Source organism: Gorilla gorilla, chromosome 3, assembly GCF_029281585.2.
Source record: "Gorilla gorilla gorilla isolate KB3781 chromosome 3, NHGRI_mGorGor1-v2.1_pri, whole genome shotgun sequence".
NCBI classification, from domain to species: Eukaryota; Metazoa; Chordata; class Mammalia; order Primates; family Hominidae; genus Gorilla; species Gorilla gorilla.
In genome coordinates this window covers 162,783,021-163,936,453 of record NC_073227.2, presented here as the reverse complement: position 1 = coordinate 163,936,453, position 1,153,433 = coordinate 162,783,021, and the positions used below count along the sequence as shown (strand labels likewise).

Sequence of the window (1,153,433 nt, the reverse complement as noted above, 5' to 3'; positions counted from 1 at the left end):
CTAGTCCCTGGCTCCCGTATGGCACCTCTGGACATGCCCAGGGCCTGGGGGAACTCACCACCCTGAAAGGAAAGACAAGTGCCTGGCTGGCTTTGCCACCTGCTGATTGTAGAGCCCCAGGGCCTTGAGTGAACGTAAGCCATAGCCAGGGAGTTGTTACAGCAGGACTTTGGCAAAACTCACTGCTGTGCTGGCTTTAGGTCTGACCCAGCACAGTCCTAGTGGTGGTGGTGGGTGGTTGTATCACTCTACCCTCAGCTCCAGGTGGCTCAGAACAGAGAGAGAGAGAGAGAGAGAGAGAGAGAGAGAGAGAGACTCCATTCATTTGGGAGAAAGTAAGGGAAAAGAACAAAAGTCTTTGCCTGGTAATCCAAAGAATTTCCCTGGATTTTATCCAAGATCATTAAGGTGCTACTCCTCTGAGTCTGCAAGAACCAGTGTTACTGGGCTTGGGGTGCCCTCTAAAGCAGATATGGTTTAGATCACAACATCCAAGTTCTTTCAACTATCTGAAAGTCTTCCCAAAAAGAATGGGTACAAACAAGCTCAGACTGAGAAGACTACGATAAATACCTAACTTTTCAGTGCCCAGACACAGAAGAACATCTACTTGCATCAACACCATCCAGGAAAACATAGCCTCACCAAATGAACAACATAAGGCACCAGGGATCAATCCTGGAGAAACAGAGATATGTGCCCTTTCAGACAGAGAATTCAAAATAGCAGTTTTTGAGGAAACTCAAATTCAAGGTAATACAGAAAAGGACTTCATAATTTTATCAGATAAATTTAACAAAGAGATTGAAATAATTAAAACATCAAGCAGAAATTCTGGAGCTGAAAAATGCAACTGGCATGCTGAAGAATGCACTAGAGTCTTTTAATAGAATTATTCAAGCAGAAGAAGGAATGAGTGAGCTTGAAGACAGGGTATTTGAAAACACAGTCAGAGGAGACAAAAGAAAGATAATAAAAAACAACTGAGCATGGCTACAGGATCTAGAAAATAGCCTCAAAAGGACAAAAATAAGAATTATTGGCTTTAAAGAGGAGGTAGGAAAAGAGAAAGGGATAGTAAGTTTATTCAGAGGAGTAATAACAGAGGACTTCTCAAACCTAGAGAAAGATATAAACATGCAAGTACAGGAAAATTACAGAACACTAAGGAGATTTAACCCAAAGAAGACTCCCTCAAGGCATTTAATCAAACTACCAAAAGTCAAGGCTAAAGAAAAGATCCTAAACAGAGCAAGAGAAAAGAAACAACATACAATTGAGTTCCAATATGTCTGACAGCAGACTTTTCAGTGGAAACTTTACAGGCCAGGAGAGAGTGGTGTGACATATTTAAAGTGCTGAAGAAAATGAACTTTTACTGTGGAATAATATGTCTAGTGAAAATGTCCTTCAAACTTGGAGAAAAAAATAGTTTCCCAGACAAACAAAAGCTGAGGAATTTCATCAACACCAAACCTGTTCTACAAGAAAGGCTAAAGGGAGCACTTCAATCAGAAGGAAAAGGATGTTAATGAGCAGTAAGAAATCATCTGAAGTTAAAAAGCTCACTGGTAATAGTAAGTACACAGAAAAACACTGAATATTATAACACTGTAACTGTGGTGTGTAAACTACTTTTATTTTAAGTAGAAAGACTAAATTATGAACCAATCAAAAATAACAACTTTTCAAGACCTAGTGCAAAAAGATATAAAGTAGAAACAACAAAAAGTTAAAAAGCAGGGAGATAAAGTTAAGGCATAGAATCTTTATTAGTTTTCTTTTTGCTCATTTGTTTGTTTGTTTATGCAATCAGTGTTAAGTTGTTGTCAGCTTAAAGCAAGGGGTTATAAGATAGTATTTGCAAGCCTCATGGTAACCTCAAACCAAAAACATATAATGGATACAAAAACTAAAAACCTAAAAAGCAGGAAGCTAAATATATCACTAGAGAAAATCTCCTTCACTAAAAAGAAGACAGGAGGTGGATTAGTCCATTTTCATGCTGCTGATAAAGACATACCTGAGACTGGGAAGAAAAAGAGGATTAATGGACTTACAGTTCCACATGGCTGGGGAGACCTCACAATTATGGTGGAAGGCAAGGAGGACCAAGTCATGTCATGGATGACGACAGGCAAAGAGTGAGTTTGTGCAGGGGAACTCCTCTATTTAAAACCATCAGATCTTGTGAGACTTATTCACTATTGAGAGAGCAGCATAAGAAAGATCTGCCCCCATGATTCAGCTACCTCCCACTGGGTCCCTCCCACGACATGTGGGAATTGTGGGAATTACAATTCAAGATAAGATTTGTGTGGGGACACAGCCAAACCATGCCTGGAGGGAAAGAAGGAAGAGAAGACCACAAAACAACCAGAGAACAAATAACCAAATGGCAAGAGTAAGTCCTTACTTATCGATAATAACATTGAATGTAAATGGACTAAACTCTTTAATCAAAAGACATAGAGAGGCTAAAAATGAATAAGAAACCAAGACTCTATGATCTATTGCGTACAAGAAATACACTTCACCTTTGAAGACACACAGACTGAAAATAAAGGGAAACACACTTCACCTTTGAAGACACACAGACTGAAAATAAAGAGATGGAAAAAGATACTCCATGCCAATGGAAACCAAAAAAAAAAAAAAAAAAAAGAGCAGGAGTAGCTGTATTTATATCAGACAAAATAGATTTCAAGATGCAAACTGTAAGAAGATACAAGGTCATGACATAAAGATAAAGAGGATATCACAATTTAAAGTATATATGCACCCAATACTCCAGCACCTAGATATATAAGTCAAATATTATTAGAGTTAAAGAGAGAGATAGGCCCCAATACAAAAATAGCTGGTGACATCAACACCCTACTTTCAGGATTGGACAGATCTTTCAGACAGAAAATCAACATAGAAACATTGGACTTACTCTGCACTATAGACCAAATTGACCTAATAGATATTTACAGAGCATTTAATCTAATGGCTGCAGAATATAGATTCCTATTCTCAGCACATGGATCATTTTCAAGAGAAGAATCTATGTTAGGTCCCAAAAAAAAGTCTTAAAACTTTCAAAAAAAATCAAAATCACATCAAGCATCTTCTCTGATCACAAAAGAAGAAAAATAGAAATCAGTAACAGGAAGAATTTAGGAAACTATATATATACATGGAAATTGAACAATATACTTCTGAATGACCAGTGGGCCAATGAAGAAATTAAGAAGGAAAATGAAACATTTCTGGAAAAAAATGATAATGAAAACACAACATACCAAAACCTATGGGATACAGCACAAGCAATACTAAGAGGGAAGGTTTATGGCCATAAATGCCTATAATAAAAAAGAAGAAAAATTTCAAGTAAACATCCTAATGATACATCTTAACGAACTAGAAAAACAAGAGCAAACCAAACTCAAAATTAGTAGAAAAAGTAAATAATAAAGATCAGAGCAGAAACAAATGAAATTGAAATGAAGAAAATAACACAAAAGATCAATAAAAAAGTTATGTTTTGAAAATTTAACCAAATTCACAAAGCTTTAGTCAGATTAACTAAAAAATGAGAGAACCAAATAAATAAAATTGGACATGAAAAAGGACACATTACAACTGATACTGCAGAAATTCAAAGGATTATTAGTGGCTACTATCAGTAGTGAAATATTGTTAAAGTCAGTGTTGTTAAAATGTGCATACTACCAAAATTATTTGAATAACTATTTGCCAATAAATTGCCAAATCTAGAAGAAATGGTCAAATTCCTAGACACATACAACCTACAAAGATAGAGCCATTAAAAACATTCCGAACCTGAACAGACCAATAGCAAGTAAGGAGGTTGAAGCCATAATAAAAAATCTTCCGGTAAAGCAAAGCCCAGGCCAGATGGCTTCATTGCTGAATTCTACCAAACATTTAAAGAAGAGCTAATACCAATCCTACTCAACTATTCCAAATAATAGGGAAGAAAATACATAAAAAAAAAGAGAACTGCAGGCTAATATTGCTGATGTATATTGATGCAGAAATTCTCAATAAAATACTAGCAGACTGAATTCAACAACACATTAAAAAGATCATTCATCATGACCAAGTGGGATTTATCCCAGAGATGCAAGGATGGTTCAACATACGTAAATCAATCAGTGCAGTATATCAACATAATGAAAGACAAAAAACATATGATCATTTCAATTGATGCTGAGAGGGCATTTGATAAAATTTAACATCTCTTCATGATAAAATTCCACAAAAACTGGGTATAGAAGGAACATACCTCAACATAATAAGTATGTCATAATAAAAGCCATATATGACATACCCACAGCTAGTATCATACTGAATAGGCAAAACCTGAAAGCCTTTCCTCTAAGATCTGGACTATGACAAGGATGCCCACTTTCACCACTGTTATTAAACGTATTACTGGAAGTCCTAGCTACAGCAGTCAGACAAGAGAAAGAAATAAAGGGCATCCAAATTGGGAAGGAAGAAGTCAAATTATCCTTGTTTGCAGATGATATGATCTTATATTTGGAAAAACCTAAAAACCACCAAAAATCGATTAGAACTGATAAAGAAATTCAGTAAAGTTGCAGGATACAAAATCAACATACATAAATCATAGCATTTCTATGTGACAACAATGAACAATCTGAAAAAGAAATTTATAAATTATAAAGAATTAAATACCTAGGAATTAACCAAAGAAGTGAAAGATGTCTATGATGAAAATTATAAAACTATGATGAAAGAAATTGAAGAGGACACCAAAAAATGAAAATATCCAAGTTCATGAATTGGAAGAATCACTATAGTTAAAATGTGCATACTACCAAAAGAAATCTACAGATTCAATGCAATCTCTATCAAAATACAAATGACATTCTTCACAGGAATAGAAATAACAGCTCTAAAGTTTATATGGAAATACAAAGGACCTAGAATGACCAAAACCTTCCTAAGGAAAAAGAACAAAACTGGAGGAATTACATTACCTTAACTTCAAATTATACTACAGAGCTATAGTAACCAAAAGAGCATGGTACTGGCATAAAAACAGACATGTAGATCAGTAAAGCGGAATAGAGAACACAGAAACAAATCTGCACACCTACGGTGAACTCATTTTTGACAAAGGTGCCAAGAATGTACACTGGGGAAAAGCCAGTTTTTGCAATAAATGATGCTGGGAAAACTGGATATCCATATGTAGAAGAACGAAACTAGACCCCTATGTCTCACCACATACAAAAACAAAATCAAAATGTATTAAAGACTTAAATGTAATACCTGAAACTATCAAACTGCTACAAGAAGACGTTGAAGAAACTCTCCAGGACATCGGTCTGGGCAAAGATCTCCTCAGTAATACCTGATTAGCAAAGGCAACCAAAGCAAAAATGGACAAATGGAATCAAGTTAAAAAGCTTCTGCACAGCAAAGGAAACAATCAACAAAGTGAAGAGACAACCCACAGAATGGGAGAAAATATTTGTAAACTACTCGTTTGACGAAGGATTAATAACCAGGATATATAAGGAGCTCAGACAACTCTACAGGAAAAAAGCTAATAATCTGATGTAAAAAATGGGCAAAAGATTTGAAAGGACATTTCTCAAAAGAAGACATACAAATGGCAAGCAGGCATATGAAAAAGTGCTCAATATCATTGATCACCAGGGAAATGCAAATCAAAACCACAATGAAATATCCTCTTACCCCGTTTAAAATGGCTTTTATACAAAGACAGGCAATAATAAATGCTGGTGAGGATGTGGAGGAAAGGGAACCCTCATATGCTGTTGGTGGGAATGTAAATTAGTGCAACCACTATGGAGAACAGTATGGAGGTTCCTCAAAAAACTAAAAATAGATATAATCCAGCAATCCCACTGCTGGGTACATACCCAAAAGAAAGGAAATCAGTATGTCAAAGGGAAATCAGTATATCAAAGAGATATCTGCACTCGCATGTTTGTTGCAGCGCTATTTGCAATAGCCAAAAATTGGAAGCAACCTATGTGTCCATGAACAGATGAGTGGATAAAGAAAATGTGGTACTTATACACAATGGAGTACTATTTAACCATACAAAAGAATGACAATCTGTCATTTCCAGCAGCATGTGTGGAACTGGAGGTCATTATGCTAAGTGAAATAAACCAGGTACAGAAAGATAAACATGACATATTCTCACTTGTTTGTGGGATCTAAAAATCAGAAGAATTGAACTCATGAGATAGAAAGTAGAAAGATGGTTACCAGAGGCTGGAAAGGATAGTGGAAGGGTTGGGGGAAGGTGGGGATGGTTAATGGATAATAAATAAATAAATAAATAAGACCTAGTATTTGATAGCACAACAAAGTGACCATAGTCAATAATAATTTAATCGTAGACTTAAAAATAAAATAGTATAACTGGATTGTTTGTAACACAAACGATGAATGCTTGAGGGGGAGGGATTCCCTGTTTTACATGATGACTGTGATGCATTGCATGCCCATGTTGAAACATCTCATGTACCCTATAAATATATACAACTATTTTGTACCCATAAAAAATAAAAAAAGAGAAAATGCAAGTCTAATTATTTTATATCTTACTTAAAATATGTTAAGAATTTCAATTCTTAAAATGAGAACAGCAGTCTTTATTATGGTCTATAAGGCACAGTATGGTCTAGCCCCTAACTTTATTTCTAGCCTCAATTCACACTATTCTCTGCCTTGTTCTATGTACTTCAGCCACACTGGCCTTTCTGCAACCCCAATAATTCCACTGCTTCCTCTCCAAGTGGCCTTTGCATATTCTCTTCTCTTTGCTTAGGCATTCTTTCCTTTCTCTTTTGCCTGGTTTATTTATCCTTCTGACCTTAGTTCAGTTATTTTTTTTCCTCAGTGAAGCCTTCTTTTATTTGTCTGACAAGGCCAAATTCCCCAGTTGTAGGCTCTCAACACATTGGCTCTAGGTAATTTCACTGAGGAACAGTTAAGTGAGAGTTAATTCCATAAATGACCAATTTGCTGAAAGCAAATTTGGCAGTAGACAATTTGCAGAAAATCCATTCATCATCCTAGTCTAGGATGGTTCTTTGCAGCTGTCTTTCTGGCAGTGACAGGGATAAGCAGAAGCCTAATTCTGAAGACAGTAACCGTGAGAAGCCCACCATTTGCTTACATTGGAGTACTGGATCACTGAGCATTAGCGAAGGGATTGGCGTTTGAAATGTGAGAACATGGAATTGACATTCAGCCCAGACAGACAGTCAAATTCAGGGTTAAAGAGCTGTCATGAAAGGATGCATTAAACGTCTGTGAAATTAAGACTTAAAAAAATCCTCAATAATTCAGTGAATTGCTCATTTGGTGAAATGATGATTTGGCAGACTACTCTTTATCAAATTGATTTTCTAGAAATTGGCTTTTGGCAAACTAGCTTTCAGTGAATTTTCCGTTAGGAAATTCAGTGAATCAGTCATTTGGAAAACTGACTTTTGGGTAAGTTGGCTTTATGAAAATTGACTTTTGATAAGTTGGTTTTCTTATAGCATCATATGCCTCACCTTGTAGCATTTAGCATTTTTTATAGTTAATTTTTTCTGTTTGTTTTATGATTATTGGATTTGTGGTGCTCTCTCCCACTGTATATAAGCATTGCAAAAGGATGGGTAATATCTGTTTTTATTCACTATTATATTCTCAACTCCTAGCACAATTTCTGGTACATTGTAAGTACTCAGTGAATTCTTATAGAATGGATGATAAAATAACACTTTACAACAGATCAAAATTGAATAACAGTAGATTTGGGGCACACATAAGTGGGACTTAATTACCAAATATCTAGAGGACTTGATGGTGAGACAGTTGCTTATAGAAAAGTAGCCTATATAAATGCTGCATATGTATAAGATGGTACCATTTAAACTTTAGTGATAATAGTGAGCCTTTGTATATCACTTAGTTTAGAGCAGTTATTAACTCATTTAATTTTTACACTAATACTTGGGGGTAGATCTATTCTTATCCTCATTTTATAACTGAAGAAGCAGAGGCACAAATGGGATAAAAGGAATTTGCCCAAGGTCATGCAACTGCCTGAACACAGGCAGTCTGGCTCCAGCATTAACCAATGTATGTGGCTCTCTTGATTAAAGAAAATTGCATTTTGGTCAAAATTAGTTGGTGGGGAATGAGCAGTTTGTAACTTGTAATTTCTCTTACGGTAAACATTATGGAGGAGGAAATAGGTTATGAGGAAAGAAGGATATCAATATAGATATTAACATAATCTAAGAATGCATTGTCATGGAGGATAATGATCAATGGCCTAAAAGATGGCTGGAGGTGATGGGAGAAGGGGGTTTTTAAGGTCCTTTATATCTTCATCAGCCTCCTGAAGAGCTATTTCCAAACAATACAATATATGTTTAAAAAAAAGCGTATTTGCTTTGCAAGCACAGCATCAACACAAAAGTTCCTCTATTTGTGAAGCCGGATATTTCCCTGACCACTTCGTGTGTGGGAACTGCAGTGCGCGGGTGCTAGAACTAGCCGGCTGCTTTAGTGCCAGCAGCAGGGGTGGACTCTACTCCCTTGGTCCCACTGCATTCCACCCTTCGCAGGAGGCAGAGCGCAGGTGAGCAAGTGCAGGAGCTGGGGTGAGTGTTTTTGGGCTCCGGTAGAGCAATTCCCTACGGGCCTTGCGGCAGTGTCTAAGGGGGTGTCTGTGACCCCTGAAGCCCCAGAAGAAGTGTTACAGTGGCCTTTTGGCTTTGCCATCCATGGATGGCTTAAGTGTTAACAGCTCAGTGGAGGATCAGCATGACAGCCTTTTACACTTGCAGTCATGGCACCCAAGTTCTTGTCTGGTGTCCAGGAGTAATGAGGTCACATGAATGAATTGGAGATGGTAAGTGCAGGAGATTTTTATTGTTGATGAAAGTGGCTCTCAGCAGGAAGGAAGGGGAGCTGAAAAGGAGATGGAGCGGGAAGGTAATCTTCCCCTGGAGTCTGGCTGTCCCTGGCCAGACTCCTCTCCGAAGCCATGCCGTCAAGCTGTCCCTCTAAAGTCAAACTGCTTCTCTCTGACATCCAACTGTAGTCTCTAATTTCCAGCTTCTTCTTCACTCTCCAGTCTGAGTTCTGGGGATTTTAAAGGCACAGGATGGGGGCAGGGCAGGCCACTGGTAGTTTTGGAAAAGGCAGCATTTGAGTGGGAAAACCAGGATGTATGTTCTCACTTTGGGCTGCAGTTCCAGGCTTTTCAGCTTGAAGATGGGTCCCTAGCTGGGGATCCCCTCTCCTCTGCCCAGAATTTCCCTGCCTTCTGTCCCTATCATTTACAATAGAACTAAAAACAGTGTCTTTGCTTTGCAAATTCAGCTTTACAATTTTCTTTCTTTCTTTCTTTTTTATGAATTATACTTTAAGTTCTGGGATACATGTGCAGAACATGCAGGTTTGTTACATAGGTATACATGTGCCATGGGGGTTGGCTGCACTCATCAACCCATCATCTGCATTAGGTATTTCTCCTAATGCTATCCCTCCCCTAGCCCTCCACCCGCTGACAGGCCCTGGAGTGTGATGTTCCCCTCTTTGTGTCCATGTGTTCTCATTGTTTAACTCCCACTTATGAGTGAGAACATGTGGTGTTTGGTTTTCTGTTCTTGTGTTAGTTTGTTGAGAATGACGAGTTCCAGCTTCATCCATGTCCCTGCAAAGGACATGAACTCATCCTTTTTTGTGGCTGCATAGTATTCCATGGGGTATATGTGCCACATTTTCTTAATCCAGTCTGTCATTGATGGGCATTTGGGTCAGTTCCAAGTCTTTGCTATTGTGAACAGTGCTGCAGTAAACATACATGTGCATGTGTCTTTATAATAGAATGATTGATAATCCTTTGGGTGTATACCCAGTAATGGGATTGCTGGGTCAAATGGTATTTCTGATTCTAGATCCTTGAAGAATCGCCACACTGTATTCCACAATGGTTAAACTAATTTACACTCCCACCAACAGTGTAGAAACGTTCCTATTTCTCCACATCCTCTCCAGCATCTGTTGTTTCCTGACTTTTTAATGATCACCTTTCTAACTGGTGTGAGATGGTATCTCATTGTGGTTTTGATTTGCATTTGTCTAATGACGAGTGATGATGACCTTTTTTTCATATGTTTGTTGGCCACATAAATGTCTTCTTTTGAGAAGTGCCTGTTCATATCCTTTGCCCACTTTTTGATTTTTTTCTTGTAAATTTGTTTAAGTTCATTGTAGATTCTGGATATTAGCCATTTGTCAGATGGATAGATTGCAAAACTTTTCTCCCATTCTGTAGGTTGCCTGTTCACTCTGATGATAGTTTCTTTTGCTGTGCAGAAGCTCTTTAGTTTAATTAGATCCCATTTGTTAATTTTGTCTTTTGTTGCCATTGCTTTTGGTGTTTTAGTCATGAAGTCTTTGCCCATGCCTATGTCCTGAATGGTATTGCCTAGGTTTTCTTCTGGGGTTTTTATGGTTTTAGGTCTTATGTTTGAGTCTTTAATCCATCTTGAGATCACTTTTGTATAAGGTATAAAAAGGGGTCCAGTTTCAGTTTTCTGCATATGGCTAGCCAGTTTTCCCAACACCATTTATTAAATAGGGAATCCTTTCCCCATTGCTTGTTTTTGTCAGGTTTGTCAAGGATCATGTGGTTGTAGATGTGTGGCGTTATTTCTGAGGCCTCTGTTCTGTTCCATTGGTCTATATCTCTGTTTTGGTACCAGTACCATGCTGTTTTGGTTACTGTAGCCTTATAGTATAGTTTGAAGTCAGGTAGCGTGATGCCTCCAGCTTTATTCTTTTCGCTTAGGATTGTCTTGGCTCTAAGGGCTCCTTTTTGGTTCTTTATGAAATTTAAAGTAGTTTTTTTCTAATTCTGTGAAGGAAGTCCATGGTAGCTTGATGGGGATAGCATTGGGCTATAAATTACTTTGGGCAGTATGGCCATTTTCACGATATTGATTCTTCCTATCCATGGGCATGGAATGTTTTTCTATTTGTTTGTGTCCTCTTTTATTTCCTTGAGCAGTGGTTTGTAGTTCTTTTTGAAGAGGTCCTTCACATCCCTTGCAAGTTGGATTCCTCGGTATTTTATTCTTTTTGTAGCAATTGTGAATGGGGTTTCACTAATGATTTGGCTCTCTGTTTGTCTATTATTGGTGTATAGGAATGCTTGTGATTTTTGCGCATTGATTTTGTATCCTGAGACTTTGCTGAAGTTGCTGATCAGCTTAAGGAGATTTTGGGCTGAGACGACAGGGTTCTGTAAATATACAATCGTGTCATCTGCAAACAGAGACAGTTTGACTTCCTCTATTCCTATTGGAATACCCCTTATTTCTTCCTCTTGCCTGATTGCCCTGGCCAGAACTTCCAATACTATGTTGAATAGGAGTGGTGCGAGAGGGCCTCCTTTTCTTGTGCTGGTTTTCAAAAGGAATGCTTCCAGGTTTTGCCCATTCAGTATGATATTGGCTGTGGGTTTGTCATAAATAGTTTTTATTATTTTGAGATACATTCCATCAACCCCTAGTTTATGGAGTTTTTAGCATGAAGTGCTGTTGAATTTTATGGAAGGCCTTTTCTGCATCTATTGAGATCATCATTTGTTTTTTGTCATTGGTTCTGTTTATATGATGGATGATTGATTTGCATATGTTGAACCAGTGTTGCATCCCAGGGATGAAGCTGAGTTGATCATGGTGGATAAGCTTTTTGATGTGTTACTGGATTCGGTTTGCCAGTATTTTATTGAAGATTTTTTTCATCCGTGTTCATCAGGGTTATTGGCCTGAAATTTTCTTTTTCTGGTGTGTCTCTGCCAGGTTTTGGTATCAGGATGGTGCTTGCCTCATAAAATGAGTTAGTTACGAGTTGCTCTTTTTCTATTGTTTGGAATAATTTCAGAAGGAATGGTACAAGCTCCTCTTTGTACCTCTTGTAGAATTCGGCTGTGAATCCATCTGGTCCTGGGCTTTTTTTTTGTTGGTAGGCTATTAATTATTGCCTCAATTTCAGAACTGTTAATGGTCTATTCAAGGATTTGGCTTCTTCCTGGTTTAGTTGTGGGAGGCTCTATGTGTCTAGGAATTTATTCGTTTCTTCTAGATTTTTCTAGTTTATTTGCATAGAGGTGTTTATAATATTCTCTAATGGTAGTTTGTATTTCTGTGGGATCAGTGGTGATATTCTCTTTCTCATTTTTTATTGTGTCTATTTGATTCTTCTCTTTTCTTCTTTATTAGTCTGGCTAATGGTCTATGTATTTTGTTGATCTTTTCCAAAAACCAGCTCTGAATTCACTGATTTTTTGAAGGGTTTTTAGTGTCTCTGTCTCCTTCAGTTCTGCTCTGATCTTAGTTATTTCTTGTCTTCTGCTAGCTTTTGAAGTTGTTTGCTCTTGCTTCTCTAGTTCTTTTAATTGTGATGGTAGGATGTCAATTTTAGATCTTTCCCGCTTTCTCCTGTGGGCATTTTAGTGCTATAAATTTCCCTCTAAACATGGCTTTAGCTGTGTCCCAGAGATTCTGGTACATTATGTTTTTATTGGTTTCAAAGAACTTACTTATTTCTGCCTTAATTTCATTATTTACCCAGTAGTCATTCAGGAGCAGGTTGTTTAGTTTCCATGTAGTTGTGAGGTTTTGAGTGAGTTTCTTAATCCTGAGTTCTAATTTGATTGCATTTGGTCTGAGAGACTGTTTGTTAGGATTTCTGTTCTTTTGCATTTGCTGAGGAGTGTTTTACTTCCACTTATGTGGTCAATTTTAGAATAAGTGTGTTGTGTTGCTGAGAAGAATGTATAGTCTGTTGATTTGTGGGGGAGAATTCTGTAGATGTCTATTAGGTCTGCTTGGTCCAGAGCTGAGTTCAAGTCCTGAATATCCTTGTTAATTTTCTGTCTCGTTGATCTGTCTTATATTGACAGTGGGATGTTAAAGTCTCCCACTATTATTGTGTGGCATCTAAGTCTTTTTGTAGGTCTCTAAGAACTTGCTTTATGAATCTGTGTGTTCCTGTATTGGATGCATATATATTTAGGATAGTTAGCTCTTCTTGTTGCATTAATTCCTTTACCATTATGTAATTCCCTTTTTTGTCTTGTTTTGATCTTTTGTTGGTTTAAAGTCTGTTATATTGGAGACTAGGATTGCAGCCTATGCTTTTTTTTTTTTTTTGCTTTCCATTTGCTTGGTAAATATTCCTCCCTCCCTTTATTTTGAGCTTCTGTATGTCTTTGCATGTGAGATGAGTCTTCTGAATACAGCACACGGATGGGTCTTGACTCTTCATCCAATTTGCCAGTCTGTGTCTTTTAATTGGGGCATTTAGCCCATTTATATTTAAGTTTAATATTGTTATATGTGAATTTGATCCTGTCATTATGATGCGAGCTGGTTATTTTCCCCGTTAGTTGATGCAGTTTCTTCATAATGTCGATGGTATTTACAATTTGGTATGTTTTTACAGTGGTTTGTAGCGGTTGTTTCTTTCCATGTTTAGTACTTCCTTTAGGAGCTCTTGTAAGGCAGGCCTGGTTGTAACAAAATCTCTCAGCATTTTCTTCTCCGTAAAGGATTTTACTTCTCCTTCTCTTGTGAAGCTTAGTTTGTCTGGATATGTAATTCTCAGTAGAAAATTCTTTTCTTTAAGAATGTTGAATTGGTCCCCACTCTCTTTTGGCTTGTAGGGTTCTGCAGAGAGATTTGCTGTTAGTCTGATGGGTTTCCCTTTGTGGGTAACCCGATCTTTCTCTCTGGCTGCCCTTAACATTTTTTTCTTCATTTCAACCTTGGTGAATCTGATGATTATGTGTCTTGGGGTTGCCCTTCTCGAGGAGTATCTTTGTGGTGTTCTTTGTATTTCCTGAATTTGAATGTTGGCCTGTCTTGCTAGGTTGGGGAAGTTCTCCCGGGTAACATCCTGAAGAGTGTTTTCCGACTTGGTTCCATTCTCCCTGTCACATTCAGGTATGCCAATCAAACTTAGGTTTTGTCTTTTCACATAGTCCCATATTCTTGGAGGCTTTGTTCGTTGCTTTTCATTCTTTTTTCTCTAATCTTGTCTTCACGCGTTATTTCATTAAGTTGATCTTCAATCTCTGATATCCTTTTTTTGTTTGATCGATTTGGCTGTTGATAATTGTGTATGCTTCCCATTGTTCTTGTGCTGTTTTTCAGCTCCATCAGGTCACTTATGCTCTTCTATAAACTTGTTATTCTTGTTAGCAATTTGTCTAACCTTTTTTCAAGGTTCTTAGCTTCCTTGCATTTGGTTAGAACATGCTCCTTTAGCTCGGAGGAGTTTGTTATTACTCACCTTCTGAAGCCTACCTCTGCCAGTTCTTCAGACTTATTCTCCATCCAGTTTTGTTTCCTTGCTGGTGAGGAGCTGTGATCCTTTGGAGGGGAAGAGGCATTCTGGTTTTTAGAATTTTCAGCCTTTTTGTGCTGGTTTCCCCCATCTTTGTGGATTTGTCTACCTTTGGTCTTTGATGTAGGTGACCTTCAGATGGGGTTTTTGTGTGGATGTCCTTTCTGTTGATGTTGATGCCATTCCTTTGTTTGTTAGTTTTTCTTGTAACAGTCAGGCCCCTCTGATGTAGGTCTGCTGGAGTTTGATGGAGGTCCACTCCAGACCTTGTTTGCCTGGGTATCACCAGCAGAGGCTGCAGAATGGCAAAGATTGCTGTCTCTTCCTTCCTCTGAAAGCTTAGTCCCAGAGGGGTACCCTCCAGATGCCAGCTGGAGCTCTCCTGTATGAGATGTCTGTTGACCCCTGTTGGGAAGTGTCTCCCCATCAGGAGGCATGCGGGTCAGGGACCCAGTTGAGGAGACAGTCTGTCCCTTAGCAGAGCTCGAGCGCTGTGCTGGGAGATCCACTGCTGTCTTCAGAGCTAGGAGGCAGGAATGTTTAAGTCTGCTGAAGCTGCATTCCCAGCCACCCCTTCCCCCAGGTGCTGTGTTCCAGGGAGATGGGAATTTTATCTCTAAGCCCCTGACTGGGGCTGCTGTCTTTCTTTCAGAGATGCCTTGCCCAGAGAGGAGGAATCTAGAGAAGCACTCTGGCTACAGTGGCTTTGGTGAGCTGTGGTGGGCTCTGCCCAGTTCAAACTTCCCCGTGGCTTTGTTTACACTGTGAGGGGAAAACCGCCTATTCAAGCCTCTGTAATGGTGGACACCCCTCCCCCACAAAGCTCCAGTGTCCCAGGTTGACTTCAGACTGCTGTGCTGGTAGTGAGAATTTTAAGCCAGTGGATCTTAGCTTGCTGGGCTCCATGGGGTGGGATCCACTGAGCTAGATGACTTGGCTCTCTTGCTTCAGCCCCTTTTCCAGGGGACTGAATGGTTCTGTCTCGCTGGTGTTCCAGGTGCCACAGGGGTATGAAAAACAACTCCTGCAGCTAGCTCGGTGTCTGCCCAAACAGCCACCCAGTTTTGTGCTTGAAACCCAGGGCCCTGATGGTGTAGGCACCTGAAGTAATCTCCTGGTCTGCGATTTGCGAAGACTGTGGGAAAAGCATAGTATCTGGGCTGGAGTGCAACGTTTTTCACAGCACAGCCCCTCAGGGCTTCCCTTGGCCCACGGAGGCAGTTCACTGACCCCTTGTATTTCCTGGGTGAAGCAATGCCTCACCCTGCTTTGGCTTGTCCTCCATGGGCTGCACCCACTGTCTAACCAGTCCCAGTGAGATGAGCCAGGTGCATCAGCTGGAAATGCAGAAATCACCTGGCATCTCCATTGATCTTGCTAGGAGCTGCAGACTGGAGCTGTTCTTATTCACCCATCTTGCTAGACACCCACAGAAATATTTTTACTTAATTTTAAAAATTTGAGGTAAATGTTATGAAAAAAGTATGGATGTAGTGGGAAAAAACTTAAATTAGTCTGGAAATTTAAGGAGGGTTTCCCTGAGAAGGCATCATTTAAGCTAAAGACAGAAGGTTGAGCAGGGTGAGGAGATTTAAGATTTCCAGGGAGCAGTCAAACAGCTTGTGCAAAGGTCCTAGATCAGGAAGGAGCGTTCAAGGATCTGAATGAAAGAAAGCCAATGAACAGGTACAAAATGAGCAAGAAGGTAGGGGCTCAAAATTAGCAAGGTTAAGAAGCAAGACATTGCTAATGCATCCAGCTTTACAATTTTCTGAATGTTTCCTTACCAGATTGTTGCTTCAAGTTGATTCTATATAGAAATTCTCTGCTGACACCAGTTCTCATAGGATCACCAGAAAGAGAATGAAAGCAAAAGAGTCAGGAAAAATATCAGCAATCACTATATTGAGTGGAGTATGAGATTAAATAGCTCATGGAGGACATGTTGGTATTATTAAAATAGCAATACAAAGCATGATCTTACTGTGTAGAAAGATAGAGCTCAGAGAGAGAAAATGAGAACTTACTGCTTTATTGTAAACCTTTGTATGTATCATTGGGTGGGGAGGAGGTATTTTCTATATGTACTACATCAATCTTTACAACAAATTTGCAAGTTAGGTATTATTTTTCCTACTTTACAGGCAATGAAATGGACTCAGGGTATGTAATTTCCCCAAGGTCATATATATAGTGATTTTGTGTTTCTAACCAAGATTTGTCTTATTTCAAAGCCCATGTAATTTTTACTGCACCATACTGCTCTTGTAGGATATTTTAAATGGTAGGGAGAATAATTATAGTGTTAAAAATTGGATGTTTGATCTCAAGCACATATTGCGCGGAATGTGAAGAAAAGCAAAGTGTGTGCTAAGAAATGAATGTGAATGATACAAAAGGAAATAGTTACATGCCTGTGTGAATAGAGCCTACTTAACTAGATGGAGTAATATGTTACCACAGCCATCTGCTAAAACGTAACAGCAATATATTGGCAACAACAGGCATCTTTGGTTTGAAAATAGGACTGACTGAGAGGCTGCCCTTGGGAACACCCCACTGAATTTACCTCCAAAGATTCAACATATACTTGAAAGGGATTTAATATATCAAATGAAAGATAAACTACTGCTTCTTGCAAAGTTTCTTTCCTCAATAAGATGAAATGTTGATTATTGCTAAAAGTTTTTCTAAAGAATGTAATAGATATAGACTAAATCTAAAAGATTTAAAAGGATTCAGGCAATCCTTCAGAAAACTTCATCAGCAGTTCTTAATTGACCTTGTAGAGAATTAATTGCATTAACTTCTATAGAAGCAACAGGAATGAATTTATGTAAATTTCTCTAATCACATTGTGCTCTCTATTTTTTTTCTGCTATTGCCACCTATGGAAAATGCTTTTGTTGGGTTAAAAGTTAAATATATTAGTAGGCATATTCATGGTTTAAATTTATTTTGAGTTGAATACGGTATTTTTTCATATTGTGCTAAAAGCCTGGCTGCTACAAAAAATAAACATATACACGTCTTTAGATCTGTGTACTTGTTTATTTCAGACAGAGCTAAGGAAGGTAGAGTATCCTTCAAAGGAAATAAATAAGCTTTTTTCATATTATTAAGAATTAATGGGTGCAAACATAATTTAATATTAATCGTATTGATGCTCAAATTATACTATATTTGTACAGGAGGAGTTTATTCAGGTTGACTCCTGAATCCTCGTGACATGACCCTAGTAGTCCCTATTGCCTTCGTGGATCTCTGGTATGACAAGATGTTATAGGCTCATCTTGAACATTTCCTGTCCCACCTCTGGAGGTAGCTTCTTCTCCAAATTATCCTTGTTCTTCTTTGGGGGAAGGAGTATTTAGAGACCCCATTCTGGATGCTACTAAATTTGCCTTATTTTTGTTGTTTCTGAGTGATTTCCATTGTTTCTGAGGGATTTATGAGCTTTCTTTCTCTCTCTTTCTGTCTTGATATATGTTTAAAAATAAAATCCATAATGAGGTCACACGTATATTTCCAGTCCAAATTCAGGACATAATTGTTTTTTAATCTTATTGATCATGAATCTGCTTGTCTCCTTTCAAAGATCCTAAAAATCTCTGTGATCAACAATATAAACATAATTTCTTATTTGACTTATCCTATAATACACATCAAATAATCCCCCCACAAAATCTACTGAGATTTGGGCTCCAAATATTGTAGAGTCAATCCAATTATTTACTAACAATTTTTTTTTTTTGCAATAAGATTTTATTTTAGAGAGAGACAGAATTTTGAAAATTACCCTTCTTTTTAGAGTTGTCTCTAATCTTTAGCCATTAAAAAAAAAGCTGAACAAGTTCCATTATCAACCCTTCAAATGCCTTCACACAATGACATAAATTTGTGACTAGGATTTATTGTATGATGATATGGAAACTGCCTTTTGACCTACATCATTTTTGGGGGTATGATAGCAGTAAAAGTTGTATATTTCCTTCTATTTCTGTATGAATAATGATGCTTCATTGATTTTGTGGTTTCATCTGTGAAAAAACTAATCTTGATCTTCCAATGTCTATCTTCTATAGCTTTTTAATAACATAGTCCAAGATGAGATTATATGACAGATGACATTACTTCCAAAGAAAGCAGCAGTGAAGATATTAGTTATTCCATAATGCGTGTTGTACTGCAGATTCATTTCAATGCAGAGTTAATTGAACTATGAAAAATAAGATGTTCTCAGTATTTCCTCTAGCTCTTTTGCATTGATAATCAATAAAGTTATATTGCTTGTTTGTTTTTAAGGGGTGAACAATATTAATTTAAGTGTGTGTTTTTGACTAAAAATGTGATTCAGTTAATGACAGATAAAATGCTGCCTTATGAAATTGTTTTTTTGTTTTTTTTTCTTTCCGGAGCATGGTTAAATGGTTAACAGAAAATTTCCCAGCTATTTGTACATTTTCAGGTTAATTATTTTACTTGGTCAAACTAAGCCATACTTTTCTTGGGTAGCATTTTTCCAGTCTGAGTGATTTAGAGGGAGGCAGCTTGATTAAATTTAAATCAAGACAAGAAAAGCTGTTACTGGCAGTAGAAAATAAAAGGTAGGCTAACATCTAATATATCAGTACTTATGTATATAAATAAAATTAGTTTGTTCCAGACTATCTGGCTTAGAAGTATTCTTTCTCAACTCATGCTGCAAGTTTTCTTCCACTTTAGAATAGGAACATAAGATTCAGTGGTATAACTTTTCTTTTCAACAAGTTTTCCATAATATATCAAATGATAACTATTAACCAATATGGTTTAACCTTACTCAAACTTTTTATGCTTCAATTATTATGTTAAATTAATAAATTATCAACTAAATCTTCTTTTCATGCTGCATTCCTTTCAGGGCTCAGAGTTCTCCAGGTTCTTGACAATTCAGAATTTTAAATACACCTATCAAAAATTAAGTAATTTCAGCAACACCTCTTTCCACCCCCTTATGAATAATCATGTAACACTCCCATCAAAAATTCAGTAATTTTTGATTACTGAAGGGAATAATACTGACTTCAGTAATAGACTTCCTTCAGTATTGAAGATAGCTATAAACATTAATTCTCCTTTATGTTGTGCATGATCAAAAAAGAATCAAGAACTGGCGTCTTGTAATAAATGATCTTAATCACTTGCTTGCTTTGGTTAAGCCAAGCTGAATGCATATGAATAGCATTTGCTGTGGGGGAAGTTTGCCAATAGGTGGGAAATATGATTTTTGTCTGAAAGTTGATTCTAAGTCTTCGTTTTTATTATTAACCTGATACTAATTTTCAGATGGATCCAAGTTGTGGATAGTTTTCCCTCCATGTGTGATTAATTGAGTCTATACTGTTCACTTCAAGTTTGTTGCATTTCTATTTTATGGTAATGAGTTTTAGGTCAGATTTTTGGGCAGTAGTATGACTAATGGGCTCATGAGGATCAAGACTGGACACAAGGACACCAGTTAGAATGATAGCTAAGGGAGAACAGAGGCTTGAACTAATATAATGTAAGTAGGGAAGATGTAAATGAAATAATCTGTATTTATTCAGTACTTACTATGTGTTAGACACAGTGATATTGAGGAAGGACAGGTAGTCAAGGAAGTAACCATGTTCTTGTAATGTAGCAACTATGGTGACCGTATGGTCACCATAATAAGCCTCAGCATTTGCACTGTAATTGAGCTCAGTTAAACAAAGATATCTTCAGTGTGGAATTTCCCCTCTACAAAGCTTGGACGTTTTGATTTTACCTGTTCTCAGACTGACACTTTGCTCATTATAATAGTAAAAAAACACACCCATGGGTGGAGACTTAAGATGCTAATGAGACATGCAATGTATGAACAAGCATGTACAGCTACTGTGCGTGTGCATCCAGAAGACCACGCAGAATATGCTTACTAGTAACACCTCTTCCCACCCCCTTTGAATAATCATGTAAGACTCTCATAAAGGGAGTCTCCCTAGTTCCAGTCTTTGCCATCTCACCCTTAAAAGCAGCCCACCCGAAATTCTCACAATCTCATGGTGTACTGTCTGTTCTAACTTTCAAAATTTCTTTTGCAATAAATTACTCTATGCTGCATCTTCTTTGCTGTGTGTCTCTTGTTTAAATTCTTTTAAACTAAGAAGAACCAAGGTGTCACAACAGCCATCAACACTATGTAATATATGTGAATTGTTCCATTTAGTACTCATCACATCCTGTGAACTGGGTTCATTCCTCATTTTACATAGGAGAAAAATGAAGTCCAGAGACGTTAAACAGCTTATGTTTAATGTTATGTAGTCAGCAAGTAGTATAGCTGGATTTGGCTCCAAAGTCTGGGCACTCAACCATTACATAACAGGCAAAAATATTGAAGAGGTAGAATTTAGCACTTACCTAGAAGCAGGGATGTGAATGATGAAGAGCTCAGATATGACTCCTAGGATTCTGGATTGGCCACCCTGGTGCATGATAATGCTTGTCTCTGGATCAGAGAATACAGAAGGAGGAACATGTTTGGAGGATGAGAGAGTGACAAATTTAGTTCTGGATATCTTGAATTTGAGGTACCTTTGAGGCACATGGATAGAGAAGTCAAATAGATTATGTGGATCTGGAGCTCCGGCAGGAGCCTGGGCCAGAGTGCTTGGCATGATGCCTGGCACAGAATAACTCAATGAATATTTGTTAGATAAAATAATAGATGGAGAGAAAGAAAAAGAAAGAAAGAAAAGAAAGAAAAAAAGAAAGAAAAAGAAAAAGAAAGAAAGAAAGAAAGGACAGAATTGGTAATTGGGGTTAAGGGAGTAGATAAAATTTTCAGGGGCAATGTGCTAAATGAAAAGGAATGAGAACCAAGAATAATTCTTAGGCGCATTAGTACTTAATAGTCAGATAAAGGAAGAGGAACTTGAAGAGGCAATAGAGAAGTACAAGAACCTTAAGATAATAATATCAGAGAAGCCAAGGGAATTGAGGATTTCAAGGGAGACATTGTTAACAATATTAAATGTCATAGGAAGGGATCTAATAAAATGATGATAACATATAGCTAACACTTATATAGCACTTAACATGTCTCAGGCAATGCTTTAAGTACTTTATATGTGTTAGTTCTTCAAGACGCGTCTGTGATATAAGATATTTTTATCACCATGCTTTATGGATAAGAAAACAGAGCTAAAATAGTTTGTCTAAGGTAAGTGTCAGAGCCAGGATTGTGAACTCTGAGAGTGACTGCAAAGTTCATGCTCTTAAGTGACTATGGTATGCTTGCTCACAAAAACAAAGGCCAAATGTATTTATTACATGTGGCAGTGAAGAGGTTGTTTATGGCCCTGAGAGTGCAGTTTCAGTGGGGTAGTGTAAGCTAAAGCAGAGCCCTGGGTCAGATGAGGAAGTCAAGAGTGTAGTAGGCTTCTCTTCCTAAAAGCTTGTTTATAAAGGAGAGAAGAAAGGGTTTGCCAAAGGGATACCAGGGTGGAAGGAATGATTTTTAGCATGGGAAAGATTTTGGCATATTTATATGTGATATAAGGAGTCCTTAGAGAGAGGTGGAAATTACTGGAAGACATGGTAAATGAAGAGACTGGCAAATGTGAGGTCTAAGGTGCATTAGGAGATATTCAGTCTGGACAGGAGAGGCGAGCACCTGTTTCACAAAAGGAGAAGGGCTAATGGGTGGGTAGACATACATATGAGTTTTTTTTTTGATTGAATGAGTATTATGTGGATGAAGTTTATGTTTAATTTTCCTGTTTTCTCTATGAAGACTGCAGTCACATGTCACTTAACAATGGGGATACATTTGAGAAATGCATTGTTAGGCAATTTCCTCATTGTGCATGAACATTATAGAATGTATCTACACAAACCCAGATAGTATAGCCTATTACACACCTAAGCTATATGGCGTAGCCTATTGTTCCTAGGCTACAAACCTATACAGCATGATTACTGTAGGCAGTTGTAACACAATGGTAAACATTTGTGTTTACCTAAACATAGAAAAGGTATAGTACAATATGTAAAATCCAGAATCCAGAATCCTAGGAGTCATGCCTGAGCTCTTCGTCATTCTCACCCCTGTTTCTAGTTAAGTGCTAAATTCTACCTCTTCGATTTTTTTGCCTGTTGTGTAATGGTTGAGTGCCCAGACTCTGGAGCCAAATCTCAGCTATACCACTTGTTGACTACATAACAGTAAACCTAAGTTGTTTAATATCTTTCTGGACCTCATTTTTCACCTATGTGAAATGAGAAAGGAACCCACATATAGTAAAAATATGGTTTAAAAGATTAAAAAAAAAAGGTACACCTGTATAGGACACTTACCATCAATGGAGCTTGCAGTATTGGAAGTTTCTCTGGGTGAGTCAGTGAGTGAGTATGAAGGCCTAGCACATTACTGTACACTACTGTAGACTTTATAAACACCCTACATGTAGGCTACACTAAATTTATAAAAAAATTTTTTTCTTTAATAATAAACCTTTGCTTACTGTACATTTTTTACTTTATGAACCTTTAAATATTTTTAACTTTTTAAAACTCTTTTGCAGTAACACTTAGCTTAAAACACAAACATAGTGTATAGTCATACAAAAATATTTTCTTTCTTTATATCCTTATTCTATAAGCTTTGTTCTATTTTTAAAATTATTTTTAGTTTTATTTTTCAAACTTTTGCTGAAAACTGAGACGCAAACACCCACATTAGCAGAGGTCTACACAGGGTCAGGACCATCTATATTATTAGTCTTTCACCTCCACATCTTGTCCCACTGGAAGGTGTTTAGGAGAAATAGAGTGCATGGAGCTATCATTGTCTTCTTCTGAAGTACCTTCCTAAAGGATCTGCAAGAGGCTGTTTTATGGTTAAATTTTTTTTCCCTACAAGTAGAAGGAGTATGCTCTAAAATAACAGTAAAAAGTTTAGTGTAGTAAATACTAGGTGATAGGAATTTTTTATCTTCATTATAATCTCCTTGGACTACCATTGTATAAGTAGTTTGTCATTGACTGGAATGTCGTTTTGTGGTACAAAACTGCACTTGTGACTTTTTTTTTTTTTTTCTGAGCGGCAATCCTTTTGTTGGAGCTATTCCCACTGTACTTCTCTCTCATATAAATTTTGAGGGTTTCTCTAATAATTAGATTTTGTTCCCTGTCCTCCATGTGACCAAAATGAGTCCAACCAGTTCTTAGTCTTTTAAACTTGTGTAAAGACTCTTAGAGGCAAGAGGTGATTGGAGCTGAGTCATTTGATGGTGATGATGTTTTCAACTCACTGGGCTTTCACCCTTGCTAAGATTGTGTTCAGATTTTCCTTTAGTCCTATGAGTGCTAGTAAATCTTTTTCATTTCAATAATCTCTTTTCCTTAAATTGCTTGTAGCAACTGTTCTATCTGATATAGTCTCTTGAGGGAACATGAGGAATGCAGCATGGAGTAAAGAGTTTAGAACTTTGAGTTACCCCTGATGGAAAAACCAAAACAAGACCCAAATAGAGACAGAGAAAATGATTGCCTACCAATATGGAGGCCCTGCTGACCAGGAAATCATTCCGTTCATTTGTAATTGCTTTTTTCCCTCCTGTTGTTTCTATTATTTCCAACTACTATACAACATGGAATGTAGGGAGTAAGGAGACAACTCTTCAAAAATAGTTATACAGACTTTTTTGAATTTTTTTTTTTTTTTTTTTTTTTTGAGACTGAGTCTGGCTCTGTTGCTCAGGCTGGAGTGCAGCGGCATAATCTTGACTCATTGCAATCTCTACCTCCTGGGCTCAAGTGATTCTTCCATTTCAGCCCTCGAGTAGCTGGGACTACAGGTGCTGTGCCACCATGCCTGGCTAATTTTTGTATTTTTAGTAGAGACAGAGTTTCGTCATGTTGGCCAGGCTGGTCTTGAACTGGACTCGAGATCCACCCCACTCAGCCTCCCAAAGTGCTGGGATTACAGGCATGAGCCACCATGTTGCTTTTTAGTTAGGTGGGAAAAATAGTTTTTGAGGCAAGTTTCATTGTGTTTTATTTATTTATTTATTTAGAGACAGAGTCTTGCTCTGTCTGGAGTGCAGTGGCATAATCTCAGCTTACTGCAACATCCGCCTCCTGGGGTCAAGTGATTCTCCTGCCTCAGCCTCCTGAGTAGCTGGGATTACAGATGTGCACCACTACGCCCGGCTAATGTTTGTATTTTTAGTAGAGATGGGGTTTCACCGTGTTGGCCAGGCTGGTCTCCAACTCCTGACCTCAAGCGATCTGCCCACCTCGGCCTCCCAAAGTGCTGGTATTACAGGCATGAGCCACCACGCCTGGCCCATTGTATTTATTTATTTTTTTAAAAAAGCCTTGTAAGAATTTTTAAGTTAAAGATTGTCAGAAGGCAAAATTAATGTTTGATTTATTTGGAGTTATTTAAATGTTGAACAAAGTCTTAATTCTCAGCTAGATTGTTCATCATAGATTGCTCACACTATTAAGGACATTTCCCCAAGTAAATTTGTGAGTGCCAATGTACTATAGGAATTGTCCATAATTTCAGACTTAAATGATTAGCTTATCAAAAATAGAATCTGACCCCAGGACATGTTCTATTCAGACAGATCATCAGTATGCAATTATCATATGTTGTCTGACATTTCCCATAAATAATTTTTCATGATCTTGTATAGTTTTACAGCTCATGTATCCTTTTGTTGCTGCTAACTTTTCTTATATCGTGAGTTTGTAGTAAATCTTGTGGTTGACAATAAATTGTAGCACAGTAATAAATAAAAATGTGTTTATGGAATGAATAGCAAAGAAAAATATGCTACTAAGAGATAGTTTAATGAATAACTTTTAAAATTTCATTTTTAAATTAAGGATTAAATTTCAGAAAAAGAAATTTATATTACACATTTGAACAAAAATTTTGACTCTTGGAATTGTATTTTTCATACTCAAGAAAAATTGGGTGTGTTCTTTGGTACTGTGTGGGAATATAAACCACACACATATCTTTGTACTGGCAGTGTGCTCTTGAGTGAGTTATTTAACATTGTTTTCCAATCTGTAACATGGGAAAATGATACCTTATAGTGTTAACATAAGTGTAATTCAAGTGGCCCCCAATAAAGCATTCATATAATATCATTTAAGCTTTGTTATCTATGATGAGTGATCCAGTACTGTGTCCAGTATTCTAAGAAATTCCCACTGAGCTTTAAATTGTTTTAAAATACTTTTCCTGGACTCTTCAGAGGTGTTTCAGGGGTTCTGTGAACATGCAATTTGAATATCATTTTAAAGTTCAGTTCTTATTTATTGCACACAAATGCACATGTACTATTGTAAGGCTTAAAACACAAGCAGCAGTTCTGTCCTCCATCCTCCCTATCCCCAACCCTCTCCCAACCACTTTCAATTCTTTTTAGCTTGTTTCTTCTGTTATTTCTACTATATTTCTATATACTACCCTTTCTTGCTTTTTAAATTTTAAACTTCCTGTTGACTTCCTAATATGGAAGATGAGGCTACAGCTCTCTTGTCTCCATGGAAATACACATGGCCTTTCCCGCTATGCTTTCCATACACCTGAATCATAATTTTTGGTTCAATGAATAGTAATTGTATACATAGTTTTAAATATGTAAATATTGTTCATAGCTAAGCCATGTTTATATTTCCTTTTGTGTACAATTTTTGTTTTTCATGGAGTTAAAAATTGCTTCATTTTAAAATTTGCTTTGTTTTCTATATTCATTTTATTAATTCATCCCCTCCAAGTTTTCTACAGAATCCTGGAATTCTTCTCAGTGTAGTCAATACATTGATAGTTTGTCAGTTTTAATGAGGACATCCCTCTCAGAGCCTGTGCTGTTCCGCAGTTGGGATTGATGCGTCTCTAGGCCTGCAGGGACTTCCCTTCACCATCATATGGGAATCCTCTGTGACTCTACCCTGTGTGGATTCTTCTGTGCCCTGTTTTTCATGTCTTCCTCTTTCTTAGTTTATTCCCTTAATTTGGTGGAGCACGTTCTCCAGTAGCTACCTAAAAAATGGTGAATTGGAGGTAAATTGTTGAGACCTTGCATGTCATAAAATATCTTTTCTACTCTCATTCTTATATAATAGAGAGATTGGTTTCAGCATTAATGTAGAAAAAAATTTTCCCTTAGTGTTTTGAAGGAATTATTTTTTGTCTTTTCAGTTCAATATGTATAATTTCCCTCCACAATTTTTTTTTCTGAATTAATAATGAACTTAGATTTAGCCACATGCTTTCAAGGAGTTTCGAGTCTGTAGGGGAAGATTTGGAATTAAAAAACTAATATTTGATGTTTAACTTATGTCAGGCAATAGTACAATATATTACTGATTTAATTTTTCATGACATTTAATTTTGTAGTAAAGCAGCTGGGGCTTAGAGAAGTTAGGCAATTTGCTTGTGATCACTCAGATAAGTAGAAATTTAAACACAAGTATAGTTGACACTAAAGCCCGCGTTTTTCCTGTTCTATAAGGCTGCCTTGCAACTGTTTGGTTTAGTCGTGCTTTGGGGCATGAATTTTTGTTTCATATCTGCCTCTTTCTGGCAAATTATGAGTTAATATGTATAAAGTGCTTAGAGAAGTATAGCAGGTGCTGTATAATGTTTGATGTGTAATTATTAAAATTGATTTGGCTAGTCCTTTCTTTGGGTTCTGCTCTTCCTCTTTCCCACCTTGTTTGCCTAGTTAACTTCTCAATTGTGAAGTTATCAGGTCCACTTTCACTTCTCCAGTGAAGCCATTCCAACTAGACAAAGCCTCATCCTGCCCTAAACTAGGTAAGTTTCTATCCACGTCTCACATTGTAAATGTATGGGACTCAGTACCTTTTTTTCATATCACAGTTGGTACTTACATGTTTTTGTATTTGTTTCAAATTTGTTTTCCCCACTAAAGTCTAATCTCCATGTTTGTTTTCTTCACCTTTATACCCACAGAACCTAGCAAAGACTTGAAATATAGGTATTATGTAAATAATTGTTGAAATTTTGTTGAATAAATGAATACTGAGCACAGGAAAATCTAAATATATGTTTTCTGTCCTGCTGCAGTGGTATGTTTTACTAGAAAGTTAATTAAAAAACAAACACCTGCTATCATCTTTTTCAGCATTTCTTATGTACTGTAGCTCAGAGAAAACCATTCTCCCTATATGCTTGCCTCAGAGAAGGTGGAGGTTGCAGTTCATTAGTGGGTTATGAAGTCAATTTAGTGAATTGTGATCAGCTTTAAAAATGATATAAAAGAGAAGAGAAAGTGTCAGAGTGCATCACATGTAGTAAGAGGTATTATTTCATGAAACATTTGTTTCAGATTACATTATATAAAATATATATGATTATGTAAAGAGGATCACATTACGAAGACTATTTTTTATTGTGGATATGGTCATAAAGTTTTGCTAAGCCAGTATTTCTAGAGCAGGGTTTGGCAAACCTTTTCTGTAAAGAGCGACATAGTAAATATATTCCATTTTGTGGGCCATATGGTCTTTGTCGCAAATGTTCAGCTCTGCCATTATAGTATGAAAGCAGCCATAGACAATAAGTAAACAAATGGACATGGCTATTTTCCCATACAACCATACAAAAACAGAAGGCTGGGAAGATTTGACCCAAAGGCTATGTTTGCAGACCCCTTCCCTAGGGGGACAGGTTGGCAGGGAAGCTTTTATCCCTCTCCCTATTCTGTTTGTTGGAGAAGATAATGTAATTAATTTGGGATAATCTGATTAATCTGACAGTTCTTGCTTAGTGGATGAGAAAATAGGGAAATAGGCCACTCCCTAAGTGAAGGTACTTTAGACTTTCATTCTCATCCTTTTTAGCACATTCTGTAAGTCAAAGAAAGTCAGAAGGCCAGCTCAGATTTAAGGGGTTGGGAAATAGACTTTACCTCTTGATGGGAGGAGCCAAAATAAATTAGTAGCCACACTTCATCTATCACAGTCCACTCCCTGGCCACAATTACAGTTGACCCATGAACAACATGAGTTTGAACTGCATGGGTTCACTCCTATGAGAATTTTCTTCCACCTCTGCCACCCCTGAGACAGCAAGACCAACCCTCCCCTTCCTCCTCCTCTTCCTTCTACTCAACGGGAAGATGATGAGGTTGAAGACCTTTATGATGATCCACTTCCACTTAATGAATAGTAAATATATTTTCTCCTCCTTATGACTTTCTTAATAGCATTGTCTTTCTCTAGTTTACCTTAATCATGTATATAATTATATAATGCACACGAAATATATGTTAATCAGCAGTTTATGTTATTGGCAAGGCTTCCAGTCAACAGTAGGCTATTAATTGTTAAGTTTTGGGGAAGTAAAAATTATACATTTTTTTGTTGGCTCTGTAGGGAGGGGGATTTTGCATCCCTAACCTCTGTGTTACCCACAGATCAACTGTAAGTACATTTCTCCTACATGTAAATTATGCTCATCACTTCTCAAAACCCCCAAAGTCTTATTCAATTTTGGTATCAAGTTTGACATATGAGTTTATGATCTTCATCAAGCCTGTAAACAGATGTGGCTTCTTGAAGTAATTTTTCTGGTTTCAGAGAACTGTGAATTAAAAGTTGCCTTTGTTACCGGTACATGAGATTGTGAAATCAAGCTGAGCACATGTTGTCAGGGTCTGTACTCCAATGTAGGAAATGTTGCTTGATTAGGGCCTAGTTTTGTCCATGGCAGTGGTTCCCCAAGCCATTGTTTTCTGTGATTTTTGCCTCTACCCTGTGGGCTCTTGCTGTACTCTAAAGGGTTCTTCCTTGTCTGTTATATAATAAACTATTTTATTGGCCTTTGTCCCTAGTGCCTTGGAAGGAGAATCTAAACTCTTGGAATTTCCCAAAGGATAGAAATGTCTTTGTTGTTCATGAGTCCCTTGGATAATACCTGAATTTATGCTAATGAAGTGGCTCATGGGGGCCCGAGATAGCTTCAAGATGTGGACTACTCACCAGAAAGACCAATTACATGTTCAGAGGGTTAGGACTTTGAGGCAGCCTAAACTCCACGGAGTGGAGTGGGCTGGAGATTGAGTTTACCTACATGGGCAATGACCCTATTAATCATGTCTGTGTAATGAAGCCCTATATAAAAACTCTAGACATTGAAGCTCAGTGGAGTTTCCTGGTTGGTGATATATAGATGTGCTAAGAATGTGACACAATCTGATTTCACAAGGAGAGGGCATGAACTCTATGTGTCCAGAACCATTACAGACCTTGGCCTATCTGTGTCTCCATTGGCTGTTTCTGAGTTGTATTCTTTATCATGAAATATAATTTTAAGTGTAATGCTTTCCTGAGTTGTGTGAATTGTTTCAGTGGATTATTGAACCTGAGGGGGATGTGGAAACCCCTAAATTTGTAGCCAGTAAGTGAGAGAGATGTGTTACCTGGGGACTCCCTGGACTTGTGGCTGGCATTTAAAGTGAGGACAATCTTGTGGTGGACTGAATCCTCAACTGTGGGGTCTGCACTAACTCTAGGTGGTTAGAGCTAGATTTGAGTTGCAGTGTATCTAGTTTGAGTTGAAATGGAATAGTGGGCTAGGTGCAGTGGCTCATGCCTGTAATCCCAACACTTTGGAAGGTGGAGGAGGAAGGATCCCTCAAGCCCAGGAGTTTGAGACCAGCCTGGGCAACAGAGGGAGAAAGACCAATTACGTGATCAGAGGGTTAGGACTTTGAGGCAGCCTAATCTCTAGGGAGGGGAGTGGGCTGGAGATTGAGTTTACTCATATGGCGATGACTCAATCAGTGTCTTAATCCAGACCCCATCTCTCCAAAAAGTTTTTTTATTTTATTTTAGTTTATTTATTTATTTATTTATTTTTTAATTAAAACTCTCAATAAATTAGGTATTGATGGGACGTATCTCAAAATAATAAGAGCTATCTATGACAAACCCACAGCCAATATCATACTGAATGGGCAAAAACTGGAAGCATTCCCTTTGAAAACTGACACAAGACAGGGATGCCCTCTCTCACCACTCCTATTCAACATAGTGTTGGAAGTTCTGGCCAGGGCAGTTAGGCAGGAGAAGGAAATAAAGGATATTCAATCAGGAAAAGAGGAAGTCAAATTGTCCCTGTTTGCAGATGACATGATTGTGTATCTATGAAACCCCATTGTCTCAGCCCAAAATCTCCTTAAGCTGATAAGCAACTTCAGCAAATTCTCAGGATACAAAATCAATGTACAAAAATCACAAGCATTCTTTTTTTTTTTTTTATTATACTTTAAGTTTTAGGGTACATGTGCACATTATGCAGGTTAGTTACATATGTATACATGTGCCATGCTGGTGCGCTGCACCCACTAACTCGTCATCTAGCATTAGGTATATCTCCCAATGCTATCCCTCCCCCCTCCCCCCACCCCACAACAGTCCCCAGAGTGTGATATTCCCCTTCCTGTGTCCATGTGATCTCATTGTTCAATTCCCACCTATGAGTGAGAATATGCGGTGTTTGGTTTTTTGTTCTTGCGATAGTTTACTGAGAATGATGGTTTCCAATTTCATCCATGTCCCCACAAAGGACATGAACTCATCATTTTTTATGGCTGCATAGTATTCCATGGTGTATATGTGCCACATTTTCTTAATCCAGTCTATCATTATTGGACATTTGGGTTGGTTCCAAGTCTTTGCTATTGTGAATAATGCAGCAATAAACATATGTGTGCATGTGTCTTTGTAGCAGCATGATTTATAGTCCTTTGGGTATATACCCAGTAATGGGATGGCTGGGTCAAATGGTATTTCTAGTTCTAGATCCCTGAGGAATCGCCACACTGACTTCCACAATGGTTGAACTAGTTTACAGTCCCACCAACAGTGTAAAAGTGTTCCTATTTCTCCACATCCTCTCCAGCACCTGTTGTTTCCTGACTTTTTAATGATCGCCATTCTAACTGGTGTGAGATGGTATCTCATAGTGGTTTTGATTTGCATTTCTCTGATGGCCAGTGTTGGTGAGCATTTTTTCATGTGTTTTTTGGCTGCATAAATGTCTTCTTTTGAGAAGTGTCTGTTCATGTCCTTCGCCCACTTTTTGATGGGGTTGTTTGTTTTTTTCTTGTAAATTTGTTTGAGTTCATTGTAGATTCTGGATATTAGCCCTTTGTCAGATGAGTAGGTTGTGAAAAATTTTCTCCCATGTTGTAGGTTGCCTGTTCACTCTGATGGTAGTTTCTTTTGCTGTGCAGAAGCTCTTTAGTTTAATTAGATCCCATTTGTCAATTTTGTCTTTTGTTGCCATTGCTTTTGGTGTTTTAGACATGAAGTCCTTGCCCACGCCTATGTCCTGAATGGTAATGCCTAGGTTTTCTTCTAGGGTTTTTATGGTTTACGGTCTAACGTTTAAATCTTTAATCCATCTTGAATTGATTTTTGTATAAGGTGTAAGGAAGGGATCCAGTTTCAGCTTTCTCCATATGGCTAGCCAGTTTTCCCAGCACCATTTATTAAATAGGGAATCCTTTCCCCATTGCTTGTTTTTCTCAGGTTTGTCAAAGATCAGATAGTTGTAGGTATGCGGCGTTATTTCTGAGGGCTCTGTTCTGTTCCATTGATCTATATCTCTGTTTTGGTACCAGTACCATGCTGTTTTGGTTACTGTAGCCTTGTAGTATAGTTTGAAGTCAGGTAGTGTGATGCCTCCAGCTTTGTTCTTTTGGCTTAGGATTGACTTGGCGATGCGGGCTCTTTTTTGGTTCCATATGAACTTTAAAGTAGTTTTTTCCAATTCTGTGAAGAAAGTCATTGGTAGCTTGATGGGGATGTCATTGAATCTGTAAATGACCTTGGGCAGTATGGCCATTTTCACGATATTGATTCTTCCTACCCATGAGCATGGAATGTTCTTCCATTTGTTTGTATCCTCTTTTATTTCCTTGAGCAGTGGTTTGTAGTTCTCCTTGAAGAGGTCCTTCACATCCCTTGTAAGTTGGATTCCTAGGTATTTGATTCTCTTTGAAGCAATTGTGAATGGGAGTTCACTCATGATTTGGCTCTCTGTTTGTCTGTTGTTGGTGTATAAGAATGCTTGTGATTTTTGTACATTGATTTTGTATCCTGAGACTTTGCTGAAGTTGCTTATCAGCTTAAGGAGATTTTGGGCTGAGACAATGGGGTTTTCTAGATAAACAATCATGTCGTCTGCAAACAGGGACAATTTGACTTCCTCTTTTCCTAATTGAATACCTTTTATTTCCTTCTCCTGCCTGATTGCCCTGGCCAGAACTTCCAACACTATGTTGAATAGGAGTGGTGAGAGAGGGCATCCCTGTCTTGTGCCAGTTTTCAAAGGGAATGCTTCCAGTTTTTGCCCATTCAGTATGATATTGGCTGTGGGTTTGTCATAGATAGCTCTTATTATTTTGAAATACGTCCCATCAATACCTAATTTATTGAGAGTTTTTAGCATGAAGGGTTGTTGAATTTTGTCAAAGGCTTTTTCTGCATCTATTGAGATAATCATGTGGTTTTTGTCTTTGGCTCTGTTTATATGCTGGATTACATTTATTGATTTGTGTATATTGAACCAGCCTTGCATCCCAGGGATGAAGCCCACTTGATCATGGTGGATAAGCTTTTTGATGTGCTGCTGGATTCGGTTTGCCAGTATTTTATTGAGGATTTTTGCATCAATGTTCATCAAGGATATTGGTCTAAAATTCTCTTTTTTGGTTGTGTCTCTGCCCGGCTTTGGTATCAGAATGATGCTGGCCTGATAAAATGAGTTAGGGAGGATTCCCTCTTTTTCTATTGATTGGAATAGTTTCAGAAGGAATGGTACCAGTTCCTCCTTGTACCTCTGGTAGAATTCGGCTGTGAATCCATCTGGTCCTGGACTCTTTTTGGTTGGTAAACTATTGATTATTGCCACAATTTCAGCTCCTGTTATTGGTCTATTCAGAGATTCAGCTTCTTCCTGGTTTAGTCTTAGGAGAGTGTATGTGTCAAGGAATGTATCCATTTCTTCTAGATTTTCTAGTTTATTTGCGTAGAGGTGTTTGTAGTATTCTCTGATGGTAGTTTGTATTTCTGTGGGATTGGTGGTGATATCCCCTTTATCATTTTTTATTGTGTCTATTTGATTCTTCTCTCTTTTTTTCTTTATTAGTCTTGCTAGCGGTCTATCAATTTTGTTGATCCTTTCAAAAAACCAGCTCCTGGATTCATTAATTTTTTGGAGGGTTTTTTGTGTCTCTATTTCCTTCAGTTCTGCTCTGATTTTAGTTATTTCTTGCCTTCTGCTAGCTTTTGAATGTGTTTGCTCTTGCTTTTCTAGTTCTTTTAATTGTGATGTTAGGGTGTCAATTTTGGATCTTTCCTGCTTTCTCTTGTGGGCATTTAGTGCTATAAATTTCCCTCTACACACTGCTTTGAATGCATCCCAGAGATTCTGGTATGTTGTGTCTTTGTTCTCGTTGGTTTCAAAGAACATCTTTATTTCTGCCTTCATTTCGTTATGTACCCAGTAGTCATTCAGGAGCAGGTTGTTCAGTTTCCATGTAGTTGAGCGGCTTTGAGTGAGATTTTTAATCCTGAGTTCTAGTTTGATTGCACTGTGGTCTGAGAGATAGTTTGTTATAATTTCTGTTCTTTTACATTTGCTGAGGAGAGCTTTACTTCCAACTATGTGGTCAATTTTGGAATAGGTGTGGTGTGGTGCTGAAAAGAATGTATATTCTGTTGATTTGGGGTGGAGAGTTCTGTAGATGTCTATTAGGTCTGCTTGGTGCAGAGCTGAGTTCAATTCCTGGGTATCCTTGTTGACTTTCTGTCTCGTTGATCTGTCTAATGTTGACAGTGGGGTGTTAAAGTCTCCCATTATTAATGTGTGGGAGTCTAAGTCTCTTTGTAGGTCACTCAGGACTTGCTTTATGAATCTGGGTGCTCCTGTATTGGGTGCATATATATTTAGGATAGTTAGCTCCTCTTGTTGAATTGATCCCTTTACCATTATGTAATGGCCTTCTTTGTCTCTTTTGATCTTTGTTGGTTTAAAGTCTGTTTTATCAGAGACTAGGATTGCAACCCCTGCCTTTTTTTGTTTTCCATTTGCTTGGTAGATCTTCCTCCATCCTTTTATTTTGAGCCTATGTGTGTCTCTGCACGTGAGATGGGTTTCCTGAATACAGCACACTGATGGGTCTTGACTCTTTATCCAACTTGCCAGTCTGTGTCTTTTAATTGGAGAATTTAGTCCATTTACATTTAAAGTTAATATTGTTATGTGTGAATTTGATCCTGTCATTATGATGTTAGCTGGTGATTTTGCTCATTAGTTGATGCAGTTTCTTCCTAGTCTCGATGGTCTTTACATTTTGGCATGATTTTGCAGCGGCTGGTACCGGTTGTTCCTTTCCATGTTTAGCGCTTCCTTCAGGAGCTCTTTTAGGGCAGGCCTGGTGGTGACAAAATCTCTCAGCATTTGCTTGTCTGTAAAGTATTTTATTCCTCCTTCACTTATGAAGCTTAGTTTGGCTGGATATGAAATTCTGGGTTGAAAATTCTTTTCTTTAAGAATGTTGAATATTGGCCCCCACTCTCTTCTGGCTTGTAGGGTTTCTGCCGAGAAATCCGCTGTTAGTCTGATGGGCTTCCCTTTGAGGGTAACCCGACCTTTCTCTCTGGCTGCCCTTAACATTTTTTCCTTCATTTCAACTTTGGTGAATCTGACAATTATGTGTCTTGGAGTTGCTCTTCTCGAGGAGTATCTTTGTGGCGCTCTCTGTATTTCCTGAATCTGAATGTTGGCCTGCCTTGCTAGATTGGGGAAGTTCTCCTGGATAATATCCTGCAGAGTGTTTTCCAACTTGATTCCATTCTCTGCATCACTTTCAGGTACACCAATCAGACGTAGATTTGGTCTTTTCACATAGTCCCATATTTCTTGGAGGCTTTGCTCATTTCTTTTTATTCTTTTTTCTCTAGACTTCCCTTCTCGGTTCATTTCATTCATTTCATCTTCCATTGCTGATACCCTTTCTTCCAGTTGATCGCATCGGCTCCTGAGGCTTCTGCATTCTTCACATAGTTCTTGAGCCTTGGTTTTCAGCTCCATCAGCTCCTTTAAGCACTTCTCTGTATTGGTTATTCTAGTTATACATTCTTCTAAATTTTTTTCAAAGTTTTCAACTTCTTTGCCTTTGGTTTGAATGTCCTCCCGTAGCTCAGAGTAATTTGATCGTCTGAAGCCTTCTTCTCTCAGCTCGTCAAAATCATTCTCCATCCAGCTTTGTTCCATTGTTGGTGAGGAACTGCGTTCCTTTGGAGGAGGAGAGGTGCTCTGCGTTTTAGAGTTTCCAGTTTTTCTGTTCTGTTTTTTCCCCATCTTTGTGGTTTTATCTACTTTTGGTCTTTGATGATGGTGATGTACAGATGGGTTTTCGGTGTGGATGTCCTTTCTGTTTGTTAGTTTTCCTTCTAACAGACAGGACCGTCAGCTGCAGGTCTGTTGGAATACCCTGCCGTGGAGGTGTCAGTGTGCCCCTTGCTGGGGGGTGCCTCCCAGTTAGGCTGCTCGGGGGTCAGGGGTCAGGGACCCACTTGAGGAGGCAGTCTGCCTGTTCTCAGATCTCCAGCTGCGTGCTGGGAGAACCACTGCTCTCTTCAAAGCTGTCAGACAGGGACATTTAAGTCTGCAGAGGTTACTGCTGTGTTTTTGTTTGTCTGTGCCCTGCCCCCAGAGGTGGAGCCTACAGAGGCAGGCAAGCCTCCTTGAGCTGTGGTGGGCTCCACCCAGTTCGAGCTTCCGGGCTGCTTTGTTTACCTAAGCAAGCCTGGGCAATGGCGGGCGCCCCTCCCCCAGCCTCGCTGCCGCCTTGCAGTTTGATCTCAGACTGCTGTGCTAGCAATCAGCGAGACTCCGTGGGCGTAGGACCCTCCGAGCCAGGTGTGGGATATAGTCTCGTGGTGCGCCGTTTTTTAAGCCGGTCTGAAAAGCGCAATATTCGGGTGGGAGTGACCCGATTTTCCCGGTGCGTCCGTCACCCCTTTCTTTGACTCGGAAAGGGAACTCCCTGACCCCTTGCGCTTCCCAGGTGAGGCAATGCCTTGCCCTGCTTCGGCTCGCGCACGGTGCGTGCACCCACTGGCCTGCGCCCACTGTCTGGCACTCCCTAGTGAGATGAACCCGGTACCTCAGATGGAAATGCAGAAATCACCCGTCTTCTGCGTCGCTCACGCTGGGAGCTGTAGACCGGAGCTGTTCCTATTCGGCCATCTTGACTCCTCCCCCCACCAAAAATCACAAGCATTCTTATACACCAATAACAGACAGAGAGCCAAATCATGAGTGAACTCCCATTCACAATTGCTTCAGAGAGAATAAAATATTTAGGAATCCAACTTACAAGGGACGTGAAGGAACTCTTCAAGGAGAACTACAAACCACTGCTCAATGAAATAAAAGAGGATACAAACAAATGGAAGAACATTCCATGCTCATGGGTAGGAAGAATCAATATCATGAAAATGGCCATACTGCCCAAGGTAATTTATAGATTCAATGCCATCCCCATCAAGCTACCAATGACTTTCTTCACAGAATTGGAAAATACTACTTTAAAGTTCATATGGAACCAAAAAAAAGAGCCCGCATCTCCAAGTCAATCCTAAGCCAAAAGAACAAAGCTGGAGGCATCACGCTACCTGACTTCAAAAATTTTTTAAAAAATTAGCCAGGTGTGGTGGTACATGCCGGTAGTTCCAGCTACTCAGGAGGCAGAAGTGGGAAGAGCTCTTGAGCCCAGGAGGTTGAGGCTACAGTGAGCCATGATAATGCGGCTGCACTCTAGCCTGAGTGACAGAATGAGACACTGTCTCAAAAAAAAAAAAAAAGAAAAAGGAAAAAAGAAAAAAGAAATGGAATACTGTCCCTAATACATAACCTGTGCTTGCAACTAAACAGCTTTCTCAACCTAGAGGCTGATTCCTGTCTGCCTCTATGTTGGCTTTCACGGGCAATGAACTCCTTGATGGAGATTATTGTGTAGGATGTTTATTAGGGAGTGCTCATGGGACCAACACTTGTTGAAGGGAAGGGAAGAGAGTGGGACTGGGTAGGGGAGAAATTGAGCTGTGATGCAGTCTTAATAGAAGACTCCACTGTCCCTACAGAGTATTCTAAAGATGAGATGACTCCTCAAAGCTGTTTAAGATGGGGCAAGAGGCCTTAACCTTTAAACCATAGTGTTGATCAATCATTATGTGTAGGCTACTCTAGGAAGGGGTATGCCTTTGGATGAGGTGGTTCTCTTCAGAGGTAGCAATCTAAGGAGGTTGAGAGTGGAAGGCTGTCTATCAGCAGCACTTTCAGAGGCTGAAATAATAAACTATTCATTCTTGAAGGGGAATCTAGGTGCTGAATCACAGAATCCACCATAGTCCACTCTTCATATTGCTCATATCTACTTCTTCCTAAAAGTTTTGGAAATAACTTCACCAACATTCTGGTGGGTCAAACTTAGAAGAGAAAGATTATTGGAATGAACTACAACCCCTATTACTACAACTGGTATTGCAATGATTCTCATTCTCTACCTCCTTTATTATTCATTTTATATAGCCTTCACCCTCAATTAGAACCTGTGGTCTCAGTCTCAGTGGCTTATTTGGTAGCATGGTCCAGCCAGACCCTCATTCCTGAGGGGTTTGAGCCCCTGACCACCATGCCCTTCTTGGGTCAGAGTCACTGCACTTATCTGTTTACCATCAAAATTGGGCAAAGGAGTATCACAATATACCCAAGTGTATCACCTGTTATCACATATGTTATTCCTGTCCCTATAGCATAACAGCACTCCTACCTCTCCCTTTTGATCAGGGACAATTATCCTTGCCAAAATTATGACTTGTTGCCTACTGGTCCTTTAACACAGTTGACTGAAATACCCAGACAGTCATACTTTATAGTTCAATGGGACTTTTGCTGTAAACTCTAGTATAAGCTTTCTCCCTTGGGAAACAGTACCTCTAAATCCACAAAGCCTAGCCTTGAAGGTATGAGAAGTATACATTCCTGAGATGGATCACTGGGAAGAATAGGAAGCAAGAGCACCTTGGTTCCCAGAGAAAAATATTCTTTCTACTAGGGACCTGGCACCATATAAAACTTTCTGATTTGAAGTGTACACTGTGTTGGAGGATGGAACTCTACATTGAAAAAGAATCTCATTCAAACATGCTTCATCTATGCCTTTAACAGGCTATCCCATTGCTTTATTAAACTAGTTGCTTCAGGATGGTGTAATATGTGATATGACCAGTGGATCTCATTGTCATATACTTGTACTCACACCTTCTTTGCTGAAAAGTGTATCCTTTAGTCTGGTGCAATATTATATGTAATCACATGCTTGTAGATCATTCAGTCAACCCACTGGGAGAGGTGCAGGTTAAAGTGCTGAAGGCAGAAAAGAAAAACCAATACCCAGAATTTTTTTTTCATTTTCATCTAAAGGGTAACAGTGGTCCACTGGGTAAAAGTGGTCCAGTGCAGCCAACTTGCCAGCTTATGGCGGGCTGGCCTCTTCAAGAGATGGTACCATATGGAAGACTCAGCATTGTTCTTTATTATTGGCAGGTTGGACATTCAGAAGTGGTAGTAGCTAGATAAGCCTTGGTAAATGGGAGTTTATGCTACTGCACTCATGTATTTCCTTCATCCCCGACACCAAAGCTACTCTGTTCAGGTGCCCATTGTACCAGCACTAGATGGCTGATGACAGAATAGTTGCCATCACCTTACTGAATTATTTTGTTTACCTGATTGCTTAATGACTCTTCTGTGATGCTTGCTTTGTAGTAGGCATTAATTAACATGCAAAGCAAAGACTTTCACATTTCATGACTACTTTTATATACGTACATTTACATACCTCTACTTTCCTTTTCCCCACTCTTTGTACCAAATTTTGCAGATTGGGTTCTCCAGAAAGTAGAATCTTAGGTGGAAATTAGTGTGTGGGAGGCTTATTAGGAATGCTTGTTGGATCAATGCCTGTGGAGCGGTAGGGATAAAAAAAAAGCCAGATTGGGCAGAAGGAAATGATGAGCTGCTATAATGAAGTCTGAATGGAGGACTCAGCTAACTGTATGGGTAGTTATAAAGCTGGATTGAGTTGGGGAGAAAGGGCTGGGCCTTTATACACACAGAATTGTCAGCTATTGGATATGGGACTCTTAAGAGAGGCATGACTTTGATCAAAGTACTCTCTTTAGTTATGGCAAGTCCCAAAGGGGGCTGCAGCATGGGAATGTCTGCCAGAGCAACATTTCCAAATATTAAATGATAAATCCTTTATCCCTGAAGTAGGATCTGGATGATGCAATACAGTGTCCATCACTGTAGAAAATTGAAGTCCTTTTTTCAATTTGAATAATCTTAGTTACTTTTAGTTCAAATCCATGATTTGGTTTGAAACAGATCTCTATCAGAATGAAGCAACAGATACTGGAGAAAAACACCTTTACAATTCTTAGTAACCATTTGTCTAATTGAGAGAGTCTACTAGGCAGAATCTTAAACCTTTCTGAGGTCTTAGCTAACACCCTTGAGTCTTACAGCCACACTCTTGAGATAATCTTTACTCTAAGGAAGGTCATTTCTTGGTTTAAGAATTTTTTGCTGAAGAGGGTTGGCATGGGGAACAATTTTATATTCTAAGTTATCAAGTTCTGGGCCCTCTAAATTTTTTGTATATTCTATTTTCAAACTGAAAAACTCCTTCTTTATGTAATCTCTTATGTCTCATACCTTAGCCCGAAGAAGATAATTGACAGTTTCAATATTCTGTATAACAACCCATTAGCTGGATCCCAAAATTCATTAGGTACATGATCTAGCTTTCAAGTTATTTCAGATAACAGTTTCACCAATTATACCCCCACTACATACCATGAGTTTCATTTTTCTAGACTCCAATAAAAAAAGTCACGGCCTCACAGAACCAGTAACAGTTTGTTCACCATTTCTTCTGTCATTCTTGCTGCATTTTTGGCCACTGCTCACGACTTGGCACAAAATCCAATGATGCCTATTTTGTGTTTTGTTAAGTCAGCATCCCAATTCTGTGTATAAATTTCTGTATCAATTATTTTGCTGCATAACAAAGCACCCCCAGATGTGGCTTAAAACAACAACCCATTTACTTACTTATGATTATGCAGTTTGGTTGGATTCATCTGTGTTCTTCTACTGATTTTTCCTGGGGTCACTTTTGTGGCTGCAGTAATCTGGCTGCTCCACTGAGAGTATGTCTGGTTGTTAGCTGGGACTGTTGGCTGGATACTTTTGCTTATCTACAGGTCATCTCTTCGAGGATAATTTGGGTTTCTTTTGCTGTATTAGTCCATTTTCATACTGCTATAAGAAATACCTGAGACTGGGTAATTTATAAAGAAAGGAGATTTAACTGACTCACAGGTCTGCATGGCTAGGGAGGCCTCAGGAAACTTACAATCATAGCAGGAGGTGAAGGGGAAGCAAGCACTTTCTTCACAAGGTGGCAGGAGAAAGAAGAACAAAGGAGGAATTTCCAAACACTTACAAAACCATCAGATCTTGTGAGAGCTCACTCACTATCAAGAGAATAGCATGGAGGAAACTGCCCTCGTGATCCAATCACCTCCCTCCCTTGACACGTGGGGATGACAATTTGAGATGAGATTTGAGTGGGGACATAGAGACAAACCATATCATATGCAGTGGTGGCAGGGGTTCAAGGATGAGAGTAGAATTCTAAAGGTTGAGACCAACGCTTATAAATCACTTAGGATTAATTTGGCAAATCCTATTGGTCAAAGCAAGTCACAATCCAGCCCTGACTCAAGTGGTTGGAAAATAGACTCCACTTCTTGATGAGAGAGACTTAAAATAATTTGTGGCCAAATTTAATCTTTACATTTAAAAATACTAAATGCAAATTCTTTTTTGGTTAACTCTCTTTTGATATCTTCTCTAGACAATGTCTCTCATATTCATCCATTCTTTTTTTTTTTGAGACAGAGTCTTGCTCTGTTGCCCAGGCTGGAGTGCAGTGGTGTGATCGCAACTCACTGCAACCTCTGCCTCCCAGGTTCAAGAGATTCTCCTGTCTCAGCCTCCTGAGTAGCAGGGATTACAGGTTCATGCCACCATGCCTGGCTAACTTTTAGTGGAGATAGGGTTTCACCATGTTGGCCAGACTGGTCTCGAACTCCTGACCTCAGGTGATCCACCCGCCTCGGCCTCCCAAAGTGCTGAGATTACAGGCGTGAACCACTGCACCTGGCCTCCTTCATTCATTTCTTTACTTATTCAATTAAATTTAACAAATATTTATGGGGTACCTAATATGCATCAGGCATTGTGACAACCTTTGGAGATGCAAAGATCCATACTTTGGATATTGATAACATTATAAAGCTAATTTAAAATTACAAAATTCTGAGCGCTCCATAGGGTTTTTACTTTCTTGAGTTTAAAAAGTTTTATCATTGTGAAAAGCTTATAACTTATGATTCAATCAAGCGAATAAAACTGAATGAAATGTCAAGATGAACAATGCTTTCCTGTGAATGAATTTTTCTAACTTCATTTTTAGAATTGCTTGGTTTCAGATCATATATATTAATAAAGAGTAAACAAAGATTTGTTTTTCTCAAAGAAAAAAAAGAGGGCTTTTGGTTTGTTTGCTTTGTTTCAGGGGTTGAGATTTAAAGAAAATGTTTTATCAGTCAAAAGGGTTCTAGGTTCATCTCAAGCATAATTTCCTTCAAATGATTCCCTTACCATCCCCTCCCTTTCTCAAGAGTTAGTTGCTCTCTCTTTGTGGACCACAACTGGCATAGAACTCTGATATGGCATGGACAGCATGTTGGAAAGTATTTGTTTGGAAAATTTAACTTCATTCAACTATGGCCTTCTAAAGAGCAGGGGCCTGTCTTTCCATTCTCTGGATCTAACACAGTGCCTCACATGTAGTAGACATTTAATATTTTTGTTAAGTACATGAATAAATGAGGTGATAGTTTGGCATACATGAATTATGATAAAGTTAGAAATTATTCCAATTGTTTTGTAAACTGCTGAAGTGTCAGACCTCCTTGTTAAAGTCATAGAAATTTAAAGTTAGAAGAGACCATTGAGTTAATAATATCAATGTTTTCTTTTTTTTTTCTGTTTTAAATAGTTGAGCGAACAGGCTCAGGGGGCTTAAGGGACTGTCTAAGGTGACACAGTTAGTTTATAGGTTTGTTTTCATTATGACTGAACTTTGTCTTTTCACCCACACTGGTCATATTGGGAGCCTTTTTTTCAGAGTTTTCAGTCTTTACTCAGAGTTGTGTCCAGGTCAGAAAAGAAGAATGAGAAAAGCAAAGAATATGTGTATGTTTGAGGAATGGGGAGTGGGTTTGGGGCTACAGAAGCTCATGGAGAAAGACCAAAAATTTTGAATATGTGAGTTAGATACTTTTTCTTATTCCCTTTTTTCTTTTATTTTTTTTCCTTATTAGGGGTCAGGAGTCCTAGAGAGAGGAAGGGCTTTTAATGAATTATAGTGAGCATCCCTGCTTCCTGACCCATTTGATTCAGCACTCCAGGAAATAGAATGTGTATTTCTTTGTGATCACATGTCTGTGCATAGGTTTTCAATCTTGAATAAATTATTCCCTGGAGAGTATGAAAGGAAAGCATGACTTTCTGTGCTTTCACATCTTCCCTTTTTTCTATCCTCTATTATAAGCCTGGAACTGCCCTTTAACTGCCCTGCGATTTGGGCCACCTTTTTTGCTTCCCAAGTGCATCATTCATGAAAATAACATATAAAAGATATATTTAAGATTTTTCACTTATTCATAAAATAGGAATTACTGGTTTTAAGCAGATTCTTCACTTGGCAAAGGACTTTACCATTAGATTACAATAACCGTAAAGTCTACTGTAAGCATAAAGTGTCACAGAGCACTTAAAATATAATATTAAAACTTCTGTTATTACTCTGAGTTTTCAAAAGGTGACATAGAATACATAAGAGTTGGCAACTGATTCTCTCAGTGGCATGTCACCAGCTGGAATCATCTCTCAGTAGTTCATATCACGTTCAGTTTTGCTGGTCCAAAAACTGACTTTGATTTATTTACCTGGAGGTGATAAGTCTCACACTGACCCAGCTTACAAGAGATTTATTTCTCCACTACTTCATTGAAACTGCTTTTATTGATGTCAACCACTACCTCCCTTTTGCCAAATCTAATGTTAATTTTCTCTCCTTATGTTATTCACATTCTCAGCAATATCTGACTCAGCTGATTGCCCACTTCTTGAAACTTACCGTACTTGGTTTTCAGGGCATTACATTGCCCTGGTTTTCTTCAGAGCTCCCTGGCTTTTCTTCAGGCTCTTTCACTTGCATGCATTCTCTGCTTGATCTATGTATTTGGGGGTGTTCGGGTTTCAGTCCCCAGCATGGGTTTCTTCTCTATTTATGCTCTGCTTAGGTAATCTAATCCAGTCCCATCACTTTCAATGTTATCTATACGGTAACGACTTCCAAATTTTTACCTACATTCCTGCCCTCTCCATGCACTAGACTTGTGTATCCAACTGCCTGCTTGTTGCCTCAAATTGGATGTCAATAAGCATCTCAAATTTAACAAGTCCAGAACTGAATACTTAATTTCCAGCATCTGCCACCCCTTGCCAACTGGCTTTTCTCATCCTCTTCCCCATCTCAGCGAATTCTTGATTCTTTTCTTTTCCTCATCTCCCAAATCTAGTCCATCAGCAAGTCCTGTCAGCTCTACCTTCAAAATATATCCCAAATTCAAGTGCTTCTTCTTTGTTCCTAACGGTTTGAAAACCTCCTGTATCTGAGGATGTTAGGTACATTGACATTTACGATAAATATTTCTTCTTTTTATCATTCTTTTTTCAGTATATTATATCCTTCTTTCCTTATTATGTAGATGTATATTCATACTGGGTATATATAGGCATATTATAATATACACATGTATTATATATGTATATATATAAATATATTCATATATACACATATTTTGCCTAAATTATATTTGTCACTAAAGGCAAAATACATGTTTCTGTACTAACAGTACTTGTGACACCAAATGTGTGGGTTTTTCACACACTGCAATTTTCCAGTTCTCTGTGGACACCAACTGAGTGTTCTACAATTCAACTTTAATTAATTCTGACACTAACTTCCCAGAGTTAGTGCAGACCCCATTGGTTAAAGGATCAGTCCTACAAGACTGCCTTCCACTTAAGATGCCAATTGCAAGTAGTGGATCCCCAGCTTCCCACACTTCTGTTCAACTTGACTACAAATCAGAGGTTTCCATAACCGTTACACCTGTTCAAGACATGGTGTTCCGTTTCTCCACGGATGTCTCCTGTGGCTTTTGTAATTGCTGTTAATACCTAAAACCCATGTTTCTCCCTTGCTTTTACAGTTTCTCCAGGGTTGATTTGAGGTGAGACAGCCAGCAGCCCATGCTAGTTTGCCATATTGAAAAGTGTAATTTAAATTTAATGGGGTCAAAACCGATTTACTCATACAAATATTGAATAATCATTCTTTTTTTTTAAGTGAGCTTTTATAATGCTTCTGTCTTTGACCTAGGAAATAGTTATCTATGAGACACAAAAACCCAGTGAAGTTTAAGGTTTAGAAAAAAAAATTTTTTTTCACCCACCTGTGAAACACTAAATCCTCTCTGTTTCTTAGATTTTATGAGGACAAATGTAGGGCTTTTAAAAATCATTACAACTCTTTATAGTTGATAGGCAATCAGAAAACCAGGTTTAATATCTAATGCTGTGAGTTTCTAGCTGTTTAAATTTGGACAGATCTCATACATTTCTAGAAGATCTTATTTATAAATTGGAAGAGTTGGGGTCCATGGCCCATTAGGTTCCTTTCTGCTCTAATTTTAAAACTATAGTTGTGTGGCATTTTCAATAACTTATTTTACCTGCATTTAAAAAATATCTCACTGTGTGAAATCATTGTCTATCATTAATGAAAAGTCTTATAAAATCTCTAAATAGTATGTAGTGTTAATAAAAACAAACTGCTAGCCTGCCAGATTAGCTCTTGGTGTACAAATTCATTCAATCTACTACAAAATCACTGCTAATCTGGCAGGCTAGTAGTTTTAGCAAATAGCATTCAATTTTATGTGTACGTGGGAATCATAAGGAGTCTGAAAAAAATGGATTTGAAAAATATATTGCTGCCTAGGCTCCATTTAAAATAATTAAAGCAGAATCTCTAGGCATAGGGACTAGGCATAGATATTTTTCGAAAGCTCCCCTGGTTTTTCTAATTTGCAAGAAAGGTTGAAAGTAATTAAAGGCTAACAAGCTAAAAATAATTGAAGTGGCAAAAGTGAAAGGATTCAATTCAAAGAAGTTCAAAATATAAAGAACAATTTAGAAGCAAATATATAACAAATTTAATAACAATCCAACTGAATTCTAGAAATACATAATTTAATTTTTCTAAAGGAAAATTAATACTAAAACACATATTAAAGCCCCCTTTCCAATTAAAGTTTTGACATATTTTCTTAGAGATATTGGATATAATCTACATAATGATTTTTGTTTCTCTTCAGACTTGTTGAGTAATAAAATTAAACATCCTATTAGGTCTTGGGCATTTTGTCATTCGATCTCTGAGATGATTTTATTTCTAAATATAGGTAAATGTACTCAAGCAGAGCTTCAGAAGGCTGAAGTATATGTAACAGGGCCTCATCATCTAAGGACTAGTAATGATTAATAACAGGTGCGTTAGATTCCTTGGGCTACTCTGACAGATGACCACAAACTTGGTGGCTTAAAACAACAGAAATGTGTTCTCTCACTGTTCTGAAGGGCAGCTGTTAGCAGGGCCATTCTCCCCCCCAGAATCTCTAGGGGAGAATCCTTCCTTACCTTTTCCACTTTCTGGCAGCTCCTGGCATTCCTTGGTTTGTGGCTGCATCACTTCAATCTCTGTCTCTGTCTTAATATGGCTTTCTTTCCTGTACCTCTGGATGTCCTTTTCTGTCTTTTATGAGGACACTTTTATTGGATTTAGGGCCCACCCTAATCCAGTACGATCTCATCTCCATCCTTTCAATTACATCAGCAAATATCCTATTTACAAATAAGGTCACACACATTCTGAGGTTTTGGGTGGACATTAATTTTAGAGGGCACTATTCAACCCATTAAACCGGTAAACACCATGTATGATGAGTCTGTTAAATGTGGGGGGTCAATTTTTATGGTAAAGAATATGTATTTGTGTGGGAGAAGGGGACATTTATGGAGCATTTTCCTGAGAAGTGAAATGAAAAGTAATCCTATATGATATGGGCTATAATTGCAAATGTGCTAATTCACAGTGTTAGATAATAAGATATAACATCCTTTGCCTTATGTTTTAGTTCTTCAGAAAAATCACAAGGAAGCTCATATGTACAAAAGTACTCACTGGTGGACTTCATTTATTTTATATAAGTCCTCTTTTTAGAGTTTTATTTTAATAGTTTTTGGGGAACAGGTAGTTTTTGATTACACCAAATGTGCAACCAAATGTGTGTGGATAAGTTTTTTGGTTTTTTTTTTTACTTTAAGTTCCAGGATACATGTGCATAACCGGCAGGTTTGCTACATAGGTATACATGTGCTGTGGTGGTTTGCTGCACCTATCAACCCGTATCTAGGTTTTAAGCCCTGCGTGCATTAGGTATTTGTCCTAATGCTCTCCCTCCCCTTGTCCCCTACCCTGCAACAGGCCCTGGTGTGTGATGTTCCCATCCCTGTGTCCATGTGTTCTCACTGTTCAGCTTCCACTTATGAGTAAGAGCATGTGGTGTTTGGTTTTCTCCTCCTGTGTTAGTTTGCTGAGAATTATGATTTCCAGCTTCATCCATGTCCCTGCAAAGGACATGAATTCATTCTTTTTTATGGCTGCATAGTATTCCGTGGTGTATTTGTTCCACATTTTCTTTATCTAGTCTATCATTGATGGGCATTTGGGTTTGTTTCAAGTCTTTGCTATTGTAAATACTGCTGCAATAAACCTAAATAAACCTAATAAACCTAAATAAACCTAAATAGTGCTGCAATAAACCTAAATGTGCATGTGTCTCTTTGATTTCATTTTTAATAATTGGTAATCATGAAAAGTCCTGGAAATCCTGACTGAGTTCACTTGTAGCTGTCTAAGCAACATCAGCCTAGAAACTTGTACTTAAGAGTTAATTCTTTGAAGTGTCAATAGTTTAAAGTACCTGTTAGAGTCTTTCCATAAGCCTCTGAGACTCTTCTTTTTTGTCAAAGAAGACCTGTAGCTTTTTGTTGTTGTTGTTTCCTTTCCTCTTAAATAATCAGAGACACAATAAAGCCAAAATAAAGCACAGAAAAATAAAGCACAAAATAAAGCACAGAAAATTATTCTGGTAGAAGTCTAGCACATTTAAAATATTAAAAGTCCAATTTCCGTATTTTCTCAAGGATATTAGAAATATTTGATTTATCTCTATAAGCTAATCAAAACATTAGATAAATCAAAATATTTGATTTATCTCTATAAGCTAATCAAAACAGAGATCCTTTAAGAGACCTTAAAATCTGATTTCTTTATACTCTCCAGAGATACAATCACTCAATGAGGAGTAAAATCCTTTGACCTAAGTTAAAGTCTCATGCCTTTCAACTTCACAATCACAAATCTAAAATCAATTATACATTTTTTATTAGAATCACGAAGCCAGTGTTACATTCTCCAATGCACTAATTCATTTAAGCATCAATTTCAGAACTTTATTCATTATCTCCAGAGTATTAATACTGTGATTTCATTTACTTCATTATTTCTTTCATCTAAAACCATTTTGAGGTATAAAAGGCACTTCCCACTAAGATAACAATTTTGTCATCTCAAACAGGTTGAGATTACATCACCAATTCATGTTCATGCTATTGTGACTATTTTAGGCCAGACATTTGACAGTGAGACATGAAATCTGCTTTTGCAGATGTGCGTGTGTCTTCCTTAGCAACAGCTACATCATCCTGTATGAAAACAGGGCCCTTCGAGTCCACGCATTTTAGATTTCACAAACTATTATTCCTGGGCTAAAGTTATACCCTTATTCAATTCTTATTGTTTATAATTTGAAAAGGGAGAAGTCAGCACACCTACCAAGGGCGCAGGTAACTTCTTTTATATCTTGATGGGATTCTGCATTTCTTGAACGATCATACATGATTTTAATGTATTAAATTATTTTAATGTGTTAAATGTATTTTAATATATTAAATTATGATACTTTGAGTGTGATTACCTCACATACTTTTGGCTGAGATGACTCTGTAGTCATCCAATGATATCTCAACTTAGCATAATCTAACATCTTAGTGCTTACAAAAACGAAAGCAAACACCAAAACCAAACCAAACCAACCCTACCAACTGACCGACTGACCGACTGACCAACCAACCAAACAACAACAAACTGATTACAACCATTTATTCTTAAATGAACACATCCTTTATGGGTCTCATCTCTCCAATCTGCTTTTCAGAATATCCATATAAGACTTGTTGAACCAGCTATGAAGAGAATATAATTTTACATATTTTGTTACATAGAGAAGAATTTTATTGCTTCTACTTATTACTGAAATTACCAAGTGATTCTGCTGAAAATGATACCCATTCCAAACATAATTTTTAAATGAGAAAACTCAGAATAAAAACACATTATCTATAGCTGAAATCTGTACCTTCATCAGATATTCTTATTTTCCACATTCTCCACCCTAATCAGAAAAAAACCCTGCTTCTCTGCATTGACCCATTTTCTTTGTGTTTCTCTAACATAAAAAGTTTATTCGAATTCCATTTCTATCTCCACTCATTTTCTCAGGAACATTTTCCTTGCCCAGAATTTCCTCTAGTTCCTCTTTAGATTTTCTAAACTCTAGCTATCCTTTCAGGCTCAGCTTGAGTCCTTTTATAAGACTTTTTGGATTATTCCATCCATCAGTGACCTCTCTGTCTCTCTCTCTGAAATCTTATGTCATGAACAATCTGTTTCAACAGAGTTATCAGTAGTTTAAGAATATTAGTTTCCATTTCCCCAACAACAGTCAAATTCCTTTAGGTAAAGAACCTGGCATATCATTAGTACAAATTACCAGCAGGGCTTAGTATAGAGCTGAGGACATAAAAGGATATTAAAGGAGCCCCATTAGAATAAAAACTTCTTTGGGGCAGGGACTGCATCTTTTATCATTTTATTCCCCACTTCTAGTACCTGGCTTTACACTCATTAAGCATTAGTTGAACGAAACAAATGGTTCTCAGTAAATACTTTCTAATCTAAAGATTGTTCTAGCCAGTTCTTAAGTAAAAATATAAAGTGATGTTGAAGTAGTTTGTTTTTCATATTGCAAGTGGATAGGACTGGAAAAACAGTTATCTTAATTACTAGTGATTACCAGGAATTAATGTTACTGCAAGCTGTTGAACAAGCATGAAATTACTGTGCATTTGCCAGCTAGTGTTTTTACTCCAATACCTTTCTATAGAAATACACCTGGCTTGCTACGGCAACAAAATATTTTGTTTATTTTACCTACACCCCATAATTTTTTTCTGGTCATAATCTGATACACCTAATTTATTCAAACTTGAAATTCTGTGTTCAGTAAAGCTAAACTTGAACCAGGCTTTAAAGTAATCTTCCTGCCTTCTAGGTCACCACTCTCTAAGAATTTATCTTGGGATTTAAAATTTTATATATGTAACATTCACTTTTTCACATGTTTTCTTCCTTCGTAGTAAGTAGCAAAACTCAATCACCCTCTCAGGCAAGTCTTCGGTGTAATACAAAATGCTTTCTTACAGATGTTGAGTATGCGAGCTATATATAGATAGGCAATCATAGGTTCATAATACATGTTTGGCTAGCAGGTATTAAGTATGACTAATCACGCATGCATAAATCTTAAAATACCTACTGAAAAAAATTACCAATAACATCAATGACATTTAGGTATTACTACGCATTCACTGAAAAATAGGAATAATTCTCTGTATCAGTTATCTATTGTTGTATAACAAATTACCTCAAACTTAGCAGTTTAAAACAATACCTGTTTATCTCACAATTTCTTGGGACAAGAATCTGGGCAGGGCTTAGGTGGCTTCTTTTGTTAGGCTCTCAGAGGGCTGTAATCCAATAGTCTCTTTTTTAAATCAAAGGTTCAAGCGCATAATTATATTTTTAATTTTAATTTTAATTTTTTATTTTTTAGGGTCTTACTATGTTTCCCAGGCTGGACTCAAACTCCTGGGCTCAAGTGGTCCTCCCACCTCAGCCTCCTGAGTAGCTGGGACTATAGATGCATGCCGCCATGCCCTGCCAAAATCATATTTTTGAAGGTCAGTACTGAACATTAACTCAGTCTTTCTTTTTCCATTCTTTCTGCAATAAATTCTTATCTACCCCAGGAGATCAGATGGCTAGCTAGAGTAAATATTGTGAGCTCTGGAAAACATTTAAAATATGCCATGATTGCAACCCATTCAGTTAGCTATTATAGTAATATTATTATTATCTTGTTCATTTGTGTATTCCCAGTGCTGGGAATATGGCACATAGTAGGCTCTGTTAATAAATGTAAGGTGAATAAATAGATGAGTGTACTTAAGAGTGAATGAATGGGTGAGATAGTGAAAGTCTTCTCAGGAAGCTTGTTTTGCAGCATTACAACTCTGCACACCTCTTCCTGTCGTTTACTCTCCAAGCTCCTATTTGCTCAGATCCCTGAGAAATCTGTATTATTTCCCAGGTTTTCTTTTAGCTTGTATTCACTGTCTATTACCTTCTGAAAGCTTTATACCTCTTTTAGTTAAGCTACGATCCTCAAAGTACATCTCAGCTTTTACTGAATTTAAAACTTTTTTTTTGATGAAACTGAGTCTTATTTCTTACTAGAAAATTAGAATTTAATCTGATATATGAGTCTTTAAAAACTACTTGGTCTTTTGTAAAGAAAGTAGAGATTATCTGTTCAAACCTATCATTTTTGTTTCACGGTATTAACTGAGTTAAAATGAGGAAAATAAATAATAATAACTTCAATTTAAATAATAGCTAACACTTATGAAATGTTTATTTTGGGCTCGATGCTGTGTTAAACTCCCTTTACTCACATAACCATATTTAAGTTTCATAACAACCCAGGGGTACATACTAGAATTTCTCTCATTTATTGGTGAGAAAATTGAGCTTCAGGCTACAGGTTAAGTGACAATCACTTGCTGAAGACCTACAGCTGGAGATTACTGAAGCTGGAGTGAACTGTCTTGAGAGATTCCAGAGTCTGTATTCTTTATATTCTGATGTACTTCGCTAGAACCATAATCGTCACATTTTTGTTAGAAAATCTTGAAAATAACTCAAAAAGAATTTAAATAAAATTTAAATGAAATGCCGAACACAGAAAACTTTAAAACAACGTGGTTTAATTTAAACAAATAAATATGTAAATATAAGCATGTGAGTTAAGATTTTCATGGAATAACATTAAGAAAAAAACTGTCGTTGAGGGGAACAATGGAATGCTTCAGAATTATTTAACACAAAAAAGCAGAGGTTATTTTATATTATACTAACAGAGCCAAGTATGGTTAAGAAAACATCTGGTGACTGACAGGTACACAGCCAACAAAGTCACCCAGAGAACTTGAATTAGAAAGTAGAATTGATTTCCAGAAATTATAAGGGGAGGCTAAAACAAGGTTATGGCACCATAAAAGTCTGGAAGAAACTTTTGAAATCACCAAGAGGCCAAGTTTCTTGTCCAAGACAACATAGCTCATTAGCAGCTGGGCCAGGAGGAAAAACAGAATAATACAACAACAGGACAACAGTCTGTTATGCTCTTTATTCTATATCTTATTTACTCAGAACTGGAAGTAGAAGCTTAGAAAGCATTTATGTATTTGTGTTCTCAAACCACACACATATTATACGTGCAATTACAAGGACCAGAGTTGAATGTGAAGGGTAGACATTTGGGAATTTGGAAAACTATTTGCCAGACAAATAAGAATGTTCTTAAAATATGTTACTCAGGGCTGGGCGTGGTGGCTCACGCCTGTAATCCCAGCACTTTGGGAGGCTGAGGCAGGCAGATTGCCTGAGGTCAGGAGTTTGAGACCAGTCTGGCCAACACAGTGAAACCCTGCCTCTACTAAAAATACAAAAAAATTAGCCGAGTGTGGTGTGGTGTGCCTGAAATCCCAGCTACTTGGGAGGCTGAGGCAGGGGAATTGCTTAAACCATGGAAATTGCAGTGAGCTGAGATCGTGCCACTGTACTCCAGCCTGGGCAACAGAGCAAGACTCTGTCTCAAAAAAAAAAAAAAAAGGAAAAAAAAAGTTACTCAGACTTCTATCAGCTTGGAATTATATATTATTTTATAAGGTTATCCTATAAATATTTCAACTTGTTTTTCCTAGAATATCCCAAATAAAAAGGCAATAAAAACCAAAACCCAAACAAAACAATGTCTCTCTCTCTCTCTCTCACACACACATATACACTCACCCACACACACATGCCCATCACATCCAATATCCACACTATTAGAGTTCTAAATTTCTAAATTATTACATTCAATGAAATGTAATAATTGACAAAATTTTATTTTATTTTATTATTATTATACTTCTAGGGCACATGTGCACAGTGTGTGCATTTGTTACTTATGTATACATGTGCCATGTTGGTGTGCTGCACCCATTAACTGGTCATTTACGTTAGGTATATCTCCTAATGCTATCCCTCCCCCCTACCCCCACCCCATGACAGGCCCCAGTGTGTGACGTTCCCCTTCCTGTGTCCAAGTGTTCTCACATTGTTCAATTCCCACCTATGAGTGAGAACATGTGGTGTTTGGTTTTTTGTCCTTGCAATAGTTTGCTGAGAATGATGGTTTTCAGCTTCATCCATGTCCCTACAAAGGACATGAACTCATCCTTTTTATGGCTGCATAGTATTCCATGGTGTATATGTGCCACATTTTCTTAATCCGGTGTATCATTGATGGACATTTGGGTTGGTTCCAAGTCTTTGCTATTGTGAATAGTGCCGCAATAAACATATGTGTGCATGTGTCTTTATAGCAGCATGATTTATAATCCTTTGGGTATATACCCAGTAATGGGATTGCTGGGTCAAATGGTATTTCTAGTTCTAGATCCTTGAGGAATCACCACACTGTCTTCCACAATGGTTGAACTAGTTTACAGTCCCACGAACAGTGTAAAAGTGTTCCTATTTCCCCACATCCTCTCCAGCACCTGTTGTTTCCTGACTTTTTAATGATCGCCATTCTAACTGGTGTGAGATGGTATCTCATTATGGTTTTGATTTGCATTTCTCTGATGGCCAGAGATAATAAGCATTTTTTCATGTGTCTGTTGGCTGCATAAATGTCTTCTTTTGAGAAGTGAATAATTGACAATATTTTAATACTCCCTGTTCATCCTCCACTTTTAGTCCTTCATTTCCCCAATCATCCTTTAAATCAATCTTTGTGCAAATCTCTAGATATTTCGTAAAGACAAATTTCTAAAACCTAGTATATTAGGCATTGATTTAATCTATCTCTGTGGAAACTACCAGGAAACCAAGTAACACTGAAATTGGCTAAAATTAATCTTAATTTCTCAATTATATTTCTTCCCTAATTAGGTTCTGATTAAGCCTTCCTATATTAGGAGACAGTAATTCTCTTGGCTTTTATCTTAAAGAAGCCTGACCATAAAATTGACTCTAACACTTCATGCATTTAACAACTTTAATAAAGATCAAAGACTTAAGCTCTGATAATAAAGATATACGTGTGTGTGTGTGTATTTGTGTGTGTGTGTGTGTATTGATGTTTGGTAGGGCAAGAAAGAGGAAGGAGGTGGAATAGATAGAAGCAGAGACAGATATGAGGTGAAGCTAATTGAGAGTAGAATAGGAAATATAATTAGTTTATCTTTAGTGCATAATATTTATGTGGCTTGTAGTCATTTCTGCATGGTTATTATTAGCTATTAGCTATCCTAGTGTAGCAACGGGTTCTAGGAATATGTCTGTCACCTGCTGGGTCAGTTACCCCATTGTTATGATATGAAGGTATACAGGACCAGAGGCTATTTTGGCATATAAATTGTCTCATGGGACCAGGAATAGAAGTAAGTGATTAGTGGATGAGAAGCAAGGATTAAAACGTCTGGAATCAGAAGCTAGTCTGTGGGAAAATTTTCCAAATCTTTCCTTTAAAATGAAAGAAACTTGATGATAGAGATTTTAAAAATTTGACAAAATTTGTAAAAACTTACAAGGCATTTCTTATAATGAATTGTAGAGATAAAAGACACTTTCCTAAACTACCAATAGTTAAAAAACCAAATTCCTTTTAATCATGCTAGAGGAAATAATAATTATTTTTTATTCCATCTATAGAAAATATTATAAAATTTTTGCCATATGAAAAGATGATCAAAGAGAATGCAGCCAAAAAATACAGAAAAACATAAATGAATGCTAGGCAGTTAATAAACTTATTATTATTCTGGTCTTTGTCAACGTTTTAAGACTTATGACTTGTGATTTTTCTCATTCAAAATAATATCCATCAATAAGACTTGTTTTTAATATGCGTTTTTGGATTCTTTTTCTAGAAGTGAGCACCTCAAATTGTATAAGCTTCAGGCCTCTGCAAAACCTTGTTATACCTTTGGATAGAAGTTCATACTATTTAGAATGGTCACATGCTCAACTTTGTCAAATATCATTATAAGAGAGTCCTATAGTTGCACAAGTCCTTACCTCCATCGCTCCATTGTAGAGGAATTGTGTCTCATTCCCTTCAGAGTGGTCTCTACATCACCACTGCATCCATTCTCTCAAGCCTCTCCAGATTCTTAGTCTGTTGTTTATGTCAGTGTGTGCAATTTATAATGTCTATTTAGAACTTACAGAATAAATAACCTTTCAGGTTTAAATTAGATCAGTTTTGAGGGATGTACTTAATGTCACTAAGCCATGTTGGCAGTATGAAGCGTGGATTTGTTTATTTGTTCATTCAGTAAATAATTAACCTGTATGCATTGGTTTTCTATTGCTGTGTAATAAACTATCCCTAAATTTGGCTTAACTTAAAAACAATCATTTATTTTGCTCATGAATCTATATTTTGGAAGGGCTCAATGGGGATAGTTCATCTTTGCTCCACATAATTTTAGCTGGGGTGGCTTCACTGGGAGCTGGAGAATCCACCTTAAAGATAATTCACCCACATGGCTGGCAAGTTGGTGTTGGCTTGGAGTTCAGTAAAGGCTCTGGGCCAGATACTTTGGTACCTCTCCACACAGGCTGAGACATTGACTGCTTGGGCTTCCACACAGCATGTGAATAGATTTCAAGAGCCGGGATCCCAACAGAACAATACAAAAGTGGATGACATGTTTATGACCTAGCTTCAGAAGTCACATGACATCACTTCCTTTGTAGTGGTTGAGACAGTAATAAACATTCACTCAGGTTCAAGGGGAGAAGTCCCTCCTACTTGATGGAATGAGTGCCAAGGTCACATTTGAAGAAGAACATGTGGGATGCTATAATAGTTTCCTAGGACTGTTGTAACAAAGTACCACACAATGGGTAACTTAAAACAACAGAAATTTTTATTCTCACGGTTCTAGAGGCTGGAAGTCTGAAATCAAGGTGTTGCAGGGCCATATCCTTTCAATAGCTCAAGAAAGAAACTGTTCGACATCTTTCTCTTAGCTTCTGCTGTTGACAGCAATCTTTGGCTTGTAGCTGCATAACTTCAATCTCTGCTTCCATTGTCATATGACATCCTCTTGCTGTCTGTCTCTTTCTGCTTTTGTTCTGAGGACACCAGTCACATTGCATTAAAGGCTCATCCTACTCTCTAGTATGGCCTCATCTGAACTAATTACATTTGTAATGACCTTATTTCCAAGTTTGGTTACATTCTGAGGTACTGGGAGTTAGGAATTCATTATGTCTTTTGCTGGGTCACAATTCAACTCCTAACATATGGGAAATGTTATGTCTTATTTGGGAAATACAACCAGCCACACTGTACTAAGTAGCAGTCACTAGGTTATATATAAGTAATTAATTAGTGACCTTTAGAATGTAGGCTCTATGAAAACAAAAGTTTTGTGTAGTCTGTAGAACACTGCTGATATAGTATAGGCACACTCTTGAAAACAAGTCATTATACAAAAAGATTCCTGCACATGCACGTTTGTAGCAGCACAATTTGCAATTGCAAAAATATGGAACCAGTCCAAATGCCCACCAATCAATGAGTAAAGAAACCAATATATATACACACATATATATGTATATACACACACACACACACACATAATATATAAATATAATGGAATACAACTCAGCCATAAAAAGGAATGAATTAATGGCATTCACAGCAACTTGGATGGAACTGGAGACTATTATTCTAAGTGAAGTAACGCAAGAATGAAAAACCAAACACCTTATGTTCTCACTCATAAGTGGGAGCTAAGCTATGAGGATGCAAAGGCATAAGAATGACACAATGGACTTTGGTGACTTGAGGGGAAAGGGTGGGAAGTGGGTAAGTGATAAAGGGCTACAAATTGCATTCAGTGTATACTGCTTGGATGATGGGTGCACCAAAACCTCACAAGTGATCACTGATCATGTAACCAAATGCCACCTAGTCCCCCCAAACCTATGGAAAAAAAAATATATATGCGCTCTTTCTACATAAATAAAGGGATAAAAACAGATAAAGACTCTGAGTTAGAGTTTACAGTTTTGACTAAAACAAACTTCAATCAAATTATCACACAATAATACAAGTACAAACTAAATACATGCTATGCATTCATATTTAGCAAACAGTTACTAAGCACAAATTGCCTGCTAAGCATTGCTCTAAGTAGTGGGCATAGAGGAGTGAATTAAATGGTTTTAATCCTTGTGCAATATCAGAGAACAGATAAACCAATATATAGATACTTAATTAGACTTTCATAAGTATTATAGAGAAAAATCAAGAAAGAGAAAGGAGACAGGGAGTGACACTGCTGGTGATATTTTACATGGAATGCTCCTTAAGTCAGTATCACCAAGAAGTTAACATTTCTGCAGAGATCTGAAAGAAATAAAAGAATGGGTCATACACATATCAGGCAATGTGCTCCCGGAAGAGGGAAGGTCAAGAGCAAAGGCCTTGATAAGAAAAAGGGTTTGGCATGTTTGAGAACTGCAAGGAAGCTTGAGTGGAACACGCAAAGGGGAAGAGGGCAGGAATTGAGGTCAGGGCCTTCTAAGCAAGCGTTAAGACTTTGATTTTTGCTCCAAGTGAAATGACACCCATGGAGGGTTGTAAGGAGAGGGACTGGTGTGATTGGACATATGCAGGATCTCAGCTCCCGTGTGACTTCTGTTTTCGGCTCCTATGTCATTCCCAAAATAAAAGGTTTACATGATTATGAGAATATGTAGCAGGGGGATGTAATCTAGTGTATATGCTGGGATTTGAAAGGACATCCTGGAGATGATAATTCTTGAATTTTATTTCAACTTGATTTTCAACAGATACAAAAGTTCCATTCTTTAGCTTTCTCATATTGCATGTCAAAGTATCTCCAGTATTTCAAATACCTATATGAAAAGAAGAAAAAATTTAGTGATGATTTTTTTCAAATGGCATTTTATTTAGGAATGATAAGGATAATCCACATCTGCACAAGGGAAACTGAAGCTCTCTGTATTATCCTGTCATGTAGAAAATATTCTCAGCATGAATGATAAGAGCTAAAATATGTTACTTGTTAAAGGGGAGAGAGTAAAAATTTAGTTTTATATGTTATGAACATGCCATGGTTATAAAGTCAATGTAACAGTTTTTAATAACACAATGATCTAAAATTACTTCTTTACCATATACTACCCCCAAATGAAGAAACGATTTTTAAAATTCCAAAGTGAAAGTTGTGAACCCAGAAAATCTGAGACGGTCTCAGTTAATTTATAAAGTTTATTTTGCCAAGGTTGAAGGTGAACCTGTGTCACAGCCTCAGGAAGTCCTGATGACATATGCCCAAGGTGGTCAGGGCACATCTTGGTTTAATACATTTAGGGAGATATGAGACATCAATCAATATATGTAAGAAGTACATTGGTTCAGTCTGGAAAGGCGGGACAAGTTGAAGCAAAGGCAGGAAGACTGGAAGTGGGGAGGGAGCTTCCAGGTCACAGATAGGTGATACAGAAATGGTTATGTTATTTTGAGTTTCTGGTTAGCCTTTCCAAAGGAGGCAAATGAGATATGCCTCTATCTCAATGAGCAGAGGAGTGACTTTGAATAGAATGGGAGGCAGGTTTGCCCTAAGCAGTTTCCAGCTTGAGTTTTCTTTAGTGATTTTAGGGGCACAAAATACTTTCCTTTCACATTTCTCCCCTTTTCTTTTTTAAAATCTTTTGGAGAAAGCATTTTACAAGAAAATGAGTCTCTGGCCTCAGATTTCACCTGATCTCTCATGGCTAGGACAGTTTATTCCTAGATGGGTAGGTCCGAAAAGATCATTTTTAGCAGGTCATGAAGTCTCAGTCCTGTGAAGAGAAAACAGGGGAGAGGTAGGGAGAAAAAACAACAACAAAATAACAACCCTGGAAAAATTGATATAGGCCTCATTACTCTGAAGTCCATACATTAGTAGGTAGGTATGAAAGTGGCTTATGTACATAAATAGGTGAACTTTAGGTTGTCTGACTTCAGTTCGCAGGGTTTTAAGAAAGCACCATTAGTTTTCAGTGACTCCAAAGTAGGAAAAATAAAAAAGAGAAGGAAAAAAATTGAAAACATTATTTTGAAGACTTGTAGCCAAGAAAAGTAAAAATTTGGTCCAAACTGTAGAAAATAATAAAAATTGGAAAAAAAATTAGTCGCGACTGGAATCTAACAACAGGTTGTTCATCGAAAGACTCAAACTCTGTAAAATATTTGAAGAGATTTATTCTGAGCCAAATATGAGTGACCATGGCTGCATGACACAGCCCTCAGGAGGTCCTGAGAACATGCACCCAAGGTGGACGGGGTACAGCTTGATTTTATGTGTTTTAGGGAGGCATGAGACATCCATCAAATACAATTAAGAAATATATTGTTTTGGTTCAGAAAGGTGGGACAGCTCAAAGGGGGGCTTCCAGGCTATGGGTAGATTTAAACATTTTCTGGTTGACAATTGGTTGTTTATCTGAAGACCTGGGATCAATGGAAAGGAATGTTCAGGTTAAGACAAAGAATTGTGGAGACCAAGTTTTATTGTGCAGAGGCATCTCTCAGATGCAGACTTCAGAGAGAGAGCAGGTTGTAAAATGTTTCTTATGGGACTAAAAGAGTGCCTGGCTCTTAGCTGATTATCTCTTGAATCTGTAAAGAAAGGAAGAAAAACAAAGGGGAAGGGGGATTCCATAAGAGGAATCTCAGATAAGACTTTTTAAAGCCTAGCCCAGCCACAGATCTGTGCCATCAAATACCCATGAGTTGGGTGAAATTTCCTCTCCTCTTGAGGTTCCAAGATAAGCCTGGGGCTTCTGAGCTTGTCAGAAAGTGATATTCTTTATTTACCACAGGTCAGAAACCCTGTACAGGGACTGTGTACACAAAATATGAGGCCAGTTTTTCCAAGGGCTTTATTGGCTCCATAAGTCAAGTTTAATTCCTTAAAGGAAAGCACACCATTCCAGTCAAAGCCTTGGTAGAATAACCAGTTTCTCCAATTGTGTCCTGTTACAAATGAAAACACATTATTGCACTTATGCAAATAACTGTATTGTAAGTTAAGAACACTCACAAGTAGTTCCCAATTCTGGAGAAATCTGGTAGAGAGAAATAAATATGCTCCAAATTTTGTTTATAGGAGTATACTAAATTGTTAAAAGCTGTCAATAGCTCAAAGAAAAGTTTTAAGACTCTGAAAAACAAATAAACAAAAAGGATCAGCAAACATATTAAGCAAAAAGTCAAAAAGATTGGTTCAGTCCATGCAGTTAATTCCTGTTCTGCCTGATACTCATGATCGTTTTAGCTCTCCATGAGTCCTGAAAGTTTTTCCTCTATTCTCATGTCGCAGCTTCCAAAGTTTTTGGAAACCTGCATTCAAGAACACCTGTTGGAGATTTATAGCTGATTATAAAACCATCTTTTAAAGAGGACTGAAACAAGACAACAATTATCCATGGATGAAAATAAGTTTTAAGGCAGCCATAGTTAAAAGGCACAATTGACAAGGAAATTTGTTACATCTGTGCTACACAATAATTTTAACATAGCAATTATGATTATTACTGATAATGTACACTAAATTATACCAGAATTACAGGAGTTTCCCATAATTTTGGAACACATACCAATAATATATTTATTTGGTACACATACCAATAAATTGGTATGTGTATTTGGAACACATACCAATAATGTATTTATACAAATACAGCCCAAAGAAACCCAAACACCATTTCATATTTGACAATGCTTCCTGTATAACTTTTTGTACCAAATAAGCCAAATTTCATCATTTTTGGACTTTAGAGAACCTAATGTCTTAAAGGATAAATTAGGTTAGAGAAAGACATAATTCATAATTTGATTTTGGAAAGTCTGTCAAATACAAAAGGTTTAAGACCCTTGATATTACAAAATAGGATTACAAGTCATTGTAAAGTAATTTGTTTAACAAAGTGATAATTCAAGGATTTCAAAAAAAGCAATAATCTTCATTATTTGAGAGAGGAGACTTAATTTTCTAAACAAGAAGCCCTAATAAAAACAGCATGAAACCAATTACATTTGTTTTTCAAAATTTTGTAAACAATCTATAAAATTAAATCTTGATTATAAAATATAACTTCCATAAGCCTTTTATAACCTTTATTAAGGAGTTGGTTAATGCTTCTAGAAAACCTTGTTAATCTGACTCAAGGGTCCATATACTGGTTTTGCATCAGTGTGCCTTTAACATTAATAATTAATTTATAGATAAACTGAACTTATTTTATCTTTCAAAATTGGCCCTTACAATCTTATACTCCCATTTCTTCTGCAATAGTTCCTGGGCCTTGAGGAGTTGAATAGCTTTAATTTCTTGCCCTGTGTCTCAGGAAAGCAGTTTATCTTGATTGGCATCTTCTATGGGGCCTGAAGATGAGGCTTTAATTGCTGTCAGTGTTTAAGATTTAGCAGGACTTGGTGTCCTTTTTGGACCCAGGAGTTAAAGCCCTGTAACTCAATGTACAAGGACTTCAGAAGCACATATGGGGAAATACATGGATGTAATAACCTTAATTTAAAATTTTCTCGGTTTTTTTTCCTAACCAACAAAAACTTAACAATAATATGACAACCTGATTATATTAAAGTTTTTGGTTTTCTTTTTTAATATATATAAATCCTCTTATTGTGACTTACATGGACCATTCATGACTTTCTGGTTTGTCGTGAACATCCCCCCTTTTTGAATAACCAGCTATTTCATTTTAGGACTAAATTTACCATACAAGATTTTTTTCTTATATAAAATTATTTTTCTTCAAGCTTTTTTACCTCAAAAAAACTTCCTTAATTTTATAACTTCCTTTACATATTTTTTTATTTCCTGGTTCCTTTTGCCTTGTTTTATACATAACCTTTAAATAAGCTTTGAATTAGACAAAAATTTTCACCTTTTTTTTTAAAAAAAAGATACACTTCAATGTTTTTCTTTTCTTTTTTTTTTTTAGCAAGAATGTTTTCCTACAATATATATTTATGGGAAAATACCCAAATAATGAAATATCTATTATTTAATTTAACTTTACATTCTAAATTATGACCAGTTTGCCTACAAGTATTTATCCCATTACATTTACCTAATTATTTTATTTTAATTGTTTACCTAGATTATTTATGAAAGCTGTGATAGTCATGATTTAAAGTTCTGAAACCACCATTGCAAAATTATAGCTGAGACCGTGCATAAAAGAGTTGACCTAACTGACTCCATCTTGCTCATAACCTCCAAGCCGTACTTTTTCATTCCTGGGCATAGACTGAACTAATTTTGGGAGAAACTTAGTGTATAGTTTAGTTTTGAAAGAAAGGTGATAACAGTCCTTTCCCCAAACAAACCTCCTTATTGTCTGTGGACTAGACTGCCTAAAGCTGCAGGATTAGAAGTTATGGTAGTCTTACTAAATTCAAGATGCAGCTGTTTTCATTAAACCCTTATCAGTGTCTTATTTATTAAAAATTACTTGCACAAAAATCATTCTGATTTGGGATGGGTTTACAGTTTTGTAACCCCTATGGCAAATTTTGACATCTTGTAGTATTTGGCAGGGATAAGTATGAAATTGCTCGATTAACATATTCAAACAAAAATGTATGCTGGGCAATTCTTAAGACATTTCTAATATTACTTTACCAATACTTTTTTTTTTTTTTTTTTTTGAGACAGAGTCTTGCTCTGTCACCCAGGCTGGAGTGCAGTGGTGCGATCTCAGCTCACTGCAAGCCACCTCCGGGTTACGCCGTTCTCCTGCTTCAGCCTCCCGAGTAGCTGGGATTATAGGCGCCCACCACCACACCCAGCTAATTTTTTTGTATTTTTAGTAGAGATGGGGTTTTACCATGTTAGCCAGGATGGTCTCGATTTCCTGACCTCGTGATCTGCCCACCTTGGCCTCCCACAGTGCTGGGATTACAGGCGTGAGCCACCGCGCCTGACCACTTTACCAATATTTTTAAAGCTAACTTGTTTATTAAAAATTTTACTTAATTTTATTAAAAATTTTATTGTAAAATTTACAAAAATATAAATTTGAAAAAGCATTTGACTAGTCTTTTCTTTTTTAGTATCTAATTTAGGCACTTTTAATTTTTTTAAGCCAGTTAATTAGAGCTCTTTTATGTGTTTTTAGTAGTAAAACATTCTGTACCTAACATGTAAATACATATAAAAATGTATTAGGCTTGCTGTGGAAGTACATTTTATAGATTTATAAAGACCCTCCCCCCCTGTTTTTTTCTATCTTAGACTTTCAGATTCTTGATAATCTGTTTCACAACCCTAAGCAGTTGTCAGCTAAATAGCCTTAAATTTGCATATTAAAGGAAACAACTGAGGTGAAAATCAAATAGCAAAATTTACATCATAAGGTACAGAGCAAAAGTCTGGTGATGCTAGAGGGAGATGCTTTTAAAGTGCACTTAAAATTTTTTTAAAGTGAAGACATTTCTGAGTGTCTAAACTACATTCTTCCTTAAAAACCCAAGAGTAGCCTCTGTTGCAATACTATTTTAGTCAAAAAATCGGGTGAAAACAGAATTCAGTCAACTGAAGAGAAAAAAAAAACCTTTTTTTCAAAAAAAAAGGCAAGGTCTTAGGAGAGAAAAACAAACAAAAAAACCCCAAAACATGAAGGCCTTTTAAATACATGCACAAATGCATGCATACATGCGCACATCTTGGATGTTAGCCTTTTAATTAAACTGACTTTTAACTATTGAGCTCCTTTAACAACAACAAAAAATCTTTTTAAATTTCATTACCATATTTCAGCTAAGACAAAATGCTGCTAAACTAACAATGATCACACAAATTATACAATTTCTGAGAGCTCTAAGTTTAAGCAGAAATTAACACCAGCTTGTTGTTAATGCTAACTTTAGTTATTTAAAAAGAATTTGGAAGACAGAATCCCAAACCAGTTTTTTACCTCGTGATGGGCCTCAGGCTGTAGATTGCTCTCTACCATCCTAGAGGTAGGAAAAAAACCTCATCTTCCTTCTTGTAAGCAAGCTCAAACTCCATAAAGGTGTTATCTGCCTTCCATTGTCATGGAAGCAGGAAAACTTGCCTTCCTGTTAGAAGCAAGTAAAACTCCAAAAAAAGGGAAGTTGTACAGCAAAATAAACTTTAAATCTAGCCCAAATTTTTGGAGCTCAGGGATTCTCTGGAGGGGGTGCTCTCAGACCTCAGCAAATTGTCCCATTGGTTTGAGCCATAAAGTTAGTTCATGTTGGTACCAAGCACTGATAGGAGATTTGTCAAAGGTCAGGGGTATCTCTACTCAGAATCCCTTCGTGATGACCAAAATGTGAACCCAGAAAATCTGAGACAAGTCTCAGTTAATTTAGAAAGTTTATTTTGCCAAGGTTGAGGACGTGCCTGTGATACAGCCTCAGAAAGTCCTGACCACATGTGCCCAAGGTGGTCAGGACACAGCTTGGTTTTATACATTTAGGGAGACATTGTAGCATGACCAGCCACAGACAGAATTCCTCCGACACTGGGTTAAAGAAGGAAGGAGCTTTATTCGGCTGGGAGCTTTGGCAGACTTGTGTCTCAAAAGCCGAGCTCCCCATGTAAGCAATTCCTGTCCCTTTTAAGGGCTTACAACTCTGAGGGGGTTTGCGTGAGAGGGTCATGATCGATTGAGCAAGCAGCGGGTACATGACTGGGGGCTGCATGCACTGGTAATCAGAACGGAACAGAACAGAGCAGGGATTTTCACAATGCTTTTCCATACAACGTCTGGAATCTATAGATAACATAACTGGTTAGGTCAGGGGTTGATCTTTAACAACCAGTCCCAGGGTGTGGTGCCGGGCTGTCTGCCTGTGGATTTCATTTCTGCCTTTTAGATTTTATTTCTTCTTTCTTTGGAGGCTGAAATTGGGCATAAGACAATATGAGGGGTGGTCTCCTCCCTTAACATGAGACATCAATCAATATATGTAAGAAGTACATTGGTTCAGTCTAGAAAGGCAGGACAACTTGAAGCAAAGGCAGGAAGACTGGAAGTGGGGAGGGAGCTTCCAGGTCACAGGTAGGTGATACAGAAATGGTTATGTTATTTTGAGTTTCTGTTTAGCCTCTCCAAAGGAGGCAAATAAGATATGCCTCTATCTCAATGAACAGAGAGTGACTTTGAATAGAATGGGAAGCAAGTTTGCCCTAAGCAGTTTCCAGCTTGAGTTTTCCTTAGTGATTTTGGAGGTCCAAGATATTTTCCTTTCACAAAGTATATCCAGGGGTATGGAAACATTACACAATGCTGGGATGTGCTGGGAAACATAACTCTAGGTCAGAGTTTGGCAAAGTTGGACCTGTGGGCCAAATCCTGCCCATTGTCTATTTTTATAAATAAAGTTTTATTGGAACAGAGCCACACCCATTTATTTAAAATTTTTTTTTACAGCTGCTTTTTGCTACAGTGGCAGAATTGCATAGTGGTGACAAAACTGTATGATATTCAAAGTGAAAAATATTTATTATCTGGCCCTTTACAGAAAAAGTTTTTTGCCTCTGCTGAAGTGAGATTAAAGAGTAGGTGCTGAAACAATAGTCCCTAATGCTCTCCAAATCTTGGAAAGGTAAAGTGATTATTGCTAGTAAGGAGGAATTTGTGACAATGACCTTTTTCACAATCAAAGTATTTATTGATGAATAAATGAACCTGGAGCCACTATGTATAACTGTTCTAAATGCATTTGGAAATTGCTCACAAAACTGTTTCTATACTTCTTTTTCATATTGGTCAGTGTCATCACCCAATTGCCTAAGCCAGAAATCTAGCTAATGTCCTAAATTCCTCTTGCTCCTTCCCTACTTTATCAGCAACTCATGTACCTCTCTCCGTTCTTACTGTCATCACCCTGGGCCAGGCCCCCTGGAATTCTAGACTTGCTTGGAATTCAACCAACATTTCCTAACAGCCTTTCCCACCTCGACACATTCTTCTGTATTCAATTTCTATCCTACAGTGTGACCTTTTAAAAGGTCCCAATCCCCTATTTATATCCTTCAATGGCTTTTTATTGCCTTTAGAAAAAAAATCCAAACTCTGGAGCATAGTTTATAGAGAGTCCTTCACAAATGGCCTTTATTTGACTAACTTCTCTTTACCCTTCAGGTCCCAGTTTATCTATTAATTCCTCCAGGGATCCTTCTCTGGTGCTCAAGTCTGGGTTGTCACCCTCAAATGTTCTTCTAAGGTGCTTTACAGTTTCTTGTTTTAGAACAAAACACATTGCATTGTAATTGTTTGTTTAATTGTCTGTCTGAGCAGTCTAACACTGCCAGGGCAAGGACCATGTCTTCATTAACTGGGAACACACTGGCAGGGAAACAGATATAGTCCCTGTTGTAAAGACACTTGCAGCATGGTGAGAGAAATTGACATTTTCTAAGTAATTACTCAAATATAAGCAGAAGAATCCTTTTTGGAGATTTTTAAACTGGGGTTCTCTATTCCTCTTTATTGAAATCATTCTTGTCATCTTAGTGTTCTTCTCCCATTCATTGATTTAGGAAGAAGGCAAAGACAGACTAGAATAATGAGATCACTGATAAGTTTTGAATTTAATAGTTCATAGTATGACAGTAATCTTGAAGGCCAAGCTTTCAGTTGCAAGAGCTAGTCACCCCAAGGAGAAAAGGGGTTCCTGAATTCCAAAAGCTTCCCTTTAACCTATTTCCCATTTAGGAATAAAAGGTGCATCTCACTGCCAGCGCTCATTTAATTTTACATAAACATGCTTTTTGAGGCCGAAGCAAATCTGACTGATTTTTAATGTGAAAATAAAATATAAAAACTGTTCATGGAGTTATTTCTAAACAGAACTTCTCTCTAATCCTAATGTAACAGAAAAGTATATGATGTTACATTAGGATTGGAGATAAGTACTCTCAGGGCAAATGGGAAATGGGTTAATAATCAATACTCAAAGCTTGTGGGACTAAGATAGAATTTTACTCTAACCTCTAGGGCAGGGAGGGTGAAGGAAAGTTATACAGGGAGAAGACAAAAGCCCTCTTTGGATCAGGTAGAGGATCCTGAAACATGAGGGAGAGAACAGCAAAAGAGTTTTCCATCCTTGCTTTCCTTTCCATAACTCAGGGAAGCCTCTTAGAGAAGCCCTGAGTTTGTCATGATGCTGGAGAAACATGATACCTTGGAGGTTGACAGCAATGGTTGAGGCAGGTGATCAGGTGAATGGGCTTGATATAGGGATAGAAGTCTAGAATTCCAGAGTCTTTTAGAGAGGGAAGATCAACGGAAAAAACATGCTGTAGGAACTGACAAAAGGTCTTGTTTATAATTGTATCTCAAGCATCAACTAGAGTTTACCGGCACATAGTAGCAATTAATACATATTTAGTGAATAAATTGAGTGAATGAGGAGTAGAAGAACAGGAAAGAAATTGAATTTTTATTTATTTAAAAGGAATTTATAAAGAAAATTGTCATATTGACCCCCAACATACAGTCTCTTAACTGAGGAATTGATAGTCATTCTTTAATTTCAGGAGAGCAACCTTATGATTGAGTGATCTGAAGGAACTAACAAAATCCTTATGTTCTTCTTATGTTCTTGGTTCATCTACATGGCTCCAGAATATGACAGATTACTTGATCTAAACTTTCTGCAACATATTTCATTTCTTATATTAATTTCTGGTACAACTGTTCCTGTCTAGTGCCTAGCACAGTGTGTGGTACGTAGTCAACACTCAACACATATTTGTTGAATGGATTGCTAAAGAATTCATTTAGGCTGGGTAGGGAGGCTAACGCCAGTAATCTCAGCACTTTGGGAGGCCAAGAGAGGTGGATTTCTTGAGTCCAGAAGTTCGAGACCAGCCTGGGCAACATGGCAAAACCCTGTCTGTATTAAAAGTACAAAAACTAGCCAGGTGCCTGTAGTCCCAGTTACTCAGTGGGTTGAGGCAGGAAGATCACCTGAACCTTGAGAGGTTGAGGCTACAGTGAGCGGTGATCTTGCCACTTCACTCCAGCCTGGGAAACAGAATGAGACTGTGTGTCAAAAAAACAAACAAAACAAAACAAAACAAAAAAATCATCTAATCTCCAGATCTGAAAACTTTGGAGGAAGAAAAGATTCCCTTCTCTCTTAAGTCATATTTGTGCTAATTATCTGCTAAGCATCTGGTGTAAAGTAGGTTCTCCAAAATATCTGTTGAAGAAATTAAATGAATAAAGAGGGAAAGAAGGGGAAGAAAATTTTGGCTCACCTTGCATACTTCTACCACAGAGATCTTTCCAAAGAACTTATGTCAAGCTTAAAATCTGTTCTCTCTTCATTGCCTTCAATATTATTTTAAAATTTGCTTTTGCCATGAAACCCTACTTTCACACTTTCAATCTCATGATCATATAAACATTGTTAGAGGATATATTTTAGAAATAATTAGCTTTTTTCCTTCTTTTATGCCTTTTAAGAAGAATGGATTCTTAGGAAGAACCTTTCTTTTACTGAATAAGGTATGTGAGGCATGAGTTGTAAAAGCAAGTGAAGGTGGTAGTCTATACATAAGAGATAGAGAAATGTAGGCATCGGGGTATATGGTTGTAACCTACATGGTATCCTTAGGTGTAGATTATCTGCTGTCTACTGAAGGATGTTTGATCTGTTCTAATTCTTGCTTTCTACTAGGGTCCACTGCTGACCTCTCTGCCGGGTAAACTTATGCATTCCTCTTTCTCAGCTTGGACAAGATGTGATTCAGATTTTCCCTTCCTGATAACTTGGCCTCTCTTTAGCCATTGATAGTTCTGAGACACTTTTGAGTCTTTTTCACACCCTCCATTTGCCGTTGGCCAAGAATGTTCACCCTGCAACAGCAGCAATAGCTTTGCCCCTGCTATGGCAGATCCCACAATTGGCCCATGGGTTCTCATCCCAGTATCTCTGTCACACAGGAATAGAGGGGCAGCCTTCTATCTCTGTGGCTGACCATGCCTCTCCACTGTCTCCCTTATACTAGATGTGGCCACTTGTTTGTCAGAGGCCACTCTGCAGAATGATGTCCTCTAATACCTTCAAATAGGGAATGCTCTTCCCCACTTGTTACAACCTCCTTATCCCACAAAACCTGGAAGCCAGGAGGTTGGGGCACAGATCTGATTGCTAATATTCCTGACTTCTATCCCTATTTTCCCGACTTCTATCCCTATTTTCCCCCCAAACCATGAGGTTGGAAAGAATGGGCTCTCTCTTTCTTTTCCTGCATGATGAAAATTTCTATTTTATATCCTTCATTTCCTTAAAAGAATTTTGCCTGTCCATTTTCTTAAAGCTATGATTTGAGTGGGCCTAGGGAAATAGAAAACCTGTTTACCAATAGGGAACACACATAAGAAGCTATTGAAAATATTTTTATCCTTGATGTGCTCTGAGAATTAGAGATTTAGATGAGAACTAGGTGTACTCAGGTTTCTGTGGGTTCAGTAGGTTAAGAAAATATGTAACACTTTCTCATAAAGTGGAAGACTAGAAATTAATATTTAACCCAGGCTCTAAGGAGAGAGGATTTCTTTAGTGATCAGAGTTATTCCTGGAAGTGGGGATATAGCAGTTTCATTCTGAGTTCTGGGAACACTTAACTCTTGTGTAGTAACTGAAGTTTATACCCTTGTACAATTGCACTTAACTATTCTTCTACTATAATGTCTCTGCCCAAAAGTCTGTCACCTTTAAATTTATATGATTTTAGAGCAGGGACCTTGTCTTTTTTTTTTTTTTTTTTTTTTTTTTCATTTCCCATCATTGTATCTCCAGCATTCAGCAGCATAATACCTGGCATGCAGTAAGTGCTCAAAAGTTATTTGTTGAATAAAAGACACCATTTAAACCTATGGTTAACAAGTAATATTTCACTTTGAAAGTGGCAATATTATAAAAGGCCACAAGATGGGCTCATTACTCTGTGAAAGTTTGTGAAATATTCCTGAATCATGACATTAACCGTTTTTAGGAAAAAAATGGGGGAGACTTCATATATGTTTCTGAACCTTAAGGAGGAATTAAAATACTTTTGGTGACAAATCCTAGCAACCTTTAGCCATTTCCTTATGCGTTTAAAAATTGCATTAAAAGAAAAATCACAGTGTTATTTAATTATCATTTCCTCCTGCAGCTTTGAAAAACAACAAGGTTTTATCTTTATTGCTCTTACCATATTTTCCTTAGTAGGAAACTGAAATATGTGTCTTGCTATTTATGGGATAATAAATTATATTTCTTGTTCTTAGTCTTCAAAATGTTGTTTGTCACTTTTTTTTCATTCAAAAGAGTAAGCTTCACCAAAGTGAATAGCCCTTTTTCCTAAACCAATGTGTTTTGAAAACTGACCCTATATTAGGAGATTCTAAATTGTTATCTCATTTGATATTTATTAACCAAATGAGGAAACTGAGGCTCAGAGAGTGTAAGATTTGCCCAAGTCATCTATTATATAGCAAAGATGATACTTAAGCTCAGTTCTGTTGACTGAGTCTCAACAATTTCATTCCTTCAACCAAACATTTAATGAGTGCCCTGCTGGTGACTGTCACATGCCAGGGGTTTGAGACATGGAACTGAATAATGCATTGTTTCTTTCCTGGAGAGCCTCTAGGTCTGTGGTGAAACTCTTCAGCATTCCAGAGAATGTCAGATGGTATGTATGGTGCTCCTGTAAGGGATTACAGAGTGCAGGTAGGGGTTGTGGGGAGGAAGGGGGAAAGGACTAACCAGTTAGTCTCCTGTCCTCTGTTTGTCTACTGGAACTGCAGTCCTAAGCCTTTCTCAGGTATTGTAACATTGTCTATTGAATGGGTCCCATGAACTTACCTTTGACATATTTTATTCATTAATATTTATTAAACATATACTGTGAACATATACTGTGTTCTAGCAGCTGGGTATATAGAGGTGAAGAAGGAGGAAAAGAGCTAAATTTTAGTGGGAAGACATAATAAACAAAAATAAAAGCAAAAGCAAAAGCAAAATCAAAGAAGCAAGAGAATATAAGCTGGTGATAAAACGAGATGAGATGATAAACAGTGACTGAGGAGCTACTCCAGATGGGATTGCCTCTTTCAGTAGGTGGCATTCCAGCTAAGCCAAGAATGGTAAGGAGGAGCCAGGTTGGCAAATTCTAGGGGAGGGCATTCCAAACAGAGAGAACAGTCGGTACAAAGGCCTGAGGGGGAAAGAGGTTATTGCTCTCTCAGTTTGGGAAGAAGGAGACAGAGCTGTGTGCCACTAAAAGATTCATCCAATATCATCAGCTTGTTATTTAAGCAGCTGACATTAGACATCTAATGTTCAGGCTTCCCCTGGAGATAAGCAGTCATTGGTGTGTGTCTTTATAACAGCTGCAGGAGTTGCTGCTCATTTTAAGTGACTGGCATGCACTATCAGGCAAAAGAAAGAACTGCTCTGGAATTGGCTGTTCTTTAGCTGAGGAAATTTAGGATTATGTCCTCTTAGGATGGCTCCAAGCCAAACAGGACATCCTGGCATCTGAAGTCATGATGCAGCTGGAATGCTTTTCATGTATTCGGCATGCTCGTATTAACTATCTACTGCCAGACACTGAGTATAAAGTAGGAAACAAAGTCTCTGCCTTCAAGGAGTTTGTATCTGATGACATTAAGGCCAGTTGTTGCAGAATGGCTTATGTAATTTACACATGGTTTGCTTAGGTTCTCTTTAGTTTATCCATTATTTGACTACATTTAGAACTCTTGTATTTATTGGGCATTTGAACAAAGAGGGAAGTGACACCAATTTTCAGGATTTCAATTTTCCCACCACAATACCAGCTGAGTTCTTTTTATAGTGGGAATTCTTCTCTTGAAGATACATGCCATTTCAATTATTCTTGCCTATAAAGATCTTGAGCATTACCACTGGCATCATTGATATCTGCCAGACAGAATGTCTTATTTCTACAGTTCTGTTCTATAATGTAGATTCAGACTCACCCAGTGCTTTCTCACCCCTGCTTTGCTTCTGTCTCTCAGGTCACAGTCATTTCTACATGGTTTCTGGCCCCATAGTTTGTTATATGAGAAGCAGAAACATATCACTCAATGGCCCAAATCTCCTAAAGCCAATTGAAATCTTTCCATAATTTAGGCTAGCTAGAAGAAAAAGTCAGGGGAGAAAAAACCAAACTACACTGTACACTAACCTTTTGATACAAGGGATGACATCACCTGTGTGAATATGGTATAATTTATGTCCTCACATCTTACTAATTCATTGGAAAATCCTCCCAATAGAACTTGCAACCCCCATAGAAGAGCTATTTTACAATTTTTTCTTGTCATTGGAAGCAAATATTAACAGACTCTGTGTATGGTCTATTGTTCTTAATCAAAGTTTTGTAAATAGTTTCCTATTGCCTTTTGTTAGTTGTCTGTTGCTGCAATAGCAAATTACCACACATGTAGTGTTATGAAGCAACACACGTTTATTATCTTAAAGCTCTGTAGGCCAGAAGTCTGACAACCAGTCTCACTGGGCTAAAGTTAAGGTATCAACAGGCTCAGTTACTTTCTGAAGACTCTAGGGAGGAATCTGCTTCCTTGCCTTTCCTTCTTTTGAGGTCATCTGTACCATCTGACTCCTGGTGTCCTTCTTCCATCTTCAAAGTCAGCAACTTTGCATCTCCATGACTTTTTAACCCTCACCAAGTCTCTCTTTAACCAAAGCCAGGAGAGGTTTTCCATTTTTAATTATTCATGTGATTAGATTGGGCTTACTTGGATAATACAGGCAATCTTTTCCTCTCAGTGTCTGTAAGCTTAATCACATTTTAAAAGTCCCCTTTGCTTTGCCATGTAAGGCAACATATTCATGTGTTCTGAGGATGAGAATGTAGACATCTTTGGGGCCATTATTTTGCCCACCATACCTTTCTCTAAAAAAAAAAAAAAAAATAATAAGATGCATTGAAAACTGGATGCACATAACTCTTACAAATCCCCTGTATAGAAATCCCCATTTCAAATGTTGATATATATGTATGTCTCTCTAAATAAAGGGAGAAAAAAGTCTTCACTTTCTATCACAAATAAAGTGAGGAAAAGTTTTGATTAAGTCATTTTGACTTTAAAACTCCCTTCCCTTCCCCTCCCCTCCCCTCCCTTCTGCTCCCCTCCCTTCCCCTCCTCTCCCTTTCTCTTCCTTTCCCTCCTGAATGTAGATGGAAGGAAAGTGAGAGGAATATCTGTGGTTTTGGCTACTCAGCTTCTCTTGTCTTCTTGTAACAAAAATGTCCTCTTAGCCTTTGGTGGGGGAAGTGTGGGTTCTATTTTTTAATTCATACTGTGATATTCTGGTAGAGTTTCCAATCATAGTACTCCTCTAGCTCCTTGTCTCAGGGCTGTGCACATGATCCAGTTCTATCCAATTAGATTATCATGTTCCCCTGGACACTGTGATTGGCTCAGTAGCCAACCAGAATACTTCCCTGAGATTTGTTTCCTAAGTAGCTCTCTGGGGGAAATTTTCTCTTTCTTTCTTTACTGCAAAAAGCTGAAGGAATATGATTTAGAGCTGCTGGTTCTATGTCTCTCACCACTTGGGGAAACTAAGACTGATGAGAGATGATCCTGGGGAGTTACTTCTTGAGGTCTTCAAAGCTTCTTTGCTTCCTCTTTGAGTCTATGATTATGGAAGTGTGTTAGTAATTAATCTCCCTTTTATTTAACCTTGTTTGTGTTGAGAGTTGTTTCTTGCAGGTAAAAAAGTCCCAATCAGTAGAGGTGGTTTTCCCTCTCCTAATGCCTATTTTCTTTGACTTTGCTACTTATCCTGTTAATTCATTGGGTTTCAAAGGCAAATCTAAAGTTGAGGATGTCTCTTATGGGAAAAAGATTAAGAAATAATCAGAGGATATTCTGAAATGAGTCCAGATTATATTGCTTATGCTAATTCTTAGGTTACATTCTGGAAAACTTCACCCCCTATTTTATAATCCATTTTAGACTATGTAACTCAGCTAATTAGAGAGAATTATGTACAGATGCCAGTAATCCTATTAATACAGGGCAGTAATATGAAAGCTTGAAATCCGAACACTTTCTGTTTCCATTCTGTTTCAATTATCAAGTTTCCACAGTGAAATTAAAATCCTTAAAATAAAATCTCCCCTCTCATTTCTTTTTATTTTACTTCTGGAACTAATATATTCCCAAGAAGACCTTCAAAGGCAAATTATTCTGAACTCAGATCTCTCATGCATCCCATTTTCCAAAGTTCAGTAAGTTATAAAAGAACATTTTTATTGCAACCCCATATCTAGAATATTCTAACCCGAATATAGGAAGTGCCAATTTCCCTATAGAATTTTGATTTTTCCCAAGAGTATAGTTCTGAGACTCAAAAATGGTTGTCCCTTGGTGTATGTTTTCAACATACAAGGAGAGGTCCAGCATGTACTTTTTAATGCATTGCAGAATACAATTCCAGAATGAATTGGTGGTTAGAAGAATGGCCCAACAACCATATGAAGTCAAGCTACTCACTTCACATTAAATCACAGAATGACCTCTAAGTGGAGGTGCTCAACTACATTTACTGAATAGAACATCTCTTCTATATTCTTTTGAAGTATGGAAATAATTCCTCATCTCTAACCTGGGGTGATCACCATCACAAAACAAATTTAGCTTTGTGCTCAAAATGATGTAGTCGTACTTCTACTAGCTACTGAATTGAGGGTTTGTCTCAGTTCCCTAGGACAAGAGACACATTTCATGCAGTGAATCAGAACCAGAACTACCCAATCCTCTTGGTAAATGGGAATAGTTCATCTCAGCACAGATACTTTAATTAATTTATTTATGTAGTTGCTCACCATGTATTCGCTGAACATAAGTTAGGTACTTGATATATAAGGTGGATAAAACAGACCTGATTTCTGCTCTCATTGAGCTCCTAGCCTAATTGGAAATGCAGACACCAAACAAATAACAAGTAAAAGTATAATTAAAAATTTTCCTGTGGCAGAATTCTGTGAGAGAGAATAATGGTAGGGGCACACTTTAAGTTGGGTAGCCAGGAAGACCTCTAGAAGAAGATGATATTTCATCTGAGATCTGAATTTGAAGGATGAAAAAGAAATAGTCAAGAGAGGACTATAAGGAAGAGGGTCCTAGGTGTGGAAGGAGCATCCAATGGAGAAGAAATAGCAATGTTAGAGGGTTATGGTTCAGCAAATAAATTGCAGTTCTTAAAGAACCTTATGTGCACTGTGATCTGGAGCTGGTGAGTGAGGGAGTACTAAGAGTACACAGAATGTACATTCTGTGTTGGAAGGAAGTGTAGGGAAGGCAGACAATTATATAATGCTTAGTTCATCTTAAATCAGGTTAAGAGTTCTAAATTTTATTCCAGGTATGTGAAGTTGTTGAAATATTTTGAAAATAAGACAGTCATTATCTCATTTACATTTCAAAAGAATCACTTCTGCTCCTGTTTGGAGAATGGACTGGAGGGCAATCTTAGTCAAAGCAGGAAGACTTCTTAGGAGATGATTACAATACACTACACAGCAGATAAAGTGACTTGGACTAGAGTAAGGCCAATGAAGATGGGAACAATCAAATGTATTTGAGATATGTATTTGAAGAGAGCATCAACAGATTTTAATGATAAGTTGGATATGGGGAATGATGTCAAGAAATCTGCTTTGAGTGGCTGGATGGGTAGTGGTGGAATTTAGTGATCTGGAAAAGACTTTTGAAAGAAGAGATTTTGAAGCTAGGGCAAGAGTTCAATTTTAGAAATGTTAAGCTTGAAAATGCTTGTGGTACATCTCAGTGGAGACCTCAATTAGGCAGCTGTGTATACTAGTTCAGAAGTGAGTTTTGGGCTAGATATTTGAGATCAAAAGCACATAAATTCTGTTTTTTACCTTTTATCTTGAAATAATTTTGGACACACAAAAAATTGAAAAATAGTATAAAAATCCTGTATATATCCAGATTCCCCAAATGTAAACATCTTACATAATAACGGTATAATGATAAAACCAGGACATTACCATCAACACAGCCCTATCTAACCTACAGACTTTATTCAAACTTTACCAATTATTCTTTTTGTCATCTAGAATCTAAATTTAGGATGTTCTTATGTTCTTTTTGTCATCTAGAATCTAATGTAGGATCACACATTGCATTCAGTTGTAATGTCTCCTTAGTCTGCTTTGATTTGGAATAATTCCTTTGTCTTTCATGACCATGACATTTTTGAAGAGTATTGGCCAGAAATATTGCAAATGTCCCTCAGTTTGGGCTTGTCTAAATGAATCTAGATGCCTAAGTTCAAAGCATACATTTTTGATAAGCAAAATGTTTCAGAAGCAAAGAGAAGAGTGAACTGCTTGTGCTACTGAAAGAGTGGGAAGATGCGACGTGCAACTTCCATCACTTGCTTAAAAGAAAACTGCTTTCCTTGGATGTACTCCATTTCCTCCTCCTCTTCCCTGTGAGTTGGAATGCAGGCAAGGTGATGACCACTTGGAGCATAAAAATGAGGACAAAACTCTTGAGGTATGGAGCAATTAGAAGAAACCTGGGTCTTGGGAAAACCTCTGGAACCAAGCTGTCTCATGAGCCTAGATCACTTGTCTATCTCTATGAGGGACAATAAGCTTTTGTCTTCTCACCGTATTTTAAGTCTTCTTTTTCATAGCACCATAGACTGCACCTTAACTAATATAATAAATAAAAGGGTAACCTTTGAGTACCATTTCTAGCAGAGGAAGGCCTTCCTGCATCTTACCATTATTTCTGGCTACGAAGCTAGTGGGGAGGGGCAGAAGTGACAGGGTTAGGAATAAAGAGGAAACTCACCACATGTCACTTTTGTCTTTTATTTTTTTCTTTTCTTTTCTTTTTCTTTTTTTTTTTTAGATGAGGTCTCACTCTGTCACCCAGGTGGGAGTGCAATGGCATGATCATAGCTCACTGCAACCTCTAACTCCTGAGCTCAAGAGATTCTCTCACCTCAGTCTCTAGAGTAGCTGGGACTACAGACATGTGTACCCTATGCCTGGCTCCCGTACCTCTCTTTTGCACAGCAGATTTCTCTTCTGAAGAACCTGAATGATGATAACCTTTAACTTTTAATGAATTTCAGAGTTTTGACTATTACACGAGACCCACCATTTTAATTACTGAAATCAGATTAGTCTTGGGACTACAGAAATCAGAAGATGCTTATTATTTGAAATGGTGGAAAAGTTATCAGTCCTGTGGTAGAATTTCCTCAGAGGACAAGAAAGAACCAACCTAATAAAATTTCAACAGGCAACAGGGGGCAGGTACAATTACTTTGTTTGTACTTCATTCGGTTTCTTCCTTAAACATAATAGTTCCATACAAATTTGAAAACAAAAAGATTGAAAAATAATAAGCTAAGTATTCAACTAAATGTTAAAAATAACAATAATAGAGTAAACCCAAACAGTATAAAAGAAAGAAAATAATAATGATAGGAACATAAATTAAGAAAATGGAAATCAAACAAACAATATAAAATTAAATAAACCAAAAGTGAATTATTGGAAATGATTACAAAATAGATTAACTTGGTCCAACATTGAACAAGATAAGCTAAGAGAAGTCATAAATAAACAATAGCAGTAATTAAATGGTAGGCATAATTACATGTGAAGTAAAAGTAAAATGGTGAAAAAAATAGGAGACTACTGTAAACAGATTTATGTTACTGGGTTAAAAAAGAGCTGGGAAAAACACCTTTCTGGAAAAATGTAAATCACTAAAATTTATTAAAAATTAATTACAAAACCCAAAAGATTTATAAGCACTAAAAATTTGAACAAGCATTTAAATATCTACACACAACAGTGGTACTGATCTCTGAACGTTTTAAGGATGAGTTTTATGAAGGTTTTAAGGAAAAAAAAAACCCCAATCTTATAAAACATGTCTATACAATAGTAAAAGAGGATATATTCTTAATTTCCTTTAATAAGTCCAAGAACCTTGATACGCAAAACAGATAAGATATTATGAGGAAGAAAAATTAAAGGTCAGTCTCATTTATGAAGATAGTTATAATAATACTGAAGAAAATATTTTCAAACTATATTTACTACTGAATAATAAAAATAAGACATCTTAACCAAGCAAGGGTCACATCAAGAATATAAGGATGGTTTATTTGTGCTACTGAAAGAGTGGGAAGATGTGAAGTGCAACTTCCATCACTTAGAACTAAAATTCTATAAAGTAATTTATTATAATCACAGACTAAAGACGGTTAAAACATAATACAATAGCCCGTTTATCCTGTATTGCTGCTGTAAAGAAATCACTACACAGTTACGAGCTGAAAACAACACAAATTTATTATCTTAGAGTCTGGAGGTCAGAAGTCCAAAGTCAGTCTCAGTGTGCTAAAATCAAGGTGTTGGCAGAGCTGCATTCCTTCTGGAGGCTTAAGGGGGAAACTTGTTTCCTTGATTTTTCCAGCTTCTAAAAGCAGTCTACATTCCTTGGCTGTGGACCCATCCTGTACCTTCAAAACCAGCAGCGTGGTATGGTCCAATCTTGTTCTCTCTGACTCTGACTCTCCTGATTTTCTCTTACAAGGATCCATGGTTACATTTAACTTGCCTAGAGAATCCAGGATATTCCTCCCATCACAAAATTATTAAATACATTTGCAAAGATCTTTTGCCATATAAGGCAACATATTCACAGGCTATTGGGCTTAGGACATAGACATCTATGAGAGCTGTTATTTTGCCTACTACATCTTAGAAAAAGAAATCGATAAAATACAACGTGCATTCAAAATTTTAAAATAAACAGCAACAAGAAAACTTAGCATTAGGAATAGAAAGACATTTCTGTAGTCCAGTGAATGGTATCTTTAGGAACATTTTATTTTAAAATCAGGAGCTACACAAGAATTCTTATTGTCACTGCTTCCATGCAACATTGTGCTGGAGCTCTTATCCAATGTAATAGATAAATAGAGAAAGAAATGATAAAGCACCAGGCAAGAAGAAAAAAAATTTTAGACAGTGATTTTCACATAGAAGATCAAAGAAAATCTACAAACAAATATTAGAACCAATATGAAAGATCAGCAAGGCTGCTGAATACAAAATAAATTTATTGACATTGATGTTGTTCCCATATACCAGCCGCAAACAAATACAAAAGGCAAAATGTAATTTTAACTTTTATTCAATCCCTACCTTATGTCATACACAAACATCAATTCCATGTAGATTAAGTACTTAAATGTTTAAACCAAAACTATGAAAATTTTAGAATTTTTATACCTTGAAGGCAATGTGAGAAATTAACTTTATAACATAAAGTAGGAAAGAAATTCCTAAATATTATTTTAAAAACGAGACCCATAAAGAAAAGACTAAGTTTGGCCACTTTAAAATGATGAATGTCTCTCTCAAGAGACACATAAAGAGAGTGAAAAGACATCACAAGTGGGAAGATATTTTACAACAAATGTAATTGAAATAGGATTAATATTCAAGACACATAATGATCTGCAAATCAACAAAAGAGAGACTCAATAGAAAATGGACAAAAAGTTTTAATATGCACTTTATAAAAGTAGAGATTCAAGTGACTAGTGGAGATGTAAAAAGGTACTCACATCATTAGAATTAGAAAAATACAAATTAAAACCACAACGAGATACCACTCTATACCCAACATATGGGACAAAATGAAAAAGCATTTTATCTTTGGGATGCAAAGATGTTTCAACATAAATAAATCCATAAATGTGATACACCACATAAACAGAATGAAGGACAAAAGCTATATGATTATCTCAATATATGCAGAAAAAACATTTCACAAAATTCAACATACTTTCATGATAAAAACTCTCAACAAATTAGGTGAAGAAGAAATGTATCTCAACACAATCAAGGTCATATATGACAGGCCCATAGCTAACACCATATTAAATGGTGAAAAGTTCAATGGGGGAGAAGCTTTTTCTCTAAGATTAGGTATAATACAAGAACACTCACTTTTGCAACTTTAACCAACATAATACTGAACATACTAGGCAAAGCAATAGAAACAAATAAAAGGCATCCAAATTGGAAAGGAAGAAATAAAATTGTCTCTGCAGACACATAATCATATACATAGACTCTGCAAAAAACTGTTAGAGTGAATAAATGAATTCAGTAAAGCTGCAAGATAAAAAATCAACATCTAAAACTTAGTAACATTTATATATACTAACAACAAACTATTTGAAAAAATTTAAGAAAAAAATCCCCTTTATAATGGCTACCAAAAAAATTGGAATGAATTTAACCAAGGGGGTGAAATATCTGTATACTGAAAATTATAAAATGCTAATGAAAGAAATTGAACAAGACACAAACAAATAGAAAAATATCCCATGTTTGTAGATTGGAATAATTAATATTGTTGAATAAAACTCAAAGTGATCTACAGATTCAATGCAATTCCTATCAAAATTCCAATGGCATTTTCCACAGAACTAGAAAAAACAATTTTAATATTTGTATGGGACCAGACTGGATAGCCAAAGCAATCTTAAGCAAAAAGAACAAAGCTGGAAACATCACACTACTTGATTTGAAAATATATATAAAGCTACAGTAATCAAAACAGTATGGAACTGGCATAAAAACAGACACATAATCAATGGAGCAGAATAGAGAGCCCAGAAATAAATCTACACATTTATGATCAACGGATTTTGACCAAGATGTCAGTAACACACAGTGGGTAAAAGACAGTTTCTTCAAGCATTGGTGCTGGGAAAACTAGATATCCATATGAAGAACAATAAAATTAGACCCTCATCTCTTATCATATAAAAAATCCATTCAAAATGGATTAAATACTTAAGTATAAGGCCTGAAACTATAATACTACTACAAGAAAACATAGAGGAAAAGCTCTATGACAGTGGTCTTGGCAATGAGTTTTTTGGATGTGACCCCAAAAGCACAGGCAACGAAAGCAAAATAGACAAATAAGATTACATCAAACTAAAAAGCTTCTTCACAGCAAAGGAAACACTCAACCTAGTGAAGAGACAGCCTACAGAATGGAAGAAAATATTTGCAAACCACACATCTAATAAGTGATTCATATCTGAAATATATAAGAAACTCAAACAACTGAGTATTAAGAAAACAGATTTTTTAAATGGGCAAAGGACCTGAATAGACATTTTTCAATAGAAGACATACAAATGGTAATCATCAGGGAGATGCAAATCAAAACCACTATAAGATTGATATGGTTTGGCTCTGTGTCCCCACCCAAATCTCATCTTGTAGCTCCCATAATTCCCATGTATTGTGGGAGGGACAAGTGGGAGATGATTGAATCACGGGGGGTTGATCTTTCCATGCTGTTCTCATGATAGTGAATGAGTTTCACAAGATCTGATGGTTTTAAAAATGGGAGTTGCCCTGCACAAACTCTCTTTTTGCCTGCCACCATCCATGTAAGATGTGACTTGCTCCTCTTTCCCTTCCACCATGATTGTGAGGCCTCCCCAGCCATGTGGAACTGTAAGTTCAATAAACTTCTTTCTTTTGTAAATTACCCAGTCTTGGATATGTCTTTATCAGCAGTGTGGAAACAGACTAATACAGAGATACAATATCACACTCATTCAGATGGGTATTATAAAGAGATGAAACATAAGAAATGTTGTCTAGGATGTGGAGAAAAGGGAACTCTGCTAGAGGTTGGTGGGAATATAAGTTATTATAGCCATTACAGAAATCTGTATGGAGGCACCTCAAAAAATTAAAAACAGAACTATAATATGATCTGATAATCCTAATACTGGGTGCATATCCAAACAATGTAAAATCAGTATGTCAAAGAGATTTGCAGTCTTGTGTTTACTGCAGCATTACTCACAATAGCTAAGATATAATATAAGCAAGGTGTTTGTCAACAGATGAATGGATAAAGAAAATGTGGTGTATATATACACGATGGAATACTGTTCATCCTAAAAAAAAGAAGAAAATCCTGGCATTTGTCACAAAAAGGATGACCTGTAGGATATTATGCTAAGTGAAATAAATCAGGCACAGAAAGACAAATACTGCATGATATTAGTTACATGTGAAATCTAAAAATATAGAACTCATAGAAGCAGAGAATACAATGTTGGTTTCCAGAGGCTGGGGATTGAGGAGACTGGGGAGATGCCAGTCAAAGACACAAAATTTTATCTCGGCAGAAGGAATAATTTCAAGATGTCTATTTCCTATGTCTGTTATGGTGACTACAATTAATCATTATATATCATATTTGAAAATTGCTAAGAGAGATTTTAGATGTTCTCACCACGTGCACAAAATAGGTGTTAACCACACAATGGGTGGGTTCGATCACTTGGTGGGTGACAGTCCAATGACCACAACCAAGGAGGATTTAACACAGGGATTTTATTACATGCAATAAGTAAAGAGGACACCTGGGATAGTTCCCAAAGCAGTGCCTCTCCAAATAAAGGTGAAAACATCTTGTATAGGACTAGCTAACTTTATGGATGTAGAGGTGCAGTAAAGGCAGTGCAAGCACAGTCACTGATCATGCTTCTACATACATTGTATGTATAGAAAATGGTGAAAAACTCCTCCATAGGCAAGATCTTAGAATAGTAATGAGGAGAGTTTGCCAAAGTTCATCTCCAATTCAGGCCTTTCTGAATCTAACTGGTTTTTGTTTTTTGGGGGCTGAACTTCTTCCTGGAACTGTTTTGAAACAATAATAACTCAAGGTACAAGTTACAAGTGGGTACTTTTTCACAGTACATACCCCCAAACCCAGGGACTCTGGGTTACATAAGTATGTGATGTCATGCATGTGTTAAAGAACTTGATTTAGCCATTCCACAATGTATACATATATCAAAAAATCATATTGTACACTATAAATATGTACAATTTTTACTTGTAACTTAAAAAATAAATAAAACTTTGTGGATATACAGAATTCACCATCAACTCAAACAACTCAACAACAACAACAAAACAAATAACCAAAAGCAGGCAGAAGAAGATGGAAAGAGCAGATTTGCTGAGTCTTATGGCCTTCATCTTTCTCCTGTTCAGGATTCTTACTGCCCTTGAACATTGGACTCCATGTTCTTCAGCTTTTGGACTCTCGGACTTACACCAGTGGTTTGCCAAGGCTCTCAGGCCTTCAGCCACAGACTGAAGACTACACTGTCAGCTTGCCTACTTTTGAGATTTTGGGACTTGGACAGGCTTTCTTGCTCCTCAGCTTGCAGATGGCCTATTGTGGGACTTCATCTTGTGATCATCTTTACTTTTTCTCTGGATTGACTAAAAAGGGAGGGGCCAAGATGGCCGACCAGACCAGAAACAGCTGTGGTAGGCTCCCACTGAGAAGAAAAAAAAACAGCAAGTGAATCCTGCACTAGCAACTGAGATATCCAGGTTCTCTCATTGGGACTGACTAGGCAGTTGACACAACCCACGGAGAATGAGGAAAAGCCAGGTGGAGCAATGGCCTACTGGGAACTACACAGGGCAAGGGGATCCCCCAACCCCAGCCATGGGATGCAGTGAGTGATTGTGCTACCCTGCCCAGGAAACCATGCTTTTTCCATGGATCTGTGCAACCCTGTGGATCAGGAGATTCCCTTGTGAGCCTGTGCCACCAGGGCCTTAGGTCTCCAGCACAGAGCTGTGCAGATTCTCAGCTGCTCAGCTGGAGACTGCCTAAGGCTACCGAGTTCCTGGAGGGTGGGCCGGCTATCATCACTGCAGCTGCCTGCTGCCTAAGATGACTGAGTTTCTGAGGGGAGGGGCAGCAGCTATTACTGCAGCTTCGGTCATCCATTTTCCCCTGCCGGTGCTGGGGAGACTGGGCAGTTTGGACCCAGGAGGAATTCCCCACAGCACAGCAGCTGTGGCAGATCATGGTCAGATTTCCTCTTTAGGCCGGACCCGGGCCCATCCCTGCTCACCAGGTGAGGCATCCCTGTAGTAATTTCAGCAACTTCAGCCAGAGGTTTACAAACAGAGCTCTGATCTCCTTGTGGTGGAGCCCCAGTGGGGAGGGGTGGCTGCAGCCTCCATAGATCAGTGGACTTAGTCTTTTTCCCTCCTGGCTCTGAGGAATCCAGGCAGTCTGGAGGAGTGAGATTCCCCTCAGCACACCACAATCCCTCCACCAAGAGGCAGCAAGAGTACTTTGTTACAAGGGTCCCTGATCCCATGCCTCCTGACTGGGTAAGACCCCCCTAACAGGGGTTGCTAGAGACCTTATACAGGAGCTTGCTGGCATCAGGTCGGTGCCCCTCTGAGACAGAGCTCCCAGAAGAAGGAGAAGGCAGCCATCTTTGCTGTTCTGCACCCTCTACTCATGACACTTCCAGGTGTGGGAGGGACCCAGGCAAATAGGGTCTGGAGTGGACCCCCAGCAAACCACAGCAGCCCTGCAGAAGAGAGGCCTGACTGTGAAAAGAAAAACAAAGAAACAGAAAGCAACAGCAACAAGAGCATCAACAAAAATTTCCTCACGAAAACTCCATCCAAAGGTCAGCAGCCTCAAAGATCAAAGCTAGATAAACTAATGAAGATGAGGAAAAAAATCAATAAAAAAATGCTGAAAACTCAAGAAAGCCAGAGCACATCCTCTCCTCCAAATGATTGCACCATCTCTCCAGCAAGGGCACAGAACTAGGCTGAGGCTGAGATGAATGAACTAACAGAAGTAGGCTTCAGCAGGTGGGTAATAACGAACATCACCGAGCTAAAGGAGCATCTTCTAACCCAAATCAAAGAGGCTAAGAATGATGATAAAACATTACAGGAGCTGTTAACCAGAATAAACAGTTTAGAGGGGAACATAAATGACCTGATGGAGCTGAAAAACACAACACGAGAACTTCACAATGCAACCTCAAGTATTAATAGCTGAATAGACCAAGTGGAGGAAAGAATATCAGTGTTTGAAGACTATCTTGCTGAATAAGACAGGCAGACCAGATTAGAGAAAAAAGAATAAAAAGGAATGAACAAAATCTCCAAGAACTATGGGAATATGTAAAAAGACTGAACCTATGACTGATTGGGGTACTTGAAAGAGATGGGAAGAACAGAACCCAGTTTGAAAACATATTTCAGAATATTATCCAGGAGAACTTCCCCAACCTAGCTAGACAGGCAAACATTCAAATTCAGGAAATCTGTAAAACCCCAGTAAGATATTCCATGAGAAGATCAACCCCAAGACATGTAATGATCAGATTCTCCAAGGTCGAAATGGCGGAAAAAATGTTAAGGGAAGCCAGAGAGAAAGGCCAGGTCACCTACAAAGGGAAGCCCATCAGACTAACAGCGGATCTCTCAGCAGAAACCCTACAAGCAGGAAGAGATTGGGGGCCAATATTCAATATTTGTAAAGAAAAGAATTTCCAACCCAGAATTTCCTATGTGGCCAAACTAAGCTTCATAAGCAAAGGAGAAATATAACCTTTTCAGACAAGCAAATGCTGAGAGAATTCATCACCACCAGGCCTGCCTTGCAAGAGCTCCTGAAGGAAGCACTAAATATGGAAAGGAAAAACTGTTGCCAGTCACTACAAAAACACACTGAAGTACAAAGACCAATGATATTATGAAGCAACTACCTCAACAAGTCTAAAAAATAACCAGCTAGCATCAAGATGACAGGATCAAATTCACACATAACAATATTAACCTTAAATGAAAATGGGCTAAACACTCCAATTAAAAGACACAAAATGGCAAGCTGGATAAAGAGTCAATCCGTGTGGTGTATTCAAGAGACCTGTCTCATGTGCAAAGACACAAATAGGCTCAAAATAAAGAAATGGAGAAAAATTTACCAAGCAAATGGAAAACAGAAGAAAAGTAGGGATTGCAATCATAGTTTCTGACAAAACAGTCTTTAAATCAGCAAAGATCAAAAAAGACAAAGAAGGGCTTTACACAACAGTAAAGGGTTCAATTCAACAAGACGAGCTAACTCTCCTAAATATATATTCACCCAATACAGGAGCACCCAGATTTATAAAACAAGTTCTTAGAGAACTACAAAGAGACTTAGACTCTCGCACAATAGTAGTAGGAGACCTTAACACCCCACTGTCAATATTAGACAGATTGTCGAGACAGAAAATTAACAAAAGTATTCAGGACTTGAACCCAGCTCTGGATCATGTGGACCTGATACATATCTACAGGACTCTCCACCCCAAAACAACAGAATATACATTTTTTCTCAGTGTCTCATGGCACTTACTCTGAAATCGATGACATAACAGGAAGTAAAGCACTCCTCAACAAATGCAAAAGAACTGAAATCATAACAAACTGTCTCTCACATCACAGTGCAATCAAATTAGAACTCAAGATTAAAAACTCACTAAAAACCACACAACTACATGGAAATTGAACAACCTGCTCCTGAATGACTCCTGGTAATTAATGAAATTAAGACAGAAATCAAGAAGTTCTTTGAAGCCAATGAGAACAAAGAGACAACGTACCAGAATCTCTGGGATGCAGTTAATGCAGTGTTAAGAGAGAAGCTTATAGCACTAAATGCCTATATCAAAAAGCTAGAAAGATCTCAAATCAACACCCTAACCAACATCACAACTAAAAGAACTATAGAACCAGGAGCAAACAAACCCCAAAGAAGAAAAGAAATAACAAAGATCAGAGCAGAAATGAAGAAGATAGAGATGTGAAAAACCCTTTAATGAATGAACAAATTCAGGAGCTGGTTTTTGGAAAAAACTAATAAAATAGACCTCTAGTTAGACTAATAAAGAAGAAAAGAAATAAGAATCAAATAGACATAATAAAAAATGATGAAGAGGATATTACCACTGACCCCACAGAAATACAAACAACCATAAGAGAATATTATCAACATCTCTATGCAAGTAAACTAGAAAATCTTGAAGAAAAGGATAAATTCCGGAGCAATACACCCTTCCAAGACTGAACCAGGAAGAAGTTGGATCACTAAATAGACCAATAACAAGTTCTAAAATTGAGGCAGTAATAAATAGCCTACCAACCAAGAAAAAGCCCAGGACCAGATGGATTTACAGCTGAACTCCACCAGAGGTATAAAGAGGAGCTGGTACCATTTCTTCTGAAACTATTGCAAACAATTAAAAAGAAGGGACTTCTCCCTATTTCATTTTATGAGACCAGCATCATCCTGATACCAGAACCTGGCAGAGATACAACAACAACAAAAAACTTCAGGCCAATATCCCTGATGAACATCGATGCAAAAATCCTCAATAAAATGCTGGCAAACTGAATCCAGCAGCACACCAAAAAGCTCATCCACCATGATCAAGTCAGCTTCATCCCTGGGATGCAAGGCTGGTTCAACATACACAAATAAATAAACATAATTAATCACATAAACAGAACTAAAACAAGCACCACATGATTATCTCAATAGACGCAGAAAAGGCCTTCGATAAAATTTAACATCTCTTCATGTTAAAAACTCTCAATAAACTAGCTATCGATGGAACATATCTCAAAATAATAGGAGCCATTTATGATAAACCACAACCAATATCACACTGAATGGGCAAAAGCTGGAAGCATTCCCCTTGAAAATCAGCGGAAGAAAAGGATGCCCTCTCTCACCACTCCTATTCAACACATTATTGGACGTTCTTGCCAGGGCAATCAGGCAAGAGAAAGAAATAAAGGAATTCAAATAAGAAGAGAGGAAGTCAAATTGTCTCTGTAGAGGACATGATTCTGTATCTAGAAAACCCCATTGTCTCAGCCCAAAAACTTCTTAAGCTGTTAAGCAACTTCAGCAAATTCTCAGGATACAAAATCAATGTACAACAATCACAAGGATTCCTATACACCAAAAATAGACAAGCAGAGAGTCAAATCATGAATGAACTCCCATTCACAACTGCTGCAAAGAGAATAATATACCTAGGAATACAGCTAACAAGGGAAGTGAAGCATCTCTTCGAGGAGAACTACAAACCACTGCTCAAGGAAATCAGAGAGGACATAAACAAATGGAATATTATTCCATCCTCATGGATAGGAAGAATCAATATTGTGAAAATGGCCATGCTGCCCAAAGTAATTTATAGATTCAATGCTATTTCCATTAAACTACCATTGACATTCTTCACAGAATTAGAACAAATGACTTTAAAACTCATATGAAACCAAAGAGCCCAAATAGCCAAGACAATCCTAAGCAAAAGGAACAAAGTTGGAGGCATTATGCTACCTGACTTCAAACTATATTACAAGGCTACAATAACCAAAACAGCATGGTACTAGTACAAAAACAGACACATACACCAATGGAACAGAATAGAGAACTCAGAAATTAGACCGCACATCTACAACCATCTGATCTTTGACAAACCTGACAAAAACAAGCAATGGGGAAAGGATTCCCTATTTAATAAATGGTGCTGAAAGAACTGGGTAGCCATTTGCAGATAATTGAAACTGGACCCCTTCCTTACACTTTATACAAAAATTAACTCAAGATGGATTAAAGAATTGAATGTAAAACTCAAAATTATAAAAACCCTAGAAGAAAATCTAGGCAATACCATTGAGAACATAAGCATGAGCAAAGATTTCATGACAAACACATCAAAAGCAATTGCAACAAAAGCAAAAATTGACAAATGGAATCTAATTAAACTGAAGAGCTTCTGCACAGCAAAAGAAATGATCATCAGAGTGAACAGACAGCCTACAGAATGGGAGAAAATTTTTGCAATCGATCCATCTGACTAATATCCAGAATTTACAAGGAATTTTTAACAAATTTACAAGAAAAATACCCATTAAAAAGTGAGAAAAGGACATGAACAGACACTTCTCAAAAGAAGACATTTATGCAACCAACAAACATACATAAAAAGGCTAAACATCACCAATCACCAGAAAAATGCAAATCAAAACCACAATGAGATGCCATCTCACGCCAGTCAGAATGGCTATTATTAAAAAGCCAAGAAACAACAGATGCTGGTGAGGCTGTGGAGAAATAGGAACACTTTTACACTGTTGGTGGGAATACAAATTAGTTCAACCACTGTGGAAGACAGTGTGGAGATTCCTCAAAGACCTAAAGACAGAAGTACCATTTGACCCAGCAATCTCAATACTAGGTATATACCCAAAGGAATATAAATCATTCTATTATAAAGATACATGCACTCATACTTCATTGCAGCACTATTCACAATAGCAAAAACATAGAATCAACCCAAATGCCCATCAATGATGGACTGGATAAGGAAAATGTTGTACATATACACCATAGGATACTATGCAGCCATAAAAAGGAATGAGATCATGTCCTTTGGAGGGATATGGATGGAGCTGGAAGCCATTATCCTTAGCAAACTAACGCAGGAACAGAAAACCAAACACTGGATGTTCCCACTTATAATTGGGAGCTGAAAAATGAGAACACATGGACACAGAGAGGGGAACAACACACCTTGGGGCCTGTTGGCGGGTACGGCAGGAGAGAGAGCATCAGGAAAAATAGCCAATGCATGCTGGGCTTAATACCTAGGTGATGGGTTGATAGGTGCAGCAAACCACCATGGCACACATTTTTCTATGTAACAAACCTGCACATCCTGCACATATATCCTGGAATTTAAAATAAAAATAAAAAAGCAAAACAAAACAACCACATCAAAAAGTGGGCAAAGGACATGAATAGACATTTTTCAAAAGAAGACATACAAATGGCCAATAAGCATATGAAAAAAATGCTCAACATCACTAATCATCAGATAAATGGAAATGAAAACTACAATAAGATATACTTTTACCCTATCAGAATGCTATTATTAAAAATACAAAAAATAGCAAATGCTGGTGAGGGTGCAGAGAGAAGGGAAGGCTTACACACTGCTGGAGGGAATATAAATTAGTACAACCTCTATGGAAAAGAGTATGGAGATTTCTCAAAGGACTAAAAGTAGAACTACCATTTGATCCAGCAATCCCACTACTGGGTATCTACCCAAAGGAAAATAAATCATTATACCAAAAAGATACTTGCAGTTGTATGCTTATGATAGCCCTATTCACAGTAGCAAAGACATGGAATCACCGGAAGTGTCCATCAGTGGATTAGTGGATACAGAAGTTGTGGTATATGTATACAATGGAATAATATTCAACCATAAAAAATAATGAAATTATGTCTTTTGCAGCAATGTGGGAGAAACTTGAGACCATTATCTTAAGTGAAATGACTCAGAAACAGAAAGTCAAATACTGTATGCTTTCACTTATAAATGGGAGCTAGGTGAAATGTACACATGGAAAAAAAAGTTTGTGGATATAAAACACAATTAGCCTTATACCAGCTGTTTTTAATAATATGGAGCAACAGAAACTCTCAGACAGTGTTGGAGTGTAATTTGGTGTATCACTTTGAAAAACAGCTTTAAATTTGAACATAAGCAGACACTATGATTCACCATTTTCACTCGCAGCCATAGACCTTTGAAAAACCGGTATATTCGCCAGAAGATACTGCCTAGCTTTGTTCATAGGAGCATTATTTGTTTTAGTCCTGAAATGAAAATAACCCAAATAGTTATCTACAGGAGAACAGATAAAATTTGGCATATTCATACTATGAAATGTACCACACAGTGAAAATGATTGAATAACCATCACATGCATTAATGTGGCTGAACTGCAAAAACACGATTTTATTTATAGAGTTGAAAACCATCAAAACCTAGTCAATGCATTGTTCATGGGAACATACACAGGTAAAAACACTGTAAGGAGAAGTACTGGAATGTTTAACACAAAATTTAAGATAGAGATTATAAGTGTGGAGGAGGGAGGCTAATAAGATCAGAGAGGAACACATAAGGTTCTGCTAAGTCCTATTTCTTGTGGAGAAGGAAGCAGACGGGTGTTTTATATTGCTGTTTTTAAAATCATGATGTTTCATATTTCTTCTCTTTGTATAATGTATTTCTTCCTCTGTTTCATTCACACTCACACCCACACTCATGAAATTCCATTCAGGTTAGCAATAAAAGCTAAAAGTTACTTAAGAATAAATCTATAAAAACCACATATAACTTTTATGAAGAAAATTCTGAAAGTTTCTTGAAGGGCATGGAGTGAGAAAATTATGTACAACCATGGCCCTGGAACTCAATATGGGTGAGTGAACTCAATATTGGAAAAGTGACAATTCTCCTCAAATTGTCCTTATAATTTAGTGCGTTTTTTTTATAGATCTTGATAAGCTGACCATACATTCTATTGAAAGGTAAAGGATCCAATTTAGCCAAGATAAATTTGAGGTACAAGAATAAAGAAGAAAAGGTCATCCAACACGTATCAAGACATTTCATTTCCTTAAAAAAAAAAGATTTTGGGAAATGAAGAAATAGACGTAACATTTGTAGGCAACTCTTTCAAAAAGTTTGGCTGTGCAGAGGAGCAAGAACACAATTTGTAATTTTTTTTTCTGATACACAGAAACATTTCACCTTATAGATCAGCTGCTTCCTGTGAAATTGAGACATAGCTCAGGACACAGATAATGTAGCTCATGAAACAGATAATCTAGCTCAGGTTTTCCCTAACTTCCTAAGAATTGCCCAGGGTACCTGTCACAGCAGATTCTTTTGTCACATCCTAGACGAATTGCATCAGATTATCCAAGGGTGGGGGCCTGGGGATCTTTATTTCCAATAAGCTGCCAGATGATTCTTATGTTCTGACAAAGTCATGTAGCACTGACCCCTCCTCCCCCCCGACTTTTTTAACTTTAAGTCCTGGGATACATGTGCTGAATGTGCAGGTTTGTTACATAGGCATAAATGTGCCGTGGTGGTTTGCTGCACCTATCAACCCGTCATCTAGGTTTTAAGCTCTGCATGCATTAGGTATTTGTCCCAGTGCTCTCCCTACCCTTTACCCCAACCCCCTGACAGGCCCCGGTGTGTGATGTTCCCCTCCCTGTGTCCATGTGTTCTCATTGTTCAGCTCCCAGTTATGAGTGTGAACATGCAATGTTTTGTTTTCTGTTCCTGTGTTAGTTTGCTGAGGATGATGGTTTCCAGCTTTATCCATGTCCCTGCAAAGGACATGAACTCATTCTTTTTTATGGCTGCATAGCATTCCATGGTCTATATGTGCCACATTTTCTTTATCCAGTCTATCATTCATGAGCATTTGAGTTGGTTCCAAGTCCTTGCTATTGTAAACAGTGTTGCAATAAATATACATGTGCATGTGTCTTTATAATAGAATGATTTATAATCCTTTGGGTATATGCCCAGTAATGGGATTGCTGGGTCAAATGGTATTTCTGGTTCTATATCCTTGAGGAATCACCACAGTGTCTTCCATAATGGTTGAACTAATTTACACTCCCACCAATGGTGTAAAAAGAATAATTGTTGTTAGAAATAAATGGTTGATAAAACATGTCTTGTGAAAGTTTAAATATAACTTTAAAATAAAAATGATCATTGAGAAAATATATATTTTCCATGGATGGGAATTATTTCTACAGAATTTGGAGTCTGCTTTAGTTACCAAGGGACTCTTCAGTAAAATTCTTTATAAACGTGTCTAACTTGCCAAATTAAAAAGGAAACAAATTTATTTATAAGAGTTATAAATATTTAATTTTGTTAATTGATGTAGAAATGCTTTTCTTTTCTATATATTTTTATAAAAGAGGGAGACATAGTACAAATATTAGTTTGTGGTTTTATCCAACAAGATTTGTGATTCATGTGTTTGCATTTGTTACATTCAAGAGAGAAGCAGGTTTAGGATGTGGCAGAATAATTATAAAGGTTTCTGTCTCTTCTGAATTCTTACAGCCTTCAATTTGTACTTTTAGTTAAACAGTGCTTTGATGGTATTTTTTCAATTACAGAAATAATGTATGGATAGATTCTCATTGTAATTGATTAAAACAATTCAAAACATTAATAATGACTTACAGATGAGTTCTATGTGCCTACTTCGAGTATTTTGTCATGGATTACCTAATTTAATTCTCAGAATTCTCAGAATTTTGTGAACTATGCCCCATAATTATTTTACAAAAGGGGAATTCCAGGTTTCTGCATCTGGAAAATAGTAGAACTAGATTTTGAACCCACATAATTTGACTCCAGAGTCCACATTATGGACTTTCTAATCTGATCATCAACCATACATGGAAAGAAACTTCAAAAACTCCCTTCATCCCCACCTTCTCTCCCTGACACAGAGATTAGCAGTCTCAGCAACTTTTCTGTGTCCCCTTCTCATTCCCCTTGTATGCATTTGTGTGTATAGCTATACCTATGCACGTGTGTCTTTTATTAAACTTAAGTGGGATTTGTACCACAGATTGTTTCATGATTTGATTTTCTGCAAAATAACTCTTAGAGTTTTAAATTTCATTACATATAATCTACTACATTTTTAAAAAGTGGCTAAATATTCCACAGTACGTATGTAGCAAACCTTTTAAATGGTTGTCATGGGAATAGACAGACCCTTTCCAATTTTTCCCAATTATAAATGATGCTCTAATGACCATCCTTGTGCAAGGTGTGAATATGTCTGTAGGATAGACTCAATCAAACAGAATGGCTCATAAAAAAATCATACGAATAATTAAAATTCCAATAGATACTGCCAATCTGGACTTCAAAAGGCTGTGCGAATTTACACTCCCTGCCATCAGCAGGTTCATTTTCCCACATCTCACCAGCACTTGATATTATCAATCTCTGTAAATTTTTGCCAATCTAATGAGCAAATTAGATTTGCTACTTTATTTCTTAATTTCCTTTTTGTATCTTCTGTTTAATGCTACATGCATGTACCTGTTGAGGCAGTGCCTGACATATAATAACACTCAATAAATAATTGTTGAATGAATCAAAGAATAAATATATTGGTCATTTGTATTTTTTTGGTAATTTATCAGCTCATATTTTTTTCCCATTTTTATTTTGAGCTATGTCTTTTTCTCATGCTTCATAAGAAACTTATATATTCTTGATGGTGATCATTGTTATATATGCTGCAAATATTTTTTTCTACTCAATTGATTTAACTTTATGGAACATTTTTATTCAGAGGGTTTTATTTTTTTATTATTTATTATTATTATTATTTTTGAGACAGAGTCTTGCTCTGTTGCCCAGGCTGGAGTGCAATGGCACAATCTCGGCTCACTGCAAGCTCCTCCTCCTGGGTTCACGCCGTTCTCCTGCCTCAGCCTCCCGAGTAGCTGGGACTACAGGCTCCAGCCACCATGCCCAGCTAATTTTTTGTATTTTTAGTAGAGACGGGGTTTCACCGTGTTAGCCAAGATGGTCTTGATCTTCTGTCCTCGTGATCCACCCACCTTGGCCTCCCAAGAGGGTTTTATTTTTTAAATATCAAATTTGAGTATCTTTCTCTTTATGCATAGAAAGGCCTTTCCTAGAACCAAAGGTTATAAAAATATTGTAGTAGAATTTATTCTAATATTTTTATAAATTTGTTTATAGTTCTTAAATTTATCTGATGTGTGTATGTCTGTGTGTGTTGAAATTAAGTGTGACTTTATATTTTCCTAAATAATGCCAACAGCATTAAATTCTTTTACATTCATGGTATTGTTTCTTCATTTGTTCCTTGCTTGGTTTAGGGATGAAGTATCTGATAAATTAGAGAGAGGTCTACTGATTGATTAGAAAAGCCTTAAAAAGCTTGCCATGCGCCTGAAATTCTGTCCCCTAGGCTAGGGTACTATTTTCAGAAGACCTTGTTCAATCTATATTTGCTACTTGGCAAATATAAAAACTGACAATGTGTCACCATCTTTTTGGGAAAAGCAGACTCTACCATTTCTGCCACCACAGGAACATCTAAAGCTACTTTGTGACTAAGAGTTTGAGTCTCTACCCTTACATTCTTTCTCAGCAGGCACATATTATTTAGTAAATCTGGTAAACTTGGGCCAAATTTTGCAGTAGACTTCTCCCTTGGATACTACCACTATGGGATTTGGATACTTCATGGGTCACTAGCTATAAAAGGTCAGCCCTGCTTTTATCCCCCGTATGGTTCCTTTACTGCAGAATATTCCCAGCATGACTATCTGAAAGCACTCTTTCAGAAACTCCACCAAAGAGACCTTGCCACAGGTGGTGAAGACACAAAAGGAGGGAAAGCATACGTTCAGAATAGAGTCAGAGAACCTCTAATATGCTTTTTTAAAAATTTCATTTTTTCCATTTGTCAACTTTTGCTTTTGTTGCAATTACTGTTGACGTCTTCGTCATGAAATCTTTGCCCATGCCTATGTCCTGAATGGTATTGCCTAGGTTTTCTTCCAGGGTTTTTATAGTTTTGGATTTTACATTTAAGCCTTTAATCCATCTTGAGTTAATTTTTGTATAAGGTGTGAGGAAGGGGTCCAGTTTAAACTAAAGAGCTTCTGAACAGCCAAAGAAACTATTAACAGAGTAAACAGACAACCTACAGAATGGGAGAAAATATTTGCAAACTATGCATCTGACAATGGCTTAATATCTATAAGGAATTTAAACAAATTTACAAGAAAAAAAAAACAACTCTATAGAAAAGTGGGCAAAGGACATGAATAGACACTTCTCAAAAGGAGACTGCAGAATATTCCCAGCATGACTATCTGAAAGCAGTCTCTGAGAAACATAAATGTGACCAATGATCATATGAAAACAAGCTCAGCATCACTGACCATTAGAGAAATGCAAATCAAAACCGCAATGAGATACCATCTTACACCAGTCAGAATGGCAAATATTAAAAAGCCAAAAGATAACAGATGCTGGCAAGGTTGTGGAGAGAAAGGAACGGTTATACACTGTTGGTGGGAGTGTAAATTAGTTCAACCATTGTGGAAGAAAGCGTGGAAGACAGAGGTTACTCAGAGACCTAAAGACAGAAATCCTGTTCAACCCAGCAATCCCATGACTGGGTATATACCCAAAAGAATATAAATCATTGTATTATAAAGACACATACACATGTATGTTCATTGCAGGACTATTCACAATAGCAAAAACATGGAATCAACCTAAATGCCCATCAATGACAGATAGGATAAAGAAAATGTGGTACATATACACCATGGAATACTATGCAGCCATAAAAAAGAATGAGATCATGTCCTTTGCAGGGACATAGATGGAGCTGGAGGCCATTATCCTTACCAAACTAACACAGGAATAGAAAACCAAATACTGCATGTTCTCACTTATACGTGGGAGCTAAGTGAAGAGAACATGTGGACACAGGCAAGGGAATAACACACACTGGGGCCTATAAGAGGATAGAGATTGGGAGGAGGGAGAGAATCACGAAAAAAAAACTAATGGGTACTAGGCTTAATATCTGGGTGATGAAACAATCTGTACGACAAATCTCCGTGACACAAGTTTAACTATGTAACAAACTTGCACGTGTACATGTGAACTTAAAAGTTAAAAATTTCATTTGTTTTTCTATCTGTGTGAATACTTTTGCCTATGTCCTTCCAAATTTACATTTTTTAAACTGCTCCCCATTGTGTCTTCTCTTAGAAGTGGAAAAGCTGAAGTTTTGCTAGTGAAGTCTGTGTCCTGAGTTGCAAACTGCTTTTCTTCATCTCATCTCAATCTGAGCTTCCCTTTTCCCCAGTTAAAGGAGAATCTGTCCTCCATGGCTTCTAGCTTTTACTGAATCAAATTTTTTCCTCTCTTTTTTTTTTTTTTTTTTGGCCTGGATTTTCTTCTAATTACACATTACACCGTGACCTCTCAAACCCGAGCCTTATTGTCTTCCTTGGGAGAAGCAGAGGAGTATCAAGTTTATCAATCCTACTTGTGATTTCATCCTTCTGTTACAGCTTCTCAGGTTGTGAGTTGTGATTTCATCCTTGTGTTACAGCTTCTCAAGTTGTGAGCGTGTGCCAAAGTTTTATTTCAAACTTACAATAGGGAAGAGGCTTCTAAGAAAGCCAGTTCAAAGATTTCCTCTTGGTAGAGGTATCTTATGTGGAAATGCATGGTTATGTAATCAATATTATATTATATATTTTTAAAAAGCATGTATAGTTTAAGATCATTAGGCCTATTACAAGATGACTACAAGCTGGTGGTGTTACTCTAATTTCTCAAAAGGAGTTTTTTTTTTTTCTTTTTTTTTTTTTTATGACAAGGTCTCACTCTGTTGCCCAAGCTGGAGTGCACTGGTGTAATCATAGCTCACTGCAGCCTTGATCTCAGGGGCTCAAGTGATCCCCCCGCCTCACCCTCTCTAGTAGCTGGGACTACAGGCATGTACCACCATGCCCAGCTGATTTTGTTTTGTTTATAAAAAACTTCCAGAAGAGACAAGGTCTTTCTATGTTCCTCAGGCTGGCCTCAAACTCCTGAGCTCAAGTGATCCTCCCGCCTCGACCTCCCAAAGTGCTGAAATTACAGGCATGAACCCCTGCGCCTGGACTCAAAAGAAGTTTGAATCTTGTGAGAATTTATTAGAAAATTGCTTCAGCATTTTGTTATGAATAATAGATATTTTCCATAAGGTGCTGCTAATTACATAACTCAGAGTTCTACCTCAGCTCAGGTATGGGCAATTCTCTCTTTCTCTCTCTCCTTTTTGATTTTTTGATAGAGTAATTCTTTTTTGAAGAAACATCTTGATCAAAAAAAAATTTGTCTTATTGCATTCTATCCTAAGTGTATTATGGAGTTCGTTGCTTAGCCACTTTTTACGTCTTTCACAAGTGGTGGAAATTAGACGTAGATTTAATTTGCACCATTACAATTGGCAGCAATATTTTTATCCACATTGTTAGTAGGTCATTAAGCCATTTTCTAGTTAACATTTCTAAAATCAGTATATGTCTTACAACTGAATATATATACGCTCCCATGCATACACCCACAGCCACCCTCCCCCACCACATCCAATAGAGCCATTGTTGTATTGATGTTAGGTCTTAAATAAACTTAAAAAGTACATATAGCATTATACAAACTGGCCCATGTTGTTTTTTATTGTTAGCTTCCTGAAAGTAGGCTGTTTTTTGGTTTTTTTCATTGTTTAGTCTCTTTCTTGTGCCTCAACTCTCAGGAGGGTAAGATAATATAGTCTAGTCTCCATTCTGTGAGAAGCTCTCACTGTTCGTTGATTGGAGTGAGAAAGGGGAAGGGAGGATTTTTTTTTCCTTCTTGGGTGGAGAAACAGGAGTGGCTGCCGCGCTGTGCTCCAGATGGTATCCCTTCTTCCCAAACTGGTGATTCCTGGTTGCTTGGGAGCCTCTTCTCATGATGGAGATTCCGCCCATCCCTGTCTTGGGTTTGCAGTAGTTAATAACTCTATTCTCTCTTTCTTTGGGCGAGGCTACCTGAGTGTGTTTTTAATCCATGAGTGTGGAGGAAGGGAAATTGCCTTCATTAGTTCAGCCTTGTGGTAAAAACAAAACAAAACAAGACCCCCCACCCCCAGCATCCCCTCACCCCCCACCTCCAAAAAAAAGCTACAGAAAAAAATCAAGTTTTACCCTGCCAAGGTGATTGGTTCTTAGTAGTACTCCGGGTTATTATTCTGTTAAAAGATGTCTCTCTCTTTTTTCTATCTGAATTATATTGTGAAAGGCCTCCTTCCAGCTGGGGGCGGTGGTGCACGCCTGTAATCCCAGCACTTGGGGAGGCCGAGGCAGGCGGATCATGAGGTCAAGAAATAGAGACCATCCTGGCCAACATGGCGAAACCCCGTCTCTATTAAAAATACAAAAATTAGCCGGGCGTGATGGTGCATGCCTGTAGTCCCAGCTACTCGGGAGGCTGAGGCAGGAGAATCGCTTGAACCCCAGAAGGCAGAGATTGCAGTGAGCCGAGATTGCACCACTGCACTCCAGCCTGGCAACAGAGCGAGACTCCGTCAAAAAAAAAAAAAAAAAAAAAGAAAGAAAAGAAAGAAAGAAGGAAAGAAACAAAGAAAAGGTCCCCTTCTGCAATCCCATAATCACAGACCAGGCTCCTGAAGGAAAGTCATGAGGGCTGACTAAAAACCCTGCAGTGCTGCATATTGTATGCCTCATAGTATTGGGTGTGGTGCTTGACGCACACTTAGCAATGGCATCACATTTTGCTAGTGGTGGGTGCGTGTGGCAGGACTGGTGGCAGACAGGGCTTCTTATCAATATCACCACTGCCAGGAACTACTATTCCTCAATCTTGCTATTCTAGAAATGAGATTTTCTCAGTATACTCAAATAATTTGCTGCTCCATTGAAGACTCATATTGACAAAATTCCCATGATTTTAATAGATATACAAGAATGCTAATTAATTTATACTGGAGCACACCTGTTTATGTAGTAACAAGAATACTCATAATTCTCTCTCCAAGACACCCTCCTTTCTTGTTATCCGGGAATCTGAAAAACTGAACTATTAACTTTGTGGATAGCTTGTATACCAGGCATCAGAACAAAAGTAGAGTGAATATTTGGGGAAAATATTTTATCTAAGCTTTAGGAAATAAAAATGAAATCTTACTAGCCTATTTCTTTACCAAAAGTTGTTTTACTGATTGCAGTTGATTAAGATAATTAGTGCCCAAGAGAAAATTGGAATTAGGAAGCAGATAAAAAGGGGTTGGAGAGGGAGCTTACTATTGCAAGAAAAATCATGACATGACCATCTTATTAGTGATTAAAATCAATACATCCAAGGATTTTCCAAGAGCCCCAAACAAAATAATTATCAGCTAGAAATAGACTTAAAAAATCTTGCCTGGGCCTCAGATTTAAAATACAAAAAAATACTCAAGGAAGTAATTGTGAATAGAAGTAAAACATTACAAGAAACTACTTGAATATTAGAAATGTGATGAATTTTAAAAAGTGGTATAACTGAAAAAAATGACAAAACCCATTTTTCTTTTTTCTTTTCTTCTTTTTCTTTTCTTTTCTTTTTTTTTTTTTTTTTTTTACAAAAATAGAGACTTGTGAATGAATCTGTGCCAAGTTTGTTTAAAATGCCTACTTAAACAAGTGGGGATGTCAGAATGTCTGTAATTACTATTTCTGAATTTCCTGTGGAGACTATTTTGCAATACTGTGTTTGGAAGTCTTTTACCCCAGTTTGTGAGGAGATGACGAAACAAAGGAAATAAGCAGGCATGAAAAAAGAAAAGAATTAAAAATATAAGAATAAGAGATCTGAGTTGTACAAACACCTGAGATCATTAACATATATAACAGCTCTGTGCCATAAGAAAGTAATGTCTGAGCAGATAAATAATACAATCCGTTTGATTTTTTTGGTCTGAGAATAAAATAGTCATTGAATTTAATGAAAGACAGACATTTAGACAAACTGTTTGGATGAAAAAGGAGGGAGGAAAAGCAACGCTTTAAAGGAAAAAAAAATCCAAATAGGCACCATAATCTTGGGAAAGAGAAATTATGTAAACATCAACAAATTTGGATCTGCTATTACATTGTATCTTTTACATATTAGTGATTTTGAGAGAAATGTCAAGTTATCTTTGGTTCCTTGCCTATAAAAATGGGAAAAATATACTCTTGGAATGGAGATTATGTTATGCTTCATGCAGTATCCTCAGCACCTAGAACAACATGTAGCCTCAAACAGGCCATCCAGGAATATTTTTTAACTAAATGAATAAAACTAGCAGTGAGTCCCACCTGACATCTTCAGGAGGATGTCAGGATCATCATGTTACATATGGTCAGAATGATGTACAATCATCAAAATTGTGTGAAGGAATTTCAAATCTGTAAACAACAGGTAAATGAGGAGCTCTGTTAGAGATGAAGCCACAGCTCAATGGGAAGGGAAGTTGTCAATGCAGGGTGAGACTGGGCAGATCAGGAACTGACTGTAAAAAATGGTCACCTTCAATAATCATTGGAGAAATGCAAATCAAAACGACAATGAGATGCCGTCTCACACTAGTCAAAATGGCTATTACTAAAAAAATAAAAAAATAACACATGCTAGCAAGGTTGCAGAGAAAAGAGAATGCTTATACACTGCTGGTGGGAGTATAAATTAGTTCAAGCATTATGGAAAGCAGTGTGGCTATTACTCAAAGACCTAAAGACAAAAATACCATTAAACCTAGCAATCCCATTACTGGGTATATATCCAAAGGAATACAAATCATTCTACTATAAAGACATACACACATGTATGTTTATTGCAGCACTATTCACAATAGCAAAGACATGGAATCAACCTAAATGCCCATCAGTGACAGATTGCATAAAGAAAATATGGTACATATATACCATGGAATACTATGCAGCCATAAAAAGAACAAGATTATGTCCTTTGCAGCAACATGAATGGAACTAGAGGCCATTATCCTTAGAAAACTAATGCAGGAACAGAAAACCAAATACCGCATGTTCTCACTTACAAGTAGGAGTTAAATAACGAGAACACATGTACACATAGAGAGGAACAACACACACTGGGGTCTGCTGGATGGTGGAGGGTGTGAGGAGGGAGAGGGTCAGAAAAAAATACCTATTGGGTACTATGCTTATTGCCTGAATAATGAAATAATCTGTACACTAAACCCTTGTGACACGAGTTTACCAATATAACAACCTGTACATGTACCCCTGAACCTAATAAAAATTAAAAGAAAGAAAATGTCTAGGCAGACAAGTCATTGGAAAGCTCTTCATAAACAAGTTTTAGGAGAACTAAATTTATGTTCATACTGATTATAAGAACGTGAAAGTGATTTTTGTTTTTCTAGGAACAGAAACAAACAATCGCTATTTACAAAAGCAAACAAACACCACCTCTGGATTGATGGTTGTCAAAGAGAAACCTATATATATTAAAATACTTGTGTTATTTTCACTGCTATCATACTGACAAACCTCACCACTTGTACCAACTTTGAAATAGCAGTGAAGCAAGAGCAAAATGGTTTTATTTATTCATTTTTGGATGGGTGCTAAGGATATTTTTATCCATAGTCAAGAACTAATTTAAAAGCATATTATTTGGTATGGAGGTGGCATGAAATAAAAAGAATACTAAAAGTTTCTATTTGTTCAGTTAAAAATTGGGAACAGACAAAGTAAATAACATATGTACCACAGTTATAGGTTATGGAAATTTAAGAAGAAAATAAATACCTTGGGGAAAGAAAGGAATAAACTCCATGAGAGAAAAAAGAAAAGGGATAGGAATGCTTGTAGGGGAGCAAACTTTCATCCTGAATGGGCCTGGCAGATGGTATCGGTGCTAACTGGCTGGATAGAGACTGAGGGGATGGAGACTTGTTCTGTCTGGAAGTACGGAAGTGACTCAGTGCTAGCTCTTTGCTTCTATGGGACTAGGACCTTATGTTGCCAGATCTTGTTTGTTTTTAAGAGGCATCTGAAATATGGAATGTTTTTAACATTCATACTTTATTTAAATGTTGACATCAATTTTAGATTTTGAGAAACAGGGAGCACTCCATACAAAACTATATATTTGAGGGTTGGATTCTTTAAGGCAAAGAGAGAATGATGGAAAAAGGCATAGGAATTTTGAGGTAAGAGGGGAAAGTGGAAGACAGCCAGGCAAGGAAAAGCAGAAATGAGAAAGAGAGAGAGTAAGTGAAATATAAATATAAAAATATAAATGAAAAAGTGAAATATAACTATAAAGGCCTTTATCTCTTGCTCACCCTACCTAGTCTCCATCTCCACACACCTGCTCATCTAGACAGGAAACACCCTTTCCAAAGCCTCAGCTCCTTAAATCAGCTCAAGCATCTGCTCATTTGAGGCAGCATCATTTTCCTCTTCCTCACCAAGTTCTTGGGTGAAAATGTACACCATGACCTTTAAGTGGTCCCACCAGTTCCACAGGTAACATCCACAAGTTCTGCTGATGGTTTTGGACATTCTTTCAAAGGCTCCATACATTAGCCAGGCCTGGTAGCATGGGACTATAGACCCAGCTACTAAGGAGGCTGAGACAGGAGGATCCCTTGAGCCCAGAGGTTGAAGGCTGCAGTGAGCCTTGATTGTGCCACTGCACTCTAGCCTGGGTGACAGAGTGAGAACCTGTCTAAAAAATTTTTTTAAATGTCCCTCAAAATTCTTTTTTAACTGGCCTAATAAAATTTGGTTGGTATATGACCTGGTATTCCTTCTGGGCTTTCCACTTCTTTCTAGTTGAGCTAGCTTTCTAGTCTTTGAAAGGTTATTTCCTCTTATTTATCTCTCTCTTTATTTTCCCCATTTTTCCCCTCACTCCTTTCCTCCTTTCTTCCTTTCCTTTCTCCCTCCTTCCCCGCTTTCTTTCTCTTCCCTTCCTTTCCCTTTCTTCTCTCCTTTCTCCCTTCTTCCCTTCTCTACTTTAAAAAAATTCTTTCTCAAATAGCTCTCTTAAATGGAAAAATCTGCTTTCACATTCCCTTAGCCTTGCTGCATACACAGATACACAGGCTTGGCATTTAAAATTTGACATACATTTATCTTGGGTTTACAATGAACTCTTCACAAATGTTTTTCAACTTCCTGTGGGTTATTGAATTTTTAAATGCTATTATGCAATTTTTCCCCTGACTAATCTTTAAAGATCTTTCATGTTCTTCTATAATTAAATAACTAGGATGGATGTTTTTTTCATTTTGCTTTCTCTCTTTCACTAGTTTGCTCAATTTAGGTGGCATCATCACGAATATGTATCTAGGGCTCACACCACAATGCACTGTGCAAGGTGATGGTGATCTAGGGAACACTGTGATATTGTTCTTGTTTTCAAGTTGCCTGTAATCAATTTGGGATTGATCAAGATGGGGAGGCAAGATACACATGAAAAGATAAATGATGATAGAAACTCATATATGCCAGGTGGCAGAAAAGTAGGTGAATACTGAAGGAATTCAGTTGCTGAATGATTATTAGTTTGCCTGGGATAATCAGAGGAGGAAGGGTAGAAGCAAATACTCACTGAGCGTTTACTGTGTGATAGGCATTTCCCATGTGCCATTTTTCTTTTCTGTGTGTGTGTGCGTGTTTTTCTTTTTTTATGTTTGTTCGTTTGTTTGTTTTGTGACAGAGTTTCACCCTTGCTGCCCAGGCTGGAATGCAATGGCATGGTTTCTGCTCATTGCAACCTCCACCTCCCAAGTTCAAGGAATTCTCCTGCCTCATCCTCCCAGGTAGCTGGGATTACCAGGTGCCCGCCACCATGCCCGGCTAATTTTTTTATTTTTAGTACAGATGGGGTGTTGCCATGGTGGCCAGGCTGGCCATTTTTCATTACTTAACTTTTTAAAAAAACTGGTGTAGTTCTAATATTTTTCAAAATGATGAATCTAAGACTCAGATGGATCAAAGTGACTTTCCCAAGAACACAGAGCTAGTAACCTGAAGATCCAGGATCTGGAAGAAATAGTCATGACATGTTTGGGAGTCTGAGAGAGGAAGAGGATCCTTATGGGGTATAGGAGAGAGAAGAGTTTCAATGATAAAAACTGGATTGTACAATGCTTGGAATGCCAACTTCTTAGTGTATACTTAGTGTGCACTAGAAGACGGTTCTATTCTAGTGAAATACTGTGCTACTTTACACAGGTAACGTATCTGCTAAAATATTCCTATTTCAAATAGGAGTTTAGAAAATACATTCTACACATCTTTTTGTCTATCAATTACTGGTCTAGATATCTATCCTGAAGAAATACTGGCATAGTGCACATATAAGGGGTTTATTATAGCCATTGCTTACAATAGTGAAAAGAGCGGAATTGACCTATGTGGCAGAGACTGGCTAGATGCATATAAAGCTTGTTTCCACTTCCTGGCATGAACTCAACCACATTTCCCAGACCTTTTGGTGGTCTATATGACCAGATCTTGCCAACAGAACTTGAGTAGGAGAGATAAATCACTTCCAGTCCAAGCAAGGCATGGAAGAGTGGATGTGGCTTCACCTTTTCTCTTTCTTCTTGTCTGCTGGGTAAGGAAGGAGCCTGAGACCTGAAGGGCCATGGTAAGAAGAACACCCCCTGTGACACACTGGACTGTGATGTGAGTTCAGCCATAAACTTTACTACTCAAAGTTTCAGCATTGTTTGTTTTAGGTGTTAGCCTATCATAATTAATAAAAGCCGATATACATCTAGAGGAATGACTTAATAATTTATGCTTACTTCCATATTATGGACAGCTATGTGGCAGGTTGCAAGCATTGGGCAGATTTTTGATCGTGTCATAGAAACATCTCCAAGATATGTTGGTAAGCATGAAAAGCATTTCACAAAATAGTATGTATAGTATCCCACTTATAAACACCTGCCATCTCAAACTGTTTGCGTGTATGTGTATGAGAACGCATACATAGAAAAATAGTTAAAAGAATACTGGACTTGAACAAAGGGGACCTTCACATTTTGCTCTATCTACTGTATTATTGGAATTTTTAACGATAAAAATGTATGTATTATTTTTTAAATATAAAAGCCAAAAAGTTGTTTAGACATTTTTACATGCTTGTTGTAAGGCTCAATAATATAATAATTATAAAAATTATTAGGAGAAGTGCTAAATATATAACAGATGTTTTTATTTTGACAAACCTTTTCAGATATCTCTTGCTAAGATGTCTACTTAGATTTCTAACGAAGCTATAATTTTTTGTACCATAGGAACATTTTTCAAAGTTTCAGGTTGCTAGGCTATCTCAGCTGATTAGCAAAGAATCACTGTGGTTACAATTTGAGATGCCTCCTGTCCTCTTATGCTGTTTGCCTCACTTATTTTCTTCTCCCACTCAGTTCTTCTAGAGAGCAAATATTATTAGGGGGAGGGAAAGAGTTCTCTTTCCTCTGAGAGTGGCATATAAACTTTTTCCCAATTAAATAAAAAGATTCATAAATGGGGTTAAGAGGTGCTCATGTGACAGGAGTTTTCAGTTGTCTGCTTTGGAAAGAGAGGTGGTAAATAATGAGGATGTAATAATGTCAGAAGGAGCAGCAGATAATTTTAGTTGATTGGGAGACTTGAAGGCAAATGGAAGTTGTTCCTCTAATTAGTTTAAATAGCAATTAATTCAGAGGCAATTGGTAAGTAGACCAGAGCGTAGGTGTAAATGAAAGTCCCCAATAAGAAGAAACTAGAGGAAGCAGCATGGACATGCATCAGAACTGGCCTGGGTTTGAATCTTGATTTAGTTAACTACATCATATGCAATTTGGCAGGATAAAATGTTTTTCAAATACTTAAGACTGTGTTTGATACCCATGAGGCACTCCATCAGTGTTTTTAAAAATGGGTTTTTAAGAACTGATTTTTAATGAGTATTACACTTAAAAAATTATTGTTTATGTCACTATTCTGCTAAACAACTTTCTGTTTGTGAGGGTCATTCTCTTGTTTAGCCAATTTTATTTTGTTTTATGTTTTATTTTATTATTTTGAGACAGGGTCTTGCTCTGTTGCCAGGCTGGAGTGCAGTGGCACGATCACAGCTTACAGCACCCTCAAATTCCCAGACTCAGGAGATCTCCTCACCTCAGCCTCCCAAGTATCTAGGACTACAGGGATGTGCCACCACAGCCCCCTAATTTTTTCTTGGGTAGAGACAGGGTTTTGCCATGTTGCCCAGGCAGGTCTTAAACTCCTAAGCTGAAGACATCTGCCTGCCTCCACGTCGCAAATTGGTGGGATTACAGGTGTGAGCCACCGCACCCGGCCTCGTCAATTTTCATTAGTAGGAAATCTTAGGACCTGAGAGGAGGAGAAGGAGGAAGGGAGATTGAGAAGAACAATGAAAGAATGAGGAGGAGTTGAAGGAAAGAAGAGGATAAAATGGAGAAGGGTAATAGGAGGAAGAATGGGAGAGGAAGGGGACAGAATAAAGTGAAGAAGGAGGAGAAATAAATGTGATTAAAGTCACTTTTATTTGTGTGTCTAGATCACAAAAATGTTTTTTTAATGAGATAATATGATAAAATTATTTCTCTTAAATTTTTTATGACAACTTTTACTTTTACATTGTCTAATTAGTTTGCAACTTATTCCCAGAAGTAATCTATCAGTGGTATTATTATTTATAATGCTACCTATTTTATTAAAATTTAAATTTTCTTTGATTGTCCTGGCATTAATTTGCTAATCACATAAAAATATCTATGTATCAATATTTTCTGCTAGAAAGTTTAGAAAAGGTATGGTTCAAATGTACTGATATATTGATAAAAAGAAAATAAATTATTAAAAGATTACATTTAATTTTTTTTTTTTTTTTTTGAGACGGAGTCTCACTCTGTCGCCGAGGCTGGAGTGCAGTGGCACAATCTCAACTCACTGCAAGCTCCGCCTCCCTGGTTCACGCCATTCTCCTGCCTCAGCCTCTTGAGTAGCTGGGATTGCAGGTGCCCGCCACCATGCCCGGCTAATTTTTTGTATTTTTAGTAGAGACAGGGTTTCACTGTGTTAGCCAAGATGGTCTCGATCTCCTGACCTCATTATCCGCCCGCCTCGGCCTCTCAAAGTGCTGGCATTACAGGTGTGAGCCACCGCACCTGGCCTACATTTATTTATTTTGTTTTATTTTATTTTTTTCACAGAAGAAATTATTTCATTGGAAAGTAAAGGATACATTCATTCTTTGCCTGGAAAAAGTGATTTTCCCATGGGACTCCAGGCCCTGCCTGGTGAAGTTCTGGGGGCAGATGTTAGAGGAAACTGTGGCCCTCAATGGCACAGAGAGCACAGATATTTGGCTGGAAAAGCACTTACATGATTAACACATTTCCTGTAGCAAAAGTTCAGAAGTTCTTTTTATCCTGAAGATCTTTCTGGTGTCCAAGAAAACATTTATCATTGAAGATAATTTGAATTTGCTTATTGAGCCCTAGGCCAACTGTTTTTTCACACAACTGAGATCACAGAAATTGGGAGCCAATCTCAAGTACTCCTTGGCCACACTCCCATCCTTGTACATGGTGAGATCTTTTAAAATTCTCTCCAGGCCTGATGTATCAAAGGCCATAACCATCCCTAAGCCCAGCATTTGTGCAGTGTTTTTTCCTCCTGTCCATACGCCTTGGAGGCTGGGCCGCCAGCCACCTCCACCCTTCCCTGCCCCTCTGTGCTACAGGCCACTGACTCTAAGGCAGCAGCAGGATCTCACCTCCAGCCCATCCACAGCACTGCTGTTGCCTTGTCAGGGAGGAGGACCAGGTAAACCGCAGGCCTCTTCCCTCAGGTATCAGGCCCCATGTTTTGATGGCCTTTCTTTGGCAAAGTTCACCTCTAGCCCCTCCATGAAGCATTTGGTCCTTTAACATTACGAGCTACAGTGTATATAGAGTGTTATTTTAGGGGCATCACCTGAAAGAAAAGGACTGAGCCACATTCTCATGCTGTGACACTAGAGTTCCTAAGAACTGAGTTAGGGAAGCAGCAGGGAACACCCCGTGCCAAATAGTACAGGAGCTGCTGCTCTCAGCAGCGCTGGCCTGGCAACTGCGCAGCTTCATATAGATATCCATGCTGGTGTCTCAGCAACAGGCACCCATCCTCCTCTCCAGATGCTGGCCAGCAAGCGCTCCTTCCAAGGAAGCCTGCTGGGAGAATCTAGGGAGCCTCTGAGGAACTGGGCAACGGCTCTGTGTGCGTATGCTTGGCTTGAGACATGCCTGTGTGTCAGACTAAGCAGCTCTAAATGAGGATAGGAGCAGAACTGCTGTTTATTCAACAGTGCAGAACTGCCCTTTGTTCAACAGTACAGCAGTTTGGACTTGGGGCTTTTTCAATTCTAGAAATGGCATTGCCTCAAAAAGACTAACCGATGAAGCAAATATGAAGTAGGACTTGTTAACAATTGTAATTTGTCACTCTCTAAAACAGGGTGACATGCCAAGACTATTCCATAGCACCTTTGCCAGAGAGACAGAGAACAACCCTTCTCAGAGCCAGTCCCTGCTCCCCAGCAAGCAGGGAAACTGCAACAACCAGGCGACCCACACCAATCACAGGGGCTCCCACACTACAGGTCCCTTGGCCAAGGCCATTCCTTTCTCTCCAAGCATATCCAACTTGGGGACCCACGCAGTGCTGCTGTGAAGACATGGCCAGTCCACTAAATGTCTACAAGAAATAACCATCTGTCACATGTAAACACCTTGCTGCTGATCCTGTCTGGATAGAAGAAGCTAAGGGTGCTGGTGTTTTTGATCCTGGAGGCTTGGGTTGGGTGAGGCCATTCCTCAGGGTCACTGCAATTGAGAACACTGTGGTGACTTCTGAAACGTGTCCATCCTTCCCAGGACACAAAATGCAGCACCCCTAGGATGTGACCAGTGACAGCTGATACACTTCAAGAGCCAACTGCAAAAGCTGGGCAGGTTCTTTAAAAACAAAGCTTAGTTCCCTGGCTGGGTGGTCTGACTGAACTGGCTGTCTGAAGAGGTTGTGGTTGGCACTGGAGTGGCTCACCTGGGGATTTGCTCTGGCATTGTACTCATTGCCATGGAACCACTGGGGACAGGAGTTGTGTTCATGCTATTAGGGTCTCGCCAGTAGCCTGTATTTTAAAATAGACCAAATGAAAGATGGGCAAAACAATCCCAACTAGAAGCATGATAAAAGAAGACATTCCATCACTGAATTCCACAGTCTGCACCATTTGTTGGCATCTTTTGAGGAGCTGGGAGCAGTTGCTGATAGGAGGGTCTCTATGCAGTAACTTTCCCATAAAAAGATTTCTGACTGCAATGCACACTCAATATTCTGGTCAATCTCCTTAAAGAAATCCATCAGTTGACTGGCCTGGGCATCAGTGTCTGCGGCTGCTGTCTGGATTTGGCAGGTCTATGGTCACTTCGGTCTCTGAAAATGAGCTCAGAAGGGGTTTTAGTTCTTTGTGGGTCTTTGTTAGGATCCCATTGTTTTTCACTGGAATCGTAATGTATTCCAAGGCATACAAGTCTGAAAGGTCAACAACTCTCATGAAGTTGTTGATCTTGATATCTGTGACTTTGCAGCTGTCCTGCAAAGCCAGCTTGTTGAGGCTGTCCTCCTGGGCCAGCCCCTGCTGCAGTGGCACTGGCGCCTGCTCCTGGCTGGTGGGGCTGGTAGGCACTGCTCTTCAGGACTCCTTGTCCCAAGCCACAGAACCACAGGGTGTGAGGGTGAGTTCCTCAGAGGAGTCCCCATTGGCATTCTTTTTTCGTTTTGTTTTTTGAGATGGAGTCTTGCTCTGTTGCCCAGGCTGGAATGCAGTGGCGTGATCTCGGCTCACTGCAACCTCTGCCTTCTGAGTTCAAGCTATTCTCCTGCCTTAGCCTCCCCAGTAGTTGGGATTACAGGCATGTGCCACCACGCTCGGCTAATTTTTGTATTTTTAGTAGAGACAGGGTTTCACCATGTTGGTCAGGCTGGCCCCTTCCGTGAAAGGAGGGGGTTCCTAAACGAAAGCTCACACAAAAACGCACGTGGAGCAGCCAACCCCAAGGCTTGTAAGGGCGGGGCCCCAACATTCCACAAAGGCAGAACCTCAGTCACTTGGGGTCGGCCTTGGACACTCAGGGTCACCGCCCGTCCAGCTGCAGAAGGGTCACCCAGGAGCCTGGGGAATGGTGGCTTGGCCCCAAACCAAGGATCGAGACAGACTGGGAGGCTGAGCCCACACAGACCCCCTAGCCAGGACTGTGGACCTCTCCTCCAGGCCAGGTACCTCAGCCAAATTTAAATTTATATTGTTGGAATTGTTAGTGACGGAATATACAGGTCTTATATAGGTTGGTGCAAAAGTAATTGCAGTTTTTGCCATTACTTTTAATAGAGCTCGTTGAGACGCCATGGTTTGTGATTTGTTGGTTGCATTGACTATTTCTCTTGTTTTCTCAATTCCCCATACCACACAAGAACTATTTTAGGTGTGTTTGTATCTTAATATTAACTGTGCCATTTACCACTGCTACTTTATGTGTTTAGGTTTGTTGATTAAATGTTCAAAAAATTTCTGTGTGCTGCCCAACTTGATCTTGCAAGTGATTACTGGTAGGTAGTGAAAGTCTGACTGTATAACTTTTAAGTCCTTTTCACATATGTAAGAGAAGTCTACGCAATTATTCCTCATTAATATAAAGTTAGAAATATTAAGAATTCTCATATTTGAAGATAACATAAAGTACAATTTAAAGAAGTAAACTTGTAAGTTCACTTGAGAACTACTATTAGTGACCTTCACTATCACACCATTTGGTGTGGAAGTTAAATTGCTATCTTAGAGTCAAAAAAATTTCCTTGATTAGAATGCATCTGCTGGAATACAACTCAGCGTCTTTGGGCCAACTAGCCTATTGTAGAATGAATAAAGAAAAGGCAAATGTAAATTAAGGGTCACGATATCAGCCATATGAGCACAAAATGTTATGGTGAAACTCAAGTAAGAAAATAGGCTGGGCATGGTGGCTCATGCCTATAATCCTAGCACTGTGGGAGGCCGAGGCGGGAGGACCACTTGAGTTCAGGAGTTCGAGACCAGCTTGGCCAATATGACAAAACCTTGTCTACAAAAACTACAAAAATTAGCTGGGCGTGGTGGTGTGTGCCTGAAATTCCAGCTACTCGGGAGGCTGAGGCATGAGAATGGCTTGAACCTAGGAGGTGGAGAGGTTGCAGTGAGCTGAGATCTCGCCACTGCACTCCAGCCTGGGTGATGGAGTGAGACTCTGACTAAAACAAAAAAAAAAAAGCGTGTGAAAATACTTTGCAAACACAAGGCATATAAGCCTTGATGAACAGGGGTGATGGAAGATATTTCTGACGGCCTATAGGCAACTCAGAGGCATTTTCTTTCTTCTAGAATCTTCCCTGTTTAGTGGAAATTGGATGCCTGGAAACAAAATTTTCAGAATCCTGGCCAGCAGAATTCTGGGTTAGATTCTATCAATGAGAGGCGTCTGTATGTTATTTGAAAGACTGCTTCAGCAGCGGTGGATGGATTCATGAGGAGCAATCTGAGAGAGGCCTTTTTGTAGAGGTCTCTGGGCATTTACTTGAATATCACCCACCACGGAGCAAGAAGACCTATGTTCATTGCCAGATATATCCTGCAATGCTTGTAACCTTTGAAGTTTCTGAAAGACACTGGTGACCCTGAGAGTTAGTGCTGGCTTTTTCTGACCTTCATTCCACCAGTCCTTCCACTGATTTTGTAATCATCGAAGTTACTGGATGTAACATCCTATTGCTTGAAACAGGTAAAATGAATTTTGCTTTTCTGAATGAATCCTGGCTGATTTGGGAAATAAGTTTTACAATCAAATATGTGACTATTTATTTTCTTTTTATTTGTGTATTATTTATAATATATTTAAGGCATACGAGTGCAGATTTCTTACATGCATATATTGCATAGTGGTGAAGTCTGGGCTTTTAGTGTACCCATCAACCAAATAATGAACATCGTACCCAATAGGTAATTCTTAAGCCCTCACCTCCCTCCCATCCTTCCACATTTTGTAGTCTCCAGTGTCTATAATTCCACTTTGTATGTCCATGTGTACCCATTGTTTAGCTCCTACTTGTAAGTAAGAACATGCAATATAAGTTATTTCCGTTAAGACAATGGCCTTCAGTTCCATCTGTGTTGCCGCAAAAGACATAATTTCATTCTTTTTATGGTTGAGTAGTATTTCATAGTGTGTGTGTATAAATAAAATATTTTCTTTATCTAAAATATTAAAATATTTTCTTTATTCAATCCTCTGTTAATGGACACTTTGGTTGATAACATATCTTTGATATTGTAAATAGTGCTACAATAAACATATTGGTGCAGGTTTTTTTTTTTTTTTTTTTTTTTTTTTTTTTTGAGACAGAGTTTCACTCTTGTTGCCCAGGCTGGAGTGCAATGGTGGAATTTTGGCTCACTGCAACCTCCGCCTCCCAGGTTCAAGAGATTCTCCTGCCTCAGCCTCCCTAGTAGTTGGGATTACAGGCATGTGCCACCACGCCTGGCTAATTTTGTATTTTTAGTAGAGACAGGGTTTCTCCATGTTGGTCAGGCTGGTCTCGAACTCCTGACCTCAGGTGACCTGCCTGCCTCAGCCTCCCAAAATATTGGGATTATAGGCATGAACCACCATGCCTGGCCACAAGTATCTTTTTGATATAATGATTTATTTTCCTTTGGGCATATACTCAATAGTGGAATTGCTGGATTGAATGGTAGTTCTCATTTTAGCTCTTTGAGAACTCTCCATACTGTTTTCCATAAATGTTGTACTAATCTACATCCCACTGACAGCGTATAGCATTTCCTTTTCTCCACATCCTCCCCAACACCTGGTTTATTTCTGACTTTTTAATAATAGCCATTCTGATTGGTGTAAGATAATATCTCATTGTGGTTTTAATTTGCATTTCTCTGATGATTAGTGATGTTGATTTTTTCATATGCTTGTTCACCATTTGTATATCTTCTTTGAAAAATGTCTGTTCATTTCCTTTGCCCATTTTTTAATGGGGCTATTTGTTTTATTGTTGATTTGTTTGAGTTACTTGTAGATCCTGGATATTAGCCCTTTGTCGGATACATAGTTTGCGAATATTTTTTCCCATTCTGTAGGTTTTCTGTTTACTCTATTGATTGTTTCTTTTGCTGTGCAGAAGCTTTTTAGTTTAAGTCCCATTTGTCTATTTTTGTTTTTGTTGCATTTGCTTTTGAGGACTTAGTCATAACTACTTTGCATGGCCACTGTTCAGAAGAGTTTTTCCTAGTTTTTCTTTGAAAATACCTGAAATATAGTTTCAGATATTATGTTTAAGTCTTTAATTTTATGGTAAGTTAATTTTTGTGTATGGTGAAAGGTATAGGTCCAGTTTCATTCTTCTGCATATGGTTACCCAATTTTCCCAATACCATTTATTGAACAGGGTGTCCTTCCCCTATGCATAGTTTTATTGACTTTGTTGAAGATCAGTTGATTGTATGTATTTGGCTTTATTTCTGGGTCCTTTATTCTGTTCCATTGAGATCTGAATGTTTATTTTATTTTATTTTTACCAGCATGGCTACAGTAACCATACTGTTTTGGTTACCATAGCCTTGCTGTATAATTTGAAGTCAGGTAGTGTGATGCCTCCAGATTTGTTCTTTTTGCTTATGATTGCTTTGGCTATTCAGGCTCTTTTTTGGTTCCATATAAATTTTAGAATTGTTTTTTCTAATTCTGTGAGAAATGACATTGGTAATTTGATAGGGATTGCATTACATCTGTAGATTGCTTTGGGCAGTTTAGTCATTTTAACAATAATGATTCTTCTAATCCATGAGCATGAGATGTTTTTCCACTTGTTTGTGTAACCTGTGATTTCTTTCATCAGTGTTTTGTAGTCCTTGTAGAGATTTTTCACCTTTCTGGTTAAATATACTCCTAGGTATTTTATTTTATTTTATTTTTTGTAGCTACTGTAAGATTGCATTTTTGACTTGGTCCTCAGCTACATCATTATTGGTGTATAGAATGCTACTGATTTTTGCATGCTGATTTTTTATCCTGAAGTTTTACTGAATTCATATGTCAATCTAAAAGTTTTTTTGGTGGAGTCTTTAGGGTTTTTTAGATATAAGATTATATCATCAGCAAACAGGACTAGTCTGACCTCCTCTTTTCATTTTGAATGCCTTTTATTTTTTTCTCTTGCCTGATTACTCTGGGGAGGACTTCAAGTACCACGTTGAATAACAGTGGCGAAATTGGGCATCCTTTCCTCATTCTAGTCCTTAGAGGGAATGCTTTCAACTTTTTCCTGTTAAATATGTTAGCTGTGGGTTTGTTGCATGTTGCCTTTATTATGTTGAGGTATGTTCCTTCTATGCCTAGTTTGTTGAGGATTTTTATCATAAAGGGATGCTAAATTTTACTGAATGCTTTTCCTGCATCTATTAAGATGATCATATGATTATTGTCCTTAACTCTGTTTATGTGATGTATCACATTGATTTGCAAATGTTGAACAGTCCTTGTGTCCCTGGGATAAATCCCACCTGATCATGATTTATTATCCTTGTGATGTCTTGTTGGATGGATTTGTTAGTATTTTTTGACGATTTTTGCATCTATGCTCATCAGTGATATTGGTCCGTAGTTTTCTTTTTTTGTTGTGACCTTGTCTGATTTTGGTATCAGGGTGATATCAGCCTTGAAAAATTAATTAGGGAGAATTCCTTTCTCCTGGCTTTTTTGAAATACGTTCAGAAGGATTGGCATAAGTTCTTTTCCATATGTTTGGTAGAATTTGGCTGTGAATTCATCTGGTCCTGGGCTTTTCTTTTGATGGGAGATTTTTTATAACTGATTCAGTCTTTCTACTCATTATTGGTCTGTTCAGGAGTTTCATTTCTTCCTGGTTCAATCTCCGGAGGTTGTATGTTTCAAATAATTTATCCAATAAAAAGCCATTGAATCCCTCAGGCTCTGTTTCAAATTATAATGCCCTACATTCCCTCAGGCTCTGTTTCAAATTACAATGGCCACAAACAACTATCCATCTTCTATCTTCCAATATCACCATATCAGCATAAGGCAGACAAAATGAAGTTCACCCACAGTCAAGCTTTATGAATATGATCTAGTTCCTGTTTCTTCCTTTCCAAGGGTAACTGTCTCCCCCTTTGTACCTGGGGTGATTGACAGTGAAGACATCAAATTATATAACATTTTCTTTTATATTTGGGAAATTGGGAGGGTATTTGGGATATTTTATATTTGTCTACTTGAGAATAGACAAAGTGACTAGCACACAAAAATTTTCATGATGTTGTGAAATTATCATCAATTTAATTTTTCTCCTGTTAATTTTAACATATTTATTATATCTAGCACTATTTCTATTGATTTCTTTTTTCTCCTGGTTATGAGTCAAATTACATCTAGTAATTTTTTATTGTATGCTTGACATTATAAAAGTCATGTTGAGAGTCAAAATTATGTTGTCTTTCTTTACAAAGGGTCGATTTTTATTTTGGCAGAAAATTGATTTATAGATTTGGTGATACTTCTGAGGCATTGTTTTCAGCTTTGTTTGTGTGGGTCTACAGAAGCCCTACATTATGACTAAGATATGCCCTATTCCTAAGTTATGGCTTTTCTGATGTCACATAAAAAATTGGTTTAAAAGATATTGAATGCTTAGAAAGTTGTATGAAGTCTATGAGTGGTCAGAATCCCAGCATTGTATGATCTCTGGAATCTTTATTCAGCTTAAAGACTTCTAGTAGTTGATCCCCGTCAGGGCTTGCAGAATTCCACCCTGTGCATACACAACTAAGGATCTGGCCAAGACTCAAGATAACTTCTAGTATATTTATGTGTTTCCTGCTCTGCATAACCTCTTCCTCTCTGGCACTCTGTTTAGCCAATTCTTACTGTTTCAGTAATCCTTAACTCTAATATTAATATTATACATTCAGCAAGACTGATTCAGGTTATACCTCTATCTAAGGCAGTTTGAAAGTGTGCATAGAACCAAAACAGGAGCAGTAGAACTTGTGTTATGTGTTTTTCTTCTCCCAAAGATCACTGTCTCATGCTTTCTTTTGTCTAATGATTGAAAACATCTGCCTCATATATTTGCTCTGCTTTGTTGCTATTTACTGCAGGAGGGCAAACCTGATACCTATTAACCTATTATGGCTGAATTTCCAGATAACTTCTAGAAGTAAATCATATTTACCTTGTGCCATTCTTATGTGTAAATGTGATACAAGGAAGTTCTGTATCATGTTAATAGCATGGAGATGAATCTAAAATCTGAAAGAGATCAAGACCAAAAGAAATTGAGCCCAAAATACTATAGATCAAGCCACCCTATTTCTGAACTGAACACCCTATTTCTGAATTTCTGGTTATAGGGAAATATAAATGTTTCCATTGTTAAATTCAATTTGAATTACATTTTCTGTTACTTGTAGGCAAATCATTTTAATTGATATAAGCCCACACATACATTTTTCAAATTATAAGTTAAATCATATTCTAATGAACTGTGAAAAAATATTCAGATTCTTTTTTATACTGAGTTTTTAATGTGTCAAACATTATATGAAATAAATGCTCCATTGGTTGGGGCTGAATACAATAGAAATTTTTCATAAAGTAACATTTACGCTAATTAAATCCTCAATGCTCAACATTACACAAATATTTATGTAACACTCTGCTAAACAATGGCAAAAAATAAAAATATAAAGCATGAGTTTTTGTCTGTGAGCACTTACATATATATATATATGTCTAGAGAAAGTTCTATAAAGATTGAAAGGAAATGCCAAAAGAAGTTACTACGGGTGATAGGATTGCTGGTTATTTTTACTTTTTTAAAAGTAAAAGTAAAATTTACTTTTAAAATTAATTAGTAAAAGTAAAATTTACTTTTAAAATTAATTAGTAATAGTAAAATTTACTTTTAAAATTAATTAGTAAAAGTAAAATTTACTTTTAAAATTAATTAGTAAAAGTAAAATTTACTTTTAAAATTAATTAGTAAAAGTAAAATTTACTAATAATTTACTATACTGTTTGAATTTTTTTAAAAACCTTATACTTATAATATGATGCTATATTTCCAGCACTGTGATAAATGACACATACTAATTTTCTCTTTAATTTTCATAACAAAAGATAGGATTATATTCTTCTCAATTTACTGATGAGGAAATTGAAGCTTTTATTTTAAGTAAAGTGTTCAAGATGAAACAATGGAGGAGGTATTACATTTGTAATTAAAAATAGCAAGAAAGTTAATTCTTAAAAAAAATAATGAGGCGGGGCACAGTGGCTCACACCTGTAATCCCAGCACTTTGGGAGGCCGAGGCGGGTGGATCACAAGGTCAGGAGATCAAGACCATCGTGGCTAACACGGTGAAACCCCGTCTCTACTAAAAAATACAAAAAATTGGTCTGGCTTGGCGGCGTGCCCCTGTAGCCCCAGTTACTCAGGAGGCTGCGGCAGGAGAATGGCATGAGAGGCGGAGCTTGCAGTCAGCCGAGATCGTGCCACTGCACTCCAGCTTGGGCGACAGAGCGAGACTCTGTCTCAAAAAAAAAAATTAAAATAAAATAATAATAATAATAATAACGATACAGGGATACATTTAATGAATGGAAAGATGCTTCTGATATGTTACGTGACAAAAAGCCAGTTGAAATACAACTATCTCACTATCTCAGAAGACCCTCATACCATCCTGGTTATAGACTGGGGAGGTTTTTAACATTGAACGTATGGCAATCTTTCTTCTCCTGGGAAAAAAAATGGACCAATGAATTAACATTAGCTTTCCTAAGCTCAGTACCACAACAGTTTAAGAGAACCTAGAGGGTTTAAAAGATCTGTATTACAGCCCTGTCTTCTAGAGTTTTGGTTTATAGTTCTTTTAATGATTTTATTAGGGAACAAAAAAATTGCGCTTCAGTGCTTCAATGAAGCCAACAAGGTACATTTAGATGGGAATATTATTCTGCTTTGAAGAAATTTCCAGATTGTACTCACAAAGTTTGAGTATAAAACCCCCCTTTTTGTCCAAATATTTATCCTGGAAAAGGTCCAGATGACTTGCATATTTGAAAGAGAAAGTCTCACTAGCAGATGATTGAGAAGCAGTTTAGGTAATATCTGACCCAAACATCTGACCCGTCCTTAGGTCATGACCCAAGTCATGACCATGGGTACAAAATAGACAAACAAATCTGACTGAGCTCTCTCAGTATTCTGAAACCTCTGTTTCATTGTTTTGAAAAGAAATTGTCAAAGAAGATAACCTTGGTTTTGGCAAGAATCACATGTTGTTTCTGCTAATCTGTGTTTATTCTTTTTTTCTCTAATGAATACATATTATTTATGTAATAAGGAAATGTATTATTTAAGAATTTTAGGATTGTAGTGAGTCTTAGCTATTATCTAGTTCAAACTCCTTTTCCTCCTTTACAGTAGAGTAGCCTGAGGTCTATTGAGAGCAAGTATCTGTCTCACATGGAATTAGTAGTGCTACTGCTTAGTAGTGCTTTGCTAAAGGTTTTGGCTGACACACTCTCTACAAATTTATTTATTACATAATACATTTTTTGCACCCTTATCTGAGAGCTTCTTCAGATTTTTTTTTAAATAAAGGAGAAATCTGAACAATTCTTATATGAGTTTGAAATCTGTAGGCCATTTAAAGCATTTTCTTTTTTTTTTCTAATTGTATGGGGATTTGACTGTCAGAGATTTACGATGAATATTTTGTATCATTTTCTTCTTGCCATTTAAAAACATTTCTGCTCTAATCTCTAGCCCATGCAAAGACATGTTTTGTGTCTTTTTCGTTCTTAGAGGTTGCACTGAAGTGCTATTTCTGTTTTCTTTTGTGAATGAGATCTTCCAATATAAGGACTGTTTCTTTTGAATGGGGATTTATCTCAGTGGTTTACAAACTCTTAAAAACTTTGCAGATTCTGGCTTTTGAAGGTCAAGTATTCTTTGTACAAATAGCATTTCACTGAATGAGATCTTTGTTAACTTTATTTAGTATTTGTTTCAACTTTAATTTCTCTTGACAGCTTTATTATGATATATGACATAGTTATTTTCTTAGAGGGACCTAAATCACAGCATTCACATGCAGTTTTTTTTCCTTCACGAAGATTTTCTAAATTTAAAAAGTTTGTGTTTCACTATCCATTTTTACATCTTTTATATATGTACTATTCAGGATTTTGTTTGATTGGAAAAGACAAAAATCCTGTCAAGAGTTGCTTAAAATATGTTTTGTTGTTGTTGTTGTTGTTGTTGTTACATACAAGAAATCCAATGTGTATAAGTTAAGTTACTCAAGCATGTCATCAAATGCTATGGCTTTTCCTATATTTTCACTTGACCAACATTTATTGGTTGCTTTTTCCTCATGGTTACAGAATAATTTCTGAATAAATTCTATCTAAAACTGAGTGAAGTTTTTCGACTTGGGGTTTGTTTCTCCTTTAAGGAAGCAATGAACATTCAGTAAAGTGGGGGATAGATTTCAGAGGGGGTGTTTTGAAAAGGTGTTTGAGAGGGTGTAGAGATTGGTGAGAACTTTCTTCTTTTCTCCATCCATCTTTCAACTTTTTGTTTCAATCCAAGCCTGACCTTTAGTACCCAGCTCCCTATCAGAAACAGGAAGCCAATCTCTGGAATATTGATGTCTACTGAAAAGTTGGAAATAGCAAGGTTGGATCTTAATCAATCATTAAATGGGGACCTTTTCGGTCCAGACTAGGTAATAATGAATAATAAATGTGTCTCACAAAATCCTGTAATATTGATGTTATCTAGAGCCCTCTACCATTTAAAGATCTGGTTCAACATGTCTGGAACCACCAGTTTACAGCTTGTGAGAATCTTCTCCTAATTTCTGTGAATTCCTGTGAATTCTTAATCTTACTTCTTGTTTCCTCTCTTTGCTTTTTTGCACTTGAGTTTATACTTCTGCACTTTTTCTTTTAAACCTCAAATTTAAAGATGAAGCCAAATTCTCCACAGTTTTTCAGAAAATTCCAATTCAATGTTTCATGAGCTCAATGTTGATATAGTTTGGATATTTGTCCTCTCCAAATCTTATGCTGAAATTGATCCTCGGTGTTGGAGGTGGGGTCTGGTGGGATGTGTTTGGGTCATGGGGGTGGATCCCTCATGAATGGGTTGGTGCCATCCCAGTGGCAATAAGTGAGTTCTTGCTCTATTAGCTGACTCAAGAGCTGATTCTTTAAAAGAGCGTGACACCCCTCCCCTCTTTCTTGCTCCTGCTATCGTCATGTGACATACTGGCTCCTACACCCCTTCCATCATAATTTGAAGCTTCCTGAGGTCCTCATAAGAAGCAAATGCTGGTGTCATGCTTCTTGTACAGCCCTGCAGAACTATGAGCCAAATAAATTTCTTTTGCTTATAAATTATGAAATATCAGCCTCAGATATTTCTTTAGAGCAACACAAAAACAGACTAAGACTATTATCTTCACTATAGGTCTTAGGGACTTTAATATCTATGATTTAGCCTTATGTCATCTGGCCTCATGCTTGATACTGCATGGTCCTCTACAGGTCCTCAATCAAACTGGGAAATTAATTCAGGCTCCTACCTCAGCTGCTCTTGTGGGGGAACAGTCTCACCAGGCAAGCCCTTTCCCCAGATTTCCACACATTTTTGAAAATAAATCATTCTGTAAATTGATAAATCTGTTAGCCAGAGATATTTTTGTTGATTTTGACAGAAGCGAAACTCAAAGTAATTAGGGAAAATTGGGAATTTATTAACTCATAACACTGAAATATCTAGATATAACATTGCCTTAGTCAGAGTTTGAGCCAGGAACTCTCATGGCTGTATCAGGAATATATTTGTGGAGACAAATCAGAAAAAAATATATTCTTGATACAGCCATGAGAGTTCCTTTTCCTAGTATTGCTTCACTCACAGACAGGCTATATTTTTGTTTGTTTCATATGGTTTTATTTTAAAATTATATTTCTTGAAATTGTTTATATTTATTGGATCTTTGAAAGCATCAATATATGATAGTTGGGAATCTTACATGTTTTCTATCACAGATCATTTAGCCCCAGGATCTGCTGTTGACCAACTGTGTGGTCTGGATCAAGTCACTTAACCATATCTGTTAAATGGGAATAGTATTACTGGTCTCTGAGGATTTTTAAAAGATTAAATGAATTGATTTATGTCTTAGTTTTTTTAAAGATTTTAATTTTAATTTTTTTATGGGTACACAGTAGGTATATATATATATATATTTATGGGGTACATGAGACATTTTGATATAGGCATACAATGTGTAATAATCACATCAAGGTAAATGGGGTGTCCATCACCTCAAGCATTTATCATTTTTTCATGTTATAAATATCCCAATTATACTCTATTAGTTATTTTAAAATGTAGAATATATTACTGTTGACTGTGGTCACCCTGTTGTGCTATTAAATATTAGACCTTGTTCATTCTATCTAACTATATTGTTTGTACCCATTAACCATCCCCACTTCCCTCCCCATCCACTATCCTTCCCAATCTCTGGTAGCTACCATTCTACTGTCTATCTCCATGAGTTCAATTGTTTTAATTTTTAGCTCTCATGTATAAATGAGAACACGCAAAGTTTGTCTTTCTGTGCCTGGCTTATTTCACTTAACATGAAGACTTTCAGTCCCATCCCTGTTGTTGCAAATAACAGGATCTCATTCTTTTTAATGACTGAATAGTACTCTATTATGTATATGTACCACATTTCTTTATCCATTTGTTTGTTGATGGATACTTAGGTTGCTTGGGGATGCAGATGTCTTTGTTATATTTATTTCCTTTCTTTTGGGTATATACCTAGCAGCAGGATTGCTAGATCATATGGTAGTTCTTATTTTAGATTTTTGAGGAACCTCTATACTGTTCTCCAGTGACTGTACTACTAGTTTACATTCCCACCAACAGTGTGTGAGGGTTTCCTTTTCTCCATATCCTCACTAATATTTTTTATTGCCTGTCTTTTGGATCAAAGCCATTTTAACCAGAGGGAGCTGATATCTCATTGTAGTTTTGATTTGCATTTCTCAGATGCTCAATGATGTTGAGCACTTTTTCAAAATACGTGTTGCCATTTGTATGCCTTCTTTTGAGAAATCAAATTTTAAAATCAGACTATTAGATATTTTTTCCTATGGAGTTTTTTGAGCTCCTTATATATTCTGGTAATTAATCCCTTGTCAGATGGACAATTTGCAAATACTTTTTTCCATTCTGTGGGTTGCTGTTGATTGCTTCCTTTGCTTTACAGAAGCTTTTTAACTTGATGTGATCCCATTTGTCCGTTTTTGCTTTGATTGCCTGTGCTTATGGGGTATAACTCAAGAAATCTTTGCCTTGACCAATGTCCTGGAGAGTTTCCCTAATATTTCTTTTAGTAGTTTCATAGTTTAAAGTCTTAGATTTAAGTCTTTAATCTATTTTGATTTTATTTTTGTATATGGTGAGAAATAAGGGTCTAGTTTCATTCTTCTGTGTATGGCTATCCAGTTTTCCCAGCAGCATTTATTGAAGAGACCGTCATTTCCCTAAGGTCCTTGGCATCTTTGTTAAAAATAAGTTCACTGTAGCCATATGGATTTATTTCTGGTTTCTCTATTCTGTTCCATTGGTCTGTGTGCCTGTTTTTTGCAAGTATCATGTGGTTTTGATTATGTTCTGTAGCATAATTTGAAGTCAGGGAATGTGATTCCTCCAATTTTGTTCTTTTTGCTGAGAATGGCTTTGGCTATACTGGGTCTTTCGTGGTTCCATACAAATTTTAAGATTATTTTTTCTATTTCTGTGAAGAATGCCATTAGTATTTTGATAGGAATTGCATCAAATATGTTTATTGTTTTGGGTAGTATGGACATTTGAACAATATTTTCCAACTGATAAATATGGGATATGTTTCCATTTTTTGTGTCCTCTTCAATTTCTTTCATCAGTGTTTTATAGTTTTCATTATACAGATTTTTCACTTCTTTGATTAAGTTTATTCCTAGGTATTTTATCTTATTTTTAGCTACTGTGAATTAAATTACTTTCTTCATTTCATATTCAGATGATTCACTGTTGGCACATAAAAATGCTTCTGATTTTTGTGTGTTGATTTTGTATCCTTCAACTTTACTGAATTTGTTTAACAGTTCTAACAGTTTTTCTTTTTTTTTGGTGGAGTCTTTAGGATTTTCCAAATATGAGATCATCTCATCTGCAAACAAAGATAATTTGATGTCTTCCTTTCCAATCTGGGTGCTCTTTATTTCTTTCTCTTGTCTGATTGCCCTAGCCAGGACTTCCAGTACTATGTTCAATGTTAGTGGTGAAAGTGGGCATCCTTCTCTTGTTCCAAATGTTAGAGGATAGGCTTTCAGTTTTTCTTCATTCAGTATGATACTAACTGTAGGCATATTGTATATGGCTTTTATTATGTTGAGGTATGTTCCTTCTGTACCCACTTTTTGAGGGATTTTTATTATGAAGGAATGTTAAATTTTATCAAATGCCCTTTCAACGTTAATTGAAATGATCATATGGTTTTTGTCCTTCATTCTGTTGATATGACATATCACACTGATTGATTTGTGTATGTTGAACCATCCTTGCATCCCTGGGATAAATCCCACTTGGCCATGATGGATGATCTTTTTAATAAGTTCTTGAATTCAGTTTGCTAGAATTTTGTTGAGGATTTTTACATAAATGCTCATCAGGGACATTGGCCTGTAGTTTCTTTTTCTGATGTGTCAGTATCATGTTTTGGTGTCAGGGTAATACTGGCCTCATAGAATGAGTTTTGAAGTACTCCCTTTTCCTCTATTTTTTGAAATAATTTGAGTAGGAGTGGTATTAGTTCTTATTTAAATGTTTATTAAAATTCAGCAGTGAAGCTATTGGGTTCTGGGCTTTTCTTTGTTGGGAGACTTTTCATTATGACTTTGATTTCATTACTTGTTATTGGTCTATTCAGGTTTTAAACTTCCTCATGATTCAATCTTTGTAGGTGGGATGCATCTAGGAATTTATCTATTTCTTCTAGGTTTTCCAGTTCTCAAGGGGAATGATTCCAGCTTTTGTTCATTCAGTATGACGTTGGCTGTGGGTTTGTTATAGCTGGCTCAATATTCAAGTATAAGAAGGTTATATATCACTAAGCAGAATCATCTCAAGTAAGACTACCTCAAGACATTTAATAAGCAAACTCACAAAGATCAAGGATAAAGAAAGGATACTAAGAGCAATAGGAGAAAAGAAACAAATAACATATAAAGAGCTCTAATATATCTGGCAGCAGACTTCTCAGTGGAAATCTTACAAGCCAAGACAGAGTGACATGACATATTTAAAGTGCTCAATAAAAAAAGAAGTTTTATCCTAGAACAATATATCCAGTAAAATTATTCTTCAAACATGAATGAGAAGTTGGATTTTTATCAAAGGCTTTTTATGTATCTATTGAGATGATCATAGGGTTTTTGTTTTTAATTATTTTAATGTGGTGAGTCATATTGGTTTATGTGGAACCAACTTTGCCTCCCAGAATTAAAGCCTACTTGATTGTGGTGGATTGACTTTTTGATGTTTTGCTGGATTCAGTTCCTTAGCACTTTGTTGAGGATTTTTGTGTTCATGTTGAGGAATTTAGCCGTTTCCTCTAGATTTTCTAAAATGTTTGTACAGAGGAGGTCATAATAGTCTCTGGGGGATCTTTTAATTTCTGTGAGATCAGTTGTAATGTAATCTTAGTTGTTTCTGATTGTGCTTATTTGGATCTTCTTTTTGTTTGTTAATCTAGCTAATCAGCTATCAATGTTGCTTATTCTTTTGAAAAACCAACTCTTAGTTTCATCAATCTTTTGTATGGATTTTTGGGTCTCAATTTCATTCAGTTCATCTCTGATTTCAGCTATTTCTTTTCCTCTACTAGCTTTGGGGTTGAATTGTTCATTTTTTTCTAGTTCCCCTACTTGTGATGTTAGGTCATCATCATATCTTGATGTGAAGGCATTTTAGTACTATAAATTTTCCTCTTAGCACTGCTTTAGCTGCCTCCCAAAGGTTTTGGCAAGTTGTATCTCTATTTTCATTAATTATGTATATATATATTTTTATTCTACCTTAATTTTGTTGTTCATTCAAGAGTTATTCAGAAGCAAGTTGTTTAAGTTCCACATTTTTGTGTAGTTTTGAGAGATCTTCTTGGTATTGATTTCCATTTTTACTGCACTATGGTCTGAGTATATCCTTGTTATGATTTTGCATGTTTTGAATTTTTTGAGACTTGCTTTATGGCCGAGCAGGTGACTGATTTTACAATATGTTCTATGTGCAGATGAGAAGAGTATATGTTCTGTGGTTTTTGGATGGAGTGGAATATATATTCTGTGATTTTTGGATCTGCAGATGTCTATTATGCCCAACTGGTCAGTTGTTGAGTTTAAGTCCAGAATTTCTTCGTTAGCTTTCTGCCCCAATAATCTGTCTAATGGTGTCAATGGAATGTTAAGGTCTCCCACAATTATTGTGTGGCTGTTTAAGTGTTTTCACAGGTTGAGAAAAACTTCTTGTCTTATGTTGGGTGTGTATATATTTAGGATAGTTAAGTCTTTAAAAAAATTAAACCCTTTATCAATATGTAATGCCATTCTTTGTCCTTTGTAATTGTTGTTGGCTTAAAATTTGTTTTATCTGATATAGGAATAGCACCTCTTGCTCTTTGTTGTTTTGTGTTTGCTTGGTAGATCTTTCTCCATTCCTTTACTTTGATCCTGTGAGTATCATTACATGTGACATCCATCTCTTGAAGACCGAAGACAATTGAGTCTTGTCTTTTTATCCAGCCTGCCACTCTATGCCTTTTAAGTGGGGGTATTTAGACCATTTACACTCAGGGTTAGTATTGATATAGGAGATCTCTATCCTGTCATTGTGTTGTTGCTGTTTGTTTTGTAGACTTGATTGTATAATTGCTTTGTATATTTCGTGGGCTATGTGCTTGAGTGTATTTTTGAGATAGCAGGTGTCAGTTCTTTGTTTCTATGTCTTCTTTTTAATTTTTATTTATTTTATTAAATTTTTTTTTTATTTCCATAGGTTTTTGGGGAACAGGTGGTATTCGGTTACATGAGTAAGTTCTTTAGTGGTGATTTATGAGATTTTGGTGCACTCATCCCCTGAGCAGTATATACTGAACCTAATTTGTGGTCTTGTATTCCTCCCCACTTTCCCACCCTTTTCCCCTGAATCCCCGTATTTGTCCATTTTCATGCTGCTGATAAAGACATACCCAAGACTGGGCAATTTACAAAAGAAAGAAGTTTATTGGACTTACAGTTCCACATGGCTCGGGAGACCTCACAATCATGGTGGAAGGCAAGGAGGAACAAGTCACATCTTATGGGTATGGCAGCAGGCAAAAAGAGAGCTTGTGCAGAGAAACTCCCATTTTTAAAACCATTAGATCTCATGAGACCCATTCACTATCATGAGAACATCATGGAAAAGACCTGCCGCCATGATTCAATCATCTCCCACTGGTCCCTCCCACAACATGTGGGAATTATAGGAGCTACAAGATGAGATTTGGGTGGGGACACAGAGCCAAACCATATCAGTCCCCAAAGTCCATTGTGTCATTCTTAGGCCTTTACATCCTCATAGCCTAGCTCCCACTTATGAGTGAGAACATATGATGTTTGGTTTTCTCTTCATGAGTTACTTCACTTAGAATAATAGTCTCCAATCCCATCCAGGTTGCTGTGAATGCCATTAATTTTTTCCTTTTTATGGCTGAGTAATATTCCATTGTGTATGTAATCACGAGGTCAGGAGATCGAGACCATCCTGGCCAACATGGTAAAACCCCATCTCTACTAAAAATAAAAACAAATTTAGCTGGTCATGGTGGCATGTGCCTGTAACTCCAGCTACTTGGGAGGCTGAGGAAGGAGAATCGCTTGAACCAAGGAGTCGGAAGTTGCAGTGAGCCGAGATCGCACCACGGCACTCCAGTCAGGTGACAGAGCGAGACACCATCTAAAAAAAAAAAAAAAAAAGGAAAGAAAAGAATGCCAATGAGTCATAGATTTGGTCTCTTTACATAATCTCATTTCTTGGACATTTTGTTTATTTTTAAAATTCTTTTTTTCATTACTTTTGTCTGAGTTGATTTGAATTTGAAGAACTGGTGTTCAAGCTCTGAGATTCTTTTTTCAGCTTGAACTATTCTGCTGTTGACACTTCTGATCGTATTGTGAAATTCTTGAAGTGATTTTCTTTTCAGTTCCAGAATTTCATAGTTTGATTTTTTGTTAAAATGACTATTTCATCGTCCAGCTTCTAGGTTGTTTTACTAAGCTCCTTGGATTGGGTTTCAACTTTCTTCTTTATCCCAATGAGCTTCTATGCCATTCCGTTTTGAAATCTATGTCTGTCATTTCAGTCATCTCAATCTTGCCAAGAATCATTTCTGGGGGACTAGTGTGTTTGTTTGATGGTAAAGGGGCACACCAGCTTTTTGAGTTGCTGGAGTTCTTGTGTTGATACTTTCTCATGTGTGCGGGCTGGTCTTCCTTTAACTGTGAGGTAAATTGAGTATAGTCAGTAGGCTTAATTTCTGGGTGTTTCCAGAGTGCTAGAACTTTGTATAGACTCTTTATTTGTGGCTGGATCTTTGCTTTGGTGCTTAAGAGTGTTGGCTGACAGATAGGCTCTTACTCAGCTGCATGGCTGTTTTGTTTTGGCTCAGTTGGCAGCAATGCTCTGTGGTGTGGGAGGAGCAAGATGACACCTTCAGCTGATCCACTCCTGGGCCTTGGAGGAGCCCTTTCCAATCACTGACTCCATCCCCACATTTCTTTTGTTAGGTGTTCTGGAAGCCGGGGCTCCCTTAGGTAGGGCCTGCAGTTGGCAGACAGACTGTACCCTTCCTGGGCCAGCCATGTGGAGGGAGACACACCCTGCTTTTCTGCTGGCCTGCAAACCTAGGAATCTCCCCCCTCTTTGTGGTCTAAGAGTGAGAGCTCAGCACTGCTTGGACACTGCCCAAGCTAGCAAGTCTCACCTAGGAGCAGTGTTAATGTGTGAAGTCACCTGACCTACCACTTGTGGGCTCTAGCATGCAATGGCCTGCTTGGCTATAAGTGGTGGGTGTGGGTGAAGTCACCCACCTTGCCATCTGGATGTTTGCTGGGGGAATAGGGGACTAAGCCTACTGGCAGGGTTCAGGCAGAAGTGGGACTACTGGGCTGGAAGCTCTAGCAGGTAACTTGCCTGGCTACACATGGTAGAGGTGGGTTGAGTTGCCTGCCTTGCTGTCTGGATGTTTACTGAGGGAACATAGGGCTGTGCCTGGCCACAAAGTTCAGGCAGAAGCAGGATTGCTTTCTGGAAGCTCTAGCAGGCATGGCTTACCTGGTTTTGAGCAGCCAGGGTGGGTGGAGTTGCCTGATCTGGCATCCAGATATTTCCCAGGGGAACAGAAAGCTGAACCTACTTACAGAATTCAGGAAGAAGCAGGGCTTCTGTGTGGAAACTGGCTTTGAGCCTTATCTGGTGAGGGATGTGAAGCAATCTTACTGCTCCTGGGCACAATGATTGCAGCATCTGTTGGAGCTATCTCATTGGTGCTGGTTTGTTCCAGGGTCCAGGGCTTGTAGAGGTCCCTGTGGACTTGAGTGTTGCCTTTGCAAAAATTCCGGGTGGCTCTTTGCTTCAGTTTAGAGGCCCAGGGTCGGGGGTTGGAGGGATTCTCCTGTTCCCAGACTTGTACAGGTTCCTGTAGGAAGTGTGAATTTTCCAGACGCTCTTCCCCATGTTAAGAAGCTTCTCTTGGTTCTGTGCTGATCCCAGATGGGCTGCTGGCCAGCTTTGCTCCTCTCTGCTCTGTCTGTCCCCTCACTGTGTTGCTGGATCCTAATGTGGTTTCTTAGACAACCGACTTGCAAGGTCAATGTTCACTAGCCACTCTGTCCACTCCCTATGAGACAGGCACACATGAGCTGTTTCTAGTCAGCCATGTTGACCCATCTCCCTTGTGGAATGGACTTGATGCTTGTGAATATTTGTTGATTTCTGGGCATTGGAGAGTTAGGTATTTATTGTAGTCTTTGCAGTCTCGGCTTGTTTGTACCCATCCTTCTTGGGGAGATTTTCCAAGTATTCAAAAGGAATTGTGCTGTGATCTATGTCTTTCATCACTGCAGCCATATCTACATTAGGGGGCACTCCAAGCCCAGTAATGCTGTGACTCTTGCAGACTAGTAGAGGTACTGCCTTGAGGTTTTGGATAAGATCCCAAAGAATTCTTTGAATTATTAGGCTGGTGCAAAAATAATTGCAGATTTTGCCATTACTTTCAATGGCACAATTATTACTTTTGTACCGACCTTACCTTTCTCCAAACAAACAGAGTCTCTCTCTCTCTCTTCGTGCCCTGCTGCCTGCAGCTGGGGGAGGGATGACTCAGCATCCCTGTGGCCACCACCACAGGGTCTCTGCTAAGTCAGACCTGAAGCCAGCACAGTACTGGGCCTTGCTGAAGGCTTATGGTGACTATTGCCTGGCTACTGCTGATATTTATTCAAGGCCCAAGAGTTCTTTAGTTAGAAAGTGGTGAATCAAGCCAGGCTTGTCTCCTTCGCTTTAGAGTAATAAGTTTCCTTCTGGCCCAGGGTGGGTCTAGAAGTGCTGTCCAGGAGCTAGGGCCTGAAGTTGTGAACATTAGGACTCTACTTGGTGTTACTGTGACTAAGATGGTACCCAAGTTGCAAGACTAAGTTCTTTTTACTCTTCCTTCTCCTTTCCTTAAGCAGGAGTCTCTCCCTGTGGCCACCACAGCTGGCAATGTGCTGGGTCACACCTGAAGTGAGTACTGCACTGGGTCTTACCCAAGGCCCCTGGTGAGTACTGCCTGGGTATGTACTGTTGATGTTTATTCAAGGCCCAAGGGCTCTTTAGTTAGCAGGTGATGAATCTTGCCAGATATGGGTCCCTCCCTTCAAGGTATTGGGTTATCTTCTTTCCTGGGGTATGTCTAGAATTGTCATCTGAGAGCTAGGGTCTGAAATGGGGTCTTCAGGACTCTGCTTGGTGCTTTATTTTACTGTGGCTGAAATGATATTCAAATTGCAAGACAAGGTCCTCTTTACTCTTCCCTCTCCTTTCCTCAAGTGGAAAGAGTCTCTCCTGGAGCTATGAGCAATGCTGCCTGGGATTGGGGTGGAGGTGACACAAGCACTTCTTTGGCCATCCCAGCTGGTGTCTCACAAGTCATTGCACCCCGAGTCCACTGGTTCTGAGCCCACACAGCACCAGGACTTGCCCAGAAATTGCAGTCCTTGTGGCCTAGACTGCCTTTCAGTTTTATTTAGGACCTCAGAGCAGTGGTAGTCATGGGGCTAGCCAGAGCTCAGGTTCCAACTGCTGGGATGGATGATTCCTCTCTGAGTAGGGCTGGTATAAATGCTGTCTTCATGGACACTGTGTTGCTTTCCACAGTGACAGGGCAGCACTGAGTTCCAATGCAAAGTCCCACAATCACTACACTCTTCCTTTTCCAATTGCACAGACTCTTTCTCTTCATGCCATGCAGCACTGCTGGGAGATAGGGGCAGGGTGGTGTTGTCAATTCGAGACTGGGTTTTCTATCCTTTTCAGTGCCTCCTTCTTTAATATGATGTTAAAACTAGGTACTGTGATCATTTACCTGATTTTTGGTCCTCAGTAAGGTGCCTTCCAGTAAGCTGTTCAATTTGGTATTCCTGTGGGGGAGATCAGTGGAGGGTTCTATTTGGCAATCTTGCTCCACCTCCTCCTCAGATGTTTTTAACTGCTATTTTATTATTTATTTGTGTTAAAATATATAACACAAAATTTACCATATTAACTATTTTTAATTGTACAATTCTGTGGCAGTAAGTATATTCACCATGTTGTGTAACCATCACCATTATTCATTTCCAGAATGTTTCATCATCCCAAACAGAAACTCTATACTCATTAAACAATAACCTTCCCTTCATCCCCCCAGCCCTTGGTAGCCTCTATTTTACTTCCTTTCTGTGTGCAGGCTCTGTTTTTGTAGTGCATCTCCTACAGTGCCAGGCTGACATCCTTTAAGTTCAGTGACTTCAGAAAGTTTCTTCTCTGTGAATATTCAATCATATTCACAAAAGTCTCAGATTCAATTCTCAACTGGACAAAGTTGAGTCATATGTCCATCCTTGAAATAATCATGACTGTGTGGATTGGTCAGATCTGTGACATGCACATTCCTGGATATTGGAAGGGTGGAGCCATTCCTGCTTTTCCACCCAAACCATAGGGAATGAAGATTGTGGACTGTGGTGCACAGAATAGAGTCAAGAAGCAATTAGCAAGATTGGAGGTGAGCTGGAGTACAGGATGCAGAGCAGTGGTTGCTGGGCAGACAGATTCCAAGGCAAGGTCTGGCCTGAACACACATGTCTACATGAATCAAGCAGCCTTCACTAATGACCTTCTGAAAGGAAATAGGATGACTTTTATTTTGCTAAGAGGAAATTGATCTACTAAAAGTAATAATGTTTTCCACATACAAGTCAAAGAACAACTTTTGTTTTGATTCAAAACTTTCATTGTGGTAGGGAGAGGGTGCTATTTAAAAGTTCACTGTATAAAAATATTAGAGGAAATGAAAAAATACTTTATTAAATGAATTCTGACTTCTATTTTGTGGTAGAGAAAGGGAGGAATTAGGACATACAGCAGAAGAGAGAGAAACATGTAAAAGGAAAACTGGCAGAGATGGAAATTCTTCCGTTAAGAAGAAAGGGAATGCAGATTAGTAGGTATAAACTATTCTTATTACACTTCAGATTTTACTTGAACTTCTGGGTTAGGCATTTCCATTTTTTCTCTTGAAATTCTTTGATTAGGATCAGTAAATATGAGACATTTAAGTTGCAATTTCCCCCTTTCTGAACACATGGCCGACATTGCTAATACATCTATTCTTCCAAGTCTGTACGTAGCCTTAAAATGTCCTTAACAGGCTGCTCAAGGCAGACTCCACCAGTTAATCGAGTTGACATGCAAAATTAAACCTATTTGTTACCCCGATATTAGATGTACATTCTGACAGACATATAGGATCATGTCTTGGAATATATTGGCAGCACCTAGTGCAGTATTATGACCTTGAGGACTGAATAAAGTGGATTTAGATTTGGTCCAGCCCATACACTGGGGATTCCTCTTATGAGATATAAGACTGTAAAACATATCCTGAGCTGACTTGGAGCAGTTAGATTATTTAATTCCTAATTATGTTAGGAAGTTAATGGGACAGCCAGCATGTCTTACATTTCCCCAGTCAACTGAATAGAATTCAACTGTTTAATTCTGGGAACTGCACAGTGGTTACTGGAATCTCCTGATTCTGAACTAAATGAACACTAAATTTGGATTAATTTGAAATCAGTAGAAAGAGGATGTTAGCAAAATTTTGTGTTATTTTTGTAAATATATTGATTAAATTTGTAGAAGACGTTTTCATTTGGAATTGCAAAAGCAGCCACAAAAGTAGGGGGCTGAATGTTTGTAAGTTAAAAATTATTTAGTTGGAGAACAGAAAAAAGTGATGTCCAAAGGGAGGACATAATTACTTAAATGGTAAAAAGAATAAAACTTGAAAAATTGCTAGAGGTACATAATGAGTCTGCGTTTTATCATCTTTCTACCCTTACTTAAATGGTAATTTGCACCTTGAGTCATTAATACTCCATTTCCTCCAAATTATACTTATTAGATGATGTATCAAAGGTATTAATTTTATTCTATTACATAAAAAGTTCATTTACTTTAGGAAAATTAATATAAAAGATAGAGCATTCCAGTATTCCATTAAAAGTATATGATAAGCAACAGATGGTGTTAAAAACTTCAGACAAGCTTCCTGGATATCTATAAAAATATGTAAAAAATTAAAACAAATGCTCACTGTTTCTTTATCAGTTTAATTTGGAAATTGTCAATTACAATTATCAAGTAGCTTTCAGGAGTATAGCCTCTGTCATGTTCAGTGGTGGAAATACCAAAAATATGAACTAACACAAAATAAGCTAAATGTTTATACCAGTGGTCAAAGAAGAGGCTTACACTAATAATGAAACTGGAAGGAGTGATCATTTTTTTGCAGCTTCCTTTTTATGAAAGCATGTGTTTGACTGAAGTGTATGTGTGTAACTTAGAAATTAAAGATGGCTTATAATAATAGAAAATTAGACCTTATATTTTTCATATATTTTCTTTTAAATTTTAGAGACATGATCTTGCTCTGTCTCCCAGGCTGGAGTGCCATGGCATGATTATAGCTCACTGTAAACTTGAACTCCTTAGCTCAAGCAGTTATCTTGCCACAGCCTCCCCAGTAGCTAGGACAATAAGCTGATGACACCCAGCTAATTTTTTAATATTTTTGTGGAGACGGAAGTTTCACTATTTTGCCTAGCTTGGCCTCAAATGATCCTCCCACGTCAACCTCCCAAAACACTGGGATTAAGGGGTGAACCACCATGTCTGGCCTGGTATATGTTCTTGATTCCTTTTTCCTGTAGCTTGGTTCTCTGAGACTCAGAGTATTGTTTGTTTAGTGTTCATAGAAAGCTTCTACAGCCAGCCTCTGGAGAACTAAACCCGTTCCAATACTCTGCCTTTAGATCGAGCTGATCCATCCACACATCATGTGTCCAATGCACAATAATTGTCCTGGAACTTTGCTTCTTTACTGCATCCTGCTATGTTCTGTGCTTACCTGACCCCTGAACTCTTGGCTTCACATCCTGTTTCTTTTCTTGTGCTTGATCTTGGACATGATGCATTATTTAGTTTCTTTCTGAGACTCTCAGCACAGCACTCTGTTTGTTTTATTTAAATTAGCCTCAGAGTCTCTTAATTTCCAATTGTCCCTAATAATCTTAGCCCAGAAGATCCAGCTGAGCTACCAACAGATGCTACTGCCAGATATATAACTAGTATTGTCCTGTGCATAACTCCCTGCCCCCTCAGGCCAGAGCTGAAGCTGCACACCCTTCCTAGGGAAATAGTACTTTGGCAGAACCTCTCCATCTACCTCTCTTAGTCATGGCTGCACCTCACCCCTAGGGGCCTGAGCTGAAGCTGTGCACCACCCCCTAGAAAAATGGTGAATTGGTAGAACTCCATCTACTCCTCCCAGTCACTGGTGCACTGTGCTCCTAAGGGCTCTGAGCTGAAGCTATGGACTTCCTCCTGAGAAAACAGTGCCTTGGCAAAGCCATTCCATAGACTTCTCCCATCACTGCTGTGCCCTACCCCCTTGAGGGAGTTGAAGCTGTATACTACCACTGAAGGAAATGGTGTCTTGGCAGAGCTGCTCCAGCTACTCCTCACAGTCACTGTTGCTGTGCCCTGTGTTGGGGGAATGGAGCTGAACCAGTACACTACCTCCTCAGAGAAACAGTGGCTTGGTGGAGTGGTTCCATATGCCCTTCTGAGTCACTGTTGTACCCCACCCCTAGAACCCTATGCTAAAGCTGCACACTGCCTCCAAAGGAAATGGTACCTCAGCAGAGCTCCTCGACATATCTCTCCAGGTTGCTAAAGCACCCTGAACCCTGTGTCAGAGTTGAAGCAATGCCAGGCATCCCAAGGAAATGGTGCCTTAGCCACCCAGAGCAGTCACACCCCTCTGTGCCTGAGCTGAAGTAGTACCCTGTCCTCTGGGAAAACAGTACCTTGACCTACCAGAGCAGCTATGCTGCCCTTCCAGAAAATGGTGCCTTGGCTTCCTAGAGCAGTCACATATCACAATAACCAAGCTGAAGCAAGACACTGGATCTTAGGGAAATGGTGCCTGGGCCAGAATAGTCACACACCCTGCGCCTGAGTTGAAGAAGCATATTGCCTCCCAGGGAAGTGGTGCCTTGGCCACGCTGAGTAGCTACACATCCCAGGGTTAAGTTGACATAATTCCCGCATCCTAGGGAAACAGAGCAGTGGCTGAGCTGAGACGCCTTGCTCTACAGGCAAAACAACTCTAGTATCCCGCTTACTTGAAGCTGAACTAGCTCTCTAAAGCCCGAACTTCTGACATGCTCCTCTCCCTGGGGAGTGGAGTCATTAGTGTGCTGCTCCCTGCCCACCAGAGCCCAAATGACAGCTGTGCTCCACCATGCTGCCACTGCACCTGGTCTCAGTGAGTTTATGATATAGCCACACCTCAACATCCCAGAGTCTAGTGTCACCACTCTACAGTGCCTTGTCCTCTGGGACCTGAGTTGCTACTGAGCCCTATTGGCTCAGATTCTCAAATTACAACCATAACTCCCTGGACTCAAAACTTCAGAGCACTCCTTTTTCTCTGGAGTCAGACAAGGGTTGTTTACTCCCTGGGAGTAAAATCAGAGTTACATCCCAGTCCCTGGGCCCAAACTTCTATGGGTGCCTCAGAGTAACAGACCCTGGCTCTGTGGGCAACCAGTATCTGACCCTGCCACAGAGAACAAACCTGCAACTCAATATGCAGGTGCCACAATAGGTTTATGAGACCTTGAGCCTAGGACCTGGGCTCCACAGCTGCTCCAAGTACCTGCACATGGAACCCAGCACAGCTGCAGCTGCTTGTAGGCCACGTTAGACCTGATACAGGGATCCCTTCAGCTAAGTCTCTTCATTTTGGGTAAAATGAGAATAGGAGGACCCCAAAGCCTTTGTCACTGAAGACCTTAACAACCTATTATGCTGCTGCCACTGCCACAAACTTTTACAACCTATGCCATGGAGACACCCTCAGTTGTTATTACTGAACACAACTGAAGAAGCAGCACAAAAACTATACCACTGTGTCTACCAGAAACAGAGTCACTATACCCTTTCCAACTGGTACACTAAGATGTAATGGTAGGTGGAAGTCTTTCTATGAAAGCCACTCTAGAAAACTTAAAAGAGGAAGTTGTTCCACCAGATGCATAGACATTAGTGCAGGGATAAAAGAAACATGAAAAAGCAAAAGAATATAATGCAACCAGGTGAGCAGAATAAATCTCTAATAATAAACCCCAATGAAAAAGAAATCTACAAATTGTCAGAAAAGGAGTTTAAAATAATAATCTTAAGGAAATTCAGTGACATACAAGAAAATGCAGATACACAATTTAATACAAACAAAAAAACATACAATATGAATAAGAAGTATTTTTAGTCCTCTAATGTCCAAGTCCTATGAAAAAGAAACTTAACAAACAGATAGATATCACAAAAAGTAACCGAACAAAAATTATATGGTTGAAGAATTCAATTAATAAAATTAAAATATACAATAGAGAGCTTCAACAGCAGACTTTATTAAGCAGAAGGAAGAATCTTTGAACTTAAAGATAAGTCATTTGAAGTTGCCTCATCAGAGGAAAAAAAATAAGAATAAAAAAGATTAAAGAAAGCCTTCATATTATGGGAGTCCCAGAAAGGGAAAAGATGGGAAAAAACATAGAAAATCAATTTAATTAAACAGTAGTTGAAAACCTCACAAGTCTTTGGAGAGATATTGTACAAATTCAAGAACCTCAAAGATTCCTAAATAGATCCAACCCACAAATGTCTCATCTGAAGTACATTACAGTCAAATCTTCAAAAGTCAAAGACAAAGAATTCTAAAACAGCAAAAGAAAACCATCAAGTCCCATATTAAAGAACTCCCTGTAGATTAACTGCATATTTTTCAGCAGAAACCTTATAGGCCAGGAGAGAATGGGATGATATATTTAAAGTGCTGATAGAAAAACAATTATCAGTTAAGGATACTATATCCAACAAAGCTATCTTTCAGAACTGAGGGAGAAATAAAGTCTTTCCCAGAGAAGCAAAAACTAAGAATTGATCACTATTAGATTAGCATCACAAGAAACAGTCAAGGGAGCCCTGTATATAGAAGTTAAATATAATAATTATCATTATAAAAATGCACAAAAGTGTAAAATCACTGGCAAAGCATATACACAAGTGAGAGAGAAAAGAATCAAACTTCATTACTACAGAGAATGACAAACCTACAATAATAATCAATAAGAGAAGAAAGAAATGCATGGCATACCAATAAATAATAAATAAGCCACCAGAAAACAATGAACAAAATGACAGGATTAAGTCCTCAGCTGTCAAGAATAGTCTTGAATAGAAATGGACTGAATTTCTTACTTAAAAGATACAGACTGGCTGAATAGTTAACCAAACATGACCCAACTATTTGCTGCCTGTAAGAAACTCACTTCATTTGTAGAGATACACGTAGACTGAAAGTGAAAGGATGGAAAAGGTATTCCATGCAAATGGAAACCAAAAGTGAGGAGTAATTATACTTGTTTTAGATAAACAGAGCTTAACTCAAGTGTAGTAAAGAGAGAGAAAGAAGGTCGCTATGTAGGATAAAAGGATCAATTCAGCAAGAGAATATAATACATATAATATATATGCATCCAACACTAAAGCAGCCAGACATATAAAGCAAATATTACTAGATCTAAAGGGAGAGGTAAACTCTAATAAAATCGTAGTTGGAGACTTTAATACCTGACTTTCACAACTAAAAAGATAATCTAGACAGAAATTCAACAAAGAATCATTGGAGTTAAACTGTACTTTAGAACAAATATAAGTAATAGACATTTACAGGACTTTTCATCCCAAAGCTACAGAATACATTTTTTTTTCTTTTTTTTATTGAAACAGGGTCTCACTCTGTCACCCAGGCTAGAGTGCAGTGGAGCAATCACAGCTAACTGCAGCCTTGAACCCCTGGGCTCAAGCAATCCTCCTATCTCAGCCTCTTGAGTAGCTGAGACTACAGGAACATGCCACCACGCCTGAGAAATTTTTTGGTTTTTTTTGAGACAGAGGCTCACTCTGTCGTCAAGGCTGGAGTATAGTGGTGCGATCTCTGCTCACTGCAACCTCTGCCTCCCGGGTTCAAGCAATTCTCTGACTCAGCCTCCCGAGTAGCTGGGATCATAGACACCCGCAACCACGCCTGGCTAATTTTTGTATTTTTAGTAGAGACAGAATTTCACCATCTTGGCCAGGCTGGTCTCGAACTCCTGACCTCATGATCCATCTTCCTCAGCCTCCCAAAGTGGTGGGATTACAGGTGTGAGCCACTGCGCCCAGCCTTGCCTGAGTAATATTTTGAATTTTTCGTAGAGACAGGGCTTTATCATGTTGCCAGGCTTGTCTGAAATTCCTGGGCTCAAGCAATCTTCCCACCTCAGCCTCCCAAAGTGCTGAGATTACAGGCATGAGCCCACGTGCTTGGCTACACATTCTGTTCATCAACACATACAACATTCTCGAGGATAAGCTACATGTTAGGCCATAAAACAAGTCTCAACAAATTTAAAAGAACTGACACCATATCAAGTATCCTTTTTGACCACAATGGCATAACATTATCTATTAATAACAAGAGAAACTTTTGAAACTATATAAACACATGGGAAATGGAACAACATGTTCCCAAATGACCATTGGAACAATAAATAAGAAGAAAATTTTTGGAACAAATGAAAATAGAAACACAACATACTGAAACCTATAGGATGCAATAAAACCAGTAGTAAGAGGGAAGTTTATAGGAATAAACACTGACATCAAAAAAGCAGAAAGATCTCAAGTAAACAACCAAAAGATACATAACAAAGAACTAGAAAATCAAGAACAAACCAAATCCCAAATTGGTATAAGGAAATAAATAATAAAAATCAAAGCACGAATAAAATAGAGACAAAAAACACAAAATGCCAATAAAACAAAAAGTTGTTTTTTAAAAAAGATAAGCAAATTCAACAAATCATTTGCTAGACTAAACAAGAAAAGACCCAAATAAATAAAATCAGAGATGAAAAAGAAGAAATTACAACTCATGCCACAAAAAACCCCAAAGGATTATTAGAGAGTATTACAAGCACCTACAGGTCAAAAAGTTCAAGAATGTAGTAAAAATTGATATGGTTTGGCTGTGTCCCCACCCAAATCTCATCCTGAATTGTAGTTCTCATAATCTCCACATGTTGTGGAAGGGACCAGATGGAGATAATTGAATCATGGGAGTGGTTTCCCCATCCTCTTCTCAAGATAGTGAGTTAGCTGTCATTAGATCTGATGGTTTTATAAAGGGCATCCCCCTTCGCTGGGCACTCATTCTTCATGCCACCTCGTGAAGGTGTCTTGCTTCCCCTTTGCCTTCTGCCATGATTGTAAATTACCTAAGCCCTCCTCAGCCATGTTGAACTGTGCATCAACTGAACCCTTTTTCTTTATAAATTACTCAGTCTCAGGTATATCTTTATTAGCAACATGAGAATGGACGAATACAGAAATAGTTAAATTCCTAGACACATACAATCTACCTAGATGGAACTGAGAAGAAAGAGAAGACATGAACAGACCAGATGAGTAATGAGAGGGAATAACTAACAAAAAGTCTCCCAACAAAGAAAAGTCCAGAACTAGATGGCTTCACTGCTGAATTCTACTAAACCTTTGAAGAATAATTAATACCAATTATTCTCACACTATTCCAAAAAATTGAAGCAGAGAGAATTCTTCAAACTCACTTTACAAAGCCTGGGTAACACTTATACCAACACAAACCAACAAACAAACAAGCAAAAAACCAAAATAAAAAACAACAACAACAACAAGGACACAAGAAAAAAGGAAACTACCAGCCAATATATCTGATGAACTTAGATACAAAAAATTTCAACAAAATACTAGCAAACTGAATCCAACAACACATCAAAAACATAATACAAACAATCAAGTAGGATTTATCTCAAGAATGTAAGGATGGTTCATCATATGCAAATCAATAAACATGATACACCACATCAACAGAATGAAGAACAAAAAATATATGATTATCTCAATAGATGCAGAAAAAGCATTTGCTAAGCTTCAACATATCCTTTTCATAATAACTGTCAATAAATTAAGTATAGAAGGAATGCACCTCAACACAATAAAGGTCATATGTGACAAACCCACAGCTAATGTCATAGTAAATGGAGAAAAGCAGAAAGCTTTTTCTCTAAGAACTGGAACAAAACAATGATGTCCACTCTAGTCACTCTTATTTAACTTAGTACTGCAAGTACTAGGCAGAGCAATTAGGCAAAAGAGAGAAATAAAGGGCACCCAAATTGGAAAGGAGAAAGTCAAATTGTTCCTGTTTGCAGATCCAGATGATCTTATATAAAGAAAAATGTAGACTCTACCAAAATACTCCTAAAGCTGATAAACAAATTCAGTAAAGTTACAGGATACAAAATCAATATACAAAAAATTAGTAACATTTCTATACACAATGAATGAAATAGCCAAAAAGAAAGCAAGAGGAGAATCTTATTTGTAGTAGCTGCAAAAAAATTTAAAATACTTAAGAATAAAATTAACCAAGAAGGTGAAAGATCACTACTAATAAAAATTACAAAAAATGAATGAAAGAAATTGAAGATACAAACAAATAAAAAAACCTCATGCTCATGGATGAGAAGAATTAATATGGTTAAAAATGACCATACTACCCAAAACAATCTACAAATTCAAATTCATGCAATCTGTATCAAAATACCAATAATATATTTCCCAGATACAGAAAACAATTCTAAAACGTGTATGCAGCCACAAAATACCCTGAATAGCTAAAGCAATCCTTAGCAAAAAGAGCAAAGCTGGAGACATCACACTACCAGATTTCCAAATATACTACAAAGCTTTAGTAAACAAAGCAGCATGATAGTGGCATAAAACCAGAAACGGAACAATAAAACAGAATAGAAGACCCAGAAATTAATCCATGTATCTACAGCGAACCAATTTTTGATTAAGGCATAGAAAATATATGTTAGGGAAAAGAAAATCTCTTCAATAAGCAGTGCTGAGAAAACTGGATATTCATATGCAGAAGAATAAAACTAGACCTCCATCTGTCACTCTATAAAAATCAACTAAAAGTGGATCAAATACCTAAATGTAATATCCAATACTGTAAAACCACTAGAATAAAATAGGCAAAATGCTTCAGGACATTTGTCTGGGAAAAGATTTTTGTGTGTGTGTAAGACCTCAAAAACACAGGAAACAAAAGCAAAAATAAACACATGGAATTGTATTAAACGAAAAAGCTTCTGCACAACAAAGGAAAGTTATCAGAATAAAGAGACAACCTAAAGAACTGGATAAAATATTTGCAAACTATTCATCTGACAAGGGATTCATATCCAGAATATATAAGAAACTCAACTCAATGGCAGAAAAAAGACAATAAATAATCCTATTTAAAAATAGGCAAATGTGCCGAGTAGCCGTCTCTCAAAAGAAGACATACAAATGGTGAACGGGGATATGGAAAATGCTCAATTTCACTAATGATCAGTGAAATGCAAATTATAGGTTGGTGCAAAAGTAATTGCAGTTTTTGCATTGTTGGAATTTGCTGTTTGATATTGGAATATATCCTTAAATAAATGTGGTTATGTTATACATCACTTTAATGAGCATTTCTTGCTTTATTTTGCTAATGACTTATTACTTGCTATTCATTTTATGTTTATTTTAGACCGTGGAAATGATGTTAGCTAAAAAGCAAATTCCACTGATTTTCTTATTCAAATTCAAAATGGATCATAAAGCAGTGGAGACAACTGACAACATCAACAACGCATTTGGCCCAGGAACTGCTAATGAATGTACAGTGCAGTGGTGTTCAAGAAGTTTTGCGGAGATGAGACCCTTGAAGATGAGGAGCTTGGTGGCTGGCCATCAGAAGTTGACAACGGCCAATTGAGAGCAATCATTGAAGCTGACCCTCTTACAACTACACGAGAAGTTGAGAAGAACTCAGCATTGACCATTCTATGGTTGTTCGGCATTTGAAGCAAATTGGAAAAGTGAAAAAGCTTGGCAAGTGGGTGCCTCATGAGCTGACCGAAAATTTTTAAAAAATCGTCATTTCGAAGTGTCATCTTCTTTTATTCTATGCAACAACAGCGAACCATTTCTAGATCAGATTGTGATGCATGACAAACAGTGGATTTTTTATGACAACCAGCAATGACTAGTTCAGGGGTTGGACTGAGAACAAGCTCCAAAGCACTTCCCAAAACCAAACTTGCACCAAAAAAAGTCATGGTCACTGTTTGGCCGTCTGCTGCCAGTTTGATCCACTACAGCTTTCTCCATTGCCATGGAGAAAAATTGGGTCTTTTCTGTTAACCAATGCCTGCTGCAGTCATTGCAGTTTTCAGTGCATCTCATTGATTTGCTGAGCATAATTCTCAGATTTCTTGTCCTTTAAAGAATTCTATATGAATGGAATCTTACTGTACGTAAGGTTGTGGGACTGGTCTTCTCACTCAGCATAAAGCCCTGGAGATTCATTTAAGTTTTTGCGTGTATTAATCATTCATTCCTTCTTATTGCTAAATAGTATGGAGCTACCACAGTTTGTTTAACCATTCTTTTGTTGAATAACATCTGCTTTGTTTCCAGTTTTAAGGCTATTATGAATAAAACTGCTGTAAACATTTGCATACAGGTTTCGGTATAAGTATAAATTTCAAATTCTTTTGAATAAATGTCTAGCAGTGTTGATATGATTTGAATATGTGTCCCCTTTAAGTCTCATCTTGAAATGTGACTACCTATGTTAGAGGTGGGCCTAGTGGGTGGTGTTTGCATCATGGAGGTAGATCTGTTATGATTGGCTTGGTGCCCTCCCCATGGTTATGAGTGCATTCTTGCTCTGTTCATGCAACAGTGGGTTGTTTAAAGGAGCTTGGCACTTCTTCCACTTTCTCTTGCTCTCCCTTGCCATGTGATACACCTGCCCCCCCTTTACCTTCTGTCATGATTGTATGCTTCCTGAGACCCTCACCAGGAGCAGGTGCCAGCGCCACTCTTCTTGTACAGTCTGCAGAACTGTGAGCCATATAAGGCTCTTTTCTTGTAAATTACCCAGTATCTGGTATTCCTTTATAGCAATGCAAAATGGACCAAAATAGAAAATTGGTACTGAGGAGTGGGGCATTGCTATAAAGACACTTGAAAAAGTGGAAGCAGCTTTGGAACTTCTCTGTCCTCAAACTCTTCCAAAATAATGGGTTGATTCCTTCAGAAGAGTTTGGAGGGCTCAGAAGACAGGAGGATGAGGGAAAGTCTGCAGCTTCTTAGTGGCTGGTAAGTGGTTGTTGCCAAAGTGCTGATAGAAATATGGACAGTGAAGGCCAGGGTGATGAGGTCTCAGAGGGAAGTAGCAATTGATATTTTCAGTATGTTTTATTTTCATCATTCTTGTAAGTGTGTAGTAATGTCTACCTGTCTGTGTTTTTATTCTGAATTTTTCCAATGGCTAATTAAGTTGAACATTTTTTCATGTGCTTACTTGCCTTCTGTATATCTTTGGCAGTGAAACATCTGTTTAAGCCTTACCCTTCTTCTAACCGAATTGGTTCTTTCTTTTTCACTCTTGAGTTTTGTCCATTCTTTATATATTTTAGATAACAGTTCTTTGCCAGATATGTGGTTTGAAACTATTTTCTTTCATTCTTTAGCTATCTCTTACCAGCTTAATAAAATATCTTGCAGAGAAAATGTTTTTACTCTTAATGAGATCCAATTGATCAATTTTGCTTTATGGATGACGCTTTGTGTCGAATCTAAAAATTCTTTGTCTATCCTTTATTTCTAAAAAGTTTTCCTATGTTTTTTACATAAGTTTTATAATTTTACATTTAATTCTATGACCCATTTTTAGTTACCTTTTTAAAACATAAGTCGTGATTGTTAGGTCTTTCTTCTCTCTCTCTCTCTCCCTCTCTCTCTGTCTCTCTCTCCCTTTCCTTCTTTTTGTTATTGCTTGTAGATGCTCAATTGCTGTAGCATGATTTGTTGCAAAGGATATCTTTTAGCCTTGGAATTGCTTTTGCATCTTTTTAAAAAAGTCATTTGCATGTATATTTCTGGGTTCTGTATTATGTTCCACTGATCTATGTGTCTATCCTTCTGGTAATAGCATAATAGCTTGATTTTTATAGCTGTATAGTAAGCCTTAATATGGAGTAGAATGACTCCTTTTATTTTATCTTTCTTTTTTAAGATGATTTTAGTAATTCTAAGGACTGTGCCTTTCCACATAAGTTTTTTTTTTTTTTTTTTTTTTTACACTCAGAAATGTAGTTTTATTCTCATTATTCAGATGAAAACACTGAAGATCAGAGAAATAAACTGCCTAAGGTTACACAGTGAGTAGCTGGCAGAAGCACTATCTGAACAGCCCTCTGATTCTACAGCCTGTGCTCTTTCCTCCACATTACATTCAGGAAACAAGTCCTGTCCTGTTTTTTTTTTTTTTTTTTTTTTTTTTTTTTTTTTTATTGATCATTCTTGGGTGTTTCTCGCAGAGGGGGACTTGGCAGGGTTACAGGACAATAGTGGAGGGAAGGTCGGCAGATAAGCAAGTGAACAAAGTTCTCTGGTTTTCCTAGGCAGAGGACCCTGCGGCCTTCCGCAGTGTTTGTGTCCCTGGGTACTTGAGATTAGGGAGTGGTGATGGCTCTTAACGAGCATGCTGCCTTCAAGCATCTGTTTAACAAAGCACATCTTGCACCGCCCTTAATCCATTCAACCCTGAGTGGATACAGCACATGTTTCAGAGAGCACAGGGTTGGGGGTAGGGTCACAGATCAACAGGATCCCAAGGCAGAAGAATTTTTTCTTAGTACAGAACAAAATGAAAAGTCTCCCATGTCTACCTCTTTCCACACAGACACGGCAACCATCCAATTTCTCAATCTTTTCCCCACCTTTCCCCCCTTTCCATTCCACAAAACCGCCATTGTCATCATGACCCGTTCTCAATGAGCTGTTGGGTACACCTCCAAGACGGGGTGGTGGCCGGGCAGAGGGGCTCCTCACTTCCCAGTAGGGGCGGCCGGGCAGAGGTGCCCCTCACCTCCCGGACGGGGCGGCTGGCCGGGCAGGGGGCTGACCACCCCCACCTCCCTCCTGGACGGGGCGGCTGGCCGGGCAGAGGGGCTCCTCACTTCCCAGTAGGGGCGGCCGGGCAGAGGCGCCCCTCACCTCCCGGATGGGGCGGCTGGCCAGGCGGGGGGCCGAACCCCCACCACCCTCCCGGACAGGGCGGCAGGCTGGGCGGTGGGCTGACCCCCCCACCTCCCTCCCGGACGGGGTGGCTGGCCAGGCGGGGGGCTGAACCCCCACCTCCCTCCCGGACAGGGCGGCAAGCTGGGCGGTGGGCTGACCCCCCCACCTCCCTCCCGGACGGGGCGGCTGGCCGGGCTGAGGGGCTCCTCACTTCCCAGTAGGGGCGGCCGGGCAGAGGCGCCCCTCATCTCCCGGACGGGGCGGCTGGCCGGGCGGGGGGCTGACCCCCCCACCTCCCTCCCGGACGGGGCGGCTGGCCGGGCGGGGGGCTGACCCCCCCCACCTCCCTCCCGGACAGGGCGGCTGGCCGGGCGGGGGGCTGACCCCCCCACCTCCCTCCCGGACGGAGCGGCTGGCCGGGCAGAGGGGCTCCTCACTTCCCAGTAGGGGCGGCCGGGCAGAGGTGCCCCTCACCTCCCGGACGGGGCGGCTGGCCAGGCGGGGGGCCGAACCCCCACCACCCTCCCGGACAGGGCGGCAGGCTGGGCGGTGGGCTGACCCCCCCACCTCCCTCCCGGACGGGGCGGCTGGCCGGGCTGAGGGGCTCCTCACTTCCCAGTAGGGGCGGCCGGGCAGAGGCGCCCCTCATCTCCCGGACGGGGCGGCTGGCCGGGCGGGGGGCTGACCCCCCCACCTCCCTCCCGGACGGGGCGGCTGGCCGGGCGGGGGGCTGACCCCCCCCCACCTCCCTCCCGGACAGGGCGGCTGGCCGGGCGGGGGGCTGACCCCCCCACCTCCCTCCCGGACGGAGCGGCTGGCCGGGCAGAGGGGCTCCTCGCTTCCCAGTAGGGGCGGCCGGGCAGAGGCGCCCCTCACCTCTCGGACCGGGTGGCCGGCCAGGCGGGGGGCCGAACCCCCACCTCCCTCCTGGACAGGGCGGCAGGCTGGGCGGTGGGCTAACCCCCCCACCTCCCTCCTGGACGGGGCGGCTGGCCGGGCGGGGGGCTGACCCCCCCACCTCCCTCCCGGACGGGGCGGCTGGCCGGGCGGGGGGCTGACCCCCCCACCTCCCTCCCGGACAGAGCGGCTGGCCGGGCAGAGGGGCTCCTCACTTCCCAGTAGGGGCTGCCGGGCAGAGGCGCCCCTCACCTCCCAGACGGGGCGGCTGGCCAGGTGGGGGGCTAACCCCCCACCTCCCTCCCGGACGGGGCGGCTGGCCGGGCGAGGGGGCTCCTCACTTCCCAGTAGGGGCGGCCGGGCAGAGGTGCCCCTCACCTCCCGGACGGGGCGGCTGGCCAGGTGGGGGGCTAACCCCCCCACCTCCCTCCTGGACGGGGCGGCTGGCGGGGTGGGGGGTTGACCCCCCCACCTCCCTTCCGGACGGGGTGGCTGGCCGGGCGGGGGGCTGACCCCCCCACCTCCCTCCCGGACGGAGCGGCTGGCCGATCAGAGGGGCTCCTCACTTCCCAGTAGGGGCGGCCGGGCAGAGGCGCCCCTCACCTCTCGGACCGGGTGGCCGGCCAGGCGGGGGTCCGAACCCCCACCTCCCTCCTGGACAGGGCGGCAGGCTGGGCGTTGGGCTAACCCCCCCACCTCCCTCCCGGACGGGGCGGCTGGCCGGACGGGGCGGCTTGCCGGGCGGGGGGCTGGCCCCCCCACCTCCCTCCCGGACGGGGCGGCTGGCCGGGCGGGGGGCTGACCCCCCCACCTCCCTCCCGGACGAGGTGGCTGCCGGGCGGAGATGCTCCTCACTTCCCAGACGGGGTGGCTGCCGGGCGGAGGGGCTCCTCACTTCTCAGGCGGGGCGGCTGCCGGGCGGAGGGGCTCCTCACTTCTCGGGCGGGGCGGTTGCCAGGCAGAGGGTCTCCTCACTTCTCAGACGGGGCGGCCGGGCAGAGACGCTCCTCACATCCTGGACGGGGCGGCAGGGCAGAGGTGCTCCCCACATCTCAGATGATGGGTGGCCGGGCAGAGCCGCTCCTCACTTCCCAGATGTGATGGCGGCCGGGAAGAGGCGCTCCTTGTTTCCTAGATGGGATGGCGGCCGGGCAGAGAGGCTCCTCACTTTCCAGACTGGGCAGCCAGGCAGAGGGGCTCCTCACTTTCCAGACTGGGCAGCCAGGCAGAGGGGCTCCTCACATCCCGGACGATGGGCGGCCAGGCGGAGACGCTCCTCACTTCCCAGACGGGGCGGCAGCCGGGCAGAGGCTGCAATCTCGGCACTTTGGGAGGCCAAGGCAGGCGGCTGGGAGGTGGTTGTAGCGGGCCGAGATCACGCTACTGCACTCCAGCCTGGGCACCATTGAGCACTGAGTTAACCAGACTCTGTCTGCAGTCCCGGCACCTCGGGAGGCCGAGGCTGGCAGATCACTCGCGGTTAGGAGCTGGAGACCAGCCCGGCCAACGCAGCGAAACCCTGTCTCCACCAAAAAAATACGAAAACCAGTCAGGCGGGGCGGCGCGCGCCTGCAATCGCAGGCACTCGGCAGGCTGAGGCAGGAGAATCAGGCAGGGAGGTTGCAGTGAGCTGAGATGGCAGCAGTACCGTCCAGCTTCGGCTCGGCATCAGAGGGAGACCGTGGAAAGAGGGGAGAGGGAGAGGGAGAGGGAGAGGGAGAGGGAGAGGGAGAGGGAGAGGGAGAGGGAGAGGGAGAGGCTCCACATAAGTTTTAACATAAGATTTTTTATGCATTAAAAGTTGATTTGGGATTTTGATAGGAATTATATTAAACTGATATATCAATTTAAGGAGAATTAATATCTTTACTATGTTGAGTTTTCCAATCCATGAATATAGTATGTCTCTCAATTTATTTAGGTTATCTTGGATTTTTAAATCAGTATTTTGTAATTTTTCACTATACATTTTATGTACAGATTTTGCTCAGTATGTATCTGTATTTTTTATTTCTTTGGAATGATTGTAGATGATATTGTGTTTTAATTTTAGCTTTTATGTAGTCATTGTTAGTATATAGAATGTAATTGTGTGTGTGTTGAGTTTGTATATTGTGATCTTTTAGGACTATATACTGGTTTTTTAAAAAAATAGTCTTTCTACCCAGCAATCTTATTCTCTTCAAATAAGAACAGTTTTATTTATTTCTCTTTAAACTTGATTAGTTGTATTACTTTTGCTTGCCTTATTTCAGCATCTAGAATATCCAGTACTGTATTAAATAAGTGTGGTGAAAGTGGACATCCTTGCCTTATTTTTGATCTTAGGGTAAACATTTAGTCTTTCACCACAAAGTATGATATTATTTTAATATGCCGTAGGTTTTCTTGTTATGGCTCTTCACTAAGTTGAGATAGTTTCCCTCTGTTCTTAACATCCTGAGAGTTGTTAAATGACCAAGTATTGGATCTTATCAATATGTGTTTTCTGCATATATTGATGAGATCATATGATTTTTCCTCTTTATCTTGCTGATATGGTGGATTGCATTGATGAATTTTCAAATATTCAATCAGTCTTTCATATCTGAAATATGTAGAATTCACTTTATTTATTGTGGGATTCAATTTGCTAATATTTTGTTGAGGAAATTTTGTCTAAGTTCATGGGAAATAGTGGTATGTAATTTTCTTTTATTTATTTATTTATTTTTGTTACTGTCTTAGTCTGATTTTGGTATCAAGACAATATTAGCCTTAATAAATACATTTGCAAGTGTTTCCTCTTTTTCTATTTTAAGCTGATAACAACTTAACTTTAATTGCATGAAATAACTCTGCATTTTAACTCTACTGCTGACACGCATTTTATGTTTTTGATGTCAGAATTTACATATTTTTATACTGTGTATTCTTAAACAAATTATTGTGGCTATTGTTATTTTTAGTGGTTTTGATTTTAATATTCATATTGAAGACATAAGTGATTTACACACCACCATCACAGTATTAGATTATTCTGAATATTACCTCATACTTACTTTTGCCAGCGAGTTTTACAGTTTGATATGCTTTTTATGTTATTAATTAGCCTCTTTCTCTTTCAGCGTTAAAAATTTCCTTTGATATTTTTTGTAAGGCAGTTCTGGTGATGGTGAATTTCCTTGGCTTTTGTTTGTCTGGAAAAGTCTTTATCTCTTCCTCCTTTCTGGAAGTAAGATTTGCCAGGTAGAGTTTTCCTGATTGGCGGTTTGTTATTTCGGTACTTTGAATACATCATCTCACTGTAACCCTGCCTCCAAGCTTTTTGCAGATAATCCTACTGATAATCTTATCAGGGTTCTCTTGTAGGTGATGAGCTTCTTTTCTATTATTGATTTTAAAGTTCTCTGTTTGTATTAGCCATTTTCACATTGCTATAAAAAACTACCTGAGACTGGGTAATTTATGAAGAAACGAATTTAATTGACTCACAGTTCTGCAGGCTATACAGAAAGCATGGCTGGAGAGGCCTCAGGAAACTTATAATCATGATGGAAGGGGAAGGAGAAGCCAGCATATCTTACAATGGTGGAGAAGGAGAGAGAGAATAAAGGGGGAAGTGCTATACACTTTTAAACAACCAGATCTCATGAGAACTCACTTACTATCACGAGAACAGGCAAGGGGAAATCAACCCTCATGATCCAATCATCTCCCACCAGGTCCCTTCCTTAAAATTGGGAACTCTTAACTTCAGGTGATCCACCTGCCTCGGCCTCGCAAAGTGTTGGGATTACAGATGTGAGCCACTGCGCCTGGCCAATGCTAGCATTCTTTTAATGGTGTATCATAAATTCTTTAGGCTTTCTTTATTCTTTTTATTTTATTTTTCTTTTTCTCCTATGACTAGATTATTTCAAATGATCCCTCTTTCAGTTTGCTAACTCTCTCCTTGATCAAAATTATTGTTGAAGCTCTTTATTGATTTTTTTTTAGCTCAGCCATTGTATTCTTCAGCTCCCAAATTTTTGTTAGTTTTAAAATTACCTTTTTCTATCATGTTGAAATTCTGAGTTTGTTCTTGTGTTGTTTTTCTGATTTTGTTAAATTCTTTTTCTGTGTTTGATTGTAGCTCTCTGATCTTTAGAGCAATTATTTTAAGTTCTTTGTCAGGAAATCTGTGTATCTTCATTTTTCAGGGGGTCAGTAATGGGAAGTTTATTGTGTTCCTTTGGTGATGTCATGTTTTCCTGATTCTTCATAATCCTTGCCACTTTGAATGGATGTCAGCACATTTGAAGCAGGCACCACTTCCAGTCTTCATGGGCTGGCTTTTGCAAGGAAAGGCCTTCATCTGTAGGGGGGTAGGTTATGCTAGGTGCACTGCTGTGCAGACACCAAGTTAGGGATTGTGTAGTGGCTCTGGGTCTTGGGGGCAATGTTGTCTCATTGACTCAGGCAGTTGAGGTCTGTAAAGTTGGTAACCATATGGTCTTTGTGTAAGAGGTCTGTAAGAGGTCTGAAGTGGGTGTAAGGGCTATTGTGGTCGTCAGTGGCACCTCCAAGTCCAGGGGGGAGAACCTGGGCCAGTCAGTTGTGGTAGGGTTAAGGGCTAGTTATGTGTATGTGCATGAAAGTGTAGGAGCCATGTTATAGTGCTGGAAGCTGGCAGAAAGATCGAGGTTGGCTATGCGTATGCACGCAGCTGTGGGATCAGCTTCACACCACATTGGGACCCAGGGCTGGTAACAGGAGCCTTAGTTGCAGATGGGCATGTAAGCAGTGGCTGCTGTGGTTCCTGGGGACAGGGTACCTATAGTAGTAGCAGATGAGGGTGCTGCTACTTCAGAAGTGAAGCTTGTGAGGGCAAAAATTTTGTGTCTCCATGGCAAAAGTGTGTTGGGGGCTGAAGTGGCCACAAGGGCTATTGAGGTTCTCAATAGTGAAGGCCACTGGGGTTCTTTGCAGAGCAAGCCACTGGAAACCATGCTGAATATTGCTGCATGGTTGACAGTGAAAACCCCTGCCTTTCTTCTTTGTTCCTAGCTGTCTTCAGATGTCTCAGCTTTGTTGGTCTCCCCAGTGATCTGGGTGGAGTGAAGCCAAAGTGGTTCTTCAGGCAATGCCCTCAAAGGCTGGGAAAACTGGTTGTTCACTCTACTCTCCTTTTCCCTGAGGGAGAGTTCACTCTCAGCACTAAGCAGTGCCATCCTGGGGGATGGGATGATATAGGCAAAAGGAAACTGTTCTTCCTACCTTTTCTGTGTACTTATTTTCAGGTTCTTTTGCTCCACTATGTTGCTGCAGCTTTTTAAGTGGACATCAGAGTGCTCCAAGCTATTTTTGTTTGTGGATAATTGGCTAATTGTTATTTTTTTGTGGGAAAACAAATGCTGGGGTCTTTTACTCTTGTTATCTTGCTGACATTACTCAGCTTTCACTTGTGCCAGTTGTTGCTTAACAGGTGACAATGAACTCTTCAACTTTTTATCAATGTATAATTATTTTGCTAACTTACTGTGGTGATTATACATTAGATAGATAATTGAATTGAGTGGGTCATTTGACACCATGCAGAGTGAGTTAAAAGCTATTATATAGTTAGTAAATATAAGGCATATTATAATATTATCATACGCTTCTTATTTCAAACCACGCCTATGAAAGATTGTGAGTTTACTCTGATGTGTGAGCATTTTGCCTCATGAATAACCATGAAAGTGTGGTCAGGGCAAAAGAAATTCTAGCAAATGACTGCTAAATAGTTAGATAACCAAAGAAGCTTAAAGTCTCCATGTGATAAAATATGACAGTTGTAACTAGAAAGGAAGTCCACTATGAAGGTAATACATATATAAAATGTATTTAGTTAGCTGTTTTATTGTTATTTATACTTGAGAATAATCAGTACATAATAGAAGTACAATAAAACAGGATGCATTAAATTAGTTGATTTAAGAAACTATGTCTTGGTCAATAAGCTACGTGGAGATACAAGAGATAAGTGGAAGAACTCTCGAATGTTACATCTTTGATCACAGAAATCAGGTGAGCGAAAAAAATTGGGGGTTGAAGCAAAATAAACTGCATAGAACTAAACTGTGCTGACATCACTACTACCCAACCTGGATATGGGAAGCTCTTGCTTCCACCCCATTCATCAATAATAAAAAGAAGCCACATGCAATTAAAAAAATCATAAAAGCAAAGCAGCATGTGGTCTTCAGAGCTTTACCTTGAAAGCGATGAGAATGCTTTGGGAGTTTGAGAGAGTTTGGAATACAGGACAAATAATGAAATCTTTTGGGGGAAATACAGGCAGTAAAAAAAGAGATTTATTGAGTCTGCCAAGAGTATCCTGGATATGGTGTCTGTCATTTATTTTGCTGGTATGGTTGGCTAGAATGTTTACCTCTTGGTTACCATGACTCTATGGAAGGAAATCCTAGGGAGTGGAGTAGAGATGCCAACTATAGGAGTGATTATGTTATTGCTGACATGATAGAGTTGATTTGAGTCTTTTAATCTCTTCCAAACAACAAAGTCCCAGAAGTTCTAATTCTAAAGAGTGTTATAAATTAAAAATTTTGAGAAGCATTGCTGACTGGACTTCAAAGATTTGTGTCCAGTTTTCTTCCCAACTGACTTGTAGGTATTGATCATTTGGATATTAGCTCAGCATAGGGAATTTGGTGAGTTCTGCAATGGTGTAATGGAGACAGAGCAAATTAACTTCTAAGGAGGAAGAGCTCTGAAGTTGTAGAGAAGCTGAAAGCCCTGGTTTTGAAATACAAAGATTTAGCTCAGAAGCAAAGCCAAGGACAAATAAATAGCACCAATGTCCTCATGCAGGTCTCCTAATCTGTAGTCCTAGACAAGAGAGCAATATATCCTGGTATCAAGTTTGGAGAAGTGAGCAATCAAGATAATAAATGAGAAATATAACCATGTTACTGAGTTTGGTTTTTGACTCAAGAGTGTTTTCAGAGCCGACTAGGCAGTTGTAGTCATTTAACATGAGGTTTCTGTAGCTGTGTGTGGTGGTACCCCTTGCGATAGAAACACCAACAGAAAGGAGAAGTCACCTTGAAGCATGGTGTGCTCCAGGTTGGAAGAGCTCTGAAGCCCAGCTTGTTGGACAACTTGAAGACAAATGCAAGGACTGGTGTTTGGAAAATAAAATAAAGAGAAGGCTATGAAGTAGAAGGAGGTACAAAGATAAATGGAGTACCGGGGGATAGAAAAGAAGATGTGTAAATAATATAACCTGAAAGTTCTGCTGGGCAGGAAAAATGTGTGAGTAGGATCCTTTAGGGTTTGTTTAGCTGTGAAAAGTAAATGACAATTATGGCTATGCTTAGTTTGATTATTCAGGTAAAAAAAATTTTTTTGTCTCAATTAACCAAACCATTGAGGAAATGTCTAATGATATTACTTAGCTATTTGAGATACTACGATTCACCCTTCATTTGATTAATATTTCATATTAGGAAACTAAGGCAGAATGTTTAGTAGAAAGATTTTCATATTTCCAGTCCCTAAATTTGTTGGTAAAATTGGTTCAGCCTTTTTAATTTCTGATAATTGAAAACATTGCAGTGTATAGTTCTCATTTGTTATTTGTTAAAAGAATTTGCTTTTGTTGTCTTTTAAAACATTCCAGAATATACCCAAGATCTCTTTCTATTTTTCTTAGTAAAGGAATCTTAACCAATTGTTCTAAACTTGCATAAATTTAAGCACTATTTTGCATTGAGTAGGGAAATGTGTCTTTTGCTACTTTTTCTAAAAACACAATTTAATGAGAGTAGTATTGAAATATAATGACTATTAATTTCAAATATTATTGCAATATTAAATAACTGGTAATTGTAAAATTTGGCCATCAGTACTGTGTTACACAAACCTGAGTCACTTCTTATATCAATATCTTGGCTTCAAAGATGATAGCATTTTTCCCTCAACAACTGCCATTACAGTTAATAAGTAATGTCAAAAGTATCCTTGAGAAAACTTAGAAGATAACATTGCATAGAAGTGAAGATATGATTTATTGTAAAATTGGTTGCGTATTGTTTATCTTCATAATTTAATTATGAGGCAGTGCTAACCCTTCAGATTAATATAATCCCTTGAAATTTAAATGAGTCATGAAATAAACTGTCAACTTAATATGTTATTTTTTCTTAAATAAAGTAATTTATTTATTTACTTGCAGATATAATATTCATTGCAGATATAAGATGCTACAGGTTCATCTTGTATATTTTCTGCACCAGGTCTAGATTCAATTATTTCTCCAAGGGCCCTTATTCCTTTTATTGGAGAATGGTATTACAAACTAAATCTGGGTACTAGATGTGTTCATTGGTATTCAGATGTTGTTGTTTTTTTTGCCCTTTCAATTGACAAAGCAAGAAAATACATGGATGTATACTAACCTGTGCATACACACATATGTATAAATATCTACACATTCATATATCTATGTTTAGAAATACACAGAAATATAAACGTCTCTGTGTGTATCCATCTTTATCATGTTAAGCTAAACATTAGTTCATACGGATGTCTTCAACTCTGATTCATCACCATGCAGATCCTTCTAGCCTCCTGCCCTTCCTTATCTGTAATCTTTCACTCCAACACTGAGAAATTGGCTTTTACTACCTGGCATCTAATTAATTAATTTCATTATACATGGATAGGCATATCAGAATTATTAATCTCTACTTCTTTGGCAAACAACATTGACAACTAGAGTACAATGCTTACAGTTTCTTTTGGCTTTCATTTTACAGATGCCAATAATTTCCAAACTTACTTAGGTCAACATATCCCCCCCGCCCAACTTCTTTAGTGAGGTTGTTTCGTATACCATAATACAGCTAGATGGTTTTGTCACATTCTGTATTTTATTGTGAGATTCCACTGACCTCCTAAGATTTTTAAAATTTGCATATATAAGGTCCATTATTTGTGTTATAATTATATATAAATATATATATATATATATATATTTTTTTTTTTTTTGAGAAAGCCCAGGCTGGAGTGCAGTGGCATGAACTCGGCTCATGACAACCTCTGCCTCCTGGGCTCAAGCAATTCTTCTGCCTCAGCCTCCTGAGTAGCTGGAATGACAGGCACTAGCCACCACGCCAGGATAATTTTTGTATTTTTAGTAAAGACGGGTTTCACCATGTTGGCCACACTGGTCTAGAACTCCTGACCGCAAGTAACTGCCTGCCTCAGCCTCCCAAAGTGCTGGGATTACAGGTATGAGCCACCGTGCCCAGCCTTATAAGGGTTTTGACAAATGTAGAGTGTCATGTATCTACCACATACAGAGTTTCACTACCCCCCAAAAATTCCTTGTACTTCACCTATTTAAATCTTCTCTTTCTCCAAACACCTGGAAAACATCTAATCATTTAATCTTTAATTATAAATTCCCGAGTCTGAACAAGATGTAATCAAAATGTAAAACACTTGCTAACAAAAAGTTCCATGTCTTTTTAAGACATTTAAAACTGAATTTAACAAAGTTTCCAAAGGGTTAAATATTTTGTGAGAGGTAGCCAAGAGGAAATGCATATCACCATTTGGAAATTTTTTTTTTCTTTTTGCTGTAGCTTTATTTTTATATTAGTTTTATTACAAAATTTTGTAGTAAACATAAAATATTTGTACATTTAAAAAAGTTCTGCTTTTTTTAACTGGTAGAATATCATGACATATTTAAATGCAGTTATAAATGATGAGTGGAAAACAATCAGTTCTAAGCACATTTCCATGTCATAGGTTTTTAATACAGCAGGAGCATTGTTTTTACTGTGATGATGGCCTCCGTTAGAATTTTTATATGTACATATTAGAGACAGTGTCTTGCTCTGTCACCCAGTCTGGAATACAGTGGCACAATCATAGCTTACTGGAGCCTCAAACTCCTGGGCTCAAGGGACCCTTCCACTTTAGCATCCCGAGTAAAAGGGATTACAGATATGAGCCACTGTGCTCAGCTCAAAATTTGTATATGTATTATTACTGGAAAAACAAACACTTTTTTTCAGTGGCACTCATAATAATGTCAGATGTTTGCTCTTCAATGGAATGGATTTCCTAAAGTCTCATTTTGATTCCGTAAGTTTTATGAAAAAAATCAAATGATTATTAGCATTAACTCATTTTCCACTTGAAGGATCTGATGACACAGATATGAAACTGGCAAAACGAGGTCGTGTTTTGCTTCTGCCAACCTATTAACTGCTATCATTTGCTTTTCATACAAATACAAGAAAATGTGTAATGGAAAAATAAGCTAATTTAATATGGAAACAGTGTTATTTGATTAAGTAAACTATTGCAAGAACTAAAAACCAAACACCGCATATTCTCACTCATAGGTGGGAATTGAACAATGAGATCACATGGACACAGGAAGGGGAATATCACACTCTGGGGACTGTTGTGGGGTGGGGGGAGGGGGGAGGGATAGCATTGGGAGATATACCTAATGCTAGATGACGAGATAGTGGGTGCAGCGCACCAGCATGGCACATGTATACGTATGTAACTAACCTGCACAATGTGTACATGTACCCTAAAACTTAAAGTATAATAATAAAAATAAATAAATAAATAAATAAAAGGAAAAAAAAGGAAAAAAAAAACTAATCCTGTTCTGGAGAAACCAGAATATATGATCACCTCACTTATCTTCTCAGAATCTCAAAATTTCTTTGTATTCTTTTGCCAATGTCCTCCTTCATCTCCCAACTTACCATTCTCAAGGACTATTACTTTACATTTTTCAACGTAAAAATTTTTCTTTTTGGAATTTACTTCTCTGTTTTTAAATATGTGCAAACTATTCTCATGTTTCTTTTAAAATTTTTAGACACTGTTGACTTCTTGTTATAGTAGATGAGAATTTTCTCTATCTTTTTTCTATTCTAATATAGTTAATGTTACGGTTTTTGGTTAAACCAGTTTTCAGTGTTTCCCTTATAAATGTGTGTGTACATGTAGTTTTTTTTTTCTCTACTGCTGAACTCAAGCATTGTAGCATGATTAGTTTCCAGTCAGATCTTTTCTCTTTGAATTTGATAATTGCCTCCCCTCCACCATTGACCTGGTTTTCTTTAAATCAACAACTCTTCTTTCTACCCCTTCTAACAGCTCTAGAAAATATCTCTGAATGTAATTTTGAAAGCAGTAAAACTTTTCAGATAATCTGCTAGTAACGGTATCACTGCTTTTATTTATTTTTTAATAAACGCATCCTTTTAGGAAACTTGCATCTTTCTGTGACATGACGGTTTTCAGTGTAGGCTTCCTGCACGACTCTCAACTTGGGATTTCTTTTTGACAAGTTTGTACAAATTTCTTTTACCACTTTCCTCTGTTGGGTCTTCTGTTTCCTGGATTCCTGGTCTCTGTCTTCCTTTATGACTTCATTTTAGCATGGTATACTTTTCAGTGGCTTCCTCAGAAAAAGTGCCTGAAAAGTTAAATTTTTGAGACATTTGATTTTTCCTCTCAACTGTAATACATTGCATCATTTTTTTCCAACATCCAGTGTTATTATTGTGAATTCAATGCCATTTATGTTCCTGGATTGGTGAAAATTACTAGTAAGAAACACCTTAATAACTATTGAGCATGTATATATTAATATGTGTGTAGTCTAGGTACTGCCTGGCTAGTGTTATAAGTAAAAAAAGAAACTAGTTTTGTTACTTGTTAATAAAAGAGTTCTAACAAATATATTTCTGAAAACCCAAGATATTTTACATTAACATTGTATGTACTTTTCTATGTCATAACATAACAAAACAACAACTAAAAATGTTGATACTTCTCTTCTATCTTTCAATAAAGAAAAGTTTTCTGGGCTTTGGTCTTTCTTAGATAATATCAGACAATATATCAAACCCCTAGAATTTGATAACTGGATGTCATCTAGGTGATGACCTATCAATGTTTTTCTTATATTTATCAAAGATAACCCTTTTTTGGCCAAGCACAGTGCTCACACCTGTAATCTCAGACCTGTAAGAGGCTGAGGTGGGAGGATTGCTTGAGGCCAGGAGTTCAAGACCAGCCTGGGCAACTTAGTAAGACCGCATCTGTAAAAAATTAAAAAATAAAAAAGTTAGCCAGGCATAGTGGTACACACTTGTAGTCCTAGCTACTTGGGAGGCTGAGGCAGGAGGACTGCTTAAGCCCAGGAGGTCAAGGCTATAGTGAGCTATGGTGGTACCACTGTACTCTAGCCTGGATGACACAGGGAAACCTCATCTCTATAAAACAAAGCAAAACAGAACAAAAAGAGAATCCTTTTTTATTATATAGTAAACACAACATATTTCATTTATTTCTGAAAGACAATATTCATATAGGATTGTATTTTTCTTTTCAAAAAAATTTTGGCTATTTATTCTCAAAAGAAAAGAGTAGCTTTATTGCTTAGTGTGTGCATCTACACATATATACAGAAATATCATTTATATATGTGTGTATATATCTACATAAGTGTATACATCTGTGTAAATATGTATTTATGTGTAATGCATATATATAAATTTATGTGGATATAATAAAATGTGACTATAAAACTGATATTTGTTACATTTATTTAATTTTCTGCATTTACCCTCATAAAGATAACACTCAAATAGTCTTAATTTAGATTAAAAAGTGCATATAAATTAAATGTAGAAAAATATTTTAATTGTATTGTGATCCTCTCTTTACAAGTCATGGAAATTTAGGCAGCCTTAATTATTTTCCTCTGCTTTTTATTAAGAAGAATTATAATTGAAACAGCTACATTACAATACTTTTCCAAAGACTTTCAGGAAATGTAAGCCTTACTGGATTTGTAATTAAAAGGAAGTTTCTGGGTGACACCACCAAAATGGTAGATTAGGAAGCCCCAGAACCTCCTTCCACTACAGAGGCAATGATATAACAACAGAGGCACTGATGAACCAATTGTGAGAAATCTAGAAACAAGTTAAGCAGCTCCTGCACTCCAGATGAATGCAAAACCAGCTGCATTAAATACAGTAGAAAAAAATCTGTGGCACTCTCATATGGTTTGGATCTGTGTCCTTGCCATGTCTCACGTTGAATTGTAATCCCCATGTTGGAGGTGGGGCCTGGTGGCAGGTGACTGGATCATGAGGGTGGATTTCTCATGAGTGCTTTAGCACCATCTGCTTGTGCTGCTCTTGTGATAGTGAATGAGTTCTTGTGAGATCTGCTTCTTTTATTATTATTATTATTATACTTTAAGTTTTAGGGTACATGTGCACAATGTGCAGGTTTGTTACATATGTATACATGTGCCATGTTGGTGTGCTGCACCCATTAACTCGTCATTTAGCGTTAGGTATATCTCCTAATGCTATCCCTCCCCCCTCCCCCCACCCCACAACAGTCCCTGGTGTGTGGTGTTCCCCTTCCTGTGTCCATGTGTTCTCACTGTTCAATTCCCACCTATGAGTGAGAACATGCGGTGTTTGGTTTTTTGTCCTTGCGATAGTTTGCTGAGAATGATGGTTTCCAGTTTCATCCATGTCCCTACAAAGGACATGAACTCTTCATTTTTTATGGCTGCATAGTATTCCATGGTGTATATGTGCCACATTTTCTTAATCCAGTCTATCATTGTTGGACATTTGGGTTGGTTCCAAGTCTTTGCTATTGTGAATAGTGCCACAATAAACATACGTGTGCATGTGTCTTTATAGCAGCATGATTTATAATCCTTTGGGTATATATATCCAGCAATGGGATGGCTGGGTCAAATGGTATTTCTAGTTCTAGATCCCTGAGGAATCGCCACACTGACTTCCACAATGGTTGAACTAGTTTACAGTCCCACCAACAGTGTAAAAGTGTTCCTATTTCTGCACATCCTCTCCAGCACCTGTTGTTTCCTGACTTTTTAATGATCACCATTCTAACTGGTGTGAGATGGTATCTCATTGTGATTTTGATTTGCATTTCTCTGATGGCCAGTGATGATGACCATTTTTTCATGTGTTTTTTGGCTGCATAAATGTCTTCTTTTGACAAGTGTCTGTTCATATCCTTCGCCCACTTGTGGATGGGGTTGTTTGGTTTTTTTCTTGTAAATTTGTTTGAGTTCTTTGTAGATTCTGGATATTAGCCTTTTGTCAGATGAGTAGGTTGCAAAAATTTTCTCCCATTTTGTAGGTTGCCTGTTCACTCTGATGGTAGTTTCTTTTGCTGTGCAGAAGCTCTTTAGTTTAGTTAGATCCCATTTGTCAATTTTGGCTTCTGTTGCCATTACTTTTGGTGTTTTAGACATGAAGTCCTTGCCCATGCCTATGTCCTGAATGGTAATGCCTAGGTTTTCTTCTAGGGTTTTTATGGTTTTAGGTCTAATGTTTAAGTCTTTAATCCATCTTGAATTAATTTTTGTATAAGGTGTAAGGAAGGGATTCAGTTTCAGCTTTCTCCATATGGCTAGCCAGTTTTCCCAGCACCATTTATTAAATAGGGAATCCTTTCCCCATTGCTTGTTTTTGTCAGGTTTGTCAAAGATCAGATGGTTGTAGATATGCGGCATTATTTCTGAGGGCTCTGTTCTGTTCCATTGATCTGTATCTCTGTTTTGGTACCAGTACCATGCTGTTTTGGTTACTGTAGCCTTGTAGTATAGTTTGCAGTCAGGTAGTGTGATGCCTCCAGCTTTGTTCTTTTGGCTTAGGATTGACTTGGCAATGCAGGCTCTTTTTTGGTTCCATATGAACTTTAAAGTAGTTTTTTCCAATTCTGTGAAGAAAGTCATTGGTAGCTTGATGGGGATGGCATTGAATCTATAAATTACCTTTGGCAGTATGGCCATTTTCATGATATTGATTCTTCCTACCCATGAGCATGGAATGTTCTTCCATTTGTTTGTAACCTCTTTTATTTCATTGAGCAGTGGTTTGTAGTTCTCCTTGAAGAAGTCCTTCAAGTCCTTTGTAAGTTGGATTCCTAGGTATTTGATTCTCTCTGAAGCAATTGTGAATGGGAGTTCACTCATGATTTGGCTCTCTGTTTGTCTGTTATTGGTGTATAAGAATGCTTGTGATTTTTGTACATTGATTTTGTATCCTGAGACTTTGCTGAAGTTGCTTATCAGCTTAAGGAGATTTTGGGCTGAGACAATGGGGTTTTCTAGATATACAATCATGTCATCTGCAAACAGGGACAATTTGACTTCCTCTTTTCCTAATTGAAACCCCTTTATTTCCTTCTCCTGCCTAATTGCCCTGGCTAGAACTTCTGACACTATGTTGAATAGGAGTGAGGAGAGAGGGCATCCCTGTCTTGTGCCAGTTTTCAAAGGGAATGCTTCCAGGTTTTGCCCATTCAGTATGATATTGACTGTGGGTTTGTCATAGATAGCTCTTATTATTTTGAGATATGTCCCATCAATACCTAATTTATTGAGAGTTTTTAGCATGAAGGGTTGTTGAATTTTGTCAAAGGCCTTTTCTGCATCTATTGAGATAATCATGTGGTTTTGTCTTTGGCTCTGTTTACATGCTGGATTACATTTATTGATTTGCATATGTTGAACCAGCCTTGCATCCCAGGGATGAAGCCCATTTGATCATGGTGGATAAGCTTTTTGACGTGCTGCTGGATTGGTTTGCCAGTATTTTATTGAGGATTTTTGGATCAATGTTCATTAAGGATATTCATCAAAAATTCTCTTTTGTTGTTGTGTCTCTGCCCGGCTTTGGTATCAGGATGATGCTGGCCTCATAAAATGAGTTAGGGAGGATTCCCTCTTTTTCTATTGATTGGAATAGTTTCAGAAGGAATGGTACCAGTTCCTCCTTGTACCTCTGGTAGAATTCAGCTGTGAATCCATCTGGTCCTGGACTTTTTTTGGTTGGTAAGCTATTGATTATTGTCATAATTTCAGATCCTGTTATTGGTCTATTCAGAGATTCAACTTCTTCCTGATTTAGTCTTGGGAGGATGTATGTGTCGAGGAATTTATCCATTTCTTCTAGATTTTCTAGTTTATTTGCATAGAGGTGTTTGTAGTATTCTCTGATGGTAGTTTGTACTTCTGTGGGATCGGTGGTGATATGCCCGTTGTCATTTTTTATTGCGTCTATTTGATTCTTCTCTCTTTTCTTCTTTATTATTCTTGTTAGTGGTCTATCAATTTTTTTGATCGTTTCAAAAACCCAGCTCCTGGATTCATTGATTTTTTGAAGGTTTTTTTGTGTCTCTATTTCCTTCAGTTCTGCTCTGATTTTAGTTACTTCTTGCCTTCTGCTAGCTTTTGAATGTATTTGCTCTTGCTTTTCTAGTTCTTTTAATTGTGATGTTATGGTGTCAATTTTGGATCTTTCCCACTTTCTCTTGTGGGCATTTCGTGCTATAAATTTCCCTCTATGCACTGCTTTGAATGTGTCCCAGAGATTCTGGTATGTTGTGTCTTTGTTCTCGTTGGTTTCAAAGAACATCTTCATTTCTGCCTTCATTTCATTATGTACCCAGTAGTCATTCAGGAGCAGGTTGTTCAGTTTCCATGTAGTTGAGTGGTTTTGAGTGAGTTTCTTAGTCCTGAGTTCTAGTTTGATTGCACTGTGGTCTGAGAGACAGTTTGTTATAATTTCTGTTCTTTTATATTTGCTGAGGAGTGCTTTACTTCCAACTATGTGGTCAATTTTGGAATAGGTGTGGTGTGGTGCTGAAAAGAATGTATATTCTGTTGATTTGGGGTGGAGAGTTCTGTAGATGTCTATTAGGTCCGCTTGGTGCAGAGCTGAGTTCAATTCCTGGGTATCCTTGTTAACTTTCTGTCTCGTTGATCTGTCTAATGTTGACAGTGGGGTGTTAAAGTCTCCCATTATTATTGTGTGGGAGTCTAAATCTTTTTGTAGGTCACTCAGGACTTGCTTTATGAATCTGGGTGCTCCTGTATTGGGTGCATATATATTTAGGATAGTTAGCTCTTCTTATTGAATTGATCCCTTTACCATTATGTAATGGCCTTCTTTGTCTCTTTTGATCTTTTTTGGTTTAAAGTCTGTTTTATCAGAGACTAGGATTGCAATCCCTGCCTTTTTTTTGTTTTCCATTTGCTTGGTAGATCTTCCTCCATCCCTTTATTTTGAGCCTATGTGTGTCTCTGCATGTGAGATGGGTTTCCTGAATACAGCACACTGATGGGTCTTGACTCTTTATCTAATTTGCCAGTCTGCGTCTTTTAATTGGAGCATTTAGCCCATTTATGTTTAAAGTTAATATTGTTATGTGTGTATTTGGTCCTGTCATTATGATGTTAGCTGGTTATTTTGCTCGTTAGTTGATGCAGTTTCTTCCTAGCCTTGATGGTCTTTACAATTTGGCATAATTTTGCAGTGGCGGGTACCGGTTGTTCTTTTCCATGTTTAGTGCTTCCTTCAGGAGCTTTTTTAGGGCAGGCCTGGTGTTGACAAAATCTCTCAGCATTTGCTTGTCTGTAAAGTATTTTATTTCTCCTTCACTTATGAAGCTCAGTTTGGCTGGATATGAAATTCTGGGTTGAAAATTCTTTTCTTTAAGAATGTTGAATATTGGCTCCCACTCTCTTCTGGCTTGTCGAGTTTCTGCTGAGAGATCCGCTGTTAGTCTGATGGGCTTCCCTTTGTGGGTAACCCAACCTTTCCCTCTGGCTGCCCTTAACATTTTTTCCTTCATTTCAACTTTGGTGAATCTGACAATTATGTGTCTGGGAGTTGCTCTTCTCGAGGAGTATCTTTGTGGCGTTCTCTGTATTTCCTGAATCTGAATGTTGGCCTGCCTTGCTAGATTGGGGAAGTTCTCCTGGATAATATCCTGCAGAGTGTTTTCCAACTTGGTTCCATTCTCCCCGTCACTTTCAGGTACACCAATCAGATGTAGATTTGGTCTTTTCACATAGTCCCATATTTCTTGGAGGCTTTGTTCATTTCTTTTTATTCTTTTTTCTCTAAACTTCCCTTCTCACTTCATTTCATTCATTTCATCTTCCATCACTGATACGCTTTCTTCCAATTGATCGCATCGGCTCCTGAGGCTTCTGCATTCTTCACGTAGTTCTCGAGCCTTGGCTTTCAGCTCCATCAGCTCCTTTAAGGACTTCTCTGCATTGGTTATTCCAGTTATCCATTTGTCTAATTTTTTTTCACAGTTTTTAACTTCTTTGCCATTGGTTTGAATTTCCTCCTGTAGCTTGGAGTAGTTTGATCATCTGAAGCCTTCTTCTCTCAGCTCATCAAAGTCATACTGCGTCCAGCTTTGTTCTGTTGCTGGTGAGGAGCTGCGTTCCTTTGGAGGAGGAGAGGTGCTCTGCTTTTTAGAGTTTCCAGTTTTTCTGCTCTGTTTTTTCCCCATCTTTGTGGTTTTATCTACTTTTGGTCTTTGATGATGGTGACATAGAGAAGGGTTTTTGGTGTGGATGTCCTTTCTTCTTGTTAATTTTTCTTCTGACAGACAGGACTCTTAGCTGCAGGTCTGTTGGAGTTTGCTAGAGGTCCACTCCAGACCCTGTTTGCCTGGGTGTCAGCAGCAGTGGCTGCATAACAGCGGTGGCTGTAGAACAGCGGATCTTGGTGAACCGCAAATGCTGCTGCCTGATCGTTCCTCTGGAAGTTTTGTCTCAGAGGAGTACCTGGCCTTGTGAGGTGTCAGTCTGCCCCTACTGGGGGATGCCTCCCAGTTAGGCTGCTCGGGGGTCAAGGACCCACTTGAGGAGGCAGTCTGCCCGTTCTCAGACCTCAAGCTGCATGCTGGGAGAACCACTCTCTTCAAAGCTGTCAGACAGGGACATTTAAGTCTGCAGAGGTTACTGCTGTCTTTTTGTTTGTCTGTGCCCTGCCCCCAGAGGTGGAGCCTACAGAGGCAGGCAGGCCTCCTTGAGCTGTGGTGGGCTCTACCCAGTTCCAGCTTCCTGGCTGCTTTGTTTACCTAATCAAGCCTGGGCAATGGCAGGCGCCCCTCCCCCAGCCTCACTGCCACCTTGCAGTTTGATCTCAGACTGCTGTGCTAGCAATCAGCGAGACTCCGTGGGCGTAGGACCCTCTGAGCCAGGTGCAGGATATAATCTCCTGGCGTGCCATTTTTTAAGCCCGTCGGAAAAACACAGTATTAGGGTGGGAGTGACCCGATTTTCCAGGTGCCATCTGTCACCCCTTTCTTCGACTAGGAAAGGGAACTCCCTGACCCCTTGCACTTCCCGAGTGAGGCAATGCCTCGCCCTGCTTTGGCTCACGCACGGTGCGCTGCACCCACTGTCCTGCACCCACTGTCTGGCACTCCCTAGTGAGATGAACCTGGTACCTCAGATGGAAATGCAGAAATCACCCATCTTCTGTGTCGCTCACGCTGGGAGCTGTAGACCGGAGCTGTTCCTATTCGGCCATCTTGGCTCCACCCTGAGATCTGCTTCTTTAAGAAGTGTAGTACTTGTCCTCTAGCTCTCTCTCTTGCTCCTGCTCAGGCCATATGACTGTGCCTGCCCCTCCTTTGCCTTCTGCCATGATTGTTAGTTTCCTTAGGCTTCCAATCACCAATCAGATGCCAGTATTATGCTTCCTGTACAGCCCGCAGAAGTGTGAGACAATTGAATCACTTTTCTTTATAAATTACAGATATTTCTTTATAGCAATGCGAGAATGAATTAACACATACTCATTGGCCATAGTTCCTCCCCTGGCTCAGTGTGGCACGATCAGGAGAAAAGCATTCATCTCCTGGCTTCTTTCTGGGGAGGGAAAAAAGAAGACTAAAACATACATTCAAGGATTAGACATTTTAGGTGGCTACCCATAGGACTGGTTTCTGTCTTGCCTGAATCTAAATGCTGACAAGAAAGAGCATCAGACTAAGGCTTCTGAGAACTAAGGCAATGGTTTGGACTACTATACACTTGCCATAATTCTTCACTCCACTTAGCACGAAATGAGCTGGAGCAAATTCCAATGCCTGGCTGCTTTAAGAACAAAAAAAAGAGTGCTTCCAATGTTCTGACTTTTCAGGAGACTTCCTGAGGTACTAGTTTCTGTCTCACCCATCTCCAGATTACTGATGGAACCTGACATATTCTAGAAGCCTACAGGCTTCTGAGACCAAAAAGAGATTGGGCAGCTTGTAGCAGGTTAGAGAACTTACAAAACCCCACACAGACACGAGAATGAGCAAGAGATTATGAGGCCCTGAAAAAAGAAACTGGCAAATCCCTCCAATTGGGAATTTACATGCAAAAATCCGGAGAAGATTACATACACAGAAAGGGTTTGAGAAGCTTTCAGAATCTGTAGCCAGGATGACTGGAAAAAGTCTTTCTTTGTACAAAAGCAACCCATAAACACTGAAGAAGTGGCTTTTTTTTTCAGATACACAGATCCCAACTCAAAGTTACAAAGCACACGAAGAAACAGGGAAATGTGTAATCAAAGAAACAGCATAAATCTCTAGGAAGTCACCTGAAAGAAATGGAGGTATATATATATTACCTGACAAATAATTCAAAATACCATGTTCAAGTTGCTCAATGAGGCAGGAACAAAATGAGAGTATCAGCATACAGATGGAAAATACAGAAAAGAGCCAAGCAGAAATCTTAGGGCCAAATAATGTAATAACTGTACTAAAAAATGAACTAGAGGGGATCAACAGCAGACTTGATTGAGCAGAAGAAAGAATCACCTATCTTGAAGGCAGATCATTTGAAAGTATTTAGTCAGAGGAGGAAAAAGAAAAAAGGAATAAAAAGAGTAAGGAAAGCCTAAGGTACCTATGAGACAAACATCAAATAGACCTATATATATTATTGGAGTTATAGAAAAAGAAGAGAGAGAGAAAAAGGAAGAAAACCTATTTGAAGAAATAATGACTAAAAACCTTTCAAATCTGGGGATGAAGATAGATGTCCAGATTCTGGATCCCAGTGCATTTCAACTAGGATAAACCTAAAGAAGTCTACACTGAGACACATTATAATCAAATTGCCAAAAGTCAAAGACAAAGAGGGAATTCTGAAAGCAGCAAGATAAAAGTGGATCATCACACGCAAGGTATCCTTCGTAAGACCATTAGCAAATTCCTCAGCCAACACAATGTAGGCCAGGAGGGAGTAGACTAAGACATTCAAAGTGCTGAAGAAAAAACTGCCAACCAAGAATGTTATACTGCATGAAATGGTCCTTCATAAATGAAGGAGAGATAAAGATGTTACCAGGCAAACAAAAGTTCAGAGAGTTTATCACTGCTCTAGACCCCCCTTATAAGAAATGCTATGAGAGTCCTTTGAATTGAAACAGAAGGATGCTGGACATCAACACAAAAAGATATAAAAGTACAAAGCTTACTGGTAAAGGTAAATATATAGATAAACACAGAATAATTCTGAAATAGTGGTGCATTAAGCACTTTTAATTCTGGTGTAGCAGTTAAAAGACAAAATCATTTAGAAAACTAATTATGAAAATATTTTAATGGATATACAATATAAAAAGATATAATTGTGACATCAATAACACAAAATGTGTGGAGGAATAGAAGTAAAAAAGTAAAGTTTTGTATGCAAGTGAGGTTAACTTTTTATCAGCACAAAGTAGATTGTTATAACTATAAGGTATTTTATTTAAATCTGATAATCATAAAGAAAATTTTTATTGAAGATACACAAAAGAAAATGAGAAATAAATCAAAATATGTCATTACTCACAAAAAATCCCTGCAAAAGAAGACATGGAAGGAAAAGAAGGATGAAAAAGCTACGAGACATACACTAAATACTAGACAAAATGGCGGTGGTAAGTACTTCCCTATCGGTAATTACTTTGAGTATAAATTGATTACATTCCTCAGTCAAAAGCCATAGAGTGCCTGAGTAGATAAAAAATAAGATCCAACCATATACTGTCTACAAGAGACTTACTACAGATATAAGAACACACAGAGGCTGAAATTGGAAGGATGGAAAAAATATTCCAAGGAAATGGTAACCAAAGGAGTGCAGGGTAGCTGTACTTATATCAGAAAAAATAAACTAAATTAAAAACTATAAATAACAAAGATGGACATTATACAATGACAAAAAGTCAAATCACCAAGAATTTATAACAACTATAAATGTGTATGCACCCAACATTAGAATACCCAAATATATGAAGCAAACATTGCTAGAACTGAAAGGAAAAATAGCAACACAATTGTAGTAGGAGATTTCCCATTTTCAATCATGGATAGAACATCCAGAGAGAAGATTAATAAGGAAACAAAAGACTTCAACAACAATAGAGACCAACCCAACAGCAGGAGAATACACTTTCTCCTCAAGAGTACAGGGAACATTCTCAAGAATTGATTGTGTTAGGTCAAAATACAAGTCTTAACAAATTTAAAAGCATTTATGTAACACCAAGTGCCTTTACTCAACACAATGGAATGAAACTAGAAATTAATAGAAAAAGGAAAACTGGAAAATTCAAAAATTTGTGTAAATTAAACAATACAACCTTGAAAACTAATGGTCAAAGTGTAATTTCTAAGATTAATTAGAAATATATCGAGATATAAATGAAAACACAGCATAACAAAACATGGAGTGCAGCAAAAGCAGTACTGAGTTATAAATGCCTACACTGAAAGAGAACAAAGATCTCAAGTACACAATCTAATTTTACACTTTATTACCATTCGACCTAGCAATCCCATTACTGGGTATATACCCAGAGGAATATAAGTCATTCTCCCATAAAGACACATGTACATGAATGTTCATTGCAGCACTATGCACAATAGCAAAGACATAGAATCAACCTAAATGTCCATCAATTACAGATTGGGTAAACAAAATGTGGTACATATACACCATGGAATACTATGCAGCCATAAAAAAGAGCGAGATCATGTCTTTTGTGGGAACATGGATGGAGTTGGAAGCTATTATCTTAGCAAACTAATGCAGTAACAGAAAACTACTGCATGTTCTCACTTATAAGTGGGAGCTAAATGATAGGAACTTATGAACACAAAGAAGGAAACAACAGACACTGGTGTCTACTTGAGGAGGGAGTTCTGGAGGAGGGAGAGGAATAGAAAAGATAACCATTGGGTTCTTGGCTTAACACCTGGGTGATAAAATAGTCTGTACAACAAACCCCCCATGAAAGGTGTTTACCTATGTAACAAACATTCACATGTACCCCAAACCTAAAATAAAAGTTTAAAAAATCTAGAAAGGGACAAACTAAATAGAAAGTTGGCAGAAGGAAGAAAATAATGAAGATTAGAGCAAAAATGAAATACAGAATAGTAAAACAATAGAAAAAATGAATGAAACTTAAGTTGGTAAAAAAGACCAAGATTGACAATTCTTTGGGCTAATTAAGAAAAAAGAAGACTCAAGTAAATAAAATCAGAAATGAAGAGGAGACATTACTATTAATACCACAGAAATAAAAAGGATTATAAGAGACCACTATGAATAATTATATGCCAACACACTGAATAACCTAGAAGAAATAGATAAATTTCTAGACTCTTACCATCTATCATGATTGAATCATGAAGAAATAGAAATTCTGAACATATCTGTAACTGGTAAGTGATTGAATCAGTAATCAAAAATTCCCTACAAAGAAAAGCCCCAAAATCAAATGGCTTCATTAGTGAATTCTACCAAACATTTAAAAAAGAATTAATGCTGATCCTTCTATAACTTTTCCAAAAAGTTGAAGAGGAGGGAACACTCCCAACCTCATGAGGCCAACATTACCCTGATATCAAACTCATACAAAGACACCATAAGATGACCAAATCCCCGTAAAATACTAGCAAACCAAGAAATAAAATACACCATGTCAAATGGTATTAATGCCTGTGACATAAGGATGGTTCAGCATATGAAAATCAATCAATGTGATAAAATACATTAACAGAACAAAGGATAGAAACCACAAGACCATCTCAGCAGATGCAGAAATGCATTTAATATAAATCAATACTGTTTAATGATTTAAAAAACTCAACAAACTAGGGAATAGAAAAAAAATACCAATACATAATACAGGGCAGAAGTAAAAGGCTCACAGCTACTCATCAACGAAAAACTGAAAGCTTTTCCTCTAAGATCATGAAAGAAGCAATTATGTCCTCTCTTGTTACTTCTATTCAACATAATATTGGAAATCTGAGCCAGAGAAATTAGGCAGGAAAAAAAGAGGCATCCAAATCAGAAAGGAAGAAGTAAAATTATCTCTGTTTATAGGTCACATAATATAATTTGTAGAAAATCTCTTAACCCCTTATCAGATATATAGTTTGCAAATATTTTCTTCCACTCCATAGGTTGTCTTTTCAATGTTTTTTGAGTTTATTGATTCTTTGTTCTCCTTCATCTAGTCTTCTGGTGAATCCTTCTAGTGAATTTTTCAGTGTAGTTACTGTATTCTTTTACTCAAAGATTTCTGTTTAGCACTTTAAAAATACTTTCTAGCTCTATGCTGAAATTCTCATTTTGCTTATACATTTTTCTCCTGAGCTCATTGAGGATATTTATATGGTTAATTTGAATTATCTGTTAGATAAATCATACATCTCTGCTTTATTAGAGTTGGTTTCTGATGCTTTATATATTGTTCCTTTGTTCTGGCTGTATTTTCTTGTTTCTTCGTTTTCCTTGACTTTTTGTGTTGGCATCTGCATATTAGGAAAAATAGACATCTCTACCAGTCTTCACAGACTGGCCTTGTATGGGAGAAGACCCTCACCAGTCAGCCCAGCCAGAGATACTGGGGGCCTCTCAAATGTCTCTGTATGCATTTTATCTGAAGTTGTGTTATCCAAATTAGCTGGATTTGCCAGCTTTTTTTTTTTTCCTTCAGGAGTTTGTAATCTCTTGCTCCCTCTGGTGTTCTGTGCTGTATGGGTCTTCTGGGGCAGCAGCACACCCCAAGCTCTTTTTCTGTGGTTCTTCTCAACAGTCCTTCCTAAGGCACCTAGAGTATACTGGGTCCTGTGGGTATTCTGAGACAGGTGAGAAAAACAAACAAACAAACAACAACAACAACAAAAAAAACCATCCTTCAGGCAGTCCCTGGAAAATTTGGAATGATGAATGAACAATTCAACTCTTTCTGTCTCCAGGGAGAAGTTGGGATTTGAGGGTTTTGCCCCACTGACTCAGGACTGAGCCAGAGGGAGGGCGTATGGAAAGTATGTGCATGCAAGTCCAACCTGCTGCTTTTGTTCTCAGTGGCTTCCAACTGGGGACCTTTCCTGACAGCATTCAGATTCAGCCAGGCAGAAATAAACCTTGGGCAGCACCCAGAAAAGTCATAACTTTTGAAGTATGGTCCGGTCCTTTTCTTATCTCCCCAGGTAGAAAATTGGGAACTGGTTTTGTTATTGTTGGTGTTGATCATGTGGCTGAGAGGAGGAACCTTGAATTTTTCCACCATCTTCAATTAGGCTCGTGTTGCTCTTGCCTGTGGTTTAGGAGCCCCTCAATTCGTTTCTGGACTTCTCATACAGGGAATTGGTCCATGTATTGTTATTGTTGAATTTGTCTGTCTATGGGGAGGAGGAAGATAAAATGCTTCATATTCCCCCATCTTTCTGATGTCCCTCTTTTTTGCCTTTAATTTAAAATTATTTATTAATTTGCTACTGTGTGCTGGGGATTGCACTGAACTCTGGAGACTCTGAGCTTAAGTTTCATTATACAACTTCCATGGTGTTTTATTCTTGTACTTCTGATTTTTTCTCTTTATGTATTGGTTTTCAGGATAATTATTTGTTTATTTAGCATCTTCCTATGGTAAACATTGGCTCCTTTTCCTTTTTTGTTGTTAAAGCATCCAAGATTTTAACATATTAGATACATTTCAAATTATTGCAGTCAATATTCCTATCCATGCTCAATTTATTTCATTTGTGAGCTGTGGTACCCCTTTGAAGTTAGCTCCTGGATCCTTTTTACTGATATAATCCGAGAAAGCATCAAGAGCCAAGACAAGGTCTGTTATTTCACTGCCCTTCTCCCATTTGTTCTCCTCTTCTCTGTCTATTTGCTGAATAGGCTCCCACAGGGATGGGATGGGGTGCTTGGGGACTTCGAGAGAGTAACAAAAGTTTTACCACTTAACTATCATTGTCACTGATGTCTTTGTGGACCGCAGACTGCCGATGTTAATTCTTTGGAGTGCCACAGAGACTTCTTCGCCATCCTGGCAGTATATCTGAGGTCCCTAATAGTGAGGTCCTCTGGTTGTTCTCTTGTGGGGCACCTTTAAGACCACAACACCTTTTTAAAATAACTTCTAGTGAAGGCCCTCTTCTGCTGCCCTCTCTCCCTGTTCCTGCTTTTGCCACCTGCTCAAGTCAGCTACAAGGAATATGTGTCAAGTTCTCCCAAAAGCTCTCTTACCACAGTCTCCTCTGCATCTGGCAGGGCCAAGGTCCATATATTCTATGCTAATCAGACAGAGAAGGGAATGTCAATCGCCTCTTCCTTTAGGCACTCCTAATCTCTATAACTGGTTCTCTTGGACTCTCTCCTTAATTAGACTGAAGTGAGGAAATGGAGGGGGAAACCCATTACACTCTTCTGTCTCGGCTGACAGCTCACACCTCAGTTCAGTTCTGCAGTACATTAACTTCGTTTAGCATTGCTTTCTTTTAAAATAAGCTGGACATGGGTAAATGGGGGTGAAGGGATCAGGTCTGATTCTGATTTCTTTTAATAAGCCCACAGTGGACATTTGGCAAGTCCTTGGTATTCTCTTTAAAGCAAAGTTTCTTTGAACATTTATCCCAAATTCCCAGACCACAGGAATGTCTAATTCAAAATCCTATTTCCTAAATTTTTGATTTTTTTCTTTATTTCTTAAAATATTTATTTTCTTAGAAAAATTATATATCATCTTGGCTTTTTGCTTCGTAATCATTTTATGGAGTTATTTAGTGGGTGTAGTATATTTTTGTTTCAGCTCTTCACAATTGGCTCTTAATAGCCATGACATAAGGAACTTAAAATTTTGCTGAGGTAAGAATTTGGACTGAACAAGTCTGGGTCTGGGTCCAAAGCCGCTTTTATCTCATTGTGGCTTTGTTGTTCTCTACTTGTCAACAGTAACTTTGTAAGTGATGAAATGTGTGTTTCTTTGAGCAAAATGGCCATTAAGTGAGAGAAAACTTTAGCACAGTTTGAAAAGGCAGCAAAATTGCTGGGCAAGAATGTGCTGGGAATCACAGGGCTTTTTACTGAGGTATGATTTAGAGGAAAGCTGAGCTAATAGCTCAGTATTTATCATTCTGGAGAATAATGAATGCCTCACAATATAACCAGAACAAAAGTCAATGCACTAAGTATGCTGTATCATATATATGTTTAAGTCTCTTTTATGTTTGTTGTTACAGTCTCTGACATTTGTGTGTGCATGCTTTCTTTTTTATTTCTTAGTATTAGTTTTCAGGGGTATACATAACTTTTCCTAGGAATCAGCTCTCAGTTTACTGATTTACCAATTTCTGCATTTTTCATCAAATTCTTCCAGATGTTTGCTTGTTTTGCTCACTTCTGTCTTTCAAATTGCTTTTCAAATGTCACCTGTTCAGATAAACCCCTGTGACTATTTTATCTAAAATAGCTATTTCCTCCTATCCTATTTCCATCTCTGACTCCTTATCCTGCTGTTTCTTTACAACATTGATTTCTATATAATTGTTATATAAGAACTTGTTTACTTTTTACTTATGTTTACTTATTTACTTATTTATTGCTTACTAAAATGTAAGTTCCCTGTATCCTCAGTGCCTAAACCAATGTCTGGAACGTTATAGACTTTGTCAAAATATTTGCTGAATAAATGGTTGAATAAAGAGTAAATGATTTTACTCATCCTGTTTTCTTAAATGTTTTTCCCCTTACCATTTGGAGTTGAATTATGAGTTCATTTACTTCCATTTTTATTTAATAACCAGACATTTAATTTAAAAAATATTTTATGATTGCAGTTTTTATTTTTCTGTTCATCCTAGAGTTATTGAGCAAGGCAATTTTACATTTAAAAGCGATTTGGGAGTTTCTGTTTAAAATTTTTGTTGTTGATTACCAGTTTTCATTTTCAGTCAGAGAATGTGAGCTGTAAAATATATTGTTTCTTGGCATTTATTGAGATTATCTTCATGAACAGCTACATGATAACATTTTCAAAATGTTCTCTGTAGAATAAAGCTTACTCTGTCTAATAAAAAGTCTTACTAATTGTACTATTGAAATCCTTGTAAGACCTTGGTCAGTCTTTGTTCTGTAAAAGAGAGTTTTAAATTCTCACAACAAAAATAATTTTTCTATCAGTGTTTGACGTCTACTGCCAGCAAAGAAGTTCATGACTGATTTATCTTCATTGTAATTTAAATTGCTTATCAGCAGAAATGACTATCTTTTTAATAGTTTACTAAATTCAATTTTACTTTGTTTGAAATTAATATTACTAGTTGCTTTCCTTTGGTCTGATTTTGCCTAGTCAATCTTTCTGTTTCCTTTTGTTTTTAGCATTTTGGTGTCCTTGTGTTATGTGTGAGTTTTGAAGCTGAACATTGTTAAATTTTGTTTTAATAGGTGAGTTCAGTTATTTTATTTTTTGTCCAAATTCTTTTGAGTGATCTTATTTCTTTCATCTTTCTTTTTTTTAATTTAAAATGTTTCTTTGCTGTTGCATTATTTTTTTCTCTGCTTCTCCTTTCACTTTTTCTAGTGATTGAAAGATAAACATCTTGTTTTATCTTCTTCAAATGGAAATTACTTTAATGTTAAAACTAAACTTTTTCTAGTTTAATATATTTAAAAATAAGACTTTTTGAGTCTAAATAAAATGAATGTTTTGGCATATATTTTTCTATTACTTTTTCTTGATTCTCCAAAGTAATCTAGATTTCTGAATGTTAATTATTATTTTTATTTCGTTACAGATTTCAACTTTGTTTCTTTTTCATGCCTCAGTTTTGTTTTTAATTTGGGCATATATTAAAATTTAATTTTAATATATGGCAAAGACAGTAGTTAGCAAATTGAACATCAGTATTTGTTATCCTCAGCTCTTTAAAAAAATATACCTCTCCTTCATACATACAAATACATTCTGAGTTTTAATTGGTCATGTGTCCACTCAATTAGAGACTGTAGTTTCTAATCTCCCTGCAGCTAGGTGAGATCATGTGACTAAGTGTTGCTCCATTGGATGTGAGCAAAGCAACGTGTGCAATTTCCAGATCAATTTTGTGTAAAGAAATTGATTGTTTTTTACCCCCTCTTTTTCCCAGTTTCCATGGCCTAGAATATGGACATGATTGTCCATGCGAGCTCTCACCATATTCATGAGGATAACACTCTAAGAGATGGCAGAGCAATTATACCAAAGGAATTGGGGTTTCCATATGACCTAATGGATTGTCTGCCTCCCACCAGGGACTGGCTTCCTACCTCTAAACTCTTGTAAGAGAAAGTAAGCTGCAGTCTTGTTTCAGCCCCTGTATTTTGCAGCCTTTTGTTTTAGCTTCTTAACCTTTTCTCTAACTAATACATCATATTTGCAGATATTTAATATTTTTAATTGCTTGACATAGTCCCTCATTGTTACTTTTGGTTTTGCTCTCAATATTCTGATAACAAATTTTGTTTAATTTCAGGTAGATACACTTGGGTAGTTATATTCCCTGAGCCATTTGTCCACGTTATCTTGTCTGGGTATAAAATAAGTACCACATCTTTTATTTCCCCCAATTCTGAATACAGTTCTGGTATTCTGGGTTGAATAAGGCAGGCCTGACTTTTTTCAATTCTCCAAAACTATTTTTGTTGTCTTCCGGAATTTTTACAAAATCTTATGTCAGACTAAAAAATTTATACAGTTTATATTTAATTTAGCCTACTTTATATTAATTTTGTCTAGAATTTGGTAACCCTTTTTGATATATCAATGTCTGTGCTTTGATTTTTTTCACTTAGGACATTATATTTTTCCTTTCTAATATCTCTTTGATGATTGCTTCTCTATTCTTATTTCTTTCTCAGTGGTGATTATTCACATGTTGAATTTTCTCTTTCACTGTATTTATGATTTTCTTAGAGAACTTCTCTAGGTTGTTACTGATTACATTATTTGCAGTCTTAGTTCTGTTCTTTACATGTTCCAATGCATATTTTAATTATTCTATTTTTTTGTGCTTCTTTGGGATTTCTCTGTATTTTTACTTTTTTATGCCAGATCAATTTTCATCTTATGTTTTATCTTTTACTTCACTGAGTCCATGATTACTTATATTTCATTGATATAATAAAACCAAAGAGAAAATAAGCTTTTATTTTACTTATTGGATAAATACTATTTAGAGATAGATATTTCTCTATATTTTCAGGGCAATAGCTATGTTATTTCTTACATATCACAGAGGGTTTTTTTCTAATTTTTAAAGATCCCTTTTTCCCCATTTCTGTATGATTTATCAAACTTGAACAAGAAATTATTTTTCTGGTCCTGGTATTTGTAAAGTAATGTGATAGTTTAATTCTCTTTCAGTTTATATATTATCTATACCTTTATTGCTAGAATTCCCTTATGAACTCTTAAGTTTCTAACCAAGTTTGTGAGTACAACCGCTAACAAATTTCTGGTATATAGCAGACATTCATTTAGGGAGGCTTTGTTATACAGAGTGAGATTTTTTTTTTCTCTGCGTTTTTGGTTCTTAAAGTGTGAAGAAGTAAATTTATTTTTGGATATTTTGAAATTTGAATAATATGTTAGAGATAGTTCATTACCAGTGCCATCTCTAGAGAGCCTGCTTCACTCTGCTCTTACTGAAGGCTGAACTTGCCATCAAGTCCTCTATGCACCACTACCTATCCTCTACTTAGTATTCAGCACTAGAAGTTGTTGCTTCCTTAATGAATGGATGTAGAGAGGCAAAGATGAATGTAATGAAACAATCTGCATTATTAAGTACCTAAGTGGTGTGTTATGACCTTTTTCAATTCTTTCCCACAAAACTGAATTGCCATTTGAGAGGTCTTGTCAATGATTAAACCTACGGAAAGCATAATTGGGGGTAGACTATTGATTAATAATTGTTTTTTTTACAAGTTTCTATTGCTCTTATCATTTTTCTCTTTTTTCTTTTTCTTTTTCTTGGCAGATCAGAAAATATGTGTCAGTTTCAGTTAGTTAGCATCATTGTAACCTAAATGTTGTAGTATTTCTCCTGAATTTTGTTTTATGCCTTCTGTGCTTTAGGGAGAATAGTTCTTATTTATTGGAACTAAAAAAAAAAAACGAATAGATTTGAAATTCAAGCTCAAAACCATGTAGATCTGTCATTGACTTTTCCTAAGGTGTTTAATTGCCTGTAGGAAAGACTTGTTTTGTTTGAAAATTCTCTGAGCATTCATGAAAATTCATAGTGGTCAATTTTGCATGTCACTTGGAGTATTGGGACTGTTTCTTAGGCTTCCCCAGAAGTAAGTAATGTGTGGAAATGGTCACTTAGAGTGTCTTTAAACAAACATTCCTACAAAGGCAAAAATGCATTCAAAGATTGTGAGAGATACAAACGTTTCTAACAGTTTAAGGCATAATCATTTTCTATCTCAAACTTTAAAATGCTTCGGTCACAAATGTTTTCAGGCATAACCTCTTACAGGATTTATGGAAGGATTCCCAGGAACTGAGAGGGCATATTTACCCTAGCTTTGAATGTCACATCTAACCAGATTAACACATTTAGCCTTTGGTTTTAGGTCGTAGGCTACCACATTATGGAACTGGTTTTTATTCTAGAAGGAAGTGGCCAAGCTGTATTTCCTGCTCTTGTTCTAGTTCAGTACTCCTCATCTTTGTCTCTCAAATTCTCACAGCTCCTGGTCTCAATGTGCTGACTTGTCTTAATCTTTGGCAACTGCATTATCTATAATCCCTGATTAAATACATAGCTTTTGGCCTCTAATTCCAACTTTGTTATCAGTTTCTAGCCTTCTTCAGTACCTGACCTCTAACTTTTATCCAAGCCATACATTTGGTTGTCTGAATTTGGTTCTACTCTTAATTCTGTGATCTTCACTGCTGAAAGTCTTGAAATAACAAAACCATCGGCAAATTAATATTCAGCGTATCTGTGTGTTTATGTGTATGAATGTGATTATATCACAATTTAACAAAATATTGATATCGCAGAATTTCCAAAACAGTGTCCATAATATAACTGTCATTGAAATAAAAAACTAACAAAACAAAACAGTAGTACTCTTTGGACATGCACTCCTCTCTGTGGCTTCCAAAAACTCAGTAAATTCTTTACAGACATCAGCATTGCAGAGAGAGAAGATTCTGCATGTACAACCCTTTGGATTGCCTCAGGATCTAACCCAAGACCACAGTTATGCACTATGCACCTCCTTTTTCAAGTTAGGGATTACTAAAGAATATTTTGTGTTATATTATTAGCCCCCAACTATATACACACATTGCCTGAGAAGTAATAAAATTACCAAATTAAAAGTATTACTAAGTAGAAGGAAAAGAGATAGAAAGAAGAGGATTGGTAGGTATTATATTTATGCTTGGGAAACTAATGTATTCAAAAAATTATGTTCTTATCTTGATAAACCTATTCTGCCTTTTAAAATAAGGAGGTTAATCTAGCTTAGATGGTCTCTGGGGATTAATGACAGGGTTTTTTAAGATAACTTACTAATAATTCATATCCTCATAACATTTTTCATCTCTGTAGAATCATATTGTTCTTGTATAATCTATTTCATTTTTGAAATTCTGATAATCTATTCTAGGGAGCAAATGAGTCATGAGGGTGCAGGTGTATGACATTTAAGCGTTGGTGAACTTAATTTAGCACAGTCAGCGTTTACTCTATAAGGGAAAAAAGCTAGAGTAGAGACCCCTAACACAGGCAGTAGTAATAGTGAGCAGAGGCTAATGATGAGTCTGTTATAAAGGGTAACTTACTGTGATTTTAATTTAAATATATCTTAGCCTATTTATAAGGTAATTTTTAAAGTGTTCTGTATTTTGCTTTAAATAAAATTTAAAATTTCTTTGTGTATATTAAAGGTTTTTTTTTTTTTTTTTTTTTTGCAGTTTCACTCTGCTGCTCAGGCTGGAGTGCAGTGGCACAATTGCGGCTCACTGCAACCTCTGCCTTCCAGGTTCAAGTGATTCTTGTGCCTCAGTCTCTGGAGTAGCTGGGATGACAGGCACATGCCACCACGCCTGGCTAATTTTTGTATTTTTAGTAGAGACAGTGTTTCACTGTGTTGGCTAGGCTTGTCTCAAATTTCTGACCTCAAGTGGTCCACCCACCTCAGCTTCCCAAAATGCTGGGATTACAGGCATGAGCCACCGAACCAGGCCAGCCAACATGCCTGGTCAAAACATTTCTATATTTTACATAAATATTATTATTCTCGGTTTATGTTTGTAATTATTTTGATAAGTTTGCTACTTTCTATTAGATCAACTTTTAACAATTTTCATTATAAGATTATCATTCTTGCTTTAGGGTTTTTTCATCTTGTTTTTGCTTAGTTTGCATTTTTAGTTTCTCAGTCATCGTGATTTTATCTTTTTGTCTCATCTTTTCTCAGTTATTGTGATTTTATTCATTCGAATTAATTTATCATTGATCTCCCAACTTTACTATTGTCATTCATTATTAATGTAGTGCTGGAAATGAAGCTTGTATTCTATACGGTTGTTAAATAAAAGTAAGATGGGTCATTGATTGGGGTAGAGCTTTCTACCTCAGAATATGACATTTCCGTAGTACTTGTGATACCTAAATAGCTGTGAAATATCAAAAATAAAAGGCTCTTATGGTAGAGAGCAAGTATGATAAGGTTGCAAAGTACCCACCTCATGCCATGGTGACAAGAATACCAAGCCTAATATTTACTCACTATGGAGAAGAAGTGATGTACCCATTAATCTCTTAAAGTTTTATGTTAGTGTGCAATATTGGGCACAAGGAAATATATTTATAAACTCATATAGGTTCTCACCAATTAATAGGGTGGTCAAAATAAAAATCGTTATAACTGAAAACTCTAGGGGCCGCTAATAAGAGAAACATAATATTCAATTTGCAGAAAGCTTCTAAGCTTGTTTCTGTGTACAGCAAAATGTTTTACTGAGCAAAGTAAATCAATAAGGATTAAGAAACATAACATGTAATAGAATACATATACTAAAAATTCTTTCTTTTCACATGTGGTTTATTGGCTGGTTAAGATATTCTTCAGTATGCAGCAGGATCAGACAAAACCAAAATGATATATAATTTGTATTACTCTTTATAATTTGTTTAAAAAATTAACAATTCAAATTTTATTTGAGTATTGAATTATGGTATCTATACATGGCTGTAGTCTCAGTATTTTCCTGGGAGAGCAAATAAAGTCACAAAATAAGCCCGCAGAGTTATCATACAACCAAGCTGTTGCCAAGCAATTTGGCTGAGATCTTCACCTTCCTTAAGTAGCTGAAACTCTTATAATTTTAAATCCAAGATTCAAAAACACATTTTGGAGCTCTTCCTACTGTGTGAACTTTCTTGATTCTTCCCCCCATTATCTCTGCCCAATAATCCAGTAGAGTTTGCTACAGTAACCTTGGGGCATGGAAAGAGGAAGCCATTAAATCAAGCCCTAATCCTCCTTTTGTAATAAAGCCTGGCCCAACAATCAGCTCATGTCTAAAAGATCACCATATTAGCATAATAACTAATGATTTTTTGTTTCATTCTCAGCATAATGGTTTTAAATTTAATATATTCAACTCATAGTCTCATTAGGGGCTGTTAGTACAACAAGGATGTTTGTGGAGCATAATTAAACTATGATTTAATCATAATATACTGTAATGCATACATTAAGGGGTTAGGCACGTTAAGTGGTTTCAGGAACAAGAGAGATGTATAGAACCTTTAATTCTATAAATTTAGGCTGCACTTTTCTTTTGAAAAAGTTTTGAATTAATTCATTAATTTCTTAAATTCTAAGTGAACCGCCTTCTAGTTTCAGGCTCCAAGAGGTCCAGCTCTGTTCTGAACCAGTGGTTTGTGAGGACTGTTTGGCTTTTCCTGGGCAGTGCAGAGGCTGCTCACGGATGCAGTTCTTCTTTCCTAGGGTACTGGTATGGTCCACTTCACCAGCTTGGAGTATATAGGAGTTCATATCTATTTTATTTTTCAAATTGACACTGGTTTGGTTATTCATGTGCACAAATTACTAGAAAGTCCAGTATCTGATTCAAAAATTTTCTTCTTTTCCATCAAATTAAAAATTACTCATAATCCTTCAGGAGCTTACTTAGTCAAAAGGATAGCCACAGTTCTAAACTGTCACAGGAAAGAGGACATCATTGTATTTTGCTGATTTTGTTTCTGTTTTCATATGTTGCTGCTAAAAATGGAAAGTCTTATAATTTTCGCTGGCATACACTTCACTGTTGCAATGCCACCACTGAAGATCTAGTAGTTTTCTAGTGTATGGAGGGGATGTTTTATAGGTTTCTCCCTACACTGTTAAGCCCAGCTGGGCTCCCAGTACTTATAATGATTTTAACATGAAGGATGGGGCAGAATTTGAGAGACTGTAGAGGTACTTCTAGAGAAGATGATCTCACTCCCTCATTGTGACACTTTGCAAGGGTGCTTCAGACTTGGGCTGCCAAGTTCAGCTTTAGTTCATATTCACATGCTCAGCTATTATACTCCAAATATAGGCACCTGTCAGGGAGCAGGCTCAGCAAGGAAGTCCATCCACAGATGCTGCTATGCTGCAATTAGCCCTTCCACCATGAATTATTGGTCCTGGCTGTGAGCTAGCTTACCAGTCCAGATGCCTTTCCCATAATGGTAATGTCATCCTTGGGGACTATTTTAAGTCATTCTTACTAGTGATACCATATTGATCAACAAGAAAGTTTCTAATAACAACAATCTCAAAGAAGAATCAAAATCTCAATGTCTGTGTTCCCTGGGACTCTTCAACCTTACTTCTATGCAATTGTGTGCTTACATCCTCCATAGAGAACAGCTCTCTATACTAAAAGGTATTAGTAGCAGTGGCTTTCATCTAATCACACAAATGCCATGCTCTACCATTCCCCCAAGGCGTGGGGTGCCTACCTGCCATGCATCAACATTACTAAGAAGTTCACTCAATAAAGAAGATAGGTTCTAAGTCTGTTTATATGTTTATTAAAAAGGAAATCCATGCACTGCATTCACCATTCCAAAAGTCCAAAAGGGCTTATTTTGAAAAGCAAATATTTTTCTTATTCTGTCCCTTGATCATCTAGTTCCCTTTTCCAGAGGTATGTATATTACTTAATGATACCATATACATATTATATCCATATATACACACACATATATACATGTTTAAATATATGCAACTAACCTATGTAGGTTCTACACTTTGATTCTACACTTTGATTTCTGCACTTTAAAATATCAAGTTCGTGTTAGTATATGTTAAAAAGTTGTGGTGGAGCTCTACCTGTCTTGCAGAGATCTACTTCTCTTGTAGCCATCCAAGACCACACTTCTGCCCATCTTCAGAGAGAAAACACTGAGAGTCAATTAAGAGGTGAGGTAGATGCTAAGGCTGAAGAGGGAGGAAGCTGGGAGCTGGGAGCCCTGCGTAGAGTTGCTGAGTGCCAGGATGAGTTCCTGGTTATGAACAGCTCCTAGGGAATGGGAGCGGTGAATGCTCTGAAATACAAACCAGCTGTGTCATATTAAGTATTGCTCTGGACCACATTGTGTTCCCTCAAAATGCATATGCTGGAGCCTTAACCCTCAGCGTGATGATATTTGGAGACTGGGCCTTTGGGAGCTAATTAGGTTGAGATGAGTTCATGAGGGTGGGGTTTTCATGATGGGATTAAGTGCTCTCACAAGAAGAGACACCAGAGAGTTTACCCTCTCCTTCTCTTCACTATGTGATGACACAGAAAGAAGGCACTGTCTGTAAGCCAATAAGAGAGCCTTCACCAGAACTTACCCTGCTGGCACCCTGATCTCAGGCTTCCAGCCTCCAGAACTGTGAGAAAGTACATTTCTATTGTTTAACCCACCCAGTTTATGGTGTTTTGTTATGCAGCCCAAGAAGACTAATATAAAGATTGATTAGAAGTTAAACAGACCTCCTGAATGCTGCTCTGGAGTAGACCCTTGTTATCACCTGACACAAATTAGCAATTCATCCTGCCAAGGCTAAAGCTTATACTGGCCTCTGAGTGGGCAATGGAAAACAATTGCTTATACAATGAGCTAACTGAACTCCTCTGAATACATTTTAATTGCTCTTTTGACAGTGAAGGTAACACTTCAGATCTGGAAAAGTTTTATGATTATGGGAGTTTTAATATTTATGGCTTTCAGAGCCCGAGTTACATTAGAGGTTGAATATTAGGACATATTAACTAAAGAGTCATCTAATTCCCCTAAATTTATAGACATATTCCTGAATAGGAAAAAATGGGAGAGCAACAGTGGAAGATACAATAGAATGTATACTTTGGAGCTGTGAAGAGCTAAGGCACCCATGTCTCTCATATTTGAGAAATACTGGATACTTTTTATGGTAAAAATACTTGTGGACCCCCAGTGTTGACATAAATTACTATTTGTATAATCTTACATTGCTAAGTACATATATGTTTTATTTTTATCAAAATCAAAGTTAAAAATTAAAAAGTTTAAAAATCTCTTAGAAAATCATTAGACTCATATGAATATGCTCATTTATCCTCTGAGGTCTATGGACTCCCATTTGAGAAATACTGGTTTAAAATAGAGCACTTGAATAACCTTTTATCAAGTTACATTTAACCTACTAAAACTTTTGCTTATTAGTGATTTTTTTCTTAAAAAATGAATAATAGCCAAGTTTGCCATGGTGCTACTGTCCTTAAACTTCCTCAGACTTGCCACCTTAGAATAATTTTTCATGTTTTTTTCCTCCTTTCACTCTGCCCTCCTTCTCCCTTTGAATTCCCTCTTTCCCTCCTTCTCTCCTTTCTCCCTTCCTTCCTCTTAGGTGCTAGGTACCAGACACTATTTCAAGTGCCTTAATGGAGCTTTCATATTAATGAGGTAATTTTGACAATAAACATGCAAATGGATAATGTGTCAAGTGGTCACAAACAATGAATGAATTTAAAGCAGGGTAAAGGGAGACAGGGATTGCTGGGCTATTATTTTATAACTTATATATGATGATCTAGGAAGAGTCTTGGATAAGTTAACATTAGACAGAGAAGCAACTAAAGAAAGTGAGCATAATATATAGCTGGGAGATATTCCAATGGTTAGTCAAGGTAGGAGCATACATGGCATTTTAAAGAACAGTAGTGATGATAGTGTGGCTGCAGCTGAGTGGCTAAGAGTGACAGTGGTAGGAGATGAGCTCTAATAGAGAGCAAAGGATAACACCACATAGGACCTGGCAAGCCTTTACACTGAATTTGGCTTTTACTATAAATGAAATGGAAAACCATTAGAGGGCTTTAAGGAGAGAAGTAATTGTTGGGACAAAATTTCCCAGGAGTCTTTCACATTTCTGTACATCTTCAAAGGCATTAACAGATAATTTGCTCTGAACTATCTGTTTAATGATGTTTACATAGCAAGTAACCTAGGAAGATGGAGTTTTTTTTTTGCTTTTCTGGAGCAGATTTGTTTATATTGCTGGGTAATAAAGAAAGAGATATCTCCATCTGGAAAGGAGGAAAGGCAGTTTTGTCATCAGCTATTCATATAACACCAGGACTTCCTAACATTTGTGCCCCTATCCTATAACAGACCTCACTCCATGTGCTGTCAATACCTGGCCCTACATCATCCTGTGAGAACTGGGGCTTAGTGAGCCGGTATAACAATGTTAGACTGACTATTATTAAGGTGAGTAATAAATTATCTTTTGTCTCTGACCCAGTAGTTTTGTGTCTTCTCCCATTATTATGAAACTGCAGCAGACTAACTTATTAGCCCAGAACACTAACACTTCCTGTTCTGACTGTGATCTGATCTGACTTACATTTGAAAGCACCATCCTGGCTTATGTGTGAAACATATGGTGTAGAAGGCCAATGGTGGAAGCAAGGAGATTGGTTGGTAAGCTCCTATAATAATTTTGGAGAGACATAATGGTGGCTTGAACAAAAGGGTTTGGTAATAAATTTCATGAATGGTCTGAGAGAAAGAGAAGAATCAAGGGTGATTCCAAGGTTCTTGGTGGGAGCAACTAGGAAGAATGAATGGAGAAGACTAGAAATCTTGGGGTAGAGATGGGAATTAAGAAATCCATTTTAATTATGTTATTTTTAAAATAACGGGCATCCCATTAAAATGTAAATATACTATGTTTACTTATTATTAATCCCATAACAGATATGCAATAAGGAATTATGACATACGGCTGTTGGACATGTACGGTTGGAGTTCAGAGGAAAGTTCTGGGAAAAGAAGATATATTTGGCAGTTATCCATGTATAGATGATTTTTCTTTCTTTCTTTTTTTTTTTTTTTTTTTTTTGAGACGTAGTCTCGCTTTGTCGCCCAGGCTGGAGTGCAGTGGCACTATCTCGGCTCACTGCAAGCTCCGCCTCCCAGGTTCACGCCATTCTCCTGCCTCAGCCTCCCGAGTAGCTGGGACTACAGGCGCCCACTACCACACCCGGCTAATTTTAATTTTTTTTTTTTGTATTTTTAGTGGAGACAGGGTTTCACTGTGTCAGCCAGGATGGTCTTGATCTCCTGACCTCGTGATCCACCCTCCTCAGCCTCCCAAAGTGCTGGGATTACAGGCGTGAGCCACTGCACCCGGCCATAGAAGATTTTTTAAAGCTATGAGACTAGATTTCATCACTTTTGGAAGACTATAGATAAAGGAGGGAAGGTATCTGACGACTAAGCCCTGAGTCATTATAATATTTATAGGCTGGAATGAATAAAAAGAAAGAAAAACCAGAAGAGACCCACAGTGAAGTGGGAGGAGAAACAAGAAGAAGTGCTATTCTGGAAGCCTTGTGAAGAAAATGTTTCAAAGGGGGAGTGATCAATTGTGTCAAATGCTGATGATGGTCAAATGAGATGAAGACTAAGAATTTATCATTGCACATACAATGGTGTGAAAACTGGTGACCTGATAAGCTTAGTTTCGTTTAAGTAAAGACAAAAGCCTGTATGAAGTAGGTTAAGGTAAGAATGACATTCAGGACAGAATATTAAGTTTACCTATAAAGTAAAATAGAGATATGAGGCAATAAAGAAGGACGAAGGATAAATATTGGGGTGATGTCTTTGACTAGGTGTAAGAGGGCATCAGACCTAGAGTACAAGAGAAGGGTTTAAACTTAGATAAGAGCATGTTATGATTTCTAGTAACAAGAAAAAAGGCAGATATAAAGATAAATATGGCAATAGGACTGTGAAGATTTCTCTTTTGATATCACTGTATTTGCAGAGAAATAGAAAACAAGATCATCAGTTGAGGGGAGATAGTATTGGAGATTTGAGGACAGAAAAGACATGAAATAATTATCTATGCAACTGGGAGAGTGAATGAGCCAGGAAAGCAGCATGATTGCTGAGCAAGAGCCCTCTTGAGTTTAGGGATTATGAAATCAAAGGGAGAGAGTTGTGCATGGTTGTGTGTTTTTCTTCAGCCCCATTCAGTTGTTTAGGTGCAAGGGTGAAGTAGGTGATGATTTGAGCTTAGGGAACAATAGTATTTAGCCAGGTAAATATATTGGAAGGAGAGGGGGATGGGCCACTGGGGGCATGTGAAAAGGAGTGATTATAATGGTGATCTATGGAATGTAATTTGTGTAGGCAGAGAAGTGAGAACATAATGGAGATGAAGGATATAAAAAGGACCCAAAAACTCACTAAAGCCAAAGGGAAAAGTTAAGCTGGGAACTGGGTCATGCAAACCTGCCTCCCGTTTTGTTCCTAAAAAGATAGATACGAAGATAAAAAAAAGCTACATACCCTCCTCACAATTTGCCTACAGAGAAACTCCTCATGGGCCCCATGATCTTTATCCTAAAACAGTTCTGTTGCATTTCACCCTGGCAATGTAAATTGATAGCTTATCTTCATAGGTACGGGACAAAGGATAGAACCTAAAGTCATCCTTCTGCTCACCTGAGACAAATGCATATCTATCTATTGCTTCCTCTACCCTATATTTATTTTATGTAAAAATGAAGATTCACAGAGCTAGATGATGGTATAAATGACTATTTCTCTATCCCCTTCTCTCATGTAAATTGTGCATTCAGTGAAAAGCTAATCAAAGACTCAAAAGAATGCAACCACTTGCCTCTTATCTACTCATACCTTTTAAAAAATTTCTTCCTCTTTCCCCAATACTCACTCTTTTTCCTTTAAATATTGTAGTTCCCAGACCCTCTTCAGAAAAACAATGGACCACAATTTTTCCTGTAGATCTATGATCTTTCCCGGGTGTGTCCTTAATCTTGGCAAATAAACCTCCTAAAATGATTGAGACTTGTCTCTGTCATTTTCTTTGATTTACAGGAACAATAAAAAAGTTGTTGGGATCAATGGATTTAAGGCAGAGGATTGATGGATTATCCTTTTGAGAGTGGGAGAACAAAAGGCTGGAGGTTTTGGTTGAAGAGTTTATGGAAGGAATGCAGATCTGAGTGCAAGTCTGTTCTATTTAATCCATTTCGAATCCTATGTCCTGGTGTTTTTATACTCATAGCCCAGTCTGTATACTCGATTGCCTCATGCTTGAATTCTTTTTATTGCCTTCTCTGTTCTGTAAATGATGCTGCTCACAGATCAGTGAGAAGCATCTTTCTAAAAAGCCAGTTTGATCTACAAATTTTTGTAGAAGTCTATATTGATTCTGGCCCATTTTCAAATTAAATTTTAATGTTCTTTATAAGTAATATCCTCTATAACTTCTTCATACTGTGGCCCTTTCCACTCCATTATAATTTTTTTCCATTTTGTACTTATAAATACAGCATGTTTTCCAGGAGCTCTCTAAATTAAAAAAAATAGTTTTCTCCTTTTATCTCCCTTCCAAATATATTGTTTCAAGAGAAAGCAGAAGCTTACTCCTAAGGTTTCTTTTTTGCTATTCCATGGCACTTTGTGGTATCTTTTCACCACCTCTCCAGAGTAATTGCAACACAACCTCAGACCTTGATCTCTAAATTTTGATTTATTCTTTTGTGTGATATCTCATAGGCTTAAAGTGGAGAGATTCAGGTTGTTTTTATCCAAATATGTGGTAAATTCAGCAGGGAAGGCTTCACACATGCAGTGGGCTTTGTCCTTTCCACTCCCTCTGGCGTCTGTGTGCTGGTGATTCTCTTTGATGTGTTATCAAGTAGTTCCAGACGGATACCTCACTCTTGTTTGCTTTCACTACTGTACGTTGCTCCAGGTTCAGTGCTCTAATTGGTGTCTCTCTTTTTAAGGAGACATGGATTAGGACCTTGAGCTATTTTTTTTTCTACCAATTCGTTATTTGAAGTGATTAGTTCTCATTCCCATTTGACCTCTACTGTAGAAATTTGGGACTAACAGTACTTGGGTAATTTTTTACATGGTGAAATTTAAAGATACTTTTATCTCAGGTCCACTCCCATCTGTTTTCCAGGATTTTCAGATAAACCACACTCTGTTTACAATGACAGTTTAAGAAATATTTTTCCTGGTATTTCCAAAGAGGGGTGCAGGCTCAACGAAGCTAAGTTCTGGCAGAAAATGATACTTCTGATTTTTGATTTATTCTTAAGATGCCTAATATAGGTAGCATTCAATAGTTACAGGATTTACATCCCTTGTTCCTTTTGGTGTGTGTATTAGTTTCTTAGGGCTGCTGAAACAAAGCACCACAAACTGGGTGACATAAAACATGGACATTTATTCCCTCACAGTTCTGGAGGCCAGAAGTCCAAAATTAAGGTGTTGGCAGGGCCATGCTCCCTTGGAAGCCTGTAGGGAAAAACTGTTCTTGGCCTCTGATTCTGAGGCCTCCCCAGCCATGTGGAACTGTAAGTCCAATTAAACCTCTTTTTATTCCCAGTCTCTGGTATGTCTTTATCAGCAGTGTGAAAACAGACTTCTATAGTAAAGTGGTCCCAGTAATGTGGGGCACTGCTGAAAATATGGAAGTGACTTTGGAACTGGGTAACAGGTAGAGGTTAGAACAGTTTGGAGGGCTCAGAAGAAGACAGGAAAATGTGGGAAAGTTTGGAACTTCCTAGAGACTTGCTGAATGGCTTTGCTTAAAATGCTGATAGTGATATGCACAATAAGGTCCAGGCTGAGGTGGTCTCAGATGGAGATAATGAACTTGTTGGGAACTGGAGCTCATGTGACTCTTGTCATGTTTTAGCAAAGAGACTGGTGGCTTTTTGCCTCTGCCCTAGAGTTTTGTGGAACTTTGAACTTGAGAAAGATGATTTAGGATATCTGGTAGAAAAAAATTCTAAACAGCAAAGCATTCAAGAAATGACTTGGGTACTGTTAAAGGCATTCAGTTTTATAAGGGAAGCAGAGCATAAAAGTTTGGAAAATTTGCAGTCTGACTATGGGATAGAAAAGAAATACCCATTTGCTGGGGAGAAATTCAAGCTGGCTGCAGAAATTTGCCTAAGTAGCAAGGAGCCTAATGTTAATCCCCAAGACCATGGGGAAAATGTCTCCAGGCCATGTCAGAGACCTTCATGGCAGCCCCTCCCATCACAGGCCCGGAGGCCCAGGAGGAAAAAGTGGTTTCATGGGCTGGGCCCAGGGTCCCTGTGCTGTGTGCAGCCTAGGGACTTGGTACCCTGTGTCCCAGCTGCTCCAGCTGTGGCTGAAAGGGGCCAACATACAGCTCGGACTGTGGCTTCAGAGGGTGGGAGCCCCAAGCCTCAGCAGCTTCCACATGGTGTTGAGCCTGTGGGTTCACAGAAGTCAAGAACTGAGGTTTGGGATCCTCCACCTAGATTTCAGATATATGGAAACTCCTGGATGCCCAGGCAGAAGTTTGCTGCAGGGACAGGGCCTCATGGAGAACCCCTGCTAGGGCAATGCAGAAGGAAAATGTGGGGTCAGAGCCCCCACACAGAGTCCCTACTGGGGCACTGCCTAGTGGAGCTGTGAGAAGAGGGCTACCATCCTCCAGACCCCATAATTGTAGATCCACCTACAGCTTGGACCGTGTGCCTGTAAAAGCCACAGACACTCAATGCCAGCCTGTGAAAGCAGCTGGGACAGAGACTGCAAAGCCACAGGGGTGGAGCTGCCCAAGACCATGGGAACCCACCTCTTACATCAGCATGACCTGAGTGTGAGACCTGGAGTCAAAGGAGATAATTCTGGAGCTTTAAAATTTGACTGCCCCGCTGGATTTTGGACTTGCATGGCCCTGTAACCCCTTTGTTTTGGCCAATTTCTCCCATATGGAATGGCTGTAATTACCCAATACCTGTACTCCCATTGTATCTAGGAAGTAACTAGCTTGCTTTTGATTTTACGGCCTCAGAGGCAGAAGTCACTTGCCTTGTCTCAGATGAGACTTCAGACTGTGGACTTTTGGGTTAATGCTGAAATGAGTTAAGACTTTGGGGGACTGTTGGGATGACATTACTGGTTTTGAAATGTTAGGACATGAGATTTGGAGGGGCCAGGGGTGAAATGATATGATTTGGCTGTGTCCCCACCCAAATCTCAATTTGAATTGTAGCTCCCAGAATTCCCATGTGTTGTGAGAGGGACCCAGGGAGAGGCAATTGAATCATGGGGGCTGCTCTTTCCTGTGATGGTGAATGTCTCACAAGATCTGATGGGTTTATCAGGGATTTCTGCTTTTGTTTGTTCCTCATTTTCTCTTGTCACCACCATGTAAGAAGTGCCTTTGTCTCCTGCCATGATTCTGAGGCCTCACCAGCCAAGTGGAACTGTAAGTCCAATTAAACCTCTTTTTCTTCCCAATCTTGGATATGTCTTTATCAGCAGCATGAAAACAGACTAATACAGCCTCTTCCAGCTTCTGAAAGCCCCAGACATCCCTTGATTGTGATAATATAACTTCAGTTTCTGCCTCTGTCTTTCTTCTGTGTCCAATTTTCTCTCTTTGTCACCAGTCCTATTGGATCAGGGATCACCCTAATGCAGTATGGCTTCATTTTCACTGCATACATCTGCAAATAACTAATTTCCAAACAAGGTCACATTCTAAGGCTCCAGGGGGAAATGCATTTTGTGGGGACATCATTCAACCCAATAGAGGGGTTTAGAAAAGAGATCTATAAAAATTGTATTATAATCATTCTGTAGGAAGGTGAATGCTTCAGAGTGATGTTGTGCAATTTGGAACCCGCTTCACCACTCCCATCACCATCACTTAGTCCTTTTTTACATAGAGTTGACATTAAGGAGTAGACTAATTTCAGTCACTTAAGATGCTTTTCTCTGAAAACTTTCTCCAAATACTAGGAAAATGAGTGCTTTGAGGAGAAAAATGGCTTTGATAAAATATTATTAAGGTGAAAACATGAAGAAATGTCCTTTACTGGGTAAACGCCCTTTACCTGTGGAAAAAAAAATAAACTGTGAACATATTTTCAAGGCTTTAATTTGATCCACTTCTCTTCCCCTTAGTAGATGACCTAACCTATTACTTTACTAAAAAGCCAGCTTAAGTGAGCTCTGTCATCACGTGGCACTGCTCTTAGGGCCTTCAGTTTTTCATCCATGGCTCTGACCTCCTCCTCATTTCTCTCATGCCCTGCCGAGAGGAAGTGCCTGTCTCCTCCTGGCAGAGGCTGACTTTTCCACTTATGCTCTTAATCTAGACCCCTTTTCTTTCTCTGAGACCTTATTCCTTCAATTTTTCTCTTTTTTCTTTGTAAATTTAATCTTCCTCTCTACTAACTCTTTCCTGTATGCCAATAAACACATTTAGGTCTCCATCTTCTGACAGACAACACTTTTTGACTCTGCCGCTAACATTTTTCTCAGGTCTCAACTTTTTTTATACTCTAAGCAGCATTTGACATCTTAACCATCTGCTCTATGATCTTTCTTTTCCCCATCTCTCATTTCTTTTTACCTTACTAATATTTCCCCCCTCTCTCCTTCACAGAGTCACCTCTCTCATACTGTGTCTTAAAATGGAAGTAATCCAAGATTTTCTCCTCAAAACTTAAAAAAAAATTCTTTGATGATTTCTTCCTCTCTCACATCTTCAATTAATATCTTCCAAACCTAAACTTTTTACTCCCAATTTTTCATAATGCCCAGAAGACACAATAGCTGTAGCAATAAAAACAGTATTAGTTGCTGTTTAATGAGTATCTGAGATGTGCTATCCATAGTGCTTTTCCTTTTCTTTTTTTCTTTTTCTTTTCTTTTCTTTTCTTTTTTTTTTTTTTTTTTTTTGAGACAGAGTCTCACTCTGTCATCCAGGCTGGAGTGCAGTGGTGCGATCTCGGTTCACTGCAAGCTCCACCTCCCAGGTTCACGCCATTCTCCTGCCTCAGCCTCCTGAGTAGCTGGGACTACAGGTGCACACCACCACACCCGGCTAATTTTTTGTATTTTTAGTAGAGATGGGATTTCACTGTGTTAGCCAGGATGATCTCGATCTCCTGACCTCGTGATCTGCCCGCCTCAGCCTCCCAAAGTGCTGGGGTTACAGGCATGAGCCACCGTGCCCAGCCTTCCTTTTCTTTCTTAAAAATATTATCTTATTTAATTCCCTTGTAAAGTATATAAGTTGGATGTTATTATTCACATTTTTTCAGAGAAGAAAACAGGCTTGAGACATTAAGCTGTTTTCTCAAAGCCACATAGTAAAAAAGCAAAAGTTCTCTGCACAGACTCTAGAAACATCTTAATAAGCCCACTGCATCTGCCTTACTTCCTATTTTTTGTTAATTACAATACTTGACTCCTTATTTTATTAATTTCAGGGCTCAGGTTCTAAATGTTAGGGTTTTCCTCCATCTTCTCCTTCATAGGACTCTTCACACCATAGCATAGTTACTTGTCAAGTTGTTCCTAATGTCTTGAATCTAGCCCTTCTTCTTCAGTTTGAACATTGCCACACTGTTTCAATCCTACCTTGTGTCTTATCTATTACAAAAGTACCTTTATTGTTATTACTCCCTTTTGCATCCTGTACTTAATGCTCTTACATGATTAGCCTTCCAGAAGCCCAGCTAGAGAGTGTCATTCAGTTTCTTGTGGTTCTTCAAAATTTTCTGCTGAATTAGATACTGACGCCTCAGACTAGAGGCGATATATAACAAATTAGAGTTTATTCCTATGATAAAATGAGAAAGTACACATAAAGTACCAGCATCATGCTTGCATATAGAAAGGGCTTCATAAATATTTTATAATTATAACAACTTTGTGCTCTTCACAATGTAATCTAAACTTACTCTTCCAGCTTACGTGTTCCAAAGCCTTCCCACCATAACTTCTATTCTAACAGGACAAAATAAGATGTATCAATCTTTCTGCTGTAGTGCTTTTATTTGTGTTGTTTTCTTTCCTGAAGTGTTGCCCTCCTTTCTTTTCATTGTTTATTTCTGCATTTGAAATCCTATCAATTACAGGTCCTTCTCAAAGGCCATCCTCATGAAAGTTTATTTTCCTGAGTGAATAATTTTTGGTCCAAACTGATAAAACTGTTTCCTTCTATAATACCATAATGCCTTGTCTATAACTCTGAGATGACAAGCAATGTAGAATGTATGGTAATACAATTATTTGGGTACTTCTCTCATTATTTTCTGGATTATAAATCTTCTGAAGGCAGAACTTGCTTCTAATTAATTCTGCATCTTTGTAGAGTCGAAAACAGTAAATTACCCAATACTTGCACTTGAAATAAGTTTGGATTTAATTTCTCTCATCTTCTCCAAATGTGCTAAGATAATGATAGGCTGTTACAGCATAAAGACCTGGCCCCAGTGAGATAGAAGTTAATGCCCTTGAGGGAGGCATGGGTCCAGGGGAGGTAGAGCACTCTGCTCCCTCCACAAGCTGACCTGGGACCCTGTGTGCTTTGTCTTTGTTTTTCAGTCATTTCTTTGGTTGTTGCCTCATCTGTATGGTTGAAGCTAGCTTATCTGCTTCTTGTTTTCAATACGACTTGTGGGGAGAGAAAGAGGAAATGGAAGAAAAGCAATTCCCTTGTAAGGAAGCACCACAGATGTTACACAAAAGACTTTTATTCACATTCCTGTAATGAAGGTTTTGTCACATGGCTTCATTGAGCTACAAGGAAGTCTGGGGCATGCAGTTCCCAGATGAGCATGTAGTTGTCACCCTAAATACACAGGATATTTCTATTTCCCAAAAGAAGACTTGGAGAGTGAAAATTCAGGGACAATTAGCAGTCTTTGCCATATCTTCTTGTGAAATGATTTGCCATGTTAATATGTTATTTTTACTTTCATTATCTTCTTATAAAAAGAGCACTTAAAGGTTGAATCAGTCTGAATAACTGGGGTTTTTTTTTGATAGCTGAATAGGTATTCATTAAGGCACAAACACTTTTTACTTGGCTCTTCTCAACAGAAATTGTTCAAAATGTATTGCCTCTTCAGTTAAATTACTGAAAATAATAATTTAACTTTTAAAATCATTTCTTGGATATTCAGGATCCTCTTTACAAACATTAACTATTTTACTGAGTTGAAGTGATGTCCTTGGACACGATGCTTCAAGTTCCTCTTTATAAACTTTCACTACTCTATTGCGATGTAATAAACTGATGCCCTTGGACACTCAGCAGGCATTTGTTCCTATGCTCAATGTCCCCAGTTCTTGTGCCTATTTTTAAATAATACCTCCCCTGCCTCCGTGAAACTTTTAGTGGATACTAATGGCTGGTGTCAGTGCAATTTGCTTACAGAAACCCTTCTCTGTCTTTTTTCTTGCCTTTTATAATGTTTTATGAGCTTAGAAATTAAATAAATGCCATGTGCGTGGCTTGGTTCTACGTGTTTTACATATTTTAACTCATTATACTCTTCTAACAACCCTATACGAATTATTATTATTTTCCCCATCTCATGAGTGATCTAACAGAGCACTGAGTTTAATTAACTTGCCCAAAGTCACAGAGTTTGTAAATAGCAGAGTCAGCATTCAACTCAGTCGAACTCCAGAGCCTGCACTGCACTGCCTTTAGGCTTCTTAGAATTCTGTCCTAACTAAAAATAAACAGATTCTGAAAGAGAGTGAGGGACATTCTTATATAAATAGCACTTTTGGCCTTCCAAGCGTTTTTTCCTTGCTCTATTGCATGCAGATTGACTCACAAGATAGACAAGCTTCATGTAGGTGAGGTGTTTTGGCCACTTTGGTTGTTTGGGCCGTTCTGTTAGAAAGCAGTGAGAGCTTGTTCTATGGTATGAAAAGAAGAAGAATTATAAAGCAGGTGTTCAAAGGTAAAATGAAATATTTCTTTTTTTCTACATTTGATGTCACTGTCATTGGAAGATGATTTATTCTTTTTCTCACAGTGGCCAAACAGCAGTTTGCTTAATGGCTTCCGATTTGAAACCCACAGACTACTGTTTCACATATTGATTGTTTGCATCATCAGGAGAGAAAGTTTCAGGGGAAGAAAAAAAAGACTAGGGACTGTCACCAGTGTTTTTCTTTGCTGCTATAATATGGAAGCCAGTTTCCAAACATGACTGATTCAAAGGAAAAAGGATTGTCTCTTGGTCGAGGAAAAAGGTGTCTACCTAATGTACAAAGTTGGTACTCTGGAAGGAAACATGCATTTGAAAAATGCAATGTAAAATATCTGGCAGTGCTTCTAACCTGAAGTAAACTGTGACACAGAGCATCTTAGAGTAAGAACATACTAGCTGGGAACACTGCCAAAAACCAAGAGAAGAAAAAAAAAAGTTCTGTAAATGCTGACAGTAGAGTAGACACTAAGATTGTTATAACCTCCACAAGATTGATATTTTTTAAATGGCTTCAAGGCTTTGCTAGGTTATTTTGATAATAACATTAGGTTTTGGAGTGTGTCTTGGGTGTTTACTTATTTTTCTGCTTTAAAAACAACCCAGAGCATTTTCTTTATAGCAGAGGTGAATATAACTGATTGAAAAATAAAGAATTCTCATCTCTTAGCTATCGCTGTCAGTGGTTTTATTATGAGACAGCAGCACATTTTGGAGGTCCACAATTTGGTTTATTACAAAACAAGTATGATGGTAGAACTCCTGCACCTCATTAGCCTGTCAAAATGAGTAGTTACATTTATTTTTTTATATAACAACATATATAATTATAGGTTATAAAACTTGGACTGAAGCGTGTAAAGGAAATAAAGTAGCCTCTATGGCATCAAAATGAGATGAAGGGTATAGTAGTCTAGTGGTAAGAAATTTTATATTTTAGAACTTGATATCGTCAGACATGAATATTTCTACTTCAAACAATTAGACATCCCTATCTCCTTCTATTGCTTCCCACCTCACTCAGCTATGAGAACATAAGTGTACCTTGATCAACACAGAGTCTCTTGAAAAGAAAAAGGACAATATTGAAGTTAATTCTTAGCCTATTGCCAAAATGTCTTTCAGCTAATACAGATTTTTTTTTATATTCATGTAATATATGCCAGTGCCTATTTTCAAGCCTGGGCTAGTAGCTTCAGAGTATTTAAACCTTTTTTAGAGATTACATCACTATTTTGAATGGGTGTAAGAAGAGATTGACCAAGATCAAAGTCAAATTGCTTGAGTTCTTATTAGAATTTTAAGTTGGTTTATTTAGCAATGTATATTGCGCAATCTTGAGCACTTGATTTTATAACTTTGGTTTGATCTTTCGGATGGGATCATTGTTCCTTTGATCTGATCATCTGTATCAAATTACCTGGAAGAGGATGAGGTCATGCTTCAGCTGCTACATTCCTTTACAGGAAGGCTAAGTACTTTCATTACAATATGTGATCGTGAATATAAACCCAGATGCCAGCTGTTGCCTTGTACTCTGGCTTTTGCGTTCATGATTTTTGTCTCAGTTTTCACCCCATGTAAGCCTAGATTTTAAAATCCATAATTTCACTGCATTGCAAGAACAAAAGTACCCACTTACAACACACTTTAATAAATTTCCTAGAACTGATTGGAAATTTTGAAGTCACAGAGGTGAGTGCATTGTCATGGTCCTGCTTGCTTCATTTTACCTTTATTTCTGTGTCTCACTCTTTTTCTCTTATTTTACCTTGGAAATATCCAATCTCTGTCTTTCTATTATGTAGAATAATCCCCACTCTCCTTCCAAGCTTTCACTGGCTGATGTCTAGGTCCTGGGGAGTTTAACTTTTACTCCAAGGACCACTCATAATATTTTTCCAGCAAAGAGAGCTTTTGTCCTTAGAAGAATGACAGGGTCAGCTATTCCAACTTTTAAATATCCTATTATGGGTTCAGTAACTTTATTAATTTCTTTCTTCTTATGTCTCTCTCTTCTCATTTCTTCTTCTTCCCTTTTCCTTTCATTATGAGCCTCTCTGCCTCCATTCCCTTCTTTCTTTTTTCTTTTTTTCCTTCCTACTTTGTGCACCTAATATATAGTAGATATTCTTCTAGGCATAGAGATAAGGAGGATGTATAAGACATGGCTTCACTTTCAAGAAGCATCAGCATAGAAGCAGAGATGAAAAATATACAATGTGGGAGGCAGAGAGGGAGGAGGAGGAGGATTTAAAAGTCATTTTCATGGTTGCTAAAGGTCATTTCAGGATGGCTTTGATGGAGATGCTATCAAGAGAAAAAATGAGAGAAGGAGAAAGATTTAGGCAGAAATGATAAAATTGACTTTCAACATGATAAAATTTTATGTACCTTCAAGACAACTAAGAGAGAAATTTAGTTTGGAGCTCAGGAAAGAGATTAAAGGTAGATTATAATTTTAGGAGTCACCAGTATATGTAGGTGAGATGCCCAGGGAAGAAAAAAGATAATAAAAGTAAAAAGGTACCCAAAAGGATAGAATCTTAAATAACACCATAGTTTACAGGTGGTCAGAAGAAGCAAAGGCACTAAAAGTAAAAGTAAACAGTAAAAGTTAAAAAATTATGTGGAAACTAACCCAGACCGTTTCTAAACTCTTGCCTTCCTTGTATGACCTTGAGACCATGGACACCATGGATACAAAGGGAGTGATTTGCAAGGTAGGATGAGAACAGAGAATTGTACCTTAGAGGACGAACGTGGTTGTTCAAGAAGGAGGGAGTAATTGACAGTGTACAATGTTTCAGAACACTGAGTTCACTGAAGACTGAAAAGGGACCACTGAGTGAGCCTTAGCTCTTATTTGACCTATTGTTGTTGTAGATCATTTCTTCTTTCATTTCCAGTGGAGATGGAGGGCTGACGGTTACTATCTCTTGCTTTTCTTGCCGATGATTTCTTCATTGTTTTCTATTCAGCTTCATTCTTTAAGTTTTGTGAGCCTTCTCAGAAATGTATTCATTGCTTACTTCTCTGAAATCCCCATTGAATCTTTATCTCGAAAGAGTCTCACTAGTTGAATTGAAACTAATGCTCCATTTAACCTCTCTATGCTTTTATTAATTCATTTCTAAATAGCATTTGCTTAGAAATATGCTGAACTCCTAGATTATACTCAACTTTTGGTGCCCCGTGATCTCTGTGATCTTTTGTTTACATGTCTACATAGTCCCCAATGTTAGTATAACATAAGAACAACTTGTTTCAAATACTATTACAAAAAACATGATTTTTTTGTTTTGTTTTATTTTGGCTGGCATGTGGAGGGATAGAGACTGAGTAAATATAGTTGAAAAGACAAGATAAAGACAATTACTAAAAAGATTTTTCAGTTAGCAGAACTCACACTGAAGGGTTCTAAAAGCATAATCAGTAATCAGTAGTCTTTTCAAATTGGTTATCATAAATTGGCTTTCTAGTCCTGCAAGGGCACAAGAAGTTGAAGAGATTAAATGCTTACAGAGAGCAGAACATTGTTTTATCTTAAGTGATAAATTTCTTTGCATCTGACATCTCACAAAAAGTGATTTTATTCTGCTATTTTCTATAAAATATGTGATTGGCTTTATGATCATTTTACATTATTTTATTACTTTTATAAGGATCCTTGCAATACATTTCAGTGTATTTTTTACAAGGAGAACAAAAAGATAAAATTGCAATGGAGCCGAAATAATTCTTCTTACATCTGAACATTCATGTATATGAGTTTATGTAAAACTTTGTGAGCACAACTCTAAAGATTTATTTATTCATTCCATCCTTTTTTTGGAATAAGGAAGGAATATATGGTATATTCCATATTCTTGTTAAAGTTGGATGCCAAGGTTTCTATGATCAAGACTCTAGTCCAACTCTTAAACAAGTCAGCAGTGTTGGAGAAGAAGCTGCTGGATATCCTGGCCCCAAGTCTTCAGGACCTTGAAGTTTTCCTTTAGACCCACCCATCTGGAGAAGATAAATTGGTGGTAAGTCTTTAATCCAGAAGAGATTTTCAGGCAGGGTAGGTAGGAGATGCTGGGTTTTTAAAAAATCATTTTATTATAATATTTCTCAAACATACAGCACAGTTAAAAGGACTTTACATTGAAAAAATATACAATCACAGCATAATTCTATCCTTTATGTTGTCCTATAGGTGTTTTATCACTTAGGTATCTATATATTCCCTTATTGATTAATGCATTTTATCTTTTTGATGCATGTGAATGTAAGTTTCAGATGTCAGTGCAGTTCCCCCTAAATATTTCAGTATGCATATAATTCACTAGAATTCAATATCGGGTTGTTGTTTTACTTTTTAATTTCATTTCTTTTTTTTTAAATTCTGTGAGAAAGAGTCTTACTCTGTTGCTCAGGCTGGAGTGTAGAGGTGCAATCATGGCTTACTGCAATCTTCACTTCCCTGGCTCAAGTGATCTTCCCGGCTCTACCTCCCAAGTAGGTGGGACCACAGATGTGCACCGCCATGCCTGGTTAATTTTTTGTATTATTGGTAGAGACAAGATTCCACCATGTTGCCCAGTCTGGTCCCAAACTCCTGAGCTCAAGTGATCCACCTTCCTTGTCCTCCCAAAGTGCTGAGATTACAGGCATGAGTCTCTGTGCCCAGCCTGTTTTTGTTACACAAAATATATAACTAAAATGTACAAATATTACCAACACCTTCACCAAGTTTTGACCAATCCATGCACTCGTTGAAAGAAAACCCATATCAAGATACAGAACATTACCACACCCAAGAAAATTTCCTCAGGACCCTCTCCAAACAGAACCTACTTCTATCCCCAGAAGAAAATACTCTAATTTTTTCTACTATAGTTTTTCCTATTTTAGAATGTCATATAAATGTAGTACAAAAATATGTAGTTTTTTGTGTCTAGCTTTTTTCCACTTAGTATTATATAATGCTTTTGAGATCCACCAAATTTGTTCCATATATCTGTAGTTTATTCCTTTTCATTAGTGAATAATATTCCATTATAGGGATATACCACAGGTTTCTTATTTATTCTTCTATTGATGGGCCCTGGACTTTTCCAGTTTGGGGTCATTATAAATAAGATTTCTATGAATGTTACTGTACAAGTCTTTGTTTGTATAGAGAAATGGCATTCTCAGAGCTGGTGATGGTCGAAGTCACAACCTGACTTGAAGGCCAGGTTGCCAAGAATATCTGATGGGTGTCACAGTGTATCCAGAATTGGTGGGTTCTTAGTCTCAGTGACTTCAAGAATGAAGCCACAGACCCTCGCGGTGAGTGTTACAGTTCTTAAAGATGGTGTGTCTGGAGTTTGTTCCTTCTGATGTTTGGACATGTTCAGAGTTTCTTCCTTCTGGTGGGTTTGTGGTCTCGCTGGCTTCAGGAGTGAAGCTGCAGACCTTTGCGGTGAGTGTTACAGCTCTTAAGGTGGCGCGTCTGGAGTTGTTCATTCCTCCCGTCCGGAGTTGTTCATTCCTCCCAGTGGGTTTGTGGTCTCGCTGGCCTCAGGAGTGAAGCTGCAGACCTTCACCGTGAGTGTTACAGCTCATAAAAGCAGTGCGGACCCAAACAGTGAGCAGCAGCAAGATTTATTGCAAAGAGCAAAAGAACAAAGCTTCCACAGAGTGGAAGGGCACCCCAGTGGGTTGCTGCTATTGGCTAGGGCAGCCTGCTTTTATTCCCTTTTCTGACCCTACTCACATCCTGCTGATTGGTCCATTTTACAGAGAGCCGATTGGCCCATTTTACAGAGAGCCGATTGGTCCGTTTTGACAGAGTGCTGATTGGTGTGTTTACAATCCCTGAGCTAGACACAGAGTGCTGATTGGTGCATTTACAATCCTTTAGCTAGACATAAAAGTTCTCCAAGTCCCCACTAGATGAGCCAGACACAGAGTGCTGATTGGTGTATTTACAATCCTTTAGCTAGACATAAAGGTTCTCCAAGTCTCCACCAGACTCAGGAGCCCAGCTGGCTTAGCCTAGTTGATCCTGTGCTGGGGCCATGGGCGGAGCTGCCTGCCAGTCCCGCACCCTGTGCCTGGACTCCTCAGCCCTTGGGTGGTCGATGGGACCAGGGGCCGCGGAGCAGGGGGTGGTGCCCGCTGGGGAGCTTGGGCACGCAGGAGCCCACTGTGGGGGGCTCGGGCATGACAGGCTGCAGGTCCCGAGCCCTGCCCCCCAGGGAGGTGGCTGAGGCCCTGTGAGAATCAAACCAATAGGAACATACACTTAAAGCAATTTTATAGGTATGTATTTAATTTACCACAAATTTAGGAGTTTAAAAATATGATTTTATTTTCCTACAACTGAAATTAATTTCTGCCCTGTTCCATTCTGCCTACTGGCACAAATTTAACCATTGTCACTTTAAGTTAAACTTAGTCATTTCAAGAACTTCTCAAACCATACAGGATTTTCCCCTTTCCATTCTCCCCAAGAAGGTGTGTGTGTATACATATACATATACAGATACAGATACACGTGGTTTATTTGTCCATCCTGGTACCAAAATCACACCGAACTAACTCTAACTCTTCAGTCCTCTTCTGATTTGAAACTTTTTGATTGACCTCTTTATTTTTATAGTCTTTGCCAATTTTTTTTTATTGATGTATAGCATACATATAGAAAAGTGTACTCTCTATATATAATACTTATACACACACACACACTGGGAGCTTCCTCCAGTGCTTAGCGCCAGAGGGCAGGGCATCTACTCAACCATCAACTGTCCGTGCTGGCATCTGCTGTCACACCTTCCATCGGCTGATTTAGTTGCTGATATCCATTCTCATGCAAAAGGTAAAATCTGACTTTTCTGTTCTTTAAAAACTTTGTAATTCCTCTAGTGATGCAAAGGATGTTACTGACTTAGTATGAAGCATGTCTCTAAGAAGGCTGGCATCACTTCCATTCTTCCCTGTACATGAATGCTATTTCCTCTGTAAGTGATAGCCTATTTCATACTTCTCCCCTTAAATCTGGGCTGGCTTAGTTGACTCGCTGGACCAAAAGAAAGGGCAATAGTGGTGTTATAAGACTTCCAAGGCTAGATCATAGGAAGTATTGCAGCTTTTGTGTGGATCTCTTGGAATGCTCACTTCTGGAACACTGGGAATCCTGAGCTGCTATATAAGGAGTCCAGATACTCTGAGACTGCCATTCTGGAGAAGCCATGGGTGGTTATCCTGATTAACAGTCGCAGCTGAACCCAGGCAGCCTTGCAGTTATTCCAGCCGAGGCATTAGACATGTAAGTGAAGCTATCTTGGACCCCATGGATAAATCCATTCACAAACTGTGTAACATCAAGTTACAGCTACTAACACTGTGGAGCATGAAGAATGCTCAGCTAAGCCTGCCCAAATTCCTGGCCCACAAAATCATAAGAGATAATAAATTAGTTGTTTTAAGCCTCTAAACTTTGGGGACAGTTTGTTATGTAGCAAAAAACACAAGGTGGGCAGCACCTTAATTTATATCTCAGATTTTAATTCTACTACCTAGTCAATACAGTCAAGTTGATAATGTAGCATTGATTTCACATTCTTTTGAACACTGGGACCCATTGTCAGGGAAGTGGTCTTTTCCCCAGAGAACAAGTTTCGCTCTGTAACTCTGTACTTAATCATCGTCTGCTGCTTTCATGTGTCACCGCTTGCAGACTTTCCAGAAAGCCTTTCTTAGGAAAGCTTCACCAGAGTTCTTCTTGAGTTAGTATCCATTCTCTCTGCTTTGCATCCACTCCCTCAGTTTCTCTGTATGTTTTGATTATTTTGCCTAGTATTTTTATCTCTTTTCTTCTGTTTATTTCGGCTCTGAAGTTTTCCAAGTCATGGACTAGTATCATAAATCAAATGACCCTACAAGTGTGCTTCTGATATTGGACACTCTATTCTGTTTCATAGGTTTATTTGCCCATTCTGGTGCCAAAATCACACTAACCTAACTCTAACTCTTCAATCCTCTTCTGATTTGAAACTTTTTGATTAACCTACTTATTTGTATGGTCTTTGTCAGTTTTTACTGACATATAGAATACATCTAGAAAAGTGCACAAATCTTAAGTGTATAGCTCTATAAATTTTTAAAATAAACACACTTTTGTAACTACCATACAGATTAAAAATAGAATATTTAATAGTACCTAGAAAGCTTCCTTTTGCCACACTTCAACTCAGTACCCCACTGTATTTAGCATTTTAACTTTTATAACCATAAATCAGTTTTGACTCCTCTGAACCTTATGTAAATAAACTCATGCAGTATGATTCTTTTATGTTTGGATTCTTCCATTGATCTTTCTGTTTGTGATATTTGTCTGTGTTGTACATGTGGTAATTATTCATTTATTTTAATTGTTGTATAGTATCCCATTGCATGAATATATTACAATTATTAATCCATACCATTATTAACAAACATTCAAATCCTTTACAGGTCTTGACTATTAAGTATAGCCAAATATGAATATTCAAGAATATAAATAATCTAGTACATGACATTTGTACATGTTTTTGTCTGATATGTATTTTGATGTAGAATTGACAGACCATAGGATATGTGTACATTCATCTTTGGAAGACACTCTAAAGCCATTTTCAATTTTCAGAAGAAGTTGCGCCAGTTTACACACTTACCACCAGAGTATGAGAGTTTTTGTTGTATCATAGTCTGACCACTGTTTGGTTTAGTTTTTTTTTTTTTTTTTTTAACTGTTAGCTACTCTGGTGTATTTGTAGCGATTTTTTTATTTTGACTTTAACATTTATTTTACTGAAAGAATAATGATGCTAAACACCTATTGATATGTTTATAACCATTTGATATCCTTTCTGTGAAGTACCTGTTTAAATCTTTTTTCTATTAATTGAGTTGTCTATATGTTTTTTATTGATTTATAGGAGTTCCTTATATATTATGGAGTGGAGTTCATTCTTTGGATATATGGTTGCAAATATACTCTCACACTTTATAGCTTGCTTTTTTACTGTCTTGATGGTAATTTTGGTGAGCAGAAGCTCTTAATTTTAGTGAAGTTAATTTATCAATCTTTTTCTTTATAGTTAGTGCTTTTATGCATCCTATCCGAAAAATCTTTGCCTAGGGTAAAGTCATTGTGTTAGTTTTCTATTGTTGCTAGATAAACTCAGCAGCTTAAATAATATGATCTCACTGCCTCTATGTGTCAGAGTCTGAGGATGAATTACCTGCTCAAGGCCTCACAAGGCTGAAATTAAGGTGTTGGCTGGGCTGTGTTCTCATCTGGAGACTTGACTGTGAAGAATCTACTTCTAAGTTAATTCAGGTTTTGGCAAAATTAATTTGTGTGTGACTGTATGAATGAGGGCTGCAGATTTTTGCTGGCCTTGGCTGGTGGCTAACCTCAGGTGATGGAGGCCACTTGTAATTCTGGAGGCAGCTTGCACTTCTTCATCGTGGAGCCTTCTTCAATCAATCTTTTTACTTCATCAAGTCAAAAAGGAAAGTCCGTTTTTTGAGGAGGCTCCAGTCCTTCTTTTAAAGACCTTCACTTGAGTGAGTCAGACCATGTGGGATAATGTTTCTTTTGATAATAACTCCAAGTTAGTTATTATTTGAGGCTTTAATTACATTTGAAATTTCTTCACCTTTGCCATGTTGTATTAGTTAGAAGCAAGTCACAGCAAAGGGGATGGGACTATATATGATGTGAACACCAGGAAACAGGAATTGCAGGGGCCCTGTAAGGGTCATGTCCACAGTCTGGAAGATTTTTTAAATGTTTTAGAAGTTTTACTGTTTTACGTTTCACATTCAGTCTTAAAATATATTTGGAGTTGATTTTTATGTAAGGTAGGAATTAAGACTCATTTTTACATCATGTAGATTAACAAAAGAATCAGTAAAATTTATATGTCATACATCAAGTAAATATTTATGTTTGCTTCTTTTTCTGGATACTTGTTTTTGTTCATTGGTCTGTTTATATCTCCTGCATGAAAACCATGATTTCTTATTACTGAGGTTTATAATATATCTTGATATCTGGGTAGTGTAAACACTCCAAATTTATTCTTTAAGTTGTCTTAACTATTCTTTGTTTTTAGGATTTCCACATAAATCATAGAATAAGCATGTCAAGTTCTATAAAAACTTCTTGTGAATTTTTTTGGTATTCCATTAAATTTACAGATCAATCTGAAAGGAATTGTTAACTTTCAAAATTGAGCCTTTCAGTTCTTGGAAGCATTCTCTCTCTCTGTCTCTCTCTCTCCCTCATCTTTTAAAATTTATCTTAGTAATGTTTTATCGTTTTCTGTATAGAAGTCTTACTTATTTTTCATTAGATTTATTTCTCTAGGAAGTGAACCAGTGGTTCTCTATGAGATTGGAGGTTTTCATTGCTCTCAGAAGAGCACGTTTTTGAAGCATGAGGTAGTATTGAAAAAAAACCACAGCTTTGCTAAATTCTTTAGTCAGAACCTTAAAATATAATCTCATTAATATAAATTGTGAATACTCAGAAAACTAGAGACTCCAATATTCACATATATGCAGACTCAATTCCAAACCAAATCTAATAGTGGTGACACTGACAATAAGATATATATTCCTACATATTTTATTTTTAATTCTGTTTATATGGTGAATCACATTTACTGATTTGCATTTGTTGAACAAACCTTGCATCCCCAGAATGAAGCCTAATTTATTGTGGGGAATTAACTGATTGATGTGCTGTTGGATTTGGTTTGCTAGTATTTTGCTGTGGATTTTTGTGTCTATGTTCATTAGTTATATTGGCTGGTAGTTTTGTGTGTGTGTGTGTGTGTGTGTGTGTGTGTGTGTCTTTGCCAGATTTTGTTATCAATATGATGCTGGCTTCATGGGACGAGTTAGTGGGGCATCACTTCTAGATATTTTTTGGAATAGTGTTAGTGAGATTGGTACCATCTCTTCTTTGCAAGTCTGGTAGATTTTGGCTGTTTAATTTATCTGTTCCAGGGCTTTATTTGGTTGGTAGGTTGTTTTGTTAGTGACTTAATTTTGAAACTTTTTACTGGTCCATTCAGGGTTTCAATTTCTTCCTAATTCAGTCTTGGGAGGTTGTGTGTTTCCAGGAATTTAGCCATTTTCTCTGGATTATCTAGTTTGTGTGCAAAGGGGTGTCATTAATAGTCTCTGAGGATTTTTTGCATTTCTGTGGGATCAGTTGTAATGCCACCTTTGTCATTTCTAATTATGCTTATTTGGATATTCTCTCTCTTTTTCTTTGTTAATCTAGCTATCCTGTTCACCCTTTCAAAGGATACAACTTTTCATTTAATTGATTATTTACATGAAGTTTTGATCTCAATTGCATTTAGGTCTGCTTTGATTTTAGTTATTTCTTTTCTTCTGCTAGCTTTTGGGTTAGTTCTTGTTTTTCTAGTTCCTCTAGTTGAGATGTTAGATTGTTAATTTGAGATCTTTCTAACTTCTTTATGTGTTTAGCACTCTAAACTTTCCTCTTAAAACTGTTTTTGCCGCATCCCAGAGATTTTGGTATATTCTGTCTCTTCTTTCATTTATTTTAAAGAGTATTTGATTTCTGCCTTAATTTTGTTTACTCAACAGTCATTCAGGAGCAAGTTGTTTGGTTCTCATGTAATTGCATGATTTTGTGAGAACTGCTTGGTATTAATTTCTATTTTTATTCCACAAGGTCTGGGAATATGCTTGATATGATTTCTATTTTTTATATTTATTGAGACTTGCTTTATGGCTGAGCATGTGGTTGATCTTAGAGTATATTTCATGTGCAGATGAGAAGAGCTTACATTCTGTAGTTGTTGGGTGGAGTGTCCTGTAGATGTCTATTAGGTCCAATTGGTCAAGTGTCAAATTTAAGTTCAGAATTTCTTTGTTAGTTTTCTGCCTGGATGATCTGTCTAATGCTGTCAGTGGGGTGTTTAAGCCTCCCACTACTGTTGTGTGGTTTTCTAAGTCTTTCCATAGGTCTACAAGTACTTGTTTTATAAATCTTGTTGCTCCAGTGCTGAATACATGTATATTTAGGATAGTTAAGTCTTATTGTTGGACTGAACCCTCTATCATTATGCAGTGACCTTATTTTACCTTTTTTGTTGTTGCTGGTTTAAAGTCTGATTTATATGATGTAAGAATAATGACACTCGCCTTTTCTTCTTTTCTTTTTGTGTGATAGATATTTTTCCATCCCTTTACTTTGAGCTTATGGGTTTATTACATTTGAGATGGGTCTGTTGAAGATAGCAGAAGGTTGGGTCTTATTTTCTTAATTGAACTTGCCGCTCTGCCTTTTAAGTGGGATGTTTAGGTCTTTCACTTTCAAGATTAATATTAATTTGTGCGGTTTTGATCCTTCCATGCTATTGCTAGCTGGTTGCTTTGTAGTCTTGATTGTATAGTTTCTTTATAGGGTCTGTGGGCTATGTTCTTTTTTTTTTTTCTTTTTGGAGATGGAGTCTTACTCTGTCGCCTAGGCTGGAGTGCAGTGGTGCGATCTTGGCTCACTGCAACCTCCACCTCCCAGGTTCAAGCAATTCTGCCTCAGCCTCCGGAGTAGCTGGTATTACAGGTGCCCGCCACCACGTTTGGCTAGTTTTTTGTATTTTTAGTAGAGACTGTGTTTCACCATATTAGCCAGGCTGCTCTTGAACTCCTGACCTCAGGTGATCCACCTGTGTTGTCCTCCAAAAATGTTGGAATTACAGGCGTGAGCCAGTACGCCCGGTCAGCTATGTTCTTTTGTGTGTTTTTATGGTAGCGGGTATTGTTCTTTTATTTCCATTGTTTGGAATTCCCTGAAGGATTTCTTGTAAGGCTGGTCTGGTGGTAATGAATTCCCTTAATGATTGCTTGTCTGAAAAATGTTTTATTTCTCTTTCACTTATGAAGCTTAGTTTGTTGGGACATTAAATTCTTAGTTGGAATTTCTTTTTTTGTAAGAATGCTAAAAATAAGCCCTCAGTGCTTTCTGGCTTGTAGAGTCTCTGCCAAGAAATCCACTGTTTGACTGAGGAAGTTTTTCTTTCTTTATTATTATTTTTTAAAAGTGATCTGGCCCTTTTCTCTAGCTGCCTTTAGGAACTTTTCTTTTACATTGATGTTGGAAAGTCTGATGACTATTTGTCTTGGGGAAGGTCATCTTGTATAGTATCTTGTAGAAGTTCTCTGAATTTCTTGAATTTGCATGTAAACCTCTAGTAATATTGGGGAAATGTTTGTGGATTAAATCCTCAGATATGTTTTCCAAGTTGGTTACTCTCTCTCTCTCTTTCTCTCTCAGAATACTAATGAGATGTAGGTTTGGTCCCTCTACATAATTCCATATTTCTCACAGATTTGTTCATTTTTAAGATCTTTTTTCTTTACCTTTTTCTAACTGGATTGATTTGGAGGTCTGGTGTTTGAGCTCTGAAATCCTTTTTTCAGCTTGGCCTAGCTTGTTTTTAAGGCTTCCAATTGTATTTTGAAATTCCTGTAATGAAATTTTCAATTCCAGAAGTTCAGTTTGGTTCTTATGTTGTATTTCAGCTGTTGGATTGTTTTCCTGGCTTCCTTGGATTGTATTTCAACTTTCTCTTGAATCCCATTGAGCTTTCTTGCCATTTAGATTCTGAATTCCATGTCTGTCATTGCAGACATTTCAATCTGTTTAGGACCCATTGCTGGAGAGCTAGTGTAATCCTTTGGAGGTAAAGAAACAGTCTGACTTTTTGAATTGCTGGAGTTCTTGTGCTGATTCTTTCTTATCTGAAGGGGTTGATATTCCTTTTTATTTTTGAAATTGCTGTCATTTGGAGAGGGATTTTTGTTTTTATATTCTTTTTTTTTTTCCTCCTTCAGGGTTTGGCTGTGGTGTATGCTATGTATAGCTGATTTGCAAATTTTCTGGGTGTTTTCAGAGGGCCAAGGCTCTGTTCAGGTCTCTTATCTTTGGATAGTTTCCTGCATTGCATTTCACAGGAATTGCAGGTTGAAGGAATTTACTTTTGTTTGGTGGTAGAATTCAGACTGTGATCCAGTAGATGGGCCAGCAGATAGGCTTTTACTTAGGCAGGCACCTCTTTTCTGTTTCAGTGTGCTTGCAACAGTGCTGTGCACAGAGGAGATGAGGGTGGGGTCAGTGACTTCTTCACCAAGTCTGTTCCTGGGTCTTGGGGTATCCCCTTTCAATTACTGGCTCTGCATCCACATTTCTTAAGTGGATTGCACCCCCTTTTCCCTTAGGGGTGATCTGAGTCTAAGGTTAGGTCACCAGGAGACCTGAAGTACTCTGGGGATCTGCTGGGCCTCTGAGCTTCACAGAGTCAGAGTGGGTTGTGGGGTATGTCTGTTGTTGGTCTGGTGATGCAGTGGGTCAGCAGGGAGGATCCCCAGGCAGAGTGTTTGTGCTGAGGTGTGCAGCTGTGTGGTGCCCATGGCTTAAAGTTTTTAGCCCAGCAGATGACTGTGGTCCCTACATGGCTCACACTCCCCTGACCAGGTCTTCTTCCATTATCTGTCCCTGGAGCAGGCCTGACCAGGTAAACTTGTCCAAAGCGTTCTCTGTCCATATTGTTGGACTGCTCCAGGTGTTCCAGGCCTTGGGGATCCCTGGGGCAGAAGCTGCATCTGGCTAACCAGCTATACCTTTCCTGGACCAGGCTTGTTAAGGGAAGGATGCCCAGCTCCTGTGTCAGCACATGAACCTGACCCACATTCTTCTCAGTGTTCTGAGAGTGGGGACTCCTCCTCTGCTCAAGTTCAGACCACACATCTCAGCTTGAGACCCCTGTGAGGTGTGTTCGAATCCTGAGGTGTTGGGACTGGGCATGTGGTTTTGTCCTCTGGCCCCTCAGGGTTGAGTGCCAGCTGTGCTGGGGGGCCAAATTTCTCCCAGATTTGCTAGTCAAACACTCAGCCAGGACAGTGGAGATTTTGCTGTGGGCACTCCTGCAGGAGTGACCAGGTAGGCAATCTTGGTTGAGGGGCCAGTGGACAAGGGCGCGCATGGATCAGATGTGCCCTGGTCCTGTGGGACAGGCAGCCTTGTTATCTCCCAGCCTGGCAGTAGCAGGGGCAGCAGACACCAGACCAAGATAGAGAGCATTGGGGGATGGGCTCCTATGGTTGCATTTTATTGCAGGGGCTCTGCGCACTATGAAACCTTCTCAGTTCTGCACAGGTTTGAGCTTTGACTCTGCCTGATCTCTGAGCAGTTCCCGCTTCCAATTCAAATGTCTGTGGGGATCATGGGATCTCTTGTAGCTAGCATCCCAGAGGTCCATGGTGGGAGTGTGGTGCCATGGAGTTCCTTCCTCACTCCTTCCTTAGGATCTGTTTAGGACCAGGAGCTGGTCCTGGTGCTCAGCATCTCCATGCAACCTTCCCAGTTTCCTCCCTCTTAAATTGCAGTGTCTGCGTTGTCTGTCTATTGACTTTCAGTGTTTTCTCTCAAAAGATCTGTTTAAGTGTGATGGTTTACTCAATATTTTGGTGGTGAGGTGGTTTGCAGCTGCATCTAGTCTACCATCTTAGTTTCTCCTCAAACTTTTTTTGTAAAGGGCAAGCTAGTAAATATTTTAGGCTTTCTTGGCCATAAAGGAAATTTTATTGCAAGTCCTTTTGTAGCATGAAAATAATCATCAACAATATTTAAAATGAATAGGCATAGCTATGTTTCAATAAAACTATACTCACAAAACAGGTACGGGCTGGATTTGACCCAAGGGCTATAGTTTGCTAGCCTCTTCTTCTTAGACATTGTTTAGAAAATACTGAAATCTGATTGCAGTCCATCTAATTATAGAGTGACTAAATTGTAAACTTTCCAAGCCACTGCAACTAGGGAGTATGCTTAATGTCATTCCAAAAGTATAAATATATCCACGTCTCTGCTCAGTTGTGCAATCTGATTCCTGACCTATAGTGTTTGCAGTCTACTGTAAAGGGGAAAGAACCTGGGTCAGAACAGAGGTCTTTCCTTTTTTTGTATTTTTAAATTTATATATCATAGTTGTACATATTTTGGGTGCATGTGATATTTTGATACATACAGACAATGCATAATGATCAGATTAGGGTAATTGGGATATTCATCACCTCAAACATTTATCTTTTCTTTGTGTTTAGAACATTGCAATTCTAGAACAGAGATATTTCTTGGCCGTATTCCACCAAGGATTTTCACTGATTTTTTAATGAAGAGGGAAAGGAAAAGGAGATACCTAATATATATAAAAATTCACATGTAAATGTATATTAGCACATATACTTGTGCTTGAATTAATATACAGTAAAAATTCCCTACATATTACATATACTTTTATTTCATTTGTGTAAACTTTTCTAGAGCTAGTTCTTCTCTGAGTATAAATCTATAATGTACTTATTGTATGTAATTTGACTTATTTGTGAATATAGACACTATTAATCAGTATAAATAATTTGAGTTATAGGAATTTTGGTACACAATTTTTGGTGTGCAGTGTTTTAGTGTAAATACATCCAGAGATACAAAGTTCTGAACTCAGAAGCTATTGATGGGAGGATGGGTGCGGTGCCTCACACCTGTAATCCCAGCACTTTGGGAGGACGAGGGGGGCAGATCACCTGAGGTCAGGAGTTCCAGACCAGCCTGGCCAACATGGTGAAACCCCATCTCTACTAAAAGTACAAAAATTAGATGCGCATGGTGGTGCATGCCTGTAATCCCAGTTACTTGGGAGGCTGGGGCAGAAGAATTGCTTGAACCCAGGAAGTGGAGGTTACATTGAGCCAAGATCACGCCACTGCACTCCAGCCTGGGTGACAGAATGAAGCTCTGTCTCAAAAAAAAATTAGTCATTTAAAACAGTATATATGTTTTAATTACAGATCATAAAAGATGAGTAATAGTGGTAGAGAAAATACTCCCTGAAGCTCAGATACACCCTTGGTAAATAGGATGCAAATTTGAATATTTAGAATAAATATTAAGATAAATAGATAGTCTATTATTTCCTAAGAATTTCTAAAACTTTTGGCTCTCATTTTTGTCCAAGGAAACACATGGTGCAGCCTATATATGGTCTGGGTTTATTTAGCGAGCTAAGGAATCAGGGGGGCAATTTGTAATTTCTATTTTTGGGACTCATTATTTTAACTTAAGCACCTTCCTTGACATACTGAAAGGATTTTGCAAAACATGGGCCATTAATAACTACCATGGAAAAGAGGATTTGTAATCAAATCAATGTATCATTCTTTTGATACTATTTCCCTTGGTTTGAGACTCACCATGTTCATGAATATATTAAGGGTTTTAAGAAGTCTGGAAGTTAAGAAATACTTTCATGCTTAGCCAAGGTTTCTTTCAAACTTTTTGGATGATGAAGTAGTTTTTTTCCCCCTATAGAATAGAATACTTATATACTGAAGTGCTAGTGGTGCAAGGAAGAAAAAAAAAACCCTTTGGAAACAGACTTTTTTTGTTGTTTGTTTCTTTTGTTTTGTTTTGTTTTTTTGAGATGGAGTTTTCCTCTGTCACCCAGGCTGGAGTGCAGTGGCTTGATCTCGGCTCACTGCAACCTCTGCCTCCTAAGTTCAAGCGATTCCTCCTGCCTCAGCTTCCCAAGTAGCTGGGACTACACGTGCCCGCCACCACGCCCATCTAATTTTTGTGCTTTTAGTAGAGACAGGGTTTCACCATGTTGGCCAGGCTGGTCTCGAACTCCTGACTTCAAGTGATCCGCCCACCTTGGCCTCCCAAAGTGCTGGGATTACAGGCGTGAACCACTACGCCTGGCTGGAAGCAGCTGTTTTAATCCATAATTTATTGTCCTGTTGTTTTTCAGAACTTCCTTTTCTTGTTTCTGACATTTCCAATCAAGATAGCTGTATTTTTTTTCTATCATTTCTAATAGATTTCTGGAATTGGTTGTCTTTCTGAATAACTTGGAGAGATAAATTTATTCTTCTCTATATGTTTACTCTTCCTTAGTTGAAAACGTTATAGAAAAGTCATATTTTGTGTTTTTATCAGCAATATTAAAAAGTGTTTTGACAGATAAATTTATTCCAATAAGTATATTGATTAGTAGTGACTTAGTTGAGTACTGTATAGTACTTTTTATGTCTATGGTTTTAAAATTTATACAAATAAACTGTGATAATATTCTCATTACTAAAAAATAAAATAACTAAGACATTTTTAGAATAAATATAAATTTTCCACTCACTAAAGTTAATCTGTTATCAGTTTGCATTCTTTGGGGCCTTATAAAATGCATTTAAAATATTTACTTTATGGCTTTTGAGTTTTATGATGTATGTAGAAATGTTTCCCTCTTCCTATGGTTTTAAGTAAAATAATCATATACTTTATCCTTAAACAAGGTTATCAGAAAGTCTGGAAACACAAGTAAATATGCATAATAAATGGATTATTGATATTGTATTATAATGGATATGTTTCATGACATTGCATGATATGTTCAATGTGTTGTCACTCTTTAGTGCCACATAGTTCAATGCATTATAAAGTTGCAACTAATGTGTTTCATTGACATTATATTTCCATCAGTCCCTGAACATGCATGTGTGATGTGCTGATTTGTGTCTCTGATTTTCCTGAATAAACCTATCCCTTTGGCATATCTCAGAAGATATTATCAAAGCAGTTCAGTTTGTCTATCCTCTGTCTATCTCCACACTTTATGATTGTGTTGTGCTTTTGTAGAAAAACTTTTTAAGACATTTTTTTCTGTAATCCACCCACAATTCAATTTTGTACATAGTGTGAAGATAGAATCTGCATTTACTTTTTTTTTTTCCAAATGGTCAGTTGTTTTTATACCTTTTATGGAGCATTCCACATGGAATCTATTTACAGGTAGAAGATAAAGGTTTATTAATCATCCACAAAGAGAAGAAAGTTGAAGATGTGAAGGCAGATGAGATCTTGGGGAAGAGAGTAGATACAGAGAAGGGCCAAACACGTATCTTGAACCTTAGGACATATTTGTCTTTAGAGAAAGGGAGCAAGAAAAGGAGTCATGCAAGAAGTAGACAGAAAATTCAGGGGAGTTTCAAGATGAGGTCAGGGCAGCAGTAACAAGTGGAGAAGAAAGAATTTGTTGTGAAATGGGTGAAACAAAACATTTGATACATCCCTTATGCAGTTAATCGAATTCCGTGGTACAGTGTGGTATAACTGGATTTTAGATTATCTACAATGTATTCCATTGTTTCTGTCTGTGGACACAGATAATTTTGAGTTAACTGTAGACATAGTCTGTCTCTGGGTAATAGAGTCAAATTTTCTAAACAACAGATTTTAAAATGTTATTTTATTAAATTTTTAGTTTTATGATGCAGTCAAAAATATTTTCAATGAAAACCAAGTGAACATACTATGATACAATGTCTATAAAAGGGCTTTCAATCTAAACAATCTATAAACATAAAAGATGTGATGTGTATATGTAACTCAGTTAAAGTATGTGGCATATTTGGCCAGGCCTCTTAGTATCACCATGTTTGTCAGCACCACAATAGGCGATACGAGACATTTTAAGCTTGCTAATTCTGTTTTTGTAAGCTAGTATTTCTATCATCTCTTTGTGCCTCACTTTTTCCCGCTTCTCTCTTCAAAAAGAGATAGAGACGTAGTGAATGTATCCAGGTTTACTTTGGACATACCATTTGATCAGCCTGTAGCCATGCCTCAAAGGTGATTATCACTGTATAAATACATAGCAACACAGCACCACACGAGCCTTTACCAGCTGCCCTGGAAAGCAGCCAGTGTGCAAACAGTGCCATGTGTGCCTCTTTGCCTGGTTGCACACTGGCTGAGGATGGATGCTAAGGACTCTGGAGCAGCTGCTTGGTGATAAGATGGGTGAAAAAAACCTCCACAGAGGCATTCACCGAGAAGCCCATCCGGAAATGTTGACATGACACCCAGGGGCTGCCATTAGTGATGAATGAGGGGTGTTGTCAGTGAGCTGACATGGCACATGGCATGTGACAGGGGTGGCTCATTTTGATTCAAGGTATTGAGCAGCCTGTGAGGCTAGGAAAATCAGCAACAGTGATAGGCCCTGCCTTGGTATGTGCAGTCAGAAAGCTGGGTTTGACCAGTGAAACTCTCTGTTTGGAGCAGGTTGCAGTTTCTTTAAAAGCTACATCCATAAATGTGGAAAGCAGAATTGCCAGAATCATTAACATCATATGTGAAAGAAAATGATGCACATCCATAAATCATACTAATCAATGCCAGTTACTAGTGATGTGCTGGATGCTGTGTTCCGTAAAAGTCTTTCAGTCATTCTCTATCTGCTTATCCTGATTTATTTTCCTCATTGCTTACTTTTTGCCAGGTATTTTATTATATGTGTTTATTTTGTTATAGGTTATTTCCTTCCAATCCCATCCCAAATGGAGGTTGCAGCAGGGTAGAGTCTTTGGACAATCTTGTTTACTGCTGCATCCCCAGTGTCAAGAGCGCTGCCTGAACATAGAAAGTCTTCAATATATATTTGCTGAAATAAAAGTAAAAATTCAGTCTGGTAAGTTTCTAGTGATCTCTCAGAATATTAGGGAGGTTCAAAACATCAATTTAGAATAAGAAATATGTTCATTTAATGAAATGTTTTTCTTCAAAGAGATTCATAAATAGCTGTTTTATAGTATTCAAAATGTGTAATGCTGTATTTTTTTTGTAAATAGCTGTTTCTGATGGATTTATTAGTTAGCATTACAAATTTCGCCAGTCAACTAATTGTTTTTCATGCACATTGCCAAATAACAGGTTTTGACTAGATTTTCCTTTTCCCCTTTCCATTCCTCCCATCTTGCCCTGAAGAGAATGTTGTCACAACACAAAAACTTTATTCCAACTCACTGTCAATACATTGATTGTAGGAAAAAAAATTATGTACTTGTTTTCATAGATTAGGTTTGTTTGTATGCAAAAGGAGAGTGGAGAAATTTGAGTTTTTCTAGGTAGAGAAAACAAAATGTTTGTAATTATGTTGTGGGGAGTGACTGAGCTCTTGGCTTGGAGGTGTCCAAGCAGAGATGGTCTAAATTGTGTTAGGGAAAGTGAGGCTGAGGCCTGCTTCCAAGCCAGCCTGGGATTCAGTATTATCTGGGGCACACTAATAAACAGGCAAACACCACCCCCAGCCCCGCAACAGAATGAAACAAAATAAAACAAAAACAGATTACAAACCCCTGTATTAGTCAGGGTCTTCAGAGAAACAAAACCAGTAGGATGCATAGAGATATACACAAAAGAGATGTATTATGAGGGATTAGCTCACTCAATGATGGAAGGTGAGAAATCCCACAATCTTTTGTCTGCAAGCTGGAGGCCCAGCAAAGCCTGTGGTATAGTTCCAGTCCGAGCCCCAAAACCTGAGAGCCAGGGGAGCCAGTGATGTAGGTCCTGGTCTGAGTCTGAAGGCCCAAAAACCAGGGGCTTTGATGTCATAGGGCAGGAGTAGATGGATGATGTCTTCACTGAAGAAAAGACAGCAAATCTATCCTTCCTCTGCCATTTTCTTCTATTTGGACCCTCCATGGGTTGGATGATGCCCACTTCATTGGTGAGGGTGATCTTTACTCAGTCCACCAATGCAAATGTAATCTCTTCAAGAAACACCCTTGCAGACACACCTAGAAATACTGTTTTACCAGCTAACTGGGTATCCTTTAGCCTAGTTAAGTTGACATAAAATTAACCATCACAGCCCCTAGAGGTTCTTCTAATTCAGTATGTCTGGGGAAGAAGCACTGGATTCAATATAAAAACAGAAACAATGCACCAGGCGATTTTAATGAACATAAATATTAGGAACCACATAAGATGGGACTGAAATTTCAGGTAGAAAGTTGGACTGGATCAGGTTTTCTCAGATATTACCTGAGAGCACTTGTAACCATTTAGTCAAAGCTTTTTGCACTGAGAATTCTAATTCAGATTCTAGAGTTTGAACTCAATTATTTTTTGTCGGTTTATAATTTTTAGACATTTTAAACATGCTTTCAGATGATTTTTATTTTAAGGCACATTTGGGAAACACTCATCTAGAAGACCTTGAGGTCTCATCCAGCCCACGTATTCTATAATTATTCAAATGCTTCTCTACCTTATCTGTGTGTCGACTAGCCTTTAAGTGTTTTATTTTTGCACTGGGAATCATATAAGTAAATTCATATATAGTGGTTTATAAATTGGGCAGTTTATGCTCAGCTTAACAACACATGCATAAGAAAAGAGGGCTCATTTCATGCAAACTTCACCGTAGAATGACATGCCCTGTGGATCACTTGGCCCAGTAACGGTTTTCACTTATTTGCAAGCACGCTGTATAGTCTTGCAGTCTGTGGTGTTCAAAGGTTAAATTCAACAGCTAGATAAATGATGACAGTAACAAAGTTTAAATAACGAAAAGCTTGATGCATGAAAACCAAAAACCAATCTTGAATTCCTATAAAGCTACCAGTGCCAATTCATCATTATATTTTTAACTACATCATGATTCTGCAACTTGAAATACCCTGCAAGTTGAAAAACAAATAGCCAGAACTTAGGGTAGTATTTCTAAATGACTATTCTGCTTTGAATTTTCATCTTATTTCTTTTTTACTATATATTTCAATTGAATTAAATAGAGAATTTTAATTAAGAAAAGTGTTCAGAGCCCTATTTTCTTCTCAGGTGCTGTACTCTATGGTCTAGTAAGTACTTTAATGAGTTGTAACACTGCAAAATGTTTCCAGTTCCTTTACATCCTGAACTCCATTAGCATATATTTCTGCCAGACTTTCAAAATGGATTCCATTTCCCAAAATTGATATATTTAAAAAAAGAGCTTAGTGAAAAAACTTATTCCTATTCTAGTCTTTTAAAGTGCCTAATTTAAGGTATAAGCCATTCTGAACTCCAAGTAGGATTGAGCTAATTTTCTTCCTAGCTGTTTTACATAGGTATTCATACTGTGGAAGTCTTTGGGTAACTATTTAATCTTAATTTTAGGTCTCTAGATACTGCAGGTAATAACTACAGAAATATAGAATTTTGGAATTTGAAAGGAAGTTCAATATAATTTATTATAACACTGAAATTTCACAAGTGAGCAATGAGACTCTGAAGGACTGAGTGACGTGTTCAAGGCCGTTTAATTTATGGAAAGCCAATGCTAGTGCTTGGGAATTCAGAAGCCAGGTTCTAAGTTCTCCTCAACCCTCATTGACTTTAAGTGCCCTTATCCTAGCAAGACTTGTTGGTCCTGGATAATTTGTTTAAGGTATTCAAAAAGATCATTTTTGGTGATTTTGAAAATAAGATAATTCTGCTTATATACTATGTGCAAATATATTTTTATGTACACATATTATAATAATAATATCCATAACACATATTACATGTGGTAATAAAATGCCTCTGCACATCCAGACTTAAAGATGATTTGCTTAAAGAAATATGTGGCTTTTGTGGTCTCTCTTTCCTTCTTTCCTCCTCTCCTCCTCCCCAACCTTTATGTTTCAGTTTAGGCATCCCTTCCTTAGGGAGCGTTTATGTGAATACTCTGAGTAGGTTCAGGAGTGATTATTATATGTTCTTATAGCACCTTTTAACCTTTCATCACAGCATTTCTAACAATTGTGATTTTATGTTTGTTTGTGTGATTACTTAATTAATGTCTACCTCTCCCCCACTCTACACCGACTCTAACCATGTGAGGACTGAGGCACCTGCTGTTGCTCATGGCTACAACCTCAACTTCCCCCCCAGCCCCCCAGTACCTGGTTCAGTGCCTGGAACATAGTACATTCTTAGCATTTTTTTGAATGAAATAAAAAATGAGTGAAATATCCTCTCTCCTAAAATTGATGTGTTCTTGAAGTTACTGTTCTGTTTATTTCCTTCCTTCTAGTATCACATTTATGAAAATTAATTTTGATTAGTGGTTCTTACTCCAGCAACTACAAATAGGCTTTATTCCAAGCACTTCCAAGTGGCCGCTGGCTGGGGTTCTCCTTAGTGGGGTGTTCCAGGGCATGCTGATCTGCAGGAATATCAAAGCCAACTTCCTGGTGTCCTGGAGCTAAAGAGAGGGAGGGAGGAGACCATGCATGATAGCAAGAGTAAGACACTCTGCAGTCCTCTTAGCAGAAGTTTAGCCAGTGAATAGAGCTCAAATTGTTCAAGGTGGATCCTCAACATCCATCCCAGTCTGGAGGGGCATTGCCCAACACCTAAAGGTGAAAGTTCCTGAGGCTCTTCTTACATACTTATAAAAAGAAAATATCCACCATTTAGTCTTAGCCGTAGGGAGATGGCCATTTCCTTAGAGTGTTGAGGACACTCAATGGACACTACTGAGATAAGTCACAGTGACCCCTTGAGCAGAGTGAGGCAGATGAGGTCCTGGAAGAGGACTGAAGAAGTCAGCCTGATAACTAGGTGGTTGGAGAAAGGCAGAGAGATGGGCTAGCTGTGCCCATGACACCTAATCAAGGGTTGGCAGAAGATGTCACTGTACACATTTGGTCTCAAACCAAAGTGCAGAGGAAGATAAGCAAAGAGCATCCCCAGAAAGATCAGGTGTCCCCTCTTGCTTGTGGGATTGAGACCTCTGCCTGACCAGATCCACATGCGTGCTCCCTGGAATGCTAGAAAGAAATGCCACCTGTATGCTGTAGGCAACTTTGCCTGTGAAATACCATCTTTTGGAGCCCTGCCCTGAGTGTACATGTGCTTTGAATAAAAAACTAAGTTCCTACATTTCAGGGGAAGATTATTAGAGAAGGGCAGCCATCTTTGCAAGGGATTACAGAGATACTGAGAAGGTGAACCATGGACTGGAGGACAGGTACAATCCTTCTTTGTTCTGAGGCTGTGAAAGTCAGGCCTGGATTTCGCAGCTTAAGATATACAAGGTGTCCCTGCCATGTGGGGATGGTGAGAAATACTGAGACACATTCTGAACACAAGGTGGCTTCAAGGGTCCAGGGGCAGCTGTATCAGGAAGTAAATTAGTTATATGCTAATCTGTATTGGGCTTTTTGTTATCTGTGCATGCTCTGTGGAGCCTTGTGAGAGGTTGATATGAGCTGTGCTGTGGGGAAGTAAAGGAGGTTCCCATCTCCTGAGTGTTAATGGGGGTGGGTAGCCCTGCCCCTTTTCAAAGGTGGTGACAACAGCCCATCCCTATGGAGGCCTTCAGAGCCTAGCAGAGTATTCCCCAGAGGAGGCTCACTGACGGTGTTGGCATCATAAGACTTGACCAGAAAGCTCGAGAACTCACTCCTGCACATGCACAAAAGCACTGTGAGATAACGGGACAGATTAGCTCCAGAAATTGGGCATTATGTGTATATTAAATAGGAATGTGACATCCTTGGTGCGCACTGGTTGGTGAAGGACAGACATCTACTGACATGTGAAAAGACTAGAGTTTAAGCCATATGAATTAATTTATCTGACACACAGTGTCAAGAGCACTGTGTCACAATTCATTCCAAATGGTAGCTAACATTAATTAAGCACCTACTATCTGCCAGGCACTACTCTAATGGCTTCATGTGTATTGCCTCGGTCAATCCTCATAGCCATCTTACTAATTCGGTGCTTTTATTATCCATGCTCTGCTGATGGCATTCTCTTGCTCAAGGATGTAAGTAAGTGAATCAGAATATGAATCCAGTGAGTCTGACTTCAGCACAGTGCCCTCAGTCATTACCTATCATTCCTCTCTACATCAGTCTGCCTCCATAGACAAAGCTCAGTTTTGGCTTGAGTGTTCATATAAATAGCTCACTCAACAACAGACTACCTCCTGGTCATGTTGGCATTATCTGGCACACACGGAAAAGTTCTCATCCTAAGCCAATCACCACTCACTGTACTAATTGCTCAGCAACTATAAGCACAGCACAGCAAAGGCCAACACTCACATGTGTATGGCATGCAGGCACACACCTTGCCCACTCTTTTTTTTTCCAAACACTTTTAAAATCCTTCTTACTCATCATGTGTTCTTATCTCAATTTTTTTTCTTCAGCCATGTTTACTTCCTAATGGCACCCTTCTCTCTTGGAGTTTTTTTAGAGCTTTGCAAAATTTTATCAGTCTGCTTTATGGACTCCCTGCTCTCCTCCTCTTCCTGCCTTTCAAATGTTGGTGTCCCAGGATTCTGTTCTCCTTCTACCTCTCTTGTCACTGTCTATGCTGTCTATGCTATCTTTGGGTAATCTCAATCACTTTCATGGCTTTGCCTATGAACAAGTTGCTCACAAATCCCATTTTTCTCTCTGTTCTCACATCTTTTTACTACTCTGGGGTTTATTGAGACTTAACTAAAAAAGGTGTATGACATGTGGTCTTTTCTCTCAATGACATTTTAACTTAATTGCTATTGATTCCATATATGAATGAGAAATAAATACTATCTTTAGGTATGTATTTAACTATTCAAAGTATTTTGATTTTTAGTTGACTTAACAATAAACATTTTGTAGTGTATTCAGATCATAACTATGTTAGATATTTAATGTGCACATTTAATTTTTATTGGTAATAAAAACCATAATACTAAAATAAGAATTAAAAGCCACTTCAGGGAATATAGAAATCTTAATTAATAATATTTTAGTTACTTACATTTAATAGAATGATTCTTTGAAATTACCTTGTCTCAAAAATTAAAACATAAAATGAACTTACAGATATCCAGTTTTTAATGCACTTTTATATATAGAAAATATACACAAAACTTAGTCATATGCATAGACATAAACTTTGTTTTGCTTATGTGGAAGACATATTTTCTCAGTAGCCATCTGTAAGTATAGTAACCAATAGAAAATGGAAAATCGTACTTTCTTTAGTCTGTGGAAACATCCACAGGAATTTTTCCTTTTAAAAATATAAAAATGAGTTAATTCTCTCAGAATTTTCTGTTACTAGTTAATTCCTCTGAAGCTATATTGGCAGAGAAAAAGTGGCTCCGGAATTGTTCAGATAATTCCGGAAAATATTTTAGTTCTACTCGAAGTATTTAGTTTAAACCATGCAAGTTTGGGCTTCACCTTTTCTCAAAGGTTTAAACTTAATTTTATTTGAATTTAATTTTTAAAAGTTGTCTATAGGCGATTTGGGCATAGAAGACAATTTAAGGACAAGCCCAGGAAATAAGTCATCTATTGTGACTCAGCATCATCATCTGCTGAAACCGTAAGATGACATATGCTGAAACATTCAAGTCACAATCTGTGACATCTTTACAAATTTCAATAAATAAGACACAGCAAAATATTGTGCAAATATGCAAAATAACACTGTGTCGGCTCCTTGTAATCAGTGAGGCAACTCTGTTTTAACTCCAGGTGTCTCCATAATCACAGCAATGGCCTTGTAAACAGGTAGTGATGCGGACAGAGCCATCTGTGCTGCGCTGCAGACCCACACAGAGGTCTACTGGAAGGGAGGAGCCCGAGGCGAGTCCACTGAATGTGGGCACTTCCCAGTAAGTACTCCAGCTGACACCCAGTTTCTCAATATTTGAAGAGAAGATTTTGGAAATTAGGGGGCATGTGTGTGTTTGCGTGTGTGTGTGTTCCTGGAGGGGTATGTAGGGGTGCTCTTGCTAAAAGAAACCAGGCTTTCAAGGCTATTTTCTCACTATGAATTGAACAAATATGATTTAACACTCAAATCTGAATAATTTTTTTCCAAGGTATTATGGGTTCTTCCACGAAAGCAGTAAAAACCCTTGATTCACTGCATGAGAGAGCTGTAGGGAATTAAAAATACACCGTTATATTAGTTTTAAAATATTGTAGCCATTACACATGTATCTAGTTTAATGTTACCTTCTGAGCAGATTTTCTTTTTGTGATCCTCAACTCTCACAACATATTTACTTAACTGTTTCAGTGTGATTTTTGCTGTGGTTTGGACTGCAGGGTTTGGACCAGAGCATTAAATGTGGAACAACAGTATTTTCTTTTTTATTTTTATTTTTATTTTATTATTATTATACTTTAAGTTTTAGGGTACATGTGCACATTTTGCAGGTTAGTTACATATGTATACATGTGCCATGCTGGTGTGCTGCACCCATTAACTCGTCATTTAGCATTAGGGATATCTCCTAATGCTATCCCTCCCCCCTTCCCACACCCCACACAGTCCCCAGAGTGTGATGTTCCCCTTCCTGTGTCCATGCGTTCTCATTGTTCAATTCCCACCTATGAGTGACAACATGCGGTGTTTGGTTTTTTGTCCTTGCGATAGTTTGCTGAGAATGGTGATTTCCAATTTCATCCATGTCCCTACAAAGGACATGAACTCTTCATTTTTTATGGCTGCATAGTATTCCATGGTGTATATGCGCCACATTTTCTTAATCCAGTCTATGACTGTTGGACATTTGGGTTGGATCCAAGTCTTTGCTATTGTGAATAGTGCCACAATAAACATTCGTGTGCATGTGTCTTTATAGCAGCATGATTTATAGTCCTTTGGGTATATACCCAGTAATGGGATGGCTGGGTCAAATGGTATTTCTAGTTCTAGATCCCTGAGGAATCGCCACACTGACTTCCACAATGGTTGAACTAGTTTACAGTCCCACCAACAGTGTAAAAGTGTTCCTGTTTCTCCACATCCTCTCCAGCACCTGTTGTTTCCTGACTTTTTAATGATTGCCATTCTAACTGGTGTGAGATGGTATCTCGTTGTGGTTTTGATTTGCATTTCTCTGATGGCCAGTGATGGTGAGCATTTTTTCATGTGTTTTTTGGCTGCATAAATGTCTTCTTTTGACAAGTGTCTGTTCATATCCTTTGCCCACTTTTTGATGGGGTTGTTTGTTTTTTTCTTGTAAATTTGTTTGAGTTAATTGTAGATTCTGGATATTAGCCCTTTGTCAGGTGAGTAGGTTGCGAAAATTTTCTCCCATTCTGTAGGTTGCCTGTTCACTCTGATGGTAGTTTCTTTTGCTGTGCAGAAGCTCATTAGTTTAGTTAGATCCCATTTGTCCATTTTGGCTTTTGTTGCCATTACTTTTGGTGTTTTAGACATGAAGTCCTTGCCCATGCCTATGTCCTGAATGGTAATGCCTAGGTTTTCTTCTAGGGTTTTTATGGTTTTAGGTCTAACGTTTAAGTCTTTAATCCATCTTGAATTAATTTTTGTATAAGGTGTAAGGAAGGGATCCAGTTTCAGCTTTCTACATATGGCTAGCCAGTTGTCCCAGCACCATTTATTAAATAGGGAATCCTTTCCCCATTGCTTGTTTTTCTCAGGTTTGTCAAAGATCAGATAGTTGTAGATATGTGGCATTATTTCTGAGGGCTCTGTTCTGTTCCATTGATCTATATCTCTGTTTTGGTACCAGTACCATGCTGTTTTGGTTACTGTAGCCTGTAGTATAGTTTGAAGTCAGGTAGTGTGATGCCTCCAGCTTTGTTCTTTTGGCTTAGGATTGACTTGGCGATGTGGGCTCTTTTTTGGTTCTATATGAAGTTTAAAGTAGTTTTTTCCAATTCTGTGAAGAAAGTCATTGGTAGCTTGATGGGGATGGCATTGAATCTATAAATTACCTTGGGCAGTATGGCCATTTTCACGATATTGATTCTTCCTACCCATGAGCATGGAATGTTCTTTGATTTGTTTGTATCCTCTTTTATTTCATTGAGCAGTGGTTTGTAGTTCTCCTTGAAGAGTTCCTTCACGTCCCTTGTAAGTTGGATTCCTAGGGATTTTATTCTCTTTGAAGCAATTGTGAATGGGAGTTCACTCATGATTTGGCTCTCTGTTTGTCTGTTTTTGGTGTATAAGATTGATTGTGATTTTTACCAAAGACAAAAGCCACATGATTATCTCAGTAGATGCAGAAAAGACCTTTGACAAAATTCAACAACGCTTCATGCTAAAAATTCTCAATAAATTAGGTATTGATGGGACGTATCTCAAAATAATAAGAGCTATCTGTGACAAACCCACAGCCAATATCATACTGAATGGGCAAAAACTGGAAGCATTCCCTTTGAAAACTGGCACAAGACAGGGATGCCCTCTCTCACCGCTCCTATTCAACATAGTGTTGGAAGTTCTGGCCAGGGCAATTAGGCAGGAGAAGGAAATAAAGGGTATTCAATTAGGAAAAAAGGAAGTCAAATTGTCTCTGTTTGCAGATGACATGATTGTATATCTAGAAAACCCCATTGTCTCAGCCCAAAATCTCCTTAAGCTGATAAGCAACTTCAGCAAAGTCTCAGGATACAAAATCAAGGAACAACAGTATTTTCTGCCCTTGGCAGTGGTAGCATTGGAATTAAGAAAGGAGAAAATGATCCCAGGGAAAACACAAGTGAGATGTGAGGTCCAGCTGCCATCCTTACATGAGGAACCTCTTCCAATGCCATCCTTGAACATTCTAGAATTTATTTTTTATGAAAGATGTGATTTGTATCCAGAAAAGTTTAATGCCTGGCAATATTTTTACTATTTTTCAGACTGCCAATATTCTACCTATGTGTTACACTGACTATGGAATGCAAAATATGCATGATTACACAGAATATTGTTATAGAGGAGATTTCATGTGAAGGTTGATCTGTCATGTAGGCATTCTACAGGATTTTAAATCATATTATATTGTTAAAGATGACATTTCATTTTGGCTTGTGCTTGGCAATCTGTTAAAAGTCAAACATTAATGAGAACTTGCAGAAAATTGTAGCCTGTTATTTTTGCAGAAGTGTGTCTTTCTGATAATGAAAGGATATTTGGAGACCTTCGTGTAAGCTGTCTCCAAATGCCATAGCTTGTGTCTTTGTAACACTTCGTGATATTCTTCCCTACCCATCCCTTCTCTTGCCTTATTTCCACTTGACACCACTACTGACCAAATAGGGTAGGGAAAGGTTTTTGTTTTCTCTTTTTTACTTTGACCCAAACATAGACACACGTGGTTTTCCTGAGTGCACCATAAAGAAATTATGAAAGAACATTCAGATAAGAATTTCATATGGCCTAAGGCAGTAACTTGCTTTATAAGCTATGTCTTCCTCATGTTCAGCTTGGCTTCTGAGTTTCCTTGACTCACTGTGACACTAGTGATTAACTTAAGGAGTTTTACATTAGTCCTCCCATCTAATGAGAAAGTGAGAGAGAACCCATTGAAAGGGGTGACAGCCAACCGGGACAGCTTCTGAAACACATAAATACATACTAGGACACACCACTCTAATTTTGTTTTACTTGCATCTTTAAGACCAGTAGACAAGAAAAGGGACAAGAAAGAACATTGAGAAGAAGAGAGGTCAACATGAGAAAGAATAAGAGTGTCAAAGAGGGATGCAGGAGAGCAATGATCAAGGAAGTGAGCCAGCAAGTATAGGTGTGATGATGGAAAGAAGTCTATATGACTTTCTAAAACTTTAATAAAGTTTCCATGTTTGCAAATTTTGTTATTCCCTATTGTACTACATGAGTCTGTACCTGTAGATCAATTAGAACTACCATGTAGAGAGACCCAATACATGTAAATTCTGGGCCTTCCCCAGATTGTTCATATTTAATGTCACGAGATTTTTCCTTCCAGAAGATTCTCATATTTCTGTTCCATTTGTGTCTGCTCTTACCTGCATCCAAATGCCACCTTATTTTCTGTTTTATTTCACATGCTCATCTATTGGACCTGACCAGTGGTGCAGCTTCTTCACTTCTGAAAGTTGGTTTGCCTCTACCAGTTTGCCTTTGTCCTTTGGTGGTAGTTACTTCTGTTTGTGTTAATAACCAAGACAAGACAATGGTTATTGTTATGGATACCATAGGTAGTCTACATGGTGTGTTTTGCAGCTTTGATTTGTTAGTGAGTAAACTCAAGTACCTTCTTAATCTCTCTAAACAAACTAGACAGGGCTCTATCAGGTAAAGATGGCACATTCAAAGTGAGTAATTTGAGGAATGTACTGGTTTGCAATGATGGTCTGAATTCTTTATTCTTCCTCCACTTGTCCCCTCTGATACGTGATTTTGCAGAGTTTTTTCATTACAGGCAGGGTGACCTGCCATATCTCCTTACCTCCTTTTTCCTTTGGCACTGGGCTCAACCTTGTGATTTGCTTTGGCCAAGGCAGTATTAGCAGAATGGATACAAGTAGAAACCTATGCATTGGGGCTTCCTTTCTTATGCCTCTTGCAACACCGTGGGAGCATGCCCAGGATAACCTCCTGAAGGTCAAGAAGCACGGAGAACAGAGCTGAGGCTGTCTGAGATCAGCCATCAGACAGCTGTCAGACATACACGCAACCCTGACCAAGGGTTCACTAGTTGATAGCCTAGCTGATACCTGAGATTCAAGCAATAAGTGCTTATTGTTGAATGCTACTGAAGTGTTGCAAATTTTGTTACACAGTATTGTGACTATAACTTGAGAATTTAATTTGGGGACTTTTTACAAAGGTATGTGGTTAGAGTTTAGGAAAACCAGAGTTTAGAAGTAGTAATGGCAAGGTACATTTACCATGGCTATGCCTGAAGGGGCAAGGAGAAAAAATGGTTACTAGAACTTAGAAAAAGAGAAATGTACATGGAGACCAGAGCTGTGAATTTGAAGTAAGAGAGGCAGGCAGCCTGTGATTACATTGCAGGGAGTTGGGGGAATAAATACCCTGATCTCACTCTCTCCACTGGACCCAGTGATAAATTGTTAGAGGAACTGGAGCCAAGACTGCATAAATATCCTTTCTGGGCAGTGGTGGTGTTTCAGTGACTGAGCTTAGCAGCAGATCAGAACCAGGCTCTAATAAGCCTCAGAAGGCCTGAGTATTTTCCTTTTCTTAGTGCATAGTCGACCTAGTAAAATGGCCACAGATATGTGTCTGGGAAGGACTGGGAAACACTCCTCCTTGTCTTGTATGGACCTTCCCCGAGGGTCCAAGCCTCTCCCTCAGTCAAGGCAGCACCTCTGAGTTTGTGAATTTGATTGCCCTGGTTGGATAAAAGACCATAAATCCCTACTCCGGTGATTTAAATTTCTGATGACCATATCCAGAATATTTCTGCCAACACACGTACAGATATACCTTAATTTACAGCCCATCTGCTTCATATCTAGGGATTGCATGATCAATTTACCATCCCCACAAATCCCTCTGGGCCAAAACAGTCTGGCCCCATTTTTCCCAGAGGTTATTGTTTAATTGCATGCACCCTATTGCTTGTGGTTAGTGCAAATGCCTTGTCTCTACCCCTCTGGGATCCCATTATTTCCACTGAAATCAGGAAGACAAATTTTAATGCAGCATCATTATCTCTGGCCAATACAGTTTTTCAGCCTCTTGGTGGTGTTCTCATCAATGCCTTGGTAAAGGAAGCATTCTCTGGGTAGCCCATGGATTATGGTTAGAGGTGGTGAGCAAATTACTTATAACAGATTCATTCCAATCTCTCATTTGCCATTAGAGCTTCTTCCTCTCTAGTACTCAAAATGTTCCAGCATTTTGACCTCAGTGATGCAGAGCAGGGGTCAGCAAACTTTTTCAGTAAAAGGCTAGACAGTGAATATCTTAGGCTATGAGGACCATATAGTCTCTGTCTCAGCTGCTCAGCTCTGTCATTTGAGTTCACAAGTAATCTCAGATAATATGGAAATAAATGAATTTAGTTTCATTCGTATGAAGCTTTATTTACAAATACAGATGGTGAACAGGATTTGGCTCATGGGCCATAGTTTGCTGACCTCTAACATAGATAATTTTCGAGATGCAGCTTCAATTGACCAACTTATCAGACTATTAACACCACTGCCATGTTTATGACGTAGTACATTTTTCTTGAATCCTGGGTGAACAGACTCTTGACAATTAATTCAGCTGGGTCAAACCTTATGCCTCATTCTTCTTGATCTGATACTCAGAATCTACATCCATTCATGTTTCCTTGCCCTGCCATACACGTTGCATCTCTTTCAGTGTGTAGACTCTATCCTTTGGAGCTGTTCTTGTATTAGTCTGTCTGGATTATGTAAGGGCTCTACCTCTTGTTAGGGTACAGAATCCATGAGAGAATTTGGTGTGAATCATGAGAATAGGCATTAGTTTGTGAGGGGGCAACTATTTCTGGCCAGTCATTGAAAACCTTTTATTCAGGAATCAGCTAGGTTCCTCTGTTTCTGTTTCACCATCCTTTCTCTCTCTCTCTTTCTCTCTCTCTCTCTCAGTATGTATATTTGTATTTATATGGGCTTGTTTTCCTTATGTGTGTTTAAACTTTTTTTCCTGAACCATTTGTAAGTTGAGACTTTGTACCTTTTTATCCCTCAATAATTCAGCATGTATTCCTAAAAAAGAACATTATCTTTATTGTCAAGATCAGGAAACTTACTATTGATACAATGCTATTATCTAATCTACCAGCTATTCAGATTTCATCAGTCTTCCTATCCAGTATCTGTTATGGCTTTTCCCTAGTTCAGGATCTATTCTAGGAGCATGGAAGTTCTTATGTCTCTTTAGTTTCAATCTATCTAGGACATTTCCTCGGCCTGCATTTTTCTTGACTTTGATAATTTTATTATTATTTTGTAGAATAATTGAGTTAACTAAATTATTTTTTAGAATGACATTTAATTGGGGTTATCTGATGTTTTCTAATTTTTTTTTGTATTTAGTTATTTTTGGCAGGAAAACAACTGAAGAGATGCCATCTACTTCTTAGGCTATTGTACCCAGAGCTGCATGATATCAGATTGTTCTAATACTGGTGATGTCAGGATTCTCCACTGTAAATCTACTTTTTTGGTAATTAATCAATATCTGTAAAAAGATATTATGTGAATATATAAAAATATTGTTTCATAGCAAGATTTTACTTCCAGTTTTAGCATCCACTGATGATTTTTACAGTCCATCTTTCTGCATTTATTAGTTGTCATTATACTATAAGGGAGAGATTTTCATTTTATTTATTTACTCATATCAGAATGAACTCATGTATTATTTTATTCAGTGGATTATAATCCATTACCATTATTAGTTTGCTGCTCAGATTGTCCTAGATTTGGCCAATGGGCTTTTCTTTAGTCTGGCTCCTGTGACTTTTTGATGTCGTCCTTTGATTCTGTCAACATTTCCTGACTTTCTGGGTAAACAAGATATTCCAAGCTCATCTTGTACTTTCTCTAAAGCAGCCCTGAAATCAGCCATTTCTGCAGAGGATCTCTGGATCGTTTTAGTAAGAAATGGCATTTAGAAAGCAAAAACTTGGCATGAGATTTCTCATTGCTACTATGAGTCATTGTTTTTAGGCCTTCTCAGTAGGCAGAGACAGGGTAAATGTGTGCACTATATATGTATAAATCTGTGAGGTCTTTAATATCTTAGATACAGATCAGTTAGAGCAAATCCTTCTCTATTCTGAGGATAACCCTTAAGAGTCCTGGAGACTCAGGTAACTGAGTGCTAGTTCTTGGATACTTTATAGTTCTTGGAGGATCCCTTATTAATCATATAGACACACAAAGTTTATTTGACTTAAATAACCAACAAATATTAATTGAGAAATTACTATGTCCTTCCCTCCTAGATTTAGTATTATTTTAAAAAAATCACCTAGTGATTTCAGAATGCACAGAGACATACTGTAGGAAACACATTCACACAATTCCAAGAATATGGTTGAAGTTACCAGAGTAAATAATTTATATCATATCTTTGAAGAAAACTCTCAAGCATAATATGAGATATAAAAGTTTGCCTTAAAAATCAAAGGAATTTGTTAAAATTATTTCTGCTTCTAGTTTTAGTTCTTGATTTAAAAAACAATGCACTATACCATTTTGTTGTCTGATTATATAACTATATAAAAATTAATTCTTCCAGTGGAAGTTTGAGTTGTTTCTGTTTTTTTTTATTGTGAACAATATTACTATGAATATTGGTCTATGTATTTCCTGGAGTTTCTCTAAGAATTATAAATACATTACAAATACTTTTATGCCAAGTTGTGGTCTAAGATTCATGTTTCAATTTACATCTTTACTAGAAATATATGTATAAGAATCCTCATTGCTAGTCTTACCATCTCTTATCAAACTTATTAAAAATTTTTTTTGCCAATATGACAGTTGTGCAGTGTTATTTCTTAGTGACTTTAGTTTATATTTCTTGCAGAGATGTTTTCATTTTTTCTGCCTGGAGTCTTTGGGTTGCTCTTGATAGGGGGCCACCTGAACCCCTTTGTACAGCCAAGTGGGACTGTAGTTCAGCTCTTCCACCTTGAGGAGACTAAAATAGGTTCCTGACCCATTGCTATTACCAATTTACATTGGCTCCAACATAACATTGGCATTGTGTTTGCTTGTTGCTGACATTTCTAACCTTATTTTACTGTTTTCCAATAGATTTTTCTTTCTTTCTTGTACCCAGCAGTGAATTATAGTATTTTATCTGGGACCTAGTTGTATTAATACCATAGTAGAAGAGAGCTCAGAGAATCTCTCCCTTTTAGGTCCAGAAGCTGAAGTCAATGATGTACATACTGTTTTTTTTTAAAGCAATATCCATAAAGATCACAAAACATTCCTTTCTCCAAGCCTAAACTTTCACAATCTGTTTTGAATTTCATCCCTCTTCCAATTCAGAGCTGCATCTACTCACATTGAATGCCAGGAGAGTAGAGTAAATATTGTCAAGGTTGAGAAAGGAAATTTGCTTATTTTAACCTTTGCTATTTGCTCAAAAGCTTCTTGTGTCTTGCAATCCTTGGCATTCAAGATTGAAAGATTCAGGCTTTCCCAGTCACCAGTTTAATTATTCCTTCCTCAAGGCCAACAGTTAAAAGCACTGAATCACATGATTCCAAAAGAGTAGGAAGTAGAGATAATTGGAGTGGGGAATGGAGTGAGCTTTGTTTATTGTGTAATGAAATTCAGACTGGGGTATACCCTGGTGCATACTAGGGGACTCTAGAATATTTTTCCATTTATGTTGAAGCCATGCTCACAAATGGAGCCCCAACAGATTCTTTTGGCCTCATGTTCTAACCCTGACCCCATGCACTCAGTGCTGTTAACCACATGGGATGCTTTATACTTCACCTGATACAGAAGACATTTTCCACCTGTTTTGCTGGTGCTGTGCCCTTTGCATGGACTGCTCTCCTGCTCTTCTCTTCCTGGTAAATGCTAAACCTTTCTTTCTGGTTCAGGTTAGATTTTCTCCTTTTTGATCTTTTTCTTGCTTCCATGGCACTTTTAATACATTGAATTATGTCCCCTTGGTTTGAAAGTACATTTCAAAGCCTGGAAGTGTGACTCCCAGAGCCTTACACAGAACTGAGTATGAAATAAGTGTTAATAGTTGATAGGTGTTAAACGAATAGCTGAAAAAATGAAGAAATAAATGGCCAGATTATTGCATTTTTGGAGGGGATTTTGAGGTCAGATTGAAGCCCTCCAGAATGATCAGAAGAGTGAGAACTATCCTTAAAATCTGCTTAATGAAACCTATGGAATGAGGAAAAGATGCTTCTCTGGTTCTTCACAAGCCATAAGTCCAATTGGACAATGTCATTCTTTGGCACCCCAGAAAGTGAATGGATGGGAACTAAGTGTGTGGCTGCTTCAATTTGGTGTATAGGTGGACATTCAGCAAGCTCTCGAGGCTCTGCCAGGGTCCTCTCCCAGGAAACATCAACAACACCTAAGAGTGTGGAGCATGTTACAGATAGAGCTTCAGGACCTCATGTTCCCTGCTGGTGGTTGAGAAGAGTGACCTGCAACCCTTCTAACCTGTTTCTGGTAAGGCCTTGGCCTTTACATTCTAACATTTTTCTTTGAGTTAGCTCTGACTCAGATTTCAGAAGCAGACTGATGACCACTTTGTGTCTGAGATTCTGGCCAACATGTTTTAGATATTAGGGTGTCATCAACTTTCTATCAAATTTCTGTGACCCAGAACCTCCATGCCCCTTTCATATGCTCACAATGAAGCTTTCCCCACTCCTCTTTCAGCAATTCTTTGAGTGATGCCGTCTTTTTTTTATTTTTCTCCACAGAATTTCACTCTGTCGCCAGGCTGGAGTGGACTGGCGTGATCTCGGCTCACTGCAACCTCAGCCTCCCAGGTTCAAGCAATTCTCCTGCCTCAGCCTCCTGAGTAGCTGGGATTACAGGGCCTCACCACCATGCCCAGTTAATTTTTTTGTATTTTTAGTAGAGATGGGGTTTCACCATGTTTGCTAGGCTGACCTCAGGTGATCCGCTCTCCTCAGCCTCCCAAAATGCTGGGATTACACATGTGAGCCACCGCACCTGGCTGTGTGATGCCATCTTAACCCTGTGGGGTGAAACTGGGGTCTGGGAATAAGTCCTAGAGGTGTGACCCAGCTTCTTGTTTCTCTCACTGCTAGGCTTTTTCTGAGTCTTTTGATAATGAGGACAAAGATATGGAGCAGAAGTGATTAAATGATTAGAACTCGCATTGGCTTCCAGACACTGAAAAGCTGCTTTTGACTTCTCCATGTGTAAACTACCTGCATGCCTGTGCTGGATAAGCCTTTGTATGGAAATTGGTAACTGAGTTCCTCATCAAAGATTTTTTTCTTGCTAGTTTGACATGTTCTTAGCTGTAGTCTTAAATGTTCTCATGAAATTATTCGTTTTCTAAAACAAAGTTTTCCTTCCATGAACCAAACAGGAAAAATCCTTTTCATTCTTCGGTCTCTATGGCCCAAAATTCAGCTGAAATTCAGCCACTTAAAAAGTGCTAACATTGGGGCCAGGCACGGTGGCTCACGCCTGTAATCCCAGCACTTTGGGGGGCCGAGGCAGGCGGATCACGAGGTCAGGAGATCCAGACCATCCTGGCCAACACGGTGAAACTCTGTCTCTACTAAAAATACAAAAAATTAGCCAGGCGTGGTAGCGGGCACCTGTAGTCCCAGTTACTTGGGAGGCTGAGGCAGGAGAATGGCGTGAACCGGAAGGCAGAGCTTGCAGTGAACCAAGATCGTGCCACTGCACTCCAGCCTGGATGACAGAGCGAGACTCCATCTCAAAAAAAAAAAAAAAAAAAAAAAGTGCTAACATTGGGATGGATTCATTCCAATTAGGAGGTGATAGTCTGGTCATCAATTTAATCAACAAATATTTACTAATAATCTCCCTCCTTCCCTCTTTCTTTCCATTATTTCCTTCATTCCTTTATTTCTTCCTTCTCTTATTTTCACAAATGTTTATTGAACACCAAATGAATAATACAAGCTTTCATGTTATAGACAACTGTTAATCTAATGGTGAGGTGATTGAAAAGTACTTTCTGGGATGGGTCACTCCATTCTACTGCAAATAGACTGTAATTCCCTAGGTTTTAAGTGTTTCAGTGTTTTAAATTTGTAGGGCTCTACTAATATTGCTTAGCATTGAGTGACCTAGCATAGAAAATCCCTTCTTTCAGCTATCTTGATTTCAGACTTGATCGTTCATCTCTCAGAATAGTTCTTCACCAATGTTCTGTTGGGTACCCTGAATAAAGACTGCAGGTTGTATGCTTCATCATGTGTTTTTGTCTAGACCTGTGTTTCTCAAGGTCATCAGTCACGTGAAAGTCTTGTTAAATCACAGATTGGGGGGCCTTACTACTCTGAATCAGTAGGTATTAAATTTGGTTCAAGAATTTTCATTTCGAACATTCTGAAGTGATGCTGATGTTGCTCATTCTGGGAAATGTTTAGAAAACCACTGGCTTACAACATTGAGACTAACTTAGTCCATCCTCTGCAGCTGATGATGCGGTGTGTTGAGACACAGGCCATGCTACTGCAACTAAGGGACTCCCAATACACAAATTCAATCAAGAGAGAAGTTTATTTATTTCTAAAGTAACTGTCCAGTGGAAAGTAGATCACTGTTAACAGGAAAGCTCTAATTTTCTCAATCTGTGGTTTCCATCGTTGTCCCAATCATCTCCATTTCTAAGGAAATGATAGGGTGTATGGAGAAGGTACAGGGCAGGCGGCATTGGCTCTTAGGAGATACCTGGATGTTGCATATATCACTTCAATTCCTACCTCATTAACCACACTGTCACTAGCTACACCTGGCTTCAAGGAGGCTGGATCTAGGTGGTCACAGGCCAACAGAAATGTTGTGGATCTTACTACTAAAAGGAAGAAAGGGAGAACATATCTGGGTAATAACTTGTTGTTGCTGCCTCAACAGATATCCAGCAGGTAATATCTATAAGGGCAAATGATATGAGATAATGACATGGAACCCACAAACCTTGTATGCTGGGAGGAGTTGGTTTCTGGATTGAATTTGTAAGTTGGTTTAGGATTAATTTGGTGTAGGATTTTGACATGAGTATTAGTTAACCTGGGGTGCACTTATTAATCAGAGAGAAATTATGCAGTAAATGCTGTTCTTTTGTTATTAAAACTTATAGTGACACTCAAAATTTATTTTTCTTAATATGTGCTGTTGGCCAGTGGTATGGTTTGGATTTGTGTCCTAACCCAGTTCTCATGTCAAATTGTAATCCACGTTGTTGGAGAAAGGCTCTGGTAGGAGGTGAATGGATCATGGGGGCATATTTCTCCTTTGCTGTTCTCATGATAGTGAGTGAGTTCTCATGAGATTGCGTTGTTCAAAAGTGTGTAGCACCTTCCCCTTCTCTCTTCCTCCTGCTCTAGCCATGGAAGATGTACCTGCTTTCCCATTGCCTTCTGCCATGACTGTAAGTTTCCTCGGGTCTCCACAGCCATGCTTTCTGTAAATCCTGCAGAACTGTGAGCCAATTAACCTCTATTCTTTATAAATTACCCAGTCTCAGGTATTTCTTGATAGCTGTGCAAGAACAGACTAATACAGCCAGTCATTATTTATTTTTGTTAGTTTATCTTACATCAATAACAGCCTTTTCAGTTAAGATCTGCACTTATGAAAAGACAAAAAGTATAGAGAGGTTATTGGTATCAGAAAAGTGTATTTTACTTCATTCAACATGGGTAACATTTTCAAGCTCTGAAAAGGACTTTTCTATGTACTTAAAAAGGTCTTAAGGCCTCATATTTCTCCTCTAATCAAGTAGCAGGGAAATGTATTTACTTCTATTCATGAACATCTAAATGCTATTGTTGGTAATTCACAATAATTAGATAAGAATTTGAAATGAAGGCAATATTAAAACTACAATGTGCACAATAATAAAAAGTGTAATGGTGGTTTTGACATTACCATATCTGGCTGATATTAGGATTGGTGCCAAAAAGAGATTATTTTGACACTTGAAATATTATAAGAATGATGAATTACATCTACTTGACATTATCATTTATGATGATGCTTATTTCCCTTAATTTTAATTTCAAAGGGTAAGATAAAAGGTTAGTCTTTTTTGGATGATTAAAACACATTTTTAATCTAATTTCCCTAAGCCAAATAGAATGAAGATTTGAGAAGTTATGTGGAAAAGTCAGCAATATTTTTAGATTACTTTATAATGTACACACTGCTACCTTATTTACTTTTCATGTAGTATCTGGGCATATCATTATTTTTGCCATTTTACAGGGGAATGAAGTGAGGTTTAGAGATATTAAGTACAATAATTCATTCAATAGCAAACATTCACTTGGTAGAAAAACCAGGGATAAGGTGATTTCTGTCTCCAAATCTTGTGTACTTTCTATACCACTCTGCTTCTCATTATAATTAACAAATAATCATGATAATTTATACTTAAACATACACTCTACTATCTGTCAAATTACTCATCACCTTAGTTTCTAGTACATATTTCCAAAAAGAGAGTATGGCATGCCTTTCTTCTAAGATTAAGCTTCCTGTAACTGTTATTAAATGTGTTCATGTTTATGAACCATGTTGAATGCTGTTAATCATGTTTCCAGATTTGAGCTCTGGGCAAAGATTAATATGCTCAACATTTATAGATAGGATAGAGTCCAGGCTCCTGCTGGAGGGTTATTTCTCAAGTTCTGGCATCTCTGTTGACTTAAGGACCAGTCAACATGAGAAAATGGAGCCCACTAATTTTGGTAAGTTAAAAACATTTCTTTACAATTAACATTTTAAAATTAAAAATTAAACCAATTAAATATAAAGCATAGACTTTCTAAATTTATAGTTTTTTTTTCATCTCGGTGAGATCACATTGCTTTAACCTTTCCCTAGAATAACAATATCTGGTTCAGTGATAGATATTTTGAGCTGCTGGTTAGGATTCACATCTTTTTTTTTCTCTTTATTTCTTTAAAACCTCTAATTTGCAGGGGTTTAGGGAATATGTCAAAAGTTCTAGATATTCAGATCAATATATATCTAGTGATTTTGCAGATTTTTTTTTAACTGAAGACAACATTAATTGCTCCATTAGATACGGTTATAAGCAGACCACACTCAGAAGTAGGGAAATCAAGTAAATGTTTTATTTTGGGAGGTGAGGTTGATGGGCCTCTAAATTTACTTTGCAGTTTCATTTAACTCTGTTCTGTATCAGAATTCACACACGATAATAAAATGTTTTATAACATGTAGCATGTAAAACATGTTGTCAGTTTCTGTTTCTTGGTGTGAAGAAAATTATCCAACGTTATAAAAGTTAAACCCTTAGAGATAAACCATTTATATCACAATTTGTTTTTCTTAAGAAACCCTGATATCTTGTCTTTGACATGTGGCAATATAGTCTCTTGTCCTTGCTGACCATTTCTTTACGTAGTATGCTGAAAATAAAGTTCTCAGAGTCTCCCTCTTTCGGACATTGGTTACATTTTGCCTACATAGCCCCTTTAGCACTTCAGTTTGATGAATGAAATACAATCTGGTGGGACTCTTTATCAGATCCCCGTCTTCTACAACTTAAGGTGAAATATTTTAATCTTGTGTAGAGGAAAAAAGAGAGTTAAACAGCTGGCCTTCTGTCTCATCCCAGTGGCAGGCTTTCACCAGCCTGGTCCTGATTTGCCACAAATGCTGGACTTCTGATTCTTAGCCTCAGAACCTGATTTCATTCCTTCCTATTCCCAAAGGTCCTTCTGTAGCCTGCCATCAATTCTGTAAGCTTTTTTTTTTTTTTACCATTTTAATAAGTTTACTTTTATCTAAGTCAGTCAGAAATTGGTTTGGTTGTTTGTAACTAAAGAACTTTAACCTAATTATATTCAAAATAATTGCTATTTTCTGCAACACTGAGTCAACCACATTTTTAAAATGAATACATCAGGATATTTCACTGATTTTTTGGTGAAAAAGCTTAGTAACACCCTTTCTTGCTGCATAGCTAATGATTGTTATTTAAGCGCTAACCCCAGCACACCCTTTCTAGACTATGTCATCCCTCAAAGAAAATCGTAGCTAATATTTTTAAAAAGGTCTTTTGTCCTTTAGTATGAAATCTTAGAGTTAAATGTGATAAGAAATCATTACTTTTTCCTCTTAGATAATTAAATTATCTAATTTTTAATTGTTGAAATTTAATTAAAAATTTCTTTGATTGTAATGGATTTTTTAAACTTACCATATTATAAGAACTGATTTATAAAATACATCAGTGGTTTCATCCAAAGGCAAGATAATATACATCTATGTTTGTAACTCCACATTTTGTGCCACTGATACTAGGTGATATCCAATAAGTTCATTTCATAAAAGGAATTTTACCAATAACGTAGGTTCTGTTTTCTTTTTAGCACAATATTTTTATTAACTTTAGAGACTTGTTATGAGCAATAAGCTTTCTCTATTTTCACTAGATGATGTGCAATATGAATAATGCTTCTGTAGTTTTGTCTCTTCTCCATCTTTAGTAATACAATCAATTTTTTTTTCCATCAGTAACATATTGTAATATCTCTGGAAAAACACAACTGAAAGAGACCATGTGATTTATTTGAAAATGAAGCAGAAGCCTTTACAATATTTTACTGAAACTGCCATGGGCACCAGAAGTGAATGGATCACAGGTCCAATAAAATTCACTATTGAGGCTTACACAAATAACCACAGCTGAAGATGCAATTGTCCCAGCCTATTCTGTATATTCATATTCATCTTCTATGTTTATGATATTATCTAAGCTGTAATATTTAGGTTAGTATTTTCTTTAGTACTATTATGTTTAATAAGTCAACTCTAAACTATAATTTCTGCTTTCATGATTTAGCAATTTGACATTAGCAATAGTAATGATAAACTGCGGTAGAAACAACAAAAATTCAAAAATAAAAAATGTAAGTAAGAAGGACACAACTACGTGTGCAAGTGTCTTTATAGCAGCATGATTTATAGTCCTTTGGGTATATACCCAGTAATGGGATGGCTGGGTCAAATGGTATTTCTAGTTCTAGATCCCTGAGGAATCGCCACACTGACTTCCACAATGGTTGAACTAGTTTACAGTCCCACCAACAGTGTAAAAGTGTTCCTATTTCTCCACATCCTCTCCAGCACCTGTTGTTTCCTGACTTTTTAATGATCACCATTCTAACTGGTGTGAGATGGTATCTCATTGTGGTTTTGATTTGCATTTCTCTGATGGCCAGTGATGATGAGCATTTTTTCATGTGTTTTTTGGCTGCATAAATGTCTTCTTTTGAGAAGTGTCTGTTCATGTCCTTCGCCCACTTTTTGATGGGGTTGTTTGTTTTTTTCTTGTAAATTTGTTTGAGTTCATTGTAGATTCTGGATATTAGCCCTTTGTCAGGTGAGTAGGTTGTGAAAATTTTCTCCCATTTTGTAGGTTGCCTGTTCACTCTGATGGTAGTTTCTTTTGCTGTGCAGAAGCTCATTAGTTTAGTTAGATCCCATTTGTCCATTTTGGCTTTTGTTGCCATTACTTTTGGTGTTTTAGACATGAAGTCCTTGCCCATGCCTATGTCCTGAATGGTAATGCCTAGGTTTTCTTCTAGGGTTTTTATGGTTTTAGGTCTAACGTTTAAGTCTTTAATCCATCTTGAATTGATTTTTGTATAAGGTGTAAGGAAGGGATTCAGTTTCAGCTTTCTTCATATGGCTAGCCAGTTTTCCCAGCACCATTTATTAAATAGGGAATCCTTTCCCCATTGCTTGTTTTTCTCAGGTTTGTCAAAGATCAGATAGTTGTAGATATGTGGCATTATTTCTGAGGGCTCTGTTCTGTTCCATTGATCTATATCTCTGTTTTGGTACCAGTACCATGCTGTTTTGGTTACTGTAGCCTTGTAGTATAGTTTGAAGTCAGGTAGCCTGATGCCTCCAGCTTTGTTCTTTTGGCTTAGGATTGACTTGGCGATGCGGGCTCTTTTTTGGTTCCATATGAACTTTAAAGTAGTTTCTTCCAATTCTGTGAAGAAAGGCATTGGTAGCTTGATGGGGATGTCATTGAATCTGTAAATGACCTTGGGCAGTATGGCCATTTTCACGATATTGATTCTTCCTACCCATGAGCATGGAATGTTCTTCCACTTGTTTGTATCCTCTTTTATTTCCTTGAGCAGTGGTTTGTAGTTCTCCTTGAAGAGGTCCTTCACATCCCTTGTAAGTTGGTTTATTGCGGCATTATTCACAATAGCAAAGACTTGGAACCAACCCAAATGTCCAACAGTCATAGACTGGATTAAGAAAATGTGGCACATATACACCATGGAATACTATGCAGCCATAAAAAATGATGAGTTCCTGTCCTTTGTAGGGACATGGATGAAATTGGAAATCATCATTCTCAGTAAACTATTGCAAGAACAAAAAACCAAACACCACATATTCTCACTCATAGGTGGGAATTGGACAATGAGATCACATGGACACAGGAAGGGGAACATCACACTCTGGGGACTGTTGTGGTGTGGGGGGGAGGGGGTAGGGATAGCATTGGGAGATATACCTAATGCTAGATGATGAGTTAGTGGGTGCAGCACACCAGCATGGCACATGTATACATATGTAACTAACCTGCACAATGTGCACATGTACCCTAAAACTTAAAGTATAATAATAATAAAAAAAAAAATTAAAAAAAAATAAAATAATAAAAAAAAGGACACAACTGATGTGAATACATATTTGTTTAAATGAACTACAGCCTGTTAACTGGATGTTAGCTATGATTAATAATCAGCAGAATACTCCTAATATATATGCATACTTTAAGGATAGAGTGATTTCCAAGAAAGTAAAAGAATTGTCTTTGAATTAATAATGTACATACATATGTGTGTGTGTGTATATATATGTGTGTGTGTGTGTGTATATATATATATATATATGTATATGTTATTGATTTGGCTTCTCTGGAAAACCCTGACTAATACACCAAGGTCTTTGGTTTCTTCCTGTTATGACTCTACCTTTCTAAGATCTATTTTAAAAATACCTAAAGTTATAGCTTGATGGGCAGAGGTACACTAAGGTTACACCACATTTTTAACAGAGTAGGTTTCTGACATTATAAAGCCACTGAATCCATGGTTGCGAGTACACCCCACAAAGACATAGGAAGTCAGAACAATTTGGCATATCCAGGCCTTTTATTCCATCAAGCTGCACCATATTTGACCAGCAACCTGCTCAATATAATCTGCTGTTGAGATCACCATCACAAATAACTATGTCAGGGGAAGTAACATACAAAAAAATTTGAATTTATGTGGACTGCAATTCTTACAGTTATATGGTTAAAAGGACTCATGAGACTCTTCATGCATACTCAATGATATGGTTTCGCTCTGTGTTCCCACTTAAATCTCACCTCTAATTGCGATCTCCATAATCCCCACGTGTCAAGGGCGGGACCAGGTTGAGGTAATTGGATCATGAGGGTGGTTTCCCCCATGCTGTTCTTGTGATAGTAAGTGAATTCTCATGAGATCTGATGGTTTTATAAGCATCTGGCATTTCTCCTGCTTGCACTCACTCTGTCCTGCCACACTGTGAGGAAGGTGCATATTTCTCCTTTGCCTGACACCGTGATTGTAAGTTTTCTGAGGCCTCCCCAGAAATGCAGAACTGTGAGTCAACTAAACCTATTTCCTTTATAAATTATCCAGTCTCATGTATTTCTTCACAGCAGTGTGAGAGCAGACTAATAAAGAGAAAGAATATGGTACAGCAAGAGAAAGAAGATACAAAACCAGAGTCACAAAGCTTTCTGGTACAGCTCCCAGGTTCCTTTCTTAGTCACATAGGACTTACTCTGTCTTTGGATTTTGAGCCACCAATATATATGCAAGTTGCCTTGATCTCAGAGAAACCAAAGTCCTATGTAAGATGTCTTTTAAACCTCTCTGGCCACATAGCCCAAACAAGGCTTCATGACCAAGCTCAAAAACAGAAACTAAGAGAACAAATAGAAACTAGGTACAAACTGTACTTTATCTATAAATAGTGCTAATAAACTGGCACAGGTTGTTCCCGTCTGTTTTGGATTCTAGCTCAGGACTACATTCATAGCTACTTAGTACATTTCATTCAAGTTTTGCCAATGATCAGCCCTGATATGGTTTGGCTCTGTGTCCCAACCCAAATCTCATCTCAAATTGTAATCCCCATGTGATGAGGGAGGAACCTGGTGGGAGGTGATTGAATCATGAGGGCAGTTTCTCCAATGGTGTTCTTGTGATAGTGAGTGAGTTCTCATGAGAGCTGATGGTTTTAAAGTGTGGCGCTTCTTCGCTCTCTCTGTCTCCTGCCATCATGTAAGATCACGCCTTGATTCCTCTTTCCTTCCGCCATGATTGTGAAGCCTCTCTAGCCATGTGGAACTGTGAGTCAATTAAACTGCTTTTGTTTATATAATAAATTACGCAGTCTCAGGTAGTATCTTTGGAGCAGTGTGAAACAGACTAATACAAGCCCTATCTATGACTGAAAACATCTCTGGAGATAAAGACAGCGTTGCAATAGATTAGTGGGATTAATCCTGTTCTTATACCATCCACCCCGTGACTCTTAGTTGAGTTTTCTTAATTACAAATTGGCCATCATTGCTCTTCTTTCCACATTTTATGACATTTATAGAATGGAGAAAACAGAAATATAAATACTAAGCTACAAATCATTTGTATCATTCAATGAAGTATAGTTATTACTTTGAAGAACCATTCAGCTTTTCAAAAATATTCCAGCATAAAATTGTTGATAATTATATACAAGCCTGAAAACTCTTGTTTTTATATTAAAAGATCATGAGTAGAGTATTAGACTACAGCAACTGGGGAAGTAGAGAGAAGATCCACGTTAGGAATGCACAGCAAATTCTTACGTGTGAATATTCTAGTGAATGGATGGAGCATGGTGGCAGCATGGAGTCTGAAAGAGGCAATGAGAGGAAAATAAAGATTTATTTGGCCCAAGGAAGATCAGGAAGCAGATGGAGAAAGGACTCAACCACAGAACCATAGTTAGGAAGCAGTGTTCTTATTCACAGGACCATTGCAGAGCAAGGCAGGACCTCAGGATGGACATCAGGCAATACCTCAAGATTCACTAATTTGAATTTAGTTACAAGAAGGGTTTGGTGCCTAGGGCGGAACTAGGACATTAGAGAATCTATTAGTTCTTTCACTTAGTTGTTCATCTATTTTTATTCATTCAATACATATTTATTGAGTACCCAGTATTTGTCAAAAATTAGGTGCAGAATACATAGTGTTGGAAAAGGCAGAAAAATTCCTGTTCTCAAAATGTATAGTCTGGTGAGCAACTAAGGAAAAGATTACCTTGATTTTAAGCCAGTGAGCTTCTGATGTAGTGCTACTTTAATCCTTCCCAAATAGGAATAACATTGGTTTCAGGGCCTAGAGTAGGAAGGATGCTGAAGGAGAAGGCTTAGCCTCCCTAAATTTGGGCTTTAGAGAGATGTTCAGGCAGGAATTCAAGCAGATCAGTTCACTGCCTACCTCTTTAGAATGGGAGCTAAGAAATTACACAGTTTGTGTTGAAAATCTAAATTAACATAGAAAATTCAGACTCCCAAATCTTCTATTCCCATGCTAGAATTATGTCTTGATGTAACTGGCTGTTTCAACATTTCACTTGACTTTGTTATTATAGACCTAGACTAAAATGAAGCACAGACTGGGAAAGTATATAAGCTTTTCCTCCACTGATGGCTGTTTTTAAAAGCAGATGTTTAACAAAGACTCTGTTCAAGCATTGCAGATCTGTTATAATAGTCAAACTTTAATATCATCCTGCTTTACCACTCAATATGATAAGTACTTACTATATACAAGCTCTATGGGTTAAGAGATTCAAACTTAAAGATAAATATCTTCTATCAACAACAGAAATGTAGCTTTTATATTATCTTACTTCCTGGAGTTTTCAGAAGCTGACTTGTTTATTTCACTTTTACTTTATTTTTAATACCAAAATAGTGAGCCCCAGTTCACATAGTTACACTTGATAACAGTAAAATCAGAAACTTGGCTAGCCAATCAAACTTCTCATTGCTTAATGGTAAGGAAAAGAAGCTTTATTTTCATTTCATTAAAACATTGACTGCTACTTTATTGTCTTAAAGAAATAAAATAAATTTTTAAGGAATTAGCAGTTTTTAAGACTCTTATGCAAATTGGTAGCAAAGCTCAAGCAGTTATAAAAGAAACAGATAACTATTAGAAATATTAAAAACTGGAGTGCTTTTACTTATATGCACATATGTGGCTGCATTTAAAGGTTGAACATGAACCAAAAGCTTTGTTAGGAAAAACAGAAATTTCTGAAGTACATGTAGTAAGAATAAAATGAGAATCTTTGGGAAGAAAATTTAAGGGAGAAAATGCAAAAGAAATATTCTGGGACCTTAGAGAAAAAACTGGAATAACAATAGATTGTCAAATAATCAGAATGTAAATGGTAAAAAGAAGGCATCAAATGAGAAAGAGTATACTCATGACAACTTGGGTAGTTCCTGTTTTTCTTTGATAGAAACAATGGATCTCACCATTATACTCAAATCTGTAATAATAGCTCCTTGTCACAAGAAATTCATCCTGGATTTGTATTTTGGTTTATGCATTTAAATGCCACTTGTCTGTCTTTTGATGAATGACCTATCTATATTTCAAAAATGTAGACCTTATTTTCAAAAGCTATCTTTAAATAGTATTTTGAAATACAGTGATATATTTTGAGAAAAAAACAAACAAGTAACAGATTTGCTAACTCTGGAATTCTTGGCTTATTTTTCATTTGTTTCAATTATAGAATCTAATTGAACAATAATTCCTGCACATTTCATCATAAGAAAGACTATGTAGCAGATGCCAAGGTTAATTATTGGATGATTGAGTCCACCAATGAATGGGGAATGTTGTAATTAGGTACAAAAAAGTGTGAAATTGCACTTTTTGTGATATGCGAAGCCATATTTAAAATGCATATGGCTACAAATAAACAATGAGGAATAGAAAGCTTTGCATTCAGTATCTTTAGCTGGGCTTGGCATGCAGCAGTTGGTTCATAGGGAGAAAGCTTAGTTGGCATGTCTCAATGCTGGATTGAGGTCTATATTTAGGAGTGGACTTTCATTCCTGGGAGATTAGTATCCAGGCAGTGAACAAAACATTACAATATAAAGCACAACTTTACCATGGGGAATAAGAAGTTTGAATTTGAAATGAAATGAAACTGGCTTAGTTATATAGCCTCCTTACGTATGCTATATGAATTTTTTGGATCTTGGTTTCTATAAAATAAAAATGTTGGATTCCATGGTCTATAAAGTTTTTCATAACTCTAAATTCTGCAATTTGTTTATAAATTCTATAGCTAATACCCTTTCTGGACAACTCTTTATTGTGAAAGAAAAATCAGATTTCACTTTTGGCCACTGATACTTTAGAAGAATGAGTTAGACAGATTTTAGATACTGATACAATTATATTCTGCCCACTTAATTTTAATAAAAGGATTGGTTCCACTTCTATTAATATTAAATTCTCATATCAGAGAGTGTCATCAGTAAGACAGCAAAATAGAAAATACCCTGGCATCACTGCCCCCACATTATACAGCTATAAACTATTCAAAGATGAGAATGCCACCCAGAACATACCAGAACTCGGGGGAGAAGTGGAGAAACCCCCTAGACTCATGAAATCAAGAGAAGTCATGACTGGTAAGAGAAATGGTAATTTCAGGCTGTATCACCCTGTCCCCCAAGCCAGCATAATGCCATTCACAAAATGTTTTCTTAGATGCACAATTTGCTAAGGTAAGAATTGGGAATTAGAGGTAAATATTCAATTTCCACACTGGTTTGAAAATTTTCATGAGAAGCTCACTCTGGTTCTGTCCCATAGGAATCACTGAGAGTGCCAGGAAGACTGAACAATGTGGGGTAAATTGGGAAAAGAGCAGGTCACTAGTTGCAGTGAGTGGCTTGTGGACTGTAGTGGCTATTCAACACTCTGATTATCAGGGACACCACATTGAGGAGACTGACCGGTGCCATAGTGCTGCAGGGGACACAATACATAAGAAAACCTGAATCCCTAACCAGATTTTACACAAAGCCCAGGTTTTTGCTTGGAGACTTATCATGGCCCAGAAAGAACTAATAGGTTCTAAGTTTTGGTGCCTGCTTAAGTTCTCCTCAAACTGAGAAACAACAGCAGGGCAGCAGTACAGTTCCAGAGCAGTATTCGAGCATCTTTGTTCAACATAAGTCTTACCCAGACTGAGAAACAATGACAGGGTAGCAAGTTAGTTCTAGTGAAATGTGCTTACTGTAAGTTCTGGTGCTTACTGTAAGTCTTCCTCAAAAAAGATGTGTGTTTAAATACTGATCCTAAGAAGTAAAAGTCTAAACCCACGGAAGAACATCTTCAAAATGTGGAAGGGGTGGATGCCTCCTCAAAGGCACAGAATCAGCATAGAGATACAAGAATTGTGCAAACTCGGGAAAATATGACACCACAACAGAAGCCAACAAAATTCCAGCAATAGGCCCAGAAGAATTGAAGATCTATGAAATATATGGCAGAGATTTCAGAATATCTTCTTAAGGATATTCAAGGAATTACAAGACAATATAAATAAAAAACTGAATAAAATTTGAAAACAATCCAAGAATGAAATGAGAAAATGGACAGATAAATAGAAACAATTTTTAAAAACCCAACAGCATATATATATATATTTAAATACCAAAACTGAATTGAATACAAAAACCCATTTGAAAGCTTAAACAACAGACTTGATCAAACACAGGAAATAATCAGCAAGCTTGAAGACAGAACACATGAAATTGCCCAGTAGGAGTTGCAAAAAAAAAAAAAAGGAATAGAAAAAGTGAAGAAGGCCTACAAGAATTATGGGACACCATCACATTAACTAACTGTTGCATAATTGGAGTTCCCAAAGAAGACAAGTAAGAAAAGGCATTGAAAGAATATTTAAAGAAATAATAGCTGAACATTTTCCAAATCTAGACAAAGATGATAGCATCCACATATAGGAAATTCAAAGGTCACTAATGACATTCAACCTAAAGAGGAATTGTCTTAGGCATATCATAATAAAATTAGCAAATTCAAGGATAAAGAAAGAATATTCAAAGTAACAAGAGAAAAGAAATATATCACATTCAATGGAGCACAAATATAGCTTTCAACAGATTGCTCAGCAGAAACCTTACATGCTAACAGAGAGTAGTAAGCTATATTCAAGATGCTAAAGGAAAATATTGTCAACCAAATATACCATACCCAGCGAAGCTATTCTTCCAACATGAAGAAGAGATAAAGACTTTTCCAGATAAACAAAAGCTTAAGGAATTCATCAACACCGGATCTGTCTTACAAGAAATGTTAAAGAAAGTTCTTCAATTGGAAAGAAATGGACACTAATGTGTAACAAGAAAACATCTGAAAGTATAACTGTCACTAGTAAGAGTAACAAAACAGACAAGTTCAGAATACTGTAGTACTGTAATCATGGTAAGTAAACCACTTACATCTTAAGTAGGAAGACTAAAAGACAAAACTTAAAAACAATAATAACTACAACAATTGGTTTAGAGATAGGCAATATAAAAAGATATAAATTGAAACATCAAAAAGTCAAAATATGTGGAGGGTATGATATTAAAATGTAGTTTTTAAAATATTTTTCTTTGCAATCAAAGTTAAGACACTATCGGTTAAGAATAACCTGTTAGAACTGTAAGATGTTTTTTTGTAAGCCACATGGTAACCACAAAGCATAAATCTATAATAGATACATGAAAAATAAATAGCACAGAATAAAAACATACTACCAAAGAAAAATAACTTAACCACAAACAAAGACAGTAAGAGGGGATTGAAAAGGAAGAAATGATCTACAAAATAACCAGAAAACAAGTAAGAAAATGAAAATAATAAAACCTTACCTATCAATAATAATTTTGAATGTAAATTGATTAAATGCTTTGATTAAAAGACATAAAGTAATTTAAATACATAAATGTATTTAAAAAGACCAAACTATATGTTTTCTACAGGACACTGGCTTCATTCTCCTTAAAGATATGCACAAACTGAAAGTGTAGAAATGGAAAAAGATATCCTATGCAAATGAAAACCAAAAAGAGAAGGAGTAGCTATACTTATATCAGATAAAATGGGCTTTAAGTCAATAATGATTTTTAAAAAAAGACAAAGCAGGCCATTATACAATGATAAAGGAGTCAATACAGCAAGAGGATATAATAATTGTAAATATAGATGAACCTAACTCAACATTGGAGCACTGAAATATGTAAAACAAATATTATAGACCTAAGTGGAGAGATTGCAATGCAGTAATAGTAGGAGACTTCAACACCCTACTTTCAGCAATGGACAGGTTATCCAGAAACAAAATCAGCAAATAAATTTTATAGTTAAATTGCACTCTAGGCTAAATGGACCCAATGGATATTTACAGAATATTCCATGCAACAGCTGCAGAATACACATTTTTCTCAATAGCACGTGGAACATTCTTCAGGATAGACCATATGTTACATTACCAAACAAGTCTTAACAGTTTTTTTAAAAAACTGAAAAAATCAAATTTGTGTCAAGCATCTTTTCTAACTACAATGGAACAGAACTCTATTCTAAAAATTAATAACAGAAGGAACATTGAAAACTTTACAAATTCATGAAAATTAAACAACATGCTTCTAAACAATTAACGGGGCTGTGAAGAAAGTTAAAAGGAAATTCAAAAATTTCTTGGGATAAATAAAAACAGAAACGTCATACACCAAAATCTATGGGGCATAGCAAAAGCAATTATAAGTGGGAGGTTTATAGTAATAAGCACCTACATCAAAAAAGTAGAAAGACTTCAAATAAACAACCTAATGATGCACTTCCATGAACTAGAAAAGCAAGAATTAACCAGAGTTAGTAGAAGGAAAGAAATAATAAAGATCACAACAGAAGTAAATGAAATAGAGACTAAAAAAATACAAAAGATCAATTAAATAAAAATTTGTTTTTTGAAGAGATAAAATTGACAAGCATTTAGCTACAGTAGGAAAAAAAACCTAAATAAATAAAATAAGAGATTAAAAGGGAGATATTACAATTGGTAACACAGATATACCAAGGAGTATAAGAAACTATTATGAGCAACTATATGTGAACAAACTAGAAAACCTAAAAGAAATGGATAAATTCATAAACACATAAAATCTATGAATTTTGAAAAACGAAGAAGTAGAAAACCTGAATATATACAATGACCTACAATGAGTAAAGAGATGGAAGCAGTACTAAAAAGTCTCCCATCAAAGAAAAAACAGGACTTAATGGCTTCACTGCTAAATTCTATGAAACATTTAAAGAAGAACTAATACCAATTGTGTTAAACTCTTTTTTTAAAAAAGAGGGACAATGTACAAATTCATTCTATGGGGCCAGTATTACCCTGATACCAAAAGCAGACAAAAACAAATGAACGAACAAAAGAAAGAAAGAAAGACCAAGAAATCAAGAAAGAAAGAAAGATAAAAGAAAAAAGAAAGAAAAAGAAAGAAAGAATGAGAGAGACAGAAAGAAAGAAAACTACAGGCCAATATCAGTGATGAACATAGATACAAAAATCATCACCAAATGACTAGCAAACTGAATTCCACAACACATTGAAAAGATCTTTCACCAGGATCAAGTGGAATTCATTCCAGATATGCAAGGATGGTTCAACATACGCAAATAAATAAGCATAATATGTCACATTAACAAAATCAAGAACAAAAGCCTTATGATCATTTCAATAGAGACTGAAAAATAATTTGACAAAATTCAACATCCTTGTATGACAAAAACTCAAAAAACTGAGTACAGGGGAAATATACTTCAAGATAATAAAGTCCATGTATTACAAACCCACAGCTAATATATACTGAATGGGAAAAACTGAAAGCCTTTTTTCTAAGATATGGAACAAGAGAAGGATGCCCACTTTCACCACATTTATTCAGTATACTTCTGGAAGTTCTGGCCTGAGCAATTAGTCAAGAGAAAGAAATAAAGGACATCCAAATAGGAAAGGAAAAAGTCAATTTATTCTTCTTTGCAAATGACATGATCATATATTGAAAACCTAAAGATTTCACCAAAAAAAAAAACTGTTGGAACTAATAAATGAATTCAGTGAAGTTGCAAGATACAAAATCAACATACAGAAATCAGTAGCATTTATCCACACCAACAGTGAACAATGTGAAAAAGAAGAAAGAATCCCATTTATAGTACCTACAAAAAATAAAGTATCTAGGAATAAATTTAACTAAAAAAGTGAAAGAACTCTATAAGGAAAACTATAAAACATAGATGAAAGAAATTGAAGAGGACACACTAAAAAATAAAAAAAAATTCGCATACTTATGGTTTGGCTGTGTCCCCACCCAAATCTCATCTTGAATTGTAGCTGTCATCATTTCCATGTGTTGTAGGAGAGACCAGCAGGAGATAATTTAATCATGGGGGTGGATCCCCCATACTGTTCTCCTGGTAGTGAATAAGTCTCACATGATATGGATGGATTTATAAGGGGGTTCCCCTTTTGCTTGGCTCTAATTCTCTCTCGCCTGCTGCCATGTAAGATGTGCTGCCATGTAACATGAATGGAACTAGAGTTTATTACATTAAATGAAATAAGCCAAGCACGGAAAGACAAATATCATGTGTTCTCACTCATATGTGGGAGCTGAAAAGTTCTCACTCATATGGAGGTAGAGAGCAGAATGATGGTTACCAGGGGTTGGCAAGTGTAGGAGAGGGGAAAATGAGAGGTTAGATAGAAGTTAGATAGAAGAAATAAAATCGAATGTTTAATAGTACAGTAGGGTGATCACGGTTAACAAGAATTTATTGTATATTTCAAAATCGCTAGAGAAAAAGATTTTGAATATTCCCAACACAAATAATGAATGTTTGATATAATGAATATTCTAATTACCTTAATTTGATCATGACACATTATATACATGTATTAAAATATCACATGTGGCCGGGCATGGTGGCTCACGCCAGTGATCCCAGCATTTTGGGAGGCCAACACGGGCGGATCACCTGAGGTCAGAAGTTTGAGACCAGCCTGATCAACATGGTAAAATGCCATCTCTACGAAAAAAATACAAAAATTAGCCAGGCGTGGTGGCAGGCACCTGTAATCCCAGCTACTCAGGAGGCTGAGTCAGGAGAATCACTTGAACTCGGGAAGTGGAGGTTGCAGTGAGCTGAGATCACATCATAGCACTCCAGCCTGGGCAACAAGTGTGAAATTCCATCTCCACATAAATAAATAAATAAATAAACAAACTTCATATGTACTCTATAAACATGTATAATTATTATGTATGAATCATTATATTTGCATTCCAGACAGCAAGAAGAAAAGACTAGCATATTTCCCTTTAAGGACATTTTCTGGAAACTGTAAACAACATCTCCACTTACATTGCAGCGGCCAAAATTTAGCACTTGGCAATATGAAATTGCAAATTAGGCTGAAAATGTCATTATTTAGAGTAGTCACATGCTCAACTAACAATTAGGGGCTCTAATAAAAAGGTATAATGGTAAAATAGATATTAGGAAACACTGCCTATTTAACTGAATAAAAAGCAGAAGCTACAAATGTGGGAAGTGACCATTTTTTCCTTAAGTTAGCTAGTGCTTTTAAAAAATTAAGAATATGAATAAAGCACTAGCTATATTTGGAAAAAATAGTGAGAAAACATGTGCACAGGAAAGAAAATTATCAAAAAGTGAGGAAGTACAAATATACAAAATAAGAATGGCAAGGCAGGATAACTTTTGTAAGAGTAAAAAATAGAAAATGTAAGAGATTACTTTGCAGATCTCCTGTATAAAATATATATTTAAATGAATTAGATGGTTAATTTTTATGAAAATAGTTTTACCCAGCATGTTACCTTTTAGATAGAAAGCTTAAGTGAATCAATTTGTATAGAAGAATGAGACAAAGTTATAGAGGAATTACCCCACAAGAAAATATTGGGCCCAAATGGTTTCACAGTGAAAATCCATCAAAATCTAAAAGATCAGATAGCTCTAATGCTATTCAAGTTGTTTTAAATGATAGAAATCAATGAAAAACTTTACATTTGTTTTTTTAAACATAAAATAATGATATTTAACCCTTGATAAAAATAGTACAAAAGAAAAAGTCACAGAACAATATCACTGATATTTATACACAAGTCCTAAACAAACTATTAGTGAACTGAGTTTAACAACACATTTAGAAGATAATGTGCTAGGGCCAAATGGAATTCATTCCAAGAATGCCAGATAGATTCCAAATTAGGAGATTAATTAATAGAATATGTCATATAAAGTTCTAAGAAGGAAAATCTTATGATTATCTCAATAAATGTTGAAAAGCCTTTGACAAAACTAAACTCTTATTCTAGATAAAAGCAAAAGCATACAAATATAGGAATTAATAGATACTTAACAAGTTTTTTAATATTGTATATATGAATTTACGAGATATATAAATTATAGACATACAGCATATAGTTTTATGTGTCTACATATCAGTCAATTGATCTATTGATCTATCATTACACATCTTAATTCTAAAGCTAGCATTTTACTTTATGGTAAAACTAAAGGAGTCGTTACAAAAATACACAGAAAAGAATACCCATTACGTCCATTATTATTTAACACTGTACTGGACATATCAGCTAATGCAATTATACAAGAGAAATAAATTAGTGGCATAAACATAAGAAAAGAAAATGTAAAACCATTTTACTTCTATTACACATACCATGGAAATATATCTGAAAAATGCTAAAGAATAAATAATAAAATTCAACTTTTATGATGATGATTAATGATACTTCAAACAATAAAATAATTTGTAAATGTAGCAAGATATAAAATTTGCATACAGAAATCAGTAGTTTCACATACACAAATTATAACCAGTAGAGGGTATAATGGTTGAGAAATGCCATTCACAATGAAGAACATAAAAATAGTTATAAATCTGGCTGGGTACAGTAGCCCACACCTGTAATCCCAGCACTTTGGGAGGCCAAGGCTGGTGGATTGCTTAAGTCCAGGCATTTGAGACTAACCTGGGTGACATAGGAAAATTCTGTCTCTACTACACATTACAAAAATTAGCAGTCATGCTAGTGTGCACCTCTAGTCCTAGCTACTTGGGAGGCTAAGGTGGGAGGATCACTTGAACTCCAGAGGCGGAGGTTGCACTGAGCCACGATCATGCCACTGCACTCTATCCTGGGCAACAGAACAAGACTCTGTCTCGAAAAAAAAAAAAGAATAAACCTGAGAAAAATATGTAAAATTTATGTGCAAAAAAAAAAAAACCTCTAAAACATTTTTGAAGGAAAGAATTAGAACTGAATAAATGAAAAAAATATTTTTTAATTTTTTGATAGGATGATGCAGCATCATCAAAAAGTTTTTTCTCTGTAATTAATTTAATGCAATCCCAATTTTAAAACTAGTCTTTTTTTTTTTTTTTCTGAAGCTAGACAAGTTAATGCCAAAGTTTATGTAGAAATATAAACATAGACTGAGAGTAGATGAAGGGAGGACACAGATTCTGGGCCGAAGGGGGTGGAAGCTGGAAACTCTGCATGAGTCTACCATGCACTGAGACTCCTTCCTATCCCCCAGTGACTCCTGGGGAACTAGGGAGTTGAGCAGGCAATGAGCAACTCACTCTCACCACGGATCTCTGGAATCCTGCCAACAGGAGACTCCATAACCCCCACAGACACTTGAGCTGACAGGGAAAGCTGCTTAGAAAAATAGTAGGGACAGAACTCTAGATAGTTGGGAGCCCAAATAGTTTGGCATGAGAGCATCTGTAGTGGAGCATGCCCAGGACACCCATCCCCTGGGGCTCGCCTTACTCCTCCAGAAGACTTTAGCTCTAGAAAAACTGTTGGACCTGAAGAGTCAGGATGGTTTTGTCCATGAGATGAGGCTGGTCCAACCTGGGCATCCCTTTGTCTGCTGACTTCTCCTGAGGCCCCAGCCTGGCCACACCTGCTTGCAGTGCAACCTGAGATTCCCAGGTTGGAGGGTTCCTGGGGGCCTGCATCATAGCTCCTGCACTGATGGACTATACTTGACCAATGGAGAACTTCACTAGAGCACCCCAGCAGATGTGCACAGGCATGCCTGTGGCCTCCCCCAACCACAGCCTCCTTGGAGTTGCTTGGCCTGCATGCACTCACACATGGCCATCCCTCACATTACTCTCCCACCATGTGTGCATGCTGGTGCACCTTGCCTTCCCTTCCTTGTCAGCATGCATGTGTGCATGCATCCTGCCCACCATGCTACAGCTGCTGGCAGGAGTACACCCCCTCCCCCAATTCACCTGCTGTGCCACCATTGCTGTTGGAGTATTTGCAGGCACAGAGCCTGCCAGTGCCCCACCCAGCACCAGTGTGAAACTAGGCAGGGAGAGCAGGAGATCTGCTCACCCCCAGCAGTAGCTGCTGTATGTGTGAACACATGCATAGAGGGTACACAGGGCACTGGCAGGCACAAGACTGTGCCTGCCAGTGCCCTGCCCCTGTGCTAACACTACTACCGGTGCAAACATGCACACAGACAATGTCAGAACCCCTGGCCCTCCTGTGCTGTACTTCTACCACTGCCACTGTGAATGTCCACATGGAGGCTGGCACCCCTCCACCTGCCAGGACCCTGCTACAGCTTATGAATGTGCACACTGCTGTGCTGCTGCTGTTGCTGGCACACGCAGTTGAGGACAGATGCTGCTGCTACAACCTTACCAAGCACTGTGGCTGGAATTACTCATTAGAGTGTTCTGACTAGTGGTCCAGGAACAACTCAGCCCCTCCAGCATGGCATGTTCCTAACCTTATGGGGACACAGAACAAAGCCAGAGGCCAGATGTCAGCCCCCAAGAATTAGAGCTTGCAGTCCAGGAGTCCTGAGCTGAGCCTTGGCTTCCTAAAATTCTCCAGAAATGAAGACAGTTGACAGAACCCACCTTATACCACAATCAAACCCCCAAGGACATTGAATAGGATAAAAGAAAAAAAAAATCCGAAGGTCAGCAACTTCAAAGATTGAAGAAACATCAGCACACAAAGATGAGAAAGAAGTAGTGCAAGAACTCTGGCAACTCAAAAAGCCAGTGTCTTACCTCCAAACAACCATATTAATTTCCCAGCAATGGTTTCTAACCAGGCTTAGGTGGCTGAAATCACAGAAAAAGAATTCAGAATATGAATAGGAATTAAGATCATCAACATACAGGAGAAAGTCATCCATTCCCATGAAGTTAAGGATTACAATAAAATGATAAAGGAGCTAATAGATAAAATGGACATTATAAGAAAGAAGAAATAATCTGATCTGATAGCTGAAAAATACTCCACAAGAATTGCATAATACAATCATAAGTATTTACAGTAGAATTGACCAAGCTGAGGAAAGAATCTCAGGGCTCGAAGACAGGCTGTCTGAAATAACTCTGTCAGAGATAAATAGAGAAAAAACAATAAAGAAGAATGAACAAAATCTCTGAGAAATATGGGATTATGTAAAGATAAAAAATCTACAACTCATTGGCATCTCTGAAGAGAGAGAGAGAAAGCCAACCAACAATATGGAAAACATATTTGAGGATATTATCCATGAAAATTTCTCCAACCTTGCTAGAGAGACCAGCATTCGAACTCAGGAATTGCAGAGGACACCTGAGAAATACTGCATAATAAGACCATCCTTAAGACACATAATCATCAGATACTCTGAAGTTGAAATGAAAGAAAAAATGTTAAAGGCAGCTGAAGAGAAGGAACAGGTCACCTACGAAGAAAACCCCATCGAGCTAACAGCATGCCCATCAGCAGAAACCTTATAAGTCAGATGGAGGTCCTAAATTCTGCATTCTTAAAGAAAATAATTTTCAACCAATAATTTCGTATCTGGCCAAACTAAGCTTAATAAGGAAAGGAGAAATAAGATTTTTTCAGACAAGCAAATGCTAAGAGAATTCATTACTACCAGACCTGCCTTACAAGAGGTCCTGCAGGGAGTGCTAATGTGGAAAGGAACGACTGTTATTAGCCATTACAAAAACACACTTAAGTACATAAACCAGTCATACTATAAAGAAACCACACAAACAAGTCTACAGCTAACCAGCTACAACATGATGACAGGATTAAATCCACACATACCAATATTGAACTTAAATGTAAATGAGCTAAATGCTCCAATTAAAAGGCACAGGGTGGCAATTTGGATAAAGAAGGAAAACCCAATGGTACGCTGTCTTCAAGAAACCCATCTCACATGCAGTGACACTCATAGTGTGTCCGGAATTGGTGGGTTCTTGGTCTCACTGACTTCAAGAATGAAGCCGCGGACCCTCGCGGTGAGTGTTACAGCTCTTAAGGTGGCACGTCTGGAGTTTGTTCCTTCTGATGTTCGGATGTGTTCGGAGTTTCTTCCTTCTGGTGGGTTCGTGGTCTCGCTGGCTCAGGAGTGAAGCTGCAGACCTTCGCGGTGAGCGTTACAGCTCTTAAGGCAGCACGTCTGGAGTTGTTCATTCCTCCTGGTGGGCTCGTGGTCTCACTGGCTTCAGGAGGGAAGCTGCAGATCTTCGCGGTGAGTGTTACAGCTCATAAAAGCAGTGTGGACCCAAAGAGTGAGCAGTAGCAAGATTTATTGCAAAGAGTGAAAGAACAAAGCTTCCACAGTGTGGAAAGGGGACCCAAGCCGGTTGCCACTGCTGGCTCGGGCAGCCTGCCTTTATTCTCTTATCTGGCCCCACCCACATCCTGCTGATTGGTAGAGCCCAGTGGTCTGTTTTGACAGGGCGCTGATTGGTGCGTTTACAATCCCTGAGCTAGATACAAAGGTTCTCCACCTCCCCATCAGATTAGTTAGATACAGAGTATTGACACAAAGGTTCTCCAAGGCTGCACCAGAGCAGCTAGATACAGAGTGTCGATTGGTGCACTCACAAACCCTGAGCTAGACACAGGGTGCTGATTGGTGTGTTTACAAACCTTGAGCTAGATACAGAGTGCCTATTGGTGTATTTACAATCCCTGAGCTAGACATAAAGGTCCTCCAAGGTCCCACCAGACTTAGGAGCCCAGCTGGCTTCACCCAGTGAATCCCACACCGGGGTTGCAGGTGGAGCTGCCTGCCAGTCCCAGTGCCCTGCGCCCGCACTCCTCAGCCCTTGGGTGGTCGATGGGACTGGGCGCCGTGGAGCAGGGGGCGGCGCTCATCGGGGAGGCTTGGGCTGCCCAGGAACCCACGAGTGAGTGGGAGGCTCAGGCATGGTGAGCTGCGGGTCCCGAGCCCTGCCCCGCGGGAAGGCAGCTAAGGCTCGGTGAGAAATCAAGCGCAGCACCAGTGGGCTGGCACTGCTGGGGGACCCAGTATACCCTCCGCAGCTGCTGGCCTGGGTGCTAAGTCCCTCACTGCCCGGAGCCAGCAGGGCTGGCCGACTGCTCCAAGTGCGTGGCCCGCCAAGCCCACGCCCACCCGGAACTCCAGCTGGCCCGCAAGCGCCGCACGCAGCCCTGGTTCCCGCTCGCGCCTCTCCCTCCACACCTCCCTGCAAGCTGAGGGAGTGAGCTCCAGCCTTGGCCAGCCCAGAAAGGGGCTCCCACAGTGCAGTGGTGGGCTGAAGGGCTCAAGTGCCACCAAAGTGGGAGCCCAGGCAGAGGAGGTGCAGAGAGCAAGCGAGGGCTCTGAGGACTGCCAGCACGCTGTCACCTCTCAATAGGCTCAAAGTAAAGGCACTGAGAAAAATTTGCTAAGTAAAGGGAAAACAGAAAAACAGCTGGTATTGCTATTCTAAATTCACACAAAACAGACTTAAAACTAATAACGATCAAAGACAAAGAAGGACATGACATAATGAAAAAGGGCTCAATTCAATGAGAAGATCTAACTAACTAAATATATATGCACCCAATACAGGAACACCCAGATACATAAAACAAGTTCTTAGAGACCTATGAAGAGATTTATACAACCACAAAATAATAGTGGAGATTTAACACCCCACTGACAGTGTTAGGCAGATCATCTAAGCAAATTAAGAAACATATTTGACACCTTAACTCAACCCTTGAGGAAATGGATCTAATAGACATCTACAGAACTTTCTACCCCAAACCAAAAGAATATGCATTCTTCTCATCTGTATGTGACACATCTAAAATTGACCACGCAATTAGGCATAAAACAACCCTTAGCAAATACAAAGAAAAAAACCTCAAAATCATAAAACCACACTGTTGGACCACAGTGCAATAAAAATAGAAATTAATGCTAAGAAAATCACTCAATCCATAAAATTAAATGTAAACTAAACAATCTGCTCCTGAATGACTTCTGGGTAAATAATAAAATTAATGCAGAAATCAAGAAATTCTTTGAAACTGATGAGAAAAAAGATACAACATATGAGAATTCCTAAGATACAGTCAAAGCAGTGTTCAGAGGGGAATTTATAGCACAAAATGCTCACAACAAAAAAGTTAGAAAGATCTTAAACTAACAAGCTAACATCACATCTAGAGGAACTAGAGAAAGAAGAGCAAAATCAATTCCAAAGCTAGCAGAAGAGAAGAAATAACCAAAATCAGAGCTGAGCTGAAGGAGACTGAGACATGAAAAAACACACAAAAGACTGGTGAATCCAGGAGCTGGTTCTTTGAAATAAGATAGAAAGACTGCTAGCTAGATTAATAAAAACAAAAGAGAAAAAATTCAAATAAACACAATCAGAAATGACAAAGGAGACATTTCCACTGACCTCACAGAAACACAGAAAAGCCCTCAGAAACTATTACAAACACCTCTATGCACACAAGCTGGAAAACCTGGAAGAAATAGATAAATTTATGAAAACATACAGTCCCCCAGATTGAACCAGGAAGAGACTGAATCCCTGAACAGATCAATAAGAAGTTCTGAAATTGAATCAGTAATAAAATGGCTACCAACCAGGAAAAGCCCAGGACCAGATGGATTTATAGATAAATTCTACCAGATGTCTAAGAAAAAGCTGGTACCATTCCTACTGAAACTACTCCAAAAAATTGAGGAGGAGGGACTCCTTCCTAACTCATTCTATGAGGCCAGCATCATTCTGATGTCAAAACCTGGCGGAGACACAACAAAAACAAAAATTTCAGGCTAATATCCTTGATGAACGTAAATACAAAAATCTTCAAGAGAACACTGGCAAATGAAATCCATCAGCACTTCAAAAACTAATCCACAACAATCAAATAGGCTTTATTCCTGGGATGCAAGGTTGGTTCAACATACTTAAATCAAGAAATGATATTCACTACATAAACAGAACTAAATGCAAAACCACACGCTGCAGAAAAGGCTTTTCATACAATCCAACATCATGTTAAAAACTTTCAACAAACTAGGCATTGAAGAAACATACTTCAAAATAATAAGAGCCATCTATGAAAAACCCACAGCCAACATCATATTGAGTGGGTAAAAGCTGGAAGCATTCCCCTTGAAAACTATAACAAAACAAGGATGCCTTCTGTCACCACTCTTATTCAATATAGAACTGGAATTCCTAGCCAGAGCAATTGGGCAAGAGAGAGAAATAAAATGCATCCAAATAGGAAGAGAGGAAATCAAACTATCTTTGTTTATCGATGATACGATTCTATGCCTAAAAAATCTCATCATTTCTGCCCAAAAGCTCCTTGATTTGATACACAACTTCAGAATACAAAATCAATGTACAAAAATCAGTAACATTGCTATACACCAACAACATCCAAACTGACAGAAAAATCACAAATCCAATCCTATTCACAATAGCCACAAAAATAATAAAATACCTAGGAATACAGCTAACCAAAAAGGTAAAAGACCTCTAATATGAAAATTACAAAATACTACTCAAAGAAATCAGAGATGACTCAAACAGATAGAAAAACATTTCATGTTCATGGATATAAAGATTTAGTATTTCAAAACTGCCATACTGCACTAAGTAATTTACAATTTCAATGCTATTCTTATCAAACTACCAATGATACTCATCACATAATTAGGAAAAGCAATTTTAAAATTCATATAAAACAAAAAAGAGCCCGAATAACCAAAGCAATTCTAACCAAAAAGAACAAAGCTGGAGGCATCACATCATCACATCTCAAACTATATTACAAAGCTACAGTACCCAGAACATCATGGTCCTGGTACAAAAACAGACATATACTGCAATGGAACAGAATAGCAAAACGAGAAATAATGCTATACACCTACAGCAGTATGATCTTTGATAAAATTCACAAAAACAAGTAATGGGGAAAGGACTCTATTCAACAAATAGTGCTGGGTTAACGGGCTAGCCATAAGCAGAAGGCTGAAACTGGACCCCTTCCTTATTATACCATATGCAAAAATTATCTCATGATCAATTAAAGAGAAATCTAAAACCAAAAAGTATAAGAACCCTGGAAGATAACCTAGTGTATTAGTTCATTCTCTCATTACTATAAAGAATGACTTGAGGCTGGGTAATTTATAAAGAAACGAGATTTAATTGACTGACAGTTCTGCAGGCTGTGTAGGAAGCATAGCTGGGGAGGCCTCAGGAAACTTACATTCATGGTGGAAGGGGAAGCAGGCATGTCTTACATGGCTAGAGAAGGAGGAAGAGAGTAAAGGGGAAGGTGCCATATACTTGTAAACAACCAGATCTCATAACAACTCACTCATTATCATGAGAAGAGCAAGGGGGAAGTCCACCTCCATGATCCAATCACCTCTCACCAGGTACCTCCTCCAACCTTGGGGATTACAGCTTGACATGAGATTTGGGTGGGGACACAAATCCAAAACATATCATTCTGCCCCTGGCCCATCCCAAAGCTCATGTCTTTCTGACATTGCAAAGTATAATAATCCCTTCTCAACAGTCTCCCAAATCTTAACTCATTTTAGCATTAACTCAGAAGTCCAGAGTCCAAAATCTCATCTGAGACAAGGCAAGTCCCTTCTGCCTATGAACCTGTAAAATCAAAACCATGTTAGTTACTTCCAATATACAGTGGGAGTACAGGCATTTGATAAATACACCCATTCCAAAAGGGAGAAATCAGCCAAAACAATGGGGCTACAGGCCCCATGCAAGTCCAAAACTCAACAGAGTAATCATTAAATCTTTGAGCTCCAAAATAATCTCCTTTGACTCCATGTCTCACATCCAGACTGCATTTATGAAAGAAGTCAGCTCCTAAGGGCTTGTGCAGCTCTGCCTCTGTGGCTCTTCAGGGTATAGCCCCCTTGGCTGCTTTCAGAAGCTGGCATTGGGTGCCTGCAACTTTTCCAGGCACAAGGTGCAAGCTGTCAGTGGATCTACCATTCTGGGTTCTGGAGGATGGTGGCCCACTTCTCACAACTCCATTAGGCAGTGCTCCAGTGGAGTCTCTGTGTGAGGGCTCCAATCCCACATTTTCCTTCTGCAGTTCCCTAGTAGAGGTTCTCCATGAGGGCTCTGCTCCTGCAGCAGATTTATACCTGAACATCAAATTGCTTCCAGTTATCTTCTGAAATCTAGGTGGAGGCTCCCAAGCCTCAAGTCTTTTCCTCTGTGGACCCACAAGTTTAATACCACATGGAAGCCTCTAGGGCTTATGCGTTGTATCTTCTGGAGAAGTGGCCTGAGGCATATCTGGGGCCCTTTAAGCCATTGTTGGAGCTGGGGAAGCTGGGATGTAGGGAGCAGCGTCCTCAGGTTGTGCAGAGCAGCAGAGCTGTGGGCCTGGCCCATGAAACCATTCTTTCCTTCTAGGCCTCCAGGCCTGTGATGGGAAGGGCTGCCTCAAAGGTCTCTGAAATGCCTTTCAGGCATTTTCCCCATTGTCTTGGCTATTAACATTCCGTTCATCTTTACTTATGCCAATTTCAGCAGCCAGCTTGAATTCCTCCCCAGAAAATCAGTTTATCTTTTCTACCATGCAATCAGACTGCAAATTTTTCAAACTTTTATGCTCTGCTTCCCTTTTAAATATAAGTTCTAGTTTCAGATCATCTCTTTCTTCATGCATAACAAAAGTGACATTGGCTCCAGTTCTCAATAAGTTCCTCATCTCCATCTGAGACCTCCTCAACCTGGATTTCATTTACTGTATCACTACCAGCATTTTGGTCATAACAATTTAACGAGCCTCTAGGAAGTTCCAAACGTTTCCTTATCTTCCTGTCTTCTTTTGAGCTCTCCAAACTGTTTCAACCTCTGTCCATTACCCAGTTCCAAAGTTGTTTACACATTTTCAGGTATCTTTATAGCAACACCCCACTTCCCAGTACCAATTTTCTGCATTAGTCCATTCTCACATTGCTATAAAGAACTACCTGAGACTGTATCATTTATAAAGAAAAGAGGTTTAATTGACTCACAGTTCCACAGGCTGTACAGGAAGCATGGCTGGGGAGGCCTCAGGAAACCTATAATCATGGTGGAAGGTGAAGGGGAAGCAGACACATCTTACATGGCTGGACATGGAGGAAGAGAATGAAGGGGAAGGTGCCACACACTTTTAAACAGCCAGGTCTCATGAGAACTCACTCACTATCATGAGAACAGTAAGGGGGAAATCTGCCCCCGTGACCCAATCACTTCCCACTAGGCCCCTCCTCCAACACTAAGGATTACAGTTTGACATAAGATTTGGGGTGGGAACACAAATTCAGACCATATCACCTAGGAAATACCATTCTGGATGTAAGACCCAGCAAAGACTTCTTGACAAAGATGCCAAAAGTAATTGCAACAAAGATTGACAAATGAAACCTAATTGAACTGTAGAGCTTCTGAACATTACAAAAAATACACACAAATTAAAAAAATAACCTATCAACAGAGTAAACAAATAACCTACAGAATGGGAGGAAATTGTTTCAAATTATATATCCAACAAAGGTCTAATATTCAGTATCTATAAGGAACTTAAACAAATTTACAAGCACAAAACAAACAACCCTATTAAAAAGTGGGAAAAGGGCATGAACAGAAACTTTTCAAAAGAAAACATCCATGTGGCCAACAAGCATATGAAAAAATGTTCAACATCACTAATCCTTATAGAAATGCAAATCAAAAACACAAGGAGATACCATCTCACACCAGTCAGAATATCTATTATTAAAAAGTCAAAAAATAACACATCCTGGTGAGGTTGTAGAGAAAAGGGGATGCTTATGTACCAATGGTGGGAATGTAAAGTAGTTTAGCCATTGTGGAAAGCAGTTTGGCAATTTCTTAAAGAACTTAAAACAGAATTACCATTTGACCCAGCAATGCTATAATTGAGTATATACCCAAAGAAATAGAAATCATTTTACCATAAAGAAACATACATGCATATGTTCATTGCAGCGCTATTCACAATAGCAAAGACACAGAATCAATCTAAATTCCCTCAATGGCAAACTGGCTAAAGATAATGTTGTATATACACAATAGGGAATACTATGCAGCCATAAAAGTGAATGAGATCTTGTCTTTTGCAGGAACATAGATGGAGCTGGAGGCCATTATCCTAAGCAAACTGACACAGGAACAGAAAATCAAATGCCACATGTTCTCACTTATAAGTGGAATCTAAATGTTGAATATACATGGACACAAAGAAAGAAACAAGAGATATCAGGGCCTACTTGAGAGTGGAGGGTGGGAGGAGGCTGAGGATCAAAAAATTATCTATCAGGTACTATGCTTAGTACCTGGGTGATGAAATAATTTGTGTACCAAACCCCTGCAACGCACAATTTACTTATGTAATAAACCTGTACATATACCCTCTTTAACCTAAAATAAACATTTTTTTTTTTTTGATATGGAGTCTCATTCTGTTGCCCAGGCTGGAGTGCAGTCGCGTGATCTCGGCTCACTGCAAGCTCCGCTTCCCGGGTTTATGCTGTTCTCCTGCCTCAGCCTCCCGAGTAGCTGGGACTACAGGTGCCCACCATCATGTCCAGCTAAAATAAAAGTTTTTTTTAAAAGTATCATACAATAAAAGGTAGAAATAAGTAAAAACAATTGAACATAAAAGAATAGTAAATAAAATTACTGAAATAGAAAAGTTATGGAAGATCTAGACCTTCAGATATTAAAATATAAAATTATAAAGCCTCCATAATTGAAACAGTAAATCGCTCACAAATAAATAGCTTTGCAGAATCAAATAGAAAGTCCTGATACAGACCCAAGTACACATGGAATTACTGGATATAGGAGTAGTGGCATTTCTAATCATTTGAGCAAAGATGAACTTTAAATAAATGGTGCTGGTATAACTGTATAGTCTTCTGGGTAAAGGTAAAGTTTGATCCATGTCACACGCATAAAAAACCTCCAAATGGATGGGAGATCTAAGTATTAAAACAACACAAAACCATATAAACACTGGGAGAAAGTGTGGATGAATTATTTTATAATCTGGGAATAGGAAAAGGCTTTCTAACTGTGGCTCAAAATTTAGATGCAATAGAAAAAAGATTGATAAATTTGATTACATTAAAAAACCTTCAGCCTGGGGAAAAACTTTTTTTTCTATATTATTAACATGGTAAAAAAAAAACTACAAACAAGGAGATAATATTGACATACATTTAGAAAAAGAACTAATATCTTTAATACATTAAAAAACTTTAAAAAATTGAAAGAGACCCTTTACATTCACTAGGGTGACTATAATCAATAAGACAATGAAAAGTATTGGTGAGGATTTGGAGAAACTGGAATTCCCCTTCATTGCTGGCGTGAATATGAAATAATAGAGCACTTTAGAAAATAGTTTAGCGGTTGCTATGCTTTGAATATTCTCTCCAAAACTTATGTTGAAGCTCAATCCCCAATGTAACAATATTTAAAAATTGTGTCTTTAAGAGGTGATTGGGTGGTGAGGGTTCTGCCTTTATGAATGGATTAATCTATTCATGAATTAATGACTTAATAAATTAATAGGTTATCATGAGAGTGAGTCTGATATAAAAGCCAGTTTCGTTGTCTCTCATGAGTCCTTTTGCCATTTGTTTCCCTGTGCTAGTTTTGGATGCTGCAGAGAGTCTCCAACAGCAAGAAGGCAATCACAAGATGCAGCCTCACAGCCTTGGACTTACCAGCCTCCAAAACTGTAAGAAATAAATTTATTTTCTTCATAAGTTACTGAATCTTAGGTACATTGTTATAGCAACACTAGATGGATGAAGACAGCAATTCTTCAAAAATTTCAACAGTTACCGTATGATCCATAATTCTACCTCCAGTTATATGTTTTTTATATATATATAGTATATATGTATATACATACTATATATGTACATATGTAGTATATATGTATATACATACTATATATGTACATATGTAGTATATATGTATATACATACTATATATGTACATATGTAGTATATATGTATATACATACTATATATGTACATATGTAGTATATATGTATATACATACTATATATGTACATATGTAGTATATATGTATATACATACTATATATGTACATATGTAGTATATATGTATATACATACTATATATGTACATATGTAGTATATATGTATATACATACTATATATGTACATATGTAGTATATATGTATATACATACTATATATGTACATATGTAGTATATATGTATATACATACTATATATGTACATATGTAGTATATATGTATATACATACTATATATGTACATATGTAGTATATATGTATATACATATATACTATATATGTATACATATACATACTATATATGTATATATAGTGTGTATATATATGTGTGTATATATATGTGTGTATATATATATGTGTGTGTGTATATATATATATATACACACAAATTGAAAACATATGCCCAACCAAAACTTACACATGCATGTTCACAGCAGCATTATTCATAATCGCCAAAAAGTAAAAACAGGGCCAGGTGAGATGGCTTATGCCTATAATCCAAGCACTTTGGAAGGCTGAGGCAGGAAGATCACTTCAAGCCAGGAATTTGAGACCAGCCTGGGTAATATAGCGAGACCTCATTTCTTAAAAAAAAAAAAAAAAAAAAAAAAATTAGTCAGGCATGGTGGCATATATCTGCAGTCTTAACTACTTGGGAGGCTGAGTGGGGAAGATCACTTGAGCCCAGGAGGTTGAGACTGCAGTGAGCTATGATTGTGCCACCGCACTCCGGTCTGGGCAACAGAGTGAGACCCTGTCCCGGGAAAAAGAAAAGTAACAGCTGAAATGTTCATCAACTGAGGAATGAATAAATAACATGTTTGTGATATATCCAAATAATGTTATAATATTTGGCAATAAAAATGAATGAACTTACAGTATATACTGCAAAATAAAGTAACCTAGAAAACACCATGCTATATGAAAGAAACCCCCTGCAAAAGGCTACATATTGTACCATTTATAAGACATTTTCTGTGTTTTAGAGCATTCAGGCTGCTATAACATAATACCATAGACTGAGTAGCTTATAAACAACATAAATTTATTTCTCATAGTTCTGGAGATTAGAAAGTCCAATAACAAGGTGCCGGCAGATTCAGTGTCTGGTGAGGGCCCTCTTCCTTATTCATTAGCTGTCCTCACTATAACCTCACATGGCAGAAGGGGCAAGGAAGCTCTCTCCAGCCTCTTTAATAAGGGCACTAATCCCATTCATAAGCCCTCATGACCTAATCACCTCTTGAAGACCCACATCATCACCTTGGGGGTTAAGATTCAACACATGACGTTTGGAGGAACATAAGTATTCAGTCCACTGCATCAAAAATAGGCAAATCCACAGAGACAAAAAGTAAGTTTGTGGTTGCCAGAAGCTGGGAAGAAGGGTTTATGGTGAGAGTAACTGCTAAGGATGAGGGTTTATTCTCAGAGTTACAAAAATTTGGAATTATATATCTATCTGAAATTACAAAGTGGTGATGGCTGCACAATTTTGTGAATATACTAAGAACTACTGAATTGGACACTATAAAAAGATGAATTTTGGGGTATGTGAATTATATCTCAACAAATTATTTTTAATGAGGGAGAAATTCCAAAAACTAGATCACAGAATCTGCAAATGACATTCATTTTAAAATGTAGATTTTGTAAAGACCACTACTAATATTTTTCTCCATACTAATCATCTATTTAGATTTATCTGTCTTTTGGAATCTAATTTGGATGATTATGTATTTTCTGGAAAAAGCTAATTCATTCAAATTTTCAAATTTACTTGAATGGAGTTTAGCTCATAGTTTTTCTGTGATATGTTCTAAAATACTGGTTTTGTTTTGCTTCTCGACTCAGGGTTGTTTAAGACTAACAACTCACAGTTAGTCCTTAAACCAGCAGCAGATCTGGAATATGGTTAGCAATGAAGAATGTTGAATCCCACTCACCATCTATCTAATCCAGGTCTTCACTTTGACATGTGATCTGCAGCAGGTCTTCTCTCTGGTTCATTATATGTATAGCTTTATATATTTTCCTGGGTATTGAGAAGAAAGTGTTGATGCCTAGCATATTGCTGAATATTTATCTGTTAGAACTACCTTATGTGTTGTTAGTTAGAGTCTCTCTCCCTTACTTTTTTTTTCTCCTTGTTCTCATGGAATAGGAAAGTTAAATTTTTTTTCATTTTGTTTCTATATTCCTGGTGTTTTCTGTAGTTTTTCTTTATTACTTTTGGTGCTATGTATATTCTGTAATACACAAATTCATGACAGTTTATCATGAATTTTTTCACCAGTTTTGTTGGATTTTATTACGTAGTGTTTTCAAGAATGGTTCGTGGTGCTACATTCCTTAACTTCTTTACATTGGAAATTGTTTCCTTTGAAAAATTCTTGGTGATTCCTATTATTTCTCTGTCAACTTTGTTGAATGCTTCCCAATATTCTGCTGTTAATTCCTATGAATAATTTTGAGGTCAGCCTCATCTTCTCCCTTAAAAATGAGTTAGTCTCTTGCTTGTATGACCAGAAGTTCGCCATAGTTTGACCCGCTGCCCTAGGATTCGGTCTGATTTTGCGTTTGCCTCAGATTTTTTATTTTTATTTTAAAATAAAGTAGTATATAAATAGTTGCGTGAAAATAATCTTGGATGAATTTTATAAACTTTCACTTTATACTTCCAGCCTCCACTTTGAAATGTGCTACTTATGCATGTACGGTGAGCAGAGTTAACATACAGTTAAATCTAAAGGTTGAGAGGCAATAACACATTTTACTAATTTTGACTCTTTCCATATATAACCTGATATCACACTTCCCTTTCAAGTTCAGTAGGTGGGGCATGTGCAGTTGAGCACAGATAAATACAAAGAGTAGGGATAGCCAACTCCATTGGTCTCCGGCGATGGTGGGAAAAACATTCTTTGCTGCTGTCTCTGCTTGGCCACTGGTGCACTAGTCAGTTGTACTGTGGCCTGTGCCAAATTTGCCTTTGAGCTACATAAAGCAGCTTTAAGAAGAGAAGTTCTTTGTAACTCCTGTAGAGAAATTCTTGCAGTAGCTCAGACCAAGGGCAGAGGCTCTGCTGGATATATGGAGATAATTGGTTGCATCAGTCAGGAATTCCTAGAACTCAGAGAAGCCTGAATGCCCCAGGTCTTTTTCCTCATGAGTTGACATTTGCTCTCCCTCAGCAGCTACATTCCTGATTGCCATCTTCGTTTTCCCCTCCATTCTACGGCATCTGCTTCTGGCAAAGGTGGTATGTCTGTCTCGCTCCTTGTTCAGCTGTCCTCTTCTGTCACTCAGGGCTGTTGAATTAGGCACAGGAATGCATCTGGTCTTCTCATATTCTTAGCTCCATGCAAGGGTCATTGGTTTACTTCCTCATGGTACTTACTTTTGGGGAGTTCCTTAGGGTGTTTGAAATTTGCATAGAAATATGCTCCTCTCAAAATTTTTTCTTGACTTGGTCTTAAATTTGGTAGGTGTTTTCAGTAGATTCTGGGTTAGGCTGTGTTGTTTCCTAATATCACTAAAAATTGTTTTTCTCTCTGCTTTTAATATTTGTTATTTTCTCCAGGTTTTGGTGAATAAAATGGGGAAGAGAAATGCCTTAATACCTCTGTTTTAACTCTATTTTGGCTTCCCGGTGGGCTTTTTGGTGGTTATTCTTTCTGTACAAAGACCTAGTCTAACCTACTACCTTGTTTTCCTCTGGATTAATTTTCTCTCTTTCCATACTTCTCTCTTTCTCTAATACATATACACATACTCAGACATATAAACTCACTCTAAGATCAGAGTAGAAGATGCTTTTTGTTTAGTATAAGGTAAGTAGTAAATACTTGTAGGTTAGCAGTGAAGAACTCTGTGATATGGTAGTGAAACAGAATAAGAGGAAATTAATAGCATAAAAAATTGCTGAGATTGACTTAAGTAATGCTTTTTGAACTCTATCAACTGAAGTAGGCTTTTTCTCTCTCTCTAAATCTCTGTTCCAGCTTATTACCTTGCAAGTCTGATGTTGCCTAAATAAAGAACAGATTTTGGGAGTCTTTATAAATGAACTTACAATGTCCTTCAAAAAACATTGAACTATGATTTCTCAAGGAATTGAAAATAAAATAGGTCCATTTCCACTTAACTGCTCTGATACTGACATTCACAAAATATAAGTAAAAAGAAGAGATACTGGAACTTTGTTCAATAGTTCTATGTTTATTGGCTTCTTTTTTAAAGGTGAGATAAATTTTAGAAAAGTACTTTAAATACTAAAATCATAGGATGCATTCTAAGGGAGATCATATTTCATCTAAATCATATGGAGAGTTATGAATAATTGGAAGGATTTTGACCTTTAGTTTGAGTGAAATAAGAAGCAAGTGTGAAGTTTTGAAGAGTAACACAATATGACATAACAGGATCACTCTGGTTGCTGTGTGGAGAAAAGACAGTGAGTGCAAAAACAGAGAGATCAATTAGGAGGCCAATGAGAGAACTCAGATAAGAGATGATGCTGGCTTAGATCAGGGTGGTGGCAGTGGGAATAGTAAGAAGTAGTAAAGTTAGGGACATACTTTGAAGACAGTATTTGCTAATGGACAAGATGTAGGATGTGAGCAAAAGAAGGAAGTTAGGATGAGGTTTAGCTTTTTGTTCTGAGAAACTGTAAGAATAGAGTTACAACTACCTGAGAAGAAGACTGTAGAAAAATCTGGTCATGAGGGAAATAACAGGAACTCACTTTTGGACATGTTTTGTCTGAGATGTTTATTAGTCAAATAGAGTGGTTGCGTAGGCAGTTGGTATGTATGGATCTAGAGTTCAAAGAAAAGGTTTTGCCTGGAAATATAATTTGGTATCATAGCATATAGATGGCATTTAAAGCCATGAGTTTGGATGAGATCACTATGGAGTGAATGTAGAAGGAAAGAAGAAAATCTTGGGCACACCCACTTCTAGAGTTTGGTAGGTAATGAGGAACCATCTAAGAGATAGAGCAGGACAAAAGGAAAACCAGGAGAATATAAGGTCTTCCTTCAAGGAATAAGGAGTGATCAACTGTGTCAAATGCTGATGACAGGTCAGGTAAGACAGGGACTAAGAATTGAACATTGCATTTAGTAACGTGGAGATCCTTGGAGATCTTGAGAAAAGCTGTTTATGTTTACATGTGCATAGTTTTAAATTAACTTATTCTCTTCTATGAGTATCCAAGCACCACAAAACAGACACTGTGTTTTCTTTGCTTACCAGAATATCCACCACTTAGTATAATAAGCACATGTAAGTATTTGTTGAATAAGCATATTCACTGAGGATGACCAAATTTTTATCTTTATTTCAGATCTTGTTCTGAGTTCCTAAATAATATATTAAACATTCATGGGAAATTCTCTCCCTGGATTTTCCACAGTCACCATCAATTATTAAGGGACTACTACAGACCAAACTCTGACCTTGGTCTTGGAATTAGAGAAACAAATTAAATAAAATCACCCTCCTAAAGAAGTTTGTCATAACTGGGGAGACAGACAAATGAACAGACAACCAAAATGCCCTTGGATAAGTTTAGTGATGAAAGTGAGGGAACTTTGTGAAGATGTGGAAAGAATACCAGGTGGGCCCAGGGGTGAAGGTAATGGGAATGTGGGGAGGTGAAGACTTCTCAGAGGCCACATCTTTGAGCCTAGTTAGCAGGCATCATCCAGGTGAAGGCATATGGGAAAGGCAAACCACAGAGCAGCATGTGTGAGATATGTGGGCGAGAACAGACATATCCTACAAATAGATACATATATTTCTTCTCAGCTTTTTTCTGGTGTGAACCCACCCTCCCATCCCTATGCCTCCCATCTTCTCTAGCTCTATTCAAGGTTTTTAAATTCCTAGTCTGTTTACTTCTTTCCTCTTTCCCTCTGTTCTACCTCCTTGTTTGTGGCTGACTCCTCTTTCTAGCATAGTGCTTTTTCTGATTTCCAATTTCCTAGGCAGAAGCTTACTTCTTTGATTTAACTTTGAGTTCAATCTGATAATTATCTTCCTCCGTATGCAGCCCTGAGTGATATTCCTGGACTTTAACTCCTTCTCCATTTCTTTCCTTCACTCCAGAGGGGCCTGAGACTCACATTGTTCCTCTTTCCTCTTTCATGTCTTCTTCAGAATCATATTCTCTAGTAAAGCCTGACGACCTGAAGTTTCCTAAACATACCATTCTATTTAACACTTCTGAATGTCTCTTATGCCCACCATGAGCTTCCTCCCCAGCACACACTGCCCTCCTCTGGTGACTTACATTTATTCTGCAAGGTAACTAACAGATTGCCTCTACAGTAATGCTTTATCAATATAGGTTAAATTAGGCTACAGTAACAAATACAATTAAAATCTGTGACTTAACAAGACAGAAGTAAATTTCTTGTATTTGGAATATCCTGCATGAGTCTGAGAGATGATCTGAGGAGGCTGTCCTTTTTGTAGAGGCCTAGCATTGCAAGATCTTTTGATCTTGCAGGAACTCCACATCAACAATGGGAGCAGGTTCCCATTGGAGCAGGTAAAGGCCATGGCCATGGGGACTGGTAAAGAGAGCATGGAAAATTGTGCACTGGGCTATTAAATGCTTCTGCCTGGTAGTGACACGTGTTGCATTTGACTACATTTCATTGGCATGTGTCCATGCATATATTCAAAGAGGAATGTGCCTGAAGGGAAGGAGAACCAGAAATCTTAGTGATTACCAGTAATGTCCACTTTGTGGGACATATTAGTAAAACAGTATTAGTGAAGACAGCAGAGGAAATTCTGTGGCTTATTGGTTATCATTAGTAACTTATTTACTCTGTAAATTATATAATTTCTCTCCACCTTTGTTTCCTCAGCTCTAAAAATTGGAAAAACAAGAGCACCTACCTTAAAAGAATCATTGTGAGCGTTAAAGTGCTTAGAAAAGTACCTAGCACAAATTAAGTTATCAAAAAAACACCATCAATTTTTACTGTGAACTCTTCCTTGAGCTACCTGCCTTATCCCCCCACCTTGCTGAATGAAGTATTTTTTCCTCTGTGTTTTTACTTTTCTTGGTGTGCAATCATAAATAGGTCCCTTTATCTCACAATTGATTATTTGTTTGGATGAGATTATGAGTTTCCTAAACCCCAAAATTTTGTCTATTCGACACTGTACTCTGGAATTTATCACAGTGCCTACCATAGAGCAGGCAGTCCATACATGCCTTGTGCATGAATGAATAAGGAAACAAAGGAATGAACGAGCTTGTAGTTTCAAAGCTCTGCACTGGGGAATAATAATGTTTAGTCTTATAAACTCTTCCTATCTTTTTTTCTAAAGTTCCACCCTTTGATGATATTCGAATTCCGAAACTACTTGTAGACAAATGTTAAAAGAATGGAAGTATTTTTGTCTGAATATTTCCATACTTACAAGTATGCTTTCCTTATTCAAGACCTCAACTATGCTACTCACGGTGGCCCACCAGCTAGCAGCCTCAGTATCACTTGGGAGTGGTGATGCTGAGACTTTCTGACCCCACCCTAGACTTACTGAAATTCAGACTCCACCTTAGACTTACTGAATCAGAATCTACATTTTAACAAAATACCAGGTGATTCATATGTGTACTAAAATTTGAGAAGCACTGGTTTACAACACTTACTGGAGTTGCCAGAATGAGCTTATGTACCGCCCCATTCATGTGGCTATGAGCTAGAGACTGAGAGAATTCAGCTACAGTGAAGTTGTTTTGGTTGACATTGTTTCTTCTGGTTGATTTAATACTGAAGAAAAAAACTTGCTTCAAATAGATCTAATATTAGCAGAATATATTTAGTATTTGGGGCATTATGAATTTAGAAATGCTTTGCTTGGGAAGTTAAAGGGTTTGACAGTTAACTTGATTAGTATTAATTGACTTTTTTGGGGGGGTCACTAAATGTAAAAAGCATACCTGAGAGAATGAGGAGGGGAAGGACATTGTGTAAGTAACAGATGGCTTTTGTCAGATGGTTTTATGACATGTAAGGTTGAGGTATTTCTTCTATACATTAGCTGACCCTTACAGTGTAGAAGACTTTATATTGCTTCTTCTATAAATTAGCTGATCCATATATTGTGGAAGACTTTATGTAAGTTCTTCTGTAAATTAGCTGACCCTTTATATTGTAGAAAACCCTGTATAGGTTCTGTGAAAGAGCTCAGGCAGCTTGACTTCATGTATGTCTATAAAGTGAGTAGTAATGGATCCTGGATAAAACCTTAAAAACATATTTTTAAAGTGTGCACAAACTGTACTCCCTGCTGTAAGTATTCTTCATGTGAATGATTGACAGTGATGCTTGATGTCTGCAATGACTCAAAGCAGGGAAAAGACTTGCCACAACTAGCTCACACATGAGCGGGGAATAATAGGAAAGCCAACAGAATCTAGCAAAAGAGTGATTTGGCGTTATTTTAAAGTTTCTATTTCAGGGACCATCAAATGACAAGTTTTACCCACAAGGTCTATTTCATGATCTTCCTTGAAACTCTGTGTAGAAGGAAATCTCCTATCCTCCCTCATAATAAGTAATACATTGCAGCATAGGAAATGCTAGTGCAGGGTTATGTGAGGAATTTCTTTTCTATGTGAAAAATTGCCAGAAAATTTCTTACAACTTTAAGGATGCTTTGGGTTTATGGGAGATAGTACAGGATACTGATAGGGTTGTATATAAATGTGGTCCATAGTTTTTTTTAAGTAGTCACCTCTACCTAAGAATCATCAGGCTAGATTTGATCCCCAAAATTGCTATCTTTTTCTTAGTAGCTGTACATTTCTGGGCTGCTGAGATTGCAATATTCATTTTGTTTTACTCACAGATAGAAAAGCCATTAAAGATTTATTGGATAATATATTCATAAGCAAGTGATAAACATTCAATATTATCTATCAAATGAAAAAACACATGCTGATTTTTATCATATTTTTCTTGTTTCTTTAGCATACCTATTTCCTAGAAAATGTACCAAACTAAAAGGAACATGTTTACCAGGAGATACTGCTGTATCTTTTTAGCAACCGTAACAAACAGTTTGCACAGCTATTTTAACTTGTTTGGATGGATTAACTGGTACTTATGACAACAATTTCTTGAGTAGTTGATTATTTTGTAATGTTATTATCAACAATATATGGAAAACATCTTTCTGTTATGAGAAAGATCAGACATTAATGATGAAATAACTGAATGGAGATATTTCTGCCTTAACATTTCTTATTCATGTGTTTGCCAAAAATATTTCTATACTGTTATCTCAATGACATGATGCTAAATATATACACTTTCTACAAAATCAAATTTGTCATGTTCATATATAGTACTTTATGTACATTGTCATATCCCTATGGTTACCAATCTATCATAGTGGCTCAAAAACAAAGTTTGTGTTTTCTCCTCTTTGTTGTTATGTGAACAACAAAGCACTTGCATAACTTAAAAAAATAACAGGTAAATGAAGCTTTGAAGGCAATTGCTTGTTTAAGAAGTAAACGTCAATTATAAGTGAATAGAAAAGCCCAAAATAGCCAAAACAATTTTAAAAATGATGTTGAAGGTCACTTACTTTCCAATTTGAAAATTTATTTTAAAGAAATTCCAACATTCCTACATATCACCATGTCTGGTTCTGATGCCTGCTCTGTCTCTACCAACTGTATTTTTTGCCTTTGGTAGGCCTTGTAATTTTTTCCTTGTAGCCAGACATGATGTACCAGGTAAACAAAATCACTTGAAATAGGCCTTTAGAAATGTGGCAGTGAGGTGTTGGGGGAGGCAAGCATCATTCTACAGTTTTGTGATTTGGTCTTTCAGTGGACATGTGCCACTGGACTTTGAGCTTCACAAATGTTTCTTGATTTTTAATTCCCCCTTGCAAGGTGGAGTTGGTTATTTCCTTCTCCTGCAGGGAAAGCTAGAGCATACTGCACTCCCCTGGGAGTTTTTAGATCTCAGAGTTGTCCACATTGAGCTTCCAGCAATTCATCAATTACAGTTCAGGTTTTCCTACCCTAGCACTGATTCCTGCCATGGTTTCCTGAGTGGCTGCTATGGTAAGCCATGACTCCCTTCATTGTCCATCTATCTCTCCAATCCTGGGGGCTGCAGTTTGCCCTGTGTCCTCAACTCTTTTATGGATACTAAAAAAGTTGCTGATTTTTCAGTCTTTTTGCTTTTTTACTTGATATGAGGACAGAGAGTCAACTTCCAAGCTTCTCGCATGCAGAACTGGACCAGAGTATTTATTAATATAACTTTATTGAAGGAGACTATAGACATCATATAATTCATCTATTTAAAGCATACAATCTAGTGATTTTTTTACCAACTTTACCAACTTGTATAACCATTATCATAAATAAGTTTTAGAACACTTCCATCACCCTGATAATATCTTTCATATTCTTTTGCTGCTAATCCCCAACTTCATCTCCCACACCTTGTCCTGGGCAATCACTAATTTTTTTCTGTTTCTATAGAGTTTGATTTTTCTCAATATTTCACAAAAATGAAATTATACAATATGTGATCTCTTGTGTTTAGCTTCTCTCACTTAATGTAATGTTTGAAGATTGGTTAAGAACCAAATGTCAGTGACGAATAAAAAGACCCAAAATAGTTACGTCATAACATGTATCAGTGGTTGTTATGTATCATTCTTTACATAACATTCTGTGTACATTATACAAAGAATGTATTATTCTTTCTTATTGCTAAATGACATTCCATTGTACAGGTATACTACATCTTATCTATCCATTTGTCAGCTGATTGACACTACATTGTTTCAAATTTATGGATATTATAAATAATACTGTTAAGAACATTTATGCACAAATGTTTGTCTGGATATATGTTTTATTTTTTTCTTGGATAGACACCTCATAGTGGAATTCCTGGAGCATATAGCAAATTTATGTTTAACTTTATAAGAAACTGCCTAATTGTTTTCCAAGGTAGTTGTACCATTTCATGTTCACATCATAAACTAGGAAGCTTCCTGATCTCTATATCCTGGCCAATACCCGGTATGGTCTATCTTTTTGTGTATAGCCATTCTAGTTTGTATGAAATGGTATCTCATTGTGGTTTTAATTTGCATTTCCCTACCAGCTAATGATATTGAGCATCTTTTCATGGGATTATCAGCCATCCATACATTGCTTTTTGTAAAATATTTATTCAAATTTGTTGTTCATGTTTTTGTTTAGTGGCTATTCAAATGTTTATATGTCATTGTTAAATTGTATATTCTGGATATACTTAAAAACTCAGATACATTTTGCATGTATTTCCTTCCTTTCTGTGGTTTGCATTTTTATTTTTTTAATGGTATATTTTGAATTTTGAGGAAATCCAACCTAGTAAATTTTTTATGAACCATGCTTTTGGTGGTGTATAGTATTTAAGAAATCTTTACCTAATCCAAGATCTCAAGTATTTTCCCCTATGTTATCTTCTAAAAGTTCTATTGTTTTGGCTCTTTAAATATGTGACCCATTTTGTGTTAATTTTTGTGCATGGTGAGAGGTAAGGGTCTAAGTTCATTTTTAAATTTTTTGACATATGGATATCCACTTGTTCAAGCAACATTTGTTAAAAAGTGAAATGAATTGTCTATAAATCTATAAACAAGAATATGCTTATTCTTATGCCAACAACACACTGTTTTGTTAACTGTAGTTTTATATTACTTTTTTTTTTTTTTGAGACAAGGCCTCATGCTGTCACCCAGACTAGAGTGCAGTGGCAAGACTGGGGCTCACTGCAGCCATAACTTTCCTGGCTCAGGGGATCTTCCCACCTCTGCTTCCAGAGTAGCTGGGCTACAGGCATGTGTCACCTGGTAATTTTTTTTTTTTTTTTTTTGGAGAGATGGGTTTTGCCATGTTGCCCAGGCTGGTCTCAAAGTACTAAGCTCAAGCAATCTGCCTGCCTTGGCCTCTGTATTAGTCTGTTTTCATGCTGTTGATAAAGACATACCCAAGACTGAGCAATTTATAAAAGAAAGAGGTTTAATTGAATTTACAGTTCCAATGGGTGGGGAAGCCTCACAATCATGGTGGAAGGCAAGGAGGAGAAAGTCATGTTTTATATGGATAGCTATAGGCAAAGAGAGAGAACTTGTGCAGGGGGAACTCCTCCTTCTAAAACCATCAGATCTCATGAGACTTATTCACTATCACCAGAACAGCACAGGAAAGACTTGACCCCATGATTCAATTACCTCCTACCAGGTCCCTCTCACAACATGTGGGAATTCAAGATGAGATTTGAGTGGGGACACAGCCAAACCACATCAGCTTTCCAAAATGTTAGGATTAACATTTAATAGTGAGCCACTATTCCTGGCCTAGTTTTACATTACATTTTGAAATTGAAAGGTTGAGTCTTCTCACTGTGCTCTTCTTTTTTAAAAAAATTAATTTAATTTAATTTAAAGTTCTGGGATACATGTGCGGGCATACAGTTTTGCTACGTAGGTAAACACGTGCCGTGGCAGTTTGCTGAACTTGCTGATTTCTGCCTTAATTTCATTATTTACCCATCGGATGTCATGAGACTTATTCACTATCACCAGAACAGCATGGGAAAGACTTGACCCCATGATTCAGTTACCTCCTACCAGGTCCCTCTCACAACATGTGGGAATTCAAGATGAGATTTGAGTGGAGACACAGCCAAACCATATCAGCCTTCCAAAATGTTGGGATTAACATTTAACAGTGAGCCACTCTTCCTGGCCTAGTTTTATATTACATTTTGAAATGGAAAGGTTGAGTCTTCTCACTGTGCTCTTCTTTTTTAAAAAAATTAATTTAATTTAATTTAAAGTTCTGGGATACATGTGCAGGGCATGCAAGTTTGCTACATAGGTAAACATGTGCCATGACAGTTTGCTGAACTTGCTGATTTCTGCCTTAATTTCATTATTTACAGAGGAGTCATTCAAGAGCAGGTTGTTCAATTTCCATGTAGTTGTGTGGTTTTTAGTGAGTTTCTTAATCTTGAGTTCTAATTTGATTGTGCTGTTGTCTGAGAGACTATTTGTTATGATTTCAGTACTTTTGCATTTGCTGAGAAGTGTTTTACTTCCAATTATGTGATTGATTTTAGAGTAAGTGCCATGTAGTGGTAGGAAGAATGTGTATTCTGTTGTTTTGGGTGGAGAATGCTGTAGATATCTATCAGGTGCACTTAATCCAGAGCTGAGTACAGCTCCAGTATTGAGGGATTTTTTTTTAAGTTTATTAAGTGATCTTTGTTGGCTTAAAATCTGTTTTGTCAGAAACTAGGATTGCAACCCCTCCTTTTTTCTGCTTTCTACTTGTTTGGTAAATTTTCTTCCATCCCTTGATTTTGAGCCTATATGTGTCTTTGAACATGAATTAGGTCTCTTGGATACAGCACACCAGTGAATCTTGACTCTTTATTCAGCTTGCCATTCTGTCTTTTAATTGGGGCATTTAGCCCATTTATACTGAAGGTTAATGTTGTTATGTGTGAATTTGCTCCTGTCATCATGATGCTAGCCTGTTATTTTGCAGACTTGTTGATGTAGTTGCTTCATAGTGTAATTGATCTTTGTACTTCAGTGTGTTTTTGCTGTGACAGGTAATTGGTTTTCCTTTCCACATTTAGTGCTTCCTTCAGAAGCTCTTGAAAGGCAAGCCTGGTGGTGATGAATTCCCTCAACATTTGCTTGTCTGAAAAGGATTTTATTTCTTCTTTGCTTATGATGTTTAGTTTGGCTGGATATGAAATTCTGGGTTAGAAATTCTTTTCTTTAAGAATGTTGAATATTGGCCCCTGCTCTCTTCTGGCTTGTAGGGTTTCTGCTGAGAGGTCTGCTGTTAGTCTGATGAGCTTCCGTTTGTAAGTGACTTGGCCTTTCTCTCTGGCTGCCCTTAACATTTTTTCCTTCATTTCAGCTTTGGAAAATCTGATGATTATGTGTCTTGGGGTTGACCTTCTCATAGAGTTTCTTAGTGGTGTTCTCTGGATTTCCTGAATTTGAATGTTGGCCTGTCTTGTTAGGTCGGGGAAGTTCTCCTAGATGAAAACCTGAAGTATGTTTTCCAACTTGGTTCTGTTCTCCCTGTCACTTTCAGGTACCCCAGTCAGTCATAGGTTCAATCATTTTATATAATCTCATACGTAGTTCTTGGAGGTTTTGTTCATTCTTTTTTACTCTTTCTTTTTTGAAATAATCTTGTCTGTCTTATTTCAGTATGATAGCCTTCAAGCTCTGAAATTCTTTTTTTCTGCTTGGTCTATTCAGTTATTGATACTTGTGGTTGCATTGTGAAGTTCTCGTGTTGTGTTTTTCAGCTCCATCAGGTCATTTATGTTCCTCTCTAAACTGGGTTATTCTGGTTAACAACTCCTGTGATGTTTTATTATGGCTCTTAGCTTCTTGGCATTGGGTTAGAACATGCTGCTTTAGCTCAGTGAAGTTCAGTATTACCCAGCTTTTGAAGCATACTTCTGACAATTCATCCATCTCAGCCTCCACCCAGTTCTGTGCCCTTGCTGGAGAGGTGTTGCAATCATCTGGAGAAGAGGCACTCTGGCTTTTTGAGTTTTCAGCATTTTTTTGTTGATTCTTTCTCACCTTCATGAGTTTATCTAGTTTTGATTTTGGAGGCCGCTGACCTTTGGATGGGGTTTTGGTGGGGACACTTTTTTGTTGATGCAGTTGTTGTTGCTTTCTTTTTGTTTGTTTTTCTTTTAACAGTCAGACCGCTCTTCCATAGGGCTGCTGTGGTTTGCTTGGGGTCCACTCCAGATCCTATTCTTCTGGGTCCCTCCTGCAATTGAGAGTGTCACCAGTGGAGGCTGCAGAACAGCAAAGATGGCTGCCTGCTCCTTCCTCTGGGATCTCTGTCCCAGTGGGACACCAACCTGATGCTGGCAGGAACACTCCTGTATAACATGTCTGACGACCCCTGCTGGAGGGATCTTACTCTTACCCAGTCAGGAGGCACGGGATCTGGGGCTCTCTTAATGAAGCACTCTGGCTGCCCCTTGGTGGAGGGGGTGCACTGGACTGGGGGAAATCCTACTTGTCTGGGGTGCCTGGATTCCTCAGAGCCAGCAGGGGAAAGACTAAGTCAGCTGATCCATGGAGACAATGGCCACCGCTCCTCCTAGGGGCTCAGTCTTAGGGAGTTTAGAATTCTGTCCCTAAACTCTTGGCTGGAGTTGCTGAAATTCCTGCAGGGAAGCCCCACCTGGTGAAGAGGGATGCATCAGGGTCTGGTCTAAAGAGGCAGTCGGGCCATGAGCCACAGCCACTGTGCTGCATTGTGGGTAATTCCTTTTTGATCCAAACTGCCCAGTCTCCCTGGCACCAGAAGGGGGAAAATGGCAGGCTGGAGCTGCAGTGATGGCTGCCATCCCTCCCCTCAGGAGCTCAGTCACCTTAGGCAGCAGGTAGTCACAGTGATGATGTCTGTCCCTCCCCTGCAGAGCCCCATAGTCTTAAACAGTATCCAGCAGAGTGGCTGCTGAGAATCTGCATAGCTCCGTGCTTGGGACCCAAAGCCCTGGTGGCTGGCATAGGCTGATGAGGAGGATCTCCTGATGCACGGGTTGCACAGATCCATGAAAAAAGTGTGGTTTCCTAGTCAGAGTAGCACAATCACTCACCATCTCCCTTGGCTTGGGGTGGGATCTCTTCTTGCCTCTGTGTGGCACCCAGATGGGCCTTACCACCCTGTTTCTCCTCACTCTTTGTGGGTTGTGCCAACTGCCTAGTCAATCCCAATGAGAGAATCTGGATACCTCAGTTGCCGGTGCAGGATTCACTCATCATTTCTGTTCTTCTCAGTGGGAGCCGCCAACCACAGCTGTATCTAGTCGGCCATTTTGGCCCCTCCTTGTGCTATTCTTTTCAGAATTGTTTTGTATATCTAGACATTTTGCAATTTCATATACATTTAAGATTATCTTCTCAATTTATGCCCCCAAAAAGCCCACTAGAATTTTGATAGATATTGTGCTGAAGCTATAGATTAATTTTGGGAGAATACAGTCTTAATGCTATTGAATATTTCAATTAATGTATAAGGAAAGTCTTCCTAATCATTTAGAAATTAATTTTCTTCAGTAATGTTTGTAATTGTTAGCGTACAAGTCTCTCACTACTTGTGTTAAATTTATTTCTATGTATTTATAAATATATGTATATTTATCACATCTGAGTATTTTGGAGTCTATTATGATCAGAGGTGGTTTTTAAACTGTGCATCCAGATATTAACAGTGCTTATGTATGATAATGTAATAAAAAGTGCAATTTTATTTTTAAATTTTGACCATATTTTCCAAAATTTCCAGAAAGTTCATAATTATTTTTAAGCTGGTGACATCCCAAACATAATAAATGAACAATATAAAAAAATGAAAGGGAAAACAGCAATAATATTAAAGCTATTACATATTGCACTCTTACTACGTACTAGGATTTTTTCTAAGCACTTTACATGTTTTACCTCACTTAAACCTGTCAATGACCTTGTGACTTAGGTCTATTATCATGTCTGTTTTATTGATATAAAAACTAAGGCACAAAGTAGCTAAGTGATTTGCTTAAACTCTCAAGGTTAGTAAATGATAGAGCAGTATTTTGAAATGGCTCTTGATCCTATGCTCTTAACCACTTAATATCGAAATAAAATCCATCAAAATATTAATAGTAGATATCTCTGGGTAGGTTATAATAGGTTTTCTAAATTAAAAATGCTTTTCTGAATTTGCCAAATGAATATTAATACTTCTGTAATTATACTTTTTTAAAAAACCACGAATAATTTAGTGGTGAACTCTCTTCATGGAATTTTTTTTTTACCAGATAGATCAGCTTGAAACTTACAGTCATCAATGGTGATTCAATGAGAAAAAATCTTTTATGTTTCTCTATAAAATACCTATTCTGTCATAAAAAATTTAAACTTAGAACTTGTGTTACTTTAACAAAACCACAAGTAATATCAATAGCAATTATCGGTAGGGTAACAAAAAGTGCACATTCACATATTCAATAAATATAAATAAGAAAAGGAAATTCAAATATTTTAAAACAATTTATTTTTTAAAAAGACATACAACTCATTTTCTTTTATTCGTATACAGTTAAACAAATTTTATGTAACATTTGAATTGACATTTTCCTTCAGGTTTCTTCTGTTTTTGTGTGTTGTTAGTGGACAGGCTTTTTAATGTCCCAAAGTCATAAGGTCATTGGAAAAGCATTGTATCCTATAATAAAAAATTGCTACGTCTCTAGTTGTTTTGCTCAGCAAAGGCATAGGGCATGGTGTCTTTTAGAGACATTGCTCCTGAGATGGGAATAAAATATTTTGACCTTTTATTATAGCATTCACGAGTCAGAAGAACTTCATTTATTTTAGGTAAAAAGCAAAAAGAGCAAATTGCCTATTTTCAGTAATTCAAGAGTGACTGGAGTCACCTACAACTTGCCAGTCAACAATTTTTTAATAATGTTTCCCATTTAGAAGAACTATTGTTTCACTTGTCTTTAAAACATCAGTGGCCCTTGGCTAGTAATTTGAATACACATACATTGCACGCACACAACTATATGACCATAGGCACTGGTGAACTGTAGTCATAAAGAGTACTATAACACTATGTGAAAATTTTTCTCCTCTAATGGATAGGACATATTCTTCAAACTGAGAAATAATTCAGAAATTGACTCTTTTTTTAAATCATACTTTAAGTTCTGGGATACATTTGCAGAATGTGCAGGTTTGTTACACAGGTATATACGCGCCATGGTGGTTTGCTGCACCCATCAACCAGTCATCTACATTAGGTATTTTTCCTAATGCTATCCCTTCCCTAGACCCCACCCCCCAATAGGCCCTGGGGTGTGATGTTCCCCTCCCTGTGTCCATGTGTTCTCATTGTTCAACTCCCACTTATGAGTGAGAACATGCGGTGGTTGGTTTTCTGTTCCTATATTAGTTTGCTAAGAATGATGGTTTCCAGCTTCATCCGTGTCCCTGCAAAAGATATTAACTCATCCTTTTTTATGGCTGCATAGTATTCCATGGTGTATATGTGCCACATTTTCTTTATCCAGTATATCATTGATGGGCATTTGGGTTGGTTCCAAGTCTTTTCTATTATGAATAGTGCTGCAATAAATATATGTGTGCATGTGTCTTTATAGTAGAATAATTTATAATCTTTTGGGTATATACCCAGTAATGGGATGGCTGGGTCAAATGGTATTTCTAGTTTTAGATCCTTGAGGAATCACCATACTGTCTTCCACAATGATTGAATTAATTTACACCACCACCAACAATGTAGAAGTGTTCCTAGTTTCTCCACATCCTCTCCGGCATCTGTTGTTTCCTGACTTTTTAACGATCGCCATTCTAACTGGCATAATATGGTCTCTCATGGTGGTTTTGATTTGCATTTCTCTAATGACCAGTGATGATGAGCTTTTTTTCATATGTTTGTTGTCCGCATAAATGTCTTCTTTTGCAAAGTGTCTGTTCATATCTCTCACCCTCTTTTTGATGGGGTTATTTGTTTCTTTCTTCTAAATTTGTTTAAGTTCCTTGTAGATTCTGGATATTAGTAGTTTGCCAGATGGATAGATTGCAAAAAATTTCTCCCACTCTGTAGGTTACCTGTTCACTCTAATGATAGTTTCTTTTACTGTGCAGAAGCTCCTTAGTTAAATTAGATCCCATTTATCTATTTTAGCTTTTGTTGTAGTTGTTTTTGGTGTTTTAGACATGAAGTCTTTGCCCATGCCTATGTCCTGAATGGTATTGCCTAGGTTTTCTTCTAGGGTTTTTATGGTTTTGGGTCTTACATTTAAGTCTTTAATCCATCTTGAGTTTATTTTTGTGTAAGATGTAAGGAAGGGGTCCAGTTTCAGTTTTCTGCATATGGCTAGTCTGTTTTCCCAACGCCATTTATTAAATAGGGAATCCTTTCCCCATTGCTTGTTTTTGTCAGGTTTGTCAAAAACAGATGGTTGATCAGATGGTTGTAGATGTGTGGTGTTATTTCTGAGGGCTCTGCTCTGTTCCTTTGGTCTATATATCTGTTTTGGTACCAGTACTATGCTGTTTTGGTTGCTGTAGCCTTGCAGTATAGTATAGTTTGAAGTCAGGTAGCATGATGCCTCCAGCTTTGTTCTTTTTGCTTAGGATTGTCTTTGCTATATGGGCTCTTTTTTGGTTCCATATGACATTTATAGTAGTTTTTTCTAATTATGTGAAGAAAGTCAATGGTAGCTTGATGAGGATAGTATTGAATCTATAAATTACCTTGGGCAATATGACTATTTTCATGATACTGATTTTCCCTATCCATGAGCATGGAATGTTTTTCCATTTGTTTGTTCCTCTCTTATTTCCTTGAGCAGTGGTTTGTAGTTCTCCTTGAAGAGGTCCTTCACATTTTTTCTAAATTGTATTCCTAGGTATTTTATTCTGTTTCTAGTAATTGTGAATGGGAGTTCACTCATGATTTGGCTCTCTGTCTATTATTGGTGTATAGGAATGCTTGTGATTTTTCCACATTGATTTTGTATCCTGAGACTTTGCTGAAGTTGCTTATCAGTGTAAGGAGATTTTGGGCTGAGACAATGGGGTTTTCTAAATATAGAAACATGTTGTCTGCAAACAGAGACAATTTTACTTTCTCTCGTCCTAGTTGAATATGCTTTATTTCTTTCTCTTGCCTGATTGCCCTGGCCAGAACTTCCAATACTATGTTGAATAGGAGTGGTAAGAGAGGGCATCCTTTTCATATGCCAGTTTTCAAAGGGAATGCTTCCAGCTTCTGCCCATTCAGTATGATATTGGCATGGGTTTGTCATAAATAGCTCTTATTATTTTGAGATATGTTCCATCAATACCTAGTTTATTGAGAGTTTTTAGCATGAAATGGTGTTGAATTTTATTGAAGGCCTTTTCTGCATCTATTGAGATAATCATGTGGTTTTGTCATTGGTTCTGTCATTGGGTGTATATATATTAAGGATAGTTAGCTCTTCTTGTTGTGTTGATCCCTTTACCATTATGTAATGCCCTTCATTTTCTTTTTTGATCTTTGTTGGTTTAAGGTCTGTTTTATCAGAGACTATGATTGCAGCCCCTGTTTTTTTTTTTTTTTTTTTTTGCCTTCCATTTGCTAGGTAAATATACTTCCATCCCTTTATTTTGAGCCTATGTGTGTCTTTGCACTTGAGATGGGTCTCCTGAATACAGCACACCGATGGGTCTTGACTCTTTGTCCAATTTGCCTGGCTTTGACTTTTAATTGGGGCATTTAGCCCACTTACATTTAGGGTTAATATTGTTGTGTGTGAATTTGACTCTGTCATTATGATGCCAGCTGGTTATTTTGCCCATTAGTTGATGTTATTTGCCCGTTAGTTGATGCAGTTTCTTCATAGTGTCAATGGTCTTTACAATTTGGTATGTTTTTGCAATGGCTGATTCCAGTTTTTCCTTTCCATATTTAATGCTTCCTTGAGGATCTCTTGTAAGGCAGGCCTGGTGGTGACAAAAAATCTCTCAGCATTTGCTTGTCTGTAAAGGATTTTATTTCTCCTTCTCTTATGAAACTTAGTTTGGCTGGATATGAAATTCTGGGTTGAAATTTTTCTTCTTTACAGATGTTGAATATTGATTCTCACTTCTTCTAGCTTGTAGGGTTTCTGCAGAGAAATTCGCTGTTAGTCTGATGGGCTTCCCTTTGTGAGTAACCTGACCTTACTCTCTGGCTGCCTTTAACAGTTTTTCCTCATTTCAACCATGGTGAATCTGACAATTATGTGTCTTGGGGTTGCTCTTCTTGATGAGTATCTTTGTGGTGTTCTCTGTATTTCCTGAATTTGAATGTTGGCCTGTCTTGTTAGGTTGGGGAAGTTCTCCTGGATGCTAACCTGAAGTATGTTTTCCAACTTGGTTCTATTCTACCCATCACTTTCAGGTACACCAATCAAATGTAGGTTTGGTTTTTTCACATAGTCCCATATTTCCTGGAAGCTTTGTTCATTCCTTTTCATTCTTTTTTCTCTAATCTTGTCTTCATGCTTTATTTCATTAAGTTGATCTTCAATCTCTTATATCCTTTCTTTCGCTTGATTGATTTGGCTATTGATCCTTGTGTATGCTTCACAAAGTTCTTGTGCTGTGTTTTTCAGCTCCATTAAGACATTTATGTTCTTCTCTAAACTGGTTACTTTTGTTAGCAATTACTCTAACTTTTTTCAGGGTTCTTAGGTTCTTTGCATTGGGTTAGAACATGCTCCTTTAGCTTGTAGGAGTTTTTATTTCCCACCTTCTGAAGCCTACTTCTGTCAATTTGTCAAACTCAGTCTCCATCCAGTTTTGTTCCCTTGCTGATAAGGAGTTGTATTCCTTTGGAGGAGAAGAGGCGTTCTGGCTTTTGGAATTTTCAGCCTTTTTGTGCTGGTTTGTGCTCATTTTCATGGATTTATCTACCTGTGGTCTTTGATGTTGGTGACCTTAGGATGGGCTTTTTTGTGGATGTCCTTTTAGTTGATGTTGATGATATTCCTTTCTCTTTGTTAGTTTTACTTCTATCACTGAGGACCCTCTGCTGCAGGTCTGCAGGGGTTTGCTGGAGGTCCATTCCAGACTCTGTTTGCCTGGGTATCACCAACAGACGTGCAGAACAGAAAAGATTGCTGCCTGTTCCTTCCTCTGGAAGCTTCATCCCAGAGGGTCACCTACCAGATGCCAGCCAGAGTTCTCTTGTATGAGCTATCTCATACAAGCTATCTCAACCCCTGCTGGGAGGTGTCTCCCAGGAGACACGGGAGTCAGGGACCCACTTGAGGAGGCAGTCTGTCCCTTAGCGGAGCTTGAGCACTGTGCTGGGAGATCCACTGCTGTCTTCACAGCTGGCAGGCAGGAATGTGTAAGTCTGCTGAAGATGTGCCCACAGCTGTCCCTTCCCCCAGGTGCTCTGTTCCAGGGAGATGGGAGTTTTATCTATAAGCCCCTGACTGGGGCTGCTGTCTTTCTTTCAGAGATGCCCTGTCCAGAGAGGAGGAATCTAGAGAGGCAGTCTGACTACAGTGACTTTGTGGAGCTGCAAAGGGCTCTACCCAGTTTGAACTTGCAGCTTTGTTTACACTGTGAGGGGAAAACCACCTACTCCAGCCTCAGTTATGGCAGATGCCCTTCACACCACCAAGCTCAAGTGTCCCAGGTAGACTTCGGATGGCTATGCTGGCAGTGAGAATTTCAAGGCAGTGGATCTTAGCTTGCTGGGCTCCTTGGGGGTGGGATCCACTGAGCTAGACCACTTGGCTCCCTGGCTTCAGCCCCCTTTCCAGGGGAGTGAATGGTTCTGTCTTGCTGGCATTCCAGGTGCCACTGGGGCATGAAAAAAAAAACTGCTGCAGCTAGCTTGGTGTCTGCCCAAATGGCCACCCAGTTTTGTGCTTGAAACCCAGGGCCCCGGTGGTGTAGGCACCCAAGGGAATCTCCTGGTCTGCGGGTTGGGAAGACCTTGGGAAAAGCATAATATCTGGGCTAGAATGCACCATTCCTCACAGCACAGTCCCTCGAGGCTTCCCTTGGCTATTGGAGGGAGTTCCCCAACCCTTTGCCCTTCCTGGGTGAAGAGATGCCTCGCCCTGCTTTGGCTCACTCTCCGTGGGCTGCACCCCCTGTCTAACCAGTCCCAGTAAGATGAGCTGGGTACCTCAGTTGGAAATGCAGAAGTCACCTGCCTTCTGCATTGATTCCCTGGGAGCTGCAGACTGGAGCTGTTCCTATTTGGCCATCTTGCCCAAATTTCTTTCCAGAAATTGACTCTTAAATGTAAAATAGCTAGAGCTTCAAGCCTCCATTGAGTTTAATGTTTAAAGGTGAAAAAAAGTCTTGAGATCTATTTGATATTAAATCAATGTTATAGGCACAATGATATAGGCTGACACAACTTGCTCATATATAAAATTAAGTGCGTGCATACTGTTCGGCACCTGCTTTAATTTTAAAGGAAAAAAATAGAATAATAACTGGAAACCTGTAAGAAAAAATTTTGCCCACTTTAATCTCCAAGTCATATTTTAAAGCCTTATGTAAATAGAAAGCTGTATTCTCTCTTGGGCTTATTTGGACCACATGGAATTATGGACCTAAAAATTATATAAATTCAGAAGGTATTTCAATTATCCTGTATCTGCACAGGCCAAGAAGAAGCAAGTCTTAGTATGGCAAATGTTGTCAGTAGGATTCACCACTGCCACTCTTAACAATCCATATAAATTGCCGCATAATTAGCCCAGCTGCAATATTCTATCGATCATGAAGACAAGCTGCAGAGAACCAAAGCCATTGATTTTGTCGCTGTGTCATGCTTTGCTAACCATGTGCAGACCTGGATTTAAACACAGGGGAATGCAGAGCCCACCATGTGGCTTGCTTCTGCATTGGCAAACAGTGCGGGAACAATTAAAAAGGGAATTCTGAACAACTAGAAATGACTGTTTTCAAAAGCCTGAAAGTGCATGGGGTGTCCTTGGAACCAGAGCTATCTGAGGGGCCCACATTTCCTATTACTGCTGATTAGGAAGATAGAATTAATTAATGCCTCTCTTAGTCAAGACCCCCTTAAAAGAAAAGAAGAGTGACTTAGGGATGATAGTGGTGGTAAAGGAGACCACATGTTGTTTTTAAAAAAAGCATGGAATGATTATCATTGAGTGATATTAATAACTTGGGAAAATTATGTAATCTCAGAAGGCTAACCTGGAAGCTATCCAAAACTTATTTTTAGAATCAAACATGCCAGACACATTTAGACAAAACCAATATTCTAACTCATCAAAGATAGAAACTTTGCAACTATATGCAGGAGACCTAATCTCAAAAATATATATAACAGTTGTTTTAGAACAAAATGCATATTTTATTGGTGGCAAAAGTTACCAATTTAACAAAAATGTCAAGTACAGATAAAACGGAATCCTTACCTTCCTTACCTATTCTATATTCAAATTGATATAAATTGTGCATAAGATCAAGAATATAATCTGTGATAGACCAGTTATTAGGAAGATTCAACATAGTTTGACAAAGCTACTATTTTCTCCATTCTCCTTTTAAACTCTGGTATGGCCAGCACAGAAGGGTCCTAGGGTAGTGAGGATAAATTTAATCTGTATGTAATTTATTGACAGAAAAAAAAAACTTTTTGAAAGCGAATTACATGTAGAAATAAGCTACATCATTTGTTTTGTATTAGATTCTTCAGAAAAATGTTTTTTTTTGTTTTTTTTTTTCTCAGATGGAGTCTCACTCTGCCGCCCAGGCTGGAGGTGCAGTGGCGCGATCTTGGCTCACTGTAAGCTCCACCTCCTGGGTTCACGCCATTCTCCTGCTTCAGCCTCCCCAGTAGCTGGGACTACAGGTGCCCACCACCACGCCCGGCTAATTTTTTTTTTGTATTTTTTAGTAGAGACGGGGTTTCACCATGTTGTTCAGGATGGTCTGGATCTCCTGACCTCGTGATCCTCCCGCCTCGGCCTCCCAAAGTGCTGGGATTACAGGCGTGAGCCACCGCGCCCAGCCAGAAAAATCTTAAAATCAAACACAAAGACAACAGAGTAAGTCAAGGGGCTTGAAAGAAAAGAGATTCATTCATTAGGGTAGATCCAGTTAACTGAGAATGGATCAGCACAATTAATATTCTTTTGGAAACAAGAAGAAGTATTTGAATCAGAAAAAGTATACAGCTTTGTACATGCATCTGATTTAAAAGGAAGTTTCAAGATATTGTTTAGTTTCTGGATATGACTTGATAAATACTAATACCAAGTCATACCAAGAAACTAAAGTTTATAGGAGAGGAAATGGATTTCTCTGAGAATTTGGAATAGTAATTTATTTAGATTAATGCCACTAAGACTTATTTATCAATATATGAGACTTGATACAACATAGCATTGAGATTGGATATCTTGTCAGTGCCTGAGATCTTTCTGTGGGGTAAGTGCTGTGAAGACAGCAGCAGGGATAGGAAATGCTCAACCTCGTAAGCAGAAAGCTACACGCAGTTAGTATGACCAGGAGAGGCACACAGAAATGCTCCAGGAAAGTAGTTCTTATTGAGGAAGAGTTTTAATACCAAATAATAGGATGGTGGATATTTATCTAATGGATGGTATGAACAATCTAAGAGCTGTCAATGTAAGGACATTTAGCAAGACAGATACATTGACATCAGGAAATCCTGTCAGCAGGTAGCAGGGTTCCAATCACAGGAAGTGTCCAGGGAGAGAATTGTCATGGATAGTGAGGATTGGCTTGCTCAGAATTGATTCCCACCTCTTTCTAGTGCGCCTTTCTACACTGCAGAGGCTGTCGAGCTAAAATCTGCATTTCCCACATTTCTGGATGTAATGTATGCTCTGCCAACCAAATGGCCTCACATAAGACTTAAATCTAGAACTGAAATAAAAACGAAGGGAAACTCAACAACGTAAAACCCAAAACTCTAATCAAAAATGGAAAATGGACTTCAATAGACATTTCTCCAAAGAAGATATACAAATGGCCAATAAGAACATGAGAAGATGCTCAATGTCACTAATCACCAGGGAAACGGAAATCAAAGCTACAATTTGATACTCTCTCACACCCATTAGGATGGCTACTATTGACAAAATAGAAAATAAGTGTTAGTGATGATGTGGAGAAATCGGAATACTTGTGCACGGTTGGTGGGAATGTAAAATGATGCAGTGCTGTAGAAAACAGTATGGCAGCTCCTCAAAAAATTAAAAATAGAATTACCATATGATCCAGTGATTCCATTTCTGTATATACATATAAATGAATCAAAAGCAGGGCCTTGAGATATTTGCACACTCATGTTCGTAGCAGCATTAGTCACAATAGCTAAAATATGGAAGCAAACCAAGTGTCCACTGATGAATAAATGCTGCAAAATATGGTATATACATATGAGGGAATATCATTCAGCCTTCAAAAGGAAGGAAATTCTGACATGCACTACCACATAGAAGAACCTTGAGGACATTATGCTAAGTGAAATAAGCCAGTCACTGAAAGACAAATACCACATGATTCCACATATATGAGGTACTTAGGGTAGTCAAAACCATAAGAGACAGAAGGTAGAAGGGTGGTTATGAGGGGCTGGGGGGGAAGGGGAGATAAGTAGTAAGTTAGCGTTGAATGAGTCGGGAGTTCTAGTTTTATAAGATGAAAAGAGTTATGCAGATTGATGTTGGTGATGGCTGTGTAACAGTGTTAATTTTACCCAAATTTTAAAAATTAGACAAAAAATAGAGGGAAAGGTGGCATGAGGTGCCTACTTTTGCTGGTGCAGATCAAAGTGGGAGTGCTTTGGTCTTGAGTTAGCAGCTGTCATCATGGCTTATTGATTTATCAGGTAGCTTCCTGATTATGACCATGGCAACAGCATTTTGGGTGGTCCATTTCAGCATCATGATCTAAGAGATTTTTCTGGAAGATCAGTCTAAAGTCTCTTCAGTTTATAAACAATTTTATACACCATTTCACAGCTCATAAAACAAATTTCTTTCTGTTGACACAACCTAAAGTGGCTTTTGTTCTGTACAATTAAATCGCAATAGAGTAATTGCTGTCTCCAGTGGTTGCAAGCAACAGACTCTCAAAGAAATGAGCTTCTGTGATTGATTAGCTCACCAGTTTGAACGGAAGACAGCTAAGATTCTCTGAGCATTATAACTGGTACATGCTGTTAATATATTAACTTAAATAATCACTTGGGGTTGTTTAGGATAAGAAGTCTATCAAAGGTGATGTTTTGAAGTGTTAAGTAATGCTGATCATTATGGGAAAAATAAAGAATGTAATGATTGTTGTGTGTGTGTGAGGTACTGAAGTTTTTCCTCTGTTTCAAAAAGCTTAAAGAAAAAATGATAAAATGGGACTTAAAGTTCTCTGTTTAAAGCATGGTCAGATAATCAAGGAACTTCTATGGTTGCCTTTAAGAATCTCCTCTGTCTTGTAGTTGCTGCACTGACAGAGCCAAAAAGCAGAACCAGTATGATTATTAAGTTGCTGAACTGCAAGGCAGGATGAATTCATACATTTAGAAAGCTTTTTATGTGAGCATTAGGACATTTATTGGAAAGAATGGGACCAGGAAAACTGAACCAGGGACATATGATACATTCTTATGTCTCCAAGTACCTTAAAAACTCAAATTTCACTAAGTATTTCTTTTTATTTTATTTTATTATACTTTAAGTTCTAGGGTACATGTGCACAAAGTGCAGGTTTGCTACTTATGTTTACATGTGCCATGTTGGTGTGCTGCACCCGTTAACTCGTCATTTACATTAGGTATATCTCCTAATGCTATCCCTCCCCCCTCCCCCCACCCGACAACAGGCCCCAGTGTGTGATGTTCCCCACCCTGTATCCAAGTGTTCTCATTGTTCAATTCCCACCTATGAGTGAGAACATGCGGTGTATGGTTTTCTGTCCTTGCGATAGTTTGCTCAGAATGATGGTTTCCAGCTTCATCCATGTCCCTACAAAGGACATGAACTCATTCTTTTTAACGGCTATATAGTATTCCATGGTGTATATGTGCCACATTTTCTTTATCCAGTCTACCACTGATGGGCATTTAGGTTGATTCCATGTTTTTGCTGTTGTGAATAGTGCTGCAGTAAACATACGTGTGCATGTGTCTTTATAGCAGCATGATTTATAATCCTTTGGGTATATACCCAGTAATGGGATGGCTGGGTCAAACGGTATTTCTAGTTCTAGATCCTTGAGGGATCACCACACTGTCTTCCACAATGGTTGAACTAGTTTACAGTCCCACCAACAGTGTAAAAGTGTTCCTATTTCTCCACATCCTCTCCATCACCTGTTGTTTCCTGACTTTTTAATGATCGCCATTCTAACTGGTGTGAGATGGTATCTCATTGTGATTTTGATTTGCATTTCTCTGGTGGCCACGATGATGAGCATTTTTTCATGTGTCTGTTGGCTGCATAAATGTCTTCTTTTGAGAAGTGTCTGTTCATATCCTTTGCCCACTTTTTGATTGGGTTGTTTGATTTTTTCTTGTAAATTTGTTTAAGTTCTTTGTAAATTCTGGATATTAGCTCTTTGTCAGATGGGTAGATTGTAAAAATTTTCTCGCATTCTGTAGGTTGCCTGTTCACTCTGATGGTAGTTTCTTTTGCTGTGCAGAAGCTCTTTAGTTTAATTAGATCCCATTTGTCAATTTTGGTTTTTGTTGCCATTGCTTTTGCTGTTTTAGTCATGAAGTCCTTGCCCATGCCTATGTCCTGAATGGTATTGCCCAGGTTTTCTTCTAGGATTTTTATGGTTTTAGGTCTAACATTTAAGTCTTTAATCCATCTTGAATTAATTTTTGTATAAGGTGTAAGGAAGGGATCCAGTTTCAGCTTTCTGCATATGGCTAGCCAGTTTCACCATACGCAAATCAATAAACATAATCCATCATATAAAGAGAACCAAAGACAAAAACCGTGTGATTATCTCAATAGATGCAGAAAAGGCCTTTGACAAAATTAAGTGTTTCTTGAAAGCAGAAGCAAACCTGTTTCCTGTTTTATGAGGCTGTTTCTTTTTGGCCTGAGGGCCCTGCAATAACCTCACTGGAGGGAGTTAACCCACAAGGAGGTGTCAATCCTCTCTACATGCCCTACCCTCTAGCATTTCCTTCCAATCCTTAAGTAGAAGCAAATCCAGCATGCTGATGTGGTGGCAAACAAACATCAAGTCAAAGCTGAAGGGATAAGTCTTACCCAACAAAAAGAATCACAAGAGTTTGCTCATATGCAATGGCAAAAACCTGGAATATGTGTGGCAGTGGATTTCAGTGACTCCAAACCAGGGAAGGAGAAGCATAATTTTAGATTGGGTTGAATATTTTGCATTGAGTGCACTTGCCAGAGATTCTGGGTTCAATATGCTCACTTGAGCAGCTCAGAGTGTTTGATAGAGATGTGGGTGCATTGGCAGTCAATGCTTAAGTTATGATGCCAGAAATTTCTTGGGATAATGTAGAGAAATGGATGCAAACATAAGGAAACATTGGGGTATATTTTTCACATGCAAATCACTCATCTATACCTAGCTATGCCTCACAGGAGGGCCCAGAATTTACCTTCTTCATTGAGGCACTACTTTCATCAAGAAATAACTTGATAAGTACCAGAATGGCTGTCCTCTGCAGGCCAGACCTGATGGCTGTAGGAGCAGCTGCCAAAGAAAAGGACTCTCTGATTTCCATAGTGGGATGGGGACCTAGGCAGGAGAATGATTTCTATGGGGAGATAGGGGCCTAGATGGCAGAATGCAAAGGACAGCACAATGATAGGGCTCAAAGACAGAGGCAAAGTAGGTGTGGTTACTGCAATATAACGATAGTAGAACTTGAGCGATGATCACGAGGTTTGACTGGGAGTGGCTAATGGAGTGAGAAGTTACTAGGACTGAAAGAGGAATGCAGCCATTATCATCCCCTTTGATCTGTATAAACTGACACCAAAGCAAAAACAAAACTCTAGGTGATCTGAGGAACCACAATGAAGAGTTATGGTCCTATTACTGGTTCATAGACCCATTGCCCATAAATGATGGGGAAGCCAGGAACTCTTGAGGAAGTACCCTATGACAGTGCCACAAGCATGTACTGTACATCTTCATTCTCATCACCTCCTGAAAAGGGCTTGTAGGCATCTCTCAGCAAAACGAACCACCCAGATCTCTGGGGAATTATTGACATGCGCTCTAGCTAATATCAACCCTGGGGGACCCAGAATGCCACTGTGGTTCTCTACTCTGAGGAGGCTTATAGGGGTCAGGGAGTCTAAGTAGGGATTTTGTCTATGTTTGCCTCACAGTGGGACAATGTGGACCCATTGGTGAATTGTTCTGCGTTTACTTCCCTAGTTTCCATTTGCATAGTTGGAATAGACATACTCGTCAACATCTCCACATCGGCTTTCTGATTCATGGAGTGAAGGCTTTGAAGGGCCAGAGAAAGCCTCTGTGCTAAGGGTACTACCAAAATGCCACACACCTGGAGGGGATGTAGAGATCAAGGTTGCTATTAAGCAGTTGGAAAAGGTAGGGGTCATAATTCTTATTACATCCCCCAATTTCTCCACATCCTCATTAGGTTCTTGCATCCTCATTAAGCTTTCCCGTTTGACTGGTGAGAAAATAGATGGGTCTTCGGAATCATAGCAATGGATTATCACAAACTTAATGAGAGAGTGATTCCTGTTGAAGCCACTGTTCCATATGTGGTTTATTTTCTGGAGCCAGTCGGCACAGACTCTGATGTCTGATATACAGAGCCATCTATCAAGTTGGCAAATGCTTTTTAAAAAAATACTCCAATAAAAAGAGACCACAGAAGTAATTTCCTTTCAACTGGCAGGAACAGTAATGGACTAAGGGCTACATCAACTCTCTGGCTCTATGTGACAATTTAGTGTAGGGATTGGCAAACTTTTCCTGTAAAGGGCCAAATAGTAAATATTCTAGGCTTTGCAGGCCACAAATGGTCTCTGTTCCATATTCTTCTTCTTCTTTCTTTTTTTTTTTCAACTTCACAAAACAAAAACCACTCTTAGCTTGCAAGATTTACAAAAATGGGGTGCAGGTCAGATTTGACTTCCAGGCTGTAGTTTGCTGACCCCTAGCTTAGCTCACATGGACTTTGGCCATCTCACCAGCCCACACAACATCACACTGTTAATTAGTTTGACACCACTATTAGTATGGAACCCAATGAGCAGAAGGTAGCTTAGATGTCTTAATAAGACATTTTGATGTCAAAGATGAAAGATAAATCCTTTGAAAGTTCAATGACCTGTCCAAGATACAAAGCCAATTTTCAAAAAATTGTTTTTAATGTGGGGGTTCACTAACAAGGAAAAATACAGTCAGTAGAACTGGACACAGGCTCTGGGAGGGATGAACAATAAATATCTCAAACCTGGCTCTTCCAGTATCATGTGTCTGTCTTCAACACCCTCTCATGAAAGGCCTTTGGAACTGAGAAGTGTCAAATGGCTCAGCTGCAAGGAGAGGAGAAATGCAGTGGCCAGGAACTACGGGCTTTGATAAAACAAGTCTCCGGGATATTGATTCTGAGCCTCTTCACCAATAAGCCATTTGGATTGGGAATATTGTCTGTCACTGAGATAGAAGCCAGTCACATTTACCTTTAATTTTATTCCTCAGATTCCCAGAAAAAAAATCTACCTACAGGTGATATAAAAATAGCTATGTCTCAAGAAAATTTAAAAGAAAGAAACATTCAGAGATTGCTGAAAACTATGTAATTATGTAATTGTGCAAGTAGGAATGACTTTTCTTCTTTATTCATTTTAAGAACAGTTTAAATTGGCTTGTACATTATAAAAATTTAGCCTTTCATCAATACTTGGATAAATAAACTGCAGCCTCCCTGGAATATAGATTATCAAGAGACAATCAAGCTTTGGTTTACTATTTCACGTAGTATGCTTTCTCTTTCAGACCTAATAAAATCCACAACTGCATGTTTTAGTGTAGAAAGCAGAACAAAGACCCGGCAGTGTTCGTCTCATTTTAGAAAGACAAAGCTCCACAATTAATAGCATATTAGGAGTTTGACCTGAACGGTAAGAGATTTGACTTTCCTATGCTGTTTTGGCTTAACCCCATCTATAAGTGTGGTCTGTAGTGGTGACAAGTACTTGAACCTCTCCCTTTGATTCCATGACCTTTAGTAGAAACATATTTCACTGTATGTGTGTATGTTTTCATCAAAGGCTACTTTCTTATGTGAATGTGTATTCATTTCATTAAGGACCTCTATTAGCCTGGTGGCTAATATCCCCTTCAAGCTGAAATCCCCAGCTCACAGCTCTCTGCTCTCAGACACAATGCTAGGATGCTCTTTTTTTTTTTTTTTTTTTCTGAGGAGTTTCATTCCTGTCGCCCAGGATGGAGTGCAGTGGCACAATCTTGGCTCACTGCAACCTCCACCTCCTGCGTTCAAGTGATTCTCCTGCTTCAGCCTCCCGAGTAGCTGGGATTACAGGCACCCACCACCATGCGTGGCTAATTTTGTATTTTTAGAGAGACAGGGTTTCACCATGTTGATCAGGCTGATCTCAGACTCCTGACTTCAGGGGATCTGCCCACCCCGGCCTCCCAAAGTGCTGGGATTACAGGCTTGAGCCACTACACCCGGCTAAGATGACATCTGATCTAAGGCTAGCTTACCCATGAATGGGTCTGCAACCTATGAGGCAGCTTGCTGCAAGAGGCTCTCTTTTTAACAGGAGAGATGTTAATGACCTCAATCTAATGCTGCCCTTTGCAATTTAGACTGAGGAGAATGGAGATCATTCAGTTAGTGGGAGGAGAGGAAAGGGTTAACTTTAAATAGAAGCACAGTCAATGAAAATTGCTGAGAAGTATTAATTATCCAAGGGAAGCATGCAGAAGATACCAAGACTGTGGTCCTGGATGGCAAGTTCCCCAAGTTTTCCTCATCCCTCCCCTCGCAGCTATGTAGTAGAAAGTGACTGGGACCCCAGTAACACCAATGCCAGCAACTTCTCTGGCAGAGAAAAATAACAGATACAGGGAGAAGGGACCCACCATTACAGGCCAAATACCGCAGACTCCTAGTATTTCATGTTTGCCCAGTGTGTCTGTATTCCTTGTAACTATCACCCAAACATTTGCAATTTCTTCAGCTTTCAAGGATCACACTTCCTTTAACAAACAAGATTAGTTAGGGCTGTCATCCTCTTTTATTTTAGGAAGTCTAGTATTTTTTTTTGATCCAAAACATGTTTATATATTCCACCCATTTGTTCTGGTTTGGAAAGCCCCTTTACCTAATCATCTTCTGGTTCCAACACCATGGCTGGTTTCTCCAGACTGTTGCTGCCTCCCTTGCTCATCCTGGGAAGGAATAAAGTTATCAGGTTAGGCTAAGATTCTGTGACTGACTCTACTTTACACCTGGGAGATGGATGGTAAGCACAGGAAGGAATGACAGTGGAGGAAGAAAAAAAAAATAACATGCGATTTCTTAGTCTTCTATACTTCTGAAGTCCTTCATGAAGAGTACGTGGGATGGGGAGTGTTATGGATTTAATTTAATGTTTTCTCCTTCTTTCCAAATTCATATGTTGAAATGCGAATCTGCAATGTGATAATCTTAGGAGGTGGGGCTTTGGCTGGTAATTAAGTAATTAAGTCATGAGGGTGGAGTTCTCATGAATGAGATTAGTGTCCTTATAAGGAAGAGGCATGAAGAAATGATTAGTCTGGTGAGACCACGTGAAGATATGATGAGAAGATGGCTGTCTATGAATCAAGAATCAAGACACAGAAACTGCCGGCACTTTGAACTTGGAGTTTCCATCCCCCAAAACTGTGAGCAATAAATGTTTGTGGTTTAAGCCACCCAGTGTATCATATTCTGCTGTAGCATTCTGAGCTAAAATACGGGGATGGAGCAAATGGGGGTGCTGAAGGGATGCAACTTGTTCTGCCAACATGTTACAGGCAGTATTTCCCAGTTTTAAAAGAAAAATACCTTTGGTTATGGGTTCCCTTCCTGGGGTCCCGTTCCCCTAAAGTCTTTTGACGTCCAGCAAGAGGCAAATCCAGTTTCTCCCTTATCCACTAACCCTATCCCTCAGTTCAAAACCTTCCTCCAAAATACATCATGCTCATAAATTTGGTAGGACCCAGAATCATCTAGAAGACAACACTTTTCATCATCTTACAGAGCTGTTTACCCCTTCCCACTATTTTAGAACTCCCACTGTAGAATATAATTCTTTTTGACTTTACCATTACAAAAACCCACAAAGTACTTTTTCCCAAAATAGAAAAAAATTTGACCACATGGTTCAAGTTAAACCTCCATTTGGAGAACTTGATAAAATGTCACAGTTTTAAAATAGTGGTGTTTCCCTTGCCTTCTGTTCCCACTCACCCCGGCATATCCCATCTATCAAAGTTTTAAAAAATACTTGAGTCTACTCTCAGCTAGAGCTTTTGGGTATAAAACCAGAAAAGGGTAACTCAGATGGAGGGGGAAGTTTATTTTTACATTACAGAAAGCATTAAGTGAATCACTTATTTGTTTTTATTATAACTTTCATGAAACTAAAATTCAGTCCTGTAAAATGTAACTTCATTTTAGGCCAAATAAAATGGTTGTCTTTGGTTGTCTATTCACACTGATGAATTTTCTCAACTTTTTCCTTTTTTTTTTTTTGAAATAGGTTTCAAATGATCCTATTTGCCCATAAGTACTGTGTTTCAAAGGAAAAACATTTTTGAGCTATCTATAATGATTTCTCAGCTTTTAACTTAGAGAATGTTACAGTGATTCTGTGTGAGAAGCTTATATTCTATTTACAAAGAAAAATATCTGTAACGTTATATTTTTCTGGAGTACGCTGTAGATACAAACACTTCAGTGTATATAAAAAAAAGTTACTCTGGAATGTCTAAAGTTTTAAAAAAGTTAGTCATTCCACACGTGCATACACAATATACATACATACACAGTCACATATTTGTGTAACACTGGATACTACTTTTGAAGTATTCAAGATGAATTTTCTCCTTGTGGTAACAAATTCTTTCTCCGAATCTACTCTCTCATTATGGTCCCAAGAAAGGGAAGCACAAGTGACACCAGAGAAAGAGGAGGAGATGATGTAGGAGCCTTGGCGAATAGGGTGGGAAAGTAGAAAGCTGGGAGAGGAGATAGGGCAGAAAATGAGGAGGAGGAAGGGCAGGAGAATGGTGATTTTCCTTGTTCCTCCTTACAGGTTGATTGGCAGTGGGAGAGAGTAGATATAACAAGATACAATTTGAAGAACTCCAAACACAATGTGTCTCAGAAGTCTCACACCCCGCATGGTGTAACATGCTAGAGAGCATTGGCAGAGGGAAGTATCTGGACAGATATGCCATGCAGAGATGCAAGGTTCCTGATGACCTTGTGGAGCAGGGAAGGGTACTGAGAAAGCCATGGATCAAAAGGTGCTGATCTGTGGTGCGGATCCCCATCCAAATAGGGAGTCCAAAACAGCCAAAGAGGAACCCCCCAAACTGACAGATTTTCAACAAGTTAGTGAGAAGTTCAAATTGGATCTAATTTCACTTAAAAATAAATAAATATAACATTCCCTAGATTCCAAGCTCTCAGAATTTTCTGGGGCCTTTGCATCTGTTGCATAAACCTAAATAAAACATGGCTTTACTCTTAGGAGGAGCTTGCAACCCAGTGAAGGAGACAGATGGGTAAACAAATACAGTGCAGTAAGAGATACAACCAAGTAAAATGCTCAGTGCTAGGAGACCACAGAAAAGGATTAACCGGGCAGTCTTCACAGAGTAGGTGATGTTCCAATCACACCTGAAGGATAAGTCTACCAGGAGGGCCTTACTCATGCCTGTTATGGGATGCCTGCCAATTATGTTCCCTGAAATCCTCCATCTATCAAATGCCACTTCATGAAGATTTTTCTGATCCTTCCAGCTCTATTTGGTTTCTCCTGCCTTCTAATATTCATGGCACTTCCGCTTACTCTATTGATATATAATATCTCACTTCATTTTGTACCTATTTGTATACTTGCCTTGTCACCTCAACTAAATTATATCTGCTCATCCCTGTGTTGCCACATCCCCTTACCTTGTGTGTGCTAGACACTGTTAACCTAAGTAACAAACACAGAGAGGCTCTCTTAAAGAAAAAGTTACTTATTTGAGAATAGAGCATTGTAATGGGAATATGTGTGCATGTCATAGAAACCATGTGCATATTCAGGGCGGTAAAGAAAGTCAAAGGTTTTTAAAGGAAAAAGGAGGAGGATTACATAACTGATTCAAAATGATATTATTTGGCTACAAATACCAGTACCAGGGATGATTCCAGGCTGGGTTGAATGGGCAGTTGCAAGGCAGATGTCCATGCAGAACTATTTTTTGTGTAAGGTTGTGATGGCCTAAAGTGCCAGGTTGTGCTTTTTGCAGAGCTCTTTGTGAGAGTTTTGTTACGAGGATACTAGTGTGGGAACCCTTTCTTCACAGCCTTCCCTGGCGCTGTTTGTTAGGGAGGGTTTTTTTTCTTAATTTAACATTAGTGTTTGACATCTGTTATGGGCTGAATTGTGTCCCCCTCACCCCAGAATTCATATGTTGAAGCCCTAGCACTCAGTGCCTCAGGATGTGACTGTATTTGGAGATAGGACTTTTAAAAGATGCTTAGGTTAAAATGAGGCCATTAGGGCAGGCCCTGATACAATCTGACTGGCATCATTGTAAGAGGAGGAAATTTAGACACATACAGACACATCAGGGTTGCACATGCACATTCCATTTTGATATTGATAACTTTCATACACTCAATAAATATAATGTTAGAGTAAACTAAATAGGAAATAAATAATAGAAGATAGGTTTATGAAAATCAACTTTGACTCTGCCAAACAAGGGAGACAAAATGGTGCCCTTTTCACCTTTTTATTCCCAGAGCCAAGCACAATTTGTGGCAAGTAGTAGATGCTCAGTGAACACTTGTTAGAACTGAATTGAAGATATAGGAAAGAGGGTTGTAAAGACAGACTGAGAGTTAGAAGTGGTTCTGCCGAGAGTCTCCATAACAAACTCTCTGGAAAATTCTTTGCTCATATGGCACGGACTTTAGCCAGATTCTCCAGAAGGGTGTTACTTTTCACAGGTGTGGACCAGTATTTCTATGACAAATGTGAGGTTGTAGGTAATGGTGAAATAGCTAGCCTAGAACACAAACGTTGGAGGATTTCATGAGGACACTCTGCTGTTGCCATGTTCATCTCCATCTTCTTCAGTCTCAGCAAAAGACTATGGGTAAAAAAAAAAAAAAAGTAGCACAAGATGGACAGCAGGTCGTGTCCTCACAGTGTCTTGGATTTTTGGTCACTCTAGGAGGAAGGGACTATTATCCCTAGTTTTACAGATAAGGAAACAGAGACTCAGAAATTTTAAGGCACTTATGAAAGGTCACACAGCTGGTGAATGTGACACCATGAATGGAGCCCTAATTTGTCCAATTCTGAAGCATGAATTTTGCCTTGATGAACAAATGAAGGAGAGGAGTCTCCAGAGATACAGGTTTAACTAAGAGGTTCTAGTTTCTCCTGACATCTGACCAATTCTTCTGACTTGCTCTGGTGATTACAGTTGGTCTATTTCAGCCAAAATCAGGTCACCAGGAGATGGCAGAGCTGGATTATATCAAGAAAAAGAGACCCAGGATGGTATTTTGACAAGATGATTAGATATAGAGAAAGTTTTGAAAATAGGTGAGAAGAATCTATTTATGTCTTTAAGTGTGGAAGATAAGATAGAGACATTGATGAAGAAAATGTAACAAAATATTCAGAGGTAAGATGCTCACTTCTGGAAAGAACGAGTGGCTCTCATCAATCTCTCTGATTACCACAAACATTTCCTAAAATGTGTCTGATATATAAGGTTCTTTTCCATTTTATGCTTTTAGTGACATAATTAGGTAATAAAAAGTGTTTGGATGAAAATGGGGAGAGTAAGAAAAATAATTAATTCAGATGCTTTCTTTTTTGAAGACTTCTGTTAAAAAAGCTTCCTACTTCTTGAAGTGAAGCAGCATAATATTGTCACCTTCAATTCCCCTAAATTTGAATATAGCTATCTTTACCTAATGCTTATCTATAATTTTTCATTTGTGATTTTATTCTTTTGCTGGCATTTGCTAAACATAATCATGTAAGCTATTATGTTGTAACTTACAGATACTACTCTCTTTAAGAAAATAGCATTTCAGGACCAGATGCGGTGGCTTATGCCTGTAATCCCAGCACTTTGGGAAGGCCGAGGCAGGCAGCATCAGGAGGTCAGGAGATGAAGATCATCCTGGCTAACACGGTGAAACCCCATCTCTACCAAAAATACAAAAAATTAGCTGGGCGTGGTGGCGTGCACCTGTAGTCCCAGCTACTCGGGAGGCTGAGGAAAGAGAATGGCGTGAACCTGGGAGGCGGAGCTTGCAGTGAGCTGATATCGTGCCACTGCACTCCAAACTGGGTGACAGAGCAAGACTCCATTTCAAAAAAAAAAAAAAAAAAAAAAAGAAAATAGCATTTCAAACAATACATCAGTTGAGAATTATATATATTAGCAGATTTTTTTTCAGTTAAAAATATTTTTCCTACAACCAGATTTAAAGAATCAGATCATCTAGGACAAATATTCTTAATATGGAATCATAGATGCTATTCAGGGGTATCAATGAGCTTCCTGAGAAGGCATTAAAACATGAAATATAAAAGGATATCAGTTAAGTTTTTAAACCTTGGGTATAAAAAGTGGAACATAATTTTTCTACCATAAAATTAACTCAATTATAAGCCCCTATTTGTACTCAGAAATAGCAAATTTAATTTCATTTTCTTAGTTGTATCCAGTAATCTAAACCAAGTCTACCCTGGTTTAAAACTTACTCAGTTTAAGTATTGCTGCCCCTCCCTTTTTTCCTTCTCCTTTACCTCCAGGGGAGCTTGTTGGTCCAGGGGAGACTTACACAGCATCATGACACTGGGGGACATGTCTGTCATTTTCTGAAGAGCTGACTTGGCTTCCATTCTAGAGGTGTGAATGAAGATGGCATTACTCTAGTGCATAGCCACTGACTCTTCTGAGGTCATTGCCATGGCAATTGTAGCCACACCTTTATGTTTCCATAGACAGGCCACGCCCTTTCTTGGCATTTAATCTGGTCGCCCTCCCAGGGGACCTCTTGGTGATTACCTGTCCTGCTGGCTGTCACTCCTGACTAACTTCCAGGCCTCCTATAGCCCAAAGGAACCACAGCCTCTTCTTCATCACTTAGGCAACAAAATCCCAGGGATCATTAGCCCTTCAGGATCTAGATAAGGCATGCTAGCATTTATATTCCCACTTTACACCCTTGCCTTCTTGATACTCCAAGGGGAAAACAGTACAAGTATTTACTCTTGGGTCCTCTTTACAGAAGGGAGAAATTTATATCCAAACTTCACCCCCAGACCCTTTCTGGAGTTTGTTGTAGTGCACATTTGTTATGGGCTGAATCTTGTCCCCCTCAAATTCATATGTTGAAGCCTTAGCACTCAGTATCTCAGAATATGACTGCATTTGGAGATGGGGCCTTTAAAAGACAATTAGATTAAAAGAGGCCATTAGGGCAGCCCCTAATCCAATCTGACTGGTGCCCTTATAAGAGGAGGAAATTTAGACGCACACAGACACCAGGGCTCCAAATGCACACAGGAAAGACCACCTGAGGACACAGCGAGACAGCAACATTTGCAAGCCAAGGAGACAGGCCTCAGAAACCAAACCTGCCTATTTCTCAGCCTTTGACTTACAGCCTCCTGAACTGTGAGAAATACATTTCTATTGTTTAAGCACCAAACCTGTTGGTAATAGGTTATAGCATCCCTAGTGGACGAATACAGCATTCCCCACATTATAACTCTCTCCCCTCCTTCTAAGAGCTCAGTCTTCATTTCCTACTACAGCTTATTTAGGACTCATTGGAGCAGGAGCTGGTGAAGAGGGAGCTAGTTCTCTGCATTCACATATGTCCCCCACCCCAACCCATTTTTTGGCTTGTACATACCGGGCATTTTGAAGGTTTTAAGAATCTGGAGTCTTTATTTCATTTGTTCAGATAACAATGACTGGGGGAAGACAAAAGCAATATAAAGTGTTAAGTTCCAGATCTCAAATAAATATGTCATATAACATCCCATTGTAACTGTGTGTGTGCATGCTCATATTTTTCTGGGAAATGAGTCCACAGATCTCCTCAAATTCTCCAATGGATTTATGACTGCAAAAATGTTAAGATTCACCACCCTATTATATTTGAAATATGACTCATTTTCAAATATATGATTTACATACAATTTTACAAATATAACCACTATGCAAAGTGTGAGAGCCACAAATATTTATTTTCAATCAATGTAAAATTCTAGCACACTCATTTGTTTTATTTTAAAAATCTCTTATTTAATTTGCCATGAAAAAAGAAGCTAAAGTAAACTGTCTGTGAAAAACTTGATTTCTTTCTCATACTCACCCAGCCCCATGCCGAGAGATCGTAAAATCATACTGCTACTTATACTGGGAACAGCTATCTTCGAGCACTACCAGCAGTAAGAGGCATTCCATCTTATTCAATATTCAAACATGCATATGCATTAATACACCATAGACATTATTGCTTTTTTAATATTTCTTTTTCCTACTTTCTTTTGTCTTTTGTGTCAATGTTGATGAAACAACCAGGAATAGGAGATAGTAGTGGTCAGGAATGACCTGTATTCCTTCCCTCATTTTGGGAATTTTCATCCTTTTTCTTCTTCAGCCTCCCACTATAATCTACCTAATTACTACAGTAGGTATGAAAATGTCACTTGATTACCATCCCTGGCCAAGGTTGTTGGCTGGGGTTTGGTAGCTGGAAGAATCACAGTACTTGGAGAATTTGGAACTGGTTCACAAGTTATAAGGTTTAAGAGTCGTTAGCCACCATGCAATTTAGTGCACACCAGAGAAGCAGAGAGAGAGACAATGTATGTGGGGAGAGAGAGAAAGAGGGAGAGAGATACAGAATGGGACAGTTAGTGTAGTGGGGGAAAAGAGACAGAGAAAGTTCTAATGGCCTGTCTCTGTTTCCAGTCATTCCTAGTGCCCAGTTGCATTCTTGTTTTGGGGTTCCATGGGGCAGCCAAGTATCTTTACAATAATTTATCATTTTTACTTAAGTTAGTTCTTATTTCTAACAACATCCCCCTTGATTTAAATACACACAGACATACCCACACAATATACACACAAGAGATGATGCTAATGTATACATAACAAAGTTTCTGTAATTTTTAAGTTTTTAAAAATTGAGATGAAAACAAGGACTTACTTTACAAGTCATTGTTAACATAACTGAGTAAGCATTAAAAAACCTATATGATGCTTGGTGCTATATTCTAGAAGAGATTTTGAATAGTGAAGGATCATAAAAGTAGATATGATGTCATATTAATCTCACCTGAGATAAAAATCTAGAGGAACAATGAATCTATGGAGAGAGCGTAGGCTGCTTCACTGCAAAGGCGAGTGTGACACCAGCCCTGTAGATCCTGGCTTGATTTTATTGCTTTAGACAGCAAGGTAACTACAGGGAATCACCTTTGACTTCTGGCCCTACAAAGATATTTAAAAGGAAATGAAAAATATTTTGTCCTTCATTGGCAAATGGAGTTATGTTTTGGGGGTACAAGTGGGCAAAAGTTCAAGGTTGGTAAAAGTGAATGCTGAATGAGTTTATTAAACCATGGAAGCATCTGAATCCTCCAGGCTTATTCAAGGAAAAAGCCACCAAATAACTAAAAAAGGTAAATATCAGGATGATTGATGGATTTTTAAAAATGCCTTGTGGTATATGCATCTGATGGAATCCTGATTCATATTCTCTCTTTTCTGAGAATTCAAACTTCCTACGTGATGTACACAAGTAAGTCACATATTCTTCAGCTGCCCTGTAAAAGGACTTTGTCAGCATGGTCCATGTCTGGACTTTAATTATAATAGGGTCCTCTAAGCATCTCACTTTAAACGTTCATTTCCATAGAATCAGTAACTGCATTTATTTTACAACTCAGTCTTTTAGGAGGTATGGTTTGGTATTTCTGGCATTGCTGCTGTAGTCTTCATAAACACACGCGCACAGACACACACACACACTCTTCCACTTAAAGTTAGAGGACAGATATGTTAACCATATTTCCAATTTAGTAGCAAAGCTCTGACATCCTAATGTCCTGATATTATTTCAATCTCTCTCTATTGTGAGAAAAATCAGAAACTGCCCAGTGAGAAAGTTGTATCATATTTCCAGCAGATCTCTATGAACACGGCTTACCCATTGCTTGGAGATGGGTGTGTTCAGTGCTGCCCCATGGAGGAGAAATCTAACCGTGTGAAGGCTTCTCAAAGCTGATCCACATCTTGACATGGATTATTTGTTCCTCACTCTCCTATCTCTCTGCATTCAGCTCACTTGGGGTAGAGGCTGAGCATAGGAGAAAAAGCTTGAAGAGAAGCAAAAGGAAGGGCTTTGGGGGCGCCAAGCAGTTTCTGGCCTATAGTGTTTATTATTTGATTCTATAAACATTTATTGAAACTACAGAATATTAGGTATTGTCCCAAGCTCTGGGAGCAGAGTGGTGAAAAAAATAAATGAAACGAACAAACAACTACCCCCCCAAACAAAACAAAACAAAACAAAACAAAACAAAACAAAACAAAACAAAACAAAAAAACCCGAAGTCCCTGTCCTCATTGGCAAGGCTTATAATGTGGTGGTCAAAGGTTTGAGGAGTGAAAGGATGCCTAGATGCAGGCAGTGACAGCAGGGGTGACAGCTGGGGGTACATACAGCTTCCTGGTTTGTGAAACTGTTAAGCCCCGACTTAACCCAAATTGATTTCACTGTCCCGACTTTGAGATTCCAGTCTTTTTGCATGGCAAATGTAACACTTGTGTACAAGCGTTCGTACACTGCTTTATTTAAAATGTGAATTTAAAGCGCCCTCAGGGAGAAGGGCTGGGGTGTCTTGATGGGCTGGCTCTGGGCACCTTTACCTTTGAACGGCTCCGTAAAAACCTTTCCGAGAGAGCCGCCAGGTGGCACCTGTAAAGCGCAGATGGGGAGAGTCATTTGCCCCACACCCTGCACAGCCCGGAATAACCAGGGTGCGTGCTTTCCCCTGTGGGCTTGTTAGGGGCTAGGAAGTGGGGGAGTTTTAGTCTCCGTCCAGACTGCTTGCTTACATACCCCGTTTTCCTGATACCCCAACACATTCAGGGCGGATTTGTCCCCACGCACCCGGGATATCAAAGGCATGTCATACGCTAGTTGGGAGCATCTCGGCCTCAGTCACCCGCCGCGACGTGGGAACTGGCGGTGGGTGGCCGAGGGCTGCTCTAAGCTGGTCTCCTCAGCCCGACCTCTGCCCGGGGCAAGGGCGAGGAGGGGCAAGAGACAGGGGTCCCAGCGCGGCTGCAGACTGGGGTCCAGCAGGCGTGAATGGATGCCTAGACGCAGGCAGTGACAGCAGGGATCCCAAGCCCCTTCCAAAAACCCTCGGTCTAGGGACTGCGCTGCCATAGGCCGGGGTCTGGGGCGCTTTCTTCCTCCCGCGGGTTCTTTATCTGTGGCTTCTCCTGCCCCCGCAGCAGCGTGGCGGCCTCGGGTCCCCCCTCGTCGCGGTAGCGGTGATCCCACAGCCCAGTCTGGGTGGGCGACCCAGCGGGCAGACGGGCCGCAGAAAGGGGTCGGGGTGCGGGGTGCGGGGTGTGAGCACACGGAGCCAGCGTGGTAATTTCGGGGTGGGCAGCCGGGCCACCATCTCCGTTCTATCAGTAGCGGGAAGCGAGCAGCGCCAGTTGCGCGACTGTCGCTGCCACGGCCGCCTCTACTTGGTCGCTGGTGACATTGGGAGGAGACCGCTTGGAGAGAGCAGAGGAGGAGGAAGAGGAGCGGGGAGGGTGGGGGTTGGGGTGGAAGAAAGTAGCAATTGTGCCAGGGGGCGTGTGAGCAGCCGGAGAGCCAGCCGCGCTGGTGACAACTTCTCTGGGGCGCGCGCGGGGCTGGTAGGCGAGGAGCGAGCAGGGAGCGCGGCCGAAGCCAGAGGCTGGGGGAGCTGCTGGAGCCTCGCGAAGCCGCGGCCGGCGCCCTGCGCCGTCGCCGCCGCCTGCTAGTTTCCTCCGGGTTCTCAGCCCCGGGTACTGAGGCTTCGGTCTATAAATAGCAGGTTACAGCTCCTCCTGGGCGCGCACACGCTCACACGCTTGCAAGAGAACGCAGGAAAGTCAGGCTAAAAGTGTCTGCTGCTGCTGCCGCCCCCCACTCCGCCTCCGGGAGAGGTAATTACCCGCCTGGGATCCTAGGGCTCGGTGGGGAATTTTGCAGGGTGGGGTGGTTGATGGTGGGTAATCCGGAAGGCGAGGGAGCGTGTCTGAGAGCGTGGCGGCACGTCTTGGAGGGGGGAGCCTGTCTGTTTTGTATCAAGTTTCTCAGTCTTGCAGCCTCCATCACCCCTCCAGCTCTTTAGCTTAAAGGGTGGGGTGGGCTGTCTCTCCTCGGCTGCTGGGGTACCCCTGTCACCGCGCCTACCCTCTGGCCGAGCGCCCCTCTGCCCGGCGCGCGCGCGTTTTCGCATTCTCACTCACACACGCACACTCTCCGGGCCCCCGTGGAACTCTGAGCTCTGGCCTCGCTGACCTTCCAAGGCTGCGCCCACCTGCGCTGTCCCTGAGAGACGCTGAGGTTGGCCCGGGCACTCGCTCTCACTTCCAATCCTGATGATCGCAAGCTGCCGCCGCCGCCGCCGCCGCCGGCCTCGGAAGAAGTCCTTAAGGAATAGAGGCAGTGGTGGGGAGTGAGGGTGACTGATGTTGGTGGTCCCTGTTGCCTTGTTTTTTGTTTTAAAAATAAAGAGCTCATCTCCTTGACCACCTTCATCCCACCCTCAACAACTCATTCTGGCAGAGAAGCCTGGCATGTCTTCTCTCGGCCATCAGGCAGCATCTCTTGTCCTTCCCCAAAGAGGTCTCGCTGAGAGAGGTTAGGGCCTTGGCGCAAGAGTGCCTGGGTTTGGAGGGGGGAGGTCATTGTTTCGGGTCTGAGAACTATGCTGCAGGCTCCTCAAGCTCTCTGGCGCTCTAGCAGGGCCCAGGGCCGGGGAATGTCTGGGAGCCTGGTTCCTGAATGTACTTTCAGGCTGGTAGCTGATATGAAGATGAGGATGCTAGAACCACATATACCTGTTTTTCCCCCTCCCCACGCTTCTGAATTCTCCCTTCTTTGGGGGCAGTAGTTTCTGCTCCTGGGGAGGCGGTGGAGAGGGGCCCAGCAATTTCTCTTTGGGGACAAGAGGGTGAGGAAGCACATATTGATTAGGTTGTTGCTGCTGCTGCACAAAACTTACTGGAAAAACCCGGTAGGGTTTTCTATTACTCTTGTTTTAATGATGTAAATTTACTCCTTTTCCTCTTTTATCTTCTCCCTAACCAGAACTAGTTTTCCTTTCTCTTTCTAGAATGTTATTTGGGTCATTATATTTTATGACTCCAGATGTTACATTTTGCATATCTCCTTCCTGTCAGTATGACAGACAGAACTTGTTTATAAAGGTGTGGCTCTGTAAGTAAAAGCCTAAAGACAGAGGATAAATTCATCTTCTCTCTCTCAAGATGAGCTCCAGATAGTTCTTTTATAGTGTACAACTACATTTCAAAGACCTTGCTTGAAAAAGGAATTTTCTTAATGAGTTCTGGACCAGAAATGGTAGTAATCTGACTCAATGATAAAGCAGCACATAAGGTGCAAGGAATCATCAACAGGGCAGCTGGCTGATGATGTGTAAGAAGTTGAGTAAAGCAAGGACTGGGCAAGTGGGCATTGTCAGTTCACATACTATGCACAGAAATGCATCCTCTCCTTTGTGCATTGATGCACATACGTGCATTATGTGTTCCTTTGTGATATAATCCTGTAAAGCATTGATAGGAAATGATCAATAGTTTTGTGAAAGGTACATGGGCATTGAAGGTTGAACTTCGTGAATTCGTAGTAATGTAAAATGCTATTGCAAAATGGATTGCTTTTTCAGTGTATTTCCTTAAAATGTGATGTAGAAGATTGTCCTTGAAAGGTTATGAAATGTGTGTGTGAAGATAGGCTAAATGCTCAGTGACATTAAGAAACATGTTTGCAGATTGAAATACTGCTCTTATTCTAGGAGAGTATTCTCTTTGATTAAGAAAATCAATATTTATTTGTGAGAAAATAATGATCATTATGATGTGCATATTTATAACTCAAATTTGCTTTTGACTCTTTATAAAGTGTAAGAACAACCAGATAGACCATTTAGTCTTGTCCTTCTATTTAAAGTAGCATGCAGTCAAAGGTATAGGCAGAAAATACTTTTAAAATGTTGTGTTTGAGCTTCAGTTTGGGGCTGCAAATTGAATGACTTCATGTCTCATAAGATTTTTGTCAAAATACTAAATCGCTCTAATATCATAGACTCATCAGTTAAACTTGATTATAAAATAATGCTATTATATTTTAGTTGTTTGAAATGGAAAATCATTAAGCTTAGGGAAAAGCCAGATATTTGTTCTAAATTGTGCAAATTGAAAGTAATTAATTCCTTTCTGAAACCTTGGAGCATCTTCTAGTATAAGTATTATAAATCCCCAGATGGGTAACAAAGTTAACTTTCACTACCTTGAGGGAGAACCCAAGATGACAATTCTCTGAAAGACAGAAAAAAAACCTGCCAACTGATCTTAAAACTCATAGCAACCAAATGAGTGGCAGTTTCTAGGTAAGTATTTGACATCTGAGAACAAAAAGTTAAAGAAATTATGGAATCATAATTAGTGAGTAAAATGCTTACTGAATATCTATTACATTTTCTTATTTCATAGTGAGTAATGCCCAGTAGTACTAATATTAGATATACAAATATCATACCTAATCTGTATAAAATAAATTCTTGTCTTTCACAACTATGGGGATTTTAATAGATAGAAATGCCCTGTTTTAAATAATCTCAAGTTAAATGTTCAGGTGAAAGCTGTATGAGTCTCTTCTGTATTATGTACCTTAGTTTTTCAACATGTCCTGTATATCTTTCTAAAGCCTTAAGGAATCTTTTCCATAGGCCACTTTGTTAATACTTTTAAAAAATGTTGAGTTAGAAACCTTTGATTAGAGAGCTCTTTAGAGCATACTCTAATCATAGATACTATAATATTTAGGCTTCAGAAATGAGATTATTAAACAAATAATTTTAGTTTAAACATTTATTTTTAGATGAATCCAAATGATGATGCTATGATTGAATTTTGTTGTGCAAGATACATATAGTCTTTGTGTTCTAAAACTTTAGAGCAGTGTATACCTAGAAAAGATCAGTATATACCTAGAAAAGACATTAAGATATGTGCAAAAATTTTAATTACTCTTTCAGTCTCAGGCACAATGGTCACTTGAATCAAACTGTGTTAGTTTATTTTTTTAAATATATTTTTACTGCCTTGTAGATTAAAAGAAACATTTAAAATGTTTAGGAAATTTTATGGACTACATTATATATAATTTATATACATATATTTATATATATCCAGTATATTATATATAGTAATATATATGATTATATATAAATACATATAATAATCATATATATTTCTATATATCATAATTTATATATATTTTGATATATATGATATATATAAATTTATATATATCATATATATTTATATATAATTATATATTTATATATCAGTATATTATGTTAGGATTATTATATATAGATATATTATATTAATATTATATTATATTAATATATTATATTTATTATATATTATATTAATATATTAATATTATATTATGTTATATAGTAACATAATATATTATGTTAGGATTATTATATATAAATATATTATATATTATACATATAATAATACAATATCTATCTTATATATCATATATTATATATTGTATATAATAGATATTGTATATATTATATACATATAATATATGTAATAGTTTTTTAAATAAGGCACAGTTGTACTCACTATCTTATTTCTTATTTCTTGGAAGTATCTTGCTATCAATGGTATACCATAAGGCCAATGGAATATCTAGGAGCCAGAACTTTAGATTTTTTTCAATGGACTGTGTAATTTCACCAAACATTAGCTATTATAATAGATGCCATTCCAGCATGATGTGAATTGGGTTTCAATACAGTATATGTCCTTAAATAATATATTTAAAACTGAGTTTCTTGAGTTGCAGTATTTTGAGTAAATTCTATCTTCTGTATTAGGCAGCCATGCCAACTTGGTGTCCTGATTTTAAATAGCCCTATGAAGAACTAAGTGAAATAGAATTGGCAGTAATTTGTTTAATCTGATTAAAGGAAATTTTGAGAAGTTTTTCAAATCATGTGGTTTTGGTTATACACTTCTTTGGGAATTATCTAAATCAATAATATTCAAGGGAATGAAGGCAACATCTCCTCCCTTAAAAGGAGAGCATCTATCTATCTATCTATCTGTCTATCGATCTATCAATCAATCGATCTAGCTATCTGTGTCTATCTATCTTTACATACTCTTCTGGTTATGAAAATAAAGCAATACAACAAACAATGGTGAAATTACTCAATTGTTTTTCTTTGTTGTTTTACAAGGATAGAAAAGTTTGCGAGATACACAGACAACTTTAATTGTCATGTGTATCTCATGATCACATGATCATGATCACAAAAGTACTGTTAGTGATCAGTTAACACTCTATGATGTCTTTTTCAACATCTTCTTATGCGAAACTCGCTAGATAACCACATATTCCACTTAGAGATTAGCATACATCACACTCATAAGAGAATAGCTGCATAATTGATGCGCAGTAGTTAAAAATCACTTTTTTTAAAAAAAGTAAAAATTTCTTGTCTTCCTTAACAAAACCTGAAAATCACTTTTTTTTAAAAAAGAGAGGATGTCTTTATTAACAAAACTTGCAATTTTTTATATTAACTAATCCACTCAGATCTTTTAAATTTTAATTTGAGATGGGTGTGATTTTATGGTATATGTCATTGCATTTATCTACAATAGCATTGTTATTTTGAAGGAATTATGAATAAATTATTTTAGACCTGTTGTTCTGAATAAATTTTGTTTAAAATATAGCATTTCCACTTTGTGGAAGACATCCATTGTGCATTTGGTGTTAAAGAGACGTTTAGCACTAGGTGGCAGTGTGCAATGCTTAGAAACCTTGAGTCATTTTAAGTGCAATATATTCATTTTTTTAAAAATTTTCTTTTAAACATAATTTATTTATATCATAGTGAGTTAATAAAGTTAAAGTCAACAGGCACCTAAATTCTTAGTAGTATATTCAGAAGATCGATTATGAGTAATACTTTAAAGATTTGATTGTAATATTTAACACACTGCTTTTATGTGAGATCTGCTTATTTGAGGAACTGTTAGGAATTAATTAAATTAAATATGCTAAAATTCTGTTTGTGTCTGGGTAAGAGAAAGGAAAAAACAAAATTAAATGAACATGATAGAAAAAAACTTATGATTATTCTAAAATAGATATTGTATTAACCATTTGCATTTTTAATCCTAATCCCCTCACAGCATCTGCTGAGCAAATTCTTTTTTTCTAGGAGTCAAAGACTATAATTATTATTTTTTTTCTGTTGCATTGCCCTTGGAAGAATGCAAAAAAAGTGCAAATTACCTCAATGAAGCTTCAGCAGATCCCCTAATGTCCTCTGTTATAGTGATGACCCAGTCACCAGTGACCAAATTGAATCAGCCATGTAGTACTATAATTTATTGGTTACAATGACAGCTGAAACTTGTTTTACAATTTCTTCTTGGTTAAGCTGGATATATACACCCCTGCCTTTGGCTGAATAATTAAATTATGGGACATAGCTGAGTCAATTAATTTATTCTGTCATCTGTGCATCAGAATGCGATCTCTGTATTAAGTGTCTGGTTGGAATGTCCTCAAGATCAATGTGGTGGACATTTCAGCCATGTTCACTGGATGTGGCTATTGTAAGAATGGAGAACAAAGAAATTAACTTAATGAACCCAAATTGGCATAATTAAGAAATGCATTTCCTTTTTTAAAAGCTTTTTATTATGTAACATTTCAAAGGTAGAAAATAAGAGTAGTACAATGCACTCCCACATACCCATCAGCCAGTTTCAATAATTGTCAAATTGTGGCCATTCTCATTTCATTTACAATCCCACTCACATTTTCCCTCTTAGGAGTTTTTGGAAGCAAACCTTAGAAGTTACATCAAAAGAAATACACTTACAAAGCAGATATTTACAAATATTTTTATCATACAAAGGAAAATTTAAAAAATAGTTACTATAGTAAAAACACTACATATTTTACTTTAAAAGTCCAAACTCTTGGCATTAGGTAAATTAAGTACTTGAACTTGTTAACATGATTGAGGTATAGACTTCAGTTTATGTTCTATGTCATTTTTGTTGTTGTTGTTGTTGAGATGGAGTCTTGCTCTGTCGCTCAGGCTGGAGTGCAGCCTCTGCCTCCCGGGTTCCAGTGATTCTCCTGCCTCAGCCTCCTGGGTAGCTGGGATTACAGGCGCACACTACCATGCCAGGCTAATTTTTGTATTTTTATAGAGATGAGGTTTTACTATGTTGGCCAGGCTGGTCTCGAACTCCTGACCTCAGGTTATCCACCCGCCTTAGCCTCCAAAAGTGATGGGACTACAGGCATGAGCCTACCAGACCCAGCCAAAGTTTTACTTTTATAAGCGGCAGACATTGTAGATATAGCAGACCCATGGAATACAAGAACTTAGCTTTTCATGAGTCAAGCTTTTACCATCCATCTTTAAAGGTACATGACATATAGTAAGCTATAATTTTACTGAGGTGTGAATTTAAGTCACATCCTTTTGGAGACTGAACTTTCAGTGAGTGAGTCCAGCCAGTGGCCTGGCAGCCACACCCTCATGTAACTTGAAGCACTGGTTGACATATTCTGTCACTTTCTAGGGCAGTCTGTGGTGAGTGTGTTTGAGAACTGGGGAATCTGAGAAATTGTTTGGTTTTCCCCTTGGAGAATGTCATTGATCTCCTGAAATACACCTTTTGGATTTCATATAGAGTTGAAGTTTTAGATGAATAGAATTTTTTCAGATTTTAAAAACTTGATGATAACCACTATGTATGAATCTTTGTGACATTAAGTATCTAAAAGCAAATATAATTCCATTGTAAAACAATGTGTAATTTGTACCTAAAGGGTTTATGCCATGGTGTGTTTTTTATACTTGCAAGTTATATAGGGAGCAAAGCATATGTATAATTTTCTTAATATTAGATACATACTTTTTTGACTTTTTTTGAAATTTACTGCAATATTTTTTCATATGATATGTTTTAAAGACTGCCTCCCAATTTATTCATGCTATTCATATCCTTTTTCCTATTTTATATTTTGGGTAGGAGTAAAGAAGAGTATACACTCAGATTAGTGTAATGAGAAATAATTGATACAGCTGGCTTCTACTCAATTTCTAGGATTTCTTTCTTTTTTTTTCCTACTCTCTATTTTTCTGATTATAAATGTACTAAGTCTCCATTGAAAAAAAAATGGGAAGTAGAGAAAAGCCCAAAGAGTCAGAAAAAAAATCATCAAAAGACAATATTGTTAGAATTATATCATATTTACTTCTAGAGTTTGTGTGATTCTTTCATATAAGTTGAGATATATTGTGTGTGTGTGTATGTGTGTGAAAAATGAATGCCTGCTTTTTGTCACTTAGAATTCTATAGTTCAATTCAATTGAATTATTGATTGAGTCTTACTATTTGCCAGCTACTGTGATAAGCTCTGTTCTGGTTCACAGCAATAAATACTTAAAAAAAAAAAACCACCACTTTCCCATGGCTGTAAGCACTTGTCTAACTTTTCATTGCTGTTTAATAGGCCTATGAATTATTATCAATTGTTTAGCCTTCCCTCTCAACTTAGACCTTAAGATTATTGGTAATGTTTTTGCTATCACAGTGTGATGGATATTTTCTGTATGATCTCATTTTTTTATATTCCTTGTCTATTTTTCTCATTATTTTTCTTAGGAGTGATTCCTAAATGTGATATGCTGGATAAAGGGTATGAGCCTTTTAAAAGTGCCTTATACATATTACCAAATTGCTTTCCAGAAAGCTTGCACTCATTTCATTCTTTCTGGAAGATATAAATCATTTTGCCATCCTCACCAGTATTGAGGGATTTTTTTTAAAGTTTGTTAATTGGAAAGGTGAATGTGATTGTAACAACAACAACAAAAGCTAAAATTTATTGAGCCCCTCTTATAGACAATTTACCATGCAAAACCTTTATAGTATCTCATTTACTCTTTGCAACAACATAAAGGGGGGACAATATTTTCATTCCTATTTTAAATGTTCGAAAACTTATTTTTTGAGAGGTTAAGTGACTTACCCAAGATCACATGGCAGGTAAGTGGTAGAATTGGGTCTTGGACCAAGATTGATTTTATTCAGAAGTCTAGGCTTTAAAGTACTATGCAATATATCCATGTAACAAGACTGTATTTGTACTCCTTAAATTTATACAAATAAAAAAAGTACTATATTCTTCTACTATTGTTTGAGATTGAACATTTTTGAAATGTGTATTTTTATTTGTACTTCATTTTGTAGTGCTAATTCATATCTTTAACCTGTTTGCATTTTGAGACCTTGGTTTTCCTTTCATTATTCTTATTCTTATTCTTATTCTTATTCTTCTTATTATTATTTTTGAGACTGGGTTTCCCTCTTGTCATCCAGGCTGGAGTGCAGTGGAGCAATCTCGGCTCACTGTAACCTCCGCTTCCAGGGTTCGAGTGATTCTCCTCCCAAGTAGCTGGGATTACAGGCACGTGCCACCACGCCCGGCTAACTTTTGTATTTTTAGTACAGGCAGGGTTTCACCATGTTGGTGAGGCTGGTTACGAACTCCTGACCTCAAGTGATCCACCCGCCTCGGCCTCCCAAAGTGCTGGGATTACAGGCATGAGCCACCACACCTGGCCCCTTTCATTAATTTTTAAATGTCCTTTACATATTAGGGTAAGAATACTGACCTGTTGTCATTTATGTTATTAATATATATTTTTTAACATACAAAAGTTGAAAATGTGTTTATGGATAAGTTGAATGTCGTATTTCTTGTGTGTGTGTGTGTGTGTGTGTGTGTGTAGACAGTACTTTTTCATTTACCTAAATTAGGTTTAAATTTACCTAAATTGTTTTTCTCTTAGAAAAATTTATATCTAATTCTTTAATTATTTTTTTCCTCTCTAGTCTATCCAACACTTTTTTTGTTGTTGTTATATGATGTGAGATAAGGATTAAATTGATTTCTTCTTAAAAATGGTTAAGCGTTTTTCCAACAGCAGTTTTTAAATAATTCCTCTATTTCCCACTTGTTTGTGTTTCTATTACCTCATATTACATTTTATTTTTCTAGAGGTATACACACACGTGTGCACACACACACACTTACACACTCTCACCTAGATTTCTGGTTCTGGTACATCGATTTAATTATATCAAACAAGCTTAAATGTCATTGCCATTTCCTTAATATCTGATAGGATTGATACCTTCTTCTTGATTTTCTCTGACGTGTGTGTGTGTTTGTGTGCCCCTTTTAAGACATTCTCACTGATATTTCTTCCAAACTAATTTTAGAATAATGTTGTAAAGCTGTGCCAAAATATTTTTAGATTTCAGTTGAAGTTTCATTGAGTGAATAAATGGAATTGAGGAGAATTAGATTTCAAAATTTAGTCTTATTATCCAGTAACCTGTGGTATCTCTCACTAAAGATTTGATTTTTGGGGACTTTTCATGCCATATGCAAGGCTCATGCTAGACATCAGTGATTTTGCCAAAACATTTTCTTTTTTCATGCTTCACTCTTCAAAAAGACTAAAGAATTACGCACCATACCCTATGCCCCATAGCACCCCGTTAGCTTCAATCATTCATGTTCACATGTTTGGCCTAATGGTGTCTCACGGTCCTCCAGGAAGGGAAACATGAAGCTTGAAAATGTTTCTTTACAATTTCTGTGCCACAACTCTGCTCTTAAATTATTTTATTTACATTAACCTAAGAAGATATACTCAGTATAAATATTTAAAGAATGAATACGAATAATAGTTAATTTCTTAAACAGCTCACTCAGGTGTCATAACATTATCCAAAATTATCTATTACTTTGTATAACAACAAAACACAATGCAGCAAACATTGCTCAGTGTGATATTTTGTTTCCATTTCAAATCTGACAAAATTATCCCTAAAATAATAGACTTTTGGCCCATTACAATAGAGTGGCAAAGTTGGATATCTAGCCTGAAACTCTAGTTCATGTATTTGGGTCTATATTCTAGTTATAGACATTTTTTAAAATGAAAATAGTCCAGAACTATTTTCATACATATAAGCTGTTTATTTATTTCTTAAATGCTGCATAACTATATACTATAGTTCTCTTTCTGTGACCTTGGTATACGAACAAATTTACTTATTAAAATCACGCAGGAGAGAAAGCCTTGCTTTTGTTAACAAGAGCCCTGTGGTTTATCCTGAAGCTGAGGCTTATTTATCTCTGGCTAGTGTGCCCTATATCTCCTAGTGCTGTCTCAGGAAGCTGCATATAGATAAGATGGATAAATATTGTGTGGAGGCATCTTCAGGCCTACTTATCTACTCCTCAATTCCAGCTGTGTTGTTTCCAAGGGCAATTCTTCTGTGTGGTGGGAATTGTGTGTCTAAATTATATGCGAGCTATAAGCTTTGGGAATGTGGAAGGACCATATTTACCTTTCTGCCTAAAACTGCAGGGGATTCCACATGGGTGGGTTACCAAGTCAGATTCTACTACTAACATCCACTTTCCTTTTCATAGGCTAGATAATTGAGCTCAGCAACAAATGAAAACAGGTGAAGAGCTTATAATTTCCTTTTGTTAAGATTCTCGAATTTCCATGCTTCGGTTTACATGTTTCTTTTGGGTTGAGTGTTTGAAGCAACATGAACAATGCCCTAACAGTGATGAGAAGCCCCTCAAAACCTCAAGGGAGTTTTTCTCCCACTTATTTAAATTTTCTTGTCAGAATCTCTTAGGCGATGTGGTACTGATAAAGAGTGCATGTGAGAGAAAAAGAGATCAATGTAGATACTGCAGAACAAAAACATTGCAATGGGATTCTAAATCATACTACATTTAACTTGGGACCCTAACTTACACAGACATGTATTTTCTGTTTCCAACACATTGGTCCACAAAAACATTAATTATAATAAAAAATGAGAAGATTTTATGGAAAATACAGTCTTAGTTCAAGAAGGTACCCTCAAGGACCTCTAGTTTTACTATTCCCGTGCTCCATTTTAGGATGACCAGCATCTTGATTTGGTTGAGACCGAGGAGTTTCAGTGCCAGCACCAGGAGGTACCCAAGCAAATGGAATGGTGGCAACTTTGTCTCCACAAACAAAAAAGTATAGGGAGAGCAACAGGTAGCATTTTTAAAAAAGTCTGTTGTAGTTAGTAGAAAGGAGTGACAGGTTTTGGTATTTGAGTGTTACCTGAACATCCTACGAATAATAATCACCTCAGAGATGTTACAAAATCTGGATTCATTGTCCTTTGCTGGCAGAAACTGGGTATTTCTTATTTATGTGCTTATCCTTATTTATTCATAATTTATTCCCTGCATACTTCCAAAAATGATTTGAGATGGCTTACAGTAAAACCACATAAAAATATCGAGTTTTTACAGCAATTCAATAATAATGTAAAATATATATTTTGGAGCTTGGCTACATGTTAGCATGCCTTTAAAATTAAATTTGATAATATGAATACTAACTAGTACAAAATCTGAGGTGCTTTAGGTAGAAAAATATATTGGGACATTCAAAAATCACTACCCGGATTCCCATGATTTTGGATAAAAAGGTAGCAATTATTTGAGCAATTATTTGGTGTTATAAATTTCCCACCAGATAGTCTGGGTGAACTATTGAGGTGAGGCCTGGGATAGAAGAGCTTTGGGCTCATCTAAATAGGAATGGCAGTTTTGTTCACATGCATGCTTTTGATTTTGGCTTTGCACATTCTAGCATTAGAAACAGTTGCTAGAATGCAACTGAACAAACTTGCATTTATTAAAAAGACCTGGTGCTAGCTGAGGTGGGAGGTTCGCTTGAGCCCAGAAGTTTGAGTCCAGCCTGGATAACATAGCAATACCCTGTCTTTAAAAAAAAAAGTCATTGTATTCTATCTGAGTCTTTTTTTCTCCATATATTGTATAAGGATAATAACTATTTCACAGATTTGTAATAATAATTAGTGTGATTGTCTAAAAATGACATAAATATATAAAATTATAGTATTAATAATATCAACAGCTATTAATATGATTGTTATTGTTATATTCTATACTTAATGATCATTTAGGATGCAATTACAGCTTTACCTGTATTTATGAGAAACTATATAAATTCATCTTGGGTGATGTGGGTGGCTGAGCATATTTAATAGAGAAGAATATTTACTCTTATTTAGCTGCCTGTTAAAATGTTGAATTACAAGTACACTCAATTGACTCTATGGGTATCATAAATAAAATTGCTGCATTATGTGTAGCACCCACCTAGAGCTTCTAGATGACAAAAACATATGTTTTTTTAAATTGAACTTGACTGTCTTTAAACAAACTATGTCTATTCACATGTCATGGTCTCCGCCATTCCCTATTGTCATATACCTGACCCACTTCACTTGTGTATATTATTTGCCTGTCCCTAAAAAAACTTGAGTCTTCCAAACTAGAAAAAAAAAAACTAGAAAAAAACCTTCCAAACAAGAAAAAAACCAAATGGATTACATATTCCCCAAACAATCCTTTGTGCATATTATCATGTAAAACAAGGCTTCAGCAAAAGGGAAGCAACATACACTTCACTGTTATGTTTTCTGACAGTGTTTTTATTTAAATACACTTTATGGCTGCTTAAGACCTAAAACTTGACTTAAAAATGATTGGTAGACTTGACATTCTTTTGTGAAATTTAAAAATCCAGTAAAAATTATTTGTGTGTGTGTGTGAAATGGATTAGGTATAAGACAGTGGGGGGGAGTAGAGACTGTGATATGTGAATAGACATGAGCTGTCTAAAAGCAATTAAATTAAATTTAAACAAATATTGTTACCCTGATCTGCCTAAAGCAGTTTAAATTCATATACTGGGTGTTCTTCACTTGAGCTTCAATTGATGGGAAAGAAAATGCCCTTTGGGAGTGGCTTACCACTGCGGTGGCCGGGGCCAGGTGGACTTTTCTCCCTTGTGGTTATGAAGTTGAAGGTGACTTCCAGTTCAGAAAGGCTAAAAGCAATTTATGTATCTGTAGGATCCTTTGCTTTGCCATTTGTCTCTTCTTTAAATTGGAAAATGGTTATTTAGCTCTGACTGGATCAATCTATTGAACATATACATGCTTCTGAAGATCCTATGATGACAATCATCATAAAATTGCCCAGGAATTGGAAATCTTTAATCATGCATTTTGAACATTCTAGCCAATTTTTTTTCATGGCCTAAAACACATTATAGTTGGAAGGAAACGTCTGTTGCTTTTCATGAGAGCTTTGGAACCCAATATGCTTCATTTACACGGTCATTTTATGTGCATCGGGCACACTTAAAAATTTTACTCGTCACTGAATTTTCTACTCGGCACATTCCACATAAGCAGAAATAAATGTCAACCTCCATCAAATCCACTGGTTAAAGCCATCCGTAGAAATTGGCAGCTAAATGTAGAAAAACCACTGTACATGCTGGATTGTTTTTCCCTCCTGTTGTCTTAGAAGATATGTCTTGAGCACAAAATATATTTTATTTTTAGGAAGGGTTTGTTTACGCCGGATGGTGCTAATGCTGCTAAGGTTTATTTGTACCATAGCTACTTACAGTGCAGATACCACGGGAATTTATACATACTGTAAGAACAATATATATAGGAAAAAAATAAATACACCTTGGGTGATAATTCTTCATTAAAATAACCATGGATTAAATCTCATTCTATGAAGCATCTTCTATCTCTTAATGGAGGACTGTTGTGAACTAACATTGCATGAACATTGCAGATATATTTGCTGATGTGTGAGGTGAAGTTTGTTTGCAGATTATTCAACATAAAGGCTTAATCTTGGGAAGAGGAAAAAATGCTTTTTGGAAAATATGAGAGGAATTTGTGTTTTTAGCCTAATCATAATTCATTGAAAACACAAGAGAATCTGTATGTACCATGTTCTTTAAATTAATGGATAGTGAGGAATCTTTCTTTACCCTTGTGAATCCTTGTAGAAGACATTTGCAGAGAAATTACCAGAGCTTCTCTCCCGTGGGGAGATTAATGTTTTAATATGCAAAAGCAGACAAGTCACAATTCTTTTGCTCAATGGCACTCTGAGCTGCACAGTTTTACTGCTTTATTTTCCCCTTATATCCTATCTTCCTGAAGACTTCTGTACAGTCAAATAGAGCCACTAAAGCAAAGCCATATCTGGCCTGCACTTGAAGACTCTGCTATATAGAACCATCAAGCAACTGTGACTTAGATCTGGGGGAATAACTATCTACATGGCAGTATTGAGATCTTCTTGCTTATCCATTTCTTTGGAATTTATTACTCGATTTACTGGCATCAAAGCTGAGTAGTAGAAAATGGGTGAGGGGAGGATGTATCCTTAGGTCCTCTCACATCTTTGTTTCCAGAAAAAGTAGAAGGCAATAAAAAGCAGTTCTTTAATGACCCACCACCCAATCTGCTACACTCTTGCATCTATTTTTTTTTTCCTTTTTTCAGACAGGGTCTCACTCTGTCACCCAGGCTGGAGTGCAGTGGTGTGATCTTGGCTCACTGTAGCCTCTGCTTCCTGGGCCCAGCTGATCCTCCCACCTCAGCCTCCCTAGTAGCTAAGACTAGAGGCGTATGCTACCACACCTGGATAATTTTTTTTTTTTTTTTGTAGAGACAGCGTTTTGCTATGTTGTGTAGGCTAATCTCTAACTCCTGGGCTCAAGAAATCCTCCCATCTCTGCCTCCTAAAGTGCTGGGGTTACAAGCATGAGTCACTGTGCCTGCCCCGCTCTTGGCTCTTGTTGCCATTCTCTTCTTTCTACATAGGTAAACTAAGCCCTGAACCTCTGCATTCAATCCTGTTTCCTCCTGCAGTCTCAGGGATCTCTATGTGGCCATTATTCCTTGTCTCCAGTATCTTCACCTCTCCTTCTCCTCTGCCTCTTTTCTTCCAGCAGGGAACACACTCAAGATTTCCACACATTAAAAGATTAAGACTCCCTCTCCACTCCATATTCCCCTCTAGCTAGCCTCTTTTCTCTTCCGTGGCAGAGGCAAGGATCTTGGCAGAGGTGGTCAGCATTTTCTATACCTTTCCATTTCATTATAGTCTGGACTCTACCTCCACAACTCCAGTGAAATTGCTTTTGTCAAGGTCACTAAAAGAGAGAGACTTCGTATTACATTTCATAGGTACTTCTCTGTCTTCATTTTACTTGACCACTTGGCAATATTAAATTGCATTAATCCCTTAGAAAAATTCTTGCTTTGGTTTTCTTGATACTGAATTTTCTTTTTATTAAATTTAATTTTTGAATATAAAATATCTTGGAGATATATATGTATCTATATATGTGTAGATACATGTATCTATAACCATTAGATCAGTTTGGGTAGACTTGACCTCTTGTAATGTTGATGATAACCTTTGTATTCATGAACACAATACATCTCTCTCTTCCGCAGTGTTTTTCAATAGAGCTTAAACATTTGCTCTAGAAAGGTCCTCTACATCCTGTGCCAGATTTATTCTTAAACATCTCATTTTTATTGTAGTTATTAAAATGGTATAATTTTTAAAATTAAATGTTTTAATTATTTGTTAATGGCATATAGAAATATTATTGATTTTAATGTATTGACTTTATCAGTCCCGTTACTAAATTCTCATGTTAGTTATTTTCTGTAACTTTGGTATTTTCTAAGTAGAACATTTGTTGTAATAAAAGTCTATTGCTAGTAAATGTTCTTGATTTCTGTTTATCTTAAACTGCTTTGTATGGAGCTTGCTGTTGAATGATAATGTTATACAATTTCAACTTGACAGTTTTTCTTTCAGCACTTTGAGGATATTGCTCCACAGTTTTCTGGCTTCTATTGTTACTATTAAGAATTTCACTGTCAGTGTAATTGCCATTTCTTTGGAGTGCTCTGTCTTTTTTTTCTGGTTAGGATAAAGGCTAACCACAAGGAATAGTGCAGAAACTCAGGAAAAGCATCAACACAACTCTAAGTGAGGGAGAAGTCACTGGAATTAAGAAGAAGGGAAGCTTTGTGGAGCAGGTCCACGTAGAGGGAGCAATGACTTCTGTCAAAAGGCACAGCCAGTCCTCGGGACCTCACAGGGCAAAAGCCAAGGGCATAAACACCTGGACTCACTCTCCCTCCTCCGTCTGATCTACCTGTGCTCCACATTGGCTAAAGTCCATCAGAAGTCAGGGGTCATTATATGATTGCTACGATGATTCCTACAGGTTAGCTTTCTGATGGCAAAGAGCATGGTGGAAAAGCTGAGAAGAGTGAATCCAAGTCAACATAAAATATTCAGCCCCTGATATTTTCTTTTCTCTTCAAACTTGTCTAGTCATTTTTGACTTCTTGCTCCTTTTTCGAATTTTAATTCCGTCTCTTATTTCTTTGGGCACTTCATGCATAGTTATTTATGTTGTGTCTGTTAGTTCTGATATCTTAAGTCTCACTCTCCCTCCTCCCTCTGATCTACCTATGATCCACCCTGGCTAAAGTTCATCAGAAGTCAGGGGTCATGATACAATTTCTACGATGATCCATACAGGTCAGCTTTCTGAGGGCAGAGAGCATGGTGGAAAAGCTGAGAAGAGTGGATCCAAGTCAACATAAAATATTCAACCCATTATATTCTCTTTTCTCTTCAAACTTGTCTAGTCATTTTTGATACTTCTTGCTCCATTTTTGAATTTTAATTCTGCCTCTTATTTCTTTGGGCACTTCATGCATAGTTATTTATGTTGTGTCTGTTAGTTCTGATACCTAAGTCTCGAGGTTCAATAACTGTTGGTTGTTTCTGCTATCTCTTGCTCACTATGGCTTGTTTTCTTGAGTTTATGTTCATTTTTCAGTGTAAGCCCACTCTTGTCTAAAATTAATCTCTGCTATTCTTAAGGGATCTGAGTTGAGGAACTTTTTCTCCAACGAGGATTTGCATTTTTTTTCTGTAAGATATCATGGACTTCCACTAGCCCTCTCTGTCTAAGTAGAGTCTTTTAAACCTTGGACTTATGTAAAAGAATGATTATATGTACAGTATTTTAGATAAGGTTATCAATTTTTTTCATGCTGAGAACTATGGTAGAGATCAACAGATTTCTTCAGCTGCTGTTCCTTTTTTGATAGGTAGAAATATTCCAGCCCAGCTTTTATGGATGATATTTCACTTTTGAGTATTGTGTATGCTATATGGGGCTCAGGTCATCCACCCCACATAACATAGATTTAAGGCCTTAATATCTATTCTCATATACCTGGACATTAAACTCCCCAAGGCCTAGTTTCCTGACATTTTATATTTGTCTTATCCTTTTTAAATTTATTTAAATTTTAATTTGCCACAGAGAGATTTTCTTTAATTTCTTGTGAGCTCAGCATTGCGTATGTTATGGCAATTTGTCTGAAATCTAGGACTTTGGTGTGAAAGAAGATCATCAGTTCTCCCATTTATTCACCCTTTTTCTTGCCTTGTCACCCTTTGCAATATCATTTTCCTGATTATCCTTTAAGTTTTGGGTACCTCAGAGTTCTGTTCAACTCCCTTTTTCCATATCACCTTACACTTACAAATTCATTATTATTTAACTCACAAACTACCGTAATCTTTATGTGGGCAGGAATTGTCTTGGTATTTTTCACCAATATCTCCTTAGTGTTTAGCATAACATCTAGCACATAGTTCTTGTCCAATTCACATGTGTTGAATGAATGAGAGAAAGAAAGGACCATTAACGTGTCTCAACAGAAAATGATTAATTTGTTTTTTCTGTAGATAGGGAGGGTAGAACAGCAACAGAATCATAATGGATAAATATTTTCATTTTACTTCACTTTCCTGAAGTTTGGACTTCTCTTTAGGAAATATATTTCTGACTCTAACTTTGTCTCTACCTTCATGCTATAGACAATGTTAAGTATGTTTACCCCTTTCTTAAAAATATGTACAGCTGTAATGTACTTGAGCAAATTCTAAATTGTTTCTGTTCATGATGAGACTTTCACTCTACCCAGGGGGATATTATTGCACCTTTTTTGGTGAATGGTAACAAATTATTATTGGCTTTTTTCCAATTTATACGAGGACCTTCTAGTTTGTGTGTGACTTTGTTAAGTTGGATGACTGGACTTGAAGACTTAGGTTCAAGTGGAGCAGATAAAATAAAATTAAGTTCTGCAAATATTCAGAGAATACGACACTAGAATATGTAGATGAGCACTTGAAGTGCACAGAGGGATAGGAGTAGGGTGAAATCTGACTTTATCAATATTGCATGGCTCTTACACTAACAACATGGGGCTGGCTGGTGTGTTTAAGTTTCTTCCCACAGAGGATAGTATGAAGAACAAGCTACTGCTGTGTGGGGTGAAACCAAAGACTGACCCTCAGAATAAAGCACTTGCAGCTTTCCAAACAACAGGCCTAGAAAGTGAATGACTATTAGGCACAGTATGGCAGGCAGACCCTGATTTGCGTTCTACAGTGAGGTTTGAAAACAATGGTGGGGAAGATGACTTTGGCATAATAGGGGCTACCGAAAGGCACCAATAGGCCTGTGGACAAAGAGATGCTGCTGCAAATTTCAGTAGCTACACAGGAAAAGCCATTTCAACAACAGTGACAAGCTTCCAAGAGCTTTTAATGACGAAAATGGTTATTGTGCTTCATCTGGGCTATTTTAAAGAGCTTGCTGGGTCATTCACTCTTTCTGTATGTTAGAAGCTGAAGAGTTGAGTTTGTGAAGACCAAAGTGGAGAGAGCTCTTATCAGAGTGAATGGAAACACAGGCTTAGCTGGCTGTGAGTTTCCACGGAGAAATAGCAGTTGAAAAGAACAGTATCTTGGGTGAGAACACTGTAACCAAAATATCAGAGAGGCAGAACTTGTTCAGGAGGGCAGATATTGTAAAATTTTAAATTTTAATTTAAAATTTTAAGAGATTTGAATGGGAAAGTTTTGTTTGTTTGCTTTGGTTTTATTTGTGTGTGTGTGTGTGTGTGTGTGATTTTATGAACACAATTTAGCATTAAGAGAATGGAAAAGGGGACAGGATTCAGTGCCTACTGGGACTCAGATTTGAGGACACCAGGCAAAATCTGCAAGGGCAAATCTAAAGGACATGTACTTCTTAGGTAATATGCTGAAGCCAATGCTATTGATTCTTGTGCAGTGTCCTGAAATGCAAGAATAGTAAAAACGAAGAACTTGGTCTATGAAACTTAAAGTATAGCTTAGCCTCATTCTCTTGTGCAGCCAAATAAATTTACAAACTTAACCAGCTGAATTCTGGGGAAAAGATACATCATGTTCAAATTTTGGCTGTCAGGGCTGGAAAAAGAAAGATGTGATTACCGTTTCTCATATATGTATATATTTCATGGATGAATTTGTTGAGTAACTTTTACTCAAGCTATTTGCATCAAAATTACATTTGAGCCTATCAATGGCGATGCGACAACACAAACAAATTGAAAATCAGTGTTTAGAATAGGGCATATAAACAAAGGAACATGTGAAAAAGGGACATTTATTTTCCACATCTGTAAAAACACGAGATAAGACAAAGGGTTATTGAGATCTCTTCTAGCTTAAGCATTATAGGACTTTTAGACTCTACATTTTACATTTTAGTTTTTATTTCTTCTTTGCTGTACCCTATACTATAGCCAAATAAGCCTACTTGATTTTTCCCAAACACATCTCCTATTTTTTTTTTATATTTTAATCCTTTCAGAGCACTCTTCTATTCCAATTCTGCCTCTCAAAATTCTACCCATACTTTAAGGTTCAACCTAGTTCATATGCCAGCTTTTCCACAAAGCTCTCCCCATATACTCTAACTCAAGGTGATCTCTAGGTGCTTTGCACAAAAGCACTTGTGACTCTAACACTTTTTACTTGCTTCTTTGTAGTACGGTTATTTCTTTATATGCCCACTCTTAATAACTCTACTAGATTATAACCTTCTTGGGGTCAGAGATTCCACTGTTTGATTTTCAATGATATATGATATGATATGATGTGATACATATATATATAGTGCCTGTGCACATATATGTTGACTAGAAAGTTTAGAAAGAAAACAACTTGCTGGTAATAAGGTCAACCAGACAAAGTTACAGTAAAATCTTCAACCTATGTAATACATTTAGTGAAAACATTCAAATTTTGTGATTTAGCATCTAAAACAAGTGAATGGGAACTTTTCTGGACATCTGTATTTCCAGATGGTGATAAGTTAGATTATCAATACTTACATTATAGTAATTGTAGTAACCACATCCTCTCTTGGAACAAAAGTACTAAGGCAAAAGAAAGGCAAAAGAAGTCAAAGCGAAGAAAATAGCCTGTTGTGTTCACAAAATGCAAATAGCCTGCCCTTTAAAATATGTCAAAGGAGCATGGTTACTAAAAAAGTCTGACATGTACTTTAGTTCATCAGTGAGAACTAGCACACAAATCCAAAGATGCAGTGCTATTTCACAAGGTTGTCATAATTTTTTTCTCCTCCAGTATATTTCCTAGTTTAAATTCTCTAGTGCCAAAGTGAAAAAAACTTAAAAAAAAGTCCTCAACACTTTGTCAATGAAAGTATTTGCAAACCCAAAGACAAATATTTCCATTTTAAACTATATATTTCCAATTTATATTATAGAAATTAAGATATGATTTTTTAAGTTCTAGCCTTTTTTTTAACAAAAAAGGATCCTTTTTATTTAAAAAATTCATTTCTATAAAGTAGAATAATGTTGAAGTAATCAAACCATCTTTTTGAGAGAGAGGCATTCAACCCTTGTATCTGAATAAAGAAATGGGGAAAATGAATCAGAGTTGAGGTTGCTATGACAGCTCATAACTAAAGAAATTCATTTTTCTGATACTGTGCAGAGAAAGCTTCTGGATTGTGCCTTTGAAGGGAGTGATTCATACCAGAAAAGCCATAGCTCTTGGAGTTAGAATTACAGTTATGGTTAACTCTCAATTTTAAAGTAATTGCTTATTTAATTGAATAGGTTGAAGGCAACACTTAACAACTACTCTTAGCCTGTTATAGAGTGTTTTAGAGCCACGATGATTTAGAGGATGACAAGGTGGAAAAGAGCCTAGAGGACTATTTTGGCCTGGGTTCTCCAGGGAAATAGAACCAGTAGGAGAAGGAGATAGAGATAGAGATAGATAGATGATAGACAGAGAGATAGATAGATAGATAGATAGATAGATAGATAGATAGATAGATAGATAGATAATAGATAGGTAGACAGATAGATAGATAGCTAAAAGAGGATTTATTATGGGAATTGGCTCACATGATTATGCAGGCCAAGAAGTTCCACAATCTGCCATCTGCAAGCTGGTGATCTAGGAAAGTGAGTGGTATAATTCAGTCTGAGTCTAAGGGCCTGAGAACCTGGGGGGGGCCATGGTTTAAGTCCCAGAGTCTGAAGGCCTGGGAACCAGGAGCTCCCATGTTCAAGGGCAGGAGGAGATGAATGTCCCAGCTCAAGCAGAAAGAATGACTGTGTATTTCCTCTCACCTTCTGTTCTATTCAGGCCCTCAATGGATTGGATGATGCCTTCTCACATTGGTGAGGGTGGATCTTTTTTACTCAGTGTAGTAATTCAGTGCTAATCTCTTCCAGAATCACCCTCACAGACACACCCAGAAATAATGTTTTCTGGCTATCTGGGTATACTTTAGCTCAATCAAGTTGACACACAAAAATAACCATCACAAGGACTGACTGTTCTTACACAGTGCAACCTTTGCTTTCTCATTGGAGCCTCCAAGAGTAGCAAGAATAGCTTTTATCAAAACGCTATCATTCCAACTGGAACAATCAAAAGTCAGTTGTGTCCTAAAGACAGCATACTTTTTTGTGAATTAGTTTTGAAAGTAGAGATCATTTGGAAGACAAAATATTTAATGACTTATATGATGTATAAACAGCAATAAAGCTGTTAATGGAAAATGAATCTTCATCATTTATGTTATCAAGATTAATAGAAATTTAATCTATGATTTCGAAAAGACTACATACTAAAATTGTGTCATCATCTTTACTTGAGTGGATTGTTTTGGGAGTGAACAGATACTATTATATTCTTGCAGTATTTTTACATCTTTTATTATTATTAATTATTATTTTATTTCAGATGCTTAGGAAGTATTTTACATCTTAATGGTTTGTGTTCATGTTAGAAGAAACTCTACTTTTTGAAGAGGAATAAATGCTGTGAAAGAGAAATAAATGAACAATGTTATCACTATATTATGCTACTACAAAAAGTTCACTTCGTTAATATCTTGGGGAAAATATTTTAGTTTGCTTCACCAAATACTTCTGGCTCTCTGCCTTCTGAGCTTCACAAGATTGTACTTCCTAGCTTCTTGTGGGTGGGTGGCCAAGTGACTAGTTCTGACCAGTGACTTGTGAACTAAAGTGGCCTTTGTGTCACTTCTTTACCTGAGCATTTTACTGCCAGTGTGTCACCCTCCAGAGCTCTTTTGTTTGTCCTTTGCTATGATTACAGATACCTTTTGAGATGGTGGCCACTCCATCAACCCAGATCCAAGAGTAGGATATGCAGAGCAGGTCCTGGAGCCAACGCATGAGAAACATGTGTAGTGAATGAGAAAGAAACCTTTGTAAGAAGACAGGAAGATTTTGGAATTGTTTGTGAACATAGCATAACCTTGCCTATTGACCGAAACAGAAGGAATTCCAAATTGTAAGACTAGGCTAGGAGACTATGTAAAAATGGAGAGAATGTCCACTGTTGTTGTTGAGGGGATCTGAGTCACTTTTTTCATGTAACAGAAGGCAATATATTTTGTCTGGTCCTTTAAGACAGTGGTTCCTATCCTTTTTGGCACCAGGGACCAGTTTCATGGAAGACAGTTTTTACACGGATGGAGTCGGGGTGGTGTAGATGGTTTTAGGATGAAACGGTTCCACCTCAGACCTTCAGGCATTAGATTCTCATAAGGAGTGCATCCCAGATCCCCTGCATGCAGAGTTCACAATAGGGTTTGCGCTTCTGTGAGAATCCAATGCTGCCACTGATCTGACAGGAGGCAGAGCTCAGGTGGTAATGCTCACTCTCCTGCAGCTCACCTCCTGCTGTTTGGTCTGGTTTCCAACAGGCCACAGACTCATACTGGTCCATAGCCCAGGGGCTGGGAACCCCTGCTTTAAGGCACAGTGTGTAAGCCATTGTTTCCTCATCTGTGAAATGGGAGTGATCATCTTAGCTCTTACCTCCTGAAGTTGTGATGGTTAAATGATAATGCACTTAAAGTGCTTGACATAGTGCTGCACAGTAAACATACCATGAGCTTTAGGTTTTACTGGTTTTTGTGATTACAGTTGAAAGGAATCTTGAATTCTTCCAGCCAAACTTCCCAGCCACTTGAGAAATCACTTTTGTAATATTTTTGGTGGGTAGCTCTCCAGCTTTTGCTTAAAATCTCCAGTGACAGGGAACTCACTTCCTTGTAAGGCAGCTGGAACTTCTTCCATATGTGGGAATGAAGGCCATCTTCCCATGGCTTCCACCTATCAATTCTCACCCTGGCCTTTAGGGACACACAGGTAAAATCTAATTTTTCTTCCACAAAATACTGCTAGTTCCTTTAGCCGATCATTAGATAATAAGACTTCCCCACACCCTCACTTCTTCTTTGATGTGACAGTGACTCCTTTTGGTGTGTGTCTAAACTGAAATACAGACTGCTGTACTAGCATAACGATCAGACTAGTGTTTGTTGAGGGCTCACTACCTGCCAGCCTGTGTTCTCTCCACAATTCTATGAGGTAATTCTTGTTATTATATTCAATTTATGTTTAAGAAACTGAGAAAAGTAAAAAAGATATCGTTCTATTTGTTTATTGTTGAATACATAGGAAAATATTTGTATATCTAGTTATAACTGGAAATTCACAAAATAAACAAAATAAAAATATGTTAAATAAGGCTACATAGTTATGGCAATTTGAAAAATAAACTATACCTACTAATATCATGTTAATATTAATTAGGTAACCAATAATATAATGTAGAAAATGTATATTATTGTTATGCTTATATTGGTAACATTTTGGATTATTCTAAGCAACAAAGAAAGAACGTTGTCCTCCAAAAAAGGTATAGCCACCATGTAGTGTCATTTTAATTAAGGCAGTGTGTATTTCTAATATAATGTAAGAAAATAGAAAATTAACTAAAATATAAATCTAACTGCTCCATGAGAAAATAGTATATAAATCAAATAAATAAATCCACTCAAGAGAACTTAGGCTCAAGAGACTGTAATAAATAGTATATCTTCAGTGAAGTTTTTAATAATGTTATTACTAAAAATGTGAACTAAAAATAAAGAAGGAATTGACCAAGTTCTCAAGAGGCATTATAATTCCTAGAGAAATAACTGACCAAAGGAGCAAGCCTGCATATTGTGAAGATAATTCACACAGCTTGCTAATAAAATGCAGGAGACAGATAAAATTCTTAACTGACTATAACCAGTATAAAGTTGTAATAGAAATCATGAGAAAGAGACCACTTAAAATCCATCAAATACACAAGATCAACTTTATAAGACAAAGCGTTGAAATTAGAATAAAAGGACTCGGACTAAGCTAAATAAATTCTTTCCTTAAGCTTCGAGGGTCAACTTTTCTACATAAAAAGATTAAAAACAAACAAGAAAAGCAAGCCAACTGATTATACATACAGAAAAGGAGCAAAGGGAGAAACTGTTACAATACATTGCAATCATTCATTTGAATAAAGCATTCCTATTTTCCTTCTCAACACCGTCACAGCTTGGATGGTCAATGAACTGGCCAACTGAAATATGGAAAGTTCTGCCTTTGTATACAATATATTTGTAATTCTAAGAACCTGCTCAAAATTTATTACATTTACGTGACCTCAAAATGAGGAAGGATTTTGTCTTAGTCCATTTTGTGTTGATATAAAGGAATACTTGAGGCTGGGTAATTTATAAATAAAAGAGGTTTATTTGGCTCACAGTTCTGCAGGCTGTACAAGAAGCCTGGTGCCAGCATCTGCTGTGAGGGCCTCAACTGTTTCCACTCATGGCAGAAGAGGAAGGGGAATCAGCATGTGCAGAGATCACATGGTAAGAGGGGAAGTGAGAGAGAGAAAGCAAGGGAAAGGAGGGAGGTGCCAGGCTCTTTTTAACAACCAGCTCTTGTGGGAATTAATAGAGCAAGAGCTCATTCACTCTCCCTTCCCCAGAGAGGGCATCTATTCGTGGGGAATCCACCCTCATGACCCAAACACCTTTCATCAGGCCCCATCTCTAACATTGGGATAAGACTTCAACATGGGGTTTGGGGGGACGAGTCTCTAAACTATAGCACATTTATTCCAATACAATTTAAATTAAGCCAAAATAATTCAGGTTTTGAGACAATAGCCTAACCTGGAGGTACACTGTTTTATGTTGGACTTTCGGGAGCAGAGCCTGAGACAAGGATTCAGGTGCCATTATTTATTGAGGGAATGCTCTTCAGAAAGAGGCTATGAGGGAGGAGGTGATGTAGGCTGGGGAAGGAAGGGTGATTTCAAGTAAATTTTAGCCTCGGCTCGAGGTGGATTCACTGTAGGACTGAGAAGAGGGACTGTGGAGGAATGAAACACACCATAAGCCACGTTATACTTTGAATTGCCAGCCAAGGGTGTCTGTCAATAATTGGCTATGAGCCCTATGAACCGTGTGTGTGTGTGTGTGTGTGTGTGTGTGTGTGTGTGTGTGTGTGTGTGTGTGTAACTTCCCTGGTGAGGTGGCCCCCTATTGGCACTGGCCTCATAAAGAAAGATCTGAACAGGACATCAACATAACCTCTACCACATACGTATTTGAATTTTGGTTTTACCAACTTACTATGGCCTTCAGAAATACATTTGCTATATGCCCTTCCAGAGAGAAAAGGAATGCAGATAGAATTTGCAGCACAAAAATTATACTAGTGTTTCACCCAGATTGGTAGATAGCTGTAGATTTAGATGAAGTGGGTAACAGTCTTCATTTTGAATTCCAGTTTCATAATCCCCTAAGATTCACTTTGAATTTTCTAGTTGCCATTTTAAGACCTCCCATTTTGTGTGCTCAGTTTCTTGCCTTGTTGCTTGGTGACTCAGATGTGAATTAGACCCTATGTTCTGCTCTCAGTAGGGACAAATCTTTACAAGTTGGTTGGAAATGGATGAAACTTCTCAGGACAATTTCTGCAGGCCATATGATAAGGACAGGGTAAGGACTAGGAGAACCCCGGATGTAGCCCTTTAGACCTTTTGGTCTGTCTTTGAAAGGGAAATTGTTTACTCAAGCTGCTAAAGCTGTTTATTACTTTCATCAGTATATACTGCGTCCTCAGTTCTTGATCTTTCTTTTACCCCAAGTGTTTCTACCCCGAAGGGTGGGAATACAAGTGTTCGGGCTTCTCTTCCTTCTAGGGTAAATACTAAAGAGTAATCCCAGCACACAATGCATGACTGGAGTCCTTCATCTCTCAACAAACATTCATCTTGAGCCTATGGGAGCCAACTGCTCTTTTGGTGCTGGGTATAAGGCAATAAACCAAATTGGAAAAGTGCTTGTCCTCTTGGCATTCACATGCTAGTGGACCAAAAACTCAGAAGCAAATATGATATCAGTGGAAGAGACACACTATGGGTAAAAATGCAACAGAATAAAGATAAAAATAAAACAGGAATGTTGGGTGGTTGCTATTTTATATAAACTAATAAGGGCGAGGGGCTCTCTGATGTGAGAACAATTGAACAGTGACCTGAAAGAGTTGTGGTGGTAAGAGGAGAAGAGAGTTGTAAGCAGCAGGCACAGCACTTGAAAGCATATAGAGGCAGCTGCTGGCTACACGGATCGGGGCAGGAGGTGACCCCAGGAGCTCAACTAGCCACAAAAATTTTTATTGCTAATGCTGTATCAATTTCCTTTCTATATTGTCAATGAAATGTTTATAATAAAGATTTTGAAGTATATTATTTACTTTATTCAAATTTTGATTCCTACAGAAATTGTAATTCTGTTGAAATGTAGATATAGATAGAACTGGAAATACACACACACACACACACACACACACACACACACATTTAAATTGCCTTCCTTTTTTGTAGAAAAAACAAGCCCTGGAATAGCCTCTGAGAGAAAAACCCATGGAAATTTTACTTTGATAAAATGCCAGTAATGGCATAAAAAGCTGCCCTGGTGTTGTTTCTGGGAAAGCAGGCATTTCTCAGTGAAGGAGTGATGGATGGTCTTTGAAGTTTAAATGATATCAGAGAGGAAATGAAAAACTGGCCAGGGCAGGGGAGTAGGGGGTACTCAGTGACTACATGCAAGCTGCACATAGTTCAGGTTCTTCTCTCACACTTTTTCATACGATGCCAAGAGGAGCTGGTTTCTTATCATCTTTGCATTGTTTAACATTATTAGAGTTCCATGTCCTTACTATTCTGAAGACTTGATATTTTTCCTATCCTGTTGCTTTCTTGTTACTTAAATGTTTTCTTCCTCTCAATTTTTCTCTTTCCCTCCCTTTCACTCTCCACTTGTAGAAAGTGGGCCATTTATTTTTCTAATTCTAGTGAAAGGAAAGCAAAATACCACACAGCTAAGTTTATCTAGGAAGTCCCAATTTCCTGGTGTCTTTTATTGTTATTTTGGTTTCCTTTTAACGTCAATATATAGCAGTTATAAAGTAGGTTTAGGTGTTTTTATATTTTTAGTCCAAATAAACCCGAAGTATAAAGTTGCACAATATGATGATGGAAGAGACCCAAGAAATGTTGTTATTTAAAACTGATTTAGTTCTAGTTGAAAGCTGACTTCCTGGGCGATGTGCTGCCAGTGAGTCTTAATCCCTGGCTTCATGGTTTGTGGTTTATGTGGGCTGGCATGCTAAGCATTTAATCGTTAGTCACCATTCTTTTCTGAGGCCTGTGTGGCCGAGGCATTATCGTCACCCTGTCACTTACCTAGACATGCCCCTTGGAAAGGAGGTGAATTGGATCCATTAAAAGTGTGAGAAGAGCTGGGAAAGGTCTGATGCAGCCGCACATTCAAAGATTAAAGCACTCCATATAGTTTGACTTTGTAAAGCTTGGATAATTGAGGAGAAAGCAAGGGGGCTGAAGAGGCTTTGAGTGGCCTGCTCACTTGTCTGATGGAAACTCATCAGATATGTGACTGATAATTTTATTTCACACATCTTTAGTATCATGTTTTAAAGTTTTAGGGATGGCTGGAAACCTCACTAAAAACTCTTATCCTGTAGTCAGAATGATCAACCACCTTGTTAAATGAATGAGTGCAATACAAGGTATAAGAACAGGCTTATCAACCACTGAGGAACTAATGAAATCCCATTTCCTCCCTGATCCCCATCTTCATTGTTATGTCCTTTATAATTTTTTATCTAGGACAACCATGTTGACAGAGAAGGACTGGTATGTATCAGTATTTTAAAGAGTTTTATTTAAACTGAAACCATTCTTATATCAATTCTTATTATACTAACTCATATTAACTTTACTCAATGAATCTGCAAAGACCCTATTTCCAATTAAGGTCACATTGTGAGGTCCAGGTAGACATAAAGTTTTGGGGACACTATTCAACCCAGTACACTTCCTCACAAAACTCTAAATGTCTTTGAAAGCGTGTATTATACCTTATTTGTTTCCCAATATCTAGAGTGGTATTTGGAACTCAGTAGGTACTTAATAAATAGTTGTTAAATGACAGTTTTACTTTGAACATCCAAATATACTATTAAGAAAAAATAACGGGTACCTAAGAACATTTCCATGAGGGAAGAGTGATGGCTGAATATGTGTGTGTGTATGTATATATATTTCTGTATGCATATGCATATGTAGATATAGGTATATTTTTATATATTTATGCACAACTTTCTAAAGAGGTTAGGCACCATGGGATATTGTTATTATTTGTTTTTTTTAAGATGAGAAATAATTTAAGCCTGTCGCCCTAGAGAAATGACTGGAAGTTAAGATTTAATGGGAGATTCCAAGTCTTTGCTATTGTGAATAATGCCGCAATAAACATACGTGTGCATGTGTCTTTATAGCAGCATGATTTATAGTCATTTGGGTATATACCCAGTAATGGGATGGCTGGGTCAAATTCACAATAGCAAAGACTTGGAACCAACCCAAATGTCCAACAATGATAGACTGGATTAAGAAAATGTGGCACATATACACCATGGAATACTATGCAGCCATAAAAAATGATGAGTTCATGTCCTTTGTAGGGACATGGATGAAATTGGAAATCATCATTCTCAGTAAACTATCGCAAGAACAAAAAACCATACACTGCATATTCTCACTCATAGGTGGGAATTGAACAATGAGATCACATGGACACAGGAAGGGGAATATCACACTCTGGGGACTGTTGTGGGGTGGGGGGAGGGGGGAGGGATAGCATTGGGAGATATACCTAATGCTAGATGACGAGTTAGTGGGTGCAGCGCACCAGCATGGCACATGTATACATATGTAACTAACCTGCACAGTGTGCACATGTACCCTAAAACTTAAAGTATAATAAAAAAAAGATTTAATGGGAGAAGAGAAGATCCTTTAAGATCGTTACTAACTCTTAACTTCAACGATCTTTAAAGGGAAGATCGTTTTTCCTTCTCACACTAACTCTTAACTTTTCCTATGATAGAATATTTAACAAAAGGGCATTGAAATTATAAAAACATAATTTAAAAGGGTATCATCATAATGTTATTGATGAAATAATTTCTTACGAAATGGAAATTAGCAACTTTGAGTTTACCCTGACTTAATTTATTCTGAGAAATATCTTCTTCTCTAAATCTTACAACCCTAAAAATGAAGAATGGTAAAACATCCCTTCAATAAGATATCTATTCCTAAAGGCTCAATCTTGGGTACAAAGGCAGAGGTATTTCCCCAAGAGGGACTGCTAGGAAGAGAAGCAGAAGACATGCATTTCTTTCTGTCCTGGAGTGAGTCAGCCTGCTCACTTCTCTGACATCAGTCTGTTGCCACAGAAACACTGGTGGGGACACACATTTTGCATTATGACTTCACAATAGAAAACAGACCTTTATTTTTCTTTTGCTTCTTTACACAGTAAGTGGACAAGGCCTACAGTGAAAGGAAAAAAAGCATGTTGTTTGAGTACAAAGTGAGCAATTTACAAAAGTGGAAATAAAATTAATAACTACCTAAGGAAGAAAAATGAGGTTTTCTGGAGTAGGTTTCTCACCTACCCTTTAAAGCAGGGCACCTTAATTTTTGAAATGTGTTTTCTTCCAATCACCTGATTTGGGATAAAGAAAAATAAACAGAGAATGAAGCAAATACTTACAAAAATATATATGGAATTAAGCTAACGTTTTGTTAAGCTTTACTTATATAATTTGTCTTCATAAGATTAAAAATCTAATGACAACTAGATCCCTGCAGAAAGACATAGTTTCAGGTGTCAGATTTGATTTTTTCATCACAGCTTACGTTTAAAAGAATGAATAGCATGAAGGTAATTGTTTTTTTAGACGGAAACCTCTGAGTGGCACAATAGAGATAACTTTAGTTAAAGTAAACATTATCCTAGAACAGTATGGGATTTACAAAAACATTAAGGAAATAGAGTTTCCATGCATCGCACATCTGATTTCTCCTATTAATAACATCTTACATTAGTATGGTACATTTGTTACAATTAATGAACCAGTGCTGATACATTATTAACTACAGCCTATCCTTTATTCAGATTTCTTTAGTTTTTATCTAATGCCAGTACATCACGTTATATTTTAGTTGTTATGCCTCCTGAGGCTTCTCCTGGCTGTGACAGTTTCTCAGATTTTCCTTGTTTGTAATGACCTCGAAATTTTGAGGAATACCAGTCCAGGCATCTTGTAGGACACCCCTCTAGAGTAATTTGGTGTTTCCTCCTGATTCCACTGGATTTATGCATTCTTGGGAAGAAGACCAGAGAAGTAAAATGTCAGTCTCCTCACATCATATGAAAAGTACATATTAGCCACATGACTTAACACTGTTGATGTGAACCTTGATCACCTGATAAGGTAGTGTTTATCAGGAGTCTCCACTGCAGCACCCCATCGTTACTCTCTCCCTCCTCTTCTCCACGTTGGACTCGAAGGAAGGGAGTTACTGTGCACAGCCTACACTTCAGGAGTGGGAATGGGGGAACTTATGCTCCATCCCCTTGAGATTAGAGTGTCTGTACATATTATCTGAAATCCTTTTTCACAGGAGTTTTGTCTCTTCTATATTTAATCCATCATTTATTTATATCACTATGGACTCATGGATATTTATTTTATGCTTTGGGTTATAATTGCATACTACTTTATGAATTTTATTGCTCCAATTTTTCCAGCTTTGGCCATTGGGAAGACTTTCAGTTGCTCCTGAGTTCTATGTGTAGCTTTTAGGTCAGCCAAAATGAATGAAATGGTCCATGACATCTCTTTCCCTCTTCATACAATAACAATAACTCTGTAAAATGATTTTGGAGAAAAACAGAGAGATTACATGGCCAAGGTAGTAGGAGGTAACTGAACTAGATAGTAGTATCTATTTTCTATCTTTGTTTTCATTTTTATCTTAGCATTTTGTTAATTTATATTGTCTCAAGAAAAAATAGACACATTTTTCAATTTATGCTAACATGTTTGCCAATTATTTCATGCTTTAAGTAGTTTTCCTTTAACTTCTGGGATGTTGGGGAAAAGGCTGGGGATGTGGGTGATGAAGAAACATTCTCCCCATTGCCTGCAGCCTTCCACTGACATTTTGTTTTTGCTTGAAGATATTGTACTTAAAATACAATCTCCTCTAGAGAGGATGCATGATTCTCCTTTTCCCTGTTACCTGCTTTCTCACCATTTTTCCCCTTCTGTCTTTTGCACAGTAATGGTGGAACACCCTGATAGGGGAAATGTATGTCCCATTTTTCAGCTACTTCCCAGTAAGAATCCCCTCAGCCTGCAGCTGAAAGCACTCTCCAGTCAGTCCACATTTGAAGGAAAGGTTGAGCTGTTTTCTATAACGTTTTCTTCCTCTTGGGGGTAACACCAAATTGGGAGCAGTCTGGTGATTTGGAATAGAGTGTTTTGGGGTTTGATTAGAGAAACTAGTATCATGACTTTTAAAGCAGTTGACACTGTTTTATTGAGTACTCAAATTTCAGTTAAGAATATAAATACTGCCCAAAGACACAAAGTGAAACATAATAAAAGGAAGGGAGAGATAAGAGGTTACGTCAGTTACTTTGTTGTTTCCTAGGATATAAGGCCCCAATATATTATAAATCATTGATTTAGTATTCATGTATTTTGTTGGTTGCACTGTGATCTTTTTAGATGAAACTTTTTATTGGCTCAGATCTATAATCTGTGCCATGAGAAAGCTTTGCTAATTTATTTTATGTGATATTGTTTATTTCTTTATTGCTTTATTGCCAGTGACAAAGTATAGAGCAAAGCTCCATTGAATAACCCCAAACATCATTCCATTTCTTAGTAACACAGGGACAAACGAAAGACAAGAAAAAATTGATATTAGAGAAACATTGTGTTATACTTATTTACTGCATTAACCCAACTGACTCCTACAAGTAAACTCTGGGCTCTGTTCATCCAGAGATTTTTGGCTCCATGTGATGATTTGTCTGGAGAGGTTTGTTTTCTAGGAGATCCATTGGCATTTCTTTGTTTATCTTTTATCAAATAAATGGGGAGGAATGACAGAGCAGGTTGCTATAAGAATGTCCAGAATAAGATATTAGTTTCCACTCTGAAATGACATAATGTTTATGAAAAGGTTATTAGGTTGTAAGGTAGTGTCATTTTAACTCATTATTGCCTTGGGATATCAACAGTGCATGTATGAGTCTCTTTGCTGGGTTTAGAAAGAGTTCATGTAGCACTAGAACGGAGTGGAAGAAATTCCTTCTATAGCGAGACTGCTTTTAAATTTCGTGTTCAACATTTTTAGGAGTTAGCTCACAAGAACATGAGAAGCTGAGGCAGGGGATATGGCATTAAATTCCTGGACTGCCTTATGTTATGAATATAAATTCGATGTTGATCATAGCAAAGGCTTTTACTTTTTGGCATCTAAAGGACAGATGAAAATCCCCCATATGTGACTGGTAAGATGTTCCAGATGGGTATTCTAATAATTATAAAGGATTGTCATGCTTTTACATATACAACCTGTCAAATCTACATTAATGGAGAAGGTGGAAATTCTATCATCCTAGAGTCTGCAGATTCTAGAAGTCTTTATTGCTCAAAAATATTTCACTAAAATTAGGTGTTCTAATGTCTTTTTTTACCTTGTTATAAAAAAGTATAAATAAGACATCAATAATGTAATATAATTGTTTCCAGTTTTTTTTCTCTACGGTAACTTAGATATTACTTAAACCCTTTAAACATCCATGCTGTTTATTTCTCAAAATGAATAGCATGTGCTTATGCCCATTACAATACAGTAGGCAAGAAGACAAACATTTTGGTAAAGATGGGATTGAATAGAATTTAGTGGAATTTGTTAAACAGCTATATTTATTAAAATGCACAATACTATTTTCTAACTTTAAAGGGAGGAAAAGCAAAACAAAAACAGGAACCTTGATGATGAAGCATCTGTCATGACATACAGAGCCAGAAGCAAGTGCAATGTTTCTCTTTGAGAACCACAGCTATGAGAGGAGTGTGGCTTCTGGGGCAGTGTAGGAGAGGTACAATCCTGAAACTTCAAACTCTTTCTTCACTGTCAAGGCTAAAATACCATGGGTGTGTGGGCAGGTGCATGCTGGTAGATATATATCATTTCCTGGAGGGCCTGCTATCACTGGAATATAGAGTTCAGCAAAGAAGTATGCAATAACTGTAAGAGGCTTTAATTTTTATTAAGAAGCTCTATCTCTCATTAGATTTTAAGCTGTTTGGGAGCAGGTATTGGGTAACTACTCATCTTTCATACATCCATGCAATTCTCGTGGTGCCTTATGCTTAGGAGATTCTCAAAAAAGATGTTTTGTGAAATAGAATTATTGAGTTTGGATTTAGGGAGACCTGGGGAATGATACCTGGTAGTTGAGTATATATTTATTCAATTATTTAATCATTGATTGCATAATATTTTGAGAACTACTATGTGCTAGCAGCACGCTTTTCTTTGGGGATATATTGGTAAGCAAACAGAGATATAGGTCCTAATCCTCATGGAGTGGGGAGCTGATGAAAATAAAATGAAGAAATGATATTCAAAATATTAATTGCCAGATGGTCAGCTGAGTTATAAAAATCAATGTACAAGCAAAAATTTAAACATAATTATTTTATTTTCTAATCTAACTAAGTGACATATCTAAGACTGCTTACCAAGTGCTATAAATAGGAATGCAAATTGTTAGTCACATCATTCTAATAATTTTCAAATCATCAGTTAATTTTTTGATTATATCAGTGTGATATACTATTTCTGGGAAGCTGTCAATAACTAGAATGCCCCTTTCTGAATCATGACATAGCAAATTACATCAAGCTTTCCATTGATATCCCCAGTAAGTGCACCCCTAATCAGCATGTTCATGCAGTTGGAGGGTGGCTGGCATAAAGTCTTTGGGTCAGGACAGGCTATGAACCTGGATGTCAGCAATTCCCTTCAGTGCTGGAGCCCAGGAAGACTGACTTGGCCCTCTCCTCTGTCAACAACATCTGCACTAATGCTGCCTTCCTTGCCATCAGCAGTGCTCTCTGCCTGCATTATGCTCCTCTGAGGCAATGATAGCCACTGCCTATGACTCCACTACTACTTTGGTGTGCTGAGCATATATATGCACAGGTGGAGGTAGGGAAGACATCTGCACCAGCACTGCATCGAGCCCCAGTCTCAGCCTCTACTGCTGCAGCAATATCTTTAAGTGACTCCTTATAAGACAGTAAGTGTAGAATTTAACAACTGGATTGAAAGTAGATTAGTATTTTAACAACCAGTGCAGAAAAATGTCAGCGGTGCACTTACATAACATTTTTCATTTTTAAATGGCTAGAATAGAACCTCCTTCTGTCTGGACATGTATAATTCGTTAAAAACAAGAAGAAATACTTCTAAACCAATGTATTTTTTGAATGACAATTTGTATGCAAGACACTTTTCTTTCAGACAAGAGGATTAGGGGTCAGATCTAAGTATAAGTGTAGGATACATAAAATACCAACAAGATTCGGTCCTGGAAAATTTCTTTAGTGACTTTAGGATTACAATGTGAGATTAATAACAGCCTTATGTGTGACCATACCTACAGTATGAGCATACGGCTTACAAGTTAGTCAACTGTATATTGAGGTGACAGTAAAAGCAACTGGGAGAGTCCTTTTTGCGCCACAGAAATTTAATAGATGTTAGGTGAGCCGATTTTATGAAATCACTGGTTAGGTACTAAAAATATGATTGTGTATATTAGCTGTGGCCCAATAACTGAAATGTCAATCTCAGTAGATTACTACTCATACTTACAGCAGTAAAACATTTATATTCTGAATCAATGAATAAATAATGCTGATGGATCAAGGTGTAGTTCAGGATTATGGGTAAAAATGCTGATACCACAGGAACAAAGGCACATTCTAAACTCTGTGTGGATGCATAGTGAACAAATGTGAAGAATACTATTCTATAATTAAATAATAAGTGGCAGCCTCACTGATGAATGTTTGATGACAAATTCTTTTTTATTTTTGGCAAAATATACATAACTAACAAAAAATTTACACTTCTAACCATTTTAATTGTATAATCCAGTGGCATTAAGTACATTCACATTGTTTTACAATTTGATTTTTTTTTTTTTTTTTTTGAGATGGAGTCTCACTCTGTCACCCAGGCTGGAGTACAGTGGCGCGAGCTCGGCTCACTGCAACCTCCATCTCTTGGGTTCAAGCAATTCTCCTGCCTCAGCCCCCCGAGTAGCTGGGATTACAGGCACCCACCACCATGCCCAGCTAATTTTTGTAATTTTAGTACAGACAAAGGTTCACCATGATGGCCAGGCTGGTGTTGAACTCCTGACCTCAGGTGATCTGCCCACCTTGGCCTCCCAAAGTGCTGAGATTACAGGCATGAGCCACCGTGCCTGGCCCATGATAAATTCTTAAGACCAAGGCCATGTAATATCCCGTGGATTTTTTTTTTCTTAGTCAAACCTTTTCCGGAGTCATTGGCTGCAACTTGACTGTGTCCTGCTGACTCAGGGAAATCAGTCATAAGGAGAATACAGGGGAAGAAAGACCATGGATAACTTATGCAACATTCATCACTGTTAAATAAGCTCTGATATATATTCTAGGATGTTTATACACTTTTTTCTTTGCATTTGAGTCAGTACTTTTTTCCCAGGATGACAGAATATAATTACTAGCTTGTAAATGAAGATTCAGTCTGTGAATCTATCCTCCATAATCTCCATTTATACCAAATGGGTGGCGTGTGGTACCTATTACTATAGAGGTACCTGGAGCATCAAACATTTGTCTTAAATGTAATGTTGAAGGTATTAGAGACTGATGGATCTCTGTAACACTTGTTAGAACAGCTGGAATTTTAGAAGGCCTTTGTTTTTTCAAAGAGTGAAATGAAAATTAATTACTAGGTCTTAAGAAATATGCAAAGTCAGGATTAAGATTTAGCACTGCTATTTAGTCCTCTTAATGTCTTTTCTTATATTACATCAATGAAAATTAAATAAGAAGGAAGTATATATACCTACTATGTACCCACAGAAATAAAAAATAAGAAATAAAATTATATTTTGGAATCTTATAGGTTTTACATCTTTTTAAATAAAAATATTGGCCATTTTCCCTCATGCTTTTTTAACATTAAAATTTTTAGCATTAAAATTTATTCACCATGTGCTTGATTCCAAAACATCATTCACTGATAAAAATCTAATCCATTTACTGATAAGGTTAACATATAATAAGGTTTTTAATTACTTATATACAAAGATTCCTGCAAATGAAAAATTAAAAGTATTTTGTATATTTCACCCAACAAACTGAATATTTGATTCTAATTTTTGAACATTGTATTCCAACATTAACAAATCCACAATTATTTAGGATAACAATATTAGCTGTTTAGGCACTGTCATGTCATACTAAAAGATATAGATGATTTTCATCCTAAAATTCTTCAGATTCAAAATCTTTACTATAATAAGTAGTGAGTTATATAAATAAATATTCTAACATTAAAAATTAAAACATTCTGAAAAGGTTATTTCTTATGTGGCAATTTCTATAGTGTTGTGATCATAAATTAGATGAATCAAAATAGAGAATGATAGGGACTTATGTTTGCATTGTCAAAGGCTATTTCCACATAAACAGTCTCTGTTAAGTTCTAGATCCTCCAGTATAACTACCTCTGAATATACTCAGTTATATTCTTATTAATTACTTATGCATATTATTTATCTGAAGTAGTCTGTTGCCCTGGAAAAAGATGGGCACAGTGGGAAGTACAGCTGAGATTAGATTCAGTCTCTAAATAAAGGTTGTGTGTTGTTTTCTTCCTGACTAGATGATTCTTTGAGTCTTGAAACAGGTATTATAAATCATTTGAGAGACTTTCTCTCTGTCATTTTCTTATGTATCTTCATCCGGCTTTCAATTTGAGAAGTTTTGTGAATTATCTGCATTTTTACTGTCCATTTAAAAACCTTCAAGAGAGAATCCTAGGAAGTCTCACCTGTTGTGAAACCTTATTTGGTAATTATTTTCAACATTTGTTATTCAGCAAAATGAAACAAGAAAAAGAACAACTACTCTCCCCCCAAGAAAGAATCTAGTTGGTGGATGGATGGCTTGTTTTTCTTTGTTTCTTTTCGTGTGTGTGTGTGTGTATTTTATCATGAAGCTCAATGAATAACAGGGCTCCTTTAGAGAAATAGCAAGAGTTCAGTAAAGTCTTTTATTTTAGGTGGTAATGGAAGATGATGGAACTTGGCAACTTAAATATTTATAACGAAGTTGGAAAATCAAAACACCACCTGTGGTACCTGTGCAACCCATGCACAGTCAAATGAATTTTGAATAACATATAGACAAATCTTAGTTTTCACATAGTTCTAGTATAAATGTTAGCATATTTAGATAAAATATTGTTTCAAAATGCTAGGGCAGCCAGGTTAAATTGATTCTTACACTCTTTTATTCTTACAGCTAAGATACTGTCAGAAAAATAAAAGTTGTGACATTGTAGGCAATCAGGGGCTACTGAAAGTCACTGTGTGTAATTTACTGTGCATGTTGCTGAGTAGGACACAAAGATGAACCCTAAGGAAACATCGTTCTCATCATATCTCAGTGGATGGTTGCACGCTTTGGTCTTGCTGCTTCCAATGTGTATTCCACATTGCTAACCAGGTGAACAGATGCATCTGGCCATATGTTCTCCCTGCTGATAGATATTCTGGCTCCACATCACTCCAAGATGAAGTCTAAACTATGTAGCATAAACTGTCCAGGCCCTTGATAGTTTGATCATTGCCCTCCCCCTCCCATACTCCCTTTGCCCTTTGAATACCACTTTCCAGTTTAGCAACACGTTGTTCTCCAAACTCATCTTTGTACTACTTTACACATTTATTAGTTTGCACATGCAATCTCGTCCTCCTGGAATGTTCCTCTTCTCTATTCCTATGGTCTGTTTTCAAAATTGGTACAAGATACCACTTCTTTGGGGAAGTTTCTTGGTGCCTTTTTGTTACCTTTATACTTATATATATATCCCATGTTTCACGCCTCCCTTACAATATTTGCTACCATGGAAGGCAGTGACTCTGGCTAATAAGCAAAATCAGCACTCAGTGTTTGTTGGATCATATTGAGTTGAATTAATGGTGCTTATGCATCATTTCTAGATGCTTACAAACACAAAAAATTTATAGCAAAGCAAAAGGAACAGCTCATGTAACATCACAATCACGTAGCAAAGCATCAAATATGATTTTTTGTCGGATGAACATGTTGAGGGGCAGACATGATGAGAATGGCAGTCCTTGGAAATGAAGCTGCTCACCCTGTTCAAGCTCTAGGGAGACTTCATGTTTGAATTTTTCTCTCCCTCACTCTTTAGCTTGTTTCTTTTTCTTCTCTGTTCTTTCCTTCCTTCCTTCCTTCCTTCCTTCCTTCCTTCCTTCCTTCCTTCCTTCCTTCCTTCCTTCCTTCCTTCCTTTCTTTCTTTCTTTCTTTCTTTCTTTCTTTCTTTCTTTCTTTCTTTCTTTCTTTCTTTCTTTCTTTCTTTCAACAGGGTCTTGCTCTGTTGCTCAGGCTGGAGTGCAGTGGCATGATGTCAGCTCACTGCAACCTCCAACTCCCAGGCTCAAGTGATCCTTCCATCTCAGCCTCTTGAGCATCTGGGACTACAGGCACATGCCACCATGCCAGGCTAAGTTTTTGTATTTTTTTGTAGAGACGGGGTTTCACCACTTGTCCCCGGCTGGTCTTGAACTCCTGGATTCAAGTGATTCACCCCCCTTGGCCTCCCAAAGTGCTGGGATTATAGGCGTGAGCCACCTGTTCCTGGCCGAATTTGTTTCTTAAGACGTTATTCTGCAGTGTTTTAGAGAAAGGTGTTTCTTTTTAAAAAAATGTATTTAAATTTTTGAAGAGGTAATACATATATATTATCAAGTGCCTGAAAATATAGTGCACACACGCATTTATATGTTCTTTTTTCCTCTTTTTTTTTTTTTTTTTTTAGACGGAGTCTCACTCGTTCTCCCAGGCCAGACTGCAGTGGCGCCATCTCGGCTCACTGCAAGCTCCGCCTCCCGGGTTCACGCCATTCTCCTGCCTCAACCTCCCTAGTAGCTGGGACTACAGGCGCCCGCCACCATGCCCGGCTTATTTCTTGTATTTTTAGGACAGACGGGGTTTCACCGTGTTAGCCAGGATGGTCTCAATCTCCTGACCTCGTGATCCGCCTGCCTAGGCCTCCCAAAGTGCTGGGATTACAGGCGTGAGCCACTGCACCCGGCCTCTTTTTTCCTCTATTTTTAAGCAAAGAGAATGACATACTTATTCATACTCTCCCATACCTTGACTTTATTCACTTAACAATACAGTTGAGCCTTGAACAATGTGGGATATATGGGTGCCAACACCCGTGCAGTTGAAAATGAATGTGTAAATTTTGACTCCCCAAAAACAACAACTAATAGCCTACTATCGAACAGAAGTCTTCCTGGTAAACAGTCAACTAATACGTATATTGTATGTTATATGTATTATACACTGTATTCTTACAATAAATTAAGCTAGAAGAAATAAAATGTCCTTAAGAAAATCACAAGAGAAAATATGCTTATTACTCACTAAGTGGAAGTGGGTCATCATAAAGGTCTTCGTCCTCATTGTCTTCACACTGAGGAGGCTGAGGAGGAGGAAGGAAAGGAAGGGTTGGTCTTGCTGTCTCAGGGATGGCAGAGGTGGAAGAAAATCTGCACATAAGTGGACCCATCAGTTCAAACCCATGTTGCTCAAGGGCCAACTGTAATTTATATTCCACTACCTCACTAAATCTCATATTTATTTTGGTAGTTTTTCATTGGACTTTCTTACTCTAGTTGTATAATCCTCTTATCTACAAATAGTTCTATTTTATTCCATCCATTCTTTTTCTATTTATAATGTCTTTCTACTTATAATTGACTCCCCTAATACATCTTATATAATGTTAAGTATTAACAGTGATTGCGGACATCCTTTTAACTTCTGTAGTGGAATGTCCCCAGTGTTTATGTACTAAGAATATTTTTCAGTGAAATTATGTTAAGGATTTAGCCATCAATTTTCTATTTAGTTAAACATTTTGAAAGAATATGTATTTATTTGTCAGATGGCTTTTTAGTGTCTGTAGAGATTATCTTGTGCTTTCTATTTGTATTTATTAATATAACCATTCGGTTGTTTATCTTAAAAGATCAGTTGAATGCTGTGTGTCAGGTACTATTGTAGGTGAAAGAAATATAGTGGTGATTGATACAGATAGAGTCCTGCCCTCTTCGAATTTAGGCAAGCATGGTGACTCATGCCTGTAATCCCAGAACTTTGGGAGGCCGAGGCCAGTGGATCACTTGAGCCCAGGAGTTCGAGACCAGACTGGGCAACATGGCGAAACCCCATCTCTACAAAAAATACAAAAATTAGCTGGACGGGGTGGCACAAACCTGTAGTCCCAGCTGCTTGGGACGCTGAGGTGGAAGGATCACCTGAGCCAGGGAGGTCAAGGCTGCGGTGAGCCATGATTGTGCCACTGCACTCCAGCCTGAGTAACAGAGTGAGACCATGTCTCAAAAAACAAAAACCAAAAAGCAAACAAGCAATTCTTTGAGTCAGTTCTAGAAGGTGATATCAAAACGCTGTAGAAAGTGCTATAGAAGAAAGCAAACATACAAGGAGCAGGGAAAGGGAATCAAAAGTGTCAAACTGAGGGTAGGACGGTTGTAACTTTAAGCAGCATGGTCAGCATAAGCCTTACTGTAAGGGGGACACTTAAGTGAAACAATGAAGGAGGAGATGAAGGATTCAACCCTGTGGTTGCTTGAGGGAGGTATTCCAGACAAATAAGCCAGGCATATTCCTCAATTGTTTGAGAAGCAGCAGAGTGCACAGTATGACCTAGAGAGAATAAGACCCAGACGCAGCAGGTGCCAGATTATATAAACCCTTCAGGTTAGTGTAAGAATTTTGGTATTACCATGAGTGAAATGGGAAGTCTTTGGCAGGTTTAGAGTAGAAAAGTCATATGATCTGACTTCAATGCTAAAGTGATACATTTATTATAAATAGTATATTTCCTATTAGAATAAGCCATATCTGGTCACGATGCGCTATTCTTTTTGAAGTAATAATGGATTTTGTTTGCTATGATTTTATTTATTTATTTATTTATTTATTTATTTATTTATTTATTTATTTATGATGGAGTCTCACTCTGTTGCCCAGGCTGGATTGCAGTGGAGCAATCTGGGCTCACTGCAACCTCGGCTCACTGCAACCTCCATCTCCCGGGTTCAAGCGATTCTCCTGCTTCAGCCTCCTAAGTAGCTAGGATTATAGGCACATGCCGCCATGCCCAGCTAATTTTTTTGTATTTTTAGTAGAGATGGGATTTCACCGTCTTGGCCAGGCTGGTTTTGAAGTCCTGACCTCATGCGATCCGCCTGTCTCGGCCTCCCAAAGTGATTTTCTCAAGGATTTTTACATTGATAGTCATAAGTGAAATTGGTCTGGATGGTTTGTGTTTTCACTGAGTAATCCTACTGAGGATTAACATCAGTGTCTTGCTTACTTCATAAAAAGAATTGAGAGGTTTCTTTTCTTTGTTTTTGTTTTTTTTTCTAAGTTTTATTGAATTCCCCTGGGAAGCCAGAGCCATATTTCTTATATCATCTATTCCTGCCTTAGAACACAGAAGGGAAGTCCCTTTGTAGGGTTCTATCTCTGTAGTAAAATTAAAATATAAAGTGTTGGAGATAGTTTTTTTCCCCTCTTTTATGAAAAAAAATGTAAAGAAGAATCTTTGTGTCTTTGTGGAAGTTTTTTCCTTATATAACAAGGAAATAAAGAACTAAAAATGATTTTACTGACAATATTCAGCACTTTTCATGTCAATAAAAAAAGCTAATAAAAAAAGCATTTCTGAGTATCCACTGCCTGATTATTAAATGAATATATTCTTAAAATTACACTATCTATACTTATTAACTAATAGATGTAATTGATGGCTCCTGCAAAAACCCATTTTATTGTATAAGGTTCTTTAAGGAACTGGTTTTTGATGTTTCATTTCTTTCTTTCTTTCTTTTTTTTTTTTTTTTTGAGACGTAGTCTCACTCTGTTGCCTAGGCTGGAGTGCAGTGGTGCAATTTCGGCTTATGGCAACCTCCGCCTCCTGGGTTCAAGCGATTCTCCTGCCTCAGCTCCCGCCCTGTAGCTGGGATTACAGGTGCTCACCACCATGCCTGGCTAATTTTTGTATTTTTAGTAGAGACGAGGTTTCATCATGTTGGCCAGGCTGGTCTCGAACTCCTGACCTTAGGTGATCCACCTGCCTCGGCCTCCCAAAGTTCTGGGCTTACAGGGATGAGCCACCGCACCCAGCCTGATGTTTCATTTCTTACATCCTACCAGATACCGCGTTCAACTTCATTATTTTGCACAGGGAAGGCACAAAAATAGTCAATACCACTTTTAAAATTATTATCATTAAAAAAAAAAAAGAAACTGAAAGAGGAAAAACTCACTCCCAGGTTAAAAATTGGAGTTTCTCAGCCTCAGTAGGCTGAGTAAGTTGACATCTTAGCCTGTGCTTTCAAGGTAACTTCTGTACCATTTTAGTAGGCGAGTTCTTGGAGAAAAATGCTAAGTTCTTTTGAGATGCTTTAACTTCAAAAAATAGGATTCTTAACAACTGAATGTGGAATTTGGAATAAACAGTGAGAGATTATTTATCTCTCCTATAACAAGTGAGTGGATAGGGGATTCCAGGATTCCAGGTTCACAAACACAGACCTCTGGGAATGCTTCTCTGTGATTCTTTGGGCCATCTTTGGGACTCTCATTCTCACAATATGGCACCAAAATATCAACGTGGCTTCTCATTAGTTCTCACATTCAGGAAAAAAAGGTAAATTGTTCTTCATACTTGTTTTCTCTTTTTATCTAGAAGAAAACCTTAGATACATCTTTATTGGATATGAATAGGTCAAATGCCTACTAAACAGTCTCTGGCAAAAGGAAGTAGAATTACCGTGACTTGCAGGTACCATCATGATTCACTCTCTGGGGATTTGCCACATTAAAAACCTGTTGGGGCAGGAAGGGATGTGGTGGAGTGTGAGATGTCTTCTGGGTAGGCTTTCAAGTATCTGCCTCAATACCTGAAAGCCAAACCCTAGTGACCTTTGAGGAGGATGAGATCGTCTGTGATCTTTTCATCTCTATATGTGACCAAGTCCTACCAATGATTTTCCTGGTCCCTAACTGAGTCTTTTTTAATCTGTATGTTGATGACACCTAGGTCAATTTCTCCAGCCAAGCTCTCTTTCCTGAGATTCAGATCCATGTATTTATTTAACTATGGAGTATTTACCACAGGCATGTAGCATGATTACAAAAAAAACTCGACAGGACCACAACAGAATTTGTTATTATTTTAGTCTATCCTGCTCCTTCTCTTGGATTTCCTACCTCGAACAATGGCACTGTACCTTCCCAAATACTGAAACTAAAAATCTGGGAGTCACTCTGACTTATGCTTCTCCATTATAACCTATATCCATCACTGAATTTTAAGATTTTTGCCTTCTAAATGTCTCTCAATCTTTCACTGACACCCATCTGTACTGGTTTGCTTGGGTTGGCATAATAAAATACCACAGATTGTGTGGCTTAAACAACCAAAATTTATTTTCTTACAGTTCTGGAGGCTGAAAGTCGAAGATGGAGTTGGCAGGTTTGGTTTCTGAGGCCTCTTTCCTTGGCTTGCAGATGCCTCCGCTCGCTGTGTCCTCATACAATCCTTCTGTGCACGTGCAACCCTGGTGTCTCTGCATGTATCTAAATTTCCTCTTCTTATGACTCCAGTCAGATTGGATTGGGGCTTACCCTAATGGCCTCATTTTAACCTAATTGCCTTTCTAAAGGCCCTCTCTCCAAATACAGTTACATTCTGAGGGACTGGGGATTAGAGCTTCAATATGTGAATGTTTTTAGGATGGGAGGATAATTTAGTCCATAACACTGTCCCTGTTCTACTGTCTGAACTTTGGCCATTATCATCTCCTGCTTAGATTACTGCAACCACCTGTTTTCCGCTTTTGACCATACCTCCAGTTTTTTCCTTATTTTGCAACTATCCTGTTCTTTATGTCTCATCTTCATACTCCATTTTTTTTCACTACTTTAATCTGCTATGTAAGGCCCTTTGATCTGTCTCTGGTCAGCCTTTCCATCTTTATCTCTTGACAATTCCTCCTCCAGCACACTCTCCATCAAATCTATTTCCAGCCAACATGGATCTACTTCAGATCCTTTAAGTGACCTTCTCTACAGATGGACTCTCAGACAGTCCCTTTGTTTGTTACTAATTTCCAAAGTTGAATAATGTGCTGTCTTCTGTTTATTCCCTCTTCTTGAGTTCAAGGCTACCATTTAATCACCTTTAATCACTTAATGGAAACATAAGACGTTCCAAGCATAGTACTAAGGAGGAAATACTAAAAGGGATCCCCAACATGTAACACACAAGTAATTAACATAAATCCCTGAAACAGAAGTCAGTATTATACTATAACATCCTGTGGTGTTTTAGGGTTATAAGCTAACTAACATAATAAGGTTACTTAGTGCTTTGCCTTTAGAACTTAAAATACTAAGAGATCCAAGCAAATTTTTAGGGTTTTCTCTTTCCTTTCAGGAATCTGTATATAAATCTCATGAAAATTCAAATTCTTTAATATTGCTTAATATTTCTGGTGATCCAATTTCCATTTGATCATACATATATTATATCATTATCTTAACTTGATGCCATGCAAAAATCATTATGAAAGGAGAGAAAACATGATTTGTTAAAGCAAATTCTTTACAGCCTTGTAAATAAGTACTAGTAGTTTGTATTTGACTCAGAATCTTTACCTGCTTTACTGCTTCCATGTAGATATGCTGGCCATAAAACAAATGAAACATGCAGTGTGTTTGTTTGCCTGGTATAAATTATTACTCACTTTTGGGAGAAAGGAGATTGCTATTTCTGTTATTGCTAAGGTTGCTGTACGTACATTCAACCTAAAAGGCATCATGTTTTCTCACTCATTTTCAAAGCGCTAAGAAAGAACTCTCACCTATCCCTTTTAATTTTTTATGCAAAAACATTTTTATATAAGTCAAAGAATCACCCTGCTTAAATTATAATGCTTTTCCAATTATTGCATTCAGAATGGTCTTTCTATAGTCTAAATTTATTGGACTTCTTTTAGATTCAGTATTTATACTTCTGGAAATTTAAGCTATGAAAATAATCCAAAAGAGGCAAAGATTTTATGTATAAGAGTGTTCATTGCATCATTATTTATAATCTGAATAATTGATATATTGGAAGAACATAAAATACTTATTGTAAGAGTTCATTAAAATTTGATAAATAAAACATGTAAAAGATATTCATAAAGAAATTTTTATGTGGGAGGAATACTTTTGTTACAATATTTAGTAAAAACAAAACAGGGAACAAACTTGCAGATACACTAGATGCACTATTAAAAACACACTATGTATAGTATATACAGGGAAAATATGTGGAGAAATATGTTGCAATGTTAAAACTGAGCATCTCCAGATTATAGAATTATGAGGGTTATTATCTCTTCTATACTTTACTTTTTGAATTTTCTACATTTTTATGTACTATTTTATAATCCTTCAAGATTTACTTAAAATGATATTTTAAATTAATAGTTCTTTTAATAGCATACATATTTTTATATTATTTTTTGAAAGTAGAATGCAAAATATTAGCTGTGTTGTAATTTCAGCTGTTAAATAATTGAGATAATTGCCAAAGTATCAAAAGTGGTTGCTTCTGAAGGGTGGATTATGATCATTTGTAGTGTATGCTTTTTGGAATTGTCTAATTTTTCCACAAATATATACCTTTTAATGTGTACAATTTAAAATTGTTGAAAAATGCACATGACTATTCGAAATATATTGAGACCGATGAGTTTTAGAAAGTAATGAGGAGAAAGTAATCCTGAAATATATATGGGGAAAAGCAGAACAAGGGGTTGGGTTGTATAAGTAGCATTTATAAATAATGTTAGTCTTAAAGCTTTTAACAGAGATTGAATTTGAGAATTCCTTTCCTATAATGATATTCCATGGACATTCATCCCAATATTTAACTCTAGTGTTTTTATAAAATTTATTTCATTCTTTAAAAAAAATTAGCAGTGTATTATGTGCTCATGGGTAAAGTCCAGTACTACCAAAGTGTTAATCAAGGAAAGCACCAGTCTCTCATGGTCCCCATCCTACTGCTCCTATAAACACTTTAACCATTACACCATTTCCGGTTTTTGTTCTCCTATTAGTTAAGGCTATAACTTTAGTATACTTTATACACACACACACACACAAACATATACACATACATACACATTGTATACTGTATATGTACTTATATATACTTTAAATAAATAATATACTAATTGATTTATCAACTTTCGGCTTATCTCTACTTCTCTACTTCTTACTGTGAAATATAGTAGTTTATCTCATTATGCAATCTCCCCCACACAATTCCTTCCCTTTTTAAATTTTGAATAGTAACATATTTCAGAAAAGTTCTTCAATTATGTATCTGCATCACTTTTGACGACACATTTTAATTTCTACTCTTGTTCTGTAGTCTTTACATGGAGACTCCTTATTCCTCATGTTTGGGGGGGTATTAGCAACTCTCCTCTTTCCTACATATTTACTCAATTCCATCTTCCAACGTCTGTGAGCTATAACTTCACTCGAACATTATTAAGGTAAGTAGAAAACATTGACATTCTGTTCTGAAACCATAATAATTTTTTTCATGATTTAACTCTAAGTAAATGCTAAAGATGATGAGCTAAGATTATTTTCCTTCTTCATGGGCCCAATTACCCACTTCTTATGCCTCTTGAATCTATCATCAAGGTCACATGAGTAGTGTTGTTTTCTTGTACTCCGCTAATTGCTCAAAATCATGCCACATTTTAGGTTGCTTTTTATGTGTAAAAATAGTTTTCTATTTTTCCTAGTGTTTCTCTTCTTCTCTCTCCTGTCCTTCCTTTGGTAACAGTAAAGAAATAGGTGCCTTTTTGTAATATCAGTAATTTCATTTGACTTATTTTTGTTATATTGATTAGAATCTATGTAATTTTTGTGATTTGAGATTTTTCTATTGATGGTCCAGTGTTTTTCTGTCCCAATTGAAATCAATTGTTCTTTAGGCTTTCTGCATAAGTGATATTTCTTTTCACTTTATTCTGGTTTACTTCTGTTGTTGTTGTTATTTCTTGTATCTTTCCCTTTCTTGATTTCCATTCTTGTTTTGATGAGACCATCCTCAAGTGACTTCCTCAGAGGAGTATATGGCAGATAAATTTCCTGAATTCTTGAATATCTGAAAACATATTTATTTTACCTCACATTTGAAAGTAGACAATTTAGGTTTAATTTTTTTCCAATAAATTCTTAATGCATTACTCTAATTTTATTTTATAACATTTAATGATAAAAATGACAAAATGATTGCCATTTTTTTTTGTTAGCAATCTTTTATTATTTTCTTTTACTTTGGAAGCACTTAGGATATTCCCTTTATGTTAGGGATATAAAATGTCATGAAAATTTGTCTAGATTTGTTTTCTTTTATTAGTTTGGGAAATTTGATGATTCCAAATATTTTCTGTCTTCATTTTGTAGGAGTACAATCACCTAGATATAGATATTTTATGTCTTTTCTCTGTTAGCTCAAATTCTCTTCTCTTCGCCTTTTTGCTCTGTGTTCCAGGAAAATTCTTTGACTTTATCTTCCTGTTTTTCTGATGGTAATCATGACTGACATTTATGGAAGCTTTTTTTGCAATCTTATTATATAGCAGATTTCTTGTTTTATAGGTGCTATGTTTCAAAAGGCAGTAGAACGTAAGTCTAAGAATAGAGATTTTAGAACACCTGGGTGCCTATTTTGGCTCAGTCACTTACTGTGTGACATTAGACATGTTTCTTAATTTCTCTGAATCTAGAGCTCCTATCTGCTTTTTTATAAGGACACTAGGAACATTCCATTAGATTAAGCATGTCAAATTCTCAGTTCAGAGCATGGCACATAGTAAGCTCTAAATAAATGCTAGCATTTTGCTTTCTTGAACTTCACTGATGAATATAATCTCAGTTTTTCTATTTGTCTTTCTCTTTTATGGTGGCAATATGTTTAATTATTTCCAATTTTCTGTTTATGTTTGAGAATATGGAACTAGATTCATCATCTAGGTAGGCAGTATAATTTTGTTCTCTGCTATTACACACAGACACACACACACACACACACACAGACACACACACACACACACACACATCTGTTTTCCACATCAGTTTCTGTGAATAGAGAAGCCTTTTGGAAACTCTCTGGATGTGGATAGGTCTTGTAAATGTCAACCGATGTTCTAGGGTGAATGAACAGAAACCTTCCTCTAAGGCTGAGAACTCACAAATGCCAGAATAGGTAGGTGCCAACTTCATTATCCATAGTCTAGTTTCTGCAGCAATTATTTAAATCTGAGGAAAGAGCTCTTTTAGACTTTTTTTTTTGTGCCAGAATATAAATGTTAAGCTGCTGGTGGCTCTGCCTTTATATTTTGGCAGAAAGAGGGGATCTCCATGGGTAGCCTTTCTGCAGACAGACTTTTACCTCTTCTCTGTTCAGCATCCCTTTTGCCTACTATCAACCGTGTCTGCTGACTTTAGCACAGAGCATGTTCAGAGTACTCATTCCCTGGTTACAGTGTCTTCTCTTCTGTTTTATTCTTAACAGGTTTCCAGCAACTTTCTCCCTCTCAAGAGTTTAATAATTTGACTGCCGAACCCTCGAATCTTTTAATATATTTTTCCCTTTTATGTTGATTTTTATCATTTTCATGACACTGTTGTCTTTGAACAAATGAGAGGCAAAAATTCTGCTCTGTCCTTCAAATTGAACAAGAATCCTCCAAGTCTGTTTACTTCTCCTTAATTCATTCATTTTACAACCTATCATTCATTCTACAAGCATCTCTTAAGCATGTTTAAATGTCCTTGTCACCTATGAGAAGATGGATGTAGAACGATGATTATCTTCAAGATCCTCACATTTATTATATCATAAATGAATACTGTAACCAAATTCAACAATAAGGGGTTTTATTTTAGGAGGAATGGATGCAAAATGCCATGAACATGGAAGGATTGTACATTTTTCTCATATTAGATAATACTCTTAAATTGGAAATAGTGATTAAATTAGGCGAGAAAATATAGGAGGCATATTAAATTGACACAGCAACTATGGAAGTTTTAGAAAAAGGATTTGTAGTGATATGAACAGTAGGATATAAAAGATTTTAAAGGTAGTAGGTTAAAGGTATAATTTATTAATCTGATTTATTTGTATTGGTTGTAGAGAGGATTAAAGCATTGGGTGAACAGAGATGACATAGTTTTTTTGGCCGCATTGATGGTTGCTTTGGTAATAATAGATACAATGATATTGATGAGAATAATGATGATAATTAGCATTTTTTAACCTCCTACTATGTGAAAGATACTGTTCTAAGCTCCGCTATGTTTTTCACACAGCCTCGTGAAGGGAATCCTGTTAAAATTCATTTTACAAACTGAAAAACAGCTTTAAAAAGGAAAAGTTATCAACCCAAGGACATTAAGAGGAACTTACAACAGCACTATCTCTTTGCTTTATTTTTGTTACCTATTTCAGAAAAACAACAACAACAAAAAACTATAAAATATGCATAAGGTATACAAAGTGAAAATACAGCAGTTTCTGACACACCCACCACTCAGGTTAAGAAAGAGAACAATTGCCTTTGAAGCTTCTCGAGTGCCTATCCGGTTGGCATCTGTCTGTTCTTCCTAAGACATAAATACTATTTTGAAGTTTGTGGCTACAGTTTCCTTGCTTTTTCTTTAGAGTTTATCTGTATTTCTTTATCCTAAAGAATATCTTTTTTGGTTTTTCATGCATTTAAAGTTATATAAATGAAATCATTATGTTTGTCAAATTCTTCTATAACTTGCATTTTCACTTAATGTTATATGTCTAACATTCATCTGTATTATTGCATGCACCGGTAGTTATTCATTTCTAAACAGTAGTCCCCAAAATGAGTATACCATGCTTTATTAATCAACTTTATTCCTGAATTATATTTGACCATTACAAATAATACTGGATGCATATTCTTGTGCATGCTCCTATGCATGAATATATATATATATACACACACATATATATAACATGAAAAAAGTGTATACATATACACACACACCTAGGATTTGTATTGTTAGCTTACAGTGTATGCATGTATTTACATCCTACTGCATAATACCAATTTGCTTTCCAAATTACACTGCCCAAATTTTGGGGGTTTTTTTATTGCTCCTTTTGTGAAGAGTTGTGATATTTCTTATTAGTCATTGTTTAATTGATTGGCATATGAGCTTTATATATTTATGCTAATATTTTAATATATTACAAGTATTATCTCCCAGATTGTGTCTTAAATTTTCACTTTTAAAGTATGATATCTTTTGATAAACGGAAGTTCTCCATTTTGATGTAATCCAGGATATCTTAATGATTTGGGCTTTTTATGTTTAAGAAATCATTCTTTACCCTAGAGCATTAAGTATATTATGTTCTCTTGTTGTTTTAAAATTGTAAACTTTCATCTTTTTCCCTTAGTTCTTTAATCCACATAGAATTTTTTGTGTATGGTATCAGTAGTGATCTAATGTGATTTTTCTTCCACTTTGTTTCAGCCTCTTTTACTGAAAAGTCCATCCTTTTTCTACCGACCTTTAATTCAAGCCTGTAATAAATCAAGCTTCCATATGTCTTTGATCCTGGGTCCTTCTTGCTGCTGCCATTCTATTTGTCTATCCCTAATCTCCACCATCTTAAACTACAGCCTGATAGTCTGAATACTTTATTTATAGCTTAAAAATTATAAGACTTGATATCTGGCAAGACAGGTCCTCCTACCTTGTTTTTCTTTAGTAATGTCTTGACTATTCTCGATAATTAGTTCTTCCAGTAGACACATTTTGGAATTAGCTTGTGATAGATAGATACATACATACATAGGTGGATCCATAGATGGATAGGCAAATATTTAGGTAGATAGATACCACCACTATCACCAAAAATAACCCATTGATTCTTTGTTTGTAATTGTATTGATTCTATAGATCAATTTGAGTAGAACTGACATCTATACACTATATAATTTTCCAATATATGAATATGGTACATCTATCCATTTGTTTAGTTTCCTTTAATATTTTGTAAAGCTTTATAGTATTTTCAGAAATGCATTGCATATATTTTGTTAAGTGTAATCTTAACTACTTTGTGGATTTTTTTTCATGCTATTTTAAAGTAGCATCTTTATTACATTTTCTGACTCCTTGCTGCTGGTGTTTTGAAATGCAATTGGTTTTATATTGTTTTTGTTTTCAGTAACCCTTCTAAAATGTTTTATTAATCCTAGTAACAAATAGAAAGTGCTTAGCTCTGCACCCTATTCATTTATTTTTTCTTTTGTTTGATGTTTGAAATCACAGTTTTATATGCACAACTGCCATCCTTTGACTAGGACTTTGAGGCCTCTGAGGAAAATCCTTACAGATACATTTTCTTACTTGCAGGGCTTGAACCCTAGCTGCTGCAACAAGCATGTCATTTGCTTTGTTTTGCCCTGAATTCTTTTTGTTCCACTGATCGTTGCTTTGGAATATGCATCCTGCTCATAGTTCTGCTTCTCTATTCAGCTTAACACTAACTGAGTTTCTATTGTGGGTAAATATTGGTCCATACAGTGGATTGGATGCTAGGGATACAAGAATGGACAAGTCAGTTCTTGTTTCCTAGTAATTTAGAGTCTAGTGGACTTTCTGGCTGACTTGTTCCTTATTAATTGTTTATTGCTAAGGGTAATTTATCTTCTTCACGAAGTTCCACTTCTGATGGGCAGTTACTAGAAGCAAAACATCCTTGTGGGTATTCCATATGTTTTTATCTTGGGGATTAAACAAATAAACGTGTGTAATTGATCGACCCATCCCTGATTCTGTAGCACTTTTGTCATTTGCTCTTTACTTCAGAGGGTATCTTGGGATAGCCAAAGAGTTAGAAGATGAGTATTTCGATGGAATGGATGTTGGGTCTTCTACCCCCTGAGTTTGGTTGCCGATGTCTATCTAGTAAAGGGAGCATCGGGGCCAAGATTGGGGTATAGAGAACCTTACATGGCCCAATCCATTTTGAGATCTACTTTTGATAATTTTTTATCTTGCATTTCTAAAAATATCTTGGGCACTTCATTTTCGATTTTGAAAGAGCAGCGTTTGAATTAAGTTTGGTATTGTTTTCACATCAACCCTTCACCTATGATCTGGAGAGAATCCATCTCCACTGGCTTTGTGTGGCCTGGAAAGCTGCTGTGCTTTGGTGTGTAGTGATTTTTCCATCTGAGAAGACTCTCAGGACATTTTCCATTCTAAAATTAATGAGAATATGGCCAAGGGATATGTCACTTTTTCTGAGTACATGGTAATGGGCTTATTAGTGTCCCTGTTTAGACTCACCTTAGAGCAGTTTCCATAAGCTAAGAGAAAAAGACCTTGGGGCAATGATTAAATAAACTATCATATATTCATATGATGGAAAATCATACAGCACCTAAAAGCATTCAAAGAATTATTAATGTTGTGAGAAAATGTTTATGATAAAATGTTAAGTGAAATTAGCAAAATGAACCTTTGCTGTGTGTTTCATATTAATATTCACTGAGAAATATGAATGATTCTTATATTTTTTCTGTTTTTTTCTCTTTTAAGTTTTCTAAAATTTATATGTATTGTTTTGCCAATTGGAGTAACAGTTTCTAAAAAATAATAAAAATTTATGTATTTATTTATAGAGTCTCACTCTGTTGCCCAGGCTGGAGGCACCATCATTGTTCACTGCAGTCTCAAATTCCTTGGCTCAAGCGATCCTTCTGCCTCAGCCTTCCAAGTAGCTGTGGGACTACAGGCACAGGACCACCACATCTAGCTAAAATTTATTTTTTTAAAAGAAAATATCCCATTAATACAACCAGTGTGATGAACTGAGGCATTATAGGGTTATTTACTTGGGAAATTTAAGAATTTGATCAACTTTAAACAATTCTCTCTTGGTTACTGTAATTTGAAGTTCACTTCAGAATTTCTCGTCAACCATACGTGGTTGCCAGGATTGTTGGAGGTGTGCTGTGAGCAGTGCATTGCAATATGAGAACATCTGGGTGGGAAATCAGTATTTAGGAGGATCAATGACAGCGGCAAGTTTAGATAGCAGTCAATGGGTGAGTAAGTAGCAGAGCCTGGGTGTCAGGGTGCACACTTTACAGGAGGGTGGTGGCTCTAGAAATAATTATAGCTGAAAACGAATGCAAAAAGAAGCCATTCATGATCCCTGAGGATGCACCCAAGGGGGCCGAGGTATTAGGAAATTCTTATGTAGGAAGATGTGGGTAAAATATTAAACTAGTCACTGAACTGAAGCTAAATCATCAAGAAGAAATCAAGACCCATGTTAGTGGCAAGACATGATATAGGCCTATTTAAAGCCTTGATGCTGAGTGAACACAAAATAAACTGCGTCATTCTAATCCTCCCCAGTCTATCTACCCCTTGCTGGCTGCTGTCTACACACACCTTTCATAGAATTTACCTTATGTTTGAGCAGTAGACAATGAGCTAATGCTATAGGCAGAATCTCATCTTAATTGCTGCTGTTATAATCTCTGACCGTTTAGTATACAGCCATTTCCTCCTCCTGGAAAATTGCTGAAATGAAATGAAATGAAACAAAAGCTCTTATAGAACAGCAATATTTAACAGCCCCTTTACACACAGCAGTAAATTTCTGAAATGAAGCCTCCATGCTTTGAAATTAAGCTTTGGTGATAAAACCAGAAAGTCATGCTCTTTCTTCGGCATCTGATTTTAGTCAGATCATTGCAATATTCTCTATCTCTATTTCCTTTCTATAAATTCATGATATATTTTTCTCCAGCTTTGAAGTCCAAGTTCAAAAGATAATAATGTATGTGAAAACATCAAGTTTCACCAAATAGTTATGTTTTATATAGATGCTAGGTATTAACTATTATTCTTTAATTAGAAGTTCTTAAATGTGGGCAGGTTTCTGAAAACTTGCAATGGAGTTTGTGTTTGGTGTTAGAGAGTGGGAGTGGGATGAAGTGTGGGGTTCATTAACCGGTGCACCCATTTGAGATGTTGGGCTTCATATGTCTCCCTTTCAAGGTCTTAAAGGAGAAAAAAATAGGACATTGCTGGAACTTGGTTTATTTTTAATATAAGAAAAAAAGGACCTCAATTTAGAATAATATTCTTTTCTGCATCATATAGAAATAGATATTAATATATATTTTTAAATAAAGCAGTTTAATAGTTAATCAGTTTAATTACATAAGGTTTGTTTTTGTTTTTGTTTTTTGTTTTTTTGCTTTAGTTTGTTTCTTTCTTCTATATAGGCCTTGGGCTTTGAAAATCTATTAAAACTTTTCTAGTTTCCATGCCAACATCTACTATTTTTTGATGTTTTGATTATGGCCATTTTTGCAGGAGTAAGGTGGTATCACATTGCGGTTTTGATTTGCATTTCCCTGATCAGTAGTGATGTTGAACATTTTTTCATCTGTTTGTTGGCCATTTGTATATCTTCTTTTGAGAAATATCTATTCATGTCCTTAGCCCACTTTTTAATGGGATTGTTTTTTTTCTTGCTAATTTTTTGAGTTCATTGTAGATTTTGGATATCAGTCCTTTGTCAGATGTATAGATTGTGAAGATTTTCTCCCACTGTGTGGGTTGTCTGTTTACTCTGCTGACGGTTTCTTTTTAGTTTAATTAAGTCCCAGCAATTTATCTGTGTTTTTATTGGATTTGCTTTTGGGTTCTTGGTCATGAAATTGTTGCCTAAGCCCATGTCTAGAAGGGTTTTTCCAATGTTATCTTCTAGAATTTTTATAGTTTCAGGTCTTAGATTTAAGTCCTTAATCCATCTTGTGTTGGTTTTTGTAGAAGGTGAGAGATGAGGATCCAGTTTCATTCTCCTGCATGTGGCTAGCCAATTATCCCAGCACCATTTGTTGAATATGGTGCTCTTTCCCCACTTTATGTTTTTGCTTTGTTGAAGATCAGTTGGCTGTAAGTAATTTGGTTATTTCTGTGTTCTCTATTCTGTTCCATTGGTCTATGTGCCTTTTTTTAAACCAGTACCATGCTATTTTGGTGATTATGGCCTTTTAGTATAGTTTGAAATCAGGTAATGTGATGCTTCTAGATTTATTCTTTTTGCTTAGTCTTGCTTTGGCAATGTGGGCTTTTTTGGTTCCATATGAATTTTAGGATTGCTTTTTCTAATTCTGTGAAGAATGTTGATGGTATTTCGATGGGAATTGCATTGAATTTATGGATTGCTTTTGGCAGTATGGTCATTTTTCCAATATTGATTCTACCCATCCATGAGCATGGGATGTGTTTCCATTTATTTGTGTTGTCTATGATTTCTTTCAGCAGTATTTTGTAGTTTTCTGCAAGGAAAATTACAAAATATACCTAACCTCCTTCATTAGGTATATTCCAAAGTATTTTTTTGAAGCTATTGTAAAAGGGGTTGAGTTCTTGATTTGATCCTCAACTTGGTCACTGTAGGTGTATAGAAGAACACTGATTTGTGTACATTAATTTTGTACACTGAAACTTTGCTGCATTAATTTATCAGTTCTAGGAACTTTCTGGAGGAGTGTTTAGGGTTTTCTAGGTAAACAATCATATCATCAGCAAACAGTGACAGTTTGACTTCCTCTTTACTGATTTGGATGCCCTTTATTTCTTTCTCTTGTCTGATTGCTCTGGCAGGACTTCCAGTACTGTTTTGAAGAGGAGTGATGAGAGTGGCCATCCTTATCTTGTTACAGTTCTCAGAGGGAATGCTTTCAACTTTTTCCCAGTTGGTATTATGTTGGCTGTGGGTTTGTCATAGATGGCTTTTATTACATTGTGGTATGTCCCTTGTATCCTGATTTTGCTGAGAGTTTTAATCTAAAGAGATGCTGGATTTCATCAAATGCTTTTTCTGCATCTATTGAGATGATCATCTGATTTTTGTTTTTAATTCTGTTTATTTGATGTATCAATTTTTATTGACTTGCGTATGTTAAATCATCCCTACATCCCTGGCATAAAACCCACTTGATCATGGTGGATTATCTTTTTGATCAAAAATTGGATAAAGAAACTGTGGTATATAAATACAATGGAATACTACTCAGCCATAAAAGGAATGAATTAATGGCATTCACAGCAACCTGGATGAGATTGGAGACTATTATTCTAAGTGAAGTAACTCAAGAATGGAAAACCAAACATCATATGTTCTCACTCATAAGTGAGAGCTAAGCTATGAGGATGCGAGGGAACAAGAATGACACAATGAACTTTGGGGACTCAGTGGGGAAGGCCAGGCAGGGGTGGGGGATAAAAGACTACAAATTGTGTGCAGTGTATACTGCTTGGGTGATGGGTGCACCAAAATCTCACAAATCACCACTGAAGTACTAACTCATGTAACCAAACATCTCCTGTTGCCCAATAACCTATGGAAATAAAAAAATTTCAATAAAAACTTTTCTAGTTTCTCTAATATCTTAAAGACTATTCAAATGTTACTAGTAGGTGACATGGCAGAACATTTCTTATAAGGCTTTGGAAACCCACATTTTAGTATCAGGTTTATCTTAGAAAGTCCATCTTCTATTCTTTTATATGAGCATTTTTTAATCTTATACTTTTACTACTTTCAATATGTTTTATAAAAAGTTAACTAAAATTTTATTTGAGAATTATCTTGAATTTTTTGGAATAAAGATGCATTATTAAAGTTATTAATATTGCCTATTTTTTAAGTTATTATTTGCTCTAAATGTACTGTTTATTGGCTTGAATATTATAATTGCTATGCTCTGCGCCACATGGGTCAGCGTTTTTGAGACACTGTAAACAGGATAATGTCTATATTTTATAAGCTGGCTTTAAGGCTTCCCGCAACCGGAAGCACTCCAGTTGCTCCCATCTGAACTCCCAGGGCTTTCCTCCACTTCCTCTGAATTGCTCTACTCTCTGTGCTCATCACATTTCTGCCCTCTCCCCCTCCACCTCTCTAAATCTTGCACTAGTTTCTCGGTGACCTATTTTCTGATTCCTCAAGTCTACACCAGTCTCTCAGAATGTTTATAACAGTTATATTTACTTGGTGCTTATTGTAAATTACCATTTGCCTTTTTGTGTGTGTGTTCCTCCACCTCCATTTTGACAGTAGATTTTTTTGGAGGGCAGTCACTATCTCCTGTGGGATTTTTTTATTCTTTAAACACCAACATACTACTTTACCCAAAGCAGAATTTGGATATAAATTTGTAATTAACCATTGTAATTCCCAACTATTGCTGCATAAACAGGCACAGCTGACTGCTCAATGTATAAAATAAGTTGGTAATATGAATATGAATGAAACCCAGCTTATAGGTGTCTCAACCTTTTTTGTGCTGCTAAAACACAATACCAGAGACTGGGTAACTTACAAAGAAAATAAATCAATTTTTCATAGTTTTAGAGGCTGGGCAATCCAGTATAAAGATGCCAGCATCTGGAGAGGGCTTTCTTGCCGCATCATCCCATGGTGGAAGGCAAGCATATGAGAAAGAGTAACAGGGGCCAAACTTGTTCTTTTATAAGAAACACACTTCCACAATAATGGTATTAATCCATTCATGAGGGCAGAGACTGCATGGCCGAATCCCCTCTCACTAGGCCTCACCTCCCAGCGCGGTTGTATTGCAAATTAAGTTTTCAACACATGCTATTTGAAGGATAAATTTAAACCCTAGAAATAGGATTTCTTATTATCCTGAACCTGGCATTTATTTTAATAGATTTTCTTTTTAGAACTGTTTCAGATTTACAACAAAATTGAGAAGATAGTACAGAGAATTCCTACATATCCCATGCACAGTTTCCCTTATTTTTAACATTTGATATAATTAACCAACAAATATTGATAGATTATTATTAACTGAAGCTCATAATTTACACAGATTTTTAAAGTTTTTACCTAGCATGTATATAGTTTATTTTCCGGGATTCTATCCAAGATACCACATTATATTTACTTGTCATATCTCTAGATTCCTCTTGATTGTGACAGTTTCCCCCTCTTTAAGTTTTTGACAATTTTGACAGTTTTGAGGATTACTGGTTAGGTATTTTATAGAATGTCTCTCAATTTAGTCTTGTCTATTGTGTTTTCTTGATTATACAGCAGCTATGCTTTTAGGGGCAGCTGGGAGGAAAATGACAAATGTAGAGTGCCTTTTTTATCATATCATATTGAGGGTACATATTGTCAACATGATTTATTCCATATAGACCTTCATGCACCTGGCTGAAATACTGTGTGTTGTGTTTCTTCACTGTACAGTTACTTTTTCTCTCTCTCTTCATTTTCATATCAGTCCTTTGGAAGGAAATCACTGTATTCACTCCACACTTAAGGAGCAGGGAATTATGTTCCACCTCCTTTAGGGTAGAGTATCTACATACATTATTTGAATATGTCTCTTATCCCCTGCTTTTATTAATTTATTAAGTCATTTATATCAATATAGATTCTTAGTTAATTATTTTATGCTTTGGGTTATAATCTAATATGAATTTATTTTTTGCTTAAATTGTTCCAGCTTTGGCCAAAGGGAGCTCTTTAACTTGTCTCCTCTGCCCCTTTGGTATAGTCCCATCAATATGAGGTTTTAGTTTCTGTTTTTGAGCACTTTCTTACTTACTTGGACTACAAGAGGCTCTAGCCTAATCTTGGATATTTCTTGCCTCAGTCCTAGAATCAACCATTTATCCAAAGAGCCCAGGTTCCTTTTAGTTGAGACTGGTGTTAGAAATCAAGATTTGGGTCCTATGGATATTTGTTTTTGCTGGGGTGTCATTTCATTTAGGTCCTCTCAGTTGACAGAAAAAAGAAATATGTTTATATATTAACCTGCATGCACATGCACACACTTCACTTACCTCTTGCTTGTATAATTTCAGATGACAAGTTTGATGTAATATTTATCCTTATTTCTCTAAAGGCAAGGTGTCCCCTCCAACCCTCCTGGCTTCTTCCAATAATTTCTGTCTTTGGTTTTATTTTGTTTGAATATCACATGGCTAGGTGTAGATTTTAGGGGATTTATCCTGCTTGGTGTTCTCTGAGCTTCCTGAATCCACGGTTTTGATGACTGTCATTAATACTAGACAGTTCTTCCCCTTGGTACTTTAAGCATCTCTTCTGCTCCTTTTTCTTTTTCTTCGTTTTCTAGTATTCCAATTGTATATATGTTATACTTTTTGAACTTGTTTCACAATTCTTGGATATTCTGTTCTTTTTTATCATGACATTTTGGTTTTGGAAGTTGCTATTATTATATCTTCAAACTCACGGATCCTTTTCACAACCATGCCAGTCTACTTACAGGCCATCAGGAGCATTCTTAATTTCTATCATCGCGTTTTTGATTTCCAGCATGTTCTTTTGATTCTTTCTTAGAGTGTTCATCTTTCTGCTTACATTATCCATATACTCTTACTTGGATACTTTTCTCATTAAGGCCCTTAATATATTAATTATAATTATTTTAATTTTTTATCTGATAATTCTAAACTGTTTTATCTGAATCTCATCTCACAGTTGCTTTATGTCTTCAGACTGTGTTGTTTCTTCCATTTAATCATGACTTGTAATTTTTTATTGAAAGATGGGCATGATGTATTGGATAATAGTAAATTTAGGGGGAATTTTTATGTTTTTCTGACAAGGAACTTAGCTGTGTTTAAAGTTTGCTATAGCTATAGGTACCAGAGGCTTAAATTTCCTCTAATTTTCTTGTTGTTTTCTCCTCTGTTGTCTTCGAGTTTCCCTGAGAACTCCTTTTTGAGTAGAATCTGTGTCTTCTTGATCTTCTAAATGTAATTCACTGTTACTATGCTGGAGCCCTGTTGACATTGCTGTACAGGTTTGAGTAGGGAGTGTATTCTATAATCTTATGATTAAGGCTGTCTTTTAGTAGGCTGTGTACCTGGGCTGTTACCTCCACAAGTATTTCTTAACTCTTTTTTGTTATCTCTGTAAGTGAGACAGGAAGCCTAAAGGGGGCTGTTTTTGAATAATGACCCTGCTCTTAGGTCAGATAAAGCTCTGGCAAAGTCTTTTCTGGAAGACTTTGGTATGAGGAATGCTATGGATGCATTGTAAAAGGGTTACTCTTCTCTTTTCTCTGAAACAAACAAACAAACCAAAAAAACCATTTTTCTCAGATCTTTACTGTGAGGACCTGTTTGGGTTCCTGGAGGTAAAGTCTACCAACTTGTGGGGTCTTCTTAAATTTGGTCTCCAGGAGTTTCTCACCCTCAAGCTAACCTGCAGGTATCCTCCAGCAATTCATCAAAATTATCAGTTAAATGCTTCTGTAAATTGATGGCTCCAGCAGCTTTTGCTCCAGGTAAGCTCTTCTTGGTTGTGACTTTATGTATTTGCCTGTCCTTTCAAATTCTGGGGTGGTGGTTTGCCCTGTGACCTCAATTTTCTGGTTGGTATAAAAAAAGTCCTTGATTTTAATTTTTATTTATTTATTTATTTATTTATTTACTTATTTATTTTTGAGACAGAGTTTCTCTCTATCACCCAGGCTGGAGTGCAGTGGCATGATCTCAGGTCACCACAGCCTCCTCCTCCTGGGTTCAAGCAATTCTCCTACCTCATTGTCCTCAGTAGCTGGGACTACAGGCACATGCCACTACGCCCGGCTAATTTTTGAACTGTTAGTAGAGACGGGGTTTCACCATGTTGGCCAGGCTGGTCTAGAACTCCTGACATCAGGCCATCTGCCCGCCTCAGCCCCTCAAAGTACTGGGATTATAAGCATGAGCCACTGTGCCTGGCCACATTCTTGATTTTTAGTTTGTTGAGTTTTTTACTTGCCCTAAGCATGACAGTGATGACTTCTAAGCTCTTTACGTGCTGGAGGTGAAACCAAAAGTCTCTGGCATTTTTTTAGATTGAAAAGTCTTAAAATTTCTCCTTCTTATAAACTAATTTGTCTCATTCTTTATAGTCCAATGATGTGCCTTTACCTGTTTGCAAACATTCTGTCTTTCCTCTTACCCTGCTCTACATTCACTATTTGCCACCCAGAATCTAGTACATTAGGTGCTTAACCCACCTCAATAATTGGTAAGAAAGAGGTGGGAAGGATTGGGAGAAACAAGTAATATGCTACATGAAGTGTCATTACACTCTCTATTCTTTTTAATGCATATTTCTGTCATTTTAATGTTTTGCAGAGTACACAGAGGATTCTAAATTTCTGTTTATCATAATCCCAGTGTTGCAAAATGTGATATTTAATAAAATTAATCTTCCACAAGGGATACATAAAAGTGAAACTAGAAACTAAAAACTAAGAGAGAAGAGGGGAAAGGAAGCCAGGTCAATAAAAACTGTCTATGCTTGGTGCTTCGGTACTCCCCATAACATAAATATTGCCAATATGGAAGATACCCAATTCCAATTTAATTTAACATAAGCTTGCTTTAAAAAAGGTTAGCATTTTTTCATGTGTTTTTTGCCTGCATAAATGTCTTCTTTTGAGAAGTGTCTGTTCATGTCCTTTGCCCACTTTTTGAAGGGTTTGTTTGTTTTTTTCTTGTAAATTTGTTTGAGTTCATTGTAGATTCTGGACATTAGCCCTTTGTCAGATGAGTAGATTGCAAAAATTTTCTCCCATTTTATAGGTTGCCTGTTCACTCTGATGGTAGTTTCTTTTGCTGTGCAGAAGCTCTTTAGTTTAATTAGATCCCATTTGTCAATTTTGGCTTTTGTTGCCATTGCTTTTGGTGTTTTAGACACGAAGTCCTTGCCCATGCCTATGTCCTGAATGGTAATGCCTAGGTTTTCTTCTAGGGTTTTTATGGTTTTAGGTCTAACGTTTAAGTCTTTAATCCATCTTGAATTAATTTTTGTATAAGGTGTAAGGAAGGGATCCAGTTTCAGCTTTCTACATATGGCTAGCCAGTTTTCCCAGCACCATTTATTAAGTAGGGAATCCTTTCCCCATTGCTTGTTTTTCTCAGGTTTGTCAAAGATCAATAGTTGTAGATATGCTGCATTATTTCTGAGGGCTCTGTTCTGTTCCATTGATCTATATCTCTGTTTTGGTACCAGTACCATGCTGTTTTGGTTACTGTAGCCTTGTAGTATAGTTTGAAGTCAGGTAGTGTGACACCATCACTGGCCATCAGAGAAATGCAAATCAAAACCACAATGAGATATCATCTCACACCAGTTAGAATGGCAATCATTAAAAAGTCAGGAAACAACAGGTGCTGGAGAGGATGTGGAGAAATAGGAACACTTTTACACTGTTGGTGGGACTGTAAACTAGTTCAACCCTTGTGGAAGTCAGTGTGGCGATTCCTCAGGGATCTAGAACTAGAAATACCATTTGACCCAGCCATCCCATTACTGGATATATACCCAAAGGACTATAAATCATGCTGCTATAAAGACACATGCACATGTATGTTTATTGTGGCACTATTCACGATAGCAAAGACTTGGAACCAACCCAAATGTCCAACGATGATAGACTGGATTAAGAAAATGTGGCACATATACACCATGGAATACTATACAGCCATAAAAAATGATGAGTTCATGTCCTTTGTAGGGACATGGATGAAATTGGAAATCATCATTCTCAGTAAACTATCGCAAGGACAAAAAACCAAACACTGCATGTTCTCACTCATAGGTGGGAATTGAACAATGAGAACACACGGACACAGGAAGGGGAACATCACACTCTGGGGACTGTTGTGGGATGTGGGAAGGGGAGAGGGATAGCATTAGGAGATATACCTAATGCTAAATGATGAGTTAATGGGTGCAGCACACCAGCATGGCACATGTATACATATGTAACTAACCTGCACATTGTGCACATGTACCCTAAATCTTAAAGTATAATAATAATAAAATAAATAAAAAAATAAAAAAATAAAAGGTTAGCAAGACAAAGTGAGAATAAGTCATTTCAGCTGAACCAGTGACCAGTAAGTAAAGCAATGGACTTTCTGTAGTAATTCTTTAAAGGGCAGTAATTAGATTCTTATTGTTACATGCTTATTTTCTTATGCAAAGTCCATTTCCATGGGGCTTTCTTTTATTTTAGTATTATATTCTATATGTTTAATATTGCAGTATCAGTGGCACACACCTTACGTGAAGATGTAAATCCTAATTTACAAAGATCTATTTTCCACTGGATGTATAAATTATATGATCCTTTGCAAAATCATCCAATTTCTAATTTTATATCTTTGGTTTTTTTATACTTCTCCAGTTTCACGAAATCACAGATGGGAAATTTTCATTAATTCTACCACAATCAATCCAATTCATGTTTTTATATTATCGATGCCAGTAAATGGTCTGAATGTTTCTGGTGGCAGGAAACTAATCACTTCTTAAGATGATCCATTCCATAGTAAACTACCCTGGGTGTTACATGGTTCTCTCATAAAGTGACTGAAAGCTGTTCCCTCCTTTTTCTGTCTTTAAGGAGTGAGAGCCTGTTCTCAGCAGTACAACCAGTGGGATGTGGGGAGGTGAGCCCTGCCTATGGAAATAGGATCGACACTTGAAAGATGACTCATCAGCAGAGGAAACGTGGACAGGAGAGTGCAAGTCCCCTTATGATGTGGAGGGAGAAGTACTCCCTTACATCCTCATAGGAGATTTGGAGGGAGAAGTACTCCCTTACATCCTCATAGGATAAATCTCTAAATGAAACACCTCATCCTGTTCCCACTTTCCTAACAACCACTCTTTCATTGACACCCAGCCCCATCACTATCTTGTTGAGAATCTGCCAAGTTTTAAGAATATCTCGCATGCACCTAAAGAACCGCATTGTTATAGCACTTTTTAGCTCACAAATTCAGTGAGTATTATGAGATTGATTTCTCTAACGCATCTAAGGTCTTGAGATAAATGAGCTCATAGGCACTTTCTATATTCTCATTAATTTTATATTCACAACCGAAAAAGAAGCAATCACATAGCTTCTGACACCTTTATGAGAAGTATATTAAGATCGGATTCAGTCTAGACAGAATCAAATTTTGGTTAAAATTGGAAATTCTCTTTTTTTTCTGTTTTGAGACGGTGTTTCACTCTGTCACCCAGGCTGGAGTGCAGTGGCGTGATCTTGGCTCACTGCAACCTCCACTTCCCGAGTTCAAGCAGTTCTCTGCCTCAACCTCCCGAGTAGCTGGGATTACAGGTATCCACCACCATGCCTGGCTAATTTTTTGTATATTTAGTAGAGACAGGGGTTTCACCATCTTGTCCAGGCTGGTCTTGAACTCCTGACCTCGTGATCTGCCTGCCTTGGCCTCCCAAAGTGCTGGGATTACAGGTGTGAGCCACCGTGCCTGGCCTGGAAATTCTCTTTCTTGAGTTTATTAATGCCTTAATTTCTTAGTGCTAAGTGTATGTGTTTTCAGCATGTATCATGTTAAACGTGCTGTGATTTTATGTTCTATTTCTTTCACCATTTCATATTTTGATTAAGTCCTGTAGATTCTATTGCTGAAAATTCGTTTGAATCCATTTCCTTTTTTCAATTTCCTCTGATATTCAACCTTAGTTGAAACTCTCATGACCGCTCTTCTGGGATATTTTTGAAGGTCACAGATGAGAAAGTCTGCTTGCTTTTATCATAGTGAAGATACAGATACTTAGCTTTATGGAATTGACATTAATAAACTGTGAAAATAATGTTCACTTTAAAGAAAAGATGTAATTATGTCTAAATTGAACCTGAACTTATCTAAGCTGTCATTGAGGTGGCAGAAGTTGCTCTATTCTTTCTTGGCTGTGAATATAAAAGTAATGACATTTATTTAGTAAATATGGGCTCATTTCTCTGAAGTGCACTGCGATTTGGACACATCTTCTCTGATCTGCTGCAGCCTTATTTTCTGGCTCAACTGCCTTGAAGTTTAGTCTCTGGTTCCCTTTCACTCCCTTTTGTGATCTCTGTCACTGTGACTCTCTTCTACCACACAGGTTTAACTATTAGGTTGGTGCAAAAGTAATGGCAAAAACCTCAATTACTTTTGCACCAACCTTATAGCTTTTCTTGGTTTTCTTTTTATCTTTCTTCCTTTCCCACTTTCATTCCTTTCCTCCCTTTATTCATTTTTATTTTGTTACAATCAAATGTTTAGTTTTCTGTTGTTTAAAAACCAGATATACCCTCCTGATCTCTTAGATGGAACAAGAACCAGTGTCTCATGGTTTTAGCCACTGCCTTTTGTTATAAACACGGAATGAAGGACAAGAGGGAAGGGATGCCATACCAATATTGACCTCAGTGTACCATGTTGGTACAAAATAATAAATAATAATAGCTGCGAGTCATGGATTTGTAGAAAGGATGGAAGGAAAAACTTTCTGATAAGATAGTACATGTATCACTAATGTGTCATTTTCTTTTTTTTTTTTTTTTATTATACTTTAAGTTTTAGGGTACATGTGCACATTGTGCAGGTTAGTTACATATGTATACATGTGCCATGCTGGTGGTATATCTCCCAATGCTATCCCTCCCCCCTCCCCCCACCCCACAACAGTCCCCAGAGTGTGATATTCCCCTTCCTGTGTCCATGTGATCTCATTGTTCAATTCCCACCTATGAGTGAGAATATGCGGTGTTTGGTTTTTTGTTCTTGCGATAGTTTACTGAGAATGATGATTTCCAATTTCATCCATGTCCCTACAAAGGACATGAACTCATCATTTTTTATGGCTGCATAGTATTCCATGGTGTATATGTGCCACATTTTCTTAATCCAGTCTATCATTGTTGGACATTTGGGTTGGTTCCAAGTCTTTGCTATTGCATTTTCTTTTATTATAACTTCCTTTGGTCTGTACTCTTGATGGTTTTAAATGTTATGAATTCATGTAAACTCCAAATCATGTGAAGGGGCATTCCAAAATTTTGTTTATAAATTACTGACTTGGGACTTTATATAATTAAAACATCCTTACCAATGTTGTTTGGGGTCCTAGGATACCCTAAAAAATATCATTCAACACACAACAATGAATCTAAGATATATATTTAATACTTTTAATGCTTGTTACTGGCATTTATAAAATTTTCTCAGAAAAAAATATTGAGTTTTATCTCAGTATGCCAAGGAGATTTGGCTGTGATTCTGTTAGGGACTGAGTTGGAAGGGGTTGTAGGAGTGAGTCACCTAAAAATCAGAGGCATGTTAACACTATTTATGCATATGGAAAGTTACCTTTTCCATTTATATAAAAATATGCAAGCTGGTAATTTGGCTTACTCTCTAGCAGCTACATTGATTCCTATATTCATGGGGAGGGACAAGTATAAATGCTTTGAATTTAGACCCTCAATTGTCTGGTTGTATGTATGAACCAATCTCACATGCTAAATTATGTCATGTGTCGCTTACATGAGATTTTACATGGTCAGGAAATCACAAGTCATTAAAAACTGTAGATCCAGAAAGAATATGTTGAAAATGAAATAACCCTCTACATCCTTGGAAGGTAAACTATATGAAATTCTTTCTAAAATAATGATTTTCAACAAAGTAGTGGTGGTAAGTTGCATGCTTGCCTTGTCAGAATCATAAACAACGTGAGAGACTGCTTTAGTTCTTATTATCTCTTTCCAACCCCCAAGACACACTCAGCTGAGAATCTTCTGTGGTAAGTCACTGATACTGATGGAAGCGTGCCATATTGCTCAGGAGTACTGGGTAGTGAAAATTCTCTAATGATGGGTTTATAAGAGAAGGGTAATCAAATGACAGAAATCTATGTTGGAAAACCTTGAGATGTTTCAGAATTTGTGCTATAAAACTTTATGTAACTTGCTGATTTTTTAAAATAATAAAACAGGAATAGATACCTGAAAACAAGTCATGAGTCTCAAAAGAAATAATTTTGCTTGACCTGTAGCCAGCGTGTTCTTGGATGATTAAAATTCCTATATTAGTTGTGTTTGGAGAAAAAAAGATGAGTAAGGAAGGATGGGTGCTTGAGGCTGATGGCTTAATAAAAAGCAAAGACTGAAAGGAAGACAAAAAAGTCAACATATATTGAATACCTATTGCTAGGTCAGAGACTTCCACATATATCATCTGTTTTAAATTTCACAATTTTCCGTACTGAAGCTTACAGCATTTTGTTTTCTCCAGATGAGTATGTTGAGGTTCAGCTTAAATAATTTTCTCAAGGCATGGCTAACATGGTGTAATAGTAAAATCTGGCCTCATGATTTTGAGACCTGTGCAGTTACACAAGGCCACGTTCTTAGATGGGCCCCAAACTTAGATGGGCTCTGCTGTCACTGTCTTGAAATTCTTAAAATTTTTGAACAAGGAGCCCACATTTTCATTTCATACTGAGTTTTACACATTATATAGCCAATCATGCTGGTAGGCTGTGCCACTCTTTCCATAGATAATCTCTAAAGACACACTGTGAAAACTCTTCCCTGTAAAGCATATGTAGAGATAGAGAGCCCCAGGGCAGACACAGCCAGAACTTTGTGTTCTGGAATCAAGATTTAGGCTTGGGGGATGTGGCTCCCTCAGAAGAAGAATCATTGCCTCATATGATTGTGTAAGTAGTTTCTGGGTGCTAATGTGGCTTGATGCATTATATCAGTTTTCTATGGTTGTGTAACAAATTTAGTGACTTGAAACAACACATGTTTATTATCTCACAGTTTCTGTGGGTCAGGAGGTTGGGCGTGGCCTACCTGGATCAGAGGCTCAGGGTGTCACTAGGCTGCAATCAAGGTGTTGGCTGGGCTGCATTTTTTTCTGGAGCTTAGGACCTCTTCCAAGATCATGTGATTATTGGCAGAACTCAGTTCCTTGGTATTGCAGGACTCAGGCCCTCAACTACTAGAGGCCACCCACAGTTTCCTGACATGGGCTCCTCTCTCCATAGGCAGTTTACACATGATTGCTTCTTTAAGACCAGCAGGAGATTCTCTGATTCTCTCTCTATCTCTCTCCAGTCTTCTGTAATGTAATTACAAGAGTTACGCCCTATCACCTTTGCCATATTCTGTTGGTTAGAAGCAAGTCATAAGGGAGGAGTTCATGCCAAGGTCTTAACACCATGAGGTGGGGAGTACTGAGAGGTCACCCTAGGGGCTGTCTATCACATATAAAAGTCCATAGTTGTAGAAAGCTCTGCCTAGTTGAGCCACTGCCTTAACACAGACTGGTAGGACCACCAAATTTTGGACATGCATTCATGAGTGTAAAGAAGGCAGCAGGGAAACTCACTCCCCATCTTCACCTCTATCATGTATAATTTTTGCATTGCTTTTTAGTTGCTTCAGGAATAAATCAGATTAAAGGCAACCTTGAACTGAGTTCCAGTCACTACTCATGATCATTTTCAAATTCAGGCCAGAATTCATGTGTGGACTAGCTCACTAGAGCTTTCCTAGAGCTTAATCTCAGGTTTGTGTGACTCTAAATTTTATACTCTACACTGGGATAGATCCAGGTCTCTAGGCTCTGAAATTTATACAATTTGTGGTGTCCCTTTTGAGCAAGAGAACACAAAATTATAATGTACAATATTCAATATAAATAGAATGTTTAAAATGGGAGGAGAAATCACAACAAATCATTCAAACCTTGGAGACTTGGGTGTCTATTTTCTAAGATATCTAAGCACTTTGCCAGAAATGCTTATGTAGAAATACTTCCTGTTTGCAGCCCAGCTTCCTTGCATATATCTAGAATATTCTATAGTTCCTGGCAACTTCCAATAACCAAGAAAGCTAGTGCAAATGATGAGCACTGAAGCTTCATTAGCTTCTCTGGAATTGTGCCTCTGCTTCCCACTATATCCTCAATATTCAACAAGCAGTCCATGGACCAACAGTGTTGTCACTTATGGGAGTGTATTAAAATGCAACATCTCTGGCCCCTTTCATACCTGCTGAAGAAAAACCTTCATTTCAGTGAGATTCTTGGTAATTATATGCACATTAGTGTTTAAGAAGCACCACATTATACCACATACTGAGCAGCACTACTTCCTCTATGAGCTACACTCAACTTGTGTTTTCTTGGTCAAAGTGAGTGGGTAGTAGACCTTAGCCCACAGCTGATAACAATCTTGAAAAGAAATACTAAGAGCAAGTCAAACTGCTTTGAATTAATACAAGTCTCCAGGGTCAGACAAATTACATCGTTGGGGTAGAGAAATAATTTATAGCTGTGATTAGAGAAGCACATATCAGCGCTACTCCATATATGCTCTATATGGAAAGACATAGATATATTTTAAAATACAAAGACCCACCATATCAATAGGCTAAAAAAGAAACATTGTATGATCATATCAGTTGATGCAGAAAAAGCATTTGACAAAATCAAATACTCACTTATCATAAAAACTCTTACCAAATATGAATAGGAGTATTCTCAAAATATCATCTGCAAAAAAACCTACAGTAAACATCATGCTTAATAATGAGAAATGAGATGCTTCCTTCCTAAATAACATATCTGATAATGGACTTCTGTCTAAAATATATAAAAAACTGAACATTCAAACAATCTGATTTTTTAAATGGACATAAGATCTAAATAGATATTTCACTCACTAAAGAAAATATACAGCATGGTGGCTCATGCCTGTAATCCCAGCAGTTTGAGAGTCCAAGGTGGGAGGATTATTTGAGACCAGGAGTTCAAGACCAGACTGGGCAACACAGTGAGACCCCATGTCCATTAAAAGGAAGGGAAGAGGAGAGTAGGGGAGGGAAGGGGACGGGTGGGGAGGGGAGGGGAGGGGAAGGGAAGGGAAGGGAAGTATGCAGAGGGTAAGTGAGCATACAAAAGGATACTCAACATATCCATATGGATATAATAAATGATTTAATAAGTAAATAAATGGCAGACAAAGACAAGTATCTGATGCAAATGAATTCTAAATATTATATGCTGATACTCTACCTTCATGAAGTTTGAGCGTAACTATCCATTCTTTAACTGTGCTCTGTATAATGACATTGGTTCAAGAGTACAGTAAAGAAGAATGCATGGAGGAGAGTAACTTTACAAAGGAGAATCCTGACAACCACTGTCTCACTGAATGATCAAGGTCACCATCAACAGTGATAAATCATGTTCATGGTATGTTCCCTTGATACAATATGATGAAAATAGCATTTTTACCATTGGTTTACTTCCATAAGCCTATAACCCCAGTTTAATTATAAGAAAATCATCAGACAAATTTCTGTTGAAAGACATTCTACAAAATACTTGACCAGTATTCCTCAAAAGTATCAAGGTCATAAAAGACAAGGAACCCTGAGAAACTGTCACAGTAAAGAGGAGCCTAATGAAATAGCTAGATGAAATCTGGACATTATAAACTAAGGAAATCTAAGTAAAGTATGAACTTTAGTTAATATATCAGTATAGGTTCACTAATTGTGACAAATATACTGTACTAATGTAAGAGGTTAATAATAAGAGAAACTGCATGTTCAAGGTATATGGGAATTCTGCCCTATTTTTGCAATTTTTCTGTAAGTCTAAAACAGTTTCAAAATAGGGAACTCATTTAAAAAAGAGACAAACATGATGTGCAGAAGACAAAATAAATAAATAACTCTGGTAACTTGTAAATGGAACAGATGATTAAAAAATGAAATAGATAATATTGATGAAGTACTTATAATCAAATAAGTGTTTATGAAGTTGTTGTAGGTGAATTACTTATAATTACTGCCTTCAAATATTTTAGATGTTGTATGTAAAGGGATCATGCTCATTTTAGTTTCCAGTGGCAGAAAAAGAACAAATTGATCAAAGTTCCATGGGAGCAGATTTCAACTTGGATTGAAAGAATAATTTTATGATTATTAAGCTGTCCAAATATAACTCACCTGCCTTTGGAGAAGATTGCAGCACTACCTTTTAATGATCTTCAGACATATGCTAAAGAAATGTCATAGTGAAGAACAGTTGTACAAGAATAAGCCCGAAGGTGTCTTCATCTCAGATGCTGTGATTACTGGTGCATTAGCCAACACCTCCATGATTGCACTGGTTCAGACAGCTCCAGGCAGGCCTCAGAAACAAGTTATTTACTTATGACATCCAGATGGCAAGTTTTTCTCTGATCATTTTGGAATTACACAGTCTGGATAGAAAGGGAGAAATAATTGTTGAGCACTGTGAGGAAAGGATTAAAGAAAAGCTTCTGACATTTTATTTATGTACATGCAATCTTCTTTTCTCTTAAGAAAACTAACAAAAAGTTAAAGGCAACAAAATTAAGACATAAAACACCACCATGGTTTTAATATTGGATGTTATCATCTCAGTTTTAAATACTATCTGGTAAAATGATGCTTGAGGCCAATTCCAGTGAATAGGAATAACTTTTGGAAGGCAGCGCTACTGTTATCCATGGGAACAGATGGCTCTTACTCTCCAAAAATCCAGATCAATTTCATTCTCTTCTGGGGAAACAACAACAGCAGAAATTTTAGTCACCACCCTTCTGATAATACTGGAGAAATAGTGTTTTCTTGCTTATGTGTTTCCATGCCTGTGCATTTCTTCTTCACACATCTCTACTTTGTGACTCATACTTTAAAAAATTACAGAACCTCAGGAATACAGAAATGAATATGAAATTGTGATGTCTTATATCACATCTACCCTTTAAGAAGTGTATTGCATTGAAGCTCAAGCTGCTTTAAAATTTTAGCTCTTCCAGTAAAAATAATTGAGCTTGTAGATAGTAAATCTCACATCAAGAAATATCCCAGTATACTGAATGTATAGAGAGTAATGTGTGTGTGTACATTTGTGTGTGTGCATATGTGTAGCTCATGTGAATTTTAATAATAAACAATATATTCCATTAGACAGTTCTGCCACTTTAAAATATGAGTACATGGTAAGTAGAAAATCTGTCATTTATAAGCTCTGTAATTGTTGGCAGTGGTTTGCATACAATAATAAATGTCAATAAGGTAATTTTTTAGTAGAAGATACCAACCTTTGGATTTTATGTCTGCTCTTGTGCCACACTAGAGTTCTAACATTTTTTGCTGATATTATTTATTAATATTAACTCATTTCTTCCTTGTCTCTAGTCTAGGAGGATGCTTTCATTTTTACTTTCCAGCATCAGTTTCTAAGAGCATCCATTTCCTAAGTCCTTAAGATTTAGACCCTATTAACAATTGTACTGTTAGATTGTGTCTTTATTTATTTTTTTAATTTTTAAACTTTTTTTTAGACAAAGTTTCACTGTCACCCAGGCTGGAGTGTAGTGGTGCAATCTCAGCTCACTGCAACCTCTGACTCCCGGGTTCAAGCAATTCTAGTGACTCAGCCTATCAAGTAGTTGGGATTAAAGGTGCGTGCCACCACACCCAGCTAATTTTTTGTATTTTTAGTAGAGACAGCATTTCACCATGTTACCCAGGCTGGTCTTGAACTCCTGAGCTCAGGCAATCTGCCTGCCTTGGCCTCCCAAAGTGCTAGGATTACAGGCGTGTGCCACCACACCTGGCCAGATTGTGTCTTTAAAGCATCAACTTTCATAGGGTGAATTTTCCTTCATACATTACCCACACTCCTTTGGACAGCCACTTTTATTATTTCTTTACATGTCAATTTCCCTATGTAGACCTAAGGCTCTTTTACTGTTGGGTTTGTGTTGTGTTTATTCGTTTATTCCTTCTTGTGCCGTGATGGTGTTTTGCATTTGCTTTTGCACCTTCCTGCTACTGCCCACACTGGACTTCAGCTCCTTCCCTTTTCTTCCACCTACTGATATCTATGCATTATTTAAGGGTCATCTGAAATGCGATAGTCTGGGAGAAACAGATTGTTCACAGATTGTTCCGTTGGAATTAATCACAACTTCAACTCCACTTTGCTTCATTCTCTTTCACAGCTATTTCCTTCTGCTGTGTATTTTACTTATTGATGCCTCACTCCCACCCCAGAGACACACGCCTCCACACACTCTGCTGTAAGCTCCTTAAGGACAGGCCTCCCAGTTATCCCAGCACAGGATTAGTACCTTCTTCCCACATTATAGATACCTCATAAGTGTGAATTGAATGAATGACACATTTCAGGGCCTTATTAAGATCGTTTCAAAACCATCTATTCCCTGATGACTCACAAATTTATATCTCCAACCTGGACTTCTCTTTACCTATTTTGTACTCACATATCCAAGTATCTACTTAATCCCTTGGCTGTCTAATTAGAATCACAAACTTAACATGATCGGAGAACTCTTGATTTATTTTTCTCTTCTTTATCTCAAGTAAAAGTCCATTTACAACACTGCAGTACTGTTCTCTCAGCTCGTTGACAAATCTGTTTTTCTTCAAGTGAGAGAGAAGCTCATAGAAAATGGGAAGTTATTGAAGACTAACTTCATTATTTTAGCTATTTGAACTCAGCCTTCAAATTCTGGTATGATGTGTGATGTGAAAAAAGATTACATTAAAAACTGACTCAGTAATCCTTGCAGAATACTGGTAACAGTTGTTTGCTTAGTTGGTTGGTTGGTTTACAAAATCAGATCACTTCTTGGTCACAAGAGTTTCTCTTGTGGTTTTCAGGTACAACCATTTATAGCACTGCAGTACCGCTCAGGCCAAACCTGAGCATAAGCCTTGATTTCTCCTTTCCACACTGTATTCATGAATAAGTCCTGTCAGTACATTACCAAAATATATCTGAGTCTTACATATTTTTACCATCTCCTTTTCCATAGCTTTGTTCCAAGCCACCACCTCTCTTACCTGGAATAGTATCACCATATTCTTTCCTGAACTACATTCAGAGCCTCCTGATTGGTCTACCTTCCTTCATTATTACTTCCCTAAAATTGGTTCTCCATACATTTGCCAGAGAAACTTCTCTAGGATGTACATCAGATCATAACATTCCCATTTTAAAACTTCTCCAATGGCTTCTACTTAGAATTAAATGTAAATTTCTAACTACATTATCCAATGGCCCACTTAATCTGAACCCTAAGTAACTTCTAGCTTGTCTCTCTCCTCTTTGTTCATGTGGTATGGTGACATTTACCCACTTTCTGTCCCTCAAACATGACAAGGTAATTTTTTCTTATATAGGAACTTCGTCCTTGCATTTTGAGCTCAAAATGCTTTTCTTTCAGAGCTTCCCCTTCAAGTCCTCAGAAGTCTTCCCTGACCACCTTGGATAATGAGCATCCTATGATTTCAAATTCTCTGTAGCCCATACTGGGTGCAGGACGCATTTGTTACCCGCACTTTCCAACTAGAATGAGATATCTACAATAGTGCTTGCCTTAATATGTATTTGTTGACTGACTAACTGCTAGACTAATGCCATCTCAGTGACAATGACAATCTGCCTTGCTGTCTAGATGGCTGGATCCTTTTCTTGTGTTAAGAATTGTACCCTGTCTTGTAGCTCTCTATGCACATCACAGCCTTTTCTTATGCTTGACTGTGAGCCCCTTGGAAGCAGATACCACACTTGTATCACCACTGCTTCTCAGAGAATGCGGCACAGATGGAGGCATGTGTTTTCTCTTTAATTCTGTAATCACTCTTTCCTCTTTCATTCTTTTTCTAATGGAATTGCTTGTTTGTTATAGGAAACTTAAATTCCTATTAAAACCTTTTAAAACTGAGATTGGGGAATTGATGAGGCCTATAATTAGTAAAAGAAACTCTGACCTAAGGTACTTGCCTAATGAAAGAATGTGGTAGGAGGGCAATGAGAATAGTTTCACTTAATAGAGGAGATGAAGATTTGATGCTCCTGGTGCCAGTTTATTAGGCAGGAAAACCAATGCTATTAATTCACTGAAAAAAGGATCTGTCAGAAAAGTTCATCTTCTCTATAAGCTGAGAGACTGGCTTAGGTCTTCTCACAAATTACAGCCCTTTTACTTATATTAACATGATTAAATGTTTATCTTTGTTATAAAATTTTAGATAATATAACTTAATATTATACATGGAACATTGATACTGGACCAAGGTTGATGGCTTTACTTCCAACCAATGGAATACTTCAGGTTCTTTGGCAAACTCTTGTGACCAAGAAGTGATATGATTTTGTAAACCAACCAACCAACTAGGCAAACAACTGTTATCAGTATTCTGCAAGGATAACTTAGTCAGTTTGTAATGTAATTTTTTTTCACACCACACGTCATACCAGAATTTGTAGGCTGAGCTCAAAGAGCTACAGTTGGTCTTCAATGACTTCCCATTTTCTATGAGCCTCTCTCTCACTTGAAGAAAAACAGATTTGTCAATGAGTAATAATACCCAATGTGTGGGTCCAAAGGTATTTGCACTTTTACTTTTATGATTTTATTTTTTATTTTTTTGAGACAGGGTCTCACTCTGTCGCCCAGGCTGGAGCACAGTGGTGGGATCTCAGCTCACTGCCACCTCTGTCTTCCTGGCTCAAGCGATCCTCCCACCTCAGCCTCCTGAGTAGCTGAGATTACAGGGGTGCACCACCACACCTGGCTATTTTTTGTATTTGAGTAGAGATGGGGTTTTACCATGTTGGCTAAGCTGATCTCAAACTCCTGACCTCAGGTGATCCACCTGCCTCAGCCTCCCAAATTGTTGGGATTACAGGCGTGAGCCACCATACCTGGCTGGTATTTGCACTTTTAAAGTAAAAATTCCTGAGAAGAACAATCACTTAAGAGTAATGAATCATCCCTAGGGGAATTTCAGACATAACGTTAATTCACATCATATCATTAAACACCCATGTGCCATGGTCCTAATGTCTACTCTAACGATAATATAGTAAATTAGCAGAGTTAAAAAATGGTTGCATGTAGCTTAGTTATAGTTTACTAAAATATCGCAGGTGTACTTATTAAGTAAGGTCTGGTTTCACTTTGGGATCCAGAAAAATCCTGCAAAGTGCCTTGCAGAGCATCGTGGGGACCCCTCTGTGCCTTTCTCACCTCCCTTTGGCTGAGTTCACAATGGACACAAGTAGAGCAGCTGCAGAGAGCATGCACTAGGTAGACCCTTCAAAGCCAACAGATTCAAAATGAGCTCACTATTTTCTTCTTCCTTCTTTAAGATGCAAGTCCCTTATTTATTTCCTGTTTGGTTGACAGCATTGCTAAACAAGCAACCACTTAACACAGAAACCTGGGGTCATCTCAGGAACATGATTCTTTAATTTCCATGTATATCCAGTCATCAAAACTTATAAATTTGACCTCTTCTCTTCACTACCACTCTTCCAGATTAGTTCAGATCTTCACAACATTTACCTTGGGCTACTGTAATAGAATACCATCTGATCCTTTCTGTATCCAGTATAGTTTTCCACAAATTGATCCTCCATACTTCTAGCAAGTTCCAAAAAACAAATCCTTTCCTTGTTCCCTGTTGCCTGTAGAATTAATCCCAAACTAAGGCAAATGTAGCTCTTTATCCTTTATGACCACATCTTGACCTCTTCATGGTACAGCTTTATTTTCTGACAGTCAGCCATGGAATTCAATATCTTGACCTCTTTGATCCCCTGGCTGTTCTCTAAAAGCTTCATGTTCTTTCTTGTTTCTGTGACTTGCTTCTGTATATGTTGCTCTCAGTACTTGAAACGCACATCTCTTGCTATGTGCCAGCTTTGCTCTAACCACTTGACATGAATTACTTTATTAAATTCCTACAACAATGCTCTGAGGTAGATAATACAGTCAATGCCTTCACTGCCTTGTGTCATTGTGACTTAACTCTGATTTCAGTCATCTCCATGGCCATTCCTGAGGCCACTCCTATGTGACTGCTAAGATTGTGTTCAGATAGCACATCCTCTGGGAAATCTTTCTGACTGCTATGATCTCTGGGCAGAGTGTGTTGCTATCTACTTTGTGTAGCAGTTACACCCAATATATACGTTTATCTTGATGTCTAGTGCTTTGACTGACAAATGCGTCTTTGCTGCCTATAGTACACTGTGAAGAGACTGAGAGCAGTCTTTAGTATTTATTTATTCACTTAATTTATTGTTATTATTTTTGTATCACGTGGTATAGCACTTAGTGTCTGGTAGGCACTCAGTAAATGTTAAAAAGAAGAATCACAGCTAACATAATTGATCCCTTGCTATATGCCAGGTTCGTTCTAACCACTTTACATGAATTACTTTCTTAAGTCCCTACAACAATGCTTTTGAGGTAGACAACACAGCCAATGCTTCCAGTGCCCTGTGTCACTGTGACATAACTCAGATTTCAGCCATCACTATGGCAGAGAGTTTTGTGTGAGCTCAGACTTGTGCTGAGTGTCTCACCCCATGCACAAGTATCAGTCTGCCTGTTCAGGCCTTCTCTAAAGTGCAGGAAGTCACTAGATCTTTCTAATGTCCTGGCACAGAAGTGAAGTGGATTTAACATTCTCAGGGCAACCCTCAACCACAGATGCACAAGAGCTGGTGGGTAAATTCTCTAGCTTCTCACCCTTTGAATGGACAATTCTAAGAGGCATTCTGTACACTCTTGGAAGTCTCAGCTGAGTCAAACTTCCATTGCTTGTAGAAGCAACTTCTGTAATTTACTCCTATTGTAGCTCTGTCTCACTCTTGTCATTCGTAACTCCTTCCAGAGAATTCTCCCAAGCCAAATACCTGCATCCAAGATCTTGTCATGTTCTATTTTGGAGAAACCCAAATGAAGATAAGTACTACTATTATCCCCAGTGTATTTGAAACAGAGGCACAGAGAGGCTAAGCTAAGTAACTTGCCTAAGACTTTACACCTGGAAAGTGAAAGAGACTAGATTTGAACTCAGATAATCTGGCTGCAGAACCAGCCCATTCCTGACTATCACTCTATGCTCAATGAGGTTTATAACAGATGTAGGGGTCTCAAACTGTCTAATATTACCTACCTACCCTTATAATGTTTAAAACTTGTCTTGGCTGGAAGGTTAAGTTTTCATATCTCTTTCCTAGGTTTGGAAGCAAGGGCATACTGCTTCTTTAGATTTTCACCCTCTTTCAAATGAATTCCCACTTTTAAGCTCCAAAGTGTTTTTTCCCCCCTACCGGAAGAAGAACAATCTAAAAGAGTGACAGAGCAAACATTAAAGTATTGTAACTTCCCACTTTCAAAAGCTCCATTTTTAAAATCTCACATTGGAGGGCTTTGAATAGAGGCAGTGTGAAAAGTGGAATGAGCGTTTAGATTATCATTGAGGAAACCAGTGTCATCTGAATCGCTAACTAGGTTCATCACCTTGGGTGGCTTTATTCCCCAATCTGGGCCTCAGTTTTCCTATTGTGTAAGATAAAGAGTTGGCGTTAAAGTGGCTGCCCTTACTGTTTTTAGAGTCATTAAGAATCTTCTGAACTCTATGTACATCATCTCTATTATTTCTCCTCCCACTCTAAATACACATCCACATGTACATGTATTCTTCCTTGAGTAATTTCAGATGCTGGTGTCATCTCTGGATCCTCTGGGGTTAAAAATCCATGGACACAATCTCTAAATCCTATTCCATTCCAGCCTCCTATGGTCTTAGGTAAGGAAGCACACATTGATTTCATTTTGCTTTAGATTTTTTTTTGAGAAAATACTTTATGGCTGGGCATAAAGGTTCATGCCTGTAATCCCAGCACTTTGGGAAAGAATCACTTTGGGAGGAGAATCACTTGAGGTCAGGGGTTCAAGACCAGCCTGGCCAACATGGTGAAACCCTGTCTCTACTGAAAATACAAAAACTAGCTGAGCGTGGTGGTGCACGGCTGTAATCCCAGCTACTCGGGAGGCTGAGGCAGGAGAATCACTTGAGGTTGCAGTGAGCCAAGATTTTGCCACCATTGCACTTCAGCCTGGGTGACAGAGTGAATGAGACTCCATCTCAGAAAACAAAACAAAACAAAACAAAACAAAAAAACACCTTATGCTTTCTGCTGTCAGACTCACCATAAATGAATTATTTAATGAGTCCAGGTGATTTTTAAAATAGACATTAGTTAGAAGAAACAAACATTTATATCTTACACCTTATTCTGTTGTTATTCTATGGTTGAATATTTTATTTTGCCATGACAGTAGATATGTAAATGATTGACTGATATGCACACCCTACAAATAATGTTTGTTGTACAATATAAATAAAATTTAACATAATGAGAACATGATGGATAGGTATTCTGATATTTCTATTTCTGATTCCAATATCTGTGATTAAGATGTTTATGCAAATGTTTCACTGCTCTGGACTTTTCTATAAGTTATATTGATTCAATATCTCTATTTTCTTTAGAGAGAAAAATCTCATTAAGTGAGAATCTAATGGGCTGGAAAAATTCAACAGACTAACCTCAGATGAAGTAATATATTTATCGAAAAAAATAGCACCTTGTTAGCTGGAAAATAATGATACATTGACTTACATTGTCCTGTATTTGATTAAAAAAAAAAAACAGAAGCTTTTTGCTGAGTTTCTTGCACAAGTTTTATGAGCTGGATTATAGCTTATAAGAGATGATGATCAGAAAAATAATGCTGGATTTTAGTTCATGTTTATATAAATAAAAGAAAGATGTTGGCATACTATGTTGTCAACTGGTTTAACTGATATCTCCCTTAGAAGTGACAGTAATAAGTTACCAGTGAAAGTCCTTACAATTTTCTGGATCTATCCAAAGTCAGTTCTATTTTGTTAATTTTATCTTCAAGCAAATTTTCTCTCACATGATTGTTTGGAGGAGAGTGGGGAAATACATCTATTTTCAATTACAAGGACCACCTTCCACCTGTCTACTGATTTTCCATTACAACACTTCCTCTAAATGCAGTCAAAGTTGTTGGTCCAGTCCGAATTTCTGTGCTGTATTTGGAAAGAGTGTTTTGGTGCAGTCCACCACTTGCTGTGCTTTAAGACTCATGATATACTCAGGTGGTCACAACTCTTGTGTAATTTTATTTTGCAGAATTACACATCCAGCCCTTCAGTGCCACCCCCACCTATAAGCGCCTTGTAGACCTCATTTCCCTCACCTGTGCTTCTGGATCCACGCTTAATCTTTTAAAAGCTTCAATATCTTAATTGCCTTGCTAATCTCTAATTTGGGGCCATTCCATTATCAACTTTTTTCACTGTCAGGTTACCAAGCTTTGTTGCAGAATGCCATGACATTTTTTGGACTGAGGTCTGTGCAACGTCATGATCTCTCACCTCTGCTGTATCCTCACTGTGGCTTAATCTCCTATTTCTCTTACTTTCTAGGATATTTCTCAAAGTAATTGCACCAAATGTCTTTCACTTTTTTCAAACACCTGATTGCACCATCCCCAGAGTAGATTATTTACTCTTAAGAGAGTAAATCTCATATGTCCCTAGTCTTAATGAGTTTCATGGTTCCCTTTGTCCTTTCTAACCAAGCGAACGTCTTAGCCTCATATTTAAGGGCCTCGATGGTCTAGCCTTAACCTCCGTGTTCTAGCATGTGTATCTGAGGATCTCCAGCCTGTTAAGTGTCTCTTGCCTTCAGAGTAGATCTTGATTAACATTAATGTCAGGAGGTGGGAGGGTGGGGTAGAGGATGGAAACTAATGCTGGGTGTTGCAGAATAAAGAAATCTTCAGAGATTTAGGACATTGTCCTCTCTCAGAAATATCTCTGGAGGAATAATGGCTGCTATGAATTCTCATATGTTCCTAGGAGAACAGCTGGTTTCTCTTTGTTCTTGTCAAAACATGATGGTTATGTTCACAGGGTGGGATCTCAGTATCATTAGAGCCCCAACTAAGATTTTTTTTTTTATTTGACAGTAACTATAACGTCAACAACTTCTTTGATGTCAGCCCAGTATGGTGCTGTGCCAGCTATTTTCTGACAGTTGCCTTGAATTTTTTATTATTGTGTAAAGCAAGAAATGACCTTTGAGGATTTCAGTATCTGTTTGATGTATGTGTTCATTAATATACTTTTCCAACTACCATTTTAAAAGTCAAGAAATGAACCTAAGAGTTTAGTAAGAAAAGAGCTTCTATTGTTTTTGGTTTGCTTGTGAGTTTTTACTTACGAAGTACAGATTAAATGCAGTTTGTATTTCAGATGTAAATTATATATTTTTATTGCATATGCATGTGTAATTTTGTCTAACACATCAAAAAGGGGAATAAAAAATACCTTGAGGATGTGATGAAACTTTTTGGAGGAAAGAAAAATTTACACTCTCATAAATTATTAATAAAATTAGCATTCTGTCATAACTTTTTTTTTTTTTTTTTTTTTTTTTTTTTTTTTTTTTGAGACGGAGTCTCGCTCTGTCGCCCAGGCTGGAGTGCAGTGGCGCGATCTCGGCTCACTGCAAGCTCCGCCTCCTGGGTTCACGCCATTCTCCTGCCTCAGCCTCCCGAGTAGCTGGGACTACAGGCGCCCGCCACCACGCCTGGCTAATTTTTAGTATTTTTAGTAGAGACGGGGTTTCACCGTGTTAGCCAGGATGGTCTCGATCTCCTGACCTCGTGATCCACCCGCCTCGGCCTCCCAAAGTGCTGGGTTACAGGCGTGAGCCACCGCGCCCGGCCTCTGTCATAACTTTTTGAACTTGAAATAAAACATCTTAAAATGAATAAGCACAAAGAATTTTAAAGAGCAGATTGAGCTTTTAGGCAGCGTCAATGAATATGTTGAATCATTAATTTTCTATAGAATTTCCTTTCTGTTTCAATTTTATGAGAGCTTAGATAATTTCATGTCTTGACTATTGACATTGCTTCTTTGCTGATTTTTTAAAAAATTTTTTACAAAGAAAAATTTGTAATTTTGTCTTTAGAAAATTTCCTAACCACAGAGATGTATGGCATAAAAATTGAACCATAGTTAAAATTGGTTCAGGCATCACTTTTACTTTGGTAGTATACACAGCTAGCACACTGGTGGTTACTAGTTTCCTACTTCCTTATGATATTATTTATTTGTTCTTTAGAAAAGCAACAAGTACAATTTGAATATATTTATGGCTTCCAAGTTTTTCCTTAAGATCTGATGTTATATTATGTTGTAATTGTCAAGCTCCGTTTCCCTTCTCAATCATGGGTTGATTTTTCTGGTGAAACTCTTCCATCCTGTTTATTAGGACAATATGTTGGTTCTTCATAATGTTCTGTTGTTTGTTTCTTGGTTTTACATATTGTTATTTAGTGTTAAATCTAATCAAGGGGAAAATTAATATCTATCAAAATATTATTTCTCTTAAATTTGCCATTTTAATTTCATCAGTAAAATGTGTTAATGACTTTTAAAAAATTATGAAAGACTTCTGTTAGTGTTAACAAGTTAGCATACTTGGAGAGAGACTTAGAATATATTTAAATGTAAGCTTCTAAGCAATTTTCACAATATCATTTAAGATTGAAGTAAGATAATGTAGTCGCAAGTGAGTAGAAACTGATGCTTAGAGAAATTAAAGGACTTCTCCAAGATGACAACTGTAGTCCATTCACGTGGCTATAACAGAATACCTTATGCTGGGTTATTTGTAAATAACAGGAATTTATTTCTCACAGTTCTGGGACATCCAGGCTGAAGGCTGCAGTAGATTCGGTGTTTGGTGAGGATTGCTCTCGGCTTTCAAGATGGCGCCCTGTTGCTGTGTCCTCACATGATGGAAGGTGGGAGGGCAAAAAGAATGGACAGCTCCCTCACACCTCTTTTATAAGATCATTAATCCCATTTGTGAGGGCTCTACTCTCATGATGTAATCACCTCCTAAAAGCCCTACTTCTTAATGCTATCACATTGGCAATCAAGTTTCAACACTCAGACCATAGCAGTGACACAGTTAGCTGCTAAGATTTCATTCTTGTTCTGATATGGTTTCTTTCTGCTCTCATATCCTCTTCAAATATATGGCACACACACCACACCACATATAGAATGCTTTCTACTGCAGTGATGATGGAAGATAACGTACTTGTTGCTTGTCTGTTAGAAAAGTGTACTGCAATGGGTTAGATCTAAACTAACAAGACAGGGAAATTTGGTCTGGCTTGCTGAAAAGTGCTTCTTGTAGGATCGCTTTACTGCTCAGCAATGTGCCATAAGCGAGCTTTATCCAGAGGCAGTGTCACTCAGGACAGCTATTTTTACTCTTGAATAAGCTCACCTCACAGGATTATGGTGGCTCCCGTAATTATACTGAAAATTTTTATCACTAAGATGATCTGTCTTCCCAAAGTTTTTCTTCTGAACTTAGGAAAATCTGTGCATATGTATTTGTGTGTGTGTTTGGGTTGGGGGTGCAGTTAGAGAAGTGAGGTGGGTGTGGTGATGGCTTTCTATTTCTCCACTCTAGTATTAACCAGTGTTTCCATGAGCCCTGAAGGCTCTAAGATGCTTACAGAATTTGAGGGAGTTGCAGAATGAGAGCCAGGGCACTTAACACAGACATGTAGAGTGCGTAGAGTGCATCAAAATGAAGAAATGAGAAAAAGCCTGGTGTGTGTGCATTTGGCATAACATCACAGACAACTCTCTCTGCCTGAGAAGATTAAGGTCAGTCAACTCCAAGCCATGGCCTCAAGTTATACAACACATTTTTCTTTTACATCCAATTGTATCAGGGTTTCATATTGACTCTAGAAGACCAGAAATGATCATTTTTGGCTAGGAACCATAATCTGGCTAGTTCCCATACCTACACAGCTGGCCCTGCTGTATTTTGAGAGGTTTTAGGAATGGTTTTATGCTCCACCTTGGCTAGAATTATGTTATCTTGTCTTAAGTGTCTGAATGTGACTGATTTGTATTTGAATATATAAAAAGTCTGGGCTGCCCCAATGTTCCCTTTTAACAGAGAATGCCTAATGTAATTTACTTAATGTGATATCTGACAAAAAGGGCTGGTGCAATCTTTCTATTTCTGTCAATGTGTAGAAATAGAAACAAATATCACAAGTGCTTGGTCAACTTGACAATGACTTTCAGTTGAATTTTTCTATTATAGGTTGGGCTTTAAAAATCTCTTACAACAATTATTACAATGGCATCCACTGTGAACACTCTTTTTATAAAATTCAAATTTAGTAGAAAAAATATGACTCAGTTATTTGGCAAATATTGGTGTGAATACTAAAATGAACACATTTCTCAATCTTGGCCACATACTGATGTATGTTTTTGTGTAGAAAGATTTTCATGGTACCAATTTAAAATAAATTATATGATGTAGTACATTTTCTCTATTCTCAAATGGGGAGATCAATATGGAAAAATGTCAAAAGGAACCTATGCACAAAACTTCAACACATTTTCCAACTTGCAGAAGGACTGAGGACTCCTGTTAGCATGACCAAGAGGCAAAGTGGAGAAGGCTGCAGAATACAATTAAAAATGCTGAATAAGGTGTGGATATTTTTTAGCAAAAAGCAAAAAAAAAAAAAAATCACTTATTTTATGACAATGTATTTATATAAGCAAAATAATTAGGTCCATATTGTGTTCTTGGGAAGATAATGGATGCTACGTCATGGGCCAGAGAAGCTTCTGTGTGAGTGTGTGTTCATGTTGCAAGATTTGGGAGAATACAAATAAATAAGAAATAACAGAACACTGTGATGTGCACTATATTAGTGGGTGAGACCAGGGTGCTAGGTCTAGTGTTCATTTTGGGGAATACCTAACCCAGCTTTGGGAAGAACGTTCAGGGAAGAATTCTTGAAGGTAATAACTTGTCATCTAAAACTTAAAGAATGAGTACAATTTAGGCAAAGTAGAAGGGTTGAGAGTAGAGAGAAATAATTGCCAATTATGTTCCTGGATGTGGTAGCACCATTGCTAGGCCAAAGGCAAAAGAGAAAGCATGGTTTGTTCAGGGAACACTTTTCTTCATAAAAAAGTCCAATTTTCAGTGGTTTTATACAAAATTTAATATAAGAATAGGTAGGATCATTAAAATGATCAGATTCACTTTTTTTTTTCAATTAGCTGTTCTTATGTAACATGACTTTCCCAGTTTTTTGAGTCAGTAGTTGAAAGTATGAATTTTCAGCATAATTGATTGCTCTATAAGAGTATTGTGGCTCTTCAGCATAATTGATTTCATCTCTGGAATTGGTTTTGCAGGCTTTTACATGTGTTGCCACTAACTTCAAGTATACAGCTGGTCATTTATGTAAATTGTCTATTTGAATAAAACAATAACCTTTTACAATAATTTATATGCTTTTGCTATGTTTTTCTACCAAGATCTCTGATTTTAGTTTCCTCTCTGAATCTCTTTTGTTAGTTAAAAGATGTTTTGTCCTCCCCATGTGTGACATGGCAGAGAAGCTATTAAAATGATATATTACTGTTCTTAAATATGATGGCATAAGAATAGCATTTTCCAGATTTATTTGTTCAGAAAATGTGTTCTCAAGTCCATGATACTATCTACTTAATGAGAAATGTAGGTTTCTGGATATTTGTGAACTTTGGCAGTTGTATATTTAGCGACTGCACTGACAGATCTTGGTTTGAGGTACTTGAGCTTGGCTTTAATTAACTGAGGCAAAATATAAAAAATGCCAACAAATAGATTTTCTGGTTTTCTTTTTGCAGAGAAGAAAATCAGAGGACTTTTCTTAAACTTTTTTTTTAAGTTTAGGAAAAAGCCCCCCTTTTCTCCTGCCCCTTGGAGAGCTGAATCAATAATTCGCATGTTCTTTTTTTGTTTCTTATTATCTAAGTATGTACCAGAATTGCTTCACAGGGTAATTAAATTTTTTTTTTTTAGAAAAAGCTCTATATAAGCTCTGGGGTAAGTTCTGGTTGAGAGGCAAATTACCTTTGTGATCTCGGACAGATCACTTAACTTCTTTGTGGCATAGTATGTTTGCTCCATTCATTTATTGATTCAAAATGTATTGATTGTTTACCATGTGCCTGGTGTTATATTCAACTTTTCAGGGGGACTTAGGAGTGAATTTTAGAACTTAGTAGCAGAAATGAGACACATACAAAAATTGTTATTAGGCAACACATACACACACATGTAATTCATGCAAAGCAGAACATTTTAAGTACTACAAGAGACTTAATATAAGATGCAGTGAGACTTCTTGGGATACGTAATTCATTTTGAGTTGATGTCATCAAAGATTTGAGGAGGAAGGATTTGGACTAGTTCTCTAATAGAGTTTGGGTTCAGGAAGATGTGGAGAGAAGACGAAATTGTGTTAGAATCTGAAAGAACCATTTTAATGTAAGCCTTGTTGCCAGGAAACTTGGAACTTGGAAGGAAACTAAGGTTGAAAATTAAAGTTGGTGACAGATCATTGATCTTGAATACAAAACAGGGGTTTAGTGTTTATTTTGTAGAACTTCTCTGAGATGTCATTAAGGGTTTGGCTTTGTCAGGACATTGGTTCAAGTGCTTTCTCTTCTACATACTAGTTAAATGCTTTAAGTAAGTCAAACTAACTCTTGAGAAACTTGCTTTCCTCATCTATAAAATGATAATAGCCATCTCATCTTTCTAGGTTTCTGTAAGAATTAGTAATAGCATGCATAAAGAGACAGTCACATAGTAGTTGTTCACTTTGTATTAGCAATTGTTATCTACACAGTGAAAGGCTTTTAACAAGTGATTTTTTTTTTTTTTTTGAGACTGAGTCTCACTCTGTCTCTCAGGCTGGAGTGCAGTGGCACATTCTCAGCTCCCTGCAACTTCCACCATCTGGGTTCAAGCGAGTCTCGTGCCGCAGCCTGCCGAGTAGCTGGAACTACAAGTGTACACTGCCACACCCGGCTAATGTTTGTGTTTTTAGTAGAGACGGGGTTTCACCATGTTAGCCATGCTGGTCTTGAACTCCTGACCTCAGGTGATCCACCTGCCTTGGCCTCCCAAAGTGCTGGGCTTACAGGTGTGAGACATTGTGCCCGGCCTTAACAAGTGAATTTCAAGGTTGCTTTCTTTGTCATGTTTCTGTGATCTCTATGTGATATATTTGCTCAGAATATCATAGAATTGCAGAGTCCAAGGGAACCTTAGAGGTTTTCTAGTCCACTCCCTGTTGAGGGCAAGTGTCCCCTTTACAACCTTCCTGATTTTATTCTATACTATCATGGGCATATGGAGGAACTTACAATTATGACAGCATTCACTCTTTTCCAAAAACAGTCCTTTTCATTGCTGAATATTTAATGACTTGAAAAATTTTCTATCTATTGATCTGAGGTTCTTTTGCCTGGTAATGTTCATACATTAATTCCCTAATTCTTTTATTTCAGAGATAACAAATGACAGCAACTCTTCACATGTCAAACCTTAACTATTCAACATAAATATGTTACTTTCTTTCATGAGTTCCCCCTATGTCCTTTCACTTCTAGACCAAATATCCTTGGTCTTTCGTCTATTCATCCTATGCTATGATTGCAAGATTCTTCACTTTTATGGTTGGCTTCCTTCGGCTGCACTTCAATTTTTAAATATCTTTTTAAAAACTATTATCCCAGAACTAAATAATGTCCCACTGATGAGATCTATTCAGAGCTAAGTACAACAAATCTTGCTTAATCTAGAATCTAGACCAGTGTCACTGCCTGTTGCCTATGGAGTTAAAAAATGCACAAAGCCAAGTCCAATCCAAAAATATTCTGATTCACTAGGTCTGGATTTGGGCCCAGATATTGGCATTTTAAAAAAGCACCACAGAAACAATAGGAACTTTCATTCATTGCTGGTGAAAATACAAAATAGTGAAAATGCTTTGGGAGACAGGGAGTTTGCTACAAAGCCAAATATATTCTTACCCTAAGATCCAGCAATCATGCTCCTTGGTATACACCCAAATGAATTGAAAACTTATGTTCTCATAAAAACCTGCACATGGATGTTTATAGATTTATTCATAATTGCCCAAATTTGGAAGCAACCAAGGTGCCTTTCAGTAGGTGAGTGAATAAAGAAACTGTGGTAAATCCAGACAATGGAAAATTATTCAGTGCTAAGAAGAAATGAGCTATCAAGTTAGAAAAAGACACGGAGGAAGCTTAAATAAATATTACTAAGGGAAAGAAGCCAACATGAAAAGGTTATATGCTGTATGATTCCAACTACATGACATTCTGGAAAAGGCAAAACTATGGAGACAGTTAAAGGATTAGTGGTTGCCAAGAGTTTCAGGGAAGAAGGGATGAATAGGCAAAGAATCAGGATTTTTAGGGCAGTGAAGCTATTCTGTACAATATTGCAATGGTAGGTATATGTCATCACATATATGTCAAAACCCATAGAATGTACATCAAGAACAGACCCAAAGTAAGCTATGGACTTTGAGTGATAATAATGTGTCATTGTAGATATCCATTGTAAAAAATATACCACTTTGATATGGTTGGATAGAGAATGAGCTTGGACTGTTGATAATATCAGGGTTGTGTGTTGTAGAGGAAGGGGTATATGACAACTCTGTGTACTTTCCACTCAATTCTGCTGTGAACATAAAACTATTCTAAAAATAAAATTTACTAATTAAAAGCTCTACACATAACTTTGATAGCTATCTGGGGCTGGAAGCCATAGATCTAGACACTATACTCAATAAATGAAGGCAAGATACCATAATGTTTATTGATTACAGCCATACAACACTATTCATTATGTACCAGATTTGGGAACAGTTAAAACCAGTAGGACTCCTTTTTAGATCTTTCCAAAATTTGTACACTACATTTTCTGGGATATAAATCTATGACTTTACATTTATTCTTATTACATCTCATCCTGGCCATTTGTAGACATTATTCTATATTATCATTGTTGTTTTCAATTTCATGTGCCTAATTCAGGTTATCCTAAAAATTCATTAGTTCTGGATAGGCATTCCAGAATGATAAATTTTACAAAAGCTATTAATTCAGGTCTGTTCTTTATTTATCATACTCTTTTCTTATGATTATAATGTGTTGTCCTTACTCATCTGTATTTGACATATCTATTAGTATGCCTAATACTTTGAATCACCTTTCCTTTCTAAGTTATAATAATCTATGCCCACAGAGTTTGGAGCTGATAGAGAATGAGCTTGGAATGCCGTGGAGTAAGAGGAGCCTCCAGTTTTATCAGTAAAGTTAGGCATCTTACAGCTGTTATCAAGGATCTTATAAGATGATATTGCTGTAGCTTAGTTGGGATGATTTTGGGTGCAAGTATTAGGATCTCAACTTAGAGTGTCTTAAATAATAAGAGGATTAATTGTCTTACCTAGCAAGAATGCTAGAGGTAAGGCAGTTTCAATTTTGTTAACGCCGGAGTTTTCTAATGTCATGAAAATCTTACTTTATTTTCATCTTTCTACTCTGCCATCTTTAGCAATTCCTTTCAGGCTAACTTCCTTCATGGTCCCAAAATGGCTGCTACAGTTTTATAACATGTAGACATGACAACATCGAGGAGCAAAAGAGGGGCTCTTTCCTCTTCATCTCTGTTTAGAATCTTTTCATCACACTTCCTCTCTTGTCTCATTCATTCGCCTGCACTATATCATATACCCCAGAATAAAGCAACCACTAGCAAGAGGATCTGGACAAATTATGATTCCCCTCCAGGGTCGAGGGCTGGGACTGGATCTAGAGATAAGGCCATTGGAGGATTTGATACCTAGTAAAAATTGGGGTTTAATGAACAAGACCTAAACAAAATCGAGATTCTGTGAGCAATAACAAAGGTGTTTGTGGGGAACAATTTCTGGGTGAGAAACTACTAGTGTTTGTTATACTACTAAAGCTCAAAAACGTTTTCTATTTTTAAAGAGTATATATTGTAATTATGCTACTAAAAATGTTCTCCAAATAGAGATTCTGGCTTTTTGTAAAGACCAAGCAAACATTTTATAGGGCAAAGTTAACAGGATAAACTATTATACTGATCACATGTTACCATTTTATTTCTCTTTAAAGCAAATTAATTAAAGCCCATTTTAAAAAAATAGTTTGTGCATGGCTCCAGATTAATTTTATATCTGTGATTGTTGGCTTTATGTAGAGTATTCCATCCTTGCTCAGAAAGGATCTTCAGCTCTCAGAAGTAAGAGCTTCTTTATTTTTTTTCTTTAGTCTGTCTTACAATAACTCTTTTTAAAAGGAATCAAAATTATAGCTTTGTGATTGGAAGTAATGGAAAAATGGGACTAATTGAGACTGCTGACAGAGGAAAGCATCAGGGAGAGGAAATATAATTTTCAATGAGCTGGATAGTGAAGCACAAATTAAAAATTTGTTTGAAAAAGTTCATATGAAGTCAATGCAATATTATTTTTAATTGATTCTAGTGAAATCTAGGGTCCAGAAACAGATAATGATATAGACATAGAATATAGTCTGAGGAATTCATGCACCATGAATCACTCAATGCCCTTCAGAAAGAAAACTCTAGGTGAATGAAAGTCAGTAACTATTACTTAATTTCAATGCTAACTTAAGAAAAGATTAACAGATTTATGAGGATAGATAGAATAGAAATGTGTGCCACCTATAGAAGAAAATGGGATCAGTCATCAGAATGAGAGTTCCCATTCACCGTGATTGAAGTATGTGTGCAGGAGTCACCCACATTGTTTCATTTAATCCTTACAACCCTTTGAGGCAGGTGCAATATGAGGCAGGTCTAAATCATAAGAAATTAAGTAATTATAAATTGTGATGTGCCATACAAATGCAACATATTTTTAGTCCATGTTTTTCTGCACACATGTCAGTCTATTGCTGGGCCTGCTAGCTCCTCTCAATTCTAATGTGAATACACAAAAAGCCCATGGATCAGAGTTTAGCTATAGAAGAATCATTAAGCAATTTTATCTGACGCCTATTCTCAATACCTCATCATATTTAATAAATTCACTAAATCAGGAATGAGTTTCCAATCAAATTCACTAACCAAACCACATTTTGAGACTGAATCTGTTCATGTTACTGATATGCATATAGTTTTAAGGTTGGCAAATAGTACAAGAACCCCCATACCCTGAGATAATAACTTTGAATTTTTTAAAAAAATTTTTGATTTGGGAAAGAATGCATTTTGCTAAGTAATGTAGACCTGTGTTTAAAATGCTACTCCAAGAATTTTTAAAGACTGGATATGGCATAACTGTTAAAAAAAGATACAACATGATAGTGAATATTGGCGTAGGCAGGGAGGAGATACAGAATGAAAGAAAAAGCAGGTATATACCACAACATGCATTAGGTTTATTCACATACAGACACATGATTTGGGTTCCAAGCAATTCTTTTTGTTGCTTGTCATTACTTGGGGTCACTGTTACTTCAGCCCAAATAAAAAAGCTCACTAGTAAAAGATGTCCTGGAGAACAGCATGACTCATTTACTTGAGAAATTGAATGCAAAAGAAACCCCGTAGCTAATAATATTTTGGAGTTATGTTTGAGAATCCATGGAATTATTAAAGGTATAAAAGGAAATTCTGAATGAAAAATTCACACTCATCATTCCAGATCAGCAAGTTTGGAAACAAGCACAATTGGCATCTACGGTATTAAATACAAACTTACTTGGAATTGCACCATTGTGATTCTGATTTTTCAATTGCTGAAGGTGGAAATCAGTCACGAAGGTAATGCCTTCTAGGCTTTTCTTAAAAATTATTAGGAGCTGGATTGGGCGTTTGTGAAAAAAGGAAGGAAATGAAAGAAAGTAGAAGGAGAATTATACTTGAGATTTCAGGAAAGTGGTAAATGCTATCTTCAGAGTTTTAAAAATAAAATTACATGTAATAAGTATACTAGCTTTTTGTAGTAATTTGCACAAAAATGATATGATATTGTTCTTAATATTTTCTTTGTCATAGTCATACTGATATAAAGCTCATCTTTTTTGTACATAGGAGGGAAAACAATTTATTTAAAATGTTTTATTTTCTCTTTGAGAAGCATGTTCTACTATAGGTGAGATTTCAACAGTAAAATTAATCCTTAAAGTAAATTTATGGAAGCTTTCGGGTTATCTCTATTTGAAAAGACATATACTCCCAAGTGTCCCTAGATCACAGTAAGCCTTAAATCTGGTCAAGAGCAAATGGAGAGAGGTGGGGATCAATATGCACATTTGTTTGTTTTGAGAGATTCTCCTGGGCTGACCTGGTCTTTATCATACCAGCTGTATTGCTGATGTTGAAATGACAATCAGTACATTAACAACAAATCAATTTTGGCTTCACTATAAAGTAGGTTCAAGAGTATGAGTAATCCAATAATATCAAGCTAGCTACCAAGTAATATTGGATATATTTAAATATTGTGTGATAACAAGAATGAGAAAGACATACTACATTATTATTTTTGACCACTCCTCCATGTACATTTAGAAGTTTAACCTTGAAAAAAGTAAGCATTTGAAATAAAATTGTCACTTTATTAGAGCAAGATATAACTAATTGGTATAAGTCCAAATCTGGTTGGTGTAAGAACGGTCTTATAAAACTATTGTGTTGAGTATTTTTTAAACATTACATCTCAGTAAAATGCTTATTCTTACTAAAAAGTTCTGATTCTGTCAGAATAAAGGCTTTATCATGTGTCTTGAGGCTTGGAGCTCTCCTCTGCACAGAGCTGTTTCTGCCTAGGCAGGGTGTGCAAGAAATTATTTATACTCTTCTGAACCAGATCTATAGATCGTCACTCAATGCCTGGCTCAAAGAGATACTTAGGAAGTGCTTCCTGGGTCACTGAATTCTAGTAACTCTCTATTAATACATGCTGTTCCTTCCTTTGTTCATAGGAAAAAAGGAAAATTTGCTTTTCTCCAAAGACCTCTCAGGATGTACAGGAAAATGTGGCTGATAAAGAAGACACATCTGGTCTTCCTTTGTTGGGGAATTTATAGGAGGTAGAGTCTCAGCTGTCAGGCCGCTAGTAACTGATAATGTAAAATACGATGTTATGTGAAGAATTACAGAGGATCTGTAAGATTCCTGTACAACTCTTGCTCCCTGACAATTGCATTCTGTAACTCTTCCAAGGACAAAAGAAGGACTCATTAAGTCCAGAATTTCCTCAGCTGGTTGCTTAAAATCAAACAGTAAAGCTGAGAAAGGACAAAGCTTCCCCCTTCTCCTCCAGCAACCAGCAGGGTGTTCACTTTTGACACATGAAAGACACATACTTTCAAGCCTTAGGGACAGAAGCTTGGGCGGAAATTCAGGTTGTGATTCTTGAGTCTAGAGAAGTTAGATGTGGAAAAGATCAGTAGTTGGGGAAACTGAAGACCCATGTGGCAATTCAAACCGATCTTTAGGAGAGGATTGCCAGGACAGCTTCCTCCTGGATCAGAATTTTATTTCCTAGGCCCACATCCCCTTGCCTGTGAGGTGCCTTTGGCCTCCTAAATCTCTGCTCTCCACAGGGAACAACTTAATTTTCTTTTTCAGCTGGATGTGATGTGATTCACCGATCTTCACCTTATGTGGCTAGCTTCCATTCTACAGCTCTAAAAAAAAGTCTACTTCCTTAAGTAGGTCTTAGAGGAAACTTCAACTTAGATGCCTCTAGGCTTATAGAGTTTGTGTTTTAGCTTTATATATTACAAGGCAGGCCCCTAGATAAAAATAAAATAGAATTATATGTTCCACAGATGTTAAGTGGTTTAAAATTTAAACCTTTTAAAAAAGTGGTTGTATACAAGATATGATATGCTTTGGGGAGGGTGAAATAAATTTCAGAAATACTTGGAAAAATACTAAAGTAGAGACATGGAAAGCAGAAAATATGCAGAGTGAAGCAGCCTCTAGACTGGCAATGAAGCAACTCAAATTTCAAACTAATTATCTCTTTTGGACAGTGCATCAGGCCTTGGGGACAGTTTTGTAAGAGGTTGTCTCTTCTCTGTGTCTGAGTGATATTGTTTAATGATTGAAAAAATTATAGTGTCAAATGTGGAATAAGTGATAGAATCGTGTCTATCACATCACTGTTCTCTGATGACTGACTGGTATGTTCCAGCTGACTTCAAGATAGTACTCTCTTTCATCATAGCTCCATATACTCCAGGCAGAAGCTATCTGCTTAGAAGACAGCCTTATTGAATAGAACATGGCATATTAATAGAATCACAGAATCATGTGTCTTGAGGAGGCCATTAGGAAACATGAATTTAAAAAGCAGAGTGTTACTGCTTCTTGAAGATTTTCAGGGATGCATATTACATAGCTTTTTGGGGTAAAAGAGAGAGAGTGGAAACAAAGTATGTGTTAGGAGATGATTTTATATCTTACAGAAAAATACATCTTGTTTGCCTGTTTAAAACCATTTTGTATTGCACAGTCCTCCACAGATGTATTGCAAAAATCAGCTAATCAGCATCTGTCTCCTTAACACTCCCTCTCCATACTTGAGGTCAATTGTCATCAGGCTTATTTTTTTTTTTGACACAGTTAACTCCATTACTTTGGCTTTTTATGAAAACAAGGAAACAAAACTTTCTGTTTGCCCATTAATTCATTTATACTATTCTTAGAGCTCACTTTTATCATTTGACTAATGCACCTACCTTCACATAGTTCTAACATGGAGCTTACATGGACCCCTTTTTGTCATATTTCTTCTCAGTATTTCTCAACATCATGCTATTTTTACAGCTGTACTCAAAATTTGCTACTTGTCTACAGTGTACTTAGGTCTTTCTACAATAACTGTATTTAGTTCTTTTGCATACTGTATAAATTCCTAACTCTTCTACTTTTTGAGAATGTTCCTTATTAAGTTTTCTCATCTGATATTTTACATTTAGTCTACCTGTTTCTAGGTTATCCCATGTGTTTCACATTAAATGATCTAAAAAACAATAGTATTGGTCATAACCCTCCCCTCCTCAGAAATTGTTTAAATAGTGTTTAAATTCTATAACTTGGCATCCAAGACTGCTCATTATCTGACTTAAGAGTTACTCAGCATTCACTTCCAATCTGATTAGACCCATCTGCCAAGGGGCCCTTGTAATTGGACCCCTCAATCTTTCCTCTGTGTTTATGCTTCTCCAGCACCACCTGCTCTCAGACCTCTTCCCATTACATCCAGGTGATCTGAAGCCCACCCAAGCTTTGTTCCCAGCTTATGTGCCACTTTCTTAGTGGAAACCTCTTCTATATATCTACATACATATCATGACAAACTATGAGTGAGAGTTACTGGTGGCCATAAACGCTAAGTTTAGTGAAAGAGACATCCTTCCTGACACTTGTCATTTAAAAAAAATCATACATTCCATCCACTTGGTAAATGATAGATTCTTTAATCATTCCTCTTTCATGGGGCAGTTTGGTCATTTTTTATTACTTTCAATTATAATGGTGCTGTACACATGATTACACCTATGAAGTTTTTTCTGTATTTTTCAGTCTCTATATCATTAGTTCATCTGCTTTGTGATTTATCTGGAGAAAGTTGGCCTTTGAACACTTACATATTCCCTAAATATTTTGTAGGAGCATTTTTTTCCACATATGTATTGATATTCTATATATCAAAGTTTTATCTTTATTATATTACATTTTAGTGTGCAATTTTAAAATGTACTTTATCTTGTGTCTAATGATTGTGCTTCATCTCTTGAAGAGTCAAGTTATTGTCTCATTTTCAGATGGGATGAAAAATACTTTTTTTATATTAAAATTGGTTTTAATTATTTGATGCTTTTGAAATGCATAGCCATGAGGTGGTGAATTATGAGTTTATAACATTTTTTCCACACTGACATCTTTACTAGTAGTAATTATTTTTCATCTATTATTGTGTGGCTCTGATTTGGGATTTATTAAAGTTTTATAATTGCTTGATTTATTTTCTTGACTATCTGTTCTCTTGTATTAATTTAATTTTCTATGTTGAATACTTATAGTTTCAGTAATTTTCACTTTGTAATGTAGGTTAACATCACATAAAATACATGTGTCACAGCCTTAATATTATTTTTGTATAATCTTATCTGGGTTATTCTTCCAAAAGAATTGTATCAGCACTGTGTAATACTGTTGTTCTTGTAATCCTATTAATTTTTATCTTATACAGCAAGGTGGACACAACTTTAGAATTATTCACTGTTATATTTTAAGGTGAACTGGATCTTTTATCGAGTGGATACCTTTTTATCCCCAGTACTGCCTTTAGTCTTAAAATGGATTCTTAAAATGATGGCTACATCATTTTCTTTTACTTCTTTTAATTGGTTTACTCTTTTGATTCATCCTTCGTATCCAGTATGCCTTTGTAAGTTTGACTCTTTTGAAGACCATATTGTTAGATTTACTTGGTTACTTTTTTGAAGTTAGAAACTTTGTTTTTTAAAGAACACGTTTAGACCACTTTTATGTATTGTCTTACCATATATATATAAATAAACATTTGTATGTTTTATATATATATGGTAAGACATTATATAATATATATTATATATGGTAAGACATTATATATATTATATATTATATATGCTGAGACATAATAAACATAATATATATTATATATGGTAAGGTATAATAAATATAATATATATTATATATATGGTAAGACATAGTATATATTTTATATATATATATTTGAGACAGAGTCTTGTTCTGTCACTCAGGCTGGAGAGCAGTGGCACAATCTTGGCTAACTGCAACTTCTCCCAGGTTCAAGTACTTCTTGTGCCTCAGCCTCCCAAGTAGCTGGGATTATGGGTATGTGTCACCACACCTGGATAATTTTTGTGTTTTTAGTAGAGACGGGGTTTCGCCATGTTAGCCAGGCTGGTCTCGAACTTCTGGCCACAAGTGACCTGAATGCCTTGGCTTCCTAAGGTGCTGGGATTACAGGCCTGCACCACTGTGCATGGCCTGTCTTAGCTAATATATTTGAAAGTCCTTCTGCTGTTGTTTTGTGCTTCCAATTTGTCTTTTGTGTTTTTTCCCCTTGTACTTTTTGTTTTTCCTCTTTCTGCCTTCTTTCTCAGTGGGAAAGTTTCCCATTACTATTAAAGTTCTTTAATAGAGGGAAGAATATCATTCAATTTTCTATTTTTTTTTCTGATTCAGTTTGGATAAGTTGAGTTGTTTAGGAAATGTCCATTCCATTTGTTATTAAATTAATTGACATAAAGTTGTTCATTATATTTTGTTTTCCATTTAATATCTGTAGAATCACTAGCACTATGTATTCTTTAATTATTAATTTTTACAATTTTGTTTCTTCTTTTTTCTGATTATTTTGCTGGGAGTTTACCAATTCTATTAAACTTTTCAAAGAACTAACTTGTGTTTTTAAATTTTCTCTATCATTTGTCTATATAATTCTTTGGCTTCTGTTCTGATTTTTGATATTACTTTTCTTTTCCTTACTTTGGGTTCAAATTGCTCTCCCTTTTTTCATTTTTTTAAGTCAGAAACTTAGATTTTATTTTCTAGTATAGATAGGCATTTAAAGCTACACATCTTCTAATCACCATGCCAGTTGTGTCCTCCATTACTCTGTTGCATTCTTAACATTAATTTTCAAACATTTTCTAAGTTTCTTTGTGATTTCTCTTTGGTCTATGGGTTATTTAGAAGTGGGTTATTTAATTTCTAATTATTTGGGCTTTTTCTATAGATCTAATTTTTATAGATTTTTAGGTTAATTTCAGTTTAGGAAGAGAACATACTCTGTGAAAATTCATTCTTTTAAGTTTTTTAAAATTATACTTTAAGTTCTGGGGTACATGTGCAGAATGTGCAGGTTTGTTATGTAGTTATACACGTGCCATGGTGGTTTGCTACACCCTATCAACTCGTCATCTACATTAGGTATTTCTCCTAATGGTATCCCTCCCCCAGCTCCCCCACCCCTTGACAGGCCCTGGTATGTGATGTTCCCCTTCCTGCATCCCTGTGTTCTTATTGTTCAACTCCCAGTTATGAGTGGGAACATGCAGTGTTTGGTTTTCTGTTCTTGTGTTAGTTTGCTGAGAATGATGTTTCCAGCTTCATCCATGTCCCTACAAAAGACACGAACTCATTCTTTTTTATGGCTGTGTAGTATTCCATGCTGTATATGTGCCACATTTTCTTTATCCAGTCTATCACTGATGGACATTTGGGTTGATTCCAAGTCTTAGCTATTGTGAACAGTGCCACAGTAAACATACATGTGCATGTGTCTTTATAGTAGAATGATTTATAATCCTTTGGGTATATACACAGTAATGGGATTTCTGGATCAAATGGTATTTCTAGTTCTACATCCTTGAGGAATCACCACACTCTCTTCCACAATGGCTGAACTAATTTACACTCCCACCAACAGCATAAAAGCGTTCCTATTTCTCCACATCATCTCCAGCACTTGTTGTTTCCTGACTTTTTAATGATCGGCATTCTAACTGGTGTGAGTTGGTATGTCATCGTGGTTTTGATTTGCATTTCTCTGATGACCAGTGATGATGAGCTTTTTTTCATGTTTGTTGGCCACATAAATATTTTCTTTTGAGAAGTGCCTGTTCATATCCTTCACCCACTTTTTGATGGGGTTGTTTGATTTTTTTCTTGTAAATTTGTTTAAATTCCTTGTAGATTTTGGATATTAGCCCTTTGTCAGATGGATAGATTGCAAAAATTTTCTCCTATTCTGTAGGTTGCCTGTTCACTCTGATGAGAGTTTCTTTCACTGTGCAGAAGCTCTTTAGTTTAATTAGATCCCATTTTTCAATTTTAGCTTTTGTTGCCTCGCTTTTGGTGTTTTAGTCATGAAGTCTTTGCCCATGCCTATATCCTGAATGGTATTGCCTAGGTTTTCTTCTAGGGTTTTTATGGTTTTAGGTCTAATGTTTAACTCTTTAATCCATCTTGAGTTAATTTTCACATAAGGTGTAAGGAAGGGATCCAGTTTCAGCTTTCTGCGTATGGCTAGCCAGTTTTCCCAACACCTTTTTTTAAATAGGGAATCCTTTCCCTATTGCTTCTTTTTGTCAGGTTTGTCAAAGAGCAGATGGTTGTAGATGTGTGGCATTATTTCTGAGGCCTCTGTTCTGTTCCATTGGTCTATATATCTGTTTTGGTACCAGTACCATGCTGTTTTTCTTACTGTAGCCTTGTTATATAGTTTGAAATCAGGTAGCGTGATGCCTCCAGATTTGTTCTTTTTCCTTAGGATTGTCTTGGCTTTGCAGGCTCTTTTTCGTTCCATATGAAATTTAAAGTATTTTTTTCTCATTCTGTGAAGAAAGTCATTGGTAGCTTGATGGGAATAGTATTGAATCTGTAAATTACTTTGGGCAGTATGACCATTTTCATGATATTGATTCTTCCCATGAGTATGGAATGTTTTTCCATTTGTTTGTGTCCTCTCTTTTTTCCTTGAGCAGTGGTTTGTAGTTCCCCTTGAAGAGGCTCTTCACATCCCTTGTAAGTCATATTCCTAGGTATGTTATTCTGTTTGTAGCAATTGTGAATGGGAGTTCACTCATGATTCCACTCTTGTTTGTCTATTATTAGTGTAAAGGAATGTTTGAGGTTTATTTTCTGGTTAGCATATGTCCTATCATGATGAATATCCCATGTGTTTTTAAAGAGAATGTGTGTGTAGTATTTGTTGAGTATAGTATTCTATAACTACTAATTAGGTAAAGGTGGTTAGGTAGTGTTATTCAGATTTTTTTCTTAATAAAGAAATAAAGACTTTTCATCTCTTTTTATATTAATTACTGAGAGAGTGGTATTACAGACCTTCAACAATGATTATCAATTTGCTTATTTCTCCCTCTAGCTTTATCAGTTTTTGTGTTATGAATTTTGAACCTCTTTTATTAGGTGCATACATATTTAAGATTGTCATATCTTTCTGATGAGTTTACTCTTTTATTATTTTGAAATACTATTTTTGTTTCTTGAAATAGATTTTGTCTTGAGATTTATCTGTCTCATATTAACATAACCACAACAGCTTTCTTATGATTCCTGCTTATACTATATATTATTTCCATCTTTTTATTTTCAACTTATTTGTCTTTTCAAATTTAAATTGACTTTTTTGTAGGCACTCTTATTATACAGGACACTTTATGGGAACTAAAAAGTGACATCATAATTCCCATAAAGTCTCCCATATAGAGTATTTATTCCAAGGGTTACCAAATGTTTTCTGTAAAGGGCCAGATAGTAAATATGTTAGGTTTTGCAAGCCATACAGTTTTTGTCAAAATTACCGAATTCTGCCATTGTAGCATAAAAGCATTTATAGCAAACATGTGAATGGTCAGGCGATTTTTTTCCACAAATATTTACAAAACAAGTAGGCAAGATTTTTCCTGCAGGGCATAGTTTTTTGACCCCTTGTTTAGTTTTAGTCTAGTTACATTTCTCTCTCTGTTTACATTTCATGTAATTATCCATATGGTTGTGTTCAAATCTATCATTGTCCCATTTGTCTTCCTTTTGTCCTTTGTTTTTGCTCCTTTTCTATTTTGGGCTAATTGGATATTTTTTAAATATTCTGTTTTATTTACTTTTTTGGCTTCTTAGCTCTTTTAAAAAATTCTATAGTGTTTAAGGTTAATGCTATCCTATTCTCAACTTTTAAGGTCTATTTAGATTCAGTGTTATTCCACTTAACACCTAACCCTTCACAGTTCCAGCTCCAAACCTGATGATTCCCATTTCTCAGTTTCTACTTCCCATTTCCCAAATATAATAAACATTCAACAGTAAAATTCCGTTAGCTTGTCCCTTATCCATTGTACCTTCTTTTGCACATCTTTTTTATATACTAAAAACTCTACCTTGTGAAATGATTATTGCTTTTATAAAAAATAGCCTATCTTTTAAGAAAATAATAAGGAGGAATAACATCTTATATTTATGTCTATTTATTTTTATGACTCTTCCCATCTATGGACATGATTTTCATATAGTTTAATTTTTCCCTTTTTTATTTAGCATTTTTTGTAGTTTATGTTTGTTGCAAATATGTTTATAATAAAATGCCCACTTTACCTTATTTTTGAAGGATATTTTTATTAGATATAAAATTCTCAAATAAATTTTTTCAGCATGTTAAAGATATTGGCTCATTGTTAGCTTGCCTACCTTGTTTAGATGAGCAGCCAGCAATTATTTTTTATTATTGTTCCCTGTAGTAATGTTCCTTTTCCTCTGATTGCTTTATCTTTTGTTTTCAGTGGTTTGACCATGACGTGTTTGGGGATTTCTTTAATTTGATCTTTTTTAGGATTTTTTCGAATTCTGGATCCTATAAGTTGATTTTTCCCCATCAAATTTAGCATATTTTCAGCCATGATTTCTTTAAATACTTTATATTCAATTTTATTCTTCCTAAGACTACTATTATACTTATGGTAGTTGTTGGATATTGTCCCCCATTTCTGTTCATTAAAAAATAACTTGTGCCTTTATCCTTCAGATTGCAGAACTTCAGCTGATTTCTCTTTCACCTCACTGACTCTTCTACTATTTCTGGCCTGCTGTTAAACTGATCTAGTGAATTTTACATTTCATTTATTGTTCTTTCCATTATAGAGTTTCTATTTGCCTTTTAAAATAGATTTCATTTCTTTTCTGAGAGTCATCATCTGTTCTTTCATTAAGACTATATTTTCCTTTAATTCTATGAACACATTTTCTTTGGTTTTTTGAATATGTTTAAATAGTTGATTTAAAGTCATCATCTGCTAAATGCAAGACCCATGCCATCTCTGGATCAGTTTCTTTTGATGGCTTATTCTTTACTATGTGTCACTTTTTTATGTCTATCTATGAATCTGGTGATATAAGTAGTTATACATGGTAAAAACGTTTAGTAGATGATCACCTTGAACTCATGTATCCCAGGGTATACATTTTGTTAGGGCAGACCTTTGGAAAACCTTACATGTGTCAAAAGCCACTCTAACTGTTTCACTTAATCTCTGAACTCTATGTCTCCTGTAGATCTTGTCAAGATTTAGCTTTAAGCTTTGTTAGGGTGAATCTAAAACATATCTTACTTTTAGCTCATTATGTCTACTCACAAAGTATGACTCATAAAGCAGCCAATTTCTCAGCTGGCTGCCTGGGGTATTAGACTGCATTAATGAGGTATCTCCACTCTGGGTGACATGAACTCCAATATCCACTGTCACTGCTTGACCTCTAATTTCTCTAACATCTCTCATGCATTCTCAATCAGTAGCAGTAACTCTCTAAAATGCCTCATGTATTCTTGTCCTGGACAAGTATAGCTCAATCCTTGGCCAAGAACTCACAGGGAATTCTGCTCAGATATCTGAAACCTCCCTTCTGAGCAGCTACTTCCTTTCTGGCTTCTTGCCTTGCATATTCCATTCACTTCAGCTTCCTTGAACTCTAATCTCTGCCTTCTAAGAGCTGCAGGCCCCTTTGCTTTGCTTGGATTCCAGCTTGCTTTGCTGAGGTTGGAAAGTTATCACTAAGGAGATAACTGGGACTATTATGGAGCTTTCCTGTTACTCATAAAGTACAGTTTTGTGCTGCATGTTGTGGAATGCTTGAAAATATTTTCCCAATATATTTTGGCCACTTTTTGGTCGTTTGTACAGAATGGACTAATCCAAGACAAGTTACTCCATTATAGCCAGAAACAGAAATTCCTCATGCCTTGTTTCTGATTGAGGTTTTCTATTTTCTTCTGTTCACTCTGATGGTTTGAAGTTAATACACTTGAATTCTATTTTATAGAAATTAACCTTAGAGTCATTACTTTCATAATCGGATTCTAAAGTTAATTCGTCTCTCTCGTCTCCTTCTCAGTATTGCAAGATATTATAACTGAAATTTTATCACCTCCCTCTTTTTTGGTACAATCACTTAGCTTTACATTGTTTTGTTATTTATTGAATTAAACATGATTACTTTAAATAGTTATTGTTGATTAAGTTTACCTACCTATTCACTATTTTTTCCAGTTCTTCTTATATCTCATACTTATCTGAGATTCTTTTCTTTCTGCCCCAAAATCTTTCTTTAAAATTTCCTTTCCCATGGGTCATTTGGTTGTAAACTTTGTTTTGATTCATCTGAATATATATTTGCTTCATTTTTGTTCTCAAATTATAGTTTAAGAACAGAGTCTTAACTGACTTTTTTTTCTCACTACTAAGACTATATTTTTTCTACAGCCTTCTGACATCCGTCATTGCTTTGAAAATCTGTTGATATATGATATATTTGTGATCTGTTTATTGCTAATTGTCTTAGTTTGCACTTACTAGAGTCAACTCAAGATGGGGATTCTCAGTTTTGTTAGTTGGAATCAGAAAAATAAAAATAAAAAAAAAACAAGATAGAGCAGGAAAACTGCAAGTTAAAAATGCAACTTAGCAGAAGATCAGCCTGGTCCCACAAGCATCTCTGCAACCTGAGGGTTCCACAAAAATGTCCCCCATTCATGCTAGGGTACTGGCCTTTGGTATCCTTTTATAAGTCATGCTTTGGCTGTGGGCTGTCCCTAGAGGGAGTATGAAACTTTTGAGACATTTCCAGTGATATGAGGACAATTATCAATAGGAGGGTGAGTGTGGGTCTACTGTTTTGGTGAAGGAAATCTGGGTAGGGCACCAAGAGTCAATCTGTTATTTCAGGCTGTAAGAAGATCTCTTTTTCGTTGGTATTCTACTGTTTTACTAGCTTCTTGGTGCAAATTTCTTTTTATTTATTCTGCTTGGAAAACTCTGTTTCCTGAACCTGAATATTTAATTATGGAAAATTGAAACTTCTTTTTTTAGTATTGTCTCTTCTAGATGACAAAATTTAAGAGTAAATGCCTCCTTAAACTTTTTGCCCTATTTCCTTGCCATGACCTAGGCCTGGCCCTGGTCTCTCCATTCTCTCTTCTCTCTTCTTCAGGGAATCTGACTGGTCACAAATTAGAACTTCCTATTTTCTTTTCCACCTTGCATAAGTTTTATCACTTTTTCTGTCTTTGTTTTATGTAATGATTCAAATGTATTTTTCAGTTTATTAAGTCCCTCTCTGAAGTTGTACCTAATTTTCTTCAATGCATCTATGCGATTATAATTTATTTATTTAATTTTTAATTTCTAGAAGTTACTTTTAGTCTTTTAAAATTCTAATTGGTTTTAATATCCTATTATTTCTTTGCTATGTCTTTAGTTTCTGTAAATGGTTTGGATGTGTGTTTTCTCCAAATGTCATGTTGAAATGTAATCCCCAGTATTGGAGATGGGGCCTGGTGTGAGGTATTGGATCATGGGGGCAGATATCTCATGAATGACTCAGCACTATCCCCTTGGAGTAAGTTCTAGCTCAGTTAGTTCACATAATATTTGGTTGTTTAAAAGGGGCTGGCTCCTCCTCGTCTCTCTCCTACTCCCACTCTTGCCATGTGATGTGTCTACTCCCTCTTCACCCTCCACCATGTTTGTAAGCTTACTACTGTCCTCACCAGAAGCCAAGCAGATATTGGTGCCATTCTTGTATAGCCTGCAGAACTGTAAGCTAATTAAATCTCTTTTCTGTATAAATTACCCAGTCTCAGGTATTCCTGTATAACAACACAAGAATGGCCTAATACATGTCCTTTTTTATACTCTTAGGGATTTTTAACACACTGATTTTATTTTGTGTTATCTGACTGTACAAAATCTGAATTCCTTGGCAATCAAATTCTAGTGTTTGTTGCTTCTTTGGACTTTCCTTTTTTGGGTAGGTTGTATAATTTTGGATTGTGAACTTATTATTGGTTTATTTAAAATTCTGGGAATCCTGAGATGTCTAAGATGAGGTTATATTCCTTTGAAGAGGATTTAATTTGCTCTTTTAAGTTAATTTATCTTCTGAAAGATTTTCAGGACTTATAAACTGTAGAAAACAAAGTCCAAAAGCCATGGGGGAAGGACTGTGGATTATGCATTTTTAGAAGAATTCCTTTTTTTGCTACTCCAAGCCAGAAATGTCACAAATATTTCCCTTGTCACTTACCCCTCCCTGTTAAGGGGCAATTTTTTTTTTATTGTCCACCCTTTTGGGCTTTTGAGTGTTGTAAACTCCAACAGCTCATCTTTTACAAGGCTAAAATCTTCTCCACTATTTCCTATAAGGCTATTAAAATCCAAGGTTCCAAAATCCTAGTGTTAGTAAACACCACCAATGTAACCCATAATTTTTGCACTAGGATGTTAACCATTGTTTCAACTCCGACTTCATTTTGCCCTTGTGAGATCATCCTTACTTTTTTAAAATTCAAAAGTGCTTTTTAAAGTATGTTTGTTGTGTTTTATTAAGCATTTCTAAATGTTTTGAAGCAGAAGAGCATTTTAGAATTACTAGTGTCTATATTGCCAGAAGCATAAATCTACTTATTGAGCACAATGTAGTTTTTATTTTTGTTTCCTTTTTCTGTCATACTTTGATAGTGGGATATGGAGGTATTCAACTATAATTCCATTTGCTTAGATTGTTTATTTTTTGAATTTAGATTTTTTGGGTTTTCTGTGCTTATGTGCTTTCCACATTGCAAAATTTGTTTCAGCTGAATTATTTCTGTTGTTTATGTTCTCCATCAAAATTGTTGAATCCTAGAAGAATAGAGGCAAAGACTGACAGTTAATTTTATCTAATTTTTAAAATGTTAATTCCTCTGGACACCTAAATTTGTATACTATGTTTTATACATGCTTTAGTGTGTTATGCACATAAACTACCTAGTAGTAAAAGTTCCATCCTCTTTCGGCTAAATCAGAAATGTTATGAAAATGGGAAAATTGTTCTTCATGTCTCTTTTCAATAGTTATTGTGAAGAGTAAGAGCAATAATATATATGTAAAAGAAATACCAAGTGATTAGTTTGAGCAAAGGCTCAATAAAAGGTGCTTGTAGCATTTCTTAAATATAATGTGTTATTTCAGTTACACTGTGAATCCTTAAAATAACGTATTATTTTTTCTTTCATTGCTTTTAATCCAATGACCTAATGAGTTATTGGAGCCTCCTGCATTGATGCTAAAATTTCTGTATCATTGATGTCTTTTCTAGGCTCTTAATGTTCCTCTTTCTGTCTGTCTTTGTGGGATGCGTGTGATGCTTCTGTCTTTTTACATTTTGTGGTGGTGGTGTATGTATACCAGTATGTTACATTGATAATTTTTTGATATTTCAATCGAATTTACTGAAATATAAATCTCTAAGAGATAAATATATTCATTTTACATAACTCTGATATGGTTATCACACGTGACACAATTAAAATTAACTCATTACCATCTAATGCCCATTCTATAGGCAAACACTTCCTATTTTCCTATTGGACAAATTCTAAACAATTACTTTCCTTGATACCATATGCTCAAGTAAATTAATATTCTTATCCTACTTAGCTCATATAATGGAAACTCATTCAAGAACCAATGCAAAAAGATAAAGTGATAAAGAAATTTCATAATTTCTATCAAGATATGGGTACTAGAATTTCGTTAAAACAGTGATAAGCACTTACCAACATAGAATTTTGCCTTAATTTAAAAACTGAAATAAGATTGATTTTCTTTTGCATTAATTTACAGTTTTTGAAGCTTATTTGATGGCTTTCAAAGGGATATTTCTCTTTGAGGGTTTTATTTTGTTATTATGTTTGGTTTTGGACATTGTTGATGGTGATTGTTTTAGCCAGAGGCAAGAATCCTGTATTACTACTAAGTCATCTTTCTGGAACTTCTTCAGGACAGCTTATACAAAAAACAAGAAACCCCTAGGTCAACTTGTAAGTGAATACTTGATAGCTAAGAAAACCTGAGAAGAATTTCCACAAGACTTAAGATGAACATTGTGAATACAGCAGATAGTATAAAATCACACAGGATTTTGAGAAAATAGTAGCTCCTCTACTACTGATCTTTTAACTTAGGAACTCTCATAGACATTTACAAGGCTACACACCGGAGCTAAAGTATGTCAGTTCTGTATATTATTTCCAACTGATGGCATTTGTAGACACATATGAGGAATACAGAACCTTTCAAACAACTAGTTTTGCAGACAGCCCTTGGAATCTAATATGTTTATAAGAAGAGAAGCTTCTGGTTTTTTTTTGTTTTTATTATACTTTAAGTTTTAGGGTACAGTGCACAACTTGCAGGTTTGTTACATATGTATACATGTGCCATGTTGGTGTGCTGCACCCACTAACTCGTCATTTAACATTAGGTGTATCTCCTAATGCTATCCCTCCCCCCTTCCCCCACACCACAACAGGCCCCAGAGTGTGATGTTCCCCTTCCTGTGTCCGTGTGTTCTCATTGTTCAATTCCCACCTATGAGTGACAACATGCGGTGTTTGGTTTTTTGTCCTTGTGATAGTTTGCTGAGAATGATGGTTTCCAGCTTCATGCATGTCCCTACAAAGGACATGAACTCATCATTTTTTATGGCTGCATAGTATCCCATGGTGTATATGTGCCACATTTTCTTAATCCAGTCTATCACTGTTGGACGTTTGGGTTGGTTCCAAGTCTTTGCTATTGTGAATAGTGCTGCGGTAAACATACATGTGCATGTGTCTTTATAGCAGCATGATTTATAATCCTTTGGGTATATACCCAGTAATGGGATGGCTGGGTCAAATGGTATTTCTAGTTCTAGATCCCTGAGGAATCACCACACTGACTTCCACAAGGGTTGAACTAGTTTACAGTCCCACCAACAGTGTAAAAGTGTTCCTATTTCTCCATATCCTCTTCAGCACCTGTTGGTTTCTGACTTTTTAATGATTGCCATTCTAACTGGTGTGAGATGGTATCTCATCATGGTTTTGATTTGCATTTCTGTGATGACCAGTGATGATGAGCATTTTTTCATGTGTCTGTTGGCTGCATAAATGTCTTCTTTTGACAAGTGTCTGTTCATATCCTTTGCCCACTTTTTGATGGGGTTGTTTGTTTTTTTCTTGTAAATTTGTTTGAGTTAATTGTAGATTCTGGATATTAGCCCTTTGTCAGATGAGTAGATTGTAAAAATTTTCTCCCATTCTGTAGGTTGCCTGTTCACTCTAATGGCAGTTTCTTTTGCTGTGCAGAAGCTCTTTAGTTTAATTAGATCCCATTTGTGCATTTTGGCTTCTATTGCCATTGCTTTTGGTGTTTTAGACATGAAGTCCTTGCCCATGCCTATGTCCTGAATGGTATTGTCTAGGTTTTCTTCTAGGGTTTTTATGGTTTTAGGTCTAACATGTAAGTCTTTAATCCATCTTGAATTAATTTTTGTATAAGGTGTAAGGAAGGAATCCAGTTTCAGCTTTCTACATATGGCTAGCCAGTTTTCCCAGCACCATTTATTAAATAGGGAATCCTTTCCCTATTGCTTGTTTTTGTCAGGTTTGTCAAAGATCAGATGGTTGTAGATACGCGGCATTATTTCTGAGGACTCTGTTCTGTTCCATTGGTCTATATCTCTGTTTTGGTACCAGTACCATGCTGTTTTGGTTACTGTAGCCTTGTAGTATAGTTTGAAGTCAGGTAGCCTGATGCGTCCAGCTTTGTTCTTTTGGCTTAGGATTGACTTGGCAATGCAGGCTCTTTTTTGGTTCCATATGAACTTTAAAGTAGTTTTTTCCAATTCTGTGAAGAAAGTCATTTGTAGCTTGATGGGGATGGCACTGAATCTATAAATTACCTTGGGCGGTATGGCCGTTTTCATGATATTGATTCTTCCTACCCATGAGCATGGAATGTTCTTCCATTTGTTTGTATCCTCTTTTATTTCAAGCTATCTATGACAAACCCACAGCCAATATCATACTGAATGGGCAAAAACTGGAAGCATTCCCTTTGAAAACTGGCACAAGACAGGGGTGCCCTCTCTCACCAGTCCTATTCAACATAGTGTTGGAAGTTCTGGCCAGGGCAATCAGGCAGGAGAAAGAAATAAAGGGTATTCAATTAGTAAAAGAGGAAGTCAAATTGTCCCTGTTTGCAGATGACATGATTGTATATCTAGAAAACCGCATCGTCTCAGCCCAAAATCACCTTAAGCTGATAAGCAACTTCAGCAAAGTCTCAGGATACAAAATCAATGTGCAAAAATCACAAGTATTCTTATATACCAATAACAGACAAACAGAGAGCCAAATTATGAGTGAACTCCCATTCACAATTGCTTCAAAGAGAATAAAATACCTAGGAATCCAACTTACAAGGGATGTGAAGGACCTCTTCAAGGAGAACTACAAACCACTGCGCAACAAAATAAAAGAGGAGAAGCTTCTGTTTTAAGGTCTCAATAATTAACTCAGGAAAATTAAATAATATTCCAGGCAGGAAAGCTGATAAGGGAATGAAGCATTCCATATTATTAATTATAACAGACTAGAACACTTAGTGGTAAAAAAAAATTACAAGAACAAGTTTCATAGAAATTAGGGAAATAAATTAGTTGAAAGAAGAATTAAGAAAGCCCTAGTTTAGAGCACTATGTCATCTAAAGCAAGTTTCTGAAACTTTAATATGCCTTCTGATCATCTGGCGCTCTTGTTGAAATGAAGAATCTGACTCAGCTGGTCTGGGGTGGAGCTTGGAATTTTGTATTTCTAACGAACTCTAGGTGATGGTGATGCTGCAGTTTATGGATCACCATTTGAGTATAAGAGGTCTAAACTCTGGGAATTTGACTTTGGCAATGGTGTGACATAGAAGGTAAGAAAATATGTAATAAAATACCTAAAATGCAATTCAGAGAATAGTGGTGGATGTGTGTGTGTGTGTGTGTGTTGCAATGTACAGAATGATATACATAAATTTCTTTAAACTCCTAGGCGATAATAACTACTTTAAATTAAAGATATAATATGTTTAAAATTCTAACGAATGCATGAAAATATAGAAAATAGCAAAGACATACAAGGAATAGAATTTGTGGGGGACATACATTTAAAATAAAATGAGAAATTTCACAGTAAGAAGAATACATTCTAATAATAAGACATAAAGACAGAATTTGTGTTAGAGTAACAGGTGCACATGTGGAAAGAACTGAGGCACATTAGCTCAGCTGAGAAGTCAAAGGATCGGGGTTTGTGGCAGCTCCCTGCCTTCAAATCTTACCTTTGCTCGATGGCTGTGGCTTGGGCAACATGGTAACCAAACTGTGCTTCAGCTTACTCATCTGTAAAATGGGGATAATAGTGTAATCAGCCAAGAAGGTTGTTATGAGTATTTAATATGCAAGACAGTAACTTAGAACAATGCCTGGTTTCTGTTTGGCAGTACTGAAGGATTAGTTTTATTATTACAATAATGATAATAATGTTATTTCTAAAAATTTAAGACTATACTTAAATTTAAGACACTAAGATTTAGTGTTTACAAAAGGAAATAATTTCAGAGGTCAGGCATAGCACTGAAAGTCTGACGCTGGGTGTTTCCTGGCTAAAGTTGCCCAAATTTTAAGAATTTCTCAAATATATATACTGTTAATTATACAAATATGCTTTAAAATTGAATAGACATATATTCTGTGCTAAATTAAACGTACATAAAAATGATTAAATAAACTGAGGAGAAATCTAAGTCAAAAATATTAAAAACAGAATGTATTCTAGGGAAAGACTGCTGTTGTCTTCAGGCGCAGCCCTGAAACGTCGGTTCTCCAATGATCACTCCTGTAGTGCTAATGAAGAACACCTGCAGACTGAAATCTTCCTTTTATTTCTTCTTGATTACCTTTAAAATCAGGAATTATTTAAAAAATTGGCCAGGCATGGTGGCTAATGCCTGTAATCCAAGCACTTTGGGAGGCTGAGGCAGGCAGATCATCTGAGGTTAGGAGTTTGAGGCCTGTCTGACCAACATGGTGTAACCCCATCTCTACTAAAAATACAAAATTAGCTGGGCGTGCTGGCGCATGCCTGTAATCCCAGCTACTTGGGAGGCTAAGGCAAGAGAATTGCTTGATCCCGGGAGGCAGAGGTTGCAGTGAGCTGAGATCGCCCTATTGCACTCCAGCCTGGGCAACAAGGGTGAAACTCCATCTGAAAACAAACAAACAAAATCTAATAGTGCCCATTTTTTAAGGGCCATAGACAGATGAATTTGGATCTTAATGTCACTTGAAAAGTGTATCGAAGGAAAAGTGAGCAAATCTTAAGTGTACAACTCAATACATTTTTTTGCAAAAGGAATATACCTGAAGATCCAACACCTAGATCAAGAAACATTTGGTGCACACCAGAGGCTCTCCTCATGTCCTCTTTCAGGTACTGTATCCTCCTCAGAGCGTTTCCTCCCACTTTTATATAAATGTGTATTAGTTTTTCAGGGCTGGCATAATAAAATATGATAGATTAGGTGGCTTAAGAAACAGAAATTTATTTTATCACAGTTCTGGAGGCTAAAAGTCCAAGGTTAAGGTGCCAGCAGGGTTAATTTCTCCCAAGGCCTCCCACCTTGACTTGCAGACAGTATCTTCCTGTGCCCTCACAGCCTGTGCTCATGCATCCCTGGTGTCTTTCTCTCGTCTTACAAGGACACCAGCTGTATGAGATTAGAGCACCACTCTAAAGACCTAATTTAACCTTAATTTTCTCCTTAGAGGCCCTATTGCCAAAGACAGTCTCACTGAGTGTTAGAGCTTTGCCATATGAATTGTGAGGGGATGCAATTGAGCCCATAATAGAATGTTTTCCTATAGTACATACTTTTTCCATGTGACTTCTTTCTTTAACATGGTTTGTGATATTCATATTGTTCATGTAATCAGGGTTTCTTCAGTCTCATTAATGCATAGCATTTCATTGTATGAATATATCTTACTTAATTTATTAATCAGCTTTACTGTTTATGGAAATTTGGGTTATTTCTAGTTAATTCTTATTGTGAATAGTGCTACTGAGAATATTGTTGTACATAAGATTCAGCAACTTTTATAGTGGAATTGCACAGCCATAAGGTGAGATACTATCAAAGGAGAGATACTACCAAACTCTTTTCCAAAATAATTACATGAATTTCTACCCCTACCAGCAGGATATGACAGTACCATTCTTCCACATCCTTGCTAACTTTTGCTATTATCTTTTTTTTAATTCAGCCTCATTTGTCTGCTTATAGTGACATCTCATTGTAATTTTAGCTTGCATTCCAAAAGACTAATAAAGGTGAGGGATTTTTAGGATGTTTATTGAAAATTTGAAAGCCTTCTTTTGTGAAGTTTATATTTATGACTTTTGCCCAATTTTCTATTCAGTTGTCTCATTTTCTTATTGATTTATAAAAGTTTATTGTATATATTCTGAGTATTGCAGGTTTCTTTTTATACTCCATGGCTTGTCATTTCATATTCTACTTGGCATCTTTTGGTAAACAGAAGTTTTTAATTTAAATGCAGTCAGACTTTAATGTTTTCCCTTGACGGTTACCACTTATACTCTGTTTAAGAAATCACGATCTGCCCCAAAGGGAAAGATATTTTCTTCTAAAAGCTGTATTGTTTTGTTTTGAACATGTAAATGCACAACCTCTGGAAATGATTTTTGTATATGTAGGAGTCAGGATCCACTTTTTCCCCACAAATTGATATGTAATTCATTCAGCACCATTTAGTAAAGAAATTGCCCCTTCTCTACTGTTCTACATTGTCAAACTTGCCATAATTTACTTGTGTAATTTGTTGTTATAACTTGTGTGAGTTTGTTTCTGGAGTTCCTCTTTTGTTTCATGTGTGATTTGTCTGTCTTTGTACCAGTTACTGTCTTAATTACAAAAGCTTTATAATAAGTTTTGATTATCTGGCAATTGAAAAATTCTAGTTTTGTCTTCCTTGGCTAATCTTGGCCCCTTGTATTTCTGTACAAATTTTAGCTTGTTAATTTTTATATTAAAAAAAAGACTACTGGGATTTTGGTTGTGATTACCATGAATATCCAGATTAATTTGAAAATTGACATCCTTATAATATTGAGTCTTCCATGTATGAGCATGATGCATCTCTCTCCATTTATTTTTGTTTGCTTTATTTCCTTTAAATACTATTTTGTAGATTTTTGGTGTAGATATCACGAACATCTTTTGTTAGATTTTATTCTGAGTATTTGAGATATTTAATTCTCTTAAATGTTATAATTCTTATTTTTTATTTGTTCATTATGGTAGCATAATTTGTTCTTGTAAAATAACTCTGAATTCAGTAACATTGCTAAATTTACTAATTAAATCTAACAGTTTTCTGCAGACTCTTTAAAAACATTATTTTCATTTTAAATGTATTTCATCATTTATTAAAAGAAATGAATTAAAATTATTTTCATTGATATTTCTAGTGAAAATAAAATTGGAATTTTTATTTTAAAATATTAATTGAATAATAATATTAACTTATAGTGAAAAGAAAAGCTGGATTATAGATGAGAGTGTGGGATAGTTCATCAGCATGTGAGTAGATGCTGGATAAACTGGAACCATTGCCTCTTCTCTGTCTTCATAAGCATAATACTCTTCAGTAAATGAGTCTGCCATTCTGGTCTTTAGTTTTTCTATCTATAAAATAATGATACTGTACTACATAGGTTTAAGTTCTTTTTTATCTGGGATGGATGACTGAGATAACTTTTTGCTAAATGATTGTGCTTTAGACTTTTTTCCTTTTCTGCTTTTTCTTTTATAGTCTTGTGATGATGGGAATAATGGGCCTCATGTGATCTCATTCTGGGAAAGGGTACTAGGTGGGACCAAGTCCACCTGCACTCCCCTGTCTCCTATTCATGGTATTTGAGAACTTCTATTGCTCCTGGATACCAGGTATTGGCTATTGAGATGATGCAATTTTGTCTCAGGTTCATCTCTTTAGAGACTGTCCTCCACTAATGCACCCTAAGTGTTCCTATATCATGTTAGATGTTGGATGATGGTTTTTTTTCCCCTGAAAATCTCAAGTTCTTTTGAGTCTATGTCCTGAAAAGCCATCTGCTAGTCCTAATGCTTCTATTACCTTTATTCCACTTTCTTGTGGGGGGTTTCACTTAGAAAGAAGGGAAATGAGGACTTCATGTTTGACTTCCTCCTCTGTTTCTTTTCCTCTTGCCTATGCTCTTGAGCCTGAGGTAGTTTATTATATTCTTTTCTCCTATTTTAGCATGGCAAAAGTCCTTGATCTAGTTTTCTAAGTCTGAATTCTAATATTGTAATGGAAACAAGAAAAGCCTTATATTCAAGATTATTGTCTTGCTATATGGATCCAGAATTACTGGCAGACGTCAAAATGTAGACTGCCTTTTTAAATTTTATTTATCTTGTAGCAATCTTGATCTTTTTAGAGGCAAATGCTATGCCTGGCAGAAAGGTGAGGTCAGACACAGAGAAATGCAAAAGGATTGCATTTAGATATATTTCCAAACAACATCCTTGTTATCCTTGTTATATAATGTCATATCATATTTCTCATGTTATTTTGTTTTCTGCTTCTTTTCCATCTGACATGTCCAAATAGTGTTTAAATGTAATGTGGCCATGGACACAGGGAGGGGAACAATACACACTTGGGCCTTTCAGGGGAATGGGGTGGGGGAAGGGATACCATCAGGATAAATAGCTAATGCATGTGGGGCTTAATACCTAGGGGATGGGTTGATAGGTGCAGCAAACCAGCATGGCATGCGTTTACCTAAGTAACAAACCTGCATGTCCTGCATCTGTATCCTGGAACTTAAAATAAAGTAAAATTAAATTTAAAAAAAAACTTGGTGCGGCAACAACTGCTATGCCACTGCTATGCAATTTCTGTCATAGGACATGGAAGGATATTATGCCACATAAGTCAACTCTGTCTACCTACCTTAATAGATATTTAATAGATAGCAATTGTGTCTGCACTTAACAGGTACCTTCTCCATATATGCTGATCATTGAGTTTAGCACAAAAGGAAAAATGTGAGAGGCACAAGTTAAAATAACTGTCCTTGAAGAACTTAAAATATATCTGTGGAGACACGACAGCACAAGACAACTCAAGAAGGCAATATAAGTTATAGGCATTGACTATAATTGCTGCACAAGGTAGAAGAACGATAAAATCAACAGAGTCCAAAGTACCTGGAGATCACTTTCTGGAGAAGCTGTCATTAAAGCTTTGACAGGGCAGTACATTTGGAAGGTGCTGAGAAGTAAGAACTGAACCACAAGTAGAAGGAACAGACCTGAAGAATGGAACTGGGATAGAACAATGTGGCAGCTGTTAGACACTCCACTTGACTGAATAGCAGAGATTATATTGAAGAACAATGTAAAATTCATGGAATGTATAGGACACCTTTAAAATAGTATATCCAGAAGACATATTGTATAATTTTTAGCTGTTTCCCCCATGAGTTGCTTAAAACACAAATTGTGAAAAACTAATATCATATGATGTGAAATTGGAAAACTTTGACCCCTTAAAGCAATAGCTATCAGATACTAATGTGATTTATAAACCAGATCACCTTGTAGAAATTCCCTAGTGGGAGTGTAAGAACTGGGTAGATACCTCCTACATTTCCAATCCAAAAGGGCTGGGAGATCTGGAGATGAAAGGAAGATTTTATGGAGTGAACTGAAGGTGTACTTGAAATATACACAAGGAGAGATGGTGTAGGGTGTTTTCCCCCTCAGAACTAGAAAGAGCTCTTCAAGGAGACTCTCTAGAGAGTTTAAAAGGTATCTCTTGAAGTTTTGAGGTTTTAGTGGAGACAGTGGACTGGATTCTGATTAATTCAAAGACCAAAGATGAGGTGGTGAGCAGCTTATGGTACAGCAAAGTAAAGATTCTGAATGGGGATTCATCTATTTTTCAGGGGTTGTTAGATTCCTCTGGAAGAGAGGTGGACCACGAATATGAAAGAGCTGTCATGAGGTTGTCCTAGGTATTTCCTTAAGGCTTCCCAGCAACTGAACTGGTCTCAGCTGACTAGTGACTGTGGATGAAGTAAGTAACAAAGTGAGACAGTATGGCCTGCATCAAGCATAGTACAGGTGAAAGGTCTCCAGTGATTGGAGGTGAGGATTACTGAAGAACCAGGAAAAGCTCAAACGGGGAGAGAATCAACTTTGTGCCTGTCCCAAAGAGGGAGCCTTCTTGCTTAGTGAGCAGAAAGTAAGCACTTTCCTGCTTCATTTACCTCTTGTTTCCTCACCTTTCCTTTTTCACTCCACTGCTATATTCCAGAGGCATCAGGATCCAAGGTTCACTAGCTGGAAAAGAAGGACATGGGGGAAAAATAGGGACCAACAAATTCCTTTCCATTGGCTATTGGCTTCCATTTGCAGCAGATTCCAGCTGCAGGAAACTGTTAAAACTGTAAGTCAGTTTGTCACATGCAGCTGGGTGTTCTGATTTCTAAGTTGAGAATGTGTTTGATGAGCTAGCAGGGATCCCCAACCCCCAAGCCGTGGACAGGTAACTGTCTGTGGCCTGTTAGAAACCGGGCCACACAGTGGGAGATGAGTGGTGGACAAGCAAGCATTACTGCCTGAGCTCCCCATCTTGTCACATCAGCTGCGGCATTAGATTCTCATAGGAGCATGAACCCTCTTGTGAGCTGCACATGCAAGGGATCTAGGTTATGTGCTCCTTATGAGAATCTAATACCTGATGATCTGAGGTAGAATGGTTTCATTTGGAAACCATTCCACCTCCCCCATCTTTAGAAAAAATTGTCCTGGTGCCAAAAAGTTTGAGGACTACCAATTAAATTAACCATAAGATTTTTTTTTAATAAGTTCTAAGTTATCAGAGTCTAGATAGAAGCCTGATTCTTGTTGGCCGAAGACATGTGTTATTAGTTTCTTTGACTGCCATAACACATTACCACTAATTGAGTAGCTTAGAACAAGAGAAATTTAGTGTCACGTTTCTGGAGGCTAGAAATCTAAAATCAACGTGTCAGCAGGGCCCTGCTCTCTCCGGAGGCTCTAGAGAAGAATCTGCTTGATGCCTTTCTTTTAGTTTCTGATGTTGCTGGCAGTCCTTGGCATTCCTTAGCTTGTAGATTTATCACTCCAACCTCTGCCTGTCTTGTCATATGGCACTCTGTCTGTGTGTGTCTTTGTGTTCACATGGCTTTCTCTTCTCCATATATGTCCATCCCTGTGTCTCATCTCTTCTTATAAGGTTGCCAGTCATACTAGTTTAAGGGGCCACCTTATTCTAGCATAACCTCATCTTAATTTACATCTTAATTGCATAAAGATTCTTTCCGAATAAGATCATATTCAGGGTAGGACTTCAACATATCTTTCGGGAGTACATAATTTAACCCACAACAGATGTTATGCAGATGTTGGTCTACTTGATGCCTGCACCTGGAGTTAGGGATTGTTATTGGTATGAATCAAAGTCTCTTCCTAATTTCTTTATTTAGAAGACATATATGCTGTACTCTTTCAAAATATACAGTGTGAGGTTCTGAGTCTGAAACAGTGTTTCGTAGCAAGCCCAATCAGGGCTCAGCTATTAGAAATGCCACTTTATATTTTGTCCATTTTCCTCCCAGTGCTGTTACTAATGTTTCTCCTCTTTGACATCCTCTGACCATTTTAACAAGAAATTGAGAAGACTCCCAATGGGCACTGTGAGTGGACCTTACGTTAATGTGGACTTCCTTTTTTTATGCTTCCAGTTTTTGTATGCATTACCCCATCTTCCTGGAAAGACATACCTGCTTACCTGTCTGTTAGGCTTAGTACTTCAGAGTTCTCTTTTGTGAAATTTTCTTAGACCAAATAGCGCTGTCAGCCATGTGCACAAGTTCAGCTATTCTGACTGATTTTTGGGGGGTTGGGGGACAGGGACTCATTCTGTTGCCCAAGCTGGAGTGCAGTGCTGCAATCTCGGCTCACTATAGCCTCTGCCTCCTGGTCTCAAGTGATCCTCCCATCTCAGCCTTTCGAATAGCTAGGACTACAGGTATGCACCACCACACCTGGCTAATTTTTGTTTTTGTAGAGACAGGGCCTTGCCATCTTGAACTCCTGGGCTCAAGCAATCTTCCCACCTTGGCCTTCCAAAGTGCTGGGATTACAGGGGTGAGCCATGGCACCCAGCCCTGACTTATTTTTTAAGATTATGTTTTAAATCCTTTTCTGACTCCAGAATATTCTTTTAATACTTTCTGCTCCTTCAAAACTCTATGTATTATCTAATAATGACATTTTCACCAATTACTTGAAATAATTGTCCACAGATGTGTTTCCTCCACTAAACTGTGCTTTTCTTGAGTCTCTTTTTGTTTGCTGTGGTTTCTTCAGTCTGTCACAGACGTTGGCTTGCAGTAGGGGCTCACCAGGTGTTTTCTGAATTAGATCGAGTGTTCATAAGAGTAGATAAGGGCCAGTTGCTTTAAGTGAGTCTTGAAGTATATCACAATTTCTTGAAGGCCTTCTTCAAGCTAAAGTTCTCAGCAAAATCAAGGGGAACCACTGCAGTCGAGCAGTTGACAGCTTACTAATCTTCTTGAAATACTGCTATTCAATCTTTTTCACCCACCTGCCTGAAAGACCCAGAAGGACTCTTTCTTCCTTCATCATCACAGAGTCTAATTAATAAATAAACAAAATAGGTAATGTCCAGTGTGATATGATTTAATCATTTTATTGTGTGGCTCACTAGGGCAGTGATTCTCAATGGAATAGTAAGCCTGTTTTGTTGTTGTTCTTTAAAGAACAGTGATAATAATAGGAATAATAATGATGATATTATATTAGCTAATGCTTTCTCATACTTAGCTTGGTACTATGCTATGTTCTTTATATGTATTTATCTCAGTTATCACCTCCATGGGGGATAGGAAAAAATATCATTCCCATATTACAGATGAAAAATGAAGACTTACAAAATTTATTTGTCCAAAATACACAATTGGTAAGATGTAGTGATTGCAGTTATATCACTATTCTTATGACTGCTTTAGTCAATTAATCAATGTTGTTTTAAACTGTTAGCATCTTCTATTCAGCCAAATAACTTTCTTAAGGGGTGAATTTAAAATTCTTACCTATGTATGTAACAGTCCTTTCTGGAAAGCTATTGCTCAGGCTTGAATTTTGTATCCTCCAATCTGAACGTTTAGATAATGATGCAATAAAATCTATTATGGGATACTCCTCAAGATTGTTATACATTAAGGCAGGGAATAAGATATATTTTCATAACTTTTGACTTCGATAAAGTACTTTCCTCCTCGTTGCAGCATAGAAAAGCTCTGAAATTACATCTCATAAGGAAGGTAATCTGCAGTTATTTACAGTTGTCCCACAATATCTGATTTTATTACTTTGTGGAAAGACCCAAACTTTCATGAATATTTTAAAACCCATGCTCACTAGCAGTGGAAGGAAAGTCAATTTAGATAATTTTAAATTCCATTTCAGTCCATTGTATTCCAAGTAAATGTTCTGTCCTGACATTGCTTACATCTTGTCTTTTGAAATGATGGAAGCTAATGCCTTTTCTTGCTCGAGTGCCAGTTTTGTTCACATGTGAGAGAAGAAAGAGAAGCAAAGAAAACAGGGCTGAGTATCTGCTGCAGTCACCCATGTTCTCAGCTGTAAGGGAGAAAGGACATTTGGGGAAGTGATTTGGCATTTAAAGCAAGTGTTTCCTGAGGAAGCTGCTGAATGGAGCTGAATATTTTGTTAAACGATTTTCTTCTCTGACCTTTATTACTAATGAATCTTCTTTAAGAAGCATTTAAAGAGGAAAAAAGAAAGATTGTTTTTATTAATCTTCTTTCTCTTTTCCCGTAGAATACAAAGAAATGGTGTTACCTGGCAAGAGATCTTCTGTCTTTTATGAAAAATTAGACAAAGGTAATGCTTATTTTGAATTGATATTTTTTCATTCTGTATAACTCTACATGAAACTAGTTGACTTTCCTTGATTATTGGTTTTAGATATTGAATTACCCATCAAAAAAGTAAATTACTATCTGAAAAGCCAAGGGAAGGCCTTACGATGATCATCAGATTGAAAAAGTGAACAGTACATTTTTAGATATGTAATAGCTTTTCAAAACATTGTGGGCAATGGTTAATTTTCTGATACCATTTTGAAGTTTATGTTAATATATAAATAGGATCTTGAGTACAAGATTGCAGTCTCTTTGGAAATAAATCCAATTGGTTTATCATATTTACAAATGATAGGTAATAACAGCATTAGACCCTTGTTAGGGTACAATGATAAGACTCTTTGTGACTTTATTTGGCGTTAGTCAGATGACTTTATGTATTTTTTTGAATATACAAAAAAAATTTCAATATGAATTTCTAGAAAATGTTATCAAGCTTTATGAAGACACCCTTATGCAAAATACATATTTTCTTTGGAAAGATTGAATTATATCATGCAGTTGTTGAATAGCGTGCCTGATTATACTTAACAGATGCATATTTAGTTGCTAAATTTTCAAATCACTATGTGAATTATTTACATATGTTGTTCTAAGAATATGAAAACTCATGCAAATATTATAATGACATACGCATGTACACAAAGTGTGAGTATGGCTGCAGATAAACAATGTGTGTATGTTTTATGAATAAAGCTACTATCTCAAAAGAGATTTTTGCAGAAAAGTTTCAGACAGTTTAGAATTTTGAAGGGAACTGAGACATCCATTGAGTCCTGTCTACTTATTTAGCTATGAAGATGTGATGACACTGTATGTTCATGAACATATATAGTATATTAATGAAATGTATTATATATTTTTATATTAACTAGAATTGATTGGGTTTTATTTTTGACAAATTACTGAATTTCTGAAAATAAATGAGTACTGAAATACAGGTAGCATTTAAATGTAATGGATATCAGCAGAAAGCTTATTTCTGAACTTTGATTTGCAGTTGAGCAAAAATAAATTGTTAAATTTGAATTACAAATGTGATATATTTCTACATATTTCTGGCTTCTAGGTAATTCTTCAAAACAGGTGTAAACCCCTTGAGAAAATAGCTTCTTTTCCTAAGGGTAGTCACCCTATCCAAGTTTTATCTATACTGAAATGTTAATTCAAATTAAAATATTCTTAAATGGTTAATGAAGTTAATTGAGGGTTGTCTTTTACATAGAACTATTAGCTTTGGCTCTCCAAATAGGGACATTATAAAGAGAACAAATTCCTAGACAATATGTGGAAGAGGTTGAAGCTGAGCTGTGTGATGTAGGCATAGGGAGATAAATGCTAGAAAAGTGCTTGTTGAAGGCAACTCAATGGAAGATGGCACAGTAAAGAGAGAAAGAGAAATATCCTGAATGAGATGAAGCCAATGAGGAAGGTCAGGGATCCATGTGCTTTAGAATATAAATAAAGCATGCAGGGAGCACAGACTCTCCAGGTTGCATTTATGTGAATTTTTCTTTTCTCAGAGATATGTATATACTAATATACTCATTTTTAGGCTCTTATTTATTTAAGCTATGTATAAGCTTATTTTGAAGTGAAGGTAACAAAGGAAGACTTAGGGTGAGGGAAAGTAATTCACATTCATGGGATAGAATTTTCAGCATCAGTATACCCAGAGTAACAAAATTTGTTTTTTTTTCTATTATGAAAATAAAGGAATCATTCTGTGTATTGCCAAAATTTGGCATGATACAACTCCCAAGGTGATTATGATCCCAGATATGTATGTTGTTGTGGAGGTTGGAAGTGAGATATTGAGGAATAGCTAGGGATGGGAGAACTATGGCCAGGAGAAATGACGTTTATGTCATTATCTTTCTAGGCTGGTCCTATAGATTTGTTGAACTGGGGGTGTTTGCAATCTCATAAAATTCCTATTAATAAGATAATACACACTAACGTATTAACATTCTGCCTATTATCTCAGATGGAATATGTGCATTTAAATTTCAATGTTTAAATAGTGGAAGTTTGAGACATACTAGTGAAGGTGTTATTTTTAAACAAATGGAACCATTCAGCTTTTCTTAGTATACATGATGACTAACACATTCATTTTGTGTAGGATTAATTCTGGCAATGGGCTCAGCATGCAATCTGTTGGATTAACAGACACTTTTATGTGTGCAGATACCTGTGAGTTCTACATTTGACTCTTTTAAAAAGGGCATTTAAACAACTTTTCAGGTAGTGTTTTAATGTGAAGTTATTGGTTATAAGTTATAGTTACAATTTTCTTAATTTTGTCATCCAAAGACAGAGGGAACTTCAATTAGTCAGGTTAAAATATCTTTCAATATACCTGGTAGGTATACCATGGTAGGATTACATGTAAAAATACAGACCGTGATTCTGTTCAATTTTTACATAGGTTTACATGTCCTGGAAATAGATCAAATTTCAGTTAAGAAAATTTCATGACTGTAATTATATTTTTATTATGCAGGAATATTAAATTTTATTCTCACATATATTGAATTTTTTCTGGAGGAAATTGAAATAGCACATTAAGAATTCAGCAATTCTTTTATGTACTGTAGGTTTACTATATTTAGGCTTTCTGTAAACACAATTTTGAAAATTGAAAAGAAACTGGGTTATAAGGCTACTATACAGGGTTACTTATGTTCAAGGACAGTAAGAAATAAGTTGTAAATATATTGTTTACAGATTGGTTTTATTTTGGTTTATTATTTGATGTAGGAAATGATGCAGATGTGATAGATGTTGAGATTTAAAAGGATACAAATCTTGTGATATTTTAAGAGTTTATTACAGATTATATTTTCTATTATTTATCACATACCTACTATAATAACAAATGAAAGTACAGCATCATAACTTGCAGGTTGATTAATAAGTTAATGACCAAGCATTTAAATGAGAGTTAGAAATAGTTTAAGGCTAGTGATGAAAAGTACATGTAAATCTCACAATGCCGAAATTAGGTTCTATGACTGATATATACCATACAATGCCTTACAAAAACATAGTCATAACATCAGGCACAGTATGCTCCCAATGAGTATTTAAACTGCAAATCAGAGAATAAATCATTGAACATTTTTATGGAGAAGTGATTAAAAAGTAATTATTAAAGAAAAATTTACATGAAAAGAAGCTGTTATGGTAGTTTTTAAGAATTTGGCTTTTATGATTTTTTTCATTTGCAAAAAGTTCTTGGTCTTTTTAACTCTTCTGGGTATTAGTTTCTGTGCAATATTTTATCTTTTTGAAACTCTCAGAACTATAAACCACAGCACTGTCTAGAATCAGCTCCTGCTACTGTTCAAGTTCTTCCATCAATTCCTCAGCTATGTTTCTTACCTTATTTATGTCTCTCTTAACACCACATATTCCAAACATTCTTGTCTTTGCTTAGGTTTAAAGCTTGGCTTTGAATGTCTGGTCTGCTTTCTTCTTTATTCCAAAAACTATGTAACCTTAAAACTTCTCTTTAAGATGCTTTCTGAGACCTTCATTATATTACAACTCTCTTTCTCCCTTAGCCAGCCTACACTACATTCACTCACACTTAGTTGTGGTATCTGCCATACTGTCATTGATTTGCATATTCTGGTATATTCTTGTGTGTATACATATGTATATGTGTGTGTGTATATATATATAATTTGATATCATATATAAAGGTGCACACACAGACACGGATTTTTTTCTTCAATATAATTGTAAAAAAGATCTTTCTGCCAGCCACGTTTACTTTTCCTTATGAGTAAAGCAGACAAATTTTGAGTGAATGAGCTCCTTGAATCTCCAGGATTTCCATTGAAGGTATATTTAAAAGACTAAAAGATCTCTTTGTAATAAGAAAGTTATAATTTTGCTATGTTTTGTATTAATTAGGACTACCTGGAGAACCTACTCTGCTTTTATGACATCTTTTTTTTTAAGACGGAGTCTCTCTCTGTCACCCAGGCCGGAGTGCAGTGGCGCGATCTCGGCTCACTGCAACCTCTGCCTCCCGGGTTCAAGCGATTCTCCTGCTTCAGCCTCCCAAGTAGCTGGGACTACAGGCACGCGCTACCACGACCGGCTAATTTTTGTATTTTTAGTAGAGACGGGGTTTCACTGTGTTAGCCAGGATAGTGTCGATCTCCTGACCTCATGATCCAACCGCCTCGGCCTCCCAAAGTGCTGGGATTACAGGCGTGAGCCACAGCGCCCGGCCTTATGGCATCTTTTTAATAAGAATAAAATCTAAATTCAAATCAACTAATTTATAACACCACTGTAGGAACACATTCTCTTCACCAAAGGGAGACAGCCTAATTCTATCACTCACTGGCTTTGTGCCACTCCATACATCATTGCAGAAAAATCTAACCTGCCCTACCCAACAAAAGCATTTTTGTGCAAGAGCATATACTCTGCTCTATAGTGGAGTCTCTCTAGGCTAAGATCCTAAAAGTACTTAAATTCCAGGTATGGAAATGGAATAGGGTCATGGTTATTTGGAAAGCCGAAAAGAAATTAGGGCTATTGGGCTTGGGGAGAAGCCTTTGGGAATTGGGGCTCTCAGAGAATTGGCAATTCCCAGTAAAGGACTAAAGTCTTTGAGGAAATTGGTTCCTTTAAGGCTTTAGCAGATCTGCTCATTTTTATTTCTGGTTTTGCAGCACTAAGATTACTTTGGAAGGAGAATCACATCATTGAAGACAAAGTGATCTGGGCTACAAATAATTGGTAACATGTCCACTAGATTTTGCAAGTACATGCTTGAACATAAATGTATGTTTGTTCTTCTCTCTCTCTCTCTCTATATATATATGATGCTGAAAATCATACACACACACACACACACACACACACACACACACACGAGATGCACTCCAGCCTGGGTGACAAAGTAAGACCCTGTCTCAAAAAATAAAAAATAAGAAAACTATATATATATATATATATATATATATATATATAGAGAGAGAGAGAGAGAGAGAGAGAGAGAGATTATATATATATATATGTATATATATACACATATACAGTTGGCCGTTCATATTAATGGGTTCCACATCCACAGATTCAACCAACTGGGAATCAAAAATATTTGGAAAAAAATACAGGCAATAAAAAATAATATAAATTAAAAGACAATGCAGTAAAACAACTATTTATATAGCGTTTACACTGTAGTAGGTATTATAATCTAGAGATGATATGAAGTGTCTGGGAGGATGTGCGTAGGTTATGTGCAAAGACTATGCCGTTTTATATAAGGGATTTGAACATCTGCATATTCTGGTACATTGGGAAAGAGGAATCCTGGAACCATACCCCACCGGATAATGACGGATAGCTCTCTATATTTTTAATGAATTTGATGTTTTAAAAAGTATGCCACTAGATGTCAGCAGCAACCTCCTAGGGTTCCTGTGACCTTAATTTGCTAACAATAAAAAATGGTACTTCATTAGAACATCTTATCTGAGAATAGTAGGTACTTAATTTGAAAGTTTAAGAACTATTTTTTTTGCCGTACAAAGAGTAGGAGTGCAGGCATAAAATATTTTTGAATTATTTTCTAAACCAGTTTCTGTTCACATGTAACAAGTTATTTTTACTTCCAGTATTCTCTGTATCATTGAGATGACAATGAAGAATTATGGGTGAACTTGAGTAATTTGTCAGGAATTGTACCTGATGCCAGAGCTCTAAACTTCTGCTTTGATACTTTATGATTCATTTATGCCATCATAGGATGAGTATTTGTGCTTTGGTTTTGTTTCATTCTGTTTTTGTAACAGCATTTGGTGCTATAGCCCATCAGAAGATTGTGTAGTATTAATTTTTCAGCATCCACATCTGTGCCCTTTTTACTTAGTAAATTCTATCTTTAATTTTTTTCCTTAATAATTTCTAAACTTTCATGGATCTCTGTTCAGTTGTTACAAGGTACTCAACTTTTGGATAGATGCCATAGAGTATTATGAATGTTTGCTCATGAGTTGACAACATAATCTAGAAATAAGAAAAAATGATATTTTCCATGGATTATAGTACATATAATTTTTTAGTTTTTAAGAATTAGTAAAAGTATCTCATTTTTTTCAGAAATTAATAAGAAAATTATAGGCTGGGTTCAATGGGTCATGCCTGTAATCCCAGCACTTTGGGAGGCCGAGGTGTGCAGATCACTTGAGACCAGGAATTCGAGACCAGCCTGGGCAACATCACGAAACCCCGTTTTTACTAAAAATACAAAAATTAGCTGGGCATGTGATGGGCACCTGTAGTCCTAGCTACTCAGGAGGCTGAGGTGGGAGGATCACCTAACCCCCGAGAGGTCAAGGCAGCAGGGAGCCGTGATCACACCACTACACTCCAGCCTGGGTGGCAAAGTAAGACCCTGTCTCAAAAAATAAAAAATAAGAAAATTGTAGTATTGGCCAATGTTCAATATATACTAATAATGTTATTTTAAATAATGCCATTAATTTTTTATAAGGTTAGGTTTACATTAGCAGGAAGATTCAGTCTAATTTGTTGGATCTTAAGCATGATTTAGAAATCAGTCATAGGTGATTGGGTGTGAGTCAACCAAGTGTGAAGCAGGTTTGTAAGTGATAAAGAGAAAGGAAGAGTTGTTCCCATTTCTCTCCCTTGGAAAAAAATCTGCTTTAAATCCATTCAAGATGTAAAGATAATTATAAAAACATTTGCTTTCCTGAAGCACATTGTACCAAGGAAAATATTAATGTAAATGTTACATCTTTATCATGTTTAAGATTTTTTTAGTTGGTATAGTGAGGTGGGGCTAACTGAGCTAGTTCACAGGCTCAGGGAATATGTACTTTCATACTGAAGTTGTTATATTTGAGGATTATTGGTTTAACTTCATAAGATTAACACTGAGTTTCTTAAATCTTACCGAGTTTTGCATCTCTATTTTAGAACTACCAGTAAAAAGGACTTAACAGGATTTTCCCCAAGACTTTGATTGTTATTCTTTAATTATGTTTACAGGTGATGAGGCAGACATTTGAAATCATGCTACAGTTACTTGGCATATGAACTTCAAGCTAATGCTGTACCTTTCATTCATGAATAGCACTTGCTCATGGCCCTGACTACCTATGCCATGAGAAAGTGCTATTCATGAACAGAAGGCACAGCGCTAGCTTAATGTTCAGTTAAGACACTCTTATCATTGAGCCTGATGCGGAAGCACAAGTTTGCTTGATCTAGAATAGTCCAGCCTATGCTTCCCATACTTAACTCTCTAGAAGGGGCAAGGAATAAGATCCGATTGGGGCATCTGTCTTCAGTCTGCCACTTTCTTCATAATTTATAGTTAAATGACAACTGCTCATGAGGTATTTTGAATAGAGAGCCTGCCAATTTTAAACAAACTGTTTTAACTACACTTAAAAAGCTAACTTCCATTTCTGTATGTATCAGTGCATTTCTTCTCAACATGTTCATTTGCTTGTACATTTAAGTGGATTAAGTTAAAACAGAGAGAATGGGGTTTCCTTTGGGCTATTTCATAAATTCAAACACCTCAGTCTGACATTCAAAGACTGCTTTTCCGCTGCTGCATTCTAAATTTTCTCAAACTCATTTCCAGTCAATTCCTCACCCACATGTTGCCTTGTAGCTATACAGCCTGGTTGATCTCATATGCGTATGACTTACTTATTTCTACCTTGATGGCTTTGCATTTACCATTCTTTCTACCTAGAATTTAACTTTTTTCTCCCCTTTCCTAACATCTTGTTCTTTGTTTCAGAGACAGAAGAGTGTACAAGGGGCAATTCTTTTTTTTTTTTGCTTTCTTTTTTATTATTATTATATGTTAAGTTCTAAGGTACATGTGCACAATGTGCAGGTTTGTTACGTATGTATACATGTGCCATGTTGGTTTGCTGCACCCATTAACTCGTTATTTACATTAGGTATTTCTCCTAATGCTATCCCTCCCCCAATTCCCCACCCCACGACAGGCCCTGGTGTGTGATGTTCCCCTCCCTGTGTCCAAGTGTTCTCATTGCTCATTTCCCACCTATGAGTGAGAACATGTGGTGTTTGGTTTTCTGTCCTTGCGATAGTTTGCTCAGAATGATGGTTTCCAGCTTCATCCATGTCCCTGCAAAGGACAAGAACTCATCCTTTTTTATGGCTGCATAGTATTCCATGGTGTATATGTACCACATTTTCTTAATCCAGTCTACCATTGATGGACATTTTGGTAGCCAGATAGTTTGGGTTCGAATCCCAGACTGGTAACTTCTTAGCTTATTGCTGCCTGGCTGAAGCAAGCTATTTAAGCTCTGTGTCTCATATTACCTTCTTCTGCAAAACTGGGAAAGAAAGATTCTTACATAATTTAGTTACTTAAGTGAGGATATTAATAGAAACTTAGAATAGTTACTGGTACGTAGTAAGTAGTTAATGTATATTAGCCACTATGAATTCCATCAAGTCAGTTTCAAAATTCATCCTCATAAAATTTGGTCTCAAAATTTACTGTCCTTCATGCAGCCACTAATCTCATTAGCATGTATTTCAAGGTCTACCTGCCCACTCTATCAGTACTTTTACATTTGGTAATCTATACATTTTAACCACTTGGTATATTCATTTCCTCATCAATAAAAAGGACAGTAATACTTGCCATGGTCATACCTAGGGTTATTATGAAGACAAAACTAGAAAATAGAAATAATAAGATTGATCATAGTAACCATTTATCCTGCTCTTATGTGTAAGAAACTGAATTAGAGGTTTTACTTATGTTAACCTATCACTTAATACCTTATCCTCATGTTGGTAGCAGGGTTCTAAGAAGGAGAAGGCAGAAATGTGAAAGAGCTCTTGAGGCCCAAGGTTCAGAACTGACACAAATTACTGCATGCTACTGACCATTACAATTGGTTGGATAGAAGAGGCAGGGTAATTGAGGTCGTTTCACAATGAATATGCCAGAAATCCATCCTACATATGAAAAAACTTAAATACAATGAGATTTAAATACTTGCTGCTAATGTAGACTTGGGACCTCTACCTGGCCTGTTAGCAAACTTTACCTTTCAGGACCCAGTGATTCTACAAGGATTGGGCACGTGCCCTGAGCAGAATTATTCATAGCCATAACATGAGAAATGCTATTTAAGAGAGAAAGATTCTTCTTTTAGGATCAAAATTGTCAGGATGTTGACTTATGGCAGCCAGTAATTTTTTGTTCTGCCATTTGGGGAAGATAATGCAACAGTTAAAAATTAAAAGAAAAAAATTGAGAGATAAGAAAGAGCCAAGATACAGAATGAATGACCAAGTATTAGAAAGATGCGATAGTATCATTTGGGTCACTGAATCTAGCCATACTTGAAGCCTATAGCTTGCTAATTTTTGTAGAATATGTATGTGTATGTTATTAAACAGGTTTGACTAAGGTTTCTTTTATTTGAGAACTAAACAATTTTAATTAATGACAATGGATTAGTTTGCAAAAATGGCCACAGCAATGTCTCCAGTCTCAAATGTTCTTCCAGAACCTCGTTGGCATCCCCATCAAGAGGTGAGGACTATTTTCCCCTCCCTTGAACCTGAGTGGGTTTGTGTCTGCTATGTTAAGCACTGGAGAAGTAATGCTATGTGATCTCCAAATGTAGGTCATAAAGTTGACATAGAAGCTTCTTGCCTCTCTCTTTTTTGGGACACTTGTCCTTAGAATCTGGCTATCATGTTGTGAGAAAGTCCAGGCCTAATGGAGTAACCATTTGTAAGGTGTTCCAGCTGACAGTTCAGCTAAGGTCTCTGCCAACAGCCAGCATCATTTGCCAACCATGTAAATAAACAAATATTCAAATGGTCTCAGCTCCTGGCCTTGCCACAGCCCAAGTGATAATGAGTGAAACAGAGAAAAGCTATCTCCCCATGGTCCCAGCCTAAAATGCAGATTGATTAACAAAACAAATGTCAATATTTGAAGCCACTAAATGTTGGGATAATTTGTTAGGCAGTCATAGCTAACTGCAACACTAACTTCTCCCAGAGCTCCTTCCCAGGGCTCTCTTCTGCTACACTTGTCAGACCCTGCTCTACCTGGTACTGCCATTCCACTTTCACCTATGCCTTTATTTCTACACACTTTGCTTTACCAGGTGGTTATAGACATTTTGTATTCAGCATTGTATTTCACTGACTTTGTGATATGCTATTCTTGGATGAAAATGGGGTTGGAGATCCCCATGTTACTCTATGCCGCCTATTAAAAAGCTGGTATTCCAACTTGACAAATTCTACTCCTACTTTCTAGTGCTATGCTAGCGGATAGCCACTAGGCACATGTGATTATTTGAATTTGAGTTAAATTCAAATTAAATAAAATTGGGAATTTCTTTACACTAGCAACATTTCAAGTGCTCAATATTTATATGCAACTACTGGCTAACATACTGGACATTGCAACATTATAGAGCATTTTAATCATCTCATGGTTCTATTAGATGATACTGCTCCAATTTGCAAATCACACATGTGGCCCAAGGCTAAATCCTTTAAATACTAGGATTCAATGATGAAAATCTTTTTACCTAGAGCAGAGAGCTCAAAAGGATTTGGTCTCGCTTACTCAGGTTTGAGCTCTGGGAGAGGACAGAGATGAAAATCTCTACCTCAGTTAATAGGGTTGTGTTTCATTTATATTCACACGAAAAGACTACCTTTGGTAGACTTCCCTAATTTATTTCCTAGCCACTGGACATGTGGACAATTGTTTATTTTCTTGTTAACATTAGTTACATATAATAACATTTCTTATTAACATTAGTTTCTGTTTTTCAGTCCAGTCTGATTTGTAGAACAATTCAATTCCCAGAAGATAATCCAGATATCTTTTGCAAATATTTGGGGCCCTTGTTCTCCCAGCAGAGAGTCCTCGTGAGCACATAGGGCTCCTGTTGACTTGAAAGTGAACTCTGGCTGTGGAGTGGATATTACTCCCTTAAAAGAGAAAAAGAGTAACTTCAAGGCAAAAAGGGCCTTTATTATCCCTGGGTGTAAGTTTCCTTAAAAGCTTGTTTATTGATTTTTCTTGTAACAACTGAGCTTGCAAGCTATAAAAGAGAAAAGCAAAAACAAATAGAATCAGGGAAATAATATCAATGATCAACAAGTTTATTCATCAGCTTTATCTCATTTGTAGTCAGCCACCACAGGCCTGTGAAATAAAAAGCACCACAAGCTGCAATCCCAGTTTTTATTATGGAATCCATAGACTTTAGCTGATCAAAAGGGAAAACAAACACTTCAATTTTCAAGCAAGGGTCCATTGTCATTAAAAGTGATTGTGCCTGAATTTATGTCAACGTGTGAGGAAAGTGCAGAAAGTAAGTGAAAAGTAGAGAACGTGGTTGAGGGCATGATGCCTGGTACAATGACAGTGGCACCAATTTTGATCTCTAATTAGTCTGTCAAATTGCCTGAAATACCCTCTGTTAATATTGTTCCTACAGGAAAACATATTTCTAAATTTATGACCCATGTGATGAACCTTTAAGAAAGTCCTCTCATTAGGTAATTTTGGAAAATGCTGAATTTTATATCTCCCTCCTGTAATTTTATGATGCACATTAGAATATTAGTCTCTGAGAAATCTTGCTGTAAAGAAATCTGTTTAACTCTGTTTAACCCAGCATTTTCTCAGATTGGTGGACCATTAAGCCTTCCATATTTTAGTGTATGTTTTCATGTAATACTCATTGCATCTAGTGGTACTAGCTTTCAGTGAAGCACACTGTAAAATGCTGCTTTAGAAGAAAACGTGGTTTCCTAAGTGGGCAGCCCAAAGTTTACCCAGGGAAAGGGTAATACTTTAACACATTAGCATTTGTTTAGACAGATTGGCTTTCCTAAATGAGCAGGATCTTAAAACCCCGAGGATGTAGAAGAGGCCAGCACATATTTCCTAAGGAGTGCTGTTTCAGGGGACTCCAGGGACACTCAAGGGTGGACAACCATATCTGGCAAGGCCTTTTCTGGGACATGAGGCTTTCAGAGCTATGTTTCTGGAAAGATTGATTTTGGAAGGCATCAAATGGGAGATTATTAGTTCAAGAAAATGTAATAGTGTGCTGTGTGACTTTCAGAGAATGTTCAATCACTTCCTTTTCTCTTTGAGTAAGTATTTCTCAGAAGAGTAGACTTCTCTGTTTCTGCTTTCTCACCAACCATTTACTCTTTGATCCACAACAATCTTTCGCTTACTCTCTCATTCCAATAGAACTCCTCTTTCTCAGATTTTCCACTTGCCAAATGCAGTAGACTCTTTCTGGGTGAACTTACTAGCCTCCTCTATGATTCTGTATTCTACCTAAATGCTTTTGACTTCCATATTTCTAGCTCTAGCCCAGGCTACACTTTGAGCTTCAAAATTGTATCCCCAGAGACATCTTGAACTTAGTTCAAAATTGATCCCATAAACTTGTACTTTCAATCTCTTCCTTCTATAGATTATTTGAAGACCATCATCTACCCCGTTAACCAAGCCAGAAACCTGGGAGTCATCCTTAATTTCTATTTTGCTCTTAGCCTCTTCACAATTGATCAGCAAGTCCTACTGGTTTTGACCATTGTCAAAATATTGAGATATATACATGAGAAATGCTGTTTAAGAGAGAAAGATTCTTCTTTTAGGATCTGTCCCATAATTCCCATTTCTTTCCTTTCCTTAGGCTCTAGCAAAACACTGGCCTCAGAGTCAAAACACAGCTCTTCCACCTGATATATGGAGAGCCTGGACATGTTTGTTATTCCCCTTAATGTCTTATTTTCCTCATCTGTAAGATGGAGATAATAGTAAAACCTAAGAGAGTTATTGTAATTTTGTGAAAATTAGATGAGAATAAAGTGGGGATGTTGAGAGAAAATTAAGTTGTTTTCTTTCCTCTCCCTAGGAATGAGGGCTGGGGAGAAGTACTTATTTATTATTAGGGGAAAAATCTTAGTGGGTTAGTTGACATTTATATGGTAACAAATATGTCTTTAAAATGCTATAGTAGTGAATAAAAAGGAAAACAAGTACGTTTGTGATTGGCTAGAATTCATGAGACAATAATTTATCAATTTTTTTTCTTTCAATATACAATGGTGGGCTATTGCCAGGAAAATAAAAGAAGGAAACTAAACTATCTTTAACACATTTTAGGACAATAGAAATGATCTTGTGTGTGATGGAGTAGATTAAAAGAAAGGACCCAATGGCAGCATACCTTGGACATTTGGATTATCTGTTAATCCAGGCTCATGTATAGGTATCTTCATCTTGTAGGGTCAGCCAGCAGGAGCGCAGTTAAGGGTAGGATTCAGATGTCCTCATCTTTTAAGACCTGGCTATTAATTTCAGTCAATTTCATATAAACACCTCTTATTTCTGCCTAGTGGCTATCTTAGTCACCCTACTGCTATGACAAAGTGCCTTAGCTTGGTTAATTTATAAACAATAGAAACTTATTTCTAACAATTCTAGAAGCTGGGAAGTCCAAGATCAAGGCACCAGCAGATTTGGTGTCTGGTGAGGGCTAGCACTCCCTTGCTACGTCCTCACATGGTAGAAGGTGCAAAAGTGATGAACATCTCTTTTGGATCTCTTTTATTTATTTATTGTTATTATTTTTGAGACAGAGTCTCACTCTGTCACACAGGCTGGAGTGCAGTGGCACAATCTCAGCTCACTGAAACCTCCGCCTCCTGCATTCAAGCCATTCTCATGCCTCGGTCTTTCAAGTAACTGGAACTACAGTCATGTACCACCATGGTGGGCTAATTTTTGACTTTTTAGTAGAGACGGGGTTTTGCCATTTTGGCCAGGCTGGTCTCGAACTCCTGGCCTCAAGTGATCTGCCTGCCTCAGCCTCCCAAAGTGCTGGGGTTACAGTCATGAGCCACCGTGCCCAGCCTACACCCCTTATATAAGGTCATCAATTTCATCCATAAAGGCTCTGTCCTCATGACTTAATCACTTTCCAAAGACCCCACCTCTTAATACTAATACACTGGGAAATAAGTTTCAACATATTCATTTTGTGGGGACACATTCAGACCATAGCAACGGCTAAGAGTCCTTTTTAAAACTGTATTAGTGAGAGATAACTGAATAGCATAATACACATAGCCATGTGTACTCTTAGGTCTACCATGATAAGAATAATAATAGATGATTGATGATAGTCACTCATTCTTTTAATAAATATTATTAGTCTTTTTCTATGGGCCACTGATTCTAGATGCTGGGAATATAGCAGTCTACAAAACAGAAATTACTGTGCTGCTCAATCTTATGATCCAGTTAAAGAAGACAGGCAGTAAACAAATAAGTATAAAGTATTCTATAAAGGGGCTATGGAGAAAAATAAAGCTGGAAAGGGGGTCAGAGTACATTGTGGTGGGGCTGGAGTTATATATTTAAATAGGGAGGCCTGGGAGGCCTCTCTGAGAAGATTCTATTTGAGCAAAGACTGGAAGGAGGTCATAGGACCAAAGAGTGGTTTTGATAAAAGGAATCAAAACCTTTGATCTGACTTTCCTTTCACTAAGACCACTCTAGCCACTTTTGACAATCAACAGAAGGAAAGATCTAGGCAAGAGACAATAGTAATGGGTCCCAGAAGAGGTGTTGGAAGGGACATGTTGCAGAGATAAAGTTCAATTTTAGTGTATATGGCTTCTCTAAGGCTCATGCTCTCTTCTGCAGGAGTGCCAGGATTTGAAGAGTAGAGTCAGGGAGAGACACCAAGGAACAAAAACTAGAGAGAAATACCAGAGTGATGGGAAGAGAATAATTTGTGCTGTCACAAAAGCAAAGACAGTGCAAGTTTTAACAAGATATGAACAATGTACACCACTGCAGAGAATTCAACTATGAATGTATTATATCTGAAGGAGATACATCAAATTTGACAAATAGAAGTTGATTTGTGGCATTTTCAAGAATAGTTTTAGTGGAGTTACTAAAGCAAAAACAACTGATTGAGATTGGGAAGTAAAGAGGTATAGGTGGAAGATATAGATTGCTCATTCATGAAGCTTGGTAGACACAAATAAGTGGCTTTCAATATGTGAAAATAATATTTTCTTACATGAAAACTACTTTTTATATGTGCAGTACACTCATATTTTCCATTCTCTTCTTTATTATCTTTTTAAAAAAATGCTATATTTTATTAAATTGATTTTATAACCCACTCTAGGGTTTTGACTCATGATTTCAAAAACATGATCATATGTAGCAATCAGGGATAAAAGATTGCCTCTTGGAACCATTGTCCACATCCTCTACCATGTTTGTCAGTATCATATCTTGGCCATTTTGTTGAAACTTTCAAAAATATCATCTCTCTCTTACATATACAATTTTTACCCTTCAATGAATAGTCACAAACTGGAAATCAATAGGAAAGCTAATCCAAACGTATTCTAGTATCATTAAGACTCAGTATACAGTTAAAGGCATTGGCTGTGCTCATAAATTTATCCTGCCAACCAAAAATATGGGCAAGTTTCCCTACTTTGATTTTATTCTGCCTCTATGACCTCTGAGATGGAGATCCATGGCCTAGAGCAGAAGGAATTAACTATGCTGGAGAGCTTTCATCCCTATTGAGATCTGGAATGGATCCTTCTTGAGCAGTGCTTGGCATATACTAGAGGCTAATACAGATTTGTCAAATAAACAAATAGCATTAAGTAATATATTTTTTGAAAGTCAGAAAACTTGCATATGCCAATAGAAATGATTATTTCCTCCTGGGCTGTAAATCTATGCTAATGCAATGCTAAAGCTTATAGAACAATATGAAAAATAAACTTGGAAGGAAATGAGAGGTGGGCAATAGATAGAGGGGGTTACAGATAAAGGACAATTTCCCCTCTGAGACAAAGCAGGTAATAAGTTGAAAAGAAAGTGTATTAGTCCATTCTTGCATTGCTATAAAGAACTACCTAATACTGGGTAATTAATAAAGGAGGAGGTTTAATTGGCTTATGGTTCCACAGGCTATACAGGAAGCATGGCCAGGGAGGCCTCAGGAAACTTACACTCATGGTGGGAGGAGAAGAGGAAGGATGTACATCCCAGGAGAAAGAGTGAAGGGGAGGTGCTACATAGTTTTAAACAATCAGATCTCAGGAGAACTCACTATTATGAGAACAGCAAGGGGGAAGTCTGCCCCCATGATACAGTCACATCCCACCAGACCCCTCTTCCAACACTGGTGATTACAATTTGACATGAGATTTGGGCAGGGACACAAATCTAAACCATATTATTTCACCTCTGGCCTCTCCTAAATCTCATGTCCTTCTTACATTTCAAAATGCAACCATCCCTTCTTAACAGTCCCCCAAAGCCTTAACTCATTTCAGCATTAACTCAAAAGTCCACAGTCCAAAGTCTAATCTGAGACAAGGGAAGTCCTTTCCACCTATGAGCCTGTAAAATTAAAAACAAGTTAGTTACTTCTAAGATACAATGGGAGTATAGGCATTGGATAAATGCACTCATTTCAAAAAGAAGAAATCAGCCAAAACAAAAGCACTACAGGCCCCATGCAAGTCCAAAACCCAGCAAGGCAGTTATTAAATCTTAAAGGTCCAAAATAATCTCATTTGACTCCATGTCTCACATCCAGGGCACTCTGATGCAACGGATGGGCTCCCAAGGCATTGGTCATCTCTGCGCCTGTGGTTCTGCAGGGTAGAACCACAGTGGAGGTCTAGAAAACCCCCTCCACTGCTTTCACAGGCTGGCATTGAGTGGCTGCAGCTTTTCCAGGCACACGGTGCAAGCTGTTGGTAGATCTACTATTCTGAGGTCTGGAGTAGCCTTCTTCTCACAGCTCTGCTAGGCAGTGCCACAGTGGAGACTCTGTGTGGAGCCTCTCACGCCACATTTACCCTCCATATTGCCCTAGTAGAGATTCTCCATGAGGGGTCCACCCCAGCAGCAGACTTCTGCCTGGACATTCAGGTGTTTCTATACATTCTCTGAAATCTAGGCAGAGGCTCCCAAGCCTCAACTCTTGCCCTCTGTGCGCGTGGCTTAACACCATATGGAAGCCACCAAAGGTTATAGCTTACACCCTCTGGAGCAGCAGCCTGAGATGTATCTGGGGCCCTTTTAGCCACAGGTGGAGCTGGAGTGGCTGGGATGCAGACAGCAGTGTCCTGAGGTTGCACAGGGCAGCAGGGCCCTGGGCCCAGCTCACAAAACCATTCCTCCCTATGGGCCTGTGATGGGAGAGGCTGCCTTGAAGTTTTCTGAAATGCCTTTGAGGCATTTTCCCCATTGTCTGGGCTATTAACATTCCATCTTTACCTATGCAAATTTCTGCAGCTTGCTTGATTTCCTCCCCAGAAAATGGGTCTTTATTTTCTACCACATGGTGAGGCTGCAAATTTTCTAAACTTTTATGCTCTACTTCCCTTTTTAAAAAGAAGTTCCAGTTTCAGATCATCTATTTGCCTACACATATGAGCATACGTTGTTAGAAGCAGCCAAGCCATATCTTGAATGCTTTGCTGCTTAGAATTTTTTTCCACCAGATATCCAAAACCATCACTGTGAAGTTCAAAGTTCCACAGATCTCTAGGGCAGGGTTACAATGCCTCCAGCCTCTTTGCTAACGCATAACCACATAACGAAAGTGGCCTCTGCTCCATTTCCCAATAAGTTCCTCATCTCCATCTGAGAGCACCTTAGCCTGGATTTCATTGTCCGTATCACTATCAGCATTTTGGTCACAATAATTTAACAAGTCTCTAGGGAGTTGCAAACTTTCCTTTATCTTTCTTCTTCTGAGCCCTCTAAACTGTTCCAACCTCTGTCCCTTACCCAGTTCCAAAGGTGCTTCCACATTTTCAGCTATCTTTATAGCAATGCCCAGTTCCTGCTACCAATTTTCTGTATTTGCCTGTTCTTGCATTGCTATAAAGAACTACTTGAGACTGGATAATTTATAAAGAAAAGAAGTTTACTTGTCTCATGGTTCCACAGGTTGTACAGGAAGCATGGCTGGGGAAACCTCAGGAAACTTACAATCATGGCAGAAGGCCAAGAGGAAGGAGGTACATCTTATGTGGCTAGAGCAGGAGGAAGAGGGTGAAGGGGGAGGTGCTACACACTTTTAAACAAGCAGATCTCATGAGAACTCACTCACTATCATGAGAACAGAAAGGGGGAAGTCCACCCTCATGATCCAATCACATCCCACCAGGCCCCTCTTCCAACATTGCAGATTACCATTCAACATAGGTGGGACACAAATCCAAACCATATCAGAAAGACATAACTAAGGAGCCTTGATAGAGACAAAATAATTAATGGGATGGCACTGCATTAGGAAAAAAGGTGGGAGCATTCCTCTTAAAGAAGAGAATGGCCACCTCTCGTTTGAGGTTGAGTGGTTCCAATGATACTTAAGTTTGTAGACTGAGAATGGGAAGACAAGGAGGTTATTTACTAATATCTGTGAGTTTCTATATGAATTAGGATCTTCTGCTGAGAGTAAGAGAGTGTATGTCAAGAGTGGTTGAGGATAACAGTGAAGTTTTGGAGAGTAATTGAGTAGAAGAAGATGCTGATCCAGTGCAGGGATTGGTGGACTTGAGAGTTTAGTACTTATCTATTCACAACTTACAATTCTGTCTTCTTTCTCATGGGTTTAAAGTTAAGATTATGAATTGATAATTCATAGGAGCCAGACAGATCCCATAGCTTTGTTTTGTTTGTTTCCTGTTATTTTAATAAGCCAAGTTTTAAAATAAAGAGCTTCATATGCAAATTTTAGATTTCCAGGTATAAAGAATAAGCCAGAAGATCTGAAATAATTCACTGGAGTTGAGCAACATTTAGCGTCTTTAGACAAGGCCTGTATTCTCCTTTAAGCTCAGCCCCTTACATTACCCAGCAAATGCATAGTGTATAATGCATATCACTCATTTGTGAGGCTTGTCTGGCCTGTGTAGGTGTATGAATGTGAGATCCCTGCTTTAAACTTCAGCCAATGGGATTTATTTTTGAAGCATGCAGTAAAGCCAAGCTTGCTTGTTTAGCCTTAGCCTAGGATGATTGCAGCTTAATGGATTAGTGGTTTTTAATGTCAGGTCATCAGCTCTGGTGGCTGAGCTCTGGGTATTGAGTCATGTTAACAAAACACACAAAACAGTTGGATAAACAAACACATACCCCTAGCCAGACTAGACAAAGAACAGGATGCTCCTTTTCTCTCTATAAGGCCATTAAGCAACCGAACTTATTGACTGATTGATTGATTGATATAGTTTCTCAAAATTATTATCAAATATCAATCATGAACCAAGTACAAAGGTAGACAACATACATATCCGCCACTCTCTCACAGAGTTTAAAATCCAGAAAGGGAGACAGACAGCCAAACAAGTGTAGCTGTGCTCTGGGTATGCCAAGGTGCTATGCGTATTCACAGCCAAGGTAATGGCCTCGAGGGCTTAGGCCTGACAGTGTTAGCCAGGCAAACAGGAGTGGGAAAGATGTTCAAATGTGGATAATTGCATTTGCAAAGTTTGGAGATGTGAAAGCATGAAGTTTAGGTAGAATGGAAGCAAATTACCTGTGAGTATAACAGGACAGGAGGAAAGGTTGAGGGATAAGGCTGCGAGTGTGGCAGAGGCCAGGCCATGAAGGAGCTGGTGAGTCACCTTAATGGATTTGGATTTTGTCCTCTGTGTAACAGGAGCCACCAAATGGTTTTAATTTGGGAGCTTTATTACATTTCTATTTAGGACAATCACCCAGGTTGCACTGTGGAGAATAGATACCAAGGAGTAAGGCTGGCAGCCTGGAAACACTGTCTAATGCAGTATACTGAGTGCTTAACTATTTGACAGCATTATAACAAAACCTTGTACATTATCTCATTTAATTATTAAGATAATCCTGTGAGACTGGAGTTTATAATAATGCCAGCTGTAAAGATGAAGAGATGAAAACTTAGAGACATTAATAGATTGTTGAAAATAGCACCATGAATGAGTGGCAGAGGTAGGAATCAATCTCTGCCTTAGAGACTCATGCTCGGAACCATTAGGACATATCACCCCAATTGCAGCTTCCCGGAACCAATATATGATCGAGGGTGGTAGAATGGCTGAAGAGAAGTAATCTACTCTTGGAAATCAGGAGAATATGATTGACTTTGTGTGTGTGTGTGTGTGTGTGTGTGTGTGTGTGTGTGTGTTTGGGGTGGGAATGGGTAGAGAGACTTGGTAGGAAGAGAAGGATAATATGCAGAATTTTTACTGATCAATTAAGTTCATGGCTTCAGTCATTCACTGAGATACACAAAAAAAGGAGAGTCAGTCTCTGGGAGATGATACATTCAGTGAATGTGCAGGATTGAAAGCCCACGCAAGTGCCTGTAGAAGCTGTCCAGCGGAGAAGCACGATCTGGATTGGCAATAGAGAACCGATGGTCCTGAACATCAAGGTTCCCATCTAATCCAGGGCAGTGGAGGACATTTCCAGGAAATATGTGTAGATTGGAAATAAAATATGACCAGGAAGGAACAGTAGTTTAAGAACAGTCAGAGGAAAAAAGAGCCAGTAAAAGAGATTGAGAACAAAAGTCTGAGGGAAAACCAGAAAGGGTATGGTGAATTTCAAGGGGATAAAGGCCAATAAGAGTAAACGTTTCTGTAATGCTAAATAAGATAAAAACTGAGAAATGCATTAAATTCAGTGGTTAGTCAAGGGACAAAGTGATGGTTAAGCGGGCACTAATCAGGGAAGGTAGAAGCAAAAGCCAGATTACTGTGACGTGAAGGACAGGTGGGGGTGAAAAGTACATACGAAATTGGCGTTTATGTCAAGAGGTTTGTGAGTGGTAAGAATAAATGCAGTGACTATCAGGAGCAAGGGCTTGAGGGAGAGTTGTTCTTGTCATTTGTTAAGAATAAAGGAATCATCAGCATGTTTATGTGGCAATAGAGAAAAGTGAGTAGAAAAGAACGTGAAAGATGCAGGGAAAAAGAATATGCAAATGATAGCGATCTTTGAGCAGTTGGGAAGCGTATCGTACAGAGCATTGGAGGGAGATTAATTTTAAATTTAACTTCCCCATGGTAATGGGAGGAATGAGTAAAAAAATGTGTAGAAGCCTGTGAATGTGTAAGTTTTGTGGCAAGAAGTTAAGGGAATCCTGCATAATGAAGGAATTCATTCTGTGAAGTCATAGAGGCCACACATGTCTTGTTTAGACAAGATTTAAATAAAGTTGATGTCTCAAGGGGTAGTTTTACCAAATTATATGTAATTCATATATCATTGTACTCACCATTATATAACTCAATGCAATTAATTTTCATAGTAAATTCTTGTGGCAGAAGTTCTTTACTGATTTGTTGCTGAAAATTAGCTATCTCAAAATGTTTCCAATACGTTATTTATCAGTCTCACTCTGTGCCTCCCCTCTACCACCTCAACATCATGCCCCAGCTTGTTTTGTTTTGTTTTTAAAAGTTTTCTTCATACATGTTCTGGAACAAGTTCCTGTGGTTTGTTCATTCCGGCCTCCTTATCTTGCCATCCTGTTGCATCCTGTGTTGCTGGTGAGGCCTTGAGTCCTCTGCTCTGTGAAACACAGCTTCTTCTAATAGATATTCCTACCGACACACTCTCATTGGTTTTGGGGAGGTACCACCCCATTTTGCTTCTAAGGTCAGTCCTTGCTCCTGGCTAGTTAAGTGCCAGATTTTGGATACACCATCTCCTTCCACACTTTGAAGGGAATGTTCTCATACTGGGGTGCACCAAATGGTGGAGCTCGGGAAATCAGCCACTCTTCTGAGTTACTAGTCTGGTGCTGCTAGTTCACTTGTTTCCTGAGTTAGCCCCCTTTACCTACTGGAATGCATCTGGTCTTCTTTATGCTCCAGAGTTTGGTACCAATGCATTCTGCCCTCAGAGAGGAGCCCATTTTTATCCCAGGATGAGCTAATTCTTTGGGGTACTAATAATTGCAACATTCATTCTTTCAGAAACGATGAGACATGCTGTAGTAAATTAAGCTGCCCCAGAGAAAACAAACTTTTTATTTATATACCCATAAACATCAAACCCTATGTTCCAAACCTGCTAATTTGTTTAATGGGACTCCCTGGACTCATCACTAAATTTGGGAGCACATTTTTCTTTTATTCTGAAGCTCTTGTTCTCTCTAGCCTTCTTAACAATCTGTTTAAGGCTGGCATTGTCATCTCTGCCCCTCATAATGTTCCTTTAACAGTACTTCTGCCATAATAGTATTGTGACCTAACCATTGAATCTAACTTGCTGCAGAATGTATTATCATTATTGTAAGGTATTTATCTTTTTATAAATGGAAAACTATTTATTAATTTAAAATTCTGAGATTTCAAATACATATTTGTTATTTGTGAGAAAGTGGCTGTGTTTGGAAGGGCCAATACAACAAGTTGAGGACATTGTGAGAGTTTCATTTACATTAACTAATGGATAAAAATGGCCTTGAAAGACTCACAAAGAGGGCAGGAGAGAGAGTAACAGGTTCTGTACCAAGTTTTTTCACAATCTCTTCCTTTTAATCATTACATATTGTCTTCCTTTGGCAGGTGAGGAAATCGAGCTGATAGAAGTTAAGTAACTTGCACAAAATAACATGGCTACTAAGTTTCTGAGCCAAGCTTAAACTCACATCTTATTAATTCCAGAGCAAGTGCTCTAGATAAACTAGTTTTTCTTCAACATGATAGATATTAGCACTTGTTGATAAAAACATCTTCTTCAATGTTATCTAACTTCAGATGTAGTCAGCAGCAAAATCACTAATGCTATGCAACCAGATTAGGGAAAAATTTGTTTTTGCAGAAATCAATCTTTATTTAAAAATGTTATAGTTTGTGAACCCAAAGTAAATTCAAAGTTCATTTTTTTTTTTTTTTTTTTTTTTTTTGAGACGGAGTTTTACTTTTGTTGCCCGGGGTGGAGTGCAATGGCATGATCTCGGCTCACCGCAACCTCCACCTCCTAGGTTCAAGTGATTCTCCTGCCTCAGCCTCCCAAGTAGCTGGGATTACAGGCATGCACCACCACGCCCGGCTAATTTTGTATTTTAATTTTAGTAGAGATGGGGTTTCTCCATGTTGGTCAAGCTGGTCTCGAACTCCCAACCTCAGGTTATCTGCCCACCTTGGACTCCCAAAGTGCTGGGATTACAGGCGTGAGCCACCACGCCTGGCCTCGAAGTTCATTCTTTAAATCATAATCTAGTGAAGAGATTTCTATTTTTATGTTTTTGAAATAAGTAATTAGGCTTTCTGGAATATGATAAAGACTGGAATAAAAAAGAATAGATGATTTTTAAGAGGGTCTCATCAACAAGAATTCTGTGAACCACACACAAGAAATAAACTTTACCCAGTGCCTATATGGAGTCTTTTGTGTCTAATTGTAACAAACAATTTAAACTTGAAAGAATGATTTTTTTTTTTAAAGAAACTGCTAAAGCTTAAAAAGGACAAAGCCATGAAAGCACAGAAAAGATGACAGGGTCTGTGTGTGGGGTTACAAGCCAGGAAAACCTTGTATTGGTAAGACTGCTAACAGATTGCTCAGGCTCCTAACTTAGGCTTGACTTGGCTAAGCTTCAGTGTGAGTGGGAGCCTAACTCTTTCCAGTAGTCTGATTTCACCTAGTTCATTTTGTGTTGAACTCTCATAATATGTAATAAATGTGAGTACATTTTTAGTACTAGTATATATAGTATAGTAGACATCAAAATATCTAGAATATTTGAGTAAATACAAATATTTATTGTGTTCATTCAACTTTGAGAAACTTCTGTAGTTCACCTACGTAGTCAACCTACCAAGTGTCTATCTGATAGATGTCTAGAGGGGTTTATCACCTACAGTACCAGATTTTCAGGCTCTCCATAGTCGACTGTGTCCTCTGCACATCAGGGTAGAGGTACTAACTCCTTACTCCTGAGCTTGATTATGAGAAATGGTTCAGGAAGGTATCTAGTAGAAGAAATGATCTTTCAAACTAGTGTTTAACACAAAACTCTACAATTTCATCTATATTAATATGTATTTGGTGAAATAGAAACAAGCCCAAACTGTTACCAAGACAAATCCCTTTTTCTTTCCATGAAACTTTACCTTTTTTTTTTTTTTTGGCTGCTCAGTGCTGCTTGTTATTATTTTTCATTTTCAGCATGTATCTGATGATCATGCCAGCCTGATTGCACCAGTTAGAGTGTGGCTGCCCTTGACCTGATTGGATCCGTGTGGCATTCCTTTAAGGAGCCTTAGAGTTGACCTTCCTCATTCTCCTGGCTATAATACATCATTTCCACCCTCTGTTTTGGGGCATCTCCTACTGTGGAGAGGCTGGCAGGAGGGACTACCTACTAACCACTATGGAAACCAAATGGGTGGGATATCCTCTCCTCTTTGGAACAGTCAGTGGTAATTATGACATACCTTGTTTACCACCTGCACTTTTCTGAAACTTTCAAGTAGAGGCTGCTCCAGGAGTGGCAAGCAGACCAGTTTGCTCTTGCCATATAAACTTTTCTGTGATTCCTACTTTCTTGGGGCTCCATTCCTCCCACCAGTTCCCCAAGACTGGCCCTCTAGCCTTCCATTAATGCTGTTATCTTTGCAAGAAATTTTCTTATGGATTAAGGTAGCCGGAGCCTATTTCTTTTGTTTTTGATCTATAGCCCTGACTGATACATGATCTTAACCATAATGTGTTCTGAGATAATAAATGTTTAAATCATCTGGGTATCAATATTTTATAATATTTTAGGTATAATATTATCTAATAATCCTTGGCCCAGATAGTTTTTATACTGAAAACTGGTATAAAAATATAAATTCATTTCACTGATGCACAAACACAAAACCACATATAATTTCACAGAAAGGTCATGTGACCTACTTCTAAGAAAAGATTATAATCTGAGATAGGAAAATGCACCTGCTGCAAAAATGAAAAAAAGTATTTCATGCAAATAAGACAAGGCAAAAATGTAGTTAAAAATTGGGCAAGTGTACAATGACTAGTTGTTTTCTTAAATAAGATTGCTCTTTTCTTTCCCAAAAGATGGAATGAAGGGGTTAATCGAATTTAGAACAGATACTTTAAAGAAAAGAAGCAATTCTCTATCCTACTATGGAAATAAGTACAATTCTATAGGAATCTGATTGACTGGTTTCATCTTCAATTCCTATAGATTGAGTTGAAGGAATACAAGATACAGCACAAAAAAGAATTATAAATACCATATTCAACTCAGTACTGTGAATTTATGGAAAAGAGAAGTCATAAAATGTGTCCAACTAGTGCTCTCATTATTTAAGTTAAATTTGGTGTCTTCATTTTAAATAATAAAAAGTTTATTATTACCCATATCCATGTGTTGTTCAAATTCCTCATTTATTGTGACACTAGGTTTTTTTTTCTCCCTGTTGCGGTTTTAGAAGTTACTACTTGGCATCATCAGACTTTTGATAAAGTGATGAGTGCCAAAGCTTGATTGGAATGGTTTCAACAAAGGATTGGAGAAGAAAATTTGAAAACCATGAGTATAGGCAAATCTAGTAAGATGCTTTACTATACAGGGAGAGAGAGAAAGAGGGTGGTTGCTGAATAAAATTTTTTTGTTTTGTTTTTTTAAGATGGGAGAAGTAATAGATTGTTTGCATGCTGATGAAAAAGAACTGGTGGAGAGGGGAAAACTGTAGAAAAAAATGCTAAAATGATGCCCTTGAGTAGGCAAGAGGAGTTGAGATTTAGTATAAATTGGAGTTAGTTTTAGACAAATGCATATAGAGTTGACTCACAATGATGGAGAAGAGGCAAGATATACAAGTGCAGATGAGGTTGTTAAAAGGGTCTAGATATTGCATACCTTCTGATGGGAGCTTGCATATCTTCCAGTTGCTTATATTTTCTTACTGAAATAGGAAGCACAGTGTCAGAGAGACATAAAGATGGAGGGGGTGTCAGATGTTTAATAGGAGACAAAAGTATTTAATAGAATTTGAGGTATATGCACGAGTGAATGGATCAGGGATGTATAATATATTCGCCATTGAAGATAGAGATCATGGATATAAAGCAACGCTGGCCAGTATGGTTATGGGATTTTCTCCAGACACATTCAACCACACAGGTAAAAGGACAGAGTAGGTGGAGCTCTGTGATTTACCAAGCTGTGTGATTACCAAGCTCATGATTTTCCCAAGTGAGCATAATGAAGCACAAGAGAGTCATGGTAGTTTGAAGTATAAAGATATGGCTGAATGCAATAAACAACCATGACATTTAAGCTGGATAAGAATGGAAATGAGGACATGAGGAGGGAAGGTATATTGAAAAGGTGGTTGTACAATGGATTGTAGATGTCAGGGGTCAAGCTGAGCTGGAGAGAGCTGTGCTGTGCTACCATGCATCAGAATAGCTGATTATGACAATAAACCACAATGAAATAGCGCTCTAACATTTAATCACTCACTGTGATAGTATAAGCAAGAAGCTAAACCAGAGAAAGTTCTGACCACTGTCTCTACCACTTCCCACTTCCACCCCACCCATGCACCGCCTCTATCCATTTTACCCGTGAAACAGTACTGGATATCTGAGGGTCAAGTGAATCAATACATGTGGGGAATTGCTTTACTGCCGAGGGAGTCTTGAACAAAAGTCTCCTTTAGTTTTGTATACTAGGGGCCCAGGGAAAAGGGTGAAAATGAAGGAGTAGGAGTAAAAAATTATTGAGCTAGAGTGGAGAAAAGTGTCTTCATGTTTCCCCTTCAGCTCCTCCAAATGATAAGTTCTTAGCAGAGGTTCCTGAAGGCCTTCTTGCTGAGCTAAGAACACGGATATGCATAAGAGCATGGCCAGCCCTGGGGGCTTGAGTCTGTGACTGCAACTCCTTTCAGCAATGCACTAGCTGCACACCAAGTCTGGTATGAGGAAGGTAGTTCAGGTCTGCCAGGAAAAGTCTTTGTAACTGCCTGGGGTTAGGCCTGAAAGATCACAGTAGGTTTTTAGCCAAAACCCAGATTCCTCAGTAGACCCTGATGCAGCTTAAAGATTGTTGGACACAGAATGGGAGTTAGAAAAATTAGGAAATGAGATGCTTGTGATTGAGATCTGGAGAAAGTCCAGATATTGGTAGTGACAAGATCTAGGGTCTGGTAATGAAAATGAATAGTCCTAATAAAGTGGAGACAATCATTTAAGACAAAAGGCAAGATCATATCTGTGGATATTGAAATCTCAAATAGTTATGACAAGAATAACACTGGAAGGAGAAATGGTGACCTATCCTTTCAGTGCTAAGATTTAAAAATTAATCTCATATGTCTTTTTTTCTATGAGAAATAATTTATGAAAACTCTATTGATTTCAAATCAATAAAAATGATGGATTTGTTTCAGAAAAAAATTGTTTATAACTTGTAAGATCTGTAACTGAATTGTTTTCTCTTACTGGTAAGGGCATGTTCATGCTAACAGTAGCCCTATAGCTGTGGTTACTTATCTTAATTACAGCCAAGATTTATTTCAGCTTGAGTGTTTTATAAGCAGATTAGAATTTTAAAATTTTCACAGCCAGTCTTCATGCATTATACTCTTTTTAAATTCAAGCATGTTTCATATTATAAGAAGCTAACCTTAAATTATAGCGCTTTGTTTTGTTAAATATTCAGTATTCTAGGAATTTGAAATTCTCAAATGTAGTCTTTAAAACTCTGAGTTTATCTGATAAGGATTTTATTATTATTGTTATTTACATATGAATATAGGAACAAAATGTGATTTAAGTAAGTCATGGCCTAGAAAGGGATTTGTAATGTCTTTGCCCTATTTAAGAACTTTTACCCATGCCTCATGATCTAGGATTTCTATTTGATCCAGCTTGGAAATCTGAATAACTCATGATATTGGGAAATTTCCATGGCTGCATTTTCTTCAGTTCCTTGCTCGTAGCTCACCTTTGTCTCCCGTTTTTCTTGTAGGTTTCCAGTATATGCTTTGGCCATATAAAGTAATAAAGCAAATAAGTTCCTATCGTTTAATCATATAGAAAAGCCCAGTAAGAATCCATTGTCCAAATCTTGTTTGATTGAGATTGATTGACAGTTTTATGTAATTGGATGACATTTTTAAGAGAAAATCAACAGAACATTATCACATGGTTAAAGCCTACTGCCAGAAACAATAAACTTGGCTTACCTATTTCATTAGAGTATTATTTTGATTTATTTGCTCGTGTATATAATTCACTTTCACAGTTGATCCCAGACTCTGTTTTTATGAATGGCAACTCAGAGAATTTAGGTAGCTTTTCTGGGAGCGAGGTTGATGGCATTGGTGTGGGTTGGGGAAAGCCTAACAGTATTAAAAGGGAGAATGATATAGAGGTTGTTCATCCCATGTTCAGTTACCGATGTGTTTTCACCAAAACCATAGAATTTAAATGTCTCCTTTTCCTGGAAAATATGAAGCATTGTACAACAGGTAATTTTAATAACAATGTAACTTAGGCTGCTTATGATTGACATCAACATCACATGTATATAATATGATTGCAAGAATTTTTAAAAATGCATCATTGGGATAATAAACTGTAACTGACATCCTTTTAAACTAAAAGCAGGTGAAAGCTTGCCAGTGTTCCACTCTCTCTGACTTACCATTCTAAGAATAAACACATACAGTGGAGTGTGCGGGGCTGCACACTGTGGTTTTATCTACTTCCTTGCTAGAGGAAAGCACTGTTATAAAAACAAGTAAAACATGCAAAGGGAAGTAATTTAGTAAGTAATTTTACAATAAAAGAATGGAACTATAAACCTGCTTTTCTTGGACAGCCTTGGTGTTATCCAATTTGCCCTCTTGCTGAGCCTCTCTACTGGCTGGCTGTAAAGGACGTGGTGACTTAGGATCAGAAGTCGATGGCTGTGTAGTGCCTGGTTTTGAAATGTTTGGAGAACAACATAAGTAGTAGCCGATGGCAAGGCAGAGGGACGCAGGGTTGAGTGGGCACTGCAGATGCCAGGATGACCCAGTTTAAGTGGGTGTAAGCAGTGAAGTAAGCAACAAAGTTGGGCAAGCACTGAAGGTGTAGTTTGTGTAGGAGACAGATGTCAGGGCTGGGGTGGGGAAAGGGAGTATCTGTACCACAGAATTAGAGCCTGGGTCAGTTAGTGCCTTGCACTGATGTTTGTGTATATTTTGTCCCCTCAGCTAGATTTTATTACTCTTTGGGGGTGGTATCCTTGTTTTATAATTGTTCCCTTGAGCTGCTGGGCACAGTTATGGAACAAGGTGGGTTGTTGCATGAGGATCTCTTGGAAAGTTCTCCTGGGGCTTTCTGGCCCCTTGAGGATGGTATAAATGCTAGTAGGACCAGGCACACTCTCTGTCTTATCAGACACATGGAAAAGGGCACAGAGGAAATGATCTGTTTTAGAATCAGAGTGTGCCTTAATCCATCTAATATGCTGGTGTCATTATTTGACTTCCTGGACTGTAAACACTGCCCTTCTAGGCTCCTGGGACCTTTCTAACCTTTCCTCGTCTGATAACTTTGTCAATACTCAACATTTTCTTGCTCAATCCAGGGGCACCTGTCTAATTCTTATAGTCCCAGCTGGCTCTCCTTGAACTTGATCTGTCATCTGATCCACAGTGTCTAGGTTTTGGATTATCCTGGCCCGTCTTTCCCTTGAGATCCCACATCAAGATAAGAAACACTGCCTTGAGCCTATAGGGGTTGAGGGGAATTTGTAGCCCTCTGGATATCCATCTTAAAATATGCCAAATAAGTATATTTTGGGGTAAAATATTTTGATTTCCTTCAAGCATTATGCCTGACAACTAAGATTTGATTGTAGTAACTTAGTGCTCTGTTGGCTAGAGCACTGTCATTGTCTTAATGAGCATTATATAACTGATTTAAATTCTGTTGCACAGTTTATTAAATCGTATCTGTTGGGTAGGTTCCTGCCTTTGAGGCATGCTGCTAACAACATGATGGAACATCTTATTTTTCTTTCAACTAGTTATTTTCATCATAAATTTATGCATAGTATTTTAAAAATAAACTGATAATTTTCAGATAATTATATTAGGAAAGTGACAGCTGCATTACATTCTATCCTTTGCTTGAAAAGCACAGTAAGAACTAAGACGTTTAGATGTTTTACATAGGAAATAATATTTTTGGCATTATTAAAATTCACTTCTATGTATTAATTTAAAAATTTTTATTTTTAGGGAAACAAAATTGCTATTCAATTTGGCAGAAGGTTTGTTTTGGGATTTCTGGCTAGCAGAATCTTTGCTTTAACTTTGGCAAGGCTGTTTGAGAATTAGCTTCATATTAGGGACCCTTCAGTTCCTGGGTCATTGTTGAAACTCAGTTTTAGAACTTTATTACCTTTATGCTATTCTGAAATAGGGTCAGTGATCTTGATGTCTCCATAAGGGAACTTATTTTGTCAGGTAATGTTTTGTAGAATTTATACATAATTTTATAATTTTACTACATGGGAATAAGTGTTAATACTAAAAAAAAAGTGAATGATTATGAAGGTGTTGTAGGTACATTAACTTGTGTTGCTATTTGTGCAAATATCCTTGACTTTATAGGTGCAGAATAATACCCCTACCCCCACCACAAGACCCTATTTTATTACTGGATCAATAGTGACAGGTAGGGTTTTTAAACCAGAAAGTGGTTTTTCTTATGCTTTTGCTCCCAGTAGAGAAAATATTTTTTCTGAGGGACTTTTTAGTTGATATCTCTCCCTATACATGCAGTAAAAGCAAATACATTTTTCAGAAATGTTAAGGGAAAGTGTAGGGGCTGTAGGCTCTTCTCAGCGTGAACCCTCTAAGGGTTCACTGAAAAATTAGTGCAATTTTAATTATGTATCAGATGCGGAGCTCACCACAAAGGACAAAGCTGCAGATAATGTCTGACCCTTCCCAGCATAGTTTACCCTGCCTATTAGTTTAGAGCCTAGAATCAAATGCCTCCAAAACAGACAAGTTAAACAATTCTAAAAAATATTACAGAAGTGGTTTATAACCTTAAAACAAGTAGCAAAGACAGTATCTGACCTGCCTGACCAGTTTTGACCAAATGTCTAATTTGGAAGACATTTTTACTTTATCAATAATTTTAAAATTAGCTTTATTTATTAAAGATTATTAAAGACATGTGAATTAAAAGGCATTTGAGTTAAAGGTGTTATTTTTTCTTTTTTTCTTTTTTGTTTTTTTTTTTGAGACAGAGTCTCATTCTGTCACCCAGGCTGAAGTGCAGTGGTACAATCTCGGCTCATTGCAACCACTGTTTCCTGGGTTCAAGCTATTCTCTTGCCTCAGCCTCCTGAGTAGCTAGGATTACAGACGTGTACCACCATGCCTGACTAATTTTTGTATTTTTATTACAGATGGGGTTTCACCATGTTGGCCAGGCTGGTCTGGAACTCCCGACCTCAAGCGATCTGCCTGCCTCGGCCTCCCAAAGTGCTGGGATTACAGGTGTAAGCCACCATGCCCAGTCAGCTTTCTTTTTTTAAAAATTTTTAATAAAATGCTTGATTTAAGCACTTACTTTTTCTTTAAACCAATAAATTAGAGCCCTTTTATTTATTTTAGTAGTAAGACATCACACATTACCAGTGTAATTAAGTAGACATATAGACACATAGAAGCAGATCTTATAAATTTGTTATATTTTTAATTTGCCAGTTTTCAAGGCTTTTTCTTCCTACTTTAGACTGTCAATTTCTTGATTATCTGTTTCTTTGCTCTCAGTTATTGTTAGCTAGGCAACCTTAAATTTGCATTTCTAAAGGAACAGCTAAGATAAAACAACATATATCGTTTGAATTTTGATATTTTGAAAGCATAGCATGAAGACATTAGGCCTGAATATTGTACCATCATTTGTTCAAACCAAGGGAAAAAAATCGTGTAAGTAAATTTTAGTTAAGAAGGTGAGGAAAAGCACCTCAAATAAAGGTATAGCTTATAAATTTAAAATAATGGTTAAGAGTTTAATGTATGCAAGCAGACACCCTTACAAATGGAGAGTTCCTTAAAGATTTCAGGCTTTTTTTTTTTTTTTTTTTTTTTTTTTTTTTTAGAAAAAGGCGTTTTAAGATAGCCAGCTAAATGCCAGAAAGTTGTAAAATGGCTTTTTAACTTAGCTTATTTCTTAATTAGATTACTGGTTTTAGGGTGGAGCCCTTTAAGGAACTCAGCCTAAGAAAGCAGTCAGTCTTCAGGGCCTAAAGGATGCTTTTCTTATCCAAACACTCAAAGAGGAGCACCCTGTAGTAATAACTGTTCACTGTAAGCAACTGCCATCAGCCATTCTAAAAGTGTATTTCTCACCTAGCCATGATAAATACCAAGGTTAATTTTTTTCATAAAGTAATTTCTGGTACCCCCCAAAGCCAAGATCAGGAAATACAATACAAAAGGGAACAGAATTTTAGATCTGAGATGACTCTGTCCATTTACAGCTCTGGGGGTTCCCTAAGGAAAAATAGCAGTTACTACCAAAAAGGAACATGTGGCACCTTTTTCTGTTAATTTCTCTCTTTTTTTTTTTTTAAGGCATCAGGTTGTTAGAATTTACTATGTATGTTTCTGTATGTCTGCCTATCTATCTTATCTATGTATGTATGTATGTATGTATGTATGTATATATGTATGTATGTATGTATGTATGTATGTATCTATCTATCTATCTATCTATCTATCTATCTATCTATCTATCTATCTATCTATCTATAGAGAGAGACTAGCCTAAATATAGGTTTTAATTAAGTCAACTTTTGACTATAGAGCTCTTAAAAAATCCTCTCAAACCTCTTATTACCAGAATTTGGCAGGGACAAAGAGTTGATATTTTAAATCACACAACTGTCAAACCAGAAGGGACTTGTTCCCTGGCCAGGAATTGAACCTAGGCCACCACAGTGAAAGGGCAGAACCGTAACTCCTGGACACAGAATGGAGTGGTCTCCATTGTTCTTCCCAGAAGGAACGTAAAGCAGGCAGTTTTGACCTTGAATAGGATTTTAACTTTGTTTTAGGTCAGATCTGCTCGAAAGAATAGCTATGACATTACTTTGTGTCCCTTTAATTTAACCTTTCCAACAATTGTTTAGAATAAAAGATCTTTCAAGTCTTTTTTATTTTCAGTGATGTACCTAACTCCAATGGTGGCTCAACCCAAAAGCCTTTTTATGTAAAGCTCAGGTGTTAATTTTTCAGGTTTTTGCCATATCAGCAAGAGGTATTCCTGAAGAGGGTATAGAGGAGGCAATTCCCATGATCCCTAAAAATTTACCTAAGAAATAGACTTAAGATAGCAAAAGACAAAAGCCCAGTATGAAAGGGATCTTTTAATACAAAACTGCCCTAAGAAGTTGACATGTTCAGAATGAAGAGTGTGCTGTTTAAAATATTATGTGTCTCAGACACCTCATCCTTTCAGGCAGCTACCTGAGGTGAACCTGAAAATTTGTACCCTCTGGTTGGTGGAGACTAAGAGAGTACCCCACCTAGTCATAAAGTCAGGCTCTCAAGGACATAGACAAGAGGGAAACCTCATCTGGTTTTTATTTCAAGGATCCCAGCAAGGTTTGTCTTAACAGACCCCAGTCGACCCAACCATTAAACTGACTAGTCTACAGGGCCAGCTCAAACAGCAGGCTTATAGGGTTCCTAGGCCCGAGTTCTACCCTATAGAACCCTTTTTTATGACAGAACCAAACAGAAAGATAAAGGCAAAGAAAAACAGCAACAACAAAAAAAGGCTATTTCTGAGAGCAAAAGGGATCAAACAGTATGAATATTCATAACACAAAGTACCAAAAGTACAGTACACCGGAGTCACTACAGCTCAAGGCTAGTCACACAAATCCTTTTTTCCCATTAATCAAAGCCTTGCAGAGGAGACAAGTGGAATTTTTACTGCCCACTCACCAGAATGCACAGAGAGAGAGACGCCAGGAGCCTGGGCAGGGAGCGGGGGCAGGTAGCAAGAAACTCTCACCCCTTTGCCCGCAAAGCAGTTTCCTGGATTCTCTTCACTTTAGCTTCCAGGAGAGAAAAGCAGCTTTGAGATTCTGCTCATAGATGGAAGAGACTTGCCTTGTCCCAGATGAGACTTTACACTTGGACTTGGGACTTTTGAGTTAATGCTGGAATGAGTTAAGACTTTGGGGGACCATTGGGAAAGCATAATTGTATTTTGCAATGTGAAAAGGACGTGAGATTGGGGGATTGGGGGCAGGGGTAGAATTATTATTAGTGGAAGAGATCTGAGTTACCAGTGGTGTATCCATGTGGGTTTGCAGCAGCTTCAGTCCTTGCCTCCTCAGAAGAAAGAATTCGACTAAGGGTCATAAAGCAGAAAAAGAGATCGAGGAAAATTCCAGGGCAGGAGTGGAAGTTTATTAAAAAGGCTTTAGAACAGGTGACAAAAGAAAGAACCCTTGGGAGATATCCAAATGAGCACCTGAAGGTCAAAGAGAGAGAGAGAGAAAAAAAAAAAAGAGGGCGTTTAACCTTGATCCTAGGACTTCATAGGCTGGCCTCTTTCCCATGATTCTTCCCTTAGGGTGGGCTTTCCACATGTGCAGTGCCTTTCCTGCCCTTGGGAACTGAGCATGTGCAGTGTGTTTAGGAAGTTGTACACATGCCTGTCTGAGGCTTTCTTCCTTTTATTGGTGGAGTATAAGCAGAAGGTTATATTTATTTCGCCATTTTGTCCTTAGTGCGCATGCCCAGGAAAGTTTTTCTCTTTTCCCCCCTGGCATCTGCATTCAATAAAGGCTTTAATGTTAATAGCTGTGGATCATCAGGAAATGGCCTCTCCTTAGTCCCTTGGGTGGGCTGCTGAATTATCATTTTTAGAGAGGCAGTATGATAATTGTCAAATCATCACTTGGTATTCCTTGTGGGTGGAGAGAGAGCCCTCTCCTGCTCCACTCATGCCTAACTATAGTTTGGATATTTGTGCCGCCCAAATCTCATGTTGAAATGTAATCACCAATATTGAAGGTGATGCTGGGTAGAAGGTGTTTGGATCATGAGGGTGGGTCCCTCATGAATGGCTTGGGCCATCCCCTTGGTGGTAAATGAGCACCGACTCTGAGTTTACATGAGATCCCGGTTGTTTAAAAGTGTGTGGCACCTCCTCCACGATGTTCTCTTGCTTGCTCTATTACAGGAAAGGGGTCCCAATCCAGACCCTAAGAGAGGGTTCTTGGATCTCGCACAAGAAGGAATTCAGGGTGAGCAAGTCCGCAGTGCAAAGTGAAAGCAAGTTCATTAAGAAAGTATAGGAATAAAAGAATGACTACTCCACAGACAGAGAAGCCCCGAGGGCTGCTGGTTGCCCATTTTTATGGTTATTTCTTGATGATGTGCTAAACAAGGGGTGGATGATTCATACCTCCCCTTTTTAGATTATATAGGGTAACTTCCTGATGTTGCCATGGCATTTGTAAACTGTCATGGCGCTGGTGGGAGTGTAGTAGTGAGGACGACCAGAGGTCACTCTTGTCATCATTTTGGTTTGGGTGGGTTTTGGCTGGCTCCTTTACTGCAACCTGTTTTATCAGCAAGGTCTTTATGGCCTGTATTTTGTGCTGACCTCCTATCTCATCCTGTAACTTAGAATGCCATAACCATCTAAGAATGCAGCCCAGTAAGTTTCAGCCTCATTTTACCCAGCTCCTGTGTAAGATGGAGTTGCTCTGGTTCACACGCCTCTGACACTTCTGTTTTCACCATGTGACATGCTTGCTCCCCTTTTGCCTTCTGGCATGATTGTAAGCCATCATGAGGGAGTCCTGAGACCTCCCTAGGAGTTGAGCAGATCCTAGCACCATGCTTTCTGTAAAGCTTGCAGAACCATGAGCCAATTAAACCTCTTTCTTTAAGTTAACCAGTCTCAGGTATTTCTTTGTAGTAATGAAAGAATGACCTAATAAAGGGCCATAGGCTCTTGGCCACCTAAAAGTTTGCTGAAAGGTCACTGACAATCAGCAGACTGATAAATAAAAAGGCATATAAATGTATTTAATGTGTATACATGAGAGCTTTCAGAATGAATACCCAACTTCTCAATGAGTTATAGAATCTTATCTATTATCTTGAGGTTACAGAAAGAATGAGAGCGTCTATCTTGGTCAAACAGATTATGGGAGAAGGGGGAAGAGGAATCCTGTGGAGGGCAGTAAATAATCACTAAGGAGAATGAATGACTGAATTGGGGAACAGAAATTAACTTGTAAATAGTTTTCTTTAAAATTTAAATGATCCTTAGAGACAGTCATTATACTTATAAAAAGGTCTGTTCATGTGTCATCACCTCTTGGTCATCCTTTCTACAGTAAATCTTAAAATATCAGAGAGGAAAAAAAACCTGTTGTTCTCCTTGGTGAGTCTGGATCTTAGGCAGATAAAGAAACTTCAGTTTCTTTGGGAGGGACAGTTGTGAGGGAGGGAGGGCCAAAAAGACCTTGAAGCTTCTTTAGTTCAGCATGTCAAAATGCCATATTTTCAGGTATTAGTCTCTGAGCCTCAACAAAAGCCAATTTGATAACTTTATTTTTTTTATTTTGTTTGTTTTTTTTTAATTTTAATTTTTTTTGGAGATGGGGGTCTCGCTTTGTTGCCCAGGCTAATCTGGAACTCCTGGCTCAAGCGATCCCCCTGTCTAGGCCTCATAAAGTGCTAGGGTTACAGGCATGAGCCACCCCACCTGGCCCAATTTGATACCTTTAATCTGAGAAAATTTTTAGGGTAACTGTAAATCTTGTTGGCAAATAGAAGGTGGAAAATTATTAAACATTGAAAGGATACTTCCTATTAATATTCTCTATTTTTTATCCTCAATATTTATTTCTACTCCAGTATTTTTTGTTTGTTTTAGTAATCTATTTAGAGTAACAATAAAGCAGGTGAGTGAAGGAGCACAAGGAACTTCATCCCCAATTAATCTGCCTTTTATCAGTTGATTTTTCAGTGAAACTTCAGAGGGCAAAGTGGAAGGGTCCCCTTGGCCCCTTCATGATAACCTAATCTGATTTGTGCCATCTGCAGCCTCTGAAAAAAAAAAATCTTTAGTGGGACAGAGAAATAATTAACATCTTCCATGAGGTTTCTTTTTCCTGTGAAGACCAAGTATGATTCTGTTTTGGGAACATTCTGTAATTCTTCATAGATTTTTAAATTAGAAGGGGAGTGTCTTAGTTTCTCTTATTTATCCTCCTCCTTTCAGAGGAGACAGCAAGACCCAGAAAAGTGAAGAACCTGCCTGAACATGGTCAGTGGCAGTCAGAAGTGGAACTCAAGCCTTTTGCTTGTCCCCCCCCATGTTTTTGATGCAGAGTTTTTATAGCTCCTCAAGGGAGGAAGGAACAGAAGGGACCCTGCAGTCCAAGGTCAGTGGTTTAGAAAGTTGGTAGTTGAGAAGGATCCATGTCACACTCCCTGTTTCCTGATCTACCCCCAGGAAATACAGAGAAGAGTTTACTCAGTGATCAGAGAGTCAATGGAGGTTTTCTGAGTCAGGTAACCAGGATTCTGAGTTTGTGTTTTTTCTAAATCTGGGTTGTTGATGGAGAAGTAGACTGGATTTTATTAATACTTGCAAGACACAGGGTACATTTTTTTCAGTGGTTTTCTTTCCCTTGTTTGATTTTTATAAAGGTACCTCATAGTTTGACCTTCTAAAGGTACAAGCTGAGGAGTACATTATTCATCAGGGGAAATTTTTCTAGAGCATCTGTTTTCGAAACATAGGCCTAGGATTGTGTGGGTCCTGATAAGCAAAATTAAAAAAAAAAAAAAAAAAACTTTGCCCTTGGCGGCATTTTGGACCCACTGTTTTTGACATTTTTTCAAAATGCTTCAATATCACATTCAAGTCTCAGTGTAAAAGGGGCTATCATTTTCCTTTGAGTTTTCTCACTGGGCTTTTAGAGTTTGATAGGAAACATGGTGATAGTTGCAACTAAAGAGAATGCTAAGATGAGAAGGAAAAGAGACACACTGGGGGGCTGAGATGCGCTTAGAGCTCCATGGTCTCGTGGGAATGGATTTAAACCAATGGTTCCCACCGAGTTCTTAGTGCTGTCAAGTTCTGCAGGTCAGCTGGTCATCACAGGCTGGATCATGTATTTTATGTGCACTCAGCATTATATTCAGAACTCGAAATAGCAGTGTGAAAAAGAGATAGTTGCTTTCTATAATCAGCTTCTGGGTATGCATTTCTAAAAATAGCTTTGAGGGACAAGGTCCTGGACTCTGTGGTTTCTAGTTTCTGGAGGTGGGGGTGAGGAGGAAGGTGCTGGGGTCCTCAGGACTTATTTCTAAACCCTTGCTTTGCTGTACAAAAAGGTCAATTTTAGTATTCACTGGGATAGAAAAGTGGGTATTGGGAGTCATTTAAAAAGTCTAATGAAAGTTGAAGGCACCAGGGGAGGTTCTCTTGCAGGAGTGGGAGGCAACAATTTACAATTCCTTCTCTGGTCGTTTTTGCCAGTTCTCCAGCAGTTCTCTGCAGGGGAGCCTGGGTTTCTTTCAAGATTGTTTCAATGTTAAATTGACACTAAATCAAGAGCTCAGTAAGTCCCAACCTAGTCTTTTTAAGTGAAGAAAATTTTGAAGGCAGCCAGGGCTCCTGTGGGGAGTGGATGCAGAATCAAGGAGGCAGCAAATAAAACCACTGAAGAGGGTAGGAAATTGGAAGCAGAAATTAAAAGGCTTTTACATTTCTATAAAAATATGTTGTCTGTCCTCATATGTCTTTTTCTCACTGCATCTTCTAGTATTATTTGTTTTATGTGGTGAAGAGCTTCCCTAGTCCAAAAGAACAAACATTACCTTTAAAACATTTTCTCCATGCTATGTTCCTTTATCTACCTGCACAGCACCTTGTTGGCTGAAGCTCTCAGCCAGTGTCTTCGTGCTTTGCAACACACCTGAGTCATATATTCATGGATCAATGAAAGACGCTGCATGGTATCTTAAAAGGATGCTAAGAATCAGATCCTGACTTGAAGTCATGGTGCTGATTGATGGTGACTAGATCTCTTTTTGGTAAAACATAGCTAATCATGTCACTCAGTTGCTTAATAAAACTCAAAAGCAATATACAGGACAGTGCATCATGGAAAAGATTATTAAATATATGTGTCACTTAATTTTGTTATGCAGACAGTAGTTGCGATCTATTTACGTTGCAAGATAAGGAAAGTCTGTTTGACTTTTTAAATTGCATGAAACCAGAACTTAGTACTTAGTGAGAACTTAGTTTTATAGGAAAAGGGGAAAATAAATCTCATTTTAAAAAATAATTAGTCAGCTGTGCATAAACATGTATATTTATGTACGGCAGAATTTGCTTAATCACAAATGTTTATCTCTAAAAACTGTGAGATATTTTAATGCTTTAGAAAAGGAATTATATTATGGGTCATTTTATACCATCCATTTAGGTTACCTCTTTAAGAAATTTCATATAACAAGTTTGCAGAATTAATGTGGCTAAGTAGAGAAATACCACTAGCTCTTCAAATATTTTGTGGCTTTTTGTTTCAAAATGACCCCTAAACAAAGAGTTTTGGAAACTGTTAAAAGAATCATAACTTCTTGGTTTAAACCTAACAAAAAAGGTTATCATGGGCAATTCAGCACTGATTGTTGAAATCACTAGTTGAAAGTAACAGAATGCAATTTCAAAAAATGTCATTTATTTCATAAATATTCATTGTTTGCAAATGTGCTGAGACCTTCGTATGGTCCTGGGTGCTAGTCCATACCCAACAAACATGTAAATTAATTGATGAGAAAGATTTGTTTCTTTGTAGTGGAGCTACAAGGTGCAACAGGGATGTAAAGGTGATGTAAAGAGTGATGTTTTTTGCCTTCATCATTTGACATCATTCTGGATGGAAAGACCATTAGCCTCCTGAGAATATAACACCCAATGGGTTCTCCTTGCCCGCTGCCTAGACAGAGTTGATTTATTAAGAGAGAAGAATTGCAATAGAGGAAGAGTTTAGCTGGCTGTATGGGAGACCAGAGTTTTATTATTACTTAAATTAGTCTCTCTGAAAACTCAGGGATAGGGGTTTTTAAGGATAATTTGGTGGATAGGGGGTTAGAAAGTGGGGAGTGCTATTGGTCGGATCAGAGATGAAATCATGAGGAGTCGAAAGCTGTCCTCTTGTGCCGAGTCAGTTCCTGGGTGAGACCAGATGAGCCAGCTTATTGACCTGGGTCATGCCAGCTGATCCATTGAGTGCAGAGTCTCCAGAATATTTCAAGCACTGATATTAGGTTTCACAACAGTGATGGTATCCCCACGAGCAATTTAGAGAGGTTCAGAATCTTGCAGCCTCCAGCTGCATGACTCCTAAACGATAATTTCTAATCTTATGGCGAATTTGTTAGTCCTACAAAGTCAGTCTAGTCCCAGGCAGGAAGGGGGTTTGTTTTGTGCAAGGGCTGTTATCATCTTTCTTTCAAATTTCCTCCCAAAGTTAGTTCAGCCTATGCCCAGGAATGAACAAGGACAACTTGGAAGTTAGAAGCAAGATGGAGTCAGTTAGGTCAGATCTCTTTTACACTCATAATTTTCTCAGTTATAATTTTTGCAAAGGTGGTTTCAAGAAGGCTTCAGGGCATGTAGGAGACAGGAAAGGATATGGGAGGACTTTTGGTTGGGTCTTGAAAGATAAATGTTTTCCAGAGAAAAGTATTATGAGAAGGAATTTCAGAACAAGCAAATAACATGTGCAGAATGATGAAGGCAAAAAAAATCACTCATGGTGTATTTGGGGGAATGGTACACAGTCCTGCTGTGTTTTCTGTTGAAAAGTTTGCTCTCCTTTCAGCACTCACAGAGAAAACAAATTCTCTTTGTGTGTGAAAATAGAAAGACAAGGAAATAGTCTTCAGTTACCTACTAAACAGGATGACTTCATATTTATTATGTAGTTGATTCTGGTGATGAAGTGAATCTGGAAAGTGTTATAAAGAGAAAACTAAAATAATCATAATACTGTATGGAAGGGTCAGGCCCCTTCAGGGGAAGGCTGAGTACAGCTTTGGTATCTATATAGAGCCTGTGAGTCATGAGTGAATGAGTAGGGAGGATAATGTTTTCAGGTGAGATTTGTGTTTCTTTCAAGGCAAAAACACAAAGAATGAAGTTTAGTCAAGTGAGTGATAGTGGAACAAGGGTTTCATAGGACAGGGTAGAAAGGACTAAGTGAAGAGAGAAACACACGAGCGTTGTTGTGGGACAAGGTGGAGATTGGATAGTGTCATCCTGGCAGGTTAGGTGATGAAAAGTTTGGATCCCGGGTAGGCCTATGGTGCCTGAGAGTCCCCCAACATCCACCCTGCTTAGAGTGTCTCAGCAAATGTCAACTGTGTCATTCATAGTAATCAGGGCTATGTCTTCTATTCCTGGTAATTCCATGCCTCCCACTTACTTGCTCTTTCTGACTGTTATCTCCCTGCCCAGCTTTGCCCTGCAGAACCCGCACAACTCACATTACCTGTGCTAGCCCAAGGCTTCCGTTTTTCCTTCAAGGATTTTTTTTTTTTTTTTTTTTGGAGGAAGGATAATTGGGAAAGAAAAAAAAAATTAGTGGCCTCACTATTCCTGCATCCTTTTTTGCTTTGAATCCCAGAAAGTTTAAAGCCAAATTTGTTTCCCAGCTCAACAATTCTACAAGAGCTTGTGCTTTGCATTTCTTTGTGCAAGTCCTAACCAGACCCTTATTTAGTTACCTATGGTTATTTTTGCCTTTTCTTGATTTTCTCATTCCTCAGTTTTGGGCTTTGGTATTGGAGTTATTTTTAAAAGCGCTCTGAAGCACTTTTGGAATGTGATGAAATTTAATAAGTAAAAATAATCAAAAACCTTTCTAAGTTTATGAGTCCTCGGGTATAATCCTCCCAGTTCTCTGCTTTGGAGCACATTCTTGATTCCTCATCAGTCGGTCAATTCATATGCTCTTTTGTTTGGTGCTTTTTCTTAGTAACTCTTAGCATCCACATAGCTTCCAATAAAAAAGTCCCCCATCTTGTTAGAAACAAAGAAACTCTTTGTTTCTTCCCAGTTTTCACAAGAATCCCCAAGAATTTTTTTTCTCCTGAAATTATCACTGTTTCCCATATACCAAAAAGAATACCTTGCCTTTTTTCGCCCCAAAATCTATTTTACTCCTAAGCATAAGTCTTGTTCTCTATCCCCTATCTCCAGTGAAATGAACATTTTCTGTTTCCAGTTTTTCATGATTTGGCTGGCCTGCTTTCTAATCTCTAGAGTGGAGGTAAAGGAGGCACAGAATCATCTCTGTAGGGGTCATTTTCTCTTAACAAAGGTTGATTTTTTCAAATTATAAGTAGCACATGAAATCCAGGAATAAGCAAATATTATAACTGATAAAACTGTGTTTGAAGTATGCTATCTGATCTATGAAATGCATTTTGTACTATAGAAGCTCTACAGTATTTGAGGATGAAGCTTAGTAGTGATGTTCAAGTTCAGAATGATTAATAGAAAATGTCAAAGATGTAACAATATTTTCGGGATCCTTGATTTTTCTTTTGTGTTAAAATGGTGTGAGGTGGTTATTGCCCTGTATTTTGTTACATGACTCAGTGGTGCATTAGTCCTTTGACCTCATCTGTGCTCCAGCCTTCATTAGGAGTCCTGACCACTGATTGTCAGGGCAGCACACACAGAGCCAACTAGACTGTTGGTCTGGCCCTGAACTTGGGTTTTTTTCTTTTGGCTTTGACCCAACATGCCACCATATATTGCTTATTCAAATTGGCAGCAAAGGTTATTAGAATCAGCATTTCTCCCGAATAAGGGTTCTTAATTTACAGTTGAGTTTTTGGCTTTGTCATTCTCTGCTTAAGCTTGTCTTAACTTTCACTTTTTGTTATTTGAGGCCTTGACTAACAGCCTGTATTGATCTAGCATCTTGAATTCTAACATTCTAGATAATTTCACAAATTCTTACGGGTCATATAGGGAGTAGAAAACACAGTCCTAGACTCTTTGAAGCCTTTGCAGTCCCAGTTCCAACCTGGTTGTAGAGTCATGAAATTCTGGTCAACAGCCTATAGGATTTTGGTGTATTCAAAATTCAAAGCGAGCCTTCTGGGCTTTGTTAACCTATGATTTGTAGTTTGCTGTAAACGTCAAAACTCTAGTTTTCTAAATCAAATATTTATTTATAGCTTATGTACTCAATTTAACCAATCTTTTGATATTTATATAGCCATGTATAATTTTTATAGACTTACCTATTTAAGTCAGTTGTCTTGACACATATTAATGTACACATAGAAACCTATTTATTTATTTAATAATAATTTTTTTTTGAGATAGGGTCTAACTCTGTCTCCCAGCGGAGAGTGCAGTTGTGTGATCACAGCTCACTGCAGCCTTGACCTCCCTGACTCAGGTGATTTTCTCACCTAAGCCTCGCAAAGTGTTGAGATTACAGGTGTAAGCCAACGTGACTGGCGGAAACCTATTTAATTTTATACCAAGTATAACTGCTTTGGAAATTTAAAGGTGGCTTTGTTTAAAAGTGAAACTCTTGACCACTTGTATTTTTACAAATGACTGAAGATAGCAGAATTTCAGCAGAAGTAAAGTAGACCATATCAAAAAACTATACTGTGAAATTTGCCCCATGGAAGTCACTAAAATATTTATTGTTTATACAATACTTTTTTCACCACTGAATAGTCTTTGAAATATTACTCACTAAAAATGTCTCCCCAATGAAGGATTATTCTAAAGTGCAATTGGCTTTTTTTCTCCTCTCTTCAGTCAACGAGGATCTATAAAATGGTAAATATTCAAATGTTCTTCTTGTAAAATACTATATATTTGCCTGTCTCAGGCAAGTATAGAACTCTGTTGGCAGAAGTCAGCTTCTGCTTATTAAGTAATATTGCTATGGCTTGTAAAATTGGGAAGAAGCATATCTGAAGCTGCAGCATTCCTTTGATATATCACTGACTGTTCTGCCTTTCAGAATTATTGAGGACATACTTAAGTCTGAATCAGGGAATAATGTCAGAGAAAATAAATATCTACATTTTGGCAGCAGTTTAAATTAAATTTTAGAAATGTTCAAAGTCACACATATGTTCTTTGATTTATTCCCTTTTATTAATATATAACCAGCATGCAGTGTTCAAACTGACCTTTTGAGGTTTGGATTATCACTCTGGCTAATTTTTTTGTAGCCTTATGCCAATTTTGTCCAATTATAATTTTGCCAAGTAATTAATAATGTGAAAGTGCCTTTTTTTCTCATGTAAGAATAATGTGACCAAGACATTTAATTACATGTATCTCAGCTCTTCATTTTAATCTGAAATGGCTGCAGCTAAATATCAAGGATACGTTTTCAAAAATAATGTCCCTGAATATTCAGGAAAATGCAATTAAATATTAATGGCATGTACAAAATCTTAAGTTATTGGCTTTTTTATTTTTAAATTATTACATTTCTTTCACCCTCCTAAATTCTCAGACCTTTCTCAGTTTTATGGCTGTTGAGCTATTTGGGAATTATTGATAGTGGAGTCCTTTTGCCTAAGTAGAAGAGTGTGGATATGGGGGAGAGAGGAGAAATTTTTATAGAAGACTTCATTCATATCATTAACTTAGACTGATCTCCAGTCTGAGAATATTCTCGTATTCACAGTTCCGCAGATAACCAAGCATGCGCTCTTGGACAAATTCTATGAGCCTTTTTGACTTTTCTATGTTGGGTCTCCACAAAGGGATTATTCCCATGCAATCCCTTTTGGGAGCGCTATTCGGTAAGGCCCATATTGTGTTCTAAGGATGTCTCATTTTGTATCGTTTCATAAAACCCACTAAAAATCTTGGCAAACCTATATACTGGGCAACCTTGTTGGCTGGCAGCAACTCTCCCACTTGCAAACATGATGACCACAAAAATTCCAAACAAAGTTTTATTATTGCATACAAATTGGAGGAGTTTTGCAATGAACAAATAAACAAATCCAAGTTATACCTTTCCAAACTTATTTCTTGTCTTTTCATCTCCATATATCCACTATGCTTTAGCCTCCCCAAATAACAGCTAGTCCTGGAACACACCATGTTCTCCTTTGCCTTTGTATGTTTGGCCGAAATATCCAAAAATCTTGTCACTGTCTGATAACTATATACTCAGTTTTCCTGACTCAACTCAAACACCAATTATTCTGTGAAGTTTCCAAAATTTCTCTCCCTTTCCCAAGCACAGAATGGTTTTGGTCTTCCTTTTATTAAATCACCTTATACCTTTTGCAGTACGTAATAGATTGTATGAAGACTTACTGGCTTGTTTACACATGTGATTCATATATCCTCAGATCTTTCTAGCCTAGAGAGTAAAACATAGGTTCACAATAAGTGGACAGAAAGGCATTGTCTGGCTTCATTCCCAAGAGTTGGTAGTCATGGGGTTGTCTCCCATGAAACCTATTAAGAAACTTAAGAAACCTATGCAAGAAACTTAATAGGTTTCATGGGAGACAACTCCATGACTACCAACTGTTGGGAATGAAACTAGTCCTGCTAGCTTCCAAGCGGTAGATAGCATTTTTCTCTCCTACAGCATGTTTCTCTGATGGCCCTTGGAAGCCACCAAAGCCAGATACTCTGTGCTGCATCTGTTTGCCTCCACATGGAAACCTGTCTGGTGTCCTGTTTAAATGACCATGCTCATTTTGTACACCAGTGTCCTCCCATTGCCTGTTGGGGAAAGTCCTTTCACTCTCTCTAGTACTTTGTTTTTTTCCACTGTTACAAAAATTCCTGTTTTGTGCTCTCAATACCTTACATAAGCTTTTATAGAACAACTGGTATTCCTCCTCTCCTGCCAAAGAAATACAAACAAAGCACGTTGAGAAAAGATATCCTTTTATTTCAGGGTGACAACATTTAATTACAGGGGGTTGCTTGTATATCTAATATGCATGTACTGTTTTAAAGGAGACTTAGGAGTTCATGGGCACTATGACTAAAGAAGCAAAAAATGAATAAGACAAGCTTCAGCTGAGCTAAACTTTGCTTATCTAGGAAATCATCTATCTCAAATACTAAGAGACACATCTTTTTGAGACTGTCCATTCAGCACATATATATGTGTATATGCATATACATAATATATAATTGTTACAATGCATTTACTGTACAATATACTCTCCTTTACTGTTCCAAAAGCTAAAATACCATTTTTATACCTACTAATGGATATCTTATAGATGCCAAAGGTACTTTATATTAAGTATTTTTTATAACATCAAATTTCCAAAACAGAATACTCTTCTTTTTGAGGATAAAATCCCAAATATCAATTCATTGCCTTTCTCTCAGAGTCCCATGATCGGAGTCCCTGGATGGAGGACATTTTTAACTTCACATATTAATACTCTGAGAGAATATTTTCTGCTCTCATGCAATAGAGAAAACCTTTCATGCAAAGATACAGTTGTTATAGTCTTTGCATGAAAGTGACACTGTTTTAGGTATAAAATGTTATTGGTGAATTAGTAATGCTATTTTCATGAAAAACACAATATAATAATTATTTTATCAGTGATGTAATTTAATTACTTTTAAGGATATTATTGTATTTGCAATATATTATAGAAATATCCCTTCTTTTTCAGAGTTTTTTTGATTGACACGAATGACACAGTCTTCAAAAAAAGATATAACACTTTAGATTTTTAAAGAAAAGGCATTTCTTTTATAATCCGTGTTCAAGCTTAGATTGAGTAGGTATTGTTTTAGAACTAAAAGGGAGGAGAGAGAAAGAGAGAGAGAGGGAGAGAGAGGGGAGAGATTAAGATTCTTGCCAAGTAATTACATTAAATATTCTCTCCAGAGGGGAAAAGTGTCAAATAAACCTAGAGAAATTGTGGAAATTGGTAGAATAAATTAACTTCTTGTAAAATCATTTTTCCGCATCATTATAACATTTGTTTTCAAATGTCAGAAGCAGATGAAATAATTTTCCTACAGATATTGCTTCAAGGATAAGGCTAGAACTCACAGAGCACTAGAAGAACAAAGGATACAAACATCCCAAAGGTGTACATTAAGATTAAATTTGCACGTTGAACAGGAAAAGAATTGCGCTTTATGACTGAACTTTTGAGTTGTTTCTGCATGAATTTTAGATAAGTATACATAATGAAATATGGTAAAGCATAGACAGCAATATCTGCCAGCCATATTTATTAAGATTGAATGCACATGGAGCATTAGGATGCCATACAATATGATTTGTCATGTTGAATTTTAAGAAATTTCAAGGCAGATTATTAGAAAATTAGGACAAGTCACCTGCCTTATTCTTCTACTATTAACATTCCTATTATTGCTATTTTTTCTCTCTCATTGCTAGCAACCTTCATTTCTTTGGCGTTTGCAGGCATCCACTACCTTGAAAAACCTTTTGGTTTTCGTTTTCTTTCTTTCTTCCTTCCCTTCCTCTGTCACTCTCCCTTCCTCTTCTATCATGCTCTCTCTCACTCCATCTTGAGTTATCCAGATGTTTTCTTTAATGCCAAAATTAATGCCACTTTTAAATTCGTTATTTGATTTTAAGCTTTAAACACCTGACCTTTTCTGCCTTGTACTTCACCTGAACTGTATTTAGAATTTTGTAAAGTCTAGTTTGGTTCAGTGGGCTCTTCTCTATTTAAGACCTTAGGTCCTGGCATCTCCAGGTTAAGTGGAATCACTTGCTCTGAACAGGATGCTTCTCTTCACTATGTGATCATAGGCCTATAATGGCTGTGCTAGGAAACGACATTGACTTCAGATCCATGGCTCATTAGAACACTGTACAGAGTTTCAAAAAAGGATGGTAACATAAGTGTGTGCCTTAGACTGTTTAAAGGGCCATGCAATTACAGTCAATAAGAATATATACTGAGTAAAACTACAGGAAAGTAGGATTTTATGCATGCAGCTGACATAATGTAATTACATGCATTATATATAGACTTGAATGAAAACTCAACCGCCCCAGCAGCCTTTCGTATAAATGGGTCTTGATGGGACTATTCTTCTTGGCTCCTGAGAAGGGGTTTCCTCAAGAGAATTTATTGAAGGGGAAATAATATTTGGATTTTCTGACTTTCATGAATGTCTGTAAAAAGTGTCTGGCTTACTTTTGTGTCATGGATGTTTGAGTGTCGTGGGTGTTTGTAAAGCCCATCTACTATGATAGCCATGGGAAGTGAACTATGGCCGCCTAATCAGCTCGTTTGTCCTGGTGTTTCAAGAACCTAGTCCTAAGCCCAAAGCCAAAATGAGATGCTTGGGAGACAGAAATAGGGAGACAGTTGGTGGAAAGGATATTTTTAGTATTGACAGCCTAACTGTAGAACTGTATTTGGTGAATCAATACATCGCTAGTAAAAATAATTAGTATGAAAGGTGCTTTTTAAAAAAGTGACTTCCACTTCTAAATAGCATGCAGGTAACTCATTAAATAAAGAGGCTTAAATTATGTACTTGCTGAAAACTGTTTCATGTCAAGTAGAACCCTTTGATTCTAGAATTTTGCATCTTTTTATTTTTCATGGTTTTTTATAGATAAATACCCAGCTATAAAGAAAGAATCAGGTTGTTTAGCAATGTATATTTTAGAGGGAGAAGTAAATGCCTTTTTGATTTGGAAGCAAAGTTAAAACAAATTATCATGTTAGCTGAAGTGCTTCCCTTGAGGGATATGATAGGTAAGAATGGGCAATAGGATTTGGCACGGTGTAGGTAATTTTGGAATGCAGTGTAGCTAAGAAATATTTTGATTTGCTTTCCTATTGATTTCTTGGCTGGAGTACTTGGCACAAAACGAGGAACTCAAATTAATATAAATATGTGGAGTTTTAATATTTTATGTTAAAATGCCATTTTAAAATTAGTTTAAAAATAATGAAGTCTAGTTTGAATTCACTGGCTAAGATTTGTAACTAGTTTCATGCATGGTGATGTTATAGCTCTAAATCAGAACTCAAAGTGGATGAAGGGTATGGCTAGCTAAAACCAGCCAGCTTGTCCATTGCTGAAAATAAAATGGAATAGATGAAAGATAAGCCAGGTCTTCACTAAGAGTTGCCATTTATTTCTAAATTTAATTGCTAAAGTCTTTAATGTCTAGATAATACCGTAGGGTATCTATTTTTTTTTAACGTTTTGACACAGGGAGTACTATTGAAGGGTATACAGCTCTATTAATGCCCACTTGCCTGACTGAGAGATAATTCTCTCTTGGTGAATGATGGTGATCATTAGTACTTCCTGAGTAAGCAATGAATCTCATATAAATAGCCTGAAAAGTTATCCGATAGAGAGTACTCTCTGCTAGATAAGGGCTTGTCAACTTTTCATCTTATAGATCTTAATCCTGTGTATGGGTTTGAGGTGTTGATGGTGTCACAGAACAGACTGCCTATGGTTAAATGCATGCCAACCACATGTGACCCCTGTAATGGTGTTTATTTTAATTGGCACTTCTCAACCTTACTACACAACAACTGTATTGGAATACATGCTTTACTAATGTAAAATAAAATTCAGGAGTAATACAATCTACCTATACATGATTTTAAAAAACTCTAGTACCATAAATTAAACATTAAAAAGGAAATAAGCTATTATAAAATAATGTGCCTAGCAATAGGTAAATACCCATGCAAGACTACCAGAGGACAAACAAATACCCTCACTATTTCCAAGAAACTTTTAAGGGACTGCACTAATCTCATTAGGATTCCTCCTTTAAAGAAATTGTACTGTGTCTTGTCAAGCCTTTGAGGTCTAGATAGATGTTTTCCTGACTTGCTAAGGCAGCAGGACCCTTTCCTCCAAAGAAATCACATGCAGGTGTATAATATATAGACCTGTATAAAGCACATAAAAGCCCTCCTGTGCTTCCTGTAAGTTGTAATGGCTTCTTTCTGAGAAATCTCTGGTCCAGGGGTCTGGATAGCTAATTGTGTCAGTGGTCTCTTGAGAGGTAAAAATAAACTGAAGTAGATGAAAGGAAATCTGTTTTTATTAGTAAGGAAATGACTTCTTCCTTAAACTTTATTTTCCTTTTTTGGTTAGAACAGTAGAATAATTTCCCCAGTCTTATTACTGAAAGGAATTGTTAAGGATTAGAGAAGATAAATTAATGTATCTTGGAAAGATGATTCAGGAATATTTTATACAATTAATTCTTTATTGCACAGCTAAAGGAAAAAAAAACACCACAACAAATGTTTGAGTAGATGAGACATTCAACTTTCTAAATGCTCCAAGGATGGTCTAACTTCAGATCAGCTACTCATGTTTAAGATGAAGCCATTTGAGGACAATCTTTCTAGCATTTCTTCCAGTTCAAAACACAGGTTAAAAATTTAACTAGTGAATGGATGTATGATATAAACAGTTTTTCTTTCACTAACCCTTTTTATATCCTCTTATGTTGAGTGTCAAGTCTGTCTTCTAATTAGTCTTTCCTGGAGCAGTGTATCATAGAATCATAGTCTTTTAGAGCCAAAATAAACCTAAGGGATACCTAGTTCAAAATCTAAATTTGTAAAATAAGTAAATGAGGCCAAGAGGTGCGAAGTGATTTTCTTAAGATCACACACACTCAGTTGTCTAATGGGAGACACGTGCTGGCTACAGACTATAACACGATCTAATAACCCCCTCTCAGGAGGGGTTTGAATATTTGTTACTACTTACATATTATCGGGTATCATGAATTAAATATTTATTCTAGCAAAATAGGATTTGTTTTGTTAACTGGCAGGAACCAGGCTTGTTACAGGACTAGAGAGCTGATATGGTAGACCCCTCTGAACTGACTCAATTTTTATTATATCTCTAATGGCCAATTATTAGGCCTGTGGGTTTAATGTGGCAGCCTGTCGTCATAGTATTCTAATAAATAATGTCGTAATAGTCTGCCTTCATATTTGTATTCCTACTGAAAAGATAAATGTATATTGTTACCATTAATTGGTCTCAACATGACAAGACTCTTTCCTCATATGCTCTACACCTTTTTTTAAAGTTACTTTTCTTCTTTTAAAAGCTTTTTTTATTGTACTTTAAGTTCTGGGATACATGTGCAGAACATGCAGGTTTGTTACATAGGTATACGTGTGCCAGCGTGGTTTGCTGCACCATCAACCCGTCATCTACATTAGGTATTTCTCCTAATGCTATCCCTCTCCTAGCCCCTAAACCCTGGCAGACCCCAGTATATAATGTTCCCCTCCCTGTGGCCATGTGTTCTCATTGTTCAACCCCCACTTATGAGTGAGGACATGTAGTGTTTGGTTTTCTGTTCCTGTGTTAGTTTGCTGAGAATGATGGTTTCCAGCTTCATCCATGTCCCTGCAAAAGACATGAACTCATCATTTTTTATGGCTGCATAGTATTCCATGGTGTATATGTGCCACATTTTCTTTTTGTAGACTATCATTGATGGGCATTTGGGTTGGTTCCAAGTCTTTGCTATTGTGAACAGTGCCACAATAAACATGCATGTGCCTGTGTCTTTATAGTAGAATGATTTATAATCCTTTGGGTATTACATGGTAATGGGATTGCTGGGTCAAATGGTATTTCTAGTTCTAGATCCTTGAGGAATCACCACACTGTCTTCCACAATAGTTGAACTAATTTACACTCCAACCAACAGTATAAAAGCATTCCTATTTCTCCACACCATCTCCAGCATCTATTGTTTCCTGACTTTTTAATGATTGCCATTCTAACTACAGTGGGATGGTATCTCATTGTGGTTTTGATTTGCATTTCTCTGATGACCAGTGATGATGAGCTTTTTTACATATGTTTGTTAGCTGCATAAATGTCTTCTTTTGAGAAGTGTCTGTTCATATCCTTTGCCCACTTTTTGATGGGGTTGTTTGTTTTTTTCTTGTAAATCTGTTTAAGTTCTTTGTAGATTCTGGATATTAGCTGTTTGTCAGATGGATAGATTGCAAAAATTTTCTCCTATTCTGTAGATTGCATGTTCACTCTGATGATAGTTTCTTTTGCTGTGCAGAAGCTCTTTAGTTTAATTATATTCTATTTGTCAATTTTGGCGTTTGTTGCCATTGCTTTTGATGTTTTGGTAATGAAGTCTGTGCCCATGCCTATGTCCTAAATGGTATGGCCTAAGTTTTCTTCTAGGGTTTTTTATGGTTTTAGGTCTTACGTTTAAGTCTTTAATCCATCTTGAGTTAATTTTTGCATGAGGTGTAAGAAAGGGTTCCAGTTTCAGTTTTCTGCATATGGCTAGCCAGTTTTCCCAACACCGTTTATTAAGTAGGAAATACTTTGCCCACTGCTTGTTTTTGTCAGTTTTCTCAAAGATCAGATGGTTGTAGATGTGTGGTGTTATTTCTGAGGGCTCTGTTATGTTCCATTGGTCTATATATCTGTTTAGGTACCAGTACCATGCTGTTTTTGTTACTATAGCCTTGTAGTATAGTTTGAAATCAGGTAGCGTGATGCCTCCAGCTGTGTTCTTTTTATTTAGGATTGCCTTGGCTATATGGGCTCATTTTCAGTTCCATATGAAATTTAAAGTAGTTTTTTCCAATTCTGTGAAGAAAGTCAATGGTAGCTTGTTGGGGATAGCATTCGCTCTATAAATTACTTTGGGCAGTATGGCCATTTTAATATTGATTCTTCCTGTCTATGAGCATGGAATGCTTTTCCATTTGTTTGTGTCCTCTCCTTTTTCCTTGAGCTGTGGTTTGTAGTTCTCCTTGAAGAGGTCCTTCACATCCCTTGTAAGTTGTATTCCTAGGTATTTTATTCTCTTTGTAGCAATTGTGAATGGGAGTTCACTCATGATTGGCTCTCTGTTTGTCTGGTTTTGGTGTATAGGAATGTTTGTGATTTTTGCACATTCATTTTGTATCCTGAGACTTTTGCTGAAGTTGCTTATCAGCTTAAGGAGATTTTGAGCTGAGACAATGGGGTTTTATAAATATACAATCATGTCATCTGCAAACAGAGACAATTTGACTTCCTCTCTTTCTATTTGAATACCATTTATTTCTTTCTCTTGCCTGATTGCCCTGGCCAGAACTTCCAACACTATGTTGAATAGGAGTGGTGAGAGAGGGCGTCCTTGTCTTGTACCAGTTTTCAAAGGGAATACTTCCAGTTTTTGCCCATTCAATATGATATTGGCTGTGGGTTTGTCATAAACAGTTCTTATTATTTTGAGATACATTCCATAAATAACTAGTTTATTGAGAGATTTAGCATGAAGGATGTTGAGTTTTGTCAAAGTCCTTTTCTGCATCTATTAAGATAATCATGTGATTTTTGTCATTGGTTCTGTTTATGTGATGGATTACACTTATTGAATTTTGTATGTTGAACCAGCCTTGCGTCCCGGGATGAAGCTGACTTGATTGTGGTGGATAAGCTTTTTGATGTGCTGCTGGATTCAGTTTGACAGCATTTTATTGAGGATTTTCGCATTGATGTTCATCAGGGATATTGGCCTGAAATTTTATTTTTTTGTTTCTTTCTCTGCCAGATTTTGGTATCAGGATAATGGCCTCATAAAATGAATTATGGAGGATTCCTTCTTTTTCTGTTGTTTGGAATAGTTTCAGCAGGAATGGTACCAGCTCCTTTTTGTACCTGTGGTAGAATTCAGATGTAAATCTGTCTGGTCCTGGACTTTTTTTGATTGGTCGGATATTAATTACTGCCTCAATTTCAAAAGTTGTTATTGGTCTATTCAGGGAATCGCCTTCTTCCTAGTTTATACTTGGGAAGGTGTATGTGTCCAGGAATTTATCCATTTCTTCTAGATTTTCTAGTTTATTTGCATAGAGGTGTTTATAGTATTCTCTGATGGTGGTTTGTATTTCTGTGGTATCAGTGGTGATATCTCCTTTATCATTTTCATTGCATCTATTTGATTCTTCTCTTCTTTATTAGTCTGGCTAGTGGTCTATCTATTTTGTTGATCTTTTCCAAAAACCAGCTCCTGGATTCACTGATTTTTTGAAGGGTTTTTCATGTCTCTATCTCCTTCAGTTCTGCTCTGATGTTAGTTATTTCTTGTCTTCCACTAGCTTTTGAATTTGTTTGCTCTTACTTCTCTAGTTCTTTTGATTGTGAGGTTAGGGTGTCGATTTTAGATCTTTCCTGCTTTCTCTTGTGGGCATTTAGTGCTATAAATTTTCCTCTAAACACTGCTTTAGCTGTGTCCCAGAGATTCTGGTATGTTATCTGTTTGTTCTCATTGATTTCAGAGAACTTATTTATTTCTTCCTTAATTTTGTTATTTACCCAGTAGTCATTTAGGAGCAGGTTGTTCAGTTTCTATGTAGTTGTGCAGTTTTGAGTGAGTTTCTTAATCCTGAGGTCTAATTTCATTGCACTCTGTTCTGAGAGACTGTTATAATTTCCATTCTTTTGCACTTGCTGAGGAGTGTTTTACTTCCAATTATGTGGTCAATTTTAGAATAAGTGTGATGTGGTGCTGAGAAGAATGTGTATTCTGTTGATTTGAGGTGAAGAGTTCTGTAGATGTCTATTAGGTCTGCTTGTTCTAGAGCTGAGTTCAAGTCCTGAATATTCTTGCTAATAAATGGCATATATTTTTAATGTTACTACCAAACTCACTCTAAACACTTATGGTTTTTTATCAGGAGTAAACATCTTAAATAGCTGGGGAAATGCAAAGGCTGCATAAGCCTAGACTGTACCTCAGACTTACTCAGAGAGGAACTCTAGAGATGGGATGCATGCAGGTACATCTTTGGACAGAAGACCCAGGAAACAGATTCTGAGCAGATTTACATTCAGGAAGTTTATTGGAAAGTACTCTTGGAAATGATCCTGCATGAAAATGGAAAAAGCAGGTGGGCAGAGGGAGAAGTTGAATTGAAAAGTAATTGCAATAGAGGCCTCAGATGACCCATAGGGAGAGCCTTGGAAAGTCCCTGGAATGACCAACCCTTTGAACTTGTCCTGCGATCAGAGAAGGGACAGGGCTTAATTACTGGATGCAGACTTTTTCTGGGTAGAAGTATAACTTGAAAGAGGCAGCTCCCATCTAGGTTGTGCCAAGAGAAGGATGCATCTATGAGCTATTAGCAGCCAACACTGCTGGCAGCTGTGGCAATGAGTTCCTGGGGCCTGAAAGGGTAACCTAGGTGCTGTATCATGGGTCCACCCAGATTCACTTGCTTTACATAGTAATTGACCTCATCTAGGAATAGCTCTTTCTGGATTATGGGTAGTCTCTCTTCCTGGGGAAACATAAAAGAGGAAAATTAGTCTGACGAACTTCAGTTCTGTGCCTGCAGCAAAATTTGAGGCTGCAACTGACACTCAGGGTGTCCTTCATCTTCTGTTCATTCTGGTTTACACACACTCTAGACTGGAACCTCTACTGTTCAAGGCCTTACCTGGTGGACTGACCCAAATCCCTAACAGGTCTGAGCCCTTGATTCCTATGCCCTTCTCAGGCCAAGGTACACTACTGCACTTGTGTATTTACCATTAACATTGGGTGGGAGAGTACAAGGAAATACCCAAGGGATCACTAGGTTTCAAACGTATTATTCTCTGCCCCAACCTCCTTGTGGCAATTAGGACTGAAGAAATTACAAGAAGTGTGACTTTTTTTTTTTTTTTTGTCTCTTGGTTTATTGGCATGAAGAGCCCAGAGTGACTAGCAACACTCATAGGCTAATATATAATAGGACTTTCTCCGAACTTTATAAATTGCACTATCTCTACTTTAAAAATGAAAATAGATGCAATGCAATTTCAATCAATATCAAAGTTATTTTAATAGAAATTGGTAAATTGATTTTAAAATCTGAAAAGTCAAAGGAACTAAAATAGCCACAATAATATTTTCTAAATGAACAACGTTAGAAAATTCACACTGTATGATTTTAAGACTTTGTATTAACTAGAGTAATTCAGTGAGTGTGGTCTAGGTAAAGGACAGGTATATAAGTGGCTAGAAATGATTGGTAACTTCAGAAATAGGCTCACAGAAGTAGGATGGCCATGTGATGTTGGCAAGGGTGCGAAGACAATTCATTGCAGAAAGGTAGTCTTTTTAACAGAAGACACTGGAAAAACTGGATATCCATTTGCAAAATAATGAACTTTAACCTATACCTCACGTAATATACAAACATTAACTCAATATACATCATAAACCTAAATAGAAAATCTAAACCATAAAACTTCCAGAGGAAACTATGGAGAAAGTCTTCAAGACTTTTGATTATGTAAAGATTTCCTTAGCTATGATACTAAAAGCAAGATTCATAAAAATTATAAATTAGACTATCAAATTTGGAATCCTCTGCTGCTTGAAAGACATTATTAAGAGAATTAAAAGGTGGGAAGAAAATATTTGCAAAACACACGTGTGATATGGAAATTGTGTCTAGAATATATAAATAACTTTCAAAATTAAATAAGAAAACAAAATAACTGAATATAAAGAAACATATTTAAAGAGACACTTTGCCAAAGGAGATATAAAGATGGAAAATAAGTACATGAAAAGATGTTCAACATCATTAGTCATTAAAGAAAAGCAAATTGAAACCACAAGGGAATACTACTAAATCAACTAATGTCTGAAACAAACAAACAAACAAACACCACCAAAAAACCACTGTACCTACCAAGGTCTGGCAAGGATTTAGAATAGCTGGAAGTCTCAAACATTGCTAATGTGAATGCAGATGGAAGAGCCACTTTCAAACACAGTTGGGAAATTTCTTGTAAAAGTAAACTTATACTTACTGTATGACCCACCAATCTCTCTCCTATTCACTGAAAACAAATGAAAACTTATGTTCACACATAAGTACAGAAACACTTGTAAATGAATATTTACAGCATCTTTGTTCACAACAGCCCAAAATGTAAACTATGAAAATGTGTTTCAACTGCTCAATTGATAACAAAGTAGTACTTTCAAACAATGGAATACTACTTAGCATAAAAAGGAATTAACTACTGATATATTTAACAACATACAGTATGGGAAATGAAAGACATCAGACTCAGAGGGTTACACGTTTCATGATTCCATTCTGGAAAAGACAAAACCATAGGACAGAAAATATTATCAGTGGTTGCTAGGCATCGAGAATAGAGTAGGAATTGACCTCAGAGGAGCATGAGGCAATATTTTGGGGTGATGGAATTGTTCTATATCTTGATTTAGTGGTTACTCAATTAATATACTTGATAAAGCTAGTCAAATTATACAGTAAAAGGGTAAATTTTACAGTATGTAAATTACATCTCAGTAAAATGAAATTTTAACCACTTCGATGGGAATTTTATTATGCCCCCTGGTGGAAGTGTTACTATCTTGGAACTAAGACCTCCAAACCTACTAAGTCTAAAGCTATGAGGGCGATATGCACAAATTTCCCAAGTGTCACTGGCAATAGTAGTAAGTGGGACAACTTCTACTTTATCCCTTGGTTTCTGGACCTACAAATTCCATTGAATTGATATTGTAGCACCATACAATGAAATTGCATTTGAGATGAGCCTTGAAGGAGCCAGTTGCAACAAGTCTGTAAGGTGGGAAGGATTCCCAGAGGAAAAAGCATTGTAAGAGCAAAATATTGGAGGCAGGAAAATACACAGTGTGTTTCAGAATCCATTTCATTGGAGCACTAGGTACACATAGGACTATATTGAGATGAAGGCTGCAAAGGAAAGTTGGGTCATATGATGTTGTGCTGAAAAGGTTGTATGTAATTCTGTAATCCATTCAGGGCTTTGACAGACAAATTGGCTGATGATAGCTGCACTTTAGGGAGATTGGTGGATCGCCAGGCCTTAGTATAGATTTATATGGTTCAAGAGAAAAGGTGGTTATAATGATCCTCTGATTTTCCATATGACAAGTCTGCAACCTCCCAAAACTTTGGTGTTTTTACCTACATCTATATTCTTTTCCCCATCTAGTGCCCTAGAAATAATTATCTTCCACACTGGGCAAAATTTAAGAGCTAGTTTAACGTTTTAGGTAAATTTACATTAAGATTAGGGTAGTCTTGCTTTTTCCCTGTAACTGACTGTATGTCTAATTATCTAGGCTTCTAGCTTCCCCTCTTTCTTTAAAAAAATTAATAGATAAAATTGTATGAACCTACCATGTAGAGCATCATGTTTTGAAGTATATACATATTTGTGGAATGACTGATTCTAACTAATTAACATGTGCATTATCTCACATAGTAATCATTTTGGTGGTGAGAACAGTTTACATCTACTCTCTTAGCATTTTTTAATAATACAATATATTATTAAATATTGTTGCCATGTTGTGTAATGATCTCTTGAACATACTTCTTCTATCTAACTGAAATTTTGTATCCTTTAACAACATCTTCCCAATCCCACCCCCAAACCACCGCAGCCCTTGATAGTCACCATTCTACTCTCTTCTTCCATGACATCAACTTTTTTCTATTCTACATATGACTGAAAATTGTGTAGTATTTGATTTTTTTTGTGCCTGACTTATTTCACTTAACATAATGTCCTTCTGGTTCATCTGTGTCCTCACAAATGACAGGACTTCCTTCTTTTTTATGACTGACTAGTATATCATTGTGTATAATACCACATTTTTTCTTCACCTATTTATCCACTGATGGACATTTGCTTAGGTTGATTCAGTACCTTGACTATTGTGTATAATGCTGCAATAAACATGGAAATGTAGATACCTCTTTGGGATCTTTATTTTAATTATTTTGCATATATAACCAAAAGTGGGGTTGCTGGATCATATGGTAGTTCTACAGCAGTCCTCCCTTATCTGCAGGACATGTTCCAAGGCCCCAGTTAACGTCTGATACCACAAATAGCACCAAACCCTACACATACTATGTTTTTTTGATCTGATAACTTAGATGGCTACTAGGTGACTCTTAAGTGAGTAATGGGCAAGTAGCATATACACCGTGTGTATGTGTATACAAAGCATGCGATTTCAAACTTATGAATTGTTTATTTATGGAATGTTTTACTTAAAATTTTGACTATACTTGACCACCAGCTACTGAAACCACAGAAAGTTCAACTTTGGAGAAGTGGGGGCTCCTGTATCTTCAAATTTTTTGAGGAATCTCCATACTTTTCCCAGTAAAGGCTGTACTAATTTACATCCACAACAACAGGATACAGGGTTCCCTTTTCTCCATCTTCTGGCCAACACTTGTTATCTTTCTTATTTTTGATAATAGCCATGGCTATGGCTCCTGCTTTTGCTGCCTGTGCTTTTGGGGTAATATCCAAAACATTACTGCCCAGACCAATGTTATGGAACTTTTCCCCTATATTTTCTTCAAGTAGTTTTATAATTTCTGGTTTTACATTTAAGTCATTAATCCACTTTGAGTTGATTTTTGTTTATGATGAGAGAGAAAGGTCTAATTTCATTCTTCTTCATGTGGACATCTAGTTTACCCAATACCACTTATTAAAGAACTGTGCTTTATTGTATAATCTTAGTGCCTTTGTCCAAACTTAGTTGGCTGTAAATGTGTGAATTTATTTCTGGGCTCTCCTTTCTGCTTCATTGTTCTCTGTGTCTGTTTTTATGCCAGTACCATGCTGTTTTGGTTACTACAGGCTTGCAGCATATTTGAAAGTCAGGTAGTATGACGCCTTCAGCTTTGTTCTTTTTGTTTCAGATTACTTTGGCTACTGGAGGTCTTTGTGGTGTCATATGAATTTTGGGATTATTTTTTATTTCTGTGTAGAATTATATTAAAATTTTGATAGAGATTCAATTGAATCTGTAGATCATTTTGGGTACTATGAGCAATTTAACAATGTTAATTCCTCCAATTGAAGAACACAGGATATCTTTCCATTTATTTGTGTCATTTTAAAGTTCTTTCATCAATATTTTATGGTTTCAGTGTACAGATCTCTCACCTCTTAGTTAAATTTATTAATGATCATTTTATTTATTTTTATTTTTATTTATTTTCTTTTGAGGCAGAGTCTCGCTCTGTCATCCAGGCTGGAGCACAGTGGCGCAATCTCTGCTCATTGCAAGCTCCACCTCCTGAGTTCACATTCATTCTCCTGCCTCAGCCTCCCGAGTAGCTGGGACTACATGTGCCCACCACCACGCCTGGCTAATTTTTTTTTTTTTGTATTTTCTAGTAGAGATGGGGTTTCACCATGTTAGCCAGGATGGTCTCAATCTCCTGACCTCGTGATCTGCCCACCTCGGCCTCCCAAAGTGCTGGGATTACAGGCATGAGCCACCGTGCCCGGCCATGATCATTTTATTTTTTAGTAGTTATTGTAAATACAATTGATTTCTTTTTTGGATAGTTCACTGTTAGTGTACAAAAGTGCTACTAATTTTTGTATGTAGATTTTGTATTCTGCTACTTGTCTGAATTGTTTTTCTAGTTCTAATAGTTTTGGGGTGGAGTCTTCAGGATTTTCAATATGTAAGAACAAGTCACCTGCAAACAGGGACAATTTAAGTTATTCCTTTTTGATTTGATACTTTTTATTTCCTTTTCTTGACTAATTGCTTTGGCTAGGCACTCTAGTACTAGGTTAAATAGAAGTAAATATGAGCATCCTTCTCTTGTTATGGATCTTAAAGAAAAAGCTTTCAACTTTTTTCCAGTGAGTATGATGTTAGCTGGAGTTTTGTCATATGTGATCTTTATTTTTTTGAGGTTCATTCCTTCTATACCTAATTTGTTTGTTTGCATAAAAGGAAGTTGGATTTTTAAAATATTTTTTCTGCATCTATTGAAGTGATCATATGTTTTGTACTTCATTCTGTTAATGTGACATATCACATTTATTGACTTATGTATGTTGTACCATACTTGCATCCCTGGGGTGAATTCCACTTGATCATGCTGTTGAATTCAGTTTGATATTATTTTACCGAGGGTTTTTGCATTTATGTTAATCAGGAATATTGGCCTGTAGTTTTCCTTTTTCGTACTTTCTTTGGTTTTGATATCAGGGTAATGCTGGCCTCATATAATGAATCTGAAAATATTCATTCTTCAATTTTTGAAGAATTTGTATTAGGTCTTCTTTAAATATTTGACAGAATTCAGTAGTGAAACTGTCAGGTCCCAGACTTTTGTTTGATGGCAGAATTTTTATTACTAATTCAATCTCTTCTTACTTGGCTTATAGCTTTTTATATGACCAAGATGTATCCTTGAATCATCATCATAGCACTTAGTTTCAGATTTGCACCTCTATACCCAATCCTTTCTATTCAATCATCTACTGTGAGGCCTCCTTCTTGAACAGAGAGACTGGAGTCTGTCTTCATTCTTCATTATCTCGATAGCCTTATATTCTTCGCTATCCTCCAATGTACTACTCCTACATCCAATTAGCAAGGGCTGGCCCTATGTCAGGATCCTTTTATGCAATCTCATTTAATTCTCAAAATAACCCCCTAGAGATATGCTCACAGATGGAGACACAGGCTTAGAGAAGTTAAATGACTCATTTTTCTATGCAATTTGTAAGCAGCTAAGATAGGACTAGATATCAGTAGTTTGACTCCATAACCTGGATTCCTAACATCTCTAATGTCCAGGTTGCAGCCATATTGATACAGGCCAATACAGTGCATTACAGTTATTGAGTTGGTAGGCTGCACTTTATGGAGCCATATTCTGCCAGCATCAAGAGGTACATGATGGTGGAAGCAGCCTCCAATATATAGATATCAGGTCGTGACCAACTGGGTCAAGATTCTAGGGAAACAAACTGCAGCACAGAGCAGAAAACAAGAAAAAACTAAAATGTGAAGGTTGAATAAATACAGCAGGGACTGAGAAGGAGGGCTACAATTGAGTAGACACACTGATTCTGAGAGATAATGCTTGTCATACTATGTAGGGAATAAGTTTTACTGATGCTCTCATCTGATCATGGTTTTGAGCCTATTATGCTGTTAGTATGATCAGCATTGCCGCAGAATTTAGGCTTTCAAATGCCAGACCACAGTGATTGATCCAGGCTAAGGAAGGTAGATGTTGACAAATACATATCATGTTAAGTGATTTCTTTTATTTATAAAGTCCATGTTGTAAAATATGGGTGTACTTTTGTTTGTGATTTACAGCTGAGCTTCAGCAGCCATTGAAATCTGACAGAACGCATGAAAAAAGTCTCAGGTTGTGTTGACCTTTCATTCATATAAATAGTTTGTTTATTGAACAAATGAATATTAAGGGTTATTAGTCTTTCTTAAGAAATGTTAGCAAATTAAAAGGTTGATAGATTGCATTTGTCTTCATCCTTTTGCTCTCAAAGCCAGTGCTGGTGATGTAATTGGACATTAACAAACAGTAGGTGTTCAACAGCAAGAAAAGTACACACACACAGAGAGAAGGCCAATACCACATTAAAAATTTTAATTTTCAAGAGCTAAATATTGAGATATTCTAATATTTGGTAGGGTTCTTTTTTGCTTGATATTGTATTATAAGATTTCCATTAATATAATACAATATTAAGAAAAAATCTGATTTTATTGGCCGTATAATATTGTTAAATAAATATTTGTTAACTCACATAACTTTGCTTTTGTGAAAATGGCAGCTTTATCTCTGATTACTTTTTGTTTTTATTTACCTCTAAACTCTTTTTTATCTTTGTATTTTTAAGCTTTACTTTTTATATGCATTTCTTGTAAATAGGTTTTTAAAACTTTATGAAATGAATCTAAAATTATATATACATTTTTACTCTTGTTGCAAAAATAAAGTGTTTCTTGCAGAAAAATTAGGAATTATGGATCAATTACACAAAAAAAGCAATACCTTCCTAGTTCTTAATATTTTGATTTATACTTTTCCATTTATACATATATATACACACACAGATATATACACATACAAGTATATGTAGTAGTCCCCCTTTTTTGTGATTTTGCAATTTGCAGTTTCAGTTAACTGTGGTGAGTACCATATAGTAAGATATTTTTAGAGAGAAATAGAGAGGCCAGATTGACATAACTTTTATTACAGTATCTTGTTGGAACTATTCTATTATTTGTTATTGTTTTTAATCTCTACTATTCCTTGTTTATAAATTAAACCTTATCATAAGCATGTATACCTAGAAGAAAACATAGTTCAGTGCTATCCATGGTTTTAGGCATCCACTGGGGGTCTTAGAACATAGCCCTCATGGACAAGAGGGGACTACTGTACACACACATACTTATATATTGATTTATCAAGCAAAAGAAGTGTTATAAATATGACATTAGTTATTTTTGGTGCTTTTTTATTAATAAAATCTGTATTTTTTATCATTTCACATAGGTTATGAAAATATTTTCAATGGCATACAGTATCCCACATGTATCATTTTTTATACTTCTTTGACTACATTATTTCCATTTTTTGCATTAGTAAACAAAACTGCAGTGAATGAACTTGTAGCTAAATCTTTGACACATCAATCATTATTTCTTTGGAATAATTTTCTTTTTCTTTTTCTTTCTTTCTTTCTTTTTTGTTTTTTTGAGACAGAGTCTCGCTCTGTCGCCCAGGCTGGAGTGCAGTGGCACGATCTCGATTCGCTGCAAGCTCTGCCTCCCAGGTTCACGCCATTCTCCTGCCTCAGCCTCCCGAGTAGCTGGGACTACAGGTGCCTGCCACCATGCCCGGTTAATTTTGTTTGTACTTTTAGTAGAGACAGGGTTTCACTGTGTTAGCAAGGATGGTCTCCATCTCCTGACCTCATGATCTGCCCGCCTCGGCCTCCCAAAGTGCTGGGATTATTGGTGTGAGCCACCGTGCCTGGCCGGAATAATTTTCTAGAAGTGAATTTGTGAGACAAAAGGCATATGAAGTATGGTCATGTGCCACATAATGACATTTTGATCAATGATGGACAGCATATCCCATGGTGGTCTGATGAGGTTATAATATCATATTTTAACTGTACGTTTTCCATGTTTAGATATGTTTAGATATACAAATGCTTAATTGCGTTACAATTGGCTATAGTACTTAGTTCAGTAATATGCTATACAGATTTGTAGCCTAGGAGCAATTGGCTGTACCATAGAGCCTAGGTGAATAGTAGGCTATACCACCTCAGTTTACATAAATACACTCTATGATGTTGGCACAATGATGAAATTGCCTAACAATACATTTCTCAGAACATATTCTGCTGTTAAGCAAGGCATGACTACATAAGGATTTTGGTTGAAAAAAGCAAAATTTAATTTCTTACTTTAGACATCTTGTTTTCTGTTTTCTGTATTTTCTTGTAAATTTCTGTGCTCTTGGAATTCTGTTTTTTATATTTTATTAATTGAAATATATCTCATTTCTATTGATGCTTTCCTTTAAATTAAAACAAATTCTTAAAACTTAATGTTTATAAGTATTATAAACTGATTATTTTACTGTTATCTTTAGTCTTCAGTATTTGTTATTATTTGTTGTTAGTCTTCGTGTTTCTGAATGGAAGTGACGTAAACCTGATTTTGGCATTCTAATGTGTTAGAAATGATCTAGTATCTCACCTTTGGCTTTTGAATTGTCCCATTTATATATTATGCAGTGCCAGGTATTGGATGGCAACGACCTGTTCTAGGCACAGAAGAGACAGCCCAGACTTGGGTGATACCTTGGTGGAGTATTAGACACAAGGTTGAAAAGGGACCTGGCCTTAGCGGGGAGAAGAGATGGCAAAGAGAACCAGGGGCCAGCAAGCCAGGTAAATAGCTTGGGTTGGGCATAGGAACATCTTGGCAGTGTGGGACATGGCTTAGCCTGCTACCATCAAAGTCCTGGCATGGCTGGCATGTATGTTGGTGAGTAGGAAAAATCTATAAGATGCCTCTCATACTCTTCCTAATTGGGCCCAAACTGAAGCTGTTAAGTGGGCCAGGTAGATCCCTCAAATAGATAATTAGAGTCTTCAGGCCAGAGAGTTAAGTGCATGGCATTCCTCAGATGAAATCGAGTTCATGAATTGCCTCAAAGAATGCAGATAACCAAGTCATTCCTCTGATACATTTCATTTCTTAGTCATCTTTTTGGAATATCTGGAAATATTTTCCCAAGGTAATTACTTCATTTAAGCAAACATTTTTTAAAAATACATCTTGAGTTTCTTTCTATAATTCATCATCTTTTAATTTTATCAGAGTGAAAATTTCCACTTACTGAAAGATTTTTCTAAATTTTCAGTACATTTGTCTGAAAATCAGAAAACTATGGTGACAGTTGCTATAGAAATTCTTAGAAATGAATCAAAACACAATTAAAATGGTCTTTCAGCTTATAAATATATTAATTTTACTTTATGAAAAATAAATGGTCTATTAAAAATATTACACATAATTACTTAGCAGCTTGGATATATTTCAAAAAATATACAGTTAAGTGACCTTTTAAAAAGACCTGCTCCTTATATTGAAGAAAACCTGTCCATTCTTATTCTCTAAACAAAGATGCATTTCTTATATTACAATGTCAACTTAGACAGTTCTTAAAGATGTCATCCATTTAATTCTTATCTCTCATTTTGTTTCTAAACTTCTATTTCTATTAATATATCTATATTAAAATGTGTAATCACAAATTACCTTGAACTTCCAAATCTAATCTTAAAGATAAATGAAATTAATTTATTATCCTTCAATATACAGACCTGTTCTCATTATTCTAATTTATTAACAATGATATTGATTTGCTTCGCTTAGTTCTTGAATGTTTTTAAAGAGATGTAACTTTTTTTCTGACGTGACCTTTTAACAGATAAACAAAATAGATATTAAACATTTCAATGAGAAAATGGAAATGGAATAACTCGCCTGACTACTTCTGATCTAGAAAAACACCCATTGTACTTCATACCTTTCTCTCACTTTCACCTCCATCTATGCTTTTAATGTCTTTCAATTTCTCAGTTGGTAAATTAAGTTTTTCCTTTATTCTGGTAATTTGTTTCAACAAGAGACCCCCAACTTATTCCAGTAACTTTTAATACTTAGGAAAAATGTGACTATTGATATTTATTAAATGTTTTGGACTAATGAGATGACTTTCAATGGTTATAGCATTTTAATTATGAGACCAGCCCATGTATTTTAAGATTATAACTATTTCTCAAACCTTTCCATATCTCACGGGTGGGGGTGGGGTTGCATGGATGCCTTATCATAAGCCGAATGCTAAGGTGAAGCTGTGGAATTGAGTCCTCCTCCAACAAAGGAGAGGAAAGGATGTCTTGTGAGACACCCAGATGAGTGTTGGCTATAGTTATGCTTGCTAAGATTTGGGTGCATGGTGCTTGGCTTTGGTTAGCTCCCTTGGCTTTACTTTACCAAAAGGAAACCTCCGAGTGATGGGCATCCTATTTATTCCCATCACCTGGCAGGATTTGAAGGATAATTACTCAGAACTAGAATATTTATCAGGATTTCTACATCACCCATCCCTCATGTTGTTTCTGAGCTGCAGCTAGAGATTGCTGGTTGGTTCATAGGAACAAGCAGGGTTAGTTTCAAATGTAGGCAAAAAATTAAAAACAACTAATGAGTTTAGAATTTAGTGACAAATATATAAGTTTTGAAACATAATTTCTCTCTCTCCAGTCCTCATTTTTTTTTTTTTTGAGACAGAGTCTCACTCTGTCACCCAGGTTGGAGTGCAGTGGCGTGATCTTGGCTCACTGCAAGCTCCACCTCCCGGGTTCATGCCATTCTTCTGCCTCAGCATCCAGAGTAGCTGGGACTACAGGCATCTGCCACCACACCCGGCTAATTTTTTTTTTTTTTTGTATTTTTAGTAGAGACGGGGTTTCACCGTGTTAGCCAGGATGGTCTCAATCTCCTGACCTGGTGATCTGCCCGCCTCTGCCTCCCAAAGTGCTGGGATTACAGGGGTGAACCTCCGTGCCCAGCCCAGTCCTCATTTTTGTTAAAAAAAAATTATAGGACTGAATGGTTTGCAAAATAGAATTTAGTCTTAAACTTGGTCTGATTATTTGCATAAAGTGCAGCAAGAATGATTATTTCTACTTAGGCCTTTTGGGTTGGCTTTAATGGGATTTTGTTCCACAAGGAGTCTCAGATAAGAACTTTTAAAGCCAAGCCCAACCATGGGTTTGTATCTTCAAACACCTGTGAGTTGGGTGCTTCTGTCCTCTTAAGGTCAATAAACTTGGACCTCCTAGAACTGTTAGAACGTGACATTCTTTACTGACCACAGGTCAGGAACCCTGTACAGGGACTGCATCGATGAGGTATGAGACCAGTTTCCCCACTGGGCTTTTATTGGCTCTGCAAGTCAAGATTGTCTACTTAAAGGGAAGCATACCCTTCTAGTTAAAGCCTTGGTAAAATAACCAATTCTTCCAATTGCATCCTGCTGCAAAAGAAAAATGGATTCTTATTGCACTGATGCAAACAATTATAATGCCATAAGTTAAGAATGCTCACAGATAGTTTCAAAATTCTGGAGGAACCAGGCAGAGAGAAACAAACATGCTCCATATCTTGATCACAGGATTATACCTTGCTCAATTCTTAAAGGCTGTAAATCATTCAAAATAAGTTTCCTTGACTATGAAAAACAGAACAAGGATCAGCAATATTTCAACCAGAAGTCAAAAAGGTTGCTTTAGTTTTCTGAGTTTAGTCCATTTAGTTAGCCCTTGTTTTGCTTGATATTTGTGAACATTTCAGCTCTTCATGAGTCCTGTACATTTTCCTGTATTCCAATGTTACAATATCCAAAGTTATCAGAAGCCTGTATTTAAGAGCACCTATTACAGTTTTATAGCTTATTATAAACCATTTTTTGAAAAGGATTAAAGCAAGACAACAATTGTCTGTGAAGAGCAAAATGTTCAGTGAGTTACAGTTAGAAACACAATTGACAAATTTGGTTATCTTCATGGTTTACAATAACTTGACATAACCTTAATTATGATTGATAGCATATCGTTAGACATCAGGATTTTAGAAATCCCATGCAATTTTGGAACATATGTGAACATTATTTTCTAAGAAGATTGAATAACATTTTGGCAATCCTATGTGCCTAAACATGTCAAATGATCCTATTTACCTCTCTTTTTTGGACACTTCAGGGGCCTTCCGAAGTAATTGAAAAGCCCGGTGTCAAAAAAGACAATTTTGAAACTTAAATTTGATTTTCAGAAGCCGTTAAATATCTTCCAGGTTTAAAACACTTGATATTATGAAATAGAATTCCAGATTACCATGTCATTTATTTTTCCAAAATGATGACTCAGAAATTTTAAAGCAGCAAAAGCATTTTATAACCTATTTAGTCAATATGTTTACACAAAGAACCTCTTCTGAAAGATTAATTTCCACAGTTCTTTCACCACTTCTTTGAACCTTCAGCTTTTTCCTAATTTAACTCAAAACAATTCTTTAACCCTAGGCAAAAGTTTACATTTCCAAGCCTTCTTATAACCTTTTACTAAAAAACACATTTTACTGTTCTTACACACCCTGCATGTAAATCTATTTCTAGTAGTTTCAATTAACTCCTGGAAATTTTTAACTTTAAGATAAAACTTGGTAAGTTGCTTTGTGTGCTAAGTGCAGCCAAGGTTTGCATTCTTAGTTAAGGGCGTGATTAGTTCCATATGTCCACACCTTACCAGTTGTGAAGCTGACAAGTCAAATAGATCTCAAAACCCAAAAAGCAGTTTGTAACCTCAAAACACTTAACAAACCTTGCATCTGACCTGAATTTTACCAGTGGTCTTTAGGGCTGTTTATATTTCTTAAAGATTAAAGTCATGTGAACTGAAGGATACCACAGCTTTTATCTTCCCTCTAAAAAATGTTAGATCCAAGCACTTGTTTTTCTTTAGGCCAAATTAATTAGAGCTCTTTTTACAGATATCACACACAGTACACACACAGGCAGAGGACCACCCAGTCACTGGGTGCAGCCCTTTAAGAGACAGGGCTAGGAAAACATGCAGATGTCTAATCTGAGAGGGCTCATCCCTTCAGACAGGATTGTGAAACAAAGCCTTGCCAAGTGGCTACTGGCCATGCCCCCAGGATGTAAAGCAAGATGGAGGCTTGCAACACAAACCATACAGACGTGTAAAGCACACCAGATTGGCCACAGCCAAAGACTAGTCCCACAAATCCTTTTCCACAACCAAAACTTTACAGAGAGTACAAACAGTGATAGTTGGGGGGCCTAACCCAGTAAAAACATCTTCTAAAAGGAAAAAAAAAAATCTTTAAGGGCTAACTTGTTGATGAGGTAGAGAAGGAGAAAGAACAAAAAAGCAGTTTAAAAATTCCTGGGGAAGAACCTCTTATTCTTGTGCAAATGGTTCCTCCACCAGGGAGACAAGTTTAAGCTTAATTGCTGTCCAATAGAGTTACACCCCTTGGCCAAGGAAGGGGAAGACTGCCACAACGGGAAGTGGTTAGGACCAGCCAGCCAGCTGTGCGGGATCCTTAGGCCATGCATCCCAGCCCCAGCAAGGCAGGGACCTGCTGCTCAGCAGTGAGTCCCGAAAAAGGAAGGAAAAGGCCATGAAAAGGCCCAGGAGCCACAGGGGGTAGGGGCATGGTTTTCCCCACTGTCAGAAGTCCCAGGATGAAAAGGCTTAGAAGCAACAGTGAGAGGTTTTGTGTCTCCACTTCATTCACCACTTCTCGAGCCCCATGTTGGGCGCCAAAAATGATGCAGGACTTTCCTTAGTTCAGCTAGAGACGGGATTCTTATCTGTTTCACAGCTATGAAAATTTAGGCTCACAGACAGTTTAAAGGGTGAGCAAAACAGGGTTCTATTGGGTGAGAATGGAGAAAAGTGGGCAAACTGGCCAGAGTCTCTCCACTAGAGCACTTCCCACCTGGTGATCAAATCCCAGGTCCACACAGGAAGCGGAGGGGCCAGGCTCCTCCCTGCTGCAAATGGTGTGAAGTTCTTGAGGCTCTACTCCAGTGTGCAGGCTGGTTGGTGTTTCTCCAGGGACCACCTCCCACCTGGCTGTCTCACTACAAGTATGATTTAGTATTGCCTTTAATATTCAGTATTTATTTTACCTGTATGTTGTATTTCAGAATTAATGATTAATCCAGTATACAGATGTCATTACGTCACTGTCAATATTTAAGGAATGGTATTAGTCATCTAACTAGCAGTAGGTCTGCTTTTGAAAACCAACAAAAATGCAAGAGGCTTTTGAGAGTGCAAGTAAAAATAGAAAATAAATTAGAGTAGTTGGACTTTAAAAGGAATAATGTACTTTAAATGGACTTTAAAAGAAATAATGTACACAAATCAAAATAACCAAGTAAAATTATTAGGAATAAGTTTGTAATCTACAGTATGTTGCCACAGATTCCAATTTTTTTATACTCAGATAATTGTGCCATTCATTAGCTTTAAAGAATGCTTTTAACACTTGTTACTTAATCATAGACTCATGCTCGTTAATTATAGAAAATGTAAGGTGCAGGGTTTTTTAAAAAATATAATTCATTCAGGTGCTTGAAAGCACTTAACATACAGGTTGTACAAATTAGCTGCACTTCACAGATAATTTTGGAGGCAAATATTATAAATGAGCATATGGATGATCCTTTTACTTAGACTTGGGCCAAGTCTGAAAGAGTTTGGTTCATTGAAATAATGGTATGCTCCATAACACAAAGAGGACTCACTGAAGATGGAAAATTTTAATCTACTATTCCCTGTAAATGAAAGCTTAGAAAATAAAATGACAAGAATTGAACAAGTGTGAAGATAATGGAGCTCACCTACTGGAGCTGGACCACCAGGTGAGATGATTTTCATAAGCATCATTCTAACCAGGAAAATTGATGCTATACAGCAATAATAAAATGATATCTAGGAAGGTTTTCTATTGTTGTTTTTTGAAGAACGTTAACTACTGAAACTATGCTTTCATGCAATGAATTAGAAGACAGAAACTCTGAATTCTAGATCAGATTTGTAACTTTTTATCTTACTGTTGCTGTGAGAATTGAGCAAGATAATGTATCTGAAGGTGACTGTTGCATATACTAGATTCAGGAATCCTTTCAATTAAGTGCTTTCTCTTTTTGGGAGCTATATAAAATCTTATCTCCCATGGGTGCACAGGGAGTGATCCTCTGTGTATTGGACTGGCTTGGGTATTTGTGTCACTTTGTGCTTTGGAACATTATTTTGAAGACAGGGTCTGTACCTTATTTACTATTTTAACCACCTCATTGCTGAACACAGTTCTCAAATATCCTTAAAATTATTTACTGACTTTAATTGAATAATTGAGTTTCAAATTAAAATGGAACTTTGGTCTGACTTTGTTGTCTCCTTGTCTCCTTTGTAATGTTAGATGGAAGAAGCTATTCAGGGAAGGAGTGACTTCCAGCTTTGAAACAAGAACTTTAGAAACTTCAGAAGTATATGGAAAAGGAAACAAGAAAAATGTAATCAAGCAAGCCTCTTGAAATGATACAATAATATCATAGCAGAATTAGATCCACAGAATTTATACAATTAAATCCATAGAGTTTGTAACTATCCTTAAGATCAATTTATTATCACTATGTCTGCAAGGAAGTCTGAAGAGCAGAGGAAAGTGACCAATGCCCTTTATGGTCTCAGTTCTCTAACTCATTTTATGTTTTTTCTTTTTTTTTATTATACTTTAAGTTCTAGGGTACAAGTGCACAATGTGCAGTTTTCATACATAGGTATACATGTGCCATGTTGGTTTGCTGCACCCATCAACTCGTCATTTACATTAGGTATTTCTCCTAATTCTATCCCTTCCCGAGCCCCCTACCCACTAACAGGCCCTGATGTGTGATGTTTCCCTCCCTGTGTCTTAAGTGTTCTCATTGTTCAATTCCCACCTATGAGTGAGAACATGTGGTGTTTGGTTTTCTTTCTTTGTGACAGTTTGCTGAGAATGATGGTTTCCAGCTTCATCCGTGTCCCTACAAAGGACATGAACTCATCATTTTTTATGGCTGCATAGTATTCCATGGTGTATATGTGCCACATTTTCTTAATCCAGTCTATCATTGTTGGACATTTGGGTTGGTTCCAAGTCTTTGCTATTGTGAATAGTACCACAGTAAACATATGTGTGCATGTGTCTTTATAGTAGCATGATTTATAATCCTTTGGGTATATACCCAGGAATGCGATCGCTGGGTCAAATGGTATTTCTAGTTCTAGATCGTTGAGGAATCGCCACACTGTCTTCCACAATGGTTGAACTAATTTACACTCCCACCAATAGTGTAAAAGCATTCCTATTTCTCCACATCCTTTCCAGCACCTGTTGTTTCCTGACATTTTAATGATTGGCATTTTAATTGGTATGAGATGGTATCTCACTGTGGTTTTGATTTGCATTTCTCTGGTGACCAGTGATGATGAGCATTTTTTCATGTGTCTGTTGGCTGCATGAATGTCTTCTTTTTTGAAGTGTCTGTTCATATCCTTTGCCCACTTTTTTGATGGGGTTGTTTTTTTCCTGTAAATTTGTTGGAGTTCATTGTAGATTCTGGATATTAGCCGTTTGTCAGATGGGTAGATTGCAAAAATTTTCTCCCATTCAGTAGGTTGTCTGTTCACTCTGATGGTACTTTATTTTGCCGTGCAGAAGCTCTTTAGTTTAATTAGATCCCATTTGTCAATTTTGGCTTTTGTTGCCATTCCTGTTGGTGTCTTAGTCATGAAGTCCTTGCCCATGCCTATGTCCTGAATGGTATTGCCTAGGTTTTCTTCTATGGTTTTTATGGCTTTAGGTGTAACGTTTAAGTCTTTAATCCATCTCAAATTCAGTTTTGTATAAGGTGTAAGGAAGGGATCCAGTTTCAGCTTTCTGCATATGGCTAGCCAGTTTTCCCAGCACCATTTATTAATAGGGGATCCTTTCCCCATTTCCTGTTTTTGTCAGGTTTGTCAAAGATCAGATGGTTGTAGATGTGTGGTGTTATTTCTGAGGACTCTGTTCTATTCCATTGGTCTATAAATCTGTTTTGGTACCAGTACCATGCTGTTTTGGTTACTGTAGCCTTGTAGTATAGTTTGAAGTCAGGTAACATGATGCCTCCAGCTTTGTACCTTTTGCTTAGGATTGTCTTGGCAATGCAGGCTCTTTTTTGGTTCCATATGAACTTTAAAATAGTTTTTTCCAATTCTGTGAAGAAAGTCATTGGTAGCTTGATGGGGATGGCATTGAATCTATAAATTACCTCGGGCAGTATGGCTATTTTCACAATATTGATTCTTTCTATCCATGAGCATGGAATGTTCTTCCATTTGTTTGTGTCCTCTTTTATTTCGTTGAGCAGTGGTTTGCAGTTCTTCTTCAAGAGGTCCTTCACATCCCTTATAAGTTGTATTCCTAGGTATTTTATTTTCTTTGTAGCAATTGTGAATGGGAGTTCACTCATGATTTGTCTGTTTGTTATTGGTGTTTAGGAATGTTTGTGATTTTTGCAGATTGATTTTGTATCCTGAGACTTGGCTGAAGTTGCTGATCAGCTTAAGGAGATTTTGGGCTGAGATGATGGGTTTTTCTAAATATACAATCATGTCCTCTGCAAACAGGGACAATTTGACTTCCTCTTTTCCTAATTTAATACCCAAATTTCTTTCTCTTGCCTGATTGCCCTGGCCAGAACTTCTAACGCTATGTTGAATAGGAGTGGTGAGAGAGGGCATTCTTGTCTCGTGCTGGTTTTCAAAGGGAATGCTTCCAGTTTTTGCCAATTGAGTATGATATTGGCTATGGGTTTTTCATAAATAGCTCTTATTATTTTTTGATACATTCCATCAATACCTAGTTTATTGAGAGTTTTTAGCATGAAGGGCTGTCGAATTTTGTCGAAGGCCTTTTCTGCATCTATTGAGATTATCATGTGGCTTTTGCCATTGGTTCTGTTTATGTGATGGAGTACGTTTATTGATTTGTGTATGTCGAACCAGCCTAGGATACCAGGGATGAAGCTGACCTGATAGTGGTGGATAAGCCTTTTGATGTGCTGCTGGATCGAGTTTGCCAGTATTTTATTGAGGATTTTTGCATCGATGTTCATCAGCGGTATTGGTCTAAAATTCTGTTTTTTTTGTTGTGTCTCTGCCAGGCTTTAGTATCAGGATGATGCTGGCTGCATAAAATGAATTAGAGAGGATTCCTTGTTTTTCTGTTGATTAGAATAGTTACAGAAGGAATGGTACCAGCTCCTCTATGTACATCTCATAGATTTCAGCTGTGAATCTACCAGGTGCTGGACTTTTGTTTGGTTGGTAGGCTGTTAATTATTGCCTTAATTTCATAGTCTGTGATTGGTCTATTCAGAGATTCAATTTCTTCCTGATTTAGTCTTGGGAGGGTGTATGTGTCCAGGAACTTATCCATTTCTTCTAGATTTTCTAGTTTATTTGCGTAGAAATGTTTACAGTATTCTCTGATGGTAGTTTGTATTACTGTGGGATCGGTGGTGATATCCCCTTTATCAGTTTTTATTGCATCTATTTGATTCTTCTCACTTTTCTTCTTTATTATTCTTGCTAGTGGTCTATCAATTTTGTTGATATTTTCAAAAATCCAGCTCCTGGATTCATTTTTTTTTGAAGAATTTTTTGTGTCTCTATCTCTTTCAGTTCTGCTCTCATCTTAGTTATCTCTTGCCTTCCACTAGCTTTTGAATTTGTTTGCTCTTGCTTCTCTAGTTCTTTTAATTTTGATGTTAGCTGTCAATTTTAGATCTTTCCTTCTTTCTCTTGCAGGCATTTTAGTGCTATAAATTTTCCTCTAAACATGGCTTTAGCTGTGTCCCAGAGATTCTGGTACATTGTCTCTTTGTTCTCATTGATTTCAAATAACTTTTTTATTTCTTCCTTAATTTTGTTATTTACCCAGTAGTCATTTAGGAGCAGGATGTTCAGTTTCTAGGTAGTTGCACAATTTTGAGTGAGATTCTTAATCCTGAGTTCTGATTTGATTGCACTCTGTTCTGAGAGACTGTTTGTTATGATTTCTGTTCATTTGCATTTGCCAAGGAGTGCTTTACTTCCAATTATGTGGTCAATTTTAGAAGAAGTGTGATGTGGTGCTGAGAAGAATGCATATTCTGTTGATTTGGGCCGGAGAGTTCTGTAGATGTCTATTAGGTCCGCTTGATCCAGAGCTGTGTTCAAGTCCTGGATATCCTTGTTAACCTTCTGTCTCGTTGATCTGTCTAATATTGACAGTGGGGTGTTAAAATCTCCCGTTATTATTGTGTGGGTGTCTAAGTCTCTTTGTAGGTCTCTAAGGACTTGCTTTATGAATCTGGGTGCTCCTGTGTTGGGTGCATACATATTTAGGATAGTTAGCTCTTCTTGTTGAATTGATCCCTTTAGCGTTGTGTAATGGCCTTCTTTGTCTCTTTTGATCTTTGTTGGTTTAAAGTCTATTTCATCAGAGACTAGGATTGCAACCCCTGCTTTTTTTTTTTTTTTTTTTTGCTTTCCATTTGAAGGTAGATCTTCCTTTATCCCTTTATTTTGAGCGTATGTGTGTCTCTGTACCTGAGATGGGTCTCCTGAATACAGCACACTGATGGGTCTTGACTTTTTATCCAATTTGCCAGTCTGTGTCTTTTAATCAGGGCATTTAACCCATTTACATTTAAGGTTAATATTGTTATGTGTGAGTTTGATCCTGTCATTATGATGTTAGCTGGTTATTTTGCCCATTAATTGATGCAGTTTCTTCATAGCATCAATGATCTTTACAATTTGGCATGTTTTTGCAGTGGCTGGTACCAATTGTTTCTTTCCATGTTTAGTGCTTCCTTCAGGAGCTCTTGCAAGGCAGGCCTGGTGGTGACAGAATCTCTCAGCATTTGCTTGTCTGTAAAGGATTTTATTTCTCCTTCTCTTATGAAGCTTAGTTTGGCTGGATGTGAAATTCTGGGTTGAAAATTATTTTCTTTAAGAATGTTGAATATTAGCCCCCACTCTATTCTGGCTTGTAGGGTTTCTCCTGAGAGATCCACTGTTTGTCTGATGGGCTTCCCTTTGTGGGTAACCCAACCTTTCTCTCTGGCTGCCCTTAACATTTTTTCCTTCATTTCAACCTTGGTGAATCTGACAATTATGTGTCTTGAGGTTGCTCTCCTCGAGGAGTATCTTTGTGGTGTTCTCTGTATTTCCTGAATTTGAATGTTGGCCTGCTTTGCTAGGTTGGGGAAGTTGTCCTGGATAATATCCTGAAGAGCGTTTTTCAACTTGGATCCATTCTCCCCATCACTTTCAGGTATATCTATTAAACATAGATTTGGTCTTTTCACATAGTCCTGTATTTCTTGGAGGGTTTTGTTCATTTCTTTTTACTCTTTTCTTCTCTAACCTCTTCTTCTCACTTCATTTCATTAATTTGATCTTCAATCACTGATACTCTTTCTTCCACTTGATGAAATCAGGTATTGAAGCTTATGTATGCATCACGAAGTTCTTGTGCCATGGTTTTTAGCTCCATTTAAGGTCTTCTCTACACTGTTTATCCTGGTTAGCCTTTCATCTAACCTTTTATCAAGGTTTTTAGCTTACTTGCAATGGGTTTGGACATGCTTCTTTAGCTCGGAGAAGTTTGTTATTACCCACCTTCTGAAGCCTACTTCTGTCAACTTGTCAAAGTCTTTCTCTGTCCAGCTTTGTTCCATTGCTGGCAAGGAGCTGAGATCCTTTGAAGGAGAAGAGGCACTCTGGTTTTTAGAACTTTCAGCTTTTCTGCTCTAGTTTCTCCCCATCTTTGTGGTTTTATCTACCTTTGGTCTTTGATGTTGGTGACCTACAGGTGGGGTTTTGGTGTAGATGTCATTTTTGTTGATGTTGGTACTATTCCTTTCTGTTTGTTAGTTTTCCTTCTAACAGTCAGGTCCCTCAGCTGCAGGTCTGTTGGAGTTTGCTAGAGGTCCGCTCCAGACCCTGTTTGCCTGGGTATCACCAGCAGAGGCTGCAGAACAGCAACTATTGCAGAACAGCAAATATTGCTGCCTGATCCTCCCTCTGGAAGCTTTGTCCCAGAGGTGCAGCCACCTATATGAGGTGTCTGTCGGCCTCTACTGGGAGGTGTCTCCCAATTTGGCTACACAGGTGTCAGGAACCCACTTGAGGAGGCATTCTGTCTGTTCTGAGAGCTCAACCACCATGCTGGGAGAACTACAGCTGTCTTCAGAGCTGTCAGACAGGGACGTTGCTGCCTTTTGTTCAACTATGAACAAAAAGGAGCTGTCTGCTGCCTTTTGTTCAGCTATGTCCTGCCCAAAGAGGTGGATTCTATAGAGGCAGTAGTCCATGCCGAGCTGTGGTGGGCTCTGCCCAGTTTGAGCTTCCTGGCCACTTTGTTTACCTACTCAAGCCTCAGCAATTGCGGACACCCCTGCCCCAACCAGGCTGCTGCCTTGCAGTTTGATCTCATATTTTGCTGCACTGGCAGTGAGTAAGGTTTCATGGGTGTGGGACCCACTGAGCCAGGCATGGGAGAGAATCTCCTTGTCTGCTTGTTGCTAAGACCTTGGTAACAGCACAATATTCATGCAGGAGTGTCCTGTTTTTCCAGGTACAGTCTGTCACAGCTTCCCTTGGGTAGGAAAGGGAAATCCCTGGACCTTTGTGCTTCCTGGGTGAGGCAATACCCCACCCTGCTTTGGCTCACCCTCCATGGGCTGCATCCACTGTCCAACCAGTCCCAGTGAGATAAACCAGGTACCTCAGTTGGAAATGCAGAAATCACCCATCTTCTGCATCGATCATGCTGGGAGCTGAAGACCAGAGCTGTTCCTATATGGCCATCTTGGAACCCACTTTCGTGTTTTTCTGCTAACCTATGCCAGTGTAGTTTCATAGCCTTGCAGTGGAGGCAAATGTTACTTAGGGAAACTAACCCAGGAAATACTTCTTTGTGGAGGAGATGGTGAAGAGAAGCAGTGAGTTCCTTTCTAAGAAATTAATTTTAACTCGTTTCAGATTTTGTGTCATTTGGAAGTTTAGAGTTGAACTCGGATTGAATGGTGGAGGAAAAGAGAAAGAGAACGAAAGGGAGAAGGAAATGTGCATGTACACAGTCAATCAACTGATAGTCACTTACTACAAATGGTGGAAAACAACGGTAGAACAAAAGAAAGTAACCTTCATTAGCATCTGCTTTGGGCAAAGCCCTGAGCATGGTGCTTTATATCTGCAGTCTTACTTGATTCTTACATTAATCCATCATGGGAGATATCATTACCTCCAAATTGCCTGTAAGAAAACTGGTGAAGTAATTTGCTTCAGCTGACTATGCTGATAAGGGAAAGAGGGGATTAGAATTCAGATCCGTTTCAATGTTCATGCCCTTTTAGCTGCACTGTGCTCCCTCTCTCTAGCTAGGTATTTTTGAATTTACTGGTCTCACACATGGTTATCAGCAAGCAGGGAAGAAAGAAAACACCTCTGGGGACACTGTCTATTTCTCCACACACAATTGGGTAGGTGTTAGGCACCATTGTGAAGCAGGTGAGCATTGTCTTCCATCCCCTCAAGTTATCATTGATGGCCTTTTCACTCTTTGTTGGCATACTTTTTCTTTCATGCCCTCTTTCTATCTTCTTGTACCAATAAAAATAGGAAAGGGTTGGTGTCAGGCATTATATGCGCAGGTTTCAATCCTTGCATTAACTGAATTTCATTTCCAAATTATTATTTTTAAAGTAATACATGTGCTTAGTTAAAATTTACCTGAAGATACAACAACAATGAAAAAAAACCAGCAGGCCCTGCTCTACCCTTCCTGGACCCTGATTCTCATGTTTCTGAGGGAAATATGGTCAACTGCTTCAGCCATTTATTTTGGTATTTTCTTCTTTTTTCCTTAGTAACAGGCCTACACAGCTGCATCTTTATTTATGCTCTTAATTTTAAGCATTATCTATTAACTTCTCTTTATGGAAGGTGATCCTTATTTAGGCCCAAGATTTTCCCCTATACAAAACTTTTTTATCCACCAGTAAAGTTATAGTTACAGTCCTCAGTGAAATCATTGTATTGTGTTTACAGTTTAACATGTTGCTCACAGCTGAGCCACCTAGTATGTTAAAATTTCATTCCTTTTTGTGTAAATCTTTCTATTTTCCTTGGTGTTAATAACTGCTGTGTTTGGTTTGCTTAGTTTTGTATGGTCCAAACTTCTCAAGAGCACCCTTGCTCCTTAGAGAGGGCCTTCCTGGAGCACTCTGTCCTGGTTTCAATCTAGATTGGTTACTTTCTACACCTGAAGTCCAGTGGTCCTGCAATTTCCTCTCCCTGAGAGATTTCTTTGCACTTTTCTTTGTTGCAATTCCTGTTACCTGAACCTGTCATGTTCTGCATTTTTTGGTTTATGCTTTCATTGGTGAAACACATTCTCCATTATTTTTTAATAAATGGATACTTAGGAAGTAAAGCCTTTGAATTCTGGCATGTCTGAAAGTGTCAACATTCTGTCCTCATAATCAACTGTCAGTGTGGCTAGGACTAAAACATTTCTTCACAGAGTTTTGAAAGTATCACTTCATGGCATTGGAAGGTGTTTCTTCTAACATTTCAATATTGCTATAAAGAAATCTGATACTGTGCTGATTTTGGATCTTTTGCCTGTAATCTTTTTTCTTGTTTTTCTTCTTCTTTTTTAAAAATAGGATCTTCTTTGTAGCTGATAGTCTAAAAATATTATAATGACTTACTTTGATGTAGATTTCTGTTCATTCTCTGTGTTAGGCTGTTAGTTGTGTTAGTTTCTTGTGTTGATGTTTAAAATTTTTTTAAATATCAACTTCATTGAGATATAATTTACATACAATAAAATGCACCAACATTAAAAATACCATCCAGTGGTTTTGATAAATGTATATACTCATGTAACTATGACTACAAACAAAATATAGCAAGGGTCCATCATCCACAAAGGTGCTCTTGTTCTCCTTTGCAGTCATCCTTCAGTTTACCCTGGCCACAGGATACTACTGATCAGGTTTCTGTTACTATAGAATCACTAACTGCATATTTGGGTCTCTTTCTGATTGCATAACACAGGTCTCTGTTTTTTCATTAAAGTCCCAGCCTATGAAAATGTGTTAGTCTCTCTCTTCGTAAAAAGGATCTTTCATTTTTCTTATTTCTTCCTCCTTGTCGCTGCTTAACTTCTCAAGATGAGTCAATGCTTACAGTATTAATTAGGCCAGGTTCCATTTTGGGGGGAAAAAAGAAACCAAAATGGCAGTGGCTTATAGATAGAGTTTATTTCTGCCTTATGTAACAGTGTGAACAAGAATTCAACAGCTGATATAACCGTTCCAATGGCAGGAACTCAGACTCCTTTTATCTCATTGTTTTGCCAGCCTTGACATCCGGCTTCTGCCCTGTGGGCTAAAAATATCTCTCTAGCTCAACTCCTCATGGCTGTTTTTCTAAAAGTGGGAAGGGGAGAAGAGGATGTGGATAGCACAGAAGTTGCAAACATCACATTCTATTGGCCAAAATTTAGACACATGGCCACACATAACTGCAAGGAAGAGTGAGAAATATAGACTTATTAGGAAAGCCACATATCCAGCTAAATTTAGGGGTTTTATACTAAAAGAAAAAGGAAGAATGGATATTTGGAAACAAATTAATGCCTCCACTGCCTTGATTTCTGCTCAGTTTTTTTCTGACTTCTGCTTCTACTGTTGTACTGACATTATCCATCCTAAGAGAACCTCTACATCCTAGTGGTCAAATCATATGACTGCTTTTCAGTTGATAGAGCATTTCTTTTATTAAAATTTTGTCCAATTCTATTGATTATAAATTTTCTGAAACTCATTATCATCATTTACAAATGTCCTTACTTTGTGTATTGTTTAAATTTTGAGACAGAATTTAAAATTAACAAATGAGTCTTATTATTTAATACCTCTGTATATTTTTGTTTGTTGATGACTAGTAGCATACACTGTCAACAAAGCTTTAGATACATCTTGATATTTAGTAATTATAGAATCATCTATAACAGATCTTAACATGTACTTTTTCTTTCTCCATGGAATAAATTAGTACATAAAGCTAAGATGTTTGAGATGTTTCTCTTTGCTTTTTTTTTTTTTTTTTTGAGATGGAGTCTTGCTCTGTCACTCAGGCTGGAGTGCAGTGGCCTGATCTTGGCTCACTGCAAGCTCTTCCACCACCCAGGTTCAAGTGATTCTCCCTGCCTCTGGGATTACAGGGACATGCCAGTACACTCGGCCAATTTTTGTATTTTTTTTTTTTTTTTTAAGTAGAGATGGGGTTTTGCCATGTTGGCCAGACTGGTCTTGAACTTCTGACCTTAGGTGATCCGCCCAGCCCACCTCGGCCTCTCAAAGTGCTGGGATTACAGGCATGAGCCGCTGCACCTGTCCTCTTTGCTCTTTAAATTCATTCACAGAATGAATAAAAATTTTTCCTGGAACTGAATGTTCTGTCACTGAAGTTAACTAAAGCTAGTTGACAATAATACCATTTTAATCACCAAAGTTTGGCAAAATAAAAAAATCCTGTCTTAAAGTTTTAGTAATCTAAGCAGAAGCCATTATCCCCTGATATAACTTCATATCTCTTTCTGGCTCATAATTTGAAAGATCTTGAGATAATCAGACTACAGTGATCCTGACAGGATAAGTAGAAACAGGTCTTCTTTCCTCCTTCTCGCCCTCCTCCTCCTCCTCCTGCTTTTCCTCCTCCTCCTCCTCCTCCTTCTCCTCTTCCCCCACTCCTCCTCCTCCTGACCCCCTTCCTTCTCTTTCTCCTCCTTCTCCTTCTTATTTTATTTTATTTTATTTTTTTTGAGACAGTCTCACTCTGTCACCTATGCTGCTGGAGTGCAGTGGTGTCGTCACAGCTCACTATAGCCTCCAACCCTTGGACTTAAGTAATATTCCTGCTTGTCTCCCAAGTAGCTAGGACTATAGGCACCTGCCACCACACCTGGCTAATTTTTTTAGTTTTTGTAGAAATGGGATCACGCAATGTTGCCCAGGCTAGTCTGGAACTCCTGGCCTCAAATGATCCTCCTGCCTCAGCCTCCCAAAGCACTGGGATTACAGGCACGAGCCACTGCACCCAGCTCCAGATATTCTTATGCGGGGAGTTGATGTAGCTTTCCACTATTGTTTCGGTTTTCTTGATCATGCTCTGTTCTGGTGTGATTCCGAATGGAAAAATGCCATTCAGCACCATACTTACTATTTAATAATTTGTTGCTTTAAGCTTTTAAAATTGTATGAAATCCTCACTTAAACCTGTGCCCAATTAGCTATTAAATATTTTCATGGTAAGCTTTGAAGAAGATACAGGCAAATATGGCTGAGCTGGTTATATTCCAAACAGTGAAGTGAGATGAACACTGAACAAGGAGCTGTTACAGAGTTATCTTTTTCAAAAAAAAGTTGAAATATAGAAAAATATAGAAAAATTCATAAAACAAAAAGCTTTCTCCTCAATGATTTATCAAAGTGAACACCCCTGCAACCATCATCAGGTCAAGATTGCCAGCGCATTAGAGGCTTGCTTTCACCTCCATTGAATTGCTCCCCTCCTTAAATGTAATCATTACCATTACTTTGTTTTATTCACATCTTTTGTTTTTCTTTATAGTTTTACTGGATATGTATCCCTAAATCACTTTATGCAGCACTTTCTGTTTTTATCTTCCCTGTATATAAATATTATAAAGCATACACTATTCTTGTCTATCTTGTTTTTTTCCACAGTTTTTACAATATTCATCATGTTGTTGTGAGAAGTAGTTTTTAAAATTTTTGGCCCTGTTTGCAGATGGCATGATTGTATATATAGAAAACCCCATCATCTCAGCCCAAAATCTCCTTAAGCTGATAAGTAACTTCAGCAAAGTCTCAGGATACAAAATCAATGTACAAAAATCACAAGCATTCTTATATACCAATAACAGACAAAGAGAGAGTCAAATCGTGAGTGAGCTCCCATTCACAATTGCTTCAAAGAGAATAAAATACCTAGGAATCCAACTTACAAGGGATGTGAAGGACCTCTTCAAGGAGAACTACAAACCACTGCTCCATGAAATAAAAGAGGACACAAACAAATGGAAGAACATTCCATGCTCATGGATAGGAAGAATCAATATTGTGAAAATGGCCATACTGCCCAAGGTAATTTATAGATTCAATGCCATCCCCATCAAGCTACCCATAACTTTCTTCACAGAATTGGAAAAAACTACTTTAAAGTTCATATGGAACCAAAAAAAGAGCCCGCATCACCAAGTCAATCCTAAGCCAAAAGAACAAAGCTGGAGGCATCACGCTACCTGACTTCAAACTATACTACAAGGCTACAGTAACCAAAACAACATGGTACTGGTACCAAAACAGAGATATAGACCAATGGAACAGAACAGAGTCCTCAGAAATAATACCGCACATCTACAACCATCTGATCTTTGACAAACCTGACAAAAACTAGCAATGGGGAAAGGATTCCCTATTTAATAAATGGTGCTGGGAAAACTGGCTAGCCATATGTAGAAAGCTGAAACTGGATCCCTTCCTTATACCTTACACAAAAATTAATTCAAGATGGATTAAAGGCTTAAATGTTGGACCTAAAAACCATAAAAACCCTAGAAGAAAACCTAGGCAATACCATTCAGGACATGGGCATGGGCAAGGACTTCATGTCTAAAACACCAAAAGCAATGGCAACAAAAGCCAAAATTGACAAATGGGATCTAATTAAACTCAAGAGCTTCTGCACAGCAAAAGAAACTACCATTAGAGTGAACAGGCAACCTACAGAATGGGAGAAAATTTTTTCAATCTACTCATCTGACAAAGGGGTAATATCCAGAATCTACAAAGAACTCAAACAAATTTACAAGAAAAAAACAAACAATCCCATCAATAAGTGGGCAAAGGATATGAACAGACACTTCTCAAAAGAAGACATCAATGCAGCCAACAGACACAGAAAAAAATGCTTATCATCACTGGTCATCAGAGAAATGCAAATCAAACCACAGTGAGATATCATCTCACACCAGTTAGAATGGCAATCATTAAAAAGTCAGGAAACAAGAGGTGCTGGAGAGTATGTGGAGAAATAGGAACACTTTTACACTGTTGGTGGGACTGTGAACTAGTTCAACCATTGTGGAAGTCAGTGTGGTGATTCCTCATGGATCTAGAACTAGAAATACCATTTGACCCAGCCATCGCATTACTGGGTATATACCCAAAGGAATATAAATCATGCTGCTATAAAGACACATGCACACATATGTTTATTGCAGCACTACTCACAACAGCAAAGACTTGGAACCAACCCAAATGTCCAACAATGATAGACTGGATTAAGAAAATGTGGCACATATACACCATGGAATACTATGAAGCCATAAAAAATGATGAGTTCATGTCCTTTGTAGGGACATGGATGAAGCTGGAAACCATCATTCTCAGCAAACTATCACAAGGACAAAAAACCAAACACTGCATGTTCTCACTCATAGGTGGGAATTGAACAGTGAGAACACTTGGACACAGGAAGGGGAACATTACACACCAGGGCCTGTTGTGGGGTGGGGGGGAGGGGGGAAGGATAACATTATGAGATATACCTAATGTAAATGACGAGTTAATGGGTGCAGCACACCAACATGGCACATGTATATATGTAACAAACCTGCACGTTGTGCACATGTACCCTAGAACTTAAAGTATAATAAATATATATAAAATGAAAAAAATAAAATTTTTGGTGCTGTATAGCATTTTCTTGTATGAATAGACCACATTTTAGCAATCTAGTAGTTTGTTGATGAATATTTGCTGTTTCAGTTGTTTCCAGTTGTGACAATTACAGACAATGCTGCTGTAACATTCTTGTGCATGTCTCTTGGGGCTCATGTATGTGCATTTATGATGGTATTATACCTAGGAGTGCGATTATTACATCTTAGGTTATGTTTACCTGCAACGTTAGCAGATATTGCCAAACAGTTTTCCAAAGTGATACTGATTTATATTCCTATCAGCAGTAAGTCAGAGTTCTTACTACTTCACATCTTCACCCAAATTTGTGATTCAAAGCCTTTTTAAATTTTAGCCAATCTGCTGAGTGTCTAACAGTATCTCATTATAGTTTTAATTAGTGTTTCCATGATTATTAATGAGCTTGAGTACTTTTTCATATGATTATTGACAATTTGGCTATCTTTTTTTTTTTTGAAAATGCTTTTCAAAGTCCCTTGACCTTTTTTCTATTATGTTGTCTATTTTAATTGTTAGCAATTATTGGTTGTATGTGTTGCGAATGTCTTATCTAGCTTTCTGACTTGCCTCTTTACTGTCTTAATGTGAACCTTGATAAATAAAAATTTTTAATTTATCTCTAATTTCTTTATGTTTGGTGCTTTTTAAATTCTTGTAAGGAATTTTTCCCTTTGCTAAATTGTTGATGTTATATCCCTATATATTATATTTTAGGACGTTTGCTATTTTAAATTTTATATTTAGATATTTTTTATCAGTATCCAACTGTCCTAGTACAAATATTGAAAATAATCATTACCCTACAGCTCTACAGTGTCAACTTCCTCATAATTCAACTATCCATATATTAATTATTCCATTTATTCCACTTATCTATTCATTTGTGCCTTGTACCAGTACCACATAATTTTAATTACTGTAGGTTTTTAATAAGTCTTAATTTCCAATAGAGCAAGTCATCTTACCTTGTCCCTTTTTTTCAAGAGCATTTTGGTTATTTCTTTGGCATTTTCATTTATGTTTCTAAATTAGTTTGTTAGGTACCATTGGAATATCTGTTAGTGCTCTTATTAAGATTGCATTGAATTGTAGAAAATATGACATTCGGTCTAGTTTGCCTAGTACAGTCACAGTTTACACCTGTTGCCCTCGTATCCTTTCTAGGTTAGTATTCGTATGAGGTTTTTCACCTTTTCACTATTCATATTATTACTGAATTATGATAAGCTAGAAAGGGTATACCTCTACTTTGTAATTCTAGCTTCTGCATGGTCGCATCTAGAAGTAGTAGTACCATTTGTTGAAAAGATTATCTTTTCAACTAAAGTAGATGAGATACATGGGTAGTGAACAGATTTTTCACTTTTACTTATGGTTTAATTGCAAAACTGACCAGCAATGATCCACCTCTTTTTATCAATCTTTTTCTGTCACAATGCTAATAATACCTCTCATTCAAAGGCAACAAGCAGAATGCTTGTTGATGAACTGAACTCAAACACGAAGAGCTAGGAGTAGCTAACTTATTTTGATTTAGGGTCGTGGCAGAAAATTATTTAATTTTGCTGTATCTGCAAAGCCGCCTGCCTGTGCCTTTGGTTTATCTAACAAATTCTGCCTTATGAAAATATTTGTCAAAAAAAAGTGCTCTTCAAAGTGGCAGAGTCGATATAAAAATATTTGGATATAGGTATTTTAATAAACAACTCTATGCCAAAAAATGTGATAACCTAGATGAAAAGGACCAATTCCTACAAAGACACAATCTGCCAAAACTCACACAAGAAGAAATAGACAATCTGAATAAACCTATTTAATCAATAATTAACAACCCATTAAAACAGAAAGTTTTAGTACCAGATGTATTCTGCCAAACATTCAAGAAAAAAATTATATCAATTCTCTACAATCACATTCAGATGGTAGAAGCAGAGTACTTTCTAACTCATTCTATTAGGTCAGAATTACCTGAATATTAAAGCCAAAGATATTACAAAAAAAGCAACTTACAGACCAATACCTCTTATGAACACAGATGCAACAAAATACTAAGAAATCAAATCCAGTAATGTATAAAAATAATTATATACCGCACCCAAGTGGCATGATCCCAAGTATACAAGGCTAGGTCAGCATTCAAAAAACAGTCAATGTAATTCAACACTTTAGCAAGGTAGGAGAAAAATCATATGCTCATGTCATTAGATGCCAAAACAAAAAAATCTGACTAAACTCCAACACCCATTCATGATAACAACTTTCAATAAACCAAAAATATTAGGAAACATCATCACTTGATTAAGACTATCCACAAAAAAGCCTATAGGCAGCATCATACTTCATGGTGAAAACGAGAAGCTTTTCCATTAAGAATAGACAACTAGGCTGGGCACGGTGGCTCATGCCTGTAATCCCAGCACTTTGGGAGGCCAAGGTGGGTGGATCACGAGGTCAGGAGATCGAGACCATCCTGGCTAACATGGTGAAACCCCGTCTCCACTGAAAAATACAAAAAATTAGCTGGACATGGTGGCGGGCACCTGTAGCCCCAGCTACTCTTGGGAGGCTGAGGCGGGAGAATGGCGTGAACCCGGGAGGCGGAACTTGCAGTGAGCCGAGATCATGCCACTGCACTCCAGCCTGGGTGACAGAGTGAGACTCCATCTCAAAAAAAAAAAAAAAAAAAAAAAAAAAAAAAAAGAGAATAGTCAACTAAAATCAATGGAACAGTATAAAGAGCCCAGAAATAGACTAACATAGTCAACTGATCTTTGACAAGGAACAAAGGCAATACAATGGATCAAAGATAATCTTTTCAACAAATGGTACTACAATAACACAGGCAAAAAATTATTTTAGACACAGATTTTATACCATTCATGAAAATTTACTCAAAATGAACCATAGACTTAAATGTAAAATGCCAAACTATAAAATGCCTAGAAGTGAGCATGGGAGAAAACCTAGAACTTAGGTATGGTGATGATTGTTTAGATGCAGCACCAAAGGCACAATCCATGAAAGAAATAATTGGTAAGCTGGACTTTACTAAACTGAAATTTCTGCTCTGAAAGACAATGCCAAGAGAATGAGAAGACAAGCCACGGACTGGGAGAAAATATTTGCAAAAGACAAATCTGATGAAAGACTGTTATCTAAAATGTATAAAGAATTTTCAAAACTCAACAATAAAAAGACTAACAGCTTAATTTTTTTAAATGGGCGAAAGACCTAAAAATATACCTCAAGAAAGAAGATATATAGATGGCATGTAAGCATATAAAAAGATGGTCAACATCATGTCATTAGAGAACTGCAAAATTAAACAACACTGAGATACCACTACACACCTTTTTGAATGGCCCAAATCCAAAATGCTGACAACGCCAAATGTCGGTGAGCATATGGAGCAACAGGAACTCATTTGTTGCTGTTAGGAATGCAAAGTTATGCAGCCACTTTGGAAAACAGCTTGGCAGTTGGCTACAAAACTAAAGATACTCTTACCATAAGATCCAGCTATCATGCTCCTTGGTATTTACCCAAATGAATTGAAAACTTATGTTCACACAAAAACTTGCACATGAATGTTTACAGCAGCTTTATTTATAATTGCCAAAATTTGGAAGTAACCAAGATGTCCTTCAGTAAGTGAGTAGGTAAATAAACTGTGGCATATTCAGACAATGGAATACTATGCCATGCTAGAAAGAAATGAAGTATCGAGCCATGACAATACATGGAATAAATTCAAATGCATATTATTAAATGAAATAATCAAATCTAAAAGGGCTACAAACGATATGGTTTTAAATATCGGGCATTCTGGAAAAGGCAAAACTATGGAGATAATAAAAAATGAGTGATTGACAGGATTTGCAGGGTCAGGTGGGATGAATAGGCATGACATAGACAATTTTTTGCGGGGGGCAATGAAACCATTCTGTACTGTACTACAATGGTGTATATCCTCATTATACATATGTCAAAACCCATAGAATATACAACAAGAGTGAATCCTAAGGTAAACTATGGACTGGGTGATAATGATGTGTCAATGCAGGTTCATCCATTCTAACAAATGTACCATTCTGGTGCAGGATGTTGATAATGGATGAAGTTTTGTGTTTAGAAAGGGATGGTACATGGGAACTCTGTGTACTTTCTGCTCATTTTTTGCTAAAACCTAAAACTGCTTTAAAAAATAAAGTTTATTGATAAATAAAAAATAAATTTGAGAGTATGACCCATTTAGCAGAATTTGAGTGATGTACTTTAGCCATGTTTTTAGAGTATTTTAACAATTAAAATATCATCTATAGGAAGAATCATTGGAAAAGTTGTTGTCAATTGTAGCCATAAAATGAAATCCTATAATTACAAGTAATTTTATAAAAATTTAAAGATAATACCATATTCAATAAAAATAATATTTTCAGGAAATACCAGTGACATGATATTAGTAGGAGAAAGGGAGCTAATACATGGACTAAAGTATGTGAATATATAGCAAAAGAAATTCTGCTTGTATGATTTTAAGGTTTAGATAATCCATATAGAATATTTTTTTCTTACATGTATACCATTTTAGGTTATTTACATTTTTTAGGAAGAGTATGATTTTAGGAGAAAATTGACCAGGAATATTTTATAAGTCCACTAATAAACTAAAACTAATACCTCTTGGTCAATAAATCACTATTTATTTAGTGCCTTCTTTCACTGCACTAACAATAATTTGGCTACCCTATCTATGAATTGGGAAAAATTTGCAACTCAATGATATTGAGACTTTTAATTCATGAAAATAATAGTTCCTTCTATTTACTTAGGTTTTCCTTAGTTTTTCAAAATTTTTTATTTCTTCATATAGGTTTTACACATTATTTATTTTGTTTATTTCTAGGTATTTGACTTTTGTTGCATTTTAATGTAACTATTACCTTCTGTATTAGTCCATTCTCATGTTGCTATAAAGAAATACACGAGACTGGGTAATTTATAAAGAAAAGAGGTTTAATTGACTCACAGTTCTGCATTGCTGGGGAGGCCTCAGGAAACTTTCAATCATGGCAGAAGTCACCTCTTCACAGGGCAGCAGGAGGCAGAATGGGTGCCGAGTGAAAGGAGAAGCCCCTTATAAAACCATCAGATCTTGTGCGAAATCACTCACTACCACTAGGACTGCATGGGGGAAACTGCCCCCATGATGCTGTGATCTCAACAGGATCCCGCCCTTGACATGTGGGGATTATTATAATTCAAGGTGAAATTTGGGTGGGGACACATATCACTGAAAATTATTTTTATTTCTGGCATATAGAAATGCAATTATTTTTGTAGATTTTGTAGAAATCTTTCAAAACTTATTAATTTCTTTAGACTTTTATTTTAGGTTCAGGGGTACATGTGAAGGTTTGTTTTGTAGGTAAAGTCATGTCATGGGGGTTTGTTGTATAGATTATTTCATCACCAAGGTATTAAGCCTAATAACCATTAGTTATTTTTTCTACTGCTCTCCTTTTTACTACCCTCCACCCTCAAGTAGACCCAAGTATCTATTATTCCCTTGTTTGTGTTTATGTGTTCTCCTCATTTAGCTCCTATTGACAAGTGAGAACATGCAGTATTTGGTTTTCTGTTCCTGTGCTATTTTGCTAAAAATAATAGCCTCTAGCTCCATCCATGTTCCCACAAAAGACATGATCTTGTTCTTTTTATGGCTTCATGGTATTCCATGGTGTATATGTACCACATTTTATTTATCCAGTCTGTCATTGATGGGCATTTAGGTTGATTCCATGTCTTTGCTATTGTGAATAGTGCTGCAATGAACATTAATGTGCATGTGTCTTTATGGTAGAATGATTTCTATTCTTCAGGCATATACCCAGTAATGGGATTGCTGGGTCAGATGGTAGTTCTATTCTTAGCTGTTTGAGGAATTGCTGTACTGCCTTCCACAATAATTGAGCTAATTTAAACTCACACTAACAGTGTATAAGTGTTCCCTTTTCTCTGCAACCTCTCCAGCATCTGTTATTTTTTTAACTTTTTAATAATAGCCATTCTGACTAGTGTGAGATGGTATCTCATAGTGGTTTTGATTTGCATTTCTCTAATGATCAGTAATATTGAGCTTTTTTCCATATGTTTGTTGGCCACATGTATGTCTTCTTTTGAAAAGTGTCTGTTCATGTCCTTTGCACACTTTTGAATGGGGTTGTTTTTCTCTTGTAATTTTTTTTAAGTTCGTTATAGATGCTGGATATTAGACCTTTGTCAGATGCATAACATAACTAACTTATTAATTTTCATGCATCATAGAATCTTTTGAATGTTAAGTACACAACCATATTCCTGGCAAATAATAATATTTTCATTTTTTTCCAGTTCTTATACCTTTTATTGTTTTTCTTATGTTATTACACTGACCAGAACCTCCACTACAATATTGATAGAAATGGTAATAGTGGTTGTATTTTTAAAAATTTCCAGTCTCAAAGAGAAATCTTTCAATATTTCACTATTGAAAGTGGTATTTTACATAATTTTTTCACAGATCTTTTTTAGCAGATTAATGAGAGCTTCTAAGAAATTTTAATCAGGAATAAATGGTAAATTTGGTAAAATGTTTTAATATATATGGAGATAGCTATATGATTTATATATTCTGTTAATATGCTGAATTGCAATGTTAATTTTTACATGTTAAGCTCACCTTGCATTCCTTGGTTGAACTTGGTTGTGTTGTATTATAATTTCTATATGTTGTTGGACTTGATTTTTCTTACATAAGGTTTACTTAGTATTTTTTGCATCTATGATCCTGAATGAAATTAGACTGTCATTTCTATTTCTCAAAATGTTCTTGTTTGGTTTTGGTTTTAAAAAAATGAAGAATTTGAAAAATGAATTAGAAAGTATTTTCTCTTTTTCCTGTGCTCTGAAACAATTTGTGAAAGCGATGTATTTTGTCTTCAGTGTTTTATAGAATTATCAGCCAAGCCATCTAAATATGGAGTTTTTATTATGGGTCTAATTTGCTAATAGTGATAAGATTATTCAGATTTTCTATTTATTCACGTTAGGTTTGTTAACTTTTAAGTAATTTGCATTTCTCTTAAGTTGCTGAATTTATCTGCATTAAAGTGTTTCTAATATCTCCCTCCAGCCCCCTGCCTTTTCCCCCCACATCCCTCCTTTTTATCTGAGACATGGTCTTACTCTGTTGGTCAGGCTGGAGTGCAGCGGTGTGATCACGGCTCACCAGAGCCTCAACCTCCTGGGCTCAGCTGATCCTCCTGCCTCAGTCTCCCAAGTAGCTGGGACTATGGGCACATCACCATGCCCAGCTAATTTTTAATATCTACCTTTTATCTTTTAATGGATTTTTAGAGTTTTTAATGGTGCTTCTCTTTCAATTAACCTATTTCATGTTATCTTATTTTATCATTCTCTCCAAGTTTTTATCAATTTTGTGTCATTTTACCTTTTTGATGTTCTCTAATGTGTTTTCTCCTGTATAATTTTACCTCTTTTTGAGTTCCTGCCTTTTACTTTCTAAATTTTATTTTACTCTCTTCTTCCAACTTCCTACCGAACAATTTGCTCATTGCTTTCAGTCTTTTTCCTTTCCCATTATATCCATTTAGGAATATAAATTATCCAGCAATCATGATCTTAGCTGCTTAATTGCACTGTGTACACATACTGTTTTGTATAATTTTAATTCCTTTAAGTGTGTTAAGATAGTCCAGCAAGTGATCAGCTTTGGAAAATATACCAGTGGTTTTGGAAATAAGTTTGTTCTGCAGCTTTTGGGAAAAGCGCTCTATATTTTTCAGTTAATGGTATTGTTCTTCTACTTGTATTTATCTTCAGCATTTACTTATTTATTTATTTGGTCTATTTATTTTTTATAGTGAGAAGGCTGTGTTAAAATTTCAAATTGTTATTGAGTACTTTTCCTTTATTTTTCTAAATATTTGCTTTCTATATTTTGAAACTATAGTATTAGGTGTTTACAAATTTAAGATATTTTATATATTCCTAGTGAATTAAACCTTTTGTTGTTATGAAGTGTCCTTTTTGTCGTTAGCAATTTTTCTTGACTTAGAGATTGCTTTTTCTGATAATTATATGATTATACCAGCATTATTTTGAGATTATTTGCATCACATATATATTTCCCTTCTTTTGCTTTCAACTTTTCTTTGTCCATATAGTTTACATGTTTTTTAAATTGAGATGTTTTTATTTGATCTTCTTTTATGTTTTAAGATCCAACCTGTTTATGTTTATTATTATTTAAATTTTGTTTTCAAATCTACCATCCTTCTGTGATCCTTCTGTCTTTCCTTAACTGTCTTATAGTGATGAAGTATTATTTTTTATCAAGTTGAAAGTTGTATATTCTTCTATCATTTTTAGAATTTATTCTAGATCTCACAACATGCATCTTTTACTTCTGAAAATTTAATATCAGTTGATATTCTTCCTTCATTACTGATAATATAAGAGCCTTTGAACATTTTAACTCAATTTATTTTGCCTTTTAGTATATGCTATTATCATTGGGTATTTAATTCTTTTTATATATTTAATCTAAAAAGTTATTATTTGTATTTTATAGCATTGATATTTATGTAGATATTCACATATTTATTATTTTTATTGCTCTTTATTTTATTGTAAACTATAGTTACCATACTGATCTATCAAATACTAGGTCCTATTATTTCTTCTATCAAGTGTATATTTGAACCCATTAATCAATCTCTCTTCATCTCCCCCCTCCTCACAACACTCCCCAATCTTTGGTAATCACCAGTCTACTCTCTATCTTTATGAGATCTACTTTCTTAACTCCTACATATGAGTGAAATCATGTAATATTTGTCTTTCTGTGCATGGCTTGTTTCACTTACCATAATGACCTCCAGTTCCATCCATGTTGCTGTAAATGGCAGAATTTCATTTTCTTTTTTTGGCTGAACAATGTTCCATTGTGTATGTGAAAACAAAGGTGACCCCATGTTGGATGCTAGTCTGCCATGCTGACTTCTGTTAGCCTCAGTCCCATGAGTGCCTCCTAATTCTACTTAATTTACTGTCCTTAGTGTAAGAACATGTCAAACCTTGTTGTTATCACACAAATTATAGGCTATGACGCACATAGCATTCTTGTCTGTTTGAGAGAATGACAAGAATTGTCTTTAACTGTCTTGCTGGAGCACATATACCCTTTCTCTGTGGTATATAACCCTTGGGTCTGGGAAGTAACAGTGTGGAGATCTGTCTGTCTTGCTGCCTTTCACAACCATGCTTCTGTCTGTAAGTTCCCTCAATATGTCACCCAATACTGACAAAATGAATTTGTCTGCCTCTTTTTTTTAGTTTCCTGGCTCCTTCGGCACTTAAGGGTCACTTTGCATATGTGGCCCTTTCAGAGAACATTCATGTATATGGGTCTGTTGCTGACAAATTTTTATAGTTTGAGTTTATTTGTAATATCTCTGTTTCACCTTCATTCTTGAAGAATATTGTATTTTGGTAGAGAACTCTAGGTTGGCATGTATTTTTAAGCATATTAAAATATTTTACGTGTTCAGCTTCCTTTTTTCTGTAGATAGGTTAGCTGTCAGAGTAATTGTTGCTACTTTGAAGTTAATCCTCTCTTTTCTACCTCTTAAGATATTTTCTTTATCTTTAATTTTCTGTAGGCTTACCATGATGTATTTAGATGTAGATTTTTTTTATTTGTCATGCTTCCAGTTTTGTAAGATCTCTTGAGTTCATGGCTTAATGTCCTCAATAAATTTTGGAACGTTTTTAGTCCGTATTGTTTCCAATAATGCAATTATCCTTTTCTCCTTCTCTTTTTGTTTTGTTCCAGTTATCCAAAATAATAAATCATTGCATTATATTCCCTGTTCCTTACCTTCTTTTTGGCATTTTTATCCTTTTACCTCTTATGCTTTATTCTACATATTTTCTTGCAAATCATTTTCAGGGTTACCAAATAGTTCTGCAACTGTTGCTATTTTGCTTTTAAACCCATCTATTGAATGTTTAATTTTAATTATCATACTTACTAGTTCTAGAATTTTCATGTCACCATTTTTTATGGCTCCACTTCTCTGCCAAAATATCCAGTCTTGTCCTTCTGTCTCTTTGAACATAATAAGCTTAGTCACTTTAAAATCTATCCTGCTATCTGGAGGTCATATTACTCTGTTTCTCTTGTATGTTGTACCTGGAGGGTTTCATCCCTGTTGATTTATTGCCTTGTGTCCATATTTTGGATTATATGGTAAAATAGTATTTTTTAATTGGAGAAATAATTTGAGTCCTAGCATGATGTCATTTTTCTGCAGAGAGGATTTATGTTAGCTCCTGCCAGGCACCTGGTCACACTAGAAATACAGGAGTGCCTCAATTCAATTCTAGGTATGATGGCTTGAAGCTAAGCTGCAGTCCCAGTAAAGAGATGTTCACTTTTAATTCAACATTACTTCTAAGATTAAGCCTTTTCATGTCTCAACCCAAAGAGATAGACTTACCTACCACCTCAGCATAGTAGGTAAGTGTACTGTACCTCAATTCCATTTTTCCTAGTGCTGTGAGGCTATGTAAATTGCTTCTTAGCTGAACCTCCAGATTTCTCAGAAAAGTAGCTCCAAAAGTCAGGCTTATCTTCCTCTTCTTCTGTCCTCCTAAGTCTCCTGACCTGGTAATTATTCACTTTCTTGTTTGCTCTGAAAAGAATTAAAATGCAGTATTTTTTATAACATTTTATCCAGATTTCTAGTTGCCCTCAGTAGCAGTATTAATTTGTATTAACCAGCCTGTCATTAACAGAAGTAGAAGCCTTAATACAGTTTATTCAGTTTACATGTTAAAAACCTGAATGCTACCTCACCTCCCAGAAGAACATAAACATCACTAATGTGTTTAGAATATAAAAATAAAGTTCCTGAAAATTTTTAAATATTTAATTTGATTTAAAAAATAAAAGATAAACACAAAGCAGAAACGTACTGTGTTGGCTGTAAGTAACAGAAATCCAATTTTAATTAGCTTGGGTATGAAAGCATTGTCTTATTTAACCACATTCTTAGAAAGAACTATAACAGGAATAACTAGATTAAAAGCACAAAACACTGAGGAAGATATCTCCCTTGGTTTTCGTGCCTCTTCTGTTCTTTAGATGTTGAATTTACCCTACTTTGGACAAGCTTTTTCGTCATGGCGGGAACAGAACTACTGATCGCGTTGGGCTTACATATTGCCATCAGAAAGGAGAAAAGAAGCTCTTTTCCTTCACTTCTTTTTCCTTCCATCAAACTCCAATAAGAAGAATCCTAGCAAATGTCTAGACAATGTTTAGTGTAGGCCCTATGCCTGTCTTTGGATCATCACTGTACTCAGTTTCTGTAGTTTGGCTTAAATCCTACATCCAACCTTGGACACATTGCTCTGGTCAGTTTTCTCTAGAAGGGGCTATTCTAATTGGCAGCAGCAGATGCTAGCCTCAGAAGAAGAGGCATGCAGGTGAAGGGCAATTGGGCAGAGGGCAAGAATAACCCCTATATTATGCTGCATCAAACATTTCACAAACAAGTTCCATCCTGCTTCCAACATTGCATTTTACTATTGTCCCCTCACACCTTAATTCTTGTCACAGTGAACTTCTCAATTTTCCCTCCAAGTGTGTCATGTTTTTTCATGGCTCTGTATTGTTTCCTTGACTAGAAATATGTTCTGTTGTGCAAACTAGCATTGCCTAAATATTGTAAAGACCCAGCTTAACAAAACACCTCAGTGTGTTCTCTCTGCCCCTCAAACACACACACATACACACTCATGCATACACTCATGCACTCTAGGGTTTCCTTCATCTCATCTAGAAATAAACAATCTCTCCTTCCTAAATCAGAATCTCTGCATTTATCCTTTTGAAGCTAATATCATTCTTATTTATTTTCTTATACCAAACTATGATCAACTCCAATTTAGTTGCCATTTCTTATTTCATATATACTCTCTTACAGTTTGCCACACCTAAAACAATCCATAATCATTTGTTGAATAAGTAAATGAAAATTGGTGTTTTCCAGGAATTCATGCTCAGCTCCATAACCATTCAATATTGATTGATTGCCAGTTCCCTGGGAAGCAGTTTTAATATATGCCCCAGAATCTCCTCACTTTTCCAGCAGACTTGGGCTGAGAGAAGAACCACTGGGCACACTCTTTACCTATTAATTACTTTTGTTTACATCCTTAGTCCTGGAAGGGAACAGCATACTCTCATCAGAATAGCATATCCTGTTTCTGGATTATTAATTGCTGGAAAGTGCTTCCATAAAAAATGGGTGAGAATAGAGAAGAATAAATAAAATGTGAGAGAGGTGGATTTTGTTTCTTATGGACATATTTTGACTGCACAGTACTGGATTATTTCTTAGGAAAGAAATATTTTGTGTTATCTCTGATACTTTATTTGTGCTCCTCCCCAGCACACCTTCCCTGTGATGCAGGCTGTGCGCTTATTTGGATTTATCTTTTGTTTGGGCGGAATTCCTATGGGAGAATAAAACTGTCATAGAGAATGAATATATCTTCTCTGCAAAGAAACTAAACATTAGGAATTCTGTAATATTGTGGGGCCATATCTTATGAAATGTCTATAAAAAAGAATGAATCAAAGAAAAATATAAATAACCTATGCACCCATGGGAATAATCATGGCAGGGAAATGGTGAGGTAGCAAGTGACAATCAAAAAACAATTCTTTTTTTTTTTTAACTTTAAGTTTTAGGGTACATGTGCACATTGTGCAGGTTAGTCACATATGTATACATGTGCCATGATGGTGAGCTGCACCCACTAACTCGTCATCTAGCATTAGGTATATCTCCCAATGCTATCCCTCCCCCCTCCCCCCACCCCACAACAGTCCCCAGAATGTGATATTCCCCTTCCTGTGTCCATGCGATCTCATTGTTCAATTCCCACCTATGAGTGAGAATATGCGGTGTTTGGTTTTTTGTTCTTGTGATAGTTTACTGAGAATGATGATTTCCAATTTCATCCATGTCCCTACAAAGGACATGAACTCATCATTTTTTATGGCTGCATAGTATTCCATGGTGTATATATGCCACATTTTCTTAATCCAGTCTATCATTGTTGGACATTTGGGTTGGTTCCAAGTCTTTGCTATTGTGAATAATGCCGCAATAAACATACGTGTGCATGTGTCTTTATAGCAGCATGATTTATAGTCCTTTGGGTATATAACCAGTAATGGGATGGCTGGGTATGCAAATAAACTAGAAAATCTAGAAGAAATGGATAAATTCCTCGACACATACACTCTCCCAAGACTAAAGCAGGAAGAAGTTGAATCTCTGAATAGACCAATAACAGGATCTGAAATTGTGGCAATAATCAATAGCTTACGAAACAAAAAGAGTCCAGGACCAGATGGATTCACAGCCAAATACTACCAGAGGTACAAGGAGGAGCTGGTACCATTCCTTCTGAAACTATTCCAATCAATAGAAAAAGAGGGAATCCTCCCTAACTCATTTTATGAGGCGAGCATCATTCTGATACCAAAGCCGGGCAGAGACACAACAAAAAAAGAGAATTTTAGACCAATATCCTTGATGAACATTGGTGCAAAAATCCTCAATAAAATACTGGCAAACCGAATCCAGCAGCACATCAAAAAGCTTATCCACCATGATCAAGTGGGCTTCATCCCTGGGATGCAAGGCTGGTTCAATATACACAAATCAATAAATGTAATCCAGCATATAAACCGAGCCAAAGACAAAAACCACATGATTATCTCAATAGATGCAGAAAAAGCCTTTGACAAAATTCAACAACCCTTCATGCTAAAAACTCTCAATAAATTAGGTATTGATGGGACGTATTTCAAAATAATAAGAGCTATCTATGACAAACCCACAGCCAATATCATAATGAATGGGCAAAAACTGGAAGCATTCCCTTTGAAAACTGGCATAAGACAGGGGTGCCCTCTCTCACCACTCCTATCCAACATAGTGTTGGAAGTTCTGGCCAGGGCAATTAGGCAGGAGAAGGAAATAAAGGGTATTCAATTAGGAAAAGAGGAAATCAAATTGTCCCTGTTTGCAGATGACATGATTGTATATCTACAAAGAACAATTCTTAAGAGTGGTGCAGTTGACTGAAGTGCACTGACACTGCACAGAGGTAACGAGACTGGAGAGTGTCATTTTAGGTCACTTTATAGTGTCACAGTGAAGGGCTCTTGTAGTAGGAGACTATGTATCAAAAACTTCAGTGATAGAATATACAGCCTCTTACAAAAGTCTGCCAAGCAGGATCCTTTAATCATACCTAGCTACTTGAGGCTTTCATTTGGATGAGAAATACATTGAGAAAACACAGCTTTATGGGTATTTTTGGATAGTGATATATACCAGAGAATAGAAGAAATACCTTACAGCATCAAACACTACTAGTTTATTTGAGGAAATTTCAGTAAGTATTAAGAACAATTAACTTATTCTGCCATTTTGGGGGAGCTAGTTAGGATTTTTCAAGTAGAAAGACAGAGTGAATATGTTGGTTTCTTCTTTTATTGGGTAGCAAATTCTTACAAACTCAGTAGCTTAAAACAATGTCTACACATTTGTTCATGGTTCTGTAGGTGAGAAGTCTGGGCGTGGTGTAACTGGGGTCATTGCCCATGATCCCACAAGGCTGAAATCAGATGTGAGTGGAGTTTAATTCGTACATGGAACTTAGAGCCCTTTTCCAAGTTCACATCATTGTTGGCAGAATCCAGTTACTTATGATTGTAGAACTGAGACCCCTGCTTTTTTGTGGGCTGTTGGCTGGGGGTTGATCTCAGCCTCCTGTGGCTGCTCTCACATCCTTGCCACATCACTCCTTTCATTTTCAAAGCCAACATTGGAGAATCTCTCATGTCAAATCTTTCTGACTTAAAGAAGATCCCTGTCCCTTTTAAGGATTTACCTGATTATGTCAGGCCAATCCAGGTAATTTTCCTTTGGAATAAAGTCAACTGATTATTAACCTAATCATGGGGATGATAGTCCATCATGTTCACAGTTCTGCTCATGTTCAAAAGGAGTGAATTTTGTATGTTGCCTGTTCACTCTGATGGTAGTTTCTTTTGCTGTGCAGAAGCTCTTTAGTTTAATTAGATCCCATTTGTCCATTTTGGCTTTTGTTGCCATTGCTTTTGGTGTTTCAGACATGAAGTCCTTGCCCATGCCTATGTCCTGAATGGTAATGCCTAGGTTTTCTTCTAGGGTTTTTATGGTTTTAGGTCTAACGTTTAAGTCTTTAATCCATCTTGAATTAATTTTTGTATAAGGTGTAAGGAAGGGATCCAATTTCAGCTTTCTACATATGGCTAGCCAGTTTTCCCAGCACCATTTATTAAGTAGGGAATCCTTTCCCCATTTCTTGTTTTTGTCAGGTTTGTCAAAGATCAGATAGTTGTAGATATGTGGCATTATTTCTGAGGGCTCTGTTCTGTTCCATTGATCTATATCTCTGTTTTGGTACCAGTACCATGCTGTTTTGGTTACTGTAGCCTTGTAGTATAGTTTGAAGTCAGGTAGCGTGATGCCTCCAGCTTTGTTCTTTTGGCTTAGGATTGACTTGGTGATGCGGGCTCTTTTTTTGGTTCCATATGAACTTTAAAGTAGTTTTTTCCAATTCTGTGAAGAAAGTCATTGGTAGCTTGATGGGGATGGCATTGAATCTATAAATTACCTTGGGCAGTATGGCCATTTTCACGATATTTATTCTTCCTACCCATGAACATGGAATGTTCTTCCATTTGTTTGTGTCCTCTTTTATTTCATTGAGCAGTGGTTTGTAGTTCTCCTTGAAGAGGTCCTTCACGTCCCTTGTAAGTTGGATTCCTAGGTATTTTATTCACTTTGAAGCAATTGTGAATGGGAGTTCACTCATGATTTGGCTCTCTGTTTGTCTGTTATTGGTGTATAAGAATGCTTGTGATTTTTGTACATTGATTTTGTATCCTGAGACTTTGCTGAAGTTGCTTATCAGCTTAAGGAGATTTAGGGCTGAGACAATGGGGTTTTCTAGATATACAGTCATGTCATCTGCAAACAGGGACAATTTGACTTCCTCTTTTCCTAATTGAATACCCTTTATTTCATTCTCCTGCCTGATTGCCCTGGCCAGAACTTCCAACACTATGTTGAATAGGAGTGGTGAGAGAGGGCATTCCTGTCTTGTGCCAGTTTTCAAAGGGAATGCTTCCAGTTTTTGCCCATTCATTATGATATTGGCTGTGGGTTTGTCATAGATAGCTCTTATTATTTTGAAATACATCCCATCAATACCTAATTTATTGAGAGTTTTTAGCATGAAGCGTTGTTGAATTTTGTCAAAGACCTTTTCTGCATCTATTGAGATAATCATGGGGTTTTTGTCTTTGGTTCTGTTTATATGCTGGATTACATTTATTGATTTGCATATATTGAACCAGCCTTGCATCCCAAGGATGAAGCCCACTTGATCATGGTGGATAAGCTTTTTGATGTGCTGCTGGATTCAGTTTGCCAGTATTTTATTGAGGATTTTTGCACCAATGTTCATCAAGGATATTGGTCTAAAATTCTCTTTTTTTGTTGTGTCTCTGCCCGGCTTTGGTATCAGGATGATGCTCACCTCATAAAATGAGTTAGGGAGGATTCCCTCTTTTTCTGTTGATCGGAATAGTTTCAGAAGGAATGGTACCAGTTCCTCCTTGTACCTCTGATAGAATTTGGCTGTCAATCCATCTGGTCCTGGACTCTTGAGAAAATTTTCACAACCTACTCATCTGACAAAGGGCTAATATCCAGCATCTACAGTGAACTCAAACAAATTTACAAGAAAAAAACAAACAACCCCATCAAAAAGTGGGCAAAGGACATGAACAGACACTTCTCAAAAGAAGACATTTATGCAGCCAAAAAACACATGAAAAAATGCTCACCATCACTGGCCATCAGAGAAATGCAAATCAAAACCACAATGAGATACCATCTCACACCAGTTAAAATGGCGATCATTAAAAAGTCAGGAAACAACAGGTGCTGGAGAGGATGTGGAGAAATAGGAACACTTTATAATGTTGGTGGGACTGTAAACTAGTTCAACCATTGTGGAAGTCAGTGTGGCGATTCCTCAGGGATCTAGAACTAGAAATACCATTTGACCCAGCCATCCCATTACTGGGTATGTAACCAAAGGACTATAAATCATGCTGCTATAAAGACACATGCACACGTATGTTTATTGCGGCAGTATTCACGATAGCAAAGACTTGGAACCAACCCAAATGTCCAACAATGATAGACTGGATTAAGAAAATGTGGCACATATACACCATGGAATACTATGCAGCCATAAAAAATGATGAGTTCATGTCCTTTGTAGAGACATGGATGAAATTGGAAATCATCATTCTCAGTAAACTATCGCAAGGACAAAAAACCAAACACCACATGTTCTCACTCATAGGTGGGAATTGAACAATGAGAACACATGGACACAGGAAGGGGAACATCACACTCTGGGGACTGTTGTGGGGTGGGGGGAGGGGGGAGGGATAGCATTAGGAGATATACCTAATGCTCAATGATGAGTTAATGGGTGCAGCACACAAGCATGGCACATGTGTACATATGTAACTAACCTGCACATTGTGCACATGTACCCTAAAACTTAAGGTATAATAATAATAAAATAAAAAAAGGAGTGAATTATACAGGCCTGTATAACAAGGAATGGAAATGTTGGGACTGTCTTAGAATTTAGCCATCACCATGGATCCCTGTTTTAGGAGAGTGACTCTGGAAAAATATGAAGGGCAGGTTAGAAAGGTATGAAGATATTGCCAAAAGGTGTCAGCTTGTGTGTCAACTCCGGTCATGTGGTGGGGACTTTCTGGGGCATGGTGCTAAGGGTTCACCAAGCCAGGAAGATTCCTGTAATTAGGCAAAGAAGGTAGGAGTGGCAGCAAATGCACTTGGTTTTCACCACCCTGTTAGGGATATTCCAGTAGTCCTAGAAATGGATGGTGTCAGACTGAATTGAAGCAGGTACAATAGGAGTAGAGAAGATGCAGAAGATATACAGACTCTGTGTATATTTGAGACTGTGATAGATAAGCCTCAGATAAGGAAATCAGAGGGAGAAGTAAAGGCGATTTGACTCTGGAGTTTCCATTTTCAAGTGATTTCCACGGGTCACCTCAGAAAGTCAGAAGTGTAGGAGAATCTTGGATATGAGGATATTTAGGAGGCTATAGAGGAGTGTCAAGGGCCAAAACATCTCTTTGGGCAGTAATTTATTCCCATTGGCTTAACGCATAAGTTTTTAATTGATTGAGGTGAAGGTTGCACAGTGCTATGAATATATTTTGTATGCTTTAAATGGGTGAATCTTACAATATGTGAATTACATCTCAATAACGCTGTTCCAAAAAATTTCTGTAGTACAGGACTCAAAATGTGTTTTACAGCAGAAATCTTTTTTAACAATAACAAAATAAGGGTCTAAGATGTAGCTGAGGTTTTATAGTAAACTCTATTTTCTACAGAGACCATGATTGGTTGTGCCAATCAACCAAGGTCCTTCTCTTGGATCACCATTGATCCTCATTAATTGTCTTTGAGGTTTCTCTTGCTCGCCTTGCCTGTCATCTTGTTTTGGTCCAAGGAATTTCCCGCATGATATTTTTTTCTCCTTCTCCACTCAGGCGGTCTCATTGTCTCTTCTTGCATTAAGGCTATTCATTTACAAGGACTGAAGTGCAAAAAGTTTTATTTGCTCTTCATTGTATGCCCCATCTCTTTTATCTGCCCAGTTCCCTATTGCTTTAACCATTACAAGCAAGTATGACATGCACACTGAGGTGTTGGGAGCACCTGGGCATCTTGGTACAGGGCCCTGGAGAGAGGTTAAGGGATGGAGACTTTTTTTTTTAATGGAAGCTTTTACTGTTGATTCACATTGGCATTATAAAGAAACCCCTGACTTTATCAAAGGGAAAGTGTGATGAAAAGTATCAGTGTTAGCAATATGGTTTTATTTACATCATTAAAGTTTGTAGCCCGGGCCCACATTGAGCTTTTTGAGAGTCCAGTGAGATTAGTTTGCCATAAAATTGCAAAGCTGCAGTTACAGCAGCAACCATTAATTGAGCATCTATCCTGTGCCAGGTCATTTATACATGAAGAAATAATGATGAAGCTGTTTAAGCACATGGACTTTAGAACCAGAATGTTTGGGTCCAGATCTCAATTTTCAATTTACTTACTGTATAACCTTCATTAAGTTACTTAATCTTCTGTCTTAGTTTTTCTACCTGTAAAAGTAGGCTATTAACAACACTTGCCTGTAGATTTTTTTCTTCAGACAAGTAAGTTATACTACTTAAAGCGTTGAGAATAATCATGTGCAATGTGCAAACACTAAATGTTAAATATTATTGTTTATATACATAATTATATTTTATTGCATAATATTTTTATACAATTATAAGGTACGTGTGATATTTTGTTATGTGCATAGAATATGTGATTACATCATATTTAATCCATATCATTATTCAGCAAGGTAGGAAGGATTTTTCTATTTGTGAGAAAACTGATTTAGAGATGTTAAAAAATAAATGCTTGTCAAATCTCTCAGAGTGAGAAGAGAGTGAAGTTGCAATTTAAATCCCACTGAGTAACTGTTACAATCATGTCCTTTCCACTCTGCTATGATCTGAATTTATCTCTTATATTAGTATTAAATACAGATGATTGACATCCAAAAATATTTCTTTTCCTCCTGAATCTGGGCTAGATATAATTGACACCCATCTAAAGCAATTTCAAGTGTACGGGGACTGTATAAGTGGTGGGTGGTTGTAATCATCATCTATTTTACCATGAGCTATTTAGGACTGGCCTAAACAGATATAATTTTCTAAATCTTTTAGTAGATCTACATCACTTACCTCTCTACTGCTAAGTTTCTCACAAACAGTATTCTATTTTTTTGCAGATTTGGTCAATAATAAGAAGAAGGACTTACACTCCATTCTTAGTTCTTTATTTTATGTTTATATTTGGTGGTAGAAAAATTGCATGATAAAGTAGCAGACCACTCAATAATCAGAATCAGTGAATAACAGACAAAGGGGCTAAAATGTCCTGCATTTTATTATTGGTTTCCTACTGGATATAACTAAGACATAGTATGAAAATCCAGATACACTAGATTAAAAAAAAAAAACAAAACCCTTCAATAGCATTTAAGGTTTTTTTGATATTTTAATTTACTTTTTTGATTTATAGTTCTATGAATGTTAACACATTTATAGACTTGTATAACCACCAACACAATCAGAATACAGTGCAGTTCCATCATCTAAAAAACTCCCCGAATGGTTATGTTTTAAGTGAGTCTTTGAAAAAAATTAAATGGTTAAAGTCAGAAACACAAGGAGTAATCTGAAAATAATGAAACAATTAAAAACTTGAACAAAATCTGAAAACTTGAATTTTTCTTTTGACTCTGCTGCTAAATAGTTGTAAAATTCTATGGGCATTCTTAACTTTTTTTCATTTTTAATACTCATATCTTTATTTTTTTAACTCTTATTTCAGTTTAATGCATACATGTGCAAGTAGGTTCTGCAGATAAATTGCATGTCATGCGGGTTTGTTGTACATATTATTTCATCATCCAGTTAATAAGCATAGTACCTGATAGGTAGTTTATCGATCCTCACTCTCCTCCCCCACTCCATCCTCAAGTGGGCACGAGTGTCTCTTGTTTCCTTCTTTGTGTGCATGTGTACTCAAAGTATAGCTCCCATTTATAAGTGAGAGCATGCAGTATTTGGTTTTCTGTTCCTGCATTAATTCACTTAGGATAATGGCTTCCAGCTCCATCTATGTTGCTGCAAAAGACATAATCTCGCTCTTTTCTACAGCTGTGTAATATTCCATGGTGTATATGTACCACATTTTCTTTATACAGTCCACAGTTGATGGGCATTTAGGTTGATTCCATGTATTTGTGCTTGTGATTAGTGTGGAAATGAACATATGTGTGCATGTGTTTTTATGGTAGAGCTACTTACATTTCTTCAGGTATATACCCATTGTTGGAATTGTTGGGCCGAACGGTAGTTCTGTTTTAATTTCTTTAAGAAATCTCCACGATGCTTTCCACATCCCCACCAGCAGTGTATGAGAGTTATCTTTTCTCTGCAGCTAGCATCTGTTATTTTTTGACTCGTAAAACCCAGTTTCTTCATCTTTAAAAAACGAGGTTAGGTTAAATTAATCCTACTACTCTTACTTGGTTTTAAATTTTAGGACTATGATTCTGTGTTAAATCACGTGAGCTCAAACATTTCAGAAAGTATCCTTACTTTGTTGCAAAATAAACGTATCTCTCTTCCTTTCCTTTCTTATCCACTCCTGAGATATAATCTCTAATCTCATATTCATTTCTCCTTTTGGGGGGTATTCCTGTGGTAATAACACTCAACATGAGATCTGCCCTCTTAACACATTTCTAAGCGGATAATACAGTATTAATTGTGGGCACAATGTTATATAGAAGATCTCTAGAACTTAATAACCTTGCATAACTGAAACCTTACACCTATTGGATAGCAATTCCCTATTTCCCTTTCCCTCTTATCCCCTGGCAACAACCATTCTACTCTCTGGTTCTGTGTGTTTGAACCTTTTATATAACTCCCTGACTCTTTTATATAACTCCTTTAAGTAGTATTATCCAGCATTTATTCTTCTGTGACTGGCTTATTTCACTTAGCATAATGTCTTCAAAGTTTATCCATGTTGTTGCCTATGGCAGGATTGCCTTTTTTTTAAAGGCTGAATCATATTCCATTGTATGTATATACCATATTTTCTTTGTCCCTTCATCTGTCAGTGGACATGTAGGTTGTTTCCACATCTTGGCTATTGTGAATCATGCTCAGTGAGCATGGGAGTGGAAATATGTCTTTGAGATCCTGATTTCAATTCGTTTGGATAAATATCCAGTATCAGGATTACTGGATTATATACTATTCTCTATTTTTAATTTTTTTTTTTAGGAATCTCCATACTGTTTTCTACAGCAGCTGCACTGTTTTACATTCTCAGGATGGCACAAATCATCAGTTTCTTCACATCCATGCCAATACTTCTTATTTCGTCTTTTTCGATAAAAACCATCTTAAGAGGTGTAAGGTGATATCTCAATGTGTTGTTTATTTGCGTTTACCTGGTGATGAGTGATGTTGGGCAGCATTTCATATATCTGTTGGCCTTTTGTATGTGGTCTTTGGAGAAATGTACATTCAAGTCATTTGCGTATTTTTATTTGGCTGTTTGTTTTTTATTTATTTATTTATTTATTTTGCCATTGAGTTGAAGGATCTATTTTAGATAGTAATCTCTTATTAGATATAGTATTTGCAAAAAATTTTCTCCATTCCACAGATTGTCTTTTCATTTTGTTGATTGTTTACTCTGCAGAAGCTTTTAAGTTTGTTATAGTCCCATTTGCCTAGTTTTGCATTCATTGCCTATGCTTTGGTGTCATATGCAAGAAATCATTGTCAAGACCAATGTTATGAAGATTTTCCTCTATTTTTTATGAGTATTACATAGTTTGGGCTTATTTTTAAGTGTTTAATCCATTTTGAGATTTTTGTGTGTATGTGTATAGTGTAAGAAAAGGGTCCAGTTTTATTTTTTGCTTGTGAGTATCTAGTTTCCCCAGTGCTGTTTGTTGAAGAGACAATTGGCCTTCCCTTTGGCATATCCTTGACACCTTTATCAAAAATCAGTTGATCATACATGCCTGGGCTTATTTCAGGAGTTCTCCATTCTGTTCCATTGGTCCATATGTCTTTCATTATGCCAGCAGCATACGGTTTTAATTAGAATAGCTTTGTATTATATTTTGAAACCAGGAAGCGTGATTTCTCCTGCTTTGTTCTTCTTACAATTGTTTTGGCTATTCAAGGTCTTTTGTAGTTCCATATAAGTTTTAGGGATTTTTTTTTTCTATTTCAGTAGACAGTACCATTGATATTTTGATAGGTATTGCATTGAATCTGTAAATCAGTTTGAGTAATATGGACATTTTGACAATATTAAGTCTTTCAATATTCATTTCTTAATGTTCCCCATTGGATATATTACTATAGCACATGAAGTATATAAAATCTAACTTTCTTTAATTCCCTTTAAAAAGGATGATTTGAATTACCATTCCATCATTGTAATGACATTTAGCCATAATGCTTCTTAAGGATGATATTTTTATTGATAAATTATAATAATTTGGACTAGCTCATTTCAACAAAAGGAGACAAAACCTGAAGAGTGACAAGTGACATGAGAATCTCCAACTTTTATGCTGTTATCTCTATTGCATTGCCTGGAAATTGTGTTAATTCAATCCAGCTTGGCAAGGTGAGAGATGCTAAGCGTATCCTCTAAACAGGGTTTTCTATAGGATTTATATTGTGACTATTTTTTAGCAGATGACTTAATCAGGGATATTCTCCCTTTTCATCTGTGCTGTTTTCTCTGAACTCCAGGAGTCATGTGCTTGGGAAGGAGACAGACAGTGCCTAGGATAATGCCAGCTCGTTGTTTATTGCTCACGGGCTAACCTTTATGAAATTAATGGCAGCGCCTTCTCTCTTTATGTTACTCAAACTCATGTCCCTGATAGCTGCTTAGCATCCACTCTGGGTGTGAAGATTGTGCTAGAGGGGTCTCTCCAGCCGTGAGCTTTTGCCTCTGATGCTGTCCTGGTCTTGCTGAAGGGAGGGGAGATTATATTCTGAGCAGCAAGCAGTGGTTGCTTCCCTTGAGCATTTTGCCTCCAGCTGTCATCCCTGTGACCTGAGGGAAGGTGGGTGCAGATCAGCTATGCGTGTGTGTGAGTTGGAGCGAATGTATGTCAGCTATGTTCATCTTTCCACAGCCAGGGAATGGATGAGATCTGCCTTTTTTGTGTGTCAATTTGTCAATAGAAATAGTGCGGCTCTAGGCACAGAGTATTCTGGTAGGCTAGAGACTCCTGATATTCCAAGAAAGCCACTGAATAGAATAAATGATAATGGGTTAGGAGTGTGAGGGTTCTCAGTTTATGCATGTTTGAGCAAATAGAGGGTTTATTTTTTAAATTTTTATTCTATTTTTTTAGATCTTAGAGGTAAAAGTATAGTTTTCTTACAAGGATAGATTGTGTAGCTGTGAAGTTCGGGCTTTTAGTGTGCCCATCACCCAAATACTGCACAATGTACCCAATAGGTAGTATTTAATTCTTCATACCCTTCCTACCCTCCCCACCTTTAGGAGTCTCCAGTGTCTATTATTCCACTCTGGCTGCTCATATATACCTGCTCTTTAGCTCCCACTTACAAGTAAGAACGTGTGGTTTTTGGCTCTGTTTCTGAGTCATTTCACTTAGGATAATGGCTCCCAGTTTTATCCACGTTGCTGTAAAAGACAAGATTTCATTCTTTTTTATGGCTGAGTAGTATTCCATGGTGTATATATAGCATATTTTAAATTCAGTCATCCATCAATGGACACTTAGGTTGATTCCGTGACTGCTATTATGAATAATGCTGCACGTGAAAAGATGCTCAACATCTTCAGCTTTCACGGAAATATAAATTAAAACTAAAATAAGACAAAAATGTATGGTCACCAGAATGGCTAAAATTTAGAAGTGTTGGGGTACAGAAAATAATTCCCCAAAATATGTCTCTTTAACATGCTAAGCACCTTAAAAATTGAGAGGTCTCAGAACATGCTAAGCACCTTAAAAATTGAGAGGTCTCAGAAATAAGCCTCAGAACTACTGGCTCTCTCCGACCTTGTCTTGCCTCCCTCTCTCTGATCCTCTTTACAGAAGCACTGGGAGATATCTCTCTGAAGTTTCTTTGTCTAAGAAAGCTTATTTCCAAAAGAAATGTGTTATGTTTTAAGACTCCCTCTCTAGGAATCTCATCAAATAACCGGGAAAGATAAACTACCAGAGAAGAGACGAAACTGGGAGTCATCACCACACTGAGATAGACACTTCATCCATTCCGAGGGCAGCACCAAGAGATTTCCTTGGGTGAGGGTTGGGGGGCTTTATCTGCATAAACATGTCAATCTTTGTTTTTATGTAGTTCTTCCCCTCACCTTGTCCATCTAGCTTCCAAATAGAATCATTTATAAAATAATATCTAACACCTAAGTCCATACATCTCTCCCATATAAAGAGATTATTTAAGCCTCAAACATATGGCCCCTCTTTAAGTCTCATATTTTGTATATGACTTCTGTGTTTAGGCACATTATGAATTTGTATGCCTTTTTTTCTCCTATTAATATGGCTTTTGTCAGTTTATTTTCCGTGAACCTTCAGTGGGCAGAGAGGAAGCATTCTCTCAACCCCTACGAAAAAGTTAAACTGTCAAGTTGTAAACTAAAAATAAAATCTTAAGTCCCCCACTGACTGAAGACACACCTTCTTGGCCAAGGGGACCTCAGAAAAACCTTAAACACTGAATTCCCAGCCATGATGGGAAGGGAGGTCAGACGTACCTTGCTATATCCTTTCCCTTTTGGAGTTTAGGCACAACTGACTCGCATTAATAAAAAATTAATAAAAATAGAGATCATGAGACTAACTAGATGGACTCTTCGTGACAGTAAGATACTGAATCACAAATAGGACCTAAGGCCATGCCAGACAAGGGTTAACTCACATATTCCTACAGGTCACTCTGACCTAGTTTATTGGTTAACAGACTTCCTTATCTTAACTTAAAACATTCCTTTCTGCTGACTCCAAATTTGTAGACAAAGCTTTACTCCTTTAACCAATTGCAAATTAAGGAATCTCTTAATCCACCTATAACCTGTAGATATCTATCTTTTTGGATCAAATCAACATATAACTTCCATGTATTGATTTATTACTTTGCCTGTAACTCCTTCCTTTCTAAAATGTATAAAACCTCCTCCCTTTCTAAAATGTATAAAACCAAAGTGCAGTCTAACTTCTGCGGATGCACTTTCTCAGGATCTCTTCAGATTGTGTTCCTCGGTACATAGTCAGTCATACTGACTCAGAACTAACCTTTTAAAATAAAAATGAATAGACAGATAAAAAATGAGTAGTGCTGCGATAAACTTACGAGTTCAGGTTTCTTTCTGATATAATGATTTCTTTTCCTTTGAGTGGATACTCAGTAGTGAAATTTCTGAATCAAAGGGTAGTTCTATTTTTAGTTCTTTAGAAATCTCCATACTGTCTTCCATAGAGGTTGTACTAATTTAGATTTCCACCAATAGTCTATAAGCATTCCTTTTTCTCTGCATCCTCACCAACATCTGTTGTTTTTTGACTTTTTAGTAATAGTCATTCTGACTAGGGTAAGATGGTATCTCATTGTGGTTTTAATTTTCATTACTCTTAAGATTACTCATATTGAGCATTTTTCCCATATGTTTATAGGTTACTTGTATGTTTTCTTTTGAAAAAATGTCTGTTCATGTCCTTTGTCTACTTTTTAATGTGGTTGTTTCTTTTTTGTTGAGCTGTTTGAGTTCCTTTGGTTCTGGATATTAGCCCTCTGTCAGAAATATTGTTTTCAAATATTTTCACTAATCCTGTAGGTTGCCTGTTTACTCTGTTGATTACTTATTTTGTTGTGCAGAAGCTATTCAGTTTAATTAAGTCCTACTTCTGTATTTTTGTTTTTGTTGCATTTCCTTTTGAGGACTTAGTCATAAATTCTTTGCCTAGGTCAGTGTCCAGAGGAGTTTTTCCTAGGTTTTCTTCCAGGAGTTTTATAGTTTCAAGTCTTATATTTAGGTCTTTAATCTATCTTTAGTTAATTTTATATACTGAGAGGAGCCCACTTTCATTTTTCTGTATATGATTATCAAATTTTCCCAGCATCATTTATTGAACAGTGTGTTCTTTCCCTAGAGTATATTTTTGACAACTTGCTTGTAGGTATGTAGCTTTATTTTGGGTTTGTTTGTTTGTTTGTTTGTTTGTTTTGAGACACAGTCTTGTTCTGTCACCCATGCTGGCTGGAGTGCAGTGGCCTTCGCCTACTGCAAACTCCACCTCCCGGCCTCAAGTGATTCTCCTGCCTCAGCCTCCTGTGGGTTCTTTGTTCTGTTCCATTGATCTGTGCATCTATTTTTATACCAGCACTATACTGTTTCAGTTACTATTGAGAACTTATCTTGATATTTATTTGCTACCCCTTCCTATAACCATCACCACTGTGTTTAAATATAAGTTTGTATTAACTAAGAATCTTAGTATAACATGGTGGGATGCAGTGGAAGTTTGGCTCTTAATACAACAAACCCTTTAGATTTGTGAATTTGGCCTTGGAGGACTTACCATTTGCAAATAACCTTGAAGATCATGATATCTGATTTTTTACAATTTAAGGTATGTGAGTAATATGCACCATGAGGCTGATGTGTAGGACTAAGTTATTAAATGACAAGTGAATCTAGCCAAGCACCCAGGATCTAAATATTAATCTTTTTTACATTCTCCATTTGTTATTGTATAGCTTTTTGTTAAATGATTTAAACATTTCTCTTTGTAATGTGATGGAAGGATATATTCACAGAACATGAGATTCTGGACAGAAATTGTGTCTATGAAAAGTCAAGGGTCTTTACAAAGATACATGTGTTGTGAATTTTAGATTTCCCAAGGATCTGTAGCCATAGCTACACACTGAGAGTCTACTGCAGTATAATCAGTGTATGTATATGGTAACTCATGAAATTCTATTGATTTCCAGATATAGATGACCTTGGCAGGAGCATGTAACAGTCTTTTAGTTTTGTAATCTCCAAACTATTTTATTGTATATCCTGGGAAAAATAAAGAGCATGCATTTGTTATCTTCATATTAATATATACCTTATAAAATGTACTACTCACAAATCTATATGTATCAGTTTCACTTATGTTCAGCTGCATATTGCAGAAATAGTATTGAAAACAAATAGTAGTGTATTAAACTAGATGGAATTGTATCTCTTTTCCATGTGAAATCTGTAGGTTGACAGTTAAAGACTGGTAGGTCTCTGATCATCAGGGAGAAAAGCTCTCTCTTTATTGAATGTCTGTTGTCAGCATGGGTCTGCTCCCTCATGGTACAAAGCAGCAGCTGGATCTCTAGCCATTACATTCACATTCTAATTAGCAGGAAGAAAGAAAGGAGAAAAAAGGCCATGCTTCCCTTTGAGGAAGTTTTCTATATGGCACTTACATTATTTCTGATTGCATATAGGGGCCAAAACTTAGCTAGAAATAAGTCCAGGAAATAATAACTTTTCGTTCTAAGTGACAACATATTGAGCTAACAGTCAGGGTTCTGTTACTAAGTGAGAAGAGTGCTACAGACTGAATGTTTCTTTTCCACCAATTTCATAGGGTGTTAAATCCTAACACCCATGGTGATGATATTTGGACATGGGGCCTTTAGGAGATGATTAGATCATGAGGGTGGAGCCTTCACAAATGAGATTAGTGCCCTCATAAAAAAGGCCCCAGGGAGTTTTCTTTCCCTTTCCTCCATGTGAGGCTATATTGGTCGGTGCAAAAGTAATTGCAGTTTTGCCATTACTTTTAAAAATGGCAAAAACTGCAATTCTTTTTACACCAACCTAATCTCAGGATTTCTGTAAACCAGGAATTGGGCCCTTACCAAATGCCAAATATGTTGGTACCTTGAACTTGGACTTCTTGGCCTTCAGAACAGTGAGAAATACATTTCTGTTGTTTTTAAACTACTTAGTCTGTGGCATTTTTGTTTTAATAGCCAAGAAGGACTAAGACATAAAGAATGGATATTGCAGTAGGCAAATAGTCTCTACACACTATGTGTTAAATAATTGTGAGGCCTAATTACTTTCTTAGTTATTCTATGAAAACTAAATATAAGCAAGAGTCTTAATATTTTTTTTCTGCATACAAATGAATCATCTCATTTACCAAAGTGTGGATCACTCACTTCAGAGGCAGAAGTAGCAGGGAGAGTGAGCTTCCTTTGCCAACTCCTTGGCTATTCCTAGAGAGCTGCAACCAGCAAACACTCCTCTCCTTCCTCTATTTTTTTCTCCTGAAGGTGGTTAATTGGGTGGAAGAGGGGTGATCACCATACCTGCATGTGCAAATAGGGTATGCAAACCTATTGAGGTCCAAAAAAATAATGCATGTAAACCTGTGTATGCTATACAGTGAGCTACAGAAACCTGTCCTTAAAGATGGAACTTCCAGGCCAGATGCAATGGCTCACGCCTATAATCCCAGCACTTTGGGAGGCTGAGGCTGGTAGATCACCTGAGGCCAGGAGTTCGAGACCAGCCTGACCAATACGGTGAAACCCGATCTCTACTAAAATTACAAAAATTAGCCAGGCATGGTGGCGTGTACCTGTAATCCCAGCTGCTTGGGAGGCTGAGGCAGGAGAATTGCTTGAACCTCAGAGGTGGAGGTTGCAGTGAGCCGAGATCATACCACTGCACTCCAGCCTGGGTGACACAGCCAGACTCCAGCCTGGGTGACACAGCCAGACTCCATCTCAAAAAAACAAAAAAAAAACCAAAAAAACCCACAGAACTTCCAGAAGGAAAATTAAGTGTTTGAAAAGCCAATTTATTTTTTGCACACAAATAATTTTTTTTTACAAACGAAAAAATAAAAGATATATATATTTTAATGTTAGGCCAGATAAAAGTGTTTAATTCATAGTTATGAGTATGTTATATACTTACCATTACTTACTTTTCCTTGAAGCTAACAAAACAAAACAAACAAACATGAAATATTACAGATGCTTATAAATACCAGCATATATTCTGGTATGGTTTGTGTCTGTGTCCTTGCCCAGATCTCACATCGAATTGTAACCCCCAGTGTTGGAGGCGGAACCTGGTTGGAGGTGATTGGATTATGGGTATAGGTTTCTCATGAATGGTTTAGCACCATCCCTTGGTGCTGTTCTCCTGAGAGTAAGTCAGTTCTTGCAAGACATGGTTGTTTAAAAGTGTGTAGCACCTCTCCTCTCTCTCTCTTGCTCCTCCTCCTGCCATGTAAGACGTGCCATGCCTCCTTCCCCTTTGCCTTTTGCCGTGATTGAAAGTTTCCTGAGGCCTCCCTGGAAGCCAGGTGGATACCAGCATCATTCTTTCTGTATATCCTGCAGAACTGTGAGCAAACTAAATCTCTTTTCTTTATAAATTACTCAGTCTCAGGTATGTTTTTGTAGCAGTGCAAGAATGGACTAATGCATATTTTGTGGTGGTCTAAGAAAGATTTTGAACTAAGGTTTCAGCATCAAAATCCTAGTAGATTTAAAAATTGGTGAACCTGAATCTTATTTTTTTAAAAAATGATGCTTCCATTGGCATGCAACTTTTCAGTTTGTAATGTGTGGGTATGTGTGTACACATACATATATATATTTCTCAGTTAATTTTCAAAAATATTCTCAGGGTAATAAGTTTAAGATCAATATAGAATCAAATAATTTCAAAGTTGGTGATCACGTGTTCTAAACTTTTGAGGTCCATAAAAATAATGCAGTTTTTCTAATACCACACAACTAATTAGGAGTATAGCTATAAACATAGATATAGGGAATACTCTGTCTAATTTTTTTAAATTTACAAATATGAAAAGCATATGCTGTTAAAATAAATGTCATTTTATTCTGAGTCTTATTTATTTATTCTCTTAATTTTTATTAAATATACAATCTATCTTAACAGCGTTGGTTATATTAAAATTACACCATCTAATGCAGTAGTCACTACCCTCAGATGGCTATTTGAGGTTAAATTAATATATTATTCTGTTCTCACACTGCTAATAAAGACATAGCCAAGACTGAGTAATTTATAAAGGAAAGAGGTTTAATGGATTCACAGTTCTACATGGCTGGGAGGCCTCACAATCATTGTGGAAGGCAAAGGATAAGCAAAGGCATGTCTTACATGGTGGCAGGCAAGAGGGCTTGTGCAGAACTCTCATTTATAAAACCATTAGATCTCGTGAGACTTATTTACTACCATGAGAACAGTATGGAGGAAACTGCCCCCCTGATTCAGTTATCTCCACCTGGCCCCACCCTTGACACATGGGGACTGTTGCAATTCAAGGTGAGATTTGGGTGGGGACACAGCCAAGCCATATCAATTGACTAACATAAAAAAATCTATATCCTCAATCCCGTTCGCTAAATTTCAAGTGCTCAGTAGCCAGATATGGGTAGTGGCTACCATATCCACCAGTGCAAATTATACATATCCATCATCTAGAAAGTGCTATGTTAGAAGGCTATTCTATTCACTACTTCTTAGGAAATTATAATTACATTCTGTTTCAGCTGGTGCATGGGAGTGTTATGAACAGTGAGCAAGCAAACTAGCAGTATCAAAAGGGCTGAGAAAACAGTTGACTCTTCAAGAAACAGTTTTCCTATTCAAGAGAAAATGAGTATGTGTGAAATTAGAATAATAAGCGCAGCTAAGCAGATAAGTGGTTTTTAGGAAGTCAGCATCATGGATATTTATAGATGGTATCTTAGATAAGCTTTTTTTGGAGAAACATTTTGAATCATAATTTTTATCAGTGATAAAGCCTTTTGGAGACAATATTAGAAGTATTCATTTCAGGGAACTATCAGTAAAGTTTTAAAGACTTTGAATTAATATGATATCCAACAATGTGAGGCTAACATGGTAATCTTTTGAGAAAACGGGAAAGGGAAGTATCCCAGAGAAACAGGAGAGATAACTGTTTTTTTTTTCTTTTAGGATAAAAACTCACATTTACTTATGTGCACAGAATCACATACTTAAAACCTCTGTTCTTTTTGAGCTGAAACATTCAAATTGATTTTGGCTGATGAATTAAATGAGCCTCTCAGCAATTAGTAGGCAACCTCAGCATGCTCTGATCCTTCCATATGCAGCCCTTTGGTCTTAGTGTTAATTACAATAAACATAAATACGTATTTATGTTTAAATGTAAATAAATATGTTTAATAATATTTTCCATTACTGGAAAATTATTCGGAGCTGTAAGCAGGGAATCTAACTGAAGAGAGAAACCCCATAAAACAATAAGAGAACAAAATTATGAGGAAATATGGATTCAAAGAAAGGAAATCTCATTATAGAGTAAGAAGAAAAAGGCACTTCATGTAGCGAGACTGAACTTCCTTTGAAGCATAATAAAAGTTTGAGATGGGAAAAAGGAAGGGAGGCTCCTCTAAATCGGGGATGAGCAGTCCTGAAGATTGAAATGTACACATAATATGACAAGAGTGGAGATTGGGGAACAGACACTGAGGAAGCATGATGGGAACAGAAAGTGTGTGTTTGAAGTTAGTATAGCAGCACTGGCTAGAAAGGTGAGATACAGTGAAGACAGAGAGGATCTTGAAAGTAACAATTAATGGCTGTGCATGCAGTTGTCAAAGGCAGCAGACTCTGTTGAGATTTTGGTTGGAGAGGGACTCAACCAAACTGGTCTTTCCAGATGATAAGTCCTGGAGGGTGTTGTACAGAGTAGGTCAGAGGGAGAGCGAGTGGAGACCAAAGGGTACTTCTGTAACCTAGGAAGTCCACAAATATTTAATGAGCACCTACTATCTTCCAAGTATTGTTCTAGGCATTCTAGACATTGGCAATACAGTAGAGAATATGACAGAGATGGATTTCCAGTGCAATGGGTGGAAGATTATAGGGTATTAAGAAAGAAAAATGTAGTTAGAAGCTATAGGAAACTCATAAATCCTGCATATTCCAGAATGTTGGCGTCAAGAAAAGATATTTTTTAGGCCATTGACATTATCATGTTTGTTTTTAATACATTTTCTTCCAACTCACTATAATGCCAAATGTGTGGTATTTTCATGAAGGTGAGAGAGTAATTGCCTTTATTATTGACTTTTGTCCTATGCAAAAGAGTCAATAAAGGAAAGAAGTCCTGGTAATTCTGCCAGAAAACTCCAAAAGGAAACCTCTGCCTTCATTTTTAGGAAATCATTAACTAATGGGCAGGTGCAGCAGTCACTCTACTGTTTATAATTAGAAGACAATAAGCCCTTGATGTTTCATTCATTTATTTAAAATAAAAAACCAAACAACTTCTTTAATGCTTGTGCTCTGAAAATATAGCAGTAAATATGTCAGATAATGGAAAATGTTTGGGGTGGCAGAGTGCCTGGGAAGCATAGAACAAGGTTGGATGCAGATGTCCTGGGAAGGTTTCATGGTGTCTTTGTCCATAGAGGAAGCTATTGCCATTTGCCCCATAGAACAGGAATATAACCATTCATGTTGAGAAACTGATTTATTGAGGAATTGAGGGCAATAGTGGAAGGGTCTTGTCTTTTCTTCATCCCTAGCAGGCTTTATGACTTCAACTTTCTTGATCCTGGAAGCTATAAGTGTTCTTCTTTTTTAAAAAAGTATATTGTCTGTCTTAATTTGTATATCTTCTCTATAATTGCTCTGTAAAACAAGGCTAATGTGAATGTGCAAAATAAAATTGAAAGTACTGTAAATCTGTACACAGAGCATTAATATATTATTAATTTTAAACTTGTTTTGTACGTAGACATCTGGAAAAAATAGTGTTATATTTTTATTTTGGATCAGCTGGACAGACCAGAATCCAAATCCAATATATATTCTCTAGAGACCAAGAGGTTTGGATGCAGACTAATAACGATGGTATCAAGCTTTACGTCAGCCAGGACTAGAGCACTTAAGCAACATGTAAAGCTACATATACATATAAATAGGTGGCAATTTCTAGATGCCTCTTATGAACTTACCTAACTAGAGGATGTTCAGAGTGTATAGTAATGAAAAAGCTACTGCTATAGCCTTTAATAGAGTAATTCATTTAAACATTTGCATATATTTGACTACTTTTATATGTAAATAAAATCTTATCTGCTTTCCATATAGTACCACAACATTCAACAAAAAGGGAATGATTAATTTAATTATTGAATATCTACATGATAGATTTTACACAGCATTAAAGTTTGTCTTGTTATTTTTTGTTGAAAGATATGAGGATATATTTATGCAAAAAATGTTGAGCAAACAAGTTTGGATATAGTACTATATTTTCATTATAATACCATATATGTAAAATAGAAAACAGTATTACCAAATATAAGTTAATAATCATATTGACATAATGTTGTATAGATTTATTTATAGTTTAGATTTATTTATTTATATATTTAGGTTTCTAATTATTCTATAATGATTATGCATTATTGTTTAATAAGTAAAAAAGCAAAAGTAAAATTTAAACAATTTGTTACCTTTCTTTGTGTTTTAAAAAATTTGCCTTTGATTTTCAAATGCTTAAAAGACATATATGCACCACAGATAATTGAAATTGTCATTTTCAGTGATTCTTACTTGATCTGAGTCCAGAGTAAATTGATTTTAGTATTTTTCTCTAATGAAACAGAAACATTCCCAGCAGCTTCCTCATGGAATTTTAGCACTTTCAAGGCCAGAGTGTTGCATATGAAAAGACTGAAAAATTCCTTTAGGCCAACATTCTTAAGGATCCAAAATATTTGAAAATATGTATTTGAACAGCTGTGTTTTAATCTGATGTTTTAAAATTGTTTAATGCTTCTTTTTTTACCCTTTTATTGATCTATAAAAATTTACACATGTATAGAGTACATGTGAGTATTTTTATATGCAAAGAATGTGTAATGATCAAGTCAGGGTAATTGGGGTTTATCATGAGTGATAAACCTTGAGTTGCTTATTTTTTTTTATGTTGGTATCGTTTCAAGTCCTCTCTTCTAGTTGCTTTGAAATATATGTAATATTGTTGCTAGTACCTTGATCTGCTGTCAAACATTTGAACTTATTTCTTCTATCTAACTGTATGTTTGTACTCATAACTGACCTCCCTTCATATATCCCTTCCCCACCCTTCCCAGTCTCTGATATCTATCATTCTAGTTCTATTCTCTATGAGATTAAAGTTTTTTAGTGCCCACAAAGGAATGAGAATGCACACTGTTTGTCTTTCTGTGCCTGGCTTATTTCACTTAACTTAATGACTTCCAGTTCCATCCATGTTGCTGCAAATGACATGATTTCATCCTTTTTTAATTGCCCAATAGTATTCTATTGCATATGTATACCACATTTTCTTTATCCATTTGTCCACTGATGGGCACTTAGGTTGATTCAGTATCTTTGCTATTCTGAATAGTACTGCAATAAACATGCAAGTACAGGCAGTTCTTTGATATATTGACAGATATTTGGATAGATAATAGTGGGATTGCTGGGTGGTGCAGTAGTTCTATTTTTTTGTTTTTTTGAGAAATCTGCATACTGTTTTCCATAGTGGTCGTACTAATATAGATTCCCTCCAGCAGTATATGAGTTTCCTTTCCTCTGCATTCTCACCAGTATTGTTTGTCACCTGTCTTGTCTAACTGGAGTGAGATGATGTCTCACTGTAATTTTGATTTGTGTTTCCCAGATGATTAATGATGTTGAGCATTTTCTCATATATCTTTGACAATTCATATGCCCCCTTTTTTTTTTGAAAAATGTGCATTCATGACCGAGGCTAACTTTTTAGTAGGATTACTTGTTTTTGTACTGTTGAGATGTTTGAGTTCTTTATATATTTTGAACAGCAGTCCCCTGTTGGATAAGTAATTTGCAAATATTTTCTCTCATTCAAGAGGTTGTCTCTTCAACGTGTCAATTGTTTCTTTTGCTGTGTAGAAGCTTTTTAGTTTAATATAGTCCCACTTGTCTATTTCTGTTTTTATTGCCTGTGTGTTTTAGGTCTTAGCCATAAAACCTTTACCTAGCCAATGTCCTGAAGAGTTTTCCTTGTGTTTTCTTCTACTAGTTTTACAGTTTCTTCTAGTTTTACAGTTACATGTCTTCTATTTAAGTCTTTAATCCATCTTGAGTTGACTTTTGTATATGGTGAGAGATAGTGATTTAGTTTCAGTTTTCTGCATATGGTTATTCAGTTTTCCCAGCACCATTTATTGATAATTGGTCAGGTCACAATTTTTGTTTATTTGGAGTCAATCTTGGTAGGTTGACTCCAAATACATGTTCCTGGTGACTTTGCCAAAGATCAGTTGGCTATAAATATGTGGATTTATTTCTGGCTCCTCTATTCTGTTCCATTTGTCTATGTGTCTGTTTTTATACCAATAGTGTGCTGTTTTGGTTACTGCAGCCTTCTAATAGGTTTTGAAATTAGGTAGTGTGATGCCTCCAGCTTTGTTCTTTTTGCTTAGGATTTGTTTGGCTATTCAGGCTCTATTTTGGTTCTATATGAAGTTTAGGATTGTTTTTTCTAATTCTGTGAAAAATGACATTGGTGTTTTGATAGAGATTGCATTGAATTTGTAGATGGCTTGGGAAGTATGGCCATTTCAACAATGTTAATCCTTCCAATTCATGAGCATGGGATGTCTTTCCATTTGTTTACGTTCGCTTCAATTTCTTTCATCAGTGTATTGTAGTTCTCCTTGTAGAGACATTTCACCTCTTTGGTTAAATTTATTTTCAAGTATTTTTTTGTAGCTATTATATATGGGATTATTTTCTTGATTTATTTTTTGACAATTTCAGTATTGGTGTATAGAAACATTACTGATTTTTGCACATTGATTTTACATCCTGCAACTTTACAGAATTTATTTGCAGTTCTAGGAGTTTTCTGTTGGAGTCTTTTGGTTTTTCTAAATATAAGATCATGTCATCTGGAAAGAGACAAATTTAACTTCCTCTTTTCCAATTTGGATGCTTTTTATTTCTTTTCCTTGCCTGATTGTTCTGCTAGAACTTACGGTATTATGATAAATAGGAGTAGTAAATTTGGGCATCCTTGTCTTGTTCCAGTTCTTAGAGGAAAAGCTTTCAACTTTTTCCATTCAGCATGATGTTAGCTATGGGTTTGTAATATATGGCTTTTATTACTTGAAACTATGGTTCATCTATACCTAGTTTGTTGAGAAGTTTTTATCATGAACAGGTGTTGAATTTTGTCAAATGGCTTTTCTGCATCTATTGATATGATCATAAGTTTTTTGCCCTTTATTATGTTGATGTTATATATCACATTTATTGATTTGCGTGTATTGAACCATCCTTGCATTTCTGGGATAAATTCAACTTGATCATGTTGTATTATCTTCTAGACATGCTGTTGAATTCAGTTTACTAGTACTTCATTGAGGATTTTTTGCACTTATGTTCAGCAGGGGTATTGGCCTGTACTTTGTGTGTGTGTGTGTGTGTGTTCTTGTCTGGTTTTGGTATTAGGATAATTCTGTTCTTATAAAATGAGCTAGGGAGAATTCCCTCTCTTTCAATTTTTTTGGAATAGTTTGAGGAGAATTGGTATCAGTTTTTCTTTATATATTTTATAGAATATTACACTGAATCCATCTGTTCTTGGGCTTTTCTTTCTTTGGAGACTTTTTTGTTACTGATTCAGTCTTGCTACTCATTATTGGTCTGCTTAGGATTTCTGTTTCTTTCTCATTTTATTTTGGTAAGTTTTATGTTTCCTGGAATTTGTCCATTTCTTCTAGGTTTCCCAGTTTGTTCTCATATAGTTGTTCATAATAGTCTCTGGTGATCTTTTTTTCATTTCTGTGGTATCAGTTGTAATACCACCTTTTTTAATTTCTGATTTTTTTTGTCTCTTATCTCTTCTTAAATGAGTTAGCATTTTATAAATTTTGTTTATCTTTTCAAAGAATCAGCTTTTAGTTTTGTTGATCGTTAGTATTTTTTTTCTTTTTTTTCAACTTTTATTTTAAGTTTGGGGTATATGTGCAGATGTGCAGGTTTCTTACATAGGTAAATGTGTGCCATGGTGGTTTGCTACATGGACCATCCCATCACCTAGGTATTAAGCCCAGAATCCCTTAGCTATTTTTCCTGATGTTCTCCCTCCCCCCACACCCCTCTCTGACAGGCCCCAGTGTGTGTTGTTCCCCCAATGTGTCCATGTGTTCTCATCATTCAGCTCCCACTTATAAGTGAGAACATGCAGTATTTGTTTTCCCTTTTCTGCATAGGTTTGCTGAGGATAATGGCTTCCAGCTCCATCCATGTCCCTGCAAAGGACATGATCTTGTTCCTTTTTATGGCTGCGTAGTATTCCATGGTGTATATTTAACATTTTCTTTATCCAGTCTATCATTTTCTTTGTCCAGTCTATCATTGATGGGCTTTTAGGTCGATTCACGTCTTTGCTATTGTAAATAGTGCTGCAATGAACATATTCATGCATATATCTTTATAATAGAATGATCTATATTCATTTGGGTATATACCCAGTAATGGGATTGCTGGGTCAAATGATCTTTCTGCCTCTCGGTCTTTGAGGAGTCACCACACTCTCTTCCACAATGGTTGAACTAATTTACACTCCCACCAATGTGCAAAAGTGTTCCTTATTCTCTGCAATGTCACCAGCATCTATTATTTTTTGACTTTTTAATCATAGCCATTCTGACTGGTGTGAGATGATATCTCATTGTGGTTTTGATTCACATTTTTCTAATTATCAGTGATGTTGAGCTTTTTTTCATATGTTTGTTGGCTGCATCTATGTCTTCTTTTGAAAAGTGTCTGTTCATGTCCTCTGGCCTGCTTTTTAATGGGGTTGTTTGTTTTTCTTGTAAATTTGTTTAAATTCCATGTAGAATAAATTTTAAAATAGTTTTTTCTAATTCTCTGAAGAATGTCAATGGTAGTTTCATGGGAATAGCATTGAATCCATAAATTATTTTGGAAAGTATCGCCATTTTTACAATATTGATTCTTTCTATCCATGAGCATGGAATGATTTTCTATTTGTGTCCTCTCTGATTTCTCTGAGTAGTGGTTTGTTTTTCTGCTTGAAGAGATCCTTCACTTCCCATGTTAGCTGTATCCCTAGGTATTTTATTATTTTAGTAGCAATTGTGAATGAGAGTTCATTCATGATTTGGCTCTCTGCTTGCCTGTTATTGATGTATAGGAATGCTAGCGATTTCTGCACATTGATTTTTTTATCCTGAGACTTTGCTGAATTTTCTTATCAGCTTAAGAAGCTTTTGGGTTGAGACAATGAGGTGCTCTAGATGTAGATCCTTAGTATTTTTTAAATCTCTGTTTTATTTAGTTCTTCTCCGATCTTTATTATTTCCTTTCTTTTGCTAATTTTTTTTTTTTTTTTTTTTTTTTAGATGGAGTCTTGCTCTGTCACCCACACTGGAGTGCAGTGGTGCAATCTTGGCTTACTGCAAGCTCCGCCTCCCGGGTTCACGCCGTTCTCCTGCCCCAGCCTCCCAAGTAGCTAGGACTACAGGCCCCCACCACCACACCTGGCTAATTTTTTGTATTTTCAGTAGAGACGGGGTTTCACCATGTTAGCCAGGATGGTCTTGATCTCCTGACCTCATGATCTGCCCACCTCAGCCTCCCAAAGTGCTGGGATTACAGGCATGAGCCACCATGCCCAGCTGTCTTTTGCTAATTTGGAATTTGTTTTGTTTTTGTTTTTCTAATTCCTTGAGGTGCATCATTAGGTTGTATATTTGAAATCTTTCTGGTCTTTTTTTTTTTTTTTTTGACATAGGAGTTTATTGCTATAAACTTGTCTCTGCTTTTGCTGTGTCCCATAGGTATTGGTATGTTATGTTTCCATTTTTATTTATTTTAATAATTTTTTTGATTTTCATCTTAATTTCTTTATTGCCCCAATAGTTGTTCAGGAGCATGTTGTTTAATCGCCATGTTTTTGCATAGTTTCCAAAACTGCTCTTGGTATTGATTTTAATTTTACACCATACTGTTATGAAAATTACTTGATATGATTTTAATTTTTTGAAAATTTGTTGAAACTTGTTTTGTGGCCTAACATATAGTCTATCCTGGAGAATGTTCCATGTGCTTATAAGAATGTGTATTCTTCAGTTGTTGGATGAAATGTTCTGTAAATGTTTGTTAGGCTTATTTGATCTAAAGTCCGGTTTTGCTTGCTTAAGTGCAATGTTTCTTTGTTTATTTTCTCTTCTGATAATCTGTCTAATGCTGAAAGTATGATGTGGAAATTCACCCATTATGATTGTATAAAAGTCTCTCTCTCTCTAGATCTGGTAAGATTTGTTTTATGAATCTGCGTGTCCCAGTTTTCAGTGCCTATATATATTTAGAATTTTTGTATTGTCTTGGTAGATTGATCTCTTTATTATTACATAATGCCCTTTTTTGCCTTTCTTTCCTGCTGTTAGTCCTTAAGAGTCTGCTTTATCTGGTTTAAATATAGCTAGTCTTACCTGTTTTTGGTTTCAGTTTGTGTGGCAGTATACTTCTCCAACCTTTTACTTTATATGTGCCTCTATAGGTAAAATGTGTTTCTTGTAGGCAGCATGTAGTTGGATCATTCTTAATCTAATCAGTTTGTCTATATCTTTTAAGTAGAAAATTTAATCAATTTATATTCAAGAGTTGTTATTGATATGTGAGGTTTTGTTCCTGTTGTATTATTAATTGTTTTCTGGTGGCTTAGTATAGTCTTTTTTCTTTTTCTCTTGATCGTCCTTGTGATATGCTTTTTCTATGGTAGTAACTATCATTTGAGTCTTTTTTATTACTTATTTGTATGTACTTAACAGTGAGTTTTATATTTTCATGTGTTTTCATGATGATAACTATTATCCTTTAACTTTCAAGTTTAGGATTCTCCTGAGCATTTCTTGTAAGTCAGGTCTAGTGGTATTGAATTACCTCAGCATTTGCTCATCTGTGAAAGAGTATTTCTTTTCATGTGTGAAGGATAATTTTGCTTGATATAGTACCCTTGGGTATTAGGGTTTTTTTCAGCCTTTTGAATATATCCTCCCATTCTCTCCTGACCTGTAAGGTTTCTGCTGAGAAAGAGATACAAGTGGGCAACTTGAAGAAAAAGTGCCTATCATTGATTTTAGACAGTTTGACTATAATGTACTGTGGAGAAGATTTGTGGCATTGTATCTGATTGAGGATTGCTGGGCCTCCTGAATCTGGGTGTCTAGATCTCTTCCTAGATTTGAGAAATTTTCTTCTATTATTTTGTTGAATAGTTTTTTGAACCCTTTTCTCTTTGCTTTGGGGGATATCAATAATTCATATATTTTGCCACTTAATAGTTTCTCATATATCATGAGGACTTTGTTCATTCTTTTTATTCTTTTTTATTTTTATTTGACTGGGTTACTTCAAAAAAACATGTCTTTAGGTTTTGAAATTCTTTCTTCTGCTTGGTCTAGTCTATCATTGAGTGTACCTTGTATTTCATTAAAGGAATTCTTCAGCTCCAGAATTCTATTTGGTTCTTTTTAAGATATATATCTCTGGTAAATTTCTCACTCGTAGTATAAATTGTTTTTTTCTGATTTCTTTGTATTATTTTTCACAAATTTTTATCTTACTGAGATTTTTTGTATTATAAGTTTGAATTCTTTTTCTGAGATTTTGCAATTTTTCTTTTATTAGGATCTGTTGCTAAGAAATTCTTATATTCCTTTGGAGGTGTTATTATTTTCTTGCTTTTTATGCTTCCTGTGTCTTTATGTTGCTGTCTGTGCTTCTGGTGTAACAGTGCTTCTTCTAGATTTTTGACTTTACTTATATAGAGGAAGACTTTTTCCTGAAGTTCTAAAAATTGTGTTGTTTGGGTAGGGTTCTTTGGCTTTGATTTTGGGTGTGTGCCATAGCATATTCTCTGTATGATTTTTTGTGGCTGTAAATAGCATCAGTAGTATCTGTGATTTCCTCAGTAGTTTAGGGTACAGTTATTAATGAAGGCTATGGTGAATCTTTGCTGAAGACAAAGATTCCAACTAGGACAGTCTTTGGGCCCCAATTGGTGGCAGCAATGGGCTAATATTGGATGGCTTATGTTGGCACTGGTGTTAGCAGACAGTCAGACTGATGCTGAGCTTACTTGGATTTCAGTAGTGGCAGCAGTGGGTTGGGTGGGTAAGAGGGTACTCAGGAACCTGGGAACCCTTGTGGTGTAGGTGATGGAAGTAGCTGTGGCAAGATGATCAACTGGGTCCCAAGACATACTTACTGGTATTGGTAGTGGCTGTGGTATGGCGTCACTACTGACAGCCCCAGACACACAATTATCAGGCTCTCTCACTCTCTGTGGCAGCAATATCACAACACTATACAAAGAAGGGGATGGATCCCACCTTTCACATGCAAGCCTGAGCATGGGGGCCATGCAACCAGCAAGGGTGCAGTTGGCACTCCCAGCCCCGAACAGGCAGCCCTCTGATTCACCTACCTCAGCCTCTAGCAGCAGTGGTAGTGGTAGGCCTGCAGTACTGTGTGGAGGGGCAGAAGCGGTTCTGCTCTCTGTGCATGAGTCTGAGCACAGGGGCAGCTCACAGTGGGAGGGGCTCTCATTCTCTGCTTACAAGGCCAAGCACAAAGGTTGTGCTGCTGCTGAGGTTGGGGTTGCTTGTCTCAGCCCCAAAGGGAGCTCCTGGGCTCTAGAAACATGTGCTTTGTTTCCTTTGCCCTAGGGGCTGCAATTTTGGGCATTTATACTGTCATTTCCATGAGGAATAGTACTCCCTGTGGGCTGGAGTACTGGGGGCTCTCCAGCATCCTTGGGTCTAGCCAGTGCTGTGCCACTGTAGTCCTTTGGTGGGAATGGGAAATGTCAATGGGGACTTACAGGATGTGGATATATGGGGGATGTTCCCAGGCTGGATTCTGTCCTGTGATGGCTATTTTCTCAAAATGGTGCCCAGTTGCAGCTGCTTAAGTCTCAGAGGTGAGGAAGTGAATGACCTAGTGTGAGTTTCCTGTCTGGTATAATTACCTTGTGGTGTCTCCGAATCATCATCCACAGTAGTGTCAGGGGTTTATGTGAGTAAAAGAACTCTGCTTGGTTGGGATTGCAGCAGGCTGCAGTGGGGATGTGGACCACTGAAGTTCTCTCACTTACCCTTTCCCTGTAATACCAAGCCCCTGGGGGCTCATGGCCAATATCAACTGAGCTGGCTGCATGCTTCCCTCTCCTTCTGTGCCTCTAGTGGTCCCCATGAGTTCTCTGTTGGACTCTAGTGTCCTCTCCTAGGTGTTCTATTCATGGTATGATTATTCATAATTTTGTTTTTTCTTTCTGGGGAGGACAGGTGTGCAATGTTTCTAGTTAGCCATCTTGAACTAGAATTGCTTCACTTTTCTTGATGCAGGAATACTATCTTCATTTTTTTGTTTGTTTTGTTTTGTTTTTTATACTAGAATAGTGACAATTCTACAATCAATTTTCTGTGGAGTTGGGAACGTTTTGTTTTCAAACTGTAAATTCTTGTTTATAAAAGGGAATTAGCTCCCAGCTTGGAGGTATTTTAGTTGCTGTTGCCTATTATAGATCTTGTTGTTTCAGAAAAAGACACAGTAGTCTTAAAGATAGATAAATAGATATTCTATCACAGTGTATATAAACTGTTAATGAGTTACCACAGATTCTTAAATGACTTATGATAGTCATTAAGCTTCTCCAAATAGAAAGGAGCTTACGGATTCAGGGATTTATATGCAGCATGTCTCATTTTGAAACCTGCTGACAACCACCTTCCAGAATTTAATCCTACCTCAGAGGGGATTTTCTAGTTTAGGATAAAGAAGAGTTCTGAGTGACTCAAGGAGTCATTCAAGTGAAAAATCACCTAGTAGGCTTCACTCATCCAAGGCCTACTTACCTCATTATTTATCTCAATTATTATTTTTCTGACATTATCTGAAAAGCATAGACAATTTATTATGAAATGTTTAATAACACCTAATCCCTACCCCCAGTAACTGGTGTCACCATTGATCCGCGTAGTTAAGATAGTTCTGTTAGTTCATTGTTCTCCATGTGTGGAAACATGAAATCTGCAGATCTTGAAGACTCTTTGAAGAAATCAGAACCTTCTTCATTTGAACATTAAGACAGAATAATAATAAACAGGAACTCCTACAAGTTCCGGGGGTAAGATAGTCCTTGAATTGCAGTCCTGGTCCTGACAGTTACTATTTGGGAAAATCTGGGCAAGGAATTTATTTTCTCCAATGTCACTTATATCTCTGTGTTTTGAGAGTTGGATAAGATTATGTAAATCCTCTAGTCCAATACTTAGTCCATCGTAATTGTAGCTTTTACTACATAACAGTGGCTGTGGAGCCTAGGCAGGAAAAGATGTTGCTCCTTTGAGGGTAACTGAGATGACAGTAACTTTGGAGGCCAAAACAAAAAGCAGAAAATAAAACACTTCAATCTGCGTATTGTGAAGCCTGCAGGGATATGAGCGTGGTCCCTGACTTGTTACAAACTAAGCCTTCTACTTTACTGATTTCCACAAAGAACTGGCCAGGGCAAGCATGCTGCTTTAGCTGATAGCAGAAAGGCCATGTGCTAAGGATTGTGGTGGTTTAAAAACCTGCACAGTCTTTAAAACTTGGTATTTTAGGTGAATCCCAAATGGCTTTATTGTTGTTATTAAACTACAAGTATAAATGGGAAGTTCTCTTTCTTACCTTTTTTCTCCATTTGCAATTTTAAACATTGTTTATCGTTTATTATATAACAAACTGACCAAAACATACTGGCTTAAAACAAAATGTGAGTCACTTTTCTCACAAGTTTGTGGGTTTCTTGGATGGCTCTTCTGCTGGCCTTACCTGGGCCCAGTCACTCAGCTGGTGGTCAGCTAGGGCTGATCTTTGCTAGGACAAATTGGCCCAGCTACTGAAGGCTTCATTCTGAGCTTCTTCGTATGTCATTGGTCTCAGGGCAGCATTTTAAGAGGATAAAGGAGGAAGCTGCAAAGTGCCTGGAGGCCTAGGTCCCAAACATCACATAATATCACTTCCTCCACATGTTTCTGGCCAAGGCAAGTCACAAGACCAGTCCAGATTCAAGGGAAGAATATAGATTTTATCTTTAATGGACTAAGTGGAAGAATCATGACAAGCAGACATGGGAATAATTATTGTGGTCTTTTTTTATTAAAAAACAGAAATATGGCTGGGCGGTGTTGCTCATGCCTATAATCCCAGCACTTTGGGAAGCCGAGGCAGACATTTGAAGCCAGGAGATTGAGACCAGCCTGGGGCAACATGGTGGAACCTTGTCTCTACTAAAAATACAACAATTAGCTGGGCATGGTGGTGTGTGGCTGTAATCCCAGCTACTCAGGAGGCTGAAGTGGGAGGATGGCTTGAGCCTAGGAGGTGGAGTTGCAGTGAGCCAAAATGGTGCCACTGCACTCCACACAACAAGACTCCATCTCAAAAAATAAAAATAAATAAGTAAATAAATACATAGAATCTACCTTGGCTTTTCATAAAGAAGTAGTCAGGTGGATTTATAATAAGGAAAATGATGCTAAGTGACCAAAAATGCAGGGAAAGCTACTGCTGTGAAGAGCAAAGCAAAATTTGTTCCCTCAAATGACTGCTTAATTACTTGTACATTGCCAAGTTGATTGTTTACCTTGGCCAGGGTGACTGTATGTCCAGGTTTGTTCAGGGCAGTTCTGTTTGTTTACTTTCCCAAAGTAAAATAAAAAATAGTACTCTCTCTTCTTCTCAAAATAACCAATTTTTGCTGGATAAACATAAAATAAGTTTTCTGTTCCCATTAAGTATAGTTCAACTGTATACATTTGTACTTTGACATTCCATCATGCTATGATAAAAATAATTTTGACTAGCCTTTGACCTTTATACACTACTGAGGCCATTTTCAAGGACAGGTGTATTCACAGAGGGGAAATTTTAAAAATTCCACCATTGTAGGGCCTCTGTCATTAATATATTAATTGGTAGCTGTAGAATCTGTTAGCAAGAAGGTGGCTATTGAGCCCAGACTCTTTGTGGGAGCTGCCTAAGGAGTCACTTCATCCAAGGGCAAGAGTCAGGAACAAATAGGCAGGGAGAGGAAATACCACTAAGTGAGTAAATGCTCAACATCTACCTCCCTATAACTAAAAATTAGGTAATGTACCAAATTTATGTAATTTCCACTATTACAGAAAACTTAAGTAAATAGGCATTTTATGTAAAATACAAAAAAATGCAAAATAATGACAATAACCGAAACAATGGAAAAGTCATTATAGCTAATAGTCAAATAAATAAAAATGAAGCAACTTTGAGATAGTGTTTACTGCATTCATACTCTGCCTTTCTTTTTTTTTTTTTTTTTTTTTTTGAGACGGAGTCTCACCGTGTCGCCCAGGCTGGAGTGCAGTGACGCGATCTTAGCTCACAGCAATCTCCTCCTCCTGGATTCAAGCAGTTCTCCTGCCTCAGCCTCCCGAGTAGCTGGAACTACAGGTGCCCACCACCACACTCAGCTAATTTTTTGTATTTTTGGTAGAGATGGGGTTTCACCATGTTAGCCAGGATGGTCTCGATCTCCTGACCTGGTGATCCAACCGCCTCGGGCTTCCAAAGTGCTGGGATTACAGGTGTGAGCCACCGTGCCCGGCCTCATGTTCCCCTTTTATTGTCCTCCAGAATTATAACATCTAGATGTTTGATATAATACATGTAGCTAATCAATGAGAGGCAATAATAAGTGGTCTAGCTCCCCAAAGTCAGGCTGTCTGTATTTAAATCCAGTTTCACGCCTTACTAACCATGTAATTTGGAGCAAGCTGCTTTCTCTCTGTGTCTGTTTTCTCATCTGAATAAATGGAATTGACCATAATATCCACCTTACAGAATTTTTGTGAGAAACAAATGAGTTAATAAACACTTGAAAAATATTAGCTATTATTTTATTGCTGTGGGCCTTGGACATTGATGCAAACCTTTTAAAATGTAAAATGGCAATGCATATCAAGCACTATAAAAATGTTCTTTACTTTGCCTCAGTAAACACATTTCTAAAAATTTACCTCAAGAAATAATTCAGCAGAAGAATAAAGATCTACACTGGGAAATGTCTGGTGCAATGTTATTTCCTTTTTATGACAAATGCTGTCAATTCTTTCATTTTCCAACATTGTTTACAATGCTTGAGTTAAATGGAATTGTTAATATTTTTATTCTCATGTTACAAATTAGAAAACATGAATTCAGATTCTGGTAAATTTCTAAATGTCCACTGATCAGTAACTAGTTCAATTTATCATGGCATACCAATAAAATATATACTATCTAGTTATTAAAAAGAATTAAGAAAATCTGGTTGTAGAGATATGAAAAGATCTAAGATATAATAAGCAATAAAACAAATAGTTCAATACCATTTAAAGTGTGATCCTGTGCGTGCGCATGTGTGTGTGTGTGTGTGTGTGTGTGTATTTATGCTGAGAACATTCTGAAATAATATATAAATAACTATGGAGTAGGAAATAGAGTGAAGGGATTCTTTGACTTTTCATTTTATATGCTGCTTATTTTCTTAAATGAACATGGAATAATTCAACGATAATAATAATGTTGTTATAAAAGGAGAAAAATAAATTCTATGGAGAAAGAGAGAAAGTGGAAGAATGGAAAGCATGCTGTATTCTAGGTCCCATTATAGCTAAAAGTCCATGGAGTTTTACTGGCACCAGGCTACAGGGTGGTGATTTTTGCCAGCCATATGCAGTGGCCTAGGGTCCAGCAATGAGAAAGTAGAGAGTTGACTGATACAGGATTGAAGTTTATATCAGGAAAGTGAGATGAGAAAATTGAAGATATTGGCCAGAGAGTCATTAACATGATGGGTAGGTCTGTAGATGGGAAGAATAAAGGTCAAGTGGGGGCTGATAAGGAGAAAGAAAGAGGTCAAGTGGTGATAAATTCTGAGAAGGTTAAAGAACAGAAGTATAAGAGGTGACTGAGTGAGGAAACTTGCAGGGGAGGGTGAGGAGGTCAGTTACAGGCATAGAATCTGAAATAATCCCCTCTAATCTCCCTATTTTACCTCATCATCTGTGAGGATTAAGCTTCCTCTGACTCCCTAATGCACTGTTACTGCCTCACATTTTAAATAAATGGTAAAAATGATGCAGACTAGTTTTTCCCTAAAATCCTCCCTTTCATAATTTAATTTATACTACCATTTTTTTAAAAAAAAAAAACAGGATCTCACTGTATCACCCAGGCTGGAGTACAGTGGCGTGATAATGTCTCACTGCAGCCTTGAACTCCCTAGCTCAAGTGATCCTCCCGTCTCAGCCTCCTGAGTAGCTGAGAGAACAGGCATGTACCACCACACTTGGCTAATTTTTTGTTTTTATTTTGTAGAGATAGGGTCTCACTATGTTGCCCAGGCTGGTCTTGAACTCCTGACCTCAAGTGATCCTCCTACCTCAGCCTCCCAAAGTGCTGGGATTACAGGCATGAGCCATCGCACCCAGCCTACCATGGTCTTTGATCCTATAAATTCAGCATTTCCTTACTCCAATCCAACAAGAATAAAATCAGTCTTATTTCAAGGTCTTTCCTGAAAAAGGCTTCAATTACTTTTCCACACTATGCTTCCACTTAAAAAGAAAAAAATGATGACTGCCTAAGTTCAAATCTCTCATACAATATTTAAAGAAAATATTTCTAGTCTACGGGTAGCAGGAATCTTGAAATGATTCCATAGAAATAGAAAAAATAAAACAATATACACTCATTTACTTAAATTTGTTTATTGAATGATGGTTATTAAGATCCTTTGAACAAATAACGCAGATCTTTGTCATTTGTTGCTTTTTAAATAACTTTCTTATTATCAGAAAAATAAGAGTTTTTTATTTGAAAGTATCTGTTGAATTGTTTAATTTACCTTAAAAAACAAGAGAAGACAGCCAAGTGTCAATGTGCTAAATGCCAATTACTATTTTTCAATCTTAAAATAGTGAAGTCGAATATAATAGGAAGCCTTTGGAGAAACCATTCTAAAAGCAATTGTATATTGGAGTTCTAAGGAATGGTTGGTTTACACACCTACATTCTTGGGCTGTCACCTGGGAAAAATTATTTGGAAAAACACATATTTGCTGCAACTCAGCTTTAAAATAAACTTTTAATTTTAGAAAAAAATTTAGATTTTCAGAAAAGTTGGACAGGTATTATGCAGAGTTCCCATGTGTCTCATATAAGCCTTCCCCTATTATTAACATTTTGTGCAAGTGTGGTACATTTAGTATAATTAGTGGACTAATATTGATACCTTATTTTTATCTACAGCTCATACTTCATTCAGATTTTCATAGTTTTTACCTTTTTGTTCCAGGATTCTATCCAGGATAGTACATTTTATTTAATCATCATATATCCCTAGTTTCTTCTTGGCTATGACAGTTTCTCACATTTCTTTGTTTTTATGACCTTGACAGTTTTAGTCAGGGTTTTTGTAGAATGTCTCTCTACTGGAATTTGTCTGGGACTTTTCGCATAGATCAGGCTAGGGTTACGTGTTTTTATGAGGAAGACAATTCTCATCAACATCATATCAAGGGCACATATTATCAACATTACTTAGCGCTGTTGAGGATCATGTGGATCACTTGGATAAGACAGTGTTTGTCAGGACCTCCCATGTAAATTTACTCTTTTTTTTCTTCTTGCCATAGTGCTTTTTGGAAGGAAATCACTGTACACAGACCACATTTAAGGAGTGGGGAGTTCTGCTCCACCTCCTTGAGGGCTGAGTTTCTACAAACATTATTTGGAATTCTTGTGTACTGAAGATTTGCCCTTTCTCCATTTATTTATTCAATTATTTATTTATATCAGTATGGATGTTAGGTTATTTATTTTATACTTTGGGTTATAATCTATTATTGCTCTATTTATTTAGTTGCTCAAGTTTTTGTAACATTGGCCACTGGGAGCACCTTCGATTGGCCCCTTTCTTCTTTTGAATAAACCTATCATTAATTTTTTTTTTTGAGGGGTGTGTGAGAACAGGGTCTTGCTCTGTTGCTCAGGCTGGAGTGCAGTGGCTCGATCTTAGCTCACTGCAGCCTCGACTTCTCAGCCCACCCCAGCCTCTCAAGTAGCTGAGACTGCAGGTGTGTGCCACCACACCTGGCCAAATTTTAAATATTTTGTAATGTTGCCAAGGCTGACTTAGAACTCCTGGGCTCAAGTGATCTGCCCGCCTCGGCCTCTCAAAGTGCTGGGATTACAGGTATGAGCCACCAGGCCTGGCCTGAGATTTTTTCTCTTTCTTTTTTTGATTACTTCTTTTCTTTCTGGAACTACCAGCCTCACCTTCTATACTTCTTTTCACATCCAGAAAATTATCTATTCATCTATTTCTCTAAGTATCCCTAGTTCTTTTGTTTTTTGTTTTTTTTTTTTTGGAGAATGATATTAGAAGAACCAAGATCTGGCACTGGCTGTGCTTTGTTGCTATTGAGGTGTCATTGCAAGTAGACCCTGTTTCATTGCTACTAGACTGTGTCCATGGACAAAGTAAGGAAATGTTATGTTTTTAGAGTAATCTGTATATATATACACATTTATGAATATCTTTTTATGTAACCTCTATATATTATATATAATATTAAGCTACATATTAGTTTATACCTATTAATCTAACTCTAATCCATTAATAGATGATCATTCTAGCCTCCTCCTGTTGCTAATCTGTAATCTCCCTTTCCAACAATGAGAAATCTGGCTTCCAGCATATGTCATGCGTGTCCTTAATTTTTCAATTTTGGCATACACATGTATCAGTATTAGAATTGTTAACCTAAACTCCTATGGGCAAAGCAATTTTATCAACTAGAGTACAGTGCTTATGTACAGATCCTTTTGTCTTCAGTCTTAATCACTAAACACATATGCAAAGTTGCTTGGTCAATACCTTGTCCTACCACTCTCTTCAGTGAAGTTGTTTTATACATTTGTAATATATAAATTCTGCATTGTATCTTGGGATTCCCCCAATCTCCTAATTGATTTTATAACAATTCTGCATACATTAAGTTTCACTTTTTGTGCTGTGAATTTTTATGGGTTTTGAAAAAGGCATAGTGTCATGTATTCACCATTATAGTATCCCACAGAATAGCTGTGTAAATACTCCTCTAAAATTCCCCTGTGCTTCACCGATTCAGTCCTTCCTGCTTGTCTCATCAGTTCCTGGCGACTAATGATCATTTTGCTATATTTATTGTTTTGTCTTTTTTGGAATATCATATGTAGTCTTTTCAGAAGGGGTTCTTCCACTTAATAATATGTACTTAAGATTTATCTGTATCCTTCCAAAGTCTAACAGCTTATTTTTTAATTGCTGAATATCTCATTTTATATTTCATAGATGTACCAGTGTTTGTTTTTCTGTTTTCTATCAAAGGTCATTTTGGTTGTCTTCCAGTTTGGGGTGATTACAAATAAATGTGCAATAAAAATTTGCATGTAGTTTCTAGGTAAACGTGCTTTCAAATCAGTTGGGTAAATATTTGGAAGCACAATTGCTGGGTCATATGGTAAGGTTATCTTTAGCTTTTCAGAAATTGCCAAATTGTCTTCCAAAGTAGTGGTACCATTTTGTATTCTCACCAACAGTGAGTGTAAACTACTGTTGATCTGCATCCTTACTAGGAATTGGTATTGTCAGTCTTCTTGGATTTTAGTTATTCTAATAGGCATGTAGAGGTATCTTGTTGTTTTAATTTGAAATTTCTTGAGGAAAATTTATGTTGATCAGTTTTTCATATGCTGTTTGACATCTGTATTCCTTTTTTGATGAGCTATCTGTGCAGATCTTTTGCCCATTTTTAAAAATTCCTTACTCTTGACTTTTAAGGGTTGTCTGTATATTTTGGATATAAGTCAGATATGTGTTCTGCAAATATTTTATTCTAGTCTGTGTCTTGTCTTTTGATACCTTAATAGTGTCTTTTGCAGAGGAAGTTTTTGATTTTAACAAAGTCCAATTTATCACATTTTTATTTCACAGCTTGAACTTTTATGGTTATATCTAAGAACTCACCACCAAATAAAAGGACATTGAGTATAGCTTTTGCATTCTACATTTAGGTCTATGTTTCTTTTTGTTATGGAAGCCTTGTGCTTGGTTATTTTTATGTATATGGATGTCCGGTTGTTCTGACACATTGTTGAAAAGACTATCTTTTCCCTACTGAATTGTCTGTTTCTTTGGAAAAAAATCAACTGGCTGTATTTGTGTGGGTCTAGTTCTGGGTTATCTATTTGTTTCATTCTTCCGTTTTTTTTCTACTCTTTTGCCATTACAACACAATGTTGATAACTGTAGTTTTGTAATAAGTCTTAAAATCAGATAGTAAGAGTCCTATAACTTTGTTCATCTTTTTCAGTATTGTGTTGACGATTCTATTTCTTTGACTCTTCCATAAAAAATTTACAATTGGGTTGCTGTTGCTGATATCTACAAAATTAATTGCTGAGATTTTTGGGGTTTTGTTTAATCTATAGACCTATTTGAGAAGAATTAACATCTTGATAATATTGAGTCTTTCAATCTATGAGCATGGGATATCTTTTCATTTATTTAGAACTTCTTGGATTTATTTCATCAGATTTTTATAGTTTTCTGCATATAGACCTCATACATATTTTGTTAAATTTATTCTTATTTCATTTTTTGGAATTAATAATTATATAACATAAAAATTATAAAATTTATATATTATAAAATTATAAAATGTTTAACATGAAATTCAAGTTGTCCATTGCTAATGTATAGCAAAGAAATTGACTTTTGTATATTAACCTTGTATCTTGCACCAGTGCCACACTTCCTTATTTGTCTCCGTAGTTTATTGTTCTTGTTATTAGTTCTTTAGTATTTTCTACATATAAGTCATGTCATTTACAACAAAAACAAAAGACAAATTTATTTCTTCTCTTTACATTTGTGTACATTTTATTTCCATTTTCTACCTTAACTGTCTAGGAATTCCAGTATGAAGTTGAATAGGAATGGGTAAGAGGATATTCTTGCCTTTTCCCTGATTTTAGAGGAAAAGTATCTAGTTTCTTACCATTAAATATAATGTTAACTGAAGGTTGTTTGTAGATAAGTTAAATAAATTCTGCTCTGTTACTACTCTGCTGAGAGTTTTTATTTTGAATACATGTTGAATTTTATAAAAATGCTTTTTCTGTATTTGATAAAATCATATAGTTTTTCTTATTTTTGCCTGTTGAGGTAGTGAATTACACTTATTTTCATATGTTGACCCAGACTTGCATAACTGAAATAAATATCACTTTTTCATACATAGTTAGATATGATATTCTATATATTTTTGTTGAGCATTTTTGCATTTATATTTATGACAGATATTGGTCTATGCTTTACCTTTCTTCTAGTGTCTCTATCTAGTTTTTATATTAAAGTAATTCTGTCATAATAGAATAAGAGGAAGTGTTCTTTCTGCTTCTACTTTCTGGAAAGGATGGTTAAGAATGAATAAGATCTAGTATTTGTTAACACAACGGGGGACTGGAGTCAAAATAATTTAATTGTACATTTTAAAATAACTAAAAGAGTATAATAGGATTGTTTGTAATGCAAAGGTTAAATGCTTGAGGTGATGGACATCCAATTTACCCTGATGTGATTATTATGCATTGCATGCTTGTATCAAAATATCTCATGTAACCCATAAGTATATACACATACTATTTACTCACAAAAATTTTTCTTAAAAAAGAATTGGTATCATTTCTTCTTTTAATGTTTTGTAGCATTCACAAATGAGCTAATCTGGAACTGGTACTTTTTTTTTCAGAAGGTTATTAATTATTGATTCAATTTTTTAAATAGAAGACTTTTCAGATAGTAAAACCCATTTATAAGAGGGCATTCTTTTTCAGCACAATTTTAAAATCACTACAACCCAGGTAAGATCAAACATCATAAATATATACCTAATCACAACCACCAAAAATGGTAGGTGTTATGGAAACCAGTGATATAAAAAAAATGACCTCTTAAAAATGGATGGGGTGTTATCTTCTTTCTTTCTCTCATTTTCTGTCCTTACTGCCCACTGGCCGTTACAGGATAACCCTCTGTGTTCCCTGTGGTTAGTTTACTTCTATTTAAAAAATCAGTTATTTCATAGTGGAAAAAGATTCCACCAACTCAACACAAATATATCCATAAACTTATTCACAGTTTACCATGTGATTCCCATCAAAGGCTCCCCATTTTGAAAATAGCATTCAAGGTCCCATATGCTCTCTGGCCTCAGTTCTCAATATACCTCTTCTCACATCCTACACTTCCACCATATTTCAGAATTTGTAGTCTTACTAACAAGCACTGCCCTCCTTGACTTTCAGGCTTTTGTACATGCTATTTCTTTACTTGTAACACTCACTTGCCTCTTTCCTGGCTAGTTCAAATACATTCTTCAGATATCACCCTAAATATCACTCCTGAGAAGTCTTCCTTGCCTTCCCCTTTCATTAATTCTCTCCTTCCTCCTCACAAGGTAAAATAAATGCCTCTTCTATATACTTTCTCAGTATTATATATTAATCTCTATAACTTAAAAATCCTGAAACTTCTTCCTTACTAGCAATACTTACTACCACTAGCCTGTGTGTTATTCTCCGTTTATAATCCCCAGCACCTAACTGTTAGCCTTGTGTGTTGCAGGTGCTTGTTAATGGAACAGAAGGTTAAAATGTGAGCCTTTACCTGTTTTCAAAATGCTGTTGGGAATAATGGAGAAGGCAAGAATCTACCACTTTTACAGAGCGTTGTTAGTTCATTTATCCAGGACTTGGAAAATATATGGTTCCAAATAGGTTCTGAGACCCTTTGTCTCTCTCTTGCCTCTGGGTTGTACACAAGGAGACTTAGGGATTCTATTTTGTTGTTGTTGTCATTGTCGTTGTTGTCGTTTTTGTTGTTTTGTTTTTTTGAGACAGGGTCTAGCTCTGTTGACCAGGCTGGAGTGCAGTGGTGAGCGATCTTGGCTCAGTACAAACTCTGCTTCCTGGGCTCAAACAATTTCCCTGCATTAGCCTCCTGAGTAGATGGGACCACTGGTCCGGAAGCCATTATGCCCAGCTAATTTTTGCATTTTTAGTGGAGACAGCATTTTGTCTTGTTGCCCAGGCTGGTCTCCAACACCTGAGTTCAAGCAATCTGCCTGCCTTGGCCTCTCAAGGTGCTGGGATTACAGGCATGAGCCACCACTCCCGGCCCAATTTAAGGATTCTGTAGAAAAGTGTTTAGTTATTTCTCCTAATACCTAATGTAAATGATGAGTTTAAGGGTGCAGCAAACCAACATGGCACACGTACACCTATGAAACAAACCTGCCGGTTGTGCACATGTACCCCAGAACTTAAAGTATAATAATAATAATAATAATAATAATAATAATAATAAAGTGTTTAGTGTAATTTTTTTGAGGATAGTCATAATATTATCTCTAATCTCTTATGCTCTCTACCTCCTAACTCAAGTCATGGAAAGAGATACTTCAAAGAAACAACTCATGGCCCTAGAGTGTGGAGGACACATGGACCACTGCTTGATTTACATGTAGTAAAATCTAACTGTGAGCAGCTTTCTGGAACTTTTCCTGAGAGCAAAGCAAGAGGAGGGGCACATGCTGGACTTTCTCCAATAGTTGAGCAAGAATATATGACAGTGGATATGACTACTTGTCCTTTGGGCTTGCATAGCTTTGAAAATGCCTCAGACAAGTGATTTGCTGTCCTGGATGATCCCACAGAGAGAGTTTGTGTGGGCTGTCCCACCAGAAGCAATATCTAAAAGGGGAGGTGTAGGTGTTAAGCCAAGAGAACATCAACTGTGCTAGGAATGTGTGGTAGTAGATTTCCAATAGGCACTTCTCTGAATAAATCATAAAAGCACTCCATAAAGAAGAAAGAGCATCTTCCAAAAAGTGAGCATTTGACAGCCAAGAAAGAATCATAGGCAGTATTAAATAACTAAAAAACAAAATAAAGATCTTGTTTTCTAACATCATTCTTGAGTGAAAGGAACCAGGAACAACTGAATTTAGCTTGAGTCTAGGGCTAAGACAGTGAATGCACAAAGTAGGCCTTAAGCATCTCCTACTTCCAGAAAGTGAGAAAGTAATAACACTACCAATATCACACAACAACAACAGCAATCCCATCCCTTCATTCCTCCCCCACCACCACACACACAGTGCTAGGGGTGTGTCAAAGGGGTCCAGGAGCCAACTGAAAGAACTTTCAGTGGTCAAAGCTGGAAGAATTTTAGCAACAAAATGAAGTAATTGGCTTATAACTCAAAGTTTAAAATAAGTACCCATGATTCTATACAGTTATGAGTAAATGACTGAATAAATAAACGCGGGAGAGTAGCTAAGTCTCTCATATAGCAAAATTCTAAATAATTTCTGTAGATACTCTGCCCTCAAGGAGGTGGAGCATAACTCCCACTCTTAAATATGGTCTGCACTTAGTGACTTTTTTTTCCCCAAAAAACTACCATAGGGAAAAGAGAAAAGAAGGATAACTTTAGAGTAGAGAAACCAGACAAAAAGTGCCTTATCCAGGTGATTAAGGTCAAATCAATAGTGATATGTCATACTGATAATATGTACCTTTGACATGATGTGATGAGAATGATACTCCACTTCTGTGGACTTCCTCCCCAAATCCTGGTTTAATTATGAGAAAAACATCAGACAAATCTCAATTGAGAGACACTCTACAAAATAATTGACCAGTCCTAAAACTTGTCGTAGAAAACTGGAAAAGTCTGAGAAAGTCACAGACAAGAGGATCCCAAGGAGATACAATGTCTAATTGAAAGAAGGTGTGTGGGATGGAATCGTAAAACAGAAAAATGAACTAAGAAAATCTGCATAAAGTCTGAACTTTAGATAATAATAATGTATCAATGTTCATCAATGTAGATAATAATGTTCCTAATTATAACATATGAGCCATATGAATGAAATATGTTGATAAGACTAGAAACTGGCCATGGGATATATGGGAACTCTCTTTACTATCTTAACAATTATTCTGACTATCTAGAACTGCTCTAAAATAAAAAGATATATTTATAAAAATGTTGTTGTAAAGAAAAGAAAAAAAAACTCATATTCTCTCTTCCTTTATACTTGTTCCCTGTTATAAAAGGAGAGTACAGGGCATATAGAATATGAAGGGCCAAGGACAGAACCTATACCCTCCTTTTCCCCCATAGGTTTCTAAGGCTGAGAGGCGAGAGCTGGAGAGGGATGAAGAGAAGAATTAAACGTACTGAGAGATTGAAGTTTTAATTTTGATTGGAATAGAATTATTTAATATCTAATAATGCCACTGTTAATACCAGAAAAAAAATGGAAAAGGCTATGGGAACTTTCTGAGATGTAATTTGGGGAAAGAAAGGATTACCCCAAAAAAAGTAGAATTGAAAGTTACTTTATAAGCCAAGTAATATTGTTTCTTGATTCCACACTACACATGTAGGTAGTTCAATATACTTGTTAAATTAAATATTCATTGAGTAAATGAGTGCATCCACACATAAACAGGCATTTCAGCTTCACACGCTGTTTGTATATTGCACCCACCTTACAGTCATCACCAGTGTTTGTTTGCATTTACATAGTTGCTCAGGACCTGGATCTGGAAATCAGAAAACCTTGATGAGGTTTGCTTGAGGTGAGGGACTGGAGAAGCCAAATGGTTGGAAGGGATGGAAGGCATTTCTTCTCCATTCAGCTCCATGGCCTGGGTTGATACCTTATGGAAAGAGAGAGAAAGCTCAAAACAATTGCTGCAACAGTGCGGGCAAGGCTACCTTTTCCTAGCGGGATTTAGCCAGCAGGAGAGGTAAATGGGGCAGGAAAGAAAAGGGAGAATAACTGCAGTTGGTAAAGTCCCTTTTCTAGACTCTCAAAACATAGTTGACAGCATCTGTGACAGGGACTATTTTCTTGGGTAGGCAGGTAAGGTCTCAAAGTTACTGTAGTTTTGAACTAAAGATAAATTTGACCCCATTTGAAATGTAAAATTGGTATGACTAGCAACACTGGGGATACACATGTATTTTATTTGATCCCTGGGTGTAAGAGATCCAATGTTATTCTTATATCCATTTTTATGACAAAGAAATTGGGGTTCAGAGTTCGGATTTCCTTGAGGTCACACAGGTAATAAACTAGTAAAGGTGAGACTCAGTCTTAGCAATGCATTCTCTGCATTTCATATATAAAACTCAATATAAATTGTCATTAATTTTTGGTTAGACAAAATTATACATTGGTTGAGCATCAATAACAGGACATGCAGTAAGCAAAATGCCAAACTTTCAGTGTGTTACCACATGCTCATAGGGACTGTATTAATCATTTTGGTTTTATAGGGAACTTATGGGGGCAGTTGTTCAGTTGTTTGTTTCTGACTTGAATTTAGCAGCCACAGATCAGCAAGTGTGGAAAATGCCAGATGGGGAAGCTGCACTGTGCTTCCAGTGAGTGGCCTGGCCCATGCCCATTTCATGAGACTTTGATTTCACACCCACCAAACTCGTTATTGCAAGGTTTTTACAAAAGACCTCCTTTCCTCTTTGGTTAGACCATTTTCTTTATAGATTGATTAAGCTACTATTCATAGCTAGCACCATCCCCTTCATGAGTCATTGAATTCTTTCTGGAACATCTTGAGTTCCAGGTGACATAAATTTCAATTTGCATCTTTTCTGCCCAACTTCTCCCACACACATGAGAAAATATTGTTCAAGCATATTACTGAAAGTTTCATAGACCTCCAGTTACCTGGGTTTTTACCACCCACTTGAACAGAACCTAGGTAGAGGAAAAATAAAACTGCCTTTGCTCCTTTCTCTTATATAGTTTTGTGGCTTCACATGACAGCTTTAATAAATGTAGGATACAAATTCCAGGTCCACTCTTGGACCTTTGAAAACTAATTTATACTTTAGTAACATTTACTTTTTTACAACCTATAGCCATTTGTGAGTAGATTTTTTTTTTGTATCCATCAGATGATTATGTTTTCAGCAGATTAGGGAAATGCGTGAAGGTGTTCAAGACCACTTGGGTTTTTACAGTAAGAACAAATTGGCAGCAGCAGGTGTAATGTGTCTGGGAAGAGAAGTAGCATGTACAGCATGTGCATGCCAAATTGCTAGCTAATACAGCAGTTGCTGGCTCCTACAATGCACAGTTGTAGCACATATATATTTTTAAGTAGGTTTTTTTCCTTGCTGTGATTAATTTTCTTCCATGTAACACAATTGAACAAGACTGTGAGCCTCTCTCATGCCAGCCATTACCTCTTGTATTTTCTAAATAGCATCTACAGCCCCATTCCCTGCTCCTGTGAATTCACGATCAGATGGTATAGGAGTCTTATCATTACAGGTCTCTGGGATAATCTCATATGCAAAATGATATGCCTATACTGATGCTCAATTTAGAATAGTTGTGGTGCTGTGTTTTCCCATCAGGTAATCTGAAGGAAAATGAATTATTGGAAATAATGATAATAGAAAGAATAGAACTTCTATCTATTTCTAATAGATAGAAATGGAACTTCTATCTATTTCCAAAGTTCATGGATAATTGTTGTCCACTGACCTTGCTGATTTGAAAGCTAGTATATCAATCGATAACCTATTAATTTGACAGTAACTTGGGTAGTTTGTTTGCTTGCCCTTGGTTTCCAATAGGACTTGGGAAGCTGGATCTGAGAGATAACAGCTGTGTAGAAATACTTGAGTACTTTTCTTGTATAGCACAAAACTTGGAGAAACAGCCTCTAAAGCTTTTTGAGAAATATAAAATATGTACTTATTTTTGTCCTTCTGGATTTTATATCCTTTATGCAAAGAGTAAACAAAAGTATATTTTTTTAACCTGATGCATTTTTCTCTGCTATGTTATTTTTGGTCCTTTTCTTTAAACCCCCAAATAATGACAAAACATGGCACTCTTTTGCCCCTTCAAGAAATAAGTCCACATGTATTTCTGACACATTTCTTCCAGAAATCTCACAAAGACAAAGTGAGAGAAGAGTTCTAAGTTACACTTTGCTCTAAGGATAAATCCTATACATATTGTACAATTAGGACATGTCCTGCACCTGGGCCAGAGTCCATGTAATAAGATATAGTTCCATATAACAATGCATGTATCAAGCCTGTTGAGTTATGAAACAGCACCTTGCAATCTACTACAGAAGCTGAAATTGTGTGGGAAGTGGATTAAATGATTTTGACCCAATTTATTTAATGTATCTCCCTCTGTCAGGTTTAAATTTATCCAGTAAAATGGAATAGATTCTGCCTTTTCTAAGTCTTCAAAAATGTCTCGGACATTTTGGGGGGAGGAGGTGAAGCTAATGAGAAAATCTGATTTTCGATACATATTTTGTCTTCTTGTAATATTTGAACACCAAAAATGGACCACGTGAACACATTCTTTGTAACCTGTGTTGGGATCATTTTTCTGAGTAGAACTAACACCTAGATTTTCACCACAGCTGTCGTGTGAAGTCTTTAATTCTCAGTTCTCTCAAATTAACTATATCTCTTAATTAGAGATTCCTAAGAAAAATTTAGCTATTAGAATTATCTCTTCAGATGCATGTTTAAAACAGGAAGTAACATAAAGAGAGAAAATTGTGTGTTGGGTTGTTTCATGTTAAGACTGCTAATATTTGCTGAGCACAATGTGACAGATACTAAGTACCTAACATTGTTTAACTCATGTAATCTACAAATGCAATAACCCTTTGCTGCTTTTGAAGTTAGAAAATTGAATCTTAGCTAGCACAACTAGTAAGTGGCAAAGATGGGATTTGAACCCAAGTATTTTCTCCCCACCCAGTCTTCTAGTCCTGGGGCCTACTTTCTTAACCACAATGCTCTCCTGGGTAATTCCTCTATGTGTCAGCTACTAGATGGCATCAAAAAGATCTGGACTATTTTCATTCCACAGCTCCCTCCACCCAATTGCCTCTGTACCATATTTTCAAGTCCTCAAATAGAGCGAAGTCTGCGTATCTTCCCTTGGGGGTCTCTGCATTTGCTGGTTTCTATGTATTATAGTTTCCTAGAGGAACAGAATCAATAGGCTATCTATCTATCTATCTATCTATCTATCTATCTATCTATCTATCTATCTATCTATCCATTCATCCAATCTATCTAATTTATTATAAGGAATTGGCTCATGTGATTTGGAGTCTGGCAAGTCCCATGATCATCTGAGTGAGTCAGCAAGCAGGAGACACAAGAGAGCTAAGAGTTTAATTCTAGTCTGAAGGCTGGCAGTCACGAGACCCAGGAAGAAACATGTTTCCATTCATGTCTGAAGGGGGGAAAAAGCCAATGTCCCATTCAAAGGCAGTCAGGCAGAAAGAATCCTCCATTACTTGGGGGAGGGTCTAACATTTTATTCTATTCACTTCCTCAACTGATTAGATGAGGCCCACTCACATTACAAAGGGCAATCTGCTTTACTAAGCCTACCAATTTAAATGTTAATCTCATCAAAAACCAGCTGTATAGAAACACCCAGAATAATGTTTAACTAAATATCTGGGCACTCCATGGCTTAGTCAAGTTGACACATAAAATGAACTATCATAGTTTGATTCGGAAGCACTCTTCTTTCCTTCTTTGCACAATTGTCTCTTTCTTGTGCTTTGAATGAGATATTTCTAACTCTGAAAGGCCATCTTTGACCACTCTGTATAAAACAAGTTTCTTCTCCCCTTAATCCACTGACGTTATCTCCTTCATAGCATTTATCACTTTTTATAACTCACATTACAAATGAGATATGCATTTATTTGTTTACCTATTTAACACTTGCTTCCCTCCCTACTTCCCCCATTTAAATGTTGGCTGTATGAAAGTAGAGAACATGTAGACTTTGTTTTAGGAACTCTATTCTATTAAATAAATGAAGGCAGATGTTCAATACAATATTTAACACATTAGGTTTAGCAAAATTGTGGTTATTGTTTGTATGTGTGTCTTTTTTGGTAGAAATAGGCAATAAAACATATTCACTTTTGAGTTACAAGAGACCACAGTAACAGATTCCCTGGGAACTTAAATTTAAGAGGACTATAATTTCTCTCTGAGACTTAAAATTTCACATGAAAATGTAATAGATCACAGTCAAGATGGTTAAATCACTTTAAAAAGTTGTAGCAGTAAAGTGAGGTCCAATTGTAAGCTCATTCATGTTGTAATATTTCTAAAGGACAGCATTTGTTAAGGGCTGAAATATGTCCCCCCATTCATATATTAAATCCCTAACCCCTAGTACCTTAGAAGATGACTATATTTGGAGATAAGTGTTGAAAGAAGTGATTAAGTTAAAATGAAGCCATCAGTGTGGCCCCTAATCCAATCTGACTCGTGTCCTTATAACAAGAGGAAATTTGAACACACAAAGAGAGACCAGGGATGTCTGTGCTCACAGAGGAAATACCATGTGAAGATACAGGAAGAAGACAGCCATCTATAAGCCAAGGAGAGAGGTCTCAGGAGAAAACCAACCTGCCAACTCCTTGATTTTGGACTTCTAGTGTCCAGAACTATGAGAGGATAAATTTCTGTTAAGTCATCCCATATTTGATATTGTGTTAGGCAGCCCTAGCAGACTAATACAGCATCTAACAATCAGAGAAAAGTTGGACATTCATAGAAAAATAAGATAGCCACAAGGCAAATCTCATCATTACGGGTTTAAGCATCACTCAAGGAAGAAAGACCACAGCATGTGTGTATCCATCTTGTTGACAAGATTTTCTGTGATGAAGATGAGGTGAATTCATCAGCCAATCTCAGCCTGATGCCCTCACATCTTCAATTTTTGTGTCATTCACAAAATAAACATCATTATGTCTATGGCAGACAAACTTCTCAGATGGCTCCCATAATCCTCAGCTCCTGGTATTTGCACCTTTGTGTGGTTTTTCTCTCTCCTAGATTGTGGGTAGAACCTGTGACTTTCTTCCAACCAACAGAAATTGGCAGAAGGACAGGACTCACATGGTTACATGAGTGTAACATGTTAAGTAATATGTGTTTATGTTGCATGAGATGATAGCATCCATCTTGCTGGCGTCTCTTTTGCTAGTTTTGAGAAAGTAAACAGCCATGTTAGGGAACCCATGTAAAAAGGAACTGCAGATGACCTCTAGCAGCTGAGGGCATCCGCTGACCAACAGCCAAAAATTGGTGATTTCCAATCAGAATAAGAGAGAAAAAGCCAGCATTTATTAAGTTCAAGGCACTATTCTATATGACTCACAAAAGCAAACTCGATTCTAAAAATGGATACATATATTATGCCCCTTTTACATATGAGAAAAGCTAGCACTGAAGGCTAAAATAACATGTAAGTTCTTATAACTGGTAAATGATAAGGCTGGGACTTTGTGCTGACTTTCATATAGCAAAATGTCTTTCACAATACAACCAGTCTCAATCCATGACTCCATGAATTATTTTCTTCTTTCTCTTCCCATTTATATTTCCCCTAATAGACAGAAAAACTCTTCTAGGACAGGAACTGTGTTATGTGATTGTATGTTGTCCACAGAGAATAGCATAGAATTAGACATAAAAAATGAACTAAATTTTTTTGCAGAAAAAACATACAATGGTATCTTACTGAGTATCTCTTCCTAATTCTGCCATCAGTGATCTCATGTTGGTAGGCTTGAAATTGAACATGATAGGAGGATTTTCACCACAGACACTGAGCACTACACATCAAGGCTTGACTTACTGTTTTTTTGATTATCTAGGTTTAAGAAAATGGTGAACAATATGTTGATCATGCAGATTAAAGGTAAAAGGGTTTAGCAACACAAAAAATGTGCATATAGTTGAATTGTAGTTATAGGTTGGTATGGATATAAGAATAGGCAAAAATCTAGGAAAGCATTATTTAAGAAATCAGTGACTATATGAAATTTAATAGACTATTGGATACTTTATTACTTGTAAATTATGTGATACCTTTGTATCTGTAAGATTTATAATAAACGTACACACATATTTATGTTTACATGCCTATGTGCATGTGTACATGGACACATCACTCTTATTGCAAGTTACTAGTTTCTTTATAGCTTTTTAAGTAAAATGTTTACAAATAGCATAAACCTTACAGTGGAAAATACAGCACATTCTGCGGATATCTAGAAGGTGTGTTAAATACTGTTATGTTTAAACTGTTCCTTGTATTTAAACATTCTAGATTTGGATTTGATATTTGTATTGTAGTGGGTGTAGAGGGATCAGATGATAGGTTGTAGTGCAAATCCTTCAGTGTCATTGCAAACTACAGGTGTGCTTTTGGTTTAAAAGGTGTAACTGAAAGGGCCTTATAAATGACTTTGGTGCTTTTTTTCCCCTTGGAGATATGATTATATGAATTCCTTTTATGGCTTTGGTATTTCTACTTTAAGTTATCTGTAATTATTATCTCCAATTGTCAATAGATATTTCTCATACTATATTTTTTATATATTATTTTCAAGTGGAATCCATGGTGCAGATAAGGAAGTTAAAAAACAAGTTAGGAAAAAAAAATTGGTCATAATGTAGAAAGACATACCTATGATCTTACCAGGTAGATTGCGTAATGTTGAGGTAAAAGGCAACTTTTTATTTAAAAAATACCTTTTCTTGAAATGTAAGCGAAGTTGTACTTTGGGCTTAGTAGACACCATTTCCAAAGAATAAACACTTTTATTTCTGCCCTTTACAATTCTGAAACGTTCCTCTACTAGAATGCAATTCTACTAGATCAGGGATGTTTCCCTGCTTTTTTCACTGCCATATCCCAGCACCATGTAAATATTTGGTGCATATTAGAAGCTCAATAAATATTTACTAATTAAATGAATCAGCCCCAGGTAGATATTGAGTGGAAATGCAGCTGTGTTACACGTAGGCTACTGGGAAATCAATAACTATATCTAGGCTACTTAAAATACATTTGAACGCGGACCCTACAATGTGGTGTATTTGTAACAGCTATGAAAGGGCACAGGTGGGAATTCAATCTCTTAAATGTAACCTGAGCACAGACAATATGTGGTTTTGCACACATAACCTTGAGTTACTTGAGTAACTAGGTAGGTGATATTTACAGTAACCAGAGGGTAAAAAGGATGTAATGGTAGAGTGTAATTATCATAGCTTCTTTTTTGTGACATAGCATTGTTTATGTCATATTTGTACTACTTCTGGTTTCATGCCAGCTTTTCAGGAAGATCTATATTGACATGGGCATGAGATTGAAGCAGATGATACTAGCCAATAATAGTAATATTTATTGAGTGTTTCCAGTATGCCATCCCTGTCCTAAGCACTTTACACTCATCTCATTATCTCATTTAATACGGACAAAGGCTTTGTGAATTACCTATTCTGATTATTTCATCGTGTTGATGAGAAGTGAGGAACTCAGAGGTGTTTACATTATTATTTTTCCTTGTAGAGCTTTTACATTCATGATATAGCAGCAACAGAAATATATGAGACAGATGGTAAGGTATGGTGGAGAAAGTAGAAGGTTTATAGAATTAGCTAATTAATCTTTGTCAACTCACAACCCACCCTGGACCTCAGTCTTCTCATCTGTAAAATGACAACAGGTCTTCAAAATCCTCTGTAGTTTGAAAAAACATTTCTATGACTCTTGTTTTGATTTTTTTCTTGAGTGAGTCCATCTATTCTTTCTGTCCAATGGAAACTTTTGTTCTTCATTTCCCCTTTTTTTTTTCTTTTTTCCTTTGGTTTGGCCTCTCATCATGATTTCACTGCACTATGGGTGAAATTGGATTTGGGACTGAACTGAGAGCCAAATAACGTGGTTAACATTTCCTAAGGGCAACCATATTTCACAGTAAATTTTCCTTCTTTCGATCCTTATAAGAATTGAAAATCAGTTCAGCCAGTTTAAGGATTAACAGTGCTCTTGTTGGCTAGCTCGAGACTCTCAGTGCTAGCGAAATGTTATTTAGGGAAACTGTTCTGGTTTCAACTAAACCTACATTTTCATTCATTCATCCATCCAGGTTTTTCCTCACCCAGTCACATAACAAACATGCTCTGAAGCCTGCCTGTTTGAAGCTTCATTCATAGTGGGTCACAATGAGTGTTACCTGCCTTCCCTTTAGGGAGCTGTGCAGCTGAAGGCAGGGCACCACTGTATAAACAAACAAACAAAGGTATGCTAGCATGTTGAAGTAAGTGCTGTATAAGAAGCATGCACTAGTTATTATGGCGATATGAGAAAACTTGCTGAATTCTTACTAAAAGAGTCAGGGAAACTTTATGGAGGAGAAGATATTTGTGTTCAATTCTGACAATTTTGAAAAGTATTCTGTTGACACATTGGTAATTTTCTGTCCCCCAGTGACAGCACAACAGAAAGTGACATGAGAACATGGTGTTTCAGGGGAAACTCACTCTGTAAGCTTCAAATAACTCTGGCCAGGGTAAGACTGAAAGTGACTCAAGACAGCATTTAATGTTAGTAGGGCCTAGTCATAATGCCCACATGAGAGAGAAAATAACTGCACAGAATTCTGAAGGAAGAGAGACCATGACAGTCTGTCTCATGTGAGGAAGCTTGGAGGGAGTGAGGGATTTTAATTGGACCTTAAGCAGATAGAGGATTGTCAGAGATTTTAGGTCAGGAAACAGAATAAGGAGGCTGAAGAATATACCATGTTGAGATTGCAGAGTACAGAGGAGGAAACCAGTTCCCTCCATGAGTTTGTAACTGTGGAAGACTAGCTTTACTGGAGTGGAAAACTTAGCTGGAAACAGCTGGATATAATGTTGGAAATGGATGAGTCCAAATTTTGTAATGTCTTGAAAGTCTTATTAAGGCTTTTGGTATTGATGAAAGCAACAGTCCAAGAGTTAAATGGTTTGAGTTAGAATTTTAGCAATGGTACTTTTTACCCTTTGACCTCTGTCATGGATAACATCATATTTCCCCATCAGTTTATTTCAGGCAATCAAGTAAAAGAATATATATAATAAAGTAATTTGTATATTATAGAATTCTATGCAGATAAATAGGTACATAAGTAGCCAAGAAGTTTTAAGTAGAGAGATATGAGAAAATTGGAGAATGTAAACTGTCAATGGAATGCAAGGTAGATTTGATAAGGAAGAGATTAAAGTCAGGAAAACAGGCAATGGTGGCAGTAATCCAATATTGGGGAATGTGTTCAGTGGTGTTTTTCGTGACTGTGCTTAAGCTAAACTTGGTCAATGTGTGATTTAGCACAGGGAACCTGTAATGATGTGCTAATTCCCCACCACGCAACTGCATCCTTTTACCAAACGAATATGGCCCAATCGAAAGGTAATAGATGGAGGTTTTTAAAAATCGAATTTGAGGGTGGGAAGCTGACAGATACGCTTTTTTAGCACAGTAAGATTTAGAAACAGGCAATAGAGATAACTTATCTCTGAGCCAGGTATATGATTGATTTTTTGAATTTTCTTCTTTGAGCTAGAAAACTATGATATTCTGACTCAAGAACAAAATTCTCCTCTTCCTGCTGTACTATTTTATGTCTCTGATATGGATGCAAGACCTAAATGGTTGTGGGTCCTTGAGTATGGAAGAGAGGGAATGGTTTTTCAAAAGAAAAAAGGAACTGGGTAGCACAAACTGCTGTGATGTGGCTTGGCTCTGTGTCCCCACCCAAGTCTCATGTCCAGTGTTGGGTAAGGGACCCAGTGGGAAGTGAATGGATCATGGGGGCGGATTTCTCCCTTGCTGTTCTTGTGATAGCGAGATCTGGTTGTTTAAAGGTATGTGGCACTTTCCCCCTTAGCTCTTGCTCTCTTTCTGTCCCCTGCTCCACCATGGTAAGGCGTCCTTGCTTCCCCTTCACCCCTTTGCCATGATTATAAGTTTCCTGAGGTCTCCCAGCCATGCTTCCTGTAACCTGTGGAAATATGAGTCAATTAAACCTCTCTTCTTCATAAATTACCCAGTCTCAGGTAGTTCTATAAAGAACTATTGTAATACATACAAGATAATTGTAGGGAAATAAGGATATATATTTATGTATTCATACATCTGTATATTTATATATAATATATAAAAGCATATATATGTATATGTATTCACATCTATTGAGTACCTATTTAATGCTTGTTAGCTATTCATTGAATACTTACTGAATCTCAATCATGGTACTCATAAACATGGAAGGTAATTATTGTTTTTCTCACATTGTACAATTAAAGAGGGGTACTGAGAGTGTAAGGATCTAATCAAAGAGTTAATAAGACATCATTAACTTATTATCTTTTATCTGGGAGCATTCTCGCCCAGATAAAAAATTCCGTTTTCTGAAAAATCTCGGATCACTAAATCCTTATTCATTTCTCTCTATCCATTCCAATCCTACTGCAAACTGAGAATTAAAGTCATTTTCTATAAATAATAACATGCAAATTTCTCACTGATTTGTGCTTTTGTCAAAATATAGTGTTGTGGTTGTTAGAAGCAATGTTGTGGTTGTATTTGGTGTCTTTCCAACTTCCCACCAACTCTTCAGTATCCTTAAGAGACTACTACACCAGTGTCAGTGTAACTTCTCACTTCTTACTGGAGAAGCATTCAGGAATGTAGATACCCCACAGCTCTCTCCACAGGTGCGCCTTGTTCTCAGGTTCTTTCTGTGGGTGACACAAATGTGCCAATGCTCAGCACTCCTCAGGAAACTTGAGGTAAAATCATATCCTTGCACTTTAGCTGTTGAGCAGAATTTCATAGTTTTACATGCCAGTGATACAGAGCTTTATAGACCTAATTGAATTCAACAACAGAGCAGTGTGACAAGCAATCTTCAAAGACACAAACGGCTTTGGAAAGAGAAGATAAAAGTAATGAGACCTACTACTGACAATCCAAGAAAACGAATCTTTAGCATTGGCTGTCTATGGAGCAGCAATATGCAACTGAAGAATGGAAAAAAGTGGCGAAATGTTCACAAACTTATTTTAGTAACCCTGGTACAAACCAAAAAAGCAATTCATTCATTTATTCACTGATTTATTTAATTTGCAAATATTTACTGAGTGCTTTCTATATACCAGGCACTGTTAAATACTGAATAACAACATAGCCTTCAAAAATACCAATTGGCTAAAATATGGGTCTCAAAAAAAAATAAATAACTTGTGCTCTGTTTACTTTTGGAATAATCTGATTCAAATTGACTCTTTGCCATTTTTTGCCAAAACCCTCAAAATATCATTTTATTTAATTGTATAATTGTTAGCAAAACTTACTTTTTCATTTTTTGGGACAATGTTTCCAGTCTATAGATAGATGTGAAATAAAATTATTTTTTGCTTTTTTATTGCAAGGAGATAATTATGCTGCTTATGCAAGAATTTATAAAGACTGAGGACATGTAGTAAGAATAAAGTATTGTTATTAAGTGAAACTCAGAACAAAGTTTCTCCAGCATTTATGATTATATATAATCATTACTGGCCTACTTTAAGGATAAATGTTAATCAGTATATGTGAATAATGATTAGCTGACTTCTTTCATATAACCAAATTAAATGGAAGTTAATGGATAGGTTAATTTGCTTGACTACAGTAATCATTTCGCTGTATGCATGTATATCAAAACATCAAGTTGTACATCTTTACACAAATTTAAAACATTTTTTAAAATTGCTCAGGATAACTAGGTTGCTGGGGTTGTAAGTCAAGGTGTGGGGTCAAGATTAAATATGAGTGGGAGGAAGAGAAGAGAAAAATAAAGGCAGGAGCTGGGTGGATTGGAAGCTTTTCTGGGGGTGCCAAGGCCCTCTTCCTCTTTTCCCTCTTCACCCTCTGCCCCACTCCGTGCTCTTTTTTTTTTTTTTTTGAGAAACATGAAAAGACTGAGTGAGGACTCCTGGAATTCTTTGGGATAGTCTCATGAAAGGGTAATTTCATGAGGTAGGGGTAGGGTCATGAAAGGATACTTTTTAATGGGAGCCAGGGAGAAAAACAGCAAGGCAATTATAAGATGCAACCTTAGAATAAGAAAGAAGGTCTGATGGTAGACTTTGGGTTTTTATAGGGTAAAATATTAATATGTCTTTCTTAGGGGTGAAAGTGGGGTTGATGAGATGTAGCAAAAAAGAAATTAGGCTTGACATGAAAGGAGAAGGGAAGTAAAATTCATTAACATTAGGGTTGGGTGTGCTACAGGTATGCAATGGGTGGTGAAATCTATGATTCCGAGTTCATCTGAGGTCTGTAAAAGCATTTTGTTATTTGAAAAAAACAGTTAAAATGAGTTAGATTGTTTAAAAATTGCTAACAATTTTTTTTATTCTTCTTTAAATATAGTTTAAATGGCTTAATTATAGAGCATCTTCTGGGTGTTAGATTTCCTATCAAGTTCAGAATCAAGTCAGATCGTGCCTTCATGTAGCGTATAGTCAATTGTAGGGTATTATCTCTCCACTCAAATTAACTAAAAATTATTTTTCAAGCAAACTTTCCATTTGTATTTTACTCCTTCCCCACCCAACTAAAACACTTTAAGAAATGTTACCCCTATTACTTCCCAATGGAAAAAAATACAGTAAAATATTACTTAATTTTTTTATTGTGCTGAAAATTTTCAGTGGCTATAGGAACAAGTGTAATAACAGCTGTAAGTTAATTTTAAAATGAATGTTCAGGGATTTAAAAAAAGAGGAAGAATATGAGGCTCTTGGGATATGGTTGTTTAGCAAGAGAACATATTAATGTCATTGAAACTCACTTTATTATTGAGTGTGAAATGAAATACATAAAGAAGCAATGTTAGTTTATTTCTGTTGGTTCATAGACACAGAAAAATGATGTGACTTCTTAAGTATATATTGTTATTCTCAATAGGGAGGCACAAACTAATTTTTCTCTTTAGTTGTGTTTATTCTGTACTTCTTGCATTTTTGGAAGAGGGGTTCTTGTTGATCCTTGCACCTAGCTACTCAACTAAGACAATAAATTATATTGGAGGAGGAATGGAAGAAAAATAGTGTTGATTTTATTTTATTACCTATGTATTTTGTACACACAGAGAATTTATGTATGAGAGGTGGCATTTGTTAAATATATGAATTTTTAATATATCTAATCACAGTGTTCTTTGTCAGTGGTAAGAGGAAAGCATCCTTCATTTTTCATGTGGACCTTTGTTTTATATGAAAGCTTTTCAGGGAAGAAAGCACAAATTCAATGAGCTATCAGAATGCGACTTTGGATGTTAGTGATAACTTTTACATTGCAATGAATCTTCTTAGAATATAATCCTCAATTTTGAGTTATCTATACCTTAGAGAAATTTTTACAACTACATTGCAGAGAAAGGAGCTAATCACCAGCATACATGGTGTCAAGGGTAGAGATCCCGTTAGAGACTGCCTGAGTTTCAGTCCTGTCTCTTTTGCCCAGTTTCTCCCTTCTGTAAAGTAGTCATGATAACAGAGTTCACCTCATAGGTTTGTTTGTTATGCAAATTCAGTGACTTAACATTTATGAAACACTTAGAACAGACTTGGCACATGCTTAGCACTACATGGTTGGCTGTTAATAAGCAAAAGCAAGTAAACCACTCCTTTGTGGGGTAGAAACATATTTCAACATAGAGAGGAATATGTTGTTTTTAGCACACACACACACAAAAATCCATGTTTATTTGTAGTGGTAGATATTTTGCATATTCATTTGCTTTTCATTTTTGTGTACTGGTTTCCAATAATGTGATATTTTTATATTGTATTTCTTAGATGCTGATATTATCCCAAAAACTTTTGTTTCTACTTTTTTGTAAGGCAGAGACACAGACTGTGTATGTGTGTACAATTGTGTGCAATGTAGCAAATATTATTTCCCATTATTATTCATACAGGCTAAAAATTTACATGGTATATTTAAATAATTTGTTAATCTTATCTCTGATTTATCTAAAACATTTTAGGTAAACATCACAATGTTTAATTTAAATTCTAGTCTCAGCAGTTACATTTGAAAAGGTTAAGTCTTATGACTTGTCAGTATTAATAATCCATTTGCAATTCCCATACTAATTTGTTCCATATGCCTATAAAATATTTCTCTGAGCTACTAAATTATCACCTACTGAGAAGTTAAAAATATCTATTTGATACTTTTTCCAACAGAGAAGCAATTCTGCTTCAATCCTGAGTGGCGCTAAATTGTATATTGAAATATATCCTATCAAGTAATATCATCTTTGTTGCTGTTAATTATATCCATGATTATCTAACAGGATTATTAATGTATTTTTTTCTGCTGTCAATATATCAGTGATGGCAAAGAGACCTTATTTTGAGACTTGTCACGGTTCTAATTTGGATATTTTTGGAAAAATACATTAAGTACTCATGTTTCATTAACTTCTTTGGATACTTAGATATGTACATGATATAAAATAAAGTGAATAAGGAAATGGTGATGATAACAATGAAGTCCAATATCTAAATCTTTTCCTTATTTCTTCATTTAATTATTGCTTAAACATTTCTAAATCCTATTTGTATATGAGGAAAAACAAGAAGAGTTCCATGCCAGCAAGCCGATATCTGGGTGATTCAAGCCTTCAGGTAGTTCTGTGGCAGACTTTGGACCTTGGTAAGTTACCAGAAGTGATGAAGTTTCAGGTCTTACAAAGTAAGGCCAGAGTTGGGAAACACCTTGAAAACGAAAGAAACGACTTGAGAAAAAGAACTTCCTTGGTAAGATCAGACTGCTCTTTCTCCCTGTAATTTATAATTCCTTCCAGCAGCAAATGGAAGAAAAAAGAATAAAAAAGAAAGGAAAAGGGGAAAGAATAATCAAAGCCAAACTAGAATCAGAGGGAAAGAATGCAGAGGGGAAAGGTTCAGCCTTGAGCTCACAGTCTCTCCCAGTTTAGCTCTGGAACTGCAATCCTTTAATTGAAGCCTTGCTCTGTTCCAAAGCATTCAGCTCTTATTAACAAATCTCATGAACTATTTGAAAAATATGATTGTTTGAGCCAAACAATGTCTTAGGTAAATTTGTGTTTTAATTGCAAGCAGCTAGAGTATGTCTTAAGACTACTTGAATTGGAAATGGTTTTCTTTTTTTTCTTATTCATTTACAGGAGCGTAAGTAAATAAAGAGCAATAATGAAAAACCTTCCTTACAGTATGTAATGAACTGCAGTTAGAGAATTATTTAAGAATGTGATTACTTTGGCTGTGGTGATTTACAAAGTGCTGTGTTTATGTAGGAGATATGCTTTTTAAAGTGTACCTTTTCCAATATGCATATATCTATTTCACTCTTATTACAGGTATCAGAAATAAGAAAAATATTTATTGAGATAAACTTACTTATTTCAGCATATATTTATTCAACATTTTCATGTATTACCTAAAATTAAGGATACTTCTCTTGTTCATTCTACCTTTTCTACAGAGGGGCTGAGCCTCCCTGCTTCTTTTAACTTCATCATCTTCCTTTATCAGAAGGCTGAAGGGGGAGATAATGAGCTAAAGAACAACTTTCACTACCCACTGGGAGGGAACTACTGGAAGAGTGACTAGTTGTAGTTAGTCATCAGCGACATCTGCCCTGCCCCTCCTTTCCTGTCAGGGCAGCTGTGCTCTCGGACCCAGTGTGTGAAGTGATGCGTCTTCTGCCCACCCTCTGACCTGACCTCAGTTGTGTTGCTGTGTATGGATTCGAATTTATTCAAAGGACGATGTACTTCTACAGTGTAGTTATTCAGAATGCAACACTTTTGCCAATTTATATAGGAAATGAAGACCGAAAACTCTAGCTCCTGACTGCTCTTAAAATAGGCCGAGAGACCTAATGAAAATTAAATTAATTATACCAATGTCTTTCCCATCTAACCTACATATAAATATTTGAATGTGCAGGATCAGATACCTGATGTGTAAAAGGATAGCATTTGAGGGGATGGTCTCTGAGATGGACCAGGCTCTGACAGTCAATCACGTGACTATCAAAAACCTTACAAGGCTCTGAACATAGTCCTTACTTCTATATAAAGCCCAAAGGCACTCACAGATGAAAAGAGAGCTTCACTTATTCTTTTGCTTTTTTAAAAAATGAGCTGGTTATAACTTTGCACATAAGTCTAATTGTGCACTTAGAAACTGATAGTAATAGAGGTTTACGGTTCTTTTCAACCTCTTGGAGAGTCCCAATACACACAGAACATTATATGGGCCAAAGAAACTTCTGAACCTAGAAGTGGGGTTTAAATACTGATTCTGCCTTTTACTGGCTTTGTAACACTGGACAAGTTACATATTCTCTGTAAACCAAGTGTCACATCAAAGGCAATAATTCCTATGTGTTATCCCTCTTTCCCAGATAGCAATCTCACCTTTTCTGCTGCCTACTAGACATTCTCTTTAGGATATCTCAATAATACCTTCAAATATCTGCCTGAAACAGAACTCCCTTCTTTGAAAGTACAGGATCACATTCCTTCTGCTTCCATTGACTCACCTTCTGCATAGACACCCAGGTGCCCAGTTTAGTCAATAAGACTCTTTTTTCCCCTCATTTTACATCTCCTTCACATTCAATGAGTGCAAAAATCATTGCCATTATTCTTCATCTTATTTCTGTGTTAACTTTCCTTTTCTCCATTTCTATGGCCATTACTCTGGTTGAGATTATTATGACTATGTGCGTGAAATATTGTAATAGATCACTTACAGGCATCAATGCCTTCCATAGCTTTCATTTCCACCCCCTTCATTTTGTATCCTACCTTCTGCTGCCAGTTTAATCTCCTTGAGGCACAGTTTTCATCCTGTCATTTTTCTTCTGTAAAGTCTTTAAATGGATCTCTTTGTGAACTGAATGAAGGCCAAACTGAAAGTGCCTCTAACACATATGAGTGTACGTACATTGGTGTGTCTCTTATACTAGGTCGATGAGGCTCTGACAGTCAATGCACTTTCTCTGATGTTTTCTCATATTTAAATTCAGTTTTGCATTTTTGGCAAGGATACCAAAAAGTGAGGTTGTGACCTTCTCAACATATCTTATCTGAAGACTCTTGATGTCAATTTATTCCATTACTGAAAATGTTAACTTTGATCACTTGGGGAGGGTGGCGTTTGCCAGATTTTTTCACTACAAAGGCACTATGTTTCTTTGTACTCTATAAATATCTCATGGGAAAATAATTTGAGAGAATTTAAATATCCTGTAACTTATCACACCTTTGCCGCTAATTTTAGTATCCGTTAATGATTCTTGCCTGAAACAACTATTACTGTGGTGTTTGCCAAATGGTAATTTTCTGGTTCAATAATTCCTTAACTTAGAAACAAGTTGTAGTTTTATAGTAAGGAAAAGTTTTCTTTTCTCCTTTACTTATTCATTCATTCATTTGTTCACTCACTTATTTATGTTAGTACAGGCACATGAACCCTTACATTATTCCATGCGTTATAATCTATTATGATCAAGATTTATTTTGTGATTCAGTGTTTCCGTATTTGACCTTTAGGATCACCAATCAAGTTGGCTACTTTGTCTTTTTGAAATGTGCCTATTCTTTCTTTCTTTCTTTCTTTCTTTCTTTCTTTCTTTCTTTCTTTCTTTCTTTCTTTCTTTCTTTCTTTCTTTCTCTTTCTTTTTTCTTTCTTTCTTTCTTTCTTTTTAACTCTTTGGTATTTTCTAGCACAAAATATTTCAGACTCATCTTATTTTTTCTCCTTCAGCCCTGGATTCAGCTGTTTCTCCAAGGAGCCATAGTTTTCTTATATTGGAGAGTGGTATTTAGAAACCAAAGTCTGGGAATCAGCTGGGCTCATTGGTGCAAGGGCATCCAGAATACCTGGCCAGTACTCATGAAAATTGTCAAGGTCATAAAACGCAAAGAAGGACTGAGGAACTGTTTCATATTAAAGAAGACTAAGGAAGCATGACAACTAAATGCAAAGTGTGTGTTTGGATTGGATCCTGATCCAAAAAACAGCATTGGTGGAACAATTGGAGAAATTTGAATATGTTCTATAGACTGAGTAATATTCCATATTATATTATAACCTTATATATTTTGTCCATACCAGAGACTGATTTAAGAAAAATCAGTCTTAAATACTGACCTGAAAATAATATGAGAGTGCCCGAGTTACTCCATTTTTTTAAACCACTACTGGACTCCTCACATTCCCTACAGTAATATTTTTCAAAGTGTGGTCCATGAACAACCTGCATCAGATACTCCAACATTCCATATTAAAAATGTAAAATTTAAAAATTTAAAGCCCAAAGTCTGGGCTCCATCAGAAAGTTGCTGAATCTTAATTTATGGGTAAAAGAGTCCTCAAAAGTTCTATTCAGATGATTTTCATGTACCCTACTGTTTGAGGACTACTGGCCTAAGCCTTTATCAATATACTTCAATCCAAGTTATTTATGGGAGCCTCCAGTCTTCCATGGTCTGGTTCTTATTAACTTCTGAGTTTCTTTTTCTTTCTTTTCTTTCTTTCTTTCTTTCTTTCTTTCTTCCTTTCTTTCTTTCTTTCTTTCTTTCTTTCTTTCTTTCTTTCTCTTTCTTTTTTCTTTCTTTCTTTCTTTCTTTTTAACTCTTTGGTATTTTCTAGCACAAAATATTTCAGACTCATCTTATTTTTTCTCCTTCAGCCCTGGATTCAGCTGTTTCTCCAAGGAGCCATAGTTTTCTTATATTGGAGAGTGGTATTTAGAAACCAAAGTCTGGGAATCAGCTGGGCTCATTGGTGCAAGGGCATCCAGAATACCTGGCCAGTACTCATGAAAATTGTCAAGGTCATAAAACGCAAAGAAGGACTGAGGAACTGTTTCATATTAAAGAAGACTAAGGAAGCATGACAACTAAATGCAAAGTGTGTGTTTGGATTGGATCCTGATCCAAAAAACAGCATTGGTGGAACAATTGGAGAAATTTGAATATGTTCTATAGACTGAGTAATATTCCATATTATATTATAACCTTATATATTTTGTCCATACCAGAGACTGATTTAAGAAAAATCAGTCTTAAATACTGACCTGAAAATAATATGAGAGTGCCCGAGTTACTCCATTTTTTTAAACCACTACTGGACTCCTCACATTCCCTACAGTAATATTTTTCAAAGTGTGGTCCATGAACAACCTGCATCAGATACTCCAACATTCCATATTAAAAATGTAAAATTTAAAAATTTAAAGCCCAAAGTCTGGGCTCCATCAGAAAGTTGCTGAATCTTAATTTATGGGTAAAAGAGTCCTCAAAAGTTCTATTCAGATGATTTTCATGTACCCTACTGTTTGAGGACTACTGGCCTAAGCCTTTATCAATATACTTCAATCCAAGTTATTTATGGGAGCCTCCAGTCTTCCATGGTCTGGTTCTTATTAACTTCTGAGTTTCTTTTTCTTTCTTTTCTTTCTTTCTTTCTTTCTTTCTTTCTTCCTTTCTTTCTTTCTTTCTTTCTTTCTTTCTTTCTTTCTTTCTTTCTTTCTTTCTTTCTTTCTTTCTATCTTTCTTTTTTTTTGCCATTCCTTAAGACACTACATTTTTCTACTATAAATTCCTGTACCTCCCTGCTTATGCCTTACTATTTTACTTCTTTATACCTTTATCATTTCCTCTGCCTGACATAACTGTCCCACCTTACTTCACTTGATCCACTCATCAATCTATTTTAAGTCCTCATTGAGGTGTTCTCTGCTCAAAGCCTTCCTGGCTTCCCCAGGTAAACTGCAAGCCTCACATTACATACCAGGGAGTTCTGTTTCCCCAAAGGACTATGAATAAGCTTTGTTAGCGTGCTTGCACATAGTTCCTATTCAGTAAAGTTTTAGCAAAATGGGTTAATAACTAACTGACTTGCGGGAAGTTTCTATATGGATTCTATCTACTATCTTTTGTTGTGTGAGAAATCATTACTAAACTTAGGGTCTTGAAATAACGACTGCTTGTTTGGCTCATAAATCCGTGGGTTGGAAATTTGGTCTAGGATCAGCTGGGTAGTTCTTCTGTTGATACAGTTGGACTAACCCATGTGTCTGTGGGCAGCTGCTGCTCAGTGAAAAGGCTCTGCTTCGGGGGATTAGCTGACTGTTGGGTAGAGCCATAGCCATAGCTGTGCCATGACTCATCCACTGGAAGGCTAGACTGGACTTGGGCTTGTGCAAATGGAGGTGGCGGGTTCTCAGAAAGAGAGATAGAGAGGGAGAAGTGAGAAAGAAACTGCAAGTTATTTTCACGCTTATGCTCAGAGCTAGACAATATCATTTCTGCCACTTTCTATTAGCCAAAGCAAGTCCCAACACCACCCCAAATTCAAGAATGGGCAAATAGACTCAAGTTCTTGATTGGAGATACTCAAATGTATTATGGCCATTTTTGCAATGAACTCCATGGCTCTAATGTATATGAATTGATGATTGTAATTTACAGTGTAACTATAAACTGGATTTTAATTTTCTATTTCTATCACTGCTATTGCCTTATAGATAGGCCTCATTTCATTTTAATCTTCAAACCATTCTGTTACAAAATGTTGCTGCTGCTTTTCCAGCCCTGTCAGCTTATTCCTCTTCAATTTGCCTATTCTGGAGAACCCTTTGCATCTATTTATGGGAAACACAGATAAGGATGTACTATTCGATTAAATACTTGGATTTAGTTACATCTTAAAATGAAGCCAACACTCTCAAACACAGCAAACTGTGGACTCTAAGTATGACACTGGACATGTTGCCAATAAGAAAACACATCATTTTTGTAACCTTGATTTTTTCCTTTCATTGTCAGTTTTTCTGCCTTAAAAAAATTGACAAAATCATGCTTTCATTCTGTCATATCAGTTGACCTATTTTCTTTGTAAAAGCAGTGTTCATCTTTCTGCCTAGCAGAGGTGCTCTTCACTGCTAAACACAGCTGTCTTTAAAGGCACAGCCATCTTAGGGGCATGTCCCTTGGCCTCTTTACTGGTAGGGTGAGAGGTGCTTTGACTTAAGTTTGTGTGTTGAACCCTAGCATTTATTATTGACGTCTGCACCTTTGTATCCCAATTTCCACAGTAATTCTGGGAAATTCAACTACAATGGCATTTAGTTTGATTTTCTTATCCACCTTAGAAAAAAAATATAGCAATATCTAACATTTTGCAAGTAACATGAGAAGAGAGAATGGCGTGGAAATTATTAAGAAGACCTTTTGGTTTTCTACCCTAGGGACTTTATTTTCTCTTTATTTCTCTTTATTTTATTATCTATTTTTTTTCTTATGGATTCTAAATAATACTCTTAGAAATCCTTTGTTTTCTTTAACACAGAATGGGTTTTGTGCAACCTGTTGGGAACTGGACAATTTTGTTTTCAAAAAGCAATAGGATGTCTTTCTTATTTTTCAAGGACACCTTGGCCACAAGTACTTTCCTGCTCTTGGTCTCCTTGAAGCTTGGCATCCAATCCTGGTATTCACTGAGGGGAAAAAGTCCTAGAATTTGCTTTGTGACCTGGGCTCTATGGGATGTAAGCATATGTTACAAAACTTAATGCATAAATCTGCTACTTTTGATACAGTCTGGCTCATGGAGAGATGGAATTTAGCTTCTTGTAATGAGAATTTGATGTAACTGGAAATTGAACAGAAGCATCTTTTTATTGTAGGTACTGAGGCTTATAACAATCATTCAGTGGCAGAAGTTATTGTTTTTCACATTACTTTTCAACTAGAAAACCTTTCAAAGCTTCATGAGAAAATACCTATCTTTGTTCAAGCAAGAAAACACTTGGTAACTTTTCCTTTACATCCACTTAAAGCAAAATGATGTAGTGAGAACCTCCTACTCTACTTTAAAGATATACCTCAGTTTTCCTCTATGTTAAAACCTTCTTTCCTCTTCCTAGGTCAGAACTGCCCTTTTATAAAATTCCGCTTTTCCTCTTTTTCCCCCTGTGAGAAGTGAGGATCTTAATCAAAAGAAAAAAGGAAAAAAGAAAAAGAAAAAGAGAACGAAAAAATAATTCTAGATATAATACTGCCAAAGGTTTGAAATGAACATAGAAACTCTTTGCAAAAAAAAAAAAAATTATTTTTCAGGCTTTAGACAGAACCTCTTTTACAGTGTGCACATAAACATTTCAGTCTTACAGATCTTAAAAGAAGATGAGCACCAAAAAAAAATATTGAATTCGATATTGAATTGACATTGGAAGAAAGACATTCTATTTCTTTCTCCATTCACAAATCAACTTTAGAAAGTTTAACAAGTCAGCCAGGCGTGGTGGCTCACGCCTGTAATTCCAGCACTTTGGGAGGCCGAGGCGGGTGGATCATGAGTTCAGGAGTTCGAGACCAGCCTGGCCAATATGGTGAAACCCCGTCTCTACTAAAAATACAAAAATATTAGCCAGGTGTGGTGGCTCACATGTGTAGTCCCAGCTACTCCAGAGGCTGAGGCAGAAGAATCACTTGAACCCGGGAGGCAGAGGTTGCAGTGAGCTGAGATCGTGCCACTACACTCCAACCTGGGCAACAGAGCAAGACTCCGTCTCAAAAAACAAACAAACAAACAAACAAAGAAACTTTAACAAGTCATGTAACATTTCTCCTTCAATGTTTCCATTTATAAAATGCGTATCTAGACAAGTGAAATAATTTTGTGAATTAATTTCTTCCTCAAAAGTATTTTTTTAATCTCAAGTATCTTTTAAAACAGTATTATATTTTATTCTTCCATAACAGAGGCTACATCCAGACAAATCAGTGAGTAGAGAATTTTATAATTATTAATTTGGTCTTCTACCACATTGAATAAAAAAATTAAATTATGATCTTTTGCGGAAGTGTAAATTATACTATTAGTGAGTTTAGCTCTAACATATATTTTCTGTTATATTTAAGTGCTGTCTTATTAAATACTTTTTTGGGGAATTCATGATATGGATTTGGCAGTAATTCCCTGTGGAAAAAACAAATGATAATAAAAAGGTCTTTTAGTTTTCACCAAAATGAAAGTCAAGATTTTATCAACCTATGTGAGACTGGTTTTTTAAAAATTAGTAGTTGTGATGGTTAATATTGAGTGTCAACTTGACTGCATTGAAGGATGCAAAGTATTGTTCCTGGGTGTGTCTGTGGGAGTGTTGCCCAAAGAGATACATTTGAGTCGGTGGACTGGGAGGGGCAGACACACCTTCAATCTGGGTAGGCACCATCTAATCAGCTGTCAGCGCAGTTAGGATAAAGCAGGCAGAAGATGTTGGAAAGAGCAGACTTGCTGAGTCTTCTGAACTTCATCTTTCTCCTGTGCTGGATGTTTCCTGCCCTAGAACATCAGAATCCACGTTTTTCAGCTTTTGGGCTCTTGGACTTACACCAGTGGTTTGCCAGGGCCTCTCGGGCCTTCGACCACAGATTGAAGGCTACACTGTTGGCCTCCCTACTTTTGAGGTTTTGGAACTTGGACTGGCTTCCTTGCTCCTCAGTTTGCAGACAGCCTATTGTGGAACTTCACCTTGTGATCGTGTGAGTCAATTCTCCTAGTAAACTCCCCTTCATATGTACATCTATCCTATTAGTTCTGTCCCTCTAGAGAACCCTGACTAATACAGTAGTAGTAGTATTTGTGAGCTTTCAGAATTAAGAAGTATCTTAAATTCCACAGAGGAGCCTGATTGTCTTGTGCCCATGCAGTGTCACAGCTTTAGAAAAGAGGGCCATGTCTAGGCTGACCCTTTTCTGGCTCAGCATGCTTAGGAGAGGCACATGGCTGAGGCGGGGAAGGAACGTGCAGGCTGTTAGCATTGAGGATTAGATCTCACTATAGCGCCTCACTTCCATAGCAATCTCAATAGAGAAAACATGTCTTGATAAACCCCCTTCTGTGAAATTGGAGAGGAACTATTTGTTTATGTTTATTTCCTGCTGCTTATCTGATGTGATGTCCTGAGATGTGATGAGGCTTTTAGAGATACCAGTCCTCATATACCACTTAGATGCCTCTAGGCAAGTGAGAGGGACAGAATGGCATTAGCTCTATTCTTATTGTAGATTTTTAAAGTGTATAAAATCTATGTTCATGAGTGAAATGTAAATAAGTAACTGAAACTTTTTTCAATATAATAATAGGAAGAAGATCAAGCAAGAATAAAGGGAAATTCAATGGCTTTCTCTTCTTATTTTTAGTATACTCTTGGCAGAATGTTCAATTTATACATTGAGAGTTTAAAGTATTTTAATGACATGTCTAGTTAAACTAGTGACATAAATAATATATATAGTTATCATAGGTTTGTGTTTAAAGGGCTATGATTACAAGATAAATATGTGTAGAAGTGTGGGTGACACTCTAAAATTAAATCACAATATTGATAAAAACTTATGCATATGATTTTGCTGTTTGCAAACCTGCTGTCATGTTGAAATAATAAAAATAGCAAGACATCCTTGCTATTTGATGCTTTTGAATGTTATATGCTATTACATGTAAAAATGAGAGGTAAGTGCCCCATTTTGCCTCTCATTTTTTAAATGAATTTCAAGTGAGTCTCAAATGAATCTCAAGTTTCATTTTTTAATGAATCTTGATTCGTTAAATACAAGGTACATATTAAGAATTAAATTTGAATAATTCTCAAGCCACAAAGATAAAATAAACAAAAGCATAACAGTGAAGAAAACTTGCAACAGCGCCACCACTCTCTGACATCTTAGGTTCTCTCAGCTTTTGATGAATGCACTGCCATTTTATGACCCTATTAGTCCATATTCATTCCTTTTTATCACATTTATTGCAAATCACTTTGTTTACCACCAACTAAAAATGAGAAGCACTATAACAACTGAGAGTGCATTAATCCTTTAACTGACACAGTTGCAAAAATTCCAGAGTTGTGTCGACTGAAATCATTGTGCACCAGACCTTTTTAGCATTCCTGACCTACAGTTCTCCACTTTTGGCTGCATGGAGAAGTTGGGCTTCTCAGCGTTCTAACAGATGGGTGGGACTCTGTGTCTACTTCTAGTTAATGAGCTGAGACAGAAGGGGATATATATCAGTTCCAGGCTGAGGCATTAAAAACCCCATGTGATTGCTCAGTCTTCACCTGACAGGCGATCAAGGACACATACTCCTGATGAAGCTTCAAAAAATTGGGCTTCTTTTTTTTTTTTCTTTTTTTTCTTTAGAGGGAGTCTTGCTCTGTCGCCCATGCTGTAGTGCAATGGCGTGATCTCTGCTCACTGCGAGCTCTGAATTGAGGCTTCCTTTAACCCAGGCCTCCAGTTTCCACACATAGTAGATTTTTCCCCACACTGCCCCAAACACCCACTGAATTATACCAAGAAGGAGAAATAAATGTATCTTGTGTTAACCCACTGAGATTTCCAGGTGAATTTGTTAACAGTGGCACACCATAGCCTGAATAATACCTATGGATTATAGAATTTCTTCACTTTTAGGCTTTATATTTAGATATATTAGTAATAACTTTTTCTGAAAGAAGATCTATTTCCTCCATAAGTTTTGGGTTTTGTCTTTCTTTTTTTCTTTTTTCTTTTTTTTTGCTGCCAAAACCAAATTGTCAAAGTCTTATTTGGGGCAGTCAGGATGATTAAATTTGGAAGTCAATGGGAATGTAAGGAATTGGGTGCAGGACAAATAAGTGCTATGAATCCAGAGAACAGAGCAAGATAAGACTGGATATCTGTCAAGCCATAACAGACAAAATGGACAATAAGTGACCTGAGTACACAGACTGAGCTCAAAATCTAGCGCTCAAGGTTTTGAAAAGAGCTTGGACTGAGGAATGATACCATGATGAGAACTTGTGGGCTCTTCCAGAAGTTTGAGATGATAGGTACAGTACAGAATTTAAAATGAAAGAATGGGACCCGTGTCTTAGGATGGAAATGGGCAAATAGGATTACCATGGTTGGCACCAGAGATGCAGGTCAAGAGCTGCAAAGGAAGTAAAGCCTTAGATATAGAACTAGGAGTGAGGTCAAAACAGAGTTTAGAAACAGGATTGACTTTGTCGTTGAACAGTTCATTTTGTGGCAGCCTTATGGCCCTCAGGGGCAGGACCAGAACATAGAAGGGGTAATAGGTGAATGAGCCCATAGATAGAACTAGAAACTCTGCAAGAACAGACATTAGAACTCATTAGAGTGGGGAACCCTACCCTTTCTGATAGACCTATTTTAGGGGGCTCAATTCCTTTTTATATGGAATATAAATTATTTTAGTTGCATCTTATATTTCATCACTGGTATTACTTATTGTTACCTCTAATATTTTTTCTATTTTTTAGATATCTATAACAACTTCCGACATGTTGGGGTTAATGTTTACCAAGGCTGTATCTTAAACAGGTTTTGCACTGTAGTGTGGAACTCTGCCTGGACATCGGGAGCATGTGTCTGCAATCCTGAGTGTATTCCCAGATTCTGCCACTAACTCTTGCCCATGGACTGCCAGCTGGGCAGGTGGCCTCTCTGGCCTCAGTTTCTTCTTTGTGGAGGCTGTGTGTCTGTGTGTGAGTGGGAGGTGGGAGATGGTAGACTAGGTGAACTTCAAGGTCTGTGTGTCTCTCCAGGTCTTTGAAGTAATTCTTTACAGTGAGTCTGACTTTCATAGAAGTTTCATTTCTGGGAACTAAAGGAGCTTTTACATACTTTTCTTGTTCTCCTCTTATTCATGTTGCTCTTAACATCCGAATCTAAATTTAGTTCAATTTTTATCCATTCTTTATGTTCACCTCTCTACAACTGTTTCCCCGAATTTCCCATCAGCTCCCCTACCCCGGAGAACTGCCGGCCTTCCTTCCCCAGCATTGTCAGCAGTTGTGAGTGCTTAAAAGACGCTCACTCCTGCACCAGCAAACCTCTCCAGGCAGCCTATTTGAAAGCATCTCATAGGTGCAGCTGTGTGAAAAGTTGGCTAGGGATATAATATTGGAGGTTGGCTACTGGTCCTCCGGTGGTCACGACAGGGCAGCTTTGAGGAGCAGCTTTGTGCTGTATCGGTTTTGATGTATCTAATAAAGAGAAGATAAAGCCTCTTCCAGCCCTCTGTCTTCTATTCTCCTGACTGAATATATGAGGAGATAGCGAGGTTTCCTAGGTATCAGCTTAGATGATAAAAACTGCAATCGATACTTTCCCCTGCAATTTGCGTGCTTCTTTCAGGCCCCTATCCCTGCTACTGCAACTGCTAACCTTGTCTTTCTGACTCAAATTGGAAATAAAACTGTCTTAGGTGATTTAAAACATTTTTTTTCCTAAATAACACATCAGCAGGAAATCATCACATGCATACATCGCCCTCTTCTCAAGGTTAACATCCAAGGCTGGACTAATGGTCTTTTTCTCTCTGACCTGAGCTGACTCTCCTTCCCAGGGGACCCCATTTTGGTCATTGGTACCCACTTTCATCCCAGCCTTCAAGCCTCAGATTCTTTCTTTATGCCTCTTTCTCCTTTATTCCCAAAACTACCGAAGTATTAAACTATCTTTTTCTTTCCCCAAACTTCCTTTTCTTCTATTTAAATTACCATAATTCTAACCCATGTCCTCATTTTAAAAATAACAGTTTTTCTTCACTTACATATAATTAGAACTCCTGTCTGGAGTCAGGGACCCAGTAATGACTTACCTTCGTTACCAAGGAGTGATGTGGTGTTGTTCCCACACAGTTGGTGACAGTGGGAACACAGTGTACTTGCACCAAAGAAGTTTCTTGGTCTTGCTAGTATAAAAAGAAGAGACTCATGTGACTCATGCTCAGGAGCCACACCTTTGACCAACCATAGAAGATAGGACAGAGTCTTCCTCTACCTGGCTAAAGATCTGGGTTCTGATTGCAGCTTTGGCTCTTAGTTTGTAACACAATGAAGTTCTGAGCCTCAGTTTCTTACCTGTCAATTAAAAGGTTGAAATTTATCCCATCTTTACAATCTTGTGTCTGTATCCTCATAAGTTACCCACAGCTAAGAACTCTCCTCGCTTGCTGAAAAGATACATATAAATCTATATCTGTATATACACACACACACACAGCATGCACTTTCTGCTAGTAGACAGAAACATAGAAATGCTTTTTAATTTTTTTTTTCTTTTGAGGGAGAGTCTTGCTCTGTTGCCCAGGCTGGAGTGCAGCGGCGTGATCTTGGCTCACCGCAAGCTCTGCCTCCCGGGTTCACGCCATTCTTCTGCCTCAGCCTCCTGAGTAGCTGGGACTACAGGCGCCCACTACCATGCCCGGCTAATTTTTTTTTTGTATTTTTAGTAGAGACTGGGTTTCACCGTGTTAGCCAGGATGATCTCAATCTCCTGACCTCGTGATCCACCCGCCTCGGCCTCCCAAAGTGCTGGGATTACAGGCGTGAGCCACCGCGCCTGGCCGAAATGCTTTTTAAATTTTTTTAACCAGCTTCAAAGTCCTCACCCTATGAAAGTTAGCTCTGGAGTCTGTATAAATCAACTGTAAAATACCCATTTACAACTATTCAGTGTCTAATAAATACATGAGATAGACTGCATTGTAGCCAAATCTTATAGATTCTCCCTCCTTAACATCTTTCATGTTTGCCTCTTTTCTCCAATGCTATAGCTGCTCTCCTTACAAATAAATATGCTTACACCTCTGACCAGGGCTGCTGAACTAGCTTTCTAAATATGGTATCTTTGCCAAAGCTTTGCCAAAGCTTTTTCAGTCTACAATTTGCCCTTCACAGTGTGCCCGAGTGACCTGTAGAAGTCCCGGTGGCTACACTCTGATGGCTTGAAGCACATCTGCAGGTTCTATTTCCCACTCTGTCTCATAACCCATCTCTTTTGGGTTGCTATGGTTCACAGCCATCCTGCAGGCTGATATTTGGATTCTTCATGGCTTTCACTTTTAACTTTCTCCAATTGGATGTGTTGGATTCTCCTCAGCTACATGTGGTGCTTCCTGGGGGCCAGTCTTTTAAATCCTGATTGCTTGCCATCCCCCAGGCCCTTAGGAGCCCAGCATGGATGCAGTTGATGTTAAGAGAGTATATAGGAATTTGTAGGCAAAGAGTTTGGGGCACAGCTTTTCCCACAGAGGCAATAGCATCCGCTGAAGCTCATTGGTGGGAAAAACATGGTATGTTTAATGCATCATTTTTCAAACTCTTTTTGGATGTGGTCTTTGATTACAAATATGTTGTTCATCATGAATGCAGTACACAAACATTTGAAAGAAAAGTTCTAACAAATAACACTCTTTTTTCTCCCATTACATTAAAATGAAATTCTGACTTTGACAAACTAAATTGTTTTCACACCTTACTAAAATCCATTAGTGAGGTTGAAAACACAAAGACACTAGTTTAAGGTTCAGAGTGGGTAGAGCCCAGGGTATGAGGGGTAGTTTGGTGTAAGGTGAAGCCAGAAAGGGAAGCAAAAACAAATCTCACAGTACCTTGTCCAGTAGTTAAGCTTGCCTTTCATTAGCCTGAAATCCACTAAAAGGTTTAAATAGGGGGCACTTGGAGGGTGTGACATGAGCAGAGTTGCTTTATATTCCTACTGATTTGAGGAGATCAAGAGTAGGTGTGGGAGACCAATTAGAGGAATTTCTTTTTTTTCCTTTTTTTTTTACTATTACAAGTGAGAAAATAATAGTACTGGACTATGGAGTTGGTGGAGGAGATGGAAAGGTGGGCAATTTGAAGCTCTTTAATAGAAAACATTTGTCATTCTGGGTGATGGTGGATCTGGAGTGGAAGGAAGTGGATGACTCTGGCTTTTTTCTTTCTCTTTTTTTTTTTTTTTTTTTTGAGATGGAGTTTCACTCTTGTTGCCCAGGCTGGAGTGCAGTGGGCAATATCGGCTCACTGAAACCTCCTCCTTCAGGATTCAAACAATTCTCCTGCCTCACCCTCCAGAGTAGCTGGGATTATAGGTGCCCGCCACCATGCCCAGCTAATTTTTGTATTTTTAGTAGAGACACGGTTTCAGCATGTTGGCCAGGCTGGTCTCAATCTCCTGACCTCGTGATCTGCCCACCTCGGCCTCCCAAAGTGCTGGGATTACAGGTGTGAGCCACCACTCCCAGCCAACCTGGCTGTTTAGCTAGTGGAATAAGGCTGACGGTGCAGCCATTCATTGAGAAATGAACACATAAGAAAATCAAGGGGAAGGTATGTCTTTACATGGTCTTTTTCCAGAAGCAGACCCCAAGACAGGTTTAAGGGCAAATGTTTTATTTGGGGGTTGGGATCAGGAAACACCAATGGGGAGTAAGGAAGTAGGACTGAGAAGGGAAGACCAGCAATAAAAGTTACATTATCAAGGTATTTACCACTGTGGAGTACAGTAGCTCATGCCTGTTGGGGAACCCTAGAAGCCAGCATGGAATATGTCTCAGCGTATCCCATCTGAAGGAAAAGAGAACTGAGGTATTTATTCCACAGCTCCTCTCCTGTCAACTATGAGTTGACTAGCAGGCAACAATTCTCTAGCCCTTTGGCTTGTCATGTGGGGTAATCACAAAATCATAAAGCCAAGGGGATATGAAAGGGCATAGAAAGCAATCTTTTCTACAAGCTGCTTTGTGGAAGGTGAAGATGGAGCCAGCATCTTGAACTTAGTTTTAGATTTATTGCACTTGACCTAACTTTTCAGACATATAAATAGAGACATCAAGTTGGATACATAAGTCTAGGTTTCAAAAGAGAGTGGGAATGTGGAGTCTTCTGTGTAGAGGTGATAATGAAAGCAGTGGTTAATATTGTTTATTGGAAGAAACTACAGGGTGAGTAAACAAGAGAGCTTCTGACTCTGCTCTGAGAAATCTGGGCATTGAAGGGCCAAGTAAGGGAATATAGTACTAAAAAAAACCTGAGAGGAGTTTTAGAAAAACAGAACAGAAACCAGAAAAATTCAAACCTTAAAAACCAAGGGAAGATAATAGGGTAATACTTAGAGAAGGAAGAAGAGGTCTTCAGCATACAGTGTTGTTTAGAGGACCAAAAATGTCTATTGTGTCTTGCATAATGGAAATTTATTGATCTCCAAAACAAAAGCTATTTTGGTGGTGCAATGAAGGTAGGAGATATAGAGAGCATAATGATTATGACTGGACTATAGAGCAGGACTGCCTGTGTTCAAATGTCTGTCCAAAGCTGTACGACTTTGGGCAAGTAACTTGCCCTCTCTGAGTTTTAGTTTTCTCATCTCTAAAATTGGGATGACAATTATTCCTACCTGTGGAGCTGCTGTAATATTAAGACATAATGTAATAAAATACTTACAGCAGTGTCTGACAGATGGTAAATATTAAATGGTAGCAATTGTTAACTTTATTCTTTATATTCTCAGAGATCAATGTTGCCTCTTTCTCCACATTCTCTCTAATCCTTGGTATTGCACTTTCCAAGAATATTCCTAGGTTTTGGTGATATGAGACACCTACAGAAGACTCAAAAACCTAACCTAATCACCAATCTGATGTAGGAATTCATTTCTCTAAGCCTGTGCTCAGATAGGCAGTGCAGGGTCCCAGTAAGTAACTTCTTTTTTTTTTTTTTAAGACTTCAAGTTTTAAGGAATTCTGTATATAATTAGGTTAGTTTACTTAATAAACTTCAAGGTTCTATATTATGAGGATCCCAGATTAGCAGTCTCAGCATCATTGGGAAGCCAGTTAGAAATGCATAATCTTAGGTTCTACCCAGACCTACTAATCAGAATCTTCCCTTCAGCGAGAATTCTAGTTGATTCACACGCACATCAAAATTTAAAAAGCATTGCTTTTGAGAGCTCATTTAGCATTTCTTACACTTGGTTTTCTGCCAAAAGCATTCAATTTCAAAGAGCCTCCTTACTCAAATTCCGTAAGAGTGATTTCAGAGTACTTTCCACAGCTTTCCTGTGACTTTGTGGTAGAAATCCCAGGACTCTGGTTGATGCTGAGTCAATTGCTACTTCTCTGAAATAGGTCCCCCGCCACTTGACATTTATATGCATCTAGTTCAGAACTAGAGCAGGGATTTAAACAAGGTGCAACTGTCTATTGCATCAGAGTTCAAATGAACCACAACAGGACTAAAATATAGCCCCAGTGTCAGCTAGAGTATTTCTAACCTCAAAAATAGATAAAATTGGCTCAAATTACTATTCCATACCCTAGGGAAGTCTTATGCCTTCTTGCCATCCAATATTTTAAAGTTTTCTATATGTAATTGACATTCTGTTGGCCATATGTCACTCTGAACTTCTGCTTCCACTGAGTTGGTTTAGTTTATGTATCAGTTTGCTAGTCTAGCATCCTGCTACAGTTCTACTGCGTGATAACACAGAACAGAACTCAACACTTATCTCACTTTCCAGAAAAACAAATAAACAGAAACACTCACACGAGACCTTTGTGTATATCACACATTATAATAAGTTTGAGGAGATGGAAGGGATTTACATCACTGAAATGTAAATAGTTTAATAGTAAAACATTTAGGCAATCATTGTTTTAAAATGTGCTTTTGGACATTTTTACACCTTGAGACCCAGGTTCCTGCCTTGTCTCTTTACCCTCCCTCTCTCCCCCCTTTTATTTCTGTGCAGTCCTAGAAGGGAAATCACAAAAGGAAAATGGCCCCACAAGTTCTTTCCCTCTTTCAGTTCACTTTAATTTAGTATTTAGGCTCCCTTTGTAAGCCCAGACTCTGCTGAAGCTTTGAAAAGGCTACTTGCCATGCCATGTAACCAAAAATGGAGTCAGCTCCCTCAGAAACACATGGATTGAGTATGGGGACAAGGGCCTCATCCAAGGAAATTGGATGCTGTTGCCAGAGAAAGAATGTGTGCTTGCTGGGCAGCCATAAAACAACAAATGGCCACTTCATAAAACCACAAATGGTCGCTTCTTCTGGGCAGAGTTGCCTCCTCTTTCCTTTGTTTCCATGACTCTTTACGATTCCTTGGTTAGAATATCTACTGGTTTGTGTTATCGCTTCCTATTTTGTATCAAGTTATTTCACATGTGCCAAGCAAATTACTTGTGATTTATGTACTTTAACTCTTTCATACTCACAACACCATCAGCAAGGTAAGTATTATTTTTGTCATTTTATACTTGAGACTGGAATTATGGAATTTAAGTTTTACCCATAGCGACACAGCCAGATAATTACCCAGATAATTTATTTGCATATCTCTCTCCCTAACTAGACTGGGCTTTTGTAGAAGTAAGAACCATATTTTAATATGTGGCTTTGAAGTACTTGGTGCCCTAGTACTTTGCAGGGCCTCAGTAATTGTTTGAATTGAATGAACACTTCAAAGGTACAAGGGATGAGAGAAAAATCCAGTTTCTTGCCAGTAAAGTAAATATATATATATATATGTGTGGGTGTGTGTGTGTGTGTGTGTGTGTGTGTGTATAATGACGAAAGTGAGAGATCAAGAGATAGGAGAGAAAAAACTTGAAAAGAATTTCTATTCTGGATAAGTTCCCTTGTCTCAGAGAAGTTGAACTCTCCTACCTCAAAGAGATTAAAATAAAGAATAAGGTATGCCTGCCCTCTTGAGCCACTTCTCTACCAAGATTGCTAACATCCTGGTTTGCTCATTTTGAGTTCACAGACCTTAATTATGTACCACACAGCATGAATCATCCTGTCTGTTCCTATGGAGAATATCAATTTGTCTTCCAGACTATGCAGCAGAGCAAAGCTTCCTTCTGGCACTACAGGAAAGAATGAGGAAGAAAGCACAATAGAATCTCCTGTGCCCACCACATAGTGAGCATTTTCCACCCTGAGATGGTAATAACCTGACCTATGACCACCACTTGGAGCACTAGGCTCTAATACTTGACTGTTTTAATCAGAGGCAATATCCTTGTTGTTGTGGCACCCTAGACAGGTCATTTACCCCCTGGGAGCCTCAGTCATCATTTTAAACAAAAGGACAGTTGTTCCTGACAGTGAAAATTCACCAACCTGCTAGAACAGGCTCAAATGCACCTGGCTTTTAAAATGCCATGTCCCCCTCCTCCTAATACACAGGGCTATTGCCTTATCTATTTATTCACATGGAAACCAAAGCATAAAGTAACATCTCACCTACCTGGAATTTAATTGTTCTGAAACCTCAGAGAGCTCTGGAACAAAGCCAGGAAGAGATATTTACCAGGAAGTAAGCAAAGATTTCTGAACTGCCATAGGCCCCTGCCTCGTAACCCATGCCTATTACCTGAATGTAAGCCCATCAGGTTACTTACCAGATCTCAATGACACCCCTGTTTAACCATCCAAGGAATGAGTTCTTTTCCAAGCCAGAATTAAAATAGGATAGTTGAGGGGCCATAAAAAGGCACACAGTCTCTGCCCCTTTCGTTGTACTTATTTTCAATATATGATCACCCTGGAGAAGGTAAAGACATCTTAGTCATTGGAATTCACCCAGATCACTTCCCATGGCTTGCTCCTTCCAGCAACTCATACCTGGTGTTTTGGTTTCTGCACCTACCCCTCACTTTGGCTCTGTACCTTCAACTCCAGCATTTGGTTAGACTCCTTGACTGGGGAGCCAGGTTAGATCACTCTCCTAAATCTTCTCTGGACATGCTCCAGAAACTGACATCTAGTCATTACCGTCTGATGGTCATGGGCTCCCGTGCCCTCCCACATTCCAGAACTGCCCCACCTATCATTACAGTGCACAGTATGGGAGGATGAGATTTCATCACCAACAACAGTGACGGGGGTGAACATAGACCCTAACCAGGGAGAAGAGAAAAAACTACAAAAGGCAGCAGAAGAACAAATGAAAGCATAGGTGATGATGCTGTGCAGTGCGGGTTAAGTGAAAGGACTCTGGATAAGAAGTTGGGAGACCTGGGGTAGAAACTGTTGTGTCCACTTAATTAAATCACATCACTCTTCTCTTGACGTTAGTGTCCCATCTGTAATTGAGAATGCTGGACAAGCTCTCAGGTCCCATTTCATTCTGACATTGTGTAATTCTAGAGGCAATAGAGAGTACCCATTTTTGAGGGCCTCACAGACATAATTTTATTATAGCACAGTATAATAATTAATATTCACAATGATGACTTTGGGCCATCAAAGAAAATTGCATTATGTTTAATGTGCTTTTAAGGAAGCCTTATAAAATTTAATACATTTTAGAATGATTTTCTGTCAAAACGTTAAATTAATATATATATATGTATACACACACACACACACACACACACAGACACATCTGTATGCACTATATTTGGTACTTAAATAGGTAACCCCTCTGTTATTCTGAAGACATGTCATCTTTAATGACTCACATTTCAAGGATTCTGTAGAGTGAAGCTCTATTGTATCTACAAAACAATTGAGCAAAATGACTGTTTCATACTGAGGTGTTTACCAGTACCAGAAAAAAATGTTCCAAATTAAATAATTTAGGTGAGTTGTTATGGAGGCAATTAAGTTTTAATATGTTAACTTCATGTCATATTTCTTCCCTCTATACGACAAGAGCACTCGAATTAGCTGGCCTCTTCTAGGAATTTATATATTGATTTTTTCATTTGTATTTCAGAAAGTAGACTTTTCCTTTGATGACCTTTTTTGTGTCTCTGTTTGGATGTTTATATTCTTTGAAATACTTTCATTGTTGTTCCATTACTAACAGAAGGGCTTAAAACTCTCAGGTCACTACTTGCAGTTTCTACACATTAGCCATTGAGTCTGTGACTCTCTCAACATTCTCTCATGCTGGAAACATTGCTCTGTCATGACTAGTACTTGGCAACTTGGTTCTTCCACCATTTAAGCTTTCCAAAGAGATGTCTGCCTCTATTGTACAGAAGTTTGAGAGATTATCTACTTTCAAAGCTGTTCATTTGGGCTTCTCTCCAAGCTTAACGTTGGCCAGAGTCACAGCCTATTTTCCCGCCTCAAGTGTAACCTCTATTAATAACAAGCCTTAGCTTGTAGCTGTCTTGAAGAAAAATGTTTTAGCTTTTCTCTCAATCTTTAAGAGTTCAAGCTCTCAAATAAAACATGGTGGCAATAAATTCATAAACTTTCATTGTTTTTGCCTGAATATTCCAGGACCAATGATTTCTTATGAATTCCCATAATATTTTAGTCTTAAGAAGAGACCAAGGTATAATACGTGAGGTTCTAAACTGGTCCCTAAATTTGTTTTCCACAGATGAGAAAATAGAATACAATAAAAAGTGAGGAGTCATTTTTTCAATGTAAATTATTAGAGATGACATTTTCCTTTCAGGAAATGTAACAGCAGTATTTTTCTACTAGCCAGTGTTTGAGCCTCATTCAACACGCTGTCACTTCAGCCAAGTCACTTAACCTTCATGGTCTTCAGTCTTCCTGAGACATAAAATGGGGCATAAACTCTCTGACCTCCCATGGTCCATTTGGGTCTTTTACTGTCTGATTTGCTAGTGATCCACAAGGTGAAGGACACTTTTCTCTTGCCAAATTTTGCTAATTGGGTTGCAGAAAATTAGTGCAGGGTTTTGGAGCCACTCATAAGTATTTATGTCTAGGTATTGCTCAGGCAGTCTTTCAAGACTTGAGGGGTCAGAAGCTGAAGGATCCTTCATTAAATCTGTGAGATCCCCAGAGCTTGGTGAGAGGGTCAGGGCATGCTCTGTTTTGTCAGGATGTTTTATTCTTAAAAAAAAAATCTCAGTAGCATACTTAGAGACCTCAGACTCCAGAAATACTACTTGCACACAAAACACATATTTGGGGATATGCTCTATGAATTTGTAGGATGTAATTGTCTAGCTTTTTGCAAGCTTATTTACCATCCTCATTGCCATGGGAAAGTAAAAAAAAAAAAGCACTGGGATCAGGAAGAGGGGAATAAACAACATATGTATTGCTATACAGTAGAAAATATGCAGAGAATCAAAAGTATGATTTCAAAGAATCTTGAATGAAACAAATGGTCAAAATATTAAGTTAACTGAAATAATCTAGGTAAAATAATTTATATTATGATCATAATTTTGAAAAAGAGCATAAAATATTGCTTACATCTGGATGGTAAAGTTATAGATACTTTCTATATTCTTTATGTTTATCTGTAGTTTCTTAATATTACTCAGCAAGTATGTTTTACTTTTATAAACGGGAAAGTTAGTTGTATTAGGAATTCAGCATCCCTCTCAACCACTTCTACTACATCCTCAAATATGTATTTTGTCCAAGTTGCATTAGTGTTGAATGGTGGGGCTTTTTTAAATTAACAGACAATATGAAGACTCTGCTTTGAAATATTGCTTTAGTATTCCCATATTTCAAATTAACAATATTACTAAACAACATTTAAGCACTGGCACTTTCACTATCAAGCTTGACTCTTAGAATATCTCCATGTTGACATGTAATCATAATTCTCCTAAATTATTAGTGGCATATCAAGACAAAGAACCTGGGATTCTGACGTCTGTTCTTCATGATGCTATCTAAGGCTCCAGGTTTCTCAATTTTGGACATGTACTATGGTTGAAAGTCGTTCCTTAGTGGTATCTTACTCTATCAAATATACAATTTCTAGATAAGGCACATGCATGCTATGTTCATTGTATATTATTCACAATAACAAAGACATGAAATAATCCTAAATGCCCATCAATGATAGACTGAGTAAAGTAAATGTGGTACATATACACAATGGAATACTATGCAGCCATAAAAAACAATGAGACCATGTTCTTTGCAGGGAGATAGATAGAGCTGGAGGCCATTATCCTTAGCAAACTTACACAGGAACAGAAAAACAAATACTACACGTTCTCATTTACAAGTGGGAACTAAATGATGAGAACACATGGACACATAGAGAGGAACAACACACACATTGGGTCCTTTCAAAGGTTGGAGAGTGGGAGGAGGAAGGGGATAAGGAAAAATCACTAATCGGTACTAGGATTAATACCTAGGTGATAAAATAATCTATACAAAAAACACCCATGACACAAGTTTACCTGTGTAACAAATCTGAGCTTGTACTGCTAAACTAAAAATAAAAATTAAAAAAAAGTATAAAAAAGAAACTGATTCTTGAAAGATGAATGTCCCAGTCATGTTTCTCTGAAATTTGCATCCTCAATTATTTGAACAACAGACCATTAGATATATATATATATACACACATATATATGTATGTATTAAATCTAATATCTCTTGTTCTTTGCACAGGCTAGATAAAATAGTATGTGAAAATTGAACATAATTGCATACAAAGGAGGCTTTCTGAGAACTAGAGGATGGATAAGTAATTGTTGGCATAAGAACTTACCTTTTAGGTAAAAATTTAAAAAAGAGCTCTATGATGGACTTAGCCTCGTTTTCTCTTTGGTTATCATAGACATTGGTTGAGTTTCATCTCTGAATCTATCTGTCACATAGTACTAGCTCAGTGACCCTCAGTGAGTCACTCAGTTACGTCACTCAGTTACCTTTTCTGTGTTATAGTTACCTTCTCTGTACAATGGGGATGATAGCATTACCTACCTCATAGGGTTAATGACAGCATTATGAAAATTCTCAATATAAAGTACTCACAATAGTCAGTGTTTGGCACAAAATAAATGCATAGCACATGTTAAATATTATTAAGTTTAAAACTGCTGTACAGTAACTACATTAAATCTTTGCCTCATTGTGTCTTGAACTAATATAAGTGCCATTTTCCTTGATATATTTTATTATAATACTGTATACCAATTACTCTTGGAACATTAACACAGATACATTTAAATAAAACAATTATTTCTGTTTTTTTCTTACACACATGTAATCAGCGTCCCTCCAATTTAAAATATAGATTTATATGAACAATGTAAGTAACTGAACATGTACAACTCTTAGGATGTAACCATAAAATTTACATGGTTTTGTTTCCCAGTGTCTATATAAAATATATTTTAGTAAGAGAAGTTTTTTCCCCATTACTGGTTGAAAACTTCAACAGGTTTATTACTCTTGAGTAATAGGAAGTTCTAAGGTCACTTTCTACACAAAATACAGTAACAATTCAGAAAATAGGTTGTCTAGTCCAATTTATTAGTCAACACTCAATCTTCATTTAGTCCCCTCCTCTGGCAGGCGCAGTCTCAATCGACCACCTGTCTGTGGGGAATCAAGTATGGTCAGCCTGCCCTGTCTCATACAGGCCTCTCCCTCCCTCTCTGGAGTTGTTGCTTCCAACCCTCCAGAGTCACAATATGATGGTAGGAAGGAATATAAAGCACAAAGGTTGTTCTTTCTTGAGTGTAACATCATAATCTGCTTTATTCTTTCTGTTCTAGAAAATATTTTTAAAATATTTTTTCTCTCATGTATGCTTCTGATGGTTCTTTGGAAGGTCTCATGTGATGGCAACCCCGTGACTTGGGAAATGCACTGCATCCTCCAGCTGCAGCAACCAGCTCAGCTGTCTGTAGGCCCTTCAGGGTGGTCTCTTTCCATGCTCTTTCCTGTGTTTTTCCACTGAGAACAAGCACCTCTAGAACAGCTTTCTCTCATGGGTTTCCACATCTTATCCACAATCAAACACTCATGAATTTGTTCCAATGCACTTTGAGAGCCAGATTGATTCTAACACAATAGTAACGCTTCTGGTTATTCTGCTTCTTAGTCATGGCATCTCTCATTCTGTAGACTTTACAGGAAGAAGTCAGATCTCAGTCCACTATGTTCCTACACACACACACACAGACACACACACACACACACACACCATGCAGTATTTGTGCATTATACTTCCTGAGTAGGCCCCAGAGTCTCTAACTAGGTTTTAGTTGTGTAGCTCAGCTTTCTCCAAAGAAAACTTCCACACATATTCCTCTCCATAAAAATCCACTTCTTCTGCCTTTTTAAACCTACATGTAGGATGAAGGCTATATCAGCCAAGCAGCAGGCTTTTGGGATCTTGTTCTGAGACTTACTTCTGGGTGGACATTCCTGTACTTACTTTGATATCTCTTTTCATTAGTATCTTGGTATCTTAATTTAAAATCAGATGTAAAATATATTTATAAGGAACAGCTAGGACTTTTTAATACAGTTTTAAAATATTTCAGAAACATTTCACTAACTATATACAATATATATTCTGTTGAGATTCCAGGTTAAAAATTACCAGGGCCACAATAAGTCTTATGGAATTCAAACTTTGGGTAATAGTTAAGATTTAAAAAGGAAAAATGCTGTGCAATGAAGAAGAGCAAACATTACTGAACGTCATTAGAAGGATTTTTTTAAATGCTGACTCTACAATTGAATTTTAAGATTAAGAAAAAACCACTTATATTACAATGAAGTAAAATGACCTTTTAGCTATTAGCTACACGGTTTGAAATTTTACTAATGGATTTAGCTCCGTCAGAAAGTAAAGTTTCGTTTCATTTTCTGCCTATTATCCACAAATATAAGATTATTATGCTAAAGGGGAATTAATCCTGTGACAGTGGAAATGCTTTTGCATAAAGTTCATTTACTTGGAAACAGAAGCACTCATTATTTACCAAATGTGCAGTAGCTAAGAAGTAGAATGGTAACAGGACAGTTAAACCTCAGTTAGAACAAGCACACCACTAAACTTAATTGGAAACAGCATTTATTTAGTGATTAAAATAGACTGAAAATGTGAGCCACAGTAATGCAATGATTTCTCTTGGGATTAATACATTTAAAGGTAAGAATATTGTGCTTTAATTTGTATGTGTAAACAAGGTGCATTCTAAATTGTGCACATACATCAATACTTTGAGAAATAGGTTCCAATTCTGTTAATGTAATTTTAGAACCTGGAAGTATGATATTTCCAGAGGGTGTTTTCACTAATAATAATAAGAAAGATACCGCTTTAAGCATACATATACATTTTTTTCTTTCTCTGAACATCTACCTTTTTTCCATTACATGATCAAACTGGTTGATGTTGATTTTGAACACAGAAGATTTACAGTGTTGCCACTATAAAAAAGGCAGTTTCTTTCAGTGAATTGTCGTTGGTATATGTAGCATCTTATTTAATCTTACTGAGTTATGAGTATTAGGAGATGACAATCTAGTTATTGATTTGACAAAATGGCTTTATTGCTTTATAGTATTTCTAATGTGAGAAGGAAATGAGCTTCATATGAAATTGGTTATTGAAAAAAACAAGTGTCAAAGAGCAATGGCTCTGGACATCAAGATTAATTTGCAGTCCAAGAAGAAAAAACTACTTCATATTTTATTCTTTAATATTCAACTCCATAATCCTGGAATAAATTTCAGATACTATTCTAAGCAATTGGTTCATGCGTATTAATTAAGTAAAAGCAAGAAAGATTATTTAAAGATTAGCAGAAATTTGACTGTTGTATCAGACACATAAAATTTGCTAGTTTTTCTCAAATAGTTTTTATATAATGAGATGATTTATTCACTTTCTGACAAATAATGCCTTATTTTCCTGTAACGGGGAAGAATGTTTTTGATTATTGTATCAATGAGTTTCTAATCAGAACATAGGAACCATGCATTAATTTGAACACAGCAAGTCTAATACAAGAACTATATCTATAAAAGGGGATCAGATTAACGAATAAAAAAGACTCTAAGAAATATAAGAATAATATATGTAAGTATCAACCACTATTATCCAATAATAGACGTAAGGAGATAGAGCATCCAAAGGGTTTCATCTCTCCCTCCTCCAGGCCTAAGATCCAGAACGTTTTGGAGAGGGACAGCCATGGTCATGGGATGACAGAGAAGTTACCATGGTGCCATGCAGGCAGAACTTGCTGGAAATGTGCACTCTGGAACTTGCAGGAAATCCACCCTCTAGGGTTCTTGGGAAGCAGTATCCCCAGAGGCACTCTTCTATAAAATCTCTTGACAGTTTTGCCGGGAGAAGCTAGTGGGTGGTGGGTAGTGGTGGCCATCGTGATCTTCACGAGCTGGTCCCTGGAGAAGCAGCCAATAATGCAGGAGCTGGGCACTGGGGAAGCCACATGCACTGCAGAAATAAGCTGGAGCTGAGAACGTTACATGTGCTCCAGGAACTGGGTGCTGGGGAAGCCAAGCATGATATAGGAGTTGAGTGTGTGAGAAGCCAGCATTCATGCTGCAGGAGCTGAGCAAGCACACAGGAACCAAGAAGAAAAAGTCTGCAGTGCTCTCTACCAACAAAGCCTAGCATCTTACTCACTGGCAAAGAAGAAAAATACATTTCAAGAGCTCAGCTTCATTTCTGCAAAGCAAGCATTGAAGGGTAGATTTGGAGTTGTGAGGCAATAAATTGATAAGCATCACAAATATTTAAAGAAAAAATAGTGCCTAGTCTTTTGGCCTCAAATTGGACAGATTCTTTTAATCCCTAGGGGTTTGTGCACTGGGGCCAACCCCTGTCTTTTCTAGGCTCCAGTGTACAAAGGGATTTAGTGAAGAGTAGTAGCCAACCAGAACCCTTGTAGACATTTGCTAGTACCTAACATCTTCCTCTGGAAAGATGTTAATTTTCTACTTATTGCCAATTGCCTGGATTTAAATCTGACTTACAGCTATGTGAAGATTTCTCTACACCTCAGTTTCTTTATTCATAAAAGAGTAATAATTGTGGCACCTACTTACTGTTTTTACTTTTTTGAGGATTACATGAGCTAGTTAATTCAAGCTATTTGAGACTTTAATTCTCTTTAAATATCATCTGTTTAAGATAATCTCAATATTAGTTATTGATACTGGTTATGACAAAATCAAATCAGCTTTTGTCCTGAAGGGATGCTGTCTTTAGGAAGTCTCTGCTAATAGTTCCATAGGATGTGGACTGGTAGCATCCCAAACAATGTGACGACCATGTCTTGCTGTCTAACATAGTGGTAAATCATCTTTCTTACTTTAAATATATGCAAGAAGTGAAAAAAGCACAATAAAAATATATTTTTTGTTCTGGCCAGAACATCTGATTTTCAATGTGTAACTATTATTGGTGTGATTGATCTTTGTTTAACTATTTAACCCCAATGTTTTCTTCTATAAAGTGAAATAGTGTGTGTCTGTGTTTATGTGTGTGTGCATGTAGAATATGCCTTCTCTCTCTCTCTCTCTCTCTCACACACACATACACACACACACACACACCTTACAGTGCATAAAATAAAATGATGTATTTAAAGCACTATGCATGATTCCTAGAATATTTGTAGCATAACGAAGATGTTCAATCCATATTAGTTACTTTTAGTATAAAGTAAAACCTTCTGTAGACACACAGACTGCCTCAGGACTTCATCTGGATGGCAGATGAGTATTTCTATTCCCAAGTTACTCTTACACTCTAGAATAGTTGGAGAAAACAGAGAAATGAGGGTAAGCTCAGTGTGGAAGAAATGAAAACTAGAAGTAGGTTTGCTAGATATTTTAACTCAGGTTCAGCATCTTCACAAACAGAATCTTCAGATGTGATAGCTCCTGAGAGTTACCATTTTCAGTATCACCCTATGAAGCCTCCACAGGAAGGTTTCATTGAGCCTGGGTAAAAAAAAAAACCCAAAAAACTTCCTCCTCTTCATACAAATGTGACCATACTATTTGGAGATTAAATAGTTTGGCCTCAGTAAATGAAAGGAAATTTTCCTTTTTGGTCTGGATTTTATTATTCAAGGTCACCACTTTAATCTCTGTGACATTCAGGGTGATATGATAAGGTAGTGTTTTTTTCTGATCTTCAAATGATAAAATGGTTTTGGAGTTCTTTTTATTTCATTCCGCTTGTATTAAAATAATAACTGAAGCTTGTCTGGTATTTAATAGAGGAACTGTGTAAAAAAGTATTTCTCCCTAAAAAAGTGATTTGGAGTTAAAAAGGACAGAAAAAGAGGAACTTGAAGTTGAAATGTTGAAAAAGATATGTGTTTCCAGTAACTAGCATGAACATTTTATTTTCATATTCAATTTCTTCCTGCAATTGTTCATTTCACTAAAAACTTAGTAATTTTTTTCCCTACATATTGATAGTACTTCTAAAAGTCATCTAAAGTATGCTAATTCATTTTATCATAATTACATAGCCCATCTCTTGCTGTCAGTTCCTGTTTGTCCCAAGGAACTCTTTAATTGAATAATATATTAAATAAAATAACAAAATATAGAACAGATTCAAAACAACAAAATATGTAACATCAGAGCTGGTGAATGATGTTTATTCGGTTTAACCAATGTCCTACTCAACAGTTTTTCACAGGCTTCCGTGGAGAACCACAGAAGAAACTTTGAACATTGGTGAAGGTTTTGTTCTCACAACAACAAGATTCAGTATAAGAAATAATAAACTAAGGCAAAAGGAAGGGAGCGGCAAAGGGAAGAACACCTTAAATTGTGTTCTTTGCTAAGACCATTGATGAAATATTTAGATTGAACCATGTGGTCAGTTCAATAAGTCAATGCAGTTGAGCTCAAGTAATGTGACTTCCATGGAATTGATGAGCTATTAGAATTAACCTAATTGATGGGTTGGTTGACTAAACACAGATAAATCTTTAATGATGAATAGTTCTTCCTAGCAAAATTCCTCAGTCAAATATACCTTGAAGCATATTCTGCTCACTAGGGAACATTTTTGTTGTTGTTATATTGTCATGTTGATATGCAAAATAAATGCCATCTGACTGTTTTTGACTTTCTCAGACACTCAGGTATCTGGCAGTATATATATATATACATATATTTTATTTTCTCAAAGAAAAAAATTTGCTACTTAGAGGGAAATAAAATCCTAAATTGTATATATATATATATATATATATATATATATATATATATATATATATATATAACAATTTTGTAATTATATATAATCACAAAAAAGCCCTGAAAAGGGCCAGGATCAAGTCTAAACAATTTTTTTCGTTGTCTTGTACAAATATTTGAGGTTTACCTTTATCTTTTTTGAGGTATAATTGATAAAATTTCCAGCCTCACCATTGTCACTAATTTTATCTCTCTCTTTCTTTTTTTAAATGGATTCTCTCTTTTTTACCGCATTGGCAAGAAAACGCATGGTTCATAATTATAAGTTGAGGGAATTCTTATTTCAATAGGACACATGTTTTGTTAAAACAATTTTGGGAAAAATATTTTTACTTTCCTTAACCTTCACATCCATGCCTGCAATATGAACATGTAAATACCCACTACTTATATTCAAAATAGAATTTCAAAGTGGTTTCTTCACCAGGGTGCAATTTCTGTACTTCTCAGTGTTCATAAGAGAACACTTCAAATTACTTTAAGATAATATTTAGCATGAGTTATATTTTCTTCAACTGGCATAGACAACGAAGGTATCCTTTTATTATATCACAAAGAATATCATATCTAGTGTTATTGGCATTTAGCATAAATGTGAGTTTGCTTAAATTATGGTTGAAGTATAAAGGTTCATGGTTGTTTTAATTCCCGTTACTACATCTGTCTTTTAGTATATATATACTCACATGCATATAATTCTGATGAATTTACTATATCATAGTTACAATATCAACATTATTTTGATACATTTCTGCCCTGTCACAGAATTTGCAAGAAATTATTGTCAATGTCTTACCACTTTTGCCACACTCCAGATTGTTGGCTGCCCTTCTTGCCATGTGGATTTAACCAATTTAGCAATCAGTGTTGAATATGTTCTGTGTTTAAAAATAATGCTTACAAAGAAGGAGTATGGGAAACCACTTACATGAGGATTTAGGTGGATAATTAGCAATCAAAACCATGCTGTGCTATTTAGTGCCTGTTCTATAAAGGTCATGCATAATGAGCATGATTGTTTTCCAAAATCCTCAGGTCTAGGTAAGGGTTTTGTTGTTGTTATTTTTTAAGGTATAAAAGTTCTCCAACACTTTTTAAAGTTAAGGTATTAAAAATGATATTCTTCAAAAAAAGTTTTTACATCCTGAGCTCCAGCTTACTTCAGTTTTCCATTGCTTACTCTAGCTTACTTTGGTTTTCCATTGCTTCCTCTTTGAAATCCAGATTTGAAAAATTCAAAGTAAGTTTTGCAATAATTATTAAATATTTCTGGGGTTCCTGTGGTAAGATGCTTTTTATATTTTCCCCCTCCATAAATGCAGTCTCACACACACACACACACACACACACTCATATACACATACATACTCACAGACACACATATATAAGCAAAGTGTTTAATGAAACCAATTTTTTATCTCTCACCGTTAAAATGAAATGAGGCTGCAAAAAACATTATTCAAGGACCTGTTGTCCATCATTTTGCTTAAAGTTGCAACTTCTAAAAACCTATAACCTGTCAACAACATTAGGTGAGGACTTACTTTACGTGTGTGTGTGTGATTGTGTGTGTTGTGAGGACTCACTTTATGTGTTTGTGTATGTATGTGTATCTCTTTCTCTCTCTCTCTCTCTCTCTCTCTCTCTCTCTATATATATATATATCTATATATATATAGATATATATATATACTGTATGTAAAATCTCTGGTCTCTGATAACTGGGTTTTTTTCTGTTTTGTTCATTTCGGCAACATCTTAGACACAGGCACTCAGCCTCCATCTAAGGTATACACTTTGATCTCCCTTTAAGAGCCCTGTCCATCCACTCTCACATTCTACCCAGGTCCTACTTCTCCCACTTCCAGTACCATCTCTAGAAGCCTGTATTTACTGGCCACTCATGACTCTGAGGCTTTCAGTTTGAATATATATCACCAAAGTTTTCTCTTGCTACCTATGAATCACACTTGCTGTCCTGTTAAGAACAGTTGTCCTGGCCGGGGGCAGTGGCTCATGCCTGTAATCCCAGCACTTTGGGAGGCTGAGGCGGGTGGATCACAAGGTCAAGAGATCAAGACCATCCTGGCCAACATGGTGAAACCCTGTCTCTACTAAAAATACAAAACTTAGCTGGGCATGCTAGCACGTGCCTGTAGCCCCAGCTACTTGGGAGGCTGAGGCAGGAGAATCGCTTGAACCCGGGAGGCAGAGGTTGCAGTGAGCTGCGCCAAGATCACACCACTGCACTCCAGCCTGGCGACAGAGTAAGACTCCGTCTCGAAAAAGAAAAAAAGAACGGTTGTCCTGATCATTCCCCTGGTGATTCTGCCCGTTTAGAGTCAAGTTCATTGATAATCAAAGGGGCAGGCTACCAGGGAAGTTTCAAGCCTTCTGGGTACTGAGATGGCCCCTTCCCATCTTTAGTGTCATTGCCTAGATTCCTTAAGTTCTGATAGGAACTGTTTGGTGAAGTGCAGGAAGAGACAACTTCAGCTCTAAAAATGCCAGGGCACACCACTCTACGTGCAGCTGCCACTTCTTTTTCTTTGAGAAAATAACAATTTTGCTACTTAGTGGGAAATAAAATCCTAAATTGTAGAAAGACAGAAAATGATGATGATATAGCCTTTTGTTGATTTTCAGGTGGTTAATTATCAGCTGAATTAATGGTCATTTATCTTTTCCCTGCTTAGAAATGTTTCGGTTTCAATTTTTAGAAGTTAAAATCAGAAATGCTTTCTGAAGCAGAGAATGGAGAAATGGAGAGCAGCTAATTATCAAGGCACACAGAGAAAAGAGAGATTAAGCAAATCAGTCAGCATTGTTTATAGAAATATTAAATATAAGACTTTGTTCAATTTCATGAACCAAGTATTGAATGTTAATTTTAATTCTTATACAGATAATTGGGAAATTTATTTCTATGCTATTAATCTATCAACAATCTTACTTACCCCCTAAAAATTGGGCAATTGTGCTACGATTATATAGTGATGAGACCTCTTGGTCCTGCAGAGTCTTGCTCTGTGGGGAGAAATGCAGTCAAATTAAGGATAGAGCAGAACCCTCTAAATAGGTCCCTAATGCAAAGGCCCTCTTTGCCTAAGTCTAAGGCCAGTACTGGGCTGGGGATATAATGCATGATGTAGACATAAGGAGCCTGAGAAAAGGATGGGACATCCAGTTGGAAATGTTCTAGAGGGAACTGAAGATATCAGCCTGGAAATTAGAAGTATATATGTAAATTTGGGAAACTTATTTTAGAGTTGATAACTGAAGACTGAAGATTGGATGAGATTTCTATGGAAAAGAGTATGGAGTGGAAAAAAAAGAGAATGATGATTGAATTTAGGAAATATGCACACACATATTATTAATTGATTTAAATAGTCATTATCATAACAATAATTATAATGTATTGAGCCCCTACCATGCACCAAGCAGTTTGTGTGGATTAGAACATCCTATCCTCACAATCCCTTGAAGTAAGTGATATTATAAGCCATTTATTACATGTGAGAGATTCGCTATAGCTCAATTAGTGTTCTTGCATTTATTTTTGATAAATCAGGAATAGCAACTGTGGCCAAGCAAACTGCTCACTTTTGCTACACTGCCATAGAGTTAGCTCTTACTTATGTGCAGATCCTCCCAAGGAAAGTCTAAGGATCTGCCATGGGCACAGAAATAGGTAGTGAATTGCCCAAAGTACAGGAAGTATTAAATCTCTGCTTGGAATTTTGTTTTTGTGAAAAGGACATAAAAATTGTTGACATTTATCTGCAAGCAAGAAAAACAGATGTACCCAGCTCTGTGTAGGAGGATAAACTAAACTCTCAGCTTTTCTGTCTCTGAGTTGTTACTTAACTCAAGGGACAACATCAGACAAAAGATGTGTCTCTAGATGCTCAGGGACTTTTGTTGAATCATCAACTGACTCATGAAGTGCCTAATGTTTGGCATTGCTGAACAAATTATACATAAATATAGTCATTTATATAGTCCCTCAAGATAATGTGTACTTCCTTTTGATAATGTATGATAATTGATGTTATTTCAGATATTGTTAATATAAGCATGAGACTGGAACATGCTATAGAATAAACTCTTACTTCCCCAGGGAGCATATTTTAATAACAAATTGTATTATTTTCAGTAACAAGTAAATTGTGCTATACCTGTAATAAAGAGTAAAACAAACGTTTTACTTACTCTTAGATAATTATAGAAATACATGCAGATTTTCTTCTTAGGTCAAAAAAACGTAAAAAGGAAATTTAAGAGCAAGGAAATTAAAGAATTTTGAGTACAGAGAGTACAGAAAGGAATTCTAATGAATTGAAATCTGATGACACTCTCCAAACTTTGCATCATTAGTCTTTTTTATTCTATTTATTTAAATATTTATTATAATTATATAATTTATTAATAATATATCCTATTCGTACCATAAGTAATTATACTTATAAATATATAGGCATTTGTCATAGTCCATTTATGCTGCTGTAAGAGAATACCATGGACTGGGTAATTTAGAAAGAACAGAAATTTATTTCTCACAGTTCTGGAGGGTGAGAAGTTCAAGATCAAGTCATCAGGCTCTCTGCTTCCAAGATGGCCCTTGTTGCTGTGTCCTTACATGGCAGAAGGTGGAAAGTGAGAGAATGCTCCTTCCAACCTTGAGCCCTTTGATAAGGGTACTAATCTCATTCACAAGGGCAGCACCTTCATGACTTAGTCACATCCCAAAGGCAACATCTCTTAATACTGTTGCACTGGGGATTAAGTTTCAACGTAAATTTTGAAGGTGTCACCATCATCCAAACCATAACACCACCATAGCACAGCAATTGAAATTATTTTTCATGACTTGAGGTTCCATATATATATATAAATTCAGGATGGGCTAGGTTATGCTAGAGAAATGAACCCCTCCCAACTTTAAAGGGCATAAAACACTAAAGGCATTAATTGTCAATCAAGATACATATCCACAGTGGGTTGGCTGGGGCTCTGATCCATGTCTCTAAAATTAGATACCCGGGATCAATGAGTTTCTGCCATCTGCAGCAATGCCAGTGCAATGGCAATGAGAACAGAACTTGGCAAATTGTCCACTGGCTGTTAAAGCTTCTATCTAAAAATGACACCCATAAATTCTACTAACATTTCATTGGCCAAAGCAAGTTTATGACCATGCCATCCTAATCAATGCAGTCCCACCATGTTCCCAGAACTTGCACTGATGACTACCACATTAGTTGTCCTAACTGTATATTCAAAGACACAGATGTGGGATTTTGGATTTGGGTGTTCATGAATTGCCTTCACAACTTTTCAGAGTGGGTCATATTCTTATAAACATGTTTCTTTATTTGCTTAAGAATTTTGCTAATGCAGTCAAGGTAAAATTTTTATTATGTTTTTGCCCTGATTCACTAACTTTGTTCCTGAATCTCGAACTGTTTTTAGTCTAATCTTTCATAAAGTGTGATACAGTAATTATGATGAGTAATTGAGAATAGATTTACTCCTTAAAAATGTCAACAGCAGTTCCTACTATGTTCTTGGGGTGTTGTTGAGTCATCCTGTATTATAAAGCTCAACGTTATTTTTTTAAAAAGAATAAATGTTTTTATACGTTTCAGAATCCAGGGTAACAGTAATTCCTCTTTCTTAAAAATCAAAAGAAATGGTTGAGAGCTTATTGAGTTGAATCTTTATACCAAGCAAAGATCAGATGAAGACTCACCATACAATCTTCCTAAAAGGAAGTACCTTTTTTCCTCACACTGATGTCAGAGTAGACTCTGTCTTTTAAGTAGAGCTTTGCAATTGCTACAGAGCAGTGGAAACATTTGTCTTTTGTATAATGCATACAACTGAGATTGAGCTCTTTCACATTGTGAGACTGATGATATATTTATAGTATATTTTGAACTTTGACCTCCGAAGATAAAATGAATGCCATAATCACATTTCAGACCTATAATTTTGGGCACTATAGTACTGGAATGTTTTTCTGATTCACTTATTTTAACTGAGACCGTATTTTTGACATGCCTTTCATTTGCTTTCTAATGCATTAATTAGTGGCATCTGAATCTCTCTCAGCATTAATATTTAAAAACTCTAATTCTTGGCGTGGTGATTTACAAGTGCTAACATAAAGCAAAACAAAATTGTAAGGTTTTCTAAAAGTCCGCAAGGCAGTAGGTGAGCAGATGAATGAACTTTGAATAAGATTTAAAAAATCTGAATTTACCCAGCCTGTCTTTTTACAAGTATCCATTTCATAATTACAGTTTATAATTTAAATATCTACATGTTGAGCATAGTTTTTACTTTAAGTATTTTGTCATATTCCATTTTTACACTCATTCTTCTTTTGATAGATGTTTTCCTTATTCTGTTTTTGAATAATTTACATATATATTTGTTATTCATCAAGTAGTTACTGAGGTCCTATCTTAATCTGGCGGGCTATTGTGGTTCCTTCTCTTTTGAAGCTTGAAGGCCAGTAGTGAGGGAGGCAGCCATTACTCAAATAATCACACAGATTGGTTGAAAGTTGCTATCTTGATGAGTGCTATGAACAAGGGAAGCCAGGGATGATCAGAGCATGTAATGGAAAGATTTCACCTCCTTGGATGGAGGTTAGGAAAATGTTCCCTGAAAAAGTAAAGCAGAACGACCAGAGACTTGAAGGATAAAGATGAGGGGATGAGAGTAAAAGGTGTCCCGGCAGGGAAACAGCCCCTGCAAAGATCTTCGACTGGGACGGAGCAGGGCTATTCCTGGAAAGGCCACGGTGAAGAATAATGAGAGCAGGGGGTGCTGCTGCTGAAGTGGATGGAGAGGCCAACTGCAGGCATATGCAGGCCCTCAAGTGGTTTTTTCATTATCTTAGGAACAACTGGAATCCTTTGAAAGTGTTTAAGCGGAGGGAAATGTTACCCGATTTGTGTTTCTAAGAGGATCCTTCCTACTACTTTGTTGAGAAAAAGCAGAGCAGGATAAAAGTGAATGCAGAAATCAATTTGAAAAATATTGCAGCAGCCTGGGCTACAGATGATTATATGAACCAGGATGGTGGTGGCAAAGAACAGGACAAGTCAATATGTCTTAATAATAATTAGAAAATAAAATTAACATGGTGAAATTGGATATTAAAAAGTAAATCAATAATGTTTATATTTATCAGTTATATTCAGCTTAGTCAATATTTTAAAATTAGTATTTTGAGAAGCAACTAAGAACTGGCCTTTGTAAATGTCATTAACAAATTCTGGCTCCTTTGTTGAGAAATAGTCTACCACTGACTTGTATCTTAACTATATTTGGTACCGTCTTTCCCCTTAGTCTGAGACTGTGGAATTGACAGCAAATATGACCTTCATGCAGGCTTGTTTAAAAAAAAAAATCTACTCAAAAGAAATTTTATTCCATTCAGAGAATAACTGTCATTTTACTAAAGTGTGGATTATATAATAAATCATGTTATAATAATGTCAAAAGCTACATCATCAACATAGACTCAGAAAAGAGAAATTATTTCTCATAGACGACACAAATGTCCACAGGCAGCTACATGTGGCAGCTTTTCCCAACACCATTTCAAGTTTTTGATGCTAGATAAGCATATTTTGATTACATATGATTCATCATTCTACTGACTGATATCTAACACTTCCCTAAATCACAGAATTAATTTTCCGGTAAAACCTATTCATTCTGGTACAAACATATTTCAACTGAAAAGCTAAGCAGAGACTTCCCCTCCCTGTCTCCCCTCCCTTCTTTCCTTTCTTTCTTCCTTCTTTTTTTTTTTAAATCATCTCTTCTTCTATTCCTGTTAAGAGTGACCCCTTTTAAGTCATGACTATTAGTAATGACTTTCACACCCACATCAATCTATTAGTATATCTATTGACTTTATTTTCAAACTGTATCCAGAATCTAGACAATTCTCCCCCTCCTAACTTAAAGCTCTAGTCCAAACCAACATCTGCTCCTTCCTTTGTTATTATAGCTACCTTCCAACTACTCTTCTGGCTTCTACCCTTGCCCCCAGGGTTATATTCTTCCCACAGCAGTCAGTGACCTTTAAACATATAACCTGTGTCATAACACTTCTTTTGGTTAATGACTTTGTGGCTGCCCATCTCAGAGTAAAGGCCATGTCCTTATTGTCATCCTGATAGCTCAATCTCTGACCTGTTCTCCTCCTCCCCTCCTCCCCTGCTCCCTAGCCCACACTGGCCTTGCTCGCTCAGACATTTCAAACATTCTCCCACTTTAAGGCCTCTTCAGTTGCTGTTTTCAATGCCTGAATGTACTTCCTCCAGATATTTTGATTTGTTCCTTCACTTTATTCAGGCATCTACTCGATCATAGTCTGATCAGAGAGACCTATGATGAACACCCTATCTAAAACAGCAGCCATCAAATTGTTCTCAATTATTTTTTTCTGCCTTAATTTTCTTCCTTATGTGTATGTATGTGCATGTGTGTGTGTATATACATATATGCACACACATATATATGTATATCACTCTCCTAATATATGCATGTATATTTGTTTACTAGTTTATTCCATTTTTCCTTCCACTGAAATGTAAGCTCTATGACAATTGGGACTTCAACTTTTCATTCAGCTCAGTATCCACAGTGGTTAGAATAGTGTCTCATACCTCACAGATGCTCAATTAATGTTGGTTTAAAGAATGAATGTTATAAGAATTGATGTTTTCTAGAAGCTGGAAAAAACAGAGAATTGATTCTCTCCTAGGGCCTGAAGAAGGAATAAAGCCATGCTGACACCCTGAGTTTAGGATACCTGACCTTCAGAATTGTAAGATCAAATATTTGGGTTTTTAAAAGACAGGACATTTCTGACAATTTGCTTCAGCAGCAACAAAAACTAATGTACTTTCAGACCTCAGAATACTTTTCAACTCAGTGCTTCAGCCATCTATCCATTGGAGTTGACATATGTAGTAGTCAGTAGTATTATTCACTAAAACATTTACGGTTTTCCTTTATTGCATGTTCCTGCCCCCTGCATGTTCCTATGTAGCTTTCAGAAGACTATGACCAGTGATGGAAGTAGCATACGTAACTTCTAGATATAGCTTTATAGCCTTTGCAAATTTTAACATACCTCTGTTTCTCTTTTTTATTTTTTTGTGAGTGCAGAACCTTGGTGAGATGTAGTCTCCATGATTCTGGCTTCCTGAACAAATATTCTCTCACCCATTACCAGTTAATATGAAATGTGAATGAGAAGTAAATCTATCTGCTCAAGCTGCTAAGATTCTGGGGTTATCTGGTCAAAAAAATCAAAATTTAAACCAGTAGTTCTCAAATATTTTTGTCTGAGGACTCCTTTTTTACACTCTTAATATTTGTTGAAGACCCCCAAAAAGCTTTTGTTTATGGCTATTATATTCATCAATATTTATCATGCTAGGAATTAAAATACACATTTTAAAGTAATTTATTTAAAAATAATAAATCCATTTTATGTTCACATAAAATATATTTTTATGAAAATAGCTACATTTTTAAAAGCATTCTTCATGAGAAGAATCATGATTAGATACATGCCCCTAAGTATCTTTAATGTTTGACTTAATAGAAGATACCTGAATTATCTTATCTGCTTCTACTACATTCAAACAGTTGCAATTTGTTGTGGTTAAAGTATAAGTAAAAGATCTAGCTTCGTATAGTTTAAAATAAAAAAGTATTTTAATATCATTCTCTGATAATCATGAATATTATCCTTTGATACTACACAAGAATTCTGTAAGTGATAGTTTCCCAAAGGTTAATAGCAACGTAGAATCTGAAACCATATCAACAAACTTTTCATACTGTTACATCGGATCCATTGGTCTTGCACTTTAAATGGATACATGCATGATTCCGTAAAAGCATCCGTTGGTCATTTTTAAAACATTGGCTCACTGTGGTTTCATGGATAGGAGAAATGCCAACATATTTCATTTTGCAACATCGAAAACCCACATTCTTTAATATTGCTATCAATTTTCTTAGAAAAAATTTTTCTTTTGAAAAATTGTTTAGACACTGCTGCCAGTTACAGGTTTTCCAAAATTCTAATATTCATTCAAATATTCAAATTCTGTAATTGGCAACAAACACAGTCCATTATTTTCCTTGAAGTGACAAAACTCACTTTTTTCATTTTCAAGAAATACTCAATCCTGCACATATCTGCAAATACCCAAGCCTGAATAACTATAGCTTGTCTGTTAATTATGTTTTCAGGTAAAAACAGGTTTAAATAAGAAGAGCAGCTAGTTCAGCTTGCAACACGGTCACACAAGTGCTTTGCTTAGAGATGACTATTGTGGGAGGGGAATTCTGACTTGGTCTCACTGATCCTGGTTCATGATCTTGTGTAATTTCCTCTCCTTCAGTATGGGCTGGGCCTAATGACTTGCTGCTAACAAATAGAATATGACAAAAGTAAGAAGGTGTCACTTCTATGATTAGATTATAAAAGACTGTGATTTCTGTCCTGCTGGACTTCTCGCTCTAGCTCTTCCTCATTCTTGCCTGGATAGAAGGCAATTTGCAAGGAATAGAGGGTGGTCTCCAGCCAATAGGCAGCAAGGAACTGAGGTCCTCGGACCTAAAACCTGCAAGGAACTGAATCCTACAACAACTACATGAGTAGATTGGAAGTGTGTTCCTCTCTATTTAGGCCTTAAGATGACTCTCGCCCCAATTAACACCTTGATTACAGCCTTGTAAGCACTTGAGCCAGATAAGAAGTGTGTGAATTCCTGATCCACAGAAACTGAGATAATAAATGTATGTTGTTTTAAGCTGCTGTGTTTCGGGGTAATTTGTTACACAGCAATAGATAACTAATACAGTTCTCTACTTCACCATGTAATAGAAGTACTTTATGTACTTTATACATACTTTCAACTCTTGTCATATAAAATAGTAAAATGCATGTTTAAGGACCAAGACAATAAAAGTAATAATTTTATTGTTTCATCAAAGATAGTCTTAAGTGAAACTAACATTTTAGTGCATGATAGTAAATTACGCAAGGTCTACTAGTACATCTTGGTTCTATTGCCTTGATTTATTCTAAGGCAATTTTACCCACCATTTCATTTGTACCACCAGTGCAAATGCATATCAACAAAGTGAAAAAGAACACGTTAACACAGTTAAAAAAAAAGGAAAAGAAAAAAAATTTAAGACAAATAATGAAAAAAACAATCAATGTAGTAAGAATTGCCTTGACTTCACAGACCTCCTGAAAAAATTTCTAGGACCCCTATAGATCTGAGTATTACACTTTCAGAACTGCTAATCTAGATGATCTCAATTATTACATCAGATGAATTGTTAATTTCCTATCCCTAGTCTATATGTTACAACATAGTAAAATTACCCTAGAGAAAGGCAATTAATGCTCAATTCTCTTCATTTTAAAAAAAGAAAACTGGATTTTATAATGTTTTGAAATTCTCTCTATAATTGACTTTGCTTATCAATTCGTGACTGTTGAAACGTTGCTTCACCTCAGTGTTCACTGTCCACTAGTCCAAGATCAAACATATCGAAGAACAGTTTTGACTCTCACTGTTACTTGCTGCTAATGCTTTCCACATCTTATTAACTATCAAGAAATATATTGTAGATATGTTTTTGGTATATGCATATATGTGTGTGTGTATGTATACGTGTTTGATTTTTATTTTGTATAAATTCTATAAAAAGGTTCTGGTACGAATTTGAATATGATTTAAATATACTTACAAATACATATTTTATTTATATTTTATTATTAATATTGGTATAGTTAATAATATTACTTATGATGGGGAATTTAGAAAATAACTATGTTTAAATGTAAATATTATATATTATCTTTTCACCAAGATAAAATCATTGCTAGCTGTTTTGTCTTTCCTGCAGTCGAATTTCATATTGGGCATATTTTAAATTTTCTATTACAAAATTAATAGGCAGTTTCAACTTTAGAACTTGTTTCAAAACTTCTAGCTGTGGTTATAGATGAATTAAATAATACAAGTAAATTGATTTTATTGTGAAGAATCATAATTTCACATCACAGACAGCATTATCTTTCTAAAATATTTGAAATTTTAAAGCTTTTTCATTGCAGATTAATTTTGTCTATATCGTTAAACATGTTACATAAATTGAGAATTTTAAAATATGTTTTATTGGCCTACTTTTTACATGACATCTTATATATTTTATAGATTTTGTTTCACATGTATGCATGCATGCAATACAGAAATTATAAAGCAAAAGGAAAAGCATATGAGAAACACTAAAGAACTATCTCATATTTATAAATAGTAGGAGTGACATGTTTCAAACCTCTGAAGATTGATTTTGTTTTATTAAACATGGATTTGCGGATGTTACAAAGAAGTTCACACTAGTTTAAAATCCAGGTGATATCTCCATGTGCATCCTGCTCCAGAGCATGCCATGGTCGATTAACTTATCTCTGATGTCTATACAATTGATCCTGTAGCCACGGCTCAACTGATCCTTTACAGCTGGAATTGATGCATTATGGCCAAAATTAACTCACTGGTCAGGTCTCTGACAGGTTATTGAAGGGAGAGCTCTCATTTCGCCACCTCCACTTCCACCACAGAATCAATACAACTAAAGAAATACTGTGGAGAAATCTGAAAATAGATAGCACAACAGGGTGACAATAGCAAGTATTTTGTGTGGCTGGCTACTGCTCTACTCTTTGTGCACTTTTACACCTATTGGATACAAGATGAAATTTGTTTTTAAGATAAAAGGGCTTTTAAATAGTATAGATACAGCATGTTCTTTGCAGACTGCTGTCTTTCTGGTGCCAGAAAGGGAAGTCACTAGATACACATGTATTGATAACTATTTTATATTTAATGGCCAGGGATTCCTACTATTAAAATCTGGGTTCTAGGCTATTACTTCTTTCATTTATTGTTGATAAAGCACTGTAAATGCACATGGTATTTAATGTTACATGAAATCGTGCCAGACAAATTACCTTCCCTGCAGATACTTAAAGCTAAAAGCAGGAGGAGAGCAATGCAGGAGGGACATTGTAGGAAGAGTGGAGACTGATAAAGGGTTACAACCCTGGCCTTGCTTTGCCAAGTAGGTGGATTGCAAGGAGAATTTGAAAGCTGAGAAATTATTCTGAGATTGGGAAGCTTTTCAGCAAAATAAAACCTATAACTGAAAGCAAGTAAAGGCAACAGAAAAGAAGAATTTCAGCCCTTTGCATGACAAGTGTACATCTTCAGTTCTGATAATCCTCTTACATCATGTTCACCTTGTGTCTCAGCATCACCTCCCACTCACCATACTCCAAACATGCTCCATCACATTCTCAAACCTGAGTATGCATTCGAATTATCTGGGGGCTAGTTAAAACATGAATTGTTGGTCCACATGTCAGAGTCAGAGTTTCTGATTTAGTAGGTCTGGGGTTTGTATTTGTGTTTGTAATAAATTTTCAGTAATTGTTGTTGCTGTTCATGCTGGAACAACTTTGAGAACCTCTGTCCTAAACTACTACCTCCAATTTTTGTTATATCTTGTCCTCCAAACCACAGCTTGGAATCAACTCTAATTCTCATCTTTCTAGTCAAGCGATGCCCCAGTTTACCTTTGCTTTCCTAGGAATTCCATCTTTTCTTTTCAAACTCACAGCTACTAATCAGACATGACTGCTACTAGCAACAAGAAATCACATGATTTCAATACCACTATTTTGAACACCCTTTACATGCAAGATACTGTGGTAGCCACTTTAAAATATAGTAGCTTGTTAAATAATACTATTAGATAAGTTGTATTAGCTTCATTTATAGGTGAAGAAATTCATTTGTAGTAAGATTAATTCACTTGTAATGGGTATTACAGAAAGGATATAATGAAGGTCAGTCTGACATGAAAGCCCATGTTCTTATTGTGTCCAACCTATATTCAGATGCCACCTGAGGCCACCACTTCTTTCAGGCAGCCCTTCTTGTATGATTAAGCAGGTGATATAGTAAACCGTCTCCCTTCTCTCATCTACTAATGATATCCCCTTTATTATACAGACTTGGTATATGATGATATAGCATTGGAACTCAGTACCAAAGGGATAGATTAACCAAGAAATATCATTGGAAAGGCCAGGAGTGGTGTTGATTACCTGTAGTCCCAGCTGCTCAGGAGGTTGATGCATGAGGATGTCTTGAGGCCAATTCAAAGCTGCACTGCTCTGTGATCATGCCTGTGAATGAATAACCACTTCACTCCAGCCTGGGCAACATAGGGAAATCTCATGTCTCGGGGCGGTGGGGGGGGGTGGTGGGGGGGACGGCGGGAAAGAAGGAAAGAAATGTTCCTGGGGCAAGTAAATGTCTACGTGACACAATAGTAGATGGAATAAAATTCTCAATTTGAAAAATAAAACTGAAAATTTTAGAAGAAAACATGAGATGAGATACTGAAATACAAACTTTAAAAATTGATAAACATAAAAACCTTAAAAATGCAACAAAAGAAATGGTAAATAAAATCAAAGGTAAATCATGAACCAAAAAAAGTTGGCAATATTGTCATTGTTTTACATATATGCATATTGAATCCAGCAGAGGAGAAATAACTTGCCCAAAGCACACAGCCAGTCAGGTGACAGGGCAAGATTCTAATCCACTGTTGTGATATAGATATTAGGATGAAGAATGTTTTAGTTAATTCACCACTCTGTGTTTTTAAATTATTTCTCAATACCAAACAAATTAACTTGTATTTTGTGGACTCTATTTATACAAATACAATTTCTCAGTTAAAGCAGATGAACTAATTCTATATGCATTATCATAGATATACCACATAAATGTAAATATTGAATAAGACTAGTAAGACTAGTTAATTCACAATGTGTACAAAATGATATTTTTTAAGTTTAAAACACAGAAATCTTATGTATTATTTGTAAATACAAATATATGAATCGAAAGTATAAAATCATGGACAAGAAGAATACATACCAATTTCAGACTACTGGTAATCTCTGAAGAAGGAAGAAGGAAACAAAAGGGGTCAGGGTGGCCTTAATTGTATAAGTGATGTTTCATTATTATGTAGTTTTAAAAATCTGAGCCAAATATGGCAAAGTGCTAATGCCTGTTAGATTAATGTGGCCAGTACTTGTTTTAGTTTTTTCTCTTCACTTTTCAGGATTTTTGAAATTTTTTATGGCTAAAAATAGAAAATTTAACAAAGGTTTTTCATGGGTTGAAATAAATTTTGGATGTTCTTGGTTAAAACACAAGAATTTTCTTTGCTGCAAAACTTTTCCATCATTAATATGCTAATGGAAATATGAATTGCCAAGAGGATAATGTGCTATGAAATATTTCCCAATCTTATTTTACCATGGAATCCTTTTATTTTTGTCTTAATGAAACATCTATTAACAACTCATGGATATTTTGGGAAATGCTGTTATACATCACAGCACTTAATATTCCCTAATTGTTTCATGTAATTTAACTTAATTTTCCTGATTATATTTTTCATCTCTTTGATACCAAGACCGAAGTCTTATTCCCTTTTAGGTAGACATATAATGGATATAAAAGTAATACTTTGATGGGTTTGTTTGATTTTTCTGAGAAATTATTGTGTAGGTCATCATACTTAATGTAGGTTTGGGGTCAAGGGAGAGAAGTAGTAAAAATTGCCCTTGTACACAGTTTTATATGGCGCCAAAAAGCAAATCTGAGGAACACAAAGATCATAAGGTCAATGGTATTTATTTTCAAACAAATGGAATGTATTTATGCCAAAACTTTGCCAGACCTGTTTCTGTAGACATCTGTCCTTCATTTATTCATTCATTTACTTCAACAAATGTTTTCAAATAATCTGAGGAGAAATTATACTTTAATAATACATGGGTAGTAGATAAAATTCAGTGCATCAGATTTCTCAGAATTATATCATCAATAATTTCTCAGAGTAAAATAACCCTTTTAAAACTATATTAATTCCAATTTACCATTGTATTTAAATAATTGATTCATTTAAATATTTTTGAATACTATACACATCTTAAATTCATTGGTTAGCAAGGGTACAATTTTAATACAATAATAAATAAAATAAATAGAATTGACTAAGCAAAAATTTATTGACTTGAAATTTTATTTCTTACATATTGCCACACATATAAGGCTCCCATAGCCAAGTTAATGTCAGAAGCAAACACCTCTCATTCCTACTCCTTCAATCATTTATAAATGTATTAATATGGGTATTAAATGAAAATATCAAATTTTTAAAGTTATGTGTAAAGATCTAGTGCCTATGATGAATAGCTAACCTTTGTCTATCTTAATGTTTCAGAAGAGCAGTTTGTGATTCTCATTTCCTAATGATTACCTTTTATACCATTTTGTATTTGGTAAAATTATGCTGCTATTTGTTGAAGGATAAAACATTTAAATCTCATTTTTTATAAATTTTATTTTGCTATAATTCATGCCACTCTAAAAGCTGTTTCATGGACTTATACAAAAGAAACATCTGTGCTTTGCAGAAATATAATTTGTATAGAGTTAAAATCTTACTGTAATATAATTTAATACCTTTAATATTGTTTAGGTTAATTTAGAACCCAGATTTTCATAGAAGAAATTTACATCAATACTAATAAAATAATCTGTGTTTTCAAACAATTATTGTATTGGAAACTAATACTGAAAACAGTTTTTAATCAGTTCTATTACAGAGACTATTCAGGTATCCAAAAGTTTTCAAAGATGTGATCTTTCATCTGCTTTGTCGTTTTAGTCTTGGAAATATAGTGATATAAAGAGTAAATGTTTATCTTCTCAAATTTTATCATATTTTAACATTGATCTGAAATGTTAATGATAAATTAATTTTTATGTAAGACAAAGGACAGACAGAATGAATAATAGATTATGTGCTTTGAGTGCTTCTGGTAATGTTAGTACTTTAGCATTTTTATATAATGTGATCATGACTCACAGTGAAGTTACAGTTAATAATTGTGTAAAAATTTTCTGCTGCTGAAGGAATTCATATTTGCTTTAAACTGTCCTGCTACACCTTATCAGTATTTCAGTCAGGCAGATGTCCCTCTTAACTGTGTGACTCATTTATCTCACTGCCAGCTGAAATAGTATGAAACAACTCAATTCTGCCAGTTAGCAGAAGTCAATGACAAGACATTAACTCAATGCTTATAACCACCTGGGTAATAAAATTATATCAGCAGTAGTCTGCTTATGCTACTGTAAGAAAATGGAATGATGTATTGTGCTACAAATTAATTAGCATATATATATTAATGAGGATTAAACATGTGATATTTAATTTTGTGAATAATTTCTTGTATGAGGATATTTTACAGATGGGCCTTATTATGTATGCAGATGTAGCAATGGACACAAATAACTTAGAGTTTTAATTCCTTAAAAGTGTGTGATTATCAAAGTGTACATGCCCACCTATTGCTCCTAGATATTTTCCTGTGCTCCTATACGGAGGACTTGCTTGAAAGATGGTTGTGTGTATGTTAGAGGGTGGCAGAAAGGATATATACACATACAACATAAACCTTGTATAGAGTAAAAACTTAGAATGAAGAATGTCTTAATTATCTATTGCTTTGTACCAAGTGGCCTCAAACCTTTGTGGCTTATAACAATGAACATTTATTATCTCACACAGACTCTGGGGATCCAGAATTCAGGAGTGGCTTGGCTGAGTGATTCTAGCTTGGCAGCTCTCATAGGGTTACAGTGGAGTTGTCAGCTGGGGTTCCAATCATCTGAAGGCTTGACTGGAGCAAGAAGGTCTGCTACCAAGCTTGCTTAATTATGTGATGGGCAGTTGACGCTGGCTCTGAGTTTCTCATCATGTGGGCCATTCCACTGAGCTACTTGAGTGTCTTTTTTACATTGCAACAGGCTCTCCTAGAGTAAATGATATGAGAGAGTAAGGTAGAAGCAACAATGACTTTTATAAACTAACCTTGGAAGTCATACACTCTCATTTCTGCATATCATATTGGGTATGCAGGTTAGCTCTGATCAGCATCGGGGAGAATTATGTGAGTGTGTGTGTAACAGAATGTGACAATCATTAGAGGAAGTCATCTTACAGATTGGCTACCACTGGTGGGGAGGGAAAGACATAGCAAGTATATAATTTTAAAGAACTGCTGTACCTTAATTATAATTCAGGGTAATGAAAATATCAATCACTAAAAATAATTTGACTGATTTCTGCTAGGTGAAGTGTCACATGCTTTTTTATATTAATGTTTGTTCTTATAAGTCACTTGTTCATGCCAATAACTGTCAATCAGGTTATGTGGATAGAATTGTCATTTTATACTGGGAAAACTCTGGTGTCACACATCAAGATGGTGCCAGAGTTATAATTAGAGGAATGATATTCAGGGTTTCTGACTTTTAATCTTTGGTCATTGCATCCTACCAGCCCAGGAGTGCCCCCAAGGGATTATTTAAATGCTAATTGCTGAAATAGATCAATATATTATGGATTCATCTCCAGCCATTGCTCTATGAAATTGTAATTCAGGAAGATGTCAACTTATTATATCTATTCTGCTGGTACATGTTATGTGCTCCTACATTTTAAGACCTTTGTGACACATTGTGATAATGAAACAATAAGATTTATTAGTAAAGACAGTGAGTAATTTACCTCTACATACATTTCACTATAAATATCAAGATATGGTAAAAGGAAATACATCCATCAATACCAGACCTGCTGAATTTTAGCTATGAATCTGTACTTTCAATATAGAAAGCAGAAGTGGAGGTGTGAAGAGCTATTAGCACTATTAAGGTATATTAGGGGAGAGGGAGGGATTGGTGGCCATGTTTTTTAAAAATTGTGGCTCAGGGTATTGTTCTTACATCTCTTTCAATGGAAATAGACTCCATTCTCATCACTAGGTGGGCTGCTAAAGTAAATGGCAAGAGCAACTTAAGACGTTTTGAAGAGGAGATGTTAAGGTCAGTTTAGAAGCTCACTTTCTTTATTTAAGGCTAAGACATATTCATAAGATGCACTGTTTCTGATGAATGGCTAATTTGATTGAAGGGAGTGCAAGGATGCACCTGGTATCTCTTTGCACCATAGGATTACATTTCCTGGATGTATTTTACTACCCAGTTCCGGGAAGCCAACTGTCTAGTATTGTCAGCTGCATAACATTAGATATTTTTGTATTTAATTAGGCTAAGTGTCTGATTTACAACACCTGAACCAAGGCTTCAGCATGGTCATTCAACTCAAAGAGACCAACACCCAACATGAATAACTCTGTTACTGCCCTGCTGCTTGACACTCATGGTGCTTTAATAGACCCAATGACTATTATTAGAATAAAAATACTGTTCTACTTGCAAACCTCAATTACTGGAAAAAAATTTGAAGAATAATTTTCACATAGGCTTGTTGTGGGAGCAAGGAACTCCTTTTTGACTGCTGTAGAATTTATTTCCTAGGCCTGGTATGCAGAGAGTGGAAGGTGGGAATTGTGAAGGTTATGCTGCATTTTTTTTTGTCTAGTCATATGCAAACTAGATCAAGAAATTAATGCTTTGCTCAGATTCTTGGAATGGTGAGTAGAGAAAAGTTTAATAAAACAAGTATTTACAAAGATGTGGTTAGAGTTTAGGGAAAATAATAGACCATGGTGCAATGCCTCTGTGAGTGTAACAGTAGCGAGCTATTGCTATCTCTGGGTGATTAGGGGCAGAGGAAGGGAGAGGTACCAGAGTCCAGGGTGGACTGTGTCATTTGACAGGAGCTGTAGCTTTCAACAGAGGGATGCAGCCAACCGGTAGTAACCTGACTGGGGGAAAAAAAAAACAAAACAGGAAAATGAATGCCCTGACCTCACTGTCCTTTCACCTCTAACTGATTCTGTCCACACAGGCTCCAGGGCACAGAGCAATGTGTGGATCCAAAGGGACAAAAGGAAGATACCAAGGACAAAAGCATACTTAAAATTGGCAGGATTAATATCTAAATGCCTTTGTTTGCCTTATTTCACTGAAACTAAACATTGTGTGTTGATCTCTGGAGCTGGATTGTCTGGGTTTGAATTCTAGCTCCAACACTGACTTTGGGCTGGTGACTTACTCTCTCTGTCCCACTACTGTGAAAGAAGATGATTATGGGGCTAAGCTGACAGGGTTGGAGTAATGAATAAATGAACCTATGTGTGTAAATACTTGAACTAATGCCTGGCCCATAGTAAGCATTATACCTCTTTACTGTTATTATTAAATCCCGTATCCTGTAGTTGTTTGCTCCTTTTTAAGACAAATAATGTACATTGAATTAAGTTGGATTTCTGTTCATAGTGACTATTTTTCAGTATTCCTTTGGTATTGGGCTATATCCTGGGATTAAATATCCAGTTTGCAGTAATAGAATTGAGATCCTCAGAGTCCTCACTTTCAGCAAAAAAAGAGATCTTTTGCTGAAAACCTTCCCCTGAATATCTTCATGACAACCAAGAAATCTGGTGAATTTCTTTTCTGGAAAAGTTGGCTGACTGGATTGCCCCTTTGAGAATTAAATTTTTGGATGGAAAAGTTTAGTCAACTGCTCCTGCTTTCTCCAATAAATGAATCCCTTCAGGAGCAGCATTTTAAATGTGTTTATTGCACATAATGGTAGAAAAAACAAAAATGAATCTTTGACTTAGAACAATGCCTTTTCATGAGATTTATTGTCTAATTAAGCAATTTCCAATAAAACAAGCATTTAAATTTTTTCAAGAACAAACATCCATAATAATATTAAAAAGTAGAATGAGAAAATCACACTATAGTTTAGAGGGCCTGCATTCACATCACTGGCTCTGTGGTTTTCAGACTTTGGTTTTAGCCATGGAACCCTTTGAACATCATATCCTTACACATATGAATTATATGAAAGAAGGAGCCTTCTGGCTCAAGCCCACCTGATGAGCCCTGTTTCCCACTGCTCTGAGTTAACTCCAATGGCCGGGGGCTAGGTTGCTGAGGAGGACAGTGTGAAGGCTACCTTATGAGTCTCTGAATTGCCTTACATCCTTGGGTGCAGGACTTAGTCACCCCCTTGTCTTTTGGAGTCCTTTTTCAAGTGCAGAGTTCTGGACTTCAAGACAGTCTTCTCTGAAAATATTTGTGTTAGTGTGAAAAAAAAGTCATTTAATGAGGGCTTTAAGAACAGACGGAAACACCAGAGAGAATTTAAATAAGACGATCAGCATTTCGTTTTCATGACCCACCATGATTGCATTGGAAACTTGACAAGAAGTCTGTGACCAAGAGTTAGTGGGTTTCAGGAGTTCAGGCTCCCCACATCCCATGTTAAACAATTCATCTGAGTGAAAGCTGATGAATAGCCCTTCTTAGATGACCACACACAGTCTTCCAGGCAAGAGTTTCAGGAGGCCATTCAAAGAGTCATTTCGCATAACTAAATTAAACCTTGTTTTTGCTACTACTAAGATCTTTATATACATACAATATTTAAAACAATCTCAAGGCCAGGCATGGTGGCTCATGCCTGTAATCCCAGCACTTTGGGAGGCTGAGGTATGCGGATTTCCTGAGGTCAGGAGTTTAAGACCAGCCTGGCCAATGTGGTGAAATCCCATCTCTACTAAAAACACAAAAATTAGCCAGGCATGGTGGTGGGTGCCTGTAGTCCCAGCTACTCAGGAGGCTGAGGCAGAAGAATCACTTGAACTTGGGAGGCAAAGGTTGAGGTGAGCCAAGATCGTACCACTGCACTCCAGCCTGGGTGACAGAGTGAGACTTTGTCTCAAAAAAAAAAAAAAAAAAAAAAATAGAAATCACGGTGTGTGGAGGGGATGGCAGTGTATACCTCTCTTTCTCACTCTTACTATTAATTTATTGGAAGCTTGTTTTTGTCAGGCTCTAAGCTGAGTTCTCTACATCATCTTTTATAAAACTAATAATATTATTATTGTGATAAGAAAATTGAAGCTGACCTAAGTAGCTTCAGTAAGATCTTACCATTAGCGTCCATTCATAGCCCATGCTCTTAACTACAGCACTAAATGCATTATACAAACTTGACAAACTTCAGCTCTGCAAATTATCACAAAAAATAATAACAGCAATATAAATTTGAAATGTCAAGGATTATAGTAAATTTATGGTAAAAATTTGTGGCAGAAAACAAAAGACAACACAGATTTTATTCAGATTATATGTTTCTACACCTTTGGTTGGAAGTTTAGGGAGGCATTTGGTCATAGCTGTTCTCATTGTGATTGGTGAATGATGTAACAAAGGCATTGGCTTCTAAGTGGCTTTCAAAGAAAGGATAAATTAAAGTTGAGATGGACCTTGAGGAAGACCACATGAGGGCTGATGCGGAAGAGGCATTTGAAGGTTTGCTTATTCTTTTCCTGTACCTTCATGAAGATGTCTGTTCCAGGCAATTAGGAATTTTCAGGAAGGTAGCATTATTCCACTTTTCCCACATTTGTATATGCTTGAGAGTTTCATATGGCTGATTTCTACTTACCACTTCATTCTCATATCAAACATTGCCTACTTGGAGATGGACATTTGGCAAGCACTTCCCCCTTTCTCCTCTCTAGCCAGCCCCTCTCAAGATGTTGGAATCTCATGACTATTTTTCTTTCTCCAAAACAGGAATCCCTATCTGAAATTACCTGGTTGATTTTTTTAAATGGTCTGTTTCTACAAAACAGAATATAAAATCCACAAAGCAGGCATCTTGTTGCTGTGGCCTAAGTGCTTGTGCTCCCCTAGAATTCATATGTTTAAATCCTAATCCTCAATGTGATGGTATTAGGCATTGGGGGCCTTTGGAATGTGATTTAATCATGAAGGCAAAGCCCTCCTGGATGGGATTAGTGCCCTTTTATAAAAGAGACCCCCAGGCCGGGTGCAGTGGCTCACGCCTGTAATCCCAGCACTTGGGAGTCCAAGACAAGTGGATCACCTGAGGTCAGGAGTTCTAGACTAGCCTGGCCAACATGGTGAAACCCCGTCTCTACCAAAAATACAAAAATTAGCTGGGAATGGTGGCAGGCGCCTGTAATCCCAGCTACTCAGGAGGCTGAGCCAGGAGAATCGCTTGAACCCAGGAGGTGGAGGTTGCAGTGAGCCGAGATTGTGCCATCACACTCCAGCCTGGGGGACAAGAGGGAGAGTTCGTCTCAAAAAAAATAATAAATAAATAAAGAGAGAGAGAGACCCCAGAGAGCGGTCTTGCCCCTCCTACCATGTAAGGACACAGCCACAGTTTACCAGACACCAAATCTCCTGGCACTTTGATTATGTACTTCCCAGCTTTCCCCCTAACACCACCCAGAACTGTGAGAAGTAAATTTGTTTTTTCATAAGCCACCCAGTGTATGGTATTCTGGTAAAGCAGCCTGAATGGGCTAAGACACTTGTCTTAGTTTCTTTCAGTGTCCGCAGAATCTAGAATAGTGTCCAGTACATAGAAGGCAGTGCATACATATTTGCTCATTAAATTTTAATATTCTGAAGCTCTTGAAGTGCCCTGTCATATTATGAATTTCAGCCACATACCATTTTACATGAAGTTTATAAAGAGTTCTTAATGACATGTTAAAATTCTTAATATATGATGTGAAAAAATTAAAAAGCTATATGTCAAATTTTTAATTCAGCATGATTTTGTGTACATATTTGATAGAGAAAAGCTTAGAGTAATATCAAAAAATATAGTTGCTGTGGTGGTGGGTTTTGGGTAATCTTCTCTTGTGCTTTTACTACAGTATAATGAGCACAAATTACTTTTACAAGGAAAATGTAAAATAATCAGGAACAAAAAAAAGTTTGAAATAGATCAACAATTTTCCAATGCCACAGTTTTTGCTTTCAGATACCTTTTTGAGTTGCACATTAGAGGCTCTGCTTAGGTAGTTGTGACAATTACAATAATGGTATGATGATGATGATGACGACGACTAAAGTGAGACATAATAAAAGACAGCAGACAAAGGAACAGAAAATTATGGGGAGGTGGGGATATAAGAATCATCTGCTACATTTTTTTCCTCATAAACTTGCCCAAGCTCAAGTAGTAATGTTTACATTATCAGTCTTTTCTTGGTCTTTTAGAAGATGGGATATAGAAGAAGGTATAGAAAAATCAGCCAAGACAATCTGAAAATGTTATATTATTTGGACAAATGGTGATTCACTTGGAAGTTGATGTATTACTAATGTTTTAGTAATATCGGGTTTATAGTGAGTATATAGATGAGATCATAATCTTTGACCTGACTTACAAAATCAGCTAGCTGGACTGTAAGTTGATGAGGGTAGGAACTGTGATTTTTTCAGTTACAACTGTATCCTCAGGGTCTAGCATGGTGCTGTATACCTAAAAGGTATTTAGCTATTTTTTAATGAGTAATAAACTGGTCATGGGATTTTATTTCAAGATATGAAGACTAAAGTTATTTTCCTGCTGTATTACAATATTCTTATACCAAATTTTATACTACTATCTTGCTTTTGAGGAACTAAGATTGAGCAATGACTGATTTCTTTATTTCACCTAGAGTCAATTGAATTGGGTTAGCAAAGTTTACCTTCATATTTTAGTGTCTTATAAATGGCTATGGCAGATCAAATTGCCCCAACTTAGATATATAAATGTATCAAACAAATCTCAAAGTTTTGCTGGAGTATTGTAAGAAAAGTACAAAAATTTAAAATCAATTTTAGAAGTAACTTTAAAGCTCATCTTAAATGTTATATTAAGGGTGTAGAGGAAATTGTTTTATTCTAGCCATCAATTATGAAAATATATGCAAATATTCTTTTAACTCTATCCTATAGTGGTAATTGTTATGAAGCCTTCTATTTTTTAAAGCATTGGTTCTCAAAATGGTTGCATATTGGAATCACGTGGGAGAGCAATAAACAATACTAACACCTGAGTCCCAGCCTAAGTATTCTGATTTAGTTGATCTGGGGGGCAGTCTGGGGATTGGAGTGTTGCAAAGCTCCACAGGTGATTCTAATGCCCAACCGAAGGTAAGAACCACTGATTTAAACTCTTAACACACTATCTACTTATACTATAGTATTGTTTTCCAAAAAAATACTGACTTTTGTTAGCTCACGACCTGTAATGGGTTCTGATTTACAGGAAGTGTTCTTCCAAACAATGTCCACAGAGGATTTCTAGATGATAAAAAATCTCTCTTTTAGATAGAATGGCAAGCAGATTATTTGCCTTCCTGTTAGGATTACTGTCAAGGGTAATTCTGTAGCTTCTGTAGCTATGCTGCTCTTTATAATAATTTTTTTTTTAGTTCTCCTTAGCATTATGTCCTGATCTGTACCTCACTGAAGTTACACCTAATGTCCTCCTTTTCAAAAGTACATTAGGGAGGACTAGCACATTAGAGATTTTATTCTTTGACTTGAAATTTTAGAATAAAATTGAAAAAAATGAATGTATGAGAAAGTTAAAATAGGAATAGTATATTGGACAAACCAAAATGTGCCCTGTGGAGCTCATAAAGAGAAAAAGAAATTTGAAAATTTTAATACAACTCTGCTTTATAGAGGAATAAAAAATGAGGTGAAACATCCTTCATTTCCCAGGAATTCAGAAACTTAAGTCACATTCAATTTGGAACTGACAAGTCTATCTGAAGAAACAATTACTTTAGAAAATTTGGAAGTAAAAAATCCATTGTATTTGATCTTTGGGTTTATTTTAGTTTGGTGATTTAAAAACATTCTTTGCCTATTGTTTTAAAAATTAATTGTTGAGTGAAAACTAATGGGATTTCATAATTTTACTTCTCATACACTAATGCATTTTAAAGTTTCAACTATAGTTCTTGAGGAAACTCAGGTAATCTTGAACACACTGAAAATAAGGAGTAAGACAAATACAAGTAATAGAAGCTCTAAATGTGGGACAAATAAAAACATAAGGCATGATATTTAAGGTCTATTACTCAATATGTAGGTGATGAAAATGCAGTGGAACTCTACATTACATAATAAGCCAAATTAATTTGCATCTGAGCTACCTACAAATATTTTGAGCCAGCTTATCCTGATACAGGTTTTGAAGCTATGTGCAAAAGAGGCGTTTAATTATTTTATTGTGTATTTGCCAAATAAAATGAGATCAATGTGCCACAAGTGAATTAAATTTATGTTTGTTCTTTATTATTGCTATAATAACTGCTTTTTTAGTAAATGAAAATGAAATCAGGTAACCTGCTAAAGTTTTCTTGCCAGCTACTGAAAGAGCATCTGCAAATTTAGTGATTCCTCTAGGGAGAGTGTAGGCTAACTGAAGAGCTATTCCTTTGTCAGTGATATATGATAGCTGGTGGCATTCTGTGTTGGATTAATCAGTTATTATTGTGTAAATAAATGAACTGATATGAACCTCTAAAGCAGATAATGGCAAAGTGGCAGTTAATTATTCTATATAGAAAAATTAAACATCTAATTAGATTCTTACTAGGAAATACCTTCATGTTGATTATGAATCCAAAGTGACTCAGCATGCCTACAAACTGGATTATCTGGATCTTAAGTTATCATAAAAATAATGGTGTTGGAAGAGTTAGTTTGCTCTCAAAATATTAAATGATAGGCCTAGACTTAATTAGATGCCATTTATTTCCTCATTATTTATTAAGTAGTAAATTCTTAGGTTTCCCATTTTCGCCTCTTAATGTTGCTTTGTATGATCATATATTGAGTGCTTACTGTAAGTCAGATACTGGGTTAAGCAGTGAGCATGCATCATATTATTGAATCTTTACAAACATGTTTAGAGGCAGGGGCCATGATTCCTCCTTTATACTCATGAGAAAACTGAGCCTGAGAGTTAAATAACTGGTCCATGGTTTTAGGCCTTACATTTAAGTCTTTAATCCATCATATTTAAGTCTTTAATCCATCTTGAGTTAACTTTTGTGTAAGGTGTAAGGAAGGGGCTCAGTTTCAGTTTTCTGCATATGGCTAGCCAGTTTTCCCAAAATGTGGCACATATACACCATGGAGTACTATGCAGCCCTAAAAAAGGATGAGTTCATGTCGTTTGCAGGGACATGGATGAAGCTGTAAACTGTCATTCTCAGCAAACTAACACAGGAACAGAAAACCAAACACTGCATGTTCTCACTCACAAGTGGGAGTTGAAAAATGAGAACACATGGACACAGAGAGGGGAACATCACACACTGGGGCCTGTCGGGGGATGGGGGGCAAGGGGAGGGATAGCATTAGGAGAAATACCTATGTAGATGATGGGTTGATGGGTGCAGCAAACCACCATAGCACATGTATACCTATGTAACAAACCCGCACGTTTGGCACATTTATCCCAGAACTTAAATTAAAAAAATAAAAATTAAAAATAACTGGTCCACGTTGCTACCGTCAGGAAGTGACAGAACCTGCACGGTGTCAGCAAGTGGAACACATTCTAAATCATGCAAGACATGGACTTGTTTGGTGTTAACATCATTCGATACTCTGTAAATTGTATTGGTTCCACTCATGTTTCTCAATGGTATTCTCTTCAAAAGTTATTTATCAGTTGCTGGCTTTTGTTGTGTTTTGGTGTGGGCTTTTTGGCACAACCTCATTTCCTTGACCAGGATGAAGCCTAGGAAGAGTGCTCTTAGGAGTCTAATTATTTATAGCTGAGTTTCCCAACCATGGCTTTAACATTTGGATTAAATTATTCTTCATAGTGAGGGGCTGCCCTGTGCATTTTAAAATGTTTAACAGCATCCCTAGACTTTACCCACTAGGTGCCAAACTTCCTCCTTTTTTTGGGAAAACCAAGAATGTCTTCAGAGAGTTTGCCAGATGTCCTGTAAGGGGCAAAATTGGCCTTGGTTGAGAACCACTGGTTTATATAATCAAGAAAGGCTATTGGATAATTTTGCCTAATCACAACTATCACACCACTATGCCATGGTTGAAACACTATAAAGTATTGTCAAAGAAAACTTGCGCTGTGTGGAGTTAAACAGGCAGCAAAACTTTTTACAAGACTATTGTAAGCCGGGCGCGGTGGTTCATGCCCGTAAACCCAGCACTTTGGGGGGCCGAGGGGCAGACCACTCAAGGTCAGGGGTTCGAGACCAGCCTGGCCAACATGGTGAAAACCCATCTGTACTAAAAATACAAAAATTAGCCAGGCATGGTAGCATGCACCTGTAGTCCCAGCTACCTTGGGAGACTGAGGCAGGAGAATCACTTGAATCTGGGAGCAGAGGTTACAGGGAGCCAATTGCGCCACTGCACTCTAGCCTTGGAGAGTGATTAAATTCAACTCTGCTGAAACAACAGGCAGAGGAGTTTTTAAACACTGGACTAGCTAGTGGAAATGTGCTAGAGGATTGTAGGGGCGAGGCTGGTCAAAGTGATTAGACCATCTGTGTTTATTACTAATTGGAGCTCGTGGAAGTTAGGCTCCTACCCTCGTTTCTTGATGCTTCCATGCCAAAAAGATGGCCCCTAGATCCTTGAGGACGTTCCTTGGTTGTAAAACTGGCAACAGACTGAAAGAAGATCTATATCTCAAAGTGGTAGCAAAAGAATTTACAACCTTAAGTTTTCTAAGGTTGTAATGCTTTAAGAAAAGGGAGGTCAGGGGCCTATAATCTGTAAAAACCTGTCTGAAATTTAGTCTAGCTGAAGGGAATGTTAAGGCCATTTTGGGTTATGATAACACTTACATAATTAGAATGAATCTGGATATGTCATTAAGTCAATAGTCAGGTTGGGACTTACGGAATCATCATGTACTCTCAGCAAAGAAAATCTATGGAGGGGTCTGGTGTTGAAGCCAAGGCCTGCTTTATTGCCCTGAGACTCTTCCTACCTCAGTTTCTGTATCTTTATCTTGTAGAGCTGGCAACTCACATCCAGAGTTCTGCTAACTCCAAGTTCAAGCTGCTGATACTCTCAGCAAATGATGATCATGCATTTCCCAAACTGAGATTCATTTTAAACAATTGCAAATTGTTTAAAGGAATAGGGTAGATGCTGTGTCTTTTTTTATCTTTCATTCCCAAGGCCTGACACGTAGTAGGAACTTTATCTAGTTGCTTGCTTCATGCACAGATGATACCTAGGTCTCAAATTTCCTGAATATTTATCTATATTAATCTTGCCTCTTACCTGTTAAATCACAAGAAAGCAGAAATAGTAGTCCCCTGCCCAGGAGACGTTTTCTGGATTTATCCACCAGAGGCATTGGAGCACAGCAGATACAACAAAGTTCTGGAGTCTCCGACTGATTTCAACAATCATTTTATTCCATGTCAATTTAATGAGCTAGTACTGAGTATTTAGCTTGAGCAAAATACTGTGCTAAATTCTGGAAATAAAACACAAGTAAGACACCATGCCCATCCTGAAGGATCTCACTGTTTCAGAGGAGTCTGACTATCCTCGTGGCTATAATACTGTATGATCAATGGGCTTTAAGGGCTATAGGAGCATGGAAGAAAATACGAATTCATCTGGAGACATTATCAAAGACATTATGGTAGCAGGATCATGGAAGGTGAGACTAGAATGCTGGGAAGAATTTCAAAAGAGAACAATGTACGTGAACAATGTCAGCCACAGCAGATGGGAGAAGTACTGTTTCTTAAGTTACCAGTCAATAAGGGATAATTATGAAATAGGCTCATCTTTTCTCCAACCACTGTCCTCCAACAGGCTTTGTTGGATCTCCCTTCTCTGCCCCTGGAGAATATCTCAGAAAGATCACAGAGCTTTTTCAGAAATAATAATAGAGCAATCATTGGATATTAGGACTGTCATTTTCAAATATTAAAAGTATAGTATAATCATATATCATAACTTTCACCTCTAATCCTATTTAAGGTATCTCCCCATCTTTCTAGCTCGGTTCTGACACAAGAATTACCCCGACCCACAGTAAGAAAGGAGGGGCCTTGTCTTTTTTCACTCTTCCTCCACTTTGCTCTTGTGTTCCTTTTCCCTCATACTCCAGGATGGAACTAGGAAACAGAAGTAATGAGACAATGTCTCCCTGTCTGGTGCTCTTGTAAGCTGGCACGGTGCCATGTGCTTCAGATGCCCAATTGCTTGGATTTTCTATAACAGGCTGCTGCTTGAGCATCATCTGAAAGTGAGGAGGTGAAAAGCCCAACCCTTCTTTCTTCTAGGCTAATAAGTTTTCTAGAAAACTCCATTACCTAATCAACTTTATATTCATTATATAGTTGGTGATAGGTGAGGAAGAAAGGAGGAAATGACATGTTTAGATTTATCTCAACAGGTCTGGGTGGGAGTGTCTGGCACCTCTCTATAGAATGTGTGAACATTTATCACTTGTCCTCAATTTTAGGACCTCTGCCAAGACTCTTATGGCAATGGAAATTTCCCATTAAATATCCTGCTACATTTAAATTTGTAGAATATTTATTGTTTGTGGGACACTTGTATACATTGATGGCAGCCAGCTTTATTAGAAAAAGTCTAGGGTTTGGAACTAGCCATACCTAACATTAAAACAAACTTTGACATTCATTAAACTATGATAATATTAATTTCTTTATCTTCAAAATGGGGAAAATAGAACATACATTTTAGTGTTAATGCACATGACATAGAGCCTGGCATGTGGTGGGTGAAAAAAAGAAATGCCTCAACCCCTTCACTAATAGCAACTCTTTGAGTAGGTATTGCAGGAATTGTTTGGAAAATAAATACAATATCTGGGTATAGGAGAATTGTTGAAATTAGATGAAAGACAGATTTTGAAGATCTTGAATGGCATGCTAAGGATTTTAACTTTCTTGGATACCAAAACAAAACCTAAGAAGGAGGATTTAAACATAGTAGCATGGTTTCCAATCACTTATGCCTGAACCTCAAAATCATCTTGCTCTCCACCTTTCCATCTCCTCTAACCAGGACCCAAATCTGGCTAATTTGCAATAACTACAATAAGAATGATAGTATTAATAAAATATTTATTGAGCTCTTAGTATGTGGCAGGCAGTGTGCTAAACAGTTTAATTACATTGTTGCATTTTATTTTCACAACCTTACTTCATGGATGAGGACATTTTGAGCCTGAAAAAGTGAAAAATGCATGGGGAGTCTTACCTCCAGTTGGTGACAGGGCTGGGATCTGAACTCCAGCTATCCAGCACCAAAGCCCGTGGGCCCACTCCCTTCCTTTTATCTCCTAAACATAGCCAGAGAAATTTTCCTAGCCACTGAGGAAAAAGCTTTTAAAACAACAGTCATCACCATTCTTAATGATAAAAATTATATTCACATATGTAATTATATTCACACACATAATTTTGCATATTTGCACAGTTTTCTTTTTTTTTTTTTTTTTAATAGACAGAGTCTCTCTCTGTCACCCAGGCTGGAGTTCAGTGACACAATCATGGCTCACTGCAACCTCGAATTCCTGGGCTCAAGGGATCCTCTTGCCTCAGCACCTTGAGTAGCTGGGACTACAGGCATACCACTATACGCAGCTAATTTAAAAAAGAATTATTTTTGTAGACATTGGGTCTCACTATGTTGTCCAGACTGGTCTCAAATAAAACTCCCACCTCAGACTCCTGAGTATCAGTTTTTTAATACAGTATTTTTCCTATTTCTTCTTGGCCTGATTTCTCCCTGTCCTCCATCTTCAACACAAATCTCCATACCAATCACATCACATCACATCATGCAAGCAAGGTAATACTTGCTTGTGTTGTCCTAATGTTCATTCTTCCATGTTTCTCTTCATTTCATATACTATTAATAATATAAATATGTTTACGTGATTTGTAATCATTTACATTGCACATATAGGTGATGTTTTACACATTTTTCTGTATCTTTCTTTTCTGATTCAACAATATAGTATGAAAATACTTCTAGATCAACTGGTAAAGCTCTCATTCATTCTCTTTAATGGCTGAATAATCTCCCATTGTGTAGTATATCATCACTCTCTCAGCCATTCTTCTATATATGAGCATTTGCTTAACAAAGTTTTGTCTTTGTGTTTATTTTTGGTCAAATGAACAGAAGAACAATAATCATCTCCTAGATAACTATTAATGCACTAGTACTTTTATTCTATAGGGCATATAGAAAAGTATATGTATTTATAATTCTAACAGATGTTGCTAGATGGCTTTCCAAAAAACAAGTCATCTTCACACTTCACACTCCTGGAAGTGTATTAGAGTTTCTTTTTTCATAAATCCCTGCCATTATTTGGTGTTAGAGTTTTTTTAATTTTTGGAAGTCTGTTAGGTATAAAGTGACATTTTACTGTGTTTTATTTGAATTTCCCTCTTGGTAAATTTAAACATCTTTTTTTCCTCTGTGAACTGTTCTTTCACAGTCCTTTGCCCCTATTTCTATTGAGTTGTCTTCTTATTAATTTTAATAGTATTTTGCATATTGTGGATAATTAACCCTTAGTCTACCATTTGCTTGGCAAATATATTTTTCTAAATCTATCATTTGTCTATTGACTTGTTTGCCTCAGAAAATACCATGCAATCAAATAGATATATAAGTTATGGGATTCCAATTTTGTCTAGATTTTCTTTTCTGTTTATCATAGATGCTGTCTCCTAATGTTTTTGTTTTATTTATAATTAAGTTTATAATGAATATGGAATTTGTTTTTTGTGTATGGTGAAGGATGGGAATAAATAATTTTTAGATACCTAGTTGTGCCAGCATATTTATTTAATAATCTGTTCTTTCTCTACTGATCTTATATAGCAAGATCTATTTCTAGGTATTTTCTCATTCCATTGATGTGTTTATTTCTATACCAGTGCATATTGATTTGGTAATAATACAGTGGCTGTATTATAAGTTTTAATTACCTCCTTATTGGTCTTCTATTACATGATTTTATTGGCTATGATTAGGCACCTATTCTTCTTGTAAATCCCAGATTATATTATTCCAATCTGCTTTAAGTCCTGTTGGAACTCTAATTGCAATTCCATTAGATGTATGTGCTAATTTAGGGGAAAGATATTATTTTCATACTATGTCTTCCCAACTAAAGACCTTCTTATTTGGTTTAGATATTGTTTAATAACTTACAATATAATTGTATGGTTTTGTTCCATATAGCATATGTCTCATGCTGTTTTTATTAATTTCTCAGTATTTTGTAACATTTATAAGTACTATAATTGTTATATTTTTCTCATTTTAAAGTTTATTATTGCTAAAGAAGATAAAGGCTTTTTAAAAAATATTTATCTTGCTTCAAACTGCCCTACTGTACTCTTTCATTAACTCTTACATTTTACTGTCCCAGCATTCATGATCTGGTACATTTGACCCAACTATTTCAGCCCACTCACAAGTATTTGGTTGATTCATCTTCCCTCATTTTGAGATTTCTGATTTGGTTGTTTGGTTAGAGTATTTTTACAAGTATTTTCTTTATACACAGTACATGAATGACACTCTCTATATTATTGCATATACATAAATATTGTTATTTCACTCTAGTGAGTAATGGATATCTCGGCTGGTAAAACAATTCTAGTGTTGCCAGGCTTGTCTCTCAATTTATTATAAATTTTATTCCAATGTCTTATAGCTTCCAAGGCTTCATATGAGAAATCTCGGTTATTATCAAACCAAACTAGGGTTCCACTTGCCTGGCAGAGTAAAGTCAAATATCCATGCTGAGTTTTGCAGTAGGAGAAAGGGAGGTATTTATTTGCAGGGCATGGAGCAAGGAGAAGTGGAGAACTGATGCTTAAGTTCTGACCTTCCTGATGGCTTGAAAGTAAGGGTTTTTAAAGGCATGGATAGCCAGGCATGGGCTCACACCTGTAATCCCAGCACTTTGGGAGACCGGGGCAGGTGGATCATCTGAGGTTGGGTGTTCGAGACCAGCCTGGCCAATGTGGTGAAAACCCATCTCTACTAAAAATACAAAAATTAGCTGGGCGCCCACCTGTAATCCCAGCTACTTGGGAGGTTGAGGCAGGAGAATCTCTTGAACCCAGGAGATGGAGGTTGCAGTGAGCCGAAATTACGTCATTGCATTCCAGCCTGGGTGACAAGAGCAAAACTCTATCTCAATAAATAAATAAATAAATAAATAAATAAATAAATAATAAAGGCAGAGGTAAATTCAGGAAAACAGAAGTTGCAGACAAAATTATAAATCAATAATACATGGAGTTTACATGTGGTTTTGGCCCAAAAGGGTGGGACATCTTGAAGCAGGAGATTACAATTCATAAGTACATTCAAAGATTTTCTGGCTTTCAAGGCTAAGGCTAAAAATTTGGGTTCAGCAGAAAAGAATGTTAGCTCTGGGTCCTGGGTGTGACCTCCTCCAGGTGCCTCAGGAAGAGGTTTAGAACAAGAAACAGTGGTCAGAGTTCAATCCTCAGTTTCCCCTTATCTGAAGCTTAGACACCAGAGGATCTGTTCGGTGGGGTCTTGAGTTTCTGAAAAACAACTCGGGGACATATATTAAGATGTTATCTTTAGTTTTTATAAGGAACCAAACATCTGACAAATCTGATGTCCTTAGCTACTGTTTTTAACTGTTATTTTACCTTCTTGCTTATCAAATCACTTATTTACTTCTCAGAGCTAGCTAGGTGCCTGGAACTTCCCTTGAAGGAAGTGGAGATTTTCCTTGACTTCCATGCTCGCGGGTGGAGGTGGAGGGGGACTTCGTGGGGAGCACAAAGGCTTCTAAAAGGGATTCCTACTCCATTTCATGGTCTGGTATTCTTTTTTCTTAGGTAACTTTTTCTTTGTGTTTTTAAGTTCATACAGTATTTTCTTTGTTTTCTAACTTCTGGACTTTAAATTGTACAGGCCCAGGAATATATATTTTTTTTATCATGAAGTCTGGAACTTAGTGAACCACTTCAATTGCTTATTTAGATTTTTTTTTCACCTCAAGAAAATTCTCTTCTATTATTTAATTGTCACTTTGCCTTCATTAGTTCTTTTTTCTCTTCTTAAAATTCCTCTTATTTGGATATTAGATCCATTGTATTTATTTTTCAAATCTTTTATTTTTTTCCTCATGTTTTCATCTCAACTGCTTTTTGTTCTGGATTTTATAACTCTTGATCTTGACCTTCTAAGACACTGTTTTTGTTTCTGGCAGTGATAATTCACTTCTTCACTTCATTTAATAAAGTCTTTAGTTTGGAAATCAAGTGGGATTTTATTCCAATTTCCATTTGTCTTTTCCAGAAATACTACTTCTCTGGGCAGATTGCTGTTTCTAATTTTCCTGTTACCTCTGGCTGCTAATCAGTTAAAATGGTTTGTGAGTCTTCTTTGTTGTCTCAGTTCTTGTTATTAGGATATTTCACAAAGGGTTAAAGGCACTGGCTTCTGTATTTGTAGGCCTGTTATATAGGAGTCAACAACTGGCAGTCACCTGATGACCTAGTGAACATTAGTAGAGGTTGGCAAATGTGATTAGGCAATCTGTGTTTACTAATTGATGCTTACAGAAGTTAGGCACTCACCCTTCTACAGAGACTGGGAGATTGGGGCACTATCTTTTTACTGTTAGTATTTTTTATTGTGGTAAATATATATAACATGAGATTTACTCTTTTAACAAATTTTTAATTTTACAATACAGTATTGTTAACCATTAGCAGAATGTTGTACGGCAGATCTCTAGAACTTTTTTATCTTGTATAACTGAAACTTTGTATTTATTGAACAACTCCCTATCTCTTTCTTACCCTAGCCCCAGGCAACTACCATTCTACTTTCTAATTCTATGAGTTTGTCTACTTTGAGTAGATCATATAGGTGGAATCATGCAGTATTTGTCCTTCTGTGCCTGGCTTATCTAACTTAGTAAATTGTCCTCCAGATCCACCTATGTTGTTGCATATGACAGAATTTCCTTCTTTTCTAATGATCTTGAAGAGATATTAGCAGTCCCATGTTCATTGCAGCATTATTCACAATAGCCAAGGTGTGGAAACAACCTAAATGCCCTCCGTGGGTGAACAGATAAAGAAAATGTTGTATATACATGCAATGGAATCTTATTCAGCTTTTATAAAGAACACACTACTTTTCCTGATGCTTACATTTCAAAGGGATGGCTCCCAGGTTCTTGAGAAAGGCATTCCTGAGTTATAAAACTAGCAAGAAGCTAAGAGAGACTTACATCTCAAAGGAGTAGAGAAAGAATTTACAGGCTAGAATCTACAATTACTATTGCTCTTGATAAAACCTCTCAGTTTTCAAGTCTCTAGTTTTCAAGCCTCTTGTAATGTCCTGGCCTCAGGGGCAAGGAGTCTCACCCACCTGATGGAGCTACTCTATCTGACAGATGTTCAGGAGACCCAGCAGTCAGCCTTCTTAGGAATATATAGGATTTAAGTGCCAAGTTTATCCTCAAAAGCAGTTTATTGGGCTTAAGTGAAGTTCCTCAGAATTTTGCCAAGCTCTTCCCTCTAGAGAGAAAAGCTCATTAGCCTCCCTAGCTTGTGATAGTCCTAGCCATTAGTATGACTCAGAATTGGCCGAATGTTTAGAGCTTGTTGTGGAGGAAAAGGGAGCTCCTGGATTTATTTTGGTGTATTTTTAGAATCCTCTCTATTTCTCTTACATTTCTAAGGCTGGGACCAGGCAGGGGATTTGGCCTCAGGCTGTCATTAGTGTTTTCAGTGACAGTTGTATTATGGAGTGATAGTGATAGGGTTTTGGTCAGATTGCAAGGTGGGTTAGGAACAAAGAAGTAAAGGTAGGGAGTTTATAGATTACTCTTTGTAGATGTAAGAGGTTTTAAATAATTTCTTAACAATCTGGGAGGTCTGATATTTTCTATTGCTTAAAGGGAAGGATACTTGGAGGATTATTGAATTAGTAATTGGTATCTTTCAGCAATAATGACTCCTGTGGGTTGATGGATGACAACATCCTCAGAATTACTCTAGTTTCATGTTATGTCTGAACAGTCACATATTCAGTTTATTGATAAAACAATTCTTATTTCTGTTCAGTATGTCTTAGACAAAAAAATAGTTTGTAAATGTAATCACAAGAAAATGCAAAATTATCTCATAATTTGAGTAACACATTAAAATCTTAATCGCCTCAATGAGTCTGTCCAATAAGGCATACTGTAGTTTATATATACAAACACAATTTTAACCTATTCTAAATTGTGTTTTGAATTATTTTGTGCCTTCGTGAGTTTCTTGTTAAAATCCCTTCTAATCAAATGGGATATGCTAACAATAACTCCTTGTTTTCAGATATTTGGTTATTATCATTTTGCATGATTGAGGCCTTAATTACATATTTTTTTTTCTCTGAGTGCTGGATTATTTGCTTCTTGAAAAGTCAAGTGAACAACCAGAGCAGTTCCCCAGTGGCATTAAAACTCAGTTTCAGCTCCCTAGATAGAATAAATGTTTTTATGGAGTATTTTTTCTTTATCTTTGCAGATCCAAGGCAGATCACAGGAATGAAGGAGTGTTTTCTGCTTTACCCAACTACAAAGGTCCTGATAACCAGTCCCTACAGGGAAAAGTCTTTCCAAATAACTTTTTGGAATGCTTTCCACATTTTGGAAAATTGCATTCCACTCTTAAACTCTGAAAGTAAATATTTACAGAGTCACACAGATTGCATCTATATTTGACAATACTAACTCATAATTGTGTCTTCCAGTATTCAAAGAATACATTGTAAAGAGTATCTTCTAAACTACATCATAGTATTTCAAATTAATTCCTTTTTAATTTTTTTAATCAATTAATTATTTATTTTTAATTGCCAGTATAAGACACATTTTATTATTTATTTTCTTTTGAGACAGGATCTCCGTCTGTCACCCAGGTTGGAGCAGTGGTGCAATCTCAGCTCACTGCAACCTCCCCATCCTGGGCTCAAGCAATCTTCCAATCTCAACCTCTCGAGTAGGTGCTACTACAGGCAGATGCCACCATACCCGGCTAATTTTTTTGTGTTTTTTTCAGAGATGGGGTTTTGCCATGTTGCTTAGGCTGGTCTCGAACTCCTGGACTCAAGCAATCCTCCCACCTCCACCTCCCAAAATGCTGGGATTACAGGTGTGAGCCACGGCACCTGGCCTAAATTAGCTCCTTTTTTAATAATACTTTTTAGTAGGGAGATTCTTTGTAATGACAGTTGACTGTCTCACAAAATCACAGTCATCTTCAACTTTTAAGGCAGCTCTAATTATCTCAGTTTATTTCCATCACAGTGCTTTGTGCTAAATGACTTTTACCTGTTAGAGGAATTATGGGTAGGGGTTGGTAGATCTGAGTTGTGATCATGTGTTGCTTGGGTTCGCATTTTTGACACTGACTTATTCCCCTGATGAACTCTCCCAAGAAAAGTTTATATGTATGTATATATGTATATATACACACACACACACACATATATATGTATACATACTTATATATGTATACGTACATATATATGTACGTATACATATATATATGTGTGTGTGTGTATATATACACACACACAAAATACATTGCAAGATAGAAATAAGGTAGTTGTGCTATAATTTCAAGTTCCTTTAAAGGCTCATAAAAACAAATTATATATGCATAACATATGCTTTGACTGCAGTTTTTTCTTTTCATTCACAAATACCTTTCTCATTTTCGGGGCCAAATGAGGCACAGACCACACAATTCCAGGTAGTCATCTACTTCAGCTTTTTTTGAAACGATTTTTTTCATGTTCTCTACTTGTTTCAGATGTGTAGAGGGTGGACTCCTTAATGGAGGTTAAGCCATGGCATTTTGCAGGTGGCAGTATGCCAAGAATGCTACAGGCTTTCTATGCAATGACTGAAGCTAGTGACAATATACTGGTAGGAGAAAATTAGGACTACGACTGGGAAATATTGTTGTTTTAGGATAATTTTGAAAAAGTCAATGAAATTAAAATTAAACCAATAACTTAGACATAGTTTTACTTATGTTTAAGTGTAATGCTGTTTATTGATTTAATTATTTATAACTTTGATGCTTTTAGCCTGTGTTTCCCCAATAAAGCATTTGCTTAAATTTTAGGTGAGGAAAAGATTAAACACTATGAAACATCTTGTGGATGTTTGCAAGAGCTAAAATATAAAACTTTAAAAAAGAAAACAAAATAGACTATTTTTCTAATGCTGTACAGCAAATAGTTTCTAACATATGACTTAAAAAGCACACACCGTAAGTGGAAAACTGATAAATTAGAGTTTCTATATATAAAAAACTTCAGATTTTTGAAAGACACCATTAAGAAAATGAAATGGCAAGCCACAGATTAGGAGAAAATATTTCTGACAAAAATATATATTTGACAAAAGATTGTATCCAGAATATAATAGTAACTCCTATCCCACAATAATAGAAAATAAACTTCCTAGTTAAAAATTAAAAAAAGATTTGAATAGTTCTCAAATAAAGATGTAACAAATGGGTGATAAGCATAATGAAAATGCTTAAAACTAAAAGTCACAAGAAAAAGCAAATTAAAGCCACAGTTACAACTACATATGGATGGAATATCTGATATTAAGAAGTCTAAATGTTGGTGAGAATGTGGAACAAATGGAATTCTTATACTTTGCTAGTGGGAGTAGAAAACGGTACACCACTTTGGAAATTCCTAAATCTTGGTAGTTAGTTTATTGGAATATAAGTTTATTTCTTTTCATATAAATTCCAATCTGGCTACTGCTGGTAGCTAGAAGGCTCTCTATATAGTCATGCAGGGATCTAGGATCCTTTCCTCTTGTGAATCGGCACTTCTTGTCTTCCTCATTCAGCTAATGGAGAGGGAAGGAGAACATGGAGGATAGTATAGAGGGGTTTTGTAGGCCAGACCCGGAATAAATATATGTAACATCTACCTGCACTCTGTCAGCCAGATCTCAGTCACCTAATTGCACAGAAGGCTGGGAAGCATTGTTTACATGTGTGTAAAGGAGCAAAGGGGAAAGGATTTGGTGACTGGCCAATCGTAGCCTTATTCGTAGTGCTATTTAATAATGGGTGTATGTGGGAGGTAATTTGTATAATGAGAACACTAGTTTATGCGTGTAATTACCAGTTCTAGTAGTAAATGCATGTTACCTTGGACAAGAAATTTTTTAAATGGTAGATTAAGAACATAGCTTAGAGTCACATTTGTTCAGTTCCCTATTTCTTAACTTGAGCCTTTAATTAAACCAGTTTGTGCAATGGATCTTAAAAAACAGGGAGCTATTTATGTATTTTCTAGTTCTTAGAGATTAAACTTTTACTTCCGTAAAGTAGAAGTCATAATATTTGCCCATATTCATACTAGTTTTGTCCTGAAGATCAAAGTAGATAGAGTCTCTGAACTATCAAAACTACATTATGAAAAATGAATTATTTTCCTTCTTAGCTGACAAAGGAGTATTGATCTATGTAATGCTGACATAAATTCAGATCTTGGAAAACAGAGCCCTTGTAGAATGAATATCATTATTTGTTGCTTTTTGTGGCTTAGAGATGAAGACTATTAGCCTAAAAGCTAAATACTTAAGGTTGGTTGGTTGGTCTTTTTTATGAGAAAATTTTCACTCCAAAGAAGTGTTCCTAAAAAGGTTTAAATGAAGATTGAGACTATGCTGGATTCTGATTGCTTTGTTCTCTTCTCTCAGCTTTCTGGCCTAAGATCAAAGTCTCTTCTTTCAAAGCAACTTTTTATCTCCCTTAATGTCAGGTTAAAAAATTTATTGGTGCATGCTTTCTCTGGAGGCTAATTCTATTCCCTAGAAAGAAGCAAACTAATCTCCTAAAATCCCATGCAGAACAGGGATTCTCTGATGAGTGGTCAGATATTTCCGCTTTTGTGCACCCAAGGACAAATTAAAATTCTGAAAACTTCAGTTTCCTTTTGCTTATACAGATATTTTAAAAATATAGAGCATTATTAGTCAAAAACGAAATACAGGACCCCTATTTGCAATTGTTTTTATAACATCTAAACAAAGTAGACCTTTTTCTGAGGATTTCCTTAATAAATGATGAGAAAACATGGACACATAGAGGGGAATAACACACACTGGGACCTGTCGAAGGGTGGAGAGTAGGAGGAGGGAGAGATTCAGGAAAAATAACTAATGGATACTAGGCTTAATACCTAGGTGATGAAATAATCTGTACAACAAACTCCCATGACACACGTTTACCTATGTAACAAACATGCACATCCTGTACATGTACCCACGTACTTAAAAGTAAAAAGAAAATAATAATAAGTAAAAGTGTTCTGTTTCAGAAAATTACATATCAGCTATTGTTTAAATTGCTTTTTAAAAATATTTTGGAATATTTTGATAAATTGATGATGTATCAAGGCCCTTCTAATTCTAGTGTTTCATTGCCAATGGAAGCCTTACAGGATGGTTTCTGGAGGTTGTGGCTTTCAACCCTAAAGATAGGCTATATACAAGCTTTTCTTTAATAACTGTGTATGACTTAATTTTTCATAAATTTCACACATTTTTATATGCATGTATATTTCCAGAATATTCTTAATTGGTGTTAAAAAATACTAATCATTTTATTTTTCAAAGCATATTCCTTTGCCCTGATACTTTGAGATTTGTTGAGCAAATCTGTATTAATTGGTAAGTTATCTTAATTTTCAAGTTGCTCATTTTTATATTGTTGTTCTTCTACAGCTTTCGTTTCCAAGTTAGCAAAGTCATACCATTTTAACCTGGCTGCAGATGATAGCTCTCACACTTCATTTGCCTGTTTTAGGTGTTCTTTTCTGCATCTTCTTTAATTGTAAATATCCTTCTTAAGTTATAGTGATATGAAGTGTACATGCTATCCCAGGACAGGAAAAGTTTTTTTTTATTTTTGCATTAATCCTCTCATGATGCATAACAGTCTCTAGCTCTTACCAACTTCTCTCTCACCAACATCCACCAGGACCCATGCAGCCATCTAAGGATCCCAGATTCCATCCACCTCTTTCTAAATTCAGAGCCCTGGATCCTGTGGATATATTTTCTTTCCATTATCACATTTTCCTTTAATATCCAAGTAACAATAACTTTCAGTACTCACTCAACACGATAGCAAGAAATTCAGGTCCCTTTGTAAGAATTTCTGATAATCTCCAGTGAGTATTTTTTTTTTTTTTTTTTTTGAGACGGAGTCTCGCTCTGTCGCCCAGGCTGGAGTGCAGTGGCGCAATCTCAGCTCACTGCAAGCTCCGCCTCCCAGGTTCACGCCATTCTCCTGCCTCAGCCTCCCGAGTAGCTGGGACTACAGGCGCCCGCCACCACGCCCGGCTAATTTTTTGTATTTTTAGTAGAGACGGGGTTTCACCATGTTAGCCAGGATGGTCTCGATCTCCTGACCTCGTGATCCGCCCGCCTCGGCCTCCCAAAGTGCTGGGATTACAGGCGTGAGCCACCGCGCCCGGCCTCCAGTGAGTATTTTTGAATTCAATAAATCTATTCTGGTTGCTGCTCATCACTTCGGATAAGGCATCTTCCCAGCTTCCTCTAATTATATCATTTCTTTCATCCTGTCTTAGCTCTCTGCCTCCCAGTTTGATCTAAAATATGTACACAGGCTCTACATGCATCCATAAAGCACACAATTTCAAGTTTACACAATTGACTAAGACCTAGAGAAACTATGATGCAAAAATGAAAACCTGAAACTGAATATCAGATATCACTGCCCCTTTAGTCCATTAGTAATTTCCACTCACAGAGAGTTCGGGGGAGCTATCATGGCAAAGTGGCAAAGATCTTAGCTAAATAAACTGGTTGCCACTATTACTTTTTTGAGAATGTTCAGCACAATGTCTGAACAGAATTACACTCAACAAATGGAGGTTGCTGCTGTGATGTTAGCACCATGATTGTGTGCTTTGAATATCTAACGCCATTGTGAGACCCTTGGCATTGACCTATTGAATGCAAAAAAAAAAAAAAAAAAAAAAGCGTAGCCTGACTCCAGTCATTATTACTGGTTCCTATTATTATGGGCATTTTTATTTTTATATCACTGGGGACAATTACATACCTCCAAATAATTCTTTTGCAGACTCCTTATTTTGGGAGGACTATGCGTAAAGAAGAAGCCGAAAACTAACTTCATATTATAATCTTTGTCCATACTAAAGACAATTTTTATGTCATTAAATGAAATATTGCATTATGTATTCATAGATAATCTTATATATGACAGTCATTATTTCAAACTCTGGAAATAAAATTATTTTAAAATGCACATGATCTCTTCTCCTTATAGAATTTACAACCCAATGGGAATTGTAAACTCTTCATTAATGAATCACACAAATAAATATATGCTATGAGACAAAGGAGAAGTACTAGATGCTGTGGAAGCAAATAATGGAGAATTAGACCAAGTCAAAAAGGTCAGGAAAGGCTTTAATCTCAGTACAAAGCATTGGCGTATGACTTACTCCTCTGGTTTATGGCTGCCATAATAGAAACGGATACATACAGAGCCTGTTTTATATGCTTCAAAGTACTAATCAGTGTCTCTTAGAGAAAAGAGAGTCCACCACAAATACAAATTCTTTTACTTTGGAGTTACTAAATAATCAGAAATATTTAGCGTTGAAGTTCTAAGGAGGGATGGTGATCAATACATTTTGTTTTATTTTCCCTTCATGTTTTGGAAGCAACTGATTAGTAGGCAAGGGAATCAGGCAAATGAGATTCTGCATAACAGCTTTATTAAGGTTAAAAGCTTAATTGGATAATATGATATACTTGATGCTTTCTAATATTTCATTCTGGAATTAACTTGTCTACCCAGACAGATAGGCTTCCTGCATGGAGCAGAGTTCACTGTTATGGGCTTACCATACATAGGAAGCAATAAAGGTAGTTTCTTGAGAGTAAAACAGAGAAGCCCAAATGAGTAAGGAGGGAAGAGAAGGACAAGAGTGTTCTCTAGTGGAGTTCTATTAGCAATATATATAAAATTCCTAAGGAATGGAAGACTCCCACCCCCAGCCATGTTCTCTTTCTTTCCTTCATGCATTTAGACATAACAGTCAAACCCTATGGTTCACCAGTGTTAAATGTGGCCCTTATGGGAAAGAGACTGTTGGTTCCCAGGAAGTCCTGCTCTCTATTCATGAAGTTGAGAATAGCACAGCTACTTTGTGTATCTGGTGGGGAGTTTGGCTTTTAATTCTATAGCTGCATTGTCCAATAAATTAGCCACCAGCCACTTATGGCTATGTAAACTCAAATTACATACAAGTCCAGTTCCTTATTAACACTAGGTACATTTTGGTGGGAAATAGCCAGTTCTCAATAGCTAGTTAATACTAGAACGGAACAGATTATAACATATTTGCACTATCACAGAACCATCTATTGGCTAGCACTACTCTAGAGGGCACTGAAAAAGTGAGCTCTGGGACCTTGCTGTACCTTATGCCAAAGCCCATTTACTTTATTTTTTATCCCAAATTATACCTAGCCACATGCCAATATGTTTCAAGAGAGTTAATACTATAACACGTAACAAATATGCTTTGATAATACAAATTCAATAAATAATTTATAAAAATATTATAAAATCTCTAACAAAGGAGAAATTATATCCAAAGATAAAGCTAAAATAAATAATTAAATAAATAAACTTCTAAATGTTCCTTCCCTCAATTTCTCACTCTGTGCAGTCTCATTAGAGAGATTCCACTCAGAAGCATGGATAGAGTTAGGTGCTTTTAGTGGTTGTAGGGGTTTGTAATAGTGTAGTTAGGACCCTATGTTCTACCTGGTGATTTTTTCTGTTTTCCTTTTTCACCCTTTTCAGGCCTTAAGTAAATGTTGTGTCTTTAGGGGTACCGGAAATATTTTCTTCTACCTCTCCCTTTTTCTAAAGGAGAAAGATCAGCTTCTAGTGTTCATTTCCCCACTGTTCTCTCACTCATTTGTGGTAGGTTCAGAAGAGGATTAAACAGTTTAATCTACATTTTTTTTTTTTTTTTGAGACAGAGTCTCGCTCTGTTGCCAGGCTGGAGTGCAGTGGTGCGATCTTGGTTCACTGAAACCTCCGCCTCCAGAGTTCAAGTGATTCTCCTGCCTCAGCCTCCTGAGTAGCTGGGACTATAGGTTCGTGCCACCACGCCCAGCTAATTTTTGTATTTTTAGTAGAGACGGGGTTTCACCATCATTTCTGATGAGGATTTTCACCTTTTATTATGTGACTATAAAAATAACACCCTTAGACATTCCCTTTTCTATATGACTTTTGTGCCAAAGATATTTCTGCTACTTTTCATCCAAAACTACTTTCATCTTGGATCTCTGTTGTCTAGTTTCCCTGAAGTGCCTGCTGCTTATAATCACCACACTCTTCTGATTATCCTCTTGTCTTCAGCTATTTTAGATGCCAATTTTACTAAAGACCTTATTTATCATCAACTCATTCGCTTTACCTACTTCATTATTTAGATATCTGGAATTTGTATGGACAAATGCATGCTACCTGCCTTGGACCCATTTAGCCTCATAAAAATTTAACTATAGTGGACTACGGTGGAGATGGCCAGATGGCCAGCAGAGATCCTTGTTTTTTTCCAAGTTGTATAATTGACTTCTCAGACTACCTTGCACCCAGTTGAGTAATGAGACACTTACAGACATGGCCTGTAAAGTACTCATTTTCCCTCATTCCTAGTCTCCTGGCTGGATGCCCATATTGAGTGTGACTAAGTGACCTGTCTGCAGTGTGGTGGGGTCTCTCTCAGGCTGGGTTTCCGAAAAACTTCATAAAGCTGAAAGGATCCTCCCCACCCTCCTGCCTCTGTCAGGCAAAAATTGGATCTATGAATTAATAACATAAACCTAAGTGACTGAGATTGTGTGATTAGCTATTACTAAAACTAGAATTTACCATAACATATACAAACTAAAAAAAATTTGAACAACTCAATTAGGAGAAAGGATTTCCAATTAGTATAAGTATAGGTTTTGCAGTCATTTATGTCTTTGAAATCTTTCTATATTTGGCACATGTAGATCTGTTGCTTTCCAAAAGCAGAAGAAAAATGACTATCTGGAGTGACACTCAGAAGGATAACTAGTGATAGTCTATTTTGATTTCAACTGCAATGAATACTTTCCCTGTACATTAGTTAAGAAGGAAATATTCTTTCTTAACTTTTATTTTAGGTTCAGGGGTACATGAGCAGTGTTATATAGATAAATTACATTCCAAGGGGTTTTGGTGTACAGATTATATCATCAACCAGGTAATAAGGATAGTACCTGATAGGTAGTTTATCAATCCTCTCCCTCCTCCCACCCTCCATTCTCAAATAGGCCCCAGTATCTATTCCTTTCTTTGTGTCCACGTGTACTCAATATTTAGCTTCCACTTAAAAGTGAGAATATGTGGTATTTGGTTTTCTGTTCCTGCATTAGTTCGCTTAGGATTATGACTTTCAGCTCCATTCATTTGCTGCTTAGGACATGATCTCATTCTTTTTTGTAGCCGTATAGTATCCTATGGTATATATGTACCATATTTTCTTTATCCAGTCTACCGTTGATGGGCATTTAGGTTGATTCCATGACTTTGCTATTGTGAATAGTGCTCCAGTGAACATTCATGTGCATGTGTGTTTATCGTAGAATAATTTATATTTATTTGGGTATATACCAAATAATGGGACTGCCGGGTCAATTGTTACTTCTGTTTCAGGTTCTTTGAGAACGACCACACTACTTTCCTCAATGGTTGAACTAATTTACATTCCCACCAGCAGTGTATAAGTGTTGTCTTTTCTCTGCTAATTCACCAGCATGTTATTTCTTGACTTTTTAATAGCAATTCTGTCTGATGTGAGATGGTGTCTCGTTGTGGTTTTGATTTGCATTTTTCTAACAATTAATGATGTGGAGCATTTTTTTCATATGTTTGTTGACCACAGGTACGACTTCTTTTGAAGTGTCTGTTTGTATCCTTTGCCCACTTTTTAATGAGTTTGTTTCTAGCTTGTAAATTTGTTTAAGTTCCTTATAGATGCTGGATATTAGACCTTTGTCAGACATATAGTTTCCAAATATTTTCTCCCCTTCTTTAGGTTGTCTGTTTACTCTGTTGATAGTTTCTTTTCTGTGCAGAAGCTCTTTGGTTTGATTAGGTCTCATTTGTCAATTTTTGTTTTTGTTGCAATTGCTTTTGTTGTCTTCATCATGAAAACCTTGCTGGTTATCCTCCAGGGTTTTTATAGTTTTAGGTTTTACATTTAAGTCTTTAATACATCTTGAATTGATTGTTGCATATGGTGTAAGGAAGAGATCCAGCTCATTCTATGAGGCCAGTATTATTCTGATATCAAGACCTGGCAGAATCACAACAGAAAAAAGAAAACTTCAGGCCAATATCCTTGATGAACATAGATGCAAAAATCTTTAACAAAATACTAGAAATTGAATCCAGCAGCACATCAAAAAGCTAATCTACCATGATCAAGTAGGCTTTATCTCTGGGATGCAAGTTTGATTTAACATATAGAAATCATTAAATTTGATTCATCACATAAACAGAACCAGAAACAAAAACCACATGATTATCTCAATAGATGCAGAAAAGGCTTTCAATAAAATTCAGCATCCATTTACATTAATAACTCTCAACCAACTAGGCATTGAAGGAATATACCTAAAAATAATAAAATAATACCTAAAAATAATAAAAGCCATTTATGACAAACTCACAGCCAACATCATATTGAATGGGCAAAAGGAGAATTCCCCCTGAGAACTGGAACAAGAAAGATTCCCGCTCTCATCACTCATTCAATATAATATGGGAAGTTCTAGTCAGAGCAATAAGTAAGAGAAAGAAATAAAAGTCATCCAAATAGGAAGAGAGGAAGTCAAACTAGCTGTTTGCAGGCTTTATAAATCTATACCGAAAAAACTTCAGTCTCTGCCCGAAAGCTCCAAGATCTGATAGACAAACTTAGCTACATTTTAGAATACAAAATCAATGCACACAAATCAGTAGAATTGGCCAGGTGCAGTGGGTGCCTATAACCCCAGCACACTGGGAGGCCTAGGTGGGCGGATTGCTTGAGCTCACGAGTTCAAGACCAGCCTGGGTGACATGGCAAAACCCCATCTCTACTAAAAATACAAATATTAGCCAGGTGTGGTGGTGCATACTTTTAGTTCCAGCTACTCAGGAGGCTGGAGGTGGGAGGAGTCCCTTCTCTTTAATTTTTTGGAATAGTTTCAGTACAAATGGTATCAGCTCTTCTTTATATATCTGATAGAATTTGTCTGTGAATCCATCTGGTCCTGGGCTTTTTATGTTTGGTAGGATTTGTATTACTGATGCAATTTCAGAACTCGTTATTGGTCTATTAAGAGATTAAATTTCTTCCTGGTTCAATCTTGGAAGCTGTATGTTTCCAGGAATTTAGCAATTTCTTCCAGGGTTTTAAGTTTGGGTGTATAGAGTTTTTCATAGTATTCTCTGAGAGTTTTTTGTATTTCTGTGAGGTCAAGTGGTAATGTCTCCTTTGTTGTTTCTTATTGTCTTTATTTGGATCTTCTTTCTTTTTTCTTTATTAGTGTAGTAAGTGGTCTTTTATTCTTATTTATTTTTCAAAAAGCAACTTCTGGATTTGTTTATTTTTTTTTCATCCCAGTTTCCTTCAGATCAGCCCTAATTTTGCTTATTTCTTCTCTTTTGCTAGTGTTGGGGTTGGTTTGCTCTTATTTCTCTAGTTCCTCTAGGTTTGATGTTAGTTTTTTAATTTGAAATCTAACTTTTTGATGTGGGCGTTTAGCACCATCAGATTCCCTCTCAACACTGCTTTAGCTGTGTCCCAGAGATTCTGATAGGTTGCACTTTTATTCTTATTAGTTTCAAAGAATTTCTTGATTTCTGTGCTCATTTCATTGGTTACCAAAAGGTCATTTAGGAGCATGTTGTTTAATTTCCATGTAACTATGGTTTTGAGCAATTCTCTTAATATTGTTTTCTATTTTTATTGTGCAGTGGTACAAGAGTGTGTTTGGTATGATTTCACTGTCTTTGGATTTGCTGAGTATTGGTTTATCACCAATTGTGTGGTTGATTTTAGAGTATGTGCCATGTTCTGATGAGAAGAATGTTTTGGGATGGAGAGTATTCTAGATGGTATTAGCCCCATTTGGTCAAATGTCAAGTTCAGGTCTTGAATATCTTTTTTACTTTCCTGCCTTGGTAATCACTATCATACTATCTGTCAATGGGGTTTTGGAGTCTTTCACTATTATTGCGTGGTTGTCTAAGACTCTTCTTAGGTATCTAAGAACTTGCTTCATGAATCTGGGTGCTCCTGCATTGGGTGTGTATACATAGGATAGTTAGGTCTTTTTGTTGAATTTGACCCTTTACCATTTTGTAATGCCCTTATTTGTCATTTTTGATCACTGTTTGTTAATGTCTGGTTTATCTGAAATTAGAATAGCAACCTCTGCTTTTTTCTGTTTGCTTGGTAGATATTTCTCCAACCCTTTTCTTTGAGCTTATGGGTGTCATTGCATGTGAGATGGGTCTCTTGTAGACAGCACAGTTGGGTCTTGCTTTTGTATCCAACTTGCCACTCTGTGCTTTTTAATTGGAACATTCAGTCCATTTACATTTAAGGTTTGAGCCTGTCCTTGTGTTGTTAGCTGGTTATCATGCAGACTTGATTGTGTGGTTCCTTTACAGTGTCAGTGGTTTACGTACTTAAGTGTGTTTTTGTGGTGGCTGGTAACAATCTTTCCTTTCAAGATTTAGCACTCTCTTAAGAACCTCTTATAAGGCAGGTCCGGTGGTAATAAAATCTCTTAGCATATACTTTTCTGAAAAGTATCTTATTTCTTCTTTGCTTATGAAGCTTAGTTTGGCTAAATATGAAATTATTGGTTAGAATTTCTTTATTAATGCTGACTATTGTCCTCCAGTCTGTTCTGGCTTGTAGGTTTCAGCTGAAAGGTCTGCCGTTATCCTAATGGAGTTCTCTTTGTAGGTGACCTGTCCCTTCTCTCTAACTGCCTTCAATATTTTTCCTTTCATTTCAACATTGAAGAATCTGATAATTATGTCTTGGGGATGGTCTTCTGGTGTAGTTTTTCACAGGGATTCTCTACATTTCCTGGATTTAAATGTTTGCCTCTCTAATAAGGTTGAGGAAATTTTGTGAATGATATCCTCAAATGTTTTGCAAGTTGCTTACTTTGTGCTTCTTTCTTTCAGTGATGCCAATGAGTCATAGATATGATCTCTTTACATAATCTCATATTTCTCAGAGGTTTCGTTCATTCTTCTCTATTGGTTTTGTTTGTTTGTTTTTTGTCTGAGTTAATTTAGAGAAACCGTCTTTGAGCTCTGAGATTCTTTCCTCCTCTTGATTTTGCTGTTAATACTTGCAATTGTACTATAAAATCATTGAAGTGGATTTTTGACTTCTATCAGCTCAGTTTGGTTCTCTCTTAAAATGGCCATTTTACCTTCTAGTTTCTGTACCATTTTATTATATTTCTTAGATTCATTGAATTGGGTTTCTTCTTTCTTTTGAATGTCGATAATCTTCATTCCAATCCATATTCTGAACTCTATTTCCAACATTTCAGCCATTTCAGCCCAGGTAAGAACCATTTCTGGGTAAGCAGTGTGGTTGTTTAGAGGTAAGAAGGACACTCTGCCTTTTTGAGTTGCCAGAATTTTGCACTGTTTTTTTTTCTCATCTGTGTGACCTGATATTCCTTCAGTCCTTGAAGTTGCTGTCCTTTAGATGTTTTTTTTGTTTTGTTTTGTTTTGTTTTGGGTTTTTTTGTTTGTTTATTTGCTTTTATATTCTGTGATGCCCTTGCAAATTTGCTTGTGGTATGAGTTCAGTCGACTAGTTTTGATTCTATTCTACTCCTGGGTCTTGGAGGTGTCCCCTCCAGTTATTGTCTCTATGCCCAAATTCCTTTTGTTAAGTGTTCTGATCCATGGGACTCTCTCAGGCAGGGGCCACAGTTGGCAGACAGGCCATATCTTTTCTGGGTCAGTTCTAATCTGCTGTAGTTGTGCTTCCTGGGAGATCACAAGGTTGCACCTGCCCACAGAGTGCAGACAGAAGCAAAACTGCTGGTCTAGAAGCTCTAGCAGGTGTGGCCTATCTGGCTATGAGAGGTGGGTGTGAGTGGAGTTTCTTACCTTACCATCCAGCTGGTTTCTGGGGCAATAGGAGGCTGTGGTCTTTGGCAAATTTAGGTAAAAGTAAAACCACTGGGCTGGAAGCTCTAGCAGGTGTGGCTTGCCTAGCTAAGAGAGGTAGGGGTAGGTGGAGTCACTTATCCAGCCATCTGGATGTTTCTCCAGACAACAGGTGGCTGTGCTCTCCGGCTGAGTTCACATAGAAGTGGAACTGCTGGGCTGGAAGCTCTAGTAGGCGTTGCCTGCCTGGCTACCAGCAGCAGGAGTCAGTGGGGTAGTCTGCCCTACTGTCTGGGTGTTTTCCTGGACAACAAGAGGTTGTGCCCTCCAGCTAGGTTCACACAGAAGTAGGACTGATGGGCTAAAAGCTCTAGTTGGTGTTGCCTGCTTGGATACCAGCAGTGGGAGTGGGTGGGGTCACTCACCCTGTGGTTACTCACCCTGTGGTCACCTACCCTGCTCTACAGGATTTTCTCAGGACAACAGGAGGCTGTGCCTGCCTTCTGAGCTCAGACAGCAGAAGGATCACTGGGCTGGAAGCTCTAACAGGCATTGCCAGCCTAGCTACCAGCAGTTTGAGGCAAGGGCAGGGTCCCTTACCCTGCTGTCTGAATGTCTCCTGGGACAACAGGAGGCTGCACTCACTGGCTGAGTTCAGACAGAAGAGGGATCATCGGACTGGAAGCTCTGGCAGGTATGGCTAGCCTGGCTACCCGTAGTGAGAATGGAGAGGGTCACCTGCCCAGCTACCCAGATGTTTCCCAGGACAACAGGAGGCTGTGTCCACTGACAGTTCAGACAGAAGTGGAATCACTGGACCGGAAGCTCTAGCAAGTGTTGCCCACCTGGCTACTAGTGGTAAGGGTGGGTGGGGTCTCCTGCCCTGCAGCCCGAATGTTTCCTGGGACAACAGGAAGCTATGCCTTAAGGCTGAGTACACACAGAAGCAGGAGCACTAGACCAGAAACTAGCAAGCATTGCCCACCTGACTATCCGTGGCAAGGGTGGGTGGGGTCACCTGCCTTGTCATCTGGGTGCTTCCCGGGATAACAGGAAGCTGCACTTTCCAGCTGAGTTCACAGGGAAATGAGTCTGCTGGGCTGGAAGTTCTAGCAGGTGTTTCCCATCTGGCTATCTGTGGGGGTCATGGAGTCACCAGCCCTGCTGTCTGGGTACTTCCAAGGACGACAGGAGGTGGTGGCTGCCAGCCAAGTTAAGGCAGAAGTGGGACCACTGGACTAGAACCTAACATGGGACCTTGTCCAGTGAGCTGGGTGGAGCAATCTTACTGCTCTCAGGCACCACAGCTGCGACCTCTGTTGGGGCTATTGTGCTGGTGATGGTCTGCTCTGGGGCCAAAGTCTTTTAGAGTTCCCCTTGCACTTTGAGAATTGCCTCCAGAAAACATCTGCTTCAGTCTAGAAGCATGGTGGGGGGCCGTGGAGTGGGCCAAAGGGATGCTCTCATTCTCAGTCTTGCATTTGTCCCTGTAGGCAGTGTGTATCCCCAAGAGGGGTCTTACTCATTGTTTTCCATTTTGGAGAGGTTCTGCTGACTCTACATTAAGCCCAGACAGGCTGGTGTCCTGCTTTGCTCCTTTCTGCTCTCTGTGTTCCTCTGCTGCCTTGATGGATTCTGATGTGGTTGCTCAGATGATCAGCCTGCAGGGTCAGTGTTCACTAGCCCTTTTGTTTCCTCTAGAAGTAGCACTAATGAGCTGCTTCTAGTCTGCCATTTTGGCCTTTCCCCCAAAAAGGAAATATCAACTACAAATCAGATGACACTGATCAGTTTTATTAATTTTACTTAGTCATGTAGCTAATGTCCTAAGGGATCTAATCTTTATTAGAAATCAAGTCATCAAATGTTGAGAGTCTAAATTGTCTTTGTTATTTAATTTATCTGAGAGATCTTGATTTTGTTGGTAATAGGATTTAGGAGCAGTACCAAGACTGATAATTGGTATTCCCAGAGTTCTAGTTTTGTGTAGTTTTTACTATTTTGTTTTGGGTAGCTACTTCAAGAAAAATTCATAAAGTAGAAAAGTTTTTCTTTTCAAAATACAAATGTCTGCGTTTTGTATTGGATTCCAAATTTCCTTTTAAACTATGACCTCATGCAAGTTTGTATTCTTCTGATGGGGGTCAAAGAAATAATGATCTGAAGAGATACAGTGCCTCTGATTTAGTAATTCACATCTCTGCTTTGGAGAAACAGGTGGCCTACGGAAATCATAGATTGATACAGACTCAAAGGAAAAAATTTGTGCAAGTAGATATAAAATCTTTTGAGTTGGGGAGCTATGTAATAATTCTGAGGCACTGGTATTGGGGATCTAAAATGGAAACATAAAGAATATTCATATGTTGGAGATACATTTGGGGAAAAATATTTCAGAAATATATTTTCTTTTTCAGTATTAAAGAGGAACTTTAAACAGTCATATACTCAAGAGACAGAATGTCTGATTTTCTTCCAGAGATAATACTTACTGGGTTCAGTATCCCTGACAATGACAACTTGGTCAGGGTATGGGGTAAAGGTAATTGAAATGGCAGATGGGTAATTGGACACAATGACTTTTTTTTTTTTTTTCCTACAATGATCTTTACAGTACTTTTGTAGCTTAATATTCTGAGATATGCATTTTTTTCATTTGATGCTATAAGCTAATGAAGATAAATTAATTGTTCAGATTTTCTTTTTTTCTTCATAAATGTATTATTTTCTCTTTACTAAGTAAGACATACTTTTCCAAAGAATTTAAGAATTCCTAGAAATGTTCAACAAAGTGAAAATTTCACTGTAGTTTTGCCACCTGTACAGTCAGGTATACTCTAGCTAGTTTAAAGGAAAAAGGAATTCCTTTGAAAACATTAAGCAGGGTGAACTTACCCAATAAGCGTACTGCTAAGGCCCACAATGCTTTCAAAATCTGAAAAAGAAAATAATTTGTAGGTTGAAACATTTTTATTCCATATTAATATATCTTTATACCAATGCAGTCATAAAATATTATTATATAACATATACGTGTGTGTGTGTGTGTATACTATGGAGGAAGGGGCTGGTGAAGGCAAAAGTGCCTAGGATCCACTAAAATCCTAAAGAACAGAGGCTCAGACTTGGATTGCGGGTGCTCAGGAGCTCCAACCCCAGCTAAATACACACGAGCACTGTTCCAAAGAAATCGCACTGTGACTGCTGCTAGCACAGGTATCTCTGCCTACACTGCTGATGCTGGGCCTCAGGGCAGAACCTCTGCCCCCACTGTCTTGAGAGCTGGCAAAGGCGTCATTTCTCAGAATGGGTTGCCGGATGGATTCTTTTTCTGAGCTGAAGTCTTGAACAATGGTATCAGAAAAGCCTAGGCCATGTATTTGTTCTGTATGTATAAGGAAGACTAAGAAGTGGATTTCTAGCATCCGTCTTGGTGATGTGTGAACTTGTAAGGTGGGATGTTTCCTTGACGTAGGAGAGATGTTCCAAATGTTTTGGACAGCCAAATCCACCACACAAAAATAACTACTGCCAACACATTGACGTATTTGCATTTAGACTTTCTGGTATGCTAGGTTTTGTTTTCATTTAATGCTTAAAAAAAAAAGCTATAGCTGTAGAAACATGAACACTTACTGTGAGATAGGTATAGCTAACATTGTTTGAATTATCTATTTTGATCATTAATTAAAAATAACAGCATTTGGTGATAGCCAGTATTGTTATTTTCCCATTTTATAGATGAAAAAAGCAGACTTAAAAAAGGTAACTTCTTCACGGAGATTAAGTTAAAGAATAGTAAGATGGAATTTTACACGGAGTTTTACCTGCTACACAAACCATAGTCATAAATGAGATATACAACTTTTAATACAGCTTTTTACATTTAACATTTTGGTATAAGCCATTTTAAACTCTTCATTAACGTCTTTTTAATAGTGACCTAACATTCCATCAAATTAGTTAATGCAATTTATTCAAAGATTTCTCTATTGTTGAATATTTAGGATGTTTCTATTTCTTTCCTACTTTAGTCATATTGTGATAACTTGTGTATATAACTTTTTTCTACATTTAGGATTATTTCTCTAGAATGGAAACCCAAAATTAGAATTACTAGATCAAAGAATATGAAAACATATTTTGAGAAGCCAATGTCAGACTTATTTAATGATGAAACAAGCTCATTAATTTATTCAACATTCGACATATTTATTGCATGCCTCCCACATGCTGGCTGTGGTACTTGTAATGTCATGATAAATATTTGACAGTCGTTTGTCTAAACAGCATTATTGTATAGTGGGTATTAAAATAGGATGTGCCTGAAATGAGCATCTTGTGCCAACCACATATGGTGAGAATGCTTCCTAGATTTTCTGGGACAGGGTAGGAACACTTTTAGAGTTCTTAGAAAATACTCTTGGGAATGTAGGAAAGTAGCATTCAAAGCAATCTCAAAATAGCATCAAGTATGAACTTTTTCTTCTTTGCCAATTTGTTAGATGAAATACTGTTGATCATTGTTTATAATGGTTATCTCCTTGAGTATTAATGAAGTTGAACATTTTTCATATGTTTATTCATGAATTGTTTCTTCATTGTGAAGCATCTTTTAAATATTTCTCATTTGATATTTAGTATTTGTACAAAATAGATTTTGTTATATTGCCTTTGTTGCAAATAATTTTATATCTGCTCCTATTTTTTTTTAACTAGGGAAGTTTTTATGTAGCCCAATCTGCTACGCATTTTCTTTATAATTTCTTCTAGCACTTATAAGCTTCAGAAGTAGAATTGACCACTCCAAAAAAGTGTGAAAATAATCAATTCCATTTTTCTTTACTTTTTATTTTGTATTTTATTTGTATTTACTTCCATAATACATCTGGAATTTATATCCCTGTCTAATGGAACATAATTTATTTTATTCTAAAAAGATAGGCAACTGTCTCAACAATCATTAAATACTTCATTTCTTTTCTATAAATTTGTGGTGCTCACTTTATTATACATTGGGTTTAGGTTCGCTATCTATATGCAACCTTGGAGTCCTATGCCCATTTGTATCAATTTCAACTGTCATAAAAATAATTGTTAATTTTTCCCCACCAGACATCTGAAGGAATTATATTATCCCTTTAATAATTAGTGCAGTGCTTGGCATATGACAGGCATTATATATTTGTTGAATGAGCAAATGCATAAAATTGAATGTTTCTGGGATACCCATGTTTTCCCACTAATCTGTAGATCACTTTCTCAGCCATTTCTTCACTGTGTTACATGTTATGTCACAAAATATATTTTATCATTAGAGCAAAACATTTTATTAATATTCAGAATATTCTTTATATCTAGAATACTTTCTTCAAATGAACTTTGGAAAATTTTACGAGCTTCTAAAATTACTTTCATTAGAATTTTCATTGGAATTATACTAAAAATATAAATTAATTTGGAAGGAATTGATATTTATGCTGTAAATATTTCCCCACTTACACGTGTTACAGTTCTTTACTTCTCTTTATAGTGTCTTATAATTTTCCTTACAGAGTTATTCATAATTTCTTTATTGATTTTGTTGTTACTGCTGTAGTAATTTGGATTATTATTGCTGCTATTGGGAGCTGCATTTTTTTGGAAATTTTGTTTTCTATTTTTTGCTATTATATAGAAAAGCTATTGCTGCAAATTTACCTTGCATCCTTGAACTTTGAGTTATTTTATTAATTCTAACAGAATTTTTTTTTTTTTTTTACAGTTTTTCTGTTGACCTGAAGGCTATGTTGAGAATGCCATTGTCAGCTTAATTCTACTTTGCCTTTACAATTAGGGATGGAAACTGAGCAACAACTATAAGATTTTTAAAACCTTTGGGAAATTAGATTTAATTTTAACATTTATCTTAAAAATAGTTTAATCTAGATTCTAGTAGCTATATGTGAATAATTTCCAAGACACATATTTTAATGCTGGACCTATTAGGGAAGAAATGTATGGGTTCTCAGAACCCATGAAAACCTGTTGTCTTAGCTCATTTATATTGCTATAAAGGAACACCTGAGGCTGGATTATTTATAAAGAAAAGAGGTTTATTTGGCTTATGGTTCTGTAGGCTTTGCAAAAAGCATGGAATGAACACCTGCATCTGATGAGGGCTTCAGGCTACTTCTATTCATGGTGGAAGGGGAAGGGGAGCCGGTGTGTGCAGAAATTACAGGGCAAGAGAGGAAGCAAGAGAGAGCAAGAGGGGAGGTTCCTGGTTCTTTTTAAGAATCAGCTCTTGTGGAAACTAACAAAGTGAGGACTCACTTACTCTCCCCGGAGAGGGGCATTAATCTATTCATGAGGAATCCACCCCCACGACTAAGGCACCTCCCATTAGGCTTCATCTCCATCATTTGGGATCAAATTTCAACATGAGGTTTGGAGGAGCTAACGTCCGAATCATAGCAGCCATATTGCAGAATTTGCTGCCTTACATGGCATGATCTCTCCTTGATCTCTTCTAAATTCTATCTCACTCAGCTTCTGCCTTTGCTATAATATCCCAAAACCTCTCACTGATGTGGGCCCTTAACCTGGAGTTATTCAGGCTATTTGGGGTTAGCACAAGGCCCAGGTTTCTTCCATGGGGTAAGATGGAAAAGACAAATAGTCAGCTCTGACTTTAGCTATATCCCCATCACACCAGGATCCTGGGGTAGAAAAATAAAAAGGATGTTATGAAAACCTCATTCAGGGCTGTGTTAATTTGCTTTTGTATCATGGTAAAGAAATACTCAGAGCTGGGTAATTTATAAGCAAAAGAGGTTTAATTGGTCCATGGTTTTTCAGGCTTTACAGGAGGCATAGTACTGGAAATCTGCTCCTGATGAGGTCTCAGAAAGCTTCCACTCGTGGTGGAATGCAAAGGAGGAGCGGGCACATCACATGGTGAGAGGGGGAGCAAGAGAGGGAGGGGAGGTGCCACTTTCTTTTAAATAACCAGATATTGCATGAACTCAGAGCAAGAACTCACTTATCACCAAGAGAGTGGTGCTAAGCCATTCATGAAGGATCCTCTTCCATGATCCAGTCACCTCTGATCAGGCCCACCTTCAACATGGAGAATCACATTTCAACATGAGATTTGAAGGGGACAAACATCCAAACCATATCATTTTGCCCGTGGACCCCGAAATCTCATGTCTTTCTCACATTTCAAAATACAAATCATGCCTTTCCAATAGTCCTCCAAAGTCTTAACTCATGCAAGTATTAATTCAGAAGTCCCAAGTCTAAAGTCTCATCTAGAAATTAGTTCCTTCCATCTATGAACCTGTGAGATTTAAAAAAACAAAAAACAAAAAACAATAAACAAAAAAACCCAAAAAAAACTAGTTATTTACTCTCAAGATACAATGGTGGTATAAGCATTGGGTAAACATTCTCATTCCAAAAGGGGAAAAATTGGCCAAAAAGGGGGGCAATAGGCCCCACGCAAGTCAGAAACCCAGCAAGGCTATCATTAAATCTTAAAGCTTCAAAACAATCTGCTTTGACCTCATGTCCCACATCCTGGTGTGAGGGCTGGACTCTCATGGCCTGAGGAAGCCCTGCCCCTGTGGCTTCTGTGGGCGCAGTCCACACGGCTGCTGTCCTAGGCTAGAATTGAGTGCTTGCAGCTTTTCCACGCTTAAGCTGCAATCTACTGGTGGCTCTACCATTCTCAGGTCTGGAGGTCAGTGACCCCCTTTCCACAGCTCTACTAGGCAGTGCCCTGGTGGGGACTCTTTGTGGGTCTCCAATCCCACATTTCCCCTCCGCATTGCCCTAGTAAAGTTTCTCTGTTGGGGTTCTGCACTGGTGATAGGCTTCTACTTGGGCAACCAAGCTTTCCTATACATCCTCTAAAATCTAGGTGGGAGTGGCCATGCCTCCTTCACTCTTGCATTCTGTGCACCTGCAGGCTTAACACCATGTAGAAGCAACCAAGGCTTATGGCAGCTTGTGCTCTTCAAAGTGGCAGCCTGAGCTGTGCCTGTACCTGAAGCCCATTGAGCCATGGTTAGAGATGGAGTGGCCAGGATGTGGAAAGCAATATCCCAAGGCGCATCAGGGCAATGGGGCCCTGAACCTGGCCTCTGAAACTATTCTTTCCTCCTAGGCCTCTGGGCCTATGATGGCAGGGTCTTCCTTGAAGACTTCTAAAATGCCTTTGAGACCTTTTTCCCATTGTATTAGATATTTGCACTTGACTCCCTTTTAGTCATGCCAATCTCTCTAGCAAGTAGTTGCTCTGCAGCCTGCTTCAATTCCTTTTCTGAAAAATGCTTTTTTTTCTCTCTGCCACATGATCAGGCTGCAAATTTTTCAAACTTTTACACTCTGCTTCCCTTTTAATTGTAAGTTCTAACTTTAAGTCATTTATTTGCCTTGTATCTGATTTAAGTTGTTAGAAACAACCAGATCACATATTGAATGCTTTGCTGCTTAGAAATTTCTTCTGTCAGATACCCTAAGTCATCAGTCTTAAGTTCAAATTTCCACAGATTCCTAGGACATGGACAGAATGCAGCCAAGTTCTTTGCTAGGGATTTAGAAGGGTGACTTTTATTCTGGTTCCCAATAAGTTTCCCATTTTCATGTGAGATCTCTTCAGCCTGGACATCACTGTCTGTATCTGTGTCAGCATTTTCGTCACAGCCATTTAACCAGTCTCTAAGAAGTTCCAAACTTTTCCTCATCTTCCTGCTTCTTCTGAGCCCTCCAAACTCTTCCAACTTCTGCCCATTATCCACTTCCAAAGCTGCTTCCACATTTTCTGGAATCTTTATAGTAACACCCCATTCCTTGGTACCAATTTTCTGTCTTAGTTTGCTTTTGTGTTGCTATAAAGGAATACCTGAGGCTAGGTAATTTGTAAATAAAAGAGATTTATTTGGTTCACAGTTCTGTAGGTTCCATAGGAAGTATGGTGACAGGATTTGCTTCTGGTGAGGCCTCAGAAAGCTTCCAATTATGGTGGAAGGCAAAGGAGAAGCAGGCACATAGATGGTGAGAGAGGGAGCAAGCTGGGGAGGAGATATCACACTCTTTTAAACACCAAATATCATGTGAACTTGGAGCAAGAACTCACTTATCACCAAGGGGATGTTGCTAAGCCATTCATGAAGGATCCTCCCCCAGGATCCAGTCACCTTCTACTAGGCCTCATCTGCAATGTTGGGAATCACATTTCAACCTGAGATTTGGAGTTGACAAACATCCAAACCCCATATCAAAGGCCACAAAAGGAATGGATACAGGGACCAAAGAAGGCACTGGCCTATATAGAATAAGGTGGAAGCACAATAGGAGGCCACTTCAATTTTTTGGGAATATTCTGCATTTTAATTCTAAACAATAATGTTCAATTCAGTTTAACGCCCAGAAATTGTTTAACATAGAAATTCGAATTTTCTGCTGAAAGAAAACTTCTGTGTCCTAATTAAAGAAAATATCCTATTTGGTCATTTATCATGAAGGTAATGATAAATGTTAAATAAGGTCTTGTTTGCGTTAACTCTGTGGGATGTGTATTTAAGATGACTATACACTTCAGTGGGTTTTAGTAAATATTGGTTCTTGCTACATGATCGGAGCTGACAAGTAATGAATGACCCCATAATGGGAACAAAAAAAAAGTCTGAAAGACTCAGGCTCACATAAGACAGTTGATCTTTCTGCATCATAAACTTTTTTCCTTTGGACTTGCACAGTTATCCAGTTTACATTTGATGTATTCATTAATTTCTATGTAAAGTGTTACCCATCTTCTGTATGCATTACTGGTATTTAAAAAAATTATTCAAGGGCTTGTTTGGACACTATGGACTATATGACACTGTGTTGGCCTCTGTATGTTCATATTTTATTTGCAAGGTAAACTCATCACCTTTGCAGAAGTAATGTCAACTAAAACATCCAGAAGAGATGTGCAGTCTGTTCTGTTAATAAGGACAGGACACTGCCATCTACTCTGTACAACAGAGCACAATGCTTAGCTTTGGGTGGATTTGAATAAGATGAAAGATAAGTTATGGTTTTGTTCAAATGTTAAAATAAAACTATCTCAGACACTTAAGGACCACAAAAATTTAGACCAAAGTGTCTTGTAAATTCTACCTGATGAAAGTTTGATATAGCAAACATATGACTTTTCTATATTATTTTCTGTTTTGAGTTTAGTAATAAATAGATGGTTTGTATTTTCTTTAGTTGCAACTAAGTGATCAGTTTCATGATTTCTCTTATTATGAAACATGTTTTTTTTTTTTTCTTAACACTTATCTTAAAAGCAACTCTGGGTCTACCGGGCTCAAAAAATGAGAAATCTAAAGAAAAATTCGAATATTTTGTTTTCCTCAAATTAAATGAGTCCTGGTATAATTTAAAGCTTATTCTTTGTAGTTTCACCTTCTTATATTGAAAACAATACAGAATGATGAGAGATATATGATAATGTGAATGAGAAAATTTTACATTTCATCTGCACTATTGACATTACTAGGGGAAGATTTCTTTCAAATAAGGTACAATGGTTAAAGAACAACTTTAATCCAATGAGTTACTACGTCTTTTGACCAAATAATATGAAATCTTGGTAACTGATAGTAAATTTACAATTTGAAAACTATTCCTGATAATAACATAGAGAAAAGAACCAGGAAACATTTTTATACACATATTGAATTATATATAATAGTAAATTGTTTTATAAATAGCATGATATATAGTGGTAAAATGCCCAAACTCTGGAACCAGATCAGTGGTTTTAAATTAAACTACTCTTTACCTGTGGGACTCTGACTGAATTACTTCACCTGTCTTTGCCAAATTCTCTCTATGTAATAATAATGGTACCTCCCTCCTAGGGTGGTGGTATTGGGGGTCCCCAAGACTACCTTTAGGCTTAATGATTTACTAATGTATCAGTCTCTTATCATGCTGCTAATAAAGACATACCTGAAACTGGGTAATTTATAAAGGAAAGAGGTTTAATTGACTCACAGTTCTGCAGGTCTGGGGAGGCCTCAGGAAACTTATAATTATGATGGAAGGGGAAGCAAACATGTCCTTCTTCACATGGTGGCAGCGAGGAGAAGTGCAGAGCAAAAGGGGGAAAATCCCCTTATAAAACCATAAGATCTTGTGAGAACTCACTCACTATCATGAGAAAAGCAGCATTGGGTAACCACCCCCACGATTCAATTACCTCCCACCATGTCCCTCCCACAACATGTGGGGATTATGGGAACTACAATTCAAGATGAGATTTGGATGGGGATACAGCCAAACCATATCATCTAAGATACAGAAAAGCTTATAATCATATTCATGCTTTACTATAGTGAAAGTATACAAATTAAGAACAGCAAAGAGAAAGATTCATGGTGCAAAGTCTAGGAACAAACTCCCAGGTATCCACTCCCAGGTATCCTCTCCCAGTGGAGTCACATGGAGGTGTGATTAAAGCTGCCAGCAAAATGATATGTAACCCATGAAGTGTGGTAAACCAGGGAAACTCAGCCAAGCTTTGGTTTCTAGAGTTCTATTAGATGTCACTCACATAAGCATGCAGCACTGGATGATGCAGACACCAGACCCCCTTCCCACAAGCAAAAATAAATGTTCATCATAAATCACATTTTAGAATAAATTTATCTGATCCAACTGAAACAGCATAGCCTAAGGCCTCATGCATACAAAACACTCTTATCAGGTAGACTCTTCCAGGAGTTCAGAGGTTTTCTCCCAGAAGCTAGCTGAAGGCTAGACTTGAAGAGTCACCTTTCTTTGTGATGGGCAGAGTTTGAGGAACTCAGGCCTGCTGAGTTAACCCTTTCTTGCTGAGTAGTTATGAGGAATAAATGAGTTAATCCATGTAACTTAATATAGTGCCTGGCATAGGATAGTACTTGGCACACTTAAGCAGCAAACAAGGATCAGCTATAATTTATTCTAGAGGGGCTCTATGGGCTGAATGAAGCTGACTAATTTGGGATAGAAATAAGAAATAGCTATGCTCCATGAATCTTGTGATAATGATAAATCCCTAAGTTTGAATGATGGGCATTATAAGCATATTAAACACTTTACCTATGGGTGCTTTAGTAAGAAAATTTCCAGTAAACACTAAATCCTGACTTTCCATTTTGTTTTTTTGCAGAGCCTTGAAACCAGCGAAACAATAATCAAAGAGCAGTTCTGTCAAAGAAAACAACATAAATCAGGTACAAGAGTTATTCTTAACACGTAGCATCAACACATTGTATTCATTTAAACTGATGATTAATTCGAGCTTATTAACAAAATATTTTACAATAATGCCAGTTAGGTGTTTGAGCATATGTGTGACTGCATGTTATAGATGACTGGCCAAATTTTATACATAAATTAATTTCTATAACTACATTAAACCAATTTTGAGGGTTTTAGTTAGGCCAGGACTAGCCTAGGCAGAAATGTTAAGAAATTAAGAAATTAATATTATTACTTATTATTAAATTAATGCATATGCACTAAAGTTTTTTATTTGGGAAACACTCATCTGTAAGGCGATTTTATAGATTTGGACAAATCAGGCAGTACTTACAGTGCAGTAGAGGAGATTCAGTAGATATCAATATATAAGTAAAAGCTGTGATAAATGCTATGATGTAAAATAACAGAATTCTATGGGATAAAATATTGGGAGACAAAGAATCTACTGTGGATTGGGTAGACAGAGGCTATTTCTCTGGAAGATGACATTTCAACTAAGACCTAAAGTTTGAGAATAAAGAGTCCCAGGCAGATGGAACAGCATGGAATAAAGAAAATAAATGAAGAAAAAAAGAAAGAAAATAATTGAAAGAAGAATAGTGTGGCTACAGTAAAGTCACAGAAGGGAAGACAGATATAAGATGAAGCTGGGTTGAAAATAAGATGAAAAGCCCAGCCCCACAGGTCCTTAATATCCATTGTAAGATGCCTTTGGAATTGCTCTGCTTGCATTTCTGTGTGATGTCATTTGGTCTTCTCTCCCGGTCCCCTTAATATAGATGCTTTCGAATCTGTCACCTGACCTCACCTTGTCCCAACGTGTGTATGTGTGTGTGTGTGTGTACTTTTATTTAACTTAATATTTCCTGAAGTCATTTCCAGGATTACATTGGGAAATCTTTCAAAAGTTTACCTTTTAGGAATATGCATTTCTAGAGTTTCTTTTGTACCTGAGACTGGCCTGCTTTTAGGGAGTTCGACTTATTTTATGGCTATGCGCATTAAACTGTTCGATAATTTTCTAGAATCTAGATAATGCAAGCCAGAAAAAATCTGTTTGCTTCATTGGCTTATTTTTTTCCAGCTGAAGATTTTTCTTGACCTTAATTATATGGTTAATTGCCTCAAATCCTGATTATACTTCACATGTGAAAATATAGCCTCAGGTATCAAGAACAACTGGAGTAAAAGCTTCCTAAATAATTTTCAACATTAGCATTAGTATTATTGGTTTTCTTAAACAGAGAAAAACTACACAAATTGCTGTTTGCATCTCAGTTAATCTGAATCATATTTCTTTCCTTTGAAAATGCTTATTCTCTTTGATTTATAAAGTTTTATAATGCAGGCTTCTGAAAAAGTCTTAAAGTAAGGCAAATGACTTGGGGTAATGCCTACTTTAGTACTTTAAAGAATGATTTCATCTTTAAGATACAGCTATGTTCCATGAATTTCACTCTGTCACTCAGGGTCTCACTGTGTCACTCAGGCTGGATTGCAGTGGCGCAGTCATAGGTCACTGCAGCTTCGACCTCCCAGGATCAGGTGATCTTCCCACCTCAACCTCTCTCAGTAGCAGGGACTACAGGCATGCACCACCATGCCTGTCTAATTTTTTGTAGAGATGGAGTTTCAGCATGTTTCCTAGGCTCGTCTTGAACCCCTGAGCTCAAATGATCCGCCCATCTTGGCCTGCCAAAGTGCTGGGATTATAAGTGTGAGCTACCATGTCGGGCCAATGATTTGATTTGATATAAAATGTGGAGATTTTGTCTTTGCAGCACTAAAAGTCTGAAAAACCCAGAGTTGACTTATGCTTATTCTGGACGAGAAGTTTTCAGCATATGTGTTGGAAAGGGCATCAACTTTTTTAGACCAGTTCAGCAACTTCCAATTAAGTTGACTGTTATTAAAAACTGAGACAAACGTCACAGAATTTCCTAGGATTTCATAACTTACAGACAAAATGGCTTGTTTCATTCCAGAAAGACAAGAGACAGCTGCTTTTTAATTACTACTCTTGCCATTTGCTTTCCACTAGAGATGTGTCTCAAACGTGGAATCTAATTAGAAATCTTAATTGAAAATGGATTCTTAAAAAAAGAAAAGAAAGAAAATAGACCAACATTGAAACATAAATGTAGGAAGAAAAACATCATATTCCAGCCGGATTGAATAATCACCCATCTGAAAATTAGTTGGCATCTGGGGAGCATGTTATCTGACACCAAATTGAACTTTACTGTTTCCTCTTTCAGGAGGAATTTTCCAAACCAAATCAGGAGTCTTGTAATCTGTAAATTATTGTTTTCAGCGATTATATTTTTCTCAGGATAAAAGCAATGGTTGCGAATTTTGAAGCCTGGGTTAAATCCCAGCTGCTTTACTTGTTTCTAGTGTGACTCTGGACAAATTTTGTAACTATTCTTAATCTCAGTTAACTCTTCTCTAAAATGGGATTTGCAAATCCTGTTTTTTCAACATTGTCACTGTCTTGTTGCTCTCTTGACTGACACATTGACTGGTATGTAGTAGCATATCTAGATATAGTAAGTTCTAGAAAGGAAAGGAAGGAAGTTAGAAAAAGCAAGGAGGCTAACTTTGAGAACATATATCTAAGACAATATTGCAAATACAAAACATTGAGAAAGTGCTTATTCTGTACACTGCAGGCAAAGACTTAAAGGCACATTCATTTATCCTTTTATTAAAAGTATTTTTTCTTGTAGATGTTCTAGATTCTGCTATCCAGATTTAAACTCCAATTAGAGGTATAGTAACATGTAATTTCTGAATTACAGAACTTTGCATGCTGCTAAGCTTGATAGATGCTCAATTAATATTTGATTGATTGAGTGAAGCTATGAACTAACAGTGCTAGGACACAGATAGCCCAAATTGTCCTATTCTCTGGTTTACAAACATTGTATCTAACATCTAGAGTAAGAGAAATTACGCTTCTCTGTGATTTTTTTCATTCATTGATAGTAGAGATTCTAGCCAGACTGAGTAATCACCCATCTGAAAATGTGCTGCTTCTGCATGCACTGCTACCATCAGATTGGCCAGTTTGCTATTATTTGTGTATATTCCACATTACTACCTTTTTGTCTTTATTCACATTTTTAAATCCTCCATTGTCAATATTCTCTTCCCTATTTTCTTTCCCATTCTTCTTCCTTTCTTCTTCGTTTCACTCTTACTCCTCTTCCTTCCTTTTATCTACCCTCATGTTTTTGATGCAAAAATTTATTAAATTCTTATAAAAATAATTGCCTCCATGAAGCTGTCCTAGATATTTCCTGAGATAATGATCTTATCACTTTTGTTTTTTTTTTTCATTTGTTTGTTTTCAGGCACTGTCCTTTGATCCATATCTGTGAAAACTGAGCCTGAAACACAGCCAGTGAAAGTCAAGCCACATAATATGTGAATGCCTCTTTCCTTCTATCCTCTACTCTACCCTGTTAACCTTTCCTAACAAACACAAACACCAAGGGAATGTCCCACTGGCAAAGCTTGCAGCTTCCTTCCACACTGCTTTCTAGGTTACTGGTGGAATGAATTTAGACCGTGATCACCAGGCTGCAGCCATATGAGTTGTCTGAGTCAGTCTGGCTTTTTGAATGAGTCCTTAATTTTTGTTCCTGCTTTCCTGAAAGTTGGGAGCCAGGCTCTGCCACACAGTGAGCTAGCTGTCTTAATTCCCAGGACACCTGCCTGCATCACTTTCCTTGTGGCCTTAACTTACTTTGAGTATTTCTCCCTGATTTACGACTTGGATATACACAGAATGCTGAGAACTGCTCTTCCACAGAAGCCTGTTCTACTGTTCCTCTATCAGCCACATCAAACCCAAGGGAGCCTCATTTTTATTGATGTGTATTCAGATCAAATTGAAGTGTATCAATTAAGTCGTGGCGACTGGGACTCTTGGCTCCTTTATAGATGAGTGAATATTTCTGTGCCAGTTTTATCCTTCTTACTGCCTTGTCAAATTGGTTTGCTCCTTTTTTTATTCCTGCAATTCTTTTAATTGATTTCACATTTGTTATTATCAAAGCTTTCGAATTGTTCCTCTCTAGGCTGTTTCCCACTCTCCTGGCCATATTAATAATAAATATAATTAAAATAAATAATACCATAATGTTTAATGACCACTTCTAAAATATTTTTTGTTTTTATTCACTGTTTAAAATTTGCATACAGTAAATTTTTCACCTTTTGGCATACAGTTCTTTGAGTTTTGACAAATGCACACATTTGCGCAGCCACCGCTACAATCAAGGCACAGAACATTTAACATTATCCCACAAAACTTCCCTCTTCCTGTCCATTTATGGTCAAACTCTTCTGCTTACTTGCTGGACTTTTTCTATACCTATAATTCTGCCTATTTTATTTATGCCATTAAAATAGAATTATACAGTACACAGCCTTTTGAGCTGGCCACCTTTTACTTACCATAGTGTGCTTGACGTTCACCCATTTGTCTCTTTATTCCTTTTTAACTTTATTTTACAGGTTTATCACTGTAAAATTGTCCTTTTACTATTTGAAGATCTTTAGGATTGTTTTGGATTTTTAGTTATTTTTTAAAAGCCACTAAAAGCATCTGTGTCCAGGTTTTTGAGTAATCAAAGATTTCATTTCTCTTGACTAAACACCTAGAAGTTAGATTGCTGAGTCATACTGTAGGTGTGTATTTAATTTTATAAGAAACTACCAGACAGGGGCAGGTATGGTAGCTCACGCCTGGAATCCCAGCACTTTTGGAGGCCAAGGTGGGAGGATTGCTTGAGCTCAGGAGTTTGAGACCAGCCTGGGCAACATAGTGAAACACTGTCTTTAAAAAACAAAAACAAACAAAACTACCAGATATTTTCCCAAAGTAACTATACTATTTTGCATTCCCACTTGCAGTGTATGAGAGATCCATACGTTGGAAGGTTGGTTAACACCCTTACCAGAGATTGGTATTGTCAGTCTTCTAGAATGATTGATAGTTATTCTAATATGTATGTAGTGATAGTTCTCTGTGGTTTAAATTTATATATTCTTAATGACTAATGACACAACATTTTTTCCATGTGCTTATTTAGCATCAATATATCTTATATGTTTTCTTTGGTGTAGTGTCTATTTAAATTATTTGTCCATTTGTTTTAGTGAATATTTTTGTTTTCTTATAGAGTTTCAAAAGGTTATTAAATATTCCATATTGAAATTCCTGATCACATATAAGTTTCGCAGATATTTTTTCCAATGTGTAGCTTGTCTTTACATTTTCTCAACAGTGTCTTTCACAGAGTGGAAGTTTTCAACTTCAATAAAGTCAATTTTACAAATGATTTTCTTTTATGGACTGTACTATGTTTTGTGTCATATTAACAAATCTTTACCAAGGTCTATAGAATTTTCTTCTATATTTTCCTGTATAAGCTTTATAGTTTTAGGTTTTACAATTAGATTATTAATAGTGAGTTGATTGTATAAGGTCTGAAATGTGTTTTTTTTTGTTCTTTTGCACATGGATATTCAATTGTTACACTATTTGAATAATTATTTTTTCCATCCATTGTATTGCCTTTGAATCTGTAAAAAAATAATTGATTATGTATGCATGTATTGTCTCTGTCTTATTATTCGGTAACTATTCTTCTTCCAAGGTCTTGTTATTTTTTAAATTAAGTAGTTGAGTTCTCTGATTTTGTTCTGCTTTCTCAAAACTGTTTTTGCTATCCTTTCTTTGCCTTTCCATATATGGTTTAGAATTAGCTTTTTCTTGATATCTACTAAAATTCTTGCTTGGATTTTGATTTATTTATATTCAATCATCTATAGATCAGTTTGGACAAAGTTGACCTTTTACCAATAATGAGTCTTCTAATCCATGAGCGCAGTCTCTCTATTTAAATAGATCTTATTTTATTTCTTTCATCAATTTTTATAGATTATAGCACATAGATTCTATATAAAGAACAAAACTGAATGACATTTTATGTTGTTTATATTTTATATTCTATATGAAGAACATAAAGAGCAAAACTGGAGGAATCACATTACCTGACTTCAAATTATATTACAGAACTATAGTAACAAAAACAGCATGGTACTGGCATAAAAACAGACACATAGACCAATGAAACAGAATAGAGAGCCCAAGAACAAAGCCACACACGTACAGTGAACTCAGTTTTGACAAAATTGTCAAGAACATACACTGTGGAAATGAGGCTGGAAAAACTGGATATTCATAAGCAGAAAAATGAAGCTAGATCCCTATCTCTCACCATATACAAATCAAAATGAATTAAAGATTTACATCTAAGACCTCAAACTATAAAACTACTACAAGAAAACATTGGGAAAACTCTCCAGGACATTTTTCTGGGCAATATTTCTTGAGGAGTACCCCACAAGCATAGACAACCAAAGCAAAAATGGACAAATTGGATCACATCAAGTTAAAAAGTTTCTGTGCAGTGATGGAAACAGTCTACAATATGAAGAGACAATTCACAGAATGGGAGAAAATATTTGCATACTGCCCATCAGACAAGGGGTTAATAATCAGAATATATAAGGATCTGAAACAACTCTATAGAAAAAACATCTAATAATCCTATCAAAAATGGGCAAAATATTTGAATAGACATTTCTCAAAAGAAGACACACAAATAGCAAACAAGTATATGAAAAGGTACTCAACATCACTTATCATAAGACAAATGCAAATCAAACTGCAATGATATATCATTTCACCCCAGTTAAATGCTTTTTATCCAAAAGACAGGAAATAACAAATGTTGGCAAGAATGTGCAGAAAGGGAACCCCCAAACACTGCTGGAGGAAACGTAAATTACTATAATCACTATGAAAAACAGTTTGGTGTTTCCTCAAAAGACTAAAAAGAGCTACCATATGATCCAGCAATCTCACTGCTGGATATATACCCACAAGAAAGAAAAACAGTATATAGAAGAGATATCTGCATTCCCATGTTTGTTATAGCACTGTTCACAATAGTTGGAAGCAGCCTAAGTGTCCATAAACAGATGAATGGATAAAGAAAATATGGTACATATACACAATGGAGTACTCTTCAGCCATAAAAAAAGAATGAGATCCACTCATTCACAACATGGATGGAACTGGAGATCATTATGTTAAGTGAAATCAGGCAACCTCAGAAAGACAAATATCATATGTTCTCACTTATTTGTGTGATCTAAAAATCAAAACAATTGAACTCTTGGACTTAGAGGGTAGAAGGATGGTTACCAGTAAGCTAGGAAGAGTATCTTTAGGGGCAGGTGGGGATGGTTAACGTGTACAAAAATAATTAGAAAGAATGAATTAAGACCTAATATTTGATAGCATAATAGAGTGACTATGGTCGATAGTAACCTAATCGTATATATTAAAATAACTAAAATTGTGTAATTGAATTATTTCTAACACAAAGGATAATTGCTTGAGGGAATGGATGCCACATTTTCCATGATGTCATTATTTCACATCATGAAATAATGAGGTTTTGATACCTCATAAATACATACACCTACTATGTACTCACAAAAATTTGAAATATAAAAATTGTTTAAACTGTATACCCACAGAATTGTATGTGCAACCATCACTGCAACCAATATGCGAACATTTTCATTTTTTCAAAAAGAAACCTTACACCCCTAAAGCCATCACCTCAATTTTGCTCCAACTTCCTCAGCTCTAGGCAGCCACTAATCTACCTTTTGTCTCTATAGATTTGTCTCCTCTGAACATTTTCCATGAATAGAGTTATACAATATGTGGTTCTTTCACATAGCGTAACGTTTTCAAGTTTCATCCATGTTTGCAGGATGTATCAGTACTTCATTCTCCCCCTCCTACCTTTATTTTGGTATAATTGAAAATAAAAATGGTATATAATAAACTCACTTATTTCTAACTTTCTTTTCTAGAACATTTTGGAATTTCTATGTAAACAGTTATGTTGTCTGCAAACAGCAATGGCTTTATTTTTCGCTTTTCAATATGTATGTCTTTTTTTTTCTTTTCCTAGCTTTATTGCTTAGGTACCGTACCTCCAATGTACAGAGAGATTAAAGTGAACATCCTTGTCTTATTCTCATTTTTATGGGCAAAGAATCAAGGATTTTATCATTCACTATGCCCATTATCAGATTAAGGATCTGGCTGTCAGTTTTCTTTGTAGCTTTTAACTACGAATTCAATTTCTATGAAAGGCATACAATTATTCAGGTTATCTATTTCTTCTTGAGTGAAATTTGGTTGTGTCATTTAAGTAATTGGTCAATTTTATCTGTTTTTTTGTTTACCTTCATAATATCAGAATATTTCCTTATCATATTAATGTTTATGGTCTATAGTGATATCCTCTCTTCCATTCCTGATACTGGTAATTTATATATTTTCTGCTTTCTTTGTCAGTCCAGGTAGAGGTTTATCAATTATATTAACCTTTGCAAACAATTGTTGATTTCATAGATTTTCTCTATTTTAAATTTTCAAAGCATAGCTCATTTATTTGAAACTTCTTTTCTAATGTAAGCCCTCCATATTTTCCTATGAGCAGCAGGTTAGCTGCATCCAACAAATTGATAAAGGAGTGTGTTTCCTAGTTCCCAAATGTTTGTATCTTCCAGATATTTTTTGTTATTGAATTCTGGTTTAATACCATTGTGGTTTAAAAACATTATATGATTTCATTTTTTTTAATTTTTCATTATTTTATGGTTCATGTCAAAGAATGGGCACTATTCTTTGATCAAAACCATGAGAAAACAAAGGAGGAAAATGAAAACTTCATTGTATTAAGGTTAACTTCTCCAAATTTTAACTCCTTTCAACAATTTTCTTGTTTAGCTTATTTTTTTAGAGTCCTTAGGTAGCTTGCTTATTGTATTTACTCCTAATCAGTGTAAAGTATAACCTTTAGCTGCCCTGATGCGTCTTGGCTAGAAATAAAACAATTAACAACTTTGCATGTATGAATTCAATTCTCTCCAAAATTAGATATTACCACTTTCCCAATTTATTATAAGGGGGAATAAGGAACGGTATGGCTAAGTAAATTGCCCAAGGTCCCAGAGTAAATGAAAAGGCCTAGGCTGTTTGGATCCATAATTGGTCCCAACCACTTTGCTGTACCTCTATCATGTTGAATTACTGTAATGATAAATGCCGTATGACATGACAGGGATCCAGATGAGCACTGCAGACTAACATAGTGTTAATGAATACAGGAAAGACTCCAAAACAATAAAAAACAGCCATTCAAAAACAAACATATTAACTTGCCTAGAGAAGGGAATAAACGCTTGTCAAGAAATTACCAGAATAGTTCATGAAGTGGGAAAGAATCAGTGGGTTTTTAGTAGTAAACATGTTCAGGGGTTGGGAGGGTGCATAGGGAGGTGCGCAGAAACGAGTTTTATGTTGGTTATGCTAACTAATTACAGATTGAAAGCCAGTACTCTGGCAAGGGCAGAATGTGAAAGGAAACTTTTCTACTTACAACAATAAACTCGATATAGTAGGTGCTCAATAAATTCATATGACGTGAATTAATCATGATATTTACTCACTTCTGACACGTAGGGTCAAAACAATCCTAAAAGCTAGTGATTACTTGAGATTAAGAAGATGGGAAAGGAAGAAGGAAAGTCTACACATGTTGTTTTTTTCAGTGTTCAGTGACATAAATCATATCATACTTTTACACAAAATTTGAGCTCCTATCCTTCTACTACCTCAGTGGCAAGCCTTTATATACCCCAGTTCATCACAGAGAATTAACCCATGTTTCACAAGGCATTTGTTAAATCAGTCCATGATTTCCTCTAGTCCCATGAGTTGCTCAGAGAAATGCTGAATGAATTTGCAGGTGGAACAATGGCCTGGAGCTTCATTGTTTACTCTATTTCTTCTTGTAGATATTCCACCCAGTTCGAGTTTAGCAGTTAAATTTTTATTTTTCATTTTTTGCTCTTCTGTAGAGCAGTATTATTGAATAAATATTTTAAGGTAGACTGCGTGATTGTGTATATATTGAAGAGTAAGGAAACTGCTTGTGGTAAAAAGAATTAAGATGCATTATGTGTATGCAGTAGACAATAGGGAAAGAGAAAAGTTAGTTCTGTCATATTATATTCTTTGCAGATAACCTCAGGCACTCTATGAACTTCTCTGGAGAGCTAAAGTGAAATTCCAATAATCACGTATATATATTTTTTCTTGCCTGCCATAATAAAAAGCTGAAGATAAAATTTTAATTAAATTCATTATCTGTCTGACTTTGAAATGTTAAATTTCAAAATAAAATGAGTAATCCATCATCAGAAACTATAGACAATTTAGCCAATACTAATTTGAACCTGAAGTATCATCATAAGGAATTCAGTCAGCTCTAGGAATTAATAATTTGTGATGATGTCTGTATTAGAAATGTCCTGAGGATACAATCAAAGCTTCAATTTTAGTTTGGCTTTAGCCCATGTATTTAACTGATCTTGGATACATGTGTATGGCTGTGTGCATAAGGATTTTGAAATGTCTGACAGTGCTGAGGCCACACTTCTTTAGAGTCCTCTACTTTGGTGCGTGCGAAAAAAGAATCTCCAGCCAAATTCTAATTTTCTTTATGTATTTCTGCTTCCTGAGATAGGATGCTAGAAGTCACTGTATTTGGAATTTTTAGTTTGTTTGAAGAAAAGTATCAGAAAAAAACCTGTCACCTTAGGTGTGGACAATATATTATTTTCCTTTACCAGAAAAAAACCTGTCACCTTAGGTGTGGACAATATATTATTTTCCTTTACTTAGATTTCCAGAAGATGTCAGAGAAAGGCACTGAAAAGTCTTTATCCATCCAGCAAACTGTTATATAACGCTCGTGTTCCATTTTTTTTAAAACCGTTGTTGTGTGATAGCAATTTTATATTTTCAAGTATATTTGGGGCTCAAGGCTTCACAATATTTTGTTAAGTAGGCAAAATCCAATGTGTCAGGTGAAGTATTTATAGAAGAAAAAGTTTCCATGAAGTTTGTCTTTTCGAGAACATCCAATGAAAGTTTCTGTCGTTTAGATGACATGTGAGAAGCAACCAAAAGTGTCACACACTGAAGAGCAGAGTAAAAAGCTCACATCAAAACAAAAGGCCTCTTTAATTCCCGTGTGGCCACTGGTCAGCTGGATACATGAAAAACTCTTCAGATTTGTCTCTGAGCCTTGGTGTTCCCATCCTTAAAGGAGATGACTACCAGTTTCTTTATACCTCTTCAATTCTACGTTCTGTTGAAACATTTTACCCCCGTATTTTAAAGATTTAGCTAAGCCCTTTCAAAGAACAGATGGAGATTCCATCAAGCATGTGTTCCCATCTTCACTTTGTAATTCTTCAGGATGCTTTCCCTTTTGCTGAATGACACAGAACAAAATCTAACGCGTCAGATGGCTGACTCACTGCATTCCCAAAGTGGGTCCATGTGCTTCCCTTCAGGACATTGGGTCACTGTTGGAAACTCTTCAAATTCTGGTTCAGATCTGATACCATTTGAGTTATCACAATTAAGGGTGCCTCGTCGATGGGTTCATGTCCTTTGCAGGGACATGGACAAAGCTGGAAACCATCGTTCTGAGCAAACTATCACAAGGACAGAAAACCAAACACCACATGTTCTCACTCATTCGTGGGAACTGAACAATGAGATCACTTGGACACAGGGTGGGGAAAATCACACACAGAGGCCTGTCGGCAGTTGGGGGGCTAGGGGAGTCATAGCATTAGGAGAAATACCTAATGTAAATGATGAGTTGATAGGTGCAGCAAACCAACATGGCACATGTATACCTATGTATCAGACCTGCACGTTGTGCACATGTACCCTAGAACTTAAAGTATAATTTTAAAAAGGGTGCCTTGTCACAGAGATAGAGCACCCCCTTCCCTTCATATACATTACTCTTATCCTAATTTGAAATGAGTGAATAACAGAACTGATCTCTGATTTACAATGAACCAAAAGCTCAGTGCTTCTGTTTGTTCACCTGAGGTCTCTGCCTTGCTGCTTTGTGTGCTGTCCTTTTAACTGTCAATATTTTGCCAGTTCCAATGATCATGGATTACTCATTGTAATTTGGAATCGTTTCTTGACTGGGATTGTGATCTCCAAAAGGCCATCCCATAATTTAAAGAAGCAATAAAAGAAACTATTATCTCTTTGTTAAGTAACCAGAATGCTGGGTCTGGAGAACTGGATGTATCCAATCATTAGAAACTATTTTGAGGCTGGGAGCGGTGGCTCACGCCTGCAACCTTAGCATTTTGGGAGGCTGAGGCAGGCAGATCACTTGAAGTCAGGAGTTTGAGACCAGCCTGGCCAACGTGTTGAAACCCCATCTCTACCAAAAATACAAAAAATTAGCCAGGCGTGGTGGTGTGTGCCTGTAATCCAGCTACTTAGGAGGCTGAGGCAGGAGAATTGCTTGAATCCAGGAGGCAGAGATTGCAGTGAGCCGTGATCGTGCCACTGCACTACAGCCTGGGTGACAGAGTGAGACTCCATCTCAAAAAAAAAAAAAAAAAAAAAACAGCAACAAAAAAGGGAAACTATGTTCAAACACCAATGATTTTGAATCTTTATTCTTGATGTTTTTGTTCTGGCTTGTCCACAGAAAGTATATTTGCATCAAGAACCAGTAAAAGAACCAGAGATGAGTATGTCACAAACACACAGGATACTATAAATAAGATCATAAATACACCTATCGTGTTTTGATTTTCACTTTTCTGTCTATGGGTTGTAGTACTTGGATATTAAATGCTACATTGATAGGTTATACTTTTTTTTTGGGGGGGGAGTTAATTTTAAGAATTAAGAATAATATAAATAAAAACAGCAAATATAAGATAAATGTCTTCTAGTCCTCCTTCTTTTTTTCTATCCCTCTGCCCTAATTTCTTTCTCAAGAAATAATAGAAGTTTGAAAATTTTTGTGTGTGAAAAGCAGGTGACATATAGAAAGAGAAAGGGCTCTAGAACTGGAGACTCCAGTACACATCTGTGTTTCTCCAATTAGTAAGTGGATTCTGGAAGAAATTACTTTGTAATCTTTATTTTTTATCTGGAAAGCTGAAGTTACTGAATACATTTGTTACAAAGATTAATTTAATGCATATGGAATGATAACATAGAGCATGGCACATAAACGTCCTCAGAAAATTGTGGCTACTGTTGACTAAAATGAATTTCACAAACAGCAGTAAATATAGAACTCTGTGGAAATTATGGATGGATATTAGTAGCACCTCTCCTGATTTGGTATTTCCAAGGAGGAAAGGGAAGTGTGATGTTCTAGTCAATTGTATTTTATAGAATTGATTCTATCTCTGGTCTCCCTCTCTCTCCCTCTGCATGTTTCTATGTGACACACTAGTTTGAACTGCAGGGTGTCCTAAAACCCACATTGCTTTTAGTGAATCGTTAAATTCTGGATGATCCCACTTTGATGACATTAAGACACTAGTTATTGTTGTGAGCTGTGCTCTAACTGTCCTTGCCAACCTCCAACACATTCCTAAGTCTGGCATGCCATGAACTGCCTCTGTTTAGCCCCAGAGGTACTTTGGTCTGTCCTTGCCAAGGGCTGAGTGGGGTGCCAAGAGTTGGGCAGCAGAGCTGAGGCTGGGGAGAGCAAAGATGAAAGGGAGTGAGAGCTGGGGACAGAATCTAGGCTGGGTCGGGGCTGCTCTATGGAAAGGGTCCATCACAAAGAGGTCAGCTTCTTACAGAGGATGAGAGGGAATGTGAGTGTCCAGCACTAGGGAGAGAGAACTGAGATTATGAGACCCTGGGCACCCTGGGAAGTGCTGATGGTATGACATGAACCAATTGCTGGAGAGACTGAAGCCTAGGCTAGAATCCAGGACAGCTCCAGTCAATAGTCTAGAAAGTCTGGTTAAGTAAATGTGGGTCTGTAGCCCACATTGGCTTTTTATCTGGCAGAATTCCCTATTCATCTCTTTTGATTTATGAGCCTAGAATCCGAGCGGTCTTCTATGCCTTAATGTAATGCTTGTCAAGATTAAGTGTGCATAAGAATCACCTTTGCTAAAATGTACTTTCTTTTTTTTTTTTTTTGAGACAGAGTCTTGCTCTGTCACCAGGCTGGAATGCAGTGGCACGATCTCGACTCATTGCAACCCGCTTCCCAGGTTCAAGCGATTCTCCTGTCTCAGCCTCCCAAGTAGCTGGGATTACAGGCATGCGCCACCACACCCAGCTAATTTTTGTATTTTTGGTAGAAACAGGGTTTCACCATGTTGGCCAGGATGGTATCAATCTCTTGACCTCATGATCCACCCGCCTCAACCTCCCAAAGTGCTGGGATTACAGGTGTGAGCCACCACACCTGGCCTAAAATGTACATTCTAATGTGGTAAGTCTAGAGTGTGGCTCAAGGTTCTGCATTTCTAATAAGCTTCTGGGTAATACAGATGCTGCTTGTCCAGGGACCATATTTTAAGTGTCAATATGCTTACAAACTGTTACTGTTTTGTCTTGCTAGATCCATGGGTCTTCTCTGTCTGTTTGCTGTCAGTGTTGCTTCCTCGCGGTAAAGAGGAGAACATCACTAACTAGTTGCAGTGTTAGTCTGCAGCTGGACTGGTTGCCTTCAGGATATTTTGTCATACTGGAGCCCTGACAACTCTCATCTTTATTTTTATTGTGACAAAGCAGGTCCTCACTGAATTTAATATTGCTAGCAAAACCATACTGACATCCTGGAGAATTCAATTGTCTCCTGATGCAATTGGTTTTCCTGGGCAGAAACATTTCCACATCCATGCATGTACATCCATTGCCCTGACGGGAGTTATCTTCTGCCTGGTCAGGGGTCTCCGTGAGAAGCCAGCATGCCTTTAACCTTTAAATACATGCTTATTTTTTCAGGTAAAATACAGAATTTGCCAATTTATGCCATTTTCCACAAAGAGAACCTTTCTCCTGAAACTTTATTTATTTATTTATTTATGTTACTTTTGGATGATGTTAAATTAGGATACATTCCTGTTATTGGGCACAGGGACCTGGTTGCAAAATTCTGAATATAGTTGTCCTACAATGATGGTAGCCTTCAAAGTAGTTTTCCTTGTTCCCAGTGAGAGGAAAGGAACAGAAAAGACAGAGGCAAATCCCCATCTGGATCGTATTTCTGGTTTTACCTTTTCTTGACATGATTTAGCATTTGTCTGATCCTTACTTAACCAGATTTTCTAGGTGTGATCCTATCCATTCACACTCTTATCTTGCAAATTCCAGGTGTGTAGAAGGCTTTTAAGTGATTTGACATTGTGAAATATATCTAGTTTACTAGAATGAAGTCCTGGCTTCAGAAATGTTGTGACATTGTTGTGACGTGAACAAGTTTAATGCTTCACTATTGAAAGTGTACATCATCAGCGTAACTGAGACTTGCTCGGTGGTTTTTTTTTTTTTTTTTTTTTTTGGAGATGGATAGGAAATAATAATTGATTCAGCACTTTATATCTAAGCACTGTTTGGAAACCAAAACAAGGGCCATAGGTGTGTAGCATCATCAAGCATCCAGCACTCCATGCCTGGACATCAGCCTGCACAGGCCAGGAAACCTATTTAACCAGAGGTCCATTCAGCACCCAAGAATATAGCTAATCATGTGATGCCTCACATCCCTGTCATCCTGAGATACCACCTACACCGCAGGCACTTTCTGTCATTTATCTTTCCCTGTTGTATTATCCTCTTTTGCTATGGACTTAGTTGGCCATGACTATCTTCTCCCAATCATCTCACTTTTAAAATATAACATAATGTTCATGAAGTCTTCTGTTTCTATGAAAAACAGTCTTTTTCACCTTCCACTTCTTTGGGAAATGTTTTCTTTGTTTCTTTGTCTTAATAGAAACCTGGCTTTATTCTCATAAGGGCTACCTCCTTGCTGCCTCCTCTCATGTAGGCAGGCCACACATCAGAGAGCCCAGAGGCAGGGTTACCATTTTCCTAGTGCCACAAGATGCCCTTTAAGTTGTAATAATCTCATTTACGATTACAAATGCCTAGCTATACATATCTTCACTCCTATTTATTATGCTTATTGTTCAAACTCCTGGTCCTCCAGACTTTTCTACTAGGCACGCAGTCTTTCCCTAGTCCTCAGGCTGTGACTGTGATCCTTCAGGGTGATTTCAATTTTCATGTAAGTTACTCATCTAACACCATTGATGCATAGTTTCTTTGTCTTGCTGGCTCTAGAAACTAACAACACCACTCCATTTCAGCCACTTATTTACTCTGTGCCTGTACCCTGAACTTCTCACTTCTCATCACTTAGACCTGAATACTTCTCTCATCTCCCAATAGATTAAATATATTACATCTTTCTTCTTTAATGGTTTCCCAATCCAGCCTAGAGACCCTTTGGTCACATTGTGAATGCTGCATTCTGTGCTTCACTCTTTTCTCACTGCACTAGCAGGCAAAATCCCAACACTGTGTCCACTATACTGTCCTTCTTCTCCAGGCTGCCAAGCACTGCTGGAGAAAGCCTCACAGCCAGTCAGACTGAGGCCCCCACAAATCTGTGGTCTCCACGCCCCGCCAGATCCATACAACTTCTTTGACACATGCTTGCTTGTTTCCTCACCCAGTGCTCATAGAAACCAGCTCAAAACTCTGCTCCTACTGCACTTCTTCAGAATTTCCTCTCAACACATGACTCTGCCTCTTTTTAGTTCAATTCATAATGACTATTTAAAACATAACAGATATAAAGAAAAACTTTTTTTCCTATTACCCATTTTAAGAAATAAAACTTTCCTGATACAGTTGAAGAATACTTGTTCCCCTCCCTGATCACATTTATCATGCCCCTCCTTAATTTCTCTGTAATGTACCTCTTGTGTATGTAGCCTTAAGCAATATATTAGGTTATTTTTAGTGGCAAAATTAGCAATTACTTTTGCACCAAGCTATAGAACCAAAGAGTATTGTTTTACAGTGTTTAACAATGTCTGTAAGTGCCATCCTCTCTCTCTCTCTCTGTCTGCCTTCCTGCCACTCACTCCTCTTTTCTCAGTACTTTGTGAAGTTTATCTATGTTGCTTCATAAAATGAAGAGCTCCTCATTTTCTCTACTATAAAGAATGAATAAATCGCAATATTATCTACCTTCTTGTTGATGGACACTTAGCCTCTTTTCAATATTTTATTAGAACTTGATTTGCTATGAACATTCTCCTAATTATCTTTTGATATGCATTTGTAAGAATTTATCTACATTATATGCTTAGAAGTGAAATTACTTTTTAACTTTACTGGATATCACCAAATTATTTTTCATTGTGGTTGGAGTACCTGCAGTTTATAAAAGTTTATGTTACTCTAAATCTTCATCAATATTTGAGGTTTTGAAACTAAAATATTTACTTATTGATGGTTATATTTTATATATAATTTGGTTTTAGTTTACATTTCCCTGATACTAGTGAAGTTGATAATCATTTAATATGTTTCTGGGTAATTTGAGTTTAATATATTTGAATTACTTGTTTTTACATATTGATAGTTTTTTTCCCATTGTTTTTACTTTATATTGATTTGCCCACATGATTAATATATTCTGGAAAATAAATCTTCATCAGCTATGTTTATGACACATTTTTTTATCCTGCTTGTTTTAGATTTAATTTGCCCTTTTTGTAGTTATGAAGTAAAAGCTTAGATAATTGATTTGAGACCTTCTTTTCTGACATAAACATTTAATACAACAAATTTTCCTCCAAGCATATTTTGATATATAGTTTAGTGATTTTATTTTGGTTCAAATAAATATAAATGTTCTTTGTGACTTTCTTTTTGCTTTATCAATTACTTGAAAGTATATTGTTTAATTTTCAAATATTTTTGAAATATTCTAGATATGTTTGTTAGTAATTTCTAGTTCAATCTCCTTGTGGTCAGAAAATGCACTTGTTATGATTTCATTTATTTTAAATTTGTTAAGGTTTCTTTTATGAGTCAGCATAGAAGCTGTCTTAGTGAATATTCCATAAGCACTTTGAAAAAATATGTACTCTATTGTTAGGCAGAGCATTTTATAAGTGTCAGTTAGGTCAAGTTATTGGTAGTGTTGTCTAAGTATTTTATATCCTCACTGATTTTCTGTTTACTCTGACAATTAGAGGAATGTTTGTGTCCTCAAGTATTGTGGATTTGTCTATTTCACTTCTGTCAGTTTTTGCTTCATCTGTTATGAAATTTTTAGGTACGTTCACATTTAAGATCGTAATGTCTTCTTGATGAATTAACCATTTTATAATTATATAATGTGCATGTTAGTATTCCTTAATGCGAAATCTATTTTGTCTGACATTGATGTGGCCACACCAGTTTTCTTGATGTTTTGTTCTTGTATTTGATGTTTTTCAGTATTTTTGCAAATTCAGTCATTATCTGTTCAAATAATTATTCTTTTCTATTTTTTCTTCTAAGATTCAAATAGCATATGTACTAGACTGCTTGAATTGTCACAGTCTACTGTGGATCTCTTTTATGCTTTTTTGCTTATCATGCTTTTTCACTCTTTGTATTTAAGTCTGGATAATTTCTTTTTTTCTTTTTTTTTTATTATAATTTAAGTTCTGGGATATATGTGCAGAACATGTAGGTTTGTTACATAGGTATACATGTGCCATGGTGGTTTGCTGCACCCATCAAGCAGTCATCCAGGTTTTAAGCCCCGTATGCATTAGCTATTTGTCCTAATGCTCTCCCTCCCCTTGCCCTCCACACCCTGACAGGCCCTGGTGTGTGATGTTCCCCTCTCTGTGTCCGTTTGTTCTCATTGTTCAACTCCCACTTATGAGTAAGAACATGTGGTGTTTGGTTTTTCGTGGCTGTGTGTTTGCTGAGAATGATGGTTTCCAGCTTCATCCATATCCCTGCAAAGGAAATAAACTCATTCTTTTTTTTTTTGTGGCTGCATAGTGTTCCGTGGTGTTTATGTGCCACATTTTCTTTATCCAGTTTATCGTTGATGGGCATTTGGGTTGGATCCAAGTCTTTGCTATTGTGAATAGTGCTGCAGTAAACATACATGTGCATGTGTATTTTTAGTAGAATAATTTATAATCCTTTGGGTATATACCCAGTAATGGAATTGCTGGGTCAAATGGTATTTCTGGTTCTAGATCCTTGAGGAATCACCACACTGTCTTCCACAATGGTTGAACTAATTTACACTCCCACCAACAGTGTGGTGGGAGCGTAAATTTTTCTTCATCCTCTCCAGCATCTGTTGTTTCCTGACTTTTTAATGATCCACATTCTAACTGGTGTGGGATGGTATCTCATTGTCATTTTGATTTGAATTTCTCTAAGGACCAGTAAAGATGAGGTTTTTTTCATATTTGTTGGCCACATAAATGTCTTATTTTGAGAAGTCTCTGTTCATATCCTACGCCCACACTTTTTGATGGGGTCGTTTGTTGGCAACCTACAGAATGGGAGAAAATTTTTGCAATCTATCCATTTGACAAAGGTCTACTGTCAAAAATCTACAAGGAACTTAAATGTATAAGTCTGGATAATTTCTATTAGCCTATCTTCAAGTTCACTAATTATTTCCTTGCCTGTGTCAAACCTACTGGTTAGCCTGTCAAAGGCATTCTTCATCTCTGTTATTATGTTTTATTTACATTTCTAGTATTTTGGTTTTATTCTTTCTTATAGCTTCTATCTCTGCTAAAATTCCCCATCTGGTCATGCAACTTGTCCACTTTTTCCACTAGAGTTTTTAGCATATTCCCTTTCTGTTAGTTCTAATACCTGGGTAATATCTGAGTCTTGGTCTCTTGGTATATAGGTACATATTATTTTTTTGCTTTTGCTTTTGACACTTTTTCATCCTTCTCCTCTTCTGCCCCACTTTTCCTTCTCTTCCTCTTCTTTCTCCCTCTCCTTTATCTTCTTCTCTTCTTCCTCCTCTCTTTATTCTACTTTAATATTAAATTGTGCTTAGAGTGCGGTTTAGATGGCTGGAGACTGCTCTCCACTCTCCACTCTCTACTTTAAGCTTTCTTGGAAGTTTCTACCTGAGAGAGGTTCATTATTTGTGCTCGCATGCCCCCTCTGGTGGGAGGTAGCCTTCTGTCACTTGTTTCTTGGTGTCTCAGCCTGGTGGCGGGGGCAGAGGCATTCTCTATCGTCATCTTTCATGCTTGGTTGTAGACAGGCCCTATGTTCTTGGGTCTTGTGGTGGGACTTTCTCAGTGATCCGATCACTCTATAGTAATAAAGGATCGGAGGATCTCTAGTGGTGTCATCCCAGGAAGATTTACTGCTCCTCCCTTTCTAATTTCCATGAGTCTCCACCTAAGGTCAGCAGGGTCTGTCATTTTTGTTCTGTAGGAAAGAGGATCCAAGTGGGTCTTTGTACTTTTCCTGCAATTACTGCTGTTCCCCTTCAGCAGGCATGTACCTCAAAGGGACACTTTCTCCAGGCACCCACTCTGCTTCCAATCATTCTCATGGGCATTTGGGTGAGGTCCATAAAGAAGACCCTTTAGTCAGTGCAGAATACTCTTGAGTAAAGGCTCTCAGGAGTGTTATATTCTCATGCTAGCCCACAGATGACATTATATATTTTGGCTGAATTCTTATTACCAGCTTTTTTGAGGTCTGATATGGTTTGGTTGTATCCCTACCCAAATCTTACCTTGAATTGTAATAATCCCTATGTGTCAAGGGCAGAGCCAGGTGGAGATAGGATCATGGGGTCAGTTTCCCCCATACTGTTCCCATGGTAGTGAATAAGTCTCACGAGATCTGATGGTTTTATAAATGGGAGTTCCCCTGCACAAGCTCTCCCTTGCCTGCTGCCATGTAAGATGTGCCTTTGTTTCTTCTTTGCCTTCCACCATGATTGTGAAGCCTCCCCAGCCATATGGAACTTTGAGTCCATTAAACCTCTTTTCTTTATAAATTACCCAGTCTCAGGTATGTCTTTATTATCAGTGTGAGAACAGACTAATACAGGGCCTGACATCTCTTCCTACCATGCTGTGCTCCATGGAGATATGTAAATTTCCTTAGGTATCCAACTAGTTGGTTGCCCTGAGACCTCATCTGTTTTACTAGTTAAGGAAAACTTACGATTTCATGCTTCATTTAAGTTTTCCTTGAAGTTAGCGTGGGAGTCATTCTTTATATCTTTGTACATCCTAAATGGAAACTGGAACCTTCTATGTTACAAATATATTTTCCTAGTCCGTGGTTTGTTTCCTCACTTTTTATGACATCTTTTGCCCACAGAACATTTTAATTTTAAAGTAGTCAGATTTATTCATCTTTTTATTTTTTTCTTCTCTTTTTTTTTTTTTTTTTTTTGAGATGGAGTCTTGCTCTGTCGCCCAGGCTGGAGTGCAGTGGCATGATCTTGGCTCACTGCAACCTCTGCCTCCCGGGTTCAAGCAATTCTCCTGCCTCAGCCACCCACATAGCTGGGATTACAGGCACATGCCACCACATCCAGCTAATTTCCGTATTTTTTGGTGGAGATGGCATTTCACCATGTTGGCCAGGCTGGTCTCGAACTCCTGACCTCATGATCCACCCACCTCAGCCTCCCAAAGTGCTGGGATTACAGGTAGGTGTGAGCCACCGTGCCCGGCCCATGTTTTTCTTATGGTCTATGCTTTTGAAGTTGGGTTGAAAAATCTTTTTCTACATTGAGTTCATAAATACGCTTTTTTATTTAAGAAAAAAATAAAGCCATTGGTAAGAGCATCATCAATTTCAGATCATGCTTCATTTTCTACTCACCTTCCTTTCTTTAATTGTAGTGGATTGTACCACCTGGATTTTGCCTTGCTTGTATCTCCTTAATGTTCAATTCTATTTCTCTCTCTCTCTCTTTGCTGGCCATGTTACTTCAGCATTTAAATGTGCTTATGTATCCCAATTATTAAAAAAAAAAAGGTATTTCTTAACTTAACTCAGTGGCCTTATCTGCTTGAGAAATATCAGCTAAATGGAGTGATGACACTGTTCCCTCTGTTCTTCTTGCCTGCTGCTCCTCCCATCATTGACCATGCCTTTTCCAACTAACTTCTTTTCTTGTCCCCTTAAATATTTTTGCACCTTAAGATTAATTCCTCAGCCCTCTCTTCTTCTCACTATATGCATTTTTTCAGTGACTTCATGAATTATTTGGTTTTAACCATTAGCCAAATACACTTAACCAAAGATACTTCTCTAGACTTAATATTTCTCCAGAAAATTTAGACCCATGTGTGTTTCTAAGGCACCTCAGAACAACATGAGTAAAACTAAATGAACTATCCTTGACTAAAATTCCTTTTCTTTTATTCTCTCCTGATAGGTTAGTGGCTTGTAATTTACTAGGTAGCATGATCTTTCTCTTTTGCATGAATTCACCTCTGATATCACATCTAATTCTATCACCAACATCAGGTAATTCTATTTAATAACTTAGAATCTAGATTCTGTTCTCTAATCATATACTTCTTTCTTGGCTTAACCCTCATTATTATTTTATTTTCCTTGAATATTAACCTCTAAATAGGTTGCTTTTCTTAAGCTACCACCTTTCAGTACAGTCTTTACTTTGACACTGTAGTGGATTTTCTAAAATTCACGTATGATCATGTCACTCTCTTGCTTAAGTATATCTAATGTGGCTTCTTTCTGCTCTCATAATTAAGCTTATTCTCTCTAGCCTGGCCTTCAAGCTTTTTCTCTGATCTCCGCTTATCTTGCTAGTTTTTCTCTGGAAGCAATTCTCATTTCAGATAAGGAATAACCACCACCATACACACAAAAATCTAATGGACAACATGAGGACAGTGCTTAATAATAGTATTTTATTCAGCGTTTTTGCTAAATGAGTAGATTATAGCTGCTCTTGCCACAGGGGCCAAAATAGGTAAATGAATAAGATGATGAATATGTTAATTTGTTCCACCATAGTAACTATTTTGCCATATATGTGTATCTTATAACGTCATGTGCATATCTTAAATATACACAATAAAATGTATTTATTTTAAAAAAGAAGGAGACTCAAAGTTTTCAAATTGAATTCTAAGAATGTATTTTTAAAGCTCCATGAGAGAAAAAGTGAGGGCAAGGAGTGAATGATGGGCAGGGGGTTAATAGGGCTTGTATTTCCCAGCCCACCCCAAACAGAGCAGCTCTGCTTTTATCTGTTTTACATATAAGCCATTATATTTCATATGAAAAAATTTCATTGACAGGATAAAAAACATTAGGAAAACCAACATCTTGGATTTAGCCAAACTGAACTATTTGCAGTTCTCTGACTTGTCATATTCTTATTTTCCCACATCTTTCATTCCTGCTGCTCTGTTGGCCTAGAATTTCCAGGACTCTCCCCTTCACGTAGTTCACTTCCTGGAGCCTCTTCCATGCAGTAATCCTGGATTTATTTGAGCCCTTATTTGGTGCTCTTTCCTTCTGCCCTATACTCTGATAATATCCCTTTCATGGCAGTTATCACATTCCACTGTAACTATTCACTTGATTTCCTCCTACTAAGACTGAATTCTTTTAAAGGCCAATCCTAAGTTATTTATTTCTGTGTGCTCAGTGCCTTGCACATGGTGACTTCTTAATAAATGTTTGTTTATACAATAAATGGATGAATAGATTTATCTAGTGTTTATTGGAATCAATCTTGTTGCTATGGAGAAATAAAGAAGAGAATCAAATTTACGTTCTGACAGAGTTATTTTATTAAAAAGCAGAGGAAAAAATGTATATATATAAAGTAGAAAATAAACAGTAATAAATTATGTGAGATAAGTTACTAGGGGAACTTAGGAGAGCATGGTATTGCTTTCAGCTGAAGAAAGAGAAGTCATCATGGACGAGATGGCACTTAAACCTGGCCCATAGAATTTGAAGGTATGTCAATTAGGAATGCATTTGAGGATGATAGAATGGAATGTAGAAAGCCATTGGGTGTAATGTGACCCGTTTCTTCTGCATATTTGATATCATAGGTTGTCATCAACTCAACTCCATAATTGGCTCAGAGAGAGTTTTAAATTTTGGCTAGAAGCCGACAGGGAATACCAACATTAGAGAGTTTCTTTCTTACTTGTATGCTGCTTCATAGGAGGAAAAATTGATTAAACTCTTGAGTTTGTGCATTCTTTTGTTCATGTCTCAGAATTTCTGTTCTGTCAAGAATCAGCCCAAATAAATACACACACATATAGATAGGTACATAAATTAATAAAATGTGAAAGAATCCATGAAGGAGGGAATATATTCCCATAGTAGTGTCTACTAAGTGTTTGTGTCAGTTTGGGTCTTTCAGAAACAGATGTCAAGATGAAATGAGACATGCAAAAGATTTATTGGGAGGACACTTGAGAAGGATAAAAGTGAGAGAGCAGGGTGGGAGAATCTTCAGACTGTAATACACCTGTATGACACTTCCACACAGAGACAGAAGGGGGAGACTTACACAGGAAGAGCCTCAGACTATAGTACAGCTTTAAGAAAGTCTTGGCCAAGCTGATGGGGAGCCCCAGAACAAAGATTGCTTGTTAGCGAAATCCCGCAACAGGCAGAAATGGCCTGACTATAATACTTCTGCCATGTGTAGGCACTTGGAGCGATCTAGGAGGCACCTGGCTTCCCTGAGGACCTTGGAGTACTCTGCAGACATGGAGGCTCGAGGCTCAGACACCCGTATTTCTCACAGCAGGTCTCTTGATGAGACATCTGAGTGGTGCACCCCATGGTCCCACAGTGTGCATTCCCGAAAGGTTTAACTCATCTATAGATTTTATGTCTGTGATTTAGTCACAAGAAATTTATAAATAATTGTTTTAGGCTACCAAACATCTTTACATGTAGAAGGCATTTAATGTCTTGCTGGGGTTCTTTGTTTATTTCTTGTAAATTTGTCTAAGTTCCTTGTAAATTCTGAAAATTAGGCCTTTGTCCGATGGGTAGATTCCAAAAATTTTCTCCCATTCTGTAGGTTGCCTATTCTCTCTGATTATAGTTTTGTTGTTTTGCTGTGCAGAAGCTCTTTAATTAGATTTTATTTGTCAATTTTGCTTTTGTTGCAGTTGTTTTGGCAATTTCATCATAAAATCTTTGCCCACGCCTATGTCCTGAATGGTATTTCCTAGGTTTTCTTCTAGGGTTCTTATGGTTTCAGGTTTTACATTTAACTCTTTAAACCATCTTGAGTTAATTTTTGTATAAGGTGTAAGGAAGGGGTCCAGTTTCAGTTTTCTGCATATGGCTAGCCAGTTTTTCCAGCACCATTTATTAAATAGGGAATCTTTTCCCCATTGCTTATTTCTGTCAGGGTAGTCAAAGATCAGATGTTTGTAGATGTGTGGTCTTATTTCTGAGGTCTCTATTATATTCCATTGGTATATTTGTCAGTTTTGGTAACAGTACCATGCTGTTTTGGTTACTATAGCCTTGTAGTATAGTTTGAAGTCAGGTAACGTGATGCCTCCAGCTATGTTCTTTTGCTTAGGATTATATTTGTTATACAGGCTCTTTTTTGGTTCCATATGAATTTTAAAGTAGTTTTTTTCTAATTCTGTGAAGAATGTCAGTGGTAGTTTGATGGGAATAGCATTGAATCTACAAATTACTTTGCACAATATGGACATTTTCACAATATTGATTCTTCCTATCCATGAGCATGGAATGTTTTTCCATTTATTTGTGTCCCCTTGTATTACCTTGAGCAGTGGTTTATAGTTCTCCTTAAAGAGATCCTTCTTTTTTCAATTGTTTAAAATAGCTTGAGAAGGAATGGTACCAGCTCCTCTTTGTACCTCTGGTAGAATTCAGCTGTGAATCTGTCTGATCCTGGGCTTTTTTTGGTTGCTAGGCTATTTATTACTGCCTCAATTTCAGAACTTGTTATTGATATATTCAGGGATTTGACTTCTTCCTAGTTTAATCTTGGGAGGGTGTATGTGTCCAGAAATTTAACCATTTCTTCCAGATTTTCCAGTTTATTTGCATAGAGGTGTTTATAGTATTTTCTGATGGTAGTTTGTATTTCTGTGGGATCAGTGGTGATATCCCCTTTATCATTAAACTAAGCTTGTGAAGCTTAGTTTGGCCAGACATGAAATTCTGGGTTGAAAATTCTTTTCTTTAAGAATGTTGAATATTGGCCCCCAGTCTCTTCTGGCTTGTAGGGTTTCTTCTGAGAGATCAGCTGTTAGTCTGGTGGGCTTCCTTTTGTAGGTGACCTGGCCTTTCTTTTTGGCTGCCCTTAATATTTTTTCCTTCATGTCGACCTTGGAGAATATGGTGATTATGTGTCTTGGGGCTGATCTTCTAATGGAGTATCTTAGTGTGGTTCTTTGTATTTCTTGAATTTGAATGTTGGCCTGTCTTTCTAGGTTGGGGAAGTTTTCCAACTTGGTTCCACTCTCCTTGTCTCTTTCAAGTACTTCAACCAGTTGTAGGTTCAGTCTCTTTACATAGTCTCATATTTCTTGAAGATTTTGTTCCATATTTCTTGAAGGTTGTGTTGGTTCCTTTTCATTCTTTTTTTCTCTAGTCTTGTCTGCCTACCTTATTTCAGCAAGATAGTCTTCAATCTCTGAAATTATTTCTTCTGCTTGATTTATTTGGCTATGGATACTTGTGTATGCTTCACAAAGTTCTTGTGCTGTGTTTTTCAGCTCCAGGTCATTTATGTTCCTCTTTAAACTGTTTATTCTAGTTAGCAGCTCCTGTAACATTTGATCATGGTTCTTAGCTTCTTTGCCTTGGGTTAGAACATTCTTCTTTACCTCAGCAAAATTTGTTGTTACCCACCTTCTGAAGCTTACTTCTGTCAATTTATCCATCTCATCCTCCATCCAGTTCTGTGCCCTTGTTGGAGAGGTGTTGCTATCATTTGGAGGAGAAGAGGCACTCTGGCCTTTCGGGTTTTCATCTTTTTTTTTTTTTTCTTTTATTGATTCTTTCTCATCTTCACGAGTTTGTCTAGTTTCAGTCTTTGAGGCTCCTGACCCTTGGATGAGGTTTCTGTGGGGACATTTTTGTTGATGATCTTGTTGTTGCTTTGTTTGTTTGTTTTTCACTAGTCAGGTCCCTCTTCTGTAGGGCTGCTGTGGTTTGCTGGAGGTTCACTTCAGGCCCTATTCGTCTGGTTTGCTCCTGCAACTGGAGATGTCACTTGAGGAGGCTGGAGAACAGAAAAGATGGGTGCCTGCTCCTTCCTCTGGTATCTCTGACCTCAAGAGGCACCGATCTGATGCTAGTAGGAATGCTCCTGTATAGGGTGTCTGATGACCCTTGTGGGGGGTCTCACCCAGTTGGGTGGCATGGGAAGCAGGACCCATTTAACAAAGCACTTTCGCTGTTCCGTGGTGGAGGGGGCGTGCTGCGCTAGAGGGAAACCTGCTCTTCTGGGCTGCCTGGATTCTACAGAGCTAGCAGGAGGAAAGACTAAGTCTGCTGGTTCACAGAGACTATTGCCACCCCTTTCTCTAGGGGCTCAGGCCCAGGGAGATCAGAGTTCTGTCCCTGAGCACCTGGCTGGAGTTGTTGGAGTTCCTGTAGGGAGGCCTCGCCCAGTGAGGAGGGATGGGTTAGTGTCTGGCTTGAAGAGGCAATCTGGCCGTAGTCTGCCACAGCCGGTGTGCTGGGCTGTGGAGAATACCTCTCGGGACCCAGTCGTCCAGCCTCCCTGGCTTCAGCAGGGGTAAAGTGTGGCCTGGAGCTTTAGTGATAGCTGCCGCCCTTCCCCACTGGGAGCTTAGTGTATTAAGTAGCTAGCAGCTGCAATGTTGGCTCCTGCCCCTCCCCCAAGGAGCTCATAAGGTTTAGACAGCAAGCAACAGCAGCAGTGGTGATGCCGCCCCTCCCCCCAGAAACTTGGCTGACTTAGGCAGATTCCAGCCAAGTGGCTGTTGAGAATCTGCATGGCTCTGTGGTTGGGACCCTAGGCCCCAGTGGCATGGGTTCATGAGTGGGATCTTCCGAACTATGGGTTGCACAGTTCCTTGGAAAAAGCAAGTTTCCCCAGGCTGAATAGCACACTTACTTCCTGCCTCCCTTGTCTGGGTATGGGGGCTCCCCTCCCCTGTATGGCTCTCAGGTGGGCAGCCACACCACACTGCTCTTCCTTTTACTCTCTGGGTCATGCCAGCCACCTATCAGTCCTGATGACAGAACTGGATACCTCAGTTCCTGGTGCAGGATTTGTATGTTCTTTTGCTTCTTTTAGATGAGAGCCTCTGATCACCACTGCTTCTAGTTGGCCATCTCGGCCCACCCCCACTCCCCCAAATAAATTCCTGTAATTTTTTTTATCTTAAAGGGATAACTATGTAGGGATTTTTTAAACATTTCATTAAAAATGATTTTAACTAGAAAAAAATTAAATTTGTGGTAGGAATGGCAAGTTTCATTCTTATTGAAAAGACTTTTTTTTCCTTCATATTTTGGTCATGATAAGCACTCACTAAGTGAGAGCACAAAACAAAACAAAACTAAATGAATAAAAGTTTTTAACTTTCTATCCACTACTGTTGAAAACACTTGTGTTTAAGTATCTTTATGCTAACTCCCCTTTTCCCTGCTTCTTTTCCTAAGATAGTGCCACTTGTGTGAGGAAAAGGGTCTCACATGACCATGTGGCATGGGACAAATGGAACTCACTGGTCTCATGTGTTACTGGGTGGATATTTGCTTTTGTCCATTGAGACACAGCAATCCTGGCCCAGTCACTGCTCCCCCATCTGGCTGGAGTAACCTGTAGCTTAAGCTTGTCCAACCTGCGGCCCCAGGATTGCTTTGAATGTGGCCCAACAAAAATTTGTAAACTTTCTTAAAACATTATGCTTTTTTTTGGTGATTTTTTTTTCTAGTTTATCAGCTATCTGGTAGTGCATTTTATGTGTGGCCCAAGACAATTCTTTTTCTTCCAATGTGGCCCAGAGAAGCCAAAAGATTGGACACCCTTGCTGCATAGATTGTCCTCTCTCATGCTTTCTGACTAACTAGGCCTCATCTTGTCTCTAGATGGCAGAGAAAACCTACTGAGTTTTGGCCATATCCTCTATCTGCTTCTTGGCCTAGAAAGCCAACACTATAACCTCTGCTGCAGGGTCACCGTATCCCTTTTATCAGAGACATGTGCTAGGTCTCAGCTCAGCTTCCTTTTTATCCACACTTTGAGAGCCAGTAGTCTTTTCTCAGGCTCATCCATGAGTGAGAGGAGCAGAGGGAAATGCTGGGTTTAAACTGATGCCCTGTCCCTCTGCCCATCTACTTGATGGGCTCTCTTCCACTCCCAGTAGAAAGTTCAATGTTTCCACAGGGACAACCTGAAAGATGGTTCCTCCTATATTTGCAATGGAGACAGGACATCCACTTGCCATCCACCAGTGAGTTCTCCTCCCTTCTGGGATTTAAAGTCCTAGAGAGGAGCACCACTCCCTGAACCCTGACTTGGTCTCCTCATCTGTCTTTGTCTACCTCTGATTCCAACTTCATGGATTTCAGGAGTGTCTTCAGCTCATTATGTAAAAATTTTGGAATTTGACCATCCAGGTACATCCCATAGTTCACTAAATGAGAGGTAAAGGATTTAGCACATCTTGTTTCCTCAAACTTGTTTTGCCATTTTTTACACTGGACTAAAAAATATCACGTCTCGGTCTCTATAGATGATTGTGAGGTAAAGACTATTGTAAATAAGTTGCATTATTTAATATTTGCAAAGTGACTGCCCTCATTACAATTTTTTACATGTAATCACTAAGAAATCTGACACCTCTTTTTGCTCCTTTCATCTTCTGTACTTTTTATTTTAATCCCTTTAACTTATTTCTTTTAATCTCCATTTCTTTTTTTTAAAAAATCTCAAATTTGATGAGAACTCTGGTATATGACACTGTCCCTGAAATATGCTATTACACAGGAACCATAACAACTAAGGGCATTCTCCTTAACACCAATCTCTCCTGTACCTGCAATTTGCCAGCAGAACACTATCTTGACACGAAGATGCTATTTGATTTACCTATCACTGGTGAGTGAACAGCACTGTACTAATGTTGAGCACATCACATTTGCCCCTTCATTATGTAATGTCTCCAATTTTTCGATGTGTATTGTTAGTCTTGTCTTCCTAATTAATAATAACCTTCTTGTATGATTTTATGTGTCTGTCAGATTGCCCTTTATAATGTGAGTGTACAAAATATTAACAAATATCTGTTATTGTAGTGGTCAGTGAGAAATATTGTTCAATTAAATATAACTGAACTGTAACTACCAATCATCTTTTGTCCCTGGGGGAGGGTGAGAGAACCAAGAGTATTTTCTGAGTATGATGACCATTCAGCTTGTACCTCTTCTGAGTAAGATAAAAGATGTGAGAACTGGCCTGAGTAGAAATATGCTTAAAAGCTATCTCTTTTAAGTATGCTTGTGGTATACAACAACCACAATCTATTATTATGAAAAAATTTTGCAAGTAGGCACAGAAAATAAACTGTTGTATGTTATCATAACCATAGGTAAATGCTCTACTTAACAGCTAAAAATGCAGTTACTTTCTTGAGCTTTGTGACTAATTCCTTCTGAAGTGTGTGCTTGGATAACAAGTACCAAATCTTCAGATTGTCCTCAGTGAAAATAAACAGAATATCAAGAGGTTATCTCATAATTCTTGTTTTGTATATTTAACTTCATTCTCTCTAAAATTGAATTTATTTTCACTTAGCGAATTAGTTTTGCATGGATAGTATGCTTAAAATGGGACCACATTAATGAGACTTTGTAGACATCTTACGTCAGTCTTCTCCTCCCATCCTCAAATTATACAACTGCGCATATACCGATAAACAGAGTTAGATGTTTATTTCATTAATTATTCACCGATAGTGTGCTGAGGTGTTATTTTGCTAGGATTCATCATACCGCCTCCTTTTCACATTTGAAGATGACTGATCAGGATTGTGGGTTGAGTCTTTGGTCAAGAAATATACAGAAGTTAACAAATTATATAGTCCTCATGTCCAAGTCACACATGCCTTGCAGTCTGCTACAGATATTATCTCACTATTAGCATTTGTCATAGGTCTTTGGGAGAACGTGGTGCTATGAATGTGTGTGTTATCAGAAAAGACTTCTAAATTTAATGGTAAAAAAAATTAGGAAGCATGATCGCTGTTCAAGCTTTATTATTAATTCAAAACATAATGTTCAAATTGATGGATTTGGTCTAATTGATGGTGCAATAGCCTTCTACCCCCAGAAATATTCTTGATTGTATCCTTAGAAGCCAATATGTATTTATCTATAATTTTATTATACTATTTTCTAAAAATTCAAGAAGCTTTTTGAATTTAATTTCTGCCAGATTTTTTTAAACTAGAGCTAAATTATAAATGAAGCCACTTTACCAAGAACTGCAAAGAGTGAGGCTGTTGGTTTGTGAAGTTTGAGACATTATTAGTATTCTAAACCAAACTTGATTACTGCTATCTCATTAAACGGCATTGGGCAGACATTTAAATATTTTTATACATTTTAATTCAGCTGGTAACTTGATTTAAAACAACATTGATTTTTTAAAAATTTTATTCTTGGTCATATATATCACGTTAAATATAAAAATGAATTTGTAAGTATTTGAGGCTGTCTGTATGACAGGGTATTAAATTCTTGGAGAGTCTTTCTTTCCCCATGCTAATTTTCATCAATTTTCTATTGCTTTAATTTCCCCTTGAGCTTTAGCTTTTTAGAAGAATGATTCATTCTTTTCAGCATATACCATGATCATTAAACAATTACACCTTTATCAAGTAGAGCAGCAAAAGACTCCATGGATAATAATGAGGTTGGAAACTCTCCTGTACAACCTGTTGGCTCATCTTGGAAGAAGAATGTCATGCCAAATTATTTTTTATGTGGTCAGTAATAATGTTCTAACAAGGGTGGATGGAGAGATGAGCATAAAGGGCAATTCTAATGGAAAGAACGATAGTAATATTCACCTTGCCAAAACATGGTAATGTCTTGACAAGATGCTGCATGCTCTTGCTGCTAAATTAGGTTTTATACTTAGTTAGCAGCCCCTATAGCTATCCACTATCTTACAGACTGAACTAGAAGATAAATAATATACCTTTCATGTTTTAGAAATCTTTCATATGACTATGTAATAAATGCTTTGAGAATACCTATTAAACCTAGACTTTATGATGCATTAACTGTGTGGAATGGTTCTGAAAGTATGAGTGGAGTAGGCAGGAAGAAAGTTTATTTGAATGTAGTTGCAGTCTCTACCTACCTTTACTTTTTAGCTTTATACTGAACTCCAATATGACTGAAATTTTAACTTTTGATGTTTCCTAGGTACAGAATTTCAGAGTGGGATATCAGATCTTTAGGGTGAAGATACATCTACATTAAACCAGAAATCACTAGAACTGACATTTGGACAAGAAAATTTGGAAAATTTTAAAACTGTGAAGGTTGATCATGGAAATTAAAGAGGAAGGGGCATCAGAAGAAGGGCAGCACTTTCTTCCTACAGCCCAGGCCAATGATCCCGGGGACTGTCAGTTCACAAGTAAGTATGTGTGTATCCCTCCCTGTTTTTGCATCTAAAGATGCAAATTGGGTCGATGAAACATACACATACATACATGCATTCATAGATTCATAGGGACTTCGGTTCTAATAAATGGCATGAAATTACCAAGGTATTTTTCCTTTGCACTATTTACCTTGGTGGCATGAGTGTATGATATGCCTCTCATCTTTTATCTTGGGTAAGATAGATGACAGTCCATGAAATGGTTAAATATCAAATAACAAGATTAAATATCTCGAATATATATTAAGAGCCTAATGAATACTTTTTAAGTATACCTTCTAGACACTAATACTTTCTAAGAATAACTGGTATTTATATAATCTTATATGGGAATTTTTTTATACTGTAGAAATTCTCTCTTTAAACCCAAAAGGTACTTAAGTTGAAAGCATTAAGAAAAAAATTGTTGCACTAGAAATTTCGACTGTCACTGCCATACCAGAGAGCACTAGGCCACAAATATAGAGCCAGTGGAGATTTGGCCAAGTTTGCATTTGAACATTAAAATTGGTTTTGTATTACTCAAGTAAATAAAATCATTGGAAGAATTGTATGTTTTCTTTTGTATTTAAAATTCTAGGGTTTCGGTTTTATTGTTTAGCATGAATTATGCCTTTTATGCCTTTTTCCTTTCTTTTCAGAAGATTCCTGTAGTTCAATTATTTAACACTGGCAAATATATGTCTAACCTTCTCTTTTAATTTACATTATAAAGCTAATCTCTAGAAAATTGTATTGGTTGGATGCGTTTTTGAGAAATCTGATTGTCAATGTTTAAAGCAGAGTTAATTGTTAATGACCTTTTAAAAAAACCCAGACATTTCTTTTTTTTTTTTTTTTTTTTGAGACGGAGTCTCGCTCTGTCGCCCAGGCTGGAGTGCAGTGGCGCGATCTCGGCTCACTGCAAGCTCCGCCTCCCGGGTTCACGCCATTCTCCTGCCTCAGCCTCCCGCGTAGCTGGGACTACAGGCGCCCGCCACCACGCCCGGCTAATTTTTTCTATTTTTTAGTAGAGACGGGGTTTCACCATGTTAGCCAGGATGGTCTCGATCTCCTGACCTCGTGATCCTCCCGCCTCGGCCTCCCAAAGTGCTGGGATTACAGGCGTGAGCCACCGCGCCCGGCCAAAACCCAGACATTTCAAGTTCACAAAAACCTACCTAATGATTGTCACTTTAACCTGTCTTGAAAAATCTAAAATTGTTAACCAAAGCAATTGCTAAATGTCAGCAGGAGAAAAAATATACAGTTACTGTGCAAAAATAAATAATAAATAACTGTGAATAAAAAGCAGTTAATTTTTATACAAAAAGGTGATTCTTAAAATATATTAGTGACCAAATGCCAGTAAATTTAAATAGTATCTGATGAATGCACCAGCAAAAATAAGCAAGGAAAGGATTTGTATAATATTCTTTCATTTATGGCCAAATAGTTTACTTTTTCATACATGTTAGTTTTTCTTCTTTGGCCACCCTTGAGTTGTAACAAATGGCCTCCCGTTCATACATCCAGTCATCCACTCTTGTTTAGGAAGCTGCTACACTGTGTGTGGATTTTAGGCATCTACCCATATCACTTCCCACAATGTGATCACTCTACCTTCTAGCTGTTAGATGGTTCCATTTCTGTACCTTTGTCCCCAGACTCACTTTCACTCCTAGCTCATCTTAAATTATTTAGCCGTCTTGTTATATTTTTTAAACATTGCTGACCAAAGGAATGGAAACATTTTACAAAACGTTGGTTTGAGCTATTAATAAATTAGCAGAATAACCAGCACTACAATGTCCATCATAACCTAGCTGAAGATACCTCTTTTGTTACTGATTTACTGCTTACAGCAGGTTAGAGTGGCTTGGAAAAAAAAATCCATTTAAGAGAGTATTTTGGTAAGGGGGTTCTTTATGAAGGATCCACTTCTGTCTACATTGCATCCAAAAGAGATAAACACAGTTGTAAAATATGTTTTATGTTTGCCATGGCTTACAAAAACATTCCTTGGTTTCTTTATAACCATACAGATAAAATGACCAATCAAATCTTAAGTCACATCTAGTTCTGCAACAAATATTATGCCCTGCCCTGAGAACTGATTATTTATAACCCTGATAAACCAAGTTTATTCATTCTGCCAAATACTGTCTTTATTCATTCTGGTCACAATGAAGCATAGCAATATATATTGACATATTCTTGATAATTCAATTTTTTAAAAATCTGAATTTGCTCCTATTATTTATAGGTATCCAGAAGACTCCAAATGAACCGCAGTTGGAATTCATCCTTGGTAAGAAATTCCATCTTATTTATATCAATAAATATAAGAATTTGTGTAGTAGTTTGCAAAGTATATGTAGATTGCTTACATCAGTACATATTTGACAAATTTTTATGAACATTGTTCTATTTTTAAAATTGTTCTATAAGGTAGGTGTTATTTTCTCCAAATTTATAGGAATTAACTTGCTGCCCAAGGATACAGGGTTCAGTGACGATAGTTTTGCCTCTCAACCAGGTCTGCTGATCGCACATTCCATGCCCAGCACTCATTCTAACATAGTAACTGCATTTTGTTGCTAACCAGCATTCCTGCAACTCTGTTTGTCTAATTTTCTATACCTGGGCTGGAGACTGGCCACCTGTAATTTCTCTTTGTGTTCTTTATGGCATTTCCAGGATTCTTGCCCATTTCTCTCATATTCAAGAACATTCCCTGACTCTTCCATATTGATTTTTGTGAAAATGCCAGTGACATTTGAGAATTTAACTTTCAATCAAGCTTTGACTTGTTTAAGCAACTCTAAATATCTGTCACATGTAAAAATTTGTAACTTTGTCCAAGGATGAATTAAAAGTGTGCATTCTGAGACCAGTCCACTACTTAACTAATGAGTGGAAACTACTTTATATGTGAATTAAGTATGACTGCAAAAATACCATTAGGAAATTAGCTACAAAGAGGTACTTAAGGTAAAAATGTGGTTCATATGAACTATATAGACTGGTCTTTTTTTTTTTTTCCTGTCATGGTTCTGAAATATTTCGTAAAGACAGTAGTATTTTTACATTTTATTTTAAACTAAGTTTTATAGACTAATACATGCACATATTCAATTTCATATACAGAGACCACATATAGTATTATAGTATCAAAATCTTTACATATTAATATATATACTAAAGTTTTGGGAGCAAATTGAGATATATATATATATACTCTATACTGGGTTTTAGTGGTTGGAATTTCTAAGTATTTTAGGAACATGCATTTTTATTATGTTTTAAATTTATATTTTTTGCTAAAAACATTTTATTTTAAAATATGACTTATTGAGACCATAATTGGTATGTAATTCATTTTTTGAACATTATTTTTTAAAAATATAGCTAAAAATATGCTATAAATTAAATATTAAAGATTTTAAAATTTTTCCAGGTATTCAGAAACAGGCAGAAATGTGAAAAACTCAAGAAAATTTTATAGTATCAAAAATGAGGCTATTATTTTTTTCTCCCTCTCTCTCTAGAGAGTTTTCAGATTGTATCAGATATAAAAAGAATGTGTTTTAGGAAATGGAGCTGAAGAGCAAAAGAAAGGCTAGGCACTCTTCACTCGTACAACTTGAGCTTTCATCTGTCCATCTTTCATTTTTAAGAGAAGAAACTCACTTTTTACCTTTTTGACAGCACTTCTGAAAACTGAAGTTTCATTAGAGTGATTTGATATATTTCCAAGCACAAATAAAGCTTTCTTGTTTGCCTGCTGGAGAAAGAGGGAATCTGAAGCAACAGAAGCAATTAGGGTGGCAATTGTCAGGCAAATGTGGTGGCCAGCCTTCAAGAAATGGCATACTTGAACCAAAAACCTGTCTTCTAGTGCAATTAAGAGAATCTATCTTGTTCAAAGACCTAACTATGCTGTTTGTTTAGAAAGCCAAGTAAATTTCAGTAACAACACCATCATCACTTATATTTCCGGATTTGAATCAAGAATTAAGAGATTAGCAGCTGCAAGAATTTATTCATAATAATGTTCTTCCAGTATAAAAAAACTTCAATTTCTTTTTTTATATTTATTTTTAAAATATACTAAGAAACAACAACAGATAATTTTATCTTGTCAAATGGCAAGAAATGCTTGATGAGCGAACACAAGTTTACTAAAAAAATACTATTTCAAGTCATCATGGAACTGTGTTGTTGATCCTAGAAGACACAGTCCCCAAACTGTTAGGTTCCTTAGCACTTTAAGATCTTCAACTACACCATTTCTTGAAGAATTTTTTAAAAACTACTCTTTCAAAGCTATTACAGATAAACCCTTGGATGTTTTACTGTCCCTTTTTGTCATTTTTTTCTTTGAGATTTTTTAATTCCACAAATCCTCCAACGTCACCTATTATTGTGTGAGTAACTCCTATTCATTTCCCAATGAAAGAATAATAGCTTCTTAAATATTTTTATCATGTTTAAGGGTGTGCATATTTATTTAATCAGAAGTAAAAAAAGAACAAATTCTAGGAAAAAGAAATTCAGTAAGGAAGAGGGCTTTTTCATCTAATTTTAACTAAATCTTTGATATTTGACTCTCTACTCTTAACCAAAGTATTCAAATTATTTAGGAATTTCAATGACCTTGCTTTCTAAATTAGGAAAACAGCCACACCAATCAATTTGCTAGGTGCCATATTACTTTGTATAAGTTATTTTCCATCAAGGATTTGCGTCTGCTTTGTTTGTGTGCTGCTATATAATAATTATGTCTTGCTGAAGTTCTTCTGCTTATTGAATTCCTCTGCTGAAGTTCCTTACTTATTCAAATAAGTAAGGTAGGAGGTACTTAGTCAATTGAGCAAGCTAATTGGCTAAAAGTGTCTGGAGCACAAGATAAGCATGTACTGAAAAACTGAGTATCTCTTGTCCATTGTTAACTGTATTTCTAATGGTTGACTGCATTTAAATTAAATAATTCACCCCTACAACTGCAACTCTGTTTCCTCATATTTTGTTTCTTTGTGTTAATACTCTTTTTATTTTCACAAAGAAAGAAATAATTAAAAACCTAAGAGAACACTGAGTTTGTTTATGGTTTAATAAAATTGTTTTGATTTCAATAAAGCTGACATTTACAAAGAGGGATCATTTCTTAAAAACTAAGAACATTTCTTTATAGAAACAATTGTGGAAAATGTATAAAGAAGACTAATCTTGACAAGTATATAAAATACATTTCTATGAACTACTTTAAGGTTTTTCTCCTGTTAATTATTCGCCTCCACTTATTATGTCTAGAGTCAATAGAATGCTTATGAGAATATGTCTTCATATTTTTATATGTACACCACATATACTATAAATCCAAAACAATAGACGCTAATACCTATTAAATACATAGGAAAGAATGGCATGCATATGTTTGCATATGTGTTCCTTGTGTTCTTTCCTTGACGCTCTGAAGTAACGTTCTTGAAATTAATTCCTTGATGGCTAATACTCAATGCAAGCCAAATGACCAGATATGGGGTACAATAAAATATACATTTTGTACATGTCAACAAGCTTTGGGGTTGATTATGTTAGGAATGGGGGCTTGGAAGCTAGAGTGAAAGCATTAATAAGCACAGGTCATTTATTCATCTAAATTATATTGGGAGAGGCATAGAAAGCCTGTATATAAAATCATTTCAGATGGTGTTAAGTTCTATGTAGACAGAAAGACTAGGCCACTGGATAGAACATATCTAGGGGAGAGGCACTTGACTTGGGCGAAAGAGAGACTACTTTAGATATAGTTTTCAAAGAAGACCTCTATGTGCTTATGCAGGGTATAGATACTAATTTGGATATTGTCCATATTGAGCCTAAGAATTGGGTGACTTTCCAAGTAGGAGGGGACAAGCTATACTAGACACTGAAATGACACATAATAGGGTTCTTATAATGGGAATACTGGGATCGAAGGGTAGTAAATTAGGTTAGTGATTTGACCAGGAATGAAACCAAGTTATACGTTGTTCTGGTTTCAAGGTAAGAAAAAAAAAGCCACAGTGAAAATGGCAAGAGAGTGGAGGACCATTTGCTGGGCTACTGGAATCCCAAGATCAGAGTAGGACAATTGCAGGATAGACTAGATGCTGAGCTAGTGAGATCTCATTCTCATACTTCTTGTATTGTCCCCTCACTTTCACCCTTACCTAAGCTGCAGCTATCTGAATAATGGGATCAGGCCTGGTGATTGGATGCTGCTGAACATCTAGTGAGTAAAGGATGGAGAGACATGGGATTTGAAGCCAACTGATTGTTAGATCTTTTGCCTTTTGTGGAGCTGTTTTATTTTAAGAATCCATGTATTATGTATAGAATAATTTTCTTTGGAAAAGTTTTTTTCTCTTAAATTTAAAATGTGCTGACTCCTTCACCATAGGTTTCACTAGCACATAAAATAGGAGTAACCTGTGATTCAAATTGTTTAACAGAGCCTTTATTTCTTGGTTTTCTCTAAAATGGGTAAATCTACATTAGCTGGTATAATTTTATATTAATATAGCAAAAATTATCACAAAAATAAATAATAGGCAATGTAGAAACACATCACAATTATATCTAGAATGTGGCCATCCATCATACATTTTTAGACATATTTAACCCTCTTTTTCCTGTTTCACCATCTCATTCCCTGGCTTTTCTTCTATGTCAAATTCAGGAGGGATGAAAGAAAGTAAAAGCCACTGTATTTCATCCCCAACTCAGAGTTGATGAATATAAGTTATTATTTAATTTTTAGAGTGAAACATACATTCATAAGATAGGATATTAATCAGTCATTAAAAATCATTTAACAGAAGGATATTTCATCACACAAAAGAATATGAAAGTTTTTAAAGCAGGATAATATGCACAATATGGCCTTTGTTTAACTATCTGTGTCTGTGTGTGCAAGATAACAAGATTGGAAGGTGTGTGTATCTTCAGTCATGGTTCTCACCAGTTGGTAGAATTTTTATTTCCTTTGTTATGCTCTTCTATATCTTGTAAGGTCTTTGCAATGTACACATGTAAATTTCATAATCAAGTGTTGTTGTTTTTAATAAATAACCTGAATGCACTGAAGAAGAAAAATGGCATATCTTAAGTAAAATTCTACTTTTTGCCTTTAATTAACTCTAAATAGAATTAGAGAAATTAAACTACTACTCTTGAAATCATTAAAAAAACAGTTAACAGCTAAACTATTTCCTAGGGTATCTAAGAATATTAGGGATTGCATAAAAATTTTATGAGAAAGAGTAGTCACTGAGGCTAACTAAGGAAGACTGACTAAAGCCAATTTTTGAAGAAAGGAAACAGGATTAGAATAATTAGAGGAAAGGGGAAGTTACATTCTAGAGTAGGAGAGCTGTATGAGCAGATGGTTTGTGTTTGGAACAAGATGAAAGCTCCAAATTCAGAACATACAAAAAAGACACACAATAAATAATTATTTATTATACAAGCTACATATAGAAAGGCCCGCCATCTTGTATTTCTAGAAGGAAAATGAAAACAGTATTCTCCTCAAATAGGATTCCTGATTAATCTACATCCTGATCCTTTGGGAAGAGTGGTAAGTACATAAAAAATACATAAAGGTTTTTTTTTTAATAGGAAATTAACTTCATATTCACTCAGTAAGCCACCACTTGTAGAAGGTCTGTTTTTTTTCTATGGAAGCAGATGATTGTAAAAAGTGTCATGTGGATATGCAATTCAGTATACATCTGTACCAGGTAAATGATGTGTACCGTCCTGGAGTTTAATGATTAAAATTCAGTTTTTTCACAACAATATGTCCTGGTACAATGACAAGAGGTCCTTACGTAGGTTAATTCAAATATTATAGTGGCTATAAATAAGGAGTGCTTATCCTCTTTGGTGGTTAAGGCTTTGTCCAGGAGAGAGCTGATTCTAAATACTTTGTCTGTTAGGTCATGTATTAAATAATGTGAACTGATTTTGGATTTTATATATGCAGGTACTGTATTTTAGTAGCCCATTTAGGGGAAAAAAAAAGATAAAATCATGTGATCAGTTTTCTGTGCTCGGTATTTAAAAATGTATAGAAATGTGCCCCAACTGACAATCTGCACAAGAAAATGTCTCATCGCTTTACAGACAGAGCATTTACAACTTGCAGGGGCCTTCATTAACCTGAATGTCAGGTCCATTCATACTTTATGAATTGCTATAAATCAGGCATTGTTTTATATGTTTTTCTAAAAGGAAAAATCATAAGAGGCCCAACTTATGAATTATCTTCTATGTTCACAATCCTACTCTCTTGCTGGTCTGTGTTCTATAAATGATTATAGAGCTCTGACTTTTTTAAAACTCCAGTGGGAGAATGGAGGGTTTTAGGATATCTTCTTTAGTATTTTCGCCTTCTACATGGCATGCTAGCTGAAGGGAATACCAAGCACAGAGGTATATTTTTGCATTTATCCTATTGATAAAACTCTTACTTCACCACATAGGATGCAATAAGAGAACCAACGGCTAAGAATTAAACAAAGCCTGTGCTTGCCTTATTTTATATTTTGCTGCCTCATTATAAGTTGATTGCCATCCGTTCTCTTGATTCTGTTTTTTGTTTTTTGTTTGTTTCTTTCTTTTTAGATAAGGTTTCACTCGGTCACCCAGACTAGAGCACAGTGGCATAATCATAGCTCACTGCAGCCTCCAACTCCTGGGCTGAAGCAATCCTTCCACCAGCAGCTTCCCAAGTAGCTAGGACCACAGGTGCACATGACCATGCCTGGCTAGTTTTTTCATTTTTATTTTTTGTAGAGAGGGGGTTCTCACTATGTTGCCCAGGTTGGTCTTGAACTCTTGGGCTCCAGTGAATCTACCACCTCAGCCTTCCAAAGTGCTGGGAGTACAGGCATGAGCCACCACACCTAGCCTTCTTGCTTCTTATAGTGTAACACATCCCTTATAAAACATTGAATTTCCCTGAACTACCATTTTCTGGGCACCTTCTAATGACAAGTCATTGTTCAAAGACCTAGGAGGACACAGCAACAACTACCATTTTTTCAGCATCTATTACGAGCTTAACTTTACAAACAGCATGTCATGAATTTCTCACCACAACTCTACAGGATAATAATATTAAAAGTAACTCTTATTGATTGCTTACTTGTTTGCCATATGCTGTTCTAAATAATTTACATATATTAATTACTTCTTATCATTTCATTACGATGAATTGCTCTTTTATCATCCCTGATTTCTATGTAAGAAAACTTAGAATTAAACCGGTAAAGTAGTGAGCCTAAGATTTGAACCCAGGAGTCTGAGTTCATACTATAATATCTCTCCCATATTATCATTACTGGACAGATTAAGAATCCTAGATTCTCAAAGGTCTGCGTTCTAAAGATCTTACAGAAGTTGAATGATGGAGTCAGGATCTAAGCTGAGTTTTGTCTGATTTGGAGGCTCCTGCTTTTAACCATCAGGCAATATCCCCCTCCTCACTGATTTGTACTTCCTAGGAGTTTTCAGGAGGTGATGAGGATAAACAACTTTAATAATGTCAGGCAGATTGTGGTAAGGGCAAAATAAAGGCATAAACCAAAAACTATGGAAGCACTGAGCAAGTATAATTCATTGTAACAATGGCATCAAAAACAGCATCTCAGAGGAAGAGGCATTTGGACCAAGTCTTAAAAGAATGAGCAGGATTTCAGTTGGTTTAGGAGGAACATGAGAGAATTCAGAAAAAAGAAATAGAAAAATACATGAAATCCTGGAGCTCATTTTCCAAGGTCATGCATTTAATGCTCATTTACATTTCTCTCTTTATTGCTTATAATTCCACTGTAAAATAAATTAAAGCTCTAGAAATTCTCTTGCAATATTCTATAATTGTTGCATGTATATCAGAGACTCATTTTAAAATTCTAAATGAACACAAGTCTTTAAACATCTTTATTGCCACCAAATTATATGTAGGTATCATGAAGTATTGAGTCTTACTGCCTCTGGGGCTGTGCTAGATGAAACTCAGAGGAGGCTCAGGCCATGCTGAGCTGGACAGGGAGGATTTTTTAGGCAGGCTGTGCCTCTAATTGCCTACTTATATAGACAATAATTTTCCCATTGAGGCTTTCTTTGAGCTATGTCAATTTTGAGAGCATCAGATAACTAGCAGTACTTTTGAGGAGATATTTTTCAGAACAGGCATTCACCAACAACTCAACAACAAAAATAAAGACAACAAATAGAAATGGATTTGCATTCCAGGCTGAAACAGCCTAAGTAGGGAGGCAATATAGCTTCCAACTAAGAACTAGGAGTATGATGCCAACTTGCTAGTGTTTGAATCTTATCTTTGCTACTCTATAGCTGTAAGGCGTTAGAAAAATAGCCCAATGTTTCTGAATCTCTATTTCCTATCTGGAAAATGGGAAGGATATTACTATTTACCTTATAAAGTTCTTGTGATGATTAAATGAGTTAGCATTAGTGGCTGGTTAACTTATGATTAATACTTCCTTGAATAAATCACTTTATCACACTCAAAACTTCCTTGAGCAGGGAGTCTAGCCACTGTACTTTTGTGCATAGTAATTGCCATCACTTGCTGAACACCTTCTAAGCACAAGGCATTAAACACTTTTGACATTTTCTCCTTTGTTCCTATTACAGGCTCAACAGCTGCTTCCCATTACCTATGTTTCACAGACAAGTTCATTCACTTGTGTGAAGGCCTATATCTAGAATGTAGAGCAATCTGGATTTTAATTCCAAAGGCCATGTTCTTTGTGGTCTATGATTAAAAGTACAGGAATGGGAAAGAGAACAGCAATAAAAGGTCATCTAAGGCCTACATGAGGTTTTTGTACTTCTGATATAGTTATTTAATTGAAAGAAGAGAAAATGAACCAATTAGAGCTTCTTTACACATCTGTCAGGTGGGTAGTGGTTTTCTGGTGACCAAGATTTAGCATGTTCTGCAGTTGGATTGTAGCCTGTTCTTAGTGACACTGGTTTAAATTCACATTTGGCGCACCCTGCAGATATGAGATATGATACATCAATTAATAAATGAGAAGTATATAAGACCTCAAACTTTTCTCTCCCACTTCTCCTTGCCAGGACTATATCATTTAACTGAACTGCTGTTGACATAAAATAGATCTATTCTTCTTGTCATGTTTCTTTCTAAGTAATACATTGTAGGAACTTTTTAATTAAGGGATATCTTTAATCAGGTTTAACTTCACAGGCTTAAATTGATTATTCAACATGGATTAAGCAAAATATTTATTAGTTATTTTTTCCTAGATGTTTCCTTTATACTTTTTTTTAATTTGTCTTTCATCCATGACCAACATATCCCATACAGTTTATTTCTACTTCTGTGTGGTTTACCTAATTACTTTCTCCCTCCATTGTCTAATTACTGAGAGCATTGGTCACTGAAGCAAGTCCCTCTGTGCAGCATCTGTTGCTACTTAGGGGTAATTGAGGAATCAGGACTACCTCAGGGCTTTGTTTATCAGATGCTTTTGCTTTCTGTAAAATCAAAAGCCACCAGGGTTGGGAGAGAGAGAGGTCCCCTGATGTTGCTGTCTGTGTGGTTGAAATTTGTCAGTCAGTCTTCTTGTTGAGCAGATGGCATCCAAATGTATCTTAAGTCACTTGGGGACCATGCCATGGGGACATGAAGAGACCTAATGGAGTGCAATTAAAGATTACAGATAAGTTCTCTTACATTTCTATTGTACAAAACAGTCTTTCCCCCAAATGCTTCTTATTTGAGCTTTTGTGGTTGGCAAAGGCAATGTTATTCCTATTTTGTAGTGGAAGAAACTAAATCTTTGAGTGGTTAAGTGACTTGCCTGCAGTGGCATTTCTGGTAGAAGAAAGCCCAAAGCTTAAGTTCTCTGTCCCTTACTCCTCCATCACCTCTACCAGTGACAAAGAGATTATTCTCAGCTGTTATCCACAGTGATAAGGTGGCAGAAGTCCGTGTGAGCATATGGGTATTCCCAGGTCAAAATTTGCTCAAATTTAGAATGTCAGTTTTATCCCAGTGCAAATTACTTTTCCCTCTAAGCAATTCCAAGGCCCACAGCTTTAGGTAATATTTATAAGCCTTTGTTTTCAAAATGTGTAACTCTTGCTCTCATTTTTCCACAGAGCTTTCTACTTCCATATTCAACTGGCTACCAGATAACACCACTCGCTTGTTTAGGAGGTTATCTTAAAAATTTTAAGATGGCGAGAACCTGAGTTCTTAAATCTTTACTTTTGTCCCCCCAAATATTTTATTCCCCCATGATATCTATCTCCATAAAGCACACCACCATCCACTTAGTTACTCAAATCCCCAAACCATAATGCCTTCTTGATTCTTCTTTTTCTCTAACCTTACATTAAATCCATCATCAAGTCCTGTAAGTTGTAGGTTGAAAACATATTCTGAATTTCACCACCTCTTTCCATCCCCACCACTGTCCTTCAATTCCAAGCCACTGTGAACTCTCACCTGCACCAGCAGGCAAGTCCTTGTGAGTCTGTTTCTATTCTTGTCCCTGCTCAGTCTCTACCTGATGGAACAGCCAGTCTTCTAAAAATGGAAATGTAATTTCTTTACTCCCCTAGTTAAGATCTTCCAATGGCTTCAATTTTACTTAGAGTAAAATCAAAATGGGTCTTAAGGAGCAGGCCATTCTCACCTTACCTTGTGTCAATTTTCTAGCTCACTCTCTATCAACCCATGGGGCTTCTTTCTGCTTCTCAAATAGGTCAGATGTTTGGGTCTTCATACTTATTGTCCCCCCTTAGCTGGTTCCTTGGTATGTTTTAGGTCACAGCTCAAATGCCACCTCATCAGAGAACATTTGCCTGATCTACCAGTCCCTAACACTCTCAAGTTTATTACACTGTTTAGAATTCTCATTGTTTTTTAAAAAAATTTCTTGTCATACTAGACTATAAGCACCATAAAATGGGGAATTTATTTTCTTGTTCAATGCTGTGAAACTGTCACCTAGAATCATATTGGGCACATTTGGACATTCAATAAATATCTATGGGCTGATATGCATGAATTCCATTGCTTTATCCTCACATATTTATTCATAAAATAAATCAATATATTTATATATTCCCTTGAAATGTTTCATAATTCTTGCCAACACAATTATTTGTAAAAAGTAATCCATTTTAAAATTTCAAATGAATATAATTATTTAACCTTTAAAATTTCATTGTTTGCAAATGAATATATTATATTTTAGAGAAATAGAGTCTTTTGGCCTTGGGGTTCTTTTAGAGAAAATTGACAAGAAGAATCAGCTTATAGGCTGGAGGTGAACAAGTTGAGTTCTATAATTAGACTGCATATCTGTTGACTGCATACATGTGTAGAATTGGGGAGCCAAAATCATTGCAATGTAACCTGAAGATTCCTATGTTATGACAGCATCAAAGAAGCAACCAATCTTCTTGCAGAAATGTTCTTAAGAACAGACATATACAAATAACAACAAGAACAGACAACTGAAATAATAGAAATAGACTGACATAAGGAGATTTGAGCTTAAATTTTAGCTTACAACATGTGCCCGTGAGGGAAGTCAGGGCCAGGCTGGTATTTGGGCTGCCAGCCTGAGAGAGCCTTTGGATCCTGACACTGCCTCAAAAATCCTGAAAAATTCATCATTCCTGGGTCGTTTTGCAAACTAAATCAGACAGCATTCCTAAAGCACTAAGAATAGTGCTAGATGTGTAAGTGATTCTCCAATGGTATTATTCTAATTATTATCTTGGGTTAATCCCTTTCTGTCCCTGAAACTCTGATTCCTTATCTGTGAATTGCAGATAATAATTCCTATTTTGCAAGTTGTTTGAGCTAATATAGATGAAATTGAGAAGTATATTACTAATACATTGTTAGGAATTTAATACATTTTTTCACACATTTTATTTAATTGGATCCACACAAGCACTAAGTGAGAATAAACATAATTATCATCCCCATTTCCAGATGAAGATACTAAGACTCCGTAACAAACCCAAAATCACACAGTCAGGACTGAATCTATGGCCCTCAACTTTTGGCAATTTGGAAGGTAGAGCAAGTAAGAACTGCCAAGAAGACCTTAAACAGAAGGGAAGGTGCATCATATTCTCATCTTGCCTAGGCTACAGTGCATCCTGGAAGAGGTTCTTTTTAATTTAATTTGAGTAGTGTAAACTACTCTTCTGTTCTGAAACTTCCTGTATGCCTAGGGCTCTGAAGCTTTCTACTTTGAGCTAGCAGCCACTCTGCTGAGCTTTCATTTGAACTGCTCTCCCTGGAGATCCCAAATATTCTGAGAAGCATGCTCTTTTTTCCTTCAAACACTGATCCTCTTAGAACTACTCTTTCCCACGAAGTTGTCTGATCTAGGTTGCTTTCACAAACTGTTGAATTGGTGGATTTTGCTCCAAGTAGTTAGACCCTCTGCTTTCCAGCCAGCCCAGATTTGCTTTCTCACTTATAAACTCCTCCTTCTCTTATATCCTGGATCACTAGTCATTTCTAGCTTTAGCTTATCTGTATAAAGCTTGTTTTATTTCCTGTGAGTCAACTGTCTTATGACAGAAGAATCGACACCCTCAAAGCCCTAGTTAGTCAAATGAATATTGAGATTGTCTTTTGCCTACACAGAATCACACATGATTGATGACTGAAGCGAAACTGGAGTTATCTTCTTTAAGCGCTTCAAAACTGGTTCTTGCCCAAAGGATGATCTAGATGAAGACAATAAAATGAGAAGCTCATTATGCCCCTAGAACCATCTATTTTTCTCATTCTTCCCTATTCCTCTTACTTCCTAATCTGTCTTTTTATGTGTCTTCAATTTAATAATTTAATTCTACTGGTAAAATATTTGGCATTTGAGCAATAGCACATAGCCATTAAGCCCAAACAAATTTTCAGGAAAAAAAAATTACTTAAATAATTTTTAACCTTAATTTAGACATCATTTCCTAAAATTCAAGCCCTTAACCAACCACCATCTGCACAATGCAATTCTCCTGAAATATTTTGGTTTGGGAAAGCATGCTCAGGGTTTGGTAAAACCCAGACCATGAGTCAGTGTGTTGTATGGGAAGTCATCTGGATTGAACAGCTGCCTCCCTGTCGGCTTGCTACCTCCTGCCCAAAAAAATACCCTGAGGAGACTGTCAACTCCTCAAGACAACATTCCAGGCCCCTATTTTCTTTATTCTCCCTCAAACTCCTAAATACCTGCCTGACACTATTTTTTTTATTATACTTTAAGTTTTAGGGTACATGTGCACAACGTGCAGGTTAGTTACATATGTATACATGTGTCATGTTGGTGTGCTGCACCCATTAACTCGTCATTTAACATTAGGTATATCTCTGAATGCTATCCCTCCCCCCTCCCCCCACCCCACAACAGGCCTGGGTGTGTGATGTTCCACTTCCTGTGTCCATGTGTTCTCATTGTTCAATTCCCACCTATGAGTGAGAACATGTGGTGTTCGGTTTTTTGTCCTTGTGATAGTTTGCTGAGAATGATGGTTTCCAGCTTCATCCATGTCCCTACAAAGGACATGAACTCATCATTTTTTATGGCTGCATAGTATTTCATGGTGTATATGTGCCACATTTTCTTAATCCAGTCTATCATTGTTGGACATTTGGGTTGGTTCCAAGTCTTTGCTATTGTGAATAGTGCCGTAATAAACATACGTGTGCACGTGTCTTTATAGCAGCATGATTTATAATCCTTTGGGTATATATCCAGTAATGGGATGGCTGGGTCAAATGGTATTTCTAGTTCTAGATCCCTGAGGAATCGCCACACTGACTTCCACAATGGTTGAACTAGTTTACAGTCCCACCAACAGTGTAAAAGTGTTCCTATTTCTCCACATCCTCTCCAGCACCTGTTGTTTCCTGACTTTTTAATGATCGCCATTCTAACTGGTGTGAGATGGTATCATTGTGGTTTTGATTTGCATTTCTCTGATGGCCAGTGTTGATGAGCATTTTTTCATGTGTCTTTTCTGCCTGACACCATTTTGTGCACTCACTCGGAGTCCAGCCATCTTGAGTCCACTCCCCTTAGCCATCCACCTTTGGTAACTGAAGCCCTGACTTTCCTGCCACCCTTCCTGTAACCTTTCTCCACCAGCCACACTGGCCTCATCTTTTGGTTCAGAGGTAGGTCAGGGAAGCAGCCCCTCCCCAATAACCTATTTGCACTGCTGAATCCACTCATGGGCCATATGCTTGTACTGGACAGAAATCCTATTGGCTCCCATATCAGTGGTAGTTGTTCACCTCGGCTCCTGGAGAAAGGGTGGTAAAAGGCTTAATTAAGGTGGTTCCTTGCATTTCTTTTTCCACTTACTTCTTCAGCCTAATCCTAACACTACAGGTTTCCATGAACTGACTCACAATATTGCTTTTAGTATTCAGGGGGACCTGCTTTCCTTCTTGGAATAACATTTTCATCCTTTCTTAAGCAGCACATATGTTCCCACTGAAAAGAGCAGCAGAAAGCTGCAAACACTTGTTGTTTCCAAAGTGGAACTTGGATTTGGAGCATGCACAAAAAGAGCCAAGTCTGAATGCAACGATAGGCGGTGCTAGGCCAGCTTAGAATTTATGGCATGAAGTGTGGGATATCACAACCAGAAAAGATGCGGGCACAGACTTGTTTTTATTTCAATTGCTTGAGGATGGAGTCTTAGCCACCTAGGTAATATTCATGAAAGCAAGACAAAATAGGATTTTCTGAGGACTGACCTGAGAAGCTAAGGGAGCAGGGCATAAGCTTGAGAATGGGAGTCTTCTGGTACTGACAACAATTATTTGAACCAAATTTGTTCTTTTCATATGCAAATAAGCTGTCTGCTGTACAGCTGGTATCTTCATTTTTCCCAGCACAGACAATCCAAGAGCATTTCCCAAGAGCACCATTGTTCCAGGTAGAGGTTGTGTTGTTTTTCTTTCCCTCTTGATTCTTCAGTGACACTTAAATTGAGAATTGGTACTGGGTGTGAAGTTTATTTTAGTATCAATAATATTCCCAGCTAAAGAAGTGAATTTTATCTTCTCAGCCATTTTTTTTTTATTTAAAAGCCCAGCACATTTCTATTTAACACACACACAGACACATAAAATAATGGTGACATGTTTTAATACTGTTGTGTTATAGGATGGTAAAAAAATAACAAACTTTATTTCAGGGCTTATTTCCCAACAATCTGAATCTAATATTTTACTTCAAGGAAATCAGTTTAATTTACAAGTGAATCAGTTGTAAAGAAATTTAGGAGCAATGATGCTCAAATCTCAATGTGGCAAGAATTCTAAAGCAATATTTCTACAATAAAATCTCTTAAATTCCCTCTTGCAAATTATTACCTATATTCCTCAATAACTCTGTCATCTGTTTTCTCCGCATGGTATTAGATTCATCCTTTCCTCAAGTTTTATTTGGATTCTATTATCAGAGGGTTGAGAGTCTTAAAATTCTTGTTGCAAAGCTAAATCACCACTGAATATGCAGACAACCAGACTAAGCAGAATGACATTATTGAAAACAAATTAACTCAGATTGCTGAATACTAAGCTGTTGGTTAAATAAAAAGATAGTATTTATCCTTCAGCCAGACATTGTAACCACAAATATTGACTGGCTGGTTAGTTAAAAATATGAATGTGGAACTAATGGAACTATGAGACAGCAATAGGCATGTTGTTCTAGATGTGAGCTAACACAAGGAAAGGGTCTAAGGCCAATACTTCCTGGTACATATTAAGCATTTAGCAAATTATGCTTCCTGCCACTCCTCACCTTCTTTGCATGTTTTATGTATTATCTTTAATAATAAAAACCCTAAAATATGGAAAATATTAGCGTTTTATGATTGCAAGATAGGAATACTAGTATCTAGCATTATTCCAATATGCCTAAGAGATTCTTGCATTAGGATGGCTTTATTTATTTGTCTGTGTGTTTATTCACTCATTTAGTTTATGTGTATGTATGAGCTGATTCCTTAGGTTGATTTCTTTTCTTTCAGTCTTAAACATTGAATTGCTTTTATCCGCTGACCTTTTAGAAAGCTAAAATTAGTACTATTATTTTCCCTTATATGCATATTGTCTTTCTTGGAGAGAAAGACCCTGACTTTGAATTTGGGACATTAATTTTTAGAACTTAGTGCCTTAAAAGACAAAAGAAAACAAACTAAAAAAACCCACACATTTTCTAATTTTTTTAATGCCAACTTTTATACATTTGTTCCTATTTTTCCAACAAATATGTCTTATGTTGGCAGCGATGCATGGTCCTTTAGGAAGTGCGTGCCAATTAAAATCTCCCACACAAAAGTTAAGGAGAACATAACACATTTTTGTTTTGTTTCTATAAAGACTTTAAAACCAGTGAACTGAGGGGAGAAGCTGTGGTTTGTTAAGAGCAGTGTGTGCTTGACTCCTAGAGTCCCAAGTCTTATAAAATATATGAGTGGTGACTTTGATAACCTCGTCTTTCGGAGTGATGAGAGTAACACATATGTTGGAGAGGAAATATGAGATGGCAGAGAAGAGAAGAAAAAAGAATAATTTCAAAGGAAAATTACAAAAAGCAGGCTTGCCCGATTGAAAATAAGCTAAAATGAGAGGAAGGACAAGATGAGAGCTACTCTCAATGAATTAAAGACTCAAAGATTTTACAGAGAATACAGAAGAAAGATGGGAGGATATATATTCATGGCCATAAATCAACTCAGCATGATATAGAGACATATTCTTCTAAGAAATAACCATAACCAGATAGTAGTGAAGAGAGTATTTCCAACTGCTTGTGCAATTCTCATTGTGTGGATATTAGTATAGGCAGGGACACTGTACATTCTGTCATTTTACTATATATAATTGAATTATCATGGATTGTAGTGCACTGAGCCTAGGAAGCATCCTCTTCTGAATGTACTCAGGGGATCTGAGCTGGAGAGGTTGACATCCTAGGCTTCAGAAAATTGCTGTCTTAAAATTCTTGAGGGGAAGGAAGAATAAAAAACCAAAAAAGGCAAAGGAGATTAAAAATAGAAAAGCATATTATACTAATAAAGTAATTAGAGGGGCTATTAGGCTTTTTAAGTGCTCTATATATCTTTTAATGTATGATATAAACTGATTTAATCTAGATGTAATCACTGGTATAGAATGTTAACTGTGAAACCATATAATGGAGTCCAATAATTTATTGGACTGGAAACATAACCTAAATTGGCTTATCAGTTGATTAGTGGAATCTAATTTTCTGAAGTACCAAGAGGAAAGACATATATGTGACAGTTTTGAGAAACCTGAACAAACATTAAGAATTTCTGAATAAAAAACTGCCCCCTAGGCTGCAAAAGTCTTTTGCACATCCTTAGGGAAATGATGTGAGATAAGAATGGTGCTATTGAGGGAGGTGGGAAGCCAAATGGTATTTCCCTAAAGCTCTGGGTTTTTTCGTTTTGTTTTTGAGACAGAGTCTCACTCTGTCACCCAGGCTAGAGTGCAGTGGTGCAATCTCAGCTCACTGCAATCTCTGCCTCCCTGGTTCAAGTGATCCTCGTGCCTCAGCCTCCCGAGTAGCTGGGATTACAAACGCATCACCATGCCCAGCTAATTTTTGTATTTTTTGTAGAGATGGAGTTGTGCGATGTTGGCCAGGCTGGTCTCAAACTTCTGACCTCAAGTGATCCGCCTGCCTGGGCCTCCCAAAGTGCTGGGATTACAGGCATTAGCCACTGTGCCTGGCCCCTGTTTGTATTAAGGCCACTTTTCTATTCTAGGATGCCAATGTCCTCTGTACTCTGGCCCTTTTTGCTCTTAACAGGCATGGATTTATCTCTCCCATTTCTCCTATGCAGTGTCTGTAGAGGGCATAAGAGGTGAGCTTTCATTAGATTCGAAGGTGTGCTTCTATGAGACTATATTGGGCTCTAGCTGTAACATTTAGTTTTAATTGCAAGAAAAAGAAGCTTTATTAGCATCCATAGTCTTCCTTTTTGATGAAGGAAATGTACAGAGCAGAGAAGCAACTCTTTCCCTGACCCTTTGGGACATCTCAGTAGTTAAGCAAATGCTCCCCTGTGGGCCATCATCCACTGAGTAATGGAACCCTAACCTCCTAGTTAAACCCCTGCTTAAAGGGTGAGTTGACCATTTACATGTAGCACATATGCTGGGAGAGAGAAAGTCAAGTTTGCTTTCTCCATTGTAAGTTTCTCTTTGGAAGTACCTCATTAGAGGTGAAAATTACAAGTGCAAGTGTACACATCTGATTTCACAGAAAGAAGCATATTAATGATGCCTCTGATTTTCACAATTAACACATGATCTAGTAAAGAGCTTTTAAAAATGTATATTTAGCTATCTGAAAATAAGGTGAAAAAATCACAGGTATATATTTAACAAATGCTTTTATTTTGAAAAAGAATAACTTTATATAAAATTAGGACCAATCTGGAATATCTTGAGCATATGATTAGTATAAAAATATAGGATAGATAAAATCCATTTTTTGTGTTAATGCACAGTATAACTATATATTAATGTCAATAATAATTTAAAGGGACTCATATATTAGCATTCTATATACATTACCTTATTGTCTTTATAGCAAATTTGTGAAGTGCATTCTTTTACTCCCATTTTACAGATGCTAGAATAGAGATTCAAAGAGATTGAGTAATTCATCCAAAGTCATACATAGCTCTCTCAAATAAGGTTTTATCTTAAGTTAAAAAAAATTTCTTTATCCTCCATACACTATGGTATGTGGTTTCTCCTCTAAGTCTAAATTTCCTTTGGCTAATTTTGAGTACAGAATTGTAGAGATGTGGAAATTCTTGTCATATCCCCCTCACTGATTCCCACCCACCTGTGGCCACTGCTTTGTTCTGGAAGAAAAAGGATAAATTTTGTTAGATTCAATTAACAATGAATGGCAAGAAGAGAGATGAAGTAAGAGTGAGGCAAGAGAAAAGACCTCACTTCACAGAAGAAAGTTTTCTTAGGGGGAAAGAGATGGTCACTTGGGGTTGACCACCAATTCACAGTGCCTCAATGGTTCACACCACCACTCTCGTGAAAGCCTGGGGCAGGCACCTGCTTGTTGACACCCCCCTTTTCTAATGTATGCTTTACAACTACTTGAATTCAAGCAGTGTTGCTGAACTCAAAAGCACCTGAATGAACAGTTGTGTTCTACTTCAAATTGATTATTGCTGAGACTGAGCTCTCTGATGTGAATCAAGAGATATTTTTAGGCTTCCAGCCAAAATTGGTTGGAATGATAGAAAGGATCATGGACTTAACAGCCTTCACCTGATTTTGAAATAATGGCCACAGGAAACAGAAACTGATATTTTATAAAAAGCAGTATTTTGGTGTAGACAGTATCTTTGATTTCACAAAAATCCTGAAGAGCCCCACGTTTTAGCTCTGGACTCTCCAGTGAGAACTACTGGAGAAGAAAATCTGTGCCCTCTTCCTAAGAGGCTAGGTAGTAGCTGTAAGCGTCAAGACCAGAATTTGGCAATTTCTATTCCTCAGAAAAACTTCTGGCCAAATCTATCAGACAGATGTATTTTGTGCAGCTGTTCCAGTGTTCACCTGCACAGTGACTGGGGATTTCAAGCTTTGGAGAAATCCTAAAATCGAGGACACAGTGGGCCTTCATTTTTTCAGGCAATGACTTTGTATAGAGGTTCCATCTTATGACATAGTGTAAGCTTTCCAGTTTGTTCAGTGCCTAGCCCTCCCTGGACATATTGAGTCTTTATTTATTTATTATTTTTTGAGATAGAGTCTCACTCACCGGAGATATTGAGTCTCTTTATTTATTTATTTATTTATTTATTATTTTTTGAGAAGGAGTCTCGCTCTGTTGCCCAGGCTAGAACACAATGACACAATCTCGGCTCACTGCAAACTCCGCTTCCCGGGTTCAAGCGATTCTCCCACCTCAGCCCTCCAAGTAGCTGGGATTAAAGGCACCCACCACCACGGCCAGCTAATTTTTGTATTTTTAGTAGAGATGGGGTTTTGCCATGTTGGCCAGGCTGGTCTTGAACTCCTGACCTCAAGCGATCTGCCCTCCTTGGCCTCCCAAAGTGCTGGGATTACAGGCATGAGCCACCGCATGTGGTCCCCTCCATTTATTTTTATTATTATGCTTCCACTGAGGATTTCCTTCTCGTAGAGTGAAAGCTGCCTGGCTCCTGTACAAATATGAGCTGGGGATGCCTGTAGGCATCTCACTCACAGCTACTCATAGTAGAATGTGAACCCTCATGTTACTAGCTACTATAGCAAAAGTAATCAGGAAATAAAATGTCACTTATTGCTCTTTATTTTTTTTCTGATGGCAAGTCACAAATTATAGTTTAAAAATATATTCCTTCTGTATTATTATTTTTCCCCCATTTCAATAAAAAATACACTGGATACAAGCACACTAGAATCCCTATCTATCAACATCCTGCATATTTAAACTCTTCGGAGTTCTAAGAACACTTTTAAACAATTCAATACTAAACAAAGCCATTAAGAAGGCAGAAATAAAAGTAAAAATCTACTGATGAATGAAGGATTGCAGTAGCATTTGTTTGTTACTGACCATTAGATTGAAGTGGGTAGAATTCTTAAATAAACAAAACGAAATAGAAGCAAAATCCCAAAGCATTGCTTTCTTTTAGTCTTCTGAGCTGACAAAGGCCACAGATGCAGGCCACTCCTAGAGTAGAATTATATTTGGTTAATGAGCAGTGGTAAGTATAGCTGGAAGACAGATATAACTTTTTATTTATTTATGAGACAGAGTCTCATTCTGTCACCCAGGCTGGAGTGCAGTGGTGTGATCTCAGCTCACTGCAACCTCCGCCCCTGGGGTTCAAGCAATTCTTGTGCCTCAGCCTCCCAAGTAGCTGGCACTACAGGAGTGTGCCACCACGCCCAGCTAATTTTTGTATTTTTAATAGAGATGGGGTTTCGTCATGTTGGCCAGGCTGGTCTAGAATTCCTGATGTCAGGTCATCCTGGCCTCGGCCTCTCAAATTGCTGGGATTCCAGGCATAAGCCACCTCACCCATTCACTTTTTTTTTTTTTCTTGAAAACAGATTTTTCAGGATTCTTTATTGGCTGCTAAATAATTCTCATACAGATTAGATTTTATAGTGATCATATGAGTAATATCTTCACAAAACAGTCCAATCACTCATTATTTATCAGCCGTCTGGTGGGACTGATTCAGTATGTACAGATCCATGATGTGAATAGGTTTCACCTTATGAAATGCAATGACTCATGTACTAATTTAGCATTTATGAAGAAATACTGGACCTGGTAACAGCTTTTAAAAAGCTGAGTATGACTGAGTCAATAAAAACAATTTTACACAATAATAAAACACCAGATATTGGTAAATGTTGATATTAATATATATTAGTATGATATTAGTAAACTTTTTTTTTTTTGCATAGAAAAGTCCATTTATAAAAAGGCCCAATTTCCTCACTTCCACCCTGAGAGGTAGGTAGATAGATGAGGCAATTAAATGTCAGAGTTTGTGACTTACTCAGTGCCACAGAACTAGAAAGCAGGAAATCTGGGAGCACAGCTTAGGAATTCTGCCTGATCTCGGGTTCTCTCCAGGATATCATGCTGCATAAGACTTAGGGTACAGTAAATCCTCTGAGCTGTAGGAAGAAAAAAGTGCAGCCCAAGATGTAACTATTATTGTTTTCCTGACAAGATGTAACCGTATTGTTTTTAGATCTGGAATATAATAAAAATACAAAGCATCATCATTATTTTTATCAGTATTAGGGAATGTGCAAATTGGGTTGGACAGAACATTTCAGTGTAATAGAAATTTTCTCTGTTTTTATGGGGAACGAGTGTGAGAGTCTCTCTGATAAAATGGAGAACAGCTGCTCATTTCTGGGAAATAACCACAGCCCACAATCAAGTCTGATAAGAACTCAGAAAAGAAGTGACTTATTTTGAGCAAAGGTGTCATGAGCTCACAAGGTAAAAGATGGGGCTACAAGCAGAAAGTGGGCAAGATGCCTGTATTTGAAACACAGTGGCCTCAGCTTTAAAATTCTGATAGATATATGTCAATATCAGGAAACCGAAAAAGAGCTGTTTACTGTAAGCAGAAAACCAACAGTTGAATTTTATGAGCAATAAAATTAAACACATTCATATTGCAAGTAAAGGAAATGATCAAAATAACCACCAAAGAACAGTGAAAATCTAAATCTAGCTTTTTCTTTCCTTCCGGTGATATGTTGACATTATTGAAACCTGGCATCAGTATTTTTTAAAACTCTAAGTCTCTTGGGTTGAGTAATAATCGTGGTGTGGCAGTGGGTCTTCCAAAGAGAGGTGCCATTGTGCAGGAGAGCAGGTCAGCATGCCAAGAAGAGAAATGAAGCCAGTGGGGTAGGATGTAAGCTACCAGAGAATTCTAGTAATGTAAATGTGAGCACTTCATGTTTCCAAGCCTCTAGTTCTAGTTCTATGTAAAACTGAAATAATTCAAAGCACCATTTTAAGGAATAGAGAGATAATTAGCAAAATGCCTCAAAAATGGTAAGGGTTAAATACATTGTAGCTATTATGTTTTTTCCATACATGCTTTCATAAGCTCTCTTCTGTTACTAGAGGCATGTGGTTTATATAAGGAAAAAAAAGTATATGACAAAATGCCGTACAGAAGCAGCAGGATCTGAAAGTCTGGCAAGAAGTTAAGCAGTTAAATAATTTTCCCAGTGTTGCCTAGCTATTTGAACTGGACTAAAACCAAGCCTGTTTCATTCCGAAGTTCCTGCTTTTTCTATCTCCTTGTACTTCTGAAAGAGATTATCTGTAAACAATTGAAAGGTGCTAATTGCATCTATACTTTCCTTTGCTTTCAAGTTTCAGATTTAAGCCATATTACCTTTGTACCAATGGTAAGGACCTTGCAAGCTCTGACCACAACATACCTTAAATACCTCATCTTTCTCTCCCTTCCAGTTATGGTCTGAGAAGTAGGGTAGGGATGGTATAGAACCCTGCATGCCCTCACCGTGAAATCAAGGACCCAGGGCTACTTCCCCCATCCATAGCTCCAGCCTGCAGCAAGCCACCAGCCGAATTTAACTTGAACCACCTCTAGTGAGGGCACTTTACATCTCAGCAACTCAGCTGAGGGGAGTAAAATTATTATTTCAAAGGTGGGAGGCGAGGGTGGCGGGGATAGAGAGGAAAGTCGATTCAGACTTGCTTAAAAGGAATATTTTTCTGGATTTTTCTTCCTCAAACTGGGGGAATGATATGTGAGAGGAGAAAATATTCAGGTAAATATGGTATGGTGGCGAGGGTCTGTAATATGAGCCTGGTGTCTCAAGGGAAAGTTTTTAACTTTTGTGGCCCCTGGGCAAGAATTAACCCATCTCCTCCAGGCTTAGCTTGAATTCCAGACCAGGGCTTTAAAAATCCTACCTCTGCTTCCTCTTCCCCTGCTTGTGTGCTGTTGTGGTTGAGAAACTGCTCTCCTTGTTTCTGTTGGTGTGTATTACTGTGGGAGGCCAGTTCTAGTGAATACATAGGTAAGGACCAAGTATGAATTCAAACATTTGATCTAATCCAACCCATGTCAATAAGGAACACCAAAGTTTCCCAGATATGGCCCAAATCAACTTTCACATCCTCAAGGAGTGTGACTTAAAGCCCAGGGCTTAATGGCTAATTAAAGTCACTGAGGTTTCTGAGCCATGTGTGCATAGTCACGCATTAGAGCTGGGATCTCAGACCAGTCAAGACTTGCATGAACTGCAAATGTGGCCAGTGGAAATGAACTCTCAATTCAGCTCCACAGCACGTGACTTCCTATTTCTGTAAGGTACTTCCAAGGGACTTCCTCTGTAAAACCAGCCTGAGCCCCAGGAGATTTCCTTCAGTGCTATAGCTAAGTTTACTTTCAGCCCGGCGCAGAAGTTTTCCCTGAGATATGGTGTTAGTTTCTTTTCTTTCTGTCTCCTCTGCCGTTGCCAGCATGCAAGGATCTCGTGGCTCCTGTCCGTGATCGTAAACTGAATACACTGGTGCAGATCTCCGTAATCCACCCCGTGGAGCAGAGTCTGACAAGATACTCCAGCACCGAAATTGTGGAGGTGAGATGCTGTGTACCTACATTAATCTCTCTCTCTCTCTCTTGCTCGCTCGCTCGCTCTTGCTCTCTCTCTCCCTCCCCCCCACCCCCGCCCCATCTCTGGATTTGAATGAACAGCTGAAATAAGTTAGTTCATACTCTGTAGCAATGCTGCATTACCATCCTCTGTCATTAAGAAGCACATACCTGAGATTATTAAGCAATGCATTGGTAATTTACTAGAACGAACAAATGACAAAATAACTTGTCTTTTTTTTTTCTTTTCGTAAAAAGAGCTTTTCTCCCAAAGATAGAAAAAAAAAGTTCCCACTTTAAATTCTCATATAGAGCATAGAATAAAGAAAAACAACATACAGACTTTAAATTGAAATAAATATTTATTTTGAGGGAAAAAAAAGAAAGTTGTACAGTACCCAGAGAAATTTTAAACATGTTAAGTGTTTTTGCTTTTTTTCCCCCCGGTATTCTTTAGTCTGTGGAAACTTTATATTCTCTGCTGTTTGTCTGTCTTTCAACTTACGATGTTTTTCAGGGAAACGTAGATGATTAATTTGACAAACTATGTTTTTAGGCAAAAGTATAAATATTAGTCATCAGATGGGAGGTTTCCTATTTACATTTATTATTACTAATATAACATTCAAAATGTCAAGAGGAAACTTGTTATTGTGTTGGATCAGATTCAAAAGAGGAAGTGTTTCCCTTTTGATTATTTTGTTCTGATCACACATTTCACAACCTTAATGAATGAGAGATACTTATTTAAACATCTGGGGCTGGAGAAAGTATGATCTAAACTTCTTAAGATTTGCTTGTTTTTCTTAGACTTGTGAGCTGCATATGTTTTGAATGAGGAGTTTCTCTGTAAGAACCTAACTAGCCTGCCCCAGACCTGGCTAGCTCAGGGTTGACCGCCTGCTTTGGTGCGGTGGTGGAATAAATGATTCAGACTGAACGGGAGTCATTTCTATAATGGGAATGACCCAGATACTGCATGTAGCCCTGAATATGCCCTTTGGAAACTTTAGGTTCCAGTGTTGGTATAATATATAGTTAATGCTATAGTTGAATTAACAAAAATAATCTTATTCATATGAAGACATCTTAACCAAAATTGTAAGTTATTCATTTTATATAAAAAAGTTAGAAATTCTGTTATTTTAAAAATATTGCCAAAATTTACTTATTCACTCATTTATTTTTGATTTTTTCTTAGTTTTCATTTTATTGTGATAAAATGCACATATTATAAAATTTACCGTCTTAACTATAAGAAATGTCTTATTTTGGCATTTGTCTTATTTGAAATATTTTAAAATATTTTACTTGAACATGTGTTGCTATTTTTGGTTGTTTTATTCACTGCCCGTTCCAAAGTGTCTGATGCAGTGCCAAGCAAAATGTATTTGTTGAATAAAAGAATGAATGAATGAATTACTTGGGCTTCCAGAAATTTCCATAGACAATTAGTTTATAGAACTCTAGCAAACATCTCCATGATATTCGGCAATATATATGTATAAAATTTAATGCTGGATGTCAGCTCTAAAAATGAATTCTGAGGCATTGAAATATCCTGTGCGCTGCATCCTGGGCTAATAATTTTATAGCCCCAAATCCATCATATTTAGAGTTTCTTTCATTAGTTTTCAAGTGATTCTGAGGAAAAAAAAAAATCATAGCTGAACATCTAAAAACAAATGGACACTATCAGAGCATGACTTTCAATTGAATCATTACAGAAAGAAAATAAATGGAAGCATAAGATTACCACATGGTTCTTTCGGAGAAAATAGCTTCATTTTAATTTGATGAGTCAATATCTTAGATTATTTGCATAAATTACAAGTTATATTTATTAAGTGTATTTTAAATTAACTAACCCTAAAGAAGGGTTCCGTAGATAATAAAAATAAACTTTTTCAAGGCAGCTCTGACAATGATGCAGGTTCATTTACTATCAGCAGTTGTATCACTTCCTTAAGGCCCTGGGCCATGTTGTTGCCCAAGAGCAGGATTTGACAATTCAGATCTCTTCTAATAGAACTATTTCCTCGAGAAACAGACTCAGGCACACTTTCTGCATTCTCCTGTGTCACTTGCGTGCTGCCAACTACAGTTGCTGCCTTATTGAATCAAAGTTGTCTGCTTGTGCTGTTACAGGGAACAAGGGACCCACTGTTTTTGACTGGTGTCACATTCCCATCTGAGTATCCCATCTATGAGGAGACCAAAATAAAACTAACAGTCTATGATGTCAAGGATAAGTCTCATGACACCGTAAGTACTGGCACTTCTTTCTTTCTTTGGGAAAAAGTTATGCTTTTCCACACGATTGGATTTTTTGTGTAACTGACATTTTTCAAAGAGGATATTTGCACTGTGTTCATGATTGTCTTATGTTCATCGTTTGTTGTTTTTTTCCCAAATGTTTGTCTCGTTGCCAAATTGGCAATTGGTTAGGAGCAAAAGTTTTTGGAACAGATTTTTCTTTTTCAGGAGAGCTGCTGACTTGATCTTTTGGTTTACATTTTGTTGTTGTTGTTTTCAGCAGAGTGGTAATATTGTGGGTAGAAAGCAAATGGAAATTAGGCAATATTTAAAACTTTCTTGATAGTGTAATTATTCTAAAATAGGGGATTGACAAAGCGCTCTACTTTTACAATGTATTGCATACCGTATAGAGAGAAACTGACTACATTTTTCTTGATGTTGTTACTGGCACCAAAGCAAACAGAAGGTAATTGGAAACAGTAGGAAGAAACTTTAACTGCTCTCTTTTCAAGGAGGCCAGGCAAAGTCCCAGTGGTCTTTTGTCCTAGATTCTTCAATCTTCCTAACTGGTCTGCATATTCCTCCAATTGCATCATCCTTCCTGGTTAGGCACTATAGAGGACACTCTTAAAATTCTTGGACAGGAGAAAATGCTATTGGGGAGGTAATGAAAAGGGGAAGGCAGTTCTCTCCTTTAAATTTCTTCCATTAGCATGAATTTGTATGTGTCTTCAAGGCAGGGAGCTATGAGAGACTTGAAGGTCAATATTGTAGCATGAGGCAGTAAACTCTTTAATGGCAGGTGGACCAGTGGGTTCCAGGAGAGTTCTGGTTGAAGCTAAGGGATGCTGCTGGACCTGGGGAATCCCACAGTGCTTTGTGTAGGGAAAATGTCACTTTGAACTCTGCCCTCACTTCGGCATTTCTGTTTTGCCCATGACTTTCTCTTCTTTCCATTCTTTACCACAAAACTTAGTCTAATAGTGGGAACATTTAATGGAAAAAAATATTTTATATTGAAGGGATTTCTATGCATCTTAGCCCCAGAAAAGTTCATTTCTTTAAAATTGCAGAACAAAGACTCAAGTAAATGCACAGCATATGTACATGGAAACAAAACAGTTGTGGCTATCTGGTACAATTCTTAAGAAGGCAGATTCTGAGCCGTATTGTCTGATTTCGTTCCATTTACTGGCTTTGGGAGAGGAAATTCTTGGTTCCCCTGTTTCATCTTTTAAAATATTTACCTAATGGGATTGTTGTAAGGATTAAATTAATTAATATATGTAAAGTGTTACTGACTGTTACAGAGTAATTAATAAGGGTAAGTTACTGCTATTATTGCTGTTATTGTTTTGGCAGCTGCCTCATGCTTTCTTATAAATAGTAAAAATCAATTAAGGGAGTATTAACCAAAATAATTTTCTATATTTACTAATTTTGTTTTTTCTCAAGTGACCCTACATTTGCTGTTTATTACTTCTTTGAACAAAAAAGATAAAAATTTGGGTTAAAACTGGCAACTGAAAAATATTTGCCTGGCAGTTTTGTCTTTTCCTTTCCAACCTCTTTGGTTTTTGAGGTAATGTGAAAAAGGAGTAGACTGCAGCTGGGATATTTAGACCAGCTTTGATAAATTATGCCCAGAGCTCTCACCCACTGTTTTTTGTTGCTGTTTTTGTTTTCAACCTTCTGCCAGAGGAGAGAGAGAAGTGGAGGAAAAGGTGAAAGAATCATAAAGTTGGGGAGGAGGGAGATATAGTTCAAGTGGAAGGTGGGAGTGGGTGATGCAACTGTGCAGAGAAATGATCAGGACAAAAGGAAAAGCAGAGGAGAAACTATAGGATTTTATGTTCTGCAAAGCAGCTGATTAAATTTAATTCTCCAACAGTCCGAAGACATAGGGTGGGGCATGGAAAGGGCTGAGTTATAGGAACACTGTGCTACAGAATTGAAAATGTTGCCCCTAAATTCTTGGGTTTGTGAAGTATTTAGAAGTATCAGAGTTAGAAATATTACATGCCAAATGTGTTGCTATCTCCTTCAATCTCCTTCATTTAAAATGTGCATGAATGTTAATGCTTTGGAGATAGACAACTAATGTACTCATTAATTATGCTTTTTGTTGACTTTAGTTCTGGAAGCTAATTATTTGGGGTCTTTTAAAGACTTTCTTCCTTGATCAGAGGTGTTATGGCGTAAAAGTATGGAATGAACTGGAACCCCTACTGTGAAGTAAGACTTGTGAAATTTGAACATACTTAAGAAATACAACCAGATTGCATTTATCAAGCACTGTTAATTAAGGCATAACCTCTTCCTTAACATAGCTTTGGTGATGGAAGTGTACATAGAAACACAGTAGATTAATATGCTAATAGTTCCTATGGACATGTGGTCTTTATCTTTGCCCCTTTCTTTCATTTCTTAAGTTTTTCTTTAAAGTGAATGATGGCGGAAGGCAGCAAGTGGCTTAAAGTACAGCTTATAATTATAAGCACTTAACCTAAATATATTAAGATCATAATATTCTTAAGGCATAAGAGATGAGATGGTGAATATTTGTATGTTTTGGAAGGTTAATAAATTGTGTGCATGTGTTTTAAGGTAGTTTAAATATTTGGTCCTAGCAAACCATTGATCATGCTAGACTGATTCAGGATGATCAGATCTTCTATATTGGTTGAATACTATTTAGTTGAGTCAGATGACTAAATTGCTTGTGTTTTCCTATTGAGCTTATTACTTGGAGATAACCAGTGAAATAAACACGTTACTTTGCCATTTCATATCATTTTCATACATATTTGTACTAGATGTTTTTCAAGAGAAATGATGGCCTTTTCTCTGTGCTCTTGATGCAGATGTTACCTCACTAACTAGTTGTTCTTGTGCTCCTCTAAAAAACTGGATCTAGGATTGATTATCTTAGTCACTTCAGCAGAAATGCAATTAATCATCATAACAAATGAGAAGAGTCTAACTGTTGATTCAGAATAACTATTGTTTCCTTCTACTACATCCTTCATCCTTCCCATTCACTGCCACAAGTTGGCAGACAGATAGAGAATGCTTAGCAGGTGGGGGAGGGGTGGGGCATATGGAGTGAAGGGTCTGTATGTATTAGTATTAGAGTGATCTTTTGATTATTTTCCTCACTATAAGGAAATTATTTTCTCAGGATGAGCTGCCATAACATTCCACTGTCTGATGGCAATTTTAAAGCCTGAAATTGAAGCCCATGGCTAGGCTATGAGAACCCTAGTTCGTATAGTAAAGTTGATATCTTCTGGATGTATACTAATTTTAGGCTTTATTTTAAAACTGCTGGAAACTGAAACTTAGACAAAAGTATTTTCAGGACATCATTTACAATGTTTAGCCCTAAAGAGTCAAGCTGTGGGATTCTGAGTCTTTCATATGTTACAGCAGAAACTTAAAAGCAAGAGGAAATTGGCTGGGCACAGTGGCTCTGTAATCCCAGCACTTTGGGAGGCTGAGGTGGGTGGATCATGAGGTCGAGAGATTGAGACCATCCTGGCCAACATGGTGAAACCCCATCTCTACTAAAAATACAAAAATTAGTTGGGCGTGGTGGCACACGCCTGTAATCCCAGCTAGTCAGGAGGCTGAGGCAGGAGAATATCTTGAACTTGGGAGGCAGAGGTTGCAGTGAACCAAGATTGCATCACTGCACTCCAGCCTGGTGACAGAGCGAGACTCTGACTCAAAAAAAAAAAAAAAAAAGGAAATTTAGAAAGGAAAAGAACATCACCATAAAACTTTGTCTCTTTTTCCCATTCGTCCCATGCAACATGGTGCTTTGGAAGATATTGATGAGTAAGCCTCTTCCAACACCCTCTGAGGACAGCCATCAAATCTGCAAACATATATTAGGTCACAAAATTATTTTTATTTTTGCCCATGGTAGAAATTTGAATTTCTACTCTATTTTGCAGGAGTATACATTGACACCCCTCTTTTTGCTCTGAAAGTAATAAATGTTTGTGGTACCATCAGCTTGTTAAATTCTTTGCTTATAGGACAGAAACTGGTATCCAGTAGACACCGAGCGTTTCTCAGGGAAGGATGTAGTCCTAAGACATTTTTTTACTGCCAGTTACTAGCAACCCTGTATTTGAAACTTTCAGAAAAAGTTATCAAGATTGGATGTGCATATTACATAATGTGTGTTGTGTTATATGCCCAGGGCAGTTTAGTTCTAGAGCAGTTCCCTAGACAGTAGTATCCAGTTCATTTTTTATGTTTTTCTATGTAAGATAATATTTTGCATTTAATTTATTTTTATTTCACTTGATTTTCTAAATTGGCTTCTTAAGAAGCTTAAGTCTAACTATACCTATTGAGATACAAATTCTGATAGTTGGCTTTCTTCTTCATCCATAAGATATGGTACAGTGGGTAAGGAAAAATAAATTGAGATTGTTTACAAGTATATGCCAAGCACTATGTTTAATATGTTTTATATATATATATATATATATATATATTTTTTTTTTTTTTTTTTTTTTTTTTTTTTTTCTTTGAGACGGAGTCTCGCTCTGTTACCCAGGCTGGAGTGCAGTGGCACGATCTCGGCTCACTGCAAGCTCCGCCTCCGGATTAACGCCATTCTCCTGCCTCAGCCTCCCGAGTAGCTGGGACTACAGGCGCCCGCCACCACGCCCGGCTAATTTTTTTTTGTATTTTTAGTAGAGACGGGGTTTCACCATGTTAGCCAGGATAGTCTCGATCTCCTGACCTCGTGATCCGCCGGCCTCGGCCTCCCCAAGTGCTGGGATTACAGGCGTGAGCCACCGCGCCCAGGCTGTTATATGTTTTTTTTAAATCTCCATAAAACTCCTTTGAGGAAAGTATCATGCCCATTTTAAAGATGAAAAAATTGGTATTCTAAGAATCTAAGGAGGTCGAGTCTGAGATCCTTTATTTTTTGTAGGCTATGTTATGGTGGTACATATATTGTCCATAGGATTTCTCTCACTTTTATTTCCCCACAGTAGTATGGCACTTTTATTTCAATTGATAGTTTCAAAGCACTTTTTTTTTTAATTTTTTTTTTTTTTTTTTTGAGACGGAGTCTTGCTCTGTCACCAGGCTGGAATGCAGTGGCTCAATGTTGGCTTACTGCAACCTCCACCTCCCAGGTTCAAGTGATTCCCCTGCCTCAGCCTCCCGAGTAACTGGGACTACAGGCGCCTGCCATCACGCCAGGCTAATTTTTTGTGTTTTAGTAGAGACAGGGTTTCACCATGTTGGCCAGGATAGTCTCATCTCCTGACCTCGTGAATCGTCCGCCTCGGCCTCCCAAAGTGCTGGGATTACAGGCACGAGTCATCACACCCGGCCGCACGTTTCTTTTGAAGCTTACAAGTTGATCAATTATGAAAACAAGGTCAGTATTCAACTAGAGGAGAAAAACCTATATCCAAAATTTTTAGGCACTTAAGCATATATAACTAATTGAAACTCTCCAAATAAATTTTATAATGAAGTGGTCAATTATTCATGGAAAAAAGACAGCTGTTATTACCTGTTGTGAAATACCTGAGTTTATGTCTCAAACTTTTGCTTTTGTTCCATAGGCCTTGTTTTTTCCCTTTTTAAAATGTGTACTACGTGGTTCCCTCAACCTGCTCATTCACTCAGCCTCTGCCTTTTGAAATGCTCCTGTCTTCATTGTGACGTAGTTTGCAAAGGGAGTTACAGACTCCATGTAGAGGGAGCTGAGGCTTCTAAAATGTTGCTACCCTTTATAATTAAGTTCACGTTCCTTGTTGATAAGTGGGATTTATTTACAAAGGACATAATTTTTAAATTGAGATATAATTTATATGTAACAAACTGGACAAATCTTAACTGTTCTGTTCCATGAGTTTGACAATTGCATATGCCCATGTCACTTTCATAAGGCAAGATATAGACCATTTCCATTTTTCTAGAAAGTTCCCTTCTGACTTTCTCCAGCCAATTACCACCCCATACAACCTGAGGCAAACACTTTCCTATAGATCTGTTTTGTTTGCTGTTGAAATTTATATGAATGAAATCTTATAGTTTTGCACTGTTACATCTAGTATCTTTTCTTCAACATGTTTTTAGATTAATTAATTTCCTGCGTGAATCATTAGCCCATTCCTTTTTATTGCAGTCTGTTGTAGTGATATATCACAATTTGTTCATTTACTTTCTTATTGATGGACATTTATGTTGCTTCCGGTTTTTGACAATGATGAATAAAACATCTATGAACATATGTTGACAAATATTGGTATGAAAATGTGCTTTTATTCTTCTGGGTAAATACTGAGGAGTATAATTTCTAGAGTATAGGACAGATTCATGTTTAAGTTTCCCAGAAACTGTCAAATTATTTTCCACATTGATTACATGACTTTTTACTCCTACTCCTAGTAATTTGGGTTCCAGTTTCTCCTCCAACACATGATATTGCCAAACTTTTCCATTTAGCTATTTTAGTGGGTATGAAGTGGTATCTCATTGTGGTTTTAATTGGCATTTTCCTGATGACTAATTATGTTGAGCACGTTTTCCTGTGCTTACTGGCCATTCATCTGACTCTTTTTGAAAAAATGAAGTATCCAAGTCTTTTGCCTATTTATTAAAAAAAGGGTTCTTTTTCTTGTTGAGTTCTCAGAGTTCTTCATACATTGTGGATACAAGTGCTTTTGTTGTATATAAGTGTTAGAGGGTTTATTAGTCTTTGGCTTAGCCTAATAATTTCCTTAATAATACATTTTGTTGACAAAATTTTTTTTAATTCTGGTTAAGTCCAGTTTATCAATTTTTTTTGCATTCATGGTTAATCCCTCTTTTTAAAAATACTGTAGTAAGAACACTTAACATGAGATTTAACCTCTAAAAAAATCTTAAATATACAGTACAGTATTTTTAACTATAGAGATAATGTTGTACAGCAGCTGTCCAGAACTTATTCTTCTTGCATAATTGGGACTTTATACTAATTAATTAGCAACTCCTCATTTTTCCCTTTCCCCAGCTCCTGGCAATCACAATTTTACTCTCTGATTCTATGAGTTTGACAATTCTAGATACTTCCTCCTATAATTTGGAATAATGTATGCATCCTTCTGTGACTAGCTCATTTCACTCAGCATAATATCTTCAAGTTTCATCCAGGCACATATTATGGGATTTCCTATTTTTTAAGGCTAAATAATATTCCATTTATATGCCACATTTTCTTTATCCACTTATATACTGATGAACATTTAGGTTGTCTCCACATCTTGGCCATTATGAATAGTGCTGCAATGAATGTTGCAGTGCTAATATCTCTTAGAAATCCTGCTCTGTTATTTTGGATAAATACCCAAAAGTGAGATTGTTGTATCCTATGATAGTTCTATTTTTAATTTTTTGAAGAAACGTCTGGGAAAAGTCTGTCAACTCTCGGATTTTGTTTTATTTTGGTTTATTAAACTCGGTTTCCTGATGAGTTTAACAAAAACTATTATTTTTATAGTTCGCTTGACTTCTCAGTGTTAGAATGGGGCTAACAGTCTCTAGCAACTTTTAATATTTTAAGCAGAAGCAGAACTATTACATATTTATGTTATTTCTTTTAGCATTGATGCTACTATCCATACATTTGCATTTTCATTTCTGCCTCTTTCATTTCCTTTTCTCTGGAATTTACATATCAAAGTACATTGCACTCTGCTGATGCTCTTCACATTGTTTCTCCCTTTCTGTCATATTCCTGTCCTCTCTGTTTTACTATTATCTGCACTCACACAGTAGTTGTTCTCTATCATCTCTTCAAAAACTGTGTTTGCTTTTTTGTTTTGGGCTCTCACAACAGAGGAAAGGATAAGCATTGACACTTTCCACAAGGAAATAATGATGTTTGCATGGAGAAAGACTGACTTTTTGATGGTAGAAACGGAAGTAAGTTTAATTATGAATTTCTTAAAAAATAAAATTTGGTCATGAAACTAAAAGGAACTAGAAGAAAATGTAGGGGAAAAGTTCTGTCACATTGATCTGGGCAAAGATATTTTGGCTGTGACCCCCAAAAAATAGGCAACAAAAACAAAAATAAACAAATGAGATTGCATCAAAGGCTTCTACACATAAAAGGAAGCAATTAATAGCATGAAGAGACAACCCATGAATTGGAAGCATTTGCAAATCATACATCTGATAAGGGGATAATATCCAAAATATGTATGTAACTCAAACAACTCAATAATGAGAAAATAACTCATTTAGAAAATTGGCAAAGGACCTGCATAAACATTCCTCAAAAGAAAATATACAAATGGCCAACAGGTGTATTAAAAAAATGCTCATCATCACAAATCATCAGGGAAATGCAAATTTAAACCATAATGAGATATCACCTCACACTTGTTAGAATGGCTATTGTCAAAAAGACAAAAATTAATGAATGTCAGCAAGGATATAAAGAAAAGTGAACCTTTGGCCAGGTGCGGTGGCTGTAGCCTGTAATCCCAGCACTTTGGGAGGCTGAGGCGGGCAGATCACGAGGTCAGGAGATCGAGACCATCCTGGCTAACACGGTGAAACCCCGTCTCTACTAAAAATACAAAAAATCAGCCGGGTGTGGTGACAGGCGCCTGTAGTCCCAGCTACTTGGGAGACTGAGACAGGAGAATGGCATGAACTCGGGAGGCGGAGCTTGCAGTGAGCTGAGATTGTGCCCCAGCACTCCACCCTGGGCGACAGAGCGAGACTCCGTCTCAAAAAAAAAACAAACAAAAAACAGAAACGTGAACCTTTGAACACTGTTGGTGGGAATGTAAATTGGTACAATCATTACAGAGAAAAACACTATGGCGGTTTCTCAAAAACCATATGATCTACTGCCATATGATCCAGAAATCCCACTTCTGGGTATGGTTAAAGGAAAAACTTCAGCCAAATTAAATTTAAAGGAGTTTAATTGAGCAATGAAAGATTCAGAATCAGGCAGCCCTCAGAATCGCAGCAGATTCAGAGATTCCAGTGCAGCCACGTGGTGGAAAAAGGTTTATAGACAAGAAAATGGAGGTGGCATACAGAAATCAGAAGTGAGGTACAGGAACAACTGGATTGGTTACAGATCGGCGTTTGCCTTATTTGACCACAGTTTGAACACGCAGCAGTGTATGATTGGTTGAAGTGTGGCTGCTGGGATTGGCCAAGACTCAGCTATTGCTGCAGACACATACTCCTAAGTTTTCAATCTTGTGGTTGCAGTTCATCTACAAGGACGCAAATATAGGACAGAGTTCTTCTCAGGCCATATTTAGTTTGCTTTAACAATTCCTCCTTTTTGGTCATTTTCTCAATTTTGCGAGAGTGACCAAAACTTTAGTCATTAATGTCACTATTACCAGCGTAAACCCACTCGGAAACAGTAGACCAGTGAGTTTTGCAAAGGTAGGAGCAAGGACTTGAATAGAGGGTACCTCCTTATGCTGAAACATCCTGTTTACAGGAGAAAAACCAAACCTGGTCTGTTCTAGGATCTACGTGTCTCCTTAAAGTCTTAGTTTGATTATGTTATATTTAGCATAAGTGACTCCATTTTGGTTTGGTTTGGTCTGTTGGGTCCTAGTGCATGAGCTCAGTCCAAAACAATGGCCTCCCATAATTTTTTTTTTTTAATTTCCCCTTTTTGGTCAGGTTTTCACTTAGGTAAGAGTGTGACCAAAACTCAGGGCCTTGGCACCACTCTCAGTTACCATCATTTGGGGTTTTCAGCCTCAGCATGTCATTCATAAGTTAAATGTCTTCATGGTCTTACATTTCTTTCAGCTCTTGTCATTCCAGTTGAAAAGATACCATTTGACATTTTAGAGATGGGTACATATAAACATTTAAAATATTTGAGAGAATACAGCACACCAGGGAGATTATTTTTACAACTATCAAGAGGATAATACTAAGAGTTTGGAGTACGCTCCTTACCCAGGGTCCACATAAACCAAACCGCCTAAAACCAAATAAAGAATGATGTAGATAAAGAGTCTGCTCGCTTAATTAAGTGGTCTTTTTGTTAATTCCCTGCAACTGAATTGCTATAATACCCAATGTTTTCTCTGTAGGTCATAATTGTCAGCAACTGCCCAGATACTTTTCTGTTTAGCCAACTCTATTATTTAGCATAACTTTGACAGGAGAATTTAAAGTCTGTTGTGTAACTATAGCCTTCAAAGTAGAATCTGCTATTAAGCCTATCGTGAGGGATGCATTTCTAATCATTGCCTCTTTTACTCCAACCATGGAAAATAGACCTAACAAATGATGCCCTTCTAGAAGAGTGAAAGCCTCCTGGCAATGTTCTTTTTAACCCATGATGTGGGTTAAGAGAAGTGAACCAATGTTCTGTTTATGACTGATTATGAGGCAACATATGTACCATTAAAGTTTCTCACCTATATTGGGCCTTCATCTTTATCAAAGTATAAGGTTATCCATGTATAAGGTTGGCTGCAAAATCCTTCACAAATAAAAGTATACGCCATAAGTGCACATAACAGACCCCCTTTTCATTTCTATTGTTCATAGAGGCATAAACAAGGAAAAAATATTCAAAGATAAGAGTCTTAAGATAGTAGAAGTCTTTATCCATGATCTTGGGAAAAACTGTTCACATCAAGGATCCTCTTTTTCTGGGAACAAATTTTCCTGGTTAGCTTTACCTAAAGGGGTTCCAGTGGGTATACAGTTCCAACAGTGTGCAGGGACCATTCTCAGTTGTGAGATTATAAACCAAGGTTCACAGTCCTGAAGTTTTGCTGTAGTGTGGATGTCAAAGACAGTCTTTCTCTGATATTCGCAGAAGATTTGATCTTTGGGTTCTGGATTGTGAAGAGGTTGACTGTCCTCAGTGAACCATAAAAAGCTTTCTTTTTCTGCTGAAAATATACTGTAGCATAATAATTTACTTTTATAACATCGGCTCTCTTCCATGGGAAAGCTTTTATACAATCAGAAAACATGTGTTGAAAATGACAATTGAATAAAATCCCTTCATAAAATGTTTAAACGGCCCAACAGGCAACCAAATGTACTTGAAGCTTTGATTGTTTTCTCAGGAATATGGGTTGACAAACCAAACACTGGTTATAAATTATTTAGGAATTTATAAGTCACTATACCAATATATTCAATTTGGACTGTTTTATCTTTTCTGTGATGAATCATGGCATGCAGAACTTTTAATAACAATAGCTTTAAGGACTCAGGAAAGATAAGGTGGCCATCCTCCTTCTCCAGGAGTACATGGGTTTTTTTGTTTGTTTGTTTTTGTTTGTTTTATTTTTTGTTTGTTTTGAGACACAGTCTCACTTCTTGGCCCAGGCTGGAGTGCAGTGGCACGATCTCGGCTTACTGCAACCTCCACTTCCTGGGTTCAAGCGATTCTCCTGCCTCAGACTCCCAAGTAACTGGGATTACACATGCCGGCCACCACACCCAGCTAATCTAATTTTTTTGTATTTTTTAGTAGAGATGGGTTTTTGCCGTGTTGGCCAAGCTGGTCATGAACTCCTGACCTCAGATGATCCACCCGCCTCGGCTTTCCAGAGTGCTGGGATTAGAGGCATGAGCCACCATGCCCAGCCAAGTCCATGTTTAACACTGGACTTTGTCCTCTTGAATACCAGTTGTTTCTGCAATTTAGGTGCCTAGCACTGGTAACTGATGGGCTATTATAGGTAATTTGGCTTAGACCATGGAATTTATTCAAATTGTATATCAAAACAATTTTAGTATTGGCTGATTAAGTATGAAAATCTGGCAAAGTATTTTCTTGGTATTCAAATAAATAATTTTTGTTCTACTTGGGTTAGCAGTTTTATAAACCAGTCAGTCTTTTCATTAAAGTTTCAGAAATTCTTACCAGTCCAAATGATATGAATTTAAAGTTACTAGAAACCTGTATTGAAGAGTGCTTTTCAGGGTCCTTTCCATTCTTTCATGAACCTCCTAAAAGACACCATATATCTAGGATTGTGCATGCTTGTGAAGTTTCCAGAAACTGCATCAGCATTATGCAATTAACTGTGGAAATGACTCTAAATAGTCATAGTTAAAGACACAATTGACAAGGCAATTTGGTTATTTCTGTGGTCTACAATAACTTAACGTAGTAACTATAATTATGATACCATATACTCAGACATATTAGAATTTTAGAAATCCCATTCAATTTTGGAAGATATTGATGACATACACTAAAATAGAACATTAAACATTATGTTTTATTTTGGGAATGCTTCCCATATATCTAAATACGTCAAATAATCCTATTTACCTCTCTTTTGAATGTTTTGGGGGCCCTCTGTAGCATCTCAAAGTTATAAATCAGAAAAGACAGTTTTGAAGCTGAAATTTGATTTTGGGAAGCCTATCAAATATGTTAAAGGTTTAAAACACTTGATACTATGAAATAGAATTCCAGGTTACCATAAGTCATTCATTTAGCCAAAATGATGACTCAAACATTTTTGAAAAGGCCAAAACCTTTACTCATTGATAGAGGGAAGACTCCGCTTTCCAAACTCTTGTCTTTCCCTTCTTTTTCTGATAGTTTATTCAAAGGGAAACAAAAACATATTTATTATCTTCTAATATTACATGAAAATCTTGTTCAAGAGAAAAAGCCAAATTTCACCTTTGCATTAGTCTACTATTTAATGTCATCCCCAATTTTTAATAAAACCTTATAGATAAAATGTATCAATCTTAATCAGTTTGACCATATGGTGAGATTCTCATAAACATTTTATAATTCTTTATAATTCCTGTGAAAGAACAGATCAGTGCTCTAAGAAAGGTCTGTTTTGTTTTTATTCCAATGTTCAATTTACAGAAAAACTTAATACCCCTTTAACTTTAGCCAGTGTCCACACAGCATTTCTTTTTACAAGATTAATTTTTACAAACCTTTCACAACTTGTTCAAACTTTTAGCATTATCTTTTCTAATTTAAAACAATCCTTTCATCCTCTAGGCAAAAATTTACATCCCTATGCCTTTTTATAATCTTTTACCAAAAACACATTTCACTCTCCTCAGACATCTTGCATGTAAAACTATGTTTTCGGTAGTCTCAATTACGTGTTATCATGGTAACTCTTAGCAAATTTTAATCTTGGTAAAAAATCTCATAAGTTATTTTAATTATGTACTAGGTGCAGGTGAGTTCTGACTCTTTCCAGTATAGTTTGGGATGTGGCTCTCCACATTGTCCCCATGCCTTATCTAGACTCTAAGGCTCCAAAGTAAGTAAATTGAACAATCTTCAAAAGCCAAACATGCAGTTTATGATCTTAAAGCATTCAACAAACCTAATATCTGATCTGCTTAATTTAGACCAAATGGCTTTATTTTTACTAACAATCTTAAAAACTTATTTCCCAAAGATTACTAAAGTCACGTGAACTAAAAGGCATTACAGTTTTTATTTTTCTTACAAAATATTTGATCTAAGTGCTTATTTTTCTTTAAGCCAATTAATTAGAGCTCTTTTATGGAAACATTATACACATGACACATATATAACTACACTGAAAGAAGAAGATCCAGTAGTTGTAAGATTTTTCATTTACCAGTTTCTAAGTTTCTTTCTTTTTTTTTTTTTTTTTTTTTCTGAGATGGAGTCTTGCTCTGTCACACAGGCTGGAGTGCAGTGGGGCAATCTTGGCTTACTGCAGTCTCCACCTCCCAGCTTTAAGCAATTCTCCTGCCTCAGACTCCCAAGTAGATGGGATTATAGGCACCTGCCACTGTGCCCAGCTAATTTTTGTGTTTTTAGTAGAGACAGGGTTTCACCATGTTGACCAGGCTGGTCTCGAAATCCTGACCTTGTGTCCACCTTCATTAGCCTCCCAAAGTCCTGGGATAACAGGTGAGAGCTACCTCGCTGGGCCTCTAAGTTTCTTAATTGGATACTGGCTTTAGGGTGGAGTCCTTGGAAACACAGGCTTAGGAAAATATGCAGTTTCTACAGCCTAATATAAGGCACAGCTGAAAGGCAAAACAGATCTGCAAAATTGAGGGCCTCATTTTTACATTGTATCCTGTATCCCCAAAAGGAGAAGATAGTGCAATTCTTTTACTGTGCATTTTATTGCATGGCAGCCCAAAGCCAATCAGCCCATTTTTTAATTAGCCCATCCCTGAAAGTTTATTTTCTACCTATTTATTGCACACTAAATTAAAGCTCTCTCAAAATGCAAAGCAATCTCTAATACCTTCCCAAGTCGAAAATGTCAGATAACTCAGTACAAAACAGAACAGAGCCTTAGACTTTGAGTGGGATCTATTCATTTTCAATTCCTGGGGTTCCATGAGGAAAACAGGTTTTTCCCAAAATGGGTTCTGTGGCTCCTCTTCTTTTTTTTCTAAGGAGTCCCAGGCTACTAGAAGTTATCTTAGGGCCTCTCATGTGTGCATTAAGAGTGGCAAGACAAATGGAGAAAAATAATTCAGTCAACTGAGAAGGAAAAAAAAAAAAACCCTTTTTCCAGAAAAATAAGGTCCAAGAAGAAAAAAACATAGGCCTTTAAAACATACCTATCACTTGGATAGCCACTTCTAATTAAGCTGACTTTTAACCATAGCACTCCTTTAAAAATGCTCTTAAATTTATTGCCTAGCTTTAGCCATGCCGAGTGGCCAATATTCCTGGATTTTAAACTCACAGGTGAAACCAGCAAGCCTCAACTAAGGTTATAACTTAACCACAAGTATACAAGGTATCTTCAAAGTGGTGGTAAGCAGTTTTTATAAAATCTAGAATCTTTAGAGATAGCTCAGAGGAAGGAAGATTTAAGAAGAGAACTTGGAAGTTGTTTGTGGAGGGGGAAGAGAATTAGCAAATAATAAAGGTCGCACAGACATTAACCAGATAGTTTTCATTCCCTAAGCCAGGATTGAACCTGGGCTGCTGTGGTAAGAGCACAGACCAAGAGAAAGTACTGCCACGTGGTTACAATGTCATGCTCCCAAGGACATGATTGACCAGTTTCCTGGGCCATCTTGAACAGCGGGCTTATGGGGACCTAGGCTCACATTCTATCCTAAGGTACCCCTCTTTATGATAGAACAATACAGAAAGACACACAAAGTACACCAGATTCACTACAGCTCAACATTAGCCTCATGAATCCTTTTTCCCATTAATCAAAACTTAACAGAGGATATAAACCGTGATTTTTACCATTCATCCAACCGATTTGCACAGAGAGAGGCTAGAAGTGTGACTGATAAGAACTTTTACCCTTTTGTTGGCATATCAGGTATCTGGGTTCCCTTCCCTGAGTGGCCCTAGTGACCTAACCCTGCTTGCCACACTATATAACCTTGGAGGCCAAACGCAACACAAAAGAAAATCTTTTTTTCTTTCTTTTTTTTTTTTTAAATGCACTTCAGTGCACTGTTGTTCATTTGGAATGTTCCACTGTAAGTTATCTTTAGCAAGATTTTACCCTTTCTGTAAGACTTTGCTGCCTCCTGGGCCTAATGTATACGCCAGAAGGAAATGAGATTTTTAGAAATTAAGGACCCCATTTTTATCTAAAATATTAGCTTTTTCTCAGGTTCCCTTGATGACTTAGCCAATGACATTTCCTACCTAAGCATGCAAGAAAAATGAAACAAAGGGGTAGAGCACAAAAATCCCCATGAATTTTTAATGGACAAATTTTTACAACCACTGCAATATTACCATTTACCACCAGTTTCTTTCTGACCCAGTGGGATGTAAGAGGCCTCTAACCGGATCTAAGCTAGTTAATTACCGGATCAAATCACATCCTGGACCCAGTCCACTTTCTGTCACAACTGTCAAACCCAGTTTGGAACAAAAATTTGCTCAAAGAAACTCAGAGAGCTCAAAACACAAACCCGTAGAGCTCTGAAATCCGAGAGAGAACTTACCCACAATCCCCAGCTGCTCTGAGAGATCAATGGATACAAGTGGGTCCAGAAGGTACCTTGCTTGTTCACTCAGTGTTCCTGGGGGTCGTTAGAAGGTCTACTTCGGACCCCACTTCTGACACCATCTATTAAAAGAAAAACTTCAGCCGAATTAAATTTAAAGGAGTTTAATTGAGCAAGGAATGATTTACGATTCGGGCAGCACCCAGAATCACAGTAGATTTAGAGAATGCCAGCCGAGCCACATAGTGGAAAAAGATTTATCGACATAAAAAGGGACGTGGCATACAGATATCAGAAGTGAGGTACAGAAACAGCTGTATTAGTTACAGCTCGGCATTTGCCTTATTTGCACATGGTTTGAACACTCAGCAGTGTTCAAGTGGTTGAAGTATTGCTCTTGGGATTGGCCAAGACTCAGCTGTTGTTACAGGTGCATACTCCTAAGTTAGGTTTTCAGTCTTGTCTACCTATTAATTTAGGTTGCAGTTCATCCATAAGGACTCAAATATAGAGGCATGGAGTCCTTTTCAGGCCCTATTTAGTTTTCTTTAATAATATATGTACAAATAAATTGAAATCAGTATATTGAAGAAGTATCTGTACTCCCATGCTCATTGCAGCATTATCACAATAGATTATTCACAATAGCTAAGATATGGTAGCAACCTAAGAGTTCATCAATGGATGAATGAATAAAGTAAATGTGGTGTATGTACACAATGGATTACTATTCATCCCTAAAAAATAAAATTCTGTCATCTGTGACAACAAGGATGAACCTGGAAGACATTATGTTAAATAAGGCAGGCACAGAAAGACACATCTGCATGGTCTCACTTACATGCAGAATTTTAAAAAGTTGAACTCATAGAAATAGAGAAGAAGATAGTGTTTTTCAGACACTGGAGGAAGAAAGTGCAGAGAAGGGGAGATGCTGATCAAAGAGATAAGCTTTAGTGATCTGTTGCACAGAATGGTGACTATAATTAGTAATAATGCATGGTATATTTCAAAATTGCTAAAAGAGAAGATTTTAAATATTCTCACCACAAAAAAGTAACAACTATGTGAGAAGATTATTTGTTAATTATCATGATTTAATTATTCCACTATGTGAACATATATCAAAACATCACATAGTATATAGTTGTCAATTAACAGTAAAATTTTAAAATAACATGATTTATTTTCGAAAGTCAATAAATAAAAAAATACACAAATAAGTAAAATCCCTTGGCTGTGGCAGAATGGATGCTTGACTGAGAGGTATTTCATTGTTATTTTGTGAAGGCAAACAGAATTGTAATTTTAGTACTTTCACACTTACATGTCTACAAATGTGTAAATTACAGAAAAATTGCTTAATGTAGCTTAACATGACAATATCTAGGATTAGTTTTCTCTTTTTCAACTAAATATAATGGTTCGGTAAGACCACTTCCTATTCTGTATTCAGAGGTGAACAAGTTATTATAATTAATCACTAGGTAGAGAAGCATACTCTACCCTGTTTTTCTGTAATGGAATGCTGGCCTAAGTTCATACTGAGCTCTACCTCAACTGAACATTCAAGAGTGGCTTTTTTTTTTTTAAGGCTCAATATCACTGATCATTAGAGAATACAAATCAAAATCACAATGAGATACCATCTCACACGAGTCAGAATGGCTATAATTGAAAAGTCAAAAACAACAGATGCTGGCAAGGTTGCAGAGAAAAAAGAACTCTTATACACTGTTAGTGGGAGTGTAAATTAGTTCAACCATTGTGGAGGACAGTGTAGTGATTCCTCAAGATCTAAAGACAGAAATACCATTCGAGCCAACAATCCTGTTACTGTGTATTTACCCAAAGAAATATAAATTGTTCTATCATAAGGATGCATGCATGCATGTGTTCATTGCAGCACTATTCACGATAGCAAAGACATGGAATCAACTTAAATGCCCATCAACCATAGACTGGATAAAGAAAATGTGGTACATATGCATCACGGAATATTATGCAGCCATAAAAAAGAATGAGATCATGTCCTTTGCAGGAACTCGTATGTAGTTGGAGGCCATGATCCTTAGTAAACTAACACAGGAACAGAAAACCAAATACCACATGGTTGAGGGTGGGAGGAGGGAGAGGATCAGAAAAAATAACTACTGGGTACTAGGCTTAATACCTGGGTGACAAAATAATCTGCACAACAAACCCCCATGACACGAGTTTAACTAAAACCTGCACGTGTATCCCCTGAACTTAAAAGTTAAATAAAATAAAAATAAATTAAAAGGCATTATAATCAAGAGATATACAGTCATGCACTGCGTAAGGATGTTTTGATCAATGATGGACTGCATATGCAATGGTGACTCCATAAGATCAATGGTGATCCTGTAAGACTCTAGTACTGTAGGTGTACTGTATCTTTTCTGTGTTTAGATATGTTTAGATATACAAATACTTACCATTGTGTTACAACTGCCTGCAGTATTCAGTACAGTCACATGCTGTACAGGTTTGCAGCCAAGGGGCAATAGGTTATTTCATAAAGCCTAAGTGTGTAGTAGGCAATACTATCTAGGTTTGTGTAGGTGCACTCTACAAAGTTCACACAATGACAAAATCTCCTAATGACGCATTTCTCAGAGTCTATCCCCATCATTATGCAATGCATGACTGTAATTCATTGGAATGTAATTTAGTGAAGTTGTTACTAACTAATTGAGTTAATACTTGTTTTTTCTAAGGTATTTCTTTTGTCTTAACCCACACGTACTGGAATTCTTGAACATTTTTAGAAGCTATGTCAGATTGGAAACTTACTGATCACACTTTTCTTCCCAAGATAGCTAACTCATCCAGAATTTGAGTATAAGTGGATCTTGAGGTCCTCAGAGCTGAGACAACTTGAGACAACTTGCTCAGACACCTGTTCAAATGTCTGCAGGTTGGTTGGCCAAGTGCAAGACATCACATGAGCTTCTTGACAGCTGCACGATGGTAACTTAATGAGACACAGAACAGTTTTCTTGTGAAATAGCTGGACATGCAGAGAGGTCACATGAATAATAAGCTCACACCTGTGTTCCCGCCACCCGGATATTATTCAAAGCAAAAAACATCATAAATAAAGTCAAGGTCCTCTATATCCCCCTTCTCAATCTCCTCTCCTTTCCCTCCTGCCTGTGCAACCACTGTTGTGAATATTAATGATTATCCTTGAAGCTTATATTTCTGAACTATTACTACACATGTCCAAAAACAATAGATTTTTTTTTCTGGTAAAAATATGACTTTTTTTTCTCTTACCAGTGTTTGAATAGTGAGCAGTTTCATTTTTAAGCATCACGGGATACTGTTGAGAAGAGTGGTTGAGTTAAGTTGCAAGGCAGATCTAGTGTGAGCCTATTGTGTCCACAGATTGGAATTTTGACATGTCCACATAACTCTGTTTTGATGGGTGTCTGCTCAGAAGATGTTAGGAAGCTCATCATAAGGAAGTAGAAATTTAGGCAGTTAGGTTTGACCCACAACCTCATAGCCTAGGTGGTAAGCAGTTATTCTTTCAAGCACCTTTTATGAGTATTGTAATAGAAATATTTGAAACACTGGTACATAAGCAGTATGACTGTGACTATATTGGGAAAAAAAGAAAGCTTCCAAAGTATATTTTATGAGGACTAGGTAGGTTTAATACTAAAACCTGATGAATGTTTTTTTAACAGCTATAAGTAAATTTCAATTAAAAGCATAGGTGCAAAGATTATAAATGTAACAGTGTTCAGTAGGATTAATCTATGAAAAAAATTATACTCAGACCAAGTAATGTTTAATTCAGGAAAGCAAAAGTGGCTTAATATCAGTACATCTATCAACACAATCCATTTTGTTAATAACTGAAGGAGAAAACTCATTGCTAAGAGGCATTTAATAAATCTCATGGCCACACTTACTAGAAAAAGAGAAATATAAGACTATAGTAAAAATAAGTCCTTAAAAGGTAATATAAATATTCTAAACAATTAAATGCTTAAATTTTTTCTGCTAGACACTAAGTTAACCACTATCATCATTATTATTCAATATTTTCTCGGACTCTGTAGGAAAGTTGATGAGAAAATTATTTAAAATTTGGGAGGAGTACACAAAATTATTTCTGTTACTATGATTGAAATATCTAGACAGCCCAAGACACCTTGGTAAATAAAGACCTAATGTGTTCATTTAATAAGTTTGTTGGTTACAGGTAAATGTGTTTGTAAATCAATGACCTAATTTTTTATATATATATATAAATATATGTATAATATATAAATATATATAAATATATAATATATAAATATATATATTTATAGTATATATATAATATATATAATATGTAAATGTAAATGTAAATATATATGTGTATATGTGTATGTATGTTTTTTGTTTTTTTTGAAACGGAGTCTCACTGTCATCCAGGCTGGAGTGCAATGGCACCACCTCAGCTCACTGCAACCTCCGCCTCCTCGGTTCAAGTGATTCTCCTGCCTCAGCCTCCTGAGTAGCTGGGACTACAGGCACCTGCCACCATGCCAGCTAGTTGTTGTGTTTTCAGTAGAGATAGGATTTCACCATGTTGGCCAGGCTGTTCATGAACTCCTGATCTCAGGTGATCCACCCGCCTTGGCCTCCCAAAGTGTTGGGATTACAGGTGTAAACCACTGCGCCAAGCTGAAAAATATAAAATATTATTGAACAATATAAAATAAGATCTTTACAGATGGGAATACGTATGTGTTGAAAGAAAAGTACAAATAGAAACTGTCCAAAATTCAATGCATAAATTTAACATAATTTTAAATAAAATCTCAAAAGTATTTTTTATGGAGAGGAATGTTGGGGATTAGATACATTTTTTCTTTAAAATTATGAGTAAATATCAATATCCAAGAATAGCCAAGGAATTTTAAAAATAATAGTAAGACTTACCTGATCAGGCATTGAAACATAACATAAAACTACAATCAAATTTGCATAGTTTTTTTAATTGTAATAGACAAAAAGAAGAGTGAGGAAAAATATTGAATCCTGAAGCAGACTGCAAGATTCATGATAATTAACTATGATTTTGATGGTTTTAGTTAATAGGTAAAGAATGGGTTATTTAAGAAAAAAAGTGCAGGTAAAATGACTATCCTTCTAGAAGAAAATAATATTACAGTTTATTATATTCTATGTGTAAAAATGAACTTCATTTGGATTATTTAAGTGTAGAAAGTTAAACTACACTACAACTTCTGCAAGTTAATCTGAAAGACTATTTGTACAATCTAGAGGCAAGGAGTAGGGAAAGTTTTCTTAAGAAGTCCAGAAAAGACATATATGGTAATTTATGACTGTATCGTAATCTAAACATTTTATATGTGTGGCATAAATAAGATGAAAATTAGATATGAAAAATTGTTTGCAATTCAGAGGCTAGTGGGTTAATCTCTATAATATATACAGAGTTCGGATTTCAGAAAGGTAAAAAATTGAGCAAAGGATTTGAGGAAGCTCTCTTCAGTAAAACGAATCCAAATCAGTAAAATAAAAACAAGAAACATGAAAAAATGCTTTGTCTTTTATTAGAAACACAAAATTAAAATAGCAATGTGATTATCAATATTCACTTATAAGACTGGCAAGAATTTTAAAAACCATTGCTGGCAGGATGTGAGAAAAAGCGTACTCTCATACATTGCTGATTGAATGTAAATTTTTGCATCCTTTAAAAAAATCTGCCAGCAATTATTCAAATGAAAATAAGTGTACATTTTGATCCAGCAATGTTACTCTTAATTTTGAACCTCATAGAAATAAAACACCAGGACTTAAAGATATATGGAAAATCGTGGTTGAGTGTTGCTTATAATGGTGAAAAATTAGAAAGAATGAAGGCTTATCAGTAGGGGAATGTGTGAATAAATTCTGATGCATCCACATGAGGTGATATAGTGAAGCCTTACAAAAAAGAAGGCTGTAATAAATTGGAGCTCTAAAAGCAGACTTCGAAGAACCACAAAATATTGCATGATTGGGAAAAGCAGGATGTTTCAGAAATAGTATTTAACATAATTCCACTTTTAAAAAACTAATAATGAAAAATGTATTTAGGTATGTTTATTTTTGTTTACATTTACATGATATATATTATATGTGACTATTACGAGTATGCAGAAAAATATGGGAGGATACATACAGTAGATGGAATAAGGAGAAGTAGATGAGGAGGGGAGAGAAAAATAAAAAAGAAAATATGAAATAATAGCATAATAAAACACTTATGTTAATAGCCTTTCTGAAAGATTTTATTATTTCTAATAAAATAAATATCATTTAAAAAGAAGAGTGTCATTCCCATTACTTCTACAAAAAATACATTGTCCTGAGAGAAGTGTCTCTTTTGCATCTTGAAGATTCAATACATCAGGATTGCCACAGTTTCCTATGGGAGGGACCGTTTTGAGCAAGTGATAGCCTGGAGAAATACTGATGGGTGTGAGACAGGACTGTCAGTGCCTAGGGATAAGTGAGGGGCCTGCTCAACGTCTGTAGAGAATGAAGCAGCAGCTGAAAATATTACCAAGGTGGTCGGAGCAGAAGAGGAAGAAAGTGACAGCCATTTGCAATACTTGATGAAGCCCCAGGGAACTCCTTGAAATAACTAGGGGAAACTTTAAAGGGAATGCGAAGATCTGCAACAGCATGTGGGAGCATGATCCTTTGCCATGTTTTAGTCAGTAAACAGGATAAGTAATTCAGGCTTCACAGTGGATCTAGGAGCACTTATCTTTCTCCTGCTAACGCCAATCAAGTGATCTGATAACTGACCACTGGGATTTGTGAATGAAACTGGGACCCTGAACTTAGAGTTTATTTCTGCCTCAAGTTATTTCCCTGGACTCTGAGATATTTACTTCATTCTTACAACTTTCAAGTACTCTGCAGTTGTCACCATTTGCCTAGTGGCTTAGGCCTCCAGCACGTGGCTGGCCAGCTCTGCCTGGTCTTGCCTACACAGTAGCATTCCTGGCACAGCTGTGAGTGCAGGTGGATGCATATGAACCCTCAATCTGATGGTTGTGATCCCTTACACAGTGCCTGACGTGGACACTGAGGACACGTGTCTTGCCTGGCTTCCAATTACTGCTTGGCTTTGCCAAGCTGATATGTGATATATCGCCAAAATATTTCTTCTTACTAGAAAAGAGCAGAAACTAGTTATTTATAAGTAATATAAAATGTTAGTCTGCTTTGGCTAGGAATAGCTTTTAATTACTGTAAGGTTTTATAGGCTGCACAGCAGGAACAAAAGGAAGTTTTAAAGAAACACAGGCTTTCCTTGGAGTCATGTGAATGGAATGATAATTGCAACTAGGTTGGGGTTGGTATTTAAACTCATGTGAAAATTATTTTTAAGCTTACTGAAAAAAGTTATGTGTACCAAGGCAGAAGGTGATGTCACATGCTGAAAAATGTTAGGGGACATCTGTTTCCACATCACAAAGAATTTCTTCTTATATTGCCATGAGTCTGATTCCTTCAGTTTCATGGCATTAAGTAAAGCTGTCTTTGAAGATGTGCTCATTGAGAATGGAGCTAAATGCTGAGGTTGCAGCTGCTCACTATACCATGTCCTAAGGAATTCATAGTGTGAATTCACAAGGATATTGGTCTTTCTTACAAACTTGGGTAATGATGATAGAGACAGCAGCTTTTGGAAAGCCCTAGATAGAGTTGTATAAGAAGATATGGGGCCTATAGTGATATTTAAATTTTATATAATGTACTGATTTTTTAAAAATTGCCATTTTGGGTTTTTTGAAAAGGGCACTGATAGTTATATCGACATTTTGGAATGTGAGGAAGCAGCTTCCTAAGAAAATATTGATTGGATAGGATTTAAGTATAAACAAGAGCTAACTCACCACAACCCCCAACCCCTACCCCACTCAGGGAGTTTGAAACATATGTTAGCAACTACTACATTTGCTTTTCATTTTTGAATTTAAGTTGAGGCATAGTGAAATGTGCATAGCTGCTTGTTGTGGCTTCATAGCAACAAGGGTAGTGGGGCCTCATGTTGGAAACTCTAGACATGTGGTTGTGTATTCACACATACACAGTGTTTTAATTATAAGCATGTGCATTGAGTGATATTCACAAAGTTGTATGTATATGTACATTAAGTAAGGCTTTAAACTTTAAATCCTAGGCTCAAGTTCATCTGTAGCTGAGAAAAGCCAAAATAGTCCTAGGGCAATGTTAATATTCAGAGACGTATTCTCCTCTCTAAGAAGAGAATCTTTCCAATTAATGTAGGCTTAAAGACAGGAACATGTCTTTCAGATTCTGTTTTATTGCCTTCCCATTCTGCCTTCCCTAGCATACATGTGGAATAAATAGTTGCTTGCCCTTGGCATTAGTTTGACTTTGAACTTGCAACCTACACAAGTGTCTGAGAAAAGATAATACCAAACTGGATATGAGCTATTACAATAGACTGTAAGAGGCACTTGAAAACCCCACCAATGGGTGCCCGAGCAAGGTTTTTAAACACTGTTATGGGAAAATCAGGCTCACATAGTGTTGGAAACAGCTGTACCTAGGGGTCAAGGCTACAACTCTGTTTGTTCACAGATTCCTTCTCAATCATGATGGCACACTGAGAGAACATAAAATTTAGAGCCAAAAGTTCTAGTCTCAGATTGGCTGCTTACTATGTGACTTTGGACAAGTTATCTTTTTTGAGTCCCAGTTTCTCCAGCTCTAAAATGGAGACTTCAGCACCTGCTCTGTCGACTACTGGAAGGAAAATAAGACACACATGTAAAAAAGTACTTTGGAAACAGGAAATACAATAGTAGTGCAATTATCAGCATTATTTACTACAGATATTTTTCTTCAACTCAGGGATTCTTTCCTAGTGACACTGCGTATTTCCAAGATAAGATTTAGCAGTTTGACGGTATCTGACTCCAAAAGGTTGCTTATGTTCACAGTGTATTGATCAGGCTGGATATGTTACATATGTTTTTGTCAGGGGACTTGTGGCTGGGTGCAGCGCTTATGCTGGTGCACCAGGGTTGTTTGAATTTGAAATCTATGAAGAGTAATGAATAAGTACTTATTTTTTCTGTATTTATTTTAGTATTTAATTACTCTAATACTCTGCATTCTGATAGTCCAACATTCATTTCTTGAGTATTTTTTTGAAAAGAGAGAAACTGAAAAACATGATTACTGCATATGAATGCTCATATTTTCCATCATAATAATGTCATTTTGATACCTGATTCTCATTTCTGCCTACATTACAGATGGCAATATGCCTATGGTTGTGTCTTCTTGAGCCACACATAAGAAAGAATAAGGAGAGAAAAACCCCTCTTCTTCCAGATTCACTTTCGAAATCATACTTATTTGAGCAGCATGTCACCTTGTCCCTCTTTTTCACTCTTCTGACTCTGAGTCGTCATCCAGTTTGATATTTGAGACATCATTCAAACTGCTCCAAACGAAAGGCTTTTGTAGGATTCTTTGACCTTGGACATGGCAGAAGGTAAAAGCAGCAGATAAGGATTTTTTTTTTTAACTTTCCTCACAATCCTACTTTGCTTCCTTCTAAGACATTTGTCAGAAAAAAAAGATCAGCAAAATGTTTCTTCACTAGCCTGAAATTTACAAATTTCAGGAAAAATTCGTGAAATGTACCAATGTGTAACCAGGTTAGATTGTTTGGAGCCACCTAAAATTTGTTTAAAAAAATTTTTTTTTTCCTGTGAGAAAAAAAATAATTTAACCAGTTAGACTCTTGGAAACATTAAAGATGAAATCGAATTAAGGCTTAAGTGCCATTACTTAAACATCAAATAGGAGTATAAGTGGTGTTAATGCACGAAAAATTAAAGGAAATGGTAATGTAACATTATGGCTATACATAGCACTTGCAGCAGTGTTAACTCGATTTGTGACATTACATAAAATAGAGAACAAATAAATGATTTAAAACTTCATTAATTACAAATAATTTGTACAGAGAGCACCACATTTGATCCTCAATAGGGACCTTGTCGTATTACCATGTGGATTAGGCAACTGGAAACTGAATTTGAGTAATTTGCTCAAAATCAGATTGAAATGTGGGCCAGATTCAAAGTTTTCCACCATGAATCCACTGAACTGTAGGAAGTTTCTCAGGAACAGTATTAAGGTACATAACTCCATTAATAATTTGAGTTGGGTGATGATTTCCACTTAGCTCATTGCTGATGATAACCATACTTGTAGATGTGGCTAAGAGCTGCCTTTTAAAGTTGAATTTCTTAAGGAGGGAAAGGGACTCACTTTTTGAAGTGTCCACAGGTGTCTAGAGTAACTGTGTTAGATAATGCATCAAGCTCAGAGAGTCAGTGGATCTGAAAACACATGCCAAAATGCTCTGACGACCTTTCAATTGTTCAATTTTGATAATGCTACCTTACATTGCTGTGTAACAGCTGTCATCATTACAAGAAGTCAGTATTATTAGGTGCCTGTTTTAGGTTAGCTGGGTTATATATGTGACTTCAGTGTAGAAGAACTGACATCTGAGAGGAACAAAGCCATGTTGTCAAGTTATCATGAGATCTTATCCCAGGATGCTGATAATATCAAGATGAAAATAGGTGGGAAGAAGAACTATATGTCTTCATGGTATTTCCACTAATTGAAAGTTCCTAGAAATTATATTTGCTATACTAGGCTTCAGTTGTGTCATAATTTATTAATTTACTTAAATATTTCAATACTTATTCCATATAAAATGCTACCATGTATTAAGAAACTATAAAGAAATGACATATGCACAGGCCTCTTTATATCAATTTGATTTTCATTATAATAAATTTGACCTGCAGATGGATATCCATGTAGAAATATCAAAGCAATAATTGGGAAATAGGTGAGTGGAATGAAGATACAGTGACAAGATTTTTATTGTCCAGAGACGTCTGTCTAATAGTAGCTTAAATGATTAGGCTTTATTTTTTCCCTCGCGCAGCAAAAAGTCCAGGTGTGGGCACTTGCTGTTATTGGGTCAGATTCCTGATGATATTATCAAAGGCCCAGGATTTTTCTCTTTCCACTTTACTATGCTAATCATCTTGACCTTTAGTTCACATGCTTGTCTCTCACTGCTTGGTTGCAAGATAAATGCAAAAGTTCTAAGGCCTTATGTTTGCTTTATAAGCCAGGAAGCAAAGGGGAAAGGAGTAGTACCTCTGATTTTGTCCCTTTTATTCAAGAAAGTACACCTGTCTTAGACTTTTTTCTCTAATTTCATTCGCCAAAATTGTGTCCCATGGCTACCAATAGTAGCAAGGAAAGCTGATAAAGCAAGTATCTCTACTTCCAAACTCCTTAGAGTGGGATGTACAAAAAAGCTGGTTGGAAATGACTTTTTTATTAAGCAAACAGCCACAGGGTTTGGAATAAAGATTTGGAAGGCATCCTTACAGAAGTGATCTTTGAAAATGACTCAAGAAATAAACATTGAAGGAGAAAATGATCAAAGAACCTTGAGAAATACTGACACTGACATATGGAGAATGAAAAGATCAGCTTTCAGTTACAAGATTAAGAGTAGTAAGAAAAAAAGGGTGGGGGGAGGGAAGCAAGTAGTGCAGTGTCCTGAAAAACAAATTATGGAAGAATTTTAAGACAAAGAGGAAGGTTGGTCAGTGTTGACTAGCTCCACAGAGCTGTCAAGGAAGATGAAAAAAAAATGGATTTATTGACTGGGAGGTTACTGGCCTTTCAGAAAATAGGTGCTGAAAAGAGATTAGAATCTGAGAGATTAAGGAGTGACTGATTAGACCGTATAAGATGGGTAGCAAAAAGAAGGAAGAGAAAAGGAGTGTGAATGAACACACAGAAAGGTTGTATTAGTTTAGGGTGTTTAAGTGAGGGTTCCAGAACGGAGAGCTGGAGATTTCTTGGTAATTGTACCTACCTTTACTAGAAGTCACTGCTTTTATTTTTTAAGTTTAGATTATAAAATTTCTTCTACAGTATTATATACATTACAGTTCCTTCCTTGGATCAATTTACCAAATGAGAAATAATAAAATGCCTCTCTTAGACCTACCTTATTGAATAAAAAATGGAATTGATAATTATTTTTCATGACATATTTGGAGATTCTGGTTGGGAGTAAATTGTATTATATGAAGATCACCAGTAATGTGACTTCCTTAAGAAGCATGAAGAAAATAGTGTTGTCTAGTCATTTCTTAACATTAATAACAATATCAATAAAAAGATGATTTTGATGAGCTTGACAAAACTGAAGGATCCAAAGTAAATGTAATTTAAAAACTCATGTAGAATAATGAAAGAATATATCCGAAGTTACATTCAATAGTGGCATATATGCTGTTTCCCATACCATCTCAAAAATTTGCAATATGGAAAGCTCTCTCCCACTTCTCCCCTTCTAAAAAATCTTCTCTATTCTACATCTTCCAAAATGTTTACCTATCTGGGTAAGCTTTGCTGAGAAATCTAGATGACTGAAAGAAAAGTTATAAGAAAATAATTATAGCATACAAAATGCATCTTTGCTTAGAACAATGGCCTCTAACTTTGTGGTTAAGAATGTGAACTGTGGCTTACCTGAATCAGGGTTTATATCCAGACTTCAACACAATTAATTCTGTAATCATGGGCCAGTTACTTAAGCACTGAGAGCCTTACTTTACTTATCAATAAAATGGGGAATAATAAGCGTGTGTATTACGTAGGGTGGTTGTAAGGACAAAATGAGATAATTGTTGTCCCATTTTATCTACAAATGTGTTCAAACACACCCTAAACTAAAACAATCTTTCTGCATGTTCATTCACACTCCTTTTCTCTTCTTTTTTTTTGCCACCTGTTTTATATGGTCTAATTACTGACTCCTTAAGCTTCTGGCAGAGTGCCTGTCATACAGTGGCTGCTCAATGCATGATAGTTTATATTGCTGCTGTTCTTAATATTATTACATGATTTTTATTTATATTCCAGTACTATAATTAACTTTGGAAAAGTTGCTTTTTGTTTGTTTGCTTTAACAATAACCACAGGAAAGCTCTCAACTGGGAATATAGCCAAAGATAATATTTCCTAAATGACTCTTTATTTATATTAAAAATGTTCTATATTTATATTTTAAATATGTACTTGTCTTCATCCTTACCACAGGAACAAACTCTTAGTAACACTGCTCTGTATCAGACACATTCCTCTAGGCCTTACGTATTTGCTCATTTAATCTTCACAAGAGTACTAAGACATAGATACTATTAGTGTCATTCCCATTTTCTAGATGAGGAAATTGAGGCACAGAGAGGTGAAGCAGCTTTCCCAAAGTCACAAATCTATGAAGTAGAACTGGATTTGAACCAGGCCATTTAGCTTTGGAGTCTGTGCTCTTCTTAATCATCACACTCTAAGATGACTAGAAATGACATAGTAAATATTATTTATTGTTCAGATACCTATTATATTTTGCAAGGAGTGTTTTTAATTATATATTTTAAGTCTCAAAGGGAGCAATTCCAACAATTTCATGAAAACACACTTTTCTCTCAATACTTGAGATTTATAATCTTAGGTTGTCAGAACCTTAAAAGGTCAAATGTTGTTACTCTATTCATCTCAAACACTTTCTGCTTTATCAAAGGGCACCAATCTATTCAATAAAGATGCAAAAATAGAATTTATGACACATACAGGACTTGGCTCTTCAATCAGAGCTCTTTCCACTATGCTGCATAACATGGAGTTGGATTTTCAAAATAGTCATTGTTAGAGCCTGCAGCTATTTGAGACTGATTTCTATTCTGGCATAGAATATAAATGATTCAGTTTAAAACCATCTGTATTTCAAGTCCAGAAGAGAAGTGCACTACATGCCCCTGTGTGTGTGTATGTATGTATTGTGTAGGCAGTTACAGAAGGTCGGTCATTGGTTCAAGGCCTAGACTGAAGTAAAATGTACTTAATCATATGAATTCCTATTTGTGAGACTAGGAAGGCAGCAGGAGTCAGTGTAGTCAAGATGCTTTAGTTTGACTTCCAGTACTATAAGACTGAGCTAATTACTCCTTCCTAGAGAGGAGACACTTCAGCTGATGATGGAAATGGAAAGGATGCCGTCAATCTTACTTTTTGCACTTGAGAATGTGTGAAACTGCTCTGTCAGAGGCACACATTTCTACCAGCTGTCAGAAGTCGTACTGGAAATGAAATAAGACCTTGGGAAGAGAGATGTGCCCATCATTGAAATGCTTCCCAACCCTCTCTGTCTTTTCCATTGTAGAACCCAATGCATATGATATTTTCTGCTTTTATTTTTACCTTCCTCTATGCATATAATGATTGTACTTATTTATGGGGTACATGTGATATTTTGATACAGGCATAGAATGTGTAATGATCAAATCAAGGTATTTACAATATTCATCACCTCAAACATTTATCATTTCTTTGTGTGGGGAGCATTTCAAATCTCTCCTAGCTACTTTGAAATAAACAGTAAATGATTGTTAACTATTGTGCTGTTGAACACTATAACTAATTCATTCTATGTAACTGCATGTGTGTATCTATAAACCATCTCCACTTCCCAGACTCTGGTAACCATTATTCTACTCTCTACCTCCATGAGATCTATATTTTATCACCCATATAGGAGTGAGAACACATGATATTTGTCTTTCTTGCCTGGCTTATTTCATTTAACATAATGACCTCCAGTTCCATCCATGTTTCAGCAAATGAAAGGATTTTATTATTGTTCATAGATGAATAGTATTTCATTGTGTATATACACCACATTTTCTTTATCCATTCATCCACTAATGAACACTTACATTGGTTTCATTATTTTGGCTGTGAATAGTGCTGTGATAAACACGTGGATGCAGGTATCCCTTTGATATACTGATTTTCTTTCCTTTTGATAAATACTAACAGTAGTGGACTGCTGGTATGTATGGTAGTTCTATTTTTAGTTTTTTTTTTGAGAGACTTCCATGCCATTTTCCATAATGGCTATACTAATTTACATTCCCACCATAGTGTATAAGAGCTCCCTTTCCTCACATATTTGCCAGCATTTGTTATTTTTTGTCTTTTTGATCATATCCATTCTCACTGGGGTGAGATGATATCTCATTGTGGTTTTGATTTGCATTTCTCTAATAATTAGGGATGTTGAGCATTTTTTCATATACCTGTTTCAATTTGTCTTCTTTTGAGAAATGTCTGCTCAGATCCTTTGCCCACTTTTTAATAAAATTCTTTTCTATTTTTTGTTTGTTTTGCTGTTGAGTTGTTTGAGCTCCTTATATATTCTGGATATTAGTCCCTTGTCAGATAAACAGTTTGCAAATATTTTCTTCTGTTCTACAGGTTGCCTCTTTAATCTGTTTATTATTTCCTTTGCTATGCAAAAACATTCTAGGTTAGTATAGTCTCCTTTGTCTAATTTTCTTTCTGCTGCCTGTGCTTTTGAAGTGTTAGCCATAAAATCTTTTCCTAGACCAATGTCCAGAAGTGTTTCCCCTGTGTTTTCTTCTAATAGTTTCATAGTTTCGAGTCATATGATTAAGTCTGTAATCTACTTTGAGTTGATTTATGTATATGGTGAGAGATTGGGGTCTAGTTTCATTCTTCTGCATTTGGATATCTGGGTCTCCCAGCACTGTTTATTGAAAAGGGTGACCTTTCCCCTAGTGTACATTTTTGGTACCTTTGTTGAAAGTTAATTGGCTGTGAATTTGTTTCTGGGCTCTCTCTTCTGTTCCATTGGTCTATGTGTCTTTTATACCAATACCATGCTGTTTTGGTTGCTATAACTTTGTAGTATATTTTGAAGTCAGGTAGTGTGGTGCCTTCAGCTTTGTTCTCTTTGGTTAGTGTTGCATTGGCTATTTGGGGTCTTTTGTGGTTTCATATGAGTTTTAGGTTTTATCTTTTTCTACTTCTATGAGGAATGTCTTGGTATTTTGATAGGGATTGCATTTAATCTGTAGATTGCTTTGGGTAATATGATTATTTTAACAATATTGTTCTGATCCATGAGCATGGGTTGTTTTTCCATTTGTTTGTGTCCTCTTCCTTGTTTTTCTTTGATGTTTTGCAATTTTCTTCATGAAGGCCTTTCACTACCTTGGTTAAATTTATTCCTAGGTGTTTTTTTGTTGTAGCTATTGTAAATGGGATTGCTTTCTTGATTTCTCTTTCAGTTAGTTATTTTGTATAGAAATATTACTGATTTTTGTGTATTTTGTATCCTGTAAATTTGCTGAATTCATTTATTAGTTCTAAGATTTTTTTTGGTAGAGTCTTTAGTATTTCTATATATAATATCATGTCATCTACAAAGATGGACAATTTGACTTCCTCTTTTCCAATTTGGATGTCTTTTATTTCTTCTTAATCTTTCCATTTCTTCAATGCATAGCATTATATTATGTAGACATAAATTTTGAGGAATCTAAAGTCTTAAGTACTTTTATCAAAATGATTTATTTTAAAGGAAAATCTAAAGTAGTTTTAGGACTCCAGACAATCTCCACAGAGATTTATTGTGCAATGGTTAGTGTGCTTCATGAGAGTGGGTCAGTATTCAAAACATACTGCTGGATACTGTCTCTGGCTGGTAATTGACTATTACAAAGACATTTATTTATATGTGGATGATAGACATTGGTGATGACTTGGGTCTGAGTATTTATTGGCTGTCTGTGACCTTGAGCATCTAACTTCCCTGACTATCAAGTTTTCTGTTAAAGGATCTATAAATGAGAGAATGCATGTACATTCCAATACTGTTTAAGCAAGCAATATGTTTACTACAATTGGTCTACGATTGATATATCAGTATGTTCTATCACAAGTTCCCTAGGCATGTGACCTAAGCTAAGGCAATGAGGCACTCCCTCTACTAGGATTTTTTTTTTTTTTTTTTTTTTTTTTGAGATGGAGTCTCACTTTGTCCCTCAGGCCTGGAGTGCAGTGGCACCGTGTTGGCTCACTGGAACCTCCGTCTCCTGGGTTCAAGCAATTTTTCTGCCTCAGCCTCCCAAGTAGCTGGGATTACAGGTACCCACCACCACACCTGTTATTTTTTTAAATATGTTTTTAGTAGAGACGGGGTTTCACCATGTTGGCCCGGCCAGTCTCGAACTCCTGACCTCAGGTGATCCACCCACCTTGGCCTCCCAAAGTGTTGCGATTACAGGCATGAGCCACTGAGCCCAGCCTTTTTTTTTTTTTTTTTTTTTTTTTAATTTTCGAGACAGGGTCTCATTCTGTCACCCAGGCTGAAATGCAGTGGTATGATTACAGCTCACTGTGACCTTGACCTCCTGGGCTCAAGTGATCCTCCTACCTCAGCCTCCCAAGTAGCGGGGGACTACAGGCATGCCACCATGCCTGGCTAATTTTTGTGGAGATGAGGTTTCATCATCATGTTGCCCAAGCTGGTCTTGAATTCCTTGGCTCAAGCATTCCTCCCTCCTCAACATTCCAAAGTGCTGGAATTACAGACATGAGTTACCACACTCAGCCTAGGAATTTTTAGTTTTTATCCTGGAAATATGGGGGGATGAAGCCTCTCTTAGAAATGAGGTGAGGCTCTCAGAAGTTATTTTGATGTCTCTTGGAAAGAATCTGAGAATGTTGCCAACAAAGAGAACAATCGAAACCCCAAGAGTGCAGCAGATCTAGGTGTGCCCACACAAGTGTAACCCCTGGATACTTTAGGAGAGCTAACAAATTCTAATGTTCCCTACTTTTTCAACATTTTTCTTCCTTTCCTCATTTCTTGAACCCTCCTCCCAGCTCCTCTTCTTCCTCCTCCTCCTCCTCCTCCTCCTCCTCTTACCATCACGTGTAGAGAAATGCCCAAGCTCGTTACCCCAAAACACTAGTCTCTTCTTGAAGTGATCCAGGCTTAACTCGGCAAATGTCTCCTTTTACTCTCCCACACTCACTTGGAATCCTGTGTTTCCCCCAAGGGCTTGTTCTTCCTGGATGATTGGGCATCCTATCATGTGTCTGTTTTTTGCAGTCACTCTTTTCTCTTTCACTGATTGTCTTCTTACACTCACCTGCCCATTATTTCCTGTGCAACTCTTTGGGAAACATTCTTTGATTTCTTTTTCCTATTAATTTAGGTCATCATTTTCTCTCATCCCATAACAGCTTATACAAACATACATTTCAACACTGAGTACTGGGTAGTTTGAACATTCTATTTCCTTGCCTGCCTCCTTAACTGATATGCCTTTGAATCACAGGTAGTATCTGTCACTGCTCTGTAGCTTCGGTGTGCCTCAAATTATGTGGTTTATGAAAGAGATATGCACAACTTTTGTTTTGTGAATGGTTACATGCTATTTAGATATCAGTTATTATATAGATGATGAAAAAAGACATTATTATAAATATTTAATGACTGAGGGAATAATGATGTCATTGCCCAAAAAGTTGAATACTGGAAGAAAATGAAATTATTATTTGGTTTCAGAGACACTGAATTTTTCATTGTGATACTATTTTTTTAAAAAAATACAGAATTAAACTCAATGTTTGGAACTGTAGATACAGAGAAGAATTATCACTTGATGGCAAACCATTTATTATTATAATGATAACTTTATTTTACTAGGTTAGTTTGAAGACATATAAGAAAAGAATCAGCTATTTTAATGTCAGTAGCTCGGGCAGTGGCCTTTATTTTAATGAGTTATTTTATATTTGTAAATTATTCCTATTATTTGATCTTGGAGAGCTTACACGGTTGCAAAGGCAGCGTGGCTTAGTAGAAAAGTTACTTCAGGCAACAGTGAGCTTTTTGGCTGTTTGTGTTTCTTGATACAGAGGGACAGGAAATACACTGGGTGATACGCACATTTGTTCATTCAAAAGTTTGGCGTGTAGTATTTCCAACTTCCTGTTTTCTATACCCATGGTTTATTGCCTTTGCCCCAAGATTAAATTCATAAGGAAAACCAGAATCCTTCCAGCCCAGGGAGCATATTAGAATCTGGCCAAATAAATAAACTGCGTACAATTGCATAGCAGAGATAGATCTCTAACCTTATTCTAGTGTTCAGAACTATGAACCTGGCACAATTCTCAAACTTTGAGTCTGGCATCCCTTGTGTGACTGGGGAAGATGTATTATGGATGCATGAATTGCGGACAATAGAGCATAATGTTAAGAACACAAACCTTCGTGACTATCAAATCTAGATTTGAGTCTTGGCACTGAAAGCTACTAAACCTGTGACCCTGGGCAAATTCATTAACATTACTAAAGCTTCAGTTTCCTCTTTGTGAAATGGAGACAGGAATAGCACCCTCTAGACAGACTGATAGTAAAACATATTAATAAATAAGTATCAGCCCTTAGTAGAGTCCATGACATACTAAGAGTTCCACATGTAATTGTTTTTATTACTACTGTACATCATCTGACAATATTTGTTAGTAACTGTACATGAAAGCTGAGGTAGGTAATTAGGGGGAAGTCTAGGGAATTGTGTCCTAAAAAAGTTTACTGTATCATCTTTAACCTACTTCATCTAACAGGTAAAAAGAACATAACAAAGTCAAATTAGATTTTCTCTAATGACTGGCAAATACACACACACACACACACACACACACACACACACACAGATTACATGTATACACACACACTATTTATAGCCCCCACCCCTGCTGAGGTTCTGGGATTGGCTGCTTTCCTCTCCTGCCACAGTTCCTGTCTGGTCCTGCAGCCCTACTTCTGGCTTCAGCTCTCAGCAAGTTTTTAGTACATATGGTTCTTCCTCTTAACCCTTCCCAGTAGGGGTGAGCAGAACTGATCACATTCTTTGGGTACATTGTTTGGTGTTTCACTAGCACTTCTTGCATCCTTTGACCTTCCTATGGCTCTATAAATGGTCCTTTCCTTTAATCCTCTTCAGCTAAACCATTTTGAGTTCACCATCTGTTTCTCTTCAGGCCCTGACTGATACAGCAAATAGGACTTGCTTTTAGCCAGTGAATATATTGGTTTGTTACATAGCATTTTGCTGACAGAGATACTGACAGACTTTCACTCTTTCCTCCTTATTGACTATGTCTTATTTATTTTTGCATTTCTGGGTCTAGAGCAATCCCCAACACATTGTATCCCTGTAAGATGCTGTAAGAAAATCTTTGTTCAGTTGAACTCAAATTCACACTGAATCCTCCTATTTTTATTCCATCAGGCACCATGCGTGATGATGTTAAGCTGCACATAGATTATTGGTGACGATTTGCCTACGTAAACTAAAATCGTCATTATATAATCATGTTTCACTTTCTTCTTTTTAATTTATGTGATTTACCTTAGTTATTCTTATGCTAAAACTCAATGCGTCTTTTAATTTAGAAATAGCTGCCTCTAATAATATTTTATTAGAGCCATTTATTCTTTAATATTTTATGCAAAATTTATGGTTGTCATTTTTTAATGTGAGAAAACACTTTTTTTTTGTGAGCAACAAGGCTGTTTATTTCACCTGGGTGCAGGCCGGCTGAGTCCGAAAAAGGAGTCAGCAAAGGGTGGTGGATTATCATTAGTTCTTATAAGTTTTGGGATAGGCGGTGGAGTTAGGAGCAATGTTTTGCAGGCAGGGGGTGGATCTCACAAAGTACATTCTGAAGTGTGGGGAGAATTACAAAGAACCTTCTTAAGGGTGAGGGAGATTACAAAGTACATTGATCAGTTAGGGTGGGGCAGAAACAAATTACAATGGTGGAATGTCATCAGTTAAGGCTATTTTCACTTCTTTTGTGGATCTTCAGTTGCTTCAGGTGATCTGGACATACATGTGCAGGTCACAGGAGATATGATACCACCCCCAAAAATTTTTGCTGCCCCAACACTTTACCACCATTTCGTTTTGAGAAAATGCTTTTTAAAATTATTATTGAATTAAGGTAATTATAAGATCAATTTGCATAATCAGGATGGAAGATCAAATCAAAGTTACCCTGAGTAAGTGAGGAAAAAAAATTGGTTATTTTGACTGGCATCAATAATTTGGAGAAAAAAAAAACATTGTAAAAATTTAATATTTGTTAAAAATAGTGGTGTGTGATCTATAGCGATGCTTTGTAGTTTTATGCCTCACTGAATCTTGGCTGCTTTTGCAAGGCACATGCATTCTAATGAGCTGCTGTGTGGAGTGACTAATGTTGTGAATACACATCGCATTTAATTGATGTAGCCACATGTCTGAAATAAATGTTCCTTGTAGTGTCAAGTGTAAACCTCTCTAGATTCCTCAATGTGCATTGCCCACATCTAAGTGTAAAAGAAGGAATCTAAAAGCTTAAATACTGCTGAAAGAGAGGGCTGCAAATGTTCACTTCTTTGTATTCCACCTATTACTTATGAGTTGTTTTTATTTCAGTAAATCATTTCTGTGGAGAAGCACAAATAATATTCTTCTTTCACTGCTAAAGCTCACCATTCCTTCTTCGTGATCTCAGTTGATTTTTGCATCTGCATGTATCTAGATTATTGAGAAGGCTTAGCTCAGTGGGGATCAAACATGAAATGCTTTTATTTTTTACAAGCCCTTGCTCTCCTATTGTTTATGTCAAATTCCTCCTCCCAGCTGACTAGGAGATCTCTTAACAAGATCCTAGGCATATTCCATTACTTTCAAGGCATTTTTCATTACTCAAATTCTGCCCAGTTGAAAACTCTAATTTCATGTCTTTTAAAAAACTTTCCTTTCCAATGCCGTGGATCAGACTTGGGGTCCCTTGATCCATGGGGAAGGTGTATGACTTTCTTGTCTACTCCTCCTACTCTTACCTCACTTGGGAGCCTAGGGTAGGACTGGTTGGCTGACCCTTAAATATGTTCTTTCTCTCCATTTTCTTGTGTGGCGAGGTGGGGAGAAAGAAAAGGGAAAAGGTACAGTTAGTTGCCCCTTGCATGACTGGTGCTGTTGTAATTTTCTTTGTTGATTGCTGCTGCCTCCCAGGCTCACTAGTTGCATAGCTGATTCTCTCTTGGGGAGCACACATGAGTTTGTTGGAGGGCTCTGTTGGGGGACTTTCCTTCTGCAGTCTCCTGAATCTGATCCTGTTGGCACACATGGATTGTGTGCCTCTTACTACTCTCAAGTAGTAAGGCTCCTCGCCTGGTGAGTAGTCTTTTTCTGTGGGATCCATCCATCTTTCTTCCAAGATGCCCACTTAACTTTGAGAACCAAGTACTGGAAGTACAAGTTGCAATACTGAAATCACCTTCCTTTGTCTTTTGTCTTTTTAAAATTTGCTTTCCCTTGGCTTAGATGGACACAGGGAAGATAAAAAAATACCCTGCACAAATGGAAATCACTGAAATGCTAGAACCCCAATATCTATTAGGGATTCTCTTAGATCCCTCTTAATTAGCATGTTAGACAAAGGGTAGGTTTTACTTTCTGTGAGGCCAAGAGTCTATTGCAAGTGTCTATGGCTTTTGATGACCTCTTCAAAGTCTTCTTTCTCATTTTTTTTAAATAAACAAGTAAGGAAAGTCAGGAGGCTAGAATGACATTAATTCTACTTCAGCTGTCTTAGAAAGCTCTGAAGATGAGGGACCCTATTGTTTGCAGTTCTCTTTAGAATATGGGGTACTTTTATTCTTTCTGTTCTTAGCATTACACATTAATCACCATTTTGAAACAAAAGGAGAAGTCCTATTGAAGATTTTGTTGCTGTTTTCTCATATTCCCAAGCACAGAAATACCAGAGAGAGATGTTAGAAAGGAAAATAATGAAGTAACAAAGTTGTATTGCTTTTCTAGAATCTTCCCACCCTCACTCTCCCATCCTCTGCTACCTCTACTCACAAAATTCTGTTTCCCAAATCGATGGAACAAGCCCAAGGATGGGAGCAGCTGGCATGAATTCCAGTCTGATTGCTGCGTGAGCTCAGCAGCACACCGCGACTTCACCCTTTCTCCACTCAGATCATCCATCTTGGGGAATGCAGATGAACCTACCTTCCCCTACTTATCTTTCATGGATATTGGAAGACAAATGAGATAATATCTGAAAACCCTTAGAAGAAATGTGATGTATAAATCTAGGGCAACATTATATATGAGACACCACCTTAATCATTCTTTTACCTGCTATAAGAGGAGATGACTTTGTGCTCTCCTAAATGTAAAAGAAGGATCACTGGACTCAATGAGTTTTGAAATTTTGATTCTGCTTGGCTTTGGGCATCTATTTCTTTAGACAAGTGACATTATCTCTTTACATATACTTCCATATCTAAAAAATGTGCAGCAAAATAACATTTACTCCTCAGAAGCATGTGAGGCTCAAGTAACACAAGTGGTAAGAAAAGTCTTTAAGGCCTAACACATTAAGGAATGTATCTGAGCATACATATATATAAATATATACACATAACAATAATATAGCTCTATATAATTATAATATATCCTTATACTTTTTGGCATGTGTATACACACATATATATGTATTTGTTTATATGCCCCTTTTTGTGTTAATTGCATGGTACAACTGGAGGAGTAGCCCTTGAAATTTTTAAAATTGATATTTACAAATGAAATAGGCTATTCATTGCAATTTTTAAATAATTTGAAAACTTGTCATGTATGCACACATATGTGCGTATGTGTTTAATCAGACTCTCACAAGTAACTAAAACTTGATTCTTAGCTCTAACTCTGTACCTTCCCTCTACTGATGGTTCTTGAGCTAAATGGCGCCAAAGGCATTTAGAGAATAAAAGTACAGGGAGATCACAGACTGCATTCAGAGATAAATTACTTTTACCCCTCCACATTATTTTTGTTACTGTTATTTTAAATGTTTGATTTAGGGGGTACATGTGCAGGTGTCTTACAAGGATATATTGCATGAGGCTGAGATTTGGGCTTCCATTGATTCCGTCACCCAAATAGTGAACGTACTAACCAATAGGAAGTTTTTCAGCCCCTGCCCTTCTCCCTCCTTCCTTCCTTTTGGAAAACTCAATGTCCATTGCTCCTATCTTTATGTCTGTGTATACCCAATGCTTAGCACCCACTTATGAGTGAGAACATGTGATATTTGGTTTTCTGGTCCTGCATTAATTCTCTTGGGATAATGGCCTCCAACTGCATCCATGTTGCTGCAGAGGACACGATTTCATTTTTTTTATGGCTGTGTAATATTCCAAGGACCCTTCACACATCTTGTAGGCTGCACTTTCTTCATTTCTCTCCTGTTTCACATTTCTATTAAACAGCCAATCATCTAAGTTCTTACCCTTATAACTAATTATTATACTTTTTATCTTTATTGATTCCCAATTTGGACATAAATAATTTTTAATAGTATTAACTTCCCTAGCCCACCCTCCCTGAAAATTTTGATAGAATTTATGTAAGATACCATATCCTTTTCCTTTTCTCTCTTTCTCTTTGCTCTTCACAGTGTGTTTTGTTAAATCTGCCTTGTTAAAGCACACTTAACTTTATTCCAAACTGAGTCATAATCCAAACTGAGTGCCTCAAGGTAAGGGGTTAAAGAAGTGAACAAAAGACATGATATATTTGTTTGCACCTAATCCCTGTTCTTCACACACAACCTGAATTTTTGGGGGATGCCTTCTGAGTTTCTCCAGCTGAGCTGAGTTGGCTCCCACCCACACACCCTCATGAGAGTTTTATTGTCAACTTAGACATTAATTCTCCCATAATCTCTTCCCAGCATCCCAGTTCATAGGGATCTCTCTCTCTCCTCTAAACTTCTCTAACATCTGTGTCATACTTATGACACCTGTCATACGTTACGGTTGTTTGTGTTCATGTTTTACTTTTGCACTAGAATGTGTCCTTCTTACTGGAACTAGCCATGTCATATTTACTGTTATATCTCCCACAGTGTGAAGAGTGATTGTTTAAGCAAAATAAATGTGTGGCAAATGTTTGCTGACATAATAGATTTATTATTTATAATGTTTGATAATTACTTATAAAATTAATTATTTTCATTCTTTTGTCTACTATCATATATATAATATTGTGATAATAAGAGGTGACAATATCCACCTATAAATAAGGTAGAAATGGTCATTACAGACCTTGCAGAGGGATCAGACAGTAACAAACCAATAATACATGATATAATTACAAATTTAATCAATATTATGAAGAAACAGGATTTCATGAGAGAAATTAACAATAAAGAACCTAATTTTATATAGGATAATTAGAAAGAGCCTCTTTAAGCAATAATATTCAACTGAAAGAAGGCCCTTAGCATATATATTCACTTACACATCATTGGCTGAAATCTGATAGCTAAATCTAACTACAAGGAAAACTGGGATAATTGCCAATCCTAACAAAATTTGGATTATTACAGTAAGGAAGAAGTGGCAAATCGACATAAAGTGGGGAAATAGCAGTGCCTCTCCCACCTACCAGTACTATTCCAGGCCCTTTTCACAGATTAGGCTAGTTTCAGATATTAGTTTTCAAAGATTAGGGATATAAGTAGGGCCAGTTCATAAAGGGTTTTGAAGATATTCTAATTTAATTTTATCTGACTTAGGAATCTACTGAGTGGCTTTAAGTAGAGAAGAAACATAAACCTATTTGTACTTCTAAATGATCACAGTAGCCATGAAGTGCAATATAGTTTAAATGGGGATGGAAGAAAACAGAACAGATGATGGTGGGTGGACTGGTGTATTGGCAGTGGAATGGAGAAAAAGGGTTGGATTTAGATATACCTAGAAGGGAAAATCAAATGGACTTCGTGAACAATAGGATAAAGTAGCTGAAGTAAAGAGAAAGCATCAAGGATAACACTCAAAGAGCGAACAATAGCACGTGCACGCAAACTATACAAAATAACATGTATATAGATATGTATATATAAATATTTGCCCTTGGTGAAACTCAGCTCTTACAACAAAAGTACTGATACAGATTTTGAGTCACTTTGGTAGGTTTCTGTATTCGTATGACAATTAGAATCTACTTTTTCCACCTAGCATGTTATAAATGATAATCACTATTTTTGTGAATTGACATAATTAAATGGCATTCCATCATTGTAGTCACCATGACCATCATCTTGACTATTATGTAAAAGTATGGTTTTCTTTCCTGCAGTGTATAGATCTCCGACCTGGATCCTGTGGGATTTGCAGAATTAATATAGATATTACACTATCCCTGAAATGACCCAAATTCTTCACAGCCTAGAGAGGGATTTTAGCATTAATTATTTTCAGTGTATTAGTAACTACACTTGTCTTTGTAAAATGAAGTAGTCGTTGGAAATAAAAATGTGTGATATGTACTTTCAGGGTAACCTGTGAATTTCCCAGGTCTCAACTATGTTTGCTTCTGCAATGATGATTTTGAACCACCTCGACTGTTGACATCTTTTTATGCAGCACAAAACCCAGATAGTTTTAGGTAACCACCCTCTTCTCTGGAACAAAACAAAGCACTAAATAATGTTAAAAGTCTTAAGTGAGCAAGTTTTGTAATTTGACCCTGGTTTTATATCTGCCAGATTGGCTACTCATTTACCCTTATACATAGCAGTCTCTGAAATGGTTCATCATAATTACTGGTTGTGTGTGTATTATATTTATATGAACATTAGAATCAGAAATCATACAAATGTTAATAGAATCCTGATCTCAGGGTCTATAATGGGGTCCATTTTATGGTTAAAATTACCTAAATGTTAAAATTATGCTATTTCTTTTAATATTCCTTTAAAGGCCCTCATATATGAAATTTAACTCAAAAACATATTGTAACATTCTAGTATAATTTTTAAAGCTTTGAAGTTCTTTCTACAATCAATATCATGTAATAATAGTTTTCAGAAGTTCCACTTTTTAAAATGGGCACAGAAACAAACCTAGAGAAAATGGGATTAAAGTTCAGCATGACCGGATAAACTTTGACATGAAAAGAATTTCCTGATTTCCTGCCCAAAAAGGTTATTTTAACTCTACAACAAGTTATTAAAGTAAGTATGGGATACCAAAAGCTAGACATCCTTGAAATAATTGAATCTGAATAGCATAAATAAGGACTTTCAAGTGGCTAGATACAGTCAATGTGTTACTATCTTCTCAACATTACTTATTGATAATTGTGGCAAAAAAGGAGAGGAAAGTACTTAATATATTTTAGAAAATATGTAGAATTTGTTATCTGATAAATAGTTAAGAATTTTGGCATTTTACTGCTTTGTTTTTCCTTTGTTACAATCAGTGAAAATAAAGGAATAGGAATTTGGGTGGGTAAAAATGGGACAAAGTTTAGATGATAAAAATGTAAGAATACTTGAACGAGGGAAGAACTGAGAAGTGTAAATTGGTAATAGTAATACTAATAATCTTTCTGAAACACTTAAATTCTAGGCATTTATAATTATTTAATCTTTGTGACAACAACATGAGGGCAGGTACTGTTATTATTGTGACTATTTTTACAAGAAGGAAGCCTAGGCATGGTTAGATTAATAGAATTGCCCAAGATTGCAATTAGTTGTTTAGTGGAGCCTGGATTTACCAAGGCGGTTTGGCTCCAGAGCCTGTTTTTTTTTTTTTTTTTGCCAGTGTTCTTTACAGTCTTTTAAAGAAAGGTAAGAAAGAATTCTGTGGCTAGACTCTCAAAGGTTATTTCCTGGCACAATGGACAATATGATATGTACCAGCAAACAGCTACTTTCTATACAGCTCCTCCACAGGCTGGGATCGTTTCCTGATGATTTCTGAACTAATTTTTCCAATAGCAGCCAGACCCAGCACTGCAGTACCTAGGTCAGAATAGCCCTCTAAAACACGGAAAGTATCCGAAACAGAAAGATAACTTGCCACATTTATTGCTCCAACAAATAAGGACTTTCAAGTGGCTCTAAAGTAGCCCTCTCACCACTGCTCAGTTGAGACACAGCAATGTTGCATCTAGGCATATACCTGAGGCATTGTTAAACATACAGCTTCCCAAGCCAGCTGCTGAAGGGTTTAAAGTGTGGGCATGTGCATTTGTAACAAGTATTCTAGGTGATTGTTATCGTGGGAGGAATTTGAGAGATACTGCTCGACATGGCTCTCAACCTTGGCTGCATGCTGGAATCACCTGGGAGTTTTTTTTTTTTTTTTTAAATCACTGATGTCTTGATCCTACTGTCAGATATTCTAATTTAATCATTCCAGGGTATAGCCTGGGCATAGCAGTTTTTTAAAAGCTCCTGGGAAGATTCTAATATGCAGCTAAATTTTAGAATCTCTGTTCTAGAGTAGAGCTGTTCATCCAGTGTTCCTGGAACGTTGCTATGTTAGAAATTAAGAAGTTTGCAATCTATTGAGATTTGAATCTTCTCAGCCCTTGGGGTGCTGGGTGTGCTTGCTGAGGCAGACATGACTGGTCCTCTTTCACAATCTATTAGTAAACTTTTCTCTTTACCCCAGTGCACCCTATAAATATTATTTTCTAGGTCTACCATGATGTAAAAACAAAATGGAATGCATACCTCTAGAATAAAGCCTATGTATTTTTAAAAAATTCCTCAGATAACTGTGATGTTTAGGCAGTATTGCCACCAGTCTCCCAGAATTTCCTTGCAATATTTTTTTCGTATTAGTATAAAATTTCAAGAAAACTAAAGGTTCATTAAAATGTAATATATAGATAAATTGTATGTTCACACTGTTAAAGCAGTTGATATGAACAAAATCTCTACATACATTGTAAGAAACATATCAAATATCCCTCTACCTACTATTAATCTAATTGTAACATTTTACCATATTCACATTAGTTTTACTTTTAAAGGAAGATGTAAAGAAACATATCAAGTCTTTTGTGTGTCCTTTCTTGATCCTATTTTTCTTCCTTCAATTCAAAAAATATCAACTCTCCTCAATTTAATTTGCATTATTCTATGAATATTTTACATCTTTCACAAACATGTATATCCACAATAATGCAAATATGTTATTTTCTGTAGTTGTCTATGTATTTGAAAATAATTACAACTAGTTAAGAGGTCAGGGATTTACTATAGACAAAATAAAAAGATTTACTAGAGGCAAAAGCACAAAATCATAAAATGCTAATGCCAGAAAAGACTGTGAAAATCATCTATTTAATACCCATCTTATTCAGTACTCATGTTGATGAATATGAGGACTTTCCTAGATAAAGATGAGGCCTCTCCCCATAATCTATAGGTTTCACTATTTCTGAGGTTTGTCTGAGGAGAAAAGGGAGGTTTGAGTGTCTGCCCTCCAATTTATCCCTACAAAAGTGGTAGAATTGCCATGTAAATATACGGGAAAAAAGTATTTTTTGTCACCATATTCACACTCAACACTTCTGTGACCAGATGTGTGGATTTTCCACATCAAACAATTCTCCCAATCCCTGTGGACATCAACTGTGTGTTCAGCAATTTAATTCTAAGACTAACCAGTGCCGTTAGCAAAGACCCCACAGGTTAAGGGCTCAGTACCACAAGACTGCCCCTCACTTCAGATGCTAATCACAAATAGTGGGTCCCTAGATTATTCACAATTTCTGTCTGACTTGGCTACAAATCAGAGATTCCCGCCATCCCCTTCTAGTGTTGGATAATTTCCTAAAGTGGTTCACAGAACTCAGAAAAGCAATTCTACTTACTATTGCTAATTTATTACAAAGGGCATTTTAAAGGATACAGCTGAACAGCCCAGATGAAGAGGTACATAGGGCAAGGTCTGGCAAGATCCTGTGTGCAAGAGCTTTTGTATGTGTAAAGTTGGGGTGCGCCCCCTCTTGGCACATAGTTGTATTCACCAGCCTGGAAGCACTCTGAACTCAGTAGTTTAGGGTTCTTTATTGAGGCTTCATCAAGTAGGTATAATCAATTTTTAACTCAATGTGTAATCCCTCACCCCTTCCTGCGGGATGAGGGCTGGGGCTAAAAGCTCCAAACTTGTAACCATGCCTTGGTCTTCCTGGTGACCAGCTGCCATCCAGCATCCCACCAAGAGTCACCTCATTAGAATAAAAGACCCTCTGATCACCCAAAAAGTTCCAAGGAATTAGAAGCTCTATGTCAGGAACTGAGGCCAAAGACGAAATAAAAGGACAAAAGATGCACCTAACACTTCTATCGCTCAGGAAATTACAAAGGTTTTAGGGTTCTGTGCCAGGAACTAAGAGCAGAAACCAAATATGTTATTTGTACTACGTCACAACTGAAACCTTACTAACTCAAGAGCAACCTTTTATCCTCCCAGCTCCTCATCACTCCTGCAGGTCCTGGTCTTTGCTCTCCTGCTAACCAGGATCCCCAACCCTTGAGTTCTGGATGGAAAGCTATCCAAGCTTTCCTCACATTTCCTTCTCATATCATTTCAAACATTTATATAAGATTTAGATTTCTCCCTTACTTGACCCCTGTCTCTGAGAAAAGTAGGCCACACATCTCTGTACATTCTCATTCTTACACAATTGAATTACCCTTTCTTATTTTTAAATCAACACTCACTGCTCTCCTCTCTCCCTTTTATCTAGAATGCCTTTCTCCCCTGGCAAAAGTTTTACCCCATCTTTAAAGGTATTCTGCAAATATCACCTCCTTTGTACATTTTCTAGATTAGCTAATATAATCTTTCTCTTTTGAACTTGTATTGTAATTTGTACCTTCTGTCCAGCACTTTATCATTTTATACATTGTAAACCAATTATGTCATCCTATTTTTTGCCCTTATCAATATGAAAGATTTGGGGAGGATAAAACTACATAGTTCTAATTTTTGTAGCCCCAGTAGTATCTATTGGAGCATGTGGCATTTTAAAAATATGTAATCTTATTGAATCTTGTTCATTTCTCTTGAGGTTAAGAAAAGACTCAGTAGTTGAAGAAGTGATCAAAGCTATCCTTATGTTAAAAAAAAAAAAAGGCTCCTCTCCATGAAATATATTGGCCTATCTGAGGATCAAAGCTTTGACTTCGTTCATCTCATGCTCTGATAAGCTGAATTGCTTCACAAAGTTTGCATGATTAACACTGCCTGCCTTAAGTGCTTTAGTCTTGCCAGAAACTGGTAAATTTTGAATATCCTTTGTGTTGTTATATAAAGATTCTCTGTGCAAAAGTAATTGCTTTCCTCAGCTGAGATGGTCATGACTTTTCATAGTAGATAAGAATATGTGCTTAATAAATAAGCTGACCAAGTCTATTTTAGTTTCTATGAAACATGCCTGTGCCTACTTTTTTTCTCCATTGTTGATTGTGGGTTTAGTGAGTGCCAGTTATGATGTAGACATTGTATAAAAGCATAGCATTGGCATGGGTTTGATTTGTTAGAAGTCAAAATACTGAAATATCTGAATAAATAAATTAATGACCTGTAACATCACTTTTTCCTTAAATACATATTCTGTTGGGGGGGAAAAAAAGAGCAAATCTGCATCTCATTCAACTTCCTGATTTCTCTCTGTTGTCCGGATATGTTAGATTAAATATGACCACAGATTCTTTGCAGCTCCTCCTGTAAAGAGGTGGAGTCTATTTTCCCACTCTTTGAAACTGATCTGTCTTTGTGACTTGCTTTGATAGAATGCAACAGAAGTGATATAATGTGGCTTCTGAACTTCTATTTTACGACGCTTTGCAGGTTTTACTTTTGCCTTCTTGGAATACTTCCAGAATCATATAAAAAGTCCAGGTGAAAGTTTGCACAGAGAGAGAGCTTCGCAGTTTTCAGGGCCATGCCAGTCATCCTACTGAGGCCCTAGGCATGTGAATGAAGCCATCTTAGAGTCCCAAGCCCCACTCGAGCCACGAGCCACAAGCTGTCTGAACCCCATAAGTGAGCCTAGATGAGACAAACATAATTGCCTAGTCAACTCACAGAACTGTGAGAAGTGATAAATCACCATCAAGCCATTAAGTCGTCACTTTGTTATACAGAAATAGATAACTAGCCATATGTTAGTTAGGTATATTTAGCTTGTCTCCCTAATCTCTGGAATATGCGAAGGCAGAATTTTCCATTCACCTTTCCCCATTATGGCAAAGCACATAACAACATCTAAAATAAGCTCAAAATAAAGGTCATTCCAATGAAAGATTGGACCTTGCTAAGTTTCAGTTTTCTAACTAGTGAAGTAAAGCTATTGGATTAAATACAATTTAGGATTCTCTTTGTTCTACCTCCCATAACCCCAGCTCATTTTGTTAGGTGAATTCTCTGGAAGAATTGGAACTAATGATTCTATTTTATTTTTTGTCTTCCATCTGAATTGTTCTGGCCGGTTTATTCCTTAAATGCCCAAAATAGATAAAAGGTACCAAATGGAAATAGACAAGAACTCCAAGTCTGTGGGGGGACACAAGAATCTTCTACTCTGCTTTTCCTGTGAAAATTCTGTTCTTCCTACATATAAATGAGCCGTACTCATCCAAACTTGTGTTTGAATTGCACATAGTTATGGGATAAAGATCTGCTGGCACATTCAGGAAGATGATCTGTGCTTCTACTGAATTTTTAGGTGTAAGAGTCAGCATACACATTTGCTGAGCCCATGTCCCAAGGCTCTGAGAAGGTTCCTGGCACAAGATACCCAATATGCTAGATAAAAGGCAGATTGTGACTTTGCTATTTAGATTTGTCTGCTTAGGTGGTTTTGGCTATTGCATTTGAGATCTTTGCAGCTGACTGGTTGTATGCATTTGACTTGGATTTTTATGTGCTTGCTAGATGTTTTAGGTTTTGCTGTGTGACCTTGAACGGCATTATGTCAATTAAATCACACAGTGGGGAAATGACTTAGACCACCAAGAGTTATTGAACAAAATTTCATTTAGCATTGGGAAAAAATTGTTGAAGATAAAAACTCATAGAATTTTGGAATCAAAAACATTTTAGAAACCATTTAGTGAGGAGAGTGGGACTCACAGAACAGGGTGATCTGCCCAGAGTCACTAAGCTAGGTAATGGCATTCTGTGCAACTTTAAAATAAACAAACTCTATACTATTTGCGAATGCTATTAGAAATTAGAGAAAGATCTTGGGTGCTGTGATATTATGGGCAGTGCACCAAAAAGTCAAATATTCCTTTGTACAATATTTATCTTCAAGGACATGGACATAAGTGGCTAAGCAAAGGCAGCAATCAGATAATCCTAGATGCAGTTGTATATGCATCTGTATGTATATATGTATATGCACGTATATATACACAGAGAGAAAGAAAAAGTAGTTTGCCAGGGCAGAGATTTAGTCTGATTGCCACCTATGGAAGGCATGGAGAGTCTGAGAAGAGAAGTTATTGCTTATGCTGACCTTTTAAACACTTCTGAAAGCTTCAGTCCCACAAAACATGGTCCAATCAATGTCCTGGAATCTGACCAGTTGGATCATTCTCTCTTAGGGGAATGGAATTTTTTCCTCTTTACTTGACTTAGCATTTAGAAAATCTAAGGGGAAGAGCCTAGCGCTCCCCCTAGAGGCTAATATTTATGCTTGCAACTTAGAAAGCATTGCAATGTAAGGATCTGTTTTCAAAGTCTTGAAACTTTCCTGAGGAATATATTATCACGCTCTCTATTCATTACCTTTAGACGTTTTAATAAGATGAAAGTAGACTATTCACAGCTGCGCCTCATTAATAAAAGGTTGAAGACATCGTTTTTTATAATGGACTTTTAAAAAGTATGCATTTAGTGGCTTTTTACCTTTTAATGCTTTTTACCTTTTACCTTTTATCCTCAGTGGTAGCACATTGGGCTTCTATGTTCCAAAATACAGATAATCTCTAAAGTCAAGTGACAGGAGTTTATTTATATGGGTAGTGAGCTGAAAAAACACCACCCTATATTTCTAAGTGACTATATTTGTAACTGAATAGGCCACTTGTCATCAGCTAAAGTTCCCATGGATAACGTAGCATGTGACTTTTATAGGATATTGCCTCCTACACAACAGGCTGTATTCAGTAATAAGTACAGGCAATTCGGATGCTGTTATAATATTTACCATGAATTTCTCAAGGCAAATCCTGATAATATTCAGTTTATAAGAATGAGTGGTTACACTTTCATAGGTGTTTAATTAACAAAATGTAATTAGAGAGGTGGAAGGGTTTATTTTGTTTTTCTCACTTCTTACTTTGTTCTCTGTTAGTGGTGTGCCATAAACCCCCAAAAGGGAGTTGAAGTATGATCCTATTATATTAAAGTAGCAAGTGAATTTGTTAAACTCTTGGTAAGACATGTACACATATGGGTTGGGAATATTTTTGGTGTAGAAAAGTAATATATATATTATATATATTAATTTATAATTACAAATATCATTTTCATATCATACAGAATATGATAGGTACTACAGATATAATTGTACTTTTAATCTATGTGTGTGTGTTTCAGTCTTGAGGACCTGGAAGCAAATGAGGAGAGAAGAAGGAAAGTTGATGTATTATTTTTGTAGCCTTTGTTTTCACTTTCTTTTGTTGTCTTAATACTGCCAATTGTGGAAGAAAGCCATTTGGGAAGTATTTGTGGTGCTTTCTTCAACTTGATTAGGTTTTGCTGCCAGGGCCTCCAGTTGTACTATACAGGAACTCCTGTAATTTTCAGGAACACAAAGCGGTCTTTAGAAACACATTCGCTGGGCAGACAGGAGGGAAAAACACACTGTTTGGCCAACCAGAGGAAGAAAGCTCATGTCTGGAAAATTTTACTGAACACCCCATCAGGAAATTCATTACTTATATTCTAAACAGCAGCTTCCGAGATCTGTTTTTATATTTATAGAATATCTGGCAGCAAGCAAATGTAAAAGAGAGCTATATTGCATTTAGTATTTTGCTTTTGCTTTTTCAATTCCACTTTTAAAACTATATAGGAAATAATGAGCTCACAAGTATTGTTTTGGCATTCTTCAATGTGCTCACATTTAACAGATCATGACCATTTATTATACTACAAGAATAACAATACATTTTAACCCCAACTCTTAATACTATTAGAAATTATTGAAATTGAAGAGCCTTGATGTGAAAATTAAGCTGGGGCTTTGTACAAAAGATCTGACTTTAATAGCCATGTTCATCTTGGCCAACTTATTTATTTTCTACGTTTCTTGACTGGATATGTAGAGCATTTAGGAGAAGAATTTTATTCAGTGTCCAAATGGAAGTAGTTTCTATGGAAAAGGTGCTAGAAATGGATTTGATAACTGAGTCCAAGTCCCAGGTTTTTCTCTTACCAATCAAGTGATTAACAAAATGTTACCCTTTCTGAAATGGGGACAAAAATGCTTTCTCTAACAGCCCCTATAGGGTGATTGAATCAATCAGGGTCCATCAGGGAACAGAAACCACGCCAGTTATTTGAACATAGATATTAAATGTAAGTAACTGTTAACTAGATATAAGATTGTTGTTAATAAAATCAATGAAAGGGTAAAAGAGAACTACAAATAATCACAGAAGTGGCAACTGTAGGATGCAGCTTCCACCTCTAGAGCTAGGGAACAGAGAGAAGACTTTGGAGTTATTAAAACTTAGATCTTGGAGGAAAGGACCAGTAGAGCTGAAATTTATCCCACTAATGGTGAACTTGGACAAGACCCATAGACCTGAAATTCATTCTGCAGAGGGCACATGGGTCAGGCTAGCTCTGGTATCTCTGAAAGCCATGCAGTAGTACTGCAAATGTTGAAAGTGTTGCAAACTGGTTTCAGCTGCTATTACAGGAAGGAGCAGCTGCTCCTTGGGCAAACAAAACAGCTAGGGTGATGCTGTTAGGAATAGCAGGCAGTCAGCTAGCCCATAGGAAAACAATGTTTCTTCTTTCTTCACCAGGCTTTTCAGTTTCCATCTGGGCTCCCTGTTAGAAGAGCCTAACATAGAGCCATCAGAGTCAGGATAAACATGGTTTTGAGAGTCTCAGCCATAACATCACAATGAAGTTTACAGAATGGACAAATAGATTTGGAGCTGAGAGATAATTTCTTGCACAGTTTTATGTAAAATGCTTTCCAATGTAGACAAAAGTAAAGTATAATTTTGCAGTGTAAAGGTAGAATTTTATTTTCATTAACATTTTTGCTCTTTTAAATCTTGGAAAATAACAGTGGCTTAGGCATTCTTAAATGACTTCTGTGTTGTAAAATATCTTACCAATAGCAGGGTACTTGAAATTTACACCACACAAGGCCTTTTGGTTGAGGCTCAATGGTTTATGAATAATATACTTATTCTGCTATAGTAAAGTAAGGATTAGAACATTAATGCAGAATGAGGTAAACCTAGGGGAAGGGGAAACGTGGTGAGAATTTGAATTACATTAGTATTGGTGGTGTGTAAGGAAAACTGATGTAGGTCTTAGTTTTTTGTTTTACCAAAGAAAATAATTGGAGGAATGATCACCAAGAAGAGAGAGGTTGAATATTATGCATTATATACTCTGACTTATTTTTAAATTATCATATAGAAATGACAACTGCAACATGGACAGCAATTATTGAAGAGAAAATGGTACAACAATGATTCGATTTTTATTTTTTTGCTCAAATAAAGCAAGGACATACAATATGTTCTTGAAGTACCATTACAGATTACATCTCTGAACACTCAGAGAAAGGCTAATAGTGCGGACTGTTCTTAATAGTGGAAAGCAACATACAATTCAAGTTCTTCAGCCTCGTATCTCATGGTAATTTTCTTTCTTATGTCTTATTGCATTCTAAGCGCCGAAGAGGTAGCTTTGATTGTGGTGATAATAGTCTGTGTCCTAAAGAAAGACTATTTTTAAGGCAATAGAGTACCTTTTTAGAAAACTCTTTATCTCTGTCATACATTAAAGAGAATAAACAGATATTCAGTGGTTTGATAGTGGCAGTAATGATGGATTTTTTTTTTTACAACTTATCTGACAGTATTGGTTTCAGAAAGATCTGGAATTACTTGAGCATAAAATTCTTGCTTTGTCTATTTTTAAAACTATAGCTGACAAATAAGCTCATGTGTGATTCTTTGATTCTTGGGGAGGGAAAGAAACTAAAGATGTGCCTTTTATGAGAACAGCTCTTGATATTACATTCAGATAGTGATTAACATTCTTCCTTTTCACAAAATTTCTGTTTCAAAGAGAAGAGTATTTTGTGGATATATGGAAATCTTCATAAAATATTTTATTTTCATAAATTATTGATGTCAAAAAAGGCCTGTATGTTATATTAAACTGAAACATTCTTCACCATTGCAAGAAAACGGAAAAGCTGATCAATGAGATTCTACTTACATCTAAATCATTCTCCAGTTTCAAACTATTTGCTAAGAGAGTGGTTGGACTTTGATTCTCTTAGAGGACCACTTAGTGCTAAGCTACTATAATAAAGTAGATCTTTCTTCCTAAGCATCTAACTTACAAAGAGAGAGTACTACATACAATACAGACAAAAAGGAAGCATCCCTTTTACATTATCTTTCTTTCCACTCATTTGGAAAGTAATTCATAATATTTCTTTTATCTCTTGTATATCAGTTGTCCTTATTCTCTGGGGGGAAATAAAAAGAAGTATGCTGACAATGACCTATCTTCTGTGGTGTTAAAGTTTATACAGTATCTAAGTTAAGATGGATTGCTGATAATTGACTCAAGTTAATTTATTTTAGCTTAGATTGTAAATAAATGACCGTTGCCATGATGATCTTGGCTACTAAACAGACTATGTAGCAGTATCTAATAAACAGGCAAATGTGATAGAAATTTGGAAGAGAAATAAGAAATCTCTCTTTCCAAAGGAGTGTAAAAATACTGGAAAACTAACATCTGCTCCAACACTCTTCCTCATTGGTGCTGGCAAGGCTGAGCTGTAAATACCAGCTTCCCATAACATCATCCTCCAGCCCCCTGCACTGAGCTGGCTGCGAAGTGCCTGAAATCACTTTTCCCTCCAGCAGAACAGCTCCTGGGATTAGGCACTCACTGAACTTGATATCTGGGGAGTCTTATGACCAATAAGGTTTTGCTCTGGTAACCTTCTGTGGCTATAGAGGGAAGGACTCTTCCTTCACATTGTTCACTAGGGACATTTTAGACAATCATTGCTCTGAGTTGAGCCTGTTCTAGTTTGCAGCCTTGGAGCAATGTTGCTTTAGATTAATGTGTCACCAAGCTCTTATTGAGAAAGAAGTTCTTTTATTTCCTTATAGGCTGGATTTGCACTTGTCAATTGTGTGGATGAAGAAAAGAGGTTAGAGAAGGGGCCTCCCACATACTGATGATTTTTAGTGTCTCTTCACCATCTATATCTGGGGAGAATTGGAGGGGCAGGAGGGAGAAGCTGGCACTGGAACTCAGTAATTAACCTGACTTGAGTCAGGTTTAATGACTTCTCTGTTTAAGGTAAAATATTCTGGAAAAAATATTTTCCTTAAACAAGACCAAATAGTAAAGTGACTGAATGGTGGATGCCTTACTTCCTCAAAATGGCAAAGGTCACTGCATTTTTATCTCCTGCCAAGCCAATCAATAATGAAAGGATTGATTTAGAGGCTTGTGGAGACAGGCTCTTCAATGACCTTGTTGTAGTAGCAGGGTTAGGGTAGGGATCTACCATGCACCCTCTTCAGCTCTAATGCCATTGTCCACTTCACCCCTGTGTCATAAGCAAAAGCTACAAGAAGCATATTATTTGCAAGATGGAGCTTATAATTTATTTTTGTTGATGGGGGTGATTTTGTCAAAATGTGGTGATGTTTATGCAGTCACATAATGGCACTATGAATTTTGTTTTATAATTACATAGCAAAATTTATGGATGATCACATTTACATGTTCTATCACGTTTCTGACAATTATAGTTCCTTGCTTCCTCATCTCTTTCCTTCAGGTTATCAGGAAATTATTGTGACTTAAAATGGGAATCTTTAGCTTTGAGGTGGGAGCAGTTTGACCCATTTCAACATTTTTATGAGAGTTTGTCTCCCTTCTCTGAACCACCTCTGCTGCTATAGATGCACCTAAATTCAGAAAAAAATATTTACCTAGTACAATCTCTATCTCATGAATGCTTTCCTTTTCAGTCTTTTATGTTATCAGAGAGATGTCCATAGAAAAGTTTACATAGAAATTATTTACCCAAATATTTTAATTAATGAATTTTTAAACTATTTTTATTGAAATTTAATTTTTATTTTGATATTTCCAAGTTGGAAATTAAATGAAAATAATAGCATCTTTTCTAATTCAGTTCAGGATCAACAGATTAACTTCACTGTGAATTTTTTGACCCCTGAGGCAAGTGTTCAAACCAGTATTGACTTGGCTTCTTCCAACCTTCATTTTATGTGTCAGCTGTGATGCAATACTTCAAGTGCTTCATAAAGATAAGGGCTGCACTTTTCCCTCAGAGCACTGGCCAAATAATAATCAGGTAATTGGAATGTATGTAGCACTTTCATCTGAAAAACTCACTCCTCAGACTTTTTTTATGTTATCCCTATTAAGAGGTTGGTTGAAGAATTTTGGGTCTGGGTGGAGGGAACATAGTAAATATTCAATAGATATTTAATAGGTTGACATCATCTTTTATTTAAGTCTTGCTAGGTTAATTTGAAAAAAAATTACTATGTGAACATACGGTTGAATGGCATTAAATGTGCTGAAATAAAATGAAACCAAAACTACATCTTTTTCTTATCATCTTAAAGATACGGTTGGTTATCTAGGCATCCCAACACAACACATTAGTTAACAGAGAGGTTGTTTCAACATTCTTATAAGGAAGGACTGGGCTATATCTACTCAAAGCAAAATGGAAAATTAAAGCAAATAGAGAATATCAGTATGCCTGGCATCTTCACCTATTAAATCTGGATCAGTCATGAAATTGAACCGGGTCAATAATAGGATGGCTGGTGCCACTAACCCCTAACTCCTGTGTCATCACGGAACTGGCTCTACCTCTTAGAATGTCATTATTCAACACTTTTATTCTACTCAATATTGTATCTTTATATAAAATGTTGAAAGATTCTGATTTATACCAAACATTTCAGTTATCTAGATAGTGTAGGCTTTAATTACTTAATATTTATCTAATTTGATCTATTTTACTGAGTTGTTAGAGCCATAATTGCATTTAGGAAAATTTATCTTTTTTAAGTAGCTCTCAAGCCCTCTGTTTCAATTTTTTTATAGTATTCTTTCTCTTTATTCTTGGGCATAATTTACACTTTTTGATTATCATTGTTCACCTAGATAGTACCTCTTATCTCTTATTTATTCAGATGCTATTTTGTTTTATGAAAGAGACTTTTATCTTTTTCCACATTATCAATATGTCACTTTTTCTAGTCTAATTTCATTTCTCTTATTTCATGTTATTTCATATTTGAAAATATTTTGCCTCTTTGATTTCCTTTCTAAGCCTTCTTGTTCCCAAAGTCTCCTTAAACTATGCAGTGATAGACAGCAAGAGTCAAAAAGAAGAAAAGTGAAATGGAATAAAGCTAATGACCAGTTTATCTTAAGTTTTGATGCTTGGATTTAATTACAAGCCCACAGGGAAGATCCTCTTGGAAACGAATGAGAATGTGTTGTTAATGTTTTAGTTCATAAATCCCTAGGCTGCAGAGACCATGTTTACTTAAATTAAGTGCCCAGCTCAGCACCACGTAAGAGGATGATAATGATGTACAATAAATTACAGCTACTTCTACCACTGTGTGTTCCTTTCTACAATGCCACTTCCTTGTTGTTGTGACTATATATGCATGTCTTAATGAGAAAGATTTGCAACTGCCTGTTTATATCAGCAAACTGAGGTGGACAGCTGGGACAAAAAAACAGTTTATCCAAAAACTGCCACAATTAATGAAAAAGAGAAGATCTAGAAGCCATTTTTTCAAAAGTTCATTTACTGGGGTAAGAGTACACTGATGAAGGCGAAATACTAGCAATTATAGGGAAATGGACAATTATCAGCCCTACATGCATGTAAGCATAAACCCTCTATTTTCTTTTATTATTCTGGTCCTTTTGATCATTGTTAAATTAAGTCAAATGTTAATTACTATAGCTCTATTTTTTTTTTCACTCTGAAGACTGTTGGAAAATATGGGAATTAAACCACTTGAATGAAATGAATTGATGATCTAGCTCTGCTCGGATACTACGCTCTCTAATTAATGTGCTATAATCCATGTTTTGGTTTCCCACCAAGTATGTGCTTGTGTCCATGTGTACTATTCCCACTTCAAAAAACCATGCACATTGAGTGATATAACTACACCCATTTAACCACACACATGGAATTTGAGAGCTGCCTTTCATACCTCTCTGAATGCATGGTATACGCATTTCTTTAATTTTGTTGTCACTGTCTTTCAAATGCTTTATTTTTTGACAGTATTTTCCCCGTGGTCTTAATTTTAAATTAGGGAACAATTATCTGATGGTGAATATAGATCCTTTTCATAAAAAAATGCCTTCTCTTTCTAGAAATCTGTCACCTTTTATGTGTCTCATCATAGAATTTGATTAGTTATAATTGTATCTGCTGCTATATAATGTCTTTTATTTACTAAAGAATAATATCATGCCCTGTAATGCATAGATTCCTCCATAAAGATATTTTTATTGTGTATATTTCCCCAAATAAGAATGAGTTAGGTGCACTTTAAAGTTATGAAGTTGTGAATTTAAGACTGCACAGAAATAAGCAGAACCCAGCAAAGGTAGCTTAGAATAATTTGAGAAGTGCTTATGGTGCACTTCTACCCAAATCAAATGAGATGGTAGAAAACCAAGAGAACAATGTATTATTTTAAGGTATTCATTTAGAGAAAATACTGTTGTGTACTAACTACGTGACACAAAATGTTTTAAAAAGTGGAAATTCAGGATCATTTTATACCTGATATATATTAATTCTTATTTTAAGTTCAGAGGTACAGGTGCAGGCTTGTTACATAGGTAAACTTGTGTCATGAGGGCTTGCTTACAGATTATTTCATCCCCCAGGTATTAAACCTATGTCCATGCGTTATTTTTCCTGATCCTCTTCCTCCTCCCACTCTCCACCCTCTGATAGGCCCCTGTGTGTGTTCTCCTCTGTTTGCCCATGTGTTCTTCCATATATCTTTACATTTTAAAGAAAAACGATTAGCATTTTGAGTGGTGGGCCCTTATCATATAGTCAAGTAATATCTTTAAGTTCACTGATAAGTGTACAGCTGGAAAAAGGTTGATTTTTCTTGTTGCATCTGATAACTTTTCCCATTCATGTAAATTTACACCTTATAGGAGTATATGACTGTCAACTCGGACTTTGCTGAAATACCTGAAAACAGGCATGGTGGAAAAAGGAAAACTCACCACACATACATTTTCCATTATAATGCTGATCTCTGAGGTACTAACCCTTGTAGTTTGGCTAAAGGGCCTTTAAAAACACTTTACATTAAAATATACACATAGCATAAAATTTTATTTTAAAAATATACGTATGTCCACAGCTTCCCTGGTTTAACAGCCTGCATCTGGCTACGGCACTCTACTTCTAAGGAGACTAATGCTCTCTTCCATGTGCAAAGATATCTCTTATTTCTGTGGTTATTTCTCTTTAAATCCGTGCTCTTCTTCACAAAAGAGCAGGACTATTTTAGATGGTATGAATGGATTCAAACTAATTTATAGCTATTATTAGAAAGATAACCAAAACACATTCAATATTAAAAGTGGCTGAATGGTGACATCTTGAATGCACAGGAAATCTCAATGATAATAACTGTTATTATAGTTTAGCTTATTACTTAGCAAAAGTGATACTTAGTGAGCTATTTATGGTCCAGAAATGATAATATTAATATTTGTGCTAGTTTTGTGTTGAATTTATATAGTGGCTTACTGTTTTCAATGTGCTTTCACATATATTATCACTTCTGATCCCCTAAACAAAGGAGTGGTGTAAAAAATGGTTTTTCTCTTTTACTAGAAACTAAAAAGGGTCAAAGAGATTTAGTGGTTTGACTAAAGTTACAATTAGTTAGTGGCTGAGTTATCACTAATAGCTAACTATTAAACTTCATTAGCATTCCAGTTGATGAGGAGGAAAATAAATCAGAAGGTAAATAAAAGTAATCATAAAAGGGATGATTTTGAGCTATTGGTCATTAGTCTGTTAGATCAGCTAGGATTTCTGATTATGGAATTCATGTAAAAAGAAAAAAAACAGGCAAAATTGCAATTCTCCATTTTGGTAAAAGACCAATTTAAATTAGTTTGATTTATTATAAACTCTCGGGGGTTTTTTTTAAGCCTTCACAGGTATAGAAATTTATGTGAATTCAGAGGCAAAGAATATTCTTATGATCCATTAGATAAACGCCCTATATCTATCTACTCCTTCATCTCTAGAGAATCAATATCTTTGTCACTACAGAATACAAAATCCACCCCTTAGAATGCTTTGTGTAGGCTACTCGGTTCTTGAGACCCCTGGTAATTTACCAGTCAGAATATCAATTTCAGTGGGACCTCTTTGCTCCATAGGAATGAACTGAGACCATAAAATTGTTTTACATCAGCTCCTATGCTGGCAATATTCAAATGTCTTCTAATTAGCATGTTTGAGTTGACAGCACATAAATGAAATCCTTTATCTTCTTTTTGATGATGATTCTTATACTGAAATTGGAGGATGGATGAAATTTTAGTGTTCTCTTAATGATGTTGATTTGTACTTGATTCACTTGAAGTACTAGTCATTCTTTGTTTTGCATTTCTCCACTAATAACAGGGTTTCTATCCAAATTTCTTTATGATAGCATTCACTTATAAAAATGGTTTATAGAACCTTTGGAATGAGGCCACTAACTATTCCAGTTTTAAATGCATCCACATAAGTAATAATTTATTCAGTATTGGTACTTGCTTTTTATTGGTAATTAAAATGATCTGAAATCAAAATGAGAGTAATAAATAAAGCTCAGTTTCAGAGATTAAGGCAGTAAACAAGATAGTTCAGACTGCTATTAAGGAACATGAATGCTTTTTTGGGAAAATTTCTTTATACAAAATTTATGAAGTCTATTTTGAAATTGTTACATATTATGAAAATGCTTGCATTCTGATAGTTCTCTGTTATTTTAATTTAACTCCTTGTGAAAATATGCAACAATTCTTGTATTCTGGAACAAGAGGCAATCTTGTTTCTGGTGTGGCTGAAGCTAAGATTCTCTACCTGAAAATATATTTCTCCATCCTCAACATAAAGTGCTGCTAAGAGAAACTGAATACCTAAGAGTTGAGAGATTGGGGAAAGTAGGTGGAGAGGGCTTGCAAAGGTAAGGGGAGGGTACTCAATATTAATTTCTTTTATTTCTCAATTTTGTTTAGGACTGGGCCAAAAATTAGATGTAGTAAAATTAAATTTTGTCAAGTTTGTGGTTAACCAGTACTCTATTTGATTGTATATTAATGATTAACACTAATAAAACTCACTTTTTTCTGAGGCAATTATTTGTATTTACTCTTCCAAGATTTAACTGTTTAATATGGTAGTGTACTGTAATACAATTACTACCAATTTCCTAGCGCTTTCCATGAACCAGGTCCTGGGCTGTATGTATGTAGTGCATTTAAATGCTCACAACTACTCTGGGAGGCTCTATTATTTTTATTTTACCCAAAAAGAATCTGAGGATTAGAGAAATTATAACAAATTACCACAAATTTAGTAGCTTAACACAATATATAGGTATTACCTCACAGCTTCTCTGGGCCAGGACTTAGCCTTAGCACAGTCCTCTGCCCAGAGTCTCACAAGGCTACAGTCAAGGTGTTGAATGGGCTATGTTCTCATCTGGAGGCTTAACTGGGGAAGAATCTGTTTCATTGATCACTCCCCTTATTGGCAAAATTCAGCTCTTTTTGGCCGTGTGACTGAAGACTCCAGATTTCTGCTGGCTTTTGACTCATCTCAGATCCTGGAGGCCACCTGCAATTTCTTGCCATATGACCCACTCCAGAATGGCTACTTACTATATCAAGTCCATAAGTACCAGTTTGCTGGCACTAGTCTGCTAAAACAGAATCTTATGTAATGGAATATAATCACAAGGTGACATCCTATCACCTTTGCCATTTAATATAAACATCATGAGAGTAACATCCTATGACCTTCGCCATAGTCTAGGTTAGAAGTAAATCACAGGTCTTGCCTACACTCAAGGCCAGGAAATTATACAAAACGGGAACACTGGGTATGGGGTTGCCGGGGGAGTCATGAGAGCCACCCTAAGATCTCTCTGCTGTATTAAGTAAATTAACCAAAGTCACACACCTACTATGATTCACAGCTAAATGTTACTGACTCAAATGCCTATGTATTAACCACTGTATTTTTTCATCTCAACAGAATGCAAATATAACTTTATGTCTGTGCATACGTTGCTAGGTTTTTTTTAAGTATAACTTAAGTGATATAATGTTTATATATAGAAACTTTGTTTATCCTAATTTACCCCTTAAAATATGTGCATGTTGCATCATGTCTGTTTAGAAACATAATAACCATAATGTCAATTTAGACATCAAATGGCATTTACATAAAGAGGTTCACTTTTGCTTTATATAAAATGTTGAGTGAAGTCAAAGGAGAGATGAAAGTGTCAATTCCAATCCAATAAGTATATTTTTATATTCACTATAAGTGCATTGGAAACTGTGTTGTGTTCTTCTGTTAAAAAGTTTAACTTAATTGTTATCATTATAATGTCCAGTAGAATAATGGCAAATGCATTATGAGATGCCCTTTAAGTTCCTGGAGAATGATGTGGCTATGAAGTTTGAACTCTCTAGGTCCTTTTTCAGAACCAGATATGATAAAACAACAGAGCTGCAGTTTTTTTCTCCAGATGGTACCTAAAGACCTGTTAGGAAAAGCTCCTCTATGATTTTTTTTTTGCCTACTCTAGAGGCCTGCTGTAGGGGCTTTAATTTCTTCCTCTTTAGTCATGTCACTGATTACTCATAGAGGGGAAGAATAAAGCCGAGGTTCCTCCCCACTGGCAGGCTAAAGAGAAGGACCCTGGCTGGGTATCGTGGCTCATGCCTGTAATCCCAGTACTTTGGGAAGCTGAGGCAGGAGGATTGATTGAGCCCAGGAGTTCAAGACCAGCCTGGGCGACATAGTGAGAACCTGCCTCTACAAAACAATTTTTTAAAAAATTAGCTGGGCATGGTGGCACACATCTATAGTCCTGGCTACTAGGGAGGCTGAGGTGGGAGGATCCCTTGAGCCCCGGAGTTGGAGGCAAAAATGAGCCATGATTGTGCCACTATACTCCAGCCTGGGTGACAGAAAGAGACCCTGTCTCTAAAAATTTTAAAAAGGGAGAGAAAAAAAAAGAAAGAAGTACGTTATATGGCATCATGTTTTTTAAAAAGGGGAACGTTGTTACACAGTGAAGAAAAATGGCTGGCTGTCATCTCCACAATTGCCTCTGCTACCTGCTACAGCATCTAGTAAGCTGGGGAGCAAGAGATCCTAAAACTAAGCATTTCTGACTTTTTCATGTGGAAATTAGGCCACCTTTTCTATCAATGAACAGATGGAGAGGCCTCCATGGTTATTTCCCTCCCAAGAGACACCTTATGTATTTCTAGTGAATAATTTCAGTTAGTAATCGCTCTCCATGTGATGTGCTTTTAGTGGTATTAAATATACCCCAGTTTGGAGAGACTTTCATTTCTGTAATATGAAAACAACACAGCTTTTCCTTTAGAAGACAGTCTTGTAGCTTAGAAATAAAAAAAATCTTTCTTTGTAGCCCCCTGAGGTATATCTATTCATGTTGCTAACTATAATTTGTTCCTTTTTTCAGTTTAATAATTGCTTTTTAGTTTTGTGTGAGCTACAAATAAGAGGAGGTACTTATTATTTTTAATACATCAAAGCATGAGAAAATAAGAGATCTATACAATGAGGAATAGATGAAGAAGCATCAAAACTGCCTTTTTTTCTTAGGGAGAGAGAAAAAAATGGTAAGGGAGAAAAATTCTGAATGAAGTTCACAGTCAAGCATTCATTGGGTCACTTGAGACATAATTCACTTTTCTGTACAAAATAATGTCTCCTTTCAGATTTAAAATGTGGTAGTGAAAATGAATGAACAAGAGGGTGCTAAAAATTATTGTATGAGGGATGTGCTTTCCACCAGACCCCTGAATGCTATTCAGCTGGCAGACAATGATTGGGGTCTACAACCTAATCCTGGTAAAAAGAACCTATCCTTTTAAAGGGAAGAATAATTGTGTTCTTTATTACTTTTCATATTTCGAGGGCCCAACATAATTTTTATACTTCCTGATTATATTCTCTGAGCTCTATAGAAAAAGAGTACTTGTGCTTCTATGTGCTTTGTATATGAGCCTAGGAAAGCAGCACTTACAATAATCTACCTTAATGCTTTGTTTTGCTTCTCCTTTTGCACACAAGCATGGCTATTAAGTCTGTATCAGTCAGAGTCCCAGTAGCAAACAGATGGCACTTGCAAATTAGGATAATTCCAGGAGGGTTTATTTACAAAGGGACTGTTTGCAAAGTAGAACCACAAAGAATAGTGCAGTAACCTGGTTTAATATTGGTAGAGGTATTATCACTCCTAGGTCTAAAAGGAAAGGGAGGGAAGAGTTTCCAGAAAACTGAGAGAAATGAGTAGAGAAGGCCAGCTTGGTCAAGAGACACAGGTTCTTGACACAACTAGTCAGAAGCTACCCAGCAGGAAGACAGCAAAGGGCAGGTATGTTCCGACCTCCTTCTCCCCTCCTGGACCCTCCGTTCTCCTGCCGGGACCTACACTATGGAAACTCAACTGAAAGTCGGAGGACAAGGAAGCCCGTTGAGGTAGTTCACAGAGCCCATGCTCCAGTGGCAGAAGGCAAGATGGAAAAGGGTGGAGTGTGGGATCTGAAGGAACAAGTAGAAGAGCGCTTGGCTCATTTGGCACCAATTCCAATATGTGAAAATTAGAATCAGGAAATGAAAGTCTTTAATGGCTTGTGGTAAGCATAAGAGATAAAAATATATAGATAGCATATTTAGTACACATGAGGAGTTTAGGCTTTGAGAAGCTTGCTTTATTGAATCTGAAAGGCAGGAAAAACAAAAGCCAACTCACTCATTAGTTGGGCTTATGTCAAGGTAGATGAGCAGATTTCCATATAGCAGCAATATTATTGTTTTTAAAAGTTGCCTGGTGGCTCACGCCTGTAATCCCAGCACTTTGGGAGGCCGAGGTGGGCAGATCACGAGGTCAGGAGATCGAGACCATCCTAGCTAACAAGGTGAAACCCCGTCTCTACTAAAAATACAAAAAAAAATTAGCTGGGTGTGGTGGCGGGACCTGTAGTCCCAGCCACTTGGGAGGCTGAGGCAGGAGAATGGTGTGAACCCACGAGGCGGAGCTTGCAGTGAGCCTAGATGGCACCACTGAACTCCAGCCTGGGCCACAGAGCAAGACTCCATCTCAAAAATAAAATAAAATAAAATAAAGTTGCCAAGTACACTTGGATAGGCTAGTCTCTCATATGGCACTTAATCACAAAATTTTTTAAAGTCAATTTGTTAGATATACGTCAGTACTAGGTGTAGGGGTTCTGTGGAAGGGAAAGTTTCAGACACATACCAAGAGTATTAAAAGCATTTGCAAAGCAATACAGGAAATTCTGGGTTGATATAGTTGAAATCAGATATGTAAGTGCTGACAAATCACTTCTAGAGTGCAAAATTGGTATAATGATATTAGGTACATTTTCAAGAAGTAGTCTCTTAAAGGTATACAATTATATACTCCTTTTTCCCCTCACTTTGTCATACTGCTTTCAAATATGAATGTCTAAGAGACGTGAAAAAGACACCATAAAAAGAGACAAGTTGTAGAGAGAGGAAGAAATATGCAACACATATAAATTGCAAAGAACTAAGATTCATTATATATATATTATATATAAAATATATAATATATATAAAATATAAATATATATAAAATATATAATATATATAAAATATAAATATATATAAAATATATAATATATATAAAATATATAAAATATATAATATATATAAAATATATATTATATATAATATATGTAAAATATATAATATATAATATACAATATATAATATATATAATATATAATATATATAGAATATATATTATATATATAATATATATAATGAATAAAGGATGTCTACAAATTAAGATGAGATAAATAACTATAGATAAAAAAAAGAACAGAAGATTTGAACCAGCACTTTGCCAAAGAGAAAAATCAAATGGCCAGTAAACATTTGGGAATCGACCTCATTAATAATCAGATAATTATTAATTAATAATACAGTGATATATAATTACATATCAATGGTTGGTAAAAACTCAACATCTAACAATTTCAAGTATAGATAAGGATGTAAAACTTTCATATGGTTCAAGGGTAAATAATATAACCATTTTGAAAAACAGTTTTGCATTCCAGCCCATTTATAGATGTAATCTCTAAAGATGCAGCAATTATTCTCTAGGGTCTGTACCCTAGAAAGTGATTTACGCATGGTCTCCAGATACACGTGCAAGAATTTCATAGCAGCAGTTCACTGCAGCTAATAAATGAAAATAACCTAAATAACCATCAAGAGGAATAGGGATAAATTGTAGTACAGTCAGGCAATGAATTACTATCTGACGATGAAAATAAATGTACTTTAGCTATATGCAACAACATGGATAAATCTAAAAGAAATTGAGTTAGCAAAGAAAGACAAAGGAATATATATAGTATTTATGTATTTTACGTAAAGTAGAAATGTAGAGAAAAAGAAAACCCACACTGTTGTGTTTAGGGGTGCATTATTTGGTGGTAATACTCTAAGGAAAAGAAAAATTATTACAAAAGGACAATGATTGTCTCTAGTGGAGAATACTGGGGTTGTATTAGTAGAAAGTCTCAGAAAAGAGGTTTTCTAGTTTGCCAGTCAAGTTGCGTTTTTTTCTACAGGAAATGTTGACACAGGATCCTTTCAGTGCCACTTGGCCAACCAGAAATCTCTGTGGCTGGCCAGTGGCACCTCTGCCTGGGGCCTCGTTCAGCTCTGTGCTCACTGCTGGGCTTTCTCTGCCCACTTGGCCTGCCGCAGCCTGTGACTGGGCCCAACGTGCTACAATTGGCTTCCACCTTGGGCACCAGCATCTGGAAGAGGAGGGGAATCACAGCCATGCCCAAAACTCAAGAGATTCCAGCAACTGCGAAGCCCCAGGGGGTGTTATTTCTCTCTCTTCTTCCCCCAACCCCTGGTGTGGCAAACAGTGGGGGCATATTACAGCTTGTTCATGTTACAGCTCACGTTTGTTCCTGCCTCCTGCAGGGCAGCGAACAGAAACGTGTTCGGTCCCGCCACCCGTGGCTTGGCGGATAGGGGCATGTTACAGCTCTGGCTCAAGGAGTCCTAAGGTCTGGGCCTCCAGAAGTGTGACTGCTCTTTTTGCTCCCTCTGCCTGCAGCACAGTGAACAGAGGTGTGTGGCTCCCAGCGGTATTTTTTCCCCCACTACCCCTCAAGTGGGAGGGAGGGTTACAGTATTACAGCTCCTTTTGTTCCTGCCATGTGGCAGGTTCCAGGCTCTTGTCTCATATCCAAGAGGAACGAGGTACATGGACAACAGAGAGTGAGCAAGGCAGAGAAGAATTTTATTAAGCAACAGAAGAAAAGCTGTCAGTGGGGAGGGGACCCGAGAGTGGGTAGCCCTCTGTGTGAGAGGGGGCCCAAAAGCAGATAGTCCAATGGGTAGCTGAGTCTGGGGTTTTTATGGGATCAGAATGGAGGAATGCATGCTGATTGGTCCATGGGCGGGCCTGGAAAAAGCACCATTTGATTGTCTAAGAGACACCATGGAAGTTCTCACTAGGTCGTGGACTGTACCAGAACCTCAGCCTGGTTTTCAGGCTTCAGGCTGTCTTTTTGCTTGAAGTTTGGGTTTCACTGGTGACCTGCCCTTGTCTGGCGAGGAATTTGTCTGTCTCCTGCCACTATCAGTGGTTACACATTGGTGTTACTTTGTGTTTATTCATTAAACTCTACCTATGTGAGTATGCAGGTTTCTTTCTGATAAAAATAATCAACCATTTTTAAAAGTGAACTGACTAAAAGTTAACTGACTTTCCTCTATGTTCTGCTCTTTGATGATTGACTCTGCCTATCTCCTAAGGGTGCTTAGTGTCACTGTTTTTAAATTTCAGATTGCATTTTATTATTTGGGAATCTAGCTATAAGTAGTTTAACAGGAAATGTGAATATATGTAAATATCCATTAGACTTGCACCAGTATTTCTTCCCCTCTGGTACTTAGGAAGCAAAGACATCCTTAAGGTATACATGGGAGATTTGGGGTTATTAGAAGTAAAATAAATGCTGGTATTAATGGCTAAATTCTAAAAGATAAGATAATTGAGGAAGTATGATAAAAAGTAAACCCAAGGTATTTTGGACTAGAAAAATAACAGGACCAGAACTGACATTAGAGAAGAAAAGCATCCTCCACCCCAAGTAAATATTAGGAATCAGTTAACTAGATTTTTTTTTGTTTTTGTTATTGCAAGTTTTAATCTGAGTCACTATTAATAAAGAAAATGGGAGAAGGGAAGAAGCTCTCATGGAAATGGTGAAATTCCTTTCTTTTTATAACTCCTCCAGCTGCTTTGGGAAATTTGTGGATACTCAGACTTTTTTTTTTTTTTTTTTTTCATTTTTCCCAGGAAGTAGCAGACAGAGCATTAAGCAGCCTGCTGAGTTATAGGCTTTATTCTTAGGAGGTCTTAGAAGGCCAGAATTCTAGCTGGCTTTCAGGGGAGTGTTTGCCCCAGATGTAGATGCTCCCTAATAGATTTATCCTTTCACTATTTAAAAGTAGCTCATCATCAACACATGAAAAGGCAACCTATAGAATTGGAAAAATATTTGCAAACCATGTATCTGATAAGTGGCTAATATATATAATATGTAAAGAACTCAACAACTCAATAGCAAAAGAATAAAAAATAAAAAACAACAACAACAAATAATTCAATTCAAGAAAGGGCAAAGGACCTGAACAGACATTTATCCAAAGAAGACATAGAAATGGCCAAAGGTATAGAAAAAATTGCCTAACTTCACTAACAACAGGGAAATGCAAATTAAATCCACAATGAGATATTACCTCAAACCTGTTAAATTGGCTATTATCAAAAAGACATGAGATAACAAGTGTTGGAAAGGGTGTGGAGAATAGGGAACCCTTGTGTACTCTTACTGGGACTATAAATTGGCACAGTCAATATGGAAAACAGTATGGGGGTTCCTCAAAAATTTAAAAATAGAACTACCATATGACCCAGCAATTCCACCTCTGGGTATATATCCAAAGGGAACAAAGTCAGTATCTCAAGGAGATCTCTTAATGCCCATGTTCATTGCAGCGTTATTCACAATACCCAAAACCCAAGACCGGGAAACAACCCGAGTATCCTCTGATAGATGAATTAATAAGGAAATTGTGAGAGAGCTATATACACATATGTACACATACATACAAGTATATGTATTTGTGTGTATCATACAAGTATATGTATGTGTGTATATGTGTGTGTATACATATATATGGTGAAATATTATTCAGGCAAAGAAAAGTAAGAAATTCTATCATTTGCAACAAAATGGATGAACCTTGAGGGCATTACGCTAAGTCAGACAGAGAAAGACAAATACTTTATGTTCTCACATGCGGAATCTAAAAAAGTCAAACTCATAGAAACAGAACAGAATTAGAATGGTATTTGCCAGGGGCTGAGGGGAGGAGGAAATGGGAAGATGATGATCAAAGGGTACAGACTTTCAGTTATAAATAAGTTCTGGGGATCAAATGTGCAGCATAGTGAAAATAGCTAACAATACTATATTGTATAATTAAATGTTATTAGGAGAGTAGATCTTGAATGCTCTCATCGCACACACAAAAAGGTAACTAAGGTGATGGACAGGTTAAATAGCTGGTTCGTGGTAATCTTTGCACAGTGTATACATACATCAAAACCTCAAGTTGTACACAGTAACTGTATTTAATTTTTATTGTCAATTACACCTCAATAAAGCTGGAAAAAAAATGAACTCATTGGACCAACTGAGTTAATGTAGTCCAATACAAAAAAAAAAAATAGTTGAATTCAGTACCTGTAATAAAGACAAGACCATCCAGTTAACTTACACTGTTGAATTATATGATATTTACCTACAAGTCTTTCTTTCCTTGTATATATGAGAACCCTATTTTGCTATAACATCATAACATATAGGTAATATATTGTAACAAAATATACTATTATTTTTCCTTCTTTTTAATTTCTGCAAAACAGAATATGAGAGATAAAAGCGAGAAAGGAAAGATTTGGTCTTTTAGAAAACATTCCTTCGTTTTCAATGAATGCATCAATTGTTTCAGGCTTCTCTGACTTTAATGTACTTAGGGATCACCTAAGGATTTTATGAAATGAGGATTCTAATTCTGAATTCTAATCCAGTGGTCTGGGGCAGGACCTAAGAGTCTGCATTACTAACAAGCTCCCAAATGATTCCAGTGCTGCTGATACAACAATCTCGTTTTAAGGATCAGGAAAAGAGAGAACAAAGCATATGACCCCAACTAATTAAACCAGACAAGACTCACGTGGCCCCTGCTCAGCACCTGTGATCGGAGTGGGTCCTAGATTGGCTCTTCCATGTAATCTGTCTCTGTTTTATATATTTTCATTGCAATTGCATGTCTGTGGTTTTAGAAGGTTTTTTTTTTTTTTTTTTTTTTTTGAGACAGAGTCTTGCTCTGTCGCCCAGGCTGGAGTGCAGTGGCGCGATCTCGGCTTACTACAAGCTCCGCCTCCTGGGTTCACGCCATTCTCCTGCCTCAGCCTCCCACGTAGCTGGGACTACAGGCACCCGCCACCACGCCCGGCTTTTTTTTTTTTTTTTTTTAATTTTTAGTAGAGACGGGATTTCGCCTTGTTAGCCAGGTTGGTCTCGATCTCCTGACCTCGTGATCAGCCCTTCTTGGCCTCCCAAAGTGCTGGGATTACAGGCGTGAGCCACTGCGCAGGGCCCCATTTTAGAAGGTTTTAAACAAGAAAGCATTGTCTAGGCACAGATCTGTTATGATCTAATTGTGAGACTTGGGACCAGTCATTTAACCACCAATAGCCTCAGTTTTCTTAACTTTACATGAAAATGGTTAAATTAAATTACTTCTAAAGGTTTATCTAGCTCAAACACCCCTTTTCCTTTTTTAAGCACCTTTTTTTTTTAACTATATATGCTTTTTTTCCCCCTTTAATAAGTGTACTTATTTCTCAAGGACATTGAGAACTATTTCTCTCTTGCTTTACAAAAACCTTTAATGCTTTTCTATCCCATTGCTGTTTTCATGAATATTGATATGCCCATGAAGGCTACTAACTTAATTATTATTACAAAATCTGTACTAAATGTCTAGCTGTAGTTACCTCCACCTTTGGTTTTATTTTAAACGGAAAATAAAGCCAAGAATAAAGGGTCTCATTATAGTGTCATATATTTTTTCTTTTTTAAAAAATAAAATCATGTGAGGTCCCTGAAACATGGTATAATATAAGCACAGGTTGTCATGTTAAATAGCTTGGTTTGGAATAAGCTATGAAATAAAAATTATGCAAGACAGTTGTACTAAAAATTAGCTTTTCTTAAGAAGGCTACATTGTCTGTATGGAAAATACAGTTAAGGAAACCTCTATTGGCTTAATTGGAGCACATTTTTAAAATTCCTTAATGGATGATTTTCCAAGTTTAGACTTCAACACAGAAACCCTGGTTATGAGCCTATTTATGGGTCAGGGGATGCACTGACAACCTTAGGTTTTCCCCCTCCACCCTCCACCCCCCCCCCCCCCCAGCTTTGTGGTACATTCTGTAAGAGTACTTTTCTAAACATTGCCTCATAATATGATCTGTGGCCTGTAAGGATCACAATTAGAAGCTCCAAAGATAGAGAAAATTTTGAAGCATTCAGCACTAGCTGCCAGGGCACTTAAAACTGACCCTGGAGCACAAATATGTCATGAGACTGATTCTGGTAAACCAGATTCTTGGCGTGCATCTTTCCCATGGCCAAAGTTTCCATTGGTTTTAAAATAATTCCTTAGCAATTACTGGGAATCTGATCGAATAGATAGTGCTTGTTACCTCTCAAACAAATACGTAAATTCTATTAAGCTTAAGCCTAATTAAAATCATTGATTTCAGAGACACGGTTTTATCATATCATCTGGCATGTGAGAGGGGGGATGATTGTATTTTCATACTATTGATTGCAATATACTTGTATTTCACGAAGATGTTTCTGGACCTGATCCCTATGCCAGTTGCAGCCAGGTTCACAGTATACGAGGATCCCAGTAGATCTGGGTCCCAAACACTTCCATGCAGTTGACTTCTCCAAAGTGATGCCACAGTGGTATGCTGGGGCCTGCTCTACTGTCCCTGGAGAGCTGATCCTACATGTCCCTTTCCAATTCTGTGGTCAGCGATCTCAAGCTAGTAGCTGGAAATGGGCCAGGTGGGAGTGTTTACACCACAGAAATTGCTTGCACTATTAATGGTAGCTCCCTCCATCCTTGTCCTTTAAGAGCCAATTGTTATTTATCTGCACACCACTCTTCTTAAAGACAAAATACCCATCCCACTTAGATTAAATCCCTTGAATTTCCTTGCCTGTGGTTTTATTTGGTCTGTGCAAATAAAGAGCAACATTATCTGAAAATGTTTTTAAGTTTATTTGTGACAGCATCAAAGAAAAATTCACCTTAAGAAGTGAAAAAAATGAAAGTACAACTTTTGATAGGACAAATTTATGAAAATACTGCTTGCTTCTCTTGTTCCTGTGAATGGACATTGCTTAGTGCACTTAGTTTTAAGTAGTTTCCTCTAAAATGCCTGAACCCATTAGCTCCGATTTAGTTCACTTCTTTAAGCCCCGAGGCAACAAGAATACTGAGTGTAAACCCACTTTACGCACAAAACATACATTATAAATGACAAATACATTCCAACTGTTAAGAATTTTAAATGTTAAAATTCAAGGTTTCAAATGTAGTTTCCCTGAGACACTAAAGTCCTTAAACATCCCAGGTGATGTATTTTAAAATCTTTTGAATGGCTTAAGGGAACAGGAACATTTTGACATTTGTTGAAGAGTTATCATTTAATGGAATTGAATTGCTTCACTGAATATGTGTGTGTGTGCGCGTGTATGTGTGTGCATGTGTGCACATATGCGTGTGTGTATGCATCCCTGGTTCTGACAGGCAGTTTACTTTGTAAAACAGAAAAACTGATAAGAAAGTAAAAGACCCATCTCACAGGCAGTTACCACTCTTGCTCCAGTGCAGATGAAGAATGTTTCACAACTTTAACTTAAAAAACCCAGAGATGGATTTTCAAGATATTTTAATCCAGGCCCAATGATATACAAAATTATGCCCAGATAGAAAGATACTTCTCAAAATTCCTGTTAATAGGCCTCTTGGTGCTAGAAAGAAGGGGTTTGTTTTAAAATTAAAGGGGCTCTTCTATTTTGTATTCTTCCACACATGCATCATTATTTGCTATTCATGGGTCTTTGAATCATTGCTTGCTGATATGATTCAAATGCAGATAAGTAACAATGAAGATATTTTCTATATACTGCTGCCACAAGTGCCTGCCAGAAGAGCTGAAGCCATCCATAAACAATTTTATTCATAGAGCTTTCATTAGTAATTACAATTCTGTTATTATCACTCAGTTTGTTTATAAATTTTTCCAGAGAATTGAGTTTCCTCATGTTTTAAGTTAGAATGCTTTTTCTGAATGCTTTTTCTGAATGCTTTTTACTTCATAGGCTGTGTTGCCCTTTAATATTTACAGTGTTAAAAAAAGTGTAAATAGTGGAATATTTATTATTTAGCACTAAATTTATTTAAATAATTATTAATCCACAAGTGTCCTTGTGACTAGTTGAGCATTATTATCCTCATAGATGAATGTAATTATATTTAGAGGAAATTTATATACTCACTTTAATTCTCTGTCAGTATTAAACTGCTTTCTATAAATATTTGGAAACAACTCAAGGCTACTCAGTAATTATTCCTTTAAAAACCTGCATATCTAGCTTGACCCTGACTCTAGGAAAAAGTAGAGGAATGATGATAAATAAGCTCTAATTTGTAAATGGCTCCTAATTGCTTATCCTTCCACACTTGACCTCCTGCAGTCCGTTCTCCACACATCAGAGTAATATTTTTAATGCATGACAAATATCACATCACTTTTTAGCTTAAAACCCAGCTAGAGTTTCCCATTGTAACATGAACCCTATGTTCCCAGAGCCCTACCTTTCTTCCACCCAACCTTTCACTTCTTTCCCCTTTTTTCTCTTTGGTTTTTCAGCCACTTTGGCCTCAGTGCCTTTGCACTTGATGTTGCATTGGCCTAAAATACTATTCTCCCTTAGTTTCTCTGAGCTGGCTCCTCTGCGTTATGCAGGTCTGAATCAAAGTTACCTGCTCAGGGAAACCCACCTCAGGGACAGCTGTAGGTAAAGCACTCCCACCTCGTTACACTGTATTTTATTACCGTATTTTAATATTTTGCTTTCTTTACACATTTTGATATTGTCCATGTCTTCCTGATGCTAGAATGTAGTTCATAAAGTGATTATTCCTTGTTCATGACCATATCTCTTGTACTTAAAAGGACAGATCAGTGCATGCAAAGGCATGGAGGGAGGTGAGAGCAAGGAAAGTTCAGGGAGTCTTAGTGGTTCAGGCTGGCTGGATTATTGGGTGTCTGTGGTAATCATCACATCCACCTCTGAAAGAGACTCTGGAAAGAAGCTGTCTTAAAAAGGATAAGATTAATGTAATGCTGAGACCCACCATGGCAGTGTTTCTCAAACTTTTGGTTTTAGGACCCTTTTACATTCTTAAAAATTATCAAGAATCCCAAAGAGCATATGTTTATACAGTTATATTAACTATGAATATTTTCCACATAAGAAAAAACTCCAAAATTTTAAAAATATTTATGAATTCATTTAAAATGGCAAATAATAAACTCATTATATGTTAAATAACACATGCTTTTGAAAATTTTGTTTTGGAAAACCAAAAAAAATATATACTGAGACAGTGACACTGTTTTATATTTTTGTAAATCTGCTTAATGTCTGATCAACAGGAGAGACCTGCATTGTCATGTCTGCTTCTCTGTATTCAATCTTTTGTGATATCTCATGTCTTTTAGCATATGGAAAACTCCACTGTACACTGGTGAAGGAATTAGAGCAAAAAAGGAAAATACGATTTGAATATTATTGTGAATATAGTTTTGACCTTGCAGATCTGATTGGATCACACTTGAGAATAATGGCTGACTTATGGTTTGAAATGTAGGAAATCGATCTCTCAGCTGCCATCCACAAGGACTTAGGTTTCAGTATGTAGTTAGTTTATTGTAGTAAAGAAGCCCTCAACATAATGAAATTTTGTTCTTAATTTTGTCAATCTTTTGAAGCTTGAAATACTTTTTTTTCTATTGAAACGCTGTACATTTCCTTATTTTCTTCCTCAGAAGAGTTCATGACATTTAATTTAATACCTTTGCTCTTTTAAAACAACACTGAGTTAGCCATGCAGTGGGCCACAGACACCGCAAAACAGTGTTTCTTAGAGAAAAGCGTGGTTCTAGTGCCTGTTTAGAATGCCACTATCACAATTCCCTCTGTTTCAGGAAAACTGGGATCTTTGCTTTAACTTCCCTCCGCAGTCTTTGTGTAGTAGACTTTTGCTGTGACTTCAGCCCTGAGTTTAGGCAACATAGGAGAGGGTTAAATGTATTGGTTTTGGAATACAGCAGATTCAAGTTGAAATATTCCCTCCTCCACTTACTAGCCACATAACCTGGGAAAAAAGTTAACTTCTCTTTGAGTATTATTATTTATTTTACAGGTTGAAAGTTAAAGGTTGAGCCTCAGTTTTCTCACAGGGTTGTTTTGAGAATTAGGCAGAGCAGTGAAAGAGAATGTTGAGTGATTAGAATGGCCCAGTTAAAGGAGTGTAGACAAGTAGGGCCCTGGAATCAGCAGTTTTTAAAACTTCTTCAGGTGATTCTAAAGTGCAGCCCATGTTGAGAACCATTGATTAAACTATTAGATGCTTTGGTAGAATTCTATAGAGAAAGAAACTATTGTGACAGTAGAATAGATCTACTGCAGTTATCCCAGTTTTGCCTGGACACAAACAGGACTCTTCATTGGAGAGCTACCTTGAAAGCCCCTCCACTCCATGCCCATATACTTTTTTTTTTTCGATTCATGTAAATACATACTTTGTAGGCTGATTATGTAAACCAATTAATTTGTATGGGGGGTTTGGTGATCTTCTTTTGACTACAGTTATCAAAGTCCAGGTTGTCAATGATCTGAAATACATAAGCCGTATCATAATAGTTTTGTTTTAAAGCTACTTAGAAATTATTTAGCCTTATATTGTTGGGACTAATGACTTTCAGTGAGCAACAGATTAATAGACGTGTGCTTTTGTTCATATTGCTGTTTTCTGTCTAATGGCTCGTTCATTAACTCATGACTATAGTCTTAATTGGGGGCTGTTAATACCTAACGATGGTGTTTTTGAGTCTGGTAGTGTGATAAATTGTGTCTGTTTCTATTCCCTGAGGCTAATAGATATTTGCTTTTTAAAACTCTAATTAAGCAGCCCTAGGGAAGACAAAGTCACCATCAGTCTGGGCTCTGAAGAGGCACACAGCCATGGAAGGGGCATAGATTTTGAAAGGAGACTGTTTAATGTCTGCAATTTGCTAATGAAGTGACCCTGGGCAAATTATCCCAGGTTCCTGAAACCCAGTTTTCTCATCTGTAAAATGGGCAAAGCAATAATAATGCAACACAGAACTACAATGAAATAATACAAGTAAAAAAAAGACATGCCCTGAAATAATTAACCCAAAGGTTAAACATAGTTATTATTTCTTTGCTTCCATTATTCTTACATATCAACTATAAGTTTTACAGTATTTCTAGGGCAGAAAGTTTCTAGGGTAGCCTATCACCATCCAGGTCTAATGCTGAGGATAATGGGTCGGGCATAATGATTCTCCACTTTTTATAATGATGGTACAATTATTTTTGCTTATTGAAATGGTAGAGAAAGAGAGGAAATGGATGGAGACAGTGGTGGAAGTTTGACTTGATAACAACTGTTAGTAGAATACATGAGCTTTGAATTGAGCTCTACGTGTGTTTCATATGTTAATAATATCCTCATGTGAGGCTTTGGGAGTCAGCAGGAATGGAGTTCTCGGCTTATAAAGAACAGTTGTTTAGCAAGTTATCAGCTATTATCTTTAGTGCCTATAAAACACATTTTTAGATTGTGGCTTTCCAGTGCGAAGAGCTCCTTTATTTCTATTTGTAAAATATGTAAACATCCCTTACCACTTAAAGGAAAACTGTTGTCCGTCCTACTTTGTACAGCTTTTTAGAGGTTTCTCCTTCTTGCTTTAGTTAAGTCCACAGGACCGGGCTTGGCTCGTAACACATACTGCAAGAAAACCGACGGGGTCTGTACAATGCTAGTGTCCCAGCCTACTGTTCATTTCAGGAAGAACCAGAAATAAGTACTATGGAGGACAGAATCTCTTATTTTTAGAAAAGCTATAAGGAGACCTCTTTGACTTCCATGAAAACAAAACCTCTTATCTAGCATCTCTTATTTTCAGCAGGTCCTGTATCTTTCAGTGATTCTCTGATAAAGGAAGGTGATGTCTACAGATATTGTTGCCATTCAGTATTCTTTCACCTGCTTGTAATAGATCTCTGTAATAGTCGGAAAGGGAAGTGGAATAAAACGTGGGTAATGGCAGGGATACTCAGAGTTATATGACTCTGGAGCCACATTTGCAGTCACTATTAACCTAAAGAACTACATGAGTCCTGTATGACTGGTAGAATTTAGTATAATGGCGCATTCATATAGAGAAATTAGAAGTTTTAAAGAGCCACCAATTAAACATAAAGAGACCCATGTGACTAGGAGCTGTGGTGTGAACATCACTGCTTTAGAGAAATGGAAAACATCTAAGGTTAGGGCATCCAAACTAAAAGAGTGCTTTTATTTGTCTTAACTGGTATTTCTTTTTGGCATGGAAGCCTATAGAATGGACTTGTATACATAATTTGGTAGAGTGTGCTTTGACATTTGAAAGATGATCACATTTAATGAGTAAAACCCAAGATAGCATATCCCACTCAACAATTATTGTTTATCCAAGTTGGTTAATTGGGATTGTGTTTAGGCTGCAGGGTAAGCTCTAGTCTTACCAAAGGAACGACCTGTCATTATGCATTTGTAACCAGTTTGTCAAAAACATAACTCAACAGACAGACCAATATTTAAATGGCATTTTTTTTCCTCTCCAGTTACATATAACCATAGTCTGTTGAATATCATTTTTCATCCCTTGACCGCATGTTTGGAAGATTTCTTAGCTTACCAATAACTTTTCTGGATATTAAGGAGTTCGGTTTGGGTAGGATGTGGTAGGTGGGACAAGCACTGCTCCTTCTGGCAACACCTAGAAAAGAAGCTAGGCTGATTGCAAAAATCACATGTTTGAAAGCACCGTTAAGCTATCAGAGCAAAAATAACTAGAGAGACCAAATTTCCAGAGCAAGGAGAACCTTTCAACACTGAGCTATCAGGAGCCATGATTTTTGTCTAGGGGTATTTGCTGACTCTGAGAGTGGACTGAGGAGTAGGCCTTTGCCTAGACAGAGAGCTGCTGCTTGGAGAAAGAGAAATCAGCAAAGCTTTCAGCAGTTGTATTGGATGAAGTGAGAAATGGAGACTTCAGGGGCCTCAAGTAAGTGGCCATTTTTTTTTCTCAGAAGAGACTTGGTGAATTCTGACACTTTGCAGAAGGCTGGAGAACCAGGTCAAAGGCTTCCAAAAAGCAAAGTGAAAGTCCCCATAGTTTCACAGTGCTTGGGAAACTAGAGAGAGAAACTGACAACAGGCAAGAGATGCCCTAGGGGGAGTGCTGAGTTGACACTGAGAAACTAAAAAGCCGTTTTTCACCTGGAGGTATTCACAGAGTCTCCCTGTGGCTAGAAGTCTGAATATCAAGGTTTTGCCAAACAGAAGGTGGCAACTGGCAGGCATAACACTCAGCAGAGATTCGGGTTTTCATGAATAGTTGGAATGACAGTTTTGGAGTCCAAAAGAGATTCAAACTCATGGCTGGTCTCCCTCTAAAGACTTTCATCAGATTCTGAGGCTGTGTCAGATATAATGTTAAAGAAGTATAGTGGAATGTCTTAACAATATCCACTTTTTCAGGGCTGAGAAGCAAAGGCCAGTCAGGCTGTTGGTTGAAAACACAGAGGGCCATACCAGATAACACAGGTAGACTTAGAATCTTAGTTGGCTAGGGCTACGCATAAGAAATACCATAGGCTGGGTAGCTTAAGCAACAAAAATTTATTTTCTCACAGGTCTGGAGTCTGCAAATCCAAAATCAAGGTGCTGACAAGGTTGGCTTCTCCAAAGCCTCTCTCCTTAGCGTGTAGACAGCGGCCGTCTTGCTGCCTCTTTCATGCTCTTTCCTCTGGGCAGAGCTTTTCTGGTATCTCCTCTTTTTCTTACAATGACACCAGTTACATTGGATTAGCACCCTATCCCATGGGTCTCGTTTTAAATTAATCACTTCTGTAAAGGCCCTATCTCAAATAATTACGTTCTGAGCTACTTGGGAGTAAGGGCTTCAATATATGAATATTGGAGAAACACAATTCAGCCAATGACACTGAATTGTACCATCAATTCCAGCCCAGCTCTGTCCCAGATCAATCTCTGACTTGATTGAAGAGTGAGTCCCTACCCCTTACCTTACCTGCCATTTGCCTCACATAAAAAGGGGGCACCTGTCTGCTGGAAGGTGTCATCTGGAGCTTTCACAGTGGCTTGACATTAAAAAAAAAAAAAAAAAGTTCGGCTGGGCGCTGTGGCTCACGCCTGTAATCCCTGCACTTTGGGAGGCCAAGGCGGGCAGATCACAAGGTCAGGAGACTGAGACCATCCTGGCTAACATGGTGAAACCCCGTCTCTACTAAAAATACAAAAAATTAGCTGGGCTTGGTGACGGGTGCCTGTAGTCCCAGCTACTGGGGAGGCTGAGGCAAGAGAATGGTGCGAAACCGGGAGGCGGAGCTTGCAGTGAGCCAAGATCGTGCCACTGCACTCCAGCCTGGGCGACAGAGCGAGACTCCGTCTCAAAAAAAAAAAAAAAAAAAGTCATCATAACCGTAATAATGAACCTCATTTCTATTTCAGGCATGTTTAGGTGCAATGAAGACCTGTTCTCATTATGACCCATTTCACTCATGAGCATTCTTCCAAACCAGAGCTTCTCAAACATTAATGTACACATAAATGAATTGGGAATCTTACCAAAATGAACACTATGATGCATGTGTCTGTGGTAAGCCTGAGATACTGCATTTCTAACAGACTTCTAGAGAATGGTCTGGAGACCATCCTCCTGACCAGCTGTTGACCAGCAGGGGATGAGTATGCACACTAAAATTTAAGGAACATTTCCTAAAAATGTGTAAGAGCCTTCTAGCTCTGATGATCTGTTAACTTTTTTTGTGTGTCCTTTTCAAAGGGAATCATATTTGATGGCTTGAACATGGCACAATGTGTTTTAAGACTCTTCATAGGACTTAGAGCTAGTTTGTGAGGCTCATTCTTACCAAAAAGTAATCTCATTTATTTTATAGCAATAGTTCTTTACTTTAACTTTGGCTGCACATTAGAATCAAGTGGAGTATTCACCTTAAAAATACTGATGCTTGGGTCCTTCCCTTGGACATTCTGATTTAATTATTCTGGGGTGTGACCTGTGAATTGGCATTTAAAACAAACACAAAACCAAAAACATGTTACAGGCGATTCTACTGTGTTGTCAAGGTTAATAACAACTGTTTTAGGGTAGCACATTTTAAAAAATAATTTTACTAAAATAGTAGTGGGCTTGCTTTGGCCCACTCACTTTAGTTACAAAGCATGTTTCTGGTAAAAATCAGCATATGGTAATAATAGCCCACTTTCAAAAGAATTAATATTTACCCGTTGTTAATATTTGAAGGAATATTTCTCAGAATTTTTTCAATCCGTTGAAGCTGGGTAGTTGTCACTTCTTATAGACTAGAAATGTGATTCCATTTTGCCAGAGTCCTCTCCAATTCCTATTGTCTCAAACACCCAGCCCACTCCTTTCATTAATTTTACCTACCTGGAGCCTGTGGGCATGTGAGTTTGTAACACTACCATTATGATACTGATTTGTGAGACAGTAAGCTAGAAATTCCAAATGTTGAAGAAGAAATGTTAAATGTACTTCCCAGGAATATTTCAGATATAATTTTCATATTGCCTAGTTTTTTTTTTTAGATTAACTGAGAGATTCCTTGCATCTCTAAGATTCTATGACCTAAATCATTTAGGTTTGTACATGCATCATTTTCTCCATGCAAGTTTAAAATTAAACAACTAGAAAACCGTTATCTAAGACTAGCTGATAGATTTTGGAAAGCTGAAGATTCTTAGCAATTATTATTAGATGTTTGACTCTTACCATGCCATTGTCATTGCATATCAACGAAATATACCTTGTCTTCTTAATCTCTTACTCTCTGAGATTGCCAGTGCTTATAATAGTGGCTGAATCATAATATGTGCTTGATACATGTTTGCTGGCCTTAAAATAGTAAATGAAGATTTAATGTTAGCTATTTTGCTTTATTTTCTCTTAACCATATACTAAATAAATCCAAAATTTCATTAGAACAAATCTGGAGGCATTACATTACCCAACTTCAAACTATACTATAAGGCTATGGCCACCAAAACAGCATGGTACTGGTATAAAAGTAGGCACATAGACCAATGGAACAGAATAGAGAACCCAGAAGTAAAGTCAAATACTTACAGCCAACTGATCTTCAACAAAGCAAGCAAAAGTAGGGAAACATAAAGTAGGGAAAGGACACTCTATTCAACAAATGGTGCCGGAACAATTGGCAAGTCACACGTAAAAGAATGAAACTGAATCCTTATCTCTGACCTCATACACAAATCGACTCAAGATGGATCAAAGACTTAAATCTAAGACCTGAAATCATAAAAATTCTAGAAGATAACGTTAGAAAAACCCTTCTAGACATTGACTTAGGCAAATAATTCATGACCAAGAACCCAAAAGCAAATGCAACAAAAACAGAGATAAATAGATGGGATTTAAGTAAACTAAAGAGCTTCTTCACAGCAAAAGAAAAGAGGAAATCTTTGCCAACTATGCATCTGACAAAGGGATAATATTTAGAATTTACAAGGAACTCAAGTCAGCAAGAAAAAAACAAATAATTCCATCAAAAAGTGGGCTAAGGACATAAACAAACAATTCTCAAAAGAAATATAAATGGCCAACAAGCCTATGAAAAAATGCTCAACATCACTAATTATCAGGAAAATGCAAATCAAAACTACAATGTGATATCACCTTACTCCTTCAGGAATGGCCACAATTAAAAAATCAAAAAAATAATAGATGTTGGTGTGGATGTGGTAAAAAGAGAACACTTTTACACTGCTGGTGGGAATGTAAACTAGTGCAACCACTATGGAAAACAGTGCAGAGATTCCTTAACAAACTAAAAGTAGATCTACCATTTGATCCAGCAATCCCACAACTGGGTATCTACCCAGAGGAAAAGAAGTCATATGAAAAAGACACTTGCACATGCATGTTTATAATGCACAATTCATAATTGCAAAAAATAGAACCAGCCCAAATGCCCATCAATCAATGAGTAGATAAAGAAAATGTGGTCAGCCATAAAAAGAAATCAAATAATGGCATTCACAGCAACGTGGATGGAGGTGCAGACCATTATTCTAAGTGAAGTAACTCAAGAATGGAAAACCAAACATAGTATTTCTCACTTATAAATGGGAGCTAAGCTATGAGGACACAAAAGCATAAGAAAGATAAGTAGATTTGGGGGACTTGGGGAAGGGTGGGAGTGGGGTGAGGGATTAAAGGCTACACATTGGACACACTGTACACTGCTCAGGTGATGGGTGCACCAAAATCTCAGAAATCACCACTAAAGAAATTATCCATGTAACCAAACCCCACATGTTCTTCCAAAACCTATTAAAATTAAAAAGAACGGAGGATCTAAATTATTCTGACTGTCAAAACAAATGTAAACATCCAAATTTTAGTGTCTTAGCACCATGGAAGTTTATTTCTTGATTATTGTGGTAGGTGGAATTCTAAGATCATTCCCAAAATTACCACTTCATGGTGTAGGATCCCTGCATAATCCTCAATACTGTGATATGATAGCATTTACTCTCATGATTAGGTCATATTATATAGCCTAGTTGAAAGAGAGATCATCTGAGGAGAGCCTGACCTAATCAGGTAATCCTTTAAAAGAGAGTGAGTTCTTCCTAAAAACAGAAGTTAGAGAAGATTTGATGCCAAGGAGATTCTCTGTTGCTGAATTTAATGGAGGAGGGAGCATGGTAAGGGCTGCTGGTGTGTGGCCTCAGGAGTTTAGAGCATCCTCCTGTGAACAGCCATCAAGAAAATGAGGACCACAGTTCAAGAGTTGCAAGAAACTAAATTCTGAGAACAGCCTGAGGGAGCTTTGAAGCACGTCTTTCTCCAGTGAAGCCTCTAAATGAGGACACAGCCAGCTGACACCTTGATTTCAGCCTCGTGAGATTTGAGTGGAGAATCCAGCCATATCATGCCTGGACTTCTAACCTACAGAGCCGTGAACAAATAAATGGATGTTGTTTTAAGCAGCTAAATTTGTGGTAATTTGTTACACACCAGTAGAAAACTAACACAATTATTTAACAGTCTACTACAGTAGTGATGGTTGGCAGATGGCTTTCTTTCATGTGGTAATTTTGGGACTCAGGTGCAGCTCAGCCACCACGTAAAGAGTGGACTCCTTTATGTATGGCCATTGGAAGAAGAATGAGACAGTGGAGAGAGTGTACTATATTCACTTTTGCAAAATCCAGCAAACATCATTTGCATGTACATTTCATTGGTGAGAACTAGCTACATGGCTGCACTTGGGTCAAGGGTTCCTAGGATATGGAATCCTGGTTGAGCAGCTTCCTTCCAGAAAATTCATACTGTGAAGCGGTGCAAAACATTTCTGTTGTAGTCAAATTTTAATGTTTGATTATTAAGACACTTATGTGTCTCCTTCCAAGTAGAACAAGTAAATGTGATGATATATTCTAATTTGAGGTACATAGAGAATTAGAGTAACACTTTCTTTTTTCTTTTAAAGAAATGAGACACATTCATTATCAGAGATATTTCCAGGTGTGATAGTTTTCTAGGAAGAGCATCTGGGCTCTATCCCTGCCGAGAGGTGTTCCTCCACTATAACCAATGTCTTTCCCTCTGCCTGCCAGCTGAAACTGTCCAGAGGGAGGATGCTTCTCCCTCACCTGCTAATGAGCAGATGCACTTGCATGAGGTCCAGGTGCTGCCAGCCTAGTGTGCAGACTCAGGACAGCATGGCCTTTTCCTTCTCTGGGTCTGGATCTCCAACAGACTCCTAGCATTTCAGGCAGCCCCATTGCCTGATTTTCAGCTACTCACCTGCAAAAAATGGAGCAGTCCTCACTGTCCTCCCACCCTCAGGACAGCAATACCCATGCTCATTGTAACAAGGTTGACTAGTCTGAGGAGTATGTCTTGCATAAATATGAGCATTAAAGTCCCATGTTCAGCTGCTGTATTGGTAGCTGAAGCAGCCTCTTGTTGGGAACAATTAAGATGTGTGAAGTAGTCTATACGAATTCCATGAAAGAGTGAGAATAACCCACTGTATGCTACCTGGTTTTGTTTTTAAGACAAATTTAGTTTAATTTTGAACTTCTGGGGTTGATAGAGAAAGAAATTTATTTTAGATGGACCTTAAAAAATATTCAAGATGGAATAGGAAACATGGTTTTCTACATGATCACTACCATTAATTGGTCTGCCTTGCTTTATTTGACATCATAAAAGTCTAGACAAAAGGAAGCTGCAAGAATGTTTTAAATTTGTAGTCAGGAAGACATTCTTATGTTCCAGGAAGGGACAGGGAGGGGAATAGTGAAGAAAAATAGAGAGAAGAACTGCTGATAAGACCAAAAAAGGGAAAATGAATTCGTAAGGAAGGCTTGAAATTCTCAGGAGGCATGACATTGTCGGTGAACCAGAATATTCCAAATGCTACAGTGACAGCCTTTGCTTCATCCCTTCCTCACCAAGAGGTCTCATCTAAATCAGTTCAGGCCTTAGTATTTTTTAATGACATATTCCTCCTTCTCTCTCTTCCTCCCTGTCTCATGGTCCTCCTCCCTTCCTTCCTCTGCCTTCCACTCCTTCTTTCTTTCCTCCCCTGTTTCCTCTTCATTTTCTCTCTTCCCCCCATTTATTTCTCACACACTTTGTTCTTCTCTCTCTGGGTCAGGTACTGTTTTCAGTGCTGAAAAGGATAGAATACAACAATCTGTAGGGTCTAGTGACCCCATGTTAAATAACTGACACAAAGGTTGAAAGGCAACTGGCATGAAGAGGTTCAATAATTTTCCCAAGGTGACTCGGGAAGATTTGGGGTCTGTCAAGGGCTCTGATCATGCCACTCCACTATTCAGTGCCTTCCCTGATATCCTATTGCCTGGAATACTTCAGTGGAATAAAACTCCACTTCTATAACATGGGAGACAGCCCTCTACAGTAAATGGCCCCAATTTCCCAAACATATGTAACTCCTGCCATTTCCTGCAGGGCCCCAAAAGCATCAACAGAATACTTACTACTTCCTGAACACAACTGAGCTCTGGTTTATGTTTGTTTGTTCATTTTTGTTTTGTTTGTTGCATCTTGGTGATTATATTTATTGGAAGAGTTGGAGGAAAAAGTGCCATTTAGCTTAAGAAGTCATGAGTTATCTGCAAATCAATTCATTTCCAGAGTGGAAAAATCCTCAGAATTATTTCTTAATATCAAAATGTATGCAGGTTTCTCTTTCAAATGCTTTGTACATTTAAAGAGGCAATTGTACAAAGTCTCCTATTTTCCATACAGGACAAATTCTTTGTGTCAGCCAACTTTCAGTGGAGGGGCAACCAGGACAACACCATCTCCCTGGATAATGAGCGTTGGAATACTCAGTTTCATTGATTTACATATCCCTTCGTATGTTTATTCATCAATTTCTATAGTAGCCACAGTTTCTTCTACATCTCCCAACATCATATTTAAATGTTGATCATAAGCATGTAATCTGCCTTGAAGCCATCAGTTATTTCCCATTTTCATGTAAATTTGCTCATCTAGGCTGAGCCTGATAAGATCCAGGGGCTCTCTTTGGTTTTGGTAGTTTGTTGATGGTCCACATAATCTGCCATGTTTCAAATCCTGCACCCTTCCCCCTGAACTCTTACTCTTCCCCCTGAACTCTATGACAGATGCTTGTTACATAAAACTCTGCTTGTTTTATCATATCCTTCCTTGCCTAAAACTCCTACTCATCCTTCAAAACCCAGACCACTTCTTTTGTGAAGCCTTTCCTGAAACTCACAGGATAAAATAGTTATACTTCATTCTAAATGCCCACAGGAAAATGCCCATATTTCTATTATAGCACTTATTGCATTGTGCTAAATTATTCACACATGTGTCTCACTCACTAGCCTCTGAAGTCTCAACAAGAAACACTGGGGCATTATTCACTGGCACATCCAGTGCTTGCTACCTAGCTTGTGTTCACTGCAATGGAGGGTATATTTTACATAAGAAAAGCATCACTGTTATAACCTATGTACCATAACATCACTAATAGGATAAAGAATATTAATTGTCAAAAATTTTCTACCTTTGTCCAATATTAAAACACATACTTTTATATTAATATTTATGATCCAAATCAAATACTTTATACAAGTCTATGTATATTGACCCTCTTACCAATTTCTGACTTTTTCTTTTCACTTTATTTGTAAACTTAAGTGTATATCTTTGGAAAATGTTATTTGGCTGTCAATTTTTTAAAAAATTAATGTATATAATAGTACACATATGTGCATTATATGGTGCATGTTGTGAGTATTCATTATATGTATAGCACTTTATACTAATATGTATATATGTAGTATAACAAACTATACATATACATACAGAGTTAGAGGGAGAAACCATATTTATACATACTATGTATAATCCCTGCACACACAATACATTGTCCACGACCACTATTTGCATATAGTTTCCTTGTCCTTTGAGGCCAGCTGATGACTTTCAGATAATGGACTGAATGGTAATCTGGGCCAAAAAATGTTAATGCAGCCACCAAACTGCTAATGCTCTTAGCCAGCAAGTGCTGTGTCATGCAGTCCTGAGTTGAAGAGTTGAGTGTGTTCTACAAATTGTGTTTACTCCGTTGGGATCTCTCATGTCATTTATTCTGTGCTTGGATGAACAATTTTGAGTTATAATGACTGACAAATTGTGCAAGCGATAGTGCTGGATCTGTCATAAAGAAACAAAAAGCATTAAGCTAGAAGTTCAAATGCACATTTTATTATAGCTTGCTGCTTTTTTCAAGGACTTGGCAACTGTGTTCAAGATTAGCAGGTCATGAGGAGCTGATTCAAGTCTTTTAATATTATTAGGGGTATTAGAAGCATCCCTTCAATCTGGGAGGATTGACCTGGTATGGTCAGGTATGTCAAGACTTAAGGGATTTGAAGAGAAGTATGCATAAAGGGATTTTGTTAAAATGATCCCTTAAAATGTTGATCCTTTAAGTGTTTTAGGCTGTTGCTTCCTGATTCTTCCCCTCCAATCCCCTTTCTCTCCAAGTAGACAGGATGTGCTTGTATATTGCTTTATATTCATTTAACTTGTTTAACTCATCTTTATTTCAAATTAAGACATACTAGATATGTTTCTTGTTTTTTCTTATGTTCCCTATCTTTTTCTGAAGCAAGAAAGGTAATCACGATTTTTTTTTTTATTTGAAATGTGTTTTCTTAAGAGAACCGTAGAGTCAGTAGCTGTACATTGGAAGCAGAATATCTGGGGGCATGGAGGCGCACCAAGAGTTTGAAAGGGTCCCCAGGTGATTCTAATGTACAGCCAGGATTGAAAATCACCACTCAGTTGAAGATACATGTCTCTTGATTATCTAAGGAGTTAGTGTTTCAGCTAGAACACCTTTTTGGAAAGCTTGCCCAGATAACCGGTTCCTTTACATTATTCCCCCTCCCACAATTGAGAATTACTTTTCCAGTAAATTCAGATGATGATATCTGTTAATTTGGCCCAGAATTCTCAAGTGGGAAAGATCTCCTATAAGAAGCATGAGTGTGGGCGCTCATTCAGAGAATATTTTTTTAATTAAAAAAATTGACACATAATTGTACATACTTATGAGGTACATAATGACATTGCAATACATGTAATATATTGTGATCAGATCATGGTAATTAGCATATCCATAATTTCAAACATTTATCATTTCTTTGTATTGGGAACACTCATTGCGCATGCATGGAATTGCTTTCTCTATACCAGCTCTTTCCTTGCCCTGAATGTTGAATGAAGATTGCCTTTTTAGGAGAGTAAAGAGATCTGCCTAAATCCTGGATATATCTGTATTAGATAAAGAGATGGAGTGAGGTTCCAGGCAGCTTTGTCCAGGAAGTTCAGGAACTGTAACAGCACAGCTTCATTGCACTGCCGCAGGTGTTGCACACAGGTGAATTCATTAATGATTAACCACAGAGTCTGAATTGACGCGAGATGTAGGAAATTGAAACCCAGCACCTGTGCGAGGCTTCTGCACTAGTTTCTACTCCAAAGTCTTACAGAAAATGTTTTTCTCCACAGGTTCGAACCAGTGTCCTACCGGAACATAAGGATCCCCCGCCAGAAGTTGGGGTAAGTGTTTCTAATGTTTCCAGAAGGCACACACATCGCTTCTAAATTAATCATTTGGATTTTCTCTGGCCTCCTGCTTGGTAACTGACAAATAAAATTGAATTACATTAACAGGGTGTGGCTCTTCGAGGAGGCACTGTCACATATTTGCTGAATTGCATGGAATTCATTTTTTTGTTGTTTCCTGAAAATCATCCTCAAGTGAATTCATATTTAGTTCGGCTGGCTAGAGATGAGCCTAGATGTTGCCCTGCAGGTAGCTGAACTGTGATTCACAACCAAGATTTCTGGACCAACAGGAGGTGAGGGAAATTACAGATGTGATCTCTACCGCTTCAGGAAGGAGGAAGAGAACCAGCCATAGGATTGTGGTATTTTCTGTTTCCTGCCACTTAAACACTGTAATGAAGGTCAAAAGAGAGGCAGCCACCACTGTTCAGTCCAATGTTGGAAAATCCTGCTGAGGTTTTCTTGCTGCACTGAACTATTGCCTCTCTAGCATTCAGAATTTACAGAAGAACAAGAAGGTACTGGGTGCTTTCTGCTTAGACAAGGCTAGAGTAGGCGGTGGCAGCTCCTAAAAGATGTAGCCCACAGACTGAATCCCTGCGATCTGTGTGTTCAGAGAGGAGGAAAAAGACCAGAAGTTAATTAGGTCTAAGAAGCCCTGGGGCTGAGCCAACTGGAAGAGCTATTTGAAATTCCCTGAAATCCTACAGGTACTTGACAACCTTCTTCCAGTCAGTGTGTAGGGCACTGTACTAGGTACCATTAATTTTCTCATTGAACACAGCCACTTTCTCAAACCTGCCAAGGAAGGACTCCAAAAACATGCACCAAAGTTTGACTTGACTGAGCAGAATGTCAGTTATCTCTGCAGCTGTTAGTGAAGAAGCAGAGGGAAAAGGGCGATGTCTTGCTTTCTCATGCCTAACACAAGCCTCTCATCTCTTTCTTGGGACTAGTTGAGTAACTGCTTTGACTTGAGGGAGTCCTTGCAGTTTTTCTGCCTTCAACCTCTTGTGCCATTCACTTCTACTACCAATCTCTGTGCTGACTACACAAACCTTCATTTAGTTCCTCCAGTGCATCCAGAAAGTTCTCCCCAGCCTCAGGCCTCCACAGACACAGGCAGATGGCCCTCTGTCAGCCTGGGCTGCTGCACTTCATGGGGAGAGGGCTCCCTTCCACAGCTCAGGGCCCAGCTCACATGTTTCCACTAGTACCACCCTGGGGCCCTGCTTCCAACTGGACCCTCCATCCTAAATGCACACTCTCATCACACCCATGGCACTGCTTCATAAAATGTGAGACTTTTTAAACTATTAATATGGGTAATACATTATTCTATCAAGGTGTTCCATTTATTTATCAAGGTTCAAGGAAGCTTAGCTGGTTTAATTTTTTTCTCCTGTGTTCACTGCCTGCCCCGACCCCACTCCACCACTGCTCTTGTGTTGAATCCCCCTTGCTTGAAGCTTTAATGATATTTTGGCCCAGTCGTGTAGATTGCTCCAATTTTTTTCTCTCACTCATGTTCTTGGGAATCCATCTTAATTATTTTAAACCTTGAGTCTCTTTTCTGATTTTATTTTCTTCTACCTCCTCCCACCATTTCCCCCTACGGGCTAGACTTTCTGTGACTCTAGCAACGTGCAGTGGGGAGGAAGCCTAATGTGAGTCCCACACATGTCCTGCCCTTTCTTCTTTTGATTCCTCAGTTGTGGCAGCAAAGAGGAAGGAGTAGGGAGACAGAGGTTTATTCTGGGCTTGCCCCTGGTGAGGGCAAGGTTTTCTTACTGCTAGACTTGATGCTTCTCAGGCAATGGCTACCTGTTAAGAGTCCTCTATGTGGCAGATACTGATTTGCTGGCTCTCTGATGGGCACAGCTATAGATATTTCTGAGGACCTTGTCAGGTTCTCTCCATAGCATAATTGCCTACCATGGGGGACCTGGCTGTGGGCCCACTTCCTCCACTGCCCACCCCCATTCCACAACCACTTGTTGTGAGATCTACCATTCAAGCACATGACTACAGGTCAGCCACTTCCTGTGCTGTCCAAATACATGAAACTCACATGTACTTGCCATCCCACATGGAAGAAATGCAGGCTGTTCCATTGTGTGGTTTCCTCTTTCGACTCAGCCATCTCTCTGCTGATCCTTTCTATGAGTGCCAGCAGCTTCAGGCACTGGATCATATTCAATGATTCTCAAAGGAGAGACAATCAGTTCCCAGTGGAGGTAAACATGGTTTAGACACCTCTAGGCTTTATAAGTGATTTTTGGCACCAGACCCTCTTGGCTTCAGCTTTGAGGATAAAGATATTTTCCTGGGGGATGATTAAGAGAGAAATTAGCCACATCTCTGAAATCGGACACCTTCCTAAATGCTGACCTCTCCTCTCTTCTAGCCCTAGCTTTATATTAACTGGGTATATTGTGGCTACTTATAGACCAGCGTCTCTATACTGGCTCCTCATCAAGGCATGTTAATGAGATTGCTGGCCTCAAACACTGAAGGTTCTTTGAACATGCAATGGGGTACATTTATTACATTGCGCCTTCATCTTTGAAAAAACTCGGCTATAATTCCTGGACTAAAAGAGAAATCTCAATTGGTATCCTGTGACATGCCTATTTTTGCAATTAGGAATGTACCCTAAGGCAAGCAACGTGACAAACTGGCTTAAAGCTAATTAATGGGTTTGTTTTTCTCATGTTATAGAAGTCTTGGGAAAATTGTCCAGGGCTTCAGCTACTCAAAAGTGACTTGAAGCAACCAGACTCTATCCATCTTCCTGGTCCTTCTTTCTTAGAGAATTGCACAGACTGGCCATGGTACCCCAGGTAGCACATTCTGGGTTGAGTGAAAAATAAAGGGCAAAAAGCTCAGCTGGCCTATTCCTTCAATTCTGGAAAACAATAACTTCCTGGGAAATTTCATTTTGTATACTGTCACTTACATAGTATTGGGGAGAGCCTAAGTCCTTAGCTAGAAGAGAATCTGGGTACAATTCTCATTTAAACAAAACTAAGGTGCTATTAGTAATGAAGAATGGGCAGAAAGCATGTTAGATAGGCAATTAGTCATGTCTCCACACTCCTGCTAGATGTACTCCATGAGAGCAAAGTCTCTATTTCTAATATTCCTGGCTTTGTGCTTGGAAGCTAGCAAATCTGTGATCTATGTATTGAATAAATCAAAAAGCACACCATGATTTTATTTTGCCAACCATTTTATGTATTGTTAGAACCACCAGAAATAAATGGGTGGGGGATTCTAGAAATTACAGTAATAATACAGTAAAAAATCTAACAACTTTTGTGACCCATCAGAACTCAAAATGGCAGGTAAGATTTCAGAACTAAAGTTCAAGCACGGTAAGAATAAGTCTAAAAAGGAACAATTTAGCATGCATTGACTTCCTAACACCCTCAGATTACATGTTATTTCGGAGAGAGAAGTTAACACATGTTGACCACCTATGAAGTACCACTTGTTAATATACATCCTATCAGCGAATCCTCAAAATATTTCCTTGGACACCACAAAACAGATCGGAGAGTTTAAGCTCTTGGCCAAGGACATAGAGCCAGTAATGGCTCTGTCATTACAACATACAAGGGCTTTACTCTTCAAGTACTCTAATTTTTTTTAAAGGAGTTTAGATTTTTTATTGTAATCTTTCAAATATGTTAGGTGTGTTTCTTTGCATTCTCAAACAGAATTTAGTGGATGCACCCAAATATTTTCTTGATGACTTAGTCAAGCAAATACTAATATGTGCTCTTAGACCTTTTGAGGTATATTCACAAGTAAAGATAAAATTCTGTAATAAATGACTTTACCTTAAAGTGCTTTTTAATGTTTCCTTTGGGCTATTCATCAACTTTTAATAGATTTCTTCCCAATTATTTTTTCTTTTTGATGTATTTTTCAATGTTAATAGTTCACTTAGTCTTTTTCTCTTCCTATGGGGTAGGAAATAATATAACCATACCTGTTATGGTTTACAGAAAAAAAAAAAAAAGTACTGGGGCTATGAAAAGGCCTGCCTGTAAGTTATGTGTAAGAGATGTTGTGTATCAGTCTTATGATAGAAACTTCAACTTTTCAAAGACCTTTTAAAACTTATACCATAGTTCCTGTGTGTTGTTTTATGATGATAAGTCAAAATATTATTGATATATTCATTTAACCTCTAAACCAGCAGTGTTCAATGGATATAATGTATGTCACAAAATGCATGCCGCATATGTAATTTTAAATTTTCAAGTGGCTGTGTTTTTAAAAAGTAAAAAGAAACAGGCTGAATTAATTTTAATATATTTTAGTTAACCCAGTATATGCAAAATATTATTCCAAAGTTTAATCAATACAATAAATTATATATTCATATTTCTTTTTTCATACTAAGCATTCTAAATTCAGTGTGTACTTTATACTGAGTGTACATCTCAACTTGGAGTAGCCACATTTTACGTGCTAAAGCTAGTGGCTACCCATTGAATAGCACAGCTCTGGATAATAGTTGAATAAATTTGAGGAGGTCCATGCAAATTGTAATATAAAAAAAAGTCCTGTGCTTTGAATACAGACTTTGTGAGAAGGACATGAATGATGGAGGTTTGGCCAGCTGTGGCCATATGTATGGTGTTGTACCTTCTCTGACCCCCTTAAAGGTGACTGGGGAGCCACAAAGGATCTGCTGCATGGAGATGTCAAATCCTAGTGAGCAGTCTGGATATCTGTGACTTGCTGGGAGTGGCTGCAGGGGCTGGTGGGTTACACTATTCATGTGGACACTCCCTGTAGAGAGAGGCCAGGGATTCTGACAGATGCACCACTTTTTTTCACCCTGTTTGATATTACTCTCCAGCTAGGTGAGAGTGATGGAAATCATGCAGCAAACAATTTAATGATTATCTGCTTTGGGGTTCTTGCACCAGAATAACTGAGTGTTGAGTTGTCATGAGCAGGCAAGAAAGGTTAGAGCTGCATGTCGTGCAGGCAGAGAGTCTGTCAGACGGAAAGGGAATTGCCACCTGTCCTATAAATGAGGCACAGCATGGTGGGGATGAAAGAATGCTGGACAGAGAAGCAAGAAACCTGGGTTCTAACTTGCCTTCTGCAGATTGACTAGTTCTGTGACATGTGTAAGCCAGTTTACTCTTAGAGGCCCCATTTCCTTATCTACAGACTATCAGGGCCTTAATCCTTAAGGTTCTTTAAACATCCTGTGTAATCTAATACTACTTACAGCTATAAGGGATCATAGGTAACATTTTCTCAACAATAATATTCATAACTACATAGTACCTTTTGGCCTTTGTATCTTTTTTCATCTTTTTTTCTAAAATTTATTCTAAGTTATATTTCCCCCAAATCTCATATTTATTTTTAAAGATATATTTTTCTTTTTGTAGTGCAGGCATTTCTCATAGACTTTTTAAAAAATACTTTGCCTTTTCCCAAAAGTGTTTAAGCTGCACATTAGATACTTCTAAGGCATCTGACTTCTGGTTATATGATCTTAATCACTATGCAAAGTTCTATTTATGGGAGACGTTTTATTTTCCTGGCTAGATGCTTTGTTTGTCTGGATTTCTTTAATTTTCTCATAGCAATAACTATGAGAAAGATAAGTTATCATAGGCATTTTTTTCAGCAACTAAGGCCTAGAGTAGTGGAGCAACTTGTTCAAGACCGCAGACTTCATAAGAGAGAAGACAGGGAAATAAGAAGTGACAATGCTTAGCAGTAGATGGTGAGCCTGGGGGCTGGAAGAAGTAATGTAATTGTCCAGATTTTCATTTTTGGACAGAATAACTGATTTAGAGCCACACTTCAGACCTCTGAGCTCCAACTCTAGTGAAGCTTTCCCTTTTTTGTCTTTATTTTCCCCTGATAGAAACAGCACCAAAGGAGATTCAGAAAACACTGTCCCTTGAATTATATTTAAAATATTAAAAAATTAAATAAATTATCTTAAATTATTTGATTATCATGACAGTGATAGCAAATATACAATAGCTTTATATTAAATTATTCTTTTACATTAGCATCATGTGCTATAGAGAAGACTCTTTTCTCATTCTCTTACAATGTGTTCAGTGGGTATTCACATAGATAAAAGATTTATTTTCTAACTTTGGGGGTGGGAGAATCCTTCTTTTATTTATACTGAGGTGAAGAAAACAAGAAACCAGCTCGAAAGTAAATGTATAGGCAATCCCATTGTTTGTTGTTGCAGCATAAAACAATTGTCTTCACATTTTTTGATTTTATTAATGTAGTTTATACAACATGCAGTCCTGATATACAGTTATTTTTAGGATAAAAAAAGGATAGCATTGGTATCCAAATAATACCTCCTCTTGTCTGACAAGTTTACAAAATGTAATGGTATGATGCCATCATTATCCAGATTGATTTTTAACAGATTTTATTATTCGTGAGCATTTTCATTATCCTTTGAGATCAAGCAAGTGGCTGACAGTTGTAATGGATAAACCTGACTCATGGGCATTGTTCTTGGCACACTGTATGCTCTCACAGTGCAGTCCTCTGTTCCAGACACTGGGCTCAGCTAGGAGATGGACAAGCCAAGGTTCTGCTTCTACAGGAGCTCCTGGTCTGGTGAACAGGAGAAACATTCAATGGCTTGCGGTCATAAATTTTACTTGCAGCTGTGCCTTATGGTGAGTCCATAGTTTATGTCTGAAAATAACAATTCCACCTGTCTCTAGCTGCTACATTCCACTGTGGGGTGTTTGCTACTTTTATTGCCAAAAAGACTGCAATAATCTCATGACATGTGTAGCCAGCTTTATCAATTTTAAAACCATCCATACCTCCAAAATCTTAAAAGGCAAATAGAAAATAATTTGCAATTTTGGAGTTTCATAAAATTTATGATTGCTTAAAAGTTTTCTTTGAATGTGAATAATGAGTGGGAATTTAATTTAAAAGCTATGATTATCAGTGAAGGAGAAAGTAAGATCGACATCTCTTTAAAATACAAAATGCTAAAATAAAATTCACTACAGCAGTATACGATCTGCATACTATAAAATTGTTTTGCTTTTCCACATTTCAGTGAACAGTAGTTTATAAATAGCTGCAAAAGTAGCTTTTCTCCTATATGTAATAGAATCACTTACTTAAAGGCCAGTGTCTATGCCATTTGTTCATTCATTCATTCATTGTCAGTAAATATGTACCAGATACCTACTGTGTGCTATGCAGCGGGGGGTTATCAGCAAACAAAAGAAAGCTCTTTGTAGAGCTTCAATTCTCAATTATTTTTTGGAGAGGTGCAAAATAAATATATAATATGTCAGGTGGTCATAAGTGTCAATAGAGAAAAATAAAACAGGAATAGAGAATAGAGGAGTGTGTATGTGGGAGGGGAGTGTGCTTTCGTATAGGGATGTCTTAGAAGCGTCTCTGGTGAGGTGACATAAATACTTTGATTCAGGAGGATCTTTCCGAGTCCTCTCTGCCCCTGGCTGAAAAGTCACCCTAATTTCTGCATGCTTTGCTGATACAGCTCACAAACTTCCTTCTTTATCTATTCACTCTACTTCATCACTCATGGTCCTATCATCAGAGCTTGTTTCCACAAATCTATTTTTTGCCTAATGTTCCTCATCAGATAATTTGGTCTCAGATTTTTCAGGCTTTGGTGACTTTGTGTCTAAACCAGCTCTTTGAATTTTAAGTCAATTAATTGGGTTTATCATTAGCAATATTTGGGTATCTCCTTCAGAACCGAGTTGCCTTTCCTATCCTTTTCTTTCCTTTCCTTTTCTTTCTTTTTAAGAAATGAGGTCTCATTCTGTCTCCTGGGTTGGAGTGCAGTGATGCAATCTTAGCTCACTGCAGCCTTGAACTCCCGGCCTCAAGCAATCCTCCTGCCTCAGCCTCCAGGGTCACTGGGATTATAGGCATGACAGGCGTGAGCCACCATGACCAGCGTGTTTTACCAAATGTTTGATTTTAAGCCTTTTAGGACCAGCTAATCTAAGTTAAAGATTTTAAAAGAGGGAGAAAAATTCCGACTTGAAGCTTTTCTTTCCTCTGCCTAGCAGTCTCTGAGTGTGGATGTAGCCTTTCATGTGTGAAATAATTTCCTATTTACCTCGAAAAGATGCCATTACCTTCAAATTCTTTGTCCAGCCTCTCATTCTAGTGTAGCTCGGCAGCAGACCTATGATGAGGGACTGTTCTGGAAGAAGTAGCATTGACTTATTGTGGAGTATTTACATTTTGTTAGGCTGCAGTGGCATAAGAAATAACATGGGTTTGATATTTTCATATTTACTCCTTGACCTTAAGGGAAGAATGAGAGCTCTTTTTCATGTTATTTATCCCATAATATTGTGACTTTTAAGTCAGAAGTAGCCAAGGATATTAGAAAGAGATGATAGGTTTTTTATCCTGGGAAAGAAAAAAAACAATTTGGAGTTTTATTCTTTACATTGAGTCAAAAAGAGTAGAAAGCAGATATTCATAGGTCATCAACACCTAATATAATAGGCTAAAAAAGCAATTTAAAAAAATGTAACTGAATAAGTGCCATTTTCTTTCGTGTATTAGAATGAAATTGTCCCATGCTAGTAAAGAAATAACAAAGGAAAAATGCTTTTAAACATTGCTGTGACGGGGGAAAAATATAACATTTCTATTTATAACTTGTACAAAGTCCCACATAAAAATAGCTCCAACTAACAGATTTGCTCATATCTGGAATACAAAGTTGTTGCTGTCAGTGATTTGAGGAATTCTAATAAGAGGAACAACAGCATTGGTAAATATGGAAAATATATCATCCTTTATTTTCCTTCGGTTTTCATGTGCAGAGAAAATTATAGTTAGTGAAACAACTCTGGGTGCTGTATTTTACCTCTTGTTATTTTCTAGCCTGTTGGTCTCTTTTCTTTTAGGGAAAATGATACATTTTCACCCTTTAATCCTACCCCATGAGGTAGATATATTATTGATAATTTTATCTCTGTTACTGAAATATTTGTCAGGCTAATATATTTAATATTTTATTCTTCTAAAGACTAATTTTGTTTGATTGATGTGACAGCAAAAATATTAAAGAACCTCAAGTTAATGAAACCATTCTTTCTGTTATTTTCAGCGAAGTTTCTTGGGCTATGCCAGTTTTAAAGTGGGAGAGCTGCTGAAGTCAAAGGAGCAATTGTTGGTCCTGAGCCTGAGGTGGGTCTCTTTGTTTGTAGAAATACTGTTAAAGTTAGTAACAAGTGATATTTATTGATGGCCAGTGTGTTTGAAAGTCACAATTCTTGCAGATGTTAGATGTCAGTTCTCAAATAGCTAATGTTCTCCACTGCAGCAATTTATAGTGAAACAGCAATTATTCAAATTTGCATTGAAGTTCATGTTTCAGGTTGTGAAATGTTATTAGCCCTTATAAGAAAAAAACAATATTACATTATCATTAAAGTGATGAAATTCTTTGAAAGTAAGAAAGTAAATATAAATTATGATCGTGTTATTAAATATTTTTTCTCTTACTTATCAAAATGTTACTTTTTAATCAAATAACTTTCCAGATTTGAAATATGTTAGAGGCAATATTGTAGTTTTATGATAATAGAGAGTAAGCTGATTATTCTTTTTTCAGCCTATTTTGGTGCTATACTATTAAACATAAACCACTTATCAGTTAAAACACATTCTTTCTTGACACAGACAATAGATCGTAGCTAATTCTGAGTACAGTTTGCTTTGAAATAGAAGATGAGACAACAGTCTTTAGGAAGTCACACTATTTTAATTACTAAGAGCGTTAAATAAAATAAATTTTTCTTTTTAAATTCAAAGTAAATTTGAAAACACATAAATTTTGAAACAATTGTTTTCTAATCATATAGTAACTTTCATAATTATGCATACATTGGGGATGCTGCCTTGCACTATTTTTATGGTATAAATGAATACAAAAATTGCATAGAATACCATTTGTAAATCTTAAGACTCTCTTATTTTGATGAAACATGGAGACCACTTTCAAGGAGCTGGACAATGTCTTAACTTTGTTTGTCCCCTTCTGCCAAGGACCCACTTATAACCAACAGTTTATTTCAATAAAGATATGATGGCTTATGCTAGCATCTCTATGCCAGGATTTGTCTTTTTCTGATTTTTTCTAATCCTTACAGCTCCTCATTTTGATTTGATAAGATAATTTAAACTATGTAATACTTCAAGCAGAGAAATAAGTTGTGGATTCTAATGAGGCTGCCGTCCGATCTAGCTTCCTTTAGGTTATGTCTCTTAAATATCTGGTGTCGGTGTTGGTGTTATATTTTGTATGGGAAAACATATAAAAATCTTAATAGTTTTATGATATTATTACAATACAATTTTGCTGCTGTTACTGTTTTCAGTTTGAGGTGTAAACGGTCAGCTAAAAAGAATGGCTATCAATGTCACAGATAACCTAGAAAATACCATCATTCTAGCCTGACTATTGAATCTGACCCATATGCCCCTGGATTCATAACATGAGATGTCAAACATTGGTTGCCTTAGGACTACTAGCAGTCCACATGTTTTCTAGATCAGATGCATAGCATGTTCTTCTTCATCTTACTGACTCACAAGCCCCAATATTCATTATAACATAACAGTCATTAACAGCAGGAGCATACTACTAGTGCAACATTTAGACATTGGTTTGAAACAGAAATCAGGGGACAAGCAGTTCTTAGTAAAATTAAAATTAGTGAACACACAGTACCTTAGAGAGAGGACAAGAACCGAAGGGTCAAGTTTAGGGTATTACCCTTGAAAGAGAAAAGAAATACATAAATTTCATATTTAGATGAAAGCAAGACAAATTTCTTCACTTTTGATTTTAATACCCCTGATTCCTAGTCATTTGATCTTGATTATATAAAACAAATTCAACAACGAAGAATTGACTTTTCTAGAAAAAATAATGTTAGAAAACCAATTCTGAAATGGCTAGGTTATTATTTTTCCCAGTTTCGTGCTTTGCCAAATTTGTCGTTTTCTCTCCCTATGAACCAGACAGATTATAGATTTATCATAGCCTCTTGATTTCTGGTAGATGGCTTTTTAAAAAATTCTGATGTAATTTATTTTCTTTCCACTGATTCTGTCTCTTAAGTATTGAGTTAGAAGAGCCTTAGGTCAGCCTTAAGAAGCATTTTTGTTTTGTGTTGTATTTTAAAATATTCCTTTGCACTGATTATTTCTGACTTTTATTTTATAGTCATTAATTTTAAAACAATAAAATTCTCTGATTTCTGTAAAACAAATTGACAGAACTAAGAGCATTCCATGAATAAATTTCCTTTGCTTCATGGTTAATTTTAGCTTCCCCAAATCTTACAGTTGTGCTTGTATTCACTGTTTCTTTGGGGGCTTCTTATGTGATAATTCAGATTCTAAAACTCTCAAACTAATTCGACCGAGCACTGTGATTTATATAGCTTCCGTGTCATATGTGCTTTGAACTGGAGATCAAGGGCAGAGGATATATTGCTTTTATTTTTTTTTCCTGCAGAAAACTTAAAGGAACAAGACATGTGCATCTAATTTATAGATTTAGACTCAAACTTAATGAAATATGATATTGTGTATTTTTAAAGATGTAGAGTAAAATGTGTTTATATATATTGGGGAAAATGCCTCTGATGTATAAAGTGGTTTCTATTCGTATGTCACCTTTAGTTAAATGCGAATTTACTATGTTTCTGAGTGTTCTAGCATCTCAAATGAACTTGGGTTCTCTTTAATAATATTGTCTACATCTTTATATTACATCCACTCTGTTTCACTACTGTGCATTTGGTAGTTCCTGTCTCCCCTTACTTCTTTTTTATCTCAATTATATTTTCTGTTTTTGTTTTCTAATTCATTGCTGTGTAGTCCTGACTTCTAGACTTGTAAACAAGGTAGAGTTTCTGTATGGAGGATTATAATTATAGCTGTGAAAGACACTTGATAATATTATAAGAATGATAATAAGGATGACAATAACCAACCATGTGCTTTGTGCTCTGATAATTATATTAGAGATGTCTCATTGACCCTTATCAAATGAGATGCTATTATTAATTTCCATTTCATAAATCAAGAAACTGAGGTATAGAAAGCAGTTAAGTAATTTGTGTAAAGTTATAATGCTCTTAAATGGGAAAGGCAGGGTGTGAAACCACACACTTCTAACTGCAAAACCCACGATTTTAATGACGAACATTTTGTCTCTTTCAACAAAAGAGAAAACAGAGAACTAGTTGAAATTCATATCACATATCACATACCTTACTAATGGCAGAGCAAAGCAAGGACTCAGGCCCAGAACTAGTCTTTCATGGTTTCTTCCACGTTTGACTTCACCACCGTGCCGGGGCTTACAGAAGGCGATGACTAGAAGACTGGTCCTATGCCAGGGAGAACTTGGGAATGTTAATCATGATGGAAAAGTGCAAAAGGGCCTGTTAGTTTAAGGGGGGATTGAAGGCTGAGGGAAACCTATGGAATGCGTTCTTATCCCAGAACCCTGACTGTATCCTGATCTCGATCTGGTTTGCTGCCAAAACACCTGACAATCCTTTGCTCTACCAACCTGACATAATTTTGGGGGGACCAGATAAGCAGAACTTTGGAACATTGTAATAATGTCTTATAAGTTGATGAATATAAAAGTTAAATATAAAATAATATAAAAGTTGATTCTCTCTGTGGAAATGATACTAGCAGTCAGGAAAAAAAATTATATTGATCTTAAAGTATTTAAACAACCACAGATGCAAAGCAACAACAACTACAAAGGTAAAATTTGTTTCCTAGGAAATTCATCTCAGGGGAATGGAGACAGAGGAAAGTGTTCCAGCCTTGTCACAGCTTTGTTGTGTGCCTCTGCACAGTTTGGATTTCACTCAGTGTTCATTCATTCAGCAAACATTTACTAAGAATTTTTTATATTCTAAGTACAGGGGTAGAGTTAATATTTTCCCATGGATGTTACCAATTATGTGTTTAATGAAAAAAATCTCATTATTTATTGAGCATCTGCTAGCATGCAAGGACTATGTGAGGTACTTTTCATGCATTATCTTATTTAATCCATGTGGCATTATCATCTGTCTTATAGCAACTTGTCTAAAATTCTGTAGCTGCTGACTGTGCAAGTGGGATTAGAACTCAGTTCGGTCTGACTCCAGAGCCTATTCTACTTTTATGTTACTACCTAGTAGGAAGCTCAAGATCTAACAGAATTTTTTCTTCCTTGTCCATTTTATATTCTTTTGTTTAATGGGTTTTAGGAGTCTCAATTAATTTTTACTAATGTTTTATATTAAAATTCGATTTTATCTGCCTGCAACATAGTAGAGGTTTAATAATTATTTGTTGGAGTTTCAATTCATGATGATTACTTCCTTATACTTTTATGGATGCTAAATGTAATGCTAGCACCAAGACTTCATTTCTGGGTGTAATCCATCTAAATTGGTGAATATTATGCAGTCTAAGTATTAGAGTATATCTGAGGCAAGCAAATTTCAGAGTAATAGTGAAAGTTGTAATCTGTTTTAAAAGCTGAAAATCTTAGAATCTGCATTTATTTCAGTACAGGGCACTTTACCTTGTCACAGAAACTTTCAGCTCATCTTAACAAGGACTTTATTATTTCTTTTGTAACCTACATGTCACCACACCCCCACCCCACCAATTAAATAAATTTTATATCATTTTATCAGGGTGAATGTGATAACACTTTTTCTTGAATAGAGATGTGCAAGTATTTATTCATATGAAGGGACTATGCTTTTCATTTATTACTTCTACCACATTTACAGTAGTGTTTTTATGGAACAAATAACATAAAACACTGATGATCTTAAATGGATATATAATTACATTTTATAATGTATAGATGTATGCAAGATGCTATGAAAGAAAAACATTTAACTTATACTGTTTTTAAAATTTCTCCTATTTTATGTAGTATTTATGTGTATACCTATGCATGCTTATGTACATGTATTATAGATTACGTGGATGAATATGTGTTTGGGAATCTATATCATTTTAGAACATTTTGCTTCCTCACAATGAATATTTATTTCCTATTTTTGTCAAATGTTTATGCCTAGAGATGTAAGATCCAAATTGTGAGGTTTTTAAGCTTTTATTTTTTGGCATTTTGGTTAATTAGCCTCCTTAAATACACACACATGAACATACACAAAGTTCAGTTTTGTAGTTTCTGTAAATAAAAGAACAACAACAACAACAAAATTCCGCATATTTTTAACATAGTCTTCCAGAGGCGCATTCTTAACTTGAGAGCCAGAAGCAGCGATAAGGAGAGGCTCCATGTCTTCTATACAAGCATAGTCAGAGTGATAAAAAGATAAAACTGCTAGTGGCACCTCTCAGGTTGGGAGGCCAGGCATGTTTTATAGGCCACAGTGCAGTGGATTGAAATAAGTTTGTTGCTGGAATCCTGTAAGTTGGTGTGAACCCCCACAGTGACCTGAAAACAACCTGGCCATAGATAGACAACAGGGTTTTAAATGACAAATGTTGTTTTCAAATGAAATAAAACATTCTTAGACTTTTGATTTTCTATTCCTACACTTTTTTGCACACAAATAAAGTTGATCTATGTCTTCTTACTTTAAGCATGGAATCTATTTGTTAAATTGTGTGTATGATGAATACTTCTATAATGGCATTTTTTCCTATCAATATCTACTTAAACTTCAGAGATGACTTTAAAAAATCATATCCAAGCCCCTTAATAGTCATGTGTATTTGGCATAAATTTCTTTCTCTTTTAATAGTCTTCCAGTTTTTTGGGGTGGTGGGGGTAGGTACCAGAAACTAAGATTCTAACGGTCTCCACAACAGTAAGAGTTTTCCACATCTAAAATATTTTGTATATTAAATAAGGTCAATAGAAAGTGATTGCAGCCAATAACCACTCTTTGGAAGAGAGTAGCACATGTATGATTAACTATAAAATAGAACAGTGTTATACTTTGTTGAAAGCATGGATGGAAAGCATGGATGGAAAAATTAGAGGAAGAGGATGGCACATAAGTAGCTAAGTTTATGCTTTTGTGTAGAAAAAAAAAAAACTAAAAACTTCATAAGACCTAAAAGCAATGCATCAAAACACTACAGTTTTTTTCTTTGAAAGTGAACAAGGCCGGATGCGGTGGCTCACACCTGTAACTCCAGCGCTTTGGAAGGCCGAGGCAAGAGGATCCCTTTAGCTCAGTGGTTCACAACTATAACATGCCAAAACCCCATTTCGACAAAAACTACAAAAATTAGCTGGGTGTGATGGCGCATGCTTGTAGTCCCAGCTATGCGAGAGGCTGTGGTGGGAGGATCCCTTTTTGAGCCCAGGAGGGTGAAGTTGCAGTGAGCCATGATCGTACTACTATACTCCAGCCTAGGGGATAAGAGCAAGACTCTGTCTCCCCCCCCCAAAAAAAAAAAAAGAAAGAAAGAAAAAAAAAGTGAACAAGCAGGAAAACATGTGAGTCAACAGCAAATGCACACTAATGAGTGATCCAGGCACACACATATGAGCAAGACTCACTGTGCTTTTGGCATTGTGACAGGAAGTTCCTCCATGACAGCTCTGACACTGACTTGAACCTCATAAACATGTAGGGAGAGGTAAATAACACTCTTTGGAGTTTATGATGGGTTAAGAATTTCAAATGTTTTATCATCTTCTGTTCGCCTCAATCTTCTAAAAGGTGGCATAAAAATGATTTTATTTCTGCTTCACAAATAAGCAAACTGAGGAACAGTAGTCCAACTTCTTAATGTTGCACAGCTGAGAAGGAATGGAGATTATTGAGAAGAAGTGTTCTTGATATCAAGTATTTTTCAGAGAATATGAATTTTGCTTAGAATTTTAGGATCCAATTATTATTATCTTTTTTTTTTGTTTTTGAGACAGAGTCTTGCTCTGTCACCAAGGCTGGAGTTCAATGGTGCAATGTCTGCTCAGTGCAACCTCTGCATCCCGGGTTGAAGCAATTATCTGCCTCAGCCTCCAGAGTAGCTGGGATTATAGGCGCCCACCATCATGCCTGGCTAATTTTTGTATTTTTAGTAGAGACAGGGTTTCACCATCTCGGCCAGGCTTATCTTGATCTCCTGACCTCGTGATCTACCCAACTCGGCCTCCCAAAGTGCTGGGATTACAGGTGTGAGCCACCGCGCATGGCCTGATCAAATTATTTTAGAGACCAGAGAAGACTTCAAACCTGGCCCTTCAGCTGCTTCTTGGACCCCTTTCATGACAGGAGACTGAAACTCAGAATTTTTCCTCCTGTTTTCAGACAGGTCTAGTGTTAGAAAAGTATTTCTATTGTATCTCAAGTTTTATCTCTTTACCACAGTCCCAACTCTTCTTTGTGGAGTTAAGTAGAACAAGGCTCATGCTTTTCTTCTATAACCACATTTGAAAGCAGCTCTTTGGTCCAACTCTAAATCTTCTTTCCTGTTTTTTGTTTGTTTGTTTGTTTGTTTGTTTTTTGCCTTAGGAAGGCATGTGAGGTAGTAGAAACAGGACTTTCATACCAGACTTGGGTGCAAGTCCAAGCTTAGTCACCACTTGCATCACCCAGGCATGTCTCTTTAACATCTATTAATGGAAGTAGTAATAACTCCCTTCCAGGGTGGTTCTGGGCAATTAATAAATGTAGTGAAGTTCCAAGCATTGCCTTTTGCATTAGAGAAAAACTATAAATATCGTTTCCCTTTATTCTTGCATGAAACTTACTAAGTCCCTCAGCCATCCCTTACTTTTTGCTTGGTTCGCTTGCTTAACTTGTTGAAATTCCTTTTTAGAATGTGACAGCTACCTTCTCTAAACTTGGTGTGTTAGGCTGCATTTGCATTGCTATAAAGAAATACTTGAGGCTGGGCAATTTATAAAGAAAAGAGGTTTAATTGGCTCATGGTTTTGCAGACTGTATAGGAAGCATGACACCAGCGTTTGCTCAGTCTCTAGTGAGGCCTCAGGAAGCTGTTACTTATGGCAAAAGGTGAAGTAGGAGCAGTGGTCTCACATGGTGAAGGTGAGAACAAGGGAGGTGGGGGAGGTGCCACACACTTTGAATCAACCAGATCTTGCAAGAACTCACTCATTATCTCTAGGATGGCACTAAGCCATGAGGAATTTGCCCCATGACTCCAACACCTCCCACCAGGCCCTGCCTCTAACAGTGGAGATTACATTTCAACATGAGATTTGGAGTGGACATCCAAACTATGTTACTTGGTCAGTGGGAGAGGGGTTGACTTAACCCAGGATCTGGATATAACATTTCTATTATCCAAGGAAGGGGTGCTTACCTGAAACCTAAATTCTGGCTTTAATCACTCTGGCATCATATGGCTTATTGCCAGGTAGCAGCTACCAGCAAAAGAAATATGGACAGCAATTTGGTTGAATCAGGCAACATGCCAGAGTTGGGAGAAAAATACTTATTTAGACTAAAAACTTTAGCAATAAAAGGTTGAAATCAGGACAGAAATTCATAAGTGTAACACAGAGTTTTGCTTTTAGAGGTTGCTGATTCATTTTATTGCTGAATATCTCAAAAACTGTCCAGAGAAGTAACTTCAAGTGACATTTCTTGGGGTTGAACTGTGAGAATGAAGGGTGATATCAAATACAGAAGTAGGAACATCTTCTTATAAAACTGATTATTTTATGTTAACTATGTTAAAGGCCCTTAGGGACACGATTGCCTGAAATTTTCAAAAGGCTCTAACATCAGCCATTTTGTAATGACTTAAAATTCCATCAATTTATAGAACTTGGGGAGAATGCAAAGTATGCAAATGTGAGATTAGGACAGTAAAGAGGTGGAAAGAGCAGATGATTTAGAGACATATCTGTGCCCAAACCCTGGCTCTTCTGTTGCCTATCAGTATGGCTGATTGTTCTGAGACTAAGTTATCTTATCTGTGAAATGGGGATACTAGTGGTACCTACTTCGTGGGGTTCTCTTGAGGATCACATGAGTTACTAATGTGAAATGCTTACAACAGTGTCTGACACATAAGTTCTTGGTAAATGTTAGGTATTATTTTTATTTTTAGTTGATTAGCTTCTCTAGTGCCGATTTTTGTTTTCCAAGACAGGATAAGAAACATTGTACACAAACTATCTGAAATGGCATCTAATGCAAAGCAGGTCCTCATTGTACTACCTACTATTTAAATTATTGTCATCAGTTCTTTTATTTCCCACTTCATTCAACTAGACTGTTTTTCATTATAATTTAAATGGCTCTGTAGTTATATATTCTGTATTTTTCTTTATGTTCCTAATCCATTTAAATAAAGCTGTAGGTATGACCATGGAAACCAATTAGCACTTTCTTAGTTTGCATTATTCAAAAGGTGTTGGATTTGTCAGATTGCAAATTGGTTTAGAGTTCTCAGTCACTGAAGGGACAACACAAACCAGAGTACACTTCAATAGCTCCTCAATTTGTATAGAAAATCCTGAAACCTTTCCTGTTTTAAAATGCAAATCACATAAAGTTAATATCTGTACACAAAGACCTACCTGCTTAAGAAGTTTGAAAGCTAATTTAGCTTTGAAGATAATTTGCGGGAATGATTAGGCCTGAAAGGAATTATATTTGACCTGAAAATTTTGTATTGGATTTGCCCATATTTACCAAAGTCAGTTTCATTATTATCGCTGTGTTTCTGCTTCACTGGACACATTTATATCTTCTTTTTCCAGTGTTGTTTTGTAACACCGGTATCCCTTTGGTTATTAATACATGTTTTTTGAATAAAGGAATTCTGTGGCCAAATAAGTTTGAAAGTCCTCTAAAAAAAAAAAAAAAAAAAAAGAAAGAGAAAAGAAAAAAAAAAGGGAAAGTGAATTTCTTTCCTGTAGGACATCTCAGAGCCTTTCAAGGCCCTCGAAGATGCTCAGAGGACACGTGTCGCCTGCAGCTTTTCTTAAATTAATTTGAATGCAAGAAGCTTTCATCATGGAATACTTATCAATAGCTTATTAGACACTATATTCCAAGAAACACAGTCATGTTATTCAGAAAATGCTGATTTAGAAGAACAACAAAAATGTATTTTTCAAAGAAATGTGTGAGTGTATTTTCTGCCATAAGCATATTCTGTAACACACACATCCATAGGCAGGCATGTGATCCTCACCCAAATGAACACTCACCCCCCAATTCCCCACACATCATGCCTCCATCCACATGCAGGTGCTATACCCCCATCCACAGTCATTGACAGACCTGTGGCATCTTATACTCATGCCCATGCACGAGTTTGTAATATTTGTACAGGAAGTATGGGGAAAAGTGGAAAAATACTCACTGTTTCTTTGATGTTCATTGACAGATTCTTTTTAAGCTTGCGTAAGTGAACACATATTTTTGTAATCACCTAATATTTTACCTACCCCAAACTGAACTTAGCTCTTATGCTGAAAGCTCTGCCTTTTGTTTGTTTCAGGTTAAACTAAGACCTTTCCTACATTCAGGTACCCTAAATGTAGCCCAAGCTAGAAATCTCTGCATCATTTTCAACTTCTCCTTTCTAAAATTCTTATCTGGTAATGTTCTTTTCTTTCTTGAAACTTTATATGTCCTCTTTCCCTTCCCCACACCACTCCTCTTTCCTCAGTGAACATGAACATCTGCACATCTGCTCAGCCCAGGTATACAAGGTGCTTCATCCACATCCTGGCGTAAGTCTGCTTTTTTTTTTTTTTTTTTTTTTTTTTTTTTGAGACGGAGTCTTGCTCTGTCGCCCGGGCTGGAGTGCAGTGGCACGATCTCAAGTCTGCTTTTTCAGTTTTATCTCTACCCACATTATTCTCAATCCTGACCACCTCTTCTTACCTCATTTATGGTGGCTTGTGGGTACTTAACACTTTCTAAAGGTGAAATCAGAGTTCCTGTATTTCTCTGGGATCCCTATTTCTCATGCTTTTTGAGCTCAGTTTCAACTTCATCCAGCAAGAGAGCACATTTTTATATGTGCAGATGGTGCACCTTAGATTGTTCCCCGCGCGTGTCCACTTTTTCCCCATTTTTTTATATCCCTTGCCCAAGGAAGATATCTTATCCACCTGATATTCTCCAAATTTACTCGTACTAGGAATTGAGAGGTAATAGTCTCCAGGCATGTCAGTGAGAAGGTCTAGTCACCATCCCCCACCACAGCTTACCATTGGCCTCTCAATTTCCTGTGACCAATGACTGTCTTTCCATCATCAGAAGCTTTAGGGGCTGGAAAAAGGATGTCAGAGCTCATCATTCCTACTCCAGTTAAGATGCTTAATGATCATTAGAAGGTCATCATTTTTTAACTGCTTCCAGTGAGGTTTTATTTTGCAGTTCTATTTATATATTTTCTTTTTACAATACATTTAGGGGTTACAAAGGTAACCCCTTTGTATATATTGCATAATGGTGAAGTCTGGGCTTTTAATGTAACCATCCTCTGAATAGCATATATTGTACCAATTGAGTAATTTATCATCTCTCACCGCCCCCTCTCCCTCCTACCCTTCTGAGTCTCCAGTGTCTATTATTCCACACTCTGTATCCACGTGTACACATTACTTAGCTCCCACTTATAAGTGAGAACATGTGGTATTTTAACTTTCTTTTTCTGAGTTATTTCACTTAAGATAATGGCCTCCAGTTCCATCCATGTTGCTGCAAAAGATATTGTCAGTTCTAAGTGTGAGTTGTACTGAGGATACCATCCTAAAGTGGAGATAGGAAGTTACTTGCCTCTTGGCAATGTATTACCCTTTGTAGCATACTCCAGCTCAGGAATTTCTACCCTAAACCGTTAAATGACATTCACTGTTGTCTGTTGTTCTGTGTCATAGCGTAGCTATTTCATAGTAAAACTGTGGCTAAGAGAGATTGCTGGCAATAGTGCTTCAGTAAGATAAAGGATTGAGTCAGGGAAAAAACGAATACTGTTTAATTCATGGAAGATAGGGAAACATAGAAAACTCATGAAAAATAATAGACAAGACAGATTTTAAGAAGGCAGAAGAGAAGGATGACATCAAACAAATAAAATATGTAGAATAAGACAGAAGTAATAGGCAAGTTTATGTTGTTTTACTTGAATACATTTAGTGCCAATATAAACAGATTGCTTTTTTTTAATGCTGTGCTGCAATGGAGGATGATCACTTTGCATCCAGCCTATAGTTTTGTGGTTGATCCGCTAAGTTCCCTGATTGCTGTACTTAAGCTTAATAGAAATGCCCTGTAATCCAAGCACTTTGGGAAGCTGAGGTGGGTGGATCACCTGAAGTCAGGAGTTTGAGACCAGCCTGGCCAACATGGTGAAACCCCGTCTCTACTAAAAATACAAAAAATCAGCTGGGCATGGTGGCAGGCACCTGTAATCCCAGCTACCTGGGAGGCTGAGGCAGTAGACTCTCTTGAACCCAGGAAGTGGAGGTTGCAGTCAGCCAAAATCACGCCATTGCACTCCAGCCTGGGTGACAAGAGCAAGACTCTGTCTTAAAAAAAAAAAAAAAAGGGGGTATAAAAATTAGGTAATTACCTTTTTTATAACATCATCTTGGGCTGATTAGTTTATTGCATTATAGGACAGTTTTACCATCTTGCATAGAAAGTAAAGTTTTAAAATTAACAAATTATCAAATGAAAGTTTAATTGAACCTGACTGAAGTGTTACGAGGCATATATTACATTATACAAGAAAAACATTATACAAGAAAAACAAAAGACCAAATTAGCTTGTAGAGACATGCCAAATGTTACTTCTTTTTTCCGATGTTCACACACGTAAATTGGGAAGTAAACACACTTCTTTAGAGCTTAATATAAAAACTGATTGATAAAACAAATTTAAGGTATCATAATCAACGTCGTCTAATCCTCATCTATCCATTGATGACCAGAGCAGATCACTTGAATTTTATTGTACTTTTTAATCTTCCCTTATATTTCTCTGATGCAGTCTCTCTCAGGGAAAGGATTTAAAAGTTTAAATCCTAAACTTAGAAATGGTGTAAGTGGGGATTATTTTTCTCTTATCTAGAAACAAATTGAAGATTTTCCAGGACTCACACAATAAATAACAGAGATGGTCTCTAATGGTTCTTGGGTTTGCTTCTTTGTTGGGCAATCTGCCAACTAACACTAAATTTTTTGGCTATTGACATTTGCCTCTAGTATCAGGAAAAATGAATTGCTTCTATGATCAAGTGAGATATAGCTTTTAAAGCACTTTCAGGATAGACCTGTGATTGTAACATCGAAGAAAGTTGGAGTTTCATCACTGTTACCAGGAGTTCATTACTTTGCTTAAACATCCCAGTCTATCTGGTAGTGATAATAATATCACTGAGATTACTTCAAATTGTGGTTTTATAAGCCAGATTTAAAGAAAAGGATCTCCTATACTTTAATAGAAAAATAAAGTTTTCAAGCTATTCTTTCTTTCATGTCATTTCTCCTTTCTCAGTACTCCCACTAGTCCTTGAAACAAGTAGTATTTGAGTGATGTTATCTTTCCCACTAAGTTCATTTGAAAAAATATATTGAGACAAAAATACATATAATATATGAAAGATCCAGGGAGAGGGAATGTTAAAAGCAAATATTACTGGTTTTGTATTTGCTATAAAATTGTGTCATTTTCTCAGAGATTGTCTTTGTAATGCCTTTAAATTATTTGAGTCCAAAAATGCTAGTCATGGATAGGAAATGATGCAGCGCAATTTCCTTTCAGTTTCAGGGCTAAGTGAAGAAAAAAATGAAAATATATTTTTTAGTGAATATTTTTTCTTTTTTTATACCTTATAGGTCCATTCCTCAATTCAAGCTTTATGAACTTTCTACCTAATGCCTTCCCTATAGAGAGATGGAGTCAGAAATGAAGGCTAATGATTTTCCAAGTGACAAAGAGGGCTTCCTTCTGGAGCCAATTTTAAGAATAGGATGCTGGGCAACTGTGAAGCGAGAAGACAGTCTGGGAGTAGAGAGCAAGCAACATTTTATAACAGTACATGAATACCCATTCTAGGAAAGAGTTTCCTCTTCTATTTTTGAGTCAAACATGTGACTAATCAGCATATAAAGCTGACACATGAGGTCCCAGTGCAGATTGTCGATGGCCATGTACATTACCCATAATGTCAGCTGGGACTGGAAACTAAGTCACATCACATTTAGGAATTGTGTCTAAGTTCTGCCATTAGTTAGACACATCACTTCAGAAAGTCGATCTTTCTTTGTACCTCAGTTATGTCATCTCTAAAATAAAAAATTTGAGTTAGATGAGCTTTCAATCCCTAGTGTTAGTTGCCTGATGATTTTCTCCATCTTGTAAGAGATGGGAGGAAGGAAGTAATTTTTGCATTACTTAGAAGACATGATTAGTGAATTATATAAGGACAAGCTTTTGGTCTTTATCGGGTAATTCCTATGTTCCTGGAAGATAGCCCTTCTAGGATCAGATTTAAAGAATAAGTCTTTAGAAACAGAGGCACTGACAGAGTTCTGAGGGCTTTTCACAGCCTCATCTATAATTGGGACTTCTAAGAGCGGACTGTATCTCATAAGGCTGATTTGAGATTTAAAAAAATAATAATATGTTCAAAAAAATTGAACTAGTGCCTGGTACATAGCCGCCAATAAATATTGGTCATCATTCGTATCCTCATCATCAACTTGAGTGTCTTAAAACACTGAGCCCTGAATAGCCCCTACATTCTTTGAAAATAAATTATATAAGGACAAGCTCCATATCCAGCTCCAGGTTGTTTGATGCCTAGCTGTCTTTGGTCATACACACCACGTCCGCCATCTATGGCCAGCCTAGTCCAGTGGGTGATCAGTGCCAATCTCATTGGAAATGTGGCATTAGAGGAAAAACATAAAGGAGAAAATAACTATGTAGACATCAGTTGGGAAGTGGCAATGGTGGTGGTGGTAGTGTTTCAAACAAAAGAAATTGCTAGTGCAAAGGCCCTAAAGAAGGAGTTTTATTGGTATATTCGAGGAATAGTAAAAAGTCCGATGAGGCAAGAGTTGAGTGAGCAGTGCATGGAGGAGAGGTAAAGAAATAAGGCCAGCAGGGCACGGTGGCTCACGCCTGTAATCCCAGCACTTTGGGAGTCCGAGGCAGGTCGATCACCAGGTCAGGAGTTCAAGACCAGCCTGACTAAGATGGTGAAACCCCATCTCTACTAAAACTACAAAAAGAAAGCCCAGAGCAGTGGCAGGTGCTAGTAATCCCAGCTACTCAGGAGGCTGAGGCAGGAGAATCGCTTGAACCTGGGTAGCAGAGGTTGCACAGAGCTGAGATTGGGCCACTGCATTCCCGCCTGGGCAACAGAGTGAGATTCCATCTCAAAAAAAAAAAGGAAGAAAGGAATAAGGCCAAGGTGGTGATGAGTTCCAGGTGGTATAGAAATGAAAGCCGCTGTGCCCATTTCATCCTTTACTCTGAGTAAAGCTTGGAGCCATAGTAGAGTTTTGAGCAGAAGAGTGACCTGACTTATACTGTGTTGGGATCAGAAGACTGAAGGAAAGCAAGAGTGAAATCAGGGGGACCAGTCAGGAGGACTCTGTCTTAATTCAAGGGAGGAGTGATGGTGGTTTGCAGGGAGGTGGTAAGACATGGTCACATTCTGGATACATTTTGAAGAAAGGACAGGTAGAACATTGTGACAGCATGAATAATGTGAGATTTCAGAGAAAGAGAGGAAACAAAACTGAATTAAATAGTTTTGGTCTAGATTTGGGGAACAATGAAGTTGTCGCTGAATAGGGGAAGCTGTGGTAAGACAGGTTTTAAGAGAAAGATTGGGTCACCATGGAGTACTATACAGCCATAAAAAGGAATGATATAGTGTCCTTTGCAGGGACATGGATGGAGATGGATGCCATTATCCTTAGCAAACTAATGCAGGAAAAGAAAACCAAGTACTGCATGTTCTCACAAGTGGGAACTAAATGATGAGAACACAGGGACACAGTTGGGGAAACAACACACATGGGGCCTGTCCAAGGGCTGGGGGCTGGGAAGAGGGAGAGGATAAGGAAGAATAGCTTGTGGATGCTGGGATTAATACCCGTGTGATGGGATGATCTGTGTAGTAAAACACCATGGCACACATTTACCTATGTAACAAACCTTCACGTCCTGCACACGTACCCCTGAACTTAAAAGTTGGAAATTTTAAAAAAGAAAGATTGGAAGTTCTGTTTTAAACATTATCGAGTTTAGATGAGTTAAGTTTGTAAGAATGAATTAATGAACTAATATACAAAATAATGAAGGAACCCTGGAAGGCCTAGAAAAGTATTTTAAATTACAGTCAAGAAAAGCAAATTTCTGAATAGAGGAAATAATAGAGAAAAATCATCACCATATTTTAAAAATTCACTGCTAAAACTATATTTTAGAAAGTCTCTGTCTGATGCTTTCATCAGACAGTCCCATAACACATCAATTTATTAAACAATACCAGAATGGAGAGGAGAAAGTATAATAAAGATAATAACATAATGGTTTAAATAAAAAACATGTTGAAAGTAAGAAAGAGTAACTTGACATTGCAGAAAACTGAATCAGTGAAGCAGAAGATAAACCCAAACAATATTCCAGAGTTCAAGTAACATACTTGAATCCTTCACTGATTCTGCAGCTTTCACCACCAGAATACCAAGAATGTAATAATAACTTACTGAATGTTTGTACACGTTGTCTCATTTAAGCTTCAAAATATCTCATAAGGCAGGTAATATATTATTATCCCATTTTACAGATGAGAAAAATAAGTTTAGAGGTGTTGAGCAAATTACCCAATACTATATCGCTGTTATGTTTCAGAGAAAAAGAAAAAAAAATAGAAAGTATGAGAGAGAAGAAAATGTATAAAGCGAGGGCAATGTATAGAACTGTAATTAAAGGCTTATTTTAGGGAAGATAGGCCAGATTCAGTAATCAGCCTTTCTTTTTTTTTCTTCCGGAGACAGAGTCTCGCTCTGTCGCCCAGGCTGGAGTGCAGTGGCCGTGGCCGATCCCAGCTCACTGCAAGCTCCGCCTTCCTGGTTCACACCATTCTCCTGCCTCAGCCTCCTGAGTAGCTGGGACTACAGGCACCTGACACCACGCTCAGCTAATTTTTTGTATTTTTGGTAGAGATGGGGTTTCACCATGTTAACCAGGATGGTCTCGATCTGCTGACCTCGTGATCCACCCGCCTTGGCCTCTCAAAGTGCTGGGATTACAGGCATGAGCCAACACGCCAGCCTAGTAATCAGCCATTTTAACATAAACATTTCTAGAGATTTACAAATACAAATCAAGTGTTTTCTATGTTCGAAGCAGAAGAAATAATGACCAATATTAAATCATATTCTGGCAATTTTTAAGGTTTGAGGTTTGAAGAGTGTTATGGATGAATTTTTGTGTTCCCTCCAAATTCATATATTGAGGCCCTACCCTCCAATGTAATGGTGTTTAAAGATGGAGTCTTTGGGAAGCAATTAAGTTTGGATGACTTGGTGAGTGTGAGGACCTCATGGTGGGATTAGTGCTCTTATAAGAAGGGATACCTGAGAGCTTACTCTCTCCCTCCCATGTGAGGCCACAGCTAGAAGGCAGCCATTGGCAAGCCAGGAAGAGAGCCCTCGCCAGAACCCAACTCTGCTGAGCTCAGACTTCCAGCCTCTAACAACTATGAAAACAAAAATGTCTGTTTTTTAAGTTCTCCAGTTTTATATGCTATTTTGTTATGGTAGTCCAAGTAGACTAAAATAAAGATGCATTATATTCTAATAGAGTTTGTGGAATAGAGCTTTAAGGCCCTATTCTTATTAAATCAACTGTGTGTTCTTGTTGTTATCGCTAATAATTATGATTTTAAAATTATCATTGTTGCCACAGGTCTGTGGCAAGCCCCAGGCTAAGGGTTTCTGTTCCACAGGATGGGGTTTTTAATGGTTGTCAAGAATAACGCCTGCTTCAAGAGATACCAAGTGAGATTTAGAAGAAGGCAGAGGGTAAATTAATTGTGATGCTCAGAAATGCTTAGTAAGCCAGGACAAAAGTAACACAACATGCCCAAACTCAGGGTGACAGTTTGCATAACCAACAGAGAACTCATTTGTCTGATTGTTATGCCTATAGAAAAGGGGATGTAATTGTCTGAACAGCCGACGCTTAAGAACTCCCAAAGTATAGTGTGGAGGTATTTTGTATTCAGATGCAGCTATTGCCAGAACTAGCACTTAAAATAAACTTTTTGGGACTCTGATGGGAGCTATGGATGGAAGCTTGTCTATCCCTCAAGGTACTGAATGATTTCCTGGTTATAATTCAGAAAGTAGGGAACTCAATGCCAGAAACTTCAGAAGCACGTCATAGATCACAACAGATCCATTGGAGATTATATGCATAACCTAATGGAAGATGAAGATGCTTGTAGGAAACATTTTTCTCAATGCATAAAGAAGATTGTAACTCTAGACATAGAGGAGATGTATAGGAAAGCTCACACTGCTATACTCATCTATGAGAAGAAGCCTAAGAAAGAGATTAAAGACAAGAAGAAAATGTCTCTAGCTCAGAAGAAAGATCAAGTAGCTTAAAAAAAGGCAAGTGTCCTCATAGCTCAGTAGTGGGCTGTTGAGACACAAACCAAACCATCACAATTGTTTGTAAAGACTTTTAGATAAAGACAATAAACTAATTGATCAAGCAGCTAAAACAAGATCAAAAAGATAAAAAAGTGACCACAACTTTATATTTTGGTTTTCAGAAATAAATTTTTTAAAATTAGATGCATCTTTCTGATTTATTCGACTCTTGGATAAATCCTAGCCCTGCTGATGACTTGTAAGGTGGCCTTAAGCCCTTCATGTAACCTCTCCGGGCCTGTTTCTACAAAATGCATTGAGTGATACTGAAGGTTATTCTCTTCCCTAAGAAGTCTGATTTCAGTCAATTCTGATACAAAGAGTTCTAAGAAATTTATCTCAGAGTAAGAAAGAAAAAAGCTATATCCAGGGTTATTTAAAACAAGTAAACCTTTTATTTAAAATACAAATTTCATATCAATTCTCAAAGATTTACAAATATATATATAGCAATCCCTCTGGAATTGGAAATTTTAATTCTATAACTTTTAGTTTTTACTGTCTTTCTACTTCCTGTTAGAACTTCTATCTGCCAAATACCAAAATATATTCTTTTTCTTATATGGATTCTTTTATTTAGAGATGACAAAGGCCATTTAACTACTAATAGATAAATTTTCTTATAATCGGAAATTTCGAAATAATGTTCTAAAAGTGAGCTATTCATAGAAGAAAGTAGATGGCTTTCCCATGTACTTTATGTTGAATAAATGGATGCAGGACATTTGATTTATTCCCACTGATCTCTAGAATCTATTTAACATGAATTAAAGCGGAATACTGTTTCCACGTAGCTGAGTATTTTGAACTTTGCTTTAATTACTTTTCCTCCTTTTAACAAAAAGAGTCCTGTAGGAATCTTTATTGTTCTGTATAGACTGCTTAAATCGTGATTCAGTCCCATTTTGACCTCTAAAATAATTACCAGATGATTTAGTAATGCAGAGTTAAGACTACAGAGCAGAACAAGTTAAAATCAGGAAATGGAAACTTTCAGATCTTTATATTATTTTAAAATTAATGTTGCCCTGTCTGCCCTTGCATATTTTGCCTAGCTAAACTGAGTTTCTTTATTGTCATCATAATTGTTACTCATTCTCAGGTGATTTTTCACCATGCAGAATCCCTGTATTCCTGGGTCATCTTTCATCTGCATGGCGGATCATCCTTCTACCTCTCTGTCCACATCCTACTCTGGCTCTAGCAGCCTCTGCTCTCCAACTTTACTCTGATACGTGAGGTCCATCCTCAGCCCAATGACCTCTCCTCAATCATTCCCCTTTATTTACCTAGAAACTGGCTTTCTTCCCTGCAACCCTGCCAAGTGGCTGCCCTTCATACCTGGTATAGGATAGGCATCCTCTGAAAACACTTCTGGATTGAGCCTCATGGCCTCAGACATGGTATATCTGAGGCCATGAGCCTCAATCCTTAGGTCACCTAGAGATGTCACCTCCCTTCATGGTATATCTGAGGTCACGAGCCTCAATCCTTAGGTCACCTAGAGATGTCACCTCCCTTCATGGTATATCTGAGGTCATGAGCCTCAATCCACGGCCTCAGATATACCATGTTTGAGGTCATGAGCCTCAATTCTTACGTCATCTAGAGATGTCACCTCCCCTCATTTCATGAAAATTTTTACTTGGGGTGCACTCTGTCTCAGTTCAGCATTACTCCTCCCAGACTTCTTGTGATTCAGTAGCCACAGGGGTGCCCTTTTCTCAGCTCAATGGCCTCTCAATACTTTTCTCTGCCCTATTTGAGTACCCATTCTCATTGTCATCTCTGAGATCTCATCATTAATCCCAATGCTCCAGAGTCTCAATTTTAAGCATCCTATTTTCTGAGTTCTATCGCCTCTCTTTCCAGTACACTCCCTCCAGTTGCTCTTTGACTGTCCCGAGTCATTGATGTGAAGTCCTGCTCTGTCCTACACAGCCCCTCCCCCACATCCACTTTTCTTATCCATCACTGAGAAATCACAAAACGATTCCCTCCCATATACCCTCAACTCCTGTGCCCCGCTTTCCTGTTGCTATATTCCACAAGCAAAATATAAATCGATTAACTGATTAATTCACCGATTTAAAAATTACAACAAAAACTGTGGCTAAGCCCAGCGTTTCGCATACCTATTTCACACTTGTATTTCTGTAGCTGAACGGGCTGGGGAAACTTGACTTTCGTGCTTACAGGTTTTATTTGGTACACGACCCCTAGGTATACCTAGCAAGGGTATAGGTACCCTTGCTAATACTGTACCCACTATGCTGCCCTGATTCATTCTCTCTCCCACTTTCTGGGACCACTATTTTACACCTCCACATTCCTAAAAGCTCTAAAATATCTCTCCTCTTCCTCTTTCTCTGCTGATTTATAGTTTCTGTTTCACTGAGAAGAAGAATCTGACAATTTCCCACTCCACATTTATCAACCTATCAGCTGATTTATCTGATTTTCATTTCCCTGAGAAGAAAAATTTGACAATTTCCCATGCCATGTTTACTAGCCTACTTGCACCTTCTCTACCTTTCTTCCTGTTATTATACAAAAACTCCCTTTTCGTTTCTAAAGTCAACTTGTCTTCTGTCTAGTGTTTTAGATTCTATCTCTTCTCACTTATTTGAGAACATTATTCCAGCACTTATGTCATTTTTCTTTTGCATCATAAATTATTTTCTCTGCTAGATCATGTGTATCAGCATTAAAAAATGCCATCAAATCTCCTGTTTATCTTTCTACCTTATGTCCCATTTCTCTGGTCCTCTTTATAGCAGAACCAGAGTAAGAACTATGTCTACTTTGCCTCCCTCCTCTGATTGTCTTTTGAATCTATTCTCATCAGGTTTTCATTCCTATTACTTTAGCAGCTAAACAGCATTTGTCACGATCAGTAATGGCTCCATATTGCTAAATCCAAAGGATAATTGTCAGTGTTCCTCTTCCTTGGGATATCTGCCCAGTGGATCAATTGCTCACTCCTCAAAACCTATTCTTCCCTTGTTATCTGGGACACCAGACTTCATTTTCCTGTGGTCATTTCTTCTCTGTTTCTTTTGCTGGTTGCTCCTTATCACTATCACCTATAAATGTTAAAGGGTCCTATACCTCAGTTTAGGATGAAAAGTCTCCTCTTCACTCTTCGTTCACTTTCTTCCATCTAGTCTTAAAGCTTTTAATGTCATCTGTATTCTGATGATTCCTATATGCTATGCATCACATAATGATGTTTTGGTCAATGACAGACTGCATATACAACCAATGGTGGTTCCATAAGATTATAACACCATATTTTTGCTCTGCATTTTCCATGTTTAGGTACACAAGTACTAACCATTGTATTATAATTGCCCATAGTATTCAGTACAGTAATGTGCTGTACAGTTTTTTAGCCTAGGAGCAAAAGGCTATCCCATATAGCCTAGGTGAGTAGCAGACTATATCATCTAGGTTTATGTAAGTACACTCTATGACGTTCACACAAGGACAAAATTGCCTAATGGCATATTTCTTAGAATATATTCTGTCGTCTAGCAAAGCATGACTGTTCTTATAGCTCTAGCCTTGGCCAATTCCTTGAACTCCTGACTCTAATATCCAACCACCTAATGATAATTGAACACTAAATAAGTGTCTCCAATTTAAAATCTGCTAAACTGAGCTCCTCATTCCTGCCTGCTGCCCACCATGTCCCCAAATTCTGTTTGTCCTCACCATCTCCCCATGTAGGAAATTGCAATGCTACCCTTCCTATTGTTGAGGGAAAAATCCATGTAGTCTCTGATTCCTCTTTCTCATATTCTCTATAGCCAGTCAGTCACAGTATCTTATTAGCTCTACCTTAAAAATAAAACTAAAATCGGATACATCTCCCCTTCCTCCTAATTTCTCCAAACTCATCTTCATGATCCTCTCTGCCCCCTACAGTTTATTTTCCATATTGCAGCCCAAGTTGTGTCTAAAACTTGTCAGTTCAAAATCTTCTGTTGATTATTTGACCTCACTCAAAGTAAAAGGCAAAGGTCTTACAGTGTTTTCTATAGAGCTCTACATCATCTCACTCCCCATTGCTGTGGTAATCAGAATGCTAAGATGTTCCCCAAGATTCTCAGCCCCTGGTGCAGCTGCTCTACATAACACCCTCCCCTTGATTCCAGGTTGCACCTGTGAATATATGCTGCCTGTAATTATACACAGGTGGCTGGGATAACCATGCATAATAGCGTCTTAGCAGACTGGAGATGGAAATTCTGACCTTGAGGAGGCAAACCACCATGTGAACTGCCAATGTGGAGGGCCTTATGGCAAGAATGGCCTTGAGACTGAGTGTTATCCTAACTGATAACCAACAAGAAAATGCGAACCTCAGTCTTAAAGCCACAAGAAAATAAGTTCTACCAACAAGCTGAATTAGTTATAACGTGGATTTTTCTAAGACTGCATTCCAGCCTATATCTTGATTTCAACCTTGTTAGACCCTAAGTAGAGGACTCTGACTGGACTTTTAATTTATAGAAACTGTGAGATAATAAGTCCAGTCAGAGTTTAGGTCAGTGGGTTTATGGAAATTTGTTATGTAGCAATGGAGAACTAATACATACCCATCTGATTTGGTCTTCTAGTCCTTTCTTCCCCACCTATCTAGCTTTAGCCACATTGGCATCTTTGCTGTTTCTCAAATAGGGTAACCAGGATTCACTTCAAGGCTTTGGGATCATCTGCTTCTTTCTGCAAAAATCTTGCCCCAAGAAGGATGTATGACTCATTTCTTTACACTTTAGGTGTGTGTTCAAATTTCATCTTATTAAAAAGCCTTTCCCAACCACTGAAAACAAAGTAGCAGCACCAACACAGCACTCATGCACCTTTTACCCTGCTTAATTTTTCTCCATGGCACTTTTCATATTTTGACATATCACATTTGTTTACCACTAGAATATAAGTTCCATGCGGGCAGAGAATTTTGTTCCGTTACATTATTGTGCATGGATTAGTGTTTACTAGTACTAGTAAGTGCTTAGTGAATATTTGTAAATTAATTAGTATTTTCTGTAATTTTGACCTTAATTTTACATCTTTATGGCATTTTATGTATTTTAGAAATGATTTTATCATGTGTTGTCAGAGTAAATGAGAATTTAAAAAATTTAAAAATCATAGGATTTTATAACTGAGTAACAACCATTTAAACAAATCCTAATGCAATTAAGCATAAAAATATAGGGATTAAGAATTGCTCAGTTTCAGAGTACATGCCTCATTGTGTTATTTAAAGCTCAGTGAATTTCTGGCTGCACAGGTTTGAAATACATTACACTCTAAAATTATATTCAACACTGTATAACGTTGACCTTTTAATACTAGCTTTTATTTTAGAGATCTCTTTGCATTCTTTCCTACCATTAAAAAGACATAAAACCCAAAAGCATACAAACTTTCTATATATAATTCAAAATTTGAATATTAAATATTGTCATATCACTAGCATTTAATACTGATTGTTTAATAATTTAATACTCCAGTTCTCCATACCTGTTGTCTATGGAATGTTTTCAGAGTGTCTAAAAGCATTTTGATTGGTTTTGTGATGTTTACAAATAATTCATGTAAAAAGTTTTTGTTGAAGAAGCAAAAAAAAAAAAAAAAATGCTTAGCTATCTATCCAGACTGTTTTCACCTGGCCTTATAAGTGTATATATTTTTTGCTTCTGAAAATTTCCACAGGAAGTCAGGTATTCCCAGTCATATATCTATAACCTCCTATAACATATTTCTTTATTGCCACAATCATCTTCCTTTCCCAATAGTCTGTGTTTAAGAGGTGTAGCACTCTTTTCCTCTTTCTCTTACTCAAAATTAAAAATTAAAAAAAATAAATAAATGAACCTAACAAAAAGTCTCAGCAACAGTTTCTTTTCTGTAGGTCTAAATGTGATAATTTTAGATGATAGGTGGCCAGCTGATTTATGCGTCACTGGCTTGGTAAATATATTGCACCTCCTGAATGAGAATCTAGTCTCTGATGAAATGCTTCCTACTATTCAGGTGAAATTTCTTCCTTTCCTATATGAAATTTCTAATGTCTTTAGATATTTTGAATTTATAGTGCATGGGATAAAATCCACACTTTAATCCAACATCCCAAGTAAATGTCAGAAATTAGATTGGCTTGACATGGAAGAGGATAACATTTTAATAATGTGATTTCTGTATTCCCAGACTAAATGGCTGTGTGATTTTTGTTTGTTTGTTTGTTTGTTTGCTATTGATTTATTATCAGAGAAAATGGATGTGTCCTTTCTCATTTATCCCATTTTATAAATTAACATAGAGTAAAATTGACTTTTTATTGTTGTACAGTTCTATGAATTTTAACACATGTATGAACAGAGTCTGTATCCACAGTCCAGATACAGAACTTTTCCATTACCACAAAGAAACCCCTTCACACCCACACCAACCCCTGGCCACCATTGATCTGTTGTCCATCAAAATAGCTATTCCTTTTTGAGAATGAAATTGAATAAATTGAATCGTATAGTATATAATCTTTTGGGATGACTTCATTCATTCAGTCCAATGTCTTTGCAGTTCATCCAAGTTGGTGGTGTATCAACAGTTTCTTTTTATTGCTGAGTAGGATACACCAAAGTTTGTTTAACCATTTACATTAAAGGATATTTCTATTGTTTCCAGTTTTTTGGCAATTATGAATGAAGCTGCTGAATTTCTCATGTGTAGGTTTTTATGTGACCCTAAGTTTTCATTTCTCTAGGGTAAATATTTAGGATTGGGATTGCTGGGTTATATAAGTGTGTGTTTAACTTCATAAAAAAACTGCTGAGCTGTTTTTCCTTACAGAGATGTATGAGAGTTTCAGTCAGTCTTCATCCTTGCCAGCCATTATAAGGATGTTAAAGTGGCGTCTCATAGTAGTTTTAATTTTAATTAAAACTTAATGGACAATAATGTTCAACATCTTTGGATGTGCTATTTGCCATCCATATATCCCTTTTTGAAACATATCTGTTCAAGTGTTTGGATCATTTATTAATTGGGTTGGTTGTTTTCTTACAACTTTAGAATTTTAAGAGCTCTTTATATACTTTGGATACAAGTTCTTTGTTAGATATGTGATTTGCAAATGTTTTCTCCTAGTCAGTAGCTTGTCTTTTTATTATTGTAATCATGTCTTTCACAGAGCAAATTTGCAGTTTTGACAAACTTTATTTTATTGAGGTTTTTCTTTTATAGATCATGACTTTGATGTCACACTAAAGAACTCTAAGAACCTAAGTCCAGTTCACAGAAATTTTTTCCTGGGTCACTTTTAAAGTGTTACATTTTTATGTTTTACATTTAGGTATATGAACTACTTTAAGTTAACTGCTTTTGTTTAATTTGTAAAGTTTAAGCAGAGTTTATTTTTTTTCCAAATGGATGTTTAATTGTTCCAGTACCATTTGTTGAAAAGACTACTTTTAGTTCATTCCATTGCCTGTAACTTTGTCAAAAATCAATTGGTTATATTTCCTCTTATTTGTCAGTTTGTCTGTCCTATTTCAAAACCAGAGTTTAATTACTCTAGATTTACAATGTATCTTAAAATCCTTCATTCAATTCCTTCATTTTATTTTTTCCAATACTGTTTTGTCTTTCCTTGTTACTTGTCAAATCAGCTTGTTGATATCTGCAAGAAATCTTACTGGAATTTTGATTGGTATTACATTAAATCTGTAGATCACTTTGAGGAGAATGGACAGCTTTTAAAGTTGCATCTTCCAGTCCATTATCATAGTATATGTCTATATGTCTATTTATTTAGACCTTCTTTGAATTTTTGTTAGTATTTATAATTTTCAGCATAAAGATCTTATATATATTTTGTTATAGTCACTCCTAAACATTTTATTTATTTTGGATCTACTGAATTTTTAAAATTTCAATTTCTAATTGTTCATTGCCAGATATTTGTGCATTAACCTTGTGTCCTGTGAAACCTGTGGTTTCAATCTCACTTCTGTTTTCCAAATTTTTATAGTGTTATTCAGACCTGTTCCTCATACTTGTCATCCAGGTGACAGCCAAGACCTTTGTGGTGTTCTGGTTCATAGATTATTTCTCAAAGTCTCTTACATACTTTTCAGTATCAGATCTTTCCATGCACAACTTTGGGTGAGCCCAGAGTTCATGAACAATATTAAGAAGTCACTTTCTGGAGCTTCCCTCTCTCCACAATCTCCTCCATACTTCCTGTTTCCTGTGGCTTCCTTTTTTGATCCTCCAACCAGTAAGCTTGGGCTTATTTACCTACTCTCTTGTACAACTCCACCTTCTTCCTGGGGCCATGAGAATAGAGAAAAATAAAAGGTAAGGGGAATTCGCCACACTCTCTTGGGATCATAGCTTCTCCAATCAGAGAGGTAACTTTTTGCCCCTCATAGTTTTAGGTCCCTGTGAGCCCTAAATACTGCCATCATTGCCACTGCAAGACTACTTGAGAGCTGGGGCATGAGAGAGTGGAGAGAGAAAAAAGGATCTCCCTTCATTTTTCTGAGTATTAGGAGACCACTTTCCTGCCCATGAGTCAGAACTAAAAGAATTCTCCTGGAGCTCTCTCTGTCTACACTAATACCCACACTTGGGTTTCAAGCTGTGTCTAATCTAGGTTGGGAGAAACCAAAGGGGAAGAAATGGTAAACTCACTGCTGGTTCAATGATATTTAAGATTCTGATCTCCTTCCCCAATATGCATGGTGCTATTTAGTTTTGGTCCTCAAATAGCTGTTCCTTGTGTTCTGTTTAGGTTTTATAGCTGCATTCAGTGTGCACAATGCTGTAGAGTGTGCATACTCCATGTTACCTGCAACTGGAACCCAATGGGCAGATCATGATGGCCATCCATTTATTATTATTATTTTTAAATAGGTGTTTGAGGAGCAGTTGGTGTTTGGTTACAGGAATAAGTTTGTTAGTGGTGATTTCTGTGATTTTGGTGCACCCATCATCCAAGCAGTGCAACTTTACCCAACGTATAATCTTTTACCACTCACTCCCCTCCTGCCCTTTCCCCCAAATCGCTAAAGTCCATTGTACCATTCTTGTGCCTTTGCGTCCTCATAGCTTAACTCCCACCTGTTAGTGAGAACATACGTTGTTTGGTCTTCCATTCCTGAGTTACTTCACTTAGAATAATGGTCTCCAATTCCATCCGGGTTGCTGCAAATGCCATTATTTTGTTCCTTTTTGTGACTGAGTAGTATTCCATGGTGTGTGTGTGTGTGTGTGTGTGTGTATCAATGGATGGATAAAGAAATATCATATATGTTTGATATCATATCATAAATATCATATATATATGATATTTCTTTATCCACCCATTGATTGATGGGCATTTGGGCTGGGTCCATATTTTTGTGATTGTGAATTGTGCTGCTGTAAACATGCACGTGCAAGTATCTTTCTTATAGTGACTTATTTTCCTCTGGGTAGATACTTGGTAGTGGGATTGCTGGATCAAATGGTAGATCTACTTTTAGTTCTTTCTACACTGTTTTCCATAGTGGTTGTACTAGTTTACATTCCCACCAACAGTGTGAAAGTGTTCCCTTTTCACCACAACCACGTCAACATCTATTACTTTTTTTATTATGGCAATAAAACAAAGATAAATAGATGGGACTTAGTTAAACTAAAAACTTCTGCACAGCAAAAGAAATAGTGAGGAGAGTAAACAGACAACCCATAGAGTGGGAGAAAAATCTTTGCAATGTATATGTCTGACAAAGGACTAATATCCAAAATCCACAAGAAACTCAAACAAATCAGCAAGAAAACAAAAAAAAAAAAGAACAATCCCATCAAAAAGTGGGCTAAGGACATGAATAGACAATTCTCTAAAGAAGATATACAAATGACTAACAAACATATGAAAAAATGCTCAGCATCACTAGTTATCAGGGAAATGCAAATCAAAATCACAATGCAATACCACCTAACTCCTGGAAGAATGGCCTGTTAATTTTAATGCACTTTTGGAATTCTGATGACATTTACAAGATGCCAACCTTTTTTTCTCACCTTGCTGATAAAATATTTCTTAATTCAAGGAGCTAGAGCTAGTTTACATTTAGCATTGAAATGTTTCCAAATATATATTTTTAATAGTATCATGAGGAAGGTAAAAATTGCTTTATCTTACTTGTATTTGTATAATTCCTCATATTTGGACAGTACTGTTTATAGCAGTAAACAGTAATCTACAAGCCAGTTAGTCTGAAAAACTGATGATCAACATTTCTACGTCATGCTCTTGAAGCTTTGTGGCCCAGGCTATATAAACGATACTACTCATTTCCATATACTAAAGAATTTTTATATTTAAACCTAAGAACTTTTCTTTTTGATCTCATAAGTCTTGTGAGATAAGTAGGATGGTTTACAATCTTTATATTTTATAGCTGGAAAATCTTTACAGAGGCTGAGTTGCCTGCTCATAATTACACAGCTGTTTACTGTATAGAGAGAGTCAGCACTATAACCAAGGGCTTTGTTACTCAACATTCACTATGCTTTCCACTAAACCATACTTCATTATTTAATGGTATGTGATGAGGTGGATCAGTGTGAGCCAAAAATACTGAGTGTCCATAAACTTTGACAGATCCTGATACGAAGACTTGAAAGACAGGCTATGTAGTTAAGCCCCTTTGAGTAAGTACTGGGCAAGGTCTAAGGACTTTTAATAGGAAAAAAATAAAATAGTGAAAGCAGAGCTTTAAGATGAAAACTTGACATGAATGAAATGGAAGGAACAGATACTGGAGGAAGGGAAGTAGGTTCTTCAGGTATAACACAGGAGAAGTAATAAAACTAATTGGAATGTTGCTATTGGGAGGGGACACATGAAATAGACATTATGGAGGAAGAATTGGTAGGACTTAGTGACTGATTAGAGGGGAAGGGCAAGGCAGAGGTAGAGGTGGAATATTCTTGGTTTTGGTTTTTGGAGAATGACGTGCTACTAATGTGGGTGAATTTGGGTTGGAGAGAATGAAAGGTTAGGTCTCAAGCTTGTAGAATGTAAAATGATGAGATCAGAATAAAGGGAATTTGGAGTTCTAGATCAGAAAATCAAGATCAAGTTGGGAATATGGGATTGGGGTAGATCTTCATAAAAGGAGAGTTAAAGTTCATGATGATGGATGGAATGTCTGAAGGTGAGCCTATCCTGAGAAAAGAGCAGAAAACTGAGAAATAAACCCTAGAGTTTAAGCTGTTAATATTAAACAATACTGAAAAGCTTTATTTTACTATTAATTTGAAAGCATTATATGGCTTCTGACATTTGTGAATTTCAGCCAGAAGAGAGGTGTGTTTAGTTATACATACTTAAATATAAATCTAACTTCTGTGAACCCTATGTAAATCCAGCACTGCTGTATAATTATATTCACCAGAAAGATCATCAGGGTGCAGTCACTCACTCAGTGAATCTGTTTGTTTACTTATGGCCCTTGTTTATTTTTATGTTTGGGTGAGATTTTCATTTCTGCTTACATGTCTAGATGGTTTAAATGCAGGGCATGTCTCCTAGCTGAAGACTCCTGTGCATAGTACCAGAACTACTTTATATTCACAAAGGCTGACAGTGCTAATGATGGTTTGTCCCTGGGTGTTTACAGAGTCAGTTTTTGGTTTGTATCTCTGTGGCATTTCCAAAATCGAGAAGTTATTTACATTTTGCTGTTTAATACTTCTGGAGATGTTTTTCTTTTTTCTTTTTTTCCCTCTATTAATGATGGCAGAATTGGTGAGAAAGAAGTTTTGAAAAAGTGTCATTAAATTATCCTTTGTTAGAAGACTGTTTTATATTCCCTTTTCTTTAGTCTTCTAAAAATATTAATGTGTTCCAGCATGTGAGATTGAATATTTCATTAGGAAGTATGAGGGGAGCCATTTTAAAGGCAGATTTTAAGGAACCTTAATCACCAATATATTATGTATGCTGAAAACTTAGGTAAGAAGGGAGTGTAGATTTGTGTTGCTGAAATTTTCCCGATCTTTGTCTTCTATATCTTTTTGTTGTGGTTAAATATTTAAGTCTATCTTCTGAGGGAAAGGGAAACTTGACATTGTGATTGAAATACTGCAGCAGCCATGAACTGCTTATCTTTTACTTCTCTCTCTGCTTTCTGCGTTAAACAGTGGTAATGACCTGGCAATACACTATCTGAAATGACACGGTTTTTTTTCCTTAAGTAGATTGAGATACTGATTACTGCAGCCCCATCTTATTGCTACATGAATTGCTAGGAAAGGTAAGAGTATGAAGATCACCTCTGTTTTTGGTTCAATCAAATTTGTATCCTTGTAAACATACCAAGATCCAATGTCATAATTGCTATATACATCTGTATGACATATATAATATGATATTATAAGAAAAGCTAGCTCTTTTTTAATTTGATTATAAGTGCTAAGTCGCTTTCCAGATTTGTCATACATTTGGTTTGTTTGGCAGAAAGTGGAATGGGAAGGTGTAGAGTGAGGAAGAGAAGCTAGAATTGACCTGAGATTTTTGTTGAGTACATATCAATCTGTGATGCCCTATGATGAAATCACAGGAGTTATTAGAGCATGGGGTTTGAGTGCTAATAGTATGGAACAGCTTTTAGAGACCAACTCTTTGTTTTACAGTAATGGAAACAAATCCAGAGAACTGAAGTGATATGCACTTAGTCACATAGCTAGTTAGTGGATGAGTCGGAAGTAGAACCTGGATTTCTTGATTCCTAGCACAGAACTCTCTTTAATATATTTTCTATGCAGGTGTGATGAATTTCCATAAGGTAAAATTCAGTAGAATTTTGGTGATGAATAATGATTAAGCTATTATTACTAGCCTTTCCAACTTGATAGGTGATAAATTGAAAGCATAATTTAGCATTTAAGAATTTTTTTTCCTAAATCTTTAAGTCATCTCTGAAAAAATCTTTGGAAACATGAAATAGATATTTCATTTGTGACTCTCCTAATTGACAAGAAGTGTGGATATCTGTATTCTTTGTATGGTAAATTTTAACGGAATAAATAGAGAATGGCTTCTACATTTTACATTCTAGTTCAGTGACAGGGTGAACCATACTTTTGGATGTCTTGTGTTTAGTTCTTTAGTTTATAACCTGGATTTACCATTCTGTTTTTTCCACAAAGTTCAATTGAGGAAACATGCTTTAGGGCATGTAAAAAAGCTGCCCATCCAAAATGGTTCTGGGGAGAAATTTATTCTAGAATTCTATAGCATCACTAGATTAAGCATGTTCCTTGCTTTGATTCCACCCAGGCACTAAGTGAAAGCCTACAGAAGATAAGGAAAAATAGGAAACCCAAAAGGAAGGAAAATCATTGAAAAAGTAGCCAAATGCTTTAAGAAAGGGAATAGATAGAGCTATAGTTCCAAAGTTTACTCCCATATTTCATTGATTATTCATCTATTTTAGTATTTTTGAATGATTCACTTGCACTGTAATTAGTAAATTTGTGTTCTCTGCACTTCTAGGAATGTAAACATCATAACATCCTCTTACTACAAAGTCTTTGTATCCCCATTAAGCGTTTAATTGCTGTTGAGATAGCATATGCCATGAGACCTTATAGCCTATTACTATAGTCTCAGATATCGATTTCAGTAAAATTTCTTGAGAGCATCAAATTAAATATAATTTAATACATTAATAACAGTAGCAATTCTGGTTTTGCTGCTACTGTTACTGTTCCAATACTACTATTAGGATGATGGGGCAGAAGTGGTAATTATCTTGTGTAAGACATTGTGTTGAGCACTTTACATTAATTATCTCCCATAATTTAATTCTTAAAACAGGGCTGTTGTCATCTCCATTTCACAAATAAGAAAATCAAAGATTCACGTGGGTAAATGACTTGCCCAAAGTCACACAGCTAGCAGATGACTCAAACTCTTGAGTTCACACTTTTAACCAATATGACATATACGGTTTATTGCACAGCTTTTCTGTTGCAAATCAGTAGGTGCATTATTTGGATTAGTTCAGTGAAAAAATTTAGAATATCATACATAGGCCTTGTGCTTCTAGCAATTAAGCTAACTTAGCTTGCCCAAGTAAAAAGTTAAAACAAGCCTTTTGAGAAGAAAAACGTGTTTAGTTTTTATAGATAAGCAGTTTTGATGAAAAAGAAATCTGCAAATATCTATAAAATTAACTTTTAAGTAGTACCCATGAAGGTCCTTATTATATGCTTTATTTAACTACTAAGTACTGAAGAATTATACAGAAACATGCTGCACCATGACTTATGACAAGTTATTATGTCATATTCAAATGAGAATATGACACACTGGAAAACTGATATAATGAATTATTTAAAGCCATCCCAGGATTGGAGTTAATATAGTTTTCTTCACGGATCATGCTGTCACCTGCCTACACATCTTCTTTGTGATAAATACTTGCTTTCTATATTAATTTCAAACAACTGAATCAACATTATAATTTCCACTGATTTCAAAATCACCAAGAAGCATTTCACTTCTTATTTTAGTAAGAAATCTATTTAACAATAAATCACTTTTATTTTTGTTTTAATTTTTTTATTTTATTGCACTATGACATCAGCTGTGTACATGCTATCAGAAATTTTCTCTTTTAATTTTCTTAAAAACATAATTCAAAAGTTGTGTTTTAATTTGTACCTTATCTAGTAATAGAATCAGCGTTTCTTTTCACCTAATTTATTGGTTATTTTAATTAGCATTTTGGTAAGCTACTCACAGAAATGCCCCATCTCCTTTCTGACACTTTTAATACTAAAAACAAAAGCAGCATTTAGAAGGAATTAGTTAAAAGAAAGACAACATTGGTGTTCAGCTAAAAGTTGAAAACAAGTTTCATGAAAGATGTGACTAATGAAGAAAATGAGATGTCACATGACTATTCAGTTAATTCTACTGAAATAGAAGTGACAGCAACACATCATATCTATGAGGTGGCTTGCTACCTATTTTCACAAAAGGCTCAAGTGAAAAATATTATATGTGCAGTGTTTCCATGGTATAATGGCACTATTTATTCTGTAGTTTTTCTTGCTCGGAAAAGGAAACTAGAGAATCTTAAAGTGTGGCTCTTAAACTTATCTTTAGCTTTCATTATTATTGCTAAACATAAAATTTTTATGCTGCTAAAAATAATGATGGTGAAAATCTTATATTATTATCATTGAATATAAAAGACTTGTCAATGACTTGGAGAAGATGGAAACCTGAAATTGCCACTTCGTTACCTTGGAAGGGTCTTCCCATCTTTTTGAGTCTCAGTTTCTCTATCTGAAAAAGTAAAGAGTTGTACTAAATGAGCTTTGGGTTATGTTCTGCTTTACATGTTCTTATGTTTGCTAGGAGAGAATCTTTTGTACTTAGTAGCATGTAAAGAAAAATGTTAGAGAAAAGGCACAAAGTCAGATTTTGTAGCCAATAGCCCAGTCATAGAGGAAGATAAGAATATTTATACTCTTTTCTATTTTACTTGGCCACAGTTTCTGTGATAGACACATAGGTATCTCATGCAGTTAGTATAGATGGGCTGCAGTTTATGCTGTTTTAGATTTGATGGTTCCAAATGGGGTATTGATCTATGACACAATGTTCTTTCCTTGAGGGCACCTCTGAGAACGTTTAGGAGGTTTCATCTTCCTAAGGTACTTTTCGACAGTCCGTGCTCTTACCTCACACATTCATGGATAATTTTAATTTCAAATGAAAAACAACATGCAGTAGCTCACGTCTGTAATCCCAGCACTTTGGGAGGCCTAGGCGGGTGGATCACCTGAGTTGGGAGTTTGACACCAGCCTGACCAACGTGGAGAATACAAAAGTAGCCAGGCATGGTGGCACATGCCTGTAATCCCAGCTACTCGGGAGGCTGAGGCAGAAGAATCACTTGAATCTGGGAGGCGGAGGTTGTGGTGAGCTGAGATCACGCCATTACACTCCAGCCTGGGCAACAAGAGCAAAACTTGATCTCAAAAAAAAAAAAAAAAAAAGAAAAAAGAAAACACACACACACACACACACACACACACACACACACACAAACACCTACCCTATTAACATGTTTTGCTGTGTTTTATGCAGATGTTGTCTTATTAAGTAAATAACAATGCTGATGGTTTTCAGAAACAAATGTGTTTTGGATATTTTTGGGGGAGAGAGAAGCTTCTTACCTGTCCATTTCGTGTATTTTTTGTTGCAGAACTTCAGATGGTGGCAAAGTGGTTGGCACCATAGAAGTCAGTGTCGTGAAGATGGGGGAGATTGAGGATGGGGAAGCCGACCACATCACCACAGATGTACAGGGACAAAAGGTAGGATCTCAGTCTGCTCACTGTACAAATTAAATTAAAAATGATCAGTTTGCCAGATGTCTGTCTCACCAACATCTCTGTGGGGTTTGAAATCTCATTATCAAAACCTAAATGGGACAACAGCTCTGAAATTGGAATACAATATGTGTGTTTCAGCCTCTGAATCAAAGGGCCTATTTGCTTGGAACTATGCAAAGCAATGCTCCATTCAGAAGCACCTTCCTCTTCCCTGCCAGCTCCCTGGTTGACACTGCCTCTTCTCAGTTGGAACAAAAGTATTGATCATTGTCGCATTTTACCATAATTAACTCTATGTGAGATGCCAGAAGATTCTGGGATGGCTATTGCCCAAAATAACTTGTTCTCTACTCCCAAAACCCTCTTTGGAAAGATATGCGATTTTAATTTGTATTTCACCTTTACATGAAGGAGGGCAGATTTAACAAGAAGTTCCTGCCTTATGAAATTGAGGAGAGAGAAGCAGGAAATAGTACTCATTGAAGGAATAGCTCTGGAGGAGGGACAGTGGCAACCGAAGGAGAAGCTGCTTCCTGAAACACAGAATAAAGGCCTGATGCATATAAATATGTGTCCAGCATTCTTTCTTTCTTTCTGTTCCTTTTCACTAAGGCAGAGAAACTATGTAAATATTAGCCTAAATTTATTTCTTAGGAATGCAATTGCCTGTTTTATTGAGACCATTGAAGCACATGGGGTAGACTTAGAAACTGCTAGTAGTTTCTTTTAGGAAAATGAATTTTATACACTATAATTTCTACCTTTTAATAAATGAGCATTTTAAAAAATTATTTTAAATAAACAATCATTGTATATACTTCTGGGGTACAATGTAATGTTTCGATATATATTTACGTTATGGAATGATTAATCAGGTTAATTAACAAATCTATCACCTCACATACTTATTTTGTGTGTGTGGTAAAAACATTTAAAATTTTTCCTTGCAGCAATTTTGGAATCTACAATGGACTATTATATAGTAACCATTTTGCTCAATAGCTCACTAAAGCTTATTCCTCCTGGCTAACGGAAACTTGTACCCTTTGATGAGCACCTCCCATTTCCCTAAAGTTTCCCTCCCCCAGCCTCTGGTAACCATCATTCTGCCCTCTACTTCTATGAGTTTGAATCTTTTAGATTCCACAAATGTAAGCTAAAAAAATGACCGAGGCAGGTCTCAATTAATTTAGATGTTTATTTTGCCAAGGTTGAGGCTGCACCTGGGAAAAAACACAAATTAGAGGAGCATCTGTGACCCTTGCCTTTTCCAAAGAGGGTTTTGAGGACTCCGATATGTAAAAGAGAAAGAGTAAGCAGGAAGGGAAGAAGAGAGGAAAAAAAGAGGGGGGAGGGTAGGCAATGAGGTAAGTGGTCCCATAGTGAGGCTTTCATTAGTGCTCAGTGAATCTACATTTTATATGTGAAAGGGAGAAGAGGAATAGTCAATTATGCATTCCTCTCATATTCAGTAAATCCACAATTTATTTAAAATAAAAGAAGTCAATTACGTGTTTGGCTCAGGGTGGGCAGAGGGATGATTTTCTAGTCTTGTCCTTGTCCCCTCCCTGTGGACGTATAAGCTGTTAATTTACATTGTTAGGGTGAGATTCAACAAAACTCTGTATTAAGGCTATTTTATAGGGGGGTTATATATTCTGAAAGAGTTGGGGCCCACAAGGAATTGTGAGCAATTTGTGAAGGAGGGCATCTGGGGAGAGATGTGGGCTTCTATCACTGCAGCTATCTGTTCGCCGGGGGAAAAAAACAAAGGCAGTTTTTTGTGTGTTTCAGTTCCCAATCTTAACTTTCCTTCTGACATAGTGAGTTTGGGGTCCCAAGAATCTGTTTTCTTTCTCAACATATAAATGAGATGATTCAGTATTTGTTTTGTGCCTGGCATATTTCATTTAGCATAATATCATCCAGGTTTATCCATGTTGTCACTAATGACAGAACTTTCCCCCTTTTCAAAGCTGAATAGTTTTTATTGTGGTATATACCACATTTCCTTTTTCCATTCATCTGATGATGGACACTAAGATTGCTTCCACATCTTAGTTATTGTGAGTAATGTTGCAGTGAACATGAGTGCAGATATCTCTTTGGCATATTGATTTCAATTCCTCTGGAGTACCCAGAGTGGGATTGCTGGGTTTTATGGTAGTTCTATTTTTAGTTTTCTGAGGAGCCTCCGTATTGTTTTCCATAATGGTTGTATTAATTTACATTCTCAACAGTGCGTAAGGGTTCCCTTTAGTTTACACCCTCTACACCCTCACCAGTACTTATCCCTCATCTTTTTTTTTTTTTTTTTTTTGAGACGGAGTCTCGCTCTGTCACCCAGGCCGCAGTGCAGTGGCGCGATCTTGGCTCACTTCAAGCTCTGCCTCCTGGGTTCACGCCATTCTCCTGCCCCAGCCTCCCGAGTAGCTGGGACTACAGAGACCCGCCACCATGCCCGGCTAATTTTTTGTATTTTTAGTAGAGACGGGGTTTCACCGTGTTAGCCAGGATGGTCTCAGTCTCCTGATTTCGTGATCTGCCTGCCTCGGCCTCCCAAAGTGCTGGGATTACAGGCGTGAGACTCCGTGCCTGGCCTCCCTCATCATTTTGATAATAGCCATTCTGACATGTGTGAAATAGTATCTCATTATAGTTTTAATTTGCATTTTCCTGGTAATCAGTGATGATGAGCATTTTTTAATATATCCGTTGGCCATTTGTATGTCTTCTTTTGCGAGGGTTTTTTAGGTCCTTTGTCCGTTTTTTATTGGGTTGTTTTCTTGCTATTGAGTTGAGTTTCTTATATATTTTGAATATTAGATCCTTATCAGGTGTATGGTTTGCAAATATTTTATCCCAATCCATGAGTTGTTTCCTTATTGTTTCCTTTGCTGTGCAGAAGCTTTTTAGTTTGATACAGTGCCATTTGTTTATTTTTGCTTTTGTTCCTGTGCTTTTGGGGTAATATTACAGAAATCTTGCCCAAAACAATGTCATGGAGCATTTTTAAATGTTTTCTTCCTAGTACTTTTATAGTTTTAGGGCTTATTTTTCAGTCTTTAACTCATTTTGAGTTGATTTTTGTGCATGAGCATGGCATGAGATAAGGGTCCAATTTTATTTTTCTGCATGTGGACATCTAGTTTTCCAAACACAATTTGTTAAAGAGACTGCCCTTTCTCCATTCTGTGTTCTTGGTACCTTTGTTGAAAACGAATTGCCCATATATGTGTGGATTTATTCATAGGCTTTCTGCCCTGTTCCATTGGTCAATGTGTCTGTTTTTATGCCAGTAACATGCCATTTTCATTATGATAACTTTGCTTTATAATAGATTTTGAAGTCAGCTGACATGATTCCTCCAGTTTTGTTCTTTTTACTCAAGATAACTTTGACTCTTCAAGCTCTTTTGTGGTTTCTTAAAAATTTTAGGATTTTTAACATTTATTTCCGTGAAAAATGACATTGGAATTTTGATAGGGATTCATTTAATCTGTATATTGTTTTGGGTAGTATAGACATTTTAACAGTATTAATTCTTCCAATCCATGAGCATGGGATACTTTTCTGTTTATCTGTGTTATCTACAACTTTTTTCATTAATGTTTTATAGTTTTCAGTACACAGATCTTCCAAATCCTTGGTTAAATTTACTTATAAGTATTTTTTTAAAGTAAATGGGATTGATTTCTTAATTTCTTTTTCAAATAGTTTGTTGTCAGTGTAAAGAAACACTACTGATTTTTGTGAGTTGATTGTGTATCCTTCAACTTTACTGAATTTATCAGTTTTAACTGATTTTTTTTTTCTTTTGGTTGTGTCATTAGGGTTTTCTACATAAAAGATCGCGTTATTAGCAAACAAAGACAATTTCCCTTCTTCCTTTCCTATTTGGATACCTTTTATTTCTTTTTCATGTCTGATTGTTCCAGCTAGAACTTTCAGTATAACATTGAATAGAAGTGGTGAGAATGGACATCTTTGTCTTGTTCTTGATTGTAGAAGAAAAGCTTTATAAATGAACATTAAAAAAAATAAGGCCCATTGTGACTTATTTTCTGGTTTAGTGTCTCTTATCTTGGAGCATGTTTGATTTTTCTTACCCAGGAAACTGCTGCATGGAAGATGGTATTTATCCAACACTTAACAAATTATTAACTTTACAAAAATATCAAATATTTTCTTTCAATTTTTTTTTCTTTTTCCCAGAATAGGCTAAGGTCTTCTCTGCTACCCTAAACCTTGTTCTTCTCTGTTACTCTCCCTTCTCCTTGGAATATATCCCACATTATAAAAATATTTTAAGAAGGCCCAAGGTTTAAATCAGGTTATTAACTAATATCAGGGCCGTGGTAAAGTTTTGGAGCAGACTTTCTTGAGTTTGTGCATTCAAAACCCTGTCTTAGGGCTGGATCCCTTCATTCCATCCTTGTTCGTTTTGTAGTTCTATATAAGACTCATCTTTGTCACTATCACATGAACACTTGCATCAAGATCAAGGAAGGAGGATTTGGGAGCTAAACTGGGGACACAGAGCAGAAATAGGCAGATAATTATGCCTAGACCTGTAACTGTGTACCAGGAGACCAGTAGCAGAAACACTTCCCATTTCAAAGTAGAGCTCCTTTCTCTGATTCTAAATATATTACCAGCCACTTTTCCACTTTCCTCAAAACTAGCCCACCCTTTGACTCCAGACTGTGTCACTACAGTATAAGGTAGTGGAAATTGAATTATATACTCTTTTCATAAATGGAGAACTTGATACCTAGAGATATGCCCCCACCCAAATCCTACATAGTGTTTCTGGCTTAGGAACATGAACTTAAAACAGACTTAACTGAGCTGTTCCAGAAATAGGAGGTGGCAGTGGCAATACACACCGTGTGTGAGTCATAAGCTGACTAAAATGGTAAACACATCAAACATTTTGGCATCAGCTCTGACCTGTCTGGATTATTTGTAAACCTTGACCTTTTTTGCAAATTTTTGATAAAGTAACTGTAAACTCTCTTAGCAATCTTTAAGAATATTGATGTTTGAGATATATAGTAAGGCCCAACATGCATGATATTTATTGTGTAAATAACTTTATCTCAGCGTTTTTCAAAGTGTGGTTAGAAGCACCTAGAGTGCTTTTTAGAACTGCGAATTCATGGACCCTTGTACATCTGCTAAATAAAAATCCATAGAAAATCAATTAATATTATCTGTTACTAGTGGTGATTTAAGACATGAATGACTATCATTATGGAAAGAGAAAGTAACTGAAATAGAAGTTATTCCTAAAATAACATTGCTTTCATTGGTTTGCATGAGCTAGGGACAAAGGAATGAAACTTTTATTAGCACCATAGTCATGTGCCATGAAAGTGACACATGTTATCTAATGTAGACGTAAATAAGAGAGTGATACTGATATTGCTCAGCTTGGGCTGTCATGACAAAATATCATAAACTGTATGGCTTAAACAACAGGAATTTATTTTCTCACAGTTCTGGAAGCTAGGAAGTCCCAGATCAAGGTGCCAGCCTGTTCAGTTCCTGGTGAGGGCTCTTTACTTGGCTTGCAGATGGCTGCCTTCTTGCTACCTTCTCAGATGGTCTATCTTCTGTGTATAAGCAGGAAGGGGAAGTGGGGGGAGGGAGAGAGAGGGAGAGAGAGAGAGAGAGAAAGAGAGAGGAAAGGAGAAAGGAAGGGAGAGACGGAGTGTTTTGGTATCTTCTCCTTTTCTTGTAAGAATACCAGCCCTGTAGTATTAAGACCCCATCTTTATGACCTCTTTTAATCTTAGTTACCTCCATAATATAGGCCCTTATCTCCAAATATGGTCATATTGGAGGCTGGGGCCTCAACATATGAACTTTGGAAGACACAGTTCAGTCCATAACAGTACCTTTATATAAAATACTACATTTTAATCTTGAGTCTTAAATTCCAGAGCATGGAATAAAATATAAGTGAAAATCCAAACTCTTTCTTCTCACATTCGTTTGCTTTCTTTTTCTTGTTTCCATAAATCATATTATGAACACATATTTATTATCAAGGGAAGATTGCGCGGAGGTCATTTACCATATTAGATTGTTTCAAACTTCAATATATACACACATAGAAATAGAAGATAAAGCATTAAAACCACATAGTAGTAGAAAGAAAAAATTACAAGAGAAATACTAAAATTGTCTTTTTTCAAAACTAGCATAGTAGATGAATGTTGCATTATGTATCCAAAACATTTTTTGTTTTATTGGAGTCATCTTTGACTACTTTCTGCCTCTCGCAAACTCACAGTTAGTATGTCAGCAAATCCTGTTGACTGCACCTTTTAACTGAAACCAGAATTTAACAACTTTTGGCCCTTTCACTGCTACCAATGTTGTCTATCACCTGGATGTTTACAGTAATGACTTAAAAGTCTCCCTGATTTTTTCCTTTTCTCTCCCTGATCTGCCACCACATGTCACTATATCAGTCTATTTTCAACAGAGCAACAAAGTGATCCTATTTAAATGAAACTTAGGACATGTCTTTCCTCTCACAGCTTCTCAACTCTCTGAAAGTATAAACTCAAAGCCCTTCAGTGACCAAACACAGTCTTACAGGAGTCTCCCCGTCCCAACCCCGGGAACTTCATTACTTCTTTGACCTCCTCCCCAGCTCCTCATTTTTGCTCACTACAGTCCAGTCACATTGTCTTCCTTGTTGTTCCTGAACATTTCAGGTACATTGCCAGCTCAAGGCCCCTGCACTTAGTTTTCCCACCTACCTTTGAAGTGTTTTCCCTAGGTAATTTTGTGGTTCACTTATTTCCTTCTGGTCTTTATGCAGAAATGTCACCTCCTCACTGAAGCCTTTCCTGCAACCCTATCTAAGATTGCAGTGTCTACCTCAAAGCTTTCTATCTCCTTTGTCTGCATTATTTTTGTGATTAGTACTTGTCATTGTTCAATGTCATATACATATATATATGTGTGTATATATATATATATACATATATATGTATATATATATATACATATATATGTATATATATATATGTATATATATATATATATATATATATATAACGAATTTATCTCATTTGTGGTCTATTTTCCTCACTAGTATTAAACTTCATGAGACAAAACTATTTGTCTATTTTCGTTCCCTCCTTTATCCCCAGTGCCTGAAACAGTCTAACTCAGAAATAAATGAATAAATAAAGTCAATTTTACTTTAAAGAAGTAAAGAAGTAAAGCTAAAAATTATCCCATAGAAGAGAGAATATGTGGCTGCGTGTAACTCCATAACAATTGGTGGATCAATAAATAAGATGGCATGTAGTGAAGAGTGTAGGACTGTGGAAGAAAAATAAAGAAACTTACAGAACAACTTTTGAAGTAGTCAAAGACAATGCTATTAGAGAAAGGATAAGTAGGAACCAAATAATCAGATCAGGTGAAAAATGAGAAAACCCAATAAGTAACAGCCAAAAGGATTGCTTGAGACAGGAAAAGTCCTCCCATTGAGCACAGCCCTTCTTTGCCTGCAGCAGAGATGATCAGCTTCCTGTCAGGATTAAAGCATTGTTAGGAACATCCTCCAGTGAGGCACCAGAGAGGCTTAGTTTAGTTCACCCCTGCCTTGCCTCTTCTATTAGTTTAAGATCTGTGTTGTATTGGAATGCAGCATAGCACAAGTGACCAAAGGGACTGTAATTTCTACAAAACGAAAGAAAATGTCTTACTTATTTATGATACCAGCAAAAATAGTGTAAGTGGAATACAAATACATCCCCTTCTGAAAACCTTCTGCTTTTCTCAGGCCATGTTGCTCCTGCTCTTTGAAGTACTGTTTTCATTGTAGTTTATCAGCAGTGCTCAGAGGAAAGGTGGAGTCTTTGAGTGGCTAGTGACCAGTCTCAGAAGGTCTTATCCCTTTATTTCCTCCAAATATAAAATTGAAAATATTATAATCAGCCTTAACTTATAGAGAATATTGGTAGGCAAATAATCATCATTCGTTCATCAAAAATATCACCTACTAAGTTCTAAGCATTCTACTAGGTTCTGGGGATTCAGCAATGAACCAGAGAGACACAGTGGTACCTTCAGGGGAAGTAAACAATTAACATAACAGGTAATATATTATTGATTGGTGCTATATGCTGTACAGAAAAAAAAAAGATAGCATAAAAGGAATAGATGGTGCTTAGGCATGGTTGTTTATACTAGATGTTGGTTAAGGAAAGATTCACTGATAATGTGATGTTTGAGCTGAAACTTTCAGGAAATAAGGGAGTGAGATGGGGATATATGTCAGGAATAACAATTCTAGGTAGCATCAATAGCAAGAGCAAAGGCCCCAAGGTGGCAGCATGCTTTTTGTGTTGAAAGAGCAGCAAATAGGCCAGTGTGACTGGAACTAAGGGGTCGAGGAGTAGTGGTTGGAGTTGAGGGCCGAGATTCATGGGGCAGGGAGAAATAGATTGTGTACTCCCCTGTAAGCCATAAGACTCTGAGCTAAATAAGTAGTTATTATTCATTATAGAGTAGAACACTGATATGATGAATATAACGTTGATGAAAATTATTTTAACAGCCCTGTATATGCTAAAATAATTAGAGGAAATATTGAGAATAGGAAAAATTAGAATTTTATGTATTTCTAGTATCATTGAACATCATTCTAGTGATTTAGGAAGTGCATTTCCAAAATTGCTGTGGATTAGAGGAAGTGCACCTCTGACTTCGGGGTGGTCAGAAATGCGATTTAGAGAACATCAAATTTTAAGAGCTATTTTCAATCATTCATTCTTTCAGTCAACTAGGACCTCAATAAAGAAATTATGAAAGCACTATTGTACCCCATCAAAAAATTCACTGAGTAATGTGATGAATGTTATGATTGTGGAATAAGCAGTAGACTATAAGAAAACAGAAAGTAACATTTAAATCAGTGTTTTGAATTCTTTGTCTTCCTCAAAATGTTTGAGGAACGTATACATTCCATTGTTAAAAGTGACTTCAGTGTACATGATTCTTAAAGAGGGCCAGTGCCTGGGGAAGGAGAGGTGGAGGGAGACAGAACAGTGGGGAAATAGCTCAAGCAAGGCTGATAGAGCCTTGGAGAAGCTTGTCTGAGGCCTCAGAGCCCCTTGAGCAGAGCCATGCAAAACTTACAGAAGGATGGCTGGTTCCCTTAGACCTCGTCACCAAAAGAACTTTCTGCAATTTTTGTGTGTATGTTTGCTTTCTTCTGTTTGCATTTACTTGTTTATATTGGGTATATTTACTCTAAAAATTCACTCTCCTCTTCCCTGTCCCCACTCCCACCCCCATATTTTTTTCTAAAGATAAAAGGAAACTCATTTGAAGACACAAATGCTTGAGTCTGCCTGTGTGAAAATAGATTTCGTCCAACTCCTGGGTCCAGAAGAATTTTGTTTCCTCTTTCCATTACAGTTTCATAGGAAGCTGAGGGAGAGTACCACATTTAGTGAGGAATTGTTTTGGACATTCTCTCCCATCGTGGTTCATTCACTAGGAACATGTCCATGGGCTCTTCTGTATCTCTTCTCTCTTTCTGTTGAGAAACTGACAGTACTGTAAAGGTCAGGAGCTTCATCAATTCATTATGGATTCCAGAGATCAGCTTATTTATAAATGATCCTCATACTTTTTGAGCAAGTGCTCGCATTGTTTTGCTGGAGGCAAAATAATCTTTTGCCCTATATAACTAGTGGCGTCAACATATTTTGTGTTTTATTTAAAGTTGCAATTACTTAAACTCTAGAAAATAATTTGCTTTCTATTGATCTGAAATTAGCTCAGGTGAAAGAAATACAAAATGATTCAGCTTGTCAAATATGATTTACTGTGCTAGGAACATATCTCTAGTATGTTGGGGATAATCATTTTTCTCATTTTAATTTTTTCCCTGAGTACCCTCTACAATTATCTAATATAAGCATATTATGTATACATTTAAGTAAATCACAAGTTAAACACTTTGTAGTAAAGATAGAGCTAGAAATAGTTTTTAAAAAGTATTTTATTCAAAACTTTTTGAAACCATGTACATAGCCTTATGTTTTGCAAATAAAATAATATCATTCCTTATTTTGATTGTTTTCAATTTTTTTTTTTTTTACATTTTTTCCTAGTGTGCCCTGGTATGTGAATGTACAGCCCCGGAAAGTGTGAGCGGAAAAGATAACTTACCTTTTTTGAATTCAGGTATGTAACGCAGTTTTAAATACTTAGTTTCATGCAAAAATGAATTTTAATTTTGTGTAAAATCAACACTGAACCAGCATTCTCACAGTTGTTTTTGAAGCTTAGTAAATACACTGGGAAATCATAAGGGGCCAGCAGAATGGGGGGAGATTGTACAATTCCACAGGAAAGATAAATGTACTAGCTATATTGCAAAACAAATATGGTCAGCCAGGCGCGGTGGCTCACGTCCGTAATCCCAGCACTTTGGGAGGCCGAGGCAGGTGGATCATGAGGTCAAGAGATTGAGACCATCCTGGCTGACATGGTGAAACCCCGTCTCTACTAAAAATACCAAAAATTAGCTGGGCATGGTGGCCCGTGCCTGTAGTCCCAGCAATTCTGAAGGCTGAGGCAAGAGAATTGCTTGAACCCGAGGGGCGGAGGTTGCAGGGAGCCGAGATCGCGCCACTGCACTCCAGCTTGGAGACAGAGTGATACTCCATCTCAAAAAACAAACGAACAAAAAACAAATATCATGTGCTGCATAATGACATTTGATCAATGCCAACTACATATATGACAGTGGTCTTATAAGATTATAACACACCTAAAATATTTCTATTGCCTAGTAACATCTTGATGATCCTGACCCCGTGTGGACCTAGGCTAAGTTGTGTGTTTTTGTCTCAGTTTTTAACAAAAATATTTAAAAAGTAAAAAAAAAAAAAAAAAAAAAAAAATTAAAAAGTAAAAATAAGAAAAAGTTATAGAATAAGGAAACAAGAAAAAATACTTTTGTATAGCTGTACAATGTATTTGTGTTTTCAGCTAAATGTTTTAAAAGTGTCAAAAAGTTAAGAAAATTTAAAAGTGTATAAAGTAAAAAAGTTACAGTAATCCTAGGTTAATTTATTATTATTATTATTTTATAATTTTTTTCTTGATTTGATTTTAGTTTTATAACAATATAAACAATTTATTACAATTATAACAATTTTTTCCTCATTGGCCTGTTTTTAATCCTGTACCTAGAAAGAGTACAAAATACACACTTAAAAAATTGAAATTCAACACTTACCCACGCCCCCTTCTCCATCTCTTCTACCCCTCTTGTTGATTGTGGTATCTGATTTTTTTTTCTTTTTTTGAATTTATTTATTATTATTATACTTTAAGTTTTAGGGTACATGTGCACAACATGCAGGTTAGTTACATATGTATACATGTGCCATTCCGGTGCACTGCACCCACTAAGTCGTCATCTAGCATTAGGTATATCTCCCAATGCTATCCCTCCCCCCTCCCCCCACCCCACAACAGTCCCCAGAGTGTGATGTTCCCCTTCCTGTGTCCCTGTGATCTCATTGTTCAATTCCCAACTATGAGTGAGAATATACGGTGTTTGGTTTTTTGTTCTTGCGATAGTTTACTGAGAATGATGATTTCCAATTTCATGCATGTCCCTACAAAGGACATGAACTCATCATTTGTTATGGCTGCATAGTATTCCATGGTGTATATGTGCCACATTTTCTTAATCCAGTCTATCATTGTTGGACATTTGGGTTGGTTCCAAGTCTTTGCTATTGTGAATAATGCCACAATAAATATACGTGTGCATGTGTCTTTATAGCAGCATGATTTATAGTCGTTTGGGTATATACCCAGTAATGGGATGGCTGGGTCAAATGGTGTTTCTAGTTCTAGATCCCTGAGGAATCGCCACACTGACTTCCACAATGATTGAACTAGTTTACAGTCCCACCAACAGTGTAAAAGTGTTCCTATTTCTCCACATCCTCTCCAACACCTGTTGTATCCTGACTTTTTAATGATTGCCATTCTAACTGGTGTGAGATGGTATCTCATTGTGGTTTTGATTTGCATTTCTCTGATGACCAGTGATGGTGAGCATTTTTTCATGTGTTTTTTGGCTGCATAAATGTCTTCTTTTGAGAAGTGTCTGTTCATATCCTTCGCCCACTTTTTGATGGGGTTGTTTTTTCTTTCTTGTAAATTTGTTTGAGTTCATTGTAGATTCTGGATATTAGCCCTTTGTCAGATGAGTAGGTTGCGAAAATTTTCTCCCATGTTGTAGGTTGCCTGTTCACTCTGATGGTAGTTTCTTTTGCTGTGCAGGAGCTCTTTAGTTTAATTAGATCCCATTTGTCAATTTTGGCTTTTGTTGCCATTGCTTTTGGTGTTTTAGACATGAAGTCCTTGCCCATGCCTATGTCCTGAATGGTAATGCCTAGGTTTTCTTCTAGGGTTTTTATGGTTTTAGCTCTAACGTTTCAGTCTTTAATCCATCTTGAATTGATTTTTGTATAAGATGTAAGGAAGGGATCCAGTTTCAGCTTTCTACATGTGGCTAGCCAGTTTTCCCAGCACCATTTATTAAATAGGGAATCCTTTCCCCATTGCTTGTTTTTCTCAGGTTTGTCAAAGATCAGATAGTTGTAGATTTGTGGCATTATTTCTGAGGGCTCTGTTCTGTTCCATTGATCTATATCTCTGTTTTGGTACCAGTACCATGCTGTTTTGGTTACTGTAGCCTTGTAGTATAGTTTGAAGTCAGGTAGTGTGATGCCTCCAGCTTTGTTCTTTTGGCTTAGGATTGACTTGGCGATGCGGGCTCTTTTTTGGTTCCATATGAACTTTAAAGTAGTTTTTTCCAATTCTGTGAAGAAAGTCATTGGTAGCTTGATGGGGATGGCATTGAATCTGTAAATTACCTTGGGCAGTATGGCCATTTTCACGATATTGATTCTTCCTACCCATGAGCATAGAATGTTCTTCTATTTGTTTGTATCCTCTTTTATTTCATCGAGCAGTGCTTTGTAGTTCTCCTTGAAGAGATCCTTCACATCCCTTGTAAGATGGATTCCTAGGTATTTGATTCTCTTTGAAGCAATTGTGAATGGGAGTTCACTCATGATTTGGCTCTCTGTTTGACTGTTATTGGTGTATAAGAATGCCTGTGATTTTTCTACATTGATTTTGTATCCTGAGACTTTGCTGAAGTTGCTTATCAGCTTAAGGAGATTTTGGGCTGAGACCATGGGGTTTTCTAGATATACACTCATGTCGTCTGCAAACAGGGACAATTTGACTTCCTCTTTTCCTAATTGAATACCCTTTATTTCCTTCTCCTGCCTAATTGCCCTGGCCAGAACTTCCAACACTATGTTGAATAGGAGTGGTGAGAGAGGGCATCCCTGTCTTGTGCCAGTTTTCAAAGGGAATGCTTCCAGTTTTTGCCCATTCAGTATGATATTGGCTGTGGGTTTGTCATAGATAGCTCTTATTATTTTGAGATACGTCCCATCAATACCTAATTTATTGAGAGTTTTTAGCATGAAGCGTTGTTGAATTTTGTCAAAGGCCTTTTCTGCATCTATTGAGATAATCATGTGGTTTTTGTCTTTGGTTCTGTTTATATGCTGGATTACATTTATTGATTTGCGTATATTGAACCAGCCTTCCATCCCAGGGATGAAGCCCACTTGATCATGCTGGATAAGCTTTTTGATGTGCTGCTGGATTCGGTTTGCCAGTATTTTATTGAGGATTTTTGCGTCAATGTTCATCAAGGATACTGGTCTAAAATTCTCTTTTTTGGTTGTGTCTCTGCCCAGCTTTGGTATCAGGATGATGCTCGCCTCATAAAATGAGTTAGGGAGGATTCCCTCTTTTTCTATTGATTGGAATAGTTTCAGAAGGAATGGTACCAGTTCCTCCTTGTACCTCTGGTAGAATTTGGCTGTGAATCCATCTGGTCCTGGACTCTTTTTGTTTGGTAAGCTATTGATTATTGCCACAATTTCAGATCCTGTTATTGGTCTATTCAGAGATTCAACTTCTTCCTGGTTTAGTCTTGGGAGAGTGTATGTGTCGAGGAATTTATCCATTTCTTCTAGATTTTCTGGTTTATTTGCTTAGAGGTGTTTGTAGTATTCTCTGATGGTAGTTTGTATTTCTGTGGGATCGGTGGTGATATCCCCTTTATCATTTTTTATTGCGTCTATTTGATTCTTCTCTCTTTTTTTCTTTATTAGTCTTGCTAGCGGTCTATCAATTTTGTTGATCCTTTCAAAAAACCAGCTCCTGGATTCATTCATTTTTTGAAGGGTTTTTTGTGTCTCTATTTCCTTCAGTTCTGCTCTGATTTTAGTTATTTCTTGCCCTCTGCTAGCTTTTGAATGTGTTTGCTCTTGCTTTTCTAGTTCTTTTCATTGTGATGTTAGGGTGTCGATTTTAGATCTTTCCTGCTTTCTCTTGTGGGCATTTAGTGCTATAAATTTCCCTCTACACACTGCTTTGAATGCGTCCCAGAGATTCTGGTATGTTGTGTCTTTGTTCTTGTTGGTTTCAAAGAACATCTTTATCTCTGCCTTCATTTTGTTATGTACTCACTAGTCATTCAGGAGCAGGTTGTTCAGTTTCCATGTAGTTGAGCAGTTTTGAGTGAGATTCTTAATCCTGAGTTCTAGTTTGATTGCACTGTGGTCTGAGAGACAGTTTATTATAATTTCTGTTCTTTTACATTTGGTGAGGAGAGCTTTACTTCCAAGTATGTGGTCAATTTTGGAATAGGTGTGGTGTGGTGCTGAAAAAAATGTATATTCTGTTGATTTGGGGTGGAGAGTTCTGTAGATGTCTATTAGGTCCGCTTGGTGCAGAGCTGAGTTCAATTCCTGGGTATCCTTGTTGACTTTCTGTCTCGTTGATCTGTCTAATGTTGACAGTGGGGAGTTAAAGTCTCCCATTATTAATGTGTGGGAGTCTAAGTCTCTTTGTAGGTCACTCAGAACTTGCTTTATGAATCTGGGTGCTCCTGTATTGGGTGCATATATATTTAGGATAGTTAGCTCCTCTTGTTGAATTGATCCCTTTACCGTTATGTAATGGCCTTCTTTGTCGCTTTAGATCTTTGTTGGTTTAAAGTCTGTTTTATCAGAGACTAGGATTGCAACCCCTGCCTTTTTTTGTTTTCCATTTGCTTGGTAGATCTTCCTCCATCCTTTTATTTTGAGCCTATGTGTGTCTCTGCACGTGAGATGGGTTTCCTGAATACAGCACACTGATGGGTCTTGACTCTTTATCCAATTTGCCAGTCTGTGTCTTTTAATTGGAGCATTTAGTCCATTTACATTTAAAGTTAATATTGTTATGTGTGAATTTGATCCTGTCATTATGATGTTAACTGGTTATTTTGCTCGTTAGTTGATGCAGTTTCTTCCTAGTCTTGATGGTCTTTACATTTTGGCATGATTTTGCGGCGGCTGGTACCGGTTGTTCCTTTCCATGTTTAGTGCTTCCTTCAGGAGCTCTTTTAGGGCAGGCCTGGTGGTGACAGAATCTCTCAGCATTTGCTTATCTGTAAAGTATTTTATTTCTCCTTCACTTATGAAGCTTAGTTTGGCTGGATATGAAATTCTGGGTTGAAAATTCTTTTCTTTAAGAATGTTGAATATTGGCCCCCACTCTCTTCTGGCTTGTAGAGTTTCTGCCGAGAGATCCGCTGTTAGTCTGATGGGCTTCCCTTTGATGGTAACCCGACCTTTCTCTCTGGCTGCCCTTAACATTTTTTCCTTCATTTCCACTTTGGTGAATCTGACAATTATGTGTCTGGGAGTTGCTCTTCTCGAGGAGTATTTTTGTGGCGTTCTCTGTATGTCCTGAATCTGAATCTTGGCCTGCCTTGCTAGATTGGGGAAGTTCTCCTGGATAATATCCTGCAGAGTGTTTTCCAACTTGGTTCCATTCTCCCCGTCACTTTCAGGTACACCAGTCAGACGTAGATTTGGTATTTTCACATAGTCCCGTATTTCTCAGAGGCTTTGCTTGTTTCTTTTTATTCTTTTTTCTCTAAACTTCCCCTCTCGCTTCATTTCATTCATTTCATCTTCCATCGCTGATACCCTTTCTTCCAGTTGATTGCGTCGGCTCGTGAGGCTTCTGCATTCTTCACGTAGTTCTCGAGCCTTGGTGTTCAGCTCCATCAGCTCCTTTAAGCACTTCTCTTTATTGGTTATTCTAGTTATACATTCTTCTAAATTTTTTTCAAAGTTTTCAACTTCTTTGCCTTTGGTTTGAATGTCCTCCCGTAGCTTGGAGTAATTTGATCGTCTGAAGCCTTCTTCTCTCAGCTCGTCAAAGTCATTCTCTGTCCAGCTTTGTTCCGTTGCTGGTGAGGAACTGCGTTCCTTTGGAGGAGGAGAGGTGCTCTGCTTTTTAGAGTTTCCACTTTTTCTGCTCTGCTTTTTCCCCATCTTTGTGGTTTTATCTACTTTTGGTCTTTGATGATGGTGACATAGAGAAGGGTTTTTGGTGTGGATGTCCTTTCTGTTTGTTAGTTTTCCTTCTAACAGACAGGACCCTCAGCTGCAGGTCTGTTGGAGTACTGTCCGTGTGAGGTGTCAGTCTGCCCCTGCTGGGTGGTGCCTCCCAGTTAGGCTGCTCGGGGGTCAGGGATTAGGGACCCACTTGAGGAGGCAGTCTGCCCGTTCTCAGATCTCCAGCTGCGTGCTGGGAGAACCACTGCTCTCTTCAAAGCTGTCAGACAGGGACATTTAAGTCTGCAGAGGTTACTGCTGTCTTTTTGTTTGTCTGTGCCCTGCCCCCAGAGGTGGAGCCTACAGAGGCAGGCAGGCCTCCTTGAGCTGTGGTGGGCTCCACCGAGTTCGAGCTTCCTGGCTGCTTTGTTTACCTAAGCAAGCCTGGGCAATGGCGGGTGCCCCTCCCCCAGCCTCGCTGCCACCTTGCAGTTTGATCTCAGACTGCTGTGCTAGCAGTCAGCCAAACTCCATGGGCATAGGACCCTCCGAGCCAGGTGCGGGATGTAATCTCCTGGTGCACCGTTTTTTAAGCCCGTCGGAAAAGCGCAGTGTTAGGGTGGGAGTGACCCGATTTTCCAGGTGCTGTCTGTCACCCCTTTCTTTGACTAGGAAAGGGAACTCCCTGACCCCTTGCACTTCCCGAGTGAGGCAATGCCTCGCCCTGCTTCGGCTCGCGCATGGTGCGCGCACCCACTGACCTGCGCCCACTCTCTGGCACTCCCTAGTGAGATGAACCCGGTACCTCAGATGGAAATGCAGAAATCACCCATCTTCTGCGTCGCTCACACTGGGAGCTGTAGACCGGAGCTGTTCCTATTCGGCCATCTTGGCTCCTCTGTCAATTTATTATTGAAGAAAGAACGATTTTAAAAATGTTGTAGCCTATGCATACACTGTTTACCAAGTCTACGGTAGTATATGGTAATGTTCTAGGCCTTCACATTCACCCACCACTCACTCACTGACTCATCCAGAGCAACTTCTTCTAGCCCTGAAGGCTTCTTTCATGGTAAATGCCCTTTACAGGTGTACCAGTTTTAATCTTTTATACCATATTTTTACTGTACCTTTTCTATGTTTAGATATGTTTAGGTACATAAATACTTACCACTGTGGTACGGTTACCTACTTATTTATGCACAGTAACATACTATACAGATTGTAGCCTAGGAGCAATAGGCGATACCGTGGAGCATAGGTGTGTAGTAGGCTCTACCATCTAGGTATCTGTAAGTGTACTCTATGATGTTTGCACCATGACGAAATTGCCTAATGACTACTTTCTCAGAACATAACCCCTTGTTAAACTACACATGACTATAAATTTCTTTTAGCCATTGGATCATGTATTATCCAAAACAAGAAACACTAGAAGACAGTGTGAAGCTCTTGTTTAGTTTGACTTCCTAATTATATAACTCATAAAGCTGTTAAAACAATAGATATATGGATTCAGTAGGAAAACTTAATAATCACATTTGTACATTCTTGGGTATGTAGGTGTGTACTGCATTATTCACATAATACGTTTGCATTTCAGCAAGGTATTAAACTGTATACTAAATGTATTTATGAATAAAATTGAGACATATAGTACTGTTAAAATATATGTGATAATATGAATATGTAAAATTATGGAACCAATTTTTAAATGATAATGTAAATTAAATGACCGTTAGTAAATAATGACTACTATAGTGACAGGCAATATGCTAATACCTTATATACCTTGTCTTAGATAATCCTCTGACATGTGCTATGAGGAAGGTACTATCATTATCCATATTTCACAAATGAGGAAGTCTTCAAGATCACCTATGCAGCAAACAATGGGTCCAGAATTTAAACCCACTTTGATTCCAAGGCCTTTGCTCATAAGCAATAGGCTGTGGTATTACTAAGAAGGCATTAATCAACAAATTGGTGTCACAGTAAAATACTTTACTCTTTTTTCTAGCCCTGCCATGTTGTACATTTAAGCAGTAACATAGCATGATAATCAGGTTAATGAATAATACACAACTTCAGCAGCTTACAAATACATAACCCCTAAATGATTAGCAGTTTTCTCTTGCAAGAGGCAGCCAACAATAGGGAATGGGGAAGGAGAGGCATCCCTTTGGCTCTGTTTATACACATAGATAAACAAAATACAATTTAGTTGAGCAATATGTTTAAAAACATCAAGTCCACTTACACAGAATGAAGAATTAACCCAAGGAAGAACAGGTGTTTCTCAACCTACAGCCAAATGAGATGGGATTTTTCTTATTTTTAGTGAAAGATATAATATTGTGGGGTATGTACTAAATAGCGTTTTGAAGGGTCTACCCAGGCAGCTATTAATAAATCAACCATACATCCTAAAAGCATCTGAGTTATTAGTGCTCTTAAAATATTTAAAGTATTATCAAAGGGTCCTCCTCACATTTGTTTTTCACCTGAAAGTTGACTAAACCTTTAGTTATTTACTTTAATATGCTCATAAACCATAATTTTTGTCATTCATTAAATGCTAATTTTTAAAAATAAATTTGAGTGGGATATTAAGTTCATGTTAAATACAGCTTGATTCAGGTTATCGCCAAAATCATCTATACTATAATTATAAGACAAATTTTAATGACTGACTTATGTGAACCCCGTAACTTTTTTATATACACACAAAAAAGTGGCATTTTGTGATACTTATTGGTTAAGTATAAATTTCAAGGAGAAAGAGAAACATTACTTTAAAATCAAGCAAACATATTACTTATGGAAGAAGAGACACAGAGATCATATTGAAAAATAGATCTTTACCTCTCCATAGTTGTGCCATAAACTCTGTAAGGCATAAGTCTTGGAAGCCATACTAATTCAGATTACCAGGGTATTTGTTTGTTACATATAAATTGTAATATGACAAAAACTACTGACATAAAATTGATAGGAACAGCTACATTCTGCAATTTAAATATACTTTGTGGAGTGAAAGATGATTAATTATTGCTTTTTTCCTTTTATGGAGGTGACAGTTTGGTGGTGGCAGTCCACTTAGTTCTGAATATATTTCTAAATGTCTGTAGTCCAGTCAACCTGGAGGACCACCCAGAACCTAGGATATTTGCCACAGATATTTTCTTGGAGTCATCTTTTATCAGGGGAAGATGAGACTAAATGAAAGTCAAATGTTATGAAGACTGGATTTTTTAAAACCTTATAAAAATACAACTAAGAGCTATTCATAAAATGTTTCTGTTCAAAATATAAAGGTGCATTGTGCAGATATAGAATATGTATATGACTTTGGCCTGTGTACTTTAATCTTTTGTTCTATTTTTTTATCTATCTAAATTCAGCAACTTTGAAATTAATCCATTCTATACCCATGTGGTATTTCTTTAATCTGTAGGCAAAGTAAGCTATTGACATTCTTCTCAAGTCTTTGTATTAATGTCTTAAATGGAGCTTTTCAGTCTCCAGTGAGTTATGAAGTACTTACTGAGTGGGAGAGAATGTCATATCTTATATCAGTTCGTCACTATTCTATTTACATCTCTAGAGATTTTGGTATAAATCAGGAAGTTCACTTATCTGTTGTAAAACTAAGAAGAAAAACACTTTCCCCTAAGGCCTCACCCTTTTCATGCCCTTGCAAGTTGAATGTGTATGTTGGGAATCTGGGGAATTTAGGGTGGAAGGAGAGAGAGAATAAGGAAGAGGTGGGACAGAATTTACAATTCTATAAGAAAGATATATAAGTACCTTAATTACATGGAAATACAAACAAGGCACACTAGAAGACACAGTATGTAATAAACATGTGAAGCTCTTACTTAGTTTGACTTTCTACCAATATAACTCATAAAATTAAGTTGTTAAAAAGCAGACTTATCTCTAATTATTTGCTTATTTGTTTAAGTAAAATAGTACTACGAAAACTTTATTTTCTATTGGAGGTGAGGTGGAAATGGGAGTAGGGGAAGTGAATCTTGACCTTATAGAAGGGGAGATGGTAGGTCTTTCACATAGTCATGGAGTTTGGTGCCTAAGTCACACCAACTGAGGCACCTTGTTTGCAGCACAGCAACGATAAATGGACTCTGGTAGTATTAATACAAGAGCACTGGATGCACTGACAGAAGAAATGATTTTAAAGCCTAGGTTTTTCAACCAGCAGTTTCATCCTGAAAGACAGTTCAGCTTCTTTGCCTTTCAATTATTTTAAAATGACCAAATTAACCTAAAGAGTTTTTGACTTCCTTTTTGGCTCTCAAATGTTTGAAGTTGATGTCGCATAGGTTAGCGTTTGCATTGTTCTCCTTCCTTTTAGAAACACTTCATGAAAGTATTCATTTTCATCAGTTTTTTATGGAGGAATATTTGGCATTTATAGTTTTCTTTCTCTGAGGTTATTATTTACAGTTAAAGAGTCTGACCAGTGATAGAACATTAAAAAAAGTTTTAAAGGCAATTCTGTGTAAATTTCTTAATTCTCTCTTTTTTTGGTAAAATTATTATATAATTCTACAGGGTACTTCAGCCCATAGACCCTCAAATTACCATGCCAAATCTAAGAAGCTAGTAGACCCTGTCAGAAAGTTTCCCATTATGGTCCCATTTAGAGTGAGTTTCCCCCACTCAGCAAGCATTAGATGTGATACAGTATTTTTGTATACCTAACAACCATGATTTCCATGACTGTATGAGTTGGAATCCAAACAAAGATGAGGAGACTGTGCTGCTATTAGTCATAAATATGTGCAGTTCGCCCTCCTATGTGGAGAACTTACTGGTATTTGTACATCTTGCTTCACAGCTTTGATTCTTTTTCACCAAATAGGGTTAAACCACCTACTATTGTTGTTTTGAAGAAGATACTAGATTGTAAGCTACTTAGGAGGAAGGAACATTGCTTTTTGATTTGCAGTCTATATCATTTTATGTTAACAATGTCTGGGCACTTAAATGTTATAAATTGAATTCTTCATTATTTAGCATCTACCCTCTCCCATTGATCTAGAAATCTCCAATCAGTTGGAATTTGGTAAACAATTTATTGGTAAAAAAAAAATTCATTATAAGGAATAAAAATTTCCAGTCCTGCTGAATGTGCCCCTGAGATTTCAAGAGAACCAAGCAAGAGAGTTGATTTCTCCACATGGCCCTTTAAATAATGGTGACTCCTAAGCCTAAATACATACACATACACACACACACACACACACACACACACACACACATACACACACACACACATACAGAGAGTGAGAGAGAAATCCCAGCACTTTGGGAGGCTAAAGTGGACAGATCACCTGAGGTCAGAAGTTCAAGACCAGTCTGGCCAACATGGTGAAACCCCGTCTCTACTAAAAATACAAAAAATTAGCTGGGTGTGGTAATGGGCACCTGTAATCCCAGCTACTCGGGAGGCTGAGGCAGGAGAATCACTTGAACCCGGGAGGCGGAGGTTGCAGTGAGCCGAGATCATGCCACTGGACTCCAGCCTGTGCAACAACAGTGAAACTCCATCTCAAAAAAAAAAAAAAAACAAAAAGAGAGAGAGAAACACAGAGACAGAGAGAGACAGAGGGAACGGAGGGGGAGGAACGGGTGCTTTTCTTTCTTAAATCTCATGGGGAAAAGGCTTCAAAAATTGATAGTCTTTGAGTCTGGATATAGATGCAATCCATTCACTGATACCCTCTTAAAGGGAAAAATGCACAGAGCTAACCTGATCTTGGGATGGGGGTGGTCAGCAACCAGTGAAGCATCATTCTGGTGATGTACAATATAAACATATCCTGGGAGTGGAAGGTGCCTAGAGTAGATGGGAGCACAGGAGCCTGGAGGGCAGGGGCAGGAGGGGTGATGCCTTCTTTCCCTCCTGAGCACACAGAGGCTCTTCCATACAAGAATACAATAATGCTTGTTAAATGGTAAACAACAGGTGTATCTTATCTGAACTTATACTTCAGATAACAGAAAACTCAATTATTTTTCTTTCTTTGAGAAAGATTTTCAAATATAATTATTTAAGTTTGGAATAAAATAATTTATTACTTTCCTTAAGTCTCATTAAAAATTTTGTACTGCCTCTGACTAAAGGAGAGAGAGACACAAAAAACCCTTCCAAAAGTCAATGAATCCAGGAGCTGGTTTTTTGAAAAGATTAACAAAATAGATGGACCACTAGCCAGACTAATAAAGAAAAAAAGAGAGAAGAATCAAATAGGCACAATAAAAATGATAAAGGGGGGATCACCACTGATCCCACAGAAATACAAACTACCATCAGAGAATACTGTAAATACCACTATGCAAATAAACTAGAAGATCTAAAAGAAACGGATAAATTCCTGGGCACATACACCCTCCCAAGACTAAACCAGAAGGGTTGAATCCCTGAATAGATCAATAACAAGTTTTGAAATTGAGGCAGTAATTAACAGCCTACCAACCAAAAAAAGACCAGGATCAGTCTGATTCATAGCCAAATTCTACCAGAGATACAAGGAGGAGCTGATACCATTCCTTCTGAAACTATTCCAAACAATAGAAAAAGAGGACTCCTCCCTAACTCATTTTATGAGGCCAGCATCATCCTGATACAAAAACCTGGCAGAGACACAACAAAAAAAGGACATTTCAGGCCAATATCCCTGATGAATATCGATGCGAAAATCCTCAATAAAATGCTGGAAAACTGAATCCAGCAGCATATCAAAAAGCTTATCCACCACGGTCAAGTCAGCTCCATCCTTGGGATGCGAGGCTGGTTCAACATACACAAACCAATAAACATAATCACATAAAGAGAACCAATGACAAAAAACACATGATTATCACAATAGATGCAGAGAAGGCCTTTGACAAAATTCACCCCTTCATGCCAAAAACTCTCAATAAAGTAGGTATTGATGGAACATATTTCAAAATAATAGGAGCTGTTTATGACAAACCCACAGCCAATATCATACTGAATGGGCAAAAGCTGGAAGCATTCCCTTTGAAAACTGGCACAAGTCAAGGATGCCCTCTCTCACCCCTCCTATTCAACATAGTAATGGAATTTCTGGCCAGGGCAATCAGGCAAGAGAAGGAAATAAAGGGTATTCAAATAGGAAGAGAGGAAGTCAAATTGTCTCTGTCTGCAGATGACATGATTCTATATTTAGAAAACCCCATTGACTTAGCCCCAAATCTCCTTAAGCTGATAAGCAACTTCAGCAAAGTCTCAGAATACAAAATCAATGTGCAAAAATCACAAGCATTCCTATACACCAATAATAGACAAACAGAGAGCCAAATCATGAGTGAACTCCTATTCACAATTGCTACAAAGAGAATAAAATACCTAGGAATACACTTTACAAGGGATATGAAGGACCTCTGCAAGGAGAACTACAAAACACTGCTGAAGGAAATAAGAAAGGACACAAACAAATGGAAAAACATTTTATGTTCATGGATAGGAAGAATTAATATCATGAAAGTGGCTATACTGCCCAAAGTAATTTGTAGATTCAATGCTATCCCCATGAAGTTACCATTGACTTTCTTCACAGAAATAGAAAAAACTACTTTAAATTTCATATGGAACAAAAAGAAAAAATAGCCCATATAGCAAAGGCAATCCTAAGCAAAAAGAACAAAGCTGGAGGCATCATGCTACCTGACTTCAAACTATACTCCAAGGCTACAGTAATCAAAACAGCATGGTACTGGTACCAAAACATATATATATATATATATATATGTGTGTGTGTATACATACACACACATATATAATATATGTGTGTGTGTATACATACACACACATATATATATGTGTATACATACACACACATATATGTGTGTATACATACACACATATATATGTGTATACATACACACATATATATGTGTATACATACACACATATATATGTGTGTATACATACACACATATATATGTGTGTATACTTACACACATATATATGTGTGTATACATACACACATATATATATATACACATATACATATATATGAACAGAACAGAGGCCTCAGAAATAACGCCACACATCTAGAACCATCTGATCTTTGACAAACCTGACACAAACAAGCAAAGACGAGCAGGTACCATTCCTTCTGGAACTATTGCAAACAACAGAAAAAGAGGGACTCCTCCATAACTCATTTTATGAGGCCAGCATCATCCTGATACAAAAACCTGGCCGAGACACAACAAAAAAAGAAAATTTCAGGCCAATATCCCTGATGAACATCGATGCGAAAATCCTCAATAAAATACTGGCAATGGGGAAAGGATTCCCTATTTAATAAATGTGTTGTGAAAACTGGCTAGCCGTATGTAGAAAACTGAAACTGGACCTCTTCCTTACAACTTATTCAAAAAGTTAACTCAAGATGGATTAAATACTTAAACATAAGACCTAAAACCATAAAAACCTTGGAAGGAAATCTAGGCAATACCATTCAGGACATAGGCATGGGCAAAGACTTCATGACTAAAACACCAAAAGCAATGGGAACCAAAGCCAAAATTGACAAATGGGATCTAATTAAAGAGCTTCTGCACACAAAAGAAACTATCATCAGCGTGAACAGGCAACCTAAAGAATGGGATAAAATTTTTGCAATCTATTCATCTGACAAAGGGCCAATATCCAGAATCTACAAGGAACTTAAAACAAATTTACAAGAAAAAAAACCCATCCATAAGTGGGCAAAGAATATGAACAGACACTTCTGAAAAGAAGACATTTATGTGGCCCACAGGCATATGAAAAAAAACTCATCATCACTGGTCATTAGAGAAATGTAAATCAAAATCACAATGAGATACCATCTCATGCCAGTTAGAATGGCAATCATTAAAAAGTTAGGAAACAGATGCTGGAGAGGATGTGGAGAAATAGGAATGCTTTTACACTGTTGGTAGGAGTGTAAGTTAGTTCAACCATTGTAGAAGACAGTGTGGAGATTCCTTAAGGATCTAGAACCAGAAATACCATTTGACCCAGCAATCCCATTATTGAGTATATACCCAAAGGATTATAAATCATTCTACTTTAAAGACACATGCACACCTATGTTTATTGCAGCACTGTTCACAATAGCAAAGACTTGGAATCAACCCAAATGCCCATCAATGATAGACTGGATAAAGAAAATGTGGGCTGGGCGTGGTGGCTCACACCTGTAATCCCAGCACTTTGGGAGGCTGAGGTGGGTGTATCATGAGGTCAGGAGTTCAAGACCATCCTGGCTAACACAGTGAAACCCTGCCTCTACTAAAAATACAAAAATATAATTAGCCGGGCATGATGGTGGGCTCCTGTAGTCCCAGCTACTCGGGAGGCTGAGGCAGGAGAATGACGTGAACCTAGGAGGCGGAGCTTGCAGTGAGCCGAGATCGCACCACTGCACTCCAGAGTGGGGAAGAGAGCAAGACTCTGTCTCAAAAAAAAAAAAAAAAAAAAGGCACATATACACCATGGAATACCATGTAGCCATAAAAAAAGATGAGTTCATGTCCTTTGCAGGGACATCGATGAAGCTGGAAACCATTATTCTCAGCAAACTAACACAGGGACGGAAAACCAAACACCGCATGTTCTCACTCGTAAGTGGGAGTTGAACAGTGAGAACACATGGACAGAGGGAGGGAAACATCACACACTGGGACCTGTCAGGGGGTGGGGGGGCTAAGGGAGGGATAGCATTAAGAGAAATACCTAATGTAGATGACTTGTTGATGGGTGCAGCAAACCACCATGGAACGTATATAGCTATGTATCAAACCTGCACGTTCTGCACATGTATCCCAGAACTTAAAGTATAATAATAAATAATAATAATAATAATAATAAAGTTTGTTCTACCTCATGTAGCACCATAGATTTTAATTGACTTTCACAATACCACACAATTGAGCTAAATATTGAGATAACTTTCTCCTCATTACCACCCCCATCCAAAGCAATGCATGATTCAGAATATTTTAAGATTCTCAAAACTAGTTCCTGCTATACTCATTTTGAGTCCTGATGAATTCCAGCCAAAAGCAAATGCCAAGTTTTTCCGTTTTTCCTTTCATTAATGTGTTACTAAATTCACTACCTTGTCAAATATCAGATGATATTCATTTTATAATAACAAAAATATATTTTCTCCTTGTGATTTAAATGGATGTTGCCTCAGTGTTTGTAAGTCTCTGGTATGTAAAATTTAGGGCCATCTTGGCTTATAACATTGGCCCTTGATCCTTTTCACTTCCTCCCTAGATTTATTTGTCCTTTGCTGTTTTAACAAACGTGATGCAATCCACTGGTTTTGCTCTATTGAAATTTCCATATGTTTTCATTACTGTGTGCTAATACAGGATTTAACTTAAGATGTTAAGTAGCTTCAAATGGAAGAGTAAACTTGACTATCTAATAATGAATAGAAGCTTCTCTTAGATGACTTTAAATGCTTCAACTATCTTTCCTAAGTCCATTTATCTCCTCCTCTTCCTCCTTTAGGTAAACTAGGAGAAAAACAATATAGGCAAAACAGTGATAATAGTAAAAAAGTTTACATTTTGTGGAAGAACATAAAGGGGTCTTTCAGTTATGGTTAATCTTTTCCCTGATTCTGATCCCTGTGCTCTCTCTTGCATTGGGGCTTTTAATTATGCTCTTCCCTCTTGCATTTTCCCCTCTTAATTTCCACAATTGGTTGTGTACCTGCTCTCTTCATGAGGAGAGTAATGACGAGAAACATCTGAGTTGCCAGATTTAAGGCTCACTTCTGTGGAATGTTTATATTTACTGGACATTATGGGAAGTGCAGGAGGAAAAAAAGAGAACAAGAAAAACCACACAGCTCTCTCCACCATTCCCCCAACACATAAAGCTCATATTCCCCTGGGAGACATGGACCACTAAACAGACTACTGTAGTACAGTTGGTAAGAACCAAGATAGAGATGGGGCTGTGATGTAAAAAGGAGAGACATCTATATAGGGAGGGAGGTAGTAGAAACTGAAGAAGGCTTCCTGGAGGAGGCGATAGCTGAGCTAAGTTTATAGGATGATTACATGTGGTTAGGAAAGTGGGGGGTTCCTGTGATTTGCATGGAATGCCTTGACCAGAGGCATACTGGCAAGAAACAACTTGATGAGTAGAATAGAGTATGGGTTGTCTTGGTTTTTTCAGCATGAAATAGAAGCTAGCTTCTAGCTTTACAAGTTGTATCCTTCACTCACTGAAACAGAATGAACAGAACTAAGGCCAGTCCTTTTTCTAACCACCCAAGATCTCAAATCCAAATTCTACAGAAGAAATTCACCAATTGTCACCAACTGCAGACAAATAATACGTTTGTGTTTTATTATGACATCTGCAATAGTTTTTCTTATTTTTGGCCAAGAGCTTGTGGGTTTGGCTGGATTCAGGGTATCTGTTTGCTGTATTTTCTGAGCTCCTCTCATGTTTTTCTTACCCTCACTTTTCTGAAGCCATGCTAAGGATAGTGTTTTTGTAACATTTCTGTTTAGATTTCTCAGTGCTCATCTGATCTTTAAAAGAGCCAAGTTTCATTTATTATGTATTTAAGATATCTTCAAATACAAATGAGGATGTGTCAGTGTCTAATTGGATTACAGACTTATCCTTAGAAAGTATAATGTAGCTTTTGGAGAATAGGCAATATAGATACATTTAGCTGAATAGTTAATTAAACAACTACATAATTAAAACTATGGAATGAATAGATTCTCTACAAGAATCTGCAGTGTAGTAAAATAATGAATGTACGGCCTGAAGCCAATCAAGTTGGATTCATTTAAATATGCTGCTTCTATCGTGAACTGGAAGCAAGAAAGTGTGTGAAGATAATTACAGATTAGCTTCCTCTGGAGAAACATATAAACGATAACCTGGTGAAATAAATGTTTGAGCTTTTTGATTATCCCCTGGACCCTGAATCTGTATTTCCAAAATTTCTTGTCCAGCCAACCCACTGATATTCCTAGCATACCTTTGTTTACAGAAACAGCAAAGAGAAGGCCATCCCTATGATATCTCTTTGATTTATCTTTTCTGCCCCAAGGTTACTTGAGCAACAGTCTTTTCTATCTGTGTTGGCTTTGTTGAACATTTCCTTGGCATCCTTACTTTGGATAATTTAGAACTGCAGCAGTTTGGCTTCACAATTACTGAATCCCATGAAAAAGCAGGTGACATGCTACCTTGTTAAATGTCCCTATTACAATCTGGGAGAAACAATATAGAAATTTGAGTTGTGCTGCAATTTCAAAGGAAAGAAAAATCTGCCGTTTACTTTCCTTCTATGTGTTCATCTCAAGGGGTGGATCTCAAGGGGTGGACCTCAAGGGGAATGTGTCAATCAAGATCTGGACTAGTTTAGAACTTTACTCACATTGTCATCACAATACAATGATATGGTCCAAAATATCTCAACTACTTTTCTTTTGATATAATCGGTCACATGATATTTTTAGCAATTGTATGGCAAAAGCAGTAAAAAAATGAAGATGAGAATACACACAGGGCTCTCTTTAAAAAGAACTTATAGTAGGTATTACATAGTTATTGAGATAAGCCTATTGTATGGATAGCAAGCCATCTCCTGCATGAATAAATACTTGCCACCAGTGGAGAGCCAGAGATGAAAGTCATTCACACAGTTATTTGCTTATTTCCACAGCTGGAGTGTGTGTGAGCAGAGTGTGTATGCTATAGAGAAGAATCTTTTTTTTAAAAGTTGACAAAACATTCATCTTTTGTGGTGCATTGTTCAATATTCGATACATGAGTACCGTGCCTTTCTTTTATGTGCGATAACAAAACCTCCCCACCATCAGACCATCAAGAATTTTGAGTTGAGAACATTTTATTTGCTTTTTTTGTAACCAGTGCAACAAATTTGCATGGTATTTAAAGTTCAGACCCAATTTCTTTATTTAAAAAATAATACTCTGTTATACTGTATTTTATGATACATAGGAGGTATTCTTGCATCAGACATGATAGGTGTTTAATAAGCAAAACTGCTGGGTCAAACTGGGTTGCAAAGTAGATTCCATTATATCTACATTGAGATAATGATAAAGATATGCAATTTAGTACTAATGTTTGGAGTATGAGTCTCAAAAGATCAGAACCCATAACATAAAAGTTAAATAGGCAACATCACTGGCAATTTTTTGCATGATTAAATTGCCTGGTTTTTAAATTGTTACAAGTATTTTCTTTATAAATAGCAGCATTCCTAGAGAGTCCTTGGATGATGTGTACCTGGTAGTTACAGGAGAGTTCTGGAGTTCATTAATCAAACCACCCTTGATTTCTGTTTAATCTATCTCAACAAAGGTTTATATTCAGAGTGCATTGAAGAGTCTTAGAATGGAAACAATAAGGCCAGGCGTGGTGGCTTGCACCTGTAATCTCAGCATTTTGAGAGACAGAAATGGGCGGATAGCTTGAGCCCAGGAGTTTGGAGTTTAAGACCAGCCTGGGTAACAATGGTGAAACCCTGTCTTTACAAAAAAAAAAAAAAGAAAAAAAATTGGCATGCTCCTGTAGTCCCAGCTACTTGGGAGGATGAGACAGGAAGATCACTGAAATCACACTATTAAGCTCCAGCCTTGGTGACAGAATGAGACCCTGTCTCAAAAAAAAAAAAAAAAAGAAAACAATAAATTAAAAATTAGAAGGATTTGTTTTGAGATCAACAAAGGAAGACTTTTATATTTTGTGACATAATTAAAAATACGGTTTTTCTAAAAAATTATTATTGATGTATAAAAGGCAAGCAAAATCCAAGGATTTTGAACCTTGCTTTAGGAGATACAAAAGTTCTGTGTGATCACGAAAAAAAAAGAGGTTGAAAAATAGCACTTATACTGACTCTAGATAAACTAAGTAACTAAATATTTATATATGTTGCTAAATAAGGAACAATTTGGCCATTTTAAGGACTGAAGTTTGTCTTACCATAAAATAATGCATGCTTATTCCTAACCATGTTAGATATATTGGGAATTCATGAGATCTCATATTTGGTATATGGACACCATAATAAATTTAGTACATATTTTTTCTCTTCCTATTCCAGAGATACTATAATAGAAGCAGTAATCAAATTCTTATATCTTTGAAACACTGTCACTTTACAAATGACTAAAACTTTTTTATTTTCTTTTATTGATCGGCTGTAAGTTCTTATATTTCAGGCAAAAGAAAGTAAAGATAATGAACTCTAAGTATATATTCTGTAAACAACCAAATTGACAAAATTTAAATATTGTGCTTATATTCAAAAGATAATCTTTGGGAGCATACAGCTCTAGATTTTAAAATGCAGTATTTTCTCTCAACATGCTAGAAATAGTGTACTTTCTTCTGGCTTCTGTTGGTGCTGTTGAAAAGTAAGCACTCTAATTCTTGGCAGGAGGCATGTACATGTACTAGAAGTTTTGAATCTGGTGGTTGAAGAATGGGATGTTCGAAATCAAAATTTCCATTATGGTACCAATTTTGATAATGCTAATGTCCCTAGTGTACCTTTGAGAATGGATGATTGCAGAGGAAGGGTGAATAGATCCTCATTTCAGTGTTCAAAAATATATATTTTTACCCAAGTAGTGAATGAAATATGGTGTTCTTACAGACCCTAAAATTTTGAAAAGAATTTTTCCCTGTACATTGAGAAGATCTAGCCGACATACCATGTTCAGTATTATTTACAGCCTTCTGCTTCAATATCAACTAATGTTTTTAATTAGCTTTATTGTAAACTGAAGCCAGCTAATCATAGATTCTTGACTGGTGACTGACTTGATATTTTGTTGCCCACTAAGCTTTGGTGTGTAAGTGTGACATAGGCATTCATTGCTGAAGAGCAATGGAAATGAAATTCTCCCCTGATAACTTGAAAGTGTGGTATGAGTACTGGCTTCACTAATAAGTATCAAATGTTATCATAATATCTAATCCTATATGCTTTTTCTGAAGTTTTTTAAAATTGTGGTTACATTACCTTGTTCCTTTCCCCTCCACCCTAAATACAGTTTCTTCACAGTCTCTCTGCCTTGCTTCTGATAATACATGGTTTCAGAAAAGTGTGTTATTGACTCATTGGCACTAAAGTGTGCTTGGTATTTGAATTTTAACAGATTTTAAGACAAAAGAGTGAACCTTTCTGACACGTAAGAAATAACATTTAGTAAGACCTTTTGTAACTCCTAAAATAACATATCAGTTTGTGACCTGCTATGTAAATAGGTAAAGTTGACTAAAAGTGATCAGAAGAAATTCAGAAATATATTTGTTCAAAGTGTATATTAGGTGTGCATGTTTGTAGACACATACACTTTATAAAACTTTAGAAGAAGAGAAGAATCAATAGGTAGTAAACTAGAAAGCCACAGTAGCCACATTTATGATTTGGAGTTTGATGTATAATTTTTTTTAATTTAACAAAGATTATATGTCTCAGAAGCTACTGAAAAAAATAAGATGTCAAAATAAAATTCTTAGAAATTCAGATACACTAATCAAAATAAAATTCTTAGAAATTCAGATACACTAATGGATTTTGATTTAAAGACATTTTGGATCAAATGAATAATAAAAATGCTACCTTGATTAATGGTTTTATTAATTGAGCTTCACCTGATATGCATTTGCTTAGAATTTAACTATTATTTTTTCTTTTTTTTTCCAGTGTTAAAGAACCCAGTATGTAAACTATATAGATTTCCCACATCTGACAATAAGTGGATGCGAATTCGAGAGCAGATGTCAGAGAGCATTCTTTCCTTTCATATTCCTAAGGAATTGATTTCCCTTCACATTAAAGAAGATTTATGCAGGTAAGAGAAAATAACTATTTTCTCTCATATTAATTATTTTATACCATTTAAAAATTTTTAATTGACAAATTATATATAATCTGTGCAACATTTTGAAATACGTATGCATTGTGAAATAGTTAAACCGAGCCAGTTAACATTTGCCTTACCTCACATACTTATCAATTATTATTTTTTCTCTAGAACATTTTTTCTATGTTATCTATTTCTATAGATAACATAGAAATCTAGACCTGAACTGTCCCCTATGGTGGCCACTAGTCCCATGTAACTATTGATTACTTGAGATATGACTAGTCCAAAATGAAATGTTCTATCAGTGTAAGATACACACCAGGTCTTTAATTTTTAGCCACGCTTGCAGATGATTTAAAAACAAAATGTTAACTTGGATATATTGGGGTTATATAAAATATATTATTAAAGTTAACCTCACCTGCTTTTTTATTTAAACTTTTAAAATATGGCTACTAGAAAATTTAACATTACATATATTACTTTCATCTGTGGTTTGAGCTATATTTCTGTGGATACCTTGGTATCTGGCCAATAATTTGAGCTTTGATCTTGTAATAATTCTTGTGTCTTTTCCTCAACTGCTTATGGTTGCTGTTTCTGGAAGTAATTCCTATTTGACTTTCCTTTGGACTTCTCATTTGTAGCGAGACTTTCAGAAATTTATTAGTCTAAAAACTACTGGAGATGACTGAATAAAACATGCTATGCTAATGGACAGTATTGTACAACAAAATTAGATCAGTTGCTATAATAAGGTAGAAGGATTTGAGAGCTGATTGGTTGATAAGAGTATCTCTGGACCATGACTAATCAATTTGTTTCTCTGCCTTTTAAACAAACCTGTAATAACATTAAAAATGCTGAATGCTACCTTATATAAAATACTGTTAAGGTTCTAAATCTCATTAAATTAGCAACTTTTAAAGCGTTAACACTTTTTAATTGCTGAAATCTACAGCAGAGTGTGAAATTTCTAGCAATTGGGTTCCTGCCTTATGCTCACATTAGTACACATAGTTATTTAATAGTATTTTACTCTTTTGGTTGACTCTGAAGCCCGTAGGGATTCCATATTGACCTAAGCCAGTGAGGACACCATAGACAGGGCAGGTAAAATTGGCAACTATTAACAAAATTGGTTAGAGTAGGCATGACTGCAGAAATATGAAAACAGAACCCCAATTTCAGGGAAATTAGACAGGAAACTGGATTATTAAAATATGATCTGCATCTAGGGAAATAAAGACTAAAAATGAGACAGAAAGGTGAATATTTGAGAGCAGCAGAGTGAGGATAATAAAGCCAGAGAAATCAGACAACATGTATGGACTCAGGCAAAGAGAAGCTATGACATGTTCAGGAATCTAAGCACACTACATAAGAGCCAACTGCAAGAAGAAGTTAAGAAGCCAAGTTATCCTGAAGTGGGTTTTCAACATTATCCCTACCTAATACTATTAGGCAATAGACATGGTAATGTAGGCAATAGACAAAACACATTACCTGGAAGGATAAAGCAAGCTTATGTATTACAGTAGAAGCACAAGGAATTTGGATTTTGGAAGTCATATAAGAGTCATTATGCTCAACATGGTTGTGTTCTAGACCACTGGACACCAAGAACCTCTCTTACTAGAGCCGTGTAATGATCACCATTTTATCCTGAAGGGTTGAAGACAGTAGCTAGTCCTCACAGGAGTTATGTAGAATAAGGAAAGACTCTCAGTAGACAAGCATGAGATTCCAGGCAGGACCTGAGAAACACAGAAGAGGAGTTGCCAGATGAAGCAGACTTAATAATTTAGGACTAGGGCTTACCCTTTAAATGGCTCTGGAATAGCTACATCTAGCGTAGCCAAAACTAGATTTCTAATTACAGTTAACAATAATTTATTCTATAATTCCAAATACTTAGAAGAATTGTGATGTTCACCACACAAAGAAAAGATGAATTTTTGAGGTGATGAATATCCCAGTTACTGTGACTTACACATCATATGCAAGTATCAAAATATCACATGTACCCCCAAAATATATACAACAATGATATAGCATTTAAAAATAAGATAAATGAAATAAAATGTCTGTGAAGACATAGACAATATAAAACAGTGACATGTCGGCCGGGCGCGGTGGCTCATGCCTGTAATCCCAGCACTTTGGGAGGCCAAGGCAGGTGGATCACAAGGTCAGGAGATCGAGACCATCCTGGCTAACACGGTGAAACTTCATCTCTACTAAAAATACAAAAAACAAAATTATCCAGGCGTGGTGGCGGGCAACTGTAGTCCCAGCTACTCGGGAGGCTGAGGCGGAAGAATGGTGTGAACCTGGGAGGCGGAGCTTGCAGTGAGCTGAGATCGCGCCACTGCACTCCAGCCTCGGCGACAGAGCGAGACTCCATCTCAAAAAAATAAATAAATAATGACATGTCATAAAACACTGAAATTCATTAACATGTATTCATTAACATAATATATTATTATACTATATATAGTATTTAACATAATAACTAATTTTAGCCTAATATTTTTGGGTTGAAAGTCTTAGTTGATGGATCATTAACACCACTTCATTTAAAAATTCAACAAGCTAGGAAACGAAAGAGTAAAGATAAAGACTCCGTCTTGTGCCCCTGTCTTGGGTCTTCAGTTTAGAAACCTCTTAAAGGATGAGCCACTGTCTTTCTACTGCTTGTCTGCTACTTTTGAGTCCTTCACAGTGCTATCTTCAAAGTCCACCTCTATTTTCACTAATACTTCTCTGTCTCCATTCATTGATAGCAAATCAAGGGAGAAAGAATGAGTAGGGATTTGGGAGAAAGAAACTAATAAACTATTGAATTTTTGTAGGCATAGCCACTGTCATTACTGTTGTTGTTATTTTAACACATCAAAGTATTATCCACCTACCCTCTTCTCTTTATGGCTTTCTCTGTATCTCTTTTGTTATTTCCATATGCTTCACAGCAAAACATTTGCTAACACATGGAAGGGGCTAGTGGGCACTTTTGGGAAAGACAAATAAACACTGCCTCCCAATATGAAGTTCCATTGCCAGAGATAAAATTAGAAACTGGAATTGTTCAAAGAAGAAAATTACATTTTAATTCTACAAAAACAAAATATATAAAAGCCTGATAGATTCCAAAAATTCACTAGGGTTTATGATGACCAGGCTGTATAGTTTTGGCTTTCTCCAATACCTTTTCTGTATAAATCTCCTATCATTACAATTTATTTAAAAATTCAACAATTAATGTTTAACATTTTATAACGAAAAGGAGGTTTTTAAAATTCTTCCTGGAGACTCAAAGGGGAAATAGGAAAAGCTTGTAGGAAAATTGGCCAGCTGTCTCAGTAGAGTGTAAGAAGGTACAGTTATTGTAAAACAGAATAAGAAATCTATACAAAGAGAACCATCTAAAGAAAAAAGGTCATGAAGAAAAGTGTAATGCACTAAATAATGAAATTTTAAAATGCAGTGGCCACATTAAATCCACAGAGCCAGCAGAAAAAGATTTAACACTAAGAAATCATGTCTGTAATGTGGAAGACAAACACGATATGCTCTTCTTAAATGCTAAAGAAAGGTGTAAAAAAGTTCAAATGGATGAGAGAAAAGATGTAAGATGTGCAGGACAAAGAGCTGGACATTGCTAAATAATTTTAAGTGTTCTTGGGGGAAGAATAGTCAGTGCAAAAACTTGATAAAAAGCATTAAAAAGATTACTGAGTCTACAGTTTTGTTTTTTCTTTTACATGCTAAAATCAGGCTAGCATTATACTTCCCTGTAGAACCCAATGGAACAGTATCTACTGATTTCTGAGAGAAAAAGGCAGTGGCTTTACATTATTATTTAGGGTTATGTTATAAATTTTTTATGGATGAAGCCGATGTACTTACATATGCAAGAGCTCAGAAACCATTACACACCAAACATTCTTGAAAATCCTATTTGAAGATATATCCTATCCAACTGAGAAAATAGTTTAAGAATTACATTTGTAATATAATATAAAAATTAAATTATATTATGATATAAAATTAATATACCATAATGTAAGAATTAAATTAGGCATGTTAAGAATGGGAAATTGTCCTGTAAAAGAACCCGAATCATTCTTCTTGGTGTAATCTCCAGGGCAAAGCTTTACTCTGAAGTTTTTCTCTCAGCTGCTCTTACACTACCTCTACTCAGATCCCAGAAAGTGTTTTATTTGTACCAACTTCCCTCCCAGTCTCACAATTCAGATAGACTCTTACCTTGTTTAATGAAAATGACAGGTGCTTTAGTACCATTATGTTTCAATAGTTGCAAAGGGTGCAAACCATTCATTTATATGCTTGGAAATCCAAACTGGAAGAACCACTAAGCAAAAATTTTGCTTGTTTTTTTCTCCATAAAGACAGAAGTAGTGCCTGAGAAACTTTATGTTACAGTCATTTACATTGCTAAAGACACAAAATAACTATTTTCTGAAATTTTAACATAAATATTATCTAAATTGTAACTTTTTTGGTGAAGAGCAGTAAACCAATGAGTAGCAGATACAAACTGTGTCTAAGTCCCTTTCATATATTGTTCTGTATAGGACCTGTGGGAATACACATACACTCACACACACACACACACACGCACACGTATACAGACACACACACATGCATACCTGAGAGATATTGTGCACTCAGTTTCAGACCACGTTCATCAATGATAGCCACCGTCATCAATGATCTTAGCTAGATCTTCTGGATAACTTGCTGCAGATCCTCCATCAGCGCTTGCTGCTTCACCTTGTACTTTTATGTTATGAGGAGGGCTTCTTTCCTTAAACTTCATGAACCAATGTCTGTCAGCTTCAAATTTTCTTCTTTGGCTTACTCACCTCTCTCAGCCTTTATAGAATTGAAGAGAGTTAGGACTTTGCTCTGGATTAGAATTTGGCTTAAGGGAATGTGGCTGGTTTGATCTTCTATCCAGAAAACTCAAAACTTTCTCCACATCAGCAACAAGGCTGTTTTGCTTTCTTATTATTTGTGTATTCACTGGGTAGCAATTTTAATTTCCTTCAAAAACTTTTTCTTTGCATTCACAACTTGGCTGTTTGGCACAAGAGGCCTAACTTTCAGCCTTTCTTGACTTTTGACATGCCTTCCTCACTTTAATCATTTCTAGCTTTTGATTTAAAGTGAGAGACATGTGGGCCATTGTAGGGTTATAGATTGGCCTAACTTTTATATTTTTGTGTTTCATGGAATAGTGAGGCCCAAGGAGAAGAGGGAGGGAGATGGTGGAATGTCTGATCAGTTGGAACAGTCTGAACATACAACATTTATTGACTAAGTTCACCGTCTTTTAGGTGTGGTTCATGGCACTCCAAAATAATTACAATAGTAACATCAAAGATCACTGATCACAGGTCGCCATGACTGATATACTAGTGAAAACATTGAAAACATTGCAACAGTTCTAAAATGTGACACAGAGACAGGAAGTAAGCACATGCTGTTGGAAAAATGGAGCTTGTAGACCTTCACGAAGGATTGCCACCAATCTTCAATTTGTAAAAACAAACAAAAAAACACAGTATCTGTGAAGAGCAATAAAGCCAAGCACAGTAAAACACAATAAATATATATGTAAAATATATGATTTTTAACAAAAAATTAGTAAATACAATATGAACTCATTCATGCCCTACATGAGGGGTAAGCAAAAACTTCTTCTTAAAGGGCAAGATAGTAAATATTTTTGTCTTTGCAAGGCATGTGATCTCTGTCCTTACTGCTTAGCTCTGCCATTGTAATATGAAAGCACTCATCGACAATATTTGCATGATTAATTGTAGCTGTTTCAATAAAACTTTATTGACAAAAGCAGGCCTGTCTTTTTAATTACCAAGATGATGAATTTGTAACCATAGTCAATCCTTGACTTCTATGAAGTCAGGATTTTTAAGATCCTATACTTTTTTTTATAATAACTTGACCCTTTACCTCTTTTTTAAATCCTGATTTGAAACATTTATGTATAAGCTGATGAATAAACAATTGTGAGTTGGTGTGTTGCCATCTCTCTATAGAAGTGTTTAGACAATTATTTGAATATTTTCTTACATAACGGTCTCTACTTTTCCAAGGGAGTGGAAAAGGGAGAATTTAAAAGGCTGCTATGATTGATATTAATTTTTTCACCTCACAGATAAAGATTTCTTGAATTTTTACTGTGGATTTACTTGTGAAGGAAAATAGCAAAGGAATAGAATTAAGAAAATGTTACATAGAAACGTCTAAATATATAGTCAAACTATGTATTACAAACAAGGTATTATTAGTGGTTTCATAATTTTTTTAAATCAGCGAGAATGAAATCCCACTCATAACATTAAAGTATATTATTAACTTTCACACATCTAAAGTTGGTGTATACCTGAAAGCATAAGTCCGTGTGAGTCTTGTTTGCAGAAATCACGTATGTGTGCACTGTTTGCTTATTTGTGTAAAGCATACACATATGTAAAATTGAGGAGAATGGAGGAAGTTATTCTTTGCAGCCAATCCTGACATTGAGTGGAAATGTTGGCAGGGACATAACGGCGCAGCAACTGCTTTTGCATCACTTGCACATAGTGTCTGTCTTGCCTGCAGCTGCCATCAAAAAACACACTTGCTATTAGTCTCTTAGTCTCACAGTTAGTGTGACATTTGGACTCAACATGAACTGTTTTTATTAAATTTGAGATGGTACATACACAAAGTCTCAGGGTTGTGATAGACTTTAAATCCTTTGGGGGCTCCCTTCGATTGGCTTAAGCATTAACACCTTCTGAATTCAAGTTTGAAACATAGCAGTTTTTGAATTGGCAGTGAAGTGTTCTCATAACACTATACTTTTTTAATATTATGGTTTAGTTCCAAAAAAATTCACAAGGAGGAAATGTTAGATATCTCTCAAGTTGTTTACTGCTGTGAAGAAAGGCTCATATGGGGGCTTAGTAATTTTCTGATTCTTTGCTCCTGCAGCCACAGTTACAGATATATAAAATATATTTTGAGTTTTTGCCATGAAAATAATACATGCTCACTATGTGAAATAGTAAAAATATAGAAAATGTATAAAAGAGAAAAGTTAAAATCACTTCAAATCCACACCAAGGAAGGCAATTTTGTTTTTCTTTTCTTTTTTTTTTTTTTTTTTTTTTTTGAGGTGGAGTTTTACTACTGTTGCCCAGGCTGGAGTGCAATGGTGTGATCTCGGCTCACCAAAACCTCGCCTCCTGGGTTCAAGTGTTTCTCCTACCTCAACCTCCAAGTAGCCGGAATTACAGGCAAGCGCCACCACGCGCAGATAATTTTGTATTTTTAGTGGAGATGGAGTTTCTCCATGTTGGTCAGGCTGTTCTTGAACTCCCTACCTCAGGTGATCCGCCTGCCTCAGCCTCCCAAAGTGCTGGGATTACAGATGTGAGCCACTGCTCCCGGCCTTGTTTTTATTTTCTACGTCTACTGTCATCTTCATGAGCCTCACTGTGGTAGAGAGAGGTTTGTTTCCTGTGACCATCACTCTCTGTTATCATCCTTAATTTTTCCTGCACATCTGAGTTATATTAGGCATACATCTGTGATTCTTTGTATAATGTTAAATAAAACTGTAGGCTACTAATCAGTTAAAAATATTTTAATTTAATACATTAAAAAGACTAGAAGAACGTATACTAACATATGAACAATGGTTATTTCTTGGTGATGGATTTAGAGTAGTAATTTGTTTCACAGAAAAATAAAATGAATACACGAACCCTTACAAGTAGCCTAGGCTATTTAGACTTGCCAGTTAGTGGTACCTTGGTTTCTTCTAGTTTAAATAGCTTACTTCCCATCTAAATATCAAAGTCTATTCAAAATTTAGCTTCCCTTCAGGCTTGGTTTAAAAAGTTTGGATGACTCTATCTTTTTAGAAAAATTAGCAGTAATTTAGAATTTTACTTTCCTTCTTCCCTATCCCCCAAAAAATAAACAGGTAAATGAGGTCGGCTTACTATGTCTTCATAGCATCAGTAACAAAGGGATTCTTGATTCCTTGTAGTATCCTTTGGATGCCTAGGGGTTTCTATTATGGGATGACTGATAATCATGGAGATGCATTAGCTTCATCTGGCTTTTGAGTGATATTCTGGCATCTCTATTGGTACTTCCTTGCATCTGATCTTGAGGTGCCTGCACTTGAGAGTTGCTTGGTCCTGATCATATGCCTCTATCAAAACATTGGCATTTTCAGGACTTCCGTAAGCCCTCAGTGGGATGTGTATAATCTTTTAGATTTCTTATACACCATTCACCGGCCATGTGGGAAGCAGGGCGGTATTCATCTACCTACCACCTTCCACTATCACTACAACAAATGGCTTATCTATCATCTTGAATAAGGCACCATTGTCAAAGCCTTATATAGTTCATGTATTAATAGTGCTGTATATTCTACATAGGAATCTAAATACTTTATTGAAAATCACACTATGCTTCATTTTATAACTTTATTTTTCCCTGTGTATCATGTATATTCTGACATCCTTCACAAATCTTTCCCTACAGTATGATTTGTAATGATTATATGATGTTCTGTCATAGAACTGCTCCATAAGGGAAATATAAATTGTTGCTTAAATTTATATTATACATCAATATATATTAAACATATTATATAAATAATTTAAGTGTAGAAAACCTCATAAATACATATTCATGTACATCTTCGGTATTCTCTAGGTTTAAATACAATAAGTGAAATTACTGAGACAAAGTGTGTATGTATTTTAGGGCCTTGGTTTTATATTTCAGCTTGCCTCCAAAAAGTCTGCATCAATTTTACTTCCATCGATTACACAGGCAAAACTTAAACTCTTATTACTTTTTAAAATTATAGTTTTTGATTACCTGTGTGGTTGAACATTTATCTATATATTTATTACAAATATCCACACAAATACACATAAATGCTTATGTGGAAACTGGGAAATTCCTATTTTTCCTTTTGATTTACAAGAGCTACTTGTATATTTAGTATATATTCAGTATATATTTCATGATATATATTTTTCAAATATTATCTCTAATTGTATATTTAAAATTTATTTTTATTATAAAATTGCATGTGTATTTTTTCTATTGTACTTAGAAAGTTTAACTTTATTCTGAGATCAGTTCAATATTAAACAGTAAACATGTTAGTTATTTGGAATTTATTAGTTAGCATTTGTAAAAGTAGATGTCATTTAGTGCATTTTCATTTCTTTCTCACCTCCTTGTAATACTGCCAACTTTTTATGTCTCCTCACTATCTTCACCAAAGTAATTAAGAAAATTAAACAGTGACAACAACAACAAAATTACTTTTAAAAGAACTGATAGCTTTGGATATTCATTTTTTACATTTAAGTATATGGTCTGCTCAAGACTTCTTTTCTACATACAATGTGCTTTTATAGTTTTGTTCCTATAGATTTTGCATTTTTTTAAAAAAGTAATATATTTGATTTGTATTGATCTTTTAAAAAAATTCTTATGGATTTATCAATTCCACATTTCCTGTTGTCTTAATTTTTTCTTTTTATCTTTATTATCTTTAATCTTTTTTAAAATACAGACTTCCTGCATGGACTGCATGCTGCTTTTATTTCTATTCTGTCTGTTTAAATGAAGAAACTATTTAAAAACTATGTGATAAAAAAAATTGTGATGAGCAGATCTTAGATCACATACACAAACCTTGACGTTTTAGTATTTTTGAAAGTCTTTAATTTTAGTTTTATTCCATCCTTGACCAAATGTTATTCAGAAAATTTTCTTTTTGAAGATGTTAAAAATTTTGGTTTTACCCTTGGTTTAAAATTTTTAAGTATATTCTGTTTTTCTATTTAGTTTTTCTTGAAACATACTGTTTAATTTTTTTTCTTTTTTTTTTTTTTTTTTAGATAGAGTCTCCCTCTGTTGCCCAGGCTGAAGTGTAGTGGTGTGATCTTGGCTCACTGCAACCTCTGCCTCCTGGGTTCAAGCAATTCTCCTGCCTCAGCCTCCCAGGTAGCTGGGATTACAGGTGCCCACCACCATGCCCAGCTAATTTTTGTTTTAGTAGAGACAAGGTTTCGTCATGTTGGCCAGGCTGGTCTCAAACTCCTGACCTCAAGTGATCCACCTGCCTTGACCTCCCAAAGTGCTGGGATTACAGGTGTGAGTTACCATGCCTGGCCTAATTTTTTCAAATTTTTCATGAATACATGAAAATATATTGCATTCTATATCTGAGATGTAAAAAGCTGTAATAACTTTCATTAACTTAAAATTATCGATTATATTTTTAATGTTCTTTCTTCATCTCTTTTTTTGTTACTTATACTGTCAGAAGTTAAAAGGGCTATATGATAAAAATCGCGCAATGACAGCTTTATCATTAAATCCAGTGTGCACTCCTTACCCCTCATATTTTTGGCATCCCAGCAGCATTCAACTGCTTCTTGGAATTAATCTTCCATCAGATGCTGTGGCTGCGCATTCTCCTGGTAGTAAGATGACCTCCCTTGCTATGCCTTCTGTGTCTCCAGAGTAGACTCTTCTTTTTCTATCCTTCCCTTACAGACTGGTGTTTCTTCATGCTTGGTTCTAAGTATCCCAGCTCTCCCACTCCATTTGCCCTTTGTAATCAGTTGCATCCACTGCCATGGAGTTCATCATTACCTGCATGCTATCGTTTTCTAAATCCTCCAACTCTCACTTGTATTCTGTGCTCTAGATGCCACTACACAACCACCTGCCGAATGTTTCTGTTTGTTTGTCTTGCAGTTAGCTCCAACTCAACGTGTCTAAAGCTTAACTTATCTCTTTCCTTTCAAATTCATTCTTCCTCAATTAGTTCCTATCTCAGTTCATAATACTACCCTCTGCCTACCCAACAGTTCAGTGTAGGAGTGTAGAACATGTCCTTTTGTTTTTATTTAACTACATGTAACCACATTCTACTTTATCAATTTCTAATTCTAATTCCACAATTTATCCCAAGTCCATTTAATTTTTATATCTGCTGTTCCCCATACTCATATTACACTACATCGTTTCTTTCCTATAATAATGCAACCATCTACTAACGGTTTTTCTGTCTGCAACTTTACTCTTTTCGTTAGAATTCATGACTCATGTTGCAGGCGCACAAAATCTAATTAAAAATGTTATAAAATGCAGATTTACAGTAGGAGTTTTCTGGAGACAGCTTTGATATTTAACCTCTTAAGAATTATATTGGAATTATCTTTTAGGAAGGGAAGAGTGGGCAAATAATATTAGCTCTAAAGCACTGAATATAACATCTTCTTTTTGAGAAGTTTGATAAATTATTCCATAATCATGATATGTAAGGGACTAACTATCAAAAAACAACCTATTTGATCTAGCATAATTGAGAAATGGGAGAAATGGCAGCTGGTTTATTGTGGAGTAATTATGGGTGCAAGGAAGAGAGCAACAGCAACAGTTTCTCTATGTTGAAAACAGCATAGAGATCCTATGTGTATTTAAGGTCTGTGTGTGTGTGTGTACTTATATGTGAGTGTGTTTGTTTGTATTCATAGTGCTTCAAACTTTATAGTCCTTCAAGCTTGGGTTGAGTGCAGACAAGTTATGTAGGTCTTGCCAAACTACCACCAGTAAAACTTTTACAGTATGTTTTAATGTTGCCATATATTTTGTTTGAGTATTTTCTTCAAATTTTGTACTATTTCAAAGGTTTGCTGTGCTCAGCCTACATTGAAGTATGTTAGTTACTAGATAAAATGATGGGACATATATAACTTAAACTCCATGACAGCTACAAATGTTTTGTTATATCATGTGCACCTTTCTATGTTCAGATGAGAGACTGTGGTAGCCACAAAATATTGGCTTTATCAAAAAAGTATAAATTCCTAGGCCTAAAATAGTGTTAGAAAACCTATCATGAGCACAAAATGTTTTAAAGTAACACCTAGAAATATTTCAGTGCAAATGAACCTCATAACCAATAAAAGTTCCCAGGAGAAAATTAATTTGATCTATGTCATATTTTTTTCTCTTTTTCTCCTGCCCCCTTTCATTCCTATATAGAATTTTCATCATTAATTCAATAAATGGGAAGTGAGGTGGGAGGATCTTTCTAGCATATAATACAAGGACTTTAGAGGAAAGGATACAAATATTCCAAACAATGAACTTAAAGCCTTTCTTAAATTGCATAATATATATACATATTTATATATATACTTATACATATATATATATTTTTGTGTATATTAGGGTTCTCTAGAGGGACAGAACTAATAGGAATATGTATATATGAAAGGGAGTTTATTAAGGAGAATCGACTCACATGATCACAAGTGAAGTCCCACAATAGGCTCTCTGCAAATTGAGGAGCAAGGAAGGCTTTAGTGGCTCAGTCCCAGCCCCAAAACCTCAAAAGTAGGGGAGATAATAGTGCAGCCTTCAGCCTGTGGCCAAAGGCCAGAGAGCCCCTGGCAGACCACTGGTGTAAGTCCAAGAGTCAAAAGCCAAAGAAATTGAAGTCTGATGTTCGAGAGCAGGAAACATCCAGCATGGAAGAAAGATGAAGGCTGGAAGACTCAGAAACTCAGTAGCTTCTTCCACCTTCTTCTGCCTGCTTTTTCCAGCCACTTTGGCAGCCGATTGGATGGTGCCCACCCACATTATGGGTGGGTCTTCCTCTCTCAGCCCAGAGACTCAAATGTTATCTCTTCTGGTAACAGCCAGAAACACCCAGATACACCCAGAAACAATACTTTGCATCCTTCAATCCAATCAAGTTGACACTTAATGTTAACTGTCACTTTAGTATAAAAAACACAGTCGAGTTTGTGACATATGAACTTTAAATATAACATTTTATGGGCCAGTTCTTTGAGAGAACACACACACCTTATCTTGGATATCACAGTTTGCAAATGTTGTATGTATACTAGATTCATGGTGATAAAATATTTTTTCAGTGATAAACATATACATTTTGTTTAGCACTAAATACTTCAGATATTCTGTATTATATATTTTAGAGCTATATTTTAGAACAGTGATAAATATATCTATGTATGTATCTATATCCTAAATCTATATTTTGATCATTTCATATTATTATATATGAAGAAGATGGCCAATAAGAGTCTTTAAAATCCCAGCTTTGAAATCCTAGTTGCTGCACAAGGAAATATGTTAAAGAGACACATTCTCTGTGTTTACTTAAATGTTTTCATATAATGTAGAATTGGTTTTCTAAGCAGTAAAGCTATTCTGAGAGACAGAAGATATTTTATTTTCTGATTCTATATCTTAAAACATTTTGTGACTATAATTTAAATGATGGTTCATTTTATTTCAAAATGATAGCACTTCAAGAATACCTTTTAAAAATATTAAAAATATATATTAAAAACTCCAAATTAAATTCAGATTTATTTAGGTGAATTCTATATCAAAAACATCTTCATTATGCAAAACATAGTAGGATTATATTACATAGTGACCTAGACTCTCCATTTAGCATGATTTGACATTCTAAGATTTAATTTATGTATTTTGTCAAAATATTTTTATCATCAGACAAGGATTCCCCTTCACTTGGCCTACAAGGTAGGCATGATTTTATATCTAGCTATTTCTCCAGCCTCGCCTTGTGTCTTGATTTTTTTTGGCATGGCTGAAGCACATGCATTTGGGATATCTGTTGGCATTTGAATACTTAGGTAAAACAAATGCACAGTGAAAATCTTTACTGAATTTAAAGAAACATTGATTAGTGGGAAAAGCAATAGGGAGCAGCTACTCGGTTTAATCTCATATATATCAAATAAACTTCGTAAATGTGTGTGTAGGTTTCTGTCTCTTTCTCTGTTTCTCTTTCTTGCTTGCTCTAAGAACAAAGAACTAAGGATCCAAAAAAAATATGCATTAAAGTTATCACATCAGGGCTCTACCATTGACTCACACCTGATTAATATTATTTCTTCTGTTCATTCTTCTTTATGCAATGTTGATGCACAATTAGAATACCATGTGGTATGGTATTCATCATGTAAAGTATGTTTGCCCTACCAACTCCTAGTATTGAGGGCAGATGCTGTGTGTCATTAAGTTCATTGTTATGGATTCTTGGTATCACTTAATGAGAGGTCCTGTAGAGCACTTAGTGTCCCCAAGCTGGTGATAGAAATACGTGTTTTATTCTTCTATTTGGATATTAAAATATCCCCACAGGAAAGAATAAGGCAAAACTCATTTAGAAGCACATTTTTTTCAATTGTGCCAAGATTTTTGTATTTCAAGTGAATGGAGGAGGGAAAAGTATATGGAAATGACAAAAGTACAGAATGAGAATAAATATAAACCTCATTAAAAATATGTGTCTACTACTTGGCACATAGTTAAAATTTATAGAACACTATTTAATCTCTCAATTTCCTGATTTTTATTTTATTTTTTGGTTATACCACTATCATTTGTTTGGCAGAGCTACTATAGTAATTGAGTGATCAAGAGAGTCTAGCACTTATGACTATAGTGTGTGTGTGTGTGTGTGTGTGTGTGTGTGCATGCACATATGTGTGGAACAGCCCTGGGTTTGAAACCTGGCTGCCCCATAGCCACTTAATAGCTATATGACATGGCCCAATTTACCTAGCCGCTCTAATTTTCAGTTTCCTCAGCTGTAGAAAAGAGACTAAATACTATATGCACATGGTTATTGTGAGGTTTAAAATAAACTATTGATAAAAAAAAATGTGGTTCACAGATTCATATGCCTTTAAAATGTGGAAACCATGCCTAACATTTATGTAAAGAACCATATACATGGTAAAACAATGTATCAGAGCTGCTATGATAGTTCTTTTGCATTTCAGCTGAAAGTTGGTTCTGTCTCAGATACAAATCTGAGTCTGTGATTTATTTTAGTCTCCTCTGGCTTACAAACCTAGCACACTTCATAGATATGCTGACTATACTACGCCACGAATTCTCAATGGACAGAAGAGCAGACAGGGCATGCCGTCTGTCCAGAAAGCTGGTGTGTTTGGAGCTGAGACACTGATTTCGGAATAATACTCAGGCTTCAGATTAGTTAGGAGCTGCTGAGCAACATAAAAATAATTCCTCAATTTTGTTGTTTGTATTATTCTTGGAATTTAGCACAATACCTAACATATAATAAGCACTCAATAATATATTTTCCCTAAGAACAATTGAAATTGTTCGCACAGGGCAACATGATTACATTTGGAAAATGGGACAAAAGTGTAGAGGGAAAAACAAGTTAGGAGATACTATGGGTGCCTAGGCTTTTGATGATGGTGGCTTAGACCAGGGTAGTCATGTACATAAATTTCAGCTTTTGTAAGGAACTAAATCAACAGAACTTGGTGATGGATTACATTTAGAAGGTAAATGTCAAGGATGACTCAAGCATTCTGGCCTGCATAACTGAATAGATAAGTATAATTCATTGGTGTAAGAAATAGTGGGTAAGGGCTGGGCGTGGTGGCTCATGCCTATAATCCCAGCACTTTGGGAGGCCTAGGCAGGTGAATCACCTGAGGCCGGGAGTTCAAGACCAGCTTGGCTAACATGGTGAAACCCTGTCTCTACTAAAACTACAAAAATTAGCTGAGTGTGGTGGCACCCACCTGTAATCCTGGCTACTTGGGAGGCTGAGCCAGGAGAATGGCTTGAGCCCAGGAGGCAGAGGTTGCAGTGAGGCAAGATCGTGCCATTGCACTCCAGCCTGGGTGACAGAGTGAGGCTCCATCTCAAAAAAACAAAAATAAAAACAAGAAAAGAAATAGTGGATAAGCACCAGGTTAAGAAGGAAAGGACCTCATTGACTCTTAGCTGAATCATCTAGAACTGAACTATCCCATACCATAGTCACTTGCCGCATGTGGCTATTTAAACTTATTTTAATTTTTAAAAATTAAATACAATTAAACATTTAGTTTCTCAGTCACCTGCTTACATTTTAAGTACCAAACAGCTACATGTGGCTAGTACCTATCATACTAGGTAGCACAGATATAGAACATTTCCAGCATCAAGAAGAGTTCTACTGGTCAAGACTGATCTAGGGTAAATAGCTGCAGCATCTGTAATTTATTTAAAAAGAGCTATAGTAACATCAAAAAAACCTCCTTTCTTAGGCCCATTGGAATTTAATGTGAAAAACGAAAAGGCTGGCATCATACTATCTACTCAATCCTTGTGGGCAAGATAGAAATTTGGTGTTTGTTTTGTTTTGTGTTTTCCTCAGATTGGTAATGTCAAGATAGATGTTCTCTGCTAAGGTTTCTAGTGGGAGAGGGATTGTGTTATATTTCTTTTTTTTTTTTTTGAGGAGTCTTGCTCTGTCACCCAGGCTGGAGTGCAGTGGTGCAGTCTTGGCTCACTACTCCCAGGTTCACACCATTCTCCTGCCTCAGTCTCCTGAATAGCTGGGACTACAGGTGCCTGCCAACAAGCCTGGCTAATTTTTTGTATTTCTTAGTAGAGACATGGTTTCACCATGTTAGCCAGGATGGTCTCGATCTCCTGACCTCGTGATCCACTTGCCTCGGCCTCCCAAAATGCTGGGATTACAGGCGTGAACCACCGCGCCCGGCCGGATTGTGTTATATTTCTAATAGAGAGTCCACACAGCATAGCAGTTTAAAGCATGAGCTCTGTTTTGGGCTGAATCGTGCCTTGCCCCTGCCAAATTCACACGCTGTAGCCCTAGCCCCAGTACTACAGAATGTGACTATATTGGAGACAGGGTCTTTAAAGAGGTGATTAGCTTAAAGAGAGGCCATTAGGGTGGGCCCTAATCCAATCTGACTGATGTTCATATAGGAGAAAATGAGGGTACACAGGGAAACACCAGGGAGTATTTGTACTCAGAGGAAAGACATAGTGTGAATATAGTGAAGAGGCTGTCATGGGCAAGCCAACGAGAGGGGTTGCAGAAGAAACCAAACCTGCTAACACCTTGACCTTGGACTTGTAGCCCCTGGAACTCGGTGAAAATAAATTTCTGTTGTTTAAGCCGCCAAGTCCATGATATTTTCTTATGGCAGTCTTAGCAAACTAAAACAGGCTCCAAAGCTAAACTGCGTGGACTTAATGTCATCTCTGCCACTCACTAGGTAGGTGACCAGGAGTGAATCGCTTAACTTCTCTGGTTAACTTCTCATTTCTAAAATGAGAATGATAATAATTGTGCCTATTTCAATGAATTGTTATGAATGGCAAATGAGTGAATATTTGTGAAGTGTTCAGAATAGTAGCAGACATAGAATAAGCACTATATAAGTAATTGTTAAATAACTAGAAAGTAAAATAAAAATTTTGTTATGTTGGTTGGCTTTCCAGCAGTCGCTATAGCCAAGACTGTCTGTCCAATGCATATTCAAAGAAAATATTTGAACCGGCTCTGTTGAGCCATATGAAAGTTACATTCAGATGAGTCCCTCAGGTGGGAGCCTCTAATCTTGTCCTTCTATTCCGAGACACTTTCATAGGAGAAACTGTACTCCCCCAAGAATTTAAATAAAAAAGATAACAGGATTTGAATTCCTAGGAAGTGAGTACATGTCCTGAATCTACCTACTGGCAATGTGACATCAACCAAGTCACTGTACTTCTCAGTCATTTGTGTAGAGTGATATTGTCCAAAAGAACATTCTGTGATGATAGAAATGCTCTGTACTGTACCATCCTATAGGATAGTCATGTGGCTACTGAACATTTGAAATATACCTAGTACGACTGAATTTTTTATTTTGTTTGGTGCAGCTGTGGGGCAATGATCTCAGAGGATTGTTATGAAATCAAAGGAAGGGATCTTTTCTATGCAAAAGTAACCTTGATTATCAAAAGGGATAACACCTGGAAAATCTTATGGTGTCCACTAACCAAACAAATTTGACATAGAATATCCAATAGAGCCTGGTGAACTCCTTCTACCTATGAAACTGGACAACATCCTCCATCCAAGTCCAGGGTTAGAGGAATTTAAAGGGGTGGTATCCAGAAATGTTCTCTATTTCTGAAATTTTGGGCACAAATTATTAAAATGTGATGAGAATGCTAGCACTCTGTCTTGTTTAAACAGCTTTTAAGTACATTTCATAATTTCCACGGCTACTTAGAATGAAAAGGCATGTAATGAACATATGTGGATTTGTGAGAAACCTTCACACAATGCAACTACCACTGCTTTAGACAATAAGTGGAGCACTAAGCTTTAAAATACTAAAACATAAATGCTGGCCATGTTTAATAACTTTAAAGCAAACTATGAAGGGTAAACTGATGTTATTTAGAAGTAAATAAATACCAATTTAACTTTATCAACAAGAGCAAATAGATTCTTAGTCTGGAAAAAGACATACTCATTGTTCTCCATTTTTTTCTAATGCAGTTACATAAAATTAAATTATAGAATCTGGCTGTTTATCAGATACAAACAGATTTTGTGATTGCAACTAAATCCTGTAATAACTGTGTTCCAACTGTCAGTCTTTGTATATAACTTGAGGCTTTATTGTGTATATAGTACAATAAGCAGTTCTTTTAACTTCAAGTGAATGACCACTTGGAATATTCAGTTGTTTTTCCCTGAAATAGTGGCTCATGGCTTGCAACATTAACCACATTGTCATTTATAAGAATGTATTTTAAAAAATAAGCCCATGATTTATGGATGCAATTTTTATCCATGTATGGGTTAAAGCACAGACATTTTGAATTGTAGGCTGAATATACTGTGAAACCTGACATCCAGTTGAACTTTGCTCAGTTTTATGGTGTCACCCAACCACTTTATGAAATTGAAGCCACCTACCAGTCATTTATGTAGTCTATTCTTCACTGACTGTTTAGTATTTAATTTTTGTCCTACTGAATAAATTTTTTATGACTTCTTTTAAGTTTGATTTAAGGTCTAATTTTGTTTAATGAATGAAAGCATCTTGGCTGTTAAACTTTCTACCCATACATACCATGTGTAGTTTTACTGTGTAATAACTACCAAAAGGCTTTATTTAAGTTCTACAGCTATTTTTATTTTTAAAAATGGTATTATAGAGCTCATTGTGGAAAAATATTTCTATTTACTTAAATTATAACAGTCTCAAATAACACTTTTATATCTCTCATACTGGGCTATATCCTTTGCTGTATACATTTTTATCAAGCTATTTTGTCTTACGACTTTTCCGTAAATGAATTATCTATTATTTTCAGATACTCATTATTACAATAATTACCTTCCATAATTTCTGACATTTTTGAATTTATATACCCAGATTTTTAAAGTTTACCAATTTTGGTTCTCACTTCCAATATCATAGGTGCTTGCACACAGAATGTTGGCCTCAGAACTAAAGAGATTTCTTGTGCATGTCCCTTAGACAAGTTGAACATCACTATAGTTGTTTTTCTTTTGAACAAGTCAGGAGAGTATTTGTAAAATGTGGTAGGAGGGATAAAAGCCCACGGAGGAGCCTAAACTATATTCTAGATGATTTTCTTCCATCTCCCTCCTACCATCACCAACTGGCCTGTCTCTCAGCTGCTTATGCACTAAGCAGAGAGAAATCAGTGTGATGGAATCCCAGCATAGTTAGTGTATGGGTCAGGGTTCCAAAGAGAAACAGAATAGAACACACACACACACACACACACACACACACACACACACACACACAATTTATTAGAAAGAATTGGCTTACATCATTATGCAAGCTGACAAGTCCCAATATTTGCAGGGTGAGTAGGCTAGCTGGAGACCCAATAGAGCCAATGGTGTAGTTCCAGTCGAGTGTGTCAGTCTGAGTCCAAAGGCAGGAAAAAGGCAAAGTCTCAGTTTGAAGGCAGTCAGGCAGGAGATTCCTCTCTTACTTGGGGGAAGTGTCAGTCTCTTATTCTATTCAGGCCTCCACCCGATTGAATTAGGCCCACCCAAATTAGAGAGGGCAGTGGGCCTTATTGAGGCTACCGATTCAAATGTTAATCTCCCTCAAAAATCTCCTCATGGAAACACTCAGTATACCGTTGACCAAATATCTGGGCACCCTGTGGCCCAACCAAGTTGATATGTACCATTAACCATCACAATAGGAAATGCCATATGAAGATAAATTTTTCAAATATTTATCCCTAAGGAAGACTTGCTTAATCTCGGATTACAGACCTACATCATGCAAGGGTAGAAGACCGAACCATGTCTCATTTCTCCATTGAAACTTGGCAGAGCTTAGCACTATACTCTAGGGTTAGTCTATATTTTGACTTTATCCTAAATTTTAGGAAAATATAAGAACAACAATCTGCAAGCAAACTTCATTTATTCAGTCAACAAGCCCATCTCGGATACTTCCCATGGGTAGGAGACTGCGGTTGGACAAAAAGATGAATAAAGCTAGTCTCTGCCACTCACAGACTCGAAGCACATTTGCCCCATGTTGGAAATCCCTCCTTGAATATATCATCAGTGGGCTTTAATGCTATGTTTTAAATAGAAGCTTTAAATAGAGCTACAGTTTTCTATTTTGGTGATCTTAAGCCTTCTGTTTCTTCTTTTTTTGTTTTTTTTTGCCCCAGTACCGTTTATTTTCCAAACAGAATTGTACACAGAATTCCAATGTAAATTAAAGAGATATAATTGGAGCTACTGGGTGGGTACAGTAAAGGAAAGAACCTGAGGCCTATTCATTTACTTGCCCTAATTTGTCCAACACTTTCTGGGTCCCTATACCTACAACAGCCCCAGGGGTATAAGGAATAAAGTTTAAAAAATGCTTATCTGTTTAATATTCCTGCCAATATTTTATGCATTATATGTAACAATATTAAAGCACATTTGGTTACTTTTCTCCCAGTTCTTCTATGATTCACTCTGTACTTAATTATTTCTCTTTATTCACAGAGTTGTTTTGTTTTGGTTTTTAATCTCATTTTCTCTTCATGTTTTTAAATAGCTTGTGTTTTAAACATGTCATATAATTAGTAGGGTGTTCTACATTGTGGAAGGTTCGGAGTATATAATGACTTCCAGGAACTTGCAATTTTACTGAAAATAAAAAGCATGTGTTTTTGAAATATTTAAACACAGTAAGACAAAACGATCCATATAGACAAAAAGTACTTCATAAGGTTATTTCCAGAGATCTGTATGAATATTTCATCAAGTATCAAAAATGTGATACTTTGCTGTTGGAATTCCAGGATCTATAGAGCACTAGATGTTTCCTGAATAGACATTAGCAATTATATGTCTCCTTTGGAGATTTGTTTTGTATAATTTGCCTTTTATTTTTGTAGTCAGGAAAGGGAAATGGAGCAGACGGAAGTAAGTCCCAAAAAGTGTTTAATGTGTAAGAGGCCTAAGCTTATTAATATTTTATTATTCAGTCTTTTCTCCCTAACTTCTTGCATCAACTTGTTGGACTCTTGGAGAACTGGGAGAAGCTAGAGACAGGTTAGAAGATTTGTTTTGGAGATAGAACTCTAGTGAGAGTAAAGCAATGAATTCATGAGATTGTATGTGTTTAGCAAGGGGGTGGATTTTCCAGGAAGAATTATTTTGTTGTTGCAAAGTAGTGATTGAAAGAGAGAACATTTGAAAGTAGAAGCTGTTGTGACTGTGAGTAAAATGAGAATGTTTGCAGATAGGAGTATTCTAAAACCTGTTTTATATGAATTAAAAAAAGCATTTATGTAGCTAATCTCCTTTGCTACCCATGCCAAAGACTTTGTAATGGTATGCAACTGTTTAATTACAACATTAGTGTCAGATTCCTTCTTTTTTTTTTTTTTTTTTAGACGGAGTCTCGCTCTGTTGCCCAGGCCGGAGTGCGGTGGCACAATCTCAGCTCACTGCAAGCTCCGCCTCCTGGGTTCACACCATTCTCCTGCCTCAGCCTCCCGAGTAGCTGGGACTACAGGCGCCTGCCACCAAGCCCAGCTAATTTTTTGTATTTTTAGTAGAGACAAGGTTTCACCATGTTAGCCAGGATGGTCTCAATCTCCTGACCTCGTGATCTGCCCGCCTTGGCCTCCCAAAGTGCAGGTTGCTTCTTATATCAGTGAAGCAACATGCAGGGGCTGGACCACAGGGTGCTGTTATCTTTGGGTCTTATAATGCTGGACACCACTATGCTCTTGAATATGTTTTAGAAAATTTCAGTTATCGTGTAGTAACTGGTAGGCATGCCATTCAAACTAAAAATATCCAGGAGTTAAAAATTCCAAATAATAATTTCTCTTTTGTTCAGGTTTAGTTTTTAAAGCACATGAAAGTTTACAAATGTAATTCTGTAAATCAACAGCCCAGGTTCCAAATCCCACTCACAACCTACATTCATTAAGTACACTCAGTTTGTTTGCTGTTTGTTTTTATTTTTGTTGCTGTTTGTCTTGTGTTTCTTTGTTGTGCAGTGGAGAATAATATGAGGTAAGGGAACAGTGGGTTTGGGGATTACAGTCTAAAAGCTTTATGGTATTCTAGTGACTCTGAGATAAACAAGCAGTTTTTACCTTAGCTTCTCCATCTGTGAAACAAGAGGTTTCAGGTTATTCTCTGAGCTTCTTTCCAACCGTAGCATCCTGGGAGTTTATGAATCTTATATGAACTCTGATATCCTATAACTTAGACAATCTAGTATAAATTTTTTGAGAATAAAAGTAGGTATTAATAATTACAGTGGAATAACAGGTGTAAACTGGCATATCTGGTTGCCACACCTCTAACATATTGTGGTACGATGACAAATAATGAGGAAAATAAGTAATATAACACATATGTGTACATACACAATAAAGGTCTTTTTTCATCTATACAAATAAACAATTAATGTGCTTGGCCGGGCGTGGTGGCTCACGCCTGTAATCGCAGCACTTTGGGAGGCTGAGACGGGTGGATCACCTGAGGTCAGGAGTTCGAGTCCAGCCTGACTAACACGGTGAAACCCCATCTCTACTAAAAATACGAAGATTAGCCAGGCGTGATGGCAGGCGCCTGTAGTCCCAGCTACATGGCAGGCTGAGGCAGGAGAATCACTGGAACCAGGGAGGTGGAGGTTGCAGTGAGCTGAGATCACACCACCGTACTTCAGCCTGGGCTGCAGAGCGAGACTCCATCTCAAAAAAGAAAAAAGAATTGATGTGCTTTGAACTATATTTATGATTCACCTATCATTAAGACCTTTTGTCTAGTGCTTAACCAGCCGCTAATCAACCCCTTTATAAATGTATGTTAAAACATTGAGTTAAACAGCAGAATGTGACAAGTGGGGCCCATTCAAGAAGGACATCCCGGAAGATCCAGACTGTATTACAAATCCTGGGGTTACCAAGGAGAGCCAATGGGGCTGAAAGTGTCTGTGGTGAGAAACAACTCTGCTATGTGGAATCTTTAGGAAAAGCAAATAGGAAAGTGTCAGTACAGACCTTTAGAGTTCTGGAATGTACTAGTGCTTACTGCCTCAGGTAGCCACTTCTCATTTGAAAAATAGCTCCTGTTGTAATGCTGGGCTTTAGTAGAGACTGAACCCTTGATGATGGGACACAAAGGGACTCTGTGACTTGAGCTGCCCATTGAGAACCTGGTATTGATTTATCCCACTGTATGGCATAGAAATAATGTATTGTTACATAGGAGTGATACATTTGGAACATTGGATCCATTGGCTCCATACATTTGGGCTCAAGCAGATCCACAATGTATGACCATATATCATGAAGAGGTGTCCCAGAGTCTTCTATCATCTGTCCTACTGCACCGATGGTTCGTTCTCAACTCGCACCCTCGGGAGTTCCCTGTGACTCACTCACGGAAGAGGAAAGAACTTGCACTGGTATAAAAATGGGTCAGCCTGACATGTTGGGTGGACTTCAAGGTCAATAATGAAGGAAATTTACCCAGTGGGAAGATCAGCAAACCGTTTACTTGGTATTCGCTTCATGTAGAGAAGGAGGTAACCTGAGGTGCATATGTATATTGAGCACTGGCAGAGCTAATAATCTGATGGGCCTGAAAGAAATAAGACTAGAAAATAAAATACAAGGAATATGAGCAAGAGACATGTGAATGGGGTTGTAGGAGTGAGCACAATCAAAATCACGCCTATCAGACATAAAATACTGTAGAGGAAGCTTTCTACTACCAGGTGGACATTGTCACGTGTCCAGTGGATATTAGCCAGCCTCCTTTCTCAGTTACTCCAGGGTTTGTGCAATAGACCCATGAAGATAATGATCTATTGTGGTTGGACCTAGATCTTAGTGACAGAGGCAGGGAATATGCATGGATCCAGGACATGGCCTCCCTTTCCAAAGCTAATATAGCTATTGTCACTTCTAACTATTAAATGCCAGAAACAGACTCACAATGAGCCACTGAGATGGTACCATTCCTCTGGGGTACGATAGAGACCCAACACCTGTTGGGTGGCAGGCAAATTAAGTTGCATCCTCTCCACTTTGTAGTGGGCAGCAATTTGTCCTAAGTGGGTGAATTATGGTCTAGATATGTGTTTGCATTTCTTCTCACAGTGCCTTCACTGGCATCCACATCCGATAGCCTAAGAATGCCTAATCCAATGATATGGTGCCCCACATAATATTGCTTCTACTAAGGGACATTTGCTGCTGTATCAAAGAAGGCACAACAGTGAGCTTATAGTCATAATGTGTTTCAGCACACAACAGCCATAGGCCTGATGGTACAGTGGAATAATATTAATCATGAAAAGTTCAGCCAAAACACCAGCATGAGGAAAAACCTTAGAATTGAGGTACTGCCTTCTAGGATTGGGAAATATGCCAAACCAATCACTGATGTAGAATGCTATATTTATCATACCCAGGACTCAACAGTTCTGGGACTAAGGGTAGGCCCTTCCTATAATCAGTAGCAGTGATCCACTTGTGGTATTTGCACTCCCTTTCCCTACAACCTTATACTTTGCCAGTTAGAATCCTGGTTCTTGTGGTGGAGTCAGGGGAGCAGTGCTGTTCAGTCAGGGGACACAATTAGAATCCCACTTAAGTGGAAGCTGTGATTGGTTCTATCTGTGATCTGATTACTATGTGTTCCTCATGACAATAGACCAAAAAAGATGGTGTGAGATATCCATACTCACCACCATGAGGAGATAGGGCTACTGCCACAAAATCTGAGCAAGGAAAAATATGTCTGAAACTTAGAAGTACTCCATGCCCTGATGGGAAGGAGAAATTGCAGCAAGCAAGACTCCATAGAAGCAAGAAACTAAGGGCTTAATTCATCAGGATTTAGGTCTGCAACACCCAGCAGCAACTCCGACCAGCTGAAATGCTGGTAGAGTATGGCGGAAAATCTGGGATTAGTGGTAAAGGAGACAGGTGATGAATATCAATTAAGGCCCCAGGGACTAGTTGGAAGCTTGGATATAGTGGCTGGATTTATTACTGCTCTTTTAAGTCTCTGGGGAATCGCACATTGCCATCACTCTAAAGGACTGTACTTAAACTCTCCTCTTGGGAAAGATGTGAGGGATCTTGTTTTGTATGCTATCGGGTTATCAACTCAGATGGTACAAGTACATCTGAGTTGTACACGGGGTTGTCTGTCCTGGGCCCAGTTTGTGTGCTTTTCTACATTGGCTAAATCCTAATCCTAAGGATTAAATCCTTATAATCCTAACATGTCTTCACATTTTTGACCACTTGCTCAATGGTGAGCCTCAGGTATTGCCACCACTGTCACCTTATCTCTTAACACCATTAACTATATCACTTCTCTCAAGGTGAAGACCAGGCATTAGCGTATCCCCAGTAGCAACCACCATGGAAGGATTCACAGTAGTTTTGGCAACTGTGATATAGGGACACACCCAGGAAAGTTCTATCTCCATTAGAGTATTGTTTCTCCAGTGGCTACACAAAGGGGCAGATTATAAAATCATAAAGGCAGAGGACTTAATGACCTGTAGGATGAATCTTTATCGATGAAACATAGAGTATGGCAAGCAACTGACATATAAATGTCCCTCTGACTAACTATTCCAAGGTACAAAGTTTCCAGATGACTTCTTTAGATTTGTTTCACATGACCAAATAACCAGCTATGTTTTCTTGTGAAGTTCTCCCCAGCTCAGTCATGTACCACCTTGTGGCTGCTTTCTTCTCTTCCCTGTATCACTTATTTTTTTACTTCCTTGTGGTTGTCCTAGCATTGCTTGATCTCAGGCTGTGCTCCTAGAGAATCTGAATTGAGATGCCAAGGAAAGGTTTTAATCTAGGAAGTTTTTTGAACATTGAGTGACAAATGAAAATGTCATTATGAATAAATAGCCCTAGCCTTCCTGATTGGAAAGTTTACCAATTTTCATGAACCAAGTTATCTTCTATCCTCATCTATTTTAATGTATGAATGTACCTCTTCTTTACTTTAATGAAATTAATGTGCTTATTAATTTCTTTTTAAAAAATGCAGTGACTCTCTTACTCTGCCCCATTTTGTTTTGCAATGTTTTCATTACTCTGTCTGGTTTATTACACTTTTATCATATATTTCTCCTATATTGGAACTTTTCTCAATGCGGAGAGACAGTATGCTAGTTGTTTGTCCTTTTCAGAATGCGTACCTTTTTTACTGTCATCTCTTAGAACAAACAGGTTCATCAGTATACTTCTCTATATAAATTGTGGCATAATGGAAGAGTGCAATAAATTTTAAACAAAAGTTATGGAGTCCTCACAGCTTGTATCAAGATACTCCTCACAGAATACTAAACTTTTCTGATTACATTTTGCCAAACTTATCTTAGGCAAGGAAATGTACACCACCCCCAGTATCTCAGAATGTGGTCAGGGGCTTCACTATCACTCTTCTACCTTCCTCGTCATCCCCCCTTTACTTATTCTTTCTGATAATAATTTAGAGATAATATAAATTGTAACTGTATGGTGCATCTATTAGTATTAAATAAAAATTGTTAGCTAATATTTTCATTATAACTGTATACTGAAAGCAAAGCTGAAACTTTGCATATTAAGTTGATATATTATACTTGCTGTATATCTCAGATTCAACCTAATTGCTCAGATTCTTCTAGACTTGGATATATCAATCTTTTGGAATTACTTGTTTGCTTTGGTGGTTGTTGCTTTTTTCCTGAACTTGTACATCCTGCCATTTGAGTGCAAACAGAATTCAACTCCCCAATCTTCTACCTTCTCTTTGTCTCTCTTTTGGTCATGATTTTTTTTTCTTTACTCTATTATTTATTGATTAATTACTTTTTCTCCCATGAGTGTTTCATCATGAATACTAATCTTTGGAAAAGTTGAGAGTGAGATGAATGTTCACAAAAATGATAAAGACCTCAGATGATAATTGCAGCAATTCTAAATTGCAATCCCATTGGAACAAAACAAAGACAGCTACAACCATTTGAAAGCAAGTCACATTTTTGCACACCATCCATTATTCTTGCATTTAACAGAATGTTAAAGATTCTACAGCTCATGAATTTATTAGCTTGGTATTTAGCATGTTTCATGGCCAAAATAGCAAAGAAGCTTCATTATTACTGGTTAAATTAGCCTCATGAAAATGTTGTTGGTAAAAGGTTACAGAAATGAATAAGAGATCTAACCAAGCAGCATATTGGACCATTTATCACTATAATTTTAAAAAGGCATTCTGATGATTTAAATTAACTTGGCTAAAGGGTAGAGATTTAGATAAAAGTTAATAATTGAAGCCTAAATGACATGGTTAGCTCTTCTTTTTGATAAAGAGGGAGCAACGCATACACATACAGTAGTTTCATACATTGTCCTTTTGGCAGAAACTGAAGCCAATAAAACCATACATGACAATACCATTTATTTATTATCTGGGCTTTTTTTTTTTTTTTTTTTTTTTTTGAGACGGAGTCTTACTCTGTCACCCAGGCTGGAGTGCAGTGGCACAATCTTGGCTCACTGCAACCTCCACCTCCTGAGTTCAAGCGATTCTCCTGCCTCAGCCTCCTGAGTAGTTGGGACTACAGGCACGCGCCACCACGCCTGGCTAAGTTTTGTATTTTTAGTAGAGATGGGGTTTCACCATGTTGGCCAGGCTGGTCTTGAACTCCTGACCTCAGGTGATCCTCCCACCTTGGCTTCCCAAAGTGCTGGGATTACAGGCTTGAGCCACCGGGCCCGGCCGGGCTTTTGTTTTTTTAAAAAAATATTTGTAACTATATTATATATAAACTGAATTACCTAAGTATCTCATGTTTGCTTCCAACATGGTCAGGTAGCCCTTTCCACATTCTTTGATTTTGTACAGTTGAAACTTAAAAACTTAGCCATCTTTACATAGAGGTTTTACAATTTGCTTTTTAACTAAATGTCTTCCCTATGTATATAAGAATAGGAAGTCTGCCATCTTTGTGAAAAATTAATCAGGGAATTTAACATTTCTAATTTTTTGCCCTTTGACATAATGTTTTTGTTTGTGTGGTTAAGCTATTCATATTTTTTGTGCTAAAATAATTTTTAAAAAATATTTAAGCTAATAAGCTCATAGAACTTTCCTGGGAATTATGATGAAATAATTTCTTATTATCTTGACAACTCTGACTAAGGGTTATGTGTTTATGGATTTAAGATAAAAATAAAGTTTCTCTTCTCTTCCACTCTTAACAGAAACCAGGAGATAAAAGAACTTGGTGAGCTTTCTCCACATTGGGACAATCTGCGAAAAAATGTCCTTACTCACTGTGATCAAATGGTGAATATGTACCAAGACATTCTGACAGAACTTAGCAAGGAAACAGGTGTGGAAGCAATTACTCTACTTACTCAAAGTGAACTGCATTTCCTGCATGTGAAATGAAAAAAAAAATAATAAATAGATTTTATGTAGATAGGAGAACTGGAGATTTTTTTAAACTCTTTTATTTCTAACTTTAACATCTTAAAACAAAGAAAAAACTACCCTATTTTACCTTACAGAATTATTATATGAATAATTGAGACAATTTTTAAAAATATTGAATTTCTAAAAGAAAAGCAACTCGTAAATATAGGATATGTTTTTCTTTCTGAAGTTCTTTTAACATTTTTCTGTCAAATTTATCTTTTAACACACATATTAATTTATCATTATTTACTAATAATGTTTAATTTCTGGTTTCCATCAGGGTCCTCTTTCAAATCAAGCAGCAGCAAAGGAGAGAAAACATTAGAATTTGTTCCAATAAATCTACATCTGCAAAGAATGCAGGTACACAGCCCTCACTTGAAAGGTATCATAAATTATTCTTTTAAAAATAGCAAATTATGTTACAGTGTGTACTTCTGTAAACAGCTTGACTATTGGCAGAATTCAAAAGTTCAACAGTTATATAAAGTAGAAAATGAAACAATTGAACCTCATAATGACCCTAAATTCTGTTAAAGAGACTATGATATTTTTGTTGCTGTATTTTTGAGAAATACTTTATGAATGTTTCACCTGGATTGAGGTAGAGATGAAAATGCAAACTGAGTAATAGCACCCTTAAGTAGTATTAACGTTGGCTAATAGTTAACATTTAAGCTCATTTGAATTAGAAAAAAAGAAATAAAAAACAAAATTTGTTCATATTTTTCCTGTCTTGAGAAACCAAAGCCCCAAAGTGGACTAATATGCCAGGTTTTTTTTTTTTGACTTACTGATAACTATCAATAGAAACTCCCTTTTTTATGGGAAAAAGCGAGTATAGTAAGGTAGAAGGTGGTAGAGTATTTACATGTACTCAGTTGTAAGAAATATTTGTCAAAGAGAAATATATAGGTTTTTCTGAATGTACCTGAAAGTGGTCCAGAGTGACCAATATGGTGTCATATTTATTACCATTCTACATAATCTCTTGCCACTTATCAAAAATGTGTTTTCCAATGTCTTTTCATCTCGCTTTTTCATGAACTTATTGCTATAGCAATTATGCAAATTTAGGATGACTATATGCCCTGGTTTGCTGGCAAAAGTCCTAGATTATGTCCCTGTCCTCCATATGCCTGTGCCCATTAATGATACCCTTGCTTCCTTTCCTTCTTAAAAGTCTCCCTGTGTAAACGACTAATGCTGTGGTCATCCTACTAATACCCATCTTTTAGGGGGCCTGAAGTTATCAAATTCTTTAGGGTAAGTACATGAAAATGCATACAAACATACTTATAGAGACATCTAAATTCTCATTCTGACACTCTGTTTTGTAGCCCTTGTCACAACATAGTAGTTACAGGTTTAGAAAGGTTAAAACACAAGAGCAACTGTACACCGTTAGTGAGAATGTAAACTGGTGTAGCCACTATGGTAAAAACAAATATGGAGGTTCCTAAAAAAACTAAAAGTAAAGCTACCTTAGGGTCCAACATTCACACATCTGGGTGTTTATCCAAAATAATTGAAATCAGGATCTCAAAGAGATGTTTGCACTCCCACATTCATTGCAGCATTGTTCACAGTAGCCAAGACAGAGAAATGTCCATCAATGGGTGAAAAGATAAATTGTGATATGTACAAAGATTGGATTATTATTCAGCCTTATAAAGAAGAAAATCCTGCCATTTGAGACAACATGGATGAACCTGGAGGATATTATGCTAACTGAAATAAGCCAGGATACAGAGGGACAAATACTACATAATATTACTTATATGAGGAATCTAAAATAGTCAAACTCATAGAAGCAGGTAGTATAATGGTGGTTTCCAGGGGCTTCGGGAGGTTGAAAAAAGGAGGTATTAGTCAAAGGTACACAGTCGCAGTTATGCAAAATGAATAAGTCCTAGAGAGCTACTGTACAGTGTAGTGTCTATAGTTCACAGTACTATATTGTGTACTTAAAAAATTGCTGAGGGGGTAGATCTTTTGTTAAGTGTTCTTATACACATACACGTTAATAATAATAGTAATATTAAAGAGAGTAAGATGAAACTTTTGGAGATGATGGATAGGCTTATGGCATAAGTCGTGGTAATGGTTTAAAGAGTATATATTTATGTCCAACGTCATCAAGTTGTATACATATATATAGCTTTTTATATGTCAATCATACCTCAATAATGTGGTTAAAATGTGAAAGTGAGATCTCAGTTCTGCTTTAGAATTGTCTGAAATTTCATAATCTGAAAAATTAAACTTTATTGTTTTCTAGCGTTTGCATACCAATCATATATATATACCACCAGCTGATTTGCAAGTTTAAGTGTGATTATACTTATTCTGATGTATTATGTTATTATATTTGGTGATCAAGTATATTAAATTTTAATTTAGGTCTTATTCACCACAAATTATGTCAAGTGAAAGAACTTAAAACAAAAAAAAAAGAGAGAGAGAGATGGATGGGCCCAAGGCATTTAGAAGCTGCTGTGGCCTGAATGTGTCTCCCAACATTCATGTGTTAGAAACTTAATCCCCAGTGCAACAATGTTGGGAAGTGAGACCTAAGGGGAAGCATTTGGATCAAGAGAGCTCTACACTTGTGAGTGAATTAATGCCATGATAAAAAGAGCTTTCAGGAGAAAGTTTACCCTCTTTAGCTCTTTTGCCTTGTAAATTCATAAAATTTGTTCTCTCTTGCTTTCCCACCTTCTACCATGTAAAAGCACAGCAGAAGGCCATTATCAGATACCAGCGCCTTGATCTTAGACTTCCTAGCCTCCGGAACTGTTAGAGAATAATTTATATATTTTTATAAGTTACTCAATCCATAATATTATGTTATAGCAGCACAAAATGGAGTAAGACAGTAGTTCTTCCTTGATTACTGAGTGTCTGTCAATAGCTTGAATAGAACAGTAGGTAATGATTTTTAAAATAACCAAAAACAAAGTGTTACAAGTATTAAAGAAGCTGAAATACTTAAGAACTATCTGACAATCAACATAATGTTATTCTAATAGGCAAAATGAAAAGGCTTTTATGATGCAGTAAAATGTTTATATTATTTTAGAGTGTAACAGCCCTGGGCTTGAATTGTAGCACTACCACTTTTTACATGAGCTGAGTCTGCTATTTAATCTTTCTAAGCAATTTCATTCTCATTTCTGATTGAGTTAGGGTATGTAAAACACATAGAATGATAAAATAATGGTAGCTTTATGATACATGTGGCATTTTCCATCACTGGAACAAGATGGATCTGTTTTATCAGAGCTGATGAAATTGGAGAAAATTGATCAAGTAAGAGCCTATTAAAAATCAACGAAGTCTTGAACTAAGGAAATAGCCAGGTTTAGATTAAAGATGACTTAAAGACGTATTTTGAAGAAATCATCACATGCAAATACTTACTGACTGATGGAATAAGGCAAGGAGGGAAAAGGATAATTTGCTTTACAGCCATGGGTAGATGACAGTGTCATCAAACCAGATAGATTTGTTTGGGGCCACATACATATGAATTCGTATTTAATTATGTATTCAAATGTTTGTTGATTAACCTTAAAATACTTCCACCAAACAAAGAGAAACTATGATCAAAGTGGCATTTTATTTCATATTTTTTTCTTGAAAATGAAAGAACCATGTACTATGCTGTTTTCCAAGGTATCACTGAAAAATAGAGTAAAACAGGATGAGGACAATATGTTTAGTTTCTGATTCTCTGGTTTGAAAGAAACAATCTGCCAACTAAAAGAAAGAAATTTAGAAAAGCAACAAAAGGGGTATGTGTGTGTGTGTGTGTGTGTGTGTGTTTATGCGTGCACACATTTTCTAACTTGTTTGGTTTGGGATATGTATTGGTTTTCTAGGGCTGCTATAACAAAGCACCACAAACTGGGTTGCTAAAATAGCCAAACTTATTTTTTTCACAATTCTGGGGGCTGGAAGTCTGAAATCAAAATGTCATCAGGGCCATGCTTCCCCTTAAACCTATGGAGTAATCCTTCCTCGTCCCTTCCTGGTATCTGCTGGTTTGCTGGCAATCATTGACCTGCTAATGTAACACACCTGTCCTCTATCTTGCTCATGGTGTTCTTCTGCCCTCTATGTATGTCTGTTTCTGTATCCAAATATCCCCTTTAAGGACAACAGTTATATAGGATTAAGATCCATCCTAATGGCTTTATTTCAAGTGGATTGTATCTGTAAAGAACTTATTTCCAAATAAAGTCACATTCTGAGGTATCTTTCTTGCGAGGTACAAGTAAACCCACAACAGGATTTAGAAAGGAAATTCTTACTTGTAATGACAAATATCAAGCAATACAGAAAAAAAAAATTAATGTTACAGATTAGGGTACAACCCAGAAACTAGAAGATTTTTGACAAAGCAGTTAGCAGAAAGACTGGTTCTGGTCTTTGAATAGCTAAGAAGAAAATATGGGAAAAGGCCAGATATCCTAAGAGCCACATTAATGGGAAAAGTACTGAATTGTATTGCATATATAACAGCATGCTAAATTATCAAGCTTATGTTTTAAAAAGATGTAATATTAAAAGTTATTATTTGAAACTGGAGTTCAGATTAAGTAGCTGCTATATAGACTAGGTCACCAACTACATGTTATAATACAGGTTGAAAACTCCATTGAAATTTTGGGTCCTTACCACTTACTACTTTGACTTTAACCATGTTATTTGACCTCTCTGAGTGTCATTTTATTATTTGCAAAATGAAAACGTTAAAAGTTGTCATAGGTGGTAGTGAATCAAATTTTTCTACTTTCTTTTATAACATGTATTTAACAGATTTTGGATTGCAGTTAAATTTATTTAAGTTTTATGGCTACTGATTTGAATGTTTAGCTGAATTATTATTGCAAGGTAATAATGCAAGTAAGATGGGCTAAGCCTTGGCATTTTACTGGCAAGTTATTTGGATGTGGTCTAATGTTTTTTTCATCTTTACCATTAGTAAATTGTGTCTATTCACATTTGATTAATAAGCCTGCTATATTTGGAGAGGAAGCTTTGCAAACAATAGCTGGCAGAGTCACCAGATACAAGGCTAATATGTAGCTCTTGAAATAAGTAACTGAGCAGAACTAATGTTGTCATGTCTCATACTGACAAATGGAATAACCTGCAGTTAACTTAGGGTGCCCTGAAACTCATGAAGTTAAGTTTTTCATCCTTATTCATTACTTAAACTAAATGCAACAAGTAGAATACTCACCACAATAGATCTTAGCCAGCAGTGACAAGAATGAAACATAAACCCCAAAATTAAAAACAAAAGTTTTTATACTAATATACTTTAATAAATTTTATTTTCACAGCACATCAATTGTGAATATTATGGAATATAAATTCTTGTAATGTAATATTCTGTTTTATTTTATATGCTATAGATATACAATAGAAAAGTATTATATTTTGCCATAAAATTTAATGAATTCAAACTAAAGCAACTATTTTGTTTCACAGCAGACATAGTTTATGGATCTGTTGTAATCTATAGTACTAAAAGCCTTCTTTATATAACTCTGCATTATTAATGTATAGCTAACTCTAAGCATGAGTGTTTTGTAAATATATGGCTATGGTTTTACTTTGTGAGCCTGGTCCCTTTAGATATAGCTGCTTGAGTGATCACAGTGCCTGACATAGCATGTGCAAAAAAATACAAAGAGGGTCTGGGGTGATCACTTCACCCAAGCTGAATCAATGGAGTTTCACTCGTGGATTCTCTTTGGGGATTCAGAGACAATCTCTCCTTGTGAATTTAACTCTAATTGTGTTCTAGGGAACCAAAAAGTGCTCATCTTTTCCATGGGGAAGAAAAATCAGACATACAGTAATAAAGGAGACCACAAAAAGAGAGGAAAGGCAGAGATAGTCTCTCATGGCTTTTCAGTTCCTGATTTGAGCCCACAGGGAATGAATGGGCTTGCCCTTAGTTTGCATGAGTGAAACACACCTGTCAAGCACGCCCCGCCCACTCTCATTGTTTTTGTTTGTTGTTTTTCAGATATCTCAAGTGGGAGTCTGCAAATTGGTATGAAAAGAAGCTTAACTAATATATGTTTTTAAAAATGAGTTTATATCATAAAGCTGTAGTTGAAATCAGGTCCAACAGTAGCCAAAATTTACTGCGTTAACTGTGGAGGAGTCAGCTAACCTCTTTGACCTTTCATTTTATAATCTCTACATAGAAGGAAGGAGCAGAAGAGAGGAGCTTCTGGAGCTCTCTGATTTCTGTATCTCAAGAATTTGAGAGTATCACCTCATCAGTGAAGCATAATTATGTTAGATATATTTAACAACGATGTCAAATTGCTTGGACTATTTTGACACAGATTTCCCTTAAAAATCCCTAAAGCCTTGCAATTCCTGTCAAAGGCATATTACATGCCATTTTGAAATCAGGGATTATATTTAAATTGTTCCTTGATATGAGGTCAGCGTGTCTTCATTTTTGACATTAGCACTATTTTATAGTTGTAGGAATTTTGGAAAGATCTTCTGGGAAAAATAGAGTTATTATCTCATTTCTATTATTAAATGGCTTTTAAAAGGCTACAAGGCAGCCCTATTATTAAATCTCAAATCAATCTGGTGTCTTTAGTTTGACAAGACTCAACAACTTAAATTCTACTTCTCTACTACTTTTTATCTATTACTTTGGATACTATGCAATTTTCACAAAGCCAAAGACAATTTTTGAGACACTATAAAATGTCAAAAAGGAAGACACATTTAAAAGAAAAAAAAACGTATTTTTTTTGCTTAAATTTTCTATAAAAAATTCCCACTTAGATTTTTCTAATTGTCTCTTGATAACAAAAATCTGAAGACTTTTATTACACAGCTAAGGGCTATTCAAATCACAAAGATACATAAAGAATAGGATATAGTCATGGTAAAAGCTGTTCAAAAAATCATAAAGAGCAGGGTACAATAAAAATATTTTTAAAATGATAAAACGGATTTTACCGACCAAATTGTTACTTTAGAATTTTAATTTTGTTTTCTTATAGGTATTGTTACCTTAGAATTTTAATTTTGTTTTCTTATAGGTTATTTTTTTTCTTGTACTTTTTTCTCTTTGGAGGAGAACAATCAATTGCAGTTAATTCTAAATTTAAAGGAATACAACTGCCCCAGCTAAGAATGAACATGGTACTTTAAGTGTATACTACCATTCTTCATCAACTGAAGAGACCAGGAAATAAATCACATGGTATACATAGATCGGTCTACTATTTTGTAGTAGTTACAAGTGAAATTCAAGGCTGAAAGGGCCAAAGGAGATAAACCATGCTGTTTCACATTGAGATATTGGTAGCTGATAATTATCAAATGACAATTGCAAAATATTAAGAAGATTACCTAAGATAATAAATTTGCAATTTTCCTAGAAAGTATTGGTATTTTAACAATTTGAGTGACCAGTTTTAAATGTGAGGGAAAATATCTCAATTAAAGTTAAACATTACACAACTGTACACAATGTTATTTCAGACCATGTGACAAACCTAACATACCCATAGCTGGAGAACAAAGCTGTTTCCTTTGGCTTAAATTCATGTCAGTTCTGAAAATAACATTCAGCAGCTACTTTCCAATTGTTTCCTTCAAAGTCACTCTTTGGCTATCAAAGTTAAAAGTTTAAAACTTAAAACCAGTTTTTTGAAGACCTGAAGTGTAAAAATGCTATTTAAAGCCAAACTCTTTGAACTTCTATAAAATATGCACACAAAGATTCAAGCTTTTTGAGGAGTGGTTAGAATCAGAATGCAATTGAGGAAATACAAAGACAGGGAGACTTTGTTTGCTTTATAAGTATCTAGACATAAACCATATCTAGTGTCTTAGTGGAGAAGACCTCTTGATATTAATGGAATATGATAGGTTGAAAATGCCTTTCTAGAATTTAGATAAGATGCTACACTTCTGCTAGCTGTGAGAGTTTGTCAATTTGAAATTTATTCTATGAAGTTCAAAACTGAAGAATGTTTGGGGACTTTTACCCTATTTTTGCTCTCTAGTACTTTCACATTTGAGAACACATAAGTGTGCCTATTGTTTTTCAAATCCTGATAGTTTTGTTGCTTATCAATATGTCTGTCTTAGAATTTCTTATCCCCAACTTGCTTTATTTTTTAACTTACTTTTCTTGTGTTGTTTAAGTGATAATAAGTGATCAATAACATTATAAAAATGATAATAAAAAGAATGAAAAATAAAGAATAGAGGCAGATAAGGAAATAAATATGGACGTATGTATACATAATTGGTATAGGACATGTATTTTCTAGTCCTAGCTACTGAAAGGGAAAGCAGTGACACCATAGTAGCAGTGAGCATAACTAGTCCTCAGTGCTTGATTTCTAAACACTATTCTCTAATGAAAAGGATCAAGGTTTATTGGAAAGTTGGTTGATTGCAGGGCTGGGTCAGGGAAAATACGAGATGATTCTGGAGCATCTTGTGGCTCTAGAAAGTAATGACATGCTAAAAAAATTTTTTTAATAGAATAGGTATACATAAAGGGCACAACAGCCAACCTTAAGGCGCTCCCAAAACACAAAGCTGGCACAACCTGAACAGCAAAAAGATATTACTGAGTCATTAACGAAATGAAAAATTCCCATGGGTCTATATTAATATAAATAGATGACTGAATAAGTAAATGAATGGAGGAGAAGAGTCAACCATGCCTTTCAGAAGAATTCTAATTAATAATGTGAGAGAAATGAAACAAAAAATTACTATTCAGATATATTAGTAACAACTCAAGATCCATCAATGAATGCAAAAATTAGTGAGTAAAAAAGTTTAAGCAGAAAAAGGGTATTTGCATAGTCTCCAAGTATGTCCCCCCAGATTTTTACTAACTTTCTAGGGGAGAATTAACTGTCAGTAGTGGCAGGCACTCCAGTGCATCAAAGTTAGCCTCAAAGTAGTACCGAAACATACACTGATATGATGCTCTGAGAAGGGTGCATCACCTCTGTAGTGTTCTGCTCCATATTGCAGAACCTAAGTCTAATGACAAACCATAAGAGAAACCCAAGCTGAGGAACATTCTACAAAGTAACTGATAAGTACTCTTCAAAAATGTCAAGATTATGAGGGACAATGAAAGACTGAGGAACTGTTATAGATTGGAGGAGCTTGAGAAGACCTGACAGCTGAATGAAAGGCAGGATCCTAGAAGAGAAAAAATATGTGAGTGGAAAAACCAACCTGAATACATCTCCTTAAAGGAATTCTATATTCCTTCCTGTTTTAGACAGCGTATTAAAAGTTAATTCAAATTCCATGGAAATATTGATAACAATGTAGTTATAAGCTCTTTGATCTTTTATAAACTATAATCCAGAATATATATACATATATACACACATATTGCTGAGATGTGTGTGTACATGTGCATCTTTGTGTGTGTGTGAATGTGTAGCCAGATTCTAATGTTTTTATTGACAGTGTATATAAATATTTTATTCATCAGTTAAGAATATTAATTCCCTGTATGATCTAATGACAAACAAGACAAACTGAATTGAGCATCTAAATATTTATATATTTATTTTTTTATCAACATTGTTGAACACCTACAACATTACAATGATTTCCGTTTGGAGAAAAAGACATTAAATGCACAATGCCATATTTTACATTGTGTGAAGCCTAGAGAAGACAGTAAATTAACTATCAAAATTATTTTATGCGATACGAAAACTAATACTCTGATAAAGATATGAATTTAGGACTATGATAGGAAAGAGGAAGAAGTAAGTATTTCTAGCTGGATACATTACACAAAGATCTCTATGTAGGAACTAACTTAGCAATTAGGCCTAAGTACGAAATTTACAAGGGTAAAGAACAGAAAAATGAAAGAGGGAAGGGCAGTTTAGGTAATGGGAAGAGCCTTAGGAGAGTGTGAGAACTGGAACAGGATTAAAGAAAAGTCATTTAATTAATTGTGTCATTTACTTTCTATATTCTGACATCTTAACAGAATATGTGGAATATTTTTCCATGAATTATATTGTTACAAATATGAATCATAAATTCATAGTTCACAAACTATGAGTAATTCAAGGAATTATAAATAAGACATTGACCCTCTGAAGCAAAGGAATCCTGCAGGGAACACAGGGAAGGAAGCCACAAATGAGAACAAGAAAATGAACAGAGTGGAAAGAAAAGGGAATTGTGGATATGACAGAAGATTGTGGAAGGATTTTTTTTTAAGTAAAAATAGGGGAAAAGCATGGGAGAAATCTGGAAAAGAAAAGCTTAAGAAAAAAGTATTCTTTTTTTAAAAAAAAGAACACATGAAAACTATAACAAAAATAGAAACGATACCAGGATGAGAAAGATAATTAAGATCAAAATTAATTTCGCTTATAATTTAAGTGTTTACCTAGTTGCTGCTGTAGTAAATCATACTGAAACCTCTGTATGTTTGATAAATAAGAATTACATCAATTCTAATACAGAAATTTTCTGTCCTTAATTTTAAATATTCACAGGAAATTAGGGTGACCCTTGAAAATAGTGTGTGTTCAGTGGGTGTTTGTTTAGTGAATGAATAAAGATTAGGATAATATAGGTCAGGTCAGTTTAATCATTTTTTATTTTTATAAATTGCAAGCTTTTGTTTGCCCTCTGAGACCACAATTAACAATGAATGTTCAGTCTTCTTTTTGATGTGATCACAAAAAAATCTCTATTTCAGAAATAAACATCTACAATGTTAACACAAATCAGCTTTATTGAGCATCCAGTATATGCTCATTGTTGCTGCAGCTAATGGAAAATCTAAGCATGACTAAGACGTTGAAGGTTGTTTACAGTATAAGTTTTTTTGTTTAGTGAATCAGACTTTGGAAAATATATCAGATCCAAAACTTACCAGCATAAGACTAGACAAATTATTTAATCTCATGGAGAATCTGTTTTATTATCTATAAAGTTGGGGAAATAACATTTATCTTATAGTATTATTTTGAAAATTAAATGAGATCCTGAAAATAGAGTACCTACTAAAGTAACGATTCAGGTATGCGCTGAGTAAATGCCAGCTGTCGTTATAATTATTCATTCATTTAGTAACTTTTATTGTGATCTTACTATTTTGTTGCCATCATTATTATTAACATTGTTGTTATTTATTAAATACAATTCTTATCCACAAATTAACATATATCCAGTGAAGAATATGAGTCTTAAAGCAATTGTAACAATTTTATGACCATATTCATTATTTTATTTGAATATAGAAACTATCATAAGGAATTAAATCTTCAAGGTAAAGACAAAGCAATAGAAGTATAGATAAAAATTATTATTCTGACTGGAATATTCAGAAATATTTCACAGAGAAGGTGGTAATTGAGTCTGATTGCAAAAGAGCAGTGGAATTTCAGTGGCAAAGAAATGGGAGGGAGGTTAGGATGGAAAAATATCCAAGTCAGAGAACACAAACATGAAGATGTAAAGACTTCAAGAAATGTGGAATTGCTGTTGTAACTGGACAACAGGCAATCATGCTATAAATGAGGGGTACCTCCTGTGTGCCAAGCATTGAGGATATACTCTTGAAAATGAATGACTACAATAATTTTCACTTTCTTTCTTTTTTTTTTGACTTGGAGTTTCACTCTTATTGCCCAGGCTGGAGTGCAATGGCGCGATCTCGGCTCACTGCAACCTCTGCCTCCCAGGTTCATGCGATTCTCCTGCCTCAGCCTCCCCAGTAGCTGGGATTACAGGTGCCTGCCACCACCCCTGGCTAATTTTCTGTATTTTTAGTAGAGACGGGGTTTCATCATGTTGACCAGCCTGGTCTCAAACTCCTGGCCTCAAGTGATCTGCCCTCCTCAGCCTCCCAAAGTGCTGGGATTACAATAATTTTCACTTTCATGGTGCTTATAATACACTGGATGATGTGACCAAGGAAGAATTGGACCCAGGTCATAAATGATCTAAATAAGGCCTTGAGATGTTTTAATGTTCTTCTATGAACATTTATAAGGAGGAATTAAGTACTGAAGGCTGTGTTTCAGATAGAGTAACCGACCGGCCACTCATATAAAAGTGAACTACTGCGTTGTGGATGCAGAGAGGCTAACATTGAGAGGCAGTAGTCATCGTGACAGGAAATGGGGAAGGTGAGCACTAAGATAAAGATAAGTATCATGAATAGAAAGAATTAAATTTTTGTAACAATTGTTAGAACTGGTGAGATATAATGATGAGGGAAGGAGAGGAGTCGAACATGATCTTGAGGACTCTACTCTTGGAGGCTTAAAGGAATGTGTTGTCTGTATTTGTCACAGGGAATCAGGAAGGAAGATCCAGTTAGGGTCAAGCATTAGAATATGTTAAGCTTAATAGGCTTTGACACTCAGACGCGCCCATCAAGCAGTTAGGAATTGGATTATTTTGTTTGGAAGAGGTCAGAACTAGTCAAGAGATTTCATAGTCCTTGGTAAAAATATGGTGTGAAAACACTAAAAGGGATGAGTTCGTAAATAGAAAATAGAATGAAAAGAAAACGTCAGAACTTACGGAACAGCTTGTTCATAACTTTAGGAGTTATAATATAGATGGTTCTATAGAAACACAAACTCCTTCATTTAGATTTAACAATAAACAATCGGTTCTTTTTTATGAGAGGAGGAGACTGTTCAAACAACATGCTTCTTCTCCTTTACCTTCTATTTCAAAATGTCTCGGTTTCTTCATAGATGTCTAGAATTCTCATGAGCAGTGAGGTGGATGAATAGAGACTGTTTCTGTTCCCAGAGAGTAGCTTTGGAGGATGCTAAAATTATGGATGAATTGAAGACACAGATTCACCGTAAAGCTGAAACAGCTGAAGTGTCAGGGCCTGCCACTTGCATAGTCCTCTTATAAGACACTACAAGGAATTATAAATATGCTTGTGGTCAAATGTTTTTGCAAATTTGGCAAAAGTTAGTTATTTAAACTTTCATTAATTCAGAGTTCTGTCTCTATTCAGATTTCCCCCCCCCTTTTCCTTCCCTTCTTATTGGGTAGTTCTAGAGAGGCTACAGGCAATGTTTTGGGGGAAGTTGAAGTGACAATACGTTTAGTTTAGGCTTAGTGGAATATATGTCTACATTTTTTATAAAATAGCTTTACTGAAGTAAAATTGACCTAGAAAAACCTGCATATATTTTTACAATTTGATGAATTTGGACGTAGGCATACCCCCATGAAACTATCACCACAATTAAGGTAACAGACGAATCCATCAAGTCTAAAAGGTTTTTTTGTGGCCTTTTTTTGGTTGTTGATGCTGTTTTAAGAACACTTAACATGAGATATACCCTCAATACATTTTTAAGTGAATAATACAGTGTTATTAACTATAGGCACTATGTTATATAGCATGTCTCTGGAACTTATTTTGCGTAACTAAAACTTTATGCCTATTGAATAACAACTTTGCATTCCCCCTCTCCATTTCTTGACAGCCACCATTATATTCTCTGCTTTTATGAGGTTGACTGTTTCAAAAACCTCATGCAAGTGGAGTGTTTGTCCTGGAACTGGCTTATTTCACTTAGCATATTGTTCTCCAGGCTCATTCATTTTGTTGCAGATGGCAGAGTTTCCATCTTTTTAAAGGCTGAATAATATTTTTAGTCATTCTGTATATTGTTAGTATTGCTGGTCACCCAGTTTTTGGCAGAAATGCGCATATTTTGTTGCATTGTCATGATAATTTGTCTTTTTGCATTTAAATTAACATGGGAACTCATTCCATTCAGAAGACTGAGCCCCAGCATCATTTTTCTTTTCAGACTCAAAAGTTTATTTTTATGGGGAAATAGACACCTTTCTTTAATTGGTGGGATTGTTTCTTATACAGAAAATAATAATCGTAGATAACATTTACTAAATGCTTACCACTTTTAGCTACTTTCAACTACATTTTATAGGTAAGGAAACTGAGACATAGAGAAGTTAAATAAGTGGCAGATCAGGAATCCAAAGCCAGCGACTCAGGTTCCCATCAGTAACTTAAACCACCAGGGAACACTGACTCTCTGTCACTGAGTTAGAAGCCAGAAGTCCCTGAGTGTAAAATCCTTGGGGTTTTAGACAAAGCAGTTAACTTCTAATGATCCTCAGCCTTCTTATCAGATAAATGGACAAAGCAGTTAGCTTGTAATGATCCTCAGGATTCTTATCAGATAAATGAAAGTAGACTAGAACATAATGTTGGTAACTTTGGGGTGATCTCGTGAGCCTTTGAGAAAGCTGTGATGCCTTTCCATGACATAGAACAGATGTAATTATGTAATTAACAAACATTCTTGGACACCCTGAAACCAGTGTCTTAGCCCTAGGTTAAAATCCCCTGGACTAGAAAATATTTAAATTTCTTACAGATCTAATATTCTGCTATCTTAATAAGAGCTGATTTCTAGTTTATTAGTGACTTTTTAAAGAGGATACAGTGAACTATTAAGTGATTTTCATTGTATGCCTTATTGACGGGTTGGTTTGTGTTGTATTCTTTCTTGTGATCTTGCATTTTCTGAATGCTGCTGACATCTTTCACTTGAAGACTTTGTTTATTGAAAGAAAATTTTAGATGCATCTGGATTGAACTACTCTGAAGAAGTTACGGTGTTTACCTGAAGCTAATAAAATAATTTATGTTTTCCTAGTAAATGAGATCTGAAAAACAACCAAAGTGTCAATAGCAAAATCAATTTGAAAAGGATCTACTATGAAATTAGGTTTCTCAAATAAAATATAGTTTAACAAGAGAGCATTCACTGTCTTCCTTCTTATGGGGATACTTTGCATTCGAATGTAAAAATGATGGCATGTTTTGAAGCCATAAACTTAATATGTATCAAACTTCATGGTTTTCAAGATCAAAGGATTAAGTTTCAATTTAAGTGTATGGATTTTTTGTTATAAAAACAAATTGTCTTACTAGAAAACAGAATAAGAAACATTTTATGTAGTCTTTCTATGTCACCTAAGGAAATTGCAAAAGCATCTATTTGAAGTTGTGTAAAATTTAGTATACACAATCAGGAAAGTACTCTGTATAGATTTTAAAAAATGCACTAGTACTGATCTGCCCTTGAGTCAAAATGCTTAATATTTTGGGTTTTTTTTCTATGTAAAATTTGGTTGAAAGATTGTTCATTATTGTTGAATTTCAACATGATTGCAAAATAAATGATGCAAAACTCAATAAAGTAAAATACACAAAAGAGCAATTAACATGTTATCTCAGTAAGTATATAGAATAATGAGAGAACACACTGTTCTACACTGTAGCATGTAATTAAGATGTAGCCATAAATCAGGAAAATATTATAGCTTGTTTAGGTGCACAGGTGGCTTTTAGAAAGATTGATTATTAGCTCCTCTTTCCCCCTTGAGATGTGAGTTCATAGTTATTCCTGCAAAATTAAACAGAATAATTTCTCATACTTCCTACAGTAGGTATGCTTCAATGCAAACAGCATGATGGAGATAAATGTTTGCAAAGTGTTCATCTCCTTGTCTGTTTCTATTCCAGATGCTCTCTACGATGTCATCACTGTGGGAGCCCCAGCTGCCCATTTTCAGGGATTTAAGAATGGTGGTCTTCGGAAGCTACTCCATAGATTTGAAACAGAAAGAAGAAAGTAAGTAAAGACAGGAGGAAAGCACAGATTCCATTAATAACATCTCCCCTTTGGGGAAGTCTATATACAAGGTGATTGGTCCATCACAATGTATAGTTCTTGACATCTTAACCTATTTAGTAACATAGAGTTGTTAAATATCTCAAAACTACCAGAGAAGAAATTAGATTAAACAAATTGCCTAAGTGTCTTGCTTAGTGAGTGGCATTGTGATGGCAGAAAATCTTCCAGAAGTCATATGACTAAGGGGTGATATTCTAGTGTCAACTATTGCTTGCTTAAAGGAGTGTTCAGAGATTTAGCTAGAAATACAGTCTGACTTCACTGTGGAGCCAAAGATACTGAATGGAGAATATGGCTCCTAATTTATGATTTTTACCCTACTAGTAATTTCCATGCTGGCCTGAGGCACATTTAATTGTGCCACTTGAAAAAGACACAACAATACAGAATTCTATGTTCTGTTTCTTAGGGAAAGGCATGAGTATTACCACTATTATTTACAATTTTGATATACTCTTTCCCCAGTTTTTGTTTTTACATGCTTTTAAATATTGCCTTATAAAGCTTTTGCAGCGGTAGTTTATTGTTCTCCCCCATGTCTCATCAGTGGAGGTTATCCTATAATATTCTCTGGCTATGACCACGCTCATGTAAAACATGAAGTGCATTATCCAGGTATGAAGAATAACTACTTTCCTTTTCAAATAGTTACTCTTCTTAAGTTAAGAATCCCATTTTTTTTTTTTTTTTTACTTTGAGATTCCAAGGGTATGTGTGCAGGTTTTTTTCTTTTATTTATTTTCTTTCTTTTTTTTTAACAATGGTGAATTGCATGTTACAGGGATTTGGTGTACAGGTTATTTTGCCACCGAGGTAATAAGCATAGTATCTAATAGGTAGTTTTTCAATCCTCACTCTCCTCCACCCTCCACCCTTAAGTAGGTCCTGGTGTCTGTTGAAGAATCCAAATTTTGAAAGTTAGGGGAAAATAGTCATTCTTTAGTCACAGTTGATTTAGTAATAGTATTAGAAAATCTGTTTGAGTGCCAAAACCAGAAAATTTTTTAAAGTTTTATCACATTTATCAAATATGAAATTTGTTTTTTGGTGCCCAGATGTTTAGGAAGAAAGCATTTAAAGGAGGTTAGAATTGAATAATTGACTTACTATTATACAAATATATAAACTACCAATACATATATATTTTTCTTTTTTCCTTTTAAGGAATTGACTTTGGTACAATATTAACTCAGTTACAGTTCTTATTCTGATTTTTCTAGTTTTTTGTTCATTTTTGTTTGCTTTTTGGTGGGGAAAGGTTTATAGTTTTATAAAATTATATTGCATGGGTAGATTAGAATAACCATCACTATTATAAACATCATATAGAACTGTTTCATCACCACAGAGAAACTCCCTCAGGTTACCCATTAATATTCACACCCTTCTCACAAATATTATTGCAATGGGGAGTGGAAGCCAAAGTTTCAACCACGGGCTCTGCAGGGGAGAGGCATCTCTTATTTACTTTATGGGAGTTGGAAGTTAATTCAAACCATAGGCCCCATGGGGGAAGGGATGCCATCCCTACCGAAGTTGGGGTATGAGTGGAAGACAGGGTTTTGCCCATGGAATCTGAGTGGGGATAAAGGGTGTTTCTCACTGATTCCCTACTGTACCATTCTTCTAGTGGGGGAGGAGCATGACATTTTTGTGGTATTCACCCCCAGAACAGGTTGGTATGGCTGGGCCACCCTGTTCCAGGTTCTTTGGCTTTTCCTGGGTGCTGTTTTTTGTTGGTGCTTTGCTGCATTGAGAAATTCTGTGGCACCCAGTTTGGGACATTATAGGAGGCAAGAAAAATCCCGTGGAACTCACTGTAATATCATTGCTTAAGTCCTGAGGCCCCTAACCAATATACCTCCTTTAGTCTACCTTTTAGAGTCTTTTGATAGGTGACATATATGTTTTGTCTAGCATGTTTCATTGTGATTAACAGGGGAAGTAAAATAGATTGCATTTACTTCATCTTGTCTGGAAGTGTGTCTCAGCCTTGAGAGTTGACTTAATCTATTTTTTTTCCTCAATTAAATTTTAAAGTGTATAACCCGATTAGAAGACTCAAAACTGCCCACAGGGTAGTCAGAATCCTGTTGAGCATAGAAAGCATCAGTATGTGAAATATGGAACCTAACCCTCTAATTTTATGAAACATATTTCTGTTAAAGACAACTGTTGAGTTCTGTGGTTAGACTCTAAATAATATTTCTTAAGGTTTAAATATTTGCATAAATATTTGAATCCTTCATTTTTCTTCACTTTTCACTGGGATGTTACATATCAACACACACACACACACACACACACACACACACACACACACTCTTACAGATCTTGGGTTAATTTTAAGATAAAAGTAAAAACGTGTTCAATGCTTGCAAACACTGATTGCTTTAAATTTTTCATTTGTGTTTCATTGCTTTATGGATAAAATACAATAAAGATTTTAAAAGAAATAAAAAAGAACTTTGTGGATCTTAAAAGAATTCTCCATAGGGCAGTGGTTTGGGACAAATACAGCTTGCTGAGGCAATATACTGGTGAGCATGGCTATCAGCCTACCCGTTAAATTAAGAGCTGACTTGAGCAGAGACTTAATGATTAGAGTTATCGCACCATGCCAGTACTTTTTCTGCAGGCTTTTTCAGCAACAAATATTGCATGTCAGTCAACAGCAATGTATAGAAGTAAAAATGACTATATGAAATGAGTAATTTGGGCTTTAGGTTAAAGTAAACAATGACATTTTGCAGGACATGAAATCACAAGTGAGGAAATTTTTCTTTGCCTCATCTTTCATTTGATATTGCCCCCCACCAAAAAAAAAAAAACAAAAACAAACAAACAAACAAACAAAAAACCCAGATAGCCAAGTCTTTTAGACCAGGTTTTTTGGGAACTACCACAGCCATTGTACTATTTCACCTTCGTTTATTTTTTTCTCAGCTAAGCCAATAAAATGCTGTCATCTGAGTAAAGATATAATTTATGTCCCTTGGTGATCTCTTTTGTGATGAATACATTGGCCACATAATGAAAAGGGTTTAGCATACAAACACTGCTTATAGTATTTATATAAAGCAATTCAGGTCATACAACCATATTTATTAAAATTACAAGATAATTAGGGAGACTGAACTTTTAAAGCACAGTTTCTGAGTACCTTACTCTTGTGCTTAGGAACTTTGAGGAGTCCATACTTATCCACTGGGCATTCAAAGCATCCATGATTTTGCCCACCAGTGTCTACCCTCATCACCCACTTCTTCTATTGTTGTTTCTAAAACGCTATATAAACTATTTCCTAAATGGGCTTCATGTATTTATACCTTTTCCTTTTTCCTCATTCTGTTTCCTTTTATTCTGTTCTCCTCATTTTCTACTATTTTTCATTTCTTTCTGTGAAAGCCATTTACATAATCCTATTCAAAATTCTACACATGGTCCATGTGAAGATTTCACCCTTATAATTAGGCTTTCCTGATTTTTCAAGTTGATTTGGCTCTCCTCCCTAATATTTTACTTTTGCTTCTCTTGTAGCCTTACTAGGCCACGGTAATGTATTAGGTTTTTTCTTGTACGCCATTTCTGTAATACATTGTGCTTTCCTTGAATAAGAGATGGAGCACCTTGTATATATAAGTATGCTATAGATCAAATACAACAGGCATTGGAATTCACATAGAAATCAGATATAGTTGCTGACTTAAAAGTGCTAAAAACTAGAATGGGAGAAAAAGTTTCACAAATAATCATAATGCAATAAGATTAATAATATAGACAGCAGGGGTTACCAACCTTGGCTGCCCACTAGAATCACAGACCACAGCAAACAACAACACAGAGCTAAAGCAGCCTTGTCACCTATAAGATCAGTGGTTACACAGTCACAGGGCAAAAACTGTGGGACTGAGAAGTTTTCTTACAACTGTAAGGAGGAATAAGGGTAGATATTTTCTTATTCTCTATTATAAATAGGAGACTTTTTGCATAAAAAGGGGAAAATCATATCAGGCAAATAAGCTGTCCATAACCTATAACATAGTAGACATCCGATAAACCAGGAATGGGAGAACTAGAGGCAAAACCTTATACTGTTACCTTTGAAATGTGTTTTTCTGATAGAATTATTAACCACTAATTAATTTGGGAGATGCAAAACATAAATTCACATTTCTATGCCTTCTCCAGTAACAAATGAACAGACTAATCACTAGTTACAAAAATATTTGTTTTAATCACCTTCACTTCCATTCTTAAGAATAAAAATTTGTATTTCTTTTTATGAAAGAGAGAGAGTGATTTGAAAGCATTCAATGAAAGCAATGTGATCATATTATTTGATTGGGGATGGTAATTCTTTTTTTCCCTACTTGGATTTTTTTTTTTTTCTATTTCTGGCATGATCCCTAGATTCCACTTAGACCTTTGACTTGTCAGTCATTGACAGTGCAATTTAGAGTCTAAGATCTTAACTATGCTTACTATTTTGTATGAACTCATAAGTCAAGCTATATATATATTTTTTTCTTTTTTTTTTTGAGATGGAGTCTCACTCTGTCGCCTAGGCTGGAGTGCAGTGGTACGATCTTCGCTCACTGCAAGCTCTGCCTCCCGGGTCCACACCATTCTCTTGCCTCAGCCTCCCGAGTAGCTGGGACTACAGTTGTCCGCCACCACGCCTGGCTAATTTTTTGTATTTTTGGTAGAGACAGGGTTTCACCGTGTTAGCCAGGATGGTCTCGATCTGCTGACCTCGTAATCCACCCGCCTCAGCCTCCCAAAGTGCTGGGATTACAGGCATGAGCCAATGTGCCTGACCAAGCCATATATATTTTAAGTAGAAATACTTTGATCCTTTATTGATATATATTTTAGTAAATAATTTAACTGATAATTTTCCAGTTTTGTAAAGAAATATGCTTATTGTAAAATGGAAAAATCGAAAGACAGAGATTAAAATCATACTTGTAATATTCCTCCTTAACAGCAATTACTGGTAGCATACTGGGTGCTCTCTTCCAGTCTTTTTTTCCACATATAATCTACATCCTTATATTTTTTTCTGTTAAAAATTTGAAATGGCAAAACTGTTTAAAATGACTAATTTTAAAGTTATATACATAATATAGGCCAGGCATGATGGCTTATGCCTGTAATCCCAGGACTTTGGGAGGCCGAGGCCAGTGGTTGGCTTGAGCTCAGGAGTTTGAGACCAGCCTGAGCAACATCGCAAAACCCTGTCTCTACAAAAAAAGTGCAAAAATTAGTCAGGCTTGGTAGTATGTGCCTTTAGTTCCAGAAACTTGGGAGACTAAAGTGGAAGGATCACTTGAGCCTGCAAGGTGGAGGTTGCAGTGAGCCAAGATCACCTCAGTGCACACCAGCCTCTAGGTGACAGAGGGAGGCCCTGTCTCAAAAAAAAAATGTGTGTCTGTGTGTGTGTGTATGTGTGTATATATATATGGTATGCTATATATTTATATATAGATAGATATACACACACAGACATACACACATACACATAATATGAATATAATACTCTTCATTTATAAAACAACTTTAAACTTTGTGTTTCTTTGGAAGTCATGCCCAAATTTAAAAATGTCAGCCTCGTAGGCTATAGCTAAAATTTATCTCCCATTCATTTTCAATATTTCAATAAAGTATATTTCAATAAAAATATACTTTATTTTTTTCTTTTCAGAAAGAACATTTTCTGTCACAAAATTTTCTTTTAAAAATTATGGTAAAATTACATGGGCACTCTAGAAATAAGAATAATTTAAATAAAAGCCCCTGTCAGTTCCTTTTTTTCTTTTGGACTGTGTTCAGTAGCTGACAATATATCATTTTGAAGGAGATGGTAATTAAAGTTTTTCTTTTGATTATAATTTGATTCCTTGGGAGTACATTTTTTTTTCCTCCTGTGAGTTAGTTCCTTGCTGGCTACTCTCAGCTCTTAACTTTGTTCATATTTTGGCAAATACGGGCTAGGTCTGCCAAAACTGCCCACCAGGTTTCTCTTCTCCATGTGGACTTCCCTATATACAACTCCTTGTATATAACACCAAATCTTCATAGAGAGAGAATAAAGTGTTTTTAATTAAGTAGTCATGCTGAGGCTTGAACATACTGTATGAAGTAAATAATGAGGCCTGCAAAGCTTTGAACTAAATGTGGTACTAAGTAAATGGAAGGATTTTTGCTCTATTTCACATGATCCTGAGTGAATTTGTAGTAAGTGAATTTGTAATGCAGTTTTTCCTCCTTCTTTATTTTCATCGTAGCTGTATACAAAAACAAAATTTGTTTATGGCCCACAAATTCAAAGAATAAAGAGGCTTGTATAGTTGAAATCCTACCTGTTCTAGTCCTCTTCTTTAAAATAAACCAATCTGAGCAGTTTAATCTATTTTGCAGCAAGATTTCGTCTTGGAATGTCAAATTATTTAAGTTTTAGCAGTGATTCTCTTAGCCCACAAACACAAATGTTGAGAATGTAATGTTCTTGACTTTTCTGTAACTCTGTTTAATTTTTCTGTCCTCCATTCTGGAACAGGCAGAAACTTTCATGTCAGACAATTCATAGACTCCGCTCCCAGTGTAGATTTGAATTCTGATTGTCACATACTGTCTTTGTGACATTAGTCAGATTACCACACCTTTCTGTACCTTAGTTTCCTCATCTGTAAAGTGGAAATAATAGTGGTTACCCCAGAGGGTGGTTCTCAAAATTTGATGAGTTTATATATGCTAAGCATTTATAACTGTGCCTGGCACATGATGAGGTCTTAACTGATATTAGCTATTATTTATGTAAATATATAGAAAGGATATATTTCCACAAAAAATGTTTAGGCAGTTTCTCAATTTAGTGCATGTAAATCTTATTCTTTCTGAAAACTAAGTAGGATTTTATTGATTGGATTTAACATAATTATCTAACCAATACACTATTGATGGTCATTTAGATTGTTTCTAAGTTTTTTATTAGAACCACCTGCGCTTGCAATGTATATCCTTATTCATATATCTTTGCAAATTTCTGGGTGTTTCTTCTAGATAAATTCCTACATTTAGTATAACTACACTTAGTTAAGAGGACTTTTTTTTTTTTTTTTTTTTTTTTTTATGTTTTGAGATGGTGTCTTGCTCTATCATCGCCCAGGAGGTAGTGCAGTGGTGCAATCTCGTCTCACTGCAAGCTCCGCCTCCCAGGTTCACACCATTCTCCTGCCTCAGCCTCCCGAGTAGCTGGGACTACAGGCACCTGCCATCACGCCCGGCTAATTTTTTGTATTTTTAGTAGAGACACGGTTTCACCGTGTTAGCCAGGATGGTCTCGATCTCCTGACCTCGTGATCCACCCGCTTCGGCCTCTCGAAGTGCTGGGATTACCGGCATGAGCCACCGCACCCGGCCAAGAGGACTTCTTTCTTAACTAAGAAACTAAGATTTCTTAGTTAAAAGGTAGTTAAATTTTAGAAGTAATACCACCAAAAAGTTGTATTAATATGCATAATATGCCTAATTTCTCATTCAGTCTTGAGTACTGAGTTTGGATATTATTCACATGTGAAGTAGAGGTATGGCTGATGAGATATATATACACACATACACATATATATTTATAAATATATATCTAGCAGGTAGCTCCACTTTACTCGTATCTTCCATATACCTCAAGATTGAGATATTGAATCATTTTGCATCCCTTTGGCTCTCAAACTTGCTTCTTTTGGGGGTTATTTTCCTTAATAAAAAGGTATGACCATCCACCCCACTGTTCAATGTAGCACCTGAAAATCGTTGACAACTTTTTCTCCCTTGCTTTCACTTAAAATTAATTTACTTTCTTATATATCTGGAAGTTATGCATTTTAATAATGAAACATGGGTTAAGATAATCCTAGCCCATAGAACCACTGTCTTTTAAATATTCTACTGCCAAACCTCTTAATTACCGTCCTTCCTTCCAGACTGGCTCTCATCCAATCAGTTATCCTCATCTTGGTTGGAATTATATTTCTTAAAGGCAAATATTCTTGTGTTTCATAATTTTAAAAATTTCTTAGCTGCCTCTTGCTTGCAGGAGAAAATCTAAGGTGCAATAATATATACATGTGTTCTGGCCCTGGTTTCTTCTCCAGCTTCATCTCGCACCATGACACCATCATCTTTCCCTCCCCTCTACCCTCCATAGTGAACCAGAAGAGAACTTTCTCACCACCACAGATCTTAACTTAAAATCATTTCTGCCTGGAAGCTTCTTCTGACTCCTTGTCTAAGCCAAGTCTGCTTTAAGTCTCCAGTGTACAAAATCCCTCTAGACTGTATGTGCTCTGAGAATATGAAATATGTCTGTCCAGTTTACCACAGTATCCCCAGGACCTAACTTGAAAAGTGTTTGATGAATGGATATATATATGGGGGAATGAATGAGTAACATCAAAGGGTTGCCTGCCATAAGAATAAAGGGAAGAACCAATGACTGTGCCTGAAGAAGAGATCAGTGTGATAGAATTAGGTAGCAGACACAGAGACTTTTTGTGGAATTAGGAAAAAGAAACAGAAACAAAAAGACACTTGTGGAAAATGTCTTATAGGCTTTGAAAACAACTATTTGGCAGGTATAACATTAGTGTTTCCTTGCACCTCACTAGCTAGGGAAAATATACTTTTACGTCTTCCGAAAGAAGAAGGGAGACAATTTATATAAAAATGGCTAACTTAAAAACCTGATTCAATATCAGTAATACAGTAGTGACTTTAACACTTCCAAGTTGTGACTTCTTCCAACAACCTGTCCAAAAGCTTGTGAGGCAAAGAATGATCTGATATTTAGGCAAGAGGCACTATATATAGTGTGACTGTTCAGAATTTTAAAAAATTAAATATTTATTTTAAAGGAAATGACTTTAATTGTAAATGACAAAATGTGTTTGCTAAACTGTCCCCAAATTTTTAATGATATCAAATTTGGTGAAGAAGGGCAGTCTGAAAATGACAAAATGCATAACCACTCTTGGATTTTCTTGTCTTCACTATAGCTGTGGCTACATGTGTACACCTAGAGATATATCAGAAAAAAAAATCAACAAGATTAGGTTTTAAAAGTAAAAATGTTAAGTCTAATATGAAAATTACAGAAAAATACATTTTTTCTGTTTATTTTTAAAACTAAATATATAAAGATAATATGATTTGAGGATTTATTTTCTGTAAATTAGAAGTTACGTTTCTCCTTTGCTGTAAACTAAAACAACATTTTAAACCATGACACAGTATGTTATCTCAGAAGTATTCACTGAATCCAAGGAGGAACTTTTGAACTTGTTAAACTCCAAGTGATTTCCAGAATATTTTTAAAGCTGTCTGTTGTTCTAGATATTTAATAGTCATTATTGCAAAGGCAGCATACAGCAGAAAAGAAAGTCATCTATAAATAAATTGCCAGTCATCTACAAATAAATACACTATATTTTTCAGAGCTTTGAAAGCTAAGTGTAGAACATCTCAAACTTTAAAAAAATGTACATATGAAATTTATGTCATGGAAAAATCAAACAATTGGCTGTGTTACATGATATAAATACTGTTATTGCAAAATCTTTATTAGAGGGGACTTTGCCTGAATTATTTCAATGTCCTCTTCCTTGTGATGAGGCTTACATTAATAATTGATTATTGTGGTAACCCCATCAGAGAAGGAAGATGGATTGGCTTATAGTGTCAGCACAGATGGAGAGAAGATAAATTACAGAGGTATTTAGGGGCAACTTGGGGGTTGTATGTGTGTTAGGAGTGGAGGTAAGAACCCAGAGGTATCAAGGAAGACTCCCACATACATCTGGGGAATGATAGTGCCATTCGCTGCACCTTGGCTTATAAACTCCAGCAACACAGAGCAGCTTCTAGAGTGTAGGAGAGTATGAAAGGACGTTAGGCTGGGCAGGGAGCAAGGACCAAATCTTAAACAATTATTTGCTATGTCAGCTCCTGGCAGTTCACCCTGTAGGCTATGGATACTGCAATTGGTAGGTTTTCAGCTGAAGATTGCCATGATCATAGTATTTGGAGTGACAGTGTAGAGAAAACAGAAGAATGGCAAACAATTAGACTATTATAATAGTTGCATGAGGGAAAACAGGTACCTGGGGAGTTGAAGATTTTAAGGAAATATCTAACAGAATTTACATCCAGTTGGCTGAGGGCTTGAGGGAGCCTGGGCAGGATTGAAGGACTCTTAGGTTTCTGGTTTCTATAACTGGGTAAATGCCAAGACAGCTGAGAAAGGGGATACAGGAAATAAGCCATTCATTTCCATTGCTTAATTAATAAGGTCAGTTGTTTATACTCCATTAAAGAGACATTTTGAGAAATAAGAAAATAATCTTGTTGAGTCCATGCTGTTTTTCACATTAAGAATCTTTTTTTTTTTTTTTTTTTTTTTTTTTTTTTTTTGAGACAGAGTCTCGCTCTGTCACCAGGCTGGAGTGCAGCGGCGTGATCTCTGCTCACTGCAAGCTCCACCTCCCGGGTTCAAGCAATTCTCCTGCCTCAGCCTCTCAAGTAGCTGGGACTACAGGCACCCGCCACCACGCCCAGCTAATTTTTTGTATTTTTTGTAGAGATGGGGTTTCACCGTGTTAGCCAGGTTGGTCTCGATCTCCTGACCTCGTGATCCACCCACCTCAGCCTCCCAAAGTGCTGGGATTATAGGCGTGAGCCACCATGCCCAGCCAAGAATCTTTTAAATCATAGAACTTAGAGAGGATCCCAGAGACCATGAATTCTCCTACTTATTTTATTGATGAAAATACCAAGGACCAACGATTAAGTCACCAATGCAGCTAATGACAGAACCAGAGCTAGAAAATTAGACTTCTGTCCTTAGTCTCAAGTTCTTCTTCCATACTCATTTACCCTCAAGCAGTCAAAAGATGTTCAACACATGACATCCTCTTAATAAATGTGCAATGTTAGCTTAGGAAGGGATTTTGCTATCCACCACAGAGAAATAAAATGTAGTTGGTCTAGTCAATTCCTTATGGGTCTTTAAGAGAATGTAATTTTTAAAATAAATTATTTGTGCTATTAAAAAACATGTGAATTGATGTGGTGATTTGCACTCAGAGTCAATTACTATATTAATCTGCCTAAAATCGTTCTGCCTAATAGTCAGTAAAAATATTTTTAAAGCTCCAGCCTTATCAGTTTTCTATCTGCAGCCCTCCCAAATACACTTTAGGAACACCACTTTTTTAGGAATATGGCCACAATAAAAATAAAAGAAGTAAATTTTTCGGAGATGTTCAAAGATTACCATTCATAATAGTAAAATATTATAAGCATTTTGAATGAATGAATGAATGAATAAGCAAACTATTCTGCATCACTAAAGTTGAACATTATGTAGCCATTTCAATTATTCGGTGGATTATGAGGTATGTAGAGCTGAATGTAAACAATGTGCCTGAAAGAAAGTATGACATGTATGCAGAAGACATCAATCTAGACATATCAGTGAATGTGTTGGAAAGGTTAATAAGTTAGAATGCCACAGATAAATACAGTTATATTTATTTTTGAATGTTTGTTTTGTCTTTCCTCCTTTTTTTTAGTTGTAAAATAAGAGAAATGTTTTCATAAACTCTTTTTGCAACTTCTACTTCCAGCAAATATGGAAACTAGGTAACAAAAACATTCTGCAATCTCAGAGTACCTAGAACAGTTGGATGCAATGTGCCATCCTTTTCCCTTTCTCTCAGGAATGGAAGGAACTTCAGTGCGGAGTGGTTAGTAAGCAAGCCCTGAAACTACAGCTGTCCTCAGGATATTCATAGACAACAAGCATCTAGATAAAGCCTTAGGTTTGCAAGCTCTTGTGGGAAGAAGACTCAGACAAAATAGTTTTTCCCTTTTTCTTCTTTCTTACTACCAGCCCTTCATGTAGCGTTTAGTGGGCTGGCATCATCACACATGATCCACTGATAACCTTGAGTACCCCTGGTTTTTTGCTTTCCTTAATTCATTGACTGAGTAGTAGTTATTAAATATTTGTTGAAAATAATTTACTGTGAGACAATTCTGAAATTCTTTAATTTGTGTTACAAAATAGAATCATACATCTCTAATGAACTTTGTTTTAACTAGGTGAGAACGTCTTTAATTATATTTTATTTTAATATTTATAAGCAATACTTATTCAATTAAAGATGTTTCCCATATTAGTTATAGCATTTTAATTTTTCCAAATTTAAAATGGGTTGATACTATGTTCAAGAGATAGTAAAACATAATTAGGAGTTCAAACTGCGTAACAATGAAGACCCGGGTTTGAACCTGGTTTAACCATCTGTGCTAGTTTGTGTCATCCAAGTCAAGTTACTTAACCTACTCAGCCTTCAATTTCTACATCTTGAATTAATATTTGTTCCTCAGAGGGTTGTTGTCAAAATTAAATAATATAATCCCTGAAAAACTAGCATTTAACATAATGCTAGGCCCATAGCATGTATGTACCCAATGATTATTATCTATTAAAGTGATAGAGGAGGAGATTTAAGTTATTAGGATAAATACAGTATAAAATATTGGCTTTATTAGGCACTCTGTTAAAGTATTGTCAGATTTAACATGGAATAAAATAAAATGGCTTGTATATGTACTTTCTGTTTTTTTGGTATTCTTATTCCAGAATCATAATCATTAGTCTATAATATCATATGTTGGAAAGATTTGTTTTTTCTAAAAGAAATTTATTATAGTATAGTTTGTCTAGAATAAAAATGAACTATTGTAAGTATATAATTCCAAGATTTTTAGTAAGTTTACAGAGTTGTGCAGTCATCATCACAATCCCATTTTAGGACATTTTTGTCACCCCAAAAAGGTCTCTCATGCCTGTTTGCAGTCAAAGGAACTTTTATATTTGCAGAGTATTGGGGTATGATTTTTACTCCTGGGCCTTTCTTACTCTATACTTTGATCAAGTATATTAGGGCATAAGGTCTAGGATGAAGCTGAGAAGATTTTGAGGTTGGAAGGAATCAGGAGACCAGGTTTGGGTATTATCTCCATAGGGACAACATGAAAATACCAGAAGTCAAACTAGGCAGAAATAGAACTGACTAGACCTTGGAAGGTGGCAAACGAAATCAAGGCAAGTGAACTCGTGGATAAGTGGGAATAGGCCAGGAAAGGAAATAAAGCACACTGGACTTTGCTTATTTAAAGGTCATATAATAGTACCTGGAAAATTTGAATTAAAGCAAGAATAGGGCTAAATAAAGGATGTACATAAAAAAGACATTTCAATGGTTTAGAAAGTACAAGTAAGAACTTGCAAACTAAAAAGTGGAATAGTAGAAGCCACTGTGTTCTGAACCAGTAAACACATTTTCTTAGAGGGGGAATTTTCAGCAAAAATGAATGTTTTTTTTTTCCTATTAGCATCATTTTTCACAGAGCTAATAAATGGCAGAATCAACTTTTGATCACAACACTCCTTGATTCTAAAATTTTCATGAAACCTTTTTTTTTTTTTTTTTTTTGAGATGGAGTTTTGTTCTGTTGCCCTCACTGGAGTGCAGTGGGGCGATCTTGGCTCACTGCAACCTCCGCCTCCCGAGTTCAAGCAATTCTCCTACCTCAGCCTCCTGAGTAGCTGGGACTACAGGTGCATGCTGCCACACCTGGCTAATTTTTTGTATTTTAGTAGAGACAGGGTTTTACTGTGTTTCCCAGGCTGGCCTCGAACTCCTGAACTCAGGCAAGCTGCCCACCTCGGCTTCCCAAAATGCTGGGATTACAGGTGTGAGCCACTGCGCCCAGCCCAAAACTGTGATTTGTTTAAAACAGGAGTAAAGGTAAATATCAATTTAAGTACAGATCATATAACTCATTTAATTATGTAAGTGAAATCCAAAAGAGGTAAAATACTGTTTTGTTTTGTTTTTTTCTAATTCTTTTCTCCAAACCCCACTTCCAGTAGAAAATGGAAAGGGTGCATTGGGGAAAGCAGAGAGGCATGAAGCCCGTTCTTGAACCCTGTGAGACCAGAAGGGTGTATTTAAGTACACTAAAGTGTGAATTTTCTTTTGTGATCCATATTATTTTCTTCTCAGTCAGAACTGAGAGCATATATATTCCTTCCTCTGGATTCAAGGGACCACATTTTTTTTTTTTTTTACAAGTAGGGTTTGAGCTAGAAAAAAACAAGTGGAAATAGTTCTAGATTTTTTTTTCTCTAGACACTTAATTCTGCCACAGGAGAAGAGACACACCACTCTAAGTCATTTTTCCCTAAACTCACCAATCCTAATCCCCTTCTGTTCATGTCCCACCTTCCCTGTCTTTTCCTTCTTGTTTTTCTCCTTGCCTGTTAATCATCTCTCATCTCTATTTTTTAATAGCTCCACTGCATAAAATAGTAGCTTGGTTGAGCAAACAGATTAAGGAGTGGAGGTAGCAATGGAGTGGGAAGGGAAAGGATGGATAAGTAACAGAGTAAGTCCCACAATGTGCACTTGTGGTCAAGGAGTTAAGGAAAATAAATTATATTTCTCTTCTTGTCTGCCTCCTGCCGTCTTCAAACCCTAACCATAAGTCAAGGACTTCAATATCTGAGAGTATTATTTATCTTGCAATAGATAAGTTTAAGTATAGAGGTACGGAAACCAGTTTGTGAGCTATTACAGTAATCCTAGTGGTAGAAATGATGGGGTGGTTGCAATAAGTGTAGAAATAAGTGGTTGGATTCTGGGTATATTTTGAAGGAAAAGGCAAGACTTTCTGAAAAGTTAGATGAAAGATAAGAGACAAAGAGTCATAGACAATATTAAATGGACCTGCCATAATCTAAGATGGGGAAGAGTGCAAAGGAGCTGGGTGTTGAAAGTGGGGAGCAGATCTCGGGATCAGTTTGGGACAGGTTAAGCTGGAGCTGTAAACAGGAGAGCTTTTGTTTTCATTGGAGTCCAGCGGGAAAGTCCAGGCTAGAGATGGAGATTTGGAAATCATTAGTGCAACATGTGTATTTAAACCATGAGATTACTTAGGAGGGACATATAGACAAAAGAGTTCCAAGAGCTGAGTCTTGGAGCAAGAGGATAGGAAAATAAGGAAGACCAGGAAAAAGGGACTGGGACAAATATACACTCAGGAATTTATAAGTCCTTGTTTTAGTTGTATTTTGGTGAGCAATTAGAGCTTATGAATGTGAATGTTACTTCATTATGTGCTTTATATTTTTTTCACGTCTCCAAAATATGAAATGGATAGTAACAACGTATACACACACAAACGTGAGGATGGGGATGTAGGTGTGCATTCTAATGAAAATAATATTAAATATATTAAATTTCCATATTTAAATGAATATATTAAAGTATATAGTACACTTTAATTCACTCTCTCAATAGAAAAATATTATGAAACTAATTTCAATTTTCATTATCTGTGCTTCGCAGTACTACTTATATTCTATAAAATATTTTGTCCAAGTAAATATTTTGCCTTTCTTCCAGAGTCATCTGATTGATCATTGACTCAAGTGTTTGGATCCAGTTTAAATTTCATACTACTATAAAATAGAGTTTAGTTATGTTGTTTTTATCTAGATAATTAAATTATACTTATTACTTCCCATTTAAGAAGCTATAACTGTTAAAATATATGACATGTTTAAAGAGTAAGGCACTGAATAGGTAGATAAAATTTATGTATACTTAAAATTATTTTGTGAGTGGTGATTTTTTTTCCATACCATACTATTTCATCCTTTCATCCTGGACACCAACGTTGGTTCTTATTATAGACAATGAATCTTTCAGCCTCACTAGGTGAGGTGCTCATCGTTAAAAAGACTTCATCAGAACAACTGATGCCTGCTACACAACTCTGCTCCAAAGGAGACTGAATTAGGAGAAAGAGGCAGGAGTTAGGATTATGTCCCATCATGGTGATTGAAGAATGTACTGGGGAGAGGAAAGGGAATATATTGGGAGGGAAAAGATGAAATCATGCTGAAAAAGGTTAGGAGAGCAAACACTGGTAATGAGGAGGGAACCAAAGCAACTTTTGTGAATAAGATGGGTTGTAAAAGTAGCCTTGTAAAAGGTGCTAAGAAAATTTGAATACCTTAAAAAGGAACTTTTATGAGAGTCCTTGTGTAGCATGATCAAGGGTTTAGAGGGGATCTCAGTCAAAACAATGACAGGGTATCTCTAAAGATGCTCCGTCCCTGCATTGGTATCTCTGGAGGTGCTTGTCACAAGTGCTACAGCGTAGTAAAGCAGAATCTCTTAGCAGATGTTGCCAAGGAATCTGCATTTTTTTCAATAAACATTGAGGCCCTGTCCTCATCCCCAAGGAAATCTTATTGTGACTGCTAAAATTTGAGCACCATTCAACTAGGGCATGAATAAAGAACATGTGCAGAATAAATATTAGAAGTGTGTGAATTAGAATAGAATGGAGTGGAGACTGTCAGGGAATTTGATAATGAAAGTAGTAATATTCAGGAAAATAGTAACAGTGAACTTCTGGGAAAGAATAATAGTAAAGAAGGAAGGCAATAGTGGTAGGAGTAAAATGGAATGGATAGAATTGAGTGTATGAGAGGCCAGAGAAGACACATTCAGAAAGCAGTCATGTGGTTTTTTCCAATTCTGTGAAGAAAGTCATTGGTAGCTTGATGGGGATGGCATCGAATCTATAAATTACCTTGGGCAGTGGGGAGGGATAGCATTAGGAGATATACCTAATGTAAATGATGACTTAATGGGTGCAGCACACCAACATGGCACACATATACATATGTAACAAACCTGCATGTTATGCACATGTACCCTAGAACTTAAAGTATAATAATAATAATAATAATAATAATAATAATAATAATAATAATAAAAGAAAGCAGTCATGTGAAGAGAGAGATGGAAGACCCCACAAGGCCATGAGCGTTCTAGCTTTCCAAAGGCTAAGCCACGGGGAGCCTGTAAATAGGCATAAGCGGACACAGGAAGCGATTTCTGATGGACACAGGATAGCAGACCTGCAAAGAGGGATCACATAGCAGTGACCACATGGCTCTGCATTGGGTCTGTAAGTAGGTCCTGCTTTCTGCTCTCGGAGCTGCTGGGTATCAAACGTTGTTCAAATTCTGGTGACACATCTGTATCTTTAGAGAATCATTTTCTTTACAAAAATAATGTGGAGCTGTTTGATTTATTAAAGTCTGTTACGGATTAAACTTTACATCCAGCCTGAGTTCATGATTTCTTTTGTAAAGTCCTTACTACACTCCTACATGAGATCTATCTCAACCACTCAAGAAGCCAGAAAGAGACATAGAGAATTGGCTAGGACTACTGTTTCCTTTCCCCTCCTTGCAATTTTTTTTTTCATTTACTTTAACTTGCATTAAGATATACATAATAGCAAATTAAGGTATGTTTTATCTGAAGCCCCTCACTTCTGACATTTAAAAGTCTACAAGTAAACTAGTAATGTGTTTCTTAGCCTTCATAAATCTGATACCTTCATTGACTTCTTGTTCAATCTTCTGAATAGCCCAAGCCTCAAAGGGCATTTCTTTTAATCTTTTACTAAATAAGTAAATAAATAAAATAGGAGGAATATTCATTATATGTTTGCAAAAAAAAATTGTTTCCTTAAAGATTCTGATAATTTTCCCCTGAAAAATCACTAGTGTGAGAAGAATAGAACAGATCATGCTTCCTAGATATCAGTTTTTCTTAGTGGTGTCTGAGGTTTCAAGGTGAGGAATAAAATTACGGAATTTAAATAATTGAGCTGATAAAAATGTAGTAGACATATTCAGTAAATAACATCGACTGCAAAGTTTTTTGAAAAAATGTCTTGACATTTGGGTATAATGGGATGTAAGCAAGTTTACATGAATCTTGTGCATGCATGAGCCATTACTTCCCTCTTCTTTCCTTCTGGCAACTGTTTTGCTGTTTTGCAGCTTTCCTGCTGGAATGCCTCTTCCTGATGAAATGGATCAAAGATTCCTTCACTCTAAAGAATCCCTGCTCCCATAATGTGCTTGATTAGTTCCTAGATGATGATTATAAAAGTCAATAATTCTCAAGCCTGTAATCCCAGCACTTTGGGAGGCTAAGAGGGGAGGATGGCTCGAGGCTAGGCATTTAAGACCAGTCTGTGCAAACATAGTAAGACCTAGTCTCTATGAAAAAAAAATTTTTTTAATTTAATCAGGTGTGATGGCTTGTACCTGTAGTCCCAGCTACTCAAGAGGCTGAGGCGGGAGGATCATTGCCGACAAAGAGTTAGATGATGCAGTGGACTCTGATTGTGCCACTGTACTACAGCCTGGGTGACAGAGTGAGATCCTGTCTCTTAAAAAAAAAAAGTCAGTAATTCTTTAGTTAATAATCAATTTTAGATTTCTTTGTATGTTAAATGGAAAACCATAAGAAGAAAAAGTGTCGTGATAAAATAACACTATGAAATAGCATTCTGCTACTAATGTCCTTTTTCTGTCCAATAAATTTGTCCATGTGCCCACTTAACATTAATTAATTTTCTCCTCATTTCTCAGCTATTAAAATTTATTTCCTCCACACCCCTCACCTAGTAACATGGGGGGAAATGTTAGGTAGTAGGTATTGAATGCTATTTCTGTGCCAAGCACAATTTTAGGCACTTTATATGAATGACTACTAATGTTACACACCTCATAGAATGGTTTAGATGATTATTCCCACTTTCCTGATGAGGAAGAAGGCTGCCCAAAGTCACCCAGCTAGTTAGTGACAAACCAGGATTTAAGTTGAGATTGGCTTGAATCTTTTCCCACTGGCTTGTGTGGCCTCAAGTTCATTAGAAATTAATAGTAATACTAATTTGTTTTGAATACTAATACTTGATATACATGATTACATATATGTGCATGCATGAGCCATTACATATACTTGACATATATGTAATCATGTCAAGTATTAGTATTAATCTTCCCAGTGTTTTAGCAAAACAAGATTACCTAGTTTTAAAAAGCATTTTCGTCACCTTACATAAAAATTGCTAGTGCATTATTAAAAATCTCTTAGGACAGTTCTTATCAATAGGAAAGAGTGATACTTGGAGTTCTGTTTATCATTTGCCATCTGATATTAAGGGCTGAACATTCGTTATGCTGTTTGTGTAACTTATTTTTATCTTTGTTGTTGCAGTACTGGATACCAGTTTATTTACTATTCACCTGAAAACACAGCCAAAGCAAAGGAAGTTCTCAGCAACATCAATCAACTACAACCTCTTATAGCAACCCATGCAGACCTACTGCTTAATTCTGCAAGCCAGCATTCTCCAGACAGCTTGAAGAATTCTTTAAAGATGCTTTCAGAAAAAGTAAGATCCAAATCATCACTATAGTTGGGAAAATGAAATACTCAAATTCCCATTGGTCTGGCTTTCTGCATACATTGCCTTTCATAGCATCTGGAAATGTAAAATAGAGTAGGTTAAAAAGTAAGCTTCAAAGTATTGCCACAGGATCAAAATGAATTGGCCTCATTCTCTGTTCAAATCTTACTGAGCACTCTTTTTTTTTTTCTTAGTAGGAAATGAAACCTGTTATTGGTTGGTATATATCTTCTCTTTTCCTTGGCATCTTTCATTTTCTTTGGTTTATGGTCTTATTAAGTGAATTAAATTAGATTTTGAAAATTATTTTCCTCTGGTGATCACCTAATTTTTATGCATACAAAGCTTTACACTTGAATAGGAATGCCACTTCATTTGAAGGCAGAACTTTGATGTGGATTTACATCAGTCTGTATGGGGTACTTCCTCTGCCTCAGTTTGCTCTCTACAACATTATTTACTGAGGAGAGGTTCCAAAAATTTCCAAATGTGTTAGTTATTTGAAAAGCAGTATAATCTAAGCCTTAGTTTTTCCAAAGGTGACTTGTTCCTTTATCTGCAGAAAGGAGAGCTAGTCTGGCATGGGGTAGACACTCAATATCAACTTCCAGAACTAACGAGGATGGCTCGCTGTGTGATAGACATAAAACTGAGATAGAAAAAGACAAGTGACAGTTGATTTTCAATGTAAAACCAGTGTCCACTTTCAATGTGTGCATCCTTCACCTCTACATTTTAAGGAGATCATGTAATTTTTTAATGAGAAACTTTCAATAAATATGCCGTTGGAGAAACTGATCAAAGAAAATTCTCGTAATTGTAGGGTAAGACAAAAGTGTAGTTTTCCACCTCTCTGAGGAACAGATTCATAGAAACCTGGATCTTATGTATGTCCATACTTTTTATTCGGGTATGTTAATTTATAATAATATCTTATGCTTATTTAACATTGCAGTTTATACATTTTTATATGTTATTCTCATAGGAGAAAACATACCTATTTTCATGAAAAAATAGTTAATATCTATTCAGAAAGTTCGAGTGAATTGTCTAATAAATTAAAAAGTGAAAAGCCAAACTCAGAACTTCCAGTTCAAAATGCAGCATTCCTTCCATGCCAAAACACATGCCTCTGTTGTGAAAAGGGAGGAAAATATTGACCCAAATTTTGCAAGTACTTACTTTGCGTCAAATAGGGCAAGGGGCTTCACACTTTATGTCATTTTATTTAATCATCAGAATTATGGAGAACATATTATCTTCATTTCACACAGAAAAAGGCTAAAGCTCAGAGAAATTTTAAAAATGTGAAAAGTCATGCAGCTAGAGTCAAATACAGGATTCAAACAAAACCTGCGTTCAAACCCAGATCTGGATGACTCCAGAATGGAAGTTCTTTCTAGCGCCCTCCGTCTAATATATGGATTTTGACATTTCCTTATTTAAAAGTTTTTTTTAAAAATTTTTGTTAGACAAATGCCTTAGTAATACCTAAGTATTTTGATATTCAATAAGTATGTTTTTCTGGCTAGGGAAAAAGAAAAAAGAGGAGGTTGTTGCATACAGTAAAATAATGTAATTTCATTTTGGTTCATTTCTTTTTTGGATTTATAGATGAGGTGAGGTTTTTCTGGGTTCACCTAAGCTGAAAATTTTAGCGAATAGCACACCATTGCAGTGATTACAGAGCAGTATTTATATTCTTCTTGTGCACTGGGCAGGGATTTGTCATTTCATACATCATTTACAACTTGCTGCAGTGATTTTGGTGGTGGGGGGAGGTTAGGATAGGCATTTTCTGCTCCTTGAATCCAGCATTGCTCCAACTTTTTCTCCTATGTTTTCTCTTTTCTACTGAGTAGACAAGCTTAGTCGACTAATAAATCTCTCAGTCCTTAAAACTAGGAGGATCTTTTTTTAAGTTAAGTTTGCAAGCCATGCATTGTTTTAAGAATTCATGACTGGAATTTCAAAGAATTATCTAAGTTAACAGTTTTGTACAGTCTATGAGCACTGTTAGTATCTCATGGTTTAGAACAAAGTATGATCCATGAATTCAGGTATGAAAGAGAGTTTTAGTGGTATTCTAAATTTAAATATAATTGAATATCAGTGGGATGTAAGCTTTAAAAGTTCTGTTTTTAAGTTTTGGGCTTGTTGTATACTATGGATTATAAAATAAAAACGTTTACTTCATGGATAGTCCCCTGGTTTCCTTTACTGATTCTGAACTGGCGTGTTTGGAAAATAGGTACCTAGTGTTGTTTTCTTAGGGACTAATCCGTATAGCATATTCAAGACATTAAGGAGTTATCTATATTCATGCTTATCAGGGCAATGTGAAGGTTTTATAGCCTTTGAGCACCTGAACATGGAAGAGTTTACTGTTGTAGACTTGGGGCCCCTGGGGAAGGCTGAGGGCAGCCCAGGGCAGTGAAGAAGGAGGTATTCTATTTTGTAATGAGGTGGCATCTCTCCTCTTAGGTAAGCCATTGCACCTGAAGACAATAGCCATTAAATCATTATCAATTAAACATATAGTCTGGGGGAAAAGCAAGTGGCAACAGAAAAATTCAACTTGCTGAGAGGGCATATTCCAGGAGTCTTTGAGTAGGCAATATTTGTAGATCCAAAGGCAATTTACATCATCTCTACTGCTACTGAGAACCAAGACACATGGATAGAGCTCCCCAGCCAAAATTCCATCCATCTAAACACTGTTGGTAGAGACAAACACACACAATTTATAAACTAAAAATAATTCCTGAATTCATACTATTTGACAGTCACTGTGCTCAACAGAAAAGGTAGAAAAATGGAATAAAACACAGGCCTGTTCTTCCCAGGAACTCCAAGACTCAATAGTAGTGGTTATTACGATGTTGAAGTGACAGTAATAGCTAGCATTTATTGGTGGCTTAATAACTCTGAGATACTCTTATAAGTGCTTCAATTTCCAGAGTTCCATGAGGTGCATAATATTATTTTAACATGTAGTCTTCCTAATTCTATGAAGTAAGTATTGTGAGTAGCCTTAGTTTACACAGTTGAGGAAACTGAGGCAGAGAAATATTAAATTTACTCACAATCACACACCTTGTGTTTTTGGCTCCAGATTCTGTGAGCCTGACCAGTATACTGTGTCTTCAGATTGCTATATGGATGCTTGTACATAGGACTATGGAAACAAATGTGGGGGCCGGGAAGGAGTACTACTAAAATTTCACAAAAATCAATACTTTTAATGTTTCATGTTCTAATATGCACAAACTCAATTAAATTGTATCATAATTTTAACATTCTTGTTATGCCTTCTTATGGATAATTGGGTTTGGTTGTTGCATATTAGTTGATGAAAATATTAAAGAATAGTATAATCTTATGGTGTAAGAATCTAACAAAAGCCAAGCTGAGTTTTTCTGAATAATTCCAACAAAAAAGGCAAAAGATAGACCAAAATTTTAACATACAGTATGAACAGTTAATAATAGAGTGAGATAAAAATGCATTTCCTTTTTTCTCAGACTAAAAGTATGCAATTCTATGAAGGAAAAAAAACAAGGAATAGATAAAATAAATTCAAACTAAAATAAATAATGTCTTTAAAGGCCTGAATGTGGACAGTGTTTACGTATCTCTCGTAGCTCAGAAATCTATTAGCGTTCAAACACCCATCACTTTCTCCATTCCATTGAGATTGATAGACCTTGTTTACTAAGTCATTATTGTCCTGCTCATCAAAAAGCACGATTGAGCACTTAATTATGTGTGGTATCGTACTTGATGCTATATGACAAATACTACATAGATATGGCCCTTAATTTTTACAACCTAAGAATTTAAAAGAATGGGGTGTTTTACAATATTGCATTTGTTAAATAGTTAAATAATGGCTTTTATTGTAAATGTTAGAGGCTATACTCACAGCATATTTGAGAAATTCTCATAGCTTATAATTCCTACTGTTCTTTCAACCTCAATATACTATACCAAAATGTTCTGTTATATTCAAAGAAAAATAAAAACTATTGTATTCTGAAACATATAAAATCAGGATGTTTTCAAGCAATGTTGTTTTCTATAATAGCAATGCCAGGCAGCTAGTGTGCTAAGAAGTTGAAGATACACATAATAGAGAGAAGAATGTTATGTTGATTACTTAAAACTGAGAATAACTTTTTTATTGTTTATTCACTGTAACCACTCCTGGGTCTATCTCAGTCCCAAACTGTGGGAAAGAACTTAATGAGTAGAAATTTTGTTTGTTTTTTTTAAGATTGGCAAAAGTATGTATTAGGAGTCTAAGAAAACTTGAGAATAAATGGTTTAGATAAAAATGAAATTTCAGGACAGAACTTATGTTGCTGTTTTTCATAATTGCCTTTAAATGGTAATTATTTAATTGGTGAAATAAGTGATAGTATACAATAAACAAAATTTGTTATTAGAAAATTGTGCAATAAGAAAAATAAAGATAAGAATGTAAGATAACATTGACAATGAGACTATATATAAAATTTATGGAATCAGAACTTCTGCTGTTTATGATGGATTAACATGGACCCTCCCACCTTAAACAACAAGAAAGTGGACAAAATGTAGACATAATGGTTTTTAAGCACTGGAAAGTAGGTAACAAATTATGTGATCCTTATAACTATCCAGATTTCTTCCTAGGGCAGTTCCTAGGCTGTAGCAAAAAGGAACCTAAACATTATCTTCTCAAGGTGAAGAGACAGAGATTAGAGTTTGGGAGGCCAAGACTGCTAGAATTCACAGAGCAGAGTACCAGAGCGGAAGGAGCTTCACACAGAAGGAACCCTGGAGATCTGTAAATGAGTGCCTTTAACTCTTTATGAGTACCAATCTGTGTATGCATGAGAATAAGCTACCCATGTCCACAGAAATAAATATTAGGAATAAGCTTAAAAACAATTCCTGGTGGTCACACAGGCCCGGTAATAGTTTATCTTTCCACCAGTAAAGTGGTAAGACTTTTTAATACAACGGGAATTGAGTAAAGTCCTCAGAAGTGTATGGCCCTAGAAGCAGGACTAAATTAGTCTTAGATTAGAGGCTGCTCTTAGTCTACCCTAACAAGGTTTGAAAACAAGGCTTGAAAGGATCCCACTGATTCTGAGTAATTTTACTTTGCCATAGAAAATCCAACATTATTTAAAGGAATGCAATAAAATCTGACAGCCAAGAATGTAAAGTCAAAATGCCTGCCATCCAATAAGCACATACTAAGCATGCAATGAAGCAGGAAAATATGATCCGTGACCAGAAGAAAAATCAAGGAATATAAACAGAAGTGACAAAAAAGGGAGAGAGGGAAGCATAAAAATATTGGCAGAAATCATGGTCAGTTTTTCAAAATTTAATGAAACTACAGACCCAAGAAGCTCAATATACTCCACACAGAATAAATATAGAAAAATAAACTCAAGTACATCATAATCAAGTTGCTGAAAAACAGAGATAGAATATTGTGAAAACAACCAAGAAATAAAAGAAAAAAAGGACACATGTTTCGCTGACATTCACCAACAAGAATGATAGCAGACTTCTTATTAGGCTTTATGCAAGCCAGAAGAAAATAAAGTCACATCCTCAAGCTACTGAAAAAAAAAAATCCTGCTAACTCTCAGAAATAAAGGTGAAATGGAGACCAGTTCAGGCAAACAAAAGCTGAGAAATTTCATAACAGATTTGTACTACAACAAATCATAAGGGAAAGTCTTCAGGAAGAAGGAAATGATACCAGGAGATATTTGAATGTACACAAAAGAATAGGCAATGCCAAAAATGGTAAATATGTGAATATATTTTTTATTAATTCAAACATGTTTCTTATATATATTTACTCTTCCAAATAAAAATAATTCCAATGTATTACGTCCTTTGTAACATACTAGTGTAGCAAAGGCATAAAGTTCAGTGGACTAGAATAGAGAATCTAGAAATAAACCAACACATGTATGTTCAAATAACTAGACAAAAGCACAGCAGAAATTCATTAGGAAAACAATATCTTTTTTAAAAATTTAATGTTAGGTTCCAGGATACATGTGCAGGACATGCAGGTTTGTTACATAGGTAAACGTGTGCCACGGTGGTTTGCAGCATCTATCAACCCATCACCTAGGTATTAAGCACTGCATGCATTAGCCATTTATCCTGATACTCTCCCTCCCTACCATACCATCTTCCCAAAGGCCCCAGTATGTGTTTTTCCCCTCCCTGTGTCCATGTGTTCTCATTGTTCAACTCCCACTTATAAGTGAGAACATGTAGTGTTTGGTTTTCTGTTTCTGTGTGTGTTTGCTGAGGATAATGGCTTCCAGCTCCATCCATGTCCCTGCAAAGGACATGATCTTGTTCCTTTTTATAACTGTATAGTATTCCATGGTGTGTATGTACTACATTTTCTTTATCCAGTCTATCATTGATGGGCATTTGGGTTGATTCCATGTCTTTGCTATTGTGAATAGTGCTGCAATGAACATACATGAGCATGTATCTTTATTATAGAATGATTTATATTCCTTTGGGTAGATACCCAGTAATGAGACTGCTGGGTCAGATGGTATTTCTGGTTCTAGGTCTTTGAGTAATTGCCACACTACTGTCTTCCATAATGGTTGAACTAATTTACATTCCCTCCAACGGTATAAAAGTGTTCCTATTTCTCCACAGCCTCACCTGCATCTGTTGTTTCTTGACTTTTTAATACTCACCATTCTGACCGGCATGAGACAGTATCTCATTGTGGTTTTGACTTGCATTTCTCTAATGATCAGTGATGTTGAGCTTTTTTGTTATCTGTTTATTGGCCACATAAATGTCTCTTTTGAGAAGAATCTGTTCATGTACTTTTCCCACTTTTAATGTGGTTGTTTGTTTTTTTCCTGTAAATTTGTTTAAGTTCCTTGTAGATTCTGGATATTAGACCTTTGTCAGATGGATAGACTGCAAAAATTTTCTCTTACTCTGTAGGTGGTCTGTTTACTCTGTTGATAGTTTCTTTCGTTGTTCAGAAGCTCTTTAGTATAATTAGATCCCATTTGTTAGCTTTTGCTTTTGTTGCAATTGCTTTTGGTGATTTCATCATAAAATATTTGCCCATGCCTATGTCCTGAATGGTATTGCTTAGATTTTCTTTTAGGGTTTTTATAGTTTTTGGGTTTTACATTTAAATCTTTCATCTATCTTGAGTTAGTTTTTGTAAAAGGTGCAAGAAAGGTGTCCAGTTTCAATTTTCTGCATATGGCTAGCCAGAGGAAAACAGTATATTTTCAACATATTTTGCAGAAACAATTGGATATCCATGAGCAAAAGAACAGTTAACTTTACCTCATACATATATAAAATTTAACTCAAAATAGATCATAAACCTTAATGTACAGTGTAAAGGAACAAAAGCAGGCAAACTTCTATAAGAAGTCATGAATTGGGAGAAAATATCTATAAAATATGCATATGTTAAAGGATTTGTATCAGAATAATAATGCATTCTTAGAACTTAATACAACAAACAGCTCAATTAAAAATGGGCAAAAGAATTAAAAATATACTTCACCGAAGAAGACTTATGAATGGTAAATAAACACATGCAAAGTTGCCCAGCATCATTTACCATTAGAAAAATGCAAATTCAAATTATCATGAGATGCCCTTAGCCACCTACCAGAACAGCTAAAATCAAAAAGGCCGAGGATAAAAAGAGTGGAGGAGGATATGAACCTGCAACTTTCATGCATCACTGTTATGTACACAATTATTTGCACACTTTGGAAATGTGAATGTTTCAGCAATGTTTCATAGCTTGAAAAACACTGTATAATTTGGTCATCTAACACCTAGTTATTGATTCAAGAGAAATGTTATTCTGTTGGCACTGATAAGGCTGTTGAATGAGGAAGGATTAGATACATATTTTATGAAGGTCATCTTTATAACAATACATAGGCTGAGTTAAGATACTGGATTTGAATTATTGAACATTACTGGGTATCATAAAATAAAAGTAATGCTCTGGGGGACTTTACTAAAAATACAAATTCTCATTTATATTTGTATTTGTATTGTAGTTCAAGGTTGGAACTCAGAAGTGTATATTTTAACATTGGTGGCCTTTGATAACATTGTAAAGGAAAGACAAGTTAAAGTGAACCAACAAATAAAGAGACTGTGGAAAGTATCCCTATGGAATGTAGAAAGGATCTTAAGTGGGACTAGCTGTGGAAATGTAAGGATTGAGTTTTGAAATTATTGTAAAGGTATAAGTAGAATAAATTGCTGACTAATCCAGAAAATAGGCGTTAGTGAGGATAATTCAGAGGTTTGGACTCTGAGTTGTTGAATACTAATGATACTACTCAAATGGAAAATCTTGAAAGGACAAAATTACTAAAAATTAAAGAACAACAACAAAATCTTGAGTTCAGCCTGGCATTTCTGAACTCTAAGGGCTTTGCAATGAAAACAGTTGATAGAGCTGGTTCAGGAGATGGATAGAGATGGATTTATTAGACCTTGGCGTAAAGATGACAGTTGAACTATGGGAAAATGGATTACCTCACCAATGAAAAAAATGCTCTTGAGAAAGTGATTTAAGGTCCCTTGTGGGCTGACTTACCACATTTTGGGTGAACAGAGAATGATGAGTCAAGAAAAGAAATTGAAAAGGCCAATCAAGAAGGAGAAGCATTAGGATGGGCACAGTAGCTCACGTTTTTAATCCTAGCACTTTGGGAAGCTGAGACAGGAAGATTACTTAAGGCCAGGAGTTTGAGATCTGCCTTAAGGTCTCAGGCAACATAGTGAGACCCTGTTTCTACAATAAAAATAAAAATTAAAAATTAAAGTAAGATAAAATAATAAATAAAAAGACCATGAAAGAGTGCACTTGAGGGTTTACAATGAACTCCCATAGGAGTTTGAGAGATAGGCACTGTAATTTTATGCAAACTAGGAAAAATGATTATGTGGTTTTTCCAAGGGCAAATGGATAATATATATGAGCTGCCCAAATGTTAAGTAACCTCCTAGCTGTTAGTCTAACATGCTTTCCTTTAGGGAATGTTGAAAATACATCAGTGCACTAATGACAGAGTATAGCACTATTCCTATATCAAGTAATTTCAAAATACCAAATATCAAAATAAACAGGATTCTTGCTGCATAGATGATTACTAAAATAATAATCACTTGCATATGTCATTGGCTGCTTCTATATTACAGGTGGAATTAGGCATTGCCTTAAATGTTTTTTCAGCGAGAATAAGGAGATTTCTAGGTAGAATAGAACTTTACTGACTTTGTTGAGATCTCTAGTGAAAAAGAGTAGTTTTAAATGAACATGTCCTAACTATTCCTCTGCCATTAATATTCAGGAAACTAGAAATTCTCTTCATTCATCCCCAGGAGAAGTAATTTTTAGTAGTTTTATACTTGCAGATAATTCTGTGTGTTGCTTTGAAGAATAGTTGTATGGGGATATGAATTGGAAAAATGTCAGAAGGCTAGAAAACATTTCGTTTTTTTAAGGTAACATTTCTCTTTCATTTTCTAATATGAAAAAATAAAATAGATCTGCCTTACGTTCAGAGTTTATTCTTTTTACACGATATTATTAAGCTGATATTTTAAATAAATTGTTTGGCCTACTCTTATGATAACATTTAGATAGACTTTCTTTTTTCATTTAATGTAGTTCACGCTAAATGAGAAAAGAAAAAGGTTTTTTAGAACAGTCAGTAGGCAACTCAGTGATATGGTCACATCCTTTCCATGACTTCAACTTTCCTAGTATCGTCCCAGTTGCAAGAACAGCAATACAATAGTTCCCCCTTATCCACGAGGATATGTTCCAAGACGCCCAGTGGGTGCCTGAAATCCCTGATAGTACCAAGCCCTGTATATACTGTTTTTTTCCTACACATGCATAGCTATGATACAATTTAATTTAAAATTAGGCACAGTAAGAGACTAACATGAGCTAATAATCAAAACAATTATAACAATATACTATAATGAAAGTTATGTAAATGTGGTCTCTCTCTCTCAAAATATCTTCTTGTACTGTACTCACGTGTCTTCTTGTGATGATGTTAGATGGTACAATGTCTACGTGATTAGATAAAGTGAGGGGAATGATGTAGTGTTAGGCTTCCACATCAAGGCTACTTGAACATGAGCACTGCAATAACCTGACAGTCGATCTGGTGAGCCAGATGACACCTAAGTGACTAGTGGGCTAGTAGCATATACAGCATGGATACACTGGGCGATTTATATCCCAGACAATCTGAGGCAGGATGGCACAAAATTTCATCACTTGACTCAGAACAGCTGCACAACTTAAAATTTATGAATTATTTATTTCTGGAATTTTCTATTTTTTCTTTCTTCTTTTTTTTCACTTAATATTTTCAGACCAAGGTTGACCACAGGTAACTGAAACCATGGGAAAGCAAAAGCACAGATTAAGAGGGACTACTGTATACAGCTGTGTTGGGGTTTAGTAACTACATTAATCTTTCCAAGATGATTTATTTGACTGCGAAACATCAATGGTCTACACTGGTCTACATCACTAAGTAGTGTTGGTCAAAAAAAATTAAATTTTTTTCAGGTTACATGGATATCACAATGGGACATTTGGGTATTTTCTAAAAAATGTGATTCTATACACAGGATACTGGTGATCCAGAGAGTTTCCAAGAAGTCAGATAAATTTTGTCAGTACAGACACAAAGTGAAAGATTAGCTATTATTATGTTTAAGATTGTAAGCCTTGTATTCAGTTATCCAAAAAAAATTTTGGGGTTTAAAACTGCAGGACCCTCCTGCATGATCTCCCTTGCCTTTGGTGGTAAATCAACTCAAATGAGATTTGAATAAATGAAGTGGAATCTCTGCATGTGCATGTGATGGAAAGAAATTGATAGTGATTACAAGTGCTAGAGAAGATTTCATTGAGTGTGAATGAATATTTAGCTACATGGCAATTATATGAGTATTGTGGAGACTTGAAATGTAGTAGCAGGAATTCAAAGAAGGCAAGTTGTTTGGCTCAAAAAATAAATCAAAAGAATTTATTGAAACCATCAACAGAGAAATTGTTTAGTTAAGCTGAATGGGAGTAAATTCATGCTTTTAATATTTAAAGTCACACTGATAAGCACATCCATGCTATATAAAAAATTATGTAAATAACATGTTTCCTCATTTTGCTATGACTACACTGACTTGTTTGAGTACTGTCTAGCCAATTTTTCCATCAGTTTTTTTATATCTTTCATTCTCATTTTAATACTTCATTGTGAACATCAGTGAACACTTCTTTTTGTGCCTATCTAGTATAAACTGCTTTTTATTTTGTTTTTCTGATTTATTCTGAAATATTTTTCAGTCTTTTATTCTTATAAATTATGTTTTTCATGTTTTGTTTTCTCACCTTCAAAGTGGCTTCAATGTGACTAATAACAGGATGTTTAAAATATTCAACAAAATTCAGCAGTAAAGTAGTTACACAGGCATTATAGGCACACTTAATTATGAGAACCGGTAGGTGTTCAAAACACTTGGAAAGTTGAGGTTAGAGAAGAAGGGAAAGAAGGACAGAAACATCTAGTTTTATGGCGGTGGGTAAGTAGTGTGGAATAAGGGAGAAAGCTGCTAATTTGTTAGAAAACTTCATTCCTGTTCCATTTGTGCTGCCAATACGCAGTATTCCCTAAAACATATCACCACACTTCTTTCTCAGTTTTCTCATCTTGATTAATGAAGAGGTCAACTTTAAGATCCCTTTCACCTCTAGAATTTTATGATCTATGGCAAATTAGTAATTATGCATATATAACAAAATCTTACTGGGCACCTGTTTTGCATGGGGCTTAACTGGTTTTCTTTAGTTGCTGATGCTGTCAACGAGAAGATTTAGAGTCTACTCTAAATAATTTAGTGACTACTAGTTAGGCTTGGAACTGTTGACCGCATATTGAGAGTGCACCAAGAAATCATGATGTTGAGTTATATCAGTGGTGAAGCCAGCATTATCAAGAGTGTCTCATCAAATGGTGGCAATATCAATTATTATTCAATATAATGCTATGAGTTAAAGGGTCCCTTCCTAAGAGATTACAGAGTATGAATATGTTAACAATATGGGCCATTACTTGACTTACATCTCTACTCTTTGAACAGATCGTTAGGCCACATGCATGCTAAGTGAAGTAATTACTGCACCCTTCAGTCTATTACAGGGTGAAACTGTTAAACATTTCATCAGGAAATTGCAAAGTACAGCTGTAAAGTTCTTTATTGTTGGGAAGCCTTCATTGCTATAGTACGTACTAGGTATTTGCCACCAGCTTGTAAAATCTACATGCCAAGTTTCACAGTAACCTCGTTAACATTAAGCATTACTGAAACAATTTAGTGGAACAGAGCATTTAGGAGGTGATAATAAGGAAAACAGGCCCGATGTTTTCATGAAGAAGTCTGCCTATGCCATTTCTACTATTGTTGAGATCTGTTTATGATACCAAAAAAAAAAAAAATCTTCTCCTTTAAGGATGTATGTCTTTCTTTAGTCTTTAACTGTTTAAAACATATTAGGCTGGTGCAAAAGTAATTGTGGTTTTAATAAAATACACATAGCCTGATTACATTTTCTTTTCAGGAGTGTTTGGAATGACTTGAAAGCTGCAGCAGGTAGATGCTGTTCAAATGATTATCCCCACTGAAATTCATCTCCAAAGACAGGATTTGTGAAACTAAAAGGGAGAAGGTTGAGGAGACAGACGGTGTTTATAGTGCATTTAAAACCTCAGCATTAACTTTAAAACAGGAGGACTTAAGGCCTTGGCAGCATCCCAGAACCAAACTATTTTCCATTGATTGGTATGAATCATTTTCTCTCCTTGGCGTCTGTACTTTTTCCACCGTACACACCACTGAAGTACCAACAAATCTGCAATTGACCTTTTCACAGCTCTATGCTGAGATGCCTACCAAGGTGTTTCTAATCCTTGTCAATTTCTTTCCAGACAGAGCTTTTTGTACATGCCTTCAAGGATCAACTTGTCAGGAGTGCTCTTTTAGCACTCTACACTGCAAGGCCAGGAGGCATTCTTAAGAAGCCACCCTCTCCTAAGAGCAGCACAGAGGAGAGCAGTCCCCAAGACCAACCCCCACTGATGAGAAGGCAGGACTCCATACCACATCATTCAGACTATGATGAGGAAGAGTGGGTAAGTCTCTTGTATATCGCTTGCCTCTCAATGTTTGGCAATGAGAAATAAGGTAGGAATGATCAGATAGCTCTGCTTTCCATTTTAAAAAATGGAAAAAAAGTTATAACACAGATTGTGGATAAATAGGCCACATTTTTCCTTAGGGGCAATTTTTTTTGGAAGTTGAAATCCTGATAAAATTTATTTGCTAGCCAATGAATTATATGTTTAAGCGAGAATCTGTCATCCAAGTAAAGATGCCACAGTTACAAGACTCTTATGTTTCCTTATTTATTGCCAAACTATATAAAACATGAAAGTTATTTTTTAGAAAAAGAATAAAAAACCCTCCATGTTACTACTACTTAGATGCAACAAGTATTTTCATTGTTGCAATCCAGTGTTTTGGTTCTGGAAGTACTTTTTAAAAGTATTCACATTTAAACGACAATAGACATAGATATCTTGCAAATCCCTCTCGCTCAAGGTTCTATAATGTAAGATGCTGCTCTAGGTGCTCTAAAATTTACAGAAGAATGTCCTCATAAAATGATATGAAAAAATAGCTAGGAAACATGAATAAACAAAGGAAATAAATATGGTGAGAGAAATTCTAGTTGGGCCGAATACGATGGGAGAAACGTGAAGGTGTACCATGGCAGAGGAACAGGGTGTTATTACTGAATCGATACATATAAATTATTCAAGAATTCTCCAAAGTATATGCATATTACACACACACACAAAGGGAAATCTATTACTGTATCATATGTTTAACAAAAAAAAATAGTGTGCTAGCTGTATTAGATGTTAAGCTTTTAGTTAACAATTACTTTTCTTGCCACCCTAGAATTTAAGAGTGGGGAGTAAATTACTTGAAAGGCACAGGCCTCTCAAAAAAAAATGTTATCTGAAAGGCTGCGAGGTGATGCCTGCTTTTTCTTTTGGTAAAATTTCTATCACAAAAATGACAGAGGTGGGCTCCAAGAGGTAAATGCTGAGTGTTTGTCGTTGGTGATTAAAATTGCATTTCTCCCAATGAAGCATTTTCAAAGAGCAAATCTAATATTTCTTTCTGCCTTTTACCTTCACCTTCTTCAGTTTTTTTTTTTCACAGTTCCAAGTGTACATGCCTCTTAACCTCTCTGAAGTTCAATTTTCTCAACTGTAAAATGAAAATAACAGCACGTGTTCTGTTAGCTCTTAGAGTGGTCATGAAATCAATGATTTACCATGTTACAATGCTCCATTTCCTGGAAACGCCAAGGCAAATGCATTATATTACTTTAGTATTATTGTTATATGTTTCTTAAGTAATATAAAGTATATAATCTTATTAAGAAGATTAATACTATCCCTTGAGATAAGTGGGGAAATTAGATATGACATACAACGTGGATTGTGAATTTTGAAGAGTTCAAGTGTGTACAGAAAAGAAGATATATTTTATTTAATAAACATCCAGTGTTAACCTTTTGACAAATAATTACCATTTTATATTAAATCAAGTGAGAATCTTGGAATTTTTCCCCCTCATTTTAACTCACTATGTTTTACAAACCCTCCCCCTCACCTTGACCCCCTCTTCCTGTTGAAAATAGTCCCTCGCCTTCCTTCCTTGTTTCCTTTTCTTTAGATAATTTTTGAAACCTTTTATTAAGTATTTCAAGTGGGAAGGTAAGTAATGTTAGATCCTTAGTTCTTGGAGCTCAGAGTCTAGTGATAGATAAAAATATGTAAACAAATAGTTACAACATTTTGCAACAAAGCTTAGAAAGAAACATGATAGAAGACAGTTTCTGCTAATATGACTTCAACTCAAAATTTTAAGTCCAGAACTGTCTTATGATGGGCAAAGAAGGAAGAAAGTGGGGACTGTATCATTAGATGAGAAGGTTTACAGAGCACTATTCCCTTCAGTCAGTGTTACTGAGTACCTGTTCTGCCTTATTCACTGTGCCACATGCTGGGAACAGCAGGTGAACAACGTGGGCCCTCAGTTACTCCACAGCCTATTCAGGGCTGTGGAAAGACAAATGGCAATCGCAGTGCAGCCTTAGAGATGTACATGGGATACAGCAAGAATGTGGTAGCCATAGTGGTGTTGCCAGAAGTAATTCTGGAGATTTAAATCTGAGTATAAGTTAATCATTCAAGAAAGAAGATGCGGTGCCCTTTTAGATGGAGCATAATAGCTGACATACAGAGAGAGGTAGTTAGTGTGTGTGTTTGTGCCTGTGATTATTATTAGTTATTTACATGTTTTGTTTTAAAGTGAGTGAAATTTGAGCATGTTATATTCCAAAGGCTATGTGAGAGGCACAGAGGTGATAACTGATGGAGCAAGGTCCTTACAAGAGAAGGAAGAAAGTCAACGGTAGGGTCCAGGTGGAAGAGCAGGCACTTCTCCTGAGACTGCAGGGAGGATGTGAAGATGTGAGGGTGGGTGGGGCTGGATGGCTGCTTTTATCCATAAAGTAGAATCATGTGCTAAGAGAAAAAGACGGGGAGGATTGGAGGGAGTGGTGAAGGTTTCAAATAGGCACCAAAGAAATGAGCTAATGAGTAACATGTGAAAAATTTGAGAATAATTCCAGGCTTTGTGATGGGCCAGCCAAGGCTGGAGTATCAGGTGGCATGGTTGTTTGTATAGCATTCATTATTCTTTTGGGAATATTTTCTAGTCTTAACACCAGGAAAAAAGTCTTTCTGATTCTTTTCTCCAGTTGATGAAAAGGTGTCATCTCAGTTTCTCTTGTTGTCCTTCAAAGGCAAAAGGATTGGGGAATAATGAAGTGCTGCATTGCTCTCTGCATCTCCTTAATGTCATTTCTAAGCCTCCTTCTGAACTCATTGTTTCTGGAAAGCATATACAAGCTTTGCCTAAATTTACCATAATTACAAGAAAAATCTTTCCCACTCAGAAAAGTTACTTCTAATTCTCTCCTTCTAATATAATTTTACTCTTTTTGCAAACAAGAACTGAGTTTGTTTGGTATATAACATTTCCATTGATTTTCCTTAGCAACCGCTTTCTACTGAAAACATTCCTTCATCAGAGGATAGAAATCCCTTATAAAGAGATAGAAACAATATTTCACCAGAGTCATAAACATTAACATTATTCTCAAATCTTTATCTAACTTTGATAAATTGAGTAAAACTAAAGAAAATGTAGCTAATTGAAGATGCCTTTAGAGACTGTGGTATTAAATGAATTAGAAACATAACTTTGTATACTCCCTTTTTTAATTAGTTGTTAGAAAAGTTTCAGTGCTGATTACAAGTCTAGTCAATGCTGGTGGTAACTCAGCGTTTTAAATTAATTCAATTGGGTTTCTGTGATATTATGTGAAGATATTCCCTGATCACTTAAATTGGCTTACATTTGCAAATAAGGTTACAGTAATTCCATTAAGCATTTTTTGTTTGTTTTACTTAATTTCTGATAGTGACTGTAATAATTACCTAACTTGAACAACTGTATTTAGCTTCTTATAATAAGTATTTGGGAAGCAAATAAATGGTGTTAGATTACACTTAAATCCTACCCGGCTGATGCAGGTTAAGAACCATTCTTTTGAAGTCAAAAAAGAGAATCCTGCTCACTCTAAATCACTATGAGGCTGTCCTTTCTCTTTTCAACTTGTTTTGTTGACAAAATTGATGTCATATGAATCTGGATAATCATCATCTAGTCAATATGGTAAAGATTGAAACTAAAATGAATGTTTACAAAAAAGTCCGTTATTTGCTGAATTTTACTAATTAAATAATGGAATGCTTTAAGGGTTTATTTTCTTGAAAAGCTAGTAAACAATTAAACCCCAAAGGAATATTTGGGACTGAATTTTACTAATTAAATAATGGAATGCTTTAAGGGTTTATTTTCTTGAAAAGCTAGTAAACAATTAAACCCCAAAGGAATATTTGGGATTGTATAACAATCTGTGCCAAGGAATAGACTAACATAGCATTCTCTTTTAGCCAGTTAAGGTGACATATTACTTTTCTTTCTCTACATCTCTGCAACAGATGCTTCCAGCAGCTGGGATTCCAAGATTAGTTTGTCCAAAATGTGAAAGCATGTCATTTAACCAAACTATTAAGTTGACCTAGTTTTTGTGGTTTCTAATAATTCTGAAATTCTGTGAAACACTGTGATTTAATTTCAAAATTACTATAGTGATAGGTTAAGGGCTAAATCTGCCTACTTCTATTCAAATCAATTGTTAAAAAAGAAACTTCTGATCCTTTATATTCTGATCCATTCTAGCAAACTGCAAAACTAGAAAAACAATTCTTAGTATTTAGACAGACACAAAAGCCATTTTTAATTGATCTACATTTCTGTATCAAGTGGCATTTCAGCATCCAAATTATCCAATTAATTCCCTTCATGTTACAAATATAAACCAAATTTAAAATTTTAGTCTTCTTTCTTAAGCTAGGCAAACATTTGCTATTTCTTATTATGTTAAATGTGTTTATGTTACATAAACACAATGGATGATCCATCCATATTAATTTTTAAATAATTTTATAGACTTTAGAAACAATAGCACAAATTCATAGTCATATTTATGTAAAACATCCTATTAATGAACTCCATAGATAACCTAAAAATTTGTGGCCATTCTGTAACTCAATACTACCAAAGATTGTGTTTGGGAATAAGATTTATATGAACCATCTTCTGATATATTCCTTACAAATTTTATACAGTTCATTTTGTACTATACCTTTCTCTAATGATGCCTACAGCAGATGTGAATGCTTAACCCATTTATGCCTGAGGCTGCAATTTTTTGAATTTCTGCATGAGTGAAAAATCAGACCTTGGCGATGACCTTGAGCAGTAGGATATAAATAACTCTGCATGCTTAGCATTCCAATAATGGAACACTAGGTATAAGGGGGCCAAGCTTGACAGGAGCATTGAAGAGCTATTTATACTACCATAATTGGTAGCAGTGAGCATAGACAGTTGCAAGCATTGTTAACTGTTGAGGACAAAACATATTTAGCCAGGTATCTCCACAGGAAATCTATAGTGATCTATATTCCCAACTTCTCTTGTCCAACTACTCTGTCTATCTTAGAAAACATTACGTCTACAGAAAAACATTGAGACCATGCATAATGCAGAGGTACCCGTGAAAATTAATATTCAAAAGATTTTGTTCAGTTATCTGATTGGCTAGATGTGATTTAAAACCATTGTCCTGATCTTAATAAGAAGGAGATAAATAATTCTCATTCTTTAGAAGTAACAAATTTTTATAGACTACTTGATATTAATCTATGATTAAACTTTTTCAAAGCAACACCTTATAGCTTGGTTACCTAAATGAGTATTATGTCTACTAAAATATGGCCATTTACTTCCAAATTTTGTAAGTGATAGATGCATATATATGTGTGTATATATATTAATACATGTATATATATATATCCAACTTCAAATCATTTTGTATAATAAAGCCTTATTCTTCTATTACAGGAGCACATAGCCTAGTGAACACTGATTATAATCAGTTGTTTATATGTCTGTTTTCTCCATGTGTTCATGAACTTTATAAGCTTTGATAGGAAAAAAACAATGTCTCATTCACTGTTGCATTTACACAGTTAGTGGAGCATGTGAACACGAAAGGTACTCAATACACATTTATAGAATAGATTAATGTCTTTGAAATTTGTCTGCAGATTATTATTTGTCTTCTTATTTTGAAACAGAGAATATTTCAACTTAATATAATTCTGCACTATGTCCAGTAGCTTTTCTCCCACTATAATTCATGAGTCCTTTTGAGGATTTTGTTTCTCCCCTTCAGTGAAGAGTACCCAGCTATGTCCTTCTCTTCTTGGTTCTTACTTCCCAGTGTCTTAATCAACTCTAAGATGACTATTCTAGCCATCTGCAAAATATCCCCCTCTCCCTAGTGCATATTTCCTAGTGTCTTAATCAACTCTGTAGTGACTATTTAAGTCATCTTCAAAATATCTTCAAATATAGAAAGTGGTAAAATTCAAGATAGACACAGAAAATCAGAGATGACCAAAGCTAAGGTCATGACTAATGAAGGCCTTCAGAAGCCTCTAGAAACCAGTGATGGCAACTTTATTTAATTATTAATGTGCAGATTACAAAGGTTCTAGTTACACAGAAATAATTTCTTCAGATGTTTCCCAGCAAATATAAATTGAAAGTGACTAGTTGTCCCTTGTCCCAGCTTTTTCTTTTTTTTTATCCCTAAGTCACACATAATAGGGTTGTATGGTTTTGTTAATCTTAAAAGGAGGAGGGAACACTCAAAGCATTCACTCTCACCATCAGAAAGGGCAGTCAAAGGCAGGAAGAATGGGGCCAGTTGTTCCCTATATGGCAACTGAATGTGTTCTATCCTCTGTTTTCTTGATGGATGGGAAAAATTCCTGAACTTCTGCAGTCTATATCACCCAAGAGAAATGTGCTTTGAATACTTATCCAATATTAAGGTCCACAAAGGGTGATTAAGCAAAGTTCATGACTGTCCATTAAAATGCACAAACGTTCTATTAAAGAAAAGAAACCCCAGATGAAATCTTTATGTGCATGCATATTCATGAAATCTTGACAATTTCTAGATTTTCCCACATGCAGTTAATATTTTCACCTATAAAACCCCTGTTTTATAACACCTAACACATCCTATACATCCTAGCTCAATGTCTTTTTCAGAGTTAATGTAGGAATAAGTGAATGGATAGACTGGCTGATATCAACAGCTCATCCTCCAATTCAAACCTGTATTTTAATAGATATTTTATTTCTATTAATGTAATGAAATAATGTAATGATTATGTAAAATAATGTAATGATTTTCCTGCAGTTCTGTATTGGATACCATCATCTCCCTTGGATATTTTCTAGACATTTATAATGCCTGGTTCAATATCAGGTATTTTGATGTGCCTGTGTATAATGAATATACAAACTTGCATACATACACATTAGAAATGTATTATTACATTCAAATCAAGTGCCCTCAAACTTTAATATATTCTATTTTGAATAATGAGATATTGTTTCCTAAACAGAAATTTTTTTAACTCCAAAATTTAGTGAATAGGTGAAGGAAACACTATGGTAAATATAGGTAGACTGTTGGCTTGACTTATCAAGGTTCATACAATTAAAAAGAATTGGTGTTTGAAAATGGTTGTGCACAACACACTAACTGATAATGTCATACAATTCAGCCAGTTGTGCAAGTATCTAATAGTGTGCAGATAACATCCAATTACCAATTTAAAGTTAAAAGCTTTAGTCAATCAGTGGAATTTTTTCACTTATTAAATGTTTTATCTAATATTTGCACTGAATTGAAAGCTTTAGCATGATGTGGCATTTATTAGGTTGAATGCAGCCATTCAGAGTAGGAACTTGGTTATAAATTCAATTTGAAGATGCATGTAATGAGAACTTCTTATAGTATAATTTTTTTTACTACCAAATAACAGATTAGTAAGTCAGTCAATAGATATTCAATAAGTATAAACAGTGTGCAACAGTGGTATAGGCACTTATATGAAACCTGACCTTAACAGTCATATCATCTCATTTAAGTAAGATGACTAGCACTCATAAAATGAGCAGAGGTATTGAAAGATATTCCAAGGATGCAGGTGGTTGTGTGACACACGTTAAAAATGCCAAGCCAAGTGTGGTGGCAGACACCTGTCGTCCCTGCTACTTGGGAGGCTGAGGCAGGAAGATTGCTTAAGCCTAGGTGTTTGAGGTTGCAGTAAGCTATGATCACCCCACTGCACTCTGGTCTGGGCAACAGAAGATCTTATCTCTAAAAATAAAAGAAAGAAGAAGAAATTTTGAAATTTAAAAACGCCCAAAATATTCAGAGTCGTTATGTGACAGTCGGAAAAGATGGAAGAATTATCCTCTTTTTCTTTCTTTTATTCCTGTATCCATTCTTCTTTTATTCATCTATTTCCTCCCTAGGACAAGACATGAGAATGAAAGGATTAAAAAATAATAGTCATTACATTTATAGAGCACACAGTCTATTAAAAAGAAAAAAAAGTGCCGGGTGCGGTGACTCACGCCTGTAATCCCAGCACTTTGGGAGGCCCAGGCGGGTGGATCACGAGCTCAGGAGATCGAGACCATCCTGGCTAACACGGTGAAACCCCGTCTCTACTAAAAATACAAAAAAATTAGCCGGGCGTGGTGGTGGGCGCCTGTAGTCCCAGCTACTCCGGGAGGCTGAGGCAGGAGAATGGCATGAACTCGGGAGGCGGAGCTTGCAGTGAGCCGAGATTGTGGCACTGCACTCCAGCCTGGGGGACAGAGCGAGACTCCGTCAAAAAAAAAAAAAAAAAGAAAAGAAAAGAAAAAAAAGCATGTTAGGCAAAGAGAAAGGAGAGAAGCATGAAACATTCTTGGAGATGGTGAGATTTGAAAGGGCAAGAATTTAGATTGATGGAAGATAACGGAGAAAGCATTCTAGGTATAAAAGTCAACATGTTTCAAGATATTGGAAATAATAGATCTTCCAAGGTTTCCTTCAAATCTTTGATGTTTAGCGCTGAGCCGGCATATAGCAGATGCCTAGTAAATATATGTTGATTTAATGCAACAGCATGTTTCCAAGACTGCAAGAAGACATCTGGATAAGCGTTTCATTTTGAAGACTAATGAGAAATAAGAATTATCTAGGTCTACCCAACTATAGATGTGCCTCCAGGCTGAGAGAAGAATGTAATATTGGCTATAGTACTGAGCCTGCTTTTGATTAGAAATAATCAAAAGAGGAGGGTGATCAATGAAGATTAATGTGGCACTCATAGATAGACCTGATTTTGTGATAGCCTATAATATAGGTCTGGGAAAAATCCAAGCCAGGGGAATATGGAGAGGTCAAAACTGGAGAAACAGTGGTTAATTGAGTCCATTTTTGTTACAAGGGATTCCTTTCCCAGATAAGGCCAGGAGTGAATTTTAAACTGAGTGTAGTTATTAGGAGATGAAGGTCAGGTATTTTTACATGAGGAAATAGGTGAAGTTAAAGCAGGAGGACCAATAGGAAGCAAAGATCAGGGAATCTCATCTGGTGGATGTTTACATGTCTGGGTATTTTTAGTGAATGTGTGTGTGTGTTGATGCGTGGATGTTGATATGTGGTGTATGTGTGTGAAAGAAAGAGATACCGTGGGCTATACACGTGCCAGTTTGAAACATACAATATTTTAAGTGCAACTCAATTTACCTAACAGTCTGGATAAAGGGTTCAGGGAGAAAAGCTATCCAGCTCTTGAAAGAATAAAGGTTTGCAGTATTACAGACCTTGGCCAGTATAGAGCATATTGCTGTCAATCAAAATCAAGGATAAATGGAAGCTTCTTTTTAAAGATGGAATTGGCCTTGTTAATTCACTGACTGTTTCTAATCAAAGTCCTCAGAAATTGATAATGACAAGTGAGAAATTATTCATGGAAATACAGATACATCAGGCTATTTTGTACATCTGCATCAGCTCTGGCTTAGTCTTCACATTCTTTCTGATCAAAAATTGGCTTTAGAAAAAGTTGGTCAGCTAAGTATTATGGAATATATTTTTTAAGTTAACTACTGCTCCAAAGCAGTCAGGATTTCTCTTGATGCTACCAAACTCACAATTGTGTGACATGCTGAGTCACCATCATGCTGCCTGCCTTCATGGCTCATCTGCCAGGTGTAATGTCCCCCTGGCGACGTCCATCAACATTTTTGCATCTACTGCCATTGGGTTTGACCTGCATGTTACCTTAGGTTGTAACCCAGAAATAAATGAGCACCTGACTCAGAGTGAAATAAATATTGCTGCTGGTTCCCCACTGACTCCATGACCTTATTGACCAGGAAAACTTTATAGCCAGTTCACCTCCAAGGAGTAGGGTTGTTGTGAAAGCTCCATGGAGGTTAAATACAGCAATTTGGCCCCATTGAATAAAGATTAGACTTTAACCTGCCGATTCCCCATTACTTCCTTCATACAGTAGGGGACCTAGCAAGATAATAGCTGCTATTTCTGGGGAAAAGTCCCAGCAATCCATTTCTCTGATAGGTGGTAGTGGTTGTTTTTAATCCTCTCATGTGGCGGGGAGCTAAGCAGGATCTGGAGGGGCTGGAAGCACCACGTACTGCAGCCACATTCTTATGCTACCGTTGTCTTCCCACTAATCAGCCTTTCTTCATCATGGGAGCAATCTGAAACTAATTGTGTGATTTTAGTAGAGAAGAAAGAAGAGTAGGCCCTAGCCTCATACCAGCAATCTAGGCATAAGGCATTTCCCCTGTGGACTGGCACAGTGAGTAAAAATCATCAGAATGAGAATGTATTTTTGCTGGTAACTTTCCTCTGTGTATGTTTTCACAGAGATATAATGGAAAGGGGCTTGTTTAGGAAAGAACTCAGATATTCAATGCTTCCCTTTAAAAATGTTTCTTACCCTTCTCTAGCATCGTAGTTTCAAAATAATTGACTATCATGTACTCCAGTCTTCTAGTAATTGAATTATCATCTTTCCTCCTTGTTATCTGCACCTTGCTCTATATCCTGGTCACTTGAATGGATCTGGGGCCTTGATCCTGATACTCCTTTATTAATGCAGGTCACTTATGTCCTTTGTGCCAAAGTGAATGACCCTTTAACCAAGTGACTGCTCTATCCCTGCTTATAAGACACCTTTGATCTCAGACTTGAGGGTCCATGGGACGGGACCAGCCAGTTCATTTTGTAGACTTATCTCTTATCCTAGGATCCACCATTGGACTCATATTTAAGTCTCAGATAACTAAAACCTAGTCTTGCCCCTGAAAGGTGGCACACACCTCTACCTGACCCTTCCTGGGTTCCTTTATCTGTTTTTGTTTTTGTTTTTTTTCTGCTTAGTTTGTGCTACTGTGTACCTCATTTCTGTGGAAAATCACAGTGGAAGAATCAAGTCTTTGGAGCCAAACAGAATGGAAGTTCTAGTCCATTTATACCATTTTAATGTTGAGTTTTATTAAACATCTCTTACCAGAAGTCTCTTTATCTCTAAAAACTGAGTCAGTAACAGTAACCTTATTTGGTGGCTTTTGAACATTAAATTAGCTAATGTGCATATACAAAGTGAATATAAATACCAGCCTTTAATCTGTCTTCGGAGTCACCTCCTTCTCTTGCTTCCTCCCTCTTTCTCCACCTGCCTTCCTTTCCTCCAACAAAAATTACTGAGAACCAGGTCCTGTGCCATAAAACAAGAACACAGTTCTCAAATAACTCAGTCTAATATTAGAGACAGAAACACACATAAGTACCTTTAGTAACTGCTACTAAGTAGCAATAACGTCTTAGTAAAGGCCATAAAAGAGAAGGAGGCCATGACCAGCAAGGCTGAATTCTCTCACCACCAGATAGGCAGCATCTCCTCTCCAACAGACAAGGAATAGAAGGAGTCCGCTTAGGGTCTGCTGCTGAGTGTCCCTTCAAGCAAATATTTGATTATTCATAAATTATGTATTAGTATCACAGAAGAGACTGCTCAATTTCTCACCCTAACAAATATTATCTCATCTCCTGTGTCCTCTAAACATTAATGACTAAATTTTTTTGTTCTGCCTACCATATATGTAACCCTTTATGACATGCTTATTGGTTTTAGCCAATGAACATGCTTCACTACACTCCTCAGACCAACAAAGATCTCTTTACAGGCTACAAAGGTGACTTTTCTATGAGCGAAATCTTATAACCTGAGCTGTTTGGAAAGGAAGAACAATATATACATGTGAATGTCAAATCATCTTTTAAATACTTTTATTTTCAGGCTCTTCAGAGATGTCATTAAGAGAAGTTGATCTATCCCTTACATTCCTTTATATAAGAAAAGCAACATGCAACGCGACTTGATCTTTGATCAAAATATAAAGTTCCCTGAGGTGCAGTGGCTCCCCACCTGTAATCCCAGCACTTTGGGAGGCTGAGGTGGGTGGATCACTTGAGCCCAGGAATTCAAGATCAGCCTGGGCAACATAGTAAAACCCCATCTCTGCAAAAACTACAAAAATTAGTTAGGCCTGGTGGGCATGCCTGTGGTCCCAGCTACTTGGGAGGCTGAGGTGGGAGGATCATTTGAACCCAGGAGATCAAGACTGCAGTGAGCCAACTGTGCCACATACATGCGTGAGTGCACACACACACACACACACACACACACACACAAGTTCCTTTCAACATGGGCAACAGCAAGAGAGTTAACAACTTATGAACAAAGCTAGTCTGGAAAATTGAGGGGAATCTTCTCCCCTTTTTTTCCTCAGTAGCAGAGTTGATTTCCAGTTTTAGCTGGAGAGTTGTTTCATTTTTCAATTTAATCACCTTAAAAATGCAGTTGGTGGTAGTGATTAAGGCATATTCAAAAGAGAGGGCATGAGTTTGTTATTGTGCTCCAGAATGGAAGCTCCTCACCAAATCCCAATCCAGATGTCAAGACCATCAGGTTACTTACCCTTCCCCAGCATTTCTTCCTGGAATAAATGAGCTTCCTTAGCTCTCCTGGCTTATGGTTCAGAGGTTCCTTTACACCATTTTCTCAGACAACAGGCAGATGATGATGTGATCTATGGATGCGATTGGTGTTTAAATTTTTCTTAGAGGTAAAGTGCTTTCAATTCTTTGTGGAAAGATCTGACTTTAGGGGAAAGATTGTTATAATCGCTTGTGGTTAATAGAGTACTTCCTACTCAAGGTTACAGGGTGAGGGGAAAGCTTGATTTGCTTAGGAAAGCCAGTAAGTTTTGGATGTGATTTTGCCAAATAGTAATAATGTCAACAAGTGCCTTCATAGAAAACACAGCATTTGGCTCCCGTTGTAGCTTGGCGAGGTAGTTAGAGTAAGAATTATCATTCCAACTGAGACAACTGGGCTTCCTCAGGGAGGAAGTACTTTTCTCAGTGTCTCCTAGGTAGCATGTCACATAAGGATCCAAAATTACCTGTACTAACTTTGAATGTTCTGCTTTTCTTTAAAACCCTATTACTTCCTCAACTAAAGTAGGCATGTCTGTGCACTCCGTCTTTACAACATAGCCATCACATAATCTAAATTCAACTTTAGTTTCTATTCCTTGATTTATCCTTTCCAAAATTAATTTATGTTTATGAAGTAGCAAAATTAGCTTTGGCAAAAAAAGTACATTTGAGAAAAAATGTACAAACCACTAAGGAAATACTCTAATTTAGTACTATCTTTACATTAAGTGGTACTCCAGGTTCCTGGGATAGCTCTATTATAGAGAAAGCACCCACTGAAAGGTTGTTCTGTGGTGTGATGCAGGGAAAACACCATAAATCTATCTGGGTATTATGCCTGGAGAGAGAAATTAGGAGTCAATGCTAGATGATGTAGGAAGAGAAGCACGAAGGAAGTGAGGAATGGCAGTCGTCTATTGTGATATCTGTATTCAAAATAGTATTTAAACAATTAATAGCAATTTTGTGAATCAAAGAATTAAGTTGCATGCATTACCTTAAGCAAAAATGGCTACTAATGAGAACTGGGAAGATTAGTGGCAAAGTGGCCCGTTAGTGGTACAGGCTGCTTCCTGGGAAATAAATCACTCAAAATGACTTATTATGTAGCTCTAGTGTATAATATTAAGTAGAGGTTCTAAGACAGTATGGTCAGAAGTATCTGAGCAATTTGTCAAAATTTCAATGTATTGTGCCTTCCTCCCAGGGTTTCTGATTCAATTGGTGGGACCCAGGGATCTGCATACTAATTTTCTGGGCTGTTCTGTTAGAAGTGGTCTAAAGACCATACTTCCAGAATTTCTAGTACCTAGAATAGTCAAATTCACAGGGACAGAAAGCAGAATGTGGTTGCCAAGGGCTGGAAGAGGAAGGAATGTGAAATTCATGTGTAAGGGGTGCAGAGTTTCAGTCTAGGAAGATGAAAAAGTTCTGAAAGTGGATGCTAGTAATGGGTGTATGACAATGTGAATATACTTAATGCTACTGAAATATATATATATATATGTATATATAACCAAAAATACTCCAAGAATTTCTCACACAACAGGAGGCCATTCTTTAAAAATATTGGTGTGTGTTTGCTTTCATAATAAGTGTTGATAAAGAGAATAGATTCCTTCAATTTAAAATATCATAATTTGTGCTCAATTATGGATTAATATTGTATGATGGTCATCATTTCTTTATGACAGAGTGAAAATAATGGACTAAATAAAAAGATTTATAATACTTCATTTTTGCTTCATTAAGAGAACATAGATTTATTATATATCCATAGTCTGACCAAATTAATGGGAATTTAGAGCTACTCAATCTGCATTCTAATGACTACCCTTCCAAATGCTTCTCTAAAATAGATTTATCCGACTTTGCCTTATCTTGTTTTTGTGACAAAAATATGTAGTGATACTCATGCTTTTTTCAGGACAGGGTGTGGGCCAATGTGGGGAAGAGCCTGAACTGCATTATTGCTATGGTGGACAAACTGATTGAAAGAGATGGTGGCAGTGAAGGCAGTGGCGGCAACAATGATGGAGAAAAGGAACCTTCATTAACAGATGCCATTCCCTCTCACCCAAGAGGTAAGAAATCATTTTTTTCCCCAATCATTTACTGAGTAAACAAAATGAGAAACTCGTGAAAAAAAAATGATATAGAAGAAGAGGAGTCAATAGTATCTTTGATGAAAGTGCTGATAGCATGCTTTTCCACTGCTCTGGCTTGGATGATGGAAGGCTATTTATCAAATTGCATCTCATTTTTGTTTTCGGAACTGCTAGCAATGTTCTTTTTTTTTCTTATCTTACCACATGAAAACCTTGAAAAAAGAACAGTGTTTTAAGGCTCTGACATAGTTTAACCTACCTTTACACATTCCTCCAAAATTTTATTAGAAAGATAAATAAGCATCTGCACTTAACTCTTAGAAACATAGGGGCATATCAAGGACACAGTATCTCACAGTGGTTTCTTAACAGAATGTAATCAGATAGGATGATTTTTGCATTTTATTCTGAAAAATATTTGTGTAAATTATCTCCAAAACATATGGGAAGATTTGATTGTAAGGAATATGTTAGCATATTGCTCTAAAAAAATATATGACAAGTCTAGATTTTTGTGAAACCATGCACACACATGTGTATACATGTGAGTGCATGTGTTTTTCTGTGGAAAGATAGGTGGGTAGGTAGGTAGATAGGAAGGCAGATACTTTCAAATGTATACCTTATTACAAGGTTGGCTAGAAAATACAAACAAAATTTTAACTACAGATGTGTCCCTGTAAATGGCTTTGAAATTTTCTTTTTGTTGATTTGATTAATGTTTGATTGATGTTGACACAAAAACCAAGGCAAATGTCTACATCTCTTTACGGCCGTAGGAACTGCTGTTAGGGTTGAGTCTCACTTTTTTGCTGGGTACTTTAAGTGTTTGGAGAGAATAAGCAATACTACCCTACTCTCTTCTGCTGAAATCTGTTCTTTCTTTTACTTTAAAAAAAAAAGAGTCATAAGAAAATACAAACATTCATAAAATTAGATTTATGTTTCCTCAATTTGTTTTCCTAATTTTTCATTACTCACATTTTTGTCAGGAGTTTAATTATATAAAACATCAATCTTTCATCACTTGGTTAACAGTAGAACCATTTCTAAATTATATTTGTAAGCTATGGCTTTCTAAAGTATTCTTGTTGTAGATGGTCCCTCTTCCTCTGTCATACATTCATATAGGCAAAACATTTATGCTAATGTTCTTTATGTTCACACTTACTTGATCTAACTGTATGTAGGGATTTTCTTTTTTAACAATACCAGTTTTTATTAGTTAATGAATCTTGTCTAGCATCATAACTTTACATGAATCAAAATGAAAGCTTGTCATAGCTATGTCATGAAGAAATAGCATACTTCAATTTTCTTTAATTGAACAAATATTGATTATCAAGTATGGGCCAGACACTGCTGTCCTCTAGAAAATGAGGCAAGAAGAATTCATTTTAGTGACTATGTCCATTGATAGATTTTTTCGAGGCATATTATTTTTTAGCAGAAATAAGATAAGGGACACTGGATTTTGTTATATTTTTTGTTTAATGTTGCCAAAACTTCTCACTGAAGACAATAACATTCCAAAATATTTGAAATTATACAGTGTGTGTGTGTGTGTGTGTGTGTGTGTATCTTGTATTTCATCAGAAGACTGCATCTGGGCATTCAAAATGCATTGTAAAAGGTAAAATATTTGGCAGATAAATCAGCCGTAAGATTAGATGAATCATTTTTATTTGAATATGAGCCATTGTGTACATATAGTCTAAAACCAAGTAGAAGTTGCTGCAGAAGTAGAATTCACAGCTACATCAATGTTGTGGATGGTTAGAGTCAAACTACAACATATTGCCCTCTAATTTATTTTCTTATTTTATTATCTATGTTTATTTCACTCATCACCAATTCTTTCTTGTGTTAGAATTTTTTTAAGAGAAGTCACTATTTAAATGTGTGAAATATGTTACTTTTGTCTGAATATTTCCTCATAACCATTCTCCAGAACACATATTATAATGACTGTAAATGAATTCATCAAAATAGAAGCCGTTATTTTAGATTTTTAAGTACTATCATAGTGCTGTAATTAACATATAAGCATCTTTGATTCTCTAAGTCTTTAACTAAATTTTATTTCCCCATAAGTTAGATTGTCAGAACTGGAATTATTTTGTAAGGAAGAGTTGCCCCCTCTCTCCTATGTATTTATTTATCCATTTTTTATATCAATATGGATTCATGAATACTTATTTTATTTTTAACTTAAATTTTAATTATATTTGACACATAATAATTGTACGTTTTTATGGGGTTCACCGTGATGTCTCAATGCATGTGTATGTGTGGGTGAATGGAAAGCTTCTCCTTTTGCCCTCTGAAAAGTTATTGAAAAATTAATTCATAAAAAGGCAGATTCATAAGAGAAAAGGAATATAAATTTATTGCTATCATGTGTAAAGGGAGAATCACACTGTGATTACCTAATATCTCAATGGGGTACAGATGCTTACATACCCTACATTTTAGGGGAAAGGGAGAGGAGAGGTAGTGTGGATGATTTTAGGAAGATAGTAGATAGTTTTTAGGATAATTTAATGGGCTTGAAGAACATACAGTGGTCTGTTGGGCCTGTTGGTTTGTGACAAAAATATGTCCAGGTTTGTTGACGACTTTTGTCTTCCTCCTGGCATATGGGTTCAGTTAGTAAAAAACCAAGGAGTGGATCACAGGTAATTGTTTTTTGGTGTTTTGCTTGTTTGTTTTTGAAGATCTGGAGTTTACTACAGTTAAGGAAACTTCAGCCTGTGCTTTTGAAGAGGTAGAAGATTGAGAGACATGGGGCCGAGGCAGAGAAGAAACAACTCTTCTCCTTCATAGGTCTGCCCTGTCTTTATATGGATAGGGAAAAGTCTGTTCTAGCATCTGTTGATCTCTAAGGGCCTGTAATTCAAAATATTCATTATATCAGGGAGCCATATTTTGGGGTAAAACTCCATGTGGTGCTTTATTCACATAATGACAACATCAGAGTAATTACCATATTCATCACTTTAAACGTTTATCATTCCTTGTGGTGACAACATTCAAAATCTTTTCTTCCTTGTTTGAATACTTATTTTATTATTTGGTTAAGAATCCAATACTAATATTATTTATTTTGGACTCAAGTTGTTCTCTCTTATTCAGACTGATTTCTGTGCCCTTCTGGTGACATCCTCCCATATGTTGTTTACTCCCTTACTTTCTTATTTCCCTTACTCATTTTCTTACTTGTTTTTACTCACTGACTTCCTCTTTGGCACCATAAGAAGCTCTAGGCTCGTCTTATATTTTCCCTACCCCAGCTCCAGGTTCAGCCAATTTCTAAAGAAACCTGGTTTCATTTTATTGGAGAACAGCATTTAGAAATCAACATCTGGATGGATAGAAACATTTTCATGGTTCTCTATAACAAAACACACTCTAACTAACAGGATCTAAAAGCACCCTTCTGATTACAATCTTCTCAGCCTTAAATATTTTCACTTATTTCATGCCACTTTGGGTGAAAATATCATATTGTAATTTCTTGTTTCTGTGAAGTTTGACATTGTATAACATGTTACTATATTCCAAAATATTATTTTTGATAATAAAATATATTTCCTCAATAGTCCCAAATTTATCCCAGCCCATAGTTGGGGTGCAAAAGCCATTTTGCTCCTTTCTTTTTTACAATTAATTAGTGAATTGATTAGGTGAGCAATTTGAGACATATAGTATTTATTACAATGTATGATATGATAAATACTGATAAGCATTTGTTGCAGCATCATTTGTTAGTGATGTTATTCTTCATGTTGTATTACTTCTGGTTTTTTGTTTATTAGATTCTGTATCTATTTTAAATCAAATTCTGGAATTTTGTTTTATTTCATAGGGTTTTGATTATTGTGATTTATGTTGGGATACATTTCTAAATTTGGAGTAAATCAATCCTATGACAGTTTTTCTTTTTCATCACACTCCTTTATTTTTACATTGTAGCTATAATTTGTGTTTGTTTTGCTGCTGTATACTTAACATGGCTAAACAGATGGTCATCTGGGTTGTGCTACTTTTATCCACTTTCTTATGTTGTTCTTTAACCTACAGCTATTTCTCTTTTCAAGTTGCAAATTTTCCTTTTAGTAATATTTTAAATCTGTAGTTTTGAAGGTTTTCTGTTTGTTTGAGAACCAAGGTTTTACAGTATATCTTTGGCTTGCTTTATAAATTTCTTTTTAGGGTAAATGCAGATAGTGCTGAGAGACATAAAACTTTCTGTGCTGTTCTGAAGAGAAATAATAGAATAACTATTCCAAAGTTCTACAGCTTATGTATATTTATGTGGTTTCCTAATGAATGAAGATTGTCCTTTTATTTGTAGTACACTCAAATACCTTTCTAAGCATCTGCTGTCTGTGTAGCACTACATGCCTTCAGTTTCATAAACTGCTGACTCAAAGATAAAATCAGTGAATATTAGAACCTTAGATTTTGACGTCATCTTAAAGATTATGTAATTAAACCTCCTAAAATATGTTAAGAAGCTTATCTACAATATCTCTGCCAATTTTCAACTAGCCTATGAGGCACATCTTCAGTTGTAGAAAACTCTTTTTATCTTCTAGAGCAACATACTCCAGACCTTGATCCTAATATGTTTTCTTTCGTTGTACCCACTGGTCCAGATATAATCCTTTGCAATAAAAAACAAATTTACTTTTCTTTCTTTACATTAAGCCTAAGGTGTATCTGAAAGCAACCCTCATGTCCCTTTTGAATTGTCACCTTTTCAATCATTTTTCAAAGGAATGGCTTCAAGCATATCCAAGAGTTTGCACTTCTCTGAACATCTTCTAGTTTGTCTCAGCAGTCTGCAGAATTAAGCACAGCTATACAAATACAGTTAATAGCTGCAGAGTAACCCAGGAGGACCACCTCCCTACTTTTAGGTACTATTCTAATATAATGATATCTAAGCTGGCATTCACTGTTTTGACACTCACATTTTACCACTAATTCTGTTGATATCCATAAACCTTGCTAAATTTGACCTATCCTTCAGGCTTCTAAAGATTCAAGCAACATTTAAGCACCACTATATACTAGACATTATGAAATATTGGGGGCATGAGAAGATTAAAACAATCTATCCCAATTCTACTGAAGAGATGGATGTCTAAACCCATGACTGACTAGTATAAAATGCCTTTGAGTACACTCTAATAAATACCTGTTTCTTTCATCCTTCATATCTACTGACCTACTCAGGATGATTTTATTCACATTTTATATGCATTTTCTGTCCGTTCCTAGAAGTAACAGATAAAAATGATTAGAAAACAGAGCTACATAGAGATTCTTAAGGCACATCACTAAAAAGAACAGTATGCATTCAAATACGCTGGCTAATCACTACGCTTTGGGGATGTGTGTTCAACCAGCTCTATGTTCACCCATTCATATCATTGCATGGCCTATATTTCTCCATCTTTCACAAGTATGTCATGAAATGCCCTGTAAAAGGCCAAATATCCTATGCCATTGAATTATTTTTCCTAATCTATCCAGCTGTAAATCCTGTCAAAGATAAAGTTCCTCTGAAATAATTTTCACTAATGAGGCCACATAGGCTTCGAGTCATCACTGCTTCTTTCAAAGGCAGTAAACCTCCATGTAGATCATCGAATTAGTCCACATATCATTGCTTAGAATTTGTTTCTGGTTTCTCGGTACTCATGTCCTTTTTTGCTTGAAAGTTTCCTTTTAACTTGTAAGGCACATTCCACATTTCCTCCTGGGATCTGATAATTCACTATATTTACCTTATATTTTACTTTATCTCTGTCTGCCTTCAGTTAACACAATCATCTGGGCCAGTTGCTGTGGCTCACACTTGTAATCCGAGCACTTTGGAAGCCCAGGTGGGTGGATCACTGGAAGCCAAGAGTTTGAGACCAACCTGGGCAGCATGGTGAGAGCCCATCTGTATACAAAAAGTAAACAAGCAAACAAACCGACAAACGCACAGCTGTCTGCTGGTAACTACTAGAGGTTTGCCAGTGATTTGTCACCAGTTATCAATGTCTTGCTGGTGCCAAAGATTTTTCATCCTAAAAGTGCACCCCAACCTTCAAATAGGAACACATATAAGGCTGTAGTGAATTGCTCCTCTTTCCCATCTTTTGTCTTTGGTTCCCTAGATTAGCTATCTATCTAATACACTTAAAATAATTAAAGACTGGGCCGGGCAGGGTGGCTCACGACTGTAATCCCAGCACTTTGGGAGGCTGAGGCAGGTGGATCACTTGAGATCAGGAGTTCAAGACCAGCCTGGCCAACATGGGGAAACCCCATCTCTATTAAAAATACAAAAATTAACTGAACATGGTAGCATGCGCCTGTAGCCCCAGCTACTCGGGAGGCTGAGGCTAGAGAATCACTTGAACCTGGGAGGTGGACGTTGCAGTGAGCTGAGATTGTGCCATTGCACTCCAGGCTGGGTGACAGTGAGACTCTATCTCTAAAATAATAATAATAATAATTAAAGACTAGAACAACTCACAAATTAATACAATTATATATAAAATAGTTCAGGCATTAAGCCTCATGGAAAGACACTAAATTTGTGTTGGTTGGAAAAGAAAGAAGAAAATTCTTTCATTCATTCCATATTTGTTAAGTACTTACCCTGTTCCAGTCACTGTACCCAGGAACAGGTTCAGTCATGGCCCTGTCCTTACAGTCTAGTACATGAGTAAGTTCTATTTGAAGGGATATACCTAGTGAGAGATCTCCCAAAGGCATCACTTACAAGATAAAAGACTTAGGAAAGGAAGTAAACATTTGGGAAGCATTAGCAGATAGATTAAACTGGATAAAATGTAAAGAGAAAGAAGAAGAAAAGATGAGCAAAATCTTTATTGGCCTTGGGGCACGAGGATTACTCTCAGATGAGGTGTCAGAAGTATCAAGGAATGAAAATCAAATGCAGTTTGGAGACCAAACGAGGTATCAAAGGAGGGGTAATAATCACATTAACAGCTGACACTTAGTACACTCACATTTATGTGACAAGTACTTTGATGAACTTTTACATTCTTTCCTCTCTTCCTTTTCACAACAAGCCTGTAGGGGAATTGCTGGTTCTATCCCCATTTCATAGATGAAGGGGTTAAGTAATTTGTCTAAGATCACAGAGCTAGTGGGCATCCAAGCAAGGATTCAAATTCAAGCATGGTGATCTCTATCTGAGATCCTCAGAATATCTGTTGGAAAAAGGAATGATTAATTTTTTTAATTTTATTATTATTATACTCTAAGTTTTAGGGTACATGTGCACAACGTGGAGGTTAGTTACATATGTATACATATGCCATGCTGGTGTGCTGCACCCATTAACTCGTCATTTAGCATTAGGTATATCTCCTAATGCTATCCCTCCCCTCTCCCCCACCCCACAACAGTCCCCAGAGTGTGATGTTCCCCTTCCTGTGTCCATGTGTTCTCATTGTTCAATTCCCACCTATGAGTGAGAACATGCGGTGTTTGGTTTTTTGTCCTTGCGATAGTTTACTGAGAATGATGATTTCCAATTTCATCCATGTCCCTACAAAGGACATGAACTCATCATTTTTTATGGCTGCATAGTATTCCATGGTGTATATGTGCCACATTTTCTTAATCCAGTCTATCATTGTTGGACATTTGGGTTGGTTCCAAGTCTTTGCTATTGTGAATAGTGCCGCAATAAACATACGTGTGTATGTGCCTTTATAGCAGCATGATTTATAGGCTTTTGGGTATATACCCAGTAATGGGATGGCTGGGTCAAATGGTATTTCTAGTTCTAGATCCCTGAGGAATCGCCACACTGACTTCCACAATGGTTGAACTAGTTTACAGTCCCACCAACAGTGTAAAAGTGTTCCTGTTTCTCCACATCCTCTCCAGCACCTGTTGTTTCCTGACTTTTTAATGATTGCCATTCTAACTGGTGTGAGATGGTATCTCATTGTGGTTTTGATTTGCATTTCTCTAATGGCCAGTGATGGTGAGCATTTTTTCATGTGTTTTTTGGCTGCATAAATGTCTTCTTTTGAGAAGTGTCTGTTCATATCCTTTGCCCACTTTTTGATGGGGTTGTTTGTTTTTTTCTTGTAAATTTGAGTTCATTGTAGATTCTGGATATTAGCCCTTTGTCAGATAAGTAGGTTGTGAAAATTTTCTCCCATTTTGTAGGTTGCCTGTTCACTCTGATGGTGGTTTCTTTTGCTGTGCAGAAGCTCTTTAGTTTAATTAGATCCCATTTGTCCATTTTGGCTTTTGTTGCCATTGCTTTTGGTGTTTTGGACATGAAGTCCTTGCCCATGCCTGTGTCCTGAATGGTAATGCCTAGGTTTTCTTCTAGGGTTTTTATGGTTTTAGGTCTAACATGTAAGTCTTTAATCCATCTTGAATTAATTTTTGTATAAGGTGTAAGGAAGGGATCCAGTTTCAGCTTTCTACATATGGCTAGCCAGTTTTCCCAGCACCATTTATTAAATAGGGAATCCTTTACCTATTGCTTGTTTTTCTCAGGTTTGTCAAAGATCAGATAGTTGTAGATAGGCGGCGTTATTTCTGAGGGCTCTGTTCTGTTCCATTGATCTATAGCTCTGTTTCGGTACCAGTATCATGCTGTTTTGGTCACTGTAGCCTTGTAGTATACTTTGAAGTCAGGTAGCCTGATGCCTCCAGCTTTGTTCTTTTGGCTTAGGATTGACTTGATGATGCGGGCTCTTTTTCGGTTCCATATGAACTTTAAAGTAGTTTTTTCCAGTTCTGTGAAGAAAGTCATTGGTAGCTTGATGGGGATGGCATTGAATCTGTAAATTACCTTGGGCAGTATGGCCATTTTCACAATATTAATTCTTCCTGCCCATAAGCATGGAATGTTCTTCCATTTCTTTGTAAGGGATGATTAAATTTTAAGAGCGGTTTTGTATATAGATTTACCTGCCTTTAGGTTTGCCCTTGATATCTTAATGAACTGTTTCTCAGATAGTCATATCTTATACTTCACTTGTTTGCCAAGCTTTCTCCCTCTTTTACAAGGTCCTAAATTCCCTTACCACCACCTGCCTCTTCAAGACACTTTCTCCCTTTTTTACAGGCCCTACATTTCTTTACCCCTACCTGCCACTTCAAGGCACTTTGACATCTCCTTCCACCTCACCCTGCCTCATCCTCCATGATCCAGTCATATTAAACTCTTCTGAGAACTCACCTGGTGCTTTTCATTCCTGAGCTTTCAAAGCTTTCCTCATGCCCAAACTTCACATCATCTGGGGTGCCTTCCCTGGTCATCCAGGCTGAGGCTGTGAGTGTGAGACCAATGTGGTCACACACGGCCTCTCACTCAGCAGAGCCCTGTGCTCTGAGATTAATGCTCTGAGTTGCCATCCTGAAATTCCGAATAACTTTATCTTTGCATTTGTGTTTTGTCAGTGAAGTCCAATAGGGTGATGAAGCCTGTACCCGGGCCTTGGAGGCTTGCCTCACTTGCAGTTCTGCAAGGTTCTCCAGTGCCTGCCCGACCTTCCATCTTCACGCCAGCCCAATGATCACTTCCCACCCCCACCTACCAACATGCCTGGGTGCCAGTGCAGAAGAGCCAGGGTGAGGCTGACTGCCTTTGAGGCTCTGTACTCACGTAGCCCCACATCCAAGGGAGTATGGCAAAAAAGAGTAAATAAAAAGCACCCTCTGGGCACGGTCGCTCACACCTGTAATCCCAGCTCTTTGGGAGGCTGAGGTAGGTGGATCACAAGGTCAGGAGATCGAGACCATCCTGGCTAACACGGTGAAACCCCGTCTCTAATAAAAAATACTAAAAATTAGCCAGGCATGGTGGCAGGCACCTGTAGTCCCAGATACTCAGGAGGCTGAGGCAGGAGAATGGCGTGAACCTGGGCGGTGGAGCTAGCAGTGAGCGGAGGTCGCACCACTGCACTCCAGCCTGGGCGACAGAGTGAGACTCTGTCTCAAACAAACATTAAAAAAACAAACAAACAAACAAAAAAACACCACTGAGGGAAAAAGGAAAAAATCTCATTTACTGCTTTTTGAATAGGTCCTCCTGTTTTTATTTTTTACTGGATTCTGTCATTTACGTTGTCACACTTTCTGCAGGGCTTGCAGGGACAAGGTCCCATAGGCATCATATGAAGTAATATGAATGAATCAAGTGAAGTGGACAGAAGCCAGAGCAAAGTAGAGAGTATATGTTCCTCCAAAAGGGGGTCACTGCTCCAGCCCCAGCCAGTCATTTCCATGGAAAACATGGACCTAAAGTTGTCATCCCTTCTTATTTTTCAAATAAATCTGAATGTTTATATAAAATATCTCACTTTTTTTAAGGTTAAAAATTGCTAAAATGTGATAAATTCCAAATAAAATTTGTAGGCCATGTAAGACTGGTCTATAGGCCACTATTTTGAAACCTTTGAATCTCTGATTTATTGCACATGCCATCTTAAATGTCATTTCCCCTGTTAGACTTGGCTGTATAAGAAAATATGCCAAGTGTTTGTGATTTGTCCTTGAATCTCCAGAACCTAACATAATTCATAGCAAATAATAGAGGCCCAATATTGTGGAATGAAGGCCTAGTCATATGGATCTACCATTGCTGTTGACACTTTTGAGGTTTTCTTGATATTAATAAGTGAATATTGTTCAACATTTATGCAAAGATACTAATATTCTCAGAATTTATATTCAACATTAGACAATTATTTCAGTGGTTTTAATAGTTATAACAAGTCTTTTATTTTATAAAATACAAACATACAACATACAAGTACCAAAGAATCTTTTTCACTAGAGGACTTAAATATTAGTATTTTGAATTTCATAAATTTCTACATATGAATATTGAGAATTTCATTGGAAAAAGATCAATGAATGAAGCTTTAAAAAGTTAATAGTTCTCCAGCTAAAACAACTTTTTTTTTTTTTTTTTTTTGAGACAGAGTTTCGCTCTTGTTGCCCAGGCTGGAATGCAATGGTGCGATCTCGGCTCACCACAACCTCCGTCCCCCAGGTTCAAGTGATTCTCCCACCTCAGCCTCCCAACTAGCTGGGATTACAGGCATGCGCCACTATGCCCAACTAATTTTTTGCATTTTTAGTAGAGACGGGGTTTCTCCATGTTGGTCAGGCTGGTCTCGAACTCCTGACCTCAGGTGATCTGCCCGCCTTGGCCTCCCAACTAGAGTATACTTACAAATTTTTTAAAAACTTAAATAATCAAAATATGCCATGTAAAGTACATTTTTATTGTAAGCCTAGAATTTCAATAACATTTTTGCATTATGACATTTTAAAATATCTGTTCTTACCAGAAAACTAATGCTGTTTTCCTTAAAAATTGTACAATGAATTATGAAGTAACAGAGTAACATGGGACTCAGAGCCAGGATCTTGGCAAGTCCACAGTTTGGTACTTATTTGGCTTCATGGCCTTTGTCAAGTCATTTACATTCTCTGCATCTCACAACCTGTTTTGGTAAAATAATGTACAAAGTTTTAAGGTCTCTTCCAGTTCCAAAGTTTTATGGTAATAAAAAGGGTGCCACATTTTTAAAGGTGATATTAATTTTTTTCAGTCATTCAACATATTTTAATTATCTACTATGTGCTAGGCACTATTTTAGACCCTGAGGACTACAAAAATAAACAGAAAAGATAAAACACTGGCTCTCCTGAAGTTTATGCTCTAGTAGCAAAGAGACGATAAAAAGTAGCACAAGAAATAGGGCCATTGCATGGTATAGTAATGGTGACAGAGGCTGTAGAAAAAAATATAGAGCAACGTAAAAGGGTTTTGATGTAATGTTGTAGGGTAGAGGTTGCAGTTTAGTGGAGTAGGCGATATAGGTCTCATTTAAAAGCTGATGCTTGAGCAAAGACACAGGAGGTGAGACAGTGAGCCATGTGACTATCTAGGGAAAGGATATATTGGTCATAGAAAATAGCTATTACAGCAGCCTTGAAGCATAAATGTCCCTACCATATTCAGGAAACAACAAGGAAGCCAGTTTGGATCAAATAAGGATAACGATGGTAGGAGAGTAGAAGGTGACATTAAACAGGTAACTTAGGGGAAGGATCATGTAGAGGCTTTGTGTAAATGTTGTTTTTACTCTGAGAAAAATGGGGAGCAATTAGAGAGTTTTGAACAAGAGGATTAACCTGATTTGACTTAGATATTAACACCTAGGCTGTTGTGTTGAGATTAGACTATACATGAAGAGGGTAAAACCAGATATAGGCAGTTAGAACATGAATACAGTTGTCAAGGTGAGCCATGATGAGCTTGGACGAAGAAGATGACAAGTGGAGGTGATGAAAAGTAGTGAGATTCTGTACCTATTTTTAGGGTAAGACATTTGAAATGTTAAATTTGACATGGAGATATCAAGTTTGCAGTTACATATAAGAATAGAGTTCAGGAGACATTCAGGCTAAAGACATTAATTTGGAAATTGTTATTATGTAGATGGTACTTAAAGACACGAGACTGAATAATAACAGCAGGGATTGAGTGTACAGAGAAAGGGGAAATAACCTATAGATTATATATACTTGAGGACATTTCAGTGTTGGTATGTCAGAAATAAGTGAAGGAACCAGCAACAAAGTTGGTCAAGAGACGGCCAGTGAGGTAGGAGGAATACAAAGAGAATATGCTATCCTGAAAGCCGGGGTTAGAAAATAGGTCAAATAAAATGAGGACTAAGAGATGGCTTTGGATTTAGCAGTATGGATGTCTTTGATGATGAGAGTAGCCTTACTAGAGTGGGTAGGAATTAAGTAGAGTGGGTTAAAAGAAAGAGGAAGTAAAGGAAGTAGAGACAACCTGTATAGACAACTCTTTTGAGAAGTTTCATTGTGAAAGGAAATGGAGAAATAAAGTATAGGAGCTATAAAGGGAATTAGGGTCAAAACAGTGATATTTGTTTCAAGATGAGGATATAATAGCATGTTTGTTTTCTGACAAGAATGATCCAGTTAAAAAGGAAATATCGATAATGTGGGAGGAAGGGAGAGAATTGCTAGAGTGACACTCTTAAGTAGGTGAGAGAGGATGAGATCTGGTGGACCAGCAGAGGAGACGGTCTGAGCTAGACAACAGTTCATCCTCAGAAATAGGACAGAAGGAAGAGCATAAAGAATCAATGCTGGTAGGAGGGCAAGTGCAAAGTATCATGTAGAAATTACTTTGTTTATTTGAATTGTTTTAACATAGAAGCTCATATTTATGGATTACCTGATATGTGGTAAAAAAAATTAAATATTGACTGCATTAACTCATTTAATTCTTACAACACTATAGAAGTAATTCTACAAAATTAAAGGATGAAGAAGTAGAGAGTTGAAGTGACCTGTGCACAGCCTGGGTTCTAATCCTGGTGGTCTGGCTCCAGAGCCTGCCCTCTTAGAGTCTATGATGCATTGCCTCTGCTCTCTCCAAGAAAAAAAAAAAAAAAAAAAAAAACCTTCTCCAATCTTATTCTCTACAAACATATTCGCTAGCACCCTTTTAACAAAATGTTGAGTTGTTTCAGGCACAAATTTGTGATGCTATATGATGACTTCATGAAAATCAGTCCCTTAGGTATATTTTAAAGGCTTGCTGTGGAATCATATGCAGAAATTAAGAATTCATAATTACATCGAAAAATTACTTAACTTTCTCATAAATATGGTGATGTTCACACCCACAGAGAAACCGAGATAGAGGAAAAGGGAGATGATAGCTCTCATCCAGGAACTTTAGGGCATGTAATACTTTTTTTTTTTTTTTTTTTGAAACAAAGTTTCACTCTTGTTGCCCGGGCTGGAGTGCAATGGTGCAATCTTGGCTCACTGCAACCTCCACCTCCTGGGTTCAAGCAATTCTCCTGCCTCAGCCTCCTGAGTAGCTGGGATTACAGGCATGCGCCACCATGCCCATCTAATTTTGTATTTTCAGTAGAGACGGGGTTTCTCCATATTGGTCAGGCTGGTCTCGAACTCCCACCCTCAGGTGATCCGCCTGCCTCGGCCTCCCAAAGTGCTGGGATTACAGGCATGAGCCACCACGCTCGGCTGTAGGGCATGTGATTATTGAATGAAATGGCCTAAGAAATGTACTGTTTACATTGTTTGGTTACTTGACTGCTTACTCAGCATTTATAAGTTAAATCTATGGACATGAGGCCCTATTGTGTTTGCAGAATTTTGTTTTTAAACTGGTGCAACTACACAATTCATGCATATAGCAAAATTGCACTTGTATAAACTTATGCTCCAAAAAATTGATGTACTATATTCCATGGTCTTGAACATTACTAGGAAACTTCTATATTCACCTAGTTTACTTCACCTACATTCACCTAGTAAAAATGTTGCACCTCTTCACTTCTCTGATTGCCTGTACTCTGATAAGGATTCAGTCAACTCAGTATCCACTACCTCTCTTCTCAACCTTAGATGCTGGCCAGTATTTAAATGACAGGAGCTCACTGATGTAAACATATTGATAATTTCAGGTTGCTCAAAGACCTATGACCTATGCAGCTTATTCTTAAATACCCAGCCTGCTTGAGGGCCAGAATCCTGAGATTACAGTTTATTTAAGACCAAAAGGCAACAAAATAAGCCCAGTGAATGTGGGTGTGTGACTCCTCCAGTCAACACATAACCTGAATTTAAAACTTTTGTGCTACAACAAATACAAGGCTTGTTTGATTAATGGATTTAGTTCCTGGAAACTGTCTTAGCAGAATTTACTTTAGGCTTTCAACTTTGTGCTACGAAATAAGAAGTTTAACCAGGATATCAGTTGTTGCATTTCCTTTGCTATTTTCCTAAGAGCAAGACTAGAAAGTTTTATGACACTGTGTTCTCAGGCTGGCAGGGTTTAAACAAACAAGGTTCCCTGGACATGAGGAAAGTTTGCCTTTGTTCTTGTCATAGCCATTTGTCTTGGGTTGAGCAGTACAGTCATTTCTCATACATGTGGAAGGTGCTAAGATCAGTCATTTACCTTGGATCATAGTTCAGTGGACATTACACTGATTACATTTTAAGATACATGCTTGTTCTTTATGTGAATGTCCTTAGGGCCTTTGAGGCTGCCCTGAGATAGAGGCAAGGGAAAGTACATTCACGTGCTACCTTCCTCTCAGGGTTAATATAAACCTTGTTTCTTCATTCACCCTGTCTGATACACATTGTTTCTGATTTGGCCTTGCTTCTTAGCTCTTGCCCTATTCACATATCCTCTGCACCGTCCTTTATCCCCACCCCTATCTACCTCCATTCCCTATCCCTACCGTGGTGACTGCCTATACCTAGACTCCCATTGGTTTTATTCCATGGCTTCAGCTTAACATTTACTTCTGTTTTATTCCTGCCTTCTCCAAATCACTGAGTGATCTCAGTCATTTATTTCCTCTCTTCCAGTACCCCCTGTTTCTCCCTCTGGTCAGTTTATGCATCTATTTATTAGATTTGTCATTACAAAACCAAACACTCCTCTCAGTCTCTATTCCTACAAAGCCTCACTGTGGGTGTCTACTACCTGCAGTCCAGGCAGACTTCCCTGGGCACTTTCCACATGTGACTTCCTTTAAGTTTGCAGTAAATGCCACAGCCATGAGTGAACACAGTCTTCTCACCAGAGATGAACTCTGAACTCTCTTGCCTCTAAACTCTCTCTCTTCTAAAACTCGTTTGGTCACTGTCCCAACTTTTGTAGCTGTTATCATACCGCCTTATACTGTAGGTATTCCTTTGTACTTCCTACCTTTCCTTCTCGATTTTAGCTCCTTGAAGGAGGGGGCATGAGTTAAAAATATTAGTATCACCCACAGCACCTCACATAGAAGACACTATCTTTGTACAAAGAATGAGTCCATTTCTCATGATGTCATGAAAAAGGAGGGGGGAGCAATGATATAAGAAAGACACATTAGCATTTATTAAAAGAAGACAAATGAAAATAGATTTCTCAATTCCTGTATGAGAGACAGGCAGTAGATTATAAAGACAGGAAGAGGGTCAGGAAGGCTTGGTTGGAGAAGGACATTCTGAGTGGCCTGGAAAACATTCGAAGCAGCCAAGTTTCCACAGGTGCTTTTCTTTTCCTGATTACTCTTCTATTATCTGGAATTAGCCTAGTTTCTAGGCCCTGTGCCCCTAGGATATGTCCAGGTATTTAGAGGCCTCCTATGGGCAGATGTCTAGGGTCTATGACCAAAGTTGGCGACGTGTATTATGCCCATACAAAGGAATTTACCTATAAAGTGTCTGCAGAAGAAACCTTATTATTAGTTGATCCCTTCACATTATTAATGTTCACACTGCAAAATTGTGCCTGAAAGACAAGAACTTCACTCACAGAGGCACATAGGTACCCTTATTTGGGTTGATGTAAGGCATAGGCCCTTCAAAGTCAACAAAAATTTTATAAGCAGGAAATAACCAGCCCCCAACCATGAACCGGTCACCATTTCTGTACTACCTGGGGTTCAGGCATAGATGAAAACCCCTACTGGCTGTAAGTTTGGTCTGTGTTCACTTCATGACCTTGGGAATTTGATTACCCCCCTTAATGGCCATTCTAATTGCTTGGCTTCACAGTTCATCATCTTGTTACCTTAAGAGAATCCTAAGAGCTGGCTCATTTCTTCTGTTATCTCTTTGCATAAAGTTTAATGCATGTGCAATCTTTTTACTTTTCCTTTTTTCTGTGTCTGAAAGGTTGCGATAACGGAAATAACAATAGCTACAAGCTTTTGTGAAGTTAATTATTTTAAATGAGCAAAGAAGACCAAGCACCTGAGAAGAGAATGGCTCAGAAATTGTGAAGAAAGCATGATGCTCTGCTACAGTTGGTTGATATTTGGCTCTTTTATTTTTCTCCTGAGTAACATAAGAGGGATTGAGCTCAGAGGACGTGAACATCCTGCACAGGAAATAGATGATGTGTGGAGGAGGTGAGGGGGGCACCCAGCAGCCGTTCTCTGAATCCTTCAGTGAGCTTCCCTTGAATATGCCGGAGAAGCAAGTAGAGGGCTAGAAAACAGAGGCTGTGCTTGGATGGCTCCCAACACACTTCACAAAGCTCAGGAAAAGCTCAGCTAAGCCACATGCATTTTATGTTTTCCAGAGGAAAGACTCTTGTTGGTCTCAGGGTTAAGGAGTCTCAGCAAGTTCTTACAGACACACTAAAACATTCTCTTAGTATTTTCCTCTGTCATGGAAAGGAGCCCAGGGAATAAAATCACACTTAGTGCCTGCTAGGCTAGTTGGCTCAGGGCAGAGATAGCGGGGCAGTGACTATATTGTGGGGCACCCTTAGCTCCCCAGCTTCACTAGGTTTATAAAAAATGTATGTGTGTGTGTGTGTGTGTGTGTGTGTGTAAAAGTACGAAATCCTGAAATACACACATCCACTCTTCTGAGTTTAGTTTTTCCAAGTTTCAACTAAGATTGTGTGTATGTGTGTGTGCACACACATGTATATATATGTGTATATACATATATACACACACACATATATATATATTTATATATGAATGAATACTACCTTCATCTTTATCAGGAGGACCAAATAAACACCATGTAAAATGTAAGGTATGGAGACACAAAGGTGAGGGGCAAGTGACAAGTCTGAAAACTGTCAAGAGCTGAAGCTTGGGTTTTTTTTAATTTCCCCCAAAACATTTTAAAGCAAAAAACTAAAGCATTTATTTTTCCTTTGTGAGAATGATTTGGGATGTTCATTGGAGCAAAAAGGCCATTTATGAACTGACTTTGGCTTTGCTTTGGCCTGTCGTAGTCACTGTGTTTATTTCGGAACCTGAGATTTACACTGACTGCATATTAACAGAGAAGAAAACCTGGAGTCATTGGCATTGGAATTTTCCAGTACAATTTTCCATTATCTGCTCAACTTAAATTGTTTCTTTTCTAGAAAAAAAAAATGTATTTTTAGCTTTTTGACTTATGTTCTTCCATAGAAGGCTTACTACTATTTTAAAGACATTTTACCTTGCTCACAAACTTGTAATTTTCTCATTCATAATTAACGCTTTCCTATATTGTCATTTTCCTGAAATTTTAGCCATAAAAAGTATATATAATTATGCGAAATAGAGACACTGGAATATTGTTAGTATCAGAAGTATGTAACACTGTTCCTAGGTTTAGAATGTTGTGTGTTCCTTTTTTCCTGGATTTCCACTTCCAATCTAGTGAAACTGGAAACCAGACTTGTTTTGGTTTTGTTTTTTTGGTCATCTGATTGTAATTTATAATTAAGAATCAACCGGTTAAATAAGTGAAGATGGAAGTGAATAAAGCAACTATCCTTATGCTAATGAGAAAATCTGCAAAATTTTCTCCTTTAAATACTTTTAAGAGAAACAAATATTTAATTAGAATTGTCACTTAATATCTTGCAATAAAACAAATGTGGTCACTTAAGTTATTTTTCTAATTTTCTAACTAGAAAAATCATATAAAGTATTGACCAGTTGATTCAGGATAGTACCATGCAAGATGCTTAAACAATAAGTACATGCTGTTTGGGAACTATACAACTGCGTACAAAGTAAAAATCAGTTACTTGAATGCAGTAAGTGCAAAGTAGTTCTGCTTCAGCCTGATTAAGCAGCGCCACCTACTGCACAGAAGATGTATTTTATGTTTGGGAATTCTCTAGTAGAAACAAATCTCTACAGAGCTAAGCACAGAACAAAAGCAGTTTTCAGTCTGTTATCGTTTAAAATTTACATCTGGGTTAATTTATTGAAGTTTTTTCTAGTGTTTCCCTGTGTCTATTAGTATACCCATTCATATTGAGAGCAACAATTAAATAAAGAGAGAACAGGAGATAAAAATGCGAATATGAAAAAATAGGAATATAGGATATTCATTCTTGGTATCTATTGATGTATCTCTTATTATGAAAAAAAGTTCAGTGTACCTCCATTTTCCCTTTTACACATGACAATGACATAAGAATCAACAGTTAACCAATGCTTGTTTAAATTGAACCATTGTTCACATTTTATTCTAGGCTGCCTGTAAGTTTGTCCAATATTAAATGATCATGCATTAATAGGGCTCTGTTGCATTCCTCTTTGTTTATGTTTTTTATCCTCATAATAGCACGTACATCTACAATATTTTTAAAATAATAATTTCTAACATTCTAATGTATTTTACATTATGGCATCACATAGGCATTTCATAGAGTATTAATAAGAATGTATCTTTTTATTATGTTGGGGCCATTAATTATCCTTTCAACCCTTTGGGTTTATTTCATCTAGTCTATTATACCACAACATAAAATAAATAAGTGACAGTAGACATGGTACGATAGTGATTGTGATTCTTTTTATTATTCCCTGTCACTCTTTCAAGGTCTTAACTGATTATTTACCACTCACATTACTCACAATGATGCTTGCACTTTTATGATGAGGAGATCATATCATTTCAGTTCCTGCTTTATAATTAATTTCGCAGCATGCACTCATTCATATCAAATCGTATTTGTCATCCATTAATTTATTTATATATTAATGGAATGTCACACGGTCAAGAATTTATGATAGTTAACATTTGCCAGGGCTTTGATCTCCAAATTAACTGAAACAGAATGTAAATTTTTTCTATATCATACCAAAGTCATAATTGTATAGTTGATGCCTGTTAGAAATCTAGACATACAAATAGCACAAATGGTCTCAATTTTGCATCTTCATTTGAAGAACAGCTATTTGAATCCCAAATACTACCCAAAACTTGACTTACTTATACTTGTCTATATCTTTAAAACTTTTTATATTTATTGTAACTTTTCTCATTCAATTAAAACTTATTGAATATTTACTATATGCTAGGCACTATGCTAGGTTCTAGTGATTCGGTGATTAAAAAATGAATTCCTTGCCCTCAGTGAGTTATCTTTCTTGCAGAGGAAAATGGTGAGTAGTGTGTGAGTAGTCCCGGGACAGGAAGATACAGGCACAAAAGGAAGTCAACTCAACCCAATCTTCACGGAATAGGGAAGTGTAGTAAGGGGGAAATGAAGGAAGACTTCCTGGAGAAGAGAAGTCCTGAATTGAGTTTGCAGAAGAGATAAAGCATTTGTCAGGAAGATAAGTAGAAAAAGAGTGTTCCAGGAGAGGAGATAGGATTTGCAAAGACATTGGGATGAGAGAACAAGATAAGTTTAAGGAAATACATGAGGTTCAATTCACCTGAGACTCAAGACAGCAAATAAACTTCTGAAAGATGAGATTAGACAAATAGGCAAAGTTTAGATAATGGAGAATCTTTCATGAGTTTGAACTTTATTTATTTATGAATGCTTTAGTGGTTTTTTTTTTCAAAATATTTTATGAAGTGAGGAGTGAGTGGTACAATCAGATACAAACTGATTAGAAATGTTTCTGGCAACACTGTTGAGAAGGGAATTCAGTAGAGTGTGACTGGAGGAAGGGAGATGGGTTAGGGAGTAGTCCAGGAAGGAATCCAAGGGAGAGCAATAAACAACGATGGGCATGGACAAGGAGAAGATGCATATTGATGGACTGTTAACAGTAGTAGAACTAATTTAATGACCAAGGTAATGTGAAAACTGCAAAAGAGGAAGTCCAGTAAAACTTCTGTTTCCAGTATGAGAAAGATTTGATGGCACCACTCACTAAGATACAGGTAGTGCACAGATTAGAGGTGAGCAGAGAAGAGAGATCTGCTGCAAATATGTTCAATGCATCCACTTGGAGAGGTCCGATGGGTGGCTGCTTATGGACATTGTGGAGTTCAGGGGAGAGATTTAAATTAGAGATCTTCAGCTCTAATCTTTGTGAATCCTTAAGAATATGTCTAACTTACTGAAAAATTAAAAATAAGTTGGAAGTTGGTTCTGCATTATATTCCAAGACCTTCCTTCATCTATTGCACTGTTCTTACACCCCCTTCCCCCAGAGGACTGGTATGAACAGTTGTATCCCCTCATCCTTACCCTGAAGGACTGCATGGGAGAAGTGGTGAACCGAGCCAAGCAGTCCCTGACGTTTGTGCTCCTTCAGGAACTTGCGTACAGCTTGCCCCAGTGTCTGATGCTGACGCTAAGAAGAGACATCGTCTTCAGCCAAGCAGTAGGTGCCTGTTGTTATTGTTAGTACAAAACAACGCCAGATTGTTAACATCCTATCCTTGATGATGAATAGAATTCTTATTGGGACAGCTTTATTTTTAAAAAGATCCTTAAAGTTTTGGTATCCCATGTTTCTTATTCACAATAAATATTAGCTGAATATCCTAAGCAAAGAGTTTATGAGACCTTAAGTATTTATTTCTGAAAAGAGATGGCCAAGTCTCTAACATGTAAATTCTGCTTCACAGGGCATGAAGTCCATGAAGGAAGTGGTCATCATCTTTGTATTATGCTCTGGGATCTACATAAGTGTAAGGGAAGGGACTGTTGACTTGCACTGCAGGTGACAAGCTAGGACTTGGCAAAGGGGATCTGTTTGCAGTCGCTTAGTTGTACAGCTCCCCCATGAATCCTGGGACAGGATTTCACAATGATCTCTTATTTTGTTTTTAAAATAAGTTTTCAGGGCAGTAAGGCTCGAATAGGAGGTTTGACAGGGCCACCTTCTTTGCCTACACCCAACATGATTCATAATGCCAAGGCCTGCCTCCATCACGGTGGGTGTGCTGGTGCCTTCCTTCTCCCCACCTGCCTCCATCCTCATGGCTGAGTTTTATAGACAGGACATATGGAGGGAAAGAAAAAGAAGACTTCTCTTTCTAAACATTCTAGGAAAAGGGAATGTTTTAACCAAACTGTCGCTTTCCCCCACTATTTCACGAATGGTCCAGTGGCACATGAAGCTAACCAGGTGTCGGAAAATATGCTCTGCCTTATACATACATGTTTCGTCATTGTGTTCTTTTAATGACCCTGTGAAATGATTATTATCATCTCTATTTTACATGTACAAAAAAATAGTAAGATTTGGAGGTGCTTAAGTGTTTATGATTTTACTGTTAGAAATGGTAGACATAAGATTTGAAGACCCATCGACCTTACTCCTGTCCATGTTCTTTTTCCCTTTGCACTTCTACCTTCCCCAAGACTTTTATACACAGCAATTCTAGATCAAAGACTGTCAACTTGTTTTACTATGCCTACCAAATAGTTGTAGTTTTGTTATACACACCTGAGAATCGAATCTGATGCCTCAGAAGTCTTAAAATATTTCAAAATAAAACAAATACGTTTGCTAACTGCAGTAAATCTCATCAATATTTTTTTTTCAGCTTGCCGGATTGGTTTGTGGTTTTATCATCAAATTACAGACAAGTCTGTATGACCCAGGCTTCCTACAGCAGCTTCACACAGTGGGGTTGATAGTACAATATGAAGGACTGCTAAGTACATACAGTGAGTATTGCTTTAGTACAAGTTAAAATCACATTTCTATTCATAAGGATATTTAATCCAGAAATTTTTCAAGAAAACATAAAAATAAGTAAACCTTTATTGTGCCAAGTATTACAAAAATAATATAACTTTCAGTTTTTTGCATTCAGCTTGTAACTTACTTTTGCCTCCTATTATGCTTTGAAAATGGAATTATAGATTATTTCAGAGTGGACTCCTGAGCAGCCATCTGGCTTTTTTAATATAAAAGGCTCTGTGCCAACATAGTTGCAATGACTGGATTTTAAAGTCTCAACCCTGTAATGTCTAGAACTGCACTGTTCAATATCGTAGCCTTGTGTGACTTTTGGGTACTTGAAATGTGTCTAGTCCAAATCAATAAGTACTAGATATGCATACCAGATTTCAAAAACTAGTTTTAAAAGGTATTTTATATGGATAATTAATAATTTCATATTAATTTACAATTGAAATGGTATTTTGGATATACTGGATTAAGTAAAATATATTATTAAAATTAATTCTACCTTTTTAATTTCACTCTTTTAAAAAATGACTACCAGGAAATTTAAAATTATATATGTGCCTCACATATTTCTGTTAGAGAGTGCTGATCTGGAATCTTAATGATCTCCCTGTCAGGCTTCATTTGTTAATGTATGGAGATGCAAAACTAGCATGAACCTGGGTCAGTGATGATAAATTCAGCTACCTCTGTTATTTCTAGACAACAGATATCAGTCCTGCCAGTAGAAAGAAATGTACACAAATCATAAAGGGGTTAAAACCTCTCTCCAGCCTCACAGCAAATGTCCACATTCTTCCTTCCCTCAAAGGGTAGATTGACTTCTGAAGTCCATTGAAATGGTTCTCATTTCACTAAGAAACACCTTCAGCCTCGGAGGAAAAGTGTCTAGAGTACGTTCACTGCATTCAGAAACTCATTCAGTAAAATGCTAGAACAAATTCCAGCAGGGAGGCATAGTAGCTAGTGACATTTTCCTCAAATGTTTGTTTGTAACTAAGTGCCTTTTCTATTGTTTAGGCGATGAAATTGGAATGCTAGAGGACATGGCTGTTGGCATTTCCGATTTAAAGAAAGTCGCATTTAAAATAATTGAAGCCAAATCCAATGATGTGTTGCCAGTTATAACAGGAAGACGGTAAGCAGTGCTCACTTCCTGAAGACCAGGCTTTGTTAGACATGTCGTGTTAACTCCTGTCAGAGGAGGCAAGGAGAATTCAGGTTTGATTTGGGAATTTTTCTTTTGTTTTTTTTCTTTTCCTTTTTGGTGAGAAATACACGTGGATGATATGATAGGGGACAATCTCAAAAAACTCCTGGAAGTCTCATGAATGTTTTAAATTGTAGTGAGTTGAGTATGGCAGTACTCTCCCACAAAATACAAGAAATTCAAAATAATAGCCTGCATGAGAACATTTTTCTCCTTATTACTATCTCATCCAAAGCTCTGGGTGTTTTTACTTTTGCGGGAATTGTTCAGTTAATAGACTCATAATTCTTGAAATGACTTTAAATTAAATTCAGTTAAAAGCAGCAACATTTTAGAAAAGATATGTTTCTGTGTCAGGGGAATATACCACCATTTTTCTTAATTATTTTTGACAACTCACTCTCAGACTGTGAGGTTTCCTAGAAGGGTTTTCAATAAATAGCTTTGAAGGTCAGTGTATGATAGGCAAAATGTCAGAAATAATTAAGAAAAATGATGGTGTGTAGAACAGACCTCCAATAGGAGAGGTACATCTTATAGTAAGTTGTCTCAATCAGAGGTCCAAACTATTCCGGTGTTAGTGCTTTTAATTGCTGCATGAGGATATTTAAAATTTGAAACATTCTGGGGTCATGTTCAAAACATATGAACATACAAAAGGGAGAGACTTTTCATGCTAGAGAGAGAGGCAAAACACACTGAGTATAAAGTTCAAAGTAAACTTGTTTTCCTGTTGATAGTAAACATATAATAATTATTTTAAATGTTATGAAGGATACCCAGAACCACATAGTTGACTGAAAGGTGACTTTCTTACTCACAAATAAACCCACATCCTCAGAAACTAAATATTTACCTAGAATTAATGCTTAACTTGCCATTCATTTGGGAGAAAAAGAATAAAATTGCTCATATGCACACCTGAAAAACAGTACAATTCTATATTTCTCTCAAGTTTACTATCAAAAGTGAAACACTAATACTTATATCACAATGTTTAAGGGAAGCTTACCAGGACATTTAGTGTAGGCAGAGTACAGCATGCTTTTTCTGAGGAAGTTCTTCAAACAGTATTGAAACTCAAAAGTGGTCGTGCAGGTAGGGGCGTGACTCCTAGAATGATGAAGTGAGCAGCTTAGCACACCCTCTCTCCAAAAGGAATATTACAACTGGAAATAACAATCCAAAACAACCATTTTAGGATAAACAGAATAAATTGGATGCACACCACGAATTCAGAAGTACTTATTTGTGAGAAACTAGTGAACATTGGGCAGCATCAGTAGGAGTCTGTGGCATTTTGCTAAGGGCTGCTCCCATCAACCCTGGCCCTGTGAACACAATTTCCTAGGGCAAGGCCATTAACACCAGCAGCTTCACTAACAGAGGGGGCTGACTTGACTTGGATTGGAGGAGGAAATAGCACAGTCCTGAAAGTTGTCAGAAATGGTGGTTTAGATTAACAAGTCTAACTTATAATCACATCGAAAAGAATAGGTATAAACTTAACAAAGTTAGTCTGAATGTTGTACACAGAAGCCACAAAATATTGCTGAGAGAAATTAATAGGATCCACTAAATGGAGAGACAGCCTGTGTTCATGGATTAGAAGACTCAATATTGTTTACTAATTCTCCATAATTGATCTATAGATTCATTGCAATCGCTATCTAAATCTCTGTAGTCTTTTTGCAGAAATTGGCAAGCCTAACCTAAAATTTATATGTAAATGCAAAGGACCCAGACATTTTGTAAAAGAAGAACAGAGTGGAAAAACTTACACTTTCTGACTTCACAAATCACTACAAAACTATAATAATCAAGACAATGTAGTATTAGCATAAGTATATACATGTAGATTAATAGAACAAAATTTACTGTCCAGAAATAAACTATTATCTTTAAAGTCAATTGATTTTGAACAAAGCTGCCAAGGTAATTCAATGGAGAATGGAGAATCTTTTCAAAAAATGATGCTGGGACAATTGGTTTATCTATATGGAAAGAGAAGAATTTACACATACACAAAAATTAGCTCACAATAGATTATAGATCTAAATGTAAGAGCTAAAACTGTGAAACTTCTAGAAGAAAACTCAGAAGGAAATATTTGTAAGTTGGGTTTAGGTAATGAGTTATATATATATACGTATATATACATGTATATATACGTATATATATATAGAACTCATATATACATATATATGTATATATACGTATGTGTGTGTGTGTGTATATATATATATACTTTAAGTTCTAGGCTACATGTGCACAGTGTGCAGGTTTGTTACATGTGTATACATCTGCCATGTTGGTGTGCCGCACCCATTAACTCATCATTTACATTAGGTATATCTCCTAATGCTATCCCTCTCCCTTCCCCCCACCCCACGACAAACTCCAATGTATGATGTACCCCATCCTGTGTCCAAGTGTTCTCATTGTTCAGTTCCCACCTATGAGTGAGAACATGCAGTGTTTGGTTTTCTGTCCTTGCAATAGCTTGCTCTGAATGATGGTTTCCACCTTCATCCATATCCCTACAAAGGACATGAACTCATCCTTTTTTATGGCTGCATAATATTCCATGGTGTATATGTGACATATTTTCTTAATGCGTTCTATCATTGATGGACATTTGGGTTGGTTCCAAGTCTTTGCTATTGTGAATAGTGCCGCAACAAACATACATGTGCATATGTCTTTATAGCAGCAAGATTTATAAACCTTTGGGTACATACCCAGTAATGGGATGGCTGGGTCAAATGGTATTTCTAGTTCTAGATCCTTGAGGAATCGCCACACTGTCTTCCACAATGGTTGAACTAGTTTACAGTCCCACCAACAGTATAAAAGTGTTCCTATTTCCCCACATCCTCTCCAGCACCTGTTGTTTCCTGACATTTTAATGATCGCCATTCTAACTGGCTTGAGATGGTATCTTATTTTGGTTTTGATTTGCATTTCTCTGATGGCCAGTGGTGATGAGCATATTTTCATGTGTCTGTTGGCTGCATAAATGTCTTCTTTTGAGAAGTGTCTGTTCATATCCTTTGCCCACTTTTTGATGCGGTTGTTTGATTTTTTTTCTTGTAAATTTGTTTAAGTTCTTGTAGATTCTGGATATTAACCCTTTGTCAGATAGATAGATTGTAAAAATTTTCTCCCATTCTGTAGGTTGCCTGTTCACTCTGATGGTGGTTTCTTTTGCTGTGTAGAAGCTCTTTAGTTTAATTAGATCCCATTTGTCAATTTTGGCTTTTGTTGCCATTGCTTTTGGTGTTTTAGTCATGAAGTCCTTGACCATGCCTATGTCCTGAATGGTATTGCCTAGGTTTTCTTCTAGGGTTTTTATGGTTTTAGGTCTGACATTTAAGTCTTTAATCCGTCTTGAATTAATTTTTGTATAAGGTGTAAGGAAGGGATCCAGTTTCAGCTTTCTACATATGGCTAGCCAGTTTTCCCAGCACCATTTATTAAATAGGGAATCCTTTCCCCATTTCTTCTTTTTGTCAAGTTTGTCAAAGATCAGATGGTTGTAGATGTGTGGTATTATTTCTGAGGGCCCTGTTCTGTTCCATTGGTCTATGTCTCTGTTTTGGTACCAGTACCATGCTGTTTTGGTTACTGTAGCCTTGTAGTATAGTTTGAAGTCAGATAGCCTGATGCCTCCAGCTTTGTTCTTTTGGCTTAAGATTGTCTTGGCAATGCGTGCTCTTTTTTGGTTCCATATGAACTTTAAAGTAGTTTTTTCCAATTCTGTGAAGAAAGGCATTGGTAGCTTGATGGGGATGGCATTGAATCTATAAATTACCTTGGGCAGTATGGCCATTTTCATGATATTGGTTCTTCCTATGCATGAGCGTGGAATGTTCTTCCATTTGTTTGTGTCCTCTTTTATTTCGTTGAGCAGTGGTTTGTAGTTCTCCTTGACGAGGTCCTTCACATCCCTTGTAAGTTGGATTCCTAGTTATTTTATTCTCTTTGAAGCAATTGTGAATGGGAGTTCACTCATGATTTGGCTTTCTGTTTGTCTGTTATTGGTGTATAGTAATGCTTGTGATTTTTGCACATTGATTTTGTATCCTGAGACTTTGCTGAAGTTGCCTATCAGCTTAAGGAAATTTTGGGCTTAGACGATGGGGTTTTCTAGATATACAATCATGTCATCTGCAAACAGGGACAATTTGACTTCCTCTTTTCCTGATTGAATACCCTTTATTTCCTTCTCCTGCCTGATTGCCCTAGCCAGAACTTCCAACAATATGTTGAATAGGAGTGGTGAGAGAGGGCATCCCTGTCTTGTGCCAGTTTTTGCCTATTCAGTATGATATTGGCTGTGGGTTTGTCATAGATAGATCTTATTATTTTGAGATACGTCCCATCAATACCTAATTTATTGAGAGTTTTTATCATGAAAGGCTGTTGAATTTTGTCAAAGGCCTTTTCTGCATCTATTGAGATAGTCATGTGATTTTTGTCTTTGGTTCTGTTTATGTGATGGATTATGTTTATTGATTTGCATAGGTTGAAGCAGCCTTACATCCTGGGGATGAAGCCCACCTGATCATGGTGGATAAGCTTATTGATGTGCTGCTGGATTCGGTTTGCCAGTATTTTATTGAGGATTTTTGCATCAATGTTCATCAGAGATATTGGTCTAAAATTCTCTTTTTTTTGTTGTATCTCTGCCTGGCTTTGGTATCAGGATGATGCTGGCCTCATAAAATGAGTTAGGGAGGATTCGTTTGTTTTCTATTGATTGGAATGGTTTCAGAAGGAATGGTACCAGCTTCTCTTTGTACCTCTGGTAGAATTTGGCTGTGAATCCATCTGGTCCTGGACTTTCTTGGTTGGTAGACTATTAATTATTGCCTCAATTTCAGAGCCTGTCATTGGTCTATTCAGGGATTCAACTTCTTCCTGGTTTAGTCTTGGGAGGGTATATGTGTCCAGGAATTTATCCATTTCTCCTAGATTTTCTAGTTTATTTGCATAGAGGTGTTTATAGTATTCTCTGATGATAGTTTGTATTTCTGTGAGATCAGTAGTGATATCCCCTTTATCATTTTTTGTTGCATCTATTTGATTCTTTTCTCTTTTCTTCTTTATTAGTTTCGCTACCGGTCTGTCAATATTGTTGATCTTTTCAAAAAACAGCTCCTGGATTCATTGCTTTTTTTGAACGGTTTTTTTATGTCTCTATCTCCTTCAGTTCTGCTCTGATCTTAGTTATTTCTTGCCTTCTGCTAGCTTTTGAATGTGTTTGCTCTTGCTTCTCAAGTTCTTTTAATTGTGATGTTAGGGTGTCAATTTTAGACCTTTCCTGCTTTCTCTTGTGGGCATTTGGTGCTATAAATTTCCCTCTACACACTGCTTTAAATGTGTCCAGAGATTCTGGTATATTGTATCTTTGTTCTCATTGGTTTCAAAGAACATTTTTATTTCTGCTTTCATTTCGTTATGTACCCAGTAGTCATTCAGGAGCAGGTTGTTCAGTTTCCACGTAGTCGAGCAGTTTCGAGTGAGTTTCTTAATCCTGAGTTCTAGTTTGATTGCACTGTGGTCTGAGAGACAGTTTGTTATAATTTCTGTTCTTTTACATTTGCTGAGGAGTGCTTTACCTCGAACTATGTGGTTAATTTTGGAATAAGTGTGATGTGGTGCTGAGAAGAATGTATATTCTGTTGATTTGGGGTGGAGAGTTCTGTAGATGTCTATTAGGTCTGCTTTGTGCAGAGCTGAGTTAAATTCCTGGATGTCCTTGTTAACTTTCTGTCTCGTTGATCTGTCTAATGTTGAGAGTGGGGTGTTAAAGTCTCCCATTATTATTGTGTGGGAGTCTAAGTCTCTTTGTATTTCTCAAAGGACTTGCTTTATGAATCTGGGTGCTCCTGTATTGGGTGCATATATATTTAGGATACTTAGCTCTTCGTGTTGAATTGATCCCTTCACCATTATGTAATGGCTTTCTTTGTCTCTTCTGATCTTGTTGGTTTAAAGTCTGATTTATCAGAGACTAGGATTGCAACCCCTGCCTTTTTTTGTTTTCCATTTGCTTGGATCTTCCTCCATCCCTTTATTTTGAGCCTATGTGTGTCTCTGCACGTGAGATGGGTCTCCTGAATACAGCACACTGATGGGTCTTGACTCTTTATCCAATTTGCCAGTCTGTGTCTTTTAATTGTAGCATTTAGCCCATTTACATTTAAGGTTAATATTGTTACATGTGAATTTGATCCTGTCGTTATGATGTTAGCTGGTTATTTTGCTTGTTAGTTGATGCAGTTTCTTCCTAGCCTTGATGGTCTTTATAATTTGCAATGTTTTTGCGGGGGCTGCTACCAGTTGTTCCTTTCCACGTTTAGCGCTTCCTTGAGGAGCTCTTGTAAGGCAGGCCTGGTGGTGACAAAATCTCTCAGCATTTGCTTGTCTGTAAAAGATTTTATTTCTCCTCCACTTACGAAGCTTAGTTTGGCTGGATATGAAATTCTGGGTTGAAAATTCTTTTCTTTAAGAATGTTGAATATCGGCCCCCACTGTCTTCTGGCTTGTAGAGTTTCTGCCGAGAGATCTGCTATTAGTCTGATGGGCTTCCCTTTGTGGGTAACCCAATCTTTCTCTCTGACTGCCCTTAACACGTTTTCCTTCATTTCAACTTTGGTAAATCTGACAATTATGTGTCTTAGAGTTGCTCTTCTCGAGGAATATCTTTGTGGTGTTCTCTGTATTTCTTGAATTTGAATGTTGGCCTGCCTTGCTAGATTTGGGACGTTCTCCTGAATAATATCCTGCAGAGTGTTTTCCAAGTTGGTTCCATTGTCCCTGTCACTTTCAGGTAAACCAATCAGATGTAGATTTGGTCTTTTCACATAGTCCCATATTTCTTGGAGGCTTTGTTGGTTTCTTTTTACTCTTTTTTCTCTAAATTTCTCTTCTCACTTCATTTCATTCATTTGATCTTCCATCACTGATACTCTTTCTTCCACTTGATTGAATCGGCTACTGAAGCTTGGGCATGCATCATGTAGTTCTCGTGCCATGGTTTTCAGCTCCATCAGGTCATTTAAGGTCTTCTCTATACTGTTTATTCTAGTTAACCATTTGTCTAATCTTTTTTCAAGGTTTTTATCTTCTTTGTGATGGGTTTGAACATTCTCCTTTAGCTTGGAGAAGTTATTACCAGTTTAGGTAATTAGTTCTTAGACATAACACAAAAATCAAGACCCATAAAAGAAGAAAATAGATAAATAGGACTTCATCAAAATTATGAACATTTAAGCGTCAAAAGAACACCATTAAGTAAGTAAAAAGACAAGCCACAGATTAGAAGATAATATTTACAAATCCTATATTTGAAAAAGGACTCATATTCAGAATATGTAAATAAATGTTACAACTCAATAATAATGACACCAAAAACCTAATTTAAATATGGGCAAAAAGTTTGAATAGCCGTTTCACCAAATAGGATATATGAATGATTTATAAGTATAAGAAAACATATTCAACATAATTCCTCACTAGGAGAATAAATTTAAAATCACAGATACCATTTCCTTCACACTAGAATCATCAGATAAGAGCAAATGTTGGTGAGGATGTGGAAAACCTGGAACCCTTGTACATTGCTGGTGGAACTGTCACTTTGAAAACAGTTTGGCAGTCTTAAAAAGTTAAATATAAAATTACCATATGACTTTTAGACTTACCCCCAAGAGAAAATGAAACATATCTCCATACCACGGCTCAATCCTGCATGTTCATAGCAGCATTATTAATAATACACCAAATCATGGAATAATCCAAGTGTCTATCAACTGATAAATGTGTTGATAAAAAGTGATATCGATACAATAGAATTCTATTCGCTAATTAAAAGGAACAAGCTACTGATACATGCCACAACATGGATGACTTCAAAAACATTATGCTAGGTGAAAAAGGCCAGACAGAAAAGATTACATACTGTATGAATCAATTCATTGGATATATGCAGAAAAATAAAATTCATTCATAGGAAACAGAGAGAAAATAGATGAGTGGCTTTCTGGGCTAGCGGTGGTAGTATAGCTGACTATAAACAGGCACAAGGAATCTTTTTAAGTTGATGGAAATGTACTAAACCTGGATTATTGTCATGATTGTATAATTCTGTAAATTTGTTGAAAGTATGAATTATATACTTAAAATGCATGAATTCATATCAATTTCTTAATAAAGCTGGTAAAATTATCACAAAGAAATTATATGTTTCACCTTCAGAACAAGTTTAAAGCATGAACTGACTCATTGATGCTTCTCATATTCCTGAAAAACTGTTAGCCAGGCTATTGTAAATGGCATTGAGAGCAATTAAACAAAGACAAATAATGCGCTCATTCATCTGAAGGTAGTGCTAACATCCCTGCTTGCTAAATTCATGATATTTACCGGGTCTCTATTTCATAGCTAGAAAGAAACAATTCTCAGAGTCAGTGGTCCACACTGTTTATCAATAATGTTATACTAGGAGAAATTAAAAAGATTTTCACAAAGAGGCTCACTATTTGCCCTATGCTTATTTCCCCAGTGCATATCTTACAATGCCACCACTCCATATAGGTCTTGAAACACATGGATTTTCTCCACCTCTGGGCAAAGCTTTCTAAATTTCTATATTCAATTCACACTGTATCAGAAGATGACAGTTTTTAAAATATGTAAGTAGCTACTCTTATTAATCATATTATACTAATCCTAACTTAAATTTTCAACATTAAAAAATAGGGGTAGTTTTTAACGGACATTTCCAATGAAAAATGCTCCTGTGATATGTTAATGTTTCAAAATGACCAGAATTCCCGAAAGTTTCACTCTAAGCAATAAAACCATTACCTTTCCATCAGCCCATCATAAACAGAAGCACTCATCAATAGTGATAACAAACAAGCCATACCAAAAAATCATATAAATTATTTGGTTTATTTAGCTTCACTGTATTGAAACAGCAGTCATTAAATTATTGTTCTTATTCTTAGGACTGATTGAGTTTTAAAAATAATTAAATAAAGAAAAAAAAATGAGGCTATCAATACACGTGACCCTGGGTATACAAAAATGAACCGAACATTTTTTTCCTGAAGGAATTCAGAGTGAGGTAGAGAAATCACACATATAAATGAATTCTTACAATTTTTTATGTCAAGTAATTTAATAAGGAGATGAATGAATGAGGAATATAAGCATATAGCAAACAGAAACCTAAATCAGTGCTATATTCCAACCCTTTTAATGTTTTCTTCCAATAAATCTAAAATAACACAAAACAAGTAAGTAATGTTTCTTCCCTTTGTCCTCTGCCTTCTTTAGAGAACATTACGTGGTAGAGGTCAAGCTTCCAGCCAGAATGTTTGAGTCACTACCTCTACAGATTAAAGAAGGACAGTTGCTTCATGTGTATCCAGTACTTTTTAATGTTGGAATCAATGAACAGCAAACTCTGGCTGAAAGGTAAGCTTTGGTGTGAGAGTGACACTTGAGATTTTTCTTTGTTCCTTTTAAGCATATGATGAGAAGTCCCATGTATCTGCATGTAGAACTAACATCAATTTATGAGTAACATTTTTCTTTTTATCAGTATCAAATTATTTGAGATAGAAGGTAAATTTTCATATTTAAGGAATCCTGGCCCAAGCCAAATTTAAATGTGGCAAAAATATTGAGGAAAATCTTGATGCCAATACTAAATAAAGCATTTGCATGGATTAACCTTCTTTGTTTCCAAATACCTATGTGTATATTAAATTTTAGAATTCATGTTTATACATATCTCAATATTGTAAACAGATAATAGCATCAAATTTTTAAATCTAAAACAGAGTCTTTCTCTTTTTTGTGTTTATTTTAATGGTTATTATTTGGTAATGTTAGCTTTTTTAATAATGACTTGCTCAGTCAGCAAATGATTGTACTGTGATCCCATAAGTCAGTTAAAAAACACTTTTTTTTGGCTGGGCGCGGTGGCTTACGCCTGTAATCCCAGCACTTTGGGAGGCAGAGGTGGGTGGATCACCTGAGGTCAGGAGTTCAAGATCAGCCTGGCCAAGATGGTGAAACCTCGTCTCTACTAAAAATAGAAAAATTAGCCAGGCGTGGTGGTGATTGCCTGTAATCCCAGCTATTCAGGAGGCTAAGGCAGGAGAATTTTTTGAACCCGGGAGATGGAGGTTGTGGTGAGCTGAGATCACGCCACTGTACTCTAGCCTGGGCGGCAGAGTGAGACTCCGTCTCAAAAAAAGAAAAAAAAAAAAAAACCTCTTTTTTTGAAAGACTTATTTTTACATCTTACATGATTCACATGTAGAGATTACAGAAAATGTAGATAACAGTTAAAGATCATAGAACAGGCCAGGGTCAGTGGCTCACACCTGTAAATCCTAGCACTTTGGGAGGCAGAGGCAGGTGGATCACCTGAGGTCAGGAGTTCGAGACCAGCCTGGCCAATATGACAAAACCCCAACTCTACTAAAAATACAAAAATTAGCTGGGCATAGTGGCGGGTGCCTGTAATCTCAGCTATTTGGGAGGCTGAAGCAGGAGACTCGCTTGAACTGGGGAGGCGGTGAGCCGAGATTGCACCATTGCACTCTAGCCTGGGTGATACGAGCAAAACTCCGTCTCAAAAAACAAACAAAAAAAGGTCATAGAACATACTTTTGAAATATTTTAGAGAAAGAAGTTAACATCTTGGCTGTAGGGGCTGGATGGAGAAGTTCCTTCACAGGCAACAATTTGGGGAGTTTGATAGTCTTTGGTATTATAATATTTAACATGCTTTCTTATCTGTAATTCACTCTCCAAGTGACCCCTGCCCCACAGGTAAGTTTAAAAGTACCTAGCATATTCCTTGCCTTGATAATTAAGTACTTTTGAAAGCTAGTGTCTAGGATTAGATTATATTCTATTTATCTATATATATATTTTTCTCAGCAAATTCAATGTTTGAGATGAATGATATTCCTGAGCATGAACTATACAACTTGGAGCAGGGGAACAGCATTCCAAATTGCCTCTTCTTCGGTACGCTACAGTAGAGTGTTTTGAGTTGGAATTAATAAGGACTGTGATTGTGATCTTGAGAGAGATATGAGACTCTTCCATTTACAGACTTTTCAAAGACTAGTCGGCATTATATTTTCAAGGCTTCTAAGATGGACTAATTTGCATCATTCATGTTATTGTGACTGTTTTAGTTGTCAGTCATTTTATTTAAGAAGTGTCCTTTCCTTCCTTCTCATCTCTCTTGCATACTAAGAATGCACTTTTTTCACACATGGAAGCTGTACAAGACACGCAAGACTGGAAAAGGAGCAAAATGGCAAAGTAGGGAAACCCTGAGAGAAGCAGGAGGCCTGAATTTGAATAGCACTCTGACATCAACCATTAATTTGAGCATATTGCTTACTCTCTGTTCTCTGAACCTCCTTTTTCTGATTCTGAATTTTGAGCTTTACCAGCAACATCTACATGTTAGATATGCTATGTAATCTAGAAGTAGTATTTCACTACTGTTTACTCAAATTCAAAATGTAGATGTTGTATATGACCATTCTTAGATAAATAAATACTATTAGTCAGCTTGGGCTGCTGTAACAAAATACTGTAGACTGGGTGGCTTAAACAACAGAAATTTGTTTCTCAGAGTTCAGGAAGCTGGGAAGTCCAAGGTCAAGGTTTCAGCCAATTTGGTTTCCAGTGAGGGCTCTTCTTCTGGCTGTCAGACAACTGACCACATTCTCCCTATATGCTCACATAACCTCTTCTTTGTGCCTGTGGAAAGAAAGAGCCCACTCTCATAATCTCATTTAACTTTCATTACCCCTTAGAGGCACTGTCTCAAAATACTGCCATTGCCATTTCGGGCTTAGGGCTTCCACATATGAATTTTAGGACAACACAAACATTTATTCCATAACACTAATGTTACTCCAGCAAGGATGGTATTTTTTAAATACCAGTTGATTACAGTGTCTGAAAATGCTAGAAGAATATATTTCAGATTCTATGGAAACTCCTCTAGATTTTTGGGGTCTGTATCCCTGTTCTCCAAGTTCAACTCGGTATAGATACTGAACACTGACTTTGTACCAAGCACTGCTCTGCCAAGCTATGGGACATAAGAGGAATACAGGGTAACAAGAAGCGTGGAATCGGCTTCCTATCCTGAAAGAAGGTGTAATCCAGTGAGGAAGACAAGTCAACAAACATTACATTACAGTTTGGCTCATGCAATAATTAAAGGTGTGGAAGGAACAGGAATAGTGCATAAAACAAAGCAATTCACAGATGGGAGATGAATCCGTGGGGGAAGTATCATAGAGGAGATGAGCCAGGCTTTAAAGATGAATCAGAGTTAATCAAGCTATCAAGGAAAGTAAGACATTCCAGTCAAGAGTGGATAGAATGTTAAAAGTCCCAAAGGCATTGAAATACTGCTGCTAAGGGAGGAGAGTGTAACTACATTCCCACAAGAGGTTTTGGAAGCCTTTGTGGAAACTTAGATGCTAAACTAGGAAGACTATAAGACATCGTCCTTTCAGGGAGGAGAGAAGCATTGAAGTTCAGTGAGCTGATATGATGAAATATAGGTTAGATTAATTTTTCCAACATTTCATTTATTGCATGGTGCAATGTATGGTATGTAGTTGATGTTAAATATTTTTTGTATAGATGAATTCATTTTTCATTGAGACTGAATGATCTGACAAGGGCCAGAAAGTAAACTGGAAGTGAAAGAGACTAGGGGCATAGTTCTGTGGTATTTGGGAAGCTTTAGGAGAGTATAAACTGGATATGATTAAATATCTTAATATATAATGACAGTGGTTGAGAAAAAAAAAGGAAGGGATACCAGAGATATGAAAAGACTGAGGAATAGTGGGTAAGGTGAGGAAAAGAGGAAATCCAAAATGATGCCTAGATTTTGAACCTGAATTAATGCCAAAATATTGGGGACATGCTTAGCAATCGTTCAAAGGAGGAAGCAGTTTTAGTTTTGGGTTATGTTATATTTGAAGTGGAGTTGGAAAATGCACACTGAAATTTTCTATTCACACCTAGAAATATAGATTTTGATGAAGATACATATTGGAAGCCATTTACATAGCATCCTTTTATAGGGAGACAAGTGGGTTTTACCTTTGAACTTGGGAAATTCTCAAAGATAACACAAGGTTAGTGACACACAGGTAGACAGGTTTGTCTTGAACAAGAGGTGGAAGACTATGTGTACAGAACCATTTGACTTCATGGTATGAACAGAAAAAAATGTCGACAGAAATGATCTACTGTCTGGGAAATCTGGCTCTACGTGTGCCTACAGCAGTTGATAGTGTGGGCAAGACTGCGTGCAGCCCAGTGTCCATTGCTGGTCTTCTGGTCCCCTCCGTCAGCTGCCACGAGTGAAATGGATGGTTGGATAGATAGTAAGAAAAGTTTTTTAAAACACATACAGGGATGCAGCCCTGCCACAGAGGTGTGGAGTAGGATAGGGAAACTAATATCAATTATGTCCATGCACAGAGACTGGTGTTTTATACATGGTATTTTATCTAGATTCACATTTGATGATTGTGAGGATATTTGAGGTGTTAGAAGCGATTAGTGAAATCAGGGCCAGTGGAGATTGGAATATGTTTGAAATCACCATTGTGCATTGTAGCTTGAAAAATGAGACAGACTCTTTCCTTAGGAAATTATTCCAATCTATTTAAAAAGGAAAGGTAAAATGTGTTACTTTTTGGTACCATTTTATAACCCACAGCTGTTTTCTTTCTTCTGTTTGTAGGTTTGGAGATGTCTCTTTGCAAGAAAGTATTAATCAGGAAAACTTCGAACTTCTACAAGAATATTACAAGATATTTATGGAAAAGATGCCTCCTGATTGTAAGTATGTGAGTTAGAGAAGACAGCAATAATAGCTTCTTGATTATAAATCTTTAGAAGAGGTCAGACATAGAGGTCAGTGGACTACAGAAGCAGGGGTAGGGATGTGAGAGTGATTTTGAAATTATCTGATCCAAAAAGACTGATTGCCAAGGTAGCATGGCCAACACCTGCATCATTCTCTTGATTGCCTTCTTGAATGTGTCCTGCTGTTCATTCTGAGACATTAATTTCATTGCCACTGGAAAATGCCAAATAATAAAAATAGGGACCTTATAATTAGACATTTTAATTAGTCTGATAAAAATTTTGTATAATTCTTAACCATATAAAAGACTTTACTAAAGATTTAAGTCTCCATTTATAAGCAACATCAGACATAGGACACACATGCAGGAGAACATCAGATATAATACCAGTTAAACAAAATAATATTAAGTCAATGTGAATGACAGAACTAACTTATTAAATATATGTATTGCAATATTTTATGCAAAAAAAGTTAAGGCACCCAAGCCTTTAAAAATGTGTTTTACACATTTGGAATTTGTTTTGGAGGGGGCCATTTTTCAATTCTACTTTTCTTTTCCCCATCGTATTAAGCACATAACATTTGAGCGGTCCAAAATCAGAGAGCTGGGAATGTATTTGGAATTCATCTATAAATAGTATAAATATGTTGAGATATTCACAATGATAAGAAGCTAAGTTTTAATAAAGTAGGAAAATTATAATATTTTAACCAAAAACTGTAATCAAAGTCTACTTGTTACTATTTGTTGTGTAATCATGAACAATTTGCTCACTGATTTATATTCTGTTATTTAGTGTGAAATAGCTCAGGTGGCAGAGTGTTTATGTCTTCATAACCTAATGAATGTGGTATCCAAATATTACAGTGGCATATGTGTGCCCATGTGTGGATAGTTAAAAAATGTCACTTGCAGATTTTATATTATGATTTATATTATTTTATGTCAAATCAAATATTATTTTTTGCCAAAATGAATTCAAGTACATGGAGATTCTTTGGTAGCAAGCATACTTTAAGTGTTAAATTTGTTAATTACCTGAAAAGTTAATAATGTAAGTAAAACTATTTTTCTTTAGCAGTTAATGAAAAAAGAGTTTATTATAACTTGGATGTTAATGATTTTTTAACAAATTACTTACAATTTGGAAAAAAAGTCTCAGAATTTTTGTCAGTAGCTTGATAAGAATTATATTTCTTATATTAATTCTTGAAAAGTATATGTGGTCCCCAGGCCAGCGGCATCAGCATCACCAGGAAACTTGTTAGCAATGCAAATTCGCAGGCCACACTGTGAATCTACTAAACTCTCCCCGAGTCTGTGTTTTAATAGGCCTTTGAGGTGGCTTCTGATTCATGCTAATGTTTGAGAACTAATAATATGCCATCCTTACTCAAAATATATATTAGAAAGTAGGTTGTTGGCAAAGTCTGTGAGGGGTTTCAGTACTATACTTATAACAATCATATTGCTAAAGAAATATGTATAGGTACTGTTGAAATACAAAATAATTCTATATTCAAGTAACTTAAACTCTTCATAGGAATATAAGTTTAAGAAATTTTAGCCCGGGCAACATGGTGAAACCCCATCTCTACAGAAAATACAAAAATTAGCCAGGCATGGTGATATGTGTCTGTGATCCCAGCTACTCAGGAGGCTGAGGGGTGGTAGTATGGCTTGAGCCCGGGAGACAGAAGTTGCAGTGACCAAGATTGTGCCACTGCACTCCAGCCTGGGTGACATAGTGAGACTCTGTCTCAAAATAACAGCAACAGCAACAACAACATGTGATTCTATATATTGCCGATTAAATATAAACAAGTATTTTTCAAAACATGTAAATATATTTCTCTCCTTGCAAACAAGATGGAATTTTGTATAAAACCAATTGCATTTCATTGCTTACACAGTTGTCTGAACATGCTGGATTGTTTTCTGATATTTTGTTTCCTGTATTTTTGAGACAATTCTATTTGACACAGAATGGAGTTGTAGTATGGCTGTGGTTGTGCTCCATAACAAAAGTACAAGTCCAATCTATACAATTATGATGACATATGGGTTTATTCCTCCTGTAGACATATTGCAAGACAAAGAATGATTTGAGTTCTGCTCTATTTAAGGAAAAAACATAAAGCTTTTATAAGAGTATGAGTAGAGGTTAGGCCATTTGCTAAGAAGGAAAGAACTATCATGCTGGGTCATATCCATAATCCATATAATCTATTATTTTCCTTCTTTCATAGTGAAATGAAGGGATAATTTGTGTCAATGTTAAAGGATAGGTTAATTTCTTAAACATATTGCTGTCACTTTTTAATTCATTATGGATGTGCTATTAATTTACTGATTCTCTTTTTAAATGATTTATGAAGTAAGTAGGTGAATTCTATTTTTGAAGTAAAAAAGTGTTTCTTCTCCAAAGATTTTCTTAACTTTAAGGGATATCCCTGACTTTTGTGATATCAGGACTTAATGATAAATTAATTTTAGCTTATATATTCACTCCCAGTCAAGTGGCTCTCATCTTTTTACTCTTCTCATATAGAAACATTTGTGGACTAAATATTCTTCCCAAAATGTCTTCTAATTCTGTTATATTTGTAGCAATTTTAGTTTATAGTCACAATTCAGCAATCTACAAACATGGAATAGTTTTATTTCAGTAACTACTACCAGTTTTATGAAGCACTCATCAACCTTTAGAAGTTAGTAATTGCGGATAGGGGAATGGATAATTAAAGTTGCCAATCAACATGCCCTCTCAATATGTTTAGCATGGTCTAGTGCTTTTAGACTATTTAAAACCTCAGTTTCATTTGGAATAAATATTCAGCCAAGTTCAAATATTATTATCCTCCACCCCCATCTTCCTTGCAACTGTAGAAAGACCATTAGTGGAAGTCTTGGTAGGGCAGGGTGGCCTCTGTGTCTGTCTTTCTTTTGGGGAATTAATGGGATCTAGAACTGGGATGTGCCTGTTACAGAGAAAGAGGCCACATATAGGAATCCCAAAAGTTCCTTTCCTGTAAATCTTTGCTGAATCTTCATCTGCAGAAAGTACTATATTGTTGGTCCTCAGTATATGTGTGTTCTGTGTTGGCAGATTCAATCAACCCCAGATAAAAAATATTTGAAAAAAATAAATATACAATGACAAAAATATTATTAAAATGTTTAAAATATAGTATAACAGCTATTTACATAGAATTTATATTGCATGAAGTATTATAAGTAATCTAGAGGTAATTTAAAGTATAGGGGATGATGTGCTTAGGTTATTTGCAAACACTGTGTCATTTTATGTAAGAAAATTGAGCATCTGTGATTTTGGTATCTTCTGGGGTCTTGGATCCAATCCTCCTTGGGTACCAAGGGACAACTTGTATATCTGATGGACAAAGCTGTTGATGACTAGTCTATCTGGGCACATGTATTGTGTGTTTCTCCCACCAAATCTCCTTTGTATGTGATGCAGCTCTCAGACAGTTGTTCTGCTGACTCTAAGGCAAAAGAAATCTTCAGAAGTTACTTCCCCTCAGGCCCTATCTGTGATATTCACTGGCCCCTTTGATCAGCCTGGGAATTCCAGTGTGGCAGTTATTAGTGCTTCTCCTTTTTCTCACTCTAATCTTCCTGTTGGGCTTGATGATCTCAGACATCCTTCACATTCCCTTTTGTGCCTACCTAAAGCATTCAGACACTTACATTTTGTGTTAGAAATAAAATAAAATAGTACTTCTGTAAATCACTAACACAAACTGCTCCATGTTTAAAGTCACCACTGCATCTCATACATGATTCAGGGCTTCTGAAGGAAGTGGATAAAGCCCCTTTTGTCTTCCTCTTCCCTTTAAGGGAGGAGGGACCAACTGTCAAAGTATTACAGCTAAATTATCTGTCCTTTCTCTAATAATAATGCCCATATCTTTTGTGCTTTATCTGAAACAAAGAAGAAGGATATTGTCATACGGCTCTAATGAAATTGTACCATAATGATTCCTATGCTAGCACTATAAAAGCGAGCTTACTAGCACTGTGAGCTAAGAAAGAAAACAGGGCTTTTTTTTTTAACCTGTTCTATACTTTTTATATAATATTTGACATTCTAGTGTTTTATATATAGTGTTTCATCAACTACATCAATAAGGATTGTATATAAAATACTTTTTAGAAAAAAAATTTAGTATTGTAATGAGGGTATGTAGAATGTAGTGTGTGTGTGTGTGTGTGTGTGTGTTTATGAACAATTTTTACTGTAAGCCTCACATTAAATTTAGCAGATATTGGTGGAGATAATATTATGTGTAAAGGTCTGTTCTATTCAGTTTGGATGATGAAAGATGAGTAAGATACGGTCTATGCCCTAGTAGCTTTCAATTTAATGACTCAAGGTAATCAAAGAATAATCTACATTAAGGCTAAACCTCTTTCTGAAACAATAGTCGCTCTTTTGGAGTGTTGATTCCTTTTCTGAATAATTTAGTTTTGTTGTTGCTGTTGTTCAAAAAATTTTACTTTCTACCAATCACTTCTGACACTCATTGTATAGTTATGCATTGTCACAGATTTTATTTTTGCACCAGGAAAAATAAAACATGATCTGCATCACTTATATTTACAAAAATAAGGAAATAGGATAAGAACCCAATATTTTGTAGATAACTAATTTCAGGGGAATTATTTGAATAGTTTTCTATGTAGTCCACATAGAAAACATACATTATAAAATGAGAACATTCATAAGCGTAAGGAAAGGAAGACTAAGGATCCCATAAAAAGTAGAAATTATTGGAGATTGAGTCAAATAAGCTAAATGAGAAGAGTAACATCCAGGTGAAAATGAGCAAAAATATCTAATGTGTTGATGAAAGAAGAATGAGGATGAAAGTGAAGCTATTGGATTTGATGATTGTGACTCATTAACGGCATTTAATGGAGTCTTTAATAAAAAGCATGGACTGAAATCACATTACAGGCAATTAAGGAGAGAATGCATGTTGTATAATTAGAGAAACAGAGTGGTGAAAGCTACTCCCTTAGGAAACTTAACAGTGGATAGAAATACAGAAATTAAAAAATAAGCTGAACGCAATAGAATCAAGTGAGAGAGTTTTTCTTGAGTCTTTATTTTTCCAAGGTGGTAAATTGATGCATGTTTAAAGACAGTTGGAAATTTCAGGGTGGAAGTTATGGGCAAAGGATCTATACTTGATCCTGCTGAGAGATTCTAGGGAGGTAACAATGATGAGGCCCCCTGAGACTAGCCAGAAAGCTAACCAGAAGTCGTAAGACAGAAGAGGACTAGGCCTCTCATATGATGTAGAGACTGAAAACGTAGTCCTCTGGCTTCCAGGGAAAAAGAAATATCTGTCATACCTGGCTGAGGCCCTTTAACACCTGAAGAATTCCAGCAAAAGGTCACAGAAAACTCTTGAAGACTGATACAAAGGTTTTGAAAGAATCCTAAATATAGTCTGGGGTTGGTCTTCAGACCTCTGCTGTTACAACACTTTCTCTCACGTCTCTCACGGTCCTTTGGTTGCTTCAGAGGAAAAGCTTCAAAAAAAAAAAAAAAAAGACTTTGTTCACATCCACCTTACCAACTAAAAATCTGATCAACCATGGTTCTCTCTGATGTCCTTTTAAATTCTTTTAGAATAATTATTAAGACATAATCCTTAAATATAATTTGTAAAAGCTGTGAGTGCATGTCAAGGACTTAGGTTTAGTTTAAGTAAACTAACATTTAGTACATTTAGTTAATAGGGCACAATTTATTTATATTAAGGTTTTCTGTGTCCTTTGAACTTATATTTTTAGTTAGCATTTTCCATTTTTAGTATTTCGATTTATCTTAAATCTTATTTAAAATATAGAGTCATGGAGCAAAGATGGCTTAAGTCAAGGTACAATTAGAAAGAAAATTATAGAAACTAAAAATGATATGAAATTTATAAAAAGTAAAAGGACTCCATTGGGACAAGTAAACCTTCCCATGAGAGGATTTCACAGAAGCAGGTGACAAGGAGGAACTTTACTCTAAGTACAATGTGGAATATCTAAAATTGAATTTTATTAGGTCAAATAATGGAGCAACTCACCCCTAATATTGAATACTCTGTCCAAATAGCCATTGAATATGTACCAAATTTTTCCAACACAGGAGAGAACTCTCTAGTACATCAAGATAGTTTTTCCAGAACAAGTATGTGATAATGCTTTTCTGAATGAGATTATTAGATTTTGTTTTCAAAATGAAAGAAAAGAACAAGGCTACTAAGATACACAGAATCATATTCCTTGTATAATAAACTTACAAATTGATACACATGAGGGTAAAGCTGAGAATCAGAAAACTAGCTACAACATTTGTAACACAGATTGTGCTCTGGAAGAAATCAACACTAGGTTTTGGCAGACTTCTTTAGCAAACTGCACTGTTGGACTCTCCATACTGTTCCAAAACCACAGACTGGAAAAGCAATCAGTATCACATGTTAACAGATACCTTGTACTAGAAAAGGATAATATCACTGAGAAACAGAGTATAAATTGATATATAGTTGGTACATATATCAGAGAGAACAGTTGCACTACATTTTATCTAACGATGAGAATTGAAGCTACTTAAGTATTTCCTTCATAGTGGTGATTTGATGAGCTCTGTCACAGACCCCAAAAATAACTGGTGGAATCAATACTGATGGCACCAGCTGTGTGTGCCACATAAATGGGCAATGCTCCATAAACAAAAAAGGGTACATCTGAATACCAATCCACTTTCTGCTCATTTACCTAAAATTGGAATCCATATGTGTTGATACTCACAGCATCCCAATGTGGTTCATTGCTGCCACAAATTTCAATGTGCTGCTTTCACTTTCTTAGAACATGGTATGGTTGATATTTCTCATTTCTGCTTTTCAGAGCCCTCTATCCTTAGAAACTGTCACTTATCTTGAGCCTGGATTCCCAGACTTCACCCACAAAAGGTCTTCAAACAATCAGATTGTTTCTGATTAGCACAGAGACTTTCTGATACAAGTTAATGATTTCCCAGGTTCTACAGTAATTTCTAAGTTATTAATCATTTTTCCATACATGGTAATACTCGGTTTCCTCTGAACAGTTCACATTTATATAAAGAGATCCTTTCTGAATGTTAAGAGAGCCTCTCCACATTACAGAACAGTGACTTCAGAGGTGGCCATTTTTTCTCTCAACTAAGCTTCAACAGTGACAAAAAGCACTGTTAAACTTTGCCCCTTCATCATCATGCTCTCCCTTCCAAATATCTCTTTTCTCTCTGCATCATTTTCACTGTCTGTAAACTTTGAGGAGGAGGTCAAGCTTATGCAAGAAGGGGTTAACCTGCAAACAAGATCAGGAAGAGAAGGACAATTGAGTTAGGATATTAGCCTAGGCTATACTGAGGTAAAATTAAAAAATAATGCCAAGTTCTCAATGGCAGTATTCATCAGGTCCCAGACAGGAAATCAAGAAGTCTAAGAATTTACAAATTAAGCAGGGATTGGTGAAGTCAAGTCACCAAGAGTTTAGCAATACTGAGTTGCTACTAACCCAGGTGCTAAAAGGAAAAAGGTAGTGTCACCAGAGGCCAAAAGCTGGGGCTATACATCTGGATCTAGAGTGTTGTTGAGGACTGTCTAGCAAAACCTGGGACCATGAATGGAAAAGTTTCCCAGTGGGAGCTGGAGCCATAGAAAAGATATAACCACTTCCACGGGCCCTTAAGAAACAGAAAGGTGGGGAAGCAACAGGCTGGCTTCTATCTTCCTCCTGTCCTTGACTCTCACTCTGGCTCCTCATTGCCCAGAGTTAAGTGTAAGTTAGCCTGGAAGATGAGGTTTCCTGTGATAAAGAGCAGAATGGGAATGGTACATGTAGAAATGAGGGCATATCAGCGATTGATCAGCATCATCGACCCCTGTGCTACTCAGTATCTTTCCTTGCTTTTTACACATACAGGAGTAATTTCAAACAAATCCATATCTGGCTGTGGGGCCAAGATTGTGTGTTTTAACAAGCCCTCCTGGTGATTCTGCCTGCACAGTAAGACCTGAGAACCACTTGCTTGGATTTATAAGATGTGATAGAGTTAGCTGTCAAATTTCAAATGTTATGTTTTTGCACTGCATTATACTCTGGATATGAGTGTAAAAGAAGATGAAATTTCCTAGAATGTTAAAACAGTTCGTCTTTTATTTATCTATTGTTTTAACAAATATTAATAGTTGAATGACCTAAGCAAAACATATATGTAAAACAACTCAGCAGTAATGATGATTCTGTTCAATGTGAGATTACCTTGATTTATAATGTTAAGCTAAGTAAGTGTGTCTAAATTTCCTAAACACAAAGAATAGTCTGAATATTACAGGGCTTTATATGGTATTTTTGACAAACTTGAAGACATAAGGGTTTAAAGATATATGAAGATACAAGGATTTTCTTAAATTAACACATGAATGTCATTCCAGCAGAAACTATATATTAGACTATTACATAGTAATAAACAAAATTTACTTCTAATAACTTTGTTTTATAAACATCTCAACTGTCGTACCATGTAGACATCCAAATATATAAATGAAAAATCCAGTCAGTTATCCAAATATTTTGCATATTTTATTTAAAACATATGTATATTTGGAAACATCGAGATGGCTGAGGAATTCTTCATATATTGTTCATATTTGTCATTTCATAGACACATAAAAATGTGTAAAAGGGATTGGCAATAGAGAGGAATATTATGTTATACTGCAGGACAAGCTTAAGTTTGAAAATGTCCCAAAAAGAGTAGATAAAAGTGGAATTAAAATTTTTCACCACCCATTTTTTCACCTAAACTCATTCCAGTAAGTCTTTTATCCATGTAACTTCATGGAAACTGTTTCTGTCAAGAGCCTGCATTGTTAAACCCAATGCTGAGTCATTTGTCCTCATCTTCCTTGATCTAGTAACAAGTGTGACATAGTTATTTCTTACTTCTTTTGTCACTTGGCTTCCCAGCCACCACACTCTGTGATTTCTCCTGCTCTATGGCTGCTTCTTTTAAATCTCTATTCCTCATTATCTTTCCAACGTCAAATGTTGGAGTGACCTAGGATTCAGTCCATGCATGTCTACTCTGCTCCCCAATTGAACACAGCCTAGTTGCTTTAAATACCTGCTATTAACTATCAATGTTCATATCTACATCTCCAGCCCATCTCTCTTCCTTAAACTCTTGTATCCTGCTTAACACCTTAATCTTTGTTCCTGATAAGCCCTTAAAAAAGCTGTTCTTCCTGCAGTCTTCCCCATCTACGTTTATATGAATTTCAACCTTTTAGTTGCTTTGGGGAAAAAAATAGCCACCCTCGAGTCGCCTCTTTCACATCCCCTTTCCAGTCCATCAGAAAATCTTACTGCCTCCACTTCCAAAATATATGCCACCAGTTCTCACCACCTGCATTGCTACTACCCTGTGCAAAACGCTTCTTACCTCTTCTAGGTTTTGGCAACAGCTTCCTCCTAGCATCTTTGTTTCTTCTCTCACTTCTCATTCAGTCCATTCGTATCCACTACATCCAAAGTGACTGTTTTAAAATGAAAGTCTCATTATGTGTCTCCTAAAACTCTTCCAGTAACCCCCAATGTTGTTAGTTTTTTGTTGTTGTTGTTTGTTTGTTTTCAGAATAAAAACCTACATTTTTACGGTGGCCTCTAAGGCACCATACAGTCAACCCCTTTGATCCTTTGATCCCTCTCCACTGCTTTCTCTTACACTTACCTCACTCTGCTCCACACTGACTTCTGCCCCCCATGGACCTCTTGCTGTTTCTTGGGACTTTTTAGTGGCTCTTTGCCCTATCTTAAATGCCTTCCCCCTTATAGGTCACTCACTCACCTCCTCTAAGTCTTTGCCTAAATGTCACTTTCTCAGTAAGGCCTTTCTTAAACACCCTCTTTAAAATTGCAATCTCTTGCCCGCTGGAACCCTTCTCTCTTAAAGTTTTTTTATAGCCTCCATCATCATGTAGCATGCAATATGTCATTTACATTATTTGACAGGACTCCTTACCAGAATGTAAGCTCCAGGAGGACTAGCACGTTGTTTCTATTCCATTAACATTTGTTGAATGCATGGTATAAGTTGAGTCATTTAGTTGGTTGTTTTAAAGAGTCAGAGAACAGCAGAAAGCTGTTGGATCTTGTAAATAGTTAATGAAGACTATGAAAAGTAACACTATTTCTGTTAATAATTGTTGAGTGATACAAGGATTAAATAGTGAAATTATTTTGGAATTCACATTATCACATTGAAGGTTCTGAGAAAGTCTGTAGGATGGCTGGCAAAGTTTTTCTGTAAAGAGCCAGAAAGTAAATAATTCTAGCATTGTGGGCCATATGATCTCGTCACCACTCAACTTGGCTACTATAGGGCAAAATAAGCCATAGACAATATGCAAATCAGGCCAGGCATGGTGGCTCACACCTATAATCCCAGAATTTTGGGAGGCTGAGGTGGGTGGATCACCTGAGATCAGGAGTTTGAGACCAGCCTGGTCAACATGGTGAAAAACTCTGTCTACTAAAAAATACAAAAAATTAGCCAGGCATGGTTGCAGGCACCTCTAATCCCAGCTACTAAGGAGACTGAGGCAGGATAATTGCTTGAACCAGTAAGTGGGAGGTTGCAGTGAGCCAAGATCACGCCATTGCACTCCAGCCTGGGCAACAAGAGTGAAACTCCATCTCAAAAAAATAAATAAATAAAATAAAATAAAACAAAAAATGGACATGGCTGGGTTTTAATAAAAATGTATTTACAAAAATAAAAAAATGTATGACCTGGGGTTAGCCTGCAAGTCATAGTTTGCAAACCCTAATCTATAGTGTCTAAATTAATTTTGTTTAAAATAGCTTTTTTTTCATTATGGGAATATAAAAAATTATCTGAAACCCTCATTTGCATTTTTTAAATAAGTGTTCCCCAGGACATAGATTAAGAAATACTGACCTAGTCCAACCCCATCATTTGCTATGAGGGACTTGGGGTCATTCACATACCCTTTAGTAGGAGAAGAGAGACTAAATTCCATGTTCTCTGACTCCCAGCCAAATGTTCTTTTAATTTATATGCTGCTGCTCCACCATTGCTGTCTAATGGCTTCTGCAGTTAATTTAAGATTGTAGATTTTTAAATATTGTAATATTTCCAGCACCATACTTTCATTTTCTGTTCATATATTTTTATACACTTGTAATTACAAATTTATTTTAAACTCACTGCAGAAGAAACTCTGATGCAACTAATCTTTTGAAGTTTTTAATGCTTTTTTAGCATTAAAAAGATTGAGAGAATTTTTTAACTACTATCTTTAGAAGCACTTCTGTTTCTTTTTAAAAGAAAAAGTGAGAAGAAATAATATCCAATTTTTATTTCCTCAATGCATGTTAAACTACATAGACTTTTAATGTCCCTTAAATTTTAGACACGATCAAATTATGAAATACAAACAGCAGTACAAGCAACAAAGGTAGACACACATATACACATACAAAGGTCCACCTGCTTGGCCAACCAGACATTGATCTATGTTACTATCTATGTTGCAATGTCTATGTTATTTGGTGGTCTTCATAAATTATAGTCATCAAATCTTTTAGCTAGCCTTATTCTGTCGTAGTATGTGTAGGTACAAACTTAGATTTTCTTGCCTTTCAATCATCCTTACATTTTCTTTATTATTTTCTCTTCACTGAGGCTCTCATCTTTTTTGAATGTCTAACTCTTGCATTCCAGATTCTACTACTCATCAAAGATTGGCTGGCCTCCCAGTATACCAGTCTAGTAAGTCTGCACATAATGGCATGAAATCAAAAGACATAAATTCAATTGAAAGCTCACTTAGGTGAGTCATTTGGTGTTTTCAATGCCTGCATTTCATTGTCAGCCAAATGAGAATAATTACTTTGTATACACCTTGTACTTCAAAGTAAATTCTACCATTATCTCACCAGGGAAAAGAAGTTAATATTAAAATTTCCACTGTCAATTTCTGTGACTAAAAAGTGTCACATGTACTTATGAATATTAGAGAGATGGTTAAGATGATAATTGTGGTACACTGAGCTTTTCAACAGAGTTATATTTCTGCTGTGTACAAACAACAGAAACAAACAACAATCTAGTTAAATTTGATCATGAAGCTTTTTCAATTGTTTGAACCAAACTTCATCCCTATCCAATAGCCTCTCTCCTTCTCTGTCATTTCTATAGTCTTTGCAATCTATATTGACTTATCTAAATTTTTTTGTGAAATCACTGATTCTCTGATAATCTTTCAAACAAAGCATACTTTTTTCTTTCTGGAATGCCCCTATAGGTGAGCTCCTGAAATCATCATTAGGATAAGTTCTTTGGTCCAACACTGCAAAGTAAGATGGATACTGAAAATATTGAGACTCATCATCCCTTTTGGAAATAAATATCTGAATTTAACTTCTTGTTAACAAGAAGTTGTTAGTATGATGTCCAATCAACAGAAAAACAATTAAAGGTGACTACGTTAGTTCTAACCTTCAATGAAACATCAAATTAAAGACAATTAACAAATTCTTATTTCACTTTTTAGATCCAGTTTTCCAACTCTGTAATTCACTCAGCTATTTGGCATAGCACTCTTCCAAACATTCACTCTTTATTTACCATTCTCCTCCTCCCTGAACCACAACTGCAAGGTCTTTTGTTTCCAGTCCACTTTTTCTTCCGCCGTTATTTTGTCATTCTCCCAATTCTGCATCACAGAATGTCAGATAGAGTGAAACTCTCCTTAGAGGCTAAGTAAGGGTGAGAAATCGAAGTCTCAAGGATAAAGTTATCTTTATCAAGTGGGTCGGAAAATAACGGTGTGAGCACATTAGTAGATTAATATGTTTTGTTGCCATTGATAAACTGTAAATATATGAGTGTCCCAGATTACCAAATCAGAGACCACATCAAGTCAAAAAAGGGAGCCGTATGAATGGAATAAATTATAGGTTTCATATTCTTATTACCTCTTTCCCCATTTTGGAGCCTTCCAACACAGCTTTATTTTCATCATCTTCCTGTATTTTACCTCATTTATACCTAATACCTCAGAAATTATTAATTTAACTTATTCTATATAGTAAGAGAGATTCAAGACCTCATTCTTCCTTGCCTCCAGGAGCCTGAAGAGGTAGGCCACATACTGTGACTATTGGAAAAAGCCCCAATCTTCTCAACCATCTCCCTTTTTCTCTGACTTTCTTACAGTTTGTGATTTAATTCCTTCCACATTATAGGCAGCAGGAGAGGCATGGAAAAGGTGAGCCCTTGGTTTTTGGAGAAGGGCTGGTTATGTGTCTGCCTCCCTGGGCTGTCATCTGACCTTGGTGTATTTCACTAGCAGTCTGGCTCTTGCATGGGCAGGGAGGTAAGACACTGAAATCACCTCAAAAGCTGTGTCCCTTCTCTGCCTAAATTTTGAGAAATCCATTCTTAGTCTGTTTTTCAGACTTCTGTGTGGAGAATGCACTCTCAAGGGGCCATTTATTGCTAGGGCTATCGTTGGGGTAAAATGCAGGGACGAGGGAGTTTGACTAGGTGAAACAAACGAGGCCATTAAACTGCCTTCATTGCCAGCACCTAGGCCACTTGAGTATGGGCAAAAGTAGTTGTTCACCCAGTTTAACTTGGCTCACAAGAAGACTGAACTGGGGATTTGTGTAAAGCCCTTCTCATACTCCTGTTTCCTTTCCCACTCTGCTCTATCGTCTGTGCTTGAACTATCTTAGGCATCTTGAGGAGACTGGAGTTTAGAGTTGGAGAGCCATTTAACAAATCATCTTTAGATTTTTTGACATGACTTTAAATTGTTTGAAAATTCTGAAATCAAATTATGAATGCTGTCTTTAAAAAAATATAAACAGGAAAAAATATGTTATCGTCATATTCTTCTCCCTGAACACCATATTCCATGGTCTCCAATGTATAATGTTGATTGAGGAAATTTCAAAGAATTTTTAATATATTGCTTTGGATATAATTTAAAAATTACTTTTAAAGTTTGTTTTTTTCCTTTTGCTATGGGTGATGCAACCTTGAAATTTGTTTAAGACAAGACACTGAAAGTGTGTAGGTCAAAAATATTCAACTCAGACCAGGATGGGATCTTGACATTTGATTTTTTTGTATTGCCTTCTTCATAAATTGAAAATTGGAAATGCAATTTAAATAAAGCTGGTTTTGGTGGAGTTTTGTCTGTTCTTATTTTTCAAGATTTTACAGTATCTAAAACAACATAATTTTCAGTTTTAAGATATCTCAATGGCTTTTACCTAATTGCATTTGTCTGCTTGCTAGTACAATTAACTATAATTATTTTAGAATTAATTGTAGAAGAGACTTGATGTTACAGACTATAGTACTCACCAGAGTAGGCAGTGAAAGCAGTGTTCATCATGTTAACTTTTTCATACTTAGAAGTACAAGCTCTTTAAACTGTTTTTATTGTAGCTGTTCTGTTCTGGTTGTTTATTGCCAGATAACAAGCTACCTCAAGTTTACTGTTATAAAATCAGAATCATTTTATTTATGCTCACAGATTCTGTGGGTTAGGTATCAGAAAGGGAAACTGGGGATGGTTTGTCTCTGCTCCATGATGTCCATGACCTTCAGATGGAAGGAAGAATACCTGGGGGCTGAGAACTGGAGGCATCTGGAGGTTTCTGTACTCACATTATGGCACCTGGGATAACCTCACTCAAAGGCTGGGCTCAGCTGTGACTGTTGACTTAAGCACCTAAACAAGACCTTCCATGTGGCTTGGGCTTCTTCCAGCATAGTGGCTGGGTTCTTATAGGGAGCATCTCAAAATGAGGAATACAGTCGGCAAGTTCCAAGAGAATTATCAGGCAGGAGAGGCATAATCAATTCAGACCTGGCCTCAGAAGCCACAGAGCATTACTTCCGTCATACTTCATTAGTCAAAAGACGTCAGAAGCCCACCCAGATTCAACCTGAGGAGACATACATTCCACGTCTCTCAATAAAAAGTGTCGAAGAATGTAGAACTATGTTTTAAACCCATCACTGCAGGTGTGATAGATTTGCTGCCCTCCAGAAGTACTCTGACTTGTCCTTTCCTCATTCTAAATCAACAGTACACATTCGTACTGTGGCTGGTCAATGTTGAATATACATATATAACAATTTGCTTACCTTAGAATGCTTTTGATTGCAAATGACAAAAAGTCTTAATTCAAACCAACTTAAACAATAAAGAAAACTTGCTGATAAACCTCACTGAAAATTCTAGCAGTAAGGTAGGTTTCAAGAGAGGGTTGGTTCAGTGACTCAGCAGTATAAAACAATATCTCAGGATGGGCGCGGTGGCTCATGCCTGTAATCCCAGCACTTTGGGAGGCCTAGGCGGGTGGATCACCTGAGGTCAGGAGTTCGAGACCAGCCCAGCCAACATGGTGAAACCCGCATTTCTATAAAAATACAAAAATTAGCCAGGCATGATGGCGGGTGCCTGTAATCCCAGCTACTTGGGAGGCTGAGGTGGGAGAACCCCTTGAACCAGGGAGGCAGAGGTTGCAGTGAGCCGAGGTCACACCACTGCACTCCAGCCTGAGTGATAAAGTAAGACTCAGTCTCAAAAAACAAAAAAACAAAAACAAAAAAAAACAATATCTTCTTTGTATTTTATCATTAGGCTGCTCTTATCTCTTATGTTAATTTTATCCTGCATCTGGTCTCCTTGTGGCTAAAAGATGGCTGTTATGAGCTAACCCCACGCTCAACCAAAGGGCTAAGAAGAGGTTCCTTTCCTCTTCAGGAGCTTCACTCAACTGGAACAGCACAGGCCACTTGCATATCCTTAAAACAGTTGCTAAGATGAGAATTTAGTGCCAACTGGTTTAGATCATGTCCATTCGTGAACTAGTCTTGATTTCAAGGGGTATGGATCACACCAATGGACGTCAGAGTGGGAGTGTGGTGCATCCCATGGCAATTTTGTATCTGCCACTTAGTGTGGGAAGTGAGTAGATTAGGGACTGGGAAGGCAGCCATAATTTCTGATTCATCTTGGAACAGTTTCTGGCCACACAGTTATTTGGCCATAAGAGAATGAAGCTATTTGACATCATTAGCATCACAGTTCAGTGAGCTAAAAGGCCACGGTTCCATTCCTGTTTACTTATTAATACCCTGCCTGTGATTCAGGTCAATGTCAAAGTCAGAGCTCTTCTCGTTGAAGAAACCTATTCGACCTAACAAGGAGGATATAGGCCCTAAAACCTGACTTTCAACTTGATTGTTCTGTTCCATTGGGGAGGTAGGAGAATAGTCATGGGGTTTGTGAATGTTTGTGACTGGGGTATGTGACTGCATGTGTGTGAGGAGACTGTTTCTTACTTTGGATACATTCTGACTTTTACCTGAGAAAGTAGGCTTCCCATCTGAGGCTATGAACTCTTTTTTAAGTGCTACTAATATCTTCTTCTGTTTTTCAGAGGTGACACAGAATTTAATAATGTAGCCTTTTCTGCCAAGACTTTTATTCATTGTTTTCCATTACTGGTCAATGACGCATGACCGGATTCTTGCCCTTATTTTGCAGTTGAGGAAATAGGGACAGAGGGTTAAGCAATTTGCCCAAGACTACACGTCAAAGCAGCAGTAGAACTGGCATTAGAAATCACTTTCCTGGAATCTTGGCTCAGTGCTGTTTTTGAAAAGCAATTATAAAAGTTTCAAAAAAAAAGAACAAATCATACATAGCACACATTTGGGAACCCATTGCTCAGCTTTGGAATTTTCGTAAGAAACAAATATTTACAGATAGGGTAAAATCTCCCTTTGTACCCCTCCAGGTTACCACCCTTAATCCTCCCCTCCTATGAGAACACCAATATCCTGAATTTGATGTTTTGCATCCTCATACACATTTTACTCTATATTTATGTATCCATAAAAATATGGTACAGTTTTGCACATTTAACTATATTATTGCTATTGTTTTGTATGAATCTTTCTATAATTTGTGCTTTTTTGCTCAATATTGTTTTTGTGATATATCCATGTTGACACATATGGCATTTGTGTATCCTTTTTACTTATATTACTTTGCATTAATATATTGGTTTATTCTTACTCTTTATGAACATATTAAAGCTTTTTTGCTATTTAAAATTATAAACAATAATGCAATAAACATTCTTGTAACTTTTACCTCTGAATACTTTCTTAAACTCCATTTGAAAAAAAAAAAGAATACTATTATGGAGATATGCATAGAGACTCAGCTGCCCTGTCTAAATTTTGTGTTAGAATAATGCAGGACTGAGTAGCAAAAGCAAGACTTTTTGGCTATATTTACATTTGAGGAGACACAGTCTAAGCCTAAAACCAATTCACGTTCTGGGTACACCACAATTTTCAGTTGATACATCAGGATCTATCATTACATCTTGAAACCTCACCTATTAACAAACTGGCTATTATTAATGATACTGCTTTCCTGAACCAGACCTGAATTTCTGTAGTCTGCAGAATTTTTATTGGGTTGAAAAAAAAAAAAAAAACTGGCAACAACCCAAGTATTGGGTTGACAGAGGTGTGCTCTGAATAAAGCAAGTTTTGTCACTATAGAAATAGAAATAGCGGCCTAAAAATGTTAAAAATAAATCAAAATTACTTTTCTTGTAAGAAGCACACCATGGGAGAGGAAATGAAATTTCCATGAGACATCATGCCTGTCTATTCTAACACACTCTCTTTATGAGGTGGGAATGGGGAAAGGATGGCCAGGTGCTTGATTTACATTTAGGATCCTTATAGTCTGTTTAAAATGGCTTATTAAAACATTTGCATGTCTATAAAGAAACAAAATTATTTTGATAAATCATGCTCTGTTCTGGAGTCTCAGCGTTCTGAAGAATTTGGTCTATTGTGTTAATACTAGAGCTGGTTTTAGTACTACCAATGGTAAAAACATCAGCAGAGATTTGGGAGAAATTACTGGTACAACAGTTAAGAGACAAAGTTTTAGCCTTGACTCCTCCTCTGACTATGAACTTTGTGAAAAAGTCACTTCAGTCCCAGTCACTTTGGACATGGGGTTGCCCTAACTCAGGGCTTTGCAAATGTTTTATGTTGATCCTAGGAAATGTTAAATAAATGTGGTGTGTTGGAACTACAATTTTTCAAAAATTATGAAATAGAAAAATTTCGAGTGCAATGTATACACTAAGGGTAAATATCATTTCATAAGGTTTTTGTTACAGAGGGGTGTGTGTGTATGACTGCTGTGAGATGTTATGTAAAGTAAGCTTTTTTCTTTTTATAAATTGAGGTATTTTTGATAATTAAGGATTAGGTATACCTAAGGCATACAATTTGATGATGTATTATACATATCCATTATTAAATAATTACCATAGTCAAACTAATTACTACTTCATCACCTCAGATACTTATCACTTTATCTCTCTCTCTCTGTGTGTGTGTGTGTGTGTGTGTGTGTGTGGTGAGAACATTTACAATCTACTCTGTTAGCAAATTTCAAATACATAATAAAGTATTGCTAATTAAAATTGCATTGTTATGTATCAGCTCTCCAGATGTGATGTCTTCATCTCGTGTTAAAGGAAACTTCTTATTCTGTATTGCTTTCAAAACGGTTTGAAAGCCATTTGTACAAGCCTGACTTCAGAAAGAAGCTCAGGGGCTTTCCAGAAGGGGTTAAGCCCTTGTTTAAAACTCATCAGTTGCCCACATTTTCTAGGATGAAGCCCAGATTCCCCAGCAGAACAGAACATGATTCTCCTTCATAAATCTTGCCCCAGGACTAACCACTCCAAGGACATTCTGAACTGCACACTCCGTGTTTCTGCAGTACTGGCTCATGCCTCGTGCCTTTGCTATTTTCCCCCTCAGCCTCAAATGCTCTTGGTAGCTGCAAAGCATTATCTTTGCTGTATGCCCTCCCACACCCACCAATTCTTATAGAATTGTCCAGTGCTTCCCTTGCTTCACAAATCTTTACTGAGTTATGTCATAGCCTGCAGTGTACTTTCCTGGATTTAATAATAGTTTAAATATCCATCCCACCCTACTAGACTGTGGAAATTTTGAATTCGGGTCTTTATATCATAAGAATTTAGGTTCTTCAGGATATAATGAACTGTTCTACCATGAAGCCAAGAAAAAGAATTTATTTCTTTTTCTCATGCACATTCTCTGTTCCCCATTGCTCTTAAAATCATCTTATTATTTAAAAGCAATATGTGTTCATTTAAAATGATATGAAAATGCAGTTGAAGCATTACACTAAGTTGCACAGCCTAAAGATGGCCACTGTTAATATCTAAACTAATGTTTCACTCTGCCTATATACATATGCCAAGAGAAGCCAACATATACACAGGCATGCATGTGCACGTGCACATACACACACACACAAGCACACATTGTTACACAAATAAGTTTATTCATTAATCTGGCCAATTCTTCTTTTCAGCAATGTCAAGGACACTTTCTATGTCACCGATATACCTGTACATAATTTTTAATGGCTGCTTATAATTCTAATTTATGGCTTCCCCTGGGTTTGTTTTGGTTGCCATTTATCAACATTAAAAGCAGTGATGGTGGACTTGACTTCTTATTTCTTGCATGCCATGATTATAAATTAAAAAGCAACCTTATTGTCCTTACCTTCTTTGATTAGCCACCAAGTCCTGGTCTGATTTTACAACTCCCTTCAAGGCATTCCATATTTGGCCTCCTTCCCTTTATCTTTAGGCTGTCGTTGGGCTGTGTCCTGTTAAAATTCCTGTATATCAGAGAACCTTCTACCTCACAATGTGATGTCTTCAGTCAAACTTTCTCTTTTGTATGAGAATCATCTGTAGTTATATAGTAAAGATATGACTTTTGACAACTTTCTCTTTTAGAAACAAATTCAGTGGAATCATGCATATATTTTATATGACTGTTTTGAACCTCACTTCCCTAATTGGGTACAATTCCCTGAATTGTACCCAACCTTCCTCTATTCTGTGGTCATAAAATCCAAGATGAGATATGATTATTTTCAATGGAAATTCCCACCTTACCAACCACTTCTGCTCTTAGATATATATCACTAGTATAGTTCACTAGGATACTTCCTCTCTCCTCTGGAGCTAAAGTCACAAACCAGAACTATTCAGATATATTATTTTGCTAAACTGCAACATCTGGTACAAATTTGAAAAAGTACAAAGCCTCATTGCTACTAAAATTCATTTGTGTCAGTTTCTGTGAACTTGTAAGGAAGATGTCATCTATTTCTTCAGTGAAACTTGGTAACGTAGTTGTAGTCCATCTTATTTTCTCCTGTTTTTAGCCTCAGTTAAAGCTCTCAGGAATTTATCTCTCAGTTTATGGATTCAACAGTAGAATGTATTTTCATACTATACAGTACTTATCCAACCATTCACTTAGACAGTCTTTTTGTTTCTATCACTGTAATATTGAATCCCATCTCACCAAGTCTTGGGGACATTTGGGTCATAACGTACATAGTCTCCGTTTTTAGTATAAAGTGTATGCCATTGATTACCCATGCTTTAGTTGTTAGTATGCAGAAATCTGAGCAACTAGTGTCATTTCCTGCTTTCTACCCAATTATCTCATACTGTGAAGTATAGCCTCATGTTTTTCCGCTTTCCGTGTCATATCTGTGCTTCTTTATTGCGCTGGTTCTCAAGCAGGATATATTTTTCTGTCAGGAGACACTGGCAGTGTCTGAAGGCCGTTTTTACTGTTACCTTGGGAAAGCTGCTACTGGCATGCGAATGGTAGAGGCCAGGGATGCTGCGAAACATCCTGTAATGTACAGTATGGTCTTCCTCCCAGCAAAATATTACCTGATTCAAGAAGTTAATAGTGCCGAGTTCAAGGACACTTGCTGTATAGCAACTGATTTCATGTGTCTTATTTGAACTTTCAGATTTCTCCCACCCCTGAGTTGTTCAATTTAATATATTCTCTTGATTCAGACTAGCTACTCAATGGCAAAAAAAGGAAAGTTATATCTCATGACATCTATGTCTTATGCTTTTGTTAAAGTGAGACAGAAGCCAACATCTTTGTCCAAAATGCTGGTAAAATAGTACTGTAGGACCACTTGATATTACCATAGTTATACAGAATAGAGAATGAGAGAATTAAGCATATTTGTAAGTAAAGAAAAAACCAGATAAATTAATAAGTATGGTTATCCTCAGACACCCTTTGCTTCAAGTGATATTTGTTGTTATAAAATTGTGTTTGAGGCTGGGTGCAGTGGCTCATGCCTGTAATCCCAGCACTTCAGGAGGCCAAGACAGGCAGTTTGTTTGAGCTCAGGAGCTTGAGACCAGCCTGGGTGACATGGCCAAACCCTGTCTCTGCAAAAAATACAAAAAGTAGCTGGGCATGCTGATGTGCTCCTGTAATCCCAGCCACTTTGGGCACTGAGGTGGGAGGATCACTTGAGTCTGGGAAATTGAGGCTGGGCTGCAGTGAGCAGAGATTGGGCCCCATTGGCACTCCAGCCTGGGTAGGCAGAGCAAGACCCTGCCTAAAAGAAAAGTTGTGCTTGCAAATAAATGTATTAAAAAAACCTCCATGGGCAGCTTAATGTGAACACTGTCTCATTTTATTTTTCTCCTTTGTTTTTTCCCCCTTCAGATATTTCACATTTTCAGGAACAAAATGATTTAAAAGCATTACTAGAAAATCTCCTTCAAAATATCCAATCCAAAAAAAGAAAGAATGTAGAAATTATGTGGCTGGCTGCAACGGTAAGCACTCTCATGTCAAATCTTATTTCCTGCCATGTCATAACCAGCAAATATTATCAGTTCTCTACTGTGCAGGGTCCAACCTCTGCACTTTGGGTTACCAGGTGTCATCTTCTATTAGTCCATGGATTAGGCATTTTTACTCTTGTTGGTAGTTCTATCCATAGACTAGAACATAAGATAGAAGAAGATGCACTTAAGAAAGACTCTTGCTCACTTGCTATTCTTACCAACCTTGGATGTGTTCTCCACTCAGAGGAAGTGTCTGTGAGTTTCTTGATGTTGCGTATTGCAACGTCAATTGCCCGTATCACCCAGGATTTTGAACTGCTGCTTTAGAGACATATGGTTTCAACAGAATGTGGTTATCAGATCTCTGATTCACAGCTTCAGTAAGGCTCCTGGACATATTGTTCAGTTAATGAGCTTATAAATGTGTTTGTTAATTTAGATGTTGGCATAGAATTCATTACTGATGGATTGCTCTTGGGGTAATGAACTATATTTTGTATAGCTCTTTCTCATTTAATGGTGCCCTTGGGGTAAAAGAGCTGCCTGTGTTCTCACCCCAGGTTTCTATAAGAATTAGAGATAACAAAAAAAAAAACCCTGTATTTTTAAGCCTCTTATCTGGTAACCGTTGAGGCATAGCTCACATGAAATTTATGAATTGTGTTAAACATTCAGACCCAAACATCCTTTCATTAGGAATGCATCCTTCCATCAGGAAAGGTACATGTTAAAGATCTTTATGATAAATGCCATGTTTGCAGTTTCTGCAGTGTTACTCTTATAATTTGGAGCTCAGGTTAACCATGCTTCTTGAATACTCTATTCATTCTCTAGCCATAGCATAGAAAGTTTTCCCCTACTTCCAGTGCTTCAATTATAATTCAATATCACTTACTTTCTTCTGGGAAAAAGGAATGGATAATTTACCATGAGTCCATATGAAATAATTTACCAAAAGCAAGGCAGAGGAAAGCTTCTTTAGTTTCCCTTCCTGCCTTCTTGGAGCCCCAGGGAAGAACATCAGAGGTAACAATATGAAATGTCGCTTTCAGGCAGCTCATTTACACTGGTTCCATTTAGCACCATACTGTATTACATGAAGGTTGTTTTTAATAGTGTGGCTGCTCTTTGTATCTTCTAAGACCACTACGGTTGTTAATTCTAACAAAAATTTCACAATGGTAGGTCATAAATTGGGTTTTCTATTTTACTGAAAACATGACGGCATGAAGATAGTTTGATACTCATGCCATCTGATGATTTACAAACATATAAATGTGTCATTATGTACATATTGTGAAGTTATGTAAATAGATAAATTAAGGATACACATGTATAAACACAAATGTATATTTTAGTATATGCAGTTTCCCATTTTAATGTATGAAAAAGTTTTTCTATAAATCCCACACATTTCTAAAATATTTTTTTGAAATGTGTATACTGACCAAATATGATTTATTCACAATTCACCACTGAATGAATGATTAGTAGCATTTCTGTTAGCTAATGCTTCAATATTCTATTTGTAAATCATGGGCCTATTTATGATACTTTTAAAATAAATACAGAAATTCCTTTTGATATTTTCCAAAAATGTTTTGTTGATATTTGTTTTTATTTTCCTTTCTTTTTAAAATCTATTTAATGAAATACTGCTTTAGTTAATGTTTTACATTCTAATTGAAAAATATAAAGTGGCCAGGCATGGTGGCTCACACCTGTAATCTCAGCACTTTGGGAGGCCCAGGCGGGCGGATCACGAGGTCAGGTGATGGAGACCATCCTGGCCAACAGTGAAACTCCGTCTCTACTAAAATACAAAAATTAGCCGGGCATGGTGGCACATGCCTGTAATCCCAGCCACTCAGGAGGCTGAAGCAGGAGAATCGCTTGAACCAGGGAGCTGGTGGTTGCAGTGAGCTGAGATTGCGCCACAGCACTCCAGCCTGGTGACAGAGTGAGACTCCGTCTCAAAAATAATAATAATAAAAATAAAAATAAAGTCATTTGGTTTTTTCTTCTTTAAGTTTAAATAGTAAAAGTGAAGATTTAAAGAGGACAAATGACAATCAAGTGTGTTAAATCAATAGTTCAGGTATTGTAGAAATCAAGGCCTAACCTGTGTACTCTGATGGAAGTGCCCTTACCTCCACTAGACTTTAAATTTAGAACATTAAATATTCTAAGTAGGACAAGTGCATATGATAGTAACAATAAATTTTAAGGAATATTAATTCAATTTGAAAATCATTATCTCATAAATAGCCATTATGGTCTATTTTATTATTATAAATATAGTTAAGAATTTTTAAAAATGAAATACTATTTATTTGAAAGGATTAGAATTTTTTAGATGTAAAAAGATTGTATGGAGACATCATGCTTTCACATTTTTCTAGTCACTTATATTGGAAATAGAAGTACCAAAGGTCTGAATTAATAGTGATGTATAAATTCAAGTTTAAGAATCACAATTAAAACATGGTAATAAATTCTAGATTAGCTATATTATTTTACCTTCTTTTAAAGGCGGACAACTTTTAAAGACTGCTTGATGACAGATAATAAAGAAGACCTCTGTTATATCACATTAGATCTATTTTAAATGCACACTGATTAGCATTGTAATGCCGAAGTTGATTATTGGTATCTCATGTTAGAACCCTACCATGGGATAGAAGAGAAAGGAATGGAATGATTCCCCTATTACTCATAAGGCAATGAGACAAGAGAGTATTGATGCTCAGTGATTTTTCTCTGACTTAAATCAGAATAACAAAAAGAAAGAACCATAGAGGAAAACAGAACATAACAGAAGTTAAAAGACTTGATTCTTGAACTTAAGTAGAGTTCTGTTTGAATCCTGGTTCTGCTCTGTTATGTGCAAGTTACTTAACCCATCTAAACCTCAGTTTCCTCATCTGTAAAATGAAAACAATTATACCTTCCTCTAGAGTTCTGCGAAGTTTATTTATTTACTTTTGTTGTTAATTTGGGAGGTTTTTTTTTTTGCGACAGGTTGTCACTCTGTTGCCCAGGCTGCAGTGCAGTGGCATGATCACAGGCTCAAGTAATCCTCCCACCTCAGACTCCCAAGTAGCTGGGACTACAAGCATGCATCACCATGCCCAGCTAATTTATTTATTTATTTATTTTAATAGAGAGGAGACGGCCGGGCGCGGTGGCTCACGCCTGTAATCCCAGCACTTTGGGAGGCCGAGGCGGGTGGATCACAAGGTCAGGAGATCGAGACCATCCTGGCTAACACGGTGAAACCCCGTCTCTACTAAAAATACTAAAAATTAGCCGGGCGTGGTGGCGGGCGCCTGTAGTCCCAGCTACTCGGGAGGCTGAGGCAGGAGAATGGCGTGAACCCAGGAGGCGGAGCTTACAGTGAGCCGAGATCGCGCCACTGCACTCCAGCCTGGGCGACAGAGCGAGACTCCGCCTCAAAAAAAAAAAAAAAAAAAAAAAAAATAGAGAGGAGACTTTGTTATGTTGCCCAGGCTAGTCTCAAACTCCTGAGCTCAAATGATCCTCCTGCCTTGGCCTCCCAAAGTGTTAGGATTACAGGCATGAGCCGCTGTGCCCGGCCCCTGTGAAGTTTATTAAAAAGAGCAAATGTATATGAAATTTCTTAGTGTTGTACCCTAGAGCACAGTCAATTTGCAATAAACAGTGGCCATTTCTATTGTTCTCCTTTTTAGTATTGATGAGTAGTTCCCTTTTCTGTTGTGAGGCACCATGAGGATGTTTAAAATCTCATAACATAAAGCCAATACTAGCAAATGTTTCTTAAATGAAAAATAAGAGAATATTAGCTATATACGATTTGAATCAATTGTTTGATCCAGGGAATATAGTTTTTTGTTTGTTTGTTTGTTTTTTCCTCTTTACAATGACGGTGTTATTTCTGAGCTGGGATTAGTTTAGCATTGTCATACACTGCAGACCAGGCACCCCCCTTGGGTAGTGTGCTGCGTCCTCTGCTGGATAGTTTACATCTTATGTGGCTTCAACAGTTCCATGCCTCATGTACAAAGAACTAAGTAAATTGGGTCCATTGCGTTGGCTTTTGAAACGAAAAGGTAATGCTTTTACATTTGATGAGACCGATTGAACCAATTGACTATCATAAACTAACAGAAACCCAAATTTATATTTGATGTGTTTAGACTAGAAGTGTTTGGAGGAGGCCGACACTTTATGGTATTACAAATGAACAAGAAACGTTCGTTTTTACCTATGTTACAGATTTGCCGCAAACTGAATGGTATTCGTTTCACCTGTTGTAAAAGTGCCAAAGACAGGACATCAATGTCAGTGACACTTGAACAATGCTCAATCTTGAGAGATGAGCACCAGTTACACAAGGACTTCTTTATCCGAGCGCTGGATTGCATGAGAAGGTATCTCACATGTTTTTCAAGTTTTTTTTCTTTTAAGGTCATTTTGAGTTGTTTTTATTTTTTTTTTCAAAATACATATTTTATTGGAGGACTAAATATTTTAGAACTTTATTTTCATGGCTTATAGCTTATGACATGAGAGATAGATCATTTTCTCCACCTGTATAATAATTTTATCTCTATCTATATTTCCCCTACTCATTTTAGGCTACTTTTCTAAACTTTTCATTTTTAGAAAACGTGGCTGTGTACACATTTGATGACATGCATGATTATATATGATATTATATATTTTATTAGCTCATTGGCTCAAGTTAAGGGGCCCCGAAAATCTCATATATAACACTGTAAGAGCAAGTTTTCATGATGCATAAGTATTTATGAGTACTTGCAAAATAAAACTAACTCATTATCCAAACAAAAGCTTTCCAAATTACAACTAATAGGTGATATTCCCATGGCCCACAGAACCTCTGGGTCAGTAACCTCCTTTCTAAAGTTATTTTCACATCACTCATCATGAAGATGGGATGACGCTGATACTTTAAAATAGAGAATTAATATGGTTACTCTGCCGATATTTAAAATGCTGTGCCCGAAGTCATGTTTCTTGATTCATTTCCACAGTAATTAAATCTAAACTGTAAGCCGTAATGGGAAGGAAAAAGTGCTTCATTCACAGTGTCTATCAGCAAGGACACACGTTAATTAAAAAGTTAAGCGAAATTGTCTCTTTGCTGAAAAGCCTAGCTCAGAAGCACACTAGGAAGCATGGGACAGGTTCTGGGTTCCCAGAAAGGAATGTCATGTGATTCACTGGAGAGGGTTGCTTCTTATCTAGCCTGCCATTAGCTATCAGTTTTCTTTTAACTGCTGCAGTCTTTCATTGGTGACATTGATGTTTGCTTGTGTTTGTTCTATGCCTCTATGTTTTCTCACTAACGAGAGGTTTCTGAAGTTCTGTATTTCATCCCATTTCATGTCTCTTGGCATTTTCATTCTTCCGTGGAGCTCTATCATAATTTTTTGATAAATGTGTGAGGATGTCTTAGAAGCCTGACATGAACATCTCAGCTATATACAACATGTTTGGTTGATATAAAAACTTCTTTCAAAAAATAATATCTCAGCACTAATGGTAAAATACCAAATTCAAGTATGAAATCTTCAAATCTGCAGAAAAAGAACAGAAATGTCACTATAGATGGAACAAAGGTGCTTGGTGAGAAATGCAGGAATGCACGATATTATAGGTCAGGTACACCATGGGACTAAACTGATTTACATAACAAATCTTCTGGAAGATGAAATTGGTGTGCCTGTTTATTTAAGATAGAAGAGGGGACCCTTAAATTAGACATAAAATAATTCAAACAGGTAAATAAAGGCTATATATTTACTGGACATGTTATACTATAGAACAATATATTTTGGTATTGCCTATGATGGACATTATATATGCAATACATTTGCTCATGATATAGCATTTGTGATGATTCATTTTTGTGTTTTTAAGGTAAGGCACTAGAAATTTAATCTAAAACACTAAAGGCTTAACTTCAAATCCCTAGTATTCTGGTGATCTTATTCTTCTTTTGGTTTTGTCTGTATATGAGGACCGTGCCAGAGTGTGAGTGTTGGCCTGTATTAGTGTGTATGTATGCATGTATTTAAAGAAAATAAGATGAGTTCTTTTCTTTAATAACTGCCTTCATTTCCCTCTGGGTATTTTGCCTTACAACACAGGCTCATAGGTTTACAAGCTTTGGCAACACAGCAGAGTAGATATGAACATGAGGTTTGGGAGCCAGCTAATTTGAATCCAGGCTATATGCCATACATTACCCATAGGCAAGTTAGTCTCTCATTGCCTCTTAGTGCCTTAGGGCAAGTTACTCAACCTCTTGTACCTCTCAGTTTCTTCATCTTTTAAAACAGACATGATAATAGTAGCTCCATTTTAGGAGTGTCTCAAGGATTAAATGAATTGATACATGTACAGGAATTAACAATGTTTGGCACATGGTAATCACTAAATAATGTTGGTTAAAAAAATTAAAAAATCAAGGGCTGTGATGTTAATACTCTGATTTTCCATGTGCAGTATAATCTAGCTAATTATGATCCTTGTAGTTTTATGTTTGTGAATATTTTACAACATAAGATTGGACTACAATAGCATATATTAAAATGAAGTGTCCTGGCAGCTCTTGTAAATAAGGTTTCAAATGCAGTATCTTCCCTATTTAAGAAAATCAGCTCTTTAAATAGCACTTTAAAAATGTGCAAGTGTTTGCAAATGCTGTGTTAATTATGGAAGCATCACAATCCCTGAATAGGTTTTTTATAAACATTTTTGATGCTAATGTGTATCTAGAAATAATTGTAGAATTTAAGATAAAGAAGTCACCTTAGAAATTTCTTATAGATATTTTTATACGTATAACTCTTATAAATTTCCTACCCCACATGCAACAGTGAGTGGTTCATGAATAAACATTTCTCAAGTTACTGCTTAATGCTGATTGATTACTGGGGTCCCAAAATTCTGGATTCTGACAATATTTTACAGTTGAGTTTTTTGAGAGGAAGCAGATTTGCCCAGCTCCTCACTCTGCCATCTAGCAAGTCCCACCCTTCAGACAGTGGTTTTTAAATGAACATCAGAACCACCTCTGGAAATTTAAAAAATACGTATGTTTGATTGGTGTGTTAAAAGGTGGAAGGATGGGAAGGGAGTGAGGGATGAGAAACTACCTGTTGGGTACAATGTACACTATTCAGGTGACATTTACACTGAAAGCCCAGACTTCAGCACTATGCAGTATGTCCATGTAGCAAAGATGCACCTGTACCCCTTAAATCTATTTTAAAAAATGTATCAAGATGTAGTTTAAGTTATCATCATCTTGGGTTCAATTTTATAATAAAACAACATGTCCTATACTAAAACGCAATACATATGTTTAGACCTCATATGGATTATAATTGAGAAGATCTGAGGTGGGTCCCAGGATTTAATTTTTTTAAGAACTTTACAGACATTCTGGGGAACAACTCTGGATTTTTAAAAATCAGTGTTTTAAAGGAATTTGATTTGTATGTTTTTGAATTTACTGCAACTTTTAATTTTATTTAACATCAGTTGCAGTTTATTTTACCTTTGAATTACTCCAATCACCTTCCAGGCTAATTTCTCTGGATTTCTTAAAAATTCACCAAGGTTTCTTCATCATAAAAACTCAAGGGAAAAATAAAGTTCGCCAAGGTTATCATATCACTCTTTATTTAGTTTTATTTTGTCCTTATCTATATTAAGTATTTTCTATTGTATTGTGCTTATCTCTGTAGCAGTTTCAAATTATTTACAATGAGCAAAGGTATATAAATGAAAGTAAATAAATAAAGCTCCATTTGGCTCTTATTCAGAAATCCCCTCACAAGAAGCAGCTCTCTGAAGATAGAGATTTTTGTTTCTCTTTGTTCACTACTATATTTCCAGTACCTAGAACAGTACCCAGTGAACATAGTATATATTTTTTCTCAATAAATATACAATAAAGGAATACGTGAATGACATGGGTTTCTAAAACTTTGGGGTCCTATGTATTTGGTGGTATTGTGCATACATAGGCATTTTAAATTAAGCATATGAAGTTATCACTTGATTGTGACATATTGATAAGCACAAGTTGTAGAATATGAAAGTAAAAGTCTTATTATTCTAATTCAAAAACAAATAAGCAAATATTATCCTAATTCAAAAACAATAGAAACCATTTCAGCTCACCACCTGAATCCACCCTTTGTACAATTGTCAAAAAATTCAGACTTCCTTTTTTCTACTTATCCAGTATTACTTTCAGCTGCACACTCCTGATGGGGCTTTCGGGTACCATCTGTTTGATGAAATGGCATAAATGCCTCTTCAGATTAGAAAATTAAACACAAGGTGTCTGGGTGATCTGACTCTCTAAGGATCTCTTAGTGGTTGCCTGTATCATTAAGACCAAAACAGTGATTCTTAACCCTCACGGTCCATCAGAAATCTAGAAAACTTTTTTTGTTGTTGTTAAAGGCAAAGTCCCACCACATACTAGTTTCTAGGGTGGAACCATGATTGAGAACCACTTGACTAAAGTCTACTTTATTTAAACCAATTTTAACTTAAATCAGTAATTGATTTTAATGACATTATGACAAGACTATAAACCTGGTATGTCTATCCTTTCCTTGAGTTTTGAAATGTATGTGTATTGCAAAATTCTACCTTGATTACCTACGGCACAAGTTGTACCACAAAGGTGGCTTAATAATTTGCAGGTTTTTTTTTTTAAGAAAGGGAGAATACTTTATCAGAATTCAGTTTTCAGTTTTGGACTCTCCATGGAATGCTAAGAGCTGTCTTGTCCCAATGCATTTGCAGAAAGCATTTTTAGTAGGAATTTCAGACTTCCTATTAATCAAACTTATATTTGATTAATAGACTATTAGGATTGGACCTTAAAAATACAATAATAAATTTGACTGGATTTTAAAATGTCATATTTGAACAAAAAATAATTGTATAGGGAAATTTAATACCTCTATAAAGTAAATTAAAACAAAAATACCATTGTACTATTATTTTTCCTTAACAGGAACTCTAGGATGATGACTATACAAACTAGTAATGTGACACCATAGTTCTCAATTGTCTTTTGTTTTATACTATGTTACTTTCTCAATCTGTCATGGCTCCTTAAAATTAGGATAGTTAATATGCCATTAGTAAGAAGACTCAGGGTAAGTTTCAGCATATACCTATGTATCGCCCTTGCAATACAGGGCTTTAGTCATTCTATTTCAGTAAATATTGAATTTATAAGAGACTTAAAAGGCCCATTGGCCTTATTGAGTTTCATTTATCAAATGTCATATTCTCAACATGTTGCACCTTAATTTATCTGTTGGGGGAGCATAATTTATGAAGTATTCTGCTTTATAAGTAAATGACTCTTAACCAATTGATGTCAGTAAAAGATGTATTTGCATGACTTCCTCCCTGATAGGGTTAACTTTTAAGTAATGTAGTTCAATTATTGTTGAAATAAAAAAGTTTCTTCCTTCTGTCTTTAGTCTTCTTTCCACTTGAGCTTATTTTTTTCTTTGTTTTTTGATTGTACTTTTAGAGAAGAGCTGCTATTATTTCATATTATATCCTGTTTCAAATATTAAAGAGAATTATAAGCATTGTCAGCATAGGTAATTGAAGTTTGCAGCTTTTTTAAATTTTATTATTATTATACTTTAAGTTTTAGGGTACATGTGCACAACGTGCAGGTTTGTTACATATGTATACATGTGCCATGTTGGTGTGCTATTTTTTGACTACTTGAAAGGGATGTGTTTGTAGGGAACATCGTAATTGGGAACAGTTTTTACATGATTGCTAGGTATTGTCTCCTCCCTTGAGAGTTTCAGTGGTGTGTTTGCTACATTACTTCAGTCAGTATTTGCAGCAAATAACAGGAATAAGCTGAGAGAGAGAGTCACCTTCATCTCAGGGTTATTAATAAAAACATGAAAATTGACCTTATTTGGGATGTTTTTACTTCAGCTGAAGGTGAGTTGAAAGATACTGCAAAGAATACACATCTTAGAAATCATGTTAGAGCAAGTAGCTTTTAATAAGCCATCCACTATAAACCCCAAAAGAGAACTGATCTTTCTGGGGAAATCAAAGAATGGCCTACAAAGGACTTCAACTTCCTGAACAAAATGTATGTGCTAATTTTAGTCGATCTTCTTCCTATATTCATGCCTGACAAGATTGTCATAGTATTCTATTGACAGAAAAATGATGATTTTGAAGTCTATTTCTTTCCCATAATTTCTTTTGTTGATAGTGTTTGTTTTCCAGTCATAGCAACTTGAGACCCTGTGAGTGTGGAGGCCATAGTACAGAGCAGCCATCAGCTTTATCCACACCTTCCCAAGTCAACCACTTCTTTCAACTCCCAAAATTATTAACTAAGTGCCTAGACATAGAAGGATGTGAAACATACATTTTAACTTAATAAAATAATACAATGGAAATGAATCTAATTGAAACAAATACATTTAACTTATGCCACAAACACAGGTTTTTAAATCCAGGAAGACCTGGAGTTAATTCCTTATTCTAACACTAATTATCTGTGCAGTGGTGGACCCAATAATTAATCTCAAGGCCTCAGTTCCCTAATGTGTGAAGGTGAGATGATGCTCCATTGCCCTCTTGTGAGTGTTGTGATAAATGAGATGACTTACTTAAAGTCTCTGCACCCAGTGGGCATGAAGTGTTCTGCTGAGAAATGTTACCCTTGCTCTCTACACTCTCCCCATCTCTATCTACCCTGCTTGTTCTTCCTTAAAACATTTTTCTCTAAAAGTGCATCTTTGGATATTGCTAAAATGGGGAAGTTCTCCTGGTCTTCGAGGTCTTAGGAAAAAAGTCTCAGGATTAACATTTGGTTTCTGAAAGGCTTGTCTCTCAGTGACAGTGGGCTAGTGGGCTACAGGGTTTGGAAATCTTGCTAGAGCCCTAGCTATAGCATCGGGGAATCTAGAAACAGCTTAGCTTAGAGTCGGGGTTAGTGCATATCTGGGGCCCCCAGAGAGCAGCACTCAGCACTCAGTTTGTGGAACTAGAGAATGTCTAACTCCTGAATTCCCACAGCTTTCACTGGCAAGTTAGGATATCCTGTCATTAATGTGTCAGGAGCCCCACCTCTGGAGGTGAGTTGGGAAAACAGGTCATTAATAGAAATATGTGGTCGTCATTTTCATAGTCAAAAGTGAACATCTTTTGTATATCTACTATGGCAGAGTACCATGCTATACAAATGGAGAAACACATTTGAAATTATAATAGCCACTAATAGTCAATGAGGACTTACTATGCACTAAGAATAACACTAAGCATCCTATATGGGGAAACTGCTAATTCCCACAAGAACAGAATCAAATAAATGAGTCCAGAGCATAGAAAGTGTTCATTATTAAGTGGTTCAGAGGATAAAAAGAATCACTGTGGCCAGGAGGTATCCTGGAGGAGGTAGAATCTGAACTGTGTCTTAAGGATGCATACAATTTAGGTAAATTGCCAGGAGTTAGGAAAATCTATATTAGAATTATCTAAGTGGATAGGCATAGTGCTTATTCATTCATCACACTTGTCAAGTGATTTTGCTTACGTAAGTGTTGTAATGTGTGGCACATTGAACAACTTATTTTCTTCAGCTGATATCAAGTTTTTGAGATCTGTATTTATTTTAGATCTAGTTATCTTCTTTTAAACTTATATAATAATCCCTTGTATAAATAGACCACAATTTATCTATTGCCCTAGTTAATTTTAGGTAACAGCAAAACATCAGATGTTTTACCAACATCTGATTACCAACATCTGATTACCAACATCTGATTACCAACAATACTGTAATAGACATTCTCACATGTATATCCATGTATATAAACCAGTAGGTATAATGGGTGGTAAGGCATTTGTATTTTTAATTTTGCTAGATGCTGCCAGGTTGCTTTTCCAAAAAACTATACTAATTTATAAGCCACAAGGCATGCACATGTGTTCCCATTTCTCCACACATCCCAATACTTGTACTGTAAGAGTTTTTAACCATCTGATGGATGAAAAGTGCTATCTTTGTTTAAGTTATATTTCCTCAGTAACACAAAATAAGATTAAATATCTGTCTAAACATTTACTGGCCATCCAGATTCTCACTCATCTCATCTTCTGTGTTTCATATAATGGAGTTTTGCACATAATTGCAGATTAGGAAAGGTTTCCAACATTTATAAATAAACCACTGGCCTGTTGTGTTTAAGTTACATTTAGAAGACACTGTTTCAGGAGTGGTGCATTTTTTTAAAAATGTGCTTTATTTTTATTTTTTAAATGAAAGCACAGTGGAATAAGACAGGAGCATGCCTTGGGTTTGGACAGAGAATGCATCATGCTATGACAGGAGCCTGTGACATGATGTGAAGCTTTTTAGCCGGGAGGGGGACAGGGCTCCATTTTAGACGAGGGAAAGACACTTCCAGCTGAGAAACAAAAACCTATAGTTGATTAGAGAGATGATTGATGCCTTTGCACTTGGAAAATGAGGTGTAGCAAGAACTAGTCCAGGAAAGGTCTCATTTTCACTAAAGAAGGCTGAGATGCAGGCAGCCCAAACCTGAATGATCTATGGAGAGCAGTTATGCCAAAATCTAGAGTCTGTTTATGCCCCTGGAAGGTTGAGACAAGAGAATCAAGGAAGTAATTTTCATTTCACCACCTAATGATTTTTTCTACAAACACCAACTGCCTTGTCCTAGCCAATGATATCCATGAATTCATATATTCAATATGCCTATTATGTTTGTCCTCATATACAAAGAAATCCAAAACCATTAATTCAGTGAATTATCATTATACTGTCTAAAACTTCTTGTCTTCCATCAGAACGCTTGCTATACTCTGGTAAACACTGTCATAAAATGGCTTCAACCCTTCTTCTAACTTGAATATTGGTTATAGTGCTCTAGACACTGGTTCAAGGGAACAAATTGGATGGCTTCACGGGCCAATTTCTAAAGAAAACTGAACTGGGAGGCACCTGTATTTATGAATAAGTACCCGAAATGTTGCAAGCTTTTCTCCTGATCAGAAGACCACAGATGACAGAGAAGTTCAAATGCTAGGCATAATATATTAATGTTCAAACGGTAATGGCCTAAAGCCCTATGAGCAAAAATGCATTATGCATAATTACACCCCATTCTGTTCCATTTAGTGAGCCTATCAGAACTCATATGAGTGTGAATGACATCATTATGGGGATCAAAACTGTAATTTATAGAGCATATCATTTGCAAAATTGGTATTTTATTAGTAACAAATCACATGTGATATCTCTCAAATATCATAGTATTATTTAGGGGTAATCACTGCTCTGAATACCCTAAAATCTAACAATTAGGCCAGCTCAGCAAAGAGCAGGCTGCCCCACTATGGCACATAAAGTGGATAAGAGGAAGGACTTTGGAATTAGACTGCCTGATTTCTCCACTTCTTAGCAGTGGGAATGAAATTCTAAGAGGGCTTAGGTTCTTTATCTGTAAAATGAAACAACATATATAAAGAAATTGGTAACTGGGTATAGTTCATAGTAAGCAGTTGGTAAAGTCAAACTTATATTGTAGTGATAATTTCACCAGCATCCTCATCTAATAAGGTTGTCATGAGCGCTAAAAGAGACAATGATCACTGATGCACTTAAATAGTACTTGTTACACAGTGAGGATCAGTAAATATTAAATGCTGTCATGGCTATTACTGATGTGTGGTGATGACTGTTATTACTGTCATTATTGGTTCTTTGTCATGGCAGCTTCCTATCACATTGTTTTTACTAAACTGTAAATGGTTGTTATGTCCTCAAACTATATTGAGGAAAGGTAAAAAAAAAAAAAAAGTCATTTCCACTATTCATATCATCTGTTGCATTGGTTCTCTTTTATTTACTTATTTTTTTTATTATCCTTTAAGTTCTAGGGTACATGTGCACAATGTGCAGGTTAGTTACATATGTATACGTGTGCCATGTTGATGTGCTGCACCCATCATTTACATTAGGTATATCTCCTAATGCTATCCCTCCCACCTCCCCTCACCCCATGACAGGCCCCGATGTGTGATGTTCCCCACCCTGTGTCCAAGTGTTCTCATTGTTCAATTCTCACCTATGAGTGAGAACCTGCGGTGTTTGGTTTTCTGTCCTTGCGATAGTTTGCTGAGAATGATGGTTTCCAGCTTCATCCATGTCCCTACAAAAAGGACATGAACTCATCCTTTTTATGACTGCATAGTATTCCATGGTGTATATGTGCCACATTTTCTTAATCCAGTCTATCACTGATGGACATTTGCATTGGTTCCAAGTCTTTGCTATTGTGAATAGTGCCACAATAAACACACGTGTGCATGTGTCTTTATAGCAGCATGATTTATAATCCTTTGGGTATATACCCAGTAATGGGATGGCTGGGTCAAATAGTATTTCTAGTTCTAGATCCTTGAGGAATCACCACACTGTCTTCCACAATGGTTGAACTAGTTTACAGTCCCACCAATAGTGTAAAGGTGTTCCTATTTCTCCACATTCCCTCCAGCACCTGTTGTTTCCTGACTTTTTAATGATTGCCATTCTAACTGGTGTGAGATGGTATCTCATTGTAGTTTTGATTTGCATTTCTCTGATGGCCAGTGATGATAAGCATTTTTTTCATGTGTCTGCGGCTGCATAAATGTCTTCTTTTGAGAAGTGTCTGTTCATATCCTTTGCCCACTTTTTGATGGGGTTGTTTGATTTTTTCTTGTAAATTTGTTGAAGTTCTTTGTAGATTCTGGATATTAGCCCTTTGTCAGATGGGTAGATTGTAAAAATTTTCTCCCATTCTGTAGCTTGCCTGTTCACTCTGATGGTAGTTTCTTTTGCTCTGCAGAAGCTCTTTAGTTTAATTAGATCCCATTTGTCAATTTTGGCTTTTGTTGCCATTGCTTTTGGTGTTTCAGTCATGAAGTCCTTGCCCATGCCTATGTCCTAAATGGTATTGCCTAGGTTTTCTTCTAGGGTTTTTATTGTTTTAAGTCTAACATTTAAGTCTTTAATCCATCTTGAATTAATTTTTGTATAAGGTGTAAGAAGGAATCCAATTTCAGCTTTCTACATATGGCTAGCCAGTTTTCCCAGCACCATTTATTAAATAGGGAATCCTTTCCCTATTTCTTGTTTTTGTCAGGTTTGTCAAAGATCAGATGGTTGTAGATGCGTGGTATTATTTCTGAGGACTCTGTTCTGTTCCATTGGTCTATATCTCTGTTTCGGACCAGTACCGTGCTGTTTTGGTTACTGTAGCCTTGTAGTATAGTTTGAAGTCAGGTAGCGTGATGCCTCCAGCTTTACTCTTTTGGCTTAGGATTGTCTTGGTAATGCAGGCTCTTGTTTGGTTCTATATAAACTTTAAAGTAGTTTTTTCCAATTCTGTGAAGAAAGTCATTGGTAGCTTGATGGGGATGGCATTGAATCTGTAAATTACCTTGGGCAGTGTGGCCATTTTCATGATATTGATTCTTCCTATCCATGAGCATGGAATGTTCTTCCATTTGCTTGTGTCCTCTTTTATTTCGTTGAGGAGTGGTTTGTAGTTCTCCTTAAAAAGTCCTTCACATCCCTTGTAACTTGGATTCCTAGGTATTTTTTTCTCTTTGAAGCAATTGTGAATGGGAGTTCACTCATAATTTGGCTCTCTGTTTGTCTGTTATTGGTGTATAGTAATGCTTGTGATTTTTGCACATGGATTTTGTATCCTGAGACTTTGCTGAAGTTGCTTATCAGCTTAAGGGGATTTGGGGCTCAGACGATGGGGTTTTCTAAATATACAATGATGTCATCTGCAAACAGGGAAAGTTTGACTTCCTCTTTTCCTAATTGAATACCATTTATTTCCTTCTCCTGCCTGATTGTCCTGGCCAGAACTTCCAAGACTATGTTGAAGAGGAATGGTGAAAGAGGGCATCTCTGTCTTGTGCCAGTTTTCAAAGGGAATGCTTCCAGTTTTGGCCCATTCAGTATGATATTGGCTGTGGGTTTGTCATAAATAGCTGCTATTATTTTGAGATACATCCCATCAATACCTGGTTTATTGAGAGTTTTTATCATGAAAGGCTGTCGAATTTTGTTGAAGGCCTTTTATGCTTCTATTGAGATTATCATGTGGTTTTTGTCTTTGGTTCTGTTTATATGCTGGATTACATTTATTAATTTGCATATGTTGAACCAGCCTTGCATCCCAGGGATGAAGCCAAGTTGATCATGGTGGATAAGCTTTTTGATGTGCTGCCGGATTTGGTTTGCCAGTATTTTATTCAGGATTTTTGCTTCAATGTTCTTCAGGGATATTGGTCTAAAATTCTCTTTTTTTTGTCGTGTCTCTGCGAGGCTTTGGTATGAAGATGATGCTGGCCTCATAAAATGAGTTAGGGAGGAGGATTCCCTCTTTTTCTTTTGATTGGAATGGTTTCAGAAGGAACGGTACCAGCTCCTGTTTGTACCTCTGGTAGAAATTTGGCTGTGAATCCATCTGGTCCTGGACTTTTTTTGATTGGTAGGCTATTAATTATTTCCTCAATTTCAGAGCCTGTTATTGGTCTATTCAGGGATTCAACTTCTTCCTGGTTTAGTCTTGGGATGGTGCATGTGTCCAGGAATTTATCCATTTCTTCTAGATTTTCTAGTTTATTTGTGTAGAGGTGTTTATAGTATTCTCTGATAGTAATTTGTATTTCTGTGGGATAGGTGGTGATATCCCCTTTATCATTTTTTTATTGCATCTATTTGATTCTTCTCTCTTTTCTTCTTTATTAGTCTTGCTAGTGGTCTATCAATTTTGTTGATCTTTTCAAAAAACCAGCTCCTGGATTCATTGATTTTTTCTGAAGGGTTTTTGGTGTCTGTATCTCCTTCAGTTCTGCTCTGATCTTGGTTATTTCTTGCCTTCTGCTAGCTTTTGAATGTGTTTGCTCTTGCTTCTCAAGTTCTTTTAATTGCGATGTGAGGGTGTTGATTTTAGATCTTTCCTGCTTTCTCTTGTGGGCATTTAGTGCTATAAATTTCCCTCTACACACTGCTTTAAATGTGTCCCAGAGATTCTGGTATGTTGTGTGTTTGTTCTCATTGGTTTCAAAGAACATCTTTATTTCTGCCTTCATTTTGTTATGTACCCAGTAGTCATTCAGGAGCAGGTTGTTCAGTTTCCATGTAGTTGAGCAGTTTTGAGTGAGTTTCTTAATCCTGAGTTCTAGTTTGATTGCACTGTGGTCTGAGAGACAGTTTGTTATAATTTCTGTACTTTTACATTTGCTGAGGAGTGCTTTACTTCCAACTCTGTGGTCAGTTTTGGAATATGTGTGATGTGGTGCTGAGAAGAATGTATATTCTGTTGATGTGGGGTGGAGAGTTCTGTAGATGTCTATTAGGTCTGCTTTGTGCAGAGCTGAGTTAAATTCCTGGATATCCTTGTAACTTTCTGTCTTGTTGAACTGTCTAATGTTGACAGTGGGGTGTTAAAGTCTCCCATTATTATTCTGTGTGAGTCTAAGTCTCTTTGTATTTCTCAAAGGACTTGCTTTATGAATCTGGGTGCTCCTGTATTGGGTGCATATATATTTAGGATACTTAGCTCTTCTTGTTGAATTGATCCCTTTACCATTATGTAATGGCCTTCTTTGTCTCTTTTGATCTTTGTTGGTTTAAAGTCTGATTTATCAGAGACTAGGATGGCAACCCCTGCTTTTTTTTGTTTTCCATTTGCTTGGTAGATCTTCCTCCATCCCTTTATTTTGAGCCTATGTGTGTCTCTGCATGTGAGTTGGGTCTCCTGAATAAAGCACACTGATGGCTCTTGACTCTTTATCCAGTTTGCCAGTCTGTGTCTTTTAATTGGAGCATTTAGCCCATTTACATTTAATGTTAATATTGTTACATGTGAATTTGATCCTGTCATTATGATGTTAGGTTGTTATTTTGCTCGTTAGTTGATGCAGTTCTTCCTAGCCTTGATGGTCTTTACAATTTGGCATGTTTTTGCAGTGGCTGGTACTGATTGTTCCTTTCCATGTTTAGTGCTTCCTTGAGGAGCTCTTGTAAGGCAGGCCTGGTGGTGACAAAATCTCTCAGCATTGTTTTGTCTGTAAAGTATTTTATTTCTCCTTCACTTATGAAGCTTAGTTTGGCTGGATATGAAATTCTGGGTTGAAAATTCTTTTCTTTAAGAATGTTGAATATTGGCCCCTACTCTCTTCTGGCTTGTAGAGTTTCTGCCGAGAGATCAGCTGTTAGTGTGATGGGCTTCCCTTTGTGGGTAACCCGACCTTTCTCTCTGGCTGCCCTTAACTTTTTTTCCTTCCTTTCAGCTTTTGTGAATCTGACAATTATGTGTCTTGGAGTTGCTCTTCTTGGGGAGTATCTTTGTGGCATTCTCTGTATTTCCTGAATTTGAATGTTGGCCTGCCTTGCTAGATTGGGGTAGTTCTCCTGGATAATATCCTGCAGAGTGTTTTCCAACTTGGTTCCATTCTCCCCGTCACTTTCAGGTACACCAATCAGACGTAGATTTGGTCTTTTCCCATAGTCTGATAGTTCTTGGAGGCTTCGTTCATTTCTTTTTACTCTTTTTTGTCTAAACTTCTCTTCTCACTTCATTTTATTTATTTGATCTTCAATCACTGATACCCTTTCTTCCACTTGATCAAATTCGGTACTGAAGCTTGTGCATGTGTCGCGTACTTCTCGTGCCATGGTTTTTAGCTCCATTAGTTCATTTAAGGTCTTCTCTACACCGTTTATTCTAGTTAGCCATTCATCTAATCTTTTTTCAAGGTTTTTAGCTTCCTTGCGATGGGTTTGAACATCCTCCTTTAGCTCAGAGAAGTTTGTTATTACCGATCGTCTGAAGCCTTCTTCTCTCAACTCATCAAAGTCATTCTCCATCCAGCTTTGTTCTGTTGCTAGTGAGGAGCTACATTTCTTTGGAGGAGAAGAGGCGCCCTGATTTTTAGAATTTTCAGCTTTTCTGCTCTGGTTTCTCCCCATCTTTGTGGTTTTATCTACCTTTGGTCTTTGATGATGGTGACGTACTGATGGGGTTTTGGTGTGGATGTGCTTTCTGTTTGTTAGTTTTCCTTCTAACAGTGAGGACCCTCAGCTGCAGGTCTGTTGGAGTTTGCTGGAGGTCCACTCCAGACCCTGTTTGCCTGGGTATCACCAGCGGAGGCTGCAGAACAGCAAATATTGCAGAAGGGCAAATGTTGCTGCCTGATCCTTCCTCTAGAAGCTTCGTCTCAGAGGGGCACCCAGCTGTATGAGGTGTCAGTGGGCCCCTACTGGGAGGTGTCTCCCAGTTAGGCTACTTGGGGGGCAGGGACCCACTAGAGGAGGCAGTCTGTCTGTTCTCAGATCTCAAACTCCATGCTGGTTGAACCACTACTCTCTTCAAACCCGTCAGACAAGGAGGTTTAAGTCTGCAGAAGTTTCTGCTGCCTTTTGTTCAGCTATGCCCTGCCCCCAGAGGTGGAGTCTGCGGAGACAGGCAGGCCTCCTTGAGCTGTGGTGGGCTCCACCCAGTTCGAGCTTCCTGGCTGCTTTGTTTACCTACTGAAGCCTCAGCAATGGCAGATGCCTCTCCCTCAGCCTCACTGCTGCCTTGCAGTTTGATTTCAGACTGCTGTGCTAACAATGAGTGAGGCTCTGTGGGTGTGGGACCCTCGGAGCCATGCACGGGATATAATCTCCTGGTGTGCCGTTTGCTAAGACCATTGGAAAAGCACATTATTAGGGTCAGAGTATCCCGATTTTCCAGGTACCTTCTGTCACGGCTTCCTTTGCTAGGAAAGGCACATTTGTTCTCAAAGAGTAATTCCAGCATCAGCATCATCCAAGAACTTGTTCGAAATGCACATTCTCAGGCCCTTCCCAGAACTACTGGACCAGAAACTCCACACGTGGGTCCAGCAATCAGTGTTTTAATTAGCTCACCAGGTGATTCTGATGTGCACTTAAGTTTGATAACCGCTTGTCTAGTGTAAGGATATTGTTACATTTTTAACATCTTTTTTGAGATACAATTCACATATACTTACCAGACTGTAACACCCACCCATTTAAAGTGTTTTGTGTAGACTGTAGAATGTGATGTTTCAGAAGAAAGTAGAGATTATTTGATTACATATAACTTTGCCTTACAACAGTGTTGTAGCAAGGATTTAGTCTTGAAGGTTGAATTATTATAGTACATAGACATTGTTCATAATTAGAAATTAATTCTAAATCGTGGGGCATTATTTGGGGTTGAAATAAGTCTATTTTCAGAAAATTATACATTTGATATTCATGTGATCATGAGACTCTTCCCAGAGAGGGTGGTGCTCTAAAGTCTTGGGGGAAAGGAATGCTAATATCATGAAGCTTCCCAAAAATCCAAGAGAACTGGGTTCAGATAGCTTCCAGATAGCTGAACACATGGAGGTTCCTGGAGGGCAGTGCACCCAGGGAGTGCATGGAAGCTCCGTATCCCTTCCCTTATACCTCACCCCACACATCTCTTCATCTGTATTATATGTAATACCTTTATAATAAACTAGTGAACATATTAAAGGGTACAATGCAGTAGTTTTTAGTATATTGACAGAGTTGTACACCTATCACTACAATAATTTTAGTACCTGTTCAGCACTCCTAAATGAAACCCCATTTCCATTACCAGTGTCTCCCCAAATGCCATCCCCCCAGCCCTTGGAAACCACTAGGTTTGCCTCATCTGGACATTGCATATAAATAGATTTATACAATTTGTGGTCTTTTGTGAATGCTCTCTTTCATTTAGCATAACATTTTCCAGGTGCATCCATGTTGTCAGACATTTTTTATTCCTCTGTAAAGTTCCCTCTTTGTGAGTATTCTGTGCAGTCATTCCCAGAGTATTAACATTCAGCTAATGAATGACTCCCTGCAACAAAACAGGGGCATATGTGCATATGTGTTTGTCTGGGGTGGGGCGATGTGTGATTGTATTTATACATGTGGGCTTTAATTTTGTACTTTCCTTTTTGTAGAGACTACTAAAAAGCTCAGGGCCAATTTTGTGGTTCATCTACTTCAAATGTATAGCATTGTTTAATAGGCTTTCACTATGTGTGTGTGTGTGTGTGTGTGTGTGTGTGTGTGTGTGTTGGCCTTATTCTTAGCTCCATTTTATGACATTACTCTTGCACCTACTGTTTCTTTCTCACTTTTTATTCCTGATATCTTACTGAATTTGATGTATCAATGTAAACTGCCTTAAATTCTTTTTGAAACATGGTAGGGTGTAAATACTTAAATAACAATAAAATGACATAAACTATTCACTATATCCTATACTCAAGACTCTTCCTAAATTTACTCTTAGCAGCCTTCAATACAAGCTGAAAATACTGAATTTTTTCAAACTGCAAAATATCTGTTTTCTTACATCTGAATTTATGTGTTTTCAAAATGATGTCTCTTTTCTCAACTATTTGAGAAAATCATGCCATTATATTTATTATATGCTTTAGAGTTTTCAAATCACTTTGACTGTTCTTTTGTTTTTGAAAATAGAAATACAATAGATGTTATCTTTTGTTCAGTTTTGTTTCATAATTTAATTTTATAACAAATTCACAGAATTTTATAACACTAATAGCTTTATTTGATTTTGTGCTAAAGATTTTTTCTATTGAAGAAAATAGACTAGAACAAAAGTGAGAAAAAGACATATTAGAGCTGTCAAGATATATTATTTTTGCCAGAAAAAAGGGGAAAAAAGCTTTCCACTTCACAAGAATGAACCGATTTTATAGCAGCTGCTCTCGAAATAGATTTATTGAAAACTCCTAGTATCTGTAGTTGCCATTAAAAAAATACCTTTCATATAACAAACATCTCATATGCATATGTTCAAGGTACATACTGTTAAGTATTACTTGGTCATAAAGTTAAATGGCAACCGAGACCACTGTGTAGACCTACCATGGGTTCAGCTTGACCACATGAGAAACATGTGGTTGACAGACTGTGGAAGCCCACATTCCAACAAGCATTTGATGAGTTTCATCTTTTTTTCCTCTGTGGTTTGACTACATACGTACAATTTTATTGTGTATGTTAATAACTTAAAAGCTGCTAATGTATCATGTGGTTCCTGAACAGAGAATTGAGCTGATTTTTGATACACTAAATAATAAAAGATGTGATGTTTCAGAAGAAAATAGACATTATAACTTTGCTGTAAAATAATGTTGTAGCAAGGATTTAGTCTTGAAGTTTGAATTATTATAGTACACAGACATTGTACATAATTAGAAATTAATTCTAAATCATTGGACATTATTTGGGATTGAAATAAGTCTATTTTCAGAAAATTATACATTTGATATTCATGTAGTCAGTTATAACCTTCCATTATGCAATCCTTAAAGTTAGTTAATAAATTAAAATTTCATCACAGAGGTTATGATTTCAGACCACAATGGAAAGTGGAAACTCTGTTGCATTTCTATTTATGGCAAGGTAAAAGAAAGTCACATTTCTTTGCAGTATGCTTTATTTAGTTTTTTCATAAATATTTATATGTGTATTTTGCTATCTTTGCCCACATCCCCTGAATAACAAAAGTACACTAATAACCTTGGCACTAGTGCTAAGATGAAAGGAAGATGAAAAATATCCCATTTTTTAAAAAGCCTTAGGGATTTTAGGATGTCAGCATACTAGTACTAGGGAAAATAAATTTATGTGTATATATTTTTAAAATTTTGAGCTCAATTTTAAATTTAGTAGTTGCCCTTTGAATAGCTTTATCTCCAACCAAATGTTAAAATGGTATTAGCATGTTTTGTCAATATGTTTCTGAACATATTTTCTTCTGGAGTTTGAAATGGAAGCAAAATTTCAATTTAATTTATCACAGTCAAGGAAAAAACAAACTAAAAGAGTCTTGGAAGAATCTGGACTTGTGTGTGTGGAGGACTAGAAGAGAAAAAGAAGCTTTTTAATTCATTTAGGGTCTGAGGACATAAAAGCATGTGTGAACTTCCCTCTCTAATTCTCATGGCTTGGGCTCCTGGGCAGGGTGGATAGTATGGGTCTTCAGTCAGGCAGGGCATTCTTTTCCCTACAAAGGTAGGCTTTCTGTTCAGGCAGATCATGTGGACTGTTTCCACCAGCAGCTAAGAAAGAAAGTTGCTACAAGGTAAGCAGTCAGCACTCCTCATAGATATTGACTTCTCCTCTAAGGAAAATGCTCAGCAATCTGATATTTTTGCCACATCCCTGCAAAAAATAAATGTTGAATCAACATTCTTACATATAAAAGAAGGCTTTTGCATCTTTATCCTTGTATAGCTTTATGTCTCCATTGGAACCAATAAATCTAAATTCAAGGTTCAGTATTTCAACGTTAAACAAAAATTATATTGAAGTGCCTACAAAAGTGTAGTTAACATATTTCCCCGTTTCTTTTGGAATATGTACCTGAGGTCTATACATATGTGTTTCTGTTGGATCAGTGTTGAAAGGCAAACTAGATATCTTCTGATCCAAAACTTCACAGTGTCTTATGTTAAGGAGTATATTCATCTAAAAAAGTTTTTGTGTGTTTGTTTGTTTGTTTGTTTGTTTTTGCGGGGGGACGGAGTCTTGCTGTGTCACCCAGGCTGGAGTGCAGTGGCGCCATCTTGGCTCACTGCAACCTCCGCCTCCCAGGTTCAAGTGATTCTCCTGCCTCAGCTCCCCAAGTAGCTGGGACTACAGGTGCGCACCGCCATGCCTAGCTAATTTTTGTATTTTTAATAGAGACAGGATTTCACCATGTTGACCAGGATGATCTCGATCTCTTGACCTCAGGTGATCCTCCCGCCTCGGCCTCCCAAAGTGCTGCTGGGATTACAGGCATGAGCCACCACACCCAGCCTAATAAAGTAATTATTTTTTAATCTGGATATTGTTCTTTATACTAGCCCTTCAGTTGAGTTTTGTGGTAGATTTTTCAATTGAAGACTCTGCACCTTGAATCTAATATGAAAGCTCTGTGATTCTCCCTGGTATGATGGTGTGATGGTGTGGTGCTGTGATGATGGTGTGGTGCTGTGATGATGGTGTGGTGGTGTAATAGTGTGATGGTGGGCAAGAGTAGACACACTGGATGCCGTAGGTTGTTCCCTTTGTGCGCCTGAACTGATTCCACTGCAAGGAGATATGCTTTTCTGAGTAATTTATACAGAATTACTAGAGCAAGCTTAGATCTCTGTGTTTGAGGAAATAGTCTAACTAAAATCATTTCAAAGAATCACTTTTGTTTGACAAAATGAATTTAGCATACTTGCAAGACTTGTGATCCAAATAAAGTAACTGAAATTGAAAAGTAAATTGGAATGAATTTTTTCATATTACTTTTACTTGCTTTGGAGACCAAAGTTACAGATAGATAGATAGATAGATAGATAGATAGATAGATAGATAGATAGATATATGTGTGTGTGTGTACATATATATATGTATATATGTACATATATGCATTTATACATGACATTTTATATTTTCTATATTAATACAGCATGCTATACATTGTATTCAGAACATACAATATATAAAAATTATTTAAATGCTTTTTGCTTAAATCTAATTTGATCATGTTTATAAACCTCATTTTCATTCAAATGACCCAATCGTTGTGACTCCTGAGATATATGTGTATTCTTATGCTATCTTTTCAGCCACTAAATTTAATATTAATTTTAAAATTCCAACATTTGTGTATCTCATTAAAATAAGACAAATTGAGAAAAGAATAGGTATAAATTAACTGTTCCCAAATATGTCAGACTATATACTTTGCTTTTTATTTTCATGGGATAATAAAATGTCACAAGTTTTTGGTAACAGAATAAAATGTTTATTTACACATTAATTGTTATTCTCTTAAAAGTCAATTTTCAAACTCCTTCATTTCTATGTACTTGTAACTTTTTTTGCTAATGGTATTTTAAGACTGCAGCATTTGGAAAGGACCTTGGAGATTACCTAGTGACCCCGCCAAGTAAGGCAGGGATTCTTTTTACAACATCCCTGACAGATTGTCAGCTAACCTTTACTTGCACATGTACGGTAGCAGGGAGTTTGCTACTTTGGGTATCAACCCATTCCATTTTTGGACAGCTATATGATTTATAAAACTTATCTTCTTGTTAAGCTGAAATCTGTTAACCCATAACTTTCAATTATTGATCCATTCACCTGCCTGGATCAACCATCACCTTCCTTAGGTCAGCCTGTCAAATATTGGAATATGGTTTCTGTGTTCTGCTTAATTTTTAAAATCCCTTTAAGATGTGAAAATCGGTCCAACTCCTGCTCTTCCTGAAAGATATTGCTACCATTTCTCAATGCAGTCTTCATTTTAATACTCTTTATAAGTAATTATGAGCAAAATCAAATACCATGTTCTAAATTTAATGTGAAGAACACAGAGTAAAATAAGGCAAATGTCTGCCTGTTTTCCCTTTTTCCTTCCAGTTGTACAGTGCTTACTAAGTATCAAGCACTTTTCTAACTACTTTACAGATATTAATTGCTCTAATTCTAATGCCTGAGACCCCTTGGCCAGGGTAGGTGGTATGGACTCCAGACAGGCAGGGTGTTATCTGTGAATTAAATCTTCTAACTTGTGGATTAACTCCATGGATTTTTAACCTACGGATTAAGTCTTAAAATCAAGAAACAGCCACAGAGGGGTTAAATGACATGCAAAAGGCCTTACAGCTAAGACATGGTGGAACCAGGCCCTCTTACTCTGAGTCCTAGTTTCCAAGAGCCTAGGCTGATAAATTTACATTCATTTCTTTATTCCTGGATCCATAAAATGCATGACCTTTTTAAAGGAACTTTGTCTCACTGTGTAATAAATTTAAAACTGTAGTCCTTTGTGGTATATATTGTCATCTAGCAAGGTTTCTCCTGAGTTTTTCTGGGGTACTTGATACTGTACAATGAAATATAAATGAATACATTTTTATTCTAATTGGCTCTAGCCATCAAGTAAGAATGGTGGCCTAAATGAGCATTATATATTTCCTGTGCTTTAAGAAATGGGGCTGAGTTTTTTGGTAGGATATACTTATACCCATTGATGGCTAATTAATAAATGGTTTTGGGCTCTGCAACCAAACACTTATAGAAATAAGTAAATAAATTTTTAAAGTAGAAATCCCATGGGGCAGTTTCACTGGGCAGGGTGAGATTCCTGCATTGAAAAATCGTGAAAGGTGCAAAACCAAAAATCAGTCACGTATGTATAGCAAGTAGCCATTCTATAACTAATTTGTGGTTAATTCTTGAGTTAAGCCAGACCACAAAATCTTGACTAAAATCTTGAAGTAGGTAATTTAACTTGGTTCAAATTCACTTGAGTTTCCTACTAAGTAGCACGATGCTGTCAAAGGGAACAGAATACCAGTAAATAGTTGTAGTTACCCAGAACCAGCTTGTCTTCAAGAAGATCCACCCAGAGTACAGAATTGGATAGTGAACTGGCAAGTCAGTCCTGAGCTAGCTATATGTTATGCCATCGGTAGAATGGAGCCATGTCTCAAGGGTCTACCTACTGCCCCAAAATGCTTTAGAGCCTATGTAGGCTGACCTTGGTTGATTTAGTTGACTATGAGTTGCTTCTTCCAAAAATATGTTATTTTATTCTGGGTTATTATTCCACTATGCCAGAATCCATATACCATAAGGAGTATAAGGTTCTGGACACTCTCTTTTATCAAACAAGTAAGCAATTTTTGAGTGCATATTATTTACCAAGCACAATGCTTTGCATTGAAGATGCATATATGAATATGTTGTGTTCCTTCTCATGAAAAACCTCAAAATCTACTGAGAGATAATCACATACAGATACATGATGATAGATTAAGTCTTTTAGGGTATTAAGTATGAACTACTTAATGGAAACAGAATTTCTGCTTTTGGAAACAGAAATAAGGGAGTGATTAGGCAAGTAGGAGGCGTAAGAAAAGTATCGGGCACTGTCAGGGGCTACAGGGAGAAAGTGAACTTTAAGCTGGTATTATTACCGGATAGGTAAGTTTAAGAAAGAACACCCTCCACCCACAGGAGACATTGATGATTCTTATTTTTTAAAAGTTATTGCTTACTCTAGAAATGTCACCATGTTTTGCTAGATGCCTATGACTGGGATGTATTGACAATAAATATTAAAAGTCGATTACTTTATCAAGTTATGTTCTCTGACAAAGTAATGACCTTAAGAAAAACTAGAAAAGTGACTAAATATCCAGGTTTATAAGCCCTTATCTCCTCCACAAACATATTGATTGGGTTTTTAGGTGATTTCTAACCTGCCTGCACTTTTCTGCTTTATAGTTTGTCAGATGGCAGCAGGCAAGACTATATTTGGGTGAGAAATCTGTAAAATGAAAACATAATCTTTCTCATTATTTTCAGTTTTAGTTGTGACCACCTCTCAATTGTTGTAAACACCATCACTGTTCAACCCAATCTCAATCCTTTATTCTTAGAAATAGGGAAAACTGTATTAGAACTAGACATCTTACAACAGATAATAAGTTGATTTTGTCCAAGAATCCTCCTCAATAGGTTTTTAATATTGGATTAAAAATTGGCAGTGACATTTAAAATATTATTTCTGAAAAGTAGAATTTTTAGTTTCCTATTTTGTTTTTAAAAGTCTTGAACCCTTCCCATTTCCGAGTATTTCATAAGCGTTAAATGGTATATGAGAGTGGTATATGAATTCTGCAGTGCCTTAAACGTAATATTGAACTGGAGAGCGTGTGGTCTCTTGTACTACTGTACGCTTTTGGAATAGACAACAGAGGACCTGAAATTGCTTCCTCAAAGTTGCTTTCAGGGAAAAAGAAAAAATCAAGCACAATCTGAGAAATAATGGCACAGTAATATTGTGCTGTGTATTTTAAAACCATTTTTGAAAATGAGGAGCTGTTTTTATTTGAGTGAGTCCAAGACACCAGAATTAGTCTTCAATTTCAAGGCTTTATAACAATATGATCTGATGAAAATGTCAAATCAGTATAAAATATCAAATAATGATTACCCTCAATTTAAATATTGTGATCATAAGCTTCTGAAATTTACTAAGATATAATGTATTTATTTATGGAATAACTAGGATTCGCATGGCCCAAATACAGGATACTGTTAGAGAGAACAGCACTTAGTTCCCCTAGAGGATCTTGACTTGTATGGTATTTTTATATATGATTCTTTAGTATATGGCACATTAGGTAGATAAAATATGTTCTTTGCCCTAAGCTAACTCCAGTATAGTAGGGGAGGCAAGAAATACAAAATGGCGAAAATGCAAGGCTACATGCTGTGAATGCCATCTGGTTGAATCCAGAAAGTGCAATACATGCTCACAGGAGGAAGCTGACACCCTATGATGCTTTCTTTGCCTGAAGCATTTGAGTTGGGTCTTAAGGAATAGTAGATATAGCTATATAGATAGATAAAATTTTTGCTAAATTGTAGGCACTGTAGATTCTAGAAATGTTTAATAAGCAGAATGGGCACTACACAAAGAGGTAACGGATATGCAGAAAGTTTTAAGGAGTAAAAAAGCAAATTTTGATATAATTTTAGCATGAATAGTTCAAGGAAATAGAATAGTACCAGTTCTGGATTTTGTGCCTTCATTGTTTACCTGTGATTATGTGAGAATATTCATAATCTTTATACACAGGCAAATTAGAAATAGGCTAAACTATTTCTTGTTTAGCCTGTAGGTCTTTGTTAATGTTCATACCAATACCAGCTGACCTCTTAATTTCAAGTCCAACACTGGGAGTGTATATTGTCAAACTATCTTTTAAAATACCTACTTAGAATTTATCTTTTTTTAATCATAAGTGAAAATAGATAAATTCAGCTTTATTCTCACATTCCATCACTAACCAATACTGAGGAGGAAGAATAACAAAAATTATGTTAAGCGGCAGCCAATAAAGAACTTGATTATAGGTTACATTTCTGTAACTTTAGAGTGAAATAAACAGATAAAATAGTGCAGAAAGGAAAGGCTTATGAGTGATTTTTAACATACTATTAAAATGGAATATTTATTGTTACAAAAGATCATGTGAAATGTGCTACTACATTTCCTAATTTTTGATCTGTGTGATGAGATATTTGTATGTTCCCATCTTCTCCCAATGTAATTACTTCCATGGTGCCTGTCTTTCTGGAATATGTGTACGCTGCCATCACAAACAGTACCATACTCTAAAATTTAAAAGAAAACTTGTCTCCTTAGCGTTTAGCACAAATGACCTCTCAACCATGTGTGGTTCACAGATGAAGGGTGAAAACTCGCTCATCAGAGCCTTCAGAGTTCCCAAGCAACCAGGACAAGAGACAAGGTATATTTGAGTTGTAAAATGCAGCTCAAAAGTTGGTGTCTCCCTAATTTACTCTTTTCACTAGTATTGTTCAGATTCCCAAAGGCAACTAGAGGACAGTAGACCTCCAAGTTAATGAATGTACCCTATTATCACCATGGACATCAAGTATTAATGTTATCAACACTTTGCAGATTTAGATTTTCCATTTTAGCACTTGAGGCTGTTCATTTCCTTGTAAAATATGTGTGTGTTTTTAGGCTTAGCTGCTCCCAGATATTTTTGGCACTTTGTTACCAACCAAAACATCTGACAAGTAGCTTCTTTCTGAGGCCTCAATCTTATGTTGTTCTGGGAATCAAAAGTCCTTGAGGCTGACTTTTTTCATGTTCCTATCACTTACTTCATTAGTGAGATTAAATGTTTCCAGGTACCACAACACCTTGTTATATTTATATAGCCTCTGTTACATAAACCAATGTGCCTAATTCCCTAATCAAAGGTTTCCCTGAAAGTTTAGCATTCAGAAAAGGGAGACAACTGAATATCTTATCTTCTGTAGCTTGAATTCCTTTTTAAGTCAGATTTACTTAAGGTAGCAATGTTTAGAGAGTTCAAGCCTCTCTCACATAAAAGAAAATATTTCAAACTCAGCCTATTCAAATACTAATTTCTTTTGTTTTTGCTGTCTTGGTTTGGTTAAAGCAGGGGTTCCCAACCCCCTGGTATCAGGTCTGTGGCCTGTTAAGAACCAGGTCACACAGCAGGAGGTGAACAGTGGGTGAGCCAGCAAAGCTTCATCTGTATTTACAGCCACAATCTGAGCTCTGCCTTCCGTCAGATCAACACAGACATTCGATTCTCATAGGAACTCAAACCCTATTACAAACTGCACATGCGAGGAATCTAGGCTACGTGCTCCTTATGAAAATCTAATGCCTGATGATCTGTCACTGCCTCCCATCACCCCCAGATGTGACCATCTAGTTGCAGGAAAACAAGCTCAGGGCTGTCACTGATTCCACATTGTGGTGAGTTGTATAATTATTTTATTATATATTACAATGTAATAGAAATAAAGTACACAATAAATGTAATACACTTGAATCATCCCTAAACCATCGCCCCCACCCCCAGGTCAGTGGAAAAATGGTCTTCCATGAAACCAGTTCCTGGTGCCAGAAAGTGTGGGGACTGCTGTGTTAAAGGATCCTTCTAATATTCCATGAACACAATTTTCTGTAAAAAAAAAAAAAAAAAACATTTAGTAGAAAATTAAATAAGATTATATAATGTTGAACAAATGCTATTTAAAACACTTAAGATTTAACCACTTTATGATTACTTATCCTGATGCCCTAGGATGTGACATAGCTATCAAAGTCCTTTGAGTTAACATCTGCTTAATTTCACTTTTGTAGTATTTTTAAGAATGTAATGAAAGTTATCTAATTTTAAAGTGCATATAAGAATCAGACAAACAATAGGAAATAACTTCCCTATTTGACAATGACCTGCTTTACTTTATGAATTGGGGATAGATGATTATATTTACCATAGCTTATTCTGCATAAGTTTGAAGTCCATCTGTACCTCAGATTCATGTGAATCACTATAAATGACAAGAATGAGTTCAGTGTTTCCATCTCTTTTCAGGTGGTGTGTTTTAGAAATCAGTGATTATCATTATTAATTAATAAACCATTAATAGTGGTTTATTTAACCATCAAACTTTAATGTATCACACTATTGAAAAGGGTGTTCTTGGTTGTTTTCTCCACGCCAATCAGTTCCATAGTTAGTATTACTTTGGAATTATAAATGCACAAGGTAGGTCCCCCAAAAAATTAATTATTAAAATAGTGACTTAACATCAGGAATCTTGAAGTTTCAAACTAGTAAGTGGAGTCTAACATACACACATGCACACACAAACATATACACATGTACATACCTGGCCACTCTTATCTCTTAGTAGGCAATCTTTAGTGAATGATTATAGTTGAAATTGACTGATTTTAAAGCAGCCACACAAGCTGAGTGGAACACATCATTCTGAATAAGTTAACACAGATATAGAGACTTTCATCTATTCTTCTCTTACAGACAGTACATAATAAAGATTAACTGTCCCTTATGTGTACTGTTATCTCCATCTCCCAAATACTCGATGCCCAACAATGCCATTAGCTGTCGGTGGATATATTTAAGCTTGATATAGGAATCTTTTGTGACTATCCAGTCTCCTATAAGCATAGCACTAGTCTTAGCAATTGATCAGAAAATATTAAAATAAATGTTGTAGATCCAGTCCAGTCAATCAGATACCCACAATTAAGTCAGTTCACAAGAAAAAAAAAATGGGACCCTCTGGACTATCTTTGGAATTATCTCACTTTTATATTATTGTGTGTGTGTATGTGGTGAACTATCTGAAATGCTGTTTTCAGCTCCAATGGCAATCATTCTCCCTATCACCATGAAGCATCTTTTTCTAAGCAGCACAGTAAGGATAACAAAACCCATTTCAGTCTCAATTTAAGTTTAATTCCCAGGTGGAACTTGAAATGAGGCTGTAATGAACTTGAACTTGCATCAGTGATTATCTCATACATGCATATAAAAGTGTTCAGGTACAGTAGTGGTGTTTCCAGATGCTAAAGTCACTTCTTTGGAAACAGGTTAAAAAAAAAAATAGGGTGTTGCGGTTGGGCATATTGTTGCATTGAGCGTGGGGCAGCCAGCCAGGTTTTGTTTTATTTTACTTTATACTTAACAGAGGTTGACAGAGCAGCATATAGTATGATTAGAGAATTTTTTAAATGACCTGTATAAAAATATTTCCTTCAGAAGTTTCTGAGTGAATGTATAAAACAGCAATGTTATCCAAAGACAATACATGAAGGTGAGGGTCGATTAGAATTATAAAATAAAAAACAGAGCAGATCTCCCCCGTGTCCTAAGAATTGCCTAAAACCATTTGGGCTTTTAAGAAAACAAACTCATTCCTTTAGCTGTCCTATTTTATTCTAAAACACTAAATTATATTTTGTGAGCAAGAATGATATATTCAAGTGCAAATAGTTTAGGCCTCAAGTGGATTAGAGAATGGTCACTGGAGTCTATGTCACCGATAAAAATCAGCCCAAGAAATCAAGGAATACCTGAATTGGGGTTCTTATTGTAACATTCTTGCTTTCTGGTAGAGGTTAGCAATTAGCACCTTACTACCCTCCCACAATTTTCTAGGTCTAGGTTATCGTTCATGGTTTCTTGGAGAAAAATTGGGAGATTCAGGTTAATATTGAGTGAAACACTCCGGCATATCTAAAGTATTTTCTGAGAAAGTGGGCCATGACTACAGGTACAATTTTAACTTTTCTCTGTGTGGAAATGTGGCAGCCATCCTTGGGACCTAGGACTAAGTCAGGATGACAATTTTTCCCAGCAAAACAATGACACTAGCACCAGTATCACCAGTGTTTATAAAATACATGTTTCCTTTCTGTTAATGATACGTTACCATCCACTTAATGTTTTTGGTAGATCCAGCCTCACCACCATCTCTCTTCAGGTTCTCTCTCCTCATTGCCTTCTGGAAGCCTTGCCTTTGTGTTAGCTTTCCAAATTCATATTTCAAAATACATATCTGATCTGTGTACCAGCTGCTTAAGAACAGTTCAATGGCCTGTCACACGGTTCTCCATCTCCCTCTCCTTTCCCTTCTCCACAATTTTTGTCCTCCCAGCCAACCCTCCAGGTCCTTGAAGTCACTGTCCTTTTCACACGTGGTCCCTGTTGGCTGTGTCCTTTCCCCTTCTCTGCCTAATAAACTCCCACATCTCTGTGAAATCTCTCCCAGACAATACCTCTTCTGTGGTGGTTCATTGTTCCTTTGTCTATGCTTGAATGTCACTGTACAGACATTCATCATGAAATTGATGTTTTAACATTGATTTGGGTATCATTTCCCCCTTTAGTCTTTGAGCCCTGAAGGCTGGAACTTTATCTTTCCAGCATCTAGTACAGTGCCTGGTACATGACGAATGAAGAGTTAGAAATTAAGAGGTAGAATTCGACAAGCAAATATAGAATTGCTGAAGTAGAATAGACTGTAGGCTTATAGAGAGTACCTAGGCCAATTCTCCCAAATACCATTTTAGTAAGTCAAGTTTAAGTAAGTACACACCACTAGTCAGTGAGAGCACCAAGCTCAGAAACCACTTCCCCAGTGTGTCCTGCTACTGTTCTTTTCTTTGCATAAATACGGTTCCCATTTGCCAAATCCCATCATTTTTAATGCCCGAAGGGGAAAAAAAGGCTTACGTCTCATCAACAAAGTTCTTACACTTGTTAAAAAGCTCTAAAATGACTATACAAAAATCTGGGGGAAATTATTTGTACGTCTTGTCTGTTGGAAATGCTTTATGTCTGTAAGTGTTTCCAAAAGTGTAATATACAACACTTATTTAGCACAGCAAAATTGATGTCATGTTTTTTAGAAATACATCTGAAGAATAATAAAAATGGTTTAACACAAAAGAATATGGGTTATACTTCAGGTAGCAATTTTTGGGCAAATTTTAAGTATTTCTTATGGAATAAATAAGCTAGTTTAATAAAAAGAGCAATAGCATTTCTTTTTAGAAATCATTATGCATGTTAATTTATTCTACATCTAATCTCTTTAATTTTCATTATCTAATTTATAATACATGGGGTATTTAAAGTTATTAAAGGTATAAATATTTGGACAATTTGTGAGGTCATTTTGTAAATAGTTGAAAGGTATTTAAATATAATGGTAGTCTGATAAAAATAGTTTATTCTTGATCAAAAAAGACCTGAGTGTTGGTTCTAAGGAAGTCAGAACATTTTATTTCAGTCTAATGTGTCATTTTATACTTTTTGCAAAGTAAAACCATCAAAGAAAAATGAAGAGATGAGAACAGTGTTATTACCTTTACTTATAACTATAAGGAATCCACATTGCTTTCTTGTAATGAGAGGTTCTGGACCCACAGATTTGTAGGAGAACCCTAGATTTCATCCTTTACCAAGTGAAAAGAAACCTGAAACATTTATTTAGGTTAAAAATAAAAAAAAGATATCTAAATGTATGCATACAAGAATAATACACTTTCGTAAGAATTATTTAGACAGCTGAATTAATTTTCTACTTAGCTTTGTGACCCATCACGATCGTGGTATGTGGTTATCAATTTAGGTAAATGGTTTATTTTCCAATTAGTTGGTGGCTTTAAACGTCTTTTAAAACCCTTGTAGAGCAACACTGATGTTAAATGTGTGTACCAAGAGAAAATTATTTTTAATCTATATCTCCTTCAAATATCACAACATACATTATATATAAGACTTTTTTATGTATTTACAGTAAAGTGAATAAAAAATAGATGTACATTTCAAAAACATAATTATAAAGCAAAAACCGATGAAACCACCACCCAAGTCCAAGAAATAGCATGTTGCTAGCTCCCAGAAGTCTCACTTAGATATTAAAGTCTTAGGAAAACTCTACCATAAAAGAACTTAACTTTTGTTAACCCAGCATCTAGTATTCTATAACAATACTTACGGAATACTATATAGGAAAGTCTGTCTTAGAAAACTAGGCAATTTAAGCACTATGAATTTTAGCCAGTAGATGATAAAGTAATGGTATTATGTTCAAAACAATCTTTAATGAAAGTATTCAATGTATTCTTGGCTGTAGTATCTTTTTGAGGATTAATGTTCTTTTATAAACATGTGCTTGTTTGTGGAGGAATAGAGGGAGAAGAGAGAAACCTATATATTTATTTTAACTTATACAAATATGCAACTTCTCTAGTTTACATATCTCAACACAGAGGAACATGTATTATACTCAGGTAGCAATTTCTAGAGAAATTTTAAAAAATTCCTAGGGAATAAATAAGTTTGGAAGTCATTATGTATGTTAATAATTTATTCTGCAGATAATCTCTTTAATAATTATCTGTATGTAATTAAATCTATGGGTTCCTCATCAGCTGATGGATGGTTGGTTGTATCTGTGGACCCAGAGGGCTGGCTGTAAGAGACTTGAGCATCTCCAGATTTTGTTATCCATGGTGGTCCATCCTGGAGCCAATCCACCTGTAGGTACCAAGGGATGATGGTATTTAACATATGCCAGACACACTAAAGAAAGATTCTGTACATGTTCATGTTTGTTTGTGTGTATACAAATTTATCATCCCTATTTTAAATATTACAAAACAAATATTTACCAAAGTATAGCTCATCTAAATAACACAGGTAGGAAGAGAATAAGCCCAATTCAGACCTAGGATTGTCTGAGTCCCCACTAAATAAGCACTACACTATAAGCCTGTATATAATGGAGTTGAGAATCCCATAATATATATAGAATCACTATGTGCTGTGTACAGTGCTATCTACTGAAAATTTCTAAAAACCTGATATTTATAGAATTATAAGAATCCACTAGCTAATAATCTTTGTTTTTAATTATTCTTTTCATTGAAATACTTCTTATTAGAAAAATGTTAAAGTAATGAGGCAGCTAATTCTTCTTTTACCAGAATGACATCCTTTTGGTTACAATCCCCTAAAACAAAAGGATAAGAAACCTGGTAAATTTTAGCTACAGATTCCTACATAAGCATGTTTTAGATAACTATTAGATTAAGTTTGGAATCTCATTTGTACTAAGTCAATTCTTCCCTATCCCCTAGCCAACTTCTTGGCAGCAGTTTTCAGTGAATTATTTGCTTGTATTTAGAAAAAATGAATTCAAAAAATAAAATAAAACTATTTGAGCCATGTGATGCGGGAGCCTAACAATAGTAATTAATTCATCACCTGATGAAAAGTCATAAAATCAGCTTCCAACATCATCAATGGTATTTTACGTGGATAAGAACATAGGCCTTTAGTTGATTGTTTTGTGATTTTGAGTAATGAGATATGGTGTCTGAATTGCCTTTCATATTTCTTGCTACTTTGTATTTTAGTGTATCTTACAAATTGCCATTTATTAATTTTGTCACAAAATGAATTTCTGCTTATTGATAGATTCATCTTTCTGGAAAGAAATACATTTAGCGCCCACCACATAATGAAAAAACTCACATTTTAGTCAAGTGTATCTATTGTACCAAGTCTTGAGTACCAATCATAGATTATATGGTTAGTTTTATTTCTTATATTTCTTCATTCTTTTTTTCTTCCTACAGAATTTGACATACACAACATATACTTCTTGATGCAGTTGCAACTACTTATTATTGTTGCTTTTTTAAATCTATTTTCTTCCTATCCCTTTACAGTTTTACTTCCAAACCACCAGTCCGCTTAACCTATACAGTCATAGATAACTACTTGCTTGTCAAAGCCAGTGATGTAAAAAACAACCTTATTTGTATTAGATTTCTATTTCTCAGCTCGAGTCATAAATATACCTCTTTAAGGAAAAGTAATTATTACATAACTTCTTTCAGGCATAAATTATCTTTATTATGTTTCTTGTAGATATACAAACATAAAACCAGACATAAACTTCCTATGTCTTTAGTTTTCATGCAACTATAAGCCAAAACAAATGTACAAATTTACATAGAACAAAACCAACAAAATTTGAACTAGCAGAATTCATATACTTTGACATGATACTCTTTTGCTGAAAGTAAAATACATGTAACAACAGGTCAGATTGCCTATTTTCTGTGCTATATGATGATAGGATTCTTCCATTACATTCTTCCCTGTGCTATATGATGATAGGATTCTTCCATTACATTCTTCCATTACATTTTTTTAAATTACTGTAAAAAATGCTTTCTGGTAACGTGTGCTATAATTTTGGTTTGCTGGCCAAAACTTCCAAAACTTCATGAGTGCAGTAAGCCAGCTTCTCTTATTCTGTCACTGTCCATGGTGATAGCATCTCAAAGTTGTTGACAATGTAATTGTAAACAATGATGTAAGTCTTAATTACTAGTCTGTTGCCCAAAATTCTGCCATTTCTTCCCCCTCGATGTGTCCTTTGGCATTGATATGTTCTGCCACCCTGGTCCTATTTTATTTGCCTCACACCTTGATTATTTCAATATTCTTTGCAATAATCTCACTGGCTTTTCTGCTTCCAACTGCTCTGCTTCAGTCTACCATGCACAGTATTTTCAAGCTAATATTTTAAATCCAAGTATATCATGTATAATACTATGATCTTGCAATAGCTTTTCTTTACCAGCTCTCAAGCTGCTTTTGCCTCTGCTGGTTGCCCACCTCATCTGCTCATCCCTTTATCAGAGCACACCTCTCTGTTTCTCTCCCCCACTTATCGTTCACCCTTAGTTCACATAAATACCTGCTCCCTCCAACTCATATAGCAAACATGTAACACACAAACATAACAAACCCTTGCCTCTCTTTATTTCTTTTTCTCTCTTTTTTAATGTTGTCATCTTTCACCAGATGCCCTTCTTCCATCCTTCCATGTAAATCCTGCTGGGACAATAGGTATGAACTGGGGACATCACAAGTCACCCTAAGCCTAAGCCCACTCTGATAACTCTTTAGGTTCAGAACATATATTTCATTTACAGAGAATACTACCTATTACTCTCTAATTATGCTGAGTGTTGAGCTGTCCTACATATTCTGTAAGGCCATGTGCGCAAGTACTATAATCTGCAGAGTTTCTCGTGCAATGGAGAATGTAGGAAAAAAGTATAGCACAGTTGTTAAGAGCACAGACTTAGGTGTCAGAAGGAACTGGATTCAAATTCTATCTCTACTTCATGTTACCAGTGAGAGTTTGGACATAGTACCTAATATCTCTGAGTTTTCCAATTTGCAGAATGGATCTTTGTACCTACCTCACAGGAGTGGTGTGAAAGCTAAAGGTGACCACTGGGGTGAGGTGATCAGCATTTGTGAAATAGTCAGTGCTTAATACATAGGAACTTTTATGATTGACTTTTTACGAATTTAGTTGATGCTTTTGAATAAGTGTTAATTTCCTTTCTTCTTTATCCTGGAATTCTTAGTGGCTTAAAAGTTGGTGCAACAGCAGCCACAGTGGCAGGTTCAGAAAGGCTAATTTCATCCCATAATTATCTAGGAAAAGGAAGGAAAATACCATGGGGATTGCTGGGAAATAGATTTTTGTTTCATATCTGCGCTATCTTTGTCTCTGCTCCCTTGCAATCCCTGGGAGTATTTCTGCACAGGAATGTCTCAAGATATATAAAACCTGAAAAGTATGAAACCAACTCTTTCCTCTGTTACAGACGGGGCATGAGAGGAGAGATTTTGCTTTATTTTGTGGGAGCTGAAGAGTATCATTAATCTAATTGTTCTGCACATAATCTCTACTCTACACCCCATGGAGTACTAATGAGATCTCGGTCCTTCTCTGGAGGCCTCTGCTTTCTCATCTGAAAAATGAAGGGGTTGGACCAGGTGATCTCTAAGGGTGCCTTCTAAATTTAACAGTCTGAGTTGAAGAAAAGCTTTGAGCAATTTAGCAGAAGGCTAAACAAAAAAGTCAGGGAAAAAATACCCTTTTTCCAAGCTCTGTGTCTTCGTGTCTTATTCAATTGAACAGAATAGTCGATACAAAATGTCATTTCTGACTGATGTGCAACAAAGCACAAACCAAATGGATAGAAAAAAACTGTGGTGACCTTAGAATTCTCTTGGCTCTACTAGAATAAAACTACTGAAACACTCTTTATTTCTATCAAAAAAGTTAACTCTGAGCAAATTACCACTGTTGGCTCCAAGTGATATTTTGTACTCTCCCTGATAGCCATCTTCTTGACAAACAACACAGCCATTTCAAGCATTATTGCAGAGAATCGTTGCAAGTGTCAGAAATGATGGCTCTGTTAGACCCAGTCTGATTATCTGCTTCAGTGTAGTTATAAAAAGAGAGAGAGGAGAAAGGAAAAAAATTTATCTGAGATAAAATACTGTCTCCTCAGTCTTGGAGTTTTTAATTGCTGCCTCTGTCTATAAGCCTTGTAAGGTGAGCTCTCTAAGATGCTAATTCACTCACTCCCATCTTTAATACATGGTGTCTCGTTCATTTCCTCCTCTTGCTTTACCCCAGACCTTTATGACTTTTCACGGGGACCACTGCAGTAGTCACTTAATTCACTTTTCTCCAGTCCTTTATCTTCCAATCTACTTTCCACATTCCCATCAAAGAGTAGTTTCCTAAAGTTCAAAAATGGTCATGTCTCTCCCCAGTATATACAGAGTAATTTTAAAATTACCTAGAATTTAGGGGCCTCTGCCGTTTCAGGATCCATCAGCTTTTCCTACCTTATTCCCTCCTCTTTTTCACTCTAGCCTCTATTCAGTTTGGATTATTCACAGTCCCTGCATATGTCTTTAGTTTTTCCTAATACCTTTGTTCATGCTGTTCTTTCCTTCTCCTGAGTTGATTACCTGCCTCCTTCAACTGTACTACAGTCGTACATCTTTTAGGCACCAATTTGGCTTTCACAAGAACCCTTGGAGATGCCCATAAATCCCCAAGGCCAAGCTAATCCCTTTCTTCTCTGGGCCAGCACTTACTTCTGGTGCTGTCATCACTGTCTTCGATTGTAGTTGATTTTAGTTTTAACAAAGGTCTAAAGCATCGTATATGCTCAACAAATATTGTTTCTAAAATTCAATTGGCATTCCAGGTCATCTTGTCAAACTTGTTCCCTAGCTTATAATAAAAGTTTAAGTTGCTATAAATAACACTTTTTCTTATTATGCAATAGTTATTACTAGAGCCCAGATTTGGAAAGGTAGGGGAGCAGAGTAGTTTGGCCCTTCTCAAAGTTTGTTTTGTAGAATATTGGTTTACACATTTTTTTATTACCAATAAAAAAAGTTGCAGGGTGAAGTGTTGAAAATGCTCCTTCTTTTGCTCACCCCCTCAAAAAAGCCTTTCCCAGATCAATTTATTGAAAAAAAGTCCTCACCGCTCGCTGCTTTCAAGCCCTTTGCACTCATATTTTTCCTCAGGGCTTAGTACCTAAAATAAAATGTATATTTGTTTGCTTACGGTCTGCCTTTTTGACTAGAATATAAGTTTCATGAAAATAGGAAATTTATCTCCTTTACTTTTGTATCCAAGTTACTTAAAAGCCTAGCACAATGCAGATGCTTAATTAATATCTCTTGACTAAAAAAGTAAATTAGAAATTCTGTATGAGTTTTCTAACCCAGCATTTCCCAACTTATTTAATTACACACATTTTGGGAAATATTCCATGAAGCTGTATTCCCTATTCTTAGATGAGCTGAGAGGTAAAGGTCAAAAATGGAAAGAGATTAATAAAGATTCACAGCCAAGTCTCTGTAACTTACAGTGGGACAGTACCAATTTTAAAAAAGAAAAATGCTCAATATTAGAAAAACAGGAGGAAGTAGCCATCTGGAAACTAGATGGACCTCTTTATTAACTCTAAGTAGATACTGAAGTTCTGGGAAGCCACTTGTAAGGCTTTCCCAATGACCATAATCAGAAATAGTATGTTGGATACAAAATCTAGTTCCAGGTAATTAAAAATTTTAGTTATTAGAAATTAAAAGGCCAGTAAAAAGGCATTGTGGCATAATCGTTTTGACAGTCACTGGTGTTAATAAAATGTTCCTAATTAGTAGCGTTGTGTTTATATGTTCATTGGAAGGCTTTAAACCAAATTACCATGTGAAGAAGGGATCAGTTTAGGAGATGTATACACTGCATTAACATTTATATAGGTATGTACATTCTTGAGATTTTCATAACATTGGGCTTTAAAATTATATGCAAAGATGCTACTTCAAATACACTTAGCAGCACAGGTGTTCTAATTTATTTTGATGTTAATTGTTACATGCTCAGAAATTCAATTTTGGCTTTATTTTCTTACTAAAGGGCTGAGAACATATTGCAAAAATTTCTGATTGTGTCACAAAATGGAAAGGTGAATTTTCTAACTGGGTTACTTTCCTACATTCCCTGCATCCTGCCCCTAAACACCTTTCTCTTCAGTTTCATGTTCAGATGAATCAGAGAATGCTTTGTGGTTGCGGACTCTGACTAAGGACTTTTTCATAATCAGTGAAACTTATCTATTGTATGGCTAATATCTAACCCTGCCTGAAATAACTTTTGTTCTCCCGAGAAACAGCAACAGAAAGATGATGAAATATTCCATATTATTCTTGGATCTTCCCTACTTACCCCTTTCTCTGTGCCTCCAAGCATCCTCATCTCATATATCCTAAAATGGTTCCATCAATCCTATTGGCTGGGTGAGGTTCTGTGTGTTTTTTTTTCTTTCACTATCAGTGCTCTGAACACAGTAGTTTCCATAGAATAGAATGCTGCCTTCCATTTCTTCATTCATCAGCTGCTTGTAACCTAATCCCTATTCCTAAAATTCGACTGAAAGTCACAGGCTACAAATCACAAAATCATGGAATCTGGTGACCTCGTTTCCTTTGTAGCCTCCTTGCTCCAACTGCAGCATTTGACACATACTTACTTACACAGTAAGTCTTTGAATCTGTGACTGTTTTCTATGTCACTCCTTACTATCTGCCTTCTTCTCTAGCCATACAAATGTAAGCATTCCCCCAGAGTTTTGCCCTCAACCCTTGTCTGTGTGATGTATTCTCTACATGGATGATTCCATCTAATTAATCTACTTCTTGCATGAAATATAAGGAATAGATCCATGGCATAGATCCTGTCCAAACCTCCCTTTTTATTATCTATATCTAACTAACGTCATACATCAAACTTAGCATGTTTAAATATAGTGTATTTTTTCTAAAACCTGAAAATAACTTTCTAAATTTTTTCAAACCTGAAAATAACTTTCTAAATTTTTTCTCTTTCTGATCTTCTATCTAAAATCTGAATTGTCTTCTACTTTTAAATTACTTCTGTTTTAGAATCTGTATCTTCCTAGTCTTTCCTCTTCATTCCCCAGTTCAAGCTCTCACTATTTCTTGCCTTTACTATTGTAGTAGCCTCCTATATTGTAGTAGCCTCCTAATTGGTCTCCGTGTCCCTAGTTTATTCAATTCTTGTCCCTCAGTCCTGGCTCAAGCCACCCTACTTATTCATGCTAGGTGCCATCCTACAACACAGCTAATCCCACCACTTTGCTGCTCGTAAGTCTTCAGTGTTTGCCCACCCTACATCTAGAGAATGATGTCTGTGTTTGTCATCAACCACAAACATTTACAACATAGCCTCATCTCGTTTTACTGAATTTCTTACAGCAAATGTTTATTTTAGAAAATGTATAAAATAGATAAGCAACAGAAAATATCCTAGCATTTAATTTTCGTTTCATTTTTTTTTTTTTTGCCTCCTCATCATTATGACCAAAGCTAGCTGTGAATCATTCCCAAATACATCTGCCATTCTTCTTTCCACGGCTTTCCATGTTATTTATACCCCTCTATCTCACCTAATTTCTAATCCTTGAAACCCTATCCGGCCTTCACTATACATCACAACATTCTGTTTCTCTAAGAAAACTTCCCTGGTATTTGAATCTTTGTAGAAGAAATGAATGATGATATATATAAAGCATTTTGAGCTATACCTTGGAAGTTATTCGTCTCTGGTATATTTTATATTTTGCCTTTTTCATAGTCAGGTAACTGCTGTTGTTTTAAGCCATGTACATGTTATTCCAAAACTAAACCTTAAGATTCTTAAATGTATCTTAAAAACTAAATCTTAAGATTCTTAAATGTATCTTATTCTCTTTCCTAGGATTTGCATCATTTCCAGGAGTTGATAACATAAATTGTAGCATCATGATGTTTGCATGGTAGAGTGGAATTAAAGAGAAAAGTTAGGAAATAGAAGTGGGAAAAGAATAAAGATGGAGGAAAGAGAGAGACCCTATCCTTTTAGGGAGATGATGAATCCTCTAATACTTCCAAGGACAAAAACTTCAAATTGATTCTTTTGGAAGGTCTGACTTAAAAGAGTGAGTAGAGGTTGGTATTTGAGAATATACAACACTGGTAATGGTGGTGTTTGATGTTGAGCCAGTTCATAATTAGCTCCATCCATTTCAGATGCAGCAAAAAAGAACAGAAGCAAGATTCTATCACTGGGAAAAGTTGGTAGCATTCAACCCTAATAGAATCGTCTGGGTGCGGTGGCTCATGCCTGTAATCCCAGCACTTTGGGAGGCCGAGGTGGCCGAATCACAAGGTCAGGAGTTTAAGACCAGCTTGACCAACATGGTAAAACCTCATCTCTACTAAAAATATAAAACTTAGCCAGTCATGAGGGCGCGTGCCTGTAATTCCAGCTACTCAGGAGGCTGAGGCAGGAGAATCGCTTGAACCCGGGAGGCGGAGGTTGCAGTGAGCTGAGATCATGTCACTGCAACAGAGTGAGACTCTGGGCGACAGAGTGAGACTCTGTCTAAAAATAAATAAATAGATACATACATACATACATACATATATACATACATACATAAATTGGCAGTGGAAAAGGGCAGTGGAAAAGGGGGTTGAAAAACTTGAGAAACAAGTTTAAAAACAAGAGATTGTGCAGAAAGAGGCTGTAGATAAACTTCCTCCTTGAGATTCAAGAGCTTCAATCTCTTGGTGATGAGCAGTTGAAAAGATTTCCACTTTCCTGCAGTTGGATAAGCACCACTGCTACTTTGACAAGCTTGGCTCCCTGTGCGTAGCTAGGATACAGCTGAATTTTGATTCCATGAAAGCTCTTCGGGAAGTATTTTTACTATGCCACTAGCATTGTGCATTGGTTGCTTTGCTATGTGTCTAAATGGATATATTAGGAGTTAGTGAAACTTAATAGAGGGGCAAGCATGGTAAAAGACAGGAAAACAGCTTCTGACAGTAGGAGAACAAGTGACAGTAGATGACAGGCAGTAGTGGAGATCTTGCTGCATGGTCTGACTTGTTGATGGATGGCTATGGAGTATAGAGAATACAGAAGCATCAAGGAGGACTGAGGTGTTTAATACAGATGTCTGAAAGTGGGTGAGTGTCATTTCCTGTGATAGAAAGAAAGGGAAGAGCTGATCTGAGGTGGCAGCAGAGTAAGCAGGACTTAAATTATGTTTTAGCCTTGTTACCTAACATGTCTGTTAGACAGCTAAGTGGAGATGCAGTACATGTGTCTGTAATGCAGCATCAAATGACATTAAAGTCTGGAACTATTTGAACTAAATAAAATATATATAAAACAAAGGATGCTGTGCTGAATCCTGAGGCATTTCAATATTAGAGAAAAAAGAGCCAGAACTGAGCAATGGCAAGGTACTTACTGTCTGTGTAAGAACTGAGATTTGGCACAGGAAGAGAAACAAAAGGGATATTAGTATTATTATTATTATTTTTTGAGATGGAGTTTTGCTCTTGTTGCCCAGGCTGGAGTGCAATGACGTGATCTCAGCTCACTGCAACCTCCGCCTCCCAGGTTCAAGTGATTCTCTTGCCTCAACCTCCTGAGTAGCTGTGATTACAGGTGCCCACCACCAAGCCCAGCTAATAGTAGAGGCGGGGTTTCACCAGGTTGGTCAGGCTGGTCTCAAACTCCTGACCTCAGGTGATCTGCCCACCTCAGCCTCCCAAAGTGCTGGGATTACAGGCATAAGCCACCGTACCTGGCAAAAGGGATATTAAATTTTTATTTATTTATTTTTACTATTGAGCATGTTCTGAGTACCTTTACATAATTCTCACAATAATCCTATGGTATGGATGTTAACCTTCTCATTTTAAGGGGAAGAACTTCAGACTTAATGGAGTTAGATAATAGGGAGATGAGCTCATTTTTTTTCGTGTTACTCATATCCTAACTTTTTTGTTATTGATTTCTGCTAAATTTCCCAGGCTACTTTCAGAACTTAGGCTATAATCTAAGGTACATGTGGACTTTTATTTTCATTTGGGAGCTAAAAGCAGCCCTGGAGTCGGACTGCCTTCTCAGCTAGGTTTCTTGCTTCACAAGGGAAGCCAGGTGTCGTGATGAATTTACCTCCTATTCTCTGACTAGTGCTTATCAAGAATAGAATCAGAAGGCTTAGACAGAAATTTTACGTGTTAATGTCCTCTTAACTGGGAATTAAAGTTATCTCAGACTCCAGGAGAATGACAAACTAGAGCAGTGAAACATGATTGTTCACATTTTAAAGTACCTTAGCAACAAACACACGTACAGAATGTTTAACACACTAGTCTCCTTCCTTTTATCTGACTGTTATTTTCAAGCAATTAAAACTAAGTCATCTTGTTGGAGTTTCTGTACAGAGAAAAGCATAATTACATGGTATTGGAACCAGAAAACGAGTTCTAGATCTATATCTATTTACCTATTTCTTTGTAGAAATCCCCTATTTATCTTTCTACTAACTAAGATATGTCAGATATGTATTTTTGTTTTGTTTCATTTCTTTCAAAAATTTTTCTTTCAACAAGCTTCATTGCATATTTCAGCTCCTATCTAGCAAAGTGGGTGGAAAGTCAATCTCTATTATTTTACGCTCTCCTCCAGCCACAAGTCTTCCCTTGCACTGAGCTTTAACAAGCTTTATTGCATATTTCAGCTCCTATCTAGCAAAGTGGGTGGAAAGTCAATCTCTATTATTTTACGCTCTCCTCCAGCCACAAGTCTTCCCTTGCACTGAGCTTTGAGACTTTTCTGTATCAGTCATTAGCCACTGATGTGCCCATTTCCTATACATCACGGTACCATCACACCTTTTCATTTCACTTTATCCAAGCCTAACTCAATACAGGAGGATCTTTGGGGAAGCTGACTAACGACCAAGGGTCAGCCATGCATCCTGCAGCATCCTCTGCTATTGGGCTCCCTCACCAGGCAAGTGAACAACGAACAAGGCTTCACCCTCCTGGACAAACACTGCCCCTTGTCTTCTCTCCTGTCACTGCTGTATCTGTGTTTGTCTCTCCCTCTCCTTCCTCCCTCCTCTTCTTCCCCCACTTCTCCCTTCTTTTTATTTTCTGTTTCTCTTTCTCTCTCTACCCTAAAAGATTCTTTCATTCTGTATTACCCCCGCACCCCGCAATGGAAACTTCAAATTTTCTGTCATGAATAAAGGATAAATTAATTTAGTTCAGGCAGCTATTGCTTCCAGTACTGCTAAAATTCAGTTGGGCACACATTTTAAACAATAGCCTAAAAAAGTAAGAAGAAAAAAAAAACAGCAAAATAAAAATTGATATATAAAAAATTTTCCATCTTACATATATTTAAATACAGTGATCATATCACATATTAGCATTCTTTTATGCAAACAAAACTAACCTTAAACACTTCACAAGATTTTTTTTTCTTGGTCCTTTAATCATTTGTGATATTTCTCTGTAGACTTGATCCAAATATTTTCCTTTCTAAAATTCAAAGATCAAAACTGGAATCAGTTCTTTGAAATGATTTAATGGAAGCAATTATACTCTCAACTCATTATGTCTCTCTTTCATTTTTCCTTTTTTTTAATAAAGCACTTTTTAAAATTTCATACCAGGCCACTTTCCTAACTGTTCTTGAGTTATAATTCTGGCCATAGGTACTTCCGAAATTTCTCTTCAAAGCAATGTTTAGACATCCTCTGAAATTATTATTACTTAGTACCTGGCTTCTTCTGATGAGAGGATATTCCTATTTTCTCGGAATTTTATAAAACAAAAACATTGAACTGGAACAAAAGGTATAAAAAGTGATAGTGAAAAATTAATACATTTAAATATATTCATGTAGTTTTGTTTTCATTTTCAATATTGAAGTTGAAAATAGATAAGACTGAGCATGAACAATTTTAGAGACCAAATACAATTTCAGCATGCTTTGTATTCTTCCAATTTGCCCCCAACTCCACTATTTCTTATTGAACAGTCAAGTATTCTATTAGTAGAAAAAATATGCATCTCTGGAGTACTGCAGTTATGTTTTCATAGGATCAAAGAATCACAGGAAAGTAAAGATGAAAGTAATTTTAGAGGTCACTGAATCTAATCTTACAACTGGCAGGAAACCACATCTCCCTGCTTCTGAGAGGTAGCAGAAAACCTGTGCTTAAGGGATCTCAATCATGAAGTGAAAGGAATATGGTTTTTTCATTAGACAGACAGGGATAAAAGCCCTGATCTGCTACTCAATCAAATTTTGAAACCATTTTGAGCTTATACAAAAAATAATACCAACCAGTACGACTGCTTGCAGTAAATGAAAAAAAAAATATCTAAAAAGACGTCGTATTGCACGATAGGACATGATACATAGGCAATCTCTCCCTACTTCACACACTTGCGCTCCTTTCCAAGGCAGCCTACGCCTTACACTACATAGCATTTGATTATTTGAAATCAACAACCACTTAATCATAAATTTTCCTCTTCTCTAGCGCAATGGATTTTTCTCATTCTCAATGTCTTCAGTCTTTCCTGATCTGCCAGGTTTCCCAAACCCCACTATCATTATCTTTGTTACCATGCTCTGGTATCCTCTAGTTTACAGGAACCCTTCCCTTAGAATACCATGTCAAGAAAAGTACACATATGGGTAGAACTCACAACTCCCATGAGTGGGCATTTTGCTTAATGTTGCCCAAGATTGTTCTTTCTTTTGTAGCAAACTTGTCCATAATCATTAGAAACAGTCTATGATGTTCAAAGCAGTGACACTGGCTTATGTCTTTTGAGTAATTTCCTCGTTTAGGGGCTTTTCCTGTGATTAACATAATATATTCTAAATTATATTCTGAAATCCAGCTAGAAGAGAAGACAGTTTAAATGGGGCTGGGGATCCTGTGACCACATAGGCTATGCTTACATTTAGGCCAATGGGAATTATCTCACTTGTGATATTCCTTTATTAAAATTTTCACATTTAAATAGTTGCAGTTTTTGAAAAGTCCTGAAACTCTACTTTTAATATTCTAATTATAAATGTAATCTTTGGAAAGTTTAGGTAAGATAACAAATTATCTAGAGTATTTTGAGTTATTTAACTTCCTGGACATTGATCTAAACTGAAAATGAATATCCTTCTCCATTTCCTATCAGACTATGATATAAGCAAACTGTGAATTAGGGAAACTAAGTTCTCAAGATTCTTTACTATTTGTTACTATGGAAACTTAAGAAAGATTTTTAAATTTATTTCCTCATCTAGAAAAGGTGTACGTTCAACTCGAAGACTTTTTAAAGCCATTTTTACATCTGAGAATCTATGATCCTGTGATTTCTTGTGCCACACTCACAGCTCTTATTGATACCAGATTCATTATATCCATTTTTACAGAGATCTGCAGGATTTAAATCTAATACAATTCAACAGTCCAGGGCCTGAAACGTGGTACTCTATTAATATTGATCCTTCAGATGAATGTTGAGTCAAATAAAGCTCTGCAAGATATTGGCTCTAAAATCCTGGCTCGTAATTTCAGGATGGTATACCCATAGCTTCAAACTTGAAGCATGTAATTAAATGTGAAATGTTCTCATTTTATCATGGGAGGAAATCAGGTTGGTGGTCAGAAGGAAAGATTTTTCAATTCAGTTTTAATTGGTAATTTTCCTTTGGGAAGCTTGAATAGCTATAGTCAAAGGAATAAGATATCAAATAGCAAACCTATTAATGAATAACTACCCAGCAGGAGAAGATAGGAAGACTGACTTTTATTTTTAGAAGTCAGAGTGATTTGAGAGAGTATCTGTGATGGGTGTGACTTGTGATCTAGGATACAGCATAGATACTTGCAGAAAAGAAAGTGAAATAAGCAAATGTCATCAAATCATGCACGTTGGATTATATTTACGGATATATCTCCTCATGTAGACAGTGATGTGTTTAAAAGTGAGACATGTCTTTTAACTTGTTTCTATTTTAAGTGACTGCTTTGACAGGTCTTTAAAAAATAAATAAAAAAGATCATTTTCTATCCTGCAGATTTAGCAACTGCCCTTAAGTGTCTGATCTTATCACATTTTCAGTGGAAACAACATTGTGATTTGCTTCCACGGTGATGGCCAAAACTAATGATATTGGAATGCCAGAGTACCTTGCAAGCTACTGAGTAATTATTTGTCATAATCTCCTAGTGAGGAAGTTACTAATGTTATTACTTAAAACATCCCTTGCATTTTGCACTTGCAGGGCACTTACAGATTCATTGGTGGCCATGAAGAAATGACCATTTGTACTATTCTTAGTAGGAAGCAGTCCCAAAGTCACCTGTGTCTACTCTGATACAGTCATGGGGCTCAAGCTTTAGGTTCTGAAGCAGCCTCCTAGGCCATGTTGCTTTAAATTCCAGCTGAATATAAGATGATTACATGTGAGACATCTTTAATATGTTATTCTAATTTCCAGAGATGGAAGTTAACAACAAATTAATCCCGTTGTAAAACTGCCCCTCTACAACAAAAACAAAAACCTTTTAATTTAGTGATTTTCACTTGGAAGACATATACAACATGCAGACTGGAAAATTTTAAGTATTCCTTGGCAGTTGTAGAAAATAAAGCCATCTGGCATAAATTATTCCCCTATATTTGGAATAAGGACCATTCTAAGATATTTTCAAATTACTTTTCAGACTTTTGAATGCTCTACTCCTCAGCCAGGAGGAATATCTGTAGGGTGGCTCCACTGAGAAAGTGTATTTCTCTACTATTATGTTGATAAATTGTGGCCAATATGTTAAGCTAAATTTATAATCAGCATATAATATTTATACTATGATGATTGATTGATTGGTTGATAGATGATTCTATACTTCTTTCCTAACAGGAGACATTGAAAAGGAATCAAGATTTCAATAAAATTATTAAGATTTTCTGCAGATAACCTTCACCTTAAAACTAGACAGATTAGGAGGTAGTGCTAGGATAATATTAACGATAATAGCAACCACAATACACAGGAAAAGAAAACCAAATACCCCACGTTTTCAATTATAAGTGGGAGCTAAACATTTAGCACCCACGGACATAAACATGGGAAGAATAGACACTGCACACTATTAGAGGGGAGAGGGAAGGAGGGGAGGGTGGTTGAAAATCTACCTTTTGGGTACTAAGCTCACTGTCCAGGTACAATATACCCAAATAGCAAACCTACTCATGTATGCCCCTGTATCTAAAATGAAAGTTGAAATATTTTAAAAAAAAGAACTATATCTTGCCTCCTTCTGCCCCTCTCCCTCTCCCTACCTCCCCAACACATGCCTGCATGCATGTTCTGTGACTGAGCCCCCTCCACAGCTGGCTGTGGGTGGAATGAACTTCTTTGAAAAGCATTTTCTCCTCATTGCCAGAATTGTTCAAGCATGAGATAGACCAGTTATTTTCAACTATTCTTTGCAACCAGACCAGAGCATGATTGATTTGGTATAATTCAAATTGCTGTGTCATCTGCTTGACATAATTATGACTATTGTTTACCCAAATATAGTTTGGGGTGGTACATAAATACTTTCTTCTGCAGAGACATAAACAATTGCTGCTGGTAAGATCAAGCTGCATGTCCTGGCCCTCTGCTCCTCCACCCACCTCCTGGTACATCCACTTTTGAACACCAGTGGGCTAGGTTAGTGGCTTGCAACTTGGTTTGATTATACATCTCTACCAGTTAAAAAGGTTCTAGGTGAATAGTATCTTTATCTAGTTAAAAAGATTCTAGAGAAATACATTTTAAAAGGTGCCAACGTAGGCGCACAAAATATCTCGGCTCACAGCATCTGTCCTATCCAACCCACCTCTGGGACTTTGCAAGGCAGCTCTTTTTGTGCACCTACGTTGGGACGATCTCATTCATCCTAACCTCACTTTCCAAGAAGGGAAATGGAGGCTTGAAGAGACAAATCAAATCTCTCAAGCAGGCAGAACTAAGAGGCCAGGTAGAATCTGAAGGCAGACTTTTGGCCTCCAGATCCCTCGTATTTAGCCAAGTGGGGATGCTGGCCTGCCTCCTCGTATTGATGTGAGCCTTAGACAAATCCTCCTGTGCCAGGCTTGATGCCAAGTGCTTCTAAGAGGTAGAAAGATGAGCGAGACAGGGAGACACAGACACAGACCTGGAGGGCTTCCTGGAAGCAGTGGTACTTGATGGACGCAAGAAGTGAGGAGGGCGAACTAGTCAGAGATGGTATATGTGTGTGTGTGTTCCAGGTGATAGAATTGGTACACACAGGGATGAGGGTGCCCCACCCAGGAGGGTTTAACTTCATCAGCAGGCCTAGAAAAGCCATGGAAACTTCCAGCAGGAAACTGATGCTACTAGAGCCATACTTTAGAAAGGACAGGAGAAGTTAGTTATGAGTAACAAGGGTAAGAATGAGCATGACTGGAGTGGCTAGGAGGAGGTGCCTGGTGCTCTGAGCAGAGGACATCATAAAACAAATATATGGTTTCCTGACCATATATGGTCTGGATACAAGGGAAGGGGTCCGGTGTGACTCTTGATGTCTATGAAGGTAGACTAGCAGGGATAGAGGAAGGGTGGCAGTGGTGAGCCTGGCTGTGCAGGCTGTGATCAGTCAGGCTGTGGGGAACTGAGGGCTGGAAGGGAGTTGGGCATTGTTTATGGGGGTTGCGTGAGTAATAGAATTCCTGATGGAGACAGGAGATGTGGAAACAGAGAGGTAAGAGGGGATCGCGGGGGCAGAGCGAAGTATGAAATACAAAGAGCCAGGGCCCAGCCTCTCTGCTATGCCAGCAGTGACATTCGGGCTGGGTGATTGTGGCAGGGACTGTCCTATGCATTGCAGGATGTTGAGCAACATCCCTGGGCCCCACCTGCTAAGATGCCAGTAGCAGTACCCCCACTCCTATAGTTATGACAACCAACAATCCTTCCAGATATTGCCCAATGTCCCTGGGTAACATCACTTGGTTGTAAACTACTGCCTTAAAGATAAATGATAAGAAGGTTAGATAGATAGGTTATAGTTGATATATTTATATGTACATATAGAGAGAGTCTCATGCTAAAGCAGGGTCTCTCAGTCTCAGCACTGTCAATATTCGGAGCTGAATGTTTACAATGGACTGTACAGTAACCAAACTATTGACTTTATTCCCTGAAATGTTAGCTGATTGGCCTGATAAGTAGAGTATCAGTACTCAATAAGAATGAAGTAGAGGCCAGGCACAGTGGCTCATGCCTGTAATCCCAGCACTATGGGAGGCTAAAGCAGGAGGATTGCTTGAGCCTAGAAGTTCGAGAAAAGCCTGGGCAACATGGTGAAACCCCATCTCTATAAAAAAACACAAAACTTAGCTGCGCATGTTGGTGCACACTTACAGTCCCAGCTACTCGGGAGACTGAGATGGGAGGATCACTTGAGCTCGAGAGATAGAAGCTGCAGTAGGCCATTATCACGCCACTGTACTCCAACCTGGGTGACAGAGAACCTGTCTCAAAAAAAAAAAAAAAAAAATGAAATGGAGAACTTAGGAGATAAAAAGAAGCTGAAGGCATGCTCTTTCTTGAAAATCTATCAGACCTGGAAGGAAAACCATGTATGAAAGTGACCCAAAGGAAGTTGAGGAATGCACAGAATGACCTCTAGAGGTTCCTTTCAGCACTAATGATCAGTGAAGGAGACTTACAGACCCTGGTGAACTGACCCCAACCAGGCATTGGCTTGCTGCTTTTTTCCCCTACGTTGGCCAGTGCTGTCACAACACTCACTACAGCAACTCCTTCCAACCCTGCCTTGACCTCAGCCTCTGCTGCTGGAAATGACCACTGGCCCATGGTCCAGAGGGTGTGGCTGGCACAGCGGAGGGGGAATGTGCCTGATTTGTATATAAAAGCGCAGTGGCTGGGCAAGACACACAACGTGGACAGAACCAAGTTTATGGACCAGCCTTCCATGTGAAATTTGACTTCTCCCTCTTTGCTGAATTGGTCAGGTTAACAATGGTTACCCCTGGATTACAGGAAGGGCATGTGCTACAAAGCCTCCTTGGAGACCCACATGGCCCTCAGATGAGCAATTGTTCAGATTCCTTTTCTTTTTCTTTTCCATGGGAATAAGCTTTCCTCTCTCCAAAGTACATGTTTTAGGCTTTTTTTATTTTCTTGCTACTCCCAAGGACCTGGTGATATTTTTCTTTACCATGCATTAAACAGAATCTGTGAGTCTTTTCTGGAAAAAAAAAAAAAAAAGGCAGGAGGGAACATGCTAGTTAAAAAGTTTCTAGGTACACTACCAAGATGTACCTATTTATTGATACACAAATGGCATAAGTTATTGAATGCTTGCTATAGGCATTCTCTAAGAACTTTGTAAGAATTGACTTACATGAGCTACTTCATAGCAGTTCGATGATATACATGTTGTTATTATCACCACTTTACGGATAAGGAAATAGAGACATGACATACTGAATGACATGCTCAACGCCACTCCACTAGCAAGTGGCAGAACCAAGCTTGAAACAGCTGGTCTGACTCCAGAGTCTGTGCTCTGATCTATATGTGCTATTCTACTAATATATACTTTTTGAAATACATGAAAAAGAGTGATTTTAATAGAATGAGATACATATTGGCAATATTGAAGTTCTCATACTTTTGTCCTCTGCTCCAATGAGCCATCTAGAACCACCTCAGATCTATGTGCCCTCCTTCCAAGATCATCTTGGGGGGTTCTTGTAGGGGAAATTCAAACTGCTACCCTCAGGGGTCTTAGTGTCCTTGTCTCTATTTGGATTCTGTAATGGAAATGGGGTCCATAACTGTAGAGTCTCTCCTCCAGTTTGGTCTACCATCCACTAGTTCAGGTCACTTCCCTCCCTACCTCTCTGCTGCCCCTGGTAGCCTGGGCTTTCCCACTGAGACCCAGCCAGGCAGAAAACACCCTCCCAGTATTCCTTCATGCCCCTTTGTCCTCCAGCCTAAACTTTCCAGTCCCCTTATATCAGGAAGTTACTAGGTAATGCACTAGCTCAATGAAAAAATTAATTTGAACATCCACATCATTCTTTCCCTTTCTATCTTCAATCTGTGATCACGTTACCTTCTTGTGAGAACTTCTCTAACTTTCCTATTTAAAATTCTCTCTGTCTCTGTCTCACACACATATGAATCTTTTCCTGCCTTACTTTTCTTCATGGTGCTTTTATCAGATGTTATTCTTATTTTTCTATTCCTGCTTGTCCAACTCAAAAATAAACATTGTTGAAATCTCTATCTGATGTATCCAACCTTGTATTCCCAGTGCCTACACAGCAGCAATTGGTTCATAGTAGACACTAAAAACTTTGGGTTGAAGAAATGAATAAACTCCTTCTCTGGGATTAACAATTAGGGATGTGAAGCCAATAGAAGAAATAATGTAAGGGGAGCTTTTCTTAGTCACTTTAAAAAATATCAATGCCTAAAATACTGTACATTTTCTACCTGGTGTGCTGGAAAAAGTTGAATAGTAACCAAGTTACTCATACAATTGACAATAGGAATAAATGCAAATCCAAAATAAACCCCCTTTTGCTCAGTAAACCATTTGTTTTCCAGGCAGTCTTTTACTTTGTCACTGATTGCATAGTCCTTAGGTTCTACCAAACCATGAGGATATAACAGAGCACAGCACAACATGGTTGATTTGGTGTTTTACACTAATTCATATTGTATGAAATAATTATGATATTTGTGTAAATGCTGACACTGGTGTGGTCAATGCCTGGTCAAAAATTTCTGTATAGGACTTGTTTGGGGATTGCGAAGGACTAGAAATCAGCCGTGGCTAAGTAGCTTCGTTAGAAGTTTCCTTTGAAAAGTTCTACTTTTCATAAGACTGAGCCACAATCAGTTTTTTGCCTGAAAACATAGAAGAGCTAATAGAGAATATACCACCCCTTAACCACTGAATGTGACTGAGATTCTTAATACTCTGAATACTGATGAACTACAGCATAATTATTTTATTTTCAATTTATATCAATATGGTATATTTCAGACTGGCCATAATTGGAGCTGCTTTTAAGCAGAATTATAAACCAACCCCCTACTTTTTTTTATTTACACAGAAAGTAAACAATCTAGAAACGAAGTCTTATTTTCTGTGGTATCACTCTGTAAATATGGGTCTCTTTTCAGATGAGATGTCCACAGGAGATAGATTTGGCCCTATCCAAAGAAGATGAGCAGGAGGCGATATAATTTATGAGCTGAACTAACAGAAGGGTGCTGAGTTGGATTTTATTAAACTAATATTATGGCTGGCAAGGATGGCATGTCAGATGTCTCACTCATTTTAAAGATTGTGCCATTTCAATAAATCATTTTTATAACTTTAAATACATTATATAGGTGCAATGCCAGTAGAGGGTATGTTTAAATATGCCAGACACATTGGTTTGCTTCACTATATCCTGTGTTGCTCATTTCATTTTCTAAAGATGTAGTTATCAGATTATTTTCATGAGCTAATCCATGTTTTAGTTGTATTCATAAAGTCTTGATTTGGTGCTGTTATGCTTATTTGATTCTTCCTTGTACATATGTAATCAACCCATGTGAATATCATTACAGTGTTTCTCTCTTCCTTCTTGCACAAAGAGCTAAAGGAATCTCCTGTTTTAATTCCTTTGCCCATGTAGTACAATGAGAGAACAATACACAAGATGCATTTGGGGAAATTTACCATAAGATTTCATCTGAAAGAGTTGTGTTATGTAAGATAATGCATTGTATTTCAGAATATTTAAGGCTGAATTTTTTTTACTGTGTGAACTCTATACTATTTTCTTTTCCCCCCCAACTTCCCCTCATTTAACAGCAGACAAACCCAGGGAGCACTGAATGAATCCGATGATCCTGAAACAGGCTGTCTAACTGATAACAAGCCAACTTCTCGACACTTCTATCCTGTCGCCTTGCTGCTTGTCAGCTCACACCTGCTAGTTGTGTGGCTTATTTTAAGTCTGGCGTTACTCTTAGCCAAATACCAATAAGTTTTATGTTGTATTCCTTTTTCTTTTCTACAAATGACAATGAACTTTAAATTATGGGGACAATGCTGTAATATTTTTACATTTTCAAATTCACAGAATTTAAAAAATGTTAAATTGTGTTTAGTTTGTTTTTCCTAAAATCTAAAAAACAAAAAGTACTATGCATTAAGTGGATTATTTTGCTCTTTTGTTCATGGAAAAGTGTTTCCCACTGTTAACTAGCTCAAGAAGAATTTTTAAATTACTGTCTTTGGAATATGACAAAGAACAGAATCCTGAAAGCTTGAAGTTCTGAACCTCCTGTCCTCATCCCATTAAATTTATTAAAGAAATTAAGACTGAATTTGCACAAACACTGAAACCCTGAGACAAGTTCTAGAGATGTGGGAGGTTGCAGACTTTATTTCCACTGTGCTAATATCATAGATGCCATCTGCTGATAGAAATTTTTTTTAACCTGTTTTACTTCTTTGCTGCAATTAACTCTTTTCTGTCAAGTAACTTTATGGAGAGAATGGCTATTTATGTTTTGTAATTAAATTACCTGTTTGTATCTCTTGTTTGGGTTGATTTGGCTTTCAGAGGACTTTTCTATTCTTTTTAACAAGGTCTTGTTTGTGTCTTGATGTACCATTCCCAGCACTTGTGACTTTTGTACTGTCCATGGACAAGCACTCTTCCTTTATAAAGCTGAGACTTGGCCCAGGCTGTTCAGAAAGCCATTTTTTTTCTCTCTTCCTTGCACAGCTAAAATAATAAAATAGAGATGAAATTTTTCTTTAAAAATCTATAGGGCCAGACTTAATAAATTAAATGCCTTATTTCTAGAACCTGCATCCTTAGGGCTACACATAGATTTTAATGTGTTTTAAAGAGACTGAGAAATTAATTTGTGGAAATGTTATAAAAAGGCAGATATATTTATGAAACTAAAGTGGAGCTGTATTGTGGAGCAAATTATATTTAAAGAGTTTATTAAATTTTAAATGTCTGTTAAGAGTAAAGAGACTTAAGTCATCTCTTTCAGAGGGCAATAATGGTATTGGGCCTGGCCTAGGATTTAATTTTGTAAGATGTATCATCACTTGTGGAAAAAAAAATGTAGAGTTGAATCTTTGTTATTTTTACTTGGATGGTTGCTGCAACTCTGCATTAAACAAATAAAGCATATTTATTTATTCTGTGTTTCATGAAGTTGTACTTTTTCCCCTTTCACCAGAGAAGGATGCCGCATAGAGAATGTACTGAAGAATATCAAATGCAGAAAGTATGCTTTCAACATGCTACAGCTGATGGCTTTCCCCAAGTACTACAGACCTCCAGAGGGGACTTATGGAAAAGCTGACACCTAAGTTTACCAACATGTTAATAAACAGGAACACAAATACATTTCAGTTGGATAATCTTCACCTTGGTCTTTTTTGTTTGTTTTTATTGTCATGACTTTGTGGTGGGGGAGATGATCACAGATGTTTCCCAAAATCTAGGAACTACTTCAATTCATTGTCAGCATATTGCTCTGAAGGAAATCCATTTTAAAAAATCTTACATGATTCAGTACTGTCATTTCTAGTTCTAAGCTTCTATGTGTTGAGCCTAGCTGATTGAGCTTGGTTCACAAAGTGTAAATTTCATTCATGAGTGTTTGTTTAAATGTTTCTGAGGAAACATGGATCATGTCAATAGGACTAGGGGTGATTCACAGAGCACCACTCTCCAACCAAATGGAAGAGAGGAGAGGGGGAAAAGGAACAGATTTTTTTTGTGATACAACTTAATAGCCTATGAGAACACAGTCAACCTGAGAATCAATGTAAGGGATTAAAAAAAAAATGTGTAGCCACTCAATTAGGTAGAGAGTTAACTCATAATCTGGAATTCTGAGGCAGTTTGCAGGTATATTCCACAATGATCTCTACCATCCAGTCAAGGTGTGACTCCTCCCCTGCAACAGGCATATGCATGGAGTGAGTAAAGTGGTCAACAGACCTTTCAAAACCATGGCATCTTTTCAGAACTCTGACTTGGGTTGTGTGATCTAGCTGTGAATGTAGCAATATAGAACATTTAATAGAATGATAAGCAAAACACTGCAATGATCTAAAATTACAAATAAAATAAAAATGAACAACATTTTGATACCCAAAATGAAAATTCCCATCAGCCTGAACTTTATGTTGTGAAGTTCATGAATGTCAGTGAGGTATCTCTGAGATGTTTTTTAGCAGTCATCCTGGTGTAAGCACGCAGTTATGGCATAGGTTTATGTGTGTTAATAAGCCTTTAAAACATATGCAACCACAACAAATGATAAAGTAAAACAATTATTTTCTGTTGCCCTGAATATCAAACTTGCCCTTGCCCTTACTCAGCAAAATAACATTTATAAGTTTTCCAAAATCCCAAAGTAGAAGTTTCCTTAAAAAATCATCTTGTATAATACCAGTATTCAAACATGGGTTAGGTTAATCACCCCCAATCACTCAGGAGATAGTTGCAGAATTTGAATTACAATCTCTTCTTACTTTCCTAGCCTGTGGCTTGTCACGTCTCCAAATTGCTATGCTAAATATGCATGAAAATTGAGGGAGAATGCTAGTTAAAAAGAAATTAGGATTTATCACTGGAATGGAAACTAAGAGTACAAAAGTCTGAATGAATGAAACTTTTCTCCAAATTTTACAAATTCTTGTTTCTTTCTCATTAGAAGAGCATGCTATCCAAAGCAAAGCATAAATCTCCCTTGAAAATAACAGAGGCTTAGTAAGCCCTCTCTTAGCTATGATCAATGGATGATATTATGCTTTCCATAGCTAATGTGATAGCTCCTTGCCTAGGATTCCTGTTGAAATAAGGATTCTAGCCCCATGTTAAGTTTTTCAAATTACTACAAATTTTAGATAAGCGTTTGGAGCTTTTTATATTAGAATTATCAATTTTTTATTTTAGCTAATTACCTGTGGGCATTATACTTGAGGCAGGTACCAAACTACTTACAGCCTTTTTAATGAAAATGTGCTGTGTACTTTGAATCCATTCATAGACAAAATTACCTTGATGTTCTCTTAACTCATTCTTTATTTTAGTGATTAAATACAACCTTTGAGTTGTTCAATATCATTTGAAAATGGTAGGATTTGTGGTTATTTTCATTACCCCATTAGATTTAAGATAGAGAGGCTGGGATGACAGAGGGCCCCTTGAATAGCTATGAAGCCTCATTCAGCATATCAAATGGTAGTCTGAGTTCTAAGAAACCTTAAGTAATTTATCATTCTGTAAACACTCTTATAAGCAATAATTTTTATTTGTATTTTTGAAAACAAACCACTTAACTCAAATATGGAAAAATATTAACTGGAAAGCCAACAGTAGGGTTTTCTATTTTTAAAAGACATTTCAAGGATTGCCTATAATCCCAGCACTTTGGGAGCCAAGGTGGATAGATCACCTGAGGTCAGGAATTGGAGATCAGCCTGGCCAACATGGTGAAACCCCATCTCTACTAAAAATACAAAAATTAGCTGGATGTGGTGGCACACACCTGTAATCCCAGCTACTTGGGAGGCTGAGGCAAGAGAATGGCTTGAACCCCGGAGGCGGAGGTTGCAGTGAGCTGAGATCACGCCATTGCACTCCAGCCTGGGTGACAAGAGCGAAACTCCATCTCTAAATAAGTAAATAAATAAATAACATAGACGTCTCAAATTATAGTGCTTACTGTAATACAAATGCTTATGAATTTTCATTCATTAGCATAGTCATCTGCATTTCCTTATAGAAAGCCTGTACTGGTGCAAACTTCTAAAAGTGGATTTCATCAAGAAAATGTGTTTCATAGAGACAACAATATTGCTTTTTTCCTGAGAGACAGTTCAAACATTCTTGAACAACCACTTCACTATTTCTTAAGTTATTAAGGCTAAATCAAAGAGCAAATGTTAAAGTGTTTAAATCTCTCTTGAACTAACACAGCCACAGTCATGCTATTCTATCTATATTTTCACTTAAAAGATACACCAGCAGACCTATTTTAGGAGGTCATATTGAGCCAAAAAATGAACTCAGCAAATGACATTTCCAAACTCTTTTTTTGCTCAAAAATAATATGTTCCCCTTTGATATTAAATGCAGCTATCAATTCTGTATTAGCTATTTACTGAGCCCTAGGAAAAACATATTTAAAAGACAAGAAAACCATTCATTTACATCTCATATCATTGCTTTTTGCTTTTAAATATCGCCTTGAGGTTTGTCTACACTCTGCCAAAACAATCCCTGAACATAGTTTGGTCAGCCTCATAATTCAGTGAGTCAAGCAACCATTTGTTCCAAGTGATAAATTGTACTAAATGACAAACTGCCCAATCAGGGCAGAGCTCCATGGACCCAGCCTCCAGCTCTTATTTTATAAGACTAACCCCTCCTCTGAAAAACTCTGAAGGCTTAAAAACTAGCATTTGGATGGAGGATACTTCCTTTTTATCCTTCAGCTATGTATGGCACTTTATATAAAATAAGAGGTAAAAAAGGAGAGAAACTGATTTGTATAAAGTAATGCCTTTCTTCCCGAGCAAATCACACCTCTCCCTATGTAAAAGTTGATAGTGTACCAAAAGACACAATACCACTGGTGGGCTGGAACTAGCTCGTTCTGATGCATAAAAGTTGATAATTAAAGTACCAGAAATTTTGTAAGCTAGTTGTTAAACATTACCATTATTAAATATGAAATTATAAAACACAGTGGAATACATTAAAAACCAATGTAATAATCAAAACATACCACTTCCCAATTATTTTACTACCTTATACTATTTATTAGTACTCTTGAGTCTATTTAGGTCTATTACATCTTTACAGTGAAAACAGGATACAATATTGTGCTACTGTGGGTCTCTTCCTGACTGCAGATTCAGTAGCATGGTGTTAGTAACTTGAAACTGTCCACAGTGGGAGTATTTACACCATAGAAACTGGCTGGCAAATGCTACAAATTAGCAATTTTAATTCCTGGAAAGGCAATTGTTGAGCTTTACCAGCACACAATGAATGCCATATTCTTTTTTTTTAATTAGGAAATAAATTATTGGAGGCAGTATAAAATTATTTAAAAAGTATCAAATGCAATCCCTTATTTTCAGACGGCTATAATTTTGGTTATATAAATGTTTTGGTTTTTACCTTCTTTAAAGACTCCTATTAGGTTAAAAGTCAAATTTGATGACTATATTTTATTCATAATTAAATTATTAAATCACCTTTTCTCCTGATAACGCTTTGCCGGAGAATTCTTAGCAATTCAACTGTAGTCTAAGCAATAACTCAGGGCTAAATTCAGGGAACTGTTAGCCCAATCAGATATCACTAAAAATGTACTTCACCATCTATCTTGGAGTTTATAATTTTGGCATTTGCTAAAAAGTAGGAAAAACAGTAACATATTACTGTGCCCAGATTCTAATAAATATAGCTCAACTGAAACCAAAACTGTTACATTAAACAAATTACACTCTGGCACTATGCTAAATCACCACAGATGTTTTAGGTGTTTGATTTCCAAGCAGGATGGTATATCATTTGTTTGGTTCAATATATGAGGGACCATTTGTAGTCTTTTAGGAAATAAATTAGCTTTTATCACAGATTTAGGAAACTTGTCTAAAAAAACTGATCATCAGTTACAGAGGGAAGGAAACATATTGAACACAAGGCATCATAGTAGCTGGAGGCCTTAAAAATTATGCATGACTAAAAAGAATGATTTGGTGAGAGATGTGTAGCTGATTGACAATTTTAGTGTGAATTCACATTCATTTAACCCAGCAGCAATCTACATAAGCTATGCTTTTTCCCGCCTGTATTTATGTTTCTTAGCTTATAAAGTCCCAATATGTTATATCTTTTGTTGCTTTGGCAGTTTTAATTTGGAGCTCTGCGTTCACAGAGATGCCACCTATAGCAACAACTATCTTTAAGAATGGGAAAATAAAATGAATGTTTTAGATAAAATATTGCAAGCCATTATGTGTAGAGTTAATGTATGGAAATTTGCATTTGTTTTTCTGAATCATGGTGTACATTAATCACTCATTGAATTTTCTTTCTAAGCAAATAAGAGAATCAAACATTTCTAAAAGGAACATATGTCTTGCTATTAATAACAAGGAGACAGGAAAAATAGTAAGGTAATATAAGCAAAAAAAAAATGTAATGAATTTAGCTATCCTGAGTTGGAATTTTTACAGATTGCCTGCATACTTAGAATTTTAAATTTTTAAAAGATTTACAATTGAGTATGGTACCCACAGAGAGTGAGTACCAAGGGAAGGAAGACCTAATACAAGTGATGTTGCCTGATAAATCACATCTTGCCAAAAAAAATATATTTTAGTAAATACAGTTCTTTAGGAAGAAAAATGTTGCCCTTTCACACTCACAATGTAAGTACATTCATAATATTCCTTCAATCATCTAAATTACCACCAGGTCATGAAAGGACGTGATCAATGATGACCTATTGCACTCACAGGCAACATTGACTCAAATTTTGGCAATATTGCTATATTATCTAGATAATTCTTGTGATGTTTTTATGTCACTATCAACATTAAAAATATTTTGTTAAACAACTATGAAACTTTCAAAAGTTTGCATATAACTGTATGGGCACTCTCATTTCACTGCATACATACAATACTTTGTATACACATACTTCTCATGTGGATATTTTATTTTATTTAATCTAACATTTAACTTTTAGGTTTTTGTGGTACTCATCTGAAAGGTTGGCATTTGTTTTCTTTTTATGTTATATATGTATTTTAGATGAATCAATAATGTGTATTCCTAGAAATTTTTTCTAGGCATAAATAGATCATTTTATATTGGCATTTAAAAGATATCATTTTTGTTTTATTGTTCTGTGTAAACCATATTCATTGTACACTGTGTGTATATTTTTGTTTAAATAAATGATTTTTATTTTTTATGTTTCTGTCTTTTTCTCCCCATTATACATTGTTTCCATTTTCATCACTACAGAAATGTTTAAACCTTAATTAAAATATTAGAAATGTAGCATAAACAATATTCCAATTCCCAGTTAATTTTCTACTGGGCCGCAATTACAGTGAAAATTTTTCATTGATGCCTGTTTAATCTCATTTTCACCAGCGGAATTTACTTTTCAGGATGGCTATTCCATGGAAGCAAGATCAACCACAGTTTGCCCGGGCATGGTGGCTCACGCCTGTAATCCCAGAACTTTGGGAGGCCGAGGCAGGCAGATTACTTGAGGAGTTCGAGACCAGCCTGGTCAACATAGCGAAACCCCTTCTCTACTAAAAATCAAAAACAATGGCTGGGTGTTGTTGCATGCGCCTGTAATCCCAGCTACTTGGGAGGCTGAGGCAGGAGAATCACTTGAACCTGGGAAACGGAGAGGTTGCAGTGAGCCAAGATCGTGCCACTGCACTCCAGCCTGGGTGACAAAGCAAGACTTCGTCTCGAAAAAAAAATATCAACCACAATTTTAAGACGGTTCAGAACCAGGTGTTAATGTTTAACATGGAGCAAATCATTAACCTTGTGTGCCAAGATTATATGTAGAGTCATTTAAACACACCAAGATAATTTTTTCTTAGACTATTTAGGTCTAATCATTTATAATTTGTTATAGCAATTGATAGTAGAAGGCAAATTCCAAAAAGTTCTAATTAGATCATGTTGCAGAGGAATTAACCAAATGAAGCTCCTGCTTGCAAGCAATGAAAGAATGAATTTTTGCCACCTGGAGATTTTCAAAAACATATCTGATCCTGCAGCAAGAAATATTCCTCTTCCGTAATGTCTTCATCAGTAAATGTTAGTATAACATGTGTTTCTATAGCTGAGCAGGAATAATGCTGAAAGTAGCTCCTTGGTGAAACAATGCATACTGAATTCTAGCAAAATGCTGCCTGCTATGAAACCAGAAGAGTAGACTGAATGAAGTAGTAGTACTCTTAAACATCCGTATAAAGATTCCTGTGTTTTAAGGGAATGACATACCACTCAAAATCAGAGTACAACAAAGGACTCAGAAAATTTGTCCCAAGGCTTTATTTTGGTTTTACCAGAGGGTAGAATCAGGAAAGCAGGTAGATGTGGCTGGAGTTTGTCAATCTAGAATCTATTTTCAGCCAAAGCAGCCACGTGGGTATGACTGTAACTCTATAACTACATGGAACAACACACACTGAGTTCTCTGTTCTCTCAATGGTTTTGATGCATAACAGGAACTCAGTAACCTAAGTCTTTTAAACTAAGTCCAAAGAGAAGGCAATGGGGAAAAGCACATTTGGGTAGAACTCCAGGAATGTGGTACTCAACTGTTAAAAGCTATCTTCTGTCTCTTAATTCATATGACTTGATTTTCACCGTAGCTCTCAAATAAATACAGTATTAATACTTCTATTCATATTAACAGAATAACAGTGAAAATACTGACCTGCCTTTTGCCTAGTATGATGGTTTCTCTGTTCTTAGACCAATTGACCATAGACTACCATCTCCTTTATAATTCACCTCCTTTGACTTTGAGTATGATATACACTTCCAACACTCTCTAGCCTCAGCTACCACTTCTGCTTCCTTTCCCTGTTCATTGAATTTGGGAATTGCCCCAAAATCTAGACTTGATATTCTTTGTTCAGTTAACGTTCTTTCTTGAGGTCTACAGCTGTTATTTCTAAGGCGAATACTCCAGCACAGGGCTAAAGAATGTCAGCTTTTAAGTTAGAATGCCTGGATACAAATCTTGGTTCCCACACTGATTAGAATGTGGCTCTATGTCAAGTTACTTAATGTTTCTATGTCTTCACATTCTTATCTATAAAGTCAGTGTAGCAATAATATGAATTACCATTTCTTGGTGAAAAGTGAGAAAATGTGTGTATAGCCCTTTGCGCAATGACCATTGTGCTGTGTCTTCTCTGCCAGCTCTCAGCATGTTTTCCAATTATATTTTATGTCCCTGGAGTCCCACCACCTAAAAGAGAACGGCTGGAAGACTAAAAACTCCCTTTCCCTGGCGCACTTACCATGAGAGTTCATGATATGATACAGGGTCTGCCAATGAGATCCACTTATACCATATTTGGAAGGCAGAAAGGAGTGGGAGGCAATTTATTATTTGTTTTTTATACCAGTGTGCACAGACAAGTATATTGCAGTAGAATGTAAGCAGCAGTTAGACTCCCATATCTATTATCCACCTACTAGGTTGTCACGTTGAGGTGGCTATGTCAGCAGTGGTGGCAACCATAGAGGTAACATTTTCCTGACCTCTGGCTAGCAATAGCACTTGGTAACAACTGGATCAGAGACGTTTGAATCCAGAAGACTGATAAGGGTCTTGCAACATAAGGTTCCGCCATGTTTTCCAATGATTTTATAAACATCTAATTCCCTGTAATAAATGTTCTAAATTATTTTCTTCTAGCAATAACTGGATTTTATATCCATAACTGATACCCTTAGTCTAGGGTATATATTTTCAAATTTGAAAGTTGTTGCGGATTAACCTTTTGACCTATTTTTCTTTGGGCTCCTGCATTACCTTTACCAAGTCTCTGCTGGCTATTTGTGAATGTATTAATATATGTATTTAAATATTCACAATTTCATTGCACATACAGCCTTCCCAGGTTTCCTGTCTCTTGTTAATGGAATCTATATCCTTGTCCAAGAAGTTCACAAGTTTGAATCAGCTTTGACTCCTCCATCTCTGTTGACATATTCTGTTTGTCACTAAGGTTTGTCAATTTTACCACCACCTCTCCTCATACTTTCACTTTCTTATTCCTTTAACAAAGCAATTTCCTTTCTATACATTCTTTATTACTTTTATAACTATAGTTCCATCCAAACTAAAACTATAGTTTCATCCAAACTTTCACTTCTGGTAGTCAATGAAATCTACAGTTTGGCCTCACTTTCCCTATTGAGGCTTATTTTCCATCCCCTGTGGTTTTACCTTCCACACACATCCATACTAGGAGTCTATGCACATGATAAATATATCATAAACACATACACAGACACACACACACTGTCTTTCAGGTTTTCACTGATATGATTTCCTTTATTTCCACCATTCTTGAAGCTACTGCTCAAAGACTAGCACATATGCCTCTTTTTCCCAAGCAATCTTCCCATATCACTCTAAATGGAATCATTCTCCTTTAATTCTTCTATATCATGCCCTGTATAATTCATTTATTCATTTTTATACTCATTTGTACATTCAGTAGATCCTTCTGAGTATCTGTGTAGCTGGCACTGAGGTAGGCACAGGGTGTTAAGCGGTAGAAAAGAAGTTTCTTCCAATTATGGAACTTGCAGTCCAATCTAGTGATGGAGACCAAAAAAAACTAAGTGACAATTATTAATTATCACATACAGTATGAAGTACATGACCTAAGAGTTTTGACAGAGAACCATGATATTGGTCAGGAATTACTTGTTTTAGGTAGGGTAGACAGATTTGAGCTCCCTGAGGAGATGTAACTTAAATTGAGCTATAAGGGAGGAGAAGCATCTAGCCAAAAAAAAAAAAGGTAAGGGGCAACACAGGAGCAGCGTGTGAGGAGGGCTAGAGTATAGGCCACATAATTTGGGACTGGATGAGAGACAATAGTAGAGTTATCAAAAGTATTTCAGACCATAAAAATTTCAAGATTTACCTTATGTGTGATGGGAAGCATAAATAAGGTTCCAAGCAGGAGACTAAAGTGACCTAGTTTATATTTTTAAAAGATCATTCTAGGTGCTGCGCAGATAACAGATTATAGGGAACCAAGGCTCAAAGTGGTGAGGCATTTGGAAGGATATTGCAATACAGGGAGAGATAGCATTGTCTTGGACTGAGGTTGAGAAAGTAAAAATGAAGAGAAGTAGAAAGATTCATGTAAATTTTGGGGAGAAAGAGTAGCAGGTCTTGCTGATGGTTTGGAGTTGGAGGAGAGTGAGAGGAAACAGGTAATCAAAGTGACTTTCAGCTTTCTGATGAGCAACTGAAAGGTAGTAGTAACTCATTGGGATACAGAAATGTGAAGCAGAAATAGGTTTTGGGGGAAAATCAGTTGTCTGGCTTCAAAAATGTTAGGTCCAGCTGTCTCTATTTCATCAAATCCAAGAAGAAAGTCAAGTATATTCACAGATAATAATCTAGAGTTCAGAGGAGAGTCTAAAAATGGGAATGTAATAGCGTAAGCTGTCAGCATATGTGGATGAATAAAAACAAAGTGGTAGTCACTACTTGTTGGGTGAAAGTGACAAAAAAAAAAAACTAGATAAAACAAAAAAGCAATTTCTTGACTCAAATTGAAAAAGAACAGAGGTTGAGTTTTAGGCACACCTGCTGCCTGATGGTTAAATGATATGAGTTCTGTCTGTCTCAATGTGATGTAGTTTGACCGTGTCCTCATACAAATCTCATCTTGAATTCCCACGTGTTGTTGGAGGGACCCAGTGGGAGGTAAGTGAATCACGGTGGGGTGGCGGGGGCAGGTCTTTCCTGTTCTGTTCTTATGATCGTAAATAAGTTTCACGAGATCTGATGGTTTTATAAAGGGAAGTTTCCTTGCACAAGTTCTCTTCTCTTGTCTGCTGCCTTGTGAGATGTGCCTTTCACCTTTTGCCATTGTTGTGAGGCCTCCCCATCCATGTGGAACTGGTCTGTTAAACTTCTTTCTTTTGTAAATTGCCCACTCTCAGATATGCCTTTATCAGCAGTATGAAAACAGAATAATACACTCTGTCTCCCTCTCCACCCTAGGTCCAACTTGTCATTTAGTTGTGTTTTCTTGTCTGTCTCCTTCACTAGATTGAGCTGTATGTGTACAATATTATATACTATATGTGCTATATATTTAGCATTGTTGGGGAGAGGGGTGGTTGGCTATGCTTCCCTCTCTTCATGCCATTTTTCAGAAAGCCCCTGCTGGCTCCAGGCTTACAGGGTACTTTCAGCTTGTGCCTCACAAGGGAAAAGAAATTCTTTCCCACCTACCAATTGTATCAATCCCTAAAAGGACTCTAATCAGTCACTGTGTGTGGGAGGAGACTCTAGAGGGCCAGCTTGGCCATCTTTCCACCTTTGTGGCAGGTGAAGTGGGCAATTAAATGGTAGCTCCACCATGTCATATAGCACTGGGAAGGAGCAATTCCCAAAAGGAGATGACATGCCAAACAGATACCCACTTCATCTGGGGAGCAAGTATAGTGAGAAAAAAGCCTGAGATCAAGCTCCCAGGGGCCCCAACATTAAAAGGTTGGGTTATGGAAAAAATGGCCTGCTTTTTAAGATTTTACTGTGAATTTGCATTTCACTTAGAGTCTAAAGTTTCTAGTAAGATAAAAATTAAAAGCAATTTCACTGAGAAATAAATGTAACTAAGGAAACAGTTATAATCCTACAATGAGAGGCAAGAGGTCTAAGGCTGTCTTATTTTGCCATGAACCCTTAATGAATCTGCTCACTGTTATTTTCTATTTTCCAACATGTAAACCGAATATAGCATTTTCTGTGCCCGCCCCTTGATAGCTCCATGAACAAGTACTGAATCCCCTTGAATTCAAGGATTCTAGAAAACATACGTTGGCTCTTAAATATGGTTTCATTTCAAAGGTCCCTGACTTACTTCTAGAGAAAAGTGTGGATTTAAATTTATTTTTAAAGAGAAGAAAATGTAATGATAAATACCCTTTTATCTCCATTTCATGTTTTTAATGAAGAACAACCTCTAGGATAACATTTGTGGTCTCTCATGACACATTACACAACTAGCCATTCACTTAGTGACTTACTTGACTGGCAAATGTGGGGAAAGGAAATACACATTCATAGGCTACCCATGATCTTTCTTCCTTTTGCTGATAGTTAGCTGACTAGAGATGATATTTTCTCTTAGAAAATTGAATAGGAGGGCATATTTTCCAACTTATTTGATGAGACCATTATTACTCTGATATCAAAATCAGACATTACCAGAGACAAAACTGCTAACAAAAATTATTAGTGAAAAGATGAAAAAATACAAAAATTTTAACAAATCAAAATCAACAAGTGAAGTTATCATAGGATAATATGGTTTAACATCCAAAAATCAACATAATCTATCATATAAACAAACTAAAAGTGAAAATATGATAATCTCTGTAGATGTGTAGAAAGCATTTTACAGAGTCTAAAATTTATTCCTGAGAAAAACTATTTAAGAAAACTAGAAGTAAAATGGAAACTCCTCAACTAATAAACAACATTCTGTGCAGGCTAACATGAGCAATTTATTTAACGGGAAAGAATTCTTTCACTCAGATCTGAAACAAGACATAGATGTCTACTGTCACCACTTCTATTTCACATTGTACTGAAGGTTCTAGCCAGATCAATAAGGCAAAAATGGCAGATATATTCAAACGAAAGATGTTTAAGTTGTGTTTATTTGTGTTTATTTGCAGACAATGTGATCTACTATGTAGAAAATCCAGTAGAATCTCTATAAAAGCTGGAAGTAATAAATGAGGTAACAAAGTTGCAGAGCATAAGATCAATATACAAAAATTAATTGCTGAGGGGGCAGAGCAAGATGGCAGAATAGAAGGCTCCACCAGTCATCTCTACTACAAGGATATCAATTAAACAATTAACTATACACACACACCCCAAAGAAAACACCTTCATAAGAACAAAAATCAAATGAGCATTCACAGTACCTGGTTTTTAACTTTATATCCCCGAAAGAGACACTGAAGAGGTAGGACAAACAGTCTTGAATCACCAACACACCCCTCCCCCATCCTCCAGCAGCAGTAACATGGCATGGAGAGTAATGCTGTGCACTAGGGAGAGGGAGATTACAGCAACTGTGAGGCACTGAACTCAGTGCTGCAGTGTCATAGTAGAAAGCAAAACCAGTCCAAGCTCAGCAGACACCCACCCATGAAGGCAGTATTTAAACTAGCCCTAGCTAGAGAGGAATCGCCAAGCCCAGTGGCTGGAACTTGTGTGCCCCCAAGTCTTGCCATCACAGGCTATATTGCTCTGGCACTCAAACTTAACGGGAAGTCTAGGACACAAAGATTGCAACAACTAGGCAAATCCTAGTGCTGAACAGGGCCCCCCCCCTCCGCCAGAGCCAGTGGAATGGGGGGAACACAGCCTACTAAGACACCAGCTGGGGAAGCTAAGGGAGGGCTAGCATCACTCCTCCCCTATTCCTAGGATACACAACTCATGGCTCCAAAAGAAACACCTTCCTTCTGCTTCAAGAGAGAAAAGAGAAGAGTGGGGAGGATGTTGTCTTGAATCTTGGATACCAGCTCAACCACAGTGAGAGAAGACACCAATCAGAGTCATGAGGCTCCGTTTCCATGCCCTACCTCACAGATGACATTTCTAGATACACCCTGGGCCAGAAGGGAACTTTCTGCCTCGAAGAAAATGATCCAGTTCTGGCAGGATTAATCACCTGCTAACTGAAGAACGATTGGGTCCTGAATAACCAGCAGCAATACCTAGGAATACATAGAGGACCTTGTGTGAGACTCTGTGACTAGACGACTTCAGGTGAGACTCAGCACACTCCTAGATGTGGTGGCTATGGAGTGAGAATCTTTCTGCATAAGAAAAGAAGATGATAAAGTAACAGGGGCTTTGTCATGAACTTGAAGTACCAGCTTGGCCAGAGCGGGGTAGAGCACCAAGTGGGCTCGTAAGGCCCTAATTCTAGGAGTTGGCTGTTGGACAGCATTTCTGGACCTGCCTTGGGCCTAAGAGGAGCCCACTGCCCTGAAAGGTGAGTTCCAGGCCAGGCAGCATTCACTACAAGCTAACTAAAGAGCCCTTTGCTTTAAGGGGACATTGGCAGTAGTCTGGCAATTCTCCCTATTGGCCCGCAAGGGCAGTGGCTATGAAGTGAGGCTCCACTGCCTTTGGAAAGAGAAGGGAAGAGGAGGAAGATCTCCTTCTTGTGGTTTGTGTGCCAGCTCAGTCACATTACAATAGAATACCAAAAAGACTTGTAAGAATTTTTTTTTTCCTTGCTCTGTTGCCCAGGCTGGACAGTGGCACAACCTTGGCTCACAGCAACTTCTGCCTCTGGGTTCAAGGGATTCTCCTGCCTCAGCCTCTCGAGTAGCTGGGACTACAGGCACACGCCACCACACCCAGCTGATTTTTTACATTTTAGTAGAGACGGGGTTTCATCGTGTTGCCCAGGCTGGTTTCAAATTCCTGAGCTCAGGCAATCTGCTGGCCTCGGCCTCCCAAAGTGCTAGGATTACAGGTGTGAGCCACCACACCTGGCCGACTTCTAAGGTTTTTGACTCTAGTCCCTGGCTTTCAGATGGCATCCAGATGGCATCCCTAATGGAAAGAACACAAGCCTGGCTGGCTTTTTCTCCTGCTGATTGTAGAGCTCCAGGACCTTGAGTGAACATAGGCAGTAGCCAGGGAGTGGCTTGCCCAAGGGCAAGACCCAGTGGAGTGCTGGCTTCAGGTCTGACCTAGCACAGTCGTAGTCATGGTGGGCACAGAGGTGCTTGTGTCACTCCATCCATAGCTCCAGGTGGCTCAGAACAGAGAAAGAGAGAGAGGCTCCGTTTGTTTGAAAGTAAGGCAAGAGAACAAGAGTTTCTTCCTGGTAATCCAGAGAATTCTTCCAGATCTTGTCCAAGACCATCAAGGCGGTAACTCCATGAGTCCACAAGAACCACCGAGTTACTGGGCTTGGGGTGGCCCCTAAAGCAGACACAGCTTAGATCACAACACCCAAGTCCTTTCGAATATCAGGAAAGCCTTCTAAAGATGAATGGGTACAAACAAGCCTAGACTGAGAAGACTATAATAAATACCTAACTCTTTAATGCCCAGATATCAAAGAACATCTATTAACAATCAACACCATCCGGGAAAATATGACCTCACCAAATAAACTAAATACGAAAGAAAAAAGAATAACAAACACTGACGCATTCCTGCAGGATATAGAAAGTAGCCTCAAAAGAGCAAACCTAAGAATTACTGGCCTTAAAGAGGAGGTAGAGATAGACATAAGGGTAGAAAGTTTATTCAAATGGATAACAGAGCACTTCCCAAACCTAGAAAAAGGTATCAGTATCCAGGTATAAGAAGGTTATAGAACACCAAGCAGATTTACCCCAAAGAAGACTACCTGAAAGCATTTCATAATCAAACTCCCAAAGGTCAAGGATGAAGAAAGGATACTTAAAGCAGCAAGAGAAAAGAAACAAATAACATACAATGGTGCTCCAATACATCCAGCAGCTGACTTTTCAGAGGAAACCTTACATGTCAGGGGGAGAGTGGCATGATATATTTAAAGTGCTAAAGGAGAAAATCTTTTACCCTAGAATAATGTATCTGGTGAAAATATATTTTAGACATGAAAGACAAAGGAAAACTTTCCCAGAAGTATAAAAGCTGAGGGATTTCATCAACACCAGACCTGTTGTAAAAGAAATGCTAAAAAAGAGTACTTCAATCAGAAAAATATGGACTTTAAGGAGCAAAAAGAAATTATCAGAAGGTACAAAACTCACTGATAAAAGCAAGTACAAAAAAAGCAGAATTTATAACATTGTAACTGTGGTGTTTAAACTATTCTTAAGTAGGAAGAATAAATCAGGACCAATAAAAAATAATAACCACAACAACTTTTTAAGACATAGATAACGGAATAAAATATAAACACAATAAAAAGTTAAGTTGGGGGGTGAAGTTAAAGCATAGAGTTCTTATCAGTTTTCTTTTTGCCGATTTATTTATTTGCTTATGCAAACAGTATTAGGTTGTTACGAGGTTACAATAATGGTTACAAGATAATATTTGCAAGCCTCATGGTAACTTCAAACCAAAAAATATATAATGGATACACAAAAAATAAAAAAAGTAAGAAACTAACTCGTATCACAACAGAAAACTACATTTGCTAAAAGGAAAGATAGTAAGGAAAAAAAGAAGAAAAATAAGAGAACAAAACAACCAGAAAGCAAATAACAAAATGGCAGGTGTAAGTCCTTACTTATCAATAATAACATTGTACATAAATGAATTAAACTCTCCAGTCAAAAGAGATAGAGCATCTGAATAGATAAGAAAACAATACCCAATTATATGTTGTCTACAGGAAACACACTTCATCTATAAAGACAAAAATAGACTGAAAATAAAGGGATGAAAAAACATATTCCATGGCAATTGAAACCAAAAAAGAGCAGGAATCACTATACGTACATCAGACAAAATAGAGTTCAAGAAAAAAACTGTAAAAAGAGACAAAGAAAGGTCACTATATAATGCTAAAGGGGTCAGTTCAGCATGGGAATATAACAATTTTAACCCAATTTGCACCCAACACTAGAGCACCCAAAAATATAAAGAAAATGTTATTAGAGCTAAAGAAAGAGATGCCAAAACAATAATATAATAATAACTGGAGACGTCATCACCCCACTGTCAGTATTGGACAGAACCAGACATAAAATCAACAAAGAAATATCACAGTTAATCTGCACTATCAACCAAATGGACGTAATAGATATTTATGGAACATTTCATGCAATGGATGCAGACTACACATTCTTTATCTCAGCACATGAATCATTCTAAAAACAGATCAAATGTTAGGTCAAAAATCAAGTCTTAAACACACACAAACACACAAACAAACAAACAAAAACCTGAAATACTATCAAGTATCTTCTCTAACCATAATGGAATAGAACTCAAAATCAATACAAGAAGAATTTTGAAAACTACACAAATTCATGGAAATTAAACCATATGTTCCTGAATGCCCAATGGGTCATTGAATAAATTAAGAGGAATAAAAAATTTCTTAATTTTAATCTTCTAAAAAAATTAAAAATTTCTTGAAACAAAGTATAATGGAAACATAGCAAAACCAGCAATAGGATACAGCAAAAGCAGTACTAAGAGGAAACTTTATAGCTGTAAGTGCCTACAATGAAAAAGAAGAAACACTTCAAATAAACAACCTAATGATGCATCTTAAAGAACCAGAAAAAGCAAGAGCAAACTAAATGCAAAATTAGTAGATGGAAAAAAAAATTATGAAGATTAGAGCAGAAATAGATAAAATTGAAATGAAGAAAACAATACAAAAGATCAATGAAACGAAGTGTTTTTTTAAAGTTAAACAAAATTGACAAACTTTTAGCCACACTAACCAAGAAAAAACAAAGAACTAAATAAATAAGAGCTCAAAAAGGAAACATTACAACTGATACTGCAGAAATTCAAAGGATCACTAGTGGCTACTATGAGCAAGTATATGCTAATAAGTTGGAAAATATAGAAGAAATGAACAAATTCCTAGACACATACAACCTACCAAGATTGAACCATGAAGAAATCCAAACCCTAAACAGACCAATACAAACAACAAGATTGAATCTGAAAATCCTGGGACCCTACGAATTCACTGCTGAATTCTACCAAGCATTTAAAGAAGAATAAATATCCATCCTACTTAAACGATTCCAAAAAACATAGGAGGACAGAATACTACCAAACTCATCCTATGAGCCCATTATTACCTTGATACCAAAATTAAAGACACATCAACAAAGGAAAACTACAGGCCAATACCTCTGATTAATATTGATGCAAAAATTCTCAACAAAATACTTGAAACCAAATTCAACAAAACAATAAAATGATCTTTCATCATGACCAAGTGAGATTTATCACTAGGATATAAGGATGGTTCAACATACTTAATCAATGTGATACATCATATCAATAGAATGAAAGACAAAAATCCATATGATCATTTCAATTAATACTGAAAAAGCATTTGATAACATCCAACATCCTTTTATAATAAAATCCCTCAAAAAACTTGGTATAGAAGAAACATACCTCAACATAATAAGAGCCATATATGACAGAGCCACAGCTAGTATCATACTGAATGGGGAAAAACTGAAACCTTTTCCTCTAAGATCCAGAGCATGAGAAAGATGCTTACTTTCATCACTGTTATTCAACGTAGTACTGGAATTCCTAGCTAGAGCAATTAGACAATATAAAGTTATAAAGGACATCCAAATTGGAAAGGAAGACATCAAATTATCTTTGCAGATGATATGTTCTTGTATTTAGAAAAGCCTAAAGACTCCACCAAAAAAAAAAAAAACTATTAGAACTGATAAGTAAAGTTTCAGGACACAAAAATCAGTAGTATTTCTATATGACAATATTGAACAAATCTGAAAAATAAATTTAAAAGTAACCCCATTTACTGCAGCCATAAATAAAATTAAATACCTAGGAATTAACAAAAGAAGAGATCTCTAAAATGAGAACTATAAAACACCAATGAAAGAAATTGAATAGGATACCAAAAACCAGAATGATATTCAATGTTCATGCATTAGAAGAATCAATATTATTAAAACATCCATACAGGCTGGGCACGGTGGCTCACGCCTGTAATCCCAACACTTTCGGAGGCCAAGGAGGGTGGATAACGAGGTTAGGAGTTCAAGACCAGCCTGGCCAAGATAGTGAAACCCCATCTCTACTAAAAAGTACAAAAATTACAGCATGCCTGTAATCCTAGCTACTCGGGAGGCTGAGGCAGGAGAATCACTTGAACCTGGGGGGCGGGGGTTGCAATCAGCAGAGATTGGGCCACTGCACTCCAGCCTGGGTGACAGAGCGAGACTCAATCTCAAAAAAAAAAAAAAAAAATTCCATACTACTCAAAGTAATCTACAAATTCAATGTAATCCCTGTCCAAATTCCAATGGCATTCTTCACATAAATAGAAAAAAAAAAATTCCTAAAATTTACATGGAACCACAAAAAAGCCAGAATAGCCAAAGCTATCCTGAGCAGAAAGAACAAAACTGGAAGAATCACATTCCCTGACTTCAAATTATACTACAGAGCTATATAACCAAAACAGCATGGTACCAGCATAAAAATAGACAATGGAACAGAATTGAGAACCCAGAAACCAATCCACACACATACAGTAAACTCAACTGTACTCAATTTTCAACAAAGGTACCAAGAACATTTGTTGAAACTCAATTTTCAACAAAGGTACCAAGAACATACACTGGAAAAAATACAAACTTTTCAATAAATAGGTCTGGGAAAGCTGGATATCCATATGCAGAAGAATGAAACCAGATCCCTATCTCCCACCATATATAAAATGAAATAAAAATGGATAAAAAAGACCTCAAACTATGAAACTGCTCAAGAAAACATTGGGGAAACTCTCCAGGACATTGATCTGGGCAATATTTCTTGAGTAATACCCCACAACAGACAACCAAGGCCAAAATGGACAAATGGGATCACATCAAGTTAAAAAGCTTCCACACAGGAAAGGAAAGGATCAGCAAAACAAAGAGACACCACAGAATGGGGGAAAATATTTGCAAGCTACCCATCCGACAAGGGATTAATAAGTAAAATATATAAGGAGCTCAAACAACTCTATAGAAAAAGAAATCTAATAATCTGATTAAAGATGGGCAAAATATCTCAATAGATATTTTCCAAAAGAAGATATACAGATGGCAAACAGGCATAATAAAAGGTGTTCATCATCACTGATCATCAGACAAATGCAAATCAAGACTGTAAAAAGATATCATCTCACTGCAGTTAAAGTGGCTTATATCCAAAAGACAGGCAATAACACATTCTGACAAGGATGTGGAGGAAAGTGAATCCTTATGCACTGTTGGTGGGAATGTAAATTAGTGCAACCACTATGGGAAACCATTTAGAGTTTCCTCAAAAAACTAAAATAGAGCTACCATACCACCCAGAAATCACAATGCTGGAAATCAGTATATCAAAGAGATATGTGCACTCTCATATTTGCTGCAGTACTGTTCACAATAGCCAAGATTTGGAAGCAACCTAAGTGTCTATCAACAGACGAACGGATAAAGAAAATGTGGTACATATACACAATGGAGTAGCATTCAGCATGAATAGGAATAAGATCTTGTCATTTGAAACGACACAAATGGATCTGGAGGTCATTATGCTAAGTGAAATAGGCCAGGCACAGAAAGACAAACTTCACATATTCTCACTTATTTGTGAGATCTAAAATTCAAAACAATTGAACTCATGGAGATAGAGAGTAAAGGATGTTTACCAGAGGCTGAAAAGGGCAGTGGGAGGGTGAGGGCTGGGAGGTGGAGATGGTTAATGGGTTAAAAAATATATACAAAGAATGAATAAGACAGAATGAATATAACAAACAGGGTACCATAGTCAATAATAATTTGACTGTACATTTAAAAATAACTAAGAGTATAATTGTTTGTAACACAAAGGATATATGCTTGAGGTGATAGATACTTCATTTTCCATGTGATTATTACGCATTACCTGCCTATATAAAAACATCTCATGTACCTCATAAATATGTACACCTACTATGTACTCACAAGTTAAAAAATTAAAAATTGAGTTTATATTTCTAATACTCACTTTAAAAAGTACCATTTATAAAAGTACAAAAATAAATTAATGAAAAAAGTTGTTTAACAAATGATGCTGAAATAATTGGATGTGCATATAAAAAAAGTAAACCTTAATACCCTAAACATTATACCAATGTTTACTGAAAATGTAAATGTAAAACATAATACTATGAAGCTTTTAGAAGAAAGTATAGTAAAAGTATTTTTGACCTTGGATTAGGCAGAATTCTTAAATGTAACATCAAAAATGTAAGTCATAAAAGTAAAATAATTGATAAATTGAAGTTTACTGAAATTAGAAACTTTTGCTCCACATTCAACATAGTTAAGAGAAGGAAGAACCTAGACACAGACTGAGGTAAAATATGTACAAATCACAAACTAGGCATCAAAGGAACATTCCTCAAAATACTAAGAGTCATCTATGACAAACAACCAACATCATACTTGTTGGGCAAAAACTGAAGAGGCATTCCTTTTGAGAATCGGAACAAGACAAGGATCCCTGTACAACATATAAACATGTTATATTTAACATAGTACTGAAAGTCATAACCAGAGTAATCTAGGCAAGAGAAAGAAATAAAGGGCATCCAAATAGGGAAAGAAAAGTAAAACTATCTTTCTTCACAGATGACATGATCCTATACCCAGAAAAATCCTAAAGATTCTGCCAGAAGCCTCCTGGAACTGATAAATGATTTCAGTAAAATTTCAGGATACAAAATCAACATATGAAAATCACTAGCATTTCTACACGCCAATAACATTCAAGCTAAGAGCCAAATCAAGAACACAATCCCATCTACAATAGCCAAAAATACAATAAAATAAAATGCCTAGAACTACATCTAACCAAGAAGGTGAAAGACTTCTGTAGGGAGAACTAAAAAACACTGCTAATAAAAATCATAGATGACGCAAACAAATGAAAAAGCATTTCATGCTCATGGATTGGAAGAATCAATATCATTAAAATGCCCATGCTGCCCAAAATAATCTACCAATTTAACACTATTTCTATCAAAGTAGCAATGTCATTATTTACATAACTAGAAAAAACTATTCTAAAATTCATATGGAGCCAAAAAGATCTCAAATTGCCAAAGAAGAACAAAGCTGATGGCATCACATTACCTAACTTCCAACTATACTATAAGGCTATATTAACTAAAGCACCATGGTTCTGGTACAAAGACAGACATGTAGTGCAATGGAACAGAAAAGAGAACTCAGAAATAAAGCTGCACACCTACAGCCACCCAATCTTGGACAAATTCAACAAAAATAAGCTACGGGGAAAGACTCCCTATGCAATCAATTGTAGAAGATAGCTGGCTAGCCATTTGCAGAAGAATAAAGCTGGACCCCTACCTTTCATCATATACAAAAATTAACTTAAGATGGATTGGAACTTAAGATGGATTAAATATTTAAATATAAGATATCAAACTATAAGAATCCTAGAAGAAAACCTAGGAAACAACATTCTGGAAATCAGCCTTGGGAAAGAATTTATGAGTAAGTCCTCAAAAGCAATTGCAACAAAAACAAAAAATTGACAAGTGGGACCTAATTGAACTAAAGAGCTTCTGCACAGCAAAAGAAACTATCAACAGAGTAATCAGACAATCTACTAAATGGAAGAAAACATTCACAACCTATTCATCCAACAAAGGGCTAATATACAGAATCTATAAGAAACTTAATTGGATAAGCAAAACACAAATAACCCTTTTTAAAAAATGAGAAAAAAATACATGCAGACACTTCTCAAAAGAAGACATACAAGTGGGAAACAAACATAAAATAAAATGCTCCACATCACTAATCATCAGAGAAATGCAAATGAAAACCACAATAAGATACCATCTCACACCAGTCAGAATGGCTATTATTAAAAAGTCAGAAAACAACAGATGCTGGTGAGGCTGTGGAGAAAGGAGAATGCTTATATACTGTAGGTGGGAATGTAAATTAATTCAGCCAATAGAGAAAGCAGTTTGAAAACTCCCCAGAGAAATTAAAACAGAACTGCTGCTTAACCTGCAATTCCATTACTGGATATATATACAAAAGAAAATAAATATTTCTATTGAGAAGACACACACACTGGCATGTTCATTGCAGCACTACTTATATTAGCAAAAACATGGAATCAACCTAGGTGCCTATCAACAGTGGATTGGATAAAGAAAATACGGGACATGTATACCATGGAATACTATGTAGCTATAACAAAGAACAAAATCATGTCCTTTGAATTCGTATAAATGCAACTAGAAACCATTATTCTAAGTGAATTAACACAGGAACAGAAAACCAAATACCACATGTTCTCATTTATAAGTGGGAACTAAACATTGAGCACACATGCACATAAAAATAGCAACAATAGAAACTAGGAACTATTAGTGGGGGAGAGATGAAAGTGGAAAAGAGTTTTATTGGGTACTATGTTCAGTACTGGAGTGACAGGATCATTCATAACTCAAACCTCAGCATCACACAATGTAACCAGATAACAAACGTGCACATCTATCCCATGAATCTCAAATAAAAGTTTTTTAAAAAAAGAAACTGTGGTACATCCATACATTGGAATACTACTCAGCAAAATAAAACAATAAATTACTTATATTCACTACATTATTTATGAATTTTAAATTTCCTTTTGCTAAGAAAACATAGCCTAAAAGCCATTTACTACATGCTTCCATTATATGGCATCTTGGAAAATGAAGACTATAGGGATGAAGAACAGGTAAGTAGCTGCCAAAAATTGGTGGTAAGAAGAATTCTCGACTGCAAAGAGATTTGGGACTGATTGAATTACATTATGTTTTGATTATGGTAGCATAGAGAGTACTCCATGTGTTTGTCAAAATCCATGATCTGTATAAAATGAGTAGGTTTTACTGTGTCAGTTTTCCTAGATTATGTGTCAATTTTAAAATTAATGTTTTAATAATTGTAATTAACTTTTACAATACAATAATAAAATGCATATTAAAGAACAAAGCTGGAGACATCATGCTACCTGACTTCAAACTATACTACAGGGCTACAGTAACCAAAACGGCATGGTACTGGTACAAAAAAATACATAGACCAATGGAGCAAAATAGAGAATGCAGAAATAAGACTACACAGCAACAACTATCTGGTCTTCAACAAACCTGACAAAAAACAAGCAATGAGGAAAGGATTTTCTATTCAGTAAATAGTGCTGGGATAACTGGCTAGCCATACGCAGAAGATTAAAACTGGACCCTGTTCTTATACCATGTACAAAAATTAATTTATGATGAATTAAAGACGTGAATGTAAAACCCAAAGCTATAAAAGTCCTGGGAGACAACCTAGGCCATACTACTCAGGACACAGGCACAGGAAAAGATTTCATGATGAAGACACCAAAAGCAGTTGCAACAAAAGAAAAAAATGACAAATAGGATCTAATTGACCTAAAGAGTTTCTGCAAAACGAAAGAAACTATCAACGGAGTAAAGAGACAACCTACAGAATGGAAGAAAATGTTTGCCGCAAACTATGCATCCACAAAAATCTAATATCCAACATCAATAAGAAACTTCAACAAATTTACAAGAAAACCACCCTATAAAAAAATGGGCAAAGGACATAAACAGAAACTTTTCAAAAGAAGACAGCCATGCAGCCAACAATTATATGAAAAAAACCTCAACATCACTGATCATTAGAGAAATACAAATCAAACCACAATGAGATATCATCTAACGCCAGTCAGAATGTCTATTATTATAAAGTCAAAAAACAGTAGATGTTGGCGAGGTTATGAAAAAAAGAAATGCTTGCACTGGGAGTGTAAATTAGTTCATCCATTGTGGAAGACAGTATGGTCATTCCTCGAGAACTAAAGACAGAAATACCATTCAATCCAGCAATCCCATTACTGGATATATACCCAAAGGAATATGAATCATTCTATTATAAAGACACAGGCACATGCATGAGATGCATGTTCATTGCAGCACCATTCACAATAGCAAAGACATGGAATCAGCCTAAATGTCTATCAATGATTGACTGGATAAGGAAAATGTGATACATATATACCATGGAATACTACTATGAAGCCATAAAAAAGAATGAGATCATGTCCTCTGCAGGGACATGGATTGAGCTACAGGCCATTATCCTTAGCAAACTAATACAGGAACAGAAAACCAAATACTGCATGTTCTCATAAGTGTGAGCTAATATGATGAGAGTACATGGACACATAGAGGGGAACAGCACACACTGGGGCCTTTCAGAGGATGGAGAGTGGAAGGAGGGAGAGGATTAGAAAAAATGCTAGGCTAGGCTTAACGCCTGGGTGATGAAATAATCTCTACAACAAACCCCTATGACACAAGTTAAACTATTTAACAAACCTGAACTTATACCCCTAAACTTAAAATAAGTTAAAAATTAAAAATAAAATTCCAAAAAAAGCACAAAGAGATACCACTATATTTCCACAACAATTACTAAAATTGAGATTTTACCAAGTCTTGAGAAGAACATGGATGAATCTCAAAATAATTATGTTGAGAGAAGCCAAAGTAAGAGTTCATATTATATAATTATATTTATATGAAGTCTAGAGAATTACAAAGTAATCTATAGTGATATAAAGTAGACAATTGCTTGCCTGGAATGCAGTTTGGCCGATGGAGGAATGGACTTTAAAATGGCATTAGAAAGCTTTGGGAGCAATGGATATCCACATTCCCTTGACTGTGCAGACAGCTTCATTGTATATGTGTGTGTCCATATATATGTGTACGTCCATATATGTGTGTACGTCCATATATGTGTGTACATCCATATATGTGTGTACATGTGTGTGTAGAGAGATCAGGAAGATATAAAAATTAAAAATAAATAGAGCTTATCAATAAGTGGAGGATATACCATTATCAAGAATCATAAGATACTATGGTGTGTGTAAAAACTAATCAAATTGCACATTTTCAGTAAATGATATGGATAAAAACTATACTTTAATAAAGCTGTTTAAAAATGACACCAATCTTAAAAAAAAAAAAACTCTTCCAAAAAATAGAATAAGGTTGAGTGCTTTCCAACATGTTTTATGAGGCCAGCATAATCCTGACTACAATACTTGGTGAAAACAATACAAGAAAGGAAAATCATTGGCCAATGATTCTTATTAAAACAATTACAAATATTCTACTCACAATATTAGCAATTGAATCAATTGTCTATTTTTAAAAATTGCTACAACCAAGTTGAGCTTATTCCAGAAATGCAAGCTTGGAATAACATTCAGGTTTCCATCAATATAATTCACCACACTTGGAGAACAAAAGAGTAAAATCATATGATCTTCTCGATAGATGCCATAAAGTACATATATAATAAAATTCAACACCCATTTATGGCAGAAATTCTTAAACTAGAAGTAGAAAGGAAGTTCTTTTACCTTATAAAAACTATTTTCAAAATTTATGCTGAAGGTTGAAATATTCATAACAGGGACCTGAAAAGAATGTTCTGTCTCTCCACTTTAGTATTGTATTGGAGGACCTAAACAGTACAATATGGTATAAAATGCAATGAAACTATCATACACAGGCAACGTGAGTTTTTAAGAGAAAATTCATTAAAATTAGATATAAATTATTAGAATTAAGAAGTAAATATATCTAGTGATTGAATATAAGAAACGTATAGAAAGCAATCCTATTTCCATATACTAGTAACTGAAAAAATAGAAATATAGTTTTTAAAAATACACAATATTCACTAGGAAAAATCAAATGCAATAGAATTTAACAAAATAAGCACGTGACCTCAATGCAGAAAATTATAAAGCATTAGTGAGGGCAATTATAGAATATTTCAATAAATGGAGGATATTCTATCACCAAGAATCATAAGATGCAGTATTGTAAACATGCCAATTTTTTCCAAGTTAATTTTTATCAGTGCAATCCCAAGCAAAACCCCAGCAGGCATTTTTGTGAAAACTCACAAGCTGATCTTTAAATTTATAAGAAAATTCAAGGATACCAAAAAAAAGCAAAAGAAAACTGAAGAACAAATCCGTAGCCCTCATGCAGTGAAATATAAAGACTTATATAAAGGTATGTTAATTAACTATTAGTTCAAGTTTAGATTAAAAGAATAATGTATCATTGAAAGTATGGAAACTAACTCATATATATTCAGTCATTTAATTTGTAATAAATCTTCTACTGCAGGGTAGTGGAAAAAAGAAGGTACATTTATTTAATGATGCTAGGTAAATTGGACAGCTTGACCCTTGCCTTACTCCACATTAAAAACAAATCAATTCCAGGAAGACTTTAGATTTACCTGTGATAGATAAGACATTAAAGCTTCTGTATTATCTTTATGGTGATTAGTAGGTAAATATCTTTCAAATGGGACACAATAGCCCTAACTATCAAAGAAAACATTGATAAATTTGTCTGTACTAAAATGAAAATCTTCTGTATTTAACAGAACATAAAAGCACTAACCATGGAACAAAATACTATTAAATTGCAATTACAGTCATGGGTCATATAACAGTGTTTCAGTCAACAATGGACTGCATATATAACAGTGGTTTCATAAGATTATAATGGAGCTGAAAAATTCCTATTGCCTAGTGGCATCATAGCTGTAATAAGCCACAGTGCAACACATTACTTATTAGTGATGATGCTAGTGGTGTAAACAAATGTACCATGCTGCCAGTCATATAAAAGTATATCTCATATAGTTATGTACAGTACCTAAAACTTGATATTGATAATAAATGATGATGTTACTGGTTTATGTATTTACTATATTGTATTTATTATTATTTTAGATGGTATACTCCTATTTTAAAAAATCTTAACTCTATAGTATCCTCACGCAGGTCCTTGAGGAGGTATTTGAATTATAATAATAATTATAGGAAATGACAGCTCCATGTGTGTTATTTCCCCTGGAGACCTTCCAGGGGGACAAGATATAGAACTGGGAGGCAGTGATATTGATGATTCTGATCTTGTGTAGACCTAGGCTAATGTGTGTATTTGTGTCTCCGTTTTTAACACAAAAGTTTAAATAGAAAAATGCTCACAGAATATGGGTATAAAGAAAATAGTTTTGTTCAGCTGTACAATGTGTGTTTTTACAAAGGTCACAAAAATTTAAAAAGTTCATAAAGTAAGAATGTTACAGTAAGCTAAAGTTAATTTATTTTCAAAAAAGGAAAAAAATAAATTTAGTGTAGCCTAAGTGCACAGTGTTGAGCATGTCTATAGTAGTGTACGGTAATGTCCTAGGCTTTCACACTCACTTGCCACTCACTCACTCACTCACACAGAGCAACTTCCAGTCCTGAAAGCTTCAATAATGGTAAGTGCCCCTATACATTTGGTAAGTGTACCAGTTTTGATCTTTTTTAACAAATATTGTATTTATTATACAATATACATAATGTAAAATTTACCATTTTAACCATTAAGTGTACATTTCGGTGGCATTAAGTACATTCATGTTATTGTGCAACCATCAGCACCATCCTTCTCCAAAACCTTTTTTATCTTCTCAATTGGAAACTCTATGCCCATTAAACAATAACTCCTTATTCCCACTTTGCCCAGCCCCTGGAAACCACCATTCTACTTTCTATCTCTATGAATTCAAGCACTCTAGGTAGCTCATTTAAAATGGAGTCATATATAGTATTTGTTCTTTTGTGACTGGCTGATTTCACTTAGCATAATGTCTTCAAGGTTCATCTGTATCACAGCATGTGTCAGAATTTCCTTCCTAAAACACCAAAAGCAATTGCAACAAAAGCCAAAATTGACAAATGGAATCTAATCAAACTAAAGAACTTATGCACAGCAAAAGAAACTATCAGAGTAAACAGGCAACCTACAGAATGGGAGAAAATTTTTGCAATCTACCAATCCGACAAGGGTCTAATATCCAGAATCTACCAGGAACTTAAACAAATTTACAAGAAAAAAACAACCCCATCAAAAAGCGGGCAAACAATATGAACAGACACTTCTCAAAAGACGACACTTATGCAGCCAACAAATATATGGGGAAAAAAAACCTCAGTTTTTATCTTTTATGCCATATTTTTACTGTATCTTTTCTAAGTTTAGATATGTTTAAATCCACAAATACTAGTGTTACATAGCCTACAGTATACGGTATACTAACATGCTGTGCACGTTTGTAGCTTAGGAGCAATAAGCTATACCATAAAGCCTAGGTGTGTAGTAGGCTGTACCATCTAGGTTTGTGTAAACATACTCTGATGTTCTCATCACAAAAACCTAATGACATTTCTCAGAATGTATCCTTATCTTTGAGCAACACATGACTGTATTTTAAAAAGAGGTACTCTATTTAGCAAACGACATCATTAAGAGAGTAAAAAAAGTAACCTCTGAGTGAGAGAGGGTATTTAGAATACTTATAACAAAGTAATTAATCCAGAAAATGTAAGTAACTACTACAAATCATTTTTTAAACCCCACACAGATAATTCAATCAGGGTTAAAAGTCTTAAACTGTCACTTTACTCTCTTTAGTAATTTGGCAAATGCAAATTAAAACCACATTGAGCTGCCATTATACACTTATCAGAATAACTAGCATAAAAAACCTGGCAGAACAAGTACTGATAGGAAAATATGAAACAGCTGGGAATTTTATATATTGCTAGCAGAAGTGTAAATTAGTGCACTAACTCTGAAAACTGGGCAGAATCTACTAAGCTGAACATATGCAACCTCTTTACCAGCAATTCTACTCCTAGGCATTGGCATACCTAGAATGGAGTGGTGGAAGAAATCAGCCCTGGGTGAAGGAAATTAGAGTGTTCCCTGCATTTAGAGAGTTGAACAAAACAACTAAAACAGAAAAAAGAATAAAAGATGGTCTGATTTTTTATCATTCATAATATTTCAAAATAGTAAATAACACAAAAGTCCATCAATAGTAGAATAAAACGGTATATTCAATGAAATTTGTACAATGAAAAATAAACTAGTGTTACATGTAAATACATATGTGAATGTCTCAAACATGGCTATGCTTTAATAAATTGTATATGCCATATAAATGTTAATTCAGAGAGCTCCCAGTTATATAAATGCGTGGACTCATTTGCATGTGTTTATCTGAGGAGTAAGTTTCTTACAGCTCAGAATTTTAAAATCCATGTCTCCACTCTTGTGATACTATGTATTTCTGCACAAAAAAATCATTAGAAGCCGGGCACAGTGGCTCACGCCTGTAATCCCACCACTTGGGAGGCTGAGGCGAGCTGAGTGTCAATGGCAGGCACCTATAATCCCAGCTACTTGGGAGGCTGAAGCAGGAGAATCACGTGAGCCCTAGAGGTAGAGGTTGCAGTGAGCCAACATCATGCCATTGCACTCCAGCCTGGGCAACAAGAGTGAAACTCTGTCTCAAAAAAACAGCTTTAAAGATTATTGATAAAATACATTTTGTCTAAATTATGCAGGTCAGATATTAGGTTTGCTAAATGCTTTAAGGTCATAAACTGCTTTGGCTTTTGAAAATTGTTCGATTTATTTTAGAGACATTGAAGTGAGGCCTGGGGATATATGGAATCAGCCATGTCCCCTAACTATGCAAAGAAGGTTATAAAGAAAAGATATTTTATATGAGAAAGGATGTTCTATGGTAAATTCTTGTCCTAAAGTAAAATGACTGGTTGTTTAAAAAGAGGAATGTTTAGGAAATGTCAGAAAGTCTAAACATGTTGTACGTGGTCTGTGTAAGTTGTGAAAGAATTTATGAAAAGGAATTTATGCCAGAAGTGTTATATAATTTAAAGGTGATTAAGCCTCCTAATGCTTCATAAAATGCCACTATAACTCTTAACTGTTCAGCTTACCTGCTTTACATCTAGGTAAGGCCTGGAACATGTGAAGTTAGATGCTGAAAAGAGTCAGACCTCGTCTGCATTTCTCTCTGGGTCCTAGGCTCCAAACTTAGTACATAATTAAAATCCTTACTTACCAACGTTTTCACCCAAAGTAAAAGTTGCTAAGAATTAACATTGTAATATGTAATTGAGACTACTGGAAAAGTAGGTTTACATGCAAGGTTTGTAAGGTGAATGAAATGTGTTTTTTATAAGATATTATAAGAATGTACAGGAATGTAAATTTTTGCCTAGGTTATAGGGTTAAAGGATTGTTTTAAATAAAGCTAAAGGTTTGAACAAGGTGTGAAAGGTTTATAAAAAATTAAGTGTAAAAGAGTCTATGTTTGAACATATTGGCTAAAGTTAAAATGGTATTCAGTTTTTTCCATTAATTGGATCAAAAGCAATGGCAACAAAAGCCAAAATTGAAAAATGGGATATAATTAAACCAAAGAGCTTCTGCACAGCAAAAGAAACTATGATTAGAGTGAACAGGCAACCTACAGAATGGGAGAAAATTTTTGTAATCTATCCATCTGACAGAGGGCTAATATCCAGAATCTACAAAGAACTTAAATTTATAAGAAAAAAACAACCCCACCAAAAAGTGGGCAAAGGATATGAACAGATTCTTCTCAAAAGAAGACATTTATGCAGACAACAAACATTTGAAAAAAAAGCTCATCATCATTGGTCATTAGAGAAATGCAAATCAAAACCACCATCAGCTACTATCTCAGGCCAGTTAGAATGGCGATCATTAAAAAGTCAGGAAACAAAAGATGCTGGAGAGGATGTGGAGAGATAAGAACACTTTTACACTGTTGGTGGGAATGTAAATTAGTTCAACTATTGTGGAAGACAGTGTGGTGATTCCTCATGGATCTAGAACTAGAAATACCATTTGACCCAGCAATCCCATTACTGGGTATATACCCAAAGGATTACAAATCATTCTACTATAAAGACACATGCACACTTATGTTTACTGTGGCACTGTTCACAATAGCAAAGACTTGGAACCAACCCAAATGCCCATCAATGAAAGACTAGATAAAGAAAATCTAGCACATATACACCATAGAATATTATGCAGCCAGAAAAAAAGATGAGTTCATGTCCTTTGTAGGGACATGAATGAAGCTGGAAACCATCATTCTCAGCAAACTAACACAAGAACAGAAAACCGAACACTGCATGCTCTCACTCGCAAGTAGGAGTTGAACAGTGAGAACACATGGACACGTGGGGGTCAGGGAATCACACACCAGGGCCTGTCAGGGGGTGGAGGACTGGGGGAGGGATAGCATTAAGAGAAATACCTAATGTAGATGACCGGTTCATGGGTGCAGCAAGCCACCATGGCACGTGTATACCTATGTAATGTGTATACCTGTACATTCTGCACATATACCCCAGAACTTAAAGTATAATTTTAAAAACATAGTTTATTTAAAAGGAGAAAAAATGTAAAACTATAGCGGTATCTCAAATGTCATTCTGTGAGACTAGAAAGTGTAGAATGGTGAATTTTCCAAGTATAGTAATTGTATTTCCAGATAGGGTAACTATTCTTTAAAAGATTTCTACTAATTGAGCTTAACTTCATAGATCATGAACTCCAGATAACCAGCATTGATGAGCATCCTGGCTGGACTAAAATCAGTAAGGTTTTCACCATCTTTTCTCTTTAAATGCTGTTTGAATTTCCGTTATGGCCTTTGTCAACACCAATGACTAGATTCTGATGAAGGGGCTAGAAGTAGCTTAATTTTAAGCCTAATGCCAGCTACTGACAATTGTCTATGTATTTCTTAGTAATTCTTCAGATGCTTAAGTGAGAATATGAGAGACTTGGCATTAAACTAACCTCTGGGGCCATGAAAGAACTATGCCTGTTCCAGCGAGAGCTCAGACTGCATCTGCTTCAGAAATGCCACCTCTACCCAGATATGGAGGACCCCTTGGGCTGAGACTGAGCAGAATGAGAAATTGGTGAAGTCTTACATTCCTCTGGATTTGTAACCGATAAGAAAAAGAGAATTTGAATTTGCACTTTAAAATTATTTTAGATTTTGACATTTTAGCACTGTAATTAACAAAAGTATTTAGCCTGCAGGTTGTAAGTATCCTCTAGAATTTAATAATGGAAATAAATTTGGGCATCTTTATTCGTTGTCATTTTATATAGGTTTACCTTTACATTATCATTTATTCTTATTACAGAAACTTTAATATACTATTTTGGACAAGGCTGCTGAGTCTAATTGTTAAAAAACAAAACGAGAATGAAACACAGGGGCTTGGAGTTATTGGTATTCTATTCTGACTCATTTAAGGGATTTGTGGTGGCAATACAGTGATATTAGTAGTATCCTCAAAGGAACTTTGGTGATTTTAAGGACAGCAGCCTCAGGAAAGTGAAAACAGAAACTCACGGATTGCTAATTTCTTCCTACAGGTTGACTATGGATTTATTGATTGAACTGAATGGGCAAATATGACAACGGCTGAGGAATGCTGCTGTGAAGGGAGGAGGGTTTCTCTATTTTTCTGTG

At 36.9% G+C, this 1,153,433-nt stretch overlaps 1 protein-coding gene, 2 long non-coding RNA genes and 2 pseudogenes across 10 annotated transcripts; 1 reads left to right on the top strand and 4 right to left on the bottom strand.

Moving 5' to 3' along the window:
* Positions 1-109,987: 109,987 nt before the first annotated feature.
* On the bottom strand, positions 109,988-133,155 carry LOC101149598 (lysM and putative peptidoglycan-binding domain-containing protein 4-like; annotated as a pseudogene).
* A 178,490-nt stretch (positions 133,156-311,645) lies between these two features.
* Positions 311,646-1,120,762, top strand: INPP4B (inositol polyphosphate-4-phosphatase type II B). Of its 8 annotated transcripts, XR_008679096.2 has the most exons (27): positions 311,647-311,996; positions 433,157-433,219; positions 685,006-685,069; positions 717,586-717,802; positions 720,075-720,119; positions 743,962-744,080; positions 746,243-746,359; positions 834,573-834,623; positions 843,781-843,860; positions 878,671-878,782; positions 888,955-889,027; positions 911,070-911,217; positions 939,979-940,109; positions 940,476-940,580; positions 955,806-955,914; positions 975,204-975,381; positions 988,455-988,658; positions 1,003,125-1,003,281; positions 1,024,318-1,024,490; positions 1,025,662-1,025,785; positions 1,026,831-1,026,948; positions 1,036,372-1,036,512; positions 1,040,849-1,040,946; positions 1,062,751-1,062,863; positions 1,067,133-1,067,287; positions 1,106,149-1,106,598; positions 1,120,573-1,120,762. XR_008679096.2 is itself a non-coding variant. In XM_055384744.2 (26 exons), exons 4-26 carry the CDS (start codon positions 717,712-717,714, stop codon positions 1,119,351-1,119,353), a joined length of 2,817 nt encoding a protein of 938 aa, XP_055240719.1. In that variant the 5' UTR covers positions 311,646-311,996; positions 433,157-433,219; positions 685,006-685,069; positions 717,586-717,711; the 3' UTR covers positions 1,119,354-1,120,762. The 8 variants fall into 8 exon arrangements, 7 of the variants coding, with proteins under 7 accessions (XP_055240719.1, XP_018881480.1, XP_055240720.1 ...); XM_055384744.2 differs by lacking the exon at positions 1,106,149-1,106,598 and having other exon boundaries at positions 311,646-311,996; positions 1,119,179-1,120,762; XM_019025935.4 differs by lacking the exon at positions 1,106,149-1,106,598 and having other exon boundaries at positions 311,648-311,996.
* On the bottom strand, positions 728,764-732,607 carry LOC129533070 (uncharacterized). Its single transcript, XR_008679097.2, has 3 exons — positions 732,533-732,607; positions 729,359-729,549; positions 728,764-728,886 (listed from the first exon to the last, which is right to left on the bottom strand). It is a non-coding gene; the product is annotated as an uncharacterized lncRNA (long non-coding RNA).
* Positions 831,783-832,090, bottom strand: LOC101144674 (U6 snRNA-associated Sm-like protein LSm3; annotated as a pseudogene).
* LOC129533071 (uncharacterized) lies at positions 1,098,373-1,120,038 on the bottom strand. Its single transcript, XR_008679098.1, has 4 exons — positions 1,119,898-1,120,038; positions 1,115,695-1,115,804; positions 1,109,695-1,109,780; positions 1,098,373-1,098,494 (listed from the first exon to the last, which is right to left on the bottom strand). It is a non-coding gene; the product is annotated as an uncharacterized lncRNA (long non-coding RNA).
* Positions 1,120,763-1,153,433: the final 32,671 nt, after the last annotated feature.

Excerpts from the sequence above, each read along its gene's own strand:
- INPP4B (XM_055384744.2), top strand. The coding sequence starts at position 717,712 with ATGGAAATTAAAGAGGAAGGGGCATCAGAAGAAGGGCAGCACTTTCTT. Across the intron at positions 834,624-843,780 it reads ATCCCCCGCCAGAAGTTGGG|CGAAGTTTCTTGGGCTATGC; the intron begins GTAAGTGTTTCT and ends TGTTATTTTCAG. Across the intron at positions 1,024,491-1,025,661 it reads ACATCGTCTTCAGCCAAGCA|CTTGCCGGATTGGTTTGTGG; the intron begins GTAGGTGCCTGT and ends TTTTTTTTTCAG.